This window comes from Aphelocoma coerulescens, chromosome 2, assembly GCF_041296385.1.
Source record: "Aphelocoma coerulescens isolate FSJ_1873_10779 chromosome 2, UR_Acoe_1.0, whole genome shotgun sequence".
NCBI classification, from domain to species: domain Eukaryota; kingdom Metazoa; phylum Chordata; class Aves; order Passeriformes; family Corvidae; genus Aphelocoma; species Aphelocoma coerulescens.
Window position 1 is genome coordinate 12,959,649 of NC_091015.1, and position 1,149,961 is coordinate 14,109,609.

At 39.0% G+C, this 1,149,961-nt stretch overlaps 6 protein-coding genes and 4 long non-coding RNA genes across 34 annotated transcripts in view; 4 read left to right on the forward strand and 6 right to left on the reverse strand.

Annotated features, from left to right (window-relative positions):
• Positions 1–102,116, reverse strand: part of LOC138106235 (uncharacterized) — a 130,630-nt gene extending 28,514 nt beyond the window's left edge. Inside the window, exons 1-4 of one of the 2 annotated variants that reach the window (XR_011148944.1) lie at positions 101,868–102,116; positions 85,446–85,513; positions 71,289–71,382; positions 63,555–65,150 (exon numbers count right to left, since the gene is read on the reverse strand). This is a non-coding gene — a long non-coding RNA (uncharacterized lncRNA). Of the gene's footprint in view, positions 1–63,554; positions 65,151–71,288; positions 71,383–85,445; positions 85,514–101,867 lie in introns of those variants that run through there. The other variant, XR_011148945.1, reaches the window with a different exon arrangement.
• Positions 102,117–175,936: 73,820 nt separating this feature from the next.
• Positions 175,937–181,448, reverse strand: LOC138105613 (uncharacterized). Its single transcript, XR_011148569.1, has 3 exons — positions 181,364–181,448; positions 181,100–181,275; positions 175,937–176,108 (listed from the first exon to the last, which is right to left on the reverse strand). It is a non-coding gene; the product is annotated as an uncharacterized lncRNA (long non-coding RNA).
• A 2,348-nt stretch (positions 181,449–183,796) lies between these two features.
• Positions 183,797–187,743, forward strand: FZD8 (frizzled class receptor 8). Its single transcript, XM_069006467.1, has one exon. It carries the CDS (start codon positions 184,438–184,440, stop codon positions 186,445–186,447), a length of 2,010 nt encoding a protein of 669 aa, XP_068862568.1. The 5' UTR covers positions 183,797–184,437; the 3' UTR covers positions 186,448–187,743.
• A 19,273-nt stretch (positions 187,744–207,016) lies between these two features.
• On the reverse strand, positions 207,017–211,352 carry GJD4 (gap junction protein delta 4). The gene is made up of 2 exons (XM_069005733.1): positions 211,289–211,352; positions 207,017–208,525 (listed from the first exon to the last, which is right to left on the reverse strand). The coding sequence occupies exons 1-2, from the start codon at positions 211,350–211,352 to the stop codon at positions 207,342–207,344; spliced, it is 1,248 nt and encodes a 415-aa protein (XP_068861834.1). The 3' UTR covers positions 207,017–207,341.
• A 13,838-nt stretch (positions 211,353–225,190) lies between these two features.
• On the reverse strand, positions 225,191–347,680 carry CCNY (cyclin Y). Of its 2 annotated transcripts, XM_069006468.1 has the most exons (10): positions 347,391–347,680; positions 272,478–272,552; positions 266,755–266,789; positions 255,881–255,981; positions 252,776–252,811; positions 248,927–248,984; positions 248,706–248,825; positions 237,468–237,634; positions 233,996–234,158; positions 225,191–228,155 (listed from the first exon to the last, which is right to left on the reverse strand). In XM_069006468.1, exons 1-10 carry the CDS (start codon positions 347,542–347,544, stop codon positions 228,039–228,041), a joined length of 1,026 nt encoding a protein of 341 aa, XP_068862569.1. In that variant the 5' UTR covers positions 347,545–347,680; the 3' UTR covers positions 225,191–228,038. The 2 variants fall into 2 exon arrangements, with proteins under 2 accessions (XP_068862569.1, XP_068862570.1); XM_069006469.1 differs by lacking the exon at positions 266,755–266,789 and having other exon boundaries at positions 347,391–347,405.
• Positions 347,681–379,341: 31,661 nt separating this feature from the next.
• Positions 379,342–415,546, reverse strand: CREM (cAMP responsive element modulator). 9 transcript variants are annotated; one of them, XM_069006471.1, is made up of 9 exons: positions 415,394–415,546; positions 410,448–410,560; positions 409,731–409,848; positions 402,394–402,540; positions 397,357–397,448; positions 397,069–397,214; positions 390,693–390,836; positions 382,520–382,676; positions 379,342–380,438 (listed from the first exon to the last, which is right to left on the reverse strand). In XM_069006471.1, exons 2-9 carry the CDS (start codon positions 410,486–410,488, stop codon positions 380,294–380,296), a joined length of 990 nt encoding a protein of 329 aa, XP_068862572.1. In that variant the 5' UTR covers positions 410,489–410,560; positions 415,394–415,546; the 3' UTR covers positions 379,342–380,293. The 9 variants fall into 9 exon arrangements, with proteins under 9 accessions (XP_068862572.1, XP_068862577.1, XP_068862579.1 ...); XM_069006474.1 differs by having other exon boundaries at positions 380,270–380,839; positions 397,126–397,214; positions 415,394–415,544; XM_069006470.1 differs by having other exon boundaries at positions 380,270–380,839; positions 415,394–415,543.
• Positions 415,547–426,795: 11,249 nt separating this feature from the next.
• CUL2 (cullin 2) lies at positions 426,796–469,753 on the forward strand. 3 transcript variants are annotated; one of them, XM_069006482.1, is made up of 22 exons: positions 427,017–427,125; positions 429,756–429,894; positions 435,819–435,921; positions 437,764–437,858; positions 441,794–441,899; positions 444,812–444,894; positions 447,575–447,661; positions 450,461–450,557; positions 450,650–450,760; positions 451,996–452,158; positions 453,329–453,453; positions 455,036–455,143; positions 457,169–457,228; positions 457,599–457,727; positions 457,833–457,919; positions 458,422–458,574; positions 458,961–459,038; positions 460,380–460,446; positions 461,564–461,766; positions 464,215–464,316; positions 465,041–465,157; positions 468,274–469,540. In XM_069006482.1, the coding sequence occupies exons 2-22, from the start codon at positions 429,776–429,778 to the stop codon at positions 468,403–468,405; spliced, it is 2,325 nt and encodes a 774-aa protein (XP_068862583.1). In that variant the 5' UTR covers positions 427,017–427,125; positions 429,756–429,775; the 3' UTR covers positions 468,406–469,540. The 3 variants fall into 3 exon arrangements, with proteins under 3 accessions (XP_068862582.1, XP_068862583.1, XP_068862581.1); XM_069006481.1 differs by lacking the exons at positions 427,017–427,125; positions 447,575–447,661 and adding an exon at positions 426,796–426,916 and having other exon boundaries at positions 468,274–469,753; XM_069006480.1 differs by lacking the exon at positions 447,575–447,661 and having other exon boundaries at positions 468,274–469,753.
• Positions 469,754–477,615: 7,862 nt separating this feature from the next.
• On the forward strand, positions 477,616–513,188 carry LOC138106242 (uncharacterized). Of its 2 annotated transcripts, none has more exons than XR_011148946.1 (3): positions 477,616–477,833; positions 509,737–509,890; positions 513,091–513,188. It is a non-coding gene; the product is annotated as an uncharacterized lncRNA (long non-coding RNA). The 2 variants fall into 2 exon arrangements; XR_011148947.1 differs by lacking the exon at positions 513,091–513,188 and adding an exon at positions 510,282–510,362.
• A 1,955-nt stretch (positions 513,189–515,143) lies between these two features.
• Positions 515,144–964,729, forward strand: PARD3 (par-3 family cell polarity regulator). 12 transcript variants are annotated; one of them, XM_069006483.1, is made up of 25 exons: positions 515,144–515,564; positions 565,465–565,566; positions 664,339–664,519; positions 693,736–693,914; positions 708,849–708,980; positions 744,697–744,788; positions 747,703–747,786; positions 756,703–756,828; positions 758,204–758,586; positions 768,767–768,906; positions 770,416–770,544; positions 774,398–774,436; positions 787,142–787,330; positions 787,811–787,981; positions 798,030–798,180; positions 805,375–805,564; positions 810,369–810,520; positions 811,564–811,608; positions 817,912–818,139; positions 825,427–825,643; positions 847,573–847,683; positions 865,162–865,416; positions 949,724–949,844; positions 959,098–959,225; positions 962,622–964,729. In XM_069006483.1, exons 1-25 carry the CDS (start codon positions 515,445–515,447, stop codon positions 963,013–963,015), a joined length of 4,059 nt encoding a protein of 1,352 aa, XP_068862584.1. In that variant the 5' UTR covers positions 515,144–515,444; the 3' UTR covers positions 963,016–964,729. The 12 variants fall into 12 exon arrangements, with proteins under 12 accessions (XP_068862584.1, XP_068862585.1, XP_068862588.1 ...); XM_069006484.1 differs by having other exon boundaries at positions 810,369–810,517; XM_069006487.1 differs by lacking the exon at positions 847,573–847,683.
• Positions 964,730–1,049,763: 85,034 nt separating this feature from the next.
• LOC138105616 (uncharacterized) lies at positions 1,049,764–1,052,776 on the reverse strand. Its single transcript, XR_011148570.1, has 3 exons — positions 1,052,718–1,052,776; positions 1,052,192–1,052,319; positions 1,049,764–1,049,918 (listed from the first exon to the last, which is right to left on the reverse strand). It is a non-coding gene; the product is annotated as an uncharacterized lncRNA (long non-coding RNA).
• Positions 1,052,777–1,149,961: the final 97,185 nt, after the last annotated feature.

Consider the following 1,149,961-nt stretch of genomic DNA (forward strand, 5'->3'; position numbering starts at 1 on the left):
TGATATCAATGGAATTATACCAAATTGCACCCACTGGCTTTTAGTAAAAACAGCAACAAGAAGATGCAAAGGTATAAATAGAGATGCCTGAAAGCTAAAGGAAGACATTTAAAAATACTGAATAGAATACATAAAACCTGAATGTCTGACTCCTACCTCAAGCCCATGCAGTCAGTAGAGACTTGAGGACAGCTTGGCTGCCTGTATGTAGGATCCTGTATTGTGGTGAGGCCAACCAACCCCGAACCTCCAGGTATGCTTCAGATTAAAATTCCATTGTCTGTTACAGAAGTTTATAAACCCTTTTTACAGGTGAACACACACACACAAGTGCCTAAATTTAGGCAACTGAATCTGCTGAAGGTCATTCCTTCCTGAACACCAAAGGTAGTGGAGAAAAACAGGCACTACCCCACAGCACCTATCTCACTTCCATTAGAATATAAAGCAGCATTAAAGTGAACCATTTTTCAAACAGCAGTTAAAAAAATCAACACTTTCTTTTTAATTCTGAATGGAGCCAAATTTGTAATTCTCAAGTGCTTTCCCAGAATGAACCTACCATCTCAAAAGTTCAGTGCATTTGTTTTCAACATGCACTCATTAAAGTAATATGCTTAAATGTTTCATACCTTATCTGATTGGTTTTCTTTTGTCTTCAATTTCCTTTTCATGAACACCAGGACATATACCTCCAGAAGCATTAGAAATGGCTTTCATTCCTGTGCACACATGCCTTTCAAACTTTTCCAGTATTTGTAAAAAAGAAAGAGGATATTTTCATGAGTAATGGGCTGCTACTGTGAGGGGGTAGTCACTGAGGACTGAAGTGCACTAACACTATAGCTCACAAAAATATGTTTCCATTTAGTTGTGACTGAATATCCCATTTGCCTGTTCTTTTTTGCCTGAAATATCAAATTCTTTACTGCATCTGAATGTTTTGGATCATGGTTAAAATTAAAAATAAAGGGTATCCACATCTAGCTTTTCTTGTGTGCCTTTCTCTGAATTCTGTTCACTTGCCTCATCCCTCTTTCTCATTTTTCCCCAAACCATACCTCACCTAGTGAAGCCTCATTATTTTTTTTTCAAACACTGCTTGAAGAAATATGTTTCACAGAGAAGGTACAGGAGCCAAGTGTAGGTGTTTTTCCCATTTATGCAAACAATGTCATAAAGACAAAACTCACTTGTTTTCCAGTGCCTGTTTATCCCACACTGCTCTAGTGCAATGAAGTGAAGCTCCCCATTCCCTTGAGCTTACATCACCACTTGAATGACACAAAACTGTAACTAATTTTTCAGCACTGCAGATGACTGGTGTCTTAGTGTTGCTTTAATTTCTCTATCACTGTCATAGAAGCTCACCCTGCCCCTCGCAGTTGTGGCACTGGTTCCTGGGTTTACAACATTAATCCTACTGGATCCCTTTTGCCTGGTTTCCTCTGAACCAATGCTCCTTCATGCACAGGTCCTCACCCCTCCCAGAGCCTGGAGGAAAGAGCTTGCTTGGGTGCTCTGGTGGCTGCCCCAGAGGCTCCTGGAGCTGCCAGATCACCAGTGTGGCAAGGCTTCTCCATCACACCTCCATCCTGCCCTGTGTCCACCCACTGCACTGTCTGAGGAGCCCAAAGGTGCTGCAGAGCCAGACAAAGTGGGATGAGGGAGATTTCTGCATTAAGGTCACCCCTAATGGAGTCTGGGGTAGACTGCTGTCTACTCTTTCTTCACAATTCCTTTGCATCAAATAACATGTAAAGGTGTAAAGACCTTACATAACAAGTAAAGAGACCACAAATTAAGACTACAGGTGTCTTATCTAAACAAAAGAGAGAAAATTAATTCCTTTCTTCTTTTTCATCTCCTTTGAATTGCTGTTATTTCTTGTACCATGCAAATGTTTTCCTCCTGTCACCACTTCACCACAGTAGATTGCATACCTCCTGACATGCAGAGGCTTACTACCAGCTCTCTCCAAAATGCTAAGGTGAGCTGAATTGACTCTCCTTTTGTTGTGTTAACAACACAGGAATAGAAAATTGTAAGACTTTCTTAAAAATATACTTGTATTTCCTGCTTTCAGTCTTGGCTGCAATCCAGAAAAACAGAGACATATGAGAAAATGGTAAAGATGTCATTTAGGGAGAAGGAAGGATTACTTTTCTGCATCTTAAAAAAAATCATTTATTCTCATATTTTACTTTCTTTCCAAAATTTTATAGGGTTATTTACAGGGAGTTATTTTTTTCTTTCTCTCAGGGCATGACACACACCAGGAGCAATGAGATTTGGAGCACCACACTACTTAGAAGCCTCAGTCCCAAACCAGCATCCATTTTTACCAGGTAATGTAGACACATTTTCAACATGCCTCACCCCTAGAGCTAAAGACCAGCGAGGAGTAATGCAGCCAGGTCATTTTCAACTGCTATTTTAGCCACTCCATAGACTAGCACAATAAAACCCTTTGAAAGTAATTGCCAGATGTTGATAATTTTAATGGTTGTAAAGGAGACCTACAGTGACAAACCCATTGCCTGTCTGTGCTGCAAAGATGAAAACCCATGTGCAGAGCCATTCCCTGTCTCATGGCACAGACTACGCACTACAACATTAAGTCATGGAAATTAATGGATAGCCAGAGTGATTCAACTGCAACATTTCTGCTTTGATTTACCCCAAGCAAATTAAGTGGTGACCCATCATCTTTGATGAGGAGGTTTTTTTAGTTTGACCATCCAGTAATCTGTGTAAAAGATGGACAACTACAGTATTTATCAGCCCTTAATGTCAGAGTTGCAGAGAATGCAAAGAGAGCAGAGCAGAAGACAGAACAGACAATCTAAATATCCTCTTGTACCGGAGACACTTGTGCCAATGATCAGAGAAACTTCTTGGCATCATGTAAAACCAAGGAGAGGAAAACAAATTAGGCTCTGTTCAAGATTCATCTAAAGATAAACATGCTGGAAAAAGAAGTCCTGGCAAACAATCTGTAAATTGTAGTAATTTTATTTACTATTTTTGTCCAATAGTCTGTGTCATCAGTCTTAAAGCTTCTTCTTTTCCTACTAATTTTATTGTTTTCTGACTAATGGAACTTTAATCATATTTTTAAGACAAATATTTTCCCTTTCAGAGACCAGCCTTAAAAAAACTGTTTCACCTTGGCCTCAGGAGAATGTGCAAATTCATTCATTTAATATCTTGTAGCAGCAGCACCTTTTCTTTCCTTTTTGTAATTTCTTTTCTCATTAGCCACTTCTGTGTTTCTGCATATTTCCAATGGTACTCACACATTCTTCTGCTATATACATCCTACTTTAAAGTCCCTTACTCTATAATTTTTATATTGAAAAGATAGTAGAGCCCACTGGATATTTAATTTTCCTGTGAGAGTCTTCTCTTTTTGGTAAAGTGATGTTGAATAAGGGCAAGAGGAATCATTAGGTGCTTAAATAAGTCCCAAATAACATGTTATGGAATTCACTGTGGAACTTATACTGGAGAAGGTTATTTTACTGCTTAATAGATCTCGTTATCCCCCCAGAAATTTGTGTTCTTTATTACAGTAGGAAGAACAAGCTACACAGAAATTAACAGGAACAATCAAAGAGCCAACACAACAAATATAGAGAAAAAATACTTTTTCATCTAAAATTTCTATGAGGACCTTGCCTTGTCAAAGGACTGTACTGTTTGAGAAGCACAGGTCTCAAAGGGAGTAGAGCAGTTAATGATAGAGGTAACTCAAAACATATGATCATTTCTGAAATGTTTATAAATATTATTAGATTTGAAGCCCAGAAAAACTGTTGTGATTATCTAATCTGACACTGTGCATATCAGGGGAGCAGATCTTAATATAATTTCTGCAGTGACTCCAGTGTCTGAATAAAAGCATTTATTAAAAAGACACATTTTCATAAATTAAAAATATTCCTAATGATATATAATCTGTCAAAATTTACACAATATTAGCCCTTTGTTTACTTCCTCTTACTGTTAATATTTGCAGTCCATTTCTCCTTTATACATCAATCTTTTAATTTTAGGGAAGTTTCTTACATTTAGTTTTCTTTGCATCACTGTGATCAGATCACACCATTTTTATGAGTGAATTTCACCTCCCTCATGAAGGTACTGGTTGATGCAATAAAATCATTTCTACCCCTTCGTTTGCACAGTAGGTCTCATAGACATTATGAGATGGAGTATCATCATTGTAGTTTTTCCAATTCCATCATTCCTGTAATCTCCTTTCTGAAGCATAGATGCCCTAATGGGACTCAGCATTATGGCAGGGATGTTACTTATTGCATTTGCAGGATGCCATTCCCTGTTCCTGCACAGCTTTCTCTAGTTTTATCCAGAGATTTTTATTTTTATTATAGGGTCAGGGTAGAATCATATTCAGCCAGGTCTTTAGACAAGTCTTGAAGACATTTCTTACCTTCCAGAGCATTGCCTGACACACTGTAAACTTGACCTGTGGTTTTCCTTTCCAGATGTGTGATGTTTTATTTGGCAGTATCAAAAGCAATCTTTTCAGTGTTTTTAGCCAAAAAATTCACACTGATCTGTGTTATTTATTTGTCCTATTAATAATTTCTCTAGTAGTCTTTGTGATATATATGTATTACCAGCATTTATTTTATACTTTTTTTTTATATTACTGACTGAAGTATTAAATAATATTTAGCCTAGAAATTCATCACAGCATGATGAATTCCCATACATAACACTTGGAGATCTATCAGTAAACCAGTTTTTTATTTAATTTAGAACACTATATTATGATAATCATTCTTTTCTACTTGACAGTTTCCATACTTCTGTGTATTGTCTACATCATTTTTTCTTTCTTTTGTGGCTGCACAAACCTATAAATAACTTCTGTTTGAAAGCCATGAGTCTAAAAATAGAGTGGAATGGAGCTGAATACTCTAGGACACAATACACATTGTTATTTTGCTAAACAGGTAGAGAGGGGGAACATATATCTAACAGATATTTGAATGTTTTCTCAAAACTTCCTTATTTAAAAGAAAAAGCTCTAAGGACTTGTGAAATATCCAGACATCCAATCCACTTTAAGGTAAAATTACAGTTTGTGTCTAGTAACCTCTACTTTTACAGTGTTTTCATAGTTATTTTACAGAAGGCACCTATGAAGGAGGGGAGATCCAGCCTAATTCCGAGGTAGATTTCTCTCTTGAGCCAGGTTATCTAGACTAAAAGGGTTTTCCAGGCTCCCTATGCAAGGAGAGATGTGCAGCTTCAGACCATTTTAGATAACTTAATTCAGATAACTTTAGAAAGGGATTATGTTCTGAAGGCAACTACGTCTCTCTGTAGAAGCCTACATTATTAGTTCATGTTAAACAATTGTTTGTAAAAGTTGAGATGAATACAGATGTAGGCACTTAAACTTTGACAGATGACAATTCCTGCTAGAGCCTTACAAGGTAGACCTCCTCCTTCCACTGCTACATAGAGAAATTCCACAGGTGCCCACAGTCTTCCACAAGAGCTTCACTAAACATATGCACAAGTGAGATACCTGCATTAGTCATATTATTTTTATCGAGTATTGTTGCAATTTCAAATTCAACATGTCCTATTTTTCAATAAAATCTTACAAATTGCATCATTTTTTGCAATCACTTATTTTCCAGATTAGCCTTACACCAGTTTTTCCAAAGAGCAGTGACTTCTCTTTCATTACCAATCAATACCATCATGTTTGACTGATTTCTGAAGGATTTTTTAAGTTCCTCAGTGCTGCAAGATTTGCAAGTAAAAGAAATTCAGTCTCCTCCTTCTGACTTCTTTGGCACTCAAGGGTGCCAGTTCTGTTGATTTCAGAAAAATATTTAACTTCCACTGTTTAAGTTTAAGGTCCTCCCTATCTGCTAGCTCAATAGAAAGTATTTCCTTAATACTTTATCATAGGAATACATCATCCTGCTTTTCTTCAGGAACAGATCAAAAAAAATATTTGTTGAACACTTCCTTTTCTATGTTGTGATTACTACCCTTATCTCATGTCATACTGATACAGTTGTTGAACTGTTGTTTGTTCCTGACACACTAAAGAAATTCTTTTCTGAGATTCCCTGATTGGTTTTCTGCTTTTTCAGTGATGCTTATTAACATTTATTAATATCAGCTTAAACTTGTCCTAAAAAGTAGAATACTATGATCTGTGTGATCCCAGTATCTTAATGCACTTCTTCTTTGCTTTTGGCCATGTGCACAACATTTCAGAGCATTGCCTTTCTATTCACAGTACTGAATCAGAAGTTTGTAAAACTCCTACTGTTTGTTTCTCTTAAAGTAGATTTTGCTGTTAAAACAAGCAGGTAACACAGTCAGTCAGTAGTTCTGCATCTCAGTTTGCTCCTTTCAGTTTACCCCAGCTGCTCACATGTCAATCAAAACCACTTGTTATGAATAGATTTGATGCCTGCAAAGATTAACAAATTGAGACCCCATGACACAATCCTGAGACACAAGTGGAAGGATACAACATATGGAAGCCAGGTTCTGGTTCAGCTCTGCCTACTCTGTCCAGATGTTTTCAGGGCCCCAGATACATCAAACTCCCCTCAGTGTATCACACTGTCAAATAGAAAAATCAAAACACTATGAGAAAGGCTATTCCCCTATGTCTGTAACCTTGCTGAAACCAGATAAAGCCAAGAATACACAGGTTTACAGTCAATTTTCTAATTAAAATACGAAAGATTCTGACATTCTTTAGATTCTGTAGGACTGCAGAAGAGTCTGATTTCCATATTCCAAAGGCAAAAGAAATGTGCATGTATTCTTATAAGACTACCTTATAAACTACTTCTAACCCCCACCTAAAAAGTTGCTTGTCCTGCTAACACCCTTACTCCCATATAAAAAACGTGACTTTTTGGAAACTTTCATAGGGAATCAAAGTGAGTGCAAGGAATACCAGTTTGACCTCTGTTGCCCTGTTGTATGTCTCAGACCTTCCAAGTGACCAACAGAGCAGTTACAGGATTTTTATATCGGGTTGCCTATTCCACCTCGTATATGCCTGCTCTGCATATATGTCTGCTGACAGGGTCTTTAATTACATGATTTCATAACTTATTTTCCATTCAGTGAGTGAATCAGCAGTATAAATGAGGCAATATTTTCTTTTTCCTCTCAGCATTCACGGTGCAGTTTTAAGCCCCATTTACTGGGAATCATCCAAACCTTACCCAGAAGATGGAGTCACTTATTATCTTATGAGTGTTTCTGTGGGCATGCCTGTGCCATACAGTGAAGGGTGGCATTAAGACTCTGGAGAGTGCTGCCCGAGCCAGCTCTTGAACCAGAAGCTGTGTTGCCACATCAGCAGGGTGCAGCAAGTGAACTAATAACCTTCCTTGGAGCCAGAGCTCACTAGTAGGGGTGCAGTACTGTACCAGCACAGCTGTTTTACTTCTGATACCTGCATGGTTATGGACATTTTGACAATCTCATGGCTAGCTGGAGACATGCTGTAAACATGCCCAGTGGTACTCATCACCACAACATCAAGATTTAAACACGTACAGTGGCAAAGTACTTTGAAGCGTGTATCAAGCCACTTCACTATTCTTTAACTTCAGTTTTAGAAACACTGGGTAATTCTTTGCATTTCCTTTTCCCACGAAGGACCCTAAAAGCACTTCTTTTCAGAAAACTGATATTAATTTAGAAACTCTAACTCACACTATTCTGAAGACTAAAAAGCAGCTTCAAAGCATTTTCAGAATAGATCAAGAAAATTTTCAAGACATTATGCTTTCACTAAAACAAATATCTTTTCATATTTTTTTTCTGTAAGGGAGATTGGTTAAGCTTTCAAAAATTTTAGTGATATTATTTTCTTTCTTAAAGAAGTTAAGGTTCTGAGGACTGTAGTGGTTGGTGCTAGCTTCACATATCACTACTCTATAACTTACAAGGAACCCATATAGGCAAATATATGCCGACATCAGTCATTAGAGAGAATGTCTGTATTTTGGAATTTATATTTATATATCATATAAAGTGTAAATGATAGACTGTGCCCATTCCACTACCAAAACACATTCAAGCTTTTCTATAAGAGATACAAATTAGTCATGAGCCAGCAGGTTTGAGAAACACAAAGAAGTAAATTACAAAGCAATGTGCAGGGATTTAGCTGCATGACTCCCATTAACATCAATGGGATTTAAGTGTGTGACTCCCTGTGCACCACTTTGCAGATTTACCCTAAATTGACTAGCGTGGTAATTCCTAGACAGCATGCAGTGGGGAAGTGACTGCTTCTGTAAACACAAGGGACTGTTGATTCTCAAACGTCTCCATGCTGTACTCAACAAAGAACAAGCATTCAAAGAAACATTTTATTCCCTACATCACAGGAGGACAGGAAATAAAGACACAAGCTCAGAACTCCATAGGGGACTCCAGTTCCAGAAATGTCATTTAGGGAAAACAAAACTCTCTTAATGATCCCTGATACTGTCAGATTCCTAACCTTCTGAGCCAAAAAAATACAATCCTTTAGTACCACATAGGTACTGAAGCACCAAAAGAGAGCAATTCCCTAGTTCCTGTACTAAAATGGCCTGAGAAAACATAGAATCACAGACTCATAAAATGATTTGGATTGGAAGGGACATTAAGGATCATATAGTTCATTCCAGTATTCTCTTCGACACTGTTCCACTTGAAAAATTGATCACAAAGAGTTTTATTTGTTTTCTACTAAAAAAGGTTTATTCATTTGCTTCCCTCTGCTCTCATAAATCTTCTCTCATTCTTACATTATTAGGTAGCTAAAGGTTTCATAATTAGGTACTTAAATCTAGCTCACCTTTTATTACCTTTACATACGAGCTGGAACAGTTGTACTCCTGGCTGAATAAGAGTACAGGCCTCATTTGCATTGTGTATTTCCCAAAGCAGAGCACACGATTTCAGTAAAGGCAAGAAACACAGTAGGTGGGACAGAATAATATTAGCATGCAAGTGGTTTGTGATTTGAGGGGGATGGAGATAGTCAATGGAAAATGTTGAAGACATTTTAGAAGTCATGTTAGCAATAAAAATTATGTACTTTTCTTCTAACTGAGCCATCATTTTTAGATTTTCAGAGCTACCTGAAGTTTTCTGTCCTATAAACCAAACTGCTGCTCCTCGATAGATATCAATCTGACAAAAGTCAATTTGGAGATAGTACTGCTTCCTGAAAAGACAGTATAATGTTGTAAACTTGCTGTATAAATACAACAGCAAAGGAAAGTAAAGAGGAGCAAAGCAAAGCTCTTCTGATTGTATTATTCTTTCTGGCAAGTTATTATGTTGCTGTTTATATTATGCCAGTTTCCAAAAGCCTCAGTAAGAATCTGGCCCATCTTGTGGGTGCAAAATTAAGACAGGTGAAGCCTAAAACCCCAAAAGAAGGGCTAGAATATTGTGACAAAACACACAGATGTAAAAAGCCACAGACACTGAGACAGATACAAGTACATCTAAGCATGCATCATTACTTGCCTGCTGCACTCCACTGTACAATAAACTAATTTTTTCCTCAGAGAACCCAAACTTTCCCTTATACTTGATGTACTAGCTCTTCAATATTCTCAGAGTTAAAATATGGAGTTCAGGTCTACTGGAATGAGTGAAAGAGTTGTTAAAGGACAGACCTACATGGCATCGGCTTCCTTCCATACTCTTCATTCAGTCTTTTTTTTGAGCCTGGGGGAAGATCAGCAGGTATCTATTTCTACCCTGTATTATCTAAGCATTCTCATTTTCATCTTCCCATTTGAGGAGTAAGTAATACTTCTGTATCACTTAGCTCCTCTATTAGCACTGAATCTCCTGAGCCCCTTTAAAGTGGATTCTCAGATTAAAATCAGCTATCTTCACAGTCTCTTCATTCAAAATCCACTGAAATGCACTGAAAAGCACTGAGAGGTAACCGTATGTTGGATAATTATCCTGATATCTCAGCACAGTGAAAGGATACACACATCCCTTTCATGTCTGTGTCATTCTAAGGGGTTAGCAGTTCAGATCTGCTCCCTCTGATTCAGAAACTAAAAGCAAACCTATCCCTGACTTGCTGTTTTTCAAACATACTAAAAAAATCAGCGTATTTTTAGTATAGCATCTGTGAGAACAAAACACAATTCACCCCCACTCAAAGTATTACCCCTGCTGAAAGAATACTCATTTTTATCCAAGAATATTCCTTTCCCATTGAAAATATTCAAACTGTTACTGGATTGACCAGTAAAATCCTCTGTAGTCACTTCTACTGATGAGCTAGTAGGGATGTGTGCATATGTGCATATTCAGGCACCTCACTGTCACTTGCAGTTCTGAAATTTATGGTGTTAGAATGAATATTGTGGATATTAAGACATTCTCAAGGTTTTCTATTCCAGCAAGCCTCTCCACTGCCCTTCATCTGGCTGACAGTCTATAGCCAAATTCATCATCTTTTTACTTAGAGCCTCATTCCTGGATTCATGGAGATACAGAAGATACTCTGCTGTATTTCCTTATTTTTTATGTCTTCATGCGAAGAACAATTAGCAGGAAAAACCTGAAAAACCTGAAAATGTGATTTCATAAGGTTGAAAAGCAAAACTATAAAAATCACCTACCTAGTTGAAAGTAGTTTTTGAAGCGCAGTAGTTAGTTGCTATACCTAAACAATTAGCTTTTTTTACTGAAAGAGTGATCCTTCAGCCACCCTGGGATCTCTTGAGAACTTTGCCTCTGACTTCTGACCGCTTGGGGCTACAGAATGTGTAGAAAATCCTATGAAAGTGACATCAATCAGAACATCTTGTGTTCTGCAACTGTCTGTAATCAAGAGGACTCTTGAATTTCAGCTGTGCTCGGCTGTGTAACTGATGAACAAAGTCTGTACCCCTCTCTCCTTCCATGTTAAGAAATACGCCCAGCTAAACCTGGCCACAGAAGAATGTCACACACAAAAATCAGTCTACCATCAGACTGACGTTTTGTTTCATGTGGTGGAGAACTCATGCTGGTTGCCCTGGAGTGGGGGACAGTTAATGAATACTTTCTCTCTACCTGATCAGCAGCAGGTATGAGAGAAACAGGCTCCCTGCCAGTTTCTTCTTCTTTATTTCCTCCCTCCTTTCCCATTTTCTCGTCATTGTCTATTGTCACAAGGAATTGAGTAGTTTCCAAAAAACAACCTCAGCAGTGTCCAGCAGGAACTGAAATGAAGCATGGGCAAGAGCCTGAGCTCCCAAGGACACACTGATTTGCAGCCCCGCTGCAGCAGGGGATGCTGGGGACCTCACCTGGATCAGCAGCAGACTGCCCAGCCACTTGGCACCTGGCTTGAAATGTGATGGTACAACAGCCTTCTTGTGACTCATAGAAATATAAACTGAATATGTAGTTAACTCTTCTATGGGCTGGCATTAGCAATACACTGAGATACATTCTGAAACATCAGTCTTCCTAGATCCCCAGAGCAAAGGCCTATATCTCAGTCAAAGCCATTGGCACCTAGAAACTACATATACTTTCTAAATATAATTTGGAAAGCAGGACTGAATGTCTGCATCCAGCCAGAAAACATGTATAGCCTTACATAAACCCATTCTTGAACTCTTTATCTCCTGAGTTTGCTGAATTCTTCACATTATATATCTGGTTTCAAAAGTTTCAGTCAGTTATAAAACTATGAAACTATTTTATTTTTCTCTAGTAAGACTAACATGAAGTATTGTACACCATGTGTGGCAATTGTTTTGTGACATAGAGACTTGTTGAATAGAAATTCAAGTAAAATATTTTAAATTTCAGATAAGAACAAGAATTAAGAAACAAGTGTCACTATTGTCAATAGATTCAAATCTTCCACCGTGGTTCTACATATCCTTTTGTTACAGCTATGCTGATCCCTCAGCAAGGACTTAGAAAACCTCTTTCTTTTCTGTTCCTGGAGGCTTTCAGTAGCATAATGAAAACTCCAAAACAAGGACTTCTGTATCTACTTTGTAAAAACTTATTTGGCAAGCATCTTTCAGTAGCAGGAAATAACTGTTAACTGATAGCAGATAATCAAAATGTCTAGTGTTCTGGTCACCGAAATTACTATGGTATTCATCAGGTAGAAGAAAAAGAACTCATTTGTGTTAGTAACTATGCCAAAAAAGGTTGATACTGTAAAGTCTAATGGAGCACACACTGTATACATAGCTTTAATTTTCCTGGAAAAGCTACAATCAGATAAAATATATTCATTGGCTTTAAAGCTCACAGAAAGCTATCCAAGACAGTCATTGTAAATCTATCATTCAGTGATGTCTGCTGTATTTTACTGACTCTTTGATTTTCATTTCTATATACAGCTTCAGGTGGAGACATTTTGGCTGGCGTTACTGTGATAACACTAATAGGCTTCTTGCACCATTTTTGACTGCCTAACAAAATAATTTATTACCTTCAGGAAGTTACAACACAGAGAACAAACTTGCAAGGTTACAATACATTAAAGCTTTGTACAGGCGTTTTGATTTCTCAGAATCATGGGCTGAGTATCCAAAGCAGGAAAAAAAGACAACAACCTAGCTGCTTGAAACAAGAGAACTTTTATTATTAGAGTGAGGTTGAAATTTCCAGCACTGACATCACCCATCTCTTTTCATGTATTTCGATTTACAAAAATAAGAGAGGGCATGGTAGGAAGATAAAACAGAAAGGAACTTGTCCAACTGACACCCAGGGTAATAAAATGATAAATAATAATGCTGTGTGCATGTTGACAGATACTTGTAATATTCAGTGCCCTGTATGCTACCTTCAGCATAAAAATGGGTCAAGAGCTATGAGGCACAGTGTGTTGGTATCCAAGTCTTTATGTGCTGTGCTATTGATGGAACTTTTGAGCTGCCTCCACTGCTTGGAGACAAGCTTTGACAGATGCAAACCACAACTGTACACAGAAGTGCTGCTGTTGACCTGGACACTTTTTCTAACACAGACTGTGCAAGCTTCAAAAAAACAAGGTTCATTTATGGGGAAAGCAAGCTGTTCACCATACTGGGGCTGGTAAAGTTTCCTTCCATCAACTACCTCAGTACTCTACAAGTCATAAACCAGTCTCTAGAAACACAAACTTCCTTGCCAGGGCTACATCTCCAATCTTTATAACAGAAACTGAGAATGGCCATGTTTTGCAGTTGCTAATTTATGACTCTCCTGGGTATGTTGTAGCAATTCTTCCATCTCACATTTGCCTAATTTGGCACTCCTGACTTAAGAAAATGCTCAGTTCTACTCCCTGTAGGAATTATGCCTGGGAAAAGAGGCCCGAGTAGGTCCCAGCAGGAAAAAAGTGCCCAGTAATAAGGTAAATCCCACTGTAGATAGAAAGGCTACATTCCTTCCACACTAAATCAGCTGAAAACTACTGTAGTATGCATTGCACTTGAGGGGGTTTCATGTTTGAACTTGAAAAGTGGCCTGAAAGTGGTCAGAAATATGTTTTGAGACATCAGCTTTATAAAGTAACAGAATTATATGAAATTATGGCTGGAACTGTACAGCAGATAAGAATGCCCTTGAACTTGGCTAACTTCTGAAATAGTTACTCATTCAAAAAAAAAACCTTATAAGGTTTTTACTGCTCCTGAACTGTTATAAAACGTATAGCTTGAAAAGTCTTCAGTTAGGGGAAAACTTGAATTAGACATTGGGCTTTTGCATTTCAAGAATTTATATCTTCTAGTGGTGCTTCTGGTCTCCCATATGAATAAATCCTCAGCATATTTATATCTAAGAGAGAAGATAATCATAAAACTTTCAAATTCTAAGTTCATTTTTAGTCAACACTTTTCAAAGCACATTTTTACTAGGACACATCTTTTTAAAAATTCAAAAGAAATCCAAGGAAAATTAATTGTATTTTAATTACTTAGTTCTTCCTTTTCAAGACAGCTATAGTGTATAAAAGTTATGGATTTCTTTTCTTTTCTAATTATGAGATTGAAGACAGGAATTTTTTAAATTCTGCAGAAATATTGAAAAGTTTAAGCAAACAGAATTTCAGTGAAATACTCACTATTTATTTTTGCCCTTATATCTCAACAGGTTACAAGCAGACAACAAATAAAGCCTCTGCTAAAAAAAAAAACTTAAAAGCCACAAAGTCACATTTTAAATCTAAGAGTGTCCTTTGCAGGATATAGTCTCCCCCCATAGTCTCTAACATCAACAGTTGGCACAGGCTGTAACACTATGCAGTGGCTTATTTTACACAATTTTAAGTGAAAAGACAGCACTCTCAGACTCCCTGACTCTGAGTGATTGCTTATGGGCTCAAGTTAAAGCTGTCTGGTTCTACAATAACAACAAAAAGCTTACAAAGGGCTAGAAAATTATTTATCACAGGTTTTGCTACCATTAATTCCATCTCAGGATATGAATAAGACAGTAATATCGAGGCAAAACAAAACTGGGTAAGATGGATCATGCAGAAGAAAAAGTCCTGGAGGAACTAAGACAAATCAACATTTAAGCTAAAGTTTAAATTTTGTTGCCATCTAAATCAAGACATCTGAGCAGAAGACACCAGAACATTGATATAAAGTAGAAACAAGTTTAGAACAAGCTTACAGTATATCCCAGTATTAGTCTTTTACACACTTAGAGATTAAATAAGGGAAACCCTAAAGTATCCCTTCAAAAATAACATACGGAGGGCCTATAAGGCCCCTGATTTCCACACATACAGTCAGAGTTGGTTGCAGTGTTACAAGTGTAAGAGAAATGTTAGGTTTGGATTTTACTTGGTTGTGAGTCTTTTTCCCAAATAGTAAGAGTAGGTGACTGCAGAACTGGCTAGCAGGTGAGAGTTGTGGGCTTTTTACACATACTCACTCAGTTTGTACCTTTATTCCCCTGCTTTTCCAGTATATTTACCAAGAAACCTTCTGCAGCAGCCTTTTGATTCTTATAAATCCTGAGAAATGTGACAGATGCTCATTCAAGCTTTCTCCAGGACTTTATTTTCATCTATTTTCCTTGTCTTCCTTAATTTAAAATACATTTTTATCATGAAAAAAGTTAAAGAAGGTTAATCGCAACTCATGCAACAGGTTTGAACTTCATGGCAAATGCTTTTTACCACAGCATCAAAGGCACTTGTTACAGGTTAAGGAAGTAATTGATGTCTCTGTTGGATCCCTACAGTAGATATCCCTCGAAGAACTGGCAGGCAGATGACCAGCAATCCAACTGTTTATGACAGATCCTAACTATTCCAGGAAAGAAGACAAAACAAGAAATCTCTTCCTTCATAAACTGCTCCCAGAAAAAAAAAAAAAAAAAAAAAAAAAAAAAAAAAAAAAAAAAAACAGCTATTGTCTTCAGACAGGAACAAAGATTTAGCTTAAGATAGTCAAAATGCTGCCTATTACCCTCACAAGGAGTAGTGACTGTTCAAAACCACCTACATGTCTACAGTCGCTATCTACATAGTATCAAATTATGCAACATTAATTTTTTACAAGTTCTTTTCTCAGGGAACCAAGGAGTGTGACTCAGTAAATTGCTATTCAATTAAATCAGTCAAAATCACAATCACTGTGTTAACTGAGAGCTGGCTAGGATCTTCTCTAAATTTTGTCTTTCCTTGCAATTTCCACAGTCACCCTTTTCATTCTTGTAAAAAAGCTGATAAGAACGAAGCCCCACCTAAATTCATCTTTTTGCACTCTTATCTTTTCTAAGGAACAGGTTTAAAGCAAACTTTCCACATCATCAAGGTTTCAATCTGGCCAATCTTTCTGAGGACAGACATTGCAACAGGAGGGTAGAGGCTGAGTTGGCTGCAAGGCCACCCTGCCTGGCTGGGGAGGGGCAGAAATGCTAAGCAAACATATGACCTGCAGTGATGAACAGGAATACATGATTTAAAGACAAGCTCAGACAGTCAAGTACGCAAACACTTGGGATTGCAGGATTTTTTCAGCTGGGGTCAGAATCCTGTTTTTGTTCAAAAGTACCCAAATGTCAATTCACTGAGAACAGACTAATAAAGAGCACCAGAAAATTATCTGTGTGTGTGAGAAGACAGAAGTGTAGAATTTCTTGTAGGCATGGAGACAAGTTATTTATTAAAACAGAAATATTATGATTACTTGTCAAAACATACAAATCTTTCCTTTCTTGTGGGGTCTAACACCTTTCCAACCATACAGAAAGAGCCATTTTCAGTAATGCTTCCAGGAACTGCTGGAGATCCACACTATCAGGTATTGATTCACTTGTCCTCTGGCATTACAAAGCATCAGTTGCCTGAGCACTTTTTATCCCAAACCAGCAGTATTACTGTGGCTCCTTGTAATTCTTTTCTATCCATTACAAGGAGCTGAAGACAGTAAGTTTCCAAACAGCAAGACTGTAAAGGGAATATTTATTTAGTGATTCTAATGTGAAAGTCTTGAACACATGACAGACTTGTATCACTTGCTCTGTCATGACTGACCCTATGGGCATTCTTAAAACAGAAAAACTAATGAAGTTTACATTAGGTCCCAGCGTGTTATACTCAACTAAATCATCTGACATATGCTGAAACTTTTGACTGTGCAGACTATTTAGTCAGCAGCATCCTCACCTGAAATATTAGTTGGTATAAACCTTAAAACCTTGGGTCTGGATCATGTTCTGAAGCTGTTCTCTTACAGTATTTAACACTGTATGCACTTTAGGCTTTGTACTGACACGTTTAATGATGGCAATCGGATTTCTTATTCCCCAAAATTCATTAAGCCAAAGCAGGGAGCAATATGCTGTAGGTAGCAAAGTGCAGCAGAATCTCACTCACTTTAGTAGATAAGTGACCAAATAACATCACTGTAAGTCTGCTCCAAAGCCGTCTTAAAAGAGACGGATTTGCTGTGGTACGGCAGGTGATAGTTTTTACACTGATGAACATGAGCCACTGCTATTTCTGTGTTACTGTATCTCATGAGAAGCTGCAGAAAACACATCCAACCATGCTGTTAGCTGATATTCATCAAGCAGCAGCCTGACCTTTTGTTCTTTCTTGCTCTCCCGGGGAGCATCCTGTCCCCCCATGCAAAGAAACACAGGAACCCAAAGGATGCAAATAACAAAACATCCTTATTGACCACAGAACAGCAGACATCACCTCACACAGTGATCACTTCAGTTTGATCAGAGCTTCATGCACCACTTACAGATGCCTAAAGACAGTGTGTCTCTGACCCTCACACCCCTCCACAGTTACTCAGCTGTGCACAGTTCTAGCCTGCAATGGTCAAGAGGACAACGTGTGTTTGCCCACTTTCCCTGGCTTCAGCATTTGCCTTTATTGATTATGATCAGCTGTAAGGCCTGTGAATTCTGGGTGCTCCAGGGGTTTTCTTGACAGCTAACTAAGCCTGAGGCAAATACAGACTCATGCAGCTCCAAACAATCCTACCTGGGTTTCTTCCTCCTCCCCCTTCCCCATGCACTGCATTTAACAGTAATTGTTTATGATAAGGAGATTGTAATTAGGAACATGCACTAGCATAAGTGTCCAGTATTTCATATGCCAAGCATGTGCCACCAGCACAGTCAAAATACCTCCAAAGATTCCTTTAAATTTTTATTATTTTCTTACAGTAGATGAGGAATCCCTCCCCCACTATGCACACATACATTTATGCAGCTAACTCCACTTTCCTGTGACAGCTGATTCAAATACAGACCAAGTTACTAACGCTGCACAAACAAAGTTGTTGGTTCTTTCCCAGTAAGTAGGAGACAAACGTCACAGAAACCAGTGCAGTGAACTTTTAAAATGGCAGCCAAGCAGAGATATTTAGGGCTAAACATATGGACAATCAGCTAGCCAATGCCTCATTCTCAGTCCAGTGTTCATCCGAGAGTGAGCGGCAGTGTGCTGATCTTTGCAATTTCGTGCTGCACAGGTTTCTAAAGGATTTCAGAATATATATAATGTAAAACTATTAGGAGAAGGTAAGTAGATGATAGAGTTGCCTTGCAAGCACACACAACTCCACACAGATACAAAGACAACACTCCTGTGAGAAGGGGAGTTACAGCTTTGTAGAAGGTGGCAGTGGGAATGGTAATTTGAGTTTTATGTTAACACTCTTTCTTTAAAAGTTGCTTATTCATTCAAGCTATCAACATAGCTATCAACTCATTTCTGTTTGGCTAGAGGTAATAGCTGCACTCTCCCATGCCTTCAAGTTTCAAACAAATTAGAATACAAGTTAGGATTCTTCGCCCCTGGCTGACAGTCTTACAAAGCTGTCAAGACGACAGAAGGCTTTCTCCAGGTAAGTAAGATCTGCATTGCCATGGCACAGTTCTTGATAAATCCTTTTATCTGATGCTGCCATCAGTGAGACCCACCAAGGAAGAAATACATGCCATGCCCACAATTATGCATACTCTGCTAATTGAGTTTCCTTGCAAAACAAGACGTTCTAGGGGAAAAAAAAATCAAAAAAAACAACTTTATCCAACTGACAGAATTAATTCCTCAGTCTTTTGGATTTCACTGCAACTATAAAGAACAAAATCACTCCACTTATATATTTTATAGGATTTAGAGAAGAAAAAGTCCTTTTTGTGAACTATGGACACTTGTATAAGCATTTTTTGCAGTTTAGATTTATCTGAAAGAAGGCTATTCCCTTGATTAAATAGAGACGCAATCCTCATTTGGAAGATGGATTTCACAGCAAATTATCAGGCAGTTAAGACCTTGAAGTTTTATCATTCTACCTAACTGAATAGAGCTCAGTAAAAGAACCTCAAAAGCAGACTATGCATTTCTGAGCCTTTATCCATCAACCTGCTCCATGTCATAGAGAGCAGCATAATCAAGAGTATAGAAATTCAAAGAAGCCCTTTAAGATCAAGAGGTTTGTTATATTTCAAGTCCGCAGCATATAGAGAAAGACCCCAGTAAGGTTTCTGGGCAGTAGTGCAGTCTTCATGGCAATGTCTGAAATAGCTGGTGAGCACACTTCTATACATTATCATCTTCCCAGCTCTACAACAGCTCTACCAATTCAGCTCTTACAGCTCTTGTTTCATATGGTCAGTCAATATAGGTTTACCTTCATTAGGGAAAAAAAAAGGTCAGCCTTAACTGTTATGAGAAGTAATAGCTGAGTCAATATAAACAGCATTATATAATAGAAGCAACCCTAATATTTAAGTTGCTCTTCAGTTATGAAAGATTACAACCTTTTCCTGAGATACCTTTGCAGCAGAAACCTTTGCTGCAGACCTTAGAAATTCAGTGGAGAAAGCCCTTGAACTAGAAAAAGTGATTTTGTCTTGTCTTATGAAATTCCATTCAAGTTTTGCTGCAATCTCAACTGTTAAAAAAATTTAAAAGTCGTATTTCCTTTCTTTCCATTGCACTCCCCAGAATATAAGAACAGCTGCACTAAGTCAGACTAAAGGTTCATCTAGCTCAGTTCCCAGCCTCTCTGACAGTGGCCAGCAGCAGATGTTTTAGGGACAACATGTAAAATATAGGGCAGGCACACCATGATATTCCCTGCTAAACCTCCCAGCTTCTGACAGTCAGCAGTTTAGGGACTTCTTGAGTCTAACTTAAAGACCACCATACTGCCTGTATAATTAAATGGTATATTCCCCACATACATTACTTTGCATCTATCAACACGAATTTTGTCTGCCTAGCCATTTACTATTACCAGATAATCCTGCACATCTTTAGACTCCATCTATTTTTTTTCACTCTGAAAAATTTTCTATCATTGTCAGTCCTTGTCAAGTCATACTTCATCCCTTCCCCACACTATATAGTAATACCTAAAGTGGCACAATTTCTGGAACAAGTTTCTGAAACATTCAAACACTAATCCCATGCCATTCTAGAAAAATTACCATTTACACTTCTTAACTTTCTTCATAATTTTCATCCCATGATAGCTTTATTTCATTTAAAAACTTTGTTAAGGACTGCCAAAAAAGTTAGGATTTTTTAATCTTTGTACACAATGTCAACCAGGGCAGCCGTATCCACATGATCCTTTACTGCTTCAAAGAACACAAATGGATTTATGGGGAGATATATGGAGATATACAATTTTTCAAAAGCTGTGAATTCCTTCACACTGAATTGGTGTGTGTACTCATTCTCAGTTTTATTATTGTTTACATCAGATTTCCTAGTACAAAAACCATACAATTACTCAAAACTCTCTGGAATTAATTTTAGACATTGGTGCCATATTTCATTCTTTATGTGATTTCCTTTTGAAGTTGTGGGTAAACAGCTATGACAGTTTGCTACCACCCTTTCCTACCACTCTTCACTCTGGAACAGTGTTCTGTAATGAAACATCTCCTGTTAATACATGATTTTCAGCTATTTTTTCCAAGTCATCCTGCATAAAAGATCTCCCTTGCATGTGATCAGTCTCCTGTGCTCCTCTAACCCACAGGGAGCAGGGTCCTGGGCTGCCCACATGCCTCAACCTGAGGATTTCTCAAAGCAGAATAAAGCAGTGACTAAGCTGTGCCCTGTGAACTTCTATGATCTATCTCACTTCCAAAGTTACCACTGGGGACCAATTTAGGAACACTAAGCTCTGAAGGTTATTAAAAAGCTGTTTAATGTCATTCTGAAATACACACTCTGTGATTTTAAAGTCAATTGCAAATTAAACACAAATTTTTCAAATTCTGTCTAATTAGGGGATCAAAAACTAGGGATGTCAGTTCTCTAAGCTGCAAATAATGTTCCTAAACTAGCAGCTGCTATTTATACCCTTTTCACAATGCAAAATGGCTCCAGCCATTTGATTCAAGAAATACCTGCACAACTGTTTTGTGTTTGAAAGTAGCTGGAGGGTGAAAGCATCCTTGGTTTGAGCATGGCTGACCTGTTTAATTCTGTTGCCTGAACCAGTCTGTAAAATACTATCAATTCATGCTTTTTCACTGATACAGTCTCTGGACACTCATAATAAGGCATATGCCAAACAAAAGGACTTCCTTTGGCATTTCTTGCAGGGGACACAAGACTTGAGTGTAAGAAATAAAGGGGATATTTTATTCAGACTACTGAGCAGAGGCACTACGTACACTTCTCCTTGGCTCTTTCATTTCTAGACCAAAAAACACAGACTACTCTGTAACTAGTGAGCTGATGCTTACTCTTCACTTTAATGTGTTAGCTTTTCAAAACTGAATTAATGCACATGGATGGCTGTCGCAGTTTTGGAGACAGACAAGCACAAGACTCACTGGGTTCATGCACAACAGCCAACTTTTATTGAGTCTTCTTCCCCTCATGCAGATCTGAAGGTCCGCGCGGTCGATCCCTATGGGCTGAGCCAGCGGCCACCCGGCCAACCAGCCAAGAGCTGCTGGAGTCCCCACGGGCCTGGGCCTGCTCTCCAACAGCCCACACTGGCTGGATTACAGAACCCACTGGTCAGGGTACTCATGTAATTTCAGTTATGTCTTCGTTATTTCAGTTATAAAAGAGGGAGTTATAAAATGGGATTAATTATTGTGAGGCCTTCAGGCCAGCTGCTGACCACCACAATAGATGACCCCTCAATAAGCATAGAAAAATAAATTATTATTTAGAATCTCATGTCAATGGAACCCATTAAAATTCTTACTCTATGATTTAATATTTTCAGCTTACTATATACCCTCATGTTGAAAAGCGTGCACGTAGGCAGAAATTGTCTAGGCAAAGCTGGTTGTTTCAAAAAGTCAACAGACATATGAAGCAGCTGAAACTCTTGATTTAAGGAGCATATTATTATTTTTGGCAACTAAAAAACAAATTAAGCTTTTAGGCAGAAATAGGGGCAGCTGTGACAGGCTTTAACTTAAGAAGAGAAACACCCATATGGGCTACATCTCACATATACAACACAATGTATTACCCTGAGAAATTACCCTGAGAAATGTATTACCCTGAAAAATAAGTAACTATTGAATCTATGAAGTCTGAAAGTTCAAAATAGGAATCAGGCACCTATTTACTAAACTGTCAACAAGGTGGATAACGCAGTGCTTCAGCACCTTCAATCTGCAAGCGCACTGAAAACTACATCAGTCCTTGCAACATCAAGCTCTGAGTATACACAGTTTGCAGCTAAGTCCTGGGTTTTGCTCAGCTAACACGTCTAACCCAGATCCTCAGTCTTTGATCACACCTATCAGATCCAGACTTTGTACAGTAAACACAGAGGTAGTTATGAATTTTTATTCCACACCAGTGTTATTAGGGCATTCAGCAGAAAACTGTAACATCAATCTGGTCCTTGCTTTAAATCAGATAAAACTTCAAAAACCTCTGTCCCCTTACAGGTGGAGGATGGTGGCAGTGCTTAGACATGGATGGGCAAGAGAAGAGGGTCTTTCATATTGAGAAGGAGTCCTTAAATTCACCAGAGGGATAGGGATAGATAAAATTACAATCTGACAAGGACATCACAAAAATCTCCACAGATTCTGAAAGGCTCTTGGTAGCTAATTAGCACATTGTGGAAAAATTACTGTTAGCTATGAGATATTATTTTGGTGTTTCAGTTCACTACTTTACGTGGCTATGAAAAAAAAATCTAAATTACCTAATTCTACATCCATGATTTCTGAGAAAGACACATAGCACAAATTATTTTTCCAATTAGAGGGATGGGACAGCAAATACTGCATCATTTCTGAATCTGGTTTGAGTGAGGAACAAAAATAAGCTTTTGAACCTAAAATCCAAACCTTTTTTTTCTCAAAAGATTAATTAGTTAAATACAATTACTTAGGTTAGTTGCCGTAGTTCCCAAACTTTTATCAGCATTATAAATGTCCCTGAATGTACAGTATAAAAATAACAGTCAGAAATATTCTTACTCCAAGCGATGATCTGCTCTGAAATTGTTATGTTTATATATTATAAACTGCAACTGTCAAAACACTGGGTTGCTGGAATTTTTGACAGAAATTTTGCAGGCATTTGTGCTACTATTCACTGTGGTTAACTATTTGAGAAACAGATGCAGCAACAAAAAAAGCAGAGAGCAGCCCATGAGCAGTTAGCCCCAGTAATATATCCTGCTCACTTGAGAAACATTCCATGGACTTCACTTACCAAAGACATGCCCAACCCACCACTTGTGTGCCGAGCCCCTCTGTGGAACAGCAGCCTGGGATCGGCCGCACTGACGCTGCACGGGGCCGGACACTCATGGCAAATGCCCAGGGAAGCTTTGCACTGCCACCCACCTCCTTGTCCAGAGATCCTGGGTCCCATCCCTGCTGACACAGCTCCCACTCCCTTCCAGCTCCACCAGCACTGACCACACTGTAGCAGGCAGAAGCCAGCTGACATATAGATGCTCTGCCCATGTGTCTGCCGTCAGCATTTTCTAAGGGCTACCTTAGGCAACTCGCAGCTTCTTTAAGTCCCACACTGGGTCTCACATTCCCCCTTGGACAGGCATGGGTATGTACATGGGGGATGCAGGAGCTAATTAGAAGCTGGAATTCACACAGCACAGCAACAGACACATTACAGGATTTCCCAAGCTTACAGATGTAGCTTAGTGTCAAAATTTTAGAGTAATTTCATCAGGCTTTAGATGTCACTTCTCTTTGATATTAAATATCCAATAATTTGATTATCTAGTAGCTCAAACAGGTGGCACTGCACAAGTGCACAGTTCTTCAAAATAACTTTAGAGCAGAAAGGTTAAAACAGATTCCACTCAACTCCACTTACCTTTCATTGAAATGCAGCAAATTCAGAGGAGCTACAACATGTGTTAATGTGTACTTGATACACTGACCTTCCTTTAAACTTAGCCATTTAAAAATAAATACTCAAGAATTCACATTGCATTTTTTTTAGATCACTGAAGAGAAAATAACTAAATATTCATACATTCCATCTCCATTTTCCATGGAATACTACCAATCTTCATTTTCATCGCTTCTTTAATGTTGGCAAGGAGAAATTAATGCATTAATTCCTTAATTTTTCTATGAAAAATTTAACTTTGATTTTTAAGATATGGCAGTTTCCTAATTAATTTTATTTAAGGACTTTCTTCCCTTAAAACAAACTTCAGGTAACGTTATACATAAATACATATTTTGCCTTGGCTTGAAATCCTTAAACCACTAAATTTTTTTTAGCACTTTCAAAGTAATTAACAAAGTCAAAAAGTCTCTCATAACATCACATTTCAGCCATGCTGAAACCTTCTGCTTTAATCTCCACTCTAGGGCACTGAAATGGCACTTAGCTTACCTAAGTGAAATAAATTAGAGCCGGAAAGATTCGATCCATGATGTACTTCATTCTGTAGTCTTACCCACTTTCATGAAACTTCATGCCAGTAGTGCACCTCTCCTGAGATAAACGTAGCTACACTCTATACAACTGCATAAATGTTAAAATAAAGTCAGGCAGAAAAACCTGGCTTTTTGCCAGTTTCAAAAGGCACAGAAATATATTATTCTCATCCACTCCAGGTTTACAAATTTTGCTGTGAGCAAAACATATTTTTGCTGCATCCTTCCCTAAGTAATTTTCCCAGGGTAGAATATGCTTCTTCCTTGAAGAACTTTGCTTTGCAAAAAGAAACTGCTGGAACTTTTTTTCTTATTAAGAGCAGTTTTCTGGAGTACATTACAATGAAACACCTCTCCTAACCACCTAATTATGCCAGCATCTATAGAAATCAGAGATAGGTAGTGGTAAAGTAACAGTTCTAAATTCTTCCCTAAAGGTTTCTTTTCTCTGCACTTCCCCAGCCTCCCGGAGCTCATGCTAGCCAAGTTGCTCACAGACATTCACCTGAGGATGCCAGAAGATTCTTCATTTTGGACTAGAAGTGAGTGAAAAAATCATTCTCCTTTTTGGTGAGATTAAAAATTCTCAAACCAAGTTTCTCAAGGAAAATCTATTTATTATTAGCATTGCACAGTCCAAGCCATTATGTTATTCTTTTGCAACACTGAATCAAGCTGGGTCTGGGCAAAAAAGGAATAAAAATCCTTCTGTCTCTCAACTGCTAATTCACTGCAACAGGGGCACCTCCTGGAGCAGGCCAGTTGTATACCAGTCCTTACACAGCACAAGGACCAGGTGCTTTTCCCATTCCTAAGCAAATGACATAAGCCCCTCCTTCATGGTACTGAGGGACATCTGTAGCGGTTGAGGCATGGCCCCAGACCAGCAGGGAATCTGAATCGTTTATTCAAAGAAATGAGCTGGTTTTATACACTTTTCCAAGGCACAGCATTTTCTTACATGGTAATTCTCGCTATGTGACTTATCCTGTGTTGCCACATCAGCAACACACCTTTCAAATGTCTTTCTATGGGGTGGTCACTCACTGATCACCCGTCTGTCAGCTCCTGGCAGGCTCTTCTCTGTAGGGCTCTGCCGTGTGACACCTCCTCCCCTCAGGGTCTGGTGGAGACAAGCCTCTGTGTGCCTCCATGTGCTCCTTTGTGCTGCCATGTGCCTCTGCAGGCAGGTCCTACAGTCGATCCCATCAACTCCATCCCATCTCTTCCCACAGACATCTACACTGCAGGTCGCGTAGTTATCTTTCTAGTTAATATAGTCCCAGTAGTGCAGGTACAGAGCACAACATGGGGAACAAAAGGCTGTGAAATAGAAACATGAAGAAATAAAGTAAATATTCAGTAATTAGTCCAGAGTTCTTTTAGCTGCTATGGCCAAAGTGCTACTGAGCCTTAGGCTAAGTTGTTTAAAGCTGCTAAGGAATGTCTTATATTCCATGTCCTTAGTGTTCCTCAAAAGCTCTTTTTCCTTTCTGTTCCACCCTGACTGGATGCTGATCCAACAAGACACTGCTGATTTATTTGTTGGATGAAGCTGGAAAAACTGTGTATGTCCAGTGGCTTGATTCATCTTCCAAGGCTCTTTCATTCCACACCAACGATGAAGTTTTTTTATTCCCTGACTGACATGCTGTAAGGCTTGATTTCTTTGCTTTTTTTGTTTCGATTATACAATTTAGATGCAATCAGATCTCATGCTTATGATTTAAATTGCTCACCAATATGTCATATTTTGCTAAGCATAACGCATTTTACAGATGCAGAAAGAGCAGAGAGTGAAAGGGGTCACATTCCTCTGTTACAACTCCTATGGAGGCTGTACTTGGTAAATCAGTGGCTTAAGCTGTTATAATAAATAAGATGCTTTTTTTATGCAGTCTTTGTACACTTTGTAGACTCAAAAACCTAACACTTGAGAGGTAAATAAAGTGCTAAAACAGTTCTCAGCAGAGCCAAGATGAAAAGTTTGCAGCAGTAAAAAAAAAATTAAATCAAAAATTAAATATTTGGAAAATACCTTTTACTTTTCCCTTAACCTAGTTTCTTAGTTACTTTTTCCCAAGTGGTCACTGAAAAACAGCACATGTCAAAGCATTTCATCAAATGAATAAACATAAGGAAAGTATAGTTAAAAGAAGAGTTGAGGGTCAGATCTCCAAAGGTAACGTTGACTCCTGGTTGTCACAAAAACTGTCAGTGCTAGTATAGCAGTGGAACTGCTAGAAGAGAGGTGAAAGCTGGGCTATGTTTTCTGTTTAGGCACTGGTCTTACAGCCTCTAGAGTGTGTGTTTGGGTTACTTTACTGTCCCCTTTGTGATTTTTGAACCTTTTAAGGGTTACTTTACTTATTTCTACCTCCAACATATTATTTCGAAGGCTTGACCTAAGGCCGACTCAGCTAAATATGTCTGTGCACTCACAAACACAATGCCTCCTTATCTTAAGTTTGACCTGAGGCCACCAGAACAGCAGCCATGCATCTATACAGCTAGGCTGGCAAGGTAATGAGGTAGAGACCAGAACCAGCTTACACACTGAAGAGGCAGAGTGGGATATTTAACCCGTGCTCGTTGGTGGGTCACACAAACCCCACTGACTTCGGCCTAACTCTGCCCTTACCTAGGAGGCCCCACACAAAGCATGCAGTAGCACCAGAGCTAAAGTTTAAAACTTGTGGTTGACAAAGACTTTTTTTCCTTTCATAGGATGAAAAACCAGACAGGTCTTACATACAAAGTGAATGCCAAAATTAAATCCTTTAAGACACTGTGCTGCTGAAAATTTTAGTCAAATATACTTTGGCAATCTAGATATACATTCTATATGTTCTCTATGAACTTTCCCCTGCTGAAAAAAGGTCATGCCTTCCAGCTATTTCAGAAATGAAAATACACCACACGGGTTGTATTAAAACATGTGAAAGTATATAAAATATATACACAGTCAAATGCAAAGTCTAGAGTCAAATGTAGCATTGAGGTTGCTCAATCAACCACACAGGTCAGGAAATTCCAAAAGTTAATGGTCCATGGTCTGCTCTTATATAATTCCACTGAAACTATTTTGCATTCCCAAAACTCACTGACATAGAAACATATGAAGAATTTCAATTTATTTTAATTTATTAATGTTTGTGTTACTTAATTCATGGTGGAGACTAGTAGAAGATTCTCTCTGGACACATTAACATCATGATAAAACTGAGCTAATTTCAATCTGGGTGTATAATCTTTGAATGAGAAACCTGAAGTCAAGACTAAGTGGTCTAAAAACCAATTTAGTATTTAACAGCTCAGGAGCTAAATTAATTTCCTATCTCTCTTACAGATTCCCAAGTGACCTTTGGTAAATCACCTAAATCTCCATGCAATATTAATTTGTTCCCACATTAGTATATTTAATATAGAATAAGTTAATTTCAGCTTGATCTACTTTATTTTCTTCTGCAAGAACAATGAAATAAGCCAATTTTGAAGCTGGCATCAGTCATATTTTTTATTCATTTGAACATTTATTTTGAAATCATATCAAAAGGAGCATATCTTTCCCACACTGTCATAACATAAGTAGCCCTTATAATGCTTTATGAAAATTCAAAACAGACTCACTAGTCATGGAAAACATCAACATGAAAGGACTTTTAGAGAGGCAAGACTGACTTAAATAGGATTAGAACTGAAGCTTGAACATATGAAGGAAATTTGGACAATTATCCCATTGACTTTCCAATTGTCAGAATGTTACCCAGCACTTGTGTCATGTTAGCTGTCACTGCTACATTGCTTATTCTTCTGGAAGAAATTCACATAAGATTCCTGAAAATATTGAAAATTTGCATAGTTCCATTGATTTCTTTTCAGAAAATAAGATATGAGAAAAATCTTTCTCTTGCAATTTAGTTCCTACCATTTGGTCCTGTTACTCAAAAGTTGAGTGAGAAATGCTTAATGGTTTAAACTATTCTCTAAATTTAAAATATATTTTAAAGTAATAATATGTATAATATGCTTTTATGTATTTGGAAAATACCTTTTACTTTTCCCTTAACCTAGTTTCTTAGTGAAAAAAAGAAGACCAACTCTATTTAAACAAGTATTTGTCTCAATTACTAAAAAGTACTCACAAATTCTTAGTGTTTGCTTAGAGAAATTAAGCTGAAACACACTGGCAGCACTAAAACATTATAGGCACTGTTGATTTATATCACAAATTTCCCTTGCATTTTTATTATTATCTTGATGTGTCCAGTTGAGTAAACATTTTATATACCTTCAAATATTTCTTTACCTCTTTTAGAAGGTAAAATATACATGTGGACTTCTCATATTAGACTCTCACTTTTCTAAAATGCAGAATATACTTGCTGTATTTTAAGATCTCATGATACCTTTCACATGTACTTACAGCTTGATTTAGTTGCATGGAAATATTATGAAATGGATGTATTTGCTACTGAGGGTGGTTTCACAGGTGTTTAAAAAGATGCTATCTGACTCTCCTCTAAAATATGGCAAAACTTTGATACTGTAATAAGGTTATATACTGAGATAGCCAAAATATACATTGACATTCCTCTTTGGGAAGTATATAAGATATAGATACTCAGTTTTCCTTTTCTAAGTATATTTCAATTTGAGTGCAAACACAGAATTAAAAATTATGTAAAGAGATGGAAAAAAATCACTGAAATTTCTCTCCCTGAAGTGTGAAGTTTTAGAGATGTCAGATTTCACATTCTGTTTGTGCTCAAAGATATCATTTTGGTTTTAGAATTTTCAACATATGGCTAAATAAATGTGGAAAGCATTTGCAAAACTTTCATGTACAAAAATATCTGGTTAACCTCTATTTTGCATGAAAATAACTGGTGAAAACTCTGTCCCCCAATGTATCAACAAAATAGGACTGATTTCCCTGGTAATTTCATGTATGCTCTGAAATTCAGAAAAAAAAATCAAGAATGAAGACTGATGCTCTGCAGATCCAAGTGCCCCAAGAATATGCTACAAATCCAAAGAATGCTCCTGCATGCTACCTTTTATGCAGTAATATGTAATTTAGCAGACAAATTTGGCAAAGCACATGTAGCCAGGAAGCTCCCTAACAACAATACCGGAGGACAGGAAAGAGCACACATATTATAAGTGAGGCCAGTATTCAATTGTGCCCAAAATTAAAAACTGTCCTCAAGAAAATAAATATATACCACTAACTAAATAAACTATCCCACTCAGAACTACTGCTGCTAGCAGGAGTTTGCTGTTTCTGCTTCTGCAAAGAGTGGCAGCTAGGATGGAACAATATCTCGTGGTTCCCAAGGCCGCAGCTGTCCACAAGTTCTCCCTCCATGACTTGCGGTAGGGTGACAAAAGATTAAACTGCAAAGTCACCCACACTATTGGGAATAAGGACCAGAAGTTCAGGTTTCTTCTTTCCAAGAAAGTGATAGCCTGAGTGACTGAGAGAGGTCAGTAGTCATTGCACACAAATCTCAGTGCAATGCAGGGATGTAGGGTCCCTGGAAATTCCTTAAAACAGAGGGATATAATTGTTTATGTTACATGTAAATCACAAATGACAAAGTTCCAAATTGCCTGGAGACTAGAAAAGTGGCAAGTGCCAGTCCATTCCTGACAGATTCAGCTGTATCAGTGCTAGACAAAATGTTTCAGCTTCCCAGATTTTTTCAGCTTAAACTACAGTCAAAACAGAAATGAAAATGCATAGTTACATAGATGACAGTTACTTAGACCCCAAAAATTGACTTCCTTTGAATTAAAAATGATTTCTGAGAAATAAAAAGTCCTAACACTTGTTCAACACTTTTAATTTAAAAAAATAACAGCATTCAAAAATTATGACATTCTTAGTCTGGTTTTTCATTTGATAATTTTTGTGTTTTCTTAATTATGCGATACATGGCAGACTCTTGGATTTTCCCAAGAGGTTATAATGTACCATTTCTTAGAAACAAACATTTTAATTGGGTACATAATTCTAGCTTGTACAAGGTGTCTAATCAGCTCCTAAAGCAGATGAATGCAGGTTTTTATACAACAGATTTGAGTAAAAATATGAATGTTTTAGTGGAGGGTACTTATAAAGGCTGTCTTTGGCTTCAGGGCTTAACTTCCTTATGCAATATCTCCTGCTGTGAAATACCCTCTGCTGGACCCTCTCTTGCTACCAAGCACAGGGACAGTTTCAGACCAAAAAAAAAGGCTAAATCAGCCATTGTGAACACCCCACTTCTAAGCATGCAGGATTCTTTTCATTAAGATATTAAAGTGCAGGTACATTATAAATTGTTGTATGCTCACAGACTGGTATCTTCCTGCTGCCTCCCAAACCCTTCTGCAGCTTGTGTTTCTTTCATAAAGACCTGTCCCCACAAAGTCCTATGTGTATCAGTACATTCTAGCTGGATCCAAACCCCAGCAACACAAAGCTTTCTTGAGGCCTACATGATTAGCAAATACTACAAAATTAAATTTAACTATAGAAAATGTAATGCACAGTGTACAAATCCAGGGAATGCTCCAAGAGATCACTCCCACGTGTAGAAGGTGGACAGACTCAGACTAGCTTCTTGTGATAGTGATAAAAATGTTCCAGCATTCACATTTTGCACACGTTCCAGCATTCACATTATGCAAGTACTCCATACTGAGAGTTATGTTCTCTGAAGCATGAATATAAAATAAAGAAGCTTTCAGTGGAAAATATGTATGCTTTAATCAGTATTTTTCATTTAAATGTTCTTGCATGCTAATCAGAGCCATCATTTAGAACACAAACTCACGCTTCTCTTGGATCTCACTTCATTAACGCTGCGCAGAAAGGGCTATGGATTCCAGAAGAAGCATCAGTCCAGAAATTGCTCCACATGGGAGCAATTCTGTTTGGCTTCCAGAGAAATTAAGGGAGTTTTATCACTATGGGCATATCAAAATTTGTGGGTGATAAAGTCTGAAAGAAAGATCAATATTTAGGTTAGCAGATAACTCCCCAGACTTATCCAGCCAGCAATCCAGCCAGCCAGCCCCACCAGAAAGCAGCTTCACATCAAATGAAGAGCAATTGATCTTACCAACACAAAGGGATTGAATTTAGTCTAAGAGCCATCCAAAGCAATACACAAATGCATTCTTGAGAGACAATGGGAATATCTGTAGGGACATAAACCACAACACACTCTGCCAGAAGTCTGACAACTCGGGGTAGGAAGAAGAGACATATGCAAAAGTCCAGACCCCATTTATGAACTTCTAAAACATGAAAGCTACAAATTCTTTTGTAAGATCACAATTCCCTTATTTTTTGTCATGTAAGCCAATATTATCTGCAGAAAAACTGGTAAAATCATCTTATCTCATTCAACATCTGCTGGATTTTACATGATAAAGGGTCATCTCAGTCCACGTATTTTTCAAATAAATAGATAAGCAACACTCAATTTTCTCTAGCACGTCAGTAGAGCCTAGAAGAGGGAAAACATATTTTTTAGACCTTTTAGAAAGTTCATGTGAGTAGACATATATCACGCTGTCTTCTAATTTCTCTGACTAGGATTAAGAAAAAAGAAGATTCCCCAGAAATGCCCAGAGATACAAGACAGTCTGGCAGCCTTACTCATAGGCTACCCATGGAGTAAAGGACTACTTAATACAAGTACAGCTTGTAGGTTCCAGATTTAAAAAGCTAATTGTTGCAGTGCATGTGGCAGTGGCCACTGCAGCAGAGCATTCAGAGGACTGGTGGGCACACCTCCAGGACACAGACGTCTGATTCGCACCCCGCAGTTACGGCGAGTTCCCGTGTTCTTAGCGGTTCTTGGTTTACATGTTTTAAGTTTATGGGTTCAGCAGTTATCCACCCAGTTTTATGTATAATCTCATGTTTATGTATTTCCCCTAGTTGCTTATGTATTAGTTCTGGAAAGTTCTCCCTTCTTTGACGTCCCATTGGTCTCCTCATGTAATTCCCTCCCTTAAGTTATCCCTACTGGATATTCCTCTGCTGTCTCCTCCTCCTCAGTCCATCCCCATTGGTTGTTTCCCTTTGTTCCACCTCCATATAAAATGCTGTCCTCGCCCCTTTTTCCTGGTCTTTGTCCGTGGATCCTCCACCGGCCATGAACTGGCTGGAAGCTGCACAAAGACCCCTCTCTTGTCCTTTGCCTCCGCCGATGCTTTTACACCACCTTTGTTTGGGGCTCGCTCCTTGCGAAGGAGTCAGCCTTCCCTGCAAGCTGCAGCTGACAGCTGCTAATGAAAAATTGGGTCCTTTTACTTGCATCTTGTGAAATGTAAAAGCAGTAAATAGTAGGGGAAAAAAGATTTCAAGAACATTTTTGTTTGTTTGTTTCACATTATTAATTAACACCAGATGTTAATACTCTATTTTTTGTTTTTCAAGACTGTGGAGTCCTAGGCTCATATGAGCTATGACTTCTGGATAAGCTTGATTAACTTGATTTATTTGTACTGTGTTCATTTTTGCTGTCATATTGAAATCCAGTTTTCAAGGGGATGCCAAGTTCTTGATGAAAACAGTCTTTTATTATATCCTAACCAATGGATTAGAATTAGATTGGGCTCATACAGGAATAATCAATCACAGTTTACATTTAAGCCATTCAGCACATTTAGTATGCACTCACACATACAGTGTATAAAAAGATATATACTATTAAAAGCATTGTTTTGACACAACTGAAGAAAATACAGATTCAAAGTATTCTAGGTCATTTGGACACATCTTTCTTCCATTAATTTTAATGGAAGAGATGGACCAGGTTCATGCTTGGCTTGCAGGGATACAATTTCACAGAAGTCAGTTGGACAATATGGATTTACTTTTGTTAAGAATAAGGGTGTAGATCTCCCAAAAGAGAATCAGTTTATGAAACAAAATGACACGATGCCACAAAAATTCAAAAGTACTCTCATTTGGGAAAGCTGTATTGATTAAAACCCCTGAGCTTCATCTTTTCTTTCAAATATTTCATTCTTACTGATGTTAATGTGTATGAACACAAAATATTTAAGTCCCTTTAAACATTAAAAAAGTTTCATAAATAAGGGCTCCTAGATAAGCAATTTACTGGTTAACTTCTTAGAAGATGTCTGAGAGTACTGACGTCCTCAGAAAATACTACTGGACTTCCTCAGAAATATGTTCATTTGGTAGCATTTTGTTTCAGCAAAATATCCAAGCAAATATGGTTCAGTTATATCAAATCATGCCAACACTGTAAGAATGCTAAATGTTTTTTTATATACTTTCTATTTAACAAATTATAAAATACTCTATACCCTAAAAGAAAGACACAAAATCAAGACAAAAAAAACCCAAACTTGATTAACTAAAATATATTTTTAATGCATTTTTCCATGAGCATGAAGGTACTGCAGCATAAGGTATTTCTTAAGATACTTGGTTCTTAACATGATTAGTTGGAACCGATTTCAAAGTATTTCACTATTCGGTTTAGATTGGCTAACTATCTAAATAATGCATTTTACTGTACTACATAAACCCTAATACAAAAGTATTAATTCATGTAAGTATTAATTTATGAGATGATGCAAGCAATCAACAATTCTGTGTTCTATTTATTCTCTGTAAATTTTTGTCTTCAGAGAAGATGATTTTAACTACAAGCAAACATTGTGAATTCAATCTAAATGGTAACATAAACACTTTTGTCACCTTTCTTCTTTTTTTTAATCCTTATATAATATTCTTTTTTAAAAATGTCCATTAAAAACATCAAAAAAACCAACAACAAAAACATCATACTTCCTTGCCAGGAGAGTTTCTCAAATTACATGATTCTTCAAGCGTGAATTACGGGATACAAGGCAATAAAATTTTTATAACTCCTTCTTCACCATATCAGAAACATGATGAGAAGATTTCTGAGTAAAGGAGAAAAATACTTACTGTCTGTCAGATCTGGGTCGTGGGAGATGCTGAATTAATCCTTCCATGATGTCATATAGACACAGTTCAATAAGAAGAACCACAAATGCCCATATATTAAAAGTATAGTACAACTTCCAACCAGGAAAAAACTCTTATTCCTCCGGAAAACCAACCATCAGTTACTCATTACCACTCTGTGCTCTCTGATTCTTGGCTTTGTCTTTCAGATTCCCACCCAATCAGGACTATTTCAAGTCCAATATTGGTTTTAGTTTCACTGAGGGACAATAGTCTTTCCAGTGGAAGTTATTTTGAGTACCACTGGGTGTAGCTTTGCCAGACCTTTATACAGCTCCGTTTTCTGCTTTTACACTTGTGAACAGGCTTTTGGATTAACATGTAAAGCATCCTTCCCTGGTCATGTTGTAGTTTTAACTCCATGATACTAATGTACACATATGTTAATATATTAAGGACATGTGGTACCTGGTTTTTAACCTGCTGCAAGATTAAATTACTATTCTGGAATACCTTGAATATTTTTTCCTGCCTGTGAAGATTAACTCAGAAAAATACACCAAAGGTGTCTTCCTACAGTGACATTATGGTGGTTCATTTTGAGTGCTAATGGCAGGATGGTGTTGCTGTTTTTAAAAAAATTTGCATGGCGATACAGAACTAGAGAACAAATAATTTCAAAAATTATTTTTTGAAATTATTATTAAAAGGCCATCTGGTTTAATTCCTGCTGAAAATAGGGCCCACTGTAAATGCCTACTACAGAACTGAGTCCTATTGAACAGCTTGCTATTGCTGTTTACCTAGAGACAAATCTTACAAAATTAAACAGGCCCTGGACATTGATGATCTGTTAGACAATTCACCTGTTTGGAAAGGATTCTTGTGAGCATGATGGGTTCAGCATCAGTAAAAGGATTTAAGAATAGCTGAAGTGGTTGCCACCATGCCCCACATTTCAGTCATAATAAGTGGTCACTCGTATGTATTTGATGTTTTGTGGACTGTTGAAATCTATAGACATCTTGTGCTGATGTGTTACAGGCTTCAAAAATGTCTCATGTGTGGAACTGTTGGTTTGTCGGGTTTTTTTAACAAATTTTGTTGTTTTGCTTCCAGAAACAGTGGAAGGATAATCTTTCTGGAATATTCAGTCTGATTATATTGAGTAAAGGCTGATTTTTTTACCAAAGTGTGAATATAAAGCTATGTGTAGCCTAATCTGTAGACAAGAAGTATTATTTAATTGGTTTGTGCTGATAGCTTGCTATTTTTTATATTTAAATAAAACATCACAGCACAGTTGTGACTTTTCATCTCTTAAGTGGAAAATATCACATGCTTTAACAAACAGACTTTTTTTACTTACAAATCTATGCAAGTAAGAATTTGCAGACAACACAGTAAGATATTCTGCGTCCTAATAACAAGATGAAAAGCTTTATGTTTTTTAAAATAAGAGGGACAAAGTAAAAAACAATACAAAACCAAACCAAATCTGCAGGGTGCCTCAAAAAGAGTTGTTCAGTTTACAGCTGCAATCCTTTTATTTTCCCTTTCCCTCCTACACCAGAGCTGTATGTTCTGGTGGTATGCAGTGATTGCCTTCTGTGATGTCCAGAGCAATGTATTTGTCTCTTTCAGAGGACCTTTATTTTCCTCTGCATTTTAAAGAAGGCACCTCTGGAGAAAAGGGCATTGAGAGGTGATGAATTTGGTATGGAAAAGACATCATAGAGCAAAGTTGCAATATTCGGATACTGCTAGAACACTCATTAATGTCATCTCATTATAACTGCTAAAGATGTTCTTCATGCACCTGGCCTTGAAACCATTTCCTGGACTATTTGCTTTTAACACCTTGCACCTTTCTGTGGGTACCTCCAGCACTCCCACTTTCTATCTCATCAGGCATGAACTCCTCACCTTTTCGTTCAACAGAGCACTCCTGCTTGCTCACAAGGACTAGCAAAATGTTGCCGACATTTTAAATTCACACACATTTTCATATTTCAAGTCCCGGGCAGCGTCTAGGCAGCCAGTGGCCTGAGATTGCAGCCCCACATGCAGCTTTCCATTGTCTTGCAGTTTCATTGTGCTTCCTCTGGTTGCAGTGGACCTACCAGTTGTGTCTGCCTCATCCTTGAAAGTTGTGAGTTGTATAATGAAGGATTTGCTTCCTTCCTAGTCTTTTCAGTGCATGTAGCTCAGCGAACACTGAACACAGTGAACACTGCTAGTGCAATAGTAACATACACTCACAGGGTAACAGAAAAATATTTGCTCACAAGAAGCTAACAAAATACTTTTTCCTACCCTCTTTGATAAAAATAATGAAAAGTTTTAAGACAATAAGACTCAGTTTGAATAGTTGCTAACAACCTAAAAATTTATTGGGCTAACTTGCCCTGAATCAAAAATTACTGCTTGTTATCAACACTTTTATAAAGCCAGCCATTCACTAATTTATAGGGTTGTCTAGCTTCTAATGGATTTATGTATAGAAATGCTCAAAAAATGAAAAATATTTGCAGAAATATTGTCTACAAAGCCTTCAGTAAAATATTACATCTTCTATGGGAAAGTGTAGTATACTCTGGTACTCAGTGATTTATTGCTTCCCATTTAAATGACACTTGCTGAATTCTGAATTGACATACAACATTTCTTTTCTAGTCCTTAAATACATGCACATTCACACACAAAAACACATTGAACAAGACAGATGTATTAACATTTGTTAGCAGGTCAAACTAAAACTTTTTCAAGGACACAGTGTTCTCTTTGACCTGCTAACACTTAAGCAAGCTGCAACAGCCCTCTATAATTCAGATTGTAATATGCTTTACTTAACCTTTGTTAACTAACACATGAAGGAACAGCTTTTCCTTTTAGTAAGGACAAAGCATGGTATTTCAAAAGGGCTTATGTGAGTTGAGAGTATGGCTCTGTACACAGTTAAATCCTACATTTGACTGCTGAACCCATTCTTTCCCCTTCCCACCCAAATCCACATGGAAACAACAGAACAGAAAGCAAAAAAGAAAAAAGTGGAATTGAAAACACTTTCAATTCTTTTCCATACCAAAACCAAGAGAAAAATACATCATTTTCCATTTGTACGTGATGTTCCCTTGCAGACAACATGAAACACCTAAAGGCACTTGTCAGGAAAGACCAAGGAAATGAGGGATTATGTCCATTAATATGCTTCTAGATAAGCTTCACTGGTTTATCCACTAACTAAGTCACTAGAGCACATCCTATAATCTCCAAACTGTGGTTCTTGCCTTTACTTCTGGGATTTGAGATCAGTTTTTTTGACAGTCCTCAGCAGAGCATGCCCTCATGAGAGTGCTGTAGACTACTCCAGGCTACTTCTCTGAGTAGTTGGAGACCCAGGTAAAAATCCTCATCACTGCTGGAGTTACTGAAGTTCTGAGTTACTGGAGGGTAACTCCTCTCCTGGTTCTTTTTCAGGGATCATTTAAGCACACTACAAACTTTTTAGCATCTTCTGTTTCAGGGACTGTAGGAGCTCTACCTCACAAGAACAATGTTTTCTGTTTGGAGGAAAACACTTCATTCAGACACAGTCTTTGCCTAACCCAGATCTCCCATTTGGATTCAGTAGCCCAGTCACCACGTTTTTAACTTCTAAGCCTTTTGAGCCTCCTAAGACTTTTCACTGTGTTCTGTTATTACACTTGACCTTTGTATAGGAAACACAAGAGTAAGGGAATGAAAGGGTCCTACCAGGAACAGGCTGTCCTAACAAAAGTATCAGTAAAAACAAGGCTACCTTCACCCTCCCAACATAGCTCCTCTATTTTCAAGAGTTTTTTTCTCACTGGCTGAAGAAGTGAGTGTCAGGTGTGAAAAATTACATGAATCTGTGAAAAGGATTTATGAAGTGACTGATATTCTATATACAAAAGATCTAAATACTTTCTGCATCGTTGAAAAAGCTGTGTTTACAAAATCTCTATGTCTACTTTAACAGAAACAGCACAATTTATAAATAGATTTTAATTTTCAAATAAGCTCAACCACAAGCAGAGAGGTCTCACTTTTTTTTCCCACTTACCTGGTTTTTCTATGATCTCAGACAGTCATGTTCTCCTGATGCCATGATGATTTTTTGCCTTTTCTTTTATACCCCTTTTATATACCTTTTATAACTTTTGTATTCTCAGTGGTTTTTTGCCTACATTCTTAGACTTATTTGTCTAGCTAAGAGACTAAACATCTTAGAAGCTTCGTAGTTAGGGATCAGTGTGCCCCAGACCCCAAGGTCCTCTCCAGAACAGATTTTGTAAACTAAGATAGAACCATCCAGGGGAAGGCTCCTTGGGGAGGGGGGGCTCACTCGAGCCTCTCATTGGGGAATCTTTGATAGATATGCTAATTAGTAAGACCTAGAATGTTATACCAGATCTTTTGAGGGTGTGCATTGTGGTGTGCATTTTGGTGCATTCCACCTGGATGTGGTGTACCTAAGGATCCTTAAAATAAATACAAAGGTAAAATCCCTTTTTCCCTTCTAACCATGTTTGATTCTTGATTTTAAGACCAGGAAAAGGCATCACTCCAGGTCCACTGCTGCTTTGAGGAAACAGCTCAGTTTGTTTAAAGTATGTGGCTGGTTTTTTCAAAACCATTTGAGTTTAGACAACCTGGCACCCTATTTTATCCTTCTGTCCAGGATCTCAGTGTACAGCACCAAAGGAAAGAAGAAGTTCCCTGAAAAACTCATGCTAGATATTCTGTCTCAGCAAACAGTCTGACTCCCTGCAGGTGGAAAGTATTGTCTTGGTGAGTCTAGCAAATTTTGGGGAGCATCAGAGATACAAAGCCATTATCACTGAGCCCTGGTACCCCTTGTCTGTAGGGTGGTCTGGAGAATGTTCTTCCATCCCCTCACTGCAGTCACACACTGTATACAGTGAAAATGTGATTCTCAATTCAATTCCACAGTTTATCAATTTTCCAACACCCTCCCTTCTGACACACAGAGGTAAATGTTTCCCCCTTATGCTGTATCCAAATGCCTGTGTGTAGAAAAATTAAGCCTCTATAGAGTATAATTTTGAAAGGTAAAATGAAGGCTGGAGAGTTGAAATTATCTCACTTGAATTATCCAATGTCAGTAATCTACTCAAAGAAGTTTGTAAGAAACAAAATCCCAAATTTCTTTTCAATTTCGAACATAGTTAATTGCAGAATTGTCAGTCCTGAATAGTTCATGACACTGGGTACGAGGAATATTGAAGATACAGCTGTCTTGGATCATATCCTGGATCTTCAGACCGAGTCTTGGACCATTCTGGGACCTCATACAAGTTTTCTGACTGTGACAATGATTTTAGAGACAACCTAGACTTAGCTAAAAGCAATCCAGCCTTGCAGGCAAATTTAATTTCCCACTGTCAGTAAACTGGATTCTGCTAGGAAGGACCTCAGAGAAGCAGTGATATTTCTGTTGGAAGCCTCTGAACCAAAACAATGGATTTTAGGAGGTAGATAAGAATGAGTGTCTAGGAGAACATTCTGCAGTTTATAGGGTCTCAGGAAGCTGCAGCCATGGCCTTTCTCTTTTCCCACTTCTCATTGCTTCCCTATCATTTTCTTTCTATATGCAGTCAAACCACTGAAAAGATAATAAAAAATAATTCCAATGTGGATGAGAATTGTGAAATAATATGAAAAACCACCATCTTCTGTTTATTTTCTTTTCCACCATTAATCCCCAGGAGAGATACAGAACAATCTGACTTTGTGATGCAACCTGTCACTGGCTTGAAAGCAGGCAAAGCAAGAAAAGAGGGGGAGTAAGAATTGCAAAAAATTAAAAGAATTCTCAAGACATTCCCTTGGAGGCCTTGGAAGATGTTAATATAAGGTCTCCTAGTGTCTAGGAGCAGTTCTGGAGGCAGATCAGCTAAAATAAAATAATTTTGAATAATAAAAGCTGAAAGAGCTCTGTAACTCAGCATGTCCCCATTTTTAAAAGCACTAGTATGAAAGGACCACTAAGGAAAGGCCTTCCATTTTCTTATTTAAATAAATGAGTCACAAAAGACATCAATACCAAAAAGATACCTGTTATATTGCCCAAAAGCAACATTTTTTCTAAAGTGAGTTCAGCCATTGGGGAATACAAGTTATCGTTCTATGTGTGAAAATTCAGGTTCATGGAGGGCTTCAAACACTCTCCAACACAGCTATTGTTTCCTTCCTCAGCGTGTTCAGAACAATGGTGAGTGCATGCAAGGAGGTTTTGATATCTGAAATACAGCCTGTGCTCACAGAGTAAACAGTTTCCTTAGTGTCTACTATCTTTCCTTCCCAATTCCCTGGGCTTACTAAGGAAATAATTGAAAAAAACTAAGCTAAACAAGGAAGACTGCCAGAAGAAGACAGACCATATAAAAATACAACTGTGCAATAGTCTTTACAGGTAAAGGCTGAAATCACTGACAGATCTCTGATATTCAGACAGAATTTCCTCCCTTGGCTTTCAGCCCTTCTTCAATATATATGATGACTTTCCAAATAGTATTAAATGAATTGCTCAATTTCTTGGTTAGAGCTCCTTATATGTGACAGAGGGAGAGTACCAGTACCTATTATTGTCTGTTTCTATGTGTTCCTGGTGTTCTATGTTTCAACATCTGTAAATATTCAGTCATCACTGTACAAAATAGTTTACATTCTAAATTTATGTAAAGTTTTGGGTTTTTTTACTTTGTCAGGAATTACTATGCATGAAGAAAAATAAAATTCAGGAAAAAAATCTTGTAGGCAAATATATCGTAACATTTGTCTCAATAAAAGCCAACAACAACAACTTGCTCTTTTGTTGCTGTGTTGCTTTTGTTGTTTTGTTGCTGTGTAGCTATTTGCTATTCCCAATTCTAAGTATCAATTGAAATTCTATTGTGAAGTTATGAAATATTGCATTAATGTTTTCAGCCCAAAGAAAAGTACATGCTTAAAGAGATACTGTGTACATTAATACTCATAAGTCTGATTAGTTTGTCTGGCTCTTTAGTTCACAGCTCTTTGGTGTCACTCTATCATGTTAGTAAGTATTCAGCACCTGAAACTTTTTTAAAGGAGTATGTTATCCCTAATTGCCTCTATGCCACCTTATCCATGGCTAATAATGCTGTAATCACTACACACTAGTGAGCAACTTACATCACAACTGTATCTCACAGTCTGTATCTGCACGTTCAAATACCCTTAGTATCAGCTCGGTCTCCACAATACTTTTGAAATTAAGCTCAAAGGAAGTAGGAAAGTTTATTTCTAATATTCCCACCTTCTACCTTTTCAAATGCATGAATAAGCATTTCTGCTTTTAAGGTGTGAACGATGGCTTTAATTCCTCAGCAAATCTACCCCAGGATAGACAGGCTGAGCTCCAGCACTCCAGTACTATTAAGTCCAATCCAACTGCTTCAGTCCCGGCTTTCCTGTTTCTCCTCTCTGTGCAGGGAAGGGGCCAAAATGGTGGGGTGTACATTTCCAAAACAGCTTCACCTGTCACAGGTTTGGCACCAACAGCAACAGCTCCATTCTGAACCTAAAACTTTCCAGTAGGAGTTGAAAGAGCACATGTCAATAACACTTCCCCATGTGAAGGTAAACAATGTTTTCCTATTAGACTATTGCACAATTTTGATTACACTGTGTCAGTGTTAATCAACTGCTTCGCTCTGTGATATTGCTTAGGAAAAAAAAAAAAGAAGGAATATCATTTTCTCCTCAAATCTGTCATCAAGAGCACCAACTACCATCTTAAAAACTTTGTTCAAAACACAAGTTTTGCCAATCTCAAAGGCTGTCATCTCTGAGGTACATTGGGCTAATTAGTAATTTAGCAGGAGTAGAGGGAAAGAAGTTCACTTCAGGCACTTTGGTAGACAGACAAAGAACAAAGTTCCTTTATCTGTATTAATACTTTAAAAAATAGAATTAATGTCCTGCAGCAAAAACAGTACCTGGAATGATTTTATGGAGTCAGTGCTTAATTTGAAAACATTCACACACTAAAAATATTTAATGAAACTAATTAGAAACCATATTAACAAATAAGTAATCTTAACGTATGTATTATAACAAAGTCAGATTCACCAGGATCCCAGGGAAAGGCTAAAGGATGGCACTGTCTGCCCCCCACCTATGAAATGGCAATTCACACTGGAGTGTATCGTGGCCAAGTCCATGTCCATCCCCACACCAACTGCAGGCAGCCACAGGATTTGCCTCAAACTCTATTTCACTATTCTGTTTCCCTTGTTGCTGTCTTACTGATGGGACTTCTGCTTATTTTCCTAGGGAAATTGGATGATTCCACCATCAGAATATTTTGTTTTCAAATGCACAACACAAGTCCATCCAATTTCCAAAGCCAGGGTAGACAATCCTTTGTGTGACCAAACAGAATCAATTATTTCAGGTATATTCAAGAGAAAAGAAAAATAACCTTTTCTTATATATACACCCACGTCCCAAGTCAGACCATGTCTGGTAGCCCTGACTTGTGACAATCTGTGCCCTCTAAGTCAAAGTTGTATCAAGTTAAGCGCCAGTCCCACAGCCCATAATTGTAAAACAGACTCTGCTGTTTCTCAGCAGGCTCCTTGACTACCTAGTTTAAATGCCTTGCCTCCAATAGCCCAGCTGCATTGGAAGCAGGGTATTTTCTATAGCAATAATTGTGCACAATTTTTGGAAAAATATTTGTACACACAAGAATAAATTAAATATCAAAAATCTGTATCCAGCTAGTCATAATTGCCTATAATGTGTGACACCTACATGCATAAAGTCAAAGGAATAAACACAGAAAGATTTTTAAATGTGATTAGAAAGAAGGGAAAAGTATCCCAAGAGTGATTAAGTGTACACTATCGGCCTTTATTTTTTATGTTTATCCTTTCAAACAAGCAGTTTGCATGATGAGAGCTTTCAAGCCTTCTACAAAATCCTAGTGAATTAGGAAATTATGCGGTGAACTGATATGAACTATCTGGGTTTGGGGACTCTTAAATCAGTTGGTTTAAAATCATTTCCTTGAATCACAATGCAAGATGTTTTTAATAGAATGAGGTAATAAGTATTGATTCTGGGGTGACAATGAATGAGTTGGTGTTACAGGTGCACCTTTGAATGACTTAATCTTTCCTTCTTTTAGCTATCAAAACCAAATATAGAACCACTGCACAATTTCCCTAATCATAAACTACAGTTCACTTGCTATTTTTAAGGGGCCTTTGCTCAGTTTGGTGTCATAACCCTTTTGTTATCTCTTGTAGGACCAAAAATGTCAATGGTAAATTGTTTATGAATGCTGTGAAAGGATTTCATCGCTTTTTTAATATATATATATATGAGATTAATCTCATTTCTGTGGGAAGCAAGCTACTGTGTATAGATGTCCTTGGTAGTACAGATGGCAGAAAATTAGTAGTCGGAATGGTATTTTTACTCCTCAGGGACTTTTTTACCACATAGTCAGAGCATAAAGCATTCTAGCCCTAATTGCTTGAAGTATAATTAGACAAAGCAAAATACAGAATGAAGGAAAGAAAAATGATGTTTTCAGTGTCAAACCTTTCCACACTTGCTGGAGCTGGGCACTCCTCTGACTCACAGACCCTTGTGACACCTGTAAGCCAGCTGTAAGGGATAATGACTGCATAAAAAGGAAGAACCATAAAAAGAGAGTTTTTGCAAAAGTATCTAAATCCCTAAATGTGTTTTGTAAAACTTTGTGTCGAGTGACTTGTCTAAATTGACACAGACACTTTTCAGAGGAAGGGGGGGTCCTCCGAGTCCCAGAAAAGTGGGTTAATTACATCAACATTCTTCCTTAGCAGGAGCTATAAGGTAATAGAATAATTACATAATAACAGTGCTTAAAAGCTCATCATTTAAACGATGCAAAGTGAACTGAAGAGTTGTAAACTGACATTTGGAAAGTTGACCTGAATGGAAAGCAGATATTTTTTTCAATCACTTATTCTCTGAGCTGCAAAATTTGAATTCTAAACTACAGTTAAATGTAACCACTGGCAATTGTTATTTTTTCAATACCTTAAAAAAGGACAAATAAATGAATTTTCTGCTGTCTGAGGATACTAGTACTAGAATGGGATGGTATAATTTAAAACCACTCTGAAACAAACAAAGTCTCATCTTACTTCAGTTTCTTAATTTTACTTGTAAATTTTCACCAATATGCCATAAGTAAACTCCTTGCAGCATACTTTAATCATTTGCCAGTCACAGTCAAATAAGTGAGATTTCTAGGTAGGCCATTTGCCTTGGATTTGAATCCAAATGACAAAATTATTTGGATATAGCACAATTAAGTCTGTCCAGTTATGATGGCCATTTAATGAGCTTCAGCAAGGCAGAAGGGAGTTGGCTCTACCTGTCTAACCAGGGTTTTAATATGCCATAAAGCTAACATAATAAATAATTTAAGTGTTGAAACATTACAAAGCTAAGACTTTCCCAGTGACTCTGTAATGTGGATTGTTACACATGGAGACAGCCATTAGAAATCCAACCAAAAACAAAGGGTAAAAAAGTAGATCACAATATTTGACTGCTAAATATTACAAATGTGCTGTCTCTCCTCATAGGAACATGTTTTGGTTTGAGATAGTTGTAACTTCCACTTGACAGGAATTTTTGTGGCTCTGCCTATAGGTCTTCTCTCAGGTGTCATGTTGCTAGAAGGCACAGTCCTGAGGAAGAGTGAGTGGATGAATGAAGGAAGACAGGGAGCATCTCACAGAGTTGCATCAGATATCATACGCTGCCCTATTTTAAACAGAAAACCCAAATGGTTTCTATCAGACACTAAATTAACCCAGCAGGGATTTCTGACTGTTCCAGACAGAAAACTACTTTATTCATAAGAATAATTGGATATTCAAGAGATCGTCATGTTTTGTGCCATGAGTCGTAAATGTTGGCTCATCCGTAAAGGATTATCATGGGGTCTGCTCCTCTTTACCAAGGCAATTATGCAGTTGGTTAAGTTCAGCAATGCCCTGAAACCTAGCTTTAGGACAGAGTCAAGGTCCTAAACCAACAGGAGTTGGCCTTTTCAGTGACAAGCAGGAATGAAGTTGGCAGCATTGCCCTAGGAGCCTTCTCTGTCACTTATTACATGGACCAGCTAAAAGGAAATGGAAATTATGCTGGAAGTGGAGAAATGCATGGAGGTGAGGGGGATAAGAGGACCATCCACCTTTAGGAAGGAAATGTGAAAATTACCCTTAGTTACGGTCCTCCAGGAAAAAAAGGAGGATATGATTTTTACATCTGCTAAATTTTCCAAGTCCTCTCTTCTTTTTGGTGACAAAAATACATAATTCAAAGACAAAACACTTTTTCACCACCATAAAAAGTTCACAAGTTAGGAGGTAATTGCATTAGCATGCTGAGAAAAGAGAAGAGAATGCAAGAAATCCTGATTGGCGTTTCTCTGTTTAAAAGGAATTATTTTCCAATACCTGAGCATGCCCAGAGGAGCTAGTCTCTGAGCAGCTGTGAAACAGAACCTTTTTACTTCAGGGTTAGTGCAGGGAGCTCATTAGCACAGCCTCAACCCTCAGCTAAACAGCCTTGTTTGCATATTGAAGCAATAGAATGTGAAGGTGTTAAAAAGGAAGAATTGCAGCCGCTACTCCTGACTGACATGTCTATCTGGGCTCTTGTGTTTACAAGAGAATAACGAAGCTGCCCCAAAGCCCCTACTGGGCCTGATTATTATGCAGAGGCTTCTTAGATTATGTATAATTGATATCCATTTTCCCTCCAGCTAACCAATGGCAGCTCTCAGGAGTAATGCTCACTCTCCTGCATCTTACCAAGCAAGCAAACACTGGAAATTGCTATCTTTTGCTAGGCTTAATAATTTTTAAAGACCAAAAATTGACATTTACATTTTTCAGAAGCACAGATTACTGCACTGTTGGTAGGGTTTTCCTGCTAATAGCAATCAAACAGTGGAGATACTTTATTTAAGGGTGATGATGATGATCTGGAGCTATGTTTGTGTATCATTTTTATATATTTATGTAGACACACATTCAATGGACTGTGTATATAACGTGTGTGAATGCCCCGGTTTTTCCATACAATAACAATATGGCAACAAAAAGCAAGGGCAAGTTCTGAAAGCTACTCTTCTGCTGGTTATTGTGAAAGATTTGCAAGGTGAGTTATGCAGGCAAGGACATTCCTTCAATTACATTCACTGGTCCCCTTTCTGTACTTACAATAGTTATCTTCATCCTTACAATTTAGGCCAAATGTTCAATTCCTAAAACTGACACAGGCATGAAATTGAGTAGTGCAGTGCTCATTTTTTATTGCTCAGATAGTTCTCTCCTCTTTTAAGAGAAAATCCCATTGAAGTTCTTCCTCAAAAGTGAGATATTACATTTAGCCTTTCAATTACAAAGAATTTATGAGATATGAGAAAGGGGACATTTTTATTTCATTGGCCAATGGTTTGGGTTTGGGTTTGGGGGTTTTTTTCTGCTTCAGAGCTTTTGAAAAGATGTTTATATGGGAGGATTGGGCGCAATAATTTTTAAAGTTTTTCCAGTGAAGAGTTGATCTTGAAAATGAAATGCTAATAGCTTGAGATAAACACGCGAAGTCTGTATAACCCTCTCAATGTGCTGTACTTCAATCCTGACCTTCAGCCTTTTTGCTGTTTTGGTCCTGGATATCTCTTCAGCACAAGCTGTCAGTTGCATGGAGAATTTTTTATCCATACAAATAGTTTCCAGAATAAGGATGTGTCCAGTCCAATCATTTTCATGTCACCTTTCTCTCTAGAGGTGAAGACCTAGCTCACTAATCCTTTCTGCTACCTAACCTTGGCAGAATTTTAATTTTAATCTGCTCTCTGAGGAGATGCACAAGAAAATGCAAGGAATATTAATACATGGGCTGAACTGGGTTGAATGTGCAAAGGTGAACTTTCTTTCAGTCACTTGGATATATTCTTTCAATCACCTATTCAAAAGCATAGCCATTATTAGTGCACTAAACTCCCTCTCTGCACAGAGCAAGGCAAATCAGCAGAAAGAAAGATCATGAATTAATTTAACCAGTTATACCTTCATATTTCCTAGCAAAAATCTACATACTTCTTCCATCCACTGAACACCTGATAAAAAACTAGATAATAATAAGCAAGGAGCATACAACCTTTACATAGCTGATTTTTGTTCCAGTAACTTTTCAGAAACCAGAGAGTAGTCACGAAAAACTGAACAGCTTGCAGCTGCCCTTACCTTAGCATACCTGCCTTTATGTTACAGAAATATAAATAGACAGAAACCAACTGTAGCAAAAAAAAAAATCTGCCTAAAGAAAAGTCAGGAACAGTCCCAACAGGCAATCATTCATATAATGATCTCCTGACCTGTATTTAACAAAAACTGCACACTAGTTCCAAGAAAGAGTGAAGTCAAATAGTCATTTCAGAGTTGCACCTTTGGCCAGTGGACCACAGGACTGCAGTCAGCACTATCACACAAGGATTTCAGACCACATAATTACATTCCAAGCAGTGTTAGTCCTGCATTGACCATGTAAATCTGGTAAGATATAGAACAGCTCTTTTTTATAATGTAAGCTTCTTCCTTTTACATAAGCCTCTGCAAAGTAGCTGCTGCAGTTTTATAGAGAGCTTCCTGGTCACATAGGTCTGTCTCTCCACCTCCTTTCAGGTGCTAACTTTCATTAAAAGAAGCTTTAATTAAATATTAATTTATTACTTATTTATTACACAGTGCTTTTCCATGCCAAGAACTGCTGAGCTTGCCATACAGACACTATTTGATCTCTGGGAGGAAAGGAAGAAGGCTATGTGTCCATGGATGGGAGGGGGCATGGTCTGTATTGAGATGCAGCCCACATTATGAAAGACTTAGGTCACATCCAGCATTTATGATCTCAGGAGTGGCTCTATTATAAGGCATGTCTGTGTTGTTCACACTCTCACTATGATTTTGAGACGCTCCTCAAAGGTGTTTGTGGTATTCTGCCATCACCTCTCCTTGGAAAAAAAGTGAGCAGAAAGACAGTCTCACCTTTTCTTTTGCCTTTTCTTTAAAAACACTGAAGCATAAGCATTCTTGGACTTCCACCAGCATCCAAAAGAGGATGCAATACCTTCCTTTTCTTCAGAAATATGGAACCACCTCGCTGCTCTAGGTTTGGGGTCATCTTCTGCAGGACTCGCTCACGAAGAGGGAGTACGTTTGGCCTGATTTGCTAAGTACTTGTAGAAGCTATCAATAGAGAGAGGGGCTGGCTTTTATAACACAAAATTTGAACTGTTAAGGTGATGTGACTCTTTTCCTTCTATCTTTGGCTCTATAAGTCTAAAATAAGGACATAAAGCCACCCTTCCGAAGAGTAGACCCTGTTTTTCAGTATTCTTTACCTGAGAAGTGACATAATAAAAAAATGAATGTTTTTCTTTTATAATGAACTTTCCAAAGTCCATTTGCCATCATCACAGGGAGAATATTTGTGCTTACTGTCTGAAAGAGATCGTAATCAGTAAATATGCCAGGTGATGTACAGACTAGAGTTTTGGTCCAATTCTCTATATGATCCTTCAACATCAACTAAGAAATATTCAATGTTTGGTCCATGAAAGCCTTTAAGTATTAACGTACATATTAAGACTTAAATTTAAAAGGTTGACTGAGAACCTCATAAGAAGTTTTTCTCTTTCTTTACATTTGAGTTTAGATTACACCAGGTTTTTCTCACCCCATGCTGGTAAATCCCCAGATCCAGGGGAAACCAAGGCACACAGCTGTACATGAAAATCTGCATTTTAAAGCAGGTCTGCAACACATATTTTCTATTTATTGCCTGATTATAATTTTGTTTGGTAGTAACAGGGGTCTTTTGAGTCACAGCTTCTGTGCCACCCTGATGACATATGGCACACAAATGAAGCCATAGCATGAAAACTACTGCAGGACATGATTACAGTAAAGAATAATTGAAGGCCCAGGAACCTGGGATCCAGAATAAATTTTAGCTTGCCGTTCAGTGTGGTCTCCATTCATTACTATTCAGTGGAAGTGCCACACATACAAACAATAAAAAGTTTACTCTTGGTACTAGAACTCTCACCTGCAAGAAGGCAAGACAGTCTAAACTGGAAAAAAAAAACTGCTGGAATGAATATTTAATGGCTTCTTCAAGAGGTTAGCCCAGGGAGGGAGGAGAACAAAGTTTTCCCTTCAAAGACTGCTCTTGTATAAGGTCAGTGAAATTTGTTTTACAACTCTAATGAAATAAAACATAAATTCCCTCTTAATTAAATTGGTCCTTTCTTTGTTGCTGCTCTCAGAAACACTGTGAAACACCTGAAATTTTCTGTATCCTAAAGAAACAGAATAATTTTTTGTAAATTCAGAAAGAGTTATAATCTCTTTAGTAGCCAAAACTCCTAATGTTCCATATTGTTTCCTACTTCAACAAAGGAATTTAACACAATCCATTTGCACAAGTCGGTGTCCAGGAGCCACCTCAGCTTTTCATTTCCTCTGTACTTTGCTGAGCTATAGCTATAGCTATTGTATGATGATCTGAATATCACTGATCTTAGTGCTTTGCAAAGTGTTATTAGTTCAAAATTGACATAATTTTGTGTACAGGAATCACAAAGACAATATGACAAGGTAAAGCAATGCTCTTTGAAGAGACACTGAAAGTACCACTATGTACTATGTACTCAGTGAGTACCAACTCACTGAGCTAAAATTTCAAGTCTTAAGAATCTGTTTATATCCATAAAAACATAAGTCCCAAAGTTTTCAAGATGCTATAAAGAACAGTCACTTATTTATTTTCAAGACTGTTAGTTTTTCTGTCTTTCATGTTTATCACTGGATTTCTCTTAACTTCCTGTCAGACCAGCTACATGGATAGAATACCACAGAGACAAAAGAAAACTTCCACGGTCAAGTGCTGCTTGCTTGGGCTGCTTTGTTCCTTAGAAGTCCTTTTTCAGGCAGCACCTCATTGCTGCAACAAATTAATCACCAAAGCCCTAGTCTGGTAATGAAGTGCTATGGATTTGCAAAAGCTCAAAAGGCATTACATCTATTACCTGAAAGAAAAATGAGGTGAGTGCTCAGCATGGGAAAATCAGCACAGCAGCACTGTCAGTCCAGCCTTCCTCTGGAGCAGTTATTAGTGAAGTTAGCTAAGTCTCAAAACGCTGGGGTTCATTCTTGGCCTGCACCAAAGAGTCATCTCTGCAGTTGCACTTGAAATCTAGAACTGCATGGATCTTGGGTTGCCATTTACAACAGGTTTGGTGAAACAAACTGTTCTCAAATACTGGCATCAGCCTGATCTCTCACAGAGGCTTAGATTCAAATATAGGTTAATCATTAGTCTATTTTCATCCTCTCCAAGCCTGTCATAACTTTTATCATGTTCTAAAGGAACAATTATGATGTTTATGTTATCATTCAGGTGGCTAAATTAATTATGTGCTATTTTAGCTCAACAGTTTTTTGCATTTTGTCACTCTAAAATAAGACAACACTTTTGGGAGATAGGATGGATAGATGTGTTTGGCCTTAAGCTAAAACAAGAGGACGGGGAAAGCACATAAATGCATAAATATGGCATTTCCTGAGTCCCACTGAAACGTCCTGCAGAAACATTCAGCATATGTCTCCTCTGACACTTGAGACTCAATCCAAGACTGTTACAGCAGTCAGTCTCTTAATGCTCTGCTGAGAGACTTGCTCTGCTCAAGCTCCACAGCTCTCTGGAGAGGAAGAGTCAGCAACTCCACTGCAAAGTGGTGTTGGTCCAAGCTCTTACTCGTGAAGATGGATCAAGTGCAGGAAATCATCCACCACCTAACAGACCAGCTCACCTCTTGCAGAGTGGATACTTTGAGACTGAGACAGAGCTTGACTGCTTGCAGAGTAGGCCCTGACGCAGGAGCTCAGTCATGGCAATTTTGTTCTGAATCCACCATAGTTACTCTATTTTTCTTTCAATTACAATTACTGCAGCTGAAAGCAGAATCAATGCCAAGTAGACTGTATTGCTAACACAGCAGTTGGGAGCTCAGTAGCAAGAATGAATTCCCTAACCTTTTATTGGAAATTTATCTCCCAGCAATAAAGAAGAGAGAAAATGAAGAGTATATGGTGAGGTTTCATATTAAAACATCAGCAAGTATGTCACGTGCTGAACATATAGTGCATAAACACATCAATCCCTGTCTCTCAGCATTTCTAAATCAAGACATTCTCCTATCTCTCCAGGCTTTACATTTTACTTACTTTCAGGACAGTAGAATTGCCTAGAGTTCATGGCCTTTTTCAGGATCATAATATGAGCCATTAAGCAAAACCATATCCATCCAAGATTTTGTATTTAAAAATAATTTCTAACAATATCAGAACCATGTCTGCATTATCCCAGGGTATCATTTAACAAATTTTAGCAGAACGATCAAAGAATATGTTTCATTTGGTTTCCCTTACACTTCAGATACCTGTAAATATACATACAAAGCAAGCATAGAACATAAATATTTTTGTAATGAAGAATGGTGTAGGGATTCATCTCATCCACTTAAAAACACAGACTCTGAAACTAAGATAGTTCAAAAGAAAGCACATGTCATCCTATCATAGGTGTCTAGGCAAGTGTAATGAAGCTCAATCTAGATGTCTAACATTAAAATACCAGAAATTAGAGAAGATGAAGACCCACTGCTGTGTGGCAGACCAAGACAAAGGATTTGGGACAGTGTGGAAGGGCTAGGACCACCTGTATGAACTAACTTGTTACAAACTTCAGAAGATATATAATACTGCCTGTTTTCCTTGGAGAATTAGGTTCCCTGACCATGGGTAACAAAACAAATTTGTAAGAGAAGAATATATTGTCCTTCACTTAGTGAAGTAATTTATAGGATAGATCATGTACAACACTCCAGTGTGCCAATTCCTTCTCCTGTGACAAACAAGCTACAGTATGAAATTTAGAAATTAATATTTATCTACATCTAAGGCACAGTGCAAAGGACAGTTTGTAGGTGTGGAGGACAGCAGCAGACTTTCAGTAATAGACTGATCCCATATCCCAAACATGAGAACTTTTCTTAATTAAAATTACTTCTTCATATCACACCGTCATCCAAGCCTCACCACACTGACCTTATCAGTGTCTCTCATTTAGGATTTATTCTTGTGTGTTACATCAGAAATCTATATATTTCTGATACTTAGAAGGCTGAGCTGGACTTCCTCCAAGAATTTTGGATGCTGGTATTGAGACAAATAGTCATAATAATTAAACAGGTAGGACAGCCACTTAAAACAAAACAACACAGCTGCCCATTTTTACATTGATTGTCAGAAAATTTTACATATTTTTAAAACATAAGTTTCACCAGAAAAGGAAATGGAACGGGGGATGTGAGGACATGAAGAGCTCAGACTCTCTTCCAGGAATGAAGAATCTGGCCTTGGCGAAAAATCTGCTAGTTGGAGAACACTCTACACCATGAGAACAAGCAGTCTAAATAAAGAAATTAGTATAGATAGTAAGGTATCCCCTGAATTCAAGGTAACAAAGCACCTTTATGTAGGCAACAATCCTCTTAACTATCAGTCATCAGTTCATTCATAGTTGCCATAGCAGAAAGCAACTAAGTATTTCAAAGACTGTCGTTTCAGAATTGCTGCCAGAAATTGGAGATGAAGGCTTATCAGCATGGAAAACACAAATCTGGCACACACGTCATGTAAACTAACAGTAGCAAGACAAGTGAGAGGCTGAAGTTCAAATGCCCTTTTTCTGTTCCATTCCACCCTGCTTTGATATTGTCATTTCTAAGTTTGAATCACTGGAACACAGTAGCTGGTCTCTTGCATCTAGTAAAATGCAGCTTTGCCTGTGGTTACACTTTCCAGGCATTACAATACAAATGTGTAAACAGTAAACATAATCATTCATTGAGGGGATATTCTTTCTATTAATCTCTCTTACTAAAAATATTTTCTATATCTGCTAGCTAGGGACTTCATTAGAAATACAAAATGTATGAGAAAGACTAAAAAGTAATACTAATAAACAAACACTTTCATGAATATGTTACTTAGTAAAAAGGACATTCAGCAACCAGCTCCAACAGGAGGCTTCAGTTGACAAAATCTGTGCTTGCAACACAAAAAATTAGAAACATCATTGCCATGTTAAAAGTCAGTTGTGGTAGTGAAATAAGAATGGTCTACAGAGAGAAGCATGGCAAATTGTGTAGGGGAAAATGATGTTCTGCCATGAGACAAATGAGTTTTCCTGCAACAAACTTCTCTTCAGAATGCAGTGTTATTTTTTGTGGTTACATATCATGTTGGATTATCACCTTCTCTTCCTCTTAGTTACATCTGCAGGGCATAAATATTTATTCCATTGACCATTCCAGCTCCATAGAATAAATGCCATCTACTATGTAAAAAATTTTGTTTATAGACTAGGCTTTTCTTCTACCAGCCCAAAGTCTTTTTATAGCTCTATTACAGTAGATATGTCTTTTTCTGTACTGCTGTTGCCTAACTAAACCCTTCCCAAAATTGTGCCATGCACTCTAAAACCACAGTGGGAAGCATTTTTACATTAAAAGCTTTGTTACCTAAATAAAGAAAACAAGAGGAGAATGAAAAAGAGGGCATGTTACAGCTGGGGAGCTGAGACACTGATTTGCTCAAAAGTATTTTCCAAAGACATACAATAAATCAGTGGCAGAAGGTCTGATTCCTTATTCCCTATTCAGTCTCAAACTTTCCTTTTTTTTATTATTTCCTCTTCTACATGATATTACTTACCCATACACAGGAGCAAGATAACTATCACAACTATTATGCTATGCTATTATATAGCACTAAGGATGAATAAAAACGCAGGCTGTGGAGTATATCAGTTTTATACTGTGCTTTCGTATGTCACAGATCTCCACCCATAACTGTTCTGCATCACTGTTTCCATAGAAACAAGATAACATGAGAGGCTTTGGTGTATGTTACTGTCTCTGAAAGAGTCCAACCTCAAGATGAGAATACCATATTGGACTTTGTAAATGAATTCTGATTTGTGTCTTTCATGCAAAATATATCCCTGAGTGATGTACCAACTTGAATAGTAAAGTTATTTAATTTGTTGATAGTAAAAATTGTAGATAGAAAAGAAAACAGGTTTTTATGTGTGACAAGGAGCTGAAAATGCTTTTCCTTTTAGACAGCAGGAGCTACAAGGCAACAGATTATCATAGCAAATTAAAAATGTTTATAGTAAATTGACAGGAAGGAATTTCATGATGGTAGTGGCCTACAGGGACCAGCAAAAGACTAGAATTTTTAATATAAACTAGTGCCCCAAAATACAGCTGATGGCTGAGGAAAAGGTGTGATGTGAGATCACTCCATAGTACAGATAAAATGGTAGCAACCCGGATGTCTGCATATCCCAGCAGTTGAGATCTGGGAGATGATAGACAAGAGAAGTAAAAGCCCAACAAGAGGACAGCAAGCTTCAGTGGAGCTGAGAAACAGCAGGTACAATGGAAAAGGAGTTGATTTGTGTAATGTGGTCCAAAAACTGCTGGGAATATGTACATGGAGACTGTAGGACAGAAGAGCGGCAATGGACAAAAATCACATAAAAAATGTAGACAAATAATACACATCCTGGAACCATTTTTGACACTCCTAAAAATTTGACCTGAGGTGCAGCAATACCAACAAACCTCTTCCCATTGCTGAGCTCCAAAGCCCACTAAATAAGCTCACTTCCTGATCTTATTTTTGGAACATTTTTCAGGATATCTGTTGTTTCATAGAATAGTTTGAAGTGCAAAGTATACATAATGGGTTGTAAAACATAGGGAAGTTTCTGACTGGCTCCCTGTGTGGCAAGAATGTGATTGAAATACTGTAATATGATGCATTCTTATAATTCAATTACTTTTTTCATATATTCTGGCTGTTTATATTTTTGTCTACCTTTTGATGTCTAAAAGTTAAATTAATTCAAAAAGTCTATGGAGTTGGAAGGGCCTCCCTCTGACTTGTAGAGATGTGCATGGCTGGGCTTGTATTCTCCTACCATATGTATCTCTTTTAATAGTTCTGACTTCAAGGTGCTGACAGCATTTCTTCATTTGATCAGTAGCCTGAGCAGTTGCTACGTGCTCTAGTGTGTACAATGGAAGGGGCCCAGCAGTGCTACCTCTTTCGAAAAAAGCACTAAGAAAAAGTCACTTCTTTCCCCAGCAGTCCTGCATGGCAGCTCTTCATCTGTGCTGAGTGTTCCTAAATGCAGATGGCAGCTCCACGCGGCCACGCAGGAGCAGCGGCAGCCCAGTGCTGCGGAGGTCAGCAGCCGCAGGAGAGCACAAAGCAGGGGCTTGCATCAGTCAGCACGTAGCCAGTCCAGAAGAAATTAAATTGCCTCCACTAAAGCACTGGCCAACCCTCACTGCAAGGAAAGTCTTCTGTTAAATGGCCTTTTCTCCTCTCAAAACTTTGCTTCACATCATTTGGGAGAGGAACATAGGGGAACCTTTGTAAAATCATGAGAGCTGGGGATAGACTTGTGTGAAAGTATGAAAGTGCAGCTGTATGGTCTACTGTGCAATAGTTTTCCACATAAAATAATCTGTTCTCCTATTCCTGTTCCATTCAGCCTGGTGGGGAATCAAGTGGCTCTAATGAGACAAGAATGAGCAAAAGGCAGACACATAGACTGTGAACTGAGTTTCAGCAATAATGTTTCTCAGGGGCTGGCTATGCTCCTGAGTTTTAAACACCACTCACTTATTGAAGAACGGTAACTGAAGATGAGTATAAACATGTATCTGTATCTGAACAAAAGTGAGATTTGCACCAAGGCACCCAGTGATCTCACTCCTCTCCCAGAGAACCAGTCCTCTGACCTGCCCCATGAAAGCTTTTCTTCTTCCTCCCTCACTGACAGCTCTGAGCATCCTTTTCATCCAGCGGTCTCTGCCATTTCAGATCACCTGCTCTACAGCTGACTTTTGCTCTAACCCTGCTCAGGTTTCTAGGGAGTTCAGAAATGACCTTATGTTTTACAGAATTCATTCAAGCTTTAAAACACAGTAAGAAATTTCAGAACCTATTGTATACAGTACCTGTCCATAATATGGCACACCACAAAACTTCCTGCCCTACCTGCAGATTATACAGCTGAAATGTATTTAACCTTCAGCACATATAAAAGCAAGATACAACCAGAACTTTGCCTCATAGTAGGGACATGAGAAATATGAAAATCTTGTACATGATTATGGAATAAAGCTTTCAGTAGAAAAGTTGATGTTATAGCAATGCTGATAAATTGACTATCAAGGTGTTAGTATTTGCTATGGAACTCTTCACCCTTTGCCTTGGAATGGAACTTGCTAGAAGATAACAACAGGGGTCCAGTCTCTAACCTTAAGCTTGATTTATTCCCACAATGACAAATTATAATGATATTATTTAAATGGAGATTACTCAGGTTTGCTGGGTGAGATAAGTAAAGCAAAAGCTTTGGAAGCTATTTCACTCCTTCACAGGGAGAGTTTGAAGGGGATGCTTTTGTAGTGTGTTTTGTTTTACTGAGGGGGTTTTTTTGACAGTCTTGATTTCCAAGCCATCAAGTTTCAGTGACTTCCTTCATTACATTAAACGTACCTCGCTTGGTCTCCAGACAATTATTCTGTTCATCACTTCTTAATACTAGTTTTGAATCTCCTCCTTGTTGCAGATCATACCCTGCACTACTGCCCCAACTTCCTGCTTCCTTATTACCTGTGTTTCATCCCTTTCTGTTAAGGAAGAGTGTAATATTTTTTCTCTAACCTCCCTGAAACTGCACGTTGTTGTGTTGACAGGTGAGAACTTCCCATTCACTAAGGGCTCCGGAAGTAACCCTCTAACAAAATTGGAATAATTTCTCATTAAGATTATGCCGGTCTTCAGGTTACAGAAGAAGCCACATGCTTATTTTCCTGCAAGTCTACTAGAAATTAGTACTATCTTAAGAGTGGCTTCATTGAAAAAGGAAGAGTAGGGAAACTTTGTATTGATTTTCTGGGAAGTTTTGCCTGTTATATTTCATAAGCTGCTGTAGTTCTCCTGGTAATGTCTGGGATCTTCCTAACTCATTCTATACCATACAGAAAGTTGTCATAGGCTTGAAGCTGTTAATATCATAATATCATATTAAACTAAAAATTGAGAAACATAAAGACATATAAAATAAAGACTATAAAGACTCGTCCTATATTCCTGGTCCTCTTAGGTGTCTGTGTGTGTGTCTGTGTGTGCACAAATATATATGCTTAAAAACCTCAAAATCCACTCATAGTTTTGGTCTCCATAACACTTTGTGTCAAAAACATCCATGTATTTATGTGCCAGCTTCTGGCTACATGGTGATTTTCAGCTCTTGTATTGTAAAAATGGTAGAAAATTATTCCCCCTCCTCTTCTCTGTGATTTTCTAGCCCTCTCTCACATTCCTACTGTCTTGAATTGAATGTCTCTTCTCTGAAATAAAAGGTCGTAATCCATTTAGTATATGTTCACACAGAGATCTGCTTCATATTTATTGCCATACTTCTTGTTCTTTCTGCCTAAATATTCTTGCTGGTTTATATGTTTTTTTCAGAGGGAATATCAAAACTTTTGGCAGTGTTTAATATGTGACTTCATCCCTGATTTACAAAAAAAACCCCATATCTCTGTGTTCTGATCTTCTGGTGTCTGCTTCCTCCGTGACAGCATGAAATCATTGCAAAACCAGCACTCTGAAGAGGATCTGCTTGGAGCTAGCTGGTAGGAAACGCTCAGAGCAAGGAGATGCAACCACTAAATCCCAACCTTCTCTGAGATTTCACAAGCTCCATATCAGGAGTAAAAAAACTTTTCATGAGGATCACTCCATGGCATCATATATAAAATACTGTATTGTATATAGAGTACTCACTGGATAAATTGGACTCACTCTGGTCAAATTTATCCCTTTCTGCTGGTGATGATTCCAAGCCATCCTTCTCGGCTCCATAGGAGCGCCCATAAGGGTGAACCTACAGGTGCATCTCCTCCCAAGTGATACCTGGACTGGTGGGGAAAGCAGACAGCCCTCCTCAATGGGTCCTGGAGGGTATTTTGTAAGTTTTTTGTAAGCTTTAAAGGAAGGGCTAGAGAGTGTCTAGAGGATTAACAGAGCACTCTTGAAAGGGAAGAAACCTGGAGTTAAATTCACAGAATTCAGGAACTAAACTGAGGTTTTCTGCATGCTGGTCAAAAACTCCAACTCGTGAGCTGCTATACAAAGGGAAAAGAGTGTTTATACTTTCCAGCTTTTTTAAAGAGTGGGAGCATCAGAAGTTATTCTTTACTCTTAAAATTCTCCATGTAAAAGATTAATTTTGTACATTTGTATGAATAAAAATAGACAATTTTACACTATGCAGTGACACTGTTTCAAGAACAGAAAAGCAAGACATTCTTTCCTATTTTTCCTGCCATCCATAGTCTTCAGAACTGAAATTTCTAACCCAGTATAGCAGCACAAAAGTAGGGAAATTTTGTCCAACAAATTGTAGAATCTAGCAACAGGGAAAGACAGGACATTTTTTTTGCCTTTCTTTTCCCCTTGCTTTGTTGATAAATTTTTGCTCTAGATATTGGAAATGAACAGAGCAAAAAGAAAGGTGGGCTTGAATTCAGAAGAACTGAAGCTTTGATCTTAAAAAGGTTAAAAGTCAGAGCACAGGGAGTACACATATCACTAGGTCAGGGGAAGTGATGTCACACTCATAATGAGCAACAACAATGCTTCTGAAAAAACTTCAAAAAATGCCTCCTAGATATTACATCAAGGGATATGTTTGCATGTTAACTGCCTCCAAGCAATCTTTTATATTAAACTACTTTATGTGCAAGACTTCCAGATCGTTTACAGGGCAAGTGCTTAGGAAAGTAGGGGCTTTCCAAGCGCCTGAAAAGATTGTCTGACTGATTGTCTGTCTACAGGTTTTCTTTTAAAGCTATTTTAAGTATATGATCCCATCCCAGCTATTTAACTCAGGAACCTGCCAATCACACACTGCCTAATTGAACTCTCGGATACTGCAGGATTGCAAGCCACAAAGCATATGAACAAAAATGTGAAAAAAGAGTTTTCTGCTGTTATTTCATTCTTCAAACCCAATTTGATAAGGTCAAATTTCAGATTGCACGACCCCATTGAGACTCAGGGACTAAACTGGGACAATCAAAAAAAAAATAAAAAGCTAATTTTTTTCTTCCATTTTTGAAAAGCAAGAGGAGGTCTTTAATACTAGTTACTTGCTGGGGCTGATAGCAAGGTCTAGGGTGGGGAAAGGACAATGAAAACTGAAAAAGTGAGACATGAGTCAGTTTTTGTACTGCTGAGCTACTAAATGATGACTGAATGATTGTATGACATCCCCTTCAGAGACACTTGTAATTCTGCTTTCTCTTGTTTGACTTTTTTTCTTCAAAGAGAAAATATGGGAAGACAAACAGAATTAGGGAAAATGCTTCTGGAGTACATTCTACAAAAGGCTAGAAATAAACTGTAGTTCCCAACAGTTGGACTGTGGTTCTGACCCAAAGCCCCCCGAGGTTAAATGAAAACCTCCTTGATTTCAATGTCAGAACCTAAACCTCACTGTTTTACAGAAATGACAGTGGCAGTATCTATCTTGGCTTACTTTAAACAAATTTAAACTACTTATTTAATCAGCAAACAAATATTGTGTCCGTGTTTATTGATTGGCTGCATAAATGTGTGTGACCTCACCTGGCACAAACAGGTACAGCTCCTGTGGAGCAGGGAGGGTTAATGTCAGCAGAGAGATCTGAACGATAAAGGAGACAGGACTTTACACAGTCACGGCCATCCATGCTCTTAAATGGTGTGAAATATGACTGAGTGAGCTCATAATATCACCTGAAGAGCTGTTACTGTAAGGAAGAAAAAGTGTCTGACCACATATGCTCATGTAGCAGGTGGTTTGCAATTAGGATCGCCCCCAAATGTTGTCAGCAGTATGTCTTTAAGGGGTGAGTGTTAATTTTATTGACCTTATTTGCAGAACTTCTTCCATCCTGTGAGCATTAGTGACTGTCAGGCTGCACACTTTACATAGCTGTCTACTGGATGTTTGACTTTTAATGATTTTTTTTTTTTAACCTGAGGCACTTCAGTCACGTAACTTCAGCAATCAATTTTGGCCCAAAGCAGCACAGGCCTCAGTCACAGAGAAGCAAGTGTTTGCATGCAAGCTTGCTATTAAAGCACCAGGGAGAAGAGTGAGTACACAAAAGCTTAAGAAGTAGGAATCTGAGTTGAATCATCACACAGTCAGCTAAATTACTGGCCCTGTAATTAGCCTTTTTGGAGGTCTCTTAATTGTTAATCCCTTTGCTGGTTATAATTGCTTTATTGAATCTAAATTAATCTAATTTTTTAAGGAATAATCATGCAATTCTAATGACTACATAAAATTAAAAATATGGAAACTACTTTGAGAACTAATTTAGATTAGGCTCTGTCAAAAAAATTAGTCTTGGGAATGGTATTTTTTGCGTATTTTTGGGGGGGGTAACATTTAGTTGCAAGGATGAGAGGGGTTAATATTTCATTTACACAGTGTATGCAAAGCAGTTGTGTTTAAAAATTCACTAGATTGGGAGCATCCACTGCATATGGAGAGCAAGTCAGTGCCAAATCAGAACTGGATCCATGCCAAGGGAAGAGAGCCAGGGGTTAGACATCTGTAAAGTGTTGGATGGGATGAAGACAAAGGTAAAACACTTTGGTTCATTACACATCTAGGCTATTTCCTAGCCACTCATGTAAATCAAATTTTCCAGACCAAAACCACCATATCCAAAGATGGACATTTGCATATTTTTCAGTACACAGAAATTTTATTGGGTCCCATAAGGACTGACTTAACCTGAACATATAGCACTGAAATACCCAAGGTCTTATCTGACCCAGTCTGGGATAGAAAAAAAAAAATATCATCCAGGTGTCTGGGACTTCCAACACTACCAGGAATTACCTCATTATCCCACAGCACTAGCCTCATCAGATAAAGAGTATGGGGGGAAGGACATGGAAACATGAGAAGGAGAACAGATAAAAGGAAACTAGGGAGAAGAAAAACATGTTGAGTCTTAATTGAACTCGGAGAGGAAGCAGGAGGAGAAAAACATAGTTGGCTGGTTTATGATTTAGTGATCTATGTTTGCAGTAGATTGAAACATGCTCTTGTTCCTAATATATATTTTATTTCTTGTTTGTCAAGTGTGAAGTCAAGGATGATCAAGTTAAGTTATGGGCAAAGTAGGACTCTTCTTTAGAGCCAATCTCATGAGAAATTACATTGTAAAGCCCAGTGAGCATGTTAACATTTTCGAAGCAGTTACACATCATTCTATCCTGATCCTCAGCTCAAGGAATACATTGGTTTAGTGTGTGGCAATAAACATTTAAGTGTATTAAACTTTATATAATCCTTTATATGCATAATGTGCAACCTTGATGCCCAATGCTTCTCCAAGAAATCACCACTGACTGAGCACAAGAAAAGAAATTGAGGCTCTTGGAAAGAGAAAGAGGAAAGGAAGAGCAGAGCCAGATACAGAAACTAATGGAAATACAACCCTTTGTCTCTTTCTCCATTCACCTATAAAAGTAAGGAAAGATGGCCAGGTTTGGAGAGGTAGCAAGAGAGACCAAGACAATGAACAGAGAGATCACTGGTATAATGTCTCCAAGGTTTCATAAATAATTATAACTGTTTAAACAGACTTTGCACTTTGATTCCTATATTTCACTGGCTTTAAGAGAATTTCTATTGATTCTATGCTAACATGCACATTTAAAATTCCATATTCACATGTACAGATATGTATCATCATTTTTACAAAATACTTTGTGGAGAGTTGAGGCTTCAGCAGGCTTCTGCATTATATATGGGTATTTGGAATATCATCACAATTAGCCCTGATAAAAATGAAATGAGGGTTTGAAACTAGCCCAAAATACCTAAGTGTCCAATTGCCCTTGGGAAAGCAAGTGTGTAATAAAATGTTACTTTGAAATTCAGCTCTCTATCTCTTACATACAGCTGAAATACAGCCATTTCAGCAATGAAGCTTGACAGCTGCTCAGAAGAATTCTGTCTCCAAATGAGGTTCTCTTCACTTGGTTATGAGGCCATCTAACTCTGCACTTATGGAACCTTTAACTAAACATATTTCAACTTGTGCATAGAGGAGGATTTTACAAAACACAGCTATCAAATGATCCATTGTTGTAACACACTTTTTTTTCCCCATGATCACAAAATTCATAATTCTATAGACAAAAAAAAATCTGTGTCATCTGCATGTAGGTCTCAAAGTCCACATATGTATTTAATGCTATTAACATGTTGAGGCCAATTTTTTTAGTCCTTCTTCATGTTTTATATAGAAATGAAAGAAAACCAAAAACAACCTATGGAATCAGTAAGTTGCCTGTAGACAACTCCAGGTACTTAGCAATATTTTTCTCTATTGTTTTAGTATTACTTTACAGGGAACTAAAAGTAAATACATTAAAAGATAAACCATCAGCAGGCTTCTTATTTCTCATTACACAATATTAGCCCTCATATCTCATTTACTTTTTTAAACTGCAAGCACTTCTTGCCTTCTTCCCTTTTGCTTTAGTTGAGATTATCCTACACTAGGTATAGCAGCTGTACAACCCCTATTATCTCTGTCTAAAGGAAATGTACACTGTGTTCTAGGACGTTGGTCTGGCCTGATCATGCATTCCTCAATGATCCAATATCCAGGAAAGACACATAAAAAGATGCATGATCAAATTAACTATGGACATAGCACAAATTACTAAAGGCCAGTATAAAAGGATGGCAGAAACTTATAGGAGAAATATTCCTATGGGGTCAGGAGCATGTCTGTGAAAGAATTTGAAAGGGAAAAAAACATAATAAGAAGACACTTTTAAGTGCTTTATTAAGAAGAGAAAAAAATAAAGTAATAGTTAACAACAAAATACAGTTAATTACTAGCAAATAGGCTAAAGTGTTGACTCAAGATCAGGGGAGCAAAGTTATACCTTTTATTAAACTGACTAATTTAGTAGTAAAAAAACAAAAAATTCTTCAGGAACACAAACACCATTACAGAGGCAGATGCTTGTCTATTTTCCAGCTACATCAATTGGTTTAATGGGAGAGATTGCTTTTTCTCCACTACCTTTCCTTGCTTATACTCTTAGGCTATCATACTTACAGCATTATTACTTTATCTTGAAAGTGTTCAATGATCTTTTGGCTTTAGCCTTTGCTTAAAAGATCAGTTTTAATGTCATAGCCAACCCCATTAAAATCATAAATAGAAGAGTGAAAATCAGGCAAAACAAAAAAAAAAAAAAGAAGGGTAGAATCTACGTAGATAATGTACTTGCTTACAGGTTGGCTAGGTCTGGTGTAATTCAGTTCTGAGAACACTGAAAACATTTTATTAGTCATTAACAATTGTATTTAGCAACTTGAGGGACAAGAATTCCAGAAGACTAGAAAGGGCAAACACTTACTTTTAAAATGTCAAAAAGGAGAATAGCTTAACTTCAATTACCAGAAAAATATCAGAACAAATAATGAAAAGGTCTATTTGTAAGAATCTTGAATATAAACATGGTGTAAGAGACAAAAGAATTTCTAATAAATAAATCATGTAAGAGCAAATTTATTTCTCTCTACAGTAGATAACAAGATTTATGGACAGAAGAGAAAAAACACTGTCATGCATCTGGATTTTGCCTTTTGAAATCTCACAGGACATTTGCATAGACAAGCAGATTTGAGGTAGGTAGTTATTTGGGAAATCCTATTCACAGAATTAGTTACCAATAGTTATTAGTGATTCATTTTTAAATGAGCAAGATGCATCAGGTTAGGTTCTGCAAGAATCTGCATGACATGTTCACTGTTGAACTGGTAGGTGATTAAGATGCTTTTTGCATTTGAAAATTACACTAAGCTAAAAAGACTTCAAACCCATCAGAGTGCAGAATGTATATTTTAAGTGATCTTGGTGCACAGCAGAAATCTGAATCCAGCTAAGCAATTAAGTGAATTCACATGTTCCTGTACAAGTAAAATTACCTGCACAAATATAAAAGGGAGAATGACTAATCAGACAAACACAGTACAAAAAACAATCTGGCAATTAGAATGGATCACAAACAAACAATAAAACTGTACAACTGGCTAAGAAGCAATCATGCTGGGTTAGATGAAATTAGTACATTTTATGTTAAACACACAAAACGTTCCTTTCTTTCTACTCAGAGCTGGTAATTCTTTACCTGGATCCCTGTGACCACTGCAGGTTATCACATGTCAATACAATGCATCAACCAGTTGGAGAAAGTCCCAAAACCCAAAATAAGAATGAACTTTTAAAAAAGTTTTCTAGCATAAGACTTTGCAAGAACTGAGCTTGCAAGGCTTAATCCAGGAGGGGAAAGACTAGGAGGAGGCTTGACAGCAGTTCTCCAATTTTCAGAGACATTTTTTGTGAAAGCAGGCAATTAATTGTTTTCCATAATCTCTGAAAAATAGAAAAGATTGCAATACGGGAGAATTAGGTTAGAGGTGAGAGAAATAATACAGTGTAAAAGGCCAAATAAGCAATGAGTAATAGACCTACAGGGAGTTTTCCTGATTGCTGGAAATTTTAAGGAGGAATAAACCAAACAACAGTGAGGACTGGTTTTCGGTATTAATCCTCTTTCGGAGCATACTTTTGATTTAGTGGATCTCATAAATATTGCACAAAAAGTAGTATTATCAAACAGTATGCAACTTTCTACCCTTGCTCTATTGTATACACTGTGGTGCTAAATATCTATCTCTATTAAGAGCATTATAATGTAAGCTGAATACAAAAAATGAAAGTAAAATGAATGCCTTAAACAAGGAATCAAAATTTCTTTAACTAGTCAGTGTGCTAATGACTACAGCCGAGGAATGGAAACTGGACGTATACAGGTTTCTCACAGATTTTTCACAGCAGACCACTGCTTTCTGTCCAAATATTTAATTGATCAAAAAAATTAGTTGTATTATTAATTAAATCTGCAGAAAGTGAGTGCCTTTGTGAGTAGTCCTATTGCATTGGTTTCTAAGGTTACTGCATGCTCAACAGTTTTCTGTTTCTTCATAATGAAAAGTATATAAAATAAAATCAATTTCTCTATCCTGTAGGTCTGCAATGTCCACTATTTCAGAAATATCAATTCTTATCACTCTTTCCCACTCTGAACTTTTCACTAGGTCATTAGTTATGTAATACTGTGGATGATATTTAAATCATACAAGCATGATTATCAACTAACCTATAGGTTTGATACATGTATCAGCATACCATTCAGAGGTAAATCCTTTAAGCAGTCTGGATGACGCTCCTCTACATTTCTCAGACAGATGAAATAGTGAAAATTACACCTTGGGCCATTAAGAGGAAAGGAGGTTCCCATCCTCTCTGACATAAGTAGATTCAAATAGTCTCTACTTTGTTGTAGCCTCTATGCCTTTGTCATTTCTTACCTTAATATTTCTGAGGGAAATAACATATGAATGTTTAATTAAGCCTGCGATGTCTTCCATTTCCAGCTCTTTATAGTGCTTTAATAGCACACGTGCACAGTTAAACAGACCTCTCCATCTGGGTGGAAAAATATGACTGAGGCCAAGATAAATTCTGCACACAAAGCTGGGGAGGACCAAGTCCAAGAACAGTGAGAAGGCAATGTGCTGAGCTTACCCTCACTACATCTGAAAGTCCTTCTCTTTCATAAAGCACATTTCCTAGTCTTAAAAAACAACAGGGAATACCAAAGAACAGCTGCTGCTAAAAGCAATGTTTTACCTGTCCCTGTTGCTGTGCACTCATAAAACTCACAAGTCTTTCACACAACTTTACTCAAAATTGTAATTATATTCTAGAAAAAGTGTTCACAAAATCACACTTCCCATTATGGATCCCTGTACTTAGAACAAATGTATGTACATATTTTCTAATAAAAGTGAGCTACTAGGGACTCCTCATAAAATACAGCACTATGAGAAAAGATTATTTCAGAAAGTTTCTTTACCTCATCAGCAGGATTTCTCAAAAATCAATGTCATCAAAAATAATATTTGAGAGAGGTTTTAAAGTTGTTTTTAAAAACAAATACACAGGACAGGAAAGAGAAAGCTTATGGTGAGCTATACAAAACCAAAACCTACTGCTGCTCTGATCATTATTCCCTGTTCCCAGTTATTGGACAACATGCCAAAGCAGCTGAGATGACAAGGTCCAGGAATAATTGTGTTGGAGCTTTAGAGCTCCCTCTGGATCTGCACATCATTGGACTGTCCCTGTGTTGTTTGTCTTCCTCATCCTCCAGAAGGCCATTCCCTTTCCTTTCAAAATTTCTTTTCCAGAATTTGTCTGTTTTTTATCCACTCATGGACAATATTCCACTCAAACCCTACATACATCCTGCAACACGTAAGGTGTGTACAGAGGACCTTCAGGCTGAGACTGCAGGCTTTGCACAGGGGGGCAGATGGATTTAGGAACATGCCTGCTGACATGAAATATGCATACCTGGAGTCTTCCTGCTGAAACACAGCCTGCACGCAGTCTGAAGCCTTCACAAGTACATACCACACCCCCTTAGTCAAGTACCTATTTCCTGTTACAATGTTGGGTTTTTTCCTGACTAGATCCTGCTTCAGTTTGGAAAACTCAGACTTGGTCCTCTATCTCATGTGCCCTGTTCAAGTCAGGAAAGTTTAGTGTGCTGTCTGGAAGCAGCTTAAGGACAGAGTTGGGCTTGATTTGAATTTTGTATTCTGCCACTGAGATAAAAACAGAACTCTTACATTTCAGGGGTTCCTTGTTTCTACACCACTCAGACAGAAAGCTCCTGAGAGTGTCCAGAATACCCTGTGTGCCTGCACACTAAAGGTGTTTGAGTCATTCCCAGCATCCATAGCTGTACCTCCTATGGGTAAGCACAGAGAAAATCCTGGGGTTCTGTGGTGTGCAGTAAGTCATCCATTACTCATCCTCCCATTTTTCCAAACTGTCTAGATGTTATGAGCCTTCCATGCAACCCTGCATGAGACACAGGGTCTCAGAAAATGGCTGGGAAAGAGAGGAAGAAACCAGGGTCACAGCCAGGTGCAGGCCCCACAGTGTCAGCCCTCCTCATGGTTTCCCAAGTGTTGACAGCATCTGAACTTGCAAATAGAGGCTGTGCCTGTGCATGAAGTAAGGATAAGAGATGCTCATAAGGACAAGGGCCCCGTATTAGGCAAACTGTGGAGATGCCACCATGGTCAGCTCAGCTACCGAGGGTCTGCAAGCCTGAAGGTGGGTGCAGTCCTGTGTACAGCCCTTGCTGAGACACAGTCAGGGGTGCAGCCTCCCCTCACTGGGGATTCTCAGTGCCCCTCAGAGGCTGCTGCAAGGTGTGGGAGGGTGGGCAGAGAGGGCAGTTTCTTCTTGGTGACACCTTCAACAAAGCCACAAGGCACTGGGCCTTGAAGTCCAGCTATCACACCAACAATCTCAATCACCCTGTATGTAAACCACTATTACAACATCCTGTACAAATAAGGGCTTGTCAGCAAGAATGAGACCCTCTAGGGCAGAGCTGCAGTCGGTGCTTGCATGGTATACTGCAAGAAAGTTGCTGGGCTTCCTCTTCCTCCTCCTCCTGTTGTCCCTGCGTAGTGCCCTGTCAAAACATTGCTGCCCACCAGGGTACAGGCACCATGTGCCACAGGGGAGAAAGAAACCTGGATAAGCAGGGCAAAGGAAGGAGAGGGTCTAACCTGTCTTCCTACCTTCTTGGCCTCGGTTTTGATCCATGGATCACAATGTGATGTGACTGGTGACCTATGGAGATAGGGAATGAGCCTGCATTCTCCTTTATTTGGACACTAGACATATATCCAGCAGATCAAAGGGGAGTTATTACATCCTTACCAAGCTCCATCCCAGTAGCTCCACACCATCCACTGCCAGTTTGCAGTTCACAAGCACAGCCTTTCTCCAGTGACAAGACACATTTACATAAGTTCCTTAAAGCCCAGTTTCTACATTAAGAACAAGCCTGTACTTTTTAGGAATAACAAAAAATGCTATGTATGCATTGATAGATTGAAAAATAGTAACAAATATCTTCTCAAAAATATTAAAAATGCACATTAGGAACCATTATGAAAAGACAGTGATATTGCACAGTATGCATCACATTCTTATCTCCAGAATATCCTGACCTGAATCTATCTGTATTCAGCTTTTTCAGAAAGATGGAATAATCCCTGGGGATTTCACCAAGCACAAAGAGGCAAAGTGATGTGTCCACAGTAAGTAAAACAGTGATTCAGAAATGTTCTTCCTCAATCCATTATCTGTCAAGCAATATTTCTTCACCTTATTAACAGGCCAAGAGATCATGAGAATTAATCACTGTGATTAACTGTGCTTATAGATAAAATGTATATTGCAGATTATGTTCTATTATGTCTGGGGTTGGGGAGAAATCATACATTGCATCAACATTGCATGCTGACTGTGTCAGTTCTGCTGCAAACTCAGTTCTTGCTGCTCAGCTATAAACAATGCTCACAACATATGTGAAAAGTATCACTCTCCGTTCCAAGGTGGGAAATTGCTGAAGAAAAGTGTTCTGGTAAACAAACCCTTCCTGATGGCTCTTTGAATATCTGGCAGTGAGCACAACTCCTGGTTCCCTCTGCTGACAAAATCGGCCTCACTCCTCCCTGCTAATAAAGCAAGGCTGCATGTCAGGGAAGGCTGAGACCACTGATACAGAAACAGAGTCTTGGTGTCAGCCTTAGAAAAACCCAGCCAAAGCTGCACTTTTTATCAAACCATCTCCTGGGTATGGCCCAGGTGTTCACTGCAGCTCAAATCTCAGCTGTTGATACCACCATCTCCCTGCCAGCCCTCACCACAGGCTCAGCAGTGCTCAGCCCCACATGGCAGACACAACAGATGTACTTTCCCAAGTTAGAGATTCTTGAGGACAACAATTTCACAACCTGTATGCAACCTCTTTCAGTGCTGCTCAGAAAGGCTTTTGTCTCACTGGAGTCTTCTCTGCTACAGCTTAAGCACGTTTTTCTTTCCTGTCAACCAAGAATATGGAGAGCAAACTATCTTTGTTTGCACCCTCCTCAATTTGCTTTTGAACATCCTAGACAAGGTCACCATGGCTGCTAACAATATTTTACACTGCTCAAAACTGTTAAGTGCTCATATACCATCCTGTTCCAGAAGGTACATGGGATGCAGCAGGGCTGCTGCATGTAATCATTTGATGGAAAATATGTTTAAAGTATCACATGCCTCTGCTCTATTCCTCAGTGTCACACAGGATCTCCAGCACCTGGACTGGATGGCACAGAATTTAACGGTCTGTTTTCCCACTTCACCAATCACATGCACAGTGCTGACTGCAACTGTGCCAAACACCCCATGTAGTACCCCTGCCAGGGAGCCTGGGAAATTTTTCCCTTTCATTCATTAAGCCATTCTTACACAAGCGTAAAACAGGCAAGCTGACTTTGCTGTTACTAAACACACCACAAAACTGACATACTGTTTGTCCAATGTATTTAGTCTGCTAGCAGTCACAATGAGATATATTCATACCATCCTCCTTGACACTTTGCACAAGTCATCGTTCAGAGGTGCCCACCTCTTTCCACTGACTCTATGAGGAACACAGGCTCCTAAGTTTTGGTGCACCAAATCATATCTTAGTCTGATATCTAAAGTGGACAGTGAGTCATTCCTGCATCAGCACCAACATGGGTGGTTATCTCCACACAGGACTTCAGGCATATGCAATATTTGCATAAAATCATGCAACAGACCTCCCACAAGCATCCAGGCTGGCAAAACCCAATGGCTCAAAAACTCCCAAAAGAGGCAGCCCAGTCCTGACTGAAACTAACTCTTTCCCTAATGTACGTGAAAGCACAGAAAATATTTTGCAGTCTTCAGTTTAACAATGATGATGAGGCATCTAAAGCAGAAGTCTTCATTTTGAGTCACTGGTCATTGTACACACACACCCTTTAGGTGGTTAATATTGAGTTTCACAGTATAGATAACATGTTGCAAACTTCTCTGTAGCTATCCAGATCTTCAGAGAGAGAACCTATCTAGCTAGCATTGACATTTAGAATATGTTAATTGTTTTCCTTCTCCTTTATTTTTGACAGCTACAGTTTAAGAACAAACTTTGATACAGCCCATTACATGCCTGAGGATATTTTTAAAAAGCAGTTTGGAGAAAGAGGAAGAGAATGAATACATGAAACTAAAGCCTGATCTAAATTAGTAATTTACGTGTTCCCAGATGTTTCCTCCTTGAGATCTTGCATAGAGCAACTGTATCAGATCACCTGTAGTTTAAAGTTTTCAGTTTGTCCCTTAATCTTCCTCCTTTTTCATAAACTGATCTCATCTTTTCCAGAGTAATGTTTTTTCTCTTCACATCATCTGTACAAACAAATAAGTATTCCCTCCCCCACAAACACCAGCACATGCTCACGCATGCTTCTCTCTTTGGTCTGTATAAGGTAGCTTGGCACCAAAAAAAAATGTGATTAAGTTTTAACAAGTGTCAAAGCCAAGTGGCTCACAGACACTTACCTGGAGATCAGAATGAAGTTTAGGTGCTTTCTGAAATTCAAATTAGCAAGCATCATTCTTCCTGCCTTCTACCACACTTCAGGGAATGTTTGATCTGCAGAGAGAGAATGAGACACAGAAAATGAGCAAGTGAGAAACCTCCAGGATCCAAGGGCTCAGACTTCCCACTCCCCAGCATTACCACTGTCTCTGGGAGCATATGAATAATCACATTACTCTTGCTTACATGGTCCTATTGCAGGGCACTAAAGTTGTGTACTGTAGAACAGAATTAATCATAAATATTTAGGTCAAGGATTTCAGCATAGAACAATAGTACCATTAACAATTCAGAATGCTGCCACCGAAAGTTATTTTTGACACCATCAGCAGGAAGTGAGAAGACATGCCTTTATTAAGTTGTAATCTATAATTTGTAATACAATATCAATGCAAAAAAAAACAACCTCTAAGAACATTGATCAGAAAATTAATAATCTTTTTTTGTTTGCTAAAGCACAAATTTTATAAAGGCTCTTGTGATCTCATGTTACTGCCATGTTGCCCAGAAATAAGACATTGCAAAGGAAGGAGATCTAATATCTCATGACCTCCATGGGTTCTTTAATGTTAAAAATGCTAAATTTAGGTAGTTTCTGTATCGGGAAAAAAAAATAAACAGATTAGAATATGGAAAGTGTATTTTATACATCAACTTCAATATGAATTTTACACTGTACATAATGGTCTGAACTAATGTATCTATGCTTACCTATATCTATCCTTCACACGTCTCTAATACACTATTACACAAGTGCTTGGAAAAATATGTCAACAACCATAAACAGGAAAAGAGTTGCAATAGCAAATTGCAATATGTGTGCAATAGTGATCTCCTTTCATTTTTAACTGAAAACTATTAAGTCCAGTGAACTGTATGACCTGCATCCTTTGTCCACCTGAGTATCCCATTAAGCTGCAGCTGGCGTATTGCAAAGGGAAAGAAAGAAAAAATGAAAAATAAACCAAGTATCAGGAAAATAGGAACTGTCCAAGAAGCAAGTTTTTTCCTCTTGCTTGTGCTCAGTCAGTCCTGTACCATCAGTCTTCTACCTTCACAGCTTCTATGTTTGCATACCCAAATATGAACAGTCCATCATCCAGTCTACACTGAGCCAGGGGCTGGTTTTTAACCAGTTTTAACTGCATAGACTGACCTTTGGTCCATTTACACACATTTTAAATACTGACTCCCTTCTCCTGTCACAGGACAGAAAAGAAATGACATCTAGTTTATATAGGATCTTCCAATTTTATACTGGCTTGCTGAATTTGGGATTAGTCCTTTCTTGAATATTGATGCAATTCTGGATATTGATATAAGCAATGTAAAAAATAAATGGGACAGGGGAAGAAAATGTATGATCAAGGCACCATGAAGTCTATCTCTTCTGTGTGTTTTTCCTGTAGTTCCACAGCTTTGTTTTCAATCCCTCATGAAACTGCTCAAGGACCTTTTACACCAAGTCCTCACAAAGGAGGCAGTGGTGTGGTCATGCAACAGATACATGGCACACAGCAGAGGAACCTTTTCCCAGTGACTCTTCCTGGTTGAAAGATGGACTAAACAGCCCTGTCAAACCATGCTGCATCTCATTCCCAAGTGGCCTGTTTTCCTACTCACAGAGGAAGGACAAAGGGGAATTAATACATTTGAAACCACTTATGCCTCTTATTGTTAATAAGAGCTCATATATATATATAAAAGAGGTACAATTGTTAAGTCTTTTAACAAAGAATCAGTCTACTGTGACTGGCTAATCAGTTTTATATGTACCCATCCTTGGAAGTGTTCAAAGCCAGGTTGGATGGGGCTCTGAGCAGCCTGGTCTAATGGAAGGTGCCCCTGCCCATGGCAGGAGGATTGGAACTGGATGATCTCTAAGGTCCCTTCCAACACAAGCAATTCTATGATTATGTGAGTCTATGATTACAGGGTGTGCTGTGTACCCTAAAGTCCTTGGAATGACCCTCTAACTTGTCTTTGAGTTCTGCTAATTTTAATGTGGCTATTTTTGGTAGACAGCAGCAAGATCTGAGTGCTTTCTGAAAAATACAAGAGGATTTAGAATAATGAAGGGTCCAGATCAGAAGACATTGTTTTTTACTTTATTTTTGTTTTTTTCTTTGGCATAATCGACAATCAATTCTTTTAGACTGATGCAATCCATTCAGAAAAGGTATCATAGCAGTAAGCTTGAACTGCAGTGCAAAAAAGCAACACTCACTGTTTCTGCCTTGTACTAAAGACTTTTTCCAAATATATATACATACATACATACATACATAAATACATACATACATAAATGCCTTTATTTATAGCTCTGTTGAACTACAGAAGTGAAGAAAGAGAAAAGCACTGAATAATCCATCAAATTTTCTTTCTTTATCACACAGGTCCAATTTTTCCACATAAACATATAAAAACAAACTGAATTCTAAAAAATTATTAATATTAAAGATGTAACTACAGGATTTCACACAAAAACAGTCTTGCTAGTCAGCATTGGTAGTTTCTGTGACTTCAAGCTAGGGACAGACTTGCAGATCTGAGGCAGCCATCCCTGTCTCTGTGCCTTTAGTCCACAGTCCAGGGACTAGAGGTCTCATCCTGTGCAGAGATCTAAAACAAACCATCTGAATACACTACAAAAGTATCTATTTCTCTCACCAAAAATAAGGAGAGCCTGAATAACTATCTCAGGTATGGATATGTACCCCACAGATGTTTAAAGTCATGAGAGACTAAAAATCTGCTGTGGCCAGTCTCTGATAAACCAATCTACACAAGTTGAATTACGGCTACAGAAAAAGTGTCAGACAAATACATAAAAATATTCAAGACTGTTCTAAATGTCCTGTTGCCTTCAAGTCACTGCAGGCAACTCCAGTTAAAATGTGCTCTCTGGGAGTACCAAACCAGACCATTGCAAATTTTATATATCAATGAAACAGTCTTATGACAGAAGAGCTTTGAGTTGACTGCAGTGAAATTGAGCCTTATGCAGAGAAAATCCTTGCTATAGTGTTTACTAATTTAGCTTGCAAGGCTGTGTTTAGAGGGATATTAAGAATTAACTAGCATGTTCTCTATTTGTGGATTATGTGTGTAATTCCCCCATCTGAAAGAGTATATATATCTAAAAATAAAGCTCCATACACAGTTTCCCAGTAGACAATTGCTTACTCACTTAAAATGTATGTTTACTTAAAATTTTGTTCCCTGGGATGGCCTAATGAAATATACATTTCATTTTAGCAGGGATTCCCAAAGGAGTCAGCTGCCAGACTGTCTTTTTCTAGCTCCTTCCTTGCAAACTATGTAAAGCAGGACACTAAATCTGCAATAGCAGGCAACACTCAGGAATTAGAGTTTCAGCTCTGCTTATGCTGGCAGTGCCTGAGGAGTACCTGGATCTAAACAATTCTGTTAGCACATTGATAATTCATTCCTAGCAATTTGTTACCTGACATTAATTTCCTACAAAACCATAGTATCTAAACATGCTCCAGATAAAATCACTTTTAGGAAAGTCAGAGGCTAGGAGGAAATGACTGAGTGAAATTTCCCTATTTATGAATGCCTGCAGTATTTTGGCATCCCAAATTCCTGCAAAACCCTCACAGATTAATTTTAGCTGCTTTTGTCTTAGGCAATGGAGATATTCATTCTTTCAGGTAAAAATCAACCTTAAATTCTGTCCCACATACTGAAACCATGAAGACAGATTAAGAAAACAGACTTAAGGAAGTTAAAAAGTATTGCATGAAGTTTATAACTACCAGTGACTTAATACCATATATCACATCAAATATGGTCATACAGACCATCTCCATTGTTAGATAGAGTCAAATATCTATATGCCACATGAAAGGACATGTGTATGAAGAAACATTTATGGTATAAGTTTTTCATGTTCTGAATGAGTATAATATTTTCTTTATATGTTATATATAATATTGTTTTGTAATTATATTATTATTTATATTGTATATTTTATTTCTATTATTATAAATCCTTCAAAATCAATGTCACAAAAAATCAAAACAATAAAAGTACATTACAAGCCTTTGGTTGAAATAAAGGACAAGGAAATAGTAGTATACTTTTTGTATAGGAGTCCTAAAGACCTTTATATCAGGAGTCATTTAAAACTAAATCAAGAGGGATCCAGGCACCATTGGCTACAAGTAATACCAGCCAGGAAAATTAATCTCTATGAAATGATAGTGAAAAAACATTTTTAAATATACTCTTTTCCATCAAAGCCTTTCACATGGTAGATGTCTTGAAAGAGTTTGACTGAACTGACAGACAGATCTGAATCTCTCACTCAACAAATATAAATCAAGATGAAACTATAGCTGGTTTTATAGAAGAAAATAGAGGTAAACTCCAGAGACAACTATGGTTTCTAGAGACGAAATAAATACACTTAGTTATGAAACAGTTGGAAAATACCAAAGAGTGAAACTCTCCTCAGAGCTTTTATCCAGCAACTAATGGTGAGTGGCACTTGCTACAGGGAGAGAGGAAAGTGGGCTACTCACAATATTGGTAAATACAGGATTGGGTTCTGCTCAGTCTTTCAGACCTGACAGATTTGCTGCATAGCCATCTATATCAAAACACGTTGATACTGTAGGATAAGAAAACAGCATATGTTTTAGACTTTTCTAAATTGGACAGGGCTCATAACAAAGGAACTACTAAAAAGGAAATTTAAAGGAGGTAGCTTAGAAACAGGATTGGAAAACAAATAAGAAAGAAAATGTTTAGCAATTTTTAAATTTATTTTAATTTCCTACTCTGGCTCTTTGTAGCCTAAGTAAGGTATTTACAGAAAACCCTAAAGGTCAGGACAATTTGGCATTGAAAGAGAAAAAAGCTGTTAGTTTTGAAAGAGAACATCAAGAGGCAGCGAGGTTCGTCATGAGAAAGTTATATGAGAATCATTTTGCAGATTTGAAGTGTTGAACATTAAAATACACAACAGCACCCTTCTGTTTAAAAGTGTTATAAAAAACCTTCTGACTCTTTCCAAAACATTGCTGAAGCCATACTGGTCCCCAGCCATGCCATGTGTCATATTCAATTCCCCTGCAGAGACACAGCAATATCAGCTACACAACTTTAGGCTAAGGAAGGAAAGAATCTCTCAAGCTTCACCAGCAGGTGATCAGATATCGTACCAGCCTCCCGCAAGGTGATGGCCATCAGCAGTCACATCTTTCCCCAGGACAGCACACAGCAAAATCCATCTGTCTCCCAATCATAGTATTTATCACCTCAGTAAAAAGATAAGGACATTTTGTTAGCAGAACTGTCACCCTTGTGACTAGAAAAGGATTTGCAAGACTGAACTGTAGTTGTTTCATAAATATAGACAATTGTTCCTTACAACTGTAGCATCAATGCCTAGTTTACTCAAATGAAACCATTTATCTCCCCTTAAATGCAATGAGCCCATTATTTTTTCTCTTCTGAGGCTGCAGATTGACAGTACTGTGGTGACATGGTTATCTAAAAAAAATTAGACCCTGCTTCTTGTCCTGTTTCCAGCTGGGATAGAGTTAATTTTCTTCCTAGTCCTTTGGGTTTGGTTTTAGTATGAGAAAAATGTTGACAACAAAGCAGTGGTTTAGTTGTTGCTCGTAGTGCTTACTTTAAATCAAGGACCTTTCAGTTTCCCTTGCACTGCCAGTGAGGAGGGGAACAAGAAGCCAGGAGGGAGCATGGCCAGGACAGCTGATCTGAACTGGCCAAAGGTATAGTCTATACCATAGAACATCTTGCAGTACATAAATTGAGAGGAGTTGGCTGGGAGGGGCTGATTGCTGTCTGGGCTCTAGTCAGTGGGTGGTAAGAAATTGCACTGTGCATCACTTGTCTCTCCTGAGTTTTATTTCTCTATTTTTGTTATCTTGCTTTTCATTATTTTTGTTGCTGTTATTACATTTTATTTCAGTTATTAAACTACTCATCATAACCCACAGGTTTTATCTTTTTTTCTGATTCTCCTCCTCATGCCAATGGGGGCATGGGGTGAAAATTGAACATCTGCATCGTACTTTGTTGCCAGCTTGGACTAAACCATGGCACTTCTTTTTCCCCTCCTTGGAATTTATTTCCACCTCCACACCACCCCAGGCAGCACAAGTGCTAACACCACCTATTTCTCTAAAGGATCAACTCCTCCATCCAATTTACAAAGCAGCTGCAGCTGGTCAGGGGCACAGAGGTAATGTGGCCAGAGAGAGGAAGAGGGAAGCAGCCAGGGCAGGGTGACTCTGGCAGCCAGGAGGGCTCAGATGTCACACACAACAGCTAAACCCCATAACACTTCTTCAGTTTGATGACACTGTCCCATAAGAAGCCCAAGTAATTAGAGACCTGCGATTTTTAGTTGCATATGTAATTGTGTTATTAAAAAATCAAGTCACAAAAGCTGTTACAACAATTCATTTATAAGTTTATTAGATTTATGACTAAAATTTCATTGAAAGAGCAGGTACAAGACAAAGGTTAAAATAACTCTACTAAATAAACATATCCATATCTACTGTAACTAGGTATCTACTGTTTACTAGAGCTGCCATGGTACTATTATTTTGTCTCTTATGTTAAGAAAAAAATAATAATAATCTGCCCTGATAGCATTTCTACTTATCTTAATAGATGTATAAACACCTTAGTTCAATTTCTGCATTAAATCACAATTTAAAAAAAGCTGCTTCTTAAGTTTTACCTCTATTAACTTTTGCTGGATTGCTGTAGTCTTCATTACTGTTGTCCCTCAAAATATCACCTTCACTTCAACTGTAAATAGCCCAGGAAAATAGTTCAAACCTTAAAGGAAAACTTCCAAAGAAAAGATATTTTTTCCCTCATAACTGAGACCTTTCCCAAGGGAATAGGCCACTTTTGGGAGTGTTAGTGCTTCGTGTTTGTAGCAATGGAAAAAAAGTGTACAGAAATAATGGGTTGGCTGAGTTTATTATGAAAGGATTGCTCCTATTAGGAGATTCAGGGCAAATAAGAGTCAAGATAAAACAAAGTTATGGGGGGAAGCTTGGAGAATTTGTACTTGTTTCAATATCTTTGCTTCCATCTTCTAAATTGCCAATTGTCAAATGTCATTACTGCTCAGGCTGTTAGCTGCTCATTTGATTACAGCGTAGCTCCCTCTCTGGAGCATGGCTCTGTCAGTGTATGAAATCATAAAATGTCCTTGTGCAGGTGCAAAAGCCTGGGAGAGCATGAAGACGATAATTAAAGTATTTTGTTGCCTTTTAAATACATAGTTACATCTACAACAAAACACAGAAATACTAAGCTGTTTGCTTCTATTTGTCCTTAAAGGATTTGTGGCTGCATGTTCGTCAGTAGTTGCCAAGAATTCTTGCACAGTTTTAATACTAATTTATGATGAAGCATACTAAATGAACCACAAGTTATTTAAGAAAATGAAATAAGGAAACTTTTTGAGGTTTTAGTAGGAAAACAGACTGGAGTGCAAGTAGTCTGATGTAAATGAATAGATGGCTTCAATGAAAATGAAAGAGAAGAAAACTCCCTCCTGGGGTTCATTATGCCTCTTGAGCTGTTGGTAGTAAAGTTAATTTTTAAATGCTTTGAGGTGATTAAGAACTCAGGCATCACTCTAAATGTAAATAAGTCCTGTTTCATTTCCTTGCAGTTAACTGATTGCAGCAGTCACCAGCTACTTAGCTTGCTGATGTATTTGAGATCTGTAGTCTAGTTCATAATTAACCCTCTTCATATGAAGTGAAAATGTTAGCAAGCCTGTTGTTGAACATATATAACCAGGATGTGACATATTCACTCACAAGGGAAATAGAACGTTTATATTTGTAAATCATGAGGGCACCATTTGAAGCAAAAGTATCACAGAACAAAAACCAACATAGAAATTGAGTTTGTTTCCTTTCACACTGGATGCAGCTTAAAAATGCAACCAAAATATATGCAGTTTAGAACGTACAGCATAAACAGATGAATTATTTATAGTAAAGTTAAGAAAACCATTAAAGCTTTACCTCTTCCTCCCCAACAGGTCTACTAAATAGAAAATTTCAAGAATCTGTATATGAATATCACAAATGAAAGATCTCAAATGATAATCCATTTTTGTAATGCATATATATACAAACAATTAAGAATTAACATGAATAATCTTGCTCAAGGCAGTGACTGGGACCCTTGAAATCTGTATTATCATTCCTATAGCTGGAATTGAGATAGCTTCATGGCTAGGCAAAAGCTTCAGAATTGACTAATTCTGTTCACCAGTTTGTAATTACCTAACGTAGGGCATTCTAAGCCATAAACAGTCAAAATAGCTCTACTGGATACTGAAATAGTGAGGCATCCAATACTCATCTCTGGAACAAGCTCCCCAGCTTGTGGCCACGGATCCAAGCCTGTGGGGGTTCAAGAGGCATTTGGACCATGCTCTTACATAGTCTTACTTTTAGTTTGCCCTGTGTGGAGTCAGGACTTGTACATGATAACTCTCATGGGTCCCTTCCAAGTCAGGATAGTCTATGATTCTCTATAGAATAAAGATACAGGCTTTATTAAAGCAACACAGGTCTTCAAGTAGTCCAAAGCTCAGAAACACTGGGTTCAAATCATAGCCCCAAAATCTTGTAGTGAAACATGTCCATCACCTGCTACCAGGCTTCTTTGTGATCCACAAAGGCATCTGATATTTGTCCAAACATACTATAAATACTTAAATATTTCAAGACAAAGGGAGACCTACAGAGACTTCTACTTCAATGTCTACCTGCTAAGTCAGTCATTTCACATGTTTAGTCAAATCAAATTTAAGCCTTTTGTTTAAACTCAATTCCTTTTATTAACTTGAACACCAGAAGAACTGTCAAAGGAAAAGGTACACAAAATAGACATGAAACTTTCATAGGTCCCCTCTAAATCAAAAAGCCAGAAAAATCTCACATCTGATAGGTACACATTGTCGCTGTTATCCCCAGAGAACGGCGAAAATCACGATGTAAATCCAGGTCAGATGGTACAGCCGAAGCAAGGGCTCCACTCCCTTTAATGAAAAGCTCATCTTTTATAGTGTGGTTTGCAATAAATTACATGATTGGCCTATTCACCCACCACCTCTCAAGGTGATAGGTTGAGCAGTAAGACACCCATTTCCAAATATTATTCTCACAAGACTGAAAACAATTCCACTGTTCCCATCCCACAACAACCTGCAGGTGTAGAAATGGTTTACATTCTCTCATACTGTTGTATATCCAGTTTGCATGAGAATGAAAGCTTTCACAGAGAAGCTCTGAGAAGCTGGATTTCTCTAACTACTTTCCTATGAGAAAGAAAAGTTTCACAGGAAAATTCCTCTGCCAGCCCTTGCTAGCATCCACAACAAATCTGCCTTGCAGAGAAAGAGATTGTGCATGTAACCATGGCAGATCAGAATGAACAAAGAAGGAAAGTAAGATCCATCAGCAAGTAAACTAGCGAGAAACTGGTAATTTCCAAATGAATAGCAAAATGCTAGTCATTATAAATAAGGTTGTGCTAGTTTGAAAACAAACCAGGGGGAGGCACCAAGTCAGAATAACAATTTAATGGAAATTAAAGAAAAGGAAAAGAAAGTAAAAGAAAACACTGACAGAGTCAAGATACAACCTGAGTCCCTGTTAGGCAGGGTGGTGGTAGCAGTCCTCTGAAGTGGTGATTGTGTAGTAGAAGTGGTCTGCTCTTCCTCAGAAAGTCCAGTGGTGGCTGTGGGGCTCCTGTCCTCTGGAAATCCAGTGGGAAGAGTGTCTCTGGTGCTCAGAGTCCCAGATTATATCCACGATGGGATGCTTGGTTCCTCCCTCTGGGTGGAGCATCTCACAATAGGGTAATGAGTCACGAGGCCAAGTGTTGATTGGGCTCGTTAACAGAAGATAGTCCGGAGGGAGTTATCTCTGAGTCATGCAGCAGGACAATGATGGGCCATTAACAGCAAGATAGTCTGGGGGGAGGAGGCAAGGAAACACTGCCCCACCTGATTTCAACAGCTCATGAGGATGGTAATAGAATACACTTCAACCCAGGACAAAGGTCTACAAAAATACAGTTGCTCTTTTCCCTGAACAGGTATTTAACCCCAAACAGCTGAAGTGGAAGAGGGAGAAATGTCCTAAACCAATTAGGATAAAGACTTCCTAAAATTGCTGTCAGTCTGAGCTTAGGTAGAATCTGCACCACCTAGAATCCTATTTCTGCTCCAAGATTGTCACAAATTCATTAGTCAATTTACTGAACCAAAATTGACTACAGCCATTTTGGAAAGAAGATCTTTCCAGTGAATTTTACTCCCAATTTCCATTCTCCTACTGAAAATTTTCACTCAACCTTGTTTTCAGATTAAATATTTCATTCCAGTTTTACCTGACAAACACCTTGAATACAAATTAACAGCTGGATTGCTAATTCTTTCTCTCAAGAAACTACAAAACAATATAGCAATATCCAGCTAATGAGTAATTTTTCACCACATTTTAACTACTAGCTTTTACAAAAGTTACCAGAAGAGTTTTTCTTCTCCCCTGCTCTTCTCCAACTTCTATATCAAATTACAGCTAGTATTACTTATGTGTCTATACCTCACACTTGTAGCTAGAATATAGGGAGGGGAAAGGGGTTGATCTAGTCATTTATTAATGTCAGGGAGCTTCAGGCTAGATCTATTCAGTGGGGGAGAAACATTGTTATTGCTCTCAGTAAATTGAGGCATGTCGCGTCAATCTTGCAAACAAAAATTCTCCAGTTATTCACATTTGCTAAATAAAGGTTCTCTGGCCAGCTGCCTGCTGACAGCCACAGAATTACAGCAGCAAGAAACATTGCATATCTCTCAGGCACCCGCAGGGAAAGCAATGTTTCCCCATAAAAAGGTTGACAGCATTTCCAAGTAGCAAACAAAAAGGCACGAAGGAATCACTAGAAAGCACACTCAAAATAGGAGTCTGATTATATAGTTATATACACATAATATTTGTAAGGAGGAGCTGGCTGTAACATCTCCAGCAGGCAAGGTCTTTTCTTTACTTGTATTCCATATCCTAAATATGGTTGACTTCATAATTTATTTTTTAAATTATGCCAAGTTCGGAAGTTAGGCTTGAATATACCTGTACATGGATATGTGTATTCAGTGATTGTGAAGATGCAAATTAATCTATGATATCTAGATTATAACCAGAAACTGATCTTTGAAAATAACTCTCAAAGCAAGGTAATACCTGCCAGACAGCACATTTCGATATTCATTTTAGTAAGCACAGCAGTTACTTACTTCTATGTTTGAAACTCAGGCCCTCTGCACAGTACTTATCAATGCCCTTATTTGAATCACATTATTAACAGGTGGATGTTCTCTCAAGATTTTTAAAGCAATCTTGTTTATCTCTCAAAGGCCAGAGTCATAGCCCATAACAATACCAATCAATAAATGTGGATTTAGAAAGGTAATTTCTGCTGCATTCTGCTTACCAGGGATCTGATAAAAACTTTCAGTAACTGTAGCACCCCATGAAAAGCTATGCAGGAAAAAAGCAGGTAATTTTGCTTCTTTTGCTCTGAATTTTTCATAGGGTTTCTCTTTTGTGTGCTAAATGAGGACAGACTCTTTGCATGGAAGTTCCCCACCCCTCAGTCTCCTCCACACGCTATGACAGACCCATTCCCACAGAAAACAGGTCACAGTCACTGTTTTCCTCCACAGAATCATAGAATGGTTTGGGTTGGAAGGGACCATAAAGATCATCCAGTCCCAACCCCTTGCTGTAGGCAGGAACGCCTTTCAGTAGACCAGGTTGCTTCTCTCTGGAGCTGCTCAGTCACAGGCAAAAGTGAAGCTAAAAGTCTTCTCGTCTCACTGACTGCCAAAGCAAAAGTACTGGAAATCCTGGTAGGCCTTTTCACCCATCTGGATGGTCAGCTTAAAGCAGAAGCAGTCAGGAAGCCACACAGCAGGTGGATGGACATGAGAAGGGCAAGGTCCTCCCTGTGCTGTGGAGCAGGAACCGCAGTCCTGGGGTGTGTTCACTGGCTGCCCTCACAGCTCAGTCTAAGACACGGCCAGCTCCCCATTGGGAACAGGGTACTCTCCCCTCACTACTCCCTAAAAGCAAATAGTCATCCCAAAAAACACATATTATTTTAAGCCTTTAGATTTTTAAAGTAATCTTGTTTATCATAGAGCTGAAAAAGGTATCTAACCAGTTTTGAAAGTTTGCAAATGGCAACCAATATGAAGTGTACAAACCTGCAGTAAGTGCTGGCACCTCGGTGTAGTTGAAATAGTCAAGTATTCTTTCACAATACCTTGGCATGGATCACAATTTTCTTCATTGTACCACTTCATTAATCTTTCCCATGCCTTACCTGTCTGGGGTAACAACACGTGCTTGTTCAGAGTACTGCTGACATTAATAATGAAATGCAGTAAGAACAACATCCCTTCAGAAGGGCAGGAGCACACAGCCTTGATGCAGTGCCCAAGTTTGGCTTCCCCAAGTGAAACTCTGGGGGGACACTCAGCCTCAGCAGCCCTCAAGTGCAGAGCATTAGTGGGTGCTCAGCACCTCTCACAGTATGAGCAAGACTGAGCAGCTCCAGCCCACACTGACTGCCTGGGTTAAGATTTCCTCATCCTCAAAGCTTTTAAAACCCTGATCCTGACAGAGGTCTTAGGAGACTTTTTAATCTTCATTCTTCTCAAACTCAATTTAATTTAGCTTATTCTCTCAAATCAAGTCAAAGACTTAGAGGGATTTGAGGAGAAATACAATCTTCTTTCATTAAAAGCAGGGTCTTATCACAGATCTTTGTGATTTGTATTGTCCTGGCAATAGGGGAGATCATGTAACTGGGAATGTTTATTTTCTATGAGGCAATTAAGTTGGAGAGATATGATTGTAATTCTATGTGCTTACTTGCAAAACTGTGTACTCACTTACACCTGGGCTGGGCCTGGTCACTCTGGCACCAGTTGCTGAAGTTACTTGTGTGTGCACATATCAAGGGCTTTGCGAGGTCAAAGAAGACCATTCAATTGAGATTTGAAAAACCTTGTCAGTGTAATAAAAATTATTATCAATTTAAGAAAAATATTGGGTTTTTTACATCCCGTTGCTCTTTTCCCATCAAATCTACAGAAATGAAACATGCACAAAACAGAAACAGAGAAGAACAGAAAGTTCATGATTACATATGAAGTGCTCTCCTCTTCAATTCAGAAAGATAGTTTTTTCTCATGTTAAATAATTATTCATCTGAATTCATATCCCCTTTTATTCTGCACCCTGTTTTAATATCTCCTGAGAAAAAAAAAAACAAACAAACAAAAAAAACACCACCAGTACCCCCCAAAAAACTCCCCAACAATTAACTTACATGACAGAGAGAAGGTTGCCTGGACAAGGCTATGACTTGCCAAGTAAGGACAGCCACAACTGCTGATGACAAAAATGCAGTTTTCTGTTTTGACTGAGGATGAGCTTTTCCAGTAAAATATGATGCCAATTAGCATTTACTGTACATCAAAAAGACTGGTTCTTAACCTTTTGTGACACTAGAAAGAGCTGAGGACACTTCAGTTAGTCATATGATATACAGGTACTCAGTTAATCATAAAGCACAAACACCCTCCTCAGATAATCACAAAAGAACTGCTAATTATGAAAAAACAGATTCCAGTGGGGGAAAAAAAAAACCAAAAACAACCATTTATTCTAAAACTTTTCTCCTGGGCAAGGTGATTTCTTCTCTTTTCTTATACTGATGTTTATTACATTCAGTCTTTGCTCAAGGGATTTTCTTCCACCAGCTTACTGTTCTCAGCTACATCTAATCTTTCACACCTGTTCAGATTCTTTAACCCTTAAAGTTAAAAATCCTGCACATTCATACCTCTCTTAATTAACTTCACTGCTTGTATCTGAAATCATATAATTAGGAAGAATTTGGTATGAAAATTGGTTCTTAATCACTTTCATTTATACCTCCTAAAATATGATACAAATCAACCCATATTTCCCAGTCAGTGGCCAGTTCCTGCTTACCTGAGTTCTCCCACTCCCAATAACTTCCACCCAAAGACAGGCAGATGAAACTGATGCCAGTGAAGTTTCTGGTGACAAAAAGAAACAAAGCAATCAGAAGCATTTTTAGCCCTAGTGCATTCTCCTTAGGACAGAGGACTTATACTATTGAATTAGGATTAATTAGTACAGAATTATATACTAGTGCTGAATTAGTAGGTCATGAGTTCATCAGTGTCGCTTAACATCTTCATCAACATAGGAAGAGTACTTAGTCCTGATCAGCTGCAAGCTGTCCTCAAGTTCAAATACCAGTGTTGTCCTGCAGCATCAGAAATGTTCACAGAATCTAAAAAATTTGCACTACATCTTGAAATGTTTAACAAAAAATGCTGCATTATCTCAGATTTGTTTGCCAGATTCTACGAGCATTCCACAGAATACTGAATACAGCTAAAAAATGAAATGTTGTTGTCAAGGTAAGATATCTAGAAGATGGATTAAAACCTCTAGGTAAAGATTGTGGCCAAAACTACCATTTACATGGCACATTGGGACTTCCACCACAAGAGTAAATTTTGAAGGCTACAAAAGACTACAAGATAAAACTCTCGTAAGCCTGACTACCTCCTGAAAACCTTGTTTTCCAAACAGTTAACAATATATGTATACATGTGTAGGGATGCTCATGTACTTCAAAACAAAAAAAATAATTCAAGACACATTATTGCTTCACCTTTTTTTGGAAAAAATTTAATTCAGATGCAGCAGGTGTTACTTATGTTGGTTAATGCAGCTGTGGAAGGCAGGATGCTGGGTAGTATAAGGAACCATATGATGCAAAGTCTAAATTGAAATGAGTTTATCAGGGTCTGTCTCTAGAGACAAAGTGATTATTCCATCAAAATGATTATTCAAAAAGAGCAGTCTCTGACAGGGAAAAAAACAGATTGAATGAGGGTCATAGGGGGACAGTGTGCATTGTTCAAATACTGATAAATAAGCTGCACAAAAGGGGGTAGAACCTGAGGTACCAGTCACAGCAATGGAATTGCCTATTTACTGGAAGAGGAGAATTACCGAGGTGAAAATCCCCTGGTAATGGACAGGGCATAAGAATGCAGAGAGACGGACAGACCCATGTGAAAATCTTAAGAATCCCCTTGACAGGGATGGAGCAGTAACTGCTGTCTCCAGATTTACAGGCAGTAGGAATGGAGCCACACCGATCAGCCAGGACCCCTTTTTTCCAATCAAATTAAGGTTTAACAGAGTGTGTGTGTGTGTGTGTGTGTGTGTGTGTGTGTGTGTGTGTGTAAAATTACAGATTACATACAAATTGCTCTTCACTTCTTAGAATTACAAAGTTGGGGTTCTGTTCCTATTAGTGCCTTGTTTTCCAGCACACAGGTACCTAGAGCTACTGGTGTGTAATTACGTGTTTCACAGAGAGGCACATTTCGCATTTACAGGAAGCCATGACTAAATGTTCCTACTAAATTAGCTTCTCATGTATTAGTCACTCTTTTCATACAAGAAAAATGGAGTTTGACTCTTCCCTCATGTTAACACCTGTTTTGAATTGATCTCATCTCACTGCCTCTACATGTGATCTGCCATTGCAAGTAGAAGACTCTGATCTGCTGTTTCAATTAACTTTTCAAGATACATATTTTCCTCCAAATATTAATGGCATACAGAACAAAAAAAAAATGAAAAAGTGATGTTTATATATATAATGTCATATTTCAAAAGAATGAATGATTTAACCAATGTAAGCATAAGAATAAACTTCCACTATGCAGCAAAGGAATGCAGAGTATGAGGGAACTTTTACATCTTTCATGTATATTTTTATGTACATAGCAATACAGGTGACATTTATATGAATAATAATACAATTCTTATGGCCAGAGAGAAGAGAAAAAAAAAAAGTTCTATAAAATATTTTTCCTCCATCACTAACCCAATCCAATTCCAATAAAGAGACTAAGAGGGGCAGGTTGGAGAACCTTATTCAAATACATTAGGATTCCCACTTTTTTCTTTAATATGGCTGACTCTTACTATAGAATTCCCATGCAACTTGTCAGTTGCATACATACTATATGCTATAAAAAGTTCCCCTTTATAGCTACATCATTAATTTTATATGGAGGAACATTGGTGATCTCACCTTTATATGAGACTTTGCCTTGCATAGCAGTAGATAGAAGGGAATGGTGAACACAGAAGACAGACAGTTGTGTTATTTTGTGTCTGCACAGCACAGTGGAGTCATTACCACTGCAAAATGTCAGCAGCCTGCAGGAGGCTTCTCTTTCCCCCACACAGTAAAATGAAAGCAGATCGGCATCTCCAGATTGCATCCTTCCAATGGAGTAGACAATGAAAATATTACTTAGCAATTATCTTTCTCATATTAAAGATACAGAATGGTAAGTTTGGAGAAACACTTTATTCCATTGGAGTTTTTTAAAGATGGCAGGGCAGACTGAACTGTCATTGTGACACTGCAGTATTAGTATATTTTTTAAAACTGCTTATGTTAATCAATTGTGTCAGTGAAGGAGGAAAACTATGCAAAGAACTATTGGCTAAATCACCTGCAAAGGGTTTATATTGACAACTGATACTCTTCCCAAACAAAGCTCTGAGCTGAGCATCACCCTTTACAGTTTTTCACGGCATAACTCTGGGTTCCCTCTCTTTTCACAGGGGAAACAATGGGTTTCAGTGTTGTTCCTCTTCTAGCATTACTAGGATTTCACTTTATCCCATTTCAGAATAAATGGAGCTCATTAAAAATATCTTGTGCTGTGACTTCAGATTAAAGATGCACCCAGAAAACCACTATATCTTAAACAGAAAGATAAGTAGGTCTAGAAAAATACTTCCTCCTGTCTGCTCTCTCTTCCTAAGATAATGAGTCTGAGGAAAAAAAAGTTATCTATTTCCATAAATGAATATAGGAGAGGGACAGTGGGCCTTCTGTGAATGTAAGTTGACTAGTTGGGCGAGATATGTTTCAAAGACCTTGAGTGCAAGTCTTTGTTTTTTGAGAATAAGCAATCAATCAGCCAGAGCACGCAACAAGACCCTGTTCAAACAATGGATAATGCTGAGCGCTTCAGTCACACAGCTTAGATTGGACAAGTAAGCTTGACATTACCAGCAAAAAAGGCAAAGTCAACAGCATAAAAGTCACCAAATAAGACAGTTCAGGGAGGTCTCAAGCACAGGAATGTTAACATACGTTCAAATGGACAGAGGGCTTTCTTGAGATTTTTCTTAAACAAAATGTTTATTATTTAAAGCTATCAAAACTTGCCTTGAAAACTAGATTAAATAAATCCCTCATATTTGAAATCTCTATGACTAAAGGCCCACTTGTGTTAACTTTCATGAGAGTAATAGTATCAAGATTATTTTTTCTTCCTGAATGTATTTGTATATGTTTTCTAGATTTCATTTACAGCGATAGTCCTCATTTATAAGCTTCACTTGAGGGCAGGCCAAATATGAACAACAGCACAGAAAAGAAACAGTTCACATGATTAAGAAAAAATTAATGTAAAATCTTGTAAAAAACAAGAACTAATTATTCTGTGAAATACAAACATCTCTTTCTATTTCTCTGTCCAGCAGTTTCTCAGATATGTCTTTCTGTATTACAAATGAAATTATAAGTACTCTCAAATTTTGCAGCCAGTAGGTCATGACAGTTTTCTGATTACCTGGTGATGGATGAACTTGCACTATTTACACAGGAATTCGGGGCGGGAGAGAGGGAGAAAGAGAAGGGGGTGTGTGGTGAGAGGTGAGAGACCAGATATAGAGAATGATTTCACATATTTGAGTTAATGAACAGTAAAAAGATGAGATCATTTGCAGCCTGTGAAGTATACTTGAGAACAGAGCTTTGTTCAAGATAAAATTTATGGGTCTGCTTTACTTGCTGCTAACTGAAAGTCCTACCACATGTAGTCTTCTTTCTCCAACATTTTCTGTGAAGGGAGTGAAAACCTTCAGATTAGACAAGCTATTTAAGACCATAAGATCATGTCAGCAGTGGTAAAAAGCATCGATTCGTAACCCAGGCTGTTACTGAGAACCATTTGTGCACTGCATCCCAGCAGCCCATTCCTCAAACCTTTAGCTGCTCATATAAGTTTCTTTTCCTTGAGCCCTTGCAGAACTTTTTTGCTCAAAATTTCTGTTATGTGTCTGCTGAAACTCATGCATTTATCTCATTTATGTATAAAAAGAAAAGACTCAACCAAGAATACCAATTCGATTTTTTTTTAAGACAATCTAGTACATCTTTTGGTTTTGATAAACTCAGCATTCTTGCAGCTACACAAACAGAGGGCATTACATCTCCATAAATATCAGTCTTATCTCATTTATTTCCATGTGCACAGGAGAGACAAATGCTGGAAATGGAAGTCTGAGGTATATTTCACAGTGCACAGAACCAGGATGTATTTCCTTCTCCTGTGCTGCTCTGGGGCAAGGGCCCTCCCAAGTCCTCAGCCTCTGTTGTGGTTATGAAACATTCATTTTGCACAGGTAGAAAAGAACTAAATTACACACTGATCACTGTATTCAACTGCTCCTTCTGCCAAAAGGGAAGACACTGTGCTGAATTTTAAATTAAATTAATTTTGTAGATTTTCAGAGTATGAACTGTTAGATGCCCAATGCACACCAGGGGCTGCAGAAAGGCAACAGATTTTTGGTTGCTTGAGATTTCAGTGGGTGAATGGCAAAAGCAATAAAAGCTAATTTTCCTCCATTGAGAAAAAAAAATACATACAAAAAGGAAGTTACTGCTTATGATAAAGTCTAGAAAATTTCTTGTTAGATGTATATTGACCTCTAGGTATTTTGAAGCATTCTATCAATTGAAAGACATAAATATACAAATGGAAAAGGTTCTTATCCATTTAAGCACTAATGATATACATCTTTTTTTAATGCAATTTTAAATTCTAAGATCACGGTGACAATTGTGATGAGGATGATGATTAATATTATAAGCTAATAGAAAAATTTTTGTGGGATACTGTTATTCTGATCCATAATCAACTCTCCAGGATTTTTTCCACTAATTGAAAACTTTGGCTAAAGTATTTTCAGTTTCATCCCTCATTTCTTCTAGCTGGTTATAGGGCTTCCCCAAATGATTAGCATGACACACTGGCAAATGGGTGACAAACAACACAGTAGGTGAAAATTTGTCTACACTCAAAGAGGAGTAGTCAACAGTTCAAAATCTAAGGGCTAATTAGTGGTGGTGTACCCAAGGAGCCAACATGGAGGATGACATTATTAAATGTCTTCATCAGTGAGCAGGATAGAACAAATAAAAAGGCTGATGGCTGATGTCAAGCTATGGGGAAAAGTTTCTATGCTGAGGGGCTGCATTGCCGTGCAGAAGGGCTTCAAAAATCCAGAGGGCTGGACAGAGAGGAAACACATTAGGTTCAGCAGAGATAAAGATGGAAATGTCCCTTGTGGCAGTACGAACTGGGGATGGACTGCCTGGCTAATAGCTCTGCAAAAGGGGCCTGGGAAGGGGTGCAGAATAAAATGCTGCCTTCACAGAGAGCATAGCCAGAAAGACAAGGGCAATACTGCTCCTACTCAGCTCTTGTGGAGCTGCGTCTAGGTCCAGCTTGGGGCTCACCCATATATGACATACATTTTCAAACTGGAAAGAGTCCAGAGAACTGTCATTTAGCTGGGGGATGGAGCAGATTAAATCCAAGGAGAAGCTGGTGGAACGTGTTTGCTCAGCCGGGAGGAGTGGAAGGGAATTTAATTAAAGCCTCCTGCTATAGAAAAAGGAGTTTGCATGAGGGTGGAGCCAAACTCTTCTCTGGGGTGCTCAGCAAGAGGCAACAGCCACAACAAGTTGCTGCAAGACAAGATCTAATTGGACATAATAGGATAAAAATGTAGACTGAGAGTGATTAAGCACTGAAAGAGGTTGTCCAGGGATATGGTGGAGTCTTGGGAGATTTTGGAAACATGACTGGACAAGGTCCTGACTAACCTGGTTTAAATCTGAAGTTATTTTAACTTTGGGTTGGACAGTGTAACCTTTGGAGGCTTATTCCAACCTATCTCTTTGACCCCAACTCATATTATGGTTACCACCATCTCCAAAGGTTGGAAATGGTCTGTGGTTCCTCTGGCATGCCAAATGAAAGCACAAGAGAGAGCTGCCTTCAGGAGACTGAGTGCAGCAGCAGCAGGATGCAACAACACTTACAGACAATCAGCTGGGCCAGAGCCCTTCTATACATCCGCTCTGCTGCGGTATCTGAAGAGCATCAAACATTTTTGGAGTTTCTGCAGAGCACAGAAGAATCTGCTATGCACAGGGCTGAGCAGAGCCAGCACAGCGGTTTGCCCAGGAGACCTGACTTCTTTTATCCTGACCTGTTGTCACAAGCTTTGTTCAAAAAACTCACTGGATCTCTCTAGGAAGCCCCAATGAGACAGTTTTCACATTTACTCAGAGACCAGTCCAGTGAGGTCCAAGTCCTTTGGACAGCTTAATAAGATAAATATTTGTTAATTTGAGTTACTATAATGGCAGAAGTGTTTATTGTCTGTGAGAATTGCTTCCTTTTGGTCTCCTCCCTGCAATTTTCTACAGCTGGAAGTTGTTCTTTCCTTCACATCGCCTGACTGCTCTCTGAACTCACCCTCACCTCTCTCCATCCTTCCTGTGCAACTGGCATTATACTCTAATTTCAGTTGGTTTTCCACTCTGCTGCTACTTCACCCACTCTCTTCTTAGCACAGCCAGCCTGGGAGAACACCCACCTGCCATTTTTATGGGTTTCGCATGTATCTCTCATGCCCATAATTCCTGCTACCACTTTCTGCATTATTTTGCTTTGTCAGTTTGGATGGTGTGTCAGACCAGGTGCTTGGATGCTCATGGGAATGGGTGTGGTGAACAAAATTTATAGCTTATGGTAACGGAAACATCTTAACAGCACTGAATATCCAGGGTTAGGTAAGTGCAAAATGCAGGAATTCACAGGACCAGGCAAGAATCCATGAGGGAGTAAAAGTAATGAGATATATTTGTATTTCCAAGCCATCCCTCCTTTGAGCCTGACCCCTGGCAGCCCTTGCTCTGGTGCACAGCAGCACCAAATAGCCATGGGGCACACTGTCCTGCAGCAGAATGAAGAAAACTCTCCCTTCTGCAATCTGCAGCAGGACTCACACAGGCACAGGAGGGCTTTCTCACTTCCCCGTATTGTATGCTCCCCTAATCAACACACAGTCAAAAGTTACTGGCTTTTACAATTACATTTTTTTAAAGAAAAAGAAATAAACTATAGCTGATTTCTCAACACCAAATTTGTGGAATTGTCTTTTCATTAGCAAAAGTTAATAAAATCTCTGTGAGAGCCCAGATTAATGCAGCCTGGTGTTTTAGAGCCCTACAATTGTGACTGCTATCAAGTGTTAGAGTAGGCATGAGTTGCAGATGAAGCTTTCTGCATGATGGAGACATTCAGAAATTTTCTCTTCTGATTTTGCTCACTCCATGAGTGAGGTCATCTTGCAATCACACGCACATACACAGAGGATGAAGACCTAAGCCTCATCTTAGGAAATCTGGCTAAAGAAATGAAAGATGGAGAGATGGAGCAGAGACGTATATTTAGTAGTCAAACAGATTTTTTTGCTTGGCCTTTTATTTTTTTTCTTTTTAATGAACACATAAATTTAGGACGCTTCATACTACTTGTTTCTGGGTAGCTGGCCATTTTCAAAACCCATAACTTTATTCATTTTTGCCTACCACTCTACAGGACTTGTAGGTGGCTACAAAAGCTCAGGAATTTCCTCTTGCAACCCCAAGTTTCCAGTGAAGATAGCAATATATAAATGCAATAAACTGCTTTATAAAGCCCATTAATGTAACTGGTTCTACTTTGCACCTATCAGTCTGTCTGTTGTTATAATTAGAGCAATTTTTGAACATTAAACCTCTGAAAACATCCATCTTGTAGGTTTTGGAATAAATACAATAGTATGTTAATAAACTCCAGGAAAAAAAATCCTGCTCCCAGCTCCTACACATGTTCATAGTTGTATTTTTAGGTATATATAATAGACAGCAATCTTTGTTTGGAAGCCAATACACACTTCCCCAGTGAACTGCAGGATACGCATAAATAATCAGGGCTGGAGAAAGGTCATCACACGGCTAGAACTGGGGTTAGCAACAGCACCAAGCAAACCAATTGTTCAGAAAGCCTTAAGCAAAGCAAATCAAGCTAAGTGCAACATAACTGACTGTGCTGGAAGCTGAAAAGACTTAATCATAGGGATGAGCCAACTCTGAACCTTAACGCTAAACAAATTTTATTAAGAATAGACAAGTTGTGAGAGAATTTACACAGTTAAGCTGTAGCTCAAGGGAATAAGTGTGCAAAAACAAGACAAGGAGAATTTAATAAGGCCCAAGGACCACTAGTTGAGCCCACAAGAATCAGTCAGTAAGAGCTTGGTCCCAAGGTCTCCTTGTTACTGCAGTAGGGAACATATTAATGGTATATATCGACTTGCAATAAGAGATTTCTGGAAATGTTTCCCTTTTAACTTTTGCAACATAAACTTACTTAACAGCAAACTGCATCTGTTTCCCATCAGAAAAATAAAATAGATTTCATCAAGACCTACTTGCCCAAAAGCTCGATTTCTGAAACTGAAAACTGAAAAACTTTCATTTCAATGCATTTGGGCACTGTCTCATGGTGGTGTCATGATCTCTTTGTTGGACCAGAATCCCTGGACAAATTTACCTGCACTCACACCTAGGGACTTCCATGCTACAAGCAAAGCCTCTGCCCAAAAGGGGGAAATGTCTTATGGAAGGCACAGGTATTTTCATAAATAATAAGCCCCTCACAGCAGCCCATAAATTGTGCCCAGAGTGTATAGCACACTGTGAGTCACTGCTCAGCAGGAGGAAAGGTGGGAGAGGAGAGAAGAGGATTTTCGGCGATGTTATACACTTTGCAACTAAATTGCTGTATGTTTTAAACACAGCTTCACAACACTAATTAGCAAGCTAAGCCTTGTGATTTCCTGATAGATTCCTAAATATCTTAGAAAAACCCTTAGGGAGAATTGTAAAAGGAAGAAATGACACAAATTGACTGTAACGAAACAGAATGAGTTTTGAATATCACTCCAATCTGTCCACAAAGTCTGCTTTCTGTCTGAAATTTCTTCTGTATGTTCTATGTGAAGGAAACATATTTGCTTGGTTTTTTGCTTTTCTTTTCTCTCAAAAGTTTCCTGTAAACTAGATAGCACATCTTGCCCTGACTTCTGAAGGCATTTTAAATTAATACTGCATACTTAATCTTGTCTTAACATGCCTTTTGTTTGGTTTGTTTGGGGTTGTTTTTTTTTCTTTTGGTCTCGGAGCTACATTTGATGGGATGCAGCAGTTGTACAACCCTGCTGATTAACTGACATTACAGGAATGTTATGAAACTTAGGTAACTGAAATTTGTAAAAAGCTTTACAGAACTTAAACGAAAGCGGCTTTAGTTTAAGTAAGAAATAGTTAGTAGGAGGAGAAAATGGAAGGACATCTGATGAAACAATGTATAGCAAAAATAAAGAACAGAGGATCTATGCAAATCATAACTAGATGAACACCCATTTTAGCTCTTTTAACAGAATAGAGTGATTGAATACCACATGCTGGAGCCTGATCTCATTTACCTGAACAGCACTGACAGGAGCAGAGTTACTCCTGATTTACACCAACACAAACAAGACCAGAATCAAGCCAGGCAAGAGCCCTAGGGGTACCCTTAGAATGAGAAGAAAAGGAAAGAGCTCCACACTAGACAAACCCACCAGCCCAGGGGATTCCTAGTTTGAACTACTTTTTATATGACAATTGCCAGTCCTGTGGTAAAACTGCCACCTGGTATGTACGAAACCTTCCAACCATGAAGAAGAACAATTTCCTTCCACAAAGGAAAAAGACAGTGTTTGGGAAAAGACAAAGTCTAGTCATGGTCAGAAAAAATTATCTGGTAGAAACAGTTCCTCCTTCCTCATCAGTTGAACTCATTTCCAGTATACCTGAAGGAAATCTGTTTATTTTACTGACACAGGCTATTTTTCTTAGTCACTTGCAAGCTGGATGTTCTTTTGAGACAAATCTGAAGCACAATGTGAACATTCTTTTACATCCCCAGCAACAATCCTGGTGAAGCTTCACTTGCAGCCCAAACAGCAGTTGCAGGAGTTGTGATGGAATTACAGCACAGCTGGATGTGAAGAACATGATTGCACTAAAAGGGGCACTTGCAGCTCTTGAATAGAAATTAAATCTGCACATGTCTGATGGAAAGGTCACTCAGAAATAGCCATATGCTGGCAAAAAAACTTTCTAGGGTAACTTCAATGTATATTCGACGCCATGGAAGACAGTAGCTATTGAAGAACTGTGAAAAACAGCAAGTCCAAAAGGGAAATATTTGGACTTACTGCCCACACAGGTCCAGCTGGTTCCTGAACTGTTGTTTGACACAGATTTCATCTTAACATTTAATCTGCAATTTTTAAGTGAGTATTCACTTAGTTCTTATCACCTGTAGCAACTACCTGCTTCATATTACAACATAGCATGGAAGAAAGTGTCCCCATCCAGTTATCCTTGCCTTACACTCCAGAATTCCATTTTCAGCCTCAGACTGCATTGCATGCTACAAACATATCCACAATGGCTGGACCAGACAGTGCCAGTCTTGAAACCAGAAATCTGGGGAAAAGCCAAGTATTAAAGACAGATCTGCAAACTTCTATTCAAATATCCATATTTAGGGGTCATTATTCTTCTTCAAAGGCTGACAGAAAAATTGAGACTATTTCAGATGCCTGACAACAGTTGTATAAGACAATCTAATACTGCCCTCTGCAATATCTTTGTTCCCTTGATAGCTGTATGTGGCAGACAAAAGTATTTACTAATTCTGCCTGTTGCACCTACAACTGATTTGAGTTACTCTGCCAGAAAAGTAACCATCTGGGGAGGAATTCTTGGACAGCAAGAGAGTACCAAGAGCAGGGACCAAATGATCAGACTAAAACCAAAGCAGGTTATTATGGTGTTTTTAATATGTTCCTCACACTAAAGTCCAGGATAACACAATGTAGTTTTCTTTATTAAAAATAGTCTTTAGAAACTATACTCTGTGGGTTTTGTGGCTACCAGAGTACATGAGCACTAAATTCTATGTCATGTTTTTCACTTTTAAGACCCTGATCAGCAAACAATTAAGATCACTTGCTTCAAACTGCCTATCATTTGAAGACTTATTTTCCTTTGACATACAGCTCTAATCCTTGGAGTATTTTGCTCCACTAGTCCTTTCTTGTTTTTCATAATAAATTTTAACCCTTTCCATCATGCTTATTTCAATCTCATGTGTATAAGGAGATTGAAACATCTGAAGTCTGTTGCTTCTCACCACAGGTGAGACAACATTGCCAAAACACCCCTCCTGCTTGCTCAGTGCATTTCTGCTCATCACCTTGTGTCTCCTGCTGTGTGTTATGGTACCCCCTTCTCCTGCCTGGGGTGATTAATAGATGACTACTTTCTTCTTAGGTTTCAATTTCTTTGGTTCCTCAGCAGTCAAATCCCCTCTTCATAGACCTGGAGAGCTGCTGCCAGGCACAGCTCTTCAAGAAATGCTCACCTTCTCTCACATGCCACATTACCTTACCTAGCCTTTCATTTGATTTTCCTGGTCTTTATTCGCTAGACCCATACTGCTGTATTTGAACTAAGGTAGCAGCAAAAAAGGGACTGATTCATATGTTGCTCCCTTCTAATTTGCCAGTCTTCATACTTTCCACCTTTTGCTCTTTATTTGGGGAGTTCTCTTTTCATGAAGACAGTTCTTATCAGCCAAATTCAAAGAAGGCCAGACATCTTCCTTACATATCTGGCTTACTATTCACAACAATCCATCCTTGTATCTGAGATGTCATATAGTGTGGTTCTGATTATACTTGCACAGCTGTAAATATATTTTCTTAAATGGAGTTTTTCCTGATATGAACACATAATTTCATAGCATAGCTATTCACTTTAGCTAAAATAGGGATTTATTATTGTTTTGTAAAAAGAAGATGCTTTCATTCTGACCTAGATAAGAATCTCTTTCTCTTCCCTTCTTAAGACAACTATGAAAATGAGATTGTAAATCTCCTATGGAGAAGAGACTTGGACAAATCAATAATTTATGTTATGATTTTGAGAGACTTCCACCTTGAGGAATTGCCAGCCCTCTCGTAATTCTGTAGATCTTGTTTGAAAATGTTTTCCATTACTAATCGGGAGAACCTTTTTTTTTATTATTATTTATACAAGGCTCCTTTGATTTTCAGTGTGTGACACTTCAGAATGAAAACGGTGTCGCATTAATTAAAAAACGAAGAAGAGAACTCTTACCTTCCTTCCCCCTCACTTAAAATCCAAGTAAAACGCTGGCAGGCAACACTCAGCATGTAGTGCTCTACTTCCAACCATGAACCCCTTTTATAGATTTCTGTCATTTTAGCTGCTTCTGGCTAAAATCACTGGTTATAACAGTGACTTGGAAAGAAAAATGAGCAGAGAGTTAAGAGCAAAATGGGGGGTAGGTACACATAGCAATTAAAAAAACCTTCTACAAATCTCAGGCGGAGAACGTGACAGTCATATTATTCCTAAACAAGACCCTGGCAGTGACAGGTTTATGCTGAGGCCTTTGGGGGGAAAAAACATACGAGTTTATGCCCATGCACCTTTCTTTTAACCTCCACAGCTTACTAAAGAGCAGACTGCTACATCAACAGCTCACTTCACCAAATCTCCCATTGTTTGAAGAAACCTGCATCATGACTTACAGCAGCTCATTCTAGCCACTGACTTGCTTTGTCCTAGAGATTGGGTAATTAATTAATGGTCACCCATTCTTACCCATTACACCATAAGTCCAAAGCACTCACTGAAAGTGAGGCAGCACGCTGAGGTCTGCCCACACGAAGTGCACGCACAGGAGCTGCTGGAACGGCATAACCAACAGCAGGGCCGGGACCAGCCTCATGGGATAAGTTCCACATTTCTGCCTTGGCCACTGCAGGCAGCTGTGACACTTCTGAACCATGCCTGGAGACAGCAGATGACCTTCAGGCCTTGGGGAAGTTGTAGAACTTGAGCCTTACTGCTCTATGCCAAGTAAATTGACTCCCTTACCACTTTATATCAAACCAAATCTAAGACATGACAAAGGGCTAAGAAATCTGGAATAGGAATTAGGGAGGAATAAAGAAATTAAGGGTGTGTTCTTTGAGCTAGGATTTTGAGTGTTAGCACTAACTTCCAACTCCAGTGGATTTAGACTTTGTTTAAAATGAAGCACCACTCTGCAAAATTTTTACAGTTTTCTGGGATGAAATTGCTTCCTTTTCTGGGATGAAATTGCAGATATTTGACTATCACTCCAAAATCTTTCTCACAATTCACTGCTATCACTGTGGGAAAAAAATTCTGAGCTACATGATGTTGGAAATATTCATCTATTTTGGTTCACAATTTGAAAAAATATAAGTCCATATAGTATTGAAAGCAAAAACAAACAAACAAACAAAACAAAACAAACAAAAAAAAAAAAAAACACATTTATTTTTCCCAAACCTTCCAAGTCTTGATGAAGTCTTTATGTTGTGGTCTTACATAACAGGATATCACATCTAAAACAAAATCCAGAAGCACAACTTTTCTTCAAAACAGAAAGCATGGTTTTATTAAAAAATTCTCTTTTTCACACACTATTAAAACCACTGTAGGTAATGAATGAACTGATAGGATGACAAAGAAGTTTCTGGTCCCTGGACAATGTAAGATTATTCAACCCTTATCTCAAGATGGAAAATAATAACTGTTGGGTTTTAAATAACATCATAATTTGATCAAAACTCCCAGTGCACATCGAGTTACACAGGGAAAGGAAACCCTACAATCTTTAAAGATTCAGATGTATAGAATGGGAGCTGTATATCTCAGAGTCCCTCCTAACTCCTAATCTCACTTATTCCCTCCCCACTTCCATGTTAGAACTTTCCTTTTTTCCTTACCTCTGCTCCTACAAAGCATCTCAGATATCCACGTACATACAGAGCATTCATGGCAACAACTCTGTGACAAATTGATTAATGTGTAACATGATCTTAAAAAATGCATGTGAAATCTGCAAAATCATCAATTTAATGAGTACTTTCATTTTGTCCCTTTTTTGCATAGAATGGTCAGTTTATCTAACAAAGAGCATCAGAAGAAATCACTTGTATTCTGAAACCTAGATAATTCATCTCGCTAAACAAGAAGAATTATTTGAAATTAAGCAAAGGACTGGAATTCTCCTACCATATGATGGTATGGGATGTACTGTTTAAATATCAGGGCATCCAGGACATTTTGGTATGACATCTGAGGCCATAAAAATGTAACATAAGAAGTAAGCTTCCATCTTAGCAGACCCCAACCAGAAACTTTTTAGGAATCTTCACTGCCTTTAGAAGACTGGTGTAGAAATTATTCATTTTGATATCTGGAACTGAAATGTGACTATTTTACAAAATGTAAAACCAAAAAAAATGTGCCATCATTTGTCATACCTTTGTTATTTCACCTACCTGCTCATTATCAGAAAAGTAATATTTAAAATCCTAAAGAATCCTTAAAGGGCTTAAAGCATCCTTTAAGAGTGACAGAGATGGGCTTTTATTTGTGCAGTGGTGCATGATGAGTGTTCATATAGGTAACCATGGGTATATTAGAACTACTTATTCAGAAAACTCAGGGATTGGTGTCTTTGGATATTGTCTATGAAGTGCAACTTTAAAAAGAAAAACGTGAAGGAGCTATCTACAGTTCCAGTCAGCCTGGTAAGATGAACAATATCATGTAAGCTGGGTATTTATCTCAAAACTTCAGCATTTGCAAACACTAGGTTTCAGAAACCACACTCAGGGTAAAATCTGACATAAATTGCATCTGCATGAAATTGTTCAAGTAATTTTGAACTGACACATTCCTAGTAATTCCCAGCCCAATGTTTTTTTGGAAACAATTAAACAAAACTTGTTTAAAAATAATCTGTTGATGCTTTTTTTTCCATCTCTTCCAACAAATAATTCCACTCCAGAAGTTTCACCGTGGTTTTTATAATGTATACCTTTTTTTTCACCTGGGTCATTTCTTACCTATGTGAAAGTTCTACTATCTCACTTTCTGCCTTCAACAGTCTGAAAACTTTAGAAAAATCATTAATATTAAGAAGAATGCCAAAGACGATAGTTTTCTCATCTTGTCTTTGTTTCTCTTTTCCTCTGGGCCACATAAGGATATTCAAGTCAGCAGAGACAGTGTTGCTCTTTTAAAAACCTGCTGATTTAATATTTAGTAGGTGATGGATTCCACCTCAACAATCAGACTCAGAAATAAAAATAGTCTGAATCCCACTCAGTGCCATCCACAAATCCATAGATAGAAACCCAAAGTATTGTACAGCACAACATTTCCTGCTCAGTAAGCTTGAGACAGGCTGCTGTGATTCCCTATATATACACATATATTCTGAGCTGATACCTGTCAAACCAGCCCCTGGTTAAGTGGCAAGCATAATATAGCTTCCTTTCCCTAGAGGTAACTGTCCTCATTACTGAAGCGAATGAGCCCCTAGGTGTATAATAGAATCTTCTTTAAAATATTCATCATATGACAGCTGATATTTCAGCCATATTTGGCTGGAATGCTACATTTTGGGGAACTTAGGACTCCATAGTCAATTAACCTAGTATTTTGCTCACCATCTAATATATTTTTTTAATCATAAATCATTAAACATTTATGTTAGTATGTAACTTGTTATTCTCCTGTTCAGGACTGAGCAAGACATGCAGACCAGGGTATCTCTTACTGCAGCAATATCCAATAAAACATCTGGACTAGCAAAGATGAAACTTTACACTTTTCCTCCACCGGAAAAACACCAACTTCTCCAAGGTGAGTCACATTATCCAGCACGGTTCTGTTTCCTTCACACTTCTCAGAGTCAACACTTCAGGCTGTGAAAACCTCCCTCTGCCAGCAGGTCTCAGGAAGACCATGGGCAGGCAGGGGGAAATAACACAGGGGCCAGAATACTCCACCAGAAATCAGAACAGAGAAGCTATGTACAGAGAGAAAGAGACAAATAGAGCAGCAGGTTATGCACCCCAAACATTTCTATGTTCAAACACCAAACAACGTCTCTCCATTCTTATTTCTTTCTTAAACAAATACTGTGTTTTCCCCTGCCTACTCTTCCCAGTTTTTTCCCCTACCTGTTCTTAATTACAGCCACAAACTTCAGTAGGTCCTATTCCACATGTCCTTCCACTGTATCTCCTGGAAGCACAAGTGCCTGCTCCCTCTTCACTTTAACCTTCCCCAAGCCTTCCCTGTCCTGTTCCATGCAAGGCACGTAAGGCAGGCACACAAATGAGACGAGCCCCACCGATGCGGGGGGAGAGTGTCACCGACATGCAAGGCTGCACAGGAAGTTTACACAGCACTTGCTCAAACTCTGCAAGCCTTCCTGACACCAGCTCAGCATTCCAGCACACCAGCATCATTTTTAAGTGATTTCTCATGTGATTAGTGCTCTCTCCATTCCCACGTGCTACTCAGACATTGGGGGCAAAAAAAAATTCATTCTTACTCTCATCAGGATTTGTTTGTCAGCAGAATCCCTCTTTAGTTTTAGTCATTTGCTTTGTTTTAGCCTACTTATCTCATTATGCTGGTCTAATTAAAATCATTTGCTGACAAATATTGTCAGTAATGTAACAGTTGGGTAAATTAACACTGGCTTAACCTTAGCTTTGTTATCAGCTTAACTACGCAGCACTGATTGATGAGTATTTTAAAGCAGGAATTCCTTTCTTCAGGTCAAACACAGAGAAGGCAAAGCTGGAGATTTGAATGTGATACATCAACAAGTCTTACCAGAAGAAAGTCAGATACAGTTGTGCAGAAGTCAAACCAAAATCACGGCTCCACAACTTCCCTTTCAAGTTTGGTCATAAAAACAAAGATGCATTTGGCCCAGCCTGTTAAAACAGCAGGAGCAGAGCTTAATATCTTGTTCTAAAATTACTTTTATAAGAGTATATCTTGTAGTCCAATTCTTATTTATTGTTTTGGCATAAATTGAGTATTTCTAGACAACAATTATTCCTACAGACAAAACTTAATTGTAATATTCCTTGCCATATATGTCTAAATGATAGGGATGCTGAAGTGTTTTACAAGCACATCCAATTTTAATGAAGTTCAAAAGAAGAAATGTTTATTTATGGATTAAAGTACACAAAGATCTGCTGCTCACACTTTCTGAAATACTGACAGCTTTTTTTTTTTTTTTTTTTTTAAGAGAGAAAGAGAATGCAAGGGAAGGAAAGACTTCCCATCTTGTACAAAGCTGTGGTGAGTGGATCAATGTTCCCAGCAAACAGACAGAGCTCCTGGGTCTTTTGACACTAGTTGAGATCAGATGATATACAAATGAAGTCTGAAGACAAAGTTGCCTCTAAGAGGTTGCATCTGGTAAAAGGGTGGAGATGTTGTGCTGATAACCCATTACAGCTGCAGGGGGATGTCTCAACATGTCTTGAGAAAGACTGCATATTTCTCTGTTTAGGGCTGAGGTTTGCTACTGTTCAAGTTAAGTGACATCATTTTAACACTCCTAAAGAAGAAAAAAAGATAGACTCCAAACCAGAACAATATCCTGTAGAAAAGTGCTTTCTATTTAGTAGGTTCTTATGAGAAAAAAAAAAGCATAACTGCGTATCTAAAATTAGCCCCTCTACTGAAGACCTAAATTGAAAACAACTTTAAGAGAAGATCTGAAGGTTTCAGAGCAACATATAAATGTAAGAGAATTATGAAAAAAAAAAATCAAAAACCTGGAGAAAAATCCAGGTTTTGGATAAAATTTTCAGAACAGTCTTCCTCACTTCAGGAATTTGCAGCCAACACCTACTGAAGGAGAGCTGTTGCTGTTGGTCTTCAGAACGATCTATTAGATGAGGGTGCGCAGAAATATTACCGGGGGAATACCAACCTCCCGGAGATACAGATTCAGCCTGCTTGGAATCAGATATTCAAAAAGAAACTAGAAAACTGTGGCTGTGCATAGACTTGACAGTACTCCACTGGAACAACCAGAACCCAGGTTTGCACAGGCTCTAGGAAGTTAACTTGCGCAAGAAATCCCAACTGTTTAAAAAAACATAATTCGGCTTGGGGAGCAGAGTAAGTGGGAAAAGGGGAATATAACAGACAGGTAATCCTTATTGCTCTGAAAACCACTGCTATCACTGACCTGCTGTCAAACCATCCAAAGCAAGAAAATATACAATCTGCTGCCATTATTACAGTCCAGTTCTCTATGGATTCAACCACAGGAAGACAGTAAGTCCAGAGTTAGGCCTCAGCTTACACTACATGGGCTGAGAAAGAAAAAAAAAGACAATTTTTGCTAAGCCCGCTAACAGCACGCTGCTGCTCCAACACTCTGCCTCAGGCCATGCAGCCTCAGCTGCATCATCTGCCCTGGAAAGACTCCAGGGAGGAAAGAGTAGTTGAGAGTGCAACAAGTTGAGGATCCAGTATAACCATGACTGTTCTGTGCTACAAGTTTACCTTAAACCTCATCTCCCCAGTTCCTGTTTCTTGTTCTCAGACACCTACTTTGTTAAATTGTTATTTTTGATGTGTCTTCCTCTATCCAGATGTCTTCATTACTTGTTTCTCTCTAAGTGCTGGTTTCATATGCCTTTCCAGTGTGTAACCTTCTCGCTGAATTCAAGGGACAGCATCCTGGATAACAGCATAGTGAAATGCCACTTACAATGGCAGCATTAGGCACCAGAAATAAAACACAAGTCGAGATTGTTTTTAAGAGCAATAAAACCCCCTCCAAGATCTTGTGACATCAATTATCAGAAACAGAGATAAAATGCTTTTCCTATTTTCAGCAGCAACATCCCCATTGATTTTAACACTGCAGGATATGCCCCTGTGCACTGAAACATATCACCTGTATATGAAGGCACTCAGGAAGAAGTGGCCTCCAGCAAAGCAATTTCTTCTCTTTTGGTTCTGAGGAATAAAAAGATCTGTCCCTTCAATCTGTATCTCAGTCAAGTCACCCAAAAAGAGATGTAATGTCCTGGATCACAGTCTTTTGTTTCCCTTCCCTTGACACCTTACCATGCTTCCCATTTTGTTTATACATTTCCATTTCATTCCTGACATGCAAAAATTACCAGCTTTATATGAGGCCATAATGCAAAGACTTGGTGTGCTTTCTGAAGGTAGACAGTGTTAGCTAAGGAATGAAATCCAGTGGTCTCCTAGGGGGAAGAAGACAGTATGAATCAGCTGCAGACTTAATGTGAAAACATTTTGGATAATGGATCAGGGAGCAGATTGGGGATGTTTGTGTGCAAATCTACAAATTCAGGTGGAGAATGTGACTATTGTGCTGGCAGTGCAACAAGACACACTCGCTTTGTAATGCTCATTCACAAGAGGGAAAAAATAAGAGTGACTTGTGAGCTGCCCTGCCTCAACCTGCACAGCAGAGGAGCTGTGGCTGTCCCCTTGTTACACACTGTACACCCTAATGCCCCTTCTACTGACGTCAGAGGCAACAATTCCCGTGAGGCATCTCCACATCAGGCCAGGAAATGCTCCTGGCAGTGCAGAGACTGTTGTCCTAAAATCCCTCCATGCTCCCCAGCTGTACTCATCTCCATGTGACAGGGATGGATCCTGAGGTCTGAGTGTACACCTGAAATATTTTGCTACTGTCTCCATGACACCAATGTCAAATCTTAAATTGCCTTGAGCAGAAGCAGGATAGGAACCTTGCACATCATCACATGAGTTGCTGAATGACAAATGTACGTTACCTGGAAACTGCCTTTAAAACTCATCTTAAAAAGAGACTTTGGAAAATTCTGACATTGTTTTCATCTTTATAGATGGATTTAAAAAGACACCTGAAAATAATTTAGAAAGCTGCCTATGTTTTTTACATAAATATACATTATTTTCTGCTTTTCAATACACAAATCCTGATTATTTCCACTGGTCTTACTGCTCTGCAGGCAAGAACTGCTTCTCTGCTGCTAGCTCATCACATCCCCAAGGTAAAGGCAGGACCTGTTCTTACTTGTTGAAAACTAGCACAGAGCAGAATTTAATGACCAGAAAAGTACATGTTACACAGGCAATTGCAAACATTTCAGTGCTCAGGATTTTGAATGAAGTTATTTCTATAGTACAGTTATGTGGAAAGTTTTCTGAAATATTCACATGTATATTTGAATCCATCCTTGGGGCCTGGATGTCCAGCAGATGCATTTCAAAATGTGACTTGCAACTCTTTTATCATCAGTGCTTACCACTGCCAAATCCATGTCCTCTGACATATCTGGTAGAATCCCATCATCAGCTCAGGGAAGACGAAGTGATACCCAGCAGACTAGAAAGGATACAGGTGTTCAAACACTGCAGGAGACAAAGTCAAATTTCCTAGGCCAGGGAAGAATGTAAGGAGAAATGAAGGAGAGGAATGAGCAAAATGTCCTCTTGCAGGAGATCTATGTGGGCGTGGGCACATCCCTGCCCTTCACTCACAGTCAGTTTGCAGACTGAAGCCACTGTTGCCTCCTTTCCGCTCCTGGAGAGCGACATGCAGCTTCACATGATGTCTGTCAATGAACATCAAACATGCCGTGAGGTTCAGAAAGGTAACGGTAGGGGGGAGAAAAAAGAAGAACGCAGCATAAAAATACTCTCTCAGAACAGAACAGGTCGGAAGAGCAGTCAGAGGATGCAGACCCAGCCATTCACTGGCAGTTCTTACCCAGTGGTATTTATCCCCTGAGGGCCCTTTGGCAGCTTCTGCTGAAGTGACCCATTTCTTGCAGTCCATATCCAGGGAGCATGACCTGGTGCCACCACACCAGTATCAGCTGAGCATGATTTTGGATGTGTCATAGAGCAGAAGAGTGAACCAAGCAGGGAGACCTAATTTTTATTGCTTAAAGGGAGAAGACATTAGGAGAAGCTACCTGTAATGACTCCATCCTCAGCATAAATGGAGGGGTTTACAAGGGCTTTGCTCTCCATAAACATATTTAAAGGGAGAAAGTTACCAGTTTGGCACATTTTGCCAACAGTGTGACCTATTCATATTCCACTGTATTTTTCACAGGTGCAATGTGCAAAAGGCAGACATCTGCCCATCTGAACAAAGACAGTAAGACAGAGATGTCCTGTGACACCACAAGGTACTCCTCAGAAAAACCTATTAGGAGTTTCAGAGGCTGTAAGGAGGAGGAGACCCCCTGCTCACAGCATGCTTGCTTTCCTCTCCTGTGATCATACAGAACACTGCAGACTGTGTCTATGGCTTTCCATGCATGGAAAAAACAATGCCAAGAACTCTTTTAAGATAACAGTCTCACCAAGTGCAGTCAAGAGCTTAATGAAGGCAGCTTTCACAAATAAAGTGAAGAGCTCTGGACACAATCCAGAAGAGGATGTTGGGAAGCAAATTACTGCACTGACAATAAATTGGGTTCCTATGTCCAAATTTTAAAGTAACTAATTGTATTTTGTGGCTATTTCCCTCTGCAACAGCCAAGAAACATGAAGGAACTCTGCACAGAAAATTAAAATAGTTGCTTTACAAAGTGTATCTGAAACTCCTATTTCTCACATTTCCATCCTTATGATTGAGATTCACAGTCCTAAATCCTTCCATTAAATTACTAACCAAAATTATGCTATTGCAATTAGTACAAGCAGTACAACAAAGTCTGTGCGAGTTTAGATGCAATTTAAAAAGTACATTTATTAGTATGTACCAGATGCTTTTTAACTTATCTAATCATCTTAAATAAACAGCATTGGTCAACTACCTATATTTAAAAACAATACTACCCATGACACAAATGGTGGTATCCAGATTATGACAGGCACTGAAATCTGTGAACCAGGTTTCCAGGTTCCTGCAGGTGGAGATCAATACGGCAAGCCAGACACAGCAAAAATCTGCACAGAACACAACCACAGGATGAGGCCAGGTTGGATGGGGCTTTGAGCAACTTGGGGTAGAGGAATATGTCCCTGCCCATGCAGAGAGGGTGGAACTAGATATTCTTTAACATCTCTTGCCACCCAAAATGCTCTATGATTCTACTATTCTATCAGTACCCTTTTGTTTCCTTAGCTGACCTTTTACATGTCTATTCCTTTAGGATCTATTGCTTTTAAGGACCACTTTTATTCTACTTTAGTGAAAAACTATTCTTTTCCCTAATGAGAATAATCTGTAGCTACCACTAGTCACCTTTTTAAGAGATGCCTATTCAAAGGCATGATCCAGAGACTCACATTAATCGCATGAAAAAATAGTAATCTCTGGCATACTGCAAATACACTGAATGCTTGACATTTTTATGATTATGCTAATGTTGTGACATTTGATGTGCTTGTTTTTGAAAAAACATCATGCAATTAAGTTCTCTGAAAGAAAACCAGAAAGAAACAGATCAATCACTGAGAAGGCAGAAAGAATGAAAACTGCTTCTATCATCTTTAGAAACAAATGCCTGCTAGTTGATGGCAAACATTTGAACTAGATATTTCAGATTTTTCAGTTTTACTCTGAAAGTAAAGAGCACTGATAGGGTGACTTTCAGTTTTTAGCACAAACAGTGGCTTCACTTTCACCTCTTCTCTCTACCTTTGAAGTATAATAGCATTTGTCATAAAATGACTCTTTCCATCACTGAAAGAATTACAACTCTTAGAAAACTATTACTTCCCCTAAGTCAATTCCAAAGTATGCATACCCAGTTAGGTCATGGAACCTTGCTTTTAAGTTCATCCCCTTTTAAAACATGTTGTCTGCCTCAGTTATATCCCAAATTACAGTAGGAGAAAGATTTATAAATGCTAATATAAATAATTTTATAATTCCTCTCCCCCACCTACAGATCCGAAGATAAACAGGAAGAACCAGAGAACTAAAAGATGCTCTACTGAAACAGCAGTGTTTGATGGCAGGAAGGCTACATGGATCTGAGCTGTGGAGTCAAGAGGAAATACAGAAGAGCAGCAGACACTGGAGGAGAACCACAGGGGGATCCAACTGCTTATTTTTGGTAAAAAGCTACAGAAGATATAAGAAATGGCTAAAGGTTAACTACAGCAATGCTAAGAAGCAAAATCCGTCTCCTGAGCCAGATCCTTGGAAGCAGTTGCTCACTGAAAATGTGAAGTTTGCTGGTTTGGCAAGTAGAAGTAAGCAAGTAGATGGACACACTAGAGAAAGTCCACTGAAGGGCCAAGCAAACTTTTGAAGCAAATTAAAAGCACATTCATAACCTCAGGGACTGTATACATTTAATCTCTTGTTAAAGACAAGTATTAGTTAGATTGAGTTTAAAAACAAATCTAACTTGATGGAGACTTAGTACTGATGAAATCAAGAATCACCTTAATTCCAAGAAATTCAATTCCTTATATAATACATAATCAAGGCAATATTAGCAAGCTTAGGAAACTGCAAAAAGAGACTACAAAAAGGTGTTTATTCAAAAAAATTGAACTCATGGTCATTTATTGGCAAATCCTAAGTTAAACTCTGAAAAAGGAAATTATAAAGAGGACTAAGCTAGAAAACTGTAGGAGCAGTTTCAGCTCTTTTTCCTGAGACAGTGCAAGATAACAAATTTAAGTTAAAGAATTGGTCTGAAATTCAAGGGAAGAAATAAAAAGGGTATTCAAAATCAAAAGCAATGAACCAGCAAAACACGAAGCCTAAGAAAATAATCTTCAGCACCCTCACAGACTCCCACACCTTTTCTGTTCCTCATAAAATGTGTACACCTGAACTTTATTGATGTTCTCAGAATTTGGCTTTTTCCAGATGCATGCACATTAATAATGTAGAGCCACTTGACCTACAGAAAGATCTCCTTATATGATTGACATGGCAACAGATGCAGCATTTCTCTAACAGAAGTGACAATTAGTGGGTCCCCCTTTTGCCACCCCTCCAGTATGACATTAACCTTTCCTGAGTTACTTTCCTACAGCATAAAAGTAAACCCAAAGCTTCCCAGATCAAACATCCTTCTCTTGGGATGTTTTATCTTCAATATCCTCAATATCCCAAGTATTTCTGTCCTTGGTCATAGTCTCCAACAGACACTTTCTGCTTTTGCTGGCTGCAAACAAAGTCTTTGAGAAAGCTGGCCCACTGGCTAGTGGTGGTCAGAAGGGAAACAAAATCTGGAGGGAGGAGGGAGTGTTTCTTCCTACTGAACTAAGTGCCTTAGGTGGTCTATGCCAACATGTGAGCCCAACTACAAAAACACTGCTCATCTGCAGGTATGCACTTAGCAGAAATATACCCCAAAATCTTAAGCTTTTAAGGATGGCAATTAGCTTTCCAGTTCAGACCAGTGTCTCAGCTACATGACCTGTAAAGACCAAGACTAAACCAGACCAAACATACTACAGCCTACATTTTATCAAGCTGGGACCAAACTGTGAATGCTTTGGGTAGATTTCATCTTATTTGATCCCCTGGAGCATAGATGTCTATATCTGAACTAGTTAATCTGTGTGTTTTGGGGTTTTATTAAGTTAATGAAGAAAAACAAGCATTTAAAAGTGATTTATCTGACCTATTTTTGCTGCTCTACACTACAATGAGATCAATCACAACTTTAATTTTGTTAAGTCAAATGACTCAATCTCTGTCTGACTTGATAAATAGAACATAATTATTGGCTTAGAAATTTTGAACACAATGCAATCTTCTGCTGACAATGGAGACAAGACACTGCAGGCTACTAGATTCAGTACACCTAAATTATTCTTCTCCTAGCACTCCACATATACCCTATGATGAAGCTACTTTGTTTTCCACCAGTAAAGAGGACTTTTGGCTTTTTCCATATTAGCTTCCTCGTCTGTTTTTTTTGTAATGCAGAGAAGTAAAATGATATTTTGCTTAAATATTTTCTTCAACCTTTGAGAATCCAAATCAGAAATGGAAGTGTGCCTAAGGCATTCACTCTTGAATATCTGGATGTTACAGGTTCTACTAGGTACAAAAAAAAAATGGCACAACTGAATCTTGGTTTGAATTCATTTTTCTAGCCAAGATCTACTAGCAGACATAAACAGGATCTAACACAGTAGAATATCAGCCTTTAAACCCACCGTAAACTGATGTGGTTTTTTAAACCCAAACCTGACTAAATAGGGTTTTTTAAACCCATGCTCATTATAATTAAATGTAATTACAATATCCACAGCTTTAAATTAAGGTTCAATCAGAATTAAAACAGCTTCTGCTAAATTAAATTATTTTAAAGTATAAGTTGAACTAAATAAGAAAAGCATGTAAAAATACCAAAAAAGCCCAATCTTACAGATATATATGTCTTTTCTTTATCAAATGGTATTGTGAAATTGTGAAAATTAATTAATGAAGTAGCCATAATTGTAACAGTAAAGTCAAAGAAGTAAAATTTAAAATAAGACCAATACTTTCCAAACTCTCCAAGGTTTTGGTTAGTTTTGCATTGCCAGTTCCCTCATTTCAAAGTGCTGAATTCACAACCATGAAAAGTAACAACAGCTGGGGTTACCTAGCATCTCTGAATACCAGATCCAGAGCACCACACCTTCCAAATTTAGAAACTCCTTTTGACAGTATTTGCCAACACATTTTCCTGGTATACTATGCAACTCCTTAAACTACTCACAAGTCACTCCTTAGACCAAAGAGATCAAACCTCTGTTCCACCAAACACTGAGGGAGTTCTGACACTGACTGCAATGAGGGCAATTCCTTTTTCTGCAAAAAGAAGTGGAGGGGGTGTATATGAAGTTATTTGTTGGATTTCTTATAAGGAGCCTTCCTTACCTTTGAGTCATTCTATAGTAAATACCATATCATTGCTCAATTGTATGGAAATGGTGATTAGTGGTTCTGCAAATGTTTTGTTTAGGATTTGCATTTTCTCATCAAAGGGTAATTCTCTGCCTTCATATACTGTCAGCCTCTTTCAGATGAGACAGCTCAGCACAGAGATGCCTCAAATATATCAGGAAGAGAAGGAAACATTAAACCACAAAAAAATGTACAAGCTAAACACAGAGACTCTAAGTTCAACCACAAGGGCTTGGAAATCAAGGGAGTTGTGGCAAAATATTTTGGGTTGACTAAATACCATGCCCCAAAATTTAAGCTACTTGCTTTAAAGAGAAATTTCAGAGACTAAGGCAGAATGAAAAGCAGCAGGGAATTTTAGCTTCTGCTCCCAATTTCTGGCTACAAAATCTTTTTACTTTATTTTACAAGTGAAACTTTGGGGGTTCTGTATAGTTTAAACAGCTGTCCAAAACAAGTGCTGTAGACCCTCAGCCATGAGGAAGTGGTTGATAATGGGGAAGGGATAATAGTGTGGAGCCACCATCCATTTCAGAGCTCCTAAGATATCCCTGGGTTTTGATAGGTCTCTCCCACCATACTGGTGTGGTCAAGGAGCTCCAAACTCATTTGCATTGTGATGATAATGCTGAACAGAATTTTCTGTACCCAAAACCAAAAGACAGTTCTTTGGGTTGCATTGATTTTGTTAAGAGGGATTTCACACGCATTAACTGCTGGCTGTCACCATAATGCTATGATAAGAAATATCTATTTATAATGCTTTTTACCCTAACTGCAACAAAACAAAATGCTGCTTTTCCTTCAGCATGTCCAAAACTGTAAACCTGCAACAACTCATCACATCCTTTGTATACACATGTAATCAAACTACTTCAAATATGTATTTTGTAGCCAGTATGATCCTAACAACAGTTTGAAATTAATGGAGCTTAACTGCCTTTAATTCTAATTTCACACCACTGCAAGTGTGAAATAGCCCTACAATTGAAGAAGCAGGTGTCCATACAGAATAGAAAGAGGGCTGAGCCATAGACTGGGGATATGGGACACTTCTGATTTGAAAAAAATCCATGCAGAGCCCATTGCTTACTTAGGCATGCAGTATAGTAACATAAACAGTATACATGTGACAAATGTTGGTCTGTCTTTGTAGAAGTCAAGGCTTCAGTTTTTTGATTTATAATGTAAAAAAAACTTTGATGAATCTAACAATTAAACTAGATTATTGATTGTTTTTTTCTATAAAAGGATTTTCTTGACCTCTGTCTCTAGATGTTGGCATCCTATACACAAAATATAATATAAGCAATCATTGTGTTTCTTACAATGTTCTTTAAAGATGGAGGACAAGTTTACAGAATGCTGAATTTTCTAGTACCAGATCTAAGTCTGACAACACCAGAAAGAGCATCATTTGGAACTAAATGAAATGTAAATTTACAGTTTTAGGATACCTGTCCATTAGGTGTGAGGTAAACTCATTCCACTACACAAATCTGAAGTAATAACATCTTTAGCCAGACTAAAACTAGCAGCCCCACATGGCATAGTCTTCTTTGTAAGGTTTCCGTTTCTACTCAAGACTTGGGCAACCATTTTATTTCACATGATCAATAATGGCTGCTCAAATAACATGGTCTACTGATACAGCCTTCATTCGGTCTGTCACTGGATTCACTGCCCATGAAAGCCTGGAAAACAAATACAAGCACTCATTCAGAACCACAGAATGGTTGAGGTTGGAAGGAACATCTTGAGGTCATCCAGTCTAACCCCACTGCTCAAGCAGGGTCACCTACAGAGCGTTGCCCAGGCCCATGACTAGATAGTTTTTTAATATCTTGAGGGAGGGAGACTCCACATGTTCTCTGAGCATCCTGTGCCAGTGCTCAGCCACCTGCAAAGTGAAAAAGTGTTTCCTCATGTTCAAAAGGAAACTCCTGCTTCAGATGGAGCCCATTGCTTCTTGTCTTGTTATAGGGCACCACTGAAAAGAGGCTGGCACCCTCTTTGCACCTTTCCTTTATATATTTAGTAATGTGGATAAGAGCCTCTTTGAACCTTTTATTCCCTAGGCTAAACAGTTCCAGCTCCATTCAGTCTTTCCTCACAGGAGAGATGCTCAAGTCCCTTATTAACCTTCAGTGGACTCTCTCTAGTATGTCCATGTGTCTCTTGTGCTTGGGAGGCCATAACTGGACACAGCAATCTAGAGTGGCCTCGTCAGTACTTCAGAAGTTGGAAGGATCTCCTCCCTTGACCAGCTGAAAACATTTCTCCTAATACAGCCCAGGATACATTTAGCCTTTGCTGCAAAGGCACATCCATAGCTCATGATAACTTAGCATCCATCAGGATACCAGGTTGTTTTCTGCAAAGTTTCTTTCCAGCTAGTTAGCCCCCAGCCTATGCTGGTGCATGGGGTTGTTCGTCTGCAGGTGCAGGGCCTGTCACTGCTCCTTGTCCACCTCTGTAAAGTTCTTGTCAGCCCATTTCTCCAGCCTGTCCATATCCCTGCGGATGGCAGCACCACCCTTTGATGTATCAGAAGATAATCTTGTGCCTGAAGTGTAGAACTTGGGACTGCTTCCCCATCATTTTTTCCAGCATCTACAACTACAAAGCCTCTTCAGGTGAGTTACCAGACCTTTCCTTCTTGGGGCAAGGGGTTCCCAGGTTCACCAGGTACACCTGCTAGATTCTGTGTTGACTCAAACAGCACAAGGGACAGCTGGAGTTTACAGATAACCTTTTTATTAGGCAAATTACATTCCTCATTAGAATGACATAGTTAAGGCACTGAAGTAAAAAAGGATTGTGCTGACATGTTGACAGCAATTTCTCTTCTACCAAAACAAGCATCATAAAGACAGATTCTTTCTCATAAGTACCAGCAATTTTTTAAGAGAAAACAAAAAGAAATATTTGAATAAGGGGAAAAAAGGTAGATTTATAAGAAAAACAAGGAGCTTTTTCCTATGGAAAAAAGACTAGTGTCACAAGGTTCAAATATTTTAAAATATTAAATTTATTGCCAGATTGAAATTTTCTGTAAAAATGTTATTCCAGGGAATTTATTAAACCCCTTGCCAAATGGTAACATATACATAAAAAAGGGAAAATTTTGATTTTTGCTAACAAACAAACAAAAAGAAAGTTGCTTAATACCATTCTGAGGCTTACTCCACCTCTTCTTTATAGCTTTTCATTAAATTCCATTAACTCATGATCAAATCTTGAGTTATATTTAAGTTTATTGAATTCAGGAATGATTCCAACAGCACCAGACTAATGAGAGGATCAGGCCCTAAGAGTTGCTTGTATAAATATTGTCATGCCTCTACATAGCAACTTTTTCTTCAGTTTTTAACATTATTACATTTAAGTGGGAGGGCTCTTGCAGGCTGCATATTCCTCACTCATCACTTCCACTTTGCAAAACATGTGTTTAATAGGGCTATGATCAAAATCAATTTTACAAGTTTGCCTGGGTATGGTAAGCAAAGAGCCTTTGGACTACAGTGGAGCAAATGACTACAATACATCAGTCTGCAAATGGGGCTCCAAAAGTGGAAAGACAACCAAATACTCAAAGGACCATCAAAATTAACAGTGGCCCAAAGAGAAGCTTTTATGATCTCTAGAGGAGACACCGTATTAAGGCAAATTGAATTAATCCCAAATTTATTTAACAAGGCTGGAGTGATATGATTCTTTTAGTGTTTACTTCACAGCTATTAATCATTAAACACATTTTAGACAATCATCGGGTATTCATTTTACATGCAATAACACTTTATTGAAGTTAACATAATAGTACATCTTAAGAACTCTTTTGAAAATGTTCCCTTAGGAAAAAAAATTATCTGCAAAGTAAAGACACAAATTGTATGCCTCATGAGTTAGCCAATTTTGTAAATAGGTGAACATATATCATTATGACACGATTCTAATGCCACACATATCCCCTGCTTTAACATGCATAGTAAATAATTTGCCCGGGTTTATTTTATGAATATCACTGATTTACTCATCCTGTACAGGTCAAAAGAGGAACTACAGAGATTGTAAGCTACTGTTTTACAGCTATCTTTTTTCTTTTCTGTTTTGAGAAAGAATTTTGTCAGACTAGATTTTCTGCTCCCCTAAGATCCTCCTTTGACTTCAAGGAAACTCCTCACAGAAAAATTACTTTGGCCCTAATCCTGAAAGCTGATCTGTGTCAATAGACATTCACAATATCCCACTGAACTCAGTGGAGCTCAATATGAAGATATATGAAGGTTTTGTTGATTTAGTGTGAAAAGTATAAGTCACAGGTTTCCAAGGTAAGGCCTGTACTTCCATGTACAGTGATTTACTGGCTCATGTTTAGCTGCAAGTCACACCAGCCTACTTTCCTTATGAAATGTAGCAGGAATACAATGAGAACAATAAAATTGTTTCAAATTCTCAATGTTTCTTTTCTGTCCTGAAAATATATTCATTTCAGTGACTTTCTGACAATTTTGTTTATAAAAAGATTTCAAAATTACTTTATGAAAATAGATTTTTTGTAAGCCCTTTTTCTCTAAATCACCCACTTCTGTTACACAAAAAGAAATAGCTCCACTTTGTAGTTTGAGTAAAACTTTGTGTTCTTCTAGTAATAAACTTCATTGATCAGAACAGTGAAGATTAATTGCATGTCACTGTCCTGAGATGATTCTTCACAAAATTCTACCCAAGTTTGAAAGTCTCCTTTGGCAGAAATTTAATAAACCTATAGCCACAAAAAAAACCTCAAGTTTTTTCAAAGACTTTAACAAGGTGCTTGTAATTTTTTCTGGTTTATTGAAGGAAAGGGAGTCAAGAGGAAAATTCCAATAAAACTGTATGTAAGCCAAAGGTTTGTTTATGTTTGTATGGATTAGCATTCACACGTTTCCTGTTACTAGACTTCCTATTAGTGATGTTTAACTTTAACCACATATCCTGGGTTAAGGAATAGCTCCTGAAATCAATTTCCTGATTAGGCTAAGAAAGGTCAAAGAGTAATTTTGAAGCCACATGATTAAGCTACCAGCACCTACTGCATATCCTTGTTTTAGCATATAAAGTTACTGCAAATAGTAGCTAAAGGAGGTGGCACACTCTTGTGAGCACACAAAACTGTTGAGGAAAAATAATCCCAGAGTCTTATTCACTCAAAGTGAAATTTACTCTCTCCACATGCACACATAGAATATACATCAGTGGAGACATCTCTCAATTATGGTGAGGCCAACCTGGCAACCTCTTAACATGTTCATAATTTTAAACATGGCTGTGTGACCACTGCCAGAGCTCAACTTCCAGCCAAGAAACTTCCTGCTGTACATCCCATCACAGACTTCCTTCATACACTTGCTACAGACCTTAAAGAAGAAGCAAGGTTTATGGTAATATAAAAATCCACAAACTTATATTTATCATATTCTGAAACAAAAGCACAGTGATTTCTGCTTCCTTAGTTAAAAAAAAACATCCAACAGATGGATGATGAATTTGCAAACTCTGCAGCAGATACTGCTGTGGTACCAAATCAGCAGAAAGTAATGCATCAGTATATTTCTGTTTAAATACAAATGCAAACAATCTTCTGCCCAAACACCTCAGATAAGAAATATCTGAAAAAGTTTGTGAAGCTTCCTCCTGGAGGGATTCTTGTTTCCAGAAGTAAAATTGATTCTTCTTTAATAGGGGCATGAGTAATGACAGCCTATTGACACATGTCAATAGCAATGAGGAACTCCAGAGTTAAAGCTGGTTGTCTGGATTCATTCTCACTGCAGAGCATTGCCCTTTTCTGCTGAGTTCTCATCTACAAGTTTTTTCACTCTTATTCAGTTTTGGTAACTTGCTAGCATAGAAGATGACAGTCAAATTAATGAAATCCCATGTTCTGACATCATCATTTTCTTTTAGATCTGTGAGACAGGCAATGAGATTTAGTGAGCAACACTGGATTTAGTGAAGATAGTGTTGGTATTTTGTTATCTCATTACAACTACAGGAGATTTAATAGAGGGCTCACAAGTAATTAAGCAACTTGGATTGCAAGTCATAGTTTTAAAAATAAGACTTGGTTTGACCCAAGGCCTACCATTGCTAATACAATCACCACTCTGTTGGGCGTTCCTCTCTGTCTAACACTATCATTTATGTTTATGTCAGCGTGGCAGAATTTTACACTAGTTTTGCACAGGGAAGGCCTCCAGATAAGATGCAAGATAGTGGAGACAATCAGTCATCAGTCTTTACTCAGGATTTCCTGACTGCATGTGAACAATAACAAAATCTACTTCTTTTTCTTTTGTAAAAACTAATGCATTTCTATATATATATAAATAGAGAACATCTGTTTCTTACACTCAAATCTAGTTACATTCCAGTCACAAGAAACTGTCTCAATCTTCACATTTAGGCTGTTTGCAAGTAAGACATAATTTTTATGAATCCTTCATAGTAATTTAGCCTTCACTGCTTATACACAAAACAAATATAAGTGAATGCACATGAGCTGTTCTTCGTTCATTTGTGGACCTAACATTTAGAATTAACTTTTCCAGCCATGTGACTGTTTCTACCAGCCAGACAATACAACTTTTGTTCTCTAACTAGATTTCTTAAACTTTGTAAGAAACAGCATAGCACTTGAAAAACATGTTCCAGCATCCTATAAAAACAATGAAGATTACCTGAGAAATAACAACTTTGAACAGAAATAACAATCTAATGACTTTTGTTATATTTAAAGAAATCTTCCCTTTCTTTTTTCTTTTTCTTTTTTTTTTTTTTTCCCAGAGGGATACTTCTGCCTGGCTAAAGGTATCCTCTTCAGATTTTAAAATACTCTCTTTCTTTCCTAACATGCAGTGAGCAGGGGAGAAGGATTTCTCTTGTCACATTCAAACCAACTCATCACTACAAAAGTAACTTTCCTGTCTGCCCAGGAGCTGCCACGTTGCTGACCTCTCCTCCTTTTTCTCCACATGTCCCCTGATTTACTTTGGGCTTTTTCTGGTCAGCAGCTTTGACATTTTACCAGCTGATTTTGGTTATCTGAAAACATAAAATTCTAGGACCGTTTACATTTTAAATTGTAAACTCTTTTGTAGAACATGTGCTGACATTTCAGCAGCTCATGCTCCTCTGATGTAAATCCTCCTGTCCCAATGCCTACATTGCAGGTACAGATTCCCTGTATTCTCCAGTTGAAATACAGCAAGGTCTATTGTGATACATGAAGGGACGAGACCCACCAGCAAGAAAAATCTAAGGTTTTATTCAGAAGCATCAGTGTATATATATATATATATATATATATATATATATATGATTCTACTCCTAAGAGCTTTTTTTTGGTTACTACACACAGGCTTAATCACAGTTCCACAATAAATCAGCCCTCTTGACATCTTCCATTGTTCTCTTCAAAGCCACAGCTAGCAGAGTGCAAAGTGTGTACTTTTCCAAGTTTCTTCATGGAATAGAGGAGATGGTGTGCTGTTCTGTGTTGATGTCAGCACTCGTTCATTCAGTTCTGTCTCAGGTACACACTGTCCAGGGATGCTGCTGCTGCTTCCGGCACTGCTGCTGTTGCTTTCTGTTTAACTCTTTCCTTACACCAACACCTGTTACCCCAACAGTCTATGGCCAAGGAATCTCACTTTCTACAGTGTCTTTTCCCTCTTCTTTTTCTTATTATTGGGAGTGTCTGTGCTGTGGCACCTGGAAAAATCATTGCATTTTTCAGTCTTTTGTTTCCTTACTGCTTATAATACCTGCATACACATGCCCAGCAGGTACAGAGTTACTGCGTAACTCACCTTGATAAAAACACAGTTTTTGGCAGCCAAACTCATTGATGTTCTGTGCCATGTGTCTAGTGGGTGTGTAAGTGTATTCTACTAGTTCTGAACCTGCAACCCAATAAATGAACATAACTATTTTAATGGTAACATTTCTGTTTTCGGGGGTTTTTTCTGCCTTTTTGGTGAGGGAGAGTTGAATAACACAAGTAGAAATATTTCACACCTCTCAACTCTATTTCTTGGTAATCCCAGACAAATGGCCACTGTTCATGAATGGTGGGACTCTCCACCACATGGGCAGTGAGGTAGATTATCTGTTTCTCTCTGGTGAGAAGAAATACTGCACACTTTCAGCATTGATGGAAAAACTGTCGGTGCCCTTGCTTTAAATGACAGTAGAGCAACTAAAGTATATAATCAGATCCTGGGAGATTTGGGTAATATATTCTCCTGAGATAAAAAGTGTTCATCCCCTATTTTCAAAGAAAGTGCCCTAACCACTAAATTAAAGCTTGATCAAAGTACCCTAGTATGGCTCTGCACTGCATCACAGAGGAATACATGAACATCCACTGGATTCATCTAGAACCTGAGTCTGACATTATTTTCCTATTGGAAATGAAGGGAGAAATCTGGCCTGTGGTTAGATATCACTATTCAAGATTTCCTAGAATATACAGCAACTATACTCCTCCTTAATTGCTGTCTACTTCTGTCAAGATAATACCACAGTAACTCCAATGAAGTTACAGCACTTACAGTAGTACAGCTGATAGCAAAACTTGGCTCGATATCCTCAAACATAAATGGATATTTTATCTGTTTAGTGCATGCTGTCTCTTTTATTGAAACTGAAACAGTGAGACAAAAGTCATCCTGAAGAGACCAAAAGAAACTTAAACATGTATTTTTTTCTAAGCATATGAATATTTTATGGTTTATGGTTTCCATAGTGCTTATTTACTTTGTTTGTTCAACATTCTGAATCGTCAGAATAGGCATTAGACAGAGCAACAACAGAAAAATGGAAAATAAGTCAGTAACAAACAGAGTTCTTACATTTTTCCTTGGGATGCAGACATGAGGATGTACACACTATCAACGCTTTGCAAATAACATACTAATCATTCACGTGTCCCAAACTTAAACCAGGACATCAACACTCCCAGAAAGTATTTAATATACAATTTTAAAATTATTCTGGTCACATTTAAATGTAGAAAAGCCTCAATAAAAATAATCATAGAAGGAGAAGACAAACCAGGTCTATTTTGAAAGGAAACAGTGTGTATTCCGTACAGTCAGTTTATCAGACTAGCAAGTTTCTTACTAATATCTACAGTCAGATATTTTCAATTCATTTATTTGTGCAATCAGTTTTAGAAAAGGTTAAATGTTATGAGGGATTTCTTTAAAATCTGTATTAATAATATTTCCTCCCTTTATCATTCTTTATTCATCAGAATTAAAACCCTATTTGTACTTAGCATTTTGGTATTGGTTTTAAATGTATCACAATTTGCTTCTTCCTCTTAGGTAATGACAAGGTAGGAAACAGCAAAGACAGACTTGCGTGGGAAATGCACAATATTTTTGACTGTGTTTTACAAACTCTGTATTGTCTTCCAGTTAAAAGCAAACAGAAATATTTAAATTACTTCATTGCCTCTCTAGGCTCTACCTAAACTCTTCCTTAAGTCCCTCTCTTTCCTTTCAGTGAACCTCAACAAGGCAAACTGAAAGCTTCCTTTGTTATCCTGGTCTACAGCACCTGAATGGTGCCAAACAAAACTAATTCAGAGCTCTTAGCAAAAGAGTTTCTTTCTCTGACTCCTCCTCAATATCAGATAGAGAAAAAAATTAGTCTTTTTTTTTTCTCTCAGTATTAACTAACAGCAGAGTAAACAAAAACATCATCTCCCTCACGTACACCCATCTTCCTCCTTTTTTATTTCTTTTGAGTCTCTTTGATTTCTCATGTTTATTATTCACCTACTTAAAGATGTTACCCTTGATGGTATGAAGTGGTTTTACATGGAATCCTTGTAATGCAGCAACTCATAACCATAATGTAGGCTAAAATGTGTTACCCAAATTGCTGTGGTTTCAAAATTTACAAAAAGAATGTATTTCCTAGAGCAATCTAACCTCTCCTTTTACTACAACAACAAAGTAAAACCATTAGGAAGACTGTGAGTTTGAGCAATTAATTACACACTTAATAATATTTTATAGTTTTCTAAATACTTTAAAGTCCTTTCCAAACATTATGATTCAGTTCCTGCTACCACTCCACATGCAGACTAGGAAAACTAATGGAATTACTCCAAAAGCAAATTTCATTTAGGTTCTGGGAAAATTTGGGGTTTGATTCAGGTTTTTTTCTAAGAATTCAATGAACCCTGACTGTATGCATTTTGCAGAATGGGAAATGGAAACTCAGACACTAGGGAACTTCATGTAACACAACAGTGGAAAGACAAGATTACTCTTTTAAAAATAAAGTTTTTGCTCTTAAGTATCTCACACAGGTGAAGTGTTCCAAAGGCACAAAATGTGGTCAGCCACTAAATCATTATGGAAAACCTCAGAGCTGTATCCTACCTCACATTTTGTTTCTTTTTTTCTTCTTGTTATGTTACTGCACCATAAGAACATAAAGAATGGATAACTAACTATTGCTTAGAGTTTCATATTTATTGCATAACCAAAGCCATAATCACATCAAAAAGTTACAGAAATTAGAAGAGTATACTCATAATATCCAAAAATCTTAAACATGTCAAGCATACCACTGATGTGACAAAGACCTTAGCAGCTACTCAAATAACATGGTTTGCAAAGGCATCCTTTCTCAAACAAAATAATTACAATTTACATTCAAAGTTTAAAACAGAAGACAATGACAAATACCAGTTCTGTTTTACCTGAGTTAAAATTTTAAAATTATGAGGCAAATATTCGTGATTTAAAGATGTTGAGTCTGAGAGTATGAACTACTAAGTGAATGTTTAATAAAGCCAGGTACAAATTTAAAAGCTCAATATGTATTTCTCAATTCTGCACAGAAATCCTCAGTTTGGTGGTTGGAATCACATCAAATCAAACTTTTACTAGGTTTCAAAAAACCCTGCATATATTCATGGTTTCCAGAGGCTAGTCAAGAGCTTGAAATATTGGTCTTGACTATCTAGTCAAGACCAATTCTTTCCACAGGAAAGTAATTCTCAGAGGAAATTATTTGTCACGCTACTTCCAATCTAAAGATCTAAACACAGTCTTTCCTCTAGCCTTTGGCACAACCCATAATAATTGGACCATGGGAGAGAGTGACAAAAAAGTGGATCCATAAGATGCATGCCAAATATCACTACCTGCTCAATCATTTGCTTTCCCACCTTTCCTCCCCATCAGGAATAATCAGTAGCTGAAGTATTAAATGACATGTCATAGTCATTCACTGATGGAGGAGCAAGACAGAATGACATATTCTGCTGATCATTTATAGCTATTGGTTGTTATATGATACTGACTTGCAATACATAGCCTTGTTTGAATTTCAGATGAGCAGATGGCCAGATGGATTAGCCTGTAAAATTAATATTCCAAACCCATACACAGCAGGACTTTGTATGGGAACTAACTGCTTCAAAAATCCATGAAGTCAGTTTAGTGGATTTTATTTTTCAAGCCTCATTTATTATTTCCTACACAAATACTGAAACCTGTAACAGCAAAAGGCAATTCTGGAACACTTTGGTATTTTGGTGCCATGGCTTCCTTGAATATTTCTTTCACCATTCCAGAAGCACCCATTTCCAGTGCACACTTGGTAAAAAGACCAAAATTCATTTATCTAGCTTACAATGAAATATTTGCATAACCCTACAATGAGGTGCACAGTACATGGGATCTAGAGAAATTTAGGTACCTACTTTTGGCAACAGGCTTTAGCAACAGTATTGAAGTCATTCCCAAAACCAGTTCTCTGTGCTATTCAGGCTTCTCCCTGTGTAGGACTGTATGTGTACAGGTATCTGGCAGATGTCATCTTCAGTTCCCAAAATGACCAAAACACAGTCCTGCTGAAACAGGAAGGAGTGACCCACTTGCTGGTGATCATAGTGACAGAGGGTACAGTTAGAAACAGCAGTCTTGAAGAAGGGACAAGATCCAGCTAAAAAACCTGTATTTTTTATGTCCCCTGGATCTTTCTGAAAAGCTTACCTTGACTGCAATTAGTCTGTCTTGACCTCTGACCCACTGCAGATGAACATAATACAAGTCTTGAGGGAAACTTCTGTATTTTAAAGCTATCAACTTGATTACTATTGATTACCTACTTGCCTCAATGGTAATTTCCCTTCATCAGTAACATTTCTGCCTGACTGCTCCTTCTGGGAATTGGGTTTTCTGTTATATCCCTCTTTTTTCCCCAGACTGATTTAAAGACATATATTTTGGTTATTGTTTTGGGTCAAGCAAGGGAGGTAATAGAAGGGAAGGGCTCAGCTCTAATCATAGTAGGAACTTACTAAAGAAATCTCTCATTGTTCCAGGGTAATCATAAAGGTAACTCTACTATTGAAAATTAGACTGTCTCATGAGGTATGTTTTCCTTTCCCCCTATGATGGGGGAAAAACATAATAATTTAAAATAAATAATATATGAGCCATTAGAATACTTCCATACAGTTACAATCTCGCTACTTAATGTGAAAACTGAAAGGATTGCTACAGTTAAATTACTGTGTGGTCAAAAACTAAGTTTAGGGCTGACTCTCAAATATGATGACCCAGCTGAGTGGCTCAGTAACAATGACGTTGGGCCTCCAAGTGGCGGATGAGGCTTTTGTTTTATTTGTTTGACAGTAAATATCTGGGCTGTTGCTTAGCAGCCACAGAGACAGAGGCGTTTCCAGACAAAATAAACTACACTACAGCAGGTAAACCTTTCACAGCAATTACCAAATGGAAACGAGATCTGAACTGATCACTGCAAAGCAACCCAACTACTTTGTTTCCTGCAGATGTTTTAAGCACACAAACGGCAATTTGGGATTTCTCGATGCCAGTGTGAGAAGGCTTCATATGCTAAAAAAAATACATTGATTTTGAAAAATGGTATGCTGAGAGTCCTAGAAACAGAGACCAAAGTTTTCAAACTTCTGTCAGCTGTTAAATCCATATTTAAATAACACGTTAAATAACTAGATTTTCTCTCAGAGACAATGAACACGTAAAACTGTTGGTCCCAGGGAATTTTCGTGTGTCCTAGGAGCATTGCACTCATCCAGAACTGAAATACAAATAACAGAGCAGCAGACTGAAAAGCTTTTGTGGATGTTTTAACTTGATATTAATTCTGATAAGCCTTATTTCTACATTTGCTGTCACAAAAGCATCCCCACATCCTGAGTTCTCCAGCCAAAACTCGTGCATGTCACCTACCCCTGCGTGCTTCATTTCCACACAAAGTCTTCAGCTTTCACAGGACTCACCTCCTATACCAAAAAAAAAGGAAATGCCAAAGCTACTCTTGCATATCACAGCTGTACAGCTCTAAGGCAGGTATTTCACTGAGAAAGCAGCACTTGGCCTCAGTGAGCAAACAGAAAGGGCCAAATTCTGCTCTCATTACCCTGGGGCATTCCACCACAAGGAGGAATCTGCATGTGAATAACCCTAGAGAAGAAATGTGTTTCCAGACACTTGAGCTTAAAGACTAAAAAAATGCTGCTGTGAATTCTGTCATCTTATATTTTCATTGACGGGTTTTGGGGGTGGGTTTTGTTGTGGGATGGTTTTTTTTACTCTCAGAGTTGATCCACGGGGCATTGTTATTATGTTGCTGTCTCACCTTTCAGTTGACAGACAGACTTCCTGCTGGAGAGACATTATTATTTAACCGGATCCACTCATCCTGCCACTGATTTGTTTTACTTTTGTTCCTGGCAAAGAACAGCAAATCTAGCTAATGTTTCTTTTCTCATTTGGGCAAGTCCTTCAGAACACTTTAGTAAATTAACCCTATGTAGTTCACTTAGTAAACACAGGATCTCCTGAAAGGATTTATAAAACTAAATTACTTTAGAATTTCCAGACAATCTTTGTTTTTCTTTCGTTTTTTCTGACACAAGCTTAAGAAAAGACTCAGGAAGCAAATGTGAATGTTTAAGTCCTCAGCAAATAGAAATTCTAAGCACAGCATGAGAGAATCAAAGCAAAAAGGAGAGGTTTTAATAAACAATATAGATGAAGACATGCCAACTCTGTTTCTGAAGTAGAAGTATTATCAATGAATATGAAATAGTCTCTTTTAATTACATTAATCTTTTCTAGCTAAGGTTACCCTTTAGACATTGTAATCCCTCTGGAAATTCACATCTTCAATTTGACCGCAATCAAATTTTCATTCATTAAGTTTAGGATGCATGTACTTATACTTGTGCATAAATATTTATGATACATCCTGTACTATACACCACTGTTCAAAGTGAAGTAGTTGGCTCCCTAAAAACATTACTGAGTAAAATTTGTTCATCTTGGTAACATCAGGCCAGACAATTCTAATAGTCTTTTATATTCATCCACAAATCTATTAAGAAAACATCTTCAGCATAGCTGTGTTCAATAGAATATTCTCCCTCCCACATTGTCAGAGTTTAGAAACTTCTATCAGATGTTGAAAAGGCTTTAAAATATTACATTATAGATGCCATTCATAAAAATTTCCTCAAGGATCCAATTCCAACTTAGGTAGTAGATAAGGAAAATTATAGAGTTAATATAGACAAGCCTTGGTCTGAAATGTAGAGCAACAGGTACTCACCACTAATTTCATACATATTTTCTTCTTTCTAACTAGGAAATTAGGAATATAGTTTGCTCAGGGGTGCCTGCAGACTAAATGAAGTATTTCTCTTACTACTCACCTTCTTGTTTCTTTATTCCCCAAATGATCCAAGACACCTGCCAAAGTCTTCATTAAAAAAATTAATTAAAAAAAGAACAAGGATTTTTGCCCAAATGCAGAACATTGCAATGATTAACTATTAGACACATGAGCACAAGAGAAGAATCTAGAGATTCAAAGGCTCAGGGACTTGTTCTATATGGGAAAAATTAGATGCCTCTAGAGGTTAGAAGTTAGGCAAGGTTATTTCCAGGCTCCCCAGGTAGGATTTAGAAACATAAAGCAGGGACAGAGGAGGATCACAAACATATGTGTAACCTACTTGCAATCTGAAAATCAACAAAGCAGCTTTCAAAACCTAGTACCAGCACCAAGAACAGTTCAGCTCCAGAGCACAAAACTCTGCAAGTTAATTTGGAAGGGGACAACATTAACCTGTGCAGAGCTCTAAACTGGATTAAACCAGTTAAAATTAGCTCAGTTAAAACCAGTTGAAATACCTGAACATTCACTCTCCTATAGTCACCCTCCTGGAGAATAGCCTAGGAGCTGTACCCAGCTGAGGCGGCAGCAAGGACTCTGTACCAGAGAGCTGCAAAATGGAGAGAGGATTTCTCAAGCAGTGTTAGTATGTTCATGTCAAAGCAGCATTAACAAAAACCACCAACAGCACAGAAAGCAAAGTGAAGTGCAAGCAGATGGGAGCAAGTACTGCAGATGGCCTGTATGACCATCCTGCTCTGGAGGAGCCACCAAGGAGCAGACAGTTGGGTCTGATTAGGAAAAAAGGTTTTGTAGTCACTTTTGAGAGCAGCTAGGCAGTGTTGCCTCTGCATCAGCTTCTTGAGGGCGAAGATCTTTAATATATTGACCAAATGTGCAAACAAAAACATTAAAAATAGTCCCTCTGAAGTCCCTTATCATTAGCTTCCTGGGCTCCCTGTACATATCCTCCTAGACCTCTGGGGTTCAGCAAACTCCTTTCCCTTCCAAACTACTGCAAATCCTCTTTCAGCTGAGCTGACCTTATTTGCAGTAACCAACCCAGAGATGAACATCAGGACTTTGGCAAATCCAAGCTAACAATGCACAGTACTAAAACCAGTACGAGTTCCCAGCCAAAACTGTTGTGTGGGTGAAAGTGCTTAGGAACCTGTGCAACAGGAGCAGACACCCCTTCAACTTCAGCATTAAATGCTAGGTATATCCATAGAATTTCAAATAGTGTGGCCTAGCACCCATAATGTCTCTCTGCACACAACGGTGCATCCATACAGGTTCTTTTTCCCTTGCAAATACTCTGCCTTGGTGCATTTAAAGCTGTGAATACTTGAAGTTAATAGCTTTTGACTTCAGTCCATAGGCAGTACAGGATCAATAACCTAATTACATATATAAAAATCTGTTTCCCCCCCATCACCAAAAAAAAAACAAAAAAAAAAAAAAAAAAAAACCAGAAACAAAAAACCACAGCACACAAACCCATCCACACCTGAACAAAGTCCATTCATTTATTTATAACTAAGTCAGGACTGCTTAAAAAGAGAGATTTGCAGCAAGGTTTTTTTGTTAAGTATAAGCTTCTGTTCCCTTCGTTTTCAGTCTTCCTGCTACAGTTAACAATTATTACACTTAAAGACAAAGCTGCTCTGAAGGAGAACAAGAGCTGGAACTGCCAGAAGTGTGGCTGATATATTCAGTTAATAATTTAGCAGCAGCTACTTATCAGGATATACAAGTTCACATTCCTCCTTTCCCCACAGAAATGTCTTCTTCATGAAGGAATTTCTTTGGGAGGTCACTATTAGAGAAGAGAGTGAATAGCACTATCTGTGAGAAAATGCCTATTTCCAGCTCCAAGAATAATTCTGGATAACTTGCCCAGACTTCTTTAAATGAATGGTAATAAAATTTTTTAAAGAATATTTAATCCTCTATGCTGAACTCTTCTGCCATGCTGCTGCATTTCATCTGATTTGAAAATAATCTAGGTTTTGCCCTAGTGCAGTTCCAGTAAGAGATCCATACAAAACATGCAAATTAAAAGAAAAAATATAATTAAGCTCTAAACTATTTAAATTTTAAGTTAGATAGAAGAAGAATGAGAGTGATTAAAGTATGTCTGAAACATAATGTCAAATTTTGGATTTCTGAAAAGAGTCCATTCATAACTTGTTATTAAAGAATGTTTATTCACATGCATTATTGCCTACTAAATATTACTCTTTTTTTCAGAACTTTTCAGTTGCCATTGCAGGTAAATGGTACCATTACTTCTATTTCTCTGTAAGAGAGTCATCCAAGTTAAACAAGATTTCTCCAGTGAATTATCAAATATGATATACTCATCAACTGTGATACCCACATGGAAATTTTGAACTTCAGGCTGTAAAAATATGCTCAAAAGTAATAAAGGTAGTGCAAATGAAAATCATCTGGCAAAAAAAAAAAATCTGTTTTGACTCATCTCTTTAGCCAAGCAAGGCAAGGCATTTAACCAAAGTAAGTTTTACTGATCAACTCTCCAGATTAAAAATACACTTTTCTGCAAAATTTAAATGCTTGTATGTTCTTCTATATCATTTTTTGCTATGTACAGGAGATAAATTTGAGGAAGTTTTATTTCACTGAGATCCAAATTCATATCACTAACTGCAGGAATTTCTCTGGGGTGCCTAATTAGGAGGCACATCAACAAAGGTTGCCTAAATAAGTCAATGCTGAGAGACATCTTTAAAGGATAATTCAGTGTTGCTACTCTAAAATTGCCTCTTCTCATGCTCTATAGAACAGGGCTCCTAATCTCAGCTGGGTATTACAATTAGTTGAAATTAATTCTGGCCCCATCCCTAGGGTTCTTACAGTAAAAAAATCCTTTTTTCTTTCGTTCTGAAAGAAAAAGAAACATTTTTTTTTACTCACAAACCCAAGATATACGTAGGACAGATGCTTCTGTCTTTCACTTGGCCCTGCAGGCTTCTGAAAACCTATGGAAAATTCCATTCTCACTGGTGTTATGGTTTCACAAAGTCATAACCACTGCCACTGCCTTAGACTGTATTCAGTATTCCCAGTAGACATTTCTAGCTATCTCGCTTGAACTTCAAATTCACCCCATTTCTAAGCCATTCCAGTCCCCAGGAAGGATCTTCAACAGTCTAAAGCTGAATAAAAAGAACAATGATGTGGCTCCCCACTGCAAACCTGCAGTGTTTTTGAACACAGATGGAAAAAGTAAAACAGAGCCCAGAGTAACTGTCTGCATGCACGACCCAGGAGTCTGTGCCCCCTGGAATCCTGAGGATACACAGCTCTCACAAAGGTACTCTGCTCTCTAAGTAATCTGCTTGTGAATTTGACACAGGAAGAACATAGAGTCAGGAAATTAAAAAAAAAAAATTAAAAATCAGATCCGCATGTTTATACAACTTCATCTCAGGGTACATTTTACCTCAGTCAAGGGACACAAGCTCCATTGACACAGCCAAGTTCAGTATTTTTTCTATAAACCAGGTTTAAAAAAATCCAGTCTAGTGACATTCAGATTTCTAGGGTTTGGATGGGGATGGGAAAGAGGCAAAATTATATTTCCCAATGCTTCTTTCCTTTAGAGACTAATTTTTTTTTTTCCAAAACAATGCCTTGTTAAGGAAAAAACAATGGTTTCTTACCCTTTCATACAGTTCTACATTATATATGAAAAACAAAAGGGAAGAATCAAGGTGGTGTTTTAGCTTGGTTTTACAGTCAAAAATCATGTCTGTGTACTCTGGAAAGGCTGCAGTGACTGAAGAATTCATGAAACTGTGATGTGAGAAAAAAGAAACAGGAAAAAGTAAAGCCTGCAGAAATAGAGATTGCATTATCTAGTGTCCTTCAACCAAGATTTTCAAGAATGACTAATGATTTTGGTTTTTAGAGTGCCTGAATTGCCTATGTGGGTATTAATTTCCAGAAAGTGCTGAGTATCTTTCCTCTGAAAATCAAGCCTCTTGAAACTATATGGAGTTGGGAAACAAAAAAAAAGGAGGCATGGAAAACTTTCTTTAAATTTAGAATATTTTTTTAAACACCCACTTAGCTACAATGCCCAAAAACACACTTGGAAAAAATAGTGTCACTGTGATCAGATTATCTGCTATATAATTACAGTGTTGCAGTACATACCCCTGAGATATTCAGGTAGTTTGTAAGGAAAACTAGAGATGATAATGTATTATCTGAGACATGCAGAGTTTAAAAATAGGCAGAAATAATGCCTCCAGACATTTTTTATTTGCTACACAAAAATTATAATCTCAAGGTATTTTATACATTTACTAGAGATTGAATTTACCATGTTAGTGATTAACCATAATCTAAGCTATTTCAAAAAAGTGTTTTTGCAGAAATTTGTGGCTTTTTTTCCAAGTGCAGACACTGTCCTGCAGTTATAGATACAATCATATGTGAACTCTGCAGAAACTGATAGGTTTGATTTGCATTTAAGGGTTCATAGAATTCATGTAACTATCAGGCCAAATGGGACTACACAGATTATTTCAAGGAAGCATGTGCTTGTCTGCTTGTAGGATTAGGACCTTACCCATGACCTCCACAAACATGCAGCTATCCTAATATCTGAACATTCACTGCAATTCATTTGAAAATATACCACAGCCCACTGAATTATTATATGCCATTACTCGGTTTTCAAGTTCCACAGGAATTTATTCCCAGCAGAATACAAGATGCAAGTGCCTGCACACAAGATTAAATCCCCAGCCTCCAGCAGTTTTACAAAACTTTTGCATGAGGTATGTTCATTACACAAAGCTAAGTGCCCACCAATCAAACTGCTATGAATGCCCCCAAACTGGTTATCTCTTTAGAAGATAAAGTGTGCTGTTTATATAACTTATTAAAAATTGCACCCTTGCATTCCTTTTTCAAATAAAAAGTGTGAGGGCACTGCTTTATCACTTTAACTATGTGTTTCTTTGAACATATTTGTGCTTTAAAGTAAACACCAATGCTATTTTTTTACGACTACTAAAATCAAAACACATCTTTTCAAACTAATCTGTACAATGGTTGGGAAGAGCCTTTGATTCAGTACCGTAATTATAAACAGGCACTTAAGTCAGATGTACTAAAAGAGCATCAGTCATTTAAAATCAAATTAACAGTTTGATTAATCAAACACCAGACTGTCAAGTCAGATAACATACCTGATGGCTTTGTTCAGTTACCAAAGAGGGTTTCCACTTAAAGCACCATGGAATTCATCAGCAAAACAAATTTTACTCAAGCAAAGAACTTTGGTTTTCTTCAAATGTGCTCTATAGGATTACTAGTAAAATTCTCAGGACAAGCCAAATTTTGATTCACTTTCACGTGGTCACCTGGCAGGAATGGGCAGATAGATTTCCTGTCTCACTGAGGTCTGCTGTCCAGGCAGAAAAGTGCAGTGGGATTCGGGAGGATGTGCATTAATAGTATCAGATCACACATATGTGGTATACCAAGGTGGGAGAAAACCATTTAAAGGTGGGAGAAAACCATTTAATTGACTTATTTCCAAAAGTTAGCAATTATTTACCAGAATATGCATGAGAGGCCAGTGCACGGCATAGGAGACATTGCATGCATTTTCACACCTGAATCCTCCTCCCCTCTATTAGAGTATCTTCTTTTCCTACCATGCCACTGAAGATCAGTCTCCACAAACATTTGGGAAGACCCTTCACATTAGAGACAATGTAATTGATGCCATTATGTTAAAACCCAAAATGGAAAAGGTCATGCTATATCATTACAGTCCCAGAGTAACAAAATGCACAGACAGGAGTATATAATTCTAAACAGCTGTGCATCTATAGAACCATTATGGAAAACACCACCCTTGTGTTCCAAAAAAGCAGGGTATTCCTCTGTGCAACTGGGACCAAACAAACTCCAGAGCTTGTGACTGAAGAATTGTCCTCTAAAGTGAAGCAACTCATCATTGATCCTCTGTAAGTACAACACACAGCAGTGCATCTGGCAAGAAGGGTCTCCAGATGTGTTGTATTTGATTTATGAAGAAAAATCATGTTAGTCAACACAGAAAGAGGGCAACATTTCAACTGACCAGAGAGGTCTCAAACAAAGAGAAAGAAAAAACCATCTTTGTTCTGCAATATCCGAATTCTCCTGGTGTTGGATAATGTTCCAGAATTCGTTTTCAATCCCTTGGGTATCACAAACAGCCTGAAAACAACTAGGAAAGAAAAGTGAGAGAGAGAGAAAGTTTCTCACTGCATTGGTTTACCCACTATTATTAGACACTGAAGATTGCACCTATGACAAGCACTCTGAGCTGTGAAGCAGCATCAACAAGCAGATGTGTGCTTCTGGGGATAGGCCTGCTTTCAAAAGCATCATTGCAAATGCATGTCCTTCACAGTGTCTGATCCAGAGCCCATTTCCAGCATGGCAAGGAAGGATAAAATGGAAGCATGCCAAGTATACCAACATAAAACCTCTAAATTCATAGCATACAATTAAAATTAACGGGAATAGGGACCAATTCCAGATTAAACAGCAGCAAAGGAAAAACTTGAAGAAACAAACCCCATCACCTCATACACCAAAGATCTTTCTGTCATGATTCAGTATGCTGCCTGCATATATCTACGGATTTGCAACCAAAGAAAAATCAAAAATGCCTCTTGTAAGTGGTGTTTTGAAAAACTGATAATTTCTTGGCTTCATTCCACAACTGCTTTTGATACTTGTCCATTTATGATTATGATTCAAACTTTAAATGCCTGTATGCTTCCATCCTAAAATACATATTATTTTCTATTTGTATTCTAAATGACAGTTCTTTCAAGGTGTCTGCCTATGGGGCCAGTTGGAGACCGAACAGTCTAATTCAACTTTGTGCATTTTAATGTTCAGTGCTACCAACTGATGGGCTCTATTGACAGTGAGAGACTTAAAAATGTGCAGAAAGTAATAGGCCAGTAGGATATTTCCCCCCCTTACCCTAATTACAAGAAAAACCCCTTAAACCTGCTCTAAAAAAAAAAAAAAAATAAAAAAAAAAAAGAGCAAGAAAAAAAACAACCATAGGTTATAAGAAATCTAAAGGCTTGTGGTAAAAGCATTTCTCTTGCTTACATTGGCATAAAGACAAAAGGTTTCAAAGAAAATTTATATGGGGTTTGCCAATTCATTGCAGCATTTCTGCTAAAAAGAATTTCCCGCACAGGTCAAAATCCAATGATATATGAACCGCAATGTCTTCTGAGGTTTGGATCATGTATGCCATGAAAATTACAGCTGCTTATCTAATCTCTGAAGTTTCCTTTCTTCCCTTTCCCGTCACAGTCTTGATCTCTCCCTCCACAGCCTCATCTAAATTTACTACTAATACCAATCCTTCTCACTGTTTTTAAAATATCACAAGTAAATCCCACCAAAGTCTTTTTTTTCTTCTTCTAACCACAAATATCAGTCTGATATCTGTTTCAGATACCAAGCCTCGGGAAAATAGAAGAGGCAACCCATTGGAACACCAAGATTCAAAAGCCTGTATCTGGTGGAGTGAGCTCTTTCATGTCCACAGATGTTTCCTCAGGATTGAGTGAACAAGAATTCATCACCTCCATCCCACAATCCCACTGCAAAGACATGCCCTAGAGATTGTAGATACTGCATACAAAAATTCATCTATGTATTTGCACAACTATATAGACAATTTGGACTTTAAACTTTTTATTCAAACCCATTACACCCAGAATTGATACAGTTTGTTGTTGTTCCTTTTTAAAGCAAATACTTGATCTTCAAGCCAGATGGACCATCAGATTCTGATGACTAATGAATGGCTATGTATTGTTTCACCTTTAATCCTCATTGATATTAATGGGGGCAGTTTTCAGACTGGGGCCCCTAATAGCAAGCAACCTCTTCCCTTTTTGTTCGAAATATCTACCATACTGATGCAGAAAGATTTTAGATGAAATAAAATTTGATCAATGCTTTTCTCTGGAAAAAGGAATTTTAGCAAAATTCAAAATTTTTATGAATTTTGGTGAAAACTTAGACGTGATAGTTTCTAATAAACAATTGCTGCTGTATTTCTTTTTTATTTCCATTATATTTCTACTTCACTACTTCACTTGTTCTATACCTTTATCACAAAATGGTATGTAGCATGCGTCAATACTAACAAAGCACAACCATCTAAATACTAGGTTACAGTAATTCAGAATTTTAAAAATTCAATTTCTCAGAATTTCCATGCCATGAAAAACTTCAAGCTTTTCTCAAAGTTAGAACAAAAAGAGAAGCCTTCACATCTTACCCTGAACAGCAGAAAAATGCCATTTTCAACCAGCAATATAATACATATTTAAGGGACCTAATTCTCATGGCCTTGGATGAATATGAAAATGTTCAAGATAGATATAGGCTTTCATTTTAGAAAATCTCAGAAACATAAAATAATGATCAAAGCTCAGGACTGAATTTCTAAACATTTAGATTCCTTATTTTTCTTATATATTTTTATTAAAAAGACAAAAAAAACAAACAAAACTTTTCCCAACTGTATAATCCCATCTACTGGCACTGAGGAGCAATTCTCTTCCACATCCTAAAGGACGTTTGGCTCTGTCGCTGACACCACATCGTTTTGGCACACATATAGGAAATTTCAGTATACAGGCAAAACAGGAATGAACTAAACCCTTTAACCTTAGCATCTTGGCTGCATGAAGATTCAGACCAATAGATTTTGTATTTCCCTTCCACAGTTCCTTTCCATGCAGACACACTCCACTGGAATAACACAAGAACACTGCATTGTAAAATAATAATTTTGCTAATAAACTAACAAATTATACTCTATAACAGAATCCCTACATAGGAAAACATTCTGGAATAAGTATAATAAAAGAGCCTATTTTCCTATACGTTAGACAGTCAGTTTACCCAAATTCCATAGAAAAGGCCACCTTTAACTGGCATCCAGGAAAATCATTACCACACCAGCCCCTCCATGATCACTAAAAACTACAATATCTGACTCATGTTTTGCCCGAAGTCTAAAGTCATGTTAAAATAAAATAAATAAATAAATAAATATTTACTATATTTCATAATTTTCTAAATCATATTGACTTAAAGTATAAGCATATGAAATGAACACCAGAAGGGAAAAGTTCAGACAACTGAGTAAATTTGTGTCTCTCATTTACTGTAAGCAAAGAGTATACTCTTAGAACATTCAGATAAAACTAATTCAGGTTGAATTAGTTCAACCTCTCACTCTCAAACATCTGATCAATAAAACAGAGCTTTAAAATTGTCAGAAAGACAGTGAACTTTTCCAGAAGGTCATCTCAGCTAAAATCTACACTCAAACTCCATTTGCTTTAATCTGGCATGTACAACATAGATATGTCATCTGGCACACTAATGTATATATTCCTCACTATTCACAAGAATTTGTAGAAGTCTGAACCACTTCCTACTTAAATCTTAGGGGTGTGATAAAGAGAAGCTTTTCACAATATGTCACTGTGATTCTAACTCCATTAAAACCTTTATTTCACCAGAAACTGTGACCCTCCATATATGTGCTGCCAAGAATGCAGGAATTTCTTTTACCCCTTGCATCTGTTTTAAATACAGGCTCATGCAACTGCACAGAATAATAGTACTCAAAGGGAAAAAAAAAAAAAAAAAAAAAAAAAAAACAAACAAACAAACAAACAAAAACAACAACAACAACCAAAAAAAAAAAAAAAACAGCCCACACCAGTGTTATAGAAAGAGTTGTAATCAGCAAAATTCCATAGCTTTTTCATATTGGTACTTGCTGTATCTTTAGAACAATTATAGAAATTAAACCAAGACTTTCTCAGACTTCCTGCTTCCTTTGCAGCATTCTCTCCCTTTCTGGTCTACATAGTGCAGAATAGATTTAGCTCCCTTTTCACTAGCCACCTTCAGATCATGCTTTCCAAAGATCATTTGAAGGAGAACTGCACCTAATTCAGTCAGTCCAGCAGACCTAAGGATCTGCACAGGACAAGAAGCTCTTCCCACAGCAGATAAACCATTCCATACTGTTCTTTGTATTTTTAATTCTAGCAGGTATTTCTCAGCACTAATCCAAAGTACAGCTCAGTCATCTGCACACTGTTGCAACACTGTTTTAAACATCTGAAAGGTCAATACCAATAAAAATATGTGCTCACAGTGAAGAGTTCCTTTATTTGACATCAGCTGCCCAACACATCTCACTTCTGTCCAAACACTGTGCAGTCTAAAACCAGAGACTGGAAACAGTTTAGCTACAGGTTCAGCAAATACAAGGGAATTCACCCCTTTTCCCCACTTTTTGCTTGCTGCAGTGTGAATAGCCACAGTTCAAGTAGCAATTGGGGTCACATATGAATTCACTTTCCCCCTTCCAGGGCAGTTTTCCCCAACCATGGGCCTGAGGAAGGCAACTTGACAATGTCAAAATCAAGCCTTTTTTCTTGTACCTCACCAAGAGACAATAACACGGGGCCAGGCCTGCTTTCCTGACAGCAGAGATTCAGGAAAGAGAGTGTATCACTTAAACAAAAGAATGAATTATTTATTCCACTGCTAGCAGAACTCTAACTTACACTTTACAGCCTTGCATAAATGTCTATGATCTGGAAAGAGAAGGTGCATCGAAAGTAGACTGTGTATCCCCTCAGAAAAACTGGCTTCTACCACCTCAGCTGAAAGCATGGGCATGTGTGCAATACAGCAACACCTAAACACCCCAAGTAAACCTGGGACTACTTTTGTCTGGTGCTTCAACCACAAATGCCAGGGGATATTGCTACGAAGAATGTACTATTAAAAACAAACAAACAAATGAACAAATAAAAAGAAAACCAGAAAAACAAAAAGCAAAAACAGGCAAGGAGAATGCGAAAATATGCTTATTTCCAGATTATTCCTGTAAGAGTGAGGCACACACAGTATCAGGCTACTCCAGAAGGGTGTACAGAGTTAAGTACAACATTCATCAAGGTATCTCACGTTGCTTAATCAGAAGGCTACAATTTCCTTTTTACTTCAAATCCTTTTAGAATATGTCAACATATACCATTTACTTCTTCTGAGTAGGACCGTATATCCAGTGGACTTTCATATTTTTGGACGGCACAACATTCCTTGAAATTACTCTAAACCTGAAAAACTGCTTTAAAATGAACTCCAGTCACAGTTTCATTCATCCTCAGGGGTGATCCAGCCCTGGAAGGGGCTGGGGATCAAAAATACCCAGATCATATGTATTCTTACATAAGGGTGGCCATGCCGGGTCAGACCAAAGGTCCATCTGGTTGGATATCCTGGCTCTGACAGTAGCAGATGCCTAAGGAAAAGTATAGAAGCAAGGCAAGTACATCATGATCCTTCCCCTAGTTACACTTCCAGCATCCTGCGGTTTCAGGGCTTCCTAAGTCAGAGGTTCTGAAAACAGTTTTATATGCTGAATTACAGGACTCAAATCTCCAGCCCTTTATTTTGTGTAACAATGGGAGAAATAAATGCTTTGCAGTTAATTAATTCATGTGTTAAGCAAGATCTGGTTTTATAGCCTCAACACAATTTAGATGCTCCTGCTGCAAAATTACATTTGTTTAGGCACATTTCCATGTCACACATCTAGACATGAATTCCATCAATCTTCTCATTTCGCTTGCTGTTTGAAGCTGCAAAGAATCCACAGTTTGTCCATAGCAGATGCCAAAAGCCTAGAAACTTATTACACACTGCTCACAGTGTGGGTTCAGATACATTATCAGCATAAAAAGAAAAAGGCAAATTAGGCCACAGTAGGAGAACACATTTTTAATATTACAGTCTGCAGTTTGCATCTCTAATTTAATGCTGCTGTTTCTCAAAGTTATGCTGCATCATTCTAGGTTGCTGAATTGAAGAGAGGACTGTGAGCTAAAATTTTACAAGTGGCAGGGCAATGCAGATAGTCAGTGCTCTTCATGAATTCCAGAGAAAACTTCAGGGCTAAAGTGAATGAGACATTTTTAATGAATTCTTTGGGCATTCAAATTGACAGAAATTAGTATGAATATGTTTGTTGTATCAAATTTAGGAAAAAGGGAGGTTTTAGTGCATTCTTCCAAAAGAACAGAAAGGAAAAACACTCAGCACCTGTAAGCAAATTGCATACACCTTCTGTAAATGCTCAGTTCTGTTGGGCAAATACACACACCACACGCAAAAACGTCACACAAATTATCATCTCCAGAAATCATTGCTTACTGAGGGGATTATCTGTGCCATTATGGCTTCTCTCTGGAGCTATCTTTTACATCCTATCTACTTTTTAGTCCAGCTACAGCAGAAATCTTGAAAGTAGATATCAAAGAATAGCAAAGAAATACAGTCAGCAAGGAAAAGTAAGTTGCAAAACTTCTAGTTTCATGATGCATCTTCCCAAAACTCCAGTCAGCTGGAGCAACTATGTTTTGCTTAATTTAAAGTTTAATTTAAAGATGATGAATCTCCCAACCAAGATAGATAGATAACTGATATTGAAGAACCTCGGGGACAGTGAAACTTAAAGTTACACAGGTTTTATGAAGTTAGAGATTTTTCTCTTTAGGAAGAAAAAATCAGACAGCTCATATACATGAAAAGTTTTGACCTAGTCAGATGGAAGCAGAAAGGAAAAGAGCTAGCACCTGTTTGCTTTACAGAACTTCACTACTTTACTAAACAGAAGTCTTTAATATTAGACAGGTTCAATTTCAACAGTTCCAGTACCCTGAGATTTTATAATACCATTCAGACAAGGTGGACTTATCAGAGTTTACCCACGAAAATTACTTCCAAAAGATGACAAGTTCCCACCTTGAAAGTTTGCTTTGCTAGTAACCAGAGGACACACGTGTGCACCACAAAACCAGTCACAATGAACACGATGTCTGCTGTGCTGCTAGCTACCAAGTGGCAGGCACAGTAGAAAATTATTCAGAATTGTAATTAATCTCATGATTATTCAGCCAGCTTTTCATTTAAGATGTTTATAGAAGGTGATTTTACATTGTCCAGAATAAGCAGCCTGCTACCATTAGATATTTTCTTCATGCAAACTAAAGAATTCAGAGTACAGGAGCATTTCAAAAGAACTACATAATAGTCAATTTTCATGTCAGCAAATTATTGTCAAAAATCACAAAAAAAAATAGCTGTTCTTTATGATGGATATTCAACATTTGGGCCTCTTCTGCATTTCTTGGCTTGCTCAGGTGAATGAATGGTTTGAGACCTTTTGGTCCAAAGTATTGCGTTACTTGAGCAAACAAATTAAACAAAGCAATTAACTGGGAAGAAGGTGTCTGTGATTCTTGGTATCCTGAAGTGGAATTAAGTTAACACTGGCACTCATATAGCAAACATATTATTATGTTTATTCAGCAGTACTGCAGGGCTTCAGACCCTTTAAATTACATTTACGTGGCCAGTACTTAAATAGAGAATCAATGGTACATGTCTGTAGTGTTTGAGATATGTATGGTTTGCTAGACTGAATCACCAAGTAAGCTTTTAATTACCATTTTTTCCATTATATTTTTCAGGAAAATATATAAGAAGATAGGAAGTGTTTAAAGATATCATACTCATTTGTCAGCCTCAGGCTGATTAGAACATAAATTCCACACTGCAGCTAATAATTTTAAAATTCCATATTCAAGTTCTTCTAGAACTCTGGCAATAGCATCATGAATCCTGGGATACAATTTGTCTCATCCTGCTACTGTCATTTGCACTTCTCAGTAGTATCTTGCTGTACTGCTGACCAAGCTGGGTTTGGGAATAGGGTTTTTTTATATTTTTAATTTATTAGGTGGTACACTGCTACTCTGAGCCTCTCATGTAGGGTCTTTAATCATTTTACCCTGTTGGCTGCTCTTTTTCAAAAAGCTTTCTCTTTTTTACATGTTTTCCTTTTCTGAATTTAAATATTACTACAGTATAGGGGTTTTTTTCCTTCCACAGGACACAAACTTTGAATTTGTCCTGATCTCTTCAGCCTGACAAGTAATAATATCTTGAAATACATTCTATGCCATGTTGAGGATTTATCCAGACCTCACTTCTCTTTTTTTTGACTTTTGACTATCAGTAATAGATAATCTTTCTAGAAAACTTTCTAGAAAATACCAAAGACAGTACTTCTTAGTGGCAAAAATGCAAGCCCGAACTGCTTCTGGTACATTAGAGAAATTCCTATGCCACTAAGTCAACCTCTGTGAGTGTCACAATCCACAAATCATAGGTGGCTGATTAATAAGGCTTATAAATATCTTTCATACTATGAGGTAATACTTTTTACATAGGAAAAAAACAAGAATTGCCTAAACTGTTTGTTTATAATCACAATTTTACTGCATAATATTAATATTTCCTTATTTTTTACATAAAAGAGCCTTAGAGTTATTCCATCTTGCTTATATTTTAAGTATATAATAAGGATAGTCAAGTAAAATGCAGTTTCATATTCTGCTTCCAAGAAAGTCCCTAATGGGTGGCAATTTTACAAGGTAGCAGGTAGACTCTCAGAAAAACTAAACAAATCAGAAGACTTTCCTAAAACTGAAACTTTTACTGCCACAGCTTTGCTAAAAGTAGGAAGGAATTATGCTAGACCAATAGAAGTCCTGACATAACTGAAGTGGTATCTCCCCTACCAAAAAAATCCCCTTTTTGTAAACAACAATCAAACTAAGATCTGGCAAAAATTGTTCTCATTTGAAGCTGTAATTATGAAATTTGCAGTCTTAATTATGTAAATTCATAAGTATAACAAAATCAATAAACCTTGCATAGATGATAACAGCCTTAGCCACATCCATAAAATAGCAGTTTTCCTAAACAGTGTTTCCTAAACACGAGTAGAGCAAAGACTAATGCTGGTTTAACACCAGATCCAACGTCTGTGTGCATGAACACAAGCATGACACAATCTGTATCATACTGACTGCATATTGATTTTGAGACATACTAGAAAAACTAATTTTAAAAACCAAAGGCAGGCAACTATATTTTCAGAAATGCGTGGTGTTTAAATTTAATTAAACATGAGATTTACATTGTTTGGAACAGACCTATATTTGTGTATCTAAACTACAAAATAAAGAACCAACTACAGTAGCCCATATATTATTTAGTTCATATTAGGTCCTTCACCTTTGGAAGTGTAATGGCATGTAGGACTGGATTAAAAATACTGGCCCCATGTTATTGTTAAACTGGTTATCAGTAAAAATTACCACTATTGATATTTAAAGGTTAGATTTTCAGGAAAACTCAGCATTCAACATTTAGACACCTAACGCAGCAGACAGACTTTCAAAAGAAATTTGTCCCCATTTTGTCACTGAAACATATTGATTAGATTTCCAAGGACTCGAGCCTACACAGTGTCAGGCATTCTGGCTCTGCAGCAGTAAAGCACTTCAGTGCATTTAATTTAAACATGTAAACTGTCCCACAGAAGCCACAGGGTTATTTGCACACTTAAAAGCCCTCATAAAATCTGTTGTGCTGCTGGCTCAGGGCCAGAGTTTTCAGCAACTCACAGGAGTGATCCCAAAAGTAGTGATGAGGCCTGGGCACATTTAAAAACCTTCCACAGATACTGAGCCTTGACTAAATTAAAGAAAGTTTGTTCCTATTTGTCGGAGAGTTTGACAGTGATTGTGGCCTTGCTCTCTTGCTTCTACTGGGAAAGGAAAGAATGTATAAGAAGTCCTGTTTTATTGAACAGAAAGGGGGAAAAAATCAATACCAAAGGTGAATATAGTTATCTTGAAGTCTACATCTGCCCTTCCATTAAGTACCGTAGACCTAAGCTCTGTGAATACCTTCACAATCCCTGTTGCCATGTTTACTTCTCTTTATTCATTTACCTTTTTTGTTCACTGATGTCCCTCATACATGGACACCTGCAAAGCAGCTGAACTGGCAAGCATTTCCTCTGAATTTATTTTCCTATTGGTTTTAGTTCAATTTTGGCTTCTCCACAGTCTTGGGCTTTGGCTTCTTGTTGTTTCTACCATCACTGCATAAAGACAGAGGTCACCATTCTTTCCATTTAGAATGAATGAAAAGTGATTATTGCTGGTGAAGAGCAGCTGGGAAGATGCCACCTTTAATAAACACAAAATAAAATGCTGCACAGAAATTGCCCTAAGGGCTGTCATAGCATCAGTGTGAACTATCAGTCATAACTGGATCGGTGATCATTCTGCAGATTGGAGAAGGCAGCTGTTCTTGCCAACAGGAGTTGCCCACTCCTATGCTACAGGACCATTCCCCTCCCCTCAGACCCCCGTAGTCACAGGAATTCTGCAGCAATGGGAGTGTTCCTGCCTTGCATGAGCTGCATGAGCCATCCCATCTGGCTTTACAGCCTACATTAGCAGCAGTGTAACACATTTGCAACTGCTTCTGTGGGACATCTCCTTTTGTTTCTATGAAGCTGACAGCCTCCCAGCTGCAGCTCCTCTCTAGTTAACAGTGAGCACTGGTCAGGGATGCCAAGAGGATACTGTCAGTTCCAGCATTACATCTGATGGCATCTCTCTGCTACCATGTGCAAAACTTCACACAGCCTTTTATCCCGAGTCTTTGCTTTTACACACACATTTACAGCCATTAAAATTGCCAGCATTCTTCACCAAAAGGACATTAACTCCTACGAATTTATCACTTTTACAGAAAGCTTTCTGCATAAAGGGAATTAAAACTGTTCTTCAAAATTATGCACATTCCTATAAAGTGTAATAAACATCACACTAAAAGGGATTAAAAAAAGAGAATTCCATGCAGCCAACAGCTGTCAAGCATCAAAGATTTCATTTCAACATTATGTCAAAACCCATGACGCTTTAAGGTTCATCAAAACATGAGTACATCTCCAAGACAGATGTCGTGACTCCTGAGGCTGTTGAATGGCTGGATTATAGAAAAGTTACCAAAAAAAAAAAAAAAAAAAAAAAAAAAAAGAAAGAAAAGAAGTACCCATGCAACTAAAATTTTTGAGAAAGGAAAAGCATCCGTACAAACACAGCAGTAACAGTTACCCTTACTTTTGGCTACAATTCTATCATCTGCATTTACTATTCCTAGCACTCCTTTTCTCAGCTGCTAAGGCCTCTGTGATTTCACTTGCTCTCCAGCCCTAAGCAATTGTTAGTGTCTATTGGCATTTTTCCTTACTTTTCTTTACACAGGTCTTCTAGATTTTCATATATGTTATAATACACATTAATAAACCCTGTAAGAACATATCAGGCTAAAAAAACCTTATAGCTAAAAATAAAAAGATTTAAACAGAAAATCAAACTTTATTTAATCCAACTTTGGTCCAAGATAACATGTTACCAAGCATACTGGTTCATAGAATCTGTTATGTACCTGTGCTCTGAAGCTAAACAGTGGCAAAAACAATGATCTCCAGAACACACAGAGATTTGGTCCTGTGCAGGGCCAGGAGCTGGACTTCAAAGATCCTCCTGCATTCTCTCCAACTCAGGATATTCTATGATCTATGATCTCAAATGGGTGAACTCTTCAATTCCAGTGGCATTAACTTGGCCTCAGGACTACTTAAAATGGGTTTTAAAAAGCCAGTATCAGAAGTGTTAAAGATATAAAAGATTTATAAATTGCATAAAGATAAATAAAACCAGATAAGACTGGATTTATCAACCAAATTATATCTAAACATCTTATTAACCTCAAGGTTCTAGGGGTAATAGCCATTGACATGAAGAACTATAGCAGCAGCAATCTAGACTCTCAAAAAGCCTTTGACACTTTTTCATGTGATGGATTAGTGCATACAGTATTAAATATAAGCTGCCCTAAGGAAAATTTTGAGACTGGATAGAGAAAATCATAAGATTAAGTAATAGGTTTATAGACAGAAAGAAGAAAATGAGAATTTAAAGTATCCATTCATCATAATATGGCAAGAATTGTTTTGCATGGCATTTATATCAGATAGCTATTCTTCATATTTTGATTAACAATTTAGAGAAAGAATTAAAAGATTAAACCTGTCTATTGTCATCAGCATCAGAGATTAGAAAATGGTTAAAATTAGATGAAATATTTATATTTTGATAAAAATATAAACTCAAGGTGATACGGGAATTTTAAATGCCACATGTAGAATGACGCAAGCAGAAATGGTAAGTCCTTAATTAAATACAGGTCAAATAAGAGGAAAACATGGTAAAGGAGAATGTGGCCTAAACAGGTATGATCACAGTTTTTACTTCATCTAACACAAAGCAGAAGTTTAAATGTATTTTGCTTTTCTCTGAAAAGCTCTTTTGTAAGAGAGAAATCCTCATAGAAATCTAGAGTTTCACCACTGATTTCAACAGTCAGGATTTTAGCAGAAGTGTGTGACATTATTGGTTCTATATAAATAAAGGAACTGTCACATGGTTAAGTGATGCAGTTTGATGCAACAGGAAAGTTTTCCACCTGAGAGAAAACTGGAGCAAGTGCATATGGGGGTGGGTAAATTTACCCTGATGAATTTGAGTAATTTAATAATTTGCTTTCTGTAAATTAATCACAGACAGATGCATCAGCTGCAAATGAGCCTGTATGAAATTACTTAACAAATTATTCCTATAAATAAATAGAGGAAAAGGTATTTATATATATATACACACACATATATATATAAAAATACTCTAGGAAAGTTCACTTTCCTGACATGCTTCTGGTTCACACCCACCTCCTCCCCTTGTGTGCAGAAATGAATGGCTATCACCTTCTGGATTGGTTACAGAAGGTCAATAGATAATTTAGATGAGTTTCATAGTTTTTGTAAGGAAGATGCTCACTCCTTGACTCTCAAAGATGAAAATACACAGCCGGTCATTGAATACACTGGGGCCTTTAATTGTACTGGTTCTGCTGCTGAAAGCCATGTCCCTTTTTACTGGGGAGATGGGGAGCTTGGAGAGGGGTTGTCTTTGAAAGCTATCACTTTGAAGTATATACTCACAGAGAAAATAAAGCATTTTATAAAAAAAGACAGCAGATTTCCCCAGAAGACACAGTTCACTGCTACCTTACACCATGCTGTCCCCAGGTGATAGTCCCTCATTCTTCACACCAAGTTAGACCATTGAGTTTGAATTAGGTTTTCAGCTTGTAAATTCTATCAGATTCAGATATGGAATCAAGACATCATTGCCTCAACTTCCATCACACCTACAGTAGGAATAGAAGTTTCATGAGTTTACTGAGATGCCACAACTCACTATTCAGCATATCTGTGTAAAATTGCAACCAACTTCAGGGCACTGCCTTTGTCTTTTGCTTCTTTACTCTCATGAATCAGCTCTTTTGGTTTTTTCTTGTCTGTCTGTCTTAGGTTCTGCATTTCTTTATCTGTAAGAACTTTCTTTCACATGCACCTTCATTCTCCTCACATACACTCCCTTGTCCCATTCAAGATACCAGCATAAAAGTTTAGGTGGAGCTGAAAATTCATGGAATTTTGGAGTTCCCCACTACAATGAAATTGAAAGCAGAGCAGAAATCACTGCTTTAGTGATATTCAAACTACAGAGTATATTTTTACAGGAGACCTGGGAAATGTCTTGCTGTCCTGGAGGCTACAAAAATGTATCAATCAGAACATCAGTCTGAATACCACCTTCTGGGCAGGTAGAGGTCTTTGTGACCCTGGTCCTGATTCATCCCCCAGTAGCCTCTCATCTCAGGAGCGTTCTGCTATCACAGAGAGACACAGACATACATTAGATATCCTGGCTGGTTTTCTGTGTAATACTGATCCACAGGTGTCTAATTGCAGAGGGAGGAGTAAAGAGAATATTCTTATCAGTGATACCTCAGTCTAGCACTGGAATTAGCTGTGACAAACACAAGTTACAGCATTTTTCCTAAAACACCTACTAGCAAGCAATGTCACTTCAGGAAAAGATTAATGTTAACTTCCTTAGGGCCTGTTTATGCTTCAACTGGGATGAAAAGAGCAAATGAAACTTCAGTGTCTATTAGAAACAACTAGGAATAACCAAGAGTATAGGGACATGTCCTTGGAACAAATATATAGGCACACACAATTATTCAGGAAGAATTCTGGAATGGCTGTTCTGGACTAGCTCAATGTATAGTCAAGCCCTCAGTCAAGATGGTTTGCTAGGTCAGGGTGACTTAGAGATGGTCTGTAACAGAGAAATCCTGTATCACAGACTATTGGCCTTGGTCTCCTGACTTGCCCTCTGCAGGTGCTCATCTCTCATTAGGAGTTACCTACACTCTCATCTGGTATGCCTTCGCAAAATTTACAAAGTTATGTGAAATAAATTGTGGTCATATCAACCTCATAAAAGTCTAGATTAATTCAGAGCAGAAAAAAAGTGTAAATTAATAACTCTAATTACTTGAGACAATCTTAAAGTTAATATATCCTTCATGGGATATTCTCTCTTCAACAGAAAGAGCAGTTGTTCCACATATAATTCAACCTCTATTTGACAGCCCACTCCACAACTCATATGGACAGGCTCATTAAAGAATGAGAAAGAACATGTGGTATGGGAGGAGGTTCCTTGACACTTCTGAAATCTACACAGGACCTCTGAAAAAAAGACAAAATTGGAAGTATTGTTACAGATTATCTATCAATATATTATGAACAAAGAAAGTCAGACAAAAACTGATTTTAAAAAAATTGGAAAGGTAAGGAAAAGATCATTGTGAACAAAGGAATGAATTTCCAGGAAGGAGTGGAAAAATTAAGCGTTATTACTATATGTGAGCTCAAAAAAAATGGATAACATGAGCAGTGTTCAGTACATTTGTGGAGTATCCATCACTTCAGCACCCACAGAAACCATTTTGCCTTTTTAGGACTCACTGGGGATCTTGGATTGGTCATACATTTCTTCTGCAATATCAGCTATGAACTACTCTGGTGTTCTTTCATTCTTCACTACAAGGTCTAAATGGGACATTCACCCTCCTTTCAGCAGGAGGTTGTACGAGATGAATGCCAAAGGTCCCTTCTAACCTAAATAATTCCATGATTCTAGAATGTTTTTAAGACTCAAAATTTCACGAATTTATTAGGTTGGGAAGTTTATCTCACTGCCCCAGAAACTAAATGCTCCTTGGACCAGGTTCTCTGCTGGGTTAATGTCATTCAACACCCCAAGGAAGCCAATGTTCTCAATAAAGGACTCACACATCCATTGCCCAGAAGCAACAACCTGACCCATAAAAATGCTAACCATGGCTGTGACAGGAAAAATCCTTGGGACACGTGGAGTACTATTCAGGATGGAACTTCCTACCTAAAGGATCTGTTTCAGGGACAGAAGTTTTTGTGAAAATTTTGTTTCTCAGTAAATTCCAGGCCATCCTTCATGTGAGGGTGCACTATTCTGTTTTGGTGCAAAAAGGCTTCCAGATCACCTATTCTTCTCAAGGAAAAATGGTTATGAAGAGTTGCTGCTACATGAAAACAGTCTCTGCTCACTATGAAAGGTTAACCACAGTTAAACTCTGTATACATGTATAATTATTCTGCTCTTTTTTACTTTTAATATCAGATATATGCAAGATGTATTCATGCTGGCAGAAATGAACCTCTTTTGCAAGAGAGAATAAAGGATAAAAATACTAAGAATATTTTGAAAAATATGTACATTTTCTTTTTAATGCTAATTCCACTACATAGCAGCTCCTAAAATGTGTTCCTAGAATCATTTGGGTTAAGAAAGGCTTCTGTCCATAGGATTTCAAGGACTACCTAAATCCAAGCTTCCTGCATCATAATTTCACTAATCCTACAGCATCCCTGACAGATAAGTATCTGGTTGAGTCTTGCACATTCCAGGGATACTGGTTACAGAACAGCCCCTGGCAGCCTTTTCTATTGCATAATTACTCCTATGATGACTGAGTTTACTCTCTTATAGAGTTTGAAACTTGGCAAATATCCTTTATTTTGAGGAGTCAAAAAAATAAAATCTAATTTTGTGATCCATTTTTGTTGTAACTCAAACTGTTTCTAAAAAGCCATGAAAAATCTAGGCTACCTAACCTTAGGTTGGTTGCTTAATATTTTGAACACATGGAAGATCTTTCCTGTGAAGTGGCTGTGTTCTTCCACTTTATTTATGAAAGCAGGCCAGTCTTAACTCTTTTCTACTCAAGTCCTCCCTTCACTGATCATCCATATCAAAATCAGAGTCAGTGGCTGAACCCTCAACTTGACAATGAATTTAAAATTAGACAGGACAAATTTGATTATTCTTAAAATAAGGTTCTCTCTCCTGATGAAGTTTAAGCTTTGTCATTATTGTTGTTTTCTTGTTAAGCAGTAGGAATAATTGATGTGGAATAATCCACAGGTATTCCTTTGAATGCTCACAGACATTATCACATCTGTTTTGGTATCTGTTTGTGGTGGGTTGGCCCTGGCTGGATGCCCACCAAATCTGCTCTATCATTGGTCTTATCAGCTGGACAGGGGAAAGAAAATATAACAAAAGGCTCATGGGTCAGGATAAGGACAGGGAGAGACCACTCACCAACTCCTGTCATGGGCAAAATGACTCAAGGAAAAAAAATTAAGTTTTTAGCAATCAAATCAGAATAGGATAATGAGAAATAAAACTAAATCTTAAAACAACTTCCCCCCACTGCTCCCTTTCTTCCAAGCTCATCTTTACAGGTCTGTGGTTAGTCCATCACATGCTGCCTCTGCTGCTTCTTCCTCCTCAGGGAGGGACCACTCTGCATCTTCTCCTGTTCTCATGTGGAGTCACTCCCACGGGAAACAGTCCCCCCCAAAAAAGTACTGACAGCAAACCTCCTCCAGCATGTGCTCCTCTCTTTCCATGGGTCCCCAGGAGTCTGTTCCAGCATGGCCTTCCCATGGGGTCACAGCCCCCCTTGCTCTGCTGTTGGGTCTCATGGGCTACAGGTAGATCTCTGCTCCACCACAGACCTCCATGGGCTGCAGGGGCACAGCTGCCTCCCCATGGTCCTCGCCATGGCCTGCAGGGGAATCCCTACACCTGCACCACCTCCTCCCTCTCCTTCTCCACTGGCCTTGGTGTCTGCAGAGCTCTTTCACTCTCATATTCTCACTGTCTCCAGCTGCAGCTGTCTCTTGCACAGTGGATTTTCTCCCTTCTTAAGTATAGCTCAGAGGGGCCACCACTGTTGCTGATGGGCTCAGCCATGGCCAGCTGGCATTGGTTCTGCCTTGGCCCTGTCAGACACAGAGGAAGCTTCTGGCAGCTTCTCACAGAAGCCACCCCTAAACCCTGCCATTTTGCCACCAAATACATTTTCATATCTTTAGATTCCAGCATGCAGTGACATCAACAACACTGCATATTACTTCATTTTCTGCTATCAAACCAATAAGCACTCCTCAGACAAGAAAGGGACAGTGCCATTCACAGCAAATTTCATATTATGAGCACTCATTCAGATTAAATGACAAGGTACAACTGATGAGTGATTTGAATTAGTAACTCTCAGGGTGTAGAAGAAGCTACTGCCCCAAGAACCTGTCTTCCTAGGATGAAATCCATTCCAGTACTACCCATAATTTTAATGAGTTGTTTACTAGACTGCTGAAAACATTGGATTAGTATTAGGAATGTGTTAATTCCAATGCTCATAGAAACTATTTTTACTCCTCTGGAGTAGTAAAAATGCCCAGCAAAGGCTCAGCTGCTATTTGCAATTTGCAGACTGTGAGTGAATAAATGTTGCAAGGTGTTTTGTTGGTGAACATCAGTGAGCATCATTAAGATGGAGCAATGCGTAAAGGTCCAAACAAAATAAGGCTGTTTGTCTGAGCCAACTTTTTTTTTTTTTGCCCTTCAATACAGGAGAAAAGCCAACACATGGGAAAGGAAAAAATAAAATTAAAGTCTTTACTTTCATGGTACACAACAGTCTTTGCTAATTCTTAGATCTTTCTTCTGTGCTTCCTAATAACATGAGCTGTCAATGCTTGCTCTAACACTTAGATCAGCTCTGCAAATATATGGTGAATTAGAAAGAAGAATTCAAAGACATTTATCACAATAAATATCATATATAACCCTCAAAGCCCTGAATTTGTTTCAATGTCATGACATTTGGAAATATAATTACTCAATGAAAAAAGGTTATAATTATGCCCTGTTCCATTCTAAAGAAAATCAAACAAACAAAAGTTTAAGGTATTATTTTGCTGATTTGGGTTTTTTCCTCCCTCATTTGACCAAATCCTTGGGCAAGGAGCTTATTTGCTAAGCTAAAAAGCAGCAGAGAGTTTGCAAGCAGGAAACTCTATTAATATTTAACTTGGACTAGAATTCCCCATGTGTTGGTAGAATCAATGCACAGTGACTACAAGAGCTGGTACTGACAATATATCTACCTGGACTAATATCTTTGAAACATCTTGTAGTGGCCATGTGGTATAACACAATTAAAATATCTGCTTTTCCAAGTTTAAGATAATACTTCTGGCATCTAACAAAAATGAAGCATTTCTGGTAAATCTGTGCTTTTTATTACTCAAAAAAATTTATGAGATTGATTTTCCTTTGACAAGGCTGAATTTTGCTTTGCTTCTTGACAATGCACAGTAATGCTGCTGTTATAACAGTGCAAAATCTGTAAACTAAAATATCCAAATCAGTGTCATTTTTATGAGGGAAACTAAAGCAGAAGGAAAAACAAAATGTTGGGATATTTTTTGAAGACTCCACCAGGTATTTCTCAAATTCCACAAAGGTAGTGGTACCAGTATATTTTTGCAAAATGCATTTTTTTTAAATATTCTCAGTCTTTTAGTCAGTAACAAAATGAAAATGTTGGAGATAAGCATTACCTGAAACCTCACCAGGGTGACCAGTTCACTGTTTTATCATCAGTCACCATGACCAATTCCCAACTCGTGATACAAAGCTAAATTTCATCCTGCTTTTTCATGAAAGTCAAATATGTCCCTGCTTTAAATGAAATCAATAAAACCTTTATATTAATAGCAAGAACTCTGTCCTACATCACCATGCTTCAACATACCTATCCATAAATAAACAGCTAGAGAACTAAAGAATTCAATTAAGTTTTCATTTCTCTCAGTCAGTTGCAGATCACAGAGGAAGCGCCAATGACAGCAAAGACAGATGATGAAAACCTGATCAATTGCTATCACTTCAATTTAGATAAAAAGTCACTCACTTTTCAGCTCTGCTTGGTGCCCAGAAGAGATTAGATTAAAACTAAATCAAGAGAAAAATAAAAAATCTAAACAACAGCCAAAGAAAACCTTTTCCAGCTCTTGTAAATGTCCTCAGTTAATCCTACTATGTAAATTTAGGCTACCAGCAATGACTAAAAGCAAATTCCAGAAGGTTATTCCTTTGAAAGTTATCAGTACTGTTGAGGCTTCAAAGAAAAGGAGCATGAAAAGTTAAACTACATGTTTGCTTAAGTTGTCTCCTTCTATATGGATTTTGGACTATATTAGAAAAGTTTCTAGAACATGATTGGGGCAAACACTACAGATTCTTGTGTCTGCATCACCCATTATCGTGTACCACCACATTATGTGTGATTCACAGAAGTTCAGGTGTTATTCAACTGTTATAAAGTCACAGCAGAAATTTGCTAAGATCTATCACACCCTGATTTATTTCAGTTTTGGGAAAATATAAATAAAGCACTGAGATGCAGGATCAGCAACTGACACTTTAATTTGTATTGGATAACATTTTGCAAGTGGCTTCATAAAGTGAAATATAAAGAACATTAATTTAGCTCATTGTTACAAACAGAACACAAGTAAAGGGACAAGACATTTATTTCGCCACCACAAGGCTGTCATCACATACAAGAATCTATAAAACAGAAGTAAAAATCTTGATTTTGTTTAAAAAGAAAACACATGCTTTATTCAAAAGCTGAGGAATTACACTTGGTTCATCCTACCAAATTCTGTGTACAGCAGCAGCTCAAATATGAAGAGCATATCTCAGCAGGCAGAATTAGCATGAAAGGAAACATTTTAATGAGAACAATATTAATCCTAGATTTTATCTTTCTTCTGTCAACATTTGTCACCACTACAAATTATACAGTCACTTAACACATTGTCTCGTGATGCCCAGCCCTGTGGCTGAACACACACCAAGGCTTTGAGCTGTCTGGAGCCAAGTGTGCTGCCAACATGTGACCTTGCACCCCACAGGGAGACCCCCATGGACATGGATACATCTCAGCTCATCGCTGGATCACACAGCTGGGCTCACTCACCCCACCTTGGGGTTTGTTGTGCACCCCACACACGGCCAGAGCTGCCCTAGGAGTGCAGCAAGAGCGGCTGCAGGCACTTGGGCAGGTTATGCATTGGCATCCAGTAAAGCTGAGGGGCCTTAGGAGAGCACAGCGAGCACAGAGTGGACCACAGACTGTGTCAACTATTCTGCCAGGCTGTACTGGGGCTTCTGTTGCTACCTCCATGTGATATGAATAATTCGTTGGTTTAAATTCCCTTTTCTAGCTGTTGACAATCAGCATAGTACAAGAGAAACAGAATTTTGCAGTAAAAAAAAAGGGTCCAAATTTTTAAAGTATCATAAAGTATTGCTCTTCTTTGAAAAGACTGTTACAACTTGGCCAAATTATGTCATAAGGCCCCATGCTGGCTCAACAATGAGGACACTGATGGAACACCAAATCAGAAAAATTTGAATGCTTTTCTGCCTCTGCTGCTAACATAAAACTGGTTTTCCTTCAAGCTTTCTATTACTTAATTCATACAGGGCCACCATCTTAGTCAGCTGGGGTTTTTTTGAGAGTAGGTAAAGAGAGGCAGAGAGCAGTGAGCACCAAGAACCACACAAGTGAAAGTGCTGGCTGTGCACTTGGAAATGTACAGGTAAGAAAAATGGGATAGAAAATTCACTCTAGATAAAGCAACAAAACAGTGGCAACCTAAAGGTCCACCAGACAGAAAGAGGTTACAAGGCTGAAAGGTAGACTCCTTCATATCTCATGGAAGCCACATTTTCCAAACAATTCCTACCCTGAATATTGAGTCATCCCATTCAGAATCCCTCTTCCCCACTCTATACTGGCTGAGACAGCTTTAATCAGTCATTTGTCTCTCTGGTTTATATAAACTGTCAATTAATAATAACATTGTTAATAAGTCTTCTCCTATGTGGACAATAAAGTTCAAATCTCAGTTCAGGACGGAGAAAATTCATGCAAAAAGTAGGAGGCTTGATTGCACAGTATCCAAGGCTTACATCCCTCTCCACAGGATCATTTCTACACAGAAGTTGCCCTGGCATGATGACCAGTGGTGGTCACAAAAGCAAACAGTAGAGGAAGTCCAACTAATTTTTGCAGGATATCCCTGGGAAGACCTGATAGATGCAAGTTTTTGTGTATTTTTAGTAGGTATTATCTTTATACTCACACAGTTTCACTTAGCAGAGCCAACATCTCAACACTTGACGTGATGCACAACAGCCGTTGTCTGGCTGACATGCAACACACTGGTGAAAAGGGATTGAAGCCAACCAGCCACATGTTTGGACAAGTCTTAAATTTCACAACAGTACAGACACTTGCAAAAGCACTGTTTGGCTGTGAGGTTTTTGCTGATGGTGGTTTCCATATTCTTGTACCCATTATTAGTCAACTATAACAAGAACATGGAATAGCTACAATGAGTAGCATTTCTCTGACAAGGCAGGAAAAGGGGAAGTATAGATCCAATGGTTAAATTTCCACTGATGTATAATGGCAGAAAACACCAGTTTAGGAAACTGAAGATTGCCAGGTTTTTTATATTTTTAGGAAACCATTGCTATTAAACACTTCTCACTGAAAAATGCAGGACTGGTTTCTGCTGCAGTTTGATACATTAATTCCAATAATTTATGGTATTCTATTCCAAGATTTAACTGCACTGCACAGTGCCATGGCTACCAGAGAAAAGCAAGGAAAAAATGAAAATATAAAAATAAAACCACACATCAGTATAAATACTTATTTGGAAGTGAAATAATGAATTGTTATTTTGGCAAAGCACAGTAATCCTACCCTCAAAGAAAAAGAGACACCTATCAGTTATATTGTCATTGTTTCCATTCCAGAGGAAGACTGGAGAATTACTACTCTAGCAAAGAAGAGAAGCACCAATACATCCCCTAAAAAAAATTTATTATTTTACCCAACACTATGCATGCAGGACCCCATCTTCAAACTAAATTTTCTCCCTTTCCCCTCCTATCCCCGCCACAGGCACATGGAAGGAATGAAATCTATCTTCAGACTTCACCATAACCAACAGTTTCGATATTTATGAAGACCCAGAAGCTAATGTAAGCTTACTGCTGAGATGACAGTTGTGCCTAAGCAGAGGAAACACGGGGGTGGGGGCAGGGCAGGTGAAGAAAGGATAAAACAAAACACCTGAAGTAGAAAGCCTAGCTCAATTGCAGCTTTTTAGATCTTCTGAAAAGAGCAAATGAAGACAGAATATAGACAGAGTAAGCCTTATCTAAGCTAAGGCTGCTCAGAGGATATGTTTTAGCAGACCTGTGACACCTTTGCTTTTTACAGCAGTGAAGCAAAGGGTGCACATACCACAGTGTGATTTTGTATTATGAGGAACCTCTACCACATAAAACCAGTTCTGCTTGGCTGTGTGATTATGTATGGAATTCTGGGATTTGTTCATTTTTGCTGTGAATTTACTGCTATATTATTTTTCAGAGACATTTCTTTTCCTGGATGCCCAGAGTAGCGTTTGATTGATTAGTGTAGGCTGTCTGGCTTACCCACTAAGTTGATTTGAACAACCCATTTGTTAATATAGTGAAACACACATTCACGATTACAAATTGTTTTAACAAGTCTCAACAAACAAGTCCCTTGGTGGTCCTGAAGTTTCTTAAAAAGCAGATGGATGAGGTACAATTTTATAGATTCTCTTTCCTATTTGTGAAAAGCTGCTAGGGTCGGAAATAGGCTTTAGTGCAAACAAGGGGCATTGTCAGACAATAAAGAGACAATTGCCTGTGTTAGCACAACAATTAATTTATTTGCAGAGAACCACTCAGTCTATTTGTTACCAGAAATGTGCTAATTATTCCTGCTAATTACATGCAAAACCTTCATTATCACCTATATGAGGAAGAGGACCCCTCAGGTTTCAGTGACAAATTAATTACTGTGTTTTCCTTCTGAATGTACTTCTTGACAGTCCCTGTTATCTGAAAAATAAATTGGCTAGCAGGAATCTTGTCTCTCAGAGACATTCTGCAAACTAAAAGCAAACACAAATATCACATCAAGTCACTACTGCTATTTTTTCAGGCAGGTATATTCTGAAGCTCTTAAAACTTCTATATTAATTTACAAGCTCTTAATCCTAATAAAATGTATCATGCACTGCTAAATTCCACTGTGTAGCTGCTTTCAGAGCCTTTTACACATCTCTAAAATAACGGGTAAGATAGCAGGCATTAGGTTTTAAAAATACAACAAATAAACCCAATGGTAAACTACATGTCAGTAAAACATTGATATAATTTCAGGGAATAAATATTATTTAAAATTCATAACTGAAATAATATAACTGTGAAAAGGACAGCAAAGGGGCTGAATTACTCAACCTTGAATTATCACCATTCTAATTCAACATATAGGACACTTGCCACCAAGACTTTGTAATGCATGTCAGGGGCAGGGGAAGTTTCATGCAGAAGGGTGAGGAAGAGGAGGGAAGCAGGATGAAAGTCTTGCTTTGAAAGGTAGGAAATATGGTGAGTGAAAGAGTTGCAGCACAATAAATCTGGCAGAGGAATGAATGGAGAGGCTGCAGTGAATGCTCAGCACGTAAGATAAATTGACTATTCAAAAAATTTATTTAAATATCTTACATTTTGCTTAGAATCTGTCAGGTAAGTTTCAGCCATTCCTGTATGACACCTTGCCAACAGCCTGCCTCCACTTTAATTAAAAGTTGTTCTGGTGAGTTGTGCCCACCATTCATTCTGCTTATAGTTAATCAAAGCCTCCTCAGTTTCTGTGTTTGGTACAATAGAATATCAATACCTTAAGAAATCAGAGTATCAGCAGGATCCATAAATGGGCACATAAGCATCATCCTACAACTCCAGAATGTGGATTTACAACCACAACTTTAGGAGCTGCTGCAATATGGCATTGTACAAAACAACAGCTGATCCATGTATGGATACAAATGGCATGGTCTTGGCAACATGTCAGGGATGGGAGAGAGTACCTCAGACAGGGCTACTGAAATGATAGAAATAGTTTCATAATGAACCGGGTGATGATTAACACACATACAAAGTCATATTTCAACAGCCACTCCACCTTATGAAGATAAAGCAGGAGTGGAGGAGTGGATTCAGACTCTGGATGTCTGCAAGACCCAGCCCCTCTTCTCCAGACCATCAGCACAGAAAGGCAGTGCCCAAGAGCTGCCTGGCCTTAGAGAACAAGAGAGTCCATCCACTGGACCAATGCCCTTTCTTCACTGTAACCAGGGTATCACTTGTCATACAGCCTGCTCTACCACTTAAAACATAAGATACTTCATATTTTACTTGTATATGTAGCCCATTCCTCAGGCCCTTGTATGTTTGGTGTATCAAGAGGTCTAGACAAGCCCCTAATTCACCTAAGTAACCATGTTGGTGCTTACTGCAATGTTCTCTCTCTGAGGCAGGAAATCACCAGAAATAACTAGATGGCAACTTTACTATTCTTCAAGTTTACCTTCATCATCTCCTTTCACTTGAAGCCTTCAAAAACCTCAGTAACAATATTGCTAATAATATGCTCAGCTTCCATACTCTGTACTACTGAATACAGAGTTTTCATCTGTATATCTTGGTGTCAGAAGGTAAATTCCTCAAAACAAGAGACATCTCCTTCCTGTATTCTTGTTGTAGTTAGCATGTCTTAAACACCACTCAACTATAATTACTAACAGAAGTAGTAGCAGTAGTAGTAGTAGTAGGAGTATGAGGAGAAAGCACAGTGCAAGTTTTCCAAACCAGAAATGCAGTGAAAGATTCAACATTTGGAGACCAATACTACCCTTCTCATAATTAAACTTTAATGACAAACCAGCAAAGAAAACATGCAGACTCTCACATAACTACAGCTGTATGTACTTATAATTTTTATTTTAATTTTAGCCTATAACCCTGACTGAGGTTCTGGCATATATGCCTGTCTTTGTGTCTTCAAGCTCAATATCTACCTCCATTCAAATAAGTCAAAAGGAAAACAAGTGGATGAAAAGAAGGAGTGCTATACTACATCTGAGTGCAATAGTTTGGGTTTTTTAAAGTCACAGACATTTATGTTGAAGAGAGAGTGTGCATGGTTTTATTTCCCAAAAATAGTAACTCATAAAATTATGCCTAAAGCTCAGTTCCCACCAACAGCATAGAGTCTGCTTTATTGATAAGTATTAGTCCAATCCATGAGGATAATAAAAAAAACTTTTTACATAGAAAAAGTTCTCACTTCCAAATCCCAGCTTATTCCCAGGGAAGGGAAGGGTTCCTTGGTATAAGCAAAAATTCACATCCCTGAAATTTTGAGCACACTTTTTTTAGTCACTATATCACTCTGTGTGACTGAAAACCTCAAAAAAAGAGGAGATCAGCATTGCTGCTAGGCCTCTACAAGTGCCCTCCAACCACTTGTACCCAAAAGCAGTACAGATCCAGAAAACATAAAATTAACCTACTATCAATCCATTGAAAATTGACCTCAAAAAGCAAGACTTTTGAAGCAGAATGCAAAAAACAGGACATAACTCACTCATGATAGAAAGATCTTTTTTAGTTTATTATAGCAGGTCACTCACCAGATTCTTTTAGCTGTTTGTCAATAACAAGAATAGCAACATTTGACTGACCCTGAGAGATGATTGGCAATAGGGATACCACGTGGCAACAAAGGAGGATTCTAAATCTGGGGGCCAGTTGATGGAGGGGGAAGAATAATCTGAAAAACAGAGATGCATAAAGAGAGCTGCATAGCATCAAAATTATTGAGAACAGGACATGAAGGGGACAATGGAAAAGCAGGTGATTCTAGACTATTTTTGCTATGACACAGAGGAGGAACAATACATTGCTTTTACAGTGACACATTTGAGCAATAAAATAATGAGTTTGCCTAGCAGGCAAAGCCTTTCTAATTTGCCTGGCCTGAGTTATGAGAACATATTTTTGGCCCGGCCTATACCCCAAAATATGAGTAGGATTAAGTGCATTCAAAGTAGCTGACAAGATGCTGAAGCAGAAGAGAACCTTCCCACAGAGACTAGAAAGTTGGGGTCAGCACTGGATTAGCTGACACATAAACTGCATCTTGTGTTCCAGAGGCTTAATCACTCCACTTAAACCTATCAGCATGCAAAAGTAGCAATAGAAAAAATTATAAACTCTTTGTCATAGGTGGCTTTGGCAAATATGTGACAGAGAATGACTCAGTAATATTTCTTACTTTTTTCCCATGTATGAAGTTTTTAGAGACTGCCTCCTCCCTTCTTATTCATTTACATCTAGATAAGAATCTCTGTAGTCAGAATTGTTACAGTTGTAAGAGTTTGGTAGTAAGGGCTATTTTTTCAAATGTAGGAGCCCAGAGACTTATACTCTTACAGCTACACAGGACATGGATCCACTCCTCCTGACACCTACACTGGTATATCAAGTTCTCCAAGAGAAGTAGTAAATACTGAAATGGAAAAGAGCTGATCTAACTCAGGATTATAGTACTACTAGGAGTTTTCTTCTTTAATTAAAGACCATGTGCACTAAAATAGCATGAAATTTTAAATTCCTTTACATTTGATGAGGAGAGGGAAGTAGTTGTTGGGTATGGGATTTTTTTAGATCTACATTTTCCTTCAGGTTTTCACATGCTCTTGCATAAACATTTCCTGGCTCAATATTGTGTTTGCTCACACCGAAGTTCTTCCACAGACGCTTTTACTTCCTGCTGCAAAGAAGGGGGAGGGAAGGCAATGTGCAGTGTAGCCCCATTTATCCTTTTCAGACAAGGTTTGATTTAGAAAAGAACCAGTCACAACTTGCTGGATACCAGAAGCCAAATAAATTATTTTACCATTTGATTATCCACATCATTCAAAACCTATGTCAGTGGCAATTGGCTTGCTTCCTGTCATGCTGGGACCTGGGTTGCACAACAAGTTTGTCTTGCAGAGAAATGTGAATTGAAGGCTCCTGAAACAGTTAGTTTTCAGAAATTTTGTCTTGGACTGAGCACCTTAACTTCTCCCTGTTCTCCAGCACAGCAGCTAAAATGGAGCCATCCTGCTGGAGCCTGTACAGCCAGCAGCTTCCCTAGGGATCCCCCACACCCTTCCCCTCACATTAATGAGCAGCTAACTAACAGAGTAAATAGAAATAAATTAGCAACAAACTTATTCTGGTAGATATCAAGGAAGAAGAGAAATCCAAAGAGGAATTTAAACAGGGAAAAAGATGTATGAGCTTTACAGTTCAGTGTATGAAAGAGTGCTTGTGTAAGATACCACATTAAAAAAAAAAATCTTAAAAGACATAAGATTTGTTTAAAAAAAAGAGAAAGTAAGTCTCTAAGGCTTGCATGACTAATGGAACTGTGAGGAGGGATGAAAAATGTTAGCATTATCTCTGTCTCAGGAAGTCCCAAAACCATGATTCAGTAGAAGGTAGGATAGTACACCAAGAAGGGATCATTACGTGCTTGACATTTTCTTATACGCTACCCCAGGCTGCTGTCAGAAACAGGATACCCAGCTAGACAGATGTTTAGTCTGATCCTGTATGACTGTTCCTCCTTTGTGACAGTAAGACATAAATGTGGATAGGAGGAAAGTTATGTGCAACTCAGGGCTCACATGAAACTTGAACTTGATGCAGGCACAGCAGCTGACATTGAGATGACTCAAACTGAGGTGTGTCAGCTCTGGTCAAATTCTGATCACTATGGACTTCACCCCTGGGAGAAGTTCATACTGTCCAAAATTCTTCTCATTGATTTTAGTATTTGTTTTAAGGATATAGGGCACCTTTGGAGTCAAACCACTTCCCCTACCCTCCTCTGGTCTTTCAGTTACATGTTTCATTCTTTACAAAAAAAATTTTTTGATCTCTGTCTGTAAATTAATACCTGGCATCATGCTATTGCAAATGTGGACATTTTCTGCATTGCATTTTCTAGGTCTTTGCAAGAAAACAAGTCTCCCCAGAGCCACCAGTCCTTCTGATATACAAGTCAAACCTTATTCACAAAATGCAGTGTTCATTATCCTGCCATCAATCTTTTGGGAACTAAACCAGATATGCAGAGAAATTTTGTAGTGACAATGTCACAATGTCAACCATAATTTCTAAGTTGTACATAGATGGTCCAAATCATCACAGTTCAAATACAGCTGGAATAATTCCTAGTCAGGAAGAGTTTTACTTCCTACTTTACTGTAGACTACAGTGAAATAAGGAACAACAGTCACAAGAAATTTTCTTTCAGCACAGCCATCAGAAAGACTACCTGTTCTTGCTCCTGGCCATTTTAATTTGTGCTCTTTCAGTCACGTTTGCTAAAGAAACTGTATCTAGAAAATGTTATACAGGACTTGCAGCAAGTAGCCTATAGAGCAGCTTATTTGCTGTGACAAATTGCACAGAGCATGCTGCACACCAATACTCCATATTCTCTTCTGGGTCACTGAATTGATTCTGGTTCAAATTCCTGACAAACCATGTCATATGTAAAGACATTAAAGGACTAAAACTATTTTCTTTTGCTAGCTCAGGCTAGCCTCTACTCTAGGAGCTAGGGTAGCCTGCAAGGCAATACACAGCATGGATACAAGCCCACTCAGACTTTTCTTGGGTGACTATCTAGCCACTATAATGTTAGGAAAGGAAGCTGCTCCATCTTTCTCGCAGCAACAGCTGCTGCCACTGCATTTTATGAGAAATGAAGCTGTCCAAGGATACTGTGTGCTCTGGGAACGTTTACCAGATCAGCTGTCCCAGGTAATTCCGATCCCATAACATCTGCTTCCAGGATTCTAGTCAAGCTGACAGAGCAGGGCAACAAGCTCTGCTGAAACAGAGCTGGTTTGGACCTTGGCTGCAACCAGCATGGCAGGCACCATGGAACAGTAAAGTTGCACATGGAATTTATATGTCACCAGGGCTGGAGTGCAGTTAAGGAGGCACTCTTAGAGCCACAGTTTTGGACTTAAATAGCTTCCAAGTCTCAGGTAAAAAAGAGGTGACTTCAGTGGTATATTTCTCTCAGCAGTATTGTACACTCTACACATTTATTGCTCAACTGACTGAGAAAATTACTTGTGTGCATCACAGCCTGATCCCTAAGATGATTCTCCAGGATAGGTAGATAATATATGAAATAGTTATAGTGGAATGTTTTTCATTATGGAGGCAATCCCCTCATTTCACTTCAGCCATCTTTTAAAACCAGTATCTCTTTCATAATGGGAAGGTGATTTGGTGACAGTATCAGCTTAAGCAACAGCTTCAACAAGGTCAGACCTGACACTTAACAAAAATACTCATGAACAAAGTTTAAAACAGGTGGGGCATCTGGCCAGAAAGCAATATTTTCTCTCTGTTCTGATAACAGATGAAGAAACATAGACAAGTAGCTTAAATTAGAGAGCAAAATCCATGTATTTGTGTTATAATAATCAATATCACCTTGCACCAGAAGAAATAATACACATGCAGAAGGATTTCTTTAAAGATAATACACTTTAAATTACATTGGTATACATTTAGTCAACAGCCATAAACTTTTTCTGTTCTGGGACTCTTGCAGATTGGAAACTTGAACAAGCCAGGTACACCAGATAAGATTCACACTATATTAAGAAAGAAGTTCTCAAGACAGCAACAGAGTTGTTTAATTTACCTTACCCTACACTGTCCATCAGAGTAACACTAGTTCTTATTGCTAAGTAATAATATACATGTGTCTATGTAAAGAGAGATACAGAGATGGATATTCTGTTAATTTACAAAAAGGCTAAAGACTTTCATCAGTCTTTACGTATCAAGGAGTGCTTATAATTTCTATCATCATGCCCATTCCAGTCATAACTTTGTGGTCTTATGGAAGACCATAATTAATCAGCTACCTCTCCAAGTAATATTTCAGTGACTTTGGTTTAAGACCCCTTCCAGATCAATAGTCCCTCATGACTGAATCCGTGGTTCAACAGGAAAAACTTTACTGGGGTAAGCAGAGGGGAGGTAATTTCCTATAACTAAACCTATAATGTTTACCAGTGATACTGAGCAGCAACATTTTGGTGCTGTCTGACACCAGATGAGAAACTATGTTCTAATTAAATGGGAAACTAGCATATGAGGTAACAGCCAGCTTCTGAGTGTGGAAGTAATACCATTTTCTCATTTTGCAGGGTAGATCTTCCCTGCTTCTTTAAAAGAAGACATTGTTAAAAAAAGAAAAAAATATGACCTTGGAAAGATTTGCTATGTATGGCACATAGAAACTGTTATTCCCAAGACTCCACAGCTCCTAAGTGTTTCAAAAACAGGCACAGAAGAATGGAAAAAAAAGACAGGTGACAATAATGGCATCAGCAAAATACCTTATGCCTCACTCAAGCATTTTATATTCAAGGCACAAGTTACAACTCATAAATTTCATTAAATCTACCTAATTTATACCAGAATCCATTGCCTCTTTGTATTTCAAGGGAATAGAAATGCACGAGAGATTGCGGACAAAAGTGATATTTCTTGTAGGAATAAAATCCAAACAGAAAAAGAGAGAGACTTAGGCTTAATCTTTCTTATTATTTGATAAAAAAGCATTTTCTGAGTAAAGGTACAAGTTATTTGTGGTTTTGATCACTCCGGTACACTGTTCCATACCTAAGAGTAGAAAATGTTTCAAATATTTAAAAAATCAGGGCTAATTATACAGAATAATTGAATCCTTAATATAAAGCCTGAGAGACTTTATTCTTTTAATGTTACTTGCTGCTGATGTGAATACCATGAGAAGAGATAAAGCCACAGACCTGTTAATACAAAGAAGACAGTTAAAAATTACTTTCGGTTTTGAGAAAAACACTAGGCTCTGAATATAAGTTAATTATTAAAGTTCAATTCTCTTTTTTTCCCCAAAAAAGTTATTTTAATTACTGCTTTTTTATGCCAAGTGTCTGCTCAACTTAAGAGAAGAAATTACTTTTTATTTGAAGCATTGCCTACTAGAAATAAGAGTTACTCAAGGGCAGTGTTTTATTGATAAAGCTTTTTTCTTAATAATCATCATATGTCATAACATTTCACAGGATTCATGAGGTTCATATTTTTTCAAAGGCAGAAACAACTGGAAGTTCTGATCTGAAGCTAACAAAAAACCCTGAAGCACTGTCTAAAGTTGGAGTCATTTTTGCATTTTAAACCCTAGATATAAAATATAGTAAAAGTCAGGTATTCATAAAATTAGGAGAGGTTATTTGTTACCATAAGAGCCACCATTTTTAAACTGTTATGAGTATTTGCATACATTTACATGCACTGAAAGCACAGCCATTCAGAACAAACAGCACAGCCATTCAGAACAAACAAGGTTCATTATGAAGACAAACATGCTGAGTATGACTGACTGACAATCTACACAATGGCTGATTTAAACTTTACATTCACCGACCATTTTTCTGAGGAGGAGGAACAGCTAAGGATACCTTACATCTCTTCAGCCACTTTTATTTTTGATAAACCCTGGGGCTGCCTCTGTTAAGGTGAGAGAATACTCTAAGCAGTCCATTCAGCCTGTTGAAAACCTCTGCTATGGTCTCTGACTTCTAGCAGGCAAGCTTAAATGAATCTCTCTCAAGTAGTGGAATAGGTAGGAAAACTGGTTTATCAAAAAGACATACACAGTTCCCTTAAACAGTTCAACTTTAAGGCATGTCTGCATGCATTCCTACTGCCTGTGACAATAGTAACACTTCCTTTCAGCCTAATAGGTCCTGAGCCCCATCCTTTGTCTGCTGATTAACTGCTCTATTCATTGACCAGACCACTAATTGCATGCTCCTTATAGTTACCCTACATTACTGTAAGAATTAATGAGACACAATTACAGCTCCCAGAAATCTCAGGCCTGGCCAACTGCAAAGCACTCCAACTGAATAAGAACTCCCCAAGAATAAAGAGAAAAATTCAGCCCATTGTTCACAGGAAGCAGAATGTTTTTTGTTAAAAAATTGTATTTATTTGAAGCTGTTTCATAATTAGGCCCTGGAGAAAAAAAAAAAGGAGAGAATAGAGAAAGAACTTGGGAACCAGCATTCACCGAGAAATCACAGCGGATGCAAAGAGACGAGCACACAGTTCAGATATGAAGAGAAAAAAGCATAAGGAAGGAGTGCGTAAAAAATTAGTGCTATGAACACTACAAACATCTGTAACCAATCAGCTGTTTAAACAGAGCATGTCCCACTGTATGGGAATTACCACTAATGCAACCTTATATTTGATAGCTTCGATCTTGAACAATTTAAAATAAGCATATGGCAAGCTTCTGCAGTCATGTCTCTACTATGAGATGGAAGAAGAATTTAATTTCCCACTCTCGGAATTTAATATGCATTAGAAGTCAGTGTCTTTAGCCATGAAAGTCAAAATGAAGGACAGAAAATTAGGTTTTTTTAAATCACCCATATTGAAAACTGGACTCACATTTAATCTGTGTAATCAACAGCCACAGCTATTCAAAGTCTTAGTGACTACAATCACTACCTATTAGCCTGTAAGTAGTTCAAAAGCTATTATTCTCACTTGAACAATTTTCCAATACACACGAGACAGCATTAAGTTAATGAAGTTAATATGCAAAGTCAATATTCTTTGTTATGAAGTCATCTTATTCCATTGGTTCCTCTTCAGCATATTTTCACCATATAAATTCAATTCAAATTACATGTATAGTTTGACAAAGCCACTGATACTTAAAATAGAGCTTGAAATGCAGCACTATACTTTATAGTCCTAGTAACCATTTTCCAGGGTACAATTTATAGCAGCCACTGAGACCCCAAACTAAGCATGTCAGACTGGCACTGCTGCATTCCAGAATCAACATCTTTGGACAGAGACAACATTTTTTGTATGACTCTACGGGGATTCTCAATAATTGCACCTAACTGCGGTAATAGTTTAAATTCGTGGAAAATGGATGTTCTTCTGATATTATCGCTCACTGATATCACAGCAGAACGCTTTCCTGCATGAAGCAGACAGTTACCACCATGTGGTGCTGAATCCCAAGCAGGAAACAAGGCACAAATATGGATCAGAGACCTTTGTGTTCAGTGTATAATAAGTCCAATATCCCTGTCATAGAACAGCAATCATTAACTCGGGGATCTTTTGTTAAATGGCCCCTGTGGCTGGACTGGTAACAGCAGGGATTGAATTTGCAGTCCTCAAGACTAGATTCATCTGTCAGGGAGACTGCAGGCCTACAGATTCATGCATTTCCAAAGTGTCTAGGACTTCACATGAAAACACCAATTTCAATTAACCTTGGCTGATTAATCAACCTCGGTGCACGGCTACAGAGCTTACATATGCAGCTCTGGCTCTGGCAGTATTATCTGAAATGGGCTTTCCACGTGTCTTGAAAAAACCTTTGAGGAAAAAAGAAACCTTTGTCTCAAATAAAACATCACCTAGCTAGTTCAAGCTATTCCCATTTCAAGGCCAAAAATAGAATAAGTCTGAATTCCTGCAGAGTGTGATGTGAAATTATTTCTACTAGTGCAAATAATATATTCTGGATTCTGGTCCAGCCTTCATTTCAGATGTTATGAAATAACTTAACCAATACAAACAATCCACACACTGGAGGCTAGCTGTAATTTCTAGTTAGAGTGTCTCTCTCTCCGTAAGAGAAATGGGAGTCCTTCCTGCATCAAACATTATGAGCCCACTCTTTAGGGCATCAATTCCAAATAAGGTAGAACTTCCAAATGAAAGATAGTTAGAGGCATGCAGGAAGAGCATCACAAGAGACAAGGGAAGGTTTCGAGTCATAACCTGAGCTCACTCAAACCATTTCTACTCTCTTGTTCTGTCACATGGACCAACATTGTTCCATTACCAATTTCTTTAGAACTACTTGTTATTTATGGCAGTTCATGTAGCACCAGCAAACAATCCTGATCCACCAAGTGTTCCCATGTGCTTATTTATCCTGGAACTGGTTCACCCAAGGAAAATTCCACTTTTATACTTCTCATCCTTTAGTTTACATGTTGCACATCATAAGCTTCACTACTAGGGAGTTTGCTTCCCTCCTTTTCATTGTTACATCTACATCCATCCCCCTTTCTTCCTGGAAGTAGTTCAGTTAAGCAATGGTTTTGTCTATAGTGTCTCCTAAGTGTGGTCCCAAAAGTATCTTCAAGACTAGAATCACCAACAGGACAGGTGCCAAAAATAAAAATTCATGCATTGTCAGGAACTATTCATGCAACTTGCAGCTGTAAGACAACCCTGTAGTCAGAGGATGAACAGGAGACAGTGACACTATTCTTTGAGTTGCTCTGGAGGTCATCCTCGGGAGCAACGTAAGCATAAGCTATGATGTATCATCTCTGTGTGCAGTGATAAACTGGCATATGAGTCCCTGCAGGATGAGGCTTACAGCTGATTTACACTAGAAAGGTTAATATAGAAATTACACTAACAAGACTCTTCTTCTCAAGCAACTTACACCTATCCCTCAAGAGAAGTAAAATGTACAGGTAAAAGAACTCCTTATGCAGCTTCTGCACTGGGGTTTTTTGCTGGCATAGCTATGTCAGCAAAAAATTCATATCCCTCCCTGACAGGCCTCCTTGATAACACTTTCAAGTGCAAACCAGGTGTCAGTATTTCTGTTATGACACAAAAAGAGTTCTACACTAGTCATGAGCTGAATATTTGGCCTTTCATGACCTGGAAAAGTCCTTGCTTCCAAGAAGGTCAAATCCCAAGACCATGTTTTCCACCAGCATAATCTCTCATGAGCACTGATTAATACAGTACTGGTATGGTACTGTATTAACACATATAGAGTAGGAGAAAATATATCAGTAGACAACTTATATTCTGCATTCCGATGTAAAAACTGTCTATTTACACTACATGAATGCCACAAAAATATCCAGTGAATGGGAGGCACCAACAGTTCTATGTAAAAAATTGCTGTGATTTTTAGATTAGTCTAAAAATCATTTTAAATCTACTAATCTCTGGACTTTTCAGTTGGCTATATTTCACACTCAGAAATATTTAGATAATTCTAAGAAGAGATTCTATAGATTGAATTCCCAGATGCATCCCAGATCATGGAAGAGCTGACCAAGTGCAAACATCTTTCACTTTAATCAGCTTAGTTAGGTAGAAAGTTAACAATACTGGTTTGAAAGCAGCTAGATAGCTTTAAAGACAAGACAATTAAATGCAGAAATCTACCACATGGCATTAGGCAAAAACCCCAGAGCTGAAAAAAAGACTGGAAGAAGACATGCTCCACAGGCAGTGTTACAGAGGGTCCCTCAAGGATCACCAACCTTGCAGCTGTCCCTAATATAATTTACCATATTCTCTCCATCTACAGTTCTGGGATGGCAAGGGCCACGGTCTGCCTGGGGTGTTCCTCAGTACAAATTAAGATGTTCTGTGATAAAAGTCAGCATGAATAAAACAAAGTGTTTCTAACTACTTAATAGGTGCAACACTCATGGTCAGCAATTAGCCAAACAGCCTGAATCCCTGAGCCACAAGAAACAGTCAATCACATCAATTTCTTTAGTTAATTAATTAATTAATGTTCCTTTATTGACTAGAAAGTAAGAAAACATATTTTGGAAACAAAAAGCAATCTGGTAGCAAAGTGGTAGGTTTACCATTGCTGATTTCAGAACAGCAAACAGCAGAGCAGAGAGTAGTTGCTTTGACAGAAGCATTAGACTAGCATAAGGTTCTGCATCCTTTAACTACCTGTGACACATACTCCTAGCCCTGCACTTTCTGTCAGTCAAACAAAGTAGAATTTGGCTAATATGCAACTTGAATATTGGTCATACATTGATCAAAAAATAGACTGGACAAAATAGTCAAATCCCTATCAATTTTGAGCCCTAATGAGCATATTTACAAGGTGCTTTATAAATACCAGCAGTCTTATATTTCCCATGTGCCATTGTAAGAGGGAAGCCAGTCACTGGAAATTAAGTGCCTTTATAGATATAGAATGTGTAAGAGTGGAAATAGCTGAAAAGGAACAGACAGTCCAAAGAAATACAGGATAAGACTAGGAAGAAACATTTCCCAAAACAGAAACATAATTAAGCATCCAAACCGCCAATTAACAGTAAATAGCCAATGAGAGAAACATGTATGGGAGAATGCAGGGATATGTGGGGAATTAAGAAGCTATATTGCAGCTAGGCTTTATACATGGAGAGTTCTAAGGTATTTGGGCTCTTGAATCCTACTTAGGTACATAGAGTTCCACTCAGTTCTACATGAGATTAGGCACCTTCACATCTCTGACAATTGGGGCTCAGGACTGCTCCCATAAAACATCAGTGTCCATGCCTCTCATGGGCCTGTCTCACTGTATTAGGCAACCAGATGCACCAGTGACTCGGAACAAAACTCTCAGTCTTCCATAAATACATTTAATGTCATACACATAGGACCATTTAATGAGACTCAGTAAAAAGCAGTTGTTTGGTGGAAATGCAGAGTATGGGGGAAGGGATGTTACAGGCAATTGCATATTCTGAACTTATGTACAGGTTCAGAAATTGCCTCTGTAAAGCTGCTAGCCTTTCTCCACACAGTTATCATGTACCATCTGTATTACTGTAGAACCTGTAAGATCAAGCTATGGATCAGTCTTACACAGATGCAATGAAAAAAAGAACATGCCTACATACCTGATGCAAGTCATGCACCCCAAACAGTATCCATAGCATAATTTTCTAAATTTTTATTGGCTTAAAGCTAGTTACTATCATCCATAGTAGAATTATCACAAAAACATTATTCATATTACATTTGAACAGGCTTAGAAAGGAGAAATATGCATTGAACTACAAGGAGAAATACAGATTATTATAGTATTACATAAACTCTACGTAGACAGGAGAAACACTTTCTTTGAAAGCAGTGGGGTTTTTTTACATAGCTAGATAAAATGTATTCCATGCAAATGACTTACAAAAACTAAACATGTGGGAACCACACCAGCAACTACAGTCTTGGAGGGCTTTCTGTGATAAACACAAGAATATGTTTGAATATAATTTATAACCCATAACCCCCAGAAATAATTTACCCTTCCACTCAAAAACCTTGTATAAAGGTACTTCACTGTTACCACACAAAAAAAAATCAGAATAACTTCAGAGAGAGCAACAAAGGAAATTTGCATCTGACACTAATATCTTCATAGGATAAAGTATATTTTAATGAAGATATTGTCAGCAATACATGTGTTTATGCTTCTTTTTTCTCTTTACACTTGGATTTTATTTCATTTATGTCATGATCTACCTTGCAAGTTTAAGAAATGCATAATTTATTCATGACCTCTACTTTCTCTCAGAACCTCTCAGTTGCACAGAAGACCAGGTTAATGAAAAATCAAGTGGTTTGTCTGACAAAGTTAGTGTCAAAAAAATCCATGTATGTTGAATTTCTGTTAGCTGAAGTCATAATAAAAAAAAACCAACCCAAAAACCAGTGCTTACTTTACCTTTTTCCAGAATAAACTCTCATAATTCAACTTTCTACTTCTCCAAGTAGCTGACTATGTATTCCTGCACAGCAGGAGGTTTTCTCCACAGACATATTGACTTGGACAATAAACAAAGCAAAAATCCCTGACTGGAATTTACAGCTAAATTTAACCACGCATATTGTTAATAAAATTTGCATATATGTCTTTCAACATTAAGAAAAAATAAAGTTGAAATTCAATTAATTTGGGCACTGCACTGCTTTGCAAGAAAAAATATGAGATTTAAGTTGTAATTTCCATATTTATTGAGGCTGTACGTCAAAGGAAATCTGCGCAAAAAAATCCTGGCGCTGCCTTGATGAGATTTGAAAGATGACAGCATATTAATAGTAAAGGAGCTTCTCCTTAGCAAAGATGGCTTAAACAAATATAAAACACCGACGAAGGGTCACCTCATTTTAGAAAACATTTCCAGCATCTCTTATTTCTCTGTCCTTCAACCACAAACCAAGTAAAAGCAGTTAATATGTTTTGAAGCAATATCACCCACCCTTGCCCCTCAGTGCCAACTTTCCCCATGAAACATTAACAGATCAGTCAGCACTGACTTCTTACAATTGAAGGAGGTAATGGAAACTTTAATTGATACTTTTTCATTGATTTTTTGTCACAACACCTCACAACCATGAGCCCTCCAAAGCTATGAACCATTAGTAGCAAACACTCACCTTCTATTTTTAATTTTTATGTCTTTATTTCACAGCATCCTGGACATTTGATTTAAAGGAATTTAGGTTTCTAGCTCCTTTAAAATTAAGTTACTTTGCCTGGATCTGCCTAGCCACAAAAAGTAGACAATAGAATGCAGTTCTGCCAGCATAAAACCTTTTAGATAAGCAAAAATACTTTCCCACTAAAGAGAGAAAGAAGATCATACTCCTTTGAGGTACTTTTCCAGTACAAAAGCTGGATGTATTCCAGGGATTATGCTGTTGGTTGGGTGGTTTGGGTTTGTTTTGTTGGAGTTTTTTAATTTTTTTTTTAAACTGAAACAGTGAATTTTTATCAGTAAAGCTCCTGTTAAATTATGAAGAAATGTTTACATTACCACAGCATGTACTGTATTACTTTAATACTTGCACTTGCTCTGGGCAGGATTTCAAGGGCACCTGTAACCTATGCTTAAGTCTTTAGAGTTTGGCTGCTCCTCAACTGGAGGACAGAGAAGGCAGAAGTGAGGAACTTAAGGCATTACCTACAGCTGACCATGCAAATAAGTGGCCCAGTCATTCTTTTTTTAGGTTTCAGGTGAAACAAACAACAATTAACACTGAAACAAGATTTCTAACACCCCTGTAAGATGCACAGATCAGCTCACACCTCTCAAAGCACTTTTAGCACACACTGTAGGCCTGGGCGGGAGATCTCTGAATCCTGCTCCTGAGTTTTTCCTTCAAATACAGCTACAACGTTTTTCTTTTCTAATAAATAAGCCATGCTGTGAGAGAAGTGCACTACAACAAGCACCTCTAGCACTCAGGCTGTGGCTATAAACAGCTTCATATCATCACAAGGTCTAACTGAGACTCTGTAAAACAGTGTGGTATCCTCCAGAGTACCCTCTGGAGATTCCATTACTTCATTTACTGAACATTACTTCAGATTTTTTTTGCAAAATGCTGCATTCAGATGTTGTGTGACAGACATAGCTGAGGAAGTGGAGGAGTAATTTTATTCTGCAAATGTGCAATGAAAACTAGGTAAATAACCTCAGTGACACAGAGGAAGCCATAAATGTCTTATCTGCATTCTGGTCCAATCATAGGAAACCAAAAAACTACAGGAAAATAAGACTCCCAGTCAGGTTACCCACGAGACGCTGATAGCTCACTGGGATGTGTTCATGACATTGAGGTCAGCAGAAGTCAAGGATCACAATTCTCCAAATACAAATTGCTGAGCAGGAAACCAAGCCAGCAGTTAAACACTGCAGAATCAGGCACTGAAATTAATGAGTTAAAGATTAATTCACTCACAGACTGTGTGTACATGGTCACCTCATGGGGCCATCACCAGGAAGACAAGAGATCTTCTTAGAAGAACTGGCTCTACCAGAGGCTAATTAACAGATATGCTGACTGTAAATAAAAGCAGGAGGTGGTAAACAGAAAAGAATAGAAAGTTTGATGGGGCTCCCAACGGATGCTGTGTGTCAATAAACGTCAGTTGAAACTTAGATGCTGCTTTTGTGCTCTCTTAAGGAAATCATTATAATCACATTATTCTGTAACAGTCTAGCCTAATCTCCATGCATCATACTAGAGACGATATTTTTTATCAACTAGATATTTGTTAATTACAAAACCAAGCATTTTGAAGCTATTCTGTTTTACATACAGAATGAAGCAGCTTATTTAAAAGTGAAAATCATTACTCAGATTTACTACCCATAAAACTAACAATACCCATAAAGCCAACAACTCTTTCTTATTTGCCAAACCAAATTAGTGACTCTTATAAAAATACTGTCTGTTACAAAAATGCCAGTTAGAGAGCACAAACATGTCCACAATACAGACAAGAGACTGATATATACAATGACAATTAGGCTTTTTAAGCACAGAAACACTTTTTCAGTTTATCCTCATAATTTCCTAAACCCGTAGATGTATACCTTAACTCTGAGTTTTGACATTAGATTTTTCATATGTATTTTACCATCACATTTGCCTTCACTGTCTGTTTCACAAATTTTCTACCAATAAAGGACTATCCATAAGAAAAACAGTTTTAATAGTACTAAACACTTAAAAGATGGTGATATTCATTGTCCATTTTCCGTCCCACACCCCCAAAAGTTAACTGCCACTACAAACTGCCACTACAATTTTTTGTTTCCTAATCCCCTCTCCCATTTAACAACCTGATTTGACAAACCTTTTCTCAAGCAAACCAACATTTTAAAGTAACCAGCATCACTGACTGGAGGACAGACTATTTTGCATGAGAAAGTTTACAGGACGTAATCTTCTCTTTTTCTTGAAGTTAAAATAATTACTACCTAGTACCGAAATGAAAGAAATTTAATAGTGTCAGTCCAATTACTTGTGAACACATGTTTATTTTGCACCCAATTACTCCCCTCAATTCTTCCAGTTTCAAGAGTGGACAGATTTGGCAACTCTATTTGCTTCTCAGTTCTTGACATTATCACAAAAATTCTGATTAAGGCATACAAATGATGTGAATGAGGTTGCACTATTCTGCAATTCTTGACACACTTTAAAGACAGGATTACAATATCTTCTTTCACTTCACAGAATTTCTAAGTTAATTTTAATAGAATTTACATATTTTTACTGCATTTCTGGGAAAACACAACCATTTTTTTTCTACTTTTTCCAACTCATTAATTCTAATGTACTAAAATTTCTTCCTTGTACAATGATTATTTGAAGTAATGCTAATTGACTGTGGAGCACTATGCTTCAGCAAGTATTTAGATTCCACACATGAGCAGCTGGTACCATATGAGCTCACTCTTATGCTTCAATATTGTGCTTTCCTTTCTCTGTTGTCCTTCCTGCCACACTTTGTGTTGATGAATCTATTTCTCAAGAATACTCAAACTATTTCTTTATTTCAAATGTTGTATGGCTATTATATTTTCTCACAAATATTTATTTTAAATGGCTATAAAATAATAAAAGGGAACTTCTAGTACTAACAATGTATTATAATAAAATTGTGCTGACAGAGATCCGAATAAAAAAGCGTCTGTGACATCAGGAAAAGAAATAAAAGAGACCCCACCTATTTTGGTCAATATAACATCCAGGTAAATTTAAGTACACAGGAGTAAAACTAAATATATCTATTTTCAGGAAATCATAAAAATTCTGAAGAGTTTATTAAAAATATAGAAGAAAAAAAGCCTTGTCTTACTAAGCATATGGTCATTTACAGAGTTGACCATTAATGCCTGTGAAGACTAAAACAGCATTGTATTGCTTACCAGTCATGAACTAAATTAAACTACCATGAAAACAAAGTTAAGAATATCTGGAAAGATATTTCTGTAAAGCTGTTATGATACAAAACAAGCAATAAAGAATAACAATCAACTTTTGCTTAAGAAATGCCACGTGTTGCCAATTGGTAGTAGCTTCTGGCTACAAGCAGCATTCTGACACTGAACCAATGACAGAACATAACATACTAAAACTAATGTAGGTCATACTAAGAATTTTCCTCCCTGATTTTTAATACTTGCTTTGTTTTCTCTTCTTGTCATAATACAAGGTCCAGTGAACTCTGCAGGAGTCTCACACTAATATTCTACCCACCAACTTTGGAAGAACACACAAAAAGGTTCACAGTTGTATTGAAGACATACTTGTTGCAAATTCTTACTTCTACAAAAAGCAACAAAGGAGAAATGGAAGATGCAAAACCTACTTTAAAAAAAATCTCAGCAGAAAGCTTGGGACTCCAGAATCCCAATCTATTCAGACAAATTTCTCTATCCCTATTCTCATATATTTTGTGATTGACTTGCCCTTTTCTTGAAGAATTTTATTTCTGATAAATTTTGCTGAATTCCAGATGGCCAAAGCCCACAATTACTCATTCATCAGTGTACTTCTTCTCATCCAAGGATGGCTATGACAATTCAGATCAGAGGTCCATTTAGCTCAGCATCCTGCTTCCAAAAGCAGCCACAAGTCCGAGTCAAGAGAAGAGAGCATGAGCAAAGAAATCAAATACAGTATTTTCCTAGAATAACTCCCTAGCCCTTCAACTATATTCCACTCAAGAATTCCTGAGGCTGATGTGATTTATCTATTTATCTTGCCCAATGGACCTTCTCTTTCAAACACTTATCCAATTAAACTTACATATACTTTTGCATCCACAACATGACAAAACAAGGCTACTCTGGGTAAAGAACTAGGAACTGTATTGTAGTGATACTGTTTTATGCACAGCCAGTGCTCAGCACTCACATTTTCTTATTAAAAGACAGCCAAAATTAAAAAAAAAAAAAAGCAAGATTGATGCCCCCCCTTGAAAGAAACTGAGTTTGCACATACCCCAGCAAGTTGAGTCCATTGGGAATTAGCATTCTGAACACAGTGAAATGCTGCAATAGCAAGAATTATAACAAGGTTGAATATAGCTTGAAAAGCAGGCAGATGTCATGAGTGAAAAAACAGACACCCTAACAAAAGCAGCCAAAAAACTCTGTAAGCCTCCCTCAGTCCAACAACCAAATTCTGGTCCAAGGAGGTTAAATATAGGGCTGCTTGAAAATTTTCCACTGCATCTATTTTTGATGGGAAATGAGGCTTTCAGCTAAACACTTTCTGGTTGGATTGTTTGGGGGTTTTTGGCATGTCTAAATATGTGCTTCTGCAAGTATACTTTTCTTACCAAAAAGCCAAACCTATCAAGAAAAATATTTTGATTGAAAACACAGTGTGTTATTAAGAAATGCTAGTGTAGCATTTCACTGTATCTCTAGCTTACCTGCTTTATGTGGCAGATCTCTATCAACTAGACTTATCATTTAAATGAGAATTCTAACCATAGATCACTTTGAGGGATTCCCCACTTCCAGTACTCACTTCAAAGAGGAAAGACCATGGCATAGTGTCAAAGGTGGTAGGCAGCCTCAGCCTTGCAGAGCAGGGCCAGCAGGCATCCAGGTTGTAATGTCAGAGGACTATGGTAACATTTTTCAAACTGAGAAGTTTTAGTTTTCAGACAAAGTCTTCCAGTCTTCTGAATTCTGTCAAAGTATGTGGTGTTTCCTGGAAAACTAAGACAAAAAAAAAAAAAAAAAAAAAAAAAAAAAAAAGCTTTGTATTTTTTATCAAAAATTCATGCAGAAAATTCCATGGGTCAAGAAAGGTCCTCCTTACTCATTGACCTGCAAATTCAAACCCATCATCTGAACCCATCCACCCACAAATCAGAAAAACTTTAAAACAGCAGTAAAATGTTTCAAATTTTCCATCATGGTTCTGTTAGCAGGACTGTTCAAAAGCCAAGGAGCTAAACCCAAACAAAAACAAACAGAGTTCAATGGATGTGATAATTTAATGTATGAGCCCTAACTTATAAAAGACCAACCAGTCTACCTTACAAAAGCAAAGGATGAAGATAAGATTCAAACAAAGTAAGAAATATGTAATACAAAAATATGTATAGCAAAATTAGCAAAGTGGCAAGAAAATAAGATACTCCACTTATTTTTTATATATATATTTTTTATAATTTTTTTATATATTATTCCCTTTCAGGGTGCTCTATTTCAGCAAAGTAAACCAGAAGGAATAAATCCCATAAGAGTAATATAATAAAAAATAACAGGTATCCCAACAGGATTATTATCATCCCTTTTCCTGGAACCCCACAATCCCCTGAAAGAACTGAAAGCTTTTCATCCAAAACCAGGCCCTGACCAGACCAAGACAGAGAAACACTCGACTAATACTATCAGAAAAAATGTTACAACTAAAATTCTAGTATTTCTGTCCCCTTGTGCCTGTCTCCTGACATACAATTGCATCCCCCTCACCCCAATGGCAAAATAAATGTCTAAAGAAAATAAATAAAAGACAAGAAATCAATCAAGACTGCACCTTTTGTAACACTGTTGTGAACTTACAAAAGACAGCTGCACAAAATCTCATGCCAGTGGGGTACTTCTTTCTTTCCCCTCACCACACACACAGAGGACTATTCCTGCCATCATTATGCCAACTAAGAACCAAGAAAATTCAAAGGAACTGGCAAAGGAATAACCTTACTTAAGAACTCAGTGAGTAAAACTAAAGGAAGGATATTTTGCTATTACAGTGAAATTCCTTTCAACACCTTGCTTTTCAATCACACCATTCTTTTACTAAAATAAAAGTTGAGAAAGGTTTTTAGCAGATTCTGCTGAGACCAGGCACCCGAGAGCTCCCTATAAGCATCCAAACACTGCCTAATTTTTATTCCCCCCACAGTCTTTGACTGTCTAATGTTATAAAGTGAAAAGTGCTAACACAATTTGTCATTCTCAAGGCAAATTTATTAATCAAAATTAGTACAAGCCCAAGCCTGCTGTCCTTACTCATATTTGGAATAACTAACTGCTGTTGTCCCAGAAAAATTGGTACAGTGAAGGATTAGTCAGGGTCTAACTCTAGTGATAAAAAAATTGTTTAGAATAAATTAAATACAAAGAATAAATATTCAAAGTGAGTGATGAAAGATACATCTGTTATTTCCATTTTATCTCCTGGGCAATAAGTAATTTCAGTAAGAATTTTTCAGTGTGATTTTTATCATTCAATATTTTAAAAATTACTACTGGGCATCCATAAAAAGTTGGGATTGGAACCAGTAAAACTTGAAAAACATCTACTTCAAACACATGCAAAATATTATTCCCTTAAATTACAGTATTACTGACCTCCAAGGTGCAAATAGTAGCATCAGAATTTATGACTAACTTCATATTGTTCAAGGATTTAATTACACATTTCTCTTATAATCAGTTATACAAAGTTTTGCTTTCTCATATCTGGGTTTTAGCCTTATCCATGCCTTTCAAAAGTGTCATTTTTTCTTCAGTTCACTTCTTACTCATAAGCATATCACCTCATTAGTTTCTCATTTAACTTACAGCATGTGAGAGGGCATACATGTAAGCTAATGTATCCAGGTAGCTTATGCAGAAGCTCTTAAAGTGGACTACACTGCTTAATCTTGTCTCTGCATCAACCTTTTTCCACCAGGCTGGATCAGCTGGCACGGAACTGCACACAGGCTGGGCTGGACTTCTTGCCAGGAGTCCCACAGCTCCTTGAGTGTAGCAACTGAGCCATCCCAACTCTGACTTACCCTACATGAGAGAGAACCCTGCACTCCCCACCTGCTCTGTTGTGGCTCTTTCTTCCACCCTGTCAGTATCAATACTCAGAGCTGGTGAGAGTTAAATGTGATATTCACCTGTCTGCTATCACCCAAACACGGATTAAGTAACAAAGTTCAGGAGGTCAAGTTAATAGATAGAGTTCCCTTAATTCCCCCAATAGATATGACATTAAAGTACAGATACCCGCATGTCATATCATCTTAAGGCCAGGTGGGAGTTGTAATTTGGAAGCTGCCCATCCCAGAGGGCACATCCCAGACAGGTAAGGCAGGTGGCAATGCAACAGAAGGGGATATTTACCAGAAGCTTTGCAGGGGTTTATACCGAAGTTGTTAAAACTGAGGTCTCCATAACTGAAGACTGACCAAATGGACTTCCCAAGCCATGCTGGGAGTAGTGATGGTGAATGTGCCATTTGAGCATATATGAGCATTAATTACATTTTGATGGAGCATGAAGAGAGAATCGCAAACATGACTGCAGGAGTCACTGGCGTGCCAGAGGCCTGGACATGCTTTCATTTTGAGAAAGGAGAGGGTGGTGCATGTTTATACTCTCATTAACCCCCAGAGACCAAACCTCTCCTTGCCAACCTGAATCTACATAACCTTCTTGAGATTCAGGAGTGCATTTACATACTAATGTTCTAGCAGCGGCCCAAAAGTAAATTCATGGTTACCTGGGTAATCAGAGGAAGACAACACTACTCACTATGTTCATACATACCCTACATACATTATGGTTAGCAATTTAACTGCATGAAATTTGTGTTATTCTCCAAATACAGTGACAGTGGATCAACAGACTGTTTAATTCAGCACAATTTGTCTTCAAAATTCACATGATTTATCATGTGTGAAACATCACACCATGAGGTATTACAGTCTAGCACAGGTGGACTATAAATGCAGCTTGCTAAATAATGGTGGGAAAAGAAAAAAAATAATATTAAGGAAAAAGCCCTCAAGAACACTTATTTTCCTTTATAACTGTATTTTCTTGCATTCCTTCCTGCTGCTTTGTTTCACTAATGAGAAATGAAGCAATATACAGTTGAGAGAGCCTATACTTTGCAGCCCAATCACCAACTGCACAGTGTGGGAGAACAGAGCTAAAGCCCTTCAATAGGAGCTCATCTTATATTGCCCTCATGCTAAACTGCTGTTCCCACTGACTTCTTACACTCATTCTGCTGCTCATACTCCTTCTCTAGTGAAGCCCATGCACTCAAAGCTGCCTCAGGAAGAAATTTAATCATGGTCTGCTCCTATGTCCAGCAGAAAATCCTCCAGTCATGTTCTGGGCCACAACCCGCAGCTTCACCATTGGAGCAATCCTCAGACCACAGCACTGATCAGTCACTTTGACATCATCCTTTATGGCAAAGAGGCAGCAAAGTACTCTTCCAGAAGTTTCTCCCCCTCCTCTGTCACCTGCTCACTGCACTCCAGGAGTAGCTATTGCAGCACATTGTATTCAGCCTATTTTCCTGTTGCCTAAAGTCTCGCTCGTATCTCACTGAACAACAGTAGCATCATGGTGCTGTGCCCATCCCTGATCAAATCTGACATGCCTGAAAAAATGTAAGCAGAACATTGTTCTTGCTTACAAAAAGTTCTCATGAATCACAATAAAGTACAGGCTGACTCAGAAGATGTATGAATACCATTTATTTATTTATATTTGTAAAAGGAAAAATATTAAACTGTAAGACAGATATACACACTGTATTCTCATATCCCTATTTCTCTCCAGGTTTCACAGCACTGGATTTTTGCTCATAATTTGTGCTTTTCAGACTTGCAGAAGTACAAATCTGTTAGTTCCTTCCCATTTTTGGATGTCCATCATGTTGCTCGGTTCTTGACCACATGTGGCAAGTGAGAGAAAAGGATTGGAACGTTTTAGGGGAAAGCTGAACATAGTAAGATACAACTCTACCTCACTCTGTTTACTAAATGGCCTGTAAAAATACTCTTTCTTTCTGCTCCTATTTATCCTGTCCTCAAAAAGTTCCACAGTTTCTAGTTTCATGGTGTTGTTCAAGGTATTGTCCATGCAAAATCCCCTATGTCTTGCAGCTAACCAGCATTTGCGTAGACAGACTCTGCATAAAGCTCTGTGGCCTGTGATAGGAAGGAGATCAGCCTAGCCAGCCCTTCTGGGTTTAATCCATGAAATTACTGCCTTCAGTCAAGGCTTCATTCTAACAAGATTATTTGAACAATTTCCATGGACCAAGTTCTTCTTTTCAAGCATTTTTATAAAAGCACCATTCAGTGACCTATCCAATGCAGACAATGTCACACTAGAATTTACTGGAGAACATTCAGTGGGAATTAAAGAGCAATTTTTTTTCAATCTAATAAACTAAACATCTCTATTTTTACATAAGCAAAATAGCATGTTAAATCCAAAATTCCATGTGGTATTTTTATTCCCAGTTTAAAAAAAAAAAAAAAAAAAAGTGCAAATTTGCTTATTTTGACCTAAAATGCCCTGTAGTTACCATTACCTGGTTTGGTGTGATCCATATAATCCCCAAAGCAAAGCCTCAGATGCTCACAAAAATTAAGCTTATGTTAGAGGGGCCAGTGACAAACCTAATTGTTTGAATAAAAGAGGTTTGAGTACTTGTGGCAACAAAGACCTGTAGTGACAAAGACTAGTCACAAAGTGACTAGATTTGACAAGTCAAATCTAAAACTCTGTAAAAAGTTACAATATCTGCAACATTCTTGCCAGCTTTATATTTCTGCATTATTTGATGACTGGACATTTGCTGTGAAATCCCTGGGAAAAAAGGTATTCTGCATTGCTATAGCAAAGTTCAGTTTTTCAGAAAAAGCAGCTGCTGAATTTTATGGAATAAACACACAAACCGTTTTAAAGACTTGACCCTTGATTCCTTCATCACAGGACTTCTAGGGACTTCAGGGAAGTCTGCAAGTATGAGGAACACACAATGGCCTCTGATTCCACAGTCTTGAGCTAACCAGGCTTCTTTTCAGTCACATAAAGGAAAGCAGCCTCCTCACAGCTGTGCTGTTTTATATACCTGAAAGACAATTTTAAAAATTATCATGGTCTTACTAGGGAATTTGGATATGCAGTCATTACTAAATTGCCATAAAGTTCCATATTACCAATTCTGTCATTACTCAACAGCTTCAAGACACACAGTATCTTTGTGCTGCATCTCTTTTTCTCACTGTAAGAAAACAAGAGCATATGAATGACAGCAAAAATGAAGCCAAATGTACTGTTGAGAAACTTGGTATTCTCTTATTTCTAGGAGAGTTATAGTGTAATTCTAAACTGCAGCATTCAGCATGTCTCCTGAGCTTCCTCGCTGAAATATAGCAATGGAAATTTTACAGCATCTGTGTTGCTTTTGGAAGCCATCACCTCACATCTGCTGTCTCCGTAGAGTAGAGTTTAACTTCAGCATAAAAAGGTACTTTGTAATAGGCAAGAGGAATCCTGACAGAGTAGTAATTTACAGACTCGCCCGGCTCTCCCGACTAGACTCACTCAGTTTTACATTCTGTAGAGATTTTTAAATAAGGTGCGCTTCAAGCAGCCACCAGCTAAAGAGTCACTTCTTAAAACGGAGCGTCGCATCCAGGACTGGAGACTTTTTAAACCTCTGCCAGTCACTGAGTCCTCTGCCAGACGTTTGTCTCACCGGGCATTGTTCGATCTCGTAACACTTTCCACAATGGTGTTAACTAAATTGGGGCTAAAATAACCACCTGCTACTTTTGGAAAAGTTCTGATTTTGATCAGAAACAGCACCGCGCGTGTAATAACAGGAGCGGTTCCACAGTCCGAGCACGCGGAGGAGCCACGGCCTCCGAGAGCGTCCCAGTCCCGTGTGACCTGGGGTGGGCGCCGGGGTCGGGAGCGGCGCTCCGTCAATTGCAAATCAATTGTGATTACACAGCGGGCGAGTTTATCGCCCCATCATCGCCCATTTCCTCCTAACGGGGTAATCCGCGCGTTCGCTCACACGGCGACAGGGCCGGCGACAAGAGCCTGTTGGCTCAGCCAGCAACCCGGGGATTGTTCCTTGTTTGGCCTCACGCGTTCCACTTCCTCCGGGCGCCCCGCACCGCCCCCCGGGGCGGGCTCGCTCCCCCCCCCCCCCCCCCGGCTCCGCTTCTCCCGGTGTGACTCCCCGCGAATCACACGATTCCCGCCGCCGGCAGACGGGCCCCGCCGCGTTCCCGCGGTTCCAGTCATTAGGGCCGCAGCGGGAGCGCCGCGCGAGCGCCAGGCGCAACAGCGCCTCAATTAACAAACAAACGCCCCGTCCCGGGAGCGCGACAACCCCCCGGGACGGCCCCGCCGCGCTCGCAGCCCGCGCCCGCCGCCGCCGCTCCCCTTAAGGTGGTCTGGCTACGGCGGGGCCGCCAAAACACCCGCCCGCCCCTTCTCCGCGGCGGGTGGGGGAAAAGCGGGGACTCCCCTCGGGGCCGTCCCGCGGCCCCCGGGAGCGGAGGGCGGGGGGTCCCGCGGCGTGGGGCGGCGGCGGCCGAGCGGGCATCGAGCCGCCGATGGTTCCTCTGCCGGCCCGGGCGGGACACGCCGCTCTGGGCGGCTGCAGGCGGCTCCTCGGCGAGTCACCGCCGCGGCGCCGGGCTGGCGCGGGCGCTCGGCAGCCGCGGCCGTGACAGAACCGGCCTCCCGGCGCTGCTCTTGGGCTGCGGCTCAGTGGCCGGCGGCGGCCGCGGTGCGCGCCTAGCGCTGGCCGCGGAGCTGCGCCCGTGTCCTTGCCCGGCTGGGAGCCGAGCGTCCACCTGCGGGCCGAGTGTCCCACCGGGAGCTGGGGGTGCCGGCCGGCGTGCACACACGGCACCGCCTGAGCACTCCCCGGCGAGCGCCGTGACCCGCAGCTGTCCGCGCCTCGGGGATCCCCGTGTCAGCCGTCACACGCCGCGGCCCCGACCCCGGGCAGAGCATCCAGCGCTGCGTTTGCACCGCGCGTTTTTCGGAGCTCCGCGCCGGGGCCGGGGGCGCGGGCAGCCCAGGGCGGCGGGGCCGGGTGTCGGCTGCGGTGCTGCCGGGACCCCTGGCTTCACCGCGCTCCCATCCCCGTCACCAACACGTGCAAGGGGCAGGACGGCGGGGAGGGGGCAGCGCGCACACCGGCACGGGCGGCGAATCCCGCGGGCATCAACGAGGTGATAGAAAACCCCTTCCGAGGGACTGCCCAGCGCTACTTAAACTGCTGCTGCGGTTGACTGTGACTCGGCTAGGAGCCCTTGCAAGGGGACAAAGGTCCCCTGCGCAGCCCGGGCTGGTGTCTGACTGCCGCAGCCCGCGCACCGCGGTGCAGAACCGCGCGTCTCCGCACGGGCAGGGACCGAACAAACACCGCCACGTCCCCGCAGCCTCTGCGACCCAGCAGCACCCGCCACAGTCCGGCGCCGGCTCCACCTTAAGGAGCCCCGGGGCCCGTCCCCCGCCTCCCGTCCGAGTGCGGCTGATAGGCGGACGAGGCGGCGGGGGCGGGGCCTGGCGGCGGCCGCTATAAATATTCATGAGAGCGCGGCGGCCGGAGCGCCGCTGCCGGGGCCGGAGAGCGAGAAGTTGGCGGAGGCGCTGCCGCGCTTGACCCGCGGCTCAGGTGGCGCGATCGCGGCCGGGGTGCCCGGGCAGCCAGAGAGGGACCCAGCGCAGGGCGAGGACCGGCCGGCCTGCGGTCACCCGCGGAGCCGTGCGCTCGGACGGGCGGCAGAAGGAGCCGCTCCGGCCGCCCCAGCTCCGGCCCCGCCGCTGCCCGCCCGCTCGGGGCGGTGGGAGCCCGGCACCGCCTGGTCCCCGGGACGCCTCAGCCTTCTTCACCGCGCCGCCCGGGGGCTGACGGCGAAACTTCTCTGCCGCCGCCGCCCCGTGCCCGGCCGGCGCTGGAGCAGCGGCGAGAGGAGCGGCGCCCCCCCCTGCGAAACCGGCCCCGGGAGGAGCGATGCGACGGCGGCTGAGGGGCCTCCCGTGAGCGGACCCCCATCCTCCGGTGGCTCCCCCTCACCGGGTGCCCGCGGACGACGGAGTCCGGCGGGGGCTGCGAGACCTCTCACCTGCGACCGGCACGGAGGGGCCGCCCTCCGCCCCCCCGGGGGTAGCCGGGGCGGGGGGGTGCTGTGGCGCCGCGCTCCCCGCGGCTGCTGAGCGGGACGGGAGAGGAGCCGGGGCCACCGCCCGCGCGCCGCCGAGCATGGAGTGGAGTTACCTGTTGGAAATCACCTCGCTGCTCGCCGCCCTGTCCCTGCTGCAGCGCGCTGGCTGCGCCGCCGCCTCGGCCGCCGCCGCCGCGTCCTCCTCCTCGGCAAAGGAGCTGTCGTGCCAGGAGATCACCGTGCCCCTCTGCAAGGGCATCGGCTACAACTACACCTACATGCCCAACCAGTTCAACCACGACACGCAGGACGAGGCCGGGCTGGAGGTACACCAGTTCTGGCCGCTGGTGGAGATCCAGTGCTCCAGCGACCTGCGCTTCTTCCTCTGCAGCATGTACACCCCCATCTGCCTGGAGGACTACAAGAAGCCGCTACCGCCCTGCCGCAGCGTCTGCGAGCGGGCCAAGGCCGGCTGCGCCCCGCTCATGCGCCAGTACGGCTTTGCCTGGCCCGACAGGATGCGCTGCGACCGCCTCCCCGAGCAGGGCAGCCCGGACACGCTCTGCATGGACTACAACCGCACGGACCTCACTACGGCCGCGCCGCCGCCCGCTAAGCCCCCGCTCCGCGGCTCCAAGCCCGGCACCCCCGCCAAGGCGCCCCCCGCCGCCGCCGCCCCGCCGGCCGAGGCCCCGCGCAAGCCGCGGCCGCCGCAGCCCTGCGAGCCGGGCTGCCAGTGCCGGGCGCCCATGGTGTCGGTGTCCAGCGAGCGGCACCCGCTCTACAACCGTGTCAAGACTGGGCAGATCGCCAACTGCGCCCTGCCCTGCCACAACCCCTACTTCAGCCCCGACGAGCGCGCCTTCACCGCCTTCTGGATCGGGCTCTGGTCCGTGCTCTGCTTCCTCTCCACCTTCGCCACCGTCTCCACCTTCCTCATCGACATGGAGCGCTTCAAGTATCCCGAGCGCCCCATCATCTTCCTGGCCGCCTGCTACCTCTTCGTGTCCCTCGGCTACCTGGTGCGGCTGGTGGCGGGGCACGAGAAGGTGGCGTGCAGCGGCGGGGCGGGCGCGGGCGGCGCGGGGGCCGGGGCGGCGGGGGCCGGCGGCGGCGCGGCGGCGGGGGCGGCGGCGGCGGGGGGGCGCGGCGCGGCGGGCGGCGCGGCCGAGCTGCAGCCGGAGCTGGCGGTGGCCGAGCACGTGCGGTACGAGAGCACCGGCCCGGCGCTGTGCACCGTGGTCTTCCTCCTCGTCTACTTCTTCGGCATGGCCAGCTCCATCTGGTGGGTCATCCTCTCCCTCACCTGGTTCCTGGCCGCCGGCATGAAGTGGGGCAACGAGGCCATCGCCGGCTACGCGCAGTATTTCCACCTGGCCGCCTGGCTGCTCCCCAGTGTCAAGTCCATTGCTGTGCTGGCACTCAGTTCTGTGGATGGGGACCCCGTTGCTGGCATCTGCTACGTGGGCAACCAGAGCCTGGAGAACTTACGAGGCTTCGTGCTGGCACCGCTGCTCATCTACTTGGCCATCGGCTCCATGTTCCTGCTCGCTGGCTTCGTCTCGCTCTTCCGTATCCGCAGTGTCATCAAGCAGCAGGGTGGCCCCACCAAGACCCACAAGCTGGAGAAGCTGATGATACGCCTGGGACTCTTCACTGTGCTCTACACTGTGCCAGCTGCCAGCGTGGTTGCCTGCCTCTTCTACGAGCAGCACAACCGGCCACGCTGGGAGGCCACGCACAACTGCCCCTGCCTGCGTGACCAGCAGCCTGACCAGGCTCGCCGCCCTGACTATGCCGTCTTCATGCTCAAGTACTTCATGTGCCTGGTAGTGGGCATCACCTCTGGTGTATGGGTCTGGTCTGGTAAGACCCTCGAGTCCTGGAGGGCCCTCTGCACTCGCTGCTGCTGGGCCAGCAAAGGTGCTGCTGTGGCTGGGACCACAGGGGCAGCAGCAGGTGGACAGGCAGCAATCACTGCAGCAGGAGGACTTGGGGCCGGAGGTGGTGGCTCCCTCTACAGTGATGTCAGCACCGGCCTGACGTGGAGATCAGGCACCGCCAGCTCTGTCTCCTATCCCAAGCAGATGCCCCTGTCTCAAGTGTGAGGAGGGGGAAAGAGGCCAAAGGTTAGGGAATGAGGGACACTGGCCTGCCTAAAATGCCCCCTCACTGTTTGGTGCCATTAATGAACCCCTAATGGTCCTTATTAGCCACAGCTTGTATAGAACAATGCAGCTGGCAGAGGCCCCAGGCTCCAGCCCCCTCCTCCTTCCCCTCCATTCATATGCAGGGAGCATGTACTTCAAGGAGCCAGCTTATTATTTTGCTGGCAGAGGAGGGTAGAGGCTCACCCGTGTCTTGCAGAGGGCAAGGCACAGCGGCTTCTGAGTCACTCTGGACTAACAGCAGCTCTTTACTCATGGGAGGGAAGGTCTTCCTCCCCCCCATCCTGAGGTGGGAGTCTGCCAGGGACTGCAGGTTTTTGGGATGTTGATGACCAGGCAAATGCCTTACAATATAGACTGAATCAAAACATGTCTTAATTATACACCCCAGCTAAATACGGGTTTCCTACATTAAAGGATGTATTTATATAATTATTTGTTACCTTGTACAGATGTGTAAAATATGTATATATCCAAAGCTATACAGTCTGTAAATTTTTTTTGTAAAAAAGTTTAGAGACTACCCCTGTAAGAGCAAATATGAGTATTCTATTTTGTCAATAAAATGACTTTTGATAAATGACTTTTTCAAGCTTTTCCCCTACTCCTGCCCTGGTTATTCCAGCTGCTGTATCTTTAGGTAGTTCCATAAACTATGAACTACATTCATCCTCCAGTCATTACCTGTTAAAGAAGTGAGCTATCTAGACCCAAGAAAATAAGTCATTCAACAAGTTGTTCTGAAAAAGTGTTTGCCAAAACTGGAAGGTGCCTTACCATACTTCTTTCCTTTTTTGAAAGATGACAGTGTCTTTAAACTGAGCCTTTACAAAAGAGTCATCTCCCATGGCATGTTAAGTATCCTTTTAAAACGGGTGTTATTTTAGGAATGTACACACCCGCCTCTCATATCTGTTGTCTACACTTCTGCAAGCACCTGCCTTTCCTGGGATGCATATTGAAGTGTAAAAGGTTAATGTTTTAAATTCAAAGACCATGTATTATGGTGGAACAGTGAGTTGAGATTTGTTAGATCAATCTCTTCTTAACAGATTAAACTAACATCTTAACTTTTGTATATCAAATATGGTCCTTTTTCGAGAGAAAAGGTATTGTTCTTCTGTCAGGAGTAAGCTAATTTATTTGAGCAGAAGGCTGTTGAATTAACAGAAGAATGCTTTGGCAATTGTTGAACTTTTTACCTGTCTGCCCAGTGGCTCAGAACATCATTCCTTTAAGAGGAGCTAAATGAATAGGGTTAATCTGTAGGGAACTTGGTTTCTTTTGAGTTTGGGAAAACTTTGATCTTTTCTCTTCACCAAACGTGATGTATAGTCTGAAGTTTCTTTCCCTGCTGCCTGGTTCCTCTTGTTGCAGACCAATTGGCCACCATGGAGCCTTAAAGTTCTTCAATTAAAGGGACATGGGACTTTTTTTTTTTTTTATTTTAAGAGGAAGACTTGTAACAGTTAGTGAACACCAGAGGGAAAAGGGAGAACAGCCTTTTAAACAGCTTTTCCCTGCATTGTTAGCCAGACTGCAGGCAGCAAGGCATGGCTTGGAGCATTATAGAAAAGAGCTATGAATGCCCTACAGGTGGTCTGCTCACATAATCTCCCCAATTTAAAACATTTTCCTTTACAGGACAATTGCATTAAAAAACTCCCTTCTCTTTTGGTCCTAATTGAACCAAAGAACAACTACAAGATTTTCTTTAAAAACTGAATGTCCAAAAAAATTTTAAAATCCACTGACTACATTCTAATCTGTTTTCTAAAATGAGAGCACTCAGAACACCAGGAGCAAAAACTGCATTAGAAATTACTCCAGATATTTTTACATCTTCTGCTTATATTCTGTCAAATTAGCAATCATTTAAAAGCAATTGGTTAGGTTGTGTGCTAGCAGTGAAAAGATAGCCCCAGGTCCCTTATTAACCTGCCAATCATGATAAGAGATGGGCAGCTACCCTACTAATGACACAGATATCAGTCATGATTTGTGGGAAAAACCCTGTTTCATTGAGCACTGACTTGATTATCGGTGTCCCTTTCAAAGGTATCCTAACTTAATAGACTCCACTTCTACAAAGTTACCAGGAGCATGAAAAGGAGTAATTTAAAATGCTCCTAACTCATTGATGGGAAAAATAATTTTAATTTCTTAAATGCAAAGGAAATTCCACTGGGGTTTATGCATGGGTACCTATTTATGCACCAACTGACCAGCATCAGAATAGTGGCATAACTGTAAGTTGAAAAGGCCATACTATTTTCCTATATTGCTGGAAATATTTTTTTCAAGGTTGTTGAAACATTTAAATCAATGTGACACTTTCCCCTGCTGTCAGGTCTTCCTGCTGGGGAAGCCCCACGTAACATAATCAGTTCTGCAGATAAAAATCTGAGTGCCTTCCCCTCCAGTGGGGTCTAGCAAGGAAGACAGAGAGGAGGTACAGTCACAACTCTTCTTTGAGAATTTGTTTAGATAGGTCTCTCGCAGGCTGCTGGTACAGGTTGCTCGTGTTGAGATAAAAGCATTTCTAGTAAAAGAAAGAAGTAGCACTATGGCTTAACCTCAGCTGGAATGAGCCAAGAGATGCTACAGGTGAACTTATTCAGAAAAGGAGTCTCAGAGCTAGCCAGGTAAATAAGATGCCTGCTTTGGAAGTGACTGAGTAATAATGCAAAGGTTAAACAGATAATGAGGCAAAACTAAAATCACTAGAAACACAAACCTGGGAAAATGGAGCTAAAGAAGATAACACAGAAGTGCAGATTTTTGTCAATCATCATAAAATTTGTAGATAGGTAAAAACGTTTAGAAACACCAAGGCATTTAGATATACAAGAAATAAATATCCACAGCTACAATGAACTTCACATTATTAGGATGCCGTTTAACAGACTTTAAGGTTAAATTTGCTGTGAAGATCCAAAAAGTATTGGTGAGGTGGAAATGGAAATGACTTGTTAATTTTCATGATCTGATGACAAACTGCCTTCTCCATAAATTTGCCAGAGAGCTACTGACAATAGCCAAAGGAAACCCATGGGCCAAGCCCTTTACTCCAGAGCAGGACTGCCCTCAGCATTCCTGCTGGCATAGGCTCATCCACGGGCAGGGACAGCACCCACACACACTGGCTCCAGGGAGATAAGGGAAAGCTGATGTGACCGATAACAGCATTTGGGGAGCTGGATAATGGCAACTGAGAGCCTCCCATAGAAAGGCCAAACTGCTCTGTTCAGGCAAGTGACCAAGTTAGCAGAATCATGGTTTGGGATTTTTTTCTTCTCTAATAAGCAAGATACATTTAGAGCGCTTTTTTTTTTTTTTTTTTTTTTTTCCTTCCCAGGACCCCGCCTTGCTTTTCATGGTCCTGCTTCAGAAGGGAAATCTTACAGATCTTTCTTCTCCTGCTGCAATAACTGAAAAACCCTGCAGCCACACAGAGAGCTGGCCTAGCTTCTGATGGGCCTCTTAAACAGGGGCAGAGCAGGGCAGGTGTGCTGCAGAGCCTCAGGAGGGACACCACACATTCCCTGGGCCCTGCTTCTCAGTCCCTGGGAGCTAGATGGAAGTGTACTCCAAAGTTTTCCCTGTGCAGGAGAAGCTTCCCTGAAGCTTTGATAATCAGTCATTTTGGTTGTGAAGGGGCTTCAAGAAAGGGAGGAATTAGGAAATTCTCATATATTGTAATAATATTAATGTGGTCAGGCTCTCTGGGAAGGCTATGAAGGGTAAGACTGGCACACAAAGAGTCTTTTCTCCTTTCTTACACAGTATTTAAAGTATTGGAGTGCTCACCCATTAAACAGTTCTTCAAATGTCCTAAAAGCTGTCCCAGGTGGGAAAGCTGGAGGCAGGGTGCCTCCATGCACACACTACCCACAGCGTTCTTCACCGCAGCTTCAGAGCCTGGACTTTTTCCAGGTTCCCTCAGGAGGACACATCTCTAGACACCTGAGGGTGCCTTGTAGAAGAAATCAGTAACAGTTTTTCACAAGAGGAAACTGGGAGACAAGTACTGGGAGACAAGACAGAATGCCCAAATTTAAAAAGGAATCATTAGCTGAGAAAGAGCTTGGGAGAATCCCAGGTCTATTTTGAAATATGAAAATTCAATACAAGACCACTTCTTGATCCCAGTGACTGTGCTCAACACACTTATGTCACAAGCACTACATGCCTGCATAGGAAGGTAACCTTCTTAACCAATAAAGACATGGGATAGACAGGCCATCTAATGTAAGGGAAAACTAGCAATAATGTACACTGAAAAATGACAAAAGATGCTCCTGGAGTGAAAACTCACCTGCAGTCAAGATCATGCTGGAGGAAAGCTCAGTGTGGACCAGTCAAACCAGCTTGTGGAATCACAGCCAGTCTCCAAAGTGCCTGTAGCCTGTTCCAACCTGCCTGTAGCATGCCCTGCTCCTGTACCCCATTCCAGAGCCACATGGCCTGTGTTTCTCCAGGCACACAATTCCACTCCCACACACCATGGTCAATGCAGCTTCTGGCCCAGCAGGGAAGTGAGTGAAGAGCAAATCTCTCTCCGTCACTCATCCTGGCCATGTGCCCTCTCTTTTTGTACTGCATACCATATCTGGATGGTATGGAAAAGATAGCACATATCTCCCTAGAATTAAAGAGTCTGGGCAGCAAAGGTCACTCTGAAAACAATAGGATGAGACTAAGAAGAATAAAGAGATCTGAGGATGCCAGTCCAAAGAAGAAACATTAAACAGGGCATGCTCCCAGCATGTGGTTGTGATGAGTTCTAGGCAGCCCTTAAGAGAACTCAATTAGAAATCTTCAGACAGCTCTGTTTATTTAAGCTTTTATAACTGCCCATCATTACTGTGATCAGGTATATGAATTTCACTGGTTCAGCAGAAAGGATCACACATCATAAATGCTATGGTGGTATGGAAATAACTAGTGTCTGGTATTAAAATGTGGGGCAATAATCTGAGGTGACTAAGGATAGTCAAATCACCTCAGAAACTAGTACCTAAGGTCAAATGCTGAACCAAGCTTTTTGAAGGCTGAGATAACACTTCTTCACTCTTATCTGTGATCTCAAACCACTTACATTCACTTGTGAATTAATAGTCAAATTTCTTCTTGTCAGGCAGAAATTGCAGTTATAATACCCAGGTTAATGAAACTTAAATGCAAGTCTAGGGGAAGAACCAGGGGAAGAACCTGGATTTCCCGACTCTGCTCTGTGTTCTCAGTACAGCTCCATTTTATGAGCACTTTTTCACAGCTGTGCCGTCCCCACCAGTGTCCCCGCAGCAGTCCCCAAAGGCCACAGCCCCATGCCCGGAGTTTGCCAGGCACACACCAAATCTGCCGCGTCAGGCTGCCCGAGCCAGATCGGGCCGTGGATGCTGCAGGGCTGAGGCGAAATCGGCTTGCACAAGACTGGAGGAAAACTACGCATTCCTCCCATTCCCTAAGGCGGGCGGGTATGGAAAAGAGGGTTTACAGCAATTCTGGAGTTGCACCGGGCAAGGAACCCGGCAGGCGGAGGGGCTGCGGTGGGAGCGGCTGTGCGGGCACAGCGGAGGCGCGGCGGGAGCGGGATGCGGGAGGGGCCGGTGGCCTCAGCGCTCGCCATCCCGCAGTGCCCTCCGCTGGGGACACCGGGAATTCCAGCGCCAGCCCCTTCCACAGCCCCCAGCTCCTGCTGTCGCGGAGTTCCCGCTTGCCACCCTTTCCGCAGCTTCTCCCCTCCGCGGAGCGTGGCGGGGCCAGGGAGGGGCGATGCCAGCCCCCGCTCCCTGCGCTGACCCTGCACAGGCCACTGCTCTCACCCTCTGGGCAGGGGTCACCATCGCTGCAACAAGCAGAGTGGAATACAGAGCTAAGGTGTTGGTTTTTAAAATCCAGCTTTCCAAGAAGATAGAAATTTAGTCAGAAGAATGTGGCCACATTCCTGTAGATGCCTAATATATTATAAAGGAGAAAGCTAGGCTATTTCTTTTGGACACTATCTGACTTTTTTAATATATTACATTAAAAAGTGGTTCTCATCCCATCACTTTTGCCTTATATGTGACTTGTTAGATGCTTTCAGGTATGCTTTAAATATATTACTTAGATGTTCTTTCCTCCAAACTTCTGTCATGGATAATGCCATGTGACATTCTTCACAAAGAAGTGCTAATCTTGAATTATTTTTTTCTACTTGATTTTTTTTTTTCCAAAAATAAACTTACTATTAGAATGCCCCATTTTCACATCTTCTGAAATTAGAAAGAACAGTTTTCATGCTGTGAACAGACTTGATTCAAAATGTGTTTGAGACATGATACCTTCATAATTTCTCAGTGGTTGAAATCTAAATGCTCTCTTTCAATGTAAATCAGAAAATGTAGCCATCTGGCTTATGAAACAAACTACTTGCTTTGCCTTTCTGTCCAGATGTAGGGAGGGAACAGAATTAAATCTGACTTTTAGGAAAGGCAGGGGAAATATTTCCTGTGCAGACCGTGCAGCTTTGGGCACTGTGTGTTCAGTACATCGCTGCCATCCAGAGCTGCAGCCACTCTGCAGGGAGCTGCGCCTCTTTCTCTCTCCAAACCCGTGGGGCAGAAAGCACATTTATCATTGTGGGTTTTCAACTTGAAGTTACTTTTCTGCAAAACTCTACGGAAGCAATATTTTGCTGTAACAAGTTTTAAAATCTCAGTTTTCCAGGATGCAGAGCGGGCCATTAGGAATAGCCAGATCAGGAAACCACGGAGACCCACACGGAGCTTCATTGCTGCCATCCTCGAGCTCATTAGTGTACAAGAATTGCGTGTGTTGTTTTTAGCAGCTAAAGAGTTATTTATGGCTTCTATGTTCTCAAGCCAAAGTGAGTGAGGGGTGCAACCAGGGCAAACGCATCAGAGCAATGCAAATCACTGACAAGGCATCATGAATACAAGCTGAGCAGAATTTAAATACAATCCATGAATGAGAGGAAAGATTTGCATGAGGGAAAGAATCATTAGAATCTGATTTAACAAGCAGTACATAAAATGGGCCTTTGCAGCTTAAAATGAAGCAAAGCACATTCACATTATACATTCTTAATGAAAAAAAAGCAAAATCACAAAAAACCTAATTTATTAGTAGAGCTTGGAATAGAAATGGTTTTCACAGAATACCTTTAGATCCTGATTCAGAAACTTGTGCTTGATTGCTTTCTTGAATAGAAGTGGATCAGAAGCATGTAGGGTGGTAAGGACTATTTAAGTGCATGCCAAACTCCTATTGATTTCAGTGAGATTTTATAAGATACTTAAAGTAAGCATGTGCATGTATGTTTTCCTGAACAAGAGTGCTTTTCTGAATTAGGGTTTAACACATGAATTTATATAGTGCTTTCAAACATAATTCCTTCTGGGAAAATAGAATAGACAAGAATTTTTTTTTTAATAGTATATTTCTGCATGTCTTAAAAGAAGTTAATGGAAAATTATTCTGGATAGAATTTTCTGTAAGGCCCAAAAGCCAATCTGTGGAACAGTCTGTGGAAGTAAATAATATTCATAGAGCAACTTTTATAGATTGTCGGTTTCATCCCAACTAAATTTTGGAAGGTTTTAAATATAAGGTGTTATATAGATAATTTCAATCTCCTGTGAGGAAAATGTTAAGTTGTTTTACATTAAAGGATATTATATTCTGTCTTTGAGAAAAGTAAGAGAATTGCTTTTAAGAAACACCTGCCAGTTTTTGTTTCCCATCAGTGGTCACTAACACTGAGCAGAACAAACTTTTTATGCAATATCTTCTAAAATAAAATGTGCCTACCTCTCAATGTCTTGTCTTTTGAAGTAATGGCTGAAGTGCCAGATTCTGACGCAACTGTGTTTTTCTGATACTACGAGATCATCTGTCTCTGTCAACACTGGACAACCTTTTTGTTTCTAAAGAAGCATTGCTCCAGCTGTGTATTTACATTTCCTACCATATTCCTCTGGAAATACAACACTTCTTTTATGCACTTCTCTCAACTAATTCTTTAGCAACAACACACACAAGAATTCAAAGAGCGCAGTGCATGACCATGTGGCCATCCATATTGACTGTATTTGTGAAAGTTAGACTCTAGTGTCAATTTTTCTTTTGGCATTTTAGAACACTTTGGAGTGTTGCAGTGATAGCTTGCAAGATGTCTTTTTGAAATCTATGAATGGTATAACCAGTGTGATTTTTGTCTTTTGTGCTCTCTTTCTAAATAATTCTACTGTGAAAATATTTGGTATCATATGATATTCCAGACCAGCAGCAATACTATTTTCCTGACTTAGATTTCTGTGTCTCTTTTGTTGAATAAAACCAATATCACATTTGTTGAAAGGTAACAACCACTATAGTAGTACTTCTCTAGCTGTTATCATGGCTTAAATATTTCTCAACATTTTCATACTTTCTTTTTTTTTCCCTCCCTCCACCCCCCTTCCTCCAAATGCTATGTTTAGGTTGTAGGAACCCAGAGTGCCAAGAACATTTCTCTGCCTGTTTTTAAGGGTTCTTACCCCCCTGAACAACACTGTTTTAACCTCCAACCTTGGAAAAAATTACCAACGATCAGACAGGAACTAGAAAATACAGTGGTGTGAATTAGGTGATAGACTACTATGTAAGATTGTCACAGGGTGAAAATTTAGAGGTTTTGGACTTCTCTTTGTAGTAAATAGGTAAGAGTAAAAAAATATCAAAATGGAGGATTGTTGTTGTTCTCTAAACCTTCTTCTCCTTCTTCTACTACTCCATGTTCTGTAGTAAAAGTAGTTTGGAATGACTGGATAGAGAATTCCACAGTTCCTGCCCGTGTTACTGAATAATTGGTAGGAAACTGAAAATAATACACATTTTTAGTAACTATTGGTTAAATTATCTTTAAAAGGCCATGTAAGTCTTGATAATTAGACTTCACTCCTGCTTTCTGTGCTCTATGCTGTACCTGGGTCACAGTAGTGGCTCTGTTCCTCTGATAAGACTTAATAAACAACTATTTGGCAGCATTGAAACTCAAGGAAAAGTCTCGGTTTATCTTTGAAACTCCTTGCAAGGACTTTTAGAAAATTCTCTCCCATCAGGAGGGATTTGATTTATGGCATGGTTCAGTGTCAAGGTGAAGGCTGAGTTTCAGCTCATGTAAATGTAGGTAGGCATCTCAGTATAGGGCTCTTTTTAAGGTAAGACACTGTATGAACTCTTGTTGTAGTCAATAGAGGGTTAGAAATGTAGTCAGTAGGTCCTGGAAACAGAATCTGTTCTCTCTGTGTAACTTGTGGGCCTCAATTCAGTTACTCAGACATGGGCTCCACGTGGTCCTGGAGGCTCCTATCCAGTTTCTACCTGCATCTCCAAATGAGCTTGGGTCTCCTGTAATTTTCTGTCATGTCTGAAAGACCCACATTAATATCTCAGTTACCCTCTGGCACATCTAATAACATGGGGTACTTTTGTGGGCAACTTATTGGAACCCAGATCTGGATTTAACCAGATCTCCTCAGAGAGTGGTGGGGCTGTGGAAACCAACCTCACAGCTGTTTGACAAAGCATAGGTGTCTTAACCTTGAGCTGAACCCTGACAAGAGAGGTAGGTGATTATTTTTATCATCAGTCACATCTCTGTTGCAAGATTTCAGTATTTTTATGGTATGGGTTCTTTAATTGCTGCTTCCTCAAGTTTTACATTTTTTGCTGGGTTCTCTCATGTCTTTGTACAAGCTGGCACAATGTATAGTTTTGATTGTTCAGTAGATAGGTTTCTTCTCAGCCACTGCTCTGACCTCTTTGACCCCTTAAAAGCACTCTGCACATTGTCTGCTAAGGATTTGGACGGGGAAGTCTTATTCTTGACAAGGCCTTTGATTGGTATAACAATAATTTATTCAGTATAATCATAATTTATTGAAAAGGTGTTATTTTAGTAGTGCCTCTTTTGGCAGTCCCCTCATGCAATGATATCTATGTGCTTTCTTCTATCTCTTTGTGGTATATTAACTTCTTTGTTCTTTAAGTTTTATTTTGCTGCTGCTGAATTTCCTTACAGAATTTTAGAGAGGATATTTGGTTTTCCTCCTTTTTGCAGTTTTCTCCATTTATCCAAGTTTGAGGACTGCTTAAAGTACATAACCATGTATCCTTAAATCATGCAAGTTCCATCAGCTCCTCTAGAGAGCAGCAAATATGTTCAAATAAAATAGTAGCATGCGTCAACCTAATGTTTCCTGAAACACAACCTTTGTTAACTCAGCTTGCTAAGTACTGCTAAAGAGCAAAAAGCTGTGAGGAATGAAGGTCTTATACCCAAATCTGGCATTTTTGGACATTATCTGAGAACTGTTCTAGCCCTGGTATTTAGTGTGGAAGCCTTCTACCCTCTCCAAAAGCCCAACACCACCAATATCTTATGGCAGAGGGGAGAAGGAAGGCAACAGGGGTTCAGTCTGGGCCAGGGACCAGACTTGGATGCCCACCAGGTCTGTGGGCTGTAAAGCTGCCATCTTTTCACAGCACTGACAGCCAAGAGGAAGCACTCACTCTCAGAAAAACACCCACGAGTTCTCCATCCTCATGTCCATCAGTGGGCGTTTGACAGATGGGGCTCTGGTTCCTGGTGTGCACTAACCAGGGCTTAAGGAAACTTGATGCCTGACAGTGAGCCACAATTCTTTTATTTTCTAAGAAAAATAGCCAAGGTAAATGCTTCCTAGCTACAGACCTCTTCAGATTAACGCCACCGTGTCTTTGGACCGAAATGCTACATAAATCTTCAAGAGAAGGACAAAGGTCCCTCTGTTCTTTGAGAGCAGTCTCCAAGCATGACTGACAGCTGCCTGCCTGAGCACTCACACAGCTGGCACAGTCCTAACAAGGCAAACTCATTCTAATGGGAAAACCCATATAACAGAGCTTCCAAAAACATGCTCATGTTCGCAGACCTGTCTCTGGTAAGGTTTTGTGCTAATAAAGCTTCTTGGTCTGTACTGACTGTCTGAAGCAGCTTTTGCAAAGGTTTTCTTCTCAGTCATAAGCCTGGTCAATTAAGCCAACCCCGTTTCTGCAAAAGGCTGCAAGCAGAGCAGCTTTTCCTCAGTTTCCTGTAACCTACATTACATGTCATCGCCGCTACCATCAGTGCTGGTGGCATTCCCTTCCAGTTGCCAGGTAGTGAGGTGCAAATGGGAACCACCTTCCCCAAAGGCACCACCTGAACTCTGTTAGACACAAAGAACACTGGGAGACAATTCTGGATGGACAGAAAACACCACCAGTGTAAGAGCGACTTCCAAGGCCATGACAGAGCAAGGGAATCCTTTCTGGAAAATGGAACTTGGCATCTTCCATTACCTCAAGTATTAATTTTTCTGTTTTTATTTCTCCTTCTTCTTCTTTACCTAAATCTTTTGGTTCTTTTACTCAGAGTTCGGATTGAAACACAGGAGATGCAGAGTTGTTCTTTGGATTCAGATGTTTATTATTTCTTATCTATGTTACAGCTGCACAGAATGTGCCTCTAAGTTAACAACGTGAAAATGGCCCCTGAGTTCTACTTTCCAAGGTCTTTTAAAGCCCAAATTACCCAATTATGGAATTCCCACTTTTTTATTTTTACTTATAATCCAATAACTAATCATCCATGTTGTGCACTGCGGGTTTTTTGAACCAATACCAGATCACCCAGGCTTGTGATGAAGAAGGAAGAAGAAAGAAGAACTAACCTACACCCAAAATCCTCCATCTTGTTACATTTATATTACTATATCCCAGAAACCTAAATTTTCTACATTTCTACATATTCCACCCAATGATATAACTTTAATTACACTGCAACAATCTCAGTGTTATCCCATAATTTGGGAAGCTTTTCCCAGGGCCTCAAGTCAAATGCAGTGTGCTTTTGAGGATCATTGACTGTCAGCACTGAAAGACTGAATCTCTGAACCCAGGGTTCCAACACTCAAGGATCCTCAGCTCATCCCAGCATGCTAGCATAACATGGAGGGGATGGATCAGGTCAGGCAAAGAGGGGAAAAGAGCAAGGAATGCTTTGTACGCAGCTGAAGACCATGTTTATCACATTTTCCCCTTTCCTGTGCCACCCTTCACATCAGGATCCTTCCTCTTCAGTAGCTGTGTGGCTTCTGCTGGTGGGCTGGATACAGTAAGATGCACCAACGCAGATAATCTGCTAACCAAGTTCTGCCTCATTTTTGGAACCACTGCCAAAGATCCTGGAAACTATGGAAGTGGTGCTCCAGGGTTGATGGTAGAGGCTGTACCTTGCCGCTTTTTGAGGTGCGTGCTGGCAACTGGGGCAGCCCTGACACAGGGTGCAGCTGGTGCACTGGAAAAACACAGCCTTCTGCACCATGAGAGCCCACCTGGCATCAAGGCAGAGCCAACATAAAGGCACTGGAAAAATGGGAAGTAGCTGGAACTTACCAGCACTTCCTCTTTACAAACTAATTCCTGCAAACACCAACACAGACACTAACATGGTGTCATGGGTTAGCAAACATAGTACTAGAAGTGATGTTCTTGCAAAGGGCTGCTTACAGCTTCCTCTGTGACCTGACAGAACCTATCAGCTGGCCAGTTTGAATATGGACAATTCTTTAAGCCACTTAAAGTTGTGACCGCCCCTGTGATGCACACTTAAGAATAGAAACACACCCCCCCCCCCCCCAGCTCTGTCGTTTCCGTGCTGGGACAGGTGGCTGCGGGCCCCGTGCGGGGGCCAGGGGGCCCAGCCCCTGCTCGGGCCAGGCCAGGCCAGGCCACGGCCATCCTGGAGCCGATGGGCCCTGCTCCACCCGTGGAACCTCCCACAGCCCTGCTGTGGGCAGCCGGAGCGGCTCCCCCCCCCCCCTCCAGTGCGGCCAAGATTCAGCTGAAGCTGCCCCGCTGTCCGGCACAGATCATGTGACCAACAGCGATAAGCGACATTCCAGCTGCAAGGCCTGGGTGAGATTAACCTTTTTAGTGCTGTGAAGAGCTGAAAACCTGAGGGAAGAGAAAGAAGAGATGCTTAAAGCTGAAATTCTGGTGTGAAGCTATGATGTATCAGAGTACCCGTTGTAATTTCATGAAGGCATGGGGGGTGGAGCGTTCAACTTGTACTTGTGAGCAAAAGCACCTGCGCTGAGATAGGCAGATGCTGACGCAGATGTAATTTCATGAGAAGTTTGAACAGGGAGAGATGGAAGCGATGAGGACTTTTGCTCCAAATGGGAAAGGAGAAAACCTCAGTTCCTAGAGATGCTCCCAGAGATAGTCCTAGAGACAAAGATGAGAAAGACCCTTTGCTCTCAGGGAAGGAGAAGGGCCTCTGTTCTTAGAGATGAAATGCTCCCAGAGATGGGTGAAGAGAACTTTTATTTCTGAATGGCTCAACCTTAAAACTGTACCCCAAAAACCTTCAAGAGTGGACCCTCGAAAGCAGTTGTGGGAAAAGCTGCAAGTTGGGGGAAGGGACTCATATGCGAGCAGAGAGACTCCTCTTCCTAAATGGACTGAACAAAGTTATTATGGAAGTGGGCGGCTGTCTCGTTGTGATAATGTGTTCGTAGCATGGGCAAGAGAGACTCCTCTTCCTAAATGGACTGAACAAGGTTATTATGGAAGTGGTAAACAGACTGAACATCTGAAGGGTTGTCTTTTTACATTGTCACTGGGAGAAGGGAGAAAGGTGGGGGGAGGAGAAGAGTTCTGAAGGTGTGGTATGATTTTTTTTTTTTCTTCTTTTAGGTCTGTTAATAAACTTCTTTATATTCTTTCAAGTTTGGTGCCTGCTTTGCGTTTCTCCTAATTCTTATCTCACAGATGGTAAACAGTAATGAGTATTTTGGACCAAACCACTACACTAAATTGGTGTTTCCGCCCGGTTACAAACCAAACCCGCTACACATGGGAATACCAGGGAGCACTCCACCAAGAGAGCTCAGTGCTCACTGAGATGGTGGGTGAGCTCTTCTGTCAGGTGGTGACTGAGGCACCCATACCCTCATGATATTTTTGTATAGTCCATTTTTGAGGAAGATCCTGCTGATTCTCCAGTCCAAATAAATTTAGCTATATTTAACTTTGCAGCCACAGACTTGTGCTCCCAATTGTATTAGGGAGTTGCCCTGCCTGGCCTTAGCTTTGCAACAGTTTCTCAATGTAACCCTGTAGTGTGGGATTAGTTTCAAGTGATCTACTGAGTTCTCATTATCAGCAGAAGTCCTCGGTGTTCAAGGTGCTCGGTCTGTATTGACAGGGCCTGAAGGCTGCCTAAGGGATGCAGAGGAGAGACATGAAAGCTCTGTTTTGGTGCCTCAGCTGAACTATTCTTATGATGTCTGCACATACTCCAAAATCAGGGCAGAATTGGTATAGAATTTGGTGTCAGAAGCAGTGTGGGACTATATTTCAGCTGACCTGGTGCCCAGGCTCTAGTGGGCTGGAGCCCAGGTTATACACAATACGAATATTACCAATGGATATCAAGGAGCATGTCAACAGAAATAAACAGCCTAAATGTTTTGCTTAAGCCTTTGTTTTTAATTTGTAGCAAAACTTCTCAAAAGATAAAGTGGGCTGAGCCAAGTTGTTTCTGGAAGCTAGCCTTGTAGGAATATTTTAGGAACCTCATGTACAAATAAAGCAACTGTTTGGATGTTTTAATCAACTCCTTTTTTTTTTCTTTTTTTTTTTTTCTTTTTTCCTATAATATTTTAAGGATTTTTGCTGAAGTACAGAGGGCTAACTAAATAGGGAACATGAGACTGTTTTTCTAAGGGATCAACAATATTTCTGTGCAAAAGTCATGGAATATGTTTCTCAGATATGGGTAATTTGAAGAAAATATTTCCTATTTATCTGCACATTTCAAAGTCTATTGTTATAAACGCTGAAAATTATGATTGATTTATTCTAAATTGAAGAAGCTCTGTGTTTCACATAACTCCAGGCCATGAGGTGCATTGTCACCACATCTATCTATCTATCTATCTATCTATCTATCTATCTATCTATCTATCTATCTATCTATCTATCTATCTATCTCCATTACAAAAAATATGTGTGTTTGGACTGTTCCTTAACACAGGGTCACCTTGTGAATTTCATAAAGGTTTGTGCTCCATGGGATCAGTTCTGAGTGACTGATGGGAGACAGAAGTGGGGCTGCAATGCATATCTTGTGGTTTTCTCAAGTCGTTTAGAGATTAGGCTACATCAAGTCATCAAGTTATAGGTGAAGCTCTGGTGAACCTGAACAAACAGGTATCTGTCAATGCATCACAACTGGCAAACTGTGTTACAGATATTCCTTATTTATGTTTCAGAGAAACGCTTTAGAAAGAGGCTTGCTGAAGAAGGAAAAAGCTTGGATTTGTTAGCCAATGCATAAGAGTTTTTCATCTGCCTACCTTTGAATATCTCCTCTAGACGTCCAAAGATAGCACAGAGCTTTAAAGTCTGAGCCAGAAAGAAGGAGCTCACTGCACTGTATATGGTCTGTCAGAAGTAAGACTCGCTCACACTGACTCGTAGAGAAATGCAGAAGGAGTGGGTGTCTAAGTGGGTGTTTAATTTGTCAGGACAAGTGGGGCTCTGAAAGCATCTTATCCTGGTTTCTCTTAAAAAAAAAAAAAGTATTGTCTGTCTTCTGTGCAAGGAAAAGGCAAGACATCACAAGGGAAAATGCAGAATTTGACTCTGTTAGGTCAAAATCTCCTGTTTATTTCCATTATTGTTATTTCTTTGCTAAAAGTAACATTTTCAGTGACAGAAAATGCTATGGTGCCTAAAGTCTCATTGGCAAAATAGATGTTACTGACATAGGAAGGCCAGAAATGAAGGAAATTTCTTCTGATTGCTGACCCCAAATCTCCCTCGTTCTTGAGGGCACCAAATCTAAACCTCAGTTTCTAAAGACAAGCTCAAAATCTGCCATCATCCTCTCTTAATAAATTGCTCATCAGTGAAAGCTTTTCAAAGCTAATGCAGTGCTCAACATAAAGTGTTACCTGCAGACACTGAATTAGCGACAGCTCTCTATCTCCTGGCATTTCCACGGTGTGAACAGCACAGGATCATAAAACCATCCTCGGACTTAGCACTGCGTGTGCACTCCCATAAATAAATTACAGTTGTGGAAATGACCTGGGACATCCTGCCTGTCAAACCAAATGAAAGGGAACAGACAGTAAAGTGGGAGAAATCAAAAGCTATTGAAGCAGATTGTGACTGTAATCTATCTGCATGGATGCTGGATAATTTTAATGTAGAGATGCAGTTGATACATTCTGATCAGATTTCTGCCTTAGTGAACTCATTTTTCCGAACTGGCATTGCTGGGCTTCACAGGCCAAGAGTTCATGCTATGAGTGAGCAGAGATCATCTAATCTGCAGAACATTTTAGCAACTCAATTACAATGTAAGACATTGTATTGTAAAATTACTTCTCTGTCATTTGAACATCAGACTATTAAAAGCAGTTCAAAAGACAGAAGTTAAAGAACAGCCTTTTCAACTACTCTACTCTCATCTTTTTTGAGATGTGTTTCTTTATTATCCTAAAATACTACAAGCAGTAACAATTTATCTGTTCTCCATTGTAATCATGACATTACAATAATATAATGTCCAATTAATATGCTCTTTAAGGATTTCTTCTAGAAAGCTAATAATTGAAATAATGATGTATCACATAAGGGCAGATAATAACTTGAAAGAATACATTGAGGGTGTCTCTACATTGCTAATTTCAGATTTAATACTTATTCTGGGCCGAACTGAGATATTCATGGAGAACAACTGCTGCTGACAGGAAATTATATATTCCCTAGACACCTGTCTACAGTGTCTTTCACAAGAGAAGAGAGAGCCACAGCTTTCTGTTATGCTGATGAGAGTAAGTCAAAGTGACCCAACCTAGAGAGTGCAAAAAGAGGATAAAGTGATTATAACTGACTGAAACTTGGCTTCTAAACTAGTTTGGCTTTATTTTGGTATTTAAAAATATATTAGAAAACAAAAAAATTTGAAAAAATTGTTTAGCAAGAAATTAAAATCAATTTTAGTTAGGGGTAAAAAAATTGATTTTTTTTTCTTTCTTCATGCTCATACTGCAGAAACTTCCAGCAATACTGATTTTACTGCATAGAAAACATGAAAATTCTGGGTCTCCAGCACCTACTAGATACTTACTTAGCAAGAGAAGTGCTATGATGCAGTTGAAGATACTAAGAAAACAACACTTTTAAGACATTTTATAATTTTCCAATAAAAATTTTATTTCTTATGTGAAAACTATTTTATCATAGATTTTCTGCTCAGTTCCAACTCTTATTTCCAGGGAGCTCAATTCCTTTCTGTATACTCTCATGATCAGTACCACATGAGACTGGATGAGAAATGTATATATCTTATGTATTGTTCCATAAAGCTACCTCAGGGTGCAAGTGACACCTGCACTTGGAGCACAAGACAAAGCTCCCTGAGGGCAGTTTTAGGAGTATTGTTCTTTCAACCCAACTTTGAAATGCTTTTCTGAAGTAGATAGGTTAAGAAATTATTTAAAGACACAGTGGTAAACATAACAAGCACCTTTTGTAACATTTTTCTGAGTATGTAATAAATTCTGGAAGGACTTACAAAACCAATACCTGAGTTTAAAAGACTAAGTCTTTGTTTAAACAGCAGAAAACCGTGTTGTTTCCTTGCTTTACATCTATCAGTTCTTTTGCTTACTCTAAGACATCTAGACATGTCTACAGCACCTCCACATTCAGTGATACTGAATACAAGGAGAATTTAGAGGTCCTCCTCTTTGTTTTTTCAAACAGATCTTTTTTGCTATTTTCTCCTCCTCATTGTGGATGCCCCTCCCAACCATCACTTTCCATTTCTTTGAGCTCTGGAAGTTCACAATAGTTCAAACTTCCTTTGCATTTCTTCCCTTAGTCTTCTCTTGCTGGCAAATCCACACAATCTTTGCCATTAATAAATGTGACTTGGAGAATAGTAGTAGAAGACTCCGAGTCATCCCCCTAGGAGTAGGTTGTTGAGGCCAGATGTTTCTATTCACTCCCTAGGGAAAATCCCATAACAAATTTTTCTCTTTTAACACACACTTTTTATAAACACATTAAGTGCTAATTACACTGACTCTGAATTATGTGTCAATGGACCCACAAGTCCCAAAATCCACCAGGTTTGCAGAGGAACAACACAACCCAAAGGCCACAATCTCACAAGAATCTACAGACTAAGGAAGACATTCACTAATTTCACTTTCCATTTCAAACACAAACAGGATCTTTCCAATTTGAAATGAGAGTCTTCAGTCATTAAAAAATGTCTAACCAGAGACAAAAAAAACCCCAAACTGTGTCCAGCCACAATGCATTTATTATTTATCCTATTTATATCTCATGCTGTGGGATGTATGCAATAGACTGGATCCACATTTGTTCCTTGCATTCCTTCTCACAGCTGAGAAGATACAACGAATCATAAAAGGTTTCATTGATGCAATGTTTTGTCATGGCATGTGTAATCAGCACAGACCCCATTAAAGAGGCTTTGGAGGATGAGAAGTTTAAATAATTAATGTTTTTCTGCTTATGATAAGTTTAATAATTAATGCTGCTTCTACCCTGGAAATGACAAATCACACAACAAGCATGCATGATAAAAGAAACAAACAGAGCTAATAGAGGAGGAAACCTTACTAAGAAGGTGGTAATTAAAAAGGCCTGTAGCCTACCTCAGGATCCCAAAGTACTTTGCTCCTGACCCCAAGAGCAGTTCTGTCTGTCTACGAAGCCATCTAATTTTGGGGCAATGCAGAAGAGACAGGATAATTGCTAGTCTTTAGCTTACACATGCAAGAAATGGTACACAGAGGTAATGAGCCTAACTGTCTGGACCCATAGGAGAGAAAAGGAAGAATGTGAAAGCTGTTGTCCCTTCATGTCCTGCACATAGGAGCCAGCTCTTGAGGTTTTACAGAAACTTGTTACATGGCAGCCCAAGAGCAAGACTAGATTTGTGCCTGGTCTAAACAGCACTGTAGCTATTCCAGCTCCAAGCAGTATCTACAAATACCAGTTCTTGACACCCTCTGAATAATCTGTTTTGTCAAAAGACACTACCACCAGCACATTTCTCTGGGTACATGCTCCTCCACATCCACTCCCACTGATGATCTGCAGGTATGTGCAACCTTCAAGCCCCACTGACTTGTAGATTAAAGAAAATTCATCTCAAGCACTGCTGTGCTGCAGTGCTGGACCACGCTTATGCAAATGAGACAGAACTAACACTGAAGGAAAGCACAAAGCATGACTGTAATAAAATCTTCTGTGATTCACTCAATTTAGAGATGTCTTCAAATCATTAGCATTAGAAGTCTGTCAGACAAAGAGAGTGAGCACTTTGATATAGACATTGCCACTATATCCTTCTTTCAGGGTCGAAACCATTTCCCTTAAACCCAGGTCTGAGATAATTATATTGTGGGAGAAATAGGTATATCTAGAAAGTGACTCATCTTACCTTTAGAGATGCCTAAAAGAGGTCAGGTGACTCATTCCCACCTCCTGAAATTGAGAGCCCAGTGTGACTATATAAGGCTGAGAGGTAGCACCCTGTAGGTGTGTCAGTAGCACATTACACCAGGGCACGGCCAGTGGAGCCAGAGCCAGACTGCTGCTCAGTCCCTGTCAGCTGCAGGAGCACTCCCTGACACCCTTCTGGCTCATACCTCCTCGTTGTCTCCTGAGCAGTGCTTGAGCACAGGACCATGCCCAACTGCTAGTGTGGAGGCAGCTACTCTGTTTTGGAGGCTACTGTAGTTCATAGAATGGTTTGGGTTGGAAGGGACCTTAAAGATCATTTAGTTCCAACCCCCTGCCATAGCCAGGGGCACTTTCCACTAAACCAGGTTGCTCAAAGCCCCATCCAACCTGACCTTGAACACCTCCAGGGATGGGACATCCACAGCTTCTCTGGGCAAACTCTTCCACTGCCTCACCACCCTCAAGTAAAAACTTTTTCCTTGTATCTGATCCTACTTCACTACTACCTACCCTACTTCAGCTTGAAGCCATTCCTCCTTGTCCCATCACTACATGCCCTTGTAAAAAGTCCCTCTCTGCCTTTCCTGTAGGCCCCTCTAGGTACTGGAAGGGGCTATAGTTGAATATCTCAGACATGGTGAGACTGCAGCTGGCATCGGTGTCAGAAAAAGGTCCCGCCCTGGCACTGTTAGCTGGGAGAGGTATTGCCTTCAAGCAGTAAGATCCAAGGGTTTTTACACACTAACACTTTGCTACAAAACAAGTATTTTTATTTTATTCACTGTCTAGTCTTCTTCTTGAATATCCTGTGGGCTTTGAGAATTTACTATGAGGAGATAAATTAAGCTACTGACAGTAGACAATATACAACTCTGTTTAAAAGCCATATATTTGCTAAGCTCAATCTTTTGCAACAAAACTAAGAGTAAACAAGTGTTCCCACATACTCCTGGAAAACCAGGTCAGTCACATCAGCAACAGTCCACAGCTTTTTTAAGTCATCTACATGCAGAAAAACATAAAGATGTCACATTTTCTAGAGAACATGTCCCTTAATATAATATCCTTCAAACTCTTAACCAAAGTTTTTGCTTCTTTTCTAATGGAGGTACCCAGCATTGTAGAGTGTGTCTACAGCATAACCACAGCCAAGGGATTCAGCTGAAGCTCCCTGAAGCCTCTTCATTGATGCAATGATTTGCCCTGTCAAAGTCACAGCATAGCATTCACTATGCTTTCTATACCCATTCTGACTTTTTTGACCTCAGGCAGCTAGTGCTGCTATAATTTGATTGTTCATCAGGGCTTTTTAGCTCAGCTGAAGGGTAGAATCCCAGAAGCTTGCTCTGAACCACAGAGGAAGAAACTCCAAGAGGAGACTTGATCTGAGGTCTCAAAGCCAGGGCAGCATCTTTAATGAAGTCTTGCTGAAGTCTGGGTCTCACTTGCCTGCAGACAGTTCCTTCGTGGTCACTGGCACACAAGGCTTCTTCTGTGCTCTGCTGCTTAACAGCAAGATCTCCTGATACACAGCACTGATTGCTGCTGCTGCTAAGGTTAGTGCTGGCACTTTGCTGAGGGACACCTTCAGGATGAAGAACAGCTTCTTCTTCCTCTTCAGAGAGAAGTGAGCAGGAGGCATCACTGGTCTGACGGCTATTTGCTACTGGGCCATCTTCATTTTCAGGTGGAGAAGACCTGTGCTGTACTGGGGGAAGATGTAAAATGCACTCCTTCTCTGTGCAGAGGCTTGCCACCAGCTCGTTCTTTTGTTTTCTTGCTGTCATTCTCTGGAGAGCACAGATGAGATCAGCAAGGCTAAGCAGGAAGGACAGACTGCTGACCCCCCAGATGAAAATCATCATGATGGATTTCTCAGTGGGCCGGGAGATGTAACAATCAACAGTGCTTGTGCAAGGTGAATGGTAGCAGGAAAAGCGGTCAGGAACAAAAAATCCAAAAAGAAAATATTGCACAGCTGCAAAGGCAGCCTCAAGTAGGGTTCTAATAAAAAGATGAATGGTATATGCCCCTGAAAAATTAAGGACACTTAGGTTGTCTGCAGCACAATCTACTCTCTTGACAGCAGCACTTCTACTGAGCTCCTTCACGTCTTTGGGGCTTGATAAAGCCTTGTTCCCCTTGCACCTATGCACCAGACAGTGCATTCTTACAATGTACAGGGCTCCCTTGTGCAAAACATAAATGCTGAATGCAGCATAAGGCAGCAGGACAGACACAGTCTGAACGAGCCAGAATCTGTAGTGAGATACAGGAGAGAACAAGTCATAGCAAACGTTGGAGCACCCTGGTTGCAGGGTGTTGCAGACAAAGCGCTCCTGCTCATCCTGGTAGAGGGGGTAGCCTGCTAACACCACCACTGCCATTCGCAGCAGAATTATCAACATCAGCCAGATCTTTCCTACAAGAGAAGGAAAGGTGAGAAAGAGAGTCAGAGCCTGAGAAGGAAGGCAGGTAATACAGTGATGCTTTCTGTACACAAAGCATTTGAAGAAATAGTTTCCCCTCTTATTAGCTCCTCTTTGGCTTTTTTTTCACTGGGACTGAAAATCCAGAGAAAATGTGTAGCTGACATATTCCATAATCTTAGTCTAGACTCAACAACGTAGGAGTTTAACATACAATAAGACATGCCAATTGAAACCTAATGAAAACACTCTGATAAAAAGAGATCAAAACTGACTAAACAATCCCATTTAACTTACAGTTTTTCCTTGTTGTTGGGTTCCTACCCCTGCACCTGAATTTTGTCCTGTTTCAATAATACAGATCAGGTAACCCATCTAGATGGAGAAGATTGCTCCATGACACAGTATTTGTTCTTGGTCTTGGCCATGACACTGTATGTAAAGTTTACTATGGCCAACAAAGTCTCTCCATTGTGTCTAGAATGGTATTTACCAGCAAGTTATTAATTAGTTATTATTTTTATTATTAGCAAACTTACACAAAATGTTCTACAAATGCGCATTTGTGTGTGGACTTGTGTACCCCAGATATTCCTCTCTGTTGCTTCTCTGGTTGCTCTATTTTGGCAATGATTTCCCGCCTTCGTTCACCTCGGTGAGCAGCTTTTCTCCACTCAGACCTAAAGTTCTCTTCTGTCAAACCATTCTATGATCCTATGAAAGTCTAAAACCTTTTCCTGGCAGGATGGGAAGGCTTAAAGATACACCATTCTATTGTCAAAAGTTAAAAATGCATTCTGTACAAACACACAGAAAAATTCAACGTCTGAAGTTAAGTTTAGCATTTGAATTTCTTGTGTTTCCTTTTGAACCCCGTCACAAGTTCCCTATATAGTTTTGAAAAAGTAATTTAATTTAATAATCCCCTACAAGAAAAGAGGGAAAAAAACCCTTAAAAATGAAAAGAGGAAAAGAAAAAAACAAGATAAAAGAATGATAAGATTAATTCTGTTTTAAAGAATTGTTAAGACACCAATTGTAAACACAGGTGGAGAAACAGCAAGCCTCAGTGACTAAAGAGAAGTATATTATACAGAGTTAATGACTGGGAAATGTACTGAAAATCTCAAGTCATTAATAGTGAATGCACATCTCACAGGCACACAAGGTTTTGTGTGCAATCTGTGAAATAGCACCGATACACAATATAAAGGCTTTTAAAAAATCCAGATCACAAAGCATTTTTCTATAAACTATACAGTTACTTATAGATAATGTCTTTGAGAATTTTCTTCTATATTTCCCATAAAGCTATTTCCCATAAAGCTATTTCCCAGTAGTTGGTGTGAATTTAAAATATTCAAATATTTCTGCAACACTGTGTGATACCTGTTATGGTACTGAACATGCAGTTCAAGTGCTCCCTAAAACCCATTTGTGGCCAGTAGACTGATTGTGGGCTAGAACAGTAAAACTGCACTCTGTAGTGAAAAAGGGTGAAGAATATGTAAGGTTTATGAGAGATCATCAGAGAAACTGCTGCTCCTGGCAAGATAATATATTCTCTAACCATAAATAAATTGAGGCCTTTCCATTTTATTTTTAATCACCTGAGCTGTAATGGTGGTTTTGCTATGTTTCCAGCTTCCTGTGTTTGCTGGCAGGCTGTACTGTTACTCTCTTTTTTGATACCGTGTGGGTCAATAGGAAACGCCAGCTCTACAGAATCTGTCATCTTTAGCAAGCCATGTTTCATCCTTAGGTAGAATTTTTTTCTCTGTGAGGACCTCAAAGTGTTGGAAGATCATTAGTTAATTAGGCTCGAAATACTTCATGCAATTTCACTATCAATTTTTAATTAGAACATGTACAATAGGGAGCTCTGCTTAAGAAAAATCAATGGCTCCTTAGGAAGTAGTTTAGTATGACATACATTTGAGAGATAACCCCTCCATGCATCCCCGTCCCTAAAGACCCAATCTTGATTAAACATACAAGAACAAGCCTCTCCACCAACCCTGCTGGGGCTCAGCTGGATGCTCCCTGCAGTGCAGAGCACAAACTACAGCAACTGCTGCACGCAAAGAGTCTTTAAAGGGCCCCTGAAAGTTTTTCCCTGGCTCACACTTGGCTCAAAGTAACCCATGAAAGAGGAACAGCATCTTATTTCAATAATAGGGGTAATAAACCCAACAGTAAACAGTTAGCTAAGGAAAAGACAATAGCATTTTGCTGTGGTTTGGTTTTGGTTTTTTTTAATGCAGGTGATCCTTATTTGTTTACAAAAATAAGAGATGAAAAGCAATGATAATTAACCACAATGGTAGTAACCACAAACTTCTTCCTGTAAAAGAGAGTGGGTCTTCCATCCTCTTCTTTAATTTTTTTAATTTGTTACCATAGTTATTTCATACATTCTACCATTCACTTTATGTGGTATAAGCTCAGCATTACTACAGCGTTTTTACCATGATCCCTTCTTCCAGCTGACAGGAAGCCCTGTCATCAATAAGACCCAAATTTGAAAACCTTGCCAGAATATTTTACACAATGTTCAGGAAAAATCTGTCAGAGAGAGAGAACTAATCTGTTTAACAAGAAAAGAAATACATAAACCTCTTCTATCAGGTATCAAGAAAACAACTTACTGTACAGATCACAGAACCATAGCATGAAATTAAAGTTGATTATCAGTAGGACACTTGGGTGGCTTTGAAGCAGCAAAAGAAAGAAGAGAACTCTTTTAAAGTACTTACCTACAATAGTCACATTATAGTTGAGTGTGACAATCAAAAATCCCAGTGAGTCCCAGTGCTCCATGCTTGAACAGACTCAAAACACTTCCAGTTCCTGATATCCTAACAGTTTTATCATTTCCAAAGGAGATCAGACCTAGACAGGGCAGAAAGGGGGTTTAAAAAGGGAAGAAAAAATACAAAAGGAAGGGTCAAGGACAGAAACCAGGAACTCAGCCACAACGTGTTGATGAAGGATTATTTTTATGATTTGAACAGGACTGTTGGTTTTGAATATTGGAATAAATCTTCTTCAGGCTTTAACATGTTGTCCTGTAAAAGCTCTAGCTCGTCAGATTCAGTTGCTCCTACCTCTGTGTGGATCCTCTGTCCAGGCAACTGCAAGTGGACAAACAACAACAGGAGTGATCTCTGCCATTGTAGACTATTCTTACCCTCCCGGGGCATACCAGCCTCCTGGCATTGCTGAGATACTTCAGTGGTGAAAGACAGGGAGAGAGGAAAAAATAGCATAGACCAGGAAATAACAGAGACCTCTCTGTCTCCCCACAAGAATTGCAGATGAATAAGAGAAGGAAAGGGGATAGAAAAGGATGAGCATCCCTGTGTTTGAAAGACAATTTCAGGTCACTGGAAGCTATCCCATTGAAATTTCCCAAAACCACTTGGTTTCTAAATCAAAACCTCCCTGACAGAAAACCATGGCCCTGTCAATCACAGCCACACCAAACTCTCCTCTGTGTGCTGAGCCAGCCAGCAGGCTGAGCCTTCCTGAAGGCAAGATGAAAACCATGGGAAGCTTTAAAAAAATTAAAATCCTAAGAGTGGGGCTGGTTTTCAAGATGTCTCAAGTCACTTACTTTTAATTTATATCAGTCCTTTCTGCTGAAGCTGTTTGGTACTTCACTCAAACTGCTTGGAGATCACTCAAAAGATCTTAGGGTTGATTGACCAGTGTTCTGACACCCAGGAGCCCTCAGTGGTGGAGGGAGCTCCCCCTTGGAGCAGGATGCCCATGGGGTCAGTGCTCCTCGACTGCAAGTTGCAACTGCACATCATGTCCTGGACATCATGTCCACTGTGCTGTACCCCAGGAAAAAGCAGGGATGAAAATAAGACTCTCAGCTTTTCATTCCTCACCTTGCTTTTCACCCAAGTTACTTTAGGGTAAATAATTTACCACCATTTTTCACCCACCGTTCAATCCTTTTTGTGATGTTGCTCTGTCCTTTTTAATCTGTGCTGTGGCAGGGCCAAACATACTGTGAAACTTAGTCAGGAAAAAGTAACAATCCCTACAAAAACAGCTGAAGAAGGAGTCTCTGTGTGATACAGCAAGGGAGAAAAGTGATTGCCTGACACCTGTGGGGCACCAACAGCCCAGGCACAGGCTGGGCACTGCAACCTTGATCGTGTGCTTTCAACCCCTGACTGCTCTGGGGGAGCAAGGGGAGCTCAGAGGGAGCTGTATGGAGATGCTGCATGACTCAGGGACACTGCAGATGGGCTGAGCTTTATCTGAGCACATCTGACCTGGATAAAAGGTAAAACTAATAGTTTTATAAAGAAAAATATAACTGCACAAAGATTTTCTCCCCAGCTCTCTGCTCACAGGCTTTGCAACGCCTTGGCAGAACACACTGAGCGTCCTCTATGTCATAAGCCCCATCCTAAAAAAACCCTAGAAGTGGGATTTGAAAGATGGCCCCTAAAACCCCTTTCTCTGTTATCTGTGTAAAAAGATTTTTAATTACAGTAGTAAATACAGAAATTTTATTGGTTTCAGAACTGATTTATGTAGAATATTTGCCAAACAGCCATTTCTTCTGTTACCAAGTTTTATTTATGGTGTGATGATGGTTTTAACTTCATTTACTTACACATACACACACAGACACATTTCTTTTCTTTTTTTTTCTTTAACCAGAGATATGTGTGTGTGAGAAGAATGGGAAGGAAAGAAAGCCAGAGAAAGTCAATAGAGCAAAGATGCAAAGGCCAAGATATGAATTACACTGAGATATGAAGGTATTCCTGGTTAAACACCCTTTGTCAAAAATAAAGTCAGGAATGCCAAGACGGTGGCAGGATATGAATGCTCAGCAGCTGCATCCACACAATAGGCTATAAATTGTCTCTGTCAATATTGTCAGTTAAAATATCTTTGCTTGTCGTTGCTGTGAGACCTCTACCATCTGTGTAAGAGGGATAACCGCTAGGAATTTAAGCCCCCAGACTGTTGTCCAAGGAACTATACCAGGCAACAACATCTGATCCCACAGAATGGATGCACTGAGATAGGATGGCCCATTTTTTCCTAAAAGAAAGCAGGCACCCTCCAGAGTCACGGTGCAGCTTAGCTGAGGTCAAAAAGCTTGAATCATATTTTAGCTTTTTCAGACAACTTTATCTTTTTTTTTTTTTTTTAGCTTTTCTAGACAGCTCCCACCTCACTAGAATCCAGTGCTTCTCCTTTCTGTGGTGTTGATGCCAAAAAGTTAAAACCTAAGGCATCATTTCATCCTCTTCCCAAGCCTCTGTCATCAGTCCAAGTGTGGGCTCCAGTCTGTGGTGGTTGTTATAAAGTGTTTGGTCTCCACAAAACCATAGACTTTAGTTTCCTCACCCTTTGGCTCAGCACTATCTTTCAGGCCACAGTTCCCATCTGAGGATTTTCCATACCACAGCTGAAGATATTCACCATACAATCTCCTTTGTTTATTATTTATCTTTACCTGTTCCCTGTATTCCCTGTTGGTCTGTAAAGACTATAATGAAATAGGGAGAGCAATATTACAGACATGGATGTAGCAGCAGCAGGATCTCAGCTCTTTAGTGCCACCAGTAGGTTTGGCACCATCTCCCTCATCAGAGGATGGGCACACAGTGCACAGCCCCATCACTTCACACACAGTCCAGTTCTAGAATCTCACAAACAACTCTTCCCAGCCTAGAAAGCTGTCAAATCTGTGAACTTGCACTGCATTCTAGTCAAGAAGAGAGGCAGGTAGAAAACACTGACATGGTATTGGGTAAAGTTAAACTTTGAAACCCAGCAGTACCTCATCCCATCTGATTTTAGGAAGGGCCCTAAAAGCCACTGGAAAGCTTTCAGAGACAAACAATGAAACATAAGAAGACACAATTAAATCTATTTTAAAATTCACAACTGCTGTCCACATTTATAACCCCTCACCACAGGTCTAGGGCTTGATCCTGCAAAAATTCACAGATGTGACTCCATCACTGTGAGAGACCTACTGAAACATTTTGAACTGCTGGAACTGCATCTCAGTGCAGCGTGGACCTGTGCCACATCTCTAGGCTTAGACCTGGCTTACTTCAAACAAAGCAAAGTCACTTCAGCTAGTCCTTGGCTCAGAATGACATCCAGAGGGAAGGCAGAGTTAGCTTGAACTCACTTCAGGATCAAATCAGTCACCTGAAGGGTGCCACAATCTACATCACAAATAAAAAAAACTCCCAGAAAATAGTCATTCCTCTGGCATAGAAAACCCCAAACCTGTCAGTCTGACCCAGCCAAGACCTACACTAATGACACCTAAGTGCAGTGAAGTGGGAGTTACTAAGGGAGACTGCACCCTGCACAGCATCTGGCAATGAAGCGACTTTACCAATTTAATTAATGTTAAGGAAAAATAGGTCAGCATAGCAGTTTCCCTAACAGAGAAAGGGATCTGACATTTCAATCCAGGTTCATTGGCAGATCATAATTTAAGAAAGAAAAAACACAGATGCATCTCTAATATTTTAAAGTCTAATTTTAAAATCTACTTAAAACTTTTCTAGCAAGAATTATATATATTAGTGATAAATCTCGCAGTAAATCTAGCTCTTCTAGAGGTGATTTGTATATGGGGAGGTTGGGGAATCTATTTGGAAGGGACAGTATCTTGGCAACTTATCTTGATGGCTTTGTTTTTAAAATTTGTGAAATACAGCAGAAGAGGGAGAGAAAGAAACAAGCTAGACATGAAGGACAACAGCAAAGTAGTGGGAAAAGCTGTCCAGACCAAATGCTCTGTTTAAGACATATGTGGTACACACACGTATGTAAACATGTCAATCTTCACAGCACCCACACAGACAAGGAGCCAGCACAGCCTGGAAAGCCCTTTGCTTTACACAGGCACATGCAGCACTGCACACTCTGCATTCCCTGGGACTTCTGTCCAGCTGCCACTCAGGTATTGCTGCAGGGAAATATGTTTGAAAGCAGCCTGTGCCCAGAAGAGCCACTGTAGCTATTCAGACATGGAGAAGGCAAGGCAATCACAGCTCCAGCTTTTGAGCCTACACACACTGAGGTAGGGGAGAAGTGAATGTTTTCCATCATGAACTGTTCAGTGGGGAGCTTAAACAACATGCTCCTCCTCCCCACTGCTCAGCCTCTAACCCATCAGTCCCCAGAAATGGCAGAGTTCAGGGCAAGGAACAGAAATTCCCAACAAATGTGCCTCCCTCTTCCCCATCTCTTCCTGCCTTCCATTCCCAGGGAGGAGCTTCATGCACACATGCTCAAATGTACATAAATGACCATGCATGTGTGTCTGAAACAGCCCAGAAGGACATTCAGAACAGTGAAGTTCAGCTCATTTTTTAACTGCTCATATGGATTGGACTCGACCTCGCTGACTTCCACACCAGCTCGGTCCTCTCAGACACTTAAGCCTGATGCCTCGGTGCCTCGCACGTGTTGTGTTGTCTCACTGTTCCTCCACTAATTTAGTAAATCTGAAAAAAGACTGTGTTTTACTGCATGCTTTTAGGGATTTAGACCATTCTCCTACATTGTCCCAAGCAGAGCCCCTTATTCTAAATATTTGAATATTCAGAAAGGTCATATTTCTAAAGGGAACCTGCTTCTAAGAGGATGACAAATGGAAAAGCTCTTCTTCAGACTTTGGTTCAGCAACTTCACAGCTACTCAACCAAGAATTTTGAACACTTCAAGACAGATATGAAGGAAAATTAAGTAATGGAAAATATATTCTCATTCAGGAGCTCAGGGCCAATTTCTGCAAAAGCATTTAATTTACTAAGGAATAAAAGTACAAAGTGAGTCCATGCACATTATTATCTGCTTAACTCCCACTGAAATAGGTAGCTACATGAGCACATGACATTATTACTGAAATTTGCTCTACTGTAACGCAAAAAAGATCTTGTACAAGAGAGATTCCAGCTCTTTTTTAAATTTTGCACTTAACATTTGACACTGAGCTTCGCACTTACCTTTCGTCACAGTGCCAAATGCAAAACTGAAGGTTTGGAATGTTTAAGGATCCTGTATTTTATGAGGAAGCAGGTGATTTCATGTTTCATTAGTGCCCAACACCTGGCACTAAGGAGTTCCTCCCTCAAGCAGGTCCACACCTAGCAATGGTCAGGCAGGCAAAAAGTATGGTGAGCTGATACTATGGGAATTGTTTAAATAAGAGAAATACCTTAGGTAATTGGGAAACAGATTTCATAATAAACAGAACATGGCAAGAATATCTTTGGGTCACCATGCTTTAAATTTAATACTTTGTTTCTAAGTATGAATATTGCTAGAGCTGTGGAGAGCAAACACCCCTGTTTGCAACATGCACAACAGAAGGGGTTACTGTGTTGGTTCTTCATTTCAGTAAATAAATCTGTCATCTTAGATTTAACATACGGGCAGCCACTGTGGATTTAAAATAAGAGTTCTTTACACCTTCTTGTATTTCATGGCTGATCATTTTAAGAAACAAACCCTATAGTGTTGTCTCTGTTATTGAACACTGACACTGCTCTTTCTTTCACCATGGACAGATGCACTGCAACTACGTGGTCATTAAACCAAGTACAGGGGAAAAGGCTAAACTAACACAGAAATGAAAGAGGGAAGCTGAAAAGAGAAATAGGATTTTTTCCCCTCTAATTCACACACAGCTTAAACTTCAGGAACCAGTGCAGGCAGTACCGACTGTGGATTTCTTCCCACATGTGAAGAAATGTCATTTGCAAGTCAAATGCATTCCTATGCAGAAGTCAACAAGTGCATTCTATTAAATCTCATCTACATCTCGAAAATATGGCTTTAAATAAATAAAAGTTGTATCCTGTGCATAATCAAATCCTTATCCAGAAGAGTATTTCTGTCTAAAAAGAATGTGTACATCTATCATACTCTTTCATAATGAGGAATTTTGATCTTCAGCTGTGTTTAAAGAACAATGAAGGGAAAAAACTAATTATTCCTCATAGTTGCTACTCACAACTTACCAGAGAAAAGAATTATTAGATTTCTTGCATCAATATCAGGATGTACAACTTATGTACAACACATAATTGAGTTTATGCCCCTCACCTTTATGAGATGCACACCACCTTATGGTTTTATGAGGTTTGTTTTGCCCTCTGCCCCAAACCTTTGCTTTACATTACAGTCCTACCATGCCAGTTGCCTACAGTTTCCATGGTTTCTGCCTTGTTTTCTTCCAAGAGCCATTTTTAATAATCATTGCTAAAGAACTCAACACATACTGGAAGTTTAACAAAGAATTCCCTTGTTAAACTGCAATAGTATTCCATAGTATTCCTATTCTCTGTGTTCTATCCACCAGGATTTTTTGTTATAACAGAAAAGCATCATAAAATTCAGCTCAGTGGTTTAGTCCTTAGTAAAATTAATAGGAGTTGAACACCCAACTCTCATCCATTCCTTGGAAATTTTTACCACAACCTAAAAACGGTAACATGAATCCTGAAGGATATATTCTGATGTTTTAGAGAGCAAAGGAAAATAGACAGGAATGACCAAGAATGGATTTCCCCACAGGACCCATCCCCAAGGCAGGCTGGGAACACACCAGGACTGCTCCGTTGTCTGGAGCAGCTCACGATGTCATCCAGAGGCAGGGAAATCTCACACGATGGATAAATGCACTGGCAAACGTCCCACTGGGGTCAAAGCAGAGAGCAGCAAGATTTTGCTAGGAAGGTAAACCACAGCAGAAATTGGGAAAAACACCAATTTAGGTCCTGTTTGTTTGTAAGTGATAGTCTGACAGTCTATTTTCCATGAAACAGCAGGGATTACTGATTATGCTCAGTTTACTTACCCATCACTTGCACGGCACCTCAGCCTCTCCGTTCGCTGTGCCCAGCACAAACACAGAATAATTTCTACACTTGCTCTCCTTCAGCTTTTTTCCAAAGGTAGTTCCCCCCCAGAACTGAGAAATATCTCCAGCCAACCAAGCTTTGCCTCAGCAAAACCTTTCAGAACACCCGGGTAAAGTGATTTTGTCACTCCAAGATATCAAATAGCTTCCACTGAAAATTCTTTCAGTACCAGTAACAGAAATGAAATTTTATTACTATGGCAAGGCATGAACACAGCACACAAAGACAAAATAGAATGATTAGCTCAATCTTTCTGCCTCCTCTGCATTATGACAAATACTTTGCCACTTCAATCTAACCTACAAAATTGCTACCAATTACTGTGTTCCTGACACTATTACAGATTATATTAGTTCTTTTAACTGGCCACAGATATTTATGGATATATTCCTTTGTGACCTGTATTGTGTCTCCTAACTGCTGTTACTATTTCAGTTTCTCCTCTTTTTTCCCCCCATTTTTTCCATTTTGCTGCTTTCTCTTTTGGCTGCCTTCCCTTCCTGGGGAAAAAAATCTTTAGGCTATCCAAAAACACTTAAGAAACACCTCAAAGAACAGTTGTTTAAGTACATTAACCCACACAATTTGCCAATGATGCTTTCATTTCTGGGGAAACAATCCAATAAATCACCAAACAGAATCATGGTATATGATATACCTGTATTCCTGAATAAACTGTACATGACAAAGGAAGTTATGTCGTATTTATTTATATATGAGATGATCGACCTTTCTTTCAATGGCCACATTCATTTATATGCAAAAATACAGAATTTAGAAGGTCTTACAACTTTGAAATTTAGCATGAGTGCTTCAGGATATGCTTAAACTGCATTCACCCACAGGAATACTGTGGTTTCTCACATAGAAAGAGTCAGGAAGATAAAGTTTTTCACTTTAATGTTACAGCTACTCATGCATTGAGTAATGCTCCCTTTAGAGGTTTGTGGCAGGATCCCCCAGACCCCTATTTCTGATCTGCAGGAATTCCTGTCCCAGGTTGCAATGCTCAGAGAGGCAACAGCAATTTTCAGTTCAAGTAATGTGGCCCCCTACCGTTCCTTCCTGCCTTCAGCAATTATATGATTCATCCCTCAGGTTTAGGGGTTTCAACTCTCCTAATGTTGATAAAGTAACCCAAAGTCCCTAAGAGTGCCTCAGGCAAGCTCAGTGTTTCAGTTCAGCTCTGCCTCTGTTCTCAGGGCAAGTATTGTCACACAAGTGTGTGATGAGACTTCCATCTTGCCTGGCCACTGATTTAATGCACAAAGCTCACTAAATGCACTGCTCAAGTATGTGCAGATATACCAGCAAAACCAGGTCAGGCTGGAAGGGACCCTGAACAACCCGGTCTAGTGGAAGATGTCCCTGCCCATGGCAGGGGGGTTAGAGCGAGATGATCTTTAAGGTTCCCTTCTGACCCAAACCATGCTATGATGGCTACCAACTATCTGTGTAATCTAAGAGAGGCATTGCTGCTAATGCAAATATCACCTACTGCAGCACAGAGGAGGCCTAATTAGGCGTGTTTAAAAATGGCAGGAACTCTGTCCAGCAGGCAGATCCCAAGACACTGGGACACCCTGCAGTGACAGGTACAGCACAGGGGGAGGCCAGGCAAGATGCAGAGACTGATGCATGAGATCCATGCAGGGAAAACCAGCTGCAAATCTGTGTTAGGTGAGAGATGCACTGGGGCTGCCCAGTCACACAGACCCAATTTCACTTAACTTTGTCCTGTACAATTGCACTTGAGAACACAAACCAGTGCAGACCCACCAAATTCGATCATTTCAATGCCCAGAGTGGAAGCTCAGGCTTGTGGCTGCAAGGACGAGGGTGAGGAACTTGTGGGGTGGGAAGCCTGAGCTCCTCACCTACTTCCTCAGCCTGGGTGCTGACTCAGCCCAAGGGCACTTTTCCACTGCCCCGAGAGATCCTCATCCCCCACTCTCCTGTATCATCCACCATTTTACATTGCATTTCAGCCTGACTTCCCTGAGAATGCACCTCAGGTCTTAAAGGGCTGATGGGGCTGGGGCTTTCTGTTCCAATCCTGAGCAATCCTGCATTCAGAAGAACACAGGACATTTGGCAACAGATGCTGAAACTGTTCCTAAGGACACTTTATGAAGAAGAAAAGCTGAGAGAGACAGATACTAGAGTCTGCTCTAATTTTTTTTCTGTAATTGTTAGAAATCAAAGCTACAGTTTTCTTTTGTTCTCTGCATCCCCAATCCTCTAAAACTCTGAGATTACACTGAAAGTATTGTAAATTTGTAAAATTTCTTACAAATATTGGAAAATTGTAAAAATTTCATTGTTCATGTAACAGGATGAAGGGGACAGGGCAAAAACCTGCAATCTTGTATTGCTGGATTTACCTATTCTTAGTAAGTCAAAGAATCCAGATAAGTGCATTCCTCAGATGGCAAACAGGTTCAAATGACATCTTAAATAATTGCTTTTTCTATTAGCAAGTGCCACAGAAATCCCTTATCTAATGCAATTAAAACCAAAAATAAATGCATACTTTTACTGAGACGTCCAGGAAAATTTAGCTCAACTCCAAAATTATAAAAAAAAAATCTGAAATGGAAAAATTAAGGTGCTTATTTGCTACATATTTCAGGGAAAATTTGAAACTGATTGCTTGCCCTGGTTCCTTTTTCTAAGAGAAAATTATTTTAGAAAAGGTTAAGGGAAAATGTCGCAGCTGGGAACCAGATATCTGAGCACAGAGTTTCAGCTAACACATGGTTCAGCTATTTGCACTCTTTAAGGGGCAGAACAACTTTGTTCTGCCACATGCCAGCAAAACGGAGCAGAACAAAAAAAGCGTTTCTGATGTACCACAATGACAGGCCACCACAGAAAAGCAATGATTTCACAGTCTAGATTTCTCACAGGTCAGAAACACTGACAGCTGTTCTCACTGAGACTCATGATTAAATGGGGAAGCAGAAGAATCAGGCCGGTCCTTTGTTCGCTGAAGCTCAGTGTCAGGGTGACACGACCACAGTTTCTCTAGATGAAGTCAGTACTGTCACTTTATGCCTTGTAGTGTTTATTTCTGTTCAGCTGAAGGAACCATTGATCCAAAGCCTTAAATCAGGCAGATCTGGAAGATCACCTTACCTGACAGCATTTGAAATTATCAAGATACACCCAACTATTTTCCTAGGTTACAAGAATCATTCCTCTAGTTTCTCAGAGGACAGACTGAGAATAGGTGCCCTATAAAGCACTGGTAGAGAAGACATTCAGACTGTGGATTCATTCCTATGGCAAAGTGTAAGGTACGTACCTACTGGCAACAAGTTAAACTTTACAAATGCTGGTGGTGATTTACACATTTAAATCATTCTCACTTTTGTGCAAAGCAACTATGTAAGCTGGAAGATAATTTTCCATCTCTGTTCAAAACTCTGCTAGGTCTAATGCAGAACTACTGTAACTACAATGGAATCAGGTTGGGTTGTTATTACCTGGATGGGGGGGAGGTTGTTCTCTGCAATTCTGCTCACCTTCCCAACCTGTGACTTCAGAAGTGTGACTGACATGTACTGAGAGTTGCCACAAGCAGGCAACTCTCCTTACTTAATGTTCATAATAATGAAGCCCCACAGCCACATCAGGCTGTGATGCTACCTACCCCCTGCAGCTTTTGTTCTTAACGGGAACTCTCACTACTTTTTTTTTTTAAGTTTTTTTGGTAAAGTCCACCTTTGAGTATTACTGATTATATTCTAATACTTGACAATGTGTACTAAGCTTTTGCATACACAGGACAACCTTTTACTGGAAGGCCACAAAAGGAAAAGGATGTTATTATGTAAGTAAGGTGACCACCAATACTTTCCAAACACAAACAATTGTGTATGGACACCAAGATAGTTCTGCCATTCTAATGCTTGCTGTTCAAGATTATTTGGTGAATGTATTTTACATGCTCTTCTGTACCATTTTGCTCAGTACAGCCTGGTCTTCCTGCTCCTCAGATCTATGGCAAAACACTATGCATATCTTGTTCCATTAATCCCTTAAACACTTTGCCGAAGAAATTTAACATCATCACACTTCTCAAAGTATCATCAATGCCTATTGGTATTGACTGCACAGAAGACACAAATGCATTTCCCCATCTTTATTTCCTGGATTATTCAATTGTGCCTCATAGCCCTTCTAGCACACCAAGCCCCAACTTTTTGGCCTCTCCTTCTTCTACAGTAGAATGCTTCATTTGCCTGAAATACATGAAAGAGAAGTATGTGGCCACAGCATGATGTGTATTGTTTAAAGACAGCAAAGGTATCACAGCTGCCAGTTCCCAAGACATTGCTTCCACAGAGAATAATTTATATTAACATCTAAAATACAGGGGCATGAAAACCCAGAGCAGTGAAGCAAGAAAACCTACAGCTAAGAGAAGAATTAGCTCTATACTTAAGTGTGCTATGGAATCTCTTACATGAAGGTGATGTCTCACTCTAATACCTGTTTAGAGAAGATCTCATGTCACGTTAAGTCTTCATCTGCTTTTTGAGGATTCACTTCACTGCCAGTCAATTCAAAGGGGTGGCAGTGCTAGTTCCAGAGATTTTCCAGCTTCAAAGTTTTAGTGCACTAGTTACCACAGCACCCAGTCTGTCAGAGATGCAAGGAAAAAGTCTGAAACTAAATTAAGTACATTAAGTAAATGATGTAAGTATATTGAGAAATTCTATTTTACAAAATACCATTTTTGACATTTTGTTGTTATTTGCTGCTCTCCATCTGTAGAGACCATTGACATCTTGAGCTTTACAAACTCATTATAGAGATTCTGGACAACTCATACGTATACAGTCACATTTCACCACACCAAGAAGCTTGCTTAGCATATCTTCACCAAACATCTCCAGGTGTAACAGCTGAAAGGCTCTGCTGATAATACTGAAACACATTACACATGGTGTAAAGGGCATGAAAAAAACAACTCTTTTTTCATGCCAAATTGCATCAGGTCAATTATTCTAGAAGGAACACAAGAAACACAGTCTATTAATACAGTCTATTTGTAGTGCTCTGTCACCTGCCTTTCTTCAATTTGCCATCCTGTTGCTTTTTTCTTTAGTGGGAAGAGCCCAATGATCTAGGCCAGGCAACAGAAATAACCTCAAGCCTGGCTTTCTTGGCTATAATCATAGAAAGGTTTGATTTGGAAGGGACCTTAAAGATCATTTAGTTCCAATCCTCCTGCCATGAACATTTCCAGGGATGGGGCATCCAAAGCTTCTCTGGGCAACTTTTCCAGTGCCTCAAAGCCCTCAATGCATTCAGTCCTTTTCAAGCTGTAGTTCTGCGATTCACCAGTTACTTTTCATGGATTCTCACAAGAATTCATCTCACAAGGTTCACACACACACTATTAAACTATCCAGCATCATAATCTATGTCTGCTATCACTATTGTTTTCCTTATGAGCAGCAGCTTTTCTTCTAAATCTTGTTTCCCTTTTTAAAGCATTTTCTCTGAACAGTGGTTGCTACATATCTCCCATCATTATCTTTAGTTTATGCAGCTCAGAGTCTCACCAGTTCAGTGGTTTCCTTGAGATGGAGTTCAGTTGAAGAGAAGAAAGACAAAAACAGCAGAAAGACACTTACTGCACTTTGGGTGTAGATACATTTCCATGTACATCCAGGTGCATTCACACAGGAATGTTTGTGTTTTATAGTTGAGCTGATTTCTCAGAACACATCAGAGACACTGAGTGGGAACTTCACTACAGAGTAGGCAAATGTTGTCAACAACTGCCAATTCAAGTAAAAAACATTCTGATTACAGAAAAATGTGTTTTACACAGAAGTGAGGGAAGTGCTAAAAGCTACGCTGAGTGAATTCCACATGAAGACCAAGAAGAAGCAGAGAGCAACATGAGTCTGCAGTGCATGTGCAGCACTTCAGTTAGGAGTTTAAACATGTCACTAGACAGTGAAATGCTCATTACCAACTAAGGATGATTGCAAATCATTTGTTGCTTCAGGTGCTAAGACTTTGGGGGTTTTTTCTGCTCTTTCAGTTCCTCTATCCCCTCCCACATACTGCTATTTTTGTATATAGCCAACACTAACAGATGTCATTTTGTCATCTGCCACCATCACCCTTTTCTGATGAGGTTTTTTTTACTTCCCATCTTTATACTATAGCTAAGGTTTCTAGCATTAGGGGAGCTGGAGAGAAAGGTGTTAAAACACAAAGTCTTAGTTCAGACTACCTAAAAGTAGACAGTAATTATGCAACATATGCTAATTTCTGAAAGAAAAAACCCTAACTAAACGAAACCATTACCATGCTATAGGATGGGAGTTTGCATGTTTTTAGCAATAAAATATGTGTATCATTTGAAGAACTGATTTGGTTTGTGGAAGATGGAAACAGGTGATTTGACTCTTTTGGTTTTGCACTTTATCCCATGACTCCAGTGCTCTCAGTCCCACGTGACAGTGTCTGTCAGAATTACATATGTTACTGACAAACAATGAAATACAGCAAATCCCATATAAACAAGTCTGCAGGTAGAAAGAGGAATTAGGGCAACAACTCTGGGCTGCATACAGATGCATGATTAAAACCTTTACAAGATGCCTTTTTCAAATACTGATCCAATTATCAATGCATAAATGACCAAACAAGTGGCCCACTGGCTCAACATATAAAAATAATTCATTAAGACAACGATGCTTGAAGGGACAGGTTTATTTTATCTCCTACACCTGTTCATTTCTGAGCCGGTGACCAAAGCAATAATGAAAACCTTAATCCAGAAAACATTTACAGCAAAACACAATGTATTTGTGCTGTTAATTAAAATGTTATATGGTTCTCCTCCCTTCTTACATCTCCAGTGATTCTCTAACTTTGCAATGGTATTTTCCATACAGTAATGCTGAAAAAACTACACTAAACACAACATAATCCTAAATAATAATTAATTTTTAATTACCTGGTATAGAATACCTTGCAAACAAAAGACACTTTTCAGATTTACTGACAGGTACTGTATTTTTTGGCAACCCTGGAACAAACCAGAAGAAAAAGCAAAGAATTATTCTATAACCATGAGGGAAAGAAACATCCACCTAAACGTAGAGGATTCATATGGTAGAACTAAAGAAAAAATCCACACTTACAGCAGATTTTTTTTTAATTCTTAGTGCAAGAAACATAACCAAGTTAATCACAGAATCAGTACTAATTAAGAATATGGAAAATTCTCCTATACAGAGGTAGAGTCCAGTGCACAAGGCTAAAACGATATTCAATAGTCTAAACAAGACAGAGCCAGGTTTTATGGAATCCACTTTTTAAAGTATCAGACTGTATGTACATACATACAATAAATAGACTATACAATCTTTAAAGTAGTTTAATAAACTTCACAAAAATTATAGTAGATGCATTGATATCTTTACATAATCCAAAGTTCATATCTCTATCACCCAGAAATGGATAAAACCAATATTCCTGATATCAAGTTAAATGGAAAATAGTTTAGCAAAATGTTGATAAATCAAAATATTTTACATATTTTAAAGCCTAAATTTATGCTTATAAAGGATGAATTTCAAATGCTCTGAAAATGTTCCTTTTGATGCTATCTGTAAAGAGGTTTCAAATGCTGTAATTTGTTATAAACACTTGCCTTACATTCCATGTTCAAGGGAAAAATGGACTTGGATACTCACAGTTCTGATGCATTGGCACAACAAGAAGTCATGAGAATTAGATTATTTTAAAGGCCCAAAGGACATCAGGATAATTTATGGACATAGCCTTCATGTCTCAAACTAAACAAATCACATTGGAAAGTTAACAGGAAACTGTTTGGTTTCACTACTTCAATCCTTTCAGTGCCTCCCCGCCCAGAGGCCCCAGATCAGCATCTCTCTGGGAGTCAAGTGTGGATCTCTGGGCCCCCAGGTTTGCTACAAGCCCATAGGGCTTAACAAAACAAACATGGAATCTTTGTGGGTTACAACAGTAGTGCACAAATCAGGGATGTCTGCTGCCATTCCCTTCAGTGATAGTCGCAAGGACAGGATTTCAGGGAATTGAGAGCTTTCAGCTGTATCTTTCTAAACTGTGCAAAAAAAAAAACTGGGGGGAAAAATCACCCTGCGGTGTTATGAAGCAAATATGCTTATATTGACTAAGTTATTTTGTATAAAAGGTTCTTACAATTGCCAAGGGGGCAACAGCCACAGTAAGAGGGAAATAATAATAACAACAGAGGAGTTTAATAATCCAAGTTGGAAATTATATTCACAGTTCGGTTACTTTTAATTTCTATAAGCACCTACACTGAAAAACATGAGGGTTTGTATTTTAGCTTCCAAATTAAATCTCCTTGTGACAGATACCTTGCTAAGATTTCCATCCTGCTCTTCTACAGGCCTTCTCATTGGAACAATTTTTTTTATTATTTTTTATTTTATACAAACAGACTCACTTTGATTTAAAGTAAACATATAAAAATTGAGAATATTGCTTGCAACAATGGACCTGGAGGTGAAGGAATGAACTTGTCAGGCCATACAAAAAAAAAAATCTCCCTCAAAATGAATGAATTCTGCTAAACTTCTAATGCTATGAAAATCTGCAAAAAGGATCACAAGATCTGTTGCAAATTTCAGAGATTTGGCCCAAGTCTTATCATCATCATCTCAAGACTTTAACCACTTTATATTACGTAAAAATAAATGATTCCAAGAACTCAGGAAGGCACACGCACCCAAGTATACTATAAATAAAACACATCATGAAATTAAGAAGATCTTCTGATCCCTGTACACACTTTTGGTTCAGCACTATGGTCAAGTTCTCTCTTTCAAAATACAATAAAAGGCATACAAGAAATGTAACATATGCATAATAATTAAGAAGAATAATGCTAATAAGACAGGTTACAGAGAAAAGTGCAGTGAAAAAACCCAACACTATTTATTCAGGGGCTTGTGCTACTGTAAATACAGACTTCGTATTTCCTGCTGTGCAAGGGGAAGAATTTATCCTGGGAAGCAGCAATGAGGAATGCAAAAAAACAACAACAACAACAACAAAAAAGAGATTAAGAGAAAACTTTAAGATGGAACTCTCCCAATGTCATTCCTCTAGTGCACAGTCATGTGACTACATGTTTTTTTTCATGCTGCCATTTCCCTTCATGAGTACAGGATAATAGAAAATGGCACAGTTCTTAAATATTTTTTCTGCCTTTACTTCATGTTTTCCTTTCTTCTTCCAAGCACCTGATTTGCTGTTTCTTCATAAAAAGTGTAAAGCTGTTAGTGGAAGTGAGAAAATAATTGTTGCCAATCTTCTCTCCCAAACACCGATTTCTTCATTTCTCCTTCCATTAGGTATTTCACTCGTGTGCTACACAATGGGGAGGCACTGTAAAGGCAGCTTGACAGATTTAAAAATAAAAAAATCAAAAGTCTTTTTTTCTTTATCCCCCCGCCCCCAGCCCACTCTGAAAAAAATGGATGGATGAAACAGTACGTCCATAGGAATATTCCAGTCTCCTCTGTTAGGAGATAATTGCAGGGGACCATCTAACCACAGTCAGATTGTCAGCACTGACCGACCGTTTCTTTGCAGCTTTCCTGAAGTCCTTGTATTTATCTTCACACAGGCGAGAAATGGCCTGCAAGAGAAAAGATGAAAAAAACCCTCAACTGCATTGCCCACAGCTGTATGGGTAAGGCAAGACTAATTGCAGATTTCTACATACAGATGGAATTACAAAAAGTCACTTCATTAAGCAAAACACATGAAGACAGTCCCCTCAAATCCTAGTTTTCATTTCGTTAGTCTTGGAAGGAAGACTTGCATTGCCCCACATGGCAGCTTCAGAAGGACTCAGCATATCCCAACCCTTTTCACTGCAGGTGAACTATCACAAATCTCACTGAGGGAGCTGACAATGGCTATCCATTTCTCCGAGGTAACTGATGTATCACACTTCATAGGTGAAAAATTGTGGAAAACTTAATAAAACAACTATAGCAACTAAGTGTATTTAAAGAATTTAAAGAGAGGGTGGCTCTTAAATTTTTTATTTCCTAAAATGTCTTGTAGTAATTATATTTTTCTCTACTAAAAAATGGTCTTGCAGAACACTGGCCCTGCTTTGCCTCCTGAGCTGATATTAACTCACCTTTCAGAAGCAGATGATGATTTCTATGTGACCAGGCTACCTTATATAGTGCCAGAGGGAAATGTAACTCATATTCAGAATAATTTAATTCACATTACAAAGACACAGTCATTTTTAAACAAACATTGTCTCTCTCTTCAAGGAGTGTCGACTCCTTTTATGCTACATTGGAGTTAATGTTTGATGTTTCTTCTACTGTTTTTAGCAAAGTTTAAAAATAGTATTTATTATGGACCTCACATGCATGAATATACTGTTCCCTAAAATAGCCTGTCTATTAGAGTTCATATGGCTGGGACAGGCTGTGGTTGGCATCAGTAGAGATGTTAACTCTGGCAATCAAACTGCAGAACTGCAGAGAAAGCTCACTGCAAGGAATACTCAAGGTCAAATTAAAAAATACAAGAAACTAAAGCAGCATTTTTTATTTACCCAGGAAGGCTTTCAAGTTGTGCCTTAAGATAAGATGTTTAATAAAAAGTACTGGACAAACAAAACCAGTAGAAGTGTGTGATTATAACACAAAGCATTACAAATAATTAAATACCCTGACTCCATGGATCATCATTTTCTTACTTCCATAGCACAGCAAGTTATAGCAGTGAATAATCCTTTAATTTGAATAGTCCTGCAAAGACCAGAGGCAGGTATGGCAGAAGCACACAACTCATACATCTGAGAGCAAGATCACCTAACGCTCTGGTCAAGACAGCCACAAAACATTATTAAATTAGAAAACAAAACAAAACAACCCAAAAACCAAAACAACATAAAACCTACAACCACCAAGAGACCAGCTGCTACTTTGCAGTTGAAAACTGCATTTCCTTTTGTTAAGACTACTCTTGAACACAGTTTTCCTTCATGGCGCACATGAAGAGAACAACAGAATAAAATAACACAAGTATTCATATTGCTTTTTAGACCATAACTTCACACTTTAAATTGCTTAATAAAATTTTATTTAATTTAACCAGGAACTTGATGGACTAAGAGAGTTTATGCAATTCAATCAGATTTAAAATTCAATAGGTTAAAAATGTTTATCCATGAAATAACGTGCCAAAGCATGGCATGACAAAGGGGTGTACAGAGGTGGAACTCAGCTTCTTTTGGCTGCCAAATCCGCTATTACCTTAGGCACCAAACAGTCAGAGAAGGTAATCACTTCAAAATTGCCTGTGTGACACAGGAAAATTTCTGTTCTGGCACTTGGTCAGACAAAATGAAATGTTGCTTGGAAGTGGCACTTAATATTTGGCATCTCTAGGCTATGCTGATGAATCATATGGATAAGAAACACACTGCCATTTAAAGCAGTTCTGTATCTAAAGATGCCTCTTCATTTCCAAGTAAGTTACAAAATCGACATTTGGAGCCTACTTGGCAAGGTAGTTAGTCAACTTTAGCATAACATATGGGGAAACAAGACAAAAGCAGTAAATTGTAAATATTTATTATTGTCCTTCAATTAAAATAAATCAAAATAGCTATAAACACCTTTCTATCATCTGATAATTCTGTTGCTTTTATTGCTAGAAAAAGAAACCAATTTTTGACAGTTGGAAGGGATAATGTCTCTCGTCAAATCAAAACATTCTTAAAAACCAGCAACACTAATCCATCATATGAAATTTTGTTGGACTTGGCTGTAATGTATATAACAGCTAGAATGCATACACATATATATTCTTCCATTGTATCCATGCATATGGAACTAAAGTCAGTTCCTCTGCTGAGTTGTATGACTCTTGTAGAGATTTCATCACTGGAGGAGGGGACAAGTAAGAAGAAAGGAGGTTGGGGAATGGCAGTAGTAGGAGTAGTAGTAATAGTAATAGTAGAAGTAGAAGTAGTAGTACAGATTTTGGCTGCAGGCATGTCTATGCAGGGCAGGAAAGCAGCAGGGCTGGCTAAGGACTCACTACCAGGAATGCACAAAGGCACACGACTGTGAGTGCTGCACACCCTCCAAAAATTGACAAACCAGAGGAAACGTAGCAGGGACAAACAGGGAAATCTGGAAGAGTTGAAAATGAGGAAAATGTAATGTGATGAGGTTGTTCTCCTTAATTTACGAAGTATGAAAAAAGCACAATTGGTTACTCCAAAAACCAAAAAAGGCAAGTTTTGCTCTGTTTTGCTCTCCCTTTTCTTCCTGGCTTTGAGGGTTCTGAACATACAAAATACACTGCAATCAAGTCATTGCAAAACTGGGAAGCTGAAGAGATATAAAGACATTTTTCTGCTTGCAACTTACATATTTTTCTCCTCTATTTTGTGTTTGATCTATGGAGCTGTATCTCTTTAGGGTCAAGAATACAGCACATATTTCAAAGGGTTTGAACTATGTGCTCAAGTACCATCCTAGCAATAAAGATCTCAGACAACATACAGTCAGTTAAATCAGGAGTGCACTAATGAAAGCTCTTCAAAAATCTAACCTTGAAACAAGCACAGTGCTAAGATCACAAGCAGCAATAGGACAAACACGTTTTGTGTACTTAACCCCAAGAGGAGAATCTGACTCCTATTTAGCTCAGTACATGGGAGAATAACCAGGTGCAAGAGTAGGAAATTACGAAATAGTGGATTAAGGCTGGACACCCAACAACCTTCTTGGCAGAAAAAAACTCTCCCATATTAGAAAACAGTTCTCAGGAAAAGCAAAGGAAGCCTTGACATTTGACATAATAAAAAGGAAGAACAAAACACACTGTAACACATGCTGGTTGGAACAAACAGCATTGGCAGGTGGACAGACTGGATGATCTAATGAAAGCTTATTTGCCATTTCTAACTTGCCTGATTCCATAGAACAGGAGAAAAAACCAAGAGGGGTCATAAAAATGGTTTCTGGCTACTAGGTGGACTGGTATAACAAATCCAGGACACTTTAGTCCACAGAAAATTAAAAGGTAAAAAAAAATTACTTTCATTTCATTATTTAAAAGACAAAGCTCCTTCTTAAGTGTCAGTTGTGAGAACATGAAATAATAGAAAATGTCCACTGCAGATGCTTGAGAAAGCAATGTAATTTTTAACAAGTACTGCAATCTCTTGTAACACCTCTAAGCTGATGGATCTGGTCCAGCATTTCCTTTTGCTGAGGTACATTTCTTACTAGCCTTGTCCTTGGTCTTTTTGGGGTGGGTTTTTTTCATTATCATGAGTATGTCAATCTCATGACGTTTGCAGAAACTGCAGTGCAGACTCTGCCATGTCAGATCTAATGCTCCTGCTTTAGATATAAAAAAATAGCTTTAAAATGCAAAAGTAGCAAAAATGTCTTAAAGCCATTTCTCTAAGCAACACCTTTTGTGATCTCAAATGCCAGTCAGTAGCTTTAATCTTAGGACTGAGCAAGGTCCTTTTAGTTTATCACACAAGGTAAATCCTTCCACTGCAAAAATACATTTGCTGTGAGGCTGTTGTCTTTCATCACAGACTGGAGCTTTTCTCTCAGTATCAAAAATATCACAGGCTGTGTGGTACTACATCTACTCCACTTGACAATCCAGGCAACTGTTTTTAAACCAGAGAACTCTGGTCTGAACAGCACACAAGAGACTAGAGAAGTGCTGCAAATGCATTTTGATAACTCTTGGCAAGCTAAATGCTTAACTGTGCTCAGGGAACTGGGCTATAAATTATGCTGTCAAGTAGTTTCAAGGGCACACTAATGACAACCGTGTACTGCCAGGGAACAAGGCAGCTCCCTTCCTTCTGGCCACCAAACATAGAGGCAAGGAGGTGGCAGACCAAGCTGGTTTCACAGCAGACACTCTTACTCTACCCTGAAGACATCCTCTGGCTAGCAAGGTTATTTACAGCCAACTTCTGCTGGCAGCTCAAAGCATGCCCAATGGGGAAATTTTTAATAATACAGATTTATTGAAAAAATATTCCATTCATTCTTTTTAAATATGGCTTTTCTTTAGCTAGAACAGAAGAATTACCAGTATTCTCTGGGTATTTACAGTCATTTCTTATTTTCCTTTTCTTCTAAGCTTTTAGGAGCTATCATTGTTACCTTCATTTGCAACCTCCTATTATACATTGTGTGTGATATAGACTGACAGTTTTAAGAAACTGTGGGCTAAATAAAAAAGTAATTCACTTAATTTTGATATATGTAATAGCACTTACTATCAAGACTCCCATAACTCTGTAAAGCACCTCTTTTCAAGTAAGATTACAATCCAAATGAATTTTTTTAAATATTCTCTTTAATAGAAACAAAATCTGATGCAAATTTAGATCACACTCCATACAGAGAATGGCATTCTTATTGGAGCTATCTGTGAAATTTAGAAAGAATATTTAGAAAGAATGGGAAATACAACTTAAGTGAAATTTGCTTTGATTCTTTCTCCACCACTTTGAGTTCCCATTAGTGTCACAAACAAGTCAATTAACCTTCCCACGCACCATTTCCCCCCACAAAAACGTGCATAGAACTGCCTGCCTGTTCTACAGGAGCACTAGGAATTTCAGAACATCCAAAGCTCAGTCTAACCCACAGGCAAACAACCTCCAGTGCAAAGATGTTATGTAATTAAAGAGGTGTGCTGTTAAAAGCAGCCAGCATCTAACGAAACATTTCAAATTAGTAACAAAATGCGCACCCAGTGCAATAATGCCCGTATTTGAAAAACATATCAGAAAAATCAGATAAAATATATTGCAGTCTTGCAAAGGGCCCACAGTTAGCTGATAATTTCAATTCCTCCCATGGCTGTGGTATTCACAGTGCCCAGCATTTCACAGGTCCAGACCACCCAACAGTGCCTCTGGCATATGGTATATCCATGTCTCATAAGCATTCATGACTTACTCACTGAAGGCATGTGCTCATTTCTGTTCTCCCTTTACTGAGAAAAACACCATGGGAGATAACAGACTTGTATGCACGTGAAGTTGAGCACTTGCAGATAACAAGAATATGGAATAGCTATTTTCAGCAACACTTGTTAATATTCTGTCATTTAAGGTGGATAATCAGTTTTAAGAAACCAAATGAACAAACAACACTAGCCTGTGAATAGAGTCATTATAAAACTTGTGGGTACTTTCACAAGGCCAATACAGACAACTGCAAGTGAAAAGCAAACGTAAAGCAAGGTAAGGCATGAAGCAAACCGGGTCAAAAAACTATCTCCACAGCCATGAATACTCAAAGCACAAACAAAACCATCATGAAAATCAGGCTTATGATACTCTGATATCTCATGGGGGTATCTGGGAAGAGGTGGGAGAAGGGAGAAACAATGCAGAAATTCCAAATCCCCCTACATATTTACACAGAGCAACCTAAAGAGTCTTACCTCAAGTTTATATGCCCTGTCCCTGCTGAGGGGCTCCAAGGGAAAACTCAGGTTATTCGCTTCTGCCAGGGAACGCAAATCAAAATAATACTTGGCATAAACACTGGAGGGAACGTTAATATTGAACTGCAACAGCTCAAGAAACTGGCGTTCCAGCTCATTCCTGCAGGAAGAAGATAAACATGGAAACATATTTCAGACTGTGCATTCTGAATGTAATTTTACTTTAAATTGCAAAAGGCATAAACCAAGTTTGTTTTCTATTCTTGCCAGATGCAATTATCCCAGCCTAAGGTTTGACCTTCTCTACCAAGTTCTATCAGTGTACTCACACCAGTGAGGAATATGAAAGATGCTGCACCTTGCAGCTGCTACTGCAATGCCAATCAAATCCAGACACAAAGTGTTGCTAGTAGAAGGGCACCTTTATCCATTTAGCTAACACAATTTTGGAGAGAAAACCTAGCAGGGAAAAAAATTTCTCGCAGTTTCTGCTTTACCTCCACTAGATGGGTCTGCACACACAGCTATGCCACAACACACACACCCCCCCCGCCCTTAATTTGTCAGGCACCTCTCATAAATGCTGCAAATTACTCTAACACATAAATTACTGGAGAACTTATTTACTCCCTGCAGTTCTTCATAATCAACCATTTAGAATTAGTCATGGGAAACCTGAATTTTTCATCATACTCTCTTTATGAACAGAATAAAGCAATTTTTCCCTTGGATGTGCAACCAAAATTCACAGTGGTGATCATGTTTTCCAGCACCTAAACCAAACATGTTTGTCAAAATACCTGATAGGAAGAGAGGTCGTGTTTGAGCTCCTACCCTTTAAATCTTTGGTATACAAATACATTATTACCTACACCAATACATTAAAAAAGTACCTTGAGAAATAAGCCAACTAACAAAATTAAGGACTGGAAATTTTCATAAATTGCACAGTAACTGGATATCCTACTCAATACTTATGCAGGGACATATGATACAGTCAAAACAGTGATTGCAAGATATGAAAAATAAAAAAAATAAATGGGTGGTGAAAGCTGCCAATGTTTGCTGAAGAGCCCAGTGATTGCACTGCTGTGCTACCAGCAGGCACTGACTGATGATTATATTGTCTTTAAGTTACATTTTGACTGCTGTGTAAGTGTGCAAGGAATATGAAATAGAAGTTGTACAGTTTGCAATAGTAAAGGAAGGATCTGAAGATAAAAAGTACTGGTACAGTAGTTTTTCAACACTGAATTATTTTTCTCCTTCTCACTCTTTACCCTTATATAATTCTTACATCATAATCATTGTCTTTTCTTATCCTCACTATCTCTGTGCCAAAATTCTATGTTTACATAATGATAAATATTAATTAACACCAAAAGACTAACTAAAAGCTGGATATGGAGTCTTTGGCTTGAATTCACATTGTTGAAGATTCCAACTTAAAAAATCCAAATAAAAAAGTTACATCTTAAGATGTCTATCAACAGAAACAGAATATTACCTTTACATGCCATTTTATACTACCAAGATTGTACCTTCTGCAAGCTAAGCCTAAAGTTCTATTTCAATTGATAATATAAAGCTTATTTTACTGGCAGAAGACATTAGCTGTACCCCTTTTGAAGAGCACCCTCAAAATCTCAAATACACAGTCTCAGATTCTTACTATACCCTACCTTCAATATCTGAAAGCTGGAGGATCAGCACATTAGCTACAGAACAGAAAAACACAAAACCATACAACTATTTCTTACTGAACTTATGGTATTTAACTAACCACCATACCCTTCTTACCCCATGCACCACCCTCAGATTGCTTTAGCATGTGCTTTCCTGGGCCACTCCTCAGAAATTCAATGTTCAACATACATGATGACAGGTACCCACTGCACTTCAGTCCTCCTGAGTTCTCTGTTTGCTTTAAGGCACAGTTCACTGATGATGACTTATAAAACCCAGAAAGGTCTGCTTGGTGTTTTGCAAGATACACTTATGCTGAATGATTCACACCAACTGAAGATTTTGACCTAGAGCTCTTCTTCTGCCTTACTAATACAATGAAAGGCCCTGTCTTGCTTAGAGCCAGACACTTCAAAATCATCCTACTGTACTGTCCCAACTACCTGAAAAATAAGAAAGAAAAAAAAATCCACCACACTGCAGATAGGAGGAAAACAAAATTTGGAAAAAATGACAGCAGGAATATAAGCATCAGGATCTTTGCTGGGGGACTCATGTGTAGCCCTAAACACAAAGGCCATGAACTAGATCAACAAGTACATATAGAGAGCTCAGGCTCCCCAAAGGCTTCTGGGTTTGCACTTTGTGAGAACTCTAAAATCTTTTAAGGACAGGGTAAGAAGCTAAAAATCTTGAGGACAAGGACTCATCACAGTTTGGCTTAGGGAATGTGCAGTGCAGAAAGGGGCCAGTGTAAGCACGGGTCTGCCATGTGAGTATTGGTGTTATATAGCTCAAGTGCAACTTCTAACAGTAGCACCATCACATGTGTTTGTCAGAAACAATAACCTCTTTTTTTTGTTTCCTTTCACACCGCCTTCAAGAAAAGCCCTGAGAATTAACAATTTCAAACCTCACATTTATTCCTGATTAATACTGTCATATGGCACAGTCAGACCTGTGACTCTGCTTCAAGCTGTTCAGCACTTCAGCTCATGTCCCAGCTTCAGGGATACTTTAAAAACACCCAGATTTGCCTTGGAGAAGAAGTGAATGGAACGAGACCCTTACTGCTACTGAATGTTCAAAAAGCATGAGAAAAGAATCAAGAGAAAAGTAACTTTGCAAAATCACTTCGTTTCCATTCAAATAGTTAAGGAAGCATTAGCAAATTATTCTGCATGGAATAATACTGCACACAGAAATGTGAAGTGCCTGATTTTGGTTCTTGTCCATCTTATCTGCTCTTTTTATTTTGGAAACCTCATTCTGTCTGGATTTTTAACATCTTGAAAACTAATTCCGCAGGATACCGGGGGAAAAACCTCAAAACCCAAAAGCATCAATTTTAAATAATGGCAATAAATAACTAGGTGATCATCTATAGGTCAGTAAGATAATTTCCTTTCCTGCCTTACATCCTTTCCTGTCTACATCTGTATGGAGAATTAGCATGACAGTAAATGATGCCAAAGTGAATACATGCAGGCTCACTAGATGTGGGGATTTTTGTCAAACCATACATTTAAATATTCTGCAGATCTGTTTTCATTACTGTGCATGAATATCCAGTGGTAAAATACACTTCAACCAGAAAACAAGAATAATTCATGCCTTCTATGTAAGCAGCTGTCAAGCAGGCCTCATGCCATCTACCAGCATTCACCACGTATAGACACAACACAAATAAACAAACTTCACATAATTTATGAAGGAACTTCCCGTCACCCTCACAGACACAGATCTTGGCATTCATTGACAAAGATAAACAAACTGCACTCACATGTCTTCGACCGTGATATCCTTCAGGATCTGGCAGTAATCCACATTCCACACTGCCTGGTCGTCCCAAACTTTAGATGCCAGAAGAATTGCCCCCAGTACTATTCGCTTCCAGTTTGCTGGACAAATATCTATCTCTGCATAAGTTAAAAGTCTTTCAAGATATACCTGGGGAAATACATCAAAAGCAAGACTTGAATTGTTTTGCTGTTAAGTAGAAATGAAAACTATTCCCATTCCAGTAATTCTAAGACAGTAATCTACTTTCAAGATTCTTTTTATTATAAAAGTTGCAGTTTTGAATACACATGTTAATGCCAGCCTCAAAATTGGATATGATAAATCCACTTTAGCTGGCCTTTGCCTTCTGATCCTATTACCCATTTCAGAGGCCAGACACCAGACTCCTAAATACACCATTTCTTCTTTAGCTGTGATTTCCCCCTGCCTGCCATCCTAAAGCTGAAGAAAACATTAACATTATCTTATAATACTGTAAAACAAAATACCAGTAATTGTTCAAAAATTTGTTTTCCTTCTTAAGGAAGGCAAATTGTTATTTAAGCACAAAATTCCAAATTATGTGTCAGGCCCATTACTAAAGACGAAGTTTGACTTTTTTTTCAGAGGATCACTCTGAAAAGACTTTGATGTACAAAATCTGGTATTGTGAGACGTCAGAAACACAAAGCTCAGTAAGAAGGTGACACATGGATCTCCCCAGCGTCTGCACTACCTGGGGGCTCTGTGTAAAAGGTTGTATTTTGCTTTCCAGGCAGCCTGTGTAAACAAGCCCCTTATATTCTATATTGCACAAAGCAACTTGTCAATTTTGCAAGCAAAACTGCTCCTCGGATTATGAAAATACAGCATTCCCTGGTGTCATCCCTGGGAAGCAAAAAACTCCTTTAAAGCAATACACTAATGCAGGGAGCTTCATAAGTAGAGAGCATATGGAAATTGTAATATTATGCCACTCAAATTAGCAGATAAACTTAATTTGCTTCACATCAGTGCAGAATTTGACTCTCTACTGTTAATGCAAACCTTTTAAATCTCAACTTTTCACATTCAGTTTTAGTGAATTGAATGAATACTCCACATTTATAGATATATAAAGCATACAAAAATGAGAAAATTTATCCTTTCTTTTGTGCAGCTCTAGCTTAGAAAGAGAGAGAAAAGAAAGAAAGAGAGAGAAAAGAAAAACAACTAAGGATTTTGTGGAAGCTGAAATTCAAAGGCACTTAGAGAAGAAAACATAAACAGGTAAGAATTATATTGCAAGAGAAGACATAGAATCATAGAATAGTCTGGCTTGGAAGGACCTTTAAAAGCCATCTAGTTTCAACCCTCTTGTCATGGGCAGGAACACCTTTCACTAGACCAGGCTGCTCAGAGCCCCATCCAACCTGGCCTTGAACACTTCCAGGGATGGGGCATCCACTTCTCTGGGCAACCTGTTCCAGTGTCTCACCACCTTCACAGTAAAGAATTTCTTCCTAACATGTAATCTAACCTTTTTCAGGTTAAAGCCATTTACCTTGTCCTACCACTAAAACCCCACTAAAAAGTTCCTCTCCAGCTTTCCTGTAAACCTCCTTTAAGTACTGGAAGGCTGCTGCAAGGTATCCCCAGCGCCTTCCCTTCTTCAGGCTGAACAGCCCCAACCCTCTCAGCCCATGATAGGAGAGGTGCTCCAGCCCTCTGATCAGCTTCATCACCCTCCTCTGGAATCGCTCCAGCTGATCCATGCCCTTCTTATGTTGGGAGACCCCAAAACTGTATGAGGCACTCAGGTGGGGCCTCAGGTGAGCAGAGTAGAGGGACAGAATCCCATTCCTCACCTGCTGCCCATAGTGCTTTGGATGCAGCCCAGGACACGTTTGGCTTTCTGGGCTGCGAGAGCACACTGCCAGGCCACATCCCGCTCCCATCCCCCAAACTAACACCCCCAGTTCTTCTCAGCAGGGCTGCTCTCAAGCCATCCTCTGTCCAGCCTGTATTTTGTGCTTGAGATTGCCCTGACCCACATGCAGGACCTTTCAGTTGGCCTTGCTGAACATCATGAGTACTGCACAGGCAAGCCTCTCAAGCCTGTCCAGGTCCACCTGCATGGTAGATGAAATTACACCTCAGTAAAAAGGCAGCATAAATTTGCCACTATTTTCCCACTAGCACATACTTGAGAAATCAGAATTAAAAATTAAATAGGAGCTTGATAAGACACTATTCCTATACCACCTCATTACCATATTGATGCATCTTCCAATAGCACGTTGAGGGTTGTGAATAATCACTCTTGCTTCCTTGGTGATAACTTGGGCTTGACTCCAGATACACTTTTTGCTGGAACAAGGCTCTTTATCACCCTTCTATAAAACTGAGGATGACAAACAGCTCTCCATGAGAAAGGCACTTAGTGTAGCTTTCAACTCCTCTCTTCAACATGCCTTAAATGAGCATTTTATTTTGTTCACTTGCTGTGGCCTCCTTGACTCAGTCTTGGGTTTTAAGTATATGCGTTCAAGTAAGAGAAGACAGAGAAGGAACAAGATTTCTTGCAGCAAACACTTATAAAAGTTTAATAAGGTCCTCAGCCAGTGTGAGAACTCACTGTAATCTAGGATTTGTGACATCATCAGTGTATCTTTGGGAGACATTAGTGTAGGTCTTCAACTTTTAATCAAGCTCACTCAGCTACACACACAGCCTTTCTTCTAGCTCTCCCTACTTCTCTCTCCCAGAGATAACCCACTGATTGCAGATAGGGAAATTAAGGCAGAGGAAAGGCTGGTACATACTCAGGCTCTCGCTCTGCTGATGTAGAGCAACCTCGAAACAGCAGCATGCACAGAGTCAAGTGAGCTCTGTCTCCAATGTAAATGTGAGTTCATTATTCCTGACAAATGGAGCTGGTTTCATTTCAGAGCATTTCAATATACAAGGCCCTAGCAGGACACAGCCCATGATGGGACATCACAGTAGGACAGGTAGAGGCTGCCATGCACTCACTACTGCAGGGGGTGCTTCTGGCTGATGCAAAGATGTGCTGAATCAGGAGAGACTTCTGGAGAAGGGCCAGGTGGCTCTCAGCCCATTAGAAGAGGAAGACTGGAGGGGTGGTTAATCACTATGCTACTCATCCCAAACAAACTCATGGCTGGTGGGAGAACACCACCTGCTTCTGCTGGCAAAAGCCAGTGAATCTTCCCACACATGCAGGCAAGCATGCTCCACCTCATTTCAAAAAAAAAAAAGACTGAAAATGTTGGCCCTGTAATGGTAAATGTGAGATATGGAAATACCATTTGTATGCAATTATGTCTACACATTGAACAGTGCCTTAAACACAGGGGTCATTTTCTTAAATATGAGGTTTGGATCAAACAGACCGGGATTTTGAGTGTACTATGTGGTTCAGTGTATTTGTCTCTTGTAATGAATTCCATTGGCCTAATTTTCAAAAGCAAAACACTTTATACATCTTCTTTAGAACTAGCTGCTATGAAGTCATGTAATAAACCTGAATTTTTAAAGGTCACAGTAGAAAAGGATATTGCAACTCGCATCCCAGAATGCTGGAATAAAATGGCTTTTATGTCAAAAGACAAAAAATGCAGAAGAAACAGTGTAAGAAATGTTCTTTTTCTTTTTTTTTTTTTTATAACGTAAGTCTAAGAACCATCTCTCTTCTTGATTATTTTGGCAGGTGTTCTTTTACAGAACTAGAACTAAAGAGCTTTTAGTGTCTAGAGGTTAAAATATTATTTGCCTCCACGAACTTGTAACAGCTGTATCCATGCTCAGGAATGGAGCTAAAGCTTAAAAACAAATTGAAGCTGTTACACCATTGTTACTTTTTTTCGATTTGCTTCATCCTTTGCAGCACCTGAAAGTAAGCTTTTGTGGCAAAACTTTTCAGTACTTCTCTATTAAACATTCAAAAGCTGAAGTCCCAAGAGACTTAGATTTGTTCTGCCTTAATTTAACAACTAGTTCTGCTCAAACACTTTCATAGCATCCAAGAGCCATCTTCATCACATTTATCATTGCCCACTTAGTTCTATGACCGTACGTATAGATCTTTTTTTACAGAATGATAACAAGACTATTTATACAGATTAAAGTGATGTGACATGAGCAAAAACTTTCAGTGGTTTCAGTCAAACAACACATCCTTCTGAATTCTTTCCAGCTTGCAAAGAACAAATACAACTCAGTGTTACTAACAACAATGCTACAATATTCAAAACTCATTTGTACCATAATTCAAATCCTAGCTGAAATGAAAATACAATTCTGATTGGGGAAAATGCCAATGGCCATTGGTCTGTCAATACATTTTTATTTACAAATTCAATACCTCAGCGTCTGGTACCTCCATTACTAGTCTACATTCTGCATTTGGGAATGAACCACATGATTTTACACGACTCTCAGTCTAACAAGCTTTGATAGACAACAGTTGCACCTCATTGGAGACATTTTAATAACTAAGCACACATCAGAAGACACACTGCACAGAGTTAAGATTTCAGAAGAGCAATACTGCATCATTATTTTCCATCTCTTCCCACAAACTAACACCAAGATTTCCCAGTGACTAACCTTTATACTTGGACTATCAGCAAATCATTATTTAATCATAAGTGGAACCAATTTGGTGATTTGCCTCTGTTAAAAATTCATTTATCTGAATGAAAGAGAATTTATTTCTACTAATTAAATAAAATTACCACTCCATGGGTATAGATAATCCCAAATTGGCTGGAAGATCAGTGAACTCTGGAGAGGTTTATTAGCTTAGATGTAGCACCACAGGAATGTAGTTCAATGGCTTCCAAAGCCATTTCAGGTCCAGCAGAAGTACAGCACTGATTTGTTTCAGCACATATCTTCAGCTCTTAAATCTGCCAGACCTGAAACAACTCCATGCTGACCTAGTTTGGACACCTCTGATCTTGACTCTCAGGACCTGGACTTGCAGTGGCGTGGTAGAGAACAGCATTAGGCCATCCATTATAACCACTAGTCCTGGGGGGGGGGTTTAATCCAAACACAGAACTATGACATGGCACAAACTATCAGGATCAGCAACAGCATCCAAGATCCAGCAGTGCTGCTCCAGCAGGGCCACTGCTGAGCTTGAACTAATCCCCAGGGTGGTTATTTGCAGATGGGTGAATCCATCCTGGTCTTCCCAAGTTTTTAATTGTAACTAACCACAGGATCCAGTGTTGTCCCAGTTACCTAAGACGTCAGGCTCCCCATGATCCTGGATAGTAGAGTGTTGGTTACACAACATCCCAATCAACAGAACATAAATCGTTTGAAGAAACTGAAAACTAAAGATAGCACAGAAGAGTTCAGTTTTAATTAGTGTGAAACAGCATCTCATGTTTCCCATCTCAGAGGATATTATAGCAGACTTTGGACATTATATAACATATTCAAGTAGAAAGAAAAATTAAAATACTGGAGGTTTCTTTCTCTTTTTTCCCCTCTTCAGGAGGATATATAGAAAATATGAAAGTGTCAAATAATTTCATTTCAATATTTCACAATCACAAGAACAACTCATATTTTTTAAAAAGCTATGGGGTTCTTATAAAAGTCTTGCTTCTTTTTGTTACTTCATCTTGAAGCTGTTCAACATTAACTTCCAATACTCCATTGATACCTCTTACCACATTGGAGTTGTAGCCTAAGCACTAAAAATACAATTGTTCTTTTTTTAGGCTTCCCTAAAACAATGGAGAAGGTTTTCTGTGGAGGTTATGAAATTTCCATCTTCAGAGAAACTCAGAACTCAACTGGTCAGGCCCTGATCAGCCTGGTTGTACTTTGAGAAAAGGCCAAACCAGACATGACCCCTAGAAGTCCCTTCCAACCGAAATTATTATGCAATTGTAGTTGTATGCAGTACTAGAATTTCCTGTGGTGCCACAAGTAGAGGTCAGGAGTTGCATGTTGCCCCTAGGGAAGCTGACTAGGAGTCTCAGCACATTCAAGCGAAGAGCAATCACTGAGGAATGTCACTGGCATTACTAGAATAATTCTGAATTTTGAGGCAGCAGCAGGAGCAAAGCAGTCTCTTCTCCCATGTGGCTTTTACATGGCTTTATGTCAAATTCTATCTCTATTTTACCAATAAAACTCTAGTGGCTTAAATTGTTTCTCACTTGATTTACATTGACAGGAGACAGTGGCTTTGCTATTTTAAATACTATAACCGAGAATCTACCAATTAACCTGTATTTGCAAACACCTCATCCCCTCCATCACCAGGTAACCCATACTGTAAGTTGCTGCAGCACAGAGTAACTAACAAAGATATTTCCATCCCAACATATTATGGGGAAATACAGAGTCATCTCTCTTTAATGAGAAAACTTCAGTGTGTCACAATGCCTTGAAATTAAAATGGTATCTTTATGGAAAAGATTATAATTGGCAGTGGGTCTCAGACAGCCAAATCACGGCTCTAATCCAATCACTAAACTGCCATATGCTCTGTTCTAAGCAATCAGCCAGTTCCCTACCACGACTCTCCAGAAATAACCACGGTTTGCAATTGCCCAGCTGGGCATTTAAAATGTTCTACAAAGGTCTGGTGCCACCCATTTGGTGGAAAAGGACATCACATCATTGTGGTCCTTGCAAATTCATCCCATTTTTATTTCTGAGACCAAATGTTGAAAGTAACAAAAGCAGTCACAGAACTAAGAAAAAAGGTGAGCATTATAGACATTTATAGGAAGCACTAATGGAACTAAGAGAAAAGTCAGACATCTCCAGGTTTGCCCCCTAATTTACTCATTTTAAGACAAATATCCATAATCCATGTAAAATGCACTCGAACTGTTAGGCAACATGGACTTTCCAATCTAAAACTGGGATCAGTATTCGTTCTTTGCCCATACAGGAGCCCAAGAGGCATCAGCAAACAGACACCCACTCTTCAAATGTCCTCTTCTCTTGCATTTAAAAAGAGCTCCCTCCCAATCCCCACCTTAAACGTCCTCTTTTCATTTAGTGCATATCCCAGTAACTCTAAGGCAAGAACTGACTAGAGATGTGTAAGTATTAACTGATAATTATTCATGTGTTGAACATTACACTGTAGTGAAAATATAAGAATAGCCCTAAAACCAGATGTCAGAATCTGATCCCTTGTCCCACCAGAGCCCAGATCACAGGTTCCTCCTGGCCTCCTGCAGAGCGTACCCTGAGCCATGTCCAGCTGCCAAGGGGCTCAGGATTGACAGCAAAGGTCGAGGGACCTTCTCTCTACACCTTGGAGACCTTCTTCTGATGTGGCCGAGTGCTGGGCTTTGGCCACCTCCCCAGGAATGCCTGAAGAACAGGACAAAGGTGGACACCAACAATACTGGATACACACAACTCTCCTCACGGGTTCCTTACACAAGACAGAGCCTGGCTTCACTGCCTGGCCTTGCTCACACCCAGCCACACTCAGGCTGCCTCACGGTCACAGCAGGCAACAACCACTGCTTTGGATTGTACTCCAAGGTCTTCAGGGAAACCTGCATCTTCCACCAGCCACATAAAGGTTGGTAGTTACACTGGGCCAGCTGAAAAGGACCTCTGCAGATCATTTGTTTCTATGGACTTTGGACACCTTTTGTGTTTTCCTTTCCTTTTAAACAAGTGTCAGATTTTTTTTATATATCAACTGAAATATACTTTTTTAATAAGGTATTTTACCAGCATTCCAAGGTAAAAATATCCTAGTGAAAGGAAATCAATAAAAAACTTTCTCTATCCCTCCAAACACACAGAAAACAAAATTCTTCTCAAATAAAATAATTTTCATAACACAGCTCAGCAGTCTCTCTACCTAGTTGCTGAAAATGTGACCGAAGAATACAGAAAGAACTCGGGAACATCTGGCTGGATTAATTAAATCCCTATTTTTCATAAGGAGAATTTATTCTTACATACTTCAAATTTCAAATTCCCCAACATCCAATCCCCTCAGTCACAGTATGAACTTTGTAAGGTATTTCAAAAGCATGCTCCTCTGCACTTCTCAGAATAATTCAGCTCATGTACTATATGTATTTACATATCACTGTGTCTGATCTGCCTACAGCATACAGACCCCACATATCTGCAAATGCTAAATGTGTCCCCTCTGAAACTACTATGGACACAGAAGTATATTAAAAGAGCCTTAAATTTGGCCTATTTGCAAAAAAACTCAGAAAGTCATGCCAAGGCAAAGCAGAAAACTTGGACCATTCTGCTCTTCAGGTCTAGTTCATAGGATTGTTTTCACAGAACAAAAGAACAAAGCATAAATATTTAATTCTCCTGACATGCAAACACTGTATTGTTTTCCTGTTCGTATGGGTAACACTCCTGTTCACATTTTTATTTGCCATCCAATTAGTAGATTAACACAAGCACAACTTCCCACCTCTGCACCAGAGGAGACGCTGAAGAGGAGACAGGCATTTCTCAGTTTTAGTAAAGGTGGGAATACTCCAGGGCAAGAGAGACTTTTCTCAGTAAGTCAGGTCACAGAATAGTTATGCTGTTCACTGCGATTAGAACCACTGTTTGCAAGCTTTGAATTGGCAAAATAATTCTTAAAACTAATTTTATTCTTAAGGTATTATTTTATAAATAAATAATGTGAATTAGTATTTAATTGTTTCAACCTGAGATTTTAATTTTCCACCTATCAGTATGGGAAATCTCTTGGCAGCTCTGGAGGCTGTGTGAAAATTAAATTTTTTGTTTAATTATAAATTGGTTTTGCTGTAATAGTGGAGGCTTTAATTGAAGTATTTTAATTAAATGCTTGAAGCCACACAATGTCGGCTTTTTGCTGCAGAACAGCTTACCTCAGAGTCTAGAGTTTCACATTTACTCAGCTCCTGTACTGAACACAGACTGCTGTACAGACTCATTGTTACTGCTGCTTTTACCTGGTTAATGCATGTACCAAGACAAACAGTGGGTGCATTCAACCACACACTTTGGACCATGCTAATAATGTGGGCAGCAAAATGGGGTGCTTAGAACTGTTTAAAAATAATTAGAGTGAGTGAAAGAAAGATAAGGCTGTAGCATCTTGTTCAAAATGTCTCTGATCCCCACACTTCCTGCCTTCTGGCAACCCTCCCAGGAGGAACAAGTGGCAGACAGGGCTATCAGATTGCTCTCTGACGGACAGCCAGACTATGGCAAAACATAAGCTCCAGCACGGAATGCTGATCTCTTCTTCTCCAGACAGGATATCAAAACTGAAAGCACTTGCAAGCTTCAGAAACAGCAGTATCAACATTATTAAGATTTCAGGAGTGTGGGAAGGGGGAAAGGGTCGATTACTTTTTCAGAGATTAGTTTCCACATACGAGTGTTTCAAAAACAACACAATCTGTGTCTGGGGCCCCTCCTGATGACACAAACAAATGAAGAAATGGGATCTAGAAGTACAGAGGAAACTGAGAACAGCAGCAGCAGGATTTCATACTTGTAAAACACTATGTGAAAACACTGAAGGTTTCTGAAAAGAGGGGCCAGGCAGGTGTTATTATCCTGACAACACAGGCAAGAATAGCAGAATGGTAAACAATGATCACCTGCACCAAATCTATCCATAAACATTTGCATGGCTGCGCTGAGAACTAGGCTATAACACATCTTCCTTTGAGAACTAGGCTATAATACATTTTCCTGCTACCACTGTACTGGGTAAAAAAAACCAAGCCACCTAAGTTTTCAAGCATGAACAACTATGGAAACTGCTTCTGCAATATAACAAATTAACTAAAAACATTTAAACTTCATTGGAGATCACACCAAAAGAGTTACTTGCACGGAAACCACACAAGAACCAGAAGAGGCAAAGAAGTAGTTATATAAGACTTGTGGGAAAGAACTTTCCATATATTGCAGTAACAGAAAGGTAATGCTATTAAAAAAAGAAAAAAAAAGCCCCCTTCCTTTCTATTAAACAGGGCCCTCACTGATCAAATAACCTAAGATCGAATAACAGATAAATACAACAAGGTATTTGGCAGTAGATTAATTAAATTACAGAAGAACATACTGTTTCACACAACAGATCTTGTCTCCAGCAGAAAACACTTAGGAAGAAAAGGAAGAAGGACAAGCACTTAGTACAATTATGCAAAAGATACGGGCAAAATGTCATTTCAGAAAAAAAACGGCTGCATCAAGCAACTAGGTAGAGTAATACTACAAAATGTAAGGGTGGACACTGTAGGGTGTTTCTTGCCCTATTTCTCTCATATTCCTGTTCTTTACTGGCTAGTACAATTCATTCTGACTGTCTGAAGGAGAAAAGCCTGCCAACTAATCTTAGAAGCCAAGGGAAATAGATTAACAGAGGAAATGAGTAGGCCTGGGCTTCAAAATCCACCTTCTCCAATTTCCCCTTCTTCCATCTAAAATGCATAACTAAGCTGTTATGAAACCACATGTTGTAGTGGTAAAAAACCATTTTGTTATTTTAAAATCTCTGAGTGAAGAACATGGCCAAAATTGTGACTGAAACCTGAAGAGGCTTGTCAGACTTGGCAGGATATAAATTTCAAGAAAATTAAGAAATTCCCAGCTGGTGGAGATCACTTTAGCTCTTTTAATCCACATTGCTATGCTGATCCACACCAGCTGAAAATTTGAACCTTCTTTTGTGTTGTTCTATTTTTAAGTAGCTAAACTTCAGACTTGAGTATAATTGTTCACTCCCATGACAAGTATAGTGGAAGAAGAAGAGAGCCAGCATGTCCCAGTCACTCACTGAATCCTTCATGTGCCTGTCAATTCTTATTAGTGCTATCAAATTACCTACAGCTGTTCCCAAGTCTCTGCTGGGAGCTACAGTGATACACAGCAAACCCCCCGAAAGCTGAAGCCTTTTTGCTTTTAACATTCTCTCATGTTCAGACCACCTATGCCACCTACATTTACTCTGAGCTACTGTAGTGGCCTGTAACACTCTCACTCCTGAGGGCAGGACCCCACGTTTTGTGTCACATGTTCCCCAATCTCTTCTTCCATCACTTACTCTACCCATGAAAATGAACTGTGGCATCTCTTCCCATTAAGAAATTTCCTCCATCTCCATAGTGAGAAAAAATTTCCTGGCAGCACCTAGATCTATTAAATCATACAAACTCAACCTTTGAGAACAAAACTGGGTCTGTCAGAGGGCTGATGTCATCCCTCAGACACTCACCAGGGTGACAATGGCACATTCAGCAGTCAGTTGAGCAGCACTGAACAACGTCCGGACAAAGCGGTAAATCTGTTTCTGCTCCGGGTCATGTTTGTCATAGTCTGGTGGCACTTCGGATTTCTAAGGAAGAAACACTTCCAAATAGGTGACTGAAACAAAACGAAGCAGACAGAAAAAAAAGACAGTTCACATGAAAGGGAAGGAGAGGCAGATGAACTTACCGAAAGGGGATGAAGATTTTCATCAAAAATATCTAAGAGCATTCTTCCGTCTGTGTCCCTAAAAAGTATTAAAACCAAAGCACCGTCATTATCTGAACACACAGCACACAACCCTCATAGACACAAGTGCACCATGAAAACTCCAACAACTCCACATACTGTGGGGTGCTTAGAAACACTGATGAAATGTGATTTTCAAATAGAAGTTGGACCTATTCTGCCGTAAGGCTCTCATGTAATATGGAATTCCCATTACAAAGCATGCTAAAACACTCAGCTTTCAGAGCCCGAGATACAAAACTGTTGTGCTCATTACTGTGAGGCTTAAGAAGTACTACTACAAACTTGTGATAAAATCAGCACAGCTTACTCTCCTTTTTTTAACTTAATCATGTCCACCCCTGCAATCTCTTAACTCCTCTTCCTCCTTTATTACCAACACTGTAAAGGCTTACTAATATGCAATGCTATTTTTACAGTAATCTTTTAGTTAATACACACATACTTCACTTTTAATTTATTTAGAAAACCCTATCATAGTAATGATTTCTGCAAGCCAAAAGAAGCATATATAAAAAAAAAAAAACCCAGACAAAATATTCCTATTCATTGGTTTATTAGACATTTCTCTGAAATCCCTGTAGCTCAATATCAGCATGCATGTTGATGCAACTTTACAAGCCTAACATCCAGGATGCAATATAAGATTTTTGCTGCATGTAACTTTGGCAAGGACACTAACACACAAAAGCAAGGGGTATAACTGTATCAGTTAGAACTGGCACTTCTGGACAGATGCATCCATGCGACCGACTTATTACAATCCCATCTTTATTCTTAGCATCCCTGGTACTCTGATCATACAGTTCTTAAGAAACAAACCATTGAATGTATTTTCTATCTTTACTCAGCAGCATGTGTCTCTCAGAGCATGCAAACCACAAGGTTTACAGTGGATCCATGTCTGCAAAATGCATTTATTAGCAGCTAACATTTAAACCTCAACATCTGAAGGTGTCATTTTTTCTACGAAAATGGGGGCTAACACCGGAAATAAACACATTTGCAAATACAAAAAAAGAGAGGAGTACCTAAATTAAAACAAACACCAAAAAAACCCCACCCTGGACTGGGGTAATTACTAGAAAATTCCTATCAGCAAGGATTTTAGGGTAGACTCTTTTACGCCTACCTAAAAAAGCCAATATTTTAATGCAGAAGTAGTCTCCCTGACACGATTGGTGTGCTACAGTAAACTATGGCACTTCACAATGCTAACAGAAATAATTTCCTATTTTATTTCTTCAGGTAGTAGCTGCTGTATGCTATGAAGTCACATCTGGCTGCCCTCAAAAATCTATTTAAATAAAACACTAGAGAGGTTTTTGTCTTCACTACAATTCACATTGTACTCTTTCAAAAATGGACCATCTACTGATTACCCAAGCATTCTTTATGGTTAGTTTTCTGGGTTATTTTATTTTATTTCTTTAGCAAATTAAAAAAAAATGCTTATGCATTCCTTCAAAAACAAGACAGGTGTCATTTTGTATCACTTGTTGAATAGCTAAGACAACAAAACATGCAGAAAACTGATCAGCATAATCATAGGAGACACTGGGAAAGGAAGGAATGATAACTAGAATGTTAAAATCAAATTAAATGTGAGAAACATGAAGAAATATTATATTTCATGCATAGCTTCTCCAAAAAAATTAGATTGGTGAGAGTTTGAAATACTAGGAAGTAATTTTGTTTTAAGTCTCCTATGCAGGAGAATAGGACCAACTAAAAACTGTCTAAAAAAGAATTCTTCTCAGGAAAAGCACATGCTTGACTCATTTTCTGTCAAAATGAACCCTAAGAGTCACAGTGGTTTCATACTCCCCATCCCCCATAATGAACAAAAATCTCCCCCATACGTCAACAACTTCCTTTCTGCCTACAATTGCAGGAAACAGAACATATGTTTTGCTCTTGCTGTTTCAGCAGCAAGCACAACTGAGTGCTGTTATCACATTGTCCCTCCATTCCCAAATGAGAAACAATCCAAGACCGAACAGTTGTTTCACATTCCTCATTGACACATGGCAGCCTGGCTCCAGCATCACTGCTGGGACCCTCTGTCCCAAGTGCAGGCACAGCACTTCCCCACCCCAGGCACATTCCAGGGAAAGCAGCAGCAATCCATTTCCTGAATAAATCACCTCTCCATCCCAAAAGTGAAAGGACAGATAGCAACTTTCCCAAGAAGGTAACAGTCAGAATGGATTTGTTTTCAAGATTCTGATGCAGGACTTTATTTTATAAAGGTTTGGTCTCTCTATCTACCAGTTAGGTCAAATTTACATCAACCTCTGCAAGCCCATGAATGGGCATAATTTACTGCTGACAGGGATCAGCTCCATGGCAATCAGCACAAAGAAGTCTGGCATACTGGATGCCTTTTGCTCTGGATTCTTCCTGCTCACTTCTGAGATCCTACTGAGGTTTCTTACCCTTTCTAGTCTCTAATGTGCCCCATTCTCTCAAGCCTTTTACTCAGCTGGCATGGTACTTAGCAGAGCACTTAATAATTTATTTCCACAAAACTTTGGAGTCTGATTATCTTTGAGATCTCTATTATTTAGTCAAGCATAGCAAAAATTGACTAGTTAACCAAACTAATCCAGGAACCATGGAAAAAAAGGGGGGAAAAGGAACCACAGATGGATAAACAAGTAATCCAAGCATGACCCCTCATGCCTTATTTCCTGGTAAATGAGATTAAAAGTTCGAGAGAAGGTTTCACTCCAACTTTTGCTTTATATATTGCCACATTTCAGTCCAAGGCCCACTGATGTCTTGGAAAGTCTTCTAAGAGCTTTCAGCAGGAATCAAGTCCTAAGCCTTTCTCCCCTTGTGCACATTTACAGGTTTCTCTTGAGATGTCAGCCTTGTTTCACAAGTGTGATGGGTTCCAGTGACCTGAACCATGGTCCTGATTGACATACCAGCTGAACTTTAAACTCATGAGCAATTCCTTTTGTAGTAGTCAGACTTCTTATGGTCCAGAAGGAAAAACGTCTAAGTGGCTTGGTAAATCAAGATCTAAGCCAAGTTCTCTGAAAAGGCCAATTGAAAAAGCATGGACACAAAAGTTGCTTAAAATATTTATGCAATCTCTCCTTAGAAATGTCAGGAAGTATCATTTTAGGATACTGTGACATATCATGAGGACAGGGAATTTAAGATATGAAAGCACAATTCAACATGAAGAAAGCTCATTTATGTGCCAAGTTACTTTTTAGAGAACCTTTATTCTATTCAATTTCAATCAGCTTGACTGAGCAGAGATCTAAAACACACTACACCAGAAGAGAGAAGCCAGGACCTGCTCTGTTTCTGAGGCATCTTGAATTATATCTGTTCACAATGTTATTCTTCCTGTCTAATTCATGGGTTTTATTTCAAAATCCACTAGCTAACTGATCACTGATATGCACAGTTAACTTTACAAAGGTGCAGCTAAAAATACAAAACTGAAAGCCACTATTCAGATTTCTGTATACATAATTGCAACATATGCAACAATGCAGAAGTACCCAATGCATATAATACTGAATCATCAGAGCATTTCAATGTTGAACTGTACTTCCAGATTTTTATGGTAGTTAATACTCTAATTTTAATTTTTCTATGTAAAATAATATATATGTAGAAAATGTGTGTGTTTCTTATCGCTAGCATGGCAATTAAGAAAGCTACTACCCAAAAACATTTTGGAAGAAATATGGATTTTTAGGGTTTGAGCAGTTCACTTGTTTCAATAAAAGATCTTTTCAGTGCAAGATTCCATTATTCACATACCTGTTTTTGATGTGGTAATATATTGCAAGAGCTACACTGTAAAGAAAAATACAGAGTTAATATCTCAGGACTGTCATATATATATTTTCTGTCATATTACATATAAATTTAAAACCTAGCACAAAGCATGATGAACAGTATATGGTCAACAGCCTATAATCTTTTGTTCACTCTTAGATACCAGGAAAACTGCTGTAAACAGACAAGTTTATAATATTTGTTTTGCGCACTCCATGCTTTTTACTAGTAATTAAGTACTTTACAATAAACTTTATATTTCACATATCAAGTTGCACCTACTTTCCATTTAATGCCCTACTCCACTAAACTCAACACTTTAACTCCTACTGACTTCCAAGGTTGAAGACAAAGCACCACAGGCATTGGACATTCTCTTCAGTTTTGCTAACGCTGCCAGGTTAACATGAAATGTTCTAATCACCACTGGCTTACAATTGTGTATTTAAATCCAGTCGCTTGTGTCTGTCTTTACGTAGCTGCTCAAACAGCAGACTCAAATACCATGCTCCTACAGTTTTATGGCATCAAGTTACTTATTTTAACTCAGGAAAGACGACTCCCAGAATAACTTACTGCATTATGCATTTCCCTTACTCTCAACCACACACCAAAGCACCCCCATTCATCTTTTGCACACAGACAAAAAGTGTCCTTCTATTCACAGAAAGTTAAGATTTTGATTACATACACAACTAACTGATCTCATTCATATTTGAGATAGAAGAAAATTAAAGCATGGATTCTTATGGTTATCCTACAGTTTCCAACTCAAAACTCATGCTTTATTCACAATACATTTTTATTGGAGGATGAAGCTAAGCCAGCATTCTCCCTATTTATTGCAGCAGCATAAAACCAGTCTAAGCTAAACGGGAATGAGGATGGAGGAGGGAATTCACTCATTCTCTTTGCAGACAATTTGTTTCGTCAGTGATTCACTGTAAGATGCTTATGTCTTACACTGATGCAAAATCCCCCTCTTTTCTTTTCCCTAAAAGACCTTTTAAGAGTCAATTGGTCGCTCTCTAATTCTGTTCCAGAATTTTTACATGAAAACTGAGATACTGAATGTTAGGAAAACATGTTAGAGCTAAAACATTAGTAGAATTTTAAATTATTTCAGGTTTGGTTGGGGCTTTTTTTTTGAACAGCCATATAGTAGAAAATATCTTTCTCAGTTGAAAGTAAATATATTTTACTAAATTTGTATGAGCTTTTACCTGGTTGCATTAGAAGTTTTAAATCATAAATGTTTTTTAAATTTGACATTTTTCTATAGATATAGATTTAAGGAATCAAGAGATATTGTGTACCATGGACATTTAAAGGCCACAGTCATTACTGAACACAAGAAAAACCCACATTTATGAACGAATTTGATTTCACTGAAAGCTATTCACAAAATGAATTAGTTCTAAAATTTAATTTTAAATTATGCCCCTAGGAACACACCTGAAGCTCCAGTTCACTTTATGAAAGCAGATGCAATAATCTATGTGCACAGCTCTGTTTGGTGCCCATATGGCTGCCTTTGTAACAAAATGTCAAATTAAGTTTAGAAAATATTTACTCTTTAGAAATCTGTATCAGAATCTGAAAGTCTCTCAGGGCTGTAATAGAATACCTCATCCAAGTTTCATTCTACCTTTCATACACGAGTTCAGCTGGCACTAAGTGTGCAGCAGTGATGCTTATGATGCAGCTTTCCATCACCCTACCCCAGCCATCCCTCCTACTGCAGATGCTGCAGTGGATACAGTAATATTTTAAACCCATCAGTGCATAACATGACACAGAAGAGATAAATGAGCTGAGTAAAATGCCTCCCTCTTAGAGTTACCTATGTGCAATTGTCATTTTCCTGCAGAGACTGCAAGGCATGGGGAAAGAAATGAAGTCATACTACAAAAGCAATAATCCTACAATCTCCTCACCCTTCAACTTGTTAAATGTGCAGCCAGACAGAAAATGCAGAGACTTTGTGTGCTAGAGTCCAGCTTCTCACCCTCTGTAGTCCCTTTTCAAGCCCTCTGACCCCTTGCAGCTTCCAACCCTTCCCAGGCTGGCAGCCTGGCCTTAGCCCTGCATGGCTCCCACCTGATCCCACCACCAGCTCTTCCAGCTCTTCTGCTCCCCACAGCTCTGCTCGCCGCCATGCACCCGAGTCTCTCCCAAACACACCCCACCACCAGCTCGTCCTTCTGTGTCCTCCTTCACAAGGCTGCTGCCAGCCACTGTGACCCCCCTGAAAACGCTTCTTGGCTGCTGCAGCTGAACCCATCTCTTCTTCCCATGAGCAGTGGCAGTTCTGATGCAAAAGGGGACCCAAAACCCACCCAAAAGGCTGCACACTCTACATACAAAGGATTTTAGAGTGGAAGAGTATGAGATTCAAGGAGGAAAAAAACCTAAACACCTCAGAAATGAAAACTGTTTTTCAAGTGTTAATCAGAACTATTTTTAAGTTACTAGTGACAGAAACCTGAAGAAAAGCAAGACTATTTGCTTTTCTAATTCCAGGCAGAAAGAGCTGACAAGGAATCAGGCACCAATTTAACTACAAAACCTTTCTCCTCTCCCTTCTTTTTCCTTTAACAGAAAAATTAAGGACTGTCTTAGTGACCAACATTACAAACTCCTTTGGATGTGTTAGACTGAACAGATTTGTTTCTCATGTAAACACCTCTGCAGCAGAGATGCTATCTTAATAAATTTTTGCAATTGCATACACTAAGGTAACCAGCCTACAGACAACTCAGGAGAGGCTATCAGCAACCATTAACAAAGAGTATAAAATGCCTGAGCATTTGGTCTCTATTTTCCCCTTACTGTACAAAATGTAAAGAATAATACTCTACAAATACCAATTTCCTTTCTCTCCAAAAGTAAAAAGACACCAGTGAAACTTAAAGTGCACATCTGTGATATCACCCAGTAACTCTGGAGCATGACTGATTAAATAAATTTATTACTTCAAAAACTAAAACCTTTGAAGCTTGCTTAGTAATGGTTCAGCAATATGTATACATAAATACACACATAAAATGTAAGTTCTAGCAAAAATACATAAATTGTAAAACCCACCATTTGATGGTATACTTGAGGTTTGGTTGACTGACTGTGCTGTCATCCAGGAAAATAGTGGAGCAGGAACTGTACTTCCTTCTCAACTGCCCAGGAGGATGCTATGAAAAACATGCAAAAGAACAATGGCAATTATGTAATACCAAAGCATTTTTTTGGGGAAATGTAAGAATTTTAAAAAGACAAATTTCTGTCTCTCATAATGACACACATAGTAATGTGAGCACATTTTGAAGCAGTTCAGAAAGTTCAGAAATAATTAACAGTGAAAAAGTCACTACAATCCCTGCCTGAGATTTGCTAATGCTTTCAAATCCCAAATGTCCTGCGTGTCCCTCCTTCCCCGAAACCATGCAAAAATTTTTCTGCAGGCTTACTCAAATACATACATACACTTGGAAAGCAAAGATGAACAAAACCTATATTTCTGCCCTCATTCCGAAAGAGTAAATGGAAGAGTAAAAAAGGAATTGTGTTAGCAAAGAAGACTGGTTTACCAACAGATATAAAACCATGCTTGCAGAAAAAAAAACATTTAAAACCCTCAAAAGAGCTCCTAAGAGAATGAAGTAGGGGAAAGAGGTCTTTCCAGCAGAACTACTAAATTAATAAGGAGAATTCCAAAAAAATAATTCATCAATAACAGATTGTTATCAGAAAGGATCAAAGGACAGAAGAAACGTATATAAGCAAATTTAAAAAAATCTCTTAAAAGAAAAGGTTTTCAATATATTTCAATCATTTTTCTGCACTACCATAGAAAAACATTGGAAAACTCAGCCAAAAAACTGTCATTTGACAACACTTCTTATTTCTGAACATTTTTTGCTGAGAGGGCTTCTCCTTCAGCTGTTTAGAGTAGCCAGCACTCCACCAGGCTAGAGAGAACAGTTTCACCACATTACCTAATAGCTATCACAGTGCTTAATCCTCTTTGATTTTATCTTTGCTTATTCCATCTACACTAGCAAATAACTTGACCAAGAACGTCTGTCAGGAAAGTTAAGACCAGTCAAATTACACATTTAACTCACAACAGAATAGGTTTAAAATTCACATCGACATGGAAATTTTAATTTGTCTTACAATTAATGTTATTTCCAGTGTTTCAGTGGAGAGACCAGTGTCAATGCCATCAGCGGAATTTACAGGTATTTACCAGCTCAGGGCAACTGAGTATCCTGTGACTCCTACCTCAGCACATCTTGCCCTGCCCAATTTCCAAAACAGCTATCATTACCAATGCCAGCACCCATCAGCTCAGTAACGCTCCACTTTCCACAGGCAGCTGACTTCTTAACAGCACTCATTACACAGACAGACAGACAGACAGACTCCTGGCAAAACCTACACATATCTAAGTCATCTGTCTGTATTTCCCAGCTATGAGTGAGAAAACATAAAAAAAGTCTTCTGTCAATTGAAAGAAACCCCCAACAGTATCTGAAGCTGTCACAGTTGTAGGAACATTATGTTCAAATTATCTGAAAACTTACCAACAAATTCTATCAAGGTCCTTCACCTGACCAATAAAATTGTTGGCTGAACTGCTTTTCTTGGAAGTGAAAAGTTTACTGAGAAAATGAAAAATACACCTTTTAGAAAATCCTCCAGGACTTTGGAAAGGTACTTTGGAAGCTGACAATCCATCTACCTTCCAGGCTACTGTATGTTAAGCAAGGCAACAAAGAGAAAAATCAGATGCGTTGTGAATATTAATGCCATAAAATTTATTATCTAGCATTGATGCATCCACAGAGAATTACTAGGGGAGTGGTGATCCACAGCTCTTATTCTACCACAGATTAGTTTAAATATCTGCACTAGTCTGTTGAGTACCTTCCCTAGGCATGATAAACGCAAAGCAACTTAAAAACAGCAAAAATGAGACTCTAGTGGTTGGGGAAAAAATGGGAGATATGCAGACATCTCAGCGTTGTTATTAAAAAAAACCCAACACATGGAAAGTTTTCTTTCTGCATAGTAAGTGTCAACACGTTTTAAAGGTTTAGATAAAATTTAAGATAAATATACTGGATTCACTCAAGGGAAGCACAATTAAAAAACAGAAAACAACCCTGTAGCAACACCACTATCAGATTTAAATATTCTTATGTAAACAGCACTCTAACATTTGACACACATCAATAATTAGAGCAACACACCTTATTTCTGAAACTACCACATTAGAGAACTCTTCTTGGATTTTCAGCCCACATCACACTTCGTTAGGCTTGGAGCTTTTCACACTTCAGGAAAATACGTGGTGTCTCGTGCCTCACTTTCTGTTCACAACAACTTGGCAGGAAGGAGCACCTCTCCCAGTCAGAAGAATGGTGCCAAGTATAAACCTACACCCTCGGGTAAATATTCACACACCTGTGCCATGTGAACAAGTGACCTGTTGGGAGATCAACATTCCCAGCTTCTACTCTGATGTTCAACTGCAGCCATATGATGCAGCAGGTAACAGATTTTTTTGCCTTTTCCAAATTGCTGGAAAAGGCTCTCACTTTCATATTTTATCTTGACTAAGCTGGGAGGCACCTGAAGTGCCACAGTTCAGTCAAACAGACTTTTATGAGCCCCCATAAAATGAAGCAGGAACCTTCTCTATCCTAGCAAAGGACAAAAGAGGTTACTGAGCATCAGCTCAGTATTCAGCACTGTCCAAAAGACAAACTCCCATCTGTGTCCATTTCAATGGGGTAAGTCTGTGACCAAAATTGTACAGGAGCTTAATGCCTTTGTATTTCAAATCCATCACAGCTGACTATAAAAACTCTCCCATTTAGACAATTCAAAGAGGCTCTAATTAAGAAAAATCAGAAGAGCTGAGAATGACTATAGAGCTTTTGGAGAAATTAGCCAAATCCTCTAATGAGCTCCTTCTAAGGTTCTATCCCACCATAATGCTGACATGGGGAAAAGGACGGACTGGTACAGCTCCTTTTATAAATCTTCATATACAAATACAAGCATAGGACACATATGGAGCCTTGACAACCTCTGCTATTGCAAATATTTACAAACTCAAAGCACCTCATTGACATGAAGTGGGATTCACTTTACGTGTATTTTGAGTAGCCACAGTACTATTTCTGTACCCAAGCTGAGATTCCATAGATGTCATGCCTCTCAACTTCAGCAAGACTTCCAACTTCATCTCACATAAAATTCCCAAAGGGCAAACCAAGGAAAATATGGCAGGTAAAAACTACTTGGAAAATTATAATCTGGTTACCCGTTATAATCTGGTTACCCATGGATCACTTTCAGATTGGAAGGCTGAAGTAAGGGACATTCCACTGAGGTTTGGTCTATTCCATATAAAATACTGAGCAATAACTTTGATCACAGTTTCAAGGTATTTCTTATTGAATTTGCAGCTGACATTAACTTGCAGAGGACATGTTTCCAAAAAAAAAAAAAAAATAAAAAAAAAGGAATATATCAATAGAATTTGTAGTTACTACGTATGCAACAGGGTAGAGCACCCATTCACTCTGCTCAGCTGGAATTTTATGTCCAGCTTTGGACACTATTTCAAGAAAGAAGAATTTATATCAGAGACTCTGGAGGATAGAGAAGTAATATCAGAGATTTGAAAACCCTGATTTACAAGGAAAAGCTGGCAGGCTGGAAAGGTTTTCTCCAGGAACAAAGCAAAAAGAATGGCCTTAAGTCATGTTGAAGTGAGTACCAAAGAAGAGAACACTGTTCTCCATGACCACTGTGGATGGGATAAGAAGGAGCAGGCTTATAGTAAACTATGGAAAATTAAGACTGGACATGAAAGTGAGAGAAGTCAATGGCAAAAAAATCCCAAGCCACCACCTTTTTCTAATAGCAGGTATAGCTTAAATGACTTGAGCAGTGATAGAATCTCCATCACTGAAAGTTGTAAAGAAGAGGTAAAACAAACATATGCCAGGAATTGCTAAGACGCAGGCTTCTGCTCCTAGACAAGAAACCAGACTGAACAAGCTCTTGAGATGAATTCTGGACCAGTTTTCTATCATTTGGTGATTTCTTTTGGAGAGTATTTGTAGCTCTTTACTCTACAAGCAGTTGCTATTTTTCTCATTTCAACCAAAGACATTCACTAAGAAATGCTGACATTATAAATCGCAATGAATACGAAATAGGTGTTTTGTGGAATTTCTTTTGTAACAGGAAAAGATGTAGAACAGAAAACTCTGCTTTATAACTTGCTAAGTTTTTGAATGTGTTACAGAAAAAGCCCTGAGAGATCAAGGTTCAATGTATTTCCAATAATGCAGGTGTTCCTAGCTCTTGAGACTAGCATTTTTTCCCCTTGCACAGCTAGTACTAAGCAAATATCACTGCTTTATTTTTCTTCCAGCTTCATCCTGACACTTTGCAATTTTCCAAATCCTGTGTGTTTTAAGATGTTTGAAGAACACGTTTTTACTTGGAAGTTTACATAAAAACATTTTATCAGAAATCTAATGGCCTAGTTTGCCATCAAAATTACACAAACACTGCAGAACTGCTTCTAGGTACCTGCTTTGAAAGGAATTACAATGAATTCCTAACTTTTTACAATGAGATTATACTAAAGAGTTAGTTTATCTCAGGAAGCATCACTTAGAAATTACATCTAAATTTGTGGGGAAAGAGGAAATCTTGCTATTTCTTTTGTTAAAGTAGGCACTTCAGAGGGGTTTTGTGTAGCAACATCTAACAGAGGGTGCATACTGCCCAAAATCAACACTCAGAATTGACCAGAAGGGCCAGCTCTGGCCTCTTTAGCAGCACTAGTGTGGCTCTCCGCCCCGATGATCAGCAGGATTTGCTCCTTTGGGCACAGCACTCCCCTAATGAAGCCATACAGCTTTTGTACCAGTGCTGGCCCTCAGCCAGTCAGCTTCCAGTTTGGCAAAGCAGCTACAGTCTTTTTCAGTGTCCTTTTGCACTTGTCCATCAAAAGACAATTCGGAGCTTCTGTAGTAAATAATGATAATAGTGTCTCTTCTTCCCACAAACCAGGTGTAAGTTAGTGCATGATTCTAAAAGGTACTATTAAATAATATTTTCCCCCATGGAAAAACTGAGGTTTGCTTGCAGCTGTCTGTGCAGACATGCCCATCAGCTTCCAGGCACTAGAGGCAGGCCAAGATGCTAAAAGGCAAAACTGGCATGTAAAAGTGCACATGAAGCCAAATTACAACAGCAAGCAAAAATACCAGGACTGCTTCTGACTTGGAAAAGGGAGGTTCCTATCTTGAGGATCTTCTATTGCTTCAGGACATGATTTAGCTCTGACAACACAATTCACAGAAGAAACATGATTTTACAGGTCAACAAAGTGCTTCCAAAATCAAGCAAGCCATGCAACACAATTCCCTGCATGGCTCTGCAAATCTCTGCACTTATTTTCATCTTGCATAATGGGAATACAGAAAAATTGTCTACCTTTGGTGTAGATATATTCACTGGAACAAAAGTAAAAGGAAACTGTACTACTGTATGCTCATCTTCCTCTGCCAACAACTACAATTAAAAAAAAATCCAGTCCAACCACTCTTAAGTAATACCCCTTGTTCCTCATGATTCAACTTTGTCCTCAGTTAGTTTCACCAATCTTTGATGATGTCCATAACTAGCTGAGCTTAGACTAGATCTGCATTTGCAATGCTTTTGCTCTTAAAGCTTGTCCTTACTCATGTCATAGAAAATTACGTCAGCAAACCACTGAGCTCCTGAGGGGCTCAGCAACCATTGGTAAACTCCTCTGCAGCACATGCAGGCCTTATTTAACCACTGAAAAAGCACCCTGTTTTACAAACATGAAAGATTAGATATTTCTTTGAAAGCTAAAATCAGCTCAAAGGCTTATATTTACCAAGCGTGAAATTGCTACTGTTGCGCAATTTCACCAGAGGGACTTTATTGCATTCCCAGCAAAGTTATTACACAGCCCCTCGTAAAAGAACTCTCCTGCATGTTCTCATTCTAACTCAAAAGTTAGCTTTTGTTTCTCCCCATAAAAAAGTTTATCACTTCATATAACTTAGTGCCTTGAGGCTGACAGGAGAGGTAAAATTCTTCACCCTAGAGGACAGGAGAAGAAACTAGGGACTAGAAGAGTTTAGAGAAACACATTTCAATTAGTAAGTTTAGGTAAGCCATTAAAGAAAACCTGTTAATTTTAACTTACTAGATGCCTGGAAAGAATCTTAAGCTGCATCTATTAGGAATGGCATCAGTGTAGGGAAACTGCTAACTGGACCAGGTGGCCTATAAAGGCCCCCTCTGCACCTGCTTCTTTGTGATCTTGCAGTGGAGAGGAGCAAAGACCACGTTAAGCAATCTCTAGGAGAACTTCAAGAACACCTGAGAAGCCTCTAATCTATCTTCCAGTTTATCTTGTTCTTCTCTTCGAGTGTGGAATGTGAATTAAAATATCTTAAGGAATTTGGACAGCAATTATAAGCCTTTACAATAGCCAGCCTCAGGCAGTCCTCTTGAAAACAACATTTCATATTTTATGTTGTGCTTTGCTTTCACAGATTAAACTGCTTTTCAGACTATGTTCCCATTTCAGCATTTATCTTATTTACTCATTTACCACTAGTTGAAAGTGTTTGATTATCAGTCACATGTGCAGTAGTTTTACAACAGGGAAGCAGAATAGCCTCTTCATTCATCTGACATGAAAATTTGGGGCTTACATAGGAGTAAGTGCCATACATCATTCCAAGCATGCAAAAAGGCTCAAAGAAATTGCTCCTGCCACACCTCGCATGGCAAAAGACCCCTCTGTTCTCTACATGTCCCCACTACTATGTCTGGGGTGAAGCTTCCCCTGATGCAAGTCACCACAGGGTCACTTACAAGGACCAGGATTATGACATAGGTGTTGCCCAGTAACTTTTCCCCAGGATGATGAAAAAAAATTCTGGTCTATATACAGATGTCAACTTTTCTACTTGGAATGACAAAAGCCGTATTAGTCTGCTGGAATTTGAACATCCAGTTGCCAGGTAGCAGAGAGTGGAAGTCATGACCAGATCCCTAAAAAAAGACAGTGATGAAAGGATGCTGTTGCTATACAGCTGGCAGACAGTCTCCAGAATAAAAAATATGTGAAAGTGAGACATTACTTCCTTTTATTTTCTTTCCCTTTTCCTACCCTTTCTCTTCCTTCAGAAATATTCCAATATGCAAAAAAAATCCCTGATTTTTAAGGGGTATTACATAAACAAAGATTCATTTCAAGAGTGTATCTTGCCTAGAAGAGATTACGTGGGCTAACAGAGCATTTTCTCCTTGTGTGAAAGGGAAAATTTCTAGAAAAACTTGAAGGAGAAAACAACCTTTTTTCTCCCCCCACCCTGCTCCTTTGCTCTACAAAAAAACCAGTAAAAAGAAATACCTACTGCAACAACAATAAAAGATTCACTCTTTCTCCATCACCTCCTCTAAAAACACAAAACGTGTCTGACTTCCTGTTTGCTTTCCTTGTACAGGCAGAGATACTGATGCAATCTCTCTTCTTTGAGAAAGGAAACGCTTCTATCTCAGGCTGCATCTTCATCCCTCTCAGCAGCTTGACTAAGCAGATTAAAAAACATGTGCACACCAAGGCAGCATGAAAGTCATAACAAAAAACAGTGACTGCCAGTGCAACAGGAAAGGGAAGCAGAGTCTGTTGCAACTGCTTAGAAATTAAAACAGGCAGAAAGAAAGCAAACAGGTCAGGTACATTGTAGGTAGGGAACCTCCAGCACCATTCCCAACCTGTCATCTGTCTCCTTGGGCTCCATGGGAAGACTGAGAGATGACAGCTCCTCCATAGCACTCTGTCACTCCCTCCTTTCATTCTTTCTCCACCCCAAAAAAAGAAAAGCTGCTGGCTTCTTCCATCACACCTACTGACAAGGTGAATCTGAAACACGGCAACTGTCAGCCCTTGACAAAGTGTAACAAATCAAAGCAGGAACCCACTATCTGTGTTTGGGGATCAAAGGAAACTATTCACCCAAATAAAATATTCTTCAAATGAAAGAAAGTGAGAAAGGAAAAGAACAGTGGTGTGATCGTGCTAAGAAAGTGCATTTTTAAATGAGGAACAGTCAATATTACTTTTTTTAATAAGTAATATTTCAAAACTGCATTTGTATAAACTACTACTCTCATCTGTTACTACACAGAATTTGGTAAGCAGTTAAAAAAAAAAGTATAGCTTTTTTTGACACTTCTCTTTCTAACCAGCCCCCCCATATCACTTGGGAGAAATTCAACTCTGGCTGCAAAATAACCAGTTAAGCAGATACTGCACAAAAAGATAAAAATATTTTGTTGCTCATCTTGGTTATTTATCACAAAAGGAGCATAGGCATGAAAAACAACAACAAAAAGATGACATCATGGAAAAACCACAAAAGAAAAAAGCACTGCATTATGGTGAGGAGTTCTTTTAAAAGACAAAAGAACACTACAGAATTTATGTTCTCTGGCATGTTTCCTCCAGAGCAGACGTGGAGACCCAGCACTTCACATCAACAGAGAAACAGACGAGTAGCAATAGCTCCTGTTAGCACACACTGAGAAACAGTGGAAAAGAGCTGATTAGTCAGTAGGGTATATCATAAACCCATGTACCACGTAAATAAGACCCATCATTTGTCACATACAACTGTTAAATCTAAGTAATTCCTTAAATTTCTTCCAACAAGGTGGTCTAGGAAAACCATGATGGTTCCCTGAAGTCTGAAAACCTCAACACAGTTCCAGTTATAAGCCACAGCTACCCCTTCAAAAATGATCACAGGTTTGTGCACCAGCTTTAGCACACTGAAGATTTAGGAGGTGCTGAATGAATACTCACAGGTGTGCTGAAGGAACAACTTAAATATTACAGGGACATGCTTGAAAATACAGTTTATCTATGAGTATTGTCTAAAAAACTTAACTGACTTGTAAAGACAGAGAGAAAGCCATGGTAAGGACTCCAGCTTCATAAAGGTTCATTTTTAGCTTTGTAATTCAGAAGTACTTTATAAGTACAAAGAAGTCAGACTTAAGGTAGCAGTAAATCATTGAGGAAGTTTACAGTACTGCAACCTCAGCCAATACATTGAATGGCACTTGGGGGGGAAAAACAAAACAGAAATTAAGAAGAGGTACAGCACTTAGCACATCAACCGCATATGCTGCTACACTGAGCTCCCAACAACACAGCTCCTCAGTGATATGATCACCCCTCCCTTTTCTGCAACATGTCCAGCCTAACCTAAGAACACTTTATACCAAGGTTTGCAATAGTGTGCTTCCAGCAGCATCTGAATAGTCATCTTTGTTAATCTGCTGGAGGAAACTCAGTCTGCCTAACCCAGAAAACAATTTTTACATATGAAATGGTTGGTACTGAGCACACATTATTAGATTTACAGGAACCCAGTGCACTGGCTTTCCAAGCAATTTTATAACAAGACAATTGCTCTACAAACTACCCTCACATGCACTATAAACAATGGGAATGTTCTGCAGGGTAATAGAAGATGAGTGATCATTTCTTCTGTATCATACTCTTTTTTTTTTTAGAAATAAATGTGCATTTTAATATCTACCAAGAATCAGTCCATATATTCTTTTCCACGGGCCTCGTTGTCTGATACATGTGTTGCAAGAATCCCCACTGCAACAGATGAGGACCAAGAACATCTGCTAACCTAGAGAGGGCAACTTTAAGGGTTTTGTAAGCCTCACACTATCTCGTGACTTCTCAGAATCTTAACTCTTGGGAAACTGAAAATCTCACCTTGCTTTGGAAGCCATTCAGTAGTTTCAGAAATACTCAACACCCAACCAGTTCTATCAACAAATGAAGCAGTCCTGCCCTCTCACCCCACACAGCAGGTCATTCCTGCCCTTGTAGCTCCCTCCCTTTCTGCAGGTGTGAGCCCTGGAGTGAATCACAGTTAGGAGCCCCATTTTAGCTTTCAGCTGAATCCACCTGCATTAGTGTCCCAATCCAGCTTATCTGGAGCTAGACAAATGTTCACCCCAGCACAAAGAGATGAAGAAGGTATAAACCACATCTGTTTGTTTCAGCAGCTGTAGTGTCTTAAAAATGAAATGACAGCTTGTATTTCCAGATAGAGAAAAACTTGAGAACTTCTCCCCATTCACCTTGAAGGCAAATAGTATTTGGTAGACAATTAGTTCTTTCCCTTTTTCAATTTCACAGAGACATGACTCCAAATACTTCAGCACAAGGCTTCACATACTTGGAACCACACTGGTTCCAGGTGCTTCAGCAGTACAAACAATGCTAACTGAGGCAAAGAGCCTGGTCCTGTACCCAAAGCAGGCTACAGGGTATTTGCCCCCAGCTTCACTGAGAATTTGGTTCAAACAGAAGGGAACTGAACTGAAAAATGCCCAGGGTACATAAGCATATCAAACCCCCATCTTCACACTCAGCATGTACCACATGTGAATCCACAGTTACACTGCATCAACACTGGTCAGGCACTTCAGAACAACTGTGTACGTATCAAATGCTGTAGAGCTCCCTGCCAGTGCAAACTTGCATACAAATGTAATCTAAAGTTTCAAGAGTTTCTGTAGTAATTTTAAAAATCATACCAGTGTGTGCAGCTCTTTTTCCCAGATACCAGTTGCCTACGTACACTGATTGTGAGCATGATACTGTCTTCAAACCAACAGATTCGTTCCACTAACTCAATAGTCAAGGCCTATACTTCAGGATCCTGATGCAGAACAGACATGTGGAGCATCAGCACCCTCTCAGCAATGTGGAAATCATGTGTGATAACTCTCATTTACTGTATAATATAGACAACAAGGAGAAAGCTGCATAGCGAGGCATTTTCACTTACGTGGTTTATATAGAGACTCTTGCGTTTTTCTCTCACTGCAAAAACACAAAATATGATAGAAATATTACATGACTATTTTTCCCGATTAAGCTTCTTATATACCATTTATAATAAAAAGAACAGGCGACTATCTATGTGCAACATTATAATTCCTTTTGCACTAACCAAATATATTTATATAGCAAACACAGAAGGAACATATATCTGTATGCATAAAGGCATTTATGCTCACTAGTGTGGTGATGGGCTAAAGTTCTCATCCATTTGGGTACTTCACCAGGCGCTGGTCTGCATGGGCAAGCTAATATGCAGTAAGCTGCAGTCCAAGGTAGCAGTGGCTTGGCCATTCTTCCCCAGTTCTCTGTGTGGGTACTCCTAAGCCACCAGTGCCTTCATGCAAGGTACCTTGCTGCAAAGTGGCCTACACTACTTTGCAGGTATGAAAGCACCTAAAGAGCTACACCACGGACTTAGCAAATTGTCATCATAGCTTACTGTGCACTAACTCCCACAGAGGAGCCTTGAAACCATATGGATTACACCACTGCCTTCTATAAGGCACAAGCCTGAAGCTATTACTCATGTTGGATGTAACAATGAAAATGTGTTTCTTTGGTGAGTATGGACCAGTCACCACAAGCACCACAATTAGCCAAAACAGTCAGAAAGTAAATAGCAGCAACAAGGGAGATAGATGTATAAAGTCTTAATTGTCAGGCAAATGCTTATTACAGCTGATTAAATATACTCTTATTTCATTTTTTTAAAGCACTTCCCCAATTAACTCACCCCATAGAGAGCCTGCGGAGCTCTGTTCCAGTGAAAATACCACAGCATTTAGGATACAAGTCTGGAGGCAACTAACACATAAATCAAACTGCAGGATTAAAATAATAATGGTTTCATGCTGTAGGTGATTAAATGCACTTTGGTGCACCATGATTTGAAAGCTATGGCAACCCAATGCACTTAGCAAAATAAGAGAGTTCACAATGGTGGGATAGCCTGTTCATTCCCTGTTGGATGAGAAGCCGTTATTTGTGATTTATTATAAGCAAGCAATCTCACATAAACAAGGCTGTATATGTGAATACTGTGAAATAATTGTGTTTAATGCAGACATAAAATGAAAATTAAAAAATAAGAAAAAACTTTGAAAAATCCTTACATAATTTTCCTCCCAGGGAGCAGAAAGGAGAATCACACATGACAGATGTTAGCCATGTCACTTAGAATATGCTCAGATCCACAATTACGGACATTGTATAAGAAACAGAATTAAACAGGAACAGCGGAAAAATTCTGATGATCTAGTAAATTGTTAAACTGCTTGAAATCCTGCTAAAACACTGCACTACACTTAAGTTCCACACACTGCATTTATCACCAGCAAAACACATAATATGTTTCTACAGAGAAACAACAAAATTACGGTAGATACTTCTGAGAACAGCCAAAGTACTTGTCTAGAATCACATATTGTAACGTACAGGCAGTAAACAATCCTGATAAGCTGTGTGCAAACCTAATATAGCACATAATTCAAAGTTAACACCTATTAACTGTCAAATTTTGAACACAGTTAAGTATTTTATATAATTATATTTATATAATTATATAAAATATAAGTATAGAATTGTTTAATCACAATTACACCGCATTCGAAGTTCTTCAAATCTTACAAGGACAGCCTGCACGTATACTCCAAATCCATTTTAATGACCTTTATTCCCCTTAGTTTTTTTCTTCTGTATTTTCCCTTGTATCCTTTATTCAATTCCCCATGAAGGTACAACCCTCTATTTCCCAAAGTACAAATATTACTCACAGCTCAATCCCATTTGCTATTTCCAGTCTCCAGAAGAGTATGTTAACGTATTTATACACCCCTCCCTTTTCCCTGCTCAAGCACTTCTTGTGCACAGCTTTGCAAGCACCAGGCTGACCTCCTTTCCCTATCTCTCCATATAACAGAAATTCATTTAGGCTGGACTCTCAGGTAAGGCACTACAAGAAGGCAACTGCTTCTTTCTGTGCTTCTGGCTCACTCTGCCATAGTGTAAGGCTCCAAAACACATGCCAGTGGGGAATTGTGCAGAGCAGAAACCCACTCTGTCACAACCACTCTCTTTTGTAATCACAACCCCCCCTTTAAACAAGGGGAAGCCAATTATTGCACAAGGCAAAATGACTGTAAAGAGGTAATTCCATCACTTGGCTTCAGTCAGTTTAAAAATGCTTTGCTGCTCACACAGCTCAGTATGGTCTGCAGCAGGCCAGACCATCATGTTAAAATTAACTAGCATTTTGCAGCATAAACTCCTAACTGCAACTCCAGGATTTTGGGTTTCAGGCATGAAGTTTTGATGACGTCAAGCCGAACAGACTTGGGGTAAGTTTAAACAATTAAGCTTCTACTTTTTTAAACAATTTAAAATGTCAAAGTTGTAATGGAACTCTTCACGTGGAGCCTGAGATGTGCCAAATTGTCTTAGTTTTCCTCATTCTAAGGCCAATGACCTGTTCTTATTGCTGCAGGCACTTTCCACTGTTATTACTGAGCTTCTGCAATAGGAGGAAAGTATCCTGAAATTAAAAGAGACTGAGGAAATACACACACACACAGAGGCACCTGTGTGTATATGTATGTATTTTTCATTGAGCTGTAATAAACACTTTCACTGTGCAGTTTCTATAGACTTATCTTCATGTTAGCCATATCAGGATTGAAGACAAAATCCTTGAGGATTACAACTATAAGAATGTCTTGCATTTTGGAAGTTGGAGTTACCAGCCATTATTGGTAACTCATCTATTTTTCTTTTAGCTGAGAAGACTGGTCCTAGCTAACATTTAAGACTAAGACCAGCTTACTCCACTTCTATACACATATATAAACACAATTTCAAAATCTTATTTGTCTGAAGCTCATTGTTGCACTGATACTGCAAAATTTAGCCCATACATTGAATGTGTAAAGCCAAATCTAAGTTAGGAGAGAGGCACAGCTGGAAACCACCAACAGGAAACACCATTACCAGCATCCTGGAGGAGCAAACATTGCCTTCTTGCTACCATAAAGGAAAGGCAGTTACATTGTTGGAGTGCTGTTTGGAAACCCTGGGTTAATCACAGTCACACACTAACTAGCACATGGGTTTCCAATCACCCACAGCTCACTGGCCAAGCTCACCAAATGAGGAAGATCTTGCATAAAGCACTCACAGAAGTTAAAAACATAACAGGTAATATTCTGTACTAGCTCCCTAAATAGGAAGAATTCCACACATATGATTCACAACCTAGAAAATTCCCAAAAGAGATGGAAATATTTAGAAAAGCTCCTCTAGTTAGGAATCAAATTAATATTTATTGTGACATTAACTTTTCTACAGATTTATTGAATGTTCAGGTAATTAAGGATTCATTCAGACTACTGACTAATTACATGCTTAGCATGGCATCCAGGCTTCACAGAACAAAGACAATTGAAGACCACATAATAAACGGAGATGCCACAGCCTGTCTCATTGTATTTGTTGCTCTCCACTCACATGTGAATCATAAGAAGGTCTAGCACAGCTCCTATGCCAGGAGAATACTATAAGACTATCAGTGAGGCTCAAAGAGCACAGGGTTACTAGAAAGCCAAAGATGGAACTGCCTGAAGGTTACATTGCCAAGTCACTCTAGCACCTAGTGATGGGCTTGGCCACTTCCCACTATGAAACCATGAGATGTATGCTCACAGCCAGAGCCAGATCCTGGATGAAACCCTGAATCCTGATGCCACTGGACTTTCTGTGTATTGTGTAATGTATATTTTAAATGTCCACAGGTCTTATCTACAGAAGTATTTTCACTTACAGTCAACAGGAAGGTTTACCAGCCCAATACTATTAAAGTAATGGAGCAATTATTTGCCCAAGTTAGTTAGGTGTTTTCAAAACAGCCAGCTCAGCTCTCCTCTTCTACATCGTCTGAAGAAGTCTTGAGGGTCCCCTAGATTCCACAGCAACCTGTCAGATTACAACCCTACATGCCCTAAAAAATCCCTCTGTTTTCCCTTTAACAAGCACTTTATTGCATTTTGGTTAGGCAACATCCTTGAACAGTGTGGTAACTCCTACAGCTCACTTGGTTCAACAAGGGGCACAAAGTACAGCCAAGCAAAATGCTTAGTACTGGGATCTGTCCCACCAGAACATGATGGTTCTTGGCAATAGATCAGTAGATAAATGTTTGCAGAATCTTTTTATTTTTGTACAAACAAAATAGCCTTTGTATTTTTTCCAGTGTACCAAGGACAGCTGAACAGATCTTACACTCCCATTGGTAACATTTCTGTAATGTTTCACTAAATTCATCGTTCTCACTCAAAAATATGTTCTTCACATTACTTAAACTCGAACAAAGCTTCATAGATCAACTCTAGCATGGGTATAAACACTTTTATAAAATGCTTAAAATTAACTCCATACTGCAATAAATTAACCGCTATTATTACAAGTAAGAATAATCATCCGGTCTGGTCAAAATTTTAGTTGTTGGACTTGGGTCTATTTTGTCCTTTCTTTCAACAGGCTGTAACAAGAAACAAGTAGCATCCATATGGGATTAGACAGTTTCAACACACTGCAAAACCATTATAAAATAGGCATCAGTCTTTATAATACAGCTATGGAAATATTATCATATTCATTTTACAGACTACCAAACCAGGTTAGTGTGGTAAATCGCATCCAAACCCATGTAATGAGGCATTGACAGAACCAGGGCTGAATTCAGAAGGACAATCTCAAGGTCAAAGGAGGTACTCACATAAGCAACTCTTCAATTAGGGCCTAAATGTATATCCTCTTTGTTCTAGTCATGCTCAAAAACTAGCAAAAAATACACAGTAAGTGAAAACTACATTATTTTTCAAGTGATGTGTTTGACACTGCAATTTACTATGTAAATCAAAAGCAGCATTTATAGGAAGCAGAAAGGAGGACAAAGAATTCATATTGAACAGTCAGAATTACAATGCAGGAACTGCTTTGAAGGTCCTGCTAGAAAATAATGTGTTTTGCATCCATTATTCATTTATTTCTAAACCAACATGTCATACATGTCCAACGGGGAACAAAAGAGCCACAGTAAATGGCTTCTATTCTACTAACTCTGTCAGAAGACTTGTTTAACCAATGTTAATTTTAGAGATCATTTTGTCTATGTATAAATAAAACCAACTTAACTCCAGACAAACATGATTATATCAAATCCATAACGAGAGGAGAAGAAGGGAGAATGTTTGGGTAGGATGGGAGTTATTTTGTTAAGAAAATCTAGTCCTGAACTCATTTACAGTATCATCTATATCAGAAAAACCCTGGAATGTCTTCTTAGCTAATATAAACTGGCATTTTCTAAAAGAATACTTTTTACACATCTTTCAGAAGCATAATGTTCAGAGTTAAAAAAAATTAAGAAACAGACAAAAAATTATGGATTTAGAAAAAAATATTTTAAAAATATTATATTAAGCTTTATCCATATTTGTACTAATGGTCATACAAGATAATTAGCTAAAGGTGTGACTACTTAAAACTCTAACATGTAACATGATGCCTCTAAATGCCTCTTTTTGGGGGAGAGGGGGAAATTACATATTAAAGGACTATCACATGCATTCAACAAAGGGTTTAGAGATAACTACTGTAATAAATTCAGTAACCTACCATCTGTTTGTGATTTACTGAGAAATATCGTACTGGCCCGTGGATGATCTGATGGGTTGAATTCCATGTTCAAATCTGGAAAGAAAGAACAGCACAAAAAATATTTATGATTATTCAATGGCAGACAAAGATTTTCTCATTCTTTTTAATAACACCAAGTTTACATATGTAAGCAGCTACTGTAAAACAAAATCCATCTTGAGGCCCACTTTTTTATCCTTCCTTGCACAAGTGGTTCTTTTTGGCATGCAAATCATTTGCATCAACACAGCTTTGGGATTAGACTTCAGTTCTAAGGGCTGCTTTTGGATTAAAACAGATAAAGCAGCTTGAGAAGTTGGTACACAAGAAGTCAGGAATTTCCCATTTACCATCACTTTCTTCCCACCATGCCCCAAAGCCACAGCTTGGCACAGGAACACAGCTTGTTATATGTAATTATTGAATAATTAAGTATTACAAACAAATACACAACCCTCTACAGATAGACAGGTTTCCAAGATTAGGCATGATTTTAAAAAAAGTAGTTATTGCAACTGAATGTAAACAAGTAAAATCTAGGCCAGAGTGTTTTATACGGTCAAGATAAAAAAACTTGGAACTTTCACAGATTAACATTCTCTTTGCTGTGACAACTTGAAAAAAAGAAGCAAAAAAACCCCACAACTTAAAAAAAAATAAAAAAACAACAAAAACCCGTCCTAAAAGATATTCACCAGTTACAAATTCAAATTGATCATACATTATACAAACTTCTATGAATTATTTTCCTTATCGAGGTTAAAATCCATTGAATTTATTTGTTCCCAAATTCCACTCCACTACAATTTGCTAAAGCTTACATGCCTGTATCCACTAGAAAAAATGCTACTAAAATAGTATATAATTTTTTAGCATTTCCCTGCTCTCCAAGCGTGGCTTTCTGAACCTTAGTTCTCTTACATTCTCTATCTCCAAATGCACACTCCCTTGCATTTGATGCAGGCATTTATGTGAGACTGCATATGAGCACTGATATGTTTATCTTCTGTGATTATCCCAGCCTTTCTACAATTCTCTTATTCCCCTTTCATATCCTTGTGAAAGTTCAGTAAAACTGGAAATTAAGCCCAAGGTCTTAGGAAAAGAAAACAAAGCCTTTTTGTCCCAGGGTCAAGTTCTTCTGCCTACAGCTTTCCCTGTTCCTTCAGCATCCATGCCCATACTCTGCTATCCTTTCCCTTTTATTTAATAATTTACTAGGTCTTCCACTTCCCTGTGTTTTATTCCTTACCACACACCTCTTTACAAATGTACTTCCTATTTGTATGTTGCCCTTTTATGCTCTCTTGGTTTCCTTTTCACCTCCCTGCATTCTGTAGTCCATGAGAAGAGCAGCCTGACATGCTGCTGGAAACCTGGGCATAACTTCTGGAAAAAACTTGATCTTGTCTCTACAAGAAAGAACCCAGAAATGCAGAAGTGCAACTCCTCAGCTGCAAATGGTCGTCTTATTATCCTTATCATCAATGCCACAAAGGACAGTGAATCTAGGGATTTCAAGGGAAAACTATTTTGATCCTCCCAGAAATCACAGACAAGTTCAGAGAAGATCCTAGGAATGTCATTTTATGCTAGGACTTCTGACTTCAAAGGACTATGAACTAGAATGTTTTCATGTTCCTTTATGCATCTTATTTAGACATACAGAAGAAAAAAAATAATCACCCATTGAGACAGACAGTGCTCATAAAGACTGTTTTCCATTTCAGGATGGTTTTTCTATTAAGCCAAATTCAAGCTCTTCGTTATGTGAAGAGTAATCAGCACTTAAAAATGCAAAATACATTATCTATTATCAACCTCTTTGTCTTTTATCATATAGCACAATACATCACCAGAAAAAACAGAGGTGCTTTTCTTTTTTAAACTACTACAGATATTACAGCAGTACAAATTCAGTCAATAAAATAGGATCACAAACATGAAACTGAATCCAGCTTGCAAAATACAGTAAACCAGAAGAACACTTCTTTCTTTTCTTCGAGACTAGAAAATTATCTGCTTGAGGAATAATAACAATCTGGTACAGGTTCACAGTTTGTTTGCAGGGCTGAAAAGAAAGGAAAACCCAACTACCACATCTTAGTCAAGTCGCATCTCCTGAAGATTCCTGTGCTACAAGGTCCTATTTTCCAGAAGCAGTAAATCAAGAGAGGACTTAAAAGTCTTTCTGAAAAAAATCATGAACTACCAAAAAGCACTGCCTCTCAGATAAACTGTTATTCTTCTGACAGGAGCTGAAAGAAGGCCAGCAAAACCCCATCTCAGCAGCTGCAGAAGACAGTCCAGGGATTTTTAATTACCTTGGCAGAGCCAGCAGCCTACAGCCAGGGAGCAACTGTGGCTCCTTCCCACCACTGAACCCTGCAGAGCAGCACACGTCCTCCTCTCTCCACATCCCTTCTCTCACATCCTCCCCAGCAACAGGAACAATCAAACACATCCATCTGTCTTTCTCAAACTGCCTGCACAAAACTCAGAGGAGGAGAACATGGGTATGGGGAAAGGTAAAGGCTGTTTTACCCGGCACATGGTGGCCAGAAGGGGACAGGTGCTGCTGAGAGGGGCTGGCTCCCCCTGCCCCTCTGAGGAACAGCACAGGTCTTACAGGCAGAAGCAAGCACTGTATGGTGTGCACCTGCAACTCAGCCACTCCCAGCTCATCCAGGGTAAAGTGTTAGCAAATCCAAGCATCCCACAGGCCACTTGTGGCACCACATTACTCCAGGCCACCACTGCTGGCACGCTGGAATATTAGAATGCATGAAGTTTCACAACATGTAAGATTTTAGTCTCTGGTGGTTCTTAGATGTCTTAATTCATCATACAACTTAAAAACAAATGTCTTTTTGAATATGGCAACAGATTTGTCACTAGAAACCACATTACAGAAGAAAGAAATCAAATGATATACCAGTATCTGAAATTAGTAACTCACCACCAAAGGGCATTATCCATAAAAAGGTTAATTCCATCCTAAAGAAAATAGTACATTCATACTGCTTTTGTCTTATTAACAGTTCTTCCTAGTATTTGAAAAGTACCATGAAAACCAGCAATAATAGGAAAGGTTTACCCATTTTGTAATGAAAGAGTCAAAGATAAAACGAGATTTAAACTCACACAAGCAATAGTCTATTATTCAAAAGAGAGGAAAATGTGAGCCAGAATTTTAAGTCTTGAAATCTGCACAAAAATGTTCTCCATTACTAACAGTCTGCTCTGCAACACATCACAGCCTTCAAATGAAAGGCTAACAGTGGGCACTTCTTCCAACAGTTACCCAGCACTCCAAAATCAGCTTTTAAGAAGAAGCCACAGTCTCATAGATAATCCAAAGCAGAAATCTTTCACTGTAGCTTTCTTTTCAGTTAAATAGAATTGGAATTTTTCTGTATCTTTTCCTAGTTCAAAAATCAAGTTTGTTAGGTTTTGTTTTTTTTTTAAATTGAAGGACTGTTAAGTTATTCAAAATTTAACCCACATCCTGTAAACACCTGAACAGTCTGATACTCCATGAAAATTTCAGGGCTTTTGTCTTCTAAGGATTAGGAACCAAAGGTTTGTGTCTATAAATACATGTACATATGCACATATCCATATCTACAGATTCACTGATAGTTGCATATTTAAATGAAACATAATTTTTGGTTAGCCAAGGCAAAGTCAGACTTGCATACACTTCAAATAAGAGATCATGTGTCTAACAGAATTCACACAATTTTGGAGGATTTGGACAAGAAGTTACAAATGCATGCAAATATACTTAAGATTGCATTCTCTTATTTGCTTCACAGCAGCCAAATTCACAGTTATTATAATGGCCATTTTGATGCATCACATCAAAATAAAATTGCTCTCTGAGGGAAAAAAAAAAAAAGAGTAGATTTTGCATATAACTTAATTTGGTACATAACTGTGCTGCAGTTTAAGGCAACCACCAGAAGACCCCAATAAGATTCACCCCATACACTGTGAGAAACTTAATTCCTAAAGCTACAGCAGCTGCATTCAAATATGGCCATAAAAAGAAGTGAACTGTAAAGTTTGGCTTCAGACTTGGGCTAAAGCCCAGGCAAGATTTTAAATCTCAAAACAAGATCTTAAAAAGCATTAGTGAGACCAAAAAAAACTGGACACAGCCTCAGTTTGCACTTTTTAAAGAGCAAAAAGAGTAAGAAGAAAGTTTAGATGAGTGTAGACTCAGACTGCTGAAAATGCTTTCAAATGAGTCTTGAGTTGAAACTTTAGCTGGAGAAAAAGGAAAACTAGGAGGTGTCTGCAGTTCACACAACTTCGTAAGTACTGAAACCTCTCTCTAACCTAGCACACAATATAACAAAAACAGTGGAAAATGAAAGCAGAAAGATCTTAATTATGACCTTGGATGATAAGAGGGAGGACAATTAGGCAGTGAAGCGCCACACCCAAGGAACATGCACTCAACTGATCTTGATGTTTTCCCTTTTGAGAAGATTGCTTCAGCCAAACATCTTCGGGCTTTAGTCCAGCATGAGTATTTCGGCTCAATTTAAGAATCACTTATGCAAGTTACTTGCTTATGATTCATATGCAGGTCAGATCAGATGATCCCAGGGGCCTCAAGCCTAAGTTCTATAAAATCTTCAGAAATAGCAATATTTAAATTATTAAGCACAAAAGTTCAGGAAACCCCAGTGGCACATCTGTAAATTTTCTAAAACTGCACCAACTCTGCTGTAATCCTTCAGAAAGAGGTACATTTTCAAACTTGTGGTTAGAGTACATTATGCAAGATAAAAACAGTAAAGGATGAGACTATATCTTCTGTGGCAAAACTTTAACAAAAAACCCAACTGCTTCTTCAATTCACGAGTCTTACTGTGATAGGAGAGGGCACAAGAAGAGAATGACGGATGGGTGCTGCAGCAACTAACTTCTGAGCACATCAAAGCTTCTGTGTGACACAAACAGGAAAAACCAACACAGTCACTGCTTTTCTAACAGTGCACATGGGATGCAGCACAGGGAGCAGGCCTCAAAATGTGTTTATTCTGTTAGAAAAATAAGATGTTATTTCCTTCCTTTTCAACAATGAAAGTCAGGTAAGTTTGTACCGCCAAAGCTCTGATGCTGATTTGATAACAGAATAAAGTCTAAACTGAGTAAACCACTGGTTTTAGTTTACTCAATTCTGAAATAACCTGGTGAAATTCTTTCCTTCCTTCCCTTTGCCTCTGGGACCACAGGCTATCACTGCCACTGCACAGCCACCATTATCATTAAGGAAAGTGGTAATGTCCCATACTAATGACTTATAATATACCTAAAAATGAAATTAATCCATGTTTCTTCATCCTGTAAGATTATTTTTAAGAATTATTTAAAGAGACTTCAGGTAAGAACAGACCTGTCCAGGGCTTGCTGCAGAGGAAGCTGAGCTTACCAGGCACTACACAAGTTACTTTACTTCTTTGCCATCCTTTCTCCACCCACAGCCTGACACTACAGAGTGACTGCCTGTGGGTGGAAAACAACAAAAACACCAGAAAGGTTCTTATCAAGCAATTACACAAATGCAAGCCATGAGTAATATCTAAGCCCTACACGCTTCCAGGAAGCATCTCAAAGCGGAAGAGAAAACAATCACCACAGGAGCAAAGGGAAGCACAGGTGACCTGAGCTAAGGGGACAGCTTCCATGGAGATGTCAAAGGCAGGGCTTTCCATGGGCCCTGATGGGGGTGGGAACCAGCACAGCTGTGACTCCCCAGCCCAGGCCACCTGCGTGCACCAGCAGCACCTGAGGTGTAATTTGTCCAGCTGGCAGAAAGTGTGAAGTTGTTGCTCCTGCTCTCACTGTACCAGCCCATAGGAATGGGCTGATGTCATCAGTGGGAAGAGAAACAGAAACAGTATTCTCCATGCACAGACAGGGAGATAAACTTCCCCAACACTGAACCCAGAAAAAACTGCTGAAATAAATTCCAAAGGTCTCATTACACCTCATGCCTTTCTGCTTCTTTCTTACTCTGGTGGGCTGCTCCCCTCTATTAACAGCAATTAGCCACGTGTACAGTAATGAAAATACTGCCTTAAACATTATTATTTTATTAGCATTCCCTGAGGAGTTGGTAAGAGTTAAAAGGACACCTCAGCTAAGAGGATCTCCCTCATCTGTCTCTAGTCAAATGAAGCTAAAAACAAAGACTAAAATAGAACAGAGAGCAAAGAAACAAGATTGAAAAAGGCTATTTCTCACCATTATTATCCATTTTCTTAGATTTTATTTTGAAGCACCATAATTTATGCAAAAGAGGCATATACAACTTTACATTTGGAAAGCCCTATGACTACATCTAGCAGTAAAGTTTCCATTTGAGATTTCTGTACATCCATGTCTCCAAAACGTGGGATGCCCCAAATACTGAGATTAAAATAAATAAAGCACTGGGGTGCTTTCTGTTCAGAGGCTTTCAAAACTTTCAAACCAAAATAAGACTGAATTGCACATGCTGATTTCACCGGCTAGTAACAGTAACTGCACCTGCTTTTACACTAAAACTTCCAAGATGTGAGATCCATTACTAGAAGTTCCAGCTCATGTCATTCAAACACCACACAATCACAGCATGAAGATTTACCAGTATCAGACCACAAGATCTAGCTGTAACTCTTTGCAGTACTTCATGTCTAATCTAAGCAGCAACTAACCTACCACAAATAAAATGCCTCTCGGCTGCATGCAGTATTCTTGCAAGAACAAATGTTTGTGATCATGTTCCAGTACACTTTAACACAGATTATTAAAAGAAAAGAAAGCTGGAAATTGGAAGGCTTTCAAGAGCCAATTGGCTGGAAGGGTAAACTCCTTCAGGTTTGGCTAGGTTGCTGGAAAAACTTGGATGTGATCTTTGCTACCCTGGAGCTATAGTATTCTCTGCCTACCATTCCAAGCAAACAACAGGCACGACATTTCTCAGCAAGTTCCAATTACATTGTGACTCTGTTCCAGACTCTGCTCTGATCTTGGTTTTTGAGTGAGGCAGAGATAGTTCATCAATAAAAGAAACCCTCTGTGGCAACTAATGCTCGTTTCTGTACAGTTATGCCTGACCAGTCAGCCAAGTTACAGCCCAGAGCAGTTCTTATGGGCACAGCTATATTTATTTTCTCTTCTAGAAGCAAATCACAGATATGACTTTCCACATGGTGAACAAGGTTCGTATCCAGGATTTTTAGTTTTGTATCACTTTTCAGGATTTGCTTTCCCTTATACAGCAGTCTCTCCCAACCAACTAGACACATTTCAAGAGCAAATTAAATGATCTGACATTACATGATACATAAGTCTCTTGTTTAATGTCTCCTTACATTTAGAACATGAAAGACATTAATAAATCTTTTCCCTCTCAAGTTCATCTCATGGAAGTTTTTCAGACATTCCACTTATTAGTTTTCGCTTTAACTGTAACCAAAATTAATTTTAAGAGTTTTATTCATGTATAAGACAGAAGACAAGAAAAAAAATTATTAATGCAAGCACTTATCCATTCCCTTCCCCACAGGAAAATAAAGAGGAAAAGACTATTTCTCCCCATTACATGCAGAATTCAGCATGGACTGAAGACAGCAACAATTCTGTGCTGTTATTAAATCAGGAGCATTCCCCTCATTTAAATACAACTGTCCACTGTAAAAAGTTCCTAACAGAACATATAAGACTGTGCATACATGTATTTCCATCATACTCAAATACTGCTCCTCTGGCTTTTGAGTACAGCATAGAATCATCGAATGATAGAATTATTTAGGTTGGAAAAGACCTCTGAGATTATTGAGTCCAACCATTAACCTAGCACTGCCAAGTCCACCACTTGGATGGTCCAACCATGTCCCTAAGTGTCACATCTACAGTCTTTAAGATACCTCCAGGGACAGTATTGTCACTGACAGGCTACACAGTTCAATGAAGCCTACAAAGACAATGCTTCAAAAACAGCAGCATGACCTTCAGGCAACCTAAGTTCCATAGCAAACACCCAAGAGAAAAGTTGAAATAAAAACACTTCTTGAATGCTAATGTCTTAAGATGGAGACATTAAATACTGTTCCTGGTAGAAATTAAAATCATGAAGAAAATCTAAGTAAAATTACTCGGAGATTAATACTAATGTGAACACAAATACCAGATGGAAGAATATATGCACCTGCTTTTTAACATTTCTAAATATGCTTTTAAATTTTAAATTTTTTAAGTCATCCAGCCTGTTCTAATAGCAGCAAATTTGATCAAGATCAATTTAGACTGGGCAACTGCAGAAATCAGAGATGAAAAGGCAAAAGAGAAATTTAACTGCACTACTCACTCCTTTTTTTCTTATTACTGTACCAAAGAACTGGTAGTCAAAACAGACTTACTTAAAAAACACTGAAATTTATTCATTTATTTTAAAGAGAAAGCTATATGAACAATGGAATGTTTGAGCAGGCTTAGATAACCAAGAATTAAAAGGAAAAAAAATGTTCAAAATTTTCAAGTTTTTCCTTTTGCACTGTTCCAAGTCTTTGGAACATGTGTCAAGGTGTGCACAGAGCAGAAATTGAAGACTTTTCCCATTTAGGGTCATTTCCTTCTAGGACCCACACATGAAGATAACTGAGGCCATAATGCAGGCTGGAGTCAGGCTAACATGTTGACCTTTTACTTCATGTCTATAGCTCAAAAGAGTAACTTAACTGTTACTTCCCAAGGAAGTTGTGGATGCCCAACCCTGGCAGCGTTCAAGGCCAGGTCAGATAAGGGCTTGAGCAACCTGGTCTAGTGGAAGGTGTCCCTGTCCACAGCAGGGCATTGGGACTGGATGATCTTTAAGGTCTCTTCCAACTCTCAACATTCTGTGATTCCACAGTGACTCCACCACTTCCCTGGGCAGCCTGTTCCAATGACAACCCTCCCAGAGAAGAACTGTTTCGTAGCATCCAATCTAAACCTCCCCTGGCACAACTTGAGGCCATTCCCTCTTGTCCTATCACTGGTTGCCTTGGAGAAGAGGCTGATCCCCACCTGGTTACACCCTCCTTTCAGGGAGCTGTAGAGAGCAGTAAGGTCTCCCCTGAGTCTTCTTTCCTCCAGGACAAACACTCCCAGCTCCCTCAGCCCTTTCTACTAACACTTGTGCTCTAGTCCTTTCACCAGCTTCACTTTTCTTTGGACACACTCCAGCACCTCAATGTCATGAAGCATGATTCATTTTACATTGCCCTAAAACATCTGAAGTGTAAGAAAAATAAAACACAGTAATGGAGTGTAGAACACAGTCTACTCTAAAAGCCACTTCTTTAGATCAAAGTATCTTGACATACAAAAATATTACTTTCCCTTCACTTAATCCAACTGAAAATCTAAGGCCAGCAAAGTGAAACAACTTCTCAAATGTGGTGCCTTTAAGACTTTCAGTTTCCTGTTAAAATTAGCAAGAATGATGACAAGTATGTGTGTGAGCATGCCTCCCTTCCTTCCTGACAGCATGCCCAAGACATGCTACAGGATAAAGGACACTGATAATAACCCTTTAGTCAAAAACTGTCCTCACAGAAAGCCTCCCACCAATCTTGTAAACAATTTTTCTTTTTTTTTTTTTTTGAAGAGTTCAACAGAACCTAGCCCAAGATTCACCACTGGGCCCAAAACTTGTTCATATGCAGGAGATCCAGGGACATCAAGCAGGCATGTGCTAGAATACACACAAACTGACTCCAGAGCTGAGGAAAAACATTCCCTAAGATATCACAGGTTTTCATGGACAAAAATTCACTCTGAAACACCGTTTTCATTATACTGAGAGTGTAACATGACTTTTGGAATGAAAAACTTACACTGGGACAGCAAGTGGAGCCCTGTGAGACCACCACACACAAGACCTCCCATTACTTCTGATGCCTTGGCACTGAGGATGGAGCAGGTTTCAGTCCAGCAGATACAGGCAGCCTGAGCCAGAGCCAGCAGGTGCAGCAGCCTCCCTCAAAGGTCTCAGAACTGCAAACAGCCACCTGCCTCAACTCATCTGGATGAACACACTGTCAGGGACACACAGCTGAAACCAAGCGAAACTGCTCTAACAGTTCTCACCAAAAGGCAAGGAATGCACGTGGCATTTCAGTTCTGCTGTTAGAGTACCAACATGGGGTAAGGCTTGCTCTCATTTTTTCAGAAGCATGGTCTGCTCTGAATATTATAAGTAATATAAACAATAACATTTCCACAAAAGCTTTTTTTCCCCCCCCAATAATCATACAGGATACAGTTGCCCTCATTTAACATAGGCTGGGGAGAGAAACTACAGTGCCCATTTTAACAGCATCTTGCTTTGCACTCTTGGGGTTTGCTGCGCATTGCCCATCGCTGCTCATTTTCTCACTGATGACCTTTCCATTTTCCATACCTGTGGGCACTTGAGAACACAGTACTCAAGTTTCCCAGTTCCACCTTCTCTCTTACTAACCTTCCTTGAATAAATGCCACAGAGCCAGCTAGAGCACACCAGATGTGATCCTATCACCGTGCCCACCTTCAGGAATACCTTCACCTGTTTCCAGAAGGATTTATTAACACCTTAACTACTGCCTGCTTTGTCAACATCAGTCATGGCCCACTTACAGGACACACAGCAACAAAAGGAACTAAGCCACTGCCCTATTAATCTCAAACTGAAATTTATGCATTTCTCTAATGCCTCTGCGACACTGAGTACCACAAATGCTTTCTCCCCAACACACTTTTACTTAACTTATACACCACTTTAAAATGAATTTACTCTGCCCTATTAGATTTGAAGGCAGACAGAAGGGAACATAAAGCATTGCAAAAGACTTTTTTAAAAAATTATTATTTAAAAAAAAACCAAACTTATTTTCCTTCACATGAATGTATCATTAAAAAATGCATTATGATTCACTTACCACTCATTATGATACCTACTTTACATGATACATGTAAAATCTTTTAAACACAGTATCGTTACAGACCTAAACAAATTACACCAGCTGATGCCATACCAAATTATGTCACTTGTTGTTTCAAACAGTACTACCATGCTCTCCCACCAAGACCCATCAAGCCATCCATGCCCCAAGAACCCAGCTGCTCTTGCCACAAATTTAACCCAGAGGTTAGCAGCTGGCAAGGGATTATTTGTCACCAAGCCAAACACACAATACCAGTCACCAGAAGTGTCAGGTTAACCTACAGCAAAGTGAGGCAATTTTACTTGAAGACACAGACCAATACAAAGTCAGCAGCATAATCATCATTTCACAGCTGAGCTGACATTATGAGCCTGAATCTTAGACTGAAGCATTATCTGCAGCTTTGCACCAAGGTGCCTGCATTTCACCACTCCTCAAAACTCAGACATTATTGCCACACAAATCAGTAAGAAACTGCATGACCTTAAGGATGCATTATGTTCTGCAAACCAGGGCACAGAAGCCTGAGCTGCAGCCTAATTCTATGTCTGGAAAAAGGCATCTCATGATACTGACTGAAGCTCTGGGGAGCTCTCACATCAGCTCAGCAGGGTAGGACGAGCTTACCCTTCCTCATTCCCTTACAGAAATGATTTTTTAAAGTGCATCTTTCCAGGCTCTCTTCTTTTCTTTTGCTTCCCTACTGAGCTGTGTGACCCAAAGTTAAAGTAAGTAGGTAATCTGTGAAATACAAAGAGAAAAATATCGACCCTGGTTTCCCAGAAAATTTAGCTCAAGCGTATTATACAACACTTGCAAAGGTACATTTCTGCTTCAAGGATGGCAGCTTCTTTTTTAATATGCAAAAATATAACTTGTAATCTTTTCTGAGGAAGACTTCAGGATATCTGGCAAACTACAATAACAGGCTTTCAAGTTTTCCCCTGCAGATTTGTATTCACATGGCAACCAAATTACCAAGACACAGTGTCAAAATCATACATACAAATCATCACCTGAAACTGAAAGTCAACTGATACAAAAAATCTCTCTTATCAGTGAATCTCTACGCTTGTCAATGTATGAAAAGGCCCATAAACATACACAGTTAAAGCACGTGTACATGTGTATGCACACATCTGAGCCTCTGAGCACTTGCATTACTCAGCTGTCATGCTGCCTCTATGCCCAGAAGGCTCAGTCCCATTGAAGTCTGATGAACAGGTACCACGCTGCTTCCTGAACATGTACACAGTTCAGATGCATTACTGCCCAGACTCCATTCACCACCCCTTCTAAAACCTAAACCCCTGAGACTTCCACACTCACATATCCCATATACCAGGCACACAAAAAAGAGCAAGAAGAAGGAAAATGCTAATTAAACTCTGAAGAAAAGAGATACAGAGCTTTAACTGACATTTATTCTCAGTCTTTCGGTTCTTTAATCAACCTCTGCTCTCCGAAGAGTCAGCTCAAAGTCATTAAGTGCTGATCTTGAGGAAGCACCTTACAACAACTGAATATAATGAAATTGTCACTATATGAGCTACATTTCCAATGAGATAAAAAGAAATCAGTATATTGATATTTTGTTATTTTCTATGAGTTTATAGCAATCTCAAACACTGCCATCTATCTTCATCATGATTTAACGTATTGATCTGAATATCTGAATACCTCGAAACAACCACAGAAAAGTCTTAAATTTACTTTTAATTCAAAATCTTACAGAAATGTTCTGTTCTTGTCCCAAACATGAAATTACTCCCAAGATTACATTGGCTCAATGCCCAGGACTAGTAACACCCAGTCCCAGTGCAGCAACTAGCTTCAGATTCAGTATCTTGCAGCTCTCCAGCTCTTAATAAAAGCTCCGGACAACTAAAAAAAGGATAAAAGCAATTTCCTATTTGTTTTTTTTCCAAGTCAGGTGCCACCACATGTAATACTCCAGTCTTGAGGCTGACCTGATCAACCACAAGTAATGAAGCCATTCTAAACTCAGGCACCGAGGCAAAGGAATGCACCATTTAAATCCCAGTGCCATTCTGCACTTAGTCCACAGCCCTGTAGATCAGACTCCAAGCATCAATATAGACAGCCAGAAAAAGAAGAGCACATACTTAGAGGTCACAGGACTATCTTGTCCAAACTTCAAAGTTATTTTTTAGATGTCTAACTCAGAGCTTGTCATCCAGTTGCCCCTCAATAAACAAAGTATGCACTTCTAGAAGTGCATTTGTTTAGCACCTATTTCACAAAATCCTGAAACAAATGTCTGGGATAGAACAGACATAGTGTGGACATACTGACCCTTTTCCACTGTCTATACATGGAACCATTGGTGACAAACTCAGTCTAAACCGAGATGCAGCCACCTAAGGTTGAAACAAATCACTCTTCTCTTGGTTATGAAGTTTCTGATTTGACTGTGTCACCCAGGACAGGCTGCCCACTGGTCACTACACATCATCAATGAAGCTGGACTCCTTGCTCTCACATCCCACTCTCTCTTGATATCCTCCATACACAATCTTTATTTCATCAACAAATCATGCTGGATTCCTACAGACAAGCTCTCCTTCACTGCACTGACTGATGCATCACTTGGACCAGTCCATTCTCGGTACGGGATGAGGCAGGAGTCCTGTTGAAAAACACCATATGGGCATATAAGAAATCTGGGAAAGACAGTAAACTTTTTTGATTCTGTCTAATCTTGAAAATTCCAGAATCAGTTTCTCTTCCCTAATCTTTTAAGCCTTTTCTCAAAACCATGAGTATACATTTAGTTTGCTTGAACATTTGGACCCTTTTTTAAGAAAAACCTGTTGCCCTGAGAAGCCTTCCAGATTCAGGAGAGGACCTACTAAAGTGACAAGTAATATCATCAAACAATTTGGTCTCTGCTGTCCCTCAGGCACATCAGAGATGGACATAGTCTGACTTCCCTTATCTTTCCTGATACATTTATTGACAAATGTACCAGGAAATTAATTAAAAATATACATAAAATAATGTACTACACTAACCCAGTCATGCTTCTAACTATTCACATTGACACTATGTGTTGCTGACTTATTAAGCAGTATCTTATTTCCAGACTACAGAACTGTTCCAGGTACCAAGGCTACTGGAAAGATACATCCAAATGTCAGACCATATGTAATGTAATATTTTTGAACAAAGACTTCCTATTATTGCCTGGCAGGGAAATGCTAATTTAGTTCACCATGTTCAATTCTTCTGAGCCTTATTTTTGCCTTAAACAGCTCAACGTGTTCAAATGTTCATCACCAAATTCAGACCTGTCCTCAACCTATTAGACACACCAAAAGCAGCTGCAGTGAACTGCTACCACAGAACATGTGAGCCTAGAACAATGCTTTAAGAGTTGCTAAGAGAAAAGAGAATCAGAAAGACAATGTATTAAATCAGAGAAGAGAATACTTAATGCAGCATGCTAATCATACTGATTTCATCAAGTGTCCTCCAAGACAATCTGCTGAGGGAATCTACTGACAGGGAAGAATAACCACATCATTAGCAATTTGTACTGCTGTCAGGAATGCATTTAGTCACACCATAGATTAAATGTTTAAGCAATCACTATGCAGACATGAAATTTTCCAATCCAAAGGCCTATGTCTAATCTGCCAATAAAAAAAATTAAATACAGTGAGTCATTTTACTCAGGACAGAAGTTCCTCATCTCAAGTATCATCAGAGGTTTTTTCAATAAAACACGTCAATTGACATCATAAGAGAGGAGTTACTGGCATGTGTTTGTTGTATGTACAGAAGCAGATACCAAATCCAACTCTGACTGCCCTTAAAACATGAAAAAAATTACAATTTCATATATTCTGGAGTCACCACCAAAAATGAATGTGATATTTACCTGAAGGTCCTACTCTTCTGAAGAACCTATTTTTAACAATGTGTCCTGATACTGAAAGTATCCAGAGAGAGAAAATTGAGCAGGTTTTTGTAACAGAAGGTTACATCTCTCAGACTTTGTTAAGTCCTATCCTTAATGGGATAAAAAACATTTTCATAAGGGCGATCTGGCAGATATACAGAATCACAGAAGCAATTAGGTTGGAAAAGTCCTCTGAGATCATCAAGTCCAACCTATGACCAAATACCACCATGTCTAGACTATGGCACTGAGTGCCATGTCCAGTCTTTCCTTAAATATTCCACCAACTCCTTAGGCAGCCCATTACAATGTCTAATCATACTTTCTGCAAAAAAATTCCTCCTAATGTCCAATCTAAACCTCCTCTGGTGCAGCTTAAGACTGTACAACCTGCCTGGACTATTAACAAGCCCACTTGCTTCTAAAACTAAGTAAACATTGAGTGCTCAGAAAGGCCAGGCACAAATTGCAAAAAAGATGGGAACAGAAGCACAGAATGAAATGGTCACTTTTCAACAACTCTTCTCTGTAATTTTTCAATACATTCAAAACCATGAAGTGATTTTAATAAGATGGCCAAGTCTGCAGACAACAGGACATAACAACACAAACAGCATCAACTGTGAAAAATGTCTTAGTTACTGGCTGACAAAATGGTAGACGTCGATAAATGCAAAAATTGGGGAACACAAGAAAAAACATTCAAAATCCATCTTCAATATTATGAGCTTCAAATGTTCATTCTCAGGAAATATGATGTAGGAATTGGGAAAAAAAATGCAATCAGATATGGACATACTCAAATCACACTAAAGGAGGAGGCTCCTCAGCAACATTAACACTGTGGAACTACTTTCCACACAACACTGAAGTTCTTACAGTATCAACGGGTTCAAAAGGGATTAGAGAGGCTCCTAGAAGACAAATTCACTAGCAATTGGAAAGCACATAGTAACACCTCAGGGAATTCCCAGGGTGCAGTCTTAGGGCAAATATTGTTATGTTCCTGTTTTATTATTCTGGCACTGGCTCATGAAGGAGACAGGAGAGAAGGCCAGGCAGAACTTCAGTATAACCAACACCAGTCACATTAAAATCCTGTTACATTGCAATCTGATAAATCAGCAAAATAAACATCTTAAATTAAACTAAATAGGTCCTTTGTTGTTGAGAGCTACCAAAACATCTGAATTACCTAAACCCAAAGCTGGGAATTTACTAGACAAGCATGTACTTTTTAAGCAAGGAGCAAAGCCGTCACTGCCTTGCAGTTTAACATTAACTAACTTGTCTCCACTGCATCAGATTGCTTGTCCCAGCATCAGATTTATGGCAGCATATGGACTTTCACCCTAAGAGAGCACCTTTGTGCTCCTCATCCTCAGAAACATTTGTCCTGGTAACTGATGTTCTAGAAAGCAGTAGAAAAGGGATGTACTGCATGTCTTGCACACCAGCTGCAGGAATCAAAATACACTAGTCAGAAGTGAAACAAGTCCAGACCAAATACTCAGTAAGGGCTCAATTATTGATACAGGTCATGTTACCACCCCAGTTAACTCTGAGGTCAGTGTACTGCTTTGTAGCAGTTTTTCTGGTTGGAACAATGCTCACATGCCATCACTTAGTAAACACATGTTGATCCACTGCAAACTGCCTAGGAATCTGGACAAGCCCAAGAGGAATTCATTATGAACCTTCTTTTTCCTACTGGTATAGATCTACCCTGAAGCCATAGATTAAACCTTTGTAAAACAATGACTAGATTTTCTAGTTCTGCAGAAAAAATTACTTTTGGGTAGAGAGGAACAGAGGCTCTAGGTTTTGTGTTTTGTATTTTGAGTTGTTTTATCTTTTCTTCTTGAAAAGGGATTAAATACAGAAGATTTTGTAGGCCCTTCCTACCTATGAAAGAAACACAAGAAGGATTTCAGTTTTCATCTGGGTTATTATCATGTGAAAGCCTACCCAGCAACAGGCAGGGGAGGTGCCAAACCAGAGGCTAACTCAAGTTAGTATCTAAAAGCTCTTGCTTTTAAATATCACTTTTACTGGTATTTATTACATATGTTACTCAATATACAGCTCATAATGCATCTAAACAAAGTGAGGTTTCGATAAAGCTTTGGCTGTATGCAGGGACTGAATCCTGACTTCACCAGGTGCCTACACCAGGTTGCCTGACACCCCTAAAGCACAGCACTGCTCAGTGAGACACAAATAAACTTTTAACGCTTCAGTAAATGCAGATCAAAACTGCTACTGTTTTTTAAACATCCCAAGACCTTGGTGAAATAATTTTTGTCAATGTTTTTCAAAATGCTTCAAGTTTGTGTTTCTAAAAATTAGACACAGAAAGACATTCAATGCACGGTTCCCATTCTGACACACAATTTTTAAAACAGACTTCCCACACTTTGTAAATCATGACCATTGCCAGCTAGAGAGGTAAATTAGAAATAGAACATAACATAACAATTAAACAAAAAATCCTGTAACTGTGATGTTTAAATGTTCCCTCACTGCCTTACAGTGCTGTATTATGGTTTGAATGACACAACTGGGCTCTGAGAACCTACAAAAGAAAACTCTCTTGTCTAGAAGGCAACAGAGTTGTCTTTCTCTGCCTGCCCCTCATTCATACCTGGGTTGTGAAGAAAAATGGCTTCAGTGACTGGCTTTACCTACTGTCTGTGACCAGTCTAGGTCCAATTTGTACTTCATCCTCGCCATCCCCCTCAAAAAATTCCCCGCTACTTTTGCTATAATAATACTGAAAAATTTGGCACCTCACAGCCTCCTTATATAAAAGGAGAAATAATTTCAATTTGCTGTTTCTACTTTGTCCTAGCAACATGAAACACACACACAATTTGATTATATAATCTCCAGATATGTGGGAGGGATTTGGAGGCTTGCCTGAAAACCTGCCATTTCTTATGCATTCAAAGGCTCGACAGCATGTTTCTCCTAAGTACACATCCATGTAGCTGAAATCACAATTGAGTTCCTCCACTCTATATCACCAAAAAAGCTACCAAAAAACCAAAAGCCGCAAAGGCAAGAGGGTAAAATAAAAAAAAATTACAACACACGACATCTATACAATAGCCTGAGCTTGGTCCTGCCATAAATAAGAACAAGTCCAAAAAAGTTAATGGATTTACACCAATTTATACTATCCAATAACTTCAGTGATTTCAGTCCAAATACCAGCAGAGCAGTCACCATAAAATACAGTCACCAGAATTGACACTGACGTCACTGTTGCTGCCACCTTTTACTGAAATCCATGGACTGGCTGAACCTTAGCCTTTTATTCAATAAACACTCGAGCACGTAACACACTAGTAGTTCCAGTGACAGAAGTGTTAGACACTTCCTGTTCCCTTTATCTATCACTCTTCCATGTGCCTTGTTCTTAAGGCAAATGGCAATCTTTCAGTTTTCAATGAAGTCAGTCTGTTTTCATTGATAGACTAAGATTTTTAAAAATACCACAGAAAAAGTTTTAACATTCACTTTTGCAGTCTTAAGAAAAGTTCCAATTATTCTGTTTGAAGATTCACAGAACTGAAGAAAAGCACAGAAAAGAGACAAGGTTCAACTCAATATATTTTTACATCACAAGTACTAGCAAGCTGAATCCAGCTGAAATGTATCAGCCTTTGAAAAATCATTAGCATCATCTTTGTTTTCTCTTTTTCAAACTTTAAAACCTGATGTTGTCTCCAATCTGACTTCAAAAGCAAAAAATTATTTGTCCTCAATATGATTATATCTGCATACTGAAAAACACTTTCTGGATGTTTTAATTTTGACCTTTTTTACCTTACATTTCCTCTTTAAGATAGGCAGATGAAACTTCCACAACTGGCCGCCAATTTGCTCCCATATAAATAAGTGGAAAATAGCTGATATTCCTGAAATCTTTTTGAGATCTTAAGTCACTTTTCACCAACAATGACAAGAGATGCCGTAAGTTATTCTGATCAACTGAATATGGTAATATACTCCAAAAGCTCACAGTACTTTAGTTCTCCAAAATACCAGGATGAGTGAATTTTTGAGACACCCATCTCAAAAGTCTGCTATGTGTCTCAAGCTTTGGACATATACACGATGTTCCAGGCCTGCAGCTACCAGTATTTCCAGTACTGTCTTTTCTTCAGCACAACCAATGGGAAGGCTGTCATTGCAGTTGAGACAAAAGGCTGGGAGTCCTGAAACTCAGGGCAAGCATTCAACTCTGTCATGGATTCTTAATGGATTGACCACTGACACTTTCAAATCTTTCAGAAAAAAAGCTGTTTCTTGCTCTAAGAATGCCACTTGGCTTCTCAAAGCTTGTGTAGCAGTCTGCAAGAGACTTTCTGCACTAAAGCAACACAAATCAATAGCCATGTGTAACGATTCAGAGGAAGAGTTTATGTAGGGCTTCTGACAACTTTCAGATTTTCAGAAGTTGCTACTAAGAAAGCTGCCATATCCTGGCATGCCCTGCTCTGTCCTTTCTAGAGCAGACTTTAGTATGTGGCCACCAAACTCAGAGGACTGACTATAACATCCATACTTAAACCAAATATTTGAAGAACTAATAAGAATGGTTGAAAAACATTTTAGCTAAGAAAATGAGTCTGGAGACCAGATGATACCAAATGAGCCAAGAGGACAGAGCTGGCACAGGCAGGCTTTGGACAAGTTTGAGACAGGGAAGGGGTAAATACAGGTGCACTTAAAAAAGAATTGTGGATCTACCTCCTGAGCCAAAGCAGAGTTCCAGAAGTGGAAATAGACCAGAGGATATAGACTTTTGCCTAATCTGTGTGTAATTTATACTAGTAAGTAAATAGCAATGATGTCTTAAAATAGTTCAAAAGTTTAAGGTGACACATAACACACTCCTATACGTGCATCGGGGGTCTCAGGAAATCAATATGGATGGAGATCGGAGACACTGTCACATTTAGGTTCCAAATACCCTGGAAGTTAGCACAGATCTGAGAGGTAAAGGCAGCTGGAATGTTACCCTGCCTATTTTCTGACAGGGTAACAACAGGCCTAAAACCAGGAAATCTTTTAGATGTGCCAAGAAAGAAACAATACAAAGGCTTCCTGAGATATAGAAAGCATAGCAGATGTCCCAGCACTGCCAAAATCCTGAGACCGAGGAGCGTTCAAGTAGATTAGTGTCAGTTCCATCAATCTGACCAGTCAGATCAGCTCTGGTAAAGGCAGTACACTACAAATCAAAATTCCTGCATTTCTGCCATTGGGTGAATCCATCATTCATGAGGAAGTTTCCACTTTCTGACACTGCAAGGAGCAAGCATGCGAAGAGCAACTCTTGAGTCTTATGTAACAGGTATACAACAGGCAATCCATGTTGGCCTACTCCCATTTTTTTAAATCTGTGAGACCACAGAACAGCAGAAAACTGTTACGTATTTCCCAGAAAATTGGACAGAACTACACCTTTCTCTTCTGGTAAGCCATAAGCTTCCTTTTTTCACTTTTTGTTCCAAGTTGGTCACATTAGTGCCAGAAGAATTGTATTTTTAGAGAGGACGTTGTTTCCAAACCACAAACTTGTTCACTTCTGACTCCAAGGTGATCAAAACAAACATTTTAGCAAAGAGAATTTGGTCACCAGATAGCTTTAAGAAATTTCTACTGAAATGCTTTTTTCACAAGGCAATTTTTCTTATTATTTTTAACTGTCATAGGAAAATCTTTCTCTCTGCCCTCTCTCCCACTTCTCATCTCTAGAAAGATTTCATATCCATTCTGTAATAAATTAGTATGTCTGCAACTGCCATAAAGTAACACACATACAATCAAGCACAAAATTGTTCCCTTCAATCCACCACAGAACACAATAAGCAATAAAAATTAAAATAAAATTACTAGAACAGAACAGAAGCTTTCAAAATATGTTTATTTGCCTCCCTTTCTTTTACCAACATCATTTTTTTCTTATTGGATTTCTCAAAGAAAAAGGAAAATTAACACCACCAAGAGCATTTTTAAAGCCACCTTCATATTGCCTGAAATGAAAAAAAGCACATGAATCCAAGTTTTTGCCAGCTATGTATAACCTCTGCATTATCACAGATTTCACCATTTACAGACAGATGGTTGACTCCTTGTTAATTTTCCTTAAGGCATATGCTTTTCCGTTGAACAAAACTCTCAACGAAAGTTTTAAAAACTCACAAATGAACACATGAGCAAATGAAGTGCAGAGGCCATAAGGCAGTTAATACTGTCAATTTATGTATATGACACTTCACAATAATCCAGGCTGCACTAGTCTTTAGTGTTAAGAATCTAACCCTTATTTCTCATTGGCTCACTTCATTTCTAACTTTCTCATTTCCACACTGGCAACTTCCAAGCTTTATTTATCTTCTATTCATGAAGGGAAGGGTAATAAAGGCCTATGAAATGATAGACCAGTGCAGAGAATGAAATTCCACCAGTCAGTTATCTCAAGCCTTTGTTATTTGTGGGCAGATGAAGGTTCATACAGTTTATTGGTAAAGGTCCTTGATTAAACCTAAATTAAAAGAGGAGACTATCACACCATTATTATTTGATTTCTACTTGACCAAAAGCAGAGGTTGAAAAAATATATTGCTATGGAATACCTTTTTTCTAGTTCACTACAACATCTGCAAATATTTACATTCTCAACATTACAGGTGCAGCCTGGTGTCCACCCAGCTTCTATCTTCCATCTGAGGGTCTGCTCTGTTCTCTTGAGATTATTAGTCTCTTAATTAAGACATTTGTATGTACACATTATTTTAGGAACTAAAAATAGTATTATATTTTTGGAAAAAAATAACTCTTCTGCTCTCAGAAGTGTAGAATTGTCGCTGTTGGGGCGGCCACAACACACACAGACAGTGCCTCTTTCAAGGGCCAAAAAGCTGTTCATTAAACAAAGCAGCTTCTTTTATACACCTTTTGTATGCTATCATTCATGTTACAGATTCATTGGCTGCTAAACTACTACAGCAGGCTGTTACTAACTACAACATACTACCATTGGCTACCTGTAGCATAAGCATTCAAGCATTCAGAAAAATAACAGGTGCAGATATGTTGCTGTTTTATCCTTCTACTGTTTTAACTTTCTTGCTTCTGTTGATACTACATTCTCATGGATAAATACGAATTGTTTTTCTTCTCATGCACTTTTCTCACAGTCCTTCTCTAGCCGAAGTAACAGGCCCGAGCCATAATTTTACCAAGGCAACAAGACCTTCATTTTATAAGGTTTTACTTAAATGCCACATAGAATTGAACTTCGCAACATGCTTTGGATAAATTACCCTTCAAACTGGGTTTCATTACTTCCTTGGTTTTCAGTAAAGCAAACAAAAAATTTAAATAGGATGATCTTATCCAGGTCAGCAAAAGTAACCCATTCTACAACAGATATGACAATTTCCTCATCTCCAAGTACAACTAAGTCTGTCTAACTAGTAGCAGCTGATGAGCATCCATCACTTATTTGACCATTCTCCCCTCTTATGCATTGCATCCACACGTACTCTAGTAAATGCTTTCACAGTGACTTCCAATGCTGCCAGTCTTCGAATGTTCTTCTGATCACATCTTACTGGCTAATAAAACATATGTATTATGTCTCTCTAAATACTCTCTAGACCACAACAGGCTACAAAATCTTAGCCAGAAGTTTCCACTCTCTGAAAAGTGGAACATGTGCACTTTAGAAGTCCCCAGGCCTCAGCTTCAGACATCACTGTATAGGGGAAAACCTTGAGAAAACTAAACCAATTAACAAGCTGGCATAAAATACATTTTCAAGATGACTAGAGGGTACCAAACAATAGTAGATGACTGTATTTGGAACAAATTCAGCGTACTTTACACTGGCAGCTACATCCCAGCAAATAGAGCCTGACATACATCACATTTAAAGTGAGCTATATGTTAGCACAGTTTCAAGTATATACTTTTATCAAGTACAACTATCACTACTGACACCTTTGAAAGACAGCACAAAATATCACTATAAGTTAACCTTGCTATATATCAGACAACTTATCATTCTGAAGCAGTTTGCATACTGTAAGTGGTGACATATATTCAGAGAACCTCATCATCATGTAAATAAACAAGGTATCATTTAGCATCTTCTAACAGAAATACAAAGATTAACCTACATACAGTTTAATTTTTAATTGAATACAGTTGCTTATCTAACCCATAGATCTTTCTTCTCTGAAAACAAAACAAAAAACATTCCTATATAAAACAGATTCAACCTACTCTACAGATGCTGCTGGAATGGACATCTTGCTGCCAAACTGCTCCAAAATCAAGTTTCTATTAATAAAGAGCTGAAAACATAAAGTAAAGCTTGCCATTTAGGATTGCATTTCTTGTACTGCACCTTTGAATTTATCATGCATTACAGCTGGTACTACACAGCTAAATTCCCTGTTATGCATCAAATGAATGGATATTCTACCACCATCCTACCACACTGCCACACTGGCTGGAGAAGAGCTGTTTGTTTCAAGCTACAATGATCAATGTCACAGATGACTATGTCAGCAGACTGGCAAACAGCTCTAGTTTTAAATCACAAAAACATATGCTGTGGCTTTATTATTTCAAAGGGTCATGTCACCAACCATTAGTGAAAGTGAATACAAATATCACACTCTTTAAATTTCCATTTTCAATACCTTGATCTGTTTTCATTTTTTCCCTCGCCAAAATGTTTTAGACACTTTAGGTGCTTGTGAAAGATGTTCCCTCTCTCTGCTTTTTTTTTTAATGGGACTATCCTTAGACCTTGGAGCTAGCTCAGGATGATTTTTTAATTAAAAATGACAAAGTCCTCCCGTAGGTGTTCTCTTTTTCATCTTGCTTGAATTCCCACATGTCTAGCTTTCCCCAAAGACAGCTCAAGAGGAAAATTACGACAGCTGCCTGCAAAGCACTGAAACAGCAGGAGGAAGAAAATCAACAGTGAGCAGAAACTGACTGAAGCATGTGAAGGAAAAAGGAAAAAAGAGCTGGAATTTAGAGGTAACTTAGCAATTGAGACAGTTAGCCACTCAGGAAAGGAGTAAACTTGAAAGTCCATAATCATTCCCCTCTCACCCTTATTTACCGTCTTCCTTGATTTTTTTTTTATATGACGTGTTGATAGATAGCTATATCAGAGCTGATTTGACCTAATTATTTTTAATATTAAAAGAAACAAAAGTGTTGAAGATGCTAATAAATGAAGTATGACAAAAGTGAGATGAAAAAATACTACAAAGTAGCACTCTAATAGACATAGTACAACAAAACTGCAATATGATTTCACTTTCTTATAGTGGGGTTGTTTGTTTTTAAGAAAAAAAAAAAAATCTTTTGGCCACTGGGAAAAAATTTTACACTACTTAAGAATTTTAGCACTCAGTCATTCTACATTTATACAGATTTGGTTGATTAGCTGGAAGATCAAAAGACTACAAGTACATGAGGGAAAACAGTTACAAACCAGATTTCAGAAAAATAACAAATCAGGCATTCAAAAATATACGGGGTCTTATTTACCACAATCATTCTTTCTGGAGCGTGAAGGTGTATAAATAGAAACCTTTCACCAAGAGGTTTATTGTATTTCATCAGGAATCCTGACACTTCAGACAATGAAGGACTTCACATGAACATATTCTTCATGAATAATTAATAAACAGTCAGCTGGTTTGGCTCCTTTAAAAGCAGCTTGGTTCTTTTGTTTCTTTTAGCTGCTACCCTCCTACTTTCAACTGTAAGGCAGACAGCAACACTTTTTCCTTCCTGCCAAACCAGGAAAATACTTCTTAAATACATAGGCTGAAACAACTTTCTAGGTTACACAGAGATACAATATGTCCCTATTCTATCCATAATTTTTAACTTCATAAGACAGATAAAAGTTTAACAGCTTGACTTACAAAAATTTTGAATTCTTGCAATTTTGAACAACTCACAATTTTAAAATTTTTTTGTTCTCCTTATTGCTAAAATACTTTAAGGAAACGTAAACTACTCATTAATATTAAGAATCATTTTAATACCTTGAGATGCTTTGCGTGAAGTAGGACAAACTGTATTTTTTGGTGTTCCATATCAAAATAAATAAATGCTACTGGTAGAGCACACCAGACTCAACCAAACCATCTGCATTTCTCCCAAAAGGTGTAATACAATATAAAGTTCTGTTCTGAAATGAGAGATACCATTGACAGGTTAAAGGAAATTATTCAATTTTTTCTACATTTTTATAGAGACAACCTGTATCCCTTTTGCCTTTAGAAGCAGAAATACCTGTAGTATTATCTGAGAGTTCTCCAGATATATTCTGTGATCTTTCGAAGTATACTAAACCAATTTCAATTTCCCTGGTTTAAAAAAAAAAAAGTAAGCTTGTTTGTCATCTTATACAGCCCATAAGGGTAATTTCACAATCACATTTAATATTTGCTTCTGTAACAAAATTTCTAACACCATTTATCCTCCTAATGCATGACGTCGTCACCACATGGATATATTTTCTACTTAAACTAAATGAATGTAGCACACAACTCAGGCAGATGGAATACCTTGAATGCTAGTAACACAGTTAGGAATGTTATGCTGGAAATGTCAGCACCTCACTACAGGACATTAATCCAGGAGAGTGCTCCCCTTGACTTGTCAGGCATTCTACCACAGAGACCACTTATTATTTTGCTCTGAACCCTAAAGTACCAAGTGGACACGGCAAAAGAAGAGTTCCCAAGCTAGCAGGCTAATGGTATGATGAAGTACAGCAAACTTTGCTCACAAATGTGGCCGTCAGGGGGCCAGTGATACACTAATGAAGTCACAGGACAACCCCAAGAATCAAATGATGTGTCTGAGAACATTGTCCAAACACTTCTTGAACTCTGGCTGGCTCAGTGCTGTGATCACTTCCCCAGGGAACCTGTTCCAGTACCCAACCACCCTCTTCAAAAGGGTGAAGAACCTTTTCCTAATAACAACCTTCCCTGACACAGCTGTACACCATTCCCTCGGGTCCTGCCACTGGTCATCAGAGCGGAGATCAGTGCCTGCCTGCCCCTTCTGCATGAACTACCTCTTTGAGGCTGTCCTCATGGGGTTCTTCTGTGCTTGCATATCAAAACACATGGCACAGCAGTCTCCTCCCTCTGAAAGGAGCCAAGAAAATCTAAAGTAATGACATCAGAAATAATTTGCATGTGAAACTGCAAGTGAAAGTTTTTAAGTATGTATCATGGAATCACAGAATCAAATAGGGTGGGAAAGACCTCTGCAACCGAGTCCAGCCTTTGCCTGAACACCACCATATCATCCAGACAACAGCACTGAGTGCCACATCCAGTCTTCCCCTAAACACCTCCATGGACATCGACTCCACCACCTCTCCGGACAAGTCCCTTCCAATACCAAATCACCCTTTCTGCAAATAAATTCCTCCTGATTTCCAACCTAAACCTTCCCCAGTGCAGCTTAAGACTATGTCCTCCCATCTTGTCCCTGGTTGCCTAGGAGAAGAGGCTGACCCCTACCTGGCTACAACCTCCTTTCAGGGAGTTACAGAGAGTGATAAGATCACCCATGAGCCTTCTCTTCTCTAGGCTAAACACCCCCAGCTCCCTCAGATGCTCCTCATATCACTCACTCTCCAGATCCTTCACCAGCTCTGCTGCCTTCCTCTGGACTTGCTCCAGTATGTCAATGTTCTTCCTGAACTGAGGGGACCAGAACTGGACAGAAGACTCAAAGTGTAGCCAGTTTCTATTATCCTGAAATATCCTGAAACATTACCCTAATTATTACAATCTAAATTATCCCCCTAAATATCCTGAGATATGCTGGTATCTTCTATTTATCAGAATAACAAAATTCTCATCACTTGTTCAACATACAGTCTCACAACTGAAATAAATACACAAGGTACTGTTGATGCATGAGTATTTTATTGCACTGTATTTTGAAAAAAAAATTGTATTTGGCAGGGCTAATAGTCTCCCCAGCACTCTCAGTTGATAAACTTATGTTTCCAATATGCATACTTTGACCTATTGCAACTTTGGAAAACTTTGGGAAAAATGACCAGAAACCTTTCAGCACAGTTCAGAGACTTCGGGAAGTTCGGTCAAAGTAGTTTGGTCTGTGTGCAGCCTACAACAGACTTCCTTCATTTAGACATTTACTTACCCCAAGTACACACTTCCCCCTCCCCTGTGGTTACAGACACACTACACACAAAAGAGGCAGCTGTAGGAACAAATCTGCAGCACCAAATGAAGATAGCAGTTACTTGAAGGATCTCTTCCTCTCGTCACAGAAAACGAGGTGTGCAGTGGACTGTATAAAGAGAAACCAGTCTCTTGGGATGACAGAAAAAAAGGCTCCTCTGCCTCCAGACAGAGCTTGTTTGATGCCAGGCAAACCCCAGACTTTACAGAGGCAATGCATAGCTGCAAGTTCCTCATGTGCTGCATGTCTGGACTTGGCAGCATTAGGTTAACAGTTGGACTCAGTATCTCAGAGGTCTATGGCAACCTAAATGATTCTGCGATTCTATGTCCAACTCTTCCTAAAGTCTCATTAAAAGACTGCCAGAGTAATCAAGAGTAACTCTTAACCAACAACAGCAGCTTTGCTAAGAGCATGAACCCTACATAATGCACAGAACCTGTAAACTGAGTTCCTGGGCACTTAGAAACAAGACTAAATTAGCAGGCCCTTCCAAAATTATTCTGTGTATCAGCTCACCATCTGCAGTACAGGATAAATCTGATAAAACTGGAAGACTGGCAAAAATGCTTGTGTCCACAAGCACTACTGTGTAACTTGCCTTGGAACAAGATTTGATTAGTAGCCGACACGGGCCAGTGACAAACAAATGAGAAAGATGCAGAAAAGCATTCCATTAGGTGACCAATGTCACTGAGTAAGGCAGGAAAGCGTTCATGGTTCTGGAATGTGCATAACAGGAGGGGAACAGCAACATGAATTAAGCTTGAAAGGCAGCTTTAACTCTTGATATTTCCTATTTTTCAAGTGTTCAATTTTCAGCTCTTAATATTTTTCAAATGCATTATTTATAATACAATTCATACAGAGAATGCCCACTGCCCATCCACTTCAGAACATGTTCAAGAAATGTTATACTGTACTTCCTTTACACAAAAAATTTAAAGGAACAGGACCTGTGCTTCACAGCTGACCACTATATAATTTTAAAACCAGGTTATTTTTTTTTGTTTTCCAGTTTAGCAAACTTCTTCTATTAAAGTAATCATCTGAAGTAAAAGACTCTTAGCCAAAAATGAAAATTAATAAATAATTCCTCACTGTATGATGGAAAAAAAATGGAGCATGTACTATTAACAAATCAAATAACTTTTAAAATAACTACTCTGAATTTGAAATTTTTCATTACAAGTGCAAACCTGAAAAACTTTTAAAATTTGATTTCTTTCTAGATTATCTATTCGTTTCCTCCAGGAGGGAAAAATTAATAAATATATATTTTTATTGTCAGATGCAGTAAGATGTTTAAGAGAACGAGTGATTCCTGCTTTACAATTCAGGAGTAGAACACATCACAGCAAAAGCTACTTGGCTGTCAGCTTCCCAAAAATAAAATGACACAGTCCTTTGAAACTGCTGTGAATTATTTGTAAATGGGAAAACATACTCTGCTAGTAAGTAACTACACAGACTCTTACTCTGAATAAACACTAATTAAGTCAAGTCTTAGCATCAACTGAGATAGGGAAATGTTTGACCAGTATCATCTTGGTCTACATGAAGAACAAAACACATGAAGCTGTCAGAACAGTTTTTTGTGCTGTATTTTCAAATCCATTAATGTGTGCTCTCTTACACTGCTCTGTGCTTACCAAGTACATAAAGTAGCTTAGCTGTTAGTCTCGTTAATCTCCAGTTCTTCATTAAATAGCAATCAGCACTCATTTCCCTGGGAGGTTTTTTTCCCCACTAAAAACCATGCTCACCCACATAGAAAAGAAAGAAGAAAAAACAGGAAAATTGGAACAGCAAATGAAGGTAATATTCAGGACATAAAAGTAACTACCCAAATTATCTGTCTCTGACAAAGTATTTAATTAGTGCTTGTTCCAGTAAGTGCTACATTTCACACAAATAAACTGCCCTTGAAGAGAAAAAATTGTCAATTGTTTATTAACTAGCAGGTATTTCATAGAAGATGTTGGACAAAAAGTCTAATTATATGGAAATCTAAGCATTTGTTCGAGGACTGTTGCTGGATCAGCAACTGTCTTCATCCATCTTGGTAACAGAGCAGGTACGTACACAAAGGGGGTCTGGATTTGGGCAAAGCAGAGGAGGTAAGAACTATCTGCAGACAGTTTTCATTATTATTATTGTTGTTGTTGTTATCATTCTAAAACTGACTTCCAAAGAGATACTTTCATCAGAATTGAGTGAAACTCAGGCCACTTAGTAAAGTATTTCTTGGCACGCAGAGCACACTACCTAACCCAAAGGCCCAAGAAGTCTACCAAAAAATGAAATCATGATTACAAGGTATTTATATATGCAACGATTTGCCTATGCATTCAACTGCATCAAAACAGTTGTCATGTATTAAAAAAAATGAAAGGGGGGAAAAAGAAGAGGAAAAAAGGAAAAAAACAACAGAAAAAGAAAAATATAGGATGCACATTGCTAAAAAACTAGAGTGGGAAAGTACTGAGAATCTTACTACCTAGGTTTAGAAAAGAAAGAGCTGGAATTTCCTAAGTGACACCTACAGAAGTGCCACACTTGCTTATTTTTGTTGTTCACAAACGGGGCTCGCAGACAATAAATGATGTCAGTGTCTTGGCTTGTAGATAAATATTCCAGCATAATACTATTTTTAGCTAACTTCCTAAGGAAATCAGGCATATGTAACTGTGCTAACACTCAGTCCCCTGCCCTGAAATTTTCAAACCTACTTTGACAAATTTTGTAAAATGCTAAGTATCTCAAATGAACAACCTGCCTGCATATTTTGGGAAAGCTGGCAGGCTGGTGTAGGAAAGGCAGTGTACCAAAGACCTTGTTAAAAGGGAGGAGGTAGTGATGGTTCATCCCAAGAGGTGGTAGCTGGCCAGCAACTTGCCATTTCCAGCCCAGAGACAGCACTTATGTCCAATCAAAGACAGGAAAATGCGAGGAAGATGGGGCACAGCAGCACAGCATACAAGTAAAAAGCATCTACTAAGGAAAAAAGAAATGAAATTTAACAGAGAAACTTCATTAGACTCACTGCTCATGGAACACTACATATACATCTGCATATAGCCTGCTATGCTCTATCTTGGCAGGAAGATTAGCTCAATTGTTTAATGGGACTTATCCATCCCTGATTAAAATGATCCTAAGTGCTCCCCACAATCTTTAAAATACGTCCCCTGGCATTTATAATTTTATGATGAAGGCTAAATTATGTTCCGATCAAATTAGAAAAATTGAGGCAAATTGCATTAGGCTATTTAATACAAATGTCCATTCTGAACAGCAATTCCATGTTTATTTTCATATCCTGTAGGAACAAGGACATGAAGGTGATCTGTGTTTAACAAAATCTCCAGATGCAATGAGAAGCAAAGACATGGGAGATCTTAACTAATGGCATCTGGTTTTCCTCTCTGTTGGTGCCCTATTGCTGGTACATGACATAAATTACTTTTGTATCACCAACTAGGACATCACACCACCACGTTTATTCCCATTAACCTGTTCCTGCTGCTGTGAATTTGGAAAGTGAATTTTCCTACACTTTCCAGATGTTCTTTTTCCACATCAAGCTGTAATGTCACAGTAACATACAGCATTATCCATTTGTATATCTTCTCTTTTCCTGAACCAAGGTTTCCCATTCCATGGCCCCAGAGATCAATTTTTTCCTCCCAAAGTATATCTTTTTCAAAGTTACGTAATTTATCTTCTCCTTCTTTTGAATTTATTTCTCCTGCCCCGGGGCTTTGGTTTTTCATGTTTACTACATTTTCTTTTCTCCTCCTTGGCAGAAGAGAGATGAAGACAACTTCACTTCTCTCTACTCCTGTGACATCAACATTAAGCACTCATTAGTTATTTCTTCACTAGGTTCACTTACTTCCTATGTTTTCTTTATCCACTTCCATCCATCCAGAAACACATGCAGCACCAAACAAAGTCAAAGCAGCTGCATCAGTGGCTGTCCACGCTATAGCAGCTGAGCTACTTGGACCTCCAATATCAAAATCAGAGTCTGAAATAAACCACCAGGGCTCACTCAAGGGCTCCAGCGCTGAGGAAAGCAGAGAAACAGTTACAGTATGCAAAAGGTGAGCTGGCAGTGACTTCTGGGGCACCTGGGTGCTCACTTAGTCTACAGGCAATGCTTAAGTGCAGGGGCCACGTGGATTCAGGCAGCCAAAAAGGCTCAGCATGAACAAGAGGAGATGACCCAAAATACCACAAGTGACTGAAAAACAGGAGCATTTGGAACTTTGAAGAGCCATACAGATGCTGCAGCTGGGTGGCACAAGGGAAGCATTATCAATTCTCTGAGAAGGAACGGACACACTATGTTTATGTTTTCAACACAAGAAATTCAGTTGCTAAAATAGTAGACTGCTATGTAGGGGAAGTGTGCTGTAGAATAAAGCAGCTTAAAGGAGGGCTATGGCCTAGAAAAAGTTTGCATAAGAACAGTAACAACTTGCATGAGACCAGAGAACACACTATAATACTAAACTGCATTTAAATATTACTAATTTTCCCCCCAAAAAAGAACAAAATCATTTTGCTAGGCTCACAGTCAACCCATCTTGCTAAATAAAGTTTAAATTATGGGCTAGTCACCTCAGGCTCCTAGTACAGTTAATACAGATTAATTTATTGCCAGTGTGTTATTCTGGGCACATTTCAACATGGAATAGAGAAATTGACTCAATTTGGAGAAGAATTATCTCAAAAAAAACCAAACTTACACCAAAAAAATTTTACTAAGATGCAATTAAACCACTACATTATTTTTGTGTGTTTGCAGAACAAACAGCAGAAAGATGGTGAATGAATTTGCAAAAATGTGTTGAAAACTGTGATAGCATGCAGCTGGAAATGGGATTTACTCTCCAACCTCTCTAAGCATAATGTTCTCTCTCACACGTGGTCTGCAACTTCTCTGACCTCCGCATGCTCTCTGCCCTTCAAATGGCTGAATTTCTCCAGGACAGCTGGCAGCACCTTTGCTTTTCTTCCCAGAAGAGCTGACTGATCCTTGCCTCCTTCATCTGTGATTTCTCTAGCAAGCTCCCAGTCTTCCCACACTGCCTGCACTCTTACCATGGATACCTGGCAAGCTAGAACACACCCACCAAACGTGTACATCTCTTTCACGTGTTCTGCACTGTAATTCAAACAAAAGTATATGTAAAAAAGAGACTGAAAAGTATTTATTTTATAAAAGATGATGGCACACAGCATATCTGATTTAACAGTGCATCTGTTATGCACATATAGTTTATATAATTTATATATCTCACACAAATGGAGACAGGCATCAAAATTGCTATAAACGGATGATATAAATTTTATTATCTGCCTCCTGTCTTGGCAAGAACTTCACACAGATGGTTTAGGAAACACTTCAGGTGCTTGTCCCCTCCCTACATATCTGAGCCTAAGGATGGGAGCTGCTATATACCATCAGATATACTCCCACTTACACCAAGACTTTGATCTTGTAGACACTAGCACTAAAAAATTTCAGAGGAAACTGAAAAGAGGCAGACTAAAGAGGGAAGAAATAAATAAAAGAGTAGGCAAATGTAGGTTTTCACCTCCACAGGCATCACTCAAGTTAAAAACTATGTCAAACAGCAAAGCACTAGATCATTTTCCTGCCCAAAATTCTGCCCATTTTCAACTCACTGCAACTTGGTCATCTTATTAGGACCCCCCTCAGCAATTTTCTTAGCACTAAGCTGAAGCAATAGCATTTCCCAGTGTTCTATATTCAAGATGTGTGTGTAAATATCAGGCTAAATTAAGGGTGTTTATACACCACTGAATGAGCAGAACTAAATAGTTTTTTGAGTGATAGGCAGTTTTTCAGAATACCTATCAACATTTTTAAGGCATTTATCACTGTAGGACATTCTGACAAAAAAAAGCTTTGCTCTATTTAGGTCTCCAAAGACTTCCTTTTTCAGTGCTGGAACACACTGAACAGAAGGTGGAAAAAAATAAATTGCCACATAAATGTAGGCATAGAAAAATCCTTCAAGTCCCACATTATGTTACTGAAGCCTTCTTTGCTCCGGGCACAAATGACTGGTACAAACAAGACAGAATCTCAAGCACACCGCCTGTGAACTCATCAGGGGCGCATTCAAAGGCACGTACTCAACAACTAACTGCTTGGGGAAAGAAAACAGTACAGAGCGTTATACCTACAAGGGTTCTAAACTAACTGTAGGGCAAGCAACACTCAACCCTGATCTACAATAGGCCTAGGTTTATTACCAAGCTCCAGAAACTGTCTCCTGTTCTGTACCACACAACACATGCAGAATGAAAACTTAAGCTTGGGCAGTATATTTCAGGCCAAAACCTTTAATCAGAAAAACAAATTAAGAAATCCAAGTGTTGGGGATAAGCCTTTTGCTATCACTTCTGCATGCTACACATGCATTATCCAGGCTTTACATGAGGGATTAAACATCACAAATGCCACCCATAACTCCCAACCACTCTGTAATGTGTTTGCTAGTGAAAAAAAAATACATTTACATGATCTTATTAAACATCACTTTAAAGACAGGAGAACAAACACCTTAGTGAGGTTTAAAGCTCTCCTGGGGATCGACTCTACTATGCCTGAGGAAATAACTACTGCAATACAGAAATACGTAGATCAACTTTTATTTTCTCTTTAAGACTACACTGACACTCCTCCAAATGACTAAAATGGGTCCTTTATCAGAAAAAGTACATATCTTCATAAGGCAATATTAATTATTAAATCAGTAGTTAATTTTTTAACAGATGTATGTAGAAGCCACATAATTGTTTGTTACTTATAAAAACAGCAAAGGTTCTGCAGACTGAAACAGCTGCTCACCATTATAATGGGAGGTGAGAAAGACTCTGAATAAGATAGATGTGCATTTAAAAATAAATAATGCTGTGGATGATGGAGGCCCTTGTGCAACCTCATCAGGTTGGATGAATTCAGGACTTATGATCTCTGCAAGGATATTTTCCACAATTTATTTTAAGCACACAGTAATGAATTTTGATCTCAATGCAATATAATAAGGGCTTTCTTACAATGTTCAACACTATTAAAAGAGGTATGCTTAAGATCTATAAAAGGAATTACTGTTCTAAACCATTTTTGGCCTATGGCTCAAGTTGCTGACCACAGGATAGAAAAGTTTCACATTATGCAAGGTATATAAAGGCATAAAAGCTGAAGATTTACCTGTCATTCATTTCAAAATAAGTTTAAAAAATATATTTACAAGCACATAGATGTCATCTGCATTTTTGTACTAAATAGGGCAGAACTTCAGCTATAAAGAAAACAAAAAACCACCAAAAAAATCCAGCCTTTACAGATTTTCTTCTAAAATAAAACTTTTTTTCCTCTTACTTAATTATGAGGGAAATAAAGACTTTTGTGGCTTTTATCCCCATTCAATCCCAATTATAAACTGTGTAGCAGCTGGTCAGCATCTACAGTAGCAGGACCACTTCTATGCTATGCCATATATACTGCAAAGGAGGCTGTTTATTCAGCCAGTGGGATAAAATGGAGCAGCACAAGGAATTTCAAGAATAAAGTATCCCTACAGAAAGAATCACTAACTGAAAATCACCAAGTGGCTTCTCTGAACTGCCACCCGTGCTGTTACCAGGTTACTGACAGAGGTGGCAAGTGATAGACAGTGCTGTTCCACAGGTATTCTCCTACAAAGAGAAGGATCCACCATGGGTCAGTGGGAAAAATGCAGAGGAAGCTCGAGGTGACCCTGAGGCTGTGATGAAGAGCTGACAGCTCCAGAATCTCTCTGCTATTTTTTTTGCTAGAGGTATATTTATGCACTTTATAACATAGATCCAGAAGCCTAAGATCAGCCTTATTCTACATTCTTCCTCCTGGGCTGCAAAAGGCTGCGTCAGAAGTCATGCCTGCTTATTTAGGGGTTTTACATAACTGCCCTCAAACACCAGGCACACGAACAGCGTGTCAGGACACATGATGCCTTCCCAAACCAGCCTTCACTGCTTGACCTCACCTGGACAGCAGAACTGGTGGAAAACTGCAAAAAGAAAACACTAGCTGGAAACCTCAGACCCAAACAACCCATAGCAGTTCAAGGCACTGTAAACCTGAACCAAGTTTATCCAGAACACATACTGCTCAGGAAATTAAGAAAACTAGAAATGACACTGTGTAACAGCTTGTTGGCAAACAAATTAAATGCATTAACAGGTTATCATAAGGAAAATGTCCCTGTCCTTCTGCTCACGCATAACAATGTGGTTTTAACTGCTCCTTCAAGAGCATCAGGAGACCCTTCCATGGGACACTCTTAAGTCTTTGCTTCTGGAGGGAGTTACAATCCAGAGAAATTTAAAACTGCATTTTCACCTAAATAGGGGGCATTACACATGCAGACTTGGCCTGCAGTAAATACTCCCTACAACAGTGAGGATGCTTAGCAGAAGACTGAAGCCACCCAGGTAAGTTCAGACACAGCTCTGCCACCCAGCCGTGAGGGCTGTCCCGTGGGCAGCAATGGGGACCAGCTCCTGCCAGCCCCAGGATGACGCCCTGGCGCCCGTGCAGTGAAACCAAATCAGACATTTCACAGAATCATAGAATGGTTAGGGTTGGAACAGGCCTGTTTAGCAAGGTCTATAAAGCAGAAACTGCCACCCCTACAAACACAGCCCACACACAAACCAAGGAGAGCAAGGGCTCTCCACCACCCCACAAACTGCAGACAGGCAAGTAGGGGTGCCTATCCACAGCTGGGACTTTGCATAAAAAAAAGAGATGAAAGGGGAATAAAGCAAGGAAAACTTTCCACGGGACAGAGGAAGGCCATAATATGAGGGGAAATGCTGAATAAAGGCAGCAGTCTACCTTAAGAAATGAAAATGCAATGCTGTGAGCCAGCATCACTACTGTCATAAACTCAGTTATTGTTGTAGTTTGCCTTGAACAGCATCCAATGACATTTTAATAAATTGATCAAACATTACCTAGTTGTGCAAGGATTTCCACCTGACACAGAATACTACTTTTCAAATACATTTTTCAGCAATGTGAATTTGACTTTTTAACTTTCAGAGCAGCAATTCAACATGCTAAGATTAAATAATGTTATCTCTCCACTGGGGGTGACAGAACACTTTAGTGACAGCTGTGTCCCATAAACTGAGCTAAAAACTTCATCTCACAAAACACTTCAAGAAGACAGTTATAATAAACATAGAAAAACAGAAGCCTTAAAAGTAGGCATTTTGCAGACCATATTTTGAAAAAAAACAAGTTTCTATTAATACCTTGTTTGAACTTTTCTGACTTAATTCTTTCCATCATCTGTTACTGCTTTGCACATGTCACCAATCTTTAATCTTTAGTTTTCCTTACAAAAGCCAGGCTGCCTGCTCTCAGGGTTCACCAAGTAGTGAAATGCATGGACAGAGGACAAATTTACTGCTTCAGAGAGCTATCTTTAGAGACTCAAGCCTTCAGTGTACTGAAGTTCAGCCAAGTTCTTTTTGAAGCGTTTTTTTAAAAATCACTTCTATTGCCTCATTAAACAAAAGAAAACAACCTGGTTTTATCTTGTTTAATCTACTCCTTTAACTTCGTCCTTATACTAAGCTTCACTTATCTTAGAAATGGCAAATTTGCCATTCTTTGGAGATTAACTATCAAACCACAAAACATGCTCTTCTAGAAGATAAGAACCAATGTTACTCTAAATGCACACTCTGTATGCTGACTGCTTAAAACAGAGCAAGACAACAAAATTAACCCCTGTGTGAAACCCCTTAAAAATATCCCTGATGAGCTAAGAGTGCCTCCAAAGCTGAGTGAAAACAAATTTAATGAGCTCAGTAATTTCATGATGTCCAAAAGGACTTTGAAAGTTTTTCAGATGAAAATGGAATACACTTATAGAGAAATTAGATACTGAATTTAAAAGACAGGAAGGAAACATTTCATACCAGATACAAAAAGGTAGATGACACATTTTGAATAACTAAATCAACTCAGCTTGTCCCGCTGCAGTACTTCAGCAGGATACAACGACTTGATTAGATCCATACTGACCAAAGAAAAGGCAAAAATCAAAGCACACCTAAGGTGCATGCACTTTCATGCACTTCATACACCAGGCACGAATCCAGGGACCAGCTCTTGTTTAAATAAGGCAGAATAAGGAAAAAGATCTGTTATCCCACCAGCAATTCCTCTTGTTCTAGTTCTATCATTTTCCTTTCTAGAAGCAGAATCACTTATTTTTTTAAATATTTAATATATTTTAATATGGTTTTAGTATATTCCATTGAGGAGCACTAAACTCCGTGTCTCTGCCACCTGACAAGCGCCATGGCCCATTCCATAGGACACCACGGTTGACTCAAACCAAACAGATCTTTGTCACAAATATATATGTAAGGTAATTTTTCTCTAGCTGAAAGATCAGAGTAAGAAGCATCCTTGAATATAAATATAAGACAGATGAAATACACAATATTTGCCTGATAGGTTTTTGAAGTAAAATATTGAGCCTTGCACAACTGAAATTATAACAAATAAGAACAATAAAACATAAAATGTTTCCCATTTTATGCAAGTAGAATTACTGCTGAGAGCAAGAAATCAAACGAATCCATCTGAAGAAATGTGGTGCTTTTTACAAATACACTTCACACAAGAACCAAGACTCCTTTCTCAAAGAAATAAATGTAGATGAAAACATCTGGGGCTATTGGTAGGAGAGATCACTTTCCAGCTAAAATGGAGGTACATTACCAAAACAAAGGAGCAAATGGTACCAAGGGAAATCTAAAGAAAATCAGAGAAAGGCAACACAGGAAATTTTGTTGTGCAGCATGATGTAAGAGACTTTAAACCTTCTATTACTAAAACCTGAAGAAGGAAAGACATGAACAGCTGCTTCAAGATACACCAATTTTACCAGGAGAAGACAGAAACTGTTTTCCATTACCATTCTAATAATGGAAAAATGCCCAAGGGAAGCAAACCCAGAATGCAGAGGAAAGCAAACGTTTCAAAAAGTGTTTGTGGCCAATAAGCTGCAGAGAGCCAACACCCACACTGTTCTCTCCAGCCGGCTCTGCTGAGCCCCCTCCACAGAACAGAGAGTACCCGTGGAAAAAACAGAGAATGGGAGAAAGAAGGAACTGTCCAGCCATACAGAAGTAAGAAGCAGTCAGGAAAAAGAAATAAAGGACCGGGACATGGACACCCCTTCTGAAACTGCTGGGAGATGTGTGCACAGACAGGTAATTGGAGACTGATGTTCCAGAGGCTGTTTGCTGCCCTGAAGAAACACTTCCATCTGTGGTTTTCTGCTGCTGGAAATGACCATGAATACAAAGACTTCAAAAACAATCATGGCAAAAACGCAGTGGGTGGTTTAGTTGGTCTGGGGGTTTTTTGTTTGCTCAAAAATTTTCAAATAACTGGCATCAATAAGGAACCTGAGTGCTTTGTCTCATTCTAGCAGCATGGTCAGTTACCAAATTGTGTAGCCTCTCCCTGAAGCCTGGTGCCTTCTGCAGCAGCACCCAAACATGGCCCATGTGGGAGGACAACTCCCCAGAAACACTTCTGCAAGGAACCCACACTGAAGAGAAATATAGATACCATCTCTAGCACCCCAAATTCATAGCCCCAAGGCACAGCCTACCCAATTCTATCAACACCACTTAATTAATTTTTCAAGATAACTCAGAAGACATACAAATAACAAACCAAAGGCAAAACAGATTAGCAGGTTTTTGTCACAGACAAAGAATGAAGAGTAGCTATAAAAAGGGCACTGCTTGAGCACAACGTTTTTAAAGTATTTATAGGAAACAATTGCTAGAAAGCCACAACAGGCACACCTCTCTCCAGGAAGGAGACCAAAAAAACTCAAAACCCCACACCCAAAACCCCGAAGTGCATTACTGGAGAATGAACACCACTCCTTCCTTGCTGCTGCCAAGGCCAGATGCACAAAGCAGTTTGTGCCAGCCCACACTGGCTCTAACACAAGGCATCCTGTGCACACGGGTTCACAGGGACAAGACACATTTGCTCCAGCCCACTTCTTGGCCATTAACAAGACCTTTCTTTGAAAGCTGAATGACAGAAGTAAAGATTTGGGGAGCCTGCTGAGTCCTCACAATTCTTTCTTTTCCTATATGTTTTATGCAACATAAATACTTTCATTAAAGGACAGAAAACAACAATTCACAAGAAAATGTACACAAGTTCAGGTAAGTTCAGGACCCACTCAGGTCCACTTTTGGCAGTGGTCCCTTGGCAGTGCACTGACACTATCCAAGCAACACTACAGCCCAATTACCACTAATGCACAAGAGCCAATGGGACTATCTACTCAGACTCTTACTTAATATGTAAAATATTTATTTATAGATGTCAGGTAAAAAAACATTTATTTGGGGGAAAGCAGTACTTCACAAAGTGATTTAGTCAGGGAAAACAAAACTAAACATAAAATTGGAACATAGCTAAAAATTAATGAACATCTTTAAACTTAACTGTCCAAAAAGGTATAACAGAGAAAAAAGAGGAGGATTAATTATTTTGATTGTTTCCACTGCAATGTATTATTTCTAAATATCAAGAATTTAATATCATTATCTTGCTATTAAGTCCATTTTCTTTAGAGCAGCAGACTCCATACCCAAATATGGTATATATTTCTAATCCTCCAATCCTTGTTCTTTCTTTAAAATAATAATAAGTACCTGATGAGAAAAGTGGGTGCAAGCCTCAGGATGCACAGGCAGCCCATTACACAGTCTGTTTCACCAAGCATTAAATTCGTTTTCGAACACAGAGAAGGAAAGGAAGATTAGTTACCTGAATAACCCTTACGGAAGGGGAAAACAATTAGATTGCAGAATACAGAACTAAGGTTTGTCTTACAAAAACAAATATGTTTATATACTTATCTGCACTTTATGCTGAGGCACAGGAAGCCACAAAATATCATTAAAGATATTTGGATATTCAAAGAAGAATGCTGAATGTTTTGAAGAATCCCCCTGGTCTACAAGATGGGATGCTAGCACACTGGTCGCCTCATGCTGATTTTTCTTCACAATGCAGTATTTTAAAAGAAAACCATCTTACTTAGGATGAAGACATACTGAAGATTTTGTGTAACCCAGCTAAAATAGATATATCTCCACATCAGGAGTACTTAGGTGACTCAATACTCTTGGAGGCCTAAGACAAATACCACAGCATATTCACAGACTGAGACTTTGTCAGCAGATATCAGGGTCCAACATAAGCTGCTGTAAAAGGCTACAGCTCTTTCACAGAGCAGGCAGGGGAAATAGTTTCTTGAGACGTAAGACACAAAAGATGACACATTAATGCTGTGTACACCAGGAGCTCAAATAACCCAGGCCTGAAGATACAGGAAGCATGAAGCTTCCTCGGGAAGTAAGTATAGATTTTAGTCCCAGGGCTAGAAAATAGCAATGAGCAAGTAATACATGTTTATTCGGTCTCACTTTGTAGTGGAGAAGCTCAATTCACTCATTTTCAAATCAATCTTCCATCTACACATGCTCCTGCATTAAATGTAGGTCTAAGATGGTGGCCAATGAAGACTATAATTTTGTACTAGATATAATTTTGTTATTACACATAAAAGGAAGTATAGATTTAGCACTGGGCTAAAAATTTCAGTCACGCAACCTTAGAAGCCTATGGTACACCCACCCAAATCTTTAAACTGCTTCATTATTGGTGTTTGTGCCATGGCTAGTGCTTTTAATCTGGAAAAAAGCTTGTGGTAGCTGGCAGTGATTGAGGTGAAGAGATCCCTACTGACATAGTGTGTAATTCCACAAAAATTTCAATCATGACACTGCATTACAGAAATGGATAAATTACAATAATAAAAGCAGGTGTGACAGTAGGAGAGGAACTGTAGGAAACACCTTCCCCATATAATAAAGAGTGCATCTAATAGCTTATTGGATTTATTTTTTTCAAGTTTAATCATGTCAGAGAGTATTTTACAGTGCAAGTATTTCTACCAAATAAACTGCATAAGCTAAATAAAAAAGTTACTGAGACAATGAATTATTCAACAAGAGTCAAGAGTGGCAGATTTATCAACCTTGCAAAGGAAAAATGTATTATATATCTACATTGCTATATATTTTACACACACACACAAAAAATCCAACAACAAAAAAATCTGAAGCAAATCAAGGATACAGTAAGTGCACTTCTAATGAGAACACTGCTTTGATGTGCATCTGTGTTATGGAAGCAAAGAATTCATCCCTGAACAAAAAGAAACAATCCTAAATGTCAGCCATGAACAAATAGCACAGACACCAGCCCACAGTGCCCCACTCCCAACCACCTTGCCTGTATTTCACTGGACCAATCAGTCTAAAAGCAAAAAATACAATTAGAGTGGGGTCTTCTCAGACTTTGAAATCACATCTCACAATCCTTCCAGTACCATTAAAAGCATACAGAGATGCAGTAATTTGCTGGACTCCATTTCCTCCTACACTATGCACAAAAAAAATCTTGAAAGCAACTCCTAACACTATTTAAATTAGAGAAGATGTAGGTAGAGGAAAAGCTGGAGAAAAGATGTCAGGGGTGAATCTTTAAAAAAACATAATGCTGATTATGCCTCAAAATTACAACAAGCTACCAAGGAAAAGGGAGCATACCACTGCCTGAGAAATTTAAAAACCTGAACCAGAGGAGAAGTTTGGGAAGAAAAATTCAACACCAAAACCCTCTTTATTACCAGCTCTTGTTAAAACGCTAGTATTAGGCTGTGTATCACATAATCCAAAAACATGCAAAGTAGACAATTAGCAGGTAATAATATTTTCTACAAAAGTCATTCTGATCTCCCATTCTTTTACATAACCTTCAGCCCTTAGAGGTTGTCAGCCATTCCTTATGTCAACTGTTCTCCATGTAAATCATCCTACCTTTAAAAATAAAAAATTGCAGTCTCAGACCCTGAATTTTTCTTAAAATAAATCCACAGTTGATTAGGGAGGAGACAGAAAAAAGAAAGGGGAAAAAACCCAGAAATCAACTATTGCTTAGTCAGATGAAGAGTCCTCCTGATTCCAACAACAAAGCTGAGAAGGAAAGCTAGTTTGAATTCCTGAGGTGAATCCCATTAAAGCTAAAATCTGAAGTCCATACATTCTAAAGAAGATAAAGGTCAAGGCTTCCCCTAGCCAGCTATTAAAGTGAACAAGCTTCTGAAGTGAGAGGTTATGCAATCATTAAAATAAAACAGTCAAGACCTCCCAGCAAGATCTAAAGCAGTGCCATATGGTAAGTAACGGGATTTTTTTTTTTTTTGGTATTATTATTTCCAAGAACACTTAGAAGCATTTCTTCAGATCTTAATGGAATTTACGATGGCTTTTGTCCTCCTCAGGAATCACTGCCTTATTTATCTATCAGAAAGGCAACTGCTGCGAGAACATTATGTACTAGAGGCTTAATATTTTCAGAAGAGGAGATAAACATTTTTCAAAAATTAGGTACTTCCTTAGTCTCAGGCATACTCAACAAAGCAGGACAGAAATTTGCTGCGCTAGAGAAACAGCACTCCTCACTCTTCTCACCTGCAGTGCAACAGCAGTGACACTAAGAAATTATAGGAAAGAATCCCAATTCAGGTGACATTTGCAAGGTAAGTAAGAGAAACCACAATTACCAACCACCCTTTGCAGTTAATGTCCATCTTAAAAGCATCAACATCACAGGCCCAAATTAGCACCATATTAGAGAGACCACAGAATCACGTAACAGTAAAGTATCACTTGTTTATATATCATGATCTTCCAAAATCAATGTACAACCAATTAAGACATTTAAAAATATCAAAATTAAACGGAAAAATAAAGGCATGTTCAGAATGCAGAAGCTTGCTTCAAATTTTAAGAAAAACATATCTTTTGTTTAAATTGTTGTTTTAAAAAAAGACATAGCTGATACAGCAGATCCAAGTTGTATATTGCATTGATCTACAGCTTAGCCCTATAAAAGCTGTATTTACAGAAAACATAGCTGGGACAGACGTCACAGATGTTTTCCTCCTACATCTCAGTCACCTTATTAAAATGAAACCTCAGTGCAAAATTCAAACCTAGTGTAACAAGCATAGCTAATTTTTTTCTTGAAGAAAACTAATTAATCCCAAAGGTCTATCAAAGCATAGTGGAAGTTTGTACAGGAAAAGCAAGAAGCTTTGAGTTTGCCTATGCTATGTACTCTTCATATACCAAAGTCCATTAGGGGGAAAAAAAAAAAATGCAATGAAAGCCTAACAAGGAAAAAACCTTACACCCAAGAAAACAGAAGTTAAATTAGTATTGCATGTCTTCTATTTTTACTTTTTTTTAAAAAAAAAGCTGTGTAATCTCAATATTGCTGCATTTAATTGTACAGTAATTCCCACCTGATCAGTAATGCGGTTAAAAATATAACCTCCCTCCAAATTAAGGCAGAAATACTGTCTAAATACCAAACTTCCCTGCAGGACAATTTCCCAGAAAACAGATCCAAATGTTTGGATTTCTTCCTAACTGTGTGAATGCCCAACCTCAGAGGAAGAGCCCACTGCCTGTGTTTCCCTCGCAGGACAGCGGAGCATCGGCACGTGCACAGCAGGTGGAACGCCCTGGGCAGCATCCCTACCCACCTCCACACCCTAAATGCTGCCGGAAATTGAGAGAACAGGACAGATTGTGGATGGCTTCAGGCCCTTCAGGGGTGTAACTGGCCTGGCTTGTCTTTGGCAGCTCGCCCTGCCAAGTCATTTGAAATGTTGGTGTTTATGGCTTGAACGGAGCTGATGGCTCCCCAAGGTACAGAGCCACAGCTCTTCACTTCCCCACTGTGCCTCAGGCAGGGCCATGCTGCTGAGGGCTCACCAGGTGTGCAGTGAGTGCCCACAACCAGGCATCTCCTGGGAGACGAGTTCTGAATGTGGCTAACTGGAGTCCGAAGCGCAGTGCCAGCCCTTCCAGCCAGGCTGGGCAGGAGCCACCCCACATGGGCAGCCCACAGGCTGCGCACTCTGGCTGCCTGCTCACATCTGTGCCATATATACAACCTCCACAATCCCTCCGAACCCAATCACAAGCCACCTGCTAGGAAACTGTCTTCAGCTCCCTTTACTTTACAAACTGTAAAGTAGTGGAGTGGTTTCTTGGTGTCACAGCTCTCTCAGGTTCTGCTGGTTTATGGCACAGACAAAATCCACCAAAAGAAAGTACAGGCTGTCATGAGCTATAGTACAGACAAGCCTTACCACAGCTAAATTATGTCCCAGAGGCTGTATGACCGACAACCTCCCATCTATTATCATCAGAGCAACAACAAACAGGAGAGAAAAAGAGCAGAACATAGCCAGCTCCCTGGAAGAGTGGGGAAAAACAGTGGTTGAATAAAAGGGCTGGATGGAGAAGACTGCTGATTTGGTTTCAAACCGATTATTGATTATATAATGGAATAATAGACTATAAATAAAAATATAATTTACCACTCTGGCAATCATTAAGTTTACCAGTCAGAGCAATATGTGAGCCCAAGAACCACTAACAGCAGTATTTTGATGAGCATTAAATTCTTAAGAAAAAAAATTTAGGTGAAAATTGCACAGATACATTATTAGATAGTAGATGCAATAAAATTTATTATTAAAACCATAATAAAACCTAATAGTTGGAAGCAGTGATAAATACATTCAGATAAAACTTACATTTAACTGTGAGGATCATTAATCTTCAACAATCTATTTACTGCAGTGATTCTTCTACGTGTTTGTATTGGGTTTGTATGGCCAGGTTTTGGTAGCAGAGGGGACTACATGGCTGGCTTCTGTGAGAAGCTGCTAGAAGCTTCCTCCACGTCCAATAGAGCAAATCCCAGCTGGCTCCAAGATGGATGTGCTGCCAGACAAGGCCACAGGGATGCAGAGATCCACCTGCAGCCCATGGAGGAGACCCGTGCCAGTGCAAGTGGATGCTTGAGAGGAGGCTGTAACCCCCTGGGAGGCCTGTGCTGGAACAGGCTCCTGCCAGGGACCTGTAGAACCACGGTGAGCACAGCCCACACTGGAGCAGGTTTCCCAGATGGACTTGTGACCCCATGGGGGACCCATGCTGGAGCAGCCTGTCCTTGAAGGACTGCACCCCGTGGAAGAGTGACCCGCACTGCAGCAGACTGTGGAGAACTGCTGCCCCTGAGATGGACTCACACTGGAGAAATTCATGGTGAACTATCTGCTGTGGGGGGGACCCGACACTGGAGCAGAAGGGCTCCTCTCCCTGAGCAGCCTGAGAAACATGTGATGGACTGACCACAGCCCCCATTCCCATCTCCCTTCGCTGCTGGGGGAGGCAGTAGAGCTGGGAAGGAGGGAAGGGTGGGGGGGAAGGTGTTCTTAAGGTCTGTTTTTACTTCTCATTATCCTGCTATGATTTTGTTAGTAATAAATCCAATTAATACCTCTAGCCTGTTTAGCCCATTATGGTATTTGGTGAGTGATCACTCTGTCCTTATCTCAACCAACAAACCCTTCATTATATTTTCTCTCCAGTCCAGTTGCAGAAGGGAGCAATAGAGAGGCTTTGGTGGGTGTCTGGCATCCAGCCAGGGTCAACTCACTACAGTCTTCAAACTGAAGTTGAATGTCTCTATACTTTAAGAGTAAACACTTTCATCAGTTTCAGTTGGCTACAAGAACAAAAAAAATTGAATATATGAGGATACGTGCTTGGATTTGAACAGTACCAAAATAAATCATTTTATCTGAGCAAGATAAAATGCTCTGGACTGACCTGAAAACAGTGTTTTCACAAAAATCTTTCTCCATCAAATAATGTGAATTTAGAAGTACTTTCCTGTATTATAATTGTAACTGCACATTGGAGAAGTGTACCTCGGGACAACATAGATTTTTTTGACCTCTCAGCTGATGGGAAGATTCCCTACAGTCTTAAAACATCTGAACCTGCCACATGGCAAGGGATGCCTGAAGGAAAAGTGCCTCAAAATACCTGAGCCATTTGCATAGCAACAGTGACTCTCTGAAGCATTTGAAGTCATCTCCATGTCAAATCCCCCAGGGGAAAGACTAAGCAGGGGTGGCTTCAAGATTTTAGAAATACAACAGTAAGACAGCGATGAGACATTTTTCATTTTCTTCCCATGCATTTGCCACTGACCTATTTCACTGTGTCACATGGGTTCAAAACCTTATTTTTTAAGGCAGGAATTTACAAAATAATTAAAAAAAAAAAAAAGGTATTTCAAGTAATGGATAGAAACAATCATTTATACTAAAAATTAAAATTGAAAATTTGAGCACATGCCTCAGTGCCAATACAGGGGCACAGCCACTGACTTCTATGACACAAGTAACAACCTGCTTAATCACACAATATTTGTCTGCAGGCTCTCTGAAAACTTTTGCAAATACATTAGTAGCATGGTTCTGTTTCAGTTTAAGGCCAAAAGAGTAAGCATGGGTGGTAAATTCTTCTTGGTGAATTTTTTTTTCTTCTTGGTAAATTAATGTCAATCTAATCTCTGTTGAACATAACACTCCTTAAGAGCCTGTGCCTGCTCAGACTGATACAAATTGCAAAAAATTCCACTTAAGCCATACAGGCTCAGAAAATCTTGCTTCTTAATTTAAAATAATGAAAAAAATTGTAAATATGAACGAAGTCATGGCAAATAAATGAAATCGCAATGGAGTTGCCTTTAGCTATAACATAACAAAACAACTGAGCAACTGCAGGAATTCTCTATTTAGCTACCCCTTCAGTAACAACTCACCCATTCTGATACTATTAAGAGAAACAAGACACTGAATATTGACACTGAGGATAAAAATACCTTTCATTAACATAGTCCATAACTGTAACGTAAGTGCAGATGTTCCACAAATCAAGGCACTATACAAATTCAGGCTATTCACAACAGAACACACTTTATGAATACTTTCTAAGCCTGTTTTTATTTCAGAGTCTTTGGACGGTGATATCTTCCTCCCTCCCAAGCCCTAAAAACATTAGCTTCAGAATAATACACAAAGAACAGACTAGACTGCAGAGGTTCTAGGGAAAAGGCATTCTCTAACAGTAAGAAGACTGGCAGTGTACTTCTCCTTCGCACATTTTCCAGACTCCCAGACTAACAAATCCCTTAAGATCTGAGCTCTGTATCTTCGGGGGGAAGGAGGGGAAGAATTATATAACAGCTTTTAATAGACATTTAAAATGTAAGCTAATTTAGAACTAATTTCTTTTTAAAAGTTTCCAAAACTTTTTTTTTTTATTTCTAGAGCCAAGGAGAAAGGAAAGCTGGAGAACTGCAGACAGCATTTTGATTTCTTACACACTACTATGCACGTTAGTGATTGTAAGGCACGAGACTCCCCAGCACACCGCAGCTACACACCTAAACAAAATCTCTCCTGCTGCTCTAACAGACAGATTTCTGAATGCACCAAAAATATTCTGAAGTCAACACTTAAAATAAACATCCACCACAAGCAAAAGGAATTGCTATACTGATGTGGTCCCTTTCATCCTGATTTGAAACCATGCTGAGATCCAACGATAACAAGAAACACAGAAGGCAGAGTTTGTCACTGCTCTGTGCTGCAATTTTGACATCTGTTTCACAGCTCTTGGAAAGCCCATTTCCATTAATCTATGAGAAAGGACAGGAGATAAAATTCCCAGGCTGCAGAGGGCATTAGGAGCCTTTCCTAGCTGACTGTACATTAAGAAAGAACTGTAACAGCCAAATTACGTTACTGTGAATAGACGGAAGATGCTGTAATTCCATTCCTCCTTTTGTCTTAATGGAGTTATTTATGTTGCAATTTTGAGGGCAGACCACTTACCAAAGACATTGCCAGCCACCTGCCTGACACACAAAAAAAGGAGACTAAGAACAGAAGGTGACATCCTGGTCCCATTCATCAGAAGCTGGTCTGTGCTTTCCTAACTTAGCCTGCAAATTATCATTTGTAACAGTTTACACATATTGCACACTAACATTTAAGCAAATTCTACCAAACAACCCAGAGATTCATTATTAAAATTGGTAAAGTAAGTGAAATGACTGGAGACCTCATCACAGAGTTTTAAACTGCTTAAAAGCTTAGCTTTTTGTACTATTTATGCCTTTTAAAAATAAGAACAAAAATCTGTTTGCCATTCAATATTATAAACATAACAAGTTGCTTCAAAGTTGAACACTTCCCTAAGATTAGTATCCTAAATCAAAGAGGCATAGAATGTTGGTCATATACAATTTCCACAGAAATTATGTAGACTCAGCACACACATTAAGAACTGGGCTCCTTTTATTTAAGAGATTAATTTCAAGCACCTGTCCTTGAAAGCATCAATCCCTGTTTATATTAAAAGATACCAAACTGGCTTCCCTCATACACAAGCAAAAGTCATACTAAAATCAAATACAGGATCTGACAACAACAGAAGCTGTGGACAAGAAGGAATGAAACCAGGAGGAAGAGATGGAAGACTGCTGGAAAAAACTTAATCAAACCATTCATCCATCAAATATATGTAACATGTTTTCTGCTTTCTTGTAGAATACTAACACTTTGTACTCTACTTGCCATTGAGGAATAAAAGGAATGATGTTACTAAGGAGCATCTACCTCCTGATGTAACCTCCAGTTACTAACCCTAGATCCTAAGTTTACAGAAGTAAATGTTAGAAAAGCACCTTGAAGCTTGAAGAACAGTCTGTGGATATTAAAGTATGCTAGCACTCAGTTTGCAATCCTAAATACAGAAATACAGTGGCTCAGTCATTTAAAAGAGAAAAATAACCGGAACTACCTCAACCTAATAATCAAAAACCACAATGTTATTGATCCATATGGTAGGAGCTGTGTGGGTTGAAAGATATTGGAGAGTTTACTTTGAGGTCTAAAATAAAATAAGCGTGGTCTCAGCCCAAGTCAAAAGCCCAAGTCTACACAGGACCAAAACTCATCCCATTTAATCTGGACAAGCTGACTTCCCAGTAGGACATGTGAGAAGAAACTCTGTTTCTCTGAACAAGATTGGCAGCAGGAAAATCAAAGCATTGGCAACTTCACAGCACAGCTAAAGGCTGGAGAGGTCTCCGTCTGTGCCGGTTTAAGGAACAGAGAACAACCATCCCATTGCCTGCAGGATGTTCATTATCTAGCGTCATAATTAACGCCATTTCAGTTCAACTGCATATGGGAAAGCAGCAGGAATTAAAAGTAAATACCAAAACTCCTGTCAAATGGAAAATTATTTTCAACCAGCTATGAATACTTGTCATTATCTCTGTGACCATATCTACTAGGCTTTGACTCCCTCCTAACAGTCCTTCATTCAGCCTCAGGCAGATGATAAACAAGGCTTCAAATTTGTTCCATTTTTCCCACTCAAGATCGGGCAGGAGACATTGACGTTTGCATGGATTTACAGAAATCTTTACTTTTCAGACAGGATTTAAACATAATCCTACAAAATACTTCCCATTTGAGGGGAACAGGAAAGGTTTGGGCAATCACACACCTCTTAATTAGCAAGCTCCTTTTTATGTAGTAAAATCCTCACAGTACATTTCCATAAGTATGAAGATAATAGTCCAGTTTACCACACACTTTGTGGTTTAACCACAAAAAATAAAATGTAGTTGGCTCATGGGAGAATGTCCGTATGCAGTGGGACCATGCTTGAACCAAAACTATCCCAAAGACTGCTTTAGCTATGACCAAGAAGAAACAGAAGACTCTGCTTAATGCATTACACAGTACATTCAGCATTCTACTTCCAATGTTGTGTGACAGAGGTTTCCACTAATTGGCATCCACTGAAATATATACGCATGTTGAATGATGTTATATACAGCCCTCGAGCTACAGGCATACCTCGCTGCTCCTCAGTAAAATACATCCTTAGAGATGATGTAAGATTAAGTCCTTCACTTCCACCTCCTAGTACAAATGTATTCCTCCTTTGTTTTCAACTTTACCATACTAGAAAATGGTAAATCTTAAGTTCATTTATTTATATTCTGCAATTTTGTCAAGTTACCATGACAAAGAAGGAAAAAGTCCTTGATCCATCATCAACAGTGAGTTCAACCAGAGAACTAAATGATAATAGACGAAAAATGCATAAAATGTTTTTATTTTTGTCTTTTTCCTCCAACATCATACTATGGCTGAAATTGTATACAGAAAACAGAGGAGAGAAAAAACTCTAAAAAACTTGTAATGAAAAGATAGCCAGGGCCAAATCAACACTTGGTTTATTTCAACCCAAAAAAACCCAAACTTCAACACAAGGAAGAGAAACACTGGGAAGGGTGACCATTTGCAGGCGAAAAAGGTCAGACATCTGAACAGATTTTCTGGAGCAAGGGAGCTCTCCAGATAAACACTTTTTGGCAAACATCTTCCCTCTTACAAGACACTTCCCCCTACGAACACACAATTAATTTACAAACTTCCACGTGTCTGTAACATGCCACTGGCCACCAATATACCCTTATGATGTTACCAAAAGTTAGCCCATAATAGAAGCCTCCAAGGTTTGCATCAGCACTGAGCCCACCCCTATGAAAAAGGAGAAGGGTATGGCTTGCTCAGGCCATGGGTCCACATTGGATTACCCAGGCACAGACATAAAGGTTTTCTTTCCCATCACAAAGTGCTCAGACCAGGGGAAGCATGACCAGTAAGTTAAAATATAACAGTGCTGTCCATTTAGCATTGAAATTAATAATATTACTTACAATTCCTAATAGCAAAAATGAAGCTAAAATGCACCAAATCTGAAAGAAGGGTTATCTGGGGACAGGAAGAGAAGGAGGAAGCCTATTCAAAGTCATTTGGTAAAATGCTAAACTAATTTACAGAAAGAAGATAGGCACTTCTGCAAACAGAAAATAACTTAAAATTATTCTTCCCCAGTGATATAAACATGTAGAAAACATAAATTCAACAAAAAGGCTGGATTTGGATCACTTTCCTCCCATCCTACGGGAAACACTTCCTAACTTCAAATTGCTCATTCAACAACCTTGTCAAATTTTAAGAATAAGCTATGCAGAGTCCTTCACAGATGACTCCTGAAGTTCAATTACAGAGCACTCCTGTTTTCAAAAGACAGAATGATTGGGAAAAAATTACTTAAATGAAAAAATTACAACATACATGAGATTCAGAATCAGAATTTAAAGACATTTCCAGTGCATTGGTTATGTTTCAATGCAACAGCAAAAGAATCAGGGCAACTTTTTACTTTAGCAACTTTTTAATCAGAGGGGAAAAAAATGGAAAAAGAACTCTTGTCAATTGAATTAGTTCAGAAAATACTAAATGTTCTTAATTTTCACTAAAATTCAATGAGTAAATAATTATGTTAGTGCAATGCAATTTGATTTGAAGGATCAAGTATGTAAGAAAATCTCCATTTCCAATCACTGAGGACACAGAGTATTTTCTACTTCTCTACATATGTGCAGGACAATGTTCCTATATACAGGAACACCCTACCTGAGAAACTCAAGAGCACTACAACTCATGTGCCCTTAACCACTACCTAATTTAAACAGGTCAAAATCTGGCAGGGACTTTGCAAGTCCTCAAAAACGGGTACAGCCAAAAGCAACCCAAAAATTAAAACAACCTATCCCATCAGGCCTTACGTAACTTGACAGGTACAAGTTATGCACCTCTGATATCAACATATCAGTGTCCAAGAATATAAAAGTAAGTTAAACCCCTCAAATCGAAGATAAATTTGAGAAAGATAAGGTAAAACCAATGTTAAATTCATTACTATCAGGTAAAGCAATACATTACACTCATGCAAAGGTTTGTGATTTAGACAGCTTTCTTACCACTTGTTCAGTACTTTCCTATGCTTATTTGAACATATTTGCACAAAGCTGAAAAACAAATTGTTACAGAGCTCCAGAACTACCATTTAGTGTTTGCTATGCTCAGATCTATTTTGCAGCAGTCTCTGCCATAACAAGAATTACTTCAAAAAAACTTCCCTCCAATAGTCAATTCTCTGATGGCAGTTTTCAGCTCTCTCAGTGTGCAATATACCATAATATATGCATGGTCAATCAAACCATTAAAAATTTTATTGATGCTGAAACTGAAACACTACTGGAGTCCTGTTCCTGAAATAGTTCAGAACTAAACAAGTATGTATGAAACAAGCTAACCCCACATGTCAGATTGGAAATTACAGGAACCGCAAACTCAGGAGGCTCCTTACATTTAATCATATTGGTTGTTCCGGGTAAAAAAAATTGCAGGTGTTATACAGCTTTGGGAAAGGCCTCTGAAATTATTTCTACTGCATGGAAGACAAAAATAAATAAAGAAATGCAAACCAAATCTCCTCTTTAGAAAAGGCATATGCTGCTGCTGATTCAGAAGCCAGGTACATACTAAGGTTTTGGAATCCTTCTGTTTTCACAACTCCCACAACAAAAAAAACCAAACAAAAACCTAAACAAACAAACAAACAAACAAGTTTAAGAGACTCAAACCCAATATAATGTTTTAAGAATTTTTAACACATTGGTTATCACATCTGCTGTATATTTTAATGCTTAGTATCTACTTTTGCCTCTGGACAGGACACTGCAATTCCTTGCTATCTGAAAGCTGTACGTCTGTTTCAAACAATTTATTCACCCTCTGGTTGCCAAGACAGTTGTTTTACAAAATTAAATACAGCCTCTATAAAATACAGGCTCTAGTAATTATCCATTCACCTTTCTGAAGAGACATAACTGGGTTAGGATTTGTTCTTGCTTTACAGGAACTTAAGAACGTACCCAATTCCCTTACGATAAAGACTCAGATGTAGGAAACCCTAAAGTTGGAGCTTCATAGTATCTCCATTTCAAGTTCATCCCCAACTGATTCCCAGAGGGAAGCAGCAATAACTCAATTCATAGTGGCAAAAAACCCAGCCTAATTGCTCTTTTCCTGCAACAGTGACACAGTGACTTCACAGACAAAACATAAAGGAGCTTTCAACTGCAAAGTAAGGAAACACTATCCAATTTCTCTCTTAAAGCATGCCAGAATCCCCATGCCATTATGCCAAGATCTTAAGGTCAGCTCTGATCACTAATATTTCTAAGGACTGAAAGACCCTTAAATTAAATCTCCAAGAAGCAGGACTAACACAGAGGATGCAATTTTGCTCCATTTCTACTCTTCTGGCTTTGGGGCAGGGAATTCTTCATGGAGCAGCAGACTTCAAGCCCACTGTCTCATTCATCTCATAAAACTCTGGAAACAAATACACAGCTTGCAAGCACTCCCCCAAGGTAAAACCAAAGCATGCCATACATTTTATGTCTGACAGTACCACTGCTTGATAAACAGCAGAGTCATTTCACAGATGTTAAAAAACGTGAAGTCCTTCACACATTTCTAAAGTCCTGTATTTACATGTCAGCTTTGTAACTGCACAAGAAACGTTGTTTTAAAATTATAGTTTTGTATTGGTTACCTATTGGTTAATTGTGTCATAGAAACAAACCAACTGACACAGTATTTTCAGAATACAAACAAAATATGATTATACCAGAATTTTTGCCTACTATAGGCATATTATGGCAGACAGAGATAAAACTCATGGGGCTCCAGCCTGCCACAGCCTCAGATGGTATCAGCGTTCAACTTCAGAGCACACATGAGTGGCTTTGAAAGGAGACACTGTGATGTGAGCTGGTAGATTAGAAAGGAAAATTCAAGCCCTTAAAAGGGATTGCATGGTTGAGATAAATGAGCACAGGTGTCACAGGTTTAGCTGAAATTAGAATCAGAATTTGGGATTTTCGAGAATTTAGAATGTTTAAAATCTGTAAATAAATAAATTTAGTGAAAGAAAACAATCTGTTAAAAAAGAACTTAATTACCTGGCAGTTATTTTTCTCCACTGAAGAAGCAAAGATTAGAGCTAGACAAAACACACCAAGACACTCCCTTCCAAAGGATCAATGTGCCCACAGAGACCAGGGTTAACCCTGAAACGTTTTTGCTCTCAGCAAAACTGACTTCAGTTTAGTTAGAAAAGGAACAACCTCTGCATCACAGCATCCAGCAACAGGCTAAAGCAACCCTAAAAAGAAAAGCTCCACTTCTTTGTAATGAAAAAAGCAGTTTTCCAGCAATTTTGTTAATCAATATAAAACTAGTATTTTAAACATTTAAATGCTAAGGCATACAGATGTGATTTGGTGTTTCCTTAAAAATAACACATCTCAAATTCCCTGGGGAAAAAAAGGCCATTCAATCATATGCTTGAAGCCTACTGAATCATTTGCTTTCTTCAAAGGGGACAAGAAAATAACCCAGTCAAATCTTTCATACACTTGAATGCTGTAACAGAGGTTTTGAAGATTGGATTCCTCTATCTTGATTTCACAGTGGTGTCCCAGCAAGTTACTTAAACTGAATAATAAGCACAGCAGGTCCTCTCTGACTTCTGCACGCAATCCAGACTGGTATTGTTCTTGCTGACAATCTGAGCCGCACTCCTTCCAGGGAGATTTTGGGAATATAATTAAATTATTTTCAGAAGTTTTAGCTTCAGATAACTAATCACATGACATTTATGGTAAAAAAAAAAAACAGCAGATGCACATTTGTGAAAAAAAGTTAATTTGCACGATTAGGCATCAATTCCTAAATCAAAATTACAGTAAAATATTTATTTCTTAGTTTGGGTCAGTTCAAGAAACATTAAAATATTAACTAAATATCATTCATCTCACTTCCTAGCATGCTTACATTTCAAGGTGATGTGTCTATTTTCTAAATACTCATCCATGTTAACTTTCTATATCAACCATTTAATAAGCAATAGTAATAACAGAGAGGGAGGTGCAGAGACATTGTATCTGCTTAGAATCCCTACAACAATATTTTTGGCCTCTTGCTGTATTTGTATGTATCCTTTAGTTCTCAATATCCTGCAGTATATGAATGACCAAAACTCCCAAACCATTCTCCATTAATTTAAGAATCTACACACTTATATGCAAGTGGGAATATGTAGGGATTGTCACTGTTACTAGAAAAACTCTTGATTTTTTTAAAAGGTAAGAATGAGCACAGCATCACAGTGAAATTATCCTCTGCAGAAGGGCATTTTTCACACAGCAATAGAGAAAAGAGAAACAGAAAATATGTAATCAAGAGGACTATAAAGGATCACTTGAAATGGGAAACATTGAAAGTAAATTGATAGGATTTCAGTTGCGGCAAGAAGCTTCTGAAAATACATTAACTTCAAAACCGGAATATTTTAACTATTCAGAACAAGGTAGAAATAAGAACAGTCATGCAGAAAGCTGACAATTCTTTAGAAGTCTATAGGGCTTTCTAAACAACAGCCAGAATGAGGTAAGGCAGTCCAGCTGAAACAGAAAACAAGCAGTGTTCATGAGTAACAGCACATTTTCTTTTTAGCATGAAAATCTATGATGAATACAACAATAACATTTCAAGGGCAACACAATTCAAACTGGAATTACATATTAACAGTCTAAGAGCTAACTTAATCTTACGAAAATGACAGAAGACCAGCCTCCCAAAGAAAATGCTTATATAGCTTTGTTATCAGATACAGCTGAAAGGACAAACACAAACAAGAATTAACAATATTAACAACTGCTTGCAATTAATTTCTTTAATTAGAACAACATTCTTCCACTCCCTAAGAACAAAGTTAAAACAGAAGAAAGAACTGAGAGTCTTGCCAAAGCAAAGACTTTAATTTTGTTAAATCTAAAAGCTTTCTGCTGCCTTTCCATCTGCCTCATTGAAATTTCAGTGTCCATCACTGAACAACTTCCAGTTAAAAAAAGCAGTAATGGGACTACTGCCAATAGTGGACTCTGACTGTCCATCCACCAATTAAATATAGCCACCTCCAGGCAGAAACACATGTGCTGCTGTACCTTGTCCCCAACACAGCTGCCACTGCTGCATGCATCTAATGAATGCCAGATAGAGCATGCACCCCAGAGAACAGCACTGGGCAGGGACATTCTGCTAAAATGCCCATTTTCCATATAATACTCCATGTCACACTGTACACCTGCATTGGAGGCACTTAACAGCTGATTCTCTCTTATCTTTAGATACAAGAAATGGCAAAAAGCCAAAAGGTTGTTTATTACATGTGCAGAACACATTTACGTTTAGGAAACAAACAGAAGCAAGCATCTGAGACATCAGTGAAGTCACAGGCAGTGACTAGAAATAGATAACTGCAAGTAATAACAGAGAGATCACAGAATAGTGTCACCTTCTGTCTATTTACTTTTACATCCAGACTTTTCAAGGTAGCATCAGACTATGTAGAGACTTTCTTGCAATTTCAGTAATGACTGGAAACACTTTTAAAATGAGGACAGAAGAGATACTAAAAATGGACAAGATTTCAAACATCAGAAATTGGACTGAGTAAGGGGCAGTTTTGAAAATACTGATACGATGTAATATTTTATAGGTTTTATCCTCTGTGTTCCTCATTAGGCTTCAAATCAAGATATGCACACCGACATGTACAAAAATAAAATCTTTTTCTATTTAATTAAAGCAAAACTGCCCAGGTAAAAGTAGTTTCTTAATCAGTGTTCTGGACAGGCATTAGATAAAATCCATAAAAATTAAGGTCTAGAATGTCACCTGTTAACTATCATAAACTAAATATTCTGAACACTAATCTTCTGTGAAATACAATCTTTCAAAAGTTTTTTCTATTCTGTTGGAAATGAAGGGGAACTGAAACAGTAACACCATAAATGCATGAGCACTTGCCTGTGGTTTCAAATTGCAATATTGCTTCCTCCTCGAATGTCTGTCTTGTGAAAAAGTGCAGTACGGAATTTGGTGGGAGGAGGGGTGTTAGAATTTTTTTCCTCTTAATCCATTGTTTAAGGCATCATGAGACTTGATACACACAACTTGGTGGCTAGTCCTCAACTTTAGTTTAACCTCTGACTTTTACTTACAAGTATGTAATTCTTGCAATTACTAAAGATGCCTATACGAGCAAGCGCAGTATATTCTGGAAGACACCTTTTCTAGAAGAAAACATTTCCTTTTATCCAGTAGCAATATATTTCCCAGTATAAATCCAGTTTTCTTTTCAGTGTATGCTAACAATGCTCTCCAATACACAGAGCAGCAAAACTGTAACTGTTAACTGAAGTTCCATGCTTCCAGTTTCTTTTCCCCTTCACACACTGCTTAGGCAAGGAAAACCCAGACCGTGAAGCACAGCTGATGACTCCACTGCGTTCCTACCGAAGTGTAATTACAGGGCATGCAATACTCAAATCACCCCCAGCATTCTATGCAAAGAAGTTGAGGCCTAATGAAACTATAAGGCTGTCCACAGTTCCTTCAGAAATCAGGAGGCCAGGGATGAAATGCACGAATTACTGGGTTTTGGAAAGCCTATCCTACTTCCATACCTGACTGAGAAAGATGGCCCCTTGCTCCTCCGTTTTAGTCCAAATCAAACATCAATCTCTATGGGCATGTACCTGTGCAGCAAAGCACTAAAATCATATTTCACACTGAAAATTCAACTTGATTTCGATGTCCTTATAAAACATCTCCTTTTTTTTAAGAACAAAATTAAGTAAACAAAAAATAATTAATATTTTTTAGCATTCTAGTCAACTCTGAAAACTTGCCACTGTCACAAACCATCGATGTAGCCAAGGCCTTATAAAATTAAAGTGTCCACTATTTAAGGATGTCTGCTGTTCACATACCAGCACATGCCCTTCTGCCTGGGAAATACAGGCACTCCATAGCAATACCACAGACAAACTTACTTTCCTGTACCAGAAGCAACCCAAATCTGACACAGAGGTTTATAAACAAAGAATGTTTTTTTTTTTTTAGGGCTAGAACTATCTTCCCTTTAAAAAAAGAGTCACATGCAAAGACAGTTCTAATTCTTGTCTCTGTCTTTTACATGTTTACAGGTATTCTCCAGTTCTGCAAAGCTCTTCTAATACAGCACAGTGCAGACGTTCCTATGCACTCTCTCTGAGCAGCCACTACTGTCAGAGACATTGTCTTGGCCAGCTGTGGGATTTCTCAAATTCTCTGCTACGTGCTAATACAACACTTGAAGACAAGTATGTAAGGCACTTTTTGGAAGGAAGTAAAATTTAGTGAAGGCTTATTCTGCATTTGTTTTTTAACTTCACCGAGTAATCAAGTGGTTTGCCTTTCTAAAAGTCAGTCTCATTTAGTGAGTATCTTAGCATAATATACACATAGCAAATACTCATCAGAAAACAACAGAGGCAGGAATAGACCCTTAGTCTCAGGAAGGGAGGGAGACAGAAGACCAGTTGGTCAGATACCTTTTAAATACACTTTCACTGAGAAAATATTTGAGATAGTAAAAAATCTGTCCTTTGCTAAAACCCAAGTGGCTGAAAAGGTAGGAAGGATTTTTTCAAAATTATAAATTAAACTCCAAGTACAGACACTGCTGAACATCACTCTAAAAGAAAACAGCAAGTCAAATGTATAATTTAATGCCAACTTAATCTTCAAAGGAAGACCAAAGTTGCTGATCTTGTCTTGGATACATCCCAGCCTAGTGAGCCCACCACATGCTGTTCCCCTTGTAGGTCCCAGAAGGCACCTCTCAGTGTATGTCCTTCACATCTCAACAGTCAGCACAGAAGGTATTTTCAGCCAGGACTGGTAAGACTGAAAAACTCCTATGTGAGCCAGGAACTAAGGACCAAACCCCAAAAGGATACCTTGGTTTTGACTGCAAACAGGAAGGTTATTTTTAATCTTCTTTTTTTTTTTCGAGAACAAACAATAGAAGTCAAGAAGAGCTATTGTACAGTGTACAGAGGCATAAAGGAATTAGCAAAGTAAGTCTTTGGCTGTTATCAGCTCTATTTAGTTTACATGTTCCTGCAAGGAACCTATGTCCCAAGAGCTTCTACATTCACACAGAACCCTGAATTTTCTTTACCAAAAGGTTTTAGTTGTGGAGGGGTTTATATAAATGTATGTAAATATATGTACACATACATACATGCACACAAAAAAAAACCAAAAAACAAAACAACCCCACAATTAAAACAAAATCTATTCTAAATCTTACAGAATTATTTTATTTTCAAGGAAGCAATCTTACTACAAGAACCAGATTAACTTTTTATTTGGTCTAAACGGGCAGAAAACCTCTCCATTTCTTTTCTTACAGGCTTCTGAAAAATTCCACACCCTGAAGGAACTGCCAAACCGCAGAACTAACTTCAAGAGCTGCCTTGATACATCACCTTGGAAAATAAAGAGATAAATTTTCTTAAATGTGGTTCTGTTGAATTCCCTGAGAAGGTTATTGGAGAAAGCAAATTAGGGATGTTGCAATTTCTACCACAGTCTGCAGTAACAGTGAATAGAACAATCACTTCCCCACCCATGTTTCAAGGGCTTTTAATTCTCTCACAAATATTACTTGTTGACATGGGATTGCTTTGCTTGAAAGATGCTGCCTGATATTTTTAATTCTAGCTTGCAGCATGAAAATATTGTCTTTAAAAAATAAAAATCTTCAATATCAGGGAAATAAAAGAACTTCTATTAAGGGGAAGAGGACATATATTAACTTAAAAATAAATTCTGTTCCTGAGAACAGAAGTACTCTTGCAAATTATTTAATATTCCAATAATTTTCAGCTTTCTTTGTTCATATCATCAATCCTTTTGTTTTTAATTTCATATTTCTGATAACTAGAGAGCCAAGAACATTTCTTTACTGCAGTCTGGGCTCGAAAACATGTAAGTTACCCATTATTAATATATTATACTAATAAGCACAAGCCTGAACACAAAGTGTTGTTCATCACAACAACCTTCATTTGCAAGTAATTTCTGATTCTCCATTGTTTACTAGGTCAATGTACCACCATGGAGATGACAATGATCCCTTTTAATCAAAGGAATGAAGCCGAGGGAAATAATTAATGCTAACTACCAATGTACTGGCTATTTATTTAAAACACATTGGAACGTACCTGGACATAGCTGCTATATATTATGAGAAGGAAACTGTGACTTTTTTCTCCAATGTATTTTAAATTCCATTAAGAAAATACACTCACCCCAAGTTTTGTTATGGGACCAAAAACTGTTATCATGACTCAGTCCTGGAGAGTAACTTCAGCTAGCTATGGTAAAAAAGCTTACTTGTGGCTAAACAATAAACCCTGCCATAAAGGGATAAACAGAGACAAAAGAGAAGGATACATGAAAAATAGAGAGCGTGAAAAAAGACCATCAGATCTAAACAGCAAGATAAACAGAGGTAATGCTATTTATCAGTAGCACAAAACTATTTTCTTGAACCAAGTCTTGGGTTTCTCTCCAAACGATACATAAATATTGTCAAATCTTACTTGAAAGATGCCACAGAGATCTTTCCAGAGATCAAACAGGTTCCTGGGTAAAATTTTATTTCCAGGTTACAGGTAGATATTACCAACTCTCTAGAAGACATCAAAAATAAAGTTTTTTCAGTGCATACCTGCCTTACTATTTTCTATCAGATACCAAGAAAAAAGTACCTGAGTTACTTGAGGAAAGAGAACTGTAGCAAGCAATAGGAAGCTAATAGGACTATTTATAAATCAGATGCAATATCCTCTTTCAACAAGTGCCCTGCTGAACACTAATAGTCTTGCAAGAGCAAGCTCCATGTTCTGAATTACTTCAAGAAGCCTTATTCTCACATGGGCCCTGGTTAGAAAATTTATCATAGCAATTAACTGTGTGAGAACAACAAGCTCAGATGCTTTAGTATCATTGCAAATATAAGTGCTTTACAGCCAGCAATGCACTTGAGTATACAGTTTGCATGCACTGATGAACTGAAGCTTCACACTTATTTATATACTGCTGCACTCCTGCCAAGCATTTACATCAGCAGTTATCCCACCTGCCATTTAACAGTTACCTGTAACAGCTTATTTATGGCATACCTGCATCAAAGCTATTTTACCTCAGTGAAAACCAGCATTAAAACCTCCATGTAAGAACTGACAATGACTCAAGCAAGTCAGCACATTCTCATCTAACTGCTATAAAATATAATTTTTATCACATAAATAAGACAAGTTATACAGCTACAGTCACAGTTGACAGTGTGCTGACTTAACATGTGACATTGCCCCCCGCTTTGATTAGCACAGCATGACTAGTGTGAAGGAACTGCTGGTGGAGATGTTGGCATGGCCAGCAAGGCGAGCACAGGAAGCACTCATGGCCATTTCAGCAGCTTTCTGCAAAACACTTTCTAGAAGTAGACAACAGGGCTAGAGAGCCCTTCTGACCTGCAAACTAAGACCTTCACAGGGACAGGAGCCCAGACTAACAAAACCAAGAGAAGTAAGAGTACTACACATGGGCCACAAGTGGGAGATGAAAACTCCCGCTAGGTCCCATGATTCCCTGGCAGGCCAGGACTGGGCTGGACTCCAGAAACCCAACAGTGACAGCACAACTCTCCTTCCTGCCCTGCCAGCCCCTCAGGGTGCTGCCTGGTCTGCTAGGTAACCCTGGCCAGAAAAGGCCAGCCACCAATCCCACTGGGCACTGCTGAGCTCAGTCATCACACATTCCCGTTCCTTCAATAGAAAGAAAACCTTTTCCAGCAAGAAGACCCTCTCTTTCAGTTAGGCAACGCCAAATCAGTCAGATTTGAGTCCCCTAACAGAAACCCAGAAGGTTCTTCATTTGCATGAGGAAAGAAATGCAAAAACACATGGTTAGAGAAAATTTACATACAGCTGGACACACTGAATAATGGGCAGAGTATTAATTACAAAGACTGTAATTACCAGGAAATTTCTTCCATGAAATGCAGATCTTAAGACTGCTACCAACTAAATCTCTTTTCAGGTTTTTATTCACAAGAAAGCAGTGTATTTGCATTCCACACTCTTGAAAAAGAAAAAACCTACATAGCCTCTGTAGTGGTTCGGTCCAAAATACTCATTACTGTTTATCTTCTGTGAGGTAAGAATTAGGAGAAATGCAAAGCAGGCACCAAACTTGAAAGAATATAAAGAAGTTTATTAACAGACCTAAAAGAAGAAAAAAATTATACCATACCTTCAGAACTCTTCTCCTCCCCCCACCTTCCTCCCTTCTCCCACTGACAATGTAAAAAGACAACCCTCAAGATGTTCAGTCTGTTTATCACTTCCATAATAACTTTGTTCAGTCCATTTAGGAAGAGAAGTCTCTCTGCTCGCATGTGAGTCCCTTCCCCCAACTTGCAGCTTTTCCCACAACTGCTTTCGAGGGTCCACTCTTGAAGGTTTTTGGGATACAATTTTAAGGTTGAGCCGTTCAGAAATAAAAGTTCTCTTCACCCATCTCTGGGAGCATTTCATCTCTAAGAACAGAGGCCCTTCTCCTTCCCTGGGAGCAAAGGGTCTTCCTCATCTTTGTCTCTAGGACTATCTCTGGGAGCATCTCTAGGAACTGAGGTTTTCTCCTTTCCCATTTGGAGCAAAAGTCCTCATCGCTTCCATCTCTCCCTGTTCAAACTTCTCATGAAATTACAGCTGCATCAGCATCTGCCTATCTCAGCGCAGGTGCTTTTGCTCACAAGTACAAGTTGAACACTCCACCCCCCCATGCCTTCATGAAATTACAACGGGTACTCTGATATATCATAGCTTCACACCAGAATTTCAGCTTTAAGCATCTCTTCTTTCTCTTCCCTCAGGTTTTTAGCTCTTCACAGCACTAAAAGGGTTAATCTCACCTAGGCCTTGCAGCTGGAATGTTGCACTGGAGGGGGGGGAGCCGAGCCGCTCCGGCTGCCCACAGCAGGGCTGTAGGGGGGTTCCGCGGGTGGAGCAGGGCCCATTGGCTCCAGGATGGCCGTGGCCTGGCCTGGCCTGGCCCGAGCAGGGCCTGAGCCAGGCCTGCTGGCCCCCACACGGGGCCTGCAGCCACCTGTGCCAGCAGCGGAAACGAGACAGAGAGCTGGGGGGGGGGGTGTGTGTGTGTGTGTTTCTATTCTTAAGTGTGCATCACAGAGGCGGTCACAACTTTAAGTGGCTTAAAGAATTGTCCATATTCAAACTGGCCAGCTAATAGGTTCTATCAGGTCCCAGAGGAAGCTGTAAGCACCCCTTAGCAAGGACATCCCTTCCGGGACTATGCTTGCTAACCTATGACAGCTTCATAGCCAGTTTTAAGAATTACAACTCATGCACCATGGTTTATTTGTAATTCCAAACTGTAATCCAGGACATACATTCATACAACACACACCTCCAAAAGATACGAAGAAAATTACAGAGATGAAAATGCTACTTGGAAGTCCAAAGATAAAATACAGAAATCTTACAAATTTGTGGATAACCATCACACAGATCCAAGAGAACAAGGACTATCGTCTGTAAAACATGTAGGAGAGGGAGGAAAGCAGGAATGTGCAGCAAATGCTGAAATGAAAACATGACGTAAGATATTTGTTTTAAAATCAATGTTGAAAGTTATGATGCCACCCTGGAGTCTTCACTGACCCTCTGCTAGAACAAACTGTATTGTTGTGCACCTCTCATGACTCAAAAAGAACTGCAAAACAGAAGGGGTCAAGTACGAGGTGATGAGACCAGAGACAGGATGTCTGTGCGTTGTGGGTAGAAAAAGGTTGGGCTGAGCACAGGCAAGAAGCAAGTAAGGCAGACTCTGAATAAGTGATACAAAACAAAGGGGGAAAAGGGAAAGCAGATAAAAATCAGCCCTGGTAAAGCAACAAGGATGGATGAATCATTAAAGATCATTGGAGGAATGATCAAAAAGGAATATATTTATCTTTCAGCTCAAAGCTGCTTTTACAATTGTACTACCAACACGCCAAAAACCAATACATTAACTTCTTACTTTAAACATGTTATTTTCCAATATGTTTGTTAAACATAAAATCTTAAGAACAAAGTTTTCATTCAAGACCACACAAACGTGCACCAAAAAAAAAAAAAAATTGGGGGCAGAATCTGCTACCTAACCACAGCCTGTTCTTCCACCAAAGGCCAGAGGCCTAGCTTTTACTTCCCAAGCTTCCTGAAGCTCACAGATATCCCAAGGACAAAGCCACACCGGGTTTGCATCCCAGTTATCCAGCAGCCCAGTACCAGAGGAGGCCCTGAGCTAACCTCGGCCACCAGGGGCAGGAGGACACGGAGGCACAGGGGCCATGCCCAGGGCCTTCCATGGTGCAGGGATCACCCACTGCCAGCACCTTCCCTGGAGCACAAACGCCTGGCAGGAGTCACGGTGACAGGCAGCACCATTCCTCACTTGAATAACCACTGAGTATAGTCAGTACAAGTACACTTGCTTTTTCCCTACAGTAACAAATACATTGATATATCCATGGGAACCTGTTTTGAGATCATCAACATGAAATCAGAGACAAAAGAACAACTGAAGTGCTCCCTTAAGTTCTCTTCTTCTTTTCTACCCACAACCACACATAATTTCACTGCTGTCGAACTGCAAATTTATATTCAAAAATTACAACACGCAGTAAGGAGAAAAACAAAAACAACCAAAAAAACCCACAACCAGGTATGTGAAAATATGAGAGCAGTTGTACAATATAAGTTCAGGTTCTCATGTAGTAATACAAAACCTCAGTGTTTGGATTGCATGAACTGTGACTCAAATACTTGTTACAAAAATAATTCTTTACCATAATATTTTTTAAAGGAATGTGACTTAATGTCGAGAGCTTACTTTTCACAAAACATTCATTTCCAGTCCAATTTAACTTGGCAATGTCCCCTTCACTTAAATAACCATTTTTGCCCAGGGGAAACTAGTTTCTAGATTTAGAATTTGCATCACTGCTTATATATGGAATTTTAAATTATTTTTTTGTTTCCTTTAGCTTTCAAGAACAGTATTGGTTTCTTTTTCTCCATGAAACAACCAGTTAAATCTCTCCTACTTATTATTATCACAGACTTGATCTCTAGGACCATCTGTTACAGGAATCGTTCCTGTACCTAAACACATGAAAAAGTACAGAAAACCCTCCATAAAATTATAATTCCAATTTCTATGTCTGACACAGAGAGAGTAACTGGATATTGTGAATGCAGGATTCTAGACACTTACCCAAGTGAATTATCCTAGAAGGAAGGAGGACATTTAGCTGCACGGAGTGTGATTTGAAAGATTAAAATACAATTTCATTTCCAAACTCTTCACACCCTTTTAGCCTCCACTGACTGACTGAATAAATGCATATGGATTTCTGCCAGCTAGGAACAGTCACAACAACCAGCTCCAACAAGGAAGTGCCACTGAGAGCTGTGCATTCACAGGGAGCATCAGGTGGGACTGACACCCAGCTCAGAGCAGAGGCACCTGCAAAAGATCCTGTTGTTCACTTGTGAAACTGGATTTTACCTTGATGTTTATTTTACCATCTGAACTTTGAAATCTACTACATATGATCTTAACAAGAAATATCAAAATACTAACCAGAAGAAAGCTCATGAATCTTAATTTCAGAATCTCTTTTTAAGAACTGTTCACTCCCATGCAAATAAATCAATCACTGATTACTATTTAAAAGTTAAAACACTAGGATTTCAAAACACATGTATGAACACCTATGTCAAGTGGTTAATTACAATCCTTATTTTAATAGTGATAGTGAACAGGGCAGAGAATTTCAAATTAAAGATCATCCTCAACATATTTTACTGAGTTTGGAGATCCAATAAATTTAAGTGTCTAGCTATAGCCACAGTTGAAACTTTGCTAGCAACTAGAAATAAAATGCTTTCTAATAAAATCTGAAACTGTTTTTTCCCTAATTACAAACAAATCAGAATAATGCTATGAATTTTAGGCAAAACATTCTGCCACTGGATTTAATATTATGAATTTTAACTCTGTTGATTTCAGTTATATTTCTCATAAACTTAATAAAAACAAGTCCTTCAAAGTTCTCCAAAATGAAGAGAAAACAAAACAAACAGGAAAAAAAAAGAGATTTTAAAGATCCCAATTCCTAATAGCTGTGGTTCTACCTCCCAAACACACAGGAGATTGCTGTCCTCTAAGAAGCAAACCAACCGTCTGAAAATCAAAATTTCTTTTAGGATTATATGCAGGTTCTCAATCGTAACTTCTTTTTCCAACCTGTATTTCACACTGGTTATTATAACAATGTTCTCTGAAGAGGAAAAAGTGGGGAGAGACCCACGACAAATTAGCAGAGACTACAGTTTACTGAATGAATACTGCATATATAACACAGAGACAACTTTTTTTCAAGCTAGAAAAACAGATGAGATCCAAAACTCCTAACAGAAGCCTAGGAATCAAGAGATCTAATTAATTGCAAATGTTGAAAGACCTTCTTCAAGGTCTTTAGATTACTTGCATCACTTTACAGCACAACACAGCTCATAAAATACTTCAGAGATGTCATTACTGCTTGTAAAACTCACTGACCATAGCCTGAAAGCTTCTTTTAGCCAAAGCAGGGAAGCATGGTCTGCTATGTTCAGGATCAGCTACAATTTCCAAATTTTGGTTCTTCTAATCTAATGCAATGTCCTTCCAGAGGAAGGTCAGGAAAGAGGATAAAGAAACCACCATATATTTAACTGTAAAATTGAGCTATTGATAAATAGCACAAAAGCGTAACTACTCCCAGTCATTTCACATACACAGCCTCATCTACTGACAACTCCTAAATGACCCCCTCCATAGAGAGCTTGCATAGAAGTAAAAAAATGTAGGACAGCAATTCAAAACATCTTTGCTGACCAAGCACGGTTTTTTTCCCATGCAGTACTACTTTCAACATCTGAAATTAATCTATTTTTTCCAGGAACAAAGATGGTAATAAGCTTCTTTTTCAGTTGGCAGCATCCATTAAGATGTCATAAAACAAATAACAACATGGCAACAAGAAGGTACTGCTTCCCAGAATGCTAATGTGCAGGGATAAAATGCAAAACAGAAACAATTTTAAGCATGCCAGTAATTCTAACTGCTAATTCTAAATCTAGAAAACAATCCCTGTACCATCAAGTCTTGCATCTTCATTCAGTAACACTGCACCTTTATCATATCACTTTGGGTAGCCTGACTTTACAAAGCCATGGAGTACTCTGTACTGTACACTGTATCTTCTGTAAGTTTTGTCTCCCTAAAATCCATCTTTTAGATGCAGGAATAACTCATCAATTCCCACTGTTAATGAAATACCAACACAGCAAAGAAAAGAATCTTCTAAAATTTCAACACACTCTCATATTGGTTTCAATACTGTTGCAAGTAAATACTTTCACTTCCCATCTGATATCTTCTAGATCTCAGCCACAGCTGTGTAAGAATCATTTTGTAGACAAAAAAAATAAGCAAGCAAAAAGTCTGAGATACAACTTTTTTAACTAAGGCTGGGTGGGGTTTTATTTAAAAGAAAATTATGAATCAGTAGTTGAAGGCTGACTCTTCCGATTGCAGAGAGAAGGACATCACAGTGCAGACTCTCTCTCTAAGAACCACAGAGGAAAAGAGCATGGGAAATGCTACACAAGGTGGACAAAAATTCACTCTTAATTTTGGGATTAGCTCTATTCCATAACTTTGTCTGAGCATTCAACTACTGCAGTTTTCTGCAACATTTTCACACCAACAAAAACAGTAATAAAGTGCCACTCACAGCATCAGAAACATTGATGTTATTGATACATTTTGTTCAAACCACCATAAGCTACAGGAGAGCACACGTTTTGCAGTGCAAACTGCAGCTACTGATGGCAAAACAAAGGTAGTCCAGCAACATGGTTACAGCATTCGCCTGCCTTAAAAGAAATGGTATTAATTTCCAATATCATTCCAAAGAAATAAAGATAGAAGTAAATACATAGGAGTTGGACTTCCATGATCCTCGTGGGTCCCTTCCAACTCAGGATATTCTATGATTCTAACACCACTTAACCGAAAATGTGAATTCTTGATGATCTGAGAATCTTGTCTTAGCTGAATGACTGTTGGTCTAAAAACACCTTTCAAATTTGCAGGCCCAAAATGTTGTAAGTGTGATGAGAAAGGAAAACAAATTAAAACAAAGGGGGAAAACCATTTTGTGCAAATTCTCCAACCAGCTTTCATCAGTAATTTTCCATTAACACCAACCACAGCTCTTTAGCCAGCTTCTATACTAGTTAAGGATTAGAAGCAGGAGCTTTGGCCTGAAGACTATGTTCTTTCTCCACCCAGTTAAGGCTACTGAGAGCTCCAAATTTAAAACCAGTCCTCACAGAAGCAGCACAAGAGCTGGTGATGCTCCTACTGTACCAGCTGAGGGGATGGATTACGGTGGCATATAGGGCCTACAAAATCAGCAACAAAAGTTAAAGTTGAACACAGTAAAACTATCTCTGAACTTTGGTCAACTTCTACAAAAGGTTTCAGCTCAGGAAATGAACATCCCAACAGTCCATTTCAGCAGTTCTGGAATATTTGCTTTTAAAGTTGATTTGTAAGGAGACAGAACTCCTTACAAACTGTCCATTCTTCTTAAGAAGATACGGAGAAAGTAGTAACTACTCCAGTGAAGGCACCACCTCTGCATACTGCTTGGAACAGTCCATCGAAATAATAAATTGCTAGACTTAAAAGATTTATTAATGGTTGCTAGATCTTCACATACATTTCAGAGATGTATGGCACACACATTAAATATTCTGCAGGATGAAGTAAAAAAGATCACTCCATATGTCAGAATGCACACAGAAAATTAATACATTTTAAAAGTTCTATTTATCCAAATTCAAAGGAATGAAAAAGAAGGAAAAGTAATGTCAATTCATTTCTACATAGAAAGCTCAGAGAAAGGCTATAGATATGTTTTCAGTTTGCAAAGTGTATTTCATATTCTTGCAAAGATGTTAAACAAGGAAGATATTTAGACCACGCCTGACATGCAGCTGGCTGGCAGGACAAAGACAAGGATGGCCATCAGGCAGTGCTAGGCAATGCTCACTTATTGCCCTTCCAGCCTCAGGACACGTAGCAGAGAGCAGCTAGAAAAAGGCATTCACAGTGTCAGCTGCTGTATGGTGTCCCACCAGGACTTGTTTTTGTATCATCTGACCTGAGCAAGGCCAGAAGATGCAGTAAAAATACCCTGGAAGACTGAAAAACCTTCAGTAAGCACATAAAATTAGGTAAACCAGCTATGACCACACAGCAAAGGGGTTTTCATTCCTTTTAAATACATTATTCTTATTACAAAACCCAAGGCAAAAAATATCCAAATATAAATCCAAAAATTTCCAAAACAACTTGAAATACAGTAGTCCTTCCATTATCTGAGACCTGTAAGTTTAAGTCTTGTCATTCTGTTTCAAGTACCAATTTACCCAGCCAAGATTGTTGATCTTGTATAACCCACTTTAAAAGAAAATATTAATCAGATGGCAGTGCACAAATAGAATTTCTTAGAGGTAAGTTTAGATATGACTAGTCCTAGTATGTGTGCATCTGAAGGTTTCTGCAGCTAAATATGAAAATACTGACTTCATACAGGGCATACATTTATTGGTTTGATGTGAACAATGTAAAAATGAGGTTTTGGGAAGGCCTTGTACGACATGATGGTGCCTCTTAGGAGAAGCAGGGCACAGACAGAACAATCAGATAAGGCTGGTAACAGAAGAAAAAAGAAAGCTGTGCAGGAGGCATCATTAGCAAGGTGCAATATGGGCCTAGGTTCACTGATGAAGGCCACAGCAGGCTCCATTTGTAAATTTTTGATGCACCAGAATACAGTGGTACCTTGATACATGACCTCTGACAAATGCTCAAGCAGGTAATGACAAATACCAAATACCAAAACAGTAGTACTGAAAAGCACATAGATCACCTCTGTGCTGGACTTCTGGCTAAGGGAACAAGAACATTTTTTGAAAGAGAATTTTCTGTAAACCAAATAGGCTTTGTTTTTAAAGAAAGGGTATCCTTTTCCAATCCACGTTTTAGCAGGAATGTCTGTGTGCAGCACACTACATGTTTAATTTGCTTCTGAAGTGCTTATGTCTTGACTTTTGTCAAGTAGGTCAGTTACTTCACAACGTGCAACCCATCATGCCCTAGCTCTTGAAAACACCAGTATTCCCTTTAAGCAAAATTCCATTAGGTATATGGGGCAGACATTTTAAAACTTCCTTCTATTTTGCTAAAATCTCATAATTCTTATAAAACCCAGTAGACAAGAGATACGCAAATACTAACTAATCTCATGTCAGAGACTCCCTTATGGCAGTTCCAAGAAGAGGGAGGGAGAAAAAATATGTAAATGAACAAATAAATGGCTTTTTAAAAAGCAGTCCATTCTTAGGAGCCTGTGCATTATGCAGCAAAAACATGATTGACCCATCATGAAAAGGGCTGAAAAGGTTTATCAGTGATGCACAGTTGCACAGGACATTATCTGAGCTAGCAATGCATGACCTAGTGACATTAGCAGTTTACAAAGAGGGAAAAAAAAAATCTGATTTTTGTGGGGTGAAGGGGAAAAAAGGGGAGGAGCTGATCATTAAGAACTGTCTTTTCTTGAAATAGCCTAGGAACTCTCCATCTAGTCTCTGTTTCAAGAACACCCTTTTGGCCAATTTCATTGTATGGTATCAGCTTTGCTTCACACCATCATATTTGCGGTGAGATGTTCCCTTTCACCCCCTCACTACAGCTCCGTACTTGAAAAGCTGACTATAGAAATCATGCTTCAAACAGAGAAATCACATCTGAGTACATGAGCTTATGCTGCCTTTTCTCAAGTTAAACCACCACTGGGTCTGACTGTGACTTGCTGATGTAAAGAGTAAGTGGAGTCTAGGCTATGGGTAGCCCAGCCAGCAAGGACTTACACAATGCATACACCAAAGTGCTTACACAGCTTGCACAGGCAAAAGTTTGCATCCAAATGAGATGCAGAATCTGACACATAAAGCTTTTAACTATTGTTACTTATGGCTGCCATTAACTGCTGTAAAAAGTCTTGACAGCAAATAGGTAGATGTAGGAATCTACAAGTTTTGAATCCACTGCCATAATTTTCTTAAAGTAAACTTTTAAATGTGAAGCACTGAGAAACATGGAAGCTCAGCCTAAGTAATAAATCATCAAAACCAGAAGATAACGTCTGTATGTCACAGTTACCCTCTTCCTCAAGAGAAAAACATAAAAAATCTGTTAGGTGTTTTTCATTATCAGGGGTCTGTACAAACTAACAATAAACCAAATAAAAAAGCATTCAGAAACAAACAAAAGCAAAGCATTCTGGTGACTGCACAATATTCAGAGACGCAATTTTGCACATGTGGATTTTTCTAGAAGTCCACTACCTTCTTAGAAATTTGAGGGGAAGAAAAAAGAGGAAAAAAAGGTAAATTCAACTTTACTATTCTCCAGAACAAGTCTCTTGATAAATACCTTCTAATCAAAACTCTTTCAAAATTCCCCTTCTCTTTCAGATACCAATTTATAAACAGTTGTAAAATATTACAGAAATTAAGATTTTTCTGGCAAGGTACCAGTGATGTAGAGGTATTTTGTTATAAAACCAATTCCTACTGAAAAATAATTCCTCCACCTGTTCCTTAAAAAACTACTAGTGGATTGTGTATGGAACTTGAATTAGAGAAGACAATTCAAAAGCATGATTTTGAAGGCAGATTTGATGAACATTTCCTTAGGGAATACATAAGACAGGCAGATGTCAAACAATTCCACTAGTACTAAAATTTCCAGTTAAGTCACTCTTTGAGGTTTGACATCCCTCTCCCTTTTTCTTTTTCCCTCTCATACTGCCAGAAAGAGGGCCTATAACAGTGAAAACCATGCATCTCTTAAAAGCTTAAAATAGCCCACAGCTGGTTTAATGGTTCTAAAAGTTCTTGATTTATTAAAGCAGATTTACCCACTTCAAAAAATAAAATGTTTCCTGAACTTCCATCAATATGAGCATGAAAACAACTTCCACACAAAACACAGTAACTCAGACACTACATGACATGGTTTTTACAGTTCCTAAAAGTACCACTGACAAACTAAACGATTGTTAGAGACATGAATTTGCACTTTGAGATCTGTCACTGACACATATACCCAAGCAGGATGGAAGGGCCCTCACTTGAAGAACAGTGAGAAATAAATTTGAAGTGTCAGAAATGTCTCCTTTCAGTGCATTAGTCTTTGTCATCATGTATTTAATTTTTTAAAAAAGTACATTTGGCAACACTACCAATTTAAGAAACCTTATGACTTGCAGGAACACTAAGGAACAAATATCCAGCATTCTCTCTTCACAACTCAGATAACCAGACTATTGTTCTTTCATTGTAAAATGGTAAAAATATCATCAGAGTTCTCTACTGTGAAGGGGTTTTCCCACCCCAGTGTCTCATCCACAAACATCTGTATACCATCAGCTTCAAACGATCTAACAACAAAAACATAATAGCTAGTCTAATGTGAAATAACATTTCAGAAACAGAATCATCCTATTACATTTAATACTCAGTCACCATCTTTAACCAAGAGACCTTCAGTGAGCATGACTCCAGGGTAATAGACCTGCAACAAAGCACACTTCAAAAAGTTGTTTTACCCCAGTCTGTCCCATTGTTTTGCATGTACAGACATTTATTACCCATCAGTCTCCCCAATGAAAACTTACTTCTCAGACTCTATCCATAAAAAGGGTCAAGAGTAGAGTAAAGCATAAAAAGGAAACCCAAAACTCTTCTTTTTCAAATTTGAAGACAGCTTGCCCATTTGAAACTGTGGCATTGCACCGACAATGGCCCCAGACAAAAACCAACAAAACGTAAAAATAAATAATGTATGAGGTATTTTCTGTGTTCTAACAACAGGTTACAACTCTAGCCTTGAAACATGCCACAGTTTAAAGGAGAAGAGAGACAGAACACACATGTACCTTGACCCAACAAATGAAACAACCAACCAATAAAGATTTTCTGGGGTTTTTTGCAAATAACTACTAAGATGCAGGAACTTACCAGAATTACGTGCAAACACACATGCACTTACTATTTCCATCAAAGCCTTTCTTCCCATCCATAAAAAAAAAAAAAAGCACACCAAGAACAAGGCACAAAACCCACACATCTCTGACCAAAAACTTCACTGCAGCCTGTGTTGTTGTAGATGGAGAAATCCGTGCCATCAGAGAAAGCTGCATCCTGCTAGACTGTACACCACTGATGCTGTAAGAATTAATCATTCACATCAACAATTGGTTCTTTCACCTCCCTGGCTTTCTCAGATCAGATTATTATGTATTTTTTTCCACCTACTGATCCTGTTACACTCAATTTTTCAACTGCATGTAGCAAAGACATCTGAAAAACATTCCTATTTCTAGAAGACACCTCACTGAAAGAAACTAGTGAAGGTACATATGCTTCCACAGGTTTCACAACTTTACCAGAGTCAAGAAGTGACTGAACATTGAATTCTGTACTAAAATCACAATCTAATAAACTGTGAAAAAATGTGGAAGGCAAACTGAAGGGCACCAAAGTCCTTCTTTCTGGCTTTCTACCAAAGGCAGTTCATAGGAACGAATCCATGAGATAGCTGACCTTTTAGCAAGTAAAGTTTTAGGACTAAATACTTCAGCTAATCAAAAACTAAATTACACATATACATTAACTCAACCCACATCTTTAAAATAAAGCTGTATTCTGGTGAGCCAGAACGGCACCACATTCAGTCACGACCAAACCAACAGGAACATGGCTTTTTTAATACCTCTGCAGAGAAAGAGAGAGCGAGGCAGTATTCATGATGAGAACTGTACTTCATCATGACAGTAACGCAAGAAAAAGTCACTGCAAGAGAAGGTTGTCATGGGAAGCATTTCTCCCACTTTTATCGCTGGCAGGGTTTGTCCTTTAAACGCTCACCCACCCCTGCAGAGGCCTGGCAGGTGACATCCCGGCAGGTGACGTGAGCTCGGCACAGCCAGCCCTGCCAAGGGCGAGGGACGCTCCCCTGGGCCACAGCCGAGCCCCAGGTGTCTGAGCCCGCCGGGACTGACCGTAACATCACCTCACGACGTTCTGAAGGGCGAAGGGTCTCGGCAGCGCAGACCCGGGGCTAAAAAACTGCACCCTGCCAGAGGATGCGGCGCGGCGCGGGGGGAGGATGCTCCCAGCCCCCGCTAGAAGGGTCCCGCACAGCACTCCCCGGGGACATGAGCAGCTCTGGAGGCGGAATGTACCGGGGTAACCCCGTGAGCCCCGCGGGGGCGGGCACGGGGACCGGCACCGTCCGTGGCAGCCCGGAGGGACGCGGTGCCGGGGCAGCGGGACCGGCCGGGCCGGCCCCACCCGCGGGGGAGCCGCCGGGGCAGAGCCGTGCCCGCCGCAGGGAGTGGAGGGGAGGGGAAGGGATGCAGCGGCTCCCCGGGGCGCCCGCCCGCGCTCACCGTCGATGTTCTCCCGGTCGCTGATGTGCTGCAGGTTGCAGCCCGTGTCCTCCCGGCTCAGCTCGGCCTCGGGGCGGTAGGACTCCAGCCGAGAGTGGGCATTCCGGCGCAGCTTGGGGCTGGAGGAGACGCAGCAAGACGTGGTGTTCCCCATCTTCTCTGCCCGGCCCCGGCCCGGCCCGGCTCGGGAGGAGGCGAGGGGCGGCCGGTCAGCGGGGGTGGCGGGAAGCCATGGGCGGCAGCGGCGACAAGAGGGAGCGGCGGCGGGGGAGGAGGCGGCGGCTGCGGCGCCCTGCGGCTGCACTCGCCGGCGGTTCCCCCCGGCGGCTCATCCGCGGAGGCGGCCCCGCAGAGCGGCCCGCCGGCGTGGGCTGCCGCAGCTAAGCCGCCCTCCTCCGCGGGCGGGCAGCGCGGGGCCCGCCGGGGCACAGCCCCATCCTCCCCCGCCCCCGCGCAGCCGCCGGGCCCGCTCCGCGCACGCACCCACGCGGCAGCACCGCAGCCTCCGCGGCAGCGACACCGCAGCAGCAGCAGCAGCGGCGGCAGCAGCAGCCGCCCCGGGCGGCCCCCGCGAACCGGTTCCGGTTCAAGCGGGCGGTGACGCCTCCCGCCGGGCGGGCTGCGGGAGCGGCCGCCCCGGCAGCCGCTGGCGGAGCCCCCGTGAGCCGCGGCCCCTGGGTCTCCGGCCCTCCTTGCTGGAGCGTCACGGACACGGACACTCTCCCACAATCCAGGAGCTCAGCACGCTGGTGCCGGAGGGAGCGGGGGCGGCAGCCGCTGCCTCCCCGCGGGGCCCGGCCAGGCTGAGGCCGCACCGCTGGCCCGGGGGCTCCTCGGGAACCCTCCGTGCTCGTGTCCGCAGCGGGGACCCCGCGGGAGGCCCGGATCTAGGCCGGAGCCCGAGCCCGGCCCGGCCCCGCACCTGCCCCGCCGTGAGGGGCCCGCATGCGGTAGGAAATAGTCACTGGTGTCGCAGAGCTTTGTAGGCACTGCACGAATTCTCTGAAAACTTGTTAAGCTTTCCTGTAGACTGACGGTTCCAAAGATAACAGGCCACAGAGAAATGACAGGGTGTAAAGTGCCCCTTTGTACACTTCCATGTGTTCAGGGCTTTCCCAGTCAAAATCCTTTTTGCCATATTCAATGTAATGCTAAAGATGGGGATAGTTTTCATTAGTCTTCTTTGTTGGTATTTTTTTCTTTAAATCTTTGTAATCTAAGTAAATTTCTTGACTGCTGGAAATCTGAGTCATGGTAGTTGAATGGGTGCACTCATAATTTGATAACAGAAAAGCACTTTTCTGTGTTTATAAAAGATGCTTTGACTTACAGCCCTGTGTCCAGGGAGCCATTATTTATTCTCTCAGGCATCTCATGATATCTGATGTTTTCACAAGATCTGCTCAAGTCAGATGATTACATGAAAGACTTAAAAGTTTCTATCCTTTTTTTTTTTTCAGATCACACATTGCAAAGAAAAAGTAATTTTAATTTTCAACTACCTTTTGAATGTTTATTGATGAAAATGTACTCTAGTGGGGTACAAAGAATCAAGAAGAAAGAAAAAGAATGTGAGTTTTTTTCAAAATAAAACTGTTTTGGGGATGTCTTTTGTAACTAATTTTGTGATACTCCCCTCCCCAAGCATGGGTGGGCAGCAGAGCTGGAATTACATCATCCCTTTGTGTTTGAGTAACTCAAGATAAATAAGGATAGGTTTACATCTTTTATATATTTGTGTATTCAGTAGTTTGCATCCAGACAAAAGGAAATTAAATTTTTACTGAGCTCTGGTTTAGAAACGCTATCTGGGAGGATGTCATGCTAACTAGTGCCTTCCACCACCATGTCATCGCTTGCTGAGGGCACCTCAGCTCCTCCACTGGAGCTCACCCTGCTCTCCAGCTGAGCCTGAGCCTCTGCCCAGCTCACTCTTCTGCTCAGACCAAGCCTGATCTCAACCTGGCAGCAGGGTACGTTAAATCTCAAATGGGCATAAGCAACAATCAGAAAATCTCAACACAATTTTTTAAGAATCAGATCATCTCACTATATATACAACAGAACAGTAAGGTGTTACTGAAACACCTGGCTTACCACACCATTCAAGAGGACCTCAAGCTAGTGAGATCTCTGTGGAAGAATTATCTGACCTGCCCTGTTAAATTCCACCTCCCTGTAGGATATGTACTTAATTTACATACTCATTTTTGACCTCTAGCTTCCTGGCATGACTACTCCTAGGGCACCAGTGCCATTGTCTTTTAAGTACTTTTTGGGTAATGCTAACTGGCCAACTGTGTTGCCTTGCTGTATCAATCCCACTAGATTTTTGCATAAACATTTCACAACCTCTAAATATTTAGAAACTTGTTACAGCTGTAAATCTATTGTAGCAAAGACTTAGACAAAACTTGCAGTTTATACTTACTCCACAATTTTCATAAACTTTGAAAAAAACCAGGCCACATAATGATGGAGATGGGTTAAGTACAAAGTTTGCTTCTCTAAATATATAAGTAGAACTTAAAAAGACATGTTTTCTTTATTAGAAAGGAATGATTTAAACTTTGCTTTTTATTTAAAGCTAATGTTCTAAAACTAAACCTTTTAATTTTTTAATGTATTTAAAATTAGTGACCACTGGCTGTGATGATGTAATCACTAGATTAATCACTAGATGTGACTATGTGATCACTAGATGGATGCCCTTTAAGGTCCCTTCCAACCCAAACCATTGTATACTCTATCCATTATTCTGTTATTCTGTATAGCTACCTATTTTCTTACTTGCATACTTTCATTCTAAATTTTTATCTTTATTCCTCCTCTTTTCACTCTAAGAGCTTGCTGAAGTACATTATAATGACAAAGGTGCTACAATACATGTTTCAAATCAAAGGGATGCTGCTCTAGGGTAATGGTATCCTGCTGGTATCTAAGAGCTGAGAAGAGTACCTACGTGAAATATATACCATGAAAACATTTGGGGTTTGATTATGATTATTTTATTTCAGCTATCTGAAGTGCATGATGCAAAGGTAATTGCATTATTTGATAAATATTTGTACAGTAAAGCAAGAATAGCTCACTGTACCTTACTGATGTGCTTAGACATCAATGTATGTCCTTCTTTGATTAGAGATTATTCTGTTCTTGAGATTTATGATTATGTATTTTAATGAGTTTGCCCTCCTGAGCAACTGCATCAGCTGAGGAACACCTTAAAGCTCCCTAAACTAAGGCCAAGGCTTTCACTATTGGTCAGCATGGACATACCTCTGTTTAAAAAGTGCCTATTCCCACACAAAAATATTTTAAATCTGTAGCTCCACTATACAAAAGACAATGGATTTTAATAGGCTAAAATTAATGATGTGACCCATTAAATTTTGTGCTTGAAATCTTCTTGGAACATTGTCGAAAAATGTGTTCCAAACCAGCAGATATAGGTCACTGTTTTCCTTATATAAGCTTTTTATCTATTTTAAGCAGATAAAAATTATAACTATTATTTAATCCAAAACTATTTCCTGCTTGCAAGCCAAATTATTTGGGAAGCACAGTTTAAAACAACAAAAACAAAAGCAAAAAACAACCATTAAGATAGATGAGTGGTGATAACCAGATCTTTTGATTCTGCTCGTCTTTCAAATACAGCCTGAGGAATTCATGCCACACAATACCTTCTCCACACCGCCATCTGATGTTTAGTAGGGGTTAGACTTGCAGTTTGTGTGTACAGCAACTCTAAAATGCCATCGTGTCAATTTTCTCACAGAGCTAATCATTGTCTGGAGTTTAAGCAAAAGCTTAAAATTAACATTCCTGTGTACAAAGTGTTTGGTCTGGTCAACTGAATCATACCCTAGACTTTGTTGATTGTAATAGCTACATTTCTTTTGATGATAGTAATAAATTCCAAATCAGTTAAAACCAGTCATGAACACACCTGAGGAATGTTATTATCCCTCTGACAATTCTTATTGTTAATATTTACATTTACTGTTACAAGCCTGAATTCAGTAGCATTAAAATTCCTTCCTGAAGGCAAGTTCAGAATGCATCACACTTGATTCTGACCCAGGGTGTATGGCAAAGCCTTGTACTGTGCTGCTCCTCAAGGGAATGCATTCATGGATCACCTCTTAGATTCCCTCCCCCAAGGATTTGCATAGACTACTCCTGTGGCAGGTTCCCCCTTTGCTGAAGGTGTTGATTCCTCCAGGATTAAGGCAGTATTCTCTTTCTTGAAGGTACAGATCCAGTGCTTGCCAGAAAACATCCTTTCAGCCTTGACACAATTTATCTGCCAGCCCCAACCTCTGTGCCCTCACCAGAGACAGGCGGAGGTTTCTGTGGTACATAGCACATAGCTGCAGCTACTGTTCACAGGAAAGACATCCAGACCTAACAAGAAGTATGTAAGAGATGGGACCTGGTTTAAAAATACTCAGATGGTATCAGTGAAGTTATTCCTCTGGTTCCTGTTTCGCAGGAATCAAGTGCCTTACTTGAATCAATGAGAAATAGGAAAAGAATAAATCAAGATTTCTTTTGAAGATCAAGGCAGAATTTTGGGCTATTTAATTAATGTATTTAACTTTAGTGTGTAAATTAGGATATTAATCTTGTGCTAGGCCATGAAGAAATACTATTCTAGGCAATAATGCAGAGCACAAAGTCATGCTCCTATTCCGAAGTGTGTGGCAACCACAGGACCCTGCCTATTGCCACTTACTATACAGGAGAAAATAGTTGCTTCAAGAAGGAAGGTGATACACAAGAGACTAAGTGTTGGAGTATTTTCCAAAACATACATAGCCCAGATAACTGTGTATTATCTTCTATTATAATCTTTTTTTATTATTTGCCATGTTTCTCACCAGCTTGAAATCACTGCAGAAAGAGGCAGTTTCCCCACAAGTAAGGAAAGATTGTTCATTGTTTTAGGGGAAACACTTCAAGAACAACTGTGCTAGAATATTTTTTTATGTATACATATATGTATAGCAGTTCTTTTTGGTTTTATTATTTCTTAAGGGATTGAACAAGATAAGATCTGCACTCAGAAGCAGGCAGAAACCCACCCATTACACTTATGTGGGAAGATCACCCACGCTGCACAGATCTGCAGTGAGCTTTGGGAGGGAGGAGGCAGTTCAACAAAGTGCACTATGGATGCCCTTGCATTGTGGAGGAAGGCACAGGCAATTGGATTTAACCAGCTGGGTGGAATTCGATTTGATTAGCTTTGGCACAGTTTCACATACTCTCCATTCATCAGTGAATGGAGTAACTATATTGGAAAGCTACTGGGGAAAAACAACATTGCCCCTGATGCTACTGTCACAGGCAGATAGAGCACAATCCCATACAGTCTCGCTCTGTGTTTTCCTCTCTTCATTGTCTTCCTAGTTAGTTTTTTTGTGCCAGTCTGTGTCTTCCTGGATCAGGATTGGCTGCCTTTTCTTGGTCTGAGATCTTGGCATGTAAAGAGCAGTAATTACTCCCTGGTATGACTCGATGACTATGAGCAAGGGTGGGAGTGCCCCCTCTTGAACAATAAAACCCCTTGTAGAGAAAAGTCTAACTAAACAAAACGTGTAAAACAAGGCAGTGCTGCCACAAAGCACTTTGCCAGCTAGAGAGTCTATATGGAGTATGAATAAGAGTCTGCTGTGTTTTAGTCTGTCCTGCCTGTGAAAGATCCCATTCTGTAAAGAGGTATTTGTTAGTCTCTTCTTATTTCATACTAGTCTAGGCAAATATAACTTCTTTAGTTTCAATGAAGCTATGCCTAATTTCCACTAAGAATGAGAACTGAAGCAGGCCCAGCAGTTTGGGATAGTGTGTTCATACAAAACCATCTCCTCTCGAATTCATCTTGAGAAAATAAATTCCCCTACTTTCACCATCAACACCTAGTAATTTCAAACATTTACATGTAGTATGAGCTTACAAGTCCTGTAATATGAGTTAATATGGGGTAATATGCCAGGGATTGAAGTCTTTGGAAACATGGTTCACCAAAAGACCATGTGTTTATACGTACATAGAGCTCTCTCTATGAAGAAGAGTATAAGGGAAGTTTATTGTTTTATCCTACACCTCCCCAAAAGACCACCCTTTTAAAGTAGAATAAAAAAGGGTTTTGTTTGAAGGATAGATCTGAAGAAAAGTTAAAGGTTTCAGAGACAGGGAATCACGCTAAATATAGTGAGCTGTACAGAGGCATCTCAAGAATTATTCCTGTGAAATACATTCTCAAACTAAGTTCCCCTAAGTATTAACATCTGTATTGAGTGAAAATAGACTTTCCTCAGTTAATTTTCAAATCAAGAGGTGAAATTAAAAAGTGAGAAAATTCTCAGTATGAAAATTAAATTGAAGCATCCAAGTTTTCAATAGACAAGTATCCAGGCATGAGCCTTTTTGATTTTTAGCAAGGTACTACAATTGTGAATACCTGTAGGAACTCACTTGGAACTGAAGTGAGCCAAAAAATCACCCTTCTCCAGACAAAACCCCCATGTATATGTTTGGAAAATACAAAAAATGGAAATATGGATCTTAAACGTAAAGAACCAAAAATTAATTAATGTACTTAACAAATGATCAACAGATATGTAATTTTGAGTGTGTACTTCTTACACGTTTTGTTCCACTTCCTCAGGTCCTATATGGGACTAGGTAGGACATTTTCCTTTGAAAAACAATGCAGGATTGAAAACTATACATGAAAATGGGCCAAAAGGTTTTCTTGTGAATTCTGTGCACCATTACTGGTTACTGGTATCAATGTCCTTTGAGTAGAAAGGCTACAAAATCAATAAAAGTAATGAAAATGTTACCTCTTTGTATTCCAGAGTTCTTTTCCTCTCAATGAAAAAGTATCAAGGACATAAGCAAGCCTACAGAACTAAAATTGAGGCTTCCATGTGAACATTTAAAAATTTCCCCTCAAATACAGTAAAATTGGCATGATCCGTAGATTAAGTTTCCATTACTTGGGGGAGGGGGGAAAAAAAGAAGAAATCTTTCTCCTTTTATCAGGTGAAGCTGTTACAGTGGGGAAACTGCAGCATGCATATCAATCAATGAGGCCTGTGGAAAAGAAATATATATGGACTGACTCTTGCTAGATGTTTCAGAGATGTTTATTTCTCCAGCCGCATGGCCGGGCTCTGCCGAGGAACTGCTCAATCACAGGACCCGAGGGTCCTTGCCCGCGCAGGGGAACACAAAACAACCAATGGGGAATGAGGCTGAGCAGGGGCAGGGAAACCCCGTGCCTCCCCCCAGGGCCCCTCTCCCAGGACCCCATGGCAGGGGGAGGGACCCCGACATTTCACCCATTTATTTTTAACAAAAAGAGATTTAGAACTTAACATTGAAAACAACTGGATAAACATGAGATAACAAGAACAGTTTCAAAACAAAACAAGCCACCCTCCTGAGTCTTTAAATGTCCAAACAGATTCTCTGGAACATCTTAAGGCTGACAGATGGGAGACAGGACTCTCCGGGCATGCTTTGTGGGGAAACTGAGGCAGGAGAGAGTTTCTTCCATTTGTACCTGTTGGAACTCTAAACAACAATAGTTAATTTCTTCCCTCCCTCTCTTCATCCCCCACTCGGCATTGGAAAGGGATTTTTGGGGAAACAATTGGCAAAGGCATGGTTTTGTGAGGGAAACCATGGGTGAAAAAATGGATTGGGAATACACTGGGGATAATAGGATATAGGGTAAAAGGGAAAGGTGGGATTAGGAAGGGGAGACTGTAGGGGGGGTTTACAATGGAGATATTGTCTAACATGACTACAATTTTTAGCATATATACTGCCTTTTACAGAAACACCATCACGCCCAGTGACCTCTGCTGCTTGTGACCCTTTTCTACCTTGCACAATTTTGAATTCCACCACCTCTCCATCTCCCAAGCTTGGGATGCATTTTTCAGGGTTATTCTTTTTAACAGCAGTTCTATGAACAAATGTCTTGCTGGTTGTCACATCTCATTATAAAACCATAATTTTGTTTAACATTATACCATTTTACTATTCCTAAAACCTTGGCTACAATGATTTTTTCCTTTTTCCAAGTGGCTGCTGTTTTCTGTCTCACTGCATTTTTGCTTTCTCTTTCGCTCGCTCCCGTGTTGGAATTGCCAGGGTTGTCAGTGCTGCTGGGGCCGTCGGGGCTGCTCGTGCCTGCGCGCTCTTCCTGGGGTCGCATTCGGGGCCGCGCGGGCCGGGCCGGGCCGCTCAGCTCCCTGTGTGCTGCCACCGCCTCTGCTCTCAGCTGCGTTGCCGCTGCCTGGGGCCGCGCCCACGTCTCGGCCAGGCCCCCAAGCAACGACCCCCCCACACCCTGCTCCAGCGCATGTTTCGGCTGGGCGCAGCTCCGCTCCGCAGCCATCGCTGCCAGCTGCTGCCTGCACGCCGCTCCTCTCGGCCGGGCGTTCACGGGGCTCGCTCCAGCACGCGCTGTGCGGGGCCGGGCGGGCTCCCACTGTGCCTCGCTCCGCTGCCGACACTGCAGCTCGCGCCGCTCCACCCGCGTGCGGGAACTGCCTCGCTGCTGCTCGCAGAGCGCTCGGTGCACGTGGCCTGGGTCGCACGGTCCCTGAGCCAGGCTTCCCTTCACCAGGACACAGCTGACATTGCTCAACAGTCTCGGTAATTAAATAATATTCACAAAAATATTCTTCCATCGGCATATATTTTGACTCAGAAATTAACTGTGTCCAAACGGTCTTCCAAAAGTCTTTGGTAAGAATCAAATCCCAAGAAACATAGAAAAAGTTCTTAAACAACCATGAAAGGAAATGTTTCAGTTCCTTTTGAGCTTGAATTAAGCTAAAATTTACAAATCGTTGCTCAATAATCTTTTCAAGTTTAAGATAAATGTCCATATGCAGCTCTGAGAGCCAAGAGTCTTTCCATAGTTTCTCCATAGTTTAGAGATGGAATAGCAAAACAAAAACAAGAAGAGAAATCCAGAGTTTACTCACAAATCACAGTCGCTGTCCTTAGGGATTGGGGATTGTTCTGCCCACATTATCTACCATTTGTTACAGTGTGGATACTGCAACACACGTATCAATCAACAAGGCCCGTGGAAAAGAAATACATATGGACAGATTCTTGGTAGATGTTTCAGAGATGTTTATTTCTCCAGCCGCATGGCCGGGATCTGCCGAGGAACTGCTACAGTCACCGGGCCCGAGGGGAACACAAAACAACCAACGGGGAACGAGGCTGACCAGGGGCAGGGAAACCCCGTGCCTCCCCCCCAGGGCCCCTCTCCCAGGACTACATGGCAGGGGGAGAGCCCCAACATGAAGCTCATGGTTTTTTTGTTATCACATTTTAAACTACAAAACCACAGAGATAGTATTAATGATTGTTTTATTTTTGAGAATAGCCACCCATAGATATGCCCACAGTCAAGGAACCCAAGTTCATTTTTCTGCTCCATTGCAGACTGTGCAAGAATTTTGAAAACCACTTAACCCCCATATCTCATATCCCCTTCAGTGAATGGGAATCATAGAATCTCACCATATGAAAGGGGTTTTTTAAGACTAAAATCTTTAAAAAAGCAAGTTGTTCATGTGTTACAGGAAAGGGGACCAAGTAAATAAAATGGAGATATTACTCTGTAATCACAGATGTGCTGTCCTCCTGTGGTGCTTCTGACATGCACACCAACACTGCAGGATGCAGGCAGTGCCTGGACCATCATTAAATGATTAAATTCTTGTCTGTTGTAATGCATTTTGCCCCTTGTGTAGCTTATTAACTTTGCTGTCACCATCGCTCAACAAGCAGATACATCAGTTGATAGAAAAAATGCCAACGTGAGGATAGCAAGTTCATAGGTTAAAAAAGTCATCTTTATAAACAGAGTTGGTACAAGTCACAGGAGTCTGCAAAATGGGCCTGGGAAAATTAGCTGCTGACCTAAAAACACTTCCTGTTGGCTGTCTCGGAATCCATTTCACACAGTTAAAAGTGACAAGAATTAAAGCAGCTAAAGAAGCAGGACTTTATGGTGAAATAAAGAATAAAGTGTCCTAGCAAACATGAAAATAAAACCAAATGTAACTAATAAAAATACAATTAAACTATTGTGCAAGTATTCTAAATAATCAAAAGGCAAAATGAGCCATACTTTTTAAACTCTTAAAGAGAAAATTATTATATATTTTCAGTGTCCTGCAGTCCTTCTGGCAGCTCTGGAATTTCAGCAGCTGACCAGCCAGCAGGCCCCATGACCTGCAGTTGCTTCTGGCAATGTGTGGTTTAAGAGGGAACTCAGTATAGCCATTTCTGTAGGAAACTGCTGACTAACATTGGGAAGAATCTAGACAATTTGACTTATACGTCAAATTAAAGAAAATATAATTAATGAAGACATTTTTATCTTGAGCAAGGAACAAGCTTGCTGGTTTTCATTCAAAGTTAATGCTACCCTTCACTGCTGGAACTCTTCAGCTAACACTTTACCCAAGTGTCCTCTGCTGTCACTCAAAAAATGCCCCTTAGGGAATGCTTCAGGGAATAAAATGTGTGCATTAAAACAGGTATTTTCTTAGGTCCAGCTCACTGCATCACCAGGTTTGCTGCAGCATACTTCTGTTGTGCTCATGCATGTGACACTTTTATAACACCGATTAGTTCAGTGATGAGTGTCCCTTTACTTTAAAGCTACTTAACTAGAAATGATTTAGAGACACCAGACTTTTACATTTCAGGAACTTTGAACATAATTTGGCAATTAAGGTCTAAAGAATAACATAAAAGTATTTAACAAGATATGACGATAAATTGTAGCCCTCCTAGATAATCTTGGCTCCAAACAGAAAAGACAGACCTCCTCAAATTAATTTTGAAAACCATGAAAATGTCTTGTACAAGAAACGACAGAATATCTGTCTATAAGTATATGCCCATTTTCTTCAAATTTTATAGTAAAATTTCTAAAAGACCTTTCCAATAAATGGCAAAAAGGCAACAAAAAATACTTTTTTTTTTCCTGTAATCTCTGAGTTAAAATAATTTCTAATACTGGCTGAGTTACATGAATTATAAAATTTGGTACAAGATTACAAAGCAAACTTCCTTCTTTGGAGTGCTTAGGCAATTCAGGTCAGATGTTTGCAGCTGCCCCTTAAAGACTGAAGACCAGTGAAATCCAGTCTTCAGACTCTAATTATGTATTCAAGCTTACGAAGTCTATAACCTCAACCTTAATTGTTTTTGTCCAAAATAAAATTGACAAAGATACAACTCACTGTTTAATATGGTGGTTTATCCATAAGGATAATACGGTATTTTGTCTGAGTCTGTTAATTGGTTTCATAATTTTCCCAGTTGTTCAGACTGAGTTATCTTAAGACTTCACAGCTGGTATGGAATTGCCTACATAGCTAAAATATGTGTCTTGGTAATGGCTAATATTTCTAATCAAATATGTGTTGGCAAAGTATTTAGGTTGAGGATAAATCAGGCTGCTGGCCACAGTGTAGCAAACAAAAGGAGAAAAAATTATACATTATGTAATGCAAAATAAATTTTCTATCATTCATCTAGAGCATTAGGGCTCACAGACCCTTTGAGTTTGATCTATACCCTTAATCATGCACAGTCCCATTGATAAGAGTTTTAAAAAGTGCCAAAACCAAAACAAAAAACCTAAACCAGCTTTACAGAACAAAACTTCCCAGAAGAACCACTTGAAGAAGCAGAAATACAACCACTGAGTTAACTGCCTCCCTGCAAGTGCTCAGTCTTCAAGATATCCTGCTTTTAGATGTGCTTAAACTTAATGTACAATTTTGCAGATGCCATCACAGTAGTAAATGTATCAGGGGCCCCTGCAGAATAGAGCATCAGTAAAAACTGCATGGTAGAGTCAGTCTCAAAGATTGAGTCAAATTGCTCTGGCCTAATGACTGCAACACTTGAATATACGAGGATCTTTTCAGAAGGGAGTTTTGCCACTCTGAGCTTTGGAGGTAAAGGCCTCCTTTCCACTGAAAGTAAACAAGATCCAACAGCTTAATTTTCACTTGCACCACAGAAAATCTCAGTTTACACAGAACTTCTTCTAGATCCTACTAATGGTACACAAAGTATTTCAAAATGGCCAACACTGAAAGAAAGAAAACTGTCCCTCTTTCTGGGACCAGTACATAAGCAGAGGAAGGAAAATCCTTGTGTGCAATTCCTTCTGGATGCATGTGAGTTGGGAACTTTTGCTGCCCCCGATGATAGTTTCCCAACTTTTACATTCATCTCCTCAAAACCACAAGATATACTATCTGGCACTCACTGTGAATCATGTGTTCACTGTTATAAAACCAGCTGTCCTGATCTCCCACATGCAGGATAATGTCTGTTCCCCCCTGCCCACAGTATTATTTGTATGGCCATAGAGGAAGCTGTATCAGCCTGTTCTGCTTGAAGCTAAATTGGGCAAAGTTTTCAGCTAGTCTCTAACCCAGCTTACCATGTAATTGTGCTAACATTATTACTGGCTCAGGAGTAGCAGTGGAAATATGTGACTGAGGAAAGATAGGACTGTTTTTCTGGGTCATGGTCTCACTCAAGGAGCTTAAGTGACTGAGACAGCAGCCTAAATTTTCGAATCATGTCCAAGAGAAAACATATTCTCATGAATCCTCTCTGTAACTACTCTTACATTGCCAGTGGCTTTTGCAGGACATTTCAATGTTTCTTCTAAGGTGCTGAAATAAAAGCAGGAGAGGATTTTTAATCATGTGAATTTGACTAGTGCCAGACGACTGTAGCTTCAGCAGTTTATTTTAAATCTTCCACTGTGCTGTTCTCTTTGTTGTGGTTATAGCATTTGCTTCCACTTCAAGAACCTGGAACATCAGACAGCATTGCTAAGCACAGACCAAGAGTCAGAAATATATAACACAGATGCTCAAACAAGCACTGGCTTTTTACTAATCTATTACATTAACCTATCATGCTGGAAATAATAATTTTGAATTATCTCATTTCACAAGTACAATTGCTGGATCTCTGCTGATGCAATACTTAAACCATATTTTTAAGTAAAAGATGGGAAGTTTTCTACTGTGCCAAAGGGAAGTTACAATTGTAATGTTCTGTCAAAGGAGGAGTTACATATTTTTTGACAAAATAAAAATTTTCATGGAAAATAGAGGCTATATAACCAAGTGAAAACTAATCTCTTTCCATGCCACTTCTCAAAAAGAAAATACTAACAGCTATTGCACAATCACTCACCCACTCCAACTTACTATTAGTTAGACATGTGGAAACTGCAAGCTATGTGATTCTACTTCCAAAGTTGTGATGTCATGCTGGTATTGACTTCTAGCAACCTACTTGAGCATAAGAGGAGCTGATACAATAGAGAAGATTGAGAAGGATTTTATCTACCTGTTACCTTCACAAAACCAACAAAAATATGTTACATCAGGATATAACCAGTTACAATAAATTTGAGGTGATTTACCCTTTGAGGAAGGGCCTAAAAATGCAAGGCTCTCTCAGTTCTTCCTAACACCTTTGAGATTATACAGTATTATTTTTATGTGAAACATTGTCATGAGAGTCCTAGAAAACTAATTTTCACACACTTGTAGAACAAGCGTAGGCTGGAAGAATTAAATCTTAGCTTCCTTGCAGCTGTTTCAAAGTTTACTGAATTCCACCATAAATAAGAGAAAAAATATTCCTTTGGTTCTTGAAGTCTAGGTGAAGAGTGGGCAGTTTTAGTTCTGAGCACTTTTGAGATAAAGATACTTGTGTATTGTTCCACGTATCTCACTCGTACTTTTATTTACAGAAATACTTTTTTTACCTGTTACTGTACACATCTAGGACTTCCCCTGGAAATATTTTATGGGCAGAGATCAAGGTTTTTCAGATTTTGTCAATTATTTCAAGACCCTGACATGTTGATATTGGACTAATGCATTGTTCATGTCATCTGCCTGCCATCTCTACCTACATTGATTTTTCACATTTCCTGAAAAGTATACAACATTGTATATTCACAGCTGTGTATACCAAGTATTCTTGCTTTTTCTTGTCCCTGAAATCTGAGAAATCCTACTTTCTTTTCTCTGTCAAATCACTGCAGGGATTATTTTCATTTCCAAAGGAGGGACACAGGCCCTTTTTAATACCTTTATTTTATACATCTTAGCATCATTTACATCTTTGAAGCTTCCCTCACCCACAGTACAAACAGTGATGAGTAGTGGCTGTCTTGGTTATTGTACCGCGTATACTCAAGAAAAAATTGTCCATCTACAAGTGTAACTTTGGAATATCTATAAATGTAACTTAATAACTTAAGTAACTTAATAACTTAATATCTATAAATGTATCTTAATAAAGAAACAATTCCTACCTCCACTGTCAATTTTCTGCTGCAGAACTTGGAATCTGCATAAGGCACGGGTTTGCGAACAGCCCTGGGACAGAAATCCCAGCTCAGGCATATCCCAATCCTTGTGTACACACAGGAGACCACCACCTCCACCCTGTTTTAGGGCAGCTCTCTGGGGAATACACATTTAAAGTGAACCTTGCCTCATTTCTGTACTTAGCTAACAAGTCTGTCATGGTTCAAGCCCATCCAGCAGCTCAGATCCATGCAGCCTCACTCTTCTCATGTTGGGATACAGGAGAAATTGGAATAGTAAACGTGAAAAAACTCATGTGTTGAGATAAATACAGTTTAACAGGTAAAGCAAAAGCCATGTATGCAAGCAAAGCAAAACAAGGAATTCCTTCACCACTTCCCATGGGGAGGCAGTTGTTCAGCCATCCCCAGGACAGCAGGGCTCCATCACACGTGACAGTGACTTGGAAAGACAAACACCATTGCTCTGAACATCCACCCCGTCCTTCTTCCCCCAGACTTATATGCAAAGAATGACACCATGTGGAGTCATTGCATCAGCATGTGGATATGCCTTCAGTCAGCTGGGGTCAGCTTCTTGTGCCACCCCAGCCTCCTCACAAGAAGCAGAAAAGGCCTCGATGCTGTATCAGCACTGCTCAGCAATAGCTGAAGCATCTCTGTGTCATCAGCACTGCTCTCAGCACAGGTTTGAAGCACAGCCACATACCAGTTCCTATGAAGAAAATTAACTACCCCAGCCAAAACCAGCACAAAATCAAAGAAAGCAAGATTAAGTCACTCCTACAAAATAAAAATGCATTTTTTACAAATGACAAATAGAATGCAAACCCTCAGACTCCAGTGGTACAAGACCTTATCTGACTGTAGAACAAGTGGATTTAAACACTAGGCCTGAATAAACCCAAAACCCAGTTCTCTAACAAGGCCTGAAACAGAGATATGTTGCACAACTGGGATTAGCATTTTTCACATTGGATCCATATACAAGATGTGGGACTAATGCTGTTTTCAGCTCAAACATCTGCACATAAAGCTGTGCTATCTTCACTAACCACCCAACTCAGCAGAACTCCCATGTGATTTACAGAATTTCCTTTGGAAGACTATCATCCCCAAGCATTGGACAGGAAGCTTATGCAACAGACTGAAGTATCAGGATTTCACTACTGGTGAAATAAGGTCTATTTAGACCTTATTCCTTATCCTTATTCCTTGTTGGCTGTAGTGGGAATAGGAATTGGCTTACAAGTTCACAGATTTGAGATTCTGAAGCCACAGAAGTAAACACCACAATGAGAGAGGCATTATGCCATTAACTAAGCATTATCAAACACACATTTGCTCCAAGCATTTAATGTAGCACAGAGAAGTGCACATGAGATATTCTGTTCTGCTTCTGTTGTCTTATTTTGAAATGCATTTTAATTGCTTAGTCCTGGTCCTTCATCACATATCCATGGGGAGTATAGGAACTACCATATCAAAGCAGGCACTCTAACCATCTTCTCTTCTTGTGTTACGGACATCACAGATATAAGTTAAATGGCATTTGTGGTATCAGAACAGTTTCCAACAAAAGGGAACCCTGCTCACCTCATTTTATACTTTCCAGAGTTGATTTTATGAAAAGCCAGAAACAGATGGAATCTTCATCACACCCACTGGTCAGAAGAGACCAATGGAAGATATCACAGGGAACTTTAATGTTCTTCTAATCTTTCTGGGGTTTCACACTCCTGAGCTGTCAAGAAAGAAGCTTTCACTGATATTTTATGTTTGATTTGAGTTTAGGGGTTTTTTTTCCTAAAAGAAAAGAGATTAAACATTATTCCATTGCAAACCAAGTATTTTTACCAGCCATAGCAGAAGGCAAGTGCCTTAATCACTAACCAATTTCCTTTATATAATAAAGGGAAAAACACTGCTGAAAAAAGTATTGAGGTGCTGATGGGTTGCCAGAAGAGACTACCTCAGTGTCTGTGGGAGTTCCTAAGAAAGGAATACATGTCTCCATCTCTTTTTGGGAAAATAAGGATCTCAGTTTTGCAACTCTTTATACCACTGTTATTTTCACCATTGATCTGAATATCTTGAAGTCTATAGTTACTGCACGGATGTGTTGGAACCCTATTGTGGTGGCCGGTGAACATACATTACAAGGAACAGAGAGTTTTCAGTCAGACAAGTCCCTAGTACCACAAGAACCACTTTATGTTAGGGTGACCAGAAAGGCTTCTCCCAGGATGTATTGTTCTGTTACGTTAATCTATCCCAGTTTGGATTCCCTGGTTGGCTGTTGGCCTCTACCCCCCCCGGTCACGCCCCCAGAGTTCCCCATTGGTCCTCATTCCCTAGTCCTGCCTTTTCCCCGCCCCCGAATAAAACTGTGAGTTTTGGGATCATGTTGGTATGTGGCTCTGCAACTTTCAAGAGTGTAGCAGTAATAAATGCTCCTGCCAGAACGCACGCAAATGCCCTTCTCGACTCTTTGCTACCGACTATAATACTGAGTGCTTCTGTGGGTGCACGTGGGGACCCCACAGAGCCGGGCAGGGACAATATTAAATGGCACCTCAACGTAGACAGCCTCGGACCCATCCCTGACAGCAACTCCAGTAGGTTCCTGGATTTAATTCGCATTTGAGCAGCCATAACCCCAAAGAAACCTCTGAGTTCTATCAGGGGCTCAGCGGGGGAGACCAACAACCTTCTGGGGAAAGAGAAGACTGGTCTAAAGTTGGTGGACCAACCTCGAGACTTTTATTTGACCCTCTAGGGTAATATGGGTCACTTTTGTATCCTTTTTTGTTAATTGCCTTTTATCTCAAGGGTTGAGGAGAGAGGAAGATGGGGGCAGAGTTTTCTCATCTCCTGGGAGGAGTTTTTCTCCCAGTTCTAAGAGTACTTGTTCGGGAAAATTTTCGTTATAACAGGGAAGGTTTAAAATATTTTGTTCAGTGGTTATTTAAGCAGTGGTTAGTTGAGTATTTAAAAAGCTTTGTGCGATGGTTGTTTATGTTGGGGAAAAAGTTACCTGCTTTACAACCTAGTAAAAGCTGTTGATAGTCTTGTGAAATGGTTGGGAAATGTTAACCCCAGTTTAAAAAACCCTTTACCACTTCCCTCTCCCTGCACCCCTGTTGCCTCTTCCCTGCTTCAAGAGAAACCGGGAGGTGGATTCTGCCAGCGCACACGTCTGCTACCGTCTGCCTGCCTCCTCCTGATTTCTTTTGTTCCCTGCCCGGGGTGGCAATGGCCAGGGTACCCCGAGTTCCTCCCCAGACCTCTTCCCCGTACCCATTTCCCCGGTTTTCTCTACTTTAAATTTGCTCCAAGATCGTGGTGGCAGCAGAATCGATCCCGCAATCCCAGCTGCTACCTTTATTTTTAATTCTGCCGCCTCCACTCCCCTCAAACGAGATGGCGGACGGCACTGGGAGCCCCGGCAGGCGTGGCGGGCTTTTCGCATACACGCGGCCTCCCTCCCCCTCATGCTCCTGCTCATCTCACCCTCAAGAAGGTTAAATGCAAATTCAGTTTACATTAAATTAGGAAGTCTCAATGACTTCAGTATGATTCCATCCCTCCTCTCCTTCCACACACACACCCCCCCCCTCAGTAAAGCCATTTAAGTAGGAACCAGGCCTTTCTTCCTACCACATCAGTAAGGCAGTGGTGCTATTAGTTCCAGCAAAGCTCCCCAACACTCTGCTCATAAGACTGTACTGGCCAAACACTTAGGTCCCCCTGGCCTTCCCACGCGTCGGTACATGTTGCATCAGGTCCCTCCCCCTCTGCCGGGGGTCCCTTCCCAGCCGCGGAGCCTGCCTCTCCCTCCTTCCCTGTGCCCTCCATCGGCGGTCCCGCTCGTGGGACCCAATTCACATCATGTTCCCACGCGGCCGGGACCGAGAGTGGGGGTGGTGGCAGCCGGAGAGACTCCGAGATGCTCAGGGACAGCGGCATCTCCACGTGCGCTGCCCATGTCTCCCTCCCTTCGCTACCCAGCCATAGTGAGGCTACAGCTGTGCGCACTACAGCACGAAGCGCTGTGAGAGCTGCTGCACGAATGCAGCGCCCGCACCTGCTTCGTGAGGGGAGGTTGAGAAGTGTTGGCACCCGCGCCCGCCTGCGCCGAGCTCTGTGCTGGACCAGCCGCTACTGCCAAGCTCAGCCTGCCCCTGAGCATCGGCTCTGCGCCCCAGCCGAGATGGCTTGGAGCCCCAGTAGCCCCAGCAGAAGCCGCGAGCAAAGCGGCAGTCACCCCTTCGCAAAGCCCGCGGGGCCGCCCCGGTGTCACGATCCCGGCAGGTTCCTACCGCGGCTTGAGAAGCCCCAGGCCAAAGCCGTAGAGCAGCGCCGGCAGCGAGCCCAAGAACAGCTGCTAGAGCTGCTGTCCGAGAACGCCCGACAGCTAAAGTCCGGCAGCACCTACAGCCCCGGGCCAGACCTTCCCCGGCCGCCCCGTGGGAGCTTCGAAATAAGCCCCAAGGAGCCGCAGCTGCAGAAAAAAGCGGCATTCGGGGACTCCCTAGAAGGCTTGAGACAGCCTGATAATACCAAAAACAGAGGGGATCTAGTGCCCTCCGAACAAACACTGATAAAGCGGCGGCAGCTGTGGCAAGTGCTAGAAAAGCCTGACCCCGCCGCTCTCAGTCTCCCCGGCGGCGGCGCAGCAGAGGCAGCGGTCGCCAGCCCCCCAAAAAGCTCTACGGCAGCGAGCAGCACGCAGCGTGCTCAGCCCAAAGGCTGCCGACTGACCCCTTTGGTCTCCGGACCGACGCCGGACTGTCCTTCCCGCGCAGCAGCTTAGACGAGGCACATGCCCAGCCGCTTTTCATCGCCGCTGCCGCTGAGCCGCCCGCGACCCCCTGCCGGCTCATGCCTGGCTGCCTCCCCCCGAAGCGGGGCCCTGGGACCGAGCCCCACGCAGCCGCTTGCCACGGCCCACCCTGGCCGCCCACGTGGTGCGGGGGTTGAAAGAGGAGTTCATTCTCATTCTCGGCCGGGTAGACCTGGCCTCCCCCGCTATGGCAGCAAGCTGGAGCCACTTCCTAAAGGGACGCTTCGCCCTGGCGCCCCCCCTCCTGGCTCCACCCCTGCCATGTGAATGCCCTGAGGCTACCAAGCCGCGGCTGCTGCCGCTCTGCTCCCCCAGCTGCGAGAACTTCGCTCGCGTGGTGTCTTCCATGTCGACCCTGGCCACGCCCTCTGCTCCTGTGCTGCAAGAGAAGCAGAAAAAGAGGGGGGCAGCAGGAGCCAGGCTGTGGGACTCAGACTGTTCCCAGACAGCTGCAAAAACATCGTAAGGGAAGCAGTCGCCCTGACCAGCTCGCAGGTGCAGCTAGAGCAAGCAGAAAAGTAACAAGAAAGAAACAAGATAGTAAATTCTCAGATTCTGATGCTGAGTGTGAAGATCAAAAGACTAGGGTGAAGAAGCCAAAGGCCACAGATGATACCTGAAAACTGCCAGAGGAAAACAAGCCCTGCACCAGCCCAGCAAACACTGTTGCTGTAGGCACAAGGCCAAACAAGATGAACAGGGCACAGTCAAAAGACCAGACCACTGCTGCTTGGAAACAGAGATGATGCAAAACAGCACCAATGTCCACCACAGAAAGACTCACCATCCTGCAATCAGAACTACAAACAAGACTTCGAATGGATAAGTCAAGACACCTGTGGTGTCTCCCCAGATCCTACCCCATTCTGTTGCTTTCCCATCAGTTAATATTCCCCACCAGCACCCCTCTGCTTTGTCTTTCCCACAGCCACATTCCCCAATACTCCTGTTGTTTTCTGTTAACTTGCACCCCTCTCTTTATTCCCTAACCACGTGTTCCCATACCTTTGTTTAGTTATACCATTCCCCTTTCCCCAGACCTTGAAGTAAGAGAAGGGGGGAAGGGAAAGGCCCCCCCCCCCCCATTTGAAATTGCAAAATTTTAACTTTGTTTGAAACCCCAGCAGAAGCAACTGCTAGAGCCTGTGCCCACATTCACCACCATGATGCCCAGCACCCAACACCTATCACCCTGCTGCCCTCTGGATGCTCCTGGTACCACCAGCAGTGAATGCTTGAATTGTGCACAGCCCAAAGAAAACTCTGCTGCTTCAACCTCGCCTCTGCCCGTGAGAGCATCCATTCCAGCATCCAGAGAGAAAATTCTCTGAAAGATTTGAGGACTTGTTGGGACACATTGGGTTGTGGGTGCTTCTGATCACTGTTGTTTTGTGTGCGTTTGGGATATCTGGGTTTTCGCGTCCCTGGGGGAGGCCTCTTTGCTTAATACAGAAAGGAGGAAGTGTGCTGGCTGGTGAACCTACATTACAAGGGGCAGAGAGCTTTCAGTAAGACAAGTCCCTAGTATCACAAGAAACACTTCATGTTAGGGTGACCAGAAGGGCTGCTCCCAGGATGTTCTGCCCTGGTTGGCTGTTTGGCCTCTACCCCTCGTCACTCCCCCAGAGTTCCCCATTCCCCAGTCCCGCCATGCTCCTGCCAGAACGCACGCAAATGCCCTTCTCGACTCTTTGCTACCGACTGTAACACTGAACCCACCCGTGCGTCTGTGGGTGCACGCGGGACCCCACAGAGCGGGCAGGGACAGTATTACCCTATTATGTATGCAATTTAACTATATGGACTAAAAAACCCACACATTTTTACAGATAACTATTTTAACACTCTTATTTCAACAAGCTGATCTGTTGAATTAAAATTAAAAGCCTTTGCTATCCTACTTCCTAATGCAAATCAATTTACGTAAAGAGAATGGTGAGGTGCACAGAAACTGCAAGAGCTTAAGACAACCACTGGTTTCCAGATGGGATCGAATGGGTCAGGTATAGAGAACTGGAGAAGCAAGATCCGTAACAATGCTGTAAATCAGGATTTTTTGTGAGGTACTGGTAAGACGAAAGCATAAATACAGGATTAGAAATAGTTTTCTGTCTGCACAGAGAACTAATCACACATGGCCTAAAGCTGTCAGCATCACTGGCGAGTGGTACTGCAAACAAAGACAAAAATATCTTCAAACATTTTCAGATATGCACTGATTATTAATTTATGTTGTTCATCTGAATAACAACTTTTGAAGTTGACATCGGGAACCCACATAAACTAAATAACTATCTAGGTTAGACTAGAGATTTGGGTCGGGGAACTTTATTGCAATATACAGTTTGTACGATGTTCAAATTTAAGCCTTCCTCCCTAACAAAGAAAAATAAAAAATAAATCTTGCGAAGAGTTTTGGGTTTTTATTCTGCGACTGTTTCACAGGTAACAGTGAATTCTCATTTACAAAACATTGCTTACAATTAACTATTGACAAAAACCCAACAATTTTTAACAAAATAGCTCAAAACCACTTTATAATATCCTCCTGGGATTGTGTATTTTCAATTCCAAATAAATAGCTGACTCATTCCCACGAGTTGCAGAGTCAAACATTAGCTTAAGCCCTTCTTGTATTCTTATGCAACTTTTCAACTCTGAATATCCATAAAATATTTCTAGAATACATTCAAAAGGTTAGGAGCTACTCAGAAATATTTTTTTACTTAATGCTAAATAAGTTAAAATATACTAGCTGATAAGGAAGAGGAAAGAGAAACAAAATAATCATTATCTTGTATTTAATGGTCATGGATATCTTTGTACTTCAAGCTTAATTATATCCACATTCACCAAAGTAGAAGTATTAATGAGAACATGATACTTAAGTATCTGCACCAAGGCCAGATCTAAAGACAAGGTTTTGCCATTTAAAATGGGATGTGAATGAACTTGGATATCTCAGTCTTAAGAACTCCTGACATGGCTACAGTTTTGCTCCTGTCAACAATTTTTTCTGTGCTCACAGAGCTGCTGCTTATACTCAACCTAAGCTGAATGCAGAACACAACCTGATACCATTCAAGTTTTCAGTTAGCTTCAAAGTTGCAAAACCTACCTCATACTTTCAGATCAAGCTTGACATATGAAGCCAACAAAACTATTACTACCCTTTAAAATGTCATCATCCATGCCTGGGATGTTTATGGAGCATCTTCTACGGCACAGAATCAGGGTCATTCTCCCAGATGTGTAGGATGTATCCAATTCCTCCTCTGTCAAAGAACATTCAATCTCACCTCTCCCTGTAAGTCTTCAGCTACCATGCTGGTCAGGGTCTGCTGTCTGTACATCATTATTCTGATAATACCATCTCCCCTTCCTTACCACAGCTGTTCCTCTCAGGACTTTTTCTTCAAGATAAAAGTTGATTTGTCTTGGGAAGGGGCAGGAATTTATAACCTTGGTTTTGGGTGTATCTTGATTAACTTCAACTGAAAAATCAGCCCTCTGTTCCTAGCTCTTCTCTGAACTGTTTGTTTGGTGGAAGGAAAAGGACTTCAAGCAAGGGCAAATAACTCCATCCTCAGAGTTATGGACTGCACTGTAGAAACACTGCCTGCCATCCCACTGAAATACAGAACTATGGAGAAATACCTAGAGTTTAGATTACCATTGTCAGGTAAGACAAGTATCACTTCAAGCAATTAACATATCCAGGAATCCAGAGAGAGAAGACAGACTTTCTATGCCTACTCCTATGAACTTTTCTGAATTTTAATGTAAGCAGTCATGTATTGTGTAGAGAGCCTGTACACACTGAGAGATACACTTACCATATTTGGGACCAGATATCTGAAGTTTAGACATGCAACAATTTACTGGACCATTTAATTCCTGGCCCTTAAGATAGGTCTATTTCCCACAGCAGGTTCACAAATGCCATTGCCGTTCTCCTGTGTACCATGAATGCAGGATGCTCTTCAAGGTTTCACCCCCTCTAACACTTCTGCAGTGATGAGGCACAACTAAATCTGCAAGTCAAGTTCTGTCTGTGCAGCAACTCTGTTCTTCAGGCAAGTCTGCTTCCGTCTTAGGTTACAATGTAAGATATAACCAAAAGTACATATTCTATCACCATCTGTTAAAACCAGGTGGGGCAATGTTCTTCACCTCTTCCATGACACATCCCTGATAACTCCCTCTGGGAGCTATCTTCTGTTAATGGGCTATCAAGCCTAACTGCATGACTCAAAATTACATCGTCCCACTGTGAGATGCTCCACCCAGGGGGAGGAACCAAGCATTCCTACCTGAATATAATCTGAGGTTTGGAACACCACAAGCAGCCCTACCTACTGGATTCCCAGAGGACAAGAGCTACCACTGGACGTTCAGGTGAAGACCAGACCCTTCTACAGGATTACTGGTTCAGCAGGAGCACTTCATCTGGACTGCTACCACCACCCTGACTTACAGGGTGTCAGGCTGCATCCTGACTCTGTCAGTGTTCTTGTACAACTGCATTTATTTTATTGTTCCTATTAAATTATAATCCTGACTTGTGATCTCCCACTGGTTTGTTTTCAAACTAGCACAGCTTCTCTCATCACTGGACATATTCATCTTCACAAATGTTGAAGGAGATCCAGGTGTAGTACTCCAGACTTATTCTGTACCACTTCTATTGAATACTGAGCTAAGACAGTAAGCACAACTATTTTTTTCCAGCCCCTTTGTTGCAGTATATTCCTTTATTTTGCCTCAGTTAGCTGCTGGGTTGGGGTTTTTTTTTGTAGCTTATATGCTACAAGGTCTAGCTATACTTTCTGCTACAATTATTGACGGCCTTGAGCAAACAAGGACTAAATGTCATACCTGATGATGTATCGGCTACATTCCCTGTATTTTTGAATACCATTCATCCTCCTTCATGTTGCTAAAAATTCAAAGTAGATGAATACATTAGGAATATAATCTTTAACCACATTTTAAATGTATTTAGCTATTGTCCTTATGATTTTATTCATCTGATAGGCTTATTTCCTTATCAAGTATGTATTTTAAAACAAAGCTGCTGTCTTGACACCACTTCTCTACATTATTGCAAGTTAATGTTGTATTTTAATAGGATTATTTTATATCAGCAATTCCATTTAGTGTGTTTCACTTTGCTGGGCATCTGTCCAAGATCCCAGATAACTAATCTCTAAAAAGTGACCTACATACTTAACCGTTGTCCTGTTTATAAGTGACACTAATTGTCTCATATTTTCTGTTTGATCCATACACAATTTCTCTCATGCAATTTCATAAATCCTTGTACATTAGTAATTTTTTTGTATATGAAGATTTTTCCAAGAGTAATTCAGATGCCATATCCTAACCAAAATTTATGTGGACACTGTTAATCGTGTTTTCTTTTTTCCTAAATATAGTCTTTCTGCAGTACATAATAAATCCATGAAAGCACTGGGTTTATTTACTTAGAATTTCAGCAGAGGTGGGCATCAGAATCAGAATTTTTTATATTATCTGATGTAAACTGATTCTTTAGACTGGCTGTACAACTGAAATATTGTATTTTCCAAACCTTTGCAGGGGCAGACGAATACCTAAAGAAATGCTTTGGCTAGATTTAAAGCTTGTTATGAAACTTCAGAGTACAGCTTTGATAATTTATTATGGGGGTGACCTCTTCTTGCTTGAAGGAAACTTTTCCTACCTTCAAGTTTGAGCATATGCCTTTATTTTACTTTGGTACACTTGAAAAAGCTCTTGGACACCTCTATAGCTGTTCCCTTAGTGTGAAGTATGTATTAAAAAGAATAACAATTTCCCTTGCTGCAGGTGGAAGCTGACAATCTTGCTAGAGAAAAATTCAAACTTGAACTTTGTTACCTAGAGGCAGCTAGGCTCTGCTACAAGAGCCATCCCTCTGAGAAAAAAAACTTTAAAAAACCAACTAAAAGGAGCCAGTAAAAAGTGATACTTCCAGAAATATGAATAACTTGAGCAAGTTCTCTTATAGCTGGTTCTGGGCAAATGAGCAGTAGAAAGCAGGGGTTCTGTTGTCAGTCATTTACAAAGGAGATCTGGTACAATTGCATCTCTAGAGATGGCTCTTGACCTGAGGCCTGCAGATATTGCTGTGCATATTTGCATGAGTTGTTTCTGTTCTCGGCTCATACCTTTCCAAGTTGCACAGTGAGACCTCTGCTGTTCGTAAAAGTACTTAGCTGGGTTATGAGAGCAAATCCATTTCTGGTCCTGAGGGAACTCATGGCGAAGTGGGAGACCAAACAGAAGACTTAAGGATTTCCAGGGCTAAAATACTGGCTAAAGAAATGTAACATTTACTTCTTTCATTCTAGAAAGTGGGGTGGTGGTGGTGGTGTGTGTGTGAACTGGAAACAGAAGGACTTTGTGAAGCCAACTGATCTATTCAAACAGCAAGAGCTAATATTACATGTTGTTTGAGAATAATGTTTGTCACCTCAGGAACGGTCTAGTCTGGGGAAGAGATACAAAACCAGATCTAACACTGGCCAAAACTGCCAGGACAGCAGATCAGTTTTATAAGCTTTGCAGTCATACACTTTAGTGTAAGTGGATACTGACCTTCAGAGTGCCTCTGTTGCAACACAAACTTAACTGTGACCAAGTTAATATTTTGGACTGGGAAAAAAATTTGCATAGCATTAGTAACTGGTTTACTTGTCCGATTATATAAATATTTAAATAAATATCTTAATAACAACAATTCCTAAATCATGTATATTTTCATTTTTCATAAAATAGACCTATAAACTTACCATATGGAAATTCATTTCTTGTTCTAGATCTTGACATCACATCTCATATATTTGGCTAATACTCTTGAAAGAGTCAAAACAAATTCTCTTTAGGTGCTCAGTTCACCCACTTCACAGGTGCTGTGGAAAAACACACCTATGAACTATCCACATGGTCACTTGCAGACACGTCTATGGGGGACAGAAGACTATACAGTCACGGTTGTAATGCAGAACTGTGCAATGTATTAGAAAAGTGGAATCTATCTAGCCTGAAGAATTATTTTCTTCATGACTGTGCCTTTATCTTCTCCTGTGTTCTGCATTCCCCCTTTTTACCTCCCCCCTTCCACTTCCAGAATGGTATTTCCATATGCCAGAATTAAAACTGCATAATTTCATTTTCCCTTCACACCATTATATTTCAAAAGATACTTAGGTTTTTTATTGTATTTAATTTTTGTGACCTAGAACTAATAACTACTGTGCTTCAATAGCAGTATTTGTAAGAGCATTTAGATAAAATTTATTATTATCATTATTTCTATAAATAAAAATTAAATCATTCTCATTTTGTCTTTCATTAAATGGGACTATTGTTCAGAAAGAACTGTGAATTGAAAAACTGTCAGTATGATTTTTTTTTCTCTTGAAAGTCTATCAAATTTAATCACTTTTTTCTAACTACATATTAACATAGGAAGAGCAGGAAAAATGAGTTTGTGTCCTCAACAGCCACAGAACATCCCACCCCTCAAATCTCCCACATGGGATACAAGAAATTCCCTACTTCTGAACATCCTTTGGCTGCCTTATCAATTTGAAAATAAAGTGCAGATATTTATCTCCACAAGGTGTCACTCTGAAACAGCTGGAAAAATATGATGTCTTTTTTCACTTCAACCTTTACCCAAAAGGTCAGAAATGACCAGCATTTCAAGTTTAAGACTGAATTACCAGTTTCCACTCAGAGCTACTACAATGTAATTGTATAAGCCCTGGGTATTTTTTGTTGTGGGTATATTTTATTGTAAATAGTGTATTTCAAAACCAGTCTATTTTTAACTTACTTGCCTAGCTGAAGTGTGGGGGGGAAAAAACGTGTGTCAGTAACTGTTTCAATATGCGGGAGCATCCAGCAAGTATTTACCAGGATACATTGCATTGTCCTTTACTCAACTACCACTGGCTCAGTGAAGAGACAGAAAACAACATCAGACCCAATAGCTTAGGTCTGCAAGGTAGCTAAGCTTTTTAATAAAATACATTTTGTCTATGAACACATTGTTCTTTTAAACAAATATGGTATAATCTATAGAAATTCGAACATCCTCCAAAAATACAAATATCTGTCAGGAACAAAACCTCATTTTCTGTGGTTCACGGGCATGCAGTGAATTAATTCTCTGGAATCTAACAGAAGAGAATTCCCAGTAAGTTTTCTTGAATCTAAAAAAACTTATATTCCAACTCCTCCTTTGGTAAGTCCATGCCTTCATTGCTAACTACCTATTTTCATGAACTTTTGAGAGATCTTTGACACATCTACGGACTTTAATTGTTGTTGACCACCAGGTTCAAAACATACTAGAAGAAATCTGATACAAACATGAGCAACTAACTGTCATTGCACAGGAAACAATATTAGTATTTCAGGAAAATTAAAATCATCAATGAAAAAGAACAAAGAATGTATGAAACAGGTCTGATAGCATGAGGGAGGGAGCTATAGGTGACAATTTACACAAGATACAAACCAATTTTGAAACGTTAACACTTCTCATCCTGTGCTCAACACTGCAGAGCTCTGATCCCTGCATAGACCAATGGGGCTCTTGCACAAAAAATACAGAAATTAAAAAAAAAACCAGCCCCACATGCAAACTTACCATACCTGCTTGTTTGTGTTACACTCTATATCAGCACTGCTTTCAAACACTTTGTTCAGTCTATCCTGACTTTTCCTGTTTTTCTGTGGCTGTAATTCATGTTACAACCATTTCCAGCAGACACACTTCAGAAAAGCTAATTAGATCAGTCCTCAAATGAGAGAAAAAGAACAATGTCTACTTTGAAGATCTCAACAGATTTAGGCTGCTCACTTCCGTCGTGAAAGCTGCAGTTCCAGGCCCATGTCTGGATCTTTGAAGTAACTGACAACTTCACTGGTAAAAATGCAGGGGTGTCAAGGATTTAAGCATTTTCTTGTTTGTATGGCAGCTGACAAACTTCAGAAAGCTTTTAGTTAACACAACCAGGATCTTGGAGAATCTAGTTCTTCAACTTCATCAAGAAAACACCTCCTTATGCATTAAACTTAAAAATGTGTTTGCAGTTCTCTCACTTCTGTAAGAATTAATGAAAGCTAGAAATGTGCTAAATACTTTGCTTATGGGGAAAAAAAATTTTTTTAAGAAAACTATTTTAGAAAAAACAACCCTTTGGTCCAGACTGGGCTTATTGAACAACTCTGCTTTTACCTGGTGTGAGCACAACCACATTGGGAAGGGTGGGGAGGGGAGAATCATGAAAATGAGAATATCAAAAGCCTCATTCAAGGATGTTTGGAAATCATATTTTTGAAGCCACAAAACACAAACAATGACTTGGCTAAATAACTAGATTTCTGAATTGTGACATTTTTATAGCCATAATTCCATTCACAAGATGTATTAATCACACCTGATCCCACTGATACAGGCTATTAAAGGAGAGGAAAAAGCTCAGCAGTTACCGTAACAAAGACACTTCCTTCACTGTTTTTTCCATTTAAGTCACACAGAACACAATGAAGTTATTTTTTTCCTTAGTCTACATGCAGCACTCAACTCTCACACTACTCTATCTCTAGACGGTGCATATACACAGCTTCTGCTTCATACTGTGTTGAACAAGCCTGTTGCAAGAAGGAAGTTCTAACTCAGAATTAGGAATAAACAGGAACCTGAGAAAATAGACTAAAGATTCATTAGACAAAGAAGAATAAATTGATTTTTGCTACCTGCCTTTTCCAGTTGGCATGAGAGACTATCAAATTGGTCTAGAATTTACCTAAATCATTTTCTTCAGTTAGTAAATTAAGCAAATACTATAATACTTCTGCTGGAATAATGAGATCACTGTTATTCTTATCCAGAAGAGCCTCATAGTGCCTTTAAAAAAAAAATCCCTCCCCACATGACAATATTTTATACAGAAAGGCTGTCAACCAAAAGGCAGTTACTTCTGTCAACTGCTTAACAGCTCAGCACTCACTGCAGTCTTGCCATGTACATATCCACAGACTAAACACCCAGGGGATGAAACAGGAAAAAACTCTGTGCAAAATGAGTCAATCCAAACCAGAAGCTGAGCAGACCCCTTTGTTTTCTTTGAAGTGATACTTCATTCAGAAAAAGATCACACTGAAATTAGCTATTACACTGATGTCTGCAGGGTACCAGTACAGATCAGTAATTATGTTTGATAAGAACAGAAAGAAAACCAAGCAGGAGAAAACTTACACTCCTCAGGACTGTATCAGTGCAGCCAAAAAATAAATCTGTAATTATTCCTGCAAACAGCAAAATCTATGGGAATAACAACCAAAAAGTCCTCCCAAAGAAACTAAATCCACACGTACTCACACAATACACTTATTTTAATCCCTTTTTTCACTGGCTGAAACAGCTGGGGCTGTTTTAGAGAGTCAAGAGAGGTCAGTCTGAATAGTCTACAGAGATTTCTCTTTGCACATCTGCTTAAGAAGGAAACAGCTATGACTCAAAGCTGTACCTTAAGAGGAAGCTGACTATTACATTCCTCATCGCCCACAACTCTAGGAAGCTGAAGACATTTTACAAGAGACTATTTTACCTGAGCTACATGAAAATCTATTTCGAAAAAAAAATTTAAAAATCCATGCAGTCCTGTGTACACTTTCCCTTAAAGGCCAGTCCTCTATATATCTATCTTAAAAGAAATTTGCAGTTGTGTGGTTTCAGCAAGAAAGGAGTTTCGTACCATAGAAATGCAGTTTTCTAACAGGAAGGAAAAAAACACAATTATTTTGGCCTTTTTTCCTGATAATGAAAATACAAAATTCTTGGCTCTAACAAATCAAAGCTTGGGCAGTGCTCAAATTCTCTTGTAATAAACCAACTCAGATTCACTTGATATTTCTATGTTAAGAATACTACTGGGTCGAGAAGGCCTTTTTCCTGTACCACATCCATCACTCTGCTTCAGTGTGTGTTTGCTGCTCCAAAGGCCAAGTGCATCCTGGGCTGCATCTAAAGCAGGGTGGGCAGCAAGGTGAGGTAGAGGATTCTGCCCCTCTACTCTGCTCTGGTAAGACCCCACCTGCAGTGCTGCATCCAGCTCTGGGGCCCCCAGCACAGGCAAGCCATGGACCTGTTAGAGCAGATTTGGTGGAGAGCCACAAACGTAATCACAGGGCAGAAGCACCTCTCCTATGGAAACAGCCTGAGATGGCTGGGCTTGCTCATCCTGGAGAAAAGACAACTCCAGGGAGACCTCACTGAGCCTTTCACTACTTACAGGAGGGCTTACAGGAAAGAAGGAGAGAACTTTTTACATAGGTAAACAATGATAGGACAAGGGGCAATGGTTATAAAGAAAAGAGGAGAGATTCACACTAAATATTAGGAATAAATTCTTTACTCAGCAGTTAGCACCCAACAAATTGCTCAGTGAAGATGTGGTTGCCCCATCTCTGGAAGCATTCAAGGCCAGCCTGGATGGAGCTCTAAGCAACATGATTCAATAGCGGGTGGCATCCCTGCCCATGGCACGGGCGTTTGGAACTAGATGATCTTCAAGATTCCTTCCAACCCAAACCATTCTATGATTCTACTAGTAAAGAAATGAGTATAAATACTACACACATGTGGGATAGACAAGGATTCCTCCGATCAAATTTCTAACTACAGCTAGTACCATCTACTATTGTGAAGATAAAGGGGGCTTTCTACTGGAGAGGTATCTACCACACACACAAGTTTCTTTTTATTTAAGTTTCCAAATCCCTTGCGAGTCAGGAGCAATGCCTACCTGTAACACAAAAGAGACTTTAGTGACAGAGCCACAACAAGCAACTTAGTTGTTGCACTACAGAGGCTGCAACATGGACCTGTAGATTGCATTCATCCTGTCCAACCTGAACAGAACCTTTGACTTCTGCTGACCTTAGCACTTCAGATGTATTTTCACAGTGAAGAAGGTATTTCAATGTTTATTTTTGTTCCAAACCTGCAGCAGAGCCTTCGAGGCCAGAAGGCATCTTGTTTCCTCCTTAAATCAACTGATGTGGCTGCAGGAAGTGAGAGAGAGTATCTCTTCTTATAAATGGTTTCATTTAGGTACCTAGTGGGATTTTCAAAATATTCAAGAAAATTATCCTGTATATTTCAAGTAATTTAGGAAAAAAGAAAAAAATATATACATAAACCAACCCCCCCAGCTCGGTCAGAGTGAAGAGGGTTAAATGCAAATTCAGTTTACATTAAATTAGGAAGTCTCAATGACTTCAGTATGATTCCATCCCTCCTCTCCTTCCACACACACACACCCCCCCTCAGTAAAGCCATTTAAGTAGGAACCAGGCCTTTCTTCCTACCACATCAGTAAGGCAGTGATGCTATTAGTTCCAGCAAAGCTCCCCAACACTCTGCTCATAGACTGTACTGCCCAACAATTAGATCACTCCTGAATTTAAAAAGTACCCAGAAGCAACTTTCCATATACACTAGTTTTTTCAAAGCACAATGGAAAGTTGGCACATACTGCATTTACAAGAGCTGTAATCTGGTTTAAACATGGGTTTATTTTAAAAATCTTCAGCTCTCATCTATAGTCTACTCCAGAACCCAGTGAATCAGCAAATAGTTACTGTTTATTGGAAAGCTTCCTTCTTTAGGACACCTTGACCACCACTCTGTAGTTTGCTGAAATTGTGGAAAAGAACTGCACCATCAATCTTCACTACAGGCAACTGCCCACAGGTGTACAGGATCTAGAATATGAAGTATTCAGGATGAAAATTTAAAATAGACCTCCAATGAATAAGATATTCTGCAGACTACAGAAAATTTAAGTAAATAGCAGCCATATAACAGAGAGCTTCTTACAGGTATTTACAATATACTTAGCATCATGTCATGAGCTTACGTGTGCTTTTTCCCTTTGTCTTTCTTCAGATACTCATGGATTTTAAAGCATCTCGACCAGGTTTTAAAAGGAAACCAGACACTACACAGGTTAAACAACATGGTTCTATTAAAAACTATCTTTAACCATGGCACTCAGTGACAGCAATACAATACTTTTTTCCACAAAGCAACTAATATAAAAATATGCCATAAAATCATCTGTAGACTAGTATGCTAGTACATACATATAATCATAACATTCTTTTATAAACTCTTTCCTGAGATACCTTGGGTTGTTTGATTTTCTTGTATTACTGGATGCATTATCTTTATGATTCATCTAAAACAATTGCAAAATATTTTGAATGTGCAGGACACTCAGTAACAAAAAGTAGTATGTAAATATATGGCAAAGAAACGGCTCTTAGAAATTATGCGCTTTTTTACTTTGTTATATTTTTTAACATTTGGCTCCTTGGGAGACAGAGGGATGGTGCATGAAAAACCTGAAATTAGAGCTATGAATTGACAAAAAGCAGGAAAGCATTCAGGAATGTTAGGAGTAGGAATATATTATAAATGACACAAAGAGAAAGCCGTAAGCCATGTTGGCTATGTATTGTCTTACAAAGCAACTGGACATATCTTAGTTCACAGTATAATAAATATTTTTACTAATCTGTTTTGGAAGAGCAAATGTCTTTTAGGGTTTCAAGCTCCTGTATAAGTTTCTTGTTCTGAACTTCTAGCACTGCAACACGACTCTCCAGACATTTTATGTATTCTTTCTTCCGACGTCGACATTCTTTAGCAGCTTCCCTGCAAAAAGCAGAAGTAAAAAGTGCAAACAAAAAAGCCATTTGCATGCCATTAGAAAGCTCAGCAGAGTATGGAGACTATGACAGAATTCCAAATTTTGGAATATCTCCCAAATCAGTCTGAAAACACTAAGCAAAACTGGGTTCCACAAGGGCCTCAAGTGTCTCTTTCTCAAGTTCATATGGCAATCTGTAGAATTGCTTCCTCTCATGCCTTGATTAAAGTTCATAATAAAGGAGGTCCAAATGAAAGACAGTTATTCTGCTTTATGACAATAAAGATCTTTGAGGGCCTTGAGTTCCTCAATGAGAGTCTTGTTTTGGTTTTCAAGCACAGCCACACGATTTTCAAGACATTTGACATATTCCTTCTTCTTTCTGCGACATTCTCTGGCAGCTTCCCTGGAACCAATACAAGGCAAATGACTACAGGAACAGCCACAATATGGCAAAGACTGGATAAATGCAATTACCTACAATCCCTGTGGTTCCACAATAAGAACAACAACCACCACCAACTGCTGGATTGCACAAACAGAGCATCGGATAACAGCCAAAAGCAGTAACACAGTTAAAATATAATCCAAAATAACTAGAACTTGAAACACATTCAACATCACCAAATACAAAGATGGAACCAATACACAGAAGAACTGAGAAAAACAGAGAGTAAATGATAGTGTTATTGACTTGAATTGTACTAAACATTAGGAGGGAAAGCAGCATTTCTTCTTCCAGTCACATTTTATTTTGTGTGTTTATTGGGAGCATTGTTTTCTGCCATCAAAATCTTAAAACCAAACCCAGAGAATATACTTTCAGAAATGCAAACACTACTCTCTTCAGATAAAAAACTAGGTGCCAAGCATACATTAAGATAGAAACATTGTAACAATGCACAGTACATTTTAAGTCCAAACAAATACAATTTATTAGCATTTTAGAACTGGCTGCCTGAGCACATTTCAGCCACACGAGTCTGTGGTTTTTGTTGCTAGCAAATAATAGCCCGAAGCCATCCTTGTAGTTCTGCTCAGAAGTCTCTTATATTGGAGCTAAACACTTTGGGTAGTGTTTTCAGAAGTATGTGACTAAACAAGTATTCAATTCCAGAAGAAATATTAGGAGTATTGGGAGTCCTCCTTTAGTACCTTGGAATATGATAAACTGTCAAATTGTGAGAAGCTAACATTCCAGCAAATTATGAGCTATATCATAAGCACTAGTTTTAAAACTGGAGAAGAAACAAAAGGGAGGCACAACAATGCAGTGATCCTCATGAGTAATTTAAGATAAAGGACAGGCATGAGAGCAAAGCAATACCATTAATTCAATCATAAGACAAGCGGTTAAGCAGTGTATTAGAGATCTGCAGAGCAGACTATTTCTACAATTAATCTGCCAATGATAGAGGTGGCTACACATTTGAAAAAGACAGACTGCCGTAAGAATAGCAAGAAGAATGCACAGAGAAAGACTGACATTTACAACATTCAGTCAAGTCCATGACAACTAGTTAAAAACTATACAGCAACTTCACACAATATGCCTCACAAAATGACAGGGGCACTGCAAAGTAACTCATCCCAGTAGCCAAGTACTTAGGAAAGTCTACAATTATCATTCCATCTTTGAATAAGTCCTCTTCACAGCATCATTAATGGACAGCTGCTAATGAGATCCTCAGCTATTTTCCTAACCAATTCTTTGCTAGGATGTTTTAAAATGGAAAAGCCCCTACTGGTCATTTTACTGTCAGTAATGGGAGAGGAGGGGAAATAAATCCAACAGAAAATATAACTCTAGAGCATCACAAAAATTGTCTGATACTGATTTCTGAATTACCCTAATATTTTCAAACTAAAAATCCATGGGTATAAGGTCAACTCTAACCTTTCAGAGTTAACGACCAATACTCTATACTAGAAGGACATGGGATGACTGATAAAGAATACCCTGCCTTCCCTTCATCAGTTACAGGCAGTGCTCATGACCTTAAGAAGAAAACTTCATTATAATGTTCAGGGGGGCTCGAGGGGTGGTGGTTTGCAACACTGGCTATGAATTATTATATAGTCTTACCTATTTTTCAAAAGTCTCAGCTCTCTCTTGCGTGTTGCCTCTTCTGCCATTTGCTGGGGGCTATGCAAAGTCCCTGGCGAGGCTGCCATAACCACTCCCTGAGGTAAGGTAGTAGTGGGAGTTCGAATCTGGTAAGCTGGCATGTCTCCAGTGGCAGCTGTATAAAAGAAACATATTTTAAAATTTATGGCAAAAAAGAGGTATATCTGAAAATAACAGATTTCTGAAAATGATTTACCCAGGATCCCGGATACATAAATTACTTCACAGGTCTATAATGGCACAACTGTACTTTTTATCTTAATAGCATTTATTTCCACACTGTAAAATATCTGAATTGCTCTAGCATGTGGCCCCACTAGCCAGCCAGACTGAAAGTTTCCACATGGCTCTCTTCAGACGACATGTGGAAAGCTGTCTGAGGAACAGTTCAAGCATTCACACTTCCTGTTTGCACAATCCCACAAAAAGAGGGTCCTGCTGTTGCAGCCACTGAGGTTCATATGCTACCCTGTTCTCCCTGTACAGGACTCAATTTGCTTCACAAGACAACTTTCTCCTCCTTCCTTGTGATAGCAACAGTACCAGCTTTACAGCCTCTCCTCCTCTTACAACAGCAGTTTGGCAACCCTTGGATAACCAGTGAGAGCTGCTGTTGCTACAGCAAAAAGGAACAGATAAGCGCTCAGGATGTAAAGACATTTGTTCCCTGGGCAAGAGGACCACACATAGGATGCTGCAGCATTAACAGGCAAGAGGAGGCAGCAGCGGTTGCACAGGAAGGGGTGTAGCCACACAGTAAATCAGAGGGCAAAAGTTCAGATTCAGCTCCTGAGCTTAGCAGTTTTGTGCTCTCCCCAAGCTAAATGCCGAGCTGATGTGACTTGAAACCAGCACCTTTCTGACAGATTCACATTTCTTTGTTTCGAACATATGTGTCCCTACATGATGTACCTCAACTTAAAAACACTGGGGAAGTCCTAAGTATTTGTGTCTTGTCTGACAGAAAACAAAAGCAAACAAAAAATATATTCCTCTTTAAATTCTAAGCAAGTATTTACCTATTCCTTTCCATGAATATTTTATATTATGATAGAACAAAACTTCAAATTTTGTCATTAAAGCAGCTGAATATAGCTGATGTTTCAGAGGCTATTATATTATACTTAGTTTATACTTTAATTCTTTAAAGCATTATTCAAATAATGGAAAAACATGTGTCACAGTTTAACCCCAGCCTGCAACTAAGCGCCACTTAGCCACTTGTTCACTCCACCCACACCCCTCCCCAGTAGGATGAGATAAGAAAACTCATAGGTTGAAATGAGAACAGTTTGATAATGGAAATAAAATAAAATAATAAATATAATGAAAAGGAAAATAACCAAAAGAAATAAACCCAAGAAAAACAACTGATGCAAGTTAAAAACAATTGCTCACCACTCACCAACTGATGCCCAGCTTGTTCCTGAGCAGCAGTCCCCAGGCCAGCTTTCCCTACCATTTATATGCTGAGCATGATGCCTTATGGTATGGAATATCCCTCTGGCTATCTGGGGTCAGCTGCTCCGGCTGTGATCCCTTGCAAATTGTGTGCATCCCCACCCTAACTCACTGGAAGAGCATGAGAAGCTGGAAAGTCCTTGACTTAGTGCAAATACTTTTGAGCAACAACTAAACCACGAGTGTACTATCAATATCTCTCTCGCCCTAAATCCAAAACACAGCACTGTACCAGCTAATAGGAAGAAAATTAACTCTATCCCAGCAGAAACTAGGACAACTGGGAAAAATAAAATGTAGCAGAAACATCTTGAGGAGGCTGACAGGTTGAGCAGTTAAGAAACATCAGTTAACTATAGGGGGAAAAATTGAACTTAATAAAAATATACTATTCTTACTATATTAATGCAAGTGCTTCACCAATTCAAAACAAAAAAACAGAATCGAGTTGTGTTTAGACTACAATTCCACAGCCATGTCCTGAAATCATTATCAGCTTAAACCCTGTGCACCTCCCCCCTCTCTCAGTCCTGCGGGTAAAAGTGTTTGTGGAATTACAAGATGAACTGGACCAGTGAACTGACCTGGATAATCCCCTGGGGATGTGGGAGGGAGGGAGAAATCAGCCCAGAACAGCCCTGTGAGCACTGACAGGCAGCTGCCATGAACACAGGGCTTGGTCATCTTGTACATCTACAGGGCAATTGCTTAACCCTCTAAGTTCTCCACATTTCTTAGCAGTCCCAGTCATGTCAATGGAATGATACTTCAGCTCACTATTTATAAAAATGGAATTTTAGGAACTCTTCAGGCTCAACTTTATGCTGGCCACATTACATACATCTTATAGACTATGGTAAGAACTACCTTTTTCTCTCTCATCACTAGGTATAAAAGAGATGTTATCTTAGGTTGCCTTAGATAAAAAGAACTAGAAATCCAAGCAAACCATTTTGTAGATCAAGTCATGGGGAAAGCTCCACAATCCAGATCACCTCAGCCTGGCAAGACCAACTACTTTGTTGTCTGTGTCTGATTTATACTCAGATGCCAGCAAACAGGACTTACTGCAGCTTTTGTGAAGAGGACTCAGTGTGATCATGTACCTGCAGCAAGACTTAACAAAAGCAAGTCCCTATCTCAGCTGGGATCAGCAAACACCACTGGTAAGTATACTAATCTGAGCAGATCCCAGTAGTGGCAGTCTCTGCCTGACAGTTGTCTCACTCATAAACCTGCCAGCACAGGAACACAGATAAATAACCATTCTGGTGGTACAGACCTTGCAAATTCAGACACCACTGTTTAGAAACGAAAAATGCATAGCATAGCATTGACAAAGTATCTTTTAGGTGTGCAGTAATGTTCTGTTTTATGATACAGCATTGCAAAAAAATATTTCAGACTGAAAAATGTTTTGTACATTATCTCAAGAAATTACAATGTAACTGATTTCCCCAGAAAAATACCTTTGGAAAGACAAAACGGCTTTAAACAGAGTGGGATAAACTTAATTTTTTTCAAAGTTATCTTAAGCCTAGTTATGTATTTATATTACAGTGAAGCATACCTTCCATTTCAGCATCTGAGACAAATGTCACACACACCCCATCCAGACTGACAAACTTCTGTGGCTGTTTCTAATGACACTTCACAAAGGTTTAATGTAATTCCTAAGGTACCAGAAGTAGAACTGAGACCAGTTAACAAAGCAACAAACCTGGAGGTGGTACCTTTCCCTAACACATTGCCACAGGTAATTTTTTTTTTTTTTTTAACTCCATAAAATGCAAGGGAGTAAAAAGTCACTGAAGACCTGAAGCTTTCAGTTGAGACTTACAAAAAGAAAATTATTAACAGGAAGCCAAAAAAACAACTAGTGAAAAAAAACCAAACTGCGTTTTTTAAAAAATAAATTTATAAAGCAACCACATCTTGGAAAAAGTAACTTGCTGAACACTAGAGAGCATCCCTGCACTCGAGCTCTTTCAGTGACTATCCAGGAGAAAAAAATGCCCAATGTATTTGCATGCCTGTTCTCCCCCTCTGTGAGTCATAATGGTGGGACTTGATTATCAAAAGGTTTTTAACTTCACCACTGAACTGGCTACACAAGACATGACTTATGATCTCTTTGAGCATTAACAGCATCGACCTGGAGAAGATATTTATCTCTGAATTAATGGAACAACGTGTGCCAGGTCTGAGCAGCAGCACGTAGGAGCCGGCAGGGAAGTAGTTACTGTTACCGAGCTGCCGGAGGCAATTGACGAGGCAGAAAGGAACTGACTAAATCGCAGCATGACTTGGAGCTGACGTCAATGTGTATCTTGTTTGGAGTTTAACTTTTCCAGTTCCCTACTGCAACACGATTCCAGGAAATCTAATGACGTCAGCCTTTTGAACTCAATTAGCTGAGGAACAGACCATTTTAACAGTGGAGGAGAAAACAAGCAGGCGTAACAATACTTCAATTATTGCCCTCAAATTTGTTTCCATTCAGTGTTTTTTTAATAATGGAAGCATAGGGTTGATTTTTGCACTGCTGAAACAATTTCTGTACAGCTGGGCTTAAGCCCATGGCTATCAAATTTGTAGTGTTTATTGCTCAGTAACAAAGCCAGCTGTCAATTTTACAAAACAAAAAGCAATTATAAACATAGTAACATATATACGAACTATCACCACAATAAAGAGAAATGCAAAAGTAGAGTGGTGGATTGTTTTCAGCAAAATCCTGCATCAAATAATAAAGATTAGTTATCTGAATCAATCTGTGCAAGAACTCATGCACTAACAGTGATTTTTTGTTTTTTCCCCCAAATGAAACTGTTAAAATTGCCCTGGAATCCTACACTAAGTAGATAGAATTAGGAGCTATCTGTATGACTTTAGAGAGATGAAAGAATTACAGCAACAGGTTCAAAAGAAAATGTCACAAATATTAACTAAACACTGCACAGACATACAAAAATACCATGTCAAAGGCTAACAAAATTTTTACCTGTTTCATCTCCTGTAACAGCCATGATCAACTTCTGCACACACGATTCTGCTGTTCCTCTACCAGAGCACAGCATGAACTGTTCTAAACTACCAAGCATGTGCAGGATTACAAGCAAGAGCACTGACATCACAATGACATCACTTGCTTACCACTGTCATTAATATGCTCCATCACTGGAACAGCTCACTGAAACTGCAGCCCAAAGAATTCCTTTTCCAGCAAACCTGCTTTTTTTTCCCTCTTCCATATTGCTATAATCCTAGCTTTGTTCTTTTTTCCTGAATTATTCATAAAGCTACAGAAAGCACTCACCACAAAGCAAGCTGTTAAGAAAGACCTGAAAATTCACAGCACTGACTGACAGAAATTAAAATGTGGCTCTAGCATTCATGAATGAATCCAAATCATAAAGTCACGATTGGATAGAAAATAAGGTAATTTTAAACATGCAGCTGTTTTCATTGGAACAGTTCCACTAAAAGGCAGAGAACTCTGCTGGACAGACACGCAAGATAGGAAAACTTAATAAGCTGTAAAAAATAGGTAAATGAAAGGCTAGAACTCCTTGCTTTGCAGGGAAACCCACAACCCACTCATTTAATTTCAGTTAAAAGCTTCAGAAATTATTAAGAAATACTCCAACAAAGTAAGTCAGCCTAATGCTAGTGATTTCAGAAGCTGTAACAGGCAGAACAGTAACTCTGGGTAAGGGCAACCTCTTCCTCCTTCCCTCCTTTTTCAAAATATGTCCAAGAGATCTGGTTGAATTAGTTTTAAAATATAAATTAAAATAAACAGCTCTAAGAGAGTTGCTCCTTATTTACATCAATTTAAATGAAATTACTTTCAGACCAAGAGTCCAAGCATTGGTCTGTACACAGGGCACAGCAAACTTCTAAGGTCCTCTGTCTGTAATAAACAAATTCAGACTGGTAATTCATCAACTGTGAAACTGTGCTGGATGGCAGCCGTGGAAGCATCAATGCAAAAGGAGTGCTCTGTGATTACAGGACCACTTCAGGATCATACATACAGAAGATCAGAACTAAAGCACAAGAAATTCAAGCCACAAATTTCAAATATCACTAACAATGTAATGAAAACACACATAGATCCCAACACAATGATTTTTTATGTAACTTTTCTACACTCATTTTCACTAATAGTCAAACACTTCCTTCTTCAGCTAGCAAAACAATCCTTAACCCTTAATGTATTTGGAAACTGTCCAGACACTACAACTGCCTCTTATTCCACCTACAAATGTAAACTTGTAGCAAATGCAATGACACTCAATTGGACCAACACCTTTGGCACTTTTATCCTAGTATTTTTCCACACCACAGGTTATCAGGAAATATCAAGCACATGGTTTATGTGATCTTATCTATTATTACATGAGATTCATCAACAAATACTTTAGAAAAAAGTATCAATACATATGCTATCTGAAAGATTCTGAAACAATCTGAAACAGATCTTTTCTTTTTCCAGGTATTTATTATAGTCTTTTCTTCTTCTATGATTAAGAAAAAAAATCATATGCAGCCTACTCAAAATTATTATAAAAATATATGTAAGTGGTAAGATTAGTAAGCAGACTATTTTTTCTATTATTATCTGTGCTATCACAATATTAGGTGTTCAGTCAACTACAAAATGTACATAAATGATAAATCTTCATAACCTATATTCCTACAAACTTTTTAGCATAGGCAAGATGACCTGTAGTAAGGACATTTCAGACACTTGTATATTCCACTAATTCCACTGTCTCACTCCATCCTGATTAACTCACGTTTGCTGACTACATACAATTGTATTACTGTAAACATCTTCAAGTGCTTTCACACTATTTTTATACATCTCAAAGAGGGTTTTTTTATGTTTTTTTAAAGATTTTCCAGTATCAATAGCATGTAGAGTAAGCTGAAGCCTTTTATCTTCCCATCATCTCCAAGTTCATGCTTGCTTACTGTTTGCTTTGTACTTCTCCCTGTATACGTTAGGTAGCATTTTTCTTCAGTGTTAACAGCTATGAGGGCTCATTAAGCACCGGACTTTGAACCAAAGGAACAGAGAATTCCAGGAAATAAATTTCTCTCAGCATGGACAGAGAACAAATCAATTTAATTAAAAGTATCTAGATGCTTCCAGAAACATGATATAGAAGCTATTCAGTAACTGTCTCTGAATCCATTTTGAAAGTTTCCATCACAGGCACAACACTTATGGGCAATTCCATCTTGTGGAGCCCATTGCTGAGACTGAGTAGCCCTGTCAGAGAACAGTTCTGTAATGGAGAGTCTGTAAAGGAAGGTCAGCCAAATGGAATTTCCAAGGACTGAAGTGCTGCCAGGTAAAATCCTCAAACACTCTGCTTCTTCACAGACTTGGAAAGTTTTAGGAAGCAGCTAAGGAGTTATTCTTTCTGCTCCTGACCCCAAAGCTCTGAAGAATCAAAGCAAGACCTATAAAATACGACAGTCAACCTGGAGAGATGGAGGCAGCCTCTGATTTAAGGGATGTATAGGCACACACACAGAAAACATATTAGACTCATACTCAGAAAAACTTGTAGTACCAGAGTGGGAAATTGGTTTGGGGGACAGCCAAATTTGGGTCTTAAGGCTTTGTTAAGAATGTATTCATAATAACATTTAGAGAAGTTGTAACAATACTCTCTGAACAATAAAACTAATATTTGGCTAAGGTTTTTTCATCTAATAGTCTTAAAATTTCCTTGAAATGCTTCTGGAAAGTCTTGGGATGACAATATATTTCAGCATTTATTTGATGACTCTCATCCACTCTATCGATACATACCTAAATCCTTCCTAGCTCTTCTCATGGCTTATTTCAGATAGCTCTTTTGGCTTACTAAAGTATTCATACAGCCCTCCCTCCCTACTTCTCTGTGTCAATAAAATAATTATATGTTTAATTCTGTATATCCTCCATAGCTATTAATTTAGTGTCTCCATACCCATTTTCAAAGGTTTTCATCACATAACCCAAATCCCCTGATATAGGTAAGAATCCAAGACACCTTTGGTTCTCCAACACCCTCAGCATTACCAAAAGGTTGGGAACAGTGGAAAGAAACATAATTCTGCATAAACTACAGTAAGGCTCAAGAATTCACTATTCACAGTTCAATTCATGTGTGCATTTTATAGGACCATCAAAGTGTTCCCCTGTGAGAAAACTAGCCTCAGTAAAGGATCTGCTTTCTAGTAACTGCAAGAGCCGTAAGTTGCAAGGAAATTCTGCCCTAAACGTAGCCCAGAATCTTCAGAATTTGTGTTTTATTAACATTAACTGCTGAAAAAAACAAATTAGTTTCATATATTAAATGCAGTGCACCTTCAGTATCTCACCAATCTGTAAGAGCACCTTTATTCCAATTTAACATCTCTCTCAAAATCTGGACAAGAGAATCCAAAGCAGAAAGTGATGTTATACTGCTATTTCATTCATTTTAACCAAACATAGTAGCTGCCTTACTAAGCAGAGAACCTGAATCCCCTCCTAAGAACGTCTTTCATCTTGCTATGCGCATTTTACTTAAAAATGCAATAATGTCAACACAAAATAAAAAACCTTTTAAGAAAAATTGTTTAATATGAAAAAACTAAAATGGAGTAGACTAATAAAATATACCTTGAACAACAACTTGGCTTCCAGGAACAAAAAACTGTTGTGTGCCATCAGATGACTGTGCTGCATATTGCACAATGGTAGCACCTGGCTGAGGAGCTCCTGAATTTGTCACAGTCTGAATTGTACCACCTTGAGATATGGTAACTAAATGGGAAAAAAAAAAAAAGATTAAGTTAGGCAATAGAAAGACATAACACACTCTAAGAAACATGAAATAAACATTGTCTTATAGGACTCCTGGTCCTCTCCCTTGCTTAAAGATCAGTCCTATGATAAAACTTAGGTAATATTAATACTGATTTCCACACATAGAAAGCCTGTTGTGTAGTATATACCATATGCATAACAAATAAAAAGCACAAAAATGTTTAACACATTTTCTCTCTGTGTTTCCAGAAATATCAACTCTACTAAAATAGTTTAAATATGGGGAAAAAAATAGTAGCTCCTAGCTGTATAAAAGTGTTGTTTCAAACACGTAGAAGTTATTAAAAAAAACCAAAACAAAAAAAAGTGCTGTTTATCGACTTTTAGAAAACAAAAACCAGGACATCAAGATAAAGGAAGAGAAAGTTGTCTGACACTCACAATCCTTTCCTTAGTGTGAGAAAATGTTTAGCACAACGTTTAACCAAGTTGTACACAGTTGTGAAGAGCCCAATGCTTATGTAAAAAGAGAAACAGAACAAAGTAGGGTTCTTCCCTCCATGTAATAGCAATATGAAAAAACAAATATACTTTCCCCATTAAAAAATCATATTGAATTCCTTGCCATAATCAAATATTTATAAAAAATGCAATTCCCTAGAGACATTATTAATTGTATATTCCTTTTGAATTTAGCATTGCCTTTCTTAAACACAGAAATGTCATAGAATCATAGAATGGCTTGAGTTGGAAGGGACCTTCATGACCATTTAATCATTCTAACTCCCCTGCCATGGGCAGAGGCACCTTCCACTAGATTAGGTAGCTCAGAGCCTCCCCATCCAACTTGGCCTTGAACACTTCCTGGGATGGGGCACCACAACTTCTCTGGGCAACCTGTTCCAGTGCCTCACCACCTTCAAAGTGAAGATTTCATCCTAATATCTAAACTCAGTCTATCCTCTCTGTTTAAAGCCGTTCACTATGCTCCCTGGTAAAGAGTCCCTCCCCATCTCTTCTGTAGGCCCCCTTTAAGTACTTGGAAGGCTACTGCAAGGTCTCCCTAGAGCCTTCTTTTCTCCAGGCTAATCAATCCCAAACATGTCAATCTGTCTTTATAGAAAAGGCCTCCAGCCCCTGATAATCTCCATGGCCCTCCTCGGGTTCTGTTCAAGGAGGTCCATGTCTGTCTTGTGCTGGAAACCCAGAGCTGGATGCAGCACTCCAGGTGGGGTCTCACCAGAGCAGAGGGGCAGAATCCCATCCCTCACTCCGCTGCCCACACTGTTTTGGATGCAGCCCAAGATCTGGTTGGCTTTCTGGGCCTAAGTGCACATTGTCAGCTCATACTCTGTGTTTCATCCACCAGCACATCCAAGTCCTCTCAATTCACTCACTGCCCAGCCTGTATCCACATTTAGGATTGCCATGACCCACACACAGGACTCTGCACTTGGCCTTATCATGAAGTTTGCATGGGTCCACCTCTCTACTCTGCCAAAGTCCCTTTGGATGGGATCTCTTCTCTCTATTGAGCTTTGAGTATCAACTGCATCATTTAGCCCGGTGTCACCTGCAAACTTTCTGAACCTTCCACGTCTCCAACCAGCAAAGATAATAAATACTAGTCCCAAAGCAGAACCCTGAAGGATAATGCTCATCACTGGTCTCCAGCTGAACATCAAGCTGTTGACTGGAGCTCTTTGAGTCAATTCCTTATCCACCAAGTGATTTACCAGCCAAATCCATATCTCCTATGTTAACTAACACAGTCCTTGAACTTTTAGCTGAGAACCCAATTCCCAAGGAGTAACAAACTCTTTTCTCCCCCAAAAGATATTTAAACTACAAACATTGTAATTAAAGTGATCTGAGATGTTATAAAAGTCAGACATAAAAAAAGATTCAAGCTTGTGAGCTCCTCTGAATTCACTGTCAGATTACAGTATTTGACACCATTCTTGAAGGTTCAGTTCTGCTTATCTCAATATAGGATTTGTTAATTACCTGTGTGAATTTTAGAGATTGCTGATTTCAAATGTTCTGTTTTGACAACAATAGGATATCTCAAAAGCTCAACTTCAGACAGAAACATTTAAAAGAGACTGAGATTGCCAAATCCCAACAGCTGAATAAACTTCTTTGGGGGAAAACATGGAATTCCTCTCATGCTGAATTAAGTTCAGAGCCTTATCTGCAATATTGAAACAGGGTTCAGCATGGATCTCCAGTCCCGCCCTTGGAATAAGGAATATGTAACACAGGAACTATCTGGGTGCTGCACACAGGCTCCATAAGGCATTAAGGAGAAAGGGAAGAGTGTGGCAGGGTGTAGAGTGAAATATGTTTCAGTCTGGCCTCCAAAGCAGAAAGTGTCCCATTTTGGGGCAGGACGAAAAAGAGAAAAGCAAGAAAAGGAAAGCATTGTATTCTCTACTCTTCACAAGGTCCAGGATAAGAGCAACAAGATCTGTCAACCCTACCTCCCAGAGAAGTTACAAAAAGCCAAATTCTGCCTCTCAGACTTAGCACCAGGAATGGTTCATCTACACCATCACAGAACCATACCACATAAACACCAGTCAGTTTGGCTTCCTAAGCAGTAAAACATCAGCACAGATTGATACAAAGCTCTTAGCTCCAGAGTGAACCTGGGTAAACAATTATGTCACAGCTGTCCTGCAATTATTCATTCAGATCCCAATCCAGTACTTCATAAACAAGAGTGAATTAACTTCAGTAACTGCCTCCCTTACAGGACTGATTCCTGCCATATTCCCAGAAAAACACATTGCCTGTCCCCCCATTCACTGTCCTGATCTCTATCACTGCACCCACTTTATTGTGCTGGAGTTCTGAAAACTGGGCCTTTTATGATGAGTACAGGACTTTCCTGGACAGTTTCTGTAGCTGAATGTCATGCAGGTGGATGGATGCAAGTGGCATCCATTCTATTCCAGCTAGGAGTGAAGACAGTACCAATACCACTCTCTGAGTGTGATCAACAGCTCTAATCCAGAAAAAAATCCAGATCTTTTTCCCTTCCAAAACTGGAAATGGAACTAAAGTTAGTCTTTCCCAATGGATTTCTTAATTCTCCAACTGTTAAAAATCTGTTTGAAGATATCAAGTAACCCAAATAGCAAAAGAACTAATAATTTTCATTCTCCCTGCATCTTTTCATTCAGATCATCATGATATGCACAAGGAGGCAGGCAGGTGGGGAGACTGATTCACACACTCCAACTGAATGAACAACTCTTGCACATTATACCACTACCACAGGTGAGGAACTAATTTTTTCATTATTAAATAACCAACATGACAAAACTACAGCCAATGGAGTGGGTGTGTAGTCAGATGAGGCTACAAGGCTCCTACACAAGACAGCACCTTGTGCAAAACTACCTACTTCCCTGACAGAAAGATCACACATATGTTGATGGAGGTAGCTGGCAAAGACATTTCATCTGGTCATGTCAGTCTGTCTGCTTCTATAAGCCAAATCCAAGAAGCTCAGAGGCAGAAGATATTTGGAAACCATGGCAACATACCATTTTGGCTGGTGAAAAGTAAGTAGAGAACAGCCATCACTGCTACCAATAGGAAAAATACATTTGTTTTCCAGAAAAATTTACTTATCAAGTTCTTCCAAAAAAAAGTCACCCCAGACATCCAGACATAAACACACAGTCAAAATTATCTTTTCAACTAAACTACTTTTTCTTTGCAGGAATAGAGAGAACAGTAGAGAAAAAGGAACCAGCAAATGTAGTAACATAACACCTCTTTTAAACCAGGGCACAGTACAGATGGCCACAGTGACACCGCAAGGCCAGTTCTCCATTGCCTTGGCCACTGCACAAGCTTAATGCATAAACTGCTGGGTGCCTGCACAAGAGAACCTGTGCAGCCCATGCTGTCCAGGGAGAGAGGAGTCCTCAGGCACAGTAACGACAGGCAGAAGTACACAGCTACTGATGGGAGGCATAAAGATGAAGGAGGTACATAGAGGGACCCTCTGCATCGTGTCCAGTCTAAAATCAACACTGGAGTTGCTGCATTCCCACACAGTGTTCCTGGTTTTGGCTAACAGCAGCTCCTGAGGATCACAGGCAACCAACAGGATGGCTCAGAAATGCTTCAAGATCTGTGTTTCATACATGTAAAGACTAGGGGTCAACAGTCAAGCTCTCTTTAGTAAGTTCCAAATTAAGACCCCCTTTATTACAAGGAAACGACCATCCTTGCTACCACCTGGCCTAACCAGAATTGAAATACACAGACTTTGCTGAGGCAAAAGATATTTTAGCTTACAAAAATGAAGTTAAAAAAAAAAATCAAATTAATGAACTAATAAATTGGACAAGAAAAACTATTCCCAAGAAGAAAAAGCTCTCAAAACAGTCTTTGAGCCAAAACCAAGAGAGTCTATGAAGGCTGACACTCCATCTTGAAGCAATGCCTCATTATGATGAGAACCTTAATTATACAGCACATGTTTTAGGCTACAACTATAACTTACTCAAAGAAAAAGCAGCAAAGAACAGAAATCTCCCAAGCTTGGCTTATAGCCAAGTTTAAATTAAGACACATGAGATTTAATTAAAATTTTGTGGATTCTGTTCTCACATTGTCAGGGATGTTCTCTGTTGCTTAATTTTCAGAGGTAAATGTCTGATTGAACAAGAAAACAAAACCTTTGACTTTTGCTATTGACTTAAACACTGCCCTGTCACTATTGTTTATAGGTGTGTTCAAATGAAAATATATTCCCCTAAGAATCACCTCCTGCAAGACATTGCAGTCAAAGTACAACTCTGGCTTCCCAGAGGAAGCCACAATTAAGAAACCTAAACTCTAAAATTTCTTAGAAATCCTATAGGTTTGCAGGCTCACTAGGTAATACACAAACATTATAGCACTTCTTTTTAAGCCTTGAAATGGCAAATACATAATTAATCAAACCTAAGCAAAATCAAAAATACAATTCAAAAATTGAAGAAAAATATTTACTTGTTCTTAGAAGAATACAAGAATACATGAATACATGACAGATTCTGTACTGGATAGCTGTAATTTAGGATGACCGTGTTCTTTTCCACAGAAAAGAACACTTCAGATACTGGACATCACAAAGCAAACATTTATTTACGTCTACAGCTTACAGAAAGGTTAAGAAAAGCAGCCTAGGGGCACAAGCAAAATTACTTTCTATACAGGAAAGGATAGATACTACAGGCAAATTCTGTCTTCTCACCATTAATAATTAGTTTAGTTGCATAAATTAAAAATAACTGCAGAATTCTAAGGGTGAGTAGAATACAACTAGAGAGCCATTCTATCCTCTTTTATACGCCACTGCAGTGTTTTAATATACTTCCTCTGTTTTCTCATTTCAGGAAAAAAACTCCACAACATTTCTTACACAATCTTCCTGTCATTATATCAAAGGAAAAATACCTGCACTTTAGTGTGTCTACTTACGAAAAGACATGAAAAAACCCTACAAACTGCAGGAGTGAACCTTTATCTAATACATAATTTAAAAATTAGTTATTATAAAGTTATCCCTTAGATGATATCTTATTATGTCCAAAGAAGCCAGAGTGCAAGTTATGCAACACTTTTACCATAAATACAGGAATAAAAATATCCAAAAGCAAATCTATAGAACAGAACTGTGAATGCAACTTTTAACTTGCATTTGGATGAAGTATCAAATGTTGGAAACCATGATTTAGGTTAATTCTGCAGCGAAAGTATGGATACTTAAAAACTGGAGACAAAAAGACATAGTTCTTTTAAGAAAGAAAATTGGAAGTTAACAAGTAATTTCATACTTTACATTTCAAAAAACTCTACTTGCCGTTTCATATAATGAATAGCATAAATACATAGCAAATCACAAGAATTTGAAACTGCAATGATTTGTATCATTAAACATTCACCTGAAAGTGTCAGCATTTCAGCTGAGCCTCACCTCCACATTTTAATGCACAGAAGCTCTAGAAAGACTAAATCTAGCAGCCAACAAATACTACAAGAAAGAGACTAAAAGTCTATAATGCCCATGTTAGAAAAAAAATTAATAGTAATTACTTAGAAATACAGAATCTCTTCTTCTTCTTCATCAAAATACAACATCCCTACTGCATTATGTAACTCTTAGAAACAAAGTTGTGTTATGTATGTTCTGCATCATCACATAGTACATTTGCAAACATACGGTATTGCCCTGTGTTAGTATGATACAGGCTGGTTGGCATGGCCACTGCAGAAATACCAGAAGGCGTTCCTTCATCTTCTGACTTCTCTTCTTCTTCAATCTTCGCTACTGCAGGAGCATCTGATGAGAGTTCATTCAAAATTTTTCTGAAAGAAAAATGCAAGTAATTTTATGTACTTGAAAATCTATACTCATAAGAAAATAAAATAACTGACTTTTATCAGACAGCTTTGCTGTAATAAACAAGCTGCCTTTAAAACCAGCAAAACCAAAATTAAAAGTCCTTACCGGTATGAAGGCCTTCTTGAAAGTATTTCCCTACGTTTTTGAGAATCAATTATCACTTCTGATTGTGCAGCTTCATCTGCAATCGATGCTACCTGTAATAGCAAAGTTCCTGAAATTCATAACTTCATTTAAAAAAAAATAGCAGAGCAAAATATTTAAAAAAATTCCTTCCATGTTTGCATATGGGAAGTTTGTTGACTTATTTCTCACCAATCAATGTGATTTTGGACTACTTTTTTCAACACAAATCACTAATTATGAAGTTAGCCAGATATAGCCACTTAGATAACATCTTACATTTGAAAAAGAAAAAAGTCAAAATAATCCAGGTTACTTTTTTGTGAATGACACTTAGAAAATGTACTGGAAACAGATTTCTTTAAATATAAAAATATTATACAATTTAATTAGCTCTTAAAGTGAGATCAAACATCTAAAATACAGAATATTGTGCTAATGTGCCTTAAATAATAGTATACAATATAAAAGCCTCTTCACACCACACCAAAGCTATTTATAAAATAACTTTATTGAAATATACACATTTATTACACTTACTAACACATTCATAAATACAATGACATTGCTTAGCAATGCAGTATGAGTTTTGGAAATGCCTGACAAGACCACAATGTCTCATTTTCTCAGACCTTTAGTATTTTCATATATTCTTCTTCTCTTAAAATTATCCAAGACAACATTAAGGCCTAGGGCAGAATCACACTCTTGATCAGCAACCATCTTACTACACAGAACTGAAAGTCATTACTGAACAAGGAAAACACATTATTTTCTTGGATTCTTTTAACTATTCAGAACTATTGCTGTGTTGAGATTTCCAAATTGAAACAGTGTGAAAACCTTTTCACATGAAGACAGACCAGACTGCAGTTTCAGATTAAGCACTTTGCTAAAACTGACACTGAACAAACATGATGCAAGTGACTAGAAGGCTTCAAGTGTTTGACCTGGCTGCAGTGGAAGCTCAGGGAAGACAAGGAGGAGCTCTAGAATTAATGCACCTGCTAGTCCTCAGAGTTTGGTACCAGAAACAAAACCTGCCTGACCTCAATAGAAAATGACTGTCTGGAAGGTTCTGGAAATGTACAGGCCTGGGTCACCTCAACTCAAATCTGCAGAACTACACTTTGAAGGAACTGCGCGTTATTGCAGAAGGAAATTGTCTCTTCACTTGTTAATTTTATTACATTCCAGTTCTGTGTAAAAATATTTAATGTAGCCTCATTTTGCTGGGTAATAGGCAGCACCTATCCTTAGAACTCTACATCTGCCACCTAGGTGGTGAGAGGTACTTCTGCATGTGTACAAATGTATAGCTCCAAACCAGACATCAGAGCTGACTGCAGAGATTCAGGTGCTTCAAGAAGTTTGTATTCCTCCTTTTGCAGGATGGACCAATGCTGAGCAGCAGAGAGAGATCCTGAAAGACATTTCCCTCCCAATGTGCCTTCAGCAATCTGCTCATGGATCGACCTTCAAGACTCCGGCATAATCCTTCAGAAGTAAGATAGTATTGCAGAGCCAAGAAAGAGACTGTTAGGCATCCTAACTCAAAACAGAATTTTCATTCTGCTGGGGCATGGAGGGTAATAAATAACCTATTTGTTCCAACATAAATAGCTCGAAAACAAGACCTCAGTTGCCTTAAAACCTTCACATTCCCCTAACAGCTACCAACAGCTCCCCCAGTTTGTGAAGATGTCTGAAGAAGCTGAGAACAGTCATACTTTAGGAAGAAGGTAAGGAAATCACAAGAAGATTTAAGCATTTTAATGGGTATTGGTTTTGCATGGCCTGGTTTTTGGTAGCAGAGGGGCCAGAGAGGTGACTTCTATGAGAAGCTGCTAGAAGCTTCCACTATGTCCAGCAGAGCCAAACCTTGATGGCTCTGAGGATGGACATGCCACTGGCCAAGGCTGGGCCAATTGGAAATGGTGGTTAACACCTCTGTGTTAACATATTTAAGAAGAAATCAAAACAAAGGCCGGGGGCACAGTTTCAACTCTAGCCAGAAGAGAGGAGGAGGTGAGAACACGTGAGGGAAACAAAATTGCAACACCAAGGTCAGTAAGGAAGGAGGGGGAGGAAGTGCTCCAGGTGCCAGAGCCAAGACTCGTCTCTGCAGGCCGTGGTGCAGACCATGCTGAAGCAGCTGTGCCCCTGCAGCCCATGGGTCCACGGGGGATGCAGACATCCACCCACAGCCTGTGGGGAAGGTGCCCATGCCAGAGTGAGTGGATGCCTGGAGGAGGTTGCAGTCCTGTGGGAGACCCATGGAGAGAGAGGCCTTGCTCCCAAGTTGGAACAGCCTGTCCTTGGAGAACTGCACCCTGTGGAAGAGCGACCCATGTCGCAGAAGTTTTTGGAGGACTGTTTGCCCATGGGGGGAATTCACGTTACAGCAGTTTTGTGAGGACTGCTGCTCGTGAGAGTGGCCCCATGCTGGAGAAGTTCATGGACAACTGAACTCCATCCCTCTCCCATGGGAGGGACCCCGCAGTCTCACAGGGGAAGGACTCCTTTCCCTGAGCAGCAGAGAAAAACCTTGGGTGACAAACTGACCAAAACCCCCACAATTTGTCTCCCTGCGCTGTGGGTGGGAAGGAGGGAAGGGTTGGGGGAAAAAAGGTGTTTTTAAGGGCTTAATTTACTTCTCATTATCCTGCTCTGATTTTTTTTAGTAGTAAATTCACTTTATATCTTTAAGTTGAGCCTGTTTTGCCCTCTGAGTGTTTTCTCCTGGTCCTAATCTCAACTCATGAAGCCTTCATTAAATTTTCTCTCCTCTGCCCAGCTGTAGCAGGGGAGGGTGAGTGAGTAGCTTTCATGGGTGCCTGGCATTTGGCCAGTGTCAAACCACAACAATGTGGAAGAGGAGATTTTCTGCAAGAAATTTCAAAAGCTTTAATTTTCATCACGACAAATCGAGAAATGAACACTTCAGATCACTCTAGTAGCAAACAACCATGTCCATAATACTAAAAACCAGAAACCATTGTAATTTTTTCCTGGACATTGTTCAGATTTCAACTTTACCTATTTCAACTTCATCTGCATTTGAACAAATTTAACTTCAAACTCACGTTAGACTTTCCAAGACCTGATACGCTATAGGGGTGAGCAAGCAATAAGTCAAATAACAATCTGAACTTTAAACCTTCCTACAAATAAAACAACGTTTAACAAAACAACAAGGAATGCTATACAGATATTTCTCCATCTAAAAAGCAACAGCATTATGAGAAAAACTTTTGAACACTTTCCGGTTGAAAATGGCAGATGTTTGAGGGAAAGGTCATGCAAGCTTCAACATCAACCTTCAGCAAACTTCTTTTCTTCTTTTTTCAACTGATATAATTTCCCAAGTTCCCTACTGTCTGGCAGAGAGAAGGTAGCAAGTTAAAGACAAATGATCTAGTGGAAATGCCAGGTGGCAGCGTAAAGTACTGAAGAGGATCACAGAAGGGCTGAACACCCTCTGTAATGAAGCCTTTTACAGCATCTTCAAGCCCTTCTTATCCAGATGAAACCAAAGCAAAATCCTGCAAGTAACTAGTCGGTATTAATTGGGACAAAACTTTCCTGTTCTATTCCTTTGGGAAAGAGAGGACAGCCAGAGTTCACTCAATACAACAAACAGTTGACTTTCACTCCCCTAAGATGACACAGCAGCAGCTGGCAAGAGATTCCTGAGAAACTTCTCCTTCTGAGCTTTGAAAAAAGTCCTCTATCTTTACATGTACGTCCTGACTACACTGACTTAAAGAAAAGCAGTGACAGAAACTGGGAATTACTGATGTGTTTACTGAATAAAGGTTACTCAGGAAAACTACAGTTAGAAAGAATTCCAATTAAAAAAAGTATTTACCTTGAACACTCTGCTCAGACTTCAAGTTTGATCAAGTATTGACATCTACTGGACCTCTTTCAATAATGACCTAGGATTTCCAAACCTTGAGGTCCCATCATCTACACCTACTGCTCAACAATAAAATACTCATTATCTGATAAAGGTTTTATTCTTTTTCTCTAATATAGATCATACTTATAGATGTATTTTTATATATTATACTTGAAAGTTACTAAGAAGCCTCTAACATTAAAGATGGCTTCTCAAGAAGACTGACAATGCAAGGCTTTTCCTTAACATGTTGCAACATTAAGGAAAACCTTGCGTTGGCCACAGGTAAAATCCCTCCCTCATAACAGGTGTATCACATCTTTTACCAGAAATTTCAGTTCTATCTGCAAAAAGCAATTCAGTTGACATTTCCCAAGCAGTTTTTAATAAAACTAGAGCAGAGGCCTTCCTAGCCACAAAAAAAAACACCAGTGGGAGGCCAAACAATTTTCAAAACACTGCAAATTGATTCTCTCTTGCCTTTCTCACTTTTTAAAAACTCTGAAAAGTTTTACACATTTTGCACTGATCTCTGTTTTCTAGTTCCAGCAAATTCAAATGTGAACATTTGCCACATAAAGGTTTGGTTTGAGGCTGCCCATATTTTTGTTATCTACATATCTACATCCACAAAAAGCAATACCAGATGCTCTAACAGGGTCTGACAGCGCCTAAAAACAAGGCACCACTTGATATAATATGCTTACTTCTACTACATCCAGACCCTCTCCAATAATAAAATAGGAGATACTTGAAAATTTATGAGTTCAGAGTATCATTAGAAACATTATGTTCATAGAATTTAACAAAATGGAAAAACTGCAGGATACACTGAAGTAAGGCCATGTTATGACACAAATTTGCTGTTGTGTAAGTTCAGACACAAGTTCCAACACAATTTCTTATAAGATAAACAGGAAGCATTAAGGAATTGCTACACAATGCTTGTAGAGCTGCTGCTGGTTGGATGTTTGCCACCTTTCCCCCTGCTGTTTCCTGTGCCATCTGAGCAAATCTTGCAGCACTGGTTGGAATGAAAAGAAACTGAAGATGGGTTGGGAAAAGAGTTATGAGGTACCAAATATTCATGAAAATGTAACAATAAAAAAGCTAACCTGAACAGCTTGCATATGTGGTGACTGAATGACTGAGGGCTGTGTGGCTTGAATGACACCCTGGACATGAACAGTTTGACCAGAAGGCAACTGCACTAGAGTTACAGCTGGAGATCCTCTTCCAGCACTGGAAGCAGCTACAGAAACCTGCAAAAATTACAATCATCATGTTTAAGTAAGATGCCTTAAGACTTCAGCAAATGCTTTTAGAAGTGATACTACAACAAACTGATTTTGTTGCCACATCTAAAATAGCTTAGATGTATATAATTATCATGTACAAAAATAAACTAGTTTTATTAGTAAAAGTTTGGCATGTACCTTTCCAAATGGTATGGAAAGCTGTACCCTAGCAAACTGCAATTCTTTTTTTCTTCCCCTCCAGAGCCTTTGTATTTTCTTTTCAATGAAAAAAAAACCCCAACCCTTGGCCATCACACACCAAATCTGCTGCTGCTAGAAAGGTTAGGAAGAACCCCAAGAAAAGTAACAAAACACATGCATATTCACTGGAGTGGAATGTTGCTGCAACAACATGTTGCAGAATGTTCCCAGGAAAAAGAAATCCAGACCCACTTTAGTTTGGCTTTGCTTGTTAGGTAAGAAGATACGCTTTTCAGATGGATGTCTCAAGAGACATGAGAATTCTTCAGATAGCAAAAAATCACCCATAAAGCCATACAAGGATTTGTAAATTGATTTAGTTTAATGGACTCTTGTTATATACATAATTATATATATCAAGAAAAAGAGACTTGGAGTATATCAGTGCTTCAAAACAACAACAAAAATAAAGAACAGCTGAATCTTCTTTCAGGCTAGCACAGCTGTAAGAACAGCTTTCCCCAGCCTGTGGCTCTCAACCCTCAGTGCTGAGGACAAATGGGTTAAGAAACAGTTTAATACCTATGGGCTAAGAAACAGTTCAGTATTTCTGCTGTTACTGTTAAATCTATTAACAGAAACAAATACTGATGCAAAGGGAAAACACTATGATTGATCTCAAGTTGTGTGATGAAACATCTCTAAACTCAGAAAAGAAGACAAAGACAAACATATACCATATCATAAAAAGAAATACTGTGTTTTTCAATTAAACGTCTTTTCAATTGAAAAGACTTATTTCTATATTCTGCACATTCAACAATAAACTCAGACTCATATATAAAATTCTAGTATTATTCCCTTCCTAGCTTTGTTCTCAGTTCCAAAGGTATCTGGTATGACTAAAATGAGATGACTGTGAGAAGAAAGCCACGAAGAATGCTGAATATTAAAAAAAAACAGTTAATGAAACTTTTGTATTTTTCCTGTATTTACACTGAAGTGTTTTTCTAATCCCAAAAATGACAGCAGTTTTGATTCCTGATCCATAAGATATTGCTTGTCTAGGAAATAATCCCTTCTTGAAGCAAGTGAAAAATTTTAACTGCTATTAAGATGCACTACTATCAAAAAGACCTGATGTTGGTTCAAATTACCTTGAAGAAACAATGTTTCTAGGAAACAAAGACAGGATCTTGTCAACATTGACTATGCAATTGTTCAATGTTATAGGACACTGAGTCGCTTTTCAGAAAATAGAACAATTGAGTGCATTTTTAACCCTGAAATGGTTTCCTTACATCATCATTCCTTAAATGGCATGAAATGGCAACAGGGAAATAGGACAAACAAACCTTTTCCCCAACCAGTTCAACAAATATTAATATTACGAGACATTTATTAGAAATAGATATTTGAGATTAAGCTCTAGCTCTAGAAAGTCTCAAAGATCTGAAGAGTATGATCTATTTTGTGGTAAAGCTTACATCCTGAACCCAAGCTTCAAGGAGAGATCACAGAGCAGTCTAAATGTTTACAAAGCATGCTAACTTTTCAAAACATTATAAAGGCAATTTCACCAAACCCTTCCATTTGCTGCTCTCTTTGTGAGAACTGCAATTTGATACAATACTTGATGGGTCAGAAAGAACTTTCTGAATACATCAGCCATAAAACAGCAATAGGTGAACAGTTTAAGAGTTTCTATTTGGTACACAATGGGTCAGTCACACAGAATCTGGAAATAATCCAGTACTTGAGATTAAGAAACTACAATCATTTTAAAGCTCCTTATTCAGTATAACCACACAGAAAAAAAAAAAAAAAAAGAAAACCTCATTCAGCTAATACTCTTTTGGACTAAAGTTTACAATGTAACAAGAGAAATTGTTTTCTTCCCATTAATTCAGATAAGAGATTAAATGAAGGGGGGATAAGTGCGAAGGGAAGAGGAGATGGTAGTATTATGAAGTTTTCAAGGTCCATATTCTGCATCGCTTTTATACACATTAGAAATTGTTATTAGAATTTTGATTCAGATTTCCCTTTGCAGTTTTCAAGCTGAATATTCCTGTGTTAACAGAAATACTAGAACATTTTGATGCTATCATGCGTAAATCCTGACTGAAACAGACTTGGCAAAAAAATTTCTTTCTGACATCAGTGATGAGCAATGCTACCTTTAACATCATTACTTCAAGGGCTGTCTGGCACAGCAACTGAAAACAATCCACAGAAGCAACTCAGGAACACAGAGGGTGAGGGGAAGCTTAACACATTCCATGGTTTCTATGCTCCTAGGCATGCAACAGTCACATCCAATAGCTTCAACAAACATCAACCATGCACTCTATAATAGCAGTACGGTCCCATATTTCAGGTATTTGGAAATGTAAGTGCTCCCTCTTCTATGTGGGGAGAGAAAAGTAGCCAGCAAGAGTGATCAGGTACTACCCTCATACCAAGGCACACACTTGCAGAGAAAGAGGCTGCCCATCATTTATCTAACTTCAAGATACATGGTCCATCTGAACAATTATCCTGGAGACCCTATGAATGTCAGATATCCTTTCTCTGCTAAGTATTAGAGAGGTTACCTCCACATTCAATCCCTCATACCTTCAACATCGCCAAATGAAGAATGTAGTACACAGGCCCATCTGATTTCTGTCCCTGCTGTAGAACCTAAATACTACAAGGACTCTAGAAGTAAAGTGAAAAGTAATTCTGGAAAAGTCAAGACAAATGCATGCCAGATTCACCTAAAAAAGGAACAAAGGACCTGCCACACTTGGGCACCAAGTAGCATCTATGAGGAAAAGCTGGAGACAGATGTTTTGATCAATTCCAAAGCTACTACCAAAATAGAAGCACCTACTTTTAAGGAAAATAAGGTTAGGTTGATTCCAGATGTTTGGTGCCAGCATACGCTCCGAGGAAGCACAAAATGGTGACATAGCTGTGCATTTATAATCCTCTAACATCAACTTCGCTAAATGGCCAGCATTTGCGTTTGGCAGGCTGGTTACAACAGGCCTAGCAAATTCCTACTTACAACAGCCTAGCAAATTGCTATAGGTCTCAATCTGTAGGGAGCAAGATTTAACACAGTTTCATGTCAAGAGCCCACAAGGACAACCCCTCTGAAGTGCTAAACTTGAACAGTCCCAGCTTGCAATGGCTATGCACTCCAGGCTCTGAAAATCTCCCTATGCTCTCTGACAGCAGTTCTTACATTGTAAATCCGGACATATGTCTAATTCAGGGCCAGCACCAAGAGGTCAAGAGATGGTATCTCAGACAAGGTCAGCAGACAGCTCTACTGACAGACAACATGATAAAGTTAACAAAAAGTGAATTAAAGAGGAACCCATCAAGATGTAGGATTAAAGAAAAAAGAAAACATAACTGAAAGTGTTTTTGTCAAATCTGAGAAAGGCTAAAGTACATTGACCTTGCATTGTTATATTTAGTGTAGCTGAGCACAGAGCAACACAGAATACAGTATGGCTTCTAGAAATCCTGAAAAAGGAACATCTAATTTCTCTTTGAATACCATTGCAGACATAAGTGTTTCAAGATGCAAGTTTGACTACCATCAACACTATCAGAATATTCCAATACAAATTAACTTCCTTTTAAGTACAGCTCTATATGTAGCAACAGAGGATCTGTGCATGTGAGACAACCCATGGAGCTCATCTCAAAACAGGTTGAGAAATTTTCCATCTCACACCTCTGTTCTTCCCTCAAAGGCATCAAGCATTTGTACAGGTGCTCTGTACATTTTCAACAGCTTCTAAAGACAGCCACCAATAATTTTACTTTCTTACGTAGTTATTCTGGTGGCTGGATCACAAAAACATTACCATGTCAATTCATCAACCGGCTAAAAGTGAGGGATGCAAGAAATGCAACTATAAACTGATTCTATAGTAGGACATTTTATTTTAAAAACAACCCTTTAATGGACAAAAAGTGCATCTCATCTTTGCTAGTTTTCAAATTTACTCATTTTTGCTTTAGTAGAAAAAGTAATTTTGCTTTCAGCACCAGAAAATTGCAGGAGAATATAACAGTATCTATGACACAAGCTAAGGAAAAAATGCAAACACTGGTTTTTTGCTACAAATAATATATAATAGGTCCTTTTTAGCATTGGAGGTTATCCCATCACACCAAAGTGCTCCAGCCCACACATTCTTAATGTCTCCTCTCTCTCCCAACAGGGAGACATTAAAAATGCTTCAGCACAAAACAATCTCTCCCCTCTAGAGATTATCATCTTATGGAGTACCTGGTCCACCCTTTTAAAACTAAATGGCAGGAATTTCTTTAAAAAGCCTGGACTACAGAGGAGGGAAAAATAAGTCTGCTGTTCCCCCAAAAAGAAGAAAAAAAAAAGCTCCCTTCTCCTATGTAGTTGTATCCCTGAGTATTTTCCTATTCACTCCCTGGCCAAAGACAAAATTCAACTAAATATCAAGCACATTAAAAACCATTACATTCCATCTGGACATAAAAACTCCACCTGTTTTACAGGAAGGGCAGTCACCTGCTGGCACAGATGCCCACAGAGGTTCTAGAGACTCCATCCTTGGAGATATTTACAACCCAGGCAGACACAGTTCTGGCTGACACTACTTGGACAGGCAGGTCAGACCTGATAACCTCAAAAGGGTCCTTCCAAACTCAACCCTTCTACAATTAATTCTTTGATAATACACAGAAAACCACAAATTAAAAGCTGGTGCATTAAAATGTTTTACTTCTGACTGAACAAAACCAAGGTTGAGCAACTATTTTGCTAGAAAAAACACATAGACACCCCTCTTGAGATACCTGAAAAGGAGCCCTCTGTTTCAGTGACCAGGCATTTTAGCTCTCAGTAAGAATCGAGTCATTCTTTTCTCCTATTTCTGCATACTTGCAACAAAATTTGCAGGAGGGATGACTGGAAGTTGGCACAAGATACATTTCAGTCCCTTTTAGTTGTTGTCTTCTCTTAACTGCACTCCTCCACAGGCCAAAGAGGGAGAAGGGATCTCTGCCCCTCTCCAATAGTCAAAATACACAGGCAGTGGACCAGTGGCACAGACACAAATTCCTCAGAAACACACATATTTCCCACCTGGACCACCACAAAACCAGTCAGATGTCCCTCACAGGGGCCTCCGGCGGGCTTTAACACTTCAACATCCAGGCCCAACTCTCCATGACAAAGCGCCTCACCTTCCAAGCCAGCCAGGTAGGAACACAGGCTAAGAAAATCCTACTCATCTTAAGCTAAAGGAGCGTCTCAACAAGGCCTGTCAGTGACAAGTGTTCTGTCCAGGCCGTTCTACCACAACAAATGCTGTGGCAGAGCAGCCTGAGGGCACCAAGGCCGTGTGTGGGGCTGCAGGCGCTGGACGCCAGCAGCTGAGGAGACGGCGCAGGCCCGGAGCCCTCGGAGTGGGACAACAGCACCAACCCCGCTTGTCCGGGCAGCCCAGGAGAGGGATGTCGGCTCCAGCCACCTGCACCAAGCAGCTCTGACAGGTCCAGGTTGGCTCTCTGAGCCATCTGACAAAAAAAAAGGGACTCCAGATGCCAACTCCGGACTGTTCCCCCTCAGCCTTCAAACTGAGGCACATGTTTTGGTTTAGTGCTAATTGAACGATATTCATCAATGCTTCAGAGTTATTCATTTTAGCTGACAGGGATGAAACCCATACTCAGTACAGCTGAATCTTCACACACAGTACTCAAGCATTAAATGCAGACAAACATAAAAAGTGTTATACACTGCACACTGCAGGAGTGCAAAAGCTCTCCTACAGCATTAGTGACAGCTTTGTCTCTGGATGAACGTCAAACACCCCAAGTGAAAAAATTCACAGGTATCTTATTCAGACACTATTGCACAAGCCAATAGATTTTACACATCAATCATCCTATGAAGCTAAACCAGAAAATTAGAACTACTAAAGAAGAAATGAGGGGATGACATCAACAGAGCAAACCAAATAAAATTCTTAAAGAAAAAAACTGAACAAACAATATTCCCAATGCTGCATGTATCAAAACCAACAAAAAAAGGTTGATAAATATTTTGCAATCTACTTTGTGTCTGACAATCTGACAAAAAGAACAGCTGCTTTCAGTTTCAAAAATATATCTATAATGTAAATCAAGTATTTAACATACCAAATACATGGCATCAAATCTTAGCTAATAACTTCTAACTTCCAATGATGAAAAAATTCTGTCAGACATTTTTTAAAACCAGTTCCTTTATTTAACAAAGGGGTTATGAAGATCCTTTTAAGTGGTCCATACACTTTTCTGAACCTATAAATCTTAGTAGTCAGGAACACTATTTCTCTCAAGTGCCGAATGTTTCAGTACATATTTTTAATGTCTGAGAATTGTTACTATATCATCTTTTATCCATTAACTACCAAAGAATAATCCAGGTAGAGCAACCATACAGAACATGTAAAGTATGCTTTCAGAAGTCCAGACACTGTCATTGGATACACAGGGATGAAACAAAACAAGCATACATTACAAATGTACTTGCAATTAGATTAAATACATTCTGTACAAAAACTGGAACTAGGAGAAAACCATGGTTATTTTTATTCACATTTTCTTTTTTGTTATACAACACACTTCAAGATACACAGATGGTTTAGATATGTTTGATCTTGTAGCCACCTCAATTCCTTAAAACTGTATCCCATCTCTGTAACAATCATCTTGTGAAAGTAAAAGGAAAAAAACCCATGTGCCTACTGATCACTCTTCTCTGAAAGGACTCCTAAAAGCGTTACCTTTTAACAGACCTGATGTTTTATTAGTCCTTTGCTAACTACTGCAGTATTCCAGTATACCTTTGCTATATTTTTCCTATTTAATACCAAGACTTATAAAACATGAGAATTCCATACAAATTGATAGTTTAAAAATCATAGTAGCTCTAAATATCACTTTATTGATTCTTCTCATCTTTACACATTCCAACTTACCTCAGATCCTGGGGAAATCTGACTTTGGCCTGGCTGATTCTGAAGGTGACCAGCACTTCTCTCTGTCAGAGAATCCACTGCACTGTCATCCTGTTCAACCATTTCCATGGTCATCAGTCTAAAAGTAAGTACATACACATTTAAATAATGCAGTACAGGGAGGTATATCAGGCAGCTATAGAGAGTAATTCCAAACTATTTTTAATTTGGAGCAGACAGAAAATAAGTATGTTTCTGTCAAACTCAAGTCCTTTCTTCATTCCCCTGTATTAAAATATTTACTCATATAGCCAGGAGCTCTAGAACAAGTATTTTGGAAAGCTGCAAGGAGAGGCAGTTCCAGAGATGTTTCTCAGGGAGGGACAAGCAGCATCCCAGGGTCCCATGCAGTGCTGGTAGTGGGGCTGGGAGCGCAGTGCTCCGGAGCAGCACTGCCTGCAGCAGGTCCCCCAAGCTGCCCAGCAGCCAAAGGCTGCTACAGCCCCCTTGAACCTTCCAAGATGCCTAATCCCAGCTGGGATCTATGCTTGAATTGTCTGTAAACTACTCATGGCTCAAGAGTCACAACAATTCTTCTCACTTTACAGGTTTAAAAGTATGGCAGAATTTCATTGAAAAATAAGCAACTTGCTGACCCTCAATTTAAACTAAGAGTTTAAACTTCATACAGAAAGCTTCCAAATCTGCTATTTATCTGCTATATAAAAATGCAATTACCTGACAGCTCCTTTTCGGTATTTCTTGGCACACTTAGTCATAACGGAAGGTGTGAGTTTTAAAACAAGAGCCTGGATCTCTTCAGCTCCCTTTCTCTCCTACCAAACCCTGCACTGAAGGTGCAACATTGAACAGGTGATGTCAAACATTGCCATGACAACAGGTCAGTTTACAAACAGAACAGGGACAGGATAGGGTCAGGCAGAGGCAGGCAGGATGCCCTGCAGGCACACTCCCACCTACACCCTACTTACACAACCAATCGAGGCCGCAAAAGGAAGACATGATATTAGTTGAGAGATTTAAGAGCCAGCAAATCTCAGTTCCCCAGGTTCAGTTTCTGTACCTAGGGAATGCCAAGCCCAACTGAACTCAAAGCTCAATTAATTTCAACTGGCTGATAGTTACTTCGATTTCTTCTCAGGACTTGCACTGAGAGATGGAAGAGGCAGGGAAGGACTGCTACCCGCCTGACTCTGAGACTCTGGAATTTAGTCCCACATATTATAAGTTAACTACATTAAATCAAATTAAATGTAAACCAAACTCCTTTTGTGGCACTATTTTACAGAACATTCCACAATCTTTGAAGAGAATAAATTTTATTGGTTTTTTAAATATCAAATTTTTGCCCAGAATAAAGGCATGAAAATATGAAAAGATATCCAATCAAATGATGCAGAGAAGTGTATTTTCTAGCTCATATGCCTGTAGTGGTATTCTACTGACCAGACTTAACAGTACTATAGCTAATGGTAGCCTAGATGCACACAATTCAACATTTTATGGCGTAACATGAGTATTTCTCCTCAGAGAAGTTATGTATTCTATGCCAGTATCAATTCAGATTAAAACCATAAGGAGCTATTTTTCACCTAAAATCTTTCTACTTTTTTGTCATGTTAGTTACCACTAATTACCTTTTTCTTTAGATACAATCTAATTAAACATCTACTGAAATTCACCAAAGTCTAACAGCTCTGGGGAAAATGCTTTCACCAAGCTTTTCACCATAATTTTTTATAAGATCTTATCTAATTAAACTATTCTGGTTTTATATAAATGTGCAATATAATAACAGTAATAAAGTAGGAAAAAAAAAGTTCCTCCTTTATAAACTAGAGTCTCAAATATGAAAGGTGTATCTGGTTCATGTAAGAATAAGCTTCAGAACAGCTCACACACCAAGGAAGACTAAATAATACATAGGTACTGGCAACATATTCATTGTAATCTCTTTCTGAAGATGGAAGATAGTCAAAATTAATTCACTTTATGAAGGCCCTGAAGTATTTTTGTATGCAGAGCCATCTGTCACAGACAACCTACTGTTGAAAATAAAAAACAAAAACCAAACAACAAAAAAACCCGAGTACTTTTATTCCCACTGAATGCACTTCATAGAAATTTTACCCAGAAAGAGCCATTTTTCATCTTGGAAAAAATTTAGTTCCTAATTCTTAGCTTAATTTCTCACTGATTGCAGAACACTATAAAAATGTATTTATTTCTGCTACTTTATCAGGATTTTTCTCCGCAAGTCTTTTCGTCTGCAGCACTTCACTAAGTTAGCAAAAAGCTACAAAGAGCATCAGTGCAGCAGAAAATCTACCACAGTTATTCCCCATGTTTTGCAAAATGCAGTATGGAGAAAGGGGTGTATTTTTAGATTTATCTTTAATTAGAAAAACAACAGCAAGTACTATACATGTCAGTGAAGTGACAAACATGATTAAGATTTATGGTATACAAAGAAAACTCTAGAATTTATATAGATTTTCCATCTACAATTGTGTATATTCTGACTCTTACTAAAAATGATTGCTTAATTTAAAACTTTAGCAAGGTGGAGTAAATTCTGAAAATTTGACTGCCATAAAATGCAATCACTACTCTGAAACATAGCAAAATACTCAAACACACTTCTTTTTGACAACCTCTGTGACCAGACAGTGACTTGACTTAAAGCAACATCCAAATACAAAGATCCAACCATAGTCTAAAGAAACAAAACAAAAATAACGAACTATATGAGTAATTTTAAAAGATACACAAGCTAGCTTGGCATAAAACTTCAATGAGAAAGATGACTTAAGACAAAATGTAGCACATTAGTATCACAATTCAGACATGTTACAAGGTTAGGAATTTTCGACAGACACAACCATGGGATCACTGAAGTGGCAGGAGCAGGTCAGCTGCAGTCATTTGAGCCCCCAGGGCCAGCGGTGGCACAGTCACACTGAGCTGTGCCAATTCACGTAGGCTGGTGCACAGCCAGGCATGCCAAGGAACTCCTGGATTTCAGACTAGCTGGTCACTGTCTTGGAGCAGTCTCATAAACTCTCAGATTCCTAAAACCTGAATTGTTGTGCAGGGTTTTTATTTCCTGTACTACATATCATGTCAACATGAATACATCAAACTTTTTAATAAATACAGAGAAAAAAATACTGAGCAATATCATAATTATGCTTTTTTGAACACAACAGTAATACAGACTGTGGCAGGAAACAGTTACTAATCTAATCCAGAAAAGAGTTTCCACATCTACCACACTCAGTCTGCACTGCAAGCAAATTCTAACATATTCATTGCTTTTAAGTGTCAAAGGAACATAATTTTCCACCAAGCACTTAAAATCCTTCATTAAAGTCTATCAGTAGCACTACACATCACACTTCAAAGTTTACATTACCTTCCTTCCATTTTAAAGGAACACTAAGCAAATAGTTTAAAGTAGATGGTCTTGGGTCCTGTTTAGAATTATATAATGTTTTTCTTCTTTGTATGACTAACTATATACAAGTTTTAGTCATATACTCAGTATTAATACTTTTTTTCTTATTTTTTTATCTTAATTGCTTACAAAAACTGAACAATAATTTTAAATATTAGTCTGGATTTTTAAATTAATAAACAAATTATACCTCTGCACTCCCATAAAAAGGGGACAAAAAATGGTTTTCCGTAATTTAAGCAAAGATACCTGCTTCCTACAACATAGCAAAGAGATCTTCAGGATCTGGCAGGAAGTTTAACTGTTACCAAACTAGCAACATTTAAATATATATAAGCACATGTTTACTACAGTCACTAAAACTAATGGACAGCAGGTCAGTAGCAGATAAACACTGATTAAGATGATGCATAGAGTGCACATCAAAAGCTTCATCAACTGTGATCAGGTGAACCATCCCTGACAGGACAAATCTGACAGACAGAATCAGCTAGAGGAAAACAGAAAATTTTTCCTAGAAAATTCGAGGCAATTTAGAGCTAACAGTGTGAAATTTTTATATTTTAGTCCATAGGTAAGCGATGAAGGATGGCATCCCTATCAAGACATGCTCTTTTGGAATAAAGAGCACAAGAAATCCTTTCACTCCCCCCAATACTGCTGTTTGTTTTACATCACTGCATATTAATATAATATTTAACATCTATTGGTGAAATTATACTGCAAAAGCAAATTGCTACAGTATTTTGCATAATTGGAAGTGTGTGACTATCTAATTAAATACCCAGAGACATTTTAAAAAACAACTTTTTTATTTCAACCATCCTTTATACATCAGGAACTGCTTACAAAGGTGGCTAAATACAAAAGAAATCAATCATAAGGGGCTAAAAAATATGTTTCGGCCCTTGCCCCAAATCTCTTTGAAGGCTTTTATTCACAGGGGAGTTACTAGAAAGCAAGAATGTGAATTTACGAACACCTGGTTTGCATTTATTGATGACCCCACAGTGAGTGTGGAAACTCTCAGAATGCACTCGTTTCAGAAGAGCATTGTGTTTTCAAGTATGAACTCTGTAATAATTGTTTTACCACCCCGGTAGTGTGAAAGACACCAGCTGATAAGGTGGTCACAGAATTCAGCCAGGTAAAATTGTGCAACAGCACAACAGACCCGATTTTGAAAGTGCAAACTTTTAGTTTACAGTATCACCAGAAGTTTCATCACTAAGCTTCTTGTGCCTCCTTGCCTCCTAGACTCATAATGTTTCCCTTTCTTCCCCATTATTTTCTTCTTAGCTAAACCCTAAAACCCAAAATCTTTAAATCCCAACCTGACATTACCGTGAGCACAGGCAATGCTACCTGGCCACCTCAACCATCCCGACAAGGCAGTAAAGAGCCGGCTGCGAGAGGACACACGGTCCCCTCTAGAAGAGCCCAACCAGCCCCTGGATAGGCCAGAGGATCAATCATCAGTCCCCGTGGAATTACTTAACACACCAAAAGTTATACTATCACAGCAGTGGGGGATGCAGACAAAACGCTCAAACTTCTAAGCAAGACTTCGGACTCAGGAAGTCCGCTGTGATCCTTCTCCACCTGTTCTGACTCAGCTCCGAAAGCCCTATGGGCACGGGTATAACTGAGAGCAACGGACTACGGGGCAAATGCCACCGGGCGCCTCGCTCCCCCTCGGCCGGGGCAGCCCCGCAGAGACCCCAGGAAGGGCGGTCCGGGGCACTCTGCCCGCAGCGGGCAGGCGCTGACCGCGCTCCTCGCCGCAACGCCGGGCGAGCCGAGCCGGTGTCCAGAGCAAGGGCTGGAGCCACCGCCTCCCAGAGCTCGGCGAGCGCCGCGTCTCCCGGGCGGGAGCTCCGCGCACCCCCTCCTGAATTCTCGGGATGCGGAGCCGCCTCGGGGCCGCCCCACAGCGACGTGCGGGCTCTGCGCGGCCGTCCCTGAGCACAGCGCGCTCCCGGCTGCCGACGGGGACACGGGGACGCGCCTCCGCCGCCTCCTGCGCGCTCTCGAGGCGGGGCTGAGCCGAACGCGGCACAGCGCCCTCCGCCTACCCTACTGTGCCGTGCCGTGCCCTGCCCGTCCCTGCCCGCCGCGCCGCCCGCTGCCCTCCGCGCTGCCCCGCTCCCGGCCCGCGGGGGGTCGGGCTGCGCGCACACGTGTCCCCGCCCCCTCCCGCACTCACCCGCCGCCCTGTACGTGCTGCCCCCGTCACAGGGGGTGGGGGGGACCGGGCCGGGCGGAGCCGCACGTCGGCCTCACGTCAGCGCTGATGCAGCCGCGCCGCCGCGGGGGCGCCGAGGAAATGGCGTCTGTGGGGCCTCCCAGCGCCAGCGGCCGCGGCGGGAGGCGGAGCCGCGCGCGGGCGGCGGTGCCGGGCGGCCACGGGGCGCAACGGCCGCGGCGCTGACCAACCGCCGCCGCGGGGCCGCCGCCGGCGCCGCCCATTGGCCGGGGCGGGACGCGCCGCGGTGCGGGCGGGGCGGCCCCGCGCTGCCGGGGGCGGGGGCGGCCGGTAACAGCCGGGGCAGCCGCGGGGCCGCCGCGCTCCGTGGGCCGCGCTCCGGGCGTGCGATAGCGGGGCGGTGCTGGCAGCTCGCTGTGCCGGCCGGGCCCCGCCGATAAGGGTGGTTGGGCCCCCCCCCCCCCGCGCCGGGTTCAGTTCGGGCTGTCCTCTCGCTGACCTAGGCAAGGGACGCAGCTCAGCGCTCGGTTGTCCCCATGGCGGTGCCGGAGCCCTCACGGACACGGAAACCTGCCCAGAGGCCGCCCCGCCGAGGTGCTGCCCGCAGGTTGTTTTGTAATTCTGCTTAGTGAAAGCACGTCCCTTACATCAGTCATTCCTGGTATGACATCGTATTTTACATTTATTTGACTGAATAAATCAGAAATTGCCAAGAGGCAACAAGCGGGAGCGACGTGCGTGTTTCCCCGCTCGCTGTCACGGTATTACGTCCAAATACCCTGAGTCATGTTGGGCTTGTGCTGCAGGTGTGAGCACGTCCTTTGCTGGGAGCACAGGGCCCGTCGTCTCAGGGTTAATAATATTGGGGTGCAATAAATGCATAAGCCATAAACTTTGTTACTAGTGGTGTTTGAATCTCATATGTCTTATTGCTGCTCAGTATTTTACAAGGCCGTGTAAGAAGAGGTGATACTAAAGTATATTTTAAATTAGATGTCTATATATCACTGCACATATATTCTGAAGTTACGTAATGCTTTTACCCATTTTTACGTTTTGGGTTCGTTATTTTTTTACTGTGAGAAACTACTCGGTGTGCTAAATAAACATGAAAAACCTAAGTTAATTTCACATAACTCATTGTCATTGAAGAATTGGAGGATGTGTGTGTCAGGATTGGCGATAGGTCCATACAGGTCAAACACTCAGTCTTATTCATGGCATGAAGAGAACCTGCGTATTGATTTCCTGTGTTTTAAAAAAAACAACTCTTATCTCTGACTTCATAAGAGATGAATCATATTTATTTGCAAAGGTTTTGCCTTTAAGGATTTAGTTCTTTAATTTGCTTCACAGGAGTTATTTAACAGCTATCAAAATTGCAATCTAGTGAAAAAAATACAGAATCTTCAATTATCACTATTGCTTGTGCAAGTTTTCAGTTTTAATCCTACATTTCCTTTGTTGAAATATTTAACACCCCCTTCCTGTTTTGAGTTCTGTTTCCCTCCCTTTGTTGTCTATATATTATGTGTCTGTTCTTGGTTTTAAATAGGAGTTTCTCTTCCCATAATTAATTCACTTCTGGTTTAAAAGCTCGCCCATTAGGTACACTATTGTTATGCTCATTCATTAAAAGGTATGTTTTACTAGAAAATCTCTTGTCAATTAAAAATGTTTGTTAGAATAGTAAGATAATCAAATGAACAGGCAAGTGTTAAACTACTCTGCTGAAACCTTTGGAAGAAATTCCAGCTTTGCCTAGTATACTCAAAAAGCCAAAAATAGTTGTGAGGATACTAGCAGCACCTCAAAAATATTTTTGAAGGTAGAAGTCTTATTACAAACAGGATGACATTTCAAATGAGTGTGTTAAATAATGGAAACCACTGGAGTGAGTTACCTATAAACAAACTGAGAATTTCCATGAACTCTTGGTGCCTGGATTTGGACAAGCAGTTACTTTCTATTAGTTTTCAAGTAAGTCATAAACAGCTTTGAAATGTTTAACTAAGAATTTATTAGTATTTATACCACTTGAATGAACTGCCAGAGGGATTTAGACCCTGGTGATATAAAGATGACTAACCAGATTCAGCTCTTGATGCAGCTCGCTGAAGTTGGTGGGCTGGAAGAGGAAGGGAAAGAAGAGCAAGTGTTGTGTTCTTACCGTAGCAGGACTGAGGTACCGTGTTTGTTACCTGAGGCCCGACTGACCTTTGCCGCAGAAGTGCTCACTTCAACTGAAAACCAGTTCTCGTTGAACTGGGACCAATGCCTGATATGAACCCATTTAATTTCAAATGCTGAGACCAAAAGCAATGCATAAGAAGGCCACACAGGTCAGGATTCATCATGATTTTCATAATTTATATAAGAACATAAACTTGAAATCCCAGCTCTTTGCTGCCGTCAGAATGGCTGCCTGAGTCATCTTTTCTCTCTAACCCAGAATGATTATGATGGTATGTCCTGCAGATTTAAGGAAGTATCAATGATTCAGCAGCAATTACTTTTTAATTGCCCCCCCCCCCTTTTTTTTTTCGTGTGGGCAAAGCCAGTAAGTTTCTTTCAACCTGGATCAATTCTTAAGTCTGATCCATGGCACCATCACACAGAGAGAAGTACCCCCTTAACCAAGGGGGGGTAATAGATGAGCAGGGAGTTGGAGCAACTTCATTTGGCACCAAAAGAAACATGGTGCTCTTTGCAGAGAACGTAGATATTTCCCCAATGCACAATACATCAGTAGGAATGCTATATATGTAATTTTCAGACAACTGATTCTACATATGGGTCTCATAGATATCTTTAAAATAGATTTTTTAAGGGGATTGAAAGAATTTGGTGCATTTAATCATCTAATCTTATGAAATGCCTGTTTAGTTTTCTTGTAAAAATGTTCATGGATTGTCATGGCATAAACAATGACAGCAAGAGGGATATGCTACCTAGCTTAGTTGTCAATTTCCCTTTAATTAGAATCCAGACATTTGAAGATAATACAGGTAAAACACAGAAAAATAGACTGGCATCCTATTTGGTATAATACTGATACTTAATGATTCATAATTCCACCACAGGTCTCCTCGTGGACCACTCCAGTTTTAACTGATCAGTGAATAACCCTACCTCTACTCTTTCATTACCTACAAGGAAACAGAGGGACAAGAGCAGAACTTGCAGAGTGGTCACAGGAAAGTGCAGTCAACACACAGCCACTGTTTTCGCAATTTATTTTGTAAATGTGATGAAAGTCAGAAGTAGCCAATATCCACATTCTGCAACAGAATCCTGATCAGTCTGAAACAGAGATTAGGCAAGAAGAACACTTCAATGAGTATAAAATATAAGACTAATAATTAATCTTACCTATTATTTCCTTTTATTAACTCCTAGCAATGCAAGAAAAATATGGATTTCCATTGGCTCACAAATAGAAACAGAAATGGCACCCCCTTAGAAAGGCAAACATTGAACAATATTGTAAAAGGTAAAAGCTTTGTAAATCAAATGTATATAGTTTTTTTTTAAGTTACACATCTGTAGAATTAGAAATATTTAGTAATGTTTCCTTCCTTAAACTATATTAAGTTGGAAATAAGACTGAGTAACGGTATGAGTAGTATGAGAACAAATTGATGATCCTTTTATTCTTACTGTTTTCAACTGCCCATCACTGGAACCTCTGAAAATTGATACTGCCTAAATTAGTGCTGTGCTAAGGTACCACCTTGACTTTTGTGGGTTGCGTAAGCCAGAAGCACAGGAAAGAATAGCCTTGAGGAGTCCCAGGTCTGGCTTAGTGAGAAGCCTGGCCTAACAGCTGTGAGGCTTTGCAGTACCTCAGCTAGCTCTACTCTACCTTGTGTCACATAAACAACAGAATTTCTTTATTTGGAAGGGTTGGACATTATTATTGGTGAAAGGGGTATCAAGTACTATTCTAGGTCCATTTTAAAAAAATATCATTACTGTGATTTTCTTGGGTTTGTAATGATTTGATTTTGAATAATAACTTGCAGTAATGTTACAATATTTTACACCCCAAAGATGAAATACAACATTTTAATGTGGTTTGTCTTTGTTTGTTTTCTTTCTTTTTTTTTTTTTTTTTTTACTTTTTTCAGGTTTGTAATAAGAAATTAAAGTTTGTAAATACAAAACAGGTATCACAAGTGATATAGTGCTATGCTACTGTCTGGCATGTCCTGCAGTTTGAGAGGAGGTACTTACTGATGCACCAAAACATAGCAAAGCAAATCAGAGTACACCAGCAGCTAAACTGTGATCACTTTATTAATCACTGCTTGAACAACAGCACAAATGGCTAAAATGATTTGTGAAAGTGTAGTTAGATACCTGGTATGGTGTTTGTAAGTAGTGAGAAGGAGAATGGACAGGATCCAAACTCTCTGTTTCCTCATATACCAGTCCTAGGTCAGGTCTCCAGTGCTGTTGTCTCCCCACACACTGGAGCAAGAACAAACAAAACAGTGGAGAAACCCATAGTCTGACAAATAATTTGACATTCTATAGATTGCTGCATACTCACTTGTTGCATATTCATTTTGTGAGAGAAATTATTATAATGGGAAAATAATATTCTAACTAGGGAACACTGTAATGTTAAAAGGATTGACTGATAGATGCATAATGATATTTCTGTTGCAGCAGAAAAAAAATGGTAACTTAGATCTACTACTTGAAATTTTCTCCTTTCCTCTCCTGAATAATGAACTTTCCTTATATAACACTTTTCTTGTAACATGAATATAACATGTATCTCACAGTATTCGTAACCATTTACAATTTATTGCTGTTTGTAGAGGTCTTTGAACTTTTTAGGTGAAAAATACAAGGTATGTATGAAGCATTATTTTGTACTTATAGCATGAATATTAGCTTTCCAAACTGCTGCTTGAATTGTATTTAAAATTTGAATACATAAAACTTTAGTATTAAAAGTCTTCTGAACAGGCTGTGTTAAAAGAAGCACACAGAAAACAGTTTGTAGTTTAATATGAATACACTGTGCCACAGAAATATGCAAACTTTTGGCATACATCATGCCTTGAAAAAGATGTATCCTGTAAGGCACGGTGAGCCAGTGCAGGGAAGTGGCCAGCACTAATAGGACATTGAGGAACTACCTCACACAAAGGTGACTGACATCAAACATTTGGATAATGCAGTAAAAGACAAACACATACAAAGAGTTCATATTTATTAAAAAATATTCAATGAAAATAAAAAAAAATACTAAGAAGAATTTGCATTTGGTTAACAGAATGGTTGTGGACTAGATTTTCTAGCAACTGTAGGTTGTTTTTGATCAGGGAGCAGATTTTTTTGTTGGTGGTAAATGGTTGTAAATGACAGTGAAGAGCAAGAATGCAGAATATAAAATGAGAAGCAAAAGCTGCTGAATAAATGGAGCAAGGTAAAGGTGTCTGGGAGCTATAAAGAGAAGGAAGAGGTACAAGTGAAAAATAACTAAATGGAAGAGTATTCTGTATAACAGATTATCAGGCTAGTTGCAGTGTGTTTATGTGAGAGAGCTTCTGTATTTCTTTCGTGTCAAGAATTGTTAGTTCTTAATCTACCAGTGATACAGATAAATGGCTAAAGCAACATATTTTTTCTGAAAAGGATATATATTTCATCAATCGTAGCTCAACTAATTTATCTCCTTTATAATGCTATTTGGCAGTTGGTTTATTTATGAGCTGTTTTTTCTCATTGTATATGTCCAGCACTTTTGCACATTACAGGAGGTTTCCATCTCCATTAAGTATGAAAAATGTGTTTTACTGGATTATTTGAGAGACGTATATATTTTTATGAAATAATTTCTCAAGAAAACCCAAGGAAACTGCCAGTGGAATGATGTCTAGTTTAATTTGGAAAATGACATTTTAGAAATAGGCTCTAGACATTTCCTATTTATCATATTTTAGTGAAGACATATACTACTTGCTCTTTTTCCCTTTTTCTTTTTTTTTTTCTGGAAACAACAGCTCTGCAAATTCAACCTTGTCTTGAAACTAAGTTGTGGTGCCTAAGAGTCATCATCACTAGGAGTTGTGCAGTCACCAAGTTCAAGTGTTTTTCTTCCATTTGTGTGTATATTTTTACATACTGCACACACAGATGTTGTAGAGCTGTATGCTGAGGTTTACATTTTTAGTACAGTGGGAGAACCACTGAAGATTTACTTGACTATTTTCTCCAAAACATTGTGCCTAGCAAACAAAAAGCAGCAGCTGCCTTCCTCTCACTGTAGCTGCTCATAAAATCATAGTTACAGAATCATTTGCATTGGAAAAGACCTCCGAGGTAGTTGAGTCCAACGTTTGGCTGAACACCACCTTGTGAAATAAACCACAGCACTAAGTGCCACATGCAGTTGTTTCTTTAACACCTCCAGGGATGGTGACTCCACCACCTCCCTGGGCAGCCCACTCCAATGGCTGACAACCATTTGAGTGAAGAAATTCTTCCGGATGTCTGACCTGAACATCTCCAATTGCAGCTTGAGGCCACTTCCTCTCATCCTGTCTCTGGTTGCCTTGGAGAAGAGGCTGACTTCCACCTGGCTACAACCTCCTTTCAAGGAATTGTAGAGAGCAGTAAGGTCTCCCCTGCCACTCCTCCAGGCTAAACACCCCCAGCTCCCTCAGCTGCATCCTCATGTGACTTATTTTCTATACACTTCACCAGCTTCATTCCTCTTCTCCAGACACACTCCAGCACCTCAATGTCTTTCTTGAAGTGACAGGCCCAGAACTGGACACAGGACTCGAGGTATTGAGCAGTATCTTTTCACTGTGTTGCAGTATCTCCATGAAAGGATTATTTCACTATGATTTTTAAAAAATTACATTTACTATGGTGCACATGATCGGTGAGCGTTTTATAAAAAGACACTGCTAAAAAAAAGGGCTTGAATCACTTTCTGAAGAAACTGCATAGTTTCTGAATCAATGGGGAAGGAGAGACATTTAGAATAATATTGTTTGGTTCACTGCTGGTACTAAAAACAAATATATTTCTGGCTCATGACCCAGTAGAGGTAACAGAACTTTCTTGGAACTGCGGCTTCCCTCCCATTGCGTGCAGCATGCTCTCATGGCTCTCTCCCTCTCTCTCTCTCGTTTCTACCAGCAGGGATAAGTGACAATGTTTGAACAGTTCTATGTCCTCAGCTCTGTAGCTTTGGGATTTTATGCATATAAGCTAAATCATGAAAACTACAAACAATTGCTTATTTACTAGAGTAAATTTCAGGGGTAGTTTCATATTCAAATTAAACAGAAAGCAAAATCCCAGTAGTTAAGTCAAAGGCCACCGGATGATGACTCAGCCAGGACTCCTTCATTTTTAACAATTCAGAAAATAAAGTCACCTAATAGCTTCTTTAGAAGTTTTTTGCATTCTTTTTCCAAGTGCTTAGATGAGCAATATGATAAATAGGAACACTGAAATGTCTTATATGCCAGGTTGCTTGTTTGTCAGTAAATTATTATATCTGATTCAGCCAGCCCACAGTAAGTACCTGTGCTGTTGGCATCTGATGCACTTACTGAACAGGAAGGATTTACAACCTTGTAACTGAACACAAAAGCTCCAAAACCTTTTACTCTTTTGATACCTCATATATAAAGCTATTTAATATCTGAAAATTCCTGTAAGTAGAATAATTTGGGCTCAGTTACTGCATCGTAAAGTCTTGCCAGCTCATTGATCTTTAAATACAAGTTCTAAATACACAATTTTGCTTGTCAATAATGTTGCAGAATATTTTTAGCAGGTTTTTTTTTGGAAAAACAGATAAGAAAGAAAAACTAACTAGATTTGCTCAGACAGATAGTTTAAGTTCTTAGCTACAATGGCATGAAAATAAATGGGTGCCCCTTTTTAATAGCAGATGGAAAGAAATGACATTTGCAAATTTTTTTCCAAGTAATCTCAGATCCTGGGGAAGGATAGAATAAACCTGGTAGTTGAAGTAAGCACTTGATGACTAACTAATAAATGTTGTCTGGGAGAGCTCAACTTTTGTTTATTTTCCTATTTCATGGACAAAAACATGTGGGTTTTGTTAGTTTTATTGTAGGTTGTGCAAGTTTAAACTGTTGAACTGCTATTTTTTAATCTATTCAGTGCTGCCATCTTGTGGCCAGGAGTGCAATGAGCGTCCGCTTCTTACTGAAAATTAAGGGGGTTTAAGCAGATTAGACACACATTTAAAATTCTTCATAAACTTAAAAAAAGAGAAAGCTACAAGAATAATATTTTATTGCTGTGTATTTTTATAATCACAAAAGATTTTTTCAGCTTCTACATATATTTTGCACATTACCACACAGAAAACAAATACCCACAATAAAAGTCTATATTAAAAATATCTATAGTGAAATAAAGGTCCACTCCTGCTTTTATTTTTCTTGTTTTCAGAAGAAAAACATTATTTAAAAAGAAATTAATATTATCTGCATCAATAATGCCGACTAACTCCTCTAGTAAAAATTGAATATAACATGAATGTAACATAAATAATCCAGTCAATATTCTCATTTTCTACATGAGAAAGGCTAAGGAATATGTTACTCTAAAAATAGGGTTTTAAATCAAAGGCAAGAAGAGCAGATAGTAACATAGAAGGCATTTGTAAATTAAATGGTGGTGATGGGGAGTGTGGACTGTTCACTGTCAGTTCAGATTGCAGTTTAAAACAGCTTTCAGATAAAGTGGTAGGTGGTATAGTGGCACATTTCATATAGTGTTTGTATTATCGTAGGGCTGTGGAATTCCTAGTTCTGTACCAGAATAATATACTGCTAGACGTAGCATAAACATAAACAAAATAGGCAGCTCCTTCCAAAAGAATTAATTACATAAGAGAAAAGAAAAGAAGTTAATGCAAACAGACAGAGAAACAGAAGTATCAGATGAGAGAAAAAAAATGCAAAAAAACAACAGGCAGAACTCAGGAAATACTGCAATGGTGGTGAGGGCAGTGAGCAGACTTGGTAGCAGATGTAACCAAAGAAACATAAATTTGTGTATGTGGTGGCAACGTTTTAAGGTGGCATAAGTATGTAGTAGAAAATAACCTGTGTCACTCCCTGCTGTAATCAACAATATATATAGAACTGATAAGAATTTGTTGGGAAGAAGTTGACTTCTCCATAGGACCATCCTACAAAAACTTCCAGAATTTCCATCTGTCCCCCATCTGTGTCTCTGCTATGTACAGCTGCTGAAAGACAACACTAAGCCTTGGTCAAGCAGGATTTAAAGTATGTCTGCACATCTGTTCTCATCAAGGAATGCATCAAAACATGACTGAGGTAGCTGAGGACACCATTTATTGGTCACACTTTGCCAAATGGCAACTTTCTTCGCTGGCTGTCTTGGGCATGTCTGCACAGCACAGCATGGTAATTCAGTGATCGACAGCTGGGCTTCAGCAGGTAGGAGCAGCCCCACCACAGAGCTAACACTGACCTGACCTCACTGATGCATAAATCATGTATCCACTCACATAAAGCATTGGTGCATACACACAGGTTTTAGTCTTGCTCTTGGCAGATTCATTATAATTATTTCTTAATAGACTGTATGAAAACCTTTGTTCTTTTGGAAATGCAGGCAGCACTGGGGGAGTGGCGAGATGACCTTAGCAACACATACAATAATGCTCACAACTTGCTCATCTCAGACTGCTGCAATACCCTGTTCTGTATTTTCAGGTGGTAATTCTCTGGCCACTGTTGACAAAGACACTTTATGAAAAGGATATCCAGATTTTAAAGTTTTGTGACTTAGGTAGGAATTGTTATTTCCTAAATACATTTAAATCCAAGAAAAAATTTTAAATACCTTACCATAAAAGAAGTAACAAATGTTCATGTTCTTCCTCTTAATTGTGACTCCCTAATTGTGCTTTCTCAACTGCAGCCTTCTAGAACAGAGTGTGCAGAATAGTTGAGGATTTGGTACCTAATTAAAGTCTGTGCTAATTGTGAATATTCATAGTTTCAGAAAATTAATACATGATTCTCCCATGCTGAACACCATAAATTTTTCGTTTTGAAAATACCTCCCTTTATCTATGTTTCCATCTTACAAGAGTTAACTGAGGACTAAACTTCCTCGTATAAGAGAAATTTAGAAAATATGTCCTCTGTAATGTTTGGGTACTGTATAGATAAGGATGTTTTTCATTAATGGCCATCTAACTCATGATATCTGATCTTGTACAATTAATACATTCACACAGCATGGTTAAATAGCATAATTAAATTGTACCAACATATATTTTAATTTCTAAGAGTTTAAGTCACAAGCTTGTGGGTAATGCTACCACTAAAAAAGGGCCTTCAGTCCTACAAAAAGGAGAAAGTGCCACAGATACAGTCCAACACTTGCAAAAAATAACAAGCAACCAAAAGCTTAAAGTTACAACCTACCCCCCCCTCGAGCAAACAGAAGAGCTTTAAACCAGCAGAATAAAAAAATAAAGGGGTTTGGGGTGAAAATAGAGAAAACCGAAATGGTGTTTAAAATGTCTAGAATGAGCTAATAAAAAAATTTTAAAAGAGAACACAAAGGAAAGCATTAAGGCTTAATGATAAATTTGCAAGCACTGGAAATGAAATGGGCAAGGGCTTGATTTGGAAACAGGGAAAGCAATTACTTTGACATGAGTTTTGAGTAATTTGAACAATAGAGAATTTTCAGAAATAAATGTCTGTTTTCCAGAAGACTCCTACTCCAGAAGACTCTCCTACGGAGAGCTGCACTATATGCTCTAAATGAATCCCTTTTTAAAAGCTTTTTTTCTCTTCAGTTGCGAGCGCTCTGAGCAGCAGACTGGGTGTCTGCAGGACGATGCGAAGCCCAAGGGCTCCCACAGCGCGCACGTGAGCCCGGGGCATATGAGCACGCTCGGCTACTTCGTCTCCACAGCGACTCTACTTTGTTACTGCCACTTAACAACTTTGTGTTGCGCCTTTCCGCCAAGGGCCCCAAGGGGACGGCGGGCGCTCCGCCGGGGCCGGGGCACTGCCCGGGAGTTCCGCACGGAGCAGGGTGCTGGAAGCTGGGGCAATTCCCTGCTGGGGGCCGGCGGCGGGACGGGGACATTTCCACCCTCTGAGGTAAAGGCGACCTCCTGACACGAACCCCGGGAACGCCGCGCCCGGAAGACAGGCCCGTTCCAGCGACCGTCCCGCCACCTCCCGCCCGCCCGCCGGGACTCCATGTCGGGAACGCGCGGGGCGGGAGGGGTCCCGCCATAGAGGTGGAGTGGCGCGTGCGCGGGGACCGCCCCGCCGCTGGGAAGTGCGGCCGCCCGCGCTCGCCGTACATTGCGGACTGTACCAAAGCCCGCTGCTCCGGCGGGGGTGGGTGCGATCGGAAAGTGACGGAGCGCCGGGACCCGTCGGCTCCAGCCCATCCTGCGGCCGGCGGACGGAGCCCGGCGGGCAGAGCACGGGGGCGGCGGCGCCGCGGGTGAGGCGGCCGCGCGGCGGCAGCTGCAGCGAGCGGGGCCACGGGGCCGCGACCCGGCCCCGGCAGTGGCGGCGCCGGCGGAGGGGCGGGGCGCGAGCGGCTTTGGGTAATGGCAGCGCTGTGAGGACGGAGCGGGGCAGCGACCGCGGCCGAGGGCAGGAGCGAGGGAGGCCGGGCGGGGGTCGCTGACTCGGGCCCCGGGCCGCCAGGTAACGCCCTCGCCCGGCCCGGCGCGGCCCGGCCGCCGCGCTGAGAGGAGGGAGCGCCGCGCTCGGGGGGGAGGTGGCGGTCCCGACCCCGCCGGGTGTGCGCGGGGGCGATCGGGCCCTGCCTCCCGTCCGACCCCGGCCCCGCCGCTGCCCGCGCCCTGGGCCCCCGTCCCCCGGCGGTGTCAGTGCGGCAGCGCCCGCTCGCCGCGTACTGCCCCGGCTCCTACCCTTGCCCCGCGGGGAGGGCGCGGTGCGGCCTCTCCGGCGGGGCCGCTCATTATCGGCTGGCTGAGCCCTAAGCCAGTTTCGCTTTTGTTTTGGTGGAGGGAGAAGGTGGGGAGCAGGGCACGGGGCGGGGGCGGGCAGCGCTGGTCACCTGTTTGACGCGAGTGCTCCTGCCCGTGGCTGTGCACCCACCACGGGCTTGTAATGCTGCTTATCGAGATGGTTAAATAGGTTGGAAATTTGGGGAGTTCTTTGATGCTGGACAGAATGCTATGTTTATTTGTGTGAACAAATATATGCAGTATGACAGCGGTATGTTTTAAAGAATGAGGCGATAGAAGCGGCATCCTTTCATTATCCTGCTGTGTAAATATATTTCAATAACATCTGTGTACTTTAGGGCTTATCAAACAGGTATGGCCTTCCCACCCCCTGAATAGTCTAAACCCTAGGGTAGATATTCTGCCCTGCTATAGTTCTTACCGTGATCAATACAAGACGTTTAATAATTGAAGTTGGTGAGCTTGTGCATTGCTGACGCTGGAGCACAACATACCCCAAAAAGCCCAGTGTCTTACAGTAAAAGTTACACCATATTTGTTAAAATGTCTGTAAAACATGAAAGAGAATGCCAAATAACAGTTACGTTAAACTCCTTAACTCCAGAATACTTAAATGACCATATGGATGCTTTACATATTATTAGCTTTTAATCATCCTGATCACAGTGTTAGTGATTCATGAGAGCGGGATATACTGTGGGGAGGACTTTTTCTTCACCCTCCCTTCTTTCCCTTGGTTTTGCTTGCCTTTGAAGAAAGGGCTCTTTTACCTTGGATGTACAGCATGTTCCCAAGACAGCGGACCTATAATATAGCACAAGTACAGCTTCATTACCACAAGCACTTATTATGATTCTTAATGTCTTTTGTGGACCATGATTATTTTTTCTTGGGGTCAGCTAGAAATGCTCTCATGTTTTCCAGAAGAGGGTATTAGAGCTTTTTGAAGATTACCGCTTCCCCTCCTGGAAGTGAGCTGTTGTCTGCCTCTGCTGAGGTGCATGTTTCTGTGAAACGTACTTCAGTGTGGTTTTCAACTAAATTTTCTTTGATGGATCTTTGTTTTGTCGCTTCTTGCTGATTTTTTTGTGTAAGCTTCTGCCAACATATATGGACTGAATTAATAACCATGTTACAAATATGACAACATTTACAGCAATTGAGGAGTTTGGTTAGTTAGTCAGGGGGGCAGGTTGCATGCATGCATGCTAAAAGTTGCATCTGATTGCTTTCTTCATAAACTGAGAAGTAATACATCCTGTAAGAGCCAGTAGTGGTTAAGGTAGTAAGCTGGGTGGTTAATAGTTTTTTAGCAGGACATTTGATTCTTTCCCTTACAGAGGTCTGCCTCTTGTGCTCAAAGTCTTTCACTAACATTCTGCTTTCCCTTATGACCTTGAAAATTTAGAAAGACAAGAATCACTTGTCCATCTATTTGAAATGGAAATCGAAGTATTCTTTCCACTTTTTATTGTAGTCTTACAATGTCATGTTTCTGAGCAGGAACTAGACTTGCTTTGTGCGTGGAATGTCACACATCAGGTCCTTTCTAGATTAGGTGCCTAGGACAGAGACTAGTTGAAACAAAGAAGAGGCCTTCACAGTTGTCTCTTTTTTTAAATCAGCTTACCTTTCCCCTACTTTTATTCAGATAATTTAATGTTGAGTGTTTTTTTCTGCAATACATCTCTTCTGGTATTTTTGGTATGAAATTACTAACACAGCTTCTGTATTTTCAAGTCATGTCTTACATGAAAGATTTCACTATTTGTCCTATTGCATAGTGCAGTAAGCTGCACAAGCTCTGCATATTGCTCTGTGTTCTCTTTTTCACAATCTGATCAAAGCTTTCAGGTTTTGTGGCTTTTCAAATGTAACACCAAAAATGTCTCATGAAAGCCTGAGGTGAGCATAGGCTACAAACTGACAGTAGGAATTTCAGATACTCTGGTAATAGTTTATTGTGTTCTTAACCCAAATTTTCTTAGATATAGTTGAAACAGTCTTTGAATAAATGTTAACAAATCAAAATATACAGGAAAGTTGTTTTTTTTATATGACATGGTTAAATGAACCGCTTGGTGAGATAATGAACTTCACAAAGCCTGATGGTGTTAGATTAATAGATGTTAAGTTGTAAGCTTCTCATGCAACATTAATGTTCCATTCCATAGCATTAAAAATGAGGGATTGTGAGCTTTATTTTGGTGGGGGTGGATGTTCTTTGTGTTGCTCTGTCATAGTGGTGTGACAGTGTACAAAGATTAAATTGAAAAATTTGAAGGAAATGTATATTTTTTAATGATTGTGCAATGTTGTCTGACATGTTTAATTCTTCTACAGATTAACACTAAAGCCCCACAATGTCCTTGAAACCACGAGTAGTTGACTTTGATGAAACATGGAACAAGCTTCTAACAACAATTAAGGCTGTTGTTATGTTGGATTATGTTGAAAGAGCAACGTGGAATGATCGCTTCTCGTATCCTTTAAGTGAAAAATCCGACAATGTGTTTGTGTGATGTGTTTAACACAGAGTAAACCTGTGTTACATAACAGTTTCAGTGATCTTGAGTAGCTTGTTGTTAGCCTGTACCTGTTATTAAGACTGTGGATAAGTTGAAAGGGATGGGAAATTCTGCATATTTGGGAAGTATTCTATGTGAAAATCACCATGCTGATAAAAAGTAAACTGTTCTCAGTTTTAGTCACTTTTGATAGCTGTAATACTTAGCTTATGCTAAAGCTTATCTTACAGGTATTGTAAGAGTGTCCATTGAGTGTCCCCTGTTCTGACAATGAGGTTTTCTAGTGTGTTAAATGTGTGTGTGTAGCAGGGGAAATACCCGGGACAGAGAATGCACGGCTTTAAATTTGGGATGTGGAGGATGATGAAGTTGTTCTGCATAAAAATGTCTCCCTCTTCTTTGCATTTCTAACTGTACTGATAACTACCATACTAGGCATTTCTACAGCAAGGGTTTATTAAAAAGCCTTCTTTATTTTCCTCCACTGTTATTGCCTCATTACTCCTGACAGTTAAACTATGTTTAAAAATAACTACTATTTCTGCATTCATATGGTCTTGCTTTTCAAGTCACAGCTGTACATACATTGTTGTAGTGAAAAGGTTTGTGTTTTACATGTAAAATGAACTTGTAATATTTTACAAGATTTACATTTCAGTGAACTTCTTTTAAAAGAAGTATAACTGTTCTAACCAATTATACTGTGCCCTGTGTCTATGTGTTCATTAGCTATGGTGAATAATTGGAGACTTTTACAAGGCTTTGCACCTGTTCTGCAGGAATTGGTTACAGTTTGGTTTATTTATGAGGGGGAAGAATCGTTCAGGCTTATTTATTGATTTGTTAATTCTTGTGGGTGAAAAAAGAAGCACCTGAGAAGATCTTTGTACGTAGGTTTTTTTCAACACAAGCTTATCCTGCGTGCAGGAGCTTGACTCTGAAGTCTCATCTTGTTCTAACATGTTACCATTTCTCAGAATTGCTTTCCCAAGTGCCTGTGTTTTGAGTGTGTGCATGTGTGTATGTACATAGCTCATAGTTCTTGTGGAGCCTTTTTGTGGTGTAATAATCTTTAAGAACTCTTTCATTTTAAAATTTTGTAATTTATTTCTGGGGGCATGACTTGCCAACTTGTACTGAAGTCAAGTTCAAGTAACTTCAGAATTTCCAAATATTTTGAATTAATGAAGTGGGCACTTACTTGCTGAGAAGTTGTGCTGCAGTCATTTTTTCTAAGCAGTTTTTGAGGATTACATAATTCAGTCTTTAACAAGTGGTTAAATTCTGTATCTTAAAACTCTAAACATTTAAACAAGGGCATCTAAAATAGATTTAAATTAAGATAATAATTGTTGCATGAGATATTGTTTTGATTCCTCTTGTCACACTGTTTCACTTAGAACTTCTTATGTGGAGACCTTGCACACAAGTCTGCTGTTGATCCTCTTTTGGGATTTACTCCAGTTGATTGAACATCAGAAAAGGATTGCTTATGAATAGCAGATTCAGGAAGCAGTCTTGGAATAATCATTTGACATGTAGTTCTTAAGACCTAACTTACTATCATCTCTTAATTATGTTCCTTGGAAAGTGGCACTATTAGTGCCTGATTTGGCACAGGCATGAGCCTTTTGGCTTATTATCTGTGGCTGAATGGCCCAAGGAGTTTGTGTGACTTGAAACTTCCAGCTTGAATGTTGGTTGTTTAGTACTTCTGCTTCTTGTAACCAAACAGGTTTTTAACACAAACTGCTCAATGGGTATTCAATAACTTGGTGGAACTGGTAGTTCTGTACAGCTGGAATGAAAACTTTTTCCAGATTTTATATAGAAAGAAGACTAAAATGTTAATAATATTTTTAAAAAATATTTGGCATTTAAAAATACGTCTTCTTCTTTGTTAACTTTTTATTCTGTCTTAAATTTAATTTGAGTAATGTTTCTAAACATATACAAGGACTTTAAAAGAAATGTTGTATTAACTCTATTTTTCTTATTGATTAATCAGCACAATGGAAAGGTGGCAAATTATTTGCACTGTTTTAATAAAACTCAGGTTATTTCATTGATTATAGTGTCACTTGATCTTTGTACTGTATAGTTGACGCAGTGATGGGGAAACAAAGGATAAGATACAGCAAAGAATTGCGGTTTCAGTCTGCAGCGGTGTATTCTAAGAAGTGTTAGCTTTCTCTTGTGCTGTTTGAGGCAGCTGAGATCAGTGGAGTATGGAAGCTAATAGTATTTTAGGGATGACAGGCTTGTACTATGCATATTCCACCTCTAGAACTAATTTTTGCCCCACTAGTTCCCCAGAACTTATTTGTCTCGAATATAGTGTTTCCTTTGTAACTTAGGGTAATTTTATTGTTAAACGTGGCTTATCTTTAAAAAAACCTTTTATCTCATACTTGAAATGCTAGAATGGCAATGAGCTGGGAACCACAATGGTATAAGAGTTAAAATCTTCTGGAAAAGATCACTTGAAAGACCATATGTCACTTTATTTAAACTGTGAGTCATCCAGAGCCACCTTTGACCTTCAGATTTCCTTTTAAGATTCTCTGCAGAAAGAAATGTGTATGAACTTATTTCATTGTCTGCTAAATGAGTGACAGTTATGTCTGTATTGGAGGGGTTATTGTGAATACGTTGTATCACTTTCAAGACTTTGCTGTTAACTGTTCAGTAGGCATGGGAGTGGTTTTTAAGTTAAGACTTGGTTAGAGAGTGGTAGGTAGTTCACCTGTACTTTGGTAACTGCCTTTTACCTAGAACTTTTTTGAAAAGGTAGGACATCAGGCTCTTCCTGTTGTTGTCTTTAGTTTTCCACCCAGTAAGTTACAAATAAGATGAACAGTACCCAGGGGTAGCTGTACTTCAAACAGAATTATTTTAAAAGTATGCAGCATCCCCATTTTTTCTCCATGTTTCTTCTCACTTCTCTAATGAACTGTTTTACAAGGATCCTATAATGAACCAGAAACTTAAACAGGTATCTTTAAGAACAACTGGCCCAAAGAGAAGAGTAAGTAAAGTTCATACGGTCATGATTCTTTCTGACTGAATCCTCAAATCCTCTACAAATTTTGGTTCTGTTACAGAAGATTGATGAATAGAAATTTTCCTAAACCTTGCATTGGTCTCCTAGAGAAGTCTTAACTAGATGCTTTTTTAACCCTGAGGACAATATTTGTGAGCTTGTATAACCTTGGATATAGTATTTTCTGGTTGACAGTAATTTTGTTATTGTTCCTTCTTAGTTTGGAAGTGCTTCAGTTTCCCATTGCTGGGTGATGCCCCTCAAATAGCAACTACCAAAGCACTTAAATCACAGAAGGGTTTTGATGTTCTTGTTCTCAATATAGAGTGGAGGCCCCTAGGCAGCAGTTTGGCTGCAGCTTCCTCTGGCCTTTCTCACCCTGCAAAAGTGCATGCTGAACTGGAAGGACAGATGGTTTTCACTATTAAAGATAAATTATTGAACAGTAAAGGCTTCCTCCTGTTCTTCTAAGAGACAGTAGCACAAGAAAAATGTGCTCTAAGTTTAAGGAGTAAAATACCAAGGATGATTAGTGATTCATTTCCCCTCAGAGTTTATTTTTTTGTTAAGAGAGTCACAACATTTTGAATATGACCCTTAAATTTGGATTCTGGCCTCAAAGACAAAATGAATAAAGAAACAGGTGCAAATTGATCAAGAAAGAGCAGTTTTGCTACAGTCAGCAGTTTTGTATTTCAGTCTCATGAAAGCTTTTCTTTTGTAGAATTCCAGAGAAACTTGGTATCCAGCAAATAGTATTTGGTTGATACAGGAAGGTGAGGTGCCTGTTCAAGTGCTGCTGTGATTAAGCTCTTAGGTTGCATATCTGCTGATATTAAACACAGTGGCGTATGTCAAGGAAGAATACTAAATTCAGCTTTCTTCATTTATAAGAAAATTTATTCTCTAGAAAAAGGAAAGGCATGTTTGGAAGATGTGCATTTTCATGAAGGAGCAGAGATACCATTTGTAGTCTTAAGCAGGGTTATTAAACTAAGAAACTTGTTTACAAGATAAATTTAGAAGTACTTGTTTGCTGCTTTCATCAAATAAACTGCTGTTGCTCTTTTCTTGTGCTGCTGTGGTGAAGACTGCCTCTTTCCTCTAAATTTGTTGTAAGTTGTCCTTGTAGTAGAGATCTGTAATAGTTTTGGTGACAGATAGTGTAGTTGTAGATCTAAAGAGAAGACGTGTGTCCCCTTTGCTTGTGAGTAGCTTATGAAGATTTCTGAGTTTAATTTCTCAAAAATATGTTTGCATAGTGAAGAGGCTTGTGGTTTGAATTATACTGAGGATGCATTTGACTACTCACCATCCTTAGACTGAGAAAATTTGTTGGGGAGGGGAAAGTGTAAAAACCAATTATCCTTTGCAATCTCTTTAATAGAATCTTTCATTCTTCACTGTGTAAGTTTGTTTTGGTACTTTATTGGTCATAGCTTTACAAGCTGGTGTAGTGCAAGCTACTGTTACAGGGCAGCAAATGTTGCCTGTTTTGTTTCTCAGTGTTTCCATTGGATGCTTCTTGCTGTTTCGAGGAGAATTCTAATAAAGATGATCTATATGAATGAAATAACTGTACTCAAGATTAGATTCTGATTGGGCTGTCTGAGATTCCAGTTGCCAGATAAAGGGTTTTTTCCTAATTAGTTCTCCTGCATCAGAATCTTCTTTCTTTTGAGTAGTAATTCCATATAAAAAATGAAGCATGCATTTGGACAAGCTGTGTGATGAGAGCTTGACACTGTTCTGTAGATTAAGCAGGTGACTCTTCAACTGTGTGTGTCTTCTACCTGCTTTTGCACAGGTATGTGCTTTTTTAGGGTAGACTAGAGGAAAGCAGATCTTGTGTCTTCTCTTAATTTAAGTGATATACAATCATTGATTTCTGCCATGGCTGGCTTTAAAAAGTGCCGAGGCTTAGTGGTTAAGCATAATGTTTTAAAGTAATTTCTACAGAACAACACGAGGTTGTTGATGTGAAGCTTGACCTGATCCTTGCTTGACTTTTCTGAAGGCAAAGTTCTTAGTCATAGCTTCTCTTCCTCAAATTACTCTTAAAACTTGATATAAACCAAAGGTGTAGCTCTGCAAGGTAGTTTAGGGACAAAATCACCTTAAGGGTGGTTTAGCAGTTTGCTGCTGCCCATATAAGTTAGCAAGTACGACTGTTTTGTGTGGCTGTGATCTAAACAGGATTACTGAAATTACAATAATGGTTAAAAGAATACAAACTTTTTTTATCCACACCGCCATTGTGATTATTTAATTTTCAGTATTCCCTGAAATTGTTTTACCTGTGGAGTTGAGGGCAAAATGCAGGGACAGTAAGTTGTTTTGGACTCCAGGAAGGAAAAGTTGAAGCTGGCTTCACCGTGTGTTTGCTCTGCTCTGTACTTGGCTAATCATGTTCTTAGCCTAATTAGTGCTTCTTTCCATTATATGAGAAGAGTTTAGTTCATATTGGCTGCAAATACAGAAGAATGGTGCATAAAAGCTGTTTTTCCACTTTGAGATTATTGAATATTGTTTATAAATGGCAAATAAAGGGTAGAAGCCACATCAGTATGGGGCTATCAGAAGTTTCAAGATCTTAGCTCTAACATTCCCTCAGCATCCACTATTTAAAATTTAATATTGATGCTGTAAACTTGGATTCTGTACAAGCCAGTACTTACACTAACTTCAGAAAATGTTCCATTTTGTCTTTTTTACTTGAATGTAAAAAAGACCCCAAAACCTAAACTTCTTATGTGGGGAAGAAAGGGTTCTGTAAATCATAAATTTTGTTGATATGTTTTCACACTTTAATACAAACCTTGACTTTGAGCCCAGAGACATTTATGCTTTGTGTGTGGCCTATCCTGAACCTCTTGGAGAGAGACTTTATACTGAGACTAAAATTTTTTTGGAGAATCACGTACGCCATTTGCACAAGGTAACCTGTACAGTTACTGATGTCCATGTAGGTGTTCTTTGTCCTTCTTTTGACTGTTTGTAGGTTTTTATGAGACTAAATCACAGATGGCAGAGTTACAGAGACACAGTACTTGTATATATGAAATACGTAACACATATCACACAACAATGTAGGCAGATACAGATATGTTGATATGCAATACAAAATAAATAATTTTCTTTCTAAGCCAACAGTTATGGTTTATACAATATATTCATTGGCTTGAAAAGCAGGTTCTTTTTTTTCTGTTGAATGCTTATAGTCAAACTAGTTTGAGGAACATCTTCACTTTGAAAATGTACTGTAGTTTGTCATTAGCCTTCTGTTTCAGCAGAAAAATATCTACTCCAGAGTCTTGGAAACTGATTGTATATACTCTGTTAAAAAAAACAAAAGAAAACCTTCTGAAATATGTGGGAAATAACACAAATGCTTGGGAGGAGAGGAAATAATGGCTAATTATTTATTATGACAAATAACAATATTGGTATATCTGTATAGCTGTGAGTTATCTTCTGTTTCCTCAGCTAAGACAGCAAATTTCATCAGAATCATGATTCATTGTGTTTAATAGATCAGATAGATGAACGGTGCCTCCTTCTATATCAGTAAAAAGAGATGTAGATTTAAATAAGATGCTTACCTGTCTTTAATGTCTTTACAGGGGATAAAGCATTGCAAATTCTGGATAGTGCTGCTAAATGGCTTCATGCTTAGGTACCTGAGTATTTGACAGGATAGGCTGGGTGTCTTAATGGGCAGTTCCACAGGTTACAGAGAATGGTTCTGACAGTCTGATATACTAAATCAGTTCACTAAACTAGCAGAGAACTCTGCCAAATAAGTTCTTCCTCATTTATTTAGTGAGCTGAATGAGCTCACTTAGGATAATCAGGCAGGTGCCAGCACAGTAGAAGCTGTCGGAAGTAGCTGAAAGCATACATCCATTTTTTAAATTGGCTATCCACCACTCGCCTCTGAAATAGCGTTGCAAAATCTCAGCAAAATGCATACTGCAGAGGAAAGCATTCTCAAGTCTTTTTTGTCTGCCAGTTTTTCTCTTTCATGATTTTTTTTAACATTTTTTGGATTTTTTGCATAGGCTTCTTTGCTGCTTGAGCCAGATTTTAAAATACAAACTCTAGAGAGAATTAAAGTTGAATTCCTAGTATCTCATCCCCCCTCACAAATCATACTAATTAGTGTAAATTGTTGAATTTACATTGTTGAATTAGTGTAAATTCTCTGAAGTATGAATCTATTTTGAGACAGACAGTAGCTTTTTAGATGATGATTTGCTTAAATTTCAAAATATTTGGGCCTAGATTTGAAAAACTTATATGCATTTTACATTTATATGTATCTGTTAAAATTGTTTTATTCTTGTTAAGTATAAGGACTTGTCCGTCCAGTAAGGATAGTGGTTTTAAATGGTTATAGTTGGTCAATTCCTCCAGTGTGCAGTGCATGTGGCTGTGTGAATATAAAACTGATCTGTGTCAGTGAGAGAATGGTTCTGTGAGTTATCCCGCCAGTATGATGTGAGAATATGAAACAGGCTTATTCGAGTAGGTACTTCTGAAAAGATCAATAGAAAATAATACAGTAGAGAGATTGCTATTTTTAAATGCAAAATCAAGCAAGTCCAGATGTTGTAGCTGGCTTACCAAAACTTGGTAGTATTAAGATTGTTAGCTTTTTGGTCATTGCCACAATTCTGAATATGCAAATACTATTCCACAATGATAATCTCATTATAACTTTCTAAGTATGTGTGCTATTTTCATACTAATTCTAGTGGGGGGGGGTGTGCCTTCACAGAGAGTTCTGGAAGCTGAAGAACAAGTACTGGTTATGTATCACAGATACTGGGAAGAGTATAGCAAAGGGGCAGACTATATGGACTGTTTATACAGGTAAGCTTTGCAAAAGAGTTGTTAAACTTTTGAAATTATTAAAATTATCTGCAGCTTAAGTTGAAGAGTGTTGATTAAAGAGAGCAATAGATGAATATGCCTCAGGTCAATTTTGGAGAGAATATAGTTATGGTAGCAGAACATGAGAAAGAAGGAATAATGCCTCAACAGGTAAGTATCCAAGATGGTTCCTAAAGTTCTTTCATTACTATTGTGTTCTGCTTGATGTTGCAGTGCTGAATGTGTTGGTGCTCATCAGCCCTGCAGCATATAAGCTCATAATTCTAGGAGTTCTTCTACAAGGATGGCACTGGACTGCAGTGTGCAGTTGAACCAGCATTGTTTGATTCAAAGCTTTGCCACATACCTTGGCAAAACCACAATTCTCCCTTCTAGTGGGGCCTTTCAGACAAGGTGATGTGCTCTTTAGGTCCTTTATTTTCAGGTGAATGTTTGAGCTGCAGGGGTTGGAGAGGGAGTGAAAACTTCTCCTTACTCCTTTTCTGAGAACTTAAGAAACTAACAGTTTGTATACAAGTAATCCATTTTACTCTCTTCTTTTTTTTTCCAGTAGATTACAGCCAAATCTATAAATAACACAACTAAACCCTTTTATTTTTATAAGTCTGCTCTTTCCTGAGTTGTGAATGTATTTCATTGCTAATAATGATAGCTTGAGCATAGAAAACTCTACCCATTTCTGAGTTGCTAAAATTATAACTGTGTTGATATGGCTTTGGATTTACTAGGATTTGGATTTTAATCCCACTGGGACTGTAGGTTGAACATTCTGATGTCTATTATGCATGTGATACCTAGTAGGTAAATATCATTTAAGAGGCACTTACCATTGTACTTAATTGATGGTATGATGTGCAGATTTACAAAGGATTTCAGGACCTTTACTAGTAAGTTAGGAGATGTATGTGTGATCTTGTAGACTATTAAATTTTCACTATCACACTGGGAACAGATGTGATGGAGTCTATCCTGAGCTTGCAAACTTTAGTTTCATAATGTGTCTGACTTAACTGGAGAGTTGATAGAGAAAAAAACAGGACAAGTATGTAATGTGTATACATCTCACTGATTGTGCTTCGTGTGATGGTTTTTCTGAGAGCTTGTGTGCCTCTGGTCATAAACAAACAAATTAAAATACTTCTCCCATGGTGGAACTTAATTTTTTGTTTTATTTTTAAACAGGTGAGGGCATTTTTTTCCCAAACAGATATTATGTACATACACCAACCTGTACATTTACATAAGCTCATATTTCACACCAACTCGCCCATCCTAACTCTTTTTCCTGCTTTGTATATTGTGTTTTGGTCCCGAAAATGTACTTGTTAGGGTGTTCTTTTTCACCTCCAAGTTGTAACTTCGTTCTTTGTGCTGAAATTCTGAATTTTGTCATATCTTTTAGAAGTCCCTAAAGGTATAACTTTGTGAAAGAATGATCTTTCTCTTCAATAATAAAACATACATTGTAATGGGAACTAGAAGACCCCACATGAGGACAAGAAATAATTCAGTGCTTGAGTAGTAGAATTGTAATGACTTTCATGCACTGGAAGCCCTTCATTAACTGAATGTCATTATGTCACTCTTTCATTTTTTGAGAGAATATTTTGGATGAAAATACTTGTGAATACCATAGGAAGATATTCTGCTTTTTATAAAGCAGTTGGAGTTCTTTTCTTACTTGCATGCCTGCCTTCAGAAAAGTACCATAATTTAGTTGACTCTCTTGTATCCCAGGTTCTAGTTTGTATAATTCTTCCAGCAATTAAATTAATGTCTACAGCTAGTAATCTGAAAGTTATTTTAAAATAGATTCCCTTAAAATTTAATTAGGCATGCATCTCTGTTTCTAATCTGATAGGCAGTATTTGAAACAGTACTAAAATGTGAGACACTTTTGAGCAAAATTCATAAAATGCAAGATCAATCACTTAATTGGCAAATGAGTTAAATCTTTTCTTTCTTCAGTGTTGATTTTGATTTGGTTTTTTTTCACCCACCCTCTTCAGTGCATTTTGGTAGGAAAACAAACCTGGATTCCATTTGAAAAGTAAAACCCCATATGTGCGTGACTAAACCAAGGTGATAAAACTGATGGAATAAGGATCACTGAAAGAAACATTTTCAGTTTTTGTTTTTATTAGTTCTGATGATAAAAATAGCAGATAAAAACAATCCTGGACATTAGGCCTTACCAGTGTCTTGGTGCTGTAACTGGTGTCATAGGTACTTTTAAAAAATCTGGCCTGTATACTTTTATTTCAAATGATTGGAGGGTTTTCTTATCCAGCAAATTGAAATTAAGTCATTTAAAGAAGAAGAAAAAGAAAGAAGTATTGCAATTATTCATAATAAAATCCTGAAAACTAAACACATATGGTGCAGCTTTTGCTTTGTTCCATTTTGTCTTTAAAATATTTGTAATAATACCAGCATATCAAGGTATAGCAATTTTTAGTTTTATATGCTACTCTTAGTTCTCTTTCTGTATGTACTGATGGAAGAGAGGGGGTGAGTGAGGGGAGTGTGGAGCTTTCCTTTCCAGCAAGTTTAATGAGAAAAAGCAGATTGGCCACTTTCCCCATGTACCTACAAGGAGCATGCCTGCTTACTGCTGGTGTTCCAGCTGTTCCTGATGTCCTCACAGGTTTTATATGACATGGAGGGCCTGTAGCCTTCTCTGCATTTGCAGTTCATGGTTGGTACTGATAGTAGCACTGGGGTTCACAGTACTCTCTAAGAGTCTGAAAGTAGCTCAGGCCACTGTACTCCAGTTTGTCATCTCTGCACTATGACAAGTCTTCCTTCTTTGGACTTTGTGGTGTCCTAAATTCTTTCAAGTTCACAGGATTTCACAGTGTGTTCCTCCTTTGCTCCTTTGCATGGCTTTTGCCTTCATGCCGAGAGTGTTCAGACATCTCCAGTCTGGTGCAGGCTCTGAAGCCTGAATCTCTTAAAGTGCCTCAGTAATTCGGCTCTTCTCAGTGTCTGAAACTGGGCATCTCAAAACTTCTGGTTGGGTCAGAAATTAAGAAAACATTCTCAGTTGCCTCATTTAAGCATTTCTAATATAAGAAATATTGTAAGTGGAGTTATGAAATATATTAGAATTTTTTCCCCAGTTATCTGGGAAAGAAAAGGAGAATGGTTCAGTTAAAAAATGTTGTAATATTTGTTTTATGGGAATACTGAGAATTGAGAAGGATGTTTTAGTGGGTCTTGTACAGAATCAGTTTTGTGTTCTTTAAAAAAACTATGCATACACTAGTAAATGCTGAATTTTAAAAAAGCATTTATAGCATTTTTTCTTTATAATTGTTAATTAAAATAACTTCTGCAAAATCTTCTCTTTAAAATTTGTAATCTGGCTGTTAGCTAGTAACCATGACCTAAGGGATCCTAGATAACAAAAGTTCATGCTGTTAAAATTAGCAGTACTTCTGTGTTTGTCTGAGAGAAACCCAAAACAATAAATGGTACAGGTTGAAGAAAATACTTTTAACTTAAAAATATCTGATAGTAGGAGTGTTTTTCTATCATTAAAATAAGCTACTATCATTCTAATACTAATCTGTGAATTTAGCAGTTATTTTGCACATATATGTATGTATGAGTAACATAGCCGTGCGTGTTGAAGGGTTGGATTCTTACACAAGTATTTTGCTCACCAAGAAAATGCTGACAGTGTATTTCAGGCTCCTGTTTTATCTCTCAATTACTAACACTACTATTTTTATGTGGTGTAAGTTCTTTTAAATTGAAGTCATTTGTATTGTAACATTTTTCTACAAATAGCAATGGCATTGGTTAAAGGAAGTTCTATTTTGTGATGTGGAAGACATTCCACAATTCTAATTTTAATTTAAAAAGCCCAAATTTTGCCTCTTTTGATTAGAATATCTTTATTTCTACAGGTACCTCAACACACAGTTTATTAAGAAGAACAAATTGACTGAAGCTGATCTTCAGTATGGTTATGGAGGGGTGGATATGAATGAACCTTTGATGGAAATTGGAGAGGTAGGTATCTCTGAAAGTGGAATCAGATATAAACTGTATTCAGAAGTGCTACAAGTTCAGGTTTGTCCTTTGAAATTTTCACCCTTTTTTATGTCACAGAAATATTGTCGAAGATGTAAGCACTGTCCCCTTTGTAAAATGAGATTACAGTTTTGGTGTAGAAAAACAGAGTGACCTGGCGGGGAAAAAAGCAAATATGAAAACCGCTGGAGAACTTGAGTTTAAAATGTGATAAAGGACCTCTTTGCAAACAAACTTTAGATTCTTAAGTGATGCTGCTATCTAGAAAACAGCAGTGAAGCAGTGTCCTTTTGTTTTTGGAAGCCCTTGCAACATTACTTTTTAGGCTTCTATTTCTTGATGTGACAAAGTGTAAAAGCTTTTTTTGAGAATCTCAAGGCAGTAAAGTTAATATCTGTTCATGGCTGGTGTAGGATTAGGTTTATGGCAGTCACTCCCTTGTCCTGAAAAGTAATGAAGACTTGAGTCCTGCATTCATGTATTAATTTGCAGGACTGTTTTTGGTGAATTCATTGCTCTGTTTCTTGATATACAAGGCACTCAGCAAGTTTATCAAGTCTTTGTTTTGAAAGCATTTTCTCTTTCCTTATGGTTCCTGTAGGATTCTATCTTTTATTCTTTGGATTGTACAAGGGGCTTCGGCAGAAGTCAAAATACTTCAGTTGTTCATCACTTTAGAATGGAAGGAATTACCATTTATGCCTTTTTAAATGACTGAGATGATCTGGCCTTTACCTACCCAAGGCCAAACATGTTTAATTTAAATATAGTTCTCTTCAGTCTCAACATGAAGTTACAGAAATATTGCCCAGTGTTTTTAGAAGCCGAACTGCACTCTTTGTACTGAAGTCTGTCTCAACATCACTCTTCTGTGGTAATGAAACTTTGGGAGCTTTTCAGTAATCTTAAACAAGTACATTCTTTCTTAATTCTTCCGAGGTGTGTAACAGAGAGTGGACATGGGTGTGAGAGATGTGCGGGCACAGTTTCAAACAGTTCTTCATCCCCACAAGTGCTCCAGACATTCAGTAATTGTTGTACTAGGAAGCATACAAGATGAGATCAGTTAATGAAAATAGTCTGCCAGTGCTTGCAGGAGATACTCTGTATGTTATGCATGCATGGTGAAGGAGACTGCTTTTCTGAGTTGAGCTCCTATCACTGATTTCAAACTCCTGTGTTTTCAGTGGCTCTATGGAGCCCTGAGCTAGGAGGTGTTTAAGATGTGTCTTTTGGATTTATTTCCCCCAGAAATAGATTCTGGAAAATTGAGAAAACTGCCATGTTCACTATTGCCAGTCTAGTTGGAGAAACTTAAGATCAGTCCTTATCTGCAAGAGGAAGAAACTGTCTTGAACTAATACATCAAGTTGCTGGATTGATCTGTCTATAGTTTATTTGACAAGAAAATTCCAATAGGTGACTTGAATCTGCTTCCCACTGGTAGCTCATATGTGAGAAGGACCATGCTAGAGACCACACTGCAGAAGAGATCTACCTGAGCTTGTTTCTCTTCACCTCATAATCACAAAAGGTGTCAGTTCTTCTCCATTTTTTTTTTCTCTCCCTTTCTTCTCTCTCTCCAGAGCTGGCTTCTTTAAGCTGGCTTCTTTCATTCTTTACTGGATGCATTCCTGTTGTCTTACAGAAACTTAACTGTTCTCCAGCTACTCTCGACAAGTCGAGACTGTGAAAATCACTCCTAAGACAACTTTGATTTCAAAACATGATCTATCTTTGGATTTATAAGCAAACCTTTACCTCTCCTTTAACAGTTGTGCCAGGTTTACCTTCTGAACCCTGTATTGCAGCATGGGTGCTGAATAGCTGGGACAGCCAGAGCAAGTTCATTTGTCAGCTCTTTAAAAGGAAGATTTATTTCATGGAGTGGGTCAGATTTGTAGCTGATAGCTATGTGCCTGCTTTCAATTAAGACATACCTGATGGATAGTTCAATTTTTAGAGCTAATGACCTGTTAGTTGTGTCAAAGTTTTCTTAGAAGCAATATTCCCTCTGTCCTTACTGAAATTAGCAGTTTCATTTTTTCCTAGTCTACTACTTCCTGGCAGGTGTTTTTGGGGGTTTCATATGTGTGATTATTCCCAGTATATAAGGGATCATGTTATCCCTTTTGGGCTTTAAATCTGACTTTGACTCGTGTAAAAGCTCATTTGAACTAATGCAATTGTGTTTTTAAAAATGGTATATGTTGGGAGCAACTACTTCACCCATAAGAATTTGACATATTTGAGTCCACTTGACTGATTCTTCTAATGAAATATTAGGAATAGGGTGGCCTCTCCCTAATGTAAATTGATTTGAATTCCATTTGAAGCCAAATTTTAGCTTGCCAATGACCTTGCTTAAGCTGTAAAAATCTTAGTTTGGAGATGTTCTTTGTGTGCTGGATGAAAGGATTCTGTATCTTTGACAATGACCTCTGACAAATTGGCCAAGAGAAATTCTCTTTTGTCAGGTGAGGCTTATTTTGCAATCATTGTTAGAAATACTGGTGTTTGTGCACATTCAGACATTAGGGTAGGAAGGCATGTTACTTACCTATTACTGTGCAGATGTTTTGTTTATATGTACTGTCAAAATCTGCCCTTGTAACCAGCTTACTTGGGGTCCTTATATGCATTTGAGAATACTTGATGAAGTGGAACCAAGGAATGAGTTCTATTAAATGTGTAGGAAGAATGTAGGTTGGAAAGCCTGCATTCAGGTACTGCCTGACTAAAGAAAGAAGAGGTTGTGTAACAACTGAATTTTTAAAATCCTGAATGGGGAATTGTGTTATCTTTGGTATTGTTCTGGGTTTGGTGTGGTGGTTTTCAGGGTTTTTTAAATGTACTTTTTATTGATATAAACTTGTGTTGTGTTCTGACAGCTAGCTCTTGATATGTGGAGAAAATTAATGATTGAGCCACTGCAGGCCATCCTTATTCGGATGCTCCTCCGAGAAATAAAAAAGTGAGTGCTTGATTGTTTCTTGCTTTAACATAATGTGGGGGCATTGCAGTTTTCTTTACTTTGAAAATCTGTGGACTATCATAGTCTTCTTTTATGTTTGGTTTTTTTAAGGTAACTTCTTACCTGATGACAATGGTATATCAGCTTTTCTCATTGTAGCTGTGTATTTGTGGCTTTCATGCGTAGAAAAAAGCAATGAATTCCCTGTAACCTCAGAGTAGTGATCTTTTCTGTTTCAGCAACCCTTCTTATCAATGGGATAGGGGAAGAGTTAGAATAATTGTCCAGGCCCATGCCTTTTGCCGTTTTCACCCCCTGATGCTGACTGCCTTTAGCTTCTGTACTGTCAGTAAACTTAAGAACCAGGCCTTGGGCAAAGATTTGCCAAAGCCAGAGAAGCTATCTTGTTTTGCATGGAACTCAGAACAATTCTTGTTTATCTGCCAGAAAAACTGAGGTCCGGGGCTTCTGTTTTTCAGATCAGTACCTTCACTCAAAATTTTTGGTGTTTGACTTGAATGAAATGAAGATAATTATTTTTTGCAGTTTGAGGGAAAGTTATTTTATTTCTGAATACTGTTTTTGACTTCTAAACAAAGCCAAACAACTTGGGACTTCTGTTTAAAATTTTTGTTTAACTTCTAAAGGATCTTCTTATTATGAATAAACAGAAATTTTGACATCTACTACAGATCTTGTGTGTAGTTCCATCAGTTTCCACACTTCTACCACTATTTAGGGTAACTCTGGAGTTGCCTAATGATTGGGAGTTTTTTTAAGTGATTACTCAGGTGACCAGACTAGTGTAGATAAACTGAGGAGTGAGGTAATTTGGCAGATTGAGGTTGAACATGCAGTTGGTCAGAAAAAATTTGTAAGGCACTGAAAACCTAATTTTAGTATTTTATTTGTATTTTTCATTCCTGAATGAAATATTTGACAGCAAAGTAACTGATATGATGTCTCTTTTGGATAGCATTTCTGAAGCCAGGAAGTGTTTATTTGCTTCTGGTTGTTGAATCATGGTTCCTTTGTAATCAGGACTGATATTGCTTTATCCATTTTTACTCTAACAATTTATTTTTACTAAATGGAGATTCCCTAATTCATGGTGAAGAAAATTCTCCTTTGTTACATCAAGCATAGTGATGCTGAAGACTTGTCTTAGTTATTGTATGTATGGTGGGTGGGAGTGGAAATGTGTGTGAAAACCTTTTTCAGCCGACATCTCATGCCCCTAAAAGTAAGGGTTTGTATTTGGCTTGAGACTGACTGCAGACCTCCCAAGGGTGTTGAGATCAAGGCTGTCACTGGCTTCGGAGGCATTAGCTTTTGAGACTGTAACAAGTTGACATTATTTGTTACTCAACTGTTTGGAAACTTTAAAGTAAAAATTCAGTCATTGTCTCTAATGGTTGGATCTGGATTTTTCCCCCTTTTTTTATTAAGGAGTCTTTTGTGTCATCTCAGAGATGTTAATTCAGTTCTGCTTCTCAAAATATACATCTAAAAATTTATATTAAATTTCTTCTAGCCACTTTGTGATCTGCATATCATTTAATGAATTACATAAGAGAGAACTACTTCTTTTAGCTGTTTTTTTCCTGCTATCATCAAATGTAGGGCTTCCTGTGGGGATTCTGAGGATGGCCTTTACACGTAACAGTAGGCTTGTTGCTGTTCTTTGCTGTAATTTCAGTGATCAATACAGCTTTTAAGAGGCAGTTTTAAAGACTCTGCTGAAAGCAACTATTAAATGTCTTTTGGCATTGAGTTCAGTAATTCAGAGATTAAACAAGGTCTTTGAAAAATGGGTATCCATAAGTTATATCTGTCAGATGTGCAAGAATATGCATGGGAATAATATAACCTAAACATTTTAATAAAATTACTAATACATGTATATGCTTAAAAACTCCTCTGTTCTATGCCTTCCTCATAGTACTTGTGTGTGCAAGGTTCAGTTTATTACAAAGCTTTAAAAAAAATTAAATTTATGTAGATGGGACAGTTGAACTACTTCTAGGCAGGAGGTTTTGTGTAGCATGCAACAATATGTGGAGTTGATAACCAACACTGTAGTCAACTGGTTGCATATAACAATGGCTTTCTTACTATACTGGAAAAGGTAGGAAACCAGAGCCACAAATTCTTCTTTCAAATGTCACTTTAACAATGTATTTAACTGGATTTTTAAAAAGGTTTCTGACTAAAGTCTTGAGCACACCAACTTTTTAGAAGCTATAAGCTTGTGCAATACATTGTACATTAAAATTGACAAACTTTTTTTGGTACATAAAAGAAATGCAAGTAGTGGCATGTGGCTCAGCTGAACAAGATGGCTAAACTGATCTAAGAGTTTACTGACACCAAAAAGGAGCAGGCTGTGCTCTACTGCCTTTCATGTGCTGAATTTGGTGCTCACCTAGCTGAACTGCTAATGTGACAGAAAACCGTCTTGACTAATGTTTCTCCAGATTGGCACAATGAGTCAATTCAGCAAAGCATTAGATGAGTGCCAGAGCAATGCAAGAGAGATGGAGGCCTGTTCCTGAGCAAAAGGGAGCAGGATTAGCCCCCTTGAACGGCAGAAAAATCTTAAATCGCTTAAGCTTGTCTTGTCTGACTGCACTCCTAATATAGAGTTCTGAGTATAACACTTTCTTCCCCCTCCCTCTAGCCCAAGCACTCCTCCTACAAGGCAAGCTGAATATCAACTTAAGCATTTTTGTTTCAACACAACAGGAAGCCGACAAGATCTTGAATTGTGAGAAAATTCATCTATGAAATTCTTAAACAGAAATAATTTGGAAATTACTCAGGTGCTATCTCAAATGACAGTGTGATTAGTACAGACTAACTGAGAGAGGCTTCTCTACTAAATATAACTAACACCTTCTAACTAACTGAACCTATTCCTGTCTAAGCTGATACATTAGCTATACCATTTGTTTGAAGTTAAAGCTACTGGAAGCTAACTTCTCAAAAAATGTTCAGAACAGGCTCATCTGGTTCACAGTGAATTCTGTAGGTAATTGGCCTTGCAAGACTCTTGGTCTGACACAGCAGAGCACTTCTTTTGAATGATGGAATCTTCTTTTAATGAATCTGGTATTTATTATTGTACCTGAAATTTTAGAGATGTTCTTTTGGACTGTAGTAATACACTGTACAATACATGTTGAACATCCACTGCTAGCTTGAGCCTTAAGACGGAAACAAGATGGAGTTAATATAAATCAACACAACTTTCTTGTGCATGTGTTTTGTAGCTTTCTCCGTTTCTTTTGAAAAAAGAAACTTGTCATCACCTGAATTAGTGGAACTTGTGTTTCTAACACTATCTTTTTATCCAGATTCCTTTCCAAATGTCATCATACCCTTTCATCCAAGATACTCTGTGACATCCCTGCTTCAACCTGTGTTGCTGTTGCACTGTGACTTTATGCATCTGTATTGCTTGCTGTCTGCTGCCAAGAAGGAAAATAAACATTTCATAGACTTCTGCCTTTGCAGAATCACCAATTCCCTTTTAGTGTGGCAGTTGCTCTTACTACTACAACTTCTGTGAAAGTTGTCCTTAAAACTTCTGTCGAATATTGTTGAAAGTAGTCATTTGCACTACAAATACCTGGGAGCAGAGTGCCATTGATGTAAATAAAAACCTGAAGTGGCTGCCAGAGCAGGCAAGGCCTGTTCTGTGCTGGGTTTTTCATTTATCACCTTTGTGCCATCTGACCTCTGCCTCAAAAGCTTGTTTCCTTTCTTCCAGCTCTTCTGTGGCGCATGTCTCCTGTACAGCTTTTTCCTAATGTACATTGTCCTTTGAGTCCCCTGGGTCTGGCCATTGCTGCCCCTTCCCCTCCCACATGTGTATGGGCTAAGGCCTGAAGTGCCTGTGAACCGAGCAGAGGGAAGCTGGGGCTTGGGCTGTTCCTCCAGTAATGCTGCTTGTGTTTGTGTACCTGGTCCAGGGTCCTTTTGCAGGTCCAGAGCCCTGCATGTGAGAGCTGGGCTGGGCTGTCTCTTGCCAGAGCCCTGCTTTGTAATATGCTCATATGCTTTTAGTTCTGTGGCCTCCTGCACTCCATGGCATAGCGCTGTATTCACAGGCTGCATGCATCCTGCAGCTCTCCATGCTCCTGGGCCCCTCTGGGGTGGAGTTGCAGGCCCAGGGCAGATGTTTCATTTTTCCCTTCTGTGATTGTGCTGCTGCCTCTGCCATCATAAACCAGACCGGCAGAGGGATGTTGGCAAGGATTCAGGGTGTGTGATTACATGTACCCAAACACGGGTTTATTCCATTGCTTCAGCTCCCACCACCAGAGGAAATCATCCGGTTCCCTGGGTGAAAAAATCAGACCATCCGTGATGGAACCCATCAGTTCAGTTCATTTGTAATGGGTATTAAAGCTGCATAAACCATACAGTGACTGCTCATAATCTGTTAAGAGAGCTAATTCTTTACACCCATCATAAAACTTAAGTTTTCAGATCTGAGAAAACAGTAGTGTTTGAAAGCAATATCCATAATTAACAGTGTTAAGAATAGATGAAGAGGGTCTGGCATGCATAACACAATGACTGCTGGTGTGGTTGTCCTGGTAAACCTCCACAGCTCATGGGCATCCTCTGGAGTTTTTCCTGATTACAAACCAAAATAAATGACTTCAGCAAAATTACTTCTCTCCCATTTCACCCCAGCCTAGATGGATATATAGGAATGTTTGTGTTTGGTGTTCAATCATAAATATACTTTTGTAAATCATATTTTGTTCCCATTTAACACCTTAGGAGTTAGGGAATGTTTTTTTACTTTGTTGTAAAGTGCATATGAAAAGTGGTCTGTTTTTAGAACTTTTCATGTCTTAAGAGGAAGTCTCTGCTGTTTTGAATGTTGGTCTGTGATTTCCAGTCTTTGCAAAGGACTGAACACTAATGTTTTTAGCATGCAAAACACTTGTTTTAATTACTTCTATTTTCAACTGAATGAAATTAAAGATAACATTTTCTTCTACTCCTTCATTTGAAGCTAAGAACTTGACTGGAAGATGTAATGTTTTGCTTTTCTGATGTATGATTAAATATTATGACAATGGGCCAGGTGTGTTATTTGTTCCACTTGAAATGTACATGTTGAATAGTAGATATTCAGAAAAGAAAATAGCATGCTTCTTGTTGTGATGCTGGTAAAAATGATGGATTTTTTTGAAGGGGCAAGAGTGTGAAGGTAGTCTATATAATAAAGGCAAAAAATACAAGATGGAACTTACAGTAGCTCTTAAACTACTTGCTTAGAATATGTAATTTGGAATACTTATATCCTTAGCAAACACTTGGAAATTTCATGACCTTTAAATCCCTTTGAACAGTTTTGAATTATTATCTCAACAATTTAAATGTACATGAGAGAAGTGCATTTTTTATTTTAAGATTAATCTTATTTAATTTTGCCAATTTAAGCATAGAAGTTTACTGGAACATGTTTTAATCCAATTTCTTTTTCATTTGGCTATAGATGAGTTACACCCTGCATTCTCATAAATGTTTGCTTTGCCTGTTTCAGTGATCGCTGTGGAGAAGACCCAAACCAGAAAGTAATCCATGGGGTTATTAACTCCTTTGTTCATGTTGAACAGTATAAGAAAAAATTCCCCCTAAAGGTAGATGCACATTTCTGGTTGTGTATTTTAAATTTTGAATGTCAGTCTAGTACATGCATTATTTTTTCCTTTAAAAAAATTCTCTCTTATAGTTTTATCAGGAAATTTTTGAGTGTCCTTTTCTGAATGAAACAGGGGAGTATTATAAACAAGAAGCTTCAAACTTATTGCAAGAGTCAAATTGCTCACAGTACATGGAGAAGGTAAGAGATTCTTCAATACACGTGCAATAATTAAAATCATTTTACTGATGATACATGTTGTCCTTTACAGTTCTTATAGTTGTTCTTTGTGTAATGCTTTCATGCAATTGAAATGATACTTTTTAGTGATACAGTTAATCTGAACATAAACTGCAAACCTTGCTATGGATGGACAGTCAGTATCAAAGTATTTCATAATAAATGATGAATCAATGCCATGAAAAGTAAAAAAAAAAAAGAAAAAAGACAAAAATTAAAACACACATCAAGTTGATCAGAATTACTTCCTCACTTCCTTATTTTCTTTTAGTTTGGAGTAGGGTAACAGAGTTCTAGCATTTTGTGGTTAGAGAAGCCTCTAACAACCTTTGTTGTTGCAAAGCATTATTAAAAATTGCATAGGTGGATTTTCTTTCATTTTGCTTTGTGGTGTATGAAGTTATGTTGTGGTTAAATTATTTGTAATTCTTATACCTTGTTTGAGAAAACAAAGATTGGTACAACACTAGGAGTCAGTTCTTGGTCCTATACTGTCCACACTAGCAAGGTAGAAGAGTTGAGGGCTGTGGAAGCTAATGGTTACACACTTGTGGTGTAATTCAGGGACAGGCTAAGACTTAAACAAAACTGAAAGCAATTTTGCCTATCATTAGCAGTCTGCAGCTGCATTACTCTCCCTAGACTCCCCTCATATTCACAGGATGTAAGTGCTTTTATGGCAGTATTCATATGACTTACCTTATGAAAAAGCCTATTTCCTTCATTGAGTTATAAAAAGAATTCTTATTAGTAGCTCAGATGTACTCCTGTACCTATTGAGCAGATGCTTATGCACAAGCAGATAGATTTGGAACAGTTAAGTGATTCGTAGAGTTCTTTTTTTATTAGGTATTGTAGTAAAACTTTCTCAGAAGTAATAAGAAGTATAGAAAGAGAAATTGGGAAGGACTGGTCACAAAGTTAAAGGGAACAAGAAATTTTGAGATGAGAACTATGGAATGCTGTTAGACATCTAATAATGACAGAGCTTAGTCAGTACTCGGACTAGATTATATTCATTGAGAAATAGCCTGATTCAGAAGAACAATTTAACTTTTCAGCATCCTGCACAAGTTCTTTTGTAACTTTATTTCTTATAATTGTGTCTCATTCTCTGTATATACACTGGTTGTATATTCTGGTTCTATATTGATTGTCAGTGTTTCTTCAGCTCACAGTTAAACTCTTGTCTGCAGGTTTTAGGTAGATTAAAAGATGAAGAAATGCGATGTCGGAAGTACTTGCATCCCAGCTCGTATGTCAAAGTGAGTCATGAATGCCAACAGAGGATGGTAGCTGATCACTTGCAGTTTCTACATGCAGAATGTCACAATATTATCAGACAAGAGAAAAGAAATGGTAAGTCTCATTGGTCACAAAAAGAGTGAAATGGGTTTTGTTTTATTCATTTTGCATTGCAATTTCTTTGTCTTTTTTCAATGACCTTCTGTGTACGTAAGCATTTTCAACTAATATTACTTATCTAGAAATGCCCATTGAAGCCTGGATGACATTTTTCTTTTGTCATGTAATTCATTTTTATTCTTCCAAGTCTATAGTCAAAACCTTCTTTTTACTGTTAACAGCCCTTCTTTCAGCTAATGCTCTTTCTCTTTCCTTGTCTTAATCAGCCTAAAAACACACTGAAGTCCTGTGTCCTGTAGAATTGATCATACTTTATGCTTGTGTTTTCATTTGTAAGCCAATGGCTCTGTCTTTACAGATTTCTTCATCATCACTTAACAGGTCAGGCTTACAAAATATTTTGGCTTCTTTTCATAGTCATTTTTTATGACTTTTATGAATCTTCTGTGACCTCTCATCCCAAATCCTTTTTACAGAAGGAGATGCTCTTATAGTTATATTCCCTGCCTGACTAAAAAAACCATGCTTCCTGATGACTACATGCCTCTTACCCTTGAAAGAATGCTTAGTCTTGCACGGAAGATGGTATCTTATGTGAAACAAATCATTTTTCACAGTCAAACTCAAATTGTGTCTAGTAATAGTGTGTTCTGTTTCCAGGGAATTTTTCAAGTTTGACCAGAGCTTGGATCTGTTTTGTTTGGTTTCTTTTTTTGGGCTGCGAGGAGGCGAAATATAATAAAAATAGCGGTTGGTTGTTTAGAGCTTTTCTAACCTGAGAGAAATGTCAAGCTACCACTGGAGACAAACCTAAACTGATTTTATTCAGCTACTGCTAAGGGAGATATAGAGAGGCCAAGGTTTAAAATAAATTGGCACACTATTTCTCCACACTAGTCCACCTCTCTTCTTGGAGTCTCTCCTAAAGAAGCAGTACTGGAAGAGTGAGGAAGTCACAATGGAGGACTCAGTAAATGCTGATAATAGCCCTACTCTTTCATTTTTTTTCTTTTGTCAGTGATCCAGTCTATGTTAATTTTTTCCTTCAAAACATTTGGTCTCGTCTCAGTCTTTTAAAAGTTCTGTGTGAAATTATGATACTGTATTAAGTGTTAATTTTTAGTGTTTCTAAATGTACTCTATAAAAATGTATCTCTGTTACAGACATGGCAAATATGTATACTCTACTTCGTGCTGTGTCAAGTGGTTTACCTCATATGATTCAGGAACTACAAAACCATATCTATGATGAGGGCCTTAGAGCAACCAGCAATCTTTCTCAGGAAAACGTGAGTTTCCTCAGGCAGCTGAAATGACTATTTGATTAACATTCTTGATTAAGTGATTGCCCTTTTCCTGTTAGTCTATCCTGTTTTTTTCCTTTAATTTTGCCTATATAAAATTGGTTTGGAACATGATAGATAAATTATAACTTCTCATCAGCATGGTTAGCTGTGCCACACTTATCTGAGAGTTGATTGTTGTAATTGTTGTGATCTAACCAGAAACTACTGCAGCTAGATACTTCCTGTTGTTTGCTTAATACTGTCAGGGCAAGAAGGTCCTTTTGTTCTGTGTACATATTTTTTTCCTGAATTTCTCTTAAACCAGTAGCATTTGCCGTTCCGGTATGTTAGGAACCAGTGATTCCATTTTGTAAAGACTTGATATCCTGTCATGATTTCAATGTGGTGGTTTTCATAATGGCTTTGTAGTCTCATATTGTCATTTCTGAAAATTACTGAAAATATTATATCTTATTTATTTTCCTAAAGTGTGTTAAACTTTTTTTCAGTTCATGTCTATTTAAATTACTCAATTCCATTTTTGTTTCTCCAGCATTGCTGTTCAGAGACAAACAACAAGCTTTCATTTGACATTGTATTTGTGCATGTGTACATCTTGCTGTCTCGATCTGTGCTCGCTTTAGGATGCTGACTTTAGCCATTCAGTGTTTCTGTCTATAATAATACATAAACACAAGCTGTTGTACATTCACTCTGTTACTGACTGCACAGGAATGCTTACTGTTCTGTGACTCCTCTGTGCTTACTGAAAAGGGACTGAAGTCTTTAGTAGTATAGTTTGCTTTCAAATTATTTTTAGGTTTATTGAAATTATTCTTTCAAACTAGTGGTTTCTACACAGGGAAATAAATACAGACCCATGAGGGTGATGACAATTCACAGCCTTATGTAGACAATTTGAAAGTGTGAAATACTTGTTCCATTGTACAAATTATGTGCTTTAAAACATTTTTAATGTGTGACCTGAGAATGCACTTGGGGAGGGAGCCATGCCACAGAGCCAGTGCCTTGCATGCTGTTGCACTTGTGCCTTTCATCTTGTCTGTGTAGGGACCCCTCCAGCTCATGTCAGTCATTTCTATACAGAATGTGATGCTGGAATGTAGTGCACGAAATTCAGTTGGTAACTGTCCAATGTAGGAAAATGCAAAGGGATTGTCCAGATTTTCTGTCTCTGAAGTCACTGTGTAGAAGCAACAGTTTATTATATCAGTTGCTTGAATGCTGTATTTATGTTAGCATTAATGATTTTTGAAAAGTCTATTAAAGGATTTTAGGGCATGTTGGGAAAAATTAGATGGCATGAGAGCAGTATAGACTCAAATCTAGGTTGGATAGCAGGACTGTGTATGTAGCCTAGACTTTTTATTTCCAAAGTGTGCTCTAACACTGTAGTGTGAGAGTTAACAGCAATGCAGAATCTATCCTCTCAAAACTCACTGTAGTATTAACTTTTATAAAAAAGAACAACTAGGAAAAAATCTGTAACTAATGTAGGTATGTTTGTGTTAGCTACTACTACTTTTTGCACTAACTTGCTTTCTGTTCTATCTACCTTCTTTAGATGCCAACTCAGTTTGTGGAGTCAGTTTTGGAAGTACATAGTAAATTTGTTCAACTCATCAACACTGTTTTGAATGGTGATCAACACTTTATGAGTGCCCTTGATAAGGTAACTTTTACTTAAGTAACCAAAGCAGTGGAAAACAAAATCCAGGACACAGTTTCAGGCTCACCAAAATTCTTTGAGACATCACATGTTCAAAGATAGTTCATATCCAGTTTTTCTAGTTTAGAAATGCAATGGAACAAAAGACAATCTGATGCTAGGAGAAAAGATGTATACAAAGGAAACCACTTTAATGCTTAAACTTTTTCTGAAAGAAAGACCTTTATTTTTCTTTTCATCATATTTTGAAACACAAAATTGGTGCTGATCCATTTAGTGTAAGTGAAGATAATAAATAGAAAACTGGTGGGGTTTGGGTGGTTTGGTAATTTTTATATGCATTTGAACTTGAATTTGCTTGCTGAGATAAGGTTTATCTCTGAATGCTCTTAGTGTTGCTTCCATAGAATCTTTGCTTAGATTTTTTAAGTTGACTACAAAGAATATCTGGAAACTTACTTCAATCACTGTCACAATAGGTAACTTTTTCCAGGAGAGAGCTACACTTGAAATTAAATTATATAGGGAAAGAGGCTTGCTGCTCTTCAATTTGAAATGCGTAGCCATGCAGGTATTCAAGATAACAGTTCTAATTATCATAAATTTTAATAATAATCATTATTAATTATAAATAATAAATAGCTTTCCTTTCTATAATTTCCTGTCACAGGATGCATGCATATAGTTCATTGCTCTTTTGTGCTGTTTACAGTAGTTGCAGTTTGGAGTTAGGGTCAGAGTCTAAGCTTTCATGATTTTCAGCTAAGGTTAATCTGAAAAGACATAATGGAGAAGGTGACAGTGATAGTACCAACAGTAGTTACCCATCTGTATTTGTGACATTGATAAAATAATTATTTAGCATTTTAAAACAAATACTTGTTTCAATATCAAATGCTTTTCTCTCTCCATTGCAATTAATGTCATGTACCAGAAGGTGGAGTAACACAAGACAGAACTTCATTTGTTGGCATGTAGGCAATGTACTTTTTATTAAATACATCAGTTCTTCACTTCAGTGATCTTTCTTACAATAAATACTTAAAATATTAATCTGCTGTTAATTTTTCATGGTGGATATCAAAACTGCTATTGCTGCCTCCAGTATTATTGCAAAAGAGTGCTCCAAGCTTTAAAGAGTTTCCTACTTCATGTCAAGTCATGCATTCTTTTCTCACAGGAATTCTAGGGACCTATTATCAAATTTTGTAATGTTGAGGTATTGTACGGAAGAGTTCCTTGTCAGTTTGTCTTTATAATAATAACAACAATATTTTCCTTTTACAGAGGAACTATAATTCCTAGGAACTATGATCATGCAGTATTTTTGGTTCACTCTTAGTTTACAGTGTTAATTTAAATGTGATGTAGTTTAGAAACTCAGTAATTCTGATAATATTTTTTTCATTTCTAAGCTGCCATTATCTCTTTCCTTTTTAATCATATTCAACTTTTCTTCAGCCACCATATTGTTTGTGCTCTACTGCTTCAAATTTCCACTTTCAACAATATATTTTTCTCCTATTCAGTGTATGAAAAAATCCAACAACCAAGAGCACTTTCATTTCTTACTGTTATGAACACACCATATAAGTTTTTCAGCTTAACATACCTGCTGCTGATGTGCTGCTGCTCAAATCTACTTTATCTGCACTTATTCCTAAGTTTCTTTCCATCCGTTCTTTTGGACCATAATATTACTGTATATCTAAATCTTCATACTTTTGTGAAGTTTCTAATCAGAACTTAATTTGTTCTTCTGTTTTCTGTAATTAATTTTTCTTCCTTTACTCTTTCACTTTTACTTAACTCTAAACTTAAAAATGTTTAACAACCAAATACTCACAGAGCAGTAATTTAAATCTTTTTGTTAATTGTTTCTTTTTTGATCCTCTTTAGTGTAGTTCAGTTTTCTAGGATCTCAGATGGTCTTTGCCCTGAGCATTTTCTTGATTTTTTTTCAAATTTCATTTGAAAAAAGGTTTAAGTCATTGACAATTTTTCTCTTTGCTGCATGTTCCTATGTAGGCTTTGACATCAGTAGTCAACTATCGGGAGCCCAAGTCGATCTGCAAAGCACCTGAGTTGGTAAGTGATACACACAGGAAATGATAATTCTTGTATATAACCAACAAATTAATTGCCATAGGGTCCTTCCCATGCATATCACACTGGGTCACACTCAGGTGTGTATTTCAGTAGTAACAGCTTAAGCTGCACACCCATTTTGTGAGTGTACAAAATTGCTATGATTCTAATTTTTGATGTAGACTGTATTTTCTGTGGATGTGAATGTATAGTTTGCCCACGAATACAGCCCTTGTACAGAATGTGAGACTGTAGACTGTGACTTATTTTGTGTTCGAACTATTGTAGAAGTTTGCAAATACCTTGGCATGCCTTTGTTCTCAAGCTTGGCAAGTAGGTTTGGGTTTGATTTTTCTTTTTCTAATTTGAGCTGGCCAAATACTGTGACAACTTGTTAAAGAAATCAGCAAAAGGAATGACAGAGAATGAAGTTGAAGACAAGCTGACAAGTTTCATTACTGTTTTCAAATACATTGATGACAAAGATGTATTCCAAAAGGTAACTTTTTATATTCACTAAAGGTTAAAATGTTACATTTAAAGCATGGTTGAAGAATGTGGTTGTGCTTCACAAAATCCTCATCTCTGTTTTTTTTTAATGCAGTTCTATGCCAGAATGTTGGCAAAAAGATTAATTCATGGTTTGTCTATGTCTATGGATTCTGAAGAAGCGATGATAAATAAACTAAAGGTAAGGTAATACTCCTAACGCAGAATGAACAAATGTAGGAGTATGCAGTGTTGAGAGGGAGCAGCAGAGGGTGCCAGAGGTATCTTAGCAATTGGTAAATCTGTTTCCAATAGCTGAAAGGAAAAACCAGTTTTTCGGTAGTCTATGAAAGATAAAAGTCTGAGTATCTCCTAGGCATTTGAGGTTTTTATGAGGTTTTGGATAGTTTTATTAGCTATGTTCAAATATTTCGTATTAACATCATAAAACTACCCAGGACTTTCATAAACATGTCTTTCAATTTTATAAAGCAATATCGTTCACATAGGTCAATGTATATGAAGTGAAGCTAAGATAAACATGATGATTTTGTTTTACAGTGTTTGTTTTTTATTGAAACTAGTGTTTTCTGTAAATATGACGACACTTCTGCTGACTAGATTTTCATATTGTATTAGTGAGGGAACATAATTTATACGAGTACTGTTTTGACTCTGAAACCTGTTAAAATATTTCTTCACAGCAAGCCTGTGGTTATGAATTTACCAGCAAGCTCCATCGAATGTATACAGACATGAGTGTTAGTGCTGATCTCAACAATAAATTCAACAACTTTATCAAAAACCAGGACACAGTCATTGATTTGGGAATTAGTTTTCAGATATATGTTCTACAGGTACTAATGTATGTTTATTACTGCTGAGTTATTTGTACTTATTTTTAATGTTTTGATAACAAGTGTACAATTTTTCTAATTATGAATACTTCTTTATATAGAGACTGATGGTTTGTGATTGCTGTGAAAATGCTTACTTACCTAGTGTTTCATTGTAAAATTAACCCACTAGGTCCCTAAACAATAGGGATATAAAATTTCAGTCTCAATTAATACCTCAGTGGGGTATGCAGAAGGTGCAGTAAAAAATGATCAGTAAAACTTTCAGACTCAATTGATTGTCTTATGACATAATGTATACTATACATCCATTTAAGAGTGTTATTTTTATCTGGATACATATGTTGTATAAAAGTGTAATTGTTTTCTTTTTCCAATACTTTTAGGCTGGTGCATGGCCTCTAACTCAGGCTCCTTCTTCTACATTTGCAATTCCTCAGGAACTGGAAAAAAGTGTACAGATGGTAGGTTAGTAGTAGGCTTCCTGTAAACATGTGGAAAATGTACAATAACTCCAAATGAAAGATCATTGTTCTAACAGAGAAAAACTCGAGCTTCTTTATTTTGATTGTAAATCATGGCTGTCGTGTTTCCAGTCCATATGAAATGTGGAAGGGTTGCCCAAATACTTTACTGAATTTTTGTATATATTTGCATAGCTTCTTCACATCTCTCTTCTACACTTTGTGATTCCTGAGAGAGATGCTAATAAATAAGATCAAATGAACTAGGTTGGTTCTTAGCTTCAAATCCAACTCCTAGTATTTAGATAGAAGAAGATTCTGTTTGTAATATTAAATCTGAACGGTCTTAATAGGAGATTAAGATGCAAATACAGGTTTCTTGTTCCCTGTTTCATAGAAGCTGTTCTAAGTCAAGCTTTGTGCAGACTTCTTTAAAGCTAATTTTTTGATTTCTCAAAGCAGTAAAAATTTTACTTTAGCCAAATATTTTCTTCTTATGTGATTATTTCTGCTTTGTAGAGGTGGAGTATTTTGTCGCTTTTGATTAAATTGTTTTATTCTAAATGTTACTTGTACAATGTTTGTGTATACAAAATATTTGTGTTGAGCTTTGCTAAGGTGTATTTAATGGTGAAGTACAATTTAGGCAATACAAATTTTATATTATTGGACATAAGAAGAGGAGGGAGTCTTTGAAAATTGTCTGACAATGCCTTTATTTACTGTCCAATTTGATCATTGGACCCATGGAGAGAGTTCTCTTAAAATTCTGGCAAGGATTGAGAAAGAAAGAAAAAATTTTTTTGCAATTGCACTCCAAAATATGTGGGTACCTCTGTAACTGGGCAACCTGTTCAGCAGCTTTTTCTGAGACTCCTGGAGCTTCCTGTAAATGTATATTTGTCTGAGTAGTGTACAAATACTGGTTTTCATACTGTGCAAGCTTGTGGGTGGAGAAACACTAATTCTTAAAGAGGTCAAAAGTCCTATTTTTGTATTTTCCTCCAATGTTAATCAGAGTTTCGAGACCAAATCAGAATAAGCCAAATTGGTGTGTGTACACAGTGTTGGCATTGTGGGGTTTAGGGATTTTGATCCCATTTTTGGGAAAGGTTCTTTGAATCTGCTTAAGTTTTTCTCATTACCAGAGGTAGACCTTAAATTAGGATTCAGTCATCACTCATCTTCTGAAGGAAAAATGCTGTCATGAGTTGATCTGCAATGTTTGTATGCGGTGTGATGGACATAAAACCAGTTTTTCTTCATTAGGGTGGTAGGATGGTGATAAACTATTGTGAGTAGTTATATGTGTGACTAATTGATGTTCATTTTGTTTTGCAGTTTGAATTATTTTACAGTCAGCATTTTAGTGGAAGGAAGCTTACTTGGTTGCATTATCTTTGTACAGGTAAAAATAAGTGCTTTGCTAAACTTATGATCTGACAGTTACTTGCTAAAAGTAACTAACATTGCTAAAATGGCAAAAGACTGGGGAGTTGGAACATTATCTTGTATATAAAGTGAACAGACATATGTTGTGTTATAAATTAATTTAATATTTACTACTCAGAATTTCCAAAATCTGTTTTGTAAACTTACATACCTGTGATTTATTAAATCCAAGTAAAACTAGAGTTGTATGTTCTTAACTGCAAAAAAGCAGTGCAGAACTGCTGAGTTATTAACAATTGCCCTGGAATTGTTTCTATAGTATAGATGTCCCTTATATAAATATTAAATAATCTTAGGAATGCATATTATACTATGTTACTCAGGTATGGAAGTATCTACATAAATACATATTTATATTTACTGTAAAGGAATATGTGTTGAAAACACCTTAGAAAATATATATTAAATTAGTTTATTTTAGTAAGTGTCAGTCATTCATGTTTTATTTTAAGTGCTTTCAGTATCAGGCTTTAACAACTGAGCACTGCAACATATCACATGGAGGTGAAAACCATACTAGAATACAACAATGTAATATAATGACAATCTTGTTCTGATAACAGAAGGTTGCTATTAACTCATGCTCACCTTCACACAGAAAATCTAAATCTGCTTTCAGGCAGATTTCTTCAGTGCTTTTTGTTTTTCATGGGAATTTAAAGAATGTAAGAATACGAAAAATTTTTGAATGGACAAGTGTTTTACTTTGTTTTTAAATCTTTCCTTTAAACAACTTTCCTATTAATCACTATTCTGAAATTCTGTGTAAGCTATTAATGGAGGTTTGTGCATTGCAATGTGTTGAGGCTACTTGGAATTTCTCTTCTTTTATTATTATAAATTACATTGCACTATTTGTCTAGTATTTGTAGTTAATCAGGGTGGCAGCGCAGTTATGGGCCGCATTGTATATGTGTAAATTCACAACATCACTTGTCATTGTTCCATTTCAAGTGTTAAGTACGGACTTGGGTTGAATGTCTGGAAATGTATGAGGAGCTCTAGTAGTTAGGCTTCAGATGACTTTTCAGCACCTTTCATCAGTTTATAAAATAGTACTTGTGTCATTACAGGTGAAGTAAAAATGAATTATTTGTGCAAACCTTATGTAGCCATGGTCACAACATACCAAATGGCAGTGTTGCTTGCCTTCAACAACAGTGAGACTGTCAGTTACAAGGAGCTTCAGGACAGTACACAAATGAATGAGAAGGAACTGACAAAAACCATCAAATCTCTGCTTGATGTCAAAATGATCAACCATGACTCAGACAAGGTATGCCATAATGATATTAAAAAGTTTCATGTTTTCAGTCTTGTCATTCTGATATTTGTTGAGGACTTTTTTTAATATCCATTGTTTACTTTTATTTTTCTAAGCTTTATTTTTGACCCTTGTGAAAAATCGTAGATCTCTATTTATAAGGGAAGAGACAGGAGGAAGTAAAATGTCTGTCATACAGGCTTTCTATGCCCATAGCAGCATGGGCTGCTGAAAAGGTAATAATGCAGGGACTGTTTATTCTTTCTGTTGCATTGCTTTCAAAGTTGTACTGAATCATGGGAAGGAGCCTGAGTAGTGAACCAGAGTCTTACAGTGATCCTAAAAAAATGTTTGTGGGATTAAGAGACTGAAAGCAACAGCAACCATGTTCTTCCTTGCTGGCAGATTACAGGAGAAAGAAAAAGAGCAAGGAGGACTTCTGTGAGAGGATTTTTGCTGCAATTTACCAGACTTACCATTCCATGAGTTTCATGGAACTCCAGTAATATCTGAGCTTTGTTTGTGGTTAAGGCAATGGTTGATACTTCTTTTTCTGACTCTGTCTCATCCTTCTGTATGGCCTATGTGAAACCTTTTTTCCCATACAGCAAAGGGCACAGATTTTTCTCTGTTAAGTAAGAAACACTACAGAAGTGCCTGTGCATTCCATACAGACATTAGCATGTGCTTCCAGCTAGCCCAGGAAGCCCACTATTCACACAGTATCAGACAGAAGAAACTGAGCTAAGCTGTTCAGTTTGCTTACAAGAAGAAATCCAAAGCTGCTCTGATAGCTGCTTTTGTTTTTAACCAGGAAAATTTTAGAAAATGGAAAGTGAGATCACAAGGAAGATCTGATGCTTGGCTGAAGCATAGGACATGCTTCCAATATCTAGAAATGAGCTCAGGTTGGAACAATTGCTGGGAAGATGTCTGTTAAACCATGGGTCAAAAAAACCACTGGGAGCTATTGCAGAAAACAGTGAGACTTTTCATAATCTTAGAAAGTTGCCTGTTATTTAAAGGATTTACATTTATTTATGTTGTATAAGGTTCACCCAGAGTCTTAAAGCTTATGTCATAGAAGAAGGAATAATACAGCTTTCCGACCCTTTTACTTTTTAATGTTTACCACTGCATTTTCCAGTTCTTCACCTTCCAGACTGTTCAAGCATCTTTACTATTTGTTTTCTTTGTACTCAATCCAGCAATGTGATAGCAGATCTGTAGACAGTCTATCAGCTTACTTATTAAATAAACAAGTGAACTTTAGTGGCTTAAGCAGTGGAATTCAATACACAAACTTCTCTTTACCTGTATCTGAGCCAAACAGAGCAGTACAGTGTATTAACCGTTGTAGTTTGCATTTGCTTGTTTGTTCATTTTTTGAACAGGTGTGGGGGAAAGAGCATGAGAAGCTTTGGGCAAAATCTTCATTGGTTCCTTAGAATTGTGCTTTTTGAGTTCATGCTCAATACACAATTAATTTTGGTTTATATTGAACCATGTCAGCAGAATAATGCTAAAAGTTAATGTTAGCCTATTTTTTGTTAGTTTCTTATTTTTAAAGCTGTTGGTCTTTCCCCTTTCACGTTATATTTTCTATACTATGCCTGGTATCCTGATTTTTATATATATTGGAACAAAGACTATTTGTCGCAGAATATGAAATTAGAATTAATATTGGTCTGAGTGCATATTTAGATAAATATTTACGGTGTTTACTAAAATGCTTGTGCTTTAGACAGTTTGGCAAGATTTCAAGGTCTCAGAACCCCAGTAACTTTATTCTGCTGGAAATTGGTAATACTTACAGACTCTTGCCTGGAAATGGCAGAGATCAGACCAGTCATGCTGTGTTGAATGTAAAGGTGTTTTTACTTTTTTACTGCAGGGAAATATATATATATATATATATATATATATATATGTAGAAAAGAATTGAGATTCTGACAGGAAAAAATTAGAAATGTGCAGATAGATGTGCGGTGTAGAAGTTGCAGTTTGTCAGCTGTTTCTGCTGTAACATAACAAAATGCTTAGATGTTTTTCCTTAAATTCTGGAAGACAACTTTTGTAAAAATTGTGAAAGCAGCAGCTCCCCCTTGGGGTCCTGTCATAAATAAATGCAAATCCTACTTTCTTTGCAGGGAGAAAATTACTTTAAATGGAGAGTGTTTGCTACTAAGATGAGCTATCAAAGTATTAAAAGAGAAATTGCTTCTTAACAAAATTCCTGTATGGCAGAGTTCTTCATAGTGTTTTCTGAAATAGACTTAATTTATAGGTTAGTTAAACTAGCTTTAAAAATTGACCTGGTTCAAGTGGCATTTTAGAATTTCCAACTACAAATCTGAAATTTTTTGTACGTATGTAAGTCCCTAACTGTGACTTTTCAAAGTAAATTGTTACTATTTTCTGGTTCCATTCCTGATTTTTAAAAACAATTCTCTATTGCAGGAAGATATAGAGGCAGAGTCTACGTTTTCATTAAATATGAACTTCAGCAGTAAACGAACAAAGTTTAAAATTACCACATCAATGCAGAAAGACACACCACAGGCAAGTATTCATTGGTGTTTCTAGCCTGAATAGCTTAGAAAGCTTATTTTTCTAAAATGGAATTTACTGTGTTAGTTTGGTGTAAGCAGATATCAGATTCACTAAGATCTACACAAGAAAGATTTGCAAAAGAAATTTTGTAGGTTTAAAGCCTAAGCAACACACTTTTTTTGTACTTAAAATATAGGCAAGAGAAGATGAAATAGGGAACAAGAAAGTAGAAGAAAAAGATAAACAAAATGTACCAAATGATATTGATGTTTAGTTTATCTCATGAGACTTTTTTGTTGCTGGTGTTTATAAAAGCAACTTATTGGAAGAACAGCAGAACAAATCAACTGTTTTCCCGTGTTCTTGTGTCCTTTGGCAACTAAAATCAACTCCTGTGTTGTTTATCTGTGTTCTCAGTGTATCTCCTAAGACACAGGATTTTGTACAGGATAGGTATGTGCTGCCAAACTCAATACAGTATATTCAATTCTGCTTGCTTTTGTCCCTAGAAAAAATGTTGGTTTAGATACCTCTCTCCTACCTTCCTACTGACTTTCATGAAACCTTATATCCTTGATTTATGGTCATACTTTGCGTGGAATTCAAGTTCACCTGCATTTTTGTATTAGTTCACCACTTCTAGTAAAGTAAAAAGTATGGATTCAAGATACTTTTATGCAGTGTTTATTGGTCTTATTGTATTTTAAGCATTACTGTTCTTCCTGTATCACAGGAGATGGAGCAGACCAGAAGTGCTGTAGACGAAGACAGGAAAATGTATCTTCAAGCTGCTATAGTCCGTATCATGAAGGCACGGAAAGTGCTGCGACATAATGCTCTTATTCAGGAGGTAAGGAAAGTCCTTCTCTTGAGCTTGATTTCATGAAAATCTTCAGGATAGTAGGGTAAAACATCAGACTACAAAATTCAACCATGTGGAAACCAGTACTCCAGTGAAATTAGTGAGAATTTCCCTGGGGTCTACTTTGAACTGCAGTACTGGAGCTCTAGCTGGGATCCCTCAATCGTGTAAATGTGTCTTAGTACTAAAGCATTAAGTTCTTGCTCTTTCCTGTTAGCTGGTTTGATGCCAAGAGATGTTGTATCCTGTAAAAATCATTGCCTGAACTATGGGTTCAGTTGAAAACCTGAATAGGGATATTCTAGTATGGAATTTCCACAGAAGCACTTAGCCAATTTTGTGCTCTAATCATTATTTTATTATAACTCATGGCTTAAATTTTAAAAGCTGTCTGAGTATGGAGACATGCACTTTTTAATCTCCCTTTTCCACAAAGTGGTACAGTTCTCTAGATTTTTTCAATTCCAGATTAATGATCTGTGAACTGTCACAGGCTGGCTGGGAAGGGAGTGCTGTTTCTTTTAGTTTTTCTCCCACTTTCCCATCTGCTGGTTGCTTGCCTAATTGTATTTCTCATTTCAGCCTAACACTTGCTCCTTCCAACCAGTTCCCAGTTTTACATTTCTCAACCTTCCAAAGTGTTCTTTCTTCAGTTTAGTTCATTCTTGTGTCTCTGAGCCTTGCTGGATGGCCTCAGAGCAGACTGGTGGGAGGGGGAATAAAGGTGCCTGCTTTATTCAACCATTTTGAGCATAGAGGTGAAGAAACGTTAAGTAATTTGAGGTGGGGAGGAAACAGTTTACCACACCCACCACTTAATTTTTATTTATTTAAAAAAAAAAAAGGCAGCAACAGAGAGTTTGTAAGCCCAGAAGATGCAGTGTGAGGCCTCTTAAAGGTTTTAGATATTGAAAAAGTGTTTATACACAAATAGTCTGAAAGTAAGCTTAATTTAAGAAATCTGATTTTGAATATCTAAAAGATGAGGCAGCATAGGTCCTGATTCTTCTCAAAATCTTTGTTTATTTGGTTTCCCATTATTTAAATCATCCATGCAATTATGATGAAATCACGTAAGAATTTGTAATTAAAACTAGAAAGTGATAGGTAAGCCCTTTCATCTTTGAAAATACTTTTTTCTGCCTACTGTCAAATTATTAGGAAAATTTCTTAAAATATACTTTGCTTGACACCAGTTTATAAGGGTGAAATAGAATACAAATTTTTGTTTTGATAAATCCTTTCTGGTTGTTTCTTCCTTTGTGTAACAGCAGGGCCACTTACCTTATCTGCCCTTGCTGTGTTTTGTTCTTGCAGGGCTATTGCAGAATAGTAACATTAGGACCTTTTTCTTCAGCTTTGCAATAAAGGTGGATATTTTGATGGTTACTCAGTTAAAAATGAAGTAGAGAGTAAAGTTGTGATATTCTTACTAATTCTGGTTCCATTGTTACTTTTATCATTCTGGTTATATTCTTATATGTCATGTAACAATTAAAATTTGCTGTTTGACTTCTTGAGTAAGAATGAATCTTTCTGAAAGGAGTCTGTTTACTATGAATAGTTAAAATTTTCTCACCTTGTTAATATTTTTTTCTTAGCTATAGGAATATATACTGTTACATATACTGTTAGAGAGAGATTTGAGAGACTCCTAACCCTAATGTAGTTAGCTCTGATTCTAACACTTGGACTACAGCACCATACATTTCATTCAGGGTAAGATGTCCAAGAAAATATTCCAGGCCCTTGGTAGACCTGTATATGTCAGCATGGTCTTTGTGGAATTGTTAATTGTGTTAGCTACGCCCTGATTATTTCAATTCTAGCTCGATGTTGCAGTAGCCTGCAGGACGAGGTAGCTTTTCCCATAAAATGAGTAAGTCTGGAAGAGTAGTAGAGAGGAGACATCAGACCAGTCATTCCCAGAAAATTTTTATTCTGACCATCAGGTATTTCTGTCTGTCCTTCTTACATGTACTGTCTTTGGGGAAAAAAACAACAACAACAGCAACAACAACAACAAAAATCCCCATACCAATACAAAATTCTCTCTTTTGTTCTCTCTGTCCTAAGTAAATACTTGAAGTGTGGTGATGACAATCAGCTTCATTGGAGGGCTAAGTTAGGTGAAATCTGAGCAGATCTCTTAGCTTGTTAGCACCCAGTTTCTCCTCACTCGTACTGCTGTGGAACATACCAGACCCTTGGCTGTTAGCCCAACAAAATTCACTCTTTTGAGCTTTTTGTTTGCTTTGCTGGGTGAGTTCCACCTGGTGAGTTCTGTTGGCTCACAGAGGGCCCCAGCAAACTTTAGAGCTGGGACAAAGCCAGCCATGAAAAGTTGTAAAGAAAACAGGATATTCAGCTGAAATAAAAATAATTTTCCTTACAGAAGAAATTAAAAACTACAGGCAAAATATATTGTGACACTTGAGTAGTAAGATCTTTTGTTTGAAAAATTTTCCAGCTTAAAGATTTGCACGTTCTGTTATTACACACAATTTCCTCCCCTTCTCTACAAGAAAATGAGTAAAACTGAGAACTACTAAGAGACATCTAAAGTTTTGCCTGCAGTGGCAATTTCTTCCACAATGCAAATATAGATTTGTTTTTACAATAAATAACTTCTTACTGCACGTATTAAAAAGTTGCAGCATAGCCAGATGGAACTCACTAAATTGTAGGTCTGTCTTCAGTGACTGAAGAGAGGTTCATCCTGATTGTCTCCAATTGTATAGGAAAGGAGGTTAGTGGTAGGGGAACTCCACTGTGGTGGTAGTGAAGAAATGTGTTAATATTAAATAAATTTTTAACATGGATATTTGTCTTCATTTGTACTGTGACAAATGAAGCAAGCAAGAGGAATGAAGAGATCTGCAGCCAAAGTAACCAGTGAGCTGAGCAGTCAGTTTCAGTGTCTTGACACTAATGCATAGAGATGCTTTCTTTGTTGTTATAAATTAACTGTTCCAGGGTTCTTTAATTCTGTTTTTAAATGAAAAATATGCTGAATTTGCCCTAAAACCTTTAGCAAATATTTAGATGACATTTATAACTGTGAAAAATAAAAGTAACACAAAAACTGTGTCTTTCTTTTGCAGGTAATTAGCCAATCAAGAGCTAGGTTTAACCCAAGTATCAGCATGATTAAGAAGTGTATTGAAGTCCTGATAGACAAACAGTACATAGAGCGAAGCCAGGCCTCTGCAGATGAATACAGTTATGTAGCATGATGTTGCTATCCTGCAGGTATGATTGTAAGGAGATCATTGCTGTCACTGTTTGGTGTGTTCCTGTGGGACGAGGCAGGCCTGTGCCTCCATAATTGGTCACTTGACAGCCCCTGTTTTTCTGCTGTTTACAACATCACCAGTGCCATGTCATGAGCGTCAATGAAAATGCCTATAGATATTTCAAGCTCATGTCATTACGACATTTCTTAAAACTTTACTAAAAGAATGAGTGAAGTATTGCTGAAATGTGGAGAATTGGTTGGGTACCATGCTTTTTTTTTTCCCCCTCCCCTTTCACGTTTGCAGTTGATGTTTTTTAATGTATCTTAAGACAAAGTAAAAAAAGAAATCACACAAAAAACCTAAATATTGTAATATGACAGATAACCTAATAATTGTATCTACATTAAAATGTAAAAAAATGACGAACATGATACTGCTGCTTGTCAAATAAAAAAATAAAGTTATATAATGTGTCTGGAATGATTGTAGAGCTGGATATAGCATTAATGTCTGTAAATATTATTCAGGCCTGAAGAGTAGAAATAATGTTACATGTTTCGGTTTTGGATAACCTCAGAAGTAGGTCTGACATAACAACTAATTTATATAAAACTGAATACCAGGTATGTCATGTTTGATGTGATTATAAAAAGTATTTATGGTTAAGTGCACATCTTGTTTTCTTGAGATTAGGCTAATTTACATTCTCAGTGCCTGAAGGCCTCCCCTGTGTCTGTTAATCCCACACTGCAGGAATACGGTACAAGAGAAAATAAACTGACTGACGTTTGAGGGGATTTAAGTGGTGTAGTTCACAAACAGTTAGGAATAGTTATCATGAACATCAAAGATAGAGTTCAATGTGAAACCACCTTCTTAATGGGAAAGCATACAGCAGACTGGTAACTGAAAAATGTTTTTTCTCCAGTGTATTGGGTAGAAACACTACATGGATGGGTATCTATGTTTGTTTCCACATAAACTCATACTGCTTGTTTCTTGTTTTCCCGCCTGACTCCTATGGTTGTTTTTATCATGTTTTGTTTTCCTCTGCCCCAATTAGATTTCCAGCTGTTGGGGTGAGACAAGAAATCCACAGGCTATTTCATGTCCTGTGTTGTTCATCAGGGTTGGCATGGTGAGTGTTCACTCTCAAACAAGCAAACTATTAATTTTAAAAGGTACTAACTCTACCCCTGGAAGTGAAGGGAATTTAAGAGCATTGAGAGTTTGAACACACTGAATGCCTGCTGCAGAAAAGAGCTTCCTCATGGCTATGCCTGCAATTATGATTGACAGGATAAATATTAAGTTTAAATGTTCTATTTTTGCCAGATTTATTTGTGTGCATATAAAAATACATATGTAGATATTTACTATTTGCAATATTTTTTTAGATTGTGTAGTATCACCTACTAAAAATCTGTACATCAAGAACTAATTTTAAAGAAAAAAAAACCTTTGGAGGGAGTTTTTTACTCCTCTTTTCTTTTTCTAGTTCTTCACTAGAAAGAAAGCTTTCTCTCCAACTCTCAGATTGTTGCTGTTTCTTATTTCTTAAGTGGTATTGCATTCATATGCTATCTAGAGGATATAGGAAACTTTCTATGGTTAACTAGGAAATGCATCAAGAAGTGGTGCTATGTTTTTCTGATGTGACTTTTGCTAAGGATGAAAAAAGGGCAATAAACAATAAAGGACAGTAAATATTCCTTCCACATTTATGGTGTTTTATCCCACTACACTAAGATCTAGATTTTTTATGTGGATTTATGTCTTAAAGAAGTGAGGTTTTTTAACTGATTGTAATATGGTGCAGTAAATCATTGTCTCAAGTGTTAGTTTAGATTTGTCTCTGTGTGGTGGGAGACAGCACAGGTACTTATACTGTCACCAGGTGTAGTAAACAGGAGACACATCAGCATAGATTTTGATTGACTTTAATCTATTTCTGTGTGGAGCATTTCTGTGCTTTATAAAAAAAATTAATTCAGTACATCTTAAGACAAAAAAGAGGGGCAATACTTTATTGCATAATACAAAAAAGGGAAAAAATACTGCCTGAATGCTGAATTATCAGATCCTTTCTCCAGAAAACAAACTAACACTGACACCAAAGTGTCTGGAAACAAATGTGTTTTATCTTGTACCTTGTATTTGAGTCAATAGACTTTAAGCTTGTTTATAAAAGGGTGAATAAAAGTTTTATTTAAATACAGATTGCAGCAGCAAAATTTTAAGGCTGAGTTTGAAGAAGGCTTGACGAATTTATTTTCAGAATCATATCATAGACAACACAAGAAGTTCACTGTTCTAGCCCAAATGTGCAAAGTTTTAGCATTACCTTATCTCTGAATTTTTGTATACCTAAACCATCAAAAGTAGTATTTTGGGTTTTAGATGAGCATTCTGCTGAGTTGAGACATGTTTAGTGAGTTAAAAATATTAATCTATTTCAGTGCAGTTGGCATCCCCAGACACACAAACTCAGTGTTTTCAGTGCCTCTTAGAAAATGTGGTTATAGCTGGGAAACATTTTGAATTCTTCTTTATAAATCACACCTTCTCCATCAGGAAGAAGGTAGTGCAAAATTCAGACCCCTGTAGCTGGGTTATGTCACTGAAATCATTGCTGGCACACAGGGATGCAGTTTATAGTGTAGAACTTCAGCCTGACAACCAATACCTCTGGCAAGTATAGGTTCAAAATATAAAGTGCTAATGGGTATTAACAGGAGGGGCAAATTGTAAAAAGAGAAGATAGCCAAAAATGCCATAGTTTTAATATTTTATTAGAACAAACTGGTGTAACTGTACTGCTTTTTTTGTTTGTCATAAGCCTTTTGACATGTATGACCTGCTGGTATATAGGAAGCCGTACAGCTGAGTCTGGAAACAATGGTTTCATCCATCTCATACATCCCTAATATCAAAATGCAGTTTACCTCTGGTATTGAGCACTACTGATCATTCTTACACTAACTGAAAAGGTATTTCTGTGATGTTTTAATTTGTCTTGAGATTGATTGTCTAGTTCTAGGAAAGAAAAGTATGTACCTGCATTTTAGTGTGTTCATACACACAAGGCAGTCAGAGCTATGAAAGATATTTAATCACCATAACATAAACTGTTTGCAAAGCAGGGAGTATCATTACTTTCAATGAGTACATCACCTTTCCAAAAAAGCAGAGTACAAAATTGTTCAATGGAGAAATAAATTTTATAAACTGATATCTTTCAGTTATGCTTAGAAAGACATGTCTTATCCTTAAAAAAGTTGACTTTAAAAACAAGTCCTGCAACACGGTATTGATTATTGAATATACATTCTTTGTACCCTAGGACAAATATTTTAGGACTGCCCTTGCTTTTTGCAAACATGGTAAGTACTTAGAGTTAATTAATCTAAGATATCACGATATATGCTTAATTTTTCAAAGCCTGCTTTTATTTCTCACACCTAAAATCCCTTCCACCTTTTGTGTTTCTCCACAAATTTTTCTCCACAAATTACTTCCACCATTCATGTCTACACTCTTTTTAGGACTGCTGTGACTGAAAGCTGAGTGGTGATTTAAGCAAAACTGAAATACTCACGTTTGGTTGTTTTGGCTGGAGTAGCAAGCAGCTGACACTAACACCATCATAAGTTCTTCCTTCTCAGCTGGGGAAAGTGCTGGGCACATGCATTACTAGTCTGCTACAGTATCAGGTACAAACTACACTTGAACCACGGGTGAACTTGGTGTATGTGAACCTTTTCTAGAGCTTCTGGATTAGCTGGAAATCTCTGGTATTTTACAGAGGAGTGCTATACCAGCTTTGTGTGTCCTTCCTTCCACTCTTCCACTGAGATAAATAAAATCACACACTGGTGTTCTGTAAAATTTGCTCTCCAAATCTTTGATGTAGTTGTATACATTGTATACCATGAACAGAAAATCATGTATTTTAGGACTACAGAAAGTAATGTCTGACAGAACATTTGCCAATATCTGCTTAGCCACTGGCAAAGTTGACAAAGGCATCAGTTCTTTCAGTCTGACTCTTACCCAACCAAAGATTTGATACATTAGTGTTTACAGGAGCAATGGATGCATAAGGAGATGGTTACGCATGTTGCCATCTGAAAGAGGCCTTGTTCTTAACATAATCACTGAATGGCAAACGCTGTAATTATCACCTTTTCATGGAAGCTGGTGCTTCTGATGTGTGTCAAAGAGGCTTTTTCCAGCAGCTGAGATCAGTAGCAGTGTAGCTGTCAACAGTTAGTAAAGAGGACCGATGTGAGGGCAGTCTTGAAACTTGGCAGGTTGCTGTTGCCCGTCTTTTAATGTTGGTTATATAATTTATAACCTACTAGATATATATGATAAAAAGTGCAGTACTTCTCTGGTAGTATTTCACATTATATTGAACAGTTTCAGTTGAGTTTCATAAGATGTACTTGATCTGTTTTCTTAAAAACTCTATGCATGGATCCATTTTCCTTTCTTCTTTCCAGTCACCAGCTTAATAGAATTTGTGATCATCAAAACCTGAGTTTGAGAGAATAAAAAAAAATGTCTGAAACTCATGATACTGTGTACTCATCTGTATATTTGATGCCAGTTAAGGATGTTTTATGGCATTTGCCTCCTTCAGAGTGGTGAGATACATGGAGTGAGGTACTGCCTGGAGCTAATCCAGAGGAAGCTGTCATTGGAAGGGTGTGAACGATCTGCTGATCCTTATGCTTTGGAAGTTAATGTAGTGCACACAATCCAGCACATCACATGCTCTCTTCAGGGTTTGTTCTCTTTTAAAGAGAGGCGCAAGCAGTGATGCCAGTGGGCATTCAAGAAACGTGAGACTTGGCCTTTTTGAATCTGTCTTCATTCTTTCCTTGACTGCAAGAGTGCCCCAGTCTTAATCAATAAGGCAAGCAGGGCCTGTCTCCTCTCTTGGATTTGCACAAACTTAAACTGGCTTGAAGGTAAATCAAAAAGGGTGAGCTCTTACCTGCTTCCTAAGGCTTTTTGTGTATTTTTCATTCTATATCCAAGGGACTAGAAAACAGTAATTTAGACAAGGGACCTGTAATTTAGTTGTTAATATATTCCTGTGGGAGCTGGGGCTGGAGGTTCCCATCAGTGGGTTGGTAACTGAAGAGCATCTGCTTCTCAGTGCAGAAGGAAAGCGGCAGTGGCCAGAATTCTGTATGCAATCTGCATCCTCTGTGCTGGTTGATTTTCATAATAGACTTAGATGATAGCTAGTAATCTAGATAGCAGTAATGAATATTTGAACATTTAAGTTTAGGGGTCATCTCACCATCTGGCAGCTCAAAAAAACTAGTAAATTGGGCTTTCAAACCTACGTTCGTGGTTTTGCCCGTGTGTTCTGTCTGACTGCCATCTGAAGCCGTGAAAAGGAGTCATGTGAAGCTCATCTGTAGCCTTGTCTCAGTGATTCCAAGTGAAATTCTCCCTTCCCCCAAGTGGGTGTCTGCTGGCACATGTTTTAGTGTACTGGTAATGGTTTATCTAAGCCTTACTGTGGCCACAAATTGAAGAGAATAGATGTACACCCACAAAACATTCCCTGCTTAAAATCTGAGTCATGGCTGTGAATCAGAGATGTGCCCATTGCAGCTGGTGAAGGAGATTTGGGAAGATGTAACATTCCTCTTGGGAACAACAGTAGTCTGATTTTGGGCAAAGGAAACCACCCATTTGCATGAAAATAGGTTCTAGCATTAAAAAACCCCTATCCATGGAGAAGACCCCACAAAAACCTGTCATCCATCCTGGAAGAGTTCAAGGCCAGACTGGATGGAGCTCTGAGCAACCTGGTCTAGTGGAAAGTGTCCCTGCCCATGGCAGTGAGATTGGAACTAGGTGATCTTTAAGGTCTTTTCCAACCAAAACCATTCTATTATTCTATGGTTTTTAAGTGAAGTAATTGAGAAACTGCACTGGCTGCTCCTCAACCCTCTTTCCCCAAGGCAGTAGCCTTGCCTGGTTTGGATGCTCTCTCTCTTTTAGAGGGCTGGGCATTCAATTTTTTAAAATATGTATATTGAAAGACATGTGTAGTTTGATAGATAAGATGGGAGAGAAATGGAGCTTGCGCCACTGAGCACGTCTGGTACTACCTCAGTGGGAAGGGGCGGGTGGGAACGTACTCTAGTCCTGAGCGGCAGCCTGGAAGTTGGGGCAGCAGAGTGTGGAGTTTTGCATGTGGACTGACAGACCCTTTGTATTCTTTCCCACACCCAGGCACAGCCTTTGAAATGCAGACCTGACAGGCAGAGCTGGAATATCTGCTCCTTCCCTTCCTGGTACAGCTCCCGTGCGCGTAAGGGCCGCGTGTCGGGACAAGCCTTGCTTTGCCAACAGAGTCCATAGGGAGCGGTAGCGCCGTCACCCTTTCGGCAGCAGGGCTGACTGGGACGCGGCCGTGGGGATTTGCAGGTGGCAAAGGAGGCTGGGATCTGCATGGACTCAATTTTAATACAGGGACAAAGATCAGAAACTCTGTGCATGAAAACGCCGGGAAGCATGGGATAATTCTAATTGTGTATTAGCTGAGGTGGCTCAGGAAACTATAGTTTATGTGGGTCATTTACAATGACAAAGATGAAAATATGACAGGTAAAGTAGCTGCTTTATTCTCAGATTTGCCTTTTTTAGTTGTTAGTTTATAAATCCTTTTGTAAAATAAAAGCCTTTCAAAAGGCTTTTGAAAAGTAGATGTTCAGGAAGTTTATTTTGGAAGGGGTTTTTTGGGAATATTTAATCCACATTTCTTGCTGATGTGCACTCTGGGCTTTGCATCCTTCAGAATTCCCTTCCCCACTGTCTAAAATGGTCACTGCAACAGTGGTTGGGTGGCTGAGCTCCAGACACAGGAAAGTTGTTTCTCTCTGCAGGGGCTGTTCTTGCTGTGTCCACCTCCTCACTGTGACCATCTCCTTTCATGCCATATCCTCCTAGGCTCTGGTGCCTACATAGTGCATTTTGTATATGGAAATTGTACATAGCACCTTAACACTTTTTTAAAAATCTGTGCTTATAAAGGTATGTCACAGGTTTCTACTCCTCTGCTTCTGTAGCAAGTGGTTTGGCCTAGCCTGCCTTAGAATGTGATTTTATTACTCTCGTACTTATGTGAACTCTTGGATACTTCAACCAGGTTTTCTTCAGGAGTTTGCTATGGTTGTGTCTGTTTTTTAATTATGAAACTAAAAATCCCATTAAACCTTGTCTATACAAATTAAAGTTTTGATACCACTCCTACAGAGCACTGAAAACCAGCAATTAGTGCTTCATGTGCTAGAGAGTAGTATTTTGAATTAACTTTTTGTTGTCTTTAGAAATCCCTTGAGAGGATATATTGTTCATTTTTCAGTGTACGATATGCTTGTGAAAACTTCCACTTAGCTACATGCTAGTTAAAGTATGGACAACTGTGCCAGTTTGGACAAATTTGGAGGAAAATATCCTCTGATAGAAGGCAGGTTACAACCATCCCTCCCCCACCAGGTTCAGGAAAAAAATTTTTTCTTCAGAGGAAAGTGAAAGGTAAAAAACCCATTTATTTAACAAACACACAGGAAAAGAATAATAATGCTAAATAATAAACTGTCTCACTGTGGAGAGAAACCTGGGAAGATTTCAGAGTCCTTCTGTAGGTGTGGTCTCTCTCCTCCTCCTCAGAGCTGGGTCAGCGTAGGCCCACCTCTGGGGCCTTGGTGGAAAATTCTCCCGATGTGTTCTGATGTTGAAACAGTCCAGAAGAGAAGAAGGGAAAAACCAAAATCCCAGGAAAACAAAGTTCAACTCTCCATCTTCCTCCAGAGAAAAGGAGCCAAAAGCTGGCTGAAAAGCAAGAAGGGTGCTTCCTCTGCTCTTCTCACCGCAGCAGGACGCAGAGGAGTGCCTGTCTGTGTCCTTGAACAGCTGCTTTGAAAAGTTTGCTTATTTTTTTTCTCCCCCCTCTCTGGCTCAGTTAAAGGCACAGAAGGGCACAAGATTGATTTCTGGGCATAGAGCAGTGATAGGGGATGCACATCATAAAGTCACCCCAAGACAACAATGTAAATGCAAACTCCTTTTCAAGCTATCACCTGCAGTGATAGAGGAAGCAGCTGTGACAGGACATCTCCGTATGGCTACAAAGGCTTTCAGAAATTTTAGAGCAGTTACATTCGGTGACAACTGCTCTAAAATTAATATTTTTAGGTTAAGTTGCAGCATGGAAGGGAAATATCATTCCACTCTTCTGGTTTTGCACAGTGAGATTGTTCTTTACTCAATAGGTACATTGGCTGATAGGGAAAATTTGCGGAAGGTGACAGAAAGCTATCAAACCTGCTTGTAGCAATGCTCATCTTCCCTGGAGCCACCATTGCAATGTGATTCCCGTGCTAGCTCCGAGCAGCAGAATTAATTGTGGCTGTGGGAAACATGGGTGCTTTCTTCAAAGTGTTGCAGCAGAATCTCTGCTGGTTTAGAGACTTTCCAACCCTAGTGACTAGGGTGAGGGGACCAGTGTGGCCGTACATTCTGCTGAAGAGGTGGAATATTGGGGAAGACAGATACTCAGAAATGGCATTGTATTGCTTCTCCCTGGTCAGACTGAGGCGTTCGAGGTGCCTGAGCCTGTTCCTGGAGCAGAGGCCCCCCCGCTGCAGCCTCCTGCCAGCAGAGGTAGCTGTGGCAGCTGAGCTGGGCAGAGGGAGCCTCGCTCGGTCCTGCGGGTCCCAGCGGCAGCTTCCCACAGCAGCAGCCTGTTCTTCCTAACAGTGTGTTCTAGGAGAGGAGACACTCTCCATTATGGAGTCAGAATTTAGCAGTTGCTGCAGCAAGGTCACCTGTCCGGGGCCCAGCGAGGAGAGCTTGGATAGCTCAGGGCATGAACAGAGTGAAACTTGTGCACACGTGCTTGGAAGCTGGGAAGACAAAGTCCAGCTGCTGCCACACTCTTAAGATTTTAGGGAGTGGGGTTGGTATCCTTGGGACTGTCCTGTGCAGGGCCAGGAGCTGGACTTTGGTGATCCTTGTGGGGCCCTTCCAGCTAAGGATATTCTATATGATTTCAATGTTCCTGCTGTGATGCATTTCTGCTGAGACAGCTGCAATCTTTTAGCAAATTTGGGTGGGAGGAGAGAAAGGGGGAGGTGCTTTGCATCTCAATCAAATACTTTCTCCATGCAAGGACAACACATCTTGCAGAAAAGTGTACTTTGCTTTTCCATTGGAATCCTGGGTGGAGGTAACCATTTGTTGTTGTAGAAAGAGGAGGCTGGGGGAGCACGGCAGCTTTTGAAAGGGGTTCATCATCCTCTTGCCAAGACAGAGAGAGAAAAGGGCTAAGAAAGAAGATGGGTGTGAAGCTGTTCACACTCAAATCACTGTCAGAGTAGAAGGGCCCTATGAAGGTGAGGAAAGATACCCTAACCCTAGGGTTTAAGGGTGTATGAAATAGGGATTGTATGTATATGTATTGAAATAGGGTGTATGTATAGGGATTTAAGTATGTATAAAATGGAGAAATAGGCAGATGCAGAGACAACAGTGCAGGAATATGTTGTGTGTTTTGATGTGTGGTGCATCAGTTTTGTATAGGGCAGGAAAAAACCCTACAGTTCATCAGCTGGGCAGTTTTTAAGCACAAGTAGTAACTGATGAGATAACTAATATTTCTCATTCCTTGTGTTCCTGTCAGCTGCTTCCTCAAACCCAAAGCTTCTTTCTTGGAGTTTTGTGTGGAATATCTGACAGTGTGAGTTTTTGAAGCCTTATTGAAAATAAAGGGCTCCTCAGCTGAGGATGTTGTGTGTGAGTTAAATGGGGGATCTAAAGTTGGCTTGAGGAGGAAGATAGAAATAGTGAAAGCAATGAGAGTTACAGGTGCAGATACCAAACTTTCTTTCCCAGCATTTTGAAATGGGTTAGCAATGCTGTTATGTGAGTTCCAAGTGAGCAGGAGAGAACGGGAGAAGTCCTGAAGCAGAGAAATGGATTGGGAATAGAGCCAGAAATCTATACTTGTCTTACCATTTGAAACTGGCTGCTGCTAACTGGGGAGGCGTGACAGTAGAAAATGGGTATTATAAATCCTGTTATTTGAAGGCTGGTGCTGTACCACTTAATGCCTCCTTACTGTTGAGATTCCTGTCTGAAAGCTGTTTGCTTTTTTTACCAAAGTCTTTATGGGTTTGTGGTTTTTTCCTATTTTTTGTGGCAGAAACAAATATTAAGAAAGGATTTTCAGATGCCTGGATATAGTAATCTGGTTGGAATATATAGGGCAACCTGATAGTAAGAAGATTTAGATTTTTTAACCTTTTATTTTACAGAATACTTGTCTTCATAGATTCATTGCCATGGTGGGCGGTGCTGTGGATCTGAAGAAATGTGGGGACTCATGTGGGAGCAGAATTTTGCCCCAGGCAGCCAGGAAATGGGAGTGTGCTTTCACTCTGGCCTGGTGGGGTCCTGAATTCCCTTGTGTTTGGTAGCTTCAGTAGCAGATTGGAGAGGCCTCACTCCCAGGCGAGCCTTTAGCAAAGTGCCCCTAAGAGGCTGCTTTGGATTACCTCGGGCTCTGTGTAGAGAACTGAGCCTGGTCTTCTCCTTCCTGGGTGTGCACTCTAATCCCCAGGCTATTAAGTAGAAGGGATAGGTGAGAAGGTTGCTGGCTTCCTTTGACTCTGTTCTAAAAGGAAGTATCTGCCATCAGTGCACTTCATGGGGCGCCTAATCTTGTTGAGTGTTCTGAAACACCCTTCAGACGGAGCCCCTTAGGGGACATGAGGTTCTGGAGCCTGCTCAGGCTGCAGTGCTGAGCTGTTCAGCCCTGCTGAGACTCAGGCAGCTCTGGGCATGCACAGAGGTGAGACATCACCTATCCGGAATGTCTGGAAATCAGAAAATGTAAGGTGCCTCTGTGTGTGAAATTTCAGGATCACGGGTTTTGTCACTTGTGGGTTTAGCTTGAAAATATGGCTCAATATTTTAATTTTGAATAAACCTTGACCTAATAAAGTCAATCTTCATCTCTGTGAGAAGCAGAGATTTATATTTTTCTTTTATAACTTGAAGCAAAGGTTGAACAAATTTTCATGGGCAGCCCCATTGTTGGATTAGTGCCCTCATTCAATCAGAGTGTGCAAAACACAAACCCTAGGCAGAGCTAGACTACAAAGCAGAGGAGATTTTCACAATGCTAAATGGAGTGAAAGCACCAGGGGAAGAATATCTGAAATCCTCTTATATGATTATTAAAACAAAAACACACACACACATGAAACCAGCAAATTCTTTGACTGGGGTGCCACAGGGAGCTGGTAAGAGGACAGCCTGTTCTAGTTGGATGCTTTGTTTGGTATCAGATGGAAGCTGTAACAAAGCAAATATCCCGGGACTCCTGGTAGGTCTCTGTGGAGGAGCTGACCATGAGTACATTGACCCCTTTCTCCCTCCATGGCTGATCCCAGCTACCTGGCAGCTCTTGTCACTACCCCTCTCTAGTAACACGTTATCTCTTTTCTCCCTTCAGGTTATTAGGAAACCTCATGCTCATCTCTTCCTAACTCTCATGAGATTAATTTCTCGGTCTTTCCACCCAAATATATTTGTCATCTACAATTGCAGCCATGTCTGTGCTGTGGATTCCACAGGATTAGCATTCCTTCTTGAGCATCTTGCTTGCTTGCACTGGCCTTCTTTGCATACACACTTTTAGCACTACCAAGAGACAACAGTAGGGGCATTTTCACCAGAGTCTAGCTAGCATTATTACAGACTTTTAGAAGCAGTTTTAAGAGACTTTAGGATTACAACCTTATTTTCTGGCTTCTTTAGCAGGTGTTCAAAGGCACCTGATTTTCAGCAAAAATGGTAACATTAGTAACAGGAGCTTGCACAGTGGGAGACTGGATTGCTGAAGTTGTATGAAGCTGTCTGAGAGCACGTGGTGGGATGGGACTGCATAGTTTACATTTCAGGCTGTTCCCATTAATGTTACTCTCCTTTCCACTGTGCTGTATGGAACCTTACAGGTGAGGAATTACTTTCATTTTGTGTAAATTGCATCTAGTTTATGGGGCTGAGGCCAGTGATTATACACAGAAGATGATATATAATATACTGAAATAAACATGCACAAAATTGCACAAGAATATGAAATCCTAGGTGAAAGGACCTAAAGTGAAAATAGAGAGAATGAAGCTGAATGGCAGAATGAATACCATTAGATTTGCCAAGCCAGGTTCATATGCATTCTCTTTGCCAAGAGGAAATTGATAGGTAGAGGAGAGAATTTAGCCTCCAGGCTTTAATCCCAAACTTATTAGGCAAATCATAAAGATTTGATAAGAAACATCTATCAGGTACTGCAATAATGAATCACCTTGATCTGCCACATACCTGCTGGTGGCTTGGAGCATGGTGGCAGTCTCTGAGTGTCTTTACTCCTCTGGATGTTTCCATGAGCAGAGGGAAGCAGTGGTGGCTTCCTAGCAGGTGGAGTAGGTGGCAATTAATTAGGCTTGGCCTCTTGGATCTGCTGCCAGCATGCAAAAACCCCAGGCAATGAGTATGTTAGGTCTTACTGTGGATGAAGACTTCATGGTGGTACCTGAGCCCATCCTGGTTGTGGAACCACTGGTAACACCATTAATGTGAGCCAAAGCTCTCTCCCTGGCTTAGCTCGGGGTAGGATTTCTCCTTTGGCACAGCCTGGCCAGGAGGAGATCCTCATGGCTCTGCTGCCGTAACTGGCTCCTACAAGGAGAGGCTGCCACCTGAGCCCTGAGAAACTTGGTAGAAGAGCTATAGGACTGTAGAGAGTCTCTTTGAGCATCTTAGGGTTTCGAGGGACATGCTTTGATTTAAAAATATTTGAAGGATGAATACAAACAAGGGGGGGGGGCACATAAACAACATATAAACAATATGGGGGCATGAAAAAGCTACAATAAGTGATGGTTGGGTGAACCTAAGGAAATTTCAAGCTGAACATGAGGAAAACCTTCCTTACCTTGATTTCTAACTATGCAACAGCATTTTTGATACTTAAAACTAGAATGTAACAAACAGTAAGAATGCAACTCAAGAGAAGCATTTGGCAGAGTTCAGTGAGCTAGACCTCTACCATTTCTAATATATTTTGACTGAGATGCTGCAGGAGAACATCCACAGAGCTCTGTGAAGCTGTATTCTTTGTCCTTTGCAGATATTAAATGCAAGATCAAAAAGAAATTAGATTCATTGTCTTAAATAAAATTACCCTTGTTTGTGCCTTTCTAAATGGGCTGCAGAACAGTTGCAGGTTTTTTTAGAGAACTCAATTATTTTCTAAATCTCTACTGAAAGCAAAAGCCTCTCCTTTAATTATTTAAGTTTTGTTTTATTGAGTAGACAGTTTATAATCATAAACAGTTCTGCATTTAATAACAAACTTTGAAACTCAATATGTAGGAATTGTTAAAATTTGTGTTTGTTGAATTAATATATCCTTTTATCTAGAAAAAGTTTCCATTATTTTAGCAGCATGCATAATCCTTTTTTGATGTTAATAGATGTCTAACTTTAGAAGTCTAGAATGTAAAGGTTTGCACCTGAGTTACTCATCTTTTGTTCTTGTATAGTCAATAGGAAAAAGTACGTACTTTGTGGTTTCCTCTGAGCTATTCTGGCTCCTTTCAGAGAAGAAATGCTCCAGAGATGCTACTGAGTGGGTGTCTACCACTGTGAGAGGAATGTTGAATGATTAGGTGACACATAAACACCTACATTTATGTAGATGAGTGCTGTACCAGCAGCTTGGCCATGAGGGATGCTATGAGGGCAAAAACAAGGCTGGACTCAAAACTTGGAAAAGGCCTTGCAATTTCTCTGACATTTGGGAATGTTCAGGGTTGGAACAAGACCCAGGAGCAGCTGTGGGAAATCAATTATCAGGTTTCTGTAAGAAGAGGGGTGTTATTGTTATTGGCTTTGGTTGTGTGGATTGGACAGGTAGAAGAGGACATGAGATGACTGACATAGCCTGCTCCTCCCGGGGCTCAAGGCAGTAATCCTTCATGAAGCTCAGGCTGCTGCTGCTGCCTCGATTACTGTGAGATAAAGCTCTGTTCTTTGAGCTAATGGAATAATGCAATTAGGACAAGGCACTGCTCATAAACTCTTATCCTTTAAAGGGCTGGTTGATAATGAAAAAGAGACACCTGCCATGCCAGGTGTAGAACTTGCCTCACCAAGCCTTGCTCTGCTGGAGAGACACTATGTTGTACCTGCCCATGGCTCTGGAGTGGGAAGGACAGATCTGTAGACAGGAATTAGGGAAGAGGTGGGAGCAGAGGACAACTTCGTAAAGGTCACAGCTGTGAATGGTGTGGAAATGATGAGCAGGGATTAAGTTCACTGCCTCTTTAAAAAAAAAAACGACGGGACACCAAATGAAGCTAGCAGGAGCCAGGCTAAAAGCACTAAATAGTAAAGTGGATTTTCATAGGATGGGTAATTGAGTGGTTAGACACTTTGCCTAAAAGGTGTTGTGACTTCTGAATGTTCTTGTGGCTCAGGAGGAGACCAGACAAGTTCATGGAACTCTGTGAAGGGCTACTAATATAAAAGAAGCCACATCTAGCCAAGAAATCCCTGAAAAGGGCTGGAGACAGGGAGAATACTGGCAGAAGTACAACATGTTCTTACACTCTGATCTGGGCTAGTGCTTAAGGAATGAAGATACTGGGTTAGAGGCACCTTAGTGCTGACTTGTGCAACCACTCTCAAGTGTTCTCTCCCCTCCAGAAAATTATTTAATCTTCTTTAAGTTGGTAGTTTTTTTTTCCAGAGCAACTTTGCATGTTCTTCATAGCATAGAACCATGTTTTCTTTTCCTGTCATGTTATAATAGTGATTTGTTTTGCTGGCTTTACTTATATTTATTTTTAAAATGAGATATTCATCTCAGGGGAAAAAAACTCATTTAAAAAGCCCTTATTCATGCCAAAGCACTTCTGGGAGATCTGTTTTTGTACTTTAGAAGATGCAAAAGTAAATTTAACTTGCTGAGGTCAGACTTTCATCTTGTTTTCCAAAATAAGCTACAAAGAGCTGTTTACATTATTGTTACAAAGCAATGTGTGCATCAACAGCCTTCAGCTTTCTGCCCTGCCTACTGGGACTCCTGTTGCTGTCTCCATGAGGAAAACAGGGTGGTAGAGTGTAGAGGTGGACATAGATTCATGGAAAGTGAGGGCTGATAGCATGGCTACAGCACTCCCAGGATGGAGGAAAAATCTGTCAAATCTGTATCATTGGTCTGTTTTCACAATGGGAAGAGCTGAGTTGGAAGATCTGTTTTTAATATTTCTAATATGGTGTGTAATTGTTGTTATGCAACTGCAATTGTAAAATCCCAGGCAATTGTCTCAAAACGAATCTGTTTCTGAATGTCCAGATTTGAACCCTTGTAACAGAGATGTTGGGTACTCACACAAAGCACTGCAGTCTGTGGGATGTCTGTTTTGGATGGGCAAATCCTCTACGAGGTGCAAAATTTACTGGCAAGTGAGATGCTTGAACTTCTGGTTGGGAATCTAAAAATCAGCATATTCTCAGCAGTTTTGGTCTTTAGCAGAGTCATCCTCTGCTTCACAGACTCACTGAGAAATGGGTAATGATATCTGCTCAGCTCAGGATTATTGAGAAGAAAAGCCAATATTCACAAAGTTTTTATAAATAAATGTCTAATACTGCACCTGGTGCAAAGACACCTAGGGCACTCTAAGGAGGGCTTGGGACTGTGCAGTGAATGTCTGTTTAGTGAGGTAATAAGCATTTGGTGCCTCAGGAATCCTGTGACAAGATCACCGTGTAGTTGTGCAATCTCAGTTCTGCTTGCATTTGTCTTTTTTTTGTGACAGAACAGTTACATTTTATTCTCTCTGCCACCTTTCAGGAATGAAGGTTGTACAGGCATTTGAAAATGGCACCTTGAGAAAAGCACTATCCTTCTCGTGGGCATGGATACACAGAGGGCTTTTCTCAGTGAAGCCTTTAGGGATTTTAAATACCTCTTTTATGGGAGTGATGGTGCTCATAATGTTGCAATGGAAAGATATTGATTTTAGCAGTAAGGAGAGCTGTGTAAATGCATAAGTAGTGTCAGTACACCCAAGTCAGAAAGAAATAAACCACAAGAAGCCAAACCAAACCTATGCTTGTCATGAGTTAAAAACTATCCTCAAGAGTGCAATGAGCTTTTGTCCTTGGTGGCAGCAGGTAATAACACATCAGTGGTGACCGATACCTGGAGAAATTACTCCCTGTGTGAGGAAGGTTTCAGCAGAGCGTGTGCACTGAGCTGTTGTCACAAGTTGCTGGCACTCCTCAGTGCTCACTCCCACAGGCAGTGTTATATTACTCAGTCTGGAAATCAGGCAAGGAAAAGTAAAGACCAACCTGCTGTCCTGGAAAGCAAATGTTTATTTTTCCTTTTCCTGGTGGAGAACAATTTCTGTCTGATCAGAAGTAGATGCCAAAACTAGCAGCAAATGTGTAGGATGAGCTGATTAATTCTCAGAGTAAAATGCCTTTGGTGTGACAGCAGAAAGCCAGGATGAAAACTGAGGTTAGTCCCTGCAGTGCTGTGCTGGTGTGTGTTGCAGGAGCCTGCTCCCAGTACTGCTCCTTGTCCAGTATCCTCCCTGAGGAATGCAAACCTCCAGGTGATGAATGGTGAGACATTTATGCAGATTGAACTTCAGACCTCTGTGTGTAAAGCTCCCATTTGTGTTATTTGCTCTTGCACATTATTTAGTTTGTGAGTACTGGGCCAAATAACTATAAATTCCCGAAAATAGCTTTTGAGAAGATCTGGCTTGTCTTCTTGGCTGTCAAAAATAGACGTGATTCATAGTTTTAAAGTCAGCTGAATGGATTGCTGCAAGGATTAGAATTATTCCGAATTTTTGAAGATGAGTGAGAAAATTACCCCTTTTTTTCCAAATTGATTCTCTAGCAACAGCAGTTTGAATCAATATGGTAAAAAGTTTCTATTCATCTTCATAGTTTTTGGACTGATGTTTTTCCTGATTTTGAAGTAGCAATCAGTGAGACTGTTGTAGATGCCATGTATAGTATAAACTCTACTTCATACTCTTTTCCCCACTATGAGGCTCATGGAAAGAGCATGGACTTGCCACCCGGAGATTTAACAGATGCTATCATCAATCACCTCATGAGACCTGTGTGTATCCTGCAGAGCTCTTACTTTCTCACAGATTTTGTTATTTGTCATACAATGATCTCAGACAAGTTGACATAACAAAAACGGATTTAAGGCTAAGAAATGGGATTGCTCGGTCCATTGAGCCATTGCTTTAACTCCTCCTCACCACCCACCTGCTATTTTTTGCCTTATTTTTCTTGTTTTGCTGCACAGCCACAGGCTGAGGTTCATGCTTAGTCCAAATAATTTTTAAAAACCCAAAAAACATGAGTTGGGCATTCCTAAAAAACCTCCCAAACCTACTTAAGCAGGCTCCTAAAATCTCAGCAGGATTATCACTGAGCTATTGGGTTTTACTCTAGGCTGAAGTGATGCAATCTGGTGGAGGGACATGGGGCTTTCTGATCCATATCTTGCTGTCAGGTGTATTTCTATCTGGCGTGCATCCTGCTCACTGACAGGGAAGCACACACTGCTCACCAGCACGTTTGGCACCAGGAGCATCTGAGACTGGCCCATCAGAGGCAATTGGGATTAGCAGAGTCTGATATTCCATTCTTTGAGAAAGGTGATGAATGTTGTCTGACTTTGTGCAAAGGAAAGTCAGCTGTATTCAAAGGCAAACCAAGATGTTCTCTGCATTTGAAAAACGAAAGAACACAAAAACAACCCCTGAAAGCACTACAGTGAGCAAACAAGAAAAACTTACAGCAGATAAGGTGTAGTAGGGCAACCCTCTTGTGGGAGATGAGACCTTTTGGATATAGTCACACAAACAAACAAATAAACCTTAAAACCTGTCTGCAGTTAGCCAGAACAGGTTCAGTGATTACTCAAAAATATTTAGCTTTTGAATTCTCTCTCCTGGTGTCATTCTACTTACGCAACGCTGAAGTCTCAGAAGTCATGAAAAGATCTTATATCAAATACAACTGGAAAGCAGAGGGTGCTGTAATTCACCTGCTGCCCCTGCAGTCATGCTCCACGAGATAGTCTGGAATTCCTCAGCAGAGACCCTGAAACTGCTGTTCAGCTCATTTGATGATCTTGATATGCTGCAAAGAATTATTCAAAATATTCAAATGTAAAGATTCGTGATTAGTTTGAAGGTAAGCATGTTGTCAGCCAGATCATTTATTTTCATGTAATTTGTATAATTCCATCTCTAAACCGTAATTTTTTCTGGGTCTGCCACATGCTGTATGTGGGTAACTAAGAGCTGTGGTGCACCAGTTGCTGTGTGCAGGGTATAAGTCAAGGGAAGCTCGTTTTTGGAACTGGACTTCTCTGGGGGAGAGTCTTGAAGCTATGCTTAGTAGCTGAACTCTTCTGTTTAAATCCAAGGGCCACACAGTGTTGGGTAGTTGGTGCTGCCTGGCAGAAAGAGACAAAATGCCAGTAAGGTGTTGTTGCAGATGGCAGCTGGCTCTGGGCTTGAGTTCATCACAACCTGCTCTGATTGATGAATGCTAGCACAGTTAATGATTTGGGTGTACGCTGGTACACTGGTGCACTCACACTTCAGAACGAGTAGTAAACAAATATCCAGTGCACACTTCCTTTGCTCCAGATTATCTACAATTACAGGAATACATTCAACTGATCTATAAAAGGTTCATATTATCTACAACTATAGGAATACCTTCAACTGATACATAAAAGGTTCATATTTTTAAAATCCACCCACTTCTGTGTGGTGCTGCAACCCATGGATGAATAGTAGGAATCTTGTCCGTTGTGGTTTCATGACCCAGTCCTCCTCTGATTTCCAGCTGAGGTACTGAAATGACAGACAATGTAAAAGCAGTCAGAAAAAACAGTTCCTGACTGTCTCATGATCATCTTTCTTTTCCCTATGCTAATCACTACTTCACTAATCATCTTTTTGTCAGTTACCCCAAGTTTTCCCTCTGGCTTCTTTTCGTAATCTCTTACTGAAATTTGAGAGTCAAAACTAACCTGTTGCTGTTGGCATCTCTGCTGTCAACTTTGTTTCAGGAGTCTAAAACTAGGTGTGATCTTTGTCTTTTTGCCCCTCTTGAAGATATACATGAACTATGTATCAATTAGTTTGGTGGATATGTACAAATTTCCTTCTTTTCTTTGTGCCTGAACTACCAAATCTTTATCTGAGCACCCTGTCTTAAATGCTGTAACCTTCCTCCCCTCAGGATGGAGTTATGTCTGACTGCTAAGCTAGTCTTACATCATTTCAGCACCAAAATGGGGAGGCTTTTGTCCTGCCTGCTCCCACCCTGATTCCTTCCCCTTCCTTGATCCATTCTGCCACCTGCCAGACCCTGGGTTCAGCCTGACAGAAAGCTCTCTACTGCTTGTTGCTGTACTAGTCTTCTGCCTGTTTAGTGAGTTGAATATTCTAATCATGGGGTCCAAAAAGCACCAGAGCCAAGGGAAAGCAAGGAGCAGCAGCAAGGAATGAGAATGGGGCAAACTGGAAGAATGTTTTCAGACTGAGGATTATGAGCCCAGCTAGAGCTCTGCTGTTGAACTTTACCTTCAACCTTCACTGACTGATGGAGCCCTTCCACAGTCCTCATGGTGTGTAGTTTCTAAGTTTGTCTCCTTTCTTGTTACTTTGGGCACATTCCTTCGTAATGTTTCTTTCTCATTTCAGCATACAAAGTTTAACTTCTTGTTTTCACCTCAAATACCTTCAAAGTTCTGCTCCTCTCTGTTATCTTCTCCTATCATAACCCATAACCTTCATTTTACCAATGATAACTTTCATTTTCCACCCACTTGCCTTTTTTTTTAGATATGGAGGTGTATGTGTCTATACATGCACACGTTTGTTTCATATTTTCCTATATACACAAAGATCCCTTCCCCAGTTCATCAGCAAGATAAAAAATCTTTCCCCAAAATATGCATCTTTGTATGAAAATAATTAATAATAATAATGTAGGACAAATGAAAGAAGCTACTGTTTATGGTTTAGGTGGGTAAGGAGAGTAATGCTTATTTAGTTTAAATACTCAGTCACTCTCCTCAGATCTCTTTTATCTCTAAGAGTCAATTTTGTGCAACAGGGATTCTGTATTGCATGCATTTTTTGGGCCCATTACACAGTAGGGACCTGACCCTGATGCTTGTACCCAAGCAGAAATATTTCATAGCATCAAATATAAGTGAAGGAAGTCAAATGAAATGACATCCGTCTTCACTGCTTGAAAGCAGAAAATCATCAAAAGTGTTTTTTGAAGTTCGGCTTTTCTGAAAAATTATTTTGCATTTTATTACCTTTTCTTTTTTGCCTAACCTAGGCAGCAGCAGCCTGTGCTGGCAGCAGTGGAGGCGTTCCCATCAGACAAGTTTTCAAAATAGAACTGCCACAGGAATTCCAGCTGTCACCCTACTCACGATGTGGCCTTTGTTGGCGATGCTCCGGAGAGTACCTTTAGCTTCTCATTTCAGGACAGGTGGTGGTTGTCAAAGAAACCCCTCACTGATGATTGTTTCATTACTTGTTATATAAAATACATTTTTTCAGTGTGTATCACAGATTAAAGCATGGGTGGTTGATAATAATTTTGAAAATGATTTTGTCAAGAATTTTGAAAAGAAGCAGTACAGGTACAAAAGAGAAGATGGGCAGCATTCAGGTAAATTCAGATTTGATCTGGCCTTCATGAGGGGCACAGCAGCAGAAATATGGGCAGAAGTTGAAGTATGGAAGATTCCATTCATAGTGCTCATCTCTCAGGCTGTCAGTGCTTCTGAGCAGGGACTGGGTTGATAGGCTGGCTAAATCCCATGGCTGTCTTTTGTATATCCCAGTGTACTCTAGTACGCACTATCTAGCAGCGAGGGTCTTTTGTATGACTTCCACTAGGTAATTGAGTGTGGGGGGGGTCAAATATTTCAGAATATCCATCAGCTTCTTTCCCTAAACAAGGTAGGAATAGAGAGCCAGCTGCCCAGCTGGGACTTTCTGTTCCCTTCTCTCTGACACCCCACTGATGGAGCCCACTATTTATTTTCTGGTGCCTGTGCAATGTACTTTTTTTATTTGTCACTATTTTATACTGCTTGTGTTATAACTCTGATAGTCAGGCTTGTAAAAGAAGAAAGGTTTGTAAGGGCAAGAAATATCTGTGATTAGATCAGTTGATATAAAATGTGGTCAAGCTTTCCAGTTTGTGTGCATTTCAGCAAGTCTGATGCAGATAACACTGGAAATCATTATTCCCAGGCTGCTGATATATCTGTCGGAGCAGCAAAACAGATCTAGGAGTCCTTCACCCTTCCAGAGCTACTCATTCCTCACCCCATCCCTGCATTGACTGTTCCCTCAGAATGGGACTATACTGTAATGCTAGTGAAGTTCTGCAAGTCATTTTGAAGTAACCAAACAAAAGAAAAAGTAATCTGTAATTATGTTAATGAATTAGTCCATTCGTGGGAGAAGTGATGTTACCAGAGAGTTTCAATACCAGGAGAGTTGACAGATTGAAATGAAGAGAAAGAATTTGCAGAACAGGAACAAGGGAGCAGGAGATGAGATGCTGAGAGAATTGCAATGAACATAAATTTGATGTCTCTATTTATTCTGTACTATTTAATAATAAATCGTATTATAGTCAAACGTAAAAGCTTTGTAAGTCTCCCTTCAGAGCTGGGACTCAGATGTGAGAAGGAATTGCTGTTTTGCAATAGTAAGTGATGACTCTGCTTTTTTATTTATAATTTTTGTGAGTTTGTTCTAGTATGTAGAGGTTGACAGGTTTCACCCAGGTAAGCTCTCCAGGGACCTCTGGCACGCTGCACACTGTGCATCACATGCTGGCTGTGAAGTCTGATGGCTGAGGAATTAGGAGTATTTCTTGTAGACCTTCTGGGGGCAGGCTAGTAGCTTTTTAATTTCTGATTCTGGCACGATGTGGTTGTATTCAGTCCTCTGCTCCTTTCCTTTCCTTTTTTTTTTAAGTCTGAAAGATTGAGTGTTTTCTTGAAAGCTCTGAGATTGGATTCTGGAGAAAGATCTGTCAAGGATGTCTTTCTTCCCTAATAGGCTGTATTTCTCTTCCATGTGACTGCCCATTTGAGGCAATATGTGACAAACAGAAGTGTCTTGTTAATATGAGTTTTCTTATTGTATGTGCTGTTTGCTAGAGAATGAGCCTAATTACTTCTTATATTTCTCATGCTCTGACATGAAGGTAGCATTTATGCCTTTCAGCTTTAGTGGCATCTAAACCAAAGTATTGTAAGAAGATGTAGAAGCTGAAGTTTATCATCATTTTTTTTCTTCAAAATTCTTTGCTTCCTCTATTTCTGCCCACTCAGAGTGAGTAGTTATCTAAAACTCTCTGTCTAAAATTGAGACCTTCACAGCTGTGCAAACTGCAGCAACCAAACATTTCAGGTGTCCAGAAAGGAAATCTCCTTCAAGAGCAGGGGCTTTTTTCAGAGTTAAAAAAAAGTCATATTTAAAATTCTTTTGACCCTGCATCATAGCATGAGCAGCTGTCACCACATCTGACTGGGAGCCTGAAGGATTAGAAGGAAAAAATTTGTTCACTACAGAAAGGAAAGTTCTTGTAGTGGTTCTAAGCCATTGTGCCTAGTGGTGGGATTGTGCCTAATTCCTCTTCACCCCCCTGAGCTTTATGTCATCCCCGGCTCTCACCTTGTCTATAAAATTTTCTGCCTTCATGGTTTCCTTGTTTTTATGAAGATAATTTTGTTTTTCTAAAATGTTGTCTCCCAGCACTTATCTACAGAGCTCCAACCCAGTCTGCATTAAGAACTCCATTAAAAATTTCAGCCCAGCCCTGGCTGCCCATCCCTGTCCCCCACAGCCACATCTCTGTGCTGGGACAGCTTTGGGACAAGGACCCCCCTCATCTCAACCTGAGCAAAACCAGGACAAATAGAAACAATTTGAAATAATAATCATAGTGCACAGAAGATCACTGTATTAAAGGTGGCATGTGTATCCTTTCAAAGGGGTTTTTAAACTTCATTAAGTAGAATCTATTAATATGGGATGCCTATTGCAAGTAAAAGTGTGTCTTGCAGCACAAAAGAAAGCCCTAGCAGCTCAAGCAAGTGGTTAAAGCACAGTAGAGCAGTAAGAAACACATGTATTGTTATGAAAAAAATATTAAAGCAAACTACCTAACTGGATTCAATCCTTATGCCTTCTTAAAGCATGTAGCAAAAATAGCTATGATTCTCTCTCTAGTTTTCAACTTTCAGAAAATAGCAAGTTAGGAGGGAATATTAAGTACATACAAGATGAGGAATTACAGTCTTGAGAGGTAGAAAGTCTGATTCCACAGTGTTGTGTGTGATGCTGTTTTCTTAGTTTGCTTCTTGTAAGCTAGCATTAACAATCTGTATTTCTTTCCATATATTTTTCTAATAATGCTGGTGGATTATGTTGGGGAAGAATTTCACTGACTGCACAGTAAGAGTATTTCCTTGACTTTTTTTTTTGAAACTTTAGCAAAAGTGTTTTTAAATTTAAATTTTCATCTCAGACACTACTGCTGTTTCTGCTGCTGAATTCAGATAATGAAACTGGCTTGATAAGAATGGACCAAATTTAAAAGCAAACCAGTTTTAATTGCTAAGTAAAATAAAATGCAAAACCTAAAGAATTTAGACATATCCTGTAAGTATCTCAAGATTCAAAATTGTCTTTTAGTACTGTAGTAACAAGATGTTAGCATTAATAACAATTATAGTTAATAGTCTCATTAATAGTAGCACAAGATGTTACTATTAATAATTAAAAGTATGTATTCAGTTTTCCAATAGTTGTCTAGTGTTTTGGGCAGTGTCACTCTTTTGTATTTAATAATATACATATATAAAATCAGTATTTCCATATTGTGCCACATTATTGTCATTTTCTTTTCTCTGACTTGTTGGTTATTAAAGATATGGACACGTAGTGCCTATGTAGTCAAACCTTACAGAGATTGAGGCAGGCTTCCTGCCAGTGCAACGTGGTATTTTAGGCTGAGTGGAGCCTTCCAGAAGAGAATCACTAAGTAATTGATCTGCTTCTCTTTCTCAGTGAACTGTCATGCTCCACTTCACCTGTCTGTGCTTGGCTGAATTCACTGTAAAAGAATGGCTGGAGAGAGCTCCCAGAGCCCAGAGGAGGCAGCAGCAGCACCTGTCTCAACATGGACAGGTGGTGTAGCTGTCCTTGCTCCACCAGGTTCCTTGGACACAGCTTCTGGGATCACAGTTGCTAGAGGCAGGAAAGCTCTTTTGATAGATCTACATCTACTTTTTTTATTTTAATGGTAAATCAAAACCACTCTTATTTAATCAAGACATGAGGATCATGTAACAAACCAACCAGCAGCTTGCTTTAGCATCTCACCAAATGTCTACATGGGCATTTAGAAGTAATTTCTTGTGTTTTTAAACTCTGAGAGAGGTCTTGTGCTGCTCTCCTAGCAGCAGCTGGCCTATCAAAGCACCAGGCAGCAGCAAAACTCAGCCTGGTGAGGCATTGCAAGCAGTTTTCCTGCTGTTGCTGTGTTCACCACGGTCATCCCATGGGGTCTGTTTCTGGAATGCAGGATGACGATGGTGCTTATTCACCACTGGAGAGTATATTTGTAACATGGTTGAAGGGAGCAGCTGGTGCTTGCCAAAGTCCCTGTAAAATTTATTGGCAAGGGAGTAGCAGTGAAGAGCAAGTTTCATGCAGAAGTTTTGTTCCAAAGTCTCCTTAGGTGACTGTGATGTTTTCTTTAGAACGAAATATTTAGGAGAATATTTGTGTCCATATGGAAAATTGTTTTAATTTCAAAATACTATAGGTTTTGCATGTTTATTTAAACCAAATCATGCATTGTTCTCTGAGATGAATTAAAATATCTGAGATATATGTGGATCAGTAGTGAGTATCCTGCCGTGAAAGCATAACACAGAGTTCACTTAGCAGCAGCACCAGATCAGCCTCTGCCCTCCCTTCAGCTGTGTCTTTCAGACCAGATGTGTCTTCATACTGAGATATCAGACTTGGGGTAGAAGCCACCAGAGATGCTTAGTGTAGCTGTGGTCACCTGGAAGTGGTCGCTGGAAGTGGTCACATTGGGTCTGCATTAGTGTTTTATAACAGGAGTGACACCTTGATAGGAAAACACGAGTTCCTTGTAGTGAGGACATAGCATAGAAGTGATTATGCAGCACAATAATTACTTGGCATTGAATTACTTTATTTTTTTAAAAAGTGGGTTCTGGACACATCTGTGCAGGCTTTTTTGTAAACCATAGTAGGCTGCCAACCACATTTGAAGGCCTTTCCTTCAGGGGAAATTTTTCAGAGCAAACATTTGCCAAGAGCTGAGCAGCTCAGTGCAAAACTGTGAGGTTACACAGATACAAAAAAAATCCCCAAAACCCAAACCCCCAAACCAAGAGACAAAATTTGTGCTTTCTGTATTTGTGATTGATTTGATTCCAGTACCAAATCACAAGAGATTGCTCTGAGAGCAGACTCTTGTGATTCTTACAGTGGGTAATTCTTGCTGCCTCAGTGCACCGCTTCCATCCCAATCTGCAAGTGTTGGTGAAGTAACTTGGAGGAAAAACCTAAAGCAGTGCATATAAACCACATAATTGTAATTATATATTTTAGGACTTTTCAAGCAGATTCATTAATTGGGAAAGACAAAGTAAATCTCTTACTTGTGAAGTTCCTGGACTTGCTATTTACAAATTAATCACTCTGGAGCTACCAATTATACCTAATGTAGCATATACACTCAATGGATTGTCCCAAGACACTGTAAAATGACTTAATGCTTCTTCATCAGAAAAGAGATATTAGAGAAGTAAATATAAACACTTTGGTTTGGAGTTGAAAGGAGTTCACATTAATAGAAACAAATAAAAGATTAAACCATAGGACTACAAATTATTGCTCAATTGAGCTAAGTGAAAGCATCAAATCTTGGAAGCAGCATGTTTGTCTGTGTCAGGGTTTGGTTTCTTATAGTTTGTGATATTTGTAAATATGTCATCTGCTGGTGATGTATAGAGGGGGTGGATGGGGTGAGGATTTCAGCAAAAGCCGAGAATGGGCAGGCTCAGGCTACTGCAGGAGCTGAGCATGGAAAAAGAACAGTGCAGCATTCTGAGAATAATGCAAGCTTTTTGAAGGTTAGCTTTTACCCAAGAAGAAGGGTTAGGGGATTCATTTATCTCTGCTGCTGCTTCATGGACAAAAACCCCAAATCCAACAAACAATAACCACCAGAGTGTTAGGTGAAACTGAGAAATCTGTCAGCTCTGGTGGAGTTCTCCAGATTTACACTAATGTTGCTGTGCTCACAGTCTGGCTGCAAACCTGCCTGAAATTACATGAACTAATCATGAATTTTGTTTCAGATTGTATTGATTGGTGATATTTATACTGCTATATGGAATTTGGGGTTCTTTCCCAGGGAGGAGTGGGAGATCAGCTTAATTTATTTAGCAGCCCACGAGTTGCATAGTCAATATCCAAGCCCTTAGTTTTATTACTTTTGTTTTATTTTTATATTTACAAGTTTTATGTATTTTTATAAACTTACGTATATATATTATGTTTTCATATATTATATATATTACATATATATAATAGATGTACTTAGTTTTATTACTTTTATTGGAAAGTAATACACACTACATAAATTTATGATACTATTTTATGTTTATGGAAATAATATCTAAAATTATGTTATCTGGAAGACACTAAGAATGAAACAACAGGAGGTGGTTCCTGTTCACAGCCTCAGTACTTGTCCTCTCAGCCCTCTGATCAATATGGACTTTTGTTGCCTTTTTCATGTTCTAAGCAAAGGGCATAGATCTTGTTTCATTTTGGCTTTTCTGCTGACTTTTTTGCTTTTCCAGAACATTCCCACTGCTAGTGCACTCCAGATTCTTCCTGGTGTTCACTGTTGCTACTGGTTCTGAGTATATGGGAATATTTTAAAGACACAATCCTGTCCGATTTAAAGGGGTTTTTGGTGTAAAAACAGTGAAAGGTTGTCACTCATCACCCCTGAGGCCCTTGCCGTGTGTTTGATCGTGTGTCAGCAGAAGCTCTGTGCTGTGTGGCTGTGAAATTGATGTGTAGTGTCCTGGTTTGCCTTGGGAATGCAGGGCTGCATAGCAAAACAAGGGAAAACATGCACCTTTACAGGAGAAATAAGAAAAATAATAACAAAAAGGAGGAGCACAGAAAATCTAGAGATGAAGGAATATTTTTGTGTTTCTTTAAATTCATAAGAGTATGATTTACAGCAAAGAGTGTGCAATAAGGTGTGACAAGTAATAGTGACAGAGGAGACATTAGATCTTGCTGTATGAGACAGAGGCAGAAAATTATCTTTTAGAAGATCTCAAGGTGATATGGGATATTAGAAGTATGATGGCAATCTTTTCCTAGTAATAAAACCTGCAAAGGAGAAACCCTTTTAAAGAAAGTCCATTTGCTGAAATGGAAGACAGGCAGTGGAGAGGATGGTGATACATGAGAAACAGCAAGAAAGAAAACCCAGCTGGTAAAGAAACCATCTGACCATCTGTACCAAGAAGTGTGCACATGGCATCCTCTTTTAGAGACAAATCCCCACAGAAGGGTAGGACTTGCCATTCATTTCAGAGAAGTATTTGTTTCAGTCTGATTTTAAAACTTATAAAACTTTTATATACAACAAATCACTGATGTTCAACAAGGGCCTGTCAGAGGTTTTATAACGTGGGCAATGTTAGAAAATCTTAGACAGTCAGCTCAGAAGACAGGAGCTGCTTCATTTCATGCTTTCATTTCTTTAGGAGATAATTTCAGTATTTGTTTTTATGGAATAGGAAGGCAGTTCCTCACAAACATATCCAATCACAGCCAATTCCTGTTTTATGTTCCAAAAGAGCCAGATTATATGAAAAAGTAAAGTTTGTAGTAAACATCCAAAGTTTAGAGCTCATTGATGGCAGATTTTTTCCAAAGCATAACAGGAAAGAATAATATGATAAAAATGCAAACAAAAATACTACAAGAAAGATTAATTTTACAATGAGACCTAGCAGAAGATATGATCCTTGAAATGCATGTATGTTAGGTTGATGAGGTTTTAGGCCCTTCAGCTTCTTTCTAGGGCATAGCTTCTTTCTAGAGTCATCATCGTCTAAAATGACTCGGGAAAGCAGATGGGCAGGATCAGCTCCAGCGAGGCTTTGGCTCCACCAGGATTATCTCTGGGCTTCCTCAGCCCTGCAGAGGAGTTAGGGACGTCCCTTAACCCCACCCTGCAGAGGGAACCTCGCTGGGTCCCGGGAGAAACCTCTTCAGGAGAGGTGACAGGAAAGATGACAGGAAAGATGACAGGAGAGGTAAGAGCGGCTCTGTGTGGGTGGCCCAGAGCACACAGTGGCATCACCTGCCACAAAGGCTTTTGGAGAAAAGCAGAGTAGGCAGTGGCATCAGGGAGAGCCAGAGAGGCTGGACTCCCTCGAGAGAATCACAGAACAGTCTGAGTTGGGGGGACCCCAAGGATCATCGAGTCCTACTCTTGAGAGAGCAGGGCTGAGGGGAGCAGGAGGAGTTGAGCAGCCCGGTGTCAGCGGGAGCTGTGGGGTGGTGGTGGAGGCATGGGGCGTCCCCCTCGCTCTGAGGGAGCTGAGCTGTTCTGGTAGCACCAAGCTTTGGTCCCAGCATCTGGTGGCATCGAGGTTGTCACTGTGTCATGTGCTTGCACTTTGCTGCTGGGTGGAGCTGGAAGCGTTGCTCTCACAAAGAAAACCAGGGGGCTTGGAAAATGTGATTTGCAATCCCCCTTCACTGTAGCTCTTTTATTTGCTGGGATTTGGGATGTACTGCAGTAACCCAGCACATTCGTAAAAATGTGCCCTTGCAAACAAATACATGGTTATAAACTGGCCCAGCTCCTTTGTTTTCCTCCATGGGATCGACAATATTTTCTTGAATGTGAAACAGTCTTAGGCCCACAGGCTAAACTTCAGTGCCCTGAGACAGAACCACAAACTTTGTCAAAGGGTTGGATAAAAAGACAGCCAAGGATTTTGCCTCCTGGGCCCTTGAGCAGAAGGTCACTGGGCTGATACCTGGAAAGAGATGTCTATGTGCAATGTTAGCTGGGAGGTTTGTATGTATAAATAATGCAGTAACTGCGACTATGCCCTCTTTACTATGGTTTTCCCAGTGTTTTATGGACACTAATCCAGTCTCTTGATCAAATTGCTTTAATGGACTAAAGAAAACGAGTGTGACAGTGCAGAGTTTGATGGTGAGAATGACAGTAGATGGCCTAATTATGATTAGCCTGGAGGTTTTAAGTCTGCACTAGAATGTTCTTTTTATCCTCTAGCACTGCGGGATCTGGAAACATGGAAAAATGTAATATTACATCAGTCATATAAATATTTAATGTGGTGCTGGAAGCTGTGAAGAAATGCCATGTGGAGATTCACACTAGAAATACTCTGTCTTCTGTAGTCTTCCCCAAAACATCTGCTCCTAGTTCTGGAGTTACAATAGTGAGCTAGATAGATCATGGTTCTTGACACAATATGGCAGGTTTCATGTTCTTATGCATATGTGTTGGCTTAGTCTGCCTTGTGGCAGCAGTGTATTTCCAAAGTGCTTATGAATTAACAAAGGAGGAGTGAGCAAAACATGGGGATTGGAGGATGAGGATTCAGCATAAAATTGCTATTTAAATGTTAACAGAGAGGATGTGTGCAACACATTAATGAATAAAACTGCATAGTCAAAGGTGTCTTTTGACTGAGAAGTATTATTTTACTGTTTATTGTATTTGAATCTAGGTGGTATTTATAGAATCATGTATTATGTGTTCTTGTAGCCTGGGCCACACTCTGCTTGCAGGTTCCTGCTATTGACCTGGTAAACAAGGATTCTGATTGCAATACAGATTTAGAGATGGTGCTGCTGGGAGCAGAATTGCACCCGGGAACAGAATTGCACCCAGAGCTACTTTTGAATTGGCCAGCTTAGAACTAATAACATACCAGATCACAGCCATTGATGAAATTCAGCTGATGAGAAAAATGCCCAGCTTAGATAAGTATTCTAAATACAGAAACATGAGTAACTGTCAGCACATGCATTTATCTGTAATATTTAGTAGTTCCAAAAGTTTATAGTACTTTTTTAAAGTAAAAATGTCAACTTATGTTACAGCTTGCTAGTAAGTGTGCTGACCATTTTTTCACAACTTCCTGTGTACTTTTTATTTCCCCAGGAAATAAAGGAGGGTAGAATTTGTCTGAAGCCATATCACTCAACTTACATTAAACCATTTAATCTAATACAATATAGCTGTTCTATTTCTCCATAAAGGTGACTTATTTGCTCCTGGAAAGGCTCTTCTTTGGGAATAATGTCCTGTAGGAATTTGAGTCCTGGCTGCTGTTGATCCTTTGTTACCTGCTGCTCCTGACTGAGTCAGGGAGATGGAGCAGAGATACTCAGAACTGTTCAGGGAGATGCCTTCCCAGGATGCTGCTCCTGAGCACCTTTTGGGTTTATAGCACTGAGATGTTCCCAGAGCCAAAGGAAAAAGGAGATTCAGAAAATAACCTCAAGATTAGAGTGATAGAAAAGTGATCCTCATGTCACCTTTCCAATCTCTGACTTGCACTCTCCCGTTGTGCTACGCCCAGCACGCTGGCCCACTGCTCTGCTTTGGAAAAAGCATGGTTACAAGTTGGGGCAGGTTAGTTTAGGCAACACTCACTTTGAGAAGTCATTGCCTTCAGACGCCCATGCACACACCTACTGCTTTGTCCGTAAATAATTATATGTACATTAGATTGCTCTGAATCCTAATTATGACATCCATTTAGTAAATTTGAATGAAATTGTGTGTCCATGTTATATTTGGAAATGGGCTTGCTTTTTTTAAAGTTGAAAAAAGGCCTGAGAGAGGCTGATTTCACTGATAACTTCTACAGTTCTCTCTTTCATCCACCTGTTGTGTCTTCTTGTAGCACTTACGTGGCAAGAATTATTTCTATAGACTTTGAAAGGCACTCAGTGCAGCTGCTCATCTTGAGCCACAGACACTACTGTCTGCAGGGCAGGAGGCAGCCAGAAAAGGGGCTGGCAGGAAAGCAGGGCACTTTATGAACCCTCCCTGTCTCGTATGCCAGCCATGCCTAGGAGACCCAGGGCCCTCCTATCACCTCTTCTTGTTTTTCCTACCTGAATAGTACATGCAAATAAGAAATATTCTGCAAATAAGTCATAATACTTCCAGGATTGGTGTCACACTGAGGAAGAAGTCATCCAGTTCTTACTGGTAATGGGAGAATATCTTCCTTATCATTCACATGGAGAAGGAGGCATTTTTGAGTCTAATAACTTAAATGAAAAGGCGGTGATCTTGGAGCTTACAGCTCTTAAAATATCTCTGGCTCTGCCAGTGACTCACTCCATAGCCCTAAATACCCCCCAGACTTCAGCTTCCTCCTCTATCAAAAGGGGAGATGAATACTTACTTGTGTTTGACTGCAGAGATGATGCAAGACTTAATTAGCTATGTTTATTGAGAGCTCTGAAAATGTGGAAATGTCACTGCTCTTGATCGTCTTGAATAGCTGATGGCCTGGCTTGTCAATGTATTACTGTCAGGCCCCTCTTCAGAAGTGAATGGGACACGTGAAATCTGGGTTTGTTTGCCTGCCTTGGCTGGCCTCGGTGCACAGCTGAACCTTGGCTCTACGTGTCTAAGTAGGAGGACAGAAACTTGGTGGTTTCAGGAGGGAGGGTCACATCCCACCTGCTCCTGGGTGCACCGGTTCCAGGTTTCCTCTGGGGCCACGTTAGAGAAGGTGCTACAAGTGGCTACCTCCTTAGCCTCAGGTTACATCTGCCTGCTCTACAACTACGTTTTCTGTTCTGTTTTGTTAATACGACAGCTCATTGGTGGAGGCTATTAAGAAATTATGGCTCCTCTGGCAGGACTCTGGCAGCAGCTGTACCAGCAGAGAGCTGCCTAAACGTTTAAAAACAAATCAGAGAGGAACATCACCAGAGGAGAAAAACTTCCATGTCAGTGACCAGGACCTTTCAAAGCATGAGTTTTTCAAACCTTCTTTTTTTTTGATGAGGCTGCTCATTCGATTACCCATGGGTTCAGCTCATTCGCTCTTGCTGGGGTTCAAGTAACCCTTGAGGAAAACCCTTGTTCAGGGCCAGAGGGCTAGGCAGGCTGCAGGAGGAGGACTCTCTTCCATGAGCTTGTCCTACCATGCTGCAGTGAAGTTTCACACACCCGGGCTGTAAAATGGTTCTCAATGAACTCTGAGGCCTAGGAAGAACTAGGAAGAACAGGAAGGAAGGAACTAGAAACATGAGTTTTGGATACAACCATAGACCTTGGCATTTATTCATACCTCTATTAAACCAGAGCCTATATACAATTCTTAAAGCTCATATTTCAAATTACTGATGTACTTCAGGTCCCATGCAGTTCATACATTGCCCACAACTTTAGTGTTGTTCATTAATACAAGGTTAAAGTCAGGCTCCTTTGCAGAACAGGTGGAGTAAGTCTGTGAAAGTTACAGAGGCTTTCAGTAGCATTAGGTTTGTGGTCTGTGGACCTCTGAGGCGCTACCACTAAGAAGTAGCAGGTAAAAAACTCCCCACTTACTGTCAGTAGGCTTCAAATTTTTATGGAAGCATCAAAAGCCCCATTGATAGTTGTTTGGGATCTGCACACTGAAAAGGATTGAAACCACAAGATGTAAGTTCCCTTAAGAAAGGTAAATGGACTGTGGGTATCAAGCTATCAAGCACAGATGGCCCACAGACAGAAACACCCAAGCAAGATGAAACGGTTAAAACCTAAAATTAATCTTTCTGTAGTTAACCTCGTGTAATTTTGTGGTCATTGAATTACAGAATAGAAAGACATGAGGAAAATGCCTGGGGCCAAAGTACGATTTTGGTGATAAGTGATTTGGAAGTAATAATAAGAAAAAAAAAATTGCTGTGCCCACCTAAATATAGGTTAAGAAAATAAAATTTATTGCCTATTGCATACATTTTGACAAAGTTAAAAGTATACACATGTAATTAATTGTCTTGGAGGTTTTATTTAAGTGACAGTAATGAGACTTGCAATTCTGTACCTTTCTTTTAAGTTGTATCAGCATGTCTGTACTTGAAAAATGTTAACAGGTTTGTTGAAAAATCTTGCTTTGATTGGCCAAGGTTTTATAAGCTTCAGCCTGATTCAGCTTGAACATCTAGATAAATATTAACCACTTTCAGGCAGAAAATCAATATTGGTTTTATTTTGATTTCTTTTTCACTTTGTGACTAGCCTGCCACAGGTAGGTCATGCCACCCTTCCTACCTGCCTCTAAAATATACCTTCCCTCAGCAGCTAACAAAATGAAGACTTTATATGGTGACCTGGCAATTCCTCCAAGGTGCAGTGCTGTGTGGCACACACAAACATTCATGTCCCGACCTCTGTGAAAGAGCAGAATGTTTTTTCTTTCACAGAACAAGCCATCATTACTCAATTTTATTTTTACAAGAATGTAATGCCATTGCTACTACCTCTCTTCCCACTTCCCCAGCAGGCCAACATTTACTCTGCTGAAGATGAACTTTCCATTTCTCCCTTTCCCATATCTCCCCAATACTCTCGGGCTGCCCTTGCCCCCCTCCCTGAGCTCACTCGCAGGCAGCAGTTGTGGTGGGCGGTCGTATTATTTCAAGCTCCTCAAGCTGGAAAACTTTGCCAGAGTGAATCACTTTGCTTTCTTATTACTGCAGTTAGAAGCAAGCCAAAACTTGCCATTCATGAGGTAACTTTCATTTTGTTCCCCACATTGTTTCTTTGCCCTTGGCTCCCAGAGCTGAGGTTTTTTTCTCTTCTGCCAGCTCTGGTTGGATCCAAAAACAGGCTGAGTGAAGTAGTTACTAAAATTGTCTGAATTCAAGTTACTGCTAAGGATTTTTACTATTTGCAGTTATCTATCTTTTAAACATGCTGAACTCTTCTGGTTGACATGAACAGTCAAGTTCAGTGCTGTGGGTTATTTCACAGTCTGATGAGAAACTGGTGATGAAATCAGGTGTGTCTGTGGCACAGTCCTGTTTATTTATAATCAAAGCCTTGTTTTCCACTAGTATAGGGTAGGTCTTAAGCAGCAACAGTTTTTCAGATCTAAATCCTATTTCAGGCTCACTCAAGCCTATTGGTGAGGCTTTTTTTCAGGTCCTTACATTCTTATATATTTCTATTGCTTGCTTTCTTGTCTTCATGAACTTCCCATCCCTCTTAATCCAACATTACAAAATAATACTAAAGAAACAAATCTTTTTACATGGGTCTCTATTTAGGTAGTCATACATGGAATGGAAGCTGTGTGTCATAAAGCAGAGTTGCAGCTCCTCTTCCTATTCAACCCACTTGATTACAGATATTAACATGGTCAGATGGGAAATCATCGCATTGCTAGGGAGAGGTGAGAGCAGGCAGGTAGGGTAGACAGTCCAAAACTGGTGTCTACAGTGCTTTTGGCAACAGAAGATTTTGGCCAGAGAGAGAGATGCCAAGAGGAAGAAGAAAACTGATCCTATCAGCCTCAGGAATCACTGTTGTTCTCTGTACTGCAGGAGAAAAAGCAGATGCTTGAGATAATAGATTAAGGTTTTGGGCAGGGAGGTGTCCAACTGTATTTTCTCGAGGACAGGGGTGCCTTACCAGGTGTCTTTCATCATCAGGTGAAATGCTTCTATAAAATGACTGCTGAGAAATCTTCACTGGTAGAAGCTGGAAGTGTAAACTGGATTAGGCGGTTCGTGGAACAAAGCTCTGGAGTCCAGAGGAACATCTGGCCCCAGGGAGGGCAGGACTACCTGGATGTGTGAGTTACTCCTGGATAGGCAGTGTAATCCTCAGAGCAGATATTCAAATATGAATATGAGACTGAGCCTCAGGACAGTGAGCCAAATTTTTGTGCAGTGTGAAGGCAATCAGACTCATGATGCATCCATTCCACTCCACTGTGGATGCTAAAGGTCAGTTGAAAATGCTGTGGTACTGTACAAGCTGTCTCATAAATGAAGGGTGTTGGACTGAAAGCTTTGTCCTTTACTGAAAATGACCACCAACACTCTCTGCTGTGGCTGATGAAACTGGAAGCTCTGATATGTCTTATTTTTCACATAAGACAAGCTTTGACTAACAATTCCAAAAGAGCCAATGGCTGGGTGGTGTTCTTTGACCAGTGGAAGTTCCAGTGAAAAAAACAATATATTATTCTTCTCCCCTTCAATAAAATCCCCAGAGTTCAATAATACAAAAATAGACTGCATTTCATCTCTTTGTTTAAGGTTTTCACTTTTATATTTATCAAAATACTGTGGGGCAAGCCAAGAAATAAATTATGTTTCAAACAACTATCCTGTCTCTGGTTAGTAAGGTAATACAATATGCACTTTTTCCCAAGCATTTCCAGAGTTTGTAAATACTAAAAAAGTGTATTTGTCTCCAAGAAAGTATAGCACAAGACTATTCAGAGCTGAGTTTGTGCCCTCCAATAACAAATTAATGACTTCCCTGGTTTGATGTATAAGAAAGATTATTAATTTGCTTAGTTGTGGTACCAAAGATATATTGAATAATTTTGTGTGCATGGAAGTGCTGACTCCACAGCAGAATGGGCAGACACCAGCAAAATGATGCTCTTAATCCTTCTGCCTATACAGTACTGGTTCTGTGAAGAGAAAACTTTGCCTAGTCAATAGTGCTGCAAACCAAGTGTGCTAACAATTATTAAATCAACCTCCCCCCAGTCAAACCAGTAATGTCGTGTTCCACTGCATTAGAGTAGACATAAAGCACTACACAAGTGAAATCTAGAGCAACATCTTCTATGTCTGATAAGTCTGGCACTTTTCACCATCACTAAAATTATCTCCAGCCTCCCACGCACTAAAACAGGGCTTTACAATTACTTCCACTGCTGCCAGTGACAAGAGTCTCCTAACGATGCCAACAGCTGCAGCCGAGTTTATCCTTCTGTATTTGCAGAGACAAGGCTTGGATCCTTCCTGCTTCCACCTGTGCAGACTCAGGGAAAGGCCTCACTCAGCCCATGCATTTGGATATTTGGTTTTGTGTCCCTTCTGTGGGCACCATGATTAAAGGGGAGCTTTACCTTTTCTTTAGTAGCTGAAGAAATTTGAGGCCACAGAGGACTGTGGTTTGCTGCAGGGATGGCTATTTCTCAACTCTGGTGATTGGTTGCAAGAAATATTTAGAGAGGAGAAAACTACCAAAGGAGAAAAGAGCTGCATTTAAAAAGATGAACAGAAAGAGAAATCATGGTAGTGATGGGAGACCAGAGCTGCAATGTTAACGAAAAGAAGCTCCTGCAAGGGCGTTATGTACACAGCTCTCACATCCCTCAGCTGGGCGTGTGTTTGTGTTTGCATTAGGGATGAAAAGATTTTTTTAGTAAGCAGCTGTGAATTATTGAATATATCATGGATCAGTATACAAAAAGAGGAAAGACAAAAATAGAAAAAGGAATATCAATATTTCATAAGCAATACAGAAAAGTTGAAAAAATGTCAAAGGGAACAGGTGAAGTTAAGATCTGATGAAACAGAGAAACATGCAACTAGAAAAAGTTAGAAAAAGTTACTGTATCCTAAAAGCTCTAGACATTAAAAGAGACAAGAAAGTATATTCGTTGCATAATAATTAAAAATGCAAGAAGATGCTGTGAATACAAAGCTGTCCTGTAAAAATGGGCAGAATATATAAAATATTTTCATGATGAACAGCAGGAGTCCAAATTCACAGTCATCACAAGAGAAGAACAAGTTCAGGTAATTGCTTTGTGCAAAACAGGGTGTCTGGCAGCATGGAAGAAAGAAGAGATCTATACCTAGCAGATGTTTCTTGTCTGAAAAAAACCCAGTCTTGAACAGGTGCATGAGTAGAAGAAGCTGACTGAAGATGGAGAGGATGAGATTAAACTGAACATTTATCAGAAAAAATCACTCCCTGCACACAGCTTTCTGATGAGGCTGTTATTTAACCAGTGGGCCTTGTGGCAGAGGTGTAATTCTAAGCAAATATTAGGGTTTAAGTACTGACCTAAGTCATGTAATGTATGAGCAGTCACATTGACTACCTTACCTTTACCAATTTCCCCTTGCACATGTACAGGTATTCAAATCAACCATTTCACCGTGAATTTCAAAGCTTATGTGACTGAACTAAAAAACATCAAAGTACAAGGTAAATTTGTATAATACACTTTTTTCAATTTTTTGATACAACTTAGGTGCTTCAAGCACAGGTAAAGAGCCAAATATATGAAAATATGCAGAGACAGTTCATTTCTGGAATGAGTACCCTGTAAAGAAACCATAAGACATTTACAGAACATGGCTAATAGGAAAAAAAAAGTTCACATACTTTGCTTGCAGTCAGGGAAAAATAAAGCAAACCTTAGAGAACAGGTGAAAGCAGAGGTCAGGTACATGCAAAATATGCTAAAAAATCCTGCTAGATCTAAATCAGGTTGAGAGCTACAAATGGTAAGTGGTGAATATTTAGTGTTGCAGAAAATTTGGATGGATAGACTTGAATAGATGACTCTCAAGCATTGCTAACACCTTCTCTTTTGCCCGAACCACGCAATTCAAAGGGTGTGAAAGGCTCTGGCCAAGACAGAGTGCCTTGTCTGTAATGGCTCCCCACAGTGCTGAAAGAAGCAGGGTGAAATATCAGAGCAATTAATCTTGGAAGACAAAACCAGACACCCTCACAGAAAGGAGGATGACTCACGAAACAGGCAGCCCAAAGCTGTAAGTAGCGACTGCTCTGTGTCCTGCTATGGGCAAGGACAAGTCAGCAACACAGAAAGAAGCTCTTGAGCTGCTCTGGTTTAGTAGCCACGATTTTGCTGTGTTCTGGCCACTTCAGGTGCCTTCGGACACCGTGAGTGACCCTGCTGTGATTCAGAGCATGTCATCTGCCTGTGAGGTCAGCACCCTGCAGGAGAGAGGGGGAGAAACCCTCAGGCAGGGTAAACTGTTCCTCTGCAGGTTTAAAGTACCCGTGCCCATCGCAGCTGCGCTTTGCAACAGTAAGAACTGAAAAACACGAGCTCCCTCCGCATCGCTGCTCAGTAGCTTTAGACTTTGAAATCTGATTCAGGTGGAAAAGGTATAGAGAAAGCAGCATTCGCTGCATTCTTATGGCAAGATGTGAGCTGGAGTAAGTATTGGATTCTGTAGGAAAAAAAGTCAAAAAACTTTAGCAATGTATTGATAAATCTTGCGAGAAAGAAAACACATTTGCAAAACCCTATGTCAAACAAATCCACTACCATGTTACCAGTTTAACAGCTTAAGAAGAAATTGTTTTCCGTGATAGAAAATAGTCGTTTCACCCCAGCAGATTTAAATGATTGAATTCTTGCAACAGCCTCTACATAATTGAACTCCTTGTTGGCTCCCCTGTGTGCTGGTTTTGGCTGGGATAGAGTTAATTTTCTTCACAGTATCTAGCATGGGCTGTGTTTTGGATTTGTGCTGGAAACAGGTAAGCTTGTAATTTCCATGGTGTGAGAAAGACAATTTTTAGTCCTTGAGAGCAATTATAGCTTCTTTGGGTATAACGCCCTAGCATACCAATATCCATGTTTTATTTCCACTGTCTTTTTGTATGAAGCAGTATCCCATACTAGTGATTCTCTGTACTTCAACTCATCAATTTGAGACATAATTTAAGTTCTTTGTAACTTATTTGTAATAATTTTTTTTCCAAAAGAGAAAATAAACTTTAGACAACTTATTGAGGTATATATAATGCACATTTACTCCATATGAAGGAAGAGTTTTTAAACCTAGAATAAACTGAAATCCTAGAACAGATGACATGATAGATGGAGGTGCAGCGTCAGCTGGGTTAGTGTGGAGCCACAGTGTGAACTTCTGGCAAATTAGAAGGCTCCTGAGTTGCTAATTCTGGCTGCAGGAAGATTGGTAGAGCTAATCTTGTCCATCTGATCTATCTGTTTTGGTTTGGATGTCTGAATTAATCTGCTTTAAATTCTTCTCTCAAATCTGAACACATAGCCCCTGCTGACAGTAGCAGGATCTGTGCTCAGGTGTGGTCCTGAAGACCATTCTGTAACTATAATGTGTGAGAAATCTTGGTTTTTAAAGACTCTCCTAAGTGTTTCCTTGAGCTCTGGTATGTCAGTTGCTGAAGGGCCTTTTTGCCCAGTGAAACAAGATGAGACCTGAGTGAAGACTTCTTTTGGCTCTGAGCAGTGGCTCTCAAGCTGTTCTGCTGCTGCTCTCCACAGAGACACTCTTCCAGCGTGCTCTATTCCACGTGTTAGCATAGTCAACAACAGATTAAAACCCAAAAGATGATCTTATCAAGTGATTTTGTTGTCACTGCTTTCAGCTCTTCTCACCTGTTGCACCTTGATGGGCCTGATAGCCTACCTCTGCTAGGGCTAGTTAGTTGACTTTGTTTTGGAGAAGACAGTTTGGCTTCGATTACAGATCTGGAATCTTTGCAGATCAATTTAAGCTGTTTGGCTTCTTCTGAGAGGAATTAAAACGTCCTTATGCTGTTTAACACTGTACTGAATTTTGGAAAACCTACGCGTTTACTGTCATCATTTTTTCAGTCTTGAATAAATTAGATTACTGGTAGCATGTCACAATCTGTCATATATTTTAGCTCTTGGGGATTCTCCTATTTCATGTGAGTCTTCCTTTTTACTGATTTCAGCAGCTGCAAATATTTTTAAGCAAGACAAGAAGAAGGGAAGGCAATAAAAGGATGTGAGAGGGAAGGATAAGTTGGATTGGGTATGGAAAAGAGAATAAAATAGAGAAAGAGGAGGGGAAGAAAGGAGATTCTGAGGTTAATGAAAGGAAAATAAGAGAAATCAAAGAGTGAAACAACATCATGTCTCACCTTTTTCGATTCTTTTTTTCTTATTTTGTCTTCTCTAAGTCATTATCTTAAAAGCAGTGTTCAAATTTCAGTTGTCTGCTTTTGCCCCATTCCTCTTCCAAGTACTTGGTTCTGGTCATAGCACGTATTTGGAAATTTTTGGAAGTTGTCAGTGAGTAGTTCTGCAGCAGCAGTGAAGGTGTCCATGTGTATCCTGGTCATACTCCCTGCAAGGAAATGTGTAACTCATTCCCTGCTGGTCCTTCATGCTTTGACACTTGACTGCTGGCCTGTGCCCTAGAAAAGGCTTTCTGCAGGTACTACGGGACTTTGCTCAGGAGCAAATATTTATGCAGGAGTGATAGCATGTGTTTGCAGCAGGAGTGTGTTTAACTCCATGTCTAACAGGGATGAACGTGTTCCAAGTGCATGTCTGCAGTTATATCCCTCTAGATTCCTGTGCAAATTGGAAAGTCTCTGCTGTAATATCCTTACCCCATGCAGTCCTCCCTATTACCATCAACAAAAGGAGAAGCTGAGCAAAGGATATATTTCCCTTCAAGCTTTATCAATGTTTTCCTGCAAATGTCAAGATAACATGGTATTGAAAGCCATGACACTATCCCATTCACCTTCTGTCCAACGAGGATGAGAACAGGCTGTGAAATTAAACAGAGATCCCTAAAGAGGAACACCAGCTGAGAAATATATTCTTAATATGTTTATAAACCACATGAATAATTTGTGTGGTGGAATATATGTTCTATCATGTTTTGATAGGCCTTTTGACTAACATACCCTGTGGGTGTTCCTCTTCATGTCACAGGAAGGTATTTTTTCAGGAATGCTCATCAATAGATAAAACCTGATAGTGGCAAATAATTTGGCATAGCTTCTCTTCAGCAAATGGGTTCCTCTGGCAGTATCTGAATTTGTTCCAGCTCTGGCAAGTAGTTGACAAATGAGCCCAGTACTGTAGCTCTGTGTTGATATTGTTTATTCATTATTTGGGTAGAGTAGAAAAGGCCTGAGGGCCTGATCCAAAGCCCGGAGAAGTCAGTGAAAACACTCCACAGGCCTTCTTTAGTCACTAGAATTCTGTATTCCATGTTTCAGAGTTTGGAAATCTGTGCCAAGAACTTCATCAGTAACTGAAAGACTGGAAGAAAAGCAAAGAGCAAACTTCTGGACTGGCAGAAAGAAAAAAAAGAGAAGGAAAACATCCATAAATTCTCATCAGAAACAAAATGTCTCCAAGTAGCTTTTATAGGTGAGGCTTAAAAGTGAAGCAACCTCTGACATTTTTAAGAAAGTACCAGGCTTATAAAAGCTTTAAGACGAAACTGAAATGAACATCCTAGAGTCTTAAAAACATATATTCCACAAGTACCCTTTAGTTCAGTCTCCTGTATATTAAACAGGTTCACAAAAATTTCTGATGCTGCTTGTAAATCTCTCAAATTCTCCTATTTTTAACAGCATTATTTTTACAATTTTTAATTATAGTTGCTGGTAATTGAAAAGTTGCTACAAATTTAATTTTACTGATGATATGCTTACATGTTTGTGTTAAATATTATAGGACAGCAATGACCCCTCTACTTAGATTATCTACTATTTTCCATGGTGGAAAATATTGTATTTAGTTTTTCATTTTTTAGGTGTTGGGAAGTTTTGGTGACTGAATATCTGGAGCCCCCCTTTGAAGCTGGTCAGGAATAAAATTCCAAATCTGTATTAGTGCTTTTTCTTTGTCTTGTGAAATTATGCAGGGCTTTTCTCGTCTCAGCTGCTGACACTCACTGCTCCTATTCTCCCTTTTCCTTTCCTCTGTAAAGCTTGCTGAAACCATAACTGATGATGGACTCTGGGTATAACTAGCCTCATATCCCCAAAGTAAACCCTAGTGTGGCTGCAGTCTGCAGAACAGCCTCAGTGGCTGCAGAAGAGCTCCTTGGCATGAGAGAAGGTGACAGATCATTCTCCTGCCAGTACAATCCCTGTGGTGGGTGTCCCTCACGGCAGGCACAGACCTGCGAACTCTTCACAGCCCTAAGGGCAAATAAAAGGAGTTGGCCAGCTCCAACATGTGACTTAGATACGTGCTTTGCAGTACTGGGACATTCAGAACCCTACCTGTATCATTATGTGAATATAGTTCTGTTCAGCCCATAGCATAAATACAGTATGTGGTATGAGAGCTGGCTAAAGCAAGTTGTGTGAATGTTTTCTTTATGACATTCCATAGCTCTAGCACACACAAAGACTATTTGGGTATCTCCTGGCAATGCCCCCTACTGCGCTCTGGACACCTCCAGTAACTTCACTCTTTTCTTTCACTTTTTAAACCTCTAATAATTCTGCTTCCTTACCTATGGATTGCCTTTAAGGGTTCACACCAAGAAGTGACTCAATACATTCTAGTTCAGGCTGTCCCAGATCTCAGCTCAATAAGACATTAGTTGATGTAACTCAGAGAAAGAAATTCCATTTAAACAGTTCCATGGTGGCTGAAAACCACCAGAGCATTTTCAAGAAACGATTCAAAATCTTTGAATGTAACTCTTTTAAAAGCAGTATAAGACCAGTATAGATGCAGAAAAACAAAGTAGTGAATTTACCTATACTCATTCTTTAACCCTAAACACCTTCCCACTACCTGAAGTTGCTTGAGACACTGGTTGGAGCCCCTGGAAAGGTTAACAGTCTTGTGGCTTTTCTTGAAAATCATACATTGTTCTTTGCTACAATTTCCTTCTTCTATTATACCACAAGGAAAGTTCTTGTCTTCCCAAACTTTGTGTGCCTTCATCCTCTAAGTCTGACATTAATATATGTGTGATTCTGTAATTACTTTTTACTGATTTGGGGGTTTTTCAGTCCCCAAATCCCAGACTCTTTTGAGAAGCTGTAGAAAATACATTTTTATTCAGTTTCTCTTTTTTTTTTTTTTTTTTTTTTTTCAGACCAGGGCTAGCCACTATTACTTAATAAGCTTTAATGATTTTCTCATTCATAAAAGAAAATGATGGGAAACACTGCCTTACTCCTTTGTGGAAGAACCATCAGTATGGCAGGAAAAAATCACAAAATATAACAGCTGAGAAACCAACCCACTCCTATAGCTAAAAGGTTATCCACAGAAAGATCTCAGTCCACAGACATGTTTACTTTGATTAGATTTCTGCTTCAGAGTAAAATGTAAATGATTCAGAACTTTGAAAGTCAGATTTTTGAAAAGAAGTTAAGGCTTTATCTAATAACTGAGCAGAAGAGTTACAGCAGGTAGCTATCCTAAATCATCAAAACCTGGTACTGTTTGGTATATCCTTAAGTCACTTTCACAAATGGCACTTTTAAAAAAACCTGTAATTCTTCAAGGAATGCTCTTGCTCTTCAGTTTGACACTGGTCTTTCTACAGTACTGGATGAACTTTACTTGGCTTAAGGAAATATCTATATTTAAAATAGTGTGAACTTAAAACATACTGTACATGGAATTGGTGTTTTCTTGTCAAACCAGGGAATATCTGTATGCCATGAACAGACTACTAAGCCTGAACACATCCAGAATTATTCCATACAAATTCTTTGATGCAGAGTATAAGGGCAGGATAAACTGTGAAACAGCTCTGGAAATCAGCAGCATTCCACTGTCTGAATATTTTAACATTCACAGCAAAATGGCTTTTGATAATCTGCATTTAATTGCAAGAGTCTCACTCCTTGCATGTTTGCAGTGTCCACACAAGGGATTTCAACCTGGTTGGCTGTTTGGAACAGAACTTGACTAGTGATCATTAGTAGTTGTAAGCTCTGATCCCCTCCAGCCCATGCTCCACCACCCACTTCTTCCTGCAAGACAGATTATTGCCTCTTCATGGAAATCCTCCAGCAATGTACCATTAATAAATGAATGGACAGGTTCTGTGCTATGTTAGCTCAGGAAAGCTCAACATCCAGAGCTATATATGTGCCACCCATATCACAACATGGATAGTAGTTGTAATTTTTGTAAACTGGTAACTAGAAACTCTTGCCAATTCTTCTCCCGATTAGTATAATCCTTTTCTCATAATCTCTTATAATAATGTTTTATACTTCATTTATCTTACATAATTAGACCTCATACAATCTCACAACCTTGTTACATTTGTTTTTTAAAGTTCATTCCTCCTTCTGAGGAAGAACAAAACAAACACTCTATGTGGTAAATTTTATTAAAAATGTTTTCAGAATGATGTATGTATAACTTGTATGTGTACCTACTGGGGAAGAAACCCAAATCTTGGAGGTTCTCATTCCTGTTAGGTCTATCACTATTCATGTGCAAGTCTTTAAGTTTTGGCCTTAAATCAGATCCCAGGATAGACTTGTTTTCTTGTACTTCATTACTGAAGTTTCCTGTTTCACACATTTAATGGAAAAACTATCAATATTTCTTTCTAAACTGTTGGGGTTTTTTTCCAGGAGACTGTTAGAACAGCTGGGAAAACTGCCAAGAAACTTGCTAAAGACAGTAAGAACAGGAATTAAATCACAGAAAAACATGAAAAACCTGTAGCTGTGTCTGAACAGTGAAATAGTATTAAGAATTGTAAACAGTGAAACAGTATTAAGAATTATAAATAAAACAATATTAACTTTTTTAGCAGTGTGGTAAACTTTTTGATATGCAACATCATGTTTTAGCAGATATATGCAAATGACATCTGAAGTATAATGTAGAACATTACAAAGTCTATGACACTGTAAAGTTCTTGTTAAAAACAGCCTGGGAAGAGCCTCTACTGACTTCACATTTTCATAGTCCTTTCTGCAAGTTTCTTAGGTGATGTATATTAAACCAAGGATTTATACCTCTTTCATCCTTTCAGTAGGTTCCCAGCAGCCTTTATGATCACCTAGAAAGTACAGAAGCAGCAGGTTGAAGAACATTTTCATCATTTTCCAATAATAAGTTTGATGAGCTATGGCCATAAAACTGCAGCGTGTACTCAGTTGTCTCAGTCATGGGCTGTAAACTGTTTACACCAGTTTTATTTCACTTCTGCCTTTCTGAACTCCTGCATGCTGCCTTTATTCCACACAAGTGAACACTGGGAATATGACAAAATATAACATGGCAGGTGTGCTTTAACAGACAGACTATTTCTCATATAAAATTCAGATATATTAGTCCAGGTGGATAATGGTAATAAAATTGGCATCTAAGCTAAAAATTATCTGTAGGTCAGCAAATGGATCGTTTGATCTTTCGAGTGTCCCAAAGCTTTCTAAAACTGCAATTGATAGAAAAGGTTCAGTGGATTTCAATGAAATTGGATAATATGCATGGAATCAAATTAATATAAACTGACTCCTCCATTTCCTACACTGGAAACTCCTAACTAGAACTCAAAGGGTTAGGGATGCCATTCTCACCCTTGACTTAACTGGGCAATAATTTCACCTTTGATGTTTTAAAAACATCATTAATTCTTCTCCTTAGTTGTGTACCTACCAAACCGCAGACAGCTTTGCCATTTGTACCAGGTTTGAAGTTCTTAAAGTTACTAATACTATTGCTAAGGGAACAAGAGCAGACTGCCAGCTGGGACAGCTGCCGGGCAGGGAGCACCAGAGGACACGTGCTGAGTTGCCTGGTGTTGTAGAAGGATGTTGACATTATGTGCTACAAAGCTTGCTTGAAATTCACATCTTTAGTGCTGCGTTTAAGTTCAGAAAGAAAGAAAAAAGAAAGCTGTTTCCCACTGCTCTCCTGTCCTCCAAACTCTGCCTCCACTCTAGTTAATTTGAATTGTTTTACCATTTCTACACAAAAGGTATATATTGTCAGGCCACACTGAATGTCCAATGAACGGTGCAATTCTATCGCCCTTAGTGAAATCCGTGAAAAAAGTGAGCGATATCTATAAACCCCTATGACTTCTGACGGCTTCGTGGAGGAGATTGCTCAGCAGTTCCATTGATACTGCTGTTAATGATGCACTAGTTTTCGCACTGTGTTGGTCCTGTTGCGTTAACAGATACCCGAAAGACCACAAAGAGCATCTGACTTTGGCCGTGCGCGGTGGCTGTTCCCCCCTGGACACCCGGAGGGACAGCAGACCGCTGCGGTGTCCTGCCACGCACCTTCTCGACGGTGCCATGTCTCTCTTTCTTCGGACCCGCGAACCTGAGGCAGGGCGGCAGCAGGCAGCGCCCCGAGGAGCAGCAGCGGTGCCCGTTCCCCCCAGAGCACCAGCCGGGGCCGAGGGACCAGGATTTCGCGAGGCTCCTTGTGTCGGTGCGATCCCGGCTCCGCATCCCCGGCACCCAGCGGGGCAGACGGGGCGGGGGCAGCCGCACGCCCTCGGGCTCCGTCGGGACACTCGCTCCGGCCGCGTGCGGGACCCGCCGGCTCCCCCGCCCGGTCCGCGCCCCGCGGAGCCGGCCGGCTGCCCCCGCCCCGCCGCACCGCCCCACGCCTCCGGAGCGGGAGCCAGCGCCGCCGCCCCGCCCGCCGCCGCTGCGCGCCGGGGCAGGCGTCGAGCAGGTGGCCGCGGGCAGCGCCGCGGCATGTGAGCGGCCCCCGGCCCTCGGGAAGGCAGCACCGGCCCCCGTCCTGCGCTGCCCTCCCTTCCCCGCGCCTCCCCGGGCCGGCCGCGAAGGCAGGGCGAAGGCAGGGCGCCCGCAGCGGCAGCCCGGCGGCGGCCGGGGGCTGAGCGCCGCGCCCCGCCGGGGGGCGGCCGTGGCGGAGGGCGGAGGGGAAGAGGAGGAGGAGGAGGAGGAGGAAGGCTGCGCGGGGCCGGAGGGACGCGGGAGCCCCCCAGCCGCGCAGGATGAAAGTCACGGTGTGCTTCGGGAGGACGCGGGTGGTCGTGCCCTGCGGGGACGGGAACATGAAAGTTTTCAGCTTGATCCAGCAAGCGGTGACCCGGTACAAGAAGGCGATCGCCAAGGTGAGGGGCGCGGGGAGCGCCGCCCGCGATCAATATGGCGCTTCCCGGAGTGGGGAGGGAAGCGAGGGGGAAAGTCCGGGCTGCCCCGCCGGGGGGAGCGGCGGGAGCGGGGCCGGGGGTGGCCGGCGGCGGCGGCGGAGCCCGCGGGGAGCGTGTGCCCGGCGCCGCCGCGGGGGGCGGGGTGCGCTCGGCCCCTCCGCAGCGGCCAGCGCGGCCCCTCCGCGGCTCCCCGCGGGAGCCTGGCGGGCCTCGGCCCTTTGTTCGCCGGTGCCTGGCGGCCCCCGGAGGTGTCCGTGCGGGAGCCGCCCGAACCCGGCCGGCAGAGCAGCGCGGGGCCCGGCGGTGCCGGGTCTGCCCCGGGGCGGGTGGTGGGGCCGAGGCGCCGCGGGCCGGGCGGGAGTCGCCGCGGAGGGCTGGAAATCCAGCTCCAGGCTTCCCGGCCCTCCAGGCCCCGCGGGGAGGGCGGTGCGAGGGGACCCCGCTGCACGGGCGTCCGGCGGCGCCCCGCAGGCCGCCCCCCGCGCCGGGCGAGGCTCCGAGGGGGCCCAGCAGCGCGGGCGCCCCGGCAGCTCCGCGCCCGCCGCGCCGCGGGGGGAGGCTGCGCGTGTGCGGGACGGTCCGCGGTGCCCCGGGGTGCGGGGAGCGCCGGCCCGGCCCGCGGCGGGGCTGAGCCCTACAACCGCCTGCGCTGGCCTCCCGCAGCCCCATGTTGAAATTCCTGGCTGAGCGTGTGTGCAGGCAGTTGCAAACTTGGCTTTCCCTCCATAGGCAACTTGTTGGATTTTGGTTTTTTTCCCTTATTTAAAAAAAAAAAAAAAATTTCTTTCTCTCTTTCCTATTCTCCTCCCCCGCTCTCCCCCAACGTACTTTCTTGTTGCTGCAAACTTCTTTTTAATCAACTGGTTGGTTGGACAGTATGACTATCGTTGTCTGAGAACTTGAGCAGTGCCCTTCCCCTTTCCTCTGCCTTGTCGATCCAAGAAGTTTGAGTGTGCTTCTCCCCCTTAGCACTTCTGAGACATTTTACACTTCTGACCCTGGAAGTTTTGCTTTGGCAAATGCAGACTGCCAGGCTGTCCTGAAACATGCGATGGAAGGAATATTGTGAACGATTCATCGATTGAAGTGATTCCCAAGAAAATTTTTAAAATCAGTTTTTTCATAGAGAATTCCAGATGCTGGGAGGAGAAAGTTAACTGAGTTTGCTGTCACCTCCCCACCTGATTCCTGAAGATCATGGTTTTGAAGAGGGCAAACATATTCTGATGCTGGCTGAAAAAAGAGAAAAATTATTCTCTAGGATATGGCTGTGGCTGCATACCAGCAGTCATTCATATACAGCAATTAATGCGCATGACAGTCTACCTGCATATAGGAGACAGGCTGAAAGTACCTCTCTGGTTAAGGTAAAGCAGTGAACAGTAAAATGAGACTCTGTGGAGGACTGAATGCCTCATTGGGCCATTCAGATGAGAATTGTTTGCAACATCTGTTCATCAGTGCTACGACATTAATAAAAGTGATTATTTTGCTATGTTTTGTTCCAAAACTGTGTTCCATGTAACTCCTGTGGCAGTGGACTGCAGCGTCCTGGCTTCCAGCTATTAAGTTGCATTAAGGGATGGCAGTTGCATTCTGCAGCATAATGTTAAACCTGGGAGGGATTGAAGTGGTAAGCACTGGGGAGACACATGCCAGTCACCAGGAAAGGTTACATCATTGCAAATTGCACTTCAGAAAAGAAGTGGCCCGCCTGTGGAAGCATGAGGGGAAAAAAAACCCCAAGAAACTCTTTGTTGACTATGGCCGTGTGCTTATTAAAAAGCCAGTTTGCAGAGGGGCAGCCATACTTTGACTGGTCCCTGGTACCAAAAGCTCTGTATTCTGGGTTAAAATGACACAGTGGTTTTATTTATTAGTATTTATATGGTGGTTATGCTGTATGCTGCTGGTATGGACTTGAGGTAGCTGCAATTACTGAGATTGTTTCTATTCTATGGAAATTCTGTGGTTAAAAGCAGTGGCAGTATCCATGGGCTTTCTCTGAGTGTTTTATATGGTCACTGTCAAACTTCACTTTTGACTGAAGATTTTCTGTGGTGATGTTTAGGTAGTAAGGAACTGGATCTTACAGTAATTAAGTTTTGTAAGTAGGCGTATAGTGCTGTTTGCTGTGCTCGCAGTAGAGTAACATAGTAATTTTATGGTTTGGATGCCAGAATTCCACAGATGACTGTCTTTTTGTAGCAGTTAGGTGGCTCCTTTCTGTGCTAATGTAGCAGATGAGCAAATCCCCACTTCATAAAGAGACAAGAAAGGGGACAAAGTAATTCCTAAACTGAGAGGATCAAAGTATATGTGCCCGTATGAACTTACAGTCTGCCAGCAGGTATCAAGCTGACACTGAAATCTACTTCACCCCCACTGTGCTGTTATGGAAAGAAGCATATCTGGTGGAAGATTATTCAAAATATTTGAATGAAGTTTATGGTTTTCATACTTACAGGAAAACCAGCATTTCTCATCCTGCAAGAATGTGTGTCTACTGTATGTAGCAGTTCCTTCAGGAGAACTCCTCGAAGCCTATGAGAACTGAGTTGTCAGCCCTTCCCAGATCACCTCCCACTTTGTCATGGTTTCCCGGTTGTGATTAGCCATAAGTGATCTGCATAGTGTACTTATGATGTCCCTGTGCAGCTGTAGTGAGGCAGCCCAAACCCATGATTGCAGAGTGCCAGGAGTGAATAACTTCAAAATTTGACCTCAGTGTTCTGGCTTGGTCTTATTTAGCTTCAAGAGACATGTCAAGAATGGAAAAAATACTTCTGGAGAATAATGCACATAATAGTATGGTTCTCCTCTCTGTAAGATTTTAGGAGTTAAAAACATACAGATGACATACAGATAACACAACTGCAGATAACTGCAGTTAGTTCTGGGTGCTATGTCTTTGATTAGGATTCATAAATCTCCAAAAATTAATTATGGATTAACCCTCCTGTCAGTACTAAATCTTTGTGTGTGGAATTAGTTATTAATATTGACAGGCTGTGTTTAAAGCCTGGCCTGTGTAGTGTGTATAAATTTTTCTGTACTTTTGCTTTTATTCCAAGAAAAGCTTTGTGTCTGAAACATGCTGCATTCTTTCTGCAGGCTGTGTTTGCGGGAAATGAACCAGCAAATGATAAAGAGATGTTTGAAATGTCCACCTTGTTCAGGGCAAGTGGAGTCAGCAAAATCGATCACGTTTAATGAAACCCAGTTTTCATGGGGGCACACTAATGGTGCACTTTTGTGTGGCTGGATGGACTGATGCAGCCTCTGGCACAATCTCTGCCTGAGTCTTAAAGGAGTACAGCTTGGGCAGGGGACAGCTGGCTTGAGGAATGGTAGGTACATTTTCCAAACCCTGCAGGGGTTGTGCAGATTTGGAGCAGGTGTAGTTCTGCTTATGGCTTCCTAGCAATTAATTTAATGGTTAAAAACTTGCAAGAAGGTAAGAGTGATTTAAGAGGGGAGGTCAGCCACACCTGAGTGGCTTAACATTGATGGCAGGAGATGATGGACTGCACCAAAAGGGAGAAAGCAGACAGACAGTTGAGATGAAACATGCTTATCAAATATTGAACTAGTGTTAAAAGGTGGAAAATTATTATAAAAATGATGTATTGAGCAACTATTGAAAGGATGTAGTTGTGCATCTTGTAACTTTGGTTTGACTTAGATGTAGCCAGAGATGTTTCTGACATTTTTTGTTGACTTTTGACTGTCAGCATAATCTTTCATCCTTTGGTTTTTTGGGGCGGATATTGTAAGCATTTTACCTTTATCTTCTTTTTCTTGCAAGTAAAAATAGGTGTGCAAAAGTGGTAGGCAGGTATAATTTTTTTTTTTTTTTTAATTTTAATGTGATGTAAATGAGCATGGTAAGCAAGAATATGAAATAGGAGATCATAGATATGCTGGAGTTGTTCAATGTCACGTTCAGTCCCCAGAGGGGTTGTTTGGTCTCCATGATAGTTCAGTCTGATGCCCTGCATATCGTGAGCTTGTAGTGGTGTTCCTAGACCTTACAGATAACTCTCATTTTCTAGTTAAAATAAGTAAATTAACAGTTTTCCTGCTGAATCAAAAAGATTTTAATAGAAGTCTCAAGACACCTTTTTTGTCGCCCTCGCCAAATGCTGTAGGGAGGTGAAGTTTTGTGGGGGTTTTGATGTTGCGTGGAACAATACTTCAATTGTTAATTTGAAAACTGCAATGCACTAATATTTGTGAAAAGAAATTGTAATCTGCTCTTTGATAGTGGTAGAGGCTGTTGCTGATAAGAGACCAGAACTCCAGGAAAGTTGGCAGTGTAAGCAAAGGTAACAGGTGTCAGATGACCATATTCTCATTTAATTTGTACATTGGGGGCTTAGGCCACCCAGAGCTTAATGCTCCCATCTCTTTGGTAGGTCTGATATTCATCAACAGGGAATTGTGAGGGGGGAAGGTTGTAGTTTGAGTGCATGTGTGTGTGAAGCTTGCTTTTTTTACTGTTTTTTGATTTTATTCCCCCCAGTACCAGCTAACAGGGATTATTTGCTTAAAAGTCTGTTCTCAGACAGCCGTTCTCTGAGTACACAACGACAACTTTGATACAAGTTATGTTCTGTAGAGCAAACAGTTGCATGGTTCCTCATGACTGTGTCACTGGGGCATCATTTGTAGAGCCTAGTATATGGGTGGGTTGGTATGAAAAACTGCTGATTTTACTTGGACTTTGTATTGTTCTTGGTACATTCCTCGAGTCTGACCACTAGGTTTTTGCCACAGGCTTAAACGGATCTGCCACAATGCCCATTCAGAGACCTCTTTGGCAATACTCAAGGGCAGTAGTGACTAAATTTAGCATAAAAAAGATTTAAAGTTGGGGGTTTTTTTGGTGTGTGTGTGTGTTTTTTTTTTTTTGTTCTGGATTTCATTTTGATATATGTGCAAATATCAAGCCTTTTTTAAGTAGAAAAAAATCTTACAGGTTATTTTCAGAATGCACAGGAATCCTCTCAAGCCCAAAAAGGAACCAAAAAGCCAAAAAAGTCCATGTCACCCCTGCTGCTCAGTTGGCTGTCAGTTTAGTTCCAGATGACATCTCCAGGATGATGTTTCTGGGCTCTGCATTCCTAATTGGCTGGGTAGTATTCCAGTGATTTACCTGAGATCAGCCAGGATTCCGTGGGGCTCCTGGCAGTTTTCTCAAGCTGGCTCTTGACCTCTTCGCTGGTGCTGGGCTCCCAACAGCGGCAGTGAAACCCAGCTGATGGGTAACATCATTCTGCTGAGGCTTGGTGAACAGCAGTGGAGAGATGCTAATTTAAGAAAGATCAGTACTGAAATGGGTCATGATTGCTTCGTGTTTAGAAAGCTGCTGTGTGATCCTGCAGGTTTGGTGCTGGAAATGCACGGCTATAGTGATAAATTCCCTCTGCTCATTATGGAAAACTTTCTTTTAACCTGTTTTCTCCAGCTCTCTGTGTTTTCAGCCAAATCAATGTTTTCCTGTCATTGTCTCATCTGTAAATACAGGTGACTCTTGCACATTGCAAGAGAAGTTGCAGGGTGAAGGTAGAAATGAACCTTTGGAGTGAGCGTGGCATGGTGGTGGCTACGGAGGTCCCCTGCACGGGGACTTTGCTGTATGGCAGTGCTGTGCCCGAGGGACCAGTGGCCTGCAAGGCAGCGAGCTGCACAAGCCCTGCCATGCCCTCTCTGCCAGCTCTTGCCTGTGTTCAGCCGTCCGTCACACGAGAGAGGAGGCTTGTCTTAGGAAGGCCTTAGAGCCACGCTGGGGCTGTGATTCACCGCTGTGATTTGAGCAAGCACCCGGGATTATTCAAAGCTGATAAAGAAGACTGAATTCTGTAGTGCTTACAGAGCGGGGCTTGAGAAGTGGACGGCATGTAAGCCTTCAATTTGGAAGGTGCTTTCAGTAGAGGATGTGTGTGGTTCTGCTTAGCCTGGCTGTGAGAAGCACCTATCCCCGGCTGGACGGGGAGCATCATGGCTTTCAGTTTGGCATTATGTGGTTCCTCAGTGTTTCACTGTTACTTAACAGTGATCAAAATGAAGTGTGTGTTTGTGGAAGAGTGGCTTGAGAGTGATTTCCCTTTGAGCAAAGCACCATTCAGCTGCTGAGCAATTCCTGTAGCTCTGAGGGGGAGGACTGTGGAGGAGCCTGTGAAAGCGCTCAGCGCATTTGGGGAACAGTTCCTGGAGGCAGTCTGGGGTTTAGGGAGTTGCCAGCCTTTCTTCTCCTGGGCAATAGCCTTCCACCAGTGGAAAGCCATCTGATTCTCCGAGCTTTTTACACTTTAACTTCGGTTATAACAGCCACAGATGTTTTAGTTCTATTACAAAAACACCACTGGAAGTAACACATTCTCAGCTGTACCAGACTATGACATCTTTTGGTCGTGGCACATTTAATCTGGTAAAATAAGATGGAGTAAATGGGGGAGAAATGCTGGTGATCTTAGTTATACAGAATACGGTTCATGTAACTTTAAAACGATTTCCTGGTTCTTCAAAGGAAAACAAACCTTTTCATCCAAATATAAATTGAATGGATAAAACATGCAACAATGCTGAACCAGTGCTTATGTATATTGAAAATAAAGTGGAATTCTTCTAACATCAATCCAGAATATAGCACAGATGTTCTCACTCAGAAATATTTTCTGAGCAGTAAGAAAATAAAAAGTGAAGCAAAAAGTATTAAAAAATTCTGCAAGATACTTTAGGGCATCTGTGCTTTATTTTTTTTTCCTCCTTTTTAATATACATTATATATTTTGTTTCTTTGAGGTCATTTTGATGTGATGCTCAGCAAGTCTGGTACTGGGAAATGGATAAAAAAACACCAAAAGCCAAACTGCCTTTGAGCTAAGTTACATAATTCAGTGGGGCTGTTTAAAAAAACTGAGAAAGTAGAAAAGAAAACAGCAGCACAGTCATAATACTTGTTGAAATGACTAATATTACTAGTGAAAGAGAAATGAGTCAAATTTTAAATTGGGGAAAAAGAATTTTAAATTAACAGCATTTTTTTTTGTTTTTGAGATAATCACATTAGTTTTACTTGTTACAATACCTCAGCAATGTCCAGGTTTTTTTTCCTATGGGTATCCTTAGTTGTTTTCTCAAATTGGCCCCAGGTATTTATTAAATTGGAAATAATTGTAATAACTATTTTGTTGCAATATTTGCTTGCCTTTTTTTTTTTTTTTTTTTTAATCAGGTAGTGGGTACTTGATGGTAACTTATTTTCTACTTCAGTTCGCTGTGGTGAAGTGATGCACATTAATCACCTATTTAGTGCCAAACAAAAGGACAAATGCATTCCAACTTTCTTACTAGAACTGTTGGACTGGATCCCGTGCCCTACGTTTCAGGGCTGGGGTCTCTCATGCGGGGGAAGAGGAATGAAGACCAAAAAAGTTTCTGTACAAGGGAATGATCCTTGCTGCCCAGGAGCAGAAACCAGCATCCCCTGGAGATGGGCCCTGGGATGCTGCTGTGGTCCTGCCAGAGACCATGCTCTGGTGCTGGAGAAGTTGGCTGATGTTGCTTCCTGGATCATTGTGCCTCCAGCTTGTCAAGACTTCTGTGGTGACAGAAACAGGGCTGGCAGAAGGGAAGTGACTGTGGGGAGAAGGATGGTCTTCTGTAGAGGTGGAATAAAGGATGGGATGTCCTTGGAGTTTGGTGGAAGGAAATGCTTTTGAGGTAATGATAGACAGATGCCTTTTTTTTTCACGTGAGTTGGAAATGGGAGTTTCCATGGAAGCGAGACACTAATGCAGTACATTAAGTACAGACAAACAGAAAGCACCAAAGATGGGAAGAAATGGGTTAACTTGGTGCCCTGGAGGCAAGCGGTCCATTTAGCAAGAGGATGAAAAATTGACCTCAGTGGCGCAACAGATGTCGCCCAAAGGCTTTCATTTTAAAATAAACGTGTGGAGTTTATTATAGGAAGGTTTTCTTTCTGGGCAATAAACTTAGTGAAAGTAGTGTATCCCTAATTTGATAGAGAAAATAGACACGGTTTTGGAAAAGCAGTGTCACATTTTTGGCCATACTTTACTCATTCTCTCATGCTTAGCCTGCCGCTGATGCAGTGAAATTATGAATTTGTTGCAGGAGGAGCGAGCTGGTATATCATTAGCAGTTTTCTTTTTAAGTGGCAACATTTATAGGATTTTTTTTTTCCGGGTGTGCATGTCTTTACAGACTGAGAATAGCAATTTAAAATGTTGCTGGTGTGGATGTTGTATTACTAGAAAAAAAAAGTTACGTGGGTATAAAGTATTTTAAATGGAGATAGAACTTCTGGGAGTGCCTGTATGTTTGTGTGTGCACCCACTTAGTTGTTTTCATTTGTTTGAAGAAACGTAGCCACACTTACTAAATGGAAAAGTAGTTTCACCTTACCCCATCTTTTTTGCATGTGCTTTCAAAGTTGTTGAGTTACTCTATCTTCCCCCTAGGCAAAGGCTACATAATTTTTTTCCTTCTCTGTTAAATGTCAGAAGCAGTATCTTACTTGGGAGAACCTTGCAGCGATACACCTCTTTGCACATACAATGAGAAGAACATCTTTGTTCCAAGTTCTTTGAGTCCTGAATAGGAAGGAGCTGAATTCAATAAATATTGGAAAAATTACTTCTGGGGATGCTGGAGTGGCTCTGTGACCACACAGCTGAAAGTTTTGTTGCTACAACAACTTAAATGACAGTTGAAAAACCCCAATGAAATGGAAGCTTCAGAACCTTTTGCTTCTTTAATAAGCTGCTAAGTGAAATAACAAAGCTTGATTTAATTTGACCTCTCCAAGAACCTGTTGGACCAAATGTTATTTGTGTTGTTTTAAGTGTGCATTTGTTTGTGCTGTCAGTTTTCCCCTCTGCCTTCCTGTAAAGACCCTGCGCCTGCAGCTGTGAGCACCAGGAAAGCAGCCAGCTACCGGGTACCAAAATAAGAAGAATTTAGGCAGCAGGGCTGTGGTGGCAAGGCTGTGGTGCCTGTCCATTCCTGGTGAATGAGCTCTGGCCTCAGCACTGTGTGCAGCCTGAAGAGGGAAGGGATTTTACTCACCTTGAATTTGTCTCTGGCAGTAGCAGGTTGCTGGATGACTGCTATCCTGAAGTGTTGGGCTTTGCTAAAAGTTAAAATGTATTGTGCAATTATAATAATTTGGAGAGTATTATAATAGTAGGAGAGTAGTCATCTCTATACACTTCACTTACTCTGCTGGGTGTTTCTGGTTTTTATTACAGAGATGAGTGCTGGGTGAGAGAAGTAATGCTGCTGCTTTTGGAGGAAGATGAGGGGAGGCAGCCCAGCAATGGCTTGTGGCTTTCCTGGGGTGGGGAAACCGGCTTTGCAGGGCTCCTGCGAGGTGTGAGTGTGAGGGGGCTCGGCGGGAGGCAGCAGCTCAGGTTTGGGTCAAGGTGAGGGTGTGCCTTGGGTCAATTGCTTAAACGCTGACAAAGCTGCTGCTTCTCTTGTGGCACTGTAGGAACAAGATGCCTGGGGATGGGGGAAAGGAAAAGTCCTGGCACAAAAGACTCCTCCACCCTCACTCAGTCAAACTGAGTCCTGTCTTCTGGGCATGGTGCAAGTTCAGTGTTGTTGCCAAATCCTGTATTGAACACTTTTTTTTGTGTCATTAAGAATACTAATTTGAGAAGATAGGTTTGATGGTTTTTGCTCTCACTGAGTTTTTTTTAACAGCAGCTTTAATTGCTCTTTCTAGTTTTTCTTCACATGAAAAATAGCACAAATAAATGCAGTCTGTAATAATTCTGGAAAATTTGAAGTCTGAACTAAGAAATATCAAGAAAAGTGGACTGGCTGAAATAAAGTAGAGCTTTTAAATCCAGAATACTGTGTTAGCATAGGCTCTCTGTAAAAAAGCCAATGAATGTGATTTTAAATGACTATACCTGTATGCAAAATATTTGTATGTTTAAGAGCTTCCATTTGAAGAGAAAACCTTCTGAACTTACCTAACCTGGTCTTAAAAGAAAATGCTCTGCTCTTTATGTAAAACAGCATTTTTAGCTTGTGGTTGTGTTAGGCAATGGAGTAGTCTCCTCACCCTGTACCTAGTGATCACTCAGGAACACAATGCTGTGGTAAAGTAAACCCAGATGTTAGTGTGTGTAAAATGTTACTGTAATAAGTGTCTTATAAATATCTCCTTTATTAGTGTAGCTGTTTGAAGTAAGTTCCTGATGACCATTTTGTTACTTTGGCGTTGCCATAAAATCGCTGTTGTTAGCTTGAAGCCCCTGCTAAATTGGAAGCCACAGGTAATGAATATCCTGTATTATATCTTTTGGTGTTTGTGAAATATTTAGCTGAAAATGCTCCTGGTCCTCACCCTGTCTCTGTGGAGGTAAGAAGTTTCTTTTGCTGGTGAAATTCCCTAGCTGAGGAATGAAAGCAGCAGCGAAGGGGAGCTAGCTTGTATGAAAAGCTAATTTGTGCCGAGTTAAATATTCTTTTGATATTTGAATATGAGGTAATTAGCTTGAATGTACTGCTGTTTACATTTTAGCATCTGGAAAAGTCTAAACAATCTGCTGAAGGGAACTGTATCCTAAATCTACTTCCAGAATATTTTTTTTACAATCATGTGTTTCAGACTTGACTAAATCTCCTTTTTGTGGTGGTATTTTCCCAGTGGCTAGTGACCTGTGGGAGAAGTGCTGAGCTAAATGGCTGAGGAAGGGTTTCGGCAACGGCCTAGTGGGCTGTTCAGGATGATCAGGTAGATCCATAAAGTTGTCCCCTTTCTAAAAATGCTGTCAAGGTGGACCTGTAAATGCTTATGCATGCATGCTACTCTTCTCAATGAAAAAAAAGTCTCAATATTTACCATAGCCATCCACTGTACTTGAGTCCAATTTGTGTGAAATGGTCTATTTTATTCTAAATTACCTCCATTTCATAGTTCAGCACTTGCTTGGTCTCAGAACAAAATAAAAAGAAGGCTTTTAAAATTTGCTTTATGTGAAAGTTATTAAACTATTTGGAATCTGTAAATTGAAATAGCTAATTTTGTAAAATGTATGTCTTGTTTTCACAGAATCATAGAGTGGTTTGGGTTGGAAGGGACTTTAAAGATCACACGCTTCTAATCCCCTTGTCATGGCCAAGGACACCTTCCATTATACCAGGTTACTCAAAGCCTGATCCAACCTAGCATTGAATAATTCCAGGGGTGGGGCACCCGCAGCTTCTCTGGGCAGCAGAGAAGTTGCCGATTTTATGGGTTTACGGGTGGTCTGTGTTACCCTTTATAGGACAATGTATTATGTCTGTGATTAGACAGTGTGTAAAGACTGCTTTAACTCTAGCAGCCTTCACAAGTTGCTTCTGATTCAGTGAGCCAGTGTTTTGTTGCTTTCTGAAAGACTGTTTCCAAAGGTTGGTGGATGCCAGAGACATGGTGAAAAGAGAGAATTAAGACACAATGAGCCCACATTTTTTCTTGATCACTTGAGGGGATTAAAGTTGTGTGTGATACTGAAATAAAAAATAACAGTCTTTCTGTAATTAATTAGGGTTTTAGAAACGTGCTGTTTATCATCCAGAATTTTCCTGTCATTTTTTGAAAAAGTACGCTGTTCTTTCTGAACTGAAATGTGAAGTGCAATAATTCGCTTTATGTTTTGTGTTACTCTTCAGTGTAAGCTAGAAGCTGAGATAGGAAGCAGAGATCTGAGCTCAGTTTACAGTCAACAGCCCTTGGCAGCCTGCCTTTCACCTGATGGGCTGCTTGGGAAGCCAGCCTTTGGGGAAGACCACATGGCTTTGGATTTGTACACAGTGCCTAGATGGAATAAATAAGAGTGTTGGTTCCTTGCAATTGCAAATTGTGCATTTCTCAGCATGAACAGCAAGTTGCAGACAGCCTGGTGCTGCTCACTTGCTTTGCTGTCAGGGAGGGGCTGTAAAATCAAACACTGAGCTCAGAGATGCCAAGGTCTACCTATTTTAACTTTGTGGCTTTCCTCTCCCTCTCTCTAAATAAGTAGGACTACAAATGCAGCATGATATATAAAAGCAAAGCTGTGGAGTCCTCCCCCCCACTGCTTGCATCTTTATATATAGTTCATTCTGCAGGTCAGACTGTCACACCTGCTACCAGCCTCCTTCAGAGAGCAGATTGCAGCCTTGCAATTTAAGTGCTCCTAACATATGTTGGTGATACACCAGCAGCAGGACAAGGCTTTTAGCTTTGATAGGCTCTGCTGGTTTGGGAATGTTGTTAAATGGACAAGAGAGAAACAAAATAACAGAGTAATTTTGAAAAAAGAAGTAAAGTACATATGCAGAAGGCTAAAGTGAATTAATAAAATTTGCCACTTCTTTTTTTTTTTAAAGCATGGATTTTAATACATATTATGCTTAGTATAGAACTCCACTAATAAAGCTTCCCCTTTGTGTCATGACTTACACTGTTGCCCTGGTCATTGCCATGGTGTTGAATTTCCATGTCTGTATCCAGACTCACTGGTGCTGGGTTGCACTTCCTATGTCCCATTGCAGGCACCACCTCTGTTACTGCAAGGCAAGCAGAGGCTCTGATGTCCTACGTGGCTGGGCTGCCTTGGTATATTCCTTGCTAGTAGATGAATAGATTTTATAACTTGCTTTCATTATAGCATGAACTATTCAAACTGCCTTAATTTTTAACATGGAGGTAAGACAGGTTGTGCATACAGATTGTTCAAGTTGTTAGAAAAGACCAAACATTTTGTGTCCCTAAACAGTTAAAATATTCACTAACTCAGCTCTAATTCAGAAGTTCACAGTGTGTTCAGAGAAGTTTAATGTGGCTTCAGTAATGTATTGTAAAAAAATGAGAGTTACTTTTTTGTGAAAACTATTGCTTACTCCATTTTAGCAAGTTTCCTAGTGCACAGGAGCCTGAGTTATAGAAAGAGATATATAGAAGAGAACAGGAGAGACTCAAAATGCTGTAGTTCAGATTTAAGAAACAGTTACAGTGTCTTTTGGTTCCTTTCAGAAGCATTGGCTGAATCTTGTGGTGTAGATACAGGAAATATCTGGTTAGTTCTGCTTCCCTGCTGCTGTGATTTGAGAAGGAAAATGTATGTATCAATGCTCTGCTTCTTCAGGTGTGAAACAGGGGCACTAACTTGGCCTGCATTAACTTGGAAAGTTTATTCCAAACACAGGTGATGGAGTATGGGATTGCTCACCTGGGAGCAGCATTGTGTATTCCCGTGGCTCATTCTCTGCAAGAACCTCATTAACTGCATTTCACAACAGCACAATGTTAATTGCAGTAAGTGAGTACTGGCATAAAGTCCTTCTGTGGTTTTTCTCTGCATCTTTCTTTGACCTTAGGAAAGAGAAAAGTGCTTTGCTGTACTGGTTGCCTGTGCTGTGCAGCAAAGCTATGGTGCACTCATCATTGGTAACAGCATGCAACACCCAAACTACTTGCAAGGAGATGGCTCTTCAGCACCTACTCCTCTTAACAGGGCAATTTCCTTCCTTGCTGTGCCACCTCCACCCTTTGAAAACAAAATCGGCAAATGAATGTCATAGCATGAGATGGGCAAGTATGGATTTATCCCCACAGGCTCATAGAGAAAGAAGGCACAGGAGGTCAGTGTCTCATCCAGGACCACACAAGCAGTTCGGAACCAAACTGGAAATAAAGTGCTGACCTGCTGACTCCTTAATTGCAAGACTATCTTTTCCCTCTAGTAAGGATGTGGTAAAATACTGCTGTATTTAGTCCTTCTCTCCTGTAACTCAGCCACTGTATGAAAAGACACATCAAGCTCTGCCAAGCTGAAAAGAGAGTAGCTTGTGCTAATTGGCTGTTGAAAAGAAAGTCTCTTCATTTTAGAAAAGTGTGGAATCTGTAATGTTAAACTGTTAATGTCTGTTTCTTAAGTAATTTTTTTCAACTTTGGTCGAAACTTACATATAGAACCTGTCCTTGGCAGTGTAGGATGTTGGTTGATTCCAGTATTGTTTAAATGTTTATAACTTAGAATGAAAGTAAAGGAAATGCTTGTGTTTGACTTCAGTATAGTTATCTTAAGGGATTTATGAGTAGTGATTTTTTTTTTTTTAAGTGGCACACTGAAGCCAGAGGAGGACTGTCAGTGTTGTGTTTGGTTTAAATATGAGAAAATTAGAGAGGGGAGAATATTAATCCATTATAGTAGAGTTTAAATCTGTTTTTCAACTTTTTTTCCTCGTTAAAGTTCTGTAATACTCTTCTAATACAGAAGTGTTGTAAATAAGGTGGACATGGCCAAAAAATCTGAGGTAGTTGGTGAGTGCTCTAATAGTGTTCAGCTGATGCTGGTAAGACAGAACTGTCTTCATGCTTATGGATTATTTTGTTTAGATTGGTGGGGTTAGTTGCCTTGGTCTCAACTTAGCTTGTAGACTACTGTGCTACAGATGCTGATTTAAAAGGAACTCAATCTACCAAAACTTTTTAATCCCTTCCGCATACAGTGCTGAAGAAAGCATGGTTTCCCCTTGTTAGCTGTAAGAGTTTGTGATTATAATGTCATATTCAGGATCTCTGTATTAGGAATAAGGAAACGTGTGGGACTGCAGTAGGGCCAGAGACAGCAAACAGAGGAGTGCTTGCTATAGTACAAATTTAATAATAGTAATAATAATACTAAAGCCTGAAAATTGGGGTTTTGCAAATTATAATTCCACCATAAACCAGTTCTTTTAGAATGATTGGTTTGACTTTAGCAAGTGGTTTAGCTTTTGTATTTTAAAAAACGCGCTACAGCATAACTGCCATTTATTGTTACTGCTTTTGTTGAAGCCTTAGAGTTTTATTAACAGCTGTAATAGTCATTGTGTTATCTCCAGCATTCTGCAGAAATGTGGCTGGTGGACTATGCAATTGGGGGCATTTATGAAATAATTTTAGATGACATTATAACCGTTGCTCATCTTTTTCCTCTAGAATCTGTATTTTCAAGAGATTCTGTACAGCTTTGGTAAACGTGCTTTTATTAGGCATGGTTAGCCTGAGAGATTTCAATTAACTCCTGTAGAATGTATCTCTTAACAATTTACATGACTTATTTTGTGCTTCTTCCTTGTTTTGGCATATCCCTCTTATTTTAAACAGCTCTCTCCAATAGAAAGCCTCAGAGAAAAGAAAAGCTGCTTGTATTTAGATTTAACAGTCCTGAAGTAACAGTGCTGACGCTTTGCTTCCTTTACTGCCTTTGGAAACAACTATTCCTGACCTGTTCAATGGCATCTCTGTTCTTGGCTTTTTCAGAAAAATTCATTTTTTTCTACTACATTCTAGCCTCTGTTGTTTTCTTATGGTGTTGTTTCTGATTCTTGCAATTGATTTTTGCACAACAATGTTCCGTTCTCTTGAATGTGCTGCATGTACATCAAAGATTCTGGTTTAGAAGGTTTCCTTGTCCTCATGCATTTCTGAGTTATATAATGATGCTATGGAAGGAAATAATCATACTTTGGAAACTTGTACTGTAATTCTATTTTTTTTTTTTAGGCTGTCCCCTAGCTGTCTTTTAGGCTGTCTTTGAGCTTCTTTTTTTGCTGTTTTAAGCTCAGGCTATTCCCTATACCAGAAGAGTAATATTGTCCTATTAATCTTGCTGATTAGTTGATGAGATGAGTTGTTCCTTAAGGCATGCAATAGCAAAACAGAAGGGATGGCTGGTGACACTTTATTGTGCCATAAATTGAGTCTCTCCTGATGGGAGAGAATTCGCTGAAAGTTCTTGCAGGGAGTTTAAAAGATAAAGCGAGATGTCTTGTGTAGTTTCAATGCTTCCAGATAGTTGTTTATTAAGTCTTATCAGAGAAACTGAGCCACTAGTGTGACCCAGGTACAGCATGGAAAAAGGAAAAGTAGGAGTGAGAGCGAGAAAGCCTCATTATCAAGATTTACACAGCCTTTTAAAGACATTTTAACCAATAGTTACTAAAGACGTACATTATTTTTACTTTCTTACTAATTATTCAGTAACATGGGCAGGAACTGTGGAATTTTCTATCCAATCAATCCAAACTACTTTTACTACAAAATATAGAGTGGTAGAAGAAGGAGAAGAAGGTCTAGAGAACAACAACAGTCCTCCATTTTGATATTTCTTACTCTTATCTATTTACTATAAAGAGAAGCCTAAAACCTCTAAATTTTTCACCCTATGACAATCTTACATAGTAGTCTATCACCTAATTCACACCACTGTATTTTCTAGCTGTTGTCTAACTGTTGGTAATTTTTTCCAAGGTTTAAAGCTATACCAGTGTTGTCCAGGGGGGTAAAAACCCTTAAAAACAGGCAGAGAAATATTCTCGGCACTCTGGGTTCCTACAGCTGGTGTGCAGGAATGATCACAGCAGCGCGCTTTTGCTCTGGCCTCTCTCCTGCTCTGTCCTCGTACGCCTGAGCTCGCCATGTGAGGAGGATTCAGATGGACAGATTTTTAAGCTACCAGCAATACTGTCATGGGAATTCTGCAAATGCTACTGAGTCAGGACTTTTAACAAAAAGTTGAGTTTTATTGAAAGCAATTGAATTTCAATGCGTGGTGATGAATGGATGTATGGTGGTAGGGCTCTGCCAATTCAGATGTTGCTTTTTTTTGTTTGCCCTGTACTTTGTAAATGGGATATGTTTCCAAATGAAGATTGTTCTGATAATGACTTAAAAGGATACTTCTGTTTCTGTTCTTCCCAGGTTGCATTTATATTGAATTTGTACTCCATTAAATAACTTAAAATATTTATTTAACAACTGGTGATAGTTTTTTCATGTAAACACTTTTACTTAATCTTAAGAGGGTGTATAGTCAGCATTTCATCAATAACAGACAGAAAATGCATTGGATGAGCTTATTGCCAAGCAAGCTGGAGATAGAAATCATTATTAGAAAAAAAACCCCCAAACTGATCAATGTGAAGGAGAGGAAATAATTTAGTCAAAAATGGAAATGGGTAACTGTGTGTATTATATATCTATATATTTTTCACTGAAGTACAAAACCTATAAAATCAGGTTTGTTCATTGATTTACAGATTGCTCAAACATGACTCTGATCTGAGTCAACTGAACTTCTTTCCTAGGAGAAAGTAGCATATCCTGAGGATCAGAAACCCTGAGGGACGCTTCTTTTTTGAATCTTATGTTTCCAGGTGGAAAGGGAAATGTTCTCAATTTTCTCTGTCCCTTCTTTTTTACTTATTTTTTTTCCCCTCATCTGGAAATGATTTTAGCTGTGGACAGACTGTGCTTTCACAAACCAAGCATGCTTCCATGCAATTGTGCTATTTGCTTGCTGCTTTATCAGTCCAGGGCAAACTGTTCAATCTATTATTTTACAGTACCTCCTTTTTATTACACTTGCACAGAGCATGGGCATGGTTGTTAACATTCAGCTGTACTCTGTACAAAAGAATAAATAGGAGTCATCCCAGCTCTGCTGGCCACTGAAATACCTTATCTGCTTTTCTGTTCTAAAAAGCTTATTCACATTTTTCCCTGTATCTCCTCTACAAAGCACAAAAGCTTTGCAAACATCCTATAATTCGTGCTGTATCAATCAATGGAGAAAATAGTCTGCTGTGTGTCTGGAATTTGATATTTACCTATGAAATCTGAAAGGTAGAGCATCTGAAAAAAATTTGTCTCAGCCCTTCTTTTGCTGTACTCTGTGAGAATGCTGTACTTAGTAAATATGCTTTTGAGTCTTGGAATGAGCATGTATGGTACCAGGCCCCTCAGGGTAATGCTTACTTTGTTGTGGCACGTTATGTGATCAGGTTTGGTTAGAAACTGGGTAGAAGTACCCTGAAATCAGCAGAACTGTGTCCAGGCAAAGGGATCTGCTGGTACAGCTACTTGTAAAATTCTGGAGCTAGAATCTTAATTTAGCCCCTTGTGACTTGCAGTTTTTTCAGGTAGTAGCCCTGCAGTTGGATTAATATTGTGTCATGAAATCTGTGCTGTGCAGTGCAGCTCCCCACCATGAGCAGGAGTGGCCTTGTTCCCAAGAGTGACCCCATACAGTTCCCAGCTGGTGCTTTGGGTATGACTGGATCACTGGGGATTACAGCAGGCAATGGGGGTGGGAAGGAGAGAAGACAAAAGGGTGTATTTGTACTGGGCAGTTCATGTTGGTAAGCCTGCTCTTTGGAAGTGGTGAATGTCACCAGTGTCACTTGCTTGGGTCACTCTGCAGCGGTACTCGTGGAGAGAGTTGCTCCATGGGTGATTGTGACATCCAGGGACAGGGAACTTCTGTGTTATCCTGACTGTGTCATTACCCTTCCCTAAGCTGCCATGGGGTGATGTACCTGAGTGAGTGACAGGCCCTCCTGATTGCCTGTCAGAGAGGTTCCCAGAGTTGGCTGAGATGGGCTTTGAAGGATCTCTAGTGATGTTGAAGCCAGTGCATTTATAGGTAAATGCTGAGTGATTCTCTTGCTATTGAGAATGTGCCCTGTAGTTTCAGTCTGAATATAGAAAACGACTTTTTGGCCTTGTATGTTGAAGCTGATGTAGTGGGTCTTGGGTTTTCAGAAGTAGATTATGTTTGAACTTTTCTGGTGGCATGGGAGATCCCCATGTATCAAAGTCTTCTTTACCTATGGATAATTGCAGGCTTTGTGATGACAATCATCCTTCCTCTTCTGGATAAACATTTTGAACTAAGAAATAATTGATATGTAAAACTGAAGAGAAAATGGGTAAAGTAGTAAGAGACTACATTTCATCTTGCAATGGTTTATCTTCTGGATAACCACAGGATTGAATTTCATTTGATTTCAGTTACAGGAACAGAGTCCATAATTAAGGAGTTAAGTGAGTATCCTGAGAGTAAGGTTACTGATATTTTGAGGAGTTACTTAAGTTAGCTTCATTTTTGTTCAGAGGTGGAACTTTTATGGGTTTGTATTTGTTTTGGTATTTCTTTTATTGTCACTCATACTCTCACACACAAAGATTGTTCTGTAGTAGAGAAGTAGAGTTTAGTTACTGTTTTATCAAGAAAGAATTTGGGTTTTGTCCTCAAAAACCCCCGAAGTTTCCAGAATGTGTTTGGAATGGCCCCCTGAAATACTTTCCTGTGACAGAGCATCTCTACATGGGTAGAATTTCTCTTCAGTGAGGGTATGTGGAAGTACTCAGTGATTCAGAAGTCCCTCTGCTCCACTGTTGTAGTTTGGGATCAGCATGAAGTTTCATTTTGGGGTGACCTGACATCAGTTGCTGTAGGTAGCCTGCTTCCCATCATGGGCAAAGGTTGAAATTTCAGTTGTCTGGCAGTCTGGGGGATGTGGTTCCCAAGTGAGGGGGCTGCTCTTCAGTTGCTGATAAATTGCATGAGTGCAAGGATCCACAGGATTCCTTTCTAGCAAAAGAAAACCACAATGATGTAAACCAGTAACTTATCTTCAGAGTTTTGTTTTCTACAGTTCTGCTGAACCCCATACATACTCCTGAACAATGCACGTGCTTTCTGCAGTGTCTTTGCCTTTGTGGCTTAGGGCTTACACATATTAAAACTCTTTGAGAGTAGCCCATTCACTGGTGAATGGTATTAGTGATTCAGATACCTATTGTCAAGGGCAAAAGAAATAACAGAAATCCTGAGCATGTTTTTTTGTTTGGCAATCATTTTTCACACAAGAAATGATGCTTTTTTAGTATTCACAAGCTAAAAATTAGAACAAGCTTCGAGATAATTTATTATAATCAGCTACTGTCATGTCTCATGATCTTTGCTACGCACTGCTGGTTAAAGGTGTCTCATTGCAATTGGAAGGAGCAGTAAATGGAATAGTGAATCAGCTGGGATGACAGCTGAGTCAGGCAGCCACCCTGCTCACGTGATGGAGAGTGTGTGTGGACTCTGAGCACACCAAGGCTGCCTTGAAGCTTCAGGTGTGTATTGAGAGAATATGTTGAACTTAGATACTCAGCTGAGGTGGGAGTGTGTACCAAGGTGTCTGTGAGGAAGAATACAAAGGTCACATTTGCATGAACAAGGAGAATAAAGATGTTGAATTTTTCATTGCAAAGGCTTGTACTTGTCAGGGTTTAGCCACAGAGAGTGTTTGCCACTATGAAATTTAATGTCAGAGTGTGTGAGAGCTGTTGCACCTCACTAGATGTGTATGCTGCTCTCTCCAAAACTCTTACCCTTGTTTTTGTTTCATATTCCATACTGAGAATTAAAACCCAGTTTGGGAGAGTTACCAAAGTTGGTCTGTGTAACTGTCAGCTTCTTGTGGATGCTTTAAGACACTTTTGTAGCACAATTTCTTGTATTAAATGCTGTTGTTTTACACAGAGACTATGCACATATCTCTAATTGCAGCTCTTATTGATACTACAAATTGATATCCTCATACTTAGGTCATCTTCAGCTCCCTCACCTCAGTTAAGTTTGATGTGTGTGGCAGAGTTTATGTAGCCTGACTGCTAATTTACAAGGTTGGAGTCTACATAAGTTCTGTTTAGAGGCAGTGCAGAGAAATAAATGTCTTTAAGATGTGTTTCACCTGTCCTGAAGTAGCCATGTGAGATAGCTCAGTTTTTAGAGTTCAGGAGCTGGCTGCAGCATGCTGCAATTACTTTGGCACATGCATTTCCAATGCAGACTGTCCAGGTGGCTCAGGTGGCTCCTAGTCATTACATGTGTCCCTTTGTCACAGGCCTGTTTTACAGTAGGGTGTGATCTTGCTGAGTGGCTGCTGTTCGTAAAAGTAAACATATGCATGGAAAAACCACAGCTACCTCCCTGAAAATACCTGCTAGGTCACTGTGTGGCCATAGGTAGGTTGCACTGTCTTTACACGGGATAGAAATGTTGATGCCTTGCAGGATGTTGTGAGGGCTAGACAATGTCTGTGTGAGACTGTGCTTATTAACTCATTCCTGAAGTACAAACTTTCCTCTGCTCTGGGGACTACTTAACTCCATGGAGCTGAGCCATGTTGAGAAAGGCTTCTTTATGTCTGTTCTTGCGAGGAGGGGTTGGCACACTCCAGCTTCTCCCACTTAAGGCATTTACTCCTATTCCATCAATAATTTTATGATTTTTTTTTTAAGGTCAGCAACTTGAAATTATTTAGAAGAATCCTACATATATTTTTCTAAATAAGCTCAGATAAACTTTCCAAACCCACAGTTTAAAAAAAGGAGCATAAGACCCTGTTCATATCTATAATCTAATTTTTTTCCCCAGTATTGCTTCCTAGTTGTCTAAAACTTCACACTGACTTTTTACATGTTACAGTAAATAATTTAAAATTGGTTGTTTCAACCAAATAATGTACTGAACTGTGTTTCAAGATCCATATCCCCACTCCTTCTGCAACTTTGAAAACAGACAGCTAAGTGGTGATCATGTAGAGGCAAATAGGTTTTGCACGTGCCTTACCCTTGCATATGAGATGTGAAGTATTAATATTGGGAACCCTGGAAAAAGTGCAAGAGAAGTACCAGGGTTGTAACACCACTTCTGTGTAGTGAAAAGTGGTGTCAATCAGATACATAGGCATGTTGCAGCCCATTCAGAAGCTGTTTGAAAAGAAATCAGGGCCATTGTTCCTTCTACTGTAAACATTCTGTAACTCTAATTAAAAAGTATAAGAAGAAAACAGTTGTTCCTGGAACTAGGGAGTTGTTATATAGTGTGTTGGGGCAAACAAAGTGTATTGTTTGGCAATTTATATAATGTAATTTAAAAAATGAAGTTCTTAGTGGACTGCCCTTGTGGAGGTAGTCAGTGTCAGGTAACCCTAATCTACGGACAGCCTGTTACAAAGATAAGCAGGTCTAAAAAGTTGCAGGCAGTTACTTGCACTGTTGTGGAGTAAAGTTGAAGTTAACAGCTTGCTAGTGTTGGTAAATTAGGCAGCACAATTTTTACCAGTTCATTTCATACCATGAACACTATCACAAACAGGTTGTCACCGTATGTTGGATCCAGATGTACCAAGAGGTGAAGTGGTCATTTGCAGTCTTGAAGGGTAATGTTTCCAGTTCAGGATGGGCAGGCATCAGGAACTTTGTACCACTTCTGGTGGTGTTCTTGGACTGAGATTTTTGTAATCCTATTGTTATAATGTTGCTTGCCATTGCTCAGCAAAATACCAAAAATTGTTTCAAGGCTGCAAATCTAGCTCTTCTACTGAAACAGTTTTAACTGCCAGAGCTGTTTTGTGTTGAAGTTAGAGGAATATGGAATATTCATATGGAATATGAAAATACATTTCTCTTGGTTGTTTTGCAAGCCATGTCTTCATTTATGTGAGCAGGGAAAAATCCATCTGCAAACTGGTGTTTCTTAGCCGAGTGATCATAAAATCTGTTTAGAAAGACTTTTTTTTTTTTTTTTTTTTTTTTTTTAATAATTAGAAGAAACTTCCACAAGATCCATCTTCTTTCTCAAGACTGGGTACTGATATCTTACCAGGGAGCCTTCTTTTTGTTTCTGCACTGCTTCTCACTGAAATCCTTAGTAATTCTGTGCCGTGTATCACTGGTTTGTTATTGCTATTATTACTGTTTTTCCCAGTGTGGGTCTTACCCAGTGTTTTTCCCTGCAGTATTTGAGTGTTTGTTGGGTTGGTAGATGAAGGGCGTGTGCTGGTGGGCACTGGGCACTTGGGAGCAGAGTGGGAAGCAAATCTGCTCCTCAGTTGCAGAGCCTCGTGAGCTTTGCCAGTTCTTCCTCAGTTTCCATGTGGCATTTTCCCAACCTTTCCTGGTGAACACTGATACTTAACGCTTGCATGTACTGAAATTCTGATGTAGTACTATTAACATGTTGTGAAGCCAGAGGAGCTGCTTATGTGGTGATGACACCATTAGTTTTTTGATTTGGAGCTGCTCTTGTCCTTTAAAAAGATGCTTCACAGCTGGGAGATCTTGTTTCTGTGAATCCAGGTGGGAATTCTCAGCATTTTATCTCTGCGTAGTGTGAACAAATACAGAGTATCATGAATAGCAGTTACCATGAGACAGTAAATCTGTATGTGGTGAATTAGTGATCAGAGAATCCATTGGTTCAGCCAAATTCTGTTGCAAGGTCGAAGATGCTTTGCCATCTGCAGTGACCTGTGAAGCAGTTGGGTTGGTACACTGAGTATTCAGGACAGAAAACCAAGCACCTTTTCAGTGCACAAAGCTTGCCTGGTCAGGCCTTCCTAGCGTGAGAGTTCACACCAGGCAAATCCCAAAATTTCTAGTTTATTACTTACTTCCTTGAAGTTTTTAATTTGTCAGAGTATTCACTTCAGATATTTGCACAAATTTGAGGTTCTTGAAAGTCTTGCTGTGCCAACATTGCCAGGCTGATACAAGTGGGCTTTGAACGTCTTGACGTTAGTAGTGATTTGAAATGAAGTATTCAAATTAACAACTCCTAGCCTTAAACCAGACTTCTCTAAAATCTTTTATGTTCTGCATGGTGGATGTTCAACGTAGAATTTTACTGTGAATTATTTAGACTATCTTTGCTCATTAGGTGCTCATATCTGAGTGAAAGGATAGGGCTGTCTAGCATTGTAAAAATATATACCAGTATCAACACTGGTCAGAAGAAGGAATTCTTTCTTCCAGGGAAAATGTATTCTCTTTCAATTGTATCTCTTTAAGTTACATTGCATTCAGGTGTTGCTTATTCTACTGCAACTTAAAAGATTTTTTTGGGAAAAAACAACATGTGGAAACTCTGAAGAACTGTTGGGAGTAATTGCATACTTCATCAGGGAGGTTAGCATACAGTTGTCTGTATGACCATAAGCTTTGTTTTTCTCATTCCTACCATTGCCTCTTTATTTGGAATGATCTTGTGCCTTCTCAGCCCTCTAGCCTGGGTTTTGAATAGTGCTTTAAGAAGACTTACAAAAACTGCCATTGCTTTGTAAAATGGAAATGGAGTATACTTGCAGAACCAGTGGATACCTGGAGTGTGAGGGATTCTCAAAGGGTTGGGTTTTTTTTTTTTGGAGACCATTACTGACGTTGAAATCAATAGCAGTTTAAGGTTGTATGCATTTGTCATCTTACACATGTTTTTTGATCCTAAAACAAGACACATGTTGACTTTTCACCTGTGCTTGGAGCCTCTTGCAAGTCGAGATGTTGACTCCCATAGAAGCAGCAGCCGTTCTCTCCTTGGTACAGTGGACGTGGGGAGGGAGCTTGTGCATGGCTGTGCCCCAGGGTGGTGGGGTTGTTGCTTGCAAGGTGGGCAGAGCCTTCTGCTGAGAGGGGGTTAGAGCCAGAATGGAGAAAGGATTTTTTTTTTTTTGGGTGAGGCAAGCAAGTGGTCGCTCTAGGAGAAGCTTTGGAAAATGTCAGCAGTGGCAAGAATGGGGAAGAACCTGATGAGCAACTAGGTTAGCTCCCAGATGGAGAAGGGTAGCCAGAGGCAAGGAATAATAAGGCCAAGAAGGATAATCATCCTTCCGGTAATGCCTGTACTGAAGAGGGAAGAAGGTTCAGTTATGGCCCTGCTAGCAACACTTTGAAGTGGACCAGAAACTTCTGTAGCCTTTGGACAAAATTAGTGAGAAAAACGGTTGTGAAAGAATTTTTTTTCTTTTTGCTTTTGCTTAAGAATTCATTGCAGAGGGCTGGGGGAAGGGAGAGCAGTCTGTCTTCAAGGAGTGGGACTGAAAAAGCATTTGTGCTGTGTATGGAAAAAGAGACAGGAACCAGGAAGGGAAATGTTTGAAAACTGCAAGTTTGTTTGTAGTCATGGGAGAGCTGGAGGGGAAAGCAAAAATGAATATATACACCAGGGGGAACTTGTAGTTGAAGGCAACATGCCGTCAATTTAAGTCCTCCTTGAGCTTTTGAAGGGGTTACCATGCTGGTGCTGCTGGGGGTAACTCAAAAAAACTCCTGACCCAGAAACCAACTCCCATTAAGAAAGACTGTCCTTCCCTGCAGGCACCTCTTTGTTTCATTTGGTTCACATTTTAGTAGTGAGGGCATTAATAACACCTAATGCATGCTGGCAACATCTTTCTATATTTAAACACTTGCACACTTATTTCCCCTCCCCTAGTTAATAAGAATGCTTGATGTTCACATTCCTCTTTCTGCACAAAGGAAAAACTGAGGCAGCAGAATGCTGGGACTCTTACTTCAAGTACTGTGCAACTACAGACTCCAGTGAAATCAACAGGAGGAATATACAGAGGTTTTTCCAAGTCTGAGCTTTATGTTACCCATCTGTAATTCTTTTAAGAAACATTGGACCTAGAGTAAAAATTTCTGCTTTTTGTCCATCACTGTCTTCTGCCTTTCTGCAGCACAGAAGCTAGTTGATCTTCCACTCCTCCTATCATTTATGTTCATGTCTACTTCCTTATAAATTATTGGCATGTTCTCTAGTTCATTCTTTGATGACAACTAAAAGAAGCTTGTGTCTTGTTTCAGTAGAAAGCAATTTCCCTGAGGTGAATATCTCATTGCTTTTGCATTGGTGCATTGTCTTAGCTTCTGTATTCCCTCCTTCTTGCTTTGTAAGTTGATTTAAAAATAAAATCATGAAGGACAGAGACAAAATGTTTTGTTTTGCTACAGGTATTATGTTATCTAAATGATATAGCTGAAAACAGAAGGAGAAGTACTGACTGCTTCTGGGACTTGAAGGGACAATGCAGAGGATATGTGGCTGCAGAAACCTCTCTTCCACTATTTATGCTGCTGCCTGTAAAACTCTGTGAATGACACCAAGCTATGTCATTGCTGGATCTGTAAATAGGTCTGCTATGATGTAAAAATCTGCTGTTTCTGAGGTGGGTGTTGCCCATCTCTGCAGCACTGCATGGTAGTGTGACTGCCCTTCTCAAAGGGAAGAGATGGGGTTTCATTGCATGGTCCCACTGACATGCATACCCAGCATCTGAAAGGTGGGGCCTCTGCCCATCCTGCCTGGAACTATCATGCTTTGCCTTCCTCTCAATTAATAAATACTCAGGTGTTTATTAACTTTATTTATTCTTTTGTTTATTTATTGACAGAGGCATTTAAGTGTAAGCAATTACATTCAGTTTCACTGTTAATTTCTTGGAAGCAGTCTATTTGCCTAGTTACCTGCAGGGGTTTCTGCTGTTCATGCAAAATTTCAAGATCTTGCTACTAAAATATTTTAGTATAAAACCAACTGTTGTTAAAAGACTTTTCTGATATGACCTTTTTATTTTCCAGTGGAATTTGAATTCTGTAGTTACCGTAGGTTGGGAGGAGATTGTTATTTCAACTACTGAAAAACATCGAGACACTTTTCTGTATTTTACATTTTTTTTTTTATGCAGGAAAAAGCAAAAATTGGTAAATCCTTTCCATGGAGTAGTATGGTTTGTTTTACTGGAAGTTTTACTGTATGTCAAGATGTACAGGTAATTACAGAAGCTCATTTGAATCCCATGGGGGCACATAATGACGGCGTGAAGGTTACCCTTGTGTGTGCTTCGCTGCTTTGTTATGGACACCTTGATGGAGAGTCCTGTGCGAGTGATCCCACTGCACCACGGGTTTCTGTTTACCACCCAGTGGCTGACAAAGAACTGTGTTGCAAAATAGATGGTTGCAGAGGCTCAGGTTCACTAGGAAGGCTTGGTAAGTGGTGCCTTATCTTTTCTGGGGTCCTGTGCAGTAGGTCTTAATTGTGGCTGTGGCTCCTCCAGCTTCCCTGGGTGCAGTGTGTTGGGCAGCCATAGCCCCAGCAGTGCTCCCTTATCTTTCACCCTGAACTGAACTGTACCTCATCTCCCTGCTCCAGCATCCTGAGCTGAGTGTTGGAACTATTCCAAGTGTTGCTGCCTGACCTGCATTTGCAGATGTGTTTGATATTTGGTGCCCAGAGCAGCTGCTGGCTGGGCTGTGTTTCTGGGAGTCACCACAACAGTGAGGAGTATTGGTATTTGTGGCAGGTGGCATTGGTCCTTTTAAAGTCTGTAATGTGTTGTGAGCGTCACTTGTGTTGCTGCACTGGTACTGTATCCATTTAGTAACCATGTCCATGTCATTAACAGAGAAGATAAACAGGATTTATAAGAATGGAAGATTTTGTAAGCTTATTGAAGGCACAGGATTTCATGAAAAATTGTTTTGTGATATTTTGCTTATACTGCAAAATTCTCTCTTGAGGTCGTGAAAGTGAGAGTATTGCTCCAAATTTTCCAGTAGAAGTATTCCCAACACACCCTGTAACAACAGAAGGCACTAAGCATCCTGCCCATTTTGTTAGAACAGAGCTCTCTAGAGTTCTTGAGAGGCAATTCTTACTATATATATACAGCATTATGCTAAATGTACTTTGAAATGAAAAGCAGGTATTCCCAAGTCTACTGTTCAAGTACTGTTCTTACAGAGAAAATCTGTTTTGCTCCTAAATCTTCTGATACTTCAGGATAGCTGTGAAGTTAAAAAATCTTTCCAACAGAACAACAACAGGAGGTTAAAGTAAAGCACAAACAAAAAAACAACACCCAAAAGAAAACCCAACCCCACCACACATGTATTACCCATACCCTCTTCCTCTCCCTCTGTTCCCACTGTATTCAAATTTTATTTTCCCTCTCAAGTAAAGGAAACATATTCTTTCCAGACAAGATGGGTGAGGCTTGTCCTAAATTTTTCTTTTAGAAGTATGAACTTCTTTCAGTCTAAATAAATGAAAAAAAAATATATACTGAGAAAGCAAGTTGTTTCCATGTACTCTAGTTTGCTAGGGAGTGAATGATGTATTTTTTAATAGAGGCAGGAATATGCAGAAAATGGGAGAGAGTGCAGAATGTATGTGGCTGTTGCAGAGTCCTTTTTGCAGTGCATTGTGGAAGGTTTCTGGCACCAGTTCTGAACACTGTCTGCGTTTCCGAGTGAGCTTCCTTTCCTAAAGCTCTGCACTGGAAATAATACTCTGGAAAGTATAAATGTACACTGAGGGACACCAGGAAGGGAAGCCTGAGCCCACTTAAGTGTAATGCACAGCATTGATTCCTGCAAGAAGAATTGCTTAATCATAAGCTTTAAAAAAAACAAAACAGCTGAGCTTATTGAAAAGTTTGCTAGTGAAAGCAAACCTGAGTCAGGATGTAGTGCAAGGCTTATAAATGTAACTATGATGTATGGATGCACCAGATTTTTAATCAAAGGAATAATTTTATCCTAAGAAAGCACCTGAGGGAACAGAAGGAAATTGGAAGAACAGAACACCTTGCTGTCATCCATGTTTATATTTCCTTTACCCATCCTTGCTGCCATACTTCAAACTGCATTTGCAGTGAGGTGTGTTTGTGTTCCCAGTCTAGCAACTCTGGGTGTTACAAACAAATGAGATGCCCAGGATGGTTGTTTAAAAAAAGAGTAGTCTGCAGAAGATTTTAAGAGCAGACATCCATAGTGCCAAGAGCCAAAGTGAAGTTTGGATGCTCATGAATGCTTCGCATGGAGGGGAACAGTGCCTTGGCCCTGCTGGGTTTCTTGTTGGTTTTGAGTGACTGGACAGGAGTGCAATATGAAATACAGCTGAATGCAAAATAATTTTGAATAGAATATGATTTTTTTTAGCAGTGAACTCAGATAATGGAAGAAGTTAGTTTACATTCGTTTTGGTTTTTGTCATTTTCATCGTGGTTTCTGTACAACATGATGTAGCAGCTAAATTCTTGGGTATGGAGCAGCTTTCTATGCTGTGCAGCAGTACCTACATTTTAATGTACCAATAGCTATTTCCCCAGCTAGCCTTTCTTATTTTAAAGACTCCAATAAATCAGATATTTTTTGGTAAGCATTTTGTGTATGTAATTAGCTTTATAACTTGCATATATTGAGAAAGCCACATTAATAATACTCTAAAGAGCTGGAGCAAAGCAGACAAAATATTTTATTTGTTTTGTCCACAGATTCACTTCCCATCATTGTCATTTGACCCTTGATTTTCTTGCTTTCTAACACTTTTACCAAAAAACCACAACCAACCAACCAAAAATAATGACAAAAAAACCCCAAAACAAAACCAACAAAAAGTTCCTGTGTTTTTTGGAGGACAGATGCATCATTTTGTAGAAGTGGCTGCTATTTCTGATTTTGTGCAATTTAATTTTCCTTAGTATTTAAGAAGGTTCAATACCAACAAAACAAGTAAGTTACCAGAGAAACTTAGTGTTCTTCTGCAAGAAATCTTGCAAAATGTATAATTATTTTTTTTGGTGTAATGCCTGCTTGCCAGATGGTCAAGGCTTCATAGGAACCAGTCAGAGTGTTTGGAAGGCTTGGTGTGAAGCGACACTGATGCTGGAGCCCTTTGGTATGTATGTGGTGAATGCCAAGAGACTGTTGCAGGTGTGACTGGTTTGGGCAGTGGTGTTGGCAGGAGAGGGAATTTTGGAGCTCGGATGGTTGGGGGACGCTTTGTCTTAAGGATCATTGAAATAACTGGGTGCACATGACTGCAGAGTGAACTTCCTTAAGCCACAGAAGGACTGTCTTCCCTCTGCATTTCTTGCCTTCCAGTAATGATATGTAAGGAGCTGGTTCATGTTACAAGCCTCTACAGTGCATTATGCTGGGAATAACTCCTCTTGTTCTCTAGTAGAAACAGTGGGGATTTACTGCACAAAAATGGCTGCTCAGCAGCAGCTTAGTATTTGGGCAGTATATTTGTGAGGATATTGAAGACCATTTGTGGCCTGGTTATCTGTGGTTTCCTGGTTTATGGTGGCTGTGGCATATGGGCATTTTCCTCCCCCAGAGATACATAGTATGCATCTGTGATTTCTGCAATGGTATCTTTTCCTTGGTCTGTGTGGTTGTAAACCTTGCTTGACGGAGGGCTTGGAAAAACTACGTAACTTAGACTTTTTCTCCCCCCCCCCCACAGTAGGAAAGGTGAGGAATCTGGGAAGGATCTTTTTATCCTTTGCCAGCCTACAGTGAATTTGTCTGTTGAGCCTCCCATCCTCCCCTGTACGTTCAGTGATAGTCCTCGGTGAAATGGAGGAGGCCTCTGTGCCTCTTTGGTTTTGTTCACCTGAGGTGCCAGGTGCTGGCTCTGGCGAGAAGAGCAGCAGTTGCGAGGGCTGTTGGTACTGTTGGCCAAAGTGTCCCTGGGTTGAATTTGAGGCTATTCTATAGCTGCTGAAGCCAACGTTGAGCCAGTGCTACTGCTGGCATTGCTTTCCCCACCCTGTTTTCCCTGCTGTGCTTTGCATTGCTGCAGAGGCAGCATGTAGGAGCTGCTTACTTGCTGAGCATGTGAAAGCTGACTAAGGAGAGAAGAAATAGCAAAAAGAAAGACCTAGGCTGTACTGAGGGATGCAGGCGAGAGCTTGGGGAGGCCTGGGGACATGAGCTTGCTTAATGTGCTTCTATTGCCAGGGGCCACTGGTCACAGCATCCCTGGGGTAAGTCACACGGGCTGTGGGTCAGCATCAGGTGGGTGGAGAGCTGTGTCCCATCAAGCTCAGCTTGTGTTTTGTGCCTTGCTGATGCTCTGCTGTCCTGAGGGGAATGTGGTTCCTAGTCTGGCCTGTCAGGCACCTGTGCCTCCCCTCTGTCTCCTCTGGCTTGGGGCAGTCCTGTTCCTCTACCCCATTCCTACAGCTATCCATGCTGCTGAAGGCTGGACTTCTGCACGAGATGGTGGGGTGTGAAGAGATTGCCCCAAGTATGTCAGCATTAGAATTTTGTTTTTAAGACTGAATAGGTAAATACTGCATTCTTAAGTGTGCCTTGGTTCTTCCTTCTCCTTTCCAAAAGCAGCTGGAAAAAAAATCAGTATTATGAGTTATAAAATAATTTTAGCCTAGATTTTATTTTTTTGAAAATGAAACATTTTCCAATAATAATTTAACTACGGTAAATAAAACACTTTTATCAACACAGACAGCAACAGAATAAGCAACAAAAATATATATAAAGAAACCTTAATGGATGGGTGGCTCAGATCTTGGCAATGGTTTCTTTTCAGGGGCAGGAAGTACTGTTGTGCTGGGGAATAAAATATATGACCTCTAATTGATTCTGTCCTGCATCTTGTAGCTGAGCAAAACTTCTAGTAATAATATTACACTGAAATTCTTATCCCTTCTTTCCTTGTAGTCATGTGCAATATGTTAAAGAATTTTCTTTTAGTTGTTCTCTGATATAAACCAAATCTACTCTGATCTGCTGAAGGAGGGGATCATATAAATTAATAAGCTAGCTGTTGTATAGACATCTTTCATATTATGACACACTTTCACTATTTATGCATGTGTGCCAACTGCCCTGTATCATAGCACAGTGCCTGCTTTACAGCAAAATGACAATTTTCCTCTTTGCACATTTCATGGGTTAGGAATCAAATGTATTTCTGAACTTCATGTATTTGCTTTGCTTCCCAAGTGCTTCTTGCAAGAATTTCACTAGAATAAAACATGATGCTCTATGCCAAGTTAAAATGTTAGATTCTGAGGGTGAGCAAGAAAAACAATGCAGATGTGCTATACACGTCTTGGCAGAAGACTAGGGCTTTTTATAGTGTATCTGCCATCATAGCTCGAGCTCGACAAAACATTCCTGTAGCATATGGGTATGGCTTTTCAGGCAAACAGTAAACAGAGTTTAATGTGGCTTTCAGCACAGACTGAATCTCTCTGGAGTTGGGGATGCTTTTGCCTGACTTCAGTGCCATTTGAGCCAGACCAATTATGCGGTTGCACGTTTGTCTTGGCCTTTCAGGGTAGTCTCTTTTGGATTTAGTCTGTAATCAAAAGAGAATGTCAGAAACAGAAGTCTCAAATAACCTTCTCCTTTTGCCTGTAAGACTGAAACAAGAGAGACTTATGTAGGCAGAAATAATCTAAAGCTAAATACAAGGTAATTGCACAAAATGCTTATTATTCCACTGTTTCTGGGTTGCCCTGTGAAAGTTTGAACTGCAAGTTGTAGTCCAAAGACAAACTGTATTTTCCAGAGTTTGGCTGAAATGGTAATGAGTTTTTCTTTTAGAGAATGGAGATCTGTTAAAAATGACAAATTCTGAGTTCTCCCCATGCCCCCCCCCCCCTTTTAATCTCTTTTTCCTTTGCCATTTCTGTGTTGTTCTTAGAGCTGCTTCTGCACATCTTCAAAAGGTGGATGAGCATCCACCTTTTGAAGTGATTCTGTGCCCTTCCTCATGCTTGCCTTAGCTAACTCATGTTTCATCCATATAATTTAGACTCTTAAGCCTTCTTGGTGCGGGACAAAGCCCCAGAGTTTCTAAGGGATTTGTGTAATTTTCCCAAAAATTCTCTGCTGCTGGTTAGAGTATACTAAGGTTTATTTCTGGTCTGAAGTCCCCTTTTATTTTCTTTTTTTGGCTTCAGAAGCAGCTAGGCAGAGAGAGGGAAAGGAGAAGACCCCTTCTGCCATGTAATGCAAGCAGTGTAACAGGCATGAAGTCTGTACTTCACACCTATCAGAGAAGTGGAAAGTGTTTCTCCTTTAATTGAACTTGCACCAAAATAGGCTGGGTGTTCCAGAATTAAAAGTAGCAAAATTTGCATTGGCAGCTTTTGGTTACCTCCTACTTGTGGCACGCCTCTGTACACACTTTTCTCTGGAAATAATAAAATGAATTTTAGGAAATTCACTAGGTACATCAGTAAAATTTCAGCTGGATCAACTACAACCTGTAAGTTTTCTGAAGCAGATGGTCCATCTCTGGCAAAGCAGGACTCTAGTTCCTGCTGAAATCTCTGGCTTCTGTGGTAATGTCAGTAATAAGGTGGGGTGGAGGCAGAGATCGCAGGGAGCTTCCCCTCTGCGTCACCGCATCATCCATGCGCTGCTCACCTGCAGTTCTGCTGCCAGCAGTGCTGGAGCTGAGCTGGGCGTGCTCTGCACACCCCACCCAGCTCTGCTTCTCTTCACATTTTTCAGGAAGTACCTATAGCCTCACGTGATTTTGATGCTCACAGAAAAGGTGAGCTCAAAATAAAGCTTTGCATCTACATGTTTAATATATGAGGTCTGAAAATCCTGAAGGAAATGTAACTTTTCTTTTTTTTTTTTTTCAACCCTATTGGATGGTCATGGTGGTGTGAATAAAAATGCAGACACCTTTTCAGTTGTGACCAAGGTCCAAATTATGCATCCTGGAATATCTCTGTGCAGAGTGATATATGCAGTTGTAATTATTTATGGAACTATTTCTGGTATCTATCATTTGTATACTGACTTAATTGTTTCAGTGGAACATTTGTCTTCTGAACATGTGAGAATGAAAGCTTAAGCACAAATTTTTTTGTTTGTTTGGTGTTTGGAAGAATAGCTGTTCGGAAAACATGACCTTTTTCCTGTGAATCTTGAAGGTGACTTGTAGCTTATCAAAGGACAAGTGCTTAACTACTAAAAATTTCAAGGAAGTTTTATTCTTTTTTTTTTTTTTAAATCAGTTATCCAGAAAAGACTGATGTAAAATTTTAATTTTAAGAAATTTTATTAGATTTATGATATGAGGTTATAAATTATCACTTTAAAACATCAGTGTGCTAAATTCAAATTGATTTAATTTAGAAGATGTGGCTTGTTCTGAATTATCAGCATAAATGTGTCTGCTTTTACGTTACAGACCAGTGCAGAGGACAGCTTGAATATGTTGTAGTGGTTTGTAACAAGATTGTACTCCTCATAGGAAGCATGAAAAACTCCAGAGTTCCAGAGAATGTGTGTTTTGTTTTCCTTGTTGTTATATTTTAGGAGATTGTTTGGCTATTACAGTATTATGTTTGATCTCATTTGATGCAGATAGTCCAAAAAGAATGTTTTATACAAGCTTTAGAGTTCTAAAAGTTTTTGAGTCCAAGGCAGTTTAAATATGCTTTTTTTTTTTTTCCCTAAAGCTAAATAAACTTTGAAACAACCATGGTTTCAAATAATAGAACTAGCTAGGGAACACATTTTTTGTTGTGTGAAAATAAGTAAGGTTCCCCGCCCCCCCCCCCCCAAACATTTTAATGAAAAGAATAGCTTTTGTGAAAAATACTTCCTAAAATGCCTGTGGGAGCTGTTTCAGAGAGAGGAAGTCTCCATGGAGCAGGGATGCTCAGCTGGGAGGAGAGGGAGGAGGGAGGTCTGGCAGCAGGGTCATACTCTGCAGAGCTTTCCATAAACCTGCAGCTTTTTCAACACAGATGTTGGATGTCTTAATCACTGACACTGAAGCCTCTTCTAGAAAAGCTTTGGATCAAAGAAAAGCTTTGAGTAAACTGACATTTTTACTTCAGGTTTGGTTTGCACAATGCTGGCATTTAAGAAAGCTTTCTCCTAAGGGTGAGGATGATTCCCAGTATCTCTAAGCTGGCTAAAATATTTCTCTTTTTTCAAATGGCAAAATTTAACTTTATTGCTAAATTTTGCATTTTACTTTGTCTTTCTTGATGAAAGGGAACTGCATTCCTAGTGTAAAAACCTGCAACCTGTGTAGAAGAACAGAGTGAAATGACATCAACCTTTTACAAAATCAGAAGAGTAGAAGGTGTGTGAGTCATCCAATGAAATAAAATGTTATTAGGGCTAAGTTTTACTGTATGATGCAAACCCCTGATGAAGTCCACGCATGTGCATTTGGAACAGAAGTTTGGCCTAGCTGAGGGTGTTGCTGTGAGTCAGTGTCTGATTTCCAACAGCTGGAAGAGTGCAATCCCTCCCTGTGTGCGCTGTGTTTGTGTCCCCCCACCTACCTTATAGTAATGGGATTTATTACATCTACTCATAGAAACAGTCTGGTTCTTAAATTGAAGCCTACACGAATAGGTTTCTTGCATCTCCCTTTTCTTCATCACTAATGCGTGAAAATACAACAAAACTTTGATTTCCCCCCTTTAGTTTTGATTCCCCCCCTTTTAGTTTTTTGGGGTCTGTGTATTGCACATGCTGCCTGTTTGGAGGACAGCAAAGGCCCTGGCCGCCTTTATTGGTGTCTTTCAGCTGGTGGATCTTGCTCTGTGTCTTAACCAATGAAAGTTCATGACCTCTCTGTATCTGATCAGCTCACTATATATAGACCAGGATCTTCCCTGGGAATTCTCCTAGCAGCCTGTCTGGTGCAGCTGTGGAGCAGCTCTGTGCCCAAGTGTAGGTACTGTGTGTAACCAATTAGTGTGTGCAGTTGTTTGTCCCACTGTTGTGTGCTAGGGCTTTAATCTGTACATGACCATGGGTTACATTTCTCTAGGAAAAAGCTTGTGAAAGCAGCTGTAAGACTCTGCCAAGCTGAGGAATTCTCCTTTAGAAAGCAAGGCCCCCCGTTCCTGGAAACTAAAAATGGTTTTGTTTAATGGAATATTTTCAATTGTGTAAGCATGCATAATTATTCTTCTGAATCAAAATAGAGTACACAGAGTACAAGAGCAATCTGAGAACCCATATGCAAAGACTTTTAGGTAGACTTCTTCAAGAACAGTATTCTTGGCTTTAAGAACTGGAGTGCAAGTTTCATATACAAGAGTGGGTGTGTGAATATATATGTATACACACAATGTTGTTACTTGGATGCTTGCAAGATTCTATCAGTCCAGACATCTCGATATTTTAAAAAAGTATGAGGGATTTATAAAAAATATTTTTCTTTCAGTTGTTGAAACTTTTGTTGTATTTTTAACAGTGCAGTTGCTATTAATATAGAAGAGAAGAGACCAAACAAAGGCCTGTTGGTTGCTAGGGGAAAACTTGCAAAGTTTAATTAATTAATTTGAAGTGTTTTGCAAAAATACATGGATGGAGCCTTGTGGCTAGATGAAATGGCTTAAAACTTTGGTTGGCTGGATGCAGTCCTGGCTGGGGAGATGTTAGTGTTCACTATCTGAACCATATGCTAAACCAGTCAAAAAAAGATGCCATATTTTAGTCTCTTTCTATTCTTCAAGGTCTTTTCTTTTTGCTCTACTGCGTTACAGAACAACACGCAGATTTTTCTCTGTAGTGAAGTTTAGGACACTATCTCCATGTACCTACCTACAGCCTTGGTTTTGCACTGATCATTCAAAGCTAACAAGAGATACTAGAGCCTTCTTCTATCTGCATTTTGGTGGGAAACCCATTGGAGAGATCCCAGGTGCATAGTATAAACAGGTTTTCTGAAAGAAAAGTCATGCAATTTCTAAGAACCTGTGTGTTTTTGGTTTTTTTCTCTCTATCTTATTAGACAGGGTTTGTTGCTTATTCTTCTTAGTCTCAAGCATACTGTATGTGTTTTACAGGAGTTAATTACAGAAAATAGAAGTTGCAGTATTTTTAAAAATTCTACTTTACTGTGAACAGATGAGCTGCACCTAAATGAATCATATGTTTTTTCTATTTTTTTATTTTCTAATCAATCCTGTGTGAAACTTATTTTTGCCATTAGTTATGAATAATTCTTAGATTCTGTGTATGTGTACAATATAATTAAGCTGTTACATTGAAAACGTTTTCAATAAGGCTTTGAAAGCATGTAAAGAACTAGAAACTGGAGGTTTCAAACTCAGGTTTGACTAAGTAAAGGATACTCTCTAATTTGTCTAGCAGAAGAGAAGAAAGATAATTACTTGGGTTTTACCAGGCTTGAAGGTATAATTCTAGGGGGAATATTATGGTGTGCTTGAGTATATTTCTAACATTGTTCCTGTGCATTTAATTGTAGTAATTTCTCTGTACCTTCTGCTGAAATTGTCTTTGTTACAAAGATGGGATTTTCTAATTTAGACCACAGTAAAACTTATGACTAAAAACACCACTGTCATATCATTCTTATATTAATCAAAACTTCTGGAGATGCAAATTGAAGTGCTCTGAGCTCAAAAAATTAAATGGGTTTTGCAATTTTATATGTGATATATTCACAACTCAGCTGAAGAGACTTGAAGGTTTACTTCTTGTTCGAAATAGGGCTTGGCATTGCTTCACTGATTTTAATAGTTATTTTTTATTGCTTTCTTTTCTGGTCAAGAAGACTAGCTGGTTTTGCTTCTCTCTTAATAAAGTCTTCTGCTTGAATTTTGACGAGTGCAAACATGCTGTTAAGAGATTTAAACGATTTTGAAAGATGTGTAATGGGTTAGGGTTCAATGCACTGCTGTTAGCTGCTGCCTATCGCTGGAGGTGACAAGGGAGAAGATAACTAAGGAAGTAAAAGGAGGTTTTTAGTGCTGATCGCCATCTTCCTGCATTAGTGGATTCATTCTCAGGGCTTAATGTGGCAAGCTTTGCTTATGTTGATAGGTGCTACTGCAGTTAGGTCTGTGACAGGGTTGCAGTGTCTGATTGGAAGGAGAACTGCTGTGGTAAATGGAAGGGGCATGCTCTTAAATAAGTTTTTTCCAATAGATGTCACCTGTGTTTAACCTCTTGGAATGCTCTCTATTTTCTTCTGCTGGCCAGGTATGGAAGTGGGGGTGAGTCATAAGCAAATGTAGATGATGGAGGAGAAGAGTGGGTTTTGAGAAGCCAGAGAAAGAGGGGGAGGTTGTGGTGCACCTGGCAGCTGCAGCTGGCAGGTGATTTTTTGTATTTATACCAAATTCTGGAACTGGAAATGAGACTGAGGGAGGAGTTTGAAAATGAAAAGAGTCCTCATTAAGTCATGAGTAAGGTGAGGGTTCAGGGCAAGAAGTTTTCCTTCATTAGGCTTTTCCTGTTACGGGCTCTCTTGACTACTCAGGAGTATGGCAGCAGGATTCTGATGATACTGGGGCTAGCCTTAAGCTTAGACCTGATCTTAGGTATTTATTTGGAAAAGAGGATTACTGCAGATTTGTGAGGAGGAATTGTTACTGGTGATCTCTGAACAAAACATGGATGTAAATGAAAATGGCAGGAAGGATAAAGTGTGGAGTTGGTAGCAGTTAGCATTAGCCCTGCCTGGTGAGGTCTCCAGCCAGATATGGTGCTCACTGCTTTTCATCTTAAACATGATAATACCCTACAGCATGGTCAGTCAGTAGTACTACAGCCATGGTAAACCTTAGGGTCAATTAAAAGAAAAAGTATTTATCTTTAGAAGTAATGAACACAGTTGAAAACAAAACAAATAATCCTTGAGACTCTTGTTATAGCAGTTTAGTTTTAAGGTACTTCCTCTCCTTCACGCTAGCATGAAATGCTGCATTGCAGTTTCTGCCCTGGGTTAGAAGCAGTCAGAACCTTGAATTCAAAGAGAATGGCAGATCTGTTTTATTTAACCTTATAAAATAAGCATGATTATAGTAGTTGAATTTATATAGTGATTGTTCTTGAAGTCTCAGAAAAGCGTTAGGCATGTTTAGAAAAGAGTGACTACATACTTAAATCAGTGCCACTAGAAGGAATTGAAATTACACTCCTTCAGAAAAGATTGAGCAATTTGGAAAAGTAATAGCTAAATATTATTGCTACAAATTGTTCCCTGGAGATGAAAAAAAGGCCTGCTTTGGTTGAAGTATCTTGAAAAGCATTTAAGAGATAAATTAACATGATACCATGATTATTTCCACATTGCTTTTGCAGATGCTTACTGGAAACCAGTTTTCCTTGGTGAGTTTGACCTGGAGGTACCTGCTTGTGTGTCCAGGAGTTTGTTAAACACAGATACTGTTCCATGGGTGTCCTTTAGAGGGGAGGTAGTGGAGTGGTGGTGTGTGGAAGTCCTGGCTTCGTGTCAGCCTACTTAGGAAATGTAGAAAGCTTTGATCATGAGCTACAATGTGCACAGAGGAGAGAAGGGCGAAGAAGGGGAATATAGTTAAAGTCTTGGGAACAGTTTTATAGAGCACAGTGGAACCTCCTGACCCCTTCAGTCCCCCATTCACTATTAGCAGGGTTTTCCTACAATGCAAATAAGTAGAAATGCTCCATATATCTATTCTGGTGTTGATCTGTTGGTGTTTTTCAGCATATGTTAGTTTGCCACTTTCTTTGTTCCATTTGCCAGCTTGGTCCAACAGCCACAGGTGACACCATAGGTGCTCCTCCTCTAAAGCAGACAGGGAGTTGTTGTGTAGGCAGCAGGCAGAGGCCAAGCACCCTGCTGCCTGTGTGTGCTGTGGTGCAGGGAGTGTGGGGGATCTCCTCCCACATACACCCCGCTTACAGCAACTGCAGAGGGGGCAGGAAGATCTTACGGGTAGCGCTGTGCATGGCTGACAGGGTGGCAGGGGAGACTAAAGCACCTGGCATTCTAAAATTCTAAACCCTGTCAAAAACACACGATATCATAGCTGACCTAAATTGTGATAAATTTTTCTGTGATTCATGTAACTTGTGCATTCCTTCCACATGGTTCAGCAAAGCTGTTTATATTGCAAAGTCTTACTTACCAAGCCTTGAATTTGTAGTTCCCTGAGGAATAAAATAGCCATGAGGACAGAGAGTGGTATTTCATATTTTGTCTTAACTTTATAGTTACAGTGTGTTAGAAGTGTGAGGCAGTGTATGTAATGATGATTTTCCAACTCTCTGTGTATTAATCATTGTTTAGAGTTCACATACTATGTCATTAATTGGCTGTGCCCATTTGGGAACATAATCAGAACTGGTTGTTTCTATCTTTCATGGTACTTGAGATTGATGGCCCCCAAATGAAAATCTTATTTCAAGTACATTTCTGAAATAAATTAGGCTCTTCCTCTTAAACTGGATGTCACTTGAGTAGACAACTCTACCCTCTTAAATCTTCTCTTGAAACATTTTACCAGACTCACTTTTTTTAATCAGCAGGTTTTGTTTAATCAGCATCTGTCAATGGTACACGTGTTGATCTACTACATACAGTTCTGTATGTACAGACATAGACCAAAATGATGGCTTTTACTGGAATAACCATCACATATATAAGTCTAGTAATGTATTTGAAGAGCTATTGTGGTGACTGAAAAAAGCAATGAACTGCTTAAATCCAAGCAATGCTGCAATGATGGGTGGAGGTAAATAAACTCTTGGAAGAAACAGAAAGCACTTTTTTCATCAGGTTCACTTATGGTTCAGTTGTCAAGCTGCAATCCTAAGATGTTCTGCATTTCTTTGACGTTGTTGCCCAAATTCTAGATCCCCACATGCAAGATTGTGCACCATTATAACCAGTACATTTCACTGCATATTCATGAGTTACGGATTTGATTACTGTAATTCATATCTGTCATCTGGAGTTAATACTAAAAATTACAAATTGTAATCAAGAAACAATTTTGTTGCATTATTTGTTGTATTTAGATGCAGATTATGACGTTAGATCTGTGTTACAGCAAAATAATCTGGAAAGGGCACATTTATCTTGACTCGCTTGTGGATTTACCATAGTTGAAATTTGTGGCAGTGCTTCAGTAGCTGTCTTGGGTTTTCTTTACATGGGATCGAAATAAATCCCATGTAAAAGCTTTATTTTGCAGTTTGGGCAGGACAGTATTATTTGGTGCTCACAGCATGGACATAATAAAGTTTAGAGATGCAGTGTCATTCTACTCAGTATGTTTTTCTCAAATATTTAACTTTTTCCCCTTAGCAAAGAGAACATAGTTGTTCACAGCGTAAACTGTCAGTAGTCATGGTGAAAAGCATCTTAATCTTTCATAGCCAAATGTAAAGCTTTATTCTTCATTTAATAATTCTCAAATTTGGTTGCCACATGCATTCTAGTGGCAGCATAAAGTAACTTTTCCTTTTTTGTGGGTGCCTGACTTGGTGCTAGTATCAGAGTCCAGGTGCTGGCCTGGACCTGCCCTTTGGTGGTGGCACCTCCTAGTGGTTAGAGGGCTGTGTGCTGTGACGAAATGTCACAAAGTCATTAGTTATGACAACAAGCAATGTTCTCAGTGCAATATTTTTGGAATAGGCTGTCAGGAGATGTGAAATGTAGCCAGAACCCCAGGACCTGGGGGTGTTGATCAGCATCTGGGCTGACCATGAGCCAGTGTGTGCCCAGGTGTCCAGGAAGGCCGGTGACATCCTGGCCTGTATCAGCAATAGTGTGGCCAGGGCAGTGGTTGTTCCCCTGTACTCGGCACTGGGTGTGGGAGACAGAGGAGTAGAAACTCCTGCAATTAAAGGAGGCTTTGATTTACAACCCTGGAAGAGACTAGGTCTGGCTTAATTGACAGAGATTTGTGGACTTTAAGCAAAAGGATTACAAACTTGTGTTCCTATCATTATAAGTAAAATTGTACACTGGGTGTTTTGGTGAAGGGTTTTAAAATATAATAGTGTGATTTTATATAGTTTAAGTTAAGAATGTAGATGGTATAAGAGAGACAACTGTGTGTACGTGACATGAGAAGTTATTGGTCAAGACATAGCTCCATTGCGGTGAGAAGTGCCACAGGTGATAGGTCATTAATCTAAAACAAAGTGTCATTTTAAGTATCTATTGGATTAGAAAGTTATAAATTACAATGTAACCCTAAATCTTGTGACTCCTCGCCATTACTCAGAGGTGTTGTAAAATCTCATGCCTCGACTGATGCGTTTGTTATTTTGAACAATAAATTCGTGTAGTTGCATAGTCCCATCCCTTAAAGTTATTTTCCTCCGACACGTGAAAGCGCGAGAAACGGACAACTGGGGAGGCCACACCTTGAGTTCTGTGTCCAGCTTTGGGCCCCTAACTACAAGAAAGACACTGAGGTGCTGGAGCATGTACAGAGAAGGGAAACAGAGCTGATGAAGGGTCTGGAGCACAAGTCTTAGGAGGAGTAGCTGAGGGAGCTGGGATTGTTTAGCCTGCAGAAAAGGAGGTGCAGGGGAGCCCTTATTGCTCTCTACCTAAAGGAGGTTGTAGCAAAGTGTGGGCCTGTCTTTTCTCCCACGTAACAAGTGATGGGATGAGAAGAAATGTCCTCAAATTGCACCAGGGGAGCTTTAAATTGGATCTTAGGAAAGGTTTCTTCACAGAAGGGGTTATCAAGCATGAAAACAGGCTGCCCAGAGGAGTGATTGAGTCACCATCCTTGGAGGCATTTAAAAGATGTGTAGATGTATCACTTAGGGACATGGTTTTGTGTTGAACTTGGCAGTGCTGGGTTAACAGTTGGACCTGATGATCTCAGAGGTTTTTTCCCACCTAAGCAATTCTATGATTCTATGCCAAGCCCTGCACTAGAGGAGTCCCATGCAGTGGCACAGGCTGGGGCTGGGGACAGTGAGTGTGCAGGAGCCAGCCCTGCACAGTGGCACCAGACAGTATCAGCAGGGCATATCCAGGAGACAAAGGAAGGGATCATCCACCACTGCTCAGCATGGTCCATGTCCAATTCTGGGATGTCCTGAGGTCCCTTCTAATCAGAATTATTCCTTGACATTAAGTTATTGGGGCATACAGAGATTCTATTCTATTTAATAGGTAATGAAATTATGCAGTACATAGGAAAGTTGATTTAAAGTAATTAGTGATATGATTTCTCATGGATTGGTATAGATTGTTTCTAGGTAAAGTGGATGAGTTAAAAAAATAAGTAAAAATTCCAGGCTTTTACGATGCGTGGGGGTAATGCATTGGTAGAAAGCACTTAACATATCCTTGTGGGGTAGGAAAACAGGAAGTTTAGTGCTACTGTAGATCTCAGACTACTTTTCTTGCAGATTAAGGAAATTAACTTTTTTTTTTCAGAAAACCAAGGACTTCATATATATATTTGAAAGTTTATACAAACTGTGAAGCGTCTAACAGCCAAATTTACCATTTTTAATGGCAACCTTTTGCCACTTAAAGCAAGATTCAGTAGTTCCTTGATGCTTCTTTTTGTACTCCAGTAGTAATGCAGCACAACTCAATATGTAGTAGTGTTCTAGCAGTTTACTGACCATATAATTTCGATTTAGTGGGTTTTAGGAGGCATTTAATTGCTGAAGTAGATGACTGTTCGGGTCATGTTTTTAGCTATCAGACTTCTAAGCTGAGGACTGACACTGACAGTGTAATGTGATCAATTTTTAAGTGAATCTTTGTTGAAACTGGACATACAGGATGCATGCAAAGCCCAACAATATATTTTTTTTTCCTTCCTAAACACCCTTTCCAACATTTCAGTGTGTCAGGAAGAGTGATATTTGCCATATGTTCAGATTTTGTCTTGGATGGATTTCTGATAAGCTAAAGCCCTCTTAGCAAGGCTGGGAAAGCATTGGTGAGTGTAAAAGTAGAACAAGATGCTTCAGCGATCAGGCTTGTATGTTTTTCTTCTTTTCATAACTGGTTCATGTCAAGTGAAGTTGAAGACATTATGTATACTCTTGAATGTTTGAAAAAATTGAATCCTAGACTAAGCCCCTCTTTATGGTATGATGTGTAACCTTCCTGGGTGTGTATTCGTCTTTCTCAGTAGTACAGAATAGCAAGAAATTAGCTTTAGTGTGGTGCATCTTCAGAACAAAGAGCAGTTTTACAGGTTAAGGATCAAAAAGATGAAAGGGATAAGGCTTATTTTCTGCTGTACAGTGCTCAACTATTTTCTGTTGTAGTCTGTAGCCCTGGTTTTCTTGACTTCATTGGATACAGGGCAGGTGTATGTGAATGTGCTCTAAAATTCACATGAGGGGAGTGATTGCAGGTGCGGTGAAGTAGAAATGAAAAAGATAACTGTCCCTTCAACTCATCACCTGGTAACTTGAGAGTTGCTACAGGTATCAGTTGCTTTCTGAGCCTTACTGGGGCACTTTCATTAATGTTAAGTATTCTTCTGGCTTGTGCCCTTGCTGAGACAGTGAAAGCACTTACGTTGTACCATTAGTGCCAACTGTCTGTGCTGCAGCATCAACGTACTTTAGAGAGCAGTCGGCTTTGAAGCTGGTTTTCCCATTGCTGCTCTTGTGTGTTATGCAGCAGATCTTTGTGCCTGAAGTTCAAGGAGACAGATGATGGGATGGAGATGCAATTTAAACCTAGGGACTTGTTCTTGCTGGCTTCTCAGGCTGTGGAATGTAACTGGAATCCAGCTGACGTTGCAAGCGTTCATGGCTGTCTTTTGGCACCTGACTGCTTGTTTGGATGGTTCCTACCAGCAGCACAGAGCTAGACAGGGAAATGAATGAATTCACTGGCAAATTTTCAGATATATTAGTTTTTTATTAACCATATTTTCCTTTCAGACTGTGTTAACACGCCCAAGTGCCATATGCTGCTGAACAGACAAGTCCAGTACACACCCCAGTCTGGTGATTTAGTTGGTTTTTATCTGCCTGTATTCTTGCCACAAAGGCTTTATCTATTCTCAAAAAACTCAATCCAGTGAAGACAGCCACACACATGGCCTTGCAGTCTTGAATTCCAGATGGTTTTAAGCAAAGACTAATAATATATATTTATCTCTTCATTTGTACTTGAGAAGTTATATTGACGTGCTTGGATATGCCTCTGCTCTGTCCTTTGTCCTGGTGGCGAGTCTGTTTTCCTTTGAGAGTTACACTGATATACCTGTGCACAACTGTCCAGCTGATAGTGGTTTTTAAAAAATCATGTAAGCATCTGTGTTTAAGCAAAGAGCTGTAAATTATATCTAAATTTAAATAATTTCAGTTCTAGAAACAGGGTCTTGATAGGCATGGAGAGGCTCTGGGAGCTCAGCTTGGCAAAGCCAATCCATTTCCCAAGAATGCTGTGTGGTAAAAAATACATTTCCTATTCAAGCCAGAACAGATTAGAAAATAAAGGAGTGTGGGGGAAAAATACCTGTTTTACTTGATTTCCAGATGTGTGACAAACTGTAGCGGCAACTGGTTTGCACCCAGCTGAAGGGAAGCACAGTTGGGAAATGTGGGCAAAGTGAAGAAGTACAAAGACCACTTGGGGAGAGCTTGGTGTCCTCTCCCAGTAGTGTTCTCTGCATGGGCTCCAAACAGCACACAAGAAATTACACACACACACACACACACACACACACACACACACACACACGTTCCTCTGCCATCCCAGCTCCAACTACTTAATTGTAGCCATGCAGATAATTGTCATTTTTCTGATGCTTCAGGACATCCTGCTGGTGACAGGTGAGATTAAATCGCAGTAGTGGGCACAATTAGTTAACACTGAGCATTGTTCATCAGGCTTATAGGAGCCTGATTTTCTGCTTTCTGTTAAATAGATTGCTACTTCTCAGAGGTTTGTGGTGTGCTCTCTTCTTGTGAGACAGGGAAAAAGTATTTCAAAGAATAGTCTTATTTAATGTAATTTTAAATGTTAAATATTGCAATATATTTTAGGAAAGGGTTCATTTGTGAAAACCAAAACACCTATTTAGATGTAAAGGAATAAGAAATCTTCCTATGCCATTACTAAGAACACATTGCTGTTTCCATTCTGATTTCTAGATATTGTTTTCCACATATGGTCCTTGTTTCCATTATGTGGGAACATGAAATTGTTAGCTACAGAACACTGAATGATATTACTTAAACTAATGGTTTTCTCAGTTTTTCCTTTGTGCTTTTTAGAAGTCATTTTATGTAATGAACAGAATGTGAATGGCTGCAGTCTTGCTGTCCTTTTAATGTGCTCTTGCTTCCAGTCTCAGTGCTGGTGTTCACTTAGCAAATATTTATCTCTCATTGCTGAGGACTTTGGAGCAGAAAATATGGTGCTCATGAGCTTAAATTATGAGTACCTTTATAATCATCATCAAGTTGAATAGTTAAATGGGTGTAGACAGGAAACAGGAGATCTGACTTGCTTAGACTTGAGCTGAGTGATGCAATATTTAAATGGAGATATTATAAATTAGGCTTAGTGTTACTTCTATCCTTGTAGTCAATGAAGTGAACTTGCTGGTTCTTCTGCATGAACTAGTGGCAAAGGCATCTATACAGCTTTTCCAAAATAATTGCACTTTGCTAACTTAATACACTGGTGGAGCAGTGTAGCTAATGAGTTCTCTATCACCACTTGTTTTTATGTCTAAATGCATTGCAGATTTGGAGAGTGCAGTACCCTTTTACATAACCATAACAGTGAGAGAACATAAATGTAGCTTTGTTTTATTGACAAAATATGAAAATCTGATTCAAAATATGAAAATATGAAAATCTGAAAATTTTGAAACAACAGCATAATGTCTGACTAAACCGTAACTTTGAAGCAGGTTTCTTGAAAAACTTGTGAGAGATTTTTAAAGTTTTGCTTAATTTTTTTTTTTTTTTTACAGAAACTGACTTTTGTAGATTTTATATACTTAGCATTTTTGTTTCATAACTAGAAGACTTTTTTCTTTTAGCTTGTATAAGCACCCTGTTGCACATGCCATGAGCAGATCTCTGTGGGTAGGTGGTGGTGGCAGTCCCTCATTTTTGACCTCTCACTTGAGAGCTCTGTACTGCCACCCAGAGAGGGTGATCCCAAAGGTGTTCAGGTGTTGTGAAGGAGTGATTGGACCACTTTGCCCCACAGACGAGGTTGTGTCAACTCCAGTAAACTCTGGAAATAGCCAGTTTCCACTTTAGGAACTGGTCTAAGCCAAAACAGTATGTTTGACTGCTTCAGAAAATGTTTGAAGACTGCATTACTGATATTGTGTAGGGAATTGTGAATATCTGTTTACTGGCTGAGATTGAGAAATACAATTTGACCAAGCTGTGAATACAGATGTACTTGTAACATCCATGTAGGAGTACCTGAATTCCAACCAAGTCTGCTTCAGTTTCTTTCATATTTAGCAAACAGTGCATATGAGCTTACTTTAGTACAACATTATGTTCACTTTAGACAGATCACTGAGTAGGAATTTAAATGTGAACATTTATACAGTTTGGTTTTTTCATGTTGTTTGGTTGACTATTATATAGAATAATTGCTAAAACTTGGAACCATAAATCACTGTGGATTTTCATAACTTGGTAAACTCACTAGCTTCAATGTTGTTTTCTTTATTTTCTTTCTCTCTTTTTTTCCCCCCAGTATGGTGTAACTAATCTCTATACAATGCGAGTACTCCCTTCCCTCCTAGACCTCACTTCCCTCCCAATCCTGCCCCACCAAATCCTTGATTTATGCAAAACCTTTAATAGAGTAAAAGGGCCTCAAGAGAAGACTGTTCTGATGTTTGGAGAGGGCTTTAATGAAAAGTTGCATTGTTATTTCATATTTACTTACCAAATCCCGCCAGAGTAAATTCTTGCCAAACTAGTTTTATACATTTCTTGTCTGGTCTTGCTCACGTATTGTTTTGTATCAGGCCCTTGTCTGACAGGAAAAGCGACCAGAGCAGTTCAGGCTATGGCAGTACTAATAGGTGATGCAGTAAAAATGAAGTCTATCTAAAACTTCTTATGCAATATTGGGAAACCTTTAAAGGAAGTAATTAGCGGAAGTGATGCAGCTTATATATCAAAGCTATTTTTAAGTAGATTGTGCATGCTGAAATAGCACAATAGTGATTTAGAAATGGGTGTTTCTGTTATTGATTCTGTAATCCTGAATGATTTTTTACATTTGCCTTGGAGGTAAGAAATAGTTGTGGTAGGAAGCAAAAAACAAGGATACATGGATATTGAAGTTGTAGTTGTAGTTTCAGTTTGGGTGCTGTTTGTTTTGATGGATGTAGTCAGGTCACTGAGCCAGTATTGCAGTTATCTGTTTTTAATGTTTCCATTCTTCAGTAAGAAGATTAAGTATTGCAAACAAAAATGGTGAATTGAGTGACGTATGAGGGATCAGGCTCTTAAAGCCCAAACTGGGTTTTCAAGCTGTGATTTTGCAGTGAAAGCTGGCTTATGGTTCAATTGTAGCTTGGCTTTGAGATGGAGAATCTCAGCAGAGGAAACCTGAATCAAATTCTTTAGGAGTGCAAGGTGCTTCACAGTCTGTTTTGTTGTGTCTTAGTCATGGTCTTTGCAAATGTATTTCAGTCTTTTGTGTAGATATGAGAGGCAGAGATTTTTTTAATGGGCTGGAGGATGAGGATGGATCTTCTTTCCTTTAATTTGAGAGCAGAGTTTACAAAGGCATCCCTTCAGTGGACTGCCCTTTGAAGATGTTTGTTAAGGAATGTTGAAAGATTTCTGGTGTACACAGGTGACTTTGTCCAGCCCCATCTGTGTTAGTGGAGTATTCAAACTTACAAGTTTATCCTAGTATTTGTATTATGTACCTTTTTTACAGAGCAGGTTTGTGTATTAGATAGCTACATAGGCACCTCTGTATGCATGGCAATGTGAATAATGTAATACTATTTTTAATTATTCCCAAATCTTTACTTTTAACAAATGGATGCTGAGTTATCTCCAGTAATATGCTAACAACAGTAAGTCTATTTAGGGAAAACCCACATACTAGAAATCCAGTTAATTGTATAGTAAGTGCTTGCTTAGAAGAAACTGAAAGTAATGATATTTAGTACTTAGAGAAATCAGAGAAAAAAGTCTGTAATTTAATTTTTGAAATGACTGGCCTAATGACTGTAAAATGTAATTCTGAAATTTGATCATCTGATGATGATGACTTGCGGCAGGATTTCAAGAGGATGTACTTATACACACAATGAAATAAATTTCATAGTTATCAGATTTCTCTAAATTATTTAACCTATGCATATATATCGTGTGCAAATACATAGAGTTCTAGGATATTAAAACCAAGATCAGTATTTCTTGATATTCTTTTGTGCAACATGTTCTGTCAGGATTTAAACACACATATGGATTTAGAGGAATTCTCATAGTCTCCTTTCTTGTCCTCTTCTGTCTTTAAGAAATCAAAATATTTTCAAGCCTTTTAGGGTGGAGGTTATTTATTTATTTATAACTTCTATTTTAAGTGTGGGTGGGTTTTTGTTAGGTTCAGGTTTGGCTTTATTTTTATTATTTTTGTTTGTTTGCTTTGTCACTTCTAGACACCATACCTGAAAAGGCTGATGCTAATTGCTATTCTTAGGAAGTCAGGAACTCTGCAAGTTGGTGCAAGTTTGATGGTCCTCTGAGTAGAAACTTTGTGCAGCCATGCCTTCTCAGTGAAAAGCAAGGAAGCTCTTTTACTGTGAGACATTGAACAACAGCCCGGGGCCTTGAGGGGTGTATTTGAGAAGCAGGATTATGTATCATAGTCAGGTCGTGTGTTTACAGAGCAACTTTCCCCCATTAGGAAACAAATCCTTTAAGAATAGCACATTGAGTACTAACCACCACTTGGGTCATGTAGTCATATGCTGGAGACACTTTGTGGACACAACTTTATTCCCTATGGCTTCCTTTGCTGTCAAAAGTAATAATAAAGACTATAAAGCCAGTCTTCCCAATTACTGGTAGACACATGTATAAACACAAAGCCACACACACACATTTGTATGCATATATGTGTGTGTAAACCTGCGTGTATGCATCATTTTTTATTTTAAATGTGGGCAGTGTTCTTAGTATAAAATTTAGATATTCCATTTATCAGCTCTACCAAAGGACAGGTAGAAAGTCTTTTGATGGTGTTTAAATATTGGTTTGTGCCTTTTATAGCTGTTCAGTAAAAACGTCACACTTTTTACAGCTGCATGTAACCTTTTGTGCCTGTTGACCACTGTCTGAGATACTTCATTTCGAGGACAATATGTTTTCCTTTTATTGAGGGAATATTGGGAATGTAATGTGTAGTAATATTGGGAATGTGTCACAGTACTAGATGTCAATAATGGGATTCTGGCTCATCCAGATCTAATAGAAGAGGGAAGACTACGTATACAGTATGAGGCAATTTAAAAAGGAACTTTGGCTTTACACCTCAATTTACATTTAATTACAGAAATATGACCTAAATAAATGTTTGATGTCAGGCATTTGTAGGACTGCGACGCTAACTCTGTGGTGGAATAACATTTTCCTGTTGGCATATGATATCTGATACTATTTTCTTCTCCTTTTATGCAGGATCCAAACTACTGGATACAAGTCCATCGACTGGAGCATGGGGATGGTGGGATCCTAGACCTCGATGACATTCTTTGTGATGTAGCTGATGACAAAGACCGTGTAAGTACAAATGGCTACAAGGGCAGCATGGCACAAACTGCACATCAGCCTATCAGTGTTGTTGGCTCCCTGCATGTGTCCCAAAGTGGGAGTCAACACAGAGATTTTAGACATTTTTAATGTAGTTGCCTTACAGATGTGAGAAATCTGTTACTGTCATGGGGGTTTTTTAATTGAAATAATGGGTTTTCCATCCTTTCTGGTTCTTTAACAGTTCAAATAGGAAAAGGAGACTGCAAGGACAAAAAATCTCATACAGTGGAACAATGATGCAAAAAAAAAAAAAATCTGTAAATTGATGTTGTAGTTAAGTGTTACCAGTTGAATATGTGCAAAACCAGTGCTGGTTTTAAACTGTTGAGTGTTGGGGTTTTTTTCAAAAATCATTTTTGGAGGAGCTGCTAGTTACGCAGAACTTGAGACAATAATTATACACTGCTGGGTCTTGAGTGCTTTTATTTTTTTTTACGTCAAGATTTAGATTGCAGTAGCTAGGAGGCTTTTTGTTTGGGGTTATAGATACAAGTATCCTTGTATTACTTGTTCAAAAACGGGTGGGTAAGAAACACTGTGGCAAACTGTATATCCATGTAAATATGCCGCTTTTCTCTGGAAATCCACACATGTTTGCTGAAGCTCTTGAAGGAATCTGAGCCTGATACAGACTTCAGTCTGGAAATGTGTTTCAGGACCATGCCTTCGCAGACAGTATCCTTAATTGCCTCTGTTGGAAGCAACAGGCACTGTCAAGGCTCCTTGAAAACTGGCCAAATGATGACTCTTAGGCTAATTTTTCAGAAATAGATACTTTGCCTGTAGTTATTTATTGTGACAAAACGTAATTGACATGGTTATTTCAACCAGGACTTTATAAAGAAAAATGATATGAGGAGTCTTGGGACATGAAGACTCCTCACTGTCTGAAATGTTGGGATTACTCAAGCTGTATAGGGTAACAGTGCTGAGTTTTCAGGAATTTCTTCCATAAAAATAGTGCCCAGATAAGATTTCATGAAAAGCTAATTAAAACCTGTAGTTGGTTATCTCATATTGAAGTGCTCAGCTGTGTGATTAGTTTAGCTTTTGCTTACAGGCCTCAGGGAGGCTGGTTGCAAGTTGTCACTAAATATAAATATTTTATATATATATATATATATATGTATATATATATACACACACACAGAGAGACTTATTTGAATAATGCACTTCTTAGCTCCTCATGTGCCTTTCCCTTCAGAAGTTTGAATTCTGGTGACTTCAAGACCTTATTCTTTGGATGTTACCTTGTCTTGCTGCCTTTAAGTGGGGTAATTCCTCACAGTGAAACTCTGTGGGTGTTTTTATGTGTGTGACTAATAGTTGAAAAACTCTGACTGCAACTGAAGCAGGCAAAGTCATTATTACAATATTGTTTTTGTGTATAGATGGACAAGATACCTAGCAATTAGTAGTGTTTATCTCTGCATTTGCCAAGCTCATGTCTACTGATGGCACCTATAAGTTAAATTTCCTTTTTTTAAAGGACCATGCAAGCAACATTGATTAGGAAGGTGCAACATAAACATGCACTGTGCTATACTGGTTTATATCCTTGAATTAGTCATTCTTGCTTGACCTTCATGTTTGGGTCTTTTTAAGTATTTTGGTGATTAGTCATTGTATTTTAGCTTCCTGTAGTGTGTTTTACAGCTGACTTAGTGGGTTCCTTTAATTTTGGGTTGTTAGCTTTGCCTCCATAGCAAGTGTATCAACTGGTTTAGTGTTGCTAAACTAATATAGGTCTTGTTAATACCAGGTTTGTAATATATCTCCAGTTAGGGATATTTTGTATCTGTACACTTAAACATACCTTGTAAAAAAGTATTTAAACAGATGGTGTCTAAACATGTAATTAAATGATTACTGAGGTCTGTAGGATTAGCTGTGCTTAAAATAAAACATTTGCCTATATCTCTCTTTTTTAAAATTGGGACAAAAATGTCTAGGATATTGGAAAACTGAACACTTAATGTTTTAGTGTTCATTTTCACAAGGAACTTCCTTACATTCTTGAAAAGAAGTTCGTTGTGTTATTTACTTTCTGACATCTGTATTTCTGAAAATCAGTTTGCTCTTACCATGGTTCTTTAGATTTACGGATCAGTCCCACAGTGAGAAATGTAATTTTTGTCTTTTTGATGTAGCTTTTATGCTATAATTGTGCAGTGTTGTATCAGCACAATACAGAATGCAGAGCAGCTAAGGGCCACTTGTCCTCCTGATGGATTTATTGCTCTCTATAGTCAACTGCCTTAGTAAAATAAAACACTTAAGTGATGTGAAGAATATATTTACTCCGATTCCACTGTCTCCATGGAGAAAATGTTCTGTCCTATAACAAATACAAAGACCCTTAGAGCAGCTGTTCTAAATGGAATGAGTGAAGTATCTTTGATGGCATCCTTTACATTAAAATTCACCATGGTAGGGTGACTTTATTTAGCTTCGTCTATCCCTATATTTTGGTATTCTCGTGTCACTTACTAAAACAGAATGGATGAGTAAGGGTTAGCCAGTTGCTTTCTGGAATAATTTGTGATGTTCAGTGTTGTTCCTCCTTAAAAAAAAAAGGAGTATAACATGAAACAAACTACATGGAAAAATTGATTTTGCTAAGCTCTCTGTTCCTTTGTTCCTTTCTGAAACAGCTTTTCTTAAGCCCTTTAACATAGTTCATTGAGAATGTGCGTAAAGCATTCTAACTTAGCCAGCATGAGATTTGGACATTTATATCACACAATATCCCTACATGTGAAGTTGCTTGGTTAATTCAGTTAATGGTAATAACCATATAACTAAGAAATGAATGAATGCTCATTTGAATATTTTTTTCATAAAAAGCCTTTTAAAATTTATTGAAATGTATTTTTTTTCCAGGTTTTACTATGGAAATATGTATAGTTTTCAGTTGAAACACATCAGTGTTTTTTATATTTCTATATTTCTGTGTATACATGAATGCAAATGGGCTGACTTGTTCTTATTGTTTTTGAAAAATATTTGGCTACAAGAAGCAAGATTCTATTTTCAGCTAGCATTTAGCCAACTGTGTAACCTACTTCCATTATTTTAAAAATACAGGTTTCTTGTGCATTTAGTGATTAGACCAATATTTTAAAGATAGGTTAATAAGCTTTTTTGTTCGGATTTCTGCAATTTGCAAAAGTATCCCTCTCTATGAAGACTTTCAAAAAACATATGTCATCTTGATAAGTTTCCAACTTGATGATAGCATACTTGATGACCTCAGTTCAGTTTTTAGTAGGCAGACGTTCTCAGCAGCAAGAAAAACCCCCCAACTGCAGAAAAAAACCCAGAACCCAGTCATCCTTAATTGTGTTTTCTTTTGGTAGACAGAGGTACTTAGACACTTTAGTAATTCTCACACTTTGGGTATAATATGGAAGTGCTTATTCTGAGATCTCATAGACTCTTACTAACCATGAAAAAAATATTGAGGAAATTGTGGTGTAATCACATTTAAAAAACACCCAAAGCAACCAACAAACCCAAAGTATGTGTTTGAATGTAACTTGCTCCCATTTGAATTCTCACTGAAATAGTAATTTGTATTTTGAACAACTTAAAAAAAATGTTTTGTGTGCAATTATATGTAATTTTTTCATGCATAGAAATGCTCAGACTGTTGCTCCGTGGGAAAATTTAGAGATCAAAATGTCTGTGCTTGGTGTAGCTATATTCCTGAAAAATCAGAGTTTTTTCTTCCCAAGAGAACAACAAAGATCTGCCATTAACAGCCACTGGTTGTGGTGAGCAGCTGGGCAAACAGAGCTGCTTTGAAACAATGTAGGTACGAACCTAATGTCAATTATTCATCAATTCAATTGCTCCAATATATAAATTTTTTGCCAAATTAGTTTGGGATTAACAATGTGTAAATGTTAAAAGCCTTGGCATCTTATAATTTCCTTTATCACTGTCCTAAAAATTCAACACTGGTTCTTAAAAACCACAGTAATTTGGTATATGCTTAGATTTACAGCCTGGCTTTATTTCTCTAAACTAAGTCAGGCATGGGCTTTCTTTGCTTGACTTAGAATTTTCAAATATTCAGTCAGCTCTTTACCCTGCATAATTCATACTTACACCCACTGAGTGCAGAGATAAAAACCAGAGGAATATGGTGTGGTCTTGTCTGGAGTGAAGTCTCATGCTTCCCACAGTGTTTGTGTGTGTGGTGCTCTATCTGGTCCAGGTCACTGGAAGTTCAAGGTGATGTTGGTTCTTAGTGCTGCTTAGACAAACTTCAAACCTCCCAGAAAGACACACAAGAAGTTGCCAGTTTGAGTGGAATACTGCTGGTGAGAATGGGATGGAGATTAATTTCATAGATCTGTGCTGAAATGGAATTTGTAAACATTCATGAGCTAGAGTTAACTGTGTTAAGTAAGCAAACTGCAGCTGAAATTCAGTGAAATCAATTGTGCTTCATTTGCATCTGCTTTTAAGAGACCTTCAGAGACTATTAATATTATTATGAAGTTAATGCCTGCTCGCTTCAAGTGGGAAGAAATGTGAAGACTTCTAGTGGGAAAAAGTCTTTGAGCAGCTTCTTTACATAATATGAAGGCATATTAGGACCTTTTCCCAGTGTAGTGGAAAGGAAATGAACTTTTGGGTTTCGTGTTAAAACAGATGGTCAATTCTAAATAATACTGTTGTTTTGTTTACTTCCTCTTGGAAAGCTCTGTTGAGTTAGAGAGACATGTGATACACAAAATGTGGGTTTGGAAAGGATGACTGTTTTGTTTGTAATAAATGTTAACTGGAAGCCTACACAGAAATAAGGCTATTTTGAGCAAATGCATTATAATGTTAAGGTTAAAGGCTAGCTAGGGACTGGAGGGCTGTGCTTACAGTATCCTGCTGCTATTGATCTTGCTCTCTCACTCTTATTTTTCGGGCCAGTTATGCAAGACCCCATTTCTATAGTAAATTCAGGGTAGGCCAGTGACAGCAGGATGCTATTATAAAGAAGGAGATTCTGCTAACCCTGTGCCTGTTCATTCACTCAAAAATGTTAAAGAGCTTTTGAAGTCAATGAAAGCTGTGCAGATAAAGTTGTGTTATCTTTAGATTTCCATCAGTACATAATCAGAATACTCAAAGTAGTGTTGTTTATTCTAACTTTTGAGTGTCTCTGCCTTGTTTAAGCAAAATTGCAGCTGAATTTACATGTGATTTCTCTTTGATTCTGCAAGTTAAGAATTTAACCCTAGAATCATGAGTAGAGAATAACAATTTTTGTGCTTCTTGTTTCTGCCATTAACAGATTAACACCCTGGAGTTAATGAAGAAACATCTTCTCCAGGTCCCATGCAGCAAATCTGACAGCAAAACCTATAAATGGGAAAAAAATTACTCAGAAGTCTGATTCTTAGTATTTACAATACCATGATTGGTATGCCCTTTTCCCCCTCAAAACCTTTCTATCAAGTTAATTTTCAACTATTGCCATGATTTTCTCTGCCACAGTGTGCAGCTTCTCTCTTCATGTTCCATGTCTTCATTCCCAGTATCCCAGGAAAACAGGATGACCTTGAAACAATTTGTTGTTACTCATAAGTGACTTGGCAAAACACATTTTGAGCATAAGGCATTCTTTTCTTGTAACAGCTTAAAATAACTACTTGAGCCACCAAGCTTGGGAAAGTATTGATACTGGGAAAAAAACACCAACATGTAACAACCCATGATTATTTTCTGTTAAAAAATTCAAAAACTTCAGTTCTTGAACAATGGGCGCTTGATGTCATTTATTGTTTTGTAGTGGTTTTTAAATTTTAGTCTGCTTTTAGAGATTTTATTACTGAAATTCTGAAAAATTGGTAAAAACAGAATGTGTCCATTTAGACCAGGTTTTTTTGCATTAACACTATTGACTCATTACTGGGATGGCCACATGATGATTTTTAGGTCTGTCTTGCTGATGGATCTAAAATAGAAAATCAGAGTATTTACACAGCCTTTATTCCCAGCTGGTATTTAATGAAGACATATTTGGAAACAACATACTCAAAATATAAATATTATCTTCTGTCAAGGAATGGAATTTAAATGCTTGTAGTATTTCTAATAGTAAACTAAATTTTAATTTAACAATGTTTATGATTGTGAGACTGAAATCCATGGAAGTGAGTAAATACAGGTCATAATATATGAATATTGGAACATGCACTTTTTCATCCCTAATAGATATTAGATGTAACTAAATGTTGTCTCCCAACTGTAATTCTTAGTTTTTCACCTCTTTCAGCACTGTTCTTCAAATTGTTGATCACATCATCACTTAATTTTTTCTAGCTATGTGGTGACAGCATTTTAATTCATGATTTGCTGTTTATTTTTGGGATAAATTGGAATATCCCAATTCCTTTCCTGTAATGCTGAAACAGTTGCAGCGATGCACTAAAACCTCCCAGGTAGGAGAGGACTGACATTTGTAAATTCATAAATCAGTTTCCATGGAGATCTGAAGAGCTGCAGGTAAATCTGACTTCTGAAAATTGAATATTTTGGTGAAAACTGTTCTCTGAGGAATAGTAGGCCCAGGCATGAATATGATATACTGGGGATGATCATGACAGTGTTGTCAAGGAAGTCGTATCTCAAAAATGTGCCTGTATTCTCAGCAGAAAGACAGACCTGAGCAACAGTGACTGGGTTAGTGCAGTCAAAAAACCCCACAGACTTGGCATGGAATAAGAGGAAGGGTTTTATGGATGTGTAACTGGTTGAAAGATGGAAAATAGGGCATGTATTGTTCAATATATTTGCAATTGTTCTGAAAGAAGAGAAGGGAGATTTGAATACTGGAGTGACAAATTCCAGTATTTCGTGGGAAACTGAACATTGATGATGAATGCTGGTCATGAAGGGTTGCAGAAGCCTCCAGGGAGTAGACAATATCATGGTGGATATAATATCATTTTGGCAAAAGTGATGTGCTTTTGTAGAGAGACTGCTTTAACTGAATACACAAACTAATGAGTTCTGAACTAGCTCTTACATTAGGGAGAATGTTTCTGATTTTGCAATAGACATCTGGATGCAGTGGCTTACGTGCAAGATACCTAACCAGGTCTAAGAAGGCTTCCAGCAGTTTGCCCTGTCTCTGCCTCTCCCCCGTATTTTCATCCCAGTCCTGCTGCTTGGGTCGTGAGGGCTCTGGCATTCTTTGGGCCCCATCTCATAGCAGAGTTATTCACTCAAATGGCAGAAGATTCTTCCTTGCAAAACTGAGTACTTTTCTGCTATTTCATCGATACTGTATGTTCACCAAAGGACCTGGCAAGCTGAGGAGGAAAGGGAGAGGACTTTCCTGCTGGGAGTGGTTGAGGTATGAAGGAAGAAGGGGAAAAATGGGAACGAGTGGGTTGAGACCTTCTTTTTCAGTGCAGCAAAGCTGCCAGTGGCTGTGGAGCTGCCAGAGTGGTCCCTGTGGTGCAGCAAGGGGTGGAGAAGAGAAGGGGTGGTGGGATCTCTCTGCTGTGGGTGCTGGTGGTGAGCCCTCTGTTTCTTCCAGCCACAAACCAGGCAACTGAAAAAGATTTTGTAGAAATAGCAAAAAGCACAGAGCAAATGGTAGCACTGACTCCAGGTACAGATTAAAGTCCTCCACCAACAGTGTCTAAATGGACCAGGATCTCTGCCTTGAGAAGACATTGTAAGAAGCAAACCATAGATAGCTGTAGAATCAAAGGTGATATTTAGGAGTGGTTCTTTGTTTTTTACAGTGCAAGATCAAGTGAAACTCTCATAAGAGTAACTGTCTGCAAAAGGTTTCCAAACTTTCCTTGGCCTTAATTTTCATGCTTAATCAGAATGTCTGTGATGTTGATCAAATGCTGTAGATGCTTCACAAAGTTTTGGAGGATATGTTTTTCTTTGAGGTGTCATGGTTTGCAAGCACATAATACTGAATTCTCTGCTTATTTTAACTTAAAAAAGGTGATGCTTGTAAATCAGGGAAACTGGTGATTAAGCAGGATTTCAGTTTGTGAGAAAAAGTTTCTTTAATCTAAACTTTGGTGAAAACCTCAGAGTGTGTTGAAATGATGATGGGCTCGGTGTCTTAATATTAGTAAAACTGAAGATCAATATGTGGCTATGGATAATGACTTTACAGTATTATAAACAGATCACAATTAAGAGAGACTTTGTACTAAAAATATTTAATAATGGATCTTTTCTATATCTTGTAATAATTACAGATTCACTGGTTAGATATAGTTGTAGATAATACAAAGCTGTGCTTTCTAATTCTTCACAGTGTAAATCTCCACAAAAATGTGGAGTGAATCTAGAATTAGGCCATTATGGCTAATAAATGCTAAACATTCTGATAGCTTTTGGTTAATTTTACCAATATCACTATGTCCTAGAGGTATATTACTCATCCTACAAGAAAGGAAGAAGTTGCAAGAAACATTAGTTATGGGAATTCATTAACACTACACTCTTACTCCTTGATATCAGCACGTCTTAAAAGAAATGCTGTTCCAACTTCACAGATATTTCCTAACAGAGGTGGTGAGACTCATACACTAGAGGACTGACCCATATTAGAGTTTAATTATAGTAATGGATAATCCTGCAACTATAAATTATTCACAGTTGTTTTGTATGTGAAGTAGCGTCATGAATAAAATAAGGAAAAGTTTCTGGAAAAGACCCTGGACAATGCCTAAGTTTGTGAAAAGGTAGTTTTCCTCCTTGTCTTTCAATGTGGATTAAATCTCAGGTTTGTAGATCTTGGCCCTTTGGATATGTTTTGCTTAATGGAAATCAGTAGCAGCTCTCCAACTCTTGGGGCTCTACACCCTTGTAGAGTTCCTTGACTAATACCTTATGCAAGAGAAACATTCCTACCTAAACAAGGTCCTGGTACACAAGTTGCCATCTCAGCTGTCTGATAAGATTCCCACACTGTCACTAGGATGAGAATTCATTAGTGTTACCCTCCTATCCGTTGATACCAACAGGTCCTAAGAGACTGCTGTAACTCCATAGTTATTTCCCAGGAAGGACGGTAAGGTTCAGTTAGGTACTTTATTTTCTAGGTGATTTAGAAGTTGAAGTATCTCCTAGGTTTGTAGCGTGAATAGTCTTACTGACAGAGAAGGGAATATTTAAATTAGATTACAACAGGGCCCCAAATGCATTTAATGGGGTAGTTACCTCATGCTAAAGGTTTTTCAGGAAGTGCCTTGGATCCAAAGAGAAGAAAATAATGCTGTCTTTTTTTTGGGGAGCTTTCACCAGTTTGACTTTTCAGTTGACTTCCTAGCAGTAGCCCAGAAAGGAAGGAGTTAAGAAGATGCTTTGAAGCTGAAGTTTTCTGCTTCATCCCCACACCCTGTTGGTGTACTTCCACACCCTGTTGGTGTGCAGGGAACTACCTCCCGTTCACCTTTAGCGTGCTCAGCAGGATAGTCACTACGTTTCCAGATTAGCATCACTGCTGAAGCCTGTTTGAGTTTATACAGCAAGAAGGAGTTCTGCCTGCTCTTCAGTGACATACAGCATTGCAGGACCGTCAGCTTTTCATTTTTTCAACCTGTTGGAAGAACTGAAATTGTTCTTCAGTGGGCACCATTCCTTGCAGGCTCCTAGATTTCCTGTAGGATTGAAGACTGTTTCATACAAGCTTGGTGGGAGCTTGATGATAGTGAGTTTTTGTTTTCTTGGGATGCTGTTTCCTTGAAGGTAACCATACTTTGGATGAAATGGCAGACACACCTAAGAGGAAAATTACAAAGAAGTCGTCGTCTTTTTCTTATGATCGCCGGAGAGATTCAGTGAAAGTTAGGAGACAGTCCAAGTCTCTTAGCTTTAAGTCTGCTACATTGGGTGCTCAGAAGAGGCAGCAAGCACAGAAGAAGCAGGTTTGTATTTGGATATTCCTCAAAAAAATATTCTTGCCTTGTAAATTTCTATGGAGTTTGTAAATCTTGCTGTGTTAGTGCGAAGCGGAAAGCAATCTCTGCTGATTTGCAATCTGTGTGTGTAGGTATGTGTATACATACAAGCTTGTGTGCAGGTAAAGCTGGATTATTTTTTCTGTAATATTTCCTAAGAGCTAGATAGATTTGTAGTGTTAATTTTATGCTGAGAAAGGTCTGCATCTTTTCTGCTTTTAAGATGTGATTTATGATTTCTACTTTGTCTCAAGGAATTGCTCCTATAGTGCGATATGTGTCCTGTGAGCTTTCGGTAGTGTTGTCTGTTATGCTGAAAAACATGATGGGTGCTGAAACTTTTGAAATTATTATTCAGATTACAGCTGTTCCACTGCTCTCTGTTGTTATTATTTTTTTTTTAATGTTGAAATGTACCAGACTGAGAGCTTTAGGGAGTGAAATATTTTACTTACTCCAGAACAGGTAATGCAAGTCAACAGAGGCACCTGTTCTGGTGGGACCAGTTCTTGGGTTAGAGGGAAGTTTAATGCCTTGGCAGTGCTGCTCTGCCATAGTAAAAAACTTTTATACACAGGTCTGTCTTTATATTTTGTTGCTGGGATCTAATTAAATGAAATTTCTCCAAAGAGAAAATGTAGTGTATGCTGTAATAAATGGAATAAAAAGTGAGTCAGTTAATGAAATATCTTTGTATACTGATCCCAAGTTTAATACAGAAGGAGTACAGGATCACTGACTTTGATCCATCTCTCACTCTGCACCTGTGTGTACAGGATGCCTTCTTGAAGGGTTTAAAGGAACTTTACAGGGAATTTTTAATTGGCTGTGTACAACACAAAGCATTTTAACACTTTGCAAATAGTGTTTCTGCAAATGCTTTGAAATAGACTAGATTTTCCACAGTAATAAAGTGAATTTCTCGCAAGCAAGTAGTTTTCAGACCCTGACCATGGCAACCGTGCCTAAATTTTGAGGGCATATATCCATTCAGATTTAAGAGAATTAAGTTATTGTGTCCAGTGTAAACTTTGGTATGAGATTAAAAACACAATGTATTTTGTGTGTGTGAGATCCTATTTGGTTTTATTGCTATTTCTCTTGTTCTTGGAATATTAAAATTTCTATTTACATAGCAAGACATTCACAAGTAAAGTATTAGAATATTCCATCTTATTGTGATTCTTCAGTGTTAATTATAGGCATAGCTGAAGCAGTGTTGCTTGAATTAAAGTTCTAGGAGTTTAAATGAGGACATAGTTGAAGAAATCAGGAAAACCTTCAAAAGGTCTTCAAGCTCTGACAATCCCACTGCACCCCCACCCATTATTTGATGTATTTTTCAGAAGTAAAAATAATAAATCTCAATTTTATGAAGATGTAAAATACCAAATGACAACTGTGAACATTCATGTTCATTGGATCTCTCAGGGAACTAAGCTACTCAAATTAATTTCAGAATTTCATTTGTAGGTGTGAATCAGTGAGTACCCCTGTCTTTTGATTTTACCAGACCATAAGGTGCTTGAGCCCTCTCATCTTTTGGATATCTGCCATGGTTACTGTGTGACCTCTAGTGGTTAATGAACAATATGCTCAATTACTGAGTTCATGCTGTTGCTTGCACAAGTCCCGAATGTGTATTCTTGTTGGCTTAATTACTTAATCTTCTAAATTCTATTCTTCTTGAAAAGAAAAAAGCATCATCTGCTTTACCTAAGTCTTTTATGCTGTCACTTCCAGAAAAACTGTTTTGCTAAAAATTCTTATTCATGGGATGTGTATCTGAACTGCAGTACTCATGGATGCAGAATTATGGGAGTAGTTTTAAGAGACTTTTACTACGTTGGCTTGGTTACAGTATGTTAGTGGGTGATACATCTAAAATTTAGCACTCTAGACAAAGGTCAATTTTGATCAACTTTTGTGTATTGGAAAGATTTGAAGAAGGGCTTTTCTGACTCAAGAATGTATTTTCTTCCCTTCTAAATGCTCCAGTTAACTGTAAGAAAAGATAATTTTTCCTACAAGCTTGGTCTTGTTTCAATCTTCAGATCATTATAATTAAGTGAGACAAAAACATTTGTACCTCGTCCCTGCCCTCCCCCTCTTCCTGCAAGGACAGCTAATTCTACGTGTATTGGAAATGCTGTTGAACACAAAACACAATTGCATTTGTTACTGTTGAACTTTAAAAATTATGGGTTTGAAGTTACCAGAATCTGATCAGTTTTCAAGCAGCCAGACCTAACTCTGCTCAGTACAGTGTAACTGATGGTTATGGAGACTTGTTCCAGGCCTGAGTTACTGAGTGAGCTCTAGTTCAGTTACAGCATGAGGAGAAATGTTACTTAAAAATGCTTTTCTTTCTTGATTAAGTTCCTTTTTCATTTTTTTTTAAACAATTTTCTAATAGATGTTTGACATCTGAGAATATTTAAAACTGTGCTTTGGTCTTTGCTGTTTTAGGAGACAATAGTAGACTTTGCTGCTCACAATATATGTGGTTTTACTTGGGTGGTTCCCTGGAGGAACAAGACTCTGCTTCTGCTTATACAGGCAGGCAAGCCAAAATTATTTTTTAAATGTTTTGGTAGATTGATATCAATCAAAGTCTCTCAAAATCACAATGTGTTGTAAAATCCTTTTCTGCTTCCTTGGCCTTAGTATTGCTGACCTCCCCCTTTTGCAGTTTAATTTTTTTTTTTCTTTTTTGTGGTAAAATTTTCATTTTGACCTCCCCCCCAATGAAAATTATTAAATCATTGGTAAAACAGCAATAAGAATCTGAGAACATTTTTAAAAAACATTTTTTTACATTTTCTGAATTACAGTGAAGTAAGAAAATGTTAAGGCAAACTGGTGAACTTCGCTTGCTGTTCTATGGGGTTTTTGTTAGCTTCGCTAACTTACTAGAAATGGAAAATCATTATATCCTATCTGATATAGCAATGAACTTCTTTCAAGATAATCTTCCCATCAAATTATTTATTAGCACAGCTCACTTTTTTATTCTGTTGTTTTCCCTAGGCTTATCTGTTTTGAGGTAGAAAATCTGGTGGTAATTACATTCACTGGCTGCTGATATTGTCATATTGGTTGATCTGGATAGAAATCCACATTCCAGAAATATGTAGGCTGGTCTTCTCAGGTGTACAAGTATTATGCAACATAATGTATAAAATATTTGATAGTTTTAGGAGAAGTGGTTGCCTCTTTTTATGTTTTGAGTGAAGAACAAAATCAGTTGCATGAAGTAAAAGCTATAAATAAATAAAAATTTGAGAGCAAGATCCTTATGTGCGGGGGAACATAAAAAACAGATCCAGTTTTATTTTTAGCTGTTTTGTGAGAGCCTCTCAAGTCCTATTTCTCTTCGTCATTGCCAGCTGACTGATTACTGGGACATGGGCTGAAGCCTCAGTGGATTAATTAAGATCTGAAACTGTTTTCCTGATAACGACTTATGTGTTGCATACAACATTTTGGAACTTGGCAAAGTTCCATGCTCATACAAGGCTTGCACAGACTGCAGATTTGTGGTTTGCTCACTAATATTCCTATTTTTCTCCCATGGAGTGCTATAGAATTGAGGCGACAAACTTTTTTCCCTTTTTCTTTTAAACTCTGTAGTTCCGGAACCATGTGGGGTTCACTGCCCGCTATCCCAGATGCAGAACAATACACACAAAGAGGGTGTTGTTAGAAAATCTTCCAATCCCTGTGTTTAAATATGACTCAGTAATAGGAGTGTTCCAGATCCCTTGTTACGAACATCTGAAAGCAGGCAAAGGCCTATGAGTTACACTTTCTGCTGCCTTGTTAGAAAGAAACACTGAGTGGAAAAATGACACTGGGAAGGTTGGGGATGTGAGGGAAGGGGGTTGCCCAGAAAGGGTAGTGGTTTTCCACATCAAACTTTGTGATAAAAAACATACATAGTAGATTTGCCAGGGTCAGGACTGTTGGTGTGGGACAGGTCTGGTGAGCAAAACCCATAGCACCAGCTACCACCAAAGCAAATGATTTGTAATCACTTGAGAAAACTAAGCAGTAAAATTAATTAATCTCAATTAATTTTCAAGTATTATTTTTGAAAACCATGGTTTGTGATTACTTTTCATCTAGTGATTTTCTTCCTACCTTTTGTAAGGGTTTGTTTTGATGTCTGGGGAATCTCAAATGCCCTCTCCGGGGGGAAGGAAATCAGCTTTAAGTGTGAGCCTGAGGATTTGTTGTGAAAAATCTGATCCTGTTTCTTTTAAAATGAAACCAGACAAGCAAGTAAAGAGGAAAAGCATGTGATGTGTGTAACAGAGCACTGGGAGATAAGAGTGTGTAGGTTCCTCTGGCAGCTGGGTTGTAGTAGAAAGTTGGCCTAGCAAAGCTCATTCCCTGTGGAGCCTGGGAAGCTGTTAACCATAGTGGTTAGCTATTAATATTGAAACAGTGGTCACAGCAGGGTGAGGTGGGTTGTAGCTGGTGAAGTAGGCTCACCTTCAGTTAAACACAGAGTAAAATCAAAGCAGAGTAAATGGTATTGAGAGGTTTGGCCATTGTGATCCTTGAATGCATGTTTTTCTTTTCTTACTGAGGTTTGTTCATGGAGATTGTGGTAGATGTGTGTGTTGGGGTGCTCCCTACAGCAGAGTAAATCATTGTGCTTTGGCAGTATTTGCTGTGGTGGTGTTGGTTAGTGCCCTCCTTGCTGCTGATTTTTCCAGGGCACTAAGGGAGAAGCTGCCCTCTCCCATATTTGTGGATTCCTTCTCTTGGTGCCTTGTTGTTGAAGTTTTTATGGTATTACATACAGTCATACCATCTTGAGAAATATTTTGTTGTGTTGTTAAAATAACAGCATGTTGCCAGGAGGTTTTCAAATTTAATTGGTGATTTCTTTAATGCAAGCAAAATATTAGGCTTTATTTTGACAATTTAGAGGTTCATCTGATCTATATTGAGCTATTATTTTTAATTCTGTTTGAGTAATTATTGTTAATAGCTCATGTAAGAGCTAACATGATTAACTACAACTTTGGTTCCTAGAAGTGTGCTTTGTGACAGATTTTAGCTGATCTAAGACTGTGGTGGTGCTGCAGAGGACTGTGACCTCCCACCTTCCCTGGCCATGGCTGTGCTTCCCACCTCTCCCTGGCTTCAGCACTGGGAACTGTTGGTTGTGACAGATGGGGTCAGTGTCCTGGTAACCCTGCCAGAAAAAAAGGACAGGTCATAGGAGAAGGGGGAATATAAAGGCCTCTGCTGCAAGGAGCAATCTGGATGCTGGGAGCAGCTTTGCAGTGAGCAGAGCTGTGGATATTACAGGAGAGGATGCATCTCTCTTAGCAAAGCTGGATGAAAAAGGCATTCAGGGGTCCAGCCCTGCTAGCCAAAGGAGCAAAACGGCCAGCTGGGCATTCCATTTGGCAGTGCGTGACGTTACCCAGTGCTGAGAGAGGGAGGTGCAAGGGAAGGCAGGTCCTTGTTCTTGCTTGTGCCCATAAAGGGCTGGTGGTGACCCACCGAAGACCGGGTTAAGCTTGGCCAAACGTAGTGTGCTGAGCTGATAGGTTCTGTGTGTGTTCACCAAACTTCTCACAGCTGGAAATACCCACCCTGCCTCGATTGAATGCTTTTGATCTGCTGTTGTAGTGTAGGCACCAAGGAGAGTGAGAAACAAAACACTAGAGCTACAGAATGGTTGAGGCTGGAAAGGACCTCTGGAGGCCTCAACTCCAGCTGCTTGCTGCAAACATGTCCTTTGTGGTCTGGATCTGAGCACCTCCAAGGCTGCAGATTGCACAGCCTCTCTGTGCACCTGTTTCAGTGTTTGCTGACAAGGTGAAAAAGTGTTTCCAAAGCCTAATCTGACTTCCTGGTGTTGCAATCAGTGTGACTGTTTCATCTCCTCCCACTTGTGGGTCACCTCCCAGAAAATCCCAGCTCTGTTTTCTTTCTGCCCTTCCATTAAGTCACAGATGACAACAAGCTTCTCTTTTAGCTTCCTCTTGAAACTGAACAAGCCCAGCTTTCTTGGCATCTCCTTGCAGATCCTGTGGTCCAGCCTCCACCATGCTGGTGACCGTCACAGGATGTTCCAGCTGCACTCGTGCTGTCACAGCCTGGTCTGCAGGAGCTGCCTTCACCATGAGGGTACACTCCTTCCTTGCCTTCCAAGTGCTGCCCAGGAGGGATCTGCCCACCCTTCTGTACAAACCCACTCAGCATCCAGCTGGCACCCAGCCAGTACTGCTGCACACTGATAATTAACTTAAAATTCTTGGTGGCATTCCCTGATTAGCAAGGGAGCAGCATCCATGCATTTTTCTTGCTGCTTACTGGGCGGCATTATATCCTCAAAATGATGATGCATTTCAAAAGACACTGTTGTCAGCTGCAATAATAACTTCCTAGGTTTAGCCATTCTATTCCACTTAAGGGGGGAAAAGCCTGCCAAATACAAACTAGATGGGACAAAAATAAGAAGAATGTTTCTGGACATACCTACCATAACACTCCATTTCAAAATGCTCATATTCTGAGCATTTTAGCAGAAAGAGAAAATTAGTGTTTTAGTTCCTTTCAGTACTTAAAAGCATGTTTTAAGTCCTATGCCAGTGTTTTTGTGGAATGATGATCCTTGCATGGTGTAAAACTTGTGGGAGTTTTTTTGTGCTATATAAGCAATATTTTGACATGTATTTTGAACAGTCACTGAAGTTCTGAGTGAATGGTCTTTGTTTTCATTTTAATACTATTAGAAGAAGTTGTGTTTTAATATTACAGAACTTACTAATGGAAAAGGATTTTATCTCATTTCCAACTAAAATGTTGTCACTTCTGTAATAGCAACAAAGTTTTGCCTCCTGTTGTCCTGTACAAGAGTGAGTGATCATTTTGCTTTACAGCAGGTTGACTTTAATATTTCTTGACAAAAAGGAAGGAAAATTAATTTTAATTATCTAAAATATGTCCCCTGGCTCAAAGTATACTTCTTGGATAGAAAGCAAGCAATGTTTTGCTTTCTCAGCAATTTCTGACACTTGAAGTGTGAATTGATCATGGAGGTAATAGCACATGGGGAAAATCCAGTGGGAACTGTCTGATTTCATATGTGTTTCAGTTCAAACACTTACATTCTTTTGATTTGTAGACTGTAATTTTCACTGACAGTATTAGTGGCTTTTAGAAGAACAGCCCCTGACAGATGACATCCATCTAACCAGCTGCTGCCTAATCTGACTTCAGGCTGAATATTGTGTTATCTGACTAATTTGAAATACAGTAAATATTAATGACTGTTCATCTGCTATTTAAAATAAATAGAAAGTAGTGAGAGAGCGATGCTCACATTTCATGCTTCTGCTGTAACTGGCTTCTTGTCATCTGTGACTGACAGCTTTTCTTCCAGGGTACTTTCTTTGTGAAAAATCAATGTTGTTTTAATTTTCTTTTTTCTCCCACAGGTTTTATTACTCTAGTTCTCAGTATGGTCAGAAATAGTGAGATGTCTCATGTGGTCTAAGTTTAAAACTGAAAAATCAAGATCTTAGTTTCCTTGTCAATCTTAGGAAAATTACCTTTCAGATGAATTAGATGTAGTCAAGAAATGAAAAATAAAGTTAAGAAAGTAGCAAAAACAGTGTATTACAGATTTAGAATCATAGAATCAAAGAGTCCTTTGGGCTGGAAAAAGCCTCTAAGATCATCAGTCCAACAGTTAACCCAGCACTGCCAAAGCCACTACAAAACCACGTCCCTAAGTGCCACATACACACTTTTAAATACCTCCAGGGATGGTGACACAATCATTCCTCTGGGCAGTCTGTTTTCATGGTTGATAACTTTCTGTAAATAAATCTTTCCTAAGATCCAGTCTAAAGCTCCTCTGGCACAACTGGAAGCCATTTCCTCTTGTCCTAGCACTTGTTACCTGGGGGAAGAGACAGACCCCCACTTTGCTACAACCTCCTTTCAGGTGGTTGCAGAGAGTGATAAGGTCTCCCCTGAGCCTTGTTTTCTCCAGGCTAAACACTCCCAGCTCCCTCACCTGCTCCTCTTAAGACTTGTGCTCCAGACCCTTCACCAGCTTTGTTGCCTTTCTCTGGACATGCTCCACCACCTCGATGTCCTTCTTGTGGTGAGGGGCCCAGAACTAGAAAAAGGACTCAAGATTCACCAATGCTGAGTACAGGGAGCCAGTCACTGCCCTGGTCCTGCTGGCCACACTATTGCTGATCCAAGCCAAGATGTCACTGGCCTTCTGGGCACAGGCTAGCTCATATTCAGCACCCCCAGGTCCCTTTCCACCAGGCAGCTTTCCAGCCACTCTTCCCCAAGTCTGTAGTGCTGCAGGGGTTGTTGTGACCCACGTGCAGGGTCCTGCACTTTGCCTTGTTGAACCTCATACCATTGGCCTTGGTTCATTGATCCAGCCTGTCCAGATCCCTCTGCAGATCCATCCTGCCCTCCAGCAGATCAACACTCTTTCCCAGCTTGGTGTTCTCTGCAAACTCACTGAAGGTGCCCTCAATCTCCTCATCCAGATCATTGATAACAATATTAAACAGATAATAGAGATAAAACTGAGCCCTGGGGAGCACCACTGGTGACTGGCTGCCAGCTGGATGTAACTCCATTCACCACCACTGGATCTGGGCCTTGCCATTCAGCCAGTTTTTTACCCAACAAAAAGCAAGCCTATCTAAGTAATGAAAAGCCAGTTTCTCCAGGAGAATGCTGTGGGAAATGGTGTCAAAGTGCTTTACTAAATGGCTTTAGCAAAGCCTTTCCCATATCCAGTAAGCGGTGACCTTGTCACAGAATGAGATCAGGTTGGTCAAGCAGGACCTGCTTTTCATAAAGCAGTGCTGGCTAGGCCTGATTCCCTGGTTGTCATCTATGTGCTGTGTAGTGGCACTCAAGATCACCTGCTCCATGACCTGTCCCAGCTCTGAGGTCAGGCTGAGAGACCTGTAGTTTCCTGAATCTTCCTTCCTTGTTTTTTGTAGATGGCATCGCATTTGCCAGCTTCCAGTCACCTGTGATCTCCCTGGTTAGCTAGGGCTGCTAGAATGATGGAAAAGGGCTCGCTGAGTGCTTCCCCCAGCTCCCCCAGTACCCTTGGGTGGATCTCATCTGGCTCCATAAACTTGTGTGTCCAAGTGGTGTAGCAGGTTGCTTCCCCTTTGGATTATGTTGGCTTCATTCTCCTCCTCATCCCTGTCTTCCAGCTCAGCAGCTGGGTACCTGTAGAACTGGTCTTTAATATAAGATTGGGGCAAAGAAGGCATTAAGTACATTGGCCTTTTCATCATCCTTTGTCACTATGCTTCCCTCTGCATACTGTAAGGAATGGAGATTCTCCTTAGCCTTCATTTTGTTGCTAATGTATTTATAGAAACATTTTTATTGTCTTTTATGGCAATAGCCAGATTTAAGTTCTGGTTGGGCTTTGGTCCTTCAAATCTTTTTGCTGCATAACCTCACGATATCCTTGTAATCCCTCTGAGTGACCTGCCTCTTCTTCCAAAGTTCATAAACTCTCCCTTTTTCCCCCCTGAGTTCCAGCCAAAGCTCTCTGTTCAGTTAGGCCCATCTTTTTCCCCAATGACTTGTCTTTCAGCATGCCAGGGTCATCCTACTTCTGTGCCTTTATGGTTTCCTTCTTGGAGAATGTTCAGCCTTCCTGGACTCCTTTGTCCTTCAGGACTGCCTCCCAAGGGGTTCTGTCACACAGACTCCTAAACATGCCAAAATCTGCCCTCTGGAAGTCCAGGGTGACAGTTCTGCTGCCTGTGGCAGTTCTGCCTCTTTCATACTTCTTCAGGAATTGAAAACTATCATTTTGTGGTCTCAGTGCCCGAGATGGCCTCCAACCATCACACCACCCATCAGTCCATCTCTGTTTACAGACAACGGAACCAACAGGCACCTTCCCTAGGTGATTTCCTCACTAGCTGTGTCAGGAAGGTCACCTTCCATAAACTGCAGGAAGCTCCTGGACTATTTCTCTCTGTTGTATTTCCAGAAGACATCTGGTAAGTTGAAGTCTTCCATGAGAACAAGGGCCAGCAATTGTGAGTCTTCTGTCAGCTGCTTACAAAATATTTCCTCTGCATCTTCATCCTGGTTAGGTGGTCTGTAAGAGATATCCACCAGGACATCTGCCCTGTTGGCCTTCTCCCTGATTCTTACCCATAAACACTCAGCTCTAGCATCACCATCATTTAGCTCTGAGCAATCAAAACTGTTCCTAACATATACAGGGCTACCCCACTTCTCCTTCTTTGCCTGTCCCTTCTGAAGAGTTTATAGCTATCCCTTGCAGCAATTCAGTTGTGTGAGTTATGTTCCCATGATGACAAGTATGGCAGCTTTCCTCCTGCACAATGGCTTTTATCTCCTCTTGTTTTTATATTCATGTAGAGCCAGAACTTTTATAGCAATGTGATGGTTTCAAAAATCTTTCCTCAAGTGGTTTCCAAAGTATAGTATAGAATTAGTGACCAAAAGTTGGAATGAAGTAGTGCAGAACAGGATGGTGGTTATGGTTATTCCCATTGGTTAGAAAAAGAATTTATGCAGCTTCTTGAACTTAGATCTGCTGTATGCTATATATATTAAAAACATGGTTAGAAAGGTTACTATAAACTTAAAAATGCTTTAGTTGTTTCTGTGCTGATCCTGTATGGAAAGTTTTCATACTGTAGTTTTCTACTTCTTTTGCTAATTCCTTAAAAAAAAAAAAAAAAAAGCAGCCACAAAAGAAAAACCTCACAAACCCAAAGAAATTCCCTGAAAAGAAAACCCCCAAAAATTGAGGTGGCAATAACTCTACCATTTGTCTTTCATTGATCTCATTCTGGTTTTATTGAGAGCAAGATCAAACATGAAGTGTTCGTGCTTGAGAGAACCACAATGTTCCACAATCTGTCACACTTGAAGTAATTTGTTCATTAAGGGCTGTTGCAATGTTTAAAATATTGTAGACTTTAAACGTTGCTATTAAACTGCCTTAGGTTCTCTTCTACAGTCCTTGCTTTCCTGAGTTGCCTTCTCTTCCTCTGTTAGTGCTTTGGCATGTTCAGGCAGACTACATTGATTTCTTTGTTTTGAATATTGTTAATCTTGTTGCACATTTTTCATCAAAAATAGCTCTCATAAATCTGTCAGCTGTCAGAAATAGAAGTCAGCTTTGAAAAGTTTTTAAATATTGCAATGCATTTTCATTAAAACAAGTTGACAGCAGAGAACGTATTTCTTTTCTTGACACCGTCATGCTGCTTTGATGAATGACACTGGGCAGTGGTTTTTTCACTTTATGACATTGTTCAGGCACAATAGCAGTGTTGCAGATGCAGACTGAGACTCCCAAATCTTCTCTATCAGCTCCTGCACCTGTTTGCTCCACAGACAAGGTATGGAGCATTGGCACCAGCACTTGCTCATGGACACAGACAGATTTGCATTGGGGGAAACAGATGCAGAGCAGTGGTGTAATAGTTTGTCTTCTTAGAATGACAATGATTTCCTGAACTATTACAAATGTTGATGCTTGCTGCTATAAAAAAAATCACTGAACTTCAGTTCTGTACATGTAAAAATATGTTCAGTTACTGAGATATAATGAATTCATTTTTTTTTCTCCTTCCATGCTCCATCAGAAGTTAGGTGGGCTGAATACAGACACTTAACTCAGATGCAAATGAACTAAATAACTCGAGCATTGCCTTTGGCTTAATGTCTTGGAGTCAGTATTTAGGCACTTGAACAGCTACATGTGGATTACAGAACAGGGAATTAAACTTTTTTCCCCCCTGTTATACATCTTAAAAGAATAGTAGCTGACATCTACTAATTAGTAAATTGCAAGACTTAAGTCCTTCCAAATGATAAAGTGGTGGTTTAGTAAGCAAATAAACTCTGTAGTAAACTGTTTAAATCTTTGGATATGGAGCCATCCTTGCTTAACTAGCTTGCAAAGTTAAAGGTTTGTGGCTTGTAGGCAGCAGGGTCCAACCCGAGCAGGTTAAGTCTTCAGGGCATTTCTGTCTAGTGCTCTGCCTCTTGGCTCTGTCCTCTTCATTCCCATGCTCAGTCTTTTGAGTGGCCATAAAATGCAAAAGAGTGAGGGTATTTGCTAATAATGTGAAGGATTGTTCTGTAAAGGTGTTACAGAGCTGGTGTATGATGCTTACTGGTGCAAAGATCAGGAGAACCATCTCGATGTACCCATTCATACCCATCCCCACTCCCTTCCTTTTTATGGCTTCCAAAAAGCAATTGTATTTTCACCTGCCAAAATAAAAAAAGGCTTTTATGTGTACGCTCACTTTACTTTTATTGGAAAGTGCTTGATTAGCCCCTCGCTGTATTGCATCCATCTTACAGTGTTACCTTCAGATTTCTACAGGACCTCCTGGATACTGTATGGCTATTGAATCCAGGTCAAACAAATACTTGAAACTGCTCTTAACTGTTTTTAATCATTTCCAAATGCACCAGTGTGGTGAGACGGAGCTCAGAGAGGCTAGTTTTAAATCACTCCAGAAGCCCACAGGTACCTATTGATGTACTCAGTGAATTTATGTTTTGGTAACTTGCAGAGATTAACACATTAATTGTCTGCTGCATTTTAGTAAATACTTCATGATTCTCATACCCCAAAATTGAAAACCTGTTGCAAATTTGAACCTAGCTGGTCTTTGCTCATACTGTTTAGATCAGCATTTGGGTTGGACTCATAAAGTCTAGCAGCTGTATCTCATGCTTTGATCAAACAAAAAAATACCTTTAGGCTTCCTGATTTTGATTTAAGTTTCTCTGTTACAATCCTGAAATTATACCATAGGAATCATAATCTGAAGAAAATAGTCCCTTTAAAAAAATGCTAGTTATATTAATTTCTTAAACGCAGCCTGAATTTTTAAGCAAATTCTTTCTGTTTGTTTTCAAATTTATGTTTTCATCACTACTTATTTTCTTAATTCTACTGCTAGAAAGCTGGTTTTACAGAGAGACTGAAGTGAAAAAGCATATGGCTTTTTGTTGCTGTTGAGGGAATTATTCTTGGAGCCATGACAAAATTAATAAGAGAAAAAAAGCAGTAATTTTTTTTAGTTGGTTTTACTTTCTGCTTCATTATGTGTTTAGTTCAGTAGATAAATCAATAGCAACATCTGTAACACAGTGAATAAATTTAATAGAAACAGTTTGGAAGGAGTAAATAAGTGGCATGGCAATGAGCTTCAGTGTAGATGGAATTAAGACAGGACCTATATATAATTTTTTTTAAATGAAAACTTTTAAGGTGATAGATGGTGAAAAGAAGGAGGAAGTCTCCAGACTGTAAAAAAGAGAATTCCAGTACAGAATATAAACAAAATACACAGAAATCCCAGTGATCTAACTGTGGAAGGAGAGAGGATAGACAGATTTCTCTTCTGGAAGTCAGTGGAAGAACTGGAGGGCCTCTAGGAAAAACTGATCTTCCACTCCTGCTGTGGCTGGCTGTGTTTTAACTCTGTCACAAACATCCTGTGTGACTTTGGGCAAGTCTGTTTTGGAGAAATTGTTGTTGTGGTACACCTTGGTATTGAGGAGAAGGAATGTGGCGCAGCCAGCTCAGATTTTGTTATACAACTGCTTGTAAGCAGGAGCAGAGTCTGAGTTGACAAAGAAACAAACAGGAAGGAAGACTTTGCAACTGGTTGCTCTTCTTACATCCTGATGCTTTTATTAATCTGGTCTTCTGGGGAGGGTTGACATGTTTTCTAACTCATATGTTTGTTAGTATAAGTCATATTTAATAAAGTTGTCATTACTCTGGTGGAGTTAGGATGATCCATATAATATCTCTCACTTGGATCTCTGAGAGATGTTTGGCAAGGTCTGTCCCCAAAACCTCTAAAGAAGACCTAACTGCGAGAGTATAAGGGAGAAGTTTGTCTATAACTACAGAAAAAAAGAAGTAAAACTGGGAAATAGAGTGGGAGGGTAAACACCAGGGTTTTATTGTCAACAGTAGAAGGTCACCAGGATTTTTTTTCAGAGGTGACTGAGACTTGTGCTCTTAGATAGAACTATAAATGAGCTGTAGAGGGAAGCAAGAGATTGCAAAACTGAGGGATAATCCTAAGTTGTTTGGAGTCATAGAGACTGGCTCTGTCACAGTCTTTTGTGTCTGGTGGTCAGAAGTCTGTGTGATGGGCATAACAATGGTAGATGAAAATAGTTCAGTTAAATTTTATGGGTTTGTAAGAATTTCTCCCCTTTTCATATTGTGTCCAAAGTAATGAGCTTTGAGATAGCTGTTGGAACTGAGGACACAGATCTTGTGCTTACAGTTTATAACTTAACAAAAATACCTCTGTGCTCCATAGCACAGGATGGTGTGATTTTTTTTCTTTTTACATCACAGAATGTAATGATTTGTAATGGTAACTTCTTTGTATAGGTTTTCTGTATAAAAAAATTTATTTGTAAATGGTACTTTATATATTTAACTATATGGTACTATATATATTTAACTTTCTGTATTGGCATCAATAGATGAATCTGTAAATTATAAGTTTATCTTTTAAAAACGTAAATCTTACTTTCTACTATTCTAAGAATGTAGTGCTGAATTGGCTATAGCTGGATGTTTTGCATGCTAGAGTAGAGATGTTATTTTCTAAGTGAATAATAAGGGAGGACTACAGTAATTCAGTTTTCTTTTTTTAAAACTGGGAAAGATCTGAAATAGTCTAGGCAATTATATTGGAGTAAGTGGATTCGTGACCTAATAAGAAGTAAGTACCTCCCTGTCCTCACTGTCCATTTAAAACCCAGTATATTTGCCCCAACCCTGGCAGGTTTTAAAGCCAGGTTGGGTAATGCCTTGAGCAATCTGGTCTAGTGAGAAGTGTCCCTGTATGTGGCAAGGTGAGTTGGGACTAGGTGATCTTTAAGGTCTATTCAAACCCCTTAATGTTCTGTGAGTTCATGATTTGTAATGTGCCTAATATGTAGTATTCAAAGCAATTAATTATTAATTAATAATTAAACATTCTATTAAAACCTTTTCAGATTTCTGTTTGCCTTGTTCAGATACTCAAAAATGTGATGGTAACACGTTAGTGTGTGATGCCCCTCCCTGCAGATTGACTGCAACTAGTGTGAGGCTCCTCTCCTTGTTTTGAGTGACAGGTTTTGTCTCTGAATCCTGCTGGAGAAGCAGCCATAGTTTTGCCCCCCTGAGCTGTGCTTTGGTGGAGCCACTCTCTGGTTATTGGCCACCGAGGGAACGTAAGCAGATTAGCGAGTGGAGCTAAAGTCAGCTTCTGCAAAAGCTTTGTGTCCAGATGCTGTCAAAGCTCCAATTTAAAGAAGTGTCTTGGGTGCCTAAATGCCTAAATCCCTTAACTTTGACACACTCCAGACATCTTACCCAGTGCTGTGAAGTTGTTTATGAGAAATGATTAAATTGTAGGAGTGTGCTTGTTATCTGTGTCTGGTTCTCTCTCATACCCCTCCCTGGTAGTGAGCCTGGCCTCTACTATCCTGGTGGCTCCTCTTGCTCCCCTTTGTCCCTGTTGGCAAAGGAGCCCAAGGAGCCCATGCAAAACTGGGGGCTGGAATAAAGCAGTTTTCATTCACAGCATGCAGTTAAGTGGGGGGTGATGCAGGTCCTGGCTAAGGGCTCCTGTTGCTCTGGGCCTTCTCTGTTGGCTTTCCAGTCAGGTTGCCTGTGTTTTGTTTTACTTGAGTTCAGGCCAAAATGAAATGGCATCCAGCTGCCCTAGTTGATATTTAATCTCCTTTGGTGCTTCAGCCTCTATGTGTTCCAGGATTGGATTCCTCTGGTCTGTCTTGTCAAATAAACATCAGCATCTAAGGATGTTAGGTGGGTAAGAGCATTAGGTGAATTACTTGCTTCTCCCTGTTAGCAGTCTGGCAGTTCACACAGGTAGTGCCAATGCTGTCACAGGTGCCATATACTCAATTAAACTGGGAAAATGGTATTTTCCATTGAGAGGCTACAGCTACGTTGAAGCTTGAGTGTGTTGAGCTGCTTAGGTTAAATAATTTACTAAGTCTACTAAAGTTATTTAAATAAAATTTTTTTGGAATGAGTAATTGCTTCAGATGTTTTCAACAGCACCTGAAATGGGTATGTGAAAAAAAGAAATGTAGACTATAATAGATTTACAAATTATGAAATGGATACTAGTTTATAATATTCTTTGCCCTTTAAAATTTTAATAATGGCATATTTTTATGTGAAGTTAATGAGCCCTGAAAGTAAATCAGGATTGAAACTTAAGGTCATAGTATCCTTATTTTTGTTTTCAGTAAACATTGGGAACTGGTATAGTTTTTAGCTGCATTTGTATGTTTCTCAAGAACATGGTGCAAAGTGAAGTGGTTATGGGGATTTTGTCTCAAATATACACTTAGAGTGTATTTTTTCCCTTCTGTGTTTTAGTATTTGCCCATTTAAGAGAATATATCTATATCTGTATATCTGTGGTTTCTTATGCTTTGGTAAATTTTATACTGTAGAGATTGTATGTGCAGTTCACTGCATACCCTGCATTAAATGTTTTTGTGTAGATAGTTTGCTTTTCAGCATAAAACATTAAGTGCTTTGAGATCTGTTACTTAAAGATTCTGAGTGGAAACTGGGTACTGAGATGACAGTAAGATGTGATTTGTTACGGCATTAAATATTACACATTACTGTAGCAATTGGCAAAATCTCACTCAATTTATCCCATAGAAAATCTCTTGTTGATAAGAAAGCTTTTATTCAAAGTAAAGAGTTTTACATGGTTCTTTGCATTGTTTTTGGGATAAAGGTTAACTGGTAGGTCTTAATTTGATCTTTCATGTTGAGTGTATTCATGTATTTGAAGAATGCTGGCTAAAACTGGGATCATGCCATTGCAGGAGCATATCTGCCCTAAGGATGCAACCCTGAAGAACAGATCCTAATCTGAAATTTATTTATGTGTGCTTGTCCATGTCTGTGTACACACATGGGAGAATGTTGCTTCTTACTTGAGTAGGGACAACTTCAATCCTGCTAGTGTTCCTGAGGGGTTGCTTATTTAAAATTCACCTGCAACTATAGCTTGGTTGAATGAGGAACTCTACCTGTGGCATTTACATACAGGCTTTTTTTGTTCTTTTGCAAAAGACAAAATGTGACTTTAGAAAGGTCCTGGGCATTATTTTCTGATCCTTTGGGATTTAAATAACAGGTAACGTGTACAAATTGTATGAAAACGAAGATGTTCTGTATTTCTAGGCAAGCTAGAAGATATTTCTAAAAGCCTCTTTTTTGCAGCATATTTACTGTGGGCAGGTGAGCGTAAGCTTGATGCTCTCACAACTGCTCTGCAGCGCCTGGTTTGACACCTGAGTGTGCCACTGCCAGGGAGGTGCAGCAGTTGGGGCAGGGAGCTGCTCTGCCTGGTTCAGACTTCTGTGTCCTGGAGTTGTCCACAATGAATATTCTCTTTTGGCTCTCAGCATGTGTGTAATTATTGGGAGAAACTATTTGAGAGTGAGCCACAGACAGGTACAGGTCATTGTGGCCAGCTGCTTAATTATTGTCATTAGGAAGCATTTGGAAGTTCCTTGGGTGCAGTTTTAGAAACATAACAGTGAGGGGAATCTCTGTAGATTTTGATGGATTTGTCCACTGTATTAAAAGATCATTAAAATGATTAGATGTGTAGTGCTGAAGCATTAATTTTCTAAACATATTTATCAAGACGAGGTAATAATTATAATCTACTTGATAATATTATACACATTGCACTCCTTTTAGCTGATTTTTCTCTGCAACTGTGCCGTATTTTAATTAACATATTTGAAAGCAGGTATGAAAACTTCTGCATTTATAATTACATCTTCAGTATCATTGTGTTTTCAAGAAGGTGTATTTACCATACAAAAAGGTCTAGAATTAGAGTAAGTTACAATGATCCTCAAGAAAATGCTGGGGTTATATGTGAAGCAGATGGCATTCCTTTTCACTGGGGAAAAAAGAAGCAGCCTGGATGAAAACGAGCTTTTCTGTGTGGACTCAGGGCTTTGCTATGAAATGACTCAGAGTGAACAAGGTGCTTTCCATAGAGGTACACCCAGAATAACCCACTCATCGCTCTCTATGAATGCTCTGAGCCCAGAAAACTCCCTTTGTCCATCTTGCTTTTGAAAACACATCTTTCATTGTGGCGGCTGTATTTGCCATTCTGTTCGCTTTCCCGTTTCTTAGTCGAATGAAGAACACGGAGACACGAGCTACCTCTTGTGTTCAGTCTGTTTAATTACACTCAGGGGGCTTTTTCTGTTTCTTTCTTCTTTTTTTTTTTTTTTTTTTTTTCCCCTTCCCCAGAGAGGCTGGCCAATTACTTGTTTTTATTCAGATTTCAGATAATTTTCTGAAAAATTAAAAATAGTTATAGTTTTTTGCTATTATGCAGACTGTTCTTTTGAAGACCTTGTTATGGACAAGCTGGTCTTCATTTTGCATAGATGAAAATTAGTAAATGTTAAAGATATAAAAGATATGAATTTACTAAGCTGGTTTTTTTTTTTAGATTTCTATTAAAATGATACAAAATCTGTAACTTCTTCAGAGACATGTATGCCACTACAACTGAAGATGGATAAAATAACCATAGGTGCACTTTTATGGCATACATCTTTTAGTGTTTGTTCAACGGACAACCAAAAGTGTATTGAAAGTGACAACAAATGACTGTGACTGTTGGATTATTTTTTTTTCCTAGGTGTTTGGGAAGTCTTTGTTATATTTAAAAACTGTTTTGGGAGAACCTGGCCAGCTAATTTATAATACTAATGTATCTGTTTTGTCTTAAAGGATTCAAATATGAGTATCTTCTTTAAAAGGAACACATGATGCTACAAGCTTTTATAACATGTTATGGTATTATCTAAGTCATCAAAATCATATCATTGCTTGAAAAGTCAGAGTTCTCTGTTGTCTTTAGGAAGATGATACAGGATACAGCTCTTTGGCCTTCTTAATTTGTGGGCTTCTAGACATTTTCCTTTGTTAATTTCTGAATTGCTTCTTTCTATTTCTTCACTTATTCCAAATATTGGAGACATATCAGATACATAAATCTATTTTCAATTTGAAATTAAGGAAGAAATAATAAGAATTTTTATAATAATTTTTGGAGGACAAAGACTACTAATTCTGATTTGGTGTGATAACAGTGTAATTGCCCAAGTAATTTCATAAGATATTTATCTCTTTAATCAGGTAGTTTAAAAATTAAAAATGCTGCTTTATTTCTAAATTAGTTGTCAGCAGAACAGCAAGGTGTACAGGAGCATGACTGGATGTCAAGAGGAAATTTAGTGCTTGAATTCCAACACCATACTTGGTCCAAAGCAATAAAGCTGCAGATTTGTAAAACTGTCTAAAAAAATATCTGAGAGCATAGTGGTGTGACATAGAACTTCCTCTTGCAACTGTAGAGTAGCACATAAGGGAAAAAGTGAAACATTCTGCTATTTGTGTAAATGTTGGATTTGGGGACTTCTGTCCAGCTTTTGTACATCCACATGTGTGTAAACGTGAAGATAGACTCTCTGTAACTCAGTAACTGAGGTTTTTTCAGTGGATATCTAGTACCAGCTGTAAATGAGAACGCAAAATATTAATTATGTATGGAAAAGATCACAAGTATAGGGACTTTTGAGTGCTTGATGGCAGTCTCCTCCATGATGATTTAGTATGGTTTAAACACAGCAGTTCCTGTTTGTATGTGAGGTTAACTTCTCAGGTATTTAAAGCTGTCCTTATGAATAATTTGATCCCCCATTTATCCTTAAATTTTTGCTCTTGCATGCTTTTGATTTCTTGTTATTGACAGGTAGCTGAAGAAGATTTTCATTCTCTTAGTAGTTTAGTTGAGCCCTGAAATGTTTTTGTTATCCACAGTGTAGCAGGAATTTAGTGCAAAATATTTCTGCTTTTTCTTCTCTTTCTGTGCATTTTAAAACACCTGAGTTGCTTGTAGAGAGGCATAAGGATTAGTTTGTTTCCCATTTCAGTAAACGGTTCCATTAAGCACAGTATTTCTTGATTATGGGTTCTACTTTCTAGTTCTTTATTTCTTACAACATTTTATATGTGACACAGATTTATACCACCATGCAGGCTTGTATATGTTTTACATGGCCTTGGAATATGTTCTAAGTGTTTTTATCTTTCTAAAGCCTTTTCTTCTTTACGTTGTCACAACAGATAGTGAACCCAGGTGCCACTCTTCAGGAGTTTTGATTTTCTGGTATGGGGTATCCCTGGCTCATGTAGCACAGTTCAGCTCATGGTGCCGAGCAGATGAGCTGGCTCACTTGTTAGTTTTGTCTGGATACAGTTTGCTTATGGGTTTCCCACAATTTGCCTGGTGTGTACAAGTTTTGCAGTTTATTTGTGCACAAAATCCAGTGGAGATCCCTTGTGAGATTTGTGTGTGAAGGTTTATTTAGATGAGAGGAAAATGGCTTAACACTTGCTTTCAGCTGAGCTGTGGAAGCAGCGAGCTTTCCTTCCATGCTCTTGTCGAAGCTTTGGCAGGGCAGGGTGGAGATGCCTCACAGACTGACCAGATCAGGCAGCTGCTGCTATTAACACTGTTAAATGACACCAATTTTGCAACATACCCAGTTTCAAATATACACATTTTCAAACATGTACATTTTCAAAATTTATTCACAGTGAACAATTTACACTTGGATGTGGTTACTTGTTTGTTTAAAAAAGGCATTGCAGCCTTGGGCTTTTCTTAATTTAAGCCCTTCACTCAAGTTTTTTTTTTTTGCTATATTAGATATCTCAGTCTGAATTGAAGGGAATGGGATGTGTGACTGCTGGGTGCACGTGGCTCTGGTAGGGGGACTCTGGCCAAGCCTTGGAGATAGCATTTATGTCCCTATGAATCTGACTGTCTTCAGTAAATGCTGCTCATCTCAAAGCACTATTTTCCCCTGGAAGACAATACATTTAGTGCCGGACAAGTAGGTAAAGTCACTTCAAGGGGGAAGAAGTGTTTCACTCTTGTTTTATATACTTAGGAAGCTGCTGCTGCTTTTTTCATTTCCCCCACTTTAAACTGTTTTATCTAATTCAGGGTGTTTCAAGTTATTATTCTAGACAGTCACTTAAATAAAAATAAACAATTTAAAATACATCATTAAAAAGTATGTTGTTCCCAAAATGGAGTCAATGATGTGTCCCACAGGACCAGAAAATGAACCTTAGAATATTATGGACAATTTAAAATGGGCAGATTTAATTATAGCAGGAGTGTGCAATTACTGAATGAGGTATGAGAGACATGGGAAATGTTCCCATCTAAATAATGACCAGAATGTGCTTGTACTAATAATATTCCATAACACATTTAGGGCCCTAGGATTACAACACTTTCAGGTTATTAGAAGATGATGGTAATAGTGTGTTTTATTGCCAAATTACTACCATACTCTCTGAGGTATGAAGTAATATTAATGACCATTTTCAATAAGAAATAACATTTTGCAACATCAGTAGCATTTAACCATATTAAAATATGTTGTGTTGTGCAGTAAAGCCCTGGGGTATAGAGATGAAAACTAAAGAGTTTAATTTTGAGATGCAATTGGGAAATTATTTGGACATTCAAAAAGCTTTAGCGTAAAAATATATAAATGAAGTATGTTTTTTAACTATTTGCAATAAATAAAAGATGCATGTATATTGCCTGATTGTAATTTTGGTTTATAAAAATGTTAAAATCAGTGCTGGGCTTACATTCTCTTTAGTGTGCTATATAAAATTTCAATTATCTACATGTCTGTTAAATCTAGAAATGAGCCAGTAAAAGAGAGAATTAGTACATATATGTAAATGAATGCTGTTTGGAATGCATATTAAAAATATTTTTCATAACAGAGGAAGCTTCATAGAATAGGTGACAAGATAACATTCAGTTTCTCTGGTAGCATATTCTCTTAATGAGGAGCTCTGTGTTCATACAATTTACCAACAGCCATTCTTTACAGATTTGTCTGCCTCTTTAACTGTAAACATTGCAATACTTGTTTTGCCAAGGTCAGATGCTCAGACTTGGTGACATTATTGTCATTGATCTAATCAACTGTAACTCTCATACCATCTGGTTAAGTTATTATGTTAATTCCAAGTAAATAAGTTAATTCCAGTCACTCAGAACTGCCAAAGATGGGAATTTTTATGATGTCAAAATATGTCTCTGAAGCTAAATAAACCCTCTGTACATCTTGTGTGTTATGGAATGTTGTAAAAACTAAAGATGTATTTTCCTGTGGGAGCATCACTTTCATTTGCTTAAAACAAATCTGAGCTTTATTTAGAGTCGTAAAAATAAGGAAATCATATTGTGGGTTTATAGCTACTGTAAAATACCATAAAATATTTCTAAGTTACCATCTTCTGTTGAGTCAGCAACTGAAGAGTTGCATATGATTCACATTCTAATTGTATACAATATCATTTTATACTATACAAATACAGTTAAATGGGCTCCATAGGATACATTAAGAATTGGTTTGCAGCCATGATCTTGTATTTAATGTCAGATCTGGAAGTGTCAGAATTACAAAGCTTGACATGGATCTGTACAGAAATAAAGTGAAGAACTTGCTGTCTGTTGACTTGGAGCTTTAGTTCTGCTTAGAGATATGAAAGTTAAATCTGTCCTTAATTCTGTGCTAGATCATGGAGCTTCAGTCTGTTCTCCCTTAATGTGCAAAGATCATGATTTGAGTGGTGAAAATTCAAGAGGTTACCTTTTAGAAATCCTTGGAATTTGTTTGAAGTTCATCATGAGAGTATCATTCTCGTGATGACAATATGTCTTCATAAAATGAAGAAGCATTCAGGGTTTAAGCTAAAATCTGTGTTTTGAAACTCTGGATTAGAATCACAAGAGTCTGATGAAATATTAAGGACTGAAAATCCTGAAATTTTAGTTAGGACTTGAATGAGTCCTGGTTCAGGTTGGATTTGATGTGTGTCTTTTTTTGCCATACTGTTTTGAAATGGTCAGTTTGTGGCTCTTGTGACTACTCTAGCTGTTGCTCTATTTCTTATCTCACAATCATTTTGGTATTTAAGAATAAAATAAAAAGTCTTGTCCTAGTCATAATCAGAAGCTTGGTTAGGCCACGTCAGTTAGTAAAATCTGGAGTCCCACAAGTCTTCATGGTTTAGAGCTGAAGGGCACTGCAGAGGTGCTGTCTGGTAGCTTTGATACTGACGCGTGGCCTTGGGAGCGGTTGTGTCTAAATGAACAGAGTAATTTGAAAGGGTCTCAGGGAAGGACTAGTGTTTGGTGGCATAATATGCAAATTACTTACTTGGCAACATGGTGTGTAATGCAATTTGAGATGGAGTTTTAACTAGTCCAGTTTTATGCATAATAACTTTAAAGCAATATAGAGACTTAAATATTAAGCTATTTATGTCGGTCTCACAGTCTAATATGGTTTATTAGACTGGATATTGTTTAAATAAAAGCAAATTTGCATATGAAGGTGCACAAGTGGATTAAATGGCTCTTGTAAATAGTGATAATAATGTGTTTTTGGTAAACACTGGTAAGTCTGAAATGTATGTGGTTTTCTGAGGTCAGAAACAAGTAAATGAGCTCTTTCTTTCCATTCTGTAGTCAGAAGTGCAGTCACCTGCTATGAAGTATGAAAGTAGGGAGGTGTGGGATGTCTTCTCCTAGCCAGCAAGATTTATTGAAGCCAGAAGAATATTTTTAATGCATTTAGTTTGGCTGGCTTTGAATAAAATGTATCATGTCTCTGTGTACAGGTTTTTCTCTGTAGTTCATAAAAAAAGAGGTGTAGTAACAAAGCCACTGTTTATTCAAACCAAAAGGTTTTTAATGATCCCTCTCAGTAGGAGGGAGCCCCAATATCTTCACAGGAGATACAAATGCATACATATGTACATAGACAAAATATATATTAATTTATTTAAAGCATACCAAGAGGAACTACTTCTTCTGTACTCCTCTGTGGGATGAGTGCACTGAAACCCCTCTCCTATTATTTCTGGTCCTGGAGTAAATACTCTGGGATATCGTTGATTTGGCCAGAGAGACTATTTACTAGTCTAGACTATTTACTTTCTAACAGGAAAAAAAAGATAAAAAAAAGATGGACTTAAATCGGAATAGAAAAAAGAAGTCCACCAGCAGAACACGGCTGCTGTGCCTCAAGACAGGAAGAAAATGGGAGCTATGGAGGGAAATGGAGCTGAAGTGGTATTACTCCTACCAACCTCGGAAACAGAGACCAGAAGGAGTTCTTAATTTTTGTTGAACTTGTTTTTTTGTTATCCCTTGCTCCTGGATAGACACAGCTGTGGTGTGGAGCAGCAGCTGGGCTTCACCCACATACCAGACAGTGTGGGAGACTTCCCAGGGAAAAGGTGGGAGAGGTAATCCCCATCCCATGACCTGTCCTGTGCACTGTGGAGCCCAGGCTGATTCTGCATGCCCAGGACAGCTCTCTGCTTGCCCTGCTCTGCTGGGAGTCATGGCTGGAGAGGAGCAGCTGTCCAGTGTTGGCAAGGCTGGTATGGACAACTACACCTAGCCCAGGAAGAGGATTTTGAGAAATAGAAATATTTGCAATAGTCTTAAAACCATGTCAGACAGAGATTTTTGAATTTTCTCATTTATAAAATCAAAGCATTCTTTGTAGCCAGTGCTGCTCTCACCGCAGTCATTATTTATGCCCTGGAAGCAGAAGCAGCCTGTTGTTTGATTTACTGAAGTAAGTGAATAATTGAAATTACTGGATGTAGTCAATAGCATTAGATAGCTCACAGAGTGACATATAGAGCTTTGGTGAAAGCTAATCTTTTTGTTTTGGCTTATCAAAAGATTCCTTCTCCTGATATTCTGCATAAAATTTTATCTGTTCCATATCGAACAGAGCTGTGGGTTTTGTAGCTTAGGCAGTGACATTCCTTTCAAAAGGCTGCTTGTGTGACGGATTTGCAAGTGCTGGGATTGGCAGCGTAGCAGCTCCATTTTCTGCATGGAAGATGCGCTAACTGTTCAGCAGAGGTCACTGTGAGTTTGTGCTTGAGACATTTTAATACAACTTAGCAAAATGTAGTACTGAAAATATTAATATTATGGCTAGGAAATTCTTGTGCCTTCATTAGCTTTGAAATGAAACACTGAATTTTAAGAAAGATCTTTTTTGTGAAAGTAGAAAGTGGAGGTGATTGCAAGATTTCAAAGAAGCCTGAATAGCCTTAAGAAATGTGGCATGTGTCCAGAATTTAGTCATCTTTAGTATTACTTACCAAGATTTATCCAAATGATGACTTCTGTAGAAGTGCCTCTCCCTCCTCCTCCTTCTCCTTCTAAAATGTGTTGCTTCTCCCATCCCCCAAGAGCCAGGTGTGTCAGTCCCTTGCACAAATGTTTTACACCTTCCTGAAGCTCAATTTCCCTGCTCTTAAAGGCCCCAAGATGAAGATTGAAAGGAGTATGGTTTTCCTGTTTCTTTATTGACTTACTAAAGGCAACATTAAAATCAGCTGTGAGTTCCATCTATTTTCCCAACTCTGTATGTTTTGTCATGTTCCCTTCATCATCACAGTAAGCTTTTAAAGCTATATGGCAGAAAATAACCTTTTGCTGCTGTTTTCCCCTTCGACTGTGTACCTCTACGCTGCTATTGTCATGGGGGTTTCAGTAGTAGTTCTCATCTGCTGTCAGAGAATGTTTTCCAGTTACAAACAAACTAAACCACTCTTACAGCTTCTGAAAAATGCCCATTTAAAGATTTTTTGTTTTCCTGCTACCAATTGCTAATTACAGCTGTGAAAACTAGTCCTTGGAGAAATCTTAAGAGTCCCCCTTCTTCTAAAGCCAACTTCCGATTCTGATTAACCAGAAGCTAATGAGTCTTTCAAGTCTTTTGGATTTTTCACTTGATCTTACTTCTTCAAGGGCTTGTATAATCTTATTATGGAAATAGTGCCAACAGATGTTTGCAATTTTGCATGCACTGCAGCTCTATCACTGTGAGGGCATGGGAGACTCCAGAAGTTGATTAGCAGAGAAAAACAGGTGGAGTTAGATTGTTGCTACAAGTTTGGATGGAGCAAGGAACTCCAGTTCCATTCAAGAAAATATAGGGAAGAAAGAGTTCATTTAAGCATGGACATTGTAGGGTGGAAATGATGTTTGTGAAATTTACACTAGGAGTCTTTTGTTAGATTGCCAAATAGAGCCTTGTCTGAACATATATTCTCATTTTATGTTGACCCTTTATCAGTTTTATTTTTTGTGGTTGTACTGAGGTGAAGTAAACAGAAAACCCAGCATGGTGAGCCTTGCAGTAAGTCATGTGTTTGTGACTTTGGAAACAACCAGTTTTGGTGGTTGCCAGAAATGGGAACTGTATCATTAGTTACAAGCCTCTGTATGGTTCTGTGGCTTTTCAGTTCTATTCCAGTTTAGTCATAGTACCGTATTTTGAATACCAAAAGACCTCAAAGAGTGTCCTGAGGGTGGAAGGACATGTAGTGGTGAATGGCATTTGTGTGTTCCTCCTCCACACCGTACTGAAGTTTTCTGAGTATGCCTCATTCTCAAAGAAGTACCTGGGGCAAAGATGGGTGGCAAAGGGGTTGATCTGTCCCCCACAGGACAAAGAATTGTGGTTCCAGCTTTGACAGGGACTCAGAAATTCAGAGTCCTGCAGTTACAAGTAGCCTCCTTGGGCAGGGCCCCTGTGGCCAGATAGGAGTTTGTAGCCAGCAAAGTTGGAGATGGAGTAGGAAGCTCCCATCCCTGTTGAGGGAAGCAGGTACCACAAGGCAGGTGCACAGCTATGGCCAGAGCAGAAGTTCTGAGTAGTCAAAACGGGGTTTGAAAACAGCACTGCTGGTGTGAACCTGATGTTATCTTTGTTCCTTTCTCTGCAGGGTAATGAGGCAAAGTCAAATAGCACAAAGTGCAACAGGAGTACTGTAAACGTGTATGTAAAATTTGTGGCCAGAATTTAAAAAATGTGCATAAAACTGTCAGTTGCCCCCTTCCTTCCCCACAGTGTTTCTTCTCTGCAACTATATCTATAAACTGTTATGTCCCATCTAAATATTGCTTGCTGCCTTCTTGTTGGGTCTTCTGAAGATGAACTGTACTGGTTAGGATAACATTAAGGTAGTAACTAGCTGTAACTCAGTAAGATCGACAGTTTACTGTTAGAGTACACCTTATCACAAATCTTCCTTTGACTAGGATACAAAATATCCTTTTAAATTTGTTGTCTTGAAACATTTATGATTGTTTCTGTAAAGATGAGGGGATGGAAGTAAGGCATTTTTGGAGATGTCTGCATGGATACAGGAAGGCTTTATGCAAATCATTGGTTAAAGACAAAGGTTTGCTGTCCATAACAGGTTAGTGCATCCACAGAGCATCATTCTGTGGCAAGCCTGTGCTGAAGTATTGCTCAGCTTGTAATGGTTCAGATGTTGCTGTGCAGGTACAGCTGGGATTCCTGGCACAGGTATTTCTGAAGTAAATAACTGTGGCTGAGCAGGTGCAAATAGCTGATCTTCCTCCTAGTCACCTGACACAATTTACAGAGTTTATGGATTTTTTTCTGTTAAAGAATTTAATGCCTATTGGAGTCTTGGTGTCTTCAGAATGGAAAGATTTTGGTCTGGCCAGTTTGCTGTTTTTAAATTTTTATTTTTATGATTTTTTTTTCAAAACTTAAAGTGAGAGGACATATGGATTGGCAATAGGCAGCAACTCATTATATGGTCTGAGCAATGCTTGCCTCCGTGGCACCAGGGACTCAGAGAAGATGATCCTTTCAGTCCTTTCCATTCAGCTTTTTTAAGTCATCAGAACATTTTCAATTATTAACACAGAAATTGCCAACTCATCTTCAACTTCGTGATATGATGTGTATCAGTTTTCTGGTCCAATTCCCAAATTTGGTAAACAAAATAGAACCCCTTCACTTATGCTGTAATTATGGAAAATGGCCATGATGTTGGGCTTTTCTGAATAAGATGGATGAAAAATCATACTAGTTTAGCTTATTCATGCTAAGGTATGGAGAAGAACATTGTGACAGGAATAAAATTTAACACTGCTGTTAAAAAGAAATTGAAAATATTTCATACATGACACTAGTGGTAAATAGCATTCTGCTTGTTAGAACTAGTACCTATTGTGTGTGACACATCCAAGATATGAATAAGTTTTATAGAAAAACAGCTTGTTACTATCTTATTAAAATGTATTTTTATAACTATTAGTGCTATGGTGTGATTCTGCAGTCTTTTCAGTGAATATTCGTAGTTCTAAGACAAATACGTAAGTAACAGTGAAGAAAAAACTTCAAAATTCAGCAGTAGTTGTGTGCTTCAAACCACAGCCCTAATATGATTGATTATCCAAACAGGTGAATCCTCTTCCTGACCTCAGCCATGTTGTTACAAAATCCTTTAACACAGGTAAGGCAGAGAGCATCTTCAAAGTCTCACATCATGGGCAGCCTTTACAGAGACATGGCATTGCAGTGACTTCCAGCTGCTGCTGTTTGCACTGGAACATGGAATATTGTTCCTAATCCCATTTTCCTCCTCTCCGTATCCATTTAGAGCATAATGCATTATTATTACTTATTTGTTCTTACTTAGTTTACAAATAAATTATGAAAGATAAAAATAAGAACCTCACCATCCCATTATTTGGGGACCAGCTGAAGGGCAGTTGAGAAAAGTGATGAAGCAACTTCCAAAGAACGGAGACTTAATCCTCATGCTTGCTTCCTTAAATTCCTCCCTCTACAAAACTGTATGTATCTTTCAAAACAATATATTTAGTGGCCTTTGATATACAAAGTATTGAAATGGTGATGAACAGTGAAATAAATCTTTCATTTTATCTCTACTTTGATTAGCTATTGACATTTTGTCTCTTTGTGATCCTGCACATATTAATATTTAATGTGCAAAAGGCAAGGAAATTCAAAATCTATGCAAACCTTCCATATTCTTCCCAGCAACAACCTTGCATAAGAAGAAATATGGAGTTATAAGGAGAAGTAAAAGGGCAGCCCCTGTGAGCTTGGGTTGGTTTTAGTTCTTTGTAGGTTAAGTTCCACTTGGTGATAGCACTGAGTGCTTTCTACACCTTTTAAAATGCAGATACTGAACTGGGAGTGAAGTTAACCTTCCAAGCAATTACATATTCTCGTTTTGCACCCAAGCATCACTTTCATTGCTGCTGTTTTGGAAGTGTCTTTGTTTATTTATCTGTGTATATATAAGGATTTTGTAGCGGTTTTCAAGCAATGTCTCAGCTTGGGTTTTGTAGCTAATTACGATCTTTTCTGAAAGAGTCGTCTGAAAGAAGTTTAGGATGTTGCAAGTAGTTACCTAAATTGAATAGAATTTGGAGATTTTTTGGTCCAGATTTGGTAAGCATGTGAAAACTGCTTCCCAGCTCAGAGTATCACTAATCCAATGTGTTGATTTAAAAGATAAGATTGCTTGACTGTAAATTTAACTTAGGCAAGGTCATTGGGAAAATTTGGAATCAGCTAAACTGGGAAAAGGAGGAATGTCTTTGTGTGTGGAATACAGTCTTGATCTGCTGAAATTAATTTTCTCAGTGGAGAAGGTAAAGGCTTGCTTTCTTTCATTTTCTCTTTTGAGGTTTGTTGCCTTACTACATGCATTCTCAATCTTTCAAAACATTCAGAAAATTGGAGATTCTTCTGAAAACCTCCAAAGGAAAACCAAAAAGCTCTGTAAGGAAAACTGGCTGGTATTAGTGATTAATGTGCAAATTAAGATGATAAATAGCTCAGCATTAAGGCTGACCTGGGCTGTGGTAGTATACTATGGCAGCAATCTCTAATAAACCCAACAAAATACCCTTTGACAAAGAATCACTTTCTCTGAGAAGGCCAAACATTTCTAAAAGTGTCTGCCACTCTACAAGATGTACATACTCTTGGTGTATTTGTCGGTACTAAATGGATTTGCTTTTAAGCGAGCTAGCATATTTGCAGCGAAATTTATTTGTCCTCCTGCTGGCTCCTGCAATCAAGCATCATAAGCATGACTGTTCAGCATCATAAACTTTTTGACAAGAATGAGTTGACTGCTGAATTTCCTGTGGCTTGCAAAGTCTTGAAGCTGTTATGTTAATGCAATAGAGAGTCTGCCCCAGCCTTGGTGGGACACGTCTGTGAACTTTCACCAGAAGGTGGAGATTCATGGCTCTCCTCTGAGCCACAGCAGTAGCCACATGTCCAATGGCATTTCCTCCAGGCTGAGGAGCACATACTCCAGGAGTGCTACAACATTTTGGACAAAATTTTTGTGCCTTGTTTACAAATAAAACTAAGGAGCATAATTCGACATAAGGACTGAATTAGTGGAGATGAGAGCTGAGCAGATTGCTTAATACTAAGATTTATGAGTCACCTGAGATACTGAACATTAAATACATGCATACTTCTTCCTATTCTTAGGGATCTGTACACTTTCAATTCCTCTAGTACCCTTACTTTGGTGTCATCTGGCCTTTTGTGACATGTATTTTTATAAAAGCCCAATTGGGTAATGAAATATTTTTGTTACAAGTTTGCAGCTGGAGTGCTATGAAAGGTCAGCTGATCACTGTAGAAAGTCCTTTTTATTTGTGTTACCGCTGCTCTTTGGGAAATTACTGTCTCTGTTCATTCCCTGGCTAGCAGAAGAAATCGTGTAAGGACTTACCTGCTTCAGTGCAAAGCCAGCTGGTCTCAGTGCTGAGCAAGGGTGTTTGAACTAACCTGGGTGCCAAGGATCAGGTCTGCAAATCACACTCCAAAACTTCTGACCTTAATGCTCTCTGAAGTGTCAGTTTAGCTTTCTAAGTGTTGAGCCACCTTGTTTTTCAAATGTAAGATTTATTAAAAACTTTTTGCTTTATATTTATTGCTTCCATTATTAGAAAACAGTGAATGGAGTTTAACAGAATCTTAATTTAATAGAAAAGAATACTAGTTTTCTGGATGTGGTTTTTTCCCTTCTTCTTTTTATCCATGTTATGGCTTTTTATTTTGAGCAGGGTGTGGATATATTTTCATTTCTCTTGGCTGTGTGCCTTTCCCACCCAGCCACACAAACAAGAGGGAGCATCTTTCAATTCAGAAGTTGGCAAAAATAACGGAGCAGCAAAATTCCACCCTTGGGGAGAAGGTTAGGTGTTCTTTTAAGAATGTGAGAAAAGCAGCAGGTTTTGCCTTAAGGTACCGGGGTGAAAATTGGTATCTTTGTATGGGATCTTTCATTAACACATGGAAGAACAAAGACAACACATGGGAAGACATACAGAAAAGTGCTACTAGTTATAGAGAATATCAGCTTTTCCTTACTCAGGATTTGGGGCATTTTGGATATTCCTTATGTATATTCACCTGGAGTTTTGTAGATGGTACTGAACGATGTTTCTGCTTTTCTAAAATTCACTTTTCATCTTTACTACCCTTGTTCAGAAGCACTGACATCACTATGAAAAATTACTTCAATCTGATAGAGTTTAAATTGAAAAATCATTCATCAGTGAGGAGGTGTAATAACATGTATGGGAATAGCTTCCTATTTTCGTATTTTATGAATAAACCAAATACAATAGATAATTCAATTACGAAGGATCAGAGAGTTTTAGTCTTGATCAGAGGGTGCACTGATTTATGCCATTAACCAATTCAAATACTTGCATTTGTCACAGATCTACTGTGGCAGATGGAGGGTCCCAAGGGATAATCTGCTGTGCTCAGTAGGAGCTAAAATGTAGCTTGCAATCAAACAGGCAGCAGCAGGAGAGTGACAGGGAGAGCAGCATAAGAGGAAGATGAGCAGCAGTCTTGCATGCTGTGTTCTGGAGCAGTATGGCTTTTTTGGGTCAAATTAATACTAGAGTTAGTGCTTCTGCTGCAAAGTTTCTGTTTGGCTGCACTCTTTTACAAAGCTCATAAGACAAGCCTTGTCTGCGGGTGTTTGCAGATTTTGAATTCAAGGTTGACATGAAGAAAACTTCTTGTTTCAAAACATCCATTGTGCTGGGAACTGTGGTAATAGTAGTAGTAAGTGCCTGAGTGTGTGTGTTTCTGTGTAGCTACTTAGACATAGTGGGGAGAACTCCTGTCATGCTGTCTCTGACAATAACACACACTTAACTGTAATTTTTACATTGGTTTCTAGTTTATCGATTGGAGACTGTAGGCTGTTGCTAGTGGGAAATCCTGGTAAGTGCAGCAGAGGTTGAGAAATAGTGCCTTGACTGATGGGATAAAGAAACCTTCTGTATTATTACAGAGGTCACTGAGGTTTGTAGAAATGTATGAATTGGCTGCTTTGTGGAGGGTATATTTATTGCAATATTTAAGATGTGATATACTAACTGTGATATCTATATTCCCAGAAGAGCACAGTATTCTGATGTTCTAAAGTCACTGTTCATAGTCAAGGTTTGTCATTATCATTTATAGGGCACAGTCAATGAGATCAGCACTTTACAGAAATGAAGTTCCTGGTCAGAGGAGTTTTCATTCTAATTATGTAATTAACATGAATTAATTTATTAAATTGCAGATGAATGAGGATTAGCAAAATGATAAAAAGTGAAAAAAACCTACTAAACTCCTCTATATTGTGCTTTCTTTCTTTTTTTTTTTTTTTGTATGCACAGACCGGGACTATACTATCTCATTGAACAATTCTTTTACTGCAAGATTTACACACTGAATTTCCTGTATGGATTAAAATGTTGTCCCTGATAGGATGGAAGTCAAAAAAAGTTCTAAAAATAAAGCAAAGTTAAATGACTTACTATGATTGGATAGATTTAAAAAACGAAATTTCAGGGCATGTACATAATGTATAATGCATATATTGGTAAAATATTTAACATCTGTTTTATATTACTTGCAGTGACACCACTACAGCATTTTCTCCAGGAATTTAAAATTGCTAACACAGTTACATAGCTTTAAGTTACCAGGCTGCTTGGGACTTGAACATCTGTGGAGTAATTGTTTCTCTGTGATTTTTAATCCTTTCCCTATTTCCTTAGATGGCTGGTTTTTTTGTTTGTTTGGTTGGTTTTTTGGTTTTGTGTTTTTGGCTTTTTTTTCACAGTGACAGTTGTAGTTAGCTGCCTAATTGCAGAGTCATTGCAAATCTTCCTTCTTCAGAGGCTTGCGAATGGCAGTAAGTGATTAACGAGAAGTACGTTAAGGTGTCATTATATAACCACTGAAATGTTTCTTTCCATTTCATGGTCGGTGGCTCTTGTTGACCTTGCTGATTAGTTCATAAATGCAGAAATGTCCTACTGGAAATTCTGAGGTTCAGCTAAGGGCAGGAAAGAAGATGCTTTTAGTGCCGTGTTCAAAAATAATACAGAATTTTATTGATGCATTTCACATCTATGATATAAATGGATCTTGGGGGAAATACTGCTCATAAAGCTAATTTGGAATATAGGCACAAAAGAATATAGACATTCAATATTTATTCTCTGATTTCAAGAATACATGACTTATGTATAGATGTATATACACACCTGAAAACTTCAGACTATGGCAAAATTAGTCTTTCACTATTGATTTTATTGTTTGTTTGTCTCTTACACACCAACTTAAAAGTCTCTACCTGTATGTGTAAATAATCCATAGGTACTAATAATAGGTAGAATGATAATAATTACAAAACATGATTAAAATAATTATGTAACCAAATGAAGCACTTCCATGATGCAGTGCTAGAATTAAAGCTTTTTATGTACATTTTAAGTTTCCACACAATAGTTTATAAGATTTTTCCTCTTTGAGTATAATTTCTTGTGGCTGTGAAATGCAAACTGGAAACCACATTTGGCTTCAGCTGATTGTGGAGAGCTTAGTTCTGCTGCCCAGAGCTCTGCTAATGCTGTAACATGTAGAAGCTGAGTATTTCCCTCAATCTCACTTTGCATGCAGGCAAGCAGGAAATAATCCTCATGTTTAACAGCACTGTATGTAAGAGGAATATTTTCAGTTATTGACTATGGGAGAGCTCAAGTGTTGGCTGGTGAAGATGTTTCTGCCCCTTTACTGAATTACATATGTTCCACTTGCTCCCTTCCAGCCTCTTCCATCTTGCCTTGCTTTTGTCTCAGCTCCTTTATCTCTGTAGCTCCAGTTCCTCGTTCTTACTCAGGACCTTTTATTATCTGGTCCTAGTTTTTCCCTCCTTTTCCCTCCTTTGAAAAGATTTCTTTTTTTAATCTGCTTTCCTGGTGTAAGCATCAGTTTGAACCGTTACTGGTAAAAGTTTCTGCTGTACTTGGCGTAAGAGGCAAATAAAATCAATGTGCCCCAGCAACTGATGATAATTATGGGAAATGATGATCTAAATTAAACAGTGAACTAAAACTTGCTGTTATTTCTCAAGAACCAGTTTCTATAGGTTCTGTCAGTTTTCAAAAACCTAAACATCAAAAGCCCTGCATGTTCTATCTGTTAGGTTTTATGGCTTTTCTGCAGTCCAAGTGAAATGTATTCAGGTTAGCTGGTTCCTGTGTTGCCATCCTCTCTAAACTTTCTTCCGGGCTAGAAAATTGATAAGTATCTGATAACCACTGTGGAGACAAAACAGAAACATAAAGATCATATGTTGTGTAATCATCCTGATTACTCTGAGCAGTACTATGCTGCAGGTTTCGCTAATCAAGATTAATTGTGATCTAGGCTACGTGAACTGTCATGTAGAGTGGATTGTAATTAAATAAAAATATAATCATTTTAACATTGTGCCACTAATATGTATTTACAATAGGTAGTACTTTTGAAAAGACTCTTTCTCCATACAGTGATTAGGAAGCTGAGTTATATTTTCTAACTGCACAGATGTTGTTAAAAGCTCATATTTCAGGCCATAAAGACTTATTATATTTGAGGTTGTACAGCAAAAGAAAAATGGTTTGTACATCTGTCTGTTGTGTGAGACATTAAAAAAATCTGGAATGGTAGAGATTTATGGAAAGCCTCACGTGTGTATATATATACACATACATATATATTTTAAATATGTGGTAGGTAATTTATAATGGGGTATTGCTAAGAAAAAAATGCTTTGACAGGTCTTGACAACTCAGAGGAAGAAAATATTTAATACTGTGTATAATAAGAAAATCGCCTCTGTTTCAGCTTTCTCAGCATGAGCTGACAGGTCTCAACTTGACTTCTTTCACATGGTATCTTTCAATTTTTATCTAGAATGGATTGTACAAATGCTTTTCTTTGAGGCTTAATGAACCAAAACGTTTTGGGGTATGTATACTCAGGTTGTTTTGTGTAGGGGCCTAAATCTGTATTTCTGAACATTCTGTTGTTTATTCTGACAACTAGAAATATAATAAGCTTAAATATTTCTTCTTTCTATAAGAAAAAAGGAGTGCCTCCTAGACAACCATACAACAGCATACAAAAATATTTAGCATGCAAGTGGATTTCTGCCCATGTACAGAATGTTCTTTTGGGTGACTTTTCCTGCTACTGCTGCTGTTTCCGACTCTTGACCATTGCTTTTATTAGATACTGCTTTGTTGGGTGTCTGTGCTTCCATCCTCGTGCCACTCAGCGATAATGGAGTACATACACCTCTGAAGACCTCTAAATATGCTGGCTGGGTGTGTTCTCTGCTATCCAAGGCTCTGCCTCCCCATGGCTTCCTGCCCAGGCAGGATATTACTTAGAGAAGGTTGTTTACTGACCTTGCAGGGGTTCAGTGAGAGCCGAGCTGGGGCTGGGAGTGTATCAAACACTTGCAGGGAGGTTGTACTGATGCTTGCTGGGGGGGAAGCCATGGTGTCTGAATAGAGCCGTCTTGTGTGCTTAGCTGAGATTTTATCTGTGAGCACCAGTTATAGTGGGCTTTTTCTAAATGTGATTTTCTTTTAGAAGATGTTCGTGTTAAAAGCAAAGGAAATTAAATTCAAATGTGCTCTCAGATATTATTGAGTCAAGCAAATAAATGAATAAAAGCAGGCAAGCTCTTGTAATGTCAGGGATCTTTCCCCATCCCTCACAGGCTGGCTGGGTTGTCGTAGGTGTGCTGCCTTACGTGTGGTCTCCAGGATCAGGTCCTGCTCTGTGGTCTCCAGGCCTGTATTACTCACTGGGGAGGCTTTAATGGAGTGACCCATAAGCAAACACTTGTGTGGGGGTCCTGTTCTGCTTGGAGGAAACATTTTTGAGCCCCATTCCCAGCAGTCCCTTGTGGTGTAGCCACCTCAGCAGGCAACATGCAGCTGTGGATACAGGGTGACTCCCAGGGCCCTCTGAGAACACCCTCTGTTTGCAGCCTCAGACAGGCTACAGGACATCCCTGTTACTCTCTCATTTGAGTCTAGGCAATGAAAATACATTTTGTAAATAAATTATCTCAGAAAAAATTACTTTTTTAGAAAATTATGATCATAATTAAAAACTACAAAGCATGTGGATTTTTTTTTTTAAAGAATCATGTCAGGAATGACAGTGTATTTTTCCTTTCTCGGTGCTGGAAACATAACAGAGACACATCTAAAATGGGTCACCTTTATTTTATGGAAGTGTAAATATCATGCTGTGTGTCAGACAGTACTGAACCTGCCACATGTCCCAGCTCTTCTCCTTGGGAGTGAGTAGCTTTATGTGACCTCTGAAAATGATCAAACCTGTCTTATTTTGTGGCTGACTTTGAAGATGAGTCGCTCTAAATTGCTTGTGCCTCAAACACTGCAATGTCAGTAGCAGGGCTCTAATGAGGGGTGATTTCTCCCCCCCATTCCTGAGCTGCTGAGTGGGTCAGAGGTGTCGGTTGCACAACTGAGAGAGGCTGCTCTACAAGAGGGAAACAAGAAATAATCTCTGTGATTAAAACCATCATTTGGTCAACTTATATAACCACACACTATCAGAAATTTGTCTTTTCTAAGCAAATGTGCAATGAATATTATTTATCCAATCATAGTAAATGATTGTTAAGTAACTGTTAATTTCCCTACTGAATAGAATTAAAACACGTTATTAACCCTCAGCAGTCTCAGTTTTGCCCAGATTCATGAGATGGTGAACTTTATAACCATAGCTGAGTATAGACACACTAATGACACCTAGGTGCTTCTATGCCTTCGTTTCTTATGTAATGGTGGATGCTTTTGGAGGGTACCCCGAAATCATGGGTAGTTTCTGTACTTGTGCCTGCTCCTGCTGTCTTTTTTTTTTAATGAAGACTTCCGTACTTTTCTGTGTACGTAAAATGTGTGATTTCCTCACTGTAGACACAGTTCAGTAAAGAACTTGGACAAGGAACAGCTACACTCATTTTGTTGCAACTATTTAAACTGAAATTTAACCTTGAATATTAATGCTTTGCTGAGTCTGGGTTTGAATGGGATGAGATGATTGCAATAGGAGACGGATCCTTCTTGGCACTTCTCCAGGCTTCCAGGCTTGTGGAGGTGTTGCTAATGTTGTGTGCGGTTAGTTGTTGAGGATTTTGAAAAACAAGGGAATAAAATCACCTTACAAGATAAAATCCTTCTTTTTTTTTGCATTTTCTCCTCACTGAGGAAGACCAGATAGTAAAGTCTCTGAGTCTTCTTAGCTCTACCTTATGTAAACTTCAGATTGCCAGGAAGTTATGGTATTACCAGTCAAAATAATAGTTTGACCAAGCACTCATTATATATTGTTGCTAAATTCTAATTGTGGAGGTAAAGAAAGGAAAGACCTCATTATTTTCCATCATCCTGTTTTGACCTTTGAGTTACTGATGTTTTTCATACATCTGTTTAACTTTTTGGCATTGCAAATGTCTCAATTCCGCTTCCTTTTAATAAAAGTGATGGAAAAGAAATTATAATTTCCTTACTCCTTATCTTTAAATATGCTTTATGAATTTTTTTAATCGTTAATTTTGCCTTGTATTTGAACTGTTTCCTTTCTTGGTTTTTGTAATAACAAGGATTTCCTTACAATTTCAAGAACAGCTTTAACTGGGATAAACAAATGTGTACAAAGAAACCTTTTGTGTAATTGTGTTCCTACATATGTTCCACAGTTTCCCCTTGATCTTTAAGTAAGTGATAATAGTGTCTATACATGTACAAATATAATTTGTACAGATATATATACATACTGGCATGTATGTTCTAACTTAGGCTATTGTCTCTTAAATTCTTACATGAACTGTCAGTTGACTTGCTCCCTGCAAGCTGATTTTCTTTTACAGTTGAAGCCTTTCTAGGAGATACAGTAAAATGAGATTAGGGTTAGATTTCCACTAAGTAATCTATATGGATTGACTATTGCTGAAGGCACTTTTATTTCCTGAACAAAAGAAATGTGACTTTCTCTGCTTGGGTTTATTACTTTTAAATTAATGTGACTAGTGTAAATCAGATAGGCTTAGTATGCCAAGTATAGTGCAGCTATTTAATACTTTGATGAAAGGTACTGGAGCAAATGGCAACAAGGCATTTTACGAAAGTAATCATGCTGCTGAAACCACCAAAAGTCTGTGTGGTTTTTGGTTAGGCTTTGATTTTTATGAACAAAAGAGATATTCTGGTCTTCGGAGATGCTTACTGATTACTTAGGAAAATTCATCTGTGATCTGACAGGGGGTCTCTATTTCACTTTTGATTTGATTTTTTTGCTGCCCCCCTCAGAGATTCTCTGTAACTTGCTATCAGTCCTTCTGGTAACTTTGCAAGTTCAAGGAGTTAAACTGCAATAAGCACTTTAATCTTACAGGACTTAAAAAAAGAGGCAACATCCACATAATTACATATTAGGATAAAAAACTGTGGTTTTCACAATAAAAATGCTTTTGGGAGTTGTTCTCATGAAATTTTTAATTTAAACAAAATACACTTTTTTATTCTTAACAATAATCTTATCCATCAGTGGCTTTACCACAATATGATGTTTTCTCTCTTTACATACACTATGCATGAACATTTGTCTGTATTGGACTTAAATGAGCTAAGCAGGCCACCAATTAGTAGTAATGAATCCTTCACAGCGTATTCTAAAGGTTGCAAAACAGCCACCACTTGCATAATTATTGGATGCTTTATTGAGGCTTGTAGTAAATGTTGCTTAGCTCTTTGGAGATGTCTTGTTCTTCTTCAGATGGCTTACTTCAGAGTTTGTAGACTTCAATTTATTTTTAATCCTGTGATATAGGATCACTTATCGTCTTATTTTTGCATGTTTAAATTTTGCCCCTACCTTCCAAGTACACTCCACTGCTTGTGACATCTGACTGTTTTTCATTCTCTCTCTATGTTGGTCATATTGCCATCCACTGTGCAGCTTGGGCGCTTCATTTAAATACAACTTTTAGGAAAGGTTGATTGTAGATACTCGAGATCAGAAGAGGTAGATACTGTTATTATCTTTGTTTTACTGCATTTTTAAGTCACTTACAATAAATGTAGCTGTCCCCAAGCCTGGGCTGCTGCTACCTCACTTCTTCTATATTAAAATGCTGCTTTTTTACCTTCTTGTGGTAGGTGCTTGGACAGAAAGGTCTGACGTTTTCTTCTGTGCAACCTTCCTCTTGGGTGGGTAGCTCTAGCAGGAATAGTTGCACAGTGTAACTTGAACAGTTTTTATTCTTCCACTGGGAGTGTGAGGCCATGAGTACACAGGAAACAGAGCACTGCCGAGGTGGGCTCCGAGTCTCTGTTCCCGAAAGTTCATCTGACAGCAGAGGGAGCCTTGGTTCACTCACCTGAATTACATGCATACATTTCAATTATGCTGATACCAATTACAAGGGAATTTTTCCCTGGCACAAGTGTATTGGGACTGTTACGGAGTTGTGGCTGGCAATACCTCATGTCAGCCACCAAATATTGAGCTTTCTAGCTTGCAGACTTAATTACAAATCCGTGGTTTACTTTTGCAATCTGTTGTGCTCAACAGTGCTGGGACTGGTGATAAGTCTATCAGTTTTTACTTGGTCACTAACACATCACCAGCATTAAATTCTGAATGGCAGCCTCTGTGTACACTGCCTGGGCTATCTCTGATAAAACATTAATCATTTCAAGGTTCCATTCAAACCCATTGATAGAAATTGCAAAATGTAATTTAGCTTTCAGAATAGAATTAATGTTTTCTAATAGCTCTAAGGTATTCTGTGATTTATTGGTTCCACTGCTTGAGGGTTTTTGTAATCTAAATTGGTGATTACAGATGATACACAACATTGTGTATCATAAATAGGAATTATGTGTCTGGTGAAAACGATAATGGGTTTTTGTAGCTTGTATGTATATTAGTACGTTCAGTAGTATATTAAAGCCTATTTTAGAATTGGAAGATGATTTTGCCCCCATATAGATCTTCCCAGCTCATTCAGTCAGTGAATCTGCTGCTGTTTACTGGTCCTCCTCTAATTTGATAAATATGTATTGCATCAGAGCATCATAAAATTAAATGTGCACCTGTGGAATCTTGTTTTCTATGATATGCTCTTCTTTAAAACATTCTTCTTATTTTTTGCTTGTTTTTGAGGAGACAATTAAGACTGTAATACTGTTTATGATTCCTGAGGAAATTTTAGCCTAGTGCTTGATTGGTGATGAATGTATTTACTGGTTATGTCTGGGAGGATTATTTTTGCATAGCCAAGTCCACCATTGGATGATCTTAGAAACATGGAGAAGATGAAGCGAACATCTTTGTGTACAATGGAAGTTTTATATTCTTTTATTAAAGCTTTAACATGTGCTGTTATTTTTCTTTGCTGACCCAAATTTCCATCTTGCAGTGCAGATGGCCAGTATTGGGCTGCTCTTTTTCTCATCACGGGATTGGTGGGCTCTACAGTCACTGCCAACAAACAGTGGTTTTGAAAGGTTCTTGCTGTCGTAGAAATTGAAAACACGTTGTGATAAAACAAAATCATAGAATCATAGAATCATAGAATGGTTTGGGCTAGAAAGAACTTTCAAAGACCATCTAATCCAGCTCTCTGCCATGGACAGGGACATCTTTCACTAGATCAGGTTGCTCAAGGCCCCATTAAACCTGACATAGAACACTTGCAGGGATGGAGCATCCACACCTTCTCTGTTGCCCCAAAGCTGAGGTATCCATAACTTGTCTGAAAGTAAGTGTGATACCTATAGGAAGTTATCTGGAACAACTGGCTTATAATAGTGGTTTGTAAATTCTTCCCTTAAACATGCATTAATTTGCTTTAATTTAAATCTTATGAGGAACAGATGTTAGAATACACCAAATATTTCTTGCTTTTCCTTTTGTTCTTTATAATGTGAAGATACGCAGTAAAAGTTAATGTCAAATTTAAGTGAAATTATTGGTGTAGTGATTTTTTGATAGAAATAAATTATATTTTTAAAAAAGGTATTTCTTATCAAACAGTGCAAATCCATGTGTATTTCTTATTTATTGTCTATACATCTAATTATAGAGAAACTTGCTTTAGACAAGACTTTCAATGAAACAGGAAGTCATGTATTACATTCCTCTTAGAATTTATAAAGCACTCAGTTTTCATGGTGATGACCATTTATTATTATTTTTATTATATAAATACTTAGATAAAGAGGAATGGGTGCCAGCAGTGAATTAAATAAAACCCCCAATTGATCAAAAACTCAATTTAATTGAGAATTTCTTTAGAAAATACAGTGGTATTAATCAGGAGAAAACACTTCAAGTATAAAATTTGATTTTCTTAGGGGAAAATCAGTTTGTTTTATCAAAATCCTAAGGTCTCTTTCATCCTTTCTCTCCCCATCATACAATTCTTCTTCTGCAGTAAAGCTAAATCAGATTTGTCTGAAGCAGTAATTGGTGATTATCTCCTAACTGCAAGACATAGTTGAGCCTCTTTGGTTAATCCTATCTTGGTTGCCATCTATAGTGAGTCACAGCAGGGCAAGGAAGAGAGAGGAGTGCCGTGTGATTTCATTTTTCCTATGAGGTATAATTATGTCCAAGAGCTCTGCAAATTGTGGAGAAAAGGACAATTGGACCTCACTAAAGAGATGTGAAATGGGTGGGGTGGAGAATGACTTCCTTCCTCAGTGTAAGGTTCTGTGTCTTGCAAGAGGGATCCCAGGTTATGTGTACAGAATCACAGAAGATGCTGAGCTGGAAGGGACCCACAAGGATCACAGAGTCCAGCTCCTGGTGCTGCACAGCACCACCCCCAGGAGTCACACCATGTGCCCGAGAGTATTGTCCAAATGCTTCTTGAACTCTGTGTGGAAAAGTAAAAACCTGCATGGAAAAGTTTTTGTAATTTTTTAAGCTTTCTTGTGTACTCTAGCATAATCTGTTCATTATTTGGACTAATGAAGTGTTAAGAAATGAAATTTACCTAATGCAAAAAATCCCTTCTTTATTTTACATAGAAATTAAAAATGAGAACTGGGGATTATTTATGCTTATGCAATGTTCTACAGTCTATTAAAAGCCTGGGTTTTGCTTCACACTTGAGGAAGGATTTATGTGCACTAAAGCATCATTATTATTATTGTTGTTATTATTAACAACGGGGTGGTCTAATAAATGTTATCTATCACTTAAAATCCTGACTAGCTTGTTTTATTGATGCATCTTAACATCACTTTGTCAAAGATAACACAGTTTCTGTAGAAGCAAGTCTCTTCTGGGAGATGTGGAGAACCTTTCAAGTGACCCCTGTTGGAGCCAAGAGAGTGATTTATAATTTTATTAGCAAAGTTTTCTCCTCCAGACAGCTTCATTAGATGTTTTATGGGAAAAGAAGTGTTTTAGAAGTCCAGCCTCTAGCTTGTTCTTTCACATTTATATCCCAGAAAACCTGACTGCACCCTTAGTGCCAGGTTCTTGGCTCCTTGGCTAGAGTCCCTATTGCTATCAGAACAATCCTGTGTAGTATGGGAAAAGCAAAATGGTAGTGAGATTGCAATTTCATAGTTTATGAATTCATTGTGCATCCTCTCTCTCTAGTCTGTATTGCTTTCAATTTTGGAGAGCAGATCAATATGATAACTTACATATCAATCTCTAGGTAATGTTGCATAAAACTAATAACTGTAAAGGAACTTTTTCATAAATTGCTGATATTTATGCGTTGTGCTCTTTTAAAGCATTTTTTACCGTATTTTGATACATGCTTTAGTGATAATGTGGTGGAAGGAAGATTTTTCTTATGTGAATAAGTCTTTGATATGTAATTTTGTTATTGCAAATATATATATATCTCTTTTTTCCAGAGCATCCCATTTTCAATTTACCATACATTTGAAATGATGTTTTCATATTCTTACATCAGCAGAATGCTTTGTTGTCTTACATATTGCTGTAGAAAATATGCTGAAAATCTCTTCTGCCTGGTAAAAATCTATTTGTTGTTCCAAAAAAGCATCTTTACAGTATTAGTACTGTATCTTGTATGTTTGTATGATAGAGTAGACTGAATTTTCAGGCCATGGGTAAACCTTGTGTATGCAAAATCAATTTTTAGCTACTTTGTGACTGTCCTTAAATCCTGTCTCTTAAAATGTCAGTTGATCAGAAGCAAAGCCTCTAAAAAGCTGTAGCACAACATCTGTGAATCTCCTGCTTCTTGTGTTTGGTGCATTGCCTAAGACGGCCTGGGATGCAGCCAGGCTCAAAGGTTCAGTCTGCAAGGTTAACATGGAGACATTCACATCATCAAGGTTATGTTGAACGGAGAACACTTAAGAGAGTTTGTGGGGAAAAAAAGTATTTAATTTGTTAATAATTGTTATTAGCACTTTGTAACTAAGTAACTTCATATAGATCTCCCCATCTCGCTTCATCTTGAGATCAGCCAGTACATACAGTTAAGTGTATGACATGCTGGACATTCCTTGTGTGTCCCTTCCAACTCAGAGTATTCAGTGAAAAACTCTTAAGAACTGTGAGCAAATGTCCAGTCATTGTAGGGGAAGGTACAGCACCGTGAGCACCGACAGTGCTGAGGTTCTCTGAGTAGTGCTTGCACCTTGTCAGCTCTGGTTAACCCTGTGGACACCTGTTAGAGAATTAAAGATCACAGTTGCCTCCAACATTTGTAAAGGCCACAAGAAGGAACTTACCATAAGATAAGCCACCACATCAGGAGCACGAGATAAGTGCAGAAGAGAGGAATTTGCAACAGAAAGGTGCCAGTTCCGAGCCTGACAAGAGGTGAGGTTTGGTTTGCGCATCTGGGTTAATGCATCTGGACAAAAATTCCCTACTGTGGGAAACTGTGGGAAAGGAAGGAACTGCTTATACACATACCACTCCAGGTAATGGGAGTGGCATCTACAGTCCGTGGATACCTGGAACTTGGACTGTATAAAGGTGGTACCCCCAGAAGAACAGCTCTGGGACCACCACCAAAAAGCCCAGGGTGAAAGAAGGACCAGCTGGATGCTGCTGGATCCATGGGGAGGGGTGGTAGCTTTCTACTTAATCTGGCTCACTCTCTTTTTCTCCCTGTCTGGCACCCCCTTTGCCCCCCTCCTCCGTTTCTTATTCCTTTCTCTCTACCTCACATTTACTGTTAAATAGAATCCGTACCTATTGAGTTTGGCACTTGGTCTTGTTTGCACCTTAATTTGGACAGAGGGATCTCTCAATAATTGAATTGCAACAGCACCTGTTAATTAACCTACATGTCCTTAATTTTCATATTTTTGTCGTGCTCTTCTTGCTTTCTATACTTGGCAGTAAGTTTCAAATTCCTTTTCAGAAAGTGCTGAAACTACTGATGGTGTGCAGTTTGTTTTCATTTTGTCCTGGACAAATTGTGGTAGTAGAGAGGAGGCTGTAACTTAGGTAAAGTCAAACACAGAGATTTTGTCCTTAAAAGAGAAAATATTAATAATTGATACATCTTGTTTAGGCCGAGGGGCTATGACAGTAGTCAGATTTTTCTTCTGATTTCTAGTTAGCAGGAAACTGTCAAAGCTTGCTTTATTTTCTGGAAAAATGCTCACTTACTTGTGAGACATTTTTAGTGCCTAAGCAGTATAATTACTGCTCTTCTAAAGAATAGGGTTTTGTTTTGTTGAATTGCTAATTGCGTAGTTTTACTGAGAATTGGTTATGTGCATTTTCCTGCCATCCCCCCAATGATTGTAAAAAGACACATGGGGGTTTTCTCCCCCCTTACGTATTTCTTATGTATTAGACAGAATTCAGGGTGGGTGAACAAGGAACAACAGGCAGATTTCTGACCTGTTACTCTATCTTGTCGTTCCTGCAAGTCTGTCAGAATGCAATTTCTGAAAACGACTAACAATTACATAACTTCAAGCTACTTTTTGGGGCAGAATAGTGGTATGCTGCTTTCAGCATTTGCATTTTCAATATTATTGTGTGATGGTGCATGATGAACCTGGCTGGTGAGGTCAGAGCAACTAATTTCCTGCTGATGTGGGTTGGCTTTTCAGAAGTGGTAACAGAATTAAAATTCTGTGGCCAGGAAATGTTGCCATCTCTAGTTGTGTGCTTGCAGATTTTGGGAATGTATACGTTCATGGATATTATGTGCTGTATATGAAAGAAATAATTACCTGATTTGGTTGTTTGAAATCTGAATTCCCATTTCTTAGATAATTACCGAAGACACAATTATATTTAATTGTTTGAATTTTCAGTTTAATAAGTATTTTTGTAATTATGGCTTCTTTTTGTTCCATTCAGAATTCAATGAGAGATGAGATTTTTCTTTTTTTGGTTAGTCATTAGTATTCACAGCTCTATCAGACTGCAGTTCAAACTCTTCACTTGTTTTTGTCACAAAAGATGATGGAGCAAGGTTGCTTAGAAACACTGAGCCACACTCGCAATGGGAGATATCAATCTGTTTTGTGTATTCACCTGCACATGCAGGGCAGAAAATTGAGTTTTTCTGCAGATTATGTTAATTCGTTGCAAGTTTGTTTTATCTGTAGTATGCTTAAATACAGATAAACAGACATTTTGTTTCATTAGATATAGTGAGAAACTGTAAACTACAGACTTTTTTTAAAACAGTCATTTCAAAGTATGTGAGTTCTAATTTGCTTGCAGGGCTTCCAAAAAGAAAGTGTTACTATTCTTGGCTAAGTTAATCAACTTGTCTTTTATTGACAAGTTGCAGAAATTGGAGATTATTTCATGATCTATTTGAAACAATTTTTTATGAGTTCCCAGCTTTAGTCTTCAGTTCAAGAAAATATGTCTGCTTGACTAGCAACAGCAATTACATTTTTCTCTAATCTACTGGAACTCTTGATCTTTTTAAGACTGGCCTAAAAATAAACCAAGTCACTCAAGATATACAATTTTTGATCTTTTCAGCTATGAGTAACTTTGCCTATTTTTAGACCAGCTGTAATTGTACACTAATGTGCTGGAAAAGATAAATGTAGCTTTTAATCACTCTAACTTCTAAGCATTTCAATTATTACACTTATTAAATATGCTGAAAATGCATATATTTCCTCCTGTGAGTCTGGAATAGACTTTAGTATATTTTTAAGGGACTTAAAATTTTCCTATCACTGAGCTCCTAACTCTCTTTAACACACAAGCTGTTGTATGGGGGGGCTGTTGACTTGGGACCCTGCTTTATTTTCCTTACTTCGTGCTGAACTCATCCTCTTTACATCCCAAAGAGCAAGAAGCCAGGTTAAAAGTTGCACAACAGTGCTTTTATAAAGCTATAAAATTCTTATAGGTAGTTCATACAGTAAAACAAGAGAAAATAATTCTTATAATTATAGTGATGCCAATGTATTAACAGACCAATAAAATGACAGGTGTGAATAAGCAGGAAATAATTTAATTCTCAGTTTAGTTTTCACTAAGATTTTAATAAAAATCAGAACCAAGTAATATAATTCATTAAAGCATGTTATGTGTTGATAATAATTGAATTACTCTGATGCCCATAGACTTAGATTTAAACTGCATCCTTGTGTGAATTTGTTGCATGCTTTTTAAGTAATTGAGTCTGACTTTTCATATAAAAGATAGGCTCTAGTAATAAACCCAAACGAACCCCCAAAACAAAGCAGAAATTTATTATGACATACATCCTTTGAGTTGTTACAGGAAAATATTTCTTTTTAAAATGTATTATAAATACAGTATAATGTTAAGGAGGAAATATTATCTCTAGTACTTTAACTTTATGGTGCCACCATTGTCTCCTGTAACTTCTCTTTAGATCAGGTGTGGGTCACAAGAAAATAAGATCCCAGAACTATGGTCTTTGTCTTACCACACTTCTGTTTTTTCCCCACATTGTACTGTCACAATCCCTTTTACGTTTTTGTGTTGAACACTACTTTGCATTGTATAATGTTGTTATATTCATTTTAATTTGACTCTGCATTGATTTCCTAGTCTGTGCAGTTGGTTTCCTTCCTTTCTGGCTCTTGATGGAGCAGGTGGCTGTATGTTTGAACACAGCTATGAACCAGGTGTGCAGATATCTGAGCAATTTTCAGTCCCCTAGTTTCTTATTAGGAAATAATATTTTGAAAATACATGCTTATAATGCTAAAAAGTCAAAACACTATCAAGTCAACCAGGTACCTTTCCTGAAAGAAATACCATGGAGATGAGCTTTGAGGAGGGCAGGTAAGGTGTACTCGTGTGTTTAAGAATGGATGAACCCATTACTGTGGCTAAGTAAAATGTGCATTCTTCCTTACACTTTTCAGTCTGTTCAGACTGTGTATGAAAACAATCCAGGATTAAAACCATCCATGTCAGTAGTTGCTAGTGCAACTTCACTACAAAGCTGTGCTCTGAATGAGATCCCAGCAGAAAATGCAAAACCTCCTACATGTATTAATAAGAGGAATTCTCAGGGGAGAGTCTGTAGGTTGGGTAAGGCAAATGCTTGAGGAAGCAGAGCCAAAAATATTCTCAAGAGTAAAACTGAGAGGGAAGCAAGTTGAATATTCTCTCATTTTCTTCTGAGTTTGTGTCTGTTTCTTTCTCCTGGCTCTGTGATGAGTCCTGCCATTTCCTTACTGCAGGAGCCACCAGCAGTTTGTAAGAGCAAGTGTGCCCAAGCCTCTGCCTGCTGCCTTCAGGCTGCAGTGCAGAGTGTGTCTTTTTGCAGTGTTTGCTATGAGCTGCTAGCATCATTTTAGAGCATTTGACACCAGATTATGAGGTCCAGTATTGCAGGTTGATTGTTTGGGTGTTAGGAAAAGGATGGGATTGACATGCTGTATTGATGAAAATGGAGTTGGCTATTCCTACAGACTCTTCTTGTATATTTGTTAGCTAAGCTTTGTTAGGTAAAGCTGCAGAAGGAATGATGACTGCTGTTCTCACCTCCTTTTACTCACCCTAATGACTATTTGAATTCATATTTCATAGCTCTAGGATACGTATCTTTTTCACCTCTTCTGACCTCCCTTACTGCTGACCCTCAATGACCCTCAAATCACCCCCTCCGCCCCCACCAAAAGAGCAAGAACAACAAAAAAAACTCTAAGCAAAACCAACCAACCAACCAATCACTTTAAGATACTGAACACCAGGCACAGAATTCAGTTTTTGGTATGACAATGGGTGATAAATAAGTTGCAGGAGTATTTTTAATATGCTTGAACAAGATTTTGTTATCCATTTGCTTCTTCTTGGTCTTAGTTTCAAAAAGCTAATACTTAGTTGTGGATGTATGCTTGTAGCTTCTCATGACTAGAATGCTCACATACAGCAAAGGCAAAATTCAATTCTGATGCTGCCTTCTCGACAGGTTTAGTAAAGATAATTTGGGGGCTTTTCCTTCTACTAAAATCAGAGGGTAGGAATTTTTAGATTCATGATTTCTGTGAGTTCTTCTGGAAGGTGAGTAGTATGTGGTACATGGGGGAGGGTTCTGTGTCAGTGTTTCAGGAATGAAGAGCAGGATCCATTGGTGAGAGCTCAAACACACTGCAGTAGGACATGGGTGTACAGAAACTGTTTCTCTCGCTGCAGGGTAGAAATCAAGGGAATCCATATCTAAGGTGGAAAGATTTTAAGGTCTTAAGTAAATTTTAAAAGTAGAAGGCAGCATTATAATGGTTAAATCGAAGTGACTTTATTAGGCAGAAATATTCGTTGTCTTGAGCCCCCAAATCTTGTATTTGTGCTAGAGAACCTCCCATTATCACATGCACAGTAAGACTGTCTTTTTTTTTCATTTTTTCTAATGCACAAGCTAGTTCACAAAAGAAGCTTGTTTAAATGAGTTAATTTGGTATCATTATCATTCAGTGTATCAATTGAAAGTGGCTTGTGTTTTGCTGATGTTTGGGAGCTTTTATTATAATAAAGGCACAGGTCTATGCGTCTGTGGAGAACACATACATCCTTTATTACCAAAAAGTTATTTAATTCACTTTGTGTTTTGTGACATTTTTTCTTTTTTTCTTTTTTTTTTTTTTTTTTTTGAGGAAAACCAATTGTTTTTCTAAAACAATGCGTTGTTGCTGTTTTTTTCAAAGTTAGAGTAAATGTTTTTTTCTTACCCTACTTGTTTAGGACAGGGCTAAACCTATAAAATTGGCTGAAAGTTTCCTTGACAAACAAAAAGGAATAGTAACTTGCACACTTTTCCCCTGTATGCATTTTTCATTATAAGAAAGATTTATTATTGGTAGTATGACCCTGTGAATTGAGCCACTTTCTGCAGAGCATTGTTTCAGCACCTAGAGCACCAGGAATTATTGGAATGCATGTTTTGCATTTTGATTTCCATCCTATAATGTTGACCTTTAGTTTCTCTTCATTTTTGTCTTGTTTGCCTTTCTTTGTGCTTAATGAGTATCAGTGTTGCTTTTTCTTCATATTGATAATAGCTTTCAGTAACTTCTGTCTTTGTTCACTGGGAGAGATAAATGGTTTAAACTTTGATTAAATGCCATGTTAGATGTTGAATTATTATTGATAAACCCACTGCTTTAAAATCATGCTTAAATCTGAGTGTATTCTTTATGTTCCTCTGGAACTGCTGACTGTATTCAGTATGCATTTCTGGTACAGCTTTGATTTCAGAGTGAAATGGAAAACATTGTGAGAAAAGGGTATATTGATTTTTCTTCTAGTTAAGCAATGGTTTTCCAGGTGACAGAGCTCAATTATATTATACTGGTTATTGGACTATTTAACATATGCCTTTTTAGTGAAGTGATTTTGAACAGTAATATCCTATATCTTAATTAAACCAATATTTTTAGGGCAGCTGGATAGAACATACATTTGAAAATGTAAATGTCAGGTATATTGTACCAAGGCTTATCTGTTAAATACTGTGAGGTTACTGCCCAGATGAGGCTGCTGGGAATAATAACAATTGTTCAGCCTTTTCTTTTTCTGTTGCTGTGTAATTGGCTTATGCCGTTTGTCCATTTGATAACTACCGGAAAGTGTAAATTAGAGTAAGCTGGAAATGGATATAAGAACATGTTATTTAAATTTTTAATTACTGAGATGGAGTAGGTGCTCCATGGGAGGTCAGTCTGCAGGCCTCTCCCAGCAGCCTTGTCAGAAAATTCTACTTAATGGTAGAGGAAAATGCTGAAAGAGAAGAAGTGTTTTGAATGACAAAGACAGCTTAGTCACTTAAAGGAATTAAATGCACTCTTTAAAGTAGGTGAGAAGCTGGCAGTGTGTAGTGCAGGCATGGTTTGTGTTCTATATATACATTTTGTATTTTGAGGTATCCTGACTTTGTGCTGTGTGGGCATATGAGTGTGTGTGTGTGTAGGGAATCACAGTTTCAGTGAGTAGTGATACATTCATGGCCTGTTTGGGAAGCATTGTATAGATTTAGTTAGGGGGGTTGCAGTTTCTATATTGATCTAAAACCATTGCAAATAAAAATGAAATTACTGGTAATAGGATCTCATTAACCTTGTTGATTTATACATGTTAAAAGCTCTAAAATGCTGTCTGCAAGGTCTTTAACTTCCAGCTCTTTCTCCCTTCCCTCATCCCCAAGTGTAGGCATCAGTGCTACCAGTGCCATGTACAGTGAACTGTATCAGTGAAATCAGCTCTATAGCTGGGAATATTTTAATAATTCAGGAAGAATAATGTATTTTTGGGTTGCATGTTTCTGCTTCTGTTAAATAACAAGGACAGTTCTGAGTTTTAAAAACTGATCAGGACAGCAATTCATGCTAGAAGTACTGTAGGGACAATTTACAACTACTTTCAGAAGTGTTTTTAGATTAGACTGGTGTGGTGATACACATGTAAATATACTGATGCTATCCCAGTATAGTGTGCCAGTATGACAGAAATAAATAGCCTGCACCTTATACTCTAGCACAGTTTTGTATTCCACTTGGTTTTTCGTACCTTAGTGTAGATTCTCTGAATGATACTTAAATGTAGAATATGAAAAATTTAAATCTCTTTGAAGTTAGCAGAAGAAAGTGACTTCTCATCTATAGATGAGCAATCAAGTTAAAAATATGACAGTCTTTGTTTGAGGGATAAGTAAGTGGCTGTCCTGTTATCCCAGAGCTTCTGGGTTGTTTTGCAGGATGTGACCTTTCAGTTCAGCGAGCACACAGTTAAGGGTATCTGTAGCCCTGTTTCTTTCTTAAAATAATGCAGAGAGACTGGGGAGAAGAACAAAAACCAAAGGCTTCTCCTTGTAAAATTTGGTGGTATTTACCTTCATGCTAGCAGTACTTGATTGATAGCATACGTGTGCATGCCATGGCTGCCAAATGCTGATGCATTTCTCTTTTGGCTTTGGTGCAGATTTGACACAATTCGGACTTGGAAGGTTTTTGTTCATCTGGATTGGTGAAAACTGCTGGCTGAGAAAGCTTGTTGAGTGATCAGGCAGTCTGAGTGTAAACCTTTTGGTTTTGAAAAAGATTAAAAAACCAAACAAAAGCCACCACGCCTTACTTAATGAAGTTATTTGAGATCTTTCAAGAAGTTATGTTATATTCTATGTGGAGACAAATTAGCATTTCCAAGCAGGTTAAAAAGAGGAACCAGCAGAACTATCAGAAGGATTAACTAGGGCCCTGGAATTTTTGAACATATTGTGATATTTCTTGAGTTTTCTTTTTTTTTTTCTTCCAACTTAAGGGTCCTAAAAATTAATGCAGAAAGCAATATAATTCCAGAAAATTGTTGCTGTTGTATGATCATTCTTCTAAAAAAATGCACCTAAGTTTTTGCTGCTTGCTTAACGTAGGTTTTGAAGATATGTCCTGTCTTAAAAATGGGATTAAGATCTATTTTAAGTATTAATAAATGTAACTGACTGTCCTATAAGCACATACAGTTCCCATATTCACTAAAAAAAAGGGAAGAAATAAGCAAATTTAATTTATAATCAAGAGAGTTTTTTTCTTTTGACCATCAGTATCTTTTGACCAGTGCCATCAATATTGACATTATAAGAGCCTGTGCTTCCCGTATAGCTCCATGAGCCACTGTGAATGGAATAGGTTTGCTTATGCTCTGACATCTTTGTGATTTGTAATCTGCTTTGCTGTCTTCTAGTTAACAGAACATCACCTCCTGAGCAAGATTGCCATTGATGTCTTGCTCCTCCACATGCACTTTGCACTGATGATGTAGCTCTGTGGAGGAAATATTTCCACACAGATGTTACATGAAAGATGTGTACGAAAAGTAACCTTTTAATCTGATTGATGTGTTGCTATCCTGTATGAAGCACAGGCCCCAGCTCTGTTGACCTTTTTGCATGACAGGAGCTACCTGTGCCAGGTGTCCTATTGAACTTAGGTGAATTTTCTATGCGGATATAAGTCTATGTGCCCACCAATGTGGAAAACTTGTGCTTACTCTTGCATGAGTCACAGTCTGTATGGCCGAGTCTTCTCAAGAGAGAGTGATTACATGTTTTGAGCTGAACCTTGGGTTCTGAAGAGCTAGTATTCCCACCAAAACTGAAATATGAAAGACATGTCTTGTGTAGCTTGTTGCTGCTTGCAGCAGTGGTGGGCTTTATTACCTAGGAGCTCTTTCAACACGTAGCCTTGATAACTGAAGGCAAGAAATAGTATTGCTGCATTTTTCCCAAAAAACCTTTCTGGGTTTTTGTAGTTACCTTTGTAGACCCTTCTTGCCAATATCTGACAAGTTACTGTCATAAGGAATCTAGTAATTCCCAACTCTGGGGGAGAAGGGTGGTGCCTGGTCTGCAAGGTTACAGGGAGCAAGGCAGGGACAGCCTGTGAAGCGTGTGGGTTAGTGTTTGTTGGTGTGGAAGGGGAGAGGTTTTGGGCTGCAAATAGAGAGCTGGAAGGAGTCAGGAGAAACAGCAGAGAATGTTGCTTGGTATGTTTTTCTTGGATTTTTTTTTCCTCATCTGCAGTGTTTATTTCTCCTAAACATTACTGAGAATACTGGATTTATATTTCTTGAAATATTACAATGTTTGTTGCATCTTTAAATTACAGTAGTTTACTTCTAGTCTTAATGACATTTGCTCTCTAGAGAGATTCCTAGAATAAAAAACTAGCAATGCTGAAACTCACACATCTGTTGATATGTGGGGGTTAATGTCCTGTCTCAGAAATTGTAAGACCATAATCTGTTATAGGGAGCTTGAGGGACATGATTCAGACTTAGCTGTTGAGAAAAATTCAGACTTAAGGTGGAAAGAGTGTTCAGCCCTTCTGTGTTCTGTATAGACCGTGGCAGTGTAAGTGCTGAGTTCTGCACTGGGGTCACAACAGCCCTCCCCCATGCATCACTCCAGGCTTGGGGAAGAGTGTGTGGAAAGCTTCCTGGTGGAAAAGGACCTGGGGGTGCTCATCAGCAGTTGGCTGAACATGAGCCATCAGTGTGCCCAGGTGGTCAAAAAGGCCAATGGCATTCTGGCTTGTATAAGAAATGGCGTGATCAGCAGGAGCAGGGCAGTGACTGTCCCTCTGTACTTGGCACTGGTGAGGCCACACCTCAAGTCCTGTGTCCAGCTTTGGGCCCCTCACCACAAGAAGGACATTGAGGTGCTGGAGCAAGTCCAGAGAAGGGCAACCAAGCTGGTGAAGGGTCTGGAGAGTGAGTCATATGAGGAACAGCTGAGGGAGCTGGGGGTGTTTAGTCTGGAGAAAAGGAAGCTCAGTGATGACCTTATTACTCTCTGTAAATCCCTGAAAGGAGGTTGTAGCCAGGTGGGGGTCAGCCTCTTCTCCCAGGCAACCAGGGACACGACAAGAGGAAATGGCTGTGATAGGAAATGGTCAGGTTGGACACCAGGGTGAATTTTTTCACTGAAAAAGTGGTTAAGGATTGGAATGGGCTGCCCAGGGAGGGGGTGGAGTCACCATCTCTGGAAGTTTTCAAGAAACAACTGAGTGGCATTTTGTGCTAGTTTAGTTGACAAGATGGTGTTCAGTCAAAGTTTGGACTCAATGATCTTGGAAATCTTTTCCAACCTTAATAATTCTATGAATTAAAATAAAAAAATGGTCTCAGTCCATGAGCTGTTGGGCCATATGCCCTGATGTTGGCATTAGCTCCTATCTATAAATATTCTTGACTCGGCTTTACATGGGATTTAACTGGGAGACGTTTGGTCATTGTTTTGTTGGCATTCAAATGTGGAAACCAGCCAGTTCAAGTAAAACATGGGATGCTTGTTAGGGCAAACTAGAAACAAGCCAAGTCTTGCATCTGATGGCAACAGGAAGGCAGTTGTTTCAGCTGCCATTCACTGGTGACTTTGCTGAAAAATGATGTATAATGTTTCCAAATCATTTATGGTCCTTAGGAGATGCCAGTCTTTGGTAAACTTCTACCCTTGCTTTTTGTTTGGTATTCACTTTGTAGTTACATGAGTGCATATTGCTAGAAAAAAAGGTTTTTATTTTTCAGGCAGAGTGCTAGAATTTAGGATAACTGTGTCCCACAGTCAGTTTTCATCTCTGTGGTACTGTTCTTGTCCAGACAAATGTCTGACTTACTTGTGTCTTACTATGAAAAGTTGTACAATACATTCCAACTCACAAAAACTACCCCCAGTCTGAATCAGTCTGTTTCCAAAGTGCTGTGCAGACTTGTACTGACAGTGTCCCAGGATGTGTGCAGACTGGCGCTGGTACTGATGGCTCTTCATTATCTAGAACACATTAACTGTATTTTATGCATAAAAACATCTTTGCACGCATATGGCCAACAGAAGAGTTTATTTCTGAACAACAGCTTAGCTGTTAATGCTTCTTGCTGATTCTGACCTAGGAAGTCTTCTCGAGGCCGAAATTAGAGTTTCTTTGAGCTTGTTTGTGACTATGACATCATTTATGCAGCCTGTGGGCTTTGCTATAATGCCAAGTATGAAACAGCATCTTGTGAAGAATTATTTTTGAACAGCTAATTATAATGTTCTAAGTAAAAAACATTCTGTATTCATTTTCAGCAGACTCTTCTTTAAAGTTTCTCATCAGTTAAATTTAATTTTATATTCATTAGCACTGGTGGTAAATACTTTCTTCAACTATATTACTGCAATTTGTGAAAAAAATCTTGGGTTTTTGTTTCCCCTGTTCAGATGATGTTCATATTGCAATGATGATGTTAGGCACTTTTTCACCTCTTTATACAATCCCTCTGCTGGATGTGGACTCTGAAAAACTGTCTTGAAGACATGTTTTGCTTTCTTCTGGTTAATATGTCCTAAATTTTCCTCACAGATCTTAATAGAGGCCTTATAAATTTGTTGTTAAATACCTTTTTGTTAATCTTGTTAAAGGGTTCACTGCTTGAAATCAGCAGTGAATAAAATATATTGATTTGGAGATGATGACTCAAGCTCTTCTGTACTTTTTTTGGGGTGCATTTTGTAGGTATCTTATCAAATTTGAATTCTGCAAGCTTTGCAAGCAGTTTGAAGATAGAAATGGTTGCGCAGGATAAAAAATGCGGGGACCAAATTTCTGACACTTGGGCAGGTGGTGTTTGTGTTTTTGTTTTTCAGATTGTGGTTTTTGGGAATATGAAAGGCGATGTCCCTGCTGAATAAAATGCAGGACTGGAATTGAGGAATGCAGGTTTCTGTTCTGTGTTTTACAGATTTCTGAAGTCACTTGCATGGGCATTTAGTCTCTTAACAACCAGTTACAAGCACAATGTAGGAAACATTGGCTTGCCTTGGAATGCTAAGTAATATAATTTGGACATTTGTGTGGAGATGGAAACATACTATCAAATAATTTTATATTAAAGCTTACCTGTCCAAGACAGTAGGTAGATGAAACAGATACGTGCCTTGGTTGCTTCGCAGTCTCTGCTCTAGGGTTCTGTCCATAGCAATTCATATCTGTATCCCATTAGTACTGGGGTGAAGTTGCGGAGTTACACTGGTGTGACAGCAGTTCCAGTTATTGAGGAACAAATATAACTGTGTTTGTGGGATCTTGGTTTCTAAACTGAGCTTGCAAGGGGTTCTGCCAGGATTTTCCAGGTTAGGTTATTAGTTGGAAAGTAGAAAACTAGACAATTTTTTTTTTTTTTAAGACATGGTGATGCAAACACAAAGTTGCAAGGCCTTTCTATGCAAGCATTTTATCATGGCCGTCTAGAACATTTTTTCACTTTCTTTGGTTTGCAGAGACCTTTGGGTGCTCTAGTGAAAATACAGGCTTCCTGGAAGTGAACACTCCTGGCACATTAACACTTTTTAATTTTCATAATTCCTTTTTGTGGGCATGCTTAGGAGTAGTTCACAGACCACCAGGTGTTCCAGGGCTGGCAGTAAAAGCCTGTTGTTTTAACATTTTTTCTTGAGTTTTTTTGGTTTTATGGTTTTGCTAAAGCCAAAAATGTCTGAAATTTTGCTATAGGGAGACTGGAGTATAGGAAGGGAGAAAATAAGGTGCCATCTTAGTATGTTTTCATGAGGTGATCAGCATTATATATGTCACGTCCAAGGATTTGAAAAAGTGTCTGATCACGATAGTATGGAAAAGGTCATAATACAGCAGTGTGCAAACATGTAGCTAATCATGTACTCATGCCAAAATGTATTGCTGCAGATTTCCAAGTACTGGATTTATTATTAGAGAAGGTGGACTGAAAATGAACTCTGAAAGATGCCTTACGGGAGGAAGCCAAATACATGAGGACTTTCAGAAGTACAGGAGGAAGCTAGTCTTATGCCACACACATGAAGCCCTGTTCTCAAAGATGTTATATTCTTTTGACTTTTATTTTGTACATTATTGACAGAGAACACAGAATGGAATTATTGATGGAAAAACTAAAAATGTCTTTCAAAAATTCACTATAGCATTTTTCATGAAGCTATACCAGTGTTTGATGCTTGTTTTCCTTCATATTTTGACTAAAAAGGAGTAAGTCTGGCATTAGGATTGAATTTACCTAGTAAGATGTTGGAAGTATCATCCTATTTTTTTATTTTTGGCACCTTAAAAAGGTGCATGTTTTACATAAAAGTGATATCAGAAATGGAGTAATTAAAGGCTTTTTATTTCAACATTTATTTCAGGAAAACAATCAGGGTCTAATAAATAGCCAGCAGGGAGAATTATAATGGAAGAGCAAGTCAAGACATTGTATTTAATACTTTACATGTAACATATTCTAAATGATTTATTTTCTTTAATGCCTCTCAAGTCAATGTTTGCCAGCTTTAACTGGATAGTAGGCAAACCCTCTGAGTGGTTAGCAAGCTCTGTGTACCTCTTCATGTTTGGTTCTCCTTGTTGGCTTCAGTTTTAACTTAAACTTCTCTCTAAAGGTTTTTTGAAGGTCTCTTGAACAGTGGATTGATACACCCTGTGTCTTGGGAAGCATGATGTGAATTACATTCTATCATCTTGCATAGACTAAGGATAACTGCTTGCTTCTTTTCTATGGCTGTGAAGGTTCTGGATGCTTTCCATCACCCTTGCACCTGATGGTATATTTGTTGTTTAGTAATTGTGGATTTCAACCTTTGTTTTACAGCTCTCAGCATATTCTATTTCTCTGTAGAGAAACCAAAAAAACACTGGTTTAATAAAAACATTTTCAAATAATTATACACACTAATGCTTTTCCTTTTATTGCGGTATTAATGATACATAACCCCCCACTGAATTTGTCAGCCTCAGTCAACCATAAAGATAAACTGAGGAGCTGTGATTTTTAGCACAGCATTTTGAAATATGAGCACACTGAAAAAATGTCTCTTATTACAAATCATACTTCTCTGCAGAATTGGTATAAAACTGTACTTTAATATAGAAGATCACATTGTGGATCATATGGAACATATCTAAATGATGTCTGCATCTGTTGTGTTTTTCTGCTGGCAATACTTACTTCAGAAGTGCTTTTTTGTTGTTCATGTGTGTAGCTCTAGTTTCAGTAAGTGAGCAAGGTCAAATTATATTGCTGTTCTGGGGGCAATTTTTAAAAAAATTGTTTATCTGCATGTTTTGGTGGATGGGTAAGAGAATCTATTAAAGTATAGAATAACAGTTTAAATTATAATGAAGTTCTTTTGTTAGCTGCTGTAGGAAGCACATCCTTACGGTAAAAAGTACTTGTTAAGTATTCTGGGAGACTGTATTATTGAGCCCTTTTCTTTCATAGAAACTCTGTGTTGGTACCACATAACGAGCAGCAATCTTGTTCTTCTCCCTCTCATGCTAACCCGAAATACAACATGAACCTGTGGGGTTTTTATTGCTGCATTATTCCTGTTACATCTCACTCCATTAGAAGCGGTCAAACAATAACCAGGCAATGGTACGTGCAAAGACAGTTGGCTTCTGCCAAGGATTTGAGCATTTAAAATATTGCTTTGAAATTGCCATAGTTACATGTTTTCCATAAGCATAGACCAACAGACTTATAAACTTGAGAGAAAAACCTTCTCTGGGGGTGGCTGAAACTATTGCTCACCTAAGGCCTTCAGGCATTACTGACTTCTGGAGGCCATGATTTTGTGCCAACATTGCAAGGTGTCTGGACCATTGACCCTCCCGTCATGGCGTGCTGAAGCCACCTGCCTACATTTTGCAGCCTGTCCCTGCTGTTATGTGGTGAGTTTGAAGACAGCTGGACTTCTCTGACTTGTTTCTCCCTGTTGTACTTTGCAGCACACGGACTTGTTTGTGATCCTGACAGTTTTATGGATGTACACCCTGTGTGCTTCAGGTGTCATCCCTGTAGGACCATGAGATGAGGGAGCACTGGCTAATCCAGTAGCTGCAAGAGACATCGTAATTCCTTTGTTGAGGACAGTGAACAGATAGATAAGACCCTGTGCTAATGCATCACTTCCAGAGGTCTAATATTTATGCAACTCATTAAAAATAAAATACACATCTATGTTAGTGGAAGAATGATGAGGGAAGGATTGATGTGTCCAGAAGCCTGTCTTTTCTAAGAACACGTGCATTAGCGTATTAAGTAGTTCACCTTTCTCTATAAACTTTGTTTCTGTAAATTTACATGAATTGAATACTCTCACACTATGGAGTGGCTTTTCCTGGTTTCTTTGGTTTGTCAGCAAGCCTTTGTATCAACTCCTATGTTTGTCAGTGCAAAATCGATTTACTTTTAGGGGGTAAATCAGCTGGGCCAGAGGTAAGCAAGTGGGAGAAAAGTTTAATTTGGTGAGCTTTGATGAATATTGTATTGCTGTTTATGGCCTGAAGGAAACATCATTCAACTTAATAAGACTCATTCAAGTGTATCGAGTGGGATGTGGTTGTTTCCTGTTTTGTTCTTTTAGAGACACACAGAGTTCAATGTGTCAAATTATATCTAAATTTAGGGCAACAGTCCTTGAATAAAAAGTATTTTTTCCCGTAGACTTTCAAACGTTTCATGGTTATCTTGCATTCATCCACTTTTCATTTGCATTTTGTATAACATGCTGCTTTTACCCTGGATTTCTCGGCAATTTTCTGTTATTAAATCACTACACTGAGATTAAAATCTATTAACTAAAAAATGTATTTAGGTGATACTTGTTTTCTATTTTAATGCAGCCCATATTTTAAGATGAAAAAATAGGTGCTGTTTTCTGTAGTAAAAATGCCTGGTAATACCAGTCAGTAATGGGTAGTGGTGTTAGTAATTGGCAAGTAACATTTCAGCAGATACAGGAGTACCTGTGAATGGTGAAATGAAGTACTTTCTTTTTAACAAATGACTAGACGTATTTTTTCCAGGGAGAGGGAGTAATAAAAAGGGGAGGAAAATTGTATTAATAACATATGAGAGTTGTCTCTCATAGAAGCATTGCTATCTTTGTGTATCACAATCGATACATCAGATTTCTGTTTTCATACTTTTTATTTATGCCATTTTATCTGACAGTTGAAATCATTCATCTAGGAAGGATGGATATGTACAGATGGACTATTTGACTACTCTGCATCAATGGGATTTCCATTTGGCTTGCTTGAAGTGCAATACTGAAAGCTTTTTCAATATTTTTCTTCAGATTCCTGACTCTGCTTATCTGTGACAAGAGGATAGTATGCCTAGAACAATTAGGAGATTTGAATAAGTTCAGTGTTTTTTGACTAATCTTATACTTTTAAAGACAAAAAAAAAATTCTGAGAAAAAAAGTGGACTGTGTTAAAAAGCCCAATTCAGTGAAAGATGGTGTAACAACTGAAGAAAATCCATACTCTTTTAGAAATTTAGAAATAGCTGAATTTTTTTGATATTTCCTTTCTAAAAAGTGCAGGGGCTTTTCTATGCATGCAGGTATTCCTGGTTATTTCTTACCTTTAAACCTGTTTGTTCTGGAACTGGATGGCTGCTTAGATTCTTGCAAACCTTATCTGTGAAGTGGAAACAGTAGAATAAAACCAAAAGCAAATGATTTTTCTAGAGCCAGTGTGCCACACAAAGAGCCATTCACAAACTCCTGTTGAGCTTTAAGTGGACTCCTGTGTCAAATCTGAGCAATAAAGAGCTTGACTATAGATGAAGGTTCATCAGTTTTCTCCAAGTAAATGAAGCTGTTTGTATGTATTATTACTTTAAGACTGAAATAACAAATAGTTGTTAGGGAGAGGGAGGGCAGAAATTGCATGCTCCAAATTAGGAGATTCTAGAATATGAAATACACGATGGGTTTGTTCTCAGGATATTTTTTTGCTTATCTGAAGGATTATTTGCTACAAATTGAGCAGACTTTATTGTAATTTATAACCATTTTATGTTGTATTATTTATATTTTTCCCTTTTCTATCCTTTCTCTCTCATTTGAAAGTGTTTCCTTTAATAAAGAAGCAACCTCACATACTGGCTTATGCATGGGATGGAAATACACTTTAATGATATAATGATATATGCAGGAAGTATTCAGTGTCACAGAAATGTGAAAAAAATTAGAATGAATGTTTTTTTGCTTTGGTTGTCACTCCCGCTCAGTGTCACAGCTTCTACTAGCATTGGCAAAATCTGCAGCAAGGTACATGTTGCTACTTGCAGGGTTGCAGAGACTAAGACTACCTGGATCTCAGCTTGGAGGGAAAAATACCGAGGAAGATTTGGGAGATGGTCAAGTTGAAGACCTGTGCTTATTCCCCATACCTTTAAGATGAGCAGTGACAAGGAGAGTATTGAAACCCTTGAAGGTATCTGTCTGCCACCTCCGTGTCTCTTGTGCCAGTACAGAGACAGGAACCAAACAAAAAGAATACCATGCTTTTTTCCAGGCTACTACCTTAATGGGTAGGACATTATTTTGGGGAATTGCAGGGCAGAAATAGATTACTGTTAAGATTTACCCTTGCTTTACTCACCTGTATTGAAAATCCCATCCTGTAAATGTAAGAAATTTATTTTGGCCTTTCTGTTCAGACCTGTAGTAGTGTTTTCCCTAAACAGACATAGATTTCCACTTGCTACATGGCTTACAGTGTGACTATTGTTTTTATGGAGACTATTTTACAGCAAAGCTAGCAGGATTATTTTACTTCTGAACTTTCATTTTTGATGATTTTAAGGGTCCTTTTCAGTTCAGGTTTTCAAAACTGCTTAATATGTGGAGTTTCATAGTCTAGTTTTCCATCTATTTAACTCTCCACACCAGTTAGGTGTAGAAAAGGATAAGTACATAGTATTTAGCTCTCTGGCTTTTATTTCTCTCTGTCTTTTTGAGGAAAATTTTCCTTAGCGTTTCAGAAACGAAAGACTATGTAAGAGTCACGTTACTCAGAAAATCAAACTTTCAGCTCAGGCAGCTTTTGCTTCCTCATAGGGAAACCATACATATTTGTGTCCTCCGGGTGACTGGTGAAGGACACCCTTGCCCCAGAGTCTCCTGTGCCAGGTGCCTTTTGAAGCCCCTCATCCTGGGAGCTGCAGAAGGGAGTTGTTGCTTCAAGGAGTGTACAGTGCTGTCAGTTCCTTCCTTGCAAATCTTGTTTCTCATTGTCAGTGCTGTTCTTGTTCTGAAGCCGTTCCAAATCTCTTGTGGGGTTCTCTGCTGGGTGACCACAGCTCTCACTGCTCCTGCAGCCTTCCTGCACCCATGGGAGCTGTGTAGGTTCGCATGGCATGTGCTCTACATAGATGCAGGCTGGCATTCCAAACCCACTCTTGCCATGGTCTTCACACTGGTCTTGCAAATAGAGCCTGGAAGGACACACAGGGTGCTCTTCCTGCTGGCCTGCCGAAGGGCTGAGGGCTTTTGAGAGATGCTGATGGCATCGTTCCTTGCAGAGCTTTCTGAAGCCTGAACACCTCTTTGAAACTAAACTCCTTCTAGTGTTTCAGATGAGGAACTTAGTGGTGCTGATTCATTTACTTTACCATTAGACAGAGTCCATTAATCACCTCTCTGTCCTGAGGGCATGAGTGGGAAGCTTCCAGGCATGGGGACCTCTTCTCAGCTGTAGGTGCCGCCTGGTGTTGTGTGGGGATCACCATCTGCACAGAGGCTAGTCTTTGATACAAAACTCATCCCCTGCTATTTTTAATTAGATCTAGTTTAAAGTGTAATATTCTTCTAGCGGGAGAGACAAAAGAGGGTATTTTATTAGGTTACAGCGTAAAAGTGCCATCTATCATGCTGCTCTGCTAAAATAGAATTATCAAATTTTTAATGTTCCTGTGTCTGGCCTGTCTTCTGAAATGTGGTATAGTTTTATAGACCCTGTTCTTGGTCATGTGGAGACTCTGTTTGGGTGGAATGGGCATTCTTTAGAAATATAACATAGATTTAAAACAATTCAGTTTATTAATTGTGCATTTGTATATGTGAGGTCACCCTGATTATAGACTGGACCAGTGATGCCTTGCTCATCTTGCTTTTTTGTTTATCATGTGTAAGGTATGGGGGAAAAAACAGGAATTATAACTGGTTGTGAAAACTGATTATGGTGTCCTTGTACTCAGTTTACCTTATAATCTGCCTTCCTTCAGTTTGCTTTCGTGCAGTGGCACTGTTTGTAATGGCCACTTGTTTTTTTTTGAGCGGGATGTTGGATCTCTGGGTTCTTAAGCTGTCCCTGTTTCCTGTTCTAAGAACCTCACAGCCTCCTGCAGGAGGCTGGCGTAGCTTTGAGCATGCCAGCCCTGCGCAAGAAATGTATGACTTCATCTGGGGAGTCGAGCAGGTCTGGAAATAAGTGTCCTCATTTCCCCTCTAGAACTTTAGGACCCAAAACTGCTGTGTGCTGATTTCTGAACAATAGGAGAGGTAGGTGCATAATGTAGAAGCAAAAGCATTCTAATTGTCCTAGAATCTTGACTTGAACTAAATATTTCAAAAATATTTCTAGGACTTCTTGAGTAGCATCTGTGTTTCTTAAAGAACTAACTGCATTTTTAACAGGATGATTAATATGCTATTTCTAGGTAGTATTGGGGGAATATTGTTAACATCGTTACTTACGAGCTTCTGAGGTCTAGTGTATGTTTCTTTAATTTAATTTGGGTTTTCCTGACTTGGTTCATTAAAACCCCTGAGAGAGATTTACATCAAAATTAATTATATTAATGGTTGAATTGCTTAAGTAACTCAGAGAACTCAGTTTTGAATAGGTTTGTAAGATCCTGGTTAAATAGTGTGCTTACGTTTCATAAAATGAGATGATATAAACCCTGTGGATTCTCATTCAAGATGGCTTTAACAAAGTAATGACCTCTGACAAGGACCACAGAAATTACTACTGCACATGTATTTTATAGTTTGTGTTTTTTTTTTCTTAAAATTTAGTTGCAGAGTACTGGAAATAAAAAAAAAAATGTAGGTACTGTAATAAAAATGTATACACAAGTAGGCTTCTGTGGAAAGTGTTGATTTTTGTGAAAAGAAAACAAACATAATGGAACTAATAGTGATATTTTGCCTCACTATGATAAAACTCCATGAAATCTAATTCCAGTTCCATACCTGAATATTTTTCTCCCTTTTGTTCCTCCTCCGCCCCTTTGGTTACTTTTAGAGCATGTTCCTTGTTCATTTTTCACTTCAAATCACCATGAAGCTATAAGTTTGAAGTTTGGGATTCTTATTTGATTCCTATCCCTCCCCCATTGTTTTTGTGGCAATGTAGACATATAAAAATATGAATTCTAATATGTAAGACGAAGTACCTGGTTTGAAAGGCATGTTGCAATTACAGTTCCAGAACTTCTGGCTTTTATAGAAAGATTCCTAATCATGTCGCAGAAAGTGAGCACGTAAACCTTATTTGCAAAGTACTTTGTTGTATTTGAAGGGTTTTTAAATCTCATTTAGTTATCTTTTTTTATTTTTTTTCCAGAAAGGGACTTAAAATACAATACAATGTGATTTAAAATAATGAAAACCAGAATTACTTAGAAAACAGAACATAATAGTGTTGTGCTCCTGTTTTATTTTTACTCTAAACAGTTCAGGGGTAGAAAACTATCACTTTGAAAATGAGGAGAAAATACTTGATGATCCTACCATTTTGTGACTGCAAAACTTATTTTCACAGAAGGAGGTGCATCCCTTCCCCTGAGCTTGCCTCTTAGTGCAGAGTAACCCATCAAAGTTCAGAGCAGCTCTTTATTCCTTTTGTCAGTGTTTGTGTTGTGCACTGGGACTTTGCAGAAAGGCCAAGAGAGTTGTCCAGGAGGAGCGAGATGAACGCATTGCAAAGATCTCTGTGCTGGAGGTAACCAGATCTCTGAGGGAAACCTCTGTGGCTGGTCTGCAATGTTAGAGCATGGGGGTGAATATTGATTCTCTTGCACTCTTACAGAACCAGAGCCGACTATTAAAATGTGAATATTGGGAACTTTTAAGCTGATCCTTCAAGTGACAGTTGCACTTGGATGCTGGATGACACAGACTGTCAGATGCTGTTACCCAGGGTTCTTTCAGAGTTTCTGTAACTCAGAATAGGAAGGAGTGCAAAAACTTACTTTGTTGGTATAAGTAAATAGTCTTTAAATTTGAAAATACAGTCAAGGCTTTAGAATTAAGTAGGGCTCGTAGGGTTATTCCCAAGGATATCACACATGCTGGATATTCAAGCTCATTTGAAACATATTTTGACGTTTGTGTGGATCAACTTGATACAAATTGGTGCAGAAAAAATAGAAAAAACTTCTTAGGTTTATAATTTGGAAGTTTGGGGTTGAAATGCACTGCTTGAAAAGAAGAGATTTGATCAGGTCTGAACAAGTGGCATAAGTGGCACTAAATCCAAGAGCCTGGATTTAGGTAATTTTCAAAATATTTGTATAAAATATTTGTATTATAAATGTATATTTAATTTTGGCTTAAAGAGCCTAAACAGAAAGACTGTGTGTGTGGCTTAGTATGTCCTTGAACTTCACGGTCACGAGAGAGCAGAGACAGGAAATATTTTTGCCTTGTTATTTTGGCATCTGCTGTTGAAGGTTGTTAGAAGCAGAATACTGGGGTGGGTGAATCCAGGACATCTGTGTGTTTGATGGGTGTTTGGTTTTTTTTGTGTGTGTGTGTTGTAGGGGGTTTTAAAATTTATTTAGTAAATGCCTGATTTTCTAGAAGCATTTAAGAATTGCTTTTCCATGTGGACCTATCTTTAATATACATAGAAAATAACAGTGGACTTATCTGCTCAAGTGTCAAAACGGCCTGCTGCTGAATGCTATTACACAGTTAATTTGTTTTAATGTCATTTTTATGTGCGTGCTATCAAGGGATGTGATTTCATGGTCAAACAGTATGGATCCCTCTGGATGGCTCTAGGAAGTAAGGCTGCTCAGAGGAACCCGTTGGAGACAAGTGTCCCTTTGGCAGCTGCTGACTGCAGTACAGGTGTGGGGGCGGCCTGGCTCCTCCCTGGGAGCCAGTTATGCTGAGATTGGCTTCAAACTAGACTGGATGTGTCTTTAAAATTGTAGTAAATACAATTTTCAGCACAGTTTTTCTCTCACTAGTGTTCTGGGAGAGAACACTACAGACTGATGTCTCACCGATTTTCACTTTCCTGTTTTTACCACCGCTTGAGTCTGCAGGAAAAACAGTATCTTCTTTCTTCACTGTTGCTCCATTGTTGTGTATTTCTCAATTATTATGCGGAGTAGATTGTGCTGTCTAATTATAGATGAACCTAGTTAAAATAGGCAGTCTTTGTATAGGGAACATTTCAGCCATGGTTTTGTTGTTGGCTTGTTTTTAAAGTGCAGTAGGAAAGAAGCTTGAAAGGTGAATGCTTTTATTTAGTGCTTCTGGGTTTATCTGTCATATCACAAATCTTACTTGCTATGAATTTACTGTGCACTGAAATGACATTACCTGGTTGATTTAGTGTGTATAATTTAAGGTATTAAAGTAATATTAATGTTTTTCAATAATTGCTCTCTCATTTATCAGTATTTTGATTAATAAAAATTAATGTCCTGCATGTTCATAATGGAATAATTAAGATATTTTGACACAGAAAAAAAAAATCCAACTCAAATCTATTTCAACAAGAACTTAACCTAGTTTTCCCACAAAAGCCTGTAGAAGTAGGGGCAATATTTTTCCTTCCCTTTTCCATTTCTAGCTTGTCTTCTGAACATCAGACCAATAACTTCTTGCCACGTTCAGAATATTTCATTTGAATTCTGACAGTAATAACCATGTTTTATTTGGCTGTCAGGGGCCCTGAAGATGGAAAGATAATGTGTTCATTCTCTGCCCAGTGGGAAGAAAATACATTGACTGTCTAAAATAATATGAGAAGAGTGAGAGCTAGTTAAGTTGATTTTGGGGAAAATAAAAGCAATATATATATTTTCAGTGGTACATTGCAAGCTGTTGGCTAGGTGGACATGGGTAATTTCTTGGGGATTCTATAAAACAAACCAAAACAAACACAGCCACGTCTCTGTGTGAACACAGACACCCACTTGTTTGGGAGGCACCATCACTTGAGATGCTTCCCTGTTTCCTGTACTTTGAGAGGTCTGAACCTTTTCTTATCCATGTCATAGAAGATTCAAACTACTGAAAAGCCTGCAGCCTTTAACAGGGAAATACATTTCCTGGGACATCTGGTGTAGCAAAACTGACTTGAGGAGTTCTGTTCCAAGGGATGCGGCTACACCTCCATCATGGTCACAGCACTGTAGCAGTAAGGCAGGTGTGTCCTTCCAGGACTTGTTGGGTTGTGGCACATGGAGAATGCAGTCTGTTTGCTCTAATTTTAATTTTGTTTGCTTGTTGTCCAGTTGCTGAAAGTCAGAATATGGTCCTGATTTCCTTCAAGGTGGCAGTGGTGTGAGGAAAGGAACTGCTGCCCATATATGTATTGCTTTTCTTCTTTGTCACTCCCAGCTGCCTGAATCTGTTCCCCACCTCAGTCACCTAATTAGTCTAACACTGTAGACTGTAAGTCTTTAATGGAAAATAGCCTGTGCATGGGATTTTAAAGTGCTTGAAAAAATTCATATTTCACAAGAACACAGTAGGTGGATCATTAATAATGGGCAGGCAGATCTGGAATCCTAAATCTAAAGAGACACCTGCTTTTGCAGTCCTTATTTCTCCTAAAGTTGCTGTGGTGGCAGCTCTGCCCTAGATAAAATGAGAAATCCTTTCCTGTTTGATTGTCAGAGTGTAACTGAGTGTGGTTATTCACTGAGGAAGGCAGAGTTACACTTGGTTGCATTACTGGGTTGTATATACAATGACCTGCAAACAAAAATTGGGCTGTGTTCCTTGTAAATGCCTGTGAGGGGCAGTTTCAGCCAAGAGTTGCACGGGACTCAATGGCTAAAAATCAAATAATCACTTTCTTTTCTGCTTGCGGACAATTTCAGGGAAACCGGGGGCAGGCAGCCCCTTATTATTTTCAGCTTTCGTCTCGACTGCGTGTCATTTGTGAGGGTTAGCACTGCTGTGGGTCACACTAGGACCTGCAGGCTGTCAGTGATTATGGTTACATATGTCATGTAGATGGTTTTGGGGATTATGAGTACCTTTAACGAGAATTTTTTCTAACTTGCATTCAGTGTTTTAATTAAAATGATGCTGTAGCTTTCCACAGTTGTCTGTGTGACAGCAATAAACACTTGACTGCCTGTCTGACTAATTCAGCTGGACACTTGTCAAAATAATCTAAGATCTTTTCATATATGCAAGAGTAAAGACACCTGACCATCCAAATTTTTGTCTCTGATTAATTTTTTTACTTGAGCGCAGTCAACTCTTATTAGCTTGCTGAGTCAAAGATGTGAAAATGACCTATCATGTCATTTTGATGCAGTTTGAATTACTCTTTCAAAATAAAAATCAGATAATGGAATGGGTGGTGTTACAGACACTTCGTAGACCTTCGTTTATTGCTTTCAGATTAGGCTTAGAACATTAGCCTTGGTCTGGAAAGCAACTGGTGGACATTGTATTAACAGCCATGTCAGTGTCATAAATCACATTTTTGTAGCCTTTTAGTCAATTGTTCCTTGATTTAAGCCACATAGTTAAGATGATGCACAGCATGTAATACTACTATAGTTGCTCCTCTTTGAACATAGGTTCCTTAAACGTTGTAAATGATATTTGGTGGCAGTTCTCATATTTGTTAACATCTAATACTGTAATAATTGGAAGTACAGCTCTTAAGTGGAATTATACAATGCTCTTTTTAATTATTTTCTTCTCTCCACTTCTCAAATATCTTTGCAATTGAGTAACACAGATGGGTACTTATGTTTCTTAATTTTAGGCATTGGGATTGTGCTGAAGTTAAACTGGTATCCTCATGTCTATACTGCTAGTGGAAGACAGCTGCACCTTCCAGAGAGCCATTCAATATCAGATATGCTGAATTCCCTGCTAATATGCAGAAACTGGTCTAAAAGCAAGAATCTAAGGTTGATGTCTGAAATTATGCAACGCTTCTCCAGGAAAAAATATTACCAAAGTAAATTTTTTTATGGTTTAATGCTAAGGTCAAGTTGCAAAATTAAGTCTGCTGCATGACGGGATCTAAATGGAATGAGCTGAGTGTGTAGGAGACTGTTTGGTGCACAGGAAGTGTAGGCTGCTGAATAGGTGCCAAGCAATGTAGTACTTGGTGCTCCTTGTGGTAGCTGTTCTGCTAACAGCCATGCAAAACCCCAGACTTTGGGGTATCAGAAAAATATCTTTCTGAATATATGTGCAGAGTTAGTACTATGGGTTTAGCTGGCATTGGTAACTGGGTTCTGGCAGGAGTGACTGAGATGCCTCAGTGAAACAGTATAGCCTGAATATAGTCACAACCTCTAACTTTAAAGCATCTTCTAGTTTGTAACTACCAGTATTGGTGCCTACTGCAGGCCAATTACTGAACACAGAATATAAAATTTTATGCATAATCTCCATTTTCTTATTTGATGAATTAGACCTTGACAAAGAGGTATGAGGAGGAGCATACAAACAGTAGCCTGTAGTTGTATGTGGTGCAGGTAGCCCTCCTCTTTCTCCAGCTGTGGTGCCTCTGTGGGTGCTGATGTTGGCCAGCTCTCCATACACTCGTTTTGGAGGGTGCACATGTCTCTGGAATCAGCACACAAATCGCTGCACAGTGGAATTGTGTGAGTGTCCTGCTCTTCCCCGGGCAGTCAGGAGGCTCCTGTGTGGCTAAGAAACAAGCCAACAGCTGTGACCTATTTGCCTGCATATTTTCTCAGACCAAAAGTTACCTGGTAGGCTCTGTACTGCCCACTGGCTCCATGGTGCATGGCCCTTCTCCAGGAGAGTTGCCCCATCCTCAGCTTCAGGGATTATGGTGGAAGGAGTTGCAATTCTGGATTCTTAACCAACCAATTCCCAGGTTTTGGGGAGCACAGCAGACAGATGATACACTGATCTGAAATTTTTCATTCCAAAGTTGGTCAGTGGTCTTCAATTTTTTACCAAAGGGGGCAGAAAATGACAGATCATCCAAGCTTTCCAAAGAGTTATTTAGGTATTAGAGAAAGGAGGAAGTAGAAGCATCCCTTCAGGTTTCACCACCAAATGCCTTTTGCCAACACTAAAACTTGTGTTGTTTCCTTGTCTGACTCTGCTCTGCAGAGAAACCTTGCAGGAGGAATTTAGGAAACTGGTCTCTGTCAGCTCAGCTGGAACAGTTTCTACCTGACAGACTTGCATGCAAGATATACTGGACTTTGAGTGAACCTCTTAAAAAAACCAAACCCCTTTCCTAGTTTGATGTTATAAAGTAAAAAAAATTGTGTTGAATGTGTGTTTCTGATGAGAATTAATCACATGTTGAGTGCCTTGGCTGAATGATTTTTTTAAGTTATGTAGGCATGGGGTTTTTTGTTGGTTTTTGGGATTTTTTTTTCATTCTTCTGTATTACTAGATTTCTAGGATCAAAGTGAACATGGTGAAAAGGCAAGCATGCTGTTAAATCAGTATAGTTTTATTTTACAGGATTTAGAAACTGTTCTGAAAGTTCAAATTCAGGGCTTTCTCATAGGAAGTGTTTGCTGGAAGGTGAATGGAAAAGTACATTAGATCAGCAAAGTGTAAATTAGATTCCAATGTACTTCCAATGCAATATTCACAGTAGCCTATATTGAGCTGTTCATTGCTTTTGCTCACAAGTCTCCAAAGTTTTTTGGGTTTTTTTGGAGGGGATTGGTGAGTGATCCAAGCTGTTCTATACTTTTGAAAACTGAGCGTGCTTTGCATTTCTTCACCCACCTTTCCCTGTAGTTTTCCACTTCTGTGCAATCAGCTGAGGGGGAGCAACCTCCTCCTTATACAAACCTTATACCTTATACCTTATACCTTATACCTTATACATTATACATGCTCTTCTGGGCTGGGCACGTACCATGGTCTCTGTTTTGGGAAGCATGGAGTGTCGAGGTGCATTGTGTGAAGCCAGAATACAGGACATGCACTGTATTCTTGCTTGAAAGAGCAATGCAAAACACTGAATTGAGTTCTTAGAAACACTTGTCCTCTTGGAACACCTGGTGCTTCAGCTCTGCAGTGATTCACACCAGGGCCACAGTTTCTTCTCCAAGTTATGAGTAGGTTCACCTGTCTGGTCGTGGTATTTGTAGGTACTTGGATACTCGAGAAAGTTCCTTCACTCATGAGTTTTAGGGATGGGAGTGGAGTGAAACAAGCATGTAAATAGCTCCAAGTGGAGCTAAAGTTTACTTGTGGGAGGGATTGTTGGAAAACCAAGCTCAGTTGTTTTCTCAAAGGATAGTTCACATACCAAAGCTTTGATTGGATCCTCCTGGCATTTTCAGCCTACAGTTTGCTAAATTAGAACTGAAGGAATATAGCTGGTAACAGACCCAAAATAAACTCATAAACTAAACTTTATTCATGCAAGGCAACAGATAAAGAATGAACAGAAATATATATAAAGATTGCAGCTTTCTGGCAGTGATGGGGGAGTAAGGGGAGATTAGGCACAGTAGTGCTACTGGGGGCAGAATTAAGTGGCCTGAGATGAAGTGTTGGTTGTGTCTGCTTCTAAGCACAATTTACTTCCCAAATTTCAGCTGCAAATTAATAACTGCTCAATCCCACAATAAAGGGGTGGGGGAGGCTGCTTTGTATGTGCTGGCTCTGGAATACATCACTGTTACCTATCCTGTTCTGGTAGCATGTGTGAATGTGAGTCGGGTGCTTTTAATTCCAGCACTGCATTCACTGTGCATTCCACTTGAGCTTGTCCTGAGGTCTCCATTCCTGCATCCCACGCTGTGAGTCTTCCCTTTGCCTTGGCATCACTGCTTGTGCTGCTGCCTCCTGCTCCCACCCTGAAGGCCCTTGTTACCTTTTAATGCTGCCAGTAGACATGCTTCCAAAAAAAAAAGTGCACTACCTGTCCACTGGCTGGTGCAGGGAACCAGGATAGAGCTGTGTTTTATACAAACGCTTACACTACTCTTCCCTTATGTAAATGCACATGTGTTTATTCTCCACTCACCTTTGAGCATTGTGAAAGCATCTGAGATCATAAAATAACTGTATTGGACAATGCTAAGCTACCAGTGCCAAAATAGAAATGACATATTCCAGTACAGTGTAACTTCTCTTTCCTCTATAGTTTGTTGCTTGGGTTTTTTTCCTTCTCTTTTCCTCCTATCGCTCCATAATGTCTGAATGTGAAAAGATGGTGGAGACAGTCCAGGTGGTGTTTGCCTTTACCATCTCAGAAATATCTGTACCAGAATATCCAAAGCAGGTGCTTAGTTGGGAATAAGAAGTGACTCCATCTTTGGAGCTCAGTGTAATAATGGCATCCTAAGGTGGTTTTTTCTGTTGTAGCTCCTATTGAGGTTAGTTTTGAAAGACAGTAGTGGCTGGCAGTGCATGCGAGTGGACTGGGCTGGGGGGTGTGCAGCCTCTCTGCTCTCTGCCTTTTGATTTTTCTTTTCTCACTGCCAAGCTGAGGGAGCATTTGTGGGAACTGGCATGTAGTGGGAACTGCATTTTTTTTTCTGTGTGATTTCTAAGGGAATTTAAAATTTCAATTTGGATTGAGCTTTTCTCATGTTAGCTGGGGCAAATGCATCTGCGTGTCCTGGTACCAGCACAGTAGTCTGACAGATTTACACTTGTTTGCATTTTTAGGCAGCTGCGCTAGTTCACCTCTGAGGACTAATCTCCTTTTCTTCTGCATTAGTTATTTTGGAATTAAGTGTGACATGGAAATACTACATATTTGAAACTTGAGGATTTATCACTTGGAGTTTTAAGAGACTTAGCACAGCTCAAGTACTCTTGGTAAACTAACATAATTTAAAATTTTAATTTAGATCAGCTTAAGGACAAAATGCTTTATCAGTGATCTGTAAATTGTATTGGCTACAACTCAAAATGCTAAAAAAATTCTTTTCCAGCCATTTGCCCCTTCTCATAAGGAATTTGATAATGATTATGGATATGATAAGGAGATGCATTGCCTCTGTTCATCGTACAGTCTCAGGCCAATGCTTTAAAACGTGTGCCTAAAGTTAGGTCTAATCAAAGTGCATTTCAGTACCCTGTGGTGGTTTCTGAGGAAGATGTGATAGCCATTCTTTGTGTCTGAAAGTTGGATCACTTTTAAGGGCCTGATCTTTACACCAGTCAGGTCAACAGTGGTTGGCATTGTGGAAAATAAGAACATATAAGGAAATGACAGTTCATTTCCTCAAATTATTTCAATATGTTGAACTTATATATACACACATGGGCACACAGGGCAGGATATGTAAGGTAGTTAGCTCCTTTTCCAGAGGCTGGTCCATGAGCTGCTGGTTTGTACATTGGTGGTACTGGAGCTTCACGACGAGGAGGCTTCCCTCCTCTTCCCCTCACTTCTGGAAGCCGACTATTCTGCTGTTTTTCTTGCTCATCTGCTCCATCAGATGTGCATGGCCTGCATGCTGCCTCTCACACTCTGTATGCTTTGCATTTTTGTGTTATATCCCATTTTGATCTGCATTCTCCCCAAGACATTTGAGGTTCCCATCTCAGGAATTCCTGCCAAGTTCTGATCTCAGCATCTGTTCCTGACATTATCCAGATGCTCTAATTTTGGGGCCTTTAAAAACATGACTTTTCTGATCCTGTTTTTCTCTGAAACCCAAGTAATCTGAGGCACAGATACGATCATGAAAGTGTTAATCTAATTGTTAAACAATATAGTCGTTCTGGAAAGGACACTTTTGACCACAAGAGTTCTTGCAATTGCTGGTATGTGCTGAATGTAAATTAATTCATTGTGCCTGGGATAAGGTTACTTTTGTGTAGCTGTGGCTAGATGGAGCTGTCAGAATGCGTAACGCGGTTTGATTTATGTGCAAAGGCTACACGCGTTAGACTTTCCTGGTATGTGCTATTCATTTTACCTACTGTGGGGTTCAGTGGTGATGCCCTTCTACTGTTTTAGCACAGGTGATACAATGTTTGGTAATTATTTTGGAAAGTAGAGAAATCATTTGGGATACAACAGTTAGGCACTGGACTAAAATACGGTTTGCTTTCAGTGAGTGTCATCGTTATCTTGAAGCAAGGACATTTGAAACAGTAATGAATGCATAAATGTTTCTGATTAAATATGTATTTTTTTGTTTTAGTGTGGACAAAGTTCTTTTAATAAATGAATGGTCTCCAGTGAGGCAGGTAATTTAAAAGTGGTCATGCACATGAGAAAAGGTGACCCCTAATGAAAAATATAAAAAACTATCCTCTTTAGAAGCTATGCTGTCTCTCATTTTCAGTCTTTGCCTTTTAATAATAATTGCTAAGATGTTTTAATTAAAAACAGATCTGGGAGGTATTATCTGCTTCCTCTGTTTAGTCCTTTTAAATGTTAATCACTTTTGACAGCATAATTTACCCAGCTACCTGTGTTAGCCTTATGCAATGTATCTGCTTTGTGTGGCACCAAAATACAAACTGCACCCCAAAAAGGCTTTCTAAAAATTCATACAGTTGCAAAGATTAAATGTGGCAGGAGAAATACAAAGAAAGAAGAATTAAATGAGGATTTAATGAGACAGTCAGAAAAGCTATTTCAAGATGGCTGGAGCTTCCCAAGAAATGATTCTTTCGTGAGAGGTAACCAGATTGAATTCACTTCTGTTTCTGCTGAAAGACATTTAGAGAGCAGTGGAAGGCAGGAGGCAAGGCTGGAGGTAGCCTTGGAGTTTGAGGACAGTTTCCATCAAGCAGGATTGTTAGGTGCACAGAAGAACATGTAAAAAAAGAGAGAAAAGAAAAAATGATCTTGCACCCATTTCCCTCCCCCCAAATTTCAACCCTTGACTTATAGTCGTAAAAATTAAAGGGAACTATAAATTAATCAGAAGAATTTATTTGTCTGTAGGTTATAAATAAATAATCTTTCGCTACGTGAGTCAAACAGCTTGTTTTGTGTGATGTTTTTGAATGGAGGCTTTGGTAATCAGATTCCACACACTCTTTAACCTTGTGCAAAATTTAATGAAAAACAGAGTTACTACTGAATATACTGTTTTGCCAGCTCAACAAAAGATGTTAAGTTCTGCATATTTTTGCATAATAAAGATGAGTGTTGACAGTGTAATGATCCATTTGGCACAGATAAAATCATGAATGATTTCAATAACCTTACAACAATATTTGAAGTCAGTATGAAATAGAGACACTTCAACCAGGGACAGGCCTGCTGGCCTGGTATGAAGTGTCAGCTACTTTTATAACCTTAATTTTTCTAGGTGAGCAAAGAGGAGATATACAGGCTAGATGAGCCCTGAGGAGATGGGGAAGCATTAGGGGACCTACAGGATAGCAGGGATCTGTTTTGAGATTTTCAGTGCAGTTCTTGTCCACAAGTTGAAGCTGATGGGTTTTGGCAATGCTTGTGTCTCCTTCCCTAGGCTGCATGATGCTTATATTATGTGTTGAAAAATACATTTTATGGATATGGGGTGAGTCAAGGTAAAATGTAAGAATGATAGTCTGGTCCCAGGTTTGGTAGCTTGAAATGATTGTGCATACAACTGTAATTATTTATTTATTTTTTAAACATGTTTTTTGTATTTATCCAGGTGATGTAGTTGCATTGGTCCCAGTTCCACAGTGATTTAGGGAATTGATTTTCAAAATTAATCCTCTGTCTGGATTCTTTCTGGAGTCTTTCACACAAAATGATTTAGGAGTATAATTCTGTCAGAAGTCTCTATTTATGTTCCTATTTCTTTGGTTATAATGCTTTAATTCTTCATCACTGTGTAAAGAAAGAGCACTGCAAGGTGGTGGAGGTTTCTGCAACAAGTAGTCAAGAATCACGGACTGATGCAAAATTATTGTTAGAGTAATATCAGAGATATGCTTTACTGGTCATTCCTGCATTTCATAGAAAGACAAGCACATGACTACCCGTGAATATGTGTTCAAATGGATGTGATGATATTAACCTGCTAGTTTCTTTCTGAGGTTCTCCCTTCTTACTCTCTTATTTCTTCCTGCTGCTTTTTGTTTTCCTCTTTGTGTTCATAAGGACATAAGAGGTCAGATTTGAAAAGTTGCCAGGTGACTTTTAAAAGCAGAGTTTCAAATATACCTGAGCACCTGATTTTTAGCAACTCTGTGGGGAGGAAATACATGGGATGCCTTTCCAGAAGGCATCCTTATCTGCCAAATTACTGTTGAAAAAGTGGCTCCAGATAATTTTGAAAATGGTTTTGGCATTGGGAGCCCAGGTTTTAGTGAATGTCCCTGGGGCTCTGCTACTAAGTTATTAAACTTGATATTTTGTGGGAAATAAACAGAGGCACTATCTCCTCCTAGCAGGTTACAGTGGTGTGGTAGATAGAAATCTACCTGGATATGGATGAACCAAGCTCTTTGAAATTCATACAGAGATCACTGTAATCTTCTTAGCTGTAGAAAACCTAAAGGTGTTTAGGAAGATCCTCTCCTTTGCTGGACTATCAACTGTTGTCTAAGGAGTGTGTTTTGCTTAAGACCAGAGCTCCGTATTTGGCATAGGTTCACATAAAAACTGTGGTGAGTCAAGATCCTGTGTCTGGGGATTGCCACAGGATGGGATAACCTCCATGGATCTCCTGGTACATGTCATTTGAATCAGCCCAGTGCTGTTGGACAGCTACCTTTTATTCTTAATTTTGTAAGGATAATCCTAATGTAAGTTAAGTTGCAGTGTTTTCACCATTGTTATGTGCTCAAGTAATAAAAACTGTTAGTCATGAGGGAACAAGCAGTCAGTTGCATTTAGGGTATTTTAGAACCTTATTTAAAGAAGGGAGGCAAGAATTACTGTCTAATGTGCTGGTTATTTTTGTCATTATATACAAAATGAAGAATACTGTTATTGTTGTCTTAAATGTCAGAGTTAAATGATTCTCTCTGATGATTTTTTTAAAATCTAGATAATGAAATTAGTTTAAAAAAGCACAATCTCATTGTTTTTCAGACCTCTGAAAAGTTTTTTGGGGGGAGGGGATATGTTACACAAAAGGCAAAAGGCACACAGTTTTACCTTTTGAACAGACCTTGACGTTTATTTAAAATAAGCCTAATTTAATCGGTATTGTATTGCACACTGAAGATAATTTAGGCTAGTGTCAAGGACAAGTGTTATCTATTCCTTTGTTGTAGTGAGATATTGAAATAATGAGTGGAACAGAAGGGAATCAGAAAATGTTTGAAGTTTTTCATCTGTGTCTCTAGATGGGTATTTTTAATCACATTCTCCTGGCTTTTTCATGCAAATTACACTGAACAGCACACACTATATAAAATGAAGAGCTGTATTTTACAAAATCTATTTTCTTGAAGTTTAATAAGCTTGCAAAGATTGTCCTGTGCTTTAACTAACTAGTTACCTTTTTGTACCTCAGCTGAAATTAAAATCTTAGAATTTAATGCTGCTGTTTTGATCCTGTAGCAGAGGAATGGAAAGCCTGGTCTTTTTTTGGAGGTTTCTGAAACCATTTCTTTCTTGGTACTCAGTGACTGCAGCTCCCAATGACAGATGAGACAACCGTTAAGATTTAATACATTTTTATTTCAGCAATATATCTTGCTATGTCACACCAGCCCCTCTAATAACCCAGTGTCTGGATTACTTACTGCATAGCGTCACTGCTTAACTGCTGACCTCTGTGGCAGAAATAAAATACTGAACTCCTGTACCGTCCATGCTTTTGACTTGGAAATCTGCAGAACCTGCAGAGTCATCCCATACCCACAGGCTCAGCTGCATGGAGTACAGTCAGGGTATCCTTTTGAGCATTGGCTTGTTTGAAAAGAAGGCAGACTTTCATGGTGTGCTCTAAAAGTGTAAAATTGCTTTGAAAGTAATATTAATATAATTGTCCTCAGTGTGGTTCGCATTTCCTCGTTTGTGCTGAGGAATCAAAAATGGAGGAGATGAAATTGCCTTACTCACATGCTCAGATGTTCCCCAGCTACTTCCCAAGCACAGCAATCTCTCTTCTGATACCATGTTTTCTTCATGCACCACTTTAAAGCCAAGATAGATATAATTTTTTCCTATTTCTTTTCAAAATGAGCTAAGGAGATACCATGGCAAATCACATATTGTGGTAATTTTGCAGAGTGTGTCCTTAGCCATGAACAAGAGGACTGTTTGTACAAAGGGATTTCAGAAGAAATCTTTTCTGTATAAATGGAGGATTTAAGAAAATAATAGGGCAGCATATACAGAAAACTATTATATATGCTTTCAAAGGAAGAGTTGGTGGAGAAACAACTAATTAAAAAAAATCCATGATAAAAACCTTGTGATTGAAAAACTTCCCTATTTAGGACAGAGATCATTTCTTCAGCTGTTCTCACAGCCCAAACAAGCATGGATTTAAGCATTTTTTTACCTGTCATATGGAGGGCTTGTAACAATGATGAGAAGAAAACTTCTCTCTGAGCATAATATCTTCATTTTTACTGAGAAGCATAAAAGAAAAACAAGATTGTTTAAAAGAAATTAGGATGATATTCTTTCTTCTTGAACTCTTAACTGTAGTTCTGTTTTTAGTTGTAAGCTCAGAAATGTCTTTACCCCATAATCTTAACCAAACCAGTCCTGCAGTGAGATGTGTCTGCAGCTTTTGTCCTTTTTGGGTTCCCGTGGCTGACTCCATCCTCTGTGAGACCCAGGGTGCAGCGATGGCACTGCCCAGTCTTTCAGCAGGGTTTAGCTTAACCACCGTGGCTACCAGTGCTGATGAATGCATTTACTGAGAAGGCTGGGATCAGTAGCTAATTGCCAGAGCTTGGGTAACATTCCTTAGCATGGTTACAATTAACAGCAGAAATGCAGTGTTCAGAAGCATGAGTTAAAGTAACAAACTGCAGCTTCTAGACCTTTTCCTGGCCAGGTGAGTTGCCCTGCTGAAGAGAAACTCACCTCCTGGCATCAATGTCCTTCTGCCCATTCTGTCAGCTTCATTAAATGTGGGGTTCCTGCATTTCTGGGTTGTCTGTAAGAGCTGACAGATGTGGATGGCTATGGGAGTTAGCTGGCCATGAAGGCCAAGATCCAGCCCTGGTGTTGGACTTGCTGTGTCTCTGCAGTAGGTTTAGCCAGGTAAGCACATCAGAAGGGCTTTGCAGGATAATGTGTGTGCTCTGTGTGTCCTTGTGTCTGTCTGTTGGTCTGTACGTGTGGGCTGGTGGTTCAGCTCTTGGGCAGTGCATTGTGTGCAGAAGTGGTATCTGGTCAAGGTGTAAGGTCATGGAGAACCAAATCCAGCCAACCAAGCAGGCAGCTCAGTGTTAGCTACCACTAATAGTCCTTGTAATAATTTTAACTCTGTTCAGTTATTGTCTTATTTCTTTGTCTAAGCCTTAGCCTGATTTATACCACGGAGATCAAGTCAAGAGCAGTTCAGACAGAATATACACAGATGACTTTTGCAGGGTGCCATAGTCATGCTTGCTTTTAGACTGTAGCTCAGCAATAAGGGGGAGAAGGGAAAAAAAATCTTTTAAATATATGTAATATTAAATGAATACTTTAAATATTTTAACATTTTAAATATATCTAAAATATTTTTAATAGCTTATGAAATCACAGGATAGTACCTAAAACTGCATTTAATTCCTACTGGGAGAAGATTAGATTGCAATTTAATATTGATTCTGGAATTTCTCAGATCAAAGTGCCATGGGAAATGAATAATCTAAAGCGATGTTTTAATAAAAAGCTTGTATATTTACTTCAGAATCATCTCTTAGATTTAAAGAATCATGAAAGCAGAAGATTTTAAAACTACCTGTAAAATTAAAGTATCCTTCAAATCAATAGATGGGTTTTGATCTTGCAAATATGATTTAACTCGGTATGTTATGTTGAGCTTTGAAAGTGAGGGGTGCTTACTTAGCAGATTTGGGAATGACTTACATTGAGATTTATGATGTATTTTCCTGCAGTGGTTATTTTATCTTGTGGGGTTCTGAAGGGGTGGATTATGTTCAGCAAAGGTAAATGCAGAGTCCTGCATGTGGGCTGGAATAACCCCACTCAGCAGGATGGGCTGGGAAGCTGCTTCCTGGGTAGGGACAGAGTTGGTGGAGAATCCGATCGATGTGGATCAGCACTGCCCTTTTGGTAGAGATGCCCAGCCCCACCCTGGGCTCTTTGAGCAAGTCTGTAGCCAGCAGATTCAGGGAAGTGATTAGGCTGGACATGAGCTGGCATTGTGCACTCACAGCCCAGAATGCCAGCCATAGCCTGGGCTGCATCCAAAGCAGGGTGGGCAGCAGGGGAGGGAGGGGATTCTGTCCCCCTGCTCTGCTCTGGTGAGACCCACCTGGAGCACTGCATCCAGCTCTGGGGTCCCAGCACTGGAAGGATCTGGACCTGTTGGAGTGAGTCCAGAGGTCACCAAGATGGTCAGAGGGATGGAGCACCTCTACTGTGAGCAAAGACTGAGTGAATTGGGATTGATCAGCCTGGAAAAAGAAAAGGCTTTGGGGTGACCTAGTTGCAGCCTTCCAGTACCTGAAGGGAAGGCATGAGAAAGAGGGAGGATTTTTTGTAAGGACATGCAGTGACAGGGCAAGGGGGAATGGATTCAAACTGAGAGTAGGTTTAGATTGCATATTAGGAAAAAATTCTTTACTGTGAGAGTGATGAGGCACTGGAACAGGTTGCCCAGAGAGGTTTTGGATGTTCCATCCCTGGAAGTGTTAAAGGCCAGGTTGGATGGAGCTCTGAGCAACCTGGTCTAGTGAAGGGTGCCCTTGTCCGTGGCAGGGTGGTTGGAACTGGATGATCTTTTAAGCTCCCTTTCAACCCAAATCATTCTGTGATTCTGTGATTATTTCTATCTGCTTCTGGAATATTTTGGCCTTCTCAATACAAGCAAGACATTACAGTGCTGGCCCGCCAGAGGCTGTCAGGGTGAATTAGCGGGCTGGAAGCCATCGCAGGGAAAGGGGGACCTTTGGGAATGCTCTGTGTCCGTGTGGCTCCCCAAGGCACGACACTCTTGATGTAACTGCTCTCTTGTCAGGGACGGTGAAGATGGAACTGGACTTTTCTCTGAGGTGCACAGGAGTAATGTGAGGGACTACAGAAACATTGTAGCAAGGGAAGTTTCAACTTGATACAGGGAAAATAATTTCTTAAAACCGAGAAGGCCAAGTGCTGGGAGAGAGCCTAGAGAGGTTATGGACTGTCTGTACTTTGGGTAATTAAAAAAATGCAACTGGATGTGGCTCTGATCAACTTCCTCTCACTCACCCTGGTTTGAACAAGGGCTTGGACTAGTTGATCTCCAGATATCTCTTTCAGTTCAGGTTATTCTATGATTCTGAATGAGCTTACACTTCTGTATAATCCACTGAAAACCTAATACAAAGTATTAATATGATAGTGGAATGTAACCCTTTAAATATCCTTATTTTTCCTCTAATACAGTAAAGTTATTGTGAAAAGTTCTTTGTTTGGCTCCCTTCCAGCTACTTTACTTTGAAAAGTTTTATGACAAGCTAGTTCTGGTTTCATGGCTGAAGTGATTAATTAGGACAGGTAGTGATTTTCTTGAAATTACAGAGGTTTGTTGTTTGTGCTACAGCTTATCCTAAATTGAAACTGTGCTTGCCCTTTTTCTCCTTTTAAAATGCAGGTGATGTCTAAGTCTGTAGCGGGCATGCTCAGGTTGCACATCCAGCACAGAATGACTCTTAAATGCTGCTATTTTGCGAATTGATTTTTTTTTGGTTTTTAATATCTGTGGGCAGTAGTGTATTATTTGTAAAAATACCTATTTTTTTTCTGTATTTTTTCTTACCAGCTCATTGAAACAGTAGTTATATTTAAATGGGTTTTTAATGAGCCATGTAGAAAAGTGAAGCTCAAGGAATAATAAGAATTTGGGTCTGCTATGGAGCTATTAAAGTCAGTTCAGTCATCAGAAAACCTACGAATTGATTTTGCATTTAGTTTCTTTCATTTCTAAATAATAATTGGCTACTCCCTTGCTAGAGATTTTCCCAAATTTATGTTTTTTTTCTCTCTTACACTCATCTGTTCATTCACAAGCAACTTGTGTTTTGGGATGTTATGGAGTCTGAGGTGCCATTAGCTGAAATTTGATTTACTGCTGGGCTTTATTAAACAAGTACTCCTTAGGTCTGCATTGTAACATGGACTGAATAATACACAGACTGCTTTGGATATAGGTGGTTTTTGCCAACCCTAAAGAGCTGCTAGAGAGCTCTGCTTATATTCTCTTGCAATCTCCCTCACTTGTGCTGGTTGCAGAGGGCTGTGTGTAGCCAGTTCTGTTGGTGCCTTGCTAGTTCGCTGTACAGGCTGGCTTGAGACTGGAAATGCTTTTTGCTGAGGAAAGGATGCCAGTGATGTTCATATTTAAATCTTTTGCCAGCCTCCTCCATGTCCTCTTCCCAGCTACTTGCTGCACACATCTGAACATGTATGGCCATGCTATGAGAGGGGTTGAAATCTCCCAGATCAGCAGTCCAGGTGGCTGTCACAGTGAGTGCAGACGGACACCTATCCAGTGGGACTGCAGGACAGGCCTGGGCTTAACCCTCTGGCATCAGGGGTTAAAGGAAATGCTTGAAGTAGCTACTTTAGGTGAACATATTTTCACAAGGCTAATTTAGATTTTAGAATCTCATTTGGACCATCACAATCTATATTCAAGGACCATAAATCCCCTGTGAAAAAGTTCAGTTATTAAGCATAAACTGAGAACCAGAATCCTTGACAGCATTGGTGCCTCACCAGAGGTGTGTGGTTGAGCTGCTCCATCACTTGGAACTGCCTCACAAGATCTGTGCTGTCTGTTCTCCTGGAGCCAGAAAAATGACAGCTTGTGTGAAAGGCAGTTTTGTCCATGGATGGGTATCCTGCAGGAGAAGCTGTTCAGCATAAATGCCAGAAGACCATAGCAGCTGTGAAAGGGAGGACCACATCTGGAAGTTGTATAGACTAGGAGGGAAAGTGCAGGTTTCAGCCAGGAGAATCCAGACACTTATGGTTGCTCAGCAGATTAACTACTGAACAATTGGCCACTGAACAGCCAGAACAAATTAGGAGTGCTCTTGTATGAAATTATCTCCTAAGTGTTCTTCTGGTGAGAAGAAACCAGATATTTAAAATGGCTCCTAATAATCTAAAAATGTAAGTGATTTCAGTTTCACTCAGTGTTAATACAGAGTGGATAAGAAGTGCAGAGCCTCTTTGAAACCTGGAGGATATGACAACCAGAGGATCAGTTGCTGTCTTTCTAGCAGGAGAACGGAGCTGTAATGCTAATTGATTTTAAAATAAATCTGAAATCATTGCTGGTGCCTACATATGAGCCAGTATCAGATTAATCAATAAATATCATGAAAGGATTAGCAAGTTTTGGACAAATACTTAGGAATATGCAAAATTCAAGTGATCTTTTTGACCATCTTGTCGTAGTGGTGGAAAAATACAGCAGAAATTTCTAGCTCTATGAATTTCTGCAGAGTGGAGGATTTCTGGTTTTGTGGTTTTGTGCTGGAGGGAGATGACCTGATCAGACCATTTGATGGTGATGAATTGGTTTCAATGATGGTAGTACTTAATGAAAATGTAAACAGCCATTGCTGGTGGAAATAGTTTTTTAATCCAGTTAATTAACATTCAAGTACTTAATCTAGTCTATTAATTAAGACTGCATATGTGTTTACTAATTTTTAATTACTTTAGAATAGACGGAAATTGTAATAATTAATGTTGGAATGCAGACTGCTGCTGCTGTGTCAATATTAAAATAAATCAATCTTCTTGCCTTTTATTTATTTAAGTAAATATAACCTGGTTAGTGTCATGTGTTGAGTTCCAGACAGAGCAATAGAGAAGCTCATCCTCTCTTTTAGAAAGAATAAGATTGTAATTAATTCAGTACAAGCTGGTGTTATAGAGGGCTGAATGCAGTTAGAGGCTCCTATCCCAGAGCCAAAGGCGCCTCAGTAAAACTTTGTTTTGTCATCTCAGGCTGTGAAATAATTTCTTTGTAAGACGTTTGCTTGATGAAGCTAATATATTAAGCAAAAAAAATTGTGTTACTCTCCCTTCATTGTCTGTTTGCTATGGAAAGACTATCAGTCAAAAGAGAAGAGCATTAATTTGCTGATTTTTAAACTGTGTTCCTGCATTTTTTTTGTCTTCAGAGGATAAGGATAGCCATAAAAAAACCCCACACCTCTTGAGATACGTTAATGATGACAAGTGTGCTTTTTCAGCTGGGATAATTGTTGAATTATACTGCGGTTTTGTATTTCTAAAAAAAGAAAAACTGGTTGGTTAAACACTGAATGTTGTTGCTTTTTAAAATAATCATATCTTTTGTTGATAATTCACACATGATTGCTTGTATTTCTTGCTGTGGAGTTTAGAAAGTATTTTAGCTTATGCAGTTGACCATTTGAAGATTTACTCTAATTCCATTGCTGAAATGGGATTAACATTTCCATAAGTTATGATCTGAACAAAGCTGCTGTCTTTATATCTGAATATGTTAATGAATATTTGAAAGTGATTTTTTTCTTGAAAAAGTTGTATACGCATACATTGGGGACCAAAATCTTACATTATTCAAACTGATGACTCTTCCTATGCCATTTACTGTGATAAATGATGATATTAAAATCTCTCACCTTTCTGTTGTTTTTCCCATGTTATAATAAGCATGCCAATCTAAATTAAGCCTATAATTTATTACAGTTGTTTTGGGATGACAAAGTGGTTTGTTTTTATTTGATTTTATTTCCTATTTGCAGATTTTTAGTTCAGTGATTGAAAAATACAGATAGTCCTGTTACCCCAGGTGATTAAAACTACTGTAATCAATTAAACCATATTCTCTATCTTTGGTGCATTCAAGTTGAGGTCCCATGGAATAGGGGGATGGATAAAATATATAATAATAATAATGATTATTATTATTTATTAAAAATTGTTGATATGATATTTGTCTTTGGTGTGAGTTTGTCTTTCACAAAGAAAAATAAAATGAAACCAATCCAAATGGCTCCAAAGTCACTAAATTTTGGTGGAAGTTCTTTTAAAGAACTGATAGTGGTCTAATATTGAACAGCTAAGCTATTTTCTTTATTAAAGCATTACTATGGTTTGTTCAGTCCTTCTGCTGTTCATTTCTGCATAAGATTGGATGCTATGATGAGTTTCTCAGGTCACTGCAAGTGATGAGGTCTAAAACTAAAGAACAGAGAACAGGTGGCACAGCTCATTTCAGGTATTTGAAATAATACAGTGACTCTTGAAAGGCTAGGATAACTTCAGTTATTTATTTCTTATTAAAGAAGAAAATAATCAACATGGAAGCAGTCTCCTGACAATAAAGATGTTTCCAGAAAAGGTAGTCATCTTTGTTTTCTACTCTCTTTAAATCTGACATCTAAAGCCCAGCAAAATACCATAGGCTTACCATTGACTTTAAGGCTGCTAAAAACTGGTCTAGTAATGTGTGCTCCATTCTTTGCCAAATTAAAAACATCTCTGTGGCCTTCAAACATGACTCACCGAGAGGCCTTTTCCCTGGCATGGAGCAGTGTTTACTGCTGTGGGTTCCTGCAGCAAAAGATTCTTCATAGCTCCAGCGAGCTACTCCTGTGGTTCCTTCTACATGTCCATAAGGTGTCTCTTAAAGATTTTTGTTTTGTTTCTTGTTCCTGCAAGGATGGTAGTTGAGGTGTGGTCTCTGGGCTTGCAGCAGTACAATTCCTCTCCTCAAATAATCTCCTTTGATTAAAATAAAGGGTGTTGGAGAAATCAGAGATAAATGCTTGGTATCATAATACAGTGCAACATGTTTGGCTGTCCTGGTTTCCTGCGAGGTCTTCATATTGCAGAATGGCATACCAGGGTCTGGAAATCAAGATTCAACAGTGTTTATTTGCATAAAGTCTTCCAGTCCCAAAGACTTTCTAGCTCATTAAGAGGAGTGAGTGTACCATTGTATTGTGTGTGCTGTTTTACAACGAACTTCCTAACCTGTGTTCCTAATGCTAATTAGATTTGGAGAAGGTTGACATGGCTTGTGTTTCTTCATGCTGAAAAAACGTTACAACTTGGTATGCCTTTTAATGGAACTGAAGCCTTTTGAAGGTTTGGTGCTGTCAAAATAGTGAATACCTGCAAAAAATGATAAGATCAAAAGCTAAGCTTGAAATAAGAAACATTCATTTGTAGATGTTCTGAAGTTATAGGTTGTAGACTGTCTGGAATAGGCAAAAAGCTGGAGGCAACTTAGAGTAGGAGATAACATATATAGAGATTTATATGCACATACCTTTTTGTGTATATATAATACCTATAAAATACTTGCAGCTGCATACATCAAATAATATTTTTCAATCAGCCTCAAAGGAGCAGAATGTAATTGAGGGATTTATCTTGATACATGACATGCGAAGGACAAAAAGATTTGATGTTTCATGCCTAGGATTCTTAAATGCTCTGTTTGTCTTTTGTTGTAATACCTTACAGATCTTCAGGTGTGGATTAATTTATTTCCAGTTGCTGGGGATTGGTAATTAGCTTACTATAAAACAGTAAGAGAGTTATGAGTAAAGTTTTAGAAGCATGTTTTTGTAAGCACTGATATTTCACAATGTGTTAGAAAATTAAATTTCCAATACTCTTGAGCTACTGACATTTTGGTGTTGTCACATCTCTTTTGTGTGTAGATTTCTCAAGCATAAAATAATGACTTTTATGGTAAAAACATGTTCCAGCTGTCTGCAGCTGCAGTCTGGTTTTCCTGCTGCTACCTACCTTTCAGCCAGCATTGGAGAGAGCATGGATGTTTTACCCATTACCAGTTTTTTCTTTCTGTTTTTTGCATGCCTGAGCCTAAATTTGCATTAGATGTGGAATTATTGGCAGAAGTTTGCTACTCTCTGTAATTTCAAAATGACTGGTTAAAAAGAGTAAATGCCTGAGAATACTTTCAAAAGCTGAATTCCCAAATGGTTTCCACTTGGGCTTAGAGTTGCGGTTTTAAATTTTGTTATTGGTGCTTATGTAAGTTAAATTTGAGTAAAGGGACTATTATTAAAATCTTTTGGCTAAGATGATCATGAAATTACATAAAAAAAAAAAAAAGAGAGAAAATGACCTCTGATGCCTTTAGGTTACATAAAGTTTTCGCTGTTGTTCTAACAGAATAAACAATTTGCAGAGACCAGCATAGGTTTAAGTTGATTTGCTCCATTTACCCTACCAATTTGGACAGAAGAATGTAATGCTTTCTTGGAAATGTCTTTCAGATATTATATTATAGATTAATTTGCAGGCTGCAGAATGCTGCTATCCATAAAACTTTTTTCTCCATCTTGAAATTAAGTTCTAAAATGAAATGTGTATAAGAGCTGGCATTATTTCTTTCAGTACGTTACCAAAGATAAATCAGGATAAATTATTTGTTTAAAGTAAATGCGTAAAATCATTTACAGGGGAAAAAGTATCTCAGGTTTATCAAAAATCACCATGATGTTTTCCTATTTTTCTTGCAGTGATGAACACAGATTTAGTAAATCTTTATTAAATTAGTGACTTGGCAAAGTTCTAAATTGGACTTGATATTTCAGACTTGTCTTGGAGAAGTTGATTGCAAGCAAATACAGAGTATCTCCATAGATCTGACTAAGCAAGAGAAGCCCACAAGTTAGGTCATAATAATAGATAATAGATCAATAGATGGCAGAGTAATAGATGATAACTGGTTGTGATTATAACACTTGCTTGGCTTTGCATTTTGTCTGTAGCTTTCAGTGTGCATTAACATAAATTCTTGTATGTTTTTATTCTGTAAAACTGTGGCTTTTACTCATGATTTGACTCTGTAGTAATGATGCATATAGAGGTATTTAAACAGAGATATTAAATTCCAGTGCACAGGCATCAATCCACACTCAGATAGTTTTCTGCATTTCTGGGTAAGATGAAGTGGTTTGCTGGGGAAGGTGCAACCCTTGCTTTCCTGACTTGGTGCCATTCTTTCTGTGGCTCACAGTGATGAGTTTCATGTCCCATCAGAGCTATTGACCCTTTGTAGTATCCAATTAATGGCTGCCTTTCCTTGGGCTGATGATGTTGTGATCTAGGCATTGATTGGAGTCTCTGCTGATAGACACTTCTTGCTCTTTGGTGGAAAAAATGGTGAAATGCTGATCTGCAGTGGCACTTTGATGGTGTTGAGGTTTTTTTTTTTTTAACAGTAGATTAAATTGTCATTTGCAGCTCGTGGCTGTGTTTGATGAGCAAGATCCACACCATGGGGGTGATGGCACCAGCGCCAGCTCGACAGGCACACAAAGCCCAGAGATTTTTGGCAGTGAGCTTGGCTCCAACACGGCATCGGCCTTTCAGCCTTACCAAGCAACAAGTGAAATTGAGGTCACCCCATCAGTCCTTCGAGCAAGTGAGTAAATGTTCTCGGTGTCTCAATGTGCTTCATCTAAATTTACAAAGATGCCAAGTGCTGTTACCCATTGATGCTGCTGGGAAAAATGGTTCATTATCTGTCCTTATTGAAAGCTGATCAGAACTGAGAAACTGCCTAAATGCTTCTTGCATGCAAGTAAACAAACCTGTTCTGTTTTAATAAATTATTTATAAACTTGCTTTTAGGAGCCATAAGCTCCTTCTATGCTGCCAGTTTAAAATTGTCATCACACTGAAAATCACAGCAAAATTTCCAAAGGTAGTTGCTGCAAGGTGTAATTTTCAGTTTGCCAGTTATATTCCATTTAATGAACAAAATGGTAGAAAGAAACTAAAGGTAGGAGCACTTTCTACTTAACCTGTCAATGTTGCTAGGTTATGCCTGTCACCTTTCCATAAAAACACCTGCTAAAACGTGCATTTACTGTGTTGCAAAAATACACTTCTTTAAAAAGCAGAAACTATAGCCAGAAACATCTCTTTGTTTATTTCAATGTGGTGAACATTTGTTGGAAAACAGTGAATTACTTACCGCATTTCTTGCTCAGACAGGTTCTTTGAATATTTCAGCTTATTAAGAAGAAAAATTATGGAATGAAATTTACTATGTAATTTTCATTGTTGTTGAAAGTACTATGCAAACAAGGATGGATATGTGGATAAAGCATTGTGTCCTTTTATCTGTAGTGTCTATCATTTTGCTCACTGAACTTTTGAAATAGTGACTCCCCTCCAGAAAATTCTTAGCAGAAGTTAGTATTATCAGTCCTTTGATGTTCTACAGATACACTGTTTTAAACAGCCCTGTGTAATTTCCAAGAGACTGCTTTTGTGTAGGTGTTCTTTTAATGGTTAAAATCTGTGTTTAAGCAGTCAAGTAAAATGCAAATGGGAAAGTTGCCACTCTGTTAAGTTTGAGGGGTTTTGTACCAGAATATTTCCTGTAAAATTAAGGGAATAACATTTAACAATTAGCTTACATAGAGCTGAATGTGTATCTTTTCAAGCTGTAACTATGCTTCACTGAAACACAGAATTAAATTAGGGAAGGATTAATGGCAGAATAAAGAAGTATCCTGGAATTTCAGGACCCTTCCATTTTGCTGTCACTAGAGTATGTCACTGCTAAATGCACATCTAATTTCCATGCATAAGCCAAAAAACTGTCCTCCTCAGTTCTCAACTTAGCGGGGGTTAGGGCAGGCAAATGCATACCCGTTTTCTCCTTAGTGTGATTATCTGGTGTATTATACAATACATGAACGTTAGTGCATCAAAATCATATAGTACAGAAAAAATTCAGTAATATATTGGACAGCTCACTTATCTTTGGTGTCATTCTGGAAAATACATGGAATACTTGGCTAGTTCACTGCTTGCAAAAATGGCCAAAAAGGAGTTTGAGACCCTTCAATACAAACATCTTTAGAAATACAGAAGACTTTTAAAACTGTTGGTAAGGATTATAACTCTTTGACACTTTTTATAAAAGCATGCACAAATAAAGTGTGTGAAACAATTTGTAATTGCTGTCAGAAATCAGAGATGTTCTCTTATCTATCTAATTCCTTTTTTTCAATGTTGGCAGATATATTTTGGTTTTAAATGTTCCAAACCACAGGCTTAGAATCCCAGTGCAGTAATATTATCCCATATTAAACATACCTATTTCAGGAATTTCATTTAAATATACGTTGAAAATGGAAATACTATCCTTATTGTATTTCCTTTATAACTTGTGAAGTGAAGCATAGCATACAAATGGTATTCTCAGTATTTCAAATAATTATCTTCTTACTGTGTAAGTTCTATTCAGCAAATAAAACCCATCCAGTTTTGCGGTAGATGCAGATCCTGATTATTACATGTTGACAAGGTCATATATCTATTAATTGGATTGGAGATGGGATACAAAATTGCTGTAATTATTGTAATTTTCCAGCTAATTGCAGGGTTGGCGGTGAATATTTTACTGCTAACAAATGAAAAACAGTATTCCATCTGAAATTGGTTTATAGCATTTGCGACGCTTTGTTTTACATCTCTGGTGCTTTTTGCGGGCAAGGTGGGCTCTGTTTCGGAGCGGTTCCCGTGCGGCCGCGCGGCTTTGCGCCCCTGTGCTGCTGCTCACCTGCACCCTCTGCTCCCAGGCAGCATCTCAGTGCATTAGGCTGAGGCTCAAGGGCCTGCTGAGATCCTCCTCTCTTTGTTCTGGTTGCCATGCTACCCCTTTTTGTTTGTTTATAGATCACACCATCGTTCCTCTCCCAGCAAGGGAAAGGTTAGCTAGATCAGGTCCAGCTGGAAAAGTGATATTCATCTGGAGTCCCTCTTTTCCCATGCACAAACTGTACTTTGCATGTTGGGGGGGTGTGGGGGGTGTGTGTGTGTGTCAAATTCAATCTTCCCATATAAACGTGGAAACAAAAATGAGGCTGGCTCATACCCCGTGCGTTGTTTTGCACTGTGAAAACACAATTCATCGATACAAGCAGTTGATTTATTTATGTTTCTTATCTAGCTGTTTCTTTTTTACTGCTTTTCTGTTACCCAAGTTAAACTTCTTGTTGTATTTCATCACTTCAGCTGCATCTTTTTTCTAAGCCTACAGTACACAAGGTGTTTTTTGTGTTGTGCCTGCATGCTTTCTGGGAAGAAGTTGGAAGCTCACTGCAGAAGATTGTTAAAGCAGACTGATGTTTATTCCCTGCTGAAATATAAACTGGAGGCGCAGGTGAAAATTGCCAAACCTAATGAGCAATTTGGCAGATAAGACAGGATGTCAGGCAGTGACAGTTCAGCAGCGGGTGCACTGCCTGTGAACCACGTTGTTTGTTTCACAGTACTGCATTTAAATATTGTAAATAAAATCCCTTTCCAGCTACATGAGATATTGTGAAAAGGGTCATCCTCTTTGTCTTGTTTTCCTTTTAAATTATTTAGCTTGCTCAAGAACTAAGACCACCCGTGGTTATTTGTCTTGGTGTGATTATATGTAACAAGTCTCTCTGAATATTTCAGCAGTTACAGTGAAAAAACATTTTTAATACATAACATTATTTTGAAAACATTTTAAGAGGTAGAGAGGCTTGGAGAGCTGATGTTTTTTCCCTTAGGGGGAATAAGATGTTGTGGAGATCCTCTTTTTTCTTCAGCCACTTAATGGAAGGGTATTGAGAAAATGAAGCCATATTCTTCTCACATAGGCACATTATTGCTGGAGACAACAAACATGGAAACATTTTCAACATGGAAAATGCCAGTTAGAAATAAGGAAAACCATTCTCACCTGGAGAGCAAAACAAGTTGCTCAGAGAAATTGTGGCATCTCCATGTGCTTGGAGATGGACAGAAGTTGACTGAACATGGCCCTGAACAGCCTGATCCAGCTGATCCTTTTTTTGTGTGACTCATTAAACCAAATGACCTCCAGAGATCTCATGCAACCTTTGTAATTCTGTGATTACAAGTATAATTAATAAAATTAAACAATTTGCTTCTCAAAGCTATTACTTGTAAAAGTGAATGGTGTCCACAGTGACATATTTAGCAGGCAGGTGTACAAGCATATTGTGCATGTACTGCTTCCCACCCTGGTTTATATTGTACTGGTTTTTGCCAGTGTGACACAAATCAGCTGCCCGTGCATTTTACAAGACTGCTGCTTTTGTTTTCAGGATGTCTTGCAGGTGCTTCAGTTGCTTAAAAATGAGATATGAGGCAATTGTAAGCTTCTCCTAAAGGCTGGAGGGTCAGCATCTCCCAGAACACTGGCCAGAGAGCCTAAGAAATTACGAAGAGCTAGCTAGAATTTGTGCACTCCAATGATGTATTTGCTCAGGTGATCTGTATCATATATTTTAGTAGGACTCTCAGCATCCATTTCATATTCTGGTCACAGAAGCAGACTGTGAAAAAAAAGGTCTAGATGAGAATCTTCTGAAGTGAGTGCACAGCTGGCTGTGAAGATGTACTAGAAGTGCAGAGAAGCAAAGAAATTGCTTCAGCTTCACATCATTGTTTACCCAGCAGCATGGCTCTTGCTTTAAGGTTCCCTGTGTGCAAGTGTGCTCTCACCCTGCAATCAGCACAAGTTTATTCCTCACAGGTAAGAGCATACATGCAGACTTTGACTGGGAATTCATTGTGATAATAAAGTTCCTGACCTTGCTTGTCTTTGAATTTCTGTCTCTTTCTGTGTTTTCTGAGTAGCTATTAGTTGTTCACTGACAAATTAGTAGGACATATCAAGTATAGTCCCTGATGGCTCTCCTAGTTTAAGGACTGTTTCAGTATTTTAATAAGTCTGAACTGGAATATAAAATATTGCATTAAAAAAAACTAAGATGGAGTTTCCGGCACAGTGTTTCAGTTCAGCATTGACTTTTGATACATTTATAAACGGTTCAGAAATCAGTGAGATGGGCACAGCCGCTGCATCTAGGAAGAAAAAGGTAATTTGCAAGGCAGTATTAATGAACAGCAACATCCACAATACTGTGAGAAGGAACCTGGCAATATAGTGCATTACTACAGTGCAATCGGGCATTATGCAATTCCATCAAAAGATCAAAAGCAAATGCTGTTATGGGCTCACTGTTGTGAGCTGGAAGGCTTAAGCTGGAGTGAGCAGTTGTGATGCCAGCTGTGGAGAAATTCTAAACAAGTTGGAGAGAGTCAAAAGAGAGTAACAAGAATAAGTTGCTTTGGGGACTGTGATCAATTGGTAGGACTGGTTTATTTAGTTAAGGAAAGATAAAAGTGGTAGGCTCCAAGTCGTCAAATGTGTTGGTATTCTTCTCATTCTTCATGTCTGATAAGAGAAGGAGAATTGGCATTTCCTGAGAAAAAGCCAATTTTTGTAACCCATAGGGCTAGAAAACATGTACACACATCATGTAGCAATGCAGTATTTGTGGGAGTGGTTAAGAGTCAGGTTCTGTGTGCTGCTAAGCACTCTCTGCGCTGTGCTCTAACGCAGGAGGGCTGGTGGGGGCAGTCTGTCCTGTTCCTGGCTAAGCTGTAAATATTTATAAGGTAAAGGCCTTGGTTTCATGGTTTGAAGCACTCCATGTTAGTGTGTTGGCAAAGAAGTGCAGAGGTGAGTTCATATTTGTTCTGGTTTCAAAACCAATGATTGTTTCAGCACTCTTTCCCACATATGGCCACTAGAAACTTTTTCATTCTTGTTTGTATCTCTTTGACTCCTAATTCAGCTCTGAGTCATCTTTATGTATGGAAAAAAGATATTTTCAAATGTTGAAGAGCTAAGGAATCGAGAGATTAGAAAGGGAGGAAGGGAAAGATGAGTTCATCAAACCCCAGATGTTTGGAGCTTTATCAGATCGAGTTATCTCTAGGATTAAATAGCTGATTACAAAATATACAGAAAGTCATCCACATTTATAAGGAAAGATTAGGACTTTCCAGGCAGTGCTTGCTGAAGTCAGTGGGAGGTTTTCCCCTCTCTACACTGAGTCTTGGATCAGCTTAGCTTTCCACGATGTGTCTCCTCGGTCACCTTCATTGGTGTTCAGATGCCCGTAATTCCAGTGAAGTTCCAGGAATGAAATACAAAGGATTTCCAAACCATCATTCCCACTGTTAATCCCTTGCCAGGTTCTCTTATGTTTCTTTTACTGTGTAATACAAAAAGAACATTGAACTGAGGCTTGCACCTCAGCTGATGGCATCTGAATAAGGAAGGTTTCTCATGCATTGGAGTTTGAGGACAAGATTTAGCAAAGTCTATTTCCTCACCTTCTGGTGTTCTCGCCGTTCAGGAATTCTTATCACATTTTATCTCTATAGCTCTGTGACGGATATGATTATTTAAAAGCCAGAGTTATTGAATCAAAAAATCAGTACCAGGTGCCACTTTCTTCCACGAGGCTAAATTTGATCTTTGTACAGCACAGTTCTGACTTGAGTGATCTCCAGTTGGTGTTTTCTCCAAGCGTAGTGCTCTGCTGTTAATTTGGGATTGTTGAGCAGTTTAAAAACCATGTGTTTTTGATGAGACTGTGACACGTTTGTAAAAACAAATGGATTTTAAACTGCTTAAGTTTCTAAATTAACCTTTAATATCTTCAATCTTCTCGGTATACCAGCAAGCAAAATACTGTTGCTTCTAGTAGGATTAAAAAAATCCCTGAAACCAATAAAGTAAAAAATTTTAGAACTTACTAATTCTCTAGAGGAAACCTGAACAATTGTGGTGCATTTCAAGATGTTATTCCATATGGTGAAGACTTCTATCTACAAGTACTAATAATGGGAAGTAATAAAAATACAGTATTGTATCTGATACCTGGTTGTACCACAGCGAGAGAATATAGTACAAGAGGGATAATAAGGAAAGGTTATAAAGATGTAAGTATTGAATTTGAATAGTTTAAGAAGTCAGGTTTGGATATTAATCTAAGTTTGACATCTTAAATAGATTTAATGTTCAGTTGAACAATAAGCTATTGTGGAAATCAGAGCTGTACTCTCAGAATATTTCAGCACTAATATGTGGTGGTGATGGTGTTTCTGGGTTTTATTTTCCATTTCTTTAAATGAAAGACAACTTTTTCTGTAATGGAACTCTATTTTTGTGTATGCAAAAATATTATGCCATTTTATCCACTCAAACATTGCAGTGTAGCTGCTCAAGTCTGTCATATTGTGGTATCATGGGTTTAATACCATTGAGATAAAGCTATATGTTTATTTAAAGAGTTTGTCATCCCACATATCAGTATGTATTATACAAGTAAGTGTAGTAACTCTTAAAATAGATACTTTCTTGATTGCTCCTCTGTTTCTTGTAATTTCATTATAAGTGTACAAGGAGGAGCAAAGTGAAGGCAAAGGAACATGAATCTGAAATGAGTAGAGAATGCTTTCTCACAATACAGACAACCACCCTGTGAATTTTTTTACTTTCTGAAGGCATTCATTTTTTGCCCAACAGTTTCTAAAAACCTTATGCAGTATTTATAGATAGTTGTTCTGAAATGTGATAAAACAGTATTCTTCAAGGCATCCTTAACATTCGGAGCCACTAGTCTGCAACATTAACTGGTATCCCAGTCATGTTTTGCTTTGCTTTGAGGCAACGGGAATGGTCTTTGAAGGGGTATGGGGGGCTGGGCAACTTACATTAATTACTCACAAAAAATTTTCCAATAGGAGAGGAAGTACAGTTTACCAAAGGTACTTAATTACTCACTTGGTCCTAAGCAGGCTGATCTTGTGGGATTGGTGTTTTAGGGCTAATGAAGAGTGGTGTGTGCTGGGGGCTCTGTGCTGCGCTGTCTGTGAGGTTACCCTTAGTTCAGTGCATCAGCTAGTGTATGGCTGCCCCCCCAGAAAAGCACGTGGATATTTTTGATCACAAGCCCAATGCTGTAAGATATTACACTTAAAGTACATCCTTTATTAGGCTAAACTTGTACTTCAGTGTGAGAATTGTTGCTTGCTTTTGTTCATAATTCACAAAGGATCTTCTTGCTCCTTTCCTTATTACATTTACAGCACATTAACTCTCTTTTTTTTAGATGGGGATGTGTTTTGGAGATAGTCCATCTCTTTGGGTGATTACTGGGAAAAAGTTGCTTTAAATTCTGTGTCTTTTGACATGTTCCTTTGAGGAGGATGAGAAAGAGAGACAGATGGCTACTAGTTGAATAGGCTTGTTTTTTAGTTGTTTTTTATTTACTCTCTCATGCACTGAAAAGGAGTGAAACATGATATTGAAATAAAGGAGTGGATGAGAAATAACTTTCCATTAATTTATTGCCTTATTTCCTACTTGAAAAAAAGATAAAATTTGTTCTTTCTCCTACCCATCTCTTGCTGTAAACCTTAAATGAATTATGTAATTAGGATGAGTGCCAGCTTCAGAATGCTGTGGGTTTGTGTTAGAGGCAGATGAAGCATTCAGGGTGAGAATAAAGTGTATGTATTTAGAAGAACTTTTCTCTTTTTGACCCTTGGCACTGGATGCCGTGGAGGTGACAAGCTCGGCTCCAGCCGATGGACCTGACAAGGTCTGAGCCAAGAGGAGGCACGAGCCCAGCACCTGCTCTCCTGCTGTCACAGCTTGGCTCAGCTCAGTGCCCACAACTGCTCTGCAGGCAGGGCCCCTCAGCTCAACTCCCCTTTTGTGACACTGCAGCACAGACAGGGTCTTCCTTCGTGACACAGTTGCCACCTTGGTGGTGGGGGCTTTTACTGCCTGGGCTGATGGTAGAGCTGGGCTCTTTGGGGTTGGAGTGAATGTGAACTCGGGCTGTGTTCCAGGTCTGTGTTTCTAGCTTCTGTTACAGATTTAGGTAACTAATTCTATCAATAGTTTTGGATTTACAGAAAGTAGAAATGATTCTATATGTAGAAGGGAGTTGAGGACCATGTGGGATTACAAACAAAAGCAAACAGTGGTGCTTTAGGTTAAAATGTTGCTACTGCTTGCATGCATACGGCAAAGGGTTGTACAAAGACAGCAAGAGCAAGCTTGCATTAGCATTGCATTCCAAAAACTGTGCATATGAGTCAGAAACTAGGCTTCTCAAAGCAAACTTTGATCAACCATTAAAACCTTATCCTGAAGGGTTGAATTTGATTCAGTTCTCTGTACAGCACTGTTCATATTCACAACTGAAAGTAAAGTTGGACTCTTTTGGCAATTGCTGGGCAACAGCTGATTAAAAGAAGATGTGACGGATGAGGTTAATACCAACAGACTTTAGGTTCTGCATGTGAGCTAAATGCTCAAGGCAGCCCAGTTTCTCATTCTTGGACACCTTTTGGGTGTGTTCATCTGACCTGTTTTACAGCTTATTTCAGGGTGAAATATACCATTGCCTAGACAAGGTACACTGGCTAATCTCTTCTGATGGGAGAGAAATGGAGTTGACCAGTTCCAAAATACATGTCTGTGAATCCTGTTCTGCATGTGATTTAACTCACACCATAAAAATAAATTCTTACAGGAAAGAGTAAAAAAACCCAAGACTATAATGAAGTAGAACGTTGCCTTTGTTGCCTTAAAAAAGGTAATTTGCAAATTTGGAAGAGAAAGGCTAATTTTGCATGGCCCCAGGAAGTTCCTACACATCCCTAATTAAGCTTGGGAAGTATATTTGGGTTGTGGACAGTATGTCATGAGTGCAGAAAATCCCATGTTGGATTTTTTTTTGGAGTAGAATTGGGTTTGAGACACTTGGATGGAGTTTTATGGTTAAACCAACAGTGCCATCTCCCTTGGGTCTGACACTGGTATCTGGTCACTTTGTGGTGCTGCTCCCAAGTGGATAAACCTCTGCAAAGGGGCAGCCGTGCTGTTTCTTGCCATGTGTTCTCAGATGTTGGAGCATCAGAGGTGCCATGTGGCACTGAAAGCCAGCCCAAATCTGGAGGAATAAGCATGATGCAGGGTTAATCAGGTCTGAAGCACGTGAGTTGTCTTCACTGCTCTGTGCAGTTGAGTATTTCTGTACCCCATTCCCTCACTCACTGTGCAGGGTGGTACAGCCATCCTGCCTTTCCTATCTTCCAGGTATCCTGGCTCCCTGAGGACTTGGGAAAGTTCTCTGTAAACATGCTCAGCCTCTGAATGGGTGGCTGGGTAAAGGAGCATCCCTCAAATATAGGCTATTAAAGCAAGTGCATTTGCAAGTTTACAGACAGAATAATGATGGGCAGCAACTGCTGAAACTGTTTCAATGAAAATAACATTTGAAGCAATGCTAGCAGTTTATTTTTTTAGATTATAAAATAATAAAATTATGGTCACCAGTTTCTAACAAGTTGAAGAATGGACACGTGTGCCTTGTTAACCAGCCCTATATAATACACAAATAAGTCTTTCAGTGTTTTTTGGTAAGTCCTGACTTGATCCCTCTGCTTTTGGGTGTTTTGGAGGTTTTCTGCATGTGAAAGCTTTCTCCATCAAATATAAAAATGATGTTCACTTCTTCTGTTCCAACCCATTTTGAGCTCTGATGTTTAAGACTTTCATTAGATGACAGAGAAATTTTAGGTCAAACACTGCCTGACTTTCACAATGATTTCCATCTGAAGGGTCTTACATAGTATAGTGTCTTCATGTTTTATTTAAAATTTTAGTTGGGCTCTTCACTCATGGAAAAATAAATGAAAATGAAGGTCTTACTGCAGTAAAAAACCATGAAACTGCTCTGTCAAATGAACTGCATGACATTTATCCATGGGAAATATCCATTAAGTGAGTGAATAAAGTTACTGCTCTAGTTTGACATAGTAGGCAATATTTCTGTGAGTATTGTACATGTAGATGATTTACCTCTACCTCTGTTTTAAGTTCACCTTTAAAGTAATAAAACACAAGTGGGCAAAGTCTTCCCGTAATCCTGCTTTCCCATAGCTCTTTGTTATGTTGCTTAAAACATAACATTACAGTGTAATAAGTATTTTCAGTTCTTCCACCCATAAAGGGTAGGGGGAAAATCTGTTTGCAGTTAGTGCTGGTACTGAGATATTATTTCTGGTTTGTGCTTTCGGCAGTGACCGTGGGAGCAGGACATGCAGCTGAAGGCTTGAGGAGAGGTCACTGCCAGGGTGCTGCTCCAGGAGCTCGAGGAGGAGAAGCCGTGTGTAAGCAGCAATGGAGGGAAGGAAGAGAAAACTGAACTGCTTAAAAACCTATCGCCCAAAAAGTGAAGGGTGAAAAAGCTTCAGTGAAACCGCAGCTGGGAATACTCAAAGATTTTTGTTTACTGCAGCTTTTGTGTTAGCTGAAGAGTTTATCCCAAACTCTGTGTCTTGGCAGCTGCTGTGCAATAGTGTGTCGTGGTGGCAGCAAATCCAGAGAGCCCATAGAACATGGGGGTACCAAAGCAGTGCATGCTTGAGCCATGTCCTCAGTGGTGCTGGGAGCAAGCAGCTGCCCTCTGAGGGTGCAGGCTCTGGGTTTGTGTGGATCATCTGTGCCCAGAGCGTGCTGCAGGCCCCAGGCAGGGAAGCAGCTCCCGGGGCAGTGTGTGCTTTGCTGGGCTCAGACCCTGCATTCCCTGCTGCAGCTCACACTCATGGGTACATGCCCTGCAGAACGAGCTCCAGGAGGAGAGCTGTGCTTGTGTGTGTGATTTCACTGCTGTATGGAAGTTCCATACAGTTCCCAATGGCTGTCAGTTCAGGGTAGACTGTAATGCAGCTATTTATGTGCTGTTTGCCTGGTGTGGCTGCTGGTGTACAAGCCAGCTTCTAGGAGTCTTCATTCTGTGTTTTACCAGAATGATTTTGTGCATGTGAATTCTTTGCATGGGATTCCTATTATGGGATGAATTGAATATTAAATTACTTCTAAAACCCTGAAGGCAGTACATCAGCTTCACTCATACTGTGCAATTTGTGCCATGCTGTATGTACCATATACCAGTTTCAGTTTCTCAGTTCTCCTGGGGCTGGGATTTTGCTCCATTTGTTTCTATTTTTCTTTTTCAAACTTGGAATGTTTTACTTAGGGTGAAAAATATTTTTAATGAAGTATTTTAATTTGCTCTTATGTTATGGGCTTGTATTCCACCCTCCCCTCAGCCAGGTTTTGCCAGATGTTTTAAATATCTTCTCAGTACGTATCCTTTCAAGGTTTTCTGCAAATCCAATTGTGTTTAACAGGCACTGAGTCCTTGTGAATCACTGTTGTATTTTTCTCTACTTTATGCCTCCCAGATCTGACAGATGTCTTGAGTTCTAGGACAGCAGGTTTTCAGTGTTTTCACTATGAAAGCAGATAAGATTGGTACATAGCTAGAATTTCCTCAGAAAGGAACAGAATTTCAGACCTCTGTGGGAGGAAGCCATTTAATTGACCACGTTTTTACAGCATTTAGTAAGTTTAGTAAGTAATTAAATCTAATAATTCATCTTATGCTGTATCAAAAGGGATGACTTTTCTAAGGAAAGCTGTATTTATGGGGCTTTTCTCACATTTCCTCTCTCTTTTTTTTTTTTTTTTTTGGTAAGTCCTTGTATGTGTAACATTTAAACCAAATACAGTGTTTCATTTATCTTTCCTTGGAAAAAGTTCTTAAAGTCATAATTTTAGCTAGAGGGATAGTAATTTTCACCCATAGATACATGTGGTTAATTCAGTTTTATTTTCCTTTTGACCAGCCAAATTAAATACATTTGTTTCATTTTAGTCATAACTATTTTATTACTTGCAGTGCAATGTAAACTGTTTGCTCTGTGTTTCCTTCCTTGATTTTTTCCCTCACTATTTTTTCTGTTGTTTGCTTGTAAGATACCTGAAGGATCATTTTTAACAATGAAAAGTGAGGAAATGTCAAAGGTAGGGCTGCTGATGAAGGCTCTTTGTGTGCTCTGTGCTTTCTGTCTGTAGTTATCAAGCTGCAGAATGTGAGATGCTCAGCACGTGTGATGGGGATGAGGCTTTAACCCAAAAGAAGGTTAGCTGGTGACTTGATGCTCCTTCCTTCTGTTTCCATTTGCTGACTTCCAGATTGACAACCCCGTGCATCTGGGTTAACTTGATGCCTCATGGAAATTTTAGAAAGGAGACAACCACTTCGTATCAGCCTGTGATCAGAAACAGAAGGAGAATGGAAAAGAGAAGGCATGAAGAATAAAAGAACAAAGATGCATGGATCAGAAAAGGGGAGGGGGGAGGGCAGGAAGAGGAGCTAGTGGCAGGGAATGCTTACCTCCCTGGGGACAAATAAAAATACATAACTGTTTCCTTGATGTTACTTTGCTGTATAAACAATTACCCTAGGACCCATGTAAATGATGTATGACTCTGAAAGTGAGTAGGTTGCTGCTGCCCTCCCGCTCACCCTTTCTCTTCGCAAAACTCTCTGTAGAATCTGAGACCTGGTCCATGCCAGAAACTGAAGAAGAAAACAAAAAAAAAAAGTTAAAGACATGAAAAGGAAGGATAATCCCACATGATTAAACTTTTGTTATTTCTCAAGTGTTAATCACAAAATGAAAAATGGTAGTGTGTAATGTTAGATTTGTATAAGTTCATGATGACATTTTGAATTACCTTTCCTGAAACACAAACTGTGGATTTTCTGACATAGGAGACATTCACTGAATTGCAGAGCTTTAAAAATGACAGTCCTGGGGCTTTGATGGATTCTCTGTCTCCTGAAGTCTTGAAATTAAAGTCAATATTTTTCTGTATTTCCAACAGAAGTTAAAAGACTAAATGCAGACATTATTGCATGGTGTACCTGGGCTTATATAGGTGTTTGACAGGATGATCACAGGGTGTCTTCCGGATTTGAGTTATGAGTCTTGTTTGGAGTCTCACAGTAGTGCTGCAATGTGTGTAGCAAATGATTCTTCCCATACTTGGACCTGTGCTTTTCTCATTTAATATTATTCTATATTTATTTTCTTAACTTTTTTTTTTTTTGGTGCACCCTCTCTTGTTGTTTACATTGTCCATTCCATCCAGTTCTGTAACCTTTCCATCCTGTCTGCCACAGAAATCTGTAGCCATACTGCTGCAGTACCCTTTACTCCTGCAAAGCCCCCAGCAGCCAGGTTTCCCATTCATCCATACCCTACATTTTGTTTGTAGGTGGAGTGTGCTTACTTGGTTAGGTTTGTTTTGTCTTGCTTTGTTGTGTGTTTTGGGGTTTTTTAGGATAAAAGGAGAAAATTAATTTTAAAGGTTTTTTGTGCATTTGCTTTTTGATTCAGCTCCTCCTTGGTGCAGAGGAAGTGCAGACTAAGGAGGATGGACAGCATCTGGTTGAGTCACTGTGGCTTGGGCTGGTCATGTTCTTCTGTGGAACTGGCTGGAAAGTCATCTACTACTCAGGAAACTGAGGCTGACAAAAATTCTACATTAACTTTTTATACTTTCTTGGCCCTTTAACAGAAGGCTCAGCAAAAAAAATCTGTTTTGGCTCAGCAAAAAAAAAAAAAAAGGATGTTTTGAGCCCTTTTCTTCCCAGAGTCCTTATTCTCTTTGCTGTACTTCATGGCCAGCTGCTGGCATAGCTGTATTACAAAAAATTCCTAAGACTGTATTTTGCAGCAATGGCTTCAAGTGTGCTCTGACTTAATTAGTAGCAAAACCCAGCTTGTATCTCTGGCTTACTAGGGGCTTCGTGCTATTGTGTGACTGCTTATTGTTGAACATTTAATGCAGAAAACAGTTTACCTTACAGATGTGGGGTTTTGTTTTTGAAAGAAAAATAGGTTAAATATGTAAATCACCACATAAATGCTAAGTATGATTATAAAATGCAAAAATGATGATACAGAATTCTGTGAGGAGAGCCGTGCAAGACTGCCTGTGGGCCTAGGTTTTTAGTCCTGTGCTTTTACAGCAAGAGACTAGAAATGCTTATGCAATATTAATTCAGGATATAAAGCAAATTGGCATTTGGAAGCATTCAATTTTACTCATAATTGTTCTCCATTCACTTGGCCGATTATCAGTAATTTCAGGGAATTAAAGATGCTCTTTTTAGAAGTTTCTAGTGAACTCTGTAGAATTTTCAAACAATAACAAACCTGCCACTTAGGCAGCAATTTTCCCTCTTGCTGTCCTCAACACTGATGTTAGATCAGTGTTTGGAAAGGCTAGACAAGCAAACTGCCATGCAGTAAATCAGCAGGAAAATTTTTTCAGCCTCATGCTGCTGAGTGAATTTTGATCCAAGAATTTTTGTGTTTGTTTTGTTCATGCAAAGACTTTTATCCTCCAGTTTGGGAGCAGAGAGGTTGGTCTTCTTTGATAGCTAATCTGCTAAAGTGTATTTTGTTAAAGAACTTAGTATTACATTTTTGTGGATTAAGCTTGTTATTTTTCAGTCATCTCTAGGTGAATCCCACTGGAATTCAAAGTATGTGATGTCCAGTTCTGTCCTTTTCCTCTGCTTTAATGTGAAAAGGGAAACAAAATAGTTAAAACTCCTCAGGAAGGGGATTGTGAAGTGCCATTTACTGAAAAGGTAAATGTGTGTCTGTGTCACAGGACTTCCTGAAGCACAAAGTGTGCACAGGGACAAGAGCTGCAGAATGTCTGTGGTCAGAAAGGGACTGTTTGATGGTGATCTGTGACAGCATGGTCCAGTGACCCAGTGGGGATATTATATACCTGCCTTTAGGTTTTAGATGTGCTGAGCATAATCATCTCTCAGTCTCATGATCTCTGTCTCTTCCTTTCTCCTGGAGTTAGCAGGCCAAGGGCCAGCATCCCAGCACTGTGCCAACTGGCACTCCTGTGCCAACCAGGAGTGAGGAATGTGGACATCTGAATGCATGTGGGATTGGTTAGTTTTGGCTCCCATTTCCAGTCCTGCTGAGGTACTGCTGCTGAAGAGGAGCAGCAGAGCTCTCTGAGACGTTTAACTGCTTTTCTCCTCAGCTATGTGGAAACAGCAAAAAACTCTTACATTTGATAGGTGGTTTTAGTCCAGTACTTGTATTTGAGATAACCCAGCTGCTTCTGAGGAACATGAGAGCAGCCTTGCTTTGCCCAAATGGTTTTGGTCATCTCAGAAAAAGCAAATACATCTGTTTGGTTTATTTTAATCTTCCCTAAATGAGAATTGCCATACTAATCACACAAAAAGGTACAATGATGGTTGTATTCCAAGAGCTGATAAAAACTGGGGGAGGTTAGTGAGGGCTGCTTGATACTGGGCACAGAACAAGATGCAGCCCAATCTGCCCCCCTCTTGTGTGATTTGTAATACCTGCAGCCAGGAGTTGTTCCTCCATGAGTGGTCTTTCCTCTCATTGGCTTTTGCATGATAAAAAAAGAGCCCCTTTATTGGAAATGTTCTGTTGTGGAGGGGATGGAACACTCAATTTTTGAGATTCAGGCTTCATTTCCCACATATGCAAAGTCTTGGCTTCCTTTTTAAAATTGTTCAGGAGGTTTGTGTTTTGTGTATTGCATGACCAATGGGTAAGTTTTCTCTCCTAAGTTTGAACTTGAGACTAAAAATGTTAAACATCCTTTGGAAGTATTCTCAAAAGCTTGAAAAATACATAAATCAAAATCTCCTCTGACAAAAAAAAAGTGAACTCTATAATGAATTAATAACTTTTAAAATAGTTCTAAAAATTCCAGAGAAGAACACCAAGTAATGAACTTAGCCTCAGAAAGCTATTTAGTTTTAGAAACATTTAAGAAGTATTTTTAGTGTTTATGTGAATGATGTAAAAGATAATGTTTCAGTTTCTCTACAGGCAAAATCCCAATTAAAGCTAATGTGTATTTGCATGAATACAAATACACTTTTGTTCTGGAGTGACTTTAAAAAACATCTGCATGAGCATTCTCTGTTTTAGGTAGCCTTTGTATTTGTAGTGATGAGTAAGTATCTTAGATGTTATTTAATGCCATAGATTTTTGACATCTCATATGAAATATTAAATATACTAGCACTCATATAGTTATTAAAATACTCTGCCTTCAGAGATTGCATAAACATAGGTAGCTAAACAATAATCTATTTTTCTGCTTTCTTATTTTGCATAAAACTCAAGATAGCTACTTTTATTAACCAGTAAAGTGCTTTTTAGTCAGAAGCACCATATTTAATGTAAAAATGTGTAGAATGAGAACAATTAGAGTTAATTTTTAGATTTTTAACTAAGCACTTAAAAAACCAGAGGTGGTTCCTGCTGGGAGCACATTGACTGTGTGATGCATGCTGCAGAGAAGTTGATGATCTGTGAGAGCCTATGGATGTTCTACTCACAGTTTGTACATCTTCCTTGTGTTTATTCTGTGAATGGCCAGGTGTTTTGTACAAGCCATGTAAGGATGTATGGATTGAAAATCAATATGCTAGGGAGGTCTTATTACTAGGAAGTGTTCTAAATTCTAATACAATATAAAAAGGATGATAATAGGACTTGTTCCCTAAAATCATTTGCTCTCAGATAGGTTAAAGAAGTATTTCCATCGGTACAGGAGATGGCTGTCTTCTCCTGTGGCTTTCTTTTAGTGGTTATGCAAGATAACTGTCTTTTGAGGAGTGGAAAATTTTGAGGAATTGCATTCCACAGAACGTTTGTGGAGAATTAACTTAAGCTAAAAGTATTATTACACTGAATTTTATTTTTGGTTACAACAGGAGCATCTTATGGATATGCAGGTACAAGGTGAGTAGGGGAAGCCCGTGGATGCTGAGGACTGGATGCCATTGTGCTCTTGCAGCTGTCCTTTACATCCTGACTGGCATCCCAGTGCAGCTGGGGCACTTACTGGAAAAGCAGCTCTTTCTTTGCATCTCCATGTTGGCAGTTGGATGGAGAGTGACCTTTCCACGTTCCTGCTTTACTTCTGGATACATTTTCCCAAGGACCGAGGTCATTAGTACTGTGGGGCTGTGCCTGGGTGTGTAGCATTCAGGGAAGTGAGCACTCTGTCCACCAGCCCACATGAAAAGCAGCCCTGGCCAGGGGCTCACAGGAACTAGAACAATTATAGTTCCTTTGTTTTCCTGGTTTTCCTTCTGTCCATCCTCAGCAGAGATTTTCTTAACTAACAGTCTTTCTGCAAGGAGGTCTTGGAAGAGAGTGAGGTGCACAAGTGCACAAGGCACTTGTCTGGGTTCAGGTGCAGAAGGAGCCATTCAGTTGTGAGAACAGCTGGAACAGCATGTTCTTTTCTGCTTAGTGTACAGTGCAGAGTGTGAGGGGTTTTGCAGAGTCCTCTTCTCCAGCTGACTACTTGTGGGGCATTTCCAGGATAACCTGTCCTGGGCTACTGATTTTCCTTTGAATCTGTTGACACTCTTCATGTTCAGGCAACAACCTCCAATTACCCATGCTCATGGAAGAAGACCAAATAATATATGCTGGCAGTCTGCTCTTTTTCTCATTTCAATGTATCAATACATTTTGGGCTGCAGAAAAATAGCTACCTTATTAATCTCCTTTGAAGAATGAAACAAAATGAGAATTCCTAATAGCATAAAATGAATAATAATAATAATAAAGTATAGATTTTGTAAAATAAAGTTTGTCCACCTCATGTTCCCTCTCTGCGTGCAGATACTTGAAATCATCGTAGCACATTCTAGGATGAGACAAGGAGGGAGCCTTGTGGTGCAGAGACAGCTTGGAAAAGTTAGCTGCTGGGAATCTGACAAATTCTGGCATGAAGTATATACCATAGTATTTCAGTAAATATCTTCTGTTAGTTCTGGCTAAAGCTGTTTCCCCACTAAGAAAGATGATCTTCATCTCTGGGCTAGAACCAATCACAAATTCTAATGAAATTTGGCAACTGCAAGCATGAAAAGTCATTGATCCAAAAATTCACGAACTGTCTTTCATGTAGCAAACCTTTTGAACCTCAGTTGAAGCTCTTTCTATTGGCTTATTCTTGGTTTTGAACTTTTAGGAATAATTTTTTACTCTCCAAATTTGGCAATGTGAAATAAAAAAATAGGGAGTGAGAGGCACATAATTAAGCATGCAGCGTAACTGCATGTTTCCAGGGCTGCAGAAGGAGAGGAATGGGGGGAAAAAAAAGACAGTGACGGGGAGGAGGGGAGAATAAAAATTAAAAAAAAAAAAAAAAAAAAAAGAAAAAAAAAGACATTGGCAAAGTTTTTCTACGTGTAGAAAATGTTCTTTATTTCCAGAAGAGAGCTATTTATGCTCCCTATTGTTGTTGGGGACTTTGAAAACTACATGTAAAGATGCTCAACTGTGCACATACTTCAAGCAGCACTAGTGTCCTACTGCTCTCTAGGCATGGTTTTAAACAGTAAGTGGATATCTGTTTGTAGAAAAGAAGAAGAATGAAGGATGTCTGTTGGTCTGTCACCCTTGGAGAACAGCAGGTGTTACATGTTATTGTCCCATTGTGGGCATTATCTGAACAATTTAACAACAACTTCCAGTGTAGTCTAAATTGTTTTACTATTTGGCTACTGGGAACACTGGAGTTTTCTGCAGAAGGTGATCTTTAACGTTAAGAGTTAATGAGAAGATTTTAGCATGTTGTGTTGAAGCTGGAGCTTCTTATTCCCCACTCTGTAGTTGGAAAGACCTTGTTTGGTCACAATTAGTTTTGTGTAGTCACCAAACTTTGCAGCTTCCCAGACTGTTCTCTGACCTACCCCCAATGAAAGGTCAGCACAACGTCACATCTGCTTGCAGAGAGCACCACAATCTGCCCTCCCATGGCATGGTCATGGCAGCTCCACTCCCCTGCATCCCCTGTGGATGAGGAGGGTTGGTGGCATTTCGTCTCATTACTTAAACACGCAAATGCTTGATTTGTCTGTGGGGATTCAGCTTGATACTTGCAGCTGAATGACAGAAAATAATATTCTTGAGATCTTTATGCTCTGTGCTTTGCCTTTGAGCTGTATTAGTCCCTGCGTGCAGAAGAGCCTTCTGCTAGGTATTGTTTATCTGAGCACATGGGCTGGCATGACGTGGCCTTTTCCTAGTTCTGCGTGAGATCTTTTGCTCTTCTTGGTCATCAGCAGCAGATAGGAGTTCAGTGGATCGTTAACTCACAGAGATTTGAAACAAGAGAGCATTTGATAATGAGAGCATGTTTCATGAATGTACCAACATGCTTCTCATAATCCTCGTAAATGTTTCTGTCATAGAAACAAGAGCAAGTGCCATTAAAATTACAGAAGCTGTTGGTAATTTTTAATAGAACTTCAGGACTATGTTCGCTCTGTCTTATTATAGATGTTAATTGTAAATTTTGTTTGCACTGTGTTGGAAACTCAGTAGTGTGCATAGAGGCTATTCCTTCCCACATTTTGTATTTTTTTTTTGTATTTTGTGCAGTAGCTATGCACATATAATTTCTGTCCAGAAAACCCCAACCCTTTAAATGATTGTGGTCAAGTTTCTTTGATTGTTATAATTATTATGCTTCAGTTAAAAATCTCTCTAAATAATTTCTGTAAGGAAGCTGTTTGGATTTTGCATAACTCAGGTTCAGATCCACTTTCAGGCACTGATATCCCCAAATTGCTGCCTTCTTCAGCTTGACAGAGGCCTGTGATATACAGGATCACTTTTATATCTTAAGAAAAAAACCCAGCTCAGTTTTTGATGGCTTCTGAACTTCTCTGCAGTGGAGCAAGGCTGGAGCCAGCCATGCTCACCCCAGCCAGAAAAGGAGGGTTGCCAAGTATCCGCTCAGTGGTGAGGAACTTCTCCTCACAAACATGGAGAAGGAGCAGATTAACAGCCAGACATCTCCAAAGATTGAGCATTCATCTGATGACTGGCAAAGAAATACCTCTTCCCTTACCGCTTCAAAAATAAATGAGGTAAACAACCATCATACATAACTTGTTCATTGTTCCCATAATTAAGACACCAGTAGGATCCCTGCTGCCACCCTTTATTTCCCATACACTGTGTACACACTAGGCTGTTCAGTGATGGTGCCATCATGATGTCTTACTAGTCCAGAAGCTTGTTTTTTTTTTTTTTTTTCCATTCTAAACTAGAAATGCTGCACGTTTTCATTTCCTTGCCATTTGCCCCAGGAGTGGCTGATGTGTAGGGTTTCCTTCACTGGGCAGTTCCTGCAGAGGGGATGCTGATGGGCAGTCTGGAGGCTCCACAGCCCTCTGGGCAATGCAGGCCTTTACTTTTCTGCCAAGTCAATTTGTGATGTAATTCATGAGCCAGTGGATGAGGCATTAGGTTTTGACAAAGAGTAGGGAAGGAGAGAGATTCTAGTACCAGCTTTGTAAGGACTTGTGTAGTGACAAATCTCTTGCTAATTACACATGTACCTGCTGAATTTCAATTAAGCATGTTTAACTCTTTGGCATCTGCATATGATCCACAAAGGAATTCTCACTTCACATGTGAGGTCATGTAGTAATGTACGAGACTGTGTTGGCAACAGATGTTGAAAGAAACTTTATTTTCTGATAAGTCAGAAATATATATAGTGTAACAAGTAGTACTGAATCCCTCATATCTGGTACTGCAGGGTACTGCACTTGTCCCCACCCCTTTTCCTCCTCACATAAAAGCACAGTGGTGGCCTGGGGACCAGAAGGGGGTGACGACAGTGGCAACCACAGCGGGTTTTCTCTGACTGAAACTCACTGGTGAAAGAACTGTACTGTGTATTATACACATTCTATCATTCCTTGTTCTTCCCAACTGAGCTCTTCAAGTTACAATCTAAATCCTATTGTTTCATCTATATGTTTTCTCTTCTATCCAAGAAAACGTTGCAAATGTCTTGCTTCCTTTCTGAGCCTACCCAAAGCATTTAGACCATAAACAATCAACAGTTTTCATAGCATTGCACTAACAGGAGGAATTTTTCTGTTAAGTTTCAGGGGATTTTTCAAAGTTGTGGTAAGAAAAATATCTGCCAGCTTCCTTCCTGTGTCTCAGGGGGGTGAAGTTTTATCAACTCAAAGCAGCCAGGAATTTGTTCTTGTCACTGTAAACTCTTGCTTGCACTGCAGAATGAAGATATGTAATACAGTGTCTTCATTATAATATAACTAAATATCAATTATAGTATTATTAGCAAGGCATGATCTTTAATGAAAGCAAAATAACTTCAGCAGCAGCAATGTTGATGATGTTTCTACTGTCACACAACTGTTTAAAGAAGTAAGGCACAAATTTTTGCAAAAGTTTTCGGCATCTGGGGACTAGAAGTGCATTTTTCTTACATTTGGAGCAGTAGCATGAAAACAGGTAAAGAGGTAATCCAGCATGTTTTAAGGAAATCCATGAAGAATGTACCCGAAACTCTGAGACTTTAGCTCATTAAAATATACTGAAACACAATTTTTTGACAGATCCGAGTAGAACATTTGTAAAATCTGACATTTTTGTCTTTTCTTTTGGCATGCAAAGATATTTGCATTTTAGAAAAGAGCCCAGAGAAAAGAGACAGAGAGGGTGTAGGTAATTAAATTTTAATTTCAGTTTTAAAGATCTTTCTCTAATTAGCTTTAAAAGTCAGTGTCTGAGTAAATTGAGTTTCAGGGTGCAATCATCGTTTTCTTCCTGGATCTTAGTATTCAAAAGTAAGAAGAAAGAATATTAGAGAAAGAGAAGGAAGATTGTTATTTTAAAGGCCTTTCAAGATAAGGATTTAACATTACGTCGTTATTAAAATGTGGCTGTGGCAGGTTGTTTTTTATTTCTGAATTTCAAAGTCATTGAGCAGTCATGGCAGGGAAAACTTAGGTTCTATTAAAAGAAACTGAATATTTTACTAGGAAAGTAAAGACTTTTCTTCTTTCTTCTGCTTTGTAATACGATTTTATTTGGTAGCTTGCTTGCATTCTTTTCTCTGCTGTCCTTTCTTCCAGAAATGATCTTATTGTTCTATCAGTCATTTTTGATGATAGGCATGCTAACATAATGTCCTATGTTTCTTAAAGGTGTGCTAGCATGCAGTGGGCTTCTGTTCATGTGTTTTACACAGCCAAGTGTCTTTTCCCTACATTTATGTGATGGTTGGGGACACAACCTGCCACATTCATCTGCCATCTTCCAGACTATGCTGTGCATTTTTAGTGCTGTGGCCCAGCCTCTGCCCTGCTCCTGGTGTGGCTGCCTGCCAGAACTCCAACTGCATGGGGCAGGGGTGGGAGGAAAACAGGCTAATGGTGACTTGTCATGATTTCATGTGCAAATGCTTATAAATGTGCCATTTTAATACTAAAGATACAAGAAAACAGAATATTTGATAACATTGAAAATCTGTCTGTGAGAAGTACATAAGCTGTTGTTTGTCGATGAATTGCTAGAACAACAACTGAAAACAGTTGGTTTGTACATGAAGTAGTTATAAATATCTGGAATTGTGTAAAACAATGATTTTTTTCTCTGTATGAGCAGTGGAAGTCTTCTTATTTAACTGAGAGTTCTGAATGTAGAAAAATTAATTTCAGAAGTTGATCTTTTTAAGCACAAACATATTTTCAAGTAGAGAAATGCTAATTATCTAAACTATGTCATCTTTCTTGTAATTCTGAAAGGGAAAGCCATGAATACAAAATACTTGGCATTTGCAGGTAAATGCTATGTAATTCATGTAATATTTGCAAATGTAGAAGCATTTGATAGAAATTTAAGTGACTTGAAATGTGACCGTAAACACTTCAGTATGGATTAAAAGTCAGCACAGAAATCTTAAAAATTGAAGGGAATCTTAGTCTAGAGATTGTTGTCCAATAGGGTTTCATGAGGCCTCCTGTCACTTTTGGTTTATTTAACATCTTTAAATCTGAGAGAATCAGTACTGTAAAGAGTATGTTAATTAAATTTCCAAATGTTGATAGGCTGGGAAAATAGAATAGCATGAACAAAGGAAATATATATACCCCCACAGAGATGTACTACACAACTGCATACAGTTTGATTCAGCCTTAATAAATAGAAGATAATGTATGAGAACATTGATCTAAACTGAACTTGTACTTCAATTATCAAGACAGATGCTGGAGTGAGACTACAGAGAAAGTTTTAGGATTTCTTTGGATGTTCTGGGTTGATACCATGACAATGAAGTACCCAAATGTGATTACTGTTGACTATATATTAGCATCAAAGTTCAAAAAATGACAGGGAGGATTTAAACAGCACTGAGGGTATTTCATAAAAGAAATTCACTATTCCGGGTGCCTTCTGAACAAGTTAAGACTGGAATAATATTTACAGAAATGAACAGTAATAGAGAAATGAAAGAGGCAAAGGCTATGTGCTGTGTAGCATTGTTTAGGGGAGAATTGAGATGTATGTGACATATGAAAAGAGGGTTTTTTTAGGGAAGGGGAGGTAACTGGTGACAGAAGGATAAACTTGGGGAGAATAATACAAATAAACAAATTGTGGAGATTTTGCCATTTGGGAATGCTGCAAATTATTTTAAAATAATCATTACTTAAAAGTGGAATGGATTCTAGGAGAGAGAAAAATACTGCTCTGAGCCATGAGGAGAGAGTTGGTGGTGTGTGTATAAATATATACATATATAATATATATGTATTTCCTCCTGCTTTAATGTGACATTCAAAAGTATGTTTCTAAAAAGATCTGCAACTGGTGGTAGCTTTGTGGTGCTCCTGTTTTGTGTCCTTCCCAGCTGTCCTCTCCCTACAGTGTGCCTGTTTTCTTCTTCAGGATGGGTGGTGCCTTTGTCCCAGCAGTGGTTCTTCACCTCTTGGAATGGCTTAAGGGCTTTTTTTTTTTTTTTGTCTTTCCATTTCTAATTCAAGATGTCTACATTTGATTTGCACTGTTTTGTTAATCTTGTAGAGAAGTTCTGCATTATGTTAGCTGCTGCTAGGGTTTAGAGCAGTTTGTAGATAAGTTCACAATCAGCTGGTTTTTGTCTCCAACTGTTTTTCTTCTATCCATAGTCAATTCTACAACAGCCTCGGTGGTCTTTGGAAGTTATAATCACCTCTCAGAGGTTTGCAAATATGAAAGTTGAACTGGGATGGGGATTTGAGCTTTTGAATGTCATAAGGGATGTTTGGCTCTTGCTATGTCCAGCTGAGTGGAACAAGGAGATGAACTGAACCTACTGAAATTGGAACCAGAACTCCAGGAGCTGTGCTGGAGTGTGAAACTCAAGGCTAATCTAAATTTTTTTTAAGAGATATTTCAGTTAAATATAGACAAAGCCTTAACTTCTGATTTCAAGTACTTCAAGCTGAAAGAAGCAGTCCTGCTTTCCTCAGCCTGAGGATGACCCTGATTCATCCTTTCCCTTGGGCTCCAGATGAGGATTTGAGCAGAATGATGAGCTGGATGGGCAGTGGAGACAGCAAAGCTGTTTAGTTTCTATCTCCTATCCCCAGACTGTTTTTTTGATGCTGACATAGGACCTGTGTGTGTCTTGTGTATACCGTGCACCCTGATGTACATACATATCTATGGGATCACTTTCAGGAACTCTGTCTAACCTGAGCAGCTCTTTTGTTAAAAGCTACTCTTTCCCACAGAGATTTTGATTTTACTGATTCATCATTTTCCCAGAGACATCTCTAGAGTGGAGAGAAAAAAAAAGTCCTCTTCTGGTCTACTCACCTGTCATGAGCCTGATGGTCTGTGTGAGATGGCCAGAAATGACTCTAAGATAATTTTTTTCATTTCTGTGCCTTAAATCCACTGCACACCAAATTGCACAAAGTGCAGTGGCACTGGGGAGCTGAAGCATCAGTTGAAACCTTCACAGAGTAAAATTATCTTGGGCATGCTATATAAATATAAGTATGTATTTTTCTAGTCATGCCCTCCAAGCTGACATCCAAAAGGAAATTGGTTTGGGAAGGTATATATTATCTCTGTTCTGGGGGGCCACCATCCATTGTGCTGAGTGCCTGCACGCAGGACAACATACTCAGCTTTATGGATGAAGTTTGCCAGGTCCTCAAATGCGTTTGCTCGTGAGCATATTTGAAAATCAGAGAAGGTGATGACCCTTTTAAAATAAAAATGGAATTGCTGGCAGGAAGGGAAGGTACAACTCTGTTCTCTTAACATTTAAAGACGGTTATAAAATGTGTATTGGCTGTTTTTATAATTTATAGTGAAACTGCTGTTGCTTTTAATAAAATGAGACTTCCAGTCAGAATTTCATGATTATGAATGCAAGCATTTTGTTATACAGCTTGGATATATCCTACAAATAACCATTTTCTAGCAGAATTCTGGCTGTATACATAACTTAATGGGATTCTCTGTCCACATAATTCTTTCTGAAGTTCACTCTGGGTTGAATACTTCAAGTCCTTGAATGTGGCTCAAGAACTGAGTTAGTGGTAACTTTCAGGATTTTTAATTTAATTTTTCTTTATTCCTTAGACTTTTAAAACTTCCTGTAATTCATTATTAGATTTACCGTTTCAAGTGCTTATTTAAAAGGCACCTTCGCTGCAGAAGCAAATCAATATTTACAGTGCATTAGTGCCACAGAGAATTTGAAGCCTTGTGATTAGAGTTCATTGCTGTTTTATCCACTCTTCAAAGAAACCACAGACTTCAAACAGTATCAGCCATCATCCTGGAATCAGTGACATTGCATCGGTCCCATGCGTACTTCATCTTGTGGTTTAATTATTAAGTTCCTTTCCTTTGATTTTCCTTTTAATATTTCAAAGTATATCCTCTTCAAATCTATAAATTCTATTCAAATTCTGTAAACTAGAGGATTGTAACCAACAATATATTGGTTAAAAATAAATCTGTTCAATATATTCTTTTATGTTGTTGTTTTAATAGAGAGTATCAAACCCAAGTTAGAATGGTCTCTCAGAACAGAATTTAAGAGAATGCAGGTCATTATGTTTACATCTTGTGGTTAACATAGTGTGAACAAGATTTAGTTCTTGGATTAAGACCTGTTGACCATTGCCAAGCCGCATGCATCAGAGCCAACTCTGTGTGCCTGTCCCATCCCAGTAATAAAAAAATAATGCCATATGTTTAAATTTCTTGTTAAATTGGGAAATACGCAGATGCAACACACACAAATTTTTGTTTTCTATAATTCACTTTATTGTGAAATTTGCTTAGTAAAACAAATCACTTTTCTTTATGTATGGAACCTTTTCATAAGAAGAGACTAGAGTAGATCATTTGTATCTTTATATTGACAGAATACCCTTTTTTTTTAAGATCTGATGAAATGTTCAGTAACATCTGAAAATACCTCAATAGCTAACCTTACTAAAATGAAACTGATCATATTAAAGGTGGCTCATCTGTGAGTAGATTTTGTAAAAAAGCTTTTCCTGTTAGTGTTTTCTCTGGAGCATATTAGTATTTGGGAATTCCATTGCACACTTGACTACCTGAATTTTGAAGAGTCTCTGCTCACCATTGTGCAAACTGTCAGGTTTTCACTACAAAGCAAAAGCCAAGGCAGAGATAATGTCTTGCTCCTCTCCAGAAACGCTGGCTAGATTTCCAGTTTCATCCTTTCTTTCTTTGTTGGCAATTTGGCTTCTCTTCTTACAGAAGTTCACCCATCTGAACTTTTGTTTTGTCAAGCAATTTGAAGAAGTGTAAAAATACAAGAACATTTTGCTATCACCTTGCTTATATATAGACATACAAGCATAAGGAGCAAATGAACTCATGTTTGAAAATTGTAATTCTCTGTTGTGGGGTGGGTAGCGGAGGCAAACATGATAATATGCACGGGCTGCTGCTTGGAGCAAATATAGATTGGTATTTTTCTTAAGTGGCACTACATACTACAGAGCCCCTTTTTGGCTCAGGCTGATCTAATAATGCAGAGTGTGTGTTCGGGGCTGTGCCAGCAGCACAGGCACTGCTGGGAAGGGGTCACTTCATCCTGCGTGCTGGGGCGCTGGCTGGGGCTGCAGCTGAGCCACCTTTGTACAGAGATCTCCTGTGGTTTGATAGGGCACTCTTCGTGTGTTTGCTGTCAAGGGGGAAAGGAGGTGCTTTCCCTTCAGCTGCTTCATGAAACCTGGAGCAGTTGAAAACAAGACAGTCAAAGAAAAACCCTCTATTACAGTCTATGAGTATATACTGAGAAATCAAATGCTTAGCAGACTTAACTCTGACCATTAAGACTTTCCTGCATAATTAGTGACCTTTCATGAAATACTCCTTTAATTTATTCTAGTTCCATTATACAGTTATGTGTATGTGTATAAATATGTTTATACATATTTATAAAAGAAAGCATTTTATTTGTTGGAAATTACCTTTTGTTATGAAAATTTTAAAAAAAGGAATTGAAAAGAAAGAGAAATAGTATAACAGTTGTGGGGAAAAAATATTAATTCTTTGTTATTCTTGTTTACCAGAATGAACATGAAATAGATTGACTGTTTTGGTGTTTGGTCATGTAACACTTATTTATATCTCAGCAGCAGGAGCCCTAGTGGATTAAAAAAACTCCCATATTTTCATTGTGTGGCATGACTTACTGTATTTCTCAGTGTGTTCATAATGCCCTGCAAAATAAGATTCTTTAATAATATTAAATGTAACATTAACATGAAGCAATTGTCAAGATTGAGAGAAGTCATTTAACAAACAACTCCTGTCACTGTGTATTCCTGTTAGTATTGCCAGACATGCACCCTCAGTTTCCTTGGGAACTGTTTCATCAAAGCATTAAAACCTAGTCCTGGTTTTTATTCTCAGCTGTGGCCCAGTGTGCCTTTCCCACTGACTCAACTGCTTATGTGCCATTGCTTTCACCTTTTTTCCTTTGCACTTTGCATTCAGAGTTCCCAGTGCAGCAGTAAAGAGAAATAATACTGATAAATCACAGCCCTTTCTGTTCTGATGCTGAGTTGGAGAGTACTGAGAGGTCACAAATTCAGGCAGTGAAACTTCTGTTCGGGCAAGGAGAGGATAGATGTGTGGGTATTTGTTGCAGGATAATAAATGAAATTGGAAAAAATTAAGTTGTATTTCAAAAGAAACTAACTTTAATGTGCCATCAAAGTTTCCAGAATGGGTGTGACCTCTACATATATTAAGAAAACCTTTCCAATCAGTCTACCTGTTTGCTGCATCATTTTTTACTAATGAAATATTTTTCTCCTGTCAGTCATGCCAGCTGGAAGGCTAAGGGAATCAGGGTAAATCAGCACAGGTCTTGTTTGAGCTGTCAGGAAGAGGCAAAGGAAGAATGCAGAGTAGAAAACAGTCTCTTCCATAAGTTGTGAGAAAGAAATGCAGAGTGTATTTTAGAAGGCGAGGAGGCTGCCTTGGCTGGCCTGCAGCTTCTTGGCAGCAGTAGTGCTAGCAGTGCCCAGGCTGCAGCCCGGCCAGTGGGGTGGGGGACACATTGTCCTAGTTCCACCCCTTACTTTGTCACTGGGCTTTGGCTACTTGCTCTTTAAAATACCTGTATGTCACCTGGTTGTTCAAGTTTATGTTGCATCTTTTTATTTTGCATGACATCCAACAGATAGGAAGGATGCTGTGTTTGTACTTGGAAAGCCACTGAGCTGTGCTAGGTTCAAAGAGTTTGGTTTTCCCTTCATTTTCTCCTTGTGCAGCCAAGCAGAAAGGCTGTGGTTTGGAGGCAACAGACCTTGTCCTTGAGGAACTATGCTAAGGTCAATAACTCCTTACTCTGTGAAACCACATTCAGTCGCAGCCACCCTTCCAGAGCTTAAAAAAATATTTTTCCTTTGTCAAAAACATTTTAAATCTAGTCAATGTTTATTTACTGTCTGTTTTATTCTTCAGATATGCCTCTCCATGTCCGACGTAGTAGTGACCCTGCACTGATTGGCCTCTCAACCTCTGTGAGTGACACAAATTTTTCTTCAGAAGAGCCTTCAAGGAAAAACCCTACCAGGTGGTCCACAACTGCAGGCTTCCTCAAGCAGAACACCCCTGGCGTGCCCAGTGCTCATGAAAGAAAGGTATATTTCTTTTTCCCTCTTTATTAAATAAATGACAAATGTGCATGAAACTTGAATTGTTTTCTCTTTCTCTCATCTGCTCCTGGTTTAAACTTGTGTTTTCTGACCTTGTCCACCAAACCCCATCAGCAGCAGAGAAGTGTTTGAGTCACATGTGTCCTGCCCTTCACAGAGTCTCCGTGATGCCCACAGCAGGGACTCTAAAAACCTGATTTTTGCCATTAGCTGTAGTTGAACCTCTGATTACTTATTATTCTGCAAAGTTTTTATTTTTCAACTTTTTCTTAATGCTAATAGGCCATGTATATAATAAGTTTTACTGATCCCTATAATGTCAATGAATAATCTGCATGCCCACAGCTGGTCTGGTTTGTCTTGCTAACACAGCATGGCTAATTTGTACTTTCTGAGGCTCTAGTCAAGTAATACAAAACACAAATTGCAAATGATTTCTCTCCTTGATAACAGTCTTAAAAATAAAACAGTGAAATGTAGAATGAGTATTTTTTCCTTCATTTTTTCAATATGACTTCAGTATCACTCCACGAATTGCATTATTTGCTAGAGAAGTCAGCAAGAAGCTCTCTTCTCAGTGCAATATTGAAAAAATTGGAGGAACCATGCCCTTTTGTACTGATCCCAACATTGCCCATAATTGTGATGGTAACTTGCAGACAAACTCAAAAGAAAAAAAAGTATGTTTTCTAATAGAAATGATTAATTTTAAAAGAATGTTGCACTTTTGCTTGCCATTCTGACTGCACAGCACAAAGTCCTCTTGGAAAATATGTAGCTTATTATAGCTTTTCTTTTTTTTCCCTTCATTCCTATTAATTCTGTGTAGTATAAATGCAAACTAAGTCTCAGCGGTCGGGATTCACACACCCCAAATAAAGAAGTCTTTATACACTGCTAATGAACCAAACTATTTTCAGTGGACTTTTGGTCATTTCAAAAGCATCTGTAAAAGCTCAGTGCTCATAGGTGTTGAGGTGACTGTTCAAGCAGAGGTGTCAGTTTAAGCTGGTATCGTTGGGTTTCTGCTTGATCAGGATTTCAGGCAGGTAATAGTATGTTTTCTGTCACTTGTACTGGTGTGGCACAGAAGTGTGTGCTGTTTTGTGAAAATGTGCTTTTTACTAATCTGATTCAGAGAAGAAAAATGATAATCTAATCCATTTGAAGTATTAACATTTTCAGTTAATTTCTGTGAAATCATAATGAGGTGACACTTCATTACTACAAAAGCATAGATATGAGGGGCTATGCATAGCATAATCAGATTTCTTTGAATGTCTGAAGTTAGCAGAAATTGGAGAGAACTGAACAGCAGCTAATCTTTCACACTAGTCTTCTTGCATCATTATTTGTTCAGCCTGTACTTACTCTTGATTTTTGTGAAAATATTTCATGTCTATTGGAGCACGGTGACCAAATTGGAAAGGAATGCATATGATCTCATGTAGTGATGGGAAGCAAGCCACCAGAGAACATTAAATCAAGAAGATTGGAAAGAACTAAAGTTACATTAGTTAGTACAATAGATGCTGATAATTTCTTTTATCTTTTTTGCATACTCTATATATTGATCATTTGAATAGAGCAGTTCACTATTTTAAATAGATAAGATGCAGTAAACATCTGGAATTAAGTAATTGCTTACGCAGTGTGTCTTATGAACTAATCCTGAGTTCATTTATGCTAGACTGATTTTTTTCTGTTTTCAGTGTCTTGATTTCTTCATGTGAGTCAAGATTTTGTAGCCAATCCTGTTTCTCTTAGGAATGGGTATTAAGAATTCTCATTTCCTTTCCCAGTATTAGCTACAACTTCATTTGTATTATTATTCTAAATGGTGCATTTTTGAAGTCCCTGTCTCCAGTCTCTTACCAAAGTACTAACAATGAATTTTTACAAGTGTATTTGTGTTATTCGAGCTATAACAAATCCTCAGTACTTTTCTTATGTTAGGTTGTTTTCTTCAGCTACTCGGATAACAAAGAGATGGCTGTGCTTTGTTTCAGACTGTTTCATTGATTATAGATGACACAGACATTTTGAGAAAAGCAATGAGAACAATCTTAATTTTCTGCTCAGTGCATTGGACTTGAGCACCCATATATCTTTTGTGAGTGGTTGGCACTATGTAATGTTTTCACTGCAGTTCTCTCTCTTGACAGCACAAGAACATATGTTCTTGGGCTGAGATTTGCAGCACAGTTGTAGATTAGCAACTTTGCCCCAGCAGTATCTTGCAGAAACATGAAAAGGGTTTCTGGGAGAGTTGCCAAAAGCCTCATCCACCTACTGACTCTAAGAAGTGACATTACTTTCAGCCCGTCACCTCTGAAGAGAAATAATTGACAGGTAGAAACCCTGTCCAAGTTTTGGAGGAATTAGCACAGGGGAAGTTGCATGTATCTGGCAGAAGGGATTTATTTCTCGGGGACAAGTGAGAGAGGACTTCTTACTGGTGTTTGTTTCATTTTGGGTATGAAGAATTTGGAATGGCAGGAAAACGGGCAGATGCCCAAGTTGAGATGGAATGAAGGGGTGAGAGTGCTGCCATGCAAAGAAGGCTGTGAGGAGCCAGGACATATGCCAGTAGTTCTGGGCAAACAGAAAGGGAAAAGGGTGCTGGGGAAGAGCAAAAATACTCTGTTGAGGGGTTTGTTAAGGGCTGTTTGAAGGATCCTGCTGATGAAACTGTAGTGCTGCCTGTAGTTACCGGGAAAAATGAAGTGAGACATCAAGATCTTCTGTGTCTCTCAGGAAAGAAGAGAATGATCAGAGACAGAGTTTGCTTTGGAGGGACCTGAGTTGGTCCTGCAAAGACTTTTATGTATGTTGAACTTGAGATGCATTTCTGATACAATAAGTAGGATGTTGTGCTATGAAATCCTTGCCCTAAACTGGGCGTGCATTCTCATCCATTTTTCAAATCATCTCATTGTAAAGAAACATCTTATTTATTATCAGGATATCATAATACACTCTGTATCCCTAGAATTGGAATCTCACATAATTTTTACTTTCTGTGTTTTTTATCTGTAAACGCAACTGGAAACCAAGTGGTTTTAGTCCCAATGTACTCATTAATTAGCAGAATTATTGATTATTTACAAGTTATTTTAGTGTTATTAATTGTACTTAGCTAGGTAATTTCTGACTTTATCCTTCCCATGCATGTTTTCAACCAAATGAATAGGTCTTCCTATCTGTGAAAGTATTCACAAAACTGGCTCATGATCACCTCTAGTAGGTAAATTTTCTTCTTGGGATTTATATTTTTTTGAATTGAATATAAAATTATTTTCAGATACTTTTTTTTGTGTGCAAGACACATACCTGTATTACCTAGTGACTCATAGCTAGACTTAATCCTGTCTCTTGCTTCCTTGAGCCATTCTAATGAAAAAAGAAGAAATCTCCTAGTAGAAATCTCTTCTCAGAGGCCTGGAGTAATACCTGATCTGCAAGCTGTAATTTTGTTAGAATTGTATTGAACTGTACAGGTGAACAGATTGTACACAGCTGAAGCATATCATGTGTGCTTTTTTCCACTGCAGTAAAATCTTTTTTGATATTATTGTTTTCTGAATAACTGTTGATTTGAATCACATTCTTAATAATTCAGTACCAAGGCCTATTGGCTTAACTAACTGTCCTTAATAGATGTGAGCTGCATTAATGAAAATCATGTTTCTTTCCCCTTAGATGTTTGTGTTACAGTATTGGAAGAGTGTAAATGCAACAACCACTTATGTTGCATCTTATAATGACTGTGAATTAATTATCCCATATATTTTAAGTGTGGTTTTTTAAATTTACATCTCCATTTGTGGTGAGGAATGGCTTATCATTACAAATTAGTTACCTGCTTTGATCCTGCTTTTCTGAAAGACTGAAGGCTTATCTAGTTAACCTGCCTTGCTTAATGCAGGGATACACTGTGGATAACTGGATTACGACAAACTTCCCACTGTGACTTTTCTGATTTTGATTCATGTATTGCCCTGTTAGAGATAACAGCATTGGTACAGCAGAAAGAATTGAAAATGTAGGTTAAAAAGGAGAGCTCAAGAGAGAGAAAAATGTTTGTGCATGGGCTTCTGTGTCTCTGGCTCTTGGGTTCACCCACCTGCAGCAAAGCAAATGGCACACAATGTGCTCTGTGGGGTGGATCGGCAACAGCAAGCACATAACTCAGTGCACTTGGCACATCATTTTGTAATTGCTTTTTTCCTTCGCTTTTTGTCTTTGCTGTTTAGTCAGCAGCCAGATTTTTTGCTAATTTGTTGTTGAATGGGTTTGTCCATATATGTATTTTGAGGAGGAATATCACTGTGCCTTGTAGAAAGAATAATAATTTTTCCTAGGATATGCTTTTTTCTAACTTGGAAATCTAATTGTTTTGGCCTCTATAAACTGCAGAGAAAGAATTTGAAACTTCATGTGAGTGATCTAAGTCTCATCTAGTGTCAATTACCTTACCTGCAAAGCATTGTGTTTCCCACATCTCCTCTTGCAGGTATTTTTGCTGTTCCCATGGGTTGAGACATACAAATTGATGAATACAAATTTTCAGATTGCTGGGTTGCAGGGTTTTATATTTATGTGAAAGATGCAATGCTTTCTAATCCTCTTTGTAAACAGAATGAAGAAATATTCCTCTAATGAAATGTGTTTAGATAGGAGAAAAGCATGCATGCATTTTTTGAAAAGCTTCAGCAATAATGGTATTTCAGTTTCAAAATCAAATTTAAAGTGAAAATTAGTTTCATTTATCTTGGAGTCCTTTTAAACACAGCTTAGTGAAGTTTGCTTTGTCACTGTCACCAAAGACATGCTATTTCTATAGAATTTAAGTATAATTCGGAGGATTGAAGAGCCCTGTATTGGAATTGTGTGTTGGTGTCATTTTATAGACAGGAAGTCTGAATGGCAGAGTGTAAATCTGTTAAATTGACTAGGGAAGACTGCAGACTAAAAGACTGGGAGCAAGAGACCAAAGTGTTGCTGATGCTTCTTGGGAACCTTAGCCTCTGTTTTTGACTCCTTTGGAAGGGAGGTACTGTGGTCCAGGTGAACAATATTGGTAAAGTGCTGTAATACAGCTGAATCTGCTCAGGAGAAGTTCAAGATATCGGCAAAGAGCCTGGTATGTCTGTCATGATAGGTTTTAAACCCCCACATGATGAATACAGCTTCCTGCTTTTGGCATAAAAATGCAGTGTTTTAGACAAAAGTTTTGAGGGATTCAATAGCCATGAATAGATCTTCATCCAGCTGTATTTGAGCAGGGTTTGTTTTCTTTTCAGCAAGATGGTCACATTTTTTGTCATTTCAGATGTGATTTTGCACAGACTGAGAGGAAAGGAAAATGAGTGTGGGTTATCCACAGGTAATGAAATAAAGTGTTTTAATATGTAAAATGTTATAGGAGAGAGATTAATGGAAATTAAGAAAATGAAAGTTATGTGTATCAATTTTCTTCCTTTGTGATAGTAGCTTGTTGCTGGCAGCTTGTTATATGATGATTAAATAGTTTAGAGAGTGCAATATAAAATCAACATAGTATGTGTTGTTCTTGTCCTGGGTAGCATGTAAAATTCATGACTTTCCCAGAATCACAGAACAGCTGAAGCTGGAAGGTACCTCTGGAGATTGTCTAGTCCAGCCTGCTTGGTCAAAGCAGGGGCAACTAGAGCAGGTTACTCAGGTCTGTGTCCAGTCAGGTTTTGAGTATATACATCTCCAGGGATGGAGCCTGCACCAACTTTCTGGGCAACCTCTTCCAGTGTTCAGTCATGCTCAGAATAAGAAAGTTGTTTTCTTATGTTTTGATGGAATAACTCCTATTTCTTTATGTGCCCTTTGCCTCAGGTGCTTTCTTGAATACCATGAAGAATTGTCTGACTTCAGCAGAGAGGCTGGTGATATTTTAATGCAATAAAAACTCTGTGTAACAGCTCAAAATTCCTGACTTTCAAAATGTGAAAAAAAATACAATGTTTCTTATCGTCACCAGCAGGCTGGGAATAAGAGACACAAAGTGAAAAATCCTTGCCTAGTGCACAGAGGTAACAGCCAGTGTGCATCTTTTGATGCTGTGCTGTTCTGTTTGCTGAGGACTGTGTACATGGACAGGATTCAGCTGCTGGCATCCAAAAGTCAGCCATGACCATGCATTAAGGAGGGAAAAAGCCAACAACAAAAACAATAAATCCGAAGTGAAGGTGTAATTTTCTCCATCTCCTTGGTTGTTCTACCTCTTTTTGCTCCAAGTCATCCGTTTGTGGATGCCCATCTGTCAGATCTCCTCTCTGTCCCCCTAAAGAGACAGATTATCAGTGCAAGATCTGAGAGCTGGTGAGTTTTTTCCACTTCTGCTCTCAGGCTGAGCAGGTCTGTTAAACACACTGCCTTTGTTCTTCATCAGTAAGGTAGGAAGAATGTATATTTGTGTCCCAGTGCTGTGCAATCCCATGTCTCACTCTGAGTTATGGGAGAGCAATGTCTGGTGAGCAATGTCTGCTCCATATGAGAGGGGACACAGTGCTGCATCACGAGGTGGGAGTGCCAAGGAGGGTCTGGCTGAGTGACTCTCTAACCCATGACAAAGGAGTGGTGGAATGTGCACAGGTTGTTTGTCTTTTCACTTCAGGAAATGCAGTGTACAGCACCTCTCTGAAAGCCAGTGAAAGCCATACTGAAAACAGAAAGCTCTCAAGTACACGGTATAGGATAATTGGAGACTTCTCCTCTGCCATTCTTCTAAGTGACTGTGTACTTTGTAAATTCCCATGTTTAGGTGTTCATCTCTATTGGTTTTAATTTTTTATGGTTTTGCAGCTCTCCCTGGGTTTGAGGGTAAAAGACTGGGCCTGAAAGAGTAGGTTGATAAAAGATTAAGTAAGTTTTTTTAAAAAAAAAAAAAAAAAAAAAAAAAAAAGGTTAGATGTTCAGGTTTAGTGGATTTTTTTATTTCCAAAGGTTAGAAGCACATATGTATTTCTTGGTAATATTTGGATCTGGATTTTGACCTGCTTTCATCTGTTTAGTTGTAACCTACAACCATGCAACACTTGTGGTTCAAGAGCTGTTGCAGATTAAAATATTTGTCTGTCTTGTTTCCTGATTATCAAGGTTGTGTATTGATGCAAAGCATGTTTGGATTTTGGCTGAATGTGTAGCTAGCAAGAAAAATAAGTTTAAAGTACAATTCAGGTTGCAGGCTGTGCTTCCCAACAGTGTTCAGACATGAACTTGCACGTTTTAAACAGTGAATATTTCAGCATCTTTTTCTAAATTTGTTGCATTTTTAAATTCACTTATCTCATCTTGCAGTGAATAAAGCCGAGACAACCAAGCAGTGTCAGAATAAAATTCACTCATGTGTGAAACTAATCAGTGCAAAGGAGTAGTAAGGCTGGGGAGGAGATGTTAAGCTTTAGTTAGTGGGGAAAATCAGCTCCAGTAAATACAGGAATTCCTAGTCACCTTCTGGGCTTACTTCTGTTACGGTTGATTTTGAGGCTGAAACAGAGGTCCCTTAACCTGGCTCTGTTCACAGCCTGACAGAATGGTCATTATGTGCTACCTTCCAGTTTTATTGTCTCTTTATAAACGAGCTCTTCAGCTCTTGTGTACAGATGTCCAACTTAAGAGCTTGCCTGCTGAGCATGTGAAGTAAATGAAATGTGGACAAAAGCTAAAACCATAAGATGAAGAAAGATGGGAAGCTGTTCAGTGTGAGGAAGATAATGAGACTGCAAGGAGCCAAGGGTGTGTGTGCTGCTGTAAACTCAGATAAAAGAGAAACACTCGTACAAGCCCCTGGCTGGTTCCTCTCTGGGCCTTCCCCACAGACTTCCACAGGAGGAATTCTGGCTGAGGTCTGAAATGAATTGGGAAGTTGGATGAGGTGATGCATGCTTTGCTGAGAGCCCTGTGGAGTTCCTGGTCCATATCATTTGATATAGAGGCGGGCAGTGGTGTGGGTGTCAGTGGGGAAGAGTGACTGGCTCAGTGTGTGCGAAGGTACCGTGGGTTTGGGGCATTGCCTTTGTGCTTCTGGTCTTGAGCTTCATGGAGCTCTTCTCCATGCTGGCCAATGTAATGAAGAAGGAGGGGAAAACCAGTTCCATTAGTTGGAGAAGACAGACTGGTTACCTCATATCCCAGCCTCCTTTCTTCATTTCAGAACATCAGATGCAAGTTTCTAAACATGCAAACAGCCAGTTGCAGCATTTTAGTGGTATGGCCAACTGAAAGCATCTACTCGACATTTAAAAGGCTGCTGCTGGTGGTTTATAAGATATTCTTCATTTCAAGATCTAAATATAAGCTCTGTGAGAAGTCTCCTGTACCCCCTTGTTTCCTGTTTCTCTTAGCTTCTCAAATATATATAATATTGGCATTCTATTTGTTAAATCCTATTTTCAGAGCCTACTTTGAAATAAATTCATTAGCAGCTTTTTTTTCCTTCTTTGATTTCTTGGCTCTCCCAAGGAATCAGGTGAATCGTGTCAATACTTAAAATACAAATTATATTTTCTCTAAATCCAGATTGGCATAAAACATTGTATAAATTTGAGTACAAAAGCAAATACCTGGTGAATAAGGCAGGACTGTGCATAATTATATTGTTGCATTTAAACAGATACCCAGATAGATTCATATATAGGTGGATATACATAAAAAAACTCTTTAGATACCTTTATAGTGGCACAGCAAAGGAGAATATTCACTTGAATGAAAAATAGTAGAAGGAAAAGTGGTTTATAAAATAATAAAAAGTATAATATGTAGAGGAATCGGAACTGTAGCTTCATGACACTTGAACTGGTTCATTTATTTTTCTCTAAAATGGAACCGTGGAAAGCCATGTCTTTTTAGTTCAGCTTACAGAAATAAAATCCAGTTTTTGAATTATAATTACTGAATATAAACGGCTGTATGTTATTTGAGTTGTTTTGCATTATCCCTTGTGGGGGTTTATTAGGAGATTAATAAGTAAAGAGTGAATGGAAGAAGCAGTTTCTTTCCTGTCCTTCTGTCTGAGAAATAACAGTGCACACTGTTTGGAAACTTCTGGCTTTGTGTGTGTATGTGCAGAGATCATGACATTTTTCATTCTTGTGTTGTAAACAAGAGAGATGAACAGAATGTTTTGAATAGGCAGTATCGTGTTTTTTAGTTAACTCTTAATTTAGCCCATGTTCTTTGACACTAAATGTTTACATATAACACCACTTGCACAGAAAACTGTCTATTCATCATGGCCCGGAGTTGCGGCTTTTTTTAAGGTCAGGCCTTGCTTGTCAGTCAAAGGATAACATGGAATATATAAATTGGAATAGAACAACTCTGGGAATTTCTGAGTGTAAGGTGATAGAACTTGAGCACAACACTGGCTTTTCAATTGCTTTTTTCCTTGTTGGCATCTAATGAGCTTTTCTAGAAGTATAATACATTAATTCCTTTCATGGAGCTATACAGAGGGTCATTTCTTAGACAAGTCATTCTGAAAATATCCAAATAAATGTAGAGTTGTCATTCTTCTCATCTCTTTTCACCATAAATAGAACATGCAAGTTTTTTATTAGACTATTATATTTGTATCTTCTGCAAATCATTTTTTACCAGTTGGAAATGACCCATGTTCTGGGTCAGAGCTGATAGGAGGCATGAAGCTGTGGTAATTCTTTAATGTGGGAGTTGTCTGTTACTATACTCCTTGGAGAATGGCCTGAGAGCAAAGATTCCTGATACTGAGTGACTGTATCTCTTTCCTTCTTCTATACACTAAATGGCTGGGCTGTATCTGGGTTATTGCAGCTTCTGAGGTCATGGTCTTCAGTATACATCAGAAAAAGAGCAACCCGGGAAAGCTGGATCTACTGGGAGCAAAAGGCAGCTCACCCAAGCAGTAGTGTCAGTTTCTTAAGATACATGGATAGCTGTAGGAAGTGACTGGTACAATTAGTTTGGAGGTAAACTACTGATGCTTGGGAGAAATTGTTGTTAAAAGATACTATGTTAATAGAGAGAATAGTTCCAAGTCTGACATCTATGTAAGTAGGGTTTGGGTTTTAATGGAATTTCTCTTCATGCAGTGCATCTTTTGGTTGAATTAATTTTCCATATATAATATATTTTTCACATAAAATAGACATTATTTATGCAGTCTTCTTTGTTTTTTGGTTTGGTGTTTTGTTTTGTTTTGTTTTGTTTTTTACAAATGGGGATCCATTTAGTCTTATCCCATATTTATTTGTCTAAAATCCAGTTAAAGAGCAACCACAAAACCTCAACCAAATAAAAAACTGCAGGAAGCTGTTTGCTAGACCATCAGACAGCATGGAAAACAGGTCTATGTGTATATTATTGCATTTATAAACAGATGTTTTCATCAGACAGAGTTACTTACATAAACTATGTGAATGTTTTGGTAATTACAGCTTTTAGCATCCTGTCTGAGAGTGACACCAAATGGTTCAGGGTCTGACATGGTCATAGTGGAGCATTAAAAGAAAGAAGAACAACCTTTATTGCCTTTACAGTGATTCAACAACAATAATTGCCCTTGTAGACATGAATTTGCCTGAAGTTTTTCAAGTGAAATTATAATCTCAAAAGACTAAACAAAGTCTCATCTCTTATCACAGATCCTATCCCCAGTCTGCGGCCATAACAAGGAACTAAACCCTACAAACAAGTAGTCTTTTCCTAAGTACATAGGATACAAGGAAAAAGACTGGATAGCAAAAAATGATCAGTGCCCAAAATAATCTCTCTTAGTGACTTTCCTAAAGGAGACATGGGCTATTTGCTAGAAACAGTTAAAGTGAAAACTTGGTTTGCATTTTTGAATCGTCTTTCAGAGGTCTTCAATCTATTTTACCCCTGTTGTAATGCTGTGTCTAGTGTAGTTTTTTTTTTTTTAATAAGCAACCAAAATTTGCCACACTTTAGCCATTCAGAAGGTGAAAAAAAAGGGAAAACCCAATTTCTTCACTATTTGGAAAGTGGCAAATGAGTTAGCAGATATTGAACTGTCGCCATACTGTGGGGAGAATGTTCTGGTTGGGTTGTGGTGCAGGGGTACAGCTGCAGGTTAAAATCACAAGTGAGTTTATGCACTGACAGCCAGTAATTGAAGTAAACAGGTCATTCTAATGCATCATTTCGTCTACAAGCTGCAGTGTCTTTGATGAGGCTCTTGTTATATATTGCAAATCATCTGAAATTAAAAGTATAGCAAAATTGCTTCATTTTTCCTGTCCCCTTTCACCCAATCCTCCAGCAAAGCCCCACAGGGACACCATGCTGAACTGAATCGTAAAGTGTTAGATTATGTGTCCTCATTAAAATGACTCCAAAATGCTGCAGTTAAGTGTCGTGGTGGTATTATGACTTGGCAGTTTTAGTATTATATTGATCAATTTCCATTTCAAACATGATAAAGCTGACATGGCCCATGGTCCCCAAAGATGTTTGGGAAAGAAACTTCTTTTTAAAAAATTAGGGCATTTAGTTGCAGCTGATGGTGCATGCCAGCCCTGGTCCCAGGAGGGCTTACAGCTGCATTTCCAGAAGAAATGAGAATTCCCTGTGTGACCCTGATGGCTTCTGTACCATGAAATCTTCTCCTTTATGGTACTGTAACTAAAAGTCACACACACCTTTTTCAGCCAGATGTTGGGAGCATGTGTGCTAAATCTAGATCATGCTGAAGGCAAGTACAGCTTTCTGGATTAGCAACTGAATATTTTACACAAAAAGCCCCAAAACAATATATATATTAAATAACAGAGAGCATCCCAGCTGGCTCAGTAATTCCTGATATCTAAGCTGCAGTGATGTTTTCCACCTGCACCTCTACAGTTTTTCAGCACAGCTATTTTTGAATTAGCTCTGGCAGTAGCAGTAATGGAAACCCCTGAGTGGATGCGGTTACAGGTAGCCAGGAGCACCTTAAGGCTGTGTGGAGTAGGTGTCTGTGAGATGCATGGTGTGTGGCAGTGCTGAGTGTGCTGATCCCTCTGCTCCTCCTCCAGCTTGGTGCTTGTCCCAGTGCTGTCACTCGTGGGCTACAGGGAGAGCTGTCTGCCAAAAAGCAATGACAAAGAAAGGAGTGGAGGACGTGTCTGCGGCTGGTTGATCTTCTGATGTTTCACTGTTTGGCTAACACCAACGTGACTGTGTGTGTGATTGCAGCACTGGTATTTTATTCCAATCTGATGATAGCACTATTTTGAGCCTCTGAAGAAAGGTGAGAGGTGACAGTGCTGAGAAACAAAAAAATTTACAGAAACCACGTCTCTCTACCATTCCAGCATTTATTTCTGCTGTCAGAAAAAATTGCTGAGTGACTTGGATGCCTTCTGTATAAAATGAGCTGATTTAAGTCTTAGCAGGAGAAAGGCAATCATCTACGGAAGTGGGCTACAAGCAGAAATACTTTGGTAGGTGGGATGAATGTACTCTTCTGTCAGCACAGATAATATTAGGCGTAAACTCTGCAAAATTCTTGACATTAGTATAGATACACCAAACAGAGGCCTAATTTAACTCTCTTAGCTTAGATAATTCCACTTACATTGTGTGCTGTGACACTTGAGACTTTCTACAGCACAAATTTCCAATATAAACTTTGTGCAATGTGACTGTCCAATGTGATTCTGAGACCTGGTGATTGAATGACTGATGAACATCTTTCCTTCTCTCTTGCTCTTGCCACACACTCCTGTGCAGGCATAATGGATGCTGTGTGGAGAGTGGTCTTTGTGTTTTATAAATAAAAATGTCTTTCTAAAAAGTTTCTGTTGAACATTGTAAATGTGAATCAATAAAAATGGAATTATCTATAAAGTACAGAAATACAGAAAACATTTTGTTACATAGGAAGAAATTGCTGTTCATTCAGACTAGGTGATGGTCTGTCAAACAGTGGGTTATTGTTAGGTGACAATAACACATGCACCAACTGTATGGGTGATTTTGTGCATAAAATGATTTTTCGTTATTTCTTTGTCAGATAATGATTTTGTTGTTACACCTGCCCACCACTTTGAACAAGAGAAATTGTTGTTTTGGCTTTTATGAACTGTGCCACCACTGTCACCTGAAGAGAAGAATTGAATAAGAGAAGCAGCAGTAAAAAATCAATTTGTACACACCATTCCCTGGTTTTTATGGCTTTGCTGAGGGACAGTTGTACAAAGCTGACTTTTACTTCCCCTTTCTAAGCAAGACACTGAGCAAGTTTCTAGTTTGCTGTGTGTTTAACCAGCACTGGAAAACTGGATTGGTTTTAGTTGCTGAAAGACACAAAGTTTTTACTCCTTTGTGGCAGGGTAAAGTAATTTATGATGGTTATTTGTTAGGCTGGTTACCTGTGCAAACATATTTTTACAAGGTTACCTTGTGCTGGTTGAATTTAAGCTTTAATGTCTTGAAATGGAAGATTTATTTTATACTACAAAGTCTTTCAAAGAAAGAAGTTGTCATCAGTTAAGAAAGCTTAGGTTTGATATGTCCGGGAAAAGATTGGTCTTGCACAGGAAGCTTTTGAAAACTGCTGTATCTCACAGTAAGACTAAGACCTGCATTTCTTAGCAAAGCCTGTCATATATTTACAAGAAACAAAGTTGTGAAGGACAATGGTAAGGAAATTGATGCTTCATCTAGAATATTGGACTAATATTGTTCTAGGCCGAAGAAATATAAGTATGGCAAACAGGGAAAGGAAATACTTATGAGGGAATGAAGTATTGATTTAAGAAAGGGTCAAAAATCTGTGTGCTATAAATAAAGAAAACAATAACTTAAAATAATAACTGCAAGTGTGCACTGGTGTTGGTTTATTATTTTAGAGGTTTTTGAGATTCCTAAAAGTGGTAGTATTGCAAAATATGTAGGACTACAATCCTGTTTTAAAAATAGATACTCTCTCTAGATTATCTGATTTGGCATGAAGATAGACACACATTGACTGGGAAAAATACTCTGCTTCTGAAGGAAGGATACTTACATATATTGTGGTATATTTATAATCCTCTTTTGAAAAGCTAAGCAGAATTTCAGCTCCATGTATTATTTCAGTTGGAAGGAACTAAGCTATGTAAGCTATCAGTAACACTGACTTTAGGCTAAAGGTAACTCCCATCATTAAAAATCTGCCTCTGTGCTTTTGTTGGCTTTTAGTGATCAGACTGGGTAAGGACTAATAACCTTTAGAAGTTGAAGAATTTGTAAAGCTTGTAGGAAAGATGTGCAGACAAATTCATCAATTAAAAAGAAAGAGAAAAATTATCAGTCTCAGTAGGATCAATGTATCTCTGTCAGCACAATCTCCATCTGCTGCTGTTCTACAAATGTGACTGTATTTGTATACCTTCAGGCAAACCAGCCAAAGCATTATTATGTGCTATAATAAATTCAAGTTTTGAACTCTACAGCGTGCTATTCTGGTCTAAAGGACAGTACCTGGAGCAGTGAGACTGCTTGCATTGTAAAATTGATTACATACAGAGACTTGGGAAAATTATATGGTGGCTGTAGCTGTTAGATGGGCTCATTTGGTACATTTGCTCTCAGTGAGAACAAATCTGAGGAGCATGATGCTCTGAAATCCTTGCTGAGTATGTACTTGGGAATCTGTGCACTGGAGGTTTGAGGTTGGAAAAAGAGGAAGGGAAGCATGAGTGGGTGCAAGATCTACAACTCCACCAAGGCTTTAGTTGGGCATCCCTGGCATTAAGGAAAGGGAGCTCTTGCCCTTGAGTGGCCGAGCAATCACACTGTCCGTGAGTCCAGCCCTTGGGTCCAGTCTTCCTTTTGTATTCGTTTAATAACCAGCTGCATTGTTAATGTGCAAGGACTGGTTGTTTTTTATAAGACACTTTTTTGTTTCTTTTAAACTAGAAAGATGAAAACTACAGAAGCCTACCACGAGATACTAGTAGCTGGTCTAACCAGTTTCAGAGAGACAATGCTCGTTCATCGTTAAGTGCCAGTCATCCCATGGTGGACAAGTGGCTGGAGAGGCAAGAACAGGTAATATATATGTGTATATATATATTACTTTATCAATCTAATCTTTATGCTACTCCAAGCTATTACAGGGAAGTGTATTTGTACCTGACATAGGCTCTCGAATTGTAATAGAAGCACCAGCAGTACGCTGACTAAATTTGTATGGGATTCCTTCTGCTTCCAAAAAACCTGCACTAAGACTGAAATGGCCTCCTGAAAATGATTTAATTTTTGAGTTCATAAACACATAAATATAGTATATGAAGTGCTGCTGTTCTTCACAACTGATACCAACAGAGTTATTTTAATCAGTATTATTTTGATAAACACTGCCATTGAATTCTAATAGTAATAATACATAATAGCCAAATGTGGGTCAGTTTTGACACTGCACTTTTAAATGCTTGTTATTTTTAACACCATAAAGCATATTAATTATAATTTTAAACACAGTTTTATATTTATTTAGTGTATATTTATATTGCTTTTATATCTTAGGCTTTTTGAGACACTCAGTAGTTCCAATGTGTGGTTGTTGTTTATTTATTTATTAATTTATTTATAAGCTGGTAGTCACAGAGGTTTAAAGGTCTGAAATTCAAATTACCTAGCAGTCACTTCATGTCTTTGTGCCTGAAATTTTCAAAGAAGTGTCTTCAAGTGTATACAGAAAATGCATCTTTAATATGGAAATTGGAAATACAACAGCAAGCTCATATGTAGGGTAGTGCATATGTAGGATTATTACCTCATTTTTCTTCTTTATGCAATGTGACATGAAAATATTGAATTTCTGCATTGAACAAAAATGTAAAAATTTTCTATTTTACAGCAATAGGGCACAAGCCCAGAATTTGCTTTATACAGAAGAGCTTCAAAATGAAATTTGCTATTTGACACAGCCCAGTGTTTGTAACGGTGTAGTGTGTGAACGGAGGGGAAGGTTTATAATCCAACACTGGGCTGCTGTCCTGGGACTGCTCTCCTTCACCCACAAATCCCTTACTGATATTTGGAGTCCAGCATTGCCAAATCATATCATACTCCAAACATTCTTTATTCAACCCCATTCTTAATTTAAGAAGATCTTAAACAATATCACACAGTATTAAAAAAAACCCTAAACACTCTCCCAAATGTGAGCTATTAACTACTTTTATGTCTTGTAATTGTCTGTAAATTAATTACATGTTCTATGAGAAAAATTCTGTCTTTGGTCTTTCTATTCTTTCCTCTACACATTTAATGCCAATGTTCCTTCCTCCAAGAAGATGCAGTGTTAGGTTGGTGAAGTGGGCTGCTGTCTCTGTATCAGCCTGTGTTGAAAGGGAAAGTCGGTGCCCAGATTTGAAGGCACCTCCTGTGTCAGTTCTGCTTGTTTGATGTTTTCGAGGCATATTTCCATGCATCATTAGGTTTGTACTGTGGCAGTTAATGAAACTGTTGTCTCAGCAAAAGAAGTTGGATTAGAAATCTTAATAGTGATCATCTTGTAAATCTTGAAATTTTAATATATGTTTCATATTAAGCTTTGTATTGATTTTAGTCTCGGAACAGCTTAACTAGTTCAATTTGTTCACCAGTCAGGTAAATAATTTGCCAGTAGTGGTAGACTGGAAGCATATTTGTTGCCAGCATATTGTTAACTGTTTGAGGTTTGAAGTTGTAAATATGCTGTTTCTTTAGAACAATTTTTCTGCTTTTTGTTTTTGTTTGTTTGTAGTGGTGGTGTTTTTTTGTTTGGGTTTTTTTTTGTTTGGTTTTTATTTTTTTGCGAGAGAGTTTATCCTTTGAGTATGTTGATGATTCTGCATGTACCTGGAAGACCAGGATCTTTTGCAATTTCATATCAGCAGGGTAATTAATTAGACTGAAGTCTGTTTAGCAGCATACATACAGGACAAGAAAGTCTGTTGGGAGAGTGGGATGCACTATAGGGAAGAGAGGAAGGGCCGGGTAGGGAGGGGATGGAGTAGCTGCAGGCAGAGATATTCTTCCACACCTTTTGGCATTTTTAATATCTCCTTCAGTATCCTCTTTGGGATTTGGTTTCCCACTGGTTAAACCTTGACTTCTAGAAGGGGAAGCTCAAGCAATGAGATTTCAATCTGGCATAATCAATTAATTTAGCAACTTCCAGTTGTGTTCCCGTGTGCTCAGCAGAGCTGTGGAGGGGCTGAAGTGCTCTGTGCACCCTGCCAGCCTGTGCATAGAGTAGCAGGCAGCAGGTCTGGCACCAAGGGTAAGGCAGCCAACAGTGCCAAGAAACCTGTAGGGCAGAACCCATTACAGATACCAGGGGTATTAATAGTCCTGATCTAACCTGCCTTTATGGCTCTTGAGAGAAGGTGGTAGAAAACATTGGGTTCATCTTGCAGACTCCAGAGACTTCTTGTTCGATGAAGGCTCTTCTGGCTGGGCTCAAATTACTTCTCTCAAAGCTTGCCTCATCTCTTCCTTTTGAATATAAGGCAAAAAGGGATTCCAGGGTGATTTTTGTCACCTTCTAGCATAAATAAACATTCGCTTGAATTAACATTTTGAAGGTGTGATGTGCCCAAGAAATACAATTATTTTTGTGCGGACGACACCTCCTTTCCTATAAACAGCACTAGGGAGCAAACTGTAATTCTATAGCATCACAGCTCATTCTGAAGATGAAACTACAAGAGACATTGTTTCTAGGAAACCATTATAAACTACTGTAGCAGGGATTAATAAGGGAACAGAATTAGATATGTTCAAGTAGGTGTTAGAGAAGTACTTCTGTAATCTTGTCTGGGGTTTAGCGCCTAAAAATGGAGAAATGCATGAAGCCCATTAAAATTCCTGGCAGTAATTGCTTTTGCTCATATCTGTTGAGTTTTACTTGGGCTCTGGTAAATTAGAGTGATACATCAAATAAATGGAAAAGATTGTCTGCTTTACAAGTCCTTTAAGGTCTTCTGGTTGTATGTGCTGGTTAGCTATATCTGCCTAGCAATTGTTCCCAGTTAGTTCCAGAGTCCCCTGGTTGTCCACAGGGCAAATGATCCATGTGTTTCTCAGTAACTTGGTATTTCTCAAGCCCATGAGATAAGTTATGTGAAATGTTGTACCAAAGAATCATTTCACCACTATGAAGCTGAAAATGCAAATTCAGTTTCAGAATACATTTAGAAAGGTAAGGATTTTAAAGGGACTTTTTATAAGAGCATGTAGTGATAGGATAAGGGGGAATGGCTTTAAACTGACAGAGAATAGGTTTAGATAAGGAAGAAATTTTTCACTAGGAGGGCAGTGAGGCACTGAAACAAGCTGTTTCGAGAAGTTGTGGATGCCCCATCCCATCAAGGCCAGGCTGGATGGGGCTTTGAGCATCCTGGTCTAATGAAAGGTACCCCTGTCCATGGCAGGGGGGTTGGAACTATAGCTGAACCACTGTGTGATTCTGTGATTGTATTTTTTACACTTTCACTCAATTAATTTTTTCTTACAGATTGTCAAGTTCTAGGGAAGAAAAGTGCAATCTTTAATTTGATTCTGAAATATCTTAAAAAGAGAAAAAGTTGGTTTTTATTCTTGGCCTTGCCCTCCAGAACACCTTCCTTTTCCCCACAGCAACCAAACTTTAAAGAATACTTGAAAAATCTTATTTTCTCTGAAATTTATTCATATATATGATAATGCCACTTTTCTTTGAGAGTTCTTTTTTCCCTCAGTTCACCTCAAGACTTGCTTGGGCCCTGATCAATTCTGGCCTCATGCTGTTTCATACCAGGGAGGCATGAAAGGGAATGCGTGAAAGAGTTCAAGTTTTTACCAATTCCTTAAGTTTAGGTACACAGAAACTTTCTCTCAGGTGGTCATTTCAGTTTTATTAGTTAAATATTGGAACTGACAGCAAACAAGACACCTTGAAATGAAACAGTATATTCCTTGCTCAGCTAGTTGGGACTTGGGTGTGAGGACAGCAGGAGTGGAAATCATAAAACAGCCCCAGTTAAGTATGAAGCAGTTGATCAGATTTGCAAATACGATGAGTTTGGTTCAGTTAAAACTATATGTAAATCTATAACATATATATATATATATTTAAATACATTTATGTATTTGGTGTTTATCTGTATTTATCAGTGCATGAAAACAAGGTAGGAGATGGGGTAAAATTTCATAGTTGTTACTGAAGAACATGTCTGATTCCTTAGTGCCCTGTAGCTTTCTGGTATGCAGTAAAAGCAACAGACTAGAGCAACTCAAATGCATTCTGAAATGGCAAGAGAAGCTGGTTACTACTGCTGTCTTCTTGTGCAGAAATGTGCTGTATGGAACACTTCCCTTAGTTATTTTTGTTCATGACATCTGTCCAGAGTAATCTGGTACAGTTTCTCTGGTTCCTGTTGCAGCAGGATCAGGCATGGAAGTAGCATAAGGGTCTTGTATCTCCAGCTGTAGAGTACCTGCCTTCAGCTTGTATTTTCAGCAAAATAAGGCCTGCTTTTAATACGATTGAATATGCTTTCTTCAAACATTTGGATACTATAAATTATTGCGTTTCAGCACTGTCAGTTGAAAAAAAAATAAATCAAATCTTCAGGAGTTGGTTCGTGAATTTAAACCACTAATTTCATGTGGATTTGTCAAATTTTCATTTAACAACAAAAAACCTGTTTCTATTTCATGCCTTAAGAAAAAGGCAGCAATGCAGCTCATTTATTTTGTTTGTTTCTAAATGTTTCATAGTGTTATAGCTAAAGTATATATTTTTGTTTTCTCTAGTGTACCTCTTTTATTCTTCTCCTTGTCTGACAAGTGTATTTCAGCTTTTTTTCCCTAGGTTTTACTTTTCTAATATGACTGTAACTGCAGTGGAAGGGTCTGTGAATTCTGTTTCATGGCCTGAAGATAGGGAAGCTCAAGGGTGGAAGCTCTTATCTCAAACTCCTCTCATGTAGAGATTTAAACTGCAGTAAAAATTATTGTTGTTATAAGGAGCTGGGCTTTAAGATTTGGAAAAAGGAGTACCTAGGCTTAAGTTGGAGGAATCATTTTTAACTGGTTATCCATTACTCCATAATATGTCAGGGTAGAGTCTATTGCTTCCTCTCTCTCTGAGGACCATGCACTTCATTTTTCTCTTGTGATAACAACCTTAATGAACATAGAACCATGCCAGTATATACATTATAAAATACAAAGATGGTTTTAAAGCTAATCATATTCCCTATAAAGGATTTCTGTCACAAAGATACAGAAATGCATGTGTTCAGAGCTCTAGGCATATTGCAGAGAGCTGTCTTTTTGGGGGGTCATTGGTGGAGGTCCTGTATGAAAGGGGGGGGGGATGTGTGTGTGTAACCATGAGGCTGCCCAGGGTTTGTGAAACTAGGCAAGAACACTCTGAGGCTGATCACGGGACAAGTAAATGTCACCAAATGTCATGTGTTTGCTTGTTTCTGGCTTGGCACATGAGTAATTTGGCACAGTTGTAACCAGGGGCAGGTAGAAGTAACCAGTGGAGGATTCACTTAAGGCTTATGTTAATCAAAGAGTTGGCTGAAAGACGTCAAGGTGCCCCTGCAAGAGTTCAAAGTCTTCCCAGTGCCATATCCACTTGTAAATAAATGCTTTTTACTGCTTGAGATGGCTTTTTGGCCCTGTGATTGCACTGGCTTCACTCTGATACGGCTGTCAACACCCTGAATGCTACAGCAGTTGTTTCTTCTGGATTTTGTTATATAACGATGGTGAAAAGCTTGTTTTGGCCCAAAAATATTTTCTCTTAGCTGGTGCTTCTACAGGTAATTAGGTATTGACTGCTCCCTTAATTTCTTTATATTGGCAAGATGTGAACTATTTCAGCATAGGAGCTCAAATGCTAAGATGAAATGTAAGCTGTCAAGTGCTGGCTTCTCAGCTTCCACTCAGCATGAAGAGGGACAATTACAGCTCAGCAAGGGCAGTGGTCTGAGGCAGCCAAATGCCCTGTTTGGCTGCCAGAAGAGCACCCTGACATCTTGGAGCTGTTACTAACTACATGTGTAATAATGATTTCCTTATTTTTTCTCCTTTTTTCTTTCACTAATCACCTCTGTGGAATATTTTGTATATGTAATGTCAAAATTCATACACAATTTCTAATAGTATTTGACTTGCCATAAGACTGCTGTGGTGTCGGGGTATCACTGATCTGTACGGGACCACAATTAAGTAATTATTCTCTAGATCTGTTTCAGTGTTCTCCCTCTGCTGCGTTTATTAGATAGGAAATATGCTATAGGGAGCTCCAAAATGAGAAACCTGTATTTCAGTGATTATAATGTATCTACAAAAAACTGTCCAAACTCCTCCTGTTTACCACTGGAGTACAGATCTGCATCAAGCTGAGGCGTGCACGAGCTCAGCTGGTCGCTTCCAGGCTGGACCTGCTGAGCTGCTTCCAGCAGCTGAGGCTGCGGTGCTGGGGAAGGGCCCAGGTCCCACAGACACATCTCGATCTGGGGGATTGCTGGAGTGGGTTCTGTGTCACATGTCAGAATGCTTAAAAAGGGGCAGGGGAAGGGAAAGCAAGTGCTTATGATGGGCATGCTAGTTCTCTGTTTCTGTATTTATGGTTTCTGCTTTTAAGGTTAAAATTTTTACCATGTTTTTCTGTGGTGAGAATCAGAATCACAGGTCTGTTCTAGGTATAAACCTGACTTTGGATCTAATTTGATTCAGATCCAGATTTCTAAATCTAATAATAATTTTCATATTTAAAAGCCATTTGATTTTGAAGGCCTATCTTGATCTTTTTCTTTTTTTTATATATTCCTACACCCATAGAAGAGTTTTCATGTCTCCTGAATTCAAAAGAATATCCGTGTTTTCCTGTATAAGCCTTAGATGTGAATATGTTAATACAGATACTTGTTAAATATTCTCTGAATGTTTGTGTATAACCACAGAAACAAAGGAGCCTTAAAGAGAAAGACTTATTTTTATGCTGAATGTATCAGTATGTACAGAGATAGAATTAAATTTCAAGATACAACCAATGCAGTATGTATTAGTGTTAAGAAAATATTAATGTGGAATTTAGACATCTGTGCACTTATGTAGAAAATGGACATTTATGGACATGACTGTAATTGTATATTTTGAAGAGAGAAGACTCTTCTTATTTGTCTTGGAGTCATGAACAGATTTGAAGTTGTTTTTCAGTGCTGAGGATTTCAGTTTATATGAGGTAGGAGGTTGGAATAAACAGCTTTATTGCTTGGGGACAGCTGTAGTGGTGATGCTTTTATAAACACTGTTTCATGCTGGCATCTATCTTGTTCTCCTTTCAAAAATAATATGTCATTTCATACTGTGTATTAAATAGGTGAGACAGTTGGGGGCTACAGTCTACTTTCAGTTATATGCTGCTGTGTAGATACGAATTCAGTGGCAGAATGTAACTCCATATGTGTCCACATTAAAAAAAAAAAAAAAAAAGCCAAACCAATGCCAGAAAAGGCAATTTTACAAAAATACTCACGGTTTTTAATTATTATAGGAAAAGACATGCATCGTATTCAGGTGTGTATATCCTCACACTCACACACTCTCACTCTCAAAGATGTTTAAGTATAAGCAGGCAGATGATGGACTGGTCTGAAATTTAAAGAATCAACAGCCCATGTGGGAAGACACCTGGTCCAACCTTTTGTGGGAAAGAGAGCCTAGGTGGGAAAGAGAGCCTATCTGACACCCTGTCCAATCCTGTCTTGACTACCTCCAGTGATGGGGAGTCTATCAGTTCTTAGTGAGATTCTTCCAGTGATTGATTGTTCTGATTATAACAAAACCCCCAAAACCCAAAACTAAACCAAAACAAAAAACCACCACCACCAAATCTTTCTTGTATTAAGATGAAATCTTTCCGATGCAGCTTGTACCTGTAGCCCCTTGTCTTCTCCATGTGTGTCCCTGTGAAGAAAGGGCCTCTGTCCTCTCTGTAGCTACCCTTTAAGTACTAGAATAATGTGATGAGGTCCCCCTGAGTCTTCTTTTCTCCAGGGAGAAAAGACTTAACTTCCTCAGTCCTTCTTCACAGTGCAGGCTTTCCAACCCTTTAATCACCTTCATGGGCCTCCTCTGAACCCTCTCCAGTGTATCCTTGTCTTTCGTGCACTGTGGCAGCCGGAACTCGACACAGTTCTGCAGGTGCAGCCTGACAAGCGCTGCATGGAGTGAGATATCACAACTCTGTCTCTGCTACTACCTGCTATAAGACCCACTCTGTTCTGCAAAAACTTTTGAAAAGTGTTGTCACACATGAAAGGCATTTTCTGACTTGCTAGTAACCATACACTGCTATTTGTCTGCCCTTTTGGACCAAACTATTTAAATAATCCTGTTGTGGAAATTTATGGTAATGAATTTACCATACCAGCAAGATAAATAATACTCTCTAAAACTGCAGGGAGGTGCTGTAGGAAGCTTTAAATTAATTATTGCTGTTAGTTTTTTGACTCTTTTCTAAATATTTTGTGGAACAATATTATCTCGTTCTTTGTAGACTTCTGTCTGTCCATGGCAGCAGGTCAGATAAGGACATCTGAAAATCCATTAATGGCCCTAGGAAAACATTTTGTCAAAAGGATGTGTCCAGTGATTTTTTTCGTTTTCTTTCTTCATGGTGTGGAAAAGGTTTATCTTCTCATGTGTTTACTTTCTAGTCAAGGTGTATCTAATGTCTCCACACTACTTGCTTATAACAAAAATGGTCTCTGTTTTCATAATGTGCTGTGTTGTTGCTACTGTGCTGTTCCTGATGGGACTGTGGCAGGAGTTAGTCATGTTCAGCCCAGCTTGGGGTGGTGGTGGTCAGTGGTGCCACAGCTTCCCCCCTGCACAGCCCTGCCTGCCTGGGAGAGAGGGGGAGAGGTGGCCCTGGGATGGCAGAGTGAGCAGCACTGAGCAGGAGCTGCAATTACGGAGTGCCAAAGTAATGCAGAACTGAAATACATTAGTAAAATTAAAATTCGTCCTCATTCCCTTGGTGGGTAATACAGTTAATGAAAATAGATCTAACCAAATTAAGATAATTTATTTCATTAGTTTACAGCACTGTAAAACTTTTCAGGGCAGTACAGCCCTTCGGTACAAACCTGAAATAGATGCAGTTCCACTGTTCACTTCAAAGACCACAAAGGTTAAAACTTTTAAGTGTATTAAAGCAATTCTGTTAATTGTGTCTACAGAGGATTCTCCCTTGCCCTTCTTGGTGAAGTATTCCTAATTTAAAATTCACATTATGCTTGTTCTGCATTCTAGTCTTTTAACCAAAGTGTAAATATGTGACTACTTGTATCTTCAAGGCTAAAAAAGAAATTATGCATTTTTGTTTCAGAAGGTGGTACTGGTAGTACATGGTATTGATATTTTACCTTTTTTCCCCTTTTGTTTTGTATTCTTACTTTCTCTGCTGTACCTGTCTGTTCTTCCTATGTACTTGCTTAATGGTTTGTAGTACAAGTTGCTGTGGGGCAGGAGCCAATTCCTTGGAAGGAAAGAGGTGCCATCTCTACACTCCATTCCCTAAATCCCTTTTGTGTTTTATTTTGTAGAGTCTTGATGCTGTTCTTTTCTATGTTCTATCAGGAAGACACCATTCAAAATTAGAAGGCTATCCCAGATGCTGTGGGTTTGTTTTTTTTTTCACAGAATCACAGAAAGATTGGGCTTGGATGGGACCTCTGCAGATCATGTAGTTCAACCACCTGCTAAAGCAGGTTCACCTAGAGCAGGCTGCACATGATCGTATCCAGGCAGGTTTTGAATATCTCCAGGGAGGGAGACTCCACAAACCCTCTTGGGCAGCCTTCTCCAGTGCTCTGTCACCCTCAAAGTAAAGAATTATTTTCTGGTTCCTTTCAAATTATAAGAAACTCCAAGATTGATAATTTACTTGGCTTTGTTGTCAAACCAAGCTTTTGTAAGTCTGCATTAGAAGTCAGACTGGTCTTAGCTTAAGCTTCACATTAACTTAATTTTCAGTTCACCTAATTCACATTGCAGAGTTTTCTTGACCTTAAATGGAAAAATAAGTGCCTTTTTGGTTTTTTTTTAATACTGTGATTTTCTTCCTGATACATTTTTTCTTCTAAATGGCTTATGTTACTTATTTTAAAGTAATATTTATATTATTAGTTTGTAGTGGAAATTTTAGGCTTTCCTACACTAAAATAAAAACACTTCCTACACTAAAATAAACTTATCTGGACTTGAACATGGATGTGAGAGCTTTTGGCTTCTTGTTACAGTTTTTAGGGGAGGTTCAGGTAAATCACTGCTGAGACCTGCAAGTCAGTTAACTCTAACCAGAACAGAAATTAAGACAAAGTGGTTGTTTTGGGTGAGGGAAAAATGCAGATTTTACCTGAATGGGAAACCTATCTTTATCTAATTTATTGAATAATAGCAGGATGATTTTCATATTTTTCCTTTCTATGGATTACTAATTGGGGAGGAAGGTGCTTTCAGAAAAGGGCCAAGTTTATCCTTTCTGTTGTGGAAGTGATAGTTAATTTATCTTCCATTGATGGAAATAGGAAAGGTGCTTATTCTTTAAAATCCTGTGTGGACAGGTCATTTTAATGACATGATTGAACTTTGCTGTAAATGGGAATGATACTATGTAACTTAGAGTTAATAATTGAGTTATGTGGAAGTAATTTGTCTGGGTTTTTGTTTTATTTTGGGTTTTAAATTTAATCTTGATTTTATTGCTTAAGTATGAGCATTTCATTATTGAATGTAGTACTCTCTGGCTGTATTAAGTGGTTACTGTAATTTATAGGATACTTTGAGAAATGTCATGATTCTCATGAAGCGACACAGCAAGATTTAGAGAGTGCAGCAACTGAGTGAATGGAATTACGTAATATGACTTAGTTGATGGGAGATACCATAAGATTTTAATTTATTTCCTCAGTATAACTGGGTGAGAAAATAAGATAATAGGCCAGGCCTGCCAGTTCATTCAATGGCTGATTTGAAAATAAGTCCATTCTAAATTGATCTTGAAAATCCTTGGAGTTGCATATGAAATGGTCAACTTTGTATCCAGGGCCGGGGAAGGGGCGAGCAGGGACAAGAGGATCTCAGCTGGTTAGGAAATTGGGATTTATGAAGAAGTTATTTGCTTCTATATATGTCACATACAAAACAGAAAAAGCAATAATACCTCTCTTCCTTTTTTTAATACCTTTATTTGATCTGATTTAATAAATAATTAAAAATCTTTTCAAAAGACCCAAGAACTAACGGCCAGCTGCCCTGTGGCACTGGTGAGGCATTTTGCTGAATCCCTGTGCCAAAGAAAGAACACCAATGTGTAACTGATGCAGTTACCCTGGGTGAGGGAGGTTCCATACTCAGGGTACACAAAATTAAAGCAAATACAGCACAACTACTGTTTCCATTAAGAAGCAATCAACTGGATGAACTAAAGAGTTTCTGTAATAAACTGTTGTAAAGATTTTACTTTTCAAACAAATACTACTTTTCATGTTGATCTCTTGAATGTGATATTTTAAGAATAAGAATCATTGCCCAGATTCAATATTAAGGTATTACTTTCATGCCATCTGCATGTGATTACTTTAACTTCATTTGGATTGAAATTTTTTATGCTTCTTTTTCCAGCCAAGAGATGACCCTTTATGAATTCGAAAAAAATCAGTTCGCTATTATTATTTTAGCACATTTGCCATTGAAAATATTGCTTGTTTTCACAGTTTAAAAATCAATGTTAAGGGCAGTATACATATAAAAGTATTTCTAAAATGGGAGAGGGAAAAAAATTACCCTTTGGTTTGTATACTGCAGTCATTTTTACAGACCATGGAATAAACACATGAGGAGTGAGGTACCCATTATGATCAAAACCTCTGGTTCTCTTAATATTTCTTCAAAATACTAGGCAGGAAGCCAATTTCAGTCACTTTGTATCAAAGCTTAATTTCCTCTTCCTTTTGGATGTCCTAATTTGTCTTCAAAAATCTTTACTTTCCTAATGTGTAGGAATTAATGGTTGCTTATAATTTCAGCTCATTTATCCAAAGCACAGACTAAATTAAATGTCCCAAAAGAAAGTGGGCATATCTGTGAGTATCTCTGTTTAAAATTATTGAAAGCTGCATTGAGTATTCCATCATGCCATTTTTATTTATCTTGGTTTTCTCAGCAATTATTCTTACAACAAAGCACAGATTTCATAAAGCAGGCCCATCAGTTGTTCTTGTAGTTACACTTCACCACTATAAATAGCTTTCTCTTCATGAAAACTCTTTTAACTCATCGTCTTATCCGAACTGATGGATTTTGCTGGTGACTTGAAGGTCTTTAAAGTTGTTCTCTGTGCAAAAGACATAATATTATATTTCAATAATATAGTGTGTAGTGTAGCATTATGGGTAGGTGAAATTAATGTAGCTCAAGGATTCTGACAATTTTTTTCTCTAAATTAACAAATGTCAGTCTTACTGAGAAACTGAAGATTGGGTGGGAGGTACTTCAGCTCCATACTGGTGTGTCAGAGGACTGCAGAAAATACTGGGATGTAGGCTGGGAAATATGTAAGAAAAAAAAGTTAATATATCAGAATCCATCTGAACCCACATATCTACCTACACCATTGCAACACAGCTCACTAATGATTGTTTAATTTTTATGGCTTCTGGTGTTTGAGACACTTTGTGCATGTAGAATAAAAGGAGGCACAGTTGAAGAGTTGTGCCCTCCCATGGTGGCCCCTGGGGGTTAGAGCATGTTGGTGTCAGGCACGCTTTGACTTGTCTAATTCCAAAGCCAGACCTCAGAAACCTTGGGTGAAACCAGAGCAGTGCTTGCATCTGCTGAGTGCAGCTGAGACTGTTTTGGATGGTGGGAGTCACTTCGAAACCGCCCCGGGGCTGTTTCAGCAGAGCAAACAGCAGCTGCTGGGGCTCGCTCTGGCTGGCTGTTCTGGTGAGAAGTTGTACCTTTCTGGGTCATCTCAGCCAGGAGACTCTACAAAAGATAAAGTTCATTTGATTCATGACGCTATCCTTGTTTGCCAGTTTGCACACAGCAAACGTTCCCATTCATTTTTATAGCTCAGCTTTTTTACTACTCATCAATATAAACATTAGAATTAAATGAAGTACACGTCCATACTTGTTTGTATACTAGAAATACAGAGCAATTCATTAACTGCTCATTTTTAGGAACACTCTTAAAGCGTTGCCACTGATTACATGCATATATACACATGTATATGAGCATCTGTATGTTTAAATGTGTCTGTATATAACTTTAAAACTTTCAGACAAAGCTTTTTCTTGTAATTTTTTTTTTAGAAAATACATTCTTGTTGCTGAGTTTTCAGTAATTTTCCTTATATTGTGATTATCTTGATGGCATCAGTAATTGTTTTTGATAAGGAAGTGCCCAGTGTAAACTTCTGCATACTGGAAGAGGTAGTAAATAAATATATATATATTTTTTTAATTGACTGTTTTTTAGCCCTGCAAAAAACTGTGGTCTTTATAGTTATATCTGCAGCTAGCCTGAAATGACAGTGGTGGCATAGGATGCTTGGTTTGTTCAGTCATGGAGACCAGCATCAAGTGAATTAATTTAACAATCTGGAAAATTGGTCTTACGTCATGTGTTTTTAAAGTAATACTAATAATTATTCAAGTTTAGATTCTAAGAAGATCTTTTAGGAAAGGCTGAACTTCAAGCATATAGGTATTATACCTCAGTTTCTCGATTTTCAAATCCTGGATTATTTTTCTTTCCCTGTTTTAATACCAGTAGTCTAAACTGGGATAGCTTTTAGGTAATTGTGGTGATTAAAATCTAGGAGACCCTAAATGAGATTGGGGTCAGCAAAAGCTATTAGTGTGGCAGTGTTTAACAACAGGGAATCTGGGAAGCACAGTCCTCCTTGCATGTGGAGCAGGAAGCTTGAATATCGTTTCAAGAAGGAGTGTTTCAGAAATGCTCAAATAACCAGTTCATGCTCAGTCCTGTAGTATTATAAATCTGTAAATGGATTCTGCAAGTCACCTCTCTAATCTCAGTGACAAAGTTAATTTTTTTTTTCCCCCTGAAGACATTAATTTCACAGTGTGGGATAGTTTAACTTACTTCCCTTCTGTTTTAGTAGACTGGCAGAGCAGATATCACCGTCTCTGACACATCATTTTTTCTACATACAGTACAGTGTACTTTGGGGCTCTAGCACAGCAGTAGACTCGCCCAGGAATCACAATCTGGGATTATTGTCTTTGTGTATCCTCAAGGAGTAATATTTTAAAGTCACTGCATCTGTTGGTACTTAAGAGCATGATTTTTACGTTTAATTTTTGCCAGTTTTCACCATCTGTGTGTCTGTTTTTTGGCTCCCTGCTTTAATTTTTCAGTTTAATTTCTCAGTTGCACTGGGATTGCTTTCTCTTTCTCACACATGCTCTTTTTGAGTCATCCATGAACTTACATATATATTAAAAAAAAAAGAAATTATTTACAGCAGTTGCATAATAAAATTCTTGGCCTTCACATTTTGATTTTTTTTAATGATCTCTTTATATTGAGTCTCCTAGTAAATGCACGTCATTTTTGGAAGTGAAATAAGTTATTAGACTTTGTTTAAGTTTTAAAAAATTAGTTTTGGATTAAATTGAAGCATTTTGGCGGGAAAAGCTAGCTTGATCACATTCAACACATTCTAGTCTTTCATACTCATTTAGTTTTTAATGCCCAGGAGGGAATAATTTTCTTGAGAAATCTGTGTTATAATCATAAACAGACATAATTCAGTAATTTTCTCATGAAACATTGGCTGAAGTTTTGGCACTAATGACTTGAAGCTCACACAAGTGGGAAGGTTTTTGTTTAAATTCCAAGAAAAATACTAATGAAATACGTTAAAATAGAAACAAAATATATATGCAGTGTGTTACGGGCTGTTTTCAATAAAAATTATGTATCTTCATCAATTGAATAAATGTCTCACGAATTCAGGCAAGTTCTAGCATTTCAAGAATGTTCTGATAGTACTTGATAGTACATTTTTTTCTGCTTATCCCTGATAAGTTTTTTACAAAAAATTACATTGTGTAAATAAATTTTTTATGTACAAGGGTTAACTGTATAGCACATCTATCAAATGTTTTACTTCTGTATGCATTTGTGAGTATTGAAAACTCCACTGCTGCTCTGGTCTTTTTCTTGACTTAAGTATTTTGCTTCTCACTTGAAATATAATACATTCCTTAAGGTCAAATTTAGTGGCCTTTTAAAAGCATGCTGGTTTCTTTTTAGCCTCTTTCAAATATTTGTAACTGAGGATTTTGGAGTTTGTATTTACCTCCTGGTATACCTGCTTGCTCATAGTTGATTTTCAAACCAGAATATGGACTTGCTTCCCTTTTGATCTTTTTCCCCCCTTGGTTTCTAATGAATATTTTGTGTAGTGCTGCAGAAAACACTGAGTAAGGATTACATTAAAATGCCAGCACTAACAGGTAAAAACATGTTCCTTTTTGAATATAACTCCTATAACCTGTAGTGCCCTCTCTCTTTGTGTGGGCTGCTTTGCATTATTAACAATACTGTAGATTATCAAAAGACCAAAAATGTAATACTTTGTTCACTTGAGAAACCTTTTTTGAAAGGAAGCCTTGCTGTGAATTTCCAAGGAGCAGAATTAGATGTCAGCATATGCTTCTAGTTTTTCCTAAAAACACTCTAACCACTTTTTGCTGTGTTACAAAACTGGAAGGGCATGGTGGTTTTTCCTCTAGGTATCTGAGCTTTCATTCCCACTCAATTCTTGTTGTGTCTTGCTGTAAACTTTTTTTGTTTCGGAGGAAGAGGACTGTTAGTTCTTATTTTAAGTTATCAGTTGTCATTAAAAATGTAGTGATATTTTCTGCATTTATCAGTAGAGATTCAAACTGCATTTGAGTGGTACTGGGAATTATTTAAATTATGTTTTTCAAAATTTAAATTCCAAAATGTTCCCATTCTAAGGATTTTATTACTGCCAAGTTTAAATTCATGATTTCCTGACAAATATTCTGTTATTGTAAGTAAAGAGAAAAACTGAGGGAGCAAACCAGTATCCATTTTCCGGTGTACTGAGAGATGTGCATGTTTTTACTACTCTGTAGTAACGTGGAGTTGATTTAGAGCTGATAATATGTAATCAAGAGACTGCTGATCATTTGTTATCCTGGGGCTTGACTCTTAAAAATTCATATGTTTTCAGTTGTGAGTATAAATTAAGACTAAGAATTTGGATGCTATGGTTTGTTAGAAAGTTTCAGTCAACTCTGCTGTCTTTTTTTCTTGCCTTTTACATGGAGAGCAAGTTGTCTCATATTCTCATGAGATGGAGCTGCAATACCATGAGAACAAAACCATGCATGCATTGGTCTTTCATAGTGTCAGTTTACTTTGGGCTGAGAGAATTCAAGTAGTATTAAGTATTCCAAATGCAATGATGAGAGCAATCCATCTCTTTCCAGCAGCATCCCCTCTGAACTGGAGACTTGCTCTTACCTTGAATTTTAACAAACTCTGTAAATCTAAGTATATCCTATATTTGAATGCCAGACACTCAGCTGTACTCTACTGTATATTTTAAAAGGCTTGTGGGAAGCTTGGTGTAAACTTTTGTCTTAGGTAGTTTCCCAGCTGACTGGTACGTTGAATTAATTGAGGATAGGAAGGGCTGGTTCAATTCATTTCCATCCCTTGTATCTCAGTCATTTTCTGCAACGATGCATAAGGATTGATTGCCATAGCAACAGTGTTTTAGCTTGTACTACTGTGAATGTGGTTAATGATAATAGAATTATCTACTCACTTTAAATCCTGTTATATTATTAGGTCATCTGAGCCATCGTCTTGCTATGTATTGAGTTATTCCCTGTAGCCTGTCTTGTAGTTCTTTGTCCATGCTGCTTTTATATGTGTTGAGCAGTGGGGATTCTGCTCTTTCCCTTGGGAGACTTTCAAAATCTGATATATCACCCCATTAAGGATTTTTTCCCTGATATTTAGCCTCATTTTACCTTCTTTCTTCCAGCTACATGGATTTGTACCACATTGAAGTTCTGTTCTTATCTTCTTCCTTATCCATCATTTAACCCTTCTTATTTACCTGTATCAGAATACAGGTCAGTATTGGTGTATTTCTTACAGGATGTTCTTTATAAAGCAGGTTTATAAATACATCCTGTCTTCTTCTTCACTACCTCATTTTGACAGGAAACTCCCCTAATACTCAGCTACTATTTAGATTACCTGAATAAGTATAGACAAAAAGCTTCCAGCTTTCCAGTGTTTAACTGCTTCAGCATATACACCACTGGATGGATGGTTCTTGTGTGTGCATCTGTGCCTCGCTCTGTCTGATGTTCATAGTGGTCTGTGGTGAGTGGGAAAATGTAGTTTTTTCTCATAAAGCTGGAGAGATGTTCCTTCATCCTTGCTACAAAGTCAGTAGAAGTCATCTCTCTGTCTGTCCTTCTTGTATGGCCAGGCTAGCTGTGGATGAGCGTTGGTGTCTCTGCTCCACTCCATATCCACAGGTTGCACACTTTGCTCTCTGGAAATGTACTGGGTTTCTAAATCATTTCTTCCTAAACTGTTTTTCCACCATAAAGAGAAATACTTTCCAGCCATGTCCAAAGAAACATGCAAGTGGAAATGCAGTTATCTGCTCCACTTCAGGCATTTCAAACTCTTCTGCTATGCATAGATTAGGTAGACCAGAAATTAGTTTGAAACAAATAAAAGATAATACTTTGCCATACAGTGGGACTGTGGGTTAACTGCCTGTATATCATCATTGGCCCACTCCATGTCTGCTCTCTCCAGTGTTGTTGTGGAGCTGGTAAACAAGACAGAGGAGTAATGTCATCTTTCCACTAATCTGTCGTTCTCACTGCTACTTATGCTTTTTGACTACTTTTCTTCATTAATATTTGATGTTATACCATTGCCCATTTTCTTTTGTTTTATTCATCTACAGTATAAATAAGTACTTATTACATTAATATTCATCCATACTACCCCAAGAGGGCAAAAGACTGGGAATTGCTATTTGAAATTACTTTTAGAGCTAAGTTTGCTGCAAAATTATTTCATGCTGAAGTTAAAACCAGATACCTCAGTATTATCACAGACTAATTATTTAATGTATGTTTATTTTTGCTGGTTTTTTTTGGTGGTTTGTTGGTTTGGGTTTTTGTTTTTGGGAGGTGCTACTTTTTCCAAGATTCTTCCCTTTGAAGCTTGGCTAGATTGCATTTTACAGAATTATTTGCATTTATTCTTGTTTCAATTTCCTCAGTCACCAGGATTCTCAGTCCACCAGTGTCATATAGTGAAGTCTCACAAAACTCACTGATCATGTTTTAAAAGATTGTTTTAAACCTAAGTTGTATTTCACTGGCACATTTAATTGCTTTGTTTTTAACTTACTCTTCCACTGTTTAGAATACATGCGTGCAAGATATTTAAGTTTTGTTGTTTGTTTTTATTTTAATCAAACTGCAAAATGATTCTAAGTATTAATACTAAGGAGTCATTCTGAGCCTGTAAATAGCTGAGGATAGACCACAAAAAAGAAAAGAGTGAGTAATCTGCTGATTATATTAAATGAAAATTCATAGGTTTTGAACTAATCTGTTTCATTTCTCCCCATTTTTTTCTTCAAATCATATAATCTCATGAGAACACCATGAGCTTTTATTAATTTCAGTGAGGAGCCTTTGAGCCTTTGTCACAGAATTTTCAAATTTTTTTTTCTAAATTGATTTTGCCTTTATAGTAAATCAGTTTTAATATAAGATATAGCGGCCTTTACCTTGTTTCAAAGGTTCACTCTCTGGTTCACTCTTCTAGTTCTGTAATGATAAAGCAGATAATCTTCTATTTCCCATCTAGTCAGTGTTGGTGGGTCAGTATTGTCCTTGCACTGCCCTCTGCAAGAGCCAGAGCTGGCCATAGCAGGATGCTAGACAAGCCCATCTAGATGGTCTGAAACTTGATGTATTCTGTGACACTGGGAAGTGGAAGTGGCCAAAGATCTTGCCCAGGTATGTAGAGAAGGAAGCTCTCAGTACAGCTTGATTTCTAAAGTCTCTTCTTACCGACATCCCAGCATTTGCTTATTCTTCAGTTTCTTCAAGCTTTCCTTTCATAGTTTGAGGAAGAAGCTTCAGAATGGGAAGGTAATGGGGCTTGCTTCCATCTGGTTTCCTAAAAGTATTTTGTTTTCCAGGTTCAGAAAATAGGTGTGAAGAGTTAAAGCGTAATAAAAATTTCTTCAAGGAGGTCTTAGACTGGACTAGCTTCACTGATTGGCTCATCTGGGATTCAAATGTGATTTATGGGAAATTGACAGCAAGTTCCTTTACATTTTGAAAACTTCAACTTGACTTTAGCTAGTTTGTAACTGATTAAGGGACAACTAAGAAAACCTTGTGTCAAAATCAGAATGTTTAAATGTGGGGTTTAACAGTGTCTATGCTTTTTAAATCCTAATTAACAAAAGATTTTCTGGTTCCTTACTGAATTTTGCTTCCCCTAAGGCTATTGTTTACCTTAAAAGAGTGCTTATGCAGACATCTATGCATAAAGTGCTATGACTCTAGTGAGAAGCACTCGAGCACATACTTCTCTAATGTGTTATGACTTCTTTGTTTTCACCTTTTTTGGGGTGGGATGGATGAAGAGGAATTCAACCACAAGACATGGTTTTTTCCCATTCTGTTTATGCATTTTAACTTCTAATACATTCAAGAAATGTCATTTAAAAGCATAGTTGTGCCTCTGTCTTAATTTGGTCTTCTCTAAGAAAGAAGGCAGAATTTGAATAATTCGTATGAAGTTGTTTAGTAACTGCTTATGTGGTGACAAATGAAGTTCTGCTGTAGATTAGAAACTGGCAGGGAAAAAACAAATTACGGAAAATAGGTCAGCAGTGTGCAAGGGCAAGAGGGATTTATTCCTGGAAAGCCTGTTCATATTGAAAGAGGGGGAGTTGCTGATATAGCAACTTCAGTGAACAAGACACAATTATTTAGATTAGTTGAAAATAGGTAGGATTTTGAAGGAGGTAATAAAAGAGGGATGATATTAAAAGAGAGATAGACAGAGTGCAAGTTACTGAATGCTGAAATGAGTGCCTTGAGCTGTTTCTGAGACTGCAGATGAGCAGTATCCTTTCAAACAATGATCTGAGGCCACAGCAGTAGAGACATTTTCAGTCATCTCTGCTGCTGAAAGAAGCAGTCTTGGCCATGCTTTGCTTCCTCCCTTGTGCATCCCTAAGCTTTTATGAGGCTGTTAATTAGACTGAACTGGACCAGCCTGGGAAATGTAACCAATTAAAATTGTTTTTATTAAACATTAATTTTAATTTAGATCTTTTGTACAATGATACAAATGCTTGAATAAACTGAAAGGAGAAGGTGGACACAGGAATCCAGTGCCAGACATGACCATCTGGGGAGGGGAAAAGAGGAAACTGCTGCTTTCAACAACCCACATCTGTGGTTTGTGCTGGCCTTGCAGGATAATGAAATGTCAGGCTGAGGTGTTATTATGGGCTGCAGGATGGAAATACAATTGCTTGGAAATACTGTACCACCATCACACATGCTGAATTCAGTCCAAACTGCTCTGACTTAGTGTGGAAAAGGGAAAGAATCACAAATGGAAATACGGTCTCTGAGAAGATGTTTAAAAAGAATTAATTTAATGAGGAGATGGGATCTCTTCTGCTGCAACAAGTGGCACTAAATTAGTTATTTCTTGAAATGCCCTCCCTTTTGTAACAGTTTGCGGAGTCCCTCTGGAGCTGTGGTTGTAACACTTGTGTGATGTCCTACACTTTGTTCCTTGGTACATTTTAGGCAAAGAGTTTGTCTTTGGTGGTCCCTGGATAGCTTAGTGAGGTGGTGATGATGAAATTTGGCTGTTGATCTTGTTTCATCACGTGTTGTGTAAGAGCTTTGCATGGCAGTGAGCATTGCACACGTGCTGGTGCAGGCCCAGGACCAAACTGCTCCAAGGGAGTTGGGGCTTTTCCCAGCCTTTCTCCAGCCACCATCCTCCAAGAGGTGATGGGTCCTGTGGTGCTGTCTGCTGCCTTTTTCATTAAGTTCTGGAGTACATGTGAATATTTTACATTTTTCTCAAAGTAAGGCTCTGTCTATCTCAGAGACATCACCCAAAACTGAAAGCATCTAAGGCTGGAGATGAACCTCAAAAACAGGGAAAGAAATCTTTCATGCCTCAGTTTCCTCAAATAAATAATTTGAAGAATGACCTCTAATCTTCTTCCTGAGGGTGCAGTGAAGCTAAAGTCATTATTGTCCATGAAGTGCTTTTGCCATACTGTGCTGGAGGGCACTACAGAAGTACTGAGTAGTATTTATTTAAAATTTGATTTAATGCTTTTGATTAAAAAATGAATAAAATTGTCATAGACCAGATTGTAACCCTGTAGGCACTTGGAATGGAGCATTTGTAAATGAAGCATTTACTGAGAAGTTTGAAATTGTTTTTCATGTTGGTTTCAACAAAACAAATTGAGCAAAGAACAATGAAAAATGCTATAGCATTTTCTGTTATTAAAATGGTGAATTTGTTTGGTGCCTAAGGTAAAAGCCATGTTGTGCAAAAGACCAAAAAAGAAAATTCTACAGCATAACAGGGAAACTCAATTGAAGCAATTTTAGTGGAGTTTCTCAGTGGAATGAGATGGAAAAAAAAGTGGAATGCAACTGTGCAATTCGGCAAAAGAGAAGTAAAAGATAAAACTGCAAAATGGTGAAATGTCATCACTCAAAATTTCACAGGAGCTGCGAGCAGGCTTGGGTGCCTTGTCCTTCTGCATCAAGGCCAGATGTTCTGCACCAGCATCACAGTGCTGGGGCTCCCTTCCGTGTCTTTCTCCTCTGAGATCTGGGGCAGAACCTTGCCTGGTTTTGTTCTTTTAGGGAAGGAAGGCCTGAAAAAGTAAGACTTAATGTTAAGATATATGCAAGTTAAGGCTGCTTTAGCTCAGGTGTGTTTGTCCATCTATGTGGTGTGTACCACAAAAGACCTTTTGAAACTGATCTCTAGGTGTTTTTACTTTTAATCAGTATGAATATAAATTTAAAAAGTCATAAACTAAAGCTGTATGTTAGCAAATCCTAGCAAATGAGAAGTGGAGATAAATCACTGTCTAAAAGAGAGGAAACCCATGGATTTTTCTTTAATCAAGATGATAAGATATTAAAGTATCAGTGGAATTGAGGGCATCCTTGTTAGGTTTGCTGACAACACCAAGTTGTGTGGTGTGGTTGACACGCTGGAGGGAAGGGATGCCATCCAGAGGGACCTGGACAGGCTGGAGAGCTGGGGACATGCAAACCTCATGAAGTTCAAATAGGGCAAGTGCAGGATCCTGAACCTGGACTGGGACAATCCCAAGCACAAAATACAGGCTGGGTGGATGTCTTGGTTTGAAAGACAGGTGTCTGCTAAGGAAGGCAGGAGCCCCCCTTGGATGGCAGATGCGACCCCCTTCCCTCCGAGGTATTATAATTTGAAATCAAGGGGCATTTAGGCAAAGATGTGGGAAATAGGAATAACAGTTCTTTACTATTATATATCTGTATGTGTATAACCAGTCAAACAAACAACAATACCTACAGCAGTAACAGCAAACAATCCCAAACCCAGTCCCAGCCTTCTCGGCTGCCGGGCCCTTTCCCCTCGGGTGCAGTTCCGCTCGCAGCCGGCAGGGGCGCTGGCGGCTCCCGGTGAGCAGGGCAGGTGCGATGGTTCCCCCGCGGCTGCAGGGGGCGCTCCGGAGCGAGCTCGGGGAGCAGCGGCACCGGGGCCCTGGGATCCCGGGGAAGGGTGGAACAAAGGCTTCACAAACCCCTGGGCAGCCAATCCCGGTGTCCGGCCGGAGCCTTGGGAGCAGCAGGCTGGAATGGCAGGCTGGAACGGCAGGGACGAGCACAAATCCCGGGTGGCAGACCAGATGTGTCCAAACGGGGAACCCCCCGGAGGTCCAGGCAGGCAGGGCGAGCACGGCTACAACGTAGCAAAGGCTTAAAGCAACAGCGGGCTTCGGATCCCAGGGTTTCTCTGGCAGAAGGAAAAGCAGCCGAAGAAAACAGCCTCCCTCTCCATCCAAACGCTGGGGACTGACTGTCCGCACACCCAGGTGAAACAAAAGAGTAGCCAGATGCACCCCACCCCCATAGCCACCTCTTTTGTTTTTCTTAAGTACCCAGCAATTTCTCCCCCTAGCAACACATATGGGGAAAATTCCTTTAACAGAAAAAAAACCAGGAGAGCTCCTAAAACCCCAACAGTGAAGAATGGTTTGAGAGCAGCCCTGAGGAGAAGGACTTGGGGTTGTTGGTTGAGGAGGAGCTGGACGTGACCTGAAAATGTGCACTTGCAGCCCAGAAAGCCAAACGTGTCCTGGGCTGCATCCAAAGCAGCATGGGCAGCAGTGAGAGGGAAGTGATTCTGCCCCTCTGCTCTGCTCTGGTGAGATCTCACCTGGAGTGCTGCATCAGCTCTGGGGCCCGCCATCATAAGAAAGATACAGACCTGATGGAGTGAGTCCAGAGGACACCATGAAGATGACCAGAGAGCTGGAGCACCTCTGCTGGGACGACAGGCTGAGAGAGTTGGGGGTATTGAGCCTGGAGAAGGGAAGGTTCTGGGGAAACTTTACAGCACCTTCCAGTACTTAAAGGAGGCTTACAAGGAAAGCTGGAGAGAAACTTTTTACAAGGGTTTTTAGTGGTAGGACAAGGGCTATAAATGGCTTTAACCTGAAAGAAGTTAGATTACATGTTAGGAAGAAATTCTTTTTTGTCAGAGTGGTGAGGCACTGGAACAGTTTGCCCAGAGAAGCTGTGGATGCCCCATCCCTGGAAGAGCTCAAGGCATGTCACCTCAAAGTCAGGGCAAGTCTTCAGGGGACAGTAGATTCTGAGCAGCCTGATCTAGTGAAAGGTGTTCCTGCCCATGACAGGAGATTTTAACTAGATGAACTTTAAGGACCATTTCAAACAGAACCATTCCATGATTTTTATGGTTCTTTGGGTGAAATTAACAGGGGAATTGTCAGTAATATGAAAAAAAAGTTACATTTTCTAAATGAGACAGAACTCAAAAATATGTCATAAGTTTAAACTCCCACCATTGTACAGTCTTTACCTTATTGGAAAATAGATATTTTAATCAAATTTTTAAAAAGCCAAGTCTTCAGTGATCTTTCTGATGTAATTTCTGAACAGTCCTGAGCCATGCTGAGAAAAATATCCAGAACTGAATTTTGTTATTAAGATGCCTGTGTGAGTAAAATGATGTTTTGTGTGGCGGGGAGCAGAGTGCTATACTTTTACCTTGCTTCTAAATTGACTCTTACGTTCAGTCCTCCAGGGGATTGAACTGTTCTGTACTTGGCTGAAGCTAGTGAAATCCTTGCGTGCTGATACAGATCTGCAAATCAAGCAACAAGGGACCATTTCAGATTAAAAAAGAAAAAAAGAAATGAATAAGGATAAAAGAGCTATGAGACCTGTTTGAAAATTGCCTAATGACAAATTCAAGTTGCTAAATAAGAAATGCTTTTTGTATCTTAAAAAAAAAAATCCTCAGAAGGATGAAAATCACGGTCTTTGAAAAAGCGAGGTGAATAATAATATATTCAGGAGTGTTACAGGGAAAATATGAAGTGATTAATACAGAATTGTCTCCTTCCTTTGTCTCTATATCAAGGGGAAAGTATGTGACTTATCTATAATACATCTCTGCAGAAGTCTTTCAGATCCCTAAACTTAGAGGTGGAGGCATGTACACTTGGTTTTCTGCAGGGAAAGTGTGTCCCAATTTCACATTTCCACAGTTTTTTTTGGTTTTTTTGGCTTTCAAAAATCATGCAGGACTTAATGACTTTTTTTTTTTTTCCTGGTGTCGGTATACAGAATAAACTAACTTGTCAGATTAAAGGGAACAATATTTGAAATTCTTTTGCTCTACATTAGTTACAAGCAGGTGAATTCAGTGTGGATCTATTTATAGGAGAACTAATGGATGTGCCTAACTTGACCTACTTAAGACTACTCAACAGAAAAGAACAAACACAATGTAGTTGTACCACTGCCATGTAATCTGTTTTTTTCCTACTTTAGGAACAAAATAATGTCTTTGTGAACAAAATAATGTCTTTGTTGTTGTGGCCTTCTAAATACATGTCTATTTAGAAGCATATCTATATCCATCTATATCATCTCTCTCTCTCTCTCTCTCTTTCTCTCTCTCTCTCTCTGTATGTATTTATTTCCTGTATGCCATAGTAAGAATCCAAGTTAAGAGTATATTGTGGGGGTTTTTTTAGTTCCATAAACATCAACTTCTCCATATCAAATGAATGTTGCTGGTCCTGAAATCCCAGAACTGTATTCCCTAGCATTGTGGAGTAGGAAGAACTCAAATTCTAAAAGAAAATTAGACTTCATTTTGTAAAAATCACTCCTGTTGTGAAAAAATTCAAGTGAAGCACCTCTTACCAAAGCAGAGGCAGTTTTCTTTCTGTGTGCAGGTGTTACATGAGTTAGCAAGGGGTGGTGTATAGGAGCAGTGTATGTATCAGTTACCACAATGAAAGGGAAAATAAACAGTATATGAAGATATCGACGAGAGTGTGTTTGTTCCAATATAAGTGCTACACTTATATTGGTTCACCATGTGGGGATGTCTCTGTAATTGAGGCAATTCCTGCATTATGCAAGGTAGATGATAACCAGGCCTGGCCTTTGGGCTAAACTTTGCAGGGGAATTTGATTATACATTGACCTATAATTGTAGCCTTGTTTCAAGTAAAGCTGATAACTATTTCCTTTAAAGATACTTCCCATGATTCTGACATCAAAGTAAGACTTCGAATCTGTATTTAATATGAACCCTAATATTTGTTTTACACTGGCAGATCTTGGTGGTCTGTATGTCAGTCTGGGAATCATATGAGAAGAGTATAAAATTTCAGAGATTTGAACACGGAAGTATTCTGTAGATAAGCTTTATGTAAAACAAACAAAGAGCAGACTTACACCTGTGAAACAGATATGTTTTGAATCCTGAGGAAAAACAGAAAGCAGGATAAAGACTAACTAGGCAGTTACACAAAATGAACCCATTTTTAAGGCAAGAATCAATTTGAGGTAATTTGGTGTAGTTGTACATGGGTCTATGAGAGAGTTACTTCTCTTTGTAATACGATGGACACGTCTATAATTTGTTATTGATCAGATCTTCAGAAAGCTCTTTAGATGCTTCACTTAATACTAAAAGTGTGACATCCATGCTTTATATATTTCAAATATGTAGCACGTGAGAGGTTAGTGCTTTATTGTTGCATCTAATCTTTTGGTTGATTTTATCATTACATTTGGTTTTAAGGATTAATTTTATTGGGCTCCCCAACAGGCAGCACTATAAATGCTAGGAAGCCTTGTCTGGTCCTGCCAAATCTTTTCTGGCTATTCCTGTTAGCTGTGGTTGGTTTTACTTATTGGTTGTTCTGTAAATGAACTGTCTTACAAATTCATTATGTGATGAAATGCCTTGAGTTTTGTAGTTCTTCATACACTCAGCATCTCATAAAATGTTTAAAAAACAGGTTATGCACTGCAGGTGTTACTAGGTGCTAAGAGAAGGAAGAGATGAAGCTCATCTGGTATCTTTGAGCAAGAAGCATTTTGTGGCTTAGCATCCTAAGCCGCTGCTGAGACATTTGAGATCCATTTTAATATTTCTGCTTTTCAAAGTGTCAGATCCAAGAGTCTTACATTTGCCTTTGCAAACATGTAGTATTATCCCCAACGTGTTCATAGGGAAATGCACTTTTGAGTGATTTTTGCCACTATCATATAACATGTCAGTGTAGGAAATTAGAAAGGACCCAATATTGTCTTCATCTTAAGTCTCTCTTTAACATAATAAATATATCATCAAGGTATTTTTTAAGGTTCAATTTGGCAGCACTTTACCCATTTGTCAGTGAACAGAAACTTAGGGCACCCTTCTGTCATCTTTATATTATTTTGTAGTGTGCTATGAGTGTTATAGTGGTGCATATTATATGTGGACTTGGAGCTGTTGCAAAATGACCGCAAAAATAGTTTTGTGCTCCAGTAATACTTGAGTCTTCTTTGAAATGTCTCTTAAATATGATCTGGTGGGAACAGCTACATATTTTTGTTACTCATTTGATACTTGCCATCTGTATAGGAACCTAGATGGATTTGTTCTGGTAGCTACTGCTTTGCAACACATCTCCCTCTGCCTCCCACCCTGGACTGTCAGTGGTCCTGGAGAAGTCATGGAAACAATCCAGAGTGGCATCACCTTAGTCTGAGGAAAACAAATGCTGTAGTTTTCAATCAAACAGCAAATACAGTCTGTGAAATACAATTACAATACATACTGTGAAATGCTTGAGAATCAGTGGTGCTTTAGACTTTACTGTGGGCTTTTTCTCTGTCAGATCCCATTTTGTGCTGTTTTCCTTGTATGGGGTTGCCAAGTTGCATGAGTGTTTGCAATTTTTGGCTAATAATTTTTTTCCCTTTTCCTCAATATTCTTTTCTCTGCTGGTAGGCATAGACATTAATTAGGAAGCACGTTCTAGCAACAACAAAAAACCCCCTTGAATTTAATGAATTTCTTGCTGTTTGTTGATAAGCTACTACTGTAAGGACATGCGCAGGACTTTCTTTACTGTGAAGAAGCAGAAGCAGCAAAATGTCTCAAGTTAAATTCACCAGCAAGAAAACCTTTTGCCTAACCTACTAAAGTTCTTAAAAGGCTCTCGTACTTTTCGGTGCAGTCTGCAGTGCCTACTGTAAAAACAATTAACTGCAGCATAATCTAGTAAAAATCTTTCTTAGTGGAAGCTCTGCTACATGGCCAAGCAGTATTTGTATTGTGCTCCTGCCACCAGCCTGGCTTGCTGTGTGGTAGAGGTGTGTGCCACCAAATCATTACAGAACGTGTGTCATTTCAGTGATATATCACAAGCTGTTGAGCCCCTAAAGACCACTGACTTCAGTGAAGCTCTAAACTGATACACACTACAAAATAACTGGGATATCATAGGACTTGTTCAGCTGTTATTAGTTTTGCAAAGTTTTTAATACATGTTTTAAGAAGAGTCATTATGAAGGAAAAAATGCTAGTTATTCAAAATTGAATGAATTGTCATATGGGTTTGCCAAAGGAAGGTTGTATCAAATTATATTCATTGGCTCTCTGGTGTTCTGCCTTTTGGACAACAGGAAAATAAAATTAATCTCTCTTTAAATCTGTAAAAATATTTCCTTTTAAGGCACTTCACAACAGAAATAGTGCCATCATGAAGCCAACCAGGTTTAAGGCTCAGCTTGATCAGTTTAATAAATGGGAAATAAGAGATGATTGCCTGTGATAGCAGGGAATGAATTTGATATTCATCAGAGACCTGAGAAATCCCTTCCATTCTGTACTCCTCTGTGCCTATATGATATCTATTCACTGATTTGACTGAGCAAGGCAAATTTCATTTTAGAGTAGTGAGGCATATAAAAATTATGTGAATATTGTCATTTCCAATTGCAGGGTGACCATCCTGCAGAAGGATGTGAATAACATAGAGATTATTGAAATGTAAAGAGAATGTTAATGTGTATATGTGTGTATATATATATATATGATTAAATAATTGTTTTGCCTTTTTTTTTTTTTTGTGTTTAAGTGGATGATGACTTCATGAACATTTTCTCTCTCATTGGATTACTGATAATAGCAGTGCACCTAGTATAGGGCTATTGTGAATTACACAAAGCTCTTACCTAATTATTTGTGCATAGATACGTATGTTCAAGAGGGAACGTAGCTTATTTTTTGTATTCAATATTTTTTGGGTTTTCCCCATGTTGTCTTTGTAACTCCTCTTCAGATTTGATTGAAAATTGCCATTCTCTGGAGATTTGGCCGCTTAATCATAAAGTGAGAACATTAGCACAAAAGCCTGATGCTGGTGTATTTGTGCTAGTTAAGACACAAGAAAATAGGTCCCTTCGGAGCTGTTTCCTATCAAGTCTGATCATACAGAGAGAGAGAGAACCTACTTTATGTTGCAAGACCAAACAAACATTTATGAAGCACAGCTGCCAGGAGACTAATAGTGAATATGTCTCTCCTTCCATAATCATTACAGAGAAGTACAAGAGACTAATGGGAAGTATGAAGGGAGGGGCATATTTTAACAGCATAAGCTTTATTTTATTTGTGTCTTGGCTGAGGAAAAAATTATTGTCTGGAGCTTGTCATTATTGATAATCTGTCCTTTTCTACAGTAAACGCTAAAGCACCTGTTGGGTGTTAGATACTGAGCCTTTCAGTTTGGTATTTACAGGACTTATTTACACTCACTGTGCTAAAATTTAAAAAAATTAAATGCTAGAAAGCAAACAACCCAGTGTGTGATGCTCCATGGGAAAGTGACTCTCACTTGTGATGCTCACTGAGGCAGTGCTGTCTCCAGCTGGGTCTCAGGCCACACAGCCATTACTGAGGGACTGAGCTGACTGAATACCATACTCATATATGGTATTAATACAAGATACAGAAATAATGTTATCACATTGTATCAGTGTTATATCAGCTCAATAATATCTAAAATTTAAATTAGTCACATTCTTGAAGGATGAACTAGGAGAAATTGCAAAATGCCAAGAAATAAACTTCTCTCTTTGCTTTTCATTTCATTGAAGTCTGGGCACTGCAAGACTTCCAGAAAAGTCTGGCTTCTTGCATACTGCCAGCTCAGCAGGTGAACAGCTTTATGTCCATGCAAGTAGTCCTTTCATCATATTAAAATATGCAAACAGTATTGACCTCGTATTTCCTTCGGATGAGTGTGATAAAAGCAATAATTCCTAGGAAAATTTACTTTAAAAAGTTACTTTGTAAAGATGATTACTACAGCAATAGTGACATATCAACGCTTTCCTAATCATTATGGCTCATCTTGCCAGTTTCTTTAGGAGTTGGGAAAATGCACAAAAACTGTAAAGGAGGCCCAGACAGACAGGGCCTATCCTGGCCTTGTGCAGGTACATTTCAGTGTATCTAAATCTGTTTCCACAATCAGTTCTTTCATCCTGGCGCACATATACTGCAGATTGGCAGTGCTGGGTTAATGGCTGGACATGATCTTAGAGGACTCTTCCAACTGAAGTTCAATGCACAAGAGAGTTGCTGTTTACATTATAGGTGTACTGGTGGTCAGTGGAGCACACCTTGCCAAAGAGTTCTCAAGTGATTTGAAAGCAGAGTTTACTGTCTTTTTACAGCCATTATCACTAAAATATCACTTCCTGAACAATAATGAAACAATTATTATGCCTCCCTGAACTGAAAAAAACCAACCAAATCACCCAAAGCAAACATCTTTACTTCCATTTTTATTTTCCCAGTTATTGGTAGAATGGAGATGTTTGAATTGAGAGATGGGATTAAGTGTTCAGAGAAGATAGATTTATACATAACCCTTACAGGCCTTCAGAGCCCACTTCCCATTGTGTCTGCCTGAAGCAGACCGTGATCCTCGCTCTCTCAGATCAGGCACCTAGAAACAAAGGCTGCACAAATGAAAGATGTAGGAATTTCATACTCAGATTCCCTGGCTGCTACTGAGTTTTCGGTAGAAAATTGTCAAAATACAAGGGAATGTGAATTTCTATTTCCGTTTTGGTTCATGAGAAGTTTATTGAACAGCAGAGTGCTTCTTTGAAGATGACGTTGTGGATTAATCGGAGGCAGGAGCTAATATTTTGGTAATGGATGTTAAAATTTCCAGTAAGACAGGGAAAGCGTGGCTGGTTTTGAGCTTTGGAAATAACCCTAGGCATATTTCACTCTGAAATTTTCTGAGAAAATGTAATTAAAAGATCTGTTTGAGTTCATATATATTGGATAAGGTTCAGTTGGCAAGAGTGCTGCTGACATTTCTTAACTCTGCCGATTTTGTAATCCTAGGTGGTGACAGAGAGATTGTCTTCAAAAATAAAAACCCAATTGGCAACTTTTCATATGTATTTCATTAACACTGTGCAGGTGAGCTGTGAAATGGACCTTTATATGTAGAACTGTTAGCACTAATAGTCCATTTTGAGCAGTTAAAATAATTTTTCAGGTTTTGAGTCATTAATTTTATTACAGAACTTAGAAATTTTTTTAAATTTAATTTTAGAACAGTGGGAAATTTTACACCGAGCACATCAAGATATGGAGAAGTACATTGGAAGAGGTGCTTTAAATTTTCCATAGTGCTGCAAAGAGGAAATTTTTAAAAAATTATTCTTATTTCAATTTTGGAAAAAAACATACTGTGTCTTTAGTAGCTGTACATTAAAAACTGTATCTTTTGATATAGCAGATATCAGTGCTTTTATATAGAGAAAAAAACCTTACAATTTTGGGAGCTTGCTCAAATCAGTTATTTCTGAGAAATATCTGCAGTAATATCCATGTGGGTTTACAGTAACTTTCTTGCTTGTTCTGTTAAATGTCCTTTTCCTTGTTTACCTCATCCAGGTCAAATTTGCCTTTCAGAAGAAAACTGCTTTCCAAATAAAGAAATAATTGCTTGATGCAAAGATTTTCACAGCTAGTTAGTTACTTTTCGTAGTAAATCAGAATTTTAAGTCAAATCCCTCTGCAGGTGTCCAATTTTTCTCTCTGTTCACTTCAGTGTAAATCAAAATCTGTGTTATTTTGAGAAGAAAAGAGAGTCTGATTACTGTAATATTAAAGTTTTTTAAAATGGTACATCATACATCTGTTGATTATGGCAGTAGTCCTTTCATTGGGATTATGATTCCTCCTCTAAGCACCTATTTATGGGCACATGCATGTTTCTGATATAGATCTGTCTGCTGTCCAGGAAAAGGCAGACAGAGGCATGTAGGAGCTGCTGTTTATTAATTGCTTGGATAACTGACAGTCAGTGTGGTTCCAAAACTTGCTGTGTTTATGATTCTTGATACAAAAGCCACAAAATGTAGATGTGATGGTGCCAGAGAGCATCTGTTTTACATAGCTTTTGATTTGCAGTTTCTGATTTGTTATACCCCAATATTGAAAGGTGCATATAGGCAGGAGGCAGCTAAGTTGGCTGTTTCCTTTGACTTGGCTGCACTTGAGGTCAGGCATAGGGATGCTCCTCTCCTTGGCAGAAAAAACCTCTGGACAACCAGGTGGGACAGAAAGAAAGTGTAGTGGTTTGGTCCAAAATACTCATTACTGTTTACCTTCTATGAGATAAGAATTAGGAGAAATGCAAAGCAGGCACCAAACTTGAAAGAATATAAAGAAGTTTATTAACAGACCTAAAAGATGAAAAAAAAAAATCATACCACACCGTCAGAACACTTCTCCTTCCCCCACCTTTCTCCCTTCTCCCAGTGACAACGTAAAAAGACAACCCTTGAGATATTCAGTCTGTTTACCACTTCCATAATAACCTTGTTCAGTCCATTTAGGAAGAGGAGTCTGGAGTCTCTCTTGCCCATGCTATGAAAACATTATCACAGAGAGACAGCTGCCCGGGTTGGTTCTCTGCTCGCATGTGAGTCCCTTCCCCCAACTTGCAGCTTTTCCCACAACTGCTTTCGAGGGTCCACTCTTGAAATTACTGGGGTAAAATTTTAAGGTTGAGCCATTCAGAAATAAAAGTTCTCTTCACCCATCTCTGGGAGCATTTAATCTCTAAGAACAGAGGCCCTTCTCCTTCCCTGGGAGCAAAGGGTCCTCCTCATCTTCATCTCTAGGACTATCTCTGGGAGCATCTCTAGGAACTGAGGTTTTCTCCTTTCCCATTTGGAGCAAAAGTCCTCATCGCTTCCATCTCTCCCTGTTCAAACTTCTCATGAAATTACAGCTGCTTCAGCATCTGCCTATCTCAGCCCAGATGCTTTTGCTCTCAAGTTGAACGCTCCACCCCTCCATATCTTCATGAAATTACAATGGGATACTCTGATATATCATAGCTTTACAACAGAATTTCAGCTTTAAGCATCTCCTCTTTCTCTTCCCTCAGGTTTTCAGCTCTTCACAGCACTAAAAGGGTTAATCTCACCTCGGCCTTGCAGCTGGAATGTCGCTTATCGCTGTTGGTCGCATGATCTGTGCCGGACAGCGGGGCAGCTTCAGCTGAATCTTGGCCGCAGGGGGAGCCGAGCCGCTCCGGCTGCCCACAGCAGGGCTGTAGGGGGGTTCCGCGGGTGGAACAGGGCCCATTGGCTCCAGGCTGGCCGTGGCCTGGCCCGGCCTGGCCCGAGCAGGGCCTGGACCAGGCCTACTGGCCCCTGCACGGGGCCTGCAGCCACCTGTCCCAGCACCGGAAACGAGACAGAGAGACTCTGCCTCGGGGTTTTCTATTCTTAAGTGTGCATCACAGGGGCGGTCACAACTTTAAGTGGCTTAAAGAATTGTCCATATTCAAACTGGCCAGCTGATAGGTTCTGTCAAGTCTTGCACCCCTTTGCAAGAACATCACTTCTGGGACTGTGCTTGCTAACCCATGACAGAAAGGAAACAGAATGTCCAGTAAGTTGAGAGGCCTAGGTCTGACCAGACAGGAGGTGGTGGGAACAAGATCAAAGATACTCTCAGGGTTGGGAAGGGTGGAAAGAAGGTTTTGTACAAGGATTTAGCTCAAGTATTGCACAGGGGACTGTGTCCCAGGAGGGCACTGAAGGCAGTTCTATCAAGAGCAAGCCCAAAGGACTGCTGCAAACACTGACTGGGGCAAGGGGAGTTTTGTTTACAGACTTAAAGTAGTCTGTGAAGAGAAAAGCTTGTGGGGCTAAAAACTGGTGAAGTGTAGGACCCAAGTGTTACTAAATGAATGATGCTTACGTTGCACATACATAGATGTCTGCTAAAATGACACAGCACGAAGCCTGACATTTATTTTTTAGCAGAGGCATATCTACAAATAGATAGGATGTTACTTCAGTCTCTTCTTCCATGTATATACAAGAAGTATTTCTTGTATGTTTGCTTGGAAAAACCGCACATGAAAAATTTCCAAAAAACATTGTATTAACAAAGTCACGTTCATCTGTGATGACCTTTTGCCATAAGTGAGATTCAAAATTGAATTTCATCAGCAACTCTGATGAAGAGTTCTGTTTAGACTAGTAATAGCTTCAGTGCAATAAAAATACAAAGTTTTCTACAACCACCAGTGTCCCTAACTTCAAACAGGAAACCCATGGCAACAGTGATTTGCAAGCTGCTGTATGAAACAAGGTGGAATGCCTCTTTTCAGTATGAAACAACTCCAAATGTTCTGATTTTCCTTTATAAACCTTTTTGCATGTGACTTTTGAATTCATGGAGTCATGGAGATTTGAGTATTTATTTAATTTTAAAATTTGTTGTAGTGGTACACATAGAACTTCAACTGAAATCAGTAAATATGCAGTTCTAGGCAGGTTCAAGATGCTGGTTATTACTTACCTTGTTCTTAACAGAGAAAGATGACGAGGAGGTGCATATTAGCACCTCTTGAGACTCAGGATCATCAATCATCCCAGTAGCTTGGCCTCACACAGTGTGCTGCTTTCCTGGGTGCACAAGGCATATCCACAGCCCATGGAAGCCTTATGCATCCAGCCTCCTGCTTTTGCAGATTCCCTGTGGAAATGTCAGTTGGACATTACCAACTGTCTCTGCCTGTCTTTAACATCTCTTCAATACTTTAATAAGTTGTCTGACTCTGTGTGCTAAACTCATAAGCTATCACGTATTATTTTGCTGACCTGATGGCTGTGGCTCTAGAGTCTGTCTGTGTTTGAAACCTACTGCTCACACTTTGTAATATTTTCTGTTTGATTACATGGGTATTTAAAAGTATAAGCTTCTAATAATTAACATACATATAAGAATGGGTTTAAATCTTCTTACTGGAAGTCCCTGATCTAAATTTGAAAATACAGCATTCACAACTTTGACATTGAAGTTATACATTTGGTGAATAATGTATGTACTTTTTGGAAAGTGAAATTAAAAATAAAATCAATTGGTTGGCATTAGAGCCTCGCGTAACTCTTTGATGTCAGCCTTTTCTGGCACGCTATTAATAAAGGTCGTGATAAAATGTTTAAAGAGCTCTTGGTACTTTATGGAATTACAGAAGCTGCATTTTCTTTTACTGTTTTTAAGTCTTTGCAAATGACCCTCAATGATCAGCCTTGTGTGTTCAGTCAAACCCTCAGTAACCTGCCCAGGGAGAACCTGGGAGGAGTTTCCCCAAACACTGCTGACCATCAGCTGATTTTGTGCTTTTGCTTGTCAACCTTTTAAAAAAATGCTGACTGTGATAGTTTCTGTAGCCTTGCTTTTATAACTGTAGTAAAATTATAACACCGGTGAAACTATAAATACCATTGCAAAAATGCATAAAGTGACGAAAACCAATTTAGAACAGTTTCAGACAGAAGAGGAAAGATTTTTGTACTTCTGGAAGCATAACATTTTCACTGCATATGTGGTAACCCCAATAATCTGAGGATGGTAAAATCTCGTTACTAAAATGAGTTAATAAAATTAAATGCAGGTTTAAATAATTTCTTTTCTTTTTAATATCTAGGATGAAGATCGAACAGAGGAGGACAACAGCAGAGTTGAGCCTGTTGGACATGCAGACACTGGTTTGGAGAATGCTGCCAATTTTTCCCTGGAGTAAGTTACTAGCAGAATATATTGTTTTAACAAGTCTTAAGATTGACCACAGACTGGCACAGTACGCAGAACAATATGAGGGATTCTGCTCTTAAGAAAGTGGGGCAATCTTTTTTAGGTTGTGTCATTTTGGTTTAAAACAATGGACCTTTTAAAAATAGATTTTAAATAGTTTAAAATGCCTGTGTTAAAGATGAGCATTGAAAACTTGACATTTATAAGTGCTGATGCTACAGTAGATTTTCTGCCTCAAGGAAGATGCTTATTTGATGGAACTTTGAAAACTTGACAGAAGGAATAGGGTCAGTGCTAGTACAAATAGATCAACAGGCAGGAATTTCAAAGGGGAAAATCTTAATTCCAATCACTGGTTCACAGTCTCTTGAAAGATGTGTGGGGGTCACAAGTTGTGTGGTCAAAAGCCTCATACTTTGTGAATGGATCAAAACTGGTGTTTTGGTAGCTCCACCTAATTTAAAAAGACAATCACTAAATGATATTTTATGTCATCAAAAGATGCAGCAAAGTTGACCTTTTGCATTTCATTGAAAAGAACTGATCCATACCTTGCTATCGAATTAATGAGAAAATATTCCTTCTAGCCTTAAATTAAATCTTTTAAATTGCTTAACTTAAATTTTAAATAAAGTTAAATCTTCTGCTCCTGTTATTTTTGAATTAAATTATGCACTAGGTACAGAGGGTTTAAATGTTAGATAAAGATCATGGTGACATCTATTAGGCAATAGAACGTGCGTTTTACTTGGTTCCATTTACAAATCTGTTACATCGTAAATTCCAAATGCTGTTTCCTAAATAGAATTTGCAGAACTTCTGTCAAATTTAATGCTTCCTGGTGTTGCTTTAAAGTAACTTATTGACTTCTCATCATATGCTACTTCATTTATGTTTTGTTTTGATCTCATACTTCTTTGCATGTTTGTTTCAAGCAGTTGGCCCAAACTTCTGAGAAAATCAGGAAGCCAGATTGAAAGAATCTCTCTTAGGAAGCAATCATTTCCTCTTGTTTACTGTTTTACAGAATTTAACATTTGAATTTGGAAGAGATGACTTTTTTTTTTTTTTTTAAGAAAAAGTATAAGAAAAATGAGTGCAAAGATGTTAAATGTGCATTTTGAACAAATGAAAAATGACCGACTCAAGCACTGGGACAAGCTAAATGGTGTACACTGGATATGAAAACTAAGTGGTTGGTTTTTTTTTTAAATTTAAGCTGTGTTTCCACTTATTCAGTTCCAGGTGAATCACACAGATTTTCATTTGTTCTCTTTCCTAGCCCTTAATTTTCTTCTAAGCTAATAGCAGAGTCAGAAAAAAGTTGATCATAGAGACTCACAGGCCTACCAATAGCAAACAATGTCTTTTAGAGTTCCTTTTGGAGATCAGAGGGAGTTGCTGGAATCCTCAAATTCTGTGAGCTGCTTTCACACTAGTTAATGAAAACTTAGCCTTAACATACAGTGAGAAGGAAATGAAGTCAGCCTATACAGAAACTGCACAGGGAACAGTATGAAATGCTGTATTGATCTCAGTCTTTAAACATTGGTCCAGGTCTGAAGAATAACATATTTTTGGTGTTTCATGTTGTTTAAAAATCAAGGTGAAAATTCAGACACCAATTACAGCAAATGTAAAGGCTACCTTAAAAATATATTAAAAAACTTTAATGTAGAAGAAATGTAAAACAAAGTGTAACACAGAATTTGTGTTGACTTCCCAGCCATATGTGGTCTGGGTATTCTCAAACTCCAGATAAAGAGCTGCAAGCTTTCATGATGGGCCACCATATGATCAAGAGCTTATTGAAGGAAGTAGAAAATCTTTTACTGCTATCACAGGGCATTTGTCTTGCTCTTTGCTCCATTTCGAGATTAAATTTTATTTGTACGCTTGTGAGGAATAAGCTTTTCAAAGGTCTGTGTGTGTATATATATAGTGCCAGGAAATATGGAAAAAGTATGTAATACTAGAGAGAAGCATAAGCCACAAATTTAGATTGTGGCTTCTGTTCAAATTTCTCACTTCCAGTTTTACTGAGAAGTTTGGCCTTCATGTATTATTTTCTCATTTGTGTATTTATAGTTCTTTATGGTTCATGGGCTATATTCCACCTTTCCAGATGTGGGCATGTTTCAAACGCATTAATAGATTTGGTCTAAATCTATTTCGACAATTTTTGCATGTCTCTTTCTGAACCTGTATTTTCTTCTTCTGCTTTTTTCCTCACTACAGCAAAAATTATAATTGAAAACTAGATGCATGGTTGCTTCAGGGGACGTCTGGTTGGTTTTGAATGTTACAGTTAAATCTTACTTTGGAAACTTTGCTTAGTAAGGAGAAGCAGGAATCTTCCAGTAAAAGAAATGGAATTACAATAAAACAGATTAATGTATTTTAAAACTAGAAGGATTCAGCCAATTAAGAATTTAATAATTCTCATTTGATTATGAGAAAGCTAATGTTAAAATTTAGCATTGGCTCTAAGATAAAGAAGTAAAGCATGCTAGTGCTATGATGAGCTTTTAGGCTTCTGAGAAAAAATTGTGTGTGGCATTTAAGGTATTTCTGCTCAGTGGTCAGTTTAACTTTAGAATAAGAAAGAAATAAAGCCATATGCATGCAGTGATGATGGTGAGACCTATTTTTATGTATCCAGCTAAGTTTTAAAAAAAAATTCTTTGATTTCTGTTGGTTCTATTAATTGAACTATTTTTGATGATTGATCTCCTTTCATGCCATCAGATTAATCTTCAGGTACGTAGTATTCAACAATGCTTTCATCACCATGGCTTGGTTTCTGGAATGGTTTTGTTTTTGTGTGTATGTTTGTGTGGGGTTTTTCGGTTCCTTCACGGTACATGTTCATATTCCCTCATTCGTCATTGTCTCACAGTGATATGGTAAAGCTCGTCGAAGTCTCCAATGACGGCGGGCCTTTGGGAATCCATGTAGTGCCTTTCAGTGCCCGAGGCGGAAGGTAACGTATCGTGTAGGATTTTATTCGCATTGTAATTTGCTGTGCTTTAACTTGGTTGTGTTAATTCTTGTATTGTGTGCCTTTGCCCTCTGTAGAATATTGTCTAGTTTTCAAGAGGCAGTCTCACTGATTAGGAAAGGAAGAAGTGCGAGTTTACTGACTCTGTGCTTGGAATGGACTCTATAGTTCAAAGGCTCTGCTTAAAAGAAGTTAGAAATGTGTGTTGTAATCGCAGGGGAAATTGAAGGATAAAGACATTTCCTTTTGGACTCCTAAAATTTATAAACTTCTGCCATAGTTCAGGTGCATATTTGTGCAACATTTCCTTGCTGACTTTTTAAAGCCACAAGTTTCCAAATAACAGGGAGGTCTAAACCAGAGGCATCCTACAGTTGTGCTTGTTTAGAGTGGGGGGGAAAACAATCGCCACACATTCAAAATTTCATGTTGTTTCTTCTGTTGGGGTTAAAATGAAGTAGCAAAACCAGTTGAAACATTCTGGTTTGGGGGAAAATGAACCTATTTTACAGGATGAAACTCCTCAAGTTTGATTGTTTACAGAAAAAAAAACCCAAATGCGTAGAGAATGTAGCTTACATTAGAAAATACAATGTGGGGGATGTTATTAATAAACAGAATACCTAATCTCTAATGCTTCCTTTGTTAGTGTTTGGGGTCATTAAGATAATCTCAGAAAAAAAAGCTAAACTTTTGTATTAATTAGTGTTGGATTTGAAAATTTTAACTACCTTGAAAAATGATAATTCTTTGGCAATATATGCAGATTTCATTTTGGTGTTGCATATTCTAAGGATACACTATATTTTTTCTCTTTAAGGAAAAGGGGAACAAATATATATCTTAAAAGTAGTTTTGCACATGAAAAGGGGTGTTATGTTCTCATGTCTGTTGTCCCAGTATCAAATTCAGTTTTGTAATTAAAAACTGACAAAATAACAAAACTAACTTGCTATACAAGTGTATCTCTCAAATATTACTATGCTATTTTCAGAAATACAGGAGTATTTTAAGTATTTTTCCTTCTATACCTAATAATCTTCACGGGATTTTAAACACAGTATAAGAGCTTTATTTGCAGTTGTTACTTAAAACCCAGTTCTTTCAAGGTCATATTGACATGTATTATGAGAAAATGTAATTTTTTTTTTACTTTAAGGCTACTTTTTCTGGGGACTACAAGTATTAAGAGCAAGCTTCTGTTAAGTGATGAATTCTTCTCTTCGTAATATGAAATTCAGTAAATTCAGTGTGGGCATGAGTGAACAGTACTTCAAACAGAACTCAGAAGTAAATCCCATAGAGTTAGAAATGGTTGAAATGTTCACACAGTTATCTGGGATTTAGACAGTGTGAAGGCCAAGGAAAAGATCAGTTTAAGAATGTTGGCTGCCTACTAAGTACTTGTTTAATACAACTAATGTTAAAATATATATTTTGACATTTTGAATAAGAATTTTAACTCAAGTAAAATTTGCTTCCAAACTGTTAATGTGGTTGTCAAGTCTGAGGCAAAGCTTAAACTGTTTATACACAATGAGACCATTTTCAATGAAAAAGCCATAAACACAGGAATAAAATACATAATTTTTTAAAAAAAGAATTCTAACTGTCGTGCAAAATTATATGATAAAGTTTTACTATAGGAAGGCCAGTTTTAAATATAGATGTTTCAAATCAAGACATACCAGAAAAGCAAATTCTATTAAAAGGGAAATAATTTTTATATTAAAATGTATCCTCTTTTTCTTCATAATGCTCAACTCACTTCATTGAAAAATGGACGATATGTGTCATTGCTGAGTTTTTTTGACCATCCACAAAATAATCTGCTGAAGAGGGGAGACACTTGGTTCCATGTTCTGAAGGTGCAGAGGAGCAGAGTTGGGGAGGATCTAGAATATTTCCAAAACATTTCTCCCATGGCCTGTGTGAAAGAAAAGCAGAGTTCATTGGTTGGGATGGATTCTAAGCACTTGTGCTGCTGCTTTCCTCTCTGGATGCCCACCTCTGCATGCTTTCAGTGAGGACAAGCACATTATCTCCAGCTGCCTCCAGTGTGGGCAAAGAAAAGAACACACCCAGCTTCAGGTTGGAAGCAGTTGGTGGGGGTTTGGTTAATTTTTTTTCCCCCTCCTGGTTTCCCACTACTTTTAAGCAGATAAGACACACTTGTTTCTCCTTTTGCTAAACTGAGAGGGAGAGCAGATGCATGGCAGGGATCTTCTGCTTCCTACTTACTTCTCACTGTAGCACATGGCTGCTCTTTGTTCCTCCTCTGGCTGCAAAAAATAATTCTCCCTGCTACAATCAACTAACTTACCTGAGCAGGGAATCTGCTCAGTAGGAACCTAAGTATACGAAACCAAACACAGGACTGGGTAAAGACTTTGAGGGATGTCCAAAAAGAAAAGATCTACTGTATCATGTAGATTAGTCTGTTGTCCCATAGATGTTTTATATTTGCTTGCTGTTCAGTTCCAGTTATGCTGTGTTTTCAATTACTTTTCTTGTAGTTCCTTTCTTTTGCTTTTGAAAATGTTACCCAACAGGCAATGGTTATTAAATCAATACTTGAAAAAGTGTAAAAGCGCATTATGCAATTTACCTTTTTTCCCCTATGCAATAAGCAGGAGTATTCTCCCACCAAAAAATCTAAACCAAAAAATCCCTCCCCAAGGAAACACTTAAAACCTCTAAAAATTATGAGCCATAACTATGTTCTTTATTTCTATTGAGAAAATATTTGACTTTTTCATGGTCTTTTGAGGGTTTGGAATAAGTATCTCTTGAGTACTGGCTTTTGATCTGGAACAAAATCTGTAAAGGTCTCTGGCATATCTGTATAGATGCTACCAATTATTTCTGTTCCCAGTAAAACTGAGACTATTTTTTTTTCATGAAGAAAGAAACATAAATCTGTATTTCTCTGGGAAAAGTACTATTGATTTGTAAAGACATGGTGAAACTTTATTCTATGTATATGTTTCCTTATCATCCTTCTGGTTTTGCCTCTAGAAATGTTATCAGTCCTTTATTGGCCTATTTGATCATATGCTTTTGTTAACAGATATTGTTCACCTTTATCAAAAGAGAGGAGGGTATACATATTCATCACCTTATGGTTTTGCATTTTTAAGGATAAAAGTTTTGTTTGCAAACCTGCTGGCACATTTTTGAAATGGCATAGATGCAGTACTGAGCAGAATAGGAGGCATGAAAATGAAAGTAGAATGAAGGACAGAAGAGAATGTGAGTAGCAAAGTGTTTAAGTAAGAGTAGAACAAAGAGGACATGAATGAGAGGAAAATGTGAAAGGAAAGAAAATTCTAAATCTGTGCAAAACTGCCTTAGCACCAATCCTTCCTTCTTATTAGGTGCTCAGAGACAGGAGCAAACAGTCCCTTAAGAATTGGATTTGAGCAGCCTGGCTGATGCAGGATGTTATGTTGATGTTTAACTGGGGATGCGCCGAGTTCTCTGCAAGCTCAACAGTAATTATAGCATAATTTACCATTATATTGCCTCTTCTACTTTTAAGAGTCTTTGAAATCTTCTCAAGCTCTATACCCCAGCTGCTCTTCTAAAATCCTGCCATGTCTGTCTTTGGAAAGAGATTCAATTTGCACGAGGAATATATGAGATAACATCAGAAATCTCTGTGAATAATGATATGGAAGTTAGAGTCCCATAGTCCCAAGACTACTCTGAGGTCTACTCAGTAAAGCAGAACCGAAAAGGATTTGGATATTCATCTGAAAACACTGCAATTAACATCCACTAATAAGTATCAGACATGTTACTTTGATACCAACAGGTATGCACAGCTCTCCCAGCTTTTCTTCCTATTGAAGTATGCCACAAAATCCATGATTAACTGTACATCTAAAACCTGCAGCTAAAAATATTTAGTCTGTGTTTTTTGTTATATATCCTAAATGTCTTAAAATATTAGGAAGTCTCAGAAGAATGGAAGAAAAAAAATAGACTGAATTTTTGTCAGATTAAATGACAAATCTAACAGATTTTGTTAAAAAGAAAGAAAAACCTCAAATGAAGGTGGGCATTAAAACATACACAGACCTTAATTACCCTTACTAGAAATCTAGAAATTTGAAATTTTTTATACTCTTTCTATTCTTTTTTTTCCCCTTTCCTTTTATTGGAAATATCCTTCATTTTTTAGAGTTTATAAATCACCTCGTGTCACTGTAAAAATTTTAGTCTTTTACTCAAGGTACAAAGAAAACTAAAGTAATATCTAATGGCCATTGTCTATACTGAGAGTCCACAATATTGCCTTCAAGGTGCCTCTCAGATCATATTCTGTTTGATCAAGTAGGAGGTATGTGCTGTCTGCCTCTCCATTTATTCTGCTCCTGCATTTCCAGCCTTTTAAGTCTCAAAGGTAGCCATGGCTTTCAAAAACATATGTATGGGGAAAAAATTCTCTGTAGAGTGAATGTACCATTCACTCACTCTTGTATCTGAACTCAAACTGTCTGATCTCAGCCTTTAAAAAGTTTTATAAGCATAATTTGAAGTATTACTCAAGCTGAAAAGCTGAGGAGTAGTTACCAAAGATTGGGAACTGGTCTGGGCTTCGTGCATGAAATTTAAATGCCTCCACAGCAGTGCTGTGATATCAATATTGGGTAAAGAAGTTTATGTGCAATTTAGTATTGAGTAGCCACAATAATTTATCTTGAACAAACAAGCTGACTTGCCTACTCTGACCTCTGAATCAAAGAATTTTATACTGTGTTTATGTTCTTGCAGAACTTCCCAGAGATCTTTCATTGCATGAAACTGCTGCACATCAGCTTTTCAATCAATCCTTATTTTTGTACCTTAATCTAGTTTTTGCCTTTTCATGTTAGTGACTTTACGTAAACATCTAAATTGGATATTTTCTGTTCTGTCTGATTTGATTACATTACAGTTAGCTTGCAGGTAAATAGAAAATAACTTCAATGTGTACGTACAATGGGCCATGATGGCCAAATCATATTCTAGATGCTCAATGTCAGTTTTTATTTTTACTTACACTGTCAGTTTTTATTAAGACAAATTATCATCATTTCCATACATCTGGGTGGCATGTGGAGAGTTCACATTTCACGAACTACCCCAACTAAGTCAGGCGATTTAGATGTCAATAAAAAATTCACTGCTTATTTCCAGTTTTATCATTGGTTGTAATTTATACTGAGAACTGAAATGTTAACACATGTAGCTGAGTTTATTTTAATAGTATAATTAGAGTAATGAACCTTGTGGAAATACAGTGGTGCAAATGCTAATATAATCTCAGCTGCTTACATTCTCAATTAGGTATTTAAAACAAATACAAAGATTGAGCTCTGTGCTTTGGCAGTTTCCCTTCTGTTCCCATGTTAGCTAATGTTAGTCTAAAACAGCACAGGTACCAAATTTCTAGTTCTAATTATTGTTTCAACAGGATTGTAGACTTGCAGTGTGTTTTGCAAAAGTTCACATGATATTTAATCACATTTTTGAAAAAGTTGGAGTTTAAAAGATTTATAATGGAAAAATTTATGTTAGAAACTATGTTGACTTACTTTAACTGGACAAAATTAAGCAAATTCAAATGCACCCATACATTTGTTTGCTACATGGTTGTGCTCAAAAAAAAGGTATATACTAACTTTAGTACTTTATACTAGATGAGTTTAGATGCTTTCAAAATTTATGTCTTCCTAATGTAGGAAATATAATATTGAAGCTGTAATAGAGTTCCACTTAGCACGATTAATGATGGTGGCATATGGCAGGGAAAAAAAAATCCAATTTGTTTTTAGGTTACTCCATATTTGCAATACCAGGTCTACTGTTTATCTCCAGTTGATACAACAACAAACATGAATTCACATAAAGTCTTTTTCAGAGTCACATTCTTATATCTAACCATAATATGCTGAAGAAATGCTGTAGGAAATTGGTAGGCTTTTGTTAATTTTTGAAGAACATACATTTTCTGGAATTCTAGTCTCCTCTGCTATGCAAACCCCCATTCTGGAAGTTGTTTTTGGAATTGTGTCTAAAGGGATCTTTTGTGCCATGTGTTTATACAAAAAATTAAATTAATTAAAAGGCACTGTGAGGATCCTGGTTTCAGGTTTGACTCAGTCTGTTCATCCAGCCTGGAATTTGCTCTCAGTGACTTTAGCTTTATATGGCTTGGTTAACCTAGCTCTAACATTTGTTAAAAAGCAAAATCCTCACGAGCACCATATGCTGTGTTAGAGATGAGCAGTCTTGCATTAGCAGAACTTGTAGCCTTTGTTTAATGAGATTATTTACAATTTTGACTGGTAGTTTGTTTATCTGTTACATTATTTTCTTATTGGTTAGGATTAGTAATATTTTTACTAGATTTGAGAGCCTAGGTGGAATAAATTTAAGAAATGTCAAATCATGCATAAAGGTGCATCTTGCATTAATAATTTAATATAAATTCAGAATGTGAGGCAGTAGAAAGCAACATTTCAAGAAAAATGTCGAAACTATTGATAGACTAATTACTTGGTAATCATAAGTACATGGAGACATTGGGATGAAATAGCCACATTATTTTGTGTAGGTATTGTCATTGTATTAACTTAGATTGTTGTACTTTGTGTAGATACTGTTTTGATATTTTGATAATTTTGATATTTAACCATATAAACCAAACACCAACACCTAGTTGTTGTTACTGTGTATGCCCTTGTGCAAGCATTGCATGCACATCCAAATTCTGAATTGTCTTTGGACGTTGCAGAGGAGTACACCTGCATCAGCTGTTGGGCATCAAGTGAAAGACAAGGAAGAGTAGATAAAATTCCTTCCTCTCCCCCTTAAATATTTTGTTGGTTTTCTCTTAAATGAAGCATTCCCTATTTTATATTTGCTTTGCCTATCTCTTCCCCATTTAGAGTTGTCCTCTTCAGTAGCTTCACTTTGTGGCTCAAAGACAGTGTCCCCAGAAGAAATTCATCAACTCACAAGTGAAAAAATCACAGACTTGTTTCCTAACACATCAGTTTTCTGTGTCTCAAAACCATAATTCTGATAAAAATAATGTAGTGAAGGCATACAAGTATTTTTCCTTTTTACTAATAATATAACTGTTAATTTGGTTATTTATGCAACTATCAAACCATCTATAATTTCTTTATTTATCAGTTTTAAAAATCTGAGACTGCCTTCAAAACTTTTTTAGTGAACAGAAGGAAAAAAGGGACTCAATCAATATTTTGAAGTTTGTTTTGTTTTACTTCCTGTGACTACATACCCTAATAATGATCAGAAAATTGTAGAACACTAAATGGAGCACAACATGGTCATTAGATTAGTGTGCCGCTGTTGTGGACTTGTAGAGTTTTTTGTCATGCAAATGTCTGACTCAAGCTTCAGTTAGTGATTTGTGTTGTCAGAATGCTTGATGTTGTTTTTCTCCTCACAGTCTGTTTACATGTTTAGTTCCTTTCAACATCATATCTTAATGTCTCTAGGTGGTTCCAAAATGGAAATACCACAAGGATTGTTTCTCTTAGTCCTTCACCTGCCTTGTAGGAGAAAATGTATGACTGTTCTCTAAAAAAAAATGTATTCTTTTCATATGCTGGCAATAAATTCGTAAATGAAGAATTTAAAGTGGAAGCAATAAGTTAATTTTGCTTTTCTGACCCCTTTGATGAAGTGCTCAAGTGCGTATATAATTTTTGAGCACATGGGGAGTCCTCTTAAGCACTATTGACTGCTCATTTACTTTGAGGTATTATGTGTGAATGGAAGTGAATATGTGTCAATGCTGTGATAACTGCAAGTTTTTTGCTTAAAAGACACGTGTGGTCTTGCAATTCCTGCTACGTGACCAAGTATTTTCCACGCCATGCCTTGAAATGAATTCTGAAAAAAGTAATGCTGTTGACTTGGATGATGTGAATTTGACCCACTGATACATCCTGTGGGATTTCAGTGTAAAGCTCATCTTCTTTAAAAAAAAAAAATCAAGTGCAGTGTCGATACAAGATTAATCCTGAAGATTGAGTCCTCCTTCAGGTATAGAGTTCAGGTATAGAAACATCACTGACTTTGCATACCATCCTGCCAGTACCTCAGAAGTCCATTCTTCAGGATCCTTTTCATAATTTCAGATTGAATATTTGTTCACCTTTTCTATCTAAAAATGTCCTTAAGATGACACTGTGGGTAAGCACGAGGCAGAGGGGCCTAGTTCATTGCACAGAGGCTATCAAATGGAAATTGACTTCAGCTAATTAATTTAAGATTCTGAATTAAAAAATAGCATTTAAATTTTTAATTTCCTCTTTTCTCTTTTAATAAGAAATGTTAAGATTTAAAAACAAAAGCATTTGGTTTGCATGCAATTCTTGAATTCTCTATCCATCCCCTCATTACAGGCTGCTTATTACATGAGATGACCCCATCTTGTTTCACTTGTACAGAAGGAGTAATGAAGGCTGTGGCATTCTCTGCTAATTCAGGAATTCAAGTTTTAAGTTGAACCTATTCAGCTTCAGTTAACTAGCAGAAAAGATGTCTTTTCTCTGATGTGTGGTGGTTCTTGGAGATTTTGCTGCTCAGAAATCTTGGCCTTTTGCAAGAATGGATGTGCTATCATTACACACACAAGCCTGTTCATTCTTATTTTGACATGTTTGACTCACTCACCTAGGCTTTCTGTTTTATGGAAAAGGGATAATAAATCAGGTAATTCTTGAGGTTATTTGAAATGGTGGTATCCTACTTCAAGGTAAAGATGGTTTAAAATACACTTTCTGTAGTGATTATGATAAAATATTAAATCAATAAGATTTTCTATGTTGCAAATTAGTCAGATAGTAATAATTTGTAATCTTAATGTTCCAGAACCCTGGGGCTGCTGGTGAAGCGATTGGAGAAGGGTGGAAAAGCTGAACAAGAAAACCTTTTCCGTGAGAATGATTGTATTGTCAGGATTAATGATGGAGACCTGCGGAACAGGAGATTTGAACAGTAAGTGTTCTTACCACACGTTACATTGCGTTATTTGATCTTTAACACTTCACCTTGGAATAATTTGAGGAAGGTAAGAAAAAAACCTCTAAGCTTGCCTTTCTAATAAAGAAAAGGTGCACTAAGGGACATCCGTGTTTTTTATATAGCCAAACTAAAAAAAAAAAAAAAAAAAATCAGGATAGTTATTATCTATAGAGTATATGCAATACTTGTTTGTTTTGTACATGATAAATTTTTTTCTTCTTATACTGGTAAGCTGGTTTTTTTTGAAATTCCCCTATGACTTTTGCATACTTGCAATTCACCATGTTCAATATAAATGGACAACTTGAAGACTGTATTTTTAACATTGTAAAAAGATGTGGTTTTTTGTTTGTGTTAGAACTAAAGATACTGTATGTGCAGAAACTTTGTGGAGAAGTTTGAGAGATAAACATTTGCTTAGTGGTTGTCTGGACTTGGTAGAATCTCTAAATGGTGAATCAGAGACTTTTAAAAGGGAAATTAGATTGTAGTTCACACACAAGTAAGAGAAATAAAAGAATAGAAAAGAGGTATGCAGATAATGAGTGATTTCATGGATGATAATATTGTTCTGAACTCTGTAACATGCTGAGGGCCAAATATAATTTGTTCTGATCATCTTATACTTAATATATATTTGGAACGTGGTTTTATTTGACTCTAACCTGAATTGAAACATAACCCTATACTGTATCGTTGAAAGCAGCGTGTCTCTGCTTGTTCTAAGGTTCTGAATCACAAGTTGTAAAGTCTGTGAAGAAACTTGTTGACTTGGTATACTTTGGATCATGACCTTGAGCCCAGTGTCTGTCTGTACAGACAGATTAAGCAATTTTTCCCTATTTCTTAATGTTGTATTTGGATAGACTAGCGACTTATAAAAATTGATGTGTAAGCTAGACTAGTTGCAAGACTGCCTATAATCAGAAAATTGTGGAATACATAGAAATTTTATAAATAGTAATTTTCCTTCTAATAATTCTGTTGTCACTGTGGTAACAGTTATCACAATTATTGCAATTAGCAAGTTTCAAAACAAAAGGACACTGCAGTCCTGCTATAGAACTGTCTTCATTTCAAGACTGTGATTAAATTTTTGCTTTTCTGAGTTCAGTATTTGCTACATTAGTTGTTAAGCATATTTAACCATAGTGTTGCCCTAAAGCAGTAAACCTTAGTGAAAAGCAGACCAAATGGGCTAGTGAACAGATTCAAGTTTTATGGTTTATGCTTGAGTGCAATGTGTCTGTCAGCTCGTGCTGCTTAATTAACATTAGTAATTATGCTTATAATGTCTCATAGTCTGCCAGTCCTAATTTGCTAATTTTCTGTTCATTTTCAAACCTAGAGCACAGCATATGTTTCGCCAAGCCATGCGTACGCCGTTCATTTGGTTCCACGTGGTCCCCGCGGCGAATAAAGAGCAGTACGAGCAGTTGTCCCAGAGCGAGAAGAACATGTACTACTCCAGCCGCTTCAGCCCTGATTCCCAGTATGCTGATGGGAAAAGTATTAACAATTCTGGACTTCACACATTACAAAGAATGTCTAGAGCGGGTAACCAGTCCGATCAGACAGACTCCTACTCGCAGCTACCTCATAGTGTGAATTCATCAGGGAAACCACCCTCTGGCCTGGTACCATCACCTCAGAAAGTTCTCACCTCCACTGCAAACAGTGGCTATAACACCAAAAAGATAGGGAAGAGGCTCAGTATACAGCTAAGAAAAGGTAAGGCACTAGTGAACTCCTCATACAGCATGAGGTGTGTGTGTAGGGTTTTATGTGTACCCAGTGCCACTGTCCTGGGCAAGATGGCTGGCAGGGGCATGGGGGATGCAGTGGGTTGATTTTTGAAGCCAGGGCACTGAGCTGTCCCTGACAGCAAGCCCAGGAGACCCACCCTGTATTCAGCATGGGCAGCATGCTTGCAAAAGGCTATTTTGAGGAGTGCTTTAACATTGTTTTCTGTTTCTCAGCTAATAAAGTAGTGCAGTAAATGCCTCAAATTCTGTTGGCCAAGACCCAGGGAGTGGTGAACTCTTTAATATAAACAACTAAGCTAAAATGGCCCATGTTCTGCACTTTACAGTTATGACTTTTCAAATTGAATTTTGCCTTTAGGTTTTAGGACTGTTTTGGATCCAGTTAGTAAATTGGATATTCTAATTTCCAGCTAAAGCTTTCATTTTTTTCCACTGAGATGTTAAAACCTTTGGTTGAGATGTAATGTGGTATTTCCTGTCTTGGTCGTTATGCTAATATAATTCGAATGGGGGCGAGAGACACTATTTAAAGTAGTGTGTGCTTATCTCAACATCTGTGTTATCTGTGCGCATGTAGATGCATTGGTACATCCATGAAATTTTTATGATGTGAGAAAATTTGGTATTTTTGTGTAGTTAATGTGTAGATGCTTTTAAGGTAGTTTGAAGTATAATCAATTGACATTGAGATGCCAGTATTATTAACTCTTGGGAAATGTTTTTTTTTTTAAAGGGTTATACATGCTGTAAGCTTTATAGTATTCAAGTGAGCAAGTTTAAGGTTAGATATAATTTGGTCTCTAGCAGCAAGAATAGTATTTATATTACATAGCAAAAAGTTTATCCATATGAGAGTATTCTCCATGAACTCGGAGTACATTTCTGTTAAGCTACTCTGTGCTTAACATTAATAGTATTTATTAATTAATCAATCCTTTATTGAAAGGCACTGGAGACAGTGCATTGAATGGTAGAGGTTTTACAGTTTCACAGGTACCAGGCTACTTGTCACATTATCATTATACTTTCCTTTTTATGAACTTCACATGAACCACCAGATTGCTTCTTTCTGGTTGCTGAATTTTAAGCTCTACAAACTTGGATGACATAAGGTTGAGTTGACAGTTTGCTTCTGTTGTTGATGCTCCTTCAAGAATTTCTCTAGGCCATCAGCTTAGATCAGCCTGCTTGGAAAAACTTGTTGTTATTGGTTGAGTAAGGAATCAGTGTGCTTATAAATATGCTCTCAGTCACTATGGTGATTTTACCTGGGTTTTTTTGTGTCTGTGGAAGTCTTTAGAAGTATTACTTGGACAGTGCCTAAAAAAATTCTCAGCCAGAAGTGGAAATAAATATTTCATACAATTTAAAAGCACCAACAAATGAATATATAATATGGGATCATAATATTTTTGCGTGAAACAAGTATGGTGTTATAGCTCCTCATAAGATGCCAGAATATAATTTTGGTGTGCTATGGATTTTTGACTGTGATATGATGTTGTATTTTGGTCATCTTGCACTGGATACTGTTTTAGAAATACTCCCCCCCAAGGCTATAATGTAGTTTTTCCATGCTGGCACCAATACCTTAGGTGGGTTTGGAGTAAAGGAGATGCATGCAACCTGTTGATGAAAAGTGATGTCTAAGATACTTTAACATCTAGTTCATACCAGAGAAGTTTGATGGCTCTTACAGTAGTAAAAGCTTTGAAATATATTTAGAATATGTTTCAGAAGTTTAAAGGGGATATTTGTTCCTAACAGTTGGCTTATTTGAGAATACTTCTTATGGTGAAATGGCACCTAGCTTGCATTAGACGTAGAAATAGAAACTGTGTTTTATGCATGGTAAAATTAAAGAAAAATGTGCATAAGAAAAGATGCCATTTTAATCATTCCTGTCTTTCAATTGTTAATACCCACTGTAGAAAGAGGCATGCCCCTCCCATTTTGGCTCTCATTTGATCACTCTGAGAGCATACGTATGGAGCAACAAATGCAGCAATACACTTAAGGATGCCCCGAGTATTTTGTTGTAAATATGAGTTCAATAGGGATGTCAATTGTTTTTGATGTTGTAATAATACAGGATTTATAGATAAGAAACACATGTTCTTATCTGTAGTTGACAGGCAGCAGTTATTTCACCAATTAGCATCATTACTTTAAAAACTCATTGTGAGGTGCAATAAGGCATACAAGCATGCAAGGTGTCATCTTAAAATTCAGTTTTGATTTAACTGCGCATTCTTATTATAGGTGTAGTATATGAGAATTGACTCTTTTTCAATACAGACAGACCTTCTTTATTACAGCTGTTTCTATATATTGCATAAGCTCTATTATATAGGATGACATTCTAGAATAACCCTACAGGATGTGCTTCTGTAATTATGATTTCTTAATATTTATTGCTGATTTGGCATTTTAAAATAACCTGAACTTTCATAGGATTTAGCTGTTTAATAAAGTCAGAAGAGAAGGTCAGTCATATGTTTCAGTCAATGTGGAATGTTTGTTGGCTTTTCTAAATGAAAATGGATATCTGTTTATGTTGCCTTAAAGGTCAAGGCCTGAACTTCTAGCATATAGATGTAGGGGTTATTGCTGATATTCTAATGCCATTAAGGCTGTATAGCAGTCTAGCTTAATAGCTCACACAAATTAAGATAGTGCAAGACATGACAGTGAACCTATGTTTATATACATTTTGGTGTAAACTGATGCACAGTAAGTGTAAATAAATAAAAAATAGTTCTTTTCAGCTTATTAATAAAGAAAATAAGACCACTGATATAACACCCAGAGTGTTAGGACAAACTTGATCTCGTATACACCAGGATACTCCCAGAGAGTTCCTTCTTTGGCTGCAAGTGTTTAAGTCAATGCAATTGAGAGAAATTTAGTCCAACACTTATAACTAACCAATTATAGTTATAACTAACCAATTATACCTCAAGTGACTCTAAGGCTCAGTCTTTGAGCACTTAGTAACTCATAGCATTTAGCCTAATACTCACTACAGCATTCAAAAGACTGCTTTTCCATTGGGCATTATGCTACTCAGATTTCATATCTGCTGCTTTTGATACTGCTTTACTAAGACAAGCCTGAAGTACTCAGTCTGTAAATTAGCTTCATCTTACTTGACTGCCCTTAAGTATAATGCTCATTGCATCATTCTATCTATAACTACATATCATTCTATCTATAACTATATATTTGTATGCCTAAATTAAATATAAAATTCTTGAAGTAAAATGACAGCACTGAGCTCACATTTCTTAAGTTGGTCCTAGTTCCACCAAATATTTGGGTAATTTTTTGTCTGAAGTATTCAGTGCATCAGGACTTCAGTCCACATCTCCCCACTTCCAGAGGGTGACTTAGGTGCTGACCATGGGAGTTGTGATCATCTCTTCCTTTTTGGCCTCTCTCTTGCCAAGCAAGAAAAAGAAAGGGAAAGAAATGAGTGACAGAACTGTAGCATACCTTACAGCTGGAAAGCTGTAGCAATTACCAAGTCCATCACAGACAGGACATAGCAGCTCTGTTCTAGAAGATGGTGAGTCCTGGAACAAAGGAGGCACCTCTGCACAGTGCAGGAGAGAAAAATGTTTAAATTGTAGATGTGAGCAGGATTATAAGACTTTGCTCTTCAGAGTCTCCTGTATTCCTGTTTGGCTTGCTGGCCTTGCTGAGGTTAATCATGCTACATCTTGCATGCAGAGCTGATCTGAAATGCTGCAAGTCCCACCGGGGGACTGGGCATTCCATGCTATGGCATGGTGACACTCAGCCCTACTGCACCCAAGTTCCTTTCTGCAAGAAGTCATTACAGACACAAATAAGTTGCCATTGATAGTTTGGGAGTATGCTAATTTAAAATGGCATCATATTTGCTCTGCAGTAGAGCACATCTATGGACAATTCCTTGCTTTGCTTGGGTTCGTATAGCAGAGTGTACAAGACAGGACCCTGAACTTGTCTGTAAGATACCCTGAATCATGTATCTGAAGTGTACAGATTTATATGCATTTTTCATTATACTCTCCTGTTTTCCCCACACAGTTTCTTGAGCCAGACTTTGAACTGACATTTTAAATTTTTGTTTAAAATTTCTTTTGAAGTGATATGTTTTCTTAAAATTCCTGTTCAGATGCAGAAAGAGTGTTTGTCACTTTTGAAATGAAGCATGTAGATGCCTAAATTACTTCAGTGACTTTGAGAAATTAGATTCAAAAGTGAGGCAAATAATTTTGGGCATTATTAGTCACTGAAGAAGCATAAACTGCTTTAAGTTTCATCTTTCCATTTTTTAAAACTACTTCTGATCACCATTAGCAGGCTGTAGCATAAGGGGAAAAGAATGTTTCTATTAGGTTGATCAAAGATCTTCTTGAAAGGTCTGAGCTTTGCTTGGACAAAAAACCCCACACTTGTTCCAAATCACTCAACTACATAAAAATGGGCATGCAATTAGTCTTGATCGTGCACGTGGCTGCAGAAATTTTGTAGACAGCTGAGCAGTCAGCCTTCTAAGCAGTTATTTGCATGTACAGTAAGCCTGACTACATGTGCACAAATTGTGAAAATATGGGGCTTAAACTAGGAGCAGTAAAATGGTCTTGGTTAGTTTAGTGATGCTCCTTACTGTAAGAACATACTTGCTGTTCAAATCTTACATGAGGTTCAGTCCTTAATAAATAAACTGCTTTCCAATGTGGAACACTAGGATAATTAGTTCCACAGTCATCCATCTGTACCTGGATCTCCAGAAAGAGTCTCCTGTGAAAAAACCAGGAAGCTGAAGTGCTTTTAAGAACAGTGTCTGCTCTGACTATTGTTAGAGAACACTTGGGCCTTCTGCTTAGTTTTATTGTAATGTTATCTCTCTCCTTATTCTCCATCCAGGTATAATCTACTACTTTCATTAAATGACGATGCTTTATTTTGTAATTTTTGTGATTTTGTGTCACACACTTTCTATCTGCAACCAACCTTGCTTATTGTTTTAGGAAGGGTAGAGTAAGTTCTTTGTCTTTCATGAAGAATCTATACTTTCCCTTAACAATCCTTTATTCTATCTGAGGACTGTTCACCCACATGAGTGTTCCTTGTTTAGGTTGCTCTGAAATGTTCTCTGCTTTTTTTGCATAACTACTAAAAAATGTGGTGCCCAGTTGTCAGTTTTTAGATGTTTTCTATTGTTTTAGAAGTGAACTTTTGTGTATTTTTTTGTTGTTGTTGTTTGTTTATTTTTTTCGTTGTTTTTTAAAATTTAGGGGAGCTCTGTCTTGAACTACCTGAGAACGCATCTGCATTTTCTGAAATTAGATAGGAAGGAAGAGCGTGATTTACTTCTAGCACTGCTTACAGTGCTGAAAGGGAAGACAACTGTAGGAGAAATATTACAAGATGTTCACAGTGTAGGTCCTTCAGTTGTTCTTTACTGGTCTATGAACCAGTGTCCTTTTGAGAGGGATGAAAACACTGCAGAGGTGATCCTGGCCTTTTGTATCCTATCCTGGCAGTTATTTCTACCCAGGAGCACATTTTGCTGCTGAGAATTTAGACCTGCAGTTGGTGCTGAATGAGGAGCACACAACTTTTTGTACAGAATAGCCTTAGAAAGACAGAAATGTTATGCCAGACACATCCTTTCCACAATCAAGAAGGTAATCCCAGCATTAGTGAGATATTAAACACTTCTTCTCTGGGAGATAAGAGTCTAGTCACCTGTAGTAAAATTTAATAAAATTTTTAACATTCTGCCAGTTTATGATCAGACTGCTTCCAAATGAAATTACAATGTTTGTTTTGAAAACATGTTTAATTAGATTATAGGAGTGGATTTTGTCTCCCCCTTGCCTTAAAGCTAGTGGAACTTTTTCTTCCAAGACAGCAACTGAGACATCAAATCTGCCACTTTTCTGTTTGTAAAAAATAGATATTTTACCATTGTAACTGCCCTTTTTATTCATTTAAAACTACGTTGTCTTCAGCTCAGAACTGGCTGAGCTCTTGAGGGTAAGGAGACCTTAGAAGGAGTGTTCAGCATCACATTCAAGAAAAAAAGGGAATTCTAACTTGTCGAGAGAGCTGCTGATTTATCAAAGCAGCCTAAGAGCTTGAATTAGAGAAGTTAATGGGTAATTTTGAAATGTTATTATCACTTGGTATAATTTGATCATTGTCAGAGACGACAGCTATAGAAGGAAGAAAATGTTTTCTACCCTTTCAAAAATTTGCCCTTTTGAAAATCTAAAAGAGATTAAGGTGAACATAGCTTTAAAAACCTAAACATTGCCAAGTAAGGCTCCTAGATTTGTGCAGGATGACTCCCATGTTTTCAAAAACATGGAAATTTCTTCTGTTTTCTATTCATTGTGGTTCTGCCTTTATGTGTGTCCAGTCTCTCCTGTATTACTGGCATAAATCGGAGGAGCCTACAATATGTTTGCACAGTTCACTCATTATTATAATGCTGTTTTACACCCTAAGAACTGAAAACATTTTATCAGCAGGAAGATATTAAGATCTTATGTGTATTTCTATCAACAGGAGAATGGAAATGAATGGAGTGAACTAAATCAGTTATGTGTATAAAAAAGAAAAAAAATTAATATCAATTCAGTCACAGAAGTCATATTTATTTTTGTTCCTTGGTTGGATGTATTCATTTATTTCCCAGTCCTGTGAACATCTAATTTCTATATAATAAGCATAGTAGTTCATGAAGCTGTATCATCCAGCTAAGAGCAGCCATGGGGCATGAATAGCACACTGAAGCAGAGAAACTGTAAAAGGAAAATTATACCCAAAAGCTGCCTCATGCAAAGCTGCACAGAGCAGCACAGTAGAACATAGCCCAGTTGAGTCCCCTTCTTACCACAGAAACAAGTAATTAGAATTTTCTTCTGCTAATGTCTGGGCTCAGTGTGGATTTGTGGCATTCTGCAGGCTTGGGTAAAGACTTTCTGGAGATTTGACAGCAGAAAATGCCAGAGTCCAAATTTATATCCTGTGTGCATTTGTAATGTGAACATTTCAACTTCTGTTTTTTCCATGGGGGTTTGAAGTGCTGTGTGTGAACCAGCCATCTGTAATGATGCTGTAATCAGGCAATGGGGATTAAGCTTATTAATAATGAAATATTGTCCTGGGAGTGCACTCATGTTCTGATATTACTTTAGAAATTTTAGCAGACAAAACCTGTACTCAAAGAGCAGTATTCAGCACAGATCCTTAGAATAAGAAAAAGATAAATTCCTTAAAAAGCTGAGATGTGACTTAAAAAAACCTTATTCAGATAATCTTCACGTATTGCAGGGAATTAAAGAGCTCTATGAGTGTTTGAAGCATCATTAAAATTGGGAGGTCTCCTAAGTAAAATATGGATGTTACGAGATCTAGTATTTTTTATTTTTTCATCTCTATGTAACAGCACAGATAAATTTTATATTTGCCTGAAAGTGGATGAAGACTTTCAAATTCAAATGTCAACTATCTTGAACGCTGTAGAAGGAAGGGAAGTTGTCTCAAATAATTAGCCTAGAGGAATTTATCCAAATTTCCTGAACAATAAGATCTACATGCCCTTACTGTGTATACAGGAGTACTTAGTTATGTTCAAGATGAAGATTTTAAAAGCTTGTGTCACGCCCAGTTCTGTCACCTGTGTCAGTTTACTTCTCAACATGATTTTGGTCTTGATAATAAAATATATTGCACTAAATTTTATTCAAAAGCAATTGCGCAGATTTCAGAAATCTGTATGTAGGCTACTGGTGACTGTATTGGACTCCTGCTTTCTTTTCATGTGTGAATATTAATCTGCTCATTAGCAATTAAACATAGGGAACAAATTAATTAATTAATTGAAATTATTTAACATTGTAGTGAGTTGACCTTGGATGGACACGAGGTGCCCACCAAGCAGCTGTATCACTCACCATCCTCAGCTGGACAAGGAAGGGGAAACACAACTAAAAGCTTGTGGGTTGAGATAAGACCAGGGAGAGATCACTCACCAATTACTGTCATGGGAAAAACCAACTTGACTTGGGGAAATTAATTTAATTTATTGCCAATCTAATCAGAGTAGGTTAATGAGAAATAAATCCAAATTTTAAAACATGTTCCACTCACCCCTCTCTTCCTCCTGGACTCATCTTTACTCAATGAATTCTCTACCTCCTCCTCCTCCCAGCAGTGCATGGGGATGGGGAATGGGAGCTGCAGTCAGTTCATCACGTTGTCTCTGCTACTCCCTTCTCCTCAGGGGGAGGACTCCTCACAGTCTCATGCTGCTTCAGAGTGGGGTCCTCCCTATGGGAGACAGTCTTTCACTGGCATCTCCAACATGGATCCTACCCACAGGCTGCAGGTCTTCAAGAGCTGTTCTAGTGTGGATTCGTTCCATGGGGTCAGTCCTTCAGGAATGGGCTGCTCCAGCGTCAGGCCCCCCAGAGGGTCACAGATCCTGTCAGCAAACCTGCTCAGTGTGGGCTCCTCTCCATGGGGCTGCAGCTCCCTGCCAGGAGCCATCTCCACTTCAGGCTTCCCACAGGGCACAGCCTCCTTTGGGCATCTCCCTGCTCTGGTGTGGGATCCTCCACAGGCAGCAGGTGGATCTCTGCTCCACCATGGATCTGCATGGACTGCAGGGGGACAGCTGCCTCTCCATCATCTTCTCTATGGGCTGCAGGGAAATCTCTGCTCCAGCACCTGGAGCACCTCCTCCCCCTTCTTCTGCGTTGTCCTTGGGATCTGCAGAGCTCTCTTGCTCACTTGTCTCTCTGGCTGCTATTGCACAGTTGGTTTTTTTCCCTTCTCAAATACATTAACACCTCAAATGGTTCAGTAGTTCTGTGTCTTTCACATGGTTTGTGTTAACCTTCCCAGGGCTCATAACTGGGGACTGTTTCATAGAAGTTTGGTTTCTGTCCCCATGACATTTCAGAAATGGGCATGTTGTGCAGCTTTTGGGGACCTGCCTGATATTGCTGAGTCCTAACTGCAGGTTGCAGTAGGTCAGCTTAAATGTAGGTTGGGCCTGTGTATGTGCTTAGTAAGGGAACTTGAACTGAAGACTTGCCTTGACAACCTCTGATGTGTTTCAAATGCAAGTTGTAGGTTCTGGCACTGTTGGGGTGCTCTCCACTGGATGGCCAGCTGTTTTCATGCTGCATTAAGTGTCCTGAATAGACTCGATGTGTAATGTTGAGGGGAGGAGTGGCAGGTTTCAACGTATAATTTCAAGGGTTGTTGGTAAAATTGGACAGATTGGATTGAAGAGAAAATCACAAATGAGCTTTCTGTGTAGTAGGGAAGGCTTCTGTTTGTCCTCAGCTTGTGAATCCTGGAACTGGTGTTATACTTAATTTCTCTGAAATACAAATGAGTTTCATTTGCTGCCTTGACTGGACTCCCTCTCTGGATTTCTCCAGGTCATTTTAAATGCCTCTGTTTTTCTTCAGTCTGTCTTAGCCAAGTGCAGTCAGTCACCTGGATGTACAGCAGGACCTCAGAAGTGGCAGCCTGGGTTTTGCTCCCTGCCTGCATGACAGACAGTGGGGTGGAACCCAGCAAGAGCTGGGGTGAAGCCCTGGGGCAGAGGAGCTGTTGATTGAAAAGTTCATTGAGAGCAGAAGAAATGAGACCACTGAGCTCCTGTACCATCACCTGCAGTGTCCACAAGTGAGCTGACAAAGCCCCATGGCCAGCAGCATCGGCTGACTGTTGCTGTTGAAAGAGCTGCAAAAGAGAAAGAAAGGATCATTGATGAGATCCAGATTGACAAGGGGGAAGACAGTGATAGGATATCAGATATGCTTGGTTCTGATTCCTTGTCACTCAGCTCATCTGAAATAGAAAGTCAGAAATATGGCAATGACTTGGAAATCATCAGAACAGCAAGTTGCAGGGAGGGCCTGCTGAGCCACCTGTGCTCAGACTCAGAGCTTCAGCTACAGCTTTCTTGTAGATCTTTTGTTTTCTTTTTTTGTCATGAAGTAATTGCATCTTATATGTATTTTCATGGATTGTATCAGAGAGGTATACATACATTCTGCTTGGTAAAAATAATACGTGATATAAAAAATGTGCATTTTAACTAGTAAAGTACATTCTTTATGCAGGTACAGAAGGCTTGGGATTTAGCATTACTTCAAGAGATGTCCCAATTGGTGGCTCTGCTCCAATTTATGTGAAAAACATCCTTCCGAGAGGTGCAGCTATTCAAGATGGGAGATTAAAAGCTGGAGACCGATTAATTGAGGTGAGGAAATGTTACATGTTTCTTGTCTGTGTTTTGGCATGAGCCCACATACTTTTTCACTTCCAGAGGCTTATAGTATTTAATATTATAGGAGAATTTTTCCCTCTTTTTAGCTTTTTTGGCTTTTTTTTTTTTTTTAGGTAAGAGATCTTGTTGCTGGGCATGTTCAGTACCTAACTTTGAAAAGCTGGACCCAGACATACTATAAAAACATAAATTTACTTGTCCTTATGTGACTATAGTGTCATAGTCTAGCATTGCTGTTTATTAATAAATTGAAGCAAAGTGATTCTAGTAAGTAGAATTAAATCAGCATGGAGTGACAGACCAGAAATTATTGAGGATGTTGCCAAGGATGGAAGGCAATATCCTGAAAAGGTTTAGTGAATTAACTGAAAGGGACATAAGAGGAGGGAGTTGTACAGAGAATCAAGGCCACTTCCCTCCTGAAGGAAGGATGTCCTCAAGGGAACTAAATTTCTCTTAGATAGGTGCACCGCAGAGATCTTTCTGCAAATCTAGCTGGAGTGATATAAGATGTTACCACCCACAGCTCTTCATTACTGTCCCTAAGCCAAATGACACCAGAGGTACAGCTGAGTCTGTAACTGCCTCTCAGTGCTCTAACTTCACTTTACTGCAAAATTGGCCAAGTCAGCTTGAATTGCTGCTGGAGGATAGCTCCCTATAATTACTGTAATTCAAGGTAACCCAGATGACTCGGGTAGAAGGGGACTCAGAAGCGTTTAAGACGACAGCTTTGGCATCTCAGCTGCGTGAGCTGTGCTCTCTCATGAGGGGAAGGAAAAAGATGGTTTGCTGACTTCTGAGGACCATGCTCCCTTGCTTAACACTGTAGTTGGTTTGCCTTCATTTCCAATATGTTTTTGAGCAGGCAAGCCTGAGATTATTTGATCTTTCTCTGGCTTCTCCCTTACTGAAGTTAGCTCATACAGTGGGAAATTCTGCATTTATTCCATTCCTGCCTTTCCTGGTCAGTGGCATATGGAGGCCAAGGGATTGGACCACTGAACAGAGGCAACATAAAGAGTAGCAACCCCAAAGTTATATGGGGAAAAAATCACTTTCTACTTTTGTCACAATTCATTGTGCTAGATATATTTGGAAGGTATGTATAACACCAAGACACATGGAAACAGGACCAGTTTGGGATCATACTTTGATTTTGCCAAAAGATATTTATGCAGAAGTTCTTGTAAGAAATTCTGGTAAATGGGATTGGATGTCTTTAGAGTATACTGGACTATACTGTTGCTGCTGAGAAGGAGGGAAGTAGACTCTCTGGCTTGTTATTTGTATTTGTATGGGAAGGATGACTATTTAATTAGTTCTATTAAGTGAAAGCTGTAGTGTGAGCTAATAAGCAGATTGCTCCAGTGAGGGTTTTCTGATACTGTCCCATGTGATTCACATGACTTTTCGCTGTAAGTGTCTGCTGGTCTCCCTGTTTTGGAGTCTTACTGATTTCTAACATTTCCTTTGTTACAGGTAAATGGAGTTGATCTAACAGGGAAAACTCAAGAAGAAGTTGTGTCCTTGCTGCGAAGTACCAAGATGGGAGGGACCGTTGCCCTTTTGATTTTTCGACAGGAAGAAACATTCCATCCAAGGGAACTGGTGCGTAAAATAGAGAGCAGCTAAGAGATTTAGATGAGTATGAGCAAATGATTTGATCTTGTCACCTGCTAGTAAACATGCATGGCCAGCACTGAATATAAGAAAAAGGAAAAAAGCTATTTTGCTTTATTTAGAACATTTTACATGCATGTTTTCTATTTTCTTCATGATCTGCTATTGAAATTAAATATTTGTTGATAATGTATAAGTGAGAGCTTTATTTTGAGTGAAAAAGTTTATTACAGAAGAAGCTATTGCATAGACTTTATTTGGATGCATGCAGATAAGTAGATTATTTCATATCTTTCTAAGGTCAAATCTATGTTTGAAAGCCTGCCATTTGTCCCACTACCTGCTCACTAATATGTTCTCGAACATATAATATTATGCCAGAATAGGATATGTAAATACCTTTCTATCAAAAAAGTGGAAGATATAAGAAGTAGTAGCCTTTTTTGAATATAAATGTAATCTCTGTGGAATGGAAACCCTGCAGTTATTAATTTAGCAGGGCAATTCGGAAGATGTTTCTAAGGAATTTACATTAAATAGGAATAAAAAGATGTTTCATACTGTACCTGCTCCACTTGCGTAGTGTATATTGATATTTCTCTGATAATTATTCAAGATAATTTCTGTTATGAAAAGGTAGACTCTGAATGGTAGCAGTCTTACTTTGTTCTGTACTCAAACTGCTGAAGTTATTTATTATTTGTATTATTGTAGCTGTATACATCTCTAAAATAACTTATTTGGCTGCATTATTGTGAGAAGATAGACAAATATAAGTATGATGAATTAATACCTTCATTTTTCTATTGGATTTGTGTTATTTTGAATGCAAAGAAAATGAATTTTTGTTTGGCCATTTCAAGATATTAATCATTAGCCTTTTACTTTTCAAAACTACCATTAAACATAGGAAGTCAAAGTGACAGGGAAGGTTGCAAATGAACCAACTTTTACCTTAACATTCTTGGAACATGCCTTCAAGTGACTGAAGTGAAAGCTGTCATAAAGTGAAGCGAAATAAAAATTTGAAATCCTATTACAGCCTACCTTATCACTGTAACAGTGAAAGCAATCTGTTTATAAGATCCTGTGTTATAATTTTCATGGTACTGCTATCTTTCGTAAAGATGAATGAAAATGCTTTTTGAGATTTCTAAATAAAATTAGAAGTAAGAAAATGTCTTAATTTTGTGTATATTATTTCTGTGGTAAAATGAGGAAGTTGTAATGCATAATTTGACATGAGATTTTGTTTAAATAATTGTAACGAAGATAATGGTGTAAGTAATGCAGAGATTTCATAGCAATACATTATCTAGTTTTAAAATAACAGCAAGTCAGCCCCCTTGAAGGAGTTCAATCTCAGCAGCCTCCTTGCTGTGGCTCAGGCAATACTCTCAACTACTTTGGCAAAGTCCAGCAAAGGGAAGCCAGACCTTGCCATAGCTGTGTCAGGTAGCAGATGGGCTTTGCACTGTGTAATGAGATCAGATCTGAACTGGTGTGTTTTTCTGCAGCTCCAGTTGAACAAATGGTATTGTGAGGATCTGACAGTACATGTGTGTGATGATCCTCTGTTGAATAAGGATTTGTTTGTTTGCATTCTGACATGAAGAACTCTTAGGTATGCACTGCTGACTGCTGTCAATGGGCAGGAGCAGAATTGCTGGGGAAGGTGTTGAACTAAAAGTCATCATAAAGGCTGTGGTTCTTTCTTCTCTGGTAAGAAATAATCCTCAAAAAAAAATAAAGCAAGTCTTTTCAACCAGCTCTTCTCACTGATTTTTACTGGCATTTTGAAAAAAACAAAACAAATTAAAAAACCAGTCAAACAAACAAAAAAGCCAAGAAAAAAAGAAAGAAAATTAATATTGACATAGAGAGGGGAATGACCTGAAATGATGTCATTTCATCTTTTTCACATGCAGACCTTCATTGGCCACTTAGGAACAATTTCTCTTTGCATCCTTTCCCTATTTCTCTCATATTTTCTACATGTTTGTGTTTAAATATTAACTGAATGAGATGTGTCTCAGAAACCATATGTATAAAATCATGTTATTTTATGTTATCTATCTTATTTAGGGTAAGACTTGCTGTTGCTTACTTAGAACACTCAATATTAAAACCATTTTATGTTTGCCAACATTTGTACAGATAGTAATCCCAATAAAACAGGTGTTTAGATTTTATGTTTTATATTTTGGGTTATGGCTTGTTGAATGACTTGTGAAAAAAATTAAACCTCTTTGGGTTTCAAGTAAAATGAAGATTATAAACTTCAGAAAAGTTAAGGGGTTTAATGTTGCTGTTATTATCTGGAAGGGGCTTATGAAAATGTGTAATTGTAGCTAAAACTCAGGGGATTGTTAAGCTGAGCCTGTTTAGGTTGGTATGGCATCTCTGAAGCTTGTGTGGATCAGGTCAGGTATGTGTTTGTGATGATCCAGTGCAGCAGATCATGATAAAAGCTAGTAAAATGTGGAAGCAGGGAATCAAATCAAGTTGGCAGAAGTCAACTTTTCTAATTAGTGAGATCTGGAAGAATGATTATTTTTCTCCAGAATATCAGGCATTTTATTCCTTCTACAGTTACCTAATGCCAGATAGGAAACGTATTAGGGCTTGTCCACACTGATGTGAGGTACAGACATATTATCTCTTAAAACCCTTCCCTCCCTGCCCCCTCTTTTTGCAAAAGGGCCAAGGATTACTGTGGTTAAGTAGAGCTCCTGTAGCACTGTGGTTACCTCACATAACTTGTGAAGCATTTGCTTAGAGCTGCTACTGACTATGTGACTCCTCTGAAGGATTAGGTTATTTAGCTTTTGAGCTATATTCTCAGTATCAGCAGATACTGGCTGGCAGCATTAGTCTCCAGTACCCCAAAAATTAATATGCTCATTGGTACATGTTCCTGGTAGTTGTCTTCATTATTTTTACCTTTCTGGTTGTTAGCTTCAAGTTGAAGCTTACTGGATGCTTGCATTACTGCTTTGCCACTACATTTTTGTGCTTTACCATTTGAATGTCCTACAAAACAGCCTAAAGCAAAAATGTCCAGTAAACCTTAGCATTTCATTATGGCCCAGCAGAGTGGAAAGAAATAGCTGGTTAGCCCAAAAGTGGTCAGCCAGCCAGCACCAAGGTGTCTCCTGAGTTCTCAAATGGATTTTAATATAAGTGGATGTGGGCTTGGAAGAGCCATAGTTCCTTATGTGTGTTTCCAGAACTGGTTGTGGGATGCATTTTCCAATGATGTGTGTTTGCCTTATGTGCCCCAAGACACAGGTGAGGAATGCAAAGTACAGGAGGGTCCCATCTCTGGTGAACTGAATGCACCTTCCTGTCCTGGGATAAGCAGTGATGCAGTTGTGGCTCATCCACACATGCTCAAAACGGGATTCCCTTTCTAAAATGAGAGTGGATGTTTTAAAAAATAGGTACTCAAAATATTCAGAAGGGTTCACCTGTACTGCTGAGGTCATTCTTTGAAAACTTCAAAGTGGAAGGGAAAAGCCAGGGGAGAACTCCTCTGAATGAAAATGTTCCACCAGCCAGAAAATAGTGCAAGCAGTCGTGGTTCTTCCTTGGGCAGACAGTCACCACCCTCATAGCCAGGTAGAGTCAGGTGCATGTACCATAAGAGCACTGGAGTTATTTCTGTTCACTTCTCATGTAGTGGGTGTTTAGACAAATTTCAGTCAGGGGTGTGATGAACACCCTTCATTTTTTATTACCACTTCACATCAGAATTAGAGCTTTTTGTTTATCCCCTTGCTGTTAGATAGTATATGTCATATGTAGTTGTGTTCTTATTTATTTTTTTTACTTCCTTTAGAGTGCAGAACAAAGCCAGTCACAAATTCCAAAGGAAACGGTAAGAGCTTTGTCTTTTCCATACTGGAAGACTCCCAAATGTTTTTAAATTGATATGGCACTTCTCCATCAAAGTTTTACCGATCCTTCTTTCACCTTACATACTGTAGATGGCTCTCTGTAGCTTTACATTTTAAATGCGTTTTTTAATGTAATTTCAAATACTGTTTGAAAATTATATAAAATTCTCTGATTATGTATGTTCAAGTGCTATTTGAAATTACATCTTTTATGTACAGCCAAAGGTCTAAAGTTAGATGATGAGTAAACTTTAGCTTAGGTTACATATTGAAGCTAATTGTTTAAGTCATGGTTGTATGATGGAAATCTGAGATACAAACACAGAAATTAGGCAACTGGGATTTAAGTCTTAATTGGATTCTCATAGCAAACCATTGGTAGGTTTTTTTAAGAAACTGTATGGAAGTAGTATAAAGTTTAACCTTTTGAGGGCTGCAGAAGGTCTGTATATGATGTGCCAGTGAGGTTCTAGATTGAGGTTGTGTACTGCTAATATACCTCACTTTAGTCAGTGGAATATGATCACTCCAATATACAATATACTAATACATCTAAAAAGTTTTTCTAAAATAAAAGGTGTATTTTACAAAATACCAACAGAGAATATAACAGTAATATAGCACCTTAAAGATATACTGTATCTTAGTTAAAAACATATTTCAAGAAGCTCCATTCAGTTAGGTACCTATTTAAAAATGAAATAATAAATTATATTATGGAGAAATGGAGAAGATTCTTGTTGGGATTTGAAATAAGTTAGGCTGCTGAAAAACAGAAAGAGCTTGTCTAGATAATTCAGAATGTGTTACCAGCAATAGCAAGATGGTGCCTGGAATAAAAAGAGTCAGGACTAGGTGAAGATATGTAAGAGCCATCTCAGAGAGGTAATCAAGGGTATGTTGTTTGATGCTATTAATTTTTCAGGCCAATGGAACGTAAGTGAAAAAATGGGAATTTGGGTTGAATGTTAGCAGTATTCACTTCTATCCTTCCAGCTTTTAGTGTCCTTCTATTGAAAGTCCTCTCCTTAAGGGCTCTGCAAAACTGTGGGTGTGTCATTGTTTCAGACATGCCTTGCAGTATCTCTTTACTGCATCTCATTAGAGTATGGATGTTTTTATCTGGATAGTTTCTTACCACGTACTGCTGATATGTAAGGAGATCAAAGATCAAAGCCCAGGATAGTATTTCTACCTGTAACCGAATACCATTGAGAATAATTTGTGGGTGCAGCCTTATAAAAGTGTCCTGGTTTTAGGAGTTGAAATTCCACCCCAAAAGCTCATTAAGATAAGGCAGATTGCCTATAAGGTGTTTATAGAAATCAGTTGCTCATCTGTTGCAAAGTTAATGTTCTGTAGCAAATTCCATGGTGAAAACTTTTCTTTGGCATTCTTGGAACCAATACCCAGACTTCATCTAAGGAAAGATCAAAATAAAATAGGTATCTCCCATTTGTTCCCTTTAGACATGGGGTAAAAGAATGCTTATGCAGGAGGGACAGGGAGTGTATGAGTAGCTAGGGATTTCTGAAAAAAAAACAGCTAGAAAGCCCTAGCAAGCCTTGAAAATATGGAAGTGAATTGGAAAACATATGAAGACTGAGTAACATATGGTGACTGAGGGAATGAAGCTAGAAACCTGATCAATACCAAAAAAAATTGCCTAATGTCTTGGGTTTTTCATTCATTATGCATTGGGATTTTTTGTTATTTATTTGAAAGCTGAGAACAACAGTGATTGATAGGAATCTATCTAGTAGGAACACTAGGTCTCTTTATATTTGCCGACTCCTGTATGTGAATTAAAAAATGGACTAAATGTGAAAGGTGTCAGTGGATATTTATAATGCACAATGCTTTTGCACTTATCTTCCTTGTTCCAATCTACTTAGCTCTGGATGAGTGTGGTACTCCAGTTTTACAGAACTAATTTTCCTGAGCTGCACATTAATAGTACAGTCACGCATTCTTTATTATTATTTTTGAAAGTATTTTTCATTGCTTTCCTTTATTCTCCTTGGTTCTGCCTTAATACCTGCTTATTTTTCCTCTGTCTACTTTTCAGGTCTTTGAGATTTCTAATCTCGCAATTTCTATTTCTGTGCCTGCTCTGATCTTTGTGCTGTTAGTTGTGAGATTTTAGTCTTCAAGTGTCAAGGACTTGATAGTAGAAAGCAAAGAAAAAAAAAAAACCAACAAAAGAGCATGATGAAGGCAGTGAAGCTACAGAAATGATAGAGGTGGAATGCAAGTCTGTTTTTCATTTGAAGGCAAATGGTTGTAGGGTTTTTTGTTGTTGTTGTTGTTATGTCTTTATGGAGAAATAGAAGAAAAATGCACCTTTGAAATTAAAAAAAAAAAAAAGAAATGAAGAAAAACTCCCTTGAAAGTAGAAGGCCTGAAATAAAATCACAAAATATCAAGCCTAACTTATCAACACATTTTTCACTCAGGGGTTACCTTCATGTAACTGTTACTTTGAAATGGTTTACACTAATATTGTGGCACTTGTATGCAGTAGTTACTCCTCATAGAGGTAAAAAAGAAAACCTTGAAGGTAATTTTTTTCTTAACTTGTGGCCTTGACAGAGTTATTCCTTACAACCCATATAAAAACATATGAATTCAGTTTTGTTATACACCATCACAGAATAAAGATTCTCAATCTTAAACTTCCATATGAGGAGATTTTGTAATTTGATAGGCTCACACAATTTAAGCTTTGCTCTCCTGTTTTACGTAAGAAATGCAAATTGCTGATGCAGCTTCAGCTTCTATCCAGTAACTGTGCCCTGGTGAAAACAAGACTGGTGTTTTTACCTTTTGCTTTGCTTATGAACAGAGCTGGTGCTCTGTTTCATCATGAAGCAAAGAAATCTCCTGTATCTTGGTTGAAAGGTTCTTTCACCCAGCCAGGAGTTTGTGCCATTTGTATAGCTGATCACAGCATGGAACAGAGGCATCTATTTCTAAACAGGGAATTTGGCATGTAGGAGATTGGCCATAATATGAAAACTAGTAGTTTATCATTATTACATTTCTGTTTCTAAGCATAATTATCTTAATGCTGTTACAGTGCATTGAAATGAACTGTTAATTATGCTATGTAAAACATCTGCCATTTAATTTTTCTTCATACTCTTTGAAAGTTGATAGTGTTTCAGTAATATTTTGCTTTTACAATTGTCATTCACTGTTTGTTTTCTGAATTCAGAACCAGCAAGTTAACTTTCCCGTAAGCCTAATGCTAGAAAAATAATAATTATCATATGAGTAAGTATTTTCTAAGGAGTGTTGTCTATTGATAAGAAGAGATTTAAAGTTAGAATTCAGGATTTCATTTCATGATTGTTGCACTCAGCAGCATGGAAAAGCTTCAGTTTTCTGTTCTCATTTGTTTTTCTGTCAAATTGCTGTAAGTGAGCAGAATGTTATGAATTTAAGTGAGTGCAGGATTCGTAACAGTGACACAACAAGAGTGGTTGGTGTGTTGGAACAATATATAAATGTTTAGCAGCACTGATAGAAATTGCAAATGGAATTGCTTTTTATTTTCTTCTGAACTCAACTGTTTGATACTCCTGTTGTTATCTAAATTTAATTTTGATCACTGTGTTTTTTCAGATGCAATTGCTGTTCTTGCCAAATTCTTCTGTGTGTGATTCTGAGTAAATTACCAGCTACCATTTTTATGCAAGAATTCATTACCTATAGGAAAGGGGTGATACTGGTCAGAGGCATTTTGTAAGAACTAATGCATAGTTATTTTTGTATACTTTTTGTATGTAACTTTTCATATTGTGAATGTGAGAGGTAATACTAGCAAATGCCTAGAAATACATAATTTGTATTGATTAATGAATAGAAAATTCTTGTGGAAAAAAGCACAGTCAGTGTTAAGAGGATGGTATGCTGAGTGCATATGTGTTTGTCTTTTGCTCAAAAGTTTGTATTACTTCAAGATACCTAGTCACTGGGGATGTATCCATAGATATTTTTTAAAAGCTGTAATAAGTTCCCACCATTTCCTATTTAGCACTTCTATAGAACTTCAGCTTGGTGATCCAAGTGTCTAAACATTGAGCCAAGATCATAGATGGACTAATGTCAGACTATACCACCAGCAGTGGTGTTGTCAGTAGGTACAGAATGATTTTATTGAAAGAGGATATGTCTGACTGATGATTAAGCTGATGCTGTTATTTCCTTCATGTGCTTAGATGTATTTTTGTACCTTTTTTCCTAATGGTGTGAGCCACAAGGGGGATTGCAATGTTTTAAAGGCATTTTTAGTGCTATTTTGAGTGATTTCAGCTAATATTTTTAATAAAGTTGTGACATAAGAAACAGATTGCTGTCCATATGAAAGAAATAGGTAGTGAATGTGTGACTTCTGCAAGGTACTGTTGTCGTTTCAGTCTTTTACCATAGCAGATACTCTAGTATTGAATAGCATGTTCTGGCACATTAATGACTGGAGATAAGACATTAATTCCTAGTGAATAATTAATACAACAGTTAAGTGACTGTGTTCATGAATGCTTTTTGACCAGTCTGAATTTCCTGTAACGTTCAGTGATAAGCCACATAAACTTCTGCATAATGTGGTGCTTGGAACTGACCCTCAGGCTCAGTTTTGACTGTTACTGGCTGGTGATACACCTGGGATGTGGTGTGACACATTTAAACTGGCTTTGTGCACCACCATAGGGCAGCTTTGGTCGCTTTCTCAACACTGGAATTGGTAACACTTGCTGAGCAATTCCCAGTTCCATGGAAGAGAACATGTGTCCCTCCACTGTGACAGGCTTGTGTTAGTGCCACCATTGCAGTCATCCAGAAGCCACGCCCATGTGTACAAACTTGTTGATTTGGTGTAAACCTTGTTTTACTGCATCATTGCCTTTAGACTCATGGTGTTGATTCTCCCTTGATATTAAATGTAGGGAAAATAGTGAGATGAAATGGTTGGCTGTGGTTGTCTGAAAGTCAGCAGCAAAAGTAGGAGCGAGACACAGATCAGTCTGAGTGCCCCATACTGGCAATACTTCATGGGGAATGTGTTTCTTGCCATGGATTTCTACAAAGGAATCATTTCTCTTTCAACTTGTTTTTCCTGTCTGTCTTTTCCAGACACTACCTCTTTCTTTGGTCTTTCAGGTCTTGTAAATCCTATAGGCCAGTGAGAGAAGTGTAAGGATTTTTAGGGGGCTCTGTCATTAGTGTGTTGGGCATTGAAGTTTTTCTTGAAGAAGGGATAGTGCAGAGAGCTGTAGTTTTATAGGCTTCTTTGGCAGAGCAGACACCTGCTGTGTACCTAATCCCTTGGTTTTCACTTCTCTAGGATAAGCAAAGTGTAAAGAAACGGGGTTAGCATTACAATCACATGTTTTTGTTTCAGGACATACAGTAGGAATACAGTTTGAGTAGGAGCAACAGTTTTGAACAGAGTATGTTGGCCTGAATAAAGGACAGTCATTATGGTACCTGCAACAGACTAGTCCTTGTGAGAAGATCTGAGATTAAGAACCAACAGAATGTAATTTTAATGGTCTGATCAGTTTTTTCAAATGTAGAATCTCATCTGCTTAAACCAGTTTCTGTGACAGCCCAGATCAGACTGTTGGCATTAGGGAGAGTAATGTTAGTATAGACAAGCAATGGATTTCTTATAGAGAGAAATAACAAACATATGGATGTACTTAAACATGGGCTTTTGCAGAGCTTTGATTTCCATACTAAATGAAACTCACATGCTAGAATTTTTGTGCTTTGGAAAAGCATTTAATTTTTTCCTAAATCATATCTTAATCCTTCAAAACCTTTAAACTGAAGATATTTTTGAATGTGGGACATCTTTTCTGATATTAAATTAAATCCTTAAAATGGGCACAACAGGAAATGCAAAGGGGCTGTTTTACAGTACTTTCATGAGCTAGCATTTCTGCCTATAAATACTAACCAAAGTTAATCTATATATAATACACAAAAAACTTTTCCTTGATAGGATTAAGATTAAAGCAGACCACATTTCCCATAAAATCTCAGAATTCAGATCTACTTTTTGATATTTAGCAGCTGTTGTTTGATTTGAATGAATGCAATCTTTGCCAGATGTGACATATTAACTTTGCTAATATGAATAATGAGTCTCTGTATACATGCAAATATGATTCATTAGTGTTTATCTAACATATGACAGATATTAAAATTCTTAATCGAGGAAGAGCTAGAAAAAGAAAGCAAGCATAAGAATTCTTGTTGTTTAGTTGGCTTAAAACCTGTATCATTTTATAACCAGGTAATAGACACTTTAGGTCCTCAAAACCTACAGTGCAAGACAACCATTTGATTTAAAAAGAAAAAAGGTAAAAGGCCTTGTATTTCGGGAGAAAACTGGGTTGGAGTGTGCATGCCACTATTGGATCAGTGGTCAGGCTTTTCTCTGCTGGAGGCCCAGTTTAAAATCTGATTGGGTTTCTCTAGTTATTTTTATCTTTAATGCCTACCCGTGGTGGGATGCACCAGCTCTCAGTTATTGCTCCCAAGGAGGGGTCTCAACTGACTGAGAGGTGTGAGGTGTGTTTCAGGCCACCTACATTGCTCTGTTTTCAGCACCTCCAGCAGCAATACATTACATTTTTATAACTACTAAACATCCCCCCCACCCCCCCAAACAGTTATTGACCAAAGAAGCTGCTTTGTTTCCTTAGAGCTGTTTGTTTCACGTGCTCTACTTTTGTATATGCAATGGCATAGGGTGAGAGTGACTTATCCTCCATTTGTGTATCTCACTTTAGAGGGTGGCCTGATAGGACAGGAATGTCACCCACCTAACCTGAGGGACAAAACAGTTTGAGTCATCTCTGATGCTAAGAATGTCTTTGCACAACAGCTTTGCACAACAGCTAAGTGAAATCTTCTCTCTTGCATATATCCTGCCTCATTCTATTGTTTTAAAATAATAAAGAGACAAATTTTATTGGTTTCCCAGTGTATGGGACTTACGATTTCTTAGTATTATGGATACCTTATGAGAAAGAATTACATAATGGATGCTGTATTAAAATCTTCTAAAGACTGAAAATATCTTGGAAAAGGCTGTTGTGTTAGGTTGGAATTCCCCACTATTGGAGCCCAATTACTAAACCTGGGATTTTGCAATTTCCAGTAGTTTTACAGCCAACACTTGCTAGAGAGCTCTTACATCTACCAAACTCATCTTTTGAGAATTTCAGGTTTTCCATTTGGTTAAATTGTAAAGGGAGAAGACACATTTGTGAGGCAAAAGGTTGATAGATTAACAAAATAATAGTTAAACAGAGGCTAACGGGGCTGTAATGTTAGAAGGCTGGACACAACCGAACTTGAAGCAGGTGAATTGAACAGTCAACGGGATCATGCAAGTCATTAGGTAGCTGTGCTATAGTTAATTAATAATGTGAATGTCATCACTGTGGTATCTGTATATATACATACACATATAAGGGTGTGTTGTATGTGTACATGCATATACGTGTGCATACAAGAGCTCTGTAAAAGTTTTCATATATATAACTTGGAAATACAGGTTACCCTTCAAGAGTGGAGATGCAGAGCTTTACAGATTGCTCTGTGAAAGGGAACAGGAGCACATTTCTGTGTACATAGTCACAGAGTAGCGTGCAGACAAGTTTCAGTGGCTGAATAACTGCTGAGCAGGCAGCAGGTCTAAGCTTGCAAGAGAATGAACTTCACTGGAGAGAATGCTGCCAGATTTGTAGCTGCAGTGAGTCACTGAGGAAACCTGTCCTAACTTGACTGAAAATTGCTTCTCCTGTTAGGTGGGCGGAGGGTTTTCTTTGCTGTTCAGTTTCTGTTTTCACCCATCTCATGCTGCTTATTCACCAGCTGAACCCTGATGAGGTCCTGCAAAGGGAAGAAGTCCCGAGCAGTAGCGTGTAAAACATGAACCACCAGCCGATCGAGAGATGCAATTGTCCCACTCTGCTCTTCAATGCTGCAACCTCACCTTGGAAATTGTGTGCAGTTTTGGGCACCGCAGGATAAGGAAGCTATGAAGCTATTAGAGAGTGTCCAGAGGAGAGCAACGAGGATGGTGAAAGGCCTTGAGGGGAAGCCATGTGAGGAGCAGCTGAGGTTACTTGGTCTGTTTAGCCTGGGGAAGATGAGACTGCAGGGAGACCTCATTGTGGTCTTCAACATCCTCACGAGGGCAAGGGGAAGGGCAGGCACTGATCTTTTCTCTGTGGTGATCTGTGACAGGACCCAAGGCCTTAAGTTGTGCCGGGGAGGTTTAAGTTGGATATTAGGAAAAGATTCTTCCCCCAGAGGGTGGTTGGGCACTGGAACAGGCTCCCCAAGGAAATGGTCACAGCACCAAACCTGACAGAGTTCAAGTGTTTGAACAATGCTCTCAGGCACATGTTGTGACTCTTGGGGTGTCCTATACAGGGCCAGGAGTTGGACTTGATCTTTGAGGGTCCCTTCCAACTCAATGTATTCTATAATTCTGTGATAAAAGGATAAAGAGGAGATGCTGTTACTAGTATGATGAGAAAACTAATGACATTCTTACTGTCAAAGTCTATTTTAATGTTGTTTATAAAATTAAATCTGATTTTATGATCAGATCAGAAATGTTGCATAGAAGATTAAGTTATGCGGAAGAGAAAAACAATTTCCCCCATTTATCTTACAGCTTTTTAAAATCTCTCTATATATCAAAACACTGCTCTAAGTTTGCTCTAGTCAGGAAGTTTACATTTACAATGTATTTATGTTGTATTTAAAAAGTGAAAAACTTATCTCAAACGTCGTTTAGCATAAATTGATGCTAAATATGATTTTGAAGCCAAAAAAGTCACCTACATATTTTATCACCAATCGAATTTTTATTACAAATTACATACTTGAGCAGCTTCATTCATCCAACTGAAGTCATTTCAGATGACCTTTTCCTCAGCAGCCTCTGTCTGAACAGAATATTGTTCTGCTGTTAATTGTTTTGGACATAGTGTGTGAAAAATCTTAAGGGAGTTGAATTTTGTTGTTCAGGGTTCACAGTACATAATTTTGCTTGCATGTTTACTTCTGGCCTGTCAAAATACATGAAGGAGTAAATTTCTCCTACAGATCAACTAATCATGAAAATAATGTTGAGGTGTTTGATTGACATAGTGAGGCTGTTAATTTAGAGAGTATCAAGATCAAATGGAAGCTACTGCAATTAGGAAGTGACTGTGTTCTCAGCTGAAATTTTTTAATGCTGCATTTTAGGTTTTTGTGCATTTTTATGCTGTCTCATGGACATATTAAGGAATTTCTGTGATTTGTTACATTTAAATACTTAATGTTCAACACCATATCAGTGCAAATGTTACTTTTTTTGTAATAGGTGTTTTTATATTGATTGGAGAGAGTTGCTGCACATATAATGTTTCTGCACTCTAAAGGGCTTTGGAAAACAAAGGATTCAGTCATTATGAGATTTTTGTTGGTTTTTGTTTTGTTTTTGTCTTTACAACTTTGGTTTAAAGTATTATGATAGCGGGCTAAAAATCTTCCTGCTCATTTCTTTGTGAATTGCTCCTTTATGACATGCTTAGAGGTTCCTTATCACTATATGGTCCTGTTCCAAGGTTTTTATGTGGGAAGTTATGTTCAATATATCATACCTATTAAGACCTTCTTTTCTACCTATTAAGACCATGGTGTGGCAAAAATGTTAAAGTTGGTACTTTCATATCCATAGCCCTTGAAAATTAGTGGTTCAGTTTATATTGAAAGCCACATTTTTAATGTTTGTTCAATTTTTTATTTTTTTTTTAACTCTACCTTCAAGCATATGATACTGGCAGGTATCACACAGATTCTAAAGGGCAAAAGGCTTCTTATGTCCCTAAAATTCTAGACCTAGGTATCATGGTAAAACAAGTGTCCTTAGGTGGGAAAAACTGTGGATGCCTCATGAAGTCCCTAAAGAAATTTAGCCATAGCCCAGTAATGGTAATTTTATTCCTTGGGTGGGTTGAGCAATTTTCTCATGCCTTCAGTACTTCTCATCCAGTGCTGAGGCTGCTGTTTCTCATTTTTTCATGAGCATGATCTGCTTGCTCATGTACAGCTGCTGAGGTGTAGTTTGTTCCAAGTTTTGGCCTCACATTTCACTGTGAGGTGTCTGTAGCCTGATATTGGCTTATTTCCTTATTCAAGATTGCAGGAAACAAGCAAGCATAAGCCTCATGTTAAAACCAGTGCTGAGCTGATAATGCAGCTCTTTGGTCTCACTGAAGAGAGGCAGGGTAGAGGCCATTAGCTAAGTCCTTGGGGATGCATGTGAGATGCTCACTCCAATTGACCCTTTGTCATATAGAAATACACCTGACAGGCTGTGCAAGGAAGCAGTTGAGTTCTGTGCCCTGGAAGGGAGATTGCTTTGCCTGAAGTTTTGGCAGATTTTTTTTAAGATTAGAAAATACTGGTGGAGGAGGGCAATTGATTCTAAATTTATGTCAACAGTAGTAAAATAAAATTCCATAAGCATCTCTGCTTTCTTGGCTAAGCCACACATCCTACCTTGGCTTTATCTCTCTTTTGACTCTCAAGCTTTTATTCCTACTACTATTTATTAAGGAATATGAAAATGATCAGTGTTACAGAAACTATAAGGTAATGTGCAACTGTCTCAGATTGTTTTATTCTGCAGCCACCTGACAAAATGTGGATTCAAACGTATGCTGGAGCTAGTGCTTCTGTGAGCCAAGCAGGAAAATTAGGGTTGTAATTTTCCCATAATTTGGGAAACGTCTTTTAGATAGAGTATTTTTCAATGGACACAATACACCTTTCCATTCCTCACAGCTAGCACTGATTATGCTGTTTTGTGTGGCCAAGAGATGTGTTTGAATAGTGGGATTCATAAGCAAGCCAGCCTAGCTATGGCACTTGGATAAAGGGTGTAATTTTTTGGTTGGTTTTGTTTTTATTTTTTTTTTAATTGATGAACATTGTGCTTTGTTATAAGCAAAAGGAGTTTAGTGCAAAGGGAAGGGCTGGTGAACACAGTAAGGTTCATGCTTTTAACCAAGTGGGAACACATAGACCTCCCGTTTTTCTTCCCTTGGCTGTTGTGGCTCTCTCAGCAGTCTGACTGCCTTCCCTTGTGACATTTTGCACTGCATTTCTAGGTCAGTGGTGACACAAGTAGCATGCTTGTGCCCAAATTGATCATCTCAGTCTGCTGTACTCCACATGGCCTTCACATCTATCTTTGCCATAGGCTGTGTTTGCATTTCCTCAAGTCTTAAGAAACAGGGACAGCTCAGCAGGTGCACATTAACTTCTCATATGCCTTCTCACTCATATGAGTAAACTTTGCAAATAAATCAGTGATGTGGGAAAAGTTGGTGTAAAATCAGTGTCAGAAACAGAGGTGACATGTTGCTAAGATTATGAAAATGTGGCCAGATTAATTCTTCCAGAGAAGAACTGCCAATGCTGGACATTAGTGTGCACCTTCTGCTGTATGTTCTCTTACTCCTTCTCCTTCATGTGGGTGAAAAAATCCCAGCATAGTCAAGTTCACAAGCATCTTTTTGCAGAGAATTGCCTCTAAGGGCATGACTTTTTTCTTTATTGATAAAGTTATAACCAAAAGTGGTTCGAAAGAGGATCAGAAACAAGTGAAGAGCGTCCACTGTAAGGGATGGGGCTAGTGAACAGCCTGTCCCTCCTGTTCCTCCCTTTGGCAGAAATCTCTTGTGCATGAACACTGCTCCTCAGGGCAACGCCACTTTCATTCCTGGGTGTTGTGCCCATGATGTTGCCCCTTGAATATCACTGCTCTGTGGGGTCACTGCAAGGTCCCTGCTCCCAGCCCATTGCCGCCCTGAATTGGGCAGGAGGTGAAGTGAGAGGCCAGGCACCTGTGCTTGTATGGCTTTTGGATGCATGGAAAGGTGTCATTGAGCATCTCCTTGCTGGTGGCTGTGGCAGGCCTGTGACTACAATTCCAGGTGCTCAAAACCTGCGATTGTCCCAGCCAGGCTAAAACTGGGTGTTGAGGACAACAAAGATCCAAAGAAGTGGGTAAGAGGACAGAGGTGAAGGGCAGAGCTGTAAAAACAGGAAAATTGGCACTCAGAGCTGGATTTGATGATAAGCCTGGCAATAGCAGAAAGATGTGCTGTTGCAGACCTCAGCTATGTAGTTTTCTGTTTTTTCCTAGCACAGCTAGTTTTAAATAAAATGAGGTGACTGAGTAATTTCTGAATTTGATTTTCTTGCACTTAGTTTCTCCCTTAGACTGTAAAGCTCAATAGATTTTAAAAATTCTGTAGGTTTGCAAGTAGGAAAATATTTCTGATAAAGCTCTCTTTTGGCTAATGAAATAGCAGCTTACATGTGAGTTAGTATTGATGACAGATTCAGTAATGACATGATTCAATTACTTTACTAGAGAGAGAAGCACTTAGACACAAATGTAAGATATTTCTGAACCTAGGCATCAGCTGGAGGTGATTGAAAATACATGATTTGTGCACATTTCTTCACATAATTACTGTGGAAAATATTGTGGCATTGTAGTTAAAAACAGAGACTTTTGAATGCTAATAGCTGTAGAGGGAAGAGAATTCCCAGAGAAATGCTATTCTATAAGCCCATGCTAATCTCCCCAACAGAAAGCAGAAGAGGAGGAGCTTGTCCTCACACCTGATGGCACCAGGGAATTCCTGACTTTTGAAGTTCCACTGAATGACTCTGGGTCAGCTGGACTTGGCGTGAGTGTCAAAGGTAACCGGTCAAAAGAAAACCATGCCGATTTAGGAATCTTCGTCAAGTCCATTATTAACGGTGGAGCAGCATCCAAGGTAAGAGGGAATATCTGTGTACTTTGGTCTTCCTCAGTTTTCCATAAGTTATTTTGAAAATAGCCATAGATTGAAGAAGAATGAGATCTCTAGTGTTCTCCAATTATACCATCAGAGGTAACATTTAGATTTCTATTCACGTGTTTGCATGTCCCAGGATTTAAACAGCCCTAACAGATTCTCGGGAAGGAACGAGCCATCTCAGGTACAGTTCCATTAGTGTGCTGTTTGAGCAAACAGATTATGATAATAGTTTGAGTGCAAAACTAGAATTGGGATAGACATTTCCCACCGTGGCTGCAATGGAAGCTATTATTCCAGTGTTCATTTGGCCATAAACTCTCAGGACTAAGCATAGTTGGTTGAATATTTTTCTTTTGATTTGTTGTTTTTTGTTGTTTTTTTTTTTTTCTCTCTCCAGTAGACAAAGCTTCTTTTGTGTGTGTTTTATGTAACTATCTATAATTTTTCCTTTTCCAGGATGGCAGGCTTCGAGTGAATGATCAACTAATAGCAGTTAATGGAGAATCATTATTGGGCAAAACAAATCAAGATGCTATGGAAACCTTAAGGAGGTCTATGTCCACTGAAGGAAACAAACGAGGAATGATTCAGCTTATTGTGGCGAGGCGAATAAGTAAATGCAATGAGGTAAAAAGCTTTTGATATCGGGATTGGGAGTTTTCACTTCTGAGGTATTTGTGTTTACAGGAGATCTCATGTTTCCTCTGAGACTTGAAAAATAATATTTGAGAAGCTAAAGAAAGAGAGAATTACAAAATGATCTGAGTTTCAGTGTTAGACATGCTGACGTTATTACTGATCAATAAAGTTATTCTTTTGAGTATTTTTGTCAATGAAAAATGGGAAACACTGAATAAAACTATATTGATTTTGTAATTGGATCTCACTGTTTACGTGATTTTTGTTCAGTGGAATTTTTTATGTAGGTCTGTTAGATCTTTCATTTATAGACTTTGTGTTAACTGACTTGTTTCCTTTGTCACTTCCAGTTTTTTAATTAAGAGTAGAGCTCTTATATTTCATTATTATATTTTATCTAAACAAAAGTTTCATGTAAAGATTCTGCAAAACTTTATACCAATAATTTAGTCATTTTGGATTTTTAACTATGTTGTGTCTTGGCCTTAATTGCAGGGGAGGATAAAATACTGAATTCAGGGTGAAGTGGTGATTCTTCTGATGATTTGCAACTTGTCTTCTCCAGTACAGTGTTAATGTGTTGATGTTTTGAAATTTATTCATGATTTCTAATAGCTTATCTTCTATTTCATGTAAATAATACTATATACTAGGAATATCTGGACATACGATACTGAGAAGGATTGTAGATGCTGTGGAGGACAATTCAGAACAAATTGGAGAAAGGACTGAGTTAAATAGGATACAGTTGAATGGCGGGTCAGAAAAGCATCTTTTCTTTAGAAATCTAAAAGTCAATTCTTTCATTCTGACTAGTATGAGTAGGTTTAATCAGGAACTTTATTTCTTGATCATCATGCTTCAAAAATGATGTGCATAAATTGGTTTAGTATTGCTGCTCCTGCACAGGGGAAAAAAGAATGGTTTACTTTTTAATGCATAAATCTGATCTTCAGAAAAAATCAGTCCATAGTGTAGTATAAAATCATGTCTGAAAAAGACACTAGGGTCTCTAACAGTGTTAAGCTCCTCTTGATTAACTGCTTATAAAAAGCTTTTATACACATACAGGTTTATATATGCACACTGCTAGAAAGCCAGTTTGGATGCACAGGGTTTCTTGCTTAGCATTGAAGGAATTACGACCTTTTTGTATGGGGTGATGTCCTTTTCTAGCCCTAATTCAGACTGTCTTTTGGAGACTGTTCCTTATTTTTACCCAATTTCAGGTGCTACTATGCGTTGCTACATAAACAGGGTGAAATATTTTACACTGTTTCTCTGTTTAGTTTTCTTCTTTTCTAAAAGGTTGTAGAAGATGATCACTTTTCTCCTAGTGAAAGTCTTCTCGATTGAATTTATCCAGACAGTGTTTGTAAACATGACAGAGATAAACTGGCAGTGATGAACCAAAGACATGTCTCCTTAAATCCAACACAATTTTTACTCATTCAAGAACAACTTGGTCCCCTATATCTGCTTGACATTTAGCATGATTTATTTAGCATAAATCATGTGCCAAAACCAGCACAGCTGCAGTAGATGTGCTTCAAGATAAAAGAACTGATTGTGGAAACAGATTTAGATACACTGAAATGTACCTGCACAAGGCCAGGATAGGCCCTGTCTGTCTGGGCCTCCTTTACAGTTTTTGTGCATTTTCCCAACTCCTAAAGAAACTGGCAAGATGAGCCATAATGATTAGGAAAGCGTTGATATGTCACTATTGCTGTAGTAATCATCTTTACAAAGTAACTTTTTAAAGTAAATTTTCCTAGGAATTATTGCTTTTATCACACTCATCCGAAGGAAATACGAGGTCAATACTGTTTGCATATTTTAATATGATGAAAGGACTACTTGCATGGACATAAAGCTGTTCACCTGCTGAGCTGGCAGTATGCAAGAAGCCAGACTTTTCTGGAAGTCTTGCAGTGCCCAGACTTCAATGAAATGAAAAGCAAAGAGAGCTTTTTTTCTTGGTACTTTGCAATTAAACCCAAGTTCCTCCTTAAAGACTGTTAAACTTTAGATATTATTGAAATATCTAAAACTTTATTAAGTTTTAATTTAAACTTTAGATTTTATTGAGCTGATATAATACTGATAAGCTGTGATAATGTTATTTCTGAATGTTGCAGGAATACCATACATGAGTATGGTATTCAGTCAGCTCAGTCCCTCAGTAATGGCCGTGTGGCCTGAGACCCAGCTGGAGACAGCACTGCCTCAGTGGCTGGCCATGTCTTGCAGCCTTGGCTATATTATGCTTAATTCAGCAACACAGATCACTTAGACATGCTCGTATACAAGTTGTTCCCTTGGAGCATTCCAGTAATGGCCACCAGGAAAGATTTTTCGTACTAGAACACAAAAGAAATTTGGCGACAAATTCAGGAGCTTGCAGATTAGAAGCAAAAGCATGAAAAGGGCAGACCCTATCTTAATAACTCCCACCTTTTATCACCATAGAAGCACAGAATCATTTAGATTGAAGATCATTGACTCCAACTGTTAACCCAGAACTGCCAAGTCCACCCCTAAACCATGTCCCAAAGTGCCATATCTACACATGTTTTAAAGACCTGCAGGGATGGTGACCCAGCCACTTCCCTGGGCATCCTGTTCCAAAGCTTGACTACACTTTTCTTAAAATATTTTACCTAATACCCAGTCTAAACCTTCCCTGGCACAACTGGAGACTGTTTCCTCTTGTTCTGTTACTTGTTTCTTGGGAGAAGAGACCAACCCCCACCTCTCTAAATCCTTCTTTTAGGCAGTTGTAGAGAGCAAAAACGTCTCTCCTCAGCCTTCTCTTTACTCTGGGCTAAACACCCCCAGCTCCTCAGTAATGGGGGTCTACTGGTTTTTATTAAATACAAAAATAAATGTTTAACTTTTCAGAAAATATTTCCGTGGTGTTTTTTATGCTCTTCTTTTTGCTCTACAAAGGAGTTGCCATAAAAAAACAGCAGATAAAGAAAAATAAATCCTGTTCAACTGATTCCTTTTCTTTGTTGATTCAGCATTGTATGTGCCCACTTTATGGACAAAAACATAGCTTTGTTTCTTGTTTGTCTGAACTACAGTTAAGTGGAACTGGCTTGGTTATGTTCCCTTTTGTGCATCACCAAGAACAGTGTTCACTCTGCTCTGTTCCAATGTACGGTCAGTCCTGCGAGGTCAGGGCTTGGCTGATTCCCTGCCACGCCATGGAGCACCCACAAGTGTCTCAAAAGGGAAATCTGTACAAGGGGTGATAATGCCAATGTAAAAACGAATTGTGCTAAACATCTGGATGATAAAAGCAGTTCCTGTCTGGATGATAAAAAACCCCACAACAAAATAACAGCAAAAAAGAACAAAAAAAGACCCCCAAGCCTTTTTTCTTCCCTGCCTTCAAGTCCAGTAATTGTTTTGCAATTGCAAAGTCAAACTGACTTCTTTTGAGATAGACTACACAGTCTGCTTCTTTCTTCAGTAACACTGAGTTTTAATTGGATTTTAAGGAAGTTAGTGGTATGAATACAGTTCTTCTGGTTTTAATGTCAGTTTTCATAATCAGCCCTAGGAGTTGCTTAGGAGGGAGAATTAATTTTGCAGCACGGTTCTGCAGATTGTTGTTTCTGCATGTTTCAATTTAGACTAGGATTTTCATGTACTTTTTGTATTTTAGTTGCTGTCTAGAAGTGAGGGACAGTTCACCTCTGTTGTCCTGGGTTGAGAGAGGCAGGCACATTTGCTTCTGATCTACTGCAGAGGCACTGTCTTTGTCAGAGAGCTTTCTTTAGCCTCTTGAACATGAAACTGTTTCAAACTTTGTGAAGTGACCTCAGATATTCATTTCCCATGCCATCATTATTCTCAAACAGCTTCACAAGTTCTCATGTTGTAAACTAAGCCTTCAGAGCAGTTATAGTAACAATAAAAATGTCCATAAACACCATAAGAGTGTTATCTTGACTTCAGAGAGGCAGGGAGGAGATAATTTGTATCATCAGCCCTTCCATAACTGTAGACTCAAAAGAGATCACAAACTTCCCAGAAGATAAAAAGTGATTTTGTGCTGTTGTGGTTTTGCTGAACTGAAGATTTGCCTGTAGAAAGAATTTTCATTGACTCACCAGGAGATAGTGTGTAATCCACCCAGGTTTTCAAGTGAATTGTCTTGTAGTAAATATTGATATAAGCATGAAGTGTGTGTCAGTTATGAATGAACTCCAAGCCAAAGCTGTGCATCTGAGTTTTTCTCCTGTTTGCATTATTTCTATACAGAGTACAGCAATATAGAATTCTGAAAGCTGCAGTAGTACAAATCTTGCAAACCTGTATTTAATATCACATCCACTTCAGACAAAATCACACACTGAATATTTGATGGACGTTATTAGATTACTGTAACAAAAACATTTAATTTGGGATTTGGCTATATCTGAGGTTCCCGTAGCCCCTGTTTCAAAAAAGTTAAACGTTCTGTTCTATGTTTTCAGCTTCAAGCCTTGCATGTTAACTTGTCAACTTTCCTACATAAGCATGGAGAGGCTCTTGAAGATACATTTCCAAAGCTGTGAAAACAGTGAGAAAAATGGAGAGAATAACAATAATATTGACTTGATATTCATATATGGCCAGTTTTTAACATCTCATTTTTCAGAAGAGGGGGCCATCAGCTTTTTAGATCCTTAACTCAGGGTTGAAATTTTTTAAATTGCTCAGATTTAAGGAGAAACAGTGGAGCTCCTTGTGCCGTGTTCTGTTAATTAGTGATGCTGTTATGATTAGCCTGTACGGGCAGACAGCTGGTGGCTGCATCACCAGAACGTGCTCAGCACTCAGGCACGACTGCCAGGCACATCCCTGCAGCTGGCAGCTCCATGTGCTGATTCAAGAAAATAAAGGTATTTGTTACTTTTGGAATCCTGCACTTTTCAGTCCTGCAACCTGGACAGCTTAGAGACACAGACTGCTTGTCTGTTCATGTCACAGGCAGGCTGCACTTGTCTGCCATTAAGTGAGAGAGCGTCACCATTTTCCTCAAAATGAAAAATTTCAAGGGTTTTTCTTGTCTAGCCCCTCCCCCCCCTTTTTTTCTTTTTGACAGAATGACTATTTTGCCAAATCTGCCTGAAATGAAGGTTTGCAAATGATTTGCAGATCCCCAAATGCATGTCTGTTCATCTTTTTCTCCATTTGAAAATGAGCAAACTATGAAACAGAGTGTCATGATGCCAGACCATATAAGGACCTCATCATTCATTAAATAAATTGACTGATAGGTCAGTGAGAGAGACTTTGCAAATGAGTGGTTTCATTATAAGAGAAACAAGCAAGCATCTTTTCTTTTACAGTATATGTGCAAGTATAAAATATTCAGCATCATTTTCCCCTGCATGCATTACCTAGTTATCTACTCTGAAATTTATAAGACAGGTTTGTTTTTTTCTTTCTCACTAGATTAGTCTTGTGATGACCTTTTGGAATTTAACTGTCAAAAGGTCTTTAGCATCTTCTCCAAACACGGTGATTTCCCTGTTCACTCCCATCTCCAACTCATTGATAAAGCTGTTTATCAGCTTAAGCTGTTCCCAACTCTGATTTCTGGGGCAATCTATAACTCTTCTCCATCCTGAAGATCAGTCTTTGTGTCCAATTCTTTAGCCAGTTTTCAACCCAGAAAATGAAAATTTAGTCCAGTCCCATGAAAACTCAGTTTCTTTAATGCCTTTGATATTGATGCTTTGATACAGACTAGTAGTATTTTAAAAGTATCTATGTTGGAAAAGGAAGCTGGAGTATTTTGGACATCTTAACCACAGTACACAGATAAGAAAGGAAAAAAGAAAGCTTGGAGAATAATTCTGTGTGACACAAAGAGCTTCAGTATTCTCGATGCAGTGTAATATACGGCAAATTTGTATACTGACTTCTTTAACACCCACAATGCTTGCATGCCTATATTTGGATAATTTACTTCTGAAGGAAAAGGGGAGTCTGATTCTTGTTTCTTTTAAAAAAAAAAAAAAGTTTATGCTTTGAATATTTTGGCACTCTTCTTGTGCATAAACGTTTTCATATTTATGTGCATAACTTCAGATAGGATGGATGGTGGTGTTTAAGTAAAAAGAACCACATTATTTGTCCTTTTATCATCTAGATAAGCAGCAGCTGGGCTAGTTAGTACAGACAGTGCTTTAGCAAACAGCTGGTTTTCATCTGAATGACAAAGGGTCAGGGTAGAGACCTTTTTTATTTAAAAAAAATTAATCTTTGTTTCTCTTTTTATTTTAAGAGAATGGAGAAAAAAGGAGCTACAGGCAGTCTGTAGCATGGGAGGTTTAATTGCAGTTTTACTAATATGATCATTTAGTATAGATCAGTGCTAGGATCCAGAGAGCAAACTCTCTCTTTTCAGTCTAGAGAGAAGGATCAGGGGGATCTCAGCAGTCAGTGTCTACAAATACCTGATGGGAGTAATAAAGAAGTAATAAAAAAGACTAATCTAGACTCTTCTTAGGGCTGCCCAGTGCCAGGACAAGACCAACAGGCACAAACCAAAATACGAGAAATTTCTTTACACATAAGAAAGAAAAATTCTTCTTGGAGGTCAACAGTGGCACAACTTCCCTGGGAAGCTGAGGAGACTGTGATTTTGGGGGTATTCAAAACCCCGCTGGGCAGGGCACTGTGAAACCCGCTCTTGCTGCTCTTGCTTTTTGCAAGAGGTTGGGTTAGACAATCTCCAGTGGTTTCATCTACCCTCAGTAGGTCTGTGACTCTGAACTGGCACTCCAAGGAGTGCTCCAGCAGCTATTGATAGGAGGACAGTTGCTGTGCAGATTTCTTTCCTTGCCAGGCCTTTAATGAAGTTAGGAATTCCTACAACTTTGTTTATATTACCCACTCTTTATCAGTTATCAAATCAAGTTATACCAGATAGCACAGAGACTGGCTAAGAGAAGGAACTAGAATGTGTAATTCAAGCTCTTTATTATAAATGAATCAGGAAGAACAAGTCTATTTGAACTGCAATCTTCCTTTGGACTGTTGGACTGTTTGTCTTGCCCACAACAGTTTCCAAATTCTATTTTTTTTTCTTGCACAAACTTTCTGTTAACAATGTAAGGAAAAGGCCTTTTGGTTTTTTGTGAAAGCCAGTTGTCTAATTTTTGGTATTTTATAAAAGGCATTGTATCTTCTGTAAAGTATTTTTGTAGCTGGCTGTCAATGCCTTTGTTTAAACCCATCTTTTTGAGATGCTAATTAGAAGTGGAAAAAGTTTTACTCATGGAAATTATAAAATATATGATTCACTTTACAAAACACAGCCATATAAATGCAACACTCCTGCTATTTCTTTTATTTACCCTGTACTTTACTGTATTACCAGGAGTGAATTTCTGTATATTTCTGAGATTCAGAACGATCTTCTTGTCAGTGTCTTTCTGAAAATCTCTTGAGATCTTTCTACAAATGAGTCTGAAAGTTGATGGCTTGTCACATGAAGAAGGACTGTGTGCTATGGCTCACTAAAAGCTGGACACTTGTTACCTAAAGTCCTCAATATAGCACTGGGAGAATAAATCCCAAAGCAATTCGGTATTTTCACACCTTATTTAAAGGCAATGAAATGAAGGGTAGTTCATAATTTAGTACCTTTATCATGCAAGTTTAAGCTCTCAAGCAGTCTAATGTTGCTATGCTCTTTTTTCTATAAAGTGTTTCAGAAGTTAACGTTTCTTTTCAAATTTGCCTCAGATTCCTTTATAACAGAGTCTACAAATATTGTTTAATTTACTTTTCAGTAAAGCTGTCAGTTGTAATCTTCAGTTTAAAAAAACTAATAAAACAAATCCTCATTTCACAATTTAAACCTTATTGAGTCTAATTCACTTGCACTGCAAGTTTATTATTCTCCTGCAGCTTGATGTGCCTCCAATTGTAATTGTGTTGACCCTCCGATGCAGTAAATCTCCCCGGTGCTTATCAAACTGGGAGAGATAAGTCTACAATTTGGAACTTCATTAAATATCTCATTTATATTAAACAGATGATGGCTTTGAACAGAAATAATAGTTTTTGCAGAGTCTGCGACCTCCCAGTCGCGGTTTCCCCGACTGTACTGCAGCGTTTCGCAACCCTCCACCCCCGTGGCCCGGGCGTCGCGCCAGTGCCCGCGTGTCAGGAGTCGTCAGTCCATGGGCTCCCTTCAAAGCCTCTGCTGGGGAGAGTGGGGCAGTGCTTCATAGCCCTTGAAGCAGACTCTTTAATCTCTTTCATAGCATACATTTCTTAGTCGTCTGGGGACTGTGGGTGAAGTGATTAATAATGGGCAGCTGTTTCAAAAAGAAAAAACAACTAACAAACATGTTGCTTGTTATTGTAATTCCTGAAAGTATGAACTACTCCCCTTGTGCTCGTCTGGAGATCAGTACTTGGAATAAGCATTCCCAGTGGCTTCAAATAGTTTGCAACATGCTCAGTGTCTTTCAGTATCTGTTCCCCACTTTATTTCGATACGTATGAAATAAATGCTGTGGCATTTGTGTAAGGACATTGTTTTTAGGATTTACTATATGCTTCAATATGAAGAGGCGTGTTGGTGAGAAGAGCTAATGCTTTGATATCTGAGTTCATACTACTTTTCTACAAAATATATCTATTTTTTAAAAGTTGTTTACTTTTTAATAGAGCTGAATTCAGCTCATGATGTTCAGGTGAATTGGTTTAATGGTCTTGGCAAAGCACCTTGATAGCATTACTGAGAGACCAGCACTGTGCTGGAACCCAGGTGAACCAAGCTTTAAGGGCAGCAGGAATGCTGGATGGTGTGAGGATTGGGTCATCGTGTGGGGAGTCTCATATCTCTGCAGTGAGCAACTGGACCCTGCTAAATTGGGCATCCACAGTGACCTGTGAGTGCACAGGTACTCGTTCTCCTCATTCCAGGGGGTCTGTGCTGACAGTAGAGCTGCCTGTGGCTGATGGGGTGGGTAAATCCAGCTAGATGGTACCAAATTATTTTCTTCACCTCTCATGGGTGCTGCTTTCCCCTGAGCTCTGATTCTCTGGGGCTTGCCAAGGAGAACTTGACTTTTTCCTGTCTTTTTGAAAAATCTGAGAGGCAAGTGTAGGAAAACAAGGGATGACTATCTTCTGCAAGCAAAGGCTGGGCTGGGAAGACACAGGGCAGTCTGCTGAAGGAGAGTTGGGGTGGGGTGGGCAGGTGGCTATATATGCAGTTTGCTCTCCTGTGCAGGTGGCCAGGCAGCCTGTCTCCATCACTTCTACCACATACTTCATCTGTCTTGTGATGCCCTGGAGAGTCTGGCTGCAGCTGTGGTGGGCAGAGACCTGGCAGCTGCAGGAGTTCGAGGGCTGGAGTGGAGGTCACCCCAAATCTTGCCAGTTCTGGTTTTTGTGTCTGCCTGGATGCTGCAGCAATCATTCAGGCTGAATGAAGCATGAAGAACTCTTTACTCTGCAGTCAGGAAAGGCAGAGCAAAGAACTCAAAAATATAATTATGGTGAAGTTTGACAACTTTTGTGGTTTTTTCTTTTGTTCCTAACTACAGAACTTTGGAGTATGATGATTACATTTGAAAGCAAGTTGCACCACTGTGGCAACAGCAGCCCAATTCCAAATGAGAGTTCCTGTTCCGTGCTCCTGATAAGGGTCTTGTTGTGCTTAGCCGTCAGTGTGGGGAAGATGGCCCAGCTGTCTGCTGATGGTATTGAAAACAGCCCAACTGTCTGTTTAAGAAATTATCCAACAAAGAGACACCAAAATGGAATGGGTTTTTTTTCACCAATTTTCTGATGAAGGATTTGAAATTTGACAGGGCACCATGGGGGGTGCAGTGTAAAGGGGTTAGAAAGTTGGTCATTAGGCAGAGCTGTCATTGCAAATTATCTCTGTCCAGGATGAGAAGTTCTAGCTTATTTGGTGCTCAGACAGCTCTAGGCCTTAGGCAATTTGTTACAGTTCCCCCATGTGGTTAAGGGGACCCCAGGCGCTAATTTTCCCCTCTCTTTGCAGCTGGAATCACCTGGGAGCCCCTCTGGGCCAGAGCTGCCCATAGAGACTCTGCTGGATGACCGGGAGCGGAGGATTTCCCACTCCCTCTATGGCGGGATCGAGGGTCTCAGCGAGTCGCCCACAAAGAACGTGGCATTGAGCAGGATAATGGGTGAGTCAAAGCAGCTCTGCTAAGCAGGGCATGTTTTTATTTCTCTCTGTGATTCACTGAAGGGTGATTAATGTGTTACATGGGAATTGGGGAACATGGAGGTTGCATTGACCAACTTAAAATGTGCCTTAAAATTGTTCCATGTAAGCCTTCTGGATAGTTAATGTGAGGAAGAAAGTAAAGTGGGATTCTGAAGGGAATTTTGTATCCTGTGACAGGTCACAGAATGAATAATAGTAGCATTTAACATGGTCTTTCAACGTCTGGTTTGAGACAATTAATTATTGGTTGGTCTAGGCTCCATGTTGCATCAAAGGCAGTGGCACATGCAAATTCATAATTTTTCTTTAGCATTTCTTCTCCTCTGTTTCAGTCCTACTAAAATACAAAAATAAATAAGGCAATCTTGCATCCATTTATGCTCATTAGGGGACTTTTTAATTTATTTGAATTTTTGCTTTGCAGGACACCAGTTTAAAAACCTCATAACTAATTTTAAGCATCCCTTGTGTAGATTCTGTGCCCTACCATCTGCATGGTCCCAGTGGATAATGAGGTTATTAGCGGTTGCTCTGCAGCAATTCAACTTCTGATTTACAGAGCTAGTTAATAAAGACTTGCCTTGCCACAGGAGTGGTTGGATTTACTGACTTGGATGGGATTAGTTTGAAAGGATTTTCAAGTTTAAACACAAAAAGCAGCTTGATGAAAATAACACCTGACAGAAGATGTGACAATTGCTCGCTTGAGTTGCAAGTTTTAAAAAGAAGACATGGCTATTAAATATAGGATTTTTTTTAGTGTATCACATACACAGAATGTATTAGAAGATGCTGCTATAAACTTGATATGAAGCAAGGCTTAACTTAGTTTTCAATTGCTTTAGATTAGTTTTCAGCCTTAGAAAATTAGTCTACCACTTAGGCTTTTTCAGTCAACAGTTTGTGTATATTTTTCACCCTGTTTTGGGTTGGTGGGGTTTTTTTTCCCTGTTTTCTTTTTAAAATAATTTTTTATATTTTGGGGTTTGCATTTTCTTTGTGGTAGCAGATTAGGACTGTTGTTAAACTCTCTGAAAATCCACAAGTTTGCTCTTTAGGGTATTTCTTCCATTAAGTCTTTTGTCCTTTTTTGTGCATTTGGGCAGTAGTAATTAGAAACAAATCATATTCTGTTCTATTGCAATCATTTTGTGCAGTTTGGAAGAAAAAATGTGCACATGAAAATCAAGGCAGTGTGAAACCTTGTCACCCAAAGTCATATGCTCTTAAAGAGAACAATAGAGAAAAAAGTGTATTTCTTTGTCAACAAATTTAAGGAGTGATAAAATAATTTGAAGTCTTTAGCACTGCTCTCCCAAGGAAAGAACAAATTCTTGTGGTGTCAAGGCTTTAGATAAAACATTTGCAAAGCACTGCCTTCTGCTTTTTCCATTAGTGCTGCAGAGGATTTACACATAGAGCTCATATAAGTGTTAACAAATTATCACTTAAACACCTTGTCCATTGATAGGAGAAGGAACCCTGAGAGAGTCTTGGTGCACATGTGCCAGCAATGCAGTTTACTCTGACATCAGAGGAGCACAAGACTTGCCATGACAAATTGAACTAGTAGTTCAGCAGTCTGGTATCATCCCTTTAGCAGTAGCCACTAACTGATTAAACTACTACTACAAAAAAAGTCTTTCCAAAGCTGTTGACAGGTAATGCTTTTAGATACCTTTGCCTTGTATACATAGGCAGAAAAAAAATCCATCCTTCATTTTCTAAGTTTCTTATAACCTGAAGTTAATGTTTTGATTTTCTGTGAATCATCATTTTTTCTGAATTGTTTTTAGGGACCATGAACTATGTAGAAAATTGGTTGGTTGTGACCTAAATCCATTGAATCTTCAGTGGAAGCACTTTAGTGGAAAATCAAATTGTGCCCGAACCTCATTGTAAATGTGATCTAGTGGCATGTAACTAAAAACTGGTCTTTCCTGGGTTGGACTGTTCCCATCAACAATCACAGCAGCTTCACAGACCTGTGATATTTAAACCCAGTTTTGAGAGAATGGTCAGTTTTCTAATAGACTATTTTTTCTGAATTAATCAGTATCACTAAATTAAAACTTCAGTGTTCATAATCTTTGGCATGCAAGTTTTCTTGCAGTGCCATACAACAGAGAGGTATTGCCTGTTGGGAGAGATAGGTACAGTTGTTTGTTTCAGAATGGCTAACATTTTTAAGACAGTCATTTATTATGCAGTTGAATCCCTGTCCTTTTTGGCATGGATAATGAGAAAAAAAGCAGGATTTTTTTTTTTTTCCTGAGAATGTTTATGTGGTGTTACATGACTCTTCCTCTCTTGAAAATTGGCCTAAAAGTGAGGATTAGTCCTAAGAACAATCTGGCTGAAGAACACTGGAGGTCTGTACCTTCCCACACTGGTCCTGCCCATGAAAACAAGCCCAAAGAAGGGCTTCATGCAATGCTGGTTCCCTTGAGTGCTCTCCCCATATCAAGAAGCCCTCTATGGGCTCTCTGAATCATCTGATGTCTTTTGATTTATCCCTCAGTGGATTTAACTATGTAAACTTTTAGTACTCAGTACTTTTTAGTGAGGAGATGACTCTTTGTTTTCATGGTTGAAGGAGCAGGTCTTTCTGCTGCTTTTGCTCTTGGATGGATTTCAGGTTTTTTCCTTCCTAAGTTAGCCTATTCAAAAGTAACAATGTCAAAGTCTGAAAAATGCCTGCTTGTTCTAGTAATTGCTTAAAGTTGGAACAAAGATTTTAAGAGTGTTTTGTTTCTTTTAAATACCATTAATGTAATTTCAGGAAAGGTATTTAAGACAATTTCCTTACTCTTTCATAACTGACAAGCAAGAACTGGCTGTCAGATCCTTGCTGTGAGAGTGGGAATAAAATACCAATTTTAGGATGTGATTTAAATTATGTAAAATAATGATTGCTTACTGCAATAAGGCTACATGAATCTTTTCATGTTTCTGATGATTCTCATTTTGATCTACTTTTCTAGGTGGTTATTGCTATTACAGATTTTCTTATGCTTTTTCATTTGATAATATTTCACAGAAAACTTCTGGTGGAGAAAAGATACAACTTTCTGTATTGAGGGAATATTTTTGATTTGGAGGAGGTGGAATTTTTTATTTATACAAATTAGGTCATCTCTTTTAAGAATTAGATGGCTGTAATAAACCCTTATGTTTATTCTAATATTTCCAGGTTGTGTGTTGTTAGCACATTCAGAATAACAGCTGTGTTATACTGGTTTGCTTGGCTCTATAATTAAAAATTCAAGTCTTCTTCTGACATACCATTCTTGGATATCATGAATTGTGCTCCTGAGTTTTGCAATACACAAATACATAGCTGCTGTCTATATAAATTATTCTTATTCAACAAACAGTTTAGTACAAAGTCCTCTTTCATCTCTTTCTTCTAGTTGCTGATATTTTTTTTATGAATATGATGGGTTTTGTTGCTAATGGTGATTAAACAGAAGTTATTTATCAGGGGGTACACAGAATAACAATCTCTTGTCCTGAATCTGCTTTTCATCCTGAAGGATCCCCCAGAACTTTGTAAAATTTGACGCTTCCTACACAACAGGAAATACTTTATTCTCTACATAAATAATTGCTATCTTAAGGATGGAATGAGGAGGAACCACTACTGACAAAAATTTAGCTAGAGATGTAGAGTGCGTGTATCAGTGAAATGAAAATAACCCTTTACAATCTGAATGTAGTTCCTGGGCCAGGAATCTCATCAGAATGTGGTGCTCTTCTGCAAGAGTTGACAGATCTGAGCACTTTCTTGAAATCCAAGGCCTGGATATAGTGGAGAAATTTTTGTTGTTAGTCATTCTCCAGGCATTCATTGTACTATTGGTCTGAATCCCACAGTATCAACATGCTCATGAGTCACTCATAAAGTAATACTGGGTTTTGAACATATGGTGAGAGTGTTCAACAGATTTTGTAGACCGTCCTTTAAAGAGAAAGCACAAGGACCAAGCCAGAGAGAGTTCCAGGACAATGCAGTGTCAGTATGGGAGCCAAGTTATCCCAGCAAACATATTAACTGAACTTCAGGGAATTTCAATATTTAAAAGGACCTGGAGCAGTTTAGTTCCTCATGAGTAAGCCTATTATTCTGTACTGTATATGCTTAGGGTTTTTTGGAGTGCTTTATGTTGGTGGTTTAATTCAGATCCAAACTATTTTCTGGTGTATTATAGGTGTATAAAAGGTTTGAAGTCATGCTGCTTGGCATATTTTAGCTTGTAGGATGAAAATGCTCATAAACCTGGAGACCAGACATGTGGTACTGGAGCTCTGAGACTTGTTTTTCTGCACAGACAGATGGGAACCCTCATGTTGGAACCCTGGGTTCTGAGAATTTCAGCCTGTCAGTGCTGAGAGGCAGTGATCTTCAGAAGTACACTGTATTTGATCCAAAACCCTGGGAAAGGCTCCCTAAATTGTGTTACAACACTGAGGTTGTTGCTGTGTAATTAAAACTTGTATCACTGGGTGGAATATGTAGAGATGTAGAAAAATAGGTTTAGGGTATATAGGTAATAATAGGTTACAATATGGAGGAATTTGGATGTGGATCTTCTTCTTCTGTTCTCTTTTCTCCTTCTTCACAAATCTAGGATTTCTGCCATTGGGTTAAAAGTCTTGCACTGCAGGACATGAAAAGTTAGTAATTGGGTTGTAAGTAAAAACATTTCACATCGGTATTTCAAAATTGGTTAATTTAGACTTTAAAAAGCCTTGGAAGTTAGAACTCATGGCCATTTTCCACCTTGTCACCTAAGAGGCACATCCCGTGCAGCTGTATTATAGATAAGATATAATAAACAGCTTAGTCCAAACAAGAATTCTCAGTCTCCTGCATTTTAATTCAAACTCTGAGTAAAAGAACTCACAGAACAGCAAAAAGAGAAAACCAAAAAATGGGAAAATTAATACCCTCCTTACCCAATAGTTTAGTGTGGTCCTCAGGCTGTGCTTCTTTAGATTGGTAACTTGTCCAGGAAATTTGAGCATCATTGTCCTGAGATGAGAAACACTTAAAATGGAGAATATTTTACCTTGCTTAGTACAGTGTCCAAAATAATTTATGTTATTACAGATTACCTCACTGAAGTTGAATTAATATATGCAAAACTGGACTTGAAGTGTAGTCAGAGTCTAAATTTCACAGAGTCTAAATAGCACTTTTCTAGCCTGAGGGAAAATTATTTTCTTGAAGAGGTTTGTAGACAGGTCGAGCAATGCCTTAGATTTGTAGATCAGTCAAATATACTGAAGATGACTAGGTTTGAAGTTTCTTTGATGTTTCTTTGTAAGGTTTCTCACAACACTTGCTGACTTAATTCTCCAGGGGTATTTTCTGTCCAATTCAGCTGAGTTCTCGACAAAGGATGTATTGAGTCCAGCACTGAGGTTTGTCCAACCATCTGCTGGAGGTGAAGCCTTTCACCTGTTTTTAGCTTCGTCGGCAATGAAAAGCATAGGCACGTCAGATGGGTTTTCTCCTAAATTCCAAAGCAACTATTAAAATGTCAGTCTTCACCCTTGTCAGATATAAAGAAGGGTAGTGAAAAGTTAAAAGTGTTACTGAATTACTGTAGCCTCTCAAATGGGAAGTTCAATCTGCTGAATGCCATAAGGTTATACCTTTTCACAATCAATTCTTTGGAGACGTTATTAAGTACAGAGTTAACAGTCTTGTAGGCATTATGTTTGGAAAGAAGTACATTACCAGGCTAAACATTAACCTGTCCATCAGAGGAACTATAGCTGGGCAGAATCAGCTGTTATGCAAACTGCATACATTCATTTCAGCTTGACAGTGATGAGATGTTCACTCTGCAGTACCTTTTTCTTCCAGCCACTTTTTCAGCCTTCTTTAATGATCTCTTTTGAAGCCAGTTCTCCCCTCTTTGGAAAGATGTACAGTGTGTATTATCTGGTGCAGTGAGAATTTTATCTAGCTCTTTACACATAGGGGTTTATTTGTTTGTTTTTTAATAATTGCATGCAAAGGTAGTGATGGTGACTGAAACCTTTGCAGAAAAGAGGAAAAAATCATTTTCTCCTAATGCTTCACATTTTTTACGTATCTGTAATGAAAGTAAAGTGTGGAAATAATTGATGTGTCCATGAAAGCAGTTTAAGTTATGTATCACAAAACTTCTATTTCCATTCCTCTGTCTGGTGCATCATAGTTTTAGAATAATTTACAGCTCCTTGTCACATTAATGGCTGATTAAGCTAGAGTGTTTCTTCTCATGAGATGTGACAATTTTACTAATTGTTTTAGTAAGACCATACCGTCTTTTAACTTATACCCTCACAAATTTACTTGATGAAGTCTGCCACTGAACAGACTAATGTTTAATCTTTATTATGTTCCTATCATGTATGTGATGGTTCTAGTTTAAGTGTTTTAACAGAAGTGTTAAAACTTATTTGAATTTGTTGATAATAGAATTCGGTATTTTTTTCCCATATTTTGCATGCGTCCACTTTCCAGCATCACTTAAACAATTTCTCATTTCATGAGGGCCAGACTGATCAGGAAGAGTGATGGTCTCTGTTAGTCCTTGTGGAACTCATTCTTTGTTTCTACCAAATAATGGGATACAAGAGGAGATACTGTCTTCTGGGAGAGGTGCTTTTCAGCAGTTCCTCAGCCAGGACTTTAGACTATGGGCACAGATAGAAACATGGGAGGTTCCCTCTGAACATCAGGAAACACTTTTTCAGTATGAGGGTGACCATGCACTGGCACAGAGTGCCCAGGGAGGTGGTGCAAAAGAAATACTCCAAAGCAATTTGGGGTCCTGGGCACATAGCTGTAGGTGTCTCTACTTGAGTGGAAAGGGTTGGACCAGAAGAGAGGTGCCTTCCAAACCTCAACCCTTCTGTGACCCTAAGGTCTCTCAGTAGGCCACAGAAACAACTGGTATGCATCACTTTTCAGTCTCTGTACAGGAAGATGTGTACAAAGTGAGACATAGTTAATTTTATTATCTGCATTGTGTCACTCTTATCAGTAGCACTGCAGTTTAACATAACCTTTTATCAGCTGTGATTATATATTTTTCAAGGCACTCTTTGCACTCTGCCGTTACTTAGTTTGGGTTTTTTTCTCCCTTTTGTTCAGGTAAATATCAGCTGTCTCCAACAGTGAACATGCCCCAGGATGACACTGTCATTATTGAAGATGACAGGATGTCGGTCCTTCCTCCTCATCTCTCTGACCAGTCATCATCCAGTTCCCATGACGATGTTGGGTTTGGCACTGTTGACACTGGCGGATGGGCTAAAGCGGCAATTAATGAGTCAACAGACTGGTAAGAGCATGGTTTAGTGGGAGGGAAAAAGAGAGAGCTGTAGTTGCATCTTTTCCTTTAGTTAGTTTTTTGGCTACTGCTAATATTAATTCTTTTTTGTCACATGTGGATTTTACTATTTTCAAACTGGTAATTGTCCCTGTTTCAGGGAGGAAGTCTGTACAAATACTTCTGGTTGCAGTTTTGTGCATATTTGTGGAAATATTTAAGGTATATTTGTGGAAATATTACTTAGACAATATATAGATACATTATTTTGATGATTTAATTTTAATTGCCAACTGACCTAGCTTTTGCAAAAAAAATTTTGCTAAATTTAAACACTTGAGTTTATGAAAGATGAAAGACTGCTTGGAAATTGTAATTTATAAACCTCACTGTAAATATTTCAAAGTCTATAAAACAAAGATTTTATTTTTATATTCCATTGTACATCTAGGAGCATCTCAATACTTCTGTACACGTCCTTATTTTTCCGAATAATGTACAGATCTTTTAAATCTACCTAGAGGTCAAAGCAGCTCTTTGTTTTCCCTCAGTGTTAATGCTTGTGCAAAAAGAACTAGTTAAGATTTTTTCATGTGTGTGTAGAAATACTGTTCATATTGTCAGATGATTTGGAAAGACAATGTACTGTAATAGCTCTACATTTAAATATATGGAAAGTAACAGTTCCACATTTAAAACTATGGAAAGTAACTTTATATGTTTAATCCATAGTAAAAATAATTTTCGTGAGTCTTAGGTTGACTCTCTGATCACTTTAACACATTTTAACATTAGAGTCTTAATGAGAAATGCATTGAGCTCCATTATTGACTTAAGTTCCTGGCAAAGAAATACTGTTTATTGCTTAGTTAGTACAATTAATACAGATCTAAGATTTAATTTACAAGTCCTGTAATTATCTATAGCAATAGCAAAATAAAAGCCCACCTCTGTATGCTGCCACTTCTTGAAGCTAGATAATTACCACAAATGGTGTGAAGTACATGAATTTTCTTATTTTTCTTGTCTCTTGAGCCTGTTATGAATGTATCAGCAATATCTTAAACAGCAATAGCACCTGCCAGCTGATATGCACCTGTCAGCTTCTTTGCTTTAAACTAGTTTATTCTTCTTATATCCAGGAATTGAGTTCTGTATTTTAAGCACTGTTTTAATGATTGTATAAAAACGTAATTTTTTCACCCTCCTTTACTTTTTTTTTGATGTTACAGTTCTTCTTAGGGACAAGTCTTACCTGTAATCTGGGCCTGTGAAAAGTCCATTTGTCTTCTGTAAAAGCTTTTAGAGATGAGAATCTGAGACATTTAAATAGAATAGTCCTCAGGCCTGCACATAATAGCTTATTTCTGAGGGAGTATTTTTAGCTGAATATGAGCAAAATCCTATAAAAGAAAGTAAAAGTCCATTTGAAATCGGCAGATGCTTTTACAGTGACTTCTGCAGTGTGTCTTGCTATTCATACACTTCGTAAATGAAGTAACAGTAACAAAAACAGGGATTAGATATTGTGGAACTGATCACACTCAAAAAACTTTTAAAGGTTTGTGTGAGACACTGTAAAGGTCTTCAGATACAATGGCACTTAAAAGAGTTAGATCAGTGTCATGCTTTACTATCTAATGTATTCTATTGGTAAAAAGAAGTAAATAGCAATAGAATTAGATTGTTGCATTAATTTCCTGTTGCTAATGGATGAAGGAAGACTTGTAAAACGAAGGTGCATTGTATGATTTTGCTGGAAGGCACAAGGGTAAAACTAAGAATATAGATGAAGGGTTATCCAAACAAGAATGGCAGCTGTTCTGAATCACAGAAGAAAATGTAAGCTTTTTCAGCCTCACAATATCTCCCTAATCCTTGATGAAAATGTTATGAAAACAACGGGGCAATAAGACAGGATTAATAAATGGAATTTTAATAACATTGAGGGTCAGAAGACGGTTACATTCTTTTAAGGATCAGCTGTCATTCCAGAAATCTTATTTGTTAAGTATTCTAGAATATAGTAAATTGCATTTGGCATTGCTTAATGACTTGCACTAAATTCACCTTCTGTCTTTTATTGATGTAGCTGAAAAATATTAAAATGAGGCATTTTTAGGGGCATTAGTTCCTCCTCTGTGATCATTGGCTTTTGCAGTTGTGGCTCTTCACAGGGACTTTTGAATACTCATAGACAATGTACATGCATTCAGACTCCTGTGATCCACTCCTCCCTTAATTACTAAAACATGCTTATGGGTCATTAATAATAGAAGTAAAACAGGACATGAAAATTGAGAACTCTACATAAGGCTCATATAAAGGTGCTAAGTAGCACCTTTAGTGTGTAGGATACTATGCAAACATGGAATAACAGTTCCCTTAATAAGTATGTGTGGAAGGGAGGTGTGACAGGGGCAGAGCAGGGATGCAGAAAGAAAGTCTTTAAAAGGGTGTCAGTGGAAACAGTGGGTTCCAACCTTCCAAATTCCCAGTTGCTGATGCCATGTCCAGACTGTACTGATCTCTCTGGGACCTGTGGTGTCCTTTTCAAGTTATATTTGATATTGGAGTTTTAGTCTGCTCTTAAGACTTCAAGTTCAATATATAAATGTGTGCTGTGTTTACATGGAAATGATATTCTGCTCTACTAAAAGTTTTATGTAGGTAGATCAAAGCAAGCTCATATGAAAAAAAGAAGCATACAGCCAAAACAAATAATTTTATAACTTCACCTTTTTTGAAGAAAGTGTCACAGGATACATTTTGTTCGGCAAGATGAAGCCAATCATTTTAACAAACATGAGCCTGTGCTAACAGATGTTGCTGGAAAAAAAATTCTCACTTAGTAAAACTACATTTTTCTGGCCTTCAGAGACAGGGCTGACTAGCAGGGAGCCAAAAACTTCTGTGTGGCCTTGGGAAAGTCAGTTATGATCTGATTATGAAAGGTGTTGAAACCCTGTAAGTTCAGTTTGAGTCACTTTGGAGGACGTTTTCAGATTTAGGTGGTTCTTATTCATCTACTGCAGTGTTGCACTGCTATAAATGCTAGAAGTGTACATTGGACTTGTCTGTTTTATCTTTCTATCATGTGGACATAATTTTTTCACTGTTTTGTGGGAGTGAATGTTAGGACTAAACAGTTATTTTTGAGTTTGGTCTCTGATTCATCAGAGCTTTTAAGCATATGCTTCAGAACATTGCTAAATTGCACAGGCATCTCTGAAATAGTTGCAGTAATTAAATGTAAAACATTATGAGCCTGAGCCAGAAACATTAAAGTCAAAAGGCACTTGACATTGGCTTTATTCACATAAGCTCTGATCCTGCTCACACTGAAGTATTATAAGCTTGTCACAAGCACATATCTTATTATTTGTAAATCTGCCATTACTAGACTGAATTTCTTCTTGGCTGCCTGGTAATGAGGATAGTGATTTTCATCCTTTATAGTACTTCATACCTTTGGACACTGCCTTACCTCTTTTCACTGTTTTGCCTAATACCCAGGTGTTTCGTGTTTAAAGGTACTCCTGTAAATTATAGGACATGGCATACATAAACACATGAATGTTACAGAATTTAAAAGTATAAGTTGTTTGTTGCAGAAATTCACTATTTGCCTTTTTCTCACTGGGAATTCGCTATTTGCCTTTTTCTCACCCCTTAACAGTAAAAATAATTCTTTTGAAACATGGTACTAAACAGTAAGATGTATGAACACAATATTTTGAATGGCATTTAGAGATCTCAGTGATGAAGTATTTAGCTTTTTTTATCTTGAACTACAGCAACAATTAAAGAGGGGATTTTGAGGGATCACTTTCTTATAGGATAGATTACAATGGTAAAAAACACTGAATTTTTCAGTACTTTTTGCTTTTGATTTCTTTTTGTGCCAGCTGAACTAGAGATCTACATACTATCTCCTTTTCTAGGAGCTGGAAGATCTTTTTGTGGATTTCCTTTCATACTGTTTATTAGCAGTAAGCAATCTTGCCTTTTTTTAAAAAAGTTTTTAGCTTGCACCAAATTTTGCCTGCATTCTTGCATTCATGATTCTGCCAGTGTTTGAGCATCATTAATAAATCTATCTTCAGCATGTTTCTGAGGCAGCCCACTAAAAACCTGACTCACTCAGCTGGGGTCACTTTGGAAGCCTAAAGTGAAGAAACAAAAACCCAGTACAGTTCCCCCCATTTCTGAATCAGTGGTGAATCCATTGTGGCAAATACTTGTTCTGTGGGGAAGCAATGGGTAAAAATATGGTTGTTTGTCATAGCCAGGTTAAAAGCAAGAGAAGCTGTGAAAAATCTACAAGAAATGTCACATATGGAGAGAAATTTTAATGCAAAGTTTTTAAATGAAGAAGTTTAAAAGTCTGTGGGCTTCAGGCAAGGACAGTTTCTATTTATGCTTTACTAAAAATATTTTCTGATAAAGAAAAACCAGATAACTTTTTATCAATAGAATAAATTTGTTTCTCAGGAAGAAAAAAGAACTGTTTTATCCTCCCTCAAATTATTCCTGTGTTGGATTTTATGTTCTGATAGAATATGTATAGTGCACCAGATATGTATATCTTTCATTAAAGCTGTAAGTGAAATTCTTGATACTTTTTAACTAGAATTGGTTAATGCAGTAAAACAAATCCATTGTGTGTGTGTAACTGAATACTTGCAGTGGTGTATTTAAAACTGTGCACTTTATCGTTGGTAGAAGTCACGTGCTAAATAAATGATTTTCTCTGAAGAGTGAAAGGTTGCGTGATCTTGATAAATGTTCGCATGATTTTTTTCCCTTCCTACAGCACTCTTAGTCCAGATGTTGATCCAGTGCTTGCCTTCCAGCGAGAGGGTTTTGGACGCCAGAGCATGTCAGAAAAGCGTACAAAGCAATTTTCAGATGCCAGTCAGTTGGAGTTTGTTAAAACACGAAAATCCAAAAGCATGGATCTAGGTAGTGAGTGATGTTTTTTCAATTGTTTTTTATTTGAACCTGATTTTCATGTTGTAAGTATATAGATTTTGTAATTCCAAACACACTGTGTATATGCAGTACTACTGCACATAATGTCTACTTGTGGGTAGTAAAGTACTAACTTGAATGGCCAAGTGGCCTGGATGTTGTTTGTTATTTGTAAATGTCCATACATTCAAATATCATAGCCCTCTGGATATATGGTTTTACCTAAATATAGTAAATAGTATTTATTAAAATGGAGGTGAAAAATGCCAATCCATATAGAAGAACTGTGTAAAACTGTACCACGCTGTGGTTCTGGGTAGCCGGGTTTATTTTCAGTCCATGATTATAAAGCAGTTAGCCTTAAAGGTCTTCGTCGTCTCTCATTTTGTAGATGAATTCAGAATTAGAAAATGGGACTAGTCTGACATCTGTTTGAGACCCAAGTTTTAATATTTATATCAGAAGCCGTATAAAGTAGCAGCGGCTAAGACAGGCAATCAACTATGATCATTCTAACTCATAAACCAATTGAGACTAAGTAATTGCTAACAAGCCTGTCAATTTTTCTGCCATTGAATTTAGATTCTAAAGTGCACTCTAGTAACCTCAAACAGTGAGTTTTGATGGTTTAAACACACAGAATTCCCTACTCAGAATAATAAAATATGGTGCAATTCAATTCCCTCCTTTACAATAGTTGTGAATGTCTTGCCTACAATCCCTAATTCACAAACTTCCTCAGGGTACAGTCAGGTTGGAGGTATTGACTTGCCTTGACTAGTTGCCGTGTGCTAACGTGTCAATAACATATTGTACCTGCCTGTGATGTGAACATGACTGACACTGCATGAAGGTTACTAGTTTGCTGCCATTTCTACCCAGAATGTTTGCTTATTCTTGCAGTTTATTTGCATGAAGTAGGACATTTCTAAGGTCCCCTAACTTGAAAAGAAAATACGCAAACCAGAAGGAATGTTGAGTGCATGTGGGGCATGGGCACTAACTGGGCTAACCGTTATGCATTTACCTTTTAACAGTAGCTGACGAGACTAAGCTCAGTACAATGGATGACCAGAAAACAGGTAAGAATTGACAGTAAGGCTGTTGCTATAGAAACCTTGGTCAAAGCAGCTTACCACAATTACAGAACTGCCAGTCAAATTGCATGAAAACATGAATATTCCAGTACTTGCATGGCTGCTTTCTATTGTGAATAATCAAGTTACACAGAAAAATAAAATTTCCTATAGAGTTAGGTATCTGGGGTGGTATATTCAGCCAGGTCATGCACGTGATTGTAGGCAGACACCTGTTTCTACACTTTAAACTCATAAATATTCAGAGTTGTTTGGGGGTTTTTTGTCCTTTCAAAAAAAATCTTGGAAAATCTCCTCCTAGCTTCAAACTGTAGTGCACAGAGAGGTGATTTAGAAGAGTCGAGTGTTTGGCTATTACAGTGCTAACATGGTGCTTGAAAATAATTATTTTAATTAGAAAACTGCTGCCTTTGCCTTAGGTGGTCATCAGATACATGTTGCGCATTGAGTTGAAGATTATTTGTGCAAGTTGATTTGCCTTTGGAGCTGAAACGTGAGCATTGTAACAGAACAAAAGAATATGTAAATAGAATCTTTTCCACATACCATTCATTGTAATGTTTCACAAAATGATAATGAGAAATAGCTTTCAAGGCATATTTTTTTATTAGTAATTAAAATAATGCACCGACTGCAATTATGAACCTTTATGATTTATTAATAAAAGTTAGCTTTTGACCTATGGAATGCTATTTTAATTAGGCTAGATCCAGAGGACACCATAACATTACTTAGCTCTAATTAGGAGCAGTTCACCTTTTTAACCTGAAAATATTATTTATTTTAGCATGATTTGAGGAGTAGTGCATTCCATACAGAATTTACATTTACTGATTCACTACTGCATCCCTTTTTAACTGGACTTTATAGTATGAGTAGGAATACTGAAAAGCTGTAAGTAATCAAGTGATAAAATTATAATTTTTATTTGAACAGATAAGTCTTCTAGCTTTTAAAATGTTGCAGTATATGGCTACAGACTTGCAGCTTTGCAAATTAAGAGTGAGTAAACAAAATCAAAATGTATGAATGTTTTGAAGGATTAAAGCCATCAGAGTGTGAATGTATGAATGTATGAATTGTGTTAATGGTTGTGGTAATAATCGGTGCTTAGGAACTGCCTTCGCTCCTGAGCATTATTCACATAAAAATAAGTTAAAGACCAAACTCAAAATGATTGTAAATTACTTTTCATTTTCTTATTAACCTGCCTAGTTGAATGAGATGTGATTGGAATGGTGTAAAACCTTTGTGTTCTAAGGTTTAGGTTTTAAAACTGCTTAGGTTTTAAAAGTGCATAGTGGTTTTGGTGGTATCAGTAGAGGGTGGTATGAATTAAGTACAGTTTTTCTCTATGTGTAACACCTGGATTAAATTCCAAAAAAAGAGACAAAGTGGACAACTTGGGTGAAAGAGCATGACCGTGCCACCTGGACTAGGCAGTTACATATTTTGTGCACAGCAAATGTGCTGGAAAATTTTTTCAATGGCTGGAAAAAAGGAAAACACTTTTTGCTGTACTTTTATTTTATTTACCTTGCGTGCTTTTAACCAGGTTTTGTATATAAGCAGTGGATATCTCCCATTACTGAAGATGGATGTGACTGTTAAACAAACCACTTACTGTAGTTTGGCTTAAAAATTGTCTGGTTCTAAGGAAAAAAAAGCTTCAAATGTGTGGTGAACTATGCTTTAATGAACTCTAGAAGCCAGAAAACTTCAACATATATTTACTTTAGAAAAGATAAAAACAAACTCTGTTACTGTCACAGTTGGATTTAATAGTATTGGCTGAAAAGGAGAGCACAGAACTCTCCAGACCTAGTTACAGTAATGGTTTTTAAATTATTTTTCTTTCTATAGTTCACTTGAAGTACCTAATCCTTGCAGTGTTTACAGTTCATCCTAGAGGTTAGAAGTATATTCAGTAGCAATTGAGCATGGCTCATTTATAGAGTCTCAGGCATACTATAGCTCTAGGTGGTTATTTTTCCATGTGCATGTCATGAAAATGAAAAAGAAAAAAATCAAATAACCTTTATTTAAATTATTTATTGATTTATTTTTACACAATGCTCTTTAATTAAACTTCTATTAAATGGAATGAAAATGAAACTGGTTTTGATGCACTTTCCTGCTTTATTCCTCCCCTGCCTTACCCAGATGATGTGTTCATCTCTTAGTGTCTGAACTGAACTAGAAATGGAAAAAATTATCAAATGTAATGGAGCAGATGTTACTAAGTAAATAGACTCACTGATAATGTCCTTCAAGAAAGTGTTTAAAAAGTAGACTTTATGCCTTTGCAAAACTGGTTTAATGAAATCCAGAGAAGTTTTTGGCATCAATTGCAGGTAGCATTTGACTTGACAGCTCATAAAAATAATGTTTCAGAAAGAAAAAAAAATTGTCATTTAAAATGATTTAAAAGAATGTGCTTATGAAAAACTTGCTTTATAAACTAAAATTAGTCACTGGATGAAGCATCATAGATCCTTTGACACCATGCGCTTTTGCCTTTGCAAATTGCCCAAGTGGATTTTTGTCACTGTATAAATAATTACCATAGGGTGAGGTAAGTGGAGGCACAATGAGTTGTTAAACAGTGTCAGCACAAGGGAGAAACAAAGGACATGGGATAGGGAGCAGCACATAGGCTTCAAGTGATGTCCATGTATTCAATGTCCCGTTGGATCCTCTGTGCTGCCAGGTTACGTGTCTGTGCGTGGGAGCGGCGCTGCGTGCTGCCCACGCGCTCATGCATGGGCAGGGGGTGGCTGCATGGCTGGGTGGGCAAGGCTTGGCCCTTGTCCCTGGGGGCTGGCCAGCTGGGAACACAGGGAGTGGAGGTGCATGTGTGGTGGGCAGGGGCTGTGCCTGGCTTGTCACAAAGCACTTGGGAGATGGACGGCGTGCTGAGCGTGTGAGGAGGATGGTGGCAGTCACGGCAGGAGGACCGCTGGGGTACAGAGGGATGAATCTACCTCAAAGGATATTTGTTAAGAAAATCGTTGGAAAGGGAGATTTTGATAAACTTCAAATTTTAAAAATGATAGAAGAATCCCTTTCATCCTCAGTCATATAAATATGCTTTAGGTAGATGTGTCTTTTCCTCTCCTTTTTTTTTCTACTTTAAATTCTGGTGTCAAAATAGAAGTAGAACTCATTCTGAGGAGATAACGCTTCTGATGATTACCACCAGTGCTGTAAAGGCTGGAAGAAAATGCTGACATTTTTGTATTTAGAAAACAGCGTTTTGATGTGACTCATAAATTTTAAACAGAATCCATTTTAAAGAAAGTTTGCTGTTTTTTACCAGGCTATAAGTAAACAACTCACTTTCTGGCTGGTGAATTCTATTAATAAATTCTTAACACAGTCAGTTTACAGGGACACCTAACTGTATATTTTGAGAATAGTAGACTTGCTATGAAGTAGCCATAGAAGATAGTGAGGGTATTAAAATATGCATAGCTTTATGATCACACTGCTTAAATTGCTTGTGAAAGGAGATTGCCCCATTTCAGATTCTGCAACCTGTTCGCATTTGTGTTCATGACCACCCAAGTTCAATAAATATTCTTATCATTTCTGTAATCCATTATTAGTTTTACAATACTCAACATTAGGTCATATCCCAGATGGGATATCCTTTGGGAAAACACAACTTACATAAATACAGTTCTCACAAAGTTCTGTATTGGGTGTCAGGAAATGGAACTTTTTTTAATGTTCTTTATGAACACAAATGGGCACATAAATGCCTTCTTTATAATTACTGTTTACAGAAAGAGCCATTCATTACAAAATTATGAAAAGATATATGAGCATTTCATTTGGAAGGTTGCAAAGCAGAATGTGGAATAAGGAAGTTTACAGTAAGTTGCCATGTAAGAGGACACCCGTTCCTTTTGTATATGAAATTGGAGCTGTCAAACAGCTGGTTTATATATGATTGTCCCATTTCCTCTTTTTTTTCCTCCAAAATGTTGCATTCATTTTTTTTCTGTTTCATAGATAATTAAAAAAAATACAATCTTGAAAAGTAAAAAGCGAAATAAAGTCTCATTTCTTTTGTACTGCAGGCATTAGTGGAGGAATAGCAGATTTTAACATGGACTAGAAAGTGGACAGTTTTAAAGGGCACTATCTTCATTGGAGTGCTTTTACTTGGCAGAGAGAATGTCATGTAAAACCTTCGCCTTAGGCTTCGGCCCACATTCAGAAGTTTGGTGATTCCAGACTGCAGCGTGTTTGCACAGCTGGGAAACCACCAACCCTCCCTGGTCCCAGCTGGCCCTGTGCTCTGCCCCCACCATGCTCATGAGCCTCAGCCCTCCAACAAGTACATGCTGTGTGTGAGAGGGTGGCTTCTTCTAGGAGGAGGGAGTTCATGAAGATAAAATTTCTCATTTGTAGGGGTGCATTAGTTTCTGACCAAGGGTCCGAGCAACAGGACTGTGGACTGCTGGGGGAACCAAACTGTAGGAGTTGTGTAGACCTGTGAGGGAAGATTTTTGGTTTGTTTCTGTTCACAAATTAGTCTTATCAGTAGGGCAGCTGAAGGGGAATACTTTGATAGTTGCTGTTTGAATTTATTTGATCTGAGGGATTTCAGTTTAATGTAATTGCTCAGACTTTCAATAGCTGAATAGAAAGTGAAAGTATTCACTGCATTGCTCCATCTCATACCAAGGTAACAAATGACATGGAGAAAACTTGCCATGCTGCTATTCAGCATCTCTTCTGTGGGACACACAACGCCCTTTCCTCCCCAACTCATACTGAGTAGTTTTAGTAGTGCAGTAGTAGCAGTTTTCCCCAATTTAAGGTAACTTTACATACCTCACATACAGAGCAGTGACAGATGCTGTCTCTCCTCTCTAACCTAATATCTACCAGAATAGGGATTATCTTCAGAACTTCATATTATTCTGAGATAAACACTTAAAAGAGGTAGTTTTCCTTTATTACACCTTTATTCACACCTGTGCTTACTAATGCACTGTTCATAGGTTTGGTATTCCTGGGGATTCAGGCCTTGGCTCTAGCTCTTAGTGATAGCTGGCTGTGAAATTTATTTGTCAGATAAGGATACTGATGTAAAGTGGGTAACGGCCCACCACCTGCGACTGCTGTGGTGCCACAAAAATTCTGTTTTCTGTTTGCTTTGGGTAGAGAAAAAGTGAGAATTTCATATTATAGGTGAGGGCTCTAGTCTCATAATTTCAGGAAATGTAGCCGTGATGATGTTGTCCCACCTCATCTTGCTTTCCAGTCCCATGGAAAATCTAGCTAAGACTGTACTTGCACTTTTGAATAAGATCACTTCAAATAAATGTAGTGATTTTTTTCTCCTGAAAGATTCTTCCCAGTTTTAACTTTAGTATGAGATCTAATTGTGCAATTGTGAGGTGATTTGCAATGTGAATGTGTATCTAAGAACAAAGGCTATACATTTAGTCCACAAACCTGTGAAGGAAAGTCCAGTTGGAGAAAGGCTTTTGCAGAACACTGCCTGGGGCTTCCTTGGCACACCTGTGGACATGCTGCAGCGACAAGAGCTGCCCTCAGCCCCAGCTGTAGTAGTGCTCAAACAGTCACTCCTCATGACTGCCAGGAGTGTGTTTATTTTCCAACTGGATAACTGGTATTGCCCATTTTCTTGGGTCCTTTGCACACATTATTGTTAAGCAATTTCACAAAATCTGAGCAAGTCAGCTTATACTTCTCAGAAGCATTTAATTATGAAATTGTTAGCAATTTGATGCAAGTCTTTAAAACTCAAACAAACAGCATGTTCCTAGAAGCCAGAGGTCAGGCTACTTTGCAAGACTGTTACTCTAAGCACAGTAGGACTCATGCCTGTAATCTGGTCTCTGTTCATCAGTTGCTAGTACAGACGAAATTTTCTGCTCAAACCAATAATAGTTAATAGTTCTGTTAGATGCCATTAGATGTGGATCTGCGCTAGTTTTATGAGCTAAGTTTTTAAAGCCCCATGATTTCTTTATCATTTAAATAGTGTAAAATAATAGTAATGGTCTCTCTTCACTGATTTGAAAAGCCAGACATTGCTAACATTGTCGGTTTCGTTGACTGTGACTTGACATACTCATTTGCTTCTGAGACCAACAAATCTGTGGAGAATTCCCTACAGATTATTGAGAGATGATGTGAATAATGTTAAGTGTGTCCCCAAAGACTTTCAGGATGGATATGCATAATCAAGCATGCTGTTCTCAATACTAATTCTAATTACTTTTTTCCCCCCCTTAAATCACTAAGGTTCCCCAACCAGAGATGTGGGGCCTTCATTAGGTCTGAAGAAATCCAGCTCGTTGGAAAGTCTGCAGACAGCCGTTGCTGAGGTGACTCTGAATGGTGACATTCCTTTCCACCGCCCACGCCCACGAATTATCCGAGGACGAGGCTGCAACGAAAGCTTCAGAGCTGCCATTGATAAATCATATGATAAACCTGTAGCAGATGATGATGATGAAGGCATGGAAACTTGTAAGTAAACTATTGTTTCACATAATGAATGTTAATAGCATAGGTTAATCCTGTTAGAAAGTGATTAAAGTAGTAGAATAATTTTAGAATTTTAAAAGAATAGAACTAACTTATTCAATATTTTTTAGGCTTTTTCACTTCATTTGCTTTAACAGATTGCCACAGTCTGCAGCTTTTTTCCTTTCTAAAATAAGAGAATAAGATTATTGGGAATGTGTTTACTTAAATTACTGTGAAAATTTTCTATAAGATGGCTAATGTACTAATGTAAACTAGAGAAAAAAATTTAGGCAGAAAGACAAACCCACTAAATTTATGTTACAAAAATATATGCATCTAACTTTGAAAAAATACATTTGTAATGTTGGGGGGACAAAAAGAAATCACTGTCCTTTAATTAGAGTGAGTAAGGCTGGCAGATCTAATAAAATGTAAAGTTAATGATCAGCTATTACCCACCCTAATGGGCATTCATTTACATTTTCAGTTCTTTAACCCGAAGTATGACCCAACATGTGGAGAATGTCATTAACATAAAAGAATCACTTCAAAGCTAACCTTATCATTATTGAACTATGTAAGAATGGGCTGGTAAAATGACAACTCATATTGAATGAAAATAGTATGAATGGTAAATTACCTCAATCAGGGGTTGTATTAAAATCATTGAATTTTTAACCTTCATGTTGTACTACTTTCAACTTGTCACACACCAGCAGAATTTTTTTTTTAATCAACCTGCAGCTAGTTAGAAGTTTATGAATGAAGATTATGGGAAGGTTGAAGTAGTAAAGTATTTAGCCTGAATGCATAATGAAGGCTTGAAAAGGAATTTTTCACTCTCTTCTCTTCTTAAAGTTTTTTAGTTTCAGAAATTCTGTTTCATAAGCATCATTCCCTAATATTCTTTTATAAGTTACTTCTGTAATCACTCTTTTATTTTTTTTTTAAAAACTCCCGTCTTTTTTTTTTTTTAAATTACCTGCCTCTTTCTAAAAGTGTTCTGAGGCTGAAAGGGAGGTCATTTTGCCATTCACTTTTCTGCTTTGCTTTTCCAGCATCTAACTATTTCACACAGCAGTGAGGCTAAATTCTGGTGTGGTGCTGCTGTCTGTCAATCTATTTCTGGCCAGTAGAAAAATAGGTATGAGAATATGTGTAATGATCCTGCTCATTCTTACCAACTGCAGGCCTGTGGTCTTTTGGGACATAAGACCATGTTTTTATAGAAGGCCTTGTTTGGTGTGAGCCCACTGATAGTAATATCCTGTTTTGAGACTTCAGATATCCAAGGTTTATCCAGAAGTTACAGATGGTTTAACTTCAATTGATAAAAAATATAGCAAAACTGTTGTCATGAAGCACTTTCAAGGTGAGTATAGGTTTATGAGATTCTGATAAGGGGTTTTGAGCTTGTTGATGCAATGCATAGAGAGTAGCAAGGAAGTATTTGGAGCCCTTCGGAATCCTTCATGTTGGAGCAGTGGTGTTTTGGCTTAACCCCTGCAGCAGCCAAGCCCCAGGCAGCCACTTGCTCACTCCCCCACCAGTGGGACTGGGGAAAGAATTGGAAGGGTAAAATTTTGCTGGAAAACTCATGGATTGAGATATAGGCAGCTTCATAGGGAAAACAAGAGCCATACACACAAGCAAAGCAAAACAAAGAATTAATTCACTGCTACCCATGGGTGGGCAGGTGTTCAGCCATCCCCAGGAGAACTGGGCCCATCATGTGTAACTGTTACTTGGGAAGACAAACACCATCACTCCAAATGTCCCCCACTTCCTTCTTCCACCCCCAACTTAATATATTGAGCATGATGCCTGTGGTCTGGAATATCCCTTTGATCAGTTGGAATCACCTGTCCTGGCTGTGTCTCCTCCCAACCTCCCATACATCCTCAACTTCCTCACCACCGTGGCTGGTACAAAAAAAGGCAGAAAATCCCTTGTCTGTGTGTAAGCCTTGCTCAGCAATAACTAAAACCATTTCTATATTGTCAACCCAGTGTTCAGCACAAATCCAAAACACAGCCTCATGCCAGCCACTGTGAAGAAAAATAACCCTACGCCAGCCAAAACCAGCACAAGCAGGAACCAGACAAAGCCTTCTGGCTGAAATCAGAATGTCATGGGGTGAGTCTTTGACCTCATCTCTGTTTGGATGAAGTTGTCTTGCACCAGTGAACCAAGATCCATCTCATGCCATGAGAGAGCAAGAGCAAGGCTGTTGTCAGATCGCACATGGTAAAGAAGGGCTGAACAAAGTGTGACCAAGCTATATGTGTAGAACTATGCATTCTGTTGAGTTCTAATAGCTTCCACACATAGTGATGAAACATCTAAGAAGTATTCCAGAAATTTGAAGTGCCCGGTTCACAGAAGCAGATGAATAGCAAAGCAAATATTATAAGTTGATTGGACAGAATTCAGTCCTTGAGGATTTTTGCTTCTCATGGTGACTGTGGGAGCTTAAGAGCTGTCCCAGCCCTATGTTGCCTGTCTTGCTGAAAGCATGTCTGAATCTGCATTAAAACTCAAAGCACTGCAGTCTGCTCCACTTTGTGTAAATTCTATATGGCCTTAGGTTCCAGAGAACTTACCAAATGGTGTCTTCAGCTGGACAAAGTTTGGGCACATACGAATATGTAGGAGTTTAACAATCTGGTCCTAACGTAACTAATGCCTCACTGCTGCCATAACGACGTTGCCTAAGGTTTTTAAAATTGTATTTAATTATTCCATAATTGTTTGAAATTAGAATGTGGCTTTCTCTCGTTATAAAACCTAGGCGAACATGCTGGTGGTCAATTTGCTGATGCCCTTGAGGTTGGATCCATTTGTCTTACTTGAATTTTTTTGCCTTTCTCCAAGTTTTTCAGTGCTAGAAGTGTTTGTCTTCCAGACAAATAATAGCACTGCAAAATATTGTATAGAGGAATTCCTAACATGTCATCATTCCGTATACAAAAGCCATAAAAAGTACAGGTAGCATATGTGATAAAGGGGCTGACTCTTCTAAATGTCCTTGGAACAATGTGCTATTAAATTACTAAATGTTGGATTAAACTCAGATGGCACTGACTGGTTCTGAGGTAACATTTTAAGTATTTGAGAAGATGTGTGTGAGTTTTAATGGCTGTAAAGAAGGAACATTTGTGGAAAGAAGTGTGGGTGTTCAGCATCTACAGATAATTTTTCCTGTTTTATTTTTTCTTTTTATTTATTTATTTCTTCTTTTTTGGTGTTTTTTTTTTTCCTTAATACTTGAAATAGCTGACTAGAAGCAAAATGTTTATCTTTAGTGTCATGAAGAAGAACAAGGCATTTTGATTGGGAGAGATCGACAAAGCTTTCTAATCTTTTGCTGAATCTTAATTGCTGGAATCTAGGACTGTATTAAATATCACAATAAAAGGGCTAGAAGCTTAGTGGCAAAATAGTTTCACATTAAGTAGCTTTGATTCCTCATGTGCATCTTTTCCATTTTATAGGCTAATTAGGAGAATAGCTTCATAATACCTGTTTGTGTAGTTCTCTGTAGCGCAGTGTGGTTCATGAAGTGACACTAGTGTTCAGTTTAATTGATGTTTAAAGTATACTCCAATTTAATTTTTTGGCTTCAACATCCTGAATGGGGAGGCAGAAGGTTGCAGGAAAAAAAGGAAATAACAGCACCAAAACAAATACATCCTGTGTTTTGCAGTAACCTAATGTCATTACTGCAACATAACAAAAATTAGATGTTTCATTTGTAGCCTGGGTTTGAATTTTAATTGAGCAGCATTTGCATTTGTTCTAAACACTAGTAATTATGTGTATGTTAATTGCAGGATGACTGTGCTGCATAAAAGTGAAACAAGCTTCTTCATGTTGGGTGCTTTTAAGAAAACTGGAAATCTATTGAGTCCAGTAGAGTGTTCAGTGTTGACTGCAGGAGAACAGGCATCCCAGTTCACAGGCCTCAGTCTAAGCTACTGAGTTAATTGCAAGCAAACTGTGTACAATAGACAATATTAATTGCAGCACAAATGAAGAAAGGAGACAATGTTCTTCATAGAATGTGCAAAATAAGTAATAAGTGAAAGCTTTGTGTCCTGGTTCTGGACTTTTGCAGTAGCCAGGAGGGGGCATGGCCAGGACCCAGAGGCTATTCCATACCACCTCACATCATTTTCCAGGGGTCCCTGCCAGGTCCTGTAGGGTGGTGGAGGTAGCGGTCGGGTGTTGTTGGGGGTGAGAACTTGTGTGCCAATCATTCTTTCCTTGTGTGCTCTTTTATTAGTAGTGTTGCTGTTACTGTTGGTTGTTGTGGTGAGCTATGATCAGCCAAATCAAGTGGACCAAAAGGTCCATTGGTTTGAAGCCTTGGGCATTCAAAAGGCTGTGAAATATATAGAAATCCGTGCCTTACCATTGGCCGCAGCCCTCCCCTCCCCTTATTTCTCATATTGGGTTGTCTTTCCAGAGAGTTCTATGTTCCCCGGTAGTTAATTGGTCCTCGTTATTCCTCCTGGCCTACCCCTTCTCCCATTTGCTGTGATTCCTTCTCCCCCCCTTGGTAACACCCCCTGGCTGATGTTCCATTGGTTACCCTATGTTTTCCACGCCCATATTGTGGGGGTACAAGACCCCCTGCAAGCCACGTTTCTTTGGCTTTCTCCGTGGGTTTTTCTCTCCAATAAACGCCCTCCCCTCATGAGGAAGTCCCTCCTCTTCTTTCCCACCTCCTTCGCACACCTGTGCCATCGGTGGGCAAGGCAAACCCGAGCGGGTGCTTCCCTGCCCTCCTGCGCCACGATTGGTTTCCATCCTTCCCGTTCGGAGCCGGCAGAAGATTGCCCGGTGTGGGACAGCGGGCTACTTGGACGGCACCACGGGAGTTGGTTTTCTTACCTCATTGCTGTTTCCAGTAAATTGTTCTCATCTCAACCCATGATCTTTACCTTTTGTGCCTCCAGCTGTCCTCTCCATCCTGCTGCAGGGGGAAGGGGGAGGGAGGGGGAGTGATCGAGCAGCATGTGTTATGGAGAGTCTCAGCAGGAGCACCAAATTGGGGAGTACCCTTCCTGAGGCACTGCACACTGTTATGACAAGTTGTTCTGCAACTCAGCATAGCACAGGAAACAATACATACTTTTTATTTAATGTATTGTTACATGAGTATGAACAAACATAGGTCAAAACTGATTCATCTTCCAAATTCTAGCAGTGAAGTTCCAAGTAAACAGTTGACTTCAAAATTTGTCAGAAATTTCATACACTTTTTTTTTTTACTAATTATATTCGTTTGCAAGTACAATCTTTTAAATGTCTAGTTGGAACAGATTGTAGCTATAAATTAACATGTAAAAAATTAACATCTCTATTCCAAAGTGTTTTTCCACAATTCTTTTAATAATAACTAAATATCATTCCAGACACTGATTAAGGAATGCTGTGACCAAAAAAAATACAAGAACAGCTAGTACAGAGGCACGTGTAGGACCTATTAGTTTCCTAAAATACAACTACATGAATATTAAAACTGTGTCTGCAGTTGAGAAGGTGTATCATCTGCTTTACTCAAAGCAGTCATGAATTAAATGCCAAGGCCTGTCCTCTGTTTTCCTTCTTTTTTTTCTTTTTTTTTTAGTATTTTCTTGGTGGTTTGTAGTTCAGAGTACTAGTTAAGATTCAAAAATAGTTATTAATGCTGAGATGTATCTGACATGATATATTTTTCTTGAAATATGTTTATGTGATCATCCAGGGCTGGAGAATATTTATAGAAAACTTGATGCTTGGTGAATAGGTACAAAGTCTATTGGACAGGTTTATGGATTGTAATGTTAATGAATAAAGAGTATTTTGCAAGCAAGTGTCTGAGAGAGAGAAGAGATGATATTGAATGGCTTTCAGTCAGTGATTTGTAGACTTTTCAGGTTCAATGATTTACTTGTAAGGTGAAGATGAATGATGACTAAGAAAAGCAAGTTTATATTCTACAGTAGTCTATATATGAGAAATTTCTAAAGAATTACACTCTTCTATTGGCTGTAGAAGAGCTGCTGAGGTCTTGAGCAATATTAGCAGAATAATATTAAGTAGTAAACATAGGTAAAACTAAAAACCCATTTTTTTTCCTTCTAAAAGCCATGATGATTTCCGAATCTTCTTGAGTACAAAAGCTTTTTTTTTCTTTTCTATAGACTCTGTATATATAAAGCAAGACTGTATTTTTCAAATTCTACTGCCAAAAGTTGTTTGGAGCCTTTGTATTCATTGGAACTACAGGAGGCAATACTAAGTATGCATCTGTGATCCTAATTGCTGCTTTGTGCAGTCTGTTGGAAAGCTGGGAGATGGTTGGAGCCCTTACTTAAATGTGTTGATATAAAATGTTAGAGCTCGTAAAAAGTCACAGCTTCACTAGCCATGCAGTGCAGGATTCTGACCTACCAGCTTGAAGTGTTTTATTTCTTTCTTACTAAACTACTGAAGCAGTTTTCAGGTTTTCAGTGAATTTTTTTCTTTTAGTCGTTTTTCTTTCAAACTTTCTGAAATACATGTCGTCTGTTAAATCTAACCTTGGGTGTACTTTAGGACTCCTGATCTTGGATTAGAAACAAGAGAAGGAACATGTTATCTGCCCTTAAAGGATTTTACTTGTTTCACTGGATGAAATCTCCCCACCTGAACCTCCCAGGCTGCCCCATATCAACCAAGAATAACACCAAAAATAACAATCATAGTGCATGATGTGTTCTAAATGGCTCCAGGAAATGAAGAAGCATAACAAAACTATTACATTACTTGCAGACGAAGAAAAAGTCTATTATGGCTTGTGTTGAGGGTTAACACTCCCTAATGACTTTCATATTTTTATGAGAATATTACTAAGAATTTATGGACAAGGCATGCTGCACTGCTGTTGTTTCTTCTTGCAGTTATTTCTAAATCTCTCCTCAACTGATTTAGATACTGAAACAAAATGGGCCAATTAACATCACTTTGCTAATCCTCTTTATTAATCCATACATTATCCAGAGTACCCGTAAAGTATGAATTGTGTTTTGCAGAATGGTCTGCAAAGGTGAATTCCTCGCTTTTATGAGTTTAATAGTTCTAATGAACACTCTTGGAAAACCCTATGTGAGCAGATACTGATTAAAAAAAAAAAAAAGAAAAAGAGTTTTTTGTGGTTTTGCATATATCCTGCTTCAAAATACATTGTGGAATATACCAAAAAGTCTGCCCTTGTTGTTTGTTCTTATGTAAGTGATGTTTCTTAATATGTGCTTTCAGTGGAGGAAGACACAGAGGAGAGTTCAAGATCTGGTAGAGAATCTGTGTCCACAGCAAGTGACCAGCCATCCCACTCATTAGAGAGACACATGAATGGAAGCCAAGATAAAGGTGACAGAAAAAAAACTGGAAAGGAAAAGAAGAAAGATCGAGATAAAGAGAAGGATAAAATTAAGGCAAAGAAAGGAATGCTGAAAGGCTTAGGAGACATGTTCAGGTAGGTACTTTGCAATCAAATGTAGAATGAATTATAAAAAGAACTTTTTCTGATTATTCATTATATTGTGAATTCTTGCTGAAGCTATATTTTACTATGCAAATCCATACCTGATATATATAGGCTGATCTCTTAATTTTTGAGCCCATGGGTGGTGTCATGGAAGGGAAGCAGCTCAGAATGGAAAACAAGGAGATGGCTGGCAGGCCAAAGGAAAGGAAAGGCAAAGGAGAAAATAGTTTTAAGACACAGATTGCTTGGTTTTGGAAACAGTCTTTTGTGATGCCTAAGTCATGCACATATCCTTTGACAAGTCAAAGCAATTGGGGTTTTGTTTTATTTTTCTTCTTTATTACTGTACCCAAAGCTTATGTGTTGGTAAATGAATGGTTTTCTTTGCTTTGCTATTAAGACTATTGGTATCATGGAGGCATGATGTGAAAGAGATGAATCAGTTTGAGATTGAAAAACAGCATGCTTTTCTCAAGGAAAACAGGATCTCAGTAAGGTTGTGTGCTCTGAGAACCCATAGAGAACAGGTCAGTGAAAGACTTGATTTTTACCAAACTCTGAGTTCTTTTTAAAGCAGTCATCTCTCCAGCAGACATAAGTGATCTGAAAGGAGCAGACTGCTGAGGTGCACCCTGCTGTTGTGGGTAAATGTTGAAACATGACAAACATCTTTGATCACTTGTGGGAAGAGGTGAGAGAGCAAGAAAATCAGTCCTTCTTTTAGCTAGCTAGAGTAAATATATTTCAAAGAAAAAGCAATATTAAGGCAATGTTTGTTTTGTTATTTAATTTTAAAGTGAGGTACCAGTATTATTTTAAATATTTATTAATGATTCTGGTCTGAAAGCATGTAAGGAGAGCTTCATTTAACTTTCATCCCATTACTTTTTTTATCCTATAAAATATTAGTTGAACTTGTTTTGTAACTGTACAGGTTCTTGAGAATTGTTCTGTGACTGAGAATCATATTACAAGAGTAGTAAGTAGAAAAACTGGTTAATTAGGGGAAAAAAAAGTAGTTAATTAGAAAATATTGTTTTGAAAGTTTGAAAGCTGCTTTAGAAAACATTAAATAATACCAGGCTGTTAGACAGTGTATGCCATAGAACACCAGAGGGTCATAGGAGATGGTCCCACATGTCAGGTAGGAGGAGAGTCTTTCAGCCTGGACTCTGTGAGACCTATGGGGATGCCCTCATCTTCTGGACATTTGCCTGCCTCAATTCAAGCCTGGAGCAGAGCATTGCACCCCACTCTGGGAGAGTGTGGAAGGCAGGAGGTGTGAAATGCTGACTGATTCTTTTCTACGCTCCATCCTGTTTATACAGCAGAAATGGCAGGTAAAATTGAGGCACAATATTCATGATAAATTCTGTGGGCTCTAAGGGGTAGTGTATTGGATACCTTGAGTGTTGTCTTGTGAGTTCAGTCAAAAAGTGTTTACAGCATCTAGAAATCTTAGGCAGCTCCATGGTCCAGACAATGTAACCTTTTCTGTATGCTTGATATAGCATTCTGTATGCTTGATATAGCACTTCTGAAATCTCTAATCTGGAAACAAAACTAATTTGACTAATAGGGTGATCCAAGGCTTTGTTGTTTGCTCTTCATAACAGTCAACATTTTCTTGAGGTTTTTTTCCCTCACTACCATTTCTGGGTGAACTTTACTTTTCAGTCTCCTCTTAATTAATGTGAGAGCAGTGCTATCTGGATATAGCTGACTCCTCCTGAATCTGTAAATAAGCTTGCACCTTGTCAGCCCACACAAGAGAGGTGTTCCTGGCAAGCAAGAAAATGCTGATTGAGAGAATTAAGCATTATGCCTCATTTCCACTTGGTGCTTGATTTGCTTTGTTGACAGGCTTCTCAATAATGTTTGAGAGATGGGCTTTGTAATGTCTGCAAGATAAGCTACTACTTCTACCTATAACACGCTTTGTTTTTCTGTACATTTGACATATATCATAGATATCAAGTAATCACTGAAAGAAGTTGTGTGATAGAAAATAATGATGACAGTAACATTTAAAATTCAAACCAGGATCAAAGCATAATTGGATGTTTTAGTTCTGTGCAACATTGTGATTTCTTTGTCGTTCTTTTTCTTTTCCCCCTTTTCACTTTTTTCTTCCTTTTCAGTGCTCTAATCTTAAAACAATCTTTCTTCATTAGGCTGTATGGGAAAAAACACTTGTGGGATGAAATTGCTATTAACTGATACTTTATTCCAATGTCTGTATTTAGCCAAAGGGCTTTTAGTTGCCTGTATGCAAACTGGCAGCTCATAGAGTCGAGTCTGTGTGATGTATGAAAATAAGTCTCCTTGCATTCAGTTGAAATCTTAGGATTTGCCACTGGAATCTTCATTAAACTCTGCTGTGAGATGGAAAGTTTCACTGGAGAACCCTGTGTTACCTTTATCCTTCAGTATCTAGTCTTCATTTCCAAGAAATCCCCGGATGATTCAGAAAAGAAGTTAAAACCATAAGTAAATCTTCTAAACACCTCCATTGTTTTACTGCTTGTATCAAGCATAGTAAAGAGGATTGACATAACCTTGGAGGAGAACTGCAAACTGAAAACTACAAAACTGTGTGACTCTGACCCACACAGCTCCCATTATTTCCTGAGGACCTTTGCCGACATTGGGCTGTGGGCGGGTTGGAAGTTCACCCTTCTAACTGAAATAAACCTGTGTGAGCATGTGTGTATTTCTTTTTTCAAATTGACATTTCAGGGCACAACAGATTATTTAATTATGTAATTTGGCTGAGAAGTCTCTTCACAGATGAAAATAGGACAGCAGTTAGCCTAGAAAAGTGTTGAGCAGAAATATTGGTCTATTGGAGGAGAGGCAGGTGCTGCAGTGCTTTTTGCTTACACCTGAATGTGTTTGTTTTATCTGAGTAGTTGGATCATTCTCATCTTAGCCTTTCAAGAGGATCATGTACCAAATCCTGTGGCCTGTGAGATGCTATGCAGTTCCTCCTTCTCCAGTTAGAGGGTGCCTGGATGGCCACTGCCAGCTGACCAAATAGGTTTTGGGAAGCTGATAGGAAGTTCTACTAGCTTTTTGTTTCACTGCTGAGAAGCCTTCAGTGGATATATGTTTTGACATCAGAAGTTTATAAAAATCTGTATGCTTCTCCAAATGCAATATGAAATATGTTTACTCATTTTGAGTCTATTTGTAACTAGAGATTTTGTTTCTTCATAAAAATTAACCTGACAAAAACAATCAGTAGTTGAAGAAGCCATTGTAGTGCTGCCTTAAGGAAGAGTCTTCACAGTTTCAAAGAGTGTGCCTGTAATTAGTGCTGGTAGATGTACATTAATTTAATGGTTTTCTGTGTTGTGCGATTCTTTGACATTCCTCTCCTGAGAGAGGAAAATGGTATATGGTATCTTTTTTCCCCTTCCTTTTGCCCCTGTCATGTACAGAGTATTTTTATGAAAGTGGATGCCCTCAGGATATGAGAGAGGAAGATTTGAGATGTTATATTTGAAGGTTTTGGAAGATAATGAAATGACACATCTGCTATGGTGTTGCTGATCATTTACAATCCCTGCATTTAATTCATGCTTCTTCCCAGTGTACAAGCTTGGATATAGTTGTTTGATGGCTGACTGGACTGGTGAAGTAAAATATGTTCAGCAAGTGGTCAGTCTCAGCAAAGGATGTGTCTGAGGAATAATATCTTTAGGGGAAAATGAACCTCCAAGATGTTGAGAATAATGAGGAGAAAGAAGCAGCTCTGGGTTTCCAAGGGCAGGAAAGGGAATAGTAGGGAGGCCAAGATAGCTAGTCATGTCTTGTTGAAAATATCTGGGGACAGTCATTCACTGCCTGATAAAAATACCCAAACCTACTGAAACAAGTGACCCTTGATATGATCAGAGAAAAATGGCTTTGAAAATTCTTACAGTATGTTTAGATTTATGTAGGAAACAGCTGATGAGAACAAAAGATGGGGAATATGACTTGTATCTTAACCTGGAGCTTAATCAAGAAATATCTGCTTTGGTTTTGGAGGTTATTTATGGAATAGATGTAATGTAATTTGAAGCATCTGTGGATTTCATATGTTATATGAAATAAATACATTTTCTGCTCTAGGAATTAATACCTGAGTCCCACATAAACATGACTTCTCAATGGAGAACATAAGCACTGGGTATTGAACTTCACAGAACAAGAGAGTATGCTCAAAATTAATCATGTGCATAGATGTTTTTTGTATTGGAGATTGTGTATGTTAAGATCTGGCCTGTAATGTTGATGGAGATGTAAAGTCATAACATATGGTAGGTGATCCTTAATTCCCATTTTAAGTGTTGTAGCATATAGGTGGGTAAATCAATGCACTGAATAACCAATGCAAATGTAATATCCCCAGATTACCATTAAAATCTAATCCTAATTAGATATAATTACATTTAAAATGATTACTGGCAGCCTTGCAGTGTTGTATCTTCCAGTTCTGTGAGAGGAAGTAGATAATTCTGTTTGCAACCTTGTTTAGCTGAAATCAGATATACTGCTGGCTATTTTTTTCTCCCACACAGCTGTTTCCAGGGTGCACTGGACATGTCCAGATTCATAAACATACTATTTGTAGCTCTGAATTACACATTTTAACCACATTAGCCATCTGAGACCACCTACTAGGCATTTGGGAGAATAACCTACATGGATTACTGTTGCTTGTTACATGACTTCCTTGTATTGCCTATTCTGGTTTTCATTTAAGTTTTCTCATTGTAATGTCTGTGAGGAGATGAAAAGCAACTCACGAAGGTTACACCACTGATTTAGTAATAGCCTTCTTTCATTTAATAGCAATCTTCAGACTTTTAATTAGGCACAATAACTAAAACATGCCAGAGTTGTGTAAAATACTGTTGAATTATATCCTAATCAGCAGGACTGGAAAATACCTCAAACCTGATAACACTAAATCTGTGGTCTGATTTCTATCATTCAGTAGCTCAAGAAGCAGCAGTAACGCCATTTTCTGTGGAAGCATGACTAATAGGGCTTTGTATTGGTGAATGACACTTACTGATACATGGACTTAAAGGAAAACATGGGAATGAACTCCGAAAGTTAGAATTTTTTTTTTCTTTAGTGCTCATGGAACAAAACACCATAAATCTTGAGTCTTGGAACACAAAGGAGGAGGAGGTTAGTGCTTAAACACCCGTCAGCTGCATCATTTCAAATTTGGAAGGTCATTGTGTGCACACTGGATTGTGCCTGGGTTTGCTAATGCTCATATGAGAAGCTTGCCGACAGCTTGCAGTGCTTGTGCTGAGACTTTCATCAGAAACGCTGAGCTGGGTCGTTGGTCAGGTAAATGGAATCTGGGGCTGTTTGTGCTCTTGTTTTTGCCTGCTGCTATTATAAGCCAGCTGGCACAACTGTCATTAAGTCCACATCTGCTTTTCCCCTTCTGCCACCAGCTAGAAAGTGCATGATCTGCTATAATTATAATCCTAGATGCAGGGTCTAGGCAGGATATCCTTTCAAACTTCAGAGGAGGAACACCGTCCTCATCCTGCCTGCAAGTTGGATACTGTTGATGCACCTTTTCTGTGCTCCTCTGGGCTACTTTGTCCTGATCCGTTTTCAAAGTTTCAGCCAGCCACTGGGACACACAGCATCAGAAAAGCCTTTCAAATGAAATCAGCCATGCAGCAAATTGTCATCTCTGATGCAGACAATTACCCAGGACTCTTACAAGTGTCTTTCAAAGCATTTTCATATTCTTCACTTCCTTCTTTCCAATTAAAACTAAATACAAGACTGAAAGAGATAAGCTTGGCTGGAAATAGCTTTTCTTTTTCAGAAAGGAAAGCCATGCTCCTTCCTTTCTCTGTTCACTTTTTTGCCTTCCTGTTTCCTGCTGCTCGATGGAGGCAGTAGCTTTGAGGAGAGGTGTGTTTCATTGCCTGCAGCCCCAAGCACACCGGCTTTTGACTAAGATGTCATTGAGGCAGGGGGTAGTGGAATGGCAAATTTATGTTTCTAAACCAAACAAGTTCCCATAATCTGTCAGGGATTTAAGGAATGCAGCTTCATTAAGTGGTTAGTAAACTCTATGACTTTTAAACGAAACACAGAAAGCAGTGGTATGCAATTGTGCAAGGGAGATTTGAAGTGGGAGATTAACATAATCGTATGTGGCTTTCTGGTTTGTCACTCTGACAGAAAGCAGGGCTTTGCTCTATGTGTTCTTAACACTGGATTTTCCCAGAGTAAATCTTGAACTTGTAAATCTGATGGTGGTATAGTGTATGGGGGTTTGGTTGTTTTGGTTTTTTTTTAAAATTTGAATAGAATCAGGGCTCTTGTTTCCAACATCCAGAAGTAAGTGTCAGGATGACTTGTTACTAGAGACGAGTTCATAGTGGCTGCTAACATATTCTCCCAGTGTTCTTCCTTTGCTTGTCAGCGACTTTAAATAGAGAACCTTTGACACCTTCAGTACTGTCTTTGCCTGCAAAGCAAGCGAGGAAGGCAGGCAGGGTGACAGCTGAGCCCTCCGCCATCCTGCCCGGCGTTCTGTGCACTTCTCTTCCAGGCCTGCTGGATGAATATAGAACGCAAGTGTCAAGGATGACACCTTCTTTATAATCTCTGCAAAGCCAGCCTTTTCAGGGAAGAATTTGTTGACAGTTCAGAGATTCAAAGTCAATTTCAGTTTAAGCTCATATAGAAATAGGATTTTTTTCCTCCACCTCATGTAATAATTGAAGACGAACCAGGCAGTGCGCTAGTCCATAACGAAGTATCATAAATACTGTCTTGAGACATGAAGCATTTGTTAGGTGAAAAGCTCTATTAATGACATTTGTTTTGTTATCTTTTGGAAATGTTCTTTGGAGGCTTAATTCACTACTGATAGCACCTGTACCTTGGTATACATTGTGGATGCTGTAGATTATGTTTTTAAAGCAGAGCCGTCTTTGAAAATCCTTTTTAAAAACAGGAATAGGAATGTTGACTTAGAAGAAAATGAATGCAACTTAATATATTTTTGTATCTGGGATGACATAGGTGGTTAAGTCATATTTTTATAAGGTACTTAAGTTGGCAGCTGGAGGACAGCTGATCCTTTTCTAAAAGGCAAAGCTCGAACTTACTACTGCATTTCACTTCCCAGGAGCAATGATCTGTATTTGTGGTGTGTTGGCAGGCTGATGCCTCCTGTTAAGATGTTAACATGTCCTACTGTTGTGCAAAGAAGTACTCATTAAAGGCAATTATGCAACACTTCAGTGAAAATGGCAAAATGGAAATAAACCAGTGTATGATTTCTGGAATAGAATACACCAGCGTAGAAATAGTTGGTGAGCACCTGTGTTTCCCTGAATTCAGTAGGAAAACAGTAGGTATAAAGCTTTCAGAGGCCTTATTTAGGCTTTTAAATTGTTATTTCTGGAAAAACTAAGAGGAACACAGGTTTTGTAGAAAGAATAAGAGAGAAGGCAATATTAGAAACATGGTGACAATGGGGTATAGAAGTAGTATTTCCCCCATTTTGAATCTGTTGATGACTTCTGGACAGAAAAAAAAAGATAGAAGGAACTGAAGAGATACTGAAAATACCGCTCTCTTAGAGTGATTTGGGCAAGAAAGGTTTTCTGCTTGGTTCAGCTCCTACTCACAGCAGCCCAGCTTCAACTTTTCGTCAGCTGAGTGTCATGCCCAGTTTAGTTTCAAATATCTCCAAGGATGGAGAGTCAGCAGCCTCTCTCAGCAGCCTGTTCCAATGCTTAACCACTCTCCTGGTGAAAAGTGTTTGTCCTTGGTAAGATAGGAATAAGAGACACTGAATAATCGCTGGTACAAAAAATGTGAATCTGTCAACTGTATTTATCCTTCTCATGAATCAAGAACATGCAGATGTACAATAAGTTTTTCATGCAAAAAATTTAAATTTTAAAGGACCTTTGTGATAAGCTATTACTGTCGGGGACTGCTGCCCTCACAGGACCCAAGAGTATAGGAACTAACACACCTGAGCCTGTATTTGAGGCTGTGAGCCACTCATGACATTCATGACATGCTAAGTGTTAAGGAAGAACTTATCTATAAAGAGGTTTCTTTTCGTTGTGCTTCCAAGCATCTTATTCTAAATTGTCTTGGACTGGCAACCATTAGGATACTGAGCATGATTGGCTGATATGGTAATAGTGTCTTATATGATCCACTGAGCTAGAAGGGAGGATTATTTTCTGTGGAACTGAGGAAGAAACAGTTGACAGAAATCTTCCTTTCTGCTATTTCATGCTACACCAGCAAATGTCACCTGTTTTTTATTAAATATCTAAAATTAGTGTATTAATGCTGACACTTTTCATCCTAAAGTACTTATATCAAGTAAAACCTTAGGCATTTGTAGTTCAGCCAGTTGTAAAAGAAAGAAGTTAACTTTGCTTTTTAGCTCTGCTCATGTTTGGTTGATTCCTTAGGATTTAATGTAAAAGCATAAGAATTTGGTCACACATGAGTTAAATGATACCCAGGAAGTTCCTGTACCCCAGTACTTTGCCTCTGACAGTGATCAGTAGTAGCTCCCAGGGGTGGAATACCAGAACTGGGTGACTGTATACAGCTCTTCCCAGGTCTGTCTTCTAGACTTTCAGAGATCTGTAGCTCAGGGATTTCTTGAGACAGTGCCTATGTGCTCAAGTACAAAATACAGTGTGTGTGAATATTCTGTTCTGGGCAGTTTGTCCTGTTACTGATAATTTGGGGTATATGTACCTAATTCCAAAATACTACAGAATTTGAAGTATGCCATATACAAAAGCGTCTTTTAGTGATTGTGTGAATGACTTTTGTATCAAGGAGCTGCTTTTGCATTTCAAGTGCCCAGACCTGATTGCGCTGCGCCGCAGTGGATCTGACTCATTAGGTCAGCATTTTATGGCACTCAGGTAAGCGTGTTTAGAAAGCAGCAGTAAACGTTTTTGATGTGCAAGAATAACATTTCAGTAGTAAATGTGGTTTTCCACCACATATTAAATTTTACCACTTCTGTACAAACTTACAATAAGCAGAAGTGCAAGAAAAGGCTGTAGATGTTTGTAAAATAGATCCTGCTGGATTGAATTCAAGAACTAGTTTTACAGTGTATGTTTGGTCTAGCTGATGATGTGGTTAATGGTAAATTTTGAAATGTTTGCTTTTGCAGAAGATAAATTCTTAGTTTCTACAAATGTTAACACTTTCTTCAGGACTTTGTTGCTATCAGTCTTGTAGGTCCTAGTCCAAAAAGGAAAAAGAACATAGTATAGTTTCATGAAACTACTTGGTGAGCTTGACTTATTTCAATAAATATAATAGCATACTACTGATATGGCTGTTTTAAAGAGTTTGTATTTTATGTTGAAAGTATTTTAGAAATGCTGTATTGGTAGAGAAATTCTCTATTATAAATAACTAGTTCAGTCAGTGTTAACTTGTGTTAACTGACTATTTATTTCATAGGCTTAGCTTTGTCAATGAAGTCTGTGTAATTAGTCCTTATGTTTTTTTCTGCTTGCAATTCAAAAAACTCCTGGAGTTTGGCAAGCTGGTTAAAATTTCAAGAGGAACTATTTTCTCATTTTAAAAATAGGATAGTACCTGGTCCATGCTAATGTCTCCAGGGGTTTTGATGTCCTGTGGTGTTTCCCATATTGTATAAATATGAAATATATGTATGCTAAAATCATATGCTAGAGCTTCCAGATACTGGTGATGAGTTTAGTTTGAAGGTGGATGGATGCTGGATGGATGCTGGATAGATGAATCACTGAAAATGTATGTAATTTCCTTTTTCACGCTATGCTGTTATAAGTTATAAATAAATGTCTAATCAGTAACAAAGTTTATGGATTAGCTCTAAAAGATCTGAAAAAGATTAGATAACAAAAATGTATCTAGAATTGTATCTTTATCAGCAATTTTGAGTACCACAATAATGAAAGTAGTATATTTTTATACCGGTTGCAAGTGCCTCTAGCATATTCAACACCGGGTGTGTTTAGTATGCAAGCTGAACTGCTGTTACACATTTCAACAGCAGCATACCACAAATAAATCTCAAATATTTCACAATGTTGTTATAGATGCTATCGTTGTCTTTAACACATAGTGCTAAAATCCTGAAATTCAGAGCACAACATGCTGGCACAAGCAGGAGTTTCAGATGTAGTGTGACAATTAAAGTATTTCTTTTTTCTGATGTTGCTGAGCAGGTAATGATACCAACAATATTATAATCTGTAACTGCTTGGAGTCCTGGTGTCATATGTAGAGCTCCAAATACTTTGCTAGTTTGGTTTGCCTTTTATAACCCCAAAGGAGGAAAACTGCTTGTGTAAGATAAATGAAATATGAAGAATCAGTGCCATTTTCATTGTTGGTTTTTTTTCAAGACTTATTTTAGGCTGTATATTCAGAATAAATAGTAAAATGGCAGTGCTAATTGTTGTATACTGTGTGCAGCACTGAGCATGAGGAGAGCTGTTATCATTTGAAGAAGAACATCTCAAGAGCCAGATATCTTTGAAGTCAAGTCTGGGTTTATTTTAAACATCATCTGTCTGGGTTTCTAAATAAATACAGGCCTAGTCATTTGCTTTCTATAGTGCCTGAGCATGTAGAAATAAGAACAAAAATGTCGGTGTGTATGGGACTGGTCCAGGTCTGAGATATTCTGTGCTAGGAGCTTATTTCTATGGTGGCTGGAACAAAAAAAAAAAAAAAACAAACAACTCACCACCCCACATCTCTTGCCTGTAATTAGTCCCAGGCAAGCCCTGCTTTGTACATCTCTTCAATCAGAAAAAATCTCAGCTCCCAGCTTGGCCCTAAAATAATCAGCAGTGTAAATCACAATTGATATAGTTATTTCAACTGCTGTCACCATGAACACAGCTCAAGCTCTGACTACTGGCAGCCACAGGATGCCAGGCATCTCCTGGGCTCCAGGTAGCTCTGGGCAAGCCGTGGAAGCAGCTGCTACAGGGACTTGCTGTCAGCCTGCTGTACCAGCAATGATCCACCTGAGTCTTACTGCATCTACTCCAGAGATGGTTTGTTCTGGTGGTGCTGCTGCAGTGCAGTCTCGCTCTTCATTTTCCACCCAGAAGATAACTGCATGTGTAAACTAAATTTTCATGCTGCAGGGCAGAATATCAGCTAATAGAAGAGACAGAGTATGTGAAGCCAGCAGTGGCGTATTAATATTTACTACCCAGAGCTTTGGTTCAGGCTAAGTCCCTTTGCCACAGCCCTATCTTTGTAGCAAACTTTCAAAATAATGTGCCTGTTATTTTTCGCTCTCTGCTTTTTATGGTAGTATAGATTCATAGAATCACAGAATGGTTAGTGAAACTTAAAGATCATCTAGTTCTAACCCCTCTGTCATGAGCAAGGCCATCTTCCACTAGACCAGGTTGCTCAAAATCCCATCCAGCCCAGGGCACTTAAATGAATTGTGTTTTAGAGTACCTTGTGAAGGTGTCCTGTTGGCATTATTTATTTGGTTATAGAATTAAACCTTCTCTTTTAGCCACAAGGAGACTTGAGTGGCACTGTGAAACCCTAAACTGTACCCTACAGCCATCAGCACTAGGGTGCTGTAGCTCAGTGAGGGGAATTGCTTTTTTGGTGTTGTAGGCATCCTCTGAGAAGATAGTGACAGCTTCACACTTGACTGGTTTTAGGAATATTTTGTTTAGACTTGGCCCACAGATCCACAGTGTTGACTGCGGTCTTCTGCTGGAAATTGACTGTGGCTTCTCTACCTCCTATAAGTGTAAATATGTGAATGAGCCTAAAGATATGGAGACATCACCTATTGCTTAATTTATCCCACAGTGGTTATTTTCTAGGAGGTTTGTATCAACAAAGATTTCTAGTAACTGACAGAAAAAGTGCTGACTGACGTGTTAGCATTTCTAGGTAATGAGATCTGTAGGGAAAATACAATTATTGGAAGGTTCTGGATGAACTGCAACTAGTTTGATTAACTTTTTGTGTGTCTGTATTAACTTTTGCTGATTTTATAGAGTGTAACTTCATGACTGCAGGACTTAAGTTCTTGGAATAATGTTACTGCAATTTCCTGGTCTTAGCTTGTGTCTTACATTTCTGTCCTAATTTCTCTGCTGTTGCATGTGCTTAGTGAGCATTTTTTGTGATTTTCATGTTGTAGCTGATGTTTACCTAAGGCAGGCCTATCAAGCAAAGCGTTTTGGTTGTAAAATGGAGCTATGATGACTTTTAGTATTACTGAGGGATTTTTTTCCTTTTCTGGCAGGAAAGTTTGAAGCAAATTTCTCTTGCAACTTTTTATTCTCTTTTTCTTTGGCCATCTCTTGAGTGCCAGTAAAATGGGTGGGTTTTTATGTTTCATTAGCATTTCTTATAAGGTCTGCCTTTAGACCAGTACCCATTTTCTAAATTGTACTTCTTTAGGGTTGCAAAAAATCATGGTAACCAGATGCAGTATTTGTCTCTGGCCTAGCAAAGTGTTAGATTTAACAAAAGAAGCTAATAAAAATGTTCAAATTGACCCTTCTCATCACTTGGACTTCTTGGAGCTCAATCAATCACTCATTATTATCAGAGTTACTCACACAGAGGCAGAAGTGCTAGTGTTTCTCATAATCAGCCCTTGAGCCAGACATAATTTGCAATTTGAAGCATTGTATTTGGAAACAATAATGCATTAAAATGAACAGAGCAGGAATTAGAAGTATATTTGTGGAGAGAAGATGTTGACGAGTAGCCGTGGTTTAAACCTGTCTCTGAGGATCCTTAGTGGACACAGGCAATTAGAGGCATACAGTGCAGTATTGTTCGTACCTAAATGGGTCCACGATTTTTAAACTCTGTTGAGTGAGACAAAAGCAACAGCAGAGGTTGCAGAGCAGCAGTGGGCAGATGGGGAGCACCAGGGTAAGGTGGTGTCACCTGTTTGGCCCAGTGTGAGCCAGAGATGGAGGGCTGAGCCTGGCACTGGGATGTAGGATTTTACTTCATCCCAGAAAAATTGCCTATGCTGTAGAAGAATGACTGCTTCAGATTGTCAGGAACTTGTTCATGGTGGCTGCAGTTGATGCTGAGAATTTGGGAATTTTTTGTTATCCCTATGTATGGCATTATGTATTGCAAAGTAGAGAGTTGTATGTGTGCTTTTATGTATGCAGTCTGTGAGTTAGCATACTGCAGGCCGTCACTCAGGCTTTTTCAGGAGCCTGCTCTTTATAAGTGAGGCTTTGGTGTTTTTTTTTGGAGTTTGTATTTACAGTCTTTCAATTACTGTTTAGTCCCTTACTGCCCAGTACTGCACTTTAGAACAGGGCACTGCAGTCTTGATGGGCACATTCTGTGTGAGAGGGGTGACAGGAGAATTTTTAAGCACATTAAATCACAGTACACAATATAAAAATCACAGTACAAAAGTATGAGAATATATAAATATAAATTATAAAAAGACTGAATTAGCTTGGCTGGGTCACATGTATGAGGTAGAGCTACTTTCTTCAATGACAAGTAGCACACGGTGTGTCAAATTTAAGCTTGGGGCAAGTAACTGTGGTCAATAAATGCTCCCTTTTTTGAATACATACATAGCATTAAAGAGCTCAGGTCACAAACTTTAAAATGCTTACACTGTTATGAAATGTCCATTAAAATGTCATGTACTACTTCTGTGGTTGCTCCCATCATTAATGACTGTTAACAAATTGTACCTAAGCAGCTTTTTTTGATATTCCTGACTTCTTCAGGGATGCCACAATCCCCAGTTTAACAGGTTTTGGCTGACCACCATGAATATGAATTATTTATGGCAACTTTTACTGCACTGTGGTATTGCTTACTGAGTAGATTTGGACATCTCTGTTTGCTGTCTTGCTGCTGTCTTTCCAGTAGTATCATTGTAAAATTTTTCATACTTCCTTTGACCTTCTCAGACTGCTTTTCAACTACAGTAGTTTGACGTAGCTGTTAGAGTTTTTTTCTGATTTCTTGTGCTTTTTAAATTTATTTATTAGTGCTGTCCATGGCTCCAGCTAGCTTCAGGCAATCATGAGTAGCAATGCAAGAAGATTATCTTCTGTTTAGAAACTTGCAAACAGATGGTCTTTCCATAAAAGAAATCTGTTTTTAAAAGTTCCACCATTTTATTCTGGAAGTAAATATTAAAAATGCTTAAGTTGTGAAAAGAGAGTGCCTTGGTGTGAATAATATTCTGCCTGTTGTGTCATGCCTTTCAGGAAATGTTATCAAAACTGTTTATGAAAATAATTGAATGAAACCTCATGACATGTCTCTTGGTTTGGCATCATACCCGTTTTCAATGAAGTTGGGATACTGACTCAAAAGACAGGCAGATTACATTTCACTGGCTGGAAACAGTTATGGATCACATATGTTGTTTCCACTTCTTTCCAGGAAGTTGTTGTGGGAATCACCGGTGCTGTTGTACATGAAGTGTTGCGATACATGCGCCGTCCTGTCTGTTCTCTTTGAGCAAACTTAGTTTGGTGAGATGTACTAGAATACCCCCTTGAATGGGGCTTAAACATGTTTTTTTAATATTTCCAAAAAAAGTGATCCAGAGGCTGCTGAGACAAAATGTGTGAATAGAACACAGAAGACCTTCACATGCTTTACAGTTTTCAGGCCCAAGGTGGGCACTTCAGAGGGCTGCTATTTTGCAGTAACAGCCACTTTGGTTCTCATGCTTTAAATTTCTGTGTTTGTGGCTGAGCATGTGAGTTTCTTTATTGCTTGAAGGCAAACATCACTGGCCTGAAGAGATACAGGGTATTCTTCATTTTCATGAGTTACCTATGACCTTTTGTAATGCGCTTTTCTTGGTTTGTGACAGCAGAGTTCTCTAGGAACCCCCCTGGCAGGGGTCTTCTGCTGAATGTTGCACCAGAAGGATTGCTGCTTTATCAGTTTTAACGCAGGCAAGGAAATCCATGGAAAACGAAGCTATCAATGTCTGTTTTAATTATGCCCACAAGCTCCGGCATCAGAGTGCCTGCACATCAGTGCTTCTGTGTCATCTCAGGACAGTGCTGCTGCTGAGTCACTCCAGCAGTCACTGGACTCCCTCCCAACAATTAGAATTGGATCTACTATTTGATGAGTAGCATGTGATAACAGGCTATTTCTAGAAATCCGTTGCAAATATGTAAATGTTTACACTTAAGAACATGTTTTTAAAAATAGCACTTGCACAATTTTTCTTGGAATGGAAGGCTTCTAAACCTTCAAGTCATCACTAAAGAGAGTGGCTTTTGTTTGCTATGCTATATCCTTGTTTTTTGTTTTTTGGGCTTTTTTTTAGCAACAGAATGGTTTTGTGTGTCACAATACTATGTTGCAATATAAATCTTATGATTTTGCTGATACAGTAGGGTGAGAAAGATTACAGAAATCATTGCAAAATCATTCAAATGTTTACATTATGTGTGTCTGTGTGAATACTGTTTGCTACTATGGGTAAAAGAGCATGCCTTGAAGATAGAAAACACTGACAAAATAGCTCAAGACACCTACCAATTGTTAATTTTTAATGATGGACTTTTTTCTATTAAGGAACATAATGCGACTGAACTTCTGTCTCAATCAATTTTTGGTTTTTTTTCATTAATCAACTAATGCATGTTTCTTCTGTAGCTCTTTATTCTAATGAAATATGTGGATGATTCGGCAGACGACAATGATCTCATCAGTAACGCATCAGAGTAAAATCCATTTAGCAGATTACGTGTATATTATTTTTGTTATATCAAGGATGCTGATACATGTTCTTTTAAACTGAATTTTTTTTGAGACAACTTGTAAATGTGGAATTTCTGTTGTTACCATTCATGCGTCCTTCTTGCTTCACTTGTTCTATCTGTATTTATGTCTAATTATGCAAAATCACTTACATGTTCTTTATGTCACATGTATATTTTATGTACATTTCACTTTTTTTTATATATATATGGTATCATGCTGTAGCTTGAGCTTGTTCTTTAAATGTTCTGCTATGCTGTCTTCTCTGTTGAGCCTCATACTGTTCATTTGCTTTGATGCACTGGCCCAAAGCCACTGAAGGCACTTGTTAGTCAGTGCCTCTCTGTTCAGTGTGATAGACTTCGGATTAGGTCACCTCCTAGTTGGTGACAGTCATTCAAGCAAGTAAGCTTGAAAGTGAGCCAGCTAGGGACTGACAGAGAGGTTTGGGTATTCATTTTAGTTTGATTAGATTATCCAGAGTTCATGAGATTTCCTATTTGAGGGTCAAGCTTATGGCATACAGGTCTGTGTTCTCATCTTTTTATTAATAACAATGTGACAAACCAGTGTCATGGGGCCTGAGGGTGGTCCTTTCCTCTGATGTGACTTGTCTGTTATGTACTAGAGATCATAGATTTAAAAGATGGTCCTTTTACAGTTTTTAATTTCTTCACTTACTGTGATTCCTGTTGTTGGCTGAATTTGAGGATTTAAGTCTGTGGATCTGTGAATGTGGCTTTGAGCATTTACACTTATCTTGAAACTTTCTCCAACCCTTAGTGTAAAAAGAGAATTAAGAAGATATAAATTAAGTAGAACTCTGGAGTATCTTGGCAATTAGAGTGAACAAGATTTCGGCTGCTCTCTTTCATCAATTTCTCACACTCATGGACAGACAGGGTATTTTTAATTTACAACCTGTATTTCAATTAGTCATAGAAATTTTTTCTTTGCTTGTGCAGCTACAGAATAAAATTAAACTACACTTTAGCTATACTTTTTATAACGGGGTTTAAATGAGAGACCAACTGAATAAACAAGCTGTTACAGAAGAAACATTGTTAGTATTATGAAGAGATTATTCTATAACCATACAGTTTGTGTCCTCAAAGAAGTACTAAGCTATATATCTATGAAAGGATATGTTTATGAACAGAATGGTAATTTTTTTATTACTTGGGGCTTGGAGGAAAATGTGCACTTCTTTTCTGGTCTTTATTTTCTACCCTGAGTAATATTCTGTCCTCTGCTTCTAAGAATTGAGATTGAGGGAAGTGGTGGCCACAGGTCAGTGTTGTGCTTTGGTGGCTGTAGGTGCTTCAGAGGAGCTTTAGCAACAGAACTGTTTTCCTCATGAATATGGTAGCTTGGTGAGACAGTAGTGTGCATAATTTGGTTGCACGTCATGTAGTAGCTCATGTCTGTGCATTGGTATCTTGTGCAGTGATTTAGGCTGGGCTTTTATAGCTTGCAGTCAAATTGTTGGCACTGAGCATAGCAGAAGAAAAGAGCTTGGAATTAGATTCTCAAGACTGTCTGAACATCAGTGCCACAGATGCTCCTTTTCTGCATGGTTTTGGTTTTTAGTTCCAAAATTAGTAGTTTCTACCTTTGTTTTTAAGCACTGTCCTCCTTTTCACTAATGCAGGGAACATTGCTGGCACAGATGCTGAGTGATGGAGTTTTCATGTACGTATCGGAAGGTTGTAATTTCATTTGCATTTTTAAGAACTGCAATGAGTATCCCAGCAGCCAGCCCCCCAGGAGTGAGAATGAGACCATCTCAGGTTCAGACAAGCGCCTGAAAATCACCAAGGCACTCTAGGCTTGAGGCACTCTAACCAGCTGCATGCAGCAGAGAACTGCTCCTGTGTCTGGGGAGGGAGCAGCCAGGGCCAGGATCACAGCGCTTGGCTGTATCCTCAAGGCCTTGCAAAAGCCTAGAGTCTCTCTGATACAGGAGAAATGGATGGTGATTTCTGTTTTACAAGGGAGATATCTTTGATTGCACTTTGTGAGTTTCAGTCTTAGGCTGTTCTCAGTAAGTGAGCAGTCACTTCAGTCAGAGAACTTATTATGTGGGTGTGTCAGGCCATTCAATATATAGATTATGAAAAAAATAGAATTGGAAGCAGTAAGGTTCCAAATTTGCCATGGGTCATGCATGGGATGTATGTCCTAATTCCATCTGTCCTTCCTTTTGAGTACCTGAGCAGTAAAGAGGTAAGATGCACGATGCAAAGCCTGGTGGCTTGCGAGGAAGGTGTCACACACATTAATGTTCATGGGGCAAGCTGGGGACTGGACCAGTTGCACTTGTAAGGAGGTAAAACTTTGACATAGGTAAGCCAGATCTTTGCTTTGAGCCGATGCATTCAATTCAGGCTGTTGTAAGTACTGGGAGTAATTCTGGGCACCTGACTCAGACTTTTGACTCACACCATTAAACAAAGGCCACCGAAGAGCAGCAGAAAGGGCTTTACCTCTGGCTGTGGAGACAGTGCACAGTAACTGGGGGATGTTTTGAAGGGATATTGCATAGACTGCTTGAATTTCACTGGTCTGAATAGTCCTATTTCTAAGTGTCCTGTTTCAGTTAATAGTCATGAATAGGAAACATCATTTATATGAGTAGGAAACATCTACCTGAAGAAATTAGGACAGGTGATTTTCAATAGCTTTACACCAGTGTAGTCATACCACAGTACAGCTGACAGAGTTTTAACAGCTGGCTTTAATGGTGTGCCCTAGCATTGCTGGATGTTGCATTTCTGTAGTTAAATTTAGCTTGAATATGACTGTTAAATAAATAATTTATAAATGTCTGTTATAAATTTGGTGGAGAGGATGCTGATTTGGGCTGTGGGTTTCATTATGACTATAAATCATACTTCATGAAGCAAACACTTTTAATAGAAGTAAATAACAAACACATTTATTGCTAGCAAGAGTAATCTTATCAAGCACTCTGAATGATGTTTGGAGTGGGGAGTGTTGACTGCTCCTACAGAAATAAAGGAGTGGGGGTGTACAAATGTATCTCTGTCAGTTCTTTTCAGCACCTTTCTCAAGTGCTAGGTGGCTCTCAGCATCTTGAGATGCTATCTTAGCATCTTCTCAAAACTTTGTGATTGTTAAACCACAATTAACACAATTGTGCATTGTGCTAAAAACATGAAGCCAAATCAGGGAGGGGGGAGGATGGTGTTTGTTATTTTGGGTTCCAGGGTAGGGACAGTGCAGTTAATGTTGCTGAACTTGTTACAGGCAGTGGTGATTATGGCAGATATATCAATTCTGCGGGTGACAAAGTCCAGAGAAGGCACCTGTGCAAGACCACCATGGTTCATACTCTGCCAGGCTGTCCACTGCTGGGATGACCACTGAGCTTTTCAGAGATGGGCACTGGAAAGTCTCCGATCAGAGTGGGAACAATATGGCCACCCTCTGAAATGCCTGGGAAAGAACCAGAGCTGTCTTCCAGAGACTTTTATCAGGATGGTCCTCAGGGGCAGAAGGAACGTTAATTCCCAGACGATTGGAAGAAAACCCTGAAAAAGAAGAAGAGTTGTTGCCAGAACTTGCTCATGACTCAAAGCAAACTAAGCCCTGATGCTGCTCCACGTGCTCCCCGTGTGGTGCCTTCCTCTGCCTCTGTGGGAATGCACAAGAGCCCTGTGTGCTCTGGACTTGTGTGGTTGGATCTGGAAATTCAAACCATTGAATTTTGCTAGGTTTGCATTATTACATGTTAACATTAGAAATGCTCTCCTCACAATCATGCAGCCTGACCAGACATTTACTAGATTGCTTACAAGGATTATTAGAAATTTCCTGTGTACTTTATTTTTTTAATAAGGTATTGATTTCACTATATATCTGTTCATACTTGCAATGAATTGATTTATGGTGGCAGAAATTCTGTTTTGCTGCCAAAACGTAATGGGCAATAACTAATTCAATTTTTTTCTTTTTTTCCCCCCATTTTTTTTTTAAACCACAATTTCTTTTCAAAAATAAACTGGGTACTCCAGAATTTAACTCCTTTGCTTTGCCTGACATTTTAAATGGGTTGAGGAAGGACAGGAGACAGAAACAAATGTGAGCATCCCAGAGATGCTGTGGTAGAGTGCCACATATGTTGCTTGTCTCCTTACAGCTCTGCATGTTCCATCAGTCAGACCCATGCTGCCACCTCAGGCACTCTCTGTGTATCAGGGTAGAATGGCTCCATTCCACTGTTTTTCTGCCAAAACTCTCTGGGCTAGAGGTTTTAGGGCTCTTTTAAATTAACCAATCTCTTTTGTCTGGTGTGCAACATCCAGAACTTGATTTGAATCTCTTGTGTCATATATGTAAATGCTTTGTATAATGGTTTTGACTACTCTCTAATAAATAGATGGATGTTTTAAGAGATACATGTTGGTGTTTTGAATGACTGAATTAAGTATGTCAGTTTTACGTATAACATTATAAAATCAGAAACTTTAACTTCACACCCTATTTTGCATTTCTTAACACTATCATGTCCTCTGCTTATCCTTTTTCAGGTGGGTAATAACAAACAGTTTTAGTTTTCAGATGCCTGAATTCCTGTGGAAATGAGCAATCTGTGTGGGGAACAGGCACACACTTTAAAGTTTATGTACATGCTCCTATGCTGTATTTTTGCATTTTGGTTTTAAAGAGCTGTTTTAAGAGCCATAAACATGATTACACAATATAAATAATATCTCTTGACTGAATCGCCAGAAATTAATCATTCTGCAGGGCTTCTGTGTGGTATGTCATCATCCCACACAATGACTTTGTCCTAGAATCAAAAGGAACAAATGGGAAAATATTATAAATGCCTGGTGAACTGTAAATATTTTAAAGATGTTACATTAACAGGTGAGAAGGAAGCTTTAAGAAGTCTGTGGTTTATTTCACTGTTTGTGAGCATTTGCGGTGTTCTGTCAGCACTGTTGCTAGACATGTTTGATTACAAGTCTCACTGCTTTAATTTCACTTTTGATGTGAACCTGAGTGTGAAGGGCCACAGTGTCAGTCAGCTCTCAGATGAGTGTTTGGTATAAAAAGAGTAAAATTCTTGCTGCTTTTGGTGTGAAAAATGATGCCACGTTTAATTGGTATATATACTGTTTAACAGATACATGTGAGCCCTTCTGCCTTAAATAGAAAATTTTCATCTAAAGTTTAGATCTATTTAAACGTTATATTAAAGTGTTTGTTTGGTTCGCTCCATTCAAAAGTCATTACTTCCAGAATAGGTCAGAAACGTCTTAAGAAATATGAATAATTTTGTCCTAATAATAACTGAATATCTCAAATGCCAAATTCTTCACTCCCTGAAAGTTTAAAGAAAACAGTGGAATATGCAAATATGGAAGAAACCTAATGTATTTGAAATGTAGCCTTTAGAGGGGAAGAGGAGATGTGAAGAGGGCAAACTCTGGGTTGGCAGCACCCGTCTCTGTCTAGGGCAGCCCAGACAGCTCCATCCCTCCACTCATCCTCCCACACTGGAACACCCTTGGGGAAGGAGCCATGAGTAAGAGAGTTAAAAAAGCCCTCTGGTGCTGAAAAAGAATAAACTGAGTTTTGAATTACGTTCTGTGTGTGGTGAAACGGCCCTTTCGGGGTGTGGGGTGCAGTGCTGTCCCGGGAGCTGTCAGACCTGCAGGTCCCTCTCCCCTCATGTTCATGTGGGGAAGCCTTCGCTTAATGCACACATCAGCTGTGTCCTTGGGCAGAGATGGTGTTCTAAAACATTGTTTGACTGTCTGTTTAAGAATAGTGACCCCAAAATCCTGGCATAAAAGAGGAATGTGGTACAATTACTGGGTTTTTGTTTGTTCTGTTCTTCAGTGAGGAATTCTATAAACTTTTAAGGGGAGTGAAATAAAAATAAAAATAACTCATGTAAAAAACCCCAACCTGGAAGCAGCCTGAAAATACTAAAAACTGAGGTTCTGAGGTCTTTGCACTTTCCTTTCCTGGTTTCCCAGCAGCCCTTCTTGGAGAACTCTCTTTGTCATAGGAAAAGGAAAATACAGTTTTGTTCATTTCACAAGTTAGATTCTTTTTTTGTGTGTTATTAACAGGTTTGGCAAACATCGCAAAGATGACAAGAGTGAGAAAACTGGTAAAATAAAAGTGCAGGAAGCTCTTACTTCAGAAGAGGAGAGAATACGAATGAAGCAAGAACAGGAGAGGTAGACTTCAGTATTTGCTTAAACCTTGATAGAGAGAGTCTGTTTTTTAAATTAAATAACTGAAGTTCAATTTTCTCTGATGAATTTTCCCACATGTTGGTATGTTTATATACTTTAAATAACAAGACAAAGCTGGATTTATTTTTGACATTAGTATGAACAGCTCCTTTGGCTGTGTTAAGCATCTTTTATAGACCCAGAGCTCCCTTTCTTATTGAGGAGACTGAAATAATAAAATGAAATGCTTTCTCTATATATTCTATAACTGATTTTATTGACATTTTCAGAAAACAAGTATTTATATAGAATGAAATATGTTTTGTATTTTTCTTCAAAGTTTTGCATATCTACATTTTTCAATGATAAATTTAGGAGAAACCTAAAAATTATACTTACCAGTATATTTGTCACTGGAGTTCAGTCTATTTATGTGCCATGCAGTCTGTTTATGGAATGATATGTATATTAAACTGCTAATTGTAAAAATGAGTGGTGAGTACCTCTATTTTTCCTTGTCAGCTTCCCTTAACATAAAAAAACCACTATGTAATATATATGTCATATGCTCTTCTCAATATTTCCAGTCTACTTTTCATCCTGTCTCTTGTAGTCCTAGATATCTGGGGCCTAGGCTCTGGTGTCTCTCAGATCAATTTAGTCAAAATCTTGAGAAGTTTAGGTTATCAATTAAGTAATACTGGGGAATGTGAGTGGAGAAACAACCTCTTTGAGTAGACATCACTTCAGTAAAGAGACAAACTTTATGAAGTTTTATGAAGGGTAAATAGATTGACACATTTAGTAGTGAAAGTGAACTATATATTAGAATTATTTATCTAAAAATCATGCTATAGCTCAGCCATAAATTTAGGATTGATGCAGGAACTCCAGAGGGAAATTTTCTTGTCCTTGTACAGGAGATATCACTAATTAGTCATAATGATGTCTTTAACCATCATCTCTATGCACCTTGGTCTTCTGCGGATAAGAACAAAAATTTGTGAATGGTGGCTTCATCAATAACAGCTCAATGGAATAGAGAGCCACAGTAACTCTTGTGTAGACTCCTCAGTTAAACCTAAAATGGTTTGCTTTCAGTTCTTTTAGGGTTCAATGATTTATGGTACAGTTAAGGCAGGCTGGGAGTGTGTGTTTATTAGTTTAACTTGTTAAACTCCAGAAACTTTATCATTTGTGACCATCTGTTTAGATTACATCATGGGAATTCTTTTACTCTTTAGCAGATACACTATTATAAACTGATGTAAAAATTTATTCTTTTCTTTGTCCATCCATTCTGATTGTAGAAGGTGGCTGGATTACAGTGCCTGGATGGTTTTTTACTAGTCTGATTGGTTTTTGTTTTCTCTTTTTTAAGAAAAGTGAGGCAGGGTCATTGAATTTATTCCTTTTTTAAAAAATAAAGTGTTTGCAGATTAAATGGTAAAGAGGAAGATGGGAATTGAAGGAAATAAGTGATGAGGGTGTTTGTGCAGCCAACTTCCGTTCACATGGATGGAGCAGCCACAGAGCTCATGCCAGGGGTGCAGAGCCATGGAAAGCTGCTTCGGTTGCTCTGGCCAGCTCAGGGCAGGGGATGGTTGGCCAGACAAGCACCACACTGTGCCCTGGCTTCACACACTGCTGGGCCTCAGCTGGCCCTTAGGGTTTCTTAGTAACATTAGGTCCCCAGAAAATCAGCCATATACATTTATAAAAGGAAGAAAGACTTGATGCCTGAGTTAGTAACGTTTTCTCTCTCTTCATTCTCTCTCCCTGTCTCTCTGTGTCTCTCTGTCTCTCTCAGTAAGAATGGTGAGAGTATAGACTGTCCATGTGATGATGTAAGAGAGGTTGCAATAGTCACGCTGGGTACCAAGGCAGAATTATGAAATTATTTGTATAGTCCCCAGTGCATGGAGCAAATTCCTAATCCCTGTCCATCAAGTTATGCTAACCAATTTGAATCTTTCCTGGAATCTCATTCCTTGTGTGTCATAAAAACAATTTTATGTGTTCACTGAAACTGCAGAAAATGCATGTGCCAGAACTTCATAACAGCTTGATGTTATAGTAACATGGGTTCTTCTCCTCTCATTACTCTCTTTCCCTGTGTATTTGCTTTCCTTTGTGTTATAAGAGAATGCAACTTCTTTGGGGTAGTCGCATGTACAACTAATAAAAGATAATAAAATAGCAACCAAATGTGTGAGGTGCTTCCTTATGTTTCTGAAAAATTCAGATGTTGATTTGGTCCACAGAGATGAAATATTTTTGCAGTTAGATTGCAGAGTTTCCTTTTGATCCTGTAAAATAATGATGTTAGATACATGCTGTTAATGAAGAGTACTCTTACAAATTAACTGAACAATCCCTCAAAATGCTTACTAGGAGACAGAGTAAAATATTACTGTCAGTGTTGGCTCATAATGGCTGCTATTTTAACTTTGTTTTCTGTGGTTTTTTGCTCCTCAATTTTTTTATCAGTGCAATTCACTTGTTCTATTTTACTTGGTATTTGATACTATATACCTCTAAAATGATGCAATGCTTTGGGGAAATAGGTAGGATTTAATGAATTTGCTATGTATGAGAGGCTAGGAGCAAAAATCCTTAGAGGGGTCAGAGAACAAGTGAACAGCCCATTAAAGAATCAATCATGCCCACAATTTTATGGAATTATTATGCCTTTACTTTATAATTTTAACAGTATTGTGCTTACAGTAGTATTTTCTTTAAAACCTAGCGTTCATATGGATTATGAGACAAATAAGAAAATTAATGCTCTTCAATTTACCATGATTAAATTAATAAAATGGCCTTTTATGAATATATTATTAATAATAATTTCTTGATTCTGTGATTCTTTGATTAAGGAGTGTATCTTTTAAGCTGCGTCTCTCTTAAGCTACATCCTATATATGTTGGATATATATGTATATGGCGCATGTTTACTGACAATCTTAAAGTAAATTTGAACCCAAAATGAAATTATCTAGTTGAAAATACAGCCAGCTTTCAATGACAAGGAATACTGGAACAATTAGGGGTGTCACCTGATGAGACAACCTACTAGTCTTATGAAAAATTCTGTTAATACTTGCTATTTGTAAATGCTCCAAATGTTGGAGTAACAGTTCACCCAAGACCATAGAACATTGCCTCATGTCACTATGCTTTAACACTGGCTTACTGCACAGAAACAAGTCTGCTAGCATTATCCTTGAGTATCCGCCAAGCACTGATCTGAAAATCTGGCTGGGCTCTGCTGTGCTGTTAGAAAGGGTTCTCTCCAGCAGTGGCACCAGTCAAAAACTCAAGGCAAGATTAGGCAATAGGTTTTCTGAATGTGGCCTTGAGTCTCCTAAGAAAGAGTGTATATGGCAGTCTACAGGAAGCTAAATAAGAACCAAATTCAGTTAGCTCTGCTCCTGTGCCAGATCACAGCTGTTTTACATATATGTTAATTTGGGGCCTCTCTTTGCTGTGTGGTCATCTTGTCTGTCTATCACTGGACTGCTCAAACTGGGCACCACTGAGATGCTGCATTTCACTCAGACAGGCTGAGAAAGCAGCCCTGGGTCCTTTGTGGTTTTGTTGTAGAAGGTCTTTTATCAAATCCAGACTCTACTGATGCACCTGTGGTTTGCATATCTTCCTAAAATCTCTTGGATTATACAGACTGAAGATGCGTGGAATATCTTGAGCTTTCAGAGATGCTTCCAACTGCTTACAGTTTTACACAAGCATTGCAGTGTTGGATAGACTTAAAAGTAGATTTTGAAACTTTTGTCAGTGACCAAGGAGAATCAGTTCATATGGGTGGTCACCTTGTGCTGTGCTGCTGCATCAAAACCTCTGGAAGCCCACAGACCTTTCTAATCTAGAAACCCTCTACATCTGGTCTTTGAGGGCCTCCCAGAGTAGCTTTGCTCAATATTTAGCCAGCATGCCCACTGATATCCTGCAACCTGATTGCAGAAATGTTTTCTGAGTTCTTCAAGGCCCTTTAGTGTAGTCTCAGGAGATGTGAAGATGGAACTGTTTAGAAAACCTACTACTTTTGTCTTCTGGTTGTTATTGGTGGCCCTTCCTGGAGAGAGATGTCCCTTGAACAGCAGGTTCTGATACCTTTGTTTCTCCCTCTTCCACCCTTGCATTTTTCCTTCAATTTCATTTTTTGCTGTTCTGTTTTGGGCTTTTTTTTTTTTCCCCCCTTTCTTTTTCTTTCCATTTCAACTTTGTGTTCATTACAAATATAAACCGTCAGCAAATCCAAAACCTTTGCCTGTGGTCTTCCCTTCTCTAGCACAGGCATATGCAGTTCTTGGCAAGGCCATGTGTGCCGGCCATCTTCAGCCTTGGACCGACTTCCTCTAGCAAAGAAAGTTCTCCCTGACCTGAACAACGTTACTCTTTGTACCCGGGTAGTAGATAACAGAGGACTGAACTAAACGTACCTCTTTGTGAAGTTTTTAAGAAATTCATCTGGATCCAGCATGGTTCACTGCTGGATAATGCTTAAAAGATGAAAGTTGCAATTCTCATGTAATCTCATGATTCAGAGTTCGTGATCCATCTGTGGGCAAACAGTGCTTATGCTGTAATCCGCCTCTAGAGGCACTTCCTCCTCTTGGAAGCAAAGTCTAGAGGATATTTTCTCTGTTTGGTTAATACACAGATTTAAGAGCTTTACTAATGTTCTATAAATCTCTGTGTTACCATAAAAGTGTTTTAATCTTAGTATTGTATTCTTCTTCAACTTCCATTGAAATGGATGCAAAATCAAGTGCTTAAACACCTGTGTTGGGAGGATCGGTCTTGAGGAGATAAGGACAAACCTTTTGGGAGAGAATTAAAGTGTTGTGCTGGTGGAAGCGCTGAGACAGAGGCTCCGGAGATGCTGGGAGGGCGATAGAGCGGTCAGATGGGGGCTTGTGGAGCCGGGGGCTCTCTCTGCTCTGTAATAGCAGCTGCACAATCCCAGCCTCTGTTGTGCTTGCTGGAGGACAGATAACAAGGCAGAGCGATACCGCCCTGGGTACGTGCATGTGCATAGTTCCCGTCTGGACTAGAAAACTCCTGCTGTGCTGGTTTCCCCCCCTTTCTATTTCGGCAAACATGACCTTTCGTTCCTCCGGGTTACAAAAGGAGCAACATTTACATAATTCCGCCGTCGCTGTCCCCCGAGTGCCGCCAGTCGCCCGGCCCGGGAGGTGCCTGGGCAGCGGCGGGGCCGGGAGGGGGAGCTGCGGGCTCGGCTCGGCCGGGATGGCTCCGTCCGGCCGCGCCCGGTGCCGGTGTCAGCTGGGGACAGCCGTGCTGGGCGGCCGGGGCTGCCGGGCCGGCCGGGGGGAGCCGATGCTGCCGGCGCACGGCGGGGAGGGCGGGACAGCCGTCTGTCCTGCACCGGCGGGTTTGCTGTTGGAGCTCAATCAAATAGGCTGACAGCACTTTTTTTGTGTGGATGTAAACAAGGCTGCGAGTAGAGTGGGCGTCGTTCACGCATTTTTTTTTTTTTTCCCTCTAAATTTAGAGGGAAACATTTTGCCTGTTCATTAGTAGTTAAAATAGCAGTGTTTTGGGGTTTTTTTTCCCCCCCTGAAGGATTCGGTTATTCCATAAAATGCTTCCTGTATTATATTTTCCTAAGGGTATATGGGTCTTTATCTCTAACATGTAATAAACTTCTCTTCATCCTTCTCTAGTACCATTAAAGCCACAAGCCCTTTGTTGTAAAAGTATACTAATGAATAGAAATGTTACAACAAGAACAGAAGTCTTGTGTTTTCCCTTCATCATGCATCATCCATTTTAATTAGACGAAAGGGTGGTGAGTACTGTGACAAGGGTCTGGAATTAAAATCATTAATTGATGTCAAGCTGACGAGAGACTGCTAACATGAATTTACTGACAGCAGGAAAGAAATTAACCTTATTACTTTATTTAGTACATTGGGACTATTTATTATATTTTCCTATGTAAGTTCAATGTGTTCTGTTAGTGATGATAGAGAAAGACAATTAATAAAACCTACATAAAGTTTTATTACCTCCTATCAATGACATTTGGATGAAAACCACATCAATAATTTACAAAAAACAAACCCACCAGATCCTTCTAATCAATGTAACTCATCAAAACTCTTGCAGCAATATTTTTGATATTTTAAATTAGTATAACAGGCTATGCTCTCTAGCCAAGCAGGATTGCAAAAGTGATTTGATTTAAAACCATGTCTTAGTTTCTTAATGTCAGTGTTGCAAAAAATGAAACATATTTTCTGCAGCAATGACATTGATTGGAATAACTGTCTGGTTTGATCATCATTGGAAGGTCAGCCTAACAAAGATGAGTTTTAATGTTAAGCATCTTTATTCTTTAGATGAAAGAGTACAGCAGTGTCTTACAGAATGACAGCAGCATCCTATAGATAATTTGTGACCCAAAGGTCATAATAAAAGAATAGAGGGGAGGTCATCCTGTAGTAAAGGCCATCTGGAACTGTTAAAGTATCAGATGGAGTAGGGGGCTGAACAGCAGGACACTCTTGGTGTCTTTCCAGATTTCCCAGAGAGACCATAATATTTTTATTGGAAAACCCCAACTTTTTTCCCCCTTAAGCAAAATATTTTTATCGAGCAGTTTCATCTTACTTTAAAGAAAAAAGACAACATATTGTGATGAGGAAAGGATTTTTGTTTCTTACATTGCCTAAGAGTTAGCTGTGTTTTTGAAGAAACTCAAAGGTTCAGCTTTACTTTTGCTGCTGCTGTATTTTGGTGCCACTTAACAGCTTTCAGAAAAACTGCTACCTCTAAAATGATTATTACTGCAAACACTCAGAATATAAGTAAAGTTTTCTGTTAAAACTTTCACCTTCTTCCTATCCTGTAACAGAGGAGAGGAAAAATTCCTTGGTGATCAGAAAATCAGAGCAATATGTTTCTCATTCTGACTTATTTTGTGATGGGGTCTGCTTGTCTCAGTTTCATTGAGATTTGTAGCATTGTTTTTGGCAGTGGTTTTTTACATAATGGATGAGGGTACAGGATATGAAAAAAAATCAATGGCAATAATTTTTGGAAGAGAACACAGAAGTGAAGCATGAGAATACTGAACTTTGGAAAAACATTTCAGGCCAGTTCCACTTCATAAAAATACTGACTTCAGGAGATATGTAAATTGAAGCCTTTGTAGAATAATAATAACTGGAGTCATTTTTTAAACAAAACATCACATATTCTCTAGCTACATACTGTAAGTATAGAGATTTTAAGACATCATGCTAAAAGTTTATTTTCTCTATTATTTCTCTCTAGTGATTCAACACATTGCACTGGGCAAGGTCTGGCCAAGTCCCTTGCATATATTGAAAAAAGATAATTTAGGTGGTCTTTATAATATTCTGTGTTACAAATTAGTTTAAGGTCTCTTGCAGATCATATAAATTCAGTGCTCTCTTACACATATCAGCTCTTACTTGGGACTAAAATGTTTGACTTTAGAGTGCCAAGAACTTTGGCCTAAGGCAGCAGCATGTCCTCTGATGTCATATGAACTCTCCTTTAGTGGCAGAGTTACTGTAGCAAAGACTTACTTGAGAATTACCATAGTTACTACCTGACTGAACTTACTGTTGCTGAATTGAACTGAACTCAAAACCTCTCAGGTTTTCCACACTGCACTACAGGAGTCTGTTTGACAGTAAAACAAGGCACTAATCCTACTCCTTTTTCTAATTCTTAAATACAGCAGCATTTGACTAGCCAGAAAGACACCTAATGATACATTCGTACCAGGCAGATGGATCCTCCCTCCACACCACGTCTGCAACCTTTGTTTTGTAACCACTTAGTAGAACAAGCCATTTACGAGTTATGAGACACCCAGCTCTGTTTCTGGCCGTGCTATAGATTTGTGCTTTCAGTACTGTGACCCAGTAAGGTTTAAGAAGTGAATCCTCAGAGGTGTTGTGGGTGTGAATTTGTGGGTCCTGCGCTAAGATATTTACTTATAAGCTACATTCTTTATTGGTTTGGTTTTTGTTTTTGGTTTTTTTTTTCCTTTTCTTTCATCTTCAGTGTTTGAGATTCACGTAATCCTTGCTTTGTTGTGAGGTTTTTCATTGCATTTTTTTGTCACTTCATACTGTTTCATTTTCCAACTTCAGGATTAGGCTATTTTATACATAGTACTCTAGAAACACGGAACAATGGACCTGAAATAGAGCTAGCAGCAGAATTTTGTACTCACTTTACTAGACTTCAGCTAGAGGAGCATGGCTGGTAGATAGGCTCAGCTCAACCAAATGATAACAGTGTTGTAGCTCGACCTCCAGTTGCTGCCTGCAGCATCTGGGAATGACTGATTTGATTCATCGTATGAGATATGGTACCATTTGATATGTAGTATGCCTGTGTCATTTGTTTCTTGCACACATGGGAACAGCTGCTCCTTACACATCTAACTTCAGAATTCAGATAGTACCCACCAGTGCTGCTTTCTGAAAGTGTTCTCCTGTTGGGGAAAAAAAAAAAATGTACAGGAAGAAATGGTCCAAGCAGGTCTGCATGGAGGAGGAAACCAGAGCTCTTAAAGTGAGGAGGGATGGAAGCAGGAACTTGCGTTTCAGCAGTAAGTCATGTTTCAGCAGTAGTTGAATATCATGATCTTCTTCCTTTCTACTTCAGTCTAGCAGAAGAGCTAAAGAGGTGATTAGAGCTAAGGTAATCTAATGATCAGGGACCTGTTGTTGTAGGTGTAAATATCAGCCTTTCTGGCCAATTTTCTTATGCAAAAGGAAAACTGATTTCCATTTTACTTTCAGACAGCAATGTTCTTTGATGCAACATGGTTCCCAGCAGGGTAACTCCAGTTGCTCATTTGCGTGATTCTCCACTGCTGCGGTCACTGATCCTTGGATCAGACATGAAAATAAGGACAGAAAATTTCAGCCATGGTAGTGTTTGTTTGGAGACAGGAGCACCTATAGTGCCTGTGCCTGTGTACCTGAAACATTCTCCTTTGGTTGAAACATATTTAAAAAAAGGACAGCAGACAAACTCTCCATCCTGAAATGCGGCAGACTATTAACTGCAAAGTAGGCTGAAAGCTCCACTGAAGTGTAAGTAAGATAATTTGCAGATTTTTTAACTCAAAATAAGCAAGGATTTTCTATTGTTCACTGCAACGTCCAAGAAAGCAGGTTTGAGATAGTCTGCTGGGGGGACGTGTCTTCACTTTGGGAAGACAAAGGGTGAATCAAGAAGGTCAGGAGATAAGGAAGGGTGGGGGTGAAATATATGAGAGATTCCACAAGGTTAGAGGAAATAATTTTAATGTCTCCTTTAGTTTCATCAATGTCACTTGATTTCAAATTGGTGTTTGCACTTCACCTGCTCATATGCATAATATTTACTTTCTCTCCTGCATTTTTTCATTTCTTTACGTCTTCATTTGTATTTTGCAGCCTTCTTTAATAGCCTTCTTTAATATAACTGCTTATAAAAATGAGCATAATGTTCTAGTCTTAATATATTAAGGCACTTAAAGTAATCACCTTATCACCTTTATCCTTCACCTTTTTTTTTTATAACTGCAGCCCTCCTGGGTTGTAGCTCATTAAACGTTTTTGAAATTCTCATGCATCTCTTTTGATTTGAGGAGGGGGGATCTTCAGAGAGACAGTAAGTACTATCACATATTCTAATTGGCAGATAGGCTGTGATTGTTGAAGGAGAAAGAAAATTAAGACTGTCTGATTATGTAGATACATTTCTTTAATTTAGAGATGATGGGCAGCCTTTTTTAAAAAAAATTGTAGTCCCTGTTGTATTTCTCAGCTGTTGTAGAACCAATATGTAGGAAATATACGTATGTAAAATTTCTATGTAGGTGAGAATTACAGATCTTTGGGAGAGATCATGTCACTTTTTCAAGGTAGGATCTGCAGGGTATGCCATTCCTGCAAGATGTTGGTTTCATCCTGGGTTGTTTTTTTTTTAGTTTACAATGACATAAACTCTACAGCTTCCTATGGCCATCTTTTCCACTACCTTTTGTTTAGGAAATTGCCCTGCTCACAGTATCTAATCTCAGTTACTCTTGCTTTAGTTAAATACCTAACACATTATTCTTTTCCTCTGGTGTCTGTAGACTACTGTTATGTCCCCACTCTATTATTTTCTTTCCCAAACAGCTTGGTGTTGCTGACTCATATCTGTTACCCAGTAGAACTTCCAGATCCATTCCTGAAAAAGCAACTCACAGATTTTTCTCTACTTTTAATTGATTGATTATTTGAACTATGTAAATTACCTTCTAGTTGCTGTTACTTAAGTTAATTCTATTTTTGAAGTCTACTCTGTATTTCGAGTACATTTGAAATGTTAATCCTTTGCTCCAAAGTTCCTTCATTTGGGTTTTCTGCAGATTCAATAGTGGCCTAATTAATAATGAAAAACCCTGAGTAAACTCAGAGAAAGATCCATATAGAAAATATCTCAATCTGTCCATTCTGGTGACAGTGAATTGCTGAGTCCTATTCTCTAGATACTCCGTAGAAGCAGCCTGGTTCAATTGCAGCCGTCCCATAGCTGTTTTTCTTAGCCTGACACTGTTTCTGCTCTGTTCACAAGGCCATTTGCCATGTTTTAGAGGGGAATCTGACTGACTTGACCACATCTGTTCTTGATAACTCTCTGGTGGCTACTGCTTGTCCCATTATCTCTTCTGTGTGTACCAGTAGTTTACTTAAGAAGGGATTGAAGTTAAACTCATGAGTATTTAATTCTCCTCCTACTCTGAGGTATATTTGACTTTTCCTAGTTTTCTTTAGTGTTTTAGCTGTCCTCAAAAAGTTCTTCTGGTTGCTGAAAAAGTCTGAGGCTGCTTCAGACAGTTGTGTGTGTCAGATGGAGTTCAACTGCCTTAACCAGTTTCTGGCTATTTTTTTGCTGGTATATTGAAGATATTTTTGTTATTGGTGGTAGTCAATTATGCTGGTCATCTGCTTGCAGTCAACCATTTCAGTGAAGACAGATGCAAAGAAAAAAACCATTAAGCCTCAGATCTCCTCAGCATCATCTGTCAATATCCTTCCCTCACTGCCACGCAGGGGAGCAACCTTTTCTTTGCTCTTCCTTTTACTGCTAATGCAATTATGCAATGATTTATTGTCATCTTTAAAGCTCCCTGCTACTTTTATTTTACATTATGCCTTGGCCTTTCTGATTTTGTCCCTGTATGCTTGTGCAAACTGACCATGTTTTGCATGTATTTCCTCATGTGTCTGAGGTCAGAGGATGGTCGTATTTCAGTCACCTGGCCACACATGTATGTCTATAGCAGATAAGGTAGAACTGTTAATATTTTTCTTTTAATGACTTGAAAAAGATTGGTCTCTAGCCTTTCAATTTAAAATTTATATTTACACAGCACTATTTTCTGACTTTTTTTTAATATGTTTAAGTTTTGAATGAAATGGGGGGGAAATGAGGAAGGGGAGGTGTCTTTCTTATTTACAAGCTACTGCTGTTGGTGGCCATGATTATCCATAGTGCACAGTGGTCCTTTGGAATGATTTTCCCAGGAAAGCAGATGGCTTTGCTGAGAGGTGGTTATAACTGTGATAACTGACTAGCTCTAATCATGGTAAGAAAAGCTAAGTGTCATATGCCGGTTCAGAGTGAAATCACAGTAATGCCTATAATCAAGGTACCCTCATTAGAAGGGTAGTTGTCAGAAAAATTCTGCTTGGCTCTGGACAAAGGTCAAAGAAAAATAAAGGAGGGGACAAACTCCCATATTGATTTGATTGCCAAAAATTAGAAAAAGGGCCATTAAAGCCCTGAAGGCAGTTGAGGAGGTTGGGGGAGGAACAGCGAGACCTGGTGTGCTGTGCCTGCAAGGTATTTTTCACTAGCAAAGAAGGAGGGGACAAATTTGACAAGATCTGGCTGCTGGCCAATGCACTTTCTGACCTCTTTATTAGAAGTGATATCTGGCAAAAATTGGACTGAATGTGTTCATCCCGCTGGACTAACTTGAACAAGCTGCCTGGCTTTATAAAGGTGTCGTTGTTTTCCTCAGTTTCCAATCCATCATCCCAGTGCATGGCAGTCTGATGGTAGAAGAACTGAGAACTGGCAGCTGTGAATGGCTTGTCATTTAGCTTCTGTCCTTACACAATGCTGTTTCTATCCTTAATAAACATTGTCAGCCATCTCACATATGTGGAACTGCAAGCATTCAATACTGATTTTGTAAATGAGTGAGCCTCGGTGGAAAGGATGAGGGTGTGGATTATCACTTGGGCAATAGCTGAATCCTGGCAGCAGCAGGAGGATTAATTGAATTGACCAAGCAATTGCACACCAGAAACAGCAGCCAACTTTGTTTCTGCTCTTAGGGGAGGCCGTTGCTGCCATTGCAATGGCAAATGTAATGTACTAGCCATGAATATCCTTCCCATGCTGTGTTCATCAATTAAGATAAGTAGTGATTTTTTTGCAAGGACCTAAATCACCAGTATGAAAAAATCCAAACAAAGGAGATTGAAGGTCCCAAGGGATTTGGGATATGTTTATAGTTTACTACTAACTTTAGATGAAATTAGCATTGATTTCTTTTGACAGCTTTGCTTTTTCGCTTTTACCAACAACAGCTCAGCCAGCTCTACAGATCTGACTTTTTTGTTGCTGAAAACAGTTAAAGTTTAGTTCAGAGAACTGCTGTAAACATTTAGTTCAGGGTGGAATGGAATCTCAAATTGATACGATTATTTAATACCCACATATGGGTTACATGGCTAAATGCCCTTTGTGGTCGAGAAAGGGCTACTCAGCACAGTTGGTGGAGCCTGGAGAAGGGTTTGATTTCACCTTAAAATGGCCACGTTATAGATATTCAAGTGAACTGTGTGCTGGACCATACAGCAGCTGCCTGATGTGGCTGAATCTTGACCGGCTTTCCTGGGAGTTCAAAACATACCTTGACTCCTAAACTTAGGTGTCTAAAATGGGAGTTACCTTCATCTGAAAGCTGAATACCACTCACAGTTTTGAAGAAGGGAACGAGGTAGCTGCTGTTTGCTGGGGACAGCTGCGCTTAAGCTTTTGCCTTCCTTTTGTGACCACCATTTCATGTGCGTAGGAATTGCTGTACAATGGGTATGTCTATCATTACTGGATTAGCTTGCAATGAAAAGCTCTTCTAACAATTATAGGAAGTTCTGCAGCTAACAATATTGTCATTTGAAGCAGTTATCATTAGCTTTTGAATTGAATGGCACACAAATGCATGAGGATAGTTTATACTTTACTGAACGTTATAATTTGAGTCTCAAAAGCATGACTTGTGTTGTTGACATTTTCAGTATTAACACTTCAGCAGGAAGGGTTTAGAAACTTCTTGGGATAGCTTTTGTATTTTTAAAAGTTCAGTTTCATTTAAACGCTGAAAAATTGATCAGCAGTTTTTGCAAAAATTCTTTGGTGATGAAAAGAGTTACGTGAATATTAAGCATTATTATTATTATCAAACCCCCACAAAATCCTTAGGAAGGCCATAAATCCTCAAAATTAGTTGATCTGAAATCTCAGACATATGCATTTCTGCCATGTCATGAAGGAATACAATTCAGTGAAGACAGCTTAATACACTTATCCACATTATGAAATCAAAGCACTGTGGTCAAACACTTCTCCAGATCCTGGATTTCAGTAGCAGGGGTGTTGCTGATTAGGGCTGAAGTACAGAGCGCATTCTGGGTTCTCATCTGTGCTGCACACTGTGTTTACATAACCATTTTCATCTTCCCCACCAAAGTCTGCACTGGCATTTCCCGTATAGATATTTGATGTGGTATGTGCTAGCAAATGATTTAGGGCGCATCGTGCATATACACACACGAGCACACAGAGGGGCCAACATAAAATATAGCATCACATTAAGTCAGGTCCTTATATAAAAATATATTCAGAGTTAAAAGCTATTATAATTCAAAAGGGATGGTGCAGTATTCAGCTGAGAGCTCTTACTCTTTTCAAGAATATGCCTACATATTTTTCTCTAGTGGTTTTGTTCCATCGAGAGACATAATGTTTAAATGTGGTGCGTCCTTGAAAAGGCAAGGCCAAACATATTTTAAATAATATTCAAAAATATGTTAAGCAATCAAAATACCTATACTTTTGTCATGTGAAAATGGTAGCATTTTCACACTGGCTTAAATGTAAAGCATAAAAAAAAACAAGAGAAAAAATTCTGAACATTTTGGGTTTCAGTGTAGTTGGACATCTTACTCCTTTAATTTTAGTGTTTCCTTTGTTAAATGCTACTGCAAATGGTTCCTGGGTACTTTGTTTATAATTAACAGGAAGATTAATAATATGCTTAGACTCTTATTTTTAGTACTATGTATGTGTACTAATACATAGTATTAGCAATTGTAGAAAATATTCTAAAAGTTTTCCTGGTGGATGTGAACATAATTACTTGCATAACACTTCAACAATCAGTTCTTTCCCACTTGGATGGGAATAGGTGTCCCTCATGGAGCCATGCATGGGAAAACCTGAATGCTCTGGCTGCAAATGGCTCAGCATCCAAACTGTTAAAGAGCTGATAAGCAGATGCATGAGAGAAGGTGGTTCACATGAAACGGGGAACACTTCTGTCTGCTCCTGTGGGGAGTGATGTGATCCCCATGGTTAAAAGTTATGTAAGTTCACTGCCCTCTCCCATAGCAGTTTGTGTAACAAAGGCAGATATCACCAGTAACCACCAGGTAATTCCGTTTTGTAAGCACTTCAGGTAACAATATTTCCTTTTGATTGAATTACTCTATGCCACATTATTGTTATACTGTCTGATTTCATGCACTGAAATTTTGGCTATCTAAAATACATGGATATTTTTTCTTTCAAATTGGTGTCAGACAGTGTTCCAGTATGTGATGAGAAATTGTTCATTTAAAGGAAAATTAAAGCTACCAATGTCTAGGAAATTTCTGATTTCCTTTGCTTTTCCCATTCAGAGGACAAATATCAGTAGATAAATACATTTTTTCACAGGGTAATTAATACAGGATTACAAATTGGAAGTTAAACTACAGTGAGAAGAATCAACATACAAAGGTGATTTTCAGACCTGTTTTTCCTCCTACATAGACACCTTGCAAGTGATTAAGGCTATAGCACTTCTGAATTACAGCTTTGGGGTATAGGAGAATGCAAAGTCTATATTTTTATTTTAAAATAGGCCTGCAGAAACCCTGTTTAAGTTTGAAATGAGTTTTGGATTTAAACTTGAGACCCTCTCCACTCTAAATTAAACAAAAAAAACAATTCCAGCCTGATGTTGCTGAAATTGTAGAGGAGAATTCTCTCAGTTGACTAGTGTTACAGTTTTCACTTCCATTTTTCCTTATTAAAATAAAAAGCAAACAGTAAAGAAAATAATTTTGTGTTTGCAAAAATCAAAAAGTTATTTTAGTTTAAATTAACTTTTAAAAATAATTCTTTTCTTTTCACTGTGACTGAACATAACTTGGGCATGTAAATGAATCAGTGAACCATCAATGTAGATGGCTCTGGCTGTTGAAGGTAATTCAGTGAATCAGTTGTATCCCAAATCACTATGCATGGTCAATACTTTCAGGATTTGTGGGGAAAAACATGTCTGTGTATCCATGCCATCCTTGTATTCCCTTCTTTTTGATGATCTTTGTTAGTGTAAAGGAACAACTTGCTTGGGACTCAGTCTGAGGAAGACACATTTATGATATCCACATAGCAGCTCAGGGCTGGATTCTCATGCTTGAACACAGATGACTTGTGTCATTTGGGTAACCACAGTCTCTGAGACTTCAGCATGACCTGTGGGAGACCTTGCCCAGCGGCTGCAAGTCCATCAGGATTACCTGGGCATGTCAGGTGGCCAGAGCTGCATACATTTGAGCAGCTGAATCGAGGCTGAGTATCCAGGTTCCTGAGGAACACCAAAGCAAGAGCCTCAAAAGTGTCTCTAGAGTGACTCCTTTCATTCTCTGGCACATGGACTGGTTCCTAACTCTGGAGTCTGCTGCCAACAGCTCCTGGCCGCTGTAAAGGGAACAAGCCTGCACACCTGGCTGCTCTGAGGTCACCTGCTGCTGGCACTAAGATCTCATGTCTTTATCTGCAGTCTGAATCCTACCCTTTGTGTATCCCCTTTTTTTTTTTTGCAAAACTAATCTTGAAGAGGCCATTTTGAAATTTCCAAGAATGTCAGCCTAAATTTAAGGCTTTTCTATTTTCAGAAGAGTCAAGGCTTGCTTTCAAAAGAGACAAAGGCTTTGGATAGGCTGCTCTTGTTAAAAGCTGATGAACAAGGTGTCTTTGGAAATGGCACACAGAGATTCACAGAGCTGTAGTCTCATGGATGGATGCTGTCACACTGTAGCCATGGCTGTATTAGATGAAAAAGGGGCACATTTTGCTAATGGAAGGGAAGAGACAGCTGAGTGCTTCATTTTGTGATGATGACAGAGCACTAAATTGGTCTGGGGAGACAGTGTAAAGGGGGGGTGTGGTCAGTTTGCTGTGCATATGTGTGTGCAATACATCAAATTTTATAAAATATCAAAGAAACTTTGAAGCCCAGATCAAATTTTTGCAATAGCTTTATGTGCTTTTGAAAATATGATCTGTGCTCAGTTCGTGCTTGTCAGATTCCTAAATGTCATCTATCTCTCACTTTTTATCATACAGCTAAATTAGTGCACATAGATATAAACCCTGTCCAACATTACCTTTCATTTGTAACTTTAACACAAGGCACATGTTTTTACTTTCTGGGAAGATGCAGCTTGCTTTTGAGAGATGCCAGATTCAGTTTGTTTATATTTTTTAAAAAGCATGAACATTTCAAAGGAAATGTACAAGAATCTGCTTCTGCATTTTACTGCATGCATGCAAACATAAATATATACATGTATCCTATCCCTACACAGCTTTTAAATTCTGAAAAAAGTATGATTTTTGTAGTATTAAGCTAAGAAAGTACATTAAAATTCCTCTCTAAATACATGCATTAGAAACAGTAAATCTGGTAAGTTTTGATGGAGTACAATACAGTATGAATGGTGTCAGGCCATTCTCAGACAGGTCAGATAATAGCACAGGCACCCTAAGATGCATGAAGCAATAATTAACTCTGTTTACCAGCAGCTATGGCTAGTCATTATTTAGCTAACAATGAAGCAAAAGACAGTGGATAATCAGGTGTACTTCTGAAAGAGCACTGTTGATCGTAGCATTGTTTCAATGTAGACTTCAATGTCCGAGGTAAACTTGAGACCTCATGGCAAACTGGAACTGGAAACTTCCACTGGTTTCCATTAAGATAGGCTACCTAAAGTGTCTGCTGACTGCTGCTTTCAAATGCCTCAGGGGGGACCACCCATCAGTTTCAGCCTTCTTTTAATTTTTCAGAATCCAAGCGAAAACTCGAGAATTTCGAGAGAGACAAGCTCGGGAGCGTGACTATGCAGAGATCCAGGATTTTAACCGGACGTTTGGCTGTGATGCGGATCCGATGTATGCCGGGATCGCTGCCTACGACTCTCCAAACAGCGGCACCATAACGCTGAATGCCCGACCGCGGAGCCCGAGGGAAGGGCAAACAGTGGAAGCCTTGTACGCCCAAGTGAAGAAACCACGGAATTCAAAGTCTTCACCTGTAGACAGGTAGGCACCACACATCAATCAATACACCCTCTCAAAATCTGCCTTTGGGCTGCTTTTGTCATGGGAGATGGTTGTACATCAATTGGAAAGGCAGAGCTGCATTTTTTTTAATGGCTTTTTAGAGCCTTTATGTAGAACAGTATTGAACTCACTCAAATCAACCTGTTACAGAATGGGATGGGAAAGTTGTTTTCTGCAGAGCAACTACATTTCTTCCCTTTCTTCAGATGGTTTGGAATTTTGAAATTGCTGTTGGGTATCATTGGAATTAAATTCAAATTTTTAACGTAATCAGGTTTATTTATCAAAGCTCCAGCAGATATGCTTGTGGAATACAACATTTACAATCTATTTACAGCCATTACAAACATCTCTAAAAGGTTAATGTGTTGACAGCAAAAATGGGTTAAAGCTTACATGGATTGTAAGCTGTAAGTCCTACTGTAGTCCTGAACTTCAGTCTAACAGGTTGAGCTTTTTAGCTCAAATTATGCTTATAATTTTAGCTTAAATTATGATTAGATATAGACCAAGTGAGCAAATTCAAAGCTTCACTCATGAGTTACTTCTTGGTTTGTTAGTTTATGATTTTACTCTTCCTGCAGGTACATTATCTCAACTGTGTCTTGCTTGTTTTTGTGCTGAAACTAGGCAAAATTCCGGTTTCTGTTGATAGAGTTCTGAGTTCATTTGAAAACCTGAAGCTAAAACAGACATGTAAATTAACATAGAGTAAAAATAGTTAAAGGCAAAATTCACAGGGTTTTTTGTGCTTTAACAATGAAAATAACATCTGTTTTCTTGGCTTACTATTATGAACTTGTAGTTCTTCATTTTCTCAGCATTACAATAACACTAAAATCCTAGTGCAAGACATATTGTTCACTCATTTGGAAGTTATTTATTTAGTTCATAGTAAAGCCATTCATTTTTTTTCTACCTCACTCTTTCCAGCAGAAAAGGATTGGACTTTCAGTTAAATCAGCAAAGCTATGTCTTTGCCTGCAGTATTTGAGATCTGTATAACTTCTACATGAGCAGTGGCATTCATCTTGCATATTCTGTTCTAGGTGGTAATGGAGTAATTTGTGTTTCAGCTAAATGTCTAAAATTTTGAGGACTGAGAGTATTGTATTTAACCCCCCACTAGATCTATTTTGCAAAGTTTCTTTATGTAATTTGATAAAAATACATCCTCTAATATGACAAATAAGAAAATCTCAGATGCATTGTGGAATGCATACATTTTTGCTAAAAATCAGTAGCACGGCTGCCTTTTTATTTTCTCAATTGCACTGTTCTCTTGCACTGTGTAAAAGGTGTACTTTTCATAGTAAATGAAAACAATTTATATATTGTGGATGTATGTACATTATTTCAGTGAAGGAAGCAAAATGATGTTAAAAGATGACAGCTTCATCTGTGTCCTTGAAATTTTATATTCCTTAGCCCTATATTGGCTGGCACTGGTATACCCAGGTGCCTGGCATTTCAGCACTTTTGTGCCTTTGGAAATTGAGATAGCTTGGTTGGATATGTCTGCCACGTGGTGACTCTCATGGCTGTTTTTGTTAGACCAAAGGCAGTGTTTCATGCTGGAGCTGAATGGCATCAATGTCACATCAACAAAAAAAAAGTTCTTTGATACAAACCTGGCACGGCAAAATAGGAGACCTGCGTGACCCAGCTAACTCTGTGTGGTGGCTGATAAAAGAGCCAGGAGAGAGTGAGTAAAGTGGAAGATAACGGAGTACCGGGGGAGTGTGATGTTAATCAGATGGGTAGGACTGAAGAGAAGTGCAGTAGTTTTGTACATTCAGGCTGCTCCTGGAGCATGGAGGGTCCCGTCGCTCACAGCTGGATCATGCTGTGACAAAAGGAAAGACCCAGCACACACAATGGGCCTGAGCAGAGGGATAAAATGCAAGCAGAGTAGTAGAAATGGGCCATGAAAAACCACCCCTAGTCCTGTGATAAAGGGGGACACATTTGACAAGAAACACCCAGAAAGAAAAATTTAATTCAGATGTAAAAGTAATTATTATTTGCTATAAATGTACTCTGAAATACCTGTTCAGGGGTCTGAGGCATGAAGGTCTGGTGTATGGGGTTTTCTTTCCTCTCTCCCCTCAGACCTTTGTTAACAACCAAGCTGTGGAGATGGTGAATCCCACCTGGTTCCAGGAGACCTTCTGGGGAATGTTGCAGTGATGTGCACAATCTCAGGCTCAAAGTTACCTCTCCCAGGAGCTGGGTCTCTACTTCAGGCAGTAAGAAGTGCTGAGAGGGTGTCATAGTATCATATAAAAAATAGTTTGGATTGGAAGGGACCTTAGAGATCATGTGGTTGGGCATGGAGGAGGTGTAACAGCTGTGAGGGAGCAGCTTTCAGTCTTCCTTGAGGCGTGTGAAGGATATCTAGGAGCTTGACCTTTGTGATGTTCAGCAGGAGAGCCTGGATTGTGGCTGAGGTACCTTCCCAAAGGCTGCTCTGTCTTTTACAGGCTTTGTCTTAGATATACTAAGAAAGCATCATCTGAGCATTGTTCCAAGAATCAGTTGTTACCATGTAGACCTGAGGTGCTTGTTAACTGTTTTGTCTCCTTGTCTGTAGGATACCTGGCTTCTCACCCCATGTGCATTGCAACTTGTTTCTTGCTATCCCTTTCCAGCAGTGAGATCTTCTTTCACTTGGCATCTCCTATGATGCCCCTTTTGACACCAAGCATCCAAGTACCTCTGCTCAAGGTTCTTCTCCATGGAGCTCTCTTCTCTGCAGTCTGATTTATCCTGATAATGCTACAATAAATTTGATGAAAAATAGTTGGTTGCCGTTCTGCATCCTTAAAATATTGTGTACATGAGCGTTCACCTATGGGGGGTGTTATTTTCAGTGTGTTTTACTCCTTTGCCCTCCCATCCTTTCCTTTCCTCTGGATGTTTCGGAGGTTACCCAAATAGAAACAGTTGCTTCCAGCTTTTGTGGGTGGGAAGGGAAATCACAGTATGTTACCCTTGTGCTGAACTGCCAGGAGCTGGTAATGGCCAGGCTGTCTCAAATCTTTAGCACGTTCATATTAAGAGCAGCATTGTTTATATGGGAAATGTTATTTCTATTAAAGTTTGGTGCTTAGTGCCAAACAAAATTTGACATTTAAGTATGTCCAAAAGGTTATTTAAAAGTCTGTTACTAAGGAGCCTATAACAAAATGTCCTATAATAGTTTGCATACCAATGCTGAACACTTATGACAAATTTTTCTGTAACTTGCAAGAGAATCACTGTGTCTGTGTGTGAGGCCTTGTCAGGGTTTGTTTTTCTTTAATATTCCTTCAACTTCTCTATTACTTTCATCAACACATGCCACCAACTGTTGTAAGTTTAACTGTATCATGACAAAGAGTGAATAGCAAAGTGGAGGACAAGAATGTAAACTGTTCATCAGTGTAGATAGATAGTACAAAATGGTAAGAAGAACATGGTTATTCCTTAAACTTTGTCTGTCCATTTCTCTAAATAGAAAGTAGACTGTATGATGTCAAAATACAGCAGAGGAGAAAAAGGTGTTAACTCACTCACTGGAGACATGCACAGCTAGATATGTGTAAGTGACAATGCTTTACTGAATTTTACCAATGATAGCTATTTAAAAAACCCAGCCTGTAAATAGTAAACATTACTCAAATACAGGACTTGAAACTGGTTTAGAATGACTTTAATGTATCAGAGTTCAATCATTGATGGATATTGGTGGGGTTTAGAGAGGAAAGCATTGCTTTGTTGGTTGGTTTGGTTTTTCAGTGATGTTATCAGTTAAAGATGTAGCACTAAAAAAGTTGTTTTCTGTTGTTTACCCTAAAGAATCAAAGCAGATTGTTTTTCTTAACAGAGGAGTTTATTGCTCAGAAGAAATGAAGCTCTAGCAATAAATAAATAAACAAACTAATATGTTGGAAGAGATTGATGATCAGCATAGCTCCATATACATGAGCTGCCCTTGTGACATCAGCTCCATCCAATGCAGCGACAGCAAACAGAGACAGGCTGCTAAGAAGCTTTTCACTTCTATGCTAGGCATTAATGAGTGAAGTAGAGGTGGAATGTATAATCTATGTTTATTTTATCATTCAGGAAAGAGGTGTCTCAAGAACATAGTTCTTGAGAATAAGGCTTTCAGCTTAGCTGAAAAATGTCTCTAGTATGTTTTGCATCACAGAGGAGATAAGCTGCACAACTGATCAATACCATTTTTCATGTAGATGACAATGATGCCATACAGTGGAGCTTTATGGCAATCACCTGACATCCATAGCTGAGCAGGATGTAGAAAGACAACTCCTAATGGCTGTCACTCTGTAATCATTTCCCACCAAGAGTGCATTGTCCTGAAATAAAATTGAAATAAAATTGAAATAAAATAGGCACTGGGCTGCTGTAAATCTAAATAGCTTGAAAATAGTAGGTTAGACTCCTCCAGCTTGCTGAGGACATTTTAATGGAAACATAAATACCATAATCATATGTTTTTTGTGTGCATTTTGCCATTAGAAGAAAAAATCTTCATTTTAGAAGGGAGACCTTTATGAACTGGCTTATTTTCTATCAGAAATGGAATCAAGTTATGTCAAAGGAATATCTGGAAACTGAAAATAACCCCACTTCCTTTAACTGTCATCTGCTCAGTGCAAAGGGGAAAGATGCTGTTTTTTAGGTCGGGTCACATACTTTGCTTGCTGCTTTTCCAAAAAGAAAGAGAGAACATTTTATTAAGCTGTTAACTTTGATTTTCTCAGTAATATCTTTGTGCTTAAATTGGCATGAGAGTAATGAAACCTGGAAACTGCATAGAAACACTATAATATAATAAAAGAATATGTAAAAAGTGAAATAAGCAGACCCTGTCTTTCTAGTGTGTATAAAATAACTCTTAGCAATAGCACAATGGGTCATGAAAGCTATGAAATACTATATTGCTGTGCTTGGATAAATATTTGTTAAAAAAGCAGGATTTTGTGCAGCTATATTAAACTTCTTTATTAGTAGTGTCAGTCACAGGAGTGTTCTTAAGTCTGTGGGATCATTTATGCGTACGAATCTGAGCTTACTGCCAGGGCCACCACAGACAGAGATAGGAGTTATTACTCAGGGTTATGCATCCTGTAAATGCTAGGATGTTTCTTCGATGAAGAGATTTTTTGATGGTTCTGGAAGTTGACTTGAAGAGCACTTTCATGAAGGGAAAGGCCACGGCACTGCAAACCATCTATCCAGTGACATTTAAAACTTGCAGAGCTGTGCAGAAGGCTAACAATCTATATTGAATAAGATTATGAGTAAGCTCTTCCCTCCTACCTCTGTTTACTTCTCTTTGCTGATCTGGAAGTGTTTTCCTACCTCCTGGATCACTTGTTTTTGCCCATTAATCACCCACCCTCTGCCATCAGAGCCTTGCAGATACCATGCTACAGGGGAGGGTACCACTCATGCAGGTAAGTATGTTGTGAATACTCAGATTGCAGGCATTTCAGAGCAGGGACCTTCTTGTTTTCCAAACTCCCTAAATAATCTGTAATGTTTTAGAAATTAATAGTTACGGGTTTTAAATCCTTACCTTCCAGTCGGTGTCACTCTTTTGTAGCATTACCAAGGTTCATTCCTGTGAGGATCTGACTTCTGGAAAGACTTTTCTGGCCTAGGAAATGGCACATATGCCATTATGGAATAATCAGACTCTCCAAAGCAACCTACCTGGAGAGCAGTGGGTTAATGAACTATTTGCAGTTCTCTAATGTGTAAAACTGAAAATAATACTTGGAAGTCATTGTGGTATTTTTCCTCCTCTGTCTGTTATAACCCAGAGAAGGATTAGTTAGAGCCTCTGTGAAACTCTTCATGGGGTTTAAGCTCACTTTAGCGCGAACACATTGGGGTTTTTTGTTTCTCTACCCTTCATCCTATAAGCCAGTAATCCTTGCCCCCAGGACTGCCTAAAAATTAGCTTGGTCTCTCATAGACCCGTGTATTTAGAACCCAATAGACACTATTAGCATTGGCATTTTATTATCTTAGGTTGGTTGTTTTCTTTTGTTCTTCCATCTTGATAGAATATAAGACAAGTTTTAATATAAATTCATGAGGATTTATGTAGGCTCCCTATTGTGAAAGTATGTGATTGCACTCCCCTGTTTGGGTTACCACTTTGGTGGAATAAATGGCAGACTTACAGTGAACTCTATTCAGGTCTCCCATTTTAATTACTTGAAAGTCCTGGTCTCTCTCTGAATAGATACCAAGCACTGATACTGTTGTGAGAACCTCGTCTTTCTCCATTTACCACAGCCACAGCCTCCCTGAAACCCCGGTGGTTTCTCTTCCCCTCTGCTCCGGCCGGCTTGCCGTGCAATCTGAAGTGTGACAGCTATTTGTTTGTTTTTACAAAAGCAGCTGGACTTAGTACCTCTACAAATGGTTGCAGTGGGAAAATGCACAGAGAGATAAGAGAGGTGAACTTCCCTCTCTGGGTTATGAGACCAGGAGGTGAAGAGGGGCCCACCTAAACGTGCCCTTAGTGCCCCTGTTCTGGAGACTGCAGATGGGCTCCCTGTGCTGGAAATTGGGAGTATCTGCATAGCTGGGTGATTTTCAATTCCTTTAAGTGCAGATGAGATACTATGTATAAAAGGGGGATCAAAACCTGTCACTTCAATACAATATATTAGTATTTTGAATACTAATATGTTCATGACCTATTTTATATTATTTGAATACATTGTAACTGAATTATGCATAGTATTTTTTGTTGGTATATTAGTGCCATTTGCACACAGATATAGATTAAAAAAGAGAAAAACCTTTACTTTTTTTTTCAGATGGTAGAAGTTAATATTTAATTAAAAAAAAAAAGAAAGAAGAAAACTATAATAATATATCCTAGTATGAAACAAAACATAATGCAAAATCTAGAAGAGGCATGTCTTGGGCATCAAATGGTTATTGTGTGGCTTGAGATTGCAGTCCAAAAACCCAGCTGTGTGTGTAATGTGCACATCTTTCTTTCCCACTAATGCCATCAATGCAACTTGAAGTTCTTCTTCCTGAGAAAATTATGGGGAATATTTGAGTACACAAAGCTGAAAAAGCAAAGGCTTTCCCATTCATTAAATCAAGTGCTTTGATCCTACCAGTGTAAAGAGCTAAAATCTGTTCTTTGCAAGTCCTATTAACCAAATTTTGGATTGCAAGCTGATGTTGTGCCTCACTTGAACACCATAATTTAATCAGTTTAATTTGTTGTTGCTGTTGACTGTGGCCTTTCCTAAATAGAATACAAATTTATGATTTTTCTGTCTTTTATGTCCCTCCAGTCAACCCATCTGTTCCTCTTTGGTGAAGGATTCAGGCTTCTCCTTTCCAAGCATTTGAAGAGCTAGGGGTTTTTCATTTTAGATTTATCTGGTTATGGGAGAGGGGTGCACAGGAGGAGCTTGGAGAGAGTGCTGTGTTTTCACCAAATCTGGGCTTTTCACTTTCTAAAATTAAATATGCAGTTTGAAGTTAGATCTTTAATGTAGTTTAATGGATGAACAGTAAAATGTTCTTTTAATGTTGAAGGGTTTGAAGGGTTTTTCCTTCTTTTCTATTTTTATGAATGATATCTCCTTCACAGATGAGACAAACTATATTTAACTACGCTGTTTATCCTTATGGCCAGTCTTGTTTGTTTATGTGACTTACAAATCATCCTGCTTATGGTCAAAGCATTTTGTCACTGGCGGAAGTGGTGGAGTCTAATTGTGGGGAGGAATCCTCTGCAGTGAACTGCAGGAAGGAAAATAGCATCACTTCATATAGGTTGCAGGGGGAAGTGGTTAATTCCTTTTAACATATTGTGAACTCATTGAATGAATGTGTATGAAACATACCACACTGGCAGCCCTGGAAACTGAGAAATTGCTGAAAGATCTCGTTTCAGTTTGTTCTTGGTTGGAAAGCTGAAAAACAGTGCTTTTCCACTCATCACTCAGAAAACAGTGTGTATTCCCACAGCCTTGTGCTTCATGATATATTGTTAAAGAATTGGTTTATAAGGTGTTTGAAATCTTGTTCCTTAAGGCTCAAACACTGTGATGTGAAACATTGAAAGGTTTCTTGCATGACCTATTTTATATTATTAGGTATTTCTGAAAAACATCAGACTTATTTCTAAAATCAGATTTACTTACTTGCCATGAAATTTTTTCATTCTTTAAAATACTAGTGGCACTTAAATAGCTTTTCAATTTGATGTGTTCATAGCAGTCTTTCTTACATGATGGATATATCAAATGTTATTATGGTAAATAGATGACATATTTGTAATGGATAGGTAATTTCATCTACCCGGAGTTTAGACAGTGATATAACATATAAGACTTAATTTATGAAAGACAAAGCAGAGCAGCAGATTTTGCTTCATTTTAATTTGTGTGTATAGTTTTGTAACAATAATGCATGGCATGCCTGAGTTGCATTGCTTTCTGTAATGAAATGTCTTCTGTGTGCAACAATTCATTGTTGATTACAGCCTTCCCTCATTCCTAGGTTTCCATTTAAAAGGAAGCACAGTACAAACTGGGATGAAAAAAGAACACATAATTTCTACTACCAACATTTAAAAAAAGCAATTAGACTTCAAGGGATGTGAGAACTAATGTCCCTCAGACTTTTCATTTCCACTTATCTTTGGGATGCAAAGAGCTCTGACCTGGCAAACAAAGAAGACAGAAAATATTAGCATTTATTTCCCAAGACATAGTTCATGGCTCATTAATAGTTGTGGTATATGTTACTGGGTATTATATGCTGCAGAGAAAACAAGCAGAAGTTGCCTGTCATTACTTTTTAATTGTGTTAGTAGATATAGTGTGGAAAAAAGAAGAAAAAAGGAGAAAAAGAAGGTTTAGCTGTGTGTTGTTTTGTACATCATCTTACACTGTGCTGTGTCTGCCAGCTTAAGATAAACTCTATGCATATTGGCTAAAATGTCAAATTAACCCACTCATTTTTAGGATTGCTAAATGCCCATCAAGGAATGGAGGGTTGTGCTGAAGCTATTTTAATTAGCAAAGTGTGATTTAAAGGTTGCTAAAATCAAAAAGAGCTTATTCATTTTTCATCAATAATAATTTTTCTTTATATTTCATCAAAACCTGCTGATTTGGAGACCACCTTCTGGGCTTTGATTCATTATGACTGCAGACATAATTTAATTTTTTTCCCCTTTCCTCATTCTGTGATATGCTCTTTCATCTTTGAGACATTGTTAAGATGTTTCTAACATTCACAGATTGCTAATTGATCCAACTTTTTTTAAAACTGTACTTAAGACAGAGGCTTCTTTTCTGTTGAAACAATTTTCCATGGATTTGCTTTTATTAATGTTTTCTTCAATCTCTGTATCTGATAAGGTATAAGTTCTCAAACAGACATCGAAAATGGAGGACATGTGGTGTTTTATATATGGCAAGTGAGCAAAAATATTGGAGACACGATAGAGGGAAACTAAGATTTGGTAGAGTTATTAAGATTCTTCAGTGGCTACATTAGGCCTTTATAGTTCATCTAGAACTAACCTGGTATTTAAACAGTGCTGTAAGTAGTGTTTTTTTGTCTAACTCTTTGGGGGATTATGGAGAAGAGCAATTATGGGAATTTATGCAAAGGCATTTTGTGAAAGGATGTACAATTAAAAGATATTGCTCCTTTCACTTTAGTAGGGCTGTTCATCTAAGTTTTGTCTACATTATCATACTCTGGTAATTTCTAGTTCCCAAATGCATTTCTGTTACTATTTTAAGTTGAGCTTCATAACCTGTTTCTTCTTGGAAGATTTCCCTGTAGAGTAGTATCCAGAAAACTTTTCATTTGGGTACCTTGTTAAAACAACAACTGGTTGGCTACTCAGCATAGTGGATTGGAGCAGCCCAAGTGTCGTGGGCTGTACCCTGATCCTTTTCTGTGGGTAGTTGGAAAACTGTCACAATCTTCATTTTCCTTTGCTCATCTCTCACTTGTGAAACCTGTCACACTGGGTGGGTGTACCTGGTGTCCATTCTGTGAAGGCACAGTCAGTTGGAGCAGGGCCATCTTTTTATTTTCTTCCACATAGCCATTTTCCTCAATTCAGTCTAATTAGAATTTCAGAAACGTCCTCTATGTCTTGCTTAGATGGTCAGAGCTAAGTTGTTTGTCCTGTGAAGCCACACTGAACAGTTCATGCAGACTGAATTTCATTAGCTTTCATTAGTTGCGCTGTTCTGATGTAGTTAAAAGTGCTGCAGCTCAGGATGTCAGAATTTAGCAGGAAAATAGGTAAAACCAACATACCATTCAGTGTCAGGAATAATCCTACTTTACTGGAGCTCACACTTGTGTTTTTTATTATCCCTTCTTATGGCTCAGATGCCTCCATCTTTTATGTAGCATGTCATAGATTGGACTAGATTATGTTAAAGGTCTTTTCCAACCTAGTTCATTCTGTGATTCTGTGGCTCTGTGATGTGTGTGTTCACATTCAGTAGAGCACATGCCCATGTACAGAATGAAATGCAGATACAAGAATGTGTTTAGCTGTGACAGAATTTTTATGTGTATGTTTATGTCTGTCTATATGTTTTTGTATTTAGAAAATCTCTAAAAATTCCTCTGCTCCAGAGGTAGTGACCTCCAGAAGTCATCTAGTCCAACTCCCTGCTTAGAGTGGGTTTGGTCAGGTCAGGTTGCTCAGGGCTGCAGTTGTGTCCTGAAAATCTCTGAGAATGGAGATTTCATTCATCTCCCTGGGTGCCTGTTCCAGTGTTTGACCAGCTTCATGCTAGCTGGAAAAACAAAGGCAAAAAGAAAAAGCTTTTTATATCAGAATTTCCTGTGCTCCTGTTTGTGTCCATTTTCTCTCATTCTAATGCCGTGCAACTCATAGAGGAGTCTGGTGTGTGTGTGTAAAAAATAAAAATACCCAACCAAAATTAGTGAATCACTTCATGTAATATTTGGAATATGAAACAAGGGATTCAAATTTTTCAGGCATCAAAAGGAATTTTAAAATAATAAGGATTACCTTTCAAAAAGTTGTTATCATTGAACTTTTACTTGAATGATTGCCAACACTGGCTTTTTCACCTATTGTATTTTCATATTTCAGAATACACTTAAGTACATGGCTTGTTTCTCCCAAATTATTTTGAAAACATGTATTGTCTCTTTCTCTACAATACTCTCAAAACTTGAATAATAAGTCTGAAAACAAAGTCTTGATTCTTCTTTAAATAAAGGAAGCTGCATAGGAAGCTACCTTTTCTCCTTTAATTCACAGGTTTTGTATTGTGCTTACAACATTCAGTTCCACCAAAAATGATGCATCTTAAAGTACACTTAAAAATGACTCAGAGCTGTGTGCATTGTTGGATTGCTCTTTATACATATTTAGTTCTTGCTTTTCAGTCAGTCTCATTCTGGTGGGGAGTTGTGTTGCTGTGCTGCTAGGGCAGGATTGCTGCTGTGTGGGATGTGTGACTCTGACAGCCTTTCTTCTGCTAAAGGATTTTCTGTGTTTCTCTTTTAATGCTGAGGTTCTGCAGCTCATCTGCACAATTTCCTGGACGAAAAGAGATCATAACATAACTCCCAGAGAAGTGATACTGTACTGGCAATGAATTGTGAAACCAAGGCTTCAGAGCATTTCTCAAAGTTGTGCTTGCTATGTTCATTCTGAGCTAGAATTTGCAGATGTTGAGTGCATTGCCGGAATGGAGGCTCAGAAGACATGGGATCTTCTGTGGAACTGAAGGGTAACACTAGAGGAAAGAGGGGGAAGTGAAGCAACTCTCCTGTGGAGATCAGGAGTGCTGCAGGATGGAGATCAGGGAGAGGAAGCTACCTGCTGAGCTTGCTGTGACAAAGGGGAGCCTAGCTATCCTCTCACCTGCAGGAAAAAAAGCAATAATAAAATCAGCTGCCCTCCTTGCAAGCACAGGTGAGGAATAAGTTGGTCTGTGCAGGGTTATCTTTCATCTAGACAGTGTATTTGCAAGGACCCTGAAGGACTACATAACCTTTAGTTAATATAACTACCACTTCACCCTGCAGCTGATCCCCTACCACTCCCTGCACTGACACCTGTGCAGTGACACTGCTGCTCTTCAGTTGCACATAAATCTGGGCCAGAGAGTGGAGACAAGCCAGGACAGTATGGAAGGAGAAGTGTAAAAGGTAATTACCTGGGCTGGAACATGGCCAGGGCACCAAGGTTAGCACCTGTATGCTTGTGAGAAGTGCCTGTTGATATTCTTCCAGAAACCATTTTCTACAGAGTTACAGAGAAGACCTTGTTAGTCATTAGGTCTGATTCCCTCTGTACACAAAATTGGTTCTTACTGTGGTGTATTCTACCACTTGCATAGTGCATGTTGAAATGGGGTGTGTTCAACAGCATTATGTGGGCTCTTTCTCTTATAGCTCTTGTTTGAGAAGACAACTGCCTGGTATTTAATCTAAATTTTTTATTGCCTCCATGTTCTCTTGAATATACTAGGGTCTACAACAAAAAATCATAAACCATCTGAGATTCATGGTACCTATCTGAGGGTGTCCCTTGAGATCCTAAGTAAGGAGGAAAAAATTATTTTGATGTGTGTTTCTCAGTCACAAAATAGGGCAAATTAGCTGCTGCTGAGAACTATTGTGGTCTTTAGACTGCTGGAAAGACAGAACCAGCTCAGCTATCACCACATCTCACCAGAAAAGACACAAAGCATTACCATCTTCCTTTCCTTCTTTGTTTGTCAACAAATGCAACATCACTCCTTTTGTGAGCTTAGTTTAATCATATTTTTCATATTTCATCCTCTTATTTCATTACTCCATCTTCAGTCAATTTATAATCTCTGGGTAGAGCACAGGAATGCCATTTCAAGCAACTCAACAGTCACATTCTTCATCATTCTGCCTGAGCTACTCAAACCTGCTCTTCACTGAGGCCATACTGAGAGCAGAACTGCCTCAAGTCATTCAAGAACTCTGAAAAGGGGTTTTCCATTTCTTTCTCAGTCAAGTATTTATCCCATCTTAAAATCCTCCATACTTTCATCTGAAGGTAGCTATCTCTTGAATACATATCTCTCTAGTAGGAGAAGAAATAAGTTTTGTTCTGCTCTTGACCTTGTTTTTGATGGGTGTTTTTCATTTGTAAGAAACCTACAGCATTTCACAAGGTTCTGCACAGTCTGTCCTGATTTCGTATTATGCCTGCCAGTGTTACCTGAGCTTCTCTTCAGAGGAGGTTTACAGGACATTGTGTCTATTTGTCATGTGAGGCTGGGCTGGATGTGCACATCCAGAAGGAAAACTCTCATTCCTACAGATTGAGCCAAGTCTCGGTAGCTGTGGCTGCAGTATTTTATTCCTTACAGACGAGTGCTGAAAAGGACTTCTGCACATTCAGCAGCTGGGTACACAGTCTCTAGCACTCAAGCTAGGCAGTGTAAGATTTGATTTTTATTTTTTGTTGTTATTGATTTTTATGGTTGATAGTGTAGTGATCATTAATATTTCACCGGCATTTATTATAAAAGAGAATTATATTGTAATGTTAGAGGGAAATGTTGAAACTTGTATGTGATTTTAAATCGCTGTGTATCTAGTCTGACAAATTGTGTTAGTGTATAGGAAATAAAAGGAACTAAGAGAAGTTGAAACTCATGTGAGCAGAGGAAAGCAATTTTATACAGTAAATAAATACAATATTAAGAAGGATTACATGAGGGCAGCGGTTGATATGAGAGGAATATGTCAAAATAGGAAGAAATGAACGTTAGAAGCATCAGACTGAGGACTAAGGATGAGAATGAGGTTGTGTGCCCAAGGCAAAAGATCTCCCAGACTTTGGACTTTGAGATGACAAGAAGGTGGGATGAAGGTTACAGGGGGTAAAGAAAGGTAATAACTACGTTTCAGCAATCCTTAATGTATGTCAGTAAGATCCTTGGCTGTGATATAATTCACACACAATTCACCAGAATACAACCAATTAAATTCTGCTTTTTCCCCCCATACGAGCTCTCTTCCAGGATCCACCTGAGATTAGGCAAACACATCTGAGCTCATTTATTCCCACCCTGCAACTTCAGCAGTGCTGCAGATACAAAAATGGAGCCTTGACTGCTGCATCCCATTTGATATCACATCAGAACAATTTAAAGAGGAATAAAACAGCAGGAGCTGCAATGTAGGTGTTCAGGTTCTTGCTGCTCGGTCACATTACTATCTTGCTGTAACTGCAAGGGTGTTCCAAACTTGATTAAAAAAATTAATGGTGAGAAACAAAGGGATGAGCAAAGAGACCAAAAGAAAAAAGTGAAGAAACCGTGCAAGAAGTTTATTGCATGCAAGTCATCCAATTATCCCTCAGAGTCCACATCCCTTGTCTAATTGCCTAAGTTGATCCTTCAGGACTGAATGGATTAAATGAAATAGCAGGGCTGGTGGAAAGCAGCCTATGGGAGGCATTTTGTGAACAGGCTTGCATGAACAGCAGAATAGAGTTTCTATTTGCTTCTGTTTGTCTAGGCCTTTTGTTATCAAAAGAGGAGTGAAGAATGAAAAATATGAGGGCTTTTGATTAGGAAATAGTCCCTTTGGCTTGGAGTTGAGACACTGGGGGATGCTGGAAAGCCTATCCTGATACTTTTTATGCTATGCTAGTCTATGGTGTATCTCTCTCTGGGATCATAAACTCTCACTTTACACTATATTAAGTTCATTTAAAAAACTGAGGGAAAAGGAAAACTTCTTCAGAATATCTCACTACAAGTTCACTAGATGTTGGAGAATTGTCAGGATTGAGCTGGCATTAAAATGAGAGTGAGTGGCAGCCCTGATCCTTGTCACATGTGCCAAACTCACCACGGAGGAAAGACGACTGTCAAGCTTAATGTACCTTAAAGGTTTTCTGCTTAATACATTCCTCTGCAAACACACCAGATAAGAAAAAGTCCTGTCTAATAGTTTAGTATCTCACCCTGTTATGCAAAATACTTCCTGCAATTATCCCCTCTAGACAGCATCCGTCCCCTTTCCTCCTGCAACATTAGGGCTGGAAATAGTACAAAGGGAATGAAATCAAGAATATCCTGTAAAAGAATGAAAAGGAGAGATCAGTCTTCTTCCAGTCTTGTTTTCTTTTGGCCAAAACCTTCAGTTTTGCCCAGTGCATTGCCCTATGAAAGAGTACATTTAGAGCACAAACAAATCCTCAAGAGTGACGTCATCTTACTTTTAATTCTACAATACCATAGAGTATGGTGCAGTACTTTGTGGAGTTTAATAAGATCAGGTTGTCTGTCTTACAGTTGTTATGTGAAATGTTAAGGTGTAACACGACATTAGAAAGGAGGCTACAGAGATGGGAGATGGTTCATTTGGATGTCCTCAGGTGACATCAAGCTAAGAATTTATTTCCTGAGAGAAGCCTGCAGCAGAATAGAAACATTATCTGAACTGGAAAGGGCTTAGCAGAGGGGGCAGAAAAATAATGTTTTCTGGGCAGTCCTAGACCTGACTTATACCTGCTTATACCTGCTTATGCCTTCCTTACTTTTATCTCAAATTTTATTTGAGAGTAATAGTTTAAAAATTCCTATGCAGTTATTTAATCAAGACCTTTTTCCAGCTTGCTCTGTGGTGAACACTGAAATGATTAATGCAGTCATACAGTTCTGACTGAATAATTAAAACATTTTGACAGGCTGAATGTACTATCGATTACATATGCTTCTCTCTCTGGATATATATATATAAATATGATGATTAACAGGACTAGGTCTTACGTGATATTACTTGATGGTTAAATGAACTAGGCTTTCATACTGCACTTAAGAGTGTTGATAGGATTAGATAGTCATGATGGTTTACGGATCTAGCTGTCAAATTAGAAAATTTCACAGAGTTAAAGAGAAAATGTTTGTGAAATGCAGAGAACTTAAAGAAATACCACTGATATGTTTAGAACCAAAATTTTTCATTCTAAATTCTGGTCTTGGCTCCTGGAGGATGAATTGATATCTCTGAAATACTCTGATATAATGTGGTTCCATTGGGCCTAAATCTGTTGGGATGTGTTCTAGCCAAAGCCACAGAGGCTCCACAGAAAATAATTCAAAGCTTTCAAAAGGAGCTTATTCATGCCTAAATTAGAAAGCCAAGCTATCTATATAGCCAAAGGAGAGAGCTAGTATCCTCAGGAGGGCAATTCAGAGCATCCAAGTGAGATAGCTTTAGGCAGAGCTGCAAATGCTCCCTACCCATACATATTAATCCTGCCCTGAGGTCATTTAGTTACCAAGTTGATATGAACTCTTTAAGTCCAAAGTCAACCAAGCTTTCTCTCTGGGCATGGTTCAAATGAAAGTCCATTCAATGAAGGCTTGGCCGTCCGTAGCTCTCCAGGGCATTGTCTGCTTTGCTCTGATGATGTTCTGTAATCCTGATGTTGTGGTGAATCAACATCACTTTCACATCTGCCTTTGCAAGGTTGACGTTCGCATTAAATGGAGGCACTGAGGAGGATGTTCACACACAGTATGGGTATTAAGAGAGAGAAATCTATATGTAGTGCATAGATAGAGATACCTCCACAGGGAAAATCAAAGCACTCTAGGAACATGCCTTTCTCTAATGTCTGGGACATCTGATTTTCATAATGAGAATTAGGCTTGTGAATATCCTGTGAAAGGCGAATGTAATACCTAAATGTAAATGTTTGGAGCAACTTTGGATGTCCTAAAGGTCACAAATCTGGCCTAATAGCTCCAGTCAAGAAGGGTCTGCAGCTGCTGTAGGTCTGTTTCATATTTGCCATTTCAATGGAAATAAGTCTTTGGGTCACTAAAATGACACTTAGATTTCCATGTTCAGGCATCTGCACTGATGATAACTCACCAAGTGACTTTTGGCTGCAATTACAGTAGTTGGGGGGAGAACTAAACCTGATTCATATACATGCAAGATCAAGCTTGAAACCTCTGCACCTTCCTGCCCTTTCCTCTTGGTTAGATCAGTCTCTGTCCTCATTCCTGTGCATGAAAAGGCGAAGTATTATGTCGAATTTGACAGTGTCTGGACAACTACTGTGTCCTTTCAAGCACTCCAATGCGCTTAAATGTTACAGGATTTAAATACATGTAAATTATAAACATCTGTATGTAAAACAAATACTATGTAAAGGAATTAATTTATAGGATTATAATAATCAAGTACTTGGACCTTTCATTTGCCTTTCTCACCTTCCATCATAAAATGTTTAATGGGGCAAGAATATAAGCAAGACGAAAAAAAAAAAGTAGATTCAACTTGCTGAATCTGGCCAGTTTTAGGGTTTTTCTGGGCTTGTATTCTTCTGGAGACTCAAATATTGTTAACTAAACACTGCCTATTTCACTAAATTCAAAGCTTATTTTTTCTTCTAAGGTGACTTAAATACGTAGATGTTTTTTATATCTAACTAGCTGTCTCTTTTTGATGGGTATTTAAATATCACAGAGCCCCAGATATGATTACCAAATTGATAAATACCTGGGGTTTCTTTTGTTTTTAAGAAAGGTATTGTTTCTATATTGTACTATAAAATTTTATATACTTCAGTGAAAATAATGCCTGAATTGTTAAATAATGTCTATTTGTGGCTTTTGAGTAAACTCTCCTGTGCAATCTCTATTTACTTGAAGTTGAATTTAAAAACTAAATGTTGTTTACAGACATTTCCTCAGCAATTTCAGTTGCGTGTGATAGCTCTAATTTGAATGGCTGCTAGAGAAGAATTTGCCTTTCAGGGACAAAATAGCAGTTGTATACAGTCATCTACTTTTACATGTTCCATTAATACCATTTACTCAAGCAAGGCAAGAACCAGTTTTATAACGTAAAAGAATCTGTAAGACTATAAGACTTTTTGCTTTATGTAGATAATATACTATATGATAGATTGGGGGAGACATTGTTCAAAGAATAATTTGAAAAACCATATAACAATTTTGATATCTCAGCAACTGTAATATTGCTTAAGAAGTCTTGACATTATGTAGTCAACGCCTTAAAATGCAATAATAGATTATTTTAATATTTGTAATGGAATTTTTCTCACTTGATTATTATAATTGGCTCAATAAGTAATACATTTATAAATTTTATGTTGACAGTGCCAGCATAACAAAGGACTTAACATGAGAGTGTGCAAATAGACGTTGTTTTAACTTCATAGCAATAATTATTAATGGAAAGATGTTTTATAAATTATTTTCAAAAGGATACACATCTTTTCAAGAGGTGGTCTTTACTGCTATCGAACTCTGGGAACCACCCTGATCTGATGTAATAGGTTTCTCAAAAGAAGGGAATAGTTTATTCTCCCTACTAGCAGTGCATGGGGAAAAAATACTGGATTTACAGGGGGAGTTAAGAAGATATTTTTGTCTAGTGATAAAGAGGATGAAGCACAGGAAGTAGATTACTTGTCAAGGCTATGGATTTCTCCAGCATCAGAAATCTTCTATGGCCACGTGAGATTGGCATAACCAGTTATAACTCATTTTCATGAGAGCAGGACTTTCAGGTCCCTTTCAGCCAGGGAAAAGCATTTGAATTCACTGTGCAGTTTTGTGTTGTCTATTATATGGCACTGTATAGAGGCCCCAGTGTAAACTTATTGATTTGACTTTTTTTTGGTAAGGTCATTATTAATGTTCTGCTAGTCATGTGAGATTATGTGATTTTTTTAGAAATATTTGTCCTGGTAAAATAAGTTTTGTGTCATGGTGTTAAGTTTTATTATTGATAAAATTAATATTATTGCTATTTAGTAGTAGTTTTTACATAAGAAGTTTGGAAGAATGTTTTGCTAGGACTAAGAGGAATGGAAAAGAAAAGGAGAGCTGTTAGAGGTGAGAGCATGATACTTTGTGCTAAATAGTTCAAATCATAGAAAATTACCTTGTCTTAACATAAGCTCAATATGTTATGGGAAGTTGGAAGTTCACAGCTAATGCTTTGAAAATTTTTGCAAAAGTAGCTTTGCCAGAGAGGCAAATGTTTACTTTTTGCGTGTCTAAAAAAGAAAATTGTAACTACTATGTTTAAACTACTGTTAAAATAAATATTTTTAAATAAGTATATTGCTTTGGCTTCTTTAAGAAACACCTCATTATTACTGCAGTGATCTTCAGGGTGCTTTTAATCAGAAAATCATGTAAATTGGTAGACTGGTTGGCAGCTAATAGGCTTCAAGCTTTGGATGAATTATTTTGTGCTCATACAAGTAACAGGCATATTAAATCTGAGCATTTCATCATCAAATTTCTAATAAAAGTGAACACATTGAATAGTCATATTAAGAACTTGTAAAGTGCTTTGCTGCTCTGAAGCATTGCACAGAAAAATGCTATCGGATCCCTGTGTGTTGTTATCACTGCCTCAAGAAAAAATATCAACCCATCTAAAGCAGTCAGTAATGCAAATTGCACTGATGGGAGGTGTGTATCAGAGAGGTTTCTATATACATTTGTACTCTTCCCTAGATATTTGCAATTACAAGACATGGAGCAGATAGATCTTTTGTGTGATCCAGTCCAACTGTTTTTGTTTCTTTAAGGTAGAAAAAATTAGGTTAAAAAAAAAGAAAAAAGTGCATAAATAAGAAATCTATAGTTTTGTAAACTTATTTGCATATGCAGTTCACTGACTTCTTGAATTCACTTGCAAGCGCTTAGTGAAGCAAATATGAATTATCAAGTCCAGCTGTTAACCTAAAAGTCTCATGTATCTTAACTGACTGACACAGGTATAGATGTCTTCATTTTATTAGATGAATCCCACTCTCTGTCTGAGTCCAGATATTCATGAAGTTGCCATTTAAATCTGACACAATATGCTTTTGGCTGACAGTGGTGAAAAAACAGTGCCCAAAAACTGCATGTAGTTACCTTGCACACAATTTGTGTACCAAGTGCACAAATTTTATTCTTGGGGATGGTGGGTGGGGTGTTTTTATTAAATCACTAATGAAGATAGGTGGTAGAAGATGAAGGTGGACTTCAGGGTTGACTATGAGGGCTACCAATTTCAGCAGCTGTGGTAAAAGTTACCACCCCTTGCAAGATGTCTACTATTTTTTAGGACCCGACTTACTGCTTAGTGTAGCACAGTTTAGAGCTATGGAGGGGAATGTGAATTATGCAACTTGTATACGAAATTTTTCTGGCCAAATATTGTTGTTCACTACAGTTTTCTGACTCTTCATATTAAACTTGCCTAGCCTCATTTTCAACTGCTTGCACCACTTGTCTGTGTCGAGAAATATTCTCTAGTCAAACATGAGAAAAGCAGGGCATTCCAAAACATAAACTGCATCTGAATCTGAATCTTCTTCCCTGAATTGGCTGTCAGATTGTTGTGTGAAGGCTGCATTGGAAATCCGGTGCTGTACACACCCCATGTGCAAAGTGTAGCTTTGAGCTGGATGTGTTGCTGTTCCTGCTTCCAGATTGCACTGAAGGATCAGGCCCATGTCACACACATTTGTGGTTTGTGCTGGTTTAGAATAAATTACATTCCATCAGTGCTCTAGATTTTATTATCATCAAAAGAAACATTCAATTCACCTGCCATTTAATCTCCCCTCTTCCTCTTCTCCTATTCAAGACTGAGAACAAATGTTGAATGAAATTATTTTAAACCCACACATTTGAGACATATTAAATTTAATCTTTCTTGTCCTAGGATGTTTGAAGTTGTCTGCTTTGTCAATTATCAACATGCTGAGTTCTGCTGGACTTTATTCAATACTCTTCTGTTTCATTATAGAAAAGTAAATTAGAATTGCAGCTTTAGAATATGTTTTCTCTTTTTTTATGCAGTCTATCTAAGAAATATAAGTTTTATGTTTTTAAGTATTCAGATTTTTAATCTTCAACCTAAAATTTGTCTTTCAACACAGTGGCAAGACACATTTGCTTATGGAACTCTTCAGTATCTCTTCAAGACAATATATCCTGTATCCTAATGGGTTGGTATCTATCTATTAGATTTCTCATATTAACTGAATAGGAATCCTTTTAACATACACTTTTTTTTTTTTTTTTTAATGATGTATCTAACAGTAGGCAATGTTATTTTTCTTTTTCTTCCATAGGCTTTGCTTATCCACCCACTTCCTTTTTTGTCGTGATGAATTTCCTTTGTAGTTGATTATAGTGATTTTCTGGTTTGACATCCTTCAGGCTCTGCCTTCTAAATCAATATCGTCTTCCAGTGAATGTTGTTGTGATGAGCTCCCCTCCCCCATTTAAAGAATACTTAAGAATAACCCAAGTGAAGATTTTTTATATGTCAATTTACTTGCTCTCCTTATGTCTGTTTCTCAGTCAAATATGAATCAATTATTGTCTAAAGTTTTCTCATTTTCTACTCTTATAAATTGCTACAGTCCAGATTTTTGTTTTCCAGGCTGGCATTTATCTTTGTCTTGTAGCTGTCCACATTTTGAAGTATACAAATACCATAGACCCCTGACGTTCCTTCATTAAATGTATTTGAGGTGTTGACCAGATTATGGAAGTCATCAATTCCCTCTTGAGACAGAAAATGCATCTAAAGTTCTGTGGAAGAGGGGGAAAAAGAAACTCTTTGTTTGCTTACTCATCTGGGAAACTACAGTCTGTTGCCAAAGCCAGTTATCTTGAGCTTTGATTAGAAACCAGCAAAGACAGCTGCTGAAAAACATAGTGAGAAAGATTTTATCCGCTTAGAGAAGAGTTCCTTTGACTTTGGAAGAGCAGAGGGACATCGCTTAGGGAATATGAATATGCATTCTTTTTAATATGTAGATGGCTATGGATGTAGATATTCTAGCTTGCAGTGGTTGTTGTTGTTGTTAGTGTCACTCTGTCTTTCTCTCTGAAGACTCTTTTATGACCCGAGGGTGCTTTTTTCTTTAATTTTAATTATTTGTGTTGCTTCCATATGTGCAGACTTTGAGTATATCATATTTTGCAAAATGTGCCCATGAATTCATTTGGGTTTAGCTGAGTGATCACAAGTTTGCTGGTTTAAAGTCTTCCTAACAGAAGGAAGGGGGAATTCTGTACTGGCTTAGAGATACATGGTTAGTTGCTACACTTCTGTGTGGTTTTGTCAATATCATTCCATTTATCTGGTGATTTTCTCTTCTCAACACAAAGTTTCAAGAATTTTAATTCAGAATCTTAGATACTTTGCTGGAAAAGCTTGTTAACCTATGAAACTTCTTGACTGCAGCAATTGGGGGGTTTTCATGATTTTGCAGTTTTTCCAAGTTGCTAAAGGATTTTGTATACAGAAATATTGTGTTGTTGACAAAGTGAACCTGAGAAGGTCGTTACTGATGTTAACATTTCATACAGAGCCAGTTCCGTTTCCCAGAGCCCTGGTGCTCTGCTTCTGCACACAACTGGGCTACTGTGGCGTCTCACAGCCAGCAAAAAGAAGAATGTTTTGTTGCCTTTCTAGTTGCTTCAATTTCTGATGGTCTGACCTCCTCCCAGTGCCAGTTTGGCAATCACCGAACCGTTTCTGCTGAGTCTGAGGTGTCATTGGTCTCATGAAGTGCCTGGTGATTACCAGAGCTGGAGTTAGGTGAAAATGGTGTTAGTTTATGAGCACGGATGTGGGAGAGGGAAGAAGTGTCCATGGAAGGGGCATGAACAGCTGATTCTGTGCACTTGGATGGCATCACCTTTTTGTGAACTGGCAGCTTAAGGTGGGTGCATCTCATGCTGTGCCTTTCCCACTTCAAATCTAGAATGATATAAAGAGCTTCACAGTCAGGAGTCAGACCTGGCTTCTTTCTGTCATAGTTCCATGGTATCTGTACTTATTTTGTTATGTTAATATCTGACCCTTAAGTAAAATACAGAGCAATACTGCTTCAAATCTGTAGAGGTTTGCAGGTTTTTGATAGGATTTTGGTAGGGGTGATTAGCTCAGTTGGTTAGAGCAGGATGCCAATAGCACCAAGGTTGTGGGTTGGATCCCTGTACAGGCCATTCACTTAAAAGCTGGATTCAGTGATCCTTGTGGGTCTTTTCCAACTCAGAATATTCAGCGAGTCTGTGATTTAGTCTCTGTCATTACTGTAATTGAAAAAAATAGCCGTCTTCTAAGGCTTGTTTCAACATTTCCGTTTCAGAACTGCACGTTTAAGGCATTTTCCAGATTAGGTACTTAAATTTGGACTGACATCCATTTTCTGTAATCCACTATGTCTTATTTTCAATGATTATCTGTGATTTTGAAACACGCATCTGGGGTTTTCTGCATTTTGGTTTTGGTGCCTAAGAGGAGGTCTCATCTTTGGAAAATGTTGACTGCATAGTGGGCAAATATTGCTTGACCAAGATTAATACATATGGACATGTGTTTACTCAAGGTGAATGTAAGGTGTTTTTAGCATTTGTGAAAGTGGATGACATGAAAAGAAAAAATGAAATGACATGGGAAGAAATACTGTAGTAACTAATCATGAATCTTCCAATATTTGAAGTAACTGATACAGCACAATAGCAGTAAAATGAAAATATGGGGCTTAGCTTTGACAGAATGACTAGAAGAAAGCTGTGAGAAGGATAAAGAGGTTATTGATACTCCAGACAAAGAAGGGCAGCCCGAGCAATGTCAGTGACCCCAATGGCAGGAGATATAAAAGGAAGATTTTGGATGACTGAACCTGGGTTGCTCAGGCAGAGCAGATGTTTTTAATTCCACACCTGGCTTCTGCTCAGGAGTGGCAGTGTCCATGGTGTAGATGCACAAAAACAATACTAAGTGAATGTAGCTGACATGTTTTTATTCTTTTATTGTAATTACTTGATTTTCTTGAATCATCTGTTTGAAGCAACATTGTTTAGAGCAGAGCAGCAGTAGTTCAAATTCCATGTTTAATTTGAAAGCAATGGGATTAAGTTACCTGGCAAGAATACAGTGGTCAGAGCCTTGACATTTAAAATCATTTATTTTACAGGATTAGACAGATTTCTTTTTCATCTCTAGTAGTTGAAAAAATTAAGCACATTCCTTGCATTAACATAAAAACCATTGCCTATAGAGAGTGTTTGAGTAACTCTTAGTCTCTTTCATGGCATCCTTTGGTTTTGTAGTGAGGATGTTATGATCCACTTTATAAAAACACAATTTTTTCAAGAATTTTAATACTTTCTTATAAAATTGTATTTCTATTTCAATTAATTTGCACTCTGTCTTGCAGTATCATTGGCAAAAGCAAACATAAAATACATTTCTTGTATGGCAGTGAACGGAGTGTGATGTGGGATGCTGCAACCCAGCAATGAATCCAATATCAGTGTATTTTGAAGGTCAGACATAGTGAATCAGCTACATCTGTGAGGGTACCTGACTCCAGGTAAGAAGAGCTTTTTGAGAGGAAAAGATGTGGAGAAATTGAGCATTAAATTTACCACATTGGGTCCTCACATCCTGGTACACAAAATTCCCTGTGTTCATGGAATGCTCAGGGAGACCTGAATGAGGTGGTTTTTTAAATGCCTTTGCCTAGACCTTGCTACTGTTTGATTTAACATGGATATGAAGAAGCTTCATGTAGTTCAAGCCCCAGTGTGTTAGGTGTAACTGTATAGCAAATAACTAATCTTCACCCCTTGCTGCTTATAGTTAGGATGAGACAAACAGAAGCAAGAGTAAAGCCAGAATGAGAGAGAAGGAAAAATATCAGATAGTTACAATTTTTAGCAAAGTTCTTAGTAGAAGATTATAATAGCATATTTTATACTCAAGTGTGTGAGTATATAAATAGGGATTATATGTATTTTGTAATTATGGGGTGTGATTATGTGGTGCATTTTGTTCGTTCAAGGACATATTAGGCATTAGATAATTATACAGCAATTATGCCAAATCTGACATTAAAATTAGTGCTTTGAGATTTATACCTTTTTTTTTTTTTAAAGAAAGACCTTAAACAGTAAGGCCTTCAGGTATGTGCAGTGTTTACTGACTTGTTAGGCGGGAAGATGTTACTGTGCCCTTCCCTGAATCTGCTCATTTCAAAAGCTTAACCCTTTAAAATATTCTATTCAGCTCATTACTGTAGCAAGCCGTGACACTTAAATAAAACAAAGATTACATTCTCAGATCAATGACAGATCACACAAAAATGCTTTCTTCCATCCTCGCGTCTGACCATATGTTTAAAAAGCCACAGGAAGCCAACCTGTAATCTGTGGTTAAGAGTTTAAAATCACATGCATTTTTTGTGACACATACATGTAGAGTGCTGTAATAGTTTGTATTAGCTCTAAAGGCTGTGTGATTTGACCTTGACATCTGTCAGATATCCTCTCTCACACACACCCCCACAAAATAAAGGAAAAAAAAAAGAGGGAAGGGGCATTTTGGAGCTCACATATGTGTATATGATTTCACTTCCCTTAAAACTACCTCCCCCTGGTTACTTTGTATTTTCACTGCTGTTTTTTAAAGCCATCTACGTATATTTTAGTGGTTTTTTCCTGTGTGCTAAAATTTTACATATGATGTATATGAATATTCTTTTCTTTTTGAATAATTTTGGTCTGAGAAGTAGTATTTTCACGCTGATTCCTCAATGCCTTCAGCAGATAGTCTTCAAACCTAGAGTGATGCTTTAACTGGTAGATTCTACATGGAGGTTGAACAGAGCTCATGCAAAAATTTCTCATGAAATCCTGGAGTGTGCAGCAAGGAGGAGAGAAAAATGTACAAAACTAGGCTGCAATACCTATATAAGGAAATTTGAGGGGCTTCTATTAATTTCTGTGGTGGTGAATGTTGTCTCTGCAGCATTTTTCTCCATAGCATTATTACCAGGGTAGCTTTAACCAGCTTAAAATTGAATGCCTCAAATAATGGAATATCCATTCTCATCCTGGGAAAATTTTTCCATACTAAGATGCATGTGAACCACCTGACTTTTTTTGAGGATAACTGTATCGGGCTTATTTTGTAAGACAGCACAATACCTGCAAAGCTGCCCTGTGGCTTCAGTGGATAGACCTGTACATTCTGTTCAGTGTAGCCTGTTACTGTTTAGGGAGCACTGTTTTGCAGTCATTTTATAAAGGCAGAGGAGAGGGAAAGATGTCTGTAAATATTCTAGGCATATGCCAGTCTTAAGACAGTGTCTTGACCCTTGAGAATATTCACTTAAAATCTCAATTTTTAAACTGTTCCTTTAGTCACTTGAGTTTCAAGGATATTGGTTTCTCTGATTTAGCTGTTTGTGTAAATTTTATGGATGGACTGCAGTGACACATAGTAGTTTTTGGTGCTTTGATAGATAAAAATAGATAAAATACGAACATTAAATCTTACGAAAAATCTAAGAAATTTCAAGAAGTAAGTTTTCTCTAAGAAAGAAGCTGATTTAACAGTGCTGTGATTTATATATCACCAGTGGGTGGTGGCATGTTTAATATTGTATAGAAGCATAAGGCTCTTATTGTCTGTGATAGTATTTGAAGTGTATTTTTCCTTTCTAAATTTGCAATCCATAGCTATAGCAACAAATAAATATAGCACAGTTATTATGTTTTACATTTGCTATAAAAGGTATATTTTAAAATAATTCTCAGAAGATAGATTATAGCAGTTTTACATCAGGGTTAGCTTCCTAATGGGTCCTCAGAGTGAGAATGTGCAGCATTTGCTGTTTATTAAAATGAACCACTAAGTTTTCTAGAACTGGTGTTAATGTTATGAATTGCATTAGGAATTAGATTTTCAAACTATGCACATGATTGTATTTCAGAGTACTCCATTCTTTTTTTATATCAATTATCTCAGGAATTTCATGGTTAACTACAGTTTGCCACAGTTATAAAGCAGGAACTCCTATTTATTGGTCAAGTTCTATATTTATGTTTGAACAAAACACCTTTTGTTTTACTTTGCTTATCAACAAGCACTACTGTTTTCAGCTAAGGTTACATTTAATAATTAGGTTTTCTAGGGGCAAGAAGTCAACTATATCTTTAATGAGTTCAGTGACATCACTAGGACTGCTTATGCTCCTTGGCAATAGTCTGCTTTGTGTGAGCAGATCACATTAGCTTTAAGAGAGTAGCACAGATGCCAAGGTCAGGGCATTGGTAAGTAAGAGATCTTTGAGTAAAATAAAGACCTAAAACTATCCAAGGCATGGGAACAATGAACTGCTGTTCAGCAATATGGTTGCAGCTCTCTTAAGTTATTTTGTTCTACATTTGAGAGTTTCCTATGTATCCTTTGCTTGTGACAGTTGGGTGGGGAGCAAGGAGGATCCTGAAGGTTTGGACTAAAAGTGGTAAGAAGAAGTATGCTGACACCATGGTAGTACTGCCCTTTCTGCAATTTTTCATGTTTGAGCATGAGCATGTCAAGCATGAGTGGAGCACTCTAATCTATGATGCAACCCTCATAATCAGTTGGAAATTTGCAAAAGGAGAATTTGGGTTGGAAGTGCTTTTTTAATACCTGGTTGAGAAGGCCTGCTTTTGTAGTTGATCTGTGGTTTGGCACTGACAAACAGAAGTATAGTGCAAAAGAGTGTTGTTTTATCTCTGTTCAAAAGGTGAAATTGGCAAATTCTCACCCGTTTGTATTTCATATTCCTTTAGATTGTGTATAGAGGAAGAACTGGACCTGCTTTTTGCCTTAAGTCAGAGAGAAGACCAGGGGACAGAATTAGTACAAACAAAATGGAAAGGAAGGCAGTGAAACAAGTCCCTGAAGAGAGTGAGAGCCAGTAATGGGTGTTACAGCCGATAGAAAAGACAGGAGAAAGTGCTGAAGAAAAAGAGTCTGAATGGGAAATAGCCTTCAACCAAAACCAGAGTGTTCACAGGGAGAAGTGGTGGAATAATACACAGACATTTGTATGAGATTTAAAAATTGCGCATCCCATCAGGCTGAGTAACATTCATCCATGTGTTGCATACTGTTGGAAATGTTAATTTTTTTCCATGGCACTTGCCAGCTTGCTCTCATAGATTCAAAATGCAGCCTCTACTGGTTGTGTTAGAACTAGCTGAGGAATAAACATGCCCAATTACTGAAATATGTCAGACAAAAAAGATGCCATACATAGAATGAGGGGAATAGGAAGATTGCTTTTCCCTCAAGGGGGTTGGCAACAATAACAGTAAAAGTTAACTACATGCATGCATTCCAAGTGATTTAAAAACTTAAAACATCATAGCACATTTTTTATGTGATGGCTTTATTTTATTGCCAGGGCAAGGTACCCTTACTGCTGGGATGTAGAGCCATAAAAGCACACACTTAAACCCACAGCAAGACACACCAGCCTGGAAGTTCCTTAGTGACTAATGCCTGAAAAACAAGGTGCCTGGTCTGGGGAGGAAGCTTCATGTTTAATTTGGGATTGTTTGGTGTCCTGAGCTCTGCTTCTGTGCGTGACCAAAGCCGAGCTAATCCAAGTATCCTGACATTTCTCTGCCTACTGCCATCTGTGTGCGCAGAGCACAGCGAGTGAGCTCTGACTCAGCTGGAGGCCTTGCACAATGTGTTGCGGTGGCTGCTGAAACAAAGGGGAGCCAAGCTCATCATCTGACACCAGAGTGGGTACAGCAGCATTTAGCAAACGAAAGATGGGAATTTGTTTTTCACCTTTTTGTGCTTCATTTCTTCCTTTGTCACAACTGTGCCATTGTAGAACAAAAAAATTCCCTGGGACAGAAGAAGAGACTATAAATCTTTCTGTGAAGTGTATGGGGTCTTGCTGAGGATTCCCAGCTGTTCATGCCCTTGCCTATTTTTTATTCTGGCTGGTGACTCTTTTAATGTATATTGTATAAATGGATCTCCAAACTGTTTAAACTATATCTTTTATTACATGAGTCCCAATTCTACAAAGCAATGGGATGGCAGAGCTGAAATGGTTTCTCCTGTCATGTAATGTCATACTCAGTTTTTCAGGTGTGTTGCCTTGTATATTTAGAGAAACAGCTGGTTTCTAGGGAGTGGGTTGGAGGCCTGAGGAAGAAATTGTTTTCCTCTAAGCAGGTTTATGGGAGCTAGTTTGCTTTGATTGATTGCGAGAGTCTAGGTGTCTGAGCACCAAAACAAAGGCAGGAAGAAAAAGGTGGGGGAAAGGAAGAAAAACTGACATCTGAGAAAACAAATTGATAAATACAAGCCGTAAGAGCTCCTTCATTCTGTATGCAGCTTGCTCAGGTTTCCATGAGAAAAATCTTGCCAGTAGGAAATGGCACTACAGATTTTAATCTGTAGGGAAAAGCAATAGTGCCAGATCAAATACAGCATAAATGCCCACATGTTGCTGTCTTCTGGCTCAGAGACCCAGTCACTGTCTTCAGCCACTGCTCCCATGTTAGTCCCCTCTGCCCATCTCAGCACCTCATACTTTCCCATGCAAGGTTTGCCATCAGTGCTTTCTACTCCTGCTGAGATTATGCTTTCCTTCTGTATGAAACACTAAATGGAACTCATACCTTACATCCTAAACAAAGGAAAACAAACATCTTTGAGACCCTCTCCTCATGAAGAAATCTCTCTTGATTAGCATTATTGACCCAAATATGGGTCAGGTAGTAATTTCAGTGATTCTCCTGGAGCTCTTGGGATACTTTCCTGAAGGTTTTCCTGCTCAGCATCATTTCCTGACAGAGCTCTCAATGCCCTGTCACTGACCTTGTTCCCTAGAAAAGCAATTCACACATCACATGCTGTGGGATTAGGAAGGAGGATTTCTGTGCTTTTGACTCAATACAGTGTACCAAATACTCTGGTTGGACCTGTAACAATTGGCTTACACCTTGTTCATGCGGCAGCATTTAAATGGTGTGTCAATGAAATAAATGAGGAGCTGGCCCAGCAGACGGTGCTGCTATTTAATGAGAGCTCAGTGCTTCCCTGAAACTTCATATCTCTGTAATGAATGTGTTATCAGACATTGATATGTTTTCAGATATTAAATAGTGTAGTGTTAGCACCACAGGCTTTCTTCAAGGTCTGTTCATGGTTCAGGGCAATGTTTTAACTCCAGTGCAGGGATTCCACTGCTGGACAAACCAACCTCTTACTGCTGTGGCATATGTGCAGTAACTGTGTGCCAGCCTAGCAGACCATAAATGTGCAGCAGCTATGAAATCCAATGAAAACTGAAATGCAGAAATTTGCTTGGTTTATTTTCTTTTGGAGTATCAGGAGCTCAGATCTTGAAAACTTGGTGATGGATCATCCTATACTCTGCTGCTGAGAAGCAGCATTAAGAAAGTTGTTGTTTGCCAACTTTTCAGAAGTGTGTTGTCAAATAAACCCATATCTAATCTAAGATAGGAATTGCATTAAAAACCTCACTAAAATGTAAATTAGATTTTACTTCCTTCTAGAGAGAGTTCATTCCTTAAAGGTATGTTTTTTCCCTCAGAAGTATTCACCATAGGTTTTTATTAGACCCTTGATCATAGTTTACCATGTCTTCCTTTATGTTTCCAACTGCCCATGGAGTGTGGGCTCTCTGTGAGTGATCTGGTGCTGAGTTTGATGGGTAATCTCAGCAGTCCTGTGAGATGTACAGGTTAGAGCTGGGAGAAGTTCAAATGTTACCAGACTAGCCATGTGTCATGGCACTTAATGCCTGCATATACTGCACCAAATGCAGTTATGCAATGGAGAAGATTATCAAAGATGTTTTGAAGGTTGCAAATGGGTTTTATGAGTGAGAATCATCCTTTTTGTTGCTTACAAAGATGAAAGGGCTCAATTTTCACACACATGAAAAAAAAAGACTGTCAGATGTTTTAAATGTAAAAACTGCATAATGTGGCTTCCTGTCATATCTGTGGTTCCCTTGTGGATGAAAATTTTAATCAGATGGTTTTGTACTTTAAAGGTTTTTCATTTGATTTACAACTTGTAGGAGTGGAGTAGCAGTAAGCAATCAGGGAGAATGCCATGAAGAGGACAAAAGGAAGGTGAAACACAACGTTAATAATTTAGTTTCAATAACCTTAAAAGGTTTACCAGTCACTTTTAACCTTGTATCAGAAAAGAGAAGTGCACAAAAAGCAAGCTACTGCAGTGAATCAGAAAAGAGAAGAGCACAAAAAGCAAGCTACTGCAGTGAATCATAAAAACGTTTCTTTTAATTTGTTACTCATTTATCTAAGTCTGGATAGAAAGCAACCAATACATTTGTTAAACAAAAGGGCCAGCAAGACAACTACCCATCAATTTGACCTAGTGCTTTTGGAAGGACTGCCTGCCATTTCACCAGGGTCAGTAAAGTCATGAACTAATGGTGATTGTGGCTGTGGAAATGTAGCAGTCTTATGAGTATTTCAGATGAGGCAAAGCAAGATTTTAAGCAGGCAGTAGGGTTTTCAGAAGTGCTTAGGCAGGTTAGGTACCTAAATGTTATTGATCTCAGAGGGAATTCAGAGTCTCACATACTTTCAAAAATCTGGTAGGCGCCCATATTCAGGTTTTTGCCTACCGACCTTCAGGGTTTGAATCTCTGTCTGGTCTCATAAAAGCCATGGTAACATAAAAGTGACATCTTCATGCTGGTTGTGTGGGAGTTTTAAAAAAGAAGTGTAGTTTTGGTTTTTGTTACGAAGGATCAGGACATCATAAAAATTCATGTGGCGTTTGTATACATAACTTCTCAGCTGAACAGTTGTGCTTCCATCTTTCGAACATGTACATTTCAAATTTTGCCACGAATGTGCTACATGTATTTCAGTTTTTGGCACAATACTTTGAAGCCATCTTTGTAACTCTCTGTCTTCATGGTATTAGGCAGTTTGTACAACACTGTTGAAAATGTTTCTGAGTAAAAAATTTAAATTCCTGAGATTTGAGTTTGGGAACCCAAACTTTGGGACCTTCTATGATCTAGTCTAATTTTGACAAGAATGGTCCAACACTTAAATGTCCAGATACCTGGGCTATATAATGAATTACAGAGTATTTCTTATACACATGTGCCAAATATGGCACCACAATAATAATATTTTAATTATTATTTAATTACAAGGTTCTCCATAACTTTTATACAGAAAGCCTTAAATACCCATTTATCTCTCTTCATAATGCCAAGCCTTTAACACCCTTTAGCATTACTTATTCCACTCAAAACTGCAAGATGTGCTCTTTTTTTCAAGTAGACTTGTTGCCATTTGACAGCAAGATTCTGCACATGCTTTTGTTATGCAACTTCAAGCTAGAGCTGGAAAGGTTTAGAGCTCCCTGTATACTTTTTTCGTACAGATCAGAGGGAATAATCATTTATTTGCATTGTAGAAATGATCAGTGACTTCACTTGTAGGTATAAAACAAATGCATGTGAAAACAGAGTCCCCTCTCCTCAGACACTACATCTTCATTTATATTGAGAAGCATCGTGTAAATGTGGAAAAAACAGTGATGATTGTATCATTTTCACTGTTGCCCAAACTGATGGTTGTAAAGAATCAGGTTACTTTTTTAAAATATATGAGCTGGTAAAATGGATTATTTCCATCTTGTGGTATTGTTAATTGGCTAAGTACTGTTTACCACTGTAGTGGCATTGTTTTTATGAGAAGTTGAATGAAAAGTGGGGGATGAAAATCCACAGTTTAATCTAGAGAAAGAGAAGATGTCCTTAGAACAAAGTTGAAATTACAAGCACTGAGAAATCCACAAATGAAGAGCTTCATGAGTGGGTCACTAGGATAAGAAATGTGTTCCTGTTCTGAGCTGCTCTGAATATGATGGTCTCTGCTGAGGCAGGTAATGGTGTATTAGGGATTAAAGTAAGGTCTTTCTGATTTGTTTGCATTTTAATGAGAATGTAATTTCTTATTCTTACCTCCATGTAAAACTTCCACACTGTCAGATTTGTAGGGATATTCATGAGTTTAAAAGGAATGGTAGTTAATTAGCATTTGGACTATACTATAGCTTTGAAAATGTGGACTGGGGGTGGGATAAGTCTGAAACCAAAATAGACTAGCACACCATAAGTTTCTATTTGAAGTGAACTAATTGAACTAAATTACTGGGTTTTGTGTTCATAGATAGTCTGTCTCCTGACTTTTATTATTTTTACTAAATTGCTCCTTATTAGAAATGGCTGTAGTTGAGTCCATGAATTGTTGACAAAAGATTCTCTTCAACTTTGCCTTTGATTATTCATGGTATGCTGTTGATCTTTGGAATAATATTCTGTAGTTTAAGCTTTTAGAGCACAAGAGCAAAACTTTTATAAACAGAAAGAAGGCAGGTTTGAAGAGATTTTAGGCCAGCTATACAAACTCTTTCCATTTAAGCCTTTGTTCAAGAGATTTTGTTCACAAATAAGCCCACAGATAGCAAGTTGATTTTTAAAAATTTTACTCAAGAGACCTTCATTTCCTCATCTGAGGTATGCAGTGTGTTGTAAGACTTCCAGCAGTAAATATCTTGTTTGTTAAGTAATGTACAAGTATCTAAATAATAATAGTTTCTTTGCTATTTCTTAATCTTAGCCTCAGCTGTATTGCTCCTGAAGTCTTTGCTAAATTTATTTCCAAGGCACTAACTCCTGGGAGCAGACCCATGGTTTCAAGCTGAAAGACTCAAGTGGGCTTTTGTAACATTTTATTTATGGAGTTCATTTATTGACTTTTCTGTAATGCTCAGCTGTGTGGTGTCTGAACACCTCATGGACACTAATGCATTGAGCATCTCAGCACTCCAGTACAGTTGGGAAAGTTTTATATTTTATGGATGGGGAGTTGAAGCACTTAAAAACTGGCCAGCACAAGCACACTGGCACTTTGTAGCAGAAAAAGAAAGAGAAAAGGTTCTTGAGGAAAGAACCTGTATTGTCTAATTCCCTCTCCAGCACCTTGAGCGAAACACCATCTTTCCTCTCTAAACAAGTTTGCACTTGTTTTGCAATGAAAAATAGACTGTCAAAATAGTTTAGAGATCTGTCATGGCTTGAAAACAGCAACTATGATTCCAAAGTTAACCAGGAGCTTAAATTTCCCCTCTCCTGGCAATGGCCGTGGCCCCTTGAATTGCGGGCACCACAAAACCCCTGGGGATGCACCATGACTTTGTCATAGTTCAGCTGAAATTGAAAACTCTGAGTGTTTGGGACGCAGAACAGGCACCAGTGAACTGTGAATTCTATCTATATGTATGTCTATATTTTTGCAGGGAAATCACTGATAACACTGTGAAGGAGGAGGGAGCGACATAGTTGCTAAAAAAGAAGTGTTTCCATGTGGGAACATCATCAGAATGAAGGAGGGGTTGTTAGGAAAATTATTCTGATCATCAAAGTTTATTTGAGTTTGGTACATCTGTACAAATGCAATTTACCTTTAAGTGTAACAGGCTGTCGTGTTAAACTCCCTGTCCACTGTGAGGAAATCACCGTTATGGCTTTCATATGGGAAGGAATTCAGGAGTGCCTTGTTTACATTGCTACCATTTATCAAACATTTAAAGCAGCTATTCTGCTGAATAAACATTCAAGAGCCTGAAGGATAAGCATATTGCTTAAACTTCTTAAGACTAAACTTTCCAAGCCATTTCCTGCCAGAGGGACCTAGCAGTAAAATTGCAAACTCTGTGCTCCAAGATGAGATAGGCAGAATTAGATTAAGCAGCTTACTGTTGACATGTCTATTGATCTGGGTTCAGTGCCGTTTCCTGTCTCTGCTAGCAGCTAGATTGCTGTATACAATAACACAGTGGCCTGGTTTATGTGAAACTGGGGGACTCCGAGCATCAATTACTCCAGGAAGGCAGTGGCACTGGGAGATAAGGTTAAGCCGCTCACAGTGTTTAAGACTGCTGAAACCCAAGCAACATATTTGCTGTCTAAATTGCTGCTTATAAATTTGACAGAGTTCCATTTATGTTGTTGATTTTTTTCCCCCTCTCCAAAGAGAGATCATCCCGTATTATTCTCTGCAGGTAGCAGTTTGGTTCTCGTTATAAACACGCATTGTTCGTTAGCCTTCACTTCCTATCAGCCCTTTGTTAAAAGTTCCAAAGCATCACCTGGATATTTGAATAGAAAATAGTTAGACAGGAGGGAGAAAAGCATGCAATATTATAAAAAATACCCATAATAAACTAACAAAATTTTCATGGTCATATTGATTCTGGTACTGCATTAAAGGTATTCTTTCTTTTTATTTTTTTTCCTCGCTATTTGGGAACACAGCATTGAATAACAGTGGCAAAAAGCAAAGAAATCTGGTACCCTTGAATTTCTCATTTAGTCTTCTGTTTTCTTCATAAGCAGTTCTCTTATGCTGTGTGACTTTTTTCTCTTTCTCAGAGACTGTTAACAGAATCAGTTAAAAGCAAAGTGATGCTTTTCACATTTAAAGAAGCCTGTAGAGAATTGTTTCAGGGGTCTGCTTGTGATTAACTCAACCTAGGTTTTTTTTCCTCTGGAAGAGGGTCATGCAGAAGATTTTTTCTCCAGGGGGCACCTTTTAAGCCACTTTACAGGTGGCTATCTCAGTTTTATGCAACATGCATTTCCATTGTCTTAAAATCAACCTTCAAAAAGAAATTCAGTATTCCCATAGAAGTATGAGCAAAGTTGTGTCAGTTCTGGCATTGTGATGGGAGATCTGTGCTGTGAAACTGATGAAAGGAAATATTTTAATAGTGACATTTGAGTTCATTTATCGTGACATTTTAGGGACTTGGTGGTACATATTTTTATCTTTGAACAATCTCCCAGCAGTCTACTGCCATTAAAGGGGGGAGGGCACTCCTTCCACACAGAGCACAATGCTATAAAAGCCCATAACGATACAGCAGTCAGCTGTGATGAACTGAAGTAGTTCTAACTGGTATGTGACAAAAAATGGAATTGTCTCCTTTTATTAATTTTTAAATATCTTGACATGCTATAATTAACATTGCCCTATGCTAAAATTACAACAACATCTGAGCTTCTGTATATTGGCTCATACCTTGATGCTATAAATGAATATAGGAATATGGGAAAGCTAACAGAACGTATTTCAAGTATGTTTTTAGCATTTCACTGGCGTATTTTTGAGTTTTATTTTAATGAGTTGCTGATTGATGTTATTGTTGGCAATGCATAAGGGGCACTGAAGTACCACCAGCATGTGGGCACTAATAAATACTTTATATTGCTGAAGATTATAACTATCAATACAAAACCTATTCCAATTATTGCAAGGAGGCTGAACCCAAAAAGTCCAACATCACTGAGGTTTATAATTCCATCCTCATCTAATGCTATTGTGCAGGTACGTGTGTGATCTTTATGGGGAGTATCCACTTTCAGACACTGCACTGCCTCATCACAATAGGTTTCTGTCATTTAGTGATTTAAATTACATCCTTTTATTTTGTTAACTCCTTTAATAAGTGTTTTAAACTGCCACCTTTCTGCTCTTTCTTTCTTGCACCTTCTCCCTCCTGCAGAGTCTCCTTGCAGGCTTGCTAATTCTTCAGGGGTTTTCCTGACACCTTCTTGTCCGTCAGTCCTGTACAGTTAATCAAGGGAGCCAGTGAGCATGCAGGGGTTAGCCTGGAGCAGAGTTAATCGGGTTGCCTTTGACTTAATTGTGCCTATTGTTACAGGGGAAATCAGCACCTGGTGCAGGGGGCCAGTGCTGCTGATTGCTTGAGAGGCTCAGCTTGCAGTACTGTGTACAACATGATGACTTGCCCCAGAGTTGCTTCTAGTTGTAAAGAAGGAGTTCTAACATTTTTAGCCTAGAAAGACATGAAAGTAATAGATTAAAACTAGATAAGCTCATACCCTGGGAATTAAAATAAAGAACAAATGAATAATACCCAGTGCAGCTACTTTTTTGGACTGCTGAAATTGTATTGAAAGTGAATTGGTTGTAGCACATATATATTTAACTATGAGCACTCTTTAGCACATCTGTACATTGTCTAGCACAGCCATATTGTAACAAGGAGCTATAGGAAAGTGATGTGGAGTGACACAAATCCGTGTCTGAAGACATCAAAAACCCATGGTTTTTTAAGGTCCCACACGGCTTTATCACAGACTGCCATTGACTGTAGTTTAGAAAAACAAATGCTGGATTCCCACTGAAAGTGAACTCATGTTACATGAAGAACAGTTGTGTTCATTTCTTGCTTTGATTGAAAAGCAAGCTAAGAATAAGGAGATTTGGACAAAATAAATATTTTGATTGTTGACTTGCAGATGCTTAGATGACTACAGACCTTGCTATAGTTCTGCAGTTGTGTCTCTTTGATGGTGTTGATATTACCAAATGAACTCTTCCAGAGTAAAGACATATCAAGCCATTAGAAGCCAGCAAAAAGCAGTGTAAAACCCAGACAAATCAGAAAAGGATAGAAATGGTTCTGCAGATGCTGTCAGATGAGCTGTCACCCAATAGCATATCAGCAGAAAATTTCCAGCTCAGCCTTACAGGCCACATTTTTATGTCACATATTTTTCATAGTCTTTAAGTTCTCCTGTGTCAGTGTAAGATCCAGGAGCCACAATGTTTTCAGCTATATGTGAGGTACCTGTAATAGCGTGTGATAAATACCTCACATATGCCACAGGGTGGATGCACTTTCTCTTTTTGTCATACTAGTGATACATTGGTATCATTCCAATATGATAGTAAGGAAAAAAGCACAAGAAATTATTACTTTCCAATATTTAACATTGTTTTCCTAGCTAAGTGTGAAGGGAATTAAATCTTTCTGAGGTTTTACAGATGACAAACTGCCAAATGGTATTAGGGCTCTCAGCATTCAAAGGAGTGTATAGTAAGAAGGTAAACAGTGTTTTAGTAAATCACTGGATTTTATGAAATTCATTCAAAAATGAAGTTATGGTTCCCTAAATAATGAAAAGAAACACTTCTGAAATTATTTACATTTTCTTCTTATTGGTTTCATGTGACCACAGCTTTAAACTGAAATAAAACCTTTTTATTTCTCCTCAGATCTCTGCTTCATTATATGTAAGACTTCAAATCCAATGCCATTTTCACAGTATAAAAATTATTTTATTTAATGAATTCGGTTTTAAACCTTATTCAGGACATCCTACAACTTTTAAGTTCTATCAAAATAATTTTTAGTGATTTTTCTTCCATTTGAAATGGAATTATTTCTCAAGAGGAGAGTTTGTCCTGTTCTAAGCACATGGAAGAATTGCACGTATGACAGTGCTGTTCATGCTAGCTTTGTGCCTGAAGCTCTCATGATGGAGTCATTTACAATTTTACTTCTTCATTGATAAGCCATTATCTGTAGACTGTTTTTATAACTGCAGGGTTTTGCACTTTGCCACAGAAGAGTAGCACTAAGTTCACAGCAATCTATTTCCCTAATTTCTCCATAATGCACCGTGACCTTTCCCAGGATGGTGTTTCTTTGTAGCAAGATGAAGAGGAAGAAAAATAAGAGTTTGCCCTTTCCAACTAATTGACCAATGTTTTGTTTTTAAAGGTAGTGTTACCTTTTTAATGCAGTTGTTAAAGATATAATTTCTTTATTCCTTTGTTCTACTGACTCCTCCAATACTCTGGAACATACCATAACTGCAGTCTAAAGCTCATTATATAGAAATTACAAGTAGAGTTATATTCAGTCTATTATTCAGTCACTATGCTTACAAGTAATACCCTTGGTAATGTTTGTCACAGTATGGTGATAACAACTGAAGTAATTGTTTACTAATTTGTTCTCTTAAGTGTGTTTTAACATTTTAATCTTTAAAGGATGTCTTATGGGAGGAGGAGTAGTTTTTTGAGCTATGTATTATGAAAGAATGGAAAAATCTTTTATTTGTAAGTAATTCATTTTAGGAATAAAATTTAAATAACATTCTATGAATAAAAATGTAATCGGCTATAAGAAAACTTTGGGGTTCTTATGTTTTCATGAAGAAAACTTATTTTTGTAAAGTATTCTCAGGAAGATGTGTGATCTGGATTGCACAAGCAGCTATAAAGTGAGACTCAATGAGGAAATAAAGGCGCTTTGCATTTACTGATTCCGCTCCCAAGCCATATGTTTTAACATGCATGGGGTTTGTTTTGCTGTTTCAGGGCGGAAAAGCAGTAAAAGCAAATAGTCGCATATACATGCACAGCAGACTCTAAATTCAGCTCTTTCTGAACATAAATTTGCGATCTTCCAAGTAGGAATGGAAGGTTCCCTGTGATGTGGCAGAAGCTGCAGCGCACAAGGAACAGTCGTACGCTGGATAGACAGACGTTCTCAATACGTCAGACTTCTCCTGCTCAATTGGAAAAGCTATTAACCAGTGACTGCAGGGCAGTGTTTTTACTTTTTCCATGTCTTGGCTTGTTTATGTTAAATCAGACCACAGGAGGTCTGTTGCGTTTCTCTGGCAGTTATTGCAAGGCTTGCTGTGGCTGTGGCAAAAAATTCTATTTATGACACTTGCTGTATCCTAGGTGCAGTGAATCTTGGCAGACAATCTGGAAAATTTCCCATCTTTGTACTTGCAGAATATAATATCTCAGTAATGGTGTGACTGTGGTGACTCACTGCAAAGGTCCTAAGTTCATCTACCAGAGTAGCCAAAAAATCTAGACACATTTTAATTGCTGGCATGACATTTGGAGTACTTGCTTCACCACTGGACGTAAAATACTAAATTGAAACTCCTCCTGTTTTGGCTAGAGTATACTCAGATTGAAGAAAAGATCCAAGAGCAGCATTTCAGAGGTGTAGGTTGATGGCTTCTGGCCAGCATTTTTTTTACCAGTATGATGGTCATGTCTGTTAAGAGGAAATAACCTTACATGTGTGTGTTTTGGCACTGCAGCTATTCTCACTGATGTGTGCACTGTCAGTCATGCGATTGTCCTACATAAATAACATATTGATGATTACAGAGATCTGGGATTCTGTTATGGTTCTGCAGGAGTGTAAACAAGTTGTCAAAAATAATTTATCCATACGCTAAATGCCATTGGTTATTCCACTGTCAAGTCTCACTTTAAAACTGCTGAAAACTTTTCTTAAGAAAAGAGTGAACCTTGTAAAATCAGAGACCATTGCAACCTTTCGGTAATATATTTCATATTAACTTAGGGAACATAAGAACACATGCAGTTTATTTACAAGAGAGTAAAACAACGTGACAGTGAATGGTTGAGCTATGCTGAATAACTTTCTTCTGGGGCTTTTAGAGTCTTCTGCTGCTTTTAAAATGTACATCTCATGGTCAAACAGGGGGAAATTAACCAAATTAGGGCCTCAGGACTACATTCTCTCGAGTGAGAATGATGATTATATAGATGGCCATACGGGCCAGTGCTTGTATGACTGCTGGGTGAATAATAAAGCTTCTGTGGGGGTCTTGGTGTCTTTTCTTTGTGTTGGGCTGCTGATGTGGTTTGACAAATGTGTAGAGCTAGAGGATGCATGGGATAATTGGCACAACCACCACAGATCTCTGGGAGGTTGCCTGGAGCATCTGCCCTGAAACTGAGAACCCCAACTCTGGCAATGCCACAGACCTATTTGCCATCTTGCCATTAGTTTCCACATAGTGACTGAGCACATGGGTCCACTCAGTTGCTTGTGGAGGCTGCATCAGCATGGAAGCACGGACCAACCTTTTCCTGGCATTTCTTTTTCTTGTGCCATATCGGATTTCCAAATTCTCATGCAGTTTCACGTCTGTCATTGGCATGGAAGAGTTGACAGCTGCTACATGATGGCAAAGCAAATGTATCCTTGCCTCCTTGCAGTCCTCCCACTTGTGACTCACATGGGTTTTTTTAAGGGAGAATATAAAGACTTTAAGGACAAAGGGTTTCTTTCAGCACTTTGGGAGGCTTTTTTTTTCTTGTGATAAAAACCATCAGAATAATACATTTTGCAGTAGGGGACGTACCTGCTTTATAAGACCGACACCTGTGGACTGCCATAATTAATGTGTGAATCTAAAAGTGGTAAGAGAAGACAAAAGAAGTGAAAGAGAGCTCAGTCTTGTGCTTCCCAGCTGCTGATGGTGGTGACTTCAGTAACAAATGCCGATCATGCCAGAAATGCAAACAGCATGTGGACGGGTTTGTTTCCATTGTAAAGAGATAGGTTACTTAATTAATTTCATGAGGCCTCTGGGCTGCTGTTGACAAAAAGTGCTTACACCACAAAGTTAGGTTGCGGGTTAAGGATAGGGTTAGGGAAGGTTCGAAGTACTGATCCCTAGACTCAAATTACCTTTAACATTTTCTTTAATGATACAGATACACTAGTTTTGCTTAATTACTCTTTGCTGTCTAAAGCAATTTTTCCCTTGAGTCACTGAAAGTTTTATTACAACACTTTAATCTGATCATGAAAATTAATATACTTGTATCATCTTTTAATTTGTAGGAATAAAATCTCCTTTGTTTAAAATTTCAACCAGATTAGAAGTATATAGTAGAGACTTGTAAGTTTCAAAGTCTAAATCTTCCAGTGCATTGTGTTATAGAGGCAATATAATAAGAAACAATATGTTACTGACCTGATGGAAATCAGGACAAAAATAGTTTTAAAAATATTTAGCAGTTGAAATCATGTAAGTCAAACTTAAGAAGTACATATCTTGAATCACCGAGGAATTTGGATGAAATATAGAAAAGCATACATGCTTTTCATCTAAGAAAAAAAGAGTGGGAGGAAACCTGAACAATGATCATGAGAGCCTCAAAACACACATTTTGTTTCCTAGCACTCATGTGTTTGGGTTTAGCTGAAGCAGAATGTATAAAGTGTCTTCCCTTTTACTGTTAGCTTGAGGCAGCCCTGTTTCTAGGACATTGAGCTGTGTCCACAGTAGCCCTGGGGTTTTGCCTGCACTGCCTATGCCCTGTAGAGACAGAGTGCCCCGAGCCCTCTGCAGAGGTTTGAGCGCTGTCTCAGGGGTCTCACCCTCGCCTGGCTGCCCCAGGAATGGGGTCACTGGAGGATGTGCCAAGCACACATTTCTGCTGCCTTCACTTGAGTTGAGTTGAAGCCCTTCAGGGGTGAGTTATCCGTGATACTGCGCTGTGAGTTACTGACACCAGGGATATGGTGAAAGCCGATAAAAGTGTCACTGTGGCAGACAGTAGGATGTTTAGCAAAACCGACCCATGATTGTTTCCAGAGACCACTTTCACACTGCGGAATTTCCTAATGTGCTGCCTTAGAAAGCTCAGCTGTAGCATAGCATCTGCTCCATGGTTTTATCTGTCTTGGCCTTTTCTGCATTTCCTGATTTTACTTGTGTGTTGCAGAGGCATGGGGCTGTAATGGGACACAGGTTGAATGTGATGAGGAAATAAACTAAAAGAGTGAAACTGTGTGCAATCACTAAGGAATGAGAAGCCATTGGCCATGTTAATTCTGAGAGCACGTATGATTTACTACCAGCTCATTAGGAGTACAGCTGGCAGCCAAAAGGACTGTGACTGCATATGAAAATCATATCTTTACAAGACTAAGAAAATACGCTGAATATAGGTGTGAAATTACTGAGAATTTATTTGAACACATTTTAACATCATCTAAGAGATAATCCACAGAGAGTACAGGACTTAAAAACACTTAAATTTGTACAGGCATGTTACACTATTTTTTCATTAGGGACTCTGTACTGCTCCCTTGCCAAACCTGGCAAAGATTGGGGCTTAGAAAATTAGTAAAATAAAAATTCAAAGAGCACCCAGAACATATCAGAATGGTGATTCACCTTGCTAGGAAATTAAATTCTCTTAGGGGAAAAAAAAATTGCATTTTGCATCTCTATACATCAAAAATGTTGCTGGTTTATTTTTTTAAACCTACTAAGTGAAAAAAAAATCACAATTTCTGAGACATGCTATTTGATATTTATGAAGATATTAAAAGTCATTTCTTAAGTAAAATAAACAGTCAACATGTTTTTTACAGAAATAATATTTTCATTTAGTCAAAATGATGGATTTCCTTACTACCCTTTTTCAGCTTCTTGTGCAAATTGTATGTAAATGAATGCAAATAAGCAGTCCTCACTACTAAGTTGCTTAGAAGCATAAAAGTGCAGAAAATTAAGATGTTCAGACAGAGCTGTGCATCTCATTTATGTAAAGAATGTTTAAACTTAAATATTTCAGCAAAAAGTGTTATTGTTCAGGTCATAAAATGGGTTTTTGTGCTTTACAGAGAAAGTGCACAAAAAGTCTATTATCTTCTGAAGACCTCTTAGTGTATATGGGAGTTAGTCCTGTGTAAGCCAACCTAACAAAAAAACAACCAAACAGGAAACTAGGAAAGAACTAAAAGGTCAGCACTGCAATTTTGAACATTTTCCACCCAAATGTGGACTAAGCTCCACCAGTTTTCATAACTTGTTTTTGTCTGTCTTTTTAGTTAACACTTCTGCAATGGATAAACCTGAAACCTAGTGGAAAAGAAACCTTGAAAACCAGAACTACAGAAATTTCCTTTTTCATTCAAACCTGCTTAAAACCTGGCACTACATCCAGCAGACTCCCCACCCAACTCTAATGGTGCTATGCATCATGAGAAAGGAAAATTCTCCTTGATTTTCAATAAGATACCAGGCTTGAGAAATGCCTGTGGTGCCGTAAGGGATTAACGATCTCTGTGCTATTTATAACCCGGCAAACTAAATTGCAATTTTTAGAGAATTATTGTAGTTTTATTGTGCTGCCCAGCCAAATTCAGTGAGTAGGACTCATTAGTGTGTAAAATAGAGTTAATTTATACTGAGTATCCCCCATCTTTGGATGGAAGCTCTATGTAAATCATCTTTTCTGGTCATTAATTTAGGCTGTTTGCATTTCCTTTGCTATGGGAGCATAAGTATGAAATATTAACTAAACTTCCCTGGTGAAAGTGCCCCCTCATGCCTCATACTTGATGCGGAAAATGTTTGCTCTTCTTGCAGAACTCCCCTGTAATTGAAGGGTGAGGGCTGTATTATGCAGCTGAAACACCTAGTGATAATTGGCATTTAAAACATATTTCCGTAGCTCTAGAAACAGGAAACCAGGGTATCTCTGGGAAGTCATTCGATGAACACTTCCAAAATATTGGGAAAAGCATATTGAATCTTTCAATGGTTGATTCCATCCTGATTGATCTTAGAGTTTTTTGAAGTAATTGATGGTATTTCTTTAGTTCAGTCTGTTAGTGCAAATAATTATTAATCAATATGCACTCAGCTCTTACTTTAGAAGATAATTTTAACACATGATTTATTCTGAACATTTCAATTGAACTACCTTTACAAGGAGAAAATCAATTGGCTAGTGGTCTAAAGCACTTTAATTATCTGAAGAGCTATATTCCGTTTTAGGCCTATTTTTTCTTTTTTTATTTTTTTTTTTAGTACATTGTCCCATTGTGATATAGTCCTTCTGCTGGGCTGTACTTTGCTATCCTCAGAAGTTCACTAATTCTCTATTTCAGATTATTTTGCTTAGAAATTTTCAGTTCAATACAGCAAACACACTAGGATTAAACACTAACATTGGAAATTAAATGATATGCAAAATGGAATAAAAATATAGCATTTTCCACAGGAGAAAACAGTTGGTTGGGTTTGTTGGTTTGGTTGGGTGTTTTTGTGAATGTGTCAGCACATTTGTAATTTCTTTAGATGTTTTCTCATTCATAGCAAGCATAGCAGTGGAAAATTACAGTTAATTTGAAATGATAGCATGATGCCAGAACTTAGACAGAGGTTTGAAACATTATAGGACAAAAGGTGAAATCATTAATTCATTTGCAATGAATATTAAATTCCTGAAATATGCATAACTCTCTCATTATATTTATATTTATGTGTTTAAAAATGCCTGTAAATATTATTGTGAGTCTGAAGGAGCATTTGTGCCATGTCCATGAGCATGTCAATACAGCCTTTCAAAGTAATTTGCACTTGGGCTGAGGCATAAGGTTATGGAGCCATCTGTCATCATGAAAAATCATTAGAATAAAGAGTGTGGTACAATTCCACTCATGTTCATGATACGTTGCATTTCAACAACACCATTACAAACACTTCTCTCAAATGCCCTTCATAGGCCTAACAGGGAAGCTTGAAAAGAGTCTTGTGAACTAATAGATCAAATGCCAGTGGATTCACACCAAAGACTTCAGCCTGCAGAGAGTATTGTGGTGGCTCTTTGGGATCTGACAGGGGTTGCCCTTGAAAGTTCCAGGGGAAGAGTTTCTGTGTCTAATAAAAGGAGTTGACGTTCTTGAAATGGCCTGAAGTTAGTGTTTGGTTATATATCCATTCCTTATTGCATTTCTTGTATTTCTCCCAAATTGGACAATAAACATATAATCATAGACATCCAGTTTGCTATTTAACGGGATTATAGTCATTGTTTCTCAGTTCTCATGGCTTTCCATAATGCTGCAAGAGATGAATTGCTTGTTCCTTTGGTATAGTACAGGATTTTTTTTTTTTTTCTTGGTATACCAAAAAAGCTATATATCTTCAAAGTAGGAAAGTTTAGATCTTAGGGTTGTATTTTGCTGGAAACATTCCTTAAGAAGATTCCTTGGAGGATGTTAGTAATATAAGATTTTTAAAGAATCCAATGATAAAGAGACAGCACTACCGTCTGAGGACCCAATTACTGAAACACTTGTACATATGTTTACTTTTAAGTCATTAAGTACTGTGCATATGGAAAACATCATGTCCTTCATTTCTGAGCCTTGATCTTCAAATGTAAGTGTTGTAGAAGCAGGGTTTTTGAATTTTATCCTGTTAGGTGCTGAGTGCCTTATTTACTGTCTGATCTAGTGAGAGATCTGCCTGCTCGATAGCTTGTAGCAGGTAACTCTGTTATCCAGGCAATCAGAAGGAAGGAGTGAGTTTGCTTTAGGGTGTAAAAATATATTTTACTTGATGTTAATTCCTACAGCTGATGACATGACTGGCTCTGAATGACCTCCCAAAGGATGTCCTAGAAGGAATTCTGCGGTGGTGTGTATTTTCCTGCTGAGAGCCTGTGACAGATGATCATACTTTAAATTCTGTTTTGGATGAGACAGAAGCAATAACAATGTGAATATTAGAATAAATCTTTGCTCATTTCAAGTGGATAATTCATGTTGTCAGTGGCTTGATTTGAGATCAAGATTTCTATAGGAGTAAGAGAGGGGTCAGACTTCAGACATATTTGCTGCTGTTTGCTGTCTGAGAGTCTGTGTGCTATCTCCCCTTCTGCAGAAATAGCAGCTCTGTTGTTTTCCTCTGTAACAATGCCTGTAATCTGAACTTTTGCATTAGTATATCTGGCTAAACTTATTAATGAGAATTCTGACCTGGTTCAAATCAACAAGATTTTTTCCCTTTCAGTTCAGTTAATGGCCTTTCTATATCTTGATCAATAGCCTTTTTGAAGAACAGCTTTTAAAAACCTGGGATTGGAAGCAGTGCTATATTGTCTGGCTTATGAGAGAACAGATGAAGAAGATGTGTTCCTGTAGCCAATCAATAGTTTTTTTAACTTGGCTGTTTTAACTATATTTTTTTTGGAGGTGATTATCTCCAACACCAGATAGTCTGTCTAATGTCTTTACTATTAAAGTCTAATGTCCTTTAATAGTAAAGGTGATCTCTTTTAGGTTATTTAGTTCAATTTCCAACAGAAGTGAACTATTCAGGAAGTGTATTTAGAAAAGTCTATTTTTCAAGAGTTCTAAGGCTAGAACAAAGGACAGGAGATCATGATAGTGTGCTGGTAGGGCTGCCACATGCAGAAGTACAATAGCGAGCACCTCTGACTGTGGAGGAACTGTCGAAGCACTGTAAAATCAAGTTGCTGTGTGTGAAAGATCAAGCAGGTTAACTCCTGGGATTTTTTCTATCAAGATACTTTCTTCCTTCCATTCTGTTGCCTGCTGTCTTCAGAGCACAGTGATATTGAGACTCTGCAGATTTAAAACATCTGTCTTTCCATCTCCAGTGTACTATGGAAGGATAGCTCTCCATTTAGTTTTAAAAAATTTAGCTGCATATTAGGCTGCCTTTGTTTTTACAAATTTTTATCCTTCTTGAGGCTACAGGCTAGGCAGGTATTTTCTAGTGTTTTCTATATCATGACCCTATTGTTATTTTTTTGAAAAGAGTATTTGTAGCCATTGTTACAGAATTCAGATCTATTTAATTAAGTAATGATTAGGAACCTAAATTATTTTGTATTGCTCAATTGAGTGTTTTCTTATGTGTCTGAATTCTGGTTTTGAGATGCATGAAAACAATGGCAGGCTTGGTATTATTGTAAGGAAAGAGTCCATAGTGTTATTTTAAAACAAATTTAGAAATAGCTACATTTTCTTAATTTTAAATCATGGATAATGCACTTAATGTAAAACACTGGAATTTTCATATTGCAAACAATTTGATTAATTTGGCTCATTGGGTACAAATAAGTCTGAACTAAAAATGCAGATACATTTAACATCGTATGAAGAAGTGGGCATTAAAACCAGGTCTTGAGAAAAATTATAAAGTTTACGTTTGCAGGTTACATGATACAATTATACAAAAATACAATTATAATGTCTTTATAGGTACTCACCACAGGCTTAAGCTTTCAAGTTTGAACTCACATAAAACTGTCTTAATTTATGAGCTATGTCTGTTAGTGTTGGATAACTAGCTAGAAGATAAATCTGTACTTAATACAAATCTGTCTGAGTTGATGGTGTTGAATATAATTTATATAGAAAGTATAGGTTTTTGGGAGAAACAGAGCAGTTTTATTTGACAGCTTTAGTTGTAGGCATGGTTATTATCCTCAATCATTGCACATATTCTCAGGAACATTTTTTGCCTTTTGCGCCTTATTTAGCATTTGAGGATTTTTTTTTTATTTTCATTTTCTGCTTACTCGCAGTGTATTGTTCTGCTACAGTCTGGAGGTTTCTATTGTTTATAGCCATTTTTGTAATCATAGAATCATAGATTTGTTTGTGTTGGGAGAGACCTTTTAAAGGTTATCTAACCCACCCCCCTTGCAGTGAGCCGTGACATCTTCAAGTAGATCATGCTGAGATCTTTGTTTAGATCTCAGATGTCTGCTGGTGTTGAAAAAGCAGGAAAGAGCCCACTGTGTCTGGTGATTGTATGGTATAAGGGCAGCTAGAGATGACTCCTGCATGTTGTGTTTGCGAGGACAGGACCAGAGCTCATGGCTTGTTTCAGAAGTCACTCATTAACTGGATGTAGGATGAACAACTTTCATAACTGATTAGCATGGTATGCTATTCATAATAACATGTGATTAGCATATGTTAATAATAAGCAATATTCAGCTGAAATGTCAGCATCCAAGCAGCTTAGACAACATCTGTTTGAGCAAGACATGCAGTACACATTCTATCCCTGTTTTACAGAACATCACTTAACCAAAATTCTTCGTTAACCAAAGTTTGCTTGTCTCTCCCAGGGTTGTACAGCATACAGACACTAGTCAGCTTGGCTGAGCATAGCCCCTGTAAAAGTGGCATTTAAGCCAGCTGGCATATTTCTGCTGTATTCTGGGACTAAGAACATGAAACACAGTTTGTTTGGAAGGAAAGGAATCCAGTAAGCCGTGGAAAAGCTGAGAAAATCTCTTCCTTTCTGATAAAATAAATGAAATTTTAGCTAAAGGTTTTGATGGCCTCTCAAGATATTTGACTGAGCACAAAGATGGGGGTGTAAAAATGTGTCCCTGTGGCATATCTGAAACTCTCTATATATGTTGTATGTATATGTTCCCATATAAATACTGATATGTGGGTGAAAATCACATGAGAAACTATGAATACATTTCTAAATATAATATTCTACAAGGATATTAAGTCCCTTTTTCAAGAAGACCATAAGCTTCTTTGCACTAATAATTTATTTGAAAAATTTAATAACTCTGCTCCATGTCTGTGGTCATTGCAAACCTATTTTTTGTAGAGCCTGTTTTCAAAGTTAACTTTTGTTTCTGATTTAAGATCTTCTTTTTCTGTACTGGTCAGTGTCCAAAGTATTATTTATTTGTTCTTATTGCTCAGGCCATGGTTCCATGGACTAGTAGCTCTTTGCAGTCAGTAAAACAATTCCTTTTGTTACCAAGCCTATTTTTCCTACTATCACCTTGACTTGAAGAATGGATTTACTTCATTGTATTAGAGAGAATATTTTCTGACAGCTTTTGAGTACAGATCATTAAAAAATTACCAGTTTGAAATGTTGACTTTTGTTGCCTTTTTTTTTTTTGTCTCAAAAATAGCTTATTACATCTTTCAACTTTCTAAGTAATTAAATCTCCTTGAAAACTCATGTAAATTCTGTGTTGGATGGAACAGGTTGTAATTAAGCAGAGTTATTAACAATGTTGTTGATAAATTTGGGCACAACTCTGTTCTTGCAGATGCCAGTTGACTTTATAGGTCTGATCTTTCTGCACAGAGAAAGACTGATGTACTCTGTGTACTGTTGACAGTTTTACACTGTTGTAAAACTAGAGTAACAGAATAGAAAACTGTGCCAAAATCATGTGGTAGCTATATGAACAGTAGAAGATTTATGGTATCTTTAACTACCCATTTCTTTACATTTAATGGCTTCTGTTCTGAAAATGATGAGCTAGACAAATGTTTTGTTGACACTTGACAATTGACACCTGATTTAGGAAATTAATTATATTTACTCTTTTCAAATACAGCAGGAACTTTGTATAGTCTGGAGTTTGTCCAAGTCCAAGCCATGCTAAAAACAAAGGCAAAGTTCTATTTAGGAACGGTCTCTGTTGAGCAAAGGATGTTTTAGGATGTTTAATGACAACAATCAGTATCAGAAAACAGCCTTACCATTTCCTAGCCATGTTCTTAATAGTAAGTTCTTAATAATGGATTTCCAAGAAAACCACTGCATTTTATTGTTTTGAAGTTTATCCACCAGCTACCTAAGAGCCCCAGATACTTGCATTTCGAGTTATTTATCTTTTTCTCCTTCTCCCATGCCTATCTTTTGTTCACTTGATTTGTATGTATGAAGATCTTCCTGGTCCATAGTTGAAATTACTGAGTAGTGTTTTCCTGTGACTGTTTCAGTGGTAATATTTTGTAAAAGAGCACGGCTGCTAATTTTAATGTAGTGACATACCTCAGTTATATCTCGGTTTTAAGACGAAGTAACAAAACTCAAATCACTTCACTAGAGCTTCGCATGTTACCTTATTCAAGCCTTGAATGATGCTCCTGTAAAAGAACATATAAGAAACTGCAAAGGTTGAAGCCACCCATATCTATACTTTTACACCTTGTATTTCTGACAGAGTCAAACCAGGCTATAAAACAGGACATTTTATATTTTTGAAATGAGAGCTTTTATGCAGCAGAAATGTGAGCTATGGCTAGAAGTGCGTGCTTACCATGCAGATTAGAAAGGTAACCAGAGCTTCATTGTAACATCTGAGGCAATTCTTTTATCCTTAACTTTCAGTATTGAATACTGACACAGAAGTTAGTCTTCCTCAGCTGTTTACTCAGTAGAGAAAGAATTTTACTTCCCTAAAAGCCTGCTTTCTCCTTCATTGAGACCAGCCTGCCAAGGAACCGGAATGGCCATGTTTGTGCATCTGCATCATGCTCTGCTTATCCTGAGGCAGTAAAAAAAGGGTTAGTGTAGCTCAGGATGGTAGTGTAAATACTCTGGTACTCTCTGCCCTCACAGTGACACAGCCAAAGTACCTCTGGTGTTCCATTGAGCAGACTGACTTTGTGCAATTTTAGAGGGATCTTGTTGTTCATGGCATGCTATTAAGTAGGTAATAGCTGGATTGCAGGTTAATGCCGCGGTCAGTTTAGTTGCCCATCGGATTAAAGCTTGCAGAAAATGGATGAACAGGAGAGGAAAGATCAGAATTAGTGGAGGAGAAGAAGTGACTTTGGAAGCTTTTAATTATTTTGCCTGAATTAAAAACCATCTGGTATTTTTAGTTTTTTAAAATACATTAGACAAAAAAAGAGTCAGTTTCTATCATGGATTTATTTTTGTGCTACAGCGACCAATAGGCTGGTATTCAATTATTTATAATGATGTATTAGTAGCTGTGGAGGTTTCAGATCTAATATGGTAATGGCAGTATTATATCAGCATGCAAACTTTAAAACAAGGTGGAATGAAACATTTTAAAGTAATGTTTTAGTCTCTTCTTTCTATTAATCCTCATTAGCTTCAGGTCTTCTGCGCAGATGTGGGTTTGTTTAAGGAACAGTTGCATATGAGTTTATGGAGGTTCATTCTTTCTGTAGATGTCCTGTAAGGTTCTCAGGCACAGATGCATGAAAATTACAAAATAATTCCATCAAAAGGTTGACTATAAGCAATGCAAGTCCATGTCCCATGTGTTCTGAGCAGTAAAGCAGGTATCTTTCTGATTCCCAATGTGTTTCACAGTAAATCAAGGCATAGTAAATGGGGGAAATTCAGACCCCATTCTCAATTCTTTGTTTATATTCTCTGTGGGGAAATTCCCCTTCTGTATTCCTCTGAGCATTGCATCTCAGATGTGTTCCACTTTTAAACAAGGATTTGGTGCTGTCATGTCATCTTTTCTATGTAACTTCTTACATCGTGTTATCGATGCTTGCCATCTCAAGATCATTAGGATGCTTAAAGAAGTCTTGAGATTAAAATTTTTCTGTTCTTTAGATGCATGCTATTGATTATTGAGCCTTTAGAGATTTAGTGGCTTGTGTTTGCAGGCTTTTCTGCACCACTCATTTGAGTAGGTCTTAATTTAAAGGAGAAAAAAATTATTTTTTTGAGTAGCAGAACCAAAAGTCTTTTGTCCGACAGATTTTTGTCCTGTATTTTCCAAAATCTTTGTTTCCAGAAAGATACCAGCTCCCTTCCTATTATACTCCCACCTGAAAAAAAGGCACCGGTTGTACAAAGTTCAGCAAGTCTAAAGCTACATGTGTGCTGAGGATAAGAATGTGAACCAACTGGCAGCTCCACAGCACTGTCTTAGGGCTGAGTTATGACCACAGGCCATGGAGGGGCCAGCAATTTCAGTTTCTGTCCTTGACCCAGACAGTGATTTGTAGGAAATTCTTAGGAACTTAACTATTTTTGATACTTTTATCCCTAATTGTAACTTAAATCAGGCTGTAGTTGGAAAGATAGTCATGGTTTGAAATACAGACCAGCATGATCATAAAAGCTTCCTTTTCTTAGGCAGCTAGATTAAAAATGCAAGGGATGTGTATCTTCCATCACTTGGCGCTTTGGGAAAATACATAAATGTCATAAGAGTAGGGATTAAATTGTGAGACTTGGATAACAGAACTGTTATATTCTGCTCATAAACTGATCTAATTTCTCAGATATAAAATGTGTGATCAGGCTGTGCAGTTTTGAGAACATTTTTCCTATTTACCATGGCAGACTATTGGCAGGAGGAGGCAAAACTGCCTATTACATAGGCATGATAAAGCTGCAGCAACTAAATGGAAGTTGAGGTGAAAACCCCAGACAGAAGACTTTCATTAGGAGAGTAACAGCCTCTGCTCTCCCCCAGCATTGCTATTCACTTTGTATTGGTGATTTTATAACCACAGAAAGATCTGTGAATTTAATTGCTGGAAGTTACCTTTTATTTCTTTTACCAAGTCTAAAATTCATGATCAGGGGCACAAGCCAGTCAGGAAACAAATCTTTTCTCTGAGTTAGCCTTTGCAGGTGGTTTAAAGAAAATTTAATTCCTTCCCTCTTGGCCATGCACAACACCTTTATCCTCTTGATGAGTTCAAAGTGAAAGTCTCCTCTGAGCTCATCGTCGGTGCTGCTGCAGCTGATTGGCAAGCCTGGTGCGCTTAACAGTTGTGCAGGTGGCAAGCTTTGCCCCGAGAGAAAGCACATCACCTCTGTGCCTATTATTTTGCCTGAAAATACATAACTGCCCCTTTCCCAGAACTGGCAGCAATGAAAAATGATACAACTTTCTGCATCAGCAATTTTAAATGCTAATTGTACATGCTAGTGGATAAACATGGGGGCTCTTCTAACAAGAACATAATTTATCTTTTTATCCCTTCATCATCATGTCCGCAGTGTTCTAATTAATAGGTTTACTGAAGTATATTGTGTGGTAACTTTATAGTATTTCTACTGTTTGGTGTATATTCTACAGTAATGTGCAACTTTGTAATATCTTCCTAGGTTTTCTGCTTCTTTCCTCTGAACATATGTTATGCCATTTGTCAAGTGATTTAATAGCGTCCCTTGACCTTAAAAATAAAATAAAGCTAGATCAGTGTATAAAACCATGAAAAACTTTAAAAGCAGCCTCTACTGCACCTTCTTTCACTCAATCCAAGAGCCATGAGACAGCATCATCCATTACTTGCTGTTCCTGCAGTAGGTGAAATGACATGGTATAAGTCTCCTTATTTATCATAATGTTTAGTTTATGTCATGGAAGGTTTAACTTTTGGTGAAGAGAAGTTATTAAAAAAAGGTACAAAGAGAGGGATCTGTTACAGTAATGAATTATTTATAATATACTGAGTGTTAGCCAGAAACACTGACTACTTAGCCCATTGCAAGCACCTGTACCAGTATCTTATGAAGGGTGTTCTTTATCACTGAACTAACAGAGATCACATTTACATTAGTGCTTAAATTCAGTGGGAAAAAACAATGTGGCATGAATTTGACAGATGTACCATAAGAATTTAAACACCTGTTTTCTGTTTAGTAATTTAAGAGCTTTGGAAAGCACAAGCACAGTGCAGACCTAGGGCATGTGTGACGAATATAATTTCTCTTTAAGATTCTGAGTCATCACATGAAAGTGATTTTTTAAAATGTTTAGGGTTTTTCTTTTGCAATATTTAAACTTAAATTTTCTGCTATTGTGAAACTGATATTTGTTAGTAATGTCTTAAAATTTGAGAAATTCCTCTATCATATAGCATGAAATACTGCAATGCTTGAATGCTTGACTTCCCAGCTCAGTAAGTTGCAGAGAGGGGCTGGTCTATCTGCTCTTCAAAGAGGAAATTCTTTAGACCTATTTGCAAGTGTGAATCCGGAGTGGTGTCTCAGAGGTCAATGTGTTGCCATATGGAAACACATTTCAGTTTACCTTTCATCCTTTCTGCTTTTGCCGGCATGGTCTCTTGTATATGACAAATGAGAGCAGAAAGAGGTGGGTGGAAAGGGGGAAATAATATGATTGCCATATCACTGATATCACAAAAGGTGGAAATGTATAGTGCATCATTTTAAGAAAGGATACTCTGCTATATGTGCTGAAGTATCTTTTGCTTAGTATCTGAGGAACCCTTTTCACATTCTTTGTGTTCTTCAATTACGATGCCACCTTCATGTGCAAGACACAATTTTTAACGAAGTCATGGAGAAGGTTGTGTGGTGAAGTTCAAGAAGTTGTTTCTATCTATCTGTGGGTCACCTTTTTATTTTTCTAAGATTGCAGTCAGTAAAAAACAGATAAGACTTGCTTGGGGCCAGCTGTAATCCTGTGTCCCTGAGTTTAGCCAAGACCATGGGATGCTTTCCTCCCTCCTTTCCTCTCCCCAGCATACTCACTTGAAGAGGGAGGTTCAAGGGCAGTGGCAGCCTAAGCAGTTTGCCTTGCTGAGGAGTCTGCCACACTAGACATAATCTCAATTTACTGATGTCCACTACAAAATGGAATAGAGCTAGAGATCTGCCTCATGTCAGCTGAAGAGTTCTGATTCTAAAGGGAGCTCTGCAGTGCTGCTGCAGTTGCACAGACCTAATTGTGTGTGTACAAATACGCAGCCAAACACATACATGCTGAGGAAGGCAATTACAAGGCATAGTGAACAAAACATTTTCATTTATTTTTTTTAAGTCTTCCTTTCTTTATCATTTGTTCATCTAAAATAATACATATATTTCTTTTTGTAATGAGTGTGTATTATCATGCAAATTCCACAACTATTAGCAAATCTTTCAGCAAAAAGAATTAACTCTTACCTTACTACTGCTCTTGGTTGATTCATTGGTGAAGTAAATAAACTGGGTACTTGCATAGTCAAGTGTCTCTTTGGCTCCAGAAATTCTTTGGTGGCCTTTATCTGTTGTAGCTGGGAACTCTGGGACTGGTCCAAACCAGGTGATTTTCTGAAGGTAGAAGTGCAGGGTACCCATTGCTTTACTGACGTTATACAGAGCTGACCCAGGCTGGTACCTATTGTTACAATCTTGTTTGCAATTTAGGTTTCAGTCTCTCATTGAGGCTACAGGTTGAGTTGGTCCCTGGTAATGTCAGCTATGGTTTGAACATAGTCTCATTTAAAACACAATAGGACTAATGAATAATATTGAAATGCAGGAGATAGAATCAGTAAACATGAAAGAACATGTTCTTATTCTTTTATTTTTTGCATCAAAATAATTTTACAAAAAGCAATAAAATTTATTTTAGCCCCACACCTCCTCTGTGAACTATGAAAGCGTTATCCATGCTGAAGGGATATTTTTCTCTGTGCAAAAATATATTCCCTGTGCAAAGAAAGGTTTGCTGGTCTGAATTTTCTTAATCAGTTCCTCTTCTCCTTGTTCAGTGTGGTATTTCTAATCCACCTAATTTCAGTTTAGGGTTTCACGTGAGAGAAAAAATAACTGCATATATTGTAAAGTATTCCAAAGGTTTGTCACTCGTACATTATATTCTGTTCTTCTAATAGACATTCAGTTGAAAGTGTGGTGACAGAAACTGCAAATTACTTTCTTTTAATGTTATCAATGTCACATGCAGATGTATGTGACTTTTCTGTTCCTACATTTCACATCCAGGTGCAGGAATCCACTGAATACACAAGCTCTCAGAGTCACTGTGTAAGAATCCATTTTCTATTGGTTGTTTATTAGGACTGCTAAGATATTTTTAGTTATCACTTGTGCCCAGAATTTTGTCCTGAAGTAGGCAGGTTTTCATATGTATGTTGAGTTTGCTGTTCAGTCCTGTTGTCTCTTCATAATGCATGTATTTACAATGTCATCAAAGATATTCCCATTGTCTGTTGCTTTCTTATTTACAAACTGTTTTTCAGATTCTCAGTGTTCTTTAACATGTTTAATATATGAGCCATGTTGATTTTGTGCCATGCTACTTTTTCATCAGAGAGATAATAGGGAGAGATGTTTATACAGAAATTAAAGCAAGTATTTTCAAAAGTTATCTTTATCTACTGAATTTGTAATATCATCACAAAATGGTATGAAATTTCCCAAGAAGACCTGTTTTCTATTAAACAGTGTTGATTGGTATTAATCACGCTACCACTCAATCCAACTGATTGCCTCCTTTAACACTATTTTCACAATTTTTCCTTACAATGAAGTCATGTTGAGATGATCCCATTTATTTCCTTGAAATGTTGACACATTGTGTTTTTTATAGATTTCAGAATTTCTACTGTATTACAGTAGATATTACAATTCAAAATACTTGTCCAGAGAAAACCCTCAGACCGTGTGGTAGAAATTATAAACCACAAATAATCTCCTCTTGCAAATTTGAAAAAAATCACATAGATGTTTTCTCTTCAGTAATCTCCTTATTTGCTATTCAGTTGACAGCATTCTTTCTCCCAAAATATAAAAAAAATAATTCCTTTGCATTACTGCTAATAATTTCTGTGTAGTAAGGGACATGAAGATATTTTTCATTTCTTATGTGGTCTATAATTTTTTTTCATTCAAAAGATGTTCCTTTTACATCATTTGAAATAAAAATGAAATGGAAGGATGACAGAGTTCTCTTTTCTGTGCTTCCATTAGTATGGAATGTGAAGGCTATTGCTGTGGAATACTTAGCCCACAGTAGAAAGTGATGTGTGTATACTGTGAAATTTAAAATTAATGCCACTTCATCATGATTTTTTCTGTATTTCAATTAACCTTAATACAAAATTGATCCAAATAGTTGTAAATTCACATCCTAAAGAAAACTGTGAGCATGAAGAAAGTGGTTCAAATGTATCTTTAAATTATGTTGCCGAATGTTTGGTAACAGTAGCATCTTATATATTTCAAAACGTATGTGTCTTGTGTATGGTTGGGTCTATTTTATTTTAAAATCCATTTGAGTCTATAGTTCTGCTTTTCTGGTTTCTTACATCTTCTTTAAAATTTTGTTTTGACATTGACAAACTGAATATACAAATGCCAAGAGAATTCTCATACTGTGTTGAGAAGATTTTTAGTAGCCCAGGCAACTGTTTGCCAAGAGTTTGAAGTGCTGGAGACTCTTTTTTTCCATCGAACAAGACATTTTCACACTCTGAAAAATTAGAGCATAATTATTGTTTAGTTTTAAATAAAAATCCAACGTATTTGAAGTTTGCATCATAAATTCTGTTTTCTTTCTCTAGCAAAATGACCATGAAGCTTTGTTCTTCCCTAGGTTAGAAGAGCATAAGTTATGTAATTCTTGTTTGTTTTGAACAGCTGGATTTTGAAAAGGCAACACTTCCAGACTGCTTGGTTTGAAAGAAAGGGTAATAAAGCTCTTGTAGTATTGAAAAAATAATCAAGGGACTACTAATACTTTTATTGTTCTTGAACTTGTTCCTTAAAGGAGAATCATATCCATACTTTGCAACATTTTGCCAGTTTCCTTAAGGCTTTTTGCAGCTGCATTGATTGTTGCTACTAATTGGAAAAAGTAATTGGAACATGCCTGCCTCTTGTGTTTTACAGCCATGCCCTGTCATTAGCAAAAGTGATGCCCTCTGACCCTGACCGCTCTCAGGGGTCAAAATATATCATTATATTGGAGTGCAGTATTTCATAACAAAGGCCATAGCAGTAGCATAGTTTAAACATTTGGGTGGTTTTTTTAGTGAAAAGAATAGCTTATCAAGGGAAAGAATGACCTGCTAACTATATTTATCTTACACTTTGAGTAACTGCTGGCAAAATACAGAGTCCTGAGACATGCTGTGTAAATATTTTATGAAGGAAGCTTCTCCAGCAGAGATGTTAATAATTTAAAATATGATGTACTACATACTGAGTTTTAGGCATAGACATTTAGTAATAAATTTGTATTTTGTATGAAAGCCTAGTAAATGACTCCCTTGCCACATATTTTGTGTTACAATTGTGTTTCCATGTCTTCCTTCATAAATTATGCCTATGTATATATATGTCACAATAAACTTGGATTTTTCAACCAGACACAATTCCAAGGTCCATTTAGAAAGGATTATGAGTCACACCTAAAGGTGATGTAGCCTCCAAGTCAATAGTGTCTGCCTCCAAGAATATTTTGTTGGAGTCATACATTTATTTTGGTTTTCCTTCTGAAACTTCCTATGGAATTCAAGGGAGAACAGTCCCCCAGACATGCAACTATTGTTTCCAAGTCCGGTTTTATTCTGTTAAGCATGGCTGCAGAAAGGGTAGCATTCCTCTTTGATTTGGCAGTCAGTCAGTAAGAAAAGTTGGCCGGGAAAGAGAAGACCTACTTTGTAGATACTTTTCTGTCCTCATCCGATTTAGGCACATAACTCCTCTGGATTGAGTTTTAAATGCACTTTGTTTAGAAAACTAATTTATGGTATTTTCATGCTACTTGAGTGCTTTGGGTTGTTTCAGAATAATGTTGTGGTGATAAATATTCACATTATATTTCCAATTTTCATAGTATTCATGCTGGGCAAACAAAGTAGATAGACCACACAACAATAAATCAGTGTAAGGACAGGCTTATAAATGTGTCAGTCAAAATATCTTTTAATTCTTCAGGTTTCAAATTTTATTTGCCAATTCTGCTGTTTGTATTGTACTCTTATCTTTTTGTCCTTAGTTGCACTTGCTGTTTTATTATCTCATGGTTTTTTAATAGGAAATTAAGTCTCTGTTAGAGAGAGCATCCAGAACAAGCAGTTATTTTCCAGTTTGTCAGAATAGGTTTGCCATTTTATATATGTATGGTATTTATGACTGCAATATAATAAAATATTTAAAGTTCAGATTATAACTCTTCTGTACTAAAATTCAGAACATCTTCTGTCAGGTAGAAGTATTACATCTCGGCATTAACTCTGTCTCTCTGCACAGATAATGCTCTCTTATTTGTATTTATTTATAAGTGCAGACATTCATACTTTAGTACCTGATGGGGATGTAAGAGACAGAATATAGATTTTTTTTTTCCCTAAATTAGAAAATTATCTGAACGGATGGCTGATTAATAATCATTCTAAATTGAAGTCCTTTCATAAGCTACCATACAGAACCTCACTTTTAAAAAATCAATCTTTCAAAGCTGTCACTTTTGTCATTTGTTAAGCATTTGTTGAGGAGGAAAGAGAATATTTGTCCTAATTCTGAGCTCCTTAAGCTGTGCCAAGAAAAAGAAAAAAAAATTAGCCATCCCGCTAATGCACTGTATTGCAACAGAGATTAAATTGATCAGTCTGCTTAGGCATTTCCAGAGTGTCCCTTGCTGTAATATCTGGGCTCTGTATTGATGTGCTCCACAGTGCACTAATAGGTAATAGAAAATACTTCAGTAGCTAGCAATATATCTGATTCCACAAATTACTTTTACCGGGGTGGATTATTGAAATCATAAGCCTGGTGTTTGAAAGGGCTGAGACTTTGGTGAAATGCTAAGAAGAAAGGATTGAGCACATTTCTCAACTTGTGACAGCCTAGTCTGCGTACGTGATGGCTCTGAGCTGGCCCAGGAAACTTTCCCACAGAGGTTTATTGCAGGGCTGGGACTGAGAGTGAGGGTGAGAGACAGTAATTTATAAGAACTGATCTTGGATCTGTCATCTACTCTCTGAGTGGTTTTAACACTGAATTCTGCCGCAATTTCCTCTTCTTAATGAGCCAGTGAGGATGAATCACTTAATGTTTGAACATATCTTTTAAAATGTTACAGGCTGTTCTTTGTCGACTTTCATTAAGCTTTTATTTTAATCTAAGAAGACCAGTCAAACACAAAAGACATGCAAAGTACTTCATATTTTGGCAAAGCCTGTTTAGAATACTGTACGTGGATAAAAGGAAGGAGGGAAAAAGAGAAAACTGGATCAAAGGGCATTCTCTGAGCTCATGTCTCCTGGTATGACTGACAGGAAATACCTAATGCTGAAGCTTCTTGTAGAGAATCTGATCCTGGGTCCTGAACAAGGTGCAGCACAGACTGGGTAGTTTTGCTGCAGGTGAACTTCCTGTCATAATGGATGTGTTCAATAAACTCTGGTTATTGAATTTAAACACAGAGTCTCGGTTCTTAGAGCAATTCAAGGAGTTTTGAACACAAATGCCATTTTTGATCTCCTAAAAAATTATAATTACATGACTCAGGGGCTCAGAGCATGGATGCATTGCATTTCCTCTCTTGAAAACAGGGAAGCAGACTCGGGGAAGGGGCGCTCAGCTGGGCAGAATTGTTCTTTGTTACTTTCTTCCTCTGTAGTTTCTTTTATTGCCTTTAGACATGCTGTAAACAAACACCAATCTCTCTCATCTGTCACAGTAACTCGCAGGCTGCTCAGCAGTCCTCAAAGTCTCACAAAGGTCGTAACATTTCTTTAATCATATCTAGTTTACCTTTCCTGTGACTGCCCAGTCATGCTGTTTCCATGCTGTTGTCTTGAAAATAAAGTATGTGATATTAACCTTTGGGTATTTGATTTGTTGGTATTGCCAAGAGGAAGTTGAAAGCAGACAAGATCACAGTTTGTTGTTTGTATCTGTTGTTCTGAATTTATGTTGTATTTAATTAATCCCATGCCTCATGTCATCCATTAGTCACCTGAAAAGGCCAGAATTACTTTGACTTTGCAAGGCATGTGGCTGGGGGACAGGGCTTTTGTCTGAAATTTCAGAGCTTAATCACATCTTGGGAAATGATGCTGCTCCTTGTTGCACTGACAAACACTGCTTGGGTACTTCCACTAAAACTCAAGGATGGGCTGGACACCCCTTTTGAAGTCAGGACACGTTTTCCTAATGTCTTGTTATTGGAGACCTTTATATGAAACGGACAGGTTTGTTTACTTTATAAGGTGAAATGTAGTTCTCAAAGGACCCACGTAGGCATTTTATGTAGCCTAGGTCTTGCTGATGCCTCTAGTCTTTCTCTGTCTGACACAATGAGTTTCATATGCTTTATTGTCTTTTGTATGGGGAGTTTTAATTTTTTTTCTCAGAGTATTTTGTAGCTTTGCACTGTTCCTGGCTAGGAGGTGGAAAAGAAGGACTTTTCTGGAGTACAGTCTTGCTAAGCCTGAGGCTACAGGGTGCAGGGATTGGTGGATTTTGCTGACCTTCCAGTCCTATGCTGTTAGATGTTCGTCTTCTGAAAAGGAAAATTACTTTTATGCCCATACTGTTTTCAGACTAAAACCAAAGGAACACTGTACTTCCAAGTATAAAGGCTGTGATCTCAGAGGTCAAACTTTCTTTATTTTACTGCATACTCAAAGGTTGAATGAAAGCAACTTTCTGTTAGCTCTCTGCTTCTCAAGTGTTTCTTTCCTCCATTAACTTTTCCGTCTCTGCGCACTTATGTGATTTGTCCAGTGATTGGTCTTCTCTCTACTGCCTTCACTTGCCTGACTCTGGTTCTCACTCAGTTAAACCATTTGTCTTCACCTTCTTAGTCTCATTCTCATAGAGTTGGGAGTCTTTTCTAAAGTTTGGCTTCTACCAAAGTCCTCTTATATCAGGTAGAAGGAAGCCTCTAGGGCTCATGTCCTTTGGGATCCTTAGGTGTCGAAGGTAAGTTTTACACCCATCATTCGTAGTCTCTGTGTACTGATTTTTCTCCCTAGAGTAAAAACTGACAAGCTTTCACTCAGACATTTATCTTTAGACATCTGAAATTTAAGTGAGATGATCCTCACATTATTATTTATAGCTTCTTTATAGATTCTCTAAACCCTGTTCTTTTTTTCATCTTTTTCCAGTACCTTCTCCAGTGATATTGTCACATTTTATTGTGCTATTCTCTATCTCCCCTTCAGATTTATGCATAAGTACTTCATCAACCTTTAAATCTCCTGGTATCTCCATAAACATATGTTTGTTCCCCTTCCTCCCTCCTTGAAGTTCCCTTAGCTCTCCTCTATTTTAAATATGCTTCTCAAAAAATTGTTTTCTCCCATATGAGTTCTCCACAATCCTTTTCACTTAATTTCTTTACTAGCTGATCTGCAGAAGAAAATAAGAGCTGAGAAGCAGAGGTGTCTTGGATGATGTCTTCTTTCTTGCTTTTGTGCCAGCTAAAATAGGATCAAGGAGTACTCAGCCTATTTTCACTGCTGTGCTCCCCTTGTTTTTCCCCTCCCCAGCATCCTCATGACCCAGTTCCATTGACTTTCTTCCTGCAGAAGCCAGGTGCTTGGATGCCCTGAAAGGAAAAACCATGGAGCTAAACTCTTGAAGAGCAGATGTGTGTATTGACCTGCAGTAATAGCCTAAAACCTCTAGAAATCCTTTCCCTTTATTCAGAAACAGCTCTTTCACACTCTGGTCATTAACATTTGCTTCCTGCAGTGGCCTATTATTGTTTGAAGTCTCTGACACATAAAACCAAAGTCTTTCTTTGGGAGGGAGTAAGCAGGGGAAAAATATACATTCCATTGAGCAAGTTTGGTCTATTACCATATGTTTTTACTCGGCAGCTCCTTTTCCTGACTTTAAACGCCGTTGTTGCAGCAGCAGCACCTGCCTCTCCCAGACTTCCCATGAACACTCTTAATCATCTCTGCCTCACCCACCCTCCATCTCAGACACCCTTTGCTTGCTAATGGAGAATGAAGCAGGAGGTGAAGTGTTTCTTTCTCGTTTCTCATCTCCCTTACATGCATTTTACTTGTACAAAACTCACATTGTTTGAACAGAGGAAGGAAAAGTCCTTGTGAAGGCATCAGATCTGAAACAAGTTTCTTCTCTAAATTCACCAGCTTCATGGTGCTCTATGTGCCATCTGAGATGAGGGCTGTGGTCCTTTAATCGTTACACACTTCTTCTTTCAATTTGGTCAATAAACGAATGATATGAAGGGTCAAGGTTTACAAACTACTGAACTCTGTTCTTGTATACTATTGTTCTCTTACTTGCTTTTCCCATTGAAAGTAATTACTTTGAGCACCAGAAGTGATTACAGAAGATGACACCATAAAAACCAGCCTCAGGATCTCATTCTGAGGAAAAACTCAGCCTGTAAAATGTTGTATGCCTCACCCAGCAATTATGCTGTTGTAGCTAATTTCAGAAAGCATAAATTGCCCATTATTCCTGAAGAGGATTGGGGTTTTTTTCACCAGTGGTACTGAAAGTGGATGCTTTTCCAATAGATTTTTATATGGCTTCCACAGAGTTGTACAAATAAGAAATAAAATATTTCTATTTCTCACATTTTTTAAAATTTAAAACTTAATTATTTTATGATAAAATTTGTTGATGAGCAAAGTTTAGTAAACCATTGGAACCTCCTAAAATATAGATTTTAATTTTTCTGCATTAAAAATATTTCGTTATGAAGGTGTGATTGTAACATATTATAATTGCAGATCATGCAATTCAATCCACAACAAAATATTTTAATGTGTTAAACAATTTTTTTTTTCTTGTCAATATCACCACGTAGCATGGGTATGGTCTTCTGTGGCAACTTATTACTGAATGTTGTCTCTCATAAAGCAATATATTCTTACTTTTGCTTGAATTTTTGTGGTGTACTTCATGAAATACCTTGTTTTGCTGAAAATTCCTGTATTGTATAATAGCTGCATAAACCACTTTAATTGCAGTCCATGAGAGCCTGTAGCAATTTGGGAACAGCACAGATGTTTCTTGACATGATCCCAAATGGAACATGTTCAGTTCAGGTGAATTAAAACAAATGCTATGATTTAAGGAATAATGAAGTATTTCATTTTGGTAGATATTTTTAGAGCAATATTTTCCACCATTTCTGCATCCTAGCTTTTTCCATAGCTGCTCCTTTCATGGAAGAATTTAGTATCTGACTTTTCACCCAGGTCTGAATTTTGTACTTCATAGAAATTCCAGTTCTTAACTGGTCTTAGAAATCAGTAACCTCCAGTGCATATTTCAGAGGCAGGAAATATATTGAAAGCACTATCTTTAGGAAAATGGTATGTGTAGCCTTCAATATGATCTATTGGTAATACAATGTCATTTTAAGAAACTTGATTAGATTATGCAAAAGAAGTTCCCGTAAATTATTAAAACCAACATAATAGATGTTGGATGAAGAAACTGTGGTACAGTACTGAAATATATAGTGTTTTGCCCTCTTCCATGCCCATATGAGGACATAAAGAAAAAAGAATTTCTCTTACTCTCTTCCACATGCTGCTCCTATTTTACTGCTCTAGGGTGGCAGTGACCGTCTCACAGAGACTCACTGTGTTCCACAGGCAAATGGGCCAGATTTGGGATGTCCTGGTGTATCTTCCACCACAGGCACTAAGAAACCACAAAGCAGGCTGATTCCATTCATCACTGTTTGCTTCTTGGAGCCTAGCTGAGGAGGTCTGACCTCAGAGCTGTGGCAAAGCAGGAATTTCAGAGCGTGGTAGATTATTTGCTAGATATGCTTATTTAGATAAGAGGCACCATTGAGTCTTTCTAGATGAAACTAGAATAGTTGTGATGACATTTGTTTCACTGTGCAAAGTGGTTGATCTGTCTTTCACGGGGAATTAAAGGGAGAAGACAATGTCAGTTTTTAAAGCAGGTCTATTTGGACAGCAGTCAGATCCAAACTACTAGGAGAACAAGAAAATTAAATTGCAGCTAACTGTAGGGGACCATTCTGTTAACACTGGAAAAAAAACAGTGTCTGAAATGAAATTTTGAATAGGAAATTCTTGGATGACTGAATATCTGAGCAGTTGAGCACAATGTGAGCAAATAGCCTTGTGTTCTGCAAGCCAAAGCCTGATTTTATTTTAAAACAGAGTGCAATGATTGTTCAAGACTCAGCTGTCTTCATGTGACAGGCCAGGTGTGCATATGCTCATTCATGTATGGCATTGTGCATTTCCTACATTATTGTTGAGATCATACCATTTGTTGGATCTATAACCCCATACTCCAGCATAATAAAAGGGGAGTCTCAGGGGGGTGGGGGAACTGAAAGAAGTGTATTCCTCTCTTCATAAAAATAAACCTACCTAAGCTCAGTAGGGTTTCCTTAACAAGCATTATTAGGAACTGACTGATCAGCAGTACTACCCACTTACATCTGGCATTGAATTTCCCAAAGATATAGCTTTTTCATTATCTTAGGGAGAAAGAAAAACCAACCCTGTATGCTTATAGGGTAAATCCTGCTCCTTTAGTGCACTGTTCAATTGTTCAAGATATAATCTTTTCTGTTAGCACTCTACACTGCAGCATTGGATGCTATGGATCTAAAAAGTAAGTGCCTGAACCAGAATAACAGAGAAGTGTAACAGATACTTTCAAATGTAGCCAATGCCTTATAGAGTAATTCAGTCTTCAATTAATACATAGCAGTAAAGCACAGATGGGCAAAAAATGACTAGAATTGCATGTACTTCAATCACCATGAAATCCAGAAGAAGGCTGACAGCAGATGAAATCTGATTTATGAAGTAAGGTGTATTAAACAGTTGCTTTCAGAAGTTGGGGGGACAATGATTCCTGATTATATAAAGAAGCAACAAAACGCCTGCCGCTTTTCTCCCAGTTCCCTTATGGAAAATGGAAGAATCAGGCAGAACCCGTGAAAAGTGACAGCTCGTGTGAAGTCTAATCCTGCTGGTTTACCACTGAGGATAATTTTAATTTCCAACTGCCAATGGCATTTATTATTCTGTACATAAAATTGCCCTTAGCTGGTATTTTTTGACTGCTGATGAGCTTTATTCAATTACTTTCTGGATCCTCCCACCTCTTGTTGACTGCTGGGTGCACTGGGGACACTGCAGGTGTTAAAAAGGGCTCCTCAAAACATGCAAATGCAGGGATGTGAGTACTGGTTCCCCTACACTGCTTGAAGTCAACTTCTAGCTAGGTTGGTTACCTGGGAAACAGCTGTCAGCACAGGGGAAAGGAATCTATTTAGTCTGGTGGATAGCTGTCGGTTTTCAAAAAAAAGAAAAACAGCAAAAAGCCCCTCTACTGCTCCATAATTTAGGTTTTTAAGTGTATCATGAAAGAAATAGGAGATAGGGTGTTCTTTTTAAGTTTGTTAAGAATAAATTATTCCCTGAACTGAATAGTCTGGAACTGCAGAAATGTTTAATTACTGGGAAGAGTGTTTTTATAAGGGATTTAAATTTCGGTAGTAGCTCAAATTTTGTTTGTAACAAAAATACTAAAAGTAACATTTCTTTATTTGCGAGTTATTTTCAATTGGTGCGCCGCAAAGATACCATAATGGAGACTATTTAGTTAAGTTATTGACATTTTTTATCTTCAGGGTTCTTCCAGAAGCACTAGTCTTTAGATCAGTCCTCCACTGAAGTTAAATATTGTTGAATTCTTCAGACAGTGTTTCCTGCACCTGCTGCAGAGATAGGTTAAGAATAGCTTTTCCAAAGTTGTGAGAGTTAAGAATTCCTGGCTTCTGCTCTGTGCTCAGAGTCACTGACCCATGTCACAGCTCAACGACAAAAGCAGAAATGACAGTGAAATGAAGATGCTGGGTGTCTTGGCACCACTTATGCATTTCTGATGGCCTAATGATAACAGCACCATCAAAGCTCCAGTTGTTACCTGTATTGTTGTGCAGTTTCCCTCTTTTTAGAGGAGGTTTCATGCTGCTGTTTGGCAGATGATAACCACATCCCTTTAAACTATAAAACAGATAAAAAATACGTGCCTGTCTATCTCCTTTGTTCATAAATTTTTGCTTTATTTGTTAATGTTTCAATTTGAGAAGGACTCTAAACATCTCACCACTGATTCGTCTACCTCATGTGACCAAGTGGATTTCCAGACTCATATTTCAGTGCCCAGCGCCAGGCACCCACAAGAGCAACTCGCTCACCCTCCCCTGCCACAGCTGGGCAGAGGAGGGAAAAGGAAAAAAAGTTAACAAAGGCTTCATGACAGAGATAAGGACTGGGAGAAACACTTCAAGGGTGAAACAGGCTCAACTGAAGTTGTGAAGTGAATTTGTTACTAACAGAATCAGAGGAGGATAATGAGAAGTAAAATAAGCCCTTAGAACACCTTCCCCTACCCAGCCCCTCCCTTCTTCCCACCGACAGCGCAGGGACATGGGGCATGGGGGTTTGTGGTCAGTTCATCATCAAGATTCTCTTCCACTGCTCCGAGAGAGGAGTCTTCCCCTGTGAAGCTGTGGGGTCCCTCCCACAGGAGACAGTTCTCCTGAACTTCCCTGGCGTGGGTCCACTCTCAGGAGCAGCAGCCACACCACACCTGCTGCAGCGTGAGCCCCTCCCATGGGCACACAGCCCTCCCAAAACTGCTGTGCTGGGGCTCTCTCTTTCCACGAGGTGCAGTGCTCCAAGGCCAGGCTGCTCCAGCCTGGAAGCAGGGGCCCTTTCTCTCCACTGGGTCTCCCACTGGATCACAGCCTCCTCCAGGCATCCACTCACTCTGGCATGGGCACCTTCCCCACAGGCTGTGGGTGGATGTCTGCATCCCCCGTGGACCCATGGGCTGCAGGGGCACAGCTGCTTCAGCATGGTCTGCACCACGGCCTGCAGAGGAGTCTTGGCTCTGGCACCTGGAGCACTTCCTCCCCCTCCTTCCTTACTGACCTTGGTGTTGCCATGTTTTTTCTCTCACATGTTCTCACCTCCTCTTCTCTGACCAGAATCCAAAATCTTGTGACTTTGTTTTGTTTTTCTTCCTAAATATGTCATCACAGAGGTATTACCAACCTCTCTCATTGGCCTGGTTTTGGCCAGCAGCCTGTCCATCTTCAGAGCCATCAACCATTGGCTCTGTTGGACATGGTGGGAAGCTTCCAGCAGCTTCCTCACAGGAGCCATCTTTGTGGCCCCCCCTGTTACCTAAAACCAGGCCGTGCCAAACCAGTACAGATACTTTTTTCGATTTGTCTTCTCCCTTACCCTGGTTTCCTTAAGGCTGCCTGAGGATCTAAATGCCTCTTGTATTGATACACAGTGAGTGCAGGACACCCGAGGGACCAATTTCCATTGAAAAACACAGACTCCTGCCTTTTCCTCTGCCCCATGTTGTGTGTCCCTGACTGTAGTAGAGCTCACAGAATGATGAGGGCACTGATCTTCCTGAAAGCAAATCCTGTTTAAGAAAAGAATAGAAAAGAAAGAAGAAATAAAATGATTTTTCATTCAGCTCCTTGATTTGGATAACTGTAATTTCACAAGTTCTTTGTGGCTCAAAGGTTGGGACAGGAATATTCTGCTCAGAGAGCAGAACTTCAGCATCAGTTCAAACAAAGTATGAAACACACTGCAGTTGTCTTAGACAGTTTTGAGAATCTTAGCCTAAAAAAGTGATGTGGTTATTTTATAGCAATAATCTCCCTGTCACTTAATTTAATCCTTAATTTAAAATAAACCAATATGTCTGTACCCCCACACATAATGAAACTCTGATTTTTCTTCAGGACTGTCTTTTGAAAAACTCCATTTAGTCTAACCACTTAGTCCATCAGCTGGAAGATTATCATCTCAATTACCCATGTATCCTTGTCCAAGATCTAATATTTCTCAAGCTTCCAATATACTACAAAAATGTATCAAATACCATTAGTTGGGAACACCACTGCTCCATAATGCTCAGTTCCCATTGCTAGTGTTGCTGATCAATATCCTTAAAACCACAATCCTTAGCTTAAGTTAAATATAATTGTCCTATAAGAAAGATAGAAAGGAAGGAAAAGTATCCTGGAAGCTATTGGAAGGCAGCTACAGCTAGCTGGGAGCAGATGATGAGAGGAAATGATGCTAGATGAACACAGCTTGTTCCATGAGTTCATACTTTATGGTTCCAGAAATAAATATACTTATCCCAAACATCATGTATATGGTTTTACTTTTGGATCTTTTTTTCAGCAATCTCATGGCAACATTATTGCCTTCTTTATCCTTTGTGTGGAAAAAAATTAAGCCCACCTAAAGGAACCAGGCCTAGGCTGTATCTATTCCTGCAGGAGAAGCCAAATTAAGCACAAGAGGTGTCTATGAATAAAATGACGTGGCATGAAAAAGTTCCTCCTCAGAAAAGGAAAATTTCACATGATTATAAGCATACATTTATGTTAATTAAGGACACTTCTAGGGTTGGAAGGCTTGAGAAATTGATATTACTGTACAGAATATATATGATCACTCTTAAGTATGTTGTGCCTGTAACTGCATATTACTATATGCTCCACACTATACTTAGCAAGTCTGTCTGTCAGAAAGCTCTAATTGCTTTATGTGTGAGAACATTAAGCTGCAATAAATTTATATACACAGCTGTTCCATTACTGTGGAACAAGTTTTATCTCCTAATAAATTGATGTTTCTTTTTAGTGTCAACTCAAACCAAAATTTACACTCGAGAAGGTGAACCTTAACATCACATAATTAGTTCAGTGACACCAGTGGTAATAGAGGGTATACACTGTACATCTCTTAAACATATTGATGGAAAAAAGTTTTGACTTCTATTAATTGTTTCTTGAAAGCTTAATTGTGACTAAGAGCAGCTTTAATTGGAAAAGGAAAAAGAATCACGACCTTTAAACATACACTGCAAATAGCACGTCTGCATTTACAAGGAGTTGCACCATAATGGAAAAAAATGAAAAGTCTTCTTTAAAATAGGGCAGGGGGAAAAAAAAGGCATTGTGGCTCTGTGTAGAGTCACATTTAGGTTAATGGAACAGAAGCTTAGACTGCCCTGGACTTTTGATTAATATTTAATTAATCTTCTGTAGAAGACTCTGATTTGAATTAAACTGGGTACTAATAAAGGAACCAATTCACCAAAGAGTTCACATAAATTTGACCTGCCATTATGAGAATTTAAATTAAAATGGCCAAAGTTTTGTTTTCTGCTCATTTTATGCCTGGTCTACATCAAGTACAAGTAATTTACTAGGAGTGATGAAACTGGAAAAATGCAACCTGAATTGGTCACTAGTAATAGAGGCATAACTGCAATATAACATGCCATTTGGTCTGTTTTAAATAAGTACCTTGAGCTAAAGAGTTACATTGTTCTCTCAATACCAGCTTTTACAGCCCTGCAAAAGAAGCATTTAGCTGTGCTCAACAAAGGGAAATATCATTTGATTTTAAAAATGCCCAGAATGGTTTCTGGGAGTTGCTTATACTCCTACATTTTCTCTTAATCAGAGTGGCAGTAAAAATGATGCAAATTAAGTCAATTCCCCACGTGCTGTGACTTCCATGACCTCCCTTCCCACGTGTGTAGGGGTGGCTGGAGTAAGTATTGCCTACTGTGAATAGAGGGAGGGGTTGAACTGTCTCATGAAGGATTCTCCTTTTTAACGATCATGATGGATTGTAAAAAGCATCTACTCAGCCTCAATATAGGAAAAATGAGTTTGTAGTTACCTCACTCACAATTTTTTCTGCCAGCTCTTTTCATAGTCACAGTGATACCATCACCAGCTTGTGTGCTTAGCAGCTCCTGACCTAGTGAGCAACTTTGATGTGACCCTCTCCATTCGTCTGGGTGATATCTAAATACCACAGAATTTTTTCAAGTATCATTACTAAGGTGACTGTTCTCATTCAGATACTCTGACTTCAGCAGCTTGCTCTAATATCTAATTCATCTGGTTTTAGGTGTCTCCAGGGTAGTCCTGTATAGCTTGGCTCCTTTTGCAGTCAGTCAGTCAGTCAGTCACTGACCTGAGCCCTCACCGCATGCCTTTTTTCTGGGGAAAAGGAACATTTCACAAATGTGTGTGTGCCTCCATTGTGCAAGACCAAATCTGTTCTTAAACTGTAAAATCTTTGGCTAAGGAGTGGTTGTAGGCAGTCTGTGTGGTGTCTGCTGCAGATAGGGTCCTGCTATTTGAGTAGTGCTTAATGATGCAGAAATCTGGCAAAAATAATAGTAAAAAAAGTAAATAGCAAAAGTGCAGCAAAATCAGATCTTTGTGGGTCCTACTTACTGAGGATATTTATCATTCTTTCCTTACATAGCCTCTAATTCCTGGTTTTGGTTTCCCTGGAAAGCAAATTACTGTGTAGCTCAAATGGCAAAATTCATGGGAACTGAACTTAATCTGAGCAGCATAGAAGCGTAAGCTGCTCTCTGGAAGCCATGTCTTGCCTTAGTTCTTTTTGAAAATTCCAACAGATAATCATGGAGTTTCTCTTATCATTTATATGGTAGAAGTAATTTGTAAAGGAGGCTGGTGCTCACAAGTGATGTGCAATGTCTGGTACTGCTTCCCTCTTTACAGGATCATGGCAGTCACACATGACAAAAAAAATACTGTGACCTGTTACAATATAACTCTTGAATTACAAAGTCAGTACTACACTATGAACTTATTTCAGAGATTAATCTTAAATACCAGTGCAATTTTGTGCTGATGTTTCATTAGTCTGTCACTTAACAGCTCATTGCATTAATAAGGCTCATTGTATGGAAAAATATTTTTAAAAAATTAATTGCAATTCTTATTTTTAAGATAAGAAGCTGCACTGAGCTTTAAAATTGAGGTAGAAAAATGTGGTAGAAAAAATAGTTTAATAACTTCAAAAAATAAATATATTTGTTAAAATTAACATAGTCTTATATATGTGCCTCTCAGACGTTTCAGCATACTAGGATTTTGGCTAGTGAAGAATGGTCAGTGCCAGTAGAAACAAGTCTATAATTTGCATTAAATGGAACTGGCTGTGCAGTATTGCTTATGGTAATAGCTGCAGTTACTTGCTTGTAATATTTCATCTTGTCTTCTGAGAGCATGAAAGAGCGTTTTGTAGGTATGTATCAAATTCTTCAGGTCAGCTGGGTTCATAGTTATGTAGGCTCACATTTCTGTAGCTTAATTTTCTTCTGCTGGCAGAAGTTCTCCTTTGCTGGAAATACCCAAAGGAAACTCCTAAAAAAGATGCAGAGAGCATTGGAATGTCAGGGTACAACTTAGCCTTCTGTCACTTCTTTAATAATTATACATTTTCTGGTGTTGTAACAATTAATTCCTTCTATTCGAGAGTGGCTGTGTATGAACTACAGGTGGCCTGATTAGCCATTTCCCTGTAATATTAATTGTTGCAATCAGTTGTTTGAAAAATTCTGGTTTTATCTCAATGTGAGTCTGGCATCCCATCACTGCCTTCAGAGTCTTAATCCTGAAATGAGAGAGGAAGGAAGGAAAATATCTTAAATAATGTGTTGCAATGGCAATTTTTTTTTGTTTTGGGGGGTTGTTTTTCATAGATATTTGTTTACTGTATAGATCAAATGCTTAGTGTGTCCTTTGACAAGTGCAGTCCATTAAATGCTTTATTCATGAACTGGGATCAAGGGATTGTCTCAGTTCTAGCCTGCTCTCTGAAATAAGATAATACAAGCAATTTCTGTTAAGCATTATGGTTTAGGAGAGTGTGAGGAAAAGAAAATATTCTTTAATCTCTTTGATCAGATTTGAATGGCAGAAAAATCTATGCATTAATGCTTAAAATTAGAGATTTTATCAGCAATCATTTTAGTAAGTAGAACTTGAGCTGCTGTGCTGAATAAATATACGTCTTAGTACATGTAATGGGTTGATTTCCCTGGAGTTGCTCTGTAATTCATTGTAGAGAAAGAATGAAGAAATAGTAAATAACAAAAAGAAGAAACTGAGTGATATAGCTGTAAGTGGACGTGTTCCAATTGGTATGATGTGCATCTTTCTGGCAGCCAGGGATAGTTTACCAGATCATTTCTATAGCAAATTGTTTCAGAATCAATCCCTGAATTTCATACTGGTAACAAGAAGCTTAGAGCTGAAAATTATTCATTATTTCTTCCCCCCTAAACCTTGGTCAGATCTTCACATGTCCATAAATTCTCAAAGCTCTGTTGGATTCAATGGGTTTAGACAGATTTGCACTAGTTAAAGCTCAAGCCCAGATATGCATTTTAGAGCTCTGTACAGGAACTGGCATTGCTGTTCTTCAGTTAGAATCACATATGTGGCAATTTCCATTTCAGTGAAGCTTGCGAATTAGAAATCTCACTTTTTTAATAGCGTTCAGGAAATATTTTCTGGTTTCTATACAGGGACCCATGAAGCGAGTGCACGTCAGACGCTCCAACGGCAGCAGAAGGTTCTGGTTTACAGCAGTGTTTTCGCTGCTGGGCCTCCTGCCTCAAGTGTCTGAAATAGAATTACAGTACAATTTATTACATTTATTATCATGCTGTAGAAGAAAAGGCATTTTCATGTTTTATGATCTGAGGCCCTGTACAGTGTGACTAATCTGTTATATTTTGGGATATCTGGCCAGTGCAAGTTCGAGCAGCAGTAATGTGTGCTACACAGTCATGTTTAACATTTGCAAAACTTTCTTTTTTAGCACTTGCCACTTGGACTGAAATCTTTCTGATTAAAGATGTCAGGAAAAAGCAGTATCTTAGAAATCCAACTAGGTAATGATGACAAAATAAAGTGATATCAGTTTGGATGTATTTTTTAACATGATGTCAAAACACATTGTCATCAAAATCCCCAGAGACACCATTATGATGTCAAAATGAAACGTTATCAACCTAAGACTACAAGAATAACAAGGAGAAATAATATTACTGTAGCTTTGTAATGTACTGCCAATATCACACAAAATAAATTTGATGTACTAAGTGGAATTACTTATTATATATGTTTCATTTCTTCCTGTTAACTGAAAACCATATGGCAATTATGTTACCCAAGAAAACCTTACAGCATTTGCGTAGCATTTGCTGAAGTAGTGTAAAAGTTGAGATACAAATTAGCCATACTGATGAGACCTTGATCACAAAAATTGTTGTGTTGCAGTCCTTGGCTTATCTCAGGCATGACAATACACTATATGCTTAACAAACTTAAAATTTAGGGCTTTTTTTTCATAAAAGAGAATTGCAAACAGTAGCATAGTGTACTCTGTAAAGAACCCTTAAAATTATACTCAAGTAAATGAGATCTGTTTATTGTATGAACTTTATATAGGGCTTTAAAAAAGGCTCTTGCCCATTGGTGGTTATATGAATACAAACGCAGAGAGGCTGAGTGACTTAGTTTATTCTAATGAGTTTTTCTGCCAAAAGATTAAAATGTTGGGTTATACTGCTATGCCAGTTGACCATCACCTCTACCAAGCATTCCTAGTACTAGATTTTGTAGGATGATTCATTTTCCACCTACCTTGAGCACAGCTTAGCCATCTAGAGTGGATTCATCTGCCATAATATAGTTGTCTGAAACTATCCTGAGCTCATCCCTCTACTCTTGTCAAGGAAAAAAAGTCATGAGCTCTTGGGAGTAATAATTGCATCCAAAGACAAGTACTGCAATTGCCCTCTGGAATAACTTATTTCTCTGTATTTCACTTAGAAAGGGTCTAGGTGAGTAGTTTGAACTACATACTTGCCTTTTAAATGATTACAGTTGGTTGCAAAAAATCTCATCTTGCCTTTTGGTAAATTAATTAGCTTTTCTATAGCCTTTATCAGGCTAATTGTCTTGGCAAAATATTCAAGTGGTGTTACAAGTAAATGTCATGTTTTTTCTGCAGTAAGACAAACACACACTTTTGGGTTTCTGAGATCTGCACTTGGATTGAGACTAAACAGCCCAATGGCAGGAAATATTAGAATTTGGGATTTCTAATCCAGTGTTTCAAAGCATAGCAAGACCCTCAGCAATTACTGGGCATCCAACACAATACACCTGAAAAAGAATTCCTGAGGAAAAGACATTTTTAGCATTTCCAAGAGGAAAAGTAAGTGAAATCACTTGAAAGTATCATAAGTAGTAAAAGTTGAGTTGCACCTAACTCACTAAATAACCAAGTGAATTTTCTGGATAAAAGGTAAGTGCTGTTTTTGTCTGTCCTTATCTGAAATTGATTTTTTTTTTAATACAATTGCAATTTTACAGCAACTTCTAGTTTTAGAGTTAATCAAGACAGTGTGGTGACAAACCATGATTAAAACATCTATTTACTAAAATCTTCATCTTTAAAGTACAATGCTGAAAGGACTTATCCAGAAATCATTTATTTTGCAAAATATAATACTGAGATTTGTTTCTACTCTCCATATGCATATAATATTTAATTAAAAAATCTTAATTAGTTTTTATGCTAATCAGTGTAAATCTTAGTGATAAACTTCATAAGAAGGCAACAGTCGGGTGAATTTAGGCATCAATTCAAGTAATCAATCTAGCTTTGATTTTATTTTTTTCTTGGTTGAGTCATCATGTGTGCACAGGCACTGAATGATGAAATGCTTAACAGTAAGTTCAGATTTGAAGTTTAATTTCGAGATTGCAAGTTATCTAATTTGAAAAATAAAACAATCATCCCACATTTTTCTGTGTTTTATATAGAATTTCTGATCTACTCCTGTCAAAGGGAGTCTCCTCAAGTTTCAGATTTTGGAGCCCGTGTCAATCTTTCACTTGGATTTGATATCCTTAGGCCAAGTCATTTTCATTTGTTTGTTTGTTTTCAATGGAAAATGTCTCATTCTGCAGTTTGAAATAAGCCTATAGTTAGAGTAATACATAATGTAAAATCAATCAAAATATTATTTGGAGATTTATAATGTAATAGCTCCTCTGTCAAAGTACAGACATATAATTATACTATAACTATGTTAGAGGCTGGTAAGGACAGGGGAAGACACATGGACTTGGTGTAATGTATTACCTTTTTTAATGTTCAGGCATTTTAAAGAGATGTCTTAGCCCATAGATCAGTGTTTGTCTAGCAATGCATTGCTTGATACTGTAGTTTAATGAATACTTTAAAATAAGTCATTTTTAGTAAGGGCAAGTGTTCACAACAGTCAAAACCATTCTGTTTTGTTTTGTTAGTTGCAACACCCTGGTACCTATTTACTAAGTGTTTTCTGTGATTAAAGGGAAATAAACAACATAAAATATTTTTTGGGTTTCCAGTATAACTTATGTCAATGCTTAAGCAAGATCTAAATAGTTCTAAAGTGAGGTTTTGCATTGAAACAGAGCTAAATTTCACCATTTACACGACATTTGTAAGTGGTGCATTATTTAAATAATCTCTTTTTTTCCAAATCTTTTTTCAAATTTGTAAATTTGAAAAATTTGAATAATTTGAATATCACTCTTGGTGCATCCTTTAAATCAAATGCTGCAATCAGGATTTTTTTTTCTGTTTTTTAATGCTGCTAGACTCCTCCCATGAAAAGACACATGCTTTTTCTGCACTCCAGTGTTGGCTAGAGTCGGGCTCTGAGTCAGATTTTATAGTGTAAAGCCCAGTGTCAGCACAGAGCAGAAGCTGAGTTGTGTAAGATGTGCTGGAGGGAGCTGGTCTGTACCTACGTCACAACATTTGCACCTGACAGGTGGTGCTGGCCACAGACAGATGTTCCTTTTTGCAAATCCTGCTGTGCTTTAAGAAATGACTGCTCCCTAGCTTCTTGCTGCTGCCCCTCTACTGGTTTCTGCTACAAGGTTTCTGCTCCCACATCTCATTCAGAGAGCTGAGGGAGCTCTTCCTAAACAGCTTCTAGCAAAGCAGCTGGATTTGCTGAAATGGAAACAAAGGCTGATATGGCTTGAAGCCTACTAGGGATCTTCTGGATCATCCCTTCTGCTGGCACAGGAATGGCCAGCTAGCTCTTGGAGGGGATTTCTTCTCTGTGGTCTTTGTTAAATGTTTTTGTATTACTGTGCCAGGCAACTCTCACATTGACACAGAATAGCCTGAGATGCCTAATTGTGGATGTTCATCAGACCTAACAGCACTGGAGCCATCACTGTCTGTTCCAGTTAGGATAGGAATATTCTTAGGTCAGAGCCCATTTCTCCCCACCTGACTCTGAAGTAATTTTGTATTTCATCTAGAATCAAAACTGCAAATTTCTACCTTGCTTGATTACTAGGTTTTTTTTAATTTACTTTTTTTCATGATTTATTAAATCTTTCCCTGTGTATTTCTGCTATTTCTTTAACATTCTCATAAGAAATTCACAGTGAGATGCCTAGTATTTTCTTTTAGGTTTTGTGGTATTCTCTTTTTTCTTTTCCTTTTTTTTCTTTTCTAACTCGGAAAATGCAATACCCTATGACAACGGCTGTAACAAGTTGTGTGTGGCTGAAAATTGGCTTGGCTTATATCTGCAAAATCTAACAGCTCTAAAGTAAGGCTTAGACTGTGTGATAACCCAGTAGCTGAGTATCTGTTTTCAGATGTTCATAGCAAGCTCCTAAAATTTCTGCTTTTCCTTTTAGTAGAATTCCACTGAAAAGTAAGACTGGATTTCAGTCTCCGGTGTGCAGGCTCTGACAGGCTAATAAGCAAGAGTGATGGTGGCAATAAAAAGGGTCTTGGGTGCATTCTTCGTATTTCACTGGTTGTAAAATGATGGCCCTGCTACAGAAGGGCCACAGAAGGACTCAAAGTGAAATCTAGTTTGGAAAGTTTGAAGAGGCTGTTGTGGTGAAGTGATCTCCCCATGAGCTACACCTTCCACACTGTTTATGGCCATCATATCAGAAGAGAGTGCTGAATTTAGAGCATTTGAGGTTACCTTTTTAATCCAGAGAAGAGAGGTGTACGTTATTAATTTTTAATTATTTACTCTGTTGAAATTCTGTAAAATTATCATCTAAACACAGTGTTAAAAATCAGAAATTAATTTTATTCACTGAAGAAAATGAGTGCATTTGGAGACTTACGTACTTCTACATGGTATTGCACTTGATGAACTTCCACTGTGAAGGTAAAATGGAATGGCATTAAAATTCCCAATGAGCTGATTTCACATGCATACATATTGACATAAATCCTAAAGTTTAAATCCTGTTTTGATGGAATTACTATGCTGAAGTGTACAGCACAGTGTAGATATGTGTACAGGTAACATGTGATATCTTGCCTGTCACATTAAGCCAATCCCTGAATTTAACTGCCTTCAAAATCTGCAGGCTTTAAAGGATATATAATGCTCTGTGTTCCTTTAGCAAATATGAAATGGCAAGAGAGGATGATTTTTATAACCTTGTGAACAGTAGAATAAGCCAAAATTGGAAGAGATCTGGGGGAAAAAATATTTGGGTAGAATGTATACCCTTCAGCATGCAAGAAGCTGCCCTTGTTAGAAACTAACTTTGCATGCATAATTAATTTGAGCTGCACATTTCATTTCTTACAACTAGAAGAGAAATTGAATTCAGGTGTTTGGTGAACATATGGGGGATTTACTGTGAATTTATGACCTGTGGTTTGAGTGCAAAAACCCAAGATACTAGCTGATAAAACTTAATGAAGCTTGTGCAGAGAAACTATTTTTATTTACAGTTTTGTAACTCATACATTTTTTGGTTTTTAACACCTCTCCCCTACCTTTTTATGCCTTATTTGCAATAAATTCTTTGACACTTAAGAAAAACAAAAGTAGTGTGGAATAAGGCTTTTTATGCCTCTTTCCATGTTACAACCACACTACAAGTACATTTGTAGTCTAAGAAATTTGATCTCTTGCTCAGCTAATTTTTTTCCCAGACTGTAGCAATTCTGTAATCATGTAACAGCTCTTTGATACAGCACCATCCATGGTTGCTCCTGTTTGTGTACCGTGTCTCTATGTGTAAATATCCATTGTGTTCATGCAAAATCTATTCCCTGGTGTCTCAGAAAAGGACCATATGTAGGGCACAATGGAAGGAGAGGAGCAGCCAAATCGATTACACTAACTTAAGCCTGAGGAGTGGCATTTAGATGTCAAAAAGTAAACCACAGAACAAAATGAGAGGAAAAGACCAACCTGCTCTGGCAAGCTGGTGGCAGGAGGGAGACACAAACTGTGCTGCTCCTCAGCCCCCATCGCCCTGCGCTGTGTGGGCACAGTCATCTGTGCCACTGATGATTAACAAATCTGCTTAAAGTGAACAAACCAGCACACTGTGCACTGGGATGTGGTGGTAACTTTGTAAAGGGCACACTTTCATTTTATTTTATGTCCATGGCTCTTTGAAATAACTTGACAGTTTCCTCTTATTCACCCTCAAGGGCCATCCAAAACAGACAAATCCATCTGCTTGAGGTTAGGTGCTGTGGTGAGAGGGTGCCCAAGTTCCAGTAAATGTAGCAGAAGTTTTTATATTAGATTATCATCACTCTGCTTTCTGTTGGGCTGTTTGATCCTGCTCAAGTGATGAAGAAAGGGGCCAATTTTGTAGACGTTCCATTAGTCCTGTACTCTGGTGAGGATGTGTGCCACCAACCATGGCACGGCCACCAGAGCACGGACATGGTCAATCCTCAGTGTGATGGAAATAAACTCGTTGCCTGCTCTTCTCTGTGTGTTAACAGATGTAGATACAAATTCAGACCTTGGTTTTTAATATGACACAAGTAATCTGTTCAAACGAAAAGGAATTTATATCATACAAATGGGTGATCGTTACTTGCCAGCTTGAAGCAGATAAGAACCCATCTGTGTTTTATTACTGCTATCCAGAGATCTAAGCAGCCATCAGGCCAGCGAGGCCCCAGCAGCTCAATTGTGTGATAGAAGATTTCAAGGTGTAAAGAACACTGTTTGTTTACCAACCTTTTGGTTATTCTAGTCAAGTTGCAACTGCCTGGTGGTGGTGTTAAGACCCTTTTCCATGCTTTTTCAGGCCAATAATTTTTTTTTTCAAAGCTTTAGTTGTCCCTGTTCAGTGGCACGTTGTATCTACTTTATCACACTGAAAATCTGACTGTTTTGAAAGGAATACAGCTCTGCACATCAGTGCATGACATCACACTGAGACATTGTTTAATGATCCGAGACTCGGATGGCCATTGCTGCAACTGCTTGTTTCCAGAAATATGTGACAGCCCTGGCCTATCTAAGCCTTGCTTACCGTTGCATTTTTAGTCTGTGCTGGTGGTGGTGTGTTTTGAAGCAGCACTCACAAAATAACTGATTGTGAAATGTGCCATCTGCAGATGGAAGGCAATGGGGTGCCAAGTAGAGCTGTGATACAGGAAAGCACAGATGCTTTGCAACCCAAGTAAACTTTGGCCCTAAAAGCCTTTCCTTGAATTTTATTTATTTTAAGAACATTTGATATTGAGAGCACTTTGATAGAAAGAACATCACTGGTATCTGATGCTAGGAGGTGCTAATTGTCTTCTGTAAATTCACAGCCATCCTGTTAACTAGGCATAAGGGAAGGCTGTCTGGGCAAGCTGTGGTTACTGTAGAGAGTTGTAATTCCAGTTTTGCTAAAAATTTTAAAGCTAGCATAGGTCAAATCTTCAATAGACTTTGAATGGACTTCAAGTTAAACTCCTTCCTTTCTGCTAATCGGCCTGAATTCTTTGAGGTGGATCTGCCTTCAGGTTTTCAGTGCATTTGAATGAAGGACTCAAACAAAACATGGCACATTTAATTGAACTTTTGAGGACTTGCACCATACACCCACAAATGGGAATTAAAGCAGCAAGAACATCTGCAGCCTGCATCCTAGTAGTCTGTTGATATGACCCTGCCTCTCTTGGGTCAATTCATCTGATAAGTCAAAATTCATTTTGCTTTAGACTGGCTGAGGACACTTCACACTGGATATAAGCTGTTTAGTTCTGTCCCAAGGGATAATGATGTGACTTACATAAAGATTTGTAGATAAAACAGAACATCTTGGGACCTGAAAAGGAATGAAATTAGGTTTGCACTGTTGACTCCAAAATTTTATTGGTGACAGTTTTCTCTTGTGATTATGATTTTTGCATTTCCCTCCTTCTGGAAGTACTAATTGGGAGTTGAATGAGATACTAAGTGGGTGTACCAAGTGTTCCCCGAGTGCAGAGGGAGTGCAGTGGGAGACATAAAAACCACCAAAAAAAGCACCAATGATAAGATTAACTGGATGAAGAGAGGCATGAAAAGAAAGAGGTGACAGCATGGCAGGACAGGACAGAGATGTGCAAGCCCTCAGGTGAGAAGGTTAAGGCAGCTATAATTTAACCTAGAGAATCAGAACAAGGTTGAAATGAAAATGGAAGCCAAAGGAGGCCAATCTAAGATATAGTCTAAGCCCTCAAATGATCTTTTAAGAAATGTGTCTTAGTGCCTCCTTTGCTGTCTGCCTTTTCCTCTTCTAAATAAAAGTATTTAGTTTTTGTTATTATTATAAACCCACTGTCTTAATCTCACTTTCTGTTTCTTAGAGACTTTTTGAGCACAAAAGAAATTTGAGTAGATACAGAAACGCTTTTCTCTAATTTTGCTCTTTCTTTTCTGTGAAATAGTCCTTTTTATAATTCACTTCTTTTGCAGTTTTCTAAATTTGGGTCATGTCCTTTGCTTTTCAGACAAAATAGAAATATTGTTAAAAGATTTATCTTCTTATCTTCTCTGCCATTATCAAATCAAATCTTTAGTAAATTTGAATAACTTTTCTTAAATCAGGTTTTTTTGGTGGTTTTTGTTTGTTTATTTTGTTTTTTTTTTTGTTTTTTTTTTTTTTTTTTTTTTTGTGGTTTTTCTTGTGATTATCCGTGGCATTAAAATTAGTTCTTGGGTCTGGAGACAAGCTGACCATAAATCCCAGGATCCTCCTTGTCCTTTGTTACTCCTCTCTGCAGTGTAGAGAGTGTCAAGTTCATGCATTTGCTATTTGGGAAAAGACACATTTTGGCTTTATGGCATGGGCACTATGCATTTTCTTGGCATTCCTCTGATAATGTAACTGTTTTAATGAATAACTATCACAAAATGTGCAGAAGCCCTCAGATCTGTAATAACCCTTCCAGCAGCCCATTTTTGGGGCTGGTATAGTGTATCCTGTATAATGCACAAGGTTTAGTGCAGTACTTTTGTGGTTTACCTTCTGTTTGCCATTGGATAAACTGCTTCAGTGTCACTTTTGCACTGTGATGCCTTAGAGCGTGAAACAACCTTGATTATGGAACAGTGATTATTTGCCCATCATCTTGAGTACTGCAAGGTATCTATGGGTGGCACTTTTTTAGCAATTTTTGCACAGAAGTTAAATGACTTTTCTCTTTCAAACGTATATTCTTATACCTGAAATACTAATATTTACTATACTTTTGCAATTTATCATGCAGAAAACACTTGTCTGTGTAGAAAGCAGTGGACTACTTGTTTGTTGGATTAACAATACCAGTTTTAAAAATCAGTAGACCATTTAAAAACATTTTGTATGCCTTGTATTGGATTGTGATGAATCCCTTTAAAATGTGAAGTGTATAGCAATGCATGGGAAAAAAACAAGTGGTTATATAGTAAAGCTGGGCAGAATTTGACAATAAGGAATAAATTTACATAAAATAAAACTGCAAATGGAGATAAGCTGTTTCACAAAATGAAGTCGAATTAAGGAAATAAAATTAGCAACACACCTACAATGAAGTGGAAATTTTGAAAATACCAGTGTTTCATTTCCACCTGTTCTAAATTAAGCTTTCTTTTAATTGTACTTTTCAAAAGGGTAATTTGCACATAGAAATTGACTTACCCTACAAATAAAGCATTTCCTAAAGCTCCCATTTGGGTTAAAAAAAAAAACATGAAAGAAAACACTTCTCTAAATTCCTTCCTTTTCTTTGCCTTTGGTTTCAAATAAATTTTAAAAAAATCGACCCAAACCACTTCAAAACTTAATCTTTGCCAGAACCGTACTAATTTTTCTGTCTGGCCAACCAAGCACTGATAAACATTATTTATTGGCACTGAAAAGAGTGGGAGGTAATGTCTCAAACATCTACAACATCCAATCCCCTGCACCTACCAGTCCCTAAAGACATGGAAAACAGTCACAAATGGACTGTAGAATTGTCTCTTTTCATACAAGAAAAGACACAGGATATAAATTCAACTGTGTTTTATTGCACCCTGTGTCCAAGAAAAGAAATCTGTGGAATTGCTTTCCATTGTCTCTCTGCAGATTTCTCTTTTGAAGCAAAGTAATAGCTGGCCATTCCTCATCAGCTCTTTTGAAATAAGCAACAAAATGCAGGGCACAAGAAATCCACAAGAAGAGATTAAAATGCTTCTGGTTAGTCTTGATATAACATATTTGTTTGTCAGGCTTTCTGTGATTCCCACATTAACATCTTTGAAAGAGTGGGGTTGTAGGGTCAGGTAGGAGCTGCACAGCTGGAAAAATGTCAACAAGATTGATAAATACCCACTTTCCCTCTGCCCCATGAAAAAAGCCATTCCTGCGCATATTTCATTATGGTTTCACATACACCTGCACCATGGAGCATGGATTACCAGGCAGTGTGGAAAAATTGATGGGTTTGAAGGATTGAAGGTTCTGGGTGTGCTGGTTTGTATCAGTGCCTCCGGGACTGAGCCCTCCCCAGCCCACCAGTGTCTGTGGGGCCAAGTGAAGCCAGCTCTTGTCTGCTGCCTGGATCCATTCTGCCTGTGGCCCTGTCAAATGGATGGCTTTTTACTGGCCCCCAAGCCTTTTAATGCTTTCAGACTGATCAATTTAAAAGACTTGTTAAAAACAGAAGTAAGGGATGACAGGTTCTTATTGATTGGGGAAAACCAAATTTTATATAGGTAGAGCCTTCAGACATTGTAATTAATTTGATGTGAATAAAGATCGGACAGTACTACAGTTTATTGATTGGGGGAAAGTATCTTTCTTGTTTATTTAGTAGCAGAGATCATTAGGACTTTTAATTTCCCTTTATGTTAGGTCTGACACTAGTATATCTATTCCTCTTCATTCTCTAGGAGTGACATATACTGAAAAGGTGCCAATAACTTTTTAGAAATACCTTTATTTGTCTTGTCCGTGCAACGTCTGAAGTTTCTTTTTAAGACAAACAGCATTAATAATCTTAAGAAGCCAAAAGATCTTAGTACTAAATGCTTGTAAATTATTTTTGGGTCTGTAGTCCCGCACTGCAGTAGCAGTCCCAGTCAAAGGTGGCAGTTCCCAAGTATTTTGAATCATTTTTATCCTTCCTCTTTTAGCAACAGATCAACCCCCAACAATCACGACCGGATACAGCGCCTGAGACAGGAGTTCCAGCAAGCAAAGCAAGACGAGGACGTGGAAGACAGGAGACGCACTTACAGTTTTGAGCAGCCATGGGTAAGTGTGCTGGGCCTGTCAAATCTGGGAAGCTTGGCTGACTCGTGCTGTTCCTGGGCTGGCTGGGAGCAGACCAAAAAGGAGGCAGGGTCCTCTGCCTCCACGCTTCTGCCCTTGCTGTGATCCCCATTTTTGGTTCATTGATGTTTGCTTTCATAGCTAAATTTCTTCAGCCATCTGTCATGTGTGAGGATAGCATTATTTGCTCTGTGTTTAGACCCTTGATTTTGTGAGTTACTGGTTGGATTTTTTTATCTCAAAGGCAGTATCTATTGATCTGAAGTTTTCAAGGAAAATCATAATAAAATACATACTAACAATAAACAATAGAAGATGTAACCTTGTAAATGGTATTTTCTCTGAAGCAACATCACTGTGTTTAGTTATTTTCTTAAAAGGTAGAGGTAGGTCTTTTCACAGTAAAAGAGAGCCTGCTTTACAATAGTATCACTGACACATTAGCTGAGACACTTCTGTGTTGAGATATATGTCATAATTGATCTTTTAAATCCTGTTCAAACTGATCTAGTGATGTGATACAATTATTTAAATTCATATGCTTATCTTGATTAACATAATTAAATGAATTAGTGCTGCTTTTTAATCAATTACATATCCTAAATTAGGATCCTTTAAATACGGGACGAAACCTGTAACTTAGTTGAAAATTCCATGATAAAGACATTGAACAACTTGCTTGTGTTCCCAAAAAAGTGGGAACCGTATGATGACAACAGTAGAATCTCTTACAGCTTCCTCTGAAGCGGGTGAGGGTGGCGAGTCGTTGTTACTCAGCCTTGCCATGCACATGAGACTAAGGTGAGAATAGCCAAAGAGCCACATGTCCATGTATGAAGTTACTGAGAAAAACAGTATCAGGATATAGGCTTCTCTTTTCCTGTCCTAGAAAACATCTAACTTTCTCTGAAATTGGGTAAGTAATATAAACATTATTTTATTACCAGACACTTTCAATTTGAGGTGTGGAAGATAATGTGATAGCTCGTCACAGGGATAGTTTACCCATTTGGGGTAGATTGGGGCTGGGTGTAGTTGATACCTTCTGTTATCCATATCAGCTACTGTTAAGTTTCCAAATGAGAGATTTGAGCAACATTCTTGGGAAAACTGTGTATGAGAAAAGCTTGCACTCTTGAAGACTTGGGAAATTAACTACTGAAGGTCATGGGCCAAATTGTTGTATATCTAAATGCCATAGCAACTTTAGACAGTCAGCTTGGCTTTTATTATAGTTTCTTGTAATGTGTGAGAAGGGAATTATTTGGATGACAGACTGATTACCTTAGGAATGGAATAATTTCCTAAATTGTGGGTCAGAACACTGACCTTTCTATTTTCTCTTATTCAAACAAATGGTATCTCTCTGTTTACTCCCCTTCTACAGATCATGCAAATGAACTCAAAGTGACTAATTCAGCTTAATGTATTAATATTAATTCTGAAGCTTATTGTTGCTTTTGTGAGAGCTGCTCTGTTGCTAAATACATAGGTGACCAAATGTTTTATTTTAGATAAGTACTTTAAAAAAAAAGTTACCCAGAGTCTATTTGACTTATAATTTTATTTTTCCATCATGTACTCCAACCTTTCAAGATCACAATGCTTGGAAAAGATAAAGCAATGATCTCATCCATTTCAGCAGTTTACAGTCATTTCAGTATTAAAGAGCCATAACCCTCTCTCTTCAGGAGCGTGTTGTACTACTTTAACATGTTAGTCTAAAATGATGGACTTTCTTAAGACAACCTCTCAAAACAGATCCAGATGTATTATTAAATACCAATGTCACAAAAAAATTTGCAAAATTGGTTTATAATACACATGTAGGAAAATACTTAGATACATTCATCAGTGTCTTTTCAGTCTTCTCCATCTGTGAGCTGTTGGTTCCAAACCACAGCAGTGCAAAGTGCACCTGTACGTGGGCCATTGTTGAAAAGAGTGTTTTCATCCGAGGGAGATGGATTGTGCAGCCTATATAAACAAAAAGCTTTGCATACAGAGAAGCCTCTGAGCCACAAGACAGCGCCAGCTCTGACCTGGTTTGGATAGAAAGAGAGGAAAAACCCGTCCTTAGAGAAGCGTGTACTACGAGGTGATAAGTAGTTTGCATTTCTCATTAACAAGCTGATGGGATGGTTGAGGATAGGGAACAAAGTGCTGATGTGATGTGGGACTCTTGGTTACTTTAAGGAAATATAGATGAACATGAAGTTTGCAGTGTAAGTAATGGATGCTGGTGGAAATCTGGCAGCTCTGAGGATATCCAGAGGAGCTCGATGCCTCAGAAACCCACTAATATATTATCAAAATGGTGCTGTAAACCTCACCAACTCCAATTCCTCCCTGATTATTAATGGCCTGTGACACAGGAGTCCGGTTACCTGTGACAGATACCTTCAGTCTCCTCCCTGAGTTGGAGGCAGATCTCATTCCACAGAGCACTACATCATGCTGGCTCTGTGTGGTACTCGTGGGTGCCTGGCCCATCCCTTTCTGCTGGTGCCCATCAGGTGAAGGTTGTTTCTCTGTCCATGAGCAATGCAACAGCGCTGGACTTTTTGACCCACTATATTTGTCCTACCAGTAAACAAAGTACTTGAGTGCCTGTGAGTGTTCACACAGCATCAGGCAGCTTAACAGACACAAAATGTGATAGCGCTGGAATGAGATGACACCGTCTATTAAGCAGCATAACATTTCTGCTCAAGGCCATTTGAATGACATACTGTTAGGGTTTAAATAACTGCCTAAATGTTGCAACATCAAGCCATCTCTAAAATTCACTAGTTCTGCAGCTGATTCAAAGCTTCATGGAAGAGATTTTCGCATTTGTTTATTTTAAGATGACTTTCTCAGGCTTCATAGCAGTTGTTTTTTTTTTCTTTCATATAGCGCTTTTTATTGTACATATTTCAAAAAGCAAGGTACAAGAGGCTTTCAGGGGCAGTACTATAGGCTTGATGTTGCATGGAAAAAAAAGATAAAAATAACATAAAACTTTATTAATCCATTTTAATCCTGCTGGTATTAATTCCAGTCAAAGTTTGCAGAAATGTGTATCTGGGCACGTAGAATTGCATGGTATTACAGTGTGTCTGCTAATATTTAAGGCCCTTGCTGTTGCTATGACATTTTTATACCAATGAGGATTCTTCTGGGGCTGATTTTTCTGTTTGGTACCAAACTTGAGCCTCTGTTTTCTGTGCTTTTCTGGGTTGTGTTAGGTCTGCTGAGGTTTACCTTGTACCAGTCCCAGGCTTTGGGCGACTTTCGCTGTAATTTGTTCCACATCTTGTATTTTTGCCTAGTCACATCTTGATTAAGAGACACACCCCCCTGTTTCAACAACAAAATCACAGCTCTATAGCCCTAAATGCCATGGAAGTGAACAATCCAATTTTAAAAAAGCGCATTTTAAATCCATGGAAAACATTACAGCTGCTTGCCAGTCCTGCTTGTAGAAGCATACCAGTGATCCAGAAAAGCCCACAAAGAGTCTTGAGGGACAAAAGTTGGTGCTTTATTTCATCGTATTCAATACAATAGTTGGTGCTGAAAATGGGAAGTGGCAAATTCCATTCACAAATGCATTCATCTCCAGTCATCCTGGATCTATTTGAATGATGGGAAAAAATTGGCATTGAGAGAGCAGCTGAGCAAACTGTACTTTAAATATTTAGGAGTCAAATAAAAAGATCATTTATTTTCTAAAGATAACAGCTAACTGGGTCATAATATATACATTACCTGACTTGTCTGAGTGTAGCTTTAGTTACATGCACAGATTTGTGAAAAGTAAATAATTACATGATTTTCATAGAGGAAAGACTTTAGGAGTCCTAATAATATATTTATACATGGCCTGATAAATAAAGGCTCAGAAAATTTGGGGACTATGCTTAGGTTTTTTCTGCTTTTTGTTGGTGTGTAGGTCTTGTCTCTATAGGAAAAAAAATCTTTTTTGTCTGTTTAAAATACTTGTTTCTTATCCCTGTATTCAAGTCCTTGACCTTCTCAAAGCCGTACTAAATTTAAATAATCTAAAATTCTTTAGGAAAAACAAAAGTCTAATGTTGATTGCTGTAACTTCAACCATAGCATATTAATATTACCTGAAAAAATCAGTAACAGACTTTATTCAATACAAACATTGTAAAGTTTATATCAGGCTGTAAAGTATGTAGAATTACTCAATGCATTAATGAGAAAGAGAAGTGGTGTAGTAATTCTTTCTATTATTAATCCATTTCAAGCATCTATTTTAGGATACTTTATACAAGATATTAGGCAATATCTAATGGAGTATTGCAGTAGACAAAAACCCTAGAAGCTAAATTGCAGTTTCTCCTATGCCACAATCTGTTTCAGAGAGGAAACCAAAGTTATGCAGGGCAGTGTCTTCACAGGTAGTTTCTCTTTAACCGTGTAGTTAATATCCCTTTTATCAAATCTGCAAAGGATTTAATAAAATACCAGCATTTTTTGCTAAGATATAGGCTCAAACTTTAATATTTTGTATTTTTAACCTTTTATTACCCACTAGCTTTAATCTACTAATATATTTGAAGTTAAAAAATGAAGATATAAGATTTTAAAAAGAAATTAAGTTATTTTAGTTAGTAAACAAACATAGTTCCCAGGCGTACGGTGAATATAAATACCTCAAGCAGAATTTCAGGGCTTAGTGGTTTGTTTCTGACATACTGAAGATTTTCTTTCTGCTGCTCCTAAGACAAAACAGAAATCTTTGTTCCATACTGCTCAGTGTTCCTACACCACAGAAAGGTACAGAAAGGGATGGGTTTTTCCTATTATATGTTGTTTGAGTTAATACATACACCTGTTGGCAATTTTTAAAAGACTTATTGCTATATGTTCTGTTCACCATAGCAACATAAACACAAAGATGGAAGTAAAAATAGTTTTCAAGGACATCTCCCAGAAACACTGAATGTTTTTTATCATTCTGAATTTTGATATACACAGTTACTGGATTGTCTGTCATCTGTGCCAAGTACATTTACACATAAAGCAGGCAAGGTCATTTAATCTTATCTATTTCTAATTAGTGCTGCACTATGAGAACCACGGACTTTTGGGGAGGCCTTGTTCCTGCCAACTTCCCAGGTGAACTTGAAACTTCTTGGTCAAACACAGAGCTTAATCTGGAAAAAAAAAAAAATAGCACATTTATTTTATTATTAAATAATGGCCTTTTTTAATAACTGGGAAAATACTAAGGGAATTGCTCCTTTAGTAATTTCCCTGTTAACTATTTCTTTATTAACCCAAAATGTTCTGAGTCTGAGTAAGCACCTCTCCCAGCTTGTCCCTGTGGCTGTAGGCTGTCAGATAGGTATGTCACTGACGTTGGTAGATCTCCTATCACCTGAACTGGTTGGATCTCCCTGAAAAACCAGTGCACTGGATAGCCCCCATGATCTCCTCTCTGTAAGTCAGCAGCAGCTTTGGTCTGTGCCATTCCTGAGGGATCCATGCTGCCACCACGCAAAACTACCCTGTGTGGGTAGCTATGGCACTCTGTGGGGACAGAAGCTGTGTGGGCAGCCCCTGGGATAGGTAGGAAAAGAGAGAATGGACCTTTGTCCCTAAAATATGTTGGCCTGGACTGCTGATAATAGTCACTGCAATGTGAACCATGGGGCTACATTCTCTGTAATATGAAAAAATGTTGTTCGCATAAAGTGAGAAAGTAGAAACTTTTAACTTTGCAGCCCTGGTTTTAAATTAATGCCTCTTTGAGTAGAGAGCCATGTAATTTCATCTATCTTAAAGCACAATTTTACATGCTGAATATTGTTTAACAATGCTGAATGCACTGTCATTGCCACTTAAATGTATTGTGGAAGACTTGAACATACATTTATTTGTATAACTCAGACTTGGTTGTTGTTGTGGCCTTGACCACATCCTAATTTAAAAGGTCAGTGCTTGTCATAAATCTCATTGCAAGCGAGGCCAGAGTTCTTATCAATCTGTTCAGTGAGGACTGAGCTGTTGCCAGCTTTGTTGGATTGTTTCAGGTTGTTATAATTGTACTTAGCCTTGTGTTGATATCAGTGTTAAAATTATGTGTTACGTGTGCTCCTTGTACACCTATTTTTGTTGCCGTTGAAAGACCTGAAAATGCAACATTTTTTTTCTTAATTTTCTCCATTTTATGCTAACATAAATAGGCTAGGCATTTATAGAGATGTGTGTTTAGGAATATATTTTATAAAAATATATGTGTATAAAAGCATACTATGAGAACTGAGACAAAATTACCTATTAGTTTTTGAAGACTAAAATTACTTATTATATAAATATTTTTTGTTTAGTTACTTCAATCAACAGTACATTGAAAAGTTACATCACTGTATGGAGATTTGCATTTTACTGAGCAAGTTAAGGGTCCAAAATGGAATACATTAAGTCTTTTTATCATTGTAACCATATATCAAGGGCATTCACAATGGAATCACTGAGGTTTTGAATGCAAAAGTTGGAAAGAGAAGCCTTGTCATTAATAAGATGGTTGAATGTACCTGTCTGTGTGTATATATATGTTATGTTATGGAATATGTGATTACATACAAAGAGAGTATTTTTATGTCTCACTGATGTATTTTTGGATACTTGAAGTGAGATAATAGATTCAATTATATGAACAGCTTATGGTAGATGTGAACAACATTCAGACTAAATATGTGTCCTTTCCAGATTAATTAAGTATTGCAAATTGTCTTAGTTTAACAGGGCATACAGGTACTCATACCTTCAGTAAATCAGATAGTGGATTTGAGATGTTTGCCTTTAGACCCATCAAATTATAAATGCCGTCCATTAGATAAAATTCTTTGTGAACTGCCAGACCTGACTCCTCAGATCCTGTCATTCTGGGCATGCACTACAGCAGGCAGACAGGAGTGACAGCTCCTCCCTCTGTTGAACCATTGGTTCCTCTGTGCATTAAAAATAAATATCTCTGAAGTTACATTTTGATCTTAGTCCATTCATACTCCATTAGGACTTTCAGAGCCTCTGGCACTTTACTACCGGTTTTTGTGGTAACTTCATCTCTCCACATGTGTGTGTGCTTTCTAGATGATGCATTTTATTGTCTTGTATAAACCTAAACTGAGCAGCAGCTCAATCCTATCTCCACCTGTTTGGTGGTTTAACCATTCTCTGCACTGTCACATTCCTTAATATTTACAGCCAACTGAAAAAAGTGAAACTGTTTTCAAATAAAGAGAAGCAATTCTGATTTCATGTCTTATCTGTGATAACTACTTTCTCACATATGACATAATGTAGCTGCAAGCTTTCCAGTGTTGTTGAAGTGAAACCCATGAAATGAGGAGATTGGCTGTAAGATCTTAGTTTAAATGTTTTTATTCTTTATGGGGAAGTTAACATGGGAACTTTTGAGTTTCCCTCTGGTTTGCTGTAAGCTGCTTATAACCACACAGGAGAGAATTCACAAATAAACCTTGTGATTTTCAGGTAATCACTCCCTTCCATAAGCTGAGCCCTTCAGTAAAATACCAAATGTCAGAAGACTCTCAATAAAGTCAAGAAAGTTAGAAATGTTGACATATGCAATAACTGAAATACTGCTCTGTATGTGTTGCCCTTATTCAATATAGTAGGAAATCTCTGTGGGGGTTGTTGGTTTGGACATACATATGTACAGCTTATTCATCTCTAAGAAAATTTCCCACAAGGCTGACACATGATTCTGTTTTCTCAATTTGTTGCTTCATCTCACCATTCCTAAAGCATTTTTCATTAGAAATGCTGTTTTACTGAGGTTTCTACGGAGTAAACCTATTCTGAAATAGACATTACTGTTGCATTCAGGATTCTCTTAAGTTCGCTGTTACTCCTAGTCTGTGCTTTTACATTCTGATTCTTTCACCCAGTAATTTTCTTCTAATGGGAAAATTGTTAAATTCGGAGCTGAGGCTGATGCTCTGTCTGAAGTGTATTCTCATTGACAACAAAGTTTCTAAAAGTTGTACACCTGTTTAAAACTTGTTTCTGGCTACCTGCAGGTACATGACTATAGTAAGACATTTATGCCACAAATGACAACTTTCTAGTTTCTAAAACTTGTCTTAAATGTGCAAAGGTTTTGAAAAGCCTTTTATCTTGCATATATTTGTGAGCCATTAGGATCTCTTTCTGCTGCAGAAATTATAATGGAAAAAACAAGAGATGTTTGTTTTGAGGAAAAGCAGAGATAAAAAGGCAAAACATGCTTTTAAAAGCAAGTCTGAGACAAGCTCTTTCAGTCCCAAGCTCAGACAAGTGGTTATGCTCCCTAACTTCCTCATGATTAAACTTACATGTTTTGAATAGTACTGGTAATTTTAAGAAGGAAAAAAATAATGCTTGGTTTCTTTGTAGGCAAAACCTTATTAGTAAAACAAAAAGAAAAGCCCATAGCATTCTTTGATTTTTGTGACACTATTTTGCAAAATGAAATCACAAAATCTGAAGAAAGTAGTACGGCAAAATGAAAAGTGGTATCTCTACAAAAGTGAACTTTTCCTTGTTGCGAAGTTTGGATCCATCCATTCTGTCAGATCTTCACTGGTAATACTCTCTATTCCCAGAAAGACCATCCATTTTCACTTGCTCTTAGTATTGGCTTCAACGTTTCACATTGTCACCTCATTAAGATCCTTCTCAGAGATACAGGAGTCCTCATTGTCCACAAGAGACTTGCTGAATTTATCTACTTGACCATATTGAACCAGAAGATATTTTCCCTGTCTCTGGGCCTACAGCAAAATAGGATGGTTCCACTAAGGGAGAGCATCACTTGAGTGTATTCGTGATGTTCAAAGGAGCTGCTGTGCTCGTTCCCCCCTCAAATCCTCAATGGAGTGTAGAACGTAGCATTACCATGGCTTGGCTAACTTAGAGAGTCTGAAAATCTGTTCCACTGACTTAATTTAAATTACAGCATTGCCAAAAAAACATAACCCCTTCTGGATGATTGTTTGCCTGATACATCTCAGAAATGGTAGGTCATAAACAGAATTTGTCACACAAGTCACTGTTACAGGTCAGAATTTAACCTAATTATTGTGAAAGAGCTACTTGAACTGCATGTTGAAACAAATATTGCTGTATTTGTACAAGAGCAACTTAAATGATGGCTCTTTTGTGGGTATTTTTCTGCTTTGTTTAAGACATTTTCAATTTTGTTTTGTAGCCAAACACCAAGACATACTCACAGAGTGGCAGGCACTCTGTTTCAGTAGAGGTCCAAATGCAGCGGCAGCGGCAAGAAGAGCGAGAGAGTTTCCAGCAAGCTCAGCGCCAGTACAGCTCCTTGCCCAGGTATGGGAACTGTCTGAAGCTCTTCCGTGCATAGGAGCCTGGAGCTAATTCCATTTGTGGAGGAATATGTCCTACTTAGTGCAGACACTTATGTTCAGCATTGATATAAGGCAGAATGTATTCACTGTGGAAGAGGCATAGAATTTCTTAAGTGAGAGCATGTGGTAGCTGAGAATTGCTTCAGAGAATTGTTTCAGAGCCCATTTCAGGGGAATTTGATGACATTCAGCACCCAGCAGAATTGAAATATTAAACAAACCTATTCTTTGTGGGACACATCCAGTTTAATTTTCTGCAATTATGAAATCTCCTGAGCATGACATGAGTTGTCCCCTTTTGACATGTCAGATGATTTTTTTTCTATTGCCTAATTCTTTACTGGGTAGAAGTTCTGTCTTTGCGATGTTAATACAGGAGAAAAATTAAAAGGGAAAAATGTTTCAAGACCTCCAACAGAAAAATATGGAACTGAGAAAATTATCCAAGAAATCTTCAAGTGCTCTTCAAGTTTACATATATACCTTTTTTAATATATATATAATACTGAAAATTAATACTTTTTTTTTGTAAACAAACCTACTTTTTTAAGTGGTAGGTTTTTTAAAGATTAGTTGTTTGGGCAAAATGTCTTTACATGATATTTAGTTTTAAGAATTAATAGAAGTTTTGCCAACTTGTGTTTCAAATTAACTCTCATAGTTAAGCATTATGCAAATAGTCTTTGCATTTTGAAATATCAGCAGCAATGGTTGAATGGAGAATAATTTACACTGGAGCTTGGTGTCAAATTGCTTTCCAATAAGGCTGTATTACTTTTCATGACTTGTGTGGAAATGGTGTGGAAAAAAAAATTTGTTGTGACAAGATATGTTTTACTGGGAATATTATAACTCTTTTTTTGGAAACAAATATAAGCCTCATAGCAAAGTTATCTAACCATGAACTCTTAGCAACATCTTTGAAAATAAAACAGTTTCAGATTTTCAAATGCTTTTACACCTTTCAGTGTAGAATTTTTCTGTTAAGTTTGGAAGGTGAGAAAGAGAAATGTAAAGTTCCTGTGTTTTCTGAGATTGTTAGTTTCTCATCTTGCAAATCTTTATATCCTCTCTTCTTTTTATCTCTGCCTTCCTTTGTAATTGACCACACCTATTAATGTCATATTGTTTCTCCTGAGAAATTCTCTTTCATTTCTGCTAGCCCCACTCAACCACACGTACTTATATTTTAAAACTATGATTCTTAAAACTCGCTTCGCCTCTTTACAATCTCTGGTAGCATTTAAAAGTTGGAATCAGTTGCAATGCTGTTCCAGTGGCAGAAATTAATAACTCTAAAGTGAAAATTAATCTACAAGAAAATTAATCTACAAGAAATATGAAAAATAGATCACAGAACAGCTCATTGAAATCCTTTTTTTGAAAAGAGTTACTGAGAACTTTACTCAAGGTTGTTTTCGACATGAGAAATGGCTAGCAATCTAGCAATGCATGTTACTGAGTAATTAATGATAATTTAATGGCTTAGTTTGAGCACTCTGAGTATTTCAGCTGTGCTGAGAGCAGACAGAACTGCAGGGCTAAAGTTCAGGGCTGTAAATACCTCAATATTCCTATAACAACCTGGGGCATCCAGTTCTCCATCTTTACAAACTGTTCCTAATGCTGTGACTGATCTTTAAAGAAATCTTTCTGTTAGTCTGAAACCTAGGTCCCAAGCTTAATGTTGCAACCATGACTTTGTAATGATTGAAGTTTGTGCCCTGGCTTCATTCTTGAGCTTTGCTGCCTTTCATCTTGTGTATCCTTTACGAGCCTCCTTTTTTTGTTCCTTTGCACATTCAGATCTTTAGTACTGAAGGCAAATAAACTCTTGAGTCAATTTTAAAGGATCTTCCCAGAAAAACAGGGAAAATGTGCCAACTAATTTTGAACAAGTACCAGAAAACAGTCAGTAAATTAAATCGGTTCAACTAGTCATCCTCTTGTCCCAATTGAAACTGTAAGAGCAAGGTTTAACTCCACGTTAATTTTCTACTACTTAAAATTTATCTTGCTCTAGATCAGAAACTTGACAGTTTCGTAGCCTACAGAGGTTCATTCAATTTGCTCTTGTTCCAGGGAGTGATAAAACATGACTCAGAAGCATTGTTCCTTTGGCAGAGTTGGATATGAGAATACCAATAACAGCTATAAAATTTTTTGTAAGAATTTACATTATGTTGTAATTTTTGCTGCAATAATTTACATTCATCCTGCGTAAAAGTTTCATCCAGAGGTCTCGGAATCAGTTATGAAATAAGGAGGATATGGTAATTTTCAAATTATACATGTGGAAGGAAGATTGCAAAAACATTAGGTGACTTTTTACTTTTAGTGATGGTAGAAAAATTTTCCAGGTCTCCTGTATCTCCACTGTATATTCATTGGATGAGGCCACATTGTCATATCTGATGATATGAAAAACCAAGCCATATATAAACTACTAAATTATTTTCTTATTGATTTATGCTGCAATGTATTTTATTTTATTGCTTGATTCTCGTACTCTAATTTTAATCTCAAAGCAGGTATCTCTTTTGCTGCAGCACAAAATTGTTTTACTTTATCACCACGAATCTTATTTTAAATTCATACAAGCATCTAGCAGTTTGATAGTAAATTAAAGTTATTTCAAAACCATAATCTGTCTTCAAAATAATGTGGTGATTTATTGTGAAAAGAGATAAGAATTTGTAATTCCTATATGTATTTGGCCTATTTATCTACTCCCTGGAGCCAAAAAAATGAGTAAAAAAGGTTATCTCTGCCTTTTCTTTTATGAAAGCTATAGCAGATTGGGAAACAGTCCTTATAGCATGAAATTCTTAGTTCAGGAAATGGGAGGAAGAAACTGGAACTACCTATCAGTAACGAGCTTTATCTTCTGACTTGTGCAGTGTTAGGGCAAGTGTTTTAAGGATCTGCCTGTTACATTTTTAATCAAGTGTCAGTCTAGATTCAAATCTTTCATGAGTGACTTTACAATTGCTGGCTATTACCTTCATTCTTAGGAAGCACAGCAACATGTATGGTCTTTCCCAGTCTGCACTGAATTGTAACACTTTTTTCTTGAGAACATGAGGGTAATTGTAGCACTGAATGGGTTTTCATGGAATATTCCTCTTGCAGAGGCCTAGAAATATAGTTCAACTCTCTAGGAAATGTTCTCCTAACAAAAGAGACAAGACATCACTTTGGGGCAGAGGAGGATTTTAACTCTAGAAAGTGACTTCTGGAGAATGCCACAGCTGGGGAAAAGCTGATGGTATGGCAGAAGCCTCCTTCTTTCCAGTGATTATTGTCAGTAACAGTCAAAGGGAAACCTCTTATAAACCTCTTTCATTTTTCTTTTCAGGCAAAGCCGGAAAAATGCAAGTTCTGTATCTCAAGACTCCTGGGAGCAGAGTTATTCCCCTGGAGAAGGGTTCCAGACTGCGAAGGAAAATCCCAGATATTCCAGCTACCAGGGATCAAGGAATGGCTATATGGGGGGACATGGCTTTAATGCCAGGGTAATGCTAGAAACACAAGAACTGCTCCGTCAAGAGCAGAGGCGGAAAGAACAACAACTGAAAAAAAAAACTTCTTCTGAAGGACCTAGCAACTATGACTCATATAAGAAAATTCAGGACCCTAACTATACCCCTCCTAAAGGTCCTTTCAGACAAGATGTACCGCCTTCACCATCTCAGGTAGCGAGGCTAAACAGATTGCAAACACCAGAAAAGGGAAGACCATTTTATTCTTGAGGTGAAGAAAATGAGGATCAACTTACCATGCAATAAGGAACATTTTCATATAAAGACTTATATTTTGAAAACATTTTAAACTGATGGTACTAAGGAACATACCCGTTTTCTATTTCAGTGCCTTTGAAAATATGGGCAAAGCACTGGTGGGCCTTATGTCTTTGCTATTGTGTCCCAAGTGTTGAGTCCATGGAAGGACGTTCCACCATTTGACAATCATAGTGGAAGTGAGCAGCGCCGCCTCTGCATTCCGAGTTCGTAGCCCAGCCCACTAGTTGTCAATGGCTTTTCACTAGGATTTGTTGTAACGTGTTTTACTTTGCAGTGACTTATTACACCAACATGCAGCTTTGTGGCACAAAATTAATGAATTTGAGGTTGAAGGAAGCATTGATATGTCCTTTATTATTTCTCTCGGGTCAGATGGAGGTGTAGATATCACTCTTGAGTGGATAAGGCTGAGGTCTGCTCTGGATTGCAGTTGGAGTTCTGCTGTGTTTTATGGTGGAGTCATTACCAGTCTTTGTTGATCAATATTTAAATGTCTATATGCTGAAAAATTATCCTTCTTCTATTATGCACATATGCACTCTTTTTTTTCTCTCTCTCCCCACTCTGAGCTTATTAAAAAAGCCTTTATCCTGACTCACGAGGAAAACAATATTAAGCTTTCAGTTATCCTGAGAATCCTGTTCCTATTGCCTTATAATCTTAATGCACAGTCCATTACAAATGAAATAACTGGAGAGAGATTATTTATAAAGACACAGCCAAACCTTTGATTAGTATATTTATTAAAGATGGGAAATTATGAACAAACATACAATTCAGTTCTGCTTTGCTTTGCTTCTAAATTAATTTGGTCATATGACACTTGTATCTAGAAGAGAACTAGGGAGGGTGTCAGCTCATGGTCATCTGATACACAGTAGACTTTGGGCAAATTTTGGAAATAGCTCAAAGCAAGAGCAGAGGAAATCAAAATTTTTCAATGGATCAAATAGCTGTAAAGAGAACAACTCCTTCTTTTTAGAAATTGTGGAGCTTTATGGACAATTTCCTTTGTGCTTCCATATTGTTTAATCGTGATGCTACATTAAAAAGAAACCTTTAAGTACATGAATAGAGACAAACTGTTACACTTCTTCCTGAAAACATGTCAGTATCCAAAAATTACTAAAGCAAAAAAGATTGCTGTAGCAGAGAGTAATATTTGAATGTGCATATGGGATATGAGAATTTCTTTTGCAAGCAGCTGTTTTTGTGTTTGTTGGTCTGAACTTCATGTATTGTAAAAATAGCTGGTTTCTGAAGTGCCTGCAAATCCTGATGTGAAAGGCTTGAGAATGGATCTCAGCATATTGTGTACAAAAAGGAGAGAAAGCAAGAAAGAAAATCATGTATTGCATGATTTAAAAAAAAAAAAAGCCTATTTTTTTTTACTGGCACATTTTATTTTTGCGCCAACTTGTTTCTAGAATATATGTGAAATATCAGCACACATATCTGTGTCTTTTATGCCTGTTTGTTAACAGTTTTTGTTGTTAATAATGTACTCCGTGTTTAAAAGTTCTTATTAGTGTAAGCACAGTGACATTGTATGACAATAGCTTTTTTTACGCAGAATTTACAAAACTGTGTAAAATGGCTTTCCTTGTACATATGAAATTTAGAATAAAAGGCTGTTTCCATCCTTGTCTTGGTATTGCCTGTAGACCCGTATGAGAACTGCTGCAGACACTGAGTTTAAAAAATACTTAACAGATGTTATTTTATACTATTCCTAGTGGTCTGTGTGTGTCTTCCTGTGAACACTTAAAAACATCAGGAAGAGAGGAGAGGAGAGGAGAGGAGAGGAGAGGAGAGGAGAGGAGAGGAGAGGAGAGGAGAGGAGAGGAGAGGAGAGGAGAGGAGAGGAGAGGAGAGGAGAGGAGAGGAGAGGAGAGGAGAGGAGAGGAGAGGAGAGGAGAGGAGAGGAGAGGAGAGGAGAGGAGAGGAGAGGAGAGGAGAGGAGAGGAGAGGAGAGGAGAGGAGAGGAGAGGAGAGGAGAGGAGAGGAGAGGAGAGGAGAGGAGAGGAGAGGAGAGGAGAGGAGAGGAGAGGAGAGAAACAGGAAAAGAAAAGGAGAAAGATCTACAGTCCAGCTGAACACCTGAATACTATCCTCAGAGGCAAAACCTACATTGTTTAATGTGTTGTGTTATTTTAGGCCATACCTATGACATTTAAGAGGCACATTTTTAAGACTAACCTCTGAGGCAAAAATCTTCCGTGCTGTAGCATGGAGTCCTCAGCCCAAGGAGAGCACTGTCAGAAGGACACCCACTGCAATCTGGCCAAATCCAGGTGTATGTTAGGAATCCCCCTCTGCACTTTTTGTGTGTTTTGGGGTCTGATGGGAGCTCTTCACAGGAACATTGGCATGGTGAAAAATGGGAGAAAGCAGATTTATGAATAAAGCAATATTTACAGTGCCAATGATACTCTGTTTCCCCCATTAGTATTGGAGCCCAGTCTGGTTTTCTCCTTCTTCTCCTCATTTCTCCTTTTGTTGGTTACTGCAGGAATGTCAATCATGATTCTGTGTATGCATGACATCAAGGTGTTGCCATGGCAATAACAGTGTCAAATTATTCACTGTGACTTGAGTGTGGGATCTCAAGGGGAAGAGTAGCAAGCGCTCTAGGGTGGACAGGCAGTTTTCAGTGCTCAAATAAAGGCAGAATTTTCCAAAAGATTTAAATTGTAGTGTCTCACATTTGTGCATGGGGAAATAATTTCATTTGCAGTTTTGCAGGCCTTGCTGTCTCATCTCCTGACTGCATTCCCAGATTACATAGTTTGACAGTTCTATGGATTTATTTGCACTGGCAAATAATTGCAAGCACTAAAAAAATGCATCCACAGGAATGGAAAACAGGTTGAAGTCCTTTTCAAAACAAGGCCTTTGATAAACTGTTGTAGGAAAAAGGGCATGTGTTTGGAAGAGTATGAGGTACAGGATGCTTTATGTGTGAGAATGGCATATGTTAAAGTTTACCCTTCTATGAAACTCCTCTTCAAGGTGTTAACAATTTGCCATAATTAGATGTGTTCATGAAAGAAGGCAGATGTTCTCTTCGGGCCATGTCTGTGTTATGTTAGTAAAGAATAAGGTCTTTTTCTGGCTTCGTCATCCTGTCTTCTTCCTGACATAGCGTAGACAGGATTTCTAATATTAACTCCCGTAAGTTGCAAAGGGTGATAAGGAAGTGGGAGGGAGATATTTTAATAGAAAATGACCTTTAGTTCTGCCTAGTGAATAGATTCAAAAGTTAATTGAGCTAACTGCATTACTGCAGTAATTTGTTTGTGAACGCATTACCATTATGAGATTAACTCTGTAACATTAGTATATTTGAGAATGGTTACAGGACAGACTGTAAGGGAGCTTACAACATCAAGGAGTGGGTGTACAGCTTGCACATTTTGCTCTGTTGAAACCCTGAGAAAACTATCTGCAAAGTCTCCTGTATTTCATCAAAATAATTTGTTAATGCTATTGAAATTCCTTGGGAAAGTTTAATATTACTAATGCAGAAGACTGCTGCCTTTCTCAAAAAAGACTACTTTCCCTCTTCTTTTGGGCCTCCTTGGAAGCATGAGTGCAACCCTAGTGAGTTATTGCATGGGCCAGATAGTTTAATGCATGTCTTTGAGAACTCTGCCATCAAAAACAGCGAAAAATGGCGTAGAGCCCAGCTGAACACAGTTGGAAAGTACAGTTGCCATTTATTGCTGGCAAACAGCTGGAAGAACAACAAAACAAAATTTAAGCCCATCATGACTGTAGATATGTGGCCATGACTGTAGATATATGGCCTGCCTTTCAAAGCTGCACTGATGTTTTGGTCACGTTCTCTCTGCTAATGAGTATCTGTAACACTGCATTTATCTGTTCTGGGTATTTCGAGAAGGGAAGGGTTTGGCCAGACAAGGAAGAGATGTGCCAGATTAGCAGTGTTTGCTAAACATAGGACATTCTTGAGTGATTCAAACCTCTGAACTTGGGTTGTTGAGACTTAAAGTGAATTTGGCTATTACATGTTCTGGCTTGCAGGAATGTTTTCAAAATATTTCCTAATTCTATTTAGTGTGCCTGACCGTTTCTACATCTTTCTCTCCCAAGTCCTCAGTCTAGTTAATAAGAGTTGTGAGGAATCTGTGAGGAATGCAGATGCAGAAAAAACCTCATCTATTTCTTATGCTGCTGTTGTACCAGCACACCCTGGCCTTCCAGACACAATTTAAAATTCAGCTTTAGCTTGGCAGAGGAAGGGTGAGGGTCAGAAATCCACAATGGGGCTGACTTTGTGAAAGTAGGGTTTGTGTGTGTGCATGTACATGAGAGAGGCACAGACTGGGTTTATTTGCCTTTAATTCATGTCCCTCTTCAAAAAGTAACTTGTATCATTTCTTAAGTGTTTTTTGTATGTGTGCAGAAAGCAGCTATCATTTGGTGCACAGTCATTTTTTCATGCCCTCTTGTAATCTCTTCTATTTTGTATCAACGTCACACTTTCTCTTTTACATCTGCTGATTAATTCTGTTGCATTTATTTGTTTCTCTAAATGGCATTCAATTCATTCATATCCTAGGCTGCTTCTTGCCAGTGATTGATTTTTCTCTCTTAGATTTGTAAACCTAATTTTAATATTTTTCTGACCTTGGGAGTAGTATTATCTTTTATAATTTACACTTTAATCAATTTTAAAAATTGAGACTGGAAGCTTGAATTGGGATTACACAAAATCAGACTAAAGACATTGCTTTGATTTCTGTGTGCAGTGCACACTTTCTAGGCACTTCTGAGGGCTGGACAGAATACTCTCTGAATGAGATGAAGAAAAACATCAAGCCCAGGAGCTTTGGAAGAAAAAAAATTGAGAGAAGTTTGGAAGACTGGTTTAAAGGCAGATGGATGGAAGAGGAACCTGCTTGCACCCTTCTAGATGATGCCAGGACCCACTCTCCTTGCAAATAGCCTCCCAAAATTCTGTTTTCAAATGGCATCTTAATGGATGGGATGGGCTTACATTCACAACTTGAGCTCTCAGTGCAGTGGCTGCACTGACATCTGTCAGGGAGGGAGAGATGACAGCCACGGGTGATAATAGCTTCAGGTATCCAATTTTAATCTGCTTCTTTGTTGGAATAATCCTTGTTTCAGAAAAATAAGGAAAGACATGAAGAGTGAGGGAGAAGGATAAAATGTGAATAAAAAGGTTCTCCACTTCCCTTACAGTCTTGTCACCATTACAGCCACTGGGATTTGGTTGCCTTTTCTTCTCCTTTATGCCCCAAAGGCATAAAAGGAATAAACTAGGTAGCAGTAACCTCAGCACAAAACTCATGACTCTCCTAGAGATTCACTCTATTGTGTAGCACATAAGATGTGAGTTAACAAGGCAACAAAGGAAACAGCTTTACTGTCCCTCTGTTATTTCCTCTGTGGATTTCCCTGGGGTGTGTTTAGATTGTCAGTCTTGGGACAAGGAGCTGTGTTTATTTCTTATCGCCTATAGAATAGAACAGTATTGTTGGCAATAAAAGCTGGTTAATATTTTGGGGTGGAGGGGGAGTTGATATGAAAGGAGTTTTTAAAATTTGGTAGTTTGGACTTTTGCAGCAGGTGTATGATATATTCCTAGTCCTGGTAATATTCTCATTTATAAGTACAGACCATACTGCTGGGGTCTTCGCTACAGTTAAAATGAGTTCCTCGGGTCTCTTCATTTATCTAAGGCACTACTTCTTTAAAGCTTTTAGAAAGAGAGAAAGACCTCTTTCTTGTGGAAATGCACATTCCCATGCTCAGTTTGGAGATTACAAACCACCAAGAGGAATTTTAAGAGATTTGCAGGAGCTGCAGCCTTCTGCCAGGAGCCCAGAGCAGTTATCACCTGTGTTCAGAAAGCTGGAGAAGATGTTTTTCACTGCTCCACCAATGTAATCCTTATTCCCACTTAGAATATGCTGAAGTCTGAGACCCCCTTCTGGGTACTCATCATATTTTATATCTTCTTTAGGACAAGGGCAAAGCTTTGTAATAGTTCAGCTGTAGCTAGGCTATTAAAAGCCAGTAGGTTCCTAGGAACAGGAATGTCTTTGCCTAAAACTTTTCATCTAATGGTGGTGATTTACGTTTTGCTTCATTCTACCAACCATCTGTTGTTTCCTGCTGGTGACACACGTCTTCCTCAGCTTTCTCAGTGTGTGGTACATTCAGGCTCTGCTCTGTGGTCCAGCCTAAACTGCAAGAACCATTTTAATAAGTGTTTATAAATAATATTTATGATATTTTTTTACTACATGATCAGTTGTAGTTTTCTGGCCTATCAGCTACAAAGAAAGGCAAATTTACACCAGAGGAACCACTTTTGCATTTGCAGAGGAAGTTTAAGGCTGAGAAATCTTTTCTCACTTTTGCTACTGAAACTCAATGAAGGTTAATATAATCCATTGCAGCATAACAGAGACTGAAAATGGCTATGTCTTGTTTTGGTGCCTGGTTGATGGTTTGCAAAAGTCTATTTTATCATCTGACTGAGTTAATTGTAATTTTCCACATATTTTTCCTCACTTTGAGAACTGAATAAAATCATATTAAAAATTGAAACCACTAAATGATGCAACCTGTTGCTAGCCAAAAGCTAAGTCAATACTATAGCCAGCAAAGTAGAAATAATTTTTCTTTGCACATCTCATTCTTTGTTTACAAAATAATGCACAGATTTTTTAATGAATAGTAGTATACAGAATTTAACAATTGTTCGTTCTTGTTTTTTAAAGTCAGTTTGCATGAATAATTTTCTCATCTTTATGCAGAAGTTTTCTGCATTTTTGTTGACTAAAATATTACTAATCTAATTTCTTATTAAAAAACTCATTTCCAGCATTGCAGAGCTGAAAGGTGCTACCAAGCATTTAGTCTTCAATTTACATACAACAAACCCTGTGATCTGATGGGGGATTTCACACAAGGATGGCTGCATGCAATTACGTGGGCAAAGAAAAAAATTCATCCAAGGATCTGCTCTACAACAGTTTCATTTGTTGGTCTCCCATTAAGAGTTCTATTGTTAAAGTGCTTATTGATGTGGACTTAAGAGTAGAAAAATCTACACGGTGTTGTCATTCCAGGTTTTCAATGCTGTTTGCATTTTCCTTTTTTTTTCCTTTTTAATTATAATTTCCATTTGTTAGAAAGGGACAAAGTAAACAGATTGGAATAATTCATTTGAGTTAACACTCATTGACAAGAAAACATTAAGCATTCTCCAGATGAAGCACCAGTCATGAAAGACAGAAGGATAATCCTAACATTCCAACTCAAGTAAATTAGTTTTTGGATATATATTCCAGCATTGCATGAAGCTGTACCAATTCTTAATACTGTCATAATAATATGCACTTTTAAATGCTGCCAGAAATCATGATTACAACAGAGAGAGGATTCACTGTTTGTGTTTATTAATGTGGGAATGTTGGAAGAGTATTTGATATTAAATGTCACAGTCTACAGTGATTGGAGCTAAACTGTAAAATTGATTGAGAAGGTTTGGGCAGATAAATGCAAATGGCAAACAGCACTCCACACACTGCCATGGTGGAAGAATATCCTGATGTTACACCTCTGGCATTGCAGAACAACTGCAACCTTGTGAACCTGGTGCCACACCCTTGGAAAGGTGGTGAGAGAAAGTGGAGGGTACAGGACCAAGGTAAGCGTGAGCCTGAAACACATTTGCTCCTTCTGAGTACAAGGGAGCCATTTGTACCTTGGCTGGCCCACTTTATTTCCCAGGTCAGGTTTGTTTGTCCAGTGGTGGGCAATTGGGGTGTGTTTTTTCTTAATTTGGTGCGGGTGGATACAAAATTTTGCCCCACCACACTGTGCCAACAGCACCATCATAGTTGCTTCTTAGAAGCTTTGACGCAAAAGCTGGCAGCTCATTGTGTATGGTGGCCAGGACACCTTTCCTTCAAACAGGATGGAGGAAAGGCAGGGCAGGGAACTACCTTGCCCTCTCTGTGCGTGAGGGAGCCATTATCGCAGAAGAAACCATTGCAGTAATGTTAATTTACTTAGCTCTTACATTTCTCTTGAATTAACTGTTGTGCTGTGAATTTCACAGTAGTGTCCTCTGCTGCACAGTTTAAGATGCAGGACTCAGGCTGGGAAGGAGCACATGGAAACCTGACTTAAAGCTCTGAAGATATTAAAACAATTGAAAAAATGAAAAAAGAAAGTTACAGAGCAGCTAGTGTGACCTAGTGTCTGTCACCAAGCGTGTTCTTCCAGTGCACACTAAACCAGAAGTGAAGTGTGGTTAAGGGTTAATCTCCCTCTAAATACTATGTATATTTCTTAAGTGGTGAATAATTTGCAATATTATGACATGTGATAGGTGATATTAGGATCCAGCTGATACAGTTTCAGCAAAGAGCTGACAGAACAGCAACAGTCCTTCTATTGTCTTGAGCTGGTGTTGTGAGGCAGCAATGAAAGCAGTAGAGCTGGCAATGCAGTAACCTAATACAGAACACAGGCTTCTTCTTTTGTTAAACATCTCCCCCTAAAAATGCTGGCAAGTACACATTGTTTCCTTATCATTTTTTCCTCTTGAGAGATTTCAATTCCATTTACCCCACGGGCCCAAATCCTTCCTTAACACATGAGTTAGACAGTAAGGAGGATTACCAGAAATAGCTCAGACAATGACCAAAAGCCATCTTCCGTGCCTTTTCTTTCCAGCCAGCCACCCAACTTTCATTATCAAGGGGATGAATACCATATCTGACTACATAATCAAAATCCAGTGACCTGTCAGAGCAGGCAGTAAAATTAAACTCTTTTGCTCTTTCCCTTTGACTAGGCTTCAGTTCTGGCACCCTTTTAACCCAGATTTCCTGACACATTGTAACTTGTAGACATTTAAGAACACAACCATTGAGCTAATACGTTTTAGATTGTGCCCTTATAGTATATATGGTATATTTAGTGTCATGATTTCTAGTAAAATTGAAGCACCCTGATGCCAAAGAAATAGCCTTTAATTTAAAGAGCATCAGCAAAGAAGAGTGAAAGCATTTTGAATAATAGAAATTTCTGCCCAGTTTTTCCAGCAATTTTTCTGCCTGTGATATTTGCCAGCACATTCCTGATGAATGTCTAAGGTAAAAATGAATGCTCATTTGGATCTTGAATGTCATTCAATATATGGAAAAAACCACTGAGTTTTCTTTAAAAATAGTCCCATGTTGTCACCATTGAAAAAAACTTTAATTTTTTTCTTCTCCCCCTCCAAATACCTTACAGTGCACTAAGTGGATTAATGCTCGGCAAAGTTCAGAGAAAGTCATATGAGGTGCCAAAAGGGCACATTCTCCTGTTGCTAAGTCTAAACCTAAACTCTGCTCCTTAGAGCCAACTCTAGATTTTGTAAAAAATGAGGGAGTGATTATTTTTAAATACATTCTGGAGTGACTGTATGATACTGTATGATTTGTCTCAAGCTGGGACAAAATGTTTTTCCATACAGTATGTTTCCCTTTTTCCCTCTTAACTGAGTCAAAAAAGTAGCATAGATCAACACAGACATAATACTCTTTTTGTGGATTGGAAAGGGAAAACAGAAGGGCTGGTTTCACACCTCCAGGAAAACTGTGCTACCAAAAGGGGTCCCAGAGCAGGTGCCCTGGCAAGCCCCACATATCTCTATGGTTATTTGTCTCTGGGCATAGAAAGCAGGAAAATTTCTATGAGGAGTCCCCTCAAGGTTTTCTCAGAAGGTTACAGTATAGAGCTCCTCCACAGTCATTCCAGATTTCTGGGTTTTAATACTAAGTAGTAAGTACTGAGCTGACTTATTTTAACTATAGATTTTCTGCTCTTTTAGAGAGAACATCTCAACAAAAAATCTGGGATTCCTTTTATATTTTTTTTCCTTTTCTCTTCTTTCATAAAGGTGTGAAGATGGTTACCTACCCAACCATTTTGCCCAAGGAGTATAGAAAATGATACCTTAAGAAACACACATTCTGAGGCTCCAAAATTGAGAAATGCCATTTGTCCCATTTATTAGCAAAATGTGAGAATTACAAAAGTCAGCCTATGAGCGTGGTACCAAACTCAGCAGCAAGCAGCAGACTGTCCCATATATGGTGTTAGCACTAGACCTAGATCTAATAACCAACTGTGTATTGTCATCATGGCCTGGAGACTTCAGTTACTTTTTTTTTTTTTTTTAAATGAATGACTATCCAAATTTTTAGTACTGATAGCTTTCTAATTGGCTGATTCTTTTAATATTTTCAGATTAGGCTGTGCTTCTTGGCAAGTAGACTTTTATAGACAAGTTCTTCACAGCCAGAGTTGCATCCCTACTTAGCATGCAGAAGTAATATTTCCTAGACATCTATTTTGTGTGACAGAGAAGAAGCATCATAAGCTAGTGGAAGTTATTAATTTTTAATATTTTATTTCAAATTTTAAGGTGTGCAGTTGCTGGATAATGAAAAATTCTTGGAACCAAGCGTTTTGGGGAAAATGGACATGAATCAGAAGGATGCTTATTTTGTATTTTCACTTCCTATGATCTTCAGAAAATGCTGACTGCAGTCAGCAATGTTGGCAACAGTCCTTTTTCACAGAACCCTTGAAGTATCGCAATACTTCATTGCCCGCAACTGCCAGCCAGGCTTTTAATAAATTAGTCCTGAAGGTAGAGATAGATTCTGGGGAGATTCTGAGGTCAGAAGAGACTGCTATAATAATCTAGTTTATTACCTAACTTCCTTTTTAACACCGACTGTAGAATTTCGTTCAATACTTCCTACATCAAACCAGTTTGTGGCTGAAATCAAGAAAATCTTTCAGAAAGACATCCAGTTTATATTTAAGATGATAAGGGGCAGAGAATTCACCACATCCCTTGGCAATGTCCTTAGTTTTTAATTGCTTGTACTGATAAAAATTTATATTATCATCAGTCTGGAGTCTGCTAACTTCATCTTTAATGATCTTGCTGTGCCTTTTTGTTTGCTCAGTTAAAGGCAAAATTACATAGACATAATTTTACACACCAAATATGACTCAATAGGACCTCGGTTCCAAATGAGAAACATTAGCCTTGAGTCTCAGAAGTTCTGAACATGGAAAACATGAGCACCCAGGTGGTACAAGAGGAGGGAGGAAGACAGGAAGAGCAAAGCCCAGAATGATGTTACATGCTAAATTTCCATCTGCAAACTGGACGCAGTCAAAAATAGAGACCAATTTTGAAAATCTGGCCTGTAAATACCACAACTAAGAAATACACTTTCAAGATATTGGCTGCTGTCAGGTTAGCATTCTCTTGATGCTTCAATATCTTCTTTTTAATGTTTTTTTGATGTTCCTGTAACTAAAACCAGGCTTGTGTAACAAAGAGATGGTTTGCAGGCTTCTAGTCTGTACTGTGACCTAGAGATAATTCTTAATGATATTTCTGTTTGGTATAAAATCACAATGCGTTGTCACCTTGAACCTACCATCCTCTCATAAAGAGCTTTAATCTTATTTTTCCTGTTGAACATTCTCATATCCCTTTGTAGTCAAATCGTAGGATCCGACTGAAGCTGTTTTCAAAGAAAGGAACATATCTGGTAACTGAAAATTTAAATTTGATTTGAAAACCTAATATAAATATTTTGTATTCTAATAAATTTTTATTTTTTTGTACTGAGGACAAAAAGGAGAACAGGAACTTCAGCTTGAAGATTAAAGTCAAGATAAATGCCTAAACCAAAGCCAGTACTCCAAAACCATTTTTCCCTTTTCTTTGCTGCCAAGTATTTTTTCTCTAAACTAAGAGGAATATTTGCCATTGCAGTGATAAAACTGTGAGCAGCAGAGTTCAGTCACGCCAGGGAGAGAATATGATACTTTACATGAACTTGTCAAGGTAATGTCAATTAAAAAAAAAAAAAGAGAGAGAGAAAGGGGAAAAAAGAGGCACAGAGTGACTTTTTAAATCTTTCACACAGATCTTATCTATTCATATCCCAAATCAAAGCAACTCTGATTGCTCTATCAAGTGTAATATATAATTAAGGCAATTCAGTCCTAAGGTTTGGGGTTATCGCAGTTCTTTTGATTTGAGTCACTGATTGTTTTAGTGAAAGAACTGGTTGGAAGTTTTTTGACAGAGAGGTTTTCATCTTCATGAAAAAACCCCATCTGTCAAAAGGAAAACTTTGCAGTGAGGACAAAGCCCACAGAATAATCAATAGCCCAGGACTTACAGCACTCCCAAGAGCATGGTAGTGCGAGTCCCTGCTCTCAGCTGGAGAAATGCCCAAACCTGGGAGCTGTTGGCTGGCCAAGACTGGGCCAGGCGCTCTCTCCTCTGGCCTCCATTAAAATTGTATTGCAACAAACACCCAGCTTCTGGGCTGCAAATTCAGTCCCTCAGTCTCTCTGGCTGGTTTTGGTTTGGCCCTGGTATAGGGGTGAGAAAGGTTTGAATGTTAAGAAAGCACTCTCTAACACAGCACATGTAAGCTCCGAGATCTTTGTGAACTCGCCTGCCCTGAAGCTTGACCTCTGCAAGTCTCTTTGAATGTTCATTATACGAGAGGCCCAGAGCACACATGAATTGCAGCCTTTCTGTAGCACCCGTGAGACTGGAGGAGCTGGGCATATGCTCACACTTTCGGTGCTCATTCCCACCGTCATGAGTCGGGGTGTGAGCCGCACGCAGACTTTCGTACCCTTTATTGGGGAGGGCACAGACATTTTGAGGAAGGGACTGTGCGCGCCTGTTACATCCACAGTGTGCTTAAAGCTACACGTTAGCAGGATACAGTTAGGCTGAAAGGTGTTAGTGGCTGCCAACAGGGATGTTCTGGCTCCAAAGAAAATAACAATCCTTGTTAAAAATAATGGGTGTGCCAAGCAATCGGCCAGGCTACACGAACAAAGCAATCAAGCCCCTTTATGAGGTAAAAGCAGCTGGTGGCTGAGGAAATACCAGCGGCACTTGGATGTGGCTTTACGACACAGGAGCTTTGCAGCAAGGAGCTGACGGAGTCCGTTCCTTCCTGCCCTCCTCCCTCCCTCCCTCCAGCCCCTTCCCACAGGCTGCTGCCCCTCAGCGCTGGCTCTGCTGGGAGCTCAGCTGGCCTCAAATGGGATAAACAGAGCGGGGTCAGAGAGGCCTGGGGGGGACAGGGTCTCCCAGAGGTGTGGCTGCTACCAAGAACACATCCACAGAAATAACATTGAATCTGCAGTCTTATATTACATTGATTTTTTTTTTTTCTTTTACATTTCTGGTGGTTCAGTATGATTTTTTTCATAGTGAATGGAAAGCAATAAAATAATGCAGTTTTTCTATTATCTTTAGTATAAGAATTTAGTGCCTCATAACACATTTTACTGAATGACTGAGAGAAAGGAAATCATAAATTCCTATCCCAGCCATGCTGCTTGCTAGGAGGTGTGTCTTTGTCATGTGCACTCCATTCAGGGTGGGATTTACATTCTCTAACTTGAGTTAGTCAAAAGTGTGTAGGATAAGTTACTCATATAAATGTAATCCTAAGTCAGCTGAGGGAGAAATGCCTACACAAAGTACTCTTGCCTGCCCTAAATAAGGGTTCAAAACTGGGTCCTAAGACTGGGCCAGCCTTAAGGAAAGCTTATATGATTGGCAGCTAAATTTTAGAGTATTGAAGATAGGTGTGATGAATTCCACCCTTTTAATCTCAAAATCTTGTCCTACTTAAATTTAAACCAAGATTCCTTTGTATTTCAGTGGGATGAGGGTGTGTCCTTTACATGTCTCTTTAAGAGAATTTCTTTCTCATATTTCAAGAGGAAGGCACACTAAAGTCCCTGAGACCCTCGATCCAGAGGAATACCTTCCCTGTGTCCCTGTAACCGTGTCCCATGTTACACTAGCAAGGGCTGCACTGGTTAGTGTTAAATGGGCGAAAAAACAAGTCACCTTGCTTTTTGGTACATTTGTTCCTGATCTTTATCTACCTCACAACTCTGGTACTTTGGAAATGTAATTAATATTTGTTAAATGCTTCCTATGTGGAAGGTATGAAAATCTCCCTGTTTGTTAATAACAAACACCTAAAAAGTGAGCATGGAAAGCTTACTCCTAATCATACTTGCTACTGCTGTATTATGGAGGAGATAGAAAACCAACATAAATCATTACCAGCCTGACAAACCATGCAGCCCCAATCACAGAAATTGCACAATTCCAGCAGGAAGCCATCTTAAAAAAAAAAAAAAAAAAAAAAAAAAATAAAAAAAATTAAATGAAGTCTTTTGTTCCAAAAAGTTATATTGAAATGCCACCATCTGCTTTAACCTCCAGACAGTGAGGAAACTTAGCATCTGAAAATCTCTCCTTGACTCATCCCATTGTGCCCTGTAAATGGAAAACCTATTTGCATCTAATAGAACAAGGCATGCCAATAGAAATCTCATATCTATTGGCAAGTTGTGTAATTCTCTATAGCTATATACTAGATCCAGATGCTTTGGCAAGGGATATCTTCCTTCAGGAGTACTGCCGGAGGGAGCCTGTATTGATCGCCTTTGCAATTATAGATAGGACCATGGAAATCACTAAAGACAGGGAAATGTTTTAATTCTGCATTGTGTAGGCTCATTCTTGTTTTTAAAAACAAACAAACAAAATGCATCTATTTCTCGTCTGTATAATTTTAGGTGTATAATTTAAAAAAAAAAAGTATTCAATGGGCTATTAAGGAAGATCACAGTGTGTCCTGCAGACATTTCCAGTCTTCACAAAAGACATTCAACAGTTAAAATAATTCAAGGAAGGTCCAGCCCAAAATTCCAATAAATAACTGCAGATCAAGACACTGATTGTCTTTAGACTCTTCCCCCAGCCCTCACTAATAAAACTTTGGCTACCTAGGTTAATCAACAGCCTGGCTGCCACAGCGGAGCAGACCAAGAAATCTGCCAGGTCACTGGTGGCTATTCCTGCACTGCATACACATTTGCCTTTGTGTTCAGAGCCTGTGACTAGACACAAGTCAGACTAATTCATCTTAATTCAATTCAGTTAGAGGGGGGCAGCTTCTAGATGGGCTTATATTTAACATTCAGCAAATCAATTTATCATGAGCTTTTGGCTTTACAGGCACATCTTAAACTGACATAAGTAGATGGCCCATGCTGTGGCTTCTTCTGGCACACACAGATCCAATTCAACATAACAACATCAAGTCTCATTTGAAGACATTTGTAATAATCTCTTAAGTTTTAAGTGGTAATTATGATATTTAGTAGTCTTTTAACCTATATTTCTAGATTTCAGTAGACAAATTGAACAGGGTTTGTCAAGATGCTTGGGGAACTGGTATTTAATCTTATCTCAGCAGAAATGCTCAAGGAAACCAGATGATCCATGGACATTTCCTACCTGTTTTATCCTCATTTTATTCTACCTCACTGATGATTTATTCCTTGATTTGAATGCACTCACTAATGGCAATGAGTTTAGTGCACACAAGTCTAACTTTGCCTGATACTTTTCAGTGGTATAATTAGTATAATGTGTTTAAAAGCTATCAACCTGACTCTTCCAAGTTATTTACCTTGGAGTATGCCACTGACACAAGGCAGTTTTGCTCTAACTTGCAGGCTTGGCAGAAAAAAAGAGCCCCAGCTGAGGATAGCATTCCCAGCCTCAAGAGAATGTAGCCATTGAAAAAGTGATAGGAGGGAAAAAAAACAGGGAGTGTTACCTTTACTTAGACAATCTGAGAAAATGTAAGTATCACTACTTTAAGTTTTGCCCATGTAGCATGAAATGTGAGGTCTTTCCCTTAGGTAAGTTACATATACAAAAAGAAGTAATGACATTACAGAATTTTTTTCTGTAGGCAACTTTCTTATTTTGAGAAACCTTGAGTTCTGCTGTGTCTTTTAGAAAGTGACAGTTTGCTATAGGGAAATTATTGGATTCTACAAATAATCACAGAGTGTGCCGGATACAGTTTATTAGCTTGATCTTTCATATTTAATTGATGTTTGCTGTGAAAATAAAGTTCAGCCAAGCAGAAGGGGAAAAAAGTATGTTGTGCCACATTAATTTTAGTTGTACAAGCACATAAATGGCCATGTAATCATTCCATAGGTTAATTTCAAACCCCTGAGAAAGGCTCCGTCTGGCTTTTTTTTTCTTGTTAAAACTTCACATTAATAAATAAAATTGAGTTTTCATGCTTTGCTAGACAGTCAAACCTCAATGACAGGAGGGTACCACTGCTTGTCTTGACGACTCTGCCTTCATTTTTCCCTGGGCACCTTCTAGGTAAGGCAAAATACTGTGCCCCTGTGGCTTGAACTCCATGTTTTCTAAAATATGATAGAGAGAAATGCTTTTCAAATGGAAATATGATATTGTTGCTGTGTTCCAGAAAAAAAGTTACAAACAGCAGAACAGAATCACAAAAGAACAGGGCCAACATCATTTGACACAAATGAAAATCTTTCAGTTCACATCAATAGGCTTTAATCTGACCAGTATTTCCTTATTTCCTAGTTTTGTTTAAAAACATCCTTTAGACTTAGAATGAGATCTAAACACTTTTCTCTCTCCCCTTCATATTTATGATCCAGGCTTTTGTAATAGTAGCATTTTCCTGCAATGCTGGCAGAATACCAATGAAATATTTCTTCCCATAGTGACACATACAACCATCCTTGAGTGGGAGGAAGAGTATTTACAATATCCTACTAGACTCCCTCTTTAGCTTACTAGGTTCCTTCATCTGTGTCTTATGGCTTATTACCAAATGCTGTGAGAACACATGGAACACCTACACCTCACTAGAAAGACAAACTGAATGCCTTAAAACACAAAGTCTTTCAATGACTGACTCACAAATTACCACTTGGTGAATAGGGACTTTATTGCACCTACACTGTTGTGCCAAATTCCAGTTGACAAAGTGACACAGTAGATAAGTTTAGATGAAGGTGTTTACTGGTGGATAGGACAATAAAAACTCGTGGCTGAAATGTTTTGAACTCCAGGACGTTTTCCCAGCTTCATTCTCTCTTTAAATTCTCAGCATGGCAGAGTTATCCAGCAGCCAAGCCGGTTGTATGTGGGTACTCTGTATATGGGACTTTGTAATGCATGTTTGTTTTTAAGCATTGCTACGGCTGTTACTCTGGTAGCAGTCAGGGTTTCTGGTAATAATCAGTGAATCCCAAGTCAGAACAAAGGTGCTAATGTGGTACCAAGTTCCTGAGTAAATAAACAATTGCTAAACAAAATCTTTTCAACAGCATTGCATGTCTGTGTCAACATTGTGTTTCCTCCATGAGTCATCTGGTCAGCAGCACTCCGGCTTCATGGGAGAGGTCACCCACTTTCTACAGCTCTCTGCCGAAGACTGAAGTTTTGTGACAGAATATACCGCTCAGGATTTCCTGTGAGCCACAGGAGTTGCATTTTTTGGCAGGATTAGAGAAAAAAGTCAGGTTAGAAAATCCTGATGGGCATATTTGAGGAGGAAAAAAGACGTGAAACAAATGCTGTTAGTGCCAGCCTCAGCGTCCATTAGCTAGTCAGACACAGAAACATATTTGGTCTTTATCACCCAAGCATAGAGATACAGAATTTTAATACATGGGAAGGATGCCTCAGATATTTTTTATTCTGCAGATTAATAGGAAATTACTAATATATGGGGGGGAAAAGGACATCCACACAGGCACTCATTTGTTTGTTTCAAATATCCAGCACTTCAGAAAAAAACACAGATTTTTTTTTTTTTAATGTTCAGAACTGGATCCAGAAATAGGAGTTACCTACTTTCTAGCTCAGATGTAATGGAATAGCCATTCTCTTGAGGTTTTTTTGTTGTTGGTGGTGGGTTTTTGTTTTTGTTTTTTTAATAAAAACTCACAAAACTCCTTGGTTTCACATGATGATTGCTGGTAATTAAGAGATGTGGAAAGCATACAATCAGTTCATCTGATAGGATTATCGCCAAGGCAGTTTGAAAGAGCTTGCAAAAATTTTGCAATCTGTGTGTTTGTCCTGATTCAACTTGAACCTGAACTCCAGGGTCTGCTTTTGAATGTCCTCTCAACTCATTATCTTTTCTTATCTCTTGTTAAGATGCTTTCCTGAGTCCAAGTGGAGATTTCAGCCTTTTTCTAATAGAAATACGGTAAATGTCTCCTCTGTCAACATAATGCAAGATTCTTGAAAGAATCACTTCTCAAATTTCAAACTAATAACTTATTATTTTTCACTGATATAGCACATAGGTGGATAATGTTCCATCACTAGTAACTATAATCACCTTCAGCCCCAGTTCAGCATCCCAGGTTCTGGCTTGATTAAGTATTTGTCACTTCAATTCCATCTTCTCCTGACAGAGATAACTTTATTTTAAGCCAAACTGCCGTACTCCAGAGTTCAGGAAGGACATGAAAATGTCAGGTAATAATCCCTCCTCAATCTTGTGCGTAGGTAACACTGCTAATATGCAGAACCATTAGTAAGTTGGCATGAATTTAGCTTAATCATTTGCAGCAATTCAAGCTTTATTAAGATACCTTAAAGCTGATCTGCATAAGCTTCTCCCATCTTTACATGCTTTACTCTGCTTTCAGTACTTAACAAAAGGCACATTTAATCTTGCAAATTCTCCTGAACCTTTGTAACTTTATTCTAAATGAATTTCATCAGTCATTTGAGCACTTCATAAAAGCAAATATATTTTTTTCCCAAGGAAACAACCTTTTGAAAAGTAATCCGGCTCAAAACAGGATGTCTGTGTGGTTATTTGCCATCTCTGGATGTTGGAGACTGTCGTGCTTACACTATTATTCATGCAAATAAATAGAAAAACTGCCATATCAAACAGATATTCAAAAGCTAAATGATACTTGTGGAAACTGATCAGACATTAGTAATAAATAGTTTTATGTCCTCTCACTTCCATCTGTCTTTGTCTTTACAAGGATAATATCTGGTACCTCATTCTCTCTCCAAGTTGTAATATCAAGAATGAGAACATTCACCTCAAGAATTAAAACCTCAGGAAAAGAGAAGATGCATTATCTTTTCAGCATGTTTATAGAACGTGAAATATTCAACATGTTTAAAGAAAATTATCTTTAACATGTTTATACTGTGAAGGGGCTAAATGTAAGGTCTCCAAGGCCTTTGTCACGTTGAAGACAAAATTGAATTTCTATCTACATCTTCTATTAGTCAATCCCATCTTTTTACTGTAGCAGGATGGGATTATTGGTGTACTATATCCATCCATCCACCCACCCAACTATCTTCTCTGATTGCTTTCATCCTTTGAATCATTGTTTTTCCTTCAACAGCATAACTCAGTAGCAATATTCAGTACTCGTTCGCGTTCTTGTTACTTAAATGTACTTGCTTGAGATGCATGACACCTGCCATGTCTGCACCTTCAATAGTGATGACTAAACACAGCCAAAGGGCAGTTTTGTAGCTGATGAGTCAATTTATCTGCAGGCGTAAATGACATACCCTTGCTCATGAGTTAAGCCTTTGTAAATAGTGAGCACTTCAGAGGTGAAGACATTTTTTGGGTTGAAGGCTCCAATTTGGTGTACTGTACCCAGCTCCTTTATGATGTGGCTGCAAACACTGTGCTGCTTCTGTGCTTATTCACACAGAATCTGCTTGTATTTCTGAAACCTTTTAATCTGAACAAGATCTCTCTTGAAAATCTTGATCTTCTCTCTTTGCTTTTCATCATTATGTTTGTAGCCTGCCTCCAACTGCAACATTAAAAGCAAATATTTTACTTTCAAGCTCACTATCCAAGAGCAAACTAATGGTTTCTAACTCATACCTTGGTTGAATTCAAGTTGGTTCCTTGAATTCAGGTTAACACAGAATTGATGGGATAATATTTACTTTGTGGGAATTCAGACCGAGGTCATAATCACCTTTTTCTCAACAATCTTTTAGAGTGACATGAGGTTTTGCTCCGAGAGTTTATTTTCAGTTTGTCATTCCTGAGCTTTATGGCACGGTTAGTTGGCTTCCCACTTTCTTATTGGCTCCCATGGCTCTTGCCATGTCATCTGTACTTTTGTGGTATCTAACATGGACCAGCAGTTACTGCTCACTATTTATTCCTCTTGTCATTTCCCATGCTTTTTTTTTTTCAGAGCTGTAGCAACAACTACGAGATCCTCTTCAAAACTGCCAGGGCTTTAACAAAATAGCACAATAACACATTTACTTTGTCTTTCACATTTCCATATACCACAGTTTCCATTTCTCGTGACTGCAAGTATTTCAATATTGTGAAGCACTGGAGCCTGCAACAGCTGCTTCCAGTAGCATTCTTGAAGTTCCACAGAATTAAGTAGGACCTCATAGTCAAGACTAATTTTCACTCTGACTTATACACATCAAATTCCCTAGGCCTGAAGAAAAAAAAAATCTCTAAATATTCCAGAAGTAAACTGAAGTGTGCTGTGAGTGACTCACAGAGCCCAAAATGCCATTTTTGTAAAGTAAGCCTTAACTTAAAAACCTCTTTCCTGGCTATCACTTTGAATAGCTCTGAGGCGTAGTAGAAGGCAGTTCTCTCCCTCCACACTGGGCAGAAGGCATGTAACTGTCTTAATTGTTAAATTCAAAAGTTAGGAATAATTTTAAAAGATAGAATTCTTTTATTTGGTGTTTCAAGCACATCTTTTTCCTTGCAAGAACATATTTTTTTCATCTTCTTACTTGCTTCACAAAGCCATTAGAATTTACTGATGAAAAACTATTTAGCAAAGATTAAGTATCTGGAATTCAAAAAGCACCTGCTAATAAGGGCTCAAATTTAATATCATTGCGATTAAAACTTTATCAAGAATTGATTCTAGATATTTCTGCTCTAGCTTTGTAAAAGAAAGAACATGAAAGGCCAAATTCTCAACTGATACAGATTGGTATTGCTTTATAGAATGAAGTGGAGATGCATTCCAATGAACATGAGCTGAATATCTGGCTTTGAGATTTAAACCAGTGTGTATTAACCCTATGTGTTTATTGGCCACACACTTCCCACTGGTATGTGCTGATGTGAATACATTAAATATCCTTTTGGGAAATTAACTACTATTGGGAGACATTAATCCTTACAATATAAGCTATTTTCTTGATGGAAGTTGTCATGGTTTAATCACAGCCAGCAACTAAGTACCCTGTTCCCCTGCCCCCAAGGGATGGGGAGGAGAATTGGAAAAAAAGGTAAAAGCCATGGGTTGAGATAAGAACAGTTTAATAATTGAAATGTAATATTAATGATGATAAAATCATAGTGTAATGAAAAGGGATTCAGTGAAGGGGAGGGGGGTGAAGAAGGAGAGAGGGAGAGAGAGATAAAATCCAAGGAAGACAATTGAGGCACAGTTTTTCGCTGCCTGCTGATTGATGCCCAGACGGCTTCTGAGCAGCAATTGGCATCTCCTGACCAACTTCCCACAGTTTATGCACAGAGTGTGACCTTCTATGATATGGAATATCCCTTTGGATAGTCTGGGTCAGCTTTCCTGGCCGTGGGCTTCCTGCTTCTTGTGCACCTCTTTGCTAGCAGAACATGAGACGCTAAAAAGTCCTTGACTTAGCACAAGCACTCCTCAACAAGAACTAAACCATCAGTGGTTATCAATATTGTTCTCATATTAAATCCAAAAAAATGCAGCACTGTACCAGCAAGTTAACTCTATCCCAGCTAAAACCAAGTCAGAGATACAAAAAAATATTAAAAAAAAAAAGTATATAAAAAGAAAGCATTTGGGAAGTGGAAAGTCTAAGAATCTAATGCAGTGTGTTCCTGTTATGATCTAGTTTTAAGGTTCTTAGAAATGCCTCTGCCCGAATTAAGGTGCAAACAAGACCATATGCCAGTGACAATAGTAAGGGTTTTATTTGATGGTAAATATGAGAGAGAGAGAAAGAAAGAGAGAAAGAAAGAGAGAGAGAAAGAGAGAGAGAAAGAGAGAGAGAAAGAGAGAGAGAAAGAGAGAGAGAAAGAGAGAGAGAAAGAGAGAGAGAAAGAGAGAAAGAGAGAGAGAAAGAGAGAGAGAAAGAGAGAGAGAAAGAGAGAGAGAAAGAGAGAGAGAAAGAAAGAAAGAGAGAAAGAAGTAGAAGATAGTTGGGGGGAGCAGAAAGAGTGACAGGGACAAAATAAGGAAAATATCACCCCTCCGTGGATCCCAACAATGTTTGTTGATCCTCTCCAGCTGGTGTTCTTGGTGGTGAAGGTCCCCCCAAAAGGCACAGAATCCAATGGATATATATGCTCAGGCTAGGTAGGCATGTCCCCTGGAGGTGGGGGGTCAGTCTCTCACAGCAGACTCTGGGTCTGTTGCATCACATGCAGCCCTGTGGGCCCAAGCCTCTCACATAAATGTCCTGTGGATGTGCCCTGTGGGGTTGGGGCTTCCACAGCTGGGCCAGTTTGTGTAATCAGAGGATGGGTCTTTATTGCCTCTCACCAGAGGTTGCACCATGGACCCAAAATCTCCTCCTCCCCCTCGGCTGGGGGGAGTCTGTGTAAACCTGGCTTCTGTGAGCTGTGCTCTCCCCCACCCCAAACTCAGCTGGGGACAGTTGCAGCTGGTGGCTTTGGCCTTTTGTGGATGCACACCTTTCCCTCAGCCTGAGATGACTGAACAATGGGTTTCCCTTTATCTAATCAACAATTTGACTTTCAGTTCAAAGTCCCACTCTTCAGGGAGGCTTCTTCGGTTGTAGCTTCTTTATAATGAGCAAAACTTTATACCAATGTTTGAGGCATGAACTATTTTCAGTCTCTGACAGCTCCAGAGTTTCTCCAGGTGGGAAGTAAACTTATTGGATTAGTGTATTTGTCCTAATGGGGGTGATAGGTGTTTTATGTGTTAGTTTTCAAGTGTGTGTCTGAAAGCAAAGTTGGCTGAAATGACAGTACCAGAAATCTACATGTGCATTATCATGTTCAATATGAGAATAGAAGTAGATGAATCCTCAATGGTTAATGACCTTGGAGGACTCTGAGTATGAGATTCAAATAAATTAAAAACCTTGGTGGCCTTCATAAAGGGAAATAAATGACAAGTGAGAAGTGGAAAATAAAATGATAAAATGCATGTGTTTGCTTTGCCTGGCCTTTTTTTTTTTTTTTTTAATTGCATTTTTATTTCCTGCACAGATAACCAAAAGAAGTTTAAAGCAGACTTTATGAGAAATGGCTTGACTTGTCTTTATTACTAGCAACTATTCAAAAGTAGTCTTCAATATCACAGACTGATATGATGAGTGAATCTCAAATAGCACAAAGATATTTGCTTATTGCTCTCCATGGTAAACTGATTTGTTATTTGTTTTATTATTTTATTTGTTTTATTTTTTATGTTGCAATTATATTGGTTCCTGGACATCAGCTCAGAAGTGAGCTGCATTACAGTGAGAACCCAGGACAGTTTCAAGAGAGTGCTGGGTAAACTGATGATTCAACAATCCCCTATTGTTTCTTCCTACAGCTGACATATTTTAAGATAAGAGCAAGAAGAAAAAATGTCTTTAAACTATTTGTTATATCTTGGTAAGCAGTGTGAAGCATTGTCATGTATGTGCAGTGCTTGGATGGTTCAGTCACCTTTATTCCTTTCTCTCAACCCTGACAAATTTGTTTACATATTTAACAGGTTAAGAATGAAATTCACATGGGAAACATTTCTACAGGAACTGTTCTCACTAAACTCAAGTTATACATGATACCACTGTTTCTTGTGTGTTTTGGGTTTTGCTCTCTGAAAGAGGCATTTACACAGAGTCACCAAAACCCATGAGTCAATGTATTCCCCAAACTAAAACTTGCTGGCTATTCTGATGTTCTTCCTGCCCCTTTCTAAAATGTTGGTGTGCAAGAACAGAACACTTTTTCGCTCTGAGAGAGTTAAATTCAACGTAAGAGGTTCTAGCTGTTTATAGCAGATTTATTCTGCAGTAAATGCCCCTTTTCACGTAACTCAATTAATTTGGCAGACTTGAAAAGAATAAAAGACTTATTGAATAATTGTCCTAGAGACTAAAACATTTAACTTGAAAGTCATATGACAATTGCCAGGGACTGTGTTTGTAGACACAGTGAAGTAAGAATTCCTTTAGGAAAAAATGAGATTTTAATTATTGACTTCTAGGAAGACATGATTAACAAGGGCTTCTCATCCTCAGTTATCAAATCCCAAGTGTCTGCTCCTGCATCTACTGTTTCTTAAGTAAAATCCCCAAACTTCCTTCCAGTTCTCAGAGCAGCCTCATTAAATCAACTGTAGTTAAACCTTCAGTAGATTAGAACTGGTTAGGGGAATGTAGATGTAACACTTGATTACCTTTCTAAAGCTGATGACACCAATTGATTTTCAGAGATTGGTCAGCCAGCAAGCCACCTCCTCCCCACCCCCAGTTTTCCCAAGAACAGGAGTTAACCCATGCATTTAACAGGCTTGCAGTAAACAAGTTATTCTGCTCACAGGTGATTACTGGAGTTTTTTCTCAGAATAAGAAAGCCCCACAAGTTCTGTGATCCATCGATACTGTATGGTTTGTATTATCTTTAGAAAAGACACGCTACCAGGGAAAAAATATTGTATATCCTCTCAGCAGGGGACTTTGAGCTGTTTAGCACTATGTAATTGGATCTAGGACTAATCCTTAACTTTGATGAGGCCAAGAGGAGTTACACTACTGCTACTTCCACCACATTAATGATAGACAAAACACTTAAACACACTGTCTAACGCTTGATTGTAAAGGACTAAATGCATTTCAGAGTCAAGTTTTGGTTCTATAATATGCCTTTGGATAATTCTTGTTTTCTTTTGGTCAGTACACATGATTTCTATCATTTGAAACACACAGTAATTTAGTAAGAGTAATAAACAATGCATTCAAAAATAATCATATTACTCAATTATGATGTGCCTTAGACCAATTTTGTAATAGTCTGCCTTTATTATGTAACAGATAAACAAAAGCAATATTTAAATCAAAGAACTGTCTGCTGCTTTAATACAAGGTAAAACTTCATCCACTTTGTAGAATTCACTGTTGGTATTGCATTTCTTGGATTGGCTGCTTGTCTAGTCATTGTGGAATAGTATTGTAAAGCAAGTTAGAGGGAACAGAGCATTATTCCTCTATACCTTATTTGCTGCGGGATTAATTATCAGGCTGATTTTAATATTTGGTCACTAACAAGGCCTTACATAGTTTAATTTGTCTTTTCAACATGGTTTTTTGATAGCTTATTCACAGGTTGTTTTGTTTTGTTTTTTTTTTTTTTATTATGGTCATCTTCCAAGTTTTTTTCATTTGTCTCATATGTAGTCTACAAATGTTTTATATGGCTCATATACATTTACACAGTAGGTGCCCAAGACAATGAAGATTCACCAGAAATGTAATAATTTGTGATCAACTATACAATTTCTATGCTCAAGTTATATTTGCAAAATCTTTTGAGTAGTTTATTTCATTTTAAAAGCTTCACATGTTTACTTGAATTATCTGCTTAATGAAGGATGCATTTAATGATGACAACTGGTTCTTTTCTTCTAAGCACATTTCATGTTAAGGAATTCTCACATACATTAAGAAAGGAATTTTTTTTGCCCACTCTCAAAATTCAGTGTTGAAAGAGAATAATAATGTTCAGCTTTGAACAAGAATTTCTGGAAACATCTGTTTCTGTAATATAAAGTGTCATGGCCTGTGTTGTCCACACAATTCCATTTTACAGAAGATCTTGCCTATGAAGCATCATGTACTAGGCTTCCTAGAGCACAATTTTTCTTACTTGGAAGAATAAGAGTAGGGTTAGTAGTCTCTTGCCAGTTTTGAACCTATAGTTCAAGGGAGTCTAGGTTTTTCAAACTTAGATTGTAGCACTAGAACAGCTTCTCCAGTTTTTGAAGTGCCAGCTTAATGAATCATTCCCCACAAAATAGTTGCTTCTGACATTCCAGCCAAAGCCCTGCTGCTCTTGCAGGAGCCTATATGCTTTTATCTTGCACATTGGTCTGAGCTGCAAAAATGTTCCAGTTTATCACATACTGTTCTGCACTGTCACTTAGAAATATGCTTGTGCTTGCCGAGTGAATATTGATAAGATACCTTGAGAGTGTGATAAAAATGGGGCAAAGAGAAGATATCTTTCAAATTTGATAAATAAAGTCTTTAAAATAGTGATAAAAGACTTCTGAGAGTCCATTATTGAGAATGAATTCTCAGAGGTGTACATGAAGTTGGGGGCTTATTGTTTGGTCATGTGCTTTCAAAGGTTTAGGGCTTTTACTCTGTGTTCTAAGAAAAAGCTCTTTGAAGGTCATGTTTGAATTCAAAGCTGCACTTATTGTCTGTTTTTCCATGCTATCTACATTACTGTTGCATATCGCATTTGGGAGCCCAATAGCTCCTGAAGGTAATATTTTCTAATTCCACTTATCCTACCCTCTGGTGTAGCATTTGTCAGTGCAGGTTTGTGTCTGCAGGTGTTGATAAGGTAGAAAAAGCTACCTGACTAACATTATTATATTGCTTATTTTTTCATAGGTAGTTTGAAATGATTATCACTGCTGGACTATAGTCATGTGCTAAAAGATAGCCTGCCCTCCTTCTGCTATACCACCCTCAGTACTTTAAAGCTGAGGTAGCTGTGCAGATTACCTGGCTGTGAAAAATCTTACAGTAACAGAGAGTGGGAAGGAGGGAAGAGACTGGGAAGAACAGAGATGGGGAGGATCTGCTTTTCACTGCTGGTGTTATTCTTGTACTGAAGGCTGTGGCTCCTTGTTCAGCTATCTTAGTGGGCAATTAATCTCTTGCTGTTAGAGAGCATCACTGAATAGAACCACTAAACTACTGATGGTAACGGAGGTCATAGAAAAAAAGGGAGCACTAAAACTGAGCCGTAAAGCCCTCTACAGTTGATTTTACTCTGTGAGATGTTGGACTCCTCACCTGAGATCCTCAGCAAGAGAAACCTGTGGGCCCCCCAGCCCTGAGACGTACCTACCCTGAGAGTGGCATGACTGGGCTTGATGAGGGGGTCACCCTTGTAGGATCAAATGTAAGGGGTGCCTGGCTTCATGCCTCTGCAACACTTCAGCCTGAAAATTAATCTTGTTCCATTAATACACGTCTCTGCCTATGAGGGGGAAAAAAAAGTGCCCCACTTGACTGGTACTTCTATGAGAGGTTAAAAAAAATTGCTTGTTTGCTTGGATCATAATAAAGCAGGAGACATGCTTAGGAGCCTTTCTCAGCTGTACAGACAGCTCAGCTCCACCGCCTCTGCTGCAGCTCTCTGTGCCTTCCTCAGCAGAGCATCAGACCAGCTGTAGGCATAAATACAACTTGGCATGTTTTAGACCAGACCTGCTTTTCAACACCTGCCATGTGACAAAACAATCCCTCTTTTTGTTTCTGTAATAGAAACAAGCACCCTAGAACATGTTTAGTTCTAATGGAGATAGTTACCCGTGTCTCTCAAATCCCCTTTTTCCCCAGGCTCAGTAATAACAGCACTGGGATCAAAACATAGGTAATAAGCTCCTAGGAGAAAGAGCATGTTCCTACATCACAGAAGAAAAGTTAGTGTAACTTCAGCATCTTTTGCCCCCCTATTTTTGTGTTGTTTAGCTTTTTATCTTTCTACCGTCTTAGCTTCAGGAGCTGATGCAAGATATTCTTATGCATTTGCCCCACATACCATCATGATGACCAGTGTAGAAGTGCACAGGTTGGTAATCAGCCCAGCCTACATGGTCAGCATATTCCAGTATTTCAGTCAGCCATGTGAGTGTAAACAGGTTTCTTACTCCAAACTTTTCTAACAAAGATATCTAAAATGTTATCATTAGATGCATGCAAAACATGTGTTTGCAAGAATAAATAAATGGATGACATTTTTGGCAGCCAATTTATATATGTTTGACTAATCTTTTCTGCCTTAGTTACCATAAGAGGACAAAAATAGATTAATCATAATTCTGGTTTCACCAGGACCCTGTGAAGATTCGTTAGATAATGTGTGAAAGTAATAGAGAACTGTTTTCTGTGACTGTCTCTCTCTAGTTTTGGAGGATGAACTAAACCTTAGCAAGCTTATTCTCAAATCCTCCTTACAGTTTGGGAATTATTATTCTCATTCACATGCCTAAATTCCAATTAAATTGAGATTTAATCACACTTCATTGGCTCAGTGCCTAAGCAGAGGCATCCAGTATGTTATCAGACAGTGCTATAGATGCAGCACCTGTGAGAGATCTGATAACCTTTTGGAGCAGCATCTGAGAGTGGGCACCCACCAAAGGTGCTAGACAGATCCGTGAGAGCAGTTTAACTGAAATACCAAGGGAAAATTCAAACTACAGTCTAACATTCTGCATAAAGCCTGAAAGTGCCTGGCCTACTAAAGCTACACATTTTAGAGCTAGAAAAGATTCCTCAGGCACCATGGCAGAGGCTTCTGCACCTGGTCAGAAGCCCTGGCAGGAGAGGTGAGGTACTGTGCCTAAGCAACCATGCAATATGATAAGAATGACCTTAAAAAACAGTCATGCTGAGCTTGTATTGCACTCTTTTGAATAATTATGTTGTTTCTCAGAATGATGTGAGTGGTTTGCTCTCCTGAGCATGAGGACAGTTTGTTTCCACAATGTCCATGATGCAAAATAAAATCAAGCCGTGAGCCATAGGCCAGACACTCTTGGCACATAGAAGAAGAGAAGCTGATACCTTGCCTTCCTGCAGCTTGAAAAAATATCTGACCACAATACAAACACAGTGTTTTTAATCTCAAGGATATAGATATGGCTGGGAACCCTTTTTGGCTTTAGGTTTCCTACTTGACACCCTCCTACAGCTAGGACAAGTCCCCCTGGTTGCTTGTGGGGAGAGATGGTTCTTCAAATACTTGAATATCCATCTGATTTCTGGAGAGGTCACAGGAGAAAATTAGGCTTATTCTAACTTGTGGAATTTATCTCACCCTTTTTATATTCCTTGTGAAACAGGACCATTTCACTACCCTACCTGTCATGGGATTCAGTGCATGGAGAGGGAGTTATGCATATGGCCCTAATCCTCTCAAGGTTATATCAGAAGTACATGGCAGGAACTGAAGCTACATCTGGTGAGCTTGAGTCCTGGCCTATGCATCCAGCAACCCACAGATTTGCTGTTTAACTTTGGCTATGAATACAACATTCCATTTTTTTTTTTCAGCTTTTTTATGATGGCAGCTGAAATTGTAATTATTAGTTCTGAACTGAACTGGGCAGGGGAGAAGGAAATGCTGGGTTTTTTTATTACCTACAATATTTATTGTCCGTGATTGCTTCTCAGGTAATTCATGGTGAGCATTTTTTTCATTTTGCTTTTTAAAACGCCCTCTTTGCTTGTACCATTTAAATTTTATATTTTTAATTCTTATTTTGGTAGCTTATTAAGTTTTTGATTTATGGTGAAGTTTTTTAGAGTCCTATTACTTCATTAGTGTATCAAACATTTACACTCCTTCGAATAAGCACAGATATAAATAGAAGGTGTGTTCATTTAAGCAAAACCTAGAAATGTTTTCATATTAATCATTACAATAATGAACAGCTGATTAAATTATTGATCTTTCAGGATAAACAGTACCTTAAAAAGTTGTGGAACTAAGCATTTAAAGCTGATGGAGACACTGTTTTTTCATTAGTGTAAGATCTGACCCATGAATATAATATGCCCCATCTGCTGAAATAATGGCCATGTACATATTACCTGTGTTCCCAACATTTTGTTTTCAGAAATATGGAAATTATCATTACTTTACGGCTATTCTAAAACCAGAATAGTAATTTTCTTCTACCTGGTATGGCTATTATTCATGCATGCCTCTTATTTTAGCAAAAGCTGTCTTTCATAAGGTTGAAGGTCCATTTATTCCAAACATTCTTGGCAATATGTAGAAACCTCAAAGTGCATTGTTTGCATTTCTGACAGAAAACTATGCATGACATATTTTTTTTAATGTATTGAACATATGTAGTACCTACTCTATAACAAAATGTACAAAATTAATAGCATATAGCTATTTCTTTGAATTCAGAACTGATGCATGGGCAAAACACGTGCACTTAATCTATCAATATAAGCCATTAAGATTAACCTGTCCTGGACTTGATTCTTGGTGTAAAGAGGTTTTCTGCAGTGATAATGTAGGTGAATTATCATGTGGTACTACTCTGGCTCCCAGAAAATGTAATAGTGACTCAAATAATAGCAACTTCTCTGCCTATACATCATGGCTTTCCATTGTATTTTTACTGAAAATCTGCGTAAATCTATACTTTTTTCCCCCTGCATGAATTTGGGCTGATGGAGTAAACCACTATTGCCATGGCAATAATAGCAATCAGGGAGTGAAATTTTTGCCTTGGTACTTTAGGCCAGTCACAGTAATGAGAGTATTTCTCCACCCATTCAAACTATTTGGTTTTGAGCCTTTCTAAAATGATTTAAAAGTTATTTTAGATACAATAAAATGGTATACTTCTTCAATAAGGAACTCTAGTTGGAGTAAGTTCCTATCACTGGCTTAAGCTGTAATTTTTTTTGTTGCAATTACCATGTTTGATAAACTGAATGTCTGATGATATGTTTGCCCCTTCTGCACCCACAAAATCTGCTTGTACTTTGAAATATTCCTTCACCTTCTGAAGCTTGCTTAGAAAAAATTTAACTTGCACTAGGGGTTGGAATATAAAAGCAAATTGAAGCATTGATTTCCCCATTTCGTCACCTCTAGAGAACAATTCATAAAGCACGGAAGTTCTAACTAGTCAATCAATAGTTGCTACTTAAATCAGAGACACTGCAAATAGCCTGTTGTTATTAAAAGTGTTCTTCAGAAGATGATAATAAATGAAAAGAGATGAACCAATTCATCCTCTGAGTGGAGTTCAAGATTGACACATCAAAGGAAGGGAAGCTGCACATGCAACTCATCCTTTATTTTCCAGACACAGATGGAAAAAATATATTTCCCTAAAAAGTTTCCGACGCTTAAGAACAGGGATAACCTGAAATACCAAAAACGTTTTGTGAAAAATCCTGACAACAGAATGACATGGAAGTCTCTGTCAGACTCCTGGGATGTTGTTTGAACCCCTGATTTCCCAAACCCAATCCAGAGGCCTGGGTCCTGCACTGCAGCCTGCCCTTGCATCAGACACCTTGATGTTCCTTCAGCAGAGGAGAGGTGAAAGTCTCAAGACTTAAGAGACCTGTCTGAACAGACAGGCTGAGCTGGAAGCCTCCAAGCAATCTCAGAGCCAGGAAGATTGAGTGTTTGATGCTCCTGCATGGTTTCTGGAACATGCTGAGGAGATGTGGGAGTCAGGAGACAAGGTTTTAATTCCCCTGGAAAATTTTAAAGATTGTTATTTCATTCTGGATGAAATGTGGGGATTTGGCTTTAGATAACAAAAAAAAAAAATCATATGGAATGGGAATTTTAAGCTTTGAACATTTCAGCTATAAAACATTTTGCAATACTCCTGTGAATGATGCAGCTGACAAACGTGTCCCTCCATGTGATGGCAGTGAAGGAAACTAAAATTACAGCACAAGATGCAGTTCTAAGTGTTCTCATTCTGAAGCTGAACTCTAGAGTTGAGAATAATGCACACTTCAAATTAAGTTGATTATGCTGTTTATCAGCTTTTGGGAGTTTGTTATTTCCCTACACCCATTATAAGGGTGTACCTCTTGATCTTAGTTGAGGACCTAACAGCAGAGTGGGTAAGGTGTGATCTTGCTGCCTTTCAGCTGAGACTGCTTGAGTTGCTCAGCCACATGAGGTGGGACATGAGCAGTGGGGGCCGTGGTGAGCACTGTATGGATGGAGACAGGAGACACCACTGTGGAATAGCATGCCCTGAGGCAGAGTGAAACAGTGGAGAAACCCCACTTTGCAGCAAAATTTAACCATTGATTGCATGCATCAATTAGCCATTTAATCATAGAAGAAGCATATGGTGAACACATTCAAACTCATATGATAAAAAATCTTGCAGGTGCTGGGGACTGGAAGCACACACTTATTGAGGCTTAACACTAAAACCAGTATCAGGGACACCCTTGAGGGACTCACAGTGGGGACATGAGAAATGGTTTTGCATTCACAGCAAGTCACTGTGAAATAAGATTGTGCACTCAGGGGTTTTCTCTTAGGTCCTGAGCAGACCCACAGCCTTCCTTACATGGCAGTGCTTCAGCCATGTGCCAGGATGCCTGTGCCCTGACTGGGAACAGATCACTTTCTTTGCAGTCACACCTTAACCACAAGGGTGGACTTTTCTCATATTGATCCATAAGAAAGAATGGAGAGGCAAAGAGCCTGTGTCTGCGCAAAAAGTTCATCATTTAAATTCACCACCCAGTAATGCTTGAACAAATAAAGTTGGGCTTGCTGCCTCTTTGTTCTTTAATAAAGGGGAAAAACCTCTGTTAACCCATGCACAGCAAACTGCAAAATGAGATTTGGTGTCTAAAGATATTTCTACAGTTATTATGAGATTTAGAGACCTTCAGCTATATCAGTACCCCGACATCAGTGGTAGGGTCAGTGCTGTTCTGCTTATCCTGCTTAAGAAAACATTCCTTTTATCTAATAAAGTTTTCTGAATCTGTGATTCTTCCTCTATTGTTCATTTTGGTGCTCTTCTGTTGCATTTAAACCATATTAGATTTACAGCAAGCTGCCATTGAGATGATACCCAGTGACCTATTTGCATTGGCCATCTCTCACATGCTGATGTAATGGTGCATGACCTATCAGCAGAACATTCAAAAATGGAAGATTGATTGGGCTAAGTGTTAATTGTTCTATTAAAGGGGAGAAGAAATGCCGAACACCCTCCTTCTCTTAACCTCAAGTCTGACCTGATACTATCTGTCACAAGTCAAAATATCCTTCCTACTTCCACACCTGTACAATTAACCCTAAATAATTACAGTCTCTAATGGACCCAACATGTCAGGTTAAAATCAGATTCTCCAAAGAGATTTGATGAAGTGGGTTGAGGTAATTCTGTTCCAGTGTGGCAAATGAAACATACATTACTATTAGAAGATATGAGATGATGCTGATCATTTATAAGGCCCCTCATTCTGAGAGAAGTGGAGATAATATATCACCAGGAATAAGGACAGTGTGGTAACACTGTTGATGTGAAAAACATATTTTAAAGCATGAGTGTGAGACAGAAAAACTGCCTAGCTTAAAAACCTGATGTATTGTTACTAGACAGTCATTTGAGAAAGATTTACCCTGAAAATGAGATAGTCTTACAATATTCCCACATTTCTCCTGCAGTGGGTAGATAAACACCAGGTGCATGACTCTGCTCAGTAAACATCAAAACCAATGTCAGAAAGAGCAGAAATTTTATGAAACACAATGAGCTGATAGTCTGTGATATTTTAATTCAGTTTCCTCAGTGTCTGTTGTCATGCTAAGCCTTGCAAGACATGTATAGGATAATAACCCAACTGGTTAAATTCAGCAGTACTACTAGGAATAGCATAGTAGGTCCTGAGCTGGTAGCCATCTAAACCACAGATTCTCTCCAAAGTAAGCTGGAGATATCAAAGAAATTGATGATAGTTAGCCTGAGTCTAGTATTCATATCAAACAGGAGACTTGGTCTATTGCAAAATAGAGCTGCTTGAGTGGCAGCCTTCTCTGGACTGGCTCAGTGACTTTGCTGACCAACAGCAGTTCACAGGCACTAAAGGCAATGGAATGGCACCGATAACAATGCAAAGTTGCATGAAGGAACAAAATATACCAAAAGGGACTAAAAGGGAAACTGTAAATGGTTGTTGGGAGAGCTGGCATCAAAAATGAACATATATCTGGAGTTCATATTGCATGAATTTCATCTCCTCTGCGGTAACTGCCTCTTAAGTAATTTAGGGCTTTCACAGAATGTCTCCCAGAACTACAACATCAGTTGGTAAAGGGCAGAGGCAGACAACCGTCAGCCACTCCTAACAGCAAAGAATAGCTGGTGGATGCATTCAGCTCCTAAATTACCTACTGGAATCTCTTGCTTTTTAATAGATGTCAAAAATTCTCACAGATCCAGCCATATTGTTGATCTGGCATAAAAGAAGCCCGGCATCAATGGTCATCAGTGTGCATCAGCTTCCTTTAAAATAATGTCAACACAAACTAAAATTCCTCTCTGAGAACCTATACAGTGGGGTGTAATAGAGGCACAAGTAATTATTTGAATAGACCATTTATCTTAAAGCAGCATGTACTTTACCTTTAAACCAGTATGCAATTTGCCAAAATTTTCATGGGAAAAGGATTTGGGAACGTGAGTAATATTTTAGTTTGGCATATTTTTTGCATATTTTATTTAGGCAATTTTTATTTTGACATATGTTGGTGTATGATATAGCTAGTTTGTAGCAGTGCCTAGCGTGTGTCCTTTGTTAAAAATTGAATAGCTAAGGTCTAGGTCTTAAAAAACAGTGTAAGTGAAAGAGAGGGATACTGTAACACACTGACTCCACTCAGGATGTGAAGGCATGCAACTGCTCAGAGACACAGTCAAGTCTTAGTCACTGCTGCAACAGTATGACAAGGAAAAGAATTTTTCAGGAGAACAAAACTATAAAGACAGTGAAAGAATTCAGGAATACGAATCCCACTGTCTGTCAGTGGCACAGGTTCTTAAACACTCAATGGCTCAATTTGCAGAAGTATTTAGAAATCTAAAATTTGGATAAGCATCTCCTGCCATTTCAAAAAGCATCCATTCCACTGACACTGAAATCTGTATCTTTAAGTGAAAAATTACCTTAGAAAACATGTCTGAAGTTGTTTTAGACAGGATTACACTCTTGCCAGTTAGACTTTTGAAAACTTTACAGGATGATACATCACAAAAGCCAGGAGAGAAAACAAGCCTTCCAGTTCCTCCCAAAAATTAAGGGAAAATAAAACATTATCCCTAAGCTCTTTAAACTCATTGATTAAAAGCACACTGCATTTGGATCAAATTTAAATGTGACTCTTTTTGGGCTGACAATGTCTCTTTAAGGTAAGTACTTTCAAATGGAACAACTACCAATTTATGGAAATTTTAATACTTAACAACCTTGACAATGTCCTTTTGATTAGCCTGCGAAAATGAAGTTGCTTTTGATAGGAAAGTTCATTAACTTATTTAAAGTCTCTACATATTATGCTGAACAGTTTGAATATCAGCAATCTGTCATTGGAAAAATTTAGTAACATATGCAATTTTGCACCAAAATTCAACTATGGGAAACAAAGATCTAAGTTGTCTTCTTTCTTAGGCTATTCTGAAAGATGCTTATAGCCAAGTAACATTTTTCTTTTGTGCTGGATACAGCAAACATTAAAGAGAAAAAGAAATGTCATATTTACTTTGAATCACACTGGATGACCCCTTGCAAGAAGTCAAGAATTCAACTGGTTTAAGGATATGAAAGTAATTTTAATATTTCAGAATCATATGTTCCATTAGTTCCCACAATTTTAGTCAAAGTTAACCAGGTGAGAAAGTTCCTACATACAAAACATAACATGTGGTTATCCATAATTTAGTCAAAATAAATGAATGATAATTATAGAGCGATGATATAAGAGTGGGATAAGTTCTTAAGATCAGATCTCTTTAACAAGTAAAGAGGTGGCTGGTAGATACAAAGAGATGATGTCTGATGTTAAAATAAATCCAAGGACCATGTTCTGCCTTCATGGAGGTATTTTTTTCCCCTCACAATTACATTTAATGCCTAAAATGTGATCTTTTTGTTGGCTTGCCAATTTTGACCTTGTCAGGACCAGGGAAGTGAACGTTGAGTGACTGAGAGAGAAGAGGATTTTTCGTCTGACATTTTTGGTTTTGGCTTGCTGCTTCTTTACTGACTTCATTGATGAAATAGCTGCCTTGTTTGAATAAGTGGTAGCAGATTGCAGGCTGAGCTCAAGCCCTATTAAAAGAGCACAGTGGAATATTATGGCTGGGACTGACACAATATGGGTTTTTCCTTCTGCTCTTAGTCCTCTTGCACTTCTCTCCCTACTACATTACTTTTTAAAACTCAAAATCAGAGCCTTGAGCAGAGTTTCAGCAGCCTTAAAGAGAGGATACCTTGCAGTGTATAAAGAGCTTTGACAAAGCCACTCCTCGGTACGTATTAGGATGAAACTCTCATGCCCACTCCTGTTAACCCAGCATCTCCTTTTTTTCCCCTTCCATTATAGCAGGAGATTACCAAGCAATTACCACTCTGTTTTGTTCTCACTTCCTCACTTTTCTACTCTGTTCCCTCTTGTCACCTCTGTCTTTGCTGACCTCTAAGTCATTTTCTGCCCCTGGTGTCCCCTCTCTGTCCCATGGCTGTGGGCATTGCTGGCAGTACTGCCAGCTGTTCTGGGGGGCCAAGGGGCAACAGAGGGAGAGGAGGGATGTTTGTTTGGAGCTGCAGCTGTGTTTATGGGTAATTTACATTTCTTTCACTTGCACAGTGAGCCACCAGAGGAAGAAGGCAAGTGAGGAACAATGAAATTGTGGGATTGGTTTTGCCATTGTTGCATATCAGTGGCTTGAAATGCAGCAAAATTTAATAAAGATACTGATTAACTGCAAAAGCAGTAAAAACACATGGACTCCAGCCCCTAATAGATGTGAAGAATCCTCACTAAGATCTTGTCTCATCTCGTGACCCAAGTGCAAAGCATGTTGGTAGAATGAATAGGTGTTGCAAGTACTAGAACTAAGGCTATTGATAAGACTGACATGCTGATCCTTATCTGATACCCTTCATGCAAGATCTGATTTTTTAAATTTATCATGTTATCTTCAAATGTTTTTCTGCAATTTGGACTTAAAGAGCTACTCTTCTCATGACTGTTAATATGTCAAATTTAGAAGTGTTTAGTACAGTGGTTATCATTTTATTGCTTATCCAATAGTAGCTTAAGCTATGTTAAAACAGCAAATGTATAATTTAAAATGGAAGAAAGGATGTTTCTTAGGAAAAGTTTTAGTGGAAGTACTAAGATTATCAAGTCCTCAGGGTCTTTTTCCAAAAAAATATGAATGAGGGAAAACAATGAACTGTATTAGAGGCCTGACTGAAATGTTAAGTATAATTTCTGCTGCCATGAACACCATAAAATGAAGCTATGAGCTTATCTGCCCAGAATATACAGCTTTTTTCTGAATAACATTTTCATGGGGAATAAAAGTAGCAACAGTCATAATGCAAATTCGGTCTTACATTTTTAAAAAGTGACTTATGATTGCAGGCATTTAAAATGGGAATGGACAGAATAAAGCATATTTATCTTTTTAATAAGGATGTGTTGTTTAATCTGGATTAAGAAAAGATAAAGAGAGAGTACAAAAAGTTAAGTTCCCTATAAAGGCAACCAGAATTTTAAACTGAAACAAATCATTAAAAATGAAGATGAAAATAATGGTCCACATGTAAAGCTCTAGTGCAGAGAGTTAACTGTGCATTCAGCTGAGCACGTTTATCCTGCTCTACTGAGACAGACTGGTAGGGTAGAAGATTTTAAGCATTTGTTCATTTAAAGATAAGGATAACTCTGTGCACAGAGCACTGCATGCAGAATGCAAAGAGACTCCCTTCAAAGTCTGCTCAAGTCAGTAAACAGACTTCTCCAGCTTTATAAGAATTCTTGCCCATCCTCTTGTAATTTCACAGGCAAACTCTGCCATGGCAGCTACTTCTAATTTCTGTTAAATGAATGATGTCTTATTCAACTCAGACTGATAAATAATTCTTTCAATTATGGGTCTGAGCTTGCTATCTCACAGACTCTGATGCGTTTGGTTTAAGAATCAACATTATGACTCATCTGAATTATGTTACAGCAAAAAACCTTATTTGGTTGATACAGTTTTTTCCTATCAAAATGAAGCACAAAGTAGCTCTTCCCCGATTTTTCTCTCTCCCTCTGTCATTCATTTTTCTTGTGCCCATTTTTAATACAGAAGCTGACTTTCTGAGAAGTGTATGCTTTTCTAGAGCTCAAAAGTGACACATGACCTTACTTGTCTTTCATTATTTCCTTTACAGAATTTTTTATTCAAATATGGTTTCAAAACTTGTGCTCACAAAACAAATATGCAAATATCAATACTTACTATTAAGGCAATCCTTTCAGTTTGGGTGAAAATCATGTTTAGGATCTGAGAAAACAAAGTGGAATATATTCTTTTTTGCCTGTAGCTTTGGAAGCTTGAAAGTCCCATTATCCTAAGAATTAAATTGGCTTACTCTAATGCATACAGATGGCAATGCCTTGTGCTAGGTACAGATGCCATTTTTTTTTCTCTTTGTCCTCAAAGGAGAGAAGGAAAAGTCTAGTCTGTCCACCTGCAAAAAACACTGAGATTTCATAACATAAAGGTGAGTTTAAGGGTTTATTCTACAGAGTCCTATATGCATATTTTGAGACATCTTTTTGTGACTTTAATAATACTTTTGACAGAGTCATTCCTCAAGTGACTTTTCTTGGATAGAAAACAAATTTAAAATGTGATGACTGCTGAAATGGTAAAGAAGTAGCTGCTGAATCCTGTGGTCAACAAACATTATTGGCAAAGAAACATGGCAAAACTATTTTTTGAAGTGTGTCCATTCATAATTTTAAAAAGGAATCACTATAATCTTCATTAGGCAATCTTTGAGAAGTCTACTGCATGAAAAGAGAAATCTTCATTTCAGTTCACTGACTATTCATGCAAACATATTTCTGACTTGTTTTTTTGTGCATGACAGTTAGTGATTTTGCTTAAATTGCTATTTTCTGCTCTCAAGGCAAACAGTATCATTTTCAGGTTCAACATTGACTGCAAAAACTTCTTATGAATAAAAAATTCAGGCTTTCAATTCTAATACCCACAGCCTTAGTTTCCAGTGAAGATATGTAGGCTACAGTAAGTACTCATAGGGATGCTCAAGGAAAGCATAAGGTTCTCAGTATCTGTGAATAACTGCTGACAAAACTGCACAGCCAAGTGAAATTCCTGGGATGTCTCTCTCAATTTTGATAATATAAAAATTCATTATCCAGTTAGGTGAATGTGTGAGTGTGACTGAGATGAAGGTGCTTGTTCTTAGAAAATGTGAGTAATTAAGTAGATCATAAATCAACATTGAACTATTCCAAATATAAACTGGCTTTATAATATGTACATATACAGCCTTATTTACATGAAGCTTACACAACCCTTATACAAGAAGGGAATGACCTTATCCTGGCTTGATTCATGTAGGATAATTGGATGATTGTTTCTTTAGAAAACTTTGGAGTCATTCAATACATGTGATTCACTGGAAGGAAAACAGCTTAAAGAGATAGCAAAGACTTTGCAAAAAACCCCCAAAACCCAAAGGAAACTAAATCTTTGCATGTTAAATAAGGACAGACACCATTTTCTTCAAATTCTGATGAGTGCTAAAATGAGTCCTATGAATTGTCTTAGTTGTGGCATCTGCAGATTTTCTGTCTGGTTAAAGTTTCGTCAAAGTCCCATACTTAAAAAAAGGACTTTGGAGGACAAAATGTAAGAGGAACATTTTAATTGCCATTGGTCCTAGGGAACACAGGAGTCCTGAAGATCATATTTCTTAGCATTTTAATTAAGAGACTTCTTTCAACAATCTGCTGTCAGTCAGATTTGAACACTACTTTTTATATTTTCTTCTGCCTTCTTAAGTACATACTCATACTTCCTGCATGTTGTGAATGAATAAACCAACCCACAAACAAAGGTTACCCTCTGCTCTTAAATCCTTCTGGTCCCTAGACATTTCTGACTGATGGAAATTGGATGTAGAGGCAAGGCAAACTACTCTGGCTAAATGCTTCTGAATAGGATGATGGTCTGCTGCTACATAAATCCTGTGTGCTGTCAGATCCCTGGAGCATTCTTTGTTCTGGCCTTGGAGAGACTTCTTGTCAGCCCACCAGACAGTAAGAAGAAAACTGCAGTTGATTCTGTCAGAACATCACACTAAATGAAGAAAGTGATGATTCTCCCTACATGTACATTCAAACTTCTTTTTCAGAGTTACCCCTGGTTCTAGCTCAGTTAGAAAAGGCTGAGGAAAAAAAGAATTTGCCTTTCAATTATCCAAATGTTCTTTTCAGACAACAGCTACCAGTGAAATTTCCTTGAACAACATATATTTTTTCTCTGCAGAGTGTTGCAAACAGGGAGAATATAGGACAGATGGGGAAGAGGAAAAGGTGGTAAAAGGAATAGAAATATTGTGCAATAATTTTTCTAAATCTTTCCTTTCTGATGTACTGTGTTGTAATCATACACAACTCATGCCACTTACCACTTGAAACTGCAAGCAGCAGAGATTAAACAATAAGCAGTTTCTGAGGAAGTAGAGTGGGGTGATAAAGCTTGTTGATGGGGCTGTTATTCAGGGTAGTAGAAATGACAGCTCACATGGATAAAGTGTCATAGAAGGACCTTATGATACTGAATGATTAGACAATAAAATGGAACAAGAATTCAATATAGTTAATGTAAAGTGATGTACAAAAGGAAAAAAATCTAACTTCACCTGTAAAATGATGAGCTCTGAGGACTTTAGAAATGAAATTTTGGGGTATCAGCTTAGTGTTCATTAGTAGCAAAAACAAATCAAGTGTTAAGAAATGCTAAGAAAAAGATTTTTAAAAACCCAGAAAAGATTACTTTACTGTATAAATTCATTTTTTATCTGCTCTTTGAGTAATATGTACAATCTCAGCTCCCCCATTCAAGTTTAAACTAAGTATCCAATCCATGTAACACTTTGAATGGCAATAAAGCCACCTCAGATCGACTATGATAAACATCTATAAAATCATGAGAGGCATAAAAAAGTGGGCATGGATCTCCTGCAGCACAAGCACTAGGAGAGGAGAGCAGCTATACCTACAAGTTAGTAGTTGAAAAGTTCACCATAAAAGAGGAGAAGGTCCCCATGGCATGTAAGCAAGCTATGGAATTTCTTGCCACAGGATATTGCAGATGATAAAAGTTTATGGAGTTCAAAAAGCAACTACAAAAATATATAGTGAGGGGGCTAGTAAGTTCAAAGACATCATCAGCTAAGGAAGCTGTGTGTTCCAAATTGCTGGATTGTATTTTGGGCAAGTGTCACTTGGTGCCTGCCTTGTTGTTAGACTGCTAGATAAAAGATGCTGAGCTATATAGACCATCAGTCTGGTCCAGCACAACTGTTTTAATGCTCTTTTGTGACATAAGTGGGGTTGTCAAAGTGGAAAGGATGAAGCCCCAACTCTGTTGAAACAAGAAATCTCAGCTCTCTATGGCAGGGTTGTGAAACAAACATCATTCAAAGGCTCTTTTTATAAAAAGGCATCATTCAAGTATATATGTACTTGCAACTGAAGTGTACATAGGGTGGTACATATAGTTTTACATATAGATTTTAAGTCTCCCAAAGAGAGATGAATTGATTGATCACATTTTAGAGATGGAGAGGAAGCGTGCAAACACTGGCATAAAGGGACTGTGAGTAAGTGACTTTAACTCAGGATTGCAACTTACAACACCTTTGTTTCTATTTTTGAGAAAGCCAGGGCCATGGTGTGAGACATGGTCAGGTCAGAGGAAATATTTGCTCTTGAATCAGGGATATTGATTTGATTTCACTGAGAAGAAAGGCATTTGTGGGAGTTTTTATCTGTAACTACAGTTTATTGCTTCTGTTTTGTCCATTAGGATGCTCTCTGCTTTATTTCTTGATGTTAATTTACTGCACCTTAGTGAATCTAAAGTATGAGGTTTTTTTCTGGCATTTTAGCAAGTAAAATATGATTCTGAGAACTCAAAAAAATCATGACCTAACCTTTTCCAACATAATGATAATAATGATACCATTTACAGGAAAAAAATTGCTTTAAATTGGTTAGAAAACACTTATGTTAAAAGACACCTTACCAACACGAGGGAAGAAAATGAAGAGTACATTTTCATAGTTAATTTTGGTTAAATAGGCTAATGAATGGTTTCTGCATAATAGCCAAGATTGCCATGTGGCTGCAATCGCTGCTGGGAGAAAATGCTGCTTGTTTTTCCTTTTCAGTTTGTTCTTGGATTCTGTGCCTGGCTTTATATGGATCCTGTGCATGGCATCAACAAATTTAAAAAATTACTTGTCTGATGCCTGAGAAATAGAGCTCCTAATAGGGTGCCATGTGTCTGGCCTATTCAGAAGGTGGATTTGCATTCCCTTCACAGATTTTTGCATGCCATTTTATGTGTTTGAGCACAGAGTTAGAGCACAACATCCACATAACCCATCCTAGAAGATTTTGGGTTCTGAACAAAAAGGTCGGGGGTGAGAATAAAACTTAGTAGTACCCAGAGTACCAAGCCTTGCCTTAAGCTGGTTACTGTGCAGAAGTTAAGCTTGGAGAAGACTAAGAGATGCACAAATCAACCATGATTCTACCAGCATCTGTGCCAAACCCTCTGTTTTCAGTGCTAAAGAATTGACTTTCCCTACTCTTAAACCTCTAGGCATGAGGTTTACACTATGCTTCATTCTTTGTACATGCCTGTTTACCATCCAAAGTTCTTCCAAAACCCTGAGTTTTGCTTAGAATAAGGTTTCAGAGAAATAACTTCTCAACTCTTTGCCTCCTCCTTGGAGCCCTGCAGGAACACTTCAGTCATGTTTTTCATGACTTTTCTCTGTAATTGTCAGTGATAACATTTTTTTTTTTTAACAGAAAAGGAATCTGGTATTTGTAATCAACTGACAGCAGGAGCTGGGATTTCCAAAAAAGCATCAGAGATGGTGAGATTAATGATAAAAGTCTGCCTCAGGAGATCTGCTTTCATCTTTTACTCTCTCCATCTTTTTCCTTGCTTACAGGTTGCAGCAGTAAAGCCCCGAATAAGCCTCAAATAGTACTAAAAAAAAAAAAGACTTAGAAGTTCACCCATTGTGACTGCAAATAATACGGTTGGAGTGGCAGCAGTTTTTCTCTTCTTGAAGAGCTTTCAGATTTGAGCTGTCCTGCAACAGAAGCTACCCATGGTGTGAAGTAGACTTTGGTCTGAAACTGCAGTGGCTGTAATTAAACTTAATTGAAACCATGACTGTGAGACAGAGGCACAGATGTCTTTAGGAGCATCACTACAGCTTCATCACTTCTGAATACAAACCACATTAACAAGGGGAAAATAAAACCCAATATAAGGTACTGTGGGTAAGCTAGTGTTGTGTAATGCCCCAGATTGTACTGCAGGAAGAATTTATGGTAGAACTATAAAGCTATTGCATTTTTTGTAAGTATAAAAAGCTGTGAGGATGAATAGTAGTTTTAAATATATGTATTTCCTTTCTGTTGGTCCTTTACAGGTTATTTCACTATATTTTTATTGCTTATGTCTAGCCACAGGGGAAAGCTGATTAAGTGGTCTAATTTTTCCTTATCTCCTATCTTCACTGCTTGACCTTCCTGTTTGAGTGTATTGGGTATTTCCAACTAAGTTTCTATTATGAAATCCAGATTGTGTTCTGGAAATAAGTAGTTTCTGATGAACTACAAGAGAAACACAGGTGGGTTTCTGATAAGAACATGCTTGAGTTCTTGCCAGCTCATCTTACGGGCTTCCAGAGGCTTCAAAGCAACCGTGTTGTGCAGAATCTGCCATTTTGACAAACTCTGTCATGCTGGTGCCCTGGGGCTCGATTTCCTGTGAGTCTGCAGACTCCCTGCCATACATGCATGAACCACAGGAGCTATGGATCAGCTTTCCAGGTGAGATCTGAAGTCTGAGCTCATTTTCTTTTTCAGCTGAGACTCTTCATGAAGCATGCAGCAGTTCCTAACGAACTGGGGATCCCAGCAGCACCACCTCTGCATCAGTGCTGCTCTCCCATGCTACCCTGACAGTCAACAACCAAGCTCAAAGCTGTTGTGTTGCCCATCAGACCTTTTGATATTGTTACAACCAGTGGGAAAAGATGAACTGGGAGTAACAGGGAGATTCTAGCGCAGAATCTTGTGAAGGATTACTGGGATGAATTGGGGAAAGGCAAACCTTGCTGCTGTAGTCTCCTGCCTCTGCAGTACGCAGCCTGGAAACCCTGAGGACTTCAGCTCTGTTATTCACTCCTGCAACACTGTGTTTGGCAGCCTTGTAGGTTCCTCTCTGAGCCAGCGATCTCATGGCTTCAAACCCATTGCTGTGGAAGAGCAGGCAGCAGTTTTCCAAACTCAGCTGTAAATTGCAGCACTTCTATAACTTCCTGCAGTCAAAAGAGCCATGCCAGGTACCTCACAGCTTGTGCTTCTTCCAAATGTTGTTGTGGGTGTCTCAGATGGTACCGGGCATATATGGTTGTGCTGCAGAATTTCCTGTCATTTTCTTTCAATGGAATGTTTAATTCTTTCAAGAAGAATCTTAACATAATTAATTTTCAACAGCAACTTCTACTTAACATCTTATTCTGAAATGAAAGGCTGTATTACTTGGAATTTCAGAATACTTTGTAAAACGGAAAGAGTTAATTTAGACCAGGTAAGCACTGGCATTTGAAGAGAAGAAACCTGGAACTCTTCTGGCTCCTTCAACTGTCTACTGATAGAATTTCCCTGGCTTCTCTCAAAAAACCCCTGAGAATACTGACACTCACATATATGGCGGTGCAAGTGACCCCAGCCACTCTGACCACTGAAGATCCTGCCAACACCAAGTTGTGCTGGTCAGGCACCGAGGTCTAAAGGAGCTCACTCTAGTGAGGGTCAGAACCCACAATCCCCCAGTCCTATGATTTACATGTTTCCCTATGATTGGCTCATGTTTTCCCCTCCCAGTTTTATGTATAAATTCATGTATATTCATTTCCCTTAGTTAATATGTATTAGTTCTAGAAAGTTCTGTGGTACTTGACACCCCACTGGTTCCTTCTCCAAGTCCCTCCTATGTGTTATTCCCATTGGTTCCCTCACTGCTAACCCTGCCTACTTGCCCTTATCTCATTGGCTGTAATCCCTTTCCCCACCTTTCCCATCCCCACTATAAAAATCCCTGAACCCGACCAAGAATTTGGCTCTTTGTTGCTGTCCTTTCACCTGAATGGGTCTCAGCTTGGAATCCATATGGAGAGTCCCCTTTCTTCTTCTTTGCTTCTGCCTGTGTGCCCTCACAGCTGCCTCAGAGAAGATTGCTCCCTTGGATGAGGAGCTCTTCCCTTCTTTTTTGTGTGTGCTGCCTTCCAGAGGGGTTGCAGCCTAGACCTCTGGGCTCCTTTCTGTTGGTACACTGGTTGCAAACGTCCACACACGTGCACTGTTTCATACTGATTTAATCTCGTTCCTTGTCTAAGGCACGTCACAAATTATTGTAATATTGCAATTACTAGTCAGAAATATTGTATCTAATTATGCTAACACTGCAGCACTGGCTTCACTGATGAGATCGGATTCTGTCTGATCCATTTGAATTCTTTTCCTTCAAATACCATCCCAGGCTGTCTCTTCCAGATGAAAACTCTCACCAGCCCGGTCTTCTCTTTGTTGTCCCCTTGCCAATCACTTCTACTGTGTTGTTGCTCTATATTGTACATTTATAAATTGCACATAAGGTCTCCAGATGTGTAAATACTTGGTTTGTTTAAATGCAAGTCGTAAGTACTGCTTTTTTCCCTGCTTTCAATTTGTTAGTGTCATATTTGTTGCTTCCAGGAGTAATTAGACTCCCAAGTTTTTCAGGAAAGAGAACACATTTTCTGGCTTGGCACAGTGAGCCCCAGTCTTGACCAAGACCAGGAGGCATTGCTATAACATAAATAAATAATAACAGCTCTAAAAATCTTTCCGTTGCCTTAATGGCTATGTGATCTTTGTGCATTTTTCTGATCACTATAAGTAGTCGTAGAAAGCATTGTGATAACGTCAATAGAAGCATGGTACGGTAATGTAAAATTAATGAGCTAGATGGTAATCTTTTTAAGCAAATCGTGTTCTGTAATACAGCACACCCTCTCAATTAGTCTGTTCTCAGGAGCCAAGGAATCAGTGTATTGTGTGTCGAGTGCATGGTAAAATTGACTGTTCTACTCAGGAAGATCAGCACAGCTGATAGCCAAAGTGAATAACCTCATATGGAACATAACCTTACAGTGGAGAACGTTACAGAGGGGATTCATGGGACTTTCATGTTTTTAATGTCCCACAAGTATTTATTAGTAAAGAGAAGGAGACTTCAGTGACTTTTGTTACGAAAACCAAATTAAGGAACTTGGGCTGTAGTCTTTTGAAAGCCTTTTCTCTCCCAAGCACTGATCATGTCATTAATGAAAGGTATGACTAGCAGAGGGGTTGAAGATCTGTTTCATACTTTCCGTGGCTATTACCTCTCAAATCATTAAGATTAAGATTCAGATTTTTTTACCTGGTGCAATTGATATCTGAATCACTCCATAGTAAACACTATGAAGCATGATACCAACTAGAAAAGGTCTATGGTGTGCAGTCATGGCAACTGACCTCCCAGTCTGGAGGGAAAACTTCCTTGGTGGAGGGAAGCCTGGGGGTTGTACAATGCTGACAAGGAATAAGATTATGCTGCTTTGTCTGATACTTTCTGAACACCAAGCAGAGTGTCCTTCAGTTCTACCTTTTTTGTCTGTGCATGGTGTGCTCTGGGCAACACACAGGTATCATCAACACAAAGGAGCTGCAAGCTGATGGATAAAACTCACTGCAGTAGCAGTGATACAGAGAATATATTTGATCCTATAGCTCACTCAGAGAAACTTCCAGTTTCTTTAATGAGCTCCATGGGAATTTGATTAAAGATTTTCAGACTGGGTTCGTTATTTCTGATGAAGTACTAGTGAAGAAATTCATTAATGGAACAATTTCTGGAGGCTAGGACTTAAATTTGGTTTACATCATGAGAGAGATTAATTTCATCTCAAACTATAGCTCAGTGGACATTAATCTATATTACAGTTCTGCAGCCAGTGAAAGCAGAAACTCATGTTTGGGATCAAAACCTGACAATATAGCCAGTCAGGAATCAAACAAGAACTAGTACAAAATTTTTCTGATTTTCAGAAAATTCTGACCAGATACTGATTTACTGAAAATTTTGACTTCATATAATAACTCGGATTTAGAAGAAATGTAGATTGTCTTATGTTTAATTTTGTAAACCAACTTGAAATATGTCCTGATTTGTTTGAGTGCTTGAATGCTGAGCTACAGAAATGAGAGACTGATGTTGACAGTAAAGGAATATTAAGCTTATCTTCTATTTTAAACTACTGCATGCTAAAATCTCACTCTATCTCTCATAGAAGAAGCATGTCCACGATGTCAGAATAGTAATCATGGTAGAATAATGTTAAAGATATATCAACCCCAATTTTTCATTCCATGTCTCTAACCTCTTAAAAAAAAAAAAAAAAACAAATAAAAAACCCATGCTTTCTTTGTCACAGAGACCAAAGTAATATTTTATGTTTTTCCTTATGTTCTTCTATTGTATTTAGTTGCAATTTACTGCAACAACATTACTTGGAGAATATTGGTCATTTGCCAGTGGGCTTCCATTCATTTCAAAAAGCAGGCATCACTTTCCATCTTAAGCAATTGCAGTGTACAGTGTTAATGGTGTCTACATTAATGTAGTTCACTTTATGAAAAAACTACTGGACTCTACTTATTTTATTTATTAATAATGTCAGAGAGTGTATTTTCATTCAGGTCTTCAGCAGTGGCTAGACAAAAGAGCTATTTATTATATACAGAAAATTATCGGCAGCTTCAATTACAAAAATCTCCCTTTGTTCAAATGGCAAATCAAAATCCTGGAAAGTTTCCTACCTCTTTGGGTTTTGTCTGAAAGTTAATTTATCAGTTGGCATACCACTGGGTCCAAACCTGCTTTTATTGAAGTAAGTGGGAATTTTGCCATTGGCTTTGATGGGAGCAGGTGCACGCCCCTAATGAGGTGTGTAATGGAAGCGGTGTACACACAAAAAACCTGGACACAGTTAGCATGAGAAACACAGAATAAGAAGAAGGATTTCTCAGAATCCCAGGGCACGTGAACAGTGTGTTGCAGTGACATTTAAACATTGACAAGAAAAGTGAAGAGATCAAATGAAAGAATAGAATAGACAAGAAGATACTGTCACACTGGAACAATTCACTTCGTGCCTGGAAAAGTTTATAAAAACCTTGAATAGAGAGAGAAAGGGCATCATGATAAATGGGAACACCTAAGCCACATAAGATCAGCTGATAACACAGTCATCTTTGCCAAAATCCCTAAAGACCTTGAAGCAGTGATGAGAGAATTAATCATGAAAAGTAGGCTTGAGCAATTAGGATAGGAAGAGCTGAGTTGTCCCCAGTGAAACTTGACCCCAACCTTCAACCTGTATTGAAATCGAGTATGACCCAAACCTTTGCTGAAGTATGAAAAAAGGCAAAGAAAGGTTTTTTTCACCTCATTATTCCTCATTTCATTCACTGTACTCAGCATAGGGTGCTGTGGATAATCTCAGACTGGTATCAACTAAAATAGCACCAGAACAGCAAGACACTATGACTTTATCAGCCAGTGTTGCACCCACAATAATTAGCCCTGCTTCTCAGTAGCATGTTAATGAGGCTGAGTGTAGTGATAACTAATCCTGAGGAAGCTACTCTGTGAGCTAAGTAAGACACTGGCTTTGTGCTGGGCTGCTCTGTGAGGATCAGATCCTGTGGTGTTAACTGGGCGTGTTCAGCACAGTGAGGTCCAGCACACATCAGGACATGTGTATCCTGAGCAATGTACATGCCAGGCTGCTGCAGGAGAGGCTGTGCTTGAAGAAACTTCATGGTACCTCATGTTCAGGAGAAGGAGTGATAAAGTAGGAAGAGGAAGACCATGGCCACCTTCATGCTGCAATCTTAATGCAAGTTACGTGCTTTGGCCTTGGGTGAGATATGTGATAAGACAGGCAGAAGACAGGGGGAAAGAAATAGAGGCTGGTTGATGCTCTGTTTCTCCTGTTGATTGGCACAATGTTTATTTCTGGTTGTGATGAAAGAAGCAGGCCTGTTTTACCAGAAGATGCTAATACTCTTGTGATGAGTACAAGGAGTACTCACATCCTGTGAGTAGTCCCTGGCTGTCTGAAGCAAGAGTAGATGTTTGCACTGCCAGAGCTGGGCTGTGCCTTGTGCGGAAAAACAGAGGCGTTCTGTGGTCTGGGCTTGGAAGGGTTTTTTCAGATACTTGATGGTAGTTCTGGTTTATTTGTTGATTGTTGGTTTTATTTCTTTCACAAATGTCACTCTGAGTCTGAACAGCATCCTCAAGGGGCATCTTTGTTGGACATAACTACTGTTTACTTATCCACATTGAGTGTTTTATCTTGGCCACAAGCTGAAGCACACATAATGAGGAAAAGAACATCACTCATTATTTGTCTTCTGGATTGGCAGAGTTGCATGGGTGAAGGCAGATGAGGATCTCTTTGGATACTGCAGCTATTGTGGTAGGAAATTTTTCCAGTCAGATATTCGAATGAGATCTGGGAGATGAATGTAATTTGTCTCTAGTTTTATTTTTAGTGATTTCACTTTTCTGGCTTAAGTATTGCATTCTCTTTTATTGTCAAGATTTACTACCGGCGCTGTTGTGAAATGCATCCAGTTTCAGTCCTCCAGCTCCTTCTTCCTAAACTTAATTTTTGTCAATGGAATAGTTTCCTGTAAAGCATATAATTGTTGGCTTATTGGCAAATTGCATCCACAAGCTTTTTAAAAACTGACTAAGGCCAGCACCAATTACATGTCTGGTGCCAAGTCTCTTAGTTGCTGATGGAATAAATGAGAATTTCAGTTGTTTCAGAGATGACTCTTTTTTTGGACAGTGAAAACTTAAGAACATTAAGTTCCTAGTTCCTTGCTACAGTATCAGTATTTGTGTTCCTATAGCTCCATTCTTTGACAATTTTAATACTTTTGTTGACACAACTTTCCTGTTGGGGAGGAAATGCTGTTATCATAATCATTATCAATATTTTTCAATTGGGAAAACAGAACCCCAAGAAACTATAGTCATGTTTATATTACAGAATGCATACATGCAGGAGAAGAAGCGACCTTTCCTGAAGGGGATTGTTGTTTATACAGGAGTGCTTTTTATGATGAACTTTTCATTGGATCTGTCAAGTGATAGGCTGGACTGAAAAAGGGGAATTCCATGTTGTATTTTTGCATCCAGAAGATTTTGTTCATAGAAAATCCATGGAGGAAATCATAACTCTCAAGCCAAAATGGCTTGCACAGGCTGTGGTATCCAGGATGGAGAATGAGTCAGATCTTATCTGAGAGTCCCTAGAGGTGACCCCTTTCCCCCATAGCCCTGCTGAACTGGGACTTCCCTCATTTCAGGCAAAAAATATCTGCAAAAGCAATTACTAAAAGCATTTTTTTCTTGAAAGCAGTGCCTTCCACTAAGTAATATTTGGGCCCAAAATACCAATAGGAACATTTTTGTCTTGCTCTTCACAAAGACAGCATCTCCAGGATCTCTGTATTTGGGTTTTTAGCAGCTAGTGTGTGCTTCTTCTGTGCATATTCTTTCAAAGTATGAAACACACCACACTGATTAAGGGTAGGCTGAGATGAATACCTTAACTCCAAACACAGAGAGCTGCTCTGTAGTGGACAAAAAGTCACGTGCCTTTAACTATACCTTAGGGGAGGTTCAGCTCCTCACCTATGCCTAAAATTTATTGTTCATACTTGTGTTTAACCTGAACTTTAAATTATTCTCTACTCTAAAGGAAAGGAATAAAGAATCAACAAATAGGGGAAAATATATGGGCTTTACTTTGGCTGTGAGTTATTAAAAAGATAAATTTTGGGGGGGTATTTTCTTTGTTTATGTACAAAATGCCATCTAATTCTTTCATGAAAGCTAATTCTAAATTTTTATTTTCTTTTAGATTTATTCTCTCCCCCTCCCAATATACAAATAAAAAGGTTAAGAAGTGGAGTTTGACTTCTGTGTTCCTGAATTTTCTTTAAAAGTCATGGAGCTGTCAGGATGATGAGTTATTGGTTGTCAATAAAGTAACTATTGATCATAATCTTCCAAAATTCATCCTTCATATGTGTGTAAAAACAGAATATGCTGTGAACTGCAGAACAGAATTAATTACTTTGTCCCCGAGGGAAGAGCAGATAATTACCAAATAACATTTCTATCAAAGCTGTAGCTAAGTCCTGAGTATTACGTGAAGCAAATTCCACACTCCTACAAAATGAATAAACTTGTTGGTACTTTCACACAAATTAAGCCTTGTAACATTTCAGTAAAAATCCCATTAGGAATGTCCTCATTTTTATAATTAATTTGAATTTCTTTAAGGACAAAGAAAAAATAAATGTTGGAAAGAGTAAGCATAGATTCAAGAAGTCTTGTGCTTTCCTGTGGATATTTTTAACACTGGGTTTATGTTGTTATTTTTTAAGGATTCTTTTATCACTTGTTGATCAGTATAATTTAAAAGTCTTTCATATGGCTTTCATATTGTACTGGGATTGTTGAAATATAAATTTTGGAAAGCAGTATTGTAGTGAAGGGATAATTTATGCTTTGTGCTAATTCCCTCCTATCTATTGACATAAATTACAGCTTTGAGAGAAGGAGATGCATGAAGCTCTCATTACTGTATGTACCAGCTTGAACTCAAAGAGCAGAGGGGGTTTTGCAGCTGAGATTTTGCAGCTAACATTTCACAGGACATCTAAACTATTTTATTGAAACTTATGCTGCCCTATGGAATCTGGTGGAGATGACTCTGAACAAATGCTGCACCAGGAATAATTTCTGCAAAGCCAATTCTCTGTTTCAGAATGCAGAACTTTTTATTGGAAGAGGTTAAATTATTTATTGGAAATAAACTACCTAGCAAATGTAGCTTTTTTTGCCTTGTTTGCAAGTTAAGATCTGATTCTGGATCCCATTAATGTATTTGTTATTCAGAAGTCTTTCCAATAAAATGAAATATCCTGCTGTGCAATCTGTCTGCTCTATGTGGTTCAGGGCCAGTCACCTCCACAGTACATGGCACAGTTACTGCCTAAATACAGCTCACTGAACAGGGTGTAAATGCATTTCCCAAGTTACCTACCTCAACATGTCCAAATTAAGTGAAGTCAGACCTTTTGTCCAAGAGGAAACTTAACTCACAACTTCAGAAGTAGGCCGTTCCTTCAAGTGCTTTAATGAACAGTGGAATCACAACATCTGAGGTGGTATTTCTTGGCAGCTGAATGACCACCTCAGGGCTAGATTATAAGCACACTCTTTTGTCTTGACTAATACAGTCTTCCTCAGCTACCTGTTCCCAGTGCCTCAGCCAGTGAGGCTTGGTGATGAACACACTGAAAATGCATCTAGAGGGGAAGATTATAGGACAGCAGAGCTGGCTGACTTGTCTCCTGCTGCTACAAGAGGGACATGCGACTTCCCTGCGTTCTCCCCTGTTCTCCCTGCTTCTGGCTCATGTGCCTTGCACATCCTTCCCTCCTTCTTCCCCAGTTTGCAAACTTTGGCACCCCTGGGCTCTTCACTGAGACTGTTTAACTCACAAAGCCCCCACAAAACTGCTGCTTTTCTTTGACTACAATATTCTGCCTAATTACTGAGCTATGTCAGTGCTTAGAAGAATCTGCTGAGTGCCAGAGCTCCTGGGTATGGAAGTTCTCTTAACATACTGGTCTGACTAGTGAACTTTTTTTTGTGTGCAATGACTAGAGAGACTCTTCCATCACACACCTAGCAAGGAAGATCACTGAATGAAAGATTGTCCATATAAGTGGTAACTTCTGAGAAGAAAAGCGTAGGAGTTGGACTTTGATGATCCTTGTGGGTCTCTTCCAACTCAGGATATTCTATGATTGTATGATTAGAAATAATATTCATAGGGAAAAGTGTCTGTACTTGTAATGAGAGTACAAGGAGGAAACACTTAATTCCTAATTAATTTCTTAATTCTTTCTTCCTGAACCAGAGGACTCTAAGTACCCTACAAGGATCTTCTAATCTCTGGGCCATGGGAATGTTGTCCTTTATAGGTCCAGAAAGTGGCCTGGGGGGGATAAGGATGAGAGGGGATCAAGCACACCAGAGTGTGATGCTATTGGATTAACAGCTAAGGGAAACAGATCTGGAAAGGAGAGGGCTATCCAGAAACACAATTAAAGATGTAGTAATATCTGATTCTTGGGATGGGTAGGAATTATGGATGTGACAGACTTCTAAGTAAGGAATACAGTTTTTTCAGGTCAATTGTCTGCTTTCCTTTAAAGGGAGAGAAGTGCAGCACTGAAGCTCTGGTCACTGAAATGCTCTAAAACATTAAAGACTGATGCAGCTCCAGGGATAAATGGATTTTATTTGTTATATATTGCCTAGAACAAAGAAGTGCAGGAAAGTCTTTGGACTTTCACAAACCTATTTACTGTGGCATTAGTTTGTACTGTATCTGGGAAAAGTACTGGAACTGGAATCAAGGTCTCAGGACTTGGGAGGTTTCCCACAGAAGAATTATGAAACTGTCAGAGAAAAAACACAGACTGAGGAAAACACAGCATGGGAGAATGAGTAGATCAGAAGGATATTTCCAGAATATCTGCTGCAGGTCTGTGGGAACAAACTCTGCATTTGCTCCTAAATGATTGTGAGCTTTGAGGATGTGGCTAGTCCCGTGCCAAAGCCAAGCAAATACATTCTGCTATAAAAAAAGCAGCTGCTGTCTTGGAGTACACTACGAGCTCCTATCTGTTCTCAGAAGACTGCAGAACATAGCCATGGGAGCAGTAACAGTGTCTCTGTGGTGTAAGCAGAGCTTTCCTGTATGTGACCTGGAAAGATGAACTCTCATTTGGAAGGAGAAAGAGAATCTAGGAGATGAAGATTGGCCAAGTGTTTTGAGAAATTTAGAGAAACTGGACAAACAGAACATCTCTTTGGCCCTGTGGACTTTACTTCTATCCATGAGTGGAATTTTCTTTCTGTGCATGAAGCCTTGGTGCAGAGGCCTCCAGAGGAATGTGAAATGTCCAGCATCTATTTCCATTGCCTGGATCAGGAGAAGGGAGGTGGTGGTAAAATGAAAATGGTGGGGTCTGGAATGTGTTAGGGGAAGGAAGTGAGCCAGCAAAGGCTATTTTCTCCCTTTTCTTATTGTCTTCTGGGTGCAAGCCTGAGCAAACCTGAGAAACCTCTGCCTGTCCAACTGAACACAGGTGGTTCCTGGGAGAAGAAAGGGCAGACATTTCAGGAGTTTGCTGAAGCCAATTTTGATGGTCACTTCAGGAATCAAATTGCCTCCATCACAGCTCTTCAGTGAGACTGTGTTGTGCAGCCACTGTAATGTGACAGAATATGAGAAAAGAGCTGGTTAAGAAAAATATTCTTTTCCTATTGGCAGCTTGGCAGGTATTTCTTCTAGGGTTAGTAATTGTTTAGCAGCAATAGGTGGTAGAGTACCATAACCTAGCTTAAGGGTAGTTTGTAACAACAACAGATCTTTTAAACATACACATCTTACTGGGATCTGAGAAGGGAAACATTAACAGACACAACCTCTGAAAGTTGCAGCAGTGGTCAGATATTGCAGAGTTCTGTTAGAGTTCTCAGGCCACTGTTTGGTCCAAGTTCAACCAAGAGTCTGTGGGACAGTTACTTTTGGCTGGGCTTTTTGGCAGTAAAGGGCTTGTTTGTTCAGTAATGCAGCTACAGCTAGGAGGACTGGAAGCATCTTTAGGCAACGCAGTGTTTAGGAATTTTATGCATCCCAGATGGAATGGTGGATATTGAGCAATAGGATCCTGATGGCCCTCCCTCTGTTTCCTCTCAGGATATTTGTATGTAGAAGATTACAGTCAACTATCATGTGAGAGATCTTTGTAGCCAGGATCTGTAAGCTAAGAATGTGTGGACATAAGAGTCTTTAAGGGAATAAGGAAGGAAATACATCAGTGGTGAAGGAGAGAACTGGGAATCAGTCAAATTTGCAAAAAGCTTGAAGACAAAACCAAAGGTATTTTCTCTATTTGAAAGCTGTAATAGAAAACATTATGGAGGGGATATTGAACACACAGTTCTGTGAGACCCACTAAGCCAGAGAGACCAAGCCTCTGAGCTACAAAAATGGGGAAGAATTTGTTGAACCTGGGCTTTAGCTAAGTATGAACCCAACCACCTCATCTTAGAGCCCTGATCAGTATTGCTGTTCCACTGACAGGATCATTGGTCTGGCTGATCCAGAAAAGACTGTGATGACTCACCGCAAACACTTTAGGACTAACATAGCAAAGTGTTTTAGGAGCAGACCAACAGAGTTTTCTGAAACCTTTTGTGTATTACTACAGACTCCATAGGGAAGATGAGTGACAGGGAAGATGGGGACTCCTATGCGTGACTGACAGACATTCCTCAGCTCCATTGTTGGTGAAGGACACAACTTCCCTTGGGGTAAACAATTGACAGCAGCATTGCATGTTCAGGTTTATTGAGCCTTTCTGCACAGTTTTCAATTATGTCTTTGGTAGTGGCATCTTACCTTGAGTTTCTGTTGCAATACACCAGCCATTGACGCAACTTAGAACCTCTTTTTGCTTTGCTTATACTCACAAAGAGTGATATTTTCATGGACTCAGACAGAATGAGACTTCATTTGAAGATAAAAGCAGAAAGTATTATTATTATTATTTTTATTTATTATTATTAATATTGTTTTTGTTGGCCAGTTTGCAAATGAGAAATATGTCCCTCCTATATAAAGTTTTGGCCATATAGTGGAAAACATAAACAAATGCCATCAGCCTTAGGTGATCATTTCTACTGTATAAATAATATTATGATAAATTCACAGGATGTGTTATCTCTAATGAATAATTCAGCCAGTTGCAGCTATAATGAGGAATGTAGTGAAAACTCGGTGACCGAGCAAGTATTTTGTGGTGTCTATTACACGACCTTAGGCAAAATTTTACCAATCAGGTCTTATTCCCCAGGGCTTTCTTTCATGTCTTGGAATCTTTAGTATTTATTTATATGGGGAAGGCAGAAACGGAATTGGTTGATTTTTTTTTTTTCCCAATGTACATTACTCTGCTTCATTTACTTTGACAGAGCAGTATTGTGAAGAATGATACACTTGAAATATTAAACATTTTGCTGGATGCCTGATCTTGCACTCCCTCTCTGTGCTGAACTAATTCACTTTGATGTCAGTATGATTTTTGCACACAAAATAATTACAAGATCAGGGCCTAAATTTTTAACAATTTGTTATACCAATAACAGAAAAACCACACTGAGATAATTGACCTTGGTTTCTCACACATGCATGCCTTCTTATCTTACCATGTAGAACATCCAAGATGGTTAAATCTGTTCCCTTGCAATAGCAACCAGGAGGACTGATACTTGAGTGGCTGCTGGAAGCAAAGTGATTGCAGCACCAAACGTGAATGGTGAGTCTGTTGATAACATGCAACCCACGATAAGAAAGGCATGCTTGTCTTATTAATTATTTATATTTGAAATGAGCTTATAATATTCTAACAGAGACAAGGTTTGTAGGGAGATGTAATTCGGAATCAGTTGGGCTAATAAATGACATACCAAAATGAATTTTAATTAGATTAGAAAAACATTCCAAAGAAATCATTGTATAAGAGATGAAAATGAATAAACACACACCATCTCAACTATTCTTTTTCACAATACTGGGTTGATAATGGAGACTTAAGCAACTATTAGTATCTGTGTAGTAGGCTGATTTTTTTCCACAAAGGTAAATCTAACAATCCGCATGTCTGAAGGTGGCCCTTTTACAACCACAGCCTTCATGAATTTTAATACAACTTAGAATCCTAATTTATGTTGGGACTGTCCAATTGTTCTGGGAAAAAAAAAATAAAGTCCATGCTGAAAAATGAAGCATAACAAATAAGTGGAAGTTGCTTTGTTTTGCCAGTACCATGGAAAGGTTATGAAGTTCACTCCTTTTCATAATGTCATTCCATAGCAGTACAGGAAACCTGTGCTGGCTTCAGTGTCAATCACTGTTTAGAAATGTCACCAATAATTTGTACTCTGGAAGTGCTCAATGTGTGAACCCCTGGCTCTAATTGAATCCACTGATTTCAGCTAAATCTCGTCCTGTCAGCAGCTCAGCAGTAGGTAGGATATTGAAGCTCTAATGAATCCAGTAATAACTTTAAATTGCCAACCTGGATTATTTAAAATTTTTATGATGTTGAAAATAGTTTTGCTTTCCTGAGGAAAAAAAATAATCTCCAATTAGTTCTTAAATAACTGTGCTAAATTACTGACCAAGCAAGTGAGACATAGGCATTTTAGGGTTGTGTGTGTGTATATCTGAGTTCCCTCAGTAGAGAAAATTAGAGAAAGAAAATTAGGAGACAATGATTTTCAGATAAGTTGGATCAGAGAAATATGATTTCATGCTTTGGTCTAGCAAGCATAGAACTAATTATGGAAGTAAGCCTTTTTTCTGAGAAATAGGGGTGACAAATCCTATATTGTTTCAGTAGCTGGTTTGGTGAGATAGAGGCAGTGCTGCTTTTCCAACTTCTTGGTTTCTTACCCTGGTTGTCTAATAAAATGTGATGATATGTGCAAATAGTGTGGTTTGTCTGTGTCCATCTGTCTGTCTACTTGTCTTCACCCAGGAATTTTAGAAGTTGTGATGAAAGTTTAGCAAATTTGACAAAGGATTAAATGTCTCAGACATATCAAATGTATTCAAATGTAATGTTTGCCAGTGTAGAAAGATCCTCTCCAGAAGAGACAGTTCAGTCCAGACCACCATGCTCCCACCTATGCTGTGGCAGTGAGAGAGCCATCCTGCCTGTCTGGGCTCCTGGGCACAGAGGTGCTGACAGTGAATGAGAATGAAGCCCTGCACAATCAATTCCTCCATCCCCTGCCTACTTACAAGGTCTGATAAAGGCTCCTTAGTGATAAAAGGAAATATCTCAGGCTGTTGTAGTGGGCAATCCCCACTTTGTGAGGCAAGGGTGGAGAGACAGAGCAGCATCAAGGGGAGAGGATGAGGAAAGCTTCTGGGAGCACCAGGGACCTCAGTAGGTGCGGGGGACATGGAAAGCAGCTGCAGCTAATGCAGGAACATGGCACAGAAGTACTGGGTGATGCCACACTAATGGTCTGGGCTTGCACTTGTGGGGAAGATTTAGGGATGTGACAATGTGAGATTAAGAAGAAATGTAGTTACTGGTGATATTGGAGAATACAGGATACAAATTCAACGGCAACAAGCCTTCACTAGCTGTGCAACACATAGAACACTTGGGTTAGGTTTGCTTTTTTTAGATATGACTCATTTCTTCCTTGAGATTTCTGTGCTGCAGTGGCACTGCCTTAAGATATAATGCAGCAGGAGCTATCACTGAGATGCAGCATGAATACTTGCAAGAACACCTGAAAGGATGTTCTTGTGTATCTCTCTCTAGGCTAAAGCAAAAAGGTGTTTTTCACAAATAAGACACAACTTTTTATTATCCAACTACAGAAGTGCATATTTTGTACCATAAAGCTGAACAAGGCTTACACAACCCATAATTACAATAACATTATAGCTTCCTTGTCCTTGGAGCTGAACATGTATATCCAAAATATATGTGCTCTGTCTGAAGACATGAGCCTCATCTATTTCTGCCCCTGCTATTATGCAGTCATAGGAAAGCCAATGACCTAGAACTAAGAACAACTTTTAAGGCATTGAATTTATCCTTCAGCAAATTATGGACCGTATTTTTTATTGCATATGGAGCAGCCATTTGAATGATCATGCTGACCTAAGTGTTTGTCCACCCTGACCTTTCTTTGTGCTGCTATAAACAATAGAAATAATTGTAAAGTAAAAGAAAATCCTGCATTGTATTTAGAATTTCAGTTTTTCCAGTTCAAAATTTTCAAGCTTAAAATATTTTCATGACAAGTTACATCTTTTCTTGATGATTATCTCATCATTAAGATTTGAGTTTCTGTTACTCTTATGTGACATTCTTTTCCTTTAGTCCAGCCCCAGCTATACCTTCACTTACTACCGTCAGTATTTGTTCTCTCTCCTGAATTCTTGCAATATTTAAATGCCAGTACACTTCATTTTCCTGTGGTCTCAAATAATTGGAATTTGGTCACCTCTGGCCACATAGAAGAAGAGCTTGATAGAATTAAAAAAAAAAAAAAATAGAAGCATGTATTTCCTAGCACTGGAAAAGCAGAAGAAGGTGTTTGTATGTGCTTGACTGACTGAACTCTCCTGAACTGATTGTTCAATGCATCTGTGATTGAGTTGTACTGGTAACAGCATGCTAAGACATTGACAGTCTAGAATAGAATCTTTCAATTATTGTTTCATGCCAAATAAATGAATGTTGGACAGATACTGCATTTCACTATGCCATGAATTACCCAGATTTTAATGTGCCTTTATTCAGTCTCTTAATTCCTCCAGCTTGTTTTGTCTTAGTTCCCTTTGATTTGCCCACATCCTCCTGATGCTGAAGTATCCAAAAGAGAGGAGAGGAAAGCGATTGCAGAAGCAAGATAAACTTGGAATGTAGGAAGCTGCGGTTGAATTATTTTATGTGTAAGCTGAGTTGGAAACTGCAAGCACAGTACAGAAAGAATATATTCAGATTTTGCCTTGCAAGAAAAGGAAGAGACTCATATGAAAAATGACCACAAAAGGAAATGGGTAGCTGAAGAACAGGACGTAAGCCTGACACCTGCCTCCTTTGAAACGAAGTAGCTGGTGTGTGCATGTTTTGCTTGGATTCATTTCAGCCCAGTTTTCTAAACTTCTGCTTTCCTTACTCTTGGCTCCTTTCATGGTGGGATTTCCCCAAAGATCTATTATTGTTTTGCTTCAGGTAAGTCAGTTTCTTTATGCTGCTGCATCAGCCAGAGCTGCACTTCTGTGAACAAATTTACATAAATTATGAAGAGTGGAAACGAGAAGGAGAAAAAAAATCCATTATCAACACTTATATTGTAAGTGTCTGATAACTCATCACTGTTAACTGTTTTAATAACTGTACATTTGTCTTAAGGATCAGAGACTCCAAAGGCAAGTACGTGGATTTACAGCTTGTTTTCATTGCTTTGTGTATCTGTTGGTGGAGGAGAAAAAATAAACACAGATAACACCAAATGGAATGAGTGACTGGAAAGCTAAACTCCTAAGCTCCTTTGTGATACTTTATCCAGCTAGTAAACTCTTGCTAGAGATATGCAGTAAAGGCTAAAGAAGCGGTATTATTTAATTAGATAATATTTGCAATGTAAATGTTGATAAATTAGTTAATGGGCTGGATTCCTTCTCTGCATAGGGCTGCTGAAAGTGACAGTCCTTGGAGGAGAGGAGAAGTTGCAGCATAAGCTGCCTGCAGCTTCCCTTGTGCCTTCACTGGACACACCGAGGGCAGCCAACATGACTGGCTGAGGGAAGAACAAAGAATACTCTTCTCTGGTGGTGTGCTCTTATGTCAGTCTTCCCACTGACTTATCCTAGTAGGAATTTCAAGGAAAATGGGAAGAGAAATGGACAGAAATCTTAAGGTGTGCACCAGGTGTATGCGCATAGCCTCTCACTGAGGATCTGTCAGGATTGGGAAGAGCAAAAAAAAACCAGTCAAGAATTGGATGCTGTGCATTTACAACAGGGTTCTTCAAATCAGAGGTGCCTGAACACAAAATGCTCTTCCAGCCTTGGTCAAGGCCTGGCTGGGAATCTTGTTAGACAGGGAACTTGATAAAGGCAAGATCCCCTTACAGTCATGGCAGAAAACCAAACCAAAACAGCAGCTAGGACTATAACTATATGAGTGACAACTCCTGTATCTGTAGTCTGAATGGCTGTCTGTGTTTGGGGATCATAAAAATGTCAGAGCTGGTTTCTTCTGCTGTGCTATAGCAAAAGTTCCATTTTAGTGCAAAATGTAGTTCTACAGGTGCCTCACCAAAATGCAACTGTTAAAACAGAAAAGCTTGGCCAACATTGCAGCAGAGAATGTTTGGGAAATATTGACTGGAGCACTCATTACTAATTTTTTTAGGACCAGATTTTCAGCATTAAGTTCTCTTCTTGCATATAAAATTTCCTGCCTGTAAATAATTACAAACACATTTTTCCTGTAAGCAATCATAGTGTTTTAATTCAAGTTTTAGAAACTAAATAGTAATATTTACAGCTGTAAAACAAAGGTCAAGGCCAGAAGGACCGTTACCAGACCTTCAGCTCTACATTGTTTTTTCCAAAAGGTCAGACTAGCACATTTTCTTGTCCTATTTAAGTAGTCATGAAAATTCTATTGTCACTTACCTGCTCTTTGGCAATGATTAATCCAAGTCTTTTCAGAGTCCCTTACGCACACAGGAATAACTACTGCTCTGTTTCCTCTATGGATACATCTTTCTTACGGAGGGATGATTGCCCACCACTTTTACATACATCCCATGCCACCATGGCATCAGTTGTGCCTGGCAGCACAGTACACAAGCATGGCAGTAAGAGCTGTTTTGAATAGCTGATTGCTCAGCAGAGCTCTCTGTAACTGGGGAAACAGTAACAACCTTTTGCACTGAGTTGAGAGTCCCCAACAGAGGCACCTTTAGCAAGTGCATGAATGAGTTCACTATACTGAGCACAGAACCATGTGCCTTTTCTCTGCTCATAACTCTGGTGATGGTGGCTGTATTTCTCCTTCATGTTAGCCCTAAAGCTGAAGGTGTGGCTCTTCTGCCATTCAAACAATTGCAAAGCCCAAGGCTTCTCCCTCAGGGTGTCTGGCCATGGGTGCAAGGCAGTGCTACAGGAAGGACTAAGCTGTTCTTGCCCTGCTGCTTTGACCAGGATGTTTTTCTGCCCTCCTGTCAGATGGTTTTACCCATGGACAGTGAACAGTCCTCTGCCTCTGCAGCGTTCTCCTGCCATTTCACTCAAGTCCTGAAAAACCCTGAAGTGGCTGTGGAGTTTTGAGTGTTCACAGGTAGCTGGCAATTACCACTAACCTGCCTACCCCTGCCTGTACAAAGCCAATGAGAAATAGAATTCCTTCTGCTTGCTGATGATGATTGCTAAGAAAGGCTGGCTAAAATGTGTCTGAGCTATTCCCTCCCTCTCCCTCACCCAGCTGGCTCTATAATCATTGGCCCTTTCCACTCAGACTGTGAAGTAGCACTTTGCTGAAGAGCAGAGGTTGAAAAGTGCCAGTCACTTTCATAACCATATGGCAAACACATTCATTGGGTGGCTGAGAAAGGCTGTGATGTTACCACATATCTGTAATTTTTCTGTTATAATGTGGACAACCTCAGGTACAATTGTAGCTAAAGCCAAAGGCAGGTTTGAGTGTTTCATCTGTCTCAGTGCAGTAGAAAAACGTAGATGCATTTCTACCTGTAAAGCAGTTTTGTGAGTCCCTGCAGAAAGGAAATGAGACTGATCTAAGAAAAGATTCTGATGTTCTAGGGGTAAAAGGTACAGTCACAAAAGTTTTCTTTTTTACTGTGTGTTTACTTTTAAGTAATACACAGTATAGTAAATATGTAAGAAAAACAATACATAAATGAGGCCTGAAACAAAACATCTCCTCCACCTCTCTCTCACCTGGATTTACTCCTGCTCTTCACCTCTTGCTGATACCAGCACGTGTATGGTGGTAGGTGAGATCAAATCACTGAGTCAAGATACAATTTTCAAAAATACTAGGTTTTGGGATAGTTATATGCTTGTTCAGAATGATGCATGGGTCAAGCAGGAATGCTTGGGACAAGGAACAAGTGCTGGGACCATGCCCTGGCCTCTAATGCTGAGTATGAGGAGCTGGTGATGGACATGAGAAGCAAGGACTCTACTGAGAGGCACAGTATTTTTCAATATATTTTCTGGTCAGTGACCTTGCAGTTATGAATTAATTACCCTGTAACCAACGCTTTTCAGATGAGGACATTTTTCCTTATGTGTGCATTCAAAGATAGAAAATTATCCTTGCTGTTGTTAAACCATTCACACTGCTTGTGACTAGGGGAAGAAAGAATACTTCTCTATCCCTCAGCCTGAAACAGACACTTGAGGTTTTGGCAAAGCCAGTGGTTTGATGGAAGCACAGAGATATATATGCAGAGATTCTCACGCTGATCTGTGCATCATACGTGATTTGAGAGGTTTCAGGGAAAAAAAGTTTCACAATTCTTTCTGGTTAAACATGACTAACAATGAGGTAATGGTGGCTCAGAAACATGTTGTAGTTAAGGCTGCACTCTAGAGACTGTGGTTAGCTTCCCAGGCTCTGCAATTGGGCCAAGAAAAGTAATTACAGTGATTAATAATAATGTTTGATTTGCCAGTCACATAGTCCATTCCTCAGAGCTGGTTGGTTTGGAGGAGGGGGAGGTAAACTGTAGGAAGGAAATTAGAGCAGCAAAGTACAGTTCTTGCAGTGTATAACCAAACTCTGCGGGAGCCACCTCAGTCTGGTGTCAGCAATTTTCATACAGCTGCAGCCATGGGTTTGTGCTGTACAGCAGGAGTTAACTGTGTGTCTGTATAACCCTGGGATGGATGTGTGCAGTACAGCACGGGGTAACTCACACACTGTGCCCCACGGCTGAGGCACTGTGCTGAACAGAGCAGGCTGCTTTATGTAACTGAACACCAGGCAGGCGATGCTGTACTCTGGAGAAAGGCTGTGCTGCTTTGTAGGGCTGGACTCTATATCCAGAATAACATTTTGTGTTTCTGAGGATGAACAGCTATGAGAACCTCATTTTCTGACTGGGATTTACTGGGAATGCAGCAGTAAACAGGAATGTGTAACGGGAATTGAAAAGGGAGCCTTGTCTGTAGCACTAATCATAAAACCTTAATAACATCCCATTGTGTGCTTCCTGCTCCTGCCTTTCAGTGTGCCTGTGGGGAAGGTGGGACACACAGGAGGAAGCAGGCAGGGACTGCCATGGCAGAGCCAGCGGGAAAAAGGCAAAAGCCAATCCCTTGGCAAAGTTTGGCTTCATGATCACTGGAGTCCTTGGTGTCACCACAATGAAGAGAAGTTGCCATGGAAACCATTGCAAAAGATTAAGCATATCAAGGAAACCTGATTGTGAGAAATGGTTGGAAATAGAATTAAATTAATGTAGAAATGATGTTTTTGTTTCATTTCACAAGTCATGGTAGAAACCTTTACGTTCACAAACATCCAATTAAGAGAGAAGTTACAGTGAAATCTGCAAGCCCTATTTCAGAGAAGTATGATTGCTCTATAATTAAAGGAAAATAAATAGTGTTTTACTATCCAAAATGAAAATCCAGTGGTGCAGACTCTGTTATTCTTCGTTTTCCCACTGTAGGATCTGCTGAATTTTTCTGACATTTTGAGGCAGACAGGCCACAGTGACCCCCTGGGATACACTCACAGGTGCAGTGGCTTCCAGCCATGGAGTGGCCGAATGAATTTCAGATAGTTGGGAGAGGAAGGGAACACTTAACTCCTCATTCTCTTTTGTCACATGCTGGCCAGGGTCCTGGACCAGCTAAGCTGTGCTCATTTGCAAGTTATGAGAACAGAATGGCAAAGGTCAGTGCTTTATTCTGTTTTTGTCTGAGCTGGGCACTGCCTACACCAGTCCATGGCATAAAGCAAAAGATGCTTCAAACTGTTTTATAGTGATGAGAAATTACTAGCACAGCTGGCTTAGGCAACTGGGAAGAAGGTAGACATGGAGTTCATGACCACCCCTCCCACTCCTGGTGATGCCCCAGGGAGCTGGCATCTGGACCCTACAGAGGAAACTAAAGCCAAGTAACAAGTTACAGCTTTTATGCAGCGCCAGAAAATAACTGAGTATCATGGATGGACTGGAGAATCCAACCCACTGACCCCTGCCCTTGCATCAGCACTTTGATGTGTCACAGTCAGCAAGGGATTCATCTCTTAAAACGGTATTTCTGGCCTGGTATAAAATTGATGACACTGGTTTCGCCCTGCTGCTATGAGAATGTTTCTGGGAAAAGGGGGAGATTATGTTTCATTAGTGCAAACACTAAACTGTGTCAAGGAAACACAATGAAGTGTTTGGCAATAACAGAAGACAACCCTAGGATGACAGAGTAAGTGTGTGCAAAGGTTCTTTCTTGGTTTGGAATACCAATGTATTGTCATGGAATATGTCGGAGGGGCTGTGTCATTAAGGCTGTCTTGCTCAGCTCAGAGTCTCTGAAATCATGACACTGGAACATCTGAAGGATATGGCTGCTCTCTCTCCTCCCTGGACTGAGCAGTATCCACGCAGCTGAATAGCTGGCCAAAGACAGGGAGCTCAGGTTTGGTCTAAAATGTCTTCGTTCACTTTAAACACCTGTCCATGGACCAGTCACCATCCAGTCTTAGGTAAGTAGAGTTCCAATTGCCTAAGCAGTGCTACTTCAAAATGAAGATGTCAAGTGAGATAGTGGAATTATTAAGTGGTCCTCAATCAGGAGATGCAGAGCTGCATAATTTTTTTATTGAACCTATGTGATGACCAATGCCTTCCTCCTCCATTTGCTTAAGGCATTGCCTGAGGTGACAGAAACTCATACCAGAGAATACAAACACAATCCTTCCTGGTTAAGTTTTATTACTGAACCCCAAAACTTTCATCCAGACAGAGTATCCTGCACTGAAGTAACCCCTGCATCTTCATGAAAAAAGGCCAAATTTACTTTCCCAAAGTGTTTATGGTATCAATACTGTATTAGAAGGTGGTGGGTGATTAAACTTTACGAGTGTGTCACTGAATTATGGAAGAGTATTGGATGTTCCACAGCAGGTCCAAGGGTTGTGTGTTGAAGATGGCTTTGACACTGCAGCTGGACCCTTTTCATTTACAACTGTCACATAAAAATTGTGACACTGGGCAATCTTTGTCTTGATTTTTCAAGAGCCCAGACCTGACTACTACATGGTGCTTTTCCTAAGATACCTCTCAGAGCCCTTTGGAAACCTGAGTTGGTGCACATGATTGTTTTAGATGCTGTGAATAGAAGTGCCCTGATGCTGGGGTGATGAATGTAAAATAAAACCCCAGATAAAGAAAATAAGTACACCAGCAGACACAAACAGCTGTACCGGTTTCCTGTTTGCATCTGGCGTCAAGTCAAGCTGCTGAGATAGCTCTCTAAAGTCCTGCATGGATGGAGTCCTGCTCTGCTGTGACTGCCTCAGCCTAAAAATTTTGCAGTGATATTAAAAGCCAGCTGAGATACGTGCTCATATTTTGTTGCTGGGGGCAGCCAGGCTGTGTGGCGCGCTCATGGTCTTGTCTTCTGTGTTCAACAAGAGCAAACAAGATGTTTTCAGGGGCTGGCATCCAATTCAGCTTTCCTCTCAGGCTTTCTCAGAAGGGGCTTGGCATTTAGTTTGTTGACTTGGTGAGTTTATATGCTAGCACTGATCAATAGCATGACATGTAGTGTTTGTCACTACTGCACATGGATTCTGAGTCTTGTACAGCTCAGGAAAAACATAAAGTACAATGAATTGAATCCATAAAAGTGTGTTTTCTGTATTTTAGCAGACCAGGGAAATATATGGAAAAGAAGAGAAAACACTTTCAGTTCTTATTATTACTTAAGCCTATATCTCAATGTGAATCTCTGTTAAGAGTATGCAGTGCAGTAGTTTTTTCTTTCTTCTGCCTTTCCCACACTGTTGTGCTGTTCACTTTATTATTGCTGTCACAATCTGCTCTCTGTCCAATATGATTGCTATCCCCAAAGGTTTATTCTACATAGCAAACATCCTGTAATGGTGATCTACTCTAATAACAGGAAATTTATTTTTAAACTGCATAATGCCTGCTCCATATTAATCTGTTTCTTAAAAAAAAAAAAAAAAAAAAAAAAGTTTGTCATGAAAATCTACGAATATTGTCCAAAGCCTGATCATTTTCCACAAAATTTTTATATCTTCTGAAGTTGGCAGTGTTCACTAATTTGAGATAGCAACCAGGCATTTTTTCTTTCCTCTTCTGGTCAATAAATTCTAAATAATAAGTATCAGGAAACAATCAAATCAGTCAAACACCAAAGGTCAATGCTCATCAGTCACAGTCTTTTTAGAAGCAACTTTATTCTCCTCATTTCAATCAGTAGCTGCAGAAAGAAGTTAACCCTTGGTGTGCATAGATCATGGTCTAAAATACCTCGTGACTCTCACCATACATTCCATAATGGGTTAATTTTTATCCAACTGCATTCCTCTTCCCTTCTTCCCTGCCTAGCCTCACCTTTGTGATACCACTTTAGGGACAGTGGCACTGTTATCTGATGGTTGATAAGACATCAGTGTTGGTTTTTCTGTCTCTGGGTGATTTTCTTAGGAAGCAAGAAAACCCATCATGTCAGATACTTCTTCAAAGGGCCCAGTAAGTTTGCATTCACTACATCTGCTGGAATATCTAATGAACAAGTGTAAGCCTTTTGGGTTTGCTAACACAAGAACTAATACATCTTAGACCATATTTTAATACCCTTAAGCCTGAAGGGTCACATTATCAAATCTCTGCTCTATCAAAGTATTTTCAATTGCATCTTTTTTTTACTGCCTTTAAACATGACTTGACAGTACTTCTTCCAGATCCATTTTATACTCTGCATTGCTTGCCTCAAGGATATCATATGCATCTCTATCTTAATGAAGTTGAGTTCTGTATCTACTACCAGGCTGTTTTCTCCCAGATAAATCATCATGTCTGCTCCTGTCAATGCATCTAACGTAATGCTCGGATGAGAACACCAGCTGATTTCCACTAGTCTGTCTCTCTTCCCCATGTAGCGCACCACTCTGCACTGCATAACTAGCCCTTGGTGCTTCCCTCACCACTGCTCTGACACTGATCACTTTTATGCTTCATGGCTTTCCTTTTTAGATGTTGAGTGGGGCCTCATGCACTCAGACCAGTTTGCAGGAAAGAAAGTTTGCTCTGTGTGTTAGGCTATCTGAGAATTCAAACAGAAAATAAGACAAAATTTAGTAAAACTTCAACATAGTTTTCCTTCCCAGCTTGGCTAAATCCTTCTTCAGATAAAATGCTCACAAAGCTGTCACTGATTCTGACAGGAAGAATGTGATTAATGCTTTACATTGGTGCTTTCCCATGTTAGCATTCGACTTGGACAATATTTAACAAAAAGCCTAACGAGTCATGTCTTAATGCTAGAGCTGAGACAGAGTGTAAAGCCATTACCTTTTGTATCTGTTGCCAAAATGTCCTGGGAATGAGCACATTGCTACCAGTTATAGTTGATAAAATGTGTATGTTGTCCACTGTCTGATGGGCCACTGCACTCCTACTAAAGAGTTTTGAGTCATTAAAACAGTTACAAGAGGTATGGTGGTTGTGCTTCCAAATCTCTAGGTGTATAGTGACTTTATTTGACTCGAGTCTAACTAAAGTTCTAAAAAGATTAAAAATGTCCTTTCCAATTGTTGGATGTGTTTGCTTTTGAAATGCCAGTTGCATTTATGGAATCCCTGTTGGGGAGTGGGTATGGCTGGAGCTGCTCTGCCTGCGTCATGATGAGCTGCAGCCTGTCCCTCCACGCTGTCACAGTGACAACCAGACACCAGTGCACAAAATCCTTTGTACTCCCATGGACACGAGGGATATTGCCAGGAAAACTTGTCTTTGTATAAGTTTGTGTCCCCATTTTTCTCTTTTCCTTCTTTCTGCCTGGGCAGGATTAAAAGTGTGCTAGAAAAAAGGAGGTGGGGGAAAAAATCTCAGTGTCTTCCCTGAATGCATGGCTAATTTCTTTATTGGGAAACACCTTCCTTTCTGCTTCTGTTTCACATTTCAATAATTGTATCACATGCAATAAAAATGATAGATAGAAGTGTATCAAAACCTTTTGGGTTTTTATGCATATCAACGTATGCATTTTCCCATCTGAAAGGAGAACATCTATATTCATGAGAACCCTGCACATGACAAAAACCAAATAAAATACAAAATTTCACAGACTTCCTTAGAGTTGGGAACTGTACAAGTCCTGCCATGTAAACTGCTGTAGCAACACCCTATCAATTTTCCTTAGAATTATTTTCCCTACAGGCAAACTCTCTGATATTTTGTTTTAAAAAAATTACACTATTTCAACTCACTTTTGCAATAAAAAAGAGACAGGCTAACTTCTAGAGAAAGATCTCCTCTCCTGCTGGAATGACCACAATATTTATGTAAAAGTAAAGATTGCACCTGTTATAATCACTTGTTTACACCCTTTTAAAATAAAACAGTATTTCACCACTCAGATCTAGTTCCAGCCTTCAAAATCTTTGCAAAGACAGCTGAATGCTGGGATCAGATGCAGTGGGGTGGAGCTTCCCACTTTCTGGCATGAAAGTGTTTCTGCATTTTTATACTGAGCAAGTCAAAGCTTGTAAAAAGTAATTTATGGACTTGGATAGAAATCTGTGCTTGAAGAGAAAACAGTTGGTGTGATTATGGATAATAATGAGGAAGCAGGTGGGATACTCCTGAGTTTCCACTGATAATATGCAATGGATTAATAAAACAAAACTTGAAAAAGAACTTTCCTTTCTTGGCATTTGCACTGTCAGAACTATTTTGACCTTTAACTGATACATCCAGTACCTTTGCCTAGGTGCTATGCATAGGGTACATTTTGCTGACAAGGATGACCTAGTAGTAAAAGTAACTATGCTTATAACTTTCTCTTGTCCCCTAGGTGGGTCATGTAGAAAATATTGAGGAAATAGATCAGAGAGAACTATGGATTTTGAAGGAAAATAATGTTGTATGAAAGACAGCAATAAAGGGGTGAAGGAAATTAAGACAACACCACCCAGTTAGGATGACAGAAGATTTGGGGTTGAAAGTGAGCTCTGGAAGTCATCTGGTCCACCATCCCAATCAAAGCAGGGACTGAGGTTCACTTGCAAAGCAAAAATTTGAAGAAAAGGCATTTTTTCTGCAGTAAGCTGCTTGCTTTCTCTGTTGTTATGAGAGATAAGGTATACAAGGTGCATATAAACTCCACCATGATACCAGTCAATGCCTAGAATGCCACATTAAGCAGCCCTCTGTATCAATTGCTTTTACTTCCAATTACTGCTTCCCAACCCAGCTCCTGCTCCCTGCAAAGGCTAACTGACTGATGCTGCTGAAGTCACATAAGTGCTGATAATACCAAGAATTTGGTCTGCACTTTATCAGCAGCCCTCAAATCTCATTACCAGGTGGATAGACATCATTATCTCTTTATCCCGTTGGGAATAACAGTGTGCAGAGAAGTTCCTTGCTGAAGGTCATACAGCAAGTCACTGTAAGAGTCTGAAAGTGGAATTAAGGTCAGTTGTATCCTCATCACAGACACTCAGATGTTGATAAAGCAGCTGGCATTGCACCCATGCAGTTATCAGGACCATTAACTGAACCTCCCCATAGTGGGGATGGGAGGGTTAGTGAATAGGAACTGTCAAATGTACCTGTCTAGAAAGATGTTCTCTGTCCTGAAAGATAAGAACTAAGCTGGTGTTTATGTGATGCTTAAAATTCAGGCTTTTCTAGTGTTTCATGTCGATGTCACATTTTATTTTTTGCCGCATAGTGGGACCACACAAAATACTTCTTCTCCCTCAGAAAAAAACAAGAATAGAAGACACTTAAAACTGAAAGTGTGGCTGAAGTCAGTACATAAACCTGAACTCAAATGTGCATTTGAGGTGTATCGGCTATGGAAGGAAGAGTACTGAAGATAATGACAGTGGCTACTGAAGCTTACCTCTGCTATGATAAAATGTGTTGCTTGCTGAGAGAATGTTTGTCTGGAGCAAAAAATCAATGGATCATGGCTATTCCTTACTGTTATTTATTTTAGAACTCATCCAGTTTGAACAGAAGTGCATTTGATCTAGCAAAATCTGGTAATTTTTTGCTACTATTTCCACTGGTGAGCTTTGTTTCATTTCTTTGTCATCCCTTTGTAGGTTCAGGCAGATCTTGCTGTTTATCTATGCAAATATTTCATTGACACTTTATTTTCTTTGTTTCTTTCCCAGGAGACATCTTTATTCATTACATATCTAAGTCCCTTTCTTTAAGCTCTCTAGCTATGAAATACAAGATATAATCCCTCAATTTATTCCAGTCTAGGAAAAAAAATCAACAGAAGAAAGGCTCAGGATATGTCATAAGATTTATTTCCACTTCAGTATTTTAGACAATAGATCATCCATTTACAAAGCAGTGATCAGTGTCCAAGACTGGACTTCCTGACAAATGGACGTACAAGGGAAATACACATTCTGAGTATGATTTCTGATTATGTATGACAGGTACCTGAGGGTGTCTGTCTCTTTTACAGTTTGAGAATCTTTGTATATTTTTTAATGTAAAAAATAAAGTCCTGCTGAATTGAACTGAACTGATAAACTTCAGGGATGAAATGAGGTCCTGATCGTTGCCAAGAAAAATGGTATGATGTTTGGTTATGATATTAATCTTGAGAAAATGCTTTAGGGTAAAGAATTATTGTTTCAAGTATATGTGAGCACTTTTGAAAAAAAAGTAGTACAGGTGAGAGCAGTAGAATAGAGGCAACTTTAAAAAGAATAGGGGACTTTTTTTTTTAAATTCAAGCTGCTTAAAATTAATTTAAATGTCTGCTCCTGGTGTAGTGTCTAAGATAAGCTACAGATATTCACAGTTGCCAAGAAGGTGAAGGTGCAGTGAAAACACCGCTGGGGGAATTAATTTCGACCTATTATTCTTCAGCATGTATATTGTTCACAGTATAATTCTGTTACCAGATACTATACTGAAATGGAGCAGGCAGAACCAGTTGGAGCATGGGGATCTTGAATAGATGCTCACAATAGCACATTCATTTTCAGCCACTATACAATATGCATATGTATACACTGAGATTTGTAATTGACCTTAAAACTTACCATCTACATGCCACAGCTCCTGTGAGTACCACTCTCAGTTTTTCTGCCTGTTTGACTGTAAAATCAATAAAGCATCTCATCACAAAAGTTTCACTAATAAAGAATTTAGTCATCAGTATTTTGAGTTTTTCTTTTGTATTTCAGAATTAGCTCTATTCCAGGTTAATAATTACGTGGAGCTTGTGACATTCCTCATCTAATGTTAGAGCAATGCCTTAATGAATAGAAAAAGTTCCTTTTTATGTTTTATAAAAATAGAGCCATTCGAGGGGGCAAATGGGACTTCTTTGATTTCTGTTGTACAGACTGATGTTAGTGGGGCAGAAGTAAACATAACTGTTTCACCAGCTCATCAGGTTCTGGTGAGGTGCAAAAGGGACAAGGATAGAGAAATTTGTTGCCATAGGCTGTGGGGTGATAGCAGAGACAGTGCCTGAGACAGGCAGCACCGGATGTGAAGGTTTGGGGAGTGGTAGCAGACTGACTGCTCTGATTTACCCGGGGCAGTTGTTCATGTGCATGGTCATAACATTATCCTCTGCAGAAACTCAGGCAACATGGATCGAAAGGAAAGGCTAAAGGAAAGGGCTGCACCTCTACCTCTGGCCTTCTGCATGTGTGACTAGAATAGAAGTAACATCATGATGGATTTCCTGCGCTGATGCTCCTTCCTATCCTGTCCCAAAAATAATTTTGTTTCAACCCAACAATACTACTGGGAGTAGTAAAGGAGATGAAAATGGCACCAAGCCATGCAGCCAAGACATTCCCTGACCACAGTGAGAGCTGGAGATGGATCAACTTTATCATGCAACTATTGAGCACCATTGACCTTCTCTGCCTCTTTCCCTTATCACTGAGTACAAACAGGTATTGAGGAAACCTGGGACAAGGGGTAGAAGGTACCTTTTAGCCACTGAAATTTACAGAATGTGGGTATTTCTTTTTACCCATTTACAGAATGTGGGTGTTTCCCTGTTTTGTGGGGATCTGATAATCCAGAAATGCTTCTGCTGATTTTATTCAAGGGACAGTTTTTTGCAGTCTTTCTTTCACAGTTTGAATTTTTTTAATCTGAGAAGTTCTGCTTGACACAGAGAATTTTGTAATGGCCAAAATAAATACCATTCCATTAAGCAAAACTACTCTGTGGAACTATGAAACATACTCAGCTTACCAGGAGGCTCAGAAAGGGATAATACAAATGGAAATTTAAATTAACTAAGACATTTGTAAACTGAGATCTAGCCAACATTTTTGGAAAATTAGAAATCAAGAAAATAAGTCCAGCTATCCAAATATTCTTACCCCAACTATTTAATTTGCTAAGCACACTTGCATTGTGTTTATATTGTATAGAGTATTGTATTTTACAGGGGCTTGGAATATTGTCTCCTGGTAGAAAGGAAGTTGTTAAACAATTGTCCTTTTACATCTGTCAGCTCAAGGCTATTCATATTTATTCTAGTGGAAGCTGAACCTTTCAACTATTTCCTCACATTCATCTGTCTTATCCCTCCCACGACAGAGAGTCCTCCAAAAGAAGTCTGAGACTTTTGCGAATGACAGGTTACTGTGTGCAACTGTGAACTCCCCACATCACACCCAATGCAAACAAATAGATTAGATGTTCTCTGATTATAAGAAGCCTTGTCAGAAGAATGCTGTTACACATTTCTGTCATGCAAGATACTATTAGGCACCAAAATGATGATGTGTTACACATTTTGAATAGGCCTAGCTCATGCCTAATGTAGGACCCACTTGAACATTGTAGTTTTGAAAGTTTGATTCAGGATGATAATAAATGATCTCATATTCCACTAATAAGAGATTGTGGGAAAGGGGGAGAGAACAGAGAAGACAAAAGCTAATGAAGAGTGAAAATACAGAGACTGAAAAATGAAGGGAAGGACATTCATCCATCCTTATTACTTACACAAAAGTTAAAACAGGATAAGAATAACTGTTGAAATGTAGACCAAAAAAATGGTTTCTGGCATCTCTCAGCTCTGCAGAAACATTCCTGATAATTTGTACTTCACACAGGAAATCATAGCCACATATATCATTTTGAGAAATTCAGACTTCTGAGATTTGAAAAGTTCCTCTATTTTTTTCCAGCACAATACAGCTACAGTCCTTTAAATTATATGGGTGTAAATCAAGAATAAAAGACTTGACTTCAGTGAAATTTGACTGCATTTATGTTCTTGTAATTGAAAGTCCTGTTGGTGAAGAGCCATGAGATGTTACATACACTAGTTCCAAAATGCAAGAGGGCTGATGGGTTATCTCTACAATCCGAGTAATGAGACTACTCCTTGCATTTTTCAGGGAACAAGTAATTTGTATGAGTTTTTCTTTCATTTATTTCGAGTAACAATGAACAAACACTCTGAAAATGGCAGGAAGGAGAAACAGCAGCAGGGAGCTGGCAAAAACAACACATTAAGTGGCTCTATTAATAAACTGATCAAGGCCAGAGCATAGGCACAGGCATTGGCTGGAGACAGCACTGCCCCTTCCCACTGCTCTGCCAGGCACGGCATGGGTGAGGTCCAGGTCCTGGCACACAGCTGGGTGAAGGTCACCCTGCTTGACTGGGTTTTAGCTGTGAGGGTTTAGTTTCTTCCTGCCACCTGGCACAAAGCTTGAAGAACCAGCCCCAACTTGTTTTATATAGGAGTGGTTTGTGAAATAACTCAAGGTCATTGGAGAGAAATGAAGCACAGCCACTTCGGAAAGGGAGCAGTGGTTGACAAAAACTCTTTCTCCGTGTCAGTAAGCACCTGGAAAACATCTGATGAGGAATGAAGAAGGTTAGGTTAGGCCGGGTCTCATGTTCATTAATTGTTGGTTTGGGGTTTTTTCTCCACCTTTTCAGGTGTGAACACAGTAGGCTAAGAGAAAACCCACCATCAGTGCAGTTTCCTTGGGGATGGGTTGGAAGGCTAAAACAGACATTCTGCACCTCAGAGCAGAGAAACAGCACTCAAAATCCCAGTCTGTACAAGAAGGAGGATGGCAGCTGAGGGATTTCTGTACTGTTTAAGAGTAGGTAAAATGTAACTTTATGGGGCAGACACTTCCCACAGACCTCTTACACACTCAGATCTGAGGAGTGGATATATCTGTCTCATACATTGGAGTGGTGCTAACACCTGTATGGCCTTGGGAGAAAAACACAAAGGAAAGCCACAAATACTGCCCCTGGCTCCCTTCCTGACAGTCTGCCCATACTGGTCCTGCTGTGACTCTCTGCTCTGCTCCTTCCCAGTCCCTATTCCTAAGTCTACTGACTGCATCATCCCCTCTCACTGTCCCTCCCTCCCCTTCTGCACCCATGGTGTTTCTTCAGTTTGTAAACTCTTTGGGGAAGTGACTGCCCATTTGCGTAGAGCCCTAATGGACACTGTTCTTGGCTGGCCCCAAGACATGATCACAATAAATGTGAATAACAACAATAGTGACAAACAACGTCAACATTAGTAATTACAATAATTATTATTGTTATTATTATACAGTCACTAGAATGACTCAGTAATTATTTGCATAATTTGTATAAATAATTTGCATAAGCAGAATAAAAGACTGCTCCCATATACAGAGATCTCAACCATAGCATTTTGTTCCCCGTATGTGCCAAGGATTCCCACTGGTGTCAGTGGGAGATTTTTTCCTTGCTTATTCTCAAAACCAATTGCTCTGATGACAGAAATCAGTGGGAGTCCCAATAACATGTGGCTTCATCCAGTGGGGTGCTGAAGGTACTTTGCTACCCCTGTCTCCAATTAAGCTCTTTAGAGATAAGGGTACTCAACACTTTTCAGAACCTTCTCATGATGTGCAGGATTGAGCCCCTCAAGACAGCTGTCTTTGAGCTCTGACTATGCAAAGTGAGCAGAGATTTTTTTCCTTCTTCATTTTAATTGTCTATTTACAAAACAGATTCCAGCAGCTCAAGAGCATTTATGGCCTAATGGAGAAAGCCACAGTGGGTGGCTTTTTGGCTCTCAAAAAGGGAGAGCCTCATCAGTGGCAGAGAGAGGAAAGTACACAAGCCAGGCAGGGCAAGGAGCACAGGGGGAGCAGAGGCAACTTACAGAGGTGCTTGCACACTGGTCTCCCAAAGAGCCTGGCACTGCCTCCCAGCTGCCAGTCTTGGGAGGACAAACACTGTATTTCAATTTAGAGCACAGAATAGTCTGAGAGGCACCAAATGTCTGCGACAGTATGTGTTGTCATTTCAAGGGTATGGTTTCTGGGGCTTCTTGCACAGCTTTTTAGTTCACAAGCACATCTTTCAGGATGTGCCTAGGTCTCCATATGAGGGATGTAATCTCTGGCACATGACATTAGGGCACTTTGCTCCAGAAGGAGAATGAAAATTAAGTTAGAAGAATGCTGAGGAAAGGGCTGCAACATGAAAAGCTGACATAATATGGGATGGCAGGGCAGAAATTTCAGGTTGCCACAGGATAGCCCTTCTAGGCTTAGGATTTGTGGCTTAATGCTGAGCTAAATCTTGTGTGTTGAGACAGTTGGACTTTTCTTGTAGACAAAAAGAAGTCAGCCTGAGAGTTTAAAGATCACAATGCAAATTCTCCAATGCCCAGAGAACTGAGGGCCCCTCCCTGGGCTGGGAGTGGGGCCCTGCCCTGCTGCTGTGAAGGGGAGCCCAGCAGTACCAGACAAATGCATTGTGTAAACGCTCTTCATCTGTCTCAATACCAGCCAGGTTAGATTAGACTGCAGGCAAAGGCATGTTTTCAATGTTTACTTTCTTGTCGGGTAGTCAGTGCTCCCTTTTGCTTCTGGAGCTGCTCTGGTTCTGTGGCTGGAGTAAAGAGCAACAGGACAGGCTGCAGTCGCTGCTATCTAAACACATTATTAAATATGGGCATGCCAGATCTGACAGGGATCTGGCCTTCCTGCACTTGTTTGACTTAGTGATGAACAAGTTAGAGCTTGCTTCCACTCCACAGAAATGCATCTGCACAGAGGGGAGACTTTCAGCTGCTTGAGTATGAAAACTGACAGAAAAGATTATTTGTTGTGTGATACTAATTTGTTTCTTGGCTCTGTAAAACTGACCCTCTCCTTGATTATGGGGATACTCCACAGCTCCTCAGAAAAGTTAGTTCTAATTAATGACCTGTGACTATGAAGAAAAATCCAGTGACCTCTCTGACCATATACCCAGACCTACTCACAGTGCCTGTATTTTGTACCTATTTTATGGCCACAATAAGGATGATTTTGTGTTGGTTTTTCATGCTGACAAACCTTTTAACCCAGCTATTCAGCTACCTCAAAAACCTCTTTTCTTCTTCATAAACCACAGCCCTACACACTGTCAGCTGCAGAGTTAGGTGGGTTTACACAAATGCCATATTACTACCCCTTGGGGAAGGTCTGATTTTGTACCTTGAACCATTTATTTCACTCAAGATTTTGGTTTTGGATAATGACAAATTATCTACGAGGGAAGATGTTTCTGAATCATTATTTGCCACTTTTAGAAAACCATATATGCCCAGGAGAAGCTTTTAATCTCTAAAGTTCAAAATGCTAATCCAGCTTTAGTGGAAGATAAAGGTAAGTATCCTGTACCCTAACTACGGGAAAACAAGAAATCCCTACAGATTGTTCCCCATTTCACATTTTATGTATGTTCTCATATACACAGACATTATTCCCAAGGCCCTATCTTTTTCTTTTCTTGTAACTGAAAAAACAGCTTAGTGCCTCTAAGTCAGAAAAGAATGTGTTTCCCAAGTTTTTCTTGAAGTAAATCTCCATTTTTCAGCTGATCTCCTGGTAATTGCTTCATCTTTCAGAGTTAATTTTCTCTTCACTGTATTGCTATCTTCAGATTGCCAAAACTGATGCCAAAACTGACTCATAATAGATGCTCACTCAACATTGTTTTTGCATTATACATTATAGGGGTCAGGATGTGATTACATTATTAGATTTTATACATGAAAAAAGTATATGTATTTGAGGAATCAGTTGAGAGGAGAGGGGGAAGGCAGCCTTTGTATCCTATACTGAAAGACTAATCCTTAGGGCTTGATTTTGTGTGTAACCTTGGGTTTTTGCACCTGCATGAAACTAAAGGCATTTACATGTCTAGCTATTATACCTGATTGCTGGCTAATTATGCATGTGAGAATGGAGATGGGGGAGGGAGGAAAATAGATCTAAAAATATTTTTTTTCTTGGTGTTTTAGATAAACTGAGATATTTCCCACATAAACCCCTTTACAATAAAAGACATTTGGCAGGGAAGTGAGAGGTATGGCATCTGAATACCAACACAAATACCATTTTCTAGCCTTGGCATCTGAACATAAGTGAAAACATGTTAAATATTCTCCCAGCCAAATTTCAAAGCAAATCAGTCTTGATTTTCTTTTTCTTCAAACATTCATTAAGGGCTGGAGAAGAAAACGCATATGTTCCAATACCGAAGGTATAGCAGGTTATTTTGTTCATGGCTTTGTTGAGCCAGACTGTTTGCTTTAGGACTGTGCTGTTCTAAAACTCCTTGTCCTCACTTGAAACAACAGTGTGTGGAGTATGGATGATTTGCCATCCTCAACACTATAAATCACAGCTGCATCAAAGACACTTGATAGAGGAAGAGGAAAAGGGAAGACAGAAAAGATTGTATTAGGGCTCCTGTATTTTTATTACTCTAGAGAGGATAAGAAAAAGGAAGAAATAAGAAAGATGCATTGTGTTTGTTCAGCAATGGAGTCTGCATCCATGAGAGCTGACCAAATGCTCACAAATACACTCATTTTGTCTGGCATTATGTAGAAGACATTTTCAGGGGTGCCAGGTTACTAAGTCCTCAAATCCATTTACTGTGACCTGGAACAGTTGTTGATTTCCATTTCAATAGTTATTAAGGTTTTTCTCTAACCATCAGCGAAGCTTGAAATAAATACATTTTATTAGAGTTGGCAAGTCTGAGAACAGATGTGAGATCTCCCATAATCTAAAGGCAGGGAACCCATGGGACAGCAGTGCTCAGGATGAGGGCTGTTTCCTTCCAGAAAGCATTGGCTGTGGAAATTCTCAAAGTGTGTGAGGTCTGCACACATTTCAGATGTGTAAAAGGAGACCTGAAAGGTATTTTAGCCAGTTCTGGTGCTTGCCATTTTATTCTGTTAATGCACAGGGAGATAAAATATCATGATATATTTGTTTGCACTTGTTTGTGATGCCTAATCCAGATTGCACAGACATTCTACAGTATTAGACCCCAAAACCCAGACCCATAAATCACAAAGAACATCTGTTATTCCCTTGTGGGAAGGATCTTAAAAGAGTGTCTTCTGAGCATCTCTGTTGTATGTCATTTATTACAAGTGGGCCCTCAGCCTGGAACAAAAGAGACCTCCTACATCCTCTTCCCCAGGCAGCAATTAACTGACCTCATCTTCCCGCCCCCTTCATCAGCCCCCACAATCAATTATCCCAATCAGCCCTTCTGAAGAAGACAACTGGGTGAACAGGTGGACCATTATTCTAAATAGTTTTGGGCACTTGGAAAAAAAGTTTAAGGCAACAGGGTCCTTATACAACAGTGGCTGATATTGTAGAGAAGTTATGTAAAAGTATTTGATTGCAAAGATCATTATAATATTTTTCATTATCGTTTTTTCTTGAATACAAGTGTGTATACATGTGCCTGTGTGTGAAATAAAATTTTATAGGTCTTTTGAGGTCTTTCCAATTGACAGGATAGAGCTTATTCAAGTAGTAGCAATTCTATATATCAGTTGCTGGCCTCTCGAAAATAATCTCTTGATAGGACAGTATAGCTTCTGACTATTGTCAGAAAAGAATACATGCATAGAGGCTGACTTCAACCCACAGGGTCAAACAGTAATATGGTAGAGGGTAGCAAAATATGGTTAAGTGCAGCAGTGGTTTTGGTCCCTGGACAGTCATGGGCCATAGTGATGAATACACAAACTCTGCCATGCAGGTGGGAGAAGCAATTAAGCTCCTCCCTGGAAAAAGACAGCTGAAACAATAGATGCTACTGTTCAAATCATTGTCCTTGGGGCAGGCCTTGACTAAAGGAGAAGAAGAGGAGATTTCCTGAATGGGAAATAAACATTGCTTCGATTATATCAGTACAGGAGGAGAAGATGAACAGTAAGCAGCCTAACAAAACCAGGAAGATACTGGTCCTGTGGTCTTGAGAGAAGGCAGAAAGAGAAACAAGGTCCTTTGGACACATAATTGGCAGTACCCAGATTTGAACTTTTGGACAAGAGAGTATTTATATTGGTCTTGGGAAAAATAAAAGCATAAAAGTAGACTATAGAAAAGTGAAAATGTTGATTTGTTTCATTGGTGCTACCAAAACAAAAATGCTACTGAGGTCTAAAGTACTAAGGAAAATACACGATAGCTGCATGAATGAAAGAATATTCACGCTGAAAAATATTGTTCAGTCAGTGTATAGAAACCACTCCCATATATTTTTTGAGTTTCTTTCTTTTCTGTGCAGTTGTCAGCTTACAATCAGTTTAAGCTATATGAAACTCTGCTGTATCAAAGTGTATAGGAGCATATGGCTATAAGAGTTCATGAGCATGTGATAAACAGAAATCTGGTACCACACTGACTATGGTGTGCACATACACACCTTTGATTCATTTCACAGATTGTGCCTCAGATCTCTGAGAACTAATGCAAAAATAATAAGTCCAGCTTTGTAACATTTTCCAGACAGTCAATCTTTTAGCAAAGTAACAAGTTTACCGACTGCATCCTTCTTGGCTGGCTTAAATTACTTCAATATTCAAAATGTCCTTTCTCAGCTTCCACTGTGAAATATGGGAAATCAGGAAAGTAGCTGTTTCTAATCCAATTCTTTCAAAGTCCATTCTGAAATCTGTACCCTGCCAAATCAATGGCAAAACTCCAACAGACTGAAGTGGAGCCCAGTTTTTATAGATGATCTGGAATAAAGGAGTGATTTTTCAGGCTTTCACAATAAGTATTTTAATATGAAGCTTATTTATGTACTACTACAAAAAAGTTAAAGATCTTGGAGTTCTTTTATTGGTAGCATTTTGCCAATGTCTAGTGGAGGGCAATGAAAATTATTAAAGAGAAGCATCTCTCTTACAAGGACACACTGAGAGAGTTGGGTCTGTTCAGCCTCAAGAAGAGATAACTGAGAGGGGACCTCCTCACTGTCTATCAGTATCTGGAGGAAGGGTGTCAGAAGATGGAGCCAGGCTCTTCTTGGTAATGCCAAGCAAGAGGACAGGAGACAACAGGAAATGAGACCCCTGAATATGAGGAAGAATTTCTTTACTGTGCAAGTGACCGAGAAGTTGTGGAGTCTACCTCACTGGATATGTTCAAGAACCATCTGGACACAGTCCTGTTCCCTGGGATGGACAGCCCTGCTTGAGCAGGGAGGTTGGACCAGAAGACCCACTGTGGTCCCTTCCAACCTTGCCTATTCTGGGTGATTCTGTGATTCTGTGATTATACTTAGTATTCTGACAGTTTACTAGAGATGAGCTCCAAAAGTACATAAAAATGTCAGGCCTTATGTTAACAGAGCTTGGAAAACATACTCTGGCTAAGGAAGATGTAGCTGGTTCTGTGACTAAAGTCTCAATCTAATGGAAGGTTTTTGCTATGAACAAAGACTACTGCCATGCTTTATTTGAACTAAAAATCTAATAGAAATAGATCCCCGAAACTAGAAGTTTTGAGTTGATTCATTGAAGCTTGCTTAAATATTTTCTACTGCATTTGCCATGTTTCATTATTATTAATCATGCTGTTAGCAATATCAAGTGAGCTCCGCTTTGCTAAAAACACCAAGCTCTTGTCTCTAAAGCACTCAATTACACAGCAGACAAGTAGTATTGCTCTATTTTAGAGACATGGAAACAAAGAGGGAAAAGCATCTTTTTTAAGGCCAGGAGTTCATGTGTTCTGTGTCTTAGTAGAGCTTACTATGCAGTAGGCCATACAGCTTCCAGCTGGGTGCTGGTGATTAGGTGTTTTTATAGCAAGTTCTTTGTAATTCTTAATTTTTCCTGAGGTAAAGGCTTGGTGCTGGCCTGTAATGTCTATAAAATGCTAAAGCTGTTAAAACACAGTTTTTGTTGTATGTCATCCAATTTGCAGTTGGGAAACGGTAAAATTTGCTTAAATTGAAAACATATGTTGTGCTGGAAAGTAGGTAATGGAACTGCCACCTTTGCATATTTGAATTCCGTGCCTTTTCTGCAATTTACACAATAATAAACTGAACTAACGAAGCTATTTTAGCCATTATAGATCATTTTATTTGGTGATATAAGAATCTTCATGCTAGAGCTGGACAGAAGACATTTTTCATGTCTTGTAAATACTTTCATGATTTCAAAGCTGTTCCTGTTTGAAATCAGGTGAACCTAGAGGCTACTAAAAAGCGATATGAAAGAAGCTCCTCACCCATCCCAGCTTGGCATAAGCGAAGGGCCAGGTTCTCTTTCAGATTATGAGATGTTTGGCTTAGAGCATGTGATACTTTCTGATTTTCAACAGAAACTCCATAATTTATAACTAGTATAAGCATTTTAAGGAAAAAAAATGTTTTAAATTAACTTGTTTTCGTTGATTAAAAAAAATGTGTTTCAAAATTTCTGTCAAACACCCCTTTATATTTTCAGCAAACAGGCTGTGGTTGAGATATGTCTCCTAAGAGACTTTGGGCTGAGAGATTTTCTTACTCTCTCTACTCAGAAATTGGTATGTTTTTTGATATTTATTTTATGAATTGCAACCAGCCACCCTTAAAGTGTGGATTCAGAATGTGCTGTGAGAAAAGCCTGTGACAATGTAACACAATTTCTCCACTGCTGCCTTCCCCTTTCTTCTTTCTCTGTTACTGTCTCACTGTACTTGTTAAGTGTCTAAAGGAAAGGTTTTGCATTTATCTTCAAACCAACGTGTCTTAGGCATTTTATTTTGTTCTGCTGTGTGTTAAATTTTTCTTTTAAACCTTCACTCTTACCTTCCAGAATTTCTTTCTGTTTTACTTGACTGTTTTCTTCCTGTCATCTTTTCCTTTTTTCTTTCTATTTTTGATTGTCATTGCCTTTGGGATGGGAAATGGCTGCAAGCCAAAAGCCAGAGAGCAATCATAAAAAGCTATCAAAGGATGAGTAAAAGATGAGAGTAAATATGATAGTGTTGTCCTCTGAAAGCATAATTACAGCACCTACCTGCCTTGCCTGGCTATAGAGAAAGATATCTTTGGGACTGTTGGAAGGACAAAATTGTATACTCTGCTCAGACAGATTCATGACTAATTCTCAGTGACCACTAGTTAAATTACATCTGAGCAACACCAGACACACGGAGGAAAACACTCCGAGCTTTGATGGATACCCATAACCGGTTCTCCAGCTGAAGGGGGACAAGAACTTGAGAGAAGACCTGACAAGTGTAAAGGCTTAGATTAGATGAAAGAAAATTTATTTTTTCACTAAATAATTCTTCACTTATAATGCTAGAAACTTTGCATTGTTGAAAAAATATGATGACAGAAAACATTTGAAGTACATCAGTAATCATCTCTCATTGCCCAAGAATTTAAACAAGCTTCTATGAAAGTGAACCCATTTGCTGAACAAAAATTGCTTATCTTCGTCTTGCATTGTTCTCATCTTATTGTTATCATAGTTGTTGCCATTATAATTAGTCCCATTGCTTCTGCTCTTGTGCCCCAGACATGATAAAAATCAGATGCTCTTTAAGGATTCCTCTTGTAAGAAGAGAACTCATGCAAATCAACCTCAGAAGGGTCCTCTTTTTCCTTCCTGAGCTTTACTCCCATGTATTACGGATCCATACCTCAAGGACACCCCTGACCTTTTATATAGTCAAATGTTTCAGCCTTAGCAACTAAGGTAGGTTATAACAGATAGATCACAATGGAGAAGAATATTGGTGTATCGTGCACCTCTGTATCATGTATTTTCATGTAAAACACTATTAATGTTTATGTTGTGCCATCATCTTTGTTATATATTCATAGCATTTACTAAACCACTGGATTTCTCATCTGTGATTAAGGCCATCAGAATACCATTTTTACAACATGTTTGAGATTCAAATGCCAGATATATTCCTTTAAAATCTACCATGCAGTATATTAAAACTGGTTTGGGTAACTACTGGAATGCAAAGGGTATAGTTGATTTACTGTACTAGGAAAAAAATTGGATCTGCCTCTTCTATATATAACTCATTACAATTTGCTTTCCCATGGTGAGGCACAAGTAACTGAATAAGAGTATTGTCCTCTGACTGTGTCTATGGAATAAACCAGTGTCTTAACGCACTCGTGCTTGCCTTAAGAGGCCAGTGTAGGGATCTAGTAGTGTTATGAGCTTAATATTGTTAGTCTTTTCAAAAAATCATGTCAGAACTGTATTCACCATGTTGAGGAACATTTTGACATGACCTCATGCTGGAAGCAGCTGCTTGATTAGAGTGACTTCTGGAAGAAGTTTGTCTGTGTTCTGCTTCAATACATTCCTCTTTTTTCATCATTATGCTAGAGGTGTGCTTCGACTGCAAAGACCAGATCTGTATTCAAACTTCTTCAAAGTTGGGGAGTGTTTGATGTCTAAGGGCAAATGAAGGTTCTGCACAAAATAAGGTTGCAGGCAAAGGCATGTAGCAATTACTTTGAGATGCAGGATGAGAGTTCCTTGAAAAACATTGATGCTCTTGTTCTTTACTTTGTTTATGGCTCTAGGGATGAGTTTCAAGTGGCAAAAGAGTGGAAATAGGCCAGGATATGTCTCTGTTGGACACTTGCTGTCCCAGATGTTCTTTCAAAGCTCTTTGTTTATGTATGTCTATGTCTGATTTTCTGCCACAGTAAAAAAAGTATTCCCAGAGAAAGCAAATATTCTCAAAGTCTCTGGAGGCAAAATCAATGCAGTGCATCAGACTGTGTCTTTGAAGTCCCAGCACAGGCTGGAGAATAAGCTTGAAGCAGAATTGATACATGGACTGGATGAGAGGTCAAATATCCTTGAATCCTGCTGGCTGCAGCTCTTGCTGCTAACACTGAAGGAAAGTGGCAGGTTCAGGGCGGGATATGGTGGCACTGACTGCAAAGAGTCTGAGGAGGCTGCGCAGAGCCCCTGGCAGCCTGAAGAAACCCTGGGGAAAGGAAGAAGTCCTAAAGGGAATACCAAGACAGACACAAACAAGACAATAAAGGATGCAGGATATTACATAGTGCTAGATAAGTCTCACTGTGATTCAGCTTTATCTATCTGTTCATTAACATCCCTGGTATGCACAAACTTAGTTGATTTTACTCAGTTTCATATTAGCAATTTAAGGAATGCAGGCAGCTCAGCTTCTTTTTCCTTCCTGAGTCACTCTTCTTTCTCTCCATTATGCCCATGTCTCTCTTATACTGGGGAGCCCAGAACTGGACACAATACTCCAGCTGTGACCTCACCTGTATTGAAAAAAATAGGAAGGATCACCTTCCCAATGCAGCCCAGGATACCATTAGCCTTCTTTGCTGCAAGAGCACATTGCTGTCTTGTTGGGGGTTGTGCTAAAGACCCATTTCACCACTGACTTCTTACCGGCCACCAGCCAGAACATTGCTGCCTGGTTGCTCAGGAGAAGCTTTATTCCCCAGAAAGTTCCCCAGGTGTTTCTGGAGAGCATGCCCAGCTCTGCCACACTGACAGGCATGGCAGAAAGTGCTGCCTTTGCCAGGATTTGAGCTCAAGGCTGAGTCTGTGCTTCCCAATGGAACAGTTTGGACCTCCTGGACTGTGAACAAAGGCAGAGAGCTCAGCTGTGCGCTGCCTGCTCAGCTGCCCCCAGGTATGGCAGAGCAGAACAGTTTCACCTGTTTATGACAGGAAGGTTTGTGAAGATCCTCATTTTCTGCACAAGCTAGCTCACAGGTTTTGTGTATGATTTTCACATTAGTCGTGCTCCTTCAGTGTTGGTACCTGAGAAAGGGGTTAGCTGCTGTCCCCATCAAAAGCACAGAGCACTAAAATAGTTCCACATGGCACAACACAGCCCCAAGTGACAAAGCATGCATTATTTTCCTCTCCCAGAGTGTCTGGAACAAGCCATACTGAATGATGTGTCACATATTAAGAACAACTTTATTTTTATCCTGATGGAATTCCAGGAAGCTAACTCCAGTGCCCTCACACTGACTGAAAATGCATAATGTGTCCCAATAGCTGCAGGCAGGACAAGGCAAGTATGTAAAAGGGACATTTAATTAGTTGTTCCATAAGGAACAGAAGTGTTGTTACATAAATGGTGTGTTTCTGACAAGCTTGAAGGTATTTAATGATTTATAGCACTAGAAGAATTGTGATACATTCAGTCTAGAAAGGCTGTGAAGTTTGAGACAGATAATTTTAAGTTTCTTTAGTGAGGTTTATTGGAATTTAAAATAAATTCAAGAGAAAGCCATGTTGCATGTCCTTTTAGCCTTTAAGCAAGTTCCTATAGTTGGAGTAGGACAGTATCTCCAAGTTCAAATTGTTTTGGTTGTATCGTTCAGTCCTGCAAAAAAAGTGGAAATCAACATCTTTAATATGATGGCACAGTTGTTCTAATTAATATTTTAGAATAATTGCTCTTGATTATCATGCGCAGTGCAACACCCACACAAGCTTACTCAGTGGCAAGGCCCCATTCTCAGCATGCTGCAGTTGGATCTTGTTCCATCTGCGTGAGCAAGAAAAAATGTGTTTGTGTTTGAGCAATTTGCAGTGTATTAAGGTGAGTGTGAAGATACTTTGTTCTTCTGACCAACAACACTGGGCACCATTTACTGGACTCTGCTATTGTGTCTCTTAGATTTCCAGCTACATGTGGGTACTACAAGTCTTTCTTGAAATACAGGATTTCTAATTGTGCCCAGCAGCCTCCTTGGAGTGCCAATCAGATCCTCAAAACATGTAACTGAGGAGATATTTTTCCCAAATGCACTAGAAGTATCTGATACTCCTGGTGAAAGGAACTGAGAGGGAACCAGGAAAAACAGAGTTTGAAAATTAAAATCAACCCTGTGGCCAAAACTTTTTTCCAAACTTCATAAATACTTTAATGCAGAAAGCTTCTCCAGTCAGACAAGTAAAATGTTATACCACGCTATTTTCTTGTCTGTTGGAAAGCAGTGAACAGAAACAGTTAACGTTCTTAAAACAAAATTTAGCTATGCAAATTTTCCTGCAGAAATGAACATCTTAGGTGTTGTGATATGAAGCAATAAAATTACACCAAAAAATTTTAGATATTTAAATGTCAGAACTAGGAGGTGCTAAACACAGTTAATAATACAATAATATTTTCTGAAGGAGAAAAAAATGAAAAGGTGAAAAAAAAAATTAGTTAGCATAATAATAAGGCTTAGCTTTTAGCAGCTGTTTTACATCTTCAAGCCATTGCTAAATTATTAACTAATTGATACCAGATCCTGCACATGCTAGCTCAGAGCAGATTCACGGGGAGGAAGCCAGCAGAGTGCTATTGTTGGCTGGGTAGGTAGACAAATGTTGCAATGTGAGTGGTAGGAAGTAGTAATGTTACCATATACAGCACAGTACCAGGCCCTCTGAGCACTGGTTCTAGGAGTAGTAACCTTGCCTTTGAAAGGATATAATTGTTCTTATGGGGTTGCCTTACATGGAAACCAAAATGATATCAAGCTTTAATAATTAAATTATGCATCAAGTCAGGGAAGGATGGATTTTTTCTCAATAGAACACAAGAGACTACTTGCTTTGGTGACCTAATTGCTGCAGCTTTAAAAAAAAAGAAATTATTATGATAGCTGATTAAAAGGAGCCAGGGAGCTTATTCACATTTGCCAAGAGCACACAGCAAATCAAGCTTTATGACTTGAAATGAACTCAGTGCTTTGTCCAGATTAAATTAAGAAAGGCGGTCACTGAAGTGAGGAGTTCTGAAGAGCACTTGAGATTGGAACTATGAGAAATGAACAGCAGAACTGAAATGAGAAAGGTATAAGAGAGACAGAAGCCATTTTCTTTTCTTACCATTTATTTTCTTCAGAGGCTAGTGTGCAGAGAGAGGGGAAACTTTTTGAGGAGCAAGAAACCACAGCAACCCATCCTATAAAGCTGCATTAAAAATGTAGTCATGGAAGTGAGTGGGCAGTGATGGGAAATCTTTGGCACACGTCTAAGCAGTACTCGTGGGACTGCTACTGCACCTGGACACTGTCAGGGGAGCTCATTTTGTTGTCTGCATGAGGGATATGTGCCACAAAAACTAAAACAAAATCAGAGGATTCTGCCACTACAGAGATTTCTCTATAACATACCTAAGTTTTTGGAGATTCATGGTACATTCTGGGTTTAAAAAGTAGTAAAAAATATAAATGATGAAGTCCAGAAAGGAGATTCTAGGCAACATTGCAGGCTGCTGTGTTCTGGCAGCCTCAGCCTTCCTTGTGCGGCATACACAGGATACCCTTGCCTAAAATAAGGAGGATTTAGGTATGGAAGGGTTGAATTCCTTTGTCTGAAGTCCACATCTGCAGAAGGCACTCTTGTTTCCTCAGCTGTCAAGAGAAAAAAATTCCTCTGATCTCTCTTACGTGAGAGATCTCCAGGAGATGAAATGTTATCTAGATGTACTTTCTCCCTGTTCACTGACAGTGAGCTTAGGGTGGCTGAAAAACAGACTGCTAAATTTTAGTTTGCCAGGGCACATGACTCACCAGAAGTGACATTGCCAAGCTGTTATGTGGACCTGGAGCCTACAGCATTTAGTAAACAGAGGAGAGAGAAGCACATAAAAGCTCTTACCCTTCAATGTGATCAGCTCATGGCTACTCTAAGGATTCGTGACAAGTACTCATGGGGTCCTCCATCCCTCAGCTGCTCTGCTCATGCAAGTGACACACCACAAGACTGAAGAAGTACCCAAAGTGGAGCTGCCGAGGGCAATCAGGTTGGACACAAAAGGCATGGGCAGCTTATGAGATGCAATTCCAGCTCTTCCCAAATATTTTACAGTTTCATGTCATGTAAACTGCAGTATTTCAGATTACCTGCCCAGGGCCAGTGGGAGATAGAGGATTTAGCTCAGAGCATGTGTGTCCTGATTCACCCAACCCACACAAGGGAAGCTAGAAATCTCTTCCACAATTATAAACATATGTCACTGGCAGGATCTTTGCCCATTGCCATTAAATAACTTTGTTATGATTCCTGCCACGTGGAAAATGTCTCAAAAACATAGTTAATGGAATGCAAATACCAGCTGGCCAGGTTATGTCTCCAGTGCAAGAATACCTTTGGAAACATGAGGGTATCAGTTCTTGGTACTTACAGAGTGGAATGGCACACAAGCTGCTGAGAGACTCCTCTGAATCTTCCCACTTAACAGACCATGAATGTTGCTGTGGTGCTCTGCACGGTTTGTTCTGAAATGGAGTCTTGTTAAACATTTTTCAAGGACCTTTCCTGAACCTGGGCTGTTTTTCAAAGGTGTCTATGGGAGTTAGCTGTTTCTCAAAGATGTGTAGTGGAAGTTGTTCTTTGTTCTTTTGAATGTCCTTGTATGGGCAATTTATGGCAGCTGCTTAAAAATGCCACTGAAGCTTAATCAATTAGGCGACTTGCTATGTTAAAAAATACATAAAGGAACCATGACAATTTTAATGAGGCTTTTCCATTGGTTTCTATGACTTCTGCTATTTTGTGAAATATGCCCTGTGAATTACAAATTCTTTTATTGAGAGAGGGAATCTTGGCTAAGGCCCCAAGGTTATTACTCACTGTATTCAAAGGGTACTTGGGATCTTTAATTTCCAACTGGAGAGCTGGCAGAAGGACAGTAGGTTTAACATTTCCTCTGAAGGATGACACCTCTAAAAGTGCCACACGCTGCTTATTACTGCAGTACACTGGATGGGAGCCAAAGTCCCAGTATGGGACTTGAACCCACAAGTAGTTGGCTGTGAGACAGACATGCTACCCACAGAGTCAAAATGACATCTAGTAGCATCTTAATTTAATAGAACACTTTTTTCAATGGCAGTTTCTTGTCTTGCATTCCTACAGTCTGGATCACTGAAAGTTTATTTTTCACTTCAGCATGCATTTAAGGAGAATGTCACTGTGCTTTCTTTTTCTGTATTATTTTGGGCAACTATAAACAATATACTCTTTAAAAGTTGTGTCCGTTTGAAAGTAAACATTTTATCACCAGTTCCTCTAAGATTCTTCAAAAGTTATGGCAAGAAAAAGATCTAACTTGTTTTAAAAATTAGCTGGTGACACATCTAATTCGATATAAGGTCCCCATAGCCATGAATAATCATACCTTTTTACAGTTGTTTTCAAAGATGTGAAGACTGAAGGCGTGACTGGTTAATGAAACCTCCTTTTCTGAAGCACAGCAAGTTTTTCAACACAGAAATCTACCACTTATATCCGGAAGTGCAGTAATTTGGGTCCCCAGATATCTTTGTGGCTACTTGGTAAGAGCATGGTGTCAAAACCTGCCATTCTAGCTGGCAAATACACAGCATGGAGTGAGGCAGAAGGCAGTGGGGTGCCGAGGGAGAAGGAGGAGGGATCTGAGCTGGGGGAGTGAAGGAGTGAATGCATCTAATGGAAGACAAAGATGGACAACACTGGAAACACTTGGGGCAGAGCTTTCTCGTTCTGGCACAAAAACCCAGCACTTGTGCCAGTGATGGAACCAAGGCTCTTTCTGTGTTTTATTTCTTGGCTTTTGGTCTGCAAAGGGTTGAGCACTGATCGCCTAAGCACAGATCCAGCTTTGCAGGTGCCTGGGAATGGAGCTGAGAGAACACTGCCCCAAGCCCTCCCAGGCCAACTGCTCCTCTCGCTTAAATGAGCTTCCCAGTATTGGAGTTTTTGCATAATCCAGGATTAAACTGTGAGAGCTTTACAATGTGTTTGCCCTCCAGATCTGAAAGTTTATTTTTGACCATAGCTAATAAATAGTTAATACTCACATTTGATTAAAAGAAACCTTTACTAAGAAAAAAACAAACCCAAAGCAAAACTCATAAACTCCGTAAATATCAGAGAGATTTTAAAAAAATAAATATATATAAATAAAACATTAGAGCACTCAAGGGAAAATAATGCCATTTTGATCTCGGTTAGAAAATATATTTGTCAGCATTTAATGAAAAATATAACCTGTTCTGTCAGTAACAGAATTTTTAAGATTGGTGAGGATGATACTACTTCAAAAGGACTGCCAGTAATTTATCTGTTCATTTGAATGCATCAGTTAGAACACAAGTTGTTCCTCACTGCAAGATGAAGTTGGTGGGATTTTTAGCTAGCCTGAATTTCTCAATGGGGCTCTCAGGCCCGGCTTGGAAACCAGTTCCACAGTAACCTTCCAGTGGTGTCAGAGACCCCTGGCCTTGGGGGCAACCCCATGACCTTCGAAGCTCTAGGCACTCACGGAGCTCTTCTCTGTAGCTACCAGTGGGATTTTAGGTTATTTTCCCTAATGTAAGCATAAAAAATGGCTACATTAATCATAGGTGACTTTCAAAGCACCTCAAGAAGGAGATGCCTATAATTTGTAGATCCCCAAAGATCTCAGAGCCTAGACACCAAAGCCAAGTCCAATGTATTGTTGTCTGATGGTGGCTGTTTTATCCAGTACTGTAAATATGTCACAAGGTCAATGGCACTGATCTTGATGGCTAACTTTTTGATATTTGGAATTAGATGATCTACCCTATGGTCAGTATGAACTATTCAAAAGATGCATGCTCCCTTAGCAAACTACATTCCTGAGAAGAGCAACCTAACCTTTTTAAATCACAGTTCATATTTCTCTGTCTTTTCTTGGCTTATTCTTGGCATTAAAAACTGTTGTAACAACGATATCATCAAGGATGATCTACAAAGAAGAAAAACACAATAGGAAATATTTTTAGAGGTGAAAAACCATTGGTGGTGTTCTTGCCTCATGGCTGACTTTTGTTTGAAATCTGGTCTCCCCTACTGATGGGACCATTGATTTCTGAAAATAATTAATTGGTTTTGGAAGTCAAATCCCCTCATTCTTCCCATAACAGTTTTGAGCACCCATCACAGCTTTGCATATGCTCAGCCACAGAGTGGGGTCCTCATCCAGGATGTGATCTCTATGTGTATCTCAGACCACTAATTAAACAGTACATTTGCCAGCAGGATTCATTATTGAGAAGTAACTCAGACATGCATATAACTGTTACAAGCAAACAAACAAAAAAAAAAGAAAAGTAATCAGGGACAACTGTTGGACAAACATTTACTTATGTGTCTATTAATTAGTTAACCAGAAATTCATAAGTAATTCTCACAGATTTAATATGGAAGCTATTGAATGACAGTGTGTGTATTTTAATTCCATTTTGAGGGTGTTGTGATAATACCAGCTCCATTCTCCATCCAATACTTTTCTAATAATCCTAGATTGGCATTAGATGAGAGTTTCATCTCTAATTTAGAAAAAAACCAGAAGAGCAAAGAAGCAAGGACTGAAACCAGGAGTAGCATCTCAAAAATTCTAAATTATAGAAGCTAAGCAAAAAGAGCCCAAATGTTATTTTTAGTCTAGAAGTTTATATGCCATATTTAGACTATGAGGGAGGAACTGGTAAACGGAATGGTTTTGGGCAGCACGTTAAAGAAAAAAAAAGTAATGAACCAGAAGGGAATATTAAACAAAAGCTGCTCTACAGCACTATACAGGTAAGGGGAATTTCCTCATTGTCACTGGCATTTGCAGTTACGGAGTTAAATGGCTTTGAGAGCCTGCTCCACAGTTCCAAGGCATACACTACAAGGCATAGAAAAAGGAAACACTTCTTATAAATACATCACAGTGTCACAAAATGTGTAAAAATGACTGCAGTTTAGCCTGCAGTGAAAAGATTTTAGTTAATGCACTAAGTATGAAATCTGTTAAATTCAGATTTTTTCACTTCAACAGCTCTCAGTACATGTGAAGTTTTCTTGTGTGTCTTTAGAGAGACAAAATGGCCATGGGCCTAAATTGTTAACTCAGTAATTTTCACTACCATTCCTTTAACGTGGTGTTCAGGTTTGTAGATTATATAATTATTTTCATTGGAAAGCACTTTTTAACATCTGGGAGTCATTTGAAAGAATGTAATCAACTTTGTCTTTTTTTTTTGGAGAATATCTTCTGTTAATATTTAACCCATAACTGATTGCATGATTTACCAGTTTAACCCTGACCAACTTCTGAAATTTATCATCCGTGGTTGTTACTACACAAATCTATCACAGTAACAGAACTTTTTCCCAGTTCTGTCTGTGTACAATGCTGTTCTTGTCTATGACAGGCTGCTCCATTCATGCTGCTCTGCTGCCTTAGTGGGGCTAACACAGAGAACAGGAATTTCCTAAATGGGGTGGGACATCTTCAGCGTGAAGCTTATTTTTTGATTGTAAAAGTCCTTTCCTTTTCAACAGTGGGCCAAATCCTGACATCTATCCTTATTTCCTGCATTAAACTTTATGTTTTCAGTCTTTAATATATGGTATTATGTAGTATAGCGTGACTCAGGAAACCCTTAGAAGTTGATCAGATAACGTAAAAAGAATGCAAAGGTGATTATAAATAGCACACTACAATATTCCTGGGCTAGGATCCTCGGATTTTGTGGCCTCTCATAGCTTCCCAGATTTTGTCCAAACAAATTTCAGCTATTTTTCAAGACTCTAGAGGGCCAAATTGTCTTACCCTTACTTTCCATTCACCCCTTCCCCCTTTGAGTGAACTAAGAGGTCAAAGAGGGGCTGGGGAAAAAGGCCAAAAAGAACAATATAGCAATAGAAAGGGCAATATACATCTTTTAAATAAGGTCTAGGAAAGGTCATATAGTAAAGAAGTGAGGAAAAAAAAAAAACCAAAATAAAAGGGCAGGTGCAAGCAAGAGAGCTATTAAATCAGAGATGAAATCAAATTGGGGAATAAATCAAACAATAGAGTCTAGACAGAAGAAAAGGTTGCAGGCCCTAAAAGTGCAGGGAGAGAGAATATATCAATGGAGACGAGACAAATTAGGATTTGCACACTTGTAGTGAAAGAGTGCTCAGTAGAGCACATCTCATAGGGGAGAGAGATGCATGGGGGAAATTCATCTTCTGTGTATACAGTGAGTGTGCAGAAATCACAATCAGTTTGTTGCCTGATTCAGAAGGACCAGCTCGGATTGCTTAATATTGAGTCTTGTCATGATGGAGGAGAGCAGCATCCTCCACCCAGTCAGAGACTCAGTGTTGATAATATCTGTGTCCAAACAGAGAAAGTGGGGAAGTTGAGAGAGTTCCCCAGACATAAATCATGTCCTGGTTACGTAGAACTTGAGTCTCCCTTCCTGCCATGGCAATACCACAGGCACTTGGAGGAATCTTTAATTTGGTTTTGCCCTCAACTTTTGAAAAGAAAAGTTTCTGCACATTTTTGGAGAGATCTCATTCAGCTGAAGGTAAGAGCTGTGATGGTTGCATGTATGGAAGATGGATGGTTTTGCTGTTGTCTGATCCACAGAGCAGTTACGCTGTAACCATGCATATTATTGCCCCTGTAATTGCATCCATCATACCTCCTGTGAAAACAAACAAATGGGCTCCCATACTCACTTAAAACTAGATAAACAACTGTTCTTTGGCAATGTGACAGGTACTTATTGCCTGCGAGTAGCCCATAACAGATAGGAAGGACAAGGATTAGGGTGGATTTGTAACCCATAAATTGTAGGAATCCGCTTGGGAGTCTCCAAGCCAGACTCTTCTCTTAACTTTCCTTGAGTTATGCCCATGGATAAATCTGTCCTTCTGTCGAAATTCAGTGAAACTTTGTGCTGTCTCCTTTTACTGTGTCAATCATTTACAGGTCATAAAGGCTAGAGCTTCAGCAAATCCAAATTAGCCTGGCAATTTTTTCCTCCCAATGAAGGATGAAATGTTGCATTTTCTCTGGCTCTGTATAAAAAATGCACCAGATGAAATTCATTAGAAATCAGTGAAAATGCTGCAGAATCATGATTTTGTTCATATTGGTTCTGAAAAAGCTAAAAACAAAATTGCCACTTCTAAAATATGTCTACTGATACACGAAAAGAAATCAAACTTCTGCTTGTTTTTTGCTTTTGCCCATAATAACTGAAACTACAAAGTAATTAACCAAAACCAACCAAAACAAAACAAAGAAAACCACAGCAAAGCAAAACAAAACAAAAAAATCCAGAGGATTAGCTAAGATTCTAAACACTAAATTACTGCATGGGTACACAAATTCAACATTAGACCAGATGTGACATTACTCATCTAATTTACGTGGACCATGTGGATAGTGGGAAGCCAGCAAGCTGAATGAGGAAGTCCACACAAGTTGAAAGCAATTTAGGTCACAGAGACATCGCAGGCAGGTCTGACAGAGAAAGATGAACACTCCCTCAGCTCTTTGCTGCTCTTCATCTGCCAGACAAAATGTTTCAGTGCACTTCTAAATTCAATCCAAAGTCACTCAGGGTTGAAACTATCACAGGTTCACCAGAGCTTTGCAGCCTGTGCAGCCTGGAAGCCAGCAGCCTAAAATACTGAAAGCACTTTTAAAACTTGGAAACTAGGTTTTATTTGAGTAATAGCTAAAGGAATAAACTTACTATGGAGGAAGTCTAGAAGGAAATACAGTAAACTGAGAGTTTGTAAATGAACTCTCTCCTGCACTGTGTCCTGGACAGACAGGGACATTCTGACAGGGTTGCTCTGAGTATCAGCAACTCAGTGTTATTCTGGGTTGTGACAAAATTTACAGTTTGTTTTGATTATTCCACCAAATTTCTTTCTTTCTGTGATCTCTGTTGAACCTCTGTTCCCAACACTTCTCAGAGCTCCAGGCTCTCTTCTGCTTTGCTGAGTCCCTCATGTTCACCTTGTATCCAGAAAAATCCCTTTTCCTGTACCCCACTATGCTCTGTTGTTTCCTCAGGGGGCAGGGCCTTACTCTTCTTCAAAGTTCCTTCCAACCCAGAGCAAAAGAAGCAAGGAGGCTTCTGTTGTACTCCCCTCTGAAAAAAACCCCAAAGCTGGCATGCATTAACACATGGTTCCCACGGAGAACAACAGAAGTCTTTGCAGTAACCTCATGTCACCAAGGGGGGGGTTAATAAGTTCAACACACCAGCTATAGTCCAGCGGTAGCCTGATTTAGCTATAAGCATCAATTACCTGATGCTTAATACCTGCTGCCTTTCAGGGGTCCAACTCCTATCTGCACACCCAGATCTTTGGGGAAGCTCCAGCCCCTCTCCACCTGTGGTCCCTCAACTTACATCTTCCAATTTAGAGTTAGGTTTGGAAACTCTTGGGTTTGTGCACCCTAAATCAGATGCTCTGGAAAGGATGACATTTTCCTGAAGGTGAGACAACCCATCTGATCTGCATTTAAATGTGTTAAACAGACTTCACATCACATTTTCCTTGGGCAGGATGATTATTTCTGACCACCAGCTGGGAGCCATTGGGAGCTGCTGCCTCTGCATGGCTGCCTCCAGAAGTATATCTCTGCTGCTTTGGCCAATCTGTGTCTAATTTCCCCCCATGTCTCCCTGTAAACAAGCTTTGCTTTGATTAATCTGTACATAATTTTCCTGTATGTCTCCCTGTAAACAAGCATTGCATTTCAGTTTAACAACAGCCTTAGCAGTGATGAGCATAAAATATAGCAGAGTGAAACAGAACAGCAGGGTGGCAGGAGCAGAAGAAAGCTACCTGGAAAATCTGAGACATAGTCTGACCACTGGTTCATGTTTCCTGACTTTAAAATGGGACAGGCAGGAAGGAGTATATGCAGCCAATGGAACTAGAGGAGGCAGAGTCAAACTAATAAAATTAAGGCAGAAATGGAACAAATGGTAAAGGTGTCATATGGATAGGGCATTGTGAGAGCACTAAAAGAAATAAAGGACTGGAAAGGATGTTGTTTCTCCTCAGATTGCAACCAAGAGCAGATTTAATGACCAAATGACCAGAAGCAACAGCATCTTTTCCCTTTTTTCTACATGTTATGGCCTGTGTGATAGTAGTTTATTCTTCTAATCACAGCAGCTCAGGCTTAAATCTGTTCCTGTTCCAGGAAGGTAAAACATAAATGAATAATGAAGCTTTGCAGGGTGTCAGTGCAAATCTAGTTCTGAAAAGGATCCAGGTTCTTGGGGAAATTACCTAACAACTCACTTAGGTTTGAGTCCTTGATGTTTCATAGTTTTGAGCTGATAGTTTAACAACAAATAGTTGTTTCTTCTTGTGGAAGTATTGGTGGGTACAGATAATTTCACACAAATGGGTTACTTTCCTTTGTCTTTCCTTTCCTGTGAAACACTTAATACTGTTCTTTGGGAAAATCTCAGCCATGTGCTGCACTTGAATAGAAGGAAGGGATGTTGTGACAGCTAGCAGGGGCTTTCTCTAAAGGTGCCTGGTGTGGTTGTATCACTGTATGTTCCTCCTTTTGATTCTTCTGCAATGTTCTGTATAAAGACAGCTGCTGCAGATTGAATAATGCATCTTGAGCATATTAAATATATCCTGCATATTCAACACTGAAAATAAATATCAGATTCTCATATTACTGTGCATTGTTCAATAAATTTGGCCCATTGTATGTCATTTTTCTAGCATGGTTTGTTTTTATCTGTCTCACCATTTAGCAATTTATTTGCCTCTTTTCTTTCTTTTTAATTTTAAGATATTACAATTACCCCAGCATTGTTCAGATAGAAAGAAGTTTTCTCTTCTTTCAAAGTCCCCAGGTAAACTCTGAAATAAATGGCATATTGCTGTTGTCTGATATTTACTTGGATCTGAAACTTCATATAATTCACACCATAACAGACTGTATTTTACAATCAGGAGGCTGAATCCATGGTTGGCACAACTCCACTGAACTCACTGGAGTTGAACTGCTTTATTGAATTGCCTTGTGAACCTATGTATTGTAAGTGGATGTGCTGTAGTCCTTGGAGTGGAAATATCAATGCCTTTCAATATTGCACAAATTTAAGTATAGCCCCAAAGTCCTTTAATTCCTCTAGGGGCATCATGTTTTTTTATTAGTTTTATTAATGAGTGGGGAGGGTCTTTCTCCAATATGCTTCATTAGCCTATGCTGGTAGAGAGGTTGTACTTTGAGTCTTTCTCAATTGTAAAATTGGAAGCATCTCTATGACGTAATCACTTTATGAGGGTATTTGAAACTGGAACTGTACTTCTGGGGATGAGATCACATCATAGGCATTGACCAGTGTGGTTATTTCAGTGCTCAAAATACTTGGGGGAAATCACTTCTGAGAATTACTTTGTTATTTTAAATGTGGTTCTGTGCTGCTTATCCCACCCACCTCTAAGCCTGGCCTTCAGCTACTTGGACTGTCCTACTTCCCCTCCACTCAGCCAACTTTAGCTTTAGCTGACACGTCTTTTTTGAATTTCTAGTTCCCAAATGAAAGCTGTTGCCCCATGGATCACTGTTTACAAGTGTGTTCATCAGTCCACCCACCAAGACCCCTTATTTCAGGTCTGAACTTGAACTGATGCTCATCCATCATCACCATCTCCCACTCCTGTTTATTTCAGCCATGCCTATACCAGGAAATAGCACATCCATAGTTGCTGATATTGTTTAATTATGAGGTTGCTTTTGCCACACCAGCCCCCACTCTTGCAAATGGGGATTTGGAGAACAGTGTGGGGCTGTGATTGTTCCCAGTGGACAGAAGGGTCAAACAACTTCAAGGAGGATGGAATTCTGCTGCGTCCACACAAACTGTCACATGCCCCTTGCTATGCTGAGCTGTTTGACATATTAGCAGTGATGTAGCTGATTTGTAAATTCTAGAGGGTCTGATTATGATTTTCCTGTTCTGACTGGGAAATGATGACCTGGACTGGGAGTACCCTGTAAGTAACAACCAGATATACTGAGATAAAAACCAGGATCTCATTTCATTTGTAGGCTGCACCTGCTGTTGAAGGACTGCCTTTTCCCCTGCCTTCAGTACAATGTTAATCAAATGAGTACCAATAAAAACATGGTAACAAATAATCCTACTTTTAAGTCTTAATTAAAATTACATTTCACCTTTGGAAGAAAGGTTATACCTTGATGTTGTTTATTCTGGCTTTTTCACACACGCTTACTGTGTACTAAACTGTTACTCCAGGTGATGACTATCCAGGAGTTGGTCGATTTCAGAAAACACATTTTTCATTAGGGGGAAGAAATCACTGCACAGTTTACAAATATATTCTGGAAATTTATTGCTAGCAGTAGCTAAAGCCAAATTATAAACTGAGCTGTAAATGTTCTGTTTAGATGATTCGGATTTTCAGAAAAATCCTTGCACTGTTCGTATCTGTGCTTCCAGCTACCTGGATTTCTCTGGATGGATCCTAGGGAGCACACACAAAAAACATACCAAAATAACAAGGTAAGTGAGTATTTAAAGTTCCTCAGCTTTTAGATGTCTTGAATATATAGCTACAAACTTTGATTAATACCAATACAGCAAACAGCACCCATTCTGCAAACAAGCAAGGAACCTCATATTATCACACAGGAACATGTGTCCCTCCCCCCCTAACTCCCCCACCTGTACAGACTAAGAGGGTTACTCCATATGGAGGACTAGCTAATGATAATAGTAGCTAGTCAGCTACTGATCTTTAAAAAAAATACTCTTATCCTCTTGTAAGATATTTGTTCATGTGGACTAGCAGCAAGTCTTTGTATGTATGTTTCTTGGCTGACTTGCTGCCATCTAAAGCAAGTCTTACTCATTTATTCAACAATCTGTGCAAATTTAACATCATTTGGTTAATGATTTCCCTGCCAAATTCAGAGAGACAATTGTATTTAACTACAAACCTCATTTTAATATCCTATTTAAAAGTCTAATTGAACCATCACTATTTTGCCTTTGATTTTTTGTATCTTTGTGTGTTGTCTTGGAGATTTTGATGCTACGTCCTTCCAGCTTTATTGATATTTATAACAGGGACAGCATGTTTCTAGAGGCATAAAAGGGTGGAGAAGTGCTCCTGATGGGATGCATTTCAGGTTACAAAAGGTCTAAGGGGGACACTTCACTTCTCTAAGATGGTGATGCTCTATGAATGAAAATATTAAAAGAAAACAAGCAGCTAAAACTGGAGTACATGTTGTGGAAATCATGTTCATGGAATTAGCTATGGGACTTCAGGCCCAAAAAAATGAATACAAACCCCAAAGCCAGCTTTTTGAAGATTTTAGGAAAAATAAATATGTTAACATCTGCAAATAATCCCTTCTGTGAGCAAGAAAAATACATAGATTATTAATAAAAAAATGTTGAGTCAACATACATTTTCAATAAGGCAGTTTGACTGTAAAATATTGAAATGTCTCTTGTAAAACAGGTCTAGCCTTTAATGGGTACTGGGATGAGGTACTTGTTGGCAAACTACTGCTGTGAAAGGACTGTAGGATCTAGTGCAGCATTTCCCAAATTCTGAAATCCAAAGTATAATCATCGCATATGTGACGACCACATTTATAAGTAAGATGGTTCTGATGCTGTAGAAACCCCCAAGTTTTGCACAGTCTAATAAAAAAAATGAGAGACAAGTACATAAAGCAGTGATTTTTACCAGTTTCATTACTTTCCAGTGTTGTAGCAGTAGTCATAGGAGAAAAACCAGAAAGACATAAGCAGATTACTTCAGGAGGGCTGTATTCTCTGTAATTTATTCCTGGGATGGCCCAACATCCACGTTTATCTCTGTAACAGGAGCAAGGCATCCATTTTCTCATGCACAGATTGAGTAATGTTACTGCCATATTTTATTTCCAAATTAGAGGAAATGTCACTCAATGTTCATATTTAAAATGAGAAGGAAGAAAAGCATTCCCTTCATTCAGTTTTAAAAAAAAAAAAAGTTAAATCTGTTAAATATCCACTGACATTTGTATGAACCAAAAGCAAAGCAAGCAGCACTGGAGTAGCACAGTTCACATATTGTATCAGGTAATATACATCATTTTTTAGACTGAAGTATTTCAATTTTATGTGTGGTAAACAATTTCACTGGTTGGTTTATTATGCAGAAGGCCCAGGGAAATCTTCTGGAGCCAGGACGCAAAGATGACCTGTTTGCACCCTATAGACCTATGGAAGCATCTCACACTAAGCACTCGGGTAAAGAGAGATAAACTGTATCTATATGGCACACCTGCAAATACAGAGGACTCAGCTTCCTATGAGAAGCTTAGAAATAATTCAGCCATCTGCTTCTCAGATCACTCAGTCCAAATATAAATAATTTGGACAGAACATAAAGGAGATTTCTTTTGTTGTCTCTCCCACACATATTCAAAACCAATCTTGAATTTGAGATCTTTCATTCAAAATGATAGACCAGGCTACAGTCTCTACTGGGAATTAACATAAAGCATTACCTATAAAAGGAATTAAAGTGCTGGTATCTGCATGCACTTCTGAGCAGCTGGTCTATATTTGATGTATATCTCTGTTCCTGGCTCCATTCTAGAAAGGGACAGTACAGAATGAGCTAACTGGCAGACATCTCTGAGGATCCTCCTTTGAAATCAGCAGGAATTTTAGCAGAGTTTCCTTTCTTCTCTGCCTGCATGGATAAGATCCTGGCATGCTTGAACCTGCTGTGCTTGTGGCTGCTTTCGTCAGTGCTGGAATCTGCTGGGCGGTTTTGTAGGAGCATCCCAGGGAAACCAGGTTTCTCAGCCTGTGGTTATTGGCTGTCCTGGCAGTAACACAAGCTCCAGGTCCTTCAGAGCATTTGAGCTCTGTTTGGTTTTTAGGAAAACGTACTTGATTATGTTCTTAAAATCTTAACACTTCACTTTCAAATATTTTTTCCACCAGCTGTTGTCCAATCCCGCAAAATCCTGAGCACTGTCAGCAGTCACAGGGCTTTAGCTGGACAATTACATCTTTGCAGTGCTGCTGCCATGTTTCACTACTGGAGCTGGAAGCTGAATAGTTTTGTCCAGATAGACTTATTCTTCCACAGTGAGGAAATAAAATATTCACAGTAGGTTATGTTAGCTGTCTGTCTGAGCTGCCTTCACACATCCAAATAGCTGCCCTATTTTTCACACAAGCCAGCAGCCTTCCTGAGTTTCATTACCTGTATCAATCTTAACACTATTTAAATGAAAAGGAAGAGCTTTAAAATGTGAGAGAACAAGCCTAGATATTTTCCCATGGGGCACCTCTGAGCACAATAGTATCTTCGCTTCAACATTTTTTCTGTGTCTCTTTCAAGCTAACCACATCCAGACTGTGGACATGCCAGGAAATGCCATTCTGGGACTAATTTACTGGTACTGAAAATGTTATTTCCAGAACTGTCACTTTCCAAGGGAATTTGAGTATCCACAAGTATTTCAGCTGTAAGGATCCATTTTCTGACATTTGGGATCCATCTGCACTTCTGTCCAGCTGGAACCAAATGGGCCCCATCCATCTGTAATCTCCCTGAAACTGTCCAGGACTGTCAAGGAAATTGCACTATGACCACACTGGAACCAGTGTTGGTGTTGGCTGGTACAGTTCAATGCTTTGTGTGGAATGAGATTTAAATGAGATCATTTCACTACTCTTTTGGTAAATTCTGTTGGGAAACAGCTGGAGGCAATGATTTCATTGCCTTATTATTAGCTGTGTTATAGGACACAATAGAAGCAGAAAAGAATAAGGGTTGTGTCAGAAATTTATGTAAAATTGTTCTCTCCTGCCCAGGCACCAACACTGGGTAAACAAAACACTGATCAGATCTGAATCCCAAGAGCTGGCTAAAAATGGAAGGACACATCAAATGGGGCTCCACATGGGCTGGGTTTAGCTTGTTTTTTTTTCATTAACAGATGATGGAATAGAGATTATACAGATGGTAGAAACCCGAAAGGGACTTCAGGAATATTTAGCACAGAGCAGCCCTTGAACAAAAAATAATCTTGACAAGCCGGAGCCAGTCTGGGGGAAGTACTGGGTAGCACACCTAGGCAGAGCTAGTCTGCACAACCACATAACCTATACCAGGCAGCTCAGGAGAGCAGGAGATTACAGTGAACCAGCACAGTAACTTCAGTCAATAATTTCAATCTGTTGCCCCATGTTCTTCTTCTTTGCAGGGATCTACAAGCAAGCACAGCTGGAAATACAGGTGAGGCTGATTTTCTGCTGCACACAGCCCCATTTGGAATAAGCAACAGATTTGGCAGTCTCGAGCATTTTGAGAAGCATGGTGAGCAAAGGGAGAGAGTCCAGAATAAAGGAACAGAGAATGAGCAGAGATTTAGAAAATCCAGGTGGTTGGATTGACTGAAAGAACAAATGATATCTAGTGTGAACAAGGGATAATGGAGACTAAAACACAGTAATGGTCACCTAGGCAGGTGAAATGCTAGTGCTGGGAGAGGAGAAGTTAACACAGTCTTGTGTTTTGGACATGAAGAAATAGGTTGAATTATTACATTGAAAAATGGGACTGGACATTTGGAAAAACTCTCAGATTGTACAGGCAGGAAAGAAAAAGGCAGAGGCAGTGAAACTTATGGCTGTACAGATCTGTAAGAATGACGGTAACAAACATCTTTAAGATAGGACAACTTAGAACCAATCTTCCTTTGGGAATCTCCAACTTGCTGATCCTTCCAAGCTGGAGCAAAATGGCCATGGTCTCAACAACACTCCTGAACAGCAGCTTTCCTTCAGTGGAACTGCAACCCACAAGTGCTCCTCAAGTCCAGTCTGAAAACTGTTGAAAAGACACAGAATATCTGAAATTAATTAAAATTTCACAAAGAGATTGATCTTCCAGGAAGAAACTGTGATTTGTAGAAACTGCCACTGTTTTTTACTTAAGAGTTATGAGATAGCCTCTGTTACTGCAGACATGGGAGGGAAAAGTGGCATCTTCCTGTCTTACACCTTCTCTTCCCCTATTTAACTAAGATCTACCCCTTTTGCTGAATTTTTGAGCCTATAAAAAAAGAGAGATTGGTTAGACACGTTACAGAGATGACATCCTGTAAGAGATACTGTCTGCTAAGCCAAAACTCTCCTTTGCAATACAAAACCAGTAGTGGATTAGTGCTTATCTTGGTCTCAGTCTTATTTGGGATGGGTCAGCTGAGCATCTTCTAGAATGCATTCTGGCCCTAGGGATTATTCAAAGTGCATCCCGTAAGGAAAATAAATTCCCTACCAAGTGAGGCAAAATAACACAGTCAAACAAAAACAACTTCACAACAATCTTCAAATAGCTTCCTCAGGGTAGAAAGAAAAGGCCATATAAACTTACCTTTCTGCATAGTCCTGAAAGTCAGCAGTTCTCCTTGGTCAGGCGAAGGTGTGATCTGGTAAGGAGCTACACTACCATGAAGGCATTTGGACCAGGTGACAGTACAAGGCAGTTTGTAGTGCACTGGAGACACTAGCTACATCTTCCTCCCTTAGATTTGAAAGAAAAAATTCTGTTGTCATGCAGAGACCTTTAGTCAGGTTCTTATTTGGAAAATAATTAAGTGACAAATTTTACCTTACTCTGGAAGAGCAAATACCTGAGGAACCTCCCTGCAAAAGAGGAAAATAATCCTAAACAAGTAATTTATATCCCTTAATAAAATGTAGGGGTAATGAATGACAGTCAGGGCCTTACAAATGGGATCTGTAAGAGGAAATTATTCCTATAATCCACTGATGCTTCTCTTTGGAGGATTGCTGATTTGCTTCGATTTTCCATTTGCATATTTCCAGCCCCTCAACGCTTCTGTGAATTGTGTCTCTGCCTCCTCTTTGCCAACAGCTGGCCATCCACCTCCCTCTAAGCTGTCTGAAAAAATTTGCCCTCCCACAAGTACACTCCTTTGTTTTTTGGATAGACAGTGATAAGTGTTGAGTGTAAAAGACTCTTTGATAATTTAATTCACTTTACTGAATTATGATTCTGCATGCACCATTAGTTCAATCACAAACCAGCTACAATAAGAATTAGGTCTGTTTTGCAACATGAAGCAGACAAGGCTGTTCACTGGAGCAGTCAAGGGTGTTTAATGTTACATTTGTTGTTGACTTTGAAAACAAACACATGTGCACTGATGTACAGCAATCTGAAAGTCCCATGCAGATGTAACAGCAGTGGCATCTCGGGGATCCCGGGCTTGTGTTCAGAGATGGATGTGACAGAGACACAGCAATGCTGAGTAAGAGTCTCACATAGTTGTGCCAGTGGTACCAGGCAGTAGCTGTAGGGAAAGTGTCTGCAACCTTGTAGGAAATCAGAGGACTCAAAACTGAAAAGTAGGAGCTTCCATCATGGATAGGGGTTTCTGAGGAGCAGTGCATTTATAAATGAGAGCACTTTAGGTGGGGTGTCACTCATCTCCACTCAGGCTTGAAAGTTTGAAAGAGGAAACTTCATGTCACTGGGTTACGTTTAGTATTGAATTCTGATCAGCTTTCCCTTCTAATAACATTGACTTTGACCTTAGCAGGGCAATTTGTGACAGAGAGGTAATCTCAACTTCTCTCTCATCGCTTCTTCTTCATCACTCTTTCACCGCACATTTTAACACTCGCTCATGAGAGGTTGGCTGGGAAACCAGAACCAAACACCACCTAACTGTGGCTGAGTGCCAGCCTACAGCTACAGTCCAAAGCATATATTGCTTAAGAACCTCTCCAGTATTTATTTTGGAGAGCGTCATCACTTTCAAAATTAAGTAGTAAAGTATTTAGCATACCCTCTTCTACTTCCCTCTTGGAGCCAGATTTTTTACAGGAAGTCCCCAGTCACAAAAGTGTTTTTGGCAGGGAAATTGCTTTTAACCAGTAGTATGTTGTTCACTTATGCTATAAAGGTCTAGGCTGGTCAAGGGGAGAAGCCAACAGCTCTATCCTTGAACAGCACTGCATGACATGGAGACGGGTGAGAATTCAGTGATGACAGCTCAGAGTTGTCTCAGCACTCTCCTTATCACAGAAATGGTGCAAAGCCATTTTGACATGTAGGAAAAGTTGCCCCACTTGGTAACGTATGACAGCACTACAAAATGAAAATGTTTGCCATTTACATATGACTGGGGACAGTAAAAGGATTTTACAGCAGTAAATTTTACATATTTTTTGTTTTGCCAATCAATAAAAAAGACAGAAAATTGCTTTTTTGATGTACATCTTGAGAAGCAAGAATTTATTGCTTGACATACCTTTTCTTAAATTAGATAAGAAAATATCTCACTACCTTAAAGTCTAATGAGCTGGTAGATCCTTGTGATTTCGTACTTTTCCTGCGAAACAGCTTATAGACTTGAGCGGCTTCATCCAGCACATTTGCCATCTGCCATGTCCAAGGACATGCTCCAAAATCTATTGACATGCATACAAGATATCCAGATTAGGTCCCAACTATTAAACAAATTTTAATTGAACATATTGTTCAAGATAATTATCTGTTTCCTGTCAGAGGCTGTTGTAGCTTTCAGATCTCCCGTTGCTATTTTGTAATATTTACATTACAATGGCAGCTCAAGGTCCCAGCCAAATGAGTGTTGCCTTGTGCTACCCTCTGCCCATGCACACACACCAGCAGGGCAGGCCCTGCCCCAAAGAGCTTATTGCCAATGCCATTAACACAGAAGTTTCTTATTGACATGTTTTTGTATCATAAGGTTCCATTACACTGAGGCAGCAATAAACCTATGATCCCCATACTATTTATGGATTGCTTCATTACATTTCTTTTAAAATGCAATATAAATGTCTAAACTGCTATAAATACATCAGCATTGCTGCTTATCTTGCTTGTTAAACTGGCAGCTTTGTAACCTCAAGACACTGCAGCTGTGTAATCTTTCACATCTATCTGGCACAAGAACCATGTTTTTTTTACTTTCCCTGCTCCCATGTATGAAAAAGGTGATTTGCTACATTGATTGTAAACAAACTACAACTGATTGCAAATATATTGCCTTATCCATCGAAATACTGGGCTATAAGGCAAGAGAGGAATTTCTGTGGCCATTTGGTATTCTGATACTCAATCTAAACTAGTTGTGTAACAAAAAAAATAATGCTGTTTTTAGCCACGAATCAAAATTTCAGTCATGCTGAAACTCCACTGGCAAATCCTTGAGAATGAGATGCTTCTTAAATATTCAGAGTTTTTAAACATTGGCGTTTCCAAAGACAAAAAGTCTAATCTACATATCCTCTGATAATGCTACATTTGTCATGTCTAGGAAGAGAGAAGATAGTGGAGAGCATACTCTGAATGAAGACATCTATAGTTTCTGTTGCCTTTTTTAGGGATATACTTGTGTTCTGTGCTGGACTTAGGCTGTATGGCTGTGGTTATGAACAGCTGCAGTGAGACTGGTGGCAGAAGTAATGAGTCCATTTTTACAGCTCAGTAGCTGTTTATTTTTTCTCTTCAGAAATTTAGTTTTCACTTAAAATAACAAAAGCAAACCCCAATTCCTTTTAGTTATAAGGAATTTTATGAGTCAGAAAAGAACCATTATAACGGGGCAGAGTAAGCAAGGAGTCACTCCAAACAAGCCACCAAACTCACACTGCTGTGACAGCAACACACTCGAAACTGGAGTTTGGCTGTGGGAGTGCTCAATATCTGGGGACATCCAAGCTGGCAGGAAAAACTGCCCCTCAGAAGAACCTGTGCTTCTGGCTACAAGTTACTAATGACTCCTCAATAACTTGAGAAGCTGCAGCCCTCTGTAGCAGGCCAGCTTTCTGTCCAAGCCATATGAATATCATCAGGACAGACATCAGCTAAACTGATTTTGAGGAAGAGCACTGATGGTTACAAACCACTGAAACTGACCTCTTGGAAACTGAAGGCAGCGCTGCCTTTCTTGTGAATAGATCCTGTCCCAGTGTGCAAGTCAAGCCTTGTGGGTGCCCTGTGAGGGGCAGCGAGGTAAGGGAGAGAATATGGTAAAGAAGGAAGAATTTAATTCCGTAACATAGTCCAGAGTTGACACTGGTTCTCATTGTCTGCTATGTTTTGTGCCTGACTTTTTTCTGAGATGTTTGATTTTCATCACCATAGTTAATTCTGTAGGCCACAGTGCACTGTGGCACCTTTGCTGTTTTAGGAGCCCAAGCAGTACGTTCTTCTTCTGTTTCCTTTTAGCAAAAAACCAAAAAAACCACAAAACTTCTTTTCTACAAAATCTATACTTCATAAGTAACAAAAATTGATGTTTTTGCTGTGCTAAACTCAGGAGTCTGACTCTTTAAAGCCCCACTGTTTTTTTCCTGTAAATCAAGTAAATGTCCTCATCTTCTTGCCTTACGTTAAAGTAAATTACATCCACTGATGAATTCATCCCACTCCCTACCTTGCAGGGAGCTGGAAGAAAGCTTTGAAATGTGCCATGTGTTCATTCTGTAAGGAAGAATGTACAGGACACCTGGGTGTTTGTGGACCAAGCAGAAAGAGGGTCACTGTGCTGGGGAAGACTGTGCTGATTTCCAGGAGTCAGAGGCCAGCCCTGGCCCACGTAGTAATGGCTTTTCTTCTCACATGGAGGGAAAAGGAGGGAGAAGTTGAGAGGGAGTTGAGGATGCCTGGCTCTTGTCTGGGTACAGGATAATGCTGCAGACAGGATGTGACCCTCATCTTAGGAGTGTACCTGGACACTCAAATTTAATAGTAACTCCAGGGTTAATACCCTTTTCTCTTCACACTATGGTTTGGGTTTTATTCTTTTGCTGAAATAACCTGCCTGTGATTGCCTCAAGCTGGACCCCTGTCCCTGAGAAGACTAATCCATACATCGATGACTCTCCACATAAAGAGTCTCTCTTTAAAACAGAAAAAGAAAAAGTTTATCGTGGCTAACTTGGATCTTGGAATAGCAGGTGGCAATTTAATTGGAAGATGTAAGCTGCTAACTACTAATTTGCATGATTATAAGATTTTGTAATTGCCCTGTAAAAGTTAATTTGGTATAGGTTTCAGTGAAACTCAACAATGTTAGCATGATATTGATGTGTGTATGAGATTTGCTGTAGCTGTTTGATATGTTCCCTGCTGAAAGACCAAAGGAGAGATTTGAGGGGGTTATTTTTAAATATATAGATGCACACACAGAGAGGTGAATCTCATTGTAATGACCCCCATAGGGCCTGGATAAATGCATGTTGTATCAAGGAGTTCATTGCAGCAGGAGTTAGTAATTTGTTCCTTCAATATAATGAGGAAATATCTGGTTGGAACTGAACATCGATACCTAGTAATTTTTATGAAGATTACCTCACTGATTAACATTTAACTTGCATTTTAAAAAGAAAAATGTTTAAAATCCAAAAATGTGCACTTACATGATAAATACAGCTTGCAATGAGGAAAGTGAGAAAAAAGCCCCAGTTTTGTATTTAGGTCAACCTTGTAAAAGTGTTTGCTCTAATGCAGCTAATTAGGAAGGAAAAATGTCTTTTGTTATTGGGCATGCATAAAGGGGAGTCTGCAGCAGAGCTTATCCTAGTGCCATTTAACTTTGTGTGTGTGTGTGTGTGTACTATCTGCAAGAATATCTTGCAAGCTGCAGTCTAAAAAAGGTTCCTTGTGTGCAGTGTGGATCCCCATCAGAGTTTTCAGGACAAGGCTGCACGAGTGAGGAGCCGTGCTGTGCTGTGGAGAGGGACTAGCTCAAGGCTCAAATGTTGGAGGATCCGGGGGGACTGGTGGGCAGGTGGGTGGGTGTCACAGGCCCTGCCAGCCCCTGTGCCCCACTGCCTGCTCTGCCACACCACAGGGAGCCCAGAGTGCCAGGACACAGCCAAAGCAGAACAAGGTGCCCTTCAAAAACTGAGGGAAATGCCAGATTTGCCACCTTCCTCCTTTTCCCTTCCCTGTAAGCTGTCAGTTCACAGTGGGTCACTTCACTGCCACAGAGGACTGTCAAGGGCAGAAATAAGATGAAAGAGGAAAGGTGTAGCAGGGTTGTGCAAAAATACCAGCTTCCTGTTGTACATCTACACCAGAAGAGAACAACTTATGCCTGACTGAGTTGGTAACGTACACAGGCACATATCTCACTAAAAGCACAATAACAGAATTGCTGATCTTATATATTTAAATTAGTGTTGATGTGATTCAGTGGGCTGGGACCAAGTGTTACTGAAAACAAACACACACACACACACACACACACACACACACACACATCCATATTGGTCTTAGAGGGTAAAACATGATTTCTGAATTAGCTTTTATTTCTCCCTCCCTTCTTGTTTTCCATCATGTCTGGGGGAAAGAAATAAGGGGAAGGTTGTATGTGACGTTAGCTTCCGTGATCATGGCACGGATGGATGGGTGGCTGTAGGCTACTCTGCAGGGCATGAAGGAGACACTAAAGACAAAAGGACCAGGAGTGTTCTGTCTGCTGTCTAGCAGCAGTGGAAGAAGGCCTTGCCAAAAGTGTGCATGGATCAGGATGGCCAACCTGGAGAGTTACCCTTGCAACTGTTATGTATGTGTTAATGGAAAGAAGACTGGAAGATTCAGAATAAATTACTACTGAGAGTGAAAGCTCAGGGAAATGTATGACAAATATTTAAATATTGCATTATAGTCTCCAGACAAACTCTTTTAAGTTGAGAGTGTGGGACTGGTTTTCGAATGGGATGCTGAAAGATGTGTAGATAAAGAAACAATTAGGAAGGAAATTGGAAATCTGGAGATCTGAACCTATCTCTTACTCAAATATTTTAAAGTCATTCAGGTGTTCACAACTATTTAAATACTTCATTTGTTTTGCGTGCCTCAAACAAAGCAATGAAGAAGCACTGTCATAAAGAGCCCGGCCCTTCTCCAGCTGAAATTTGTCTGACATAGACAAAACAAATAAACCCCCCAGAGGCCCAACAATGCCATTTCATGTGCAACATTATACCTACTGAATGAGAGGAAATGTAGGCATGCATAGGAGTAAAGTACTCTTAAAAGCTCATTTGGCTGGTATGTTTTTTACCTAGAGGGGAAACTACTGTATATGCAAAACTCGGATGAATATTTACAATATCCAGGAATAGGTACCGGGAAGGGGAGGGGAGGCGGGGGGAACATGCCGCAAATGTAATCATCTTCTGAATGGTCCAAAACCAAATTGTTCTCGCCGCTGTTGCTGAGCAACAGTCCCACTATGGGATTCAGCCTGTGCTAATGTACGGTGGGAGAGCCCAACCCACCCAGAGAGTGGGAGATTGGAGCACTAGGAGAGGCAGCAGAGGGGCCTGGCATGGCTGAGCTCCACTTCCCAGCAGTTGTGACCCTCCCTACATACATATTTTCCCCATTCTCCTGGCCTTTTTTTGGCAACCAGCTTTCATAACAGGCTTTAAATAAATAGTGAAGCAAGACCAGTAGCAGAGCACAGTGGTACTCTGGCTGTTGTTGTAGCAGGCCAGTTTGCACCTAGGACATTTTCTGTGAAGTAAAGCATTAGCACTTCTGAGGTGTTCAAAGGTGCTGAAACTCTGGGGAGGGAGAAGGAAAAGCAAATAACAAGTCTATCAGAAAATTCATGGGATTTAAATGCAGTGCCCCTCTGTGACTTCAGTTCTGAAGACCACATGTGCTCTCGTTAGGTGGTAACACAGTAAAAATCCACTGTGTAAAGGACAACAATCCACTGTATTTCGAAATAAAACTTCTCAAACACTTAATCATCTGACACAATATGATGTCAGTTTTCATTTGCTTCCTTCAGCGGGTTAGTCTTTAAACAATCAATTTAGAGACACAGAAAGGAAGAGGAAACCACAAAAAATGCATGTTCAAATAATGTTAATAGTCTGTTCTGAAGTAAAAGAAAAAAGAAGCCAAACCAAACTAACCAATGAAAACAAACAAAAAAAGCCAATACAAAAAGTGATTTGTGGCTGATGGGATGACTTGAGAGAGCTTACTGTACCAAGGTGTACAGGAAAATGGTACTTTGGAATAGAGATATTTCAAATGTGACACACCCAGTAATATGGTTCATGGCTGATTTTGTTGTGTTGTTCATAATGTAGTGTAAAGCTGACAGTCCTCTGGGCGAAGAAGTAAATCTGGGCTTGCCCTGGTTTTCATAATCAAAATGTTTTATAACATTTGATATTTAGCTATTTTTTAAGAAAACTGAATCTTTATTTTCCGAAGTAACTTTGCCATCAATGTGGTATTTGTAGTATGAAACAAACTCTACTACCTTTCAGTCTGTATCTCTAAAATTATTACTCTATATGAAACTCAAGTTGAAAATACGATCTTTTAGACTGAGTTATGGATGGACAGATTGACCCTTTACAGCAATAGGCTTATGGGGAAGGAGAGAAATGAAAGTAAAATGAACAGCTGCAGCCACAAAATGCCTTATTCCATATACCTGGGAAAGGTGGTACACAGTAGATGTTTTTAGTGATAAACCAGCACTTTGGCTGGTGTCCTTTGTCTGGTATTTATCTGATAAACCAGCACTGTGTCTGTATCCCAGCCCCCAAACTGCCAGGGTTGTTCTGACCGTCTGTGTGGACATGTTCCGAAATCATCACAGCTGGATCTCACCTCAATATTGGACGAAACTGAGGACTAAGTGTAAACAAGTATAATATTTCACATACTCCAGATCAGGATCTCATTCCTGCAGGGAGGCAGGAAAAGAAATTAAAAGCCAGACAGTGTAACCCTCTTTGATTCCACTTCCTTAGTCCAAGAGGAAAACTTCCTTTTACAAAATTGGAGAATAAAGTTTTCCTGCTTGTTAGACTGGCTGCCAAGCTGCTGATTTTGGGGTAGCAGTTTAATAGAGTTCCTTGCACTCACGACAGGCTAGGTGAGAAATTGCAGAAGAGCACAGAGGAAACTCTCACAATATACTTCCCCCCTATTATTTCTCAGCTTATTTTGAAATTAGGAAATAATATGGAAACAGCAGGATGATTCCTAGCCCTGTGCTATTTCCTTCCCCTGTGATCATGAAGTTTTATTGCTGCATGAGCCCTGCTGCCTACCATTTCAGAGGCGCTCAGCAAGAGGTAAGGTTTTTCTAAGTGTGGGTGGTCATGTCCATGTATTCAGCAGAAGCAATAGGGTTATTCAGCTTGAAAAAGGCAGCTCGAGACAAAGTATGGAAGAATAATTTTCAAAGAGAAAATAATGAAGAACTAACAAAAGCACCCAGGGAATTCATTCTTTTTTTTTTTTTTTCCTTTTTGGTAATTGCCACTGAAGAGCCTTGCACTGAAATGACATCATAAAGTCAAGGTATCTCACTCACACACTTGTGGGGAAAATTGTATGAAATGAAAGGAAATTTCCCCAGGACTCAGCCTATTGCATTGGAAAGCTCTTCTACTAGTGCAAAACAGTTATATACAGAAAGATGACCTGCTTGCTGATACAGGCAGAAGTATAAATACTTTTCCATAATTTGAGATTTTAAATTTCTATTATTTTACTATTTTTTGTTGATGCAGATACTGACAGTCACATCCACCTTTATGAGTGCATTAACATCATTTGTGTCAGAGCTCCTTTTGCAGAAGGCATGTACAAATAAGTTTCCTGGAAGACAAGTTCATCAAGCCCTTAAACTTTTCTTTTAAGCAAATAGTGCATAGGGAAAAAATATTGGCTATTGAATCTTAGCAACATACTGCTCATAAATAAGCAGCAAAGGAATATTGGCATATACTGTGCCGTAGGTAATGTTGACCCATAAGAAAAATTCTTCAAGAAATTCATATAATTGGAGAAATATGACTTTTTTTTTTTTTCAGCAAATAGGTGATAACTAGCTGTTCAGCTCAGTACAGCTAATATTCCTATTCTATCGCATGGGTATATCACAGAAAGTCATAATGAAAGAACCCCGTTCTTCCTTTCTTCCAATATTTGATACCCCCACAAGTAGTTCAGGTATACATGCTCAGCATGCTATAGCACAAGAGAGTGTTAGAATATAATCACCATTCTGCAGCTGCAAGTAACCTCTCTGAAGATCATGAAGAAAGGAGAAACTCCAAATATTATACTACACTTGACCATTTTTTCCCTGAACTAGTTAACTAAAATTCAACTAGTAAAAAAGAAAACACCCTATTTTCACATATTTATGTATTTACTTGCTTGTAGTAATGGAAAGTTGCTACAAGGAGAGACATATGTTAAAGCAGACAGCTATTATCTAGTCTAAATTCTGATCACTGACATCCTAGTTTCAGACCACACAAAAAATATTTAATGAAAAACCTGATCTTCCAGTTTCTTCAGGGAATTAAGTTAATGTTGGAAGGAAAAGCCTGGAAAATACTGGCATGGAAACCTAGCCTTTTTTTAAATGGAGCAGCATTTCTATTACAAAACTTACACTAGCAACTTCATAACTAAAGGGAAATTTCTCTCCCTTGAGTACCTGGATGCTACAAGCTTTTGTTTTAGTTCTGGTCCTCATTTCCTCTCCTCATGCTGGTTTTCAGCCTGCTGCAGAAGACAAGGGGTATTGCAGTGTTGTTGAAAGCAGAAAATATCTGCTCCCCTGATTTGAATTTACAAAGCAAAATGCTCTTCAAGAAGCTCTGCTTTGTGCTTTGTGTACTTTCATATGGTTAGAGCATGATTAATTTATTTCCTACACTTTCTGTTATCTATTCTCACTCTGGGGCTGTCACATCTCTTGCTCAGACGGGCATGGGAAGGGAGAACTTATCATTGCATTTAGATGGAATTTGAGGAAATATTTTGTCAAATCTGTTGCTCTGCATCATACTTATCTTCATGATTCACGAGCTTTACACTGCTATTCCTCCATAGGCAGGTAGGGAGGGAACTCAAGAACTGTTCCTATGATTTGCCCTATTACTCAGAATAATTGGCTGCTAACAGAAGAGCCTAAATTGCTTCCTTTTGTAAGTGAAACATCTCACACACATCTCTGCTCCCCCTCTGAGCCCTCCAAAACAGGACAGTGTTGCTGTTCACTACCACACTGCAAGTTAGCTTCCCCTTTAAAGAAAGTTTTAGGTTGAGATTTCCCCTTTTGTGCTTTAAGACACCTTTTCTCCATCTCTGGACACAGGGGATGTCAGATCAGGAAAGGGGAAAGCCAGAGGAGCCAGTACTCTCAGTGACTTTTGGGTGGTACAAAATACATCTGTGCTACCCTTTTGGAGATTGGGCCTGGAGCACAGGGCACCCTCTGTCCTGGCCTCAGCTTTTCAGGAGTGACTGCAGGGCACAGCCACAGTTCTGCCTTTCTCTCCTGCAGCACAGTGCCTTTACCCAGCGGAGCAGTGAGCCCACGTACATGGGATGCATACAAACTGCTTATTGTCTTTCTGTCAGGAGCATCACCAAATAGTCTCACTTTCCCCAAATAAAAGCAGATCTGGATTGCAGAGCTGGCAAGAAAAACAAACAACAACCCTGTTTTAAGTGAAAACACTGCCAGATGCTATGAGTAACACAGAGAACTAGCGTGAGACATACTGGGGAAGAGTAGCTTAATAGTTTTAATAGCAGCTTTCTTACCTCTGGCTGTTTATGAGAGCAGATAAGCTAAAAAAGCCTTTCCCTCTCTTTTTTTTTGATATGAAGCAATGCATACTCTGTGCTGAATGCCTTGGTGTAATGCTTCTTTTCCTTCTATGAGCTTGATGTAGAAATCTAAATATCACTGAGCAGGTTGGGGTTTGGGCCAATGAGATAATACCTCATAAGGGATTGATCCCAGATACATTTAAGGGGCTTCGCAGCCACTGCTTTGCAATACACTGCAGATTCTGCAGCCTAGGAAAAGACGCAGAGAGTTAGTGAGATGTATGGAGAAATGCAGAATACAAACTTAGTCCCCAAGACATTTCATGCGCTGTGGATTGCAGACTCTTGTACCAGGCTTATGCAGTTGTTTATTTTTTGTCTGCCAAGCATGGGTGACAAAATTTGACAGGCAGTGTGCTTACTTATCTGTGTTTTGTGAAGTAATGCTTTTGCACATTTTTCTTCATTATAAGCTCTGAACAAGTGAGGTGCAAATGTTCCACTTAAATAGCTTTGCATGCAAACAGCAGCGTCACAAAGCCAGGTTGTAGGAGAAAACACAATGAGAAATAGAATTTTAAAAGCAGAAGCAGGGAAAAATATATTTCCTTAAGTATTATTTATCCATTTCAAATAGTTCACTTTGTGCCATGACAGGAATGGAACATATTCCATGGTACAAAATTGTTTCCTGGGAAAAAGTGATTGACACCTAAGGTTGAATAATTGTGAATATGTGGAAAAAATGGGATTTTGCACATTGACAAAGCAAATAAGAGGTTTGAAAACCATGTTTATATTGGGAGAATTTTAGTACTGAACAGTCTAGTTTTTAAAAGAAAAATGGTCTTCATGCAACAGGCTCTAGTTGTGAACAAAGTGCCATTCAAAAAGAAGGAACTGCTTTAACAGCTCAATTATTGATGACGCTGAGTCAGGAGCCTGTGGACTTAAAGTCTGCATTTGCTTTGTCACTGGAAGTAGGGAATCAGCCCTAATAGACAGCCCAGAGGTTTCTGATGTTCCTGCACTGGAAATGATGCATTTCTGATTATGATGACATTTCTGTTAGTCAGGTGATGGGCCAAGTACTGAAACCCTTCCTCAGCTATAATTCCTTTCCTAGCCAGGCCAGTACTGCTTCAATCCAGTTGAGCTTTTACTGACAAAAAAACCTGTTTTCTGCCTCACATTCCCCCTAGTCCTGGCACCTCTGGGAGATCTATGTGTGTCCCTGCCGTGGCTGGGCACTCCAGAGCTGTTCATTCACCCACATCTTTAACTACCACCTCTGCAGTGGAAGCAGTGTGTGGGTAAGTAAATAGCAGAGAGTGCTGCCTCTAGTTTTCTCAAATACAGAATGAAACTACTTTGTGTAAAGAATGAAAAAAACTCTGCTCTCCAGGAGAAACATCCAAAGAAAAATCAGGAGCTCGTATCAGCAGAGCATTGTTTGGCCAGAATGGCCTTTCACATTCACAGCACTTGGGCTGAATTATCATTATGTATTCTCATTGCGTGCCTTTATTGTCGTCACGTTATGACACAAGTTATTCCATTCCACCTCTCTGCAGAAAAAGATAGGCATAGGCCTTTATAGCCTGAAAGAAAATATTTTTATTGGGCCATTCCTGATAAACATTTTTACACAATTATCTTACCTTCCAGCTGTCCAAGTACTGTAAAATTTTCAAGATAAAGTGACCATTAGGAGGCATTAAACAAGAAGAAAGAACCCTAATTACTTCTTCAAGTAAGTAATAAATGAAAGTGGCTGAGTTTCTGAAGGCTTGTCACCTTTACTGTCATTTCAATAGAACTTTTCTATCCTTACCTCTACCAGATGAAGTGGAACAGTAAATGTAATGCACTTCGTAGCATTAGTCCTACTGCTGTGTTTTCTTTAAAGAAAAACTTACTTGATCTCCCTGCAGCCTCACTCAGTGAAGAAGCACTGAGAGTGTAGATTTGTTACTGTAAAATATCCTTTGAATGTGCAATAAAACCTGGATGTCCATATGGCCTCCAAATGATCTATGCCCAACCAAGAAACAATTGGGTTCTGTTGTTTCTTAGATAAAAGAGTATCAAAACCAGTCTGACTAGAAGAGATAGGTCTGGTTTCTTTTACACTTAAGTGTATGCAGTTTTATGACTTAGTAGGAGAATAGCTGGATGCTTTTTTCTCGAGGGTGAATAACATCCCTCCCTACTTTGGTACGACTTGATTTGTTGTATCCCTGACTGTTATGTGTCAGTTCTGGAGAGGAAGGCAATATTCCCCCAAGCAGAGGCACTGCTGTCTTCCCAACAGCCCTGCCACAGCCAGAGCAGCATTCAGAGCACAAGGTGCTGCAAACCAGGCAGCACTTCTCACACACAGCACACGCTGCATCCTGGCTGCTTCATTACCAATATATATGTTTCTTCCATTAACTGCTTCATCTGTTAGCTAACAATTGCTTGCCTTGGTAAATTAGACAGTTTTTTTAAAGCATCTATATTCATGTACAATGTGTGGGTGATGTTTTTCCCTTCTTCTTTGTGCAAGTGTGGTCTATCCCCATTACAGCAAGCCTTTGGGGAATATTATAGTATTAGAATATCCTGAAAACTGATAGTTAAGTACTTATCATCAGGAATAAGTGAATCAAACCAATTTTCTTTCATTTTTACTTTCAGAAAGATGATTTTGTAGGACAAGGCTCTCTAATTGGATGTCTCAGCCCTGTGAGATAAACACAAATTTTGTTTCTCTGCATAAAGAGAATATATCACAGAAAATATGAGAGTACAGTAATACTGTCCATTATACAGACATATATTTCTAGCTCACACTGATTCTGTGCATCAGTCATGGTTTTTAACATAAATGAAAGCATATTAGCCTCAGAGGGTACCAGTTAGAAGTACATGTTCCCTAATTAGCACTTTGATGTAGCTTTGTCCAGGTAACATACATAGCTTTAATCATAGCAAGGCATTGTCTGTGATGGTCAGCAAATCCCTAGGTCATCTTTTCATCTTAAGTCTGATGTCTCACAGATAAATGCCTAGAGAGACTTCATTTTAATACCTGCTTACTAGGAGGTGCATTATGGGAGGCTCACCTTGATCCGTAAGATGCAGAAATTGCTTGGAACAAAGACCCAATGATAATGTAAAATCTTCTCCCAAATGTATCTATTTCTCTGATCTTTTCTAGCTTATCAGCAAGTTTTCTGACAGAAAAAGTAAAAATGCAATTTTATTTATAAAGTGTGATAGCAGACCAGGTCTCAATTTCTTCTGAAAGTCTGTCAAAAGTAAAAATATTATAAATTCATCATACATTAATCATATATACCCACTAGGGAATTTTTTGCTTCTGGCATTATCTGTCATAGAGAAAGTCACACAACCCAAATGATTCCATTTATTTTAGTATTATAACTAATCAAATACAGTTTGTGACTCCCTGGTTCATGATGCATTCAGACTGACTCAGAAGATGCTGGAAGGGAGAAAGCTGGGTCTGTACCTGAGCTTGGCAAAGGACCAGGACTCCCCATCTTCTTCCTTTTGCATTGCATAGGACACTGTCATGCTTCTGAGTCCTTTCTGCAAGCTGTGTGAAGGGTTGATTTCGTTGGGCTGGTCATGGTGAGGGCTGTGGATGGGCATTGGTACTGCAGGACACTTCTGGAATGATTGGCTCGGAGCTATTGTCAAGACTTGGGAAAGCAAAATTGATCACGGAGTATCAGCTAAAGGACTTGAATCCAAAACGTTTTGAAGCAAAGAAACACAGGGGATAGTGCAAGGTTGAATATTGTCAGCACAAATCTGTTCTGACAAACATGGTCAGTAGTTTGCTTTTCACAATTCAGTTAACATTTATTTCAAAGCTGAGAGGAAAACACCACTGAAATTTGTAGCCCACTCAGACACTGGGCTCAGGAAATTTTGCTAGGACCAATGAATCGTGAAATCTGTAGAGCGGGGTCTTTTTCTTTAGCAACAGCAGGTGAGGCAGTGGGCACGCACTGTCCCTCCTTGCCCGCCTTGCCCTGGGCCAGTGGCCCAGCACTGAGGGAGCAGCAACTCTGGACGCAGATGGCAGCAGATGTCAAGAGTCGCCCAAGTGTGATGTGTGTCAGAGGGGGCCCAGAAGGTCCCGTTCAGCGACAGCAATTACCCAGAGGGGACTGTCAACCAGAGAGGTGCCAGCGGACGGGCAGTGGAGCAGTGCGGGGTCGGCTCGGCCTGGGCTGGCTCAGGAGCCGGCTGAGGAGGCCAGGCAGGGACACGGCTGCTCCTGCAGCACGAACCTGGGGAGGGCAACAATGCCGGCAGCAGGGGCGGGAAGGACCGACACGACATAATGGCTGTGACAAATGAGCAGCAAACGCACATCACACAGAGAGGAAAGGAAAGAGGAGGGCGGGGGGCGGCCGGGCCAGTGCGAGCTTCCGACAGAGCCGCAGGCAGCCGCCCCAGCGCCGGCACCGCGCAGCAGCCGGCACAGGGGCACAAGCCAGAGAGCTCATTAGTGGCTGCTGGAAGGAAAATCAGAGCGACAGAAAGGCCGTTCTCCACGTGGGATCCGATCCAGCCCTCGCTGCGGTCAGCACAGACATCTCCATTCATCGCTGTGGGCTTCCGACAGGGCGTGGACACCCGTGGGGAAGAGCAACCGCGCCGGGCTGTGATCGATCCCTCCGGGGGCTGGACAGAACACGCCAAACCTCTTTTTAGGTTGTCTGTACTTGTAGTGCCTGTGCTGCCCTTGCTGTCAGGTGAATCCATTCCCTGAGCAGATGGCACCCACCCTCCACTGGTGTCCGTGCCTCCCTGCCCTTGGCAGTGTTACAGCTCCCAGAGACTCCTGTCCTTTCGCCTCTCTTTTCCCTTTAGGGTTGTGTGTACTGCACCAAGTACTCCTTTTAATCTTCTATCCTCAGCCATACAAACCTGGATTTCATCTCCAGTCCCTGGATAATCAAGATATTTCAACAGCTGTCAGTTTCTGGCAGAGGCCTGTTCTGCCATTTTTTTCCCCCACAACATATTTTTCATAGCTGGTTAGAAATATGCAATATTTTGTCATAAAACTAGTCTCATTTACAGCATTTGAATATTTTTTCCTGCTTTACAGTTACCTTTCTCTATCTTACAGTTTTGAGATTTTTTTTCCAGTTTCGAGATTTTTTTTTTCCAGTTTCTGCTGTACAGCACTTTTGCTTTTGCTGTTAGAGCTTTCTCTGCCACTAACCCCATATACTGCAATTCTGTAATACTTTGTAATGTGTGGCTATTGGGTGAATATTCTCTCCTTTTGTTTCTTTATTCCCAGACTCATTACGTTACATACTTAGAAACTTAGAAGCTATATAACTCTCTCCAGATCCTAAACTATATATTCTGAATTTCGTTGCCCCTCCTTCTTTGTTTTGACTGCCCCTTCACCTTATATCATCAGCAAGTGTAATCCACTTACTGCACCTTCTTTCTTGCAGGTCATTGATATATAAAGTGAAGAAAATTGATCCTCACACTAATCCTTGTGACTCTCTTTTAGTCACATCCTTACATGTTAAACTGTTAGCATACACGGCTACCTCTTGAAAAAATATTTGAGCTAGTTCATGGCTTATTGAAATGAGCTATCCCAAGAAAGCTGACATTGCAAATTCAGAGAAACAGAATAGTATCAAAGGGCGTGTATCTGAAAGCCAGTGGTCTTTCCCTGTGGGGCAGGAGTTGGCCAGGATCTCCAGACCTCCTGTGGCTGCAAGCACCTCCTCAGCCAAGGGCAAACTGTCTGTGAGGTGAAGGGGCTGATGAAGGATATGTTCTGGGGCCGCCAGCAGCCACTGACAGACTTGCATCAACTTGGTGAGTCCCAATATGAGTGCCCCCATGAGCAATTTTCTCTTTTGAATGTTCTTGATCTCATTTTGAAGCTCCCGGAGGTTTAAAGTTGTCTCCTCATCCCTGTCTCTGTGATGTGAGAGAGAAGTCTTTGTAGTTTCTAATGGAAAGCTGTCATAGGCAGAAGTTAAAAGGGGATTTCTTTGCATCCCTTTGCTTCCCAAAGTCAGACATTTAACACAAAGAACCTGACTTTTCTACAGAAAAATCTAGTTAAACAGAATGTATGGATTCCTGTTATCAGATATTTTTATTATCCACCTGAAAAAATCCCATCAGCGGAGTCATAAGCACAAGCTTGCTTTCAGGAATTCATGCTGACTTTTCGTAATTAAATCAGAATTTCCCCAAGCCTGACTCTGAGTAATACTTAATTTTTTTTCCTACTGCTGCAGTTAGACAAGCACTGCACGTTTCTTGCTTCAGAGCCTTTCCAGTCACCTTTCCAGAGGAGGAAGATAGCCTGTCTAGTGCACTGGGCCAGAACTTAGGAGACCTGGATTTAAACCTAGCTAAGATGCAGGCTCCCTGTGTGAATTTAGGCAACAGACCTAACCTACTGTATGCCCTAATACCATGCTTCTGAGCAGAGACAATAATTTTCTATCATTCAGGAGGCCTGCACAGATAAATGTGAGGTGCTGAGATGGGTGAAAAAAAAAACTATTACATTATTTTCATGACAATATGGCATTTCTTTATCGAATGACCTTAGCTGAAGATGCAATTCCTCAAAGGTGGTGGATGTCTAACTACAACAGGAATTAGACACCTAAACAAATACTTTTGAGGCACCAGGCCCAAGTTTACATCAGCAGACTGGCTTTAGCAGTGAGCCCAGCCTTCTTAAACAGAGCTGCCTGAGTAAGAGACACTGCTGTAACTCCATTTTAAGTGAAGATGTCTTTGCAGAGGTGTGCCTGTGGCTGCAGCATCTGAGCTGAGCAGGGGACTGCTGATGGGCAGCACACTCTGTTGGGGTATATTTCTACACCCCTTGGTGCTGGCTCCTGCTCCCTCCCCACCAGCCTCTGGAGAAGGATGAAGAAAATGCCTTTTCCTTTCAAGCTGGAGATCCATGCTACCTTCCTGGCTGGTTTTCAGAAAGCTGCACAATACTGTGGTAACAAAAAGACTCTGGCTGCAGAAGAAAAAAAGAAAAAAAAACCAAAAACCCTAAAAAAACCTTGTGCCTGCTGTTGTATCACATTCACTCATGCACTCACCCCACAGCTAGCATTCCTCTGGCAGGACATCCTGTCTCCAGTTCCTTACTACAAAAAAAAAAAAAAACACACACCAAAAAAACCTAGAAAAAAATTAGATTCCTTCACTAGCAATGCATAACATTATTATGTCTATTTTGCAGATGGGCTGGTTGAATTGAGGTAAAGTTTTGACTTTTTCAGAGAACACCTGAAAGTGCTCTATTCTTAGAATTGTGGATTCTGTCTTGATTCTCAAACTCAAAATTTCAACCTGTACAACCAGGAGAGAATTTTTCAGACATGGTGTGCCGGTTTGGACAAATTCGGAGGACAATATCCTCTGATAGAAGGCGGGTTACAAACAGCCCTCCCCCACCAGGTTTGGGAAAAAAAATAAATTTTCCTCAGAGGAAAGTGAAAGAGATAAAAAACTATTTATTTAACAAACACACAGGAAAAGGGTAATAACACTAAATAATGAAAGCTCTCACTGTGGAGAGAAACATGGGAAGATTTCAGAGTCCTTCTGTAGGTGTGGTCTCTCTCCTCCTCCTCAGAGCTGGGTCATTGTAGGCCCACCTCTGGGGCCTTGGTGGAAAATTCTCCCGATGTGTTCTGATGTTGAAACAGTCCAGAAGAGAAGAAGGGGAAAACCAAAATCCCGGGAAAACCAAAATCCCAGGAAAACTAAGTTCAACTCTCCATCTTCCTCCAGAGAAAAGGAGCCGAAAGCTGGCTGAAAAGCAAGAAGGGTGCTTCCTCTGCTCTTCTCACTGCAGCAGGACGCAGAGGAGTGCCTGTCTGTGTCCTTGAACAGCTGCTTTGAAAAGTTCGCTCGGGTTGTTTCTTCTCCCCCCTCTCTGGCTCAGTTTAAAGGCACAGAAAGGCACAGGATTGATTTCTGGGCATAGAGCAGCGATAGGGGACACACATCATAAAGTCACCCCAAGACACATGGGAAAAGGATCAGCATTGCTAGCACAGTGTGTATTTCTGATCCTATAATGGGGAAGCAGCTGCAAACTCTGTATCCTCATCTCATATCTCAGATGCATTCAACCCTGCTGCATACATTGCACGGTACACAAGAAGTGTCCTTTTTTTTATTCCATTTTGATTTTAATGACACAATTTTAAACCTGCTACAGAGAAATCATTTTTTTTACTGAAACACATGAAGGTGTTGTTCCCATCAAACAAATGGGATTAGGAATTATTTGGGTGCTTCAGAACAAAGGATTACTCTGGCTATCATCACAGACATTTTGAATGGGAACAATTTACTATGGAGGGCTGTGGCTTCAGGAGGATGATAATGGTAAGTGTTAGTTTTGTTCACTTTCTGTACCAATGAAGAAATAAAGAGGTTGTAAGTGGATTCATTTGCAGTTCAGTTGTGAAGTGGCAGTCAGAACAAAAGAGGAGGGCAACAAAGTTCAGACTGAAATGATGAAGAGCCAGAGAAAGAAAGGCAACTTTAAAAAATCCAAATAATGTAACTTTTTTGTCTAGAAACAAAAATAAAAGCAAGGTAAATTTGCTATGCACTCATAAGTCATAAATGATGAAATGAATTCATACAGTTCACTTTCATACACAGGTGCTGCCATTATGGATATACATTATAAATCTGCAGGGCACTAAAGTGATTACTCTTTCCCCCGTGTCTCTGAATGCCATATTTTTCCAGCATGCTGGATCCCATCTGGTCTCAAAGTTCTGTCATTCTTCAGACATTTCAATTCTTGATTATCTGTCAGGTTATGACCCTCAATTGTTTTTATTTTTTAGTATTTCTTGCTGTTCACTTGGGAGATGTTTCTGACATCTGCCACCCAACCCCCTCCATGAGCCCCATGACAAAGCACTAATTATTGTGTTTATTTCGACAGTATCCTCACCTCCTTTCAAGAAAAGACCCAGGCTTTCTCTCACAGCACCCATACGATCATAGTTCTTACATTTGTGTTCTTCCATAGTTTACCATAACTGTCTCCAGGTTTTTCATTGTGAAAGAATGTCCTTTGAATCCAGAAGGATTGCTCTTCAAGGTCACAGTTGAAGGTGTTATGCAGCAACTATTTCCATTGTACTCCTTAAATGGGTATGCTTATTTTCAGCTCCACTGCCAACCAGGACTATATTCCATCCCTTGATCTTCCTATGAGGAGGAATTCTTCAATTTCCATTCATTCTAAAAACAAAGGCATGGTTGATTGTTTTGAAAAGTAAATGCTCTCGTTACTGGAAGAATCAAATTTTAAATCTGGATCCTTATTTTTCCATCTTTCTTCCGGTGTTCTTCTCATTTTAATGGCTTAATAACATGAGAAACATATGAGGAAATTCTTGCCTAAAGTAAATATGCAGCAGGTGTGAACTTTTGATCTGGACTTGTAAGCTAGTCTTTGGTCCCTTGTGATGACAAAGGATCATTCAGAATCCAGGGTTTAACCAGTTTTGTGTTTTTTTTCTGTGACCACAGCCATTTTAAGTACTTGGATCTTGGAGTCCAAAGATCAAGTTGAACTTCTGTTGCTGCTGGAGCAAGGGTGGGAACCCTTCAGTGGAATTCAAAACAGGCAGAGGCAGTGGAAAGGGGACAGGAAGACTGTAGGAGTCTCATGTAGCAGCCAAGTCCCCCATTTCTCAACTAAATTAACCTTCTTCTCACCAAAGAGAGGATTTTTTTTCCCTGCTCTGGGCAGCTGGGTCTTAAATTCATCCTATCTTAAACTTAACAGATGGCATCAATAGCCAGTGCTTGTATATTATATGGTGAATGTGGTTTTTCCAGTGCATGATCAGTACATGATGATGGGATCTTTCCCTTTTAGAATCTTGTTCGGGAATGCTTAATGGTAGACTTTGAAGGAGTTCAAGCAGGGCCTGAGTGACAGACTGCTTATGCTAGCCAAGGTGGAAGAGACTGTGAACACCTGCAAAAGCTTTGTCTCTTAGGGAACTTCATTGGCATGAATGCCAATAAACATTATGATAATCACTTTTTTGGACTTAGATGCCCAAGTTCCACTGAAATCACCTTTTAGATATTTAAGAAATTTGGCAAGATTCAGGGTGAATAGTAGTTTTATTTGTACAGCTGAAGAGTAGTGTTGCCTAACACTATGAAGACTATAATGTAAAAATATATGAACCATAAAGCTCACTTTCACTGCACTTTTTTCTACTTCTTTCACTGCTGTGATATTTTTCTTCTTATCCTTCACTTATGCCATTAGTACAAAAAAAATTTATTTTCTACTGAAGTAATTTGAATCTATTCATAATCAAGAGCTTTAAAGCAGCAGATGAAAGTGAGAGATAGGAGTCAGCTTTTTAGGAAATTAAAGAATTTACTTCATTTGCAAATGACTATGGTGCATAAGAGGTAACCCCTGCATTAAAGGATTAGCATTACAAGCATGAGCAGGCCACAGTGCCCTGGAAGTGAACTTGGACTGCAGCAAGGTCAGGTCTGAATAAGAATTAGTTTTTGCCAAAATTGTGCCCTCAGAGGATTACATGTTACTCTCAAGAGGCCAATCCAGACAAAGATTAAATCCACACATTTTAAAAATGGTGAAGTTTGTATTGTTCAGGACATTGTGGGTTCTGGAAAAGATACAACATTTACATTATTCAATCTATGTTTTATTTGATAGTGCGATTGTCAGGCAGTAGTTACAAGAGTAGCAGGGCTGATGAGCAGTTGCTTGATGAGCAGTAGGCTTCAGACTGCATACTTTAAGTGGGGATAATTTGGAAATACTGATATTTCTTTTGACTGAAGCATATAATAATGAAGTGTACAGGATACTGCTTTAGTTATCTCATTATCTTACAACCCTAAGAAACTTTTTGACATATTATATTGATTAAAGCAAGAGAAAGTTGGGCATTTCAGCATAATTTATGCAAACTCAAACCAATAATTAGAACAGCTAATTAGCTATTGGTATCTGATTTTATATTAATCAGGAACTAAGATAACAGAAACAATACACGCAAGTCTTGTTTGGTAATAAGGAGTTTGGTTTCTCTAGCCTAGCAGTGATCATTAATTTTGCTGTGTTTTGATTTAGTGTTTGTGTTAATATATTCCAGTATGTCTGAGGATATGAAAGTAACACCTGGTGTGCTCTGTGCAAATGCTTCTCTGCTTCAGGAGAAAAGCCAAAGGGGAAATGCAGCTAAACCTAGAGCATCATTATAAACAGTCTGGTGGGGATAAATGCCTGTAATTTCTAATGCTAAAAAAAAGCAAATGGAAATATGTGGTTCTATTTGTATGTTTGTGTATATGTAGAAAGAATGCAGGGGGTAGTGCAGACAGAGCATTTATGCTGAGAAGGTTTTTGATGTCTATTTGTACAGTGCAAGGGGTTCTACATGCAGGTTTTTGTTTACATCTATGCTCAGTGTATGTTTGCAATTTGTTAGTGGAGGCAGTAAGCCCAATTAAAAGAAAAACCCTCTGTGCTCAGTTTTAATTTTGCTGATATCCCAAGACTGTCAAAGGTAGATATTCCACCTAGATTTCAGCTTGCCAGCAGTGAGCTTTGCTAGACTGGAATGAAATAAAGACACTTCACTGCCTTTTATTTCCTCAGCTTCAAAACAGTCTTTTCTCTCCCTGGGAATAATGCTCTTCTCCTTATGAAGAACTGATCTGATAGCTCACATAGTTAGATTATTACATGTAAAAAAAAATGCTTCAGGAATAACAGGCAGGGTCACTGATCACAAGACACAAAACCAGAACAACATTCACACCAAGCCAAGATGCTGGATTGCTGAAGAAATGTGGCATATACTTGATCAACTTTAGCAAAGACAGAAGTATCTACTTTTTAATTTCAGTACATAAATACATCAATGTCCTTTGAAGACAGCTTTTATTCTATTACGCCTTTCCAAGAAAGGTTGGTTGCTGAATCAGACCCTTTATCAGATGGCATTTCCCACTGGTATAATACCTACAGATGAAAACAAAATTAATCTGGCTCTATCGTTCACGTTATTAAACTCATCTTTAAAATGGGAAACTGGAGCCTACATTTATGTGACAGAAAGCCAGAGAGATTTGTTCAGACCTCCCATATATCTTATATTTAATAGTGTAAGACAGGCAAAAGCATCTTCTTTCTTACGTCCATCCACCCCATGTGCATTTGCTTCCCACTCTTTTGTACTTTTATATATTATTAGGCACCCTTAAAAACACTCTAGAATTATTAGCACGTGGAAACTGGAGCTTGTTGTAGGCAGTGTATCTGTACATTAGCATAGCATCTCTGGTTCAGCGAGATGTGGTGGAGCTTCAGCAGGAATTTTCTAGCCTGTGAGGTGAGCATAGTGGTCAGTGGAGCTGAAGGGATAGCTACATCAGCTCATTTACACACTGCCAAATGCATTTTTGCAGCTGTACTGGAAGAAAATGAAAATCCTACTCTCTAACAAGCCTTCCTGAAGGCAGTATAAGAAAATGATTACATGCATAATAAGCCCATGAAGTCTCAAATCTCAGCTTTGGGCTCTTGAGACGTGGGATTTTAACTCATGCCTACTTCTGTATGAAACCTGAAAATCTAAGAAGAGTTTATCCTATAGGAATAGGAATTCCTTCTACACCTTGGGATGCTTTGTCTGCTCCCCACCCTTCCCTCCTTCCCCCCTGCCCCCCCATCCCCTGCCTGGGAAAAAACCACACACACAATGCACACACAAAGCAAAGCAAAGCAAGTCAAAAGAGAAAGAATGTGAGAATGTCTACAAAAAATCAGATTAAATATCTGCCTTGCCTAGTTAGCATTTCACCAAGGGGTGGCCAATGTCTGATGGCCAGGAGAGATGAAAACGTTAGACAAGGGTGAGTAATTATCCTTTTCTTCACAGAAAGAGTGATTAGACATTGGAATGGGCTGTGCAGGGAGGTGGTGGAGTCACTGTCCCTGGAGGTGTTTAAGGAAATACTTGACCTGTCACTCAGTGCCATGGTCTGGTTGACAAGGTGGTGTTCAGTCATAGGTTGGAGTCAATGATCTCAGAGGTCTTTTCCGACCTGATTCTGTGATTGTGTGATAAAGTGACCCTTCCCTAGTGACCCCTTCCCTATTTTTGAACTCTCCAGCAATCTGTAGCTCAGGGCAGCCTTGAATCAAAGCAGATTTCTTCTTTCTTGATAGGCCTTGATGTTGCCCAGTAAGCACTTTTCTAAAAACTTTTCTAAGCCCAGAAATACTTGTCACCCACAACAGCCTCCAACTCTGCATTCCATTGCTTAGCCATCCGTGCATTACAAGAAGGATCTGATCTCACTGTGCTGGTGCACTGTCAAGTCGTTTTACACATACACTAAAAGTCAGACCCTTGATCTCCTGCAGATGTGAGGAATGCAAAGAGCCCCATTCATTCTGAAGACAGCCTGTCTAGGGGACTGGATTGGTGAGGAATTCATTGCCATTGTTGTTGCTGCAGAGACGTTTTTGAGAAATGAAACCCCCAAAAGAAAGGAACCTTATGGGGACACTCAGCTGTTACCAGCCAGGTGACAATGGCAGATGGGTAACTGTGCTGCAAATTCATGTGATGCAAAAGCAGAAGTTGCTTTTGGGCACCTCTCTTTCCCAGTACCACCTAGGCAGGACTTCAGAAGTCTCAGAGGGTAGGAACACATAAAAGCTTGTTAGAAGTCCTCTACTCAGACCTAGTTTAATTCAAACGACCCCGGTGGAGGCATGTGGAGGGCCACAAGGGAGAGACAGCTGCTCCTGCAGTCTCCAAATGTTAGTCAGCACCACAGAAACATGCCTGGGGAAAGAGTTGTAACTACAGAGGCAAGTAACCCATTTCCCCAAAGTCACTTCTAGCCCACACAGCCCCTGCTGAGGCTGGGACAGGAAATGCTACATTATCCCCAAGGCAATGCAATAGTGGCATTTGGAAATTGGCAATTCCACAGCCACAACTTCCAAAGTTTGAATTTCAGCTGATGGGTCAGTGCCCAGGTTTTTCTGCAGGATGAACCCAAGCTCATTTCAGCTTCTGTTTCCAATAGACGATGTTCAAGATGCCTCACCCAGGAAAATAATATGTCGGCCCACCTTTTGAATTACCTAAATCTGTGTGTACAAGATGTTACGTTTGGCACCACATTTGGTGCCCTGGGCTAATGGAGAGGATCGGAGAAGGGAAGAACTCACTCCAGCTCTGTAGCCCCACACACCTTGACACCAATGGTCATTGCCTGGATCACCCTGTGGTGTCTCACAAAATGTCCAGCAACCCACAAACTTGCAAGAAGTGTAATATACCAGTCTTACTCTGGGGGAACACAGGTCTGTCATCATAAGTATGAATTGTGTGGTCCATGTGCATTCAGCTCTGTCATCAGCTGTGAGAGACCTGACTGCTATGAATGTGTTGCTTTTTTTTTTTTTTTCCTGTGGGCAGGGAAAAGAAAATAATACTTCTCATGAATACTTGTGGAGGATGACTACAAAGAAGGTATTCAGTGGGATTAGATATATTTTCATTCCACTAAAATGTGTGTGCCCTTTTTTGTCTTGCAGTACTTGTTCAGTGTTGGAAACAGCCAATCAAACCACAAATTTGGCTTTATTTTTAAATTGCAACTAAAGCCATAAAGCTGAACAAGGCAGAATTACAAGTAAACCAGCCAGTTCCTCTCATCTGCTATGGACCTTTGCAGCAAGCTGTTTTACAGTACCTATTCTTCCTCATAACCATATCCTTTTTCTCCAGGGGATCATTTTAAGCTTTAGAAACTGCAGAAGCCATCCTAAAGCCATTTTTTCTGAAGGGAGTACTTAAATGGAAAAGAACCCTCTTCTCTTGATTTAGAGTGTGTAAAATGCTATCCCAGTCCTACCAGGCTGAAAGCTGCAGTCCTCATTCTTTCCCAAAACTCTTGCATCTGCAAAGGGACCATTGAATGCAAAAAGGCAGTGCATGAGCTTAGCAGCACGCCCATGTGTTTTGCATTGTAAGAGGGGGCCTAAGAAGCCATTTCCCTTGCACTTTTCAGAGAAACCTTCCTTTTATTACAGAAAGCTTAATCTGCTGGGATGAAAATTATAATCCACTGAAAATCCACTCAGAATCTTGAGACAATCCTATTTTCAGACACTGAATCTTTTCAGTTACTTTAAAAAATTGTCTTCATTTTTTTTGTCTGTTTGTTCTTTTTGTTGTTGTTATAATGCCCTGTCTCCTGGTTGCTTCCCATAAAAAAATGTAAATCAGGATTACCAACATAGCACAAATGAGCCTGTACTTCAAATATGTCCTTCCTGGTGGGAAGTAGGAAATATGATGAGAGAGAAAAATTGTTCCTGGGAGATTTTCAACCTAATTTCATAGACTTAAGATATCTGATTGTCCTGGGAACTCTGTGCTTGCAGCTCCCATTAATTTCAGTAGCAGGTGTCTAAATATTTCTCATACCCAGAGGTTCACGTATTTGTAGGAGGATGTAGATAAGGTTTGGGTAAGCATATAGCAATTCTCAGGTTAAACAAAGTAGAACTTCTTGCCTCTTGTTGTTCTCCTACTGCTACTTATTGCCAGATATTAAATATGCAGGTTATGAGTATGTACCAAGCTGAACTGAGAGAGAACTAGAGGATAGTTTCTATTTCCAAAAGCACAATGCCCTCTGTGTAGATGTGGGGTACAATTTGTAAACTCTCTTTAGTGTGAACACTGAAATTTCTTCACTCGGCTTCTTAAATTTTGGGAGGAAAGAAAAAGGGAACAAAGGTCATTGACTACATCATCTGTTTTCAGAGATTTGTTTTCTTAATCTAAGCCATTTTATTCCTCCCCTCACCACTTTTTGGTCCCTGTAGGGAGGAATATGCCCTATCCCAGGATAAACTTTCTGTGATTCAGAAGAAAGGAAGCCCACAAGTCTCAAAGAGTACGTGACTCATGCTTCCAAGGACATGTCATGCTATTAACGTAGTGCATTGGTAGCACAGTGATTTAAAGACAACTACAATGAGAGGACAGTGGCACAAGTCTTCTCTGAAAGGTCAATTGCTGCTTAGCTGGTGACACACACAATACACACAAATTTGCTTAATTTTCATCTGGTGGCTTAGACTGAGCAAATAGCTGTGAAGCAACAAATCAGCCTTAATGCCTCAGCCCCACTGCAAGGAGACATCTGTGTTACCAGGGAGCTCTGTCCCCGCAGCTGCCTTTGGCCCTGCTCAGAGCGTGGCCCGTGGATTGCACGCCCATGGCAAGGAAATGGTTTTTAGCTGCAGCTGCAGCACAGCAGTCCTTCAGTCTGAGGCAACTGTACTTAAGGAGTTGACAGGGACAGTCTGTTCAAGTGGGGTGATGAGTCCTTTTTACTTTCTGCCCAGCAGTGAAGAACATGTGATGCTCACATCCATCTCCCCTGTGACTGGACCAGTTCTAGCCTTTGACAGGCCAGGACCAAAGGGCACCTCCTCAACATTCCTGAGAGCAAAACGTTACCACTTTGTTCCTACCAAGGTTTAAATTGCAGCTTCAAAATTTGATTAATAAAGTGAACATTGAAGCCCTGCTTATATATATCAGGGGGGCCTGCTCATGTTGTAGCCATTTATTTCTGACATGTTAAATATCTGAGAAGTTTTTTGGGTTTTTTTAATTAAGTCTGGTTCCTCTCTATTTTGTTAGTTTTTTCCTTATACCACTTAAGAAAGTGTTAAGAAGAACTATCATTAAAATACACTTTTTGGCAATACTGTAGTTGGTAGTGTGAGAAGATGGTTTTGATAGATGCAAAAACTAATGTCCATGTTTTTGATTTGATGCAAAAACTATTTTCCACCTTTTTGTATTAAAAAACTATTAATACCTTGCAGCTTGCCTAAGAGCAAGATATGTAAGGGCCAAATTTTGACCTGTTTTTTTGGATTCTTTTTTTTTCTTTTTTCTCTCAACTTCTTACTGGTAGTGATATATTACTTTGTTGCCAGATAGGCCACTTGGAAAGATAAAATAGGATAATGCTGATGAGGTAAAATGCTTCAAAGAGAGACATTGTTTTAATATTTGTGGTTTTGAATCTGAATCTAGGATTGTGTCTCTCTGGATTCCTCTTTTATCTATTCATTGCATTACTTACCTTCCCACTTCATTAAGGCATTCTTAAATTTGTATTAAGTAACCAGAATCAGGCATTAAGTATCATCTAATAAAGGTGTCTTTAAAGTTGGGCACTTCATGTTCTTGCCCATAAGTCTAACACTGCCATTTTCTCTGAACTCTATAACTGTGAGATATTACTTAGTTTAAAATAAATAGAAAATCATAACATAAGCCATGCTTCTGTGACTGAAAGACATGGAAGAGATTTTTGTGCTTTTATGATATAAAAATGTTCTGATTTATTAGATTTTCTTGCCCTTTAACTTCAGATGTATCTTGAATGTCAAGCTTGATTTTTTCATGTTTTAGTTATGTGCATTCATTTAGGGAGCTCAAATAATTTTCCTGCCTTTCTGTTTAAATTATGGCTTTTTAAAAGGTGTCCTTTAGACAAATAATCTCTGTTAACAAGAACCAAAATTTTACAGACAGACTAGTTTGATTTCTTTAATACATTTGATTGGCATACTCCTGACTTCTTTTGAGTTGGATTTTTATGGTTTTTTTTAAAAAGTGAGGATGCTGATAGAGATGATACTGAACTTGGTTTTTTGTAATGTTCTTATGATTAATTGATGGACTACAAGTTGAAATCAATTGTTCCTACATCAGGTTTTGAGCTCTAGTGTTTTTACCCAGTAGCTAGATCTGTTGCAGATACTCTGTTCTACATTTCAGAGCAAAAAAATATCATCATTCCCCTCTGTGAAGGATTAGTGAGAGTGAGTGAGCTTCAAATACCATGCTTGTGGTTTTGACACGATGCAAAATGGCTAAGGGATATAAAATTAAGAGTAAGCTGGAAAAGAATGTTTTAATTAGCCTGAGATGTTTTTTCTGATTTCATTTTACTTTGCTGAAAATAAGTAATAGTGATGGGTGGGTCTGTGCAGACAGTAGCAAGAATCAAGTGATCCAAAGTCCTCTTTGAAGAAGGATCCCGGGAGGACACACGCCTGCTCAGTCCTCCTGCAGACCTGGCTTTGCTGGCTGGACCACTGCAGTCATCTGTTTATATTAACACTAGATCAAAAATCAGACTAGTAGAAAATTTTGGATTGAGAAACACCAGGTAAATGAGAAAAGCCTGAAAGTAAGGCAAGAAAAATTTGGTTTTATAGGGCAGATAAAGGAAATTTTTATTTCTAAGTTGAGTTGTGTTTTTTTCAGTTATTTCTGACTATGAAAGTATTAGATCCTTGCTTTGTGACCTAGTCCTACGCCATGAGCTGGATCTTTCACAAGACAGTATCTTCTGCAATGCGTATGGGTTGCTTTTTGAGCCAATATTGGCATGAGGTTCACATGGTTACTCCATTTTTCTGAAAACATCAATCCCTGGCTTTGCAATGCAAGTAGTAGTTTACCATTGTCATCAAGAACAACAGAAATGTAAAACTGTGTTTGAATTAAATCCCACAAATACGATGGTTATTTGACAGCTGCTTCTGTATTTTTCTGAGGGTTGTAATTTACAAGTTAGATTAAATATCAGTATTTTCAACATATTTCAAAAATAATCTATAATAGTTGTTAAGGAAAGCAGTGACAAATCCTGGCATTAGAACCACTGGCAGTACATCCATGCTTTTGCTGTACAATGTGTTACACCTCTTAGAGACAGTCAGTTCTGCCCAAGGACAGAGCAGCAAAGAATTAAAATTCAAGCACTAGAGGCAGTGTCTTTCTTTCCTCCTGAATAAATGAAGGGAAACAAAGATGGAAAAATACAGAAAGCAAAACAATGAATGGTTTTGCCAGGATTCATACCAAATATTGCCATGCTTTGTCAATGCAGGTTTAACTAATTGTTTCCTGTTTGAAAATCACGATGTGTATAGAATTATATGGTACAATATTCAAGTTAGACCAGCAATTAGTACTGGCTTCAGTGGGATTGCAGATTGTGACTCAGGGTGGAAGTGGGCACAGACTCCATGGATTAGACATGCAAATGCATATGGGGAACTTGTTATATATGGGAGTTATCTTGCCTTTACACACTAAGGAAAATATAGACTTGTTAATTTTTTGAGTTTGCAACATTTATTTGCCAAATAAATGCACTTTGCTAAAGAATTTTCCAGTAAAAGATGGGAGAAACACTGCAATAAGTACACGGCACAAGGAAGCCCGTGTGAGTACCTATGACCAGGTGTTGGGGTTTTTAGTTTAGGCCTAGTTTTTTTCCTGTTAAAGGAATTTTTTCCCATATGCATGTTGCTAGGGGACAAATGGCCGTACTTAAGAGAAGACAAAAGGGCCTGGCTAGGCTTTTGTTTTCATCTGGCTGTGAGTTTAGTTCTCTCTCAGTGCCCGGAGAGAGAAGCTACGGAGAAAGGAGCTGCTGGTTCCTGCTTTCGGCCGTTTTTTCTTTCTGCTGGAAACAACGCCGGGATCCCAAGGCTGCTTTCCCTGCCCTGCTGGAGGCTGGGCTGTGGCCGCCCTGCCCCGCTGCTGCTTCGAGCCTTCGCTGCGCTGTAGCCGTGCTCGCCCTGCCTGCCTGGACCTCCGGGGGGTTCCCCTTTTGGATACATCTCGTCTGCCACCTGGGATCTGTGTTTGTGCCTGCCGCTCCAGCCTGCCGTTCCAGCCTGCTGTTCCCGAGAGTCCGGGATCGGCTGCCCAGGGGTTTGTGAAGCCTTTGTCCCATCCCTTCCCGGGATCCCAGGGCACCGGTGCCGCTGCTCCCCGAGCTCGCTCCGGAGCGCCCCCTGCAGCCGCGGGGGAACCATCGCACCTGCCCTGCTCACCGGGAGCCGCCAGCGCCCCTGCCGGCTGCGAGCGGAACTGCACCCGAGGGGAAAGGGCCCGACAGCCGAGAAGGCCGGGACTGGGTTTGGGATTGTTTGCTGTTACTGCTGTAGGTATTGCTGTTTGTTTGACTGGTTATACACATACAGTTATATAATAGTAAAGAACTGCCATTCCTATTTCCCACATCTTTGCCTAAAGGCTCTTGATTTCAAAATTATAATAACTCTGAGGGAAAGGGGTTATATCTGCCACTTCAAGGGAGGCTTCTGCCTTCCTTAGCAGACACCTGTCTTTCAAAACCAAGACACCAGGGCAGAGCAAATAGATCAATAGGTACAGTATTCTGCAAGGAAAGCAGAGTCACCTGAAAGGTGATGTTACACCAGGGCTAAATCATTGCTCCCCATCAATATGTAGGCATGCCAGAGGAGGGATGAGCATGGAGAGCCCCTGGGGCAGCTGTGCAAGAGGGAGATGAAAGCCACCTCCCTGCACCCCAGCTGTTGGGAAGGGGTGGGGGAAAGCATCCCAAAGGTGGAGAGGCAGGAGAGAGAGGCAGGAGAGGCAAAGCTGGTGGAGCTGTGCCTGAGGGGCCCCTGTGCCTTGCCTATGCCCTGCAGTTGGGGTGCCACAGGTTTGGCAGGGAGCCTTGTGCTCTCCTCTGTGAGAGCACATCTGTCTCCTGTGAGGCATGACCAAGACTCAGCTGTCCTGAGGCAGTGGCGTTTTCCTTGAAAAACACATCTTTGTTGCTTTACAAATTCATTATAGCAAGGGACTCATGTTCAGACTGAAGGACACACTTATTATTGTCCTGTGGTTTTCAATTAATAAGTTCACAGCTAACAGTTTTTAAGTACAGTGAATCATGCAAATTTCCATATCACAGCAGCTAATTTATTTGTTTGTTGGGGAATAGCAGGTGCCACATGAATCTGTTTTGAAATGAATTCCAAGAAAGGCAGATGATTGCGGTCCAAGCCACGGGAGGAGGGAGCCGGAGGGACCGGTGGGATAATGTAACGAAGGCTCTGTGCAGTGCAGGGTGTCTAATGTGGGGTATGAACGTGAAATGAGCAACAGCACAGATCTAATATCCAGGGGACTGATCCTGAAGAGCAGCCCTCACTAACGGGGATTTCTGGCCAGAACTAACATGACCGTATCTCCAGGTTGGAATGATAAAATCCAGGTGCTTTCTGTATATGATTGCCAATTACTTCATTCTGTCTTCAACACACAGTTCCAGCTTTTGTTCCCCAGGCAGTTTTCACTGCTGGTTGCAAACACAAGGATCATTAAGTTACAAGCTGGATTTATTTACCGTTTGCAGCTAGATCTGAGAATAGTTGTCTGTTATACCAGATTTTAATTTCAAGTCTGTCTTATGGGTATATAAGAAGTGTTCTTACCTGTTCTTGCAATTTCACACAGTTATGCTTTGGACGGAGTTTTGCCTGTAAAGAGCCATAACAGAGCTCAGAGGAAGACTCAGGCAAGAAAAGCACTGCTGTGCCAGAGGTTTGCAGGACACAGGAATGTTGTGGCTTCTGGCATTGCTGGTGTAGAGCTCACATGGGCACAGCACCCAGAGAGTTCTGAAGAAAATGCATCAAGCTGTGGCCATGTCTAGGTGTTTGCTGATCTCCAGTGGTGCAAAGGCCCTGCCCTATGTGGATGCAGCTCACTCAGTGTTCGTACAGATAATCTGCAGCTCACTTGTATGCCCTCATACTGAAGCTGCCACTGTATTTTTTGAACAGGTCTATGTGGAGAAGGAAATCCAACAGGTATTTTCATGACCTTTAATAATCAACACCTTAGGCAAGGAGCTGGGCTCCAGATCCACCTCACTGAATTTTAGGCACCTGAGGCTTTTAAGTGGGCTGTCCTCAGTATATCATTGGTGAAGGGAACTTAAGAGAATATCTGTCACCTCAGAACTGGTCCCTTGATTTCTGATTTAGGTGTAGAGGCGGGCTAGGAATCCTGATCTTCAAACAGTGAGATGATTTGAGATATCAAAAGCAAGGGGGGTTGCTTCTGTGCTAGCAGCACCCTTCCCACTGGTAGAAGGTCACTGATTCACCTTTCTGAGCCCTCGTCTAAGTAATTTTTTTTTTTTTTTTTTTTTTTTTGTATCATGAGGTATGGGCTAAACAAGCCTGCAAGATGTGCACTTTGGCTGCTTTATAAGATGGAACCAGTCCTCCTTATTGTAGTCATCTGTGCAAATGATAGCCCCTAAATGCTTACACAGTGAAGCTATATTTTAAATTATAATTTAAATGTAAAAGTGACAGGAGGCCTAAGCAGGCTGTCCAAGGGACAGATTGAATGATGTTCTTGATGTTTGAAATGAGATGAAAGAGTCACTGATACAGAGAAGCCCATTTGAGATAATGGCAGCGGAAGAGGAAATGGTTCCTGCAACACGAGAGATGAAAGTGGAAGAGGGAAACACTTATGTAGCTGTGAGAGAAATTTGTCTGGTTGTGACTGAAAAAGAAAAGATGCTGAAAAGAAATAACATCGTGAAAGTAGCGAGGGGGAGATGATGATGAACATTTTTTAACAGGGAAATAAACCACTGATCAGAAATAGGCAAGAATTTGACCAGAGTGTGTTAGTACTAAAAAACTTCCTGGTGCATCTCTTCATAGAGGATTGATATTCACATTAAGTGCTAAGATTTAATTAAAAACATATTAAACTGAGTAACTCCTCTGCCTGTCTTACACATGTAATTTTTTTCATGTTTTTCATTTTGTTTAACCATCCAGAATGAGAAAACTGCATAGGTCCTGCAATTCAAGGAACCTGACTTGAGTCTGATGGTTCCTTTTACAACCCATAAAACTCATATGGATAATAAAGAGGATTTCTGACCTTCCACATTAAGATCAGTCTGACTGCTTCCCCCATATTCAGCCCATCTGTCTTCTTCTGGATCTGTACTTCTCTTCAACAGTGAAAAAAGCCCCTAACAGGAATGGGTTAAAAAAAAAAAAAAAAGAAACTATTTAAACTGCAGAAGACATGAAAGTACTAAAATAGTGTATTTAGATGTGATTTACATTTTTCTGATTGATAGGATAATACTCAGATGTCCCAGTGTTTTCACTCAGTGAAGATAGAGTCAGGGCATCATAGCAGGCAGAATCTAGAATATCCCAAAAGCTAACATCAAAATATCAAGGTTTTTTTCACATTGAGAGCAGCTACTGATTCACAGTGACAGAGTTGTTGTAGCATCACCTGCATCAGGAAAGTCTGTTCCTTTGAAACAGAAAAGGAACCATATTTTTTCTAACACAATTTCACATGTTTTAAGTAAGAAACAAATAAGTAACAAAGAAGATGTTTGTTGTGACTTATGTGACCCCTGTGTACTACACTGAATTCAAATTCTGGCCACAAACACATTTAATATGTAGAGAGTTCAGTTTCTAACAAAAACCTTCAGAAACAAAATTTCTGGAAGAAAACAAATCCTGTAAGTTACAGCACTCAGGTAGACCCACCAAAGTCAGTGGAGATATCTTCTTTGTCGAGGTGGACTTTAAATCTTGGTCTGGCAATAAACAAAAATTACACACTGAAGAGCTGCTTAAATACCAGCCAGCCCTCGGGGGAAAAGAGAGCATGAAAAAGAGGATCAGAAAGAGAGAAGAGGAATGAAACAACCAGAAGGGAGGAAAGGAAAAAAAAAATAGACACAGACTGGAATTGATCTAGAGGATAAATAAAGGTAAAGGGCATGTTTAATTCAGGGGAGAAGAAAATGTCAGAAAAAGAGACAGAGGGAGAATGACAGGGAGAAATAATTGTGGAAAAAACAATAATAGAAAAATGAAGCCTTAAAATAAGACTGAATGCTGGGAATGCTGGAGAGGTAGAGAGAAACAATGCTAAGAGGGAAAGAGAAGAAAGACTCGGTGGCACTGTGAGGAGAGAGGCTTGAAAGGAGCCTCAGCTAAACAATAGAGGGATGCCAGACAGAGGCACCAGGGGGGCAGCACAGATTAAATGAGAACCAAATGTAACCGTAACAAAGGCTCTGAGATGTGGGCAATGAAAGCATGTTAAGAAGGAAATGTTCAGTGTGCGTGTGTGTGCATGTGTGTTTTCACATACTGAAAAAGATTCTCTCTCTCCCCACCTCCCCTCCACCACCCAGCAATACAAAACACCTCAGTCTCAGAAACAAAAGCCAAGACCACTCAGTGTCATTCTGGACTTAAATTACTATTTGTGGTGGGTTTTTTCTACCTTCCCTTTCTCAATTTTCAAACAAGCACCTCTGTGGTTGCTGCCCCTCCTTCAAATCCATTTTAAAAATTCTCTCTTGCTGTAGTGGATGCAAAAGATGTGACAATTGGCAGGCTGCTGCTGTGCTGAAACAAGTATTTGTTGTGCTGACCAGTTTACTAGCTGTTTCCTTGTAATTTCTAGATAGTTCTCTGTACCTGCTTGCTGTCTTTTCCCCTGGAAAGGAAGCATTTTAGGATGGAGCTCTCTCTGTGCTTGTGCAGCAGCCACTGAAGAGGAATATTAGCAAAGATTCTCCCATGATTGCCATAGGTCACTTTTGAAAATTTCTGCCTGTGTCTGAGGGATTCAAAATTGGCCTTTCCTTGATTGAAATGAGGTATTTAGCTCAACTGCATTACTGTTTACACATACTGCACCAGAGCTCACTGAAAAAGCTCCAGACACAAAGGGAGGTTATGGCAGCACCTACACAGACTGATGGTTGTAGCTCCACTTATCCTGTAAAGCAGGGGTGGCCAAGGCTCTGTGGCACAGGCTCGTCATGCCAAAGTTTCAGGCTCCCCACTCATAAGCCGTTGTGACAGGTGAGTGTGCACAGATCCTCAAGGTAAGTTTATGTTGTCCCAGTCACCCCCAGATTACAGCTTGAGCCAAGAGAGCATGGGGAAGAGAAGCCAAAATGCTCAGGTTTGTTCTGTGCCTGGAGAAGCAGTAAGTCCTGCTCCCTTTGCAGCCATGCTCTTGTGAAGAGTGTAAAGTGGAGAAGGTTCCTCTGGATATGCACCAGCTTTGTCTGCAGGAAGGTGGATTCAACACCCTGATACCCTGTCAGACCCAGCTGGCTGCCAGTTGTCCCACAGCACCACCCTGCTCTGCCCTGACAACCATTCTGTTACTGGCTCAGGGTCTGCACCCACAGCTCTCTGTCAGCCATCTCCTTCCCTGGGACCTGGACAGCAGACACACCGTGACCATGGGAAGCAATGTGTCTGTACTGTGCAGCCATCTGATGGGAAAGGCAGCTGCTGGTCCAGCTGGGGAATGAGTCCCTGGAGGGACCTCCTCTGAGCCCCAGTCTCAGCAGTAACTCAGCACATCCTTGTCCTGGATATGTGAACCCACTTGCTACCCAGTTCTCTTCTGCAAAACAGCATGGCAGCACTACCTGTGCTACCTGCTGCTCAGACAGGTGGTAAGAAAGAGCTCCTAAATCTACATGCAGCAGTTTGGAATATTTGAAGATGTCCCTTAAATATTGACTGTTGCTGATGCCTTGTGTAGATTTTTCTTTTTGAAAAAAGAACTACAGCAAGATTTGAACAGATCAGTTGGGGCAAGAAAAGAAGTATGGAGCAGAAACGAAAATACAATTATTTACAGTGTAACTGAGCAGTTTTTTACACAGAGAGTGATAGAAGCAACAAAATAAGGAATAGTTGTTAACTTGTCAGAACAGCTTATTGATTCTCGGTTAGATTTTTATTTTAATACTTTTTTGTACCATAACCAGGGAAAGGAAATTCTTGAGCTACTAAGTGTGACATATTGGGCAAAGAGGGGAGGTACTGTGAATACCATACAGTGCTTCAAGGAGATAGTGCCTCTCAAGGAACTTCTCAGGTACCATTCAACGCAGGCTCAGGTTGCTAAATTTGGATCAAAACCTGCAAAGAATTTTAAACTCCCCTAAATCTATTTGTGGCTACATTACTGGCAGATTGCAAGGATGAAGTTATGCAAGTGGATCTGAATTTCCCAAAGGTCTGAGCGGTATTTCCATGCCAAGAAATTCACATTATTGAGTTTTTAAACAAATGATCATTAATGATGATCTTAATGATCATTGACATTGTTCCTGTAGAAGAGCCAGGGAAATGTCACCCAGTGCAATTCTTGCTGCTAAGGGGTTAAACACTTTCTTGGCTAAGGCTGCTTGCTGACCTAGCTGAAAGAGAAAAAACACTATAGGTCAGTGAGTGAGATTGTCCTTCCTTTAGAACTGCCCAGGAAGATTACAGTAAGTGTGTAGAGACTAAGCCAGGAATTAGAGACTAGGGAGTGCTGATTTCAGTTCTTTCATGTGCAGCCTTTAGGCTGAAATCCAGGGAGCTGTATTGGCATAAACTATTCCAGTAACAGAGGGTATATTGCTAGAGCCCACCTAGCCTGGGGGCTTGAGCATCACTGTGCCTCAGACTGCTGACACTTGGACAGGGAACTGACAGAAGAAAAGATGGATTGGTCTGATCGGTTAAGTAGAGTCATGACTAAATGATTACATAGGGTAAAAGGGGATCTAGGTAAAAAGGCATTATTAATAATCTTTAGATTTCTCTCTCTGAGACTTTCTCTTGTTCTTCTGTGAAGAGAGAAAAGGAGGTGGTGAAGACAATATTGAACATACATTCAGAGAAACAGTGCTGCACTTCAGTCAATGCACAGGATAGGAGGTTGTATAAAAAAGATCAAATTCGGGAAATGCAAGACTTGATCTAACTCTAGGCCCTGGTTTGGAGCCTTGGAAATGAGCAACAGAGAAGGTCCTCAATCTGCTATTTCTCTGGGTGGGTAGAAGCAGAATAAAGACAGCTTGGTTGCTGTCAACAGTAGAGATTAGAACTGATATAATTAGAGCCATATAATTTACCAACAGCAATATCTCCTCCTTAGCATTCTGAATGTCTGGCATAGCTGGACAGCCTGTCAGCCACATTTATAACTGAGAGCCAGCTTTTTCCTTTAAAAAGGTTTTAATAACCTGTCTATTTGAGCTTGCAAGCACCCAGCACCCTGTGTCAGCTGGCTGGCACCTGTTCTCACAAAAGTAATAGAAGTAGTATATTACACTTTGGAATAGCAATTGGCTCTTGACAATGTGACCATGAACAGCATCACATTCAGCTACAGCTTTTGATATTAAATAGAGGTAAATTCCAACAGTGAATTCATCAACAGAGATTTGGATGGGAGGAGAGACAAGTGGCTGCTTCAAAACTCAAGTCACAGATGTAGATCAGTAAGGCAGATCTTGCCTCTACAAGAGTTCTACGAGGAACTAAATGGTGAGTCTGAAAGCAGTTCCTTAGAGTTTTCCCAGATGAAGCAGAAGGCAGGGTGCAAAACACTAAGTAGAAATCTAATGGGAAATCTTTCTGGAGAAAACCACCTGGAGGCAGATTGATTTCAAATGTGGCCTTGAAAATCACTCTGAAACCATAGTGGACTTCCTTTAATGCACTGAGACAAGGACCATCTCCCTTCTGTGCTGACCTGTGCTCCAATGCAATTACCTCTCCAGCTGATTGTACAATCCTCTTCCTCACAACTGGGAGCTATTTTCATGGACCTCATTGTTTTAGACAGTTTTAGAAATGATGGTGTATTTCTAATGCAAGAGAGCCCTAACAGTGGCTTCCCTGCTAATGGACTGTAATTACAGGATTGATCCCACATGCCTGGCAACATGAACCTTTCTGTGCTTTCCAAGGCAACAACAGCATAAATCAATGGTCTGTTACAACAAGCTTCAGAGGATTCAGGGAGAACAAACCTTCGTATATACCTTGTAAGGCTTGCTAAATGAGGACAGCACACACCTGATTAGCATAGTATCATTAACTTACCTCCATGGTCATGTGAAGGATTGTCCTTGCACTGCACTTCATTTAACAGCTGGCAAGAAAGTGATCATTTTCAAAATGGGTCTTTACACTTGAGAATGGCCCTATCTGTGTAAGAGGCAACAGCAGGGGCTGCAGAAGACATAGAGCAGATGTTGAACAAGATTCTTCCCTTGGGGAAGAATGATCTCTTTCTTACATGAAGATATAGCGCTGGCATGTCATTGGATAGGAGCAAGGATATCACAGCATGTACACTGACTTTTCAGTCTCTCATGGATAAAGTGTCTGCAAATTCATGTTAATAAAGAGAAACACTTGTCTGTGGAGTAATAAAGAGGATGCCTTTCAGTATATTAATGAAAAAAGGATGGCTGCTTCATACTTTTATATTTGAAAATGAGATGTCTTTTATGTCACCTTACCAAAACTAAGCTTACAAAACTTAATAGATCTGGTTCTTCTCACCCTGTGTGTTTTGACAGGAACTCTTAAGCATGTTGCACAAAAGCCTTGGTCCTTGTCACAGCAATTTTTCAGCTATGCCTGACCATTTACCCCAATGATGTGAGTTCTGACCCTGACAGACAGACTTGGCCTGCTGGCTTGACTTCAGACCTGCCTCATCACTACAGACTTGTCTGCCAATCTTGGCTCTAGGCCAAAGCCAGCTGCTGTCCCTGGACCTGCTCTGCTCACGTTGCTGGGATGCTTAAGGGGCTGTGCTGGTGAGAGCTGTACCCTACCCACTCTGCTGCTCTCTCAGCTCCTGACTCACCTTTCCTTACACAGCAGTGCAAGGAAAGACCCTTTTGTCTATGATCAGTTGTTTGTGTCCAGCAAAGACACCTAGATCCTCTAACTCTCATGGCAGTAGAGAAATTTTCACAGGCAGAAATGACATGACAGAAGCAGACATGATGGGGTCCCAAAGCAAGCTTATGTAGTGTACAAATATGTGTCTTTGACAGCCAGTCCCACTAAGGTAAACCCAATAACATCTAGTGTACCAATAGTCTTCATCAAATTCAGCTGTTCTGAATGTCCTAGAGGATGTTCTTTAATTTAACAACAGAAAAATGTTTACTTCTTATGAATCAAGAATCTGCATACATTGTCACATCAATCAAATTGGTGAGTAAGAGCAGTGGTTCAATTAGACTCTGAGGGAAATGATCCGATGATTTATCTGAACCTATTGCTGCATCCAGAAGACATTTCTGATTATTAACACTGAGAGCAATTTCATCAGGTTTTTTCTTTTTGTCCTCCTATATGGTCCACATATAACAATAAAGTGTTGCCTACGGGGACAGAAAAATAACACCCCTGCCATCATTAACTGTACCCAGAAACTAAAAGGTTGGCTAAGAACTTTGTGTGACTTTGCACACACAATGTCAATTGGGTCCAGACAGAACAAGAACAAACAGATAGAAAAGAAGCCAGATGAAGAAGATGTGAGTCTGGGACTGAATCTTGGTGTTACTGTCCAGCTGGCCTCATTATTAGCCAGATGGCAGGTTCAATATCAAGCCCCTGGAAGGGTCAACATAGCAAATTACAAGATCTGCCAACTGGACCTAGGAAAAGAGACAAAAAGGGAAAAAAATTAAATTAAAAAAAAATTCCCATATCTATCATGTCCATCTGCTGGGCAGAGGAACAGCCAGAAAAGGATTTCTCAGTCTCATGTACGTGTGATCCAAGGCTGGAGCAAAGTGGTAATTCCTCAGAGTACAGATTATCCCAAGATATCTAATCCTTGCACAATACAAAACAATAACTTGTTTTGCAAACATGTTCAAGGCAATCGTTTTCTACATCTACTGGATTAGATCTCTCTTATCTTCCAGCACTTGTTTCCATACTCCCATTTCCCTGTTTGCCTTTGTGAGAGCACATGAGCAATGGCAAAATAAGAACTGTAGAAATGTGGAAGATGGGCATCATTTGAGATATAAAGCATTTGGTACAGTCTTGTTGATCTTAAGGTCAGTCCAGATCACCCTGGAAAGTTCTGCAATGACTGTCCCAAGATACACCCTTGACTCAATTTGTTACCCATGATATGCATAGAAAAGCATGATATGTGTCCTTACAATTAACCAAAGATTTTTGTGGATATCTGCTCCTCTAGTCCTCCTCTAAAAAGGCTTCCCTTTCCAATCTGAATTTTGGGCTATTCTTGTCTAGTTTTCAAAGTACAGTGGCCACATTTCAATGAAAAAAAATCTGACAACCTAACAGACATTGTCTGGGATTTCAGATAACTGGGCAAATTAGAAATATCTGGAAAAAACACCACATTTTCCAATTCTCCTTCAATATTTTCCTTTAAGCAGAATATCCCACAAATACCTGACTAGAAGAAAGGCTGCAATAACATCTACAACCATGAAATTATTACAAACTTGCACTTAAACACTGCCTGATATTTGTGACCAAGTAAGAATTACGGTCCACCTATTACTTGACATTTCATGCTGATCTTGCTGCACCTTTTGGAGGCCTAACCTAGGACAGCTTTTGCTTGTGGATAAATCTCAATGTGTTTCAGGCACAAAGATTAGTGCTTTGAGCTGTGAGTCTCTAGATGGACCCTGAACAAACTAGACTGTCTTACATTGGATAGTGGTGTTACAGGAACACAAAGAAAAAGGAATATCTGGTGTCATCTCCAAGTCATAAAGTGAAATGTCGTTATTAAAGTCACATCCAATGTTCAAAGCTACATCAGGACTCTGAAACAGTTTTTTTAACAGTAACATTTGGGTAGGGTAGCATACTTGCAACAATTTTATTTCATGGTGAAGTACTGCCCTAGGTGACAGGATATTTGAACCCTTTTTTCTATTGCAGATAGGATTGTGGGGAACTGGGAACCAATCAGGAAATGAGCTTTTAATGAATATGTCTGATGTAAACTACAACACTGATGTGGATGCACCTATAGCCAGTTGATACAGCAGAGTTCATGTCTAACTAGTATTTCTTTAATTCTCAGGTGGGCAACTATACCTAAGCTGTGAATTCTAGTCCATGATGATCCCTGAGCCATCTCCAGTACTTGTCTGGAAGAGTCATGGATTGTCTGGTCCAAAGACATGTCATGCACCATTTTTATGCCTTTTTTATAGTATGGGCAGTGCTGTGCCAGTGCTTGGGACGTGCCTTGACCTTATTCAGCTTATTTGCATAGGAGTGACTGCAGAGTCCCCTGTGGAAGGGGTTGTGGGGCAGGAGAACATGGGGAGGAAAGCCAGGTTCAATTACCAGCTACAGTAGATGTGCTGCTGAAGTCTGGGTGGATGAGTGGTTTATATTTCATGGAGCTAGAGACTGTTACTCCTGTGATAGATTATGGTCATCCTAAATTTATCACCAAGGACTACAAACAATAATTTTGGCAGAGATCTAGAGTAATAACTGGAAATTTGAGTAGGAAAGTAACAGAGAGCCCAAAACAAATTTCTTTCTCTTCTCTGCTCTACCTGTGCTCCAATAGGGAAAGTGTGATGAGGGCAGACTCCGAATGAGATACTTGGTACTCACTTAAAGCTGCTTTCTCATCTGCTCTGCATAAACTGTGTGTTGTGTGCACACAGCTGGTGTGCACGTGTGAGACACCCAAAGTCAAAAACCTAACAAGAAGGAGATGTGAGGAAAAACCCAACTTGTGAAAGAAACAGCGATGAACTGTGAAGTTTTAAAATACTCAGTGAAGTAAATATATAATTTTTCAAGGCTCATACGGGCATCATGGATACTGTGTCACAACTTTCCATGTGGATTTCACTACGATTTCTTGACTTTTCTGAGAATTTTTGAATTTGTCAAGAAAAAAATTAAAATGGGAACAGTGGCTGGAATTTGGCAAGTTACGCAGTCTGCAACAGAGTTTCTCAGCAAGGAAAAGATGCACATGGGTGGATGTGCAAGCATCACTGCAAGCTGAGGTAGAGACCAACCAAATTAGGAGAAGCAGAGAGCTGAAGCTCTGCCTCCTGAGTAGTGGAAGAATTGCAGACTTTTAGACAAATGCAGTATTTCTAGTAAGGGAATCACAAAGGATTTTTCCATTTCTTGAGTCAGCAAGAACAATGTTAACTTGTCTAATCCAGAAGAAATTTTCACCACTCTTAGCTTTGTACATGAAGTTGACTCAGTGCAAACCTTCAGGAGGCAATATTTATCCCAGCAATATCCTAATGTCAGAAGGCAAAACAGTAACACAGCAGCAGCCATGTAATTGAAGCCACAGCATGCCACTTAAAGCAGGTCTCTACAAGGCGACCAAATCTGTGGAAGTGAGACCCATGTGAGCTGTTGTGGCCATTAATCGTCTTTATCCTTTCACCATGTTTGAGATCTCAGCTCCAAGCTAGCAGCCTGTGGCAGCAGGTAGCAAAGGCACAGTTCTGCTGACATGCAATCCCCAGAGAGAAAATATGTGACAAAATTGTACTCCCTGGGTAATGTCTTATTTATAGCTTGTGTTTGGGAATGGTCTTATCTGTGTTCTTGTATACACTGAGAGAGTGATTAAAGCCTCATTTGCATTTCCTTTTGTACCTTACTCTTATCATCTAGATAATTTTAGTGTCTTTAATCAACATTTGCAGAAGTAAGCAATGCTATGCTAATAATAGTGTTGTGCTATAAACATTTCCTAAGTCATGAAACATTACCACAAGGAGGATGAATGTTAGATTGTCCCATTTTTAGGAAAAAGAGACTGCTGAAATGAGTGGTCCATGATTAAAATAGTCTGTATCAGACCGGGTATCCTGTCCTTTATTTAAGCACCAGCCAGTTCTTCATTTCAGGTTTTGAAGTTCTGCAAAAAATCTCTTATGTGAATTAGTCTATAGATTTAACATGAAGAAAAAACCCCAAAACAACAACAACAACAAATGAACAAAAAACTCCCAACCGAATCAAACACAGAAAACCAAACCCAATAAACAAACCACCAAATATAAGGAAAGATTTATGGTTATCCAATAAAAGACAACTGTTTTGTAACAGGGAAGTGGATGACTAGAGAAAGAGATACACAAGTTACCACTCATTACCTGTTCCACAAGGAAAAAGCAAAGATGATGAACAAGCTTGTTAACAGATATGACACCCCAACTAACCATGAAGCACTTGCTGAAACAGTTGGGATTTTAGTGCCAAACATCTTGATCTTATCACTATCACATTACGTGGCTAAATAATACAGAAGTGAATGTGAAGTGTTCTCTCCAGTGACATTATCCCATAAATGGAAAAGTGTGAAAGATGGAATGTGCTATAGAAGCATAAAATATAGATGTAGGCCTTAATTTCCACCAAAATCAATGAGCCTGGCTTTTGCTTTGCACTTGCATAGCACATTCCATCTTCCCTATGTTATTGCCTCACCAATTAGAAAAATTAAAAAGCCAAGACAGAAGGCAGTAGCTGCAACATTCAACAAACAACACAGAATCCAGGACTTGAAGAAAAAAATGCATGTTTTTCATAAAAGGATAAATTATAGCATTCTTAAAGTCCTAATACAGTCCTATCATCTTTATCTCTTATTCTTACTTATTTTCCAAGTATTTCTTTTTGTAGTGCCACTATGACTCAGCTTGCCTGGAATCAGTAAACAATGGGAATATGACAGTTTCTGGCAGAGCACATGAGACATTTTGTCACTATAACAGACACTCAAGATGGTTTGATTGAAAGGGGCAAAATATGCCCGGTCAAATTAATGTATGAACCAGACAAGAAAAAACAGCACCAAGCCAGTATTTCAGTACCATGCAATAAAGTTTTCCTACATACATGTACATAAGCACTAACAGGGAGTGTCTTGAGCAGATACAAAACAAGAGAGAAACTTTCTTTCCCAAAGCCAGGTGGCCTCCCCCACCCACCTGCAGGTGTGACATCATGGATGGTACCAGTGGTTGGCCCCTTCCTGCTGTTGTGCAAGTCTGAGCATCCCCAGGGAGCCTGCAGAGGTGAGCAGAGCAGTCAGTCATGGCCCATGCCCTGGTCCTGTGCTCAGTGGCTGTTAATTGCTTAGTGTAGACACAGATAAATGTCCCCACTGCCATGTGGATGTCACAGTCCCAGGCCCCACTGAACCTCCCCATCAAGTCTGTCCTGCTGAGCTTCTGGGGCTGGTCTGGTCAGGCCGGGCAGGTTTGGGGACAAGCAGAGTTCACACTCCTGTTCCCCTGCTGGGTGTGTTGGATATGGGCAGGGCTAGGCACATCCAGTGCAGCCCAAGAGCAGGGAATCTGAACTCAGGCACTGTGCAGCCCCACTGAGGCCAGCTGATAACCCAGGTGAAGCCAAGAATCAGGAAGGAAAGAGCACAGTCATACTGCTTTGTTAGTAACTGTTTTGTTCTTCTGATAGAGCAGACACCAAGGATTGCAGTGTCCTGGCTGGCATTTCGGATCTGGACAGGGACATAAGGAAGGGCAATACTAGTTCTAGGTTCACCTGAGCTTCTGTTTATAATTCTATCATAATTCTATCATCTATCATAAGCATTTTCCCTAACTTCTAGAGATCCTTGACGGGTATACGGTTGCAAGGACAGATGAGATAATGTTTGGTCTAAACTAAAAGCCCAGCACTTTTTGTGTATATGCTTCTGAAAAATACATTGGCAAAATTTGTGTGAAAATGAAATTTCTATACATCCAGATTCTGGTCAGAATTAGAACCTAGACAGCTGGGAGATATTTAGGTGTTATTTAGATCTGGTGGCCCACAAGATCTGTCAGAAGGCCTGTTCTCACAAGAAAAACAATCACACATCTTGCATATAACTGAAGAGTGGACACTTCTTGGAGCAAAACAACTCCTGATTCAAAGCTCTGTTAAGACAAAATTCTCCTTGGCCTCTATGAACTTGGAATAAACTTGAAAGAAGATCTCAGATACCGTATTACTTCAAAACTTTATTTTTTTGCATAAATCCTGCCTAAAATGTCAATAAATGAAAGACATCTAATTACTATCTGGGAAACAACTGCCTGATACACTGGGGAAAAGTGCCACATGTACCTCCTGTTCTTTCCTACTTTGATTTGTATGACACAAAATATTTGGTTTCATTTTTCTTTTTGCAGATAGATGCCAGCATGAACTGATATGAGGATGACACAAAATATTTGGTTTCATTTTTCTTTTAGCAGATAGATGCCAGCATGAACTGATATGAGGATGTCACTTTTTATAAGTAAATTTTTACAAGTTCAGTGTTTAATCTTTCTGATTGGCAAGTCTAAGGGACTTGCACTGTTAATCAGTGCACCAGCATCAAATTAAAAACAGTCCTCTGTCATGCAGATGACTGCTGGGCTAAAGCAAATAAGACAGGGGTTCAAGAAGCTGCTGTGCCTTTCTCTGTGAAGTGAGCAAATTCTTTCATGTTAAGTATTTCTATAGTACAAAATCCAGGCAGAACACCCAGGGAAACCAGACAAAAAAGGCAGATGTTTGGACTGAGTTCTCGCTACAATTTGATTGACACATTGGTTGGCTTTGCACAGTTACTGAGGAAACCTTCATGTGAAGTGGGATGTTTCCCAAGAACTGCAAGGCCACTTGCAACTCCAATCTTTCCTTCCTCCTCCAAGTTAAATGGTACCACAGGGATTCCTGTACTGGAATCTTGGTATGCCTGATCCCTCTGTTTGAGTCCAGGATAATAGTATTAAATGGGTTAGAGATTGAGTTAATGCAGCAAATGACATGCAGGCCATTCTTTAATTATTCCAGACAAATATTTACAGGTCAGTTACCCATTCTTCCATGCATTCTGTACCTGGCCAATCACTTATCCATTTGTGTCGCTATTGCTGGCTCAGGGGCCTGCAATATACTGGCCAGTGCGTGGGAGTTGGAATATTTTGAATAAACTGGGTCTAAAGAGAATAAAACATTGCAGACAGCTTTCTAGCTGAGACATTCCTAAAAGACATACTCAGGGAAGTGGTAATGCAAGAATAACTGGATAGGAAATTGCCCAATCAACGTAGCTTGATGTTTACATATAATTTCACAATATGCTATTATGTTAACCACTTGATTGGCACATATTTATGTTGTGGTGATTTCCAAGCACTCAGGAAATGTGGACCCAAGAAAGAGGTGATTTCTTTGGGAGGTGAAATGGTTGTCAAATACAAAGAATACTGATTGCTACTCCACTTTGCTTACCCATTTCTGATGTCCTTAACAAGAGAGATGAAATGGCAAAGCCCAGTGCAGCTGATAGGTCAGAGATGAAGAACAACATTTTCTGAATCCAAGGAAGTTCAGCGCCCTTGTGTTTGTACTTGCTTTTGCACAAAGTGCTTCCAAAATCTGCTGTAAAAGCTCTCAGCCCTAACCTGCTTCCCACACCACTGTAAGTAGAGCTGAGTCTGTGATGGCTCTGGGAGGCACTGGTCTTTGCCTTCTGTTCAGCCTGTACAGTCCTGCTGGCTCCTCACAAAGGAAGGGTTTTCACACCAAATAAGTAAACAAACATTTCATATTGGTCCTTGCTTATCATGGTTAGTCCTGTCCTTATAAATAACATTAATAGTTCAATAGCTTTTGTACTTTTGCCACACTACCACTTAGTCAGTTTCCATCAATCACATGCTGAAATAAATCTCTGATAGAATCAAATTAAGTGCTCTGTGAAGAGTTTACATCACTTCCCGAGTTTGGTCCCTGAACAAGGACTCTCCAGTGCCTTTTGAATATTTACTGCATGCTACCCACTGCACATTGCACTCTATTGCTCTTATCCAGAATCCCCATACTTAATGAGTCTTTTAGCATGTGGGAAGGAAAGGTTTATAAATAACTACACTATCAGAAAACACCCTCAAGCACTTCCTTTTACAGTATTTACTAACAGCTTTTCTATGTTATTTTTATTATTTATCTTGAGATTAAAATCAGACTTTATTGTGTCATGTTCAATATTCTACTGGAAAATATGTATAGCAGATCTTGTCCCACCAACTGCCATTCAAAAATTGCCTGCAAGATGCAAAGCAAAGTGACATCTGGCCCAGAAAGTCACTATATGCTGTGATAGATCCAATTGTGTCTGTTCCTAATGGATTCTTATATAAATTCTGCCCTTAAGGTTACTTCCACAAAAAACAACATTCAAGAAGTCAGTCTCTATCCTGGAAATGACTGCATGGACATATCTTTCAACAGGTGGTGCCTCTTCTTTGTTCCTGAATTCAAAGTAAGCCCTGCAGAGAAACGCTTTGCAGAATATTGTGGTAATTTGGAAAAGGGAACAGTATCTCTGAATATATTCAGAATAAATGAGTGTGAATGAGGTATTAAGTAAGGTTATCAAAAAGGGTTGCACAGCTCTCCTTCTTGACTATGACCAGAAGAACTTGGTGTTAAAGAGCCCATCCTTGCCAAAAACTAGGGAACTGTCCATCATTCCAGAATAACTCCAAAATGGATTTAAAACAAAGTTTTGTGTTCTGAAGCCTGTTTCTGTAACCCCACAGGGAACTCACACTGGAGCCATTGGTTCCTGAAGGATTGCTCCCTCTGGACAGGAATCATGCTGGAGCAGTTTTTGAAGAACTGCAGCCCATGGGAAAGACACTCTGGAGCAGTTTGTGAAGGGCTGTATCCTGTGGGATCACCCTACTCTGGAGCAGGGAAGAGCATGAGGAGTAAAGAAGAGCAGAGATGAAACATAAGAAACTGATCATCCCTCCCATTCCCCATCATCCTGCTCAGCTTGGGAGGGAGGAGGTGAAAGAGTTAGGAAGGAAGTGCAGGCTGGGACAATGGGAGGGGTTTGGGAAGGTGGTTTACAATTTGTTCTTATTTCTCATTATCCTATTCTGTTTCTTTCTCTATAACTTCAATTAATTTCCCTAAGTTGAGTCTGTTTTGCCCATGGTGGTAACTGGTAAATGATCTGCCTGTCCTTATCTTGATCTGATATCAACCTATGAGTTTTTCCTCATAATTTCCCCCCGTCCTATGAGAAGGGGGTGATAGAGCAGCTTGGTGAGCACACAGCAGCCAGCCAAAGTTAACACACCACAAAAACTGAATATGTCGCTTGTTTAAGAGGGAAAAAAGACCTGCTTCTGCTTGGGTTATAGATAAAAATTATCTTTTGTCCCTATTCCACAAGTTTTCGTTAGTTCAGAAGTGGGATGAACTACTATAGATTCACAGAACACTAGCTATACATTTCTGTTATTGTAGATTATGTATTTATTTGTTGTGTAAAACTCATAACCATTTTCAGATGAATCAATGTTTTTTCCTTCTATCACAAATAACAGTGATAATAGCAAGAAATATGAAGATTATAAATGAAAAATCTTTCTGTTTATACATAAAGTCCTTGCCTTCTTTCAAAATTTGAAATAAAAAATCTGTGATGACTATAGTAGAATTATTTACAAATAGATCTTTTGTTGTTTTTTGTTTTCTTTTTAATTCTATAAAGAAATATTTCACATTTTAAAGCACTTGCTCTGGAAAGAGAAAACCCCAAAGTGGAATTTTCTTAGTACTTTCCAGGAAGAACATGCATATAGAATCTTTATTTTTGACATAAACTGAAAAGGTTTCATGCTTTCTGCTTGGGAAGCTCCCACTATATGTACCCTTATTTCTTTCAGAAAAGAGCTTAATAAGTGAAAGGACTTCATTCTTCACTTTTGCGACACTTTTTTCAGGGAAACAGATTAGTTTCAAAGCAGGTACCCTTTCTGAAGAAACCCTTAACTTTAAATTTTTTACACATACAAGAATTTTTAGTTTGTTACAAATAAGGACTTTTAAGTTTTATGTTTACTTATCATTCTGCATAATTCTACTTGAGAATTGACAGAACTAATTTCTCGATTCATTATGCTTGATACAATGTAGGAATTTCAGGTGTATATCCTTGTATGTATGATTCAGGTGGCCTCTACAGAGTACCTTGCTACTTCACAGACAGGTTCCTACCTTCACATCCCTGCTTTTTCACAGCTGGGCCTGGGAAATGTAAAAATGATGAATGATATAAGATGGTGGCACAAACTTCTTAAGGAAATTCAGAGACAGTGATGAAGATCTAAGAGGTAACAAATTCCTTGTGTCAAAAATATTTGTATCGTGGAAGAACACGTCTTGCTATTCCTCTGAAACTCCACTAAATCCCACTGAGATGTCAACTCAAAATGATGGGAAGGTCCTTTTTCTCTATCACAATAGCTCTGAAGAAGCTATTGAATTTTTTTTTTTTTAGTAAATAATAAGCCCAGTTTCAGGAGAACTATAAAACGTCATGTTGCTCCTTCCAAAAGTGTTAGCATGTATTGCCAGTAGATTTGGGTTTATTTAATTTTGTGATTAAAGCTTCTATTGATTCCCCTGAAGCACAGAATATATCAATACCTTTAGTTTCAAAGGATCATTCAGTAGTACAGAAATAGAGGACTCAACATAGAAGCAGGTGCTTTATTTTAAATTTATGAAACTCCACAGTGAATCCCCTGAGCATGCTGTCAGTAATACCTTTCAATTGTGGAACTCAGCCTCTGTTGTCAAACTAAGTCACTTCAGTGCCTCCTAGTTCACATGTTGGTGTTTCTTAACTGGAAAAAAATCTTGGTTAGGAGTCAGTAGGAATTAATATTATTATACAGAAAGCTTTTAAGCCATCAAGTGGATTCCATCAGCAGTTACTGCAAATCAAGAATGTTTATCAGTTCTCTGCCACTGCAGATGTGGCAACCTAACCCCTGTCTCAGCTGCTCCTTGGTTGACTGCATCCAGGACGATTGGGAATGTGGTGTCTTCAGGAAGCTGTTTCAAACCAACTAAGGGGAATGGCTGGTAAGAAGTAGATCCTGTGGAGGTGGGGCAATGCTTTCTTGATGCCACCTTCCCCTTTTTCATCATAAGACACAGCTGCACAGTTGCAAAAGCAGGGTCAAAAAGCGGTCCTACCCCTAGAAGGGTCTGTGGGCCATCAAGGGCCCCAAAGCACCCCCAGACTCTTTTTGGGAACTCTCCATTGGAAGACTACACAGGCCCCATAGTGTTGCATCAGAAACAAAGAATTCCCTCCCTGAGGAGGGATCTGGATGTTCCCATGTCAACTTGAATGTGTATAACCTGACAAACTCTTTGTTTGGTGGGCCACCCCCCACAAAGGATCAAGACTGTGACCATTACTGTAGTGAAATAGAAACATTCAGGTCTTGTTGCTGGATCCATGAGTAGTAATATCTTTCCACTATCTACTCTTATTCTTTCTTTGTTTTTCTTTTCCTTAAGTATTTTCTTTGGGATATTTTTATACTTTATTGAAAAGAACCAAGATGGCCACATACCTCTTTTGCACTGCATTTAAACTGTTTTAAAATAAGTTTCCCTCATGTTTACACTGGTAATTTAATGTCATTTCACTCTAATTCACCCCGGGGGATTTATTAACAGAAATCTCATTTACCCAGCTTCAGATCAGGGCTGTAACAGCAGGCTATGGCATGGTGCCTGGAAGAGGACAAGAGAGATCCTTTCATTGGAGACTGTGGGGAGAGGTGTGAAGAATTATAACCTCCCTGGGTTCAGTGTGGATGACGAAACCAAAGCCCTGGCCACTGGCACACACATTTGGGACTTCTATGATCTCTAGAAAGACATAAACCTGCTAGAGTGGGAGCAGAGGAGGGGCACAAAAATGGTCAGAAGGATAGGACACCTTGCCTATCAAGACAGGCTGAGAGAGTTGGGGGTTTTCAACCTGGAGAAGAGGAGGTTCTGGAGACACCTTATTTTTGGCTTTTCATGCTTACAGGAGCTCATTTAAAAAAAAAAAAAAAGTGGAGAAAGGCTTTTTACTGGGGCCTGTAGTGATAGGACAAGGTGTAACAACTTTAAAGCAAAAGAGGGTAGATTTAGTTTAGATATAAGGAAGAAATTTTTTACCATGAGGTTGGTGAGGTACTGGAACAGGTTGCCCAGAGAAGCTGTGGGATGCCCCTTTCCTGGAATATTCAAGGTCAGTGTGGATGGAGCATTGAGCAATCCATTTACTGTGTCCCTGTCCATGGAGGGGGAGCGGGAGTGGTGGTGTTGGAAGTAAATGATCTTTAAAGGTCCCCTTCCAAACCAAACTATTCTATGATTCTATAAACCCATAAAACATATTCAATTCATTAATGGTTACAGAACTTCAAACAAAGCCACTCATCCAACTTACACACATGTTTTTCCCTCAGGGTTTTTGTATAGTAGCACATTTCAACAACAAACATATTGGCAGTCTTACATGGGGAAATCATTACAGCCCACTCACCCCTGAGTGCATGTGCATAATTCCTGTTATGTCATGAGCAGAGAAGTCCATATAGGATTGGTGAATTAAGAAATTACATAGGTAGAAAATGTTTTCAGAGAAAATACAGCCCAAATCCCCTTGAGTATTTGAAATCTCTTTTGAGTAAACAGAGAAAGAGCCAAAGAAGAAATTGAATTCACAGAAGGAAACTCCAGATAGAACAGAATTTACCTGAATTCTTGTGCTAGTTTATTAGCGTTGGTTTTTTTCAGGCAGGAAGGATGTTGCCTAATAGCCTCTTCGACAAGCACCTGCCTGATCAACTCCTGTTTTCACTTTAGAGAGAGACTCCACATCTAAGTGGTTTGTAAAGGGTTAATCAATTATTAATAATGTCTGAATACGTAATAGGCACAAGGGGCTATGCTGCAGCTGGATATAAAAATGCCGATATAAGGAGCTCCTGTTAGGGAGGAATAAAAGCAACCTGTTGACCTGGGCTGCTTACACCCTGAAACACATATGAAATTGTTAGCAAACCCTTGAATGTGTTTTGTAACTAAATCTTTAGTAGAACATGTAATCCTTTTTTCTTTCATTTTTTTCCATCCATTGCCTTTAAATGTTAAAATGGTAGCACATCATAAGATAAGGCTGCAAAACCATAAGTGCAAAAACAACCAACAGAGGGAATACTGAGTGTTTGCAGGAGGAGCCGAGCAAGTGTGCCATGTCCTGTGCTGGGAGAGCCAGCAGTGTGTAAAGGCTTCTCCTCAGTAAAAGAAACATGTCAAAAGAATTCAACAAACACAGATGAGCTTCATTTTTGCTACAAGGGTGGCCATTCCTTTTGACCCTACAAGCCATGTGCCCAAATCTTTCTGTGGCTGAGAGCCATGAGACACACACCTCAGAGACCTGAAAGGAAAGGGACCTCCAGGAGAGTTTCAGAGGCAGGAAACACTAACTGCTCCCCAGGGCCCCGCTGTCACAGCCGAGCCAGGGTGGTCTGCAGTGACCGCTCCGCTCACTTCCCCAGTGCCCCCCCTCAGTGGCAGTTTCAGCCTCCTTGCCTGTGATTGCCAGGGCTCTGCCTCACACAGCAGCAGAACTCCCACAGACCTGCCTGGGCCATTGCCCTGCTTCACCCAGGTTGGACCACAGCAGGGGAGCCACATTCCCAATGCTTGCAAGCCTTGAGCCACTGCTATTCTACAGGAACAAAAATGGAAAGTAAATTGGACAAAAGGAAAAGTGTGATTGCTTTGCTGACCTTAGCTGTTATCTCATGCAGTCTTTGTCACTTTGTCCCATCTATCTATTTCTTACTCTGTGTAGATTAAATGACCTCTTGGGCAGGAATTCTGCTTTCACAATGTGGTCATTGCAATTCCTAAACAAATGGATAAAAAATTAACACACATCCTTGTACCTAAATAAATCTATCAAGCAGCCACATTCACCTAACTGACTAGGACCCCAATCGTCTAGTCTTGGGAAAATAATTGAACTCCTTAGGAGTTTTTCCTGAGATGTTTTGGGATACTATTTCTATTGTGGCTTTTAAAACAGGTTTGTTTCATTCTCAGTTCATGTTCAAACCAACAACAACTGGTTAATAATATAATTATTATGGTCTTAAACCAGCATGTTTTAGTGCACAAATGCACAGTCTCTTTTTAAGCATGGGCAGAATCTTTCCATCCTGCCAGGCTTAGTTTCAGATATCTTAACCACACATAAACCTCACTACTCTTCACTAGAACACCACAGAAACCCCTAATAAGCAGTCAGGGAAACATTTGTTCCTCCTTTCCACTTCCAGAATGTCTGATCATTCAGGATCCGTCATAAATGTTTCCTGGCTGACTTTGCCTTACACATGAACTGTGTTTTGATGTTTTTTCCCCTCCTTTTTTTCCCCCTTTTTTTACAAGCATCATTGCATTTTGTCAGCAAGCAACTTAGGCCAATCTCACAAATAGTTTAGTTTATAGCTTATGAAATGAAATGATGTAAGGGACCACTCCAAACAGGGTCAATTTAAACAGACAGCCAACTCTGTAACCTCAAGGGACTTGGATTGGGTTGGGGGGAGGCACCAAGCAGTGTGGGCTCCCAAAGATTGCTGCCAGGTGGACTACAGATGTTGGGATTCAGTCCACTTGCTTGGCATTCACCTTGGGAGATGCTAATTTGGTCCTATGCATGCAGAAAATTAACATGCATACACAATCACCCTGCAAAGGCCCCTCTCTGGGTCTGCTTTCTGAAACCCTGAGGTTTATAGGTAGAGTAAAATGGCTTTGTAGGAAGCCATAGCCCTGCCTGTATCAATCCTGAGTTTGAATTTGTTTAGTCAGCTATCTCAGAAAAAACCCACAGCGTCCCTTGCTATAGATGGAAGCTGCACATGCAGCTGTGGTCACTGTCTTGCAGCTGTTAAATGAAGAAATACCATGTGAACACTTGGTCTGGTTTCAAAAGACCTAAAAACACTGGCCAAGAAAAATGGTACATCACGGTGCTGCTTGGCCATTTGCCAAGACAAAGAAACTTGTAGATTTCTAGGGACAAGAGGCCATGTGAAAGGAATTTTCTTCCTTTCAAAGGCACATCAAAATATACTGGAGGGGTTATTTATTTATTTATTTTGTGTGTGCTCTTGGCACAGGTTTGATTGATCACTAATGCAGTATCACCATTAAACTCACATTACTTAAAGACCAACCCAGAAAACAAGGCAAATAGGACTGTAGGTCTGAGGTGCAACACAGAAGAGAAAGGCAGAATTATTTCACACAAAGCGTAACAAGTAGATGGATAAGAGTCCCTAAAAGCCAATTAAAGATAAAAGTTTGTAGGGAGGAAAGGATTATTCTGTGGTGAAAGCTAAAGTGAAAAAACTATTGGAGCAAATTTTTTTTTTCTGACTCAGGTTTAGACACTGGCATGGGTATGTCCACAGGAGAAAATGGTGTGGTGTGGAGCAAAGGTTGACAAGTTCTCCCTCCGTGACCTGCCTCAAATCCCCAATGAATCAATAGAGACACCACGCTCTACTAATGGCAAATATTCATTTGGAGATGGGCTTTCCTCACTACCTGAACTAATGCATATGTCCCCCCCAAGGTGCTGCACCCCAACCTCCTTTCAGTAGCTGCAGAAGAGGGACAATTCCAGGCCTCATTTGTATCAGGAACAATCACATGCATATCAGAAAACTGTCTTTAGAGTCAATTGAAAAATTCATTAGAAATGCAGAACAAAATAATAAGCCTTCTCATTGCTTTTGTTTGGCTGTTTATCCAGAAGGACAGAGGGGAATGTTTAAAAAGCCAGGCAAAGGGATATAGGACACCCAAAAAGAGATCAGGTCCTTTGGGGACAATTACATTTTCTTTATTCTAAAGCATCTTCTGTAGTTAGCTGTGCAAAATGTCTGGCTTGGGCCAGCTCCTGGGCTTGTTTATGTACTGGAGACTGAAGCCAAACTCGCCTGACAGGAAATGAATGAGACTGCAAAGAGAGTATTTTGACAATACAAGAGAAACTTATAAGTTCTGGTAACCATGTCATTTTATTAGTTTATTTGTTTAATATTAATACTGTATTAAAGGTCAAAGGTACATTAGATGTTAGGAGAAATAAATATGCTGGTGAACAGATAAATCCTATGGAACTCCCAGTAATTAACAAGGTCCATATGTATAGTTTGTTCATAAGAGAATAAACTTTTTCCCCCCAATCTGAACAGACAAATCCCTTTTTTGCTAAATCCATATGCAGGGTTTATGAGCTAAACCTTGCTGCCCTTTCTCAAGGGAAACTCCCACTGAGCTTAGGGGGAGTTTCCTCTGAATAAGACTTTGGCCTGTGACTTTGGCCACCTTTCCACTGCCCTTGAAAATTCCCTTCTTCTTCAGACACCCTAAAATTCAGTGCTGACTCGATACTGACCACACTTCTGCGAGCAGAGGACATGCTGTCAGGCCCTTTGGCCTGGTTCTCGGAAAAAATATTTCCATTTCTAGTAGATTTTCTTGCTCGCATTCCTCTGCATGTACAAATCTAATGGAGGAAGTTGAGCTTCCTGTGGGCGTTAGTCTAAAATAGCATCCGAGGACTGGAAGAAGTGGCTTTATTATGGACTTAGTCCCAAGCTCTAGAAATCAAGGGATTACGGATCGTTTGCAATAGAGAACTGGAGGAAGACATTTGTCATGTTCGCAGTATGAGCCAGATAGCTCATGCCAAGAATGTCCCACAGATCTTTGGTACAAGAAAGAGGCTAAAGCCAAAGTCATCAGAGCACATGGTTACCTGCATTGCATCTCATATGAAATATGCTTAGGAATCAGGAGATTACTATGGAGGAAAAATGCCATTTGGAACTGAGGTTAAATGCTGACTAAAGGAAGCTGAATGTTTCATGCAGTGATCTGTCCCACAAACATATCCTGCATTTGCATTTCCTCTTTACTCTGGAAATCCTCTTTGGCTGCATTGTTATTCCTTTCAAAGTGTCTGTCCCAGATGCTGAAGCATCAGGACCAACTGGTAGTCTCAGCTGCTCCCCAGAATTCCCCAGAGCACAACTGAGCAGTGCTGGTATTCCAGCCTTAAGCTGATGGGCCTTCAGAGCCCACCTAACTGTGACTCTGAACTTGTCTTGGAGAAATTGATCAACAACTGAATTTATAAAAATAATTTGAAGGTCAAAATCAATATGGCACCAAACATTCTAGCAAATAATTTTAAGTGTTGTCATGAGCTCTGATCTTCAGGGGCAGTTAAAGTTTTCTTAAAATACCCATCAGAGGGGTCCTTTTCTGTGTAGAACTTTAGGAAGGTAAGCCCATATGTTTTGGATGACATGATTTTTACCTAAGGAAAATGTCATGGCCCTCACCAGAAGGATCATCAGGGCCCATGCTGAGGCTGAGTGTTAATTGCCCCCTTTGCCCTTCCCTGTGAGCAGTTTCTTCAGCAAGGCCACTGGGATAACAGTTGTCAGAGCCTGGGAGGGGAAACGAGGGAGGGAGCCATGACTCCAATGTTGAGAAGTTTCTTTGAAGGTCTGACGGTCTAGGATCTTTCACATAACATTCTTTTAAAAAAAATTCGAAGGTAATAAATTACAGAGAGTACAAGGTATTTTATGCTTTGTGGTGTGATGATCAAAAGATGTTATCATTCTGTTTCACATGTTTGCAGACAGTTAGTTGTTACTCTCAGTAAGTTACAGGCAGCTCTTGTTTCCCTTCAATGCTAAAACTTCATCTTGTTAAAGGATGGTTTGTGGGTGAGTGCACAAGGGAAAGAAGAGGCTTTTTGTCTTTCTGCCTCCTCTTTCTACCTTTTCCAGGATTCATCCTCAGATTCTCCAGTATGAATACTGATATTGAGAGCAACATTGGGAAATAGAAAGAGGCAAAAATGCCAGTTGCCTTTCTGATTAGTATTTACAGCATCCACTCAAGAAATTTGGATAGAATATCCCAAGGACTTAGGATGACACAGCTCTGAGTTCCTCAGAAAATAGCAAATATTTTTAAAATGTTTGTGCAATCCATTACTGTATTACCAGGGCAGTCCTCCTCCAAGACCGACATCCTTTGGCTTAAGAGTCATCATAAAAGAGGCCAAACCCTTTTCCTTAGTCTGAAAGCATCAGAAATTTTCAATTTCCAGGATCCTTTGTTCTGGTTTTTATGTTATCTCTATTTCCAGGTTCCATATGGTATCTAAAATGAAAATGTTGTGAGAGGCAAGTCTGGTAGTACAGCTGAGATGGCAAAGAGTGAAGGTAAATCTCAATAAAATAGCCAGCTACATCTCAGACTGACACCTGATCTTGATTAGATTTTTAGTATTTCTTTTGAAAATTTCCACTTTGCATCTCAGGAAATAGTTCCTGCATTTCATTCTTTAAATGGAAAAGCCATTGGATAAACTGAATCTTAAAACAACCAAAAAAACAATAGCGACAACAACAAGAAAGATGCATTGGTAATACAACATCAAACAATGTGTTCTATTGGCACACTTTCATAATGGTTTCTTTATGCAAACTTTATAGCCTTCAGACTCTTTCCTGATTCTGTTATTTCCAGTACACATTTCAATAAAAGCATCTATAAACCTTTTAAACAATTCTGAAGATTGGTCCTTATTCTCATGATTTAGGATGTGCAGTTATATGGAAAGCTTGCATAAAGTGCTAGTGGATGGTATAAATGGAGCATCCTCCTCTTCAAGATACACTGTTTGTAAGTCCTGTGTAAATACTTACTCTTTATGCCACACTTCAATGCTGCTTTTTATTTCCTGCAGAGACCCTCTTTTTATGTTGTTGGACAGATGAAGAACAAAATAGAGAACTGGGTAAATTTCTTTAAATAAATGTGAACTGAGCAGATCCACTACCCAGATCTTGAACTGAAAAAAATCTAAATCCTTTTACATGTTTACATAAAAGAATTTACATTCTACTTTCTCATTAATCCAGTCCTGTGATGAGTAATCTGTTAGTACACCAATCTAGTCAGAACCCAGCAATACTGCAACATTTCAGGAGGCTCTGTGGTGGCAGGATTTCTACTAGTTTCTACTCCATATGTTCTAAATTTTCAGAAATATTTTGAACATCCAAATCATGAGCTATGAACAGAGGTAATCTGATCTATGGGCAAAATTGGCTGGTAAATCTCACACTATGGCTTGAGTCCCATCTCTAGGTTTGAGGCTTATTTGTCATCAAACCAGAATAGTGATAATATCATACTAAATATACTTCAACTTCTATCTCAGCAATTTCAATACCATAATATTTGTATAATAGCAACATTTACATTGCTTTCTTATCTTCTCTAAGTCTTCAAAGCATATGTGGGATTTATTATTATCGTTAATCTGCTTTGCTATTTTATCTGTCTCCCTATCTTTCTTTGTTTTGCTGAGAATGAAAAAGTGAATCAGATGCAATGAGTTTTGTTTTTGCATTCGAAACTTACGAGATCTGCAATCACACTCACCTTTTTCAGAAGAGAACACTGCAATATTTGGCCATATGTTAAGAGGATTCTGTGACTTGCTGAACTTTAACAGAAATGTCAGCTTCCCTAATCAAAGTATGTGTCAGAGTTGCTCTTTCAAATGCTGGAGATACCATCTCAAACACTTCATTTATGGTGTCAAACTTCTGAAAAGGATTTGCCTAAGTTTGCTAAGGCCATTAAGAATCATAACCATTATGTTGTGTGGTTGGTTTTTTCCTATTTGTCTCAGTAACCTTATCTCTTAGAAAAGTAGGTAGATGACAAAGATATTTTCTCTAAGGATCTTGTGTTGCATGTAAACTGCACAGAAAGCTTGCAATAAAGTATATTAAAAGATGTGGTTTCTCTTACCCTTTACATAGGCTTTAGTCTAATATTGCTGAAGTCTGTCACTGTGAATGGAACTACTCTGTGAATAGCTGCAAAAAATATTGTAAAGATAAAAAAAAAATATTGTAAAGATATCAGAATGGAGACTTTATAGCTTTTTTTCCCCTAAAAAGTGAACACTGGAGCTATACCAGGGTCTCTTTGCATGATGTTGTTTTGCTCTCCTGGCCAGTCCCTGGCAGTAGGATGCTAGCAGCAGACACAGTCCCTTTTGTGTGGATAAAATGCTCTGAGCTGTGCTCAGAATATAAGCTCAAGAGGTTTTAAAACAGTGAATTTAAGGGCATGATGGTGTTTTCTCCTGAGTCTTTTCAATTTTTATTGTAATCAGTATGTGTGAAAGCAGCTCAGATCCTTAACAATTTCCTTTTGAATTTATGATTTTGCATACTAAAAGCAGTTTTACATATATTTTCCTTTTAATTCACATGGGAAAGATACTCACTAAACACTTTATTTCTTTTTTTCTCATGGGAGAGAGAGCTGCTGTACTCATCTGTACTTATGTTTTTGTTAACTCTTTTCAAAAATCCAAGCTGAACACAGATTTCACACCTTTCACTCAGGAAGAAATCCAAATGAAACATGGGTGCATTTAAACCAACCAAGGCACATAAATTGGATTTTAAGATTTTAATGGAAATGTAGCCCTGTCCTTTGACAGAGAGTTTTCCCACTCATGACAAAAACAGAGCTACAGTTTACTGAGAGGAGTTTTAAACAGAAATATTTTTAGTCAAATCTTCACCTGTTAAAGAAGTAGGCTTGTTTCATTAAAAACAACTTAAAGAAAATGTAAAATACTTCAATAGCTTGTTTCCTACACTGCTTTTCCTTTTACATGTTTGGACTGTGGATTGTAACATTTATAGAAACAAAATAAAAATAAGTCTCTGTAATATGATTATGTCCAGGGTTTTGCACAAAGTGTAACAATTGTTAATGTTTTGCAATAGGCCAAGCCACATCAAAAGGCTACTTTTGAAATATTGTTTTGAAAAGGTCTTTCATTATTAGGTCCACTTGGCCTATAACCTGGTCAGGCTCCTGATGGAGGCAATGACCCTGCTCTGTCCAGAAAAAAACAAAGATCCTCCAGGATGTTTCTATGCAGCAGTCACTGAGTTGTGTATAAGCATGGATGAGCCAGCTCCTGGAAGATTACTGTCCAGAATATTTACCCAGCAGACTGCAGTATTACCCAGCACAGCCAATTTAAGGACTCTTTGGGCACTGCAGCAGAGATCACAGTGTCATTGGGCTGGGTAAGTACCCGAGTAAATGTGCTCCTGAGTAATCTGCTCTTGACCTTCGAAGATGCCTCCCTACTTTAGCCAAGTCTGTGATGCTGCATTATGTCTGCTCTCTTTTCCCCTGCCTCTTTGAATATTTAACTGCTTCAGCTCATTTCACAAAAGCATATTAATCCAGTATAACTATGTAATGCTTCCATTTACCCTTCACTGGGCAATTCCCCCTCCTCTCCATTCTTTACTGCCCTTGGCTTGCAGCAAGGAGCCCTGAGAGATCTGTTTTCTCCCCCTGCCTCCTCTGAGGGTGGCACCTCTCCACCTTGCCCTGGTGATGTGCAGAGTGAAAGCCATTTCCCAGTCGGCCAGTCTGCCCATGCCAAACACAGGGCTGGGGCAAATGGGGAACAGCTGGAGACAGCTGACATTCAGGCTGCTGCTGCTCTTTCACAGTCCTTTTCCAGCGAGCATGATGAGGAATAAATGGAGACCTGGATGAACGCTCTATAGGAGAAAGGTGTAAGATACATACCCTCCTTCTCTCAGCAGTGCTTTTGCCTGGCCTTCATTTCAATTGCTGAATCCATTTAAAGTTTATCTTTGTCCTGCGGTACCAGTAAGCAAGGCTGGCAATTCCCCCAGTCCTAGAGCCTCACTTTGCTGCCCTTTTCTTGGATGCGAGCATTTCCTGTTAAAAGGATTCCATTTAATACCCTGCAAATTATCTGGGGTGGTGCAGAGTAATTTATTTTGTGAGCCTTATGCTGTGGATTGAAATTGCTTTTCCTCATCTCGGTGCATGGCAGCGGGGAGCGCGGTCCCCTCCCTGTGCTGGGCCTGGAGCTGCATCCTGGTGCTGAGCCACTGCTGCCACAGGCTCTGGCAGCAGCTAAACCTGCTCCTGCCTCCTTCCAGGGGGCAGGAAGCAACAAAACCAAGCAGACTTTACACACATAAACAGGTTCTTGAAGAGGCTCAATTCTTGAATGAAAACAAGGCTTTACACCATTTGAGGGGGAGAAAAGGTTAGACCTTTTCTTCTTACTCGGGGTTTGGGCCCAGAAAGATGCCTGGGTTGCAGTCCCAGACATGGGGCGAGTAATTAGGGGTCCTGGCACTGACCATAGGTGCTTGCACAGACAAAATAGGCAGAACAAAGTCACACACGGTGATAGTGGTGTTTTGTCCTTCATCCTGACTGTTTTAGAATGAAAAAATACAAATTTTGGAGGAAAGGAATCCCCAAACTTCCTGTTTTTCCTAAAGCAAAGCTGTCTCAGAGTCATCTCAAATTAGAAAGAGGATATAAAAGAGCCAACTCATTTGTTTGATATAGTTTAGCAAAGAACTCTATTGCAAAATGCACAACTCAACATTTTCTTTAATGACTAAATTCTTGCCAGCATAAAAAGAAAAGGAAGTTTATACGAAAGAACTCTCTCTGTTCCCTCCCCTGACTGTTTGCTTCCCTATCAGTATTTTTATTTTTGTGAACAACTTAAAGTCCCAGCCCCCCCATAGCATAGATATCATTCAGACAGACATTGAGAATCATCCAGCAGAATTATTTACCAGCATTTAGAAGAGCATTTGGTAAGTTTATGAATAAAGTAGCATCTTATAATACCTAAAATAAACTTGTCCAGACAGAAAACTTCATGCTTCATGATTTAGGTCAATCTCTAATTTCTAGGGATTAAAGTGAATCTTTCAAAAGCATAGATTATTCTTCCACTTCTTTCCCTGGAGTATCTTCTACTGTCTTATGAATATCTGCTCTTAGTCACTGCCAGAGGGAAGGCATTTCATTTGATGTCTTTGATTCCATAAGGCAGTTCCTACTTGATGATTTATATTCAAAAATAGGCCAGAAAGGTTAAGAATGGAAAAAATAAAGTAACATAAGTCTTACTTTAGCAATGGAAGACCAAGGCTTGGAGACTTTTGTGGCCTTTTTGAAGGGCATTTAAAGAATTTGTGGCAGACTTCTTCAGTGTCCTATCCACAAGAACAATCTTATTCTTGACCAGTATTTTTCTTTTGATTGAACAGCACTCTTGGTTTAATTTTTGTTTCAGAAAGAAAATCAGAGAAAAGGGTGCCTTATCTTTAGTCTTCCAGAATTCATCAGAGTTTTATTTACAACAGGGATGCAGTGAAGTTGGCTCACTTGTTACTGATATTTTTTTTCCCAGAACGTGAATAACCATTTGAGCACTTGTTTAAAAATACAAAAGTGGTGGAATCTGAGATTCATGTAATGGGCACAAGTGGTACAGAGTGCTGAGGAGTACAAATACATTTGTGACTAATTAGTTAGAGAAACTCCTCATGGAAGATGTAGTTGATCATGATTTCCCTGTAGTGCTGTGAAAATTAATACCTGCCTGGGTTATATCTACCCTATAAATGAAAAGAGCTCAAGAGAAATATCAGCTTTGGCCTTGCTTTTAAGAATGTGTAAATTTAGGGAGTCTGAATAGCACAACTTGCTTTGATTCTAGGTCTTTCTCAGAGTTTCTGATTTTCATGCCTAATCTGAACATAATTCCACATTGTCTGGGACAAGAGTATCTGCCCACAGAGTCATCATAGAAGGGAAATAAATTCCATGATACTCAATTTATTTAGATGGACACACTACCCTACTATTTTTTTTTCTTTTGTAAAATAATATTTAAATTTTTTTTCCACTGATTATCATATCATTTTAAATGATCTCTCTTGTCTCAGTTTTCTCAGCCTGTAAAACATAGTTAACAACTAATCTGGGAAGTTCTGCACCTACAGGTCTGTTGCAGTGCATGTGGCAGTGGCCACTGCAGCAGAGCATTCAGAGGACTGGTGGGCACACCTCCAGAACACAGACGTCTGATTCTCACCCCTTGGTTACAGCGAGTTCCCATGTTCCTAGTGGTTCTTGGTTTACATGTTTTAAGTTTATTGGTTTAGGAATTCTCCCCCCAATTTTATGTATAAGTTCATGTTTATGTATTTCCCCTAGTTGCTTATGTATTAGTTCTGGAAAGTTCTCCCTTCTTTGATGCCCCATTGGTCTACTCATGTAATTCCCTCCCTTAAGTTATCCCTACTGGATATTCCTCTGCTGTCTCCTCCTCCTCAGTCAATCCCCATTGGTTGTTTCCCTTTGTTCCACCTCATATAAAATGCTGTGCTCGCCCCTTTTTCCTGGTCTTTGTCCCTGGATCCTCCACCGGCCATGAACTGGCTGGAAGGTGCACAAAGACCCCTCTCTCATCCTTTGCCTCCGCCGATGCTTTTACACCCCCTTTGTTTGGGGCTCGCTCCTTGCGAAGGAGCCAGCCTTCCCTGCAGGCTGCAGCTGACCCCTGCCTGCAGCAGCAGAAGGCAGGGATGTCTGCAGCTGGATGCTGTGCTGCCTCGGACAGCCCCAACTGTGTCACAGGTCCTTCATAACATGACACAATAGTACAATTCAAATTGCACCAGGTATTCAGAATGGGAAAATTTGTTCGATTTTGAGACCCAAAAGTAAAGATGAGCCCAGAAGAAAAAAATGAAAGAAGGTATCTGTCTTTCCTTTCAGTCAGAAGAGTGTTTAAAGGTGAAGTTATGACAATATTGTTGTAACAGTTGAGCTACATAATGAATACTTCATAGAAGGAGGGATAAATAGTTCTAGATAGTTGGTGGATTTTAGTTTATAATAAAGGCTATAAATTTGTATTTGAAAGCAGGAAAAAAACCTGCCTTCTCATCTTTGGATTCCACAGCTATCTTCACTTAGCTATCCATGGTTTGAGCAAGGGGAAGTGGGTTATTCAAATTACTATCACACAAAAGCAGATGGAGTTTGATAGAAGGAAAAGCTCCGAGCTGAATTTGTTTCCAGTCCTTCCAGTGTTTGAGAAAGGATGATCAGTGAGCATCCACCTTGGACAATCTGCATGTTTGCCAGTGAAACAAAGGCAAGAAAGTACATTTACAATGCATGAATATGCATTGCACCAGACTTAAGGTTTCAGAAACAAATTCCCTTACTGTTGTACAGGGTGGCTGCAGGCTGCTATGCAGCTGCCATTTACTCTGCCTTACACACTCAGGGGTTACTGAAGGGTCTGTCTGGTTTGGTTGTTCAGCCACTGTTTTACCGGGGTTAAGGGCTCGCTGGTTATTTTCCAAACTATATACAGGCTTTCTACTCAGAGAAAATGAAATACCTGTAAAGTGATAGATGCAACAGCTTTTAGCTGCGTATGTCCTGAACTGTGGGTCAAACACATAGGTCTACTAGAAGCTTATCCCTTCTTTCTGCTTTAAACCTTACCATAGAATGACTTGAAAAATTCTGGGGCAAAATAAACAAATCAGACTGACAGAGGAGGAGAAAAGCAGTTTAGGAGAAGCCTGTCAGCACAACCTGCTCCCTTTTCTAACCTGGCAGCAATTCCCTCTGGGTTCCTGCCGCTCTCCTATGCATTTCTCTTCCAACCCTCATTTCCCTACGGAGCTCCCTCAGCCCATCCGATTTTGAACATCTGCTGGCACTGAACTCCTGCAACTCTCAATCTGTTTCCCCCTGGCTTCCTTCTTACTTCCAGTTAATCTTCCTTATTTTTGTCTTGGTGAGACTTCCCTCCTTCTTCTCTCTCTCTCTTCCTGCTGCTATCACCATTTTAATCTCGTCACACTCTGGGTGACACCAGCCTGACTCTTCCTGGTGAGGAGACCTGAGTGACTCCCCATGCCCTGAGGCAGCTGCATCTGTCTGCTAACATGCTACCACCCGACGGCCAGTCTTATCTTCTCCTCCAGGCTCTCAGCATCCATGGGCTTCCCCTTTGGTTCTTCTTGTATTCTTTTGACCTGAAACAAACTGGAACAAGCTTGAAAGTAGCATGAAATCAACCCAGGGGGAAACAGTGAATGCTTCTCTGCAGTTCAGTAAGTTAAACTGGCTGTCTGACATAGGGTGCTGCTGGAGGAGGTGGTTTGGTTTTCTTGCACTCTATACCTGTAGTCCATAGTGGCAGGACATATTGTAGAGAAACCATTGCGTGTAGAGATGAGAGGGGAGGTAAAGCAAGAAAAATGAATGGATTTGAGGGAACCACTGAGCCTACATCATGTTAGGCTTGACCAAGTCTGTTCTACCATGTGGGATATATTCCATAGGCTGAGAAATACTGAAATCTTGTACCCACAGGGCCAATACCCTGCTGCCTCCAAGCATGCCTTCCCACGGGAGAGTGAAGTTGTCCTGCATATTCCCACAGTTACGTTAAACCAGGCTGAATATAAGCCCAGGAGCATAATAGCAGTCCAAGCCTTTGTCTGGAGGAATGAAGAGAGGTCCCCCCGCTTTCATCTGAATGTTCTTGAGAATAATTTTGTGCTTTGTCTCATCAAAAAGACACATAAACATAAATATCCATGTTAATTACATTGCAATTCAGCCCTAAAGCAGAATAAGCTGAGACTACAGAGGCTAAGTGATATGTGTCTACAAAGCGAACAGTCTGAGGTCAGCCCATCTCTTCACTGTTTGTCAAGAACAAGCATTTTAACTCCTTAGTTGGAAGAAATGCTATTAAAGTCCACAGGGTCCAATGGCAGAAGCATAAAACTCAAGTTTGACTTCAAGCTCTTCCACTAACTTTCTCTGAGTAGCCTCAGATAAGCAATTTAGTTCTCTAATGTAAAACAATAATGGACACTGGTACTCTGCCTGGCACATCGTTCTTATTCCAGCACAAATTGGAAACCTAGTGTTTGGAAATAAAAAGCAGGGCCAATAAAAATTGGAATGGAGAAATAGGGGACTGATTTTAGAAAAACATATACAGAGTATTATAAGAGGGGCTTGGGGAAGTCAAATGTACAGCTGTCCCAGGGACACTTTTCAGATCTGTTGTCCTATGCATTTCCTGCCCAGAAGCACAACTTTTAAGCAAAAAAGTAACATCTTTTCTTCCTATTTCCTCAGGTTTTGAAATACTGAAATTAGACTGAGTTATTCCTGTTTCATGCAGTGTAAATTAGAAGAATCCAGCCCTGTTAGATATCTGACCTGAAAAAAACCTGCATGTTTCCAATGCAGCAGTCTGCCTTATGCTCTTAATGTTGTGTAATATCTTGTTGTACCAACAGGCATAGAGGCAACTTGTCAGTGACCATGGCAAACATACACACATGTGTTATTCGTGTAAAATAGTTGTACTTAATTCCCTTTCTTTCCCTGATTTTTTTTGAGGAGTCTTTTGTAGTCATATTTTTCTATTCCTGTATGTCTGCAGTTGATAAATTATTTCTGTTCTCTTTAATCCATTTTTTATTATTCTTCCAGATATTTTTATTTTTTCTGGTGTTGGTGAAAATAAATCTTTTCAAGAGCTTAGCAGCATATTTGGAAGGATATTTTGAATAGTATGAGTGCTTTTTGTAGGAGTTAATGAATCAGAAAATAATGAAATAGTGGTTTGAAATTAGTTAATTGTCTTAACTTAAAAAATTCATGTATTAGTGAATGCTGCTAACCAAATTGCTATGCATTGGTTTTGACATATTCCCCACCAGAGTCTTCATGCTGTCTCTTTGTTTCTATGCTTAAGTGCATGAGCTGTGTCCTAATGCACCATGGTGCTGCAGTCAGCTCTCAGGCTTGTACTCCTCTAAATTTTGAAGCTGTTGACTGATTTTGACAGACAAGTAGATGTCTCAAAGATAACCAAGTTCTTACAATAAAACAATTCACCACATACAGAAACATCTTCTAAGTAACTTACAGAAGGAAAGGAACATTATATAAGCACGTGTGGCCAGACTTCAGAGAATCCAGGCAGAAGTGAGACCACACAAAGATGGAAGAGAGCTTTAGTCAAATCTTCTTAAAAACCAAAGCCATAGAAACATAGAATAGTTTAGGTTGTAAAAGACCTCACAGATCATTGTGTGCAGCTGTTAAACCAGCACTACAAAGTCCATCACTAAACCATGTTCTGAAGTGCCACACCTACACGTTTTTTAAATGCCTCCAAGGATGGTGACTCCACCACTTCCCTGGGCAGCCTGTTTCAATGCCTGACCAACCTTTCTCCTTAGCCCTTCTTTTGTGGCTGATTTATTTATAGAAACATTTTTCTTTGTCTTTTATGGCAGTAGGCAGATTTAAATTCTAGTTTGACTTTGGTCCTTCTAATTTTGTCCCTGCATAACCTCATGACATCCTTGTAGTCCCCCTGAGTGACCTATGTCTTCTTCCAAAGGTCATAAACTCTCCTTTTTTCCCCCCTGAATTCCAGTCTAAGCTCTTTGTTCAGTCAGGCCTGTCTTCTTCCCTGCTGGCTTGTCTTTGTCCTCCAGGACTGTCTCCCAACAGACTCTGTGAACTCTGTGAACCAGGCTCCCTAACAGGCCAAAGTCTGTCCTTGGGAAGTCCGTGTAGCAGTTCTGCTCACTTGTCTTCCTTACTTCTCCTATGCCCAAGGCAGCCTCTGACCACCACATCACCCACCAGTCCTTCTCTGTTCACAAACTGCAGGTCCAGCAGGCACCTTCCTGAGGCTCACTCACCAGCTGTGTAAGGAAGTCATCTTCCACACACCCTAGGAACTTCCTAGACTGTTTCCTCTCTGCTATGTTGTAATCCAATAGAGATCTGGTAAGTTGAAGTCCCCCATGAGACCAAGGGGGATTGTGAGGGTGATTGTGAGTCTTCTGTTAGCTGCTTATAGAATACTTCCTCTGCATTTTCATCCTAGGTGGGTGGTCTGTAACAAGTTCCCACTAGGATATTCCCAGTTGGCCTTCCCCGTGATTCTTATCCATAAACACTCAACTCTAGTGACATTATCATTTAGTTCTAGGCAATTCAAACTGTCCCTAACATACACAGGGCTACCCCACCACATCTTCTTCCTTGTCTGTCCCTCCTGAAGAGTTTATAGCCAACCCTTGCAGCACTCCAGTTGCCTGAGTCATCCCTCTGTGTTTCTGTGATGGCAACTGTGCCATAGTTTTCCTGCTGCACAATGTCAACCAACTGAGAAACATAAATCATAGCAAATCAGACTTCATTAATTCTATGGCTCACCAACATAATTGTTTTCTTGTGCCAGCTCAACACATTCTCATTTTGTTTCCTTAGATGAACTTACATCTGTAGCCAGTGTATTTTTATTACTGTTTATTCTCAAAGCAGATCCTCCTGCAGCTGGACATTTTTCCCAGGCTCCTGCTGGTTTCACCTCTGCTGCATTTCCAAATATTTGTCTTGCTTGCAATGAATCAAACTCTGTCTCGATTTTAATAGACTGGGAAGTCAACTGAATCAGCACTGTGTCCATGAATAGGACCTATGGCTACATTGTATGAGTAAATTAAGCATGCCCAGGAACATTTGCTGGCACTGAGGCAAACTGAGGCAGAACAGCCTGAATTTGTAGTATTGAATTAACTTACCCTCCAGAACAGGGTGGCTGCATGCAAACTGCCTATGGAGAAGGATTCCTTCTCCGTGCTGTTCCTGGGAATTGCTTGGCATTCTGTTAGATGGGGTGTTTGTACCTTTGCCAAAAACACGGCAGCCATCATCCTAACAATTTCATAGTATAAATAATCAAGCTTCACTGCCTGGGAATGTCCCCTGGCCCTGTCTAATTAACTGCATGACATGAAACTCCTTCATCCTTATCTACGGGCAGTTTTCACATGGCCATCTCTGCTTCCAGTGTGCCAATTCATCTGCTCATATGAGTTGGGCATTATCCATAAGCTGAGTATATGAGCTAAGCCTCCCTAACCTGTTCAATTTAAAAAAGAGTAAGCTCAGACCTCCAATTTAAATGAGTTCAGATTGTTTAGACCAAAACAGAGAATATGCATTTCATATAAGCATCTCATCTGAAGGCTATAAAGGATGGGATTTCTGGTAAAATGGCAAAGGAAGCAGGGCAAACCAAGAACGACATGTAAATAAAACAGATCCCATGTAGTCGTGTAGCTCCAAGTACTCAGTGGGCATCCTTTTTTTCACATAAAAGCCTAATTTTCCTGAATGTTTCAGTGTAGTGATATAAATACAAGGCCAAGAATCACTGAATTGTTTTACAATGTATTATACATCCTGGTTTTTATTCTGTTTCAATCAGCAGTCTTATGATCTGCTGGGAAACTCAGTTTTGATTTGTTGTTTTCTAACCTAAGCTGGCCTTCCTTCCTTCCTTCCTTCCTTCCTTCCTTCCTTCCTTCCTTCCTTCCTTCCTTCCTTCCTGCCTTCCTGCCTTCCTGCCTTCCTGCCTTCCTGCCTTCCTGCCTTCCTTCCTGCCTTCCTTCCTGCCTTCTTCCCTTCCTTCCTGCCTTTTCTCCTTCCCTCCTTCCTGCCTTCCCTCCTTCCTGCCTTCCCTCCTTGTACTGCTTCCCACATTACAAAAGACATAACTAAGCTGTACACTCCTTTGAAAAGCCACAGTCCAGAAAAGCACCTAACCACATGCTAATCTCAAGTGAAGAGGCTACTCATATGCTCCAAGTTATGCAAGTACTTAAGTGCTTTGTAGATCAAAGTCTGGATTTACTGATGTGTATCTGAAGATCAGAGGCTGGTGAATTACTCCAGAACACCTTGGAAATAGGTTTTATGTTTGCTCCTTATTCTCTGTTTGCATTCCTCTGAGACTTTGGTAATGAAGACAACTATTTATTTTCTTGCTCCTAATGTTCTCAACAGGAAAGCTGAAATCCTATTTTAGTAGTTCATTATTCTGTCTCAAAAGGAAGAAGAGGGAATGATGGAAATTGTTTTTGAACATAATATACTTTGGATTAAGGTATCAAGCTACTTTATCAAAGTTTTCTTTGTCAAAGTTTTTTAAGAGATCTAGGGACAAGAGGAGTAGGAATGGAGGCTCATGGCATTGCAGCACTTGTGCTTGGACCAAGGCTTCCATGCTTCCAGGCACCTTTTTTCAGGGCCTTCCTTCTCAGTAGCAAAACGTATTTACTCATGGAGCCCATCAAGAAAAGCTCAGCTGAGGAAAGGTTTTTTTCTTTCACCTTTAATTTCATTCTTCACATCATGAGTTAATTAAAGCAAAGTCTCATCTACAAAGCAAAGAATTATTTCACAGTCCCTCAAGCCCATATCTCTCTAGAGCAGCAGTTCATAGGAAGATGTAGAACTGGCTGATCTGTGGGAAAGATGAAAGCAAAAGAACCTGCTCCCTTAGAGCCTTGCCTTTTGGTTTCCCTGGGCACTGTGGGAAGTCCCCAATGAATAAATCTTGGGATCAGAATTTTCCATGAGACTTGGAGCCAGAGAAAACCTTTCTTGTAAATGTTCTGACTTTCCTCTGGGAAATCCACTGAGGAATTAATGGGGGTATATCTGGAAAACTGACTGTAGAAGAACGTCCCTATCTCCTCCCCAGCTACTCTGGAGGTGACATCCATTTCAGACCAGAATGCCTCTCTAGATGGATAGCAGTGATTCAGCATATTAAAACGAGCTTCATAATGCTAATCTGCAAGTGATCTATTAATCTTTCTCTTCCCGGTCCTCTTCCTTCAGTGGCCACTTTCATCATACACACTAAGACCCATGCCAGTCTACTGGGAACACGGCAATGTCATTTGCCCAAAGAGAAAAAAATAATCAGTCCTTTTGAGAAGCCTTTATCCTGGTGCTTTGCTCTTGGCAGGTGACAGCCCTCTCTGTCCTCTAGATCTCGTGTTTAGCTTGTGACTTCTCCTTAGCACAGTAACTGCCTTTTATCAGCCTGTCATAATGTCTGCAGTCTTTGATGGGCTCTGTGTGTGCACAGATGCTGTATTTGAGAACAGGATGGTTCTGTCTTCTCTGGGATCCAGGCATCGCCAGATTGGAGACCCAGGGCTTCATCCTCTAAACAAGCACCTGTGCTGTAGCTCTCTTGGTAAGATCTCAGTCTGTGCAGGGGTGGGCAGGCAGCACAGATGCTCTTGATCCCTGGAGGGAACCTTCCTTTCTTACTGCAAAAGGACAGCTAAAATCCAGTTTGAATGCATGCTGAATTCATCCCTTAAAGCTTGCGGAATCTTTTTTCAGTAAATGGGGAAAAAGTATTTTAGATCAAATACCCAATGTATGATGATAAAACTCAGTCTGTGAGCCAAAATCCTGAGCAAGATGGAGGTCAAAAGAGCCTCGAGGGAAAAAGCTCACAGAGATTCAATTAGCGCTTTCCAGTCTTCAAAACTGAACATGCACGACCATAGCTGTTCATCACAGTTGAGTCTATCCCCACATAAGCAAATACATGGGTGGTGAAAGTAAATAGCATCATTACCCTAAGTGCCTCATAATCATCCTTAATTATTAAGAACAACCATTATTACTATTATTACTATTAGTCCTGGTACACATAACACTGGCTTCAGAAGGATTTGAATTAGGCCTTAAATGTCTCACAGTAATATGGCACCGGCCTATAATTTCCATCTCTATTTTCTGATTCTTTCTTTAGTTATGCATTGCCATTGTAAAAATATAACTGTACTAGTGGAAGAGATTTAATTTCTCAATTTAGAACTTCTTTGCTCAATCACTAACAGTATTTTATTGTGTCAGTTTAGTTTCTCATTTCTGTAGTGTTTACAACAACCTATATATAACACCCTGAGAGATACAAACAATTTCTATAAGAGCAAAAATCTCTCTCTAACATCATTATGCTAATTTTTTGTGAGCATTGAACCTATGGGAATTTCATGTTGTCACAGTTTTTTCTACAAGGCATGTGTTATGCCACTGTATAATACAGACTGTCTCTGCTGCAACATTAAGCTAAGGGAGAGAAGAAAATTTGATCCCACTTGCAGAGCAGTTATTCAAAACTAAATAGAGCAGTCCCTTTCAGTAGAGATAAGAACAAACCAAAACTCTGGTGTAAACCAAATTCCTGACATTTTATTTCACTCCCCACCTTTCTTTTTCATCACTACACAGGCCTGATCAGAGTAAATCTGGTCAGATTTTCCCTATTCCTCTGCAGAATCTTTTGTCTTTGTTATGTCAGACTTTGCCAAGAGGCACTAAATGACTTTCTGTTATGGTCTGGGAAGATCTTAATTACATGTCCTAGGTCCAATTTTCTTTGTATACAACTGCCCACACTTGCAGATTCCTGAAGGTAATCTAAGTTACAGGCCCACTGCTCATTCAAAAGAATTCCAGGAGTTAAAACTCAACCTCTTATTTACTATGCGAAGTCTGCGATTACAATAAAAGTTGCTGGCTTCCCAGGAGCATGGTCCAGTTCCATCTTAATGGAGATTCTATGTCACAAAGTATTTTACTTGGAATGTAAGCACTTCAATAAGAAAAGGATTGATTTTGCAACTGGCAAAAAATTCTAATGATTGAAAATAATGTACTGATTTTTTTTTTTTCATTAGAGCTATCGTGCTATTCATAATGGAAGGTCCTGCCCTTCTTGAAATTTATCCTCAGAGGCCTTGGGTGAAGCTTGCAGTTTTGCTCTTACACAGTGAATGCAAGAGAAGGAGTAGACTATTAGGATTGATGGGTTTTTTTTAATTTTAGTTATTTAAACCAGTTTAAGGTTAGCTTTTCATGTAGGCAGAGAAGTGGGAGCAAAAACATCTTGGGAGTTAGGAGGGAATTGTTTCACAGAAGGAAGTAGAAGCCTACACTCTATATCCTGCTGTCCCCAGTGTACAGCAGGACTTGAAAGTTGTCTTTCAAGTTCAAGACTGAAACGTCAGACTTCTACGGGCCTGCCTACAGCTGTGAATGCCTGGTTGGAAAAGTAAGATTCAAGGCATAAACCTGAAATAAGTCTTGCTCTGCCTGTGACCTGGCTGCGTATTTGAAGCAAAAAAAAAGAGGAGGCAGAGCACTGAAATGTGTCTTGTGAAAGATGTCTCACATTGTTACAGATGTAGACTTCATCCTTCCAAGGTAAATTTTCCAAGTTGCACTGGTTTTAGGGATTTCTCTAAGCTAATGTGTTCACATGTGTAAAGTTTGATGCTTCTAGGATAAATTCCCCAGCTGTGATGATATTTTCTCACCCAGAAGAATCTGAAAAGAGAAAGTGTCTCTTTTCACTGTTCGTCTTTATTGTTGATGTACAATATTGCTCCTTTTTCAAGACAGCATTTTTTTGTTGTTATTATTCTATTTCTTCTTGCTTGTTTCATTAATTTACAAAATCCACTGCCTAGCAGCAAGTGGCTTTAATTTTTAAAAAGTATAAATTAAAAAATCCCCATAAAGATACCTTTCCCAACAAGCGATGCTAATAAAATCATCACTAACTTGTCGCTAGCTGATGACTAAAAGAAGGGACAGAATAATAATCTGCCTAAAGCAATGCAACATCAAGAGTCATATGCACAATTTGCACTGAAGGACTCTGTTCCTTCCTGCAAATGGTATCTCATTGAGTCTAGCCAAGAGGAAACCAACTATTGGAAGAGGAATCTGTGTTTCTGGCTCAGGAATAATGGTTTCAGGTTTGTCCTGTCTATCAGTATTATGAGAATGCTGTCCTTTGTTCTGCATGCTGGCACAATTACCTAAAGTGACTTTGCTCCTGTCACCTGGTATAATCTGCACGTTGAGCACCCTATGCCCAATGATAAAAGCAACTAGATTGAAACCTTCCTGAGCAAAGAGTAAGGGCCAGGTTTTCCCAGTGGAGTAGCTCCACTGAGGTAGGGAACAAATAAAAGCCAATCACTGGACAGCAACACTGACGGAGCCTCGGGGTATCTTGTGGTTGTTTCTGTTCCAATGATATTCACAGTCACTGTGCCAACTACAAACAGAGGTCTCCTATTTTCACTTTTGCCTATCTATAGTGTTTGATGAAATACTCACTAAAACAAATGGAAAGCTTTCTGTTGGTTTCAGTGGGGTTTGGCTCCCTCAGTGCTTGTGCATATCAGAACTGTTTAACGTACACTCTGCAAACCATCCGCAGGCTGCTAGGATAATTTATCTAGGTCATGGCCTGCCCAAACCTCCCTCTTCCCTTGGGAAAATGTTCCCTCCCCTTCATGTGATTCCCATGATTTGGGAAGAGGGCAGCCAGGAGCAGGCAGGCTCGGTGGATACAGAGGAAGATGTGCCTGTCTGGCTTCCCACTTTTCCAGGATGTCTGGTTCCTACCTGTGTTGTTCTACTCTGCAATGCATTCAAAGTCAGACACGTAAGCAGGAGCATTTTAAAACCATGCATGTAGCAGCAAGCACACAGTAGCCCTGTGAATAGCCTCTGCTCCATAAAACAAGTTATGTTCCCCTGTCTGCTGGAAGAGTTAGGACCCACATGATCACAGTCATAATATCACGTACCCAGACCGTAGAGACTAACCGTGCTGGGTTAGTCTGCGGTCAGAGGGAAGGAGGTGTGTGGCTTTTGCTGCTCCTGCTGTAACCAACTTTTCATTCTTTCATAATGTTAAATTCTCCCTGGGTTGCAGCCCAAGTCTTTGAGGAGGCAAAACCACTTGCTGAATGTCATGAAGAAAGAAAGTTGCTATGCTAAAATGCTGGCAGGAGTTCAAACCCAGTAAAAAAGTTTAGAGCAGTATGAAAACACAACACACAAAAATCATGTAAGCAGCACTTTTTGTCTGCTGCAAATAGCATGCATTTGGGCAAGTTTTCTCTATCATGCAACAAAATGGTTTCTTAAGAAAAGAAGAAGAAAAGTGAAAGAGCATTTTCTTAAATGGAGACCACCTGGTACGAACACAGCCGTGGCTGTTAGTTTTGGCAGCAGTTAAGAGAGGTCAGTATTTAGCAGCCTGAGCTTGTTGGGAGTCTCTGCTCAGTCTAATCACTGACCAAGGACACACAGTAGGGAAATTAAGGGTTTGAATGGGTTTCTAAAGGTCTGACCTGTTTTGCTGTCTCTGGAGGGACTCTTTCTAACAAAGGTACACTGAGTCTGCTTAACCCTGCAAAGTGCAGTTTACACATACCTCCAACAAATTAGGGGTATTAGCCCAGTTAAATTAATTAAAGCAATGTTAACATGCACAGACTGCTTCTGAGGCTTGGCTAACTAGCTCAAAGCGAGCTCACGGTTTTATGCAGCTCAGACATACTTTCACAGGGCTGCGTGGGACTTCATCACTGTCACACACTGAGCACTTCTTCTGTCTTCCAGTGCTAACACTTGCTGTCTTGTGCCAACACTAGCTAGTCCCTCTATAAAAACACTTGGTTGCACATTTTGCAGCTTCTCTAAGCCATGTTCTTGGCTTAGTCTCCAGAGGCTGAAATCTTCCCTGTCTCTCTCCTGATGTGTCAACCTCCTGTTGATTTTTACTTCTCCAGTTCCCTTCAATGCCTACTTCTTGCTTCTTTATGCCAGGGACTTGAAAAGGTTCCATTTCCTTCCGCTTTATGCTGTTTTCTCCCTCAACTGGGGAACATGTAGGCTCCCAATACCTTCTTCTGGACTCTCCCATCTCTTCTTCATGCTGATTTGGTTACATTTGCCGCAGTTATAGTTCTCATGCCCTTTCCTACCCCATATCAGAGTTTCAGTTTGACTCCAGTTCCCCTTCTTATTTTCCTGCTCACTGGAAACTGGCATAGTTTTGTTCATCTTTTAAGTCAAATGATACCTAAATCAAGCCTTGAAGTTCTGGCCAGGCTAGCACTTGTCACAAAAGTGCTGCTAACCAGAGAGACCTCAGACAGGCCCAGGGGTCTGTCAAGGTGGGCAGCACCACAAACTGACTCCTGAGGACAGCAGTCACATGGATGCTGAGTAAGGGCATTCTTGGATGTGCAGCTATAGGTTTTCTACACCCAGGAAATACAAATTCCTTTCTGCAGCTCATCTCCTTTTCCTGTAGTTGACAAAAACACCCTTGGTTCTCTCCTCTTTCTCTTCTTCTCCTGTGGAGTGCTTTGAAGGCACATCTCAAAGTTTTAGCAGTGCTTAAATGGAAATGGGATAACCAGCCTGTGTAATGGGCAGTTTCCTGGCAGATTCTCTTTTCTTAAATGTACTATCTGAGTTTAATGAGTTGAAACTCACAACTATAATTAGCAAAATGCTTAAGATACTACTCTCTGAACTTAATTGAATTTAATTTACAGTCTGAACAAATACATTTACGTGTTGAAGCAAATGTTTGCATTTATTTTAAAGTATTCATCTCTTCTTATCTTCCAGACCTTAGTGAGGCAAAAGTTCACTCATTAAGCTGTGTGGTACTAGGACATCTGACTTTACTTGGCTTGAAAACTGAATTTGTGAAACTTGATCCCTGAACATATCATAAACGAACTTAAGCTCTTCTAATGGAAAAAATGTTATCAGCTTTTAAATGTATGTGCTTAAGCCTTAAAGGAATGCTGTCTAGTATTAGCCCAGGAACCTGCAAATTCACCACGAAAAAAAAAAGAAGGACTTAACAGTAATTAAGCTGTGGGCAGTGTTTGAAAAAGATAGTGGGTTTTGCGTGGATTTAAAAATTAATTTTTTTTTTCTTTATTTCAGAATAATTTCTAAGCATTTTGCTATGCAAGGCTCTGTTGCTCTAAATTCTGTCCATTTTACTCTGTCACTGTGGGACTCCATTGTGAGATTTTTTTAAGTGATGTCTATATAATTGACAGGACAGTTTATTTTCCTATGGAATTTCCTAATATTGCAGTTAGCCAAGAACATCATGCTTTACAGATCCAGGCACCTTGAGCAGAGACTCTTTGCCAACCAGAGGTCATGAAACCAGGAGCAGAAATCAGTATGAGGAGACCAGACACCTGACTGTCTGCAGTGTTACTCCTCAGAGCCCATTAAGATAAATAAAGGTCCCTTCTGTTCTGGACTTGGAGAGAGAATTCAGCAGCAGGTGGGGACTTTTGATGAAGCAACCAGAAGCCAACTATTCATCAGAATATGAAGTGTTGGAAAGCTGTAGTTGGTAATATCCTGCAGTAGCAGGTGCAGGGGCTGGAGTTAGAATAAGTAGAAGAAGATGGAAGAGGTGAGAAAAACATCAGCCTGTGAGCAGCAAAACAACTCCCAGTGCAGGCTAGTGAAGAAGCTGGCACTGAATGGGTTCTCTGCTGTCCTCCCCATCCATGCTCCTGTATCAATATTTTTAGAAAGGGACTGCTTCTTGGGAAAACCAGTCAGGGAGAAGTGAGTGCCAAAGCAAGGTATCTATGTGGTCACAGCTGTGCAAAGGCAACTAGAAGACAGGGTTTACTCTCAGATGTTCCAATCTCATCCTGCTTTGGCAAACAACAGAAAATTGTGATCTAAGCTGAACAGTGAAGGCTATATTCTGACTCTGACTTTTTCTCTCACCAAAGCTGTAAATGGAGTCTTACAGCTTCTTCTTACAGTAAGCAGGCTACTAGACATCACAGACCACTGGGCCTTATTTCTTTCTGTCTCTGGGTCTTTAGAGCTAGAAAAAAGTCTCTGTCCTCTTCCTGAGTGCCATGGGTAAAAATATCAATGCATAGGTTCATGATTTCAAATTTGAGAGTAGTCAGAATTGCCAAATGGGATTCATTAAACTGTCAAACCAGACACTCTACCTAGTGTTTGCCTCTGGTAGTCTTAGGGGAAGGTAAAAGTAAGTTGTTATGGTTTAAAGGAATATCTCTGAGAGTTTCCATGCTGCAACATGACCTGAGGCATGCCAGGTGCCATTGGACTGGCCAGGCTGGGGGCAGCTGGCACAGAACCTGCAGTGGCAGCAGCACAGGGATGACCCTGAGTGGATTGTGATCAGTAAAACACAAGAGCTTTCATCCAGGTATGTCAGCAGGACCTGCAGCAACCTTAAAGTGTTGCCTGAGTATACACCTGGAGCAAGCCCACACCAGTAGTTAAAACTGCAACATCCAGGTCCAAAGGAAAGCTGATTTTGTGTGTTCTGGGTGAAGGAGCTGTGGTTCACTTTGGTGTGTATGGAGTTTGTTTGTTTGCTTGTTAACTTGCCTCTTTTGATCATTACACCTATATGAAAACCAGCTGGGGAGAAGGCCACAAACTCTTGCTCCATGGTTCCACACAGCTCATGTTGTAAATGCTGTTGAGTTTTATTACACTAACCATTAGCCTCAGCACATAAAAAAGGGCTCATTTTAATTTGACAGTTCTTTCCAAATAGGTGTGCATGGGAAAAGGCCTGCAGTATGCCGGGTCGGCTGCGATATTCCTCCTCTGGGAAACCGTGTGTCCCATGGACCTTCGTGCAGCTGGTCCCCTGCAAGGGCTGGCCTGGCTGGGTGGGAGTCCCACATCCCATCCTGCAGCCATGGTGTGGTACAGTGGAATTTGCTCTGGGCTTTGTGCAGCCTCCTTAGGACTATAAGGCTCCTTCCTGCCTGTTCACATGGCTTCCTCTGTCTCCTCTTGGTTCAAACCCAGGAGCCTGTTTGCAAGTTTTTCAGGCTTCCCAGCCCACTTGAAATGGAGGGGAAGCCCATTGGCCCAGTGTGTTCAGTCACATGCACAGCACCCCAGGATGCCCAGGGAGTGATTTGAGTGCAAGAAGGAAGGATAGAAACCTCACACCTTCTTTTCTCTCACACCCACACACCCACTCGTGCATAAGGACGAAGCTCTGATCCCATGCCTGTGGCTACCCTGCTTCCTCTTGAATCACACCACCCACAAAGTAAGCAGGCTTTAAAACTTGGCATTAAGAAAAACAGAAGTAGATTTTCCTGCTGTTAAATTAATCTGGCAAGGCAAACCCATCCCTTATAACATGAAACTTTAACAAGCTCTTGCATTGAGATGCCCTAATTTGAACAAGGAAAAGTTTGCAAGGAACTGAGAGCTGAATTTTCACTCAGAGATAAGGCTATATACCTCTCTGCTTGCAAGCCCACGGGTATTTAAAAAAACCCACAAAACAAAACAGAATGTCTTTACATATTTAAATAAATTAAAATGAACCTGCTCTAGATGAAACATTCAATTCAATTCCTTAACTGAGGAATTGAGTTTCTAAAGGGTGAGCTCCACTACAAAAGAACTTATTAAAGAATAATGAAGACTGTCAAAAACCATATGCTTAAAAGCTAGTAAATAACAAAGTAAGGCTTTTAGTCATCTTGACTGGACAAGGTGAGGTCAAAAAGAAACAACAACACATCCAGCACCATGGCAATGGGCTTTTCATGCTTCTCGTCTTCAGCAATTGCATTTTTAGAAAGAAGTCTTCCTTTCCTTCAGTCAGACATTCTCTTCTGTTAATCACTGTCTTTAGCCTGACCCTCTGAAATAGAAATTTTCTTTTATGCAATATTTTACTTCTTGAAGTGGTGTGTTTCTTTTTTTTTTTTTTTTTTTTTGGCTGAAGCTATGCTTCCCTCCCTTGGAAGCACAGTCAACTGAATGAAAAAATAACATATTCTAAGCCATCGGTGAAATGCTTTTTCAAATAACTTTGTGTTGGATGGATCCTGGGGCTGTCGTTTACTTGACATTCATTTATATTGAATCAGTTAATAAGTCAGATCTTGTGTCATGTTAAGCATTTTTTCCTTGTTTATTTTCCCTGCATTAATAGCCATATTGCAATTGTACACAATGCCCTGAGCAAAATTTAATTCACTGGCACTGATTTACAAATGTAGAACATGTTCTGATGGGGATAGCTGTTGAAAAAAAAGATCATTTTAAAAGCATATGCAAGCATAAAGAACTGATCAGCTGACATCTAGTTTTTGCTGTGTGGGAACGGAGTAGTTGTTTATTATTTTATTTTTGTTGTTGTTGTTTCCTCTTTTGTTCTTTATAAGTAGGCAAATATTCAGTGGTGATCAGGTGCTGCTTTATCTTAAATACTGTTTGACAGCCCCAGGGTTAACAGAAATCTCACTGCAAAATGTTCATAAACTCACCATGACAAGAGCAGAGGCTTGGAGTACTGTGCTCAGTCATGTAAGGATGTGTCTGAAATTGAACTTAGAAGCCAATAATATCTGAACAATCAACATTGCCTATGTTACACTTTTTTAAGTAAAGGAAATCATTCTCCAATGTGACCTTGATGTGTAAACAAGAGGTAATTAATAAAGGCATTGATGCAATTTCATGGAACATGAACTTCCCCCTCCAAAATCTTAGCACTGAAAATCAAAGTATATTTTGGTATTTCTGATGGCCAAAGCATTTAAAAAAAACCCCAGACAACAACAACAACAACAAAAACGTCTGAATTTACACAGCCAGGATTTGAGGGCTAGAGGACACTGGAGGAAGTATGAGAGAATAGAGGAAATGCTAATTCCTAACCCTGGGAATAGCATAATAATGTGGTTCTGCAGCTTGTACCTTAAGTTTCTATTCTTCTCTTTTTCCAATTCCTTTACAATAGCCAACCAAATAATAAAATCCTTTTTCTTTACCTTAGTATCCTATGTCTAAACTAGGAATCAGAATGTATCATTTGCAATGAGAGGCTATTCTAAAGCTACAAAGTTTTGTTTGAGTCTAATTCTGACACTGCTCAAGATTTTTGGATAAGCCTCATGCAGAATAAAAAAAAACCCCATATTTAACACAGGCCATCTGTAATTTCTGTGTCAGTAGTGAGCTACATAATTGTTTTGAAAATATACTTCATTCATTATATATGAATACTTATATAACAGAAAAAAAGACATTGCACAAATAATTTCAACCCATTTTTGGCCCTAATGAGTATGCGAGGTAGCTATTTCCAAGATGTAAAGTATATTTTAAAATAACCAAGTCAATTTATTAAATGCTGTATAAAGCTGATATAGCAATGCATACTTATGGTGACAGAAGTGTTTAACTTTGCTTTCCAGTTGTCCTACCCTAAAAGCTTGTAAAGCATACTGCCTTGGAAAAAATCCTTAGAAAAAGGGAGGGAAAGGGAGAAAAGTAGAGAAAAGGGAGGGAGGAAGGCAGGAAGGAAGGCAGGAAGGCAGGAAGGCAGCAAGGAAGGC

Bases quoted from the DNA above. Each gene is read 5' to 3' on its own strand.
- FZD8 (XM_069006467.1), top strand. From the start codon at position 184,438: ATGGAGTGGAGTTACCTGTTGGAAATCACCTCGCTGCTCGCCGCCCTG.
- GJD4 (XM_069005733.1), bottom strand. From the start codon at position 211,352: ATGGAGCACTGGGACTCACTGGGATTTTTGATTGTCACACTCAACTAT. The intron at 208,526-211,288 runs GTAAGTACTTTA...CTTCTCTTGTAG, and splicing joins CTATAATGTGACTATTGTAG to GAAAGATCTGGCTGATGTTG.
- CUL2 (XM_069006482.1), top strand. From the start codon at position 429,776: ATGTCCTTGAAACCACGAGTAGTTGACTTTGATGAAACATGGAACAAG. The intron at 457,229-457,598 runs GTAAGTGATACA...TTCTAATTTGAG, and splicing joins TCTGCAAAGCACCTGAGTTG to CTGGCCAAATACTGTGACAA. The intron at 457,728-457,832 runs GTAACTTTTTAT...TTTTTAATGCAG, and splicing joins ACAAAGATGTATTCCAAAAG to TTCTATGCCAGAATGTTGGC.
- CCNY (XM_069006468.1), bottom strand. From the start codon at position 347,544: ATGGGGAACACCACGTCTTGCTGCGTCTCCTCCAGCCCCAAGCTGCGC. The intron at 272,553-347,390 runs GTGAGCGCGGGC...CTTTCTTTCCAG, and splicing joins CGACCGGGAGAACATCGACG to ATTTGAACATGGAATTCAAC. The intron at 234,159-237,467 runs GTGAGTGCAGTT...TTCTTCCTGCAG, and splicing joins GATATCACGGTCGAAGACAT to GAATGAGCTGGAACGCCAGT.
- PARD3 (XM_069006483.1), top strand. From the start codon at position 515,445: ATGAAAGTCACGGTGTGCTTCGGGAGGACGCGGGTGGTCGTGCCCTGC. The intron at 515,565-565,464 runs GTGAGGGGCGCG...CCTTTTATGCAG, and splicing joins ACAAGAAGGCGATCGCCAAG to GATCCAAACTACTGGATACA. The intron at 768,907-770,415 runs GTGAGGAAATGT...CCTTTGTTACAG, and splicing joins CTGGAGACCGATTAATTGAG to GTAAATGGAGTTGATCTAAC.
- CREM (XM_069006471.1), bottom strand. From the start codon at position 410,488: ATGACTAAGTGTGCCAAGAAATACCGAAAAGGAGCTGTCAG. The intron at 409,849-410,447 runs GTAATTGCATTT...ACTTACTTTTAG, and splicing joins TACCGAAAAGGAGCTGTCAG to ACTGATGACCATGGAAATGG. The intron at 397,215-397,356 runs GTAAGGACTTTT...TTTTTCTTTCAG, and splicing joins TCAAGAAGGCCTTCATACCG to AAAAATTTTGAATGAACTCT.